The sequence below is a fragment of the Pelodiscus sinensis genome, chromosome 2 (assembly GCF_052426305.1).
Source record: "Pelodiscus sinensis isolate ZL-2025 chromosome 2, ASM5242630v1, whole genome shotgun sequence".
NCBI lineage: Eukaryota > Metazoa > Chordata > Testudines > Trionychidae > Pelodiscus > Pelodiscus sinensis.
Genome location: NC_143053.1, coordinates 71,179,779 through 72,245,084, shown reverse-complemented (window position 1 = coordinate 72,245,084; position 1,065,306 = coordinate 71,179,779). Strand labels below are relative to the sequence as shown.

The window sequence follows — 1,065,306 nt, the reverse complement described above, 5'->3', positions numbered from 1 at the left end:
TGCTGTGAACATACTGTTCTTTATTCTCTTTTGTGAAATCATAATTATTTTCCAAGGCATTCTCTAGTAGTGTACGGAGTACAGTATACCATCTGCATTCATACTTCAATTTGCCTTACTGTAGCTTGTGATGACACAGTAATTTTATTTAAATGGACATAACTTGCATATGTTCTAGACTAGAGCTTCCACATTAAATAGTACAAGAAAACCTCTTCTATACATTTTTTAAAAATCAAGACAGTAGAAATGAGGACAGATTGTGACATTTCAAGTTTTGACATATAAGTTAATGAACTGTTTCAAGGTACTAAAATGTAGTATGCCAAATTAAGTCATTTCTATGTACATGTGCATTTCCAACTGTTTACAAATTAAATAGGGGAGAAAACAATACAAGATCCCGATCCTGATATAACTACTTAAACTGAAGTGTATTTTTCTATTACACATATTTTCCATATGCAGTACTTAAATTTACAGTCTGTTTACATTCACACAAACATTTTCCTGATATTTTTAATGGATAGATTTTAGGCACAGTGCAGCTGCAACTGCTTTCCCGGTGGCTGCTCTATGCTCTGGCTGATGGTGAGCAAGGAGGGAGGCTTTGTGTGTTGTCCTGCTTCCCAGCAAAATCTCTCAGCTCCCATTGGCCAGTTTCCAGCCAATAGGAGCTGATAAATTTTGCTGGAGGCATCAGTGAAGCCTCCCCCCTTCAGCTCCCCAACCCTGCCGAGAGCAATGTCACTTGAAGCAGCTTGTGACTGCAGCTCAGGTTCCTGCAGGACTTCTGATTGAGAGCTGCCTAGGTAAGTGCCTCCCAGCCAGAGCCTGCCTCTGGCACCTCACCCCAACTTCCCCTTTGCAACTACCTGTCAAAGGCCACCACCCAAATCCTCTGTACCTCCTTCTCCCAGGTCACAACTCACTCCCAGAACCTGCACCCCTCCTAGAGCCTCTCCCCCAGGCCAGAATCCTCTCCTACACCCATACCTCCGTCCAGACCCTACACCCAAAGCTTCTGCCCCTGATCACAATCCCCTTCACCCAAACTCCTTCTCAGATGTCACATCCCCCTCCTACACTCAAGTTTCCTTCCCCAAGCTCCCTTCTGCACTCAACCTCCATCCCAGACCCTGCGCCCCCTCAGCAGAAATGCGGCCCTTGACCACTTGCCAAAATCCAGGAGTGCCCCCCTCCCTTAAAGTATTGCTACCCCTGGGTTAGAGAGCTGGAGTGATCGTTCCAGAATGATGTGGCAGCACAGCTGACTGAGTTGTTGGCTTGAGTTGATATGGTACGAGCACAACTGACACACACCTGAATAGATGTGAGTAGAACTCTGGGCCTCTGAGTCTAAATAGCTCTCTGAATTGGGAGAAGTAAGTAGGTCCCTTGTGTTCTCTTTGGGCAAAGCCAGAATATTGCAGTCTGTCCTGAGCACTTGCTCATTCAGAATCATAGATTCAAATAAGGAACCAGCATATAACATACCTGGCATTTTAATCCATAGTTATTGGTGGTTGAGAAAGGTAAAGTAGGAGCCATGTCTAGAAGATGGGAAAACTAGGCAAATAGACATAATCTTGCTGAAGGTCACACATGTTGCATTACAGCTTTGGGAGAGTAATCCCTAGCAAGAATGACTTGTAGTTAGAAGACAAGGTCAAGCCATCTCTTGTAATATGTTACCCAGACTGAAATTTGAGAGAGGACAAGCTGAAACCACCCTCATCACAGCATTGTGCAGATGACAGACTTAAAGCTGTCTCAAGAGGATAAAGGTTTGCATGTTGGTGGGAGAAGAGTGAAGATGAAACAAAGCCAGAAAAATGGTGCCTCAGAATCAACAAATGGGTGAAATGAAAACTCAAGGAACCTGCCAATAACTTGACTGTTGTGTGATTAACCCCTGTTGTTGGGAAGTAACATATGAGTATTGTATAAAAACTCTTTGCTGTGACAGCTTTGTATTGGACAAGTTTTCTTTTCATAAACAACCAGCGTAGAGTGGAGTATGTTGCTTGTTGTCAATTAAGCACTAACAGTGTGCTTTATGCTGTATGAGACACAAATGTAAGGGCTGCCCTGCAGAGCTTGTCATCTTAGGGTATGTCTAGACTACATGCCTTTGTTGCCAGAGGCATGTAGATTAGGCTACTAGACATAGGAAAATGAAGCGGCGATTTAAATAATCGCCGCTTCATTTAAATTTACATGGCTGCCGCGCTGAGCCGACAAACAGCTGATTAGCTGTTTGTCAGCTCAGCGCAATAGTCTGGACGCGTGGGTGTCAACATCAAAGGCATTTGTCGACCACCCAGGTATACCTCCTAAATCGCCGCTTCTTTTTCCTATGTCTGGTAGCCTAATCTACATGCCTCTGGCGACAGAGGCATGTAGTCTAGACGTACCCTTAATAGCAGATCAGGCATGGATCACTGAGAGATGAAACTTAAAGGGCCTTGTTTTGCTTGCAGTTTCCTGGTCTGATTTCCTTCCCTGGCTGAGGTAAATAAAGCATTTGACATGGGTTAGTGTTAGGAGCAGTGTGGGAGAAGTGATATTTTAGGAAGGAAATGTAGTGTGGCTGACCTAGTAGATTTCCAAAAAAAAAAAAATACTGTAGTCCTTGAAGCAGGCACAAAGATATGAGCCAAAGAAGGAAGTGTAAGGGACATTAAAACTGGCTTCATTGGTGAAAGAATGGGATGGAGAGGGCATGATTTAAAATGCTCAGTGATGTAGTACAGCCTAGAGCTGACGTGCAAAGTTTTGATATTCGGGGCAAAGTGGAAGCAGATAAGATAGGTGAGAGAGGCAGCAGATATAGGCAGCAGAATGACCTGCGATCCTTTCATTGGTGGACTAGCTTTCTCTAAATCTTGGTGAATAGTTCATTGTCTCTGCAGTTTGATTATCTACCCATTGTACGCTTTGGTTATTTTAATCAGTGTCACTATTTTTATCACAGAAACACAGCTGAGAAGTTCCATGGTAAGGTTTATGTTCTTGTCACAGCAAAGATGTTCATTCTTGAACGTGTTTCTTCACAGAAAAGATGTAACTGTTGAAATGCTTGCTCAGTTGTCTCCCCTAAAGACAAATTAAAGAGGATGGACTGTTTTGATTAGAAAACATTTTGTACCTGCATAAGAATACCAAGTCTCATAGTCTGTCTCATTCAGAGCTTAGGTATGAATTTTAAGCATTAAACCTAGTGAGTTTTGATTTTAAATTCCTCATGTAGCATATTGATGAGAGATTAAGTCACTGTAGACCATATTCTCAGTTGGCATAAAAAGCCAATCGAATTGGGCCCTCTTATTCTAGGCATGAATCTGGGTCAAATAGTTCACTTCTAATCTGTGCTCTTTTGGCCTGGATTGACATACATCTTAACATTTACACACTGACAAAACAATATTTTCTTCATACAGTGCAACCCCAGGTCTTAAATAAAAGAATGTCAGACAGATTCCTTCTAACTGAAATTTCAGTTATTTGGGACATTTGCTCTTAAAACTAAGTCAAATTAAGGCATGTTTTAAAGATTACTGGCAGGACAAAATGCTACTGACTGCAGAAGAATGAATTTAAAAATATTTAAATAAAAAAATTGATCAGTAATTCAGATAGTGGTAAATCCTAAAAATCAAACAGTATTCAGCTTATCTGAATTCGTTTGAAAAATATTCCTAGAATATACACACAGTGATACATGTTGGAGGCAGTGAAAAGGACAACATAGATTGTGTGGAATGATGCTTTCTTTGCACATTCAAAATAAAATTATTTTGATTATTACTATTTTGTATTTTACTCTGTTTCAACTTCATTGGATAAATCTCTTAAGAAGCTGGGAATGTGCAAGACGCAAGTAACTGTTTTCATGTAAGCAATCAAAGATTTTTCTATGATAGGCTTAGTAATCGCTGTTTCTGTAATATTTTGAGCCACTAAAGATCTGTACTTAGAGCAAGAGAGTCAGTGCCCATAATGAATAGGTTTGTTTTCCTTTGAACTAAATAAGATAAACATACAGCAAAAACTGAATTTAAAAAAATTGAATAATGTACTAGCGTACTAGTAGGTCACAGTAATCTCCCCAAAAACCTAAATATCTTCTCCCCGCTGCCCCAGCTGTAACTTTTTCTATGCCTTCCATTATGAATAAAATTATAAAAATGTAAACTCCATAGTGCAAATAAGCAGCTGTGGCTAATTCAGTGAATATGGGAAGTACTATTTCCTGCCCAGGAGCGCTGTTACTGCTGCTTAGGCCATAAGATCTAACTGAAACAGGATCCAGTGGTGTCAGCTCTCAGCTCTGGTGTCACTCATCTGGCAAATTATTACTCTGAACTATTAGAATAATATAAGCAGCCAGTATTGGGGCAGTTTTATTTAGAGGAAGCATATTAATATGTCTAGGGTTGCCAGATAGTTGAACCAAAAATACCAACTCCCCCCAAAAAAAACACCAGGGAAAAAATTCTGTTGGGGGGGACACCAAAGTTGTTGAACCAAAAAAAAAAAGGATTCTGAGACTTAAGCAAAAAAACCAGCATGGCCCCTTTCAGAGTGAGTGCAGAGTTAGAATAGGGATAGGAACAGGGGAGCCATTGAGCATTAAGATCCAGGGAAGGCATTGCTTCCCCTTGGTCTTTAGGCTTTTTGCTGGTGGCCATTTTGTGTCTTGTTCAAGCCAGAACTTAGCTTCCCTGCGGAACCAGGTAAGCATTGGGGCTGAGGGTGTCGGGGGGAGGCCAGGGGCTGGGCCCGGGCGCTAGGGTAGCCAGATGTCCAGTATTTTCACCTCCTGGCCAGGGGGAAAACATCCAGAAAATACCGGACATTTTTGGTGTCTGGTATTTTCTGAATATTTTTATCGGACAGGAGGCAAAAATACCAGACTGTCCGGGTCAGTACTGGACACCTGGCAACCCTAAATATGTCTGCTAGAGTATTTTCAGTTCAAAAAGAGTGTGACTTGGAAAACACAGCTAGTTCCAAGACTGAGATTATCATAAGTTATTGTCTTTGCTCCTTTATTGGCTGTGATTTTTACAACACTTTATTGCATGTAATTTAAAACATACATATCTATTATGGAGGCAATGTTTTGACATCTTACACTTTGAATTTAAAAACAACTTTGCCTAAAGGGGAGCTTATTTTCAAAAAAGAAACTCAAAACATAATACTAAATCAAACTTTTTCTTTACAGCAATGGATTGAGGTATAGGGATCAGTGATGGAATAGACACATAAAGTGCTGTATAAATCAAAAGAATTAGTGTTTTATTGAGATCCTGAAATTGTAAAAATATTGATCTCCTATGTATATTCACTACATACATTTTCCTTAACCAAAATTTCTTTCAGCTTAAAATAACTCAATACCAAACCATACATAATATTTTCAAAAGCATCTAATCCTGTTTTCAAAGATGACTTGTGCTTTTGCAGGCCAGATTTTTAAAGGTATTTAGGCACCTGCAGATCCAGACTAACTACTAGTATTTCCCAAACCACCTAATTGTGTTGATTCCAGTTCACAAACTAATTGTTAGGTTAAAGTTTTTCTTTTTTAATTCCATCCTGTAAACCTCATGCCTGTGGGTCAACTCAGCTAATTCCTCTTTCCTTAATGTTACACCTTTCAAATACTACAGATATCTTTTGACTTGTATTCCCCACTAAGCCATCAGTTGACCATACTGTAGTTACTTTGTCTTTATAAGGTTATGCAGTAGCCTCTCTCTTTCTATTATTGTTGCCATTGTTTTAGTATTATATTTGTGAACAAATGGCCAGGTTTAGACATAAGCCCAGATCAGAGGCTCTAGAGAGAGCAGATCTGAAGATGATGCCCTAGTTAAGGGACTGAATGGTGAGGATGGATGGATGATGGTGTCCATTGTGAGAAGAAGAAAAAGGAATAGCTTGTGGGGTTGGGGAAATGATAAAGTATTCTTGTTTGGCTATGATGATCTTGAACATGTATGTATTCCAGTTGTCTTGTATTTCAGTTTAGATCCTCAGTCTTCTCCCACTTTGAATTCTCACTAACCGTTTCTGCAGTTAATACTCATCTCTACTCCATCCATTTATTGGCAGTGAATCTGATATCCCTCAATCAGTGTCCTCATGAAGCTCCATGCGGAGGTTCAAAAGGGCTCAAACTCACTCATTCACCCTCCCAAATATTCAATATGAAGTGTTTTACAGTTGTGAATGTAAATCTCTTCCTAATTTAAGAGTTTTCTAAGTGTGCCTGCACTGAAATGTGATATTTGCCTCTTGTGATTCTGTGCACGGACCAGTCAACAATATTGCCTGAACATTTCCCAGGATACATTTGAGTTTCCTCAGAGGAAAAGAAGGAAGAAAGTTTTTGTTTCAAACTAGGAGAAGTTTCTTGGGGTGCACAGTGTCTCTCCAAGAGTGGCAGTAGCATGACTTTGAAGGGGCAAAGTATGTGGGGAAGAGAGTAAGCGCTGTCTCCTGGAGATGAGCTGCTGATACACCTCACCTTTATTTTTTATTTTCATTTTTCCACCGTTAGATGCATAAATATTGGGAACTGCTTGTCTAAGAGTCTTTTCTTTCTCCCGCATCCTCAATAAGGCCCTTACTTTATCTACCTAGTCTGATGTTGCATGGCTTTGAGGTCAAATTTGAAAGCAGGCTTTAAGTCAAAAGTGTCTAGTGGACAAATAAATATGTTGGGAAAGGAAAGTGGGCCACCATTTGTTGTGGTCTTCAAGGCAGATAATGAAAACCCAATGTGCCAGAATCTTAGGATGCAACACTGTTGCTATGACACCCATTACTTAGTCTCTGAAGGGAATATGTATAAGATTCCAGTGGAGGTGGGGTAGCTTTTTTAAAAGTGTTTAGTAGTTTGTTACTATTTATGCATTTTAATTGATAGAAACCTCTAATTCACCAGTAATTATCTCAGTAAGACAGGATCTTGAAATACACACTACACTAATTTAGCTGCAATATACTGTTGCATAACAAAAATCTTTTGGTTCACCTTGTTGCTTTTCCCCTTAAAGCTATCTTGACAATATTGTTCATCATTGGTTGAGGTGTGTGAGATATCTGCCTACTACCAGTCAGATTTCCCTCACTAGTGGGAAATGCAGTTTCTCACTTTAGAGTATACACAGCTCTCTTTGAATGGATCATTCCATTTACATTTCTATGTGTAGAATGAAACTTGTACCCTTAAACTTCATTTTCTGTACATGCTAAATTTGGAGGTACTGAAATATTTACCTCTGGAGGAACAAGATTATATTGAAAAGGTGTAAACAGATATAATATTGAACATTTCAGTTCATTTGCCGCTTTCTATATGAAGCTAATTGTTCACATAATACAATTCTCCAAAAATCTTTTCATCCTAATATATTCAGTTGCATTATTTACTTAAGAAAAGAAATACTTTTTTGTTGTGCAACATTTTTGCAGCTTAGGGTATATGGATTCGGTGTGTTTCCACAACTTTGCCATGCATGAAGCCCAGTTATTCATGGTTAGTCCTTGGGCAGGCATATTTTTCAACATGAGCCCTGATTTAGCAAAACATGCTTACGTCCCATTGAAATCAAGTGGTGAAATCAAGGCCTAGCCCCTGGTGGTATTCCAAATTGCCACTTCACAAAGATTTATCTTCCATCTACATTAGATGAAAAAAGAGGGTGCTAGGGCACAATGAACAAGTAATGTAAGAATTTCAGAGGACCATCAAGAGGTATTATTTAGGCCCTCAGAATATTACATATCCTATAGTATTTGTGATGGTCCTCTGGGGGCTGAATTTCATCCAGAGGGAGTATCCAATTACGCCTACATTTTGGAGGATATCTGGTATTTTTAATGAAATAAATACAGCATTGTTAATAAAACCCTGGAAAAAAGAGACCTTATAAAATTTTACAATGGAATAAATATAAAAAAAAAATCCTGTAAAGCTTCAGCATTTCAGGTAATTGGTATAATATGTTTTTATAAGCAAGTGTGTAATGAGGATACACTATTTAGTTCCTTAATTCCAGTAGTACAAGAGCAGTGTGATTCTGGTGAGGTTTTTTTTTAAAAAAAAAAAAATCTGTTAGTCACATCAACTAAAAGAATAGTTTAATCCTACTCAGTGTTTCTAAATATACACCATAGCCAAGAATACCTACAATAACATTTGAGAAAACACCACCAACCATCCATAAAAACAGTCTTGTTTAGCTAATATATCATGGGGCAATAAAATCACCCAGATAGTAAGGAGAGGAAACACTAGAGATAGAAGTCCTTCATACAAAAAATCTTTCTTCAAGTGTTTTCTTTATTTGCAGAGCATACTTAAAATACTATTTTATGGAGTGAAGTGCATGTTATCTATAATTTCAAAACTCTGGCTTGAACAAGATCTATGAATCTTAAAAGTTCACCTCTCAAATGTTATTACCACTATGCAGATGTTTTAGATATTTAAATATTTTAAGAGATCCTAGGATACCCATGCAACTCTTCTTACCTGGCTAAAATTTGATTGTTTTATCCATAATAATAGTCTCTGCTCGGCTTTACCTGTTTGTAACTATTTAGCAATAAAACACAAGCCTCACGCTGAAGGTACATCTAGACTACAAGCCTCTTTCGAAAGAGGCTTTTTCAAAAGAATCTTTGTAAAAAGCGTCTTTTGAAAGAGAACGTCTAGATTGCATTCACTTCTTTCGAAAAAGTGAGGCACTTTTTCGAAAGAGAGCACCCAGGCAGTCTGGATGCTCTTTTGAAAAAGCCCTGTTTGCATTCAAGAACACCTTTTTTCAAAAGAGCGTTCTTTCTTGTAAAACGAGGTTTACCACAGTCAAAAAAACCTCTTCATTCTTTTGATTTAATTTCAAAAGAATGCGGTGGCAATCTAGACTCAGGAGAAGTTTTTTCAAAAAAAGGGCCACTTTTTTCAAAAAAAACCCTGTAATATAGACACACCCAGAGTGATTTGCAGTAGCTGTGTTTTTTTGCAATTCTCATGCCATTTCACAGAACTCCACATGCTGTGCAACTTGACTTAGATGATATCTTATCTAGAGGCTGCTGAAATGTTTTCTTCCATTACAGCTAGCACTTGATGATGGCACATTATTATTTGCTTAGATAGGTCTCTGCTAAAAAAAAATTGTAGCATTACCCAAATGCTACTGTACTATAGAATCAATTTTAAATAATCCAGCAAAATAAGGTTTGTTTTTTCTTGATAAACTTTTGTGCTTTTAAAGGTGGTAAAGAATTGATTGTCTTCCAGAGGAAAAGATAAATGTAAGGTAAACAGGGATTGTCTGTACTCAGTCGTCTTGCTACTACAAAACTTCCATAGAGCATATATTAAATCAATGGCAGTTTTGTATCACAAAGGATTATATAATTTGGGTCACTGATGTATATTCATGATTAAAAAGAACAACTTTAGGTACAGTATATACTGAAAGATGCCCGACTACTTGCTGTGGGGTGCAGGGGAGTGAGGAATTAAATGGGTCTGGGGACATTTTTGTTTTGAAAAAGAAACAAAATTTTAAAAAGTGCTGATAAAATACTTGCTGATTTTCAGAGTAGCAAGGTAGGGAGGAAAGAGGGCAGGTTTACCAGAAAACTGAATTTCTAATTACCTCAGGGTCTGTCCATGACCACTAGAATCCAATAAATCAGACTTTGCTCGATGTGTAGAACTACTGTACTTTTCTGTTCAGAGTAGTGATATAACCCAGTGAAAATCTCGGAGCCCTGCCAAATGATTATGTAAGAGGGAAAATGCTAAGCAAAACAAAGTGCTGAGAATAAGAAGAAAGAAAATACAGAAAATTCACTAATCAGAATAATTATAATTCTATCATGTCTCTGGCACTTTTCAAGGTCAGTAAGCCCACATTATTGATTGGTTGGTCCTTTAATGGTTCGAGCCCATTTTGGGGATGACACAGGAGACCTGTCTGGTGGGAATATGCTGCAGGAGGTGCAATCTCTGAGTAACCCAGTATGCAGATGAAGTACAGATACTGCACCATTTCTTTGAATCATGTAACGCAGAAAACTGGTGTGCAAAAAGGTTGGGATATGTTCATGTCTCTTCCCTGCTTCCTTAGGCTTTGTCTTTATAAAGCATTTTGAATCCACAGTATAAAAAGTGCTGTGTAAGTGCTAGGTATTGTTTTAACAACTATATAAATTTAGAACTCTAATAGTGCACTACTGTCTAGAGATCTCAACCAGGTTGTACTTAGCACTGTATATGCATGTAATAAATGTCAGCCTTTGCTCCAAGGAGCTTGGAACCTGGATCTATAATGAAAATAGGCTATTTTAGTACAGAGAGAATAAGATGGTGTATAGAGTGTTAGGTAATCAACAACAATAATGTATCTACGGTGGCCAATAACATTTGGAGAAAATCAGGGAACACATTTAACACAAATAAAATGAACTATTAACCTACTGCCATGGTGTCCAACACTCTAACCTATTTGGCTGGTTAAGTGGGGCTAGTTGGCTTGAACAATGTGTCTATTTGGCCAGTTGTGTGTGGCTAGTTCAGAACTGGTTGGCCAGCACGGACCTACAGCATACATCTGTTTAATTTGCCTGTTAAAGAGTCTGAGTTATAAAGAGGAACTGAGTTGGACAGTGGGCTTCTTTCTCTATACTTAAGAGCTCAAAGAAGAGGTACGTATGCCTGTGGGAGAAACTCTTTCGAGAGCTTCTCTCATTGATATAGATACTCTACCTCCGTGAGGGGCAGTAGCTAGGTTGATGAGTCCTCATGTTAATATAGTGCTATCTATGCTGGAGATTTGCACAGTGTCACTCAGGACTGAGGGATGTAAAGTTACATTGATATAAGTTTGTAGTGTAGAAACTACAATGTTTGGAGGACTGAAAATGATACAGTAACAGGAAGAGTTATAAACAGGAGAGGAAAAACCAGTGTTACAGATTGTTTTTTGGTAGTCAAGTTTTAACACAGTCCATTTCTGCCCACAAAATCACAAATGCTATACTGATTGAAAGAAATACAGTATAGCTTTTTTTCAAATACATATAGTCTCTTGTGAAGAAAGCATAAAATGCAATGAATAAATAGGATGATATGCTCATGTTAAAACACTTAACTTATGAATGTTGTACAGCGTGTGTGGAAGTGAAAGAATTATACTCCAGCCTGGAAAGAAACAAGATTTATATATATATGTTATGCTTATGCTGCATTGATGGAATCAAATCTTTACTGACACAGTATCTGACTTATTCTGCCTCCTTATTCTCTGCTGGGTGTGTAAACTGAGGGCAATGGCTGGTTGCAGCTGTCTAATTATCACTATTGGTCCATATTTTTATTAAGTGATGATGTTGCAAATGGTTGACAATATAGATGCCTGCATTTTGTAAGACAAGCAATACAAGCTTTTAAGAAACATTCTGAGCCGCGTGTGCTGTAATGATGTAACTAAAAGATTGCATCACAGTTCAGTAATTATTTCTACTATAGTAGTACCTATTGGCTCCAGCTAAGATGAAGTCCCTGTTTTTCTAGACACTGTACATTCGAATATTAAGAGACAGACCTACCACAAAGAACTTGCAGCTGCAATATATAATTAACCACAAATATGCATCAAAATTATTTATAGATCTGAGTGTGTATTAGGTTGACAATTTAATATACAAAGTTTCTATTTATATTTTCATATTCCACTGTTACAATGACTGATTTTTTTTTCTCTGTTTGACTGACTTTTATTTTTTATATTCACCTTAAAAATGGAGAGGTGGTGGTTTAAAAATCTAATCTAACCTGAATCTGTGTTAACTGGCAAAAAGAATTGGGATTTCCTTGTTTAAACTATGCCAGCAGCTGTGTGTGTGTTTGTATTACCATAGTGCTTAGGAGCCTTAGTCATTGATTAGTACCTCACTGTGATAAGTGTTGTACAAAAAGAACAAAAAAGACTGTCTTTGTGAAAAAGTTACAACCTAAGTGTAAGACAAGAAAACAGATCTGGGAGTACAAGAAAACGGAACCAATACTAGACAGCATGATGGGGAGTGGCTGTTTGAGAAACTCCTGTGATCTTTTGTGGTGTAAGTTTTCTTTTGATTGTATATGTAGAATTGTATTTATCTTTCTGAGTAGCCAGCAAGTGTTTTCCACTTAGTTTATTTGTTGCTTGGTGGCTCTGCCTGTGTTTTTTTTATTATATGGCTAGACAATTGTCATGATCTGTTTTTTAAAATTGTGCAAGATTAATAGTTTAAGCACTAAAATTGCACCCTCTGGTAATACAAACTCAAAGTTTGTAAATTTTAAGTTTCCTAAAAAGCTTAATTATAAAAAAGTACTCAACTGGTTTCACAACATTAGCATTTCATCACAGTTTTTGTAAACACGAGGAAATTCAGGATTCAGGATCCTCTGTTCCTAGATGGTGTGCAAAAACAAATTTAGAATAGTATATATTGGGATATAGCACAGCAGGGTCTCTTGTCTCCTGTAGTGACTTTGGCTTTCATTAGTCAGCCATTTGTCTCCACTAGAGAACTACCTAAGTCTGACACATTTTGGGGTGATTGGCAACTCAACAAAGCAAGGAACACTAGAATAGCAGGGACAGTGAGTTAGGATAAAGTTGTATTAGTGAAGACTGAACTAGCTGCATGGAGATTAATCAATATAGCCTATTTTTTGTAATAAATATCAAACCTCAATTGTCTTCTGAAAAGAGGGGGAAAAAGAACAGTTCAGACTGTAATCTTGTGGGGGGGAGGGGTTGTTAGCCCTCATCTTCCCTCTCTCCTTCCCTATCCTTTCAAAAAATATCCATCCTCTATACCAAACAACTGGAGGACTTGCAGTTTGAAGAAACAGCCCAAATATTTTGAAAAAATACTTCTATACATTCTCAAGCCTACTGCTCTAGCTATGTTTTCCATTAAGCAAGGAGGACTAGCTCAATAAAATCTTGAGTTACGTATAGCGGTCCTCACATCTGCATCACATTAGAGCTGACATGAGACAAAACACTGACTCTTGAGGTTAAATCTAAATTTCCTGCTGCAATCCTGAAGTTTGATTTGTTAGAAGAAAAGCAACCAAAAAGAACAGATAGAGACCAGCACTAGAAATAGAATTCAAAGACTATTAGTGCCCAGCAATTTGTTATTTTTATGAAGTGTCATTTTTGTTAGAAATAGCACACTGACCACAAATGATAATCTTGCTAGCTAAAATTCTATCTCTAAGAGGGGACAGATGCACCAATCACTGCTTTTTACCATTCACCACAACTAACTTTTACCCTATATAATCTTTTCTGAGGAAGGGGATTTGAGTGCATGGTGGAGGATAGTTGTTATGAAGTTGCCCAATTTCTTTTTAGCTGAAGAAGCCTGACGAGAGATTGTCATTAGAATTCATCAAGACTGTCTGTTTGTTTTTTAATTAGAGTTAAGAAATCCTTTCTGCGGACCAACTAAAATGTTGCTTCTGCATCTGTCAGCCCCTGCTGATCCAGGGAGCAGAATGCACAGTGAGACTCTAACCTGATCAGTGATGCAGCCATTGAGCCATTCTGACTCCTGTCCAAATAGTAATTTTTGGTTCTTGATTTCTGAAATTCCCTTTACAAAAATTAAATAACTTTTTTTATTGTCGTTCTTTGAGTTGTGTTGCTCGTGTCCATTCCATTCTAGGTGCGCGCAGTTAACAATTCACATTCCTAATTGTCATGGGGCAAGCACTCACTACCACGGTGCCTCTTGCTGGTAGCACTGAGAATTAGCTCTTATCTGGCCACCAGACGCCTCCTTCCGGCTGGTGTCTCCCCATGTCTTCATGCCATTCCGGACCCACGTTGCTTTCTGACCACGGCATCCTTTTCAGGACACAGCCCTCCAACAGTGCCTGCTACAGTTGTCTCCCATCCCCATTCTGGGATCAACAGTCTTGTCTCTTCACTCGGGTCCTCTCCTCTGAGACCTTCCTCCCCAAGTCCACTATACCATCATGCCTCAGTGACCACTGCCCATCGTCATCTAGCCCCTTCAGGAGCAATTGTGAACTGAAAAGAATCAACTTTGTAAATTCTAAAAATATTTTCTAACTACATGTCTGAAGTACGCAACTTCAAGCATTTTAAGCAAATATGTATTCAAGCATGCCAGTACTGTGTGAATGTGCACATACAAAACTTTAAATGGAGACAAGACAGTTAAACAAAACATGCATGCTATCTGTATGTACGAAGACTCAATTGATATTTGTATGCATATGTTTTGGATTCACAGTGAGTTTGTACCCATCTTTGCAACTTAAGGCATTGTCTTGGTGAGGCTACATGCTAACTAACTAGAAATTTTGCCTCCATATGGTACAGTAAACATGGCTATCCCTTTTGAACCAAGTGGTTAGCCAACGTTCATTAACTATGTTTGTGTTAGGAGGAGACGTTGATGATGGAGACTTTTTTTTATGCGATCCTCTTTATTTACAAAGTACACACAATCCTGTTTCTGTGAGCACAGTGGGAATCAAACAAGCAGCATTGCTCTGTCATGTCACTAGATTTTTCTCTCGCTGGCTACTTCTCTGATCCATCTTCTCATGAACAGATCTACCAAACATTGACTAGCTTCCCCATTATTTGCCCTAAGCCCCAGCTTTGCTTGTAGCTGTGTTTGCACCCTCACCCCCAGCATGCTTCTCCAACCTACCTCCTACCCAGATCCTCACCTCCAGCCCTGGGACACCCAGAAGAATTAATTCAGCCCTGAACCTTGGCACCCTCCTCTCCCTCTGTGATGCTGGAACTTGAGGGGAGTCGTTTTTTTTTTCCTCCTTGTCACTTTGGGGGCCAGGTCAGTGAGGGTTTTTTGTTTTGTTTTTGTTTTTGTTGCTGCTCATGTGCAGCACTCAAATTATTTTTCTAAGGGTCAGTGGCCCCAATCCAAAAAAGGTTTCTCCCCTTCTCAATGTAGCAGAACCCATCGTCAGCATGGATGTATGTCCTCTGGACTGGTGGTTGAAGCATGGTGCATAAATATTTTGCAACGCCAGCTATAATAATGCCATATCAATGCCTGTTCTCACTTTCAGATGACAACATTGTAGACAAGAAGTGAGCTGCATTATCTCTTGCAAATGTAAGCAAACTTGTTTGGGTGATTGGCTGTGCAAGAAACAGGACCGAGTAGACTCTTGGGTCTAAAGTTTTATGTGGTTTTATTTTTTTTAGTGCATTTATTTTCACACCTTATTCTACATTTGTAAATTCAACTTGTATTAGATGAACTGAAATACTATTTATTTTGGTTTTTACAATGCAAACATTCATAATAAAAGTAAAGTGAGCACTGTACACTTTGTATTCTGTGTTGTAATTGAAATATTTGAAAATGTAAAAAAAAAAAAATGCCAAAAATATTTAAATACATTTGAACCTCTTTAATCCAGCAATGCTGGGAAAACAGGGCATGCCAGATTAAAGATTTTGCTGAGACAGGAAGGGCACTGCAGGGTCTGGACATGAGGAGTGGAGTGGGGTGCTTACCTGCTACCCCATTCCTGGGGATCTCCATGCTGAAGTGCTCTCAGGCACGGCCCATAGCAGGGAAAAGCAGCTCTGTGATACTGTTCCCCAAGCTGGGGTAGAGAGGAAGTGGCAGCACACAGAGCTGTTTCATCTTCAATAGCATAGGTGTTCCCAGATTAGGGACACCCAGAATATGGAGGCTCAAGTGTAAATGGTTATTTTTTGTATTGCTTAACAGCACAATTAATCACAATTATTTTTTAATCATTTGACAGGCCCATGTTTTACATAATTTGAAATTCTTCTGTGGAAATCATGGCCCCAAGACAACATTGGAAGGGAGAAGTTCTGTAGAAAGGGATCTAGGGGTTGTATCTCACCACAGGCTAAAGATGAATCAAGAGTAGATTACGAGGATTCTTGCACTTGCCTCTGGAGCCCTTGGTACAGGCTACTGGGCTGTTTCTGAATGATAGCTCCTGTTTGATATGATTTAAATGTTATGCCTTGGGCTCATCATGAATTATTATGTATTTATTAACAAACCTACATATACCACAGGATGAGAGCCTCCCCAAAAATGCAAACCTGTTTTTATAAAATCAATGTACAGGCAGTCCCCGACTTACGCGGATCCGACTTACGTCGGATCTGCAGTTACGAACGGGGATTTTCTCGCCCCGGAGGACTGGAGCGGCGGGACACCTGGTCCCGCCGCCCGCCTCCTCCAGGGCGAGAAAAGCTGCTCCCCGTCTCCCTGGTCTGCTGGAGGAGCCAGCAGACCAGGGAGACGTGGAGACGTGATCTGGAAGCACCGTGGGTCCGGCCCGGGTCCTCCGCCGCTTTGCTCCACGTCTCCCTGGTCTGCTGGGGGGGGGGGGGGGACGCAGCTAGTGCCCCCCCCCCAGCAGACCAGGGAGACGTGGAGCAAAGCCCGGGGCCTGTGGTAGAGCAGGTGGGGTGCTGCCGGTTGGTCCCGCAGCACCGCTCCTTGGTGCTACTGGACCAACCCGGCAGCACCCCAGCTGCTCTGCCCCAGGAGTCCTGATTCAGCCGCTGAAAGCATTCTACTAACTACTGACATATGGGACATTCTTATGAAGGGTTCCCTCATTCTCTCTGTTGAAGCTGTTCTAGGGTGGCTAAATGAGAGATTGAAGCTGGAGGCTTGGATCTGGAGGTGTCTTACCTGCTTGAGGGGCCCTAACCACTAGATTACAGAGTTATTCCCACAACCTTTCTGGGCCTATTACTTCCACTATGGACAAATACTTAAATAGTCATTGTGCCAGAAAAAGGGGAGTGAGTGGATGGGAATAACCCAGTTGGCCACTAGTTAGGAGGCAAACCCTGGGTTCAGTATCTCTACCTTTTCCATTATTTAGGCACAGAAAACTGTTTCAGTGAATGAAACTGAGGGCATCTCCTTGGACAAATATCAATGCTCTGTGAACTGTCTTCATAGGTAGCAGACCCCATTTTTCCCTTCTCGCTGAGAGGAGAAATTGACCCTGGGTCTCCAACAAGCCAGGTGAATGCTTAAACCATTGGGTTAAAAGTTATAAGGTAGGATACCTCCAGCTCCTCCAGCTGGATTTAGAATGGACCTTGATCCAATAGGCAGCCTCTGAGGACTCCTTCCAGACCGGGCCTTGCACACAAGTGGTGGAATGCCTACCTTTCATTAGTTCTCAAATTGCTTGGGGGCATAGATGGGAGATGGGTGTTCAGATGTCTCGAGGGAGGCAACAGTGCACACACCTAGAGATACAAACTTAGAAACTGAGGTAACTTTTACTCTGAAAATCATAGGCATCAAATGGGTTTAGGTGCTAACAGTGTTCGGTGGAAATTTTGTGGATCACAGAGCCAAATGCAGACTTAGGTGCCTAACCTGGGCTAGACCTGAGTGCCTTTTAATCAGTTTGTGAAATCCATCCTTATTGAACAATCCCAAAGGTCTGAAACATGCAGTGATGCCTGGATCAGAGAACAGCCTATCTATTGTGCGCTTACCAGTGCACCAGTGAAATACAATGAACCCACTGTAAGTTCTAATGGCACCTCAAGCACAAGAACAATTTTCTAACCTCTGAGTTTGATTACTACTGTGGTGTGTGGGGAAGGGAAATTTTCTAATTCTTTTTTTCGAGTGAGCAAAAAAAAATATTATGGCAGCTTTTTGGATTCATTTAAGGTACCACATTCACTTGGGAAATGTGTGAAAAATGTTTTTCTAAACGTTTTCATGTCAATTTCTGCCCTATAAGTACTCTGCATTGGTCTTTCAGGGGGCCTAGACTAGCTATGACACATCCTGTCCCAGTGTGCTCTTAAGGGATCCTAATGAGACAGAGAGCATTGAGGGGCAATTGTGGTTAATCCTCATAGGGCTTTGAGAGTGTCATCTGAGAGGGCCTTGCTGAGCTGAGGTAATTAGGTACAGCTGAGTCTAGTTAGGGTCTGAATTTTTAAAAGGGACTGGGCTTCTCTTGTGCTGTGAGAGAAAAGGAGTTTGCTACCTAGATTTAGACAGAAGAGCTGCCCTGAGCACGTGTTTACTTGGTTGCAGAAGAAATACTGTAAAATAGAGGTTTCTCTGCTTAATCTGGGGCTCCAATGAGATTTCTGTCCAGTGTACCTGACCCTGGCCTCCTTATATGCATGCGGAGCATGCAAGGTGGTTCAAAGGAAAGTAAGGACATATTCATCCTTGCCCTAGCAACCTATCAATCTGTATTGCCATTATTGTAAATCTTGTGTACTCTCAATCCTGGTAATGAGAATTCCATTTTTCAGTACGAGGTCTCACTCAGTGACATTACAATGCCTACTGAGAATGCCTCGAGCAGTGGTTCTCAACTTGTTTCAGTCCATAGACCACTAGGCCAATCAAATTTTCGCGGCCCACCTCCTTTGAGACATGATAAAAAAGAGCAGACAAAAAGGCGTAAAACGGCCTAATGGCAGCACCCGCTCACGCTGTGTGACTTTGGATAATGTTCCTGGGGACCACCAAAAAAGTCACCATGGGCCACCAGTTGAAAACCACAGGCCTAGAGTGAAGTTCACCAATAGGTTATAACCGAGGGACTCCAATTGTTGAAAATCCATTAGAGACATTTGCAAGCCCTACTCTTGCTCTTCTAAGTTGACTGTCCAAAAACCTGACAGCCCAGCAGCTGTGCTTCTGCATGTGGGGGGAGGAACCTACATGTAGGTACTTTGGCAAGTATTGATTCAGCAGATACAGGCTCATTGTTAAAGTGTCAACAGTGATTAATAAAAACCATCAAGTGTTTAAGATTTGTTGGAGGCCTTAGAAATGAGCTTATAAAGTGTCAGTGTCCTGTTGTATTGCTCTGTTTTTCTATTTATAGGTGCTTGTAAAAGGCTCTGAATTGCAAGAGTGGATTCTGTGATTTTTTTATGCACACACACATGCAGCCAGGTACATAAAATGCACTTCTAGCAGGCTTCCCCACACTACCAACTAATCTGGTGAGGCAACTTTTGAATACAAAGGTAAGTAAGTTTCTGTTCAGCCCTTGATGTCTTTGAGGCTGTCACCATTTTTAGAAATCATGTATGGGATAAAACATACCCTACGGATAAGCTTGGTGGATGGTCATTGAATGGTAACCACTTCTGGTCTCTCTTACTGAAGCCAGATTCAAAAGTGTGGCACAAAGATAACATAAGAACAGCCATATTGGGTCAGACCAGAGGTCCTGCCCAGTATCCTGTCTGCTGACTGTGACCCATGCCAAATGCCCCAGAGGGAGTGAACACAACAGGTAATCATCATGTGATCTCTCTCCTGTCATCCATTTCCAGACAAACAGAGGCTAAATCAAATGCATTCTAGCCCAACATCAATGCCAAGAACTCTCTTATCTGCCCTCTCTTGCTTTGTGAATGTTTTTATAGACTCTTCAGTTACAATCTTGCAGACTGATTTCAATAAAGTTACAAAAGGCTGTGGAAACAGGAATAACTGAGCCAATGCATACAATGCATTTGGGGGTTTTCTCATAGTTAAATATAATATATATTTATTCCAACCATGAAATTTGCCCACTAAGAGTATTGTGACTGTGGTGTGAGAGAGGATATTTTAAAGGCCTCTCGAATATGTATGAACTGCAGAAGACAGTGATGAACAGAACAGAACATTCAGTTCTGTTGCTTCGAGAATCCAATCACCTCACTCTTGCCTGACTAGCTTGCAATATATAAACAGAGCCTAGTAATTCTTGAGTGGTATTAAGCTTTGCTGTGAGGCAGGTTTTGGTTGAGTGCAAGTGAAGAGAGACTGCTTGCTTCTGGAGATTTTAAAGCTTTAACAAGCTTCCCTTCTTTCCACAAATCTTAATATGTTGAACAGTGTGAACTAAAGCTTCATCCATGGTTTGTCAAGCACAAGGAAGGCCATTGCTTTTCTTGTTAAACTGGTTGTCATAGGCCTTAAAGACAGGCACAAAGGAAGATAGGTGCTTGGTAAAGGAAGGCTGCACTAAATGGACTGGTTCAGAATTGCATATCACACCATCACATAGCCAGCTTCTGGGCAAGCTGGCATCCATCTTTTCAGAGTATTTGTGGTGCTTTAACTTATGCACAAATCATTTCCTATCTTGCTACTCTTCCACTTCCAGCCACCAGATGGCATTTCAAGCACATTCCCACATAAGATAAGTTGATAAATTCATGGGATATTGCTTTGGCATGTTCTTTTTCATATGTTTTCACCAAAGAACTCAAAATGGACATATTATGAACATGAAATACAAAGGATTATGCAATTTTGGCCATCCTTGTAAAATTTTATATTGAGGGTAAAAGCAGGAGAGAAAACAAAAGCACATCCTTGTACACATTCCTTCTAAAAGTTACGCATATGTACAGGGTCATTTCTGTGCCAGAATAAGGCATAAACTAAATAAGCTATGGGTTGGGGCCTTTAAAAAAGAAAAGACTGACTCCATTTCAAGTTGTATCCAAATCAGTTGATAAATAAAGGAGATGTGGAAAAAGATTCTCTCTAAATATAGACAATTTTGTTCAAATATGACAAAATATGCACATCTGGTTATACAAATGTGCTTGCCTTACCCTAACTTTTCATTAATTGCCCATTAATGACAGGCAGGAAGCCAGGGCTAAGAAAATTATAAGTGCACTTGTAAAATTAATATTTCTATGAATAAGTCAGCAATCCAGCTCCTAACGCACTGTTTTGTTGGCCAGCTGCAACTGCTAAAATAGTGACCGTGCTTTCATTATTTAAATAAATAGAAAATCTCACTGCCAATAAAAGTGGGGGATAGGTGAGGTCAGAGACGGCAATATTATGAAGCAATCCTGCCAAGCTCCTACTTGAATGGGACTTTTCCTAGGAATGATGACATATATAGATTCCCCCTCGGCTGCTAATAGATGGAAGGTCACCATCTTTTTTTGGTCCGGGATGCTCAATTGTACAGTGATTCATTCCTAATCTTATTAATTTTCTTACTTGTTAATGTGTTCTTTCTCTCTTTTGATCTGTACACACACCCACAATTGTACATTTTAGTGTGCATGCTGCTTTCGGCCTCTGCAAGTGATTGTCTTAAAGGCTTGGCTAAAGTGGATCTTGAAGAGGATACGTTTGTGTTGGCTTTCCTCTGTCAGTTTTGAGAACCTTCACTAATTTATAGTATGGCAAAAGAAAAATCCCAATAATTCTGTAGCCTCTATAGGGCTAACCTGCTTGCTTGCCTATAAACAGATTTATTATTTCCTTATGGTTTTGGTTATATGTTGATTATAATAAGTTTCAGTATGTTTATATTGGCAGTTTGGCTGTAACACAAAGGACCATGTCCTCTGTTGAGCTAAGGCAAAGTTAGTGTATTTTATCTGGGACCTTTCACCTAAATAACAAAGACAACTTGCATACATTGGTGATCTTTCACCTGGATAGATGGTGGTTAGATAGAGGGACTTTTCATGGTATAGGGACTTCCAAGAATACCCTCAAACTTAGCAGGTACATCATTATGTGGAAAATCCTGAAAAAAGGATTAAGACTAAACTGAATAACTGGGTAGGACAGAAATAAAAAATGTGATAGACAACCACAAAAGGCCCATGGTAATGAATTGATGTCTATGATAATAAGTGGAGATCAGTGATATAGTGACCTATAGGAAAAAGATACTTCACCATTAGCAAGGAGAAAAAATACAAATAAGGAGAAAAGAAAGCATCCCCTACTGAATATATATCAAACATAACATGAGCAAACCTATTAGAAAAGGGGCATCCCAGAAAGAAAAGATAATGTAGTCCTTGGGAAGTGCCAGAATGATGGTCACTGGTGGTGATGGGGAAGGTGCAGATGATGAGGAAGATGATGGCTAACCCCTCAGGTTGTTCTAGAAGGAATGGTGTGAGACTATGATATGGAAATATAGATGTGCATTCCCTATCTTATGAAATTGGGGTGTTTGTGCCTGTGCTAAATGTATTAATAAACTATATTTGTAAATATACAAGAATTCCCATAGTGCGAGTGTTGCAACTGAGCACCTCAGGGTTCCCAACCATAGAATAATTGAATACTGGACCTGATCCTTGGGACAAAGCCTTGTCAACCCTAAAGGTGGTAACTGGAAATTCATAAGTAATCTTAGATCAGGCCACAGATGTGTAAATATAGAAAGGCAAATTAGCCCACCAGCTACAATTCATTGTTTTGAAGTGAAAATTAAATATAAACATTTGTGACTATATTTTTATATATAGTCTTGATAAACTTTGCATTGCCCTAACAAAATTAATCAAATATTTTTTCATTTATTTATATGAAAAGGATAGTTTTCTTTATTCATGGTTTTTAAAAATGATGTGCCCTCTATTGTTTCCCCGGGAGAACATAGAGCTTTGGTGTTTATATATTCAGTGTCCTTTCTGTGAAAATAATAAACCCATTTTTATGGTATGGGGACCTCTTATACTTGATATAGTTTAGGGCTTCAGAGTGTCATAATCTGGCCCTAGGTAATTTAAATAGCTCTACTACTTTACTACTTCTCATCTGAAGAAGTGAGTTGTGCCCATGAAAGCTGATGATACTATCTATATTTTTGTTAGCCTATAAGGTACTACAGGACCACTTGATTGTTTTGTGGGGGGGTTTTAAACTTCTTTATAATTTGTGAATTCTTGGAAAGTACAGCTGAAGCTGAAGATGGTTGCTTTCTATGATTTTTAAATGGAGGTGGGAAAGGGAGTGTGTGTGTGAATTGAATAGGTGCAATTTTAAATAAATAAATAAAAATTATACTGTAATATTATCAACTGAATTAGAGAGAGGACTAAGAGACAGGAGTTCTACTTCTGCATCTGGCAATTACTGGCCTTGATAATACTTTGCAGGTATATAGTCTTTTATTAGTATTATTGCTTTTATGCAGATGGTAAACCTGAAAAGGCCATATTAAATGACATGCCCAGGTCTTCTTCCACTAGAATCCAATGCCATACCATCAAACCATTTAGTCTGAGGGTGCATCTACACTGCAGGGCTTAATTCGAAATGAGCTACACAAATTGAGCTACGTCAATTGTGTGTCTTATTTCAAAATAGCTTATTTCAAAATAGGAAGCATCTACACAGCACTTACTTCAAAATAGAGCGCTCTTCCTCTGACTTCTCTTATTCCTTGTACAATGAGGGTTACAGGAATTCGAGTAAGAAGTCTGCCAGCTTGAGAGTATTGTGACACTATTTTGAAATAACTGCCTGCTGTGTAGACACGGACTACATTATTTCGGAATAGCACTAGTTATTTCAAAATAGTGTTGCAGTATAGCTGTACCTGAAGTTTTCTTTGTAAAAGACAACAGTAACTGAGGGCACGTCTACACAGCAGGGCTAAACTCAAAATAAGCTATGCAACTTGAGCTACACTAATTGCATAGCTTAAGTCGAAATACCTTATTTTGAATTTGGGCATGTTTACACAGCACTTAGTTCAAAATAGAACACTCTTCCTCTGACTTCCCTTCCTCCTCATACAGTGAAGTTTACAGAAGTCAGAGTAAGAAGCCTGTTATTTCAAATTTATTTTGAAATAATGGGCTTGCTGGGTAGACATGCAATATTTTATTTCCAAATAATGGACCTTATTCCAAAATAATGCTGCTGTGTAGACATGCCCTAATATAGACAAAAATCACAAAGTAAGTTGAGTTTCAGGCAGACATGGGAAACTTCTGGCCATGGGCCTCACACAGGCTGACAGGCCATTGGCACGCCTCGAGACGGTTTATTTACCTGATAATCCACAGGCTTGTAGCTCCCAGTGCCTGCAGCTCACTGTTCCCACAGCTCCCATTGGCCAGGAAGTGGTGGCCCATCCCACACTGCTTCATGCAGCTCCCATTGGCTGAGAACAGCAAACTGTGGCCACTGGGATTTGCAAGTGGCTGTGTCTGCAGATGTTTTGATAAACAAACCATCTGGCCACTTGCCAGCAGCTAACCCTGACAAACCATGTGCAGCTGGTGCAATGGAGGTTCTCCACTTCTAGTTTAAGATGTCCGTATGCACGAGTATGTACCATAAATTCCTATTTTGTAGATTAGAAAACTTTGATAAGAAAAGCTATTTGCTTTTTGGGGTCTGTGGTATAGTAGAGTAGGCACCAGGAATGGAGATTTAAGCCTAGTCTAAATATTGACTTGCTATGTAGTCATGATTATTGCAATTACAGTAATTTAGCCTCAGTTCTTCCATGTGTAAATTGGGGGTAATGAAACTTAATATTTGTACGGTTCTATAAAAGTGCAACCTCTTATTAATGCTGGTAAGTGGCATATATGGCATAAAAGCTTCTGGTTTGTAATTAATCATTTTGTGATTTTTGAGAGGCACTGACTCTTCCAGATTTTTCAGCCTTCACAAAAGGGAATTTTGTGACTGAAGATTTTTGAATGCTTATATTGTAGATAAATAATATTATAATGTTTTGTAGAAACTTTGTATTAGTCGTTTTATAATGTCTCTTATGGAAACAGTGTATAAGCTTCATAATATATTACAGAAACTTTGTATTAGCCTTACAATGTAGTCTTATAATGCTTTATAGACACTTTGTATTCAGCCTTTTTATAATGTTATAATCCTTAAGCATGATCAAGGTAAAGAAAATATCTTTGTACTTGAAGTAGAACAGATCTTATCCCTTTGACTTGAAAGTGGTTCTGTTCTTGATGAATGTGTAAATGAATGAGTCATGGAAGGAGAGCACCTCTGAGGATTAACAGTTACAGTAGTTGAAAAGGGAAAGAATAGGAGCCAAACCATCAAATGGGCTCATTGTGAAAGGATCAGACACAGGGGAGTCAAAAAGAAAGCACCCACTTTTGCAGGAAATTAGGAGTTAAAAACAAACACCCTCCTTGAAGATGACTGTGGCTGCATTGAGGATAACACCCTGAAGAAGGCACTACAGATCTAATTCAGAATTAACTGACACAGCTAAAGTGCACAGATTTGCATGAGAGAGAAGCTCCTATAAATGTGGGGTGTCTTGCATATTGGAGCAGTGGTCCAAATCAAGACAAGCCTGGCTCCTTCCCCTCCCCATATCTAACTCACCTGGCCAGCACGTTAAGAGGAGCAACAAGTTGATAACTAAGCAACAAGAAGATGCAGTGTGTGGGAGTATGCATGAGTATGGTATATTATATGCATATAATACAATAGTTATACACATATATATTACCAACAAATGTGGCATTTGGCCTTCTCCTCCTGAAAAAAGATCCAGTGCAATTCTTGAAGTACAACTATATGTGCAATGTTTTGGTCTCACTTCTCCATATACATATTTCACACAAGCTCGGTCTGCTACATTACACCCACAAAACACTGACAAAATGGTTCTTACAATTTTCCCCAAGTTCTACTTAAAGTTAGTTATGTGAAACTCCCAACCATTCCTTTAAAGTCTCTACAATGCACCAAAAATCATAACATTAATTTTATTGCAAAAAGTTACATCAGAATTAAAGTTTTATACTTTCATTTTCATTGGGCTAATAGAACATGATTAAATAAATCTGAATGATAAAATTTTCAATTTTATGTTCACAGTTAATACACGAACCTCTAGAGAATACAAACAAATAAAATATAATTTACAACGGAAGATTAGTTTTCTTTTTCCAAAATAAACATGACATAAATGTTGTTCTAGAACATAAGAATAAACATCCAAGCAATCTTCTGGGTCTGATTAGCACACATGCCAAACTTACCCTGATGTAAATTTTTTCAGACTTTTTTTTTTATTTTAACACACTGATGTGCAATAAATTGATACATATAGAAATGGGTAGCAAATCGGTGACAGTTAAGTCACATGTAAAATGATACTTGAAACTTGCTATGCATTTAGACTTAAGCAGATAGTCATTAGTAGGGAAAATAAACAAAAAAGGAATTTCACACACAAAAACCACTTAATTATATTTTACTGACAGGCTCCTTGATTAGTTAAATCTAACAGAGCAAGGGACAGTGCAACAGAGCTCCACTGTTCCAATAGGCCTTCCACACTTATGTCCAGCTCCTGCAAAGACTAACACCTGTGCTTAACTTTATGCCTTGGGAGTAACCCCATTACCATCTCTAGAGCTGGAAGGGACTTTGAGAGGTCATCCAGTCCAGTCCCCTGCTCTCAAAGCAGGACCAAGTACCATCCCTGACAGATTTGCCCCAGATCCGTAAATGACCCCCCTCAATGCTTAAACTCACAACCCTGGGTTTAACAGGCTAATGCTCAAACCACTGAGCTATCCCTCCCCCAACACTAACTTTTTGAGAGATTTACTCATGGTATGTAAAGTTGAATGGGTCTGTATGAGAGAGAGCACAGAATTATTCCCTCTAGCAGCACAGAAGAGGACTCTAACTTCATTCAATAGCAATTACACTACTGTACCACTACTTCAAGCACTGACATGACTCCACTCCACTTTGTCAAAGTGTCTTATTTTTAAATTGGAGGTAGCCAATCCCTCAGAGGCATGTTTTCAGCATAGTACTTCTTTGTTACACAACTGCCATGCTCATACAATTTTATAAGCTTAATGAAAACTTAACTCTCTTTCTGCAGTTTACCAGATGACGATCAGACAGCTTCATTCTATGTAATGGCAGACTATCCTCTCTAATTTCCTTCTATTTTAATTGGAATAGAAAATAGCTGTGGTTCATCATGGAAAAGTCTCATTATAAACAGAGAAATTCTTGTAATTTATGCAGATCACTTTTATTTGTCACTGCATGATTCACCATAATTAGTACTGTAATTAGTGTTTTGGTTGTATTTGGAGTTCCAATTAGCTTTGTTTTCAGCTAGCCAGTTATAGGATGCAATGGCACACAAATTTGAAAATTAGGTTTAACATTTCTAAAGGACAGGTGATCAAAAGTATCTGCATTTATGGAATTATAGGGCTGGAAGGGACCTTGAGACGTCATCAAGTCCAGCACTCTGCTCTGAGGCAGGATCAAGTAAACCTGGACCATGTCTGATGGGTGTTTCCTACCTTACAACCTCCAGTAATGAGGATTTCATAACATCCATTGAAATCCTACTACAGGCAGTAAACTACCCTTATCGTTAGATATTAAACACTTTCTAACCCCAATTCTCCCTGACTGTGGATTAAGTTGTTGTGCTATCTTCAGTGGACATGGAGAGCAGCTGATCAATTCCTTTTTTTTTAAAGAAAACAATCCAATATCAAGAAGGATGCTCCCTGAATGATGTGTACCCAGTAAATATAAAGAGTTGTGTTGCATTTAGTCCTATGGAGATTCAAAAAAGCCTTTTAAATTTCCAGACCCTGGGGCAGCTGAGCCCTTTGCCCTCACCAAGACAGTGGGCCTGCTTGCCCAGTCCAGGGCTGGAGCACCGATGAGGAAAACTTACTGGGTGCTCAGCCCAGCTCCCTCCTACCCTCAATGCCTATTTTCCACTCCCCTCTCCCCCACTTCCAGCACCTCCTGCTCACCACAACCAGCTGTTTCATGGCATTCAGGACGTTCCAGGAGGAAGAGGGAGGAGCAGTGATGTAATGTGCTTGGGGGAGGAGGTGGGGAAGAGATGGGACAAGGGCTTGGGAAAAGTGGTGGGATGGGGCAGGAAGAGGCAGAGCAGAGGTATGGGCTTGGAGGAAGGGGTGAGGTGCGGGTAGGGCCTGCAGCAGAGGGAGGAGGTCAAGCACCCTCAGGCTAGAAGGGAAGTCAGTGTCTGGTTCGGATGATTGAATATTTTGTGTAGTACGCTAAAGGTCAAGGAGGAGGTGGTTGGCCTCTCTTTTGTTCAGAACCTGCATACCATGCAGGCAGCTGAACACCTGTCTCCCCTAATTCATAGACCATATGCAATGACAGATGCCTTCCTGCAGCCCAGACTTAGGTTCCTATATCTATAAAGGAGGGGGCTTATGCACATTCTTCCTGTCAATATCTCCTTTTTGCCTCATGAAATGAGGTTTACAGGAGCGGTTGACAAAGGCTTCCCTTGTCAACCGATCCGCGTCTTGACTCGTGCACTGTGCCGACAATCGGCTGAGCCAGCACAGCGCGGCTGCCATTTTTGTTAATAAAGCCGGGGACTATGTTGGGTAGCCTATTTTACATGCCTCTGTTGGCAGAGGCATGTAATCTAGACGTACCCAGTCTGGTCACAACACATAAGTACCTTTGTGGAACTGGGCCCTATATGCAGAGCTTGCCTTAACATCCCCTCAATCTCTCCATGTAATAAACAGATCTTTGTTTAATCTTCTTATCACTCTGCTTGTGAGTGGCTCATTATGAAGAAATGAAGTATAAAAAACAATACAGTGGTTGGTGGAATAAATATTTTGTTAGCACCTTCATGTGAGTTAATTAAAGCTCTTCACAAACACCACTGAATTAAGCCTCACAGCACAGCTATGATGTGGGTTAAGTTTTATCATCTTTATTTTACAGATGGGGAAACTGAGCCACAGAGCAGTGACTTGCCCAAAGTCATATGAGAAGTTGGTGGCACAGACAGAAGTACCACCCAGGTCAGCTGTTCCCAGTTCTGTGCTTTCATCTGTAATAAATGTTTTCTCTTTAAAGTGTCATGACTAAGAGACAACTCTCTCAACTTTCAATACTGGATCAATGGTGAACAGCTTTCTGTAAGCAGTCCCATTTATAAGCTGAACTTTAGTGATTGATTAGCTTCACGCAACTGTACCTGACATGTTGAAGGAGCCTCTATGGCAGGGGTGGGCAATACTTTTGGAAGGGGGGGCCACTTCACCAATTTCTAACGTGGCCCCAGGCCAACCCAGAAGGAGTAGGGCCTTGGGCAGAAGGCATGGAGCCCAGGAGACTTCCCATGCTCCCCCACTCACAAACCCTGATTGGCCTGGGGGTGGAGAACCCATGAAGTCTTTGCCCTCTGCCCCCCTCCATCTTTCCCCTCCCCCCCCCCCGTACCTAGAGAGAACAGCTGGCAGTTCATTCTAGGCACTGTGTGCCCCTAGCACTGGGAGGAGACTCCACACACTCCTCCCCTCCCCAGGCCTATCAGGGGGAGCAGACTTTGTGTGCTCCCCTGTCCCCAGGTCTCAATTGGCATCCGTGGGCTGTATCAACCAGTTTTGTGGGCCAGATTTGGCCAGTGGAGGCTGTCTTGGCCCCTCCTGCTCTATGAGAAGTCTGAAAGCATGATGGCAATAAAACTGCTTAGGAACTGATTTCTGAAAGTGCTCTACCTAAAAGCTGATTAGTTAGCTCCCAGAAAATAGCTGTGATTGGGGGGACTCAATCAAAAAAGACAAATTCTAAGAAAAGGTACTTGACTTTGAACTTTTGCATGGATAAAATCACATGGATATTATCACTGTGCAAATAGTGTCATTTGTAGCCTTGCATTTGATGTAAGGTTTGATGAAGCAGTGGCAGTGAAGGCACTGGGGGGCTTAGAGCAATGACTATGGCATTTTAATAAATACCATATGTACTAATTCATACAGTGCACCAGAATCATATGCTGGTGAAGTAACTGCTAAACTTACAGTTTTATATAACAATAGTTTTAGTGAACGTCACAAATCAAATCCAGCTCAATGATATTCTCATTTATGGCATCTGATATTTATACTTGCTGAAGGCATATTTTTCTGATAAGGCAATGAAACTATAACACTGATTTGTTTGCACATGCCCCTTGCTTCCAAATGCACAAACATTTCTGTAGTTCTTCTAGGGTTATGCTGCTACTTATTCAATTTCTTGGACAAGTTCATTTGCCCTGAGCAATATTTTTCTCTTTCATTTAATACGCTTAAAACAGTAACATAAATTTAAAACAAGAATCATAAATACTTACCACTTGGCTTAGATCATATCCCTGAGGAGGAAAGAGAACACCGGTTATATTTTTCCCAGTGTGAAAACGAAAAGTTAAGCAAGACAATGCTTAAAGATGTGTGTACCAAAATCCCAGTCTTCCCATTATAACATGAGCAGATAGAAAAATGAGAGAAGATGAAGATGGAGGATCCAGTATGATGGATAAGAAGAGTGCTGGCCTTTTCTGAACATCCCAGCATTCAGTAACCAAAGGGTTAAACTCAGGTAGCGAGGAGGTGTTGGCAGGGAGCCAGGAGAGCCACTGGGAGAAGGTGTTGAGGTTTGAAATGAAAAGAATACCTGCCTGCTGCTTGTGTGAGTTTAACTCCAGAACTGGGGGAACAAGATGAATTGATCCAGGGAGAACCTCCATGCCTACAAGAAATACTGGGTATAGAAATGTATTGACCTTGAAGCACGGATCGTGCGTATATAGTGAGATGTCTATTTAGATGCAATTAAATTATTTTCTTTGTTTTGTTGTTTAAATTTCTCTGTGCTAAATCCATGGGCCGTGCCCCATACACCGTACTTTAAGCTGTATCCCAGAGATGGAATTTTCTCTGAGTTTTTAAATTGTTCTTTTCTCGGTTGCTTTAAAACACCTACCTTTATCAAGTATATCTCTTTGTTTTGCTAATAATCACCTTTTTTAAGGTGATGGTTTGTGACCTGGAAGGGAACAGGGGTATGCATGCCTAAGACTGTGTATGTATGCCTAAGACTGAGAATATCAGAGGGGTAGCTGTATTAGTCTGAATCTGCAAAAGCGGCGAGGAGTCCTGTGGCACCTTATAGACTGAGTTAGTCTATAAGGTGCCACTAACTCAGTCTATAAGGTGCCACAGGACTCCTTGCCGCTAAGACTGAGAGGTCAGCTACCAAAGACTGCAATTTGTTTCCTTTTTTCCCCTGTCTCTCTTGTGGTAAAAGCTTGGGGGTACCCCTCTGGAAGAAGTCCAAGTGCTTTCTTCCTGGGTTCAAGAAGAAAGGGTTTTTTTATTTGTTTCCCTTGGTGGTGGCAGCTACCTCCCAAAGCCAGGGAATCTATGATCTTGGGGAGCTTTCAAGCAGAGGCCTATAGGGGCAAGGTATTTTTAAGGTCTCTTGTGGGCCCCCCACCTTCTGCACTTGGAGTGTCAGAGTGGGGAACAGCCTTGACACCCAGCTATTCAGCCCATGGTCAAATAACTCCCCCAAAGGGCTACTAGACTGAGTCGTTCAAGAATGCTTCCCATCTATAGAGTGTTAAAAGGGGTGGGAAGCAAAAGAAATAAAATTTTCAATCCATTTCTTGTCACTATATGGAATAACGGGGGAAATGTATTCATAAACTGAAAGATGGAATTTTGCTCCACCAAACTTTACTTCTGCCCAGAAAGCATTGACTTCTGCCCTCATTTAAATATTTTTGTTACAACCCTTCTTCACAAGTTTTCCAAATAGACACTTGCATTTATTACCCTGTCTCTAAATGGCCTTCCTGATATTCTGTCAAAGCACTGTAGCCCCAAGTCCTGCAGGCAAAACATTCCTAGAGAGGGCAACAAATAACCCTAAATAATTATGATCTATACAATATTACCAATCTAACCTAATTATTTATTGCTGATAACTAGAGCCCTGTGGGGATACAAAATTGTATTAGCCTCCACCTCTATATCCACAAAAATGAGCTGCAAATATCCACAGATTTGCAAGGCTCTACCAATAGCTAGAGGTAGATTAATTCACAGACTAATCCTTTTATTATTTTCTTTAATTTTAATTTTGTTGTTGTTAAAGTCTCTGAGTTGGAATGAAATACTCCTGAAAATATTTGGGGTGGCGAGGTGGACAAGGTTATTTATGTATTTATTATTTGAAAGGATTAGCATGGCTACTTACTAGCTGAATTCTAGTAGCTTCCTTTAAAGATAACAAAGATGATTTACCTTGACCAGATGGGGTCAACACTAGTCACTGATTTACACATCAGCAATTTGTGGTGTTTGAGGGGGACCTTGTTTCAGGACACTGGAGAGTTTTCCCTCCAAATAGCTTCATGAGATCTTAAATGTCTTGAAGCCAAATGGGCAGACCTAAGAGAACTGCTTTTTTCTTGCATGTTGGTGGATGACACCACCTCGCTGTATTTTACAAAACCATAGGCTATGTGTACACTGCAGGCTTTTTGCGCAAGAACAACACCTGTGGAGCATCTACACTGCACGCATGTTCTTGTGCAAGTAAATTTACAGTAAGGTGTCGGAACAGAGGGCTTCTTGCGCAAGAGTTATTCCTCTCCCCACAAGGAATAAGCCTTCTTGCGCAAGGCAGTGTGGACAGGCAACAGGGCCATAGGGGTCTCTTGAACAAGAGAGTGTCCCCACTGCCATGGACGCTCTTGCGCAAAAGCACATTTCTTGCGCAAAAGCTCATGGCAGTGTGGATGTGCTCTTGCACAAGACCGTTTGAGCAAGAACTCTTGTGCAAAACAGTTTTGCGCAAGAAGGCAGCAGTGTAGACATAGCCATAGTGTTTAAGGCCAAAAGGGACCACAAGATAATCTAGTCTGCCCACCCATATATCACAAGCTACTAAACCACACTCAGTTACCCCTGTGTTGAGCCCAACAACCTGAATTAGACCAAAATATTTTAGCCCTGAAAAGACTCGATTATTGTGCATCACAGGCATATGTATAAAGGACTGAAGTGCACCAACACCTGAGACCTCTGCCTCTGGTGATATACTCATTAAATTAATTCAGGCTGTGCAAAGAAAGATTGTCAAGAAATAAACCACTTTTGGTGGAGATGATGATTGGTAAGGATTATTAGCTAAAGTTAATTGATCATCAGCTTCCAAAAATGATCTTGCCGGTCGTGTATTTGGCTATAAAGCTACAGAAATCCCTGTCAGTAAATAATCTTACCACAAATTTCAGCAATGGAGTAGAAATACTGAGGCACCCTAACCACAGAGACACCCACATATCTAATATAACATAAAACATGAATATGAAAATGAAAGGTCAGAAAATGGGATGAATGTTGGCATGAGCAGAAAAAGCACAGAGAGGGCAATCTTAGATGAAACCGAATCATGAAATGCACTTCCAACCAGACCTATAGTTCACACATTGTCTTTCTGCTCAAACACTGGAGGATCAAGGGGCATAAGCAAATGACTACTAGGATGACAAAACAAGAACACTAAATTCTTTCCCTTTTTTTCTGCTTTGCCTTTTATTTCCCATAGTTTCTGTAGTTGTGGATGCCTGAGGGCTTCTTATAGATTCAGTGATTTCCATAAAAATGCTCTTTAGTAGGCAGGTGGACAGTCCTATCAGATATCTGTGGTCAATTTTTTCATCAAGGAAAGCCTGGCTAGAGGAGTTTGGATATTGTTTACACTAATAATGGCAGAGTAAGATAAAAAGAGCATGGATATGAAAACTCACTGAAATTGAGATGTTGAGAATAAAATTAATCTAGGAAGTCAGGACACAAAGAAAGTAATTTTTAATTGCCTATACATCAATGCTAGGCATTTTGGTAACAAGAGGAAATGTAGTTGTTCATAAATTTGATGTAGTTGTTATAGAAATCAGGTGGGAGTGATTCATACAACTGGAATGTTTAAATCATTTATGATGACCTATTGAGTAAGGATTGAGATGACAAAGGGGAGGGTGGATACCACTTTGTCAAAAATAGCATTACCTGTTTCCAATTCATTGATAACTCAGAAGAAAATTATCCTGAATCGTTAGGAATCATTTCCTAACAGATAAAGGTTGATATGGGCTATTAGTTTAAGAATGATTCATAGATTCCAAAGCCAGAAGGGATCAATATGATCATCTGCATATCACCAACTGACACTAGAAAACAGGACAATCACCTCCTTACACGTCTATCTATACTATGAAGGGAAAAAAGCTGTGTGATCATAGGGAACTTCATTCTGCATGACCTGTGTTGGTCTCATGCTTCCAGTACTAAAACATCCTTGGCATTTGTAAATATTATAGATGACAAAAATGACAATTTCCTAATTCAAAAAGTGTTGCATCCAGCAAAGGGAGATGCTATATCTGTCAAGCCAAGATCAAATAAAGAGAAACTGATCACAGAACTAAAAATGAATGGTAACTGAGGTATAAGTGATCATGCATGCCTTGATAACACTGCTCTATAGCCAAAATGCTTCTGAAATAAATGTAGTCAAACTTTACTAATTCTGGGTCACTGAGAACGAAAATGATGCTTAAAATTGTTGATTGGCTCTAGTTTTCAAGATATGCTATTGGGTCAGTATATACAACCCATGACTTGCGAATGGCGGAGGATAAGTGAATTATAAAGGGAAGGGATCTCAATTTAAACCAGAAATGACTAAAATACATCTTTGACTGGATCTATGAATAAATCTGACTGGGTTTGGACAGTACTTGCTTTTTAGGTAAAACAATGAATAATGCAATCTGAAGCTGGTATTGCGTCATACATGATATGAATTGCATCATGTTATTCCTAGAAGTCATAGATGTTTTGCTGCATAATGGCAATGTTTTGCCATCAATTCCAGTTGGTCATGCAGTCCATATGAAGGAAATCTATGACATGAAACAACTTTTGAGGTGCATAAACTATGACCAACATCAGTGGCAGCTTTGTGACTATTTTAAGGTTGTTGCTCTCTTGCTTGGTCTGCAGACTGGATACACAAAGTACTGCTGTTTTCTCTGCGAATGGGATAGTCGTGCAAGAGATTCACACAACATCAAGATAGATTGGCCACTCCGACAGTCATTGGAGCCTGGGAGGAAAAGTGTTCAGCATCCACCACTTGTTGAATCAAGGAAGATTTTGTTACCACCCTTACACATCAAGCTGGGTCTGATGAAGAGCTTTGTCAAGGCCATGGACAAAACACAAGCAGCTTTCAAGTATCTCCGTGGAAAATTTCCAAGGTTAAGTGAAGCTAAGATAAAGGAAGGTGTCTTTGTTGGTCCTCAGATTCGTGAACTTCTTCGAGATGATGCATTTGACCATGCACTGCGTGGCAAGGAAAAGACGGCATGTAAAGCCTTCCAGTTAGTGGCAATACATTTTCTCAGAAACAACAAGGCAGACAACTACGGGTTGTTGGTGGAAAACCTCCTCAAGGCATACAAAAGCCTTGGTTGCAACATGTCACTAAAGATAAATTTTTTGCACTCTCATCTAGATTTTTTTCCCACCAAACTGTGGAGCAGTGAGTGATGAGCACGGTGAGCGATTTCACCAGGACATACAACAATGGAGAAACGCTATCAGGGCAAATGGAGCCCATCAATGCTTGCAGACTATTGCTGGACAGTGACAAGAGATGCTCCATTTAATGAATACAAGAGACAAGCCAAGAAACGCCGAGTAGACCCTGAATAGGACTAAACTATGTACATAATAGTTTTTTGCCTTTTGTTTCATAATACATTTTATTTATATAACCCTTTTGCTGATTTTTAAAGTGTTACATAAACAGGACAGGTGAAATATTATCATGTAAAGTGACCATAAACACATGAAAAGACCTAGGTTTACAATTTGATGAAAACTCTACTATCTACACAATATACATAGATGTAAAATGTAAAAACTTAAATATCTTGGAAACAATCAGTTGTTTTAATTGTCATATTTGAATTCAGCACATCAAAATAAATAATAAATAGCATATTTTATCTCTGAAGCAGACGACTTCTAAAAAATTTTAGACCAGTGTAATATTTATAATGTACAAATGGAATAAAGTCCAAACCAGAGAGAAATTCTTATTGCTTTAAAGGGACCAGTTTCACAAAGCTGAAAACAGTTATGAGTCAGATCAACTGGGAAGAAGAATTTAATAAAAAATGTGAATGATAATTGAGATTACACACACACACACACACACACGCATGTGCACACAACAAATAGAAGAAAAGGGAAGTTGATAGTAATGAATATAAATCAGAAGCTAAGAATTGTAGAAAACTGACATGGGAATCAAACAGTGACAAGAAGAATCTTATGGCCAACAGTTCTAAAGACAATAAAGTGTTTTTATGAATATTAGAAAGAATCCTACCAATAATATTAGTTCATTAGTAAATGAAAATGGCATAATTATAAATAATAATCCAGGGAGGCAAAAGTTCAATATTTCTTTTCTGTGTTTGGGGAAAAAACAGATGATATAGTCTTGTCATATTATATGACCATAGTCTTTCCATTCCATTTGAATCTCAGGAAGATGTAAAACAGATATGTAATGTAAAAATAGACATTTTTTTAAAATCAGCAGATCTGAAAAATTTTCACCCAAGAGTTTAAAAGAGCTGATTAAGGAATTCACTGCACCATTCATGTTGTTCTTCAAGAAATCTTTGAATACTGGGAAATCTCCAAAGACTAGATGAAAGTTAATGTTGTTTCAATATTATAAAAGTATAAATGGGATAACCAGGGTAAGTATAGCCTGTCAGTCTGACATCAAACCTGAGAGAGATAACAGAGTGATTGATACGTAATTCAATCAATAAAGAACTACAGAAGGGTAATATAATTAATGCATATCAATCTGTGTTTATAGAAAATAGATTCCATCAAGCTAACTGGGTATCTTTTTTTGATGAGATTGCAAGTTTGGTTGATAAAGATAATTATGTTGATGTAATATACCTCTGTAAGGCATTTGATTAAATACCTTACAACATGTTGATTAAAAGTATAGAAAAATATAATATTAACATGATACACATAACATGATTAAAAACCTGACTAACTCATAGGGCTCAAAATATAAATGCAAACGAGGGATCATTGTTGATACACATAACATGATTAAAAACCTGACTAACTCATAGGGCTCAAAATATAAATGCAAACGAGGGATCATTGTTGAACAGGTATGTTTTTAGTGATGTCCTACAGAAATCAGTTCTTGACCTACACTATATAACCTATTAATTACCTGGAAGAAAACATAAAATCATCATCATTTCCGGCTGAAAATAAGCCATGACTTATTAACAGTGAGAGTAATTAATCATTGGAACAACTTACTATTGGACATGGTGGATTCTCCATACCTGGCAATTTAAAAATCAAGACTGGATGCCTACAGATCTACTTCTTCCTACAGATCTGCCCCAGGAATTATTTTGCAGAATTCTATGGCATGTGTTATACAGGAGATCTGACTAGATGATCATATTGATCCCTTCTGGCTTTGGAATCTATGAATCATTCTTAAGAAAGGGCAAATGTACAAGTAAGACAAAGGTATTCCATTCTTTAACATCATCCCTCGCTAAAAAAATACACCTGAAATGACAATGAATGTTTTAAAGAAAGCTGAGAACTGTAACCAACATCACCAACAGCAATGTCACACTTAATGACAATTTCCCAAGAAAATGGTTGATGCCGTTTTGCTGAAAAAAAAAATCTGCTTGCATTTGTAAGGGAGATGAGTTACTTATCAAGGCTAAACCTTTACCAATATAGAACATTTCAGAATGTTAATTTAAAAATACATCTTACGGATGTTAAACGTTTTCAGCACATTATCAAACACCTACATTTCAGTAGTTTGAGAACCGGCCAATAATTTATTCACAACCTTTTAATGTCTTAATTACAACATATTGGACAAAACAATGTAGATATTAGTTATGCAAATTCTCCTGTCATACTTTACCTAAAGCATACACACAAAAGGTGGTACAAGCACTAAACAGCCATAACCATGTTGGAGCAATTCCAGGACTGGTACCTTCAAGACATGAGGAAGAGTGGAAGAGTAGCAGATGTATGTGTATAGCCTCATCATGTAAAAAAGAATTAAAGCAAGGTGTTTTGTTTTTTGTGAATTGGAGACAACATGCACCATCAGCAATCTATATTGATTACACTTCGCTAAATTCAGGGATAATGGAGGCTCAGAAGATTTACAGATATGTTCAGCTGCAAAAAGCTATTCTATATTTTCCCCTTTATAATTTGAAGTGACTAGAACATTGTTTGAGAACAATGATGATATGGCAAATATCTTCATTTAGGTTCTGTGCAGCCTGCCCATCAACTAATTAGTTAACATTGTGCAATGCATTGTGCAATTTTAAGCTTTATTGTTTTAATAACATAAATGAGATCTTTATGCAGTTTTGTTATACAGCTCTGAGAGGAAAGCTTTGCCCATAGGCTAGAGTTTGATGTAGTAAACATAATTTATCTTGATCTTTGCAAAGGTGCTTGATATAGTGCTTCTTGATATTCTTGCATTTATAAAATGTGAATTGCATAGAACTACAAGATGGCTGTGAAACTACTGGTATTTTTAAAATCCTTGTTTATTTACAGTGGTAGGTACTTGCCTTAAAGCACATGCAATCTAAATTCGACATAACCCATTGAATGTGTGCCAACAATAAATGTTCATAAATGCAAACTTTGTTTTCTTACATTGGTGTATATGGCTACTGTAAACCTGCAAGTATGGTGTAAGAATGAGAGATACCAAAATTTAAAACATTATTTCTAGAGAGTTTGTATTCAAGTCTCATGTTTGTTCTTTTGAAAGCAAAGATGGCACTCACTCAACTTCAGCAGCGAACTTTCAAACTGTGGAATGGGAAACTGTTGATCAGAATATTAAGGAAGTTCTGACTGACCCTATGTATGGGGCCGATAACTTAAAAACTGGTAGCACTTGGAAGACTAACAAAACATGTAGATGGTAGCATGAGTTTTCATTGGCACAGCCCACTTTTGAAGAAATGGGCTGTGCCCATGAAAGTTCATTCATGATACCATTCACATGTTTTGTTAGTCTATAAAGTGCTACCAGACTATTTGTTGTTTTTTAAGTTTATCCTTTACAGACTAATTTAGCTACCCCTCTGAAGCTTTTAAAAACTGGTTACATTGCAAGGTCATTGTCTATTAATAGGCGACAAGATGGAGACTGTATCCAAATAAAAATAGCAGTATGCCTGCAACTTTCAGGTATAAGTCTAAATTCTGCTATTATTTATCCATGTTCATCTCAAATCTCTTCATGTGTTGTAGGATTTCACAGGGTGTAAGTCAAAGTAAAATTTGGCTTCCTGCAACTACCTGTGTTAAATGCAATCTGGTGCTTTCAGCACTTACTAAAAGTCAAATATCTCTTGGTACGCCTACACAACAGTTATTTTGGAATAACGTCCGTTTTTCTGAAATAACATTACGTGCTGTCTACACAAGAAGCCCATTATTTTGAAAGAAATTTGAAATAACGAGCTTCTTGGACTTCCTGTAAACCTCATTGTGCAAGAATTAAGGATGTTAGCAGAATAGCGATTTATTTCAAAATAAGTCGGGGTGGACAAAAGGGCCTCCATGGGCTGGATGCAGCCCGTGGAGGCCCTGCTGCTTCCCCACTCCCAAGCCAATTAGGGCCTGGGGGTGGGGGAGTGCGCAAAGCATCCTTCTGCCCTGCCAGGAGCACATGGTGCTTTGAAGCACCGCATGTTGCTCACAGGATGGGAGGAGAGCGGAGGAGGCTTTGCGAGCTCCTTCACCCCCAGACCATATTTGGCCTACAGGCAGGGGAGCACAGGACGTCTCCTCCCATGCCAGGGCCATGGAAACCTAGGAGGCACGTGGGGGGAGCAAAGTCACTCCCTCACCTCCAGACCAATCATTGTCTGGGGGTGGGGAATCTGGAAGTATCTTGGCCCCACCTCTTCCACTTGATCCCTTGCCTCTTCCACTTGATGTCCTTCCCCCTCCTTTGTGAATTTCTGAAGTGGCCCCTGGCAAAAAATTATTGCCCACCCCTGGAATAAGTGCTGTGTAGTCAGCGCCAAATTTCAAAATAAGGTACACAATTTGTATAGTTCAAATTGCATAGCTTATTTCGAGGTATGCACTACTGTGTAGATAATCACAAAGATGAGGCTAAACAAATATATGACTTGAACAGCCCAGCCACTAAATGCCTCCTTAGCTTTTCCTTGCGCAGAAATTCACAACAGGTATGGTTCCTTCTAAAACTGTCTTGGTACATTTTTGAACCCTCTGATCATGAGAAAAATACTCCTGGAACCAATTATGGGTTGGATCGTCTCTCTATCTAGTTTACAGAAGAAAAGATTTAATAGCATGAACTACCTGGGAGGAGTTTGGATATAGTACTTATAGTTTTGTCCTAAGATGGGCCGAGGTCATAAAGTTCAGTTACAGCTCTGAACTTGCTCAATGTATTCAGAGGTATTCATCTCCAAAAGGCTTTTAATTCCACCCATTACAGTCATGTAATACATATGCTTAAGACTCATCTAGCAAAGGAAACTTTATATTCTAAAAGTTTAAAGATTAAGCTTTAAAATTTAAGCTTTAAATTTAAGTTCTGGAAATACAGATGAAATTCTTTAGCCCCAGCAGCAGAGGTTGCCAGCTGGTGGGACCAGTGGAGGTCACAGGGCAGCAAAGTTGACCTGCCTGTGTGGCTTCCATGCCCGCAGCCAACGGGGCCACAGGGGCCTGCCAGAGCTATCAGGGCAGCAAAGCCGTCAGGGCCACAGAGCCCATAGGACTTCTGGAGCCGGCAGGGCAGGCAAGGCTGCAGGAGCTCATAGGACAGCAAAGTCTAGTGGGGCCACTGGAGCCCAGCAGGGCTGTGGAGCTGGAAGCACTGCCAGAGCCAGCGGTGGATGGGAAGGCAGGGGCAGCAGAGCCTGGTTAGGGGTGAGAAGCCCAGCAGGGAGACCAGCATCCCCCACCTGCAACCTCCCCTGGTCCAACAAACTCCCTTGTCCAACACCGGTCAGGTTTTGAGGGTGCCAGACCAGGGAAATACAAATCATCACTGTTGATGTCATCCTTGACATTTTTTATTATCTGATTGAAGACCTGAATATGGCATTTGAATACTGTGATGGTGCCCAATCCTGCACCACTGAATTGAGTGAGAGTTTTATCATTGATTTTAATGGGTGCAGGACCAAAGCCATAGTGAAGAAGTCAAGCAAAATGACGTTCTGTGAGCCTTTGAAACTCAGTCCTAATTCTGCAATGAGAGGGTATGTCTACACTACCACCCTAGTTCGAACTAGGGTGGTTAATGTAGTCAATTGAAGTTGCAAATGAAGCCCGGGATTTAAATATCCCGGGCTTCATTTGCATCTTGCCAGGCGCCACCATTTTTAAATCCCCGGTAGTTCGGACTCCGTGCCCGCGGCTACACACGGCACGGAATAGGTAGTTCAAATTAGGCTTTCTAATTCGAACTACTGTTACTCCTCATTCCACGGTAGCCTAATTCGAACTACCTACTCCGTGCCGCGTGTAGCCGCGGGCACGGAGTCCGAACTACCGGGGATTTAAAAATGGCGGCGCCCAGCAAGATGCAAATGAAGCCCGGGATATTTAAATCCCGGGCTTCATTTGCAACTTCGATTGACTACATTAACCACCCTAGTTCGAACTAGGGTGGTAGTATAGACATACCCAGATGTAGTCAGGCAGACCTCCTGCATCTACATGGAGTGCCACTGAAGTCAATAGGTCTATCTGGGGAGGGGGAGGGGGAAGAAGGCAAGTATCAGTAAGAAAGTGGTCTGAAAAGCTCTATAACTGTAAAAAAAAAAAAAAAAAAGGATAATTAACTGATACAGTGTAGGCCCAGTCATAAAAGACAAGAAAAAATAATTAAAATCACCAGAAAAACAGAAAAGGTAAAAAAAATTAGGAGCAATACACAGAGGCACTATCTGTAAACATATTATAAACACAAAAGAAACCATATTTTAATAGAATATATTACATTTGCAAAGGCTAAAGAGAAATATGTTGCTTATAAATCAAAATATGTGTTGTTTATATATGTGCAAAGTCAGCCACTATTTCACAATTTTAAAGATTCATCAATTTTTTTAAATTAAAAAAAATCTGGAACATATGCAAGAAAATGTCATCTTAAATAGTCTTTTCCCCCAAGTCTTTGTGACATTTTTATAAATAATCTAGTTTTAAAAATGGTCTATTTTATACACTGTACATATTTAATTGTAGTCTTTGTTCTCCTAAGTGCTACAGTGAAAGTTTCTCATGCTTTTTTATATGCTAGCAAGCAAGAAGACTGCAGCACCACAGTGTGGTAACTTAGCATCCAGGCAGCATTGTAACAATCTTCCAAAGAACTCTAGTCCCACATTGTAATAAGTAATTTTGCAGGCAGTAATTCTGCAACCCCTTACTTTCTATAAATACTTTCAGATATGATATACCCACAAAACAGTAGGACTTCATAGGAGGCATCCTTTTATAATAAAAATGAAATCCCTGTAGCAAAAATATCTTTCTACTCCCCCAGGATATGTGTTTTGCACAGAGTCCTCTCTTAAGATATAAAAGATGGCTTGCATACATATGCTGTAGTTTGGCTTGTCTTCATATGCAGTCTCATTATGGGAAGGATCTGCAGTAGACACATGCATAACAGAAACACTCCTAGCACACTGTAAAATCATGGCATGAAGCCAAAGTCTTCCTCCACTTTCTTTTTTCATGATAATCAGTGGCAAGTGAATAGATGTCTAACCACGAAGGTTTATAACATCTAAAAAATGTGTAATAAATGACAGTAACATTTGGTGATACTATCAGGCATGATACCAGACCTAAGAAAGATACACTCACTAACAAATCTCCTACCTACATGGATTTCTTGGCTGTTCTGCTAATATTCAGATAAAAGTGTAAACTGGCTACAACAGGATAGTAGTCTGTCTCTTCTTGGGATAGGAATAGGTCTGTCTTGCTCTATAGCTCTTTCTTTTTGACTGCTGGATTCTCCTCATGTCTTCCATAATGCAGTAAATGTACGTTTATTAATATGGGCTGAGCTGATAAGTGGATGCTTTCCTCTGTGTTCTAGAATACATAGATACATGTGCCACAAATAGGGTTAAACTGGCACACAAAAAGCTAGACCTAATTCACAAACATCCATATTTATACATTTTTTTTATAGACCATCACACTTTGTTCTTTACTTCACTGGCTCTGCAAGGTGCTTTTTTTTTTTTAACTTCTCTTAGGGCATGAAGAAGAGAGGAAATATAGTGCAGAAGAATTCTTTGGCTTCATGGATTCAAAAACATATATCATTTATTCATATCTTGTATATATGCCTGTATGTAAGGACAGCAAATTGTGCAGTGTAGCTGAACAAAGAGGAAAGAGATTTCTCAGTCCTCAACGGACACATTTTTAGTATCTGATTTTTAATAAACAATTTCAAACCATTTTTTTCATTTCTAATAACATTCCTAAAATAGTCACTCATCTCTGCTGTGATGTTCCTTTCTGGTCACATCAAAATCAAATGTCATACAGGTTGGACCTCTCTTGTCGGGTACCCTTGGGACCTGATTGGTCCCGAATGAGGAGATTTGCCCATGCTGAACTCCTGCCCCCTGCTAGGGCTCCAGCCTGGTGCTGCTGCCTGCCTAACTGTTGCTCCCTAGGCTGAAGTTCCCTAGCTGCTGCTGCCAGGACTGGGGCTCCTTGGCTGGGGCTGGTCCTGGAGATCCACGGCCACTACCGACCTCTGCTACCTCCTGGCAACAGGGAGCAGAACTCTCTGCTGTGCCACCCGTCCCTCCACTTTCCCCCTGCACAGAGCTCCCAGCTGAGTCACTGGTTGCCCCGCCACGCTCCTGCCCCATTGCCCGACTTCCCAACAACCACGGATGTTGCCGGACCACAGAGTCCTGGTTAAGGGAGGTACACCCTGTACTGTAAGAAGTAAGGTCAGTATTATTTGCTAGTTTATTGGTTCTTGCCAGTTTTTGTATTTACTATGGATACAAATACAAAAGTAAATAATCTGAATAAATAAAGGTGGTTTACAAAATTTACCAGTCAAGGAATATATATTCACCCATCCTTACCACTATGATACTACTCTACTTATCATTTTAAAAAAATTCCTCTTGGTGAGCAGGTGAGTAAAATTTTGTAGGGCTGAGTGAGAGGATCTGCACTCAAACCTATTCTTAGTACAGGTTGTACCTCCCTGAACTTGGACTCTCTAGTCCAGCAACATCCATGGTCCAGCACATGCCTGGATACTCCTGGACCACGAAGCCTAGAAACAGGGAGGTCTGGCAGCAGGACAGGAGCACAGTAGGAGGGACCGGTGGAAAATTGCCAGACTAGAAAATTAGAATTGGAGAGGTGGAAATGCCAATACTGGTCCTTGGCGATCCAGCCTAACCATTGCTCCCGTGGCTCATGAAGCTGTACATGGACAGTTCAACTACAGGCTGAGCAAGTGCAGAATGGTGGTTTAATGTGCTTTCAGGCATTTAAAGATAAGGTTTAGGAGCCTATTGATGAGGTTAGACCTCAGCGAATACACATTCCCTTTGTGGTGTCAGCCTGCTGTGGGCACCATAATATCTGTGAGAGCAAGAATCTGGCGGGGTGTGAGGCTAAGGCAGAGTGTCTAGCAGCCAGACACCAGGACAATAAGGAGAGTGCAATGTGAGGCAGTGCAAATCAGAGAGGCTTTGAAAGAAAGTTTAATGAATGACCAGTTTTGAGAGTCATGCACATTGCTCTCAATATGGTGCCCCTACATACAGTGTTTGCCTGTAATCCCCCATACCTTCAATACAAGCAATAAAAACATTGTTATTCAGAGATCACGTTTTTATTTAGGGAAGGCAGCAGGGACAGAAAAGGTGGGATCCTAAGAGGAAGGGGGACCAAAATTTGACAAGGACAGCATTTTGCCTCCTGAGGTCCTAGAGGCTGTGTGTGAGGCTGCCCTTGAGAAAATATGAGGTCGCATACAATGGCATATGGTCCATCTACTAATAAATACCTCAAATGGCCAGACATGTGACACTGGTGGGAAGAGTTCTGAGTTACTACAGAAAATTCTTTCCTGTGTGTCTAGCCGGTAGCTCCCGCATGCATTCTCAGGGTTTAACTAATATATCTGGTTGTCATAAAGGAATTTTCCCCCAGGTGAGATTGGTAGAAACCCTGGTTGGTTTTGTTTTGTTTTGTTTTGGGATCTGCATTACTTGCTGTTCTCAACTACAGTTAAATAGTGGATTCTTTGTACCTTCAAGACTCTAAATCAAGACGTGAGGACTTCAGTAAGTCACCTGTTGATGAGTGTGTGGTGAAGTTCTGTGTCCTGGGATGAATAAGAGGTCAGACTAAATGATTATGGTGTCCCCTTCTGGCCTTAAAGCCCTTCAGATGAGTTTGAGTGGAGTAGGATTTTGCCCACAAAAGCTCATGGTACTTTTTCTTTTTTTTGTTAGTCTCTAAGGTGCTACTAGTTATTTTTAAAGATACAGACTAACATAGCTACTCCCCTGAGCAATGTGCCTGCTAAGGTGTGCTCCTGTGCAGCCACACACAAAAAATTCTTCCCCTGCCCACCTCCTCAGGAGAGCCGTGCAGCAGCACGCATGTGGCAGGCAGCTGCTCCGTTGGGCGAGGCCAACTGAGACGGCATGGTAAGGGAGCTGCTCTAGCTGTGTGTGTGTGTGTGTGGCGGGGGTGGGCTGCCACATGGCAGGTGGGGCCAGGGCTTGTTCTAGCAGCTGGGGCCAGGAATGGAACCTGCTGCATGGCAGTGGGGAAGGGTGTCTGCTCCGGTGACTGGGAACAGGACCTGCCGCATGGCTGGGGTGGGGGGAGAGAGGCAAATCTGCTCCGGCAGCTGGGAGTGGGACATGGAGGAGGGGTATCTGCTCTGGTGGTCAGGAATGTGTGTGTGTTAATAAATTGGGTGCCATGGTGGCACACATCCAAACCAGCGTACATGACCTCAATATTGGTGCACGAACCAAAACTCACTCCACTCATGGTTGGAAAACACTGCCCCTGAGATTTTTAAAGAAATGGTTAGTAATTTTTATGCTTATTCCTTATTTCACAACACAGCCAGCAAAGTCATAATACTCATCTGAAGAAGTGGGTTTTGCCCATGAAAGCTCATGAGATAAATATATGTTAATCTCAAAGGTTCCACAGGCCTACCCATTGTTTTTAACCATTTATTTAACTATATATGATATCTGTTCTCAAATCTGTTCCACTACAAAAATTCCCCTTTAATAAGCCTATACAGATGCCATTAGTTCCTGGAAAATGAATAAGTACAGAATCCAATTTATATGAGACTAATTATCTACTGTTTTAACCCACTAGCAGGAAATCTAATTGTGAGCAGCTGTACTAAGAAAAAGAAATCTGCTCATGCAATTGTATCCAAGTGATGGTACCTCCCAACCTTTTTGGTGATCATGGTAACTGCTTCCATTTTCAGCTTGTTAAAGAAATATCCAGATCCCTGGAGCAAGTACCCTTGGGAGAATATTAGACAGTACTTGTTTTTAATCTTTCTGTTGTGCAAATGACTACAGAGATGCTGGTGGTGGAAAGCATATGCTGTAGGAAAAATAACTTGTACTGAGGATGTCTTTTGACTGCTCAAAAAAATCAGTAATGAGGGATGTGATGGCAACTGATGTTTTCTGTTATAATGATGATACACACTAGGTTCAACACTGGTAGCAGATACAGAAAAATCTAAACATACACATCTCAAATACAGATATCCATTCAGTAAGCTCTGGTGTGGTGAGAATTTTGGGATGGGTGGATTTTCTGTTTGTTTTTATAATTTATTTCAGCTTTTTAAAATCAGTATAGTTTAAAATTAAATCTACTTTCTGCACCTTAAAATAAACCCCCACATTATTATTTTATGGTTCTTATGAATAAATGCATAATAAGATTCTTACCTTCATCATTCAGTTCCTGAGAGACTGCATAACATAGACTGATAAAGAGTTTGTGCCCACAACACTGTACTGTGAGCGAGCAAGCAAACAAACGTGTAAAAATGCAAGACATTGTGACCACTGCTTTCCATAAATAGAATATGGTCTTCAGCATTTAGGAAAAATCCACCTAAATTTGACCAGTGTAAGAATATTTCATCCTGAATGCCATTAATAAAATTTTAATTTAATTAAAATGTGCTGACCTGGTTTACAGTACATTGACAATAACAAATGTATATTGTGGAAGACAAATGGAAGAAAAATATCCTGAAATTTAGATTTAAATATATAATATACACATACACTGATTTCACTTTGACGTATTAGTACAGGTTAGTTCTGTAACCACTATAGACATAGAATTCCCATTGACTTCATTAGCTACCCTTTTAAATTACTGTATTTTGTTTTATGTCTTTTTTTAGTTAAATTGTCTTCATTAGCACTTACTGAAAAGTGTATTTTTAGCAGCAGTATATTGCTAGAATGAATGTTAAATCTGAAGAAAACTATAGTATTATTCTCTTTCACATATCTTTTAGAAAACAGCCATGAAATTTTCACATACCAAAATGATCATTCATAGAATCATAGAATAATAGGACTGGAAGGGACCTCGAGAGGTCATCGAGTCCAGCCCCCCGCCCTCAAGGCAGGACCAAGCTCCGTCTACACCATCCCTGACAGATGTCTATCTAACCTGTTCTTAAATATCTCCAGAGAGGGAGATTCCACCACCTTCCTTGGCAATTTATTCCAATATTTGACCACCCTGACAGTTAGGAAGTTTTTCCTAATGTCCAATCTAAACCTCCCCTGCTGCACTTTAAACCCATTACTCCTTGTCCTGTCCTCAGAAACCAAGAGGAACAAATTTTCTCCTTCCTCCTTGTGACACCCTTTTAGATATTTGAAAACCGCTATCATGTCCCCCCTTAATCTTCTTCTTTTTTCCAAACTAAACAAGCCCAGTTCGTGAAGCCTGGCTTCATAGGTCATGTTCTCTAAACCTTTAATCATTCTTGTCGCTCTTCTCTGTACCCTTTCCAATTTCTCCACATCTTTCTTGAAATGTGGCGCCCAGAACTGTACACAGTACTCCAGCTGAGGCCTAACTAGTGCAGAGTAGAGTGGCAGAATGACTTCATGAGTTTTGCTTACAACACACCTGTTGATACAACCTAGAATCATATTTGCTTTTTTTGCAACAGCATCACACTGTTGACTCATATTCAACTTGTGGTCCACTATGACCCCTAGGTCCCTTTCTGCCATGCTCCTTCCTAGACAGTCGCTTCCCATCTTGTATGTATGGAACTGATTGTTCCTTCCTAAGTGGAGCACTTTGCATTTCTTTTTATGAAACCTCATCCTGTTTACCTCTGACCATTTCTCTAACTTGCTAAGGTCATTTTGAATTATGTCCCTATCCTCCAAAGAAGTTGCAACCCCACCCAATTTGGTATCATCTGCAAACTTAATAAGTGTACTCTCTATCCCAATATCTACATCATTGATGAAGCTATTGAACAGTACGGGTCCCAAAACAGACCCTTGCGGAACTCCACTTGTTATCCCTTTCCAGCAGGATTTAGCACCGTTAACAACTCTCTGACTACGGTTATCCAGCCAATTATGCACCCACCTTATCGTGGCCCTATCTAAGTTATATTTGCCTAGTTTATCCTAGCCTAGCATGACTTCACTATGCTATTATTACAAATAAAAAACAACAAATGGTCTGGTAGCATTTTATAGACTAACAAAACATGCTGGCTGCGTCTAAATTGGCATGATTTTCCGGAAATGCTTTTAACGGAAAAGTTTTCCGTTAAAAGCATTTTCGGAAAAGAGTATCTAGATTGGCACGGACGCTTTTCCGCAAAAACATTTTTTGCGGAAAAGCATCTGTGCCAATCTAGACGCGCTTTTCCGCAAAAAAGCCCCGATCGCTATTTTTGCGATCGGGGCTTTTTTGCTGAAAACAAATCTGAGCTGTCTACACTGGCCCTTTTGCGCAAAAGCTTTGCGCAAAAGGGACTTTTGCCTGAATGGGAGCAGAATAGTATTTCCGCAAGAAGCACTGATTTCTTACAGTAGGAAGTCAGTGCTTTTGCGGAAATTCAAGCGGCCAGTGTAGACAGCTGGCAAGTTTTTCTGGAAAAGTGGCTGATTTTCTGGAAAAACTGGCCAGTCTAGACAGAGCCCTCCCATTTAGGCAAAAGTCCCTTTTGCGCAAAAGGGTCAGTGTAGACAGCTCAGATTTGTTTTCCGCAACAAAGCCCCGATCGCGAAAATGGCGATTGGGGATTTTTTGTGGAAAAGCACATCTAGATTGGCACGGGCGCTTTTCCGCAAAAAGTGCTTTTGCGGAAAAGCGTCCTTGCCAATCTAGACGCTCTGTTAAAAGCATTTTTGTAACAGAAAACTTTTCCATTAAAAGCATTTCCAGAAAATCATGCCAATCTAGATGCAGCCGAGCAGAATGGTATTTCCTCAAGAAGCACTGATTTCTTACACTAGGAAGTCAGTGCTTTTGCGGAAATTCAAGCGGCCAGTGTAGACAGCTGGCAAGTTTTTCTGGAAAAGTGGCTGATTTTCTGGAAAAACTGGCCAGTCTAGACACAGCCATAGATGGTATCATGAGCTTTCGTGGGCATCAAACTCTGGTCATCTGAAGAAGTGGACTGTGCCCAGGAAAGCTCATGATACCATATGTTTTGTTAGTCTATAAAGTGCTACCAGACCATTTGTTGTTTAAGTTTATCCTGTACAGATTAACTCGGCTACCCCCTGAAGCTATGCTATTATTGTAAGCTAATTTTGCTGTAAGAAAACATTTCCAAAGAGACCCATGTTACTAAAATAAAATTTGCCTAAAGGTCAGATTTGTAAATGTATTAAAGTTCCTTAAACTGCAGATAGGTGTCAAGTGCAGTTTTCAAAAGCATCAAAGTGTTTATCTCCCATTCATTTCAATAAGTAAATCTCACTAAGTGTGATGTAGGTGTCTAAATATCTTTAGAAATCTTACCCTAAATGCCCTCGCTTTGGATTATGGTTATCTGTTCCTGAGCTAACATTAGGAGTCATTTCTTCTTTACCAGTCAGTATCAAGACTATGTAGCTTGTGCAATGTTCTCAGAACCAGATTGTGCATCGGGATTTCCTAGATCTCTGCACCTGTTCAATGTTCCTTTAACTTAACTGGAAATAAGCACAAGTGCGAGAGGCTGCTCTACCAGGCTCCAGGGTAAAATCAGGACTTCAGTTGCTAATACGAAGTTTGGTAACGATTTAGAAACTGAAAGGCCCATTGTTGGTTCTGAAGATGTTAGCTTGTCTTTGGATAATGCATATGTACTGAATACGTGTGTGTGTGTGTGTGTGTGTGTGTGTGTGTGTGTGTGTGTCCACTTCTGCATAATAATGCTACAGCCAGTGTCTATGAGCTGTCTTCTGTAGAACAATACTGCACCAAGTACTTTGTTCTTACTTGAAAAAAACCATATTATTTTTTATACTTGAATATTTATCTGTATATTATAGGCAGGGCTGGTAGCCTGCCAATTATTAAGGTTGTCCAGTACTTCCCATTTACAAGACACTTTGTTCAGTTGCTTATAACTTTGCCAAACTTTAACTGTTTGGGTTGAATGTTCAGAATGGGTGTCTGCCTCAGGCTTGTTTTGTTATTTTCATACATTTCAATCATTTCCCAGAACAAGGCTATAGGGAAATACATTGTTTTGCCATGTTAAATAATTCCAGTGGCCTTTTCTTTTATTAAATGCTTTAGTGCCCCCCATGCTTTGAAGATGGAACTTGACATTTGTTAGGAGTTGGACTTTGTCAAAGATGCGCCTTTTGTCCTCCCTGTGAAATCAGTCCAGATTATAAGTAGGGTTGCTAACTCTCCCAACTGGACAGACCAGACCAGGCCAAGACAATTGGTAACCCTAATTATAAGCTTTAAATAATTGCCATTTGCACATCCTCAATAAACTCTTCAATTTTAACAAATAAAATCTCAGAAGATTCCTGAACATGCTCCATTGTCTCCTGGGTTTATGAATGAACAGAATGTGCAAGTACCGGCTGCCCAGAATGAATGAGGATGCTCCCATCCACAGGCTAAAGGACCAACCTACATTGACTGTGCCCAGCTGCTCTGGATCAGGGTGGAGAGGGTCACTGAAACTGACAGCAGCAAACTAAGTGCTTGTCTGTCTCTTCTCAGTGATCCCCTTGCTGGCACCTCGGCAGTGTAGAGGAGGAAGCCATCTGACTTGAATGAAAAAGGGACAATAGTCAACAGTAAGGGAAAAGAGTAGATTGGGCCAAGAAATCTGGTGAGGATAGAATGGGTGTGTGAGAGAAACTATGACTCAGAGATGGAGAGAGGAGACTGGGACTAATTGGCCAAGGAGAATGGGATCTGGAGAGGAGATGGTTTGTTGGACAAGGAGACTTCAAGCCTGAGGGAAAGGGAAGGCTGGGACTGAAAGTTGGTGGGGATGAGGAAAGGGGACTAGGACTGGGAATCAAGATGGGATGAAGAATGGGACACGGAGCCAGTGAGGGAGATGGGGAATGGGAACCAATTGTATTAAGTGTGGAGACACTAAGATCAGTGAGGAGCTGAGGAGAAAAGGGGGTAAGGTAACTGGGACTATGTAGGTAAGGAAACTGGCATTGTGTGGGGCGGGGGGAAGGGGGAAGAGGGAGCAGGGATTGGGCTAGTCTGAGAGACAGGACTGGGACAGAGACAGGTTTGGGGAAAAGGGTAGAAGGGGCACCCTTCCAGAACCTGAAGCCCAAGATTGCAGAATCTCAGTACCACTCTGCTGTCAGCAAAGCCCTGTGAAATTCATGTGCATCCCAGCCCCCTGCTGGTCCAATGAATTATAACAACCATCGCTGTTTGTCCAAGTGCCAGGCTCTGTCCAGTGAAACTAACAGTCCTAATCCTGGTGGTGGCCCCTGTGGATTTCAGAATGATGCCGCATGATGGAATTTCTGTTTTTTCAGTGTCTTAAACTGTCCCTCCTTTTCCTTTCATCCTCTGCCTCCCTCACTAGAGATCTTTCTTATTCTGCTAGGAATAAGGCAGAGAGTTCCTACACATAAACGCGTCCTTGAGTACACAACCTTGACTCATCCCCAAAGCAGGGCCAGTCTGCGCATGGAATCAAGGAATGTGGAAAAAATTGTATGTCATCATGTCATTAAGGACTGAATAATAATGAACATGCTGCAGAGGGCAGAACTAGGGTTGCATGGGCAACCTTAATTATGGCATTTCCTAACTTTTAAATACTTGGCTTTGCATCTAATGTTTTAAAAATAGTTTTTGGGTGCAATTTTGTATGTATATTTACTTCTATAACTGCCTGTAAATATACCTATAAAACATAATGCCCAGTAAGCCTGCTGATAATTACTGAATTTTGTGAACACAGATTAACAAAACCCAGGATGGGAACAATCATCAAATCTGATTGGCTCATTTATTTTTGTATGTGTCGTTCAGTTTCAACTATTTATAATACTTTGTACTATTCAAGCACATATACTATCTTCTGTAAAAATCATTAGATCTTAGTTATATGCGCTTATATATTTAGCTGGGTTTTTGGTCTTTTCCCCTTAAACACATCCATACCATTAAAATACTGAAACATATATTAAATGACAATAAAATATAGCTTTGTGACCAAAATACTCACACTCCGCAGAACTTCTACCTGCTCCCAGTGAGAAAACCCATGTCAGCTCATTTTCTGGAAATATTTATATTGCTTTTAAATGTGTGTATATCAATGTTTTCCAGAAAATTTAAGCATTTAAATTTTTCTGTAAGACAGGGTGGTGGTGGTTTGTTTGTTTGTTTGTTTGTGAGGGCATCAAGCTTTGATGATAACTCCAGAGCTGAGTGTCAAAATCTAAAATATGGGCCTTGTTCATAATTTTCAGTAAAACATTGCAGGCAGTAGCAATATTCTGCCATATTACAAGCAGACTTTTCAAGAACAGTTCACAATATGTGACAGGGTCACTTACTGTACACTGGAAGAAGGCAGAAAGGGCTCCCGGGTTCTTTGATGAACTGTGCACTTTTGGAAGGTGGGGGAATGTTCAGGAAGATGTGAAGAACTAGAATGGAGACCTGCTCTTTTTATTTGCTGATCTGCTTTAGTTAAACTGGAAAAAACATGTGTAAAGTGGATGGTACTGGGAAAGGCATTTAGACATTCTTCTGTCTTGGGGGAAAAAGCAGCTGACTTAAATAAGACCCGGCATACAGCTATGGCTCTGTTCCAAAGAAAACATCCACAGACTTCAAGACCCTAAGTTTGTTGCTCCTGGCTCTTCAGGAAATCAAACTATTTAGTTAAACAGAGATTCCTAAATTGTGGTCTCTGAATTGTTCTTGATTGTTAGACATACTTGTGTGAGGGAAGTAAGTACTACAATCCCCTATTTTTCAGACAGAAAAATGAGTCATAAAGGTAATACAGCTGCCAATAAAGTCAAACGAAGTTGTTTGTTGCTTAAATCCACTTAAAATTATGACTTAGCTGCCTGGCGTTAACCACCTAAATATTAAAGCACCCAAAGTTGGGTGCAACTTTCTAGGAGGAAAATGCTTTAGAGGTAAGTTATAAAAATATTCTTTTCCCAAAGTCACAGCCTCTGTTAGTGTCATTTTAGAATCCTAGGCTCTTTTCAAGTTCCAAATCCTGTGTTTTAGCCACTAGACTATCCTTCCTGTGTGTTTGTCAGCTGTAAATGTATCTCTAGCAATACTAGAGGTTTTTTCTAGTGTAGACAAGGCTTTAGAGCACCACAATAGGGAGATGAAGGTACCGAAGAAACTGACTGCCTTACAATTTAAACACCAAATCCTAATGACTTCAATAATACTAATGATGAACTTTGTAAAAGTGAATAGATACAACAGGCCTGTGGCTGTGGCTGTACTGGAGCAACTAAAATCAGAATTTGGCTCATTTTCAGCTTCTGATAGTTAGTGTTGCAAAAATAAAATAGTGGTAGGGTGCTGCTGGCACAAAACTAAAACACTATTTATATATGCCATTATATTTATTTTAATTCATATATCAAAGACACATGCCTATAGTCCTTTTAGGAAACTAGCCATGGGTTTGTGAACAAGCTTTAATGTAGTACTAAGGAACTCTTAGGTGTTCTTTCACTGATAGGCATGAGAGGTGTTCAGATTTATTAGGAATATTTCATTTATTATGAAAAATATCATTGCTATAAAGATTCCTGTCAGTGAGAGGGAGCAGTTAAAGGCAGTGGGATGGAGAAAACAGCATGAGCAGTACCATCAACCATATTTCTGCTGTGTTCAAGAAAAACTGGCAGCGCTTTGAAAGCCTCCCTCCTTTTCTTCCTGCTTTAGGAAGGGCTCCTAATAAACCTGGGAATAATTCACATTAGGGCTGTCAAGTGATTACAAAAATTAATCACAATGAATTGTAAGATTATTTGCACTGTTAAGCAATAATAGAATATTTTGGATATTTTCTACATTTCCAAATATATTGATTTCAGGTACAAACAGAGCAACAAGTGTACAGTGCTCATTTTCTATTTATTTTTATTACAAATGCTTTCACTGTAAAAAAAAAAATGAAAATAAACAAAGCTGAGTGGATCGATGCATATTCATTTTCATCGTCTTAATCAGATGCCACCAGCAGAAGGTTGCTTTTCTTTTTTTGATTGTTTAGGTTTCTGCATTGGAGTGTTGCTCTTATAAGACTTCTAAAAGAATGCTCCTCACCTCATCCTTCTCCGATTTTGGGTGGCATGTCACATTCTTAAATCTAGGTTGAGAGCTGTAGCTATTTTTAAAAATCTCACATTGGTACTTTCTTTGCATTTTGTCATGTCTGGTGTGAAAGTGTTCTTAAAACAAACAACAAATGGGTAATCATCCAAGACTTCTATAACATGCAATTTAAATTGATGAATTATTTTTTATGAGCATCATAAGCATGAAGTGTGTCCTCTGGAATGGTGGCCAAAGCATGAAGAGGCAAATACGTGTTTAGCATCTCTGGCATGTAAATATCTTGCAATGCCAGCTAGAAAAGTGCCTGTTCTCACTTTTAGGTGACACTGAGTGGAATTGTATGCTACAAAGTTGTAAATGGTTTTTGGTTTTGAGTGCAGTTACTTGCCTTAAAAATATCGATTTTTTTATGCCTTCATGATAAAGAAATTGTACTTTAGTACAGGCAGTCCCCAGGTTACATGGATCCGACTTACATCAGATCCCTACTTACAAACGGGGTGAGGCAACCCCGCACTAGCTGCTTCCCCTCAGCAGGCCAGGGAGACGCGAAGCTAGCGCTCCCCCCAGCAGACCAGGGAGACGCGGAGCTGCTTTTCTCAGAAGACACCTCAGCTTGAGAATAAAGGACTGAGGTGTGGGAGAATAAAACTGAGCTCTGGAGAAATGTTTGGCTAGAGTTTCCCTTACAATATGTACCAGTTCTGACTTACATACAAATTCAACTTAAGAACAAACCTACAGTCCCTATCTTGTACGTAACCCGGGGACTGCCTGTAGATGTATGTAGTGAACTGAAAAATACTAGTTCTTTTGTTTTTTGCAGTCCAAATATTTTGTATTAAAAATAATAAGTCAGCAGTGTACATTTTGTATTCTGTGTTGAAAGAGAAATCACTATTTCAAAATGTAGAAAACGTCCAAAAATATGTAATAAATGTTAATAGTAGTTGATTAACAGTGCAATTAATCAAAAATTTTTAATCGCGATTAATCTTTGAGTTAATCACATGAGTTAACTTTGATTAACCAACAGCCCTAATTCACATATACATGACTACAGACTCGGGAAGAAACTTGTCAGCTCATGCATCTCTTCTGTCTGCTCCCGCAACTTAGTCAAGCATGACTTCTAAAAGGCTTCCCCTCAGAGTGGTATGTAATCTTCTGTTGAATTGCAGGAGTACAGAGAGAAAGGGAGCAATAATAATAATAATTAATAATGGAGCAAGAAAGAAACAACGAGAGAGCGAGAATGAACCTCAAGAATTGCTGAAGGATTGAAGAACACCTTAAAATGATAGATTAAAGGAAATCAACCTATGGAGCTTTAAGAAAGAGGAGGTTTATGTGTGATATGATTTAGGGTTTCTAGATGATTTTTTAGCAGAATGCCTGTCAAAAATGGATCCTGGCAGCTCCGATCACTACTACTGACTGTGCTACTAAAGCCAGGTCAGCAGTGTAGGCTCCCTGACTACCCAGGCTCTGTGCAGCTCCTGGAAATGGCCAGCATCTCTGGCTCCTAGACACTCAGATAGCCACAGGAGTGCCATAGGGGCTCCAACCCCAAGCGACAGCTCCATCACTCCCATTGGTTGGGAATCACAGGCATTGGAGTAACACTTGTGGGCATGGGTAGTGTGCAGAGCCCTTTGATTGCTGCTCCACGGATATGCCGCTGCTCCGTGGACCACACACCACCTGAGGTAAGTACTGCATGGCTGGAGCCTGAATCCCAAGCCTACTCCTGCACCCCAACCCAGTGCCCCAGGTTGGAAGCCTCTTCCTCATCCCATCACCCTACCCCAGCCCTGAGCCCCCTCCCACACTCAAATTCCCTCCTGGAGCCCACACCCCATATGCCTTCTTGCACCCCCACCTGCTATCCAAGCCCTGAGTTTCCTCTCACACTGCAACAGCTTTCCCCAGAGTGGAGCCCCCTCCTGCAACTTGAACCCCTCATTTGTGGCTCCAACCCAGAATCCACATTCCCACTCAGAGCCCTCACTCCTGCTGCACCTCAACTCCTGCCCCATCCCAGTGAAAGTGAGTTAGAGTAGCGGAGCATGAGCAACGGAGGGAGGGGGGTTTGAATGAGCAGAGGGCAGGGGTGAGGGGCAGGGACAGGAAGCCATGGGGCAGGCATGTGGCAAGAGTGTTCAGTTTTGTACAATTAGAAAATTGGTAACCCAAATTTGATTCTGATTTATAAATACCATCGGGGGAACAAATATTTAATACTGAGCTCCTGTAAATAAGATGTACATTTTAAACAACATATGTAAATAATTATTGGAAAAATTTACCATGGACCATGGTGCAGTCACCATACCTGGCAATCTTAAAATCAAGACTGGCTGTTTTTCTACAAGATCTGCTCTAGGAATTATTTTAGGGAATGTCTCTAATCATAGAATCATAGAGCTGGAAGATACGTCAGGAGGTCATAAAGTCCAGCTCCTTGCCCAAGGCAGGAACAATCCCAACTAAATCAACCCAGCCAGGGCTTTGTCAAGCCGAGACTTAAAAACCTCTAGAGCTGGAGATTCCACCACTTCCCTAGGTAACCCATTCCAGTGCTTCACCACCCTCCTATTGAAATAGTTTTTCCTAATATCCAACTTAGACCTCCCCCACTGTAATTTGAGACCATTGCTCCTAGTTCTGCCATCCATCACTACTGTTCCTTTCACCAGCCTCTTTGGAACCCCCCTTCAGGAAGCTAAAGGCTGCTATCAAATCTCCCCTCACTCTTCTCTTCTGCAGACTAAACAAACCCAAATCCCTCAGCCTCTATTCATAGGTCATGTGCTCCAGCCCCCTAATCAATTTGGTCACTTTCCGCTGGACCCTCTCCAATGCGTCCACATCCTTCCTGTAGTTGGGGGCCCAGAACTGGACACAGTACTCCAGCTGTGGCCTCACCAGAGCCAAATAACAGGGAATAATCACTTCTCTGGATCTGCTGGCAATGCTACTCTTAATGCAACCTGATATGCCATTAGCCTTCTTGACTACAAGGGCACACTATTGACTCTCATCCAGCTTCTCATCCACTGTAACCCCCAGGTCCTTTTCTGCAGAACTGCTACTTAGCCAGTCGGTCCCTCACCTGTAACAATGCTTGGGATTCTTCCCTCCCAAGTGCAGGACTCTACGTTTGTCCTTCTTGAACCTCATCAGATTTCTTTTGCCCAATCCTCCAATTTGTCTAGGTCACTCTGGACCCTATCGCTGTCCTCCAGCGTATCTATCTGTCCCCTAGCTTAGTGTCATCTGCAAACTTGCTCAGGGTGCAATCCATCCCCTCATCCAGGTCATTAATAAAGATGTTGAACAAAACTGGTCCTTGAACTGATCCTTGGGACACTCCACTAGAAACTGACTGCCATTCTGACATCGAGCCATTGATCACTACCCGCTGGGAACCGACCTTCTAACCAGCTTTCTATTCATCTTACAGTCCATTTATCCAATCCACATTCCCTTAACTTGCTGGCAAGAATATTATGGGAGACTGTATCAAAAGCTTTGCTAAAGTCAAGGTATATCACATCCACTGACTTTCCCATATCCACAGAGCCAGTAACCTCATCATGGAAGCTAATCACATTGGTCAGGCATGACTTGTCCTTTGTGAATCCATGCTGACTATTCCTGGTCACTTTCCCCTCTTCCAAGTGCCTCAAAATGGATTCCTTGAGGATCTCCTCCATGATTTTTTCCGGGTACTGAGATAAGACTGACCGGTCTATAGTTTCCTGGATCGTCCTTCTTCCCTTTTTAAAAGATGGGCACTACATTTGCCTTTTTCTAGTCATCCAGGATCTCTCCCAATCTCCACAACTTTTCAAAGATAATGGCCAAAGACATTTGCCAACTCCCTCAGTACCCTCAGATGCATTAAATCCAGACCCATGGATTTATGTACATTTAGCTTTTCTAAATAGTTTCTCACATGTTCTTTCCCCACCCAGGGCTGTCCACCTTCTTCCCATATTGTGTCACCTAGTGCATTTATCTGGGAGCAGACCTTGTCTGTGAAGACAGAGGAAAAGAAAGCATTAAGTACTTCAGCTTTCCCCACATAATCTGTCAGTAGGTTACCTCCCTCATCCAATAAGGGCCCCACACCCTCTCTAATCACCCTCTTCTTGCTAACATGCCTGTAGAAATCTTTCTTGTTACCCTTCATATCCTTTGCTAGTTGCAATTCTGACTGAGCTTTCGCCTTCCTGATAAGTCTGTGTTTTACTGCAGGACAGACTAGATAATTGCTATAATCCTTCCTGACCCTGGAATGTATGAACTGTGCTGGGCATGGCACAAATGGACTGGAGTGAAAGGGGAGAACCAAGCTATCATCCTACCTTAATTGGCTCCACAGATAAAAGACTCCAAGAAGGAAATAGTTGGATTTTAAAATAGTTTTATAATTCTTAAAGTTTTGGATCTAAATATTATGTTGGAAGATGTTAATGGTTACACTTGTGCAAGTTTCTGATATGTGGCAGACCTGGATAAAATTGATGAGTGACCACCTTTTATTTAGGCTAAATTGAAGGAGCAATTAAATACCTCTTTGTGTATTGATAACTGAAACAACTGAAGCCACTGCCCAAGGCACTTGGCCAGCATGACAATGCCTGAACGGAAGGTAAGGGATGTGGACCAAGGCGTTTCCTTTGGAACTGATTGCAAATACAGGCATTGATTGATTTTAGCTGTATGTTTCTATATGTGAAAGGAGAAAAGTCACAGCGAGTGGAAAAAAGTCATGAGCCGTCTAGAAAGTAGCTAAAATAATTTATTTTGGACTTAGTAGTTGCTGGAAAGGAAAACTCCTGTTGTCTATTCCTAGTAAGTTGAATGAAACAGGGCTTTGTGAACATTATTTGTAAATAAACACCTTTCACTAGAGAAATACATGACTCTTTCATCAGTTTCTGAGAGTGAGGGTATGTCTACACTACAACGTTAATTCGAACTAACTTAGTTCGAATTAGTTAATTTGAACTAAACTAATTCGAACTAACTGATCCAGACTAAAAAACTAGTTCGAATTAGCGTTTTTTGCTAATTCGAACTAGCATGTCCACATTAAGTGGACCCTGAACCGGGCTTAAGGATGGCTGGAAGCAGTGCCAACAGGGCATCAGAGGAGGACTTAGAGCATGGAGATGCTGTCTCAGGCTAGCCGAGGGCTGTGCTTAAAGGGTCCCGACCCCCACCCCGGACAGACAGTTCTCAGGGGTGCCCCGCTTGCAAAGCAGTCCTGGCTTGGATTGCCCGGACTACCCACACTGGGCACATCACAGCACTCGGCCATCAGCCCGGCTGCACTTGCCGCAGGGGAGAGGGGGCAATTGGGGGGCTGCAGGAGAGCTTCCACCCCCAGAAGCCCGCAGAGCCAGCCCAGTCCTCCCCATCGGGGGCTCGTGCCCCATTCCTCCCTCACCTCCTTCCCCTTACCCTTCCCTAGCCCCTCTTCTTGATGTACAAAATAAAGATAACGTGTCTTCCAAAATGGAATCTGTCTTTATTGAACAAAACTGGGGAAGACTGGGAAAAGGAGGTGGGAGAGGGGAAGAGAGAGGTGGGAGAGGGGAGGGCAACTAAAATGATCAGGGGTTGGGAACAGGTCCCATATGAAGAGAGGCCAAAGAGACTGGGACTTTTCAGCTTAGAAAAGAGGAGACGGAGGGGGGACAGGATAGAGGTCTCTAAAAGCAGGAGTGGGGTGGAGAGGGTGCATACAGAAAAGTTCTTCATTAGTTCCCATAAAGAAGGACTAGAGGACACCAAAGGAAAGGAATGGGTAGCAGGCTTCAAACTAGTAACAGAAAGTTGTTCTTCACAAAGCAGAGTCAACTTGTGGAACTCCTTGCTGCAGGAGGCTGTGAAGGCTAGAACTAGAACAGAGTTTAAAGGGAAGTGAGATCAAGTCATGGAGGTTGGGTCCATGGAGTGGTATTAGCCAGGGGGTAGGAGTGGTGTCCCTAGGTTTGTGGAAGGCTGGAGAGGGATGGCACGAGACAAATGGCTTGGTCACTGTCTTCGGTCCATCCCCTCCAGGGTCCCTAGGGTTGGCCGCTGTCGGCAGACAGGCTACTGGGCTAGATGGACCTTTGGTCTGACCCAGGACGGCCATTGTAAGCTCAGGGCTCAGGGTCGGGGGTCTCAGTGGACCCCCTTGATTCTCTTGCACACCTGCTCCTGGGTGACCAGGCTGGCAGCTCTCCTGCCCTAGCCGGCCACTTTCCTGTGCCTAGTGCGGAGATCGTGGACAAGGTCCACGATGTCCGCACTAGCCCAGGCAGGTGCCCGCCTCTTGCGGTCCCGGGCAAGCTCCCGGGAGCCGCCAGCCTGGTCCCGGGAAGAGGGGGAGGGCTGGGGGGCATCGGGTGGGTGGCTCGATCTGTGCCAGGTGCAGGGTCTGTCTGCTGGCTGTGTGCTGGCAGGCTTGCACCTGGCACGGGCACCGTAGCCAGCCCGTGGCCCTTTAAGGGGTCCGGGTCCGGGAGTGGGGCATACGAGTTTCCCTGGTGTTGGCCAGAATGGCCACCAGGGAAACCTGGGCAGGGCTAGCCTCCCACTAGTTCGAATTAAGGGGCTACACACCCCTTAATTCGAACTAGCTAGTTCAAACTAGGCTTAATCCTCGTGGAATGAGGTTTTCCTAGTTCGAACTAAGCGCTCCGTTAGTTCGAATTAAATTCGAACTAACGGAGCGCTAGTGTAGCGCCTATGAAAGTTAGTTCGAACTAACGTCTGTTAGTTCGAACTAACTTTGTAGTGTAGACATACCCTTAGATAGTACTATTGGTATGTAAAAAGAAAATAAGATTAAGGCACAGACAGGCTATGACTCACCCCAGGGTCAGAAAGCCAGTAGAGAAAGAGAGAAAAGTCTTGTTTATTGAAATATTTCAAATTTATATAGAGAATTTAAGCATAAGAAATACAAGATTGCTCAAAGGATGAATGTTTCAGCCTTTGTACTTAAGAGGTCATTTTTATGAAAAGAAAGAAGTAGGATTATGAGGAATTTAATGACTGGAAAGCCAATTTTTCAAAAAAACCTAATAGTTTAAAGATTCTATATATCAGGTGGCAATCATGTGTTAGGCTGAACACAGAAGACAGAGTTGCATAAAGCCTCTGATATTTTATGTGGAATTAGAAATCTGGCATTATAGTAAATTACTGAAGAGTATAATAGTTGTTCCAATACATTCAGGGAAAGAGCTGACTAACAGCTACAGGGGGCATTATATGAAAGTCATAAAACACTTCAAGATTTTAATAAAAAGAATAAAATTAGTCCAAGAAGGACATAAAATAATCTACAGTATTTTATAAAACAAAACTAATTACAAGCAGGATAAAACTATAAGGATGGTGGAAAGATAACCATAAGTTTTATCCATTTAAATTGTAAAGACAGATTTACTAGTTAAATTCGAAATAGGAACATTTTTCCACTTTAACCATAGGGTGTAACATTCAGAAGCACTTGCTGCTATCATTGGCCAGATCGCTTTCTTAAATGTGGCTTAAGAAAAATAGGTTTTCACAGCATTCACTGAACCCAATGCATCACAGCTAAGCCAAAAAAAGAATGTGACTTATTGTGACTCAATCTCCTGAGCTCCGTTCTGGGAATAGTGAAGGGCTAGTTTAACCATTGGACAAGACACAGTAGCCCATGGGCTTCTCTATCTTATGTCAGTTACTGGAAGACCAACTACTCCCATCTGTGGTCTGCCCAGAAACCTAAGCAATCCAGGAACAGGTGACAGAGTTGGCTACGTCAATTTTATACCACTCAGTGATTGCCATGTGTTAATTGGTATTCCGAACTGGCTGTTTATATCAACTCTTTATCACATTTCTGCTGCTCAGATACAATAAAGAGCCCAGATACTGACAAAATAACAAATGTTGAAAAAGCATCACAGACTGTTTTAAAGTGTTACTAGATCTGAGCCAAAGTTTGTAGGTCTGGATAACACTGCTATTTGTTCAGTATTCACATTTGTGTAAAATGAGTGTGAATTGTGTGTAAAAAGGTCACCAAATCATTGTACTTCCTCCACATTTGCTTTTCACAGATATAAATGACAGTAGAAGGTACAAGGCAGCGGAAAATCAATTGTCTCCACTTCACAAATTTAAAATTTCAAAATTAAAATATATGTCAACAATTTCAAGAAACAGAAATAAATAAATATGATAATTGCAGGAAAGTATAAAATTGCTATGCTGCTGTATATAAAATACTGCTCTTGTGTAAATGATGTGTTGAAAATAATGATCTTCCAGTACTAATCTGAAAATAGCACTTATTTCAAGATAAATGTAAACAGAGTTTATAGCATTTTACTGGCCTATCACTAATTTCTCCCACAAAGGAAAGAAAGGATGCAACTATGATGTGTTACTGCTGATGGAAGGAAGAGCTCTGGAAACCCAACTCCAAAAGTGCTCCGTCACTGATGAAAACTTTGGGGTGCAGGAGGTTGCCCATCACTGTTTGTCTGCTAATGAGGAGGAAAGGTGAAGACTTCTCTTAGGGTAATTTGGAAGCAAAAAAGAGGCTTGTTATTAGTATAAATTATTCAATTCTAAAGCCTCTCTTAGGAATGCTGGCTGATGATTTAACTTGGAGCCTATTTATCACTTAATTAAAAAGGGCTTAATGTTTCCTTTTCTATAGCACAAACTGTGCAACTGTGATTTTTTTTTTTAACAAACCAAAGGTCCCAAGTCACACACAATTTTTCTAAAACAAGTTTTAACATTTTTTAGGCTATTATTAGGGGGGAGTGCAATGAACTGCTTGCTATATACCTTTGCCATCTGTACTAGATGAAATGAAATCTATTCATGTTTACCCAAGTTCCTCTGGTGGCTGAACTAATAGAGCAACAACTTAGTTACTTACCCAGACAGAAGTCTGTTTCTTATTGGAGTAGAAGGTTATTGATTCTGTTCCCAGATGTCTTAACAATATATTATAGCTGATGGGTCTGTCATCTGTACAGTTAAGAAATAAAGGTCATTGCTTCCTTTCACTTAAACTGCTCAAACTTAAAGAACAACTAATAGCCTAGCAGTGCCTTAAAGACTAACAAAACATGTAGATGGCATCATGAGCTTTCGTGGGCACAACCCACTTCTTCAGATGCCCATAAAAGTTCATGATGCCATCTACATGTTTTGTTAGTCTTTAAGGTGCAGCTAGACTATTAGTCTGTAACTGGAAAACTTAAAAAACAACTAACTCGGCTACCCCTCTGAAGCTTTTAAATTAGTCAGTACACTATGCCTCAATAATCAGGAGCTAATCTATTGCAGGGGACAGATTATCCCTTATCTGCCTGCTGTGAGGTTCTTGCGTCTTCCTATGAAGCATCTGATGTTGGGCACTGACAGAGACAGGATACCTTAGCTGGCTAGCCCCCATCCCCAGTCCTTGTGCCCAAGGCCCCATCCCTCCCCTTCTGTCACCTCTTTCTACCCCTTTCCCCTTCAGGAACCAAAAGCAAGCCCAGCACCAATCACCCCAAGTCTCTGAAGGTGGCAGGCCAGACAGACCCAGCCAGCCTGGGCAAAGCACTGAGAACAGCAGGAGAGGGCCTAGGCTTAGGGGCAGAGTGTGGGTGTGGGAAGGGGGGGGGTCGCATTAGTGACCCCTGCCTATAATACCTACTGCCCATGCAGGATACTAGACTTGATGGATCTTAGTTCTGATCCATAATGGCAATTTCTATATTCCTTTGTTCAGTATTTCAAAGTTGAGTGGGTAAATACCTACCTTTCCTAGCCTCAGAGTATGACACAAGTCCAGGCATGTCTGGTGGGCATTGCTGAGTCCCCAGGCAGAATTGAGCAATTCCCCTGGTGTGGATTGAATTGCAGTTCTTTGCTGGACAATGGTTTTTGATAGCTCTTTGACCCCTTCTTCCCCCCTCCCCCCGCCGCCACTTGGGCAGTGGTTGCTTTTTTGCAGTTCTCTCTGGGGAGCTAATATCTGGTCAATTCCCCAAATTACAACATGTTTTACTGAAAATCATACAACACAATCTCATAGCTTCATATCCACTAATGACATATATATTTTGATAGAAGAGTGACTTTGACTGGATCATAACCTTTCCCCTGTTACCTTACATTGCATACTTCATATACAAGATCACAATTAGATATAAATGAGGGATATGGGGGTTACAGGGCACTTCCCCAAGGTATAAAATGTCACAATGGCAATTTCCATTTTCCCCAGATATTTTTAATTTGATATTATTTTACCTCTGTTTTTGTGGCTATTTAAGTAAATACATATTTTACTGAAATTAAAAGTCATGATTGTTTTCTGCTTCTAAATCACAATCAGGTGAAAATGTAATGAATGTATTTAAATTGGAATGAAAATAGCAGAAACCAAGAGCGATATAGACATAACAGTAGAATATATCTCTTGGTTTCTGTTATTTCCACTCCAATTCATCTGATGAAGTGGGTTTTACCCACGAAAGCTCATGATTCTATGTATTTTGGTTAGTCTCTAAAGTGTCACAGAGGACTGTTCATTTTTAAAGTTACGGACTAACATGGCTACTCCTCTGAGATTTTTTTTCCAGTATAGAGATGTAAGACACATCTCCTGGTAGAAGGAGGCAGGGCTCTGGTTCAGGCCCATCGCTAATCATAAATTATTAATATGCAATTCTTAATTTATCTCTGTCACCATTTTACATAGTTTACACTTGGTTGATCCTTAGGTTCAGCTGTAATAAAGCTGATAATATTAATACTTATATTTCGTATCAAAAGATAACTATCATCTTACTGCAGGTTTACTTTGGTAGTATATGGACTTCAGTATGAGGGAAGAAATCTGTAAATATCTCTACAGGAGTCACATGCATCTGATGAAGTGGATCTTTGCCCATGAAAGCTTATGCTCCAATAAATCTGTCTATAAGGTGCCACACGACTTCTTGTTGTTCTTGCAGATTCAGACTAACACAGCTACCCCTCTGATACAGGAGTTTTAATCCCTGTCTTTGTACAGTACTACAAGCAAGTTCCCTCCCCCTAAAAAGTTGCCAGAATCACCCATGTCACCCTGTCCAACTCCCCAGTAATAGTCATGGGCTTTGATCTTGTGGTGAATTCCATGCAAGCAGGCCCCTACAACTGTCCATGTTCAGTGCAGGACCAAAGCTTTAAATGTGGCTCCCAAAGATTTTTTTAATAAATTAGATTTATGGAATTTTTTGCTCATTCATGATGTATAGACAAATGTCTTATATCTTTGGGTGTGTCTACACTGCAAAGTTATTTCGGAATAACAGTCATTATTCCAAAATAACTATGTGAGCATCTACACAGCAATTCCGTTATTTTAAAATAATTTTGAAATAATGGATGGCTTATTCCGACTTCTGTAAATCTCATTCTATGAAGAATAACGCCTATTCTGAAATGGTTATTTTGGAATAGGGGCTGCGTAGATGCTCCACTTTGGCTATTTTGAAATAGCTCCTCACTAGGACCATTCTAAGTTATTCCTCCTGGGGCTCTAAATCGAGATAGCATGTCTACATTAGGGAAGACTGCCTCGGACTAATTTTGAGGCCTCCCTGCAGTATATACATGCTATGTCAAAATAAGCTATTTCGGAATAATTATTACTCTGAAATAACTGTGTCATGTAGACATAGCCTTTGTGATCTAAGAATGTCACTAGTTTTCCAATCATACAGTCTTTTGAGAGAGAAAGGAGCTGAATTTCTAATGTAAAAAACAAACAAATCTCTCCAACTAGATTAAAAATAATGAAGACTTAAATATCATATAGTACTGTACTGCAAAGGGGGGCAGAGCCCATTTCCCCTCCTTTGGAATGGACACCTTTGTTAAAGATGACCAGCAGTTGGGGAGTGTCAGAAATATGATCCCTCTCGCTGGAGACTGAGGCAGGATTGACTTCAAAGTAGATTATAGAAATGTAGGGCTGGAAGGTACCTCTGGATGCTTTCTTAGGGTGACCGTCCATTCTGTTTTTACCAGGACAGTCCCTTATTTAATCCCTCTTCCCGGCATCCCCACTTTTGTTTTTTAAAAAACGGGCACATTGTCCCATATTTCCCCTGCGGGGGCAGGGCGGAAGAGCCACCAGTGCTCTGGGCTTCAGCCCCCATAGTGGGTGTTGGAAGGAGCCGCCGGCACTTACGGCTCCAGTGGCTGAAGCTCCAAGCACTGGTGGCTTCCTTCACCTTCCCATCCTATATGCTGCGGGGCTGAATTTCATCTCTGCAGTGGGGCAAGGAGGGTGGGGAGCCGCCAGCGCTTGGACTTTCAGCTTCTGGACCCCGAGTGTAAGCGGCTCCTCAACCCTTGCTGTGGAGCTGAATTCCTGAGCGCTAGCGGCTCTCCCGCCTCTATGGGACTGGTGCCCTGAGTGCTGGCAGCTTCTCTCCTTCCACCAGTGGGGCTGAAGCCCCAAGCACTGGCAGTACTGCCCCCAGTGTCCCATATTGGGCATGGGGAAATATGGTCACCCTACACTTCCTAGACCTTTGAATGTACATTGAGAAAGGACCAAGTATACCTAAACTCAGAGCCATCCTTTCCATAGGATGGTTCAGGGCAACCACCCCAGGCTCCACTCTTTGGGGGGGGGGGGAGCCCTGGTTGTCTCGGGGGACTAAAGGGGACTGGCACCAATAGCAGGGATCAGGCCCACCTGCACACTCATCGGCAGCGATGGGAAGCAGAGTGACCTGTCTCCAGCCTGCTCCAGCCCCACAACTCCCAGCCAAGTTGCTCGGGGTGGGGCTTGGAAGACTGGGAGGAATCAACTCCACACTCAACAGTAGTGGTGAGAAGCTGAGTGACATGGCTGGGACTCAGGAGAGCAGAGCAGGCTGGGTCCAGGTCTCTTCACTTCTCACCAATACTGCTCATGAGAGCAGGGGCTGGCCTGACTCCTACCGCCAGCACCAATCTCCCCACTAGTCCCCCAGGCCATGTTGCTTGGAGGAATGTGCTTGGGGGAAGGGATGGAATAGGAAGTGGACAGTGGGAGAGCAGGGTCGGGAAAGAGATCTGGGATTGAGGAGGGATTGTCCTGGGCCCTACCATCCTCCAGGAACAGCCCTGCTGGGTACAGCCCATGGGGGGGCCCAGCCAGGGAATGGGACTGGCTGATGGAGCCTACAATGCTGCAGTTGCAGCACAAAGCTGCCTAGGGTGCCATGGAATTTGGTGCAATTTGGTGCAGCTGCTTGGGCTGTGGAGTGAGCCAGAACTGCAAGAAAAGGCCCTGCTCTTATGCTTTGTTCAGACTGCTGCTGATTTAACTGGTTCATGGTTATTACATGTTTTTGATTGACCTGCCTTTGTTGCTTTGATTTCTTTGTATTTTGAGATTGCTGTTCTGAGGCACGGCAGAGCATACCATATGGGTTGGTTTTTTTTATCTTCTTCAATTCAATAGTACTACTTGCTTGCATAAGGCAAATGTCACCTTCTATAGATTTTTCTCATTCATTTCTTTTGGCCGAGTTTGTGAGACTTTACGTTCAACTTGATGGCATATCTTTGTTTGGCTATATATAACATGATAACTTTTGTACAACACATCCAATCTATTCCAAAATTTAGGGAAGCACTGAAAGCACCAATGGACAGAACCCTACTGATTTATGTAAAAATAGGAAGAACCAAAATGAGAAAGGGGCACATGTAGTCCCTAGCATCTGTTTAGCAGAGCTACAGCTTCAGTCATCTCTGTAATTCTCTAGAGATCAAACTCACGGATTCTTTGGTCCTGAACATCCCTGAGGAGGAAAATATCATGTACACCATTGATAGGTTTCTGGCTGAGACTAAGGAGAAATTGATCTTCTTGAACTTAATGTGTTTTTGTTGTCTGCTCACTATATGATGTCTCTGACTCAGCTTGACAAATTGAAAGGGTGTAGACTGATTATCAGTTTTTTTCAATATGTGTTTCTCTGTGACAATGGTGGGGATTAATGGGCTGAGGAGAACTTGGTGGTTTTCATTTAAGGGTTGGGAGACGTTTCTTTTTCTTATTTTGTTCTGATGAGTACTGGTCTGATAATTTTGTGGCTGTCTGAATGTAAAAGGGTACAGTGACCTTTAAATACAAGTATGAATCTTTTTGAGTATCTGTTCCACACAAAGCTAGACATATCATTTTTGCAACACACACACACAAATGCAGGCAACCAAACCAATTGGCTTGCTCATTGGAGAGGGAAGGCTCTTATGAATCATGGTTGCACTGCAAGCACAGGGAGTGCAATTCTTTTTGAGGACAGGGTGCAGCTTAGTTTAGTGATTGTGCAGGAAGTTGTTTCATGATGTTTATTGATGGTGTGAGCTAATTTTGAGCAGTATGCTTTTCTTTTGATTAATATCTATGCTCCTACTGTAGGAAAAGATAGATTTTTTTTTTTAGGCTTAGATGCTCTTTTGACAAATTGCTTTGCAAGTGATATTTTAATTTTGGAAGCAATCTTCATTGTACTTGGAACCACATCCACAATCTGCTCAGCAAACTTTCAACTCTTTTACAGGTTTTTGACTTGACTGATGTTTGGCAACATTTTCACCCTTATGAGCACCAGTACACTTGGTTGAGTTCTAGTGCCAGCTCTTTCTCTATGGACCATTTGGACTATTTTTTTGGTTTTACTCATGATTTGTCTGATTTGTTTTCAAGTTGTATTGTTTCAGATCATGGTTTGATTTTATCTGTATCGTCTTCTTCCTATTCAAGACCATTATCCATACTAGCATTTTAACACATGCTTTTTACAAAATGTTCCCTTTGAAACTCTTTCAGTTATTTTGGGGCAGCCAGGATTACATCAAAGGATGTTTTCTCCTCTTTTAAGGAATGATAGGAAATGGGTAAAGATAATACTAAATTTTTGTCAGCAGTACACACAGTTGACAACCCAGGGCCTTTCCTAGAACATGAAGATGTTAAAGTCGGAGATTGTAGAACTTGAAAATACTTTTGATTGCAGTAATGATGCTAGGTTGAATCAGAGCTCGACATAAAAAACCCAGCTCTTGGGGAACCAGTTGGATAACAAAGTTCAGGATGCACTGGTTAATCCTAGAAATCAGGGCTTTTCTCATATGGATGTGCCTATTCAATTTTTCTTTGGCCTGGAAAAGAAACATGTGAAAAAGAAGACAATTGGCCACTTCAAGATGTTGTGGGCCCAAGTGCTTTTAGATACTGGTGGTTAAGAGCTTTGCTGTGAACATTTTCTCAGACTTGTATCCTGCAAGGCCTGTGTCCATTTGAGAATCAGTGATTCCTTGAGATCTTCCTCAGAGCTCAACAACGGATGTGAACAGACTTGAACAAGACTTGACATGGTGAGACTTGATTTCTGCTCTAAATAGCTTTGCTCTAGGGAAGTTATTTACCTAGTATTGGTGGTTTGCCTGTTAAGTTTTATAAGGCCTTTTGGACCCTGCTTGGGCCTGATTGTTCCAGTTTTACAGGTGAGCAGCACACAGAGGATACTGCCACTCATTTGTTGTTGAGTGGCTTTTATTTTGTTTTCTAAGGAGGGGGGACCTTAAGGAGGTGAATAACTTAAGACATGGGTCCCTGCTTTGCTTCAAATATATACTTTTTCAAAGAGCGGGCCAAATAGACTGAAAACTGTGATTGGTTTAGTCATGCACTCGGATCTGACCTATTGCATTCCCATCAGGTCCATTTTTTATAACCTTTTTCTTTTGTGGAAAGTAATTTCAGCCTCAGAAATGTTTGATTTGCACAATGGGTTGACTTCCCTTGTTCAAGATAAGGCTTTTGAGCATGGAAATCATGAGTGTTTATTTTGCACACTCTGTGTTTGGTTCTGGGCCCAGGTTTCTCTGCTGCATTCAGTTACTGTATAAAAGAGCCTTTCTGTGCTTCTCCCCCTGTTCAAATTTGTATGGCAGTAAAAGTGTCTGCATATGCTGACAATCTGACTGAGTTTATTATTCGTGATTGTGATGTTCAAGTTTTGATTGAATGTAGGACTCTTTTGAGAAGGCTTCTTCAACTTGCATAAATTGGGGGAGAGAAGAGTGCCACATTTTTAATAGGGGTTTGGGTGATCTCTAGTCTCCCCTCAACTTTATAGTGAGGGAAGGGCTATTGTAGAACTGCATTAGCTTTAAGACATGGGGAATTATGCTGAATGGTATTTTAGGCTGAAATTGAGAAGGAATTATGGAAACGTTGGGGGGCAAATTCCTAAGGTGTTTGCCTTGACTTTCCTGCCAAAGGAAGTTGTTAGTCATGTAATTGTTTTTATGTGGTAGTATAAGTATATTGCTTTGGATTCTCTTCCATGCATTTCAGAAAAAGATCATAAGGTTCATTTGGACTTTTGCTAGTATGTCTGAGGCAGAATATTTTGTATTTTGCCCAGTGTAGAAGGAGGTCAAATTCTCATTGATCCTTACTGTATATATTTCTTCTGTTAAGTAAAAATTCATAAATAGATCTGTGGTATGCCACAGCCTGGCAAACTTTATTTTGGGTCAAAAAAAGATGGCCATTTAAAAAAGTAAACGATATACATTATTTAGCACTGGCTTTTTTCATTGCTTCTATGCCTTCTTTAAAAGGTTTTGAAGGATTTTAAGCTATCTGGATGATTTTATTAAGAAGTATACTATTTGATGGGCTTTTCTGTTGGAGATGGGCAATTATTTTTACATTTGCAATTTATTTTCCTGGTTTTACTATGCTTTAGTGCTGATTTAACCAAAAGTATTTTGAAAGTCAAAGTCTCTTTAAGTCAGCCTGTCTCCTTAGGTAGCTGCTAACAAGTGATTTCTTTTTCTTCCCCTGACAGGGTTTTTTTTTAACACTTCAGTGTTCTTTTGGTCCCTAGATTCACAGCTTTGGCAACTTATGAGAGATCAGAAATTGGATTCTTGAAGCTAACAGCTTTATTCATCGTCTTTCAAGTGTGTGTTGTGATTGTGTTAGCTAGGTCTCTTTTTGCTCACCTGTTCCCATAGAGCAGCCTGTGGAGGAAGGGCTAGAAGGCGATGGGCCCCAAGGGCCAGGAGAGCTCACAAGGCCAGCAAGAGGCAGTGAAACCATTGATGTGGGAAGTAGTCCAGAGGCCCAGTAGAATCCCACAGGGGCTTCCCAGAAGCTGCGATCTGGTGGTGGTGAAGCCAGTGATGAGTTGGCAGTGGGGCTGGAGCCCAGGGGCAGGGAAGCTGGGTGAAAACCCACACCCCTACTTCCTGCACCCATGGTAGATTAAGTTGAACAAGTGAAATGTTATTACATGCTTTCCATATGACTGAGTTGCATCCAGCCTAACTTTGTGTGTTCCCTTTTCTCCTGTTGTCCCCTCAATAACAGTGCCTCCAGAGAATATTGGCTCTCTGAATCTAGTTCCATTGCTCATGATATACTGAGGAGAGCTGCACTTCCTCCTCCACCTACATTAGATCCATTTTCATTTTCACAGATAATTATACAGTTACAGATAGAGGGAAACCTTGTGATGGGATGTTCACCCCATACTGGTAGGGAAGGAATTAAGAGAATCCTAAACAGGGTGCATGGGAAACAGCCAATAGGAGAGAGGCTACAAGGAGCAGCCAATCAGGGACAAGTGGGCTCACTTGAAAGAAGCTGCAGAGCCAGAGCGAGTCAGTCAGTCAGTCTCTGCTGGGTGCTTGAGGAGAGAAGACTGTGTTCTCAGTAGGCTAAAACTGTGTAGCACCTTGGACAGAGCAGTGCAGGCAGGGGCCCACAGAATAAAGAAGAAGTTCTAGATGGGCTGTTGAGGCTGAGCAGGGTGCTGTGGCTGTTGGGAAATGGCCCTGGAAAATGTCATGGTTGTCGAGGCAAAAGAACATAGTAGGTGATTGCATTCAAAGAGTTCCTGGGCTGGAGTTTGGAGCAGTGAGCTCAGATTCTGAGAAAAGGGCTGGACCAGGGGTGGGCAATAATTTTTGGTGGGGGGCCACTTCAAGGGTTTGGTAAGTGGTCAAAGGCCTCACTTTTCTGTGGAGGGGGTGCAGGGTCTAGGTTGGAGGTCGGGTGCAGGAGGGCACATGGGGTAAGGGACTGGGGTGCAGGAGATGGTGTGGCGTTTGAGAGTGTGTTGGGTAGAGGAGGGGGTTGTGACCTGGGTCAGGGGATTGGGGTGTAGGGTCAAGGAGGGACTGTGGGTGCAGGAGAGGGTCCTGGCCTGGGGGAGGGGGCTAGAGGGGGTACAGGGTCTGGGAGGGAATTGTTACCTGGGGCAGGGGGTACAGAGGGTTTGGATGGTGACCTGGGGGAGGGAGTTGGGGTGCCAGAGACAGGCTCTGGCTGGGAGGAGTTTACCCTGGCCAGCAGGCTGCAGCACCCCCAAGACAGGCTGGGCTCCCTGCCTGTTGCAGCCCAGCTTGTTTGGAAACGTAGGCTGCTCCCGCCGCATGTCTCTCAACTCCGGGTGGGTGAAGAGGCTTGCGCTGTCCCAGTCTCTCAGGCCAATTTCTCAGCTCCGATTGGCTGGAAACAGACAGCAGATTGGAGCTGGGAGATTGGCCGAGGTCAATTCTTATTGGCTGGTTGTTTCTGGCCAATAGGAGCTATGGATTGGGCTGGAGAGCAGGGAGCCACAGGGACTATGTTTTAAACCATGGCAGCTGAGTTTCTGAGGGTCCCGGCATGGTGGTATGTGGACTGGATCCAGTGGCTTGGCTGGCTGCATTCAGCCCCTGAGCCATATTTTGCCCAGCCCTGGGCTGGACAGTTGCCTGCAGATTCCCTGGAATGGGAGAACACAGATGATGAGAGTGCCACATGAAGAGGATGCTGCAATCCTTGGAGTAATGTGAGCAGATGTGATAGTGGTGAGGCATCATCACGAGAGGGTGTACTGACTTGTGGAGCTAGTGCCCAAGTTGGCCAGCAGGAGGTGCCAATATGGTTAGTGGCAGGGCCGGCTCTAGGTTTTTTGCCGCCCGAAGCAAAACATTTTTTGGCTGCTTCCCCTGCCCCCCTTGGCCCGCTGCTGCAGGATAGCACCCTTTCACCTTGCGGCTCTTTGACTCCCACCACGCCCTCCAGCCAAACCCAGCCTACGTCCTGTCTCCCCTCCATACACATCCCGACCCCTGCACCCATCCACTCACCGAACCCAGTTTCTACCTTTTCTCCCCTCCCAGGCAAACCTGACCCCTCAATGACCGGACCCAGTTTGCCCCCCTTCTCTTCCTCACCTAATCCACCCTGATCCCTCTCTTCCCTCCCAGCCAAACCCGATCCTGACTGGACCCAGTCCACTCCCCTCTCCCACCTCATCCCACTGACTGAACTCCATCTCCTTTCCCTCTCCCCTCCAAATCCTCATATCCCTTCACCACAGCACGTGTGGAAACATCGGAGCGCCCTGGGGTAGGGGTGAAAGTGGCCCAGGTCCCTCTACTTCCCCTTCTCTGCAGCTGTAAACACCTTTCCCCGGTGTGAAGCAGGGCGCTGTGGGCACCCCTCCCCTGCAAGAGGAGAGAGAGGATCCGCCAGACCAGAGCTCGCTTGCAGCTGCCGTGAAGGACTCTGTGTCAAGCGGCTCTTGGGGGTGCTGCGGAACTGCTGAGGGGCCGGCACAGTAGCACAGCTGGCTGCCCCAGGCAAACACCTTGGAGCAGGAGAGAGGCAGAGTGCTGGGTGGGGCACTGTCTCCACACCAGAGTCCAAGCTCCACGCGGAGCAGGAGGAGGGTCTCCCAAGCACTCCAGGCACTGATTAGACAAGAGGCTGGAGGGAAGGGGACAGGTGGACTGGGCGTATGCGGAGCGCGGTGGCAGCGCCCCCATGCTGGCTTGTGGCCCCCCGCCCGTGCCGCCTCTCCCTCCCGCTGCTGGGATCCTGCTGCCCAGGGCAGTGACAGCTGCATCGGGTGCCCTGCGAACTTCAGTCGTCGCCTAGCACAGCCACTGGGGAGGAGGCTGCAGGGGGCAGAGGTGGCTGGCGTGGCCCCTCTTCCTCTTTCCTCCCCGCCTTTGTCTACATGCTGCCCAGTGCCTTCCATGCCACGCTCCCCTCCGCTGGCTCTGCTGCGGCCACAGGCAGGTCCATGTCGGGTGATAAGGCTGGCCAGAATGCCGCCCCTGCAAATGTGCCACCCCAAGCACATGCTTGGTTTGCTGATGCCTAGAGCTGGCCCTGGTTAGTGGCACCCCATCACAGACATTCACCCTACCTCCTGGCTGTTGCTTGCTTTGTATTCCCCTAAGCGTTGGCTTAACACTTACCTTGGGCTTTTTTAAGTCCCTAGCAGTTGATTGGTAGAATGCCTGGCAGTATCCTCTGGCAGTCTGAGGGTATGTCTACACTACCACCCTAGTTCGAACTAGGGTGGTTAATGTAGGCAACCGAAGTTGCAAATGAAGCCTGGGATTTGAATTTCCCGGGCTTCATTTGCATCTTGCCGGGCGCCGCCATTTTTAAATGTCCGCTAGTTCGGACTCCGTGCCCACTGCTACACGCGGCACGGACTAGGTAGTTCGGATTAGGTTTCCTATTCCAAACTACCGGTACACCTCATTCCACGAGGAGTAACGGTAGTTCGGAATAGGAAGCCTAATCCGAACTACCTAGTCCGTGCCGCGTGTAGCAGTGGGCACAGAGTCCGAACTAGCGGACATTTAAAAATGGCGGCGCCCGGCAAGATGCAAATGAAGCCCGGGAAATTCAAATCCCGGGCTTCATTTCCAACTTCGGTTGTCTACATTAACCACCCTAGTTTGAACGAGGGTGGTAGAGTAGACATACCCTGGGTGTCTCAGCATCTGTGGAGTTTGGATTCATAGCAGTTTCATCTGTGCCTCAGTTTCCCCCACTTCCACATAGAGTTTTGGACATTAGCATGCTTAGCACTGGCTCTGTAATCTGGGTGAAGAATGTTTGTGAGCTAGGCCCTTTGGATTTAGTGGATTTACAACTGAGTTCTCTGGGCTCCACCCTGTAAGAACATTTCCAAACACATCAAAAAGGAATATCCTCCAGGATCACCATAGTCAGATTCCCATAGTCAGAACCTTCTTTGGTGTTTCTGATGACATGGCCACAGACAGAGTAATGGGGTTCACTATGGGAACCTTCACACAGGGCCTGACCTGTCAGTATCTGCTCTGGATACAACATATAGCACTGTGATGTGAGCACTGTAATGTCTCACCATTTGTTCCCACCTCCAATTTCTGTTGGGGATTTGGCTGTATTTGACTCTTAAAGATGCAGCAGGATCTATCTATACACAGATGGCTGTGGGTTGTGAATTCAGTTGCATTTATATTGTATATCCCCTCTGGGGCTGCACTACCCTGCTATGCTAGTGGGCCAGTGTCCCATCCCAGCTCCTCTTGGGCCAAGCTGCTATAGAATTAATACCTGCTGACTCAGGTCAATTTGTGTACGGCGCCTGGAAGTGATGATAATTCAGATCTTTGGGGTCCTTACCAGTGCATTGATTTGGGACTGCTGCTCCTCCCTCTGTCCAAGCTTGATTTTGTCTGGTCCCCAATTCTGGGGAAACCCACATGTTTCCCTTCCTGTGGCCCATGAGCCAGTCAACCTTGGTTTTTCCCTCAGACGCAGTGTAATTACCAATAAACTTATCAACCAGTCTATTTGCAGTACACTGGTCTTCTTGCTTCTGAGCTCTCACCCACAACTTCAGGTCATATGAATACAAAACATTAAATTGTTCAAATCCAATTTATTTAATTTCATACAATTGATCTATTTTATGAGATAATCTATCTGGCTTGTCACCTCCCTATAAGGTACACCTTGATGCTTTTGAATCCACCTGATTTTTTGTTTGTTTGTTTCTGTAAGTCTCAGGGGTCACTTCAAACTTAAGGATTTTGTCTTACATTTTGCATAGTTCACAATTTCTATTCTGTTTGGCTTTATGCATCTAGATTCTGTGCCCCACTGACGGAGGCTGAATCAGATCCTCTCTGATGGGAACCTGGTGCAAATAACAAGCTTTTCCAAAGCTGATTAGATTGGAAGAGAGACCTACCAATTTAGCACCTATGTCCCACACAGAATTGGCTTCTTGAGGTTTATCACCACCTACTGTTTAATTGTTATGGTTCCTAGATTGGTCATTGTACTAGTGTGGTATGCATTGGAAAATCCTCTGTGTTGTACAAAACTACCCTCTGCTGGTCAGACAAGAAGCAGCATTGGGTTCTCTTACACCAGGCATGTCCAAAGTCCGGCCCGCGGGCCAATTGCGGCCCACGGTCGGATTTAATACGGCCCCCGCTTCTCCCGGCTCCCTGGTGCTCCTTTCAACTGGCGCGTGCAGCGCGCCGCTTCGGGCCGCGCTGCCGCCGCAGTCCTACTCCCTGCCCTGTAGGGCATGTCCGCAGCCCCGCTTGGCTGTGGGTTTGCCCTGCCCCCGTACCACCGTGAGGCCGGCGTGCCCTGCACTCTCCAACCCCACGGGCCCTCCGCTTTGGGGCTGAGAGTGCGGAGACAGCCCCCGCTTCCTCCCCCTCTCCTGGCTCCCTGGTGCTCCTCTGAACTGGCGCGCGCAGCGCGCCGCTTCCGGCCACGCCGCCACCGTCCATGGCGGCCGCTGCGGTCCTAAAGCCTGCCATGTAGGGCACGTCCGCAGCCCCACTCGGCTGCGGGTTCGCCCTGCCCCCGTGTCGCCGTTAGGCCAGCGTGCCCTGCGCTCTCCGCCCGCCTCCAACCCTGCGGGCCCTCTGCCTTGAGGCTGAGAGTGTGGGGACGGACTCCGCAGCTGCTGAGATCAGGAAATATCTCAGTATCTGTGATTGGCCCTGCGCACTGTCAGCTTCCTGGCGGGCTCAGGCATGTGGAGCTGCGAACACGCCCGAGCTCATCATTAGACACTTCACCACAAACAGCCACAAAGGCAAGAGAATTCTTGTTGGGCAGTGTATTAGTGCAGTGTATTACTTGGGCAGTGTATTAAACCTCTGGCACTGCGCTCACATGATCCCTTCCCCTTCTGGTCAATTTAAAAAAATGGCGACTGTAAATAAGAGAAGGAAAGTTGACAGTGAGGGCAACCGCTTCCAGGACAGGTGGAAAGTGGAATATTTCTTCACTGAAATACAGAATCACTGTGTTTGTCTGATATGCCAAGAGACTGTGGCTGTTTATAAGGAATTTAATGTCAAGAGACACTACCAGTCGAGACATAGCACATACGACAAGCTAACAGGGCACGACCACAGTGAAAAGTTGAAGCAACTTGAAGCTGTTTTAATGTCACAACAGCAATTTTTCATAAGAGCCCGTGAGTCAAATGAAAATGCCACAAGGGCGAGCTATGAGGTGGCAACGTTAATTGCTAAAAATTGCAAATCTTTTGCTGAGGGTGACTTTATCAAACAATGCGTTATGAAAATGGTTGAGAATATCTGTCCCGAGAAGAAGCAAGAGTTTGCCAACATTTGCCTGGCTCGTAACACTGTAGCACGGAGAATTGAAGAGATTTCATCAGATATTAAGAGACAGTTGACATCCAAAGGAGTGGATTTTGACTTCTTTTCAATAGCCTGTGATGAAAGCACGGGCCTATCTGACACAGCTCAGTTGCTGATTTTTATGAGAGGGGTGGACGATGAAATGAATGTGACTGAAGAGCTACTTGACCTCCAGAGCCTTACGGACCAAACAAGAGGAAAAGATTTATTTGTTTCTGTTAGTTCCGCCATAGATGACATGAAACTGCCTTGGAACAAAGTTACTGGGATTATTACTGATGGGGCACCTGCCATGGTTGGTGAACGAAGTGGATTATCAACCCTAATCTGTAACAAGGTGATCGAAGAAGGAGGCAAAGCTATTAAACTCCATTGTATCATTCATCAACAAGTTCTCTGTGCTAAACATCTCAAATATGATCATGTTATGAAACCGGTGCTAAAGACTATTAATTTTATTCGCTCTAAAGCCCTGTGCCACCGCCAGTTTAAACAGTTTCTACTGGACATCCAGGCTGAATACGAAGATGTTTTATATCACAACGATGTAAGATGGCTCAGTCGGGGGTCTGCACTGCAGCGTTTCTACTCTCTCAGAAAGGAAATCTGAGAATTCTTGGAAACAAAGGGACAACCAATGCGAGAACTATCTGATCCTATTTGGCTGGCTGATTTGGGGTTTCTAGTTGACTTAACAAAGCATCTGAATGTACTGAACACGTGTCTTCAGGGGAAAGATGCAGCGGTGAACCAGCTTTATTCACACCTCAAAGCCTTTGGGACAAAGCTGCAACTTTTCATAAGGCAGTTGTCACAAACACAGCCCAATACCATACATTTTTCAGCGTTGCAGGAAATAATGAACAGTTTTCCACAGGACAATATCAGCGCGCAAACGAGCAGGTACGCAGCAGACATTGCATCTCTGGCTGGGGAGTTTAAACGGCGCTTTCAGGATTTTGCAGCTATTGAAAAGGAGATCAGCCTTTTCTCCTCTCCATTCTCTGTTGACCCCGATGATGCTCCAGATCAGCTGCAGCTCGAGCTCATTGAGCTGCATTGTGACAGCGAGTTACGCAGTCGTCACCAACAGCTCTTGTGAACTTTTACCGCCAACTGGATAAGAGCCGGTTTCAAGAGATTCGAACATTGGCTAAGAAAATGCTGAGCTTGTTTGGCTCAACATATATGTGTGAGAAGACATTCTCTGCTATGAACTTTAACAAGAACCGCGTGAGGACAAGACTAAGTAACTCTCACCTGCGTGACATTTTGCGCATCAAAACCACTGCCTTTGAACCAGACCTAGCCTATGTGCTGCAGTCCAGATCTCAGTTTCACCCTTCACATTAGTGTAGGCAAGTTTTTTTTTCCAATTGAGATGAATACATTGTAAAAATCTCAGTTAATGTCAGTAGGTCGAAATCAGTTATAAATATATTTGGACACAACATGTATAGTTGGTGTTATGTTCCTGTTCATATTTTTTGAACTTAAAAGTTGATAATATGTAATGTACTTTACAATGTTCCTGACATATTTCAGCTTCCTGGATTTTTTTTTCATCTGGCCTTCAGGTATGAAAGGCAGAGTGATTTAACACCTGTTTAGATTTGTCATCCATGTGACGAAATGAAAAGTATGCCGTTTGCAATAAACTTTGCATAAAATAGTTAATTTGCATTTAATTTTAATGGTTCAAAGAATGTCAGGCAAAATGGTCGGCCCTCACGCATGTTCACTTCTTCAAATCTGGCCCTCTTTGAAAAAAGTTTGGACACCCTTGTCTTACACAAACCATTGCCATATGACTTAAATCCATGATACTCAGCCCTCAGTGGCCCAGGAGCCAAATTAGCCAAAGGAGCCACAGTAGTGTGAATTAACTGTTTCATTTAATATTCAACAACTTTTTGTGAAAAAGGAAACATGATCATAGTAAATAGTTTATCAATTAGAGCAAATTAATAACTGGTTTATAACATAGTAAGAGCAGTCTGAATGGTTGATAATTAAATCACATATGTTTTAATATCAAGTGCTGCAGAGAGATGCAGGAGACATGTTAAAGAGCCATAAGCCTCAGTCTGAGTATCACTGACTTAGACTTAGACTTAGACTGACTTAGAAAAAGTGGAGCAATTACAAAGACAAAACTACTATATTGCTTCATTCAAATTCTCTTCTTTTTTTTAACAGGTATTAAAAATGTTCTTCAGACGAAGGGATAAACATTAAAGCATCTTACCAAAATCTGGCACTTTATGCTTATTGCTTATGTTCACAACCAGTCTCATCTCTGCAAAGCCAGCTAACATATCTTCAAGAGATCCCATTAAGTTTATTGTGGATGTGGCATGATACTTGTGGTGTCAAAACTTCATATTTCTCATACTTTGATCACTTATATTTGCATGTTATTGCACATGCACCTCAAAAGTTATTAATACCCAGCATACAAAAAATGTTTACTAACCTGTTCTGTAATATTTGTGAAGCTGTCCCCAAAACTATCTCAGTTCTGTCTTGCAGAAATATTATGATGTAGGGGGTAGAAGAACAGGTTGTGGAATGCATATGGGAAACACATCTTAAATTACGGTTACAGAACAGATTAATAACCATTTTTTCTTTGCGTGATTGCACATGTGCATTCCAGCTTCGGTGACTCCTTAGCTTTGAAATCAGGAGATGGGATCAGAGTCCATCTAAACAAGATCTCAAGGACAACTTGCCCAAATCTGGCACCATTTCTAGCATTCTGATTAAAGGCATGATGGGAAGCAAATGTGTGCACTTAAGACTAAGGTGCTGCCCTACAAATCTCTAGTATAGGAACTTCAGCCAGAGAGCTGTCATTCTGCATGGTGGAGTAACATTAAACAAATTGCAGCACAAGTGAAGCTAGGATCCTATGCAGGATAATATTCTCTGCAAAGAAACTGGGCTATCTGTGACTGCTATGAACACCTGGGAAGATAAACCCAACTGCTTGGACCTGTCAGTGTATATCAGTGCTCTCCTGACATCTAATATGTGCAGCCTTTCCCCATCTTTATTTGAGTGTGGCTTGGGAAAGAATGAAGGCAGATATTTTGCTTGGTTGATATGGAAGTTAGATACCACTTTTGAGACAAATTTTAGGTACGAACAAGGTAAATAGTGTCTTTAAATAAAACAGTATAAAGGGAGTCAGACATCTGTGCTGGTAAATCACTCACCCTCCTTGTAGAAGAAACAAAAATCCTTGTAGAAGTGATAGCTACCAAAAATTCTACCTTAATTGAAAGATACAGTAGATGCAGGTTGCTGAAGGAAGCCTTATAAGCGTTGACAATATCAAGTTTAGGGGGAACAGGATCTTCTACATAAGAATACCACTTTTTCAAGCCTTTCAAAAATCTTTTTGACATCTTATTAGAAAATACAGCTATTATCGTTCTGGAAGCCATATTAACCAGTGAGTGAATGGGAGAGTACTTTGATTTTGCATGCACTCTTTTAGACCCTTTGTGTTCTTGCTTGGCAGATTTAGGGACCAATGATTTGCCTATGTCAAATGTGTCATTGCAAACCTTGTTTCTACCTCTTCATTTGCTGAGGGGGAACAATGGTGTTGAGACTTAGACAACATCACATACATTGCTGAGCACCCTTCCTGACTGAGAAAGACAGGAAGGTAATCTAAGAGCAGGCTCCATAAAAAAGAAATTTAGCCTGGCCATTCTGGGTATGTCTACACTGCAACTGGACATCTGTGGCTGGCACATACCAGATGATTTGGGATTGCAGGGCCATAGTCAAAGAGCTGTTTAACTGTACTGTAGATGTTGAACTGAGCTCTGGGAACCTCCCGTCTCACATGGTCCTAGAACCTGGGCTCCAGATGGATCCTGAATGTCTACACTGCAAGTAAACAGTAAGGATGTTAAAATGCATTTAATTTTGTAAACGTGTAATTGCTATAAATTTTAGCAGTTACGCTTTTACACGTGGGGGAGCACCGGCTTTTACCTGACCCCGTCTTCCCTGCGCTGCTGCCTCTCTGGGGAGGGGGGGGGGGGGGCAGCAGTGTGGTAGAGGCGGGGTAGGTGGCTCAGGGGGAGCTGGCTTAAAAGCTGGCTCCCGCATATACTGGCTCCCACCTGCCCCTCTCCTGCTGCCTCTCTATCAGAGGTGAGGGGATAGGCAGCTCCACAGGGTATATGCGGGGAGTCAGCTTAAAAGCCAGCTCCTTACACACACTGACTGCTGCCTGCCTCCCCCATCCTGCTGCCTCTGTAGAGGGGGGGAGGGAAGATGGCTCCGTGGGAGCTAGCTCTTTGTGTGTACCGCCTGCCCCCACATCCGTGCTGCTGTCTCTTTATCAGAGGTTGTGCCCACAAAAGCTCATGATACTATTTATCTATTTTTGTTAGTCTCTAAGATGCTAAAGGACCACTCTTTTTTTTTTGTTTGTTTGTTTGTTACAGACTAACATGGCTACCCCTCTATGACTTTTATACACAATTACCTGCAGAGAGAACCTCCTGAAGCAAGACAAACTGATTTTTAACAACCATCAGGAAGAAGGAACTGAGAGGGACTTGAGGCAACCTTTCTTTACACACAGTGGCATACAGCAACAGAAAGGATGCTTGAAGTGACCCAACAGGTACCACAGAGGGAAAGTTTCTGACGACTGTGCTCCTGGCGGGTACACAACAAGAGTGAAAAGTACTTCTGCAAACACTCAAAAAATAAAAACTGCAACACAAATGAACTGCAACACAAACTGCTTCAGGGACATCCATTGCAAGAAATATTCATAAACATCAAACCCTCTCTAATACTGAGGGACAAATTCTGACATTCTATTCATTTTTTCCCTTTAGTACTGAACATACTTCAATTAAAGTGACCTAGAATTTTGTAACTCTTCAATCTTTACTAAGGCAAAAATGGATAAGAAAATCCTCTGCCAAATGTGCAGCTCCTTTAAAAATGATTCAAAAATATTTTATGATATATCTTGTTTGGAATATACTCTATCAAATACACTTCATTATAAAATAATCCAAAGTTAGCTATTTAAATATAAATTATTTATAACAGTTGGTTTTTAAAGGTCTGCAACTCAACACGAAGTGTCAGTTTTTATATTTTGGAAACATTTAAGAGCTATAACTTTAGACGCATGGTAAAATGAATTCTTAAACTACATTTGAATTATATACACATTTGTTCAGTCCATAGGAACACACAATTTACTCTACTACAGGTTCTTTTAGTTTTCTCAACTAATTACTTAATATAAAAATAAGCTTCTTCTCAAGTCATGATAGAAAATCATGAATTGCTATTCCCTGTGAACTCCACTATAGACATGTTTTCTTTGCTAACAGGAATTTACATTTTGATTTGTGTGTTTCCCTTAAAAATGTCACACAGATAAAGTACAAAATTTTAATTGTGCAGTGGCAGGTGCAATTTATTTTGTTTAATCTCTGCTCTTGAACACATCATGGTGAAGCTATTGACTCAGGTAAATCAGGTAAAAGAAGACATAAAATACCATCTAGACTAGGGTATGCATGGAGAGATGTAATTACATGTATCATATTATTTTTTTAATACAAAATAGTGTGGTTAATCAGGTTAATGATGGCCTTCCAAAATTAACTTAAGAATGTTTTTAATGAGCTTCCTAGTGAACGTGCATAAAATGTTTCAATGTTAGAAATCTTTTAAAGAACTCTGTGAGGCTGTGGTGAATTTAGAGTTAGTGGGGCCCTGTGTTCAGCTTCATTTTGGGGGGCCCCCCTGGAAACCAGCCAAGAAAAAGAACATTCACTCTTTCTGCCTCTCCCATTTTCATTTTTTTCTCCATCCTTCTTCTATTATAGAAATAATAAGAAATAAATGAAAATCATGGGAGATACCTTAATTGTTTTTGTAGTCTAAATTTTTTTCCACAGACCACTTGAAAATTGCTGAGGGTCTTGGTGGACCACTTAATGTACTATTAGCTAACTATTGTAAAATGCTTTGGGTAAGAACGCTTTATAAAAATAGCATAATAACCATTCCTCAGTCCACCTGAATGGCGTTCTTGGAGCACAGTTTGAGAACTTCTGGTCTAGATGAAAGCTTGTATTTGCATTAAGCCAACATGAAAAATGTGTAAAAATAAAATGTATAGATGACGCATGAAAGGAAAAACAAAAGTTAACTTCCTCTGAAGAAACGTATTTAATTTGGGGGGAAAAAATCAGCTAGCTTCCTTTCTATATTTTTTCTCTACAAAATTGTCAATTAAGTCATCGTAAGTGTAAACAGGGTTTGAATCAATGCTTCCATTACAGCCATCTGGAATGAGAGAGAAATCCTGGGTGTGTTTATGTAAATTTGCTTAGGCCTGCTAGATAGTCAACTGTTAGATTGGTGTTTTGCCCATTGTAACCAATTTGGCTGTTATGGGGTCACAAACTGTTAACGCTAAATGGAAGAATTGTGAGATATGATCACCAGTGCTTGCAGTTATCGTGGGACTGCAGAAAAGTCAGACTTTATTTAACTCAGTTCAGAGGAGAGAAACTATCAGTGTAAAGAATCTCGGATGAACAAGGTTTTCTCTGCCAAAACTCTGTGAAGTTAACTGGGGGAAGGGCAGGACTCTGAAACTGCAGACTGCGTGCTCTCTAGGCATGACCTGTAAGACTGGTTACATCTGTTTCTTTCCTCCCTCCTTCTAATGACAAAACTACAGCAGACTCCATAAGGAGTCTTTTAATTATTTTTAAATTTACTCCAGTGGACGCTGGAATTTCTTGTGGCTGGTCTGTGCTTTGGGCCAAGAGCTGACTTCATTGAGAGCTGAAATCACTAGGTTTGGCTCAGTCAAATCCACCAGAAGGCAGCAGAGTGGCTGCAGCACGATGAGCAGCCAGCAGGGCGACAATGGAGAGGCGTAATGAGCAGTTAGCAGAGCAGTGGCAACATAAGCAGTGAGGTGAGATGAATGGCTAGCAAGGCAGCAGCAAAGAGCAATGAGCAGGTGGATGGTGAGCAACCAGCAGTGTGAGTAAGACGTTTCCTTATCTCCCCCGCACTTAGGCTGGGAGGTGAACTCTGCGGTTACACCTCTGAACTCTGGGTCTGCCTTGACCCATGGAAGTAACCGTGAGTGAGGTGCAGAGAAGGGTTGGGCATGTGAAGGGGATATTTACGTTGCAGGACTTAAGAACTTGAGAGGAAAAGAACATTGCTCAACCTACATGAGGTGGGACTTACTTATGATTTTGGTTATGAACTCTGTTTATGGTGTTTTCCCACATTAATGCCACATTACTTCCCTGTCCTTTTATTAAAGGTTTCTTTTCTACACTCAGACTCTGTGCTTGCAAGTGGGGAAGCATTGCCTCCCGGAGGCGCCCAGGGGTGCTGTGTGAATTTCCCAGGTTACTGGGTAGGGGCTCAATCCAGTTTTGTGTTAGATAGATGGTGAGGAACCCTTAGATATTGAATCCAGGCCTGACTGCTGCTGGTGCTACCTGGCAGAAGGATTACATAAGTAATAGTTTGTGAAGAGGCACTTTCAATTATCAATACTGCTGAACTTGTCAAATGTTCCTCCCTACTTTCTTAGCCCCCCCCAGTCTTCTCTGCAGAGGGACTGCTCTACCCCCTCCCCAGAGTGGCTGCCCCCTGCTGAAGTCCCTGGCCCTGGAGGCCCCATATTGGGAGAGGGGCGGGTGGCGTGCCAAGGCACGGTATGTTTAATTGTAAATCTGCCTCTGCCGTGAAGCTGTTAGACATATACTGTACCATTCCTTCTCCATTCTTCTATAGCAACATTAATTTATTTTAAAAGCATCAAGGTCTTTTGTTTTGAATGTGTGAAATTTTTTTCCATTAAGTTCCTCTAATAGTCTAATATACTCTCTCCCCTTGTGTTTTTTGTTTTAGCAGATGTTGTATATATGACATTACCTGGATTTTATATCTTATATGTATTCTGTTGCCAAAATTGAGTACATAAAATTAAGAGAAGTCATTGGCCTGGATTACCCTCTTGAAGGAAAATTACAATAGCCAGTGCAGTTGCAGGGAAGGAAAGTTCCCTGTAGGTATAACTGCTCTGGGACTATTGGAGAGAAGATCTGTAGAAAAGATAATTCAGATTCATATTTTCTTTTTGAAGAATCTCTGTAGTACAGGAAGAGAGATGTGACTGTTATGTTCTTTGCACATACATCGGCCTTCTTTTCATGACTCAGGAATTCCTCTTTACTCATGTTAGGTCTCTTTGGCTGTGTCCGCTGCAAAGACAACCCCTTGGTACTGAATCTCAGAGCCTAAGTCAACTGATTTGGGCTTATGAGCAGTGTGCCCTCTAACCTGTATCGCAGCACAGCTTCACAGGTGATTAATCAACCCTCTGCTCAGGGCTGACTGACTAGGCAGGTCTGATGAATCACCTATGAAGCTGTGCAGCCACTCAGCTTACAGGTTGCTTATGAGGCTAGAAATAGCACTGTAGGAGTTAGGGCTCTGGCTGAAGTCTAGGATCGGAGACCCTTCCTTTGCTGGGTTTCTTCTGCACAGAAGGGTTATAGTTTGGTATAAGGTTCTCTCTATTCATGGAGAGGGGACTGACCTTTGCCATATGAAAAAAAATCCCCTGTGATCTAGTTTCAGCTGGCATTGCTAAATGCACCTTTACAATGCAGTAACAATACTTTTTTGTATATCAAAGCAGATCACTTTCATATACAATTGAGAACATCTGTTAATGTGCAGATTACCTATATAAAAGGAAAGTGCAGATGTATTGCAGACGTGAGAACATTCTGAATGTTACTCTGTTTTGAACAACTCAGCTAAAGAAGACAGAGGTGCTGTTTTGTGATTTCCCTGAAGGTGATGGACCCCTATTCTGCCCCAAACTCCTGCCCTGTTCCCTCCCCATCTCTTCCTTTCCCTACTCCTGTCCCACTGCATGCTGCTGAACAGCTGACCATGCAGGTGGGAGGCTCTGGGAAGGAAGGATGCTGAGCACCACTTTTTTTTTTTCCTGTGGATGCTCCAGCCCTGGAACACCCAGGGAATCAGCACTTATGATAGGGCATATTAGCTGTGCATGACTGTTATCTGCTCGCCCACAAAATCCATTTGAATTAGTAATAGCAGACTAAAGGAATGCTGAAAGGATGCTGGCTGCAGGGTGATTTGTGTCAGTCCCCGTAATACACGAGATTCGAAGGGATGCCGGAAAGGATGAGACCACAACTGGGGGTTTCAAAAAGCACAAACGGATTTTATTTTGATGATGCCAGACAATCATCAGAACAAAAATTAAACAGATTGCCAGACAACACAAAACAATTCCCTGAGGCTTTTCTAAATCACAATAATTCCCAATAACTGCCCAGGGGTTAGGAACAGTTGAATTAACACTGGTATTGTCCATAGGGCTGATTATTTACACAACTTTATACAAAAAAATAGTAAAAAACCTAAACCACAACTATTTATAAACTAACTTAGTAACTTTTTAGCCACTGTCACTTGACAAGCAATAAGGACAGCTAAAAAATCAATTAGGATAGGGATGATGGCGGCGGGGGGGGGGGTTATACCAGTTCTGGAGACAGCAGGAACACAAGTACCGGTCGCATGCTCATAAACTGTCTCCACTCGGGTCGACCAACTCGGAGTACGCTCAGTAAGACTCGAGAGCGGGGGGTGCAAGGCATCTGGATGGCCAGGCATTCACTCAATACGAATCCCCAATGAGAGAGGGGCTGCCTGCCTGTTTTATTGCCTGTGAACTTATCACCCCATAGGTTGGTTTTTGCTGCAGTGGGTGGAGTAGCAGGCCTGAGCACAAGTCAGCCCATTGGCTGATCTTTCACTGCAATGGGTGGAGCGAGCAGGGGAAGATTATTAATTTACATGCCCTTATATGGAAAACACTCCACCTCACAGACAGAGCCCCCTATACCAGCCTTAGAGGTATTACAGGCTATGGCTCCCTGCGACGGGCAGCCATTTCTGATGTTCTGTCTCAGACAATTTGTAGCAGATAAATCAACTAACAGGTAGGATAACTGGCTGTCCTAATTTTACCAAATGATGCCTACATTCTCCAAAGAGTAAGCATAAATATGGTGCATAGACTTTAATAATACACTTTTGCACTTGAATAGCTACTTCCATCAGAATGTGTCAGTGCTTTACAAACACTAATGAATTAAGCATCTCTGAAAGGAAGGAAGAACTATTCCTGTTTACAGAAGAGGACAGTGAGACTGAGCAGTTAAGTGATTTTTTTCACATAGTTGTATAATGGCAGAAGCCAGTTCTGTCAACAAAACAAAAAGCAGCATATAAACTGGCTTTGTTGACAATAAAGGAAGGGGAAAAGAAAAAGAGTGGAAGTTTTTTGTTGCCAAAACTGGGCGTTTTCCCATACAAAAGTTGCAGTAGGGTGTGCACATGCTCACTATTTTATTGCTAAAAAGCAGTTTTTGGTGACAACACTTGGTAGTTTAGACATACCATAAGCTTTTCGTTGTCAGATGCAGGGCCTAGATAATATGAACTGGAAAATTTGATAACTGCATTGTTCTGTTCATTCCCTTTCAAGCTTCTGGCATTGGCTGCTATCAGCAGAGAGGATACTAGTGGGCTAGATGGACCATTGGTCTGACCAAGTACAGGCAGTCCCCGGGTTACGTACAAGATAGGGACTGTAGGTTTGTTCTTAAGTTGAGTCTGTATGTAAGTCGGAACTGGCGTCAGCTGCTGCTGAAACTGATCAAAATTCAACCGCGGCTGAATCTGGATGCCAGTTCTGACTTGCATACAGATTCAACTTAAGAAACCCAGGCGTCCCCAAGTCAGCTGCTGCTGAAACTGATCAGAGGCTGATTCCAGGAAGCCTGGGGCAGAGCAACTCTGCCTCAGGCTTCCTGTAGTCAGCCGCTGGTCAGTTTCAGCAGCGGCTGACTTGGGGACGCCTGGGGCAGAGCAGCTGGGGTGCTGCTGGGTTGCTCCAGTAGCGCAGCTCCTCGGCGCTACTGGAGCAACCCAGCAGCACCCCAGCTGCTCTGCCCCAGGTGTCCTGATTCAGCCACTGCTGAAACTGACCAGCAGCGGCTGAATCAGGACGCCTGGGGCAGAGCAGCTGGGGTGCTGCTGGGTTGGTCCGGAGCGGCGCTGCGGGACCAACCCGGCAGCCCCCAGCTGCTCTACCCCAGGGGTAGGCAAGAAAAGCCTGGTCTGCTGGGGGGGGGACACTAGCTGTACCCCCCCCCCCAGCATACCAGGGAGACGGGGGTGGCGGGACCGCCCAAGTCCTCCACGGCTTTGCTCCGTCTCCCTGGTCTGCTGACCTGGGAGACGCGGAGCAAAGCCGCAGAGCACGCGGGCAGTGGGACAGTCCAGGTGCTCCTGTCCCCCTGGTCTGCTGGGGGGGGGTCCAGCGGCTTTGCTGGACCCCCCCAGCAGACCAGGGGGACAGGAGCAAAGCCGCCCAGGCGGCAGGGGTCCCGCCGCCTGGGCGGCTTTGCTCCCGGGCAAATGAGCAAGCCGCCCAGGCGGCGGCTTTGCTCGGGTGTCCCTGGTCTGCTGGGGGGGGGGGTCCAGCGGCTTTGCTGAACCCCCCCAGCAGACCAGGGAGACCGGGAGAAGCTTTTCTCGCCCCGGAGGACACGGGTGGCGACCCGCCGCCCGTGAGCTCCGGGGCGAGAAAAGCCCTGTTCATAAGTGCGGATCCAACATAAGTCGGATCCGCGTAAGTCAGGGACTGCCTGTATGGCTGTTCTTGAATTATTAAAGCTACTTGATGCATGCCTACGTGTGCTACAGTCAGACTCCCCAGTTGCCATATAGACATACTTTAATTGCTACTAAAATTCTCTGTCTCAGGGGCTGTCTAGACTGGCCAGTTTTTCCGGAAAATCAGCTGCTTTTCCGGAAAAACTTGCCAGCTGTCTACACTGGCCGCTTGAATTTCCGCAAAAGCACTGATTTCCTACTGTAAGAAAAGCGTTTGTGCCAATCTAGACGCTCTGTTCTGAAAAAGCTTTTAACGGAAAACTTTTCCATTAAAAGCATTTCCGGAAAATCATGCCAGTCTAGACGTAGCCTACAGGAAACACAGTTTTGGTAGTAGCATTCCCCATAGTATCCTATTAGTAAATCTCATCCTAATGTGGGATCACTCCAAGAGTTAGACAATGCATTTGGCATGACTTTTCTTAATTCTTGGCTTCCTTGCAGAGACTGTCAACAAATTAGTTCTTGTTAAGACAATGGTTGCTCTGAGATCACATGGACACTTTTGCACTGAGAAATGGATTTGAGACAGGTCACAATTCTGTTTAATTTTAACAGGATCCAAGTCAGACTAATCAGCAGTTATTGTAGTGTCCTGTGATTTCCTGGACAATACAAATTATATTGTCTATCAGGCCTTTAAAAGGAATAATAATGCATACAACTTGCCATCTCCCAGACACTTCAATTTAAACACACAGTTTTATTAACTACACATACCGTATATAGATTTTAAGTGTAAGTAATGAGGCATAAAATCAGATATAATAATTATACAAGGATAATAAAGCTAAAACACAACAGGTGCCTAACTTAACTATCTATGTTAAATTGAAAGTAAAGTTTTCTCATCAAATTCTTTCAGCAGACTTAATGACCAAACTTCTTAGGTCAGTGCCCCTCTTCCAGTCCAGTGGCTGTTTCTTTTGTCCATTCAGGTGCAGTGAGAGGAGCTTCTTTTATGGATGTAAAATCCTTTTGAAAATATTAACTGGTTAACCAGCTTATTATGGTGCACTGTGAGTGGTGGGTTGCTGGAGCAACCCCCCAACTATAGCATGCCATGGGCAGAGGGCTGCTTTTGTCGGGCAGGGCCCACCAGCTGCAGTAAGGTGCAGTAGGCATACCTGCAGCACTGGTTAACTCAGTGTTTCTTAAACTGCGTTCCACAGCATACCAGTGTGCTGCGAGGCAGTCGGAGATGTGCCACGGAGAACAACAGAATTAAAAATGGCCACCCTCAAAGGGGCAGGTGACCTTTTTTCTCAATAACTTCCCCCCCAACTTTTTTTTCCTCAGTGAAAAACCCATGGTGTGCCCCATTAAAAAAAATTGTGCGGTGTTTCTTGGTCTTAAAATGTTTAAGAACCACTGGGTTAACTGATTACCTTGGTAAGCATGCCAATAAGGTATGCTGGCATGTTACCCCTTTACATCCGCAGTTTGTTGGAAAGTCTGTCCCTGATTTTTATAGTTCCATCCTTTCATCTGAAAAGCATTGCCAACTGGGAGCACAGAGAATCACTGTGGATGAGAACTCTATGCTATTTCTTTCTAAGATGTATATTTTTGTTTGATCACTGCCACTTTTCCTGTCAAAGAATAGCAACTTTTATGAATAGTGACCTTCAGCCTTATTCAACTGTGGCTGAGGCATCAGCTACCTACCACTTGATTTCTGAGGAACTGGTTTGGCCACTTTCCCTATATCCCTGAAAACATTATTATCATGATCTCAGCTTATGTTTCTAATTTTACATGTGATATGCATTTGGGACTTTTCAGTTTAGAAAAGAGGAGACTGAGGGGGGATTTGATAGAAGTATATAAAATCATGAGTGGTGTGGAGAGGGCAAATAAAGAAAAGTTATTTATTAGTTCCCATAATAGAAGAACTAGAGGACACCAAAATGAAGTTAATGGGTAGCAGGTTTAAAACTAATAAAAGAAAGTTCTTCACACAGCATATAGTCAACCTGTGGAACTCCTTGCCATAGGAGGCTTGAAGGCTAGGACTATAATAGAGTTTAAAGGGAAGCTAGATAATTTCATGGAGGTTAGGTCCATAAAAGGCTATTAGCCAGGGGGTAGAAATGGTGTCCCTGGCCTCTGTTTGTCAGAGGCTGGAGAAGGATGGCAGGAGACAAATCACTTGATCATTGTCTTCGGTCCACCCTCTGTGGGGCACCTGCTGCTGGCCACTGTCAGCAGACAGGCTACTGGGCTAGCTGGACCTTTGGTCTGAGCCAGTATGGCCGTTCTTATGGCATGTAATTAATGAGCAAGTTACAAGCATTTAAATTATCTCTCATGGGACATGCAATGTTACTATCATGTGTCGGGTGAGAGCACATGGATACCTTCCATTACAATCCTAGAACCACTTCCTTTTACAAAAACCTGGTTTGAAAACAGATGATCCTTACCCCGATCCCGTAAAACCACAGAGAGCCAGGTGATCTTGTGGCAGCTGTCACAGCCCTACACAGCAGCCTGCCTGCTACACAGGGAAGAGGGTGACTGCAAGGTAGCAATGAACTGAGCTGCCCAGTAGATTGTGTAACTCAGGGGTGGGCAAAAGGGCCTCCGCGGGCTAAATATGGCCCACCAAGAAGGTTGATCCAGCCTGCGGTGGCCCTGCCACTCCTCTGCCCCCAAGCCAATTATAGCCTAGGGGCAGGGGGAGCACAGGAAATTTCCTCCGCCCTGCAAGGAGTGTGTGATACTTAAAAGTGCCATGTGCTCCAGGCAGGGTAGGAGGAGACTTTGTGCGCTGCCCCTGCCCCATCAATCAGGGCCTAGGGATAAGGGAAGCAGGCAAAGTTTCCTGTACCCTGCCCCCACCCTGCAAGGCGTGCATGGTGGCTGGAAGCACCACGGGCTTCTGGCAGGGCAGGAGCAGACTTCCTGTGCTCCCCCAAGCCCTTGCTTGGCCTGAGGTTGGGGAGGAGGGAAGGGAGCAGAACTCTCTCATGGTCTGTGGCTGGGGAAGCAGGGACATATCCGGGCCCCGACCCTTCCCATGTGGCCTGGGGCTACTTAAAAAATGTCTGAAGTGGGCCAGGTAAAAAAAATTATTGCCCATCCTGCTGTCACCAAGCCCTTGAAAGGCCCAGTGACCAGCTGGACCCAGTCCCACGCGCGGCCTCTAGGGGGCAGCAGGCACAAGGGCTGAGAAGTGCGCGAGACAGGTACAGGCGCCCTCTGCCGCCCTCCTCACGCCTCTGCCCCTCCCCAGGCTCCCAGCTCCGCAAAGGCGAGCAGATCCCAGCCCTTCGCCAACTCTCACGCACCCATCCTGCGCGTGCGCATACTAAGGGGGAGCGGACGCACAAGTTCCACAGCGGACTTGCTCTGCGGAATACGATAAACGAATGTCTCCCCCGCGCCACGTCACGCGTATTCCCGCACGCCTAGCCAATCAGAAGCTGCTGTGCCGCGGGCGCCAAACTGGAAAGGAGGGGGCGTGGCAGGAAGGGTGCAGACCCCGCCCGAGAAACGGGGAACTGGAGTCAGTGCGCTTCTCTCCCCCCCCCCCCCCGGGGCATCTCTGTCACGTGGCAAGGGAGCGGCTGTGGCAGCACAGGGGGCGATGGCCAGTAGGAAGGTACCGGCGCGTGAGCGGCGCGGGGCCCGGTGGAGGAGGGCGGGGGCGGAGTCAGCCGCGCGGGCGTCAGTTGTGCAGCGCCGAGCGCAGCGTGGGAGCCTCGGCGCAGGGGGCGCCGGTGAGAGACACCTGCGAAATGTACCGGGGGAGCGACATTGCCCGGGCGGCTCGGCCTGCCCCCCAGCACGGGTGTGCCCCTCGCTTCCCGGGGTGCTGCTGTCCCTTGGGAAGTGCGTTCCGCTCTCTAGCCGGAAAGCGGCAGGCAACGTAAGAGCTGGCCATTGCCACTATGCTGCGGGGATTGCAGCGTATTTATCTTTAACGGACACAAGTGAACCCTACTGTGGCCTCTCTTAAGCGCTTGCAGAGCCCACGCTTGCTGTTTAACCTCTGGTAACTTGTAGAGGGGTCTTGCAAGAAAGCTTGGAGCCCTGGCCCCCTGAGTTCTGTGCATGGCATTATCACTATCCGAGGACTTGTCCAAACATGCACATGCTTAACTTTAACTTTATCTTCAGATGGTGTCTAAGGATAGGCTTAAAGTTCATGCACAAGTGCTTACAAAATTGGCAAATCCTATAAAAAAAAACCCCGACCAGTTATCTCAATATGCTGCAAACGTCTTTGGTATAGCCAAAGAATAACAGCATTTTGTGTGAAAATGATAGTTCAACTTTATGTTCTTTTCAGCTTGCAACTATATGTTTTGTGCACAATTGCTTCCAAATAGCAGGCTGCCTCTTCCTCTCCTTTCACCCTATGTAGGTGCTCAGGTTAATGATTCCCCCCATTATAATAAATAAGTCTTGTAACATTTCCCTGTCCGGCTGTGTGAACGTTGATAGTTCCCAAGTTTGGGTCTATAAAACTGCAGTGCTCATTAACCAGCCAATTAGATTTTCTTCTTTTTCTTTCATCAAGAAGCAAAAAAAATGCAAAAAGATTTACCCAGCTGTAGGTTTCTGTTCTGAAATTTTAGTATAGTTCTTGACATTTTCTTTGGTTGTGGATAAGGCTATGTCTACACTCTACACTGCATAGCTTTTCCGGGATACCGTATCCCGGAAAAGCTATGCCGCATCCAAGGAACGCGTCTGCTTTTTTTTTTTTTTTTGAACAATTTCCAAAAAAGCGGTTGCATTCTTTCACCATCCCTGTAATCCTCATTATATGAGGAAGAAGGGATGTGTTGAAAGAGGAGGTTTTTCCAAAATTTGGCTCCGTATGGACAGGCCAGATTTTGGAAAAGCCTCTTCTGAAAGAAAAGCGGAAAAAGATACACACATTGCGAGTCACAATTTGCATATCTTTTTCCAACTTTTCTTTGCAGTCAAGATATAGCCTAAGAGGGCTAGTGCAATTTTTGGAAGCATTAACAAGGTAATATTGGGTAGCCCTAGCTTGAGTATATTTTGTCTGTATTGGCACTGGTATGATTTCTACTGAGATTTCTGCAACAATTCAAGAAGGAGGTCAGTAATGTAGCCTAAAATTTTATTTAAAGTGAATTTAGAAACACTGTATTATACCGCTTTGAGTTCAACTCTGCTGGCAACAGTATTTGCTACCTGCTTCAGATTTAGAGCCTCTACACAGTCAGCAGACCACTGGTGGTCTATGGCTGCTTTGAGGTGGGCTGTAGTTTGAACTTAACATCCACTGCAGTGGGGAGTCTGCCCTGGCGATTCAGCCTTGCACCGGCACCCCCAAGGTTGGAGTGCCAGCTTCCTGCTGGGGGAAGGGAGAAAGCCCCAGCCTCCCCATCGGATCTGGTTCATAGGAAAGAAGCAGAGCTTGAAGTGCCTCTGCGTGCTCCCCCTCCCGCAGCTGGGGAAACACCAGTGCAGGGACATGCTGTCTTAGAGGCTTTCTTCTCTGCTCCCATTGGCTAGAATCTGGCTAATGGGAGAAGCGGGAGGCTGTAGCTGGGAGTGCGGGGAAAGGGGATGCAAAGGCTGATTAAGTGCTCTCCTTCCCCTCACATCCAGTAGGGGCATCTCCATTATCCTCATGCACTCCCCCGCGCTACTCCTGCACCCTTCCTCCTGGTCAGGCTCTGCACGTACCCTTCCTTCTGCCCCCTCTCCCTGGTCAGAAATCCTACTCACAGCTTGCTCCTGTACCCTACCTCCACCCCAGACCTTGCATCCTCACCCCACCCACATCCCACACCTCCATTCCTATTCTACTTGCTGGCTGCCCTGTCCCGCACACTGAACCCCTCATTTGTGGTCCCACCCCAGAGCCTTGGGAGAGGGAGGTCCACAATATCCACCAACCTCAGAACACCAAAGAAAAGGTAAACTGGTCTATGGGAAGCCTTGAACCTCATTCTTTTCTGTCTTCCCTCCTCCTCAGCCCCCTGAGGGACTGAAATGTCAGGAGAGTGAGGTGTCTCACTTGGGGGACACATCAGTGGGTGTTGGAGATTGTGGGGTTTTTTTGTTTTTGTTTTTTGCTTTTCATTTGTGGTCCCTGACTGATTTTTTTTTTCCTGTGGGTCAGTGGCACCTGACCCCAAAAAGGTTCCCTGCCATAAATAAAGACAATGTTGAAACCTTTTGTGTTATTTAAAATGAAATTTGGTAAACTAAACATTAGAAACTTAAAGCATTTAATCTGTTCAATAATTTCGATTAATACTCCCTTTCTTACTGGTTAAATTAAACCATTCTCCCTAGCTGCAGCACTAGCAAAATGGCTCAGGTGTAATTTAATGGCGAGTTTCCATTAGTAATTGGTGGTCCACAGGTGTAATTTAATGGCGAGTTTCCATTAGTAATTGGTGGTCCACAGAAAGGTTTGTTTTGTGCATGGGGTGGACCACGGGCCAAAAAGTTTGAGAATCACTGCTCTAGAAAACATAAAGACCAGTGGTAGTGACCACACATCTGTACATCTACAAGTATCAGATCTAGTCTGTTTGAATTTTATTAACATTGTGCTAAAGGTTCTGATTATGCAAGCATATAGAAATCCTTTGAAGATCTATACAGAAGTTAAAATGTAGTTAAACTCGCATATTTAACAACATTCATAAGGTCTCATGGCTGCATTGCTTGCAAATTAATTTGGAGAGGGATGGTTCTTGCCGGAGATTTCTTATAGGGAGTTCATTTTGCCGAATTTATGATTCAGTGCATGTGCATGAAGATGTCCACCCTATTTTTTCCTCATTTGTATTTTCTCCCCAAAGACTATTGAGGTACCCTGTTTTTCATAGATTGTGTATAGTTCCTTTTATTCTTATTAACCTTGACACACAACCTGTATTCTTCAGTTAAGGCTTGTGTTAGGGAAAAAATGTGCCTCTAGGGCAGAGCTGGGCAAAAGGCGGTCTGGGATTGGATGCAGACCAGGGGTCAGATGCAGCTCAGGAGCCAGATGCAGCCCACCTAACTCTTTGATCCAGCCTGCTGACTGCATCTGGCCACTTTCTATTTATATCCTGCTGCCATCGAACTTCCAGGCATTGGCTCAGGCAGCAGGATCCTATTCAAATGACTCACAGCTCCTAGTCATGGTGCTACCCTGATGGAGCAGGAGCCACAAGCCCTTTAAATAGCTGCAGCAACCCCAGGCAGCTGCCAGGCAACACGGTAGCGGGAGGGCTGGAGATGCAAGCCCTTTGCTGTGTTTTTAATTCAGAGCCTCAGACAACTCTGGGGTAGGGCTAATCTCCACCCTCATGTGTCCACCCCAGGCTCTGCCCCTTCTGGAGGTGGGAGGGGGGAGCTGGTGCGTGACCACATACCAAAATTAATTAAATGACCCCCCCTTGCAAAAATTATTTCCCACCCCTAATCTAGGGCAATATGTGATCTAAAATTACTCTTACAAATAATTTCTTGGAATACCATCCATTGGTACACCTGTTCCCATAATTCTGTGGCACAAGGTCATTCTTTAGTCATTTACCTATGTCTTAGGTTAGCATTTCTTAAGCTGATGGCCTAGTATTGCTAAGCTAAAATTTTAGGATGCGTTTTCCCTATAGAGAATGATCGAAGCTGCTGCTGTCTATCTTCCACAGTTCGAATTAATAGGTCTAGTTAAGACAGCTAATTTGAATTGAGAGGGGCACTCCTGTTCATGCTGGTAGTCCTGCTTCCTATGGAGTAAGAGAGGTTGAAGGGAGAGTTTCTGCGTTGGACTTCCTGCAGTGTGAATAACGCTAAAAGTCGAGTTAAGCTACTTTGACTTCAGCTACGCAAATAATGTAGCTGAAGTTGCGTCTCTTAATTCGACCTTTTCCCATAGTGTAGACGTACTCTGATAACCCTTACATTTCAGCCCCATTTACTTAGATACCCAGTGAAATTAATACATCTAACTACTAATCAATATTATACTTCTACAATCTAAATCTATTTAGCATACAGTAACTATACATAATGTGACATGTTACTCATAGCATCACTCAAACAAATGATAAAATGAAGTAATTGACTACAGTAAACTGGAAAAGGTTCAAAGAAGAGGTATGACAATGATTAAAGAACTGAAAAACATCTTACAGTGAAGATACTGTTTACAGTCTGTTAAGCTGAGTAAAGTGATAGTTATGGGGTGAATTGATCGATCTTTTGGTATCTACATAGGAACAGAAAATTAAAGTATTCTTCTATCTAGTAGAGAAAAGGTATGACATGATCCAAAGGTTAGAAGTTGAAGCTAAACAAATTCATACTGGACATAAGGTGTAACTTTTAATAGTGAGGTAAATTAGCCAAAGGTTCTGGTAGATTCTCCATCACTAGAAAAGTTTAAATTAAGTTTTGATGTTTTTCTGAAGGAAATGCTCTTGTTCAAACAGGAATTAATTCAGGGGAGTTCTGTGTCGCGATGTTAAATGTAGATTAATTAACTAATCACATAGTTGATGGAAATCCTATCGGCTATTCGATTAGTCGATAAGGGAGCCTCTGTCTTTGAACTGTAGCAAGAGCCCTACCAGGCTCTTGCTTCAGTTCAAAAGCAGACACCCTCAGGGAGCACAGGGCCTGTATTTTTCCCCTGACCCTGCGTGGGGCTTCCGCTTTTGAAATGCACAAGAGTCCCATCAGGGCTCTTATGCTTTTGAAATGTACAATCACAGCAGAACCGGAGTGAGGGGAGACTGCTTCAGTCCCTGCTCACGCCGTTTCCTGCTGTGCCTCTACCTCCCTGTCCCCCGCATAGATGATGCTGGGGGGAATAGCTTGTAAGCCAGTTCCCCCCCAGCACCAGCTCCTGCTCCCTCTGCCTCTCTCAGATAGAGGCAGCAAGGGGCGGGGGGCAGCGACTAGTGGACTAGTTGTTTATGTCCCTAGTTCAATGGGCTGTTTTATGCAGGTCAGACCATAATTGATTAGTGATGGGAAAGCTAGGCAAAAAAAAAATAGATTTTTAAATAAAGATTAAAGGAAGGGTCAATGGCACATGATAACAGGGAGGCTGGTCCAAAAGCAAGGGCAATGGTTTCATTCATCTGGAATTTAGTTGTAAACAATATTTTGACTATTTAGGGTGGGGTTTAAGATGAAACCTTGCCATTGAGTTTGAGGGAAAACAGTTACTTTTATAGTAATAGAAAATTATTTTTCAGAAACTCATCAGTACTCTTATTTTTATTCTCATGTGCAGTATTATATATGTGTGTGTTGGGCTTGCGGATCATATTTTGCCCAGGCCTGAGTTAGCTGGTGACATCTCTAATACTTACAGCCCCATAATCTCTTACTTTGGCCATGTCTTGTGCCAGAAAAGCTCAGCATGCAAAACTGCAGCTCGAATTTTCAAGACTGTCATTGAGACATCAAAATAAGTAGCCAAGTTTCAAAAAGTTGAGCACATTCAATACTAAAGCTGTATTGAAAGCCTTTTGCTATCTATGGGTGTTCTGAGGTCTTTGACAATGTCCACTCTTACTTCAATGAGTAGTGCCTTCAATAACTCTTGATGTCATGGTTGATAACAGAGTAACAAGTTGATACTCATTTGAGTGATCTTGTCATTCTTTCTTTGATTCACAGTCAAGTCAGTCATTGGGAACTAGAACCTTTTTTAGTAAGACAACTCAGAGTTAAATACTACTCCAGAGTTGAATATAGGTGGCAGAATTTGGCTCTGAGAGTATGCAAGTAGTTCTGTTGATTTAGGTGGGATTGTTTGCAAACAATTTACTTGACATGAGCCAAAATGTGCAGAATTGGGTTTGTTTATGACACTAACAAAATGGGTGTGCTATATTAAAGGTAGGCAACCATTATGCCTCATGCTATATTCTATGCACTTACTTTAATCATTATTTATCTTTTGAATTTTCTGTTCCTTCTCGTGTAGACTGGCTGACCATTTATTTATCTGGAAATGATTATAGGCATGATGGTTACAGGATTAGCTTCTAAATCAATTACATAGAGGGACTGATTATGATTCCACTTAAATGGCAATACAACTTTTGACTCCAGTAGAAGGAACAATACCACAGACAAAGTCTAATGCCTTCCTGAATGGAAGCAGCAAATATTTTCCATCAAAGTAAGCCATCAAGCATAAGCACTTTACTTTTTTTTATGTATGACTTCAGAGGCCAGCTTTTTGTCTTCAGAAGTTCTGTGCAATGTACTGATATTTAACATATTTTTGCACTGCAATAAAATTTTATTTCATGAGGAACACATTAGGAGTATTTTTAATTTAGCTTTCTTGAGCCTGATTCAGCGACTTTTCATGCCAGATGTTCTGTTTCTTCATGCATAACATTCAACAGATTACGCAAGATCTTATTGATGTGTCCAATTTTCATGCCAGAGAGAAAGATAATTTTATTGCAATCTTGTGACTAAAGAATAAGAAAATTCACTGTTACTGCTGTATTTCTTGTGGGAACAACGTGTCCTCAGGATGTTTTGTTACAAATATTTAGAATGGGGTGAAAACAGGGAAAAATATGAATCAGACTGGGGTGTGGAGGAAAGAAACAAAACTTTAAAATTCCCCAGTCTTTTAGACTATAATACCGTGGGTAGGTTTCTGAGGGCCTAAGATACCTTTAATTTAGTGATTGTTTTAGTTTTGCAGCACCTGTAACAGCTTACAAGAAATTGTCCTAACTTGTAGCAAGACACATATTAAAACCCTAATATAGGAAGGACAAAATGTATCTAAATCTCATTATACCTAGATTTTAGTAAGGCATTTGATACGGTCTCACATGATCTTCTTATCAATATACTAGGCAAATGCAATTTAGATGGGGCTACTATAAGGTGTGTGCATAACTGGCTGGATAATTGTTCTCAGAGAGTAGTTATTAATGGTTCACAGTCATGCTGGAAGGACATAACAAGTAGAATTCTGCAGGAGTCTGTTTTGGGACCAGTTCTGTTCAATATCTGCATTAACTATTTAGATGATAGCATAGAGCGTATGCTTATTAAGTTTGCAGATGATACCAAACTAGGAGGGGTTGCAACTGCTTTGGGCGATAGTCATAATTCAAAATGATCTGGAAAAACTGGAGAAATGGTCTGAGGTAAACAGGATGAAGTTCAATAAGGTCAAATGCAAAGTACTCCACTTAGGAAGGAACAATCAGTCTCTCACCTACAGAATGGGAAGCGACTGTCTAGGAAGGAGTACTTCAGAAAGGGATCTAGGGTCATAGTGAACCACAAGCTAAATGTGTCTCAACAGTATAGCACTTGCAAAAAAAAAGCAAACTTGATTCTGGGATGCATTAACAGGTGTGTTGTGAGCAAGACACAAGAAGTCATTCTTCCGTTCTACTCAGTGCTGATTAGGCCTCAGTAGGAGTATTGTGTCTAGTTCTGGGCACCACATTTCAGGAAAGATGTGGAGAAATTGGAGACGGTCCAGAGAAGAGCAACAAGAATGATTAAAGGTCAAGAGAACATGCGATATGAGGGAAGATTGAAAGAACTGGGCTTGTTTAGTTTGGAAAGGAGAAAACTGAGGGGACATGATAGTTGTTTTCAAGTATCTAAAAGGGTGTCACAAGGAGGCGGGAGTACAGTTGTTCTCCTTGGCCTCTGAGCATAGGACAAGAAGCAATGGGCTTACACTGCAGCAAGGGAAGTTTAGGTTGGACATTAGGAAAAACTTCCAAACGGTCAGGATAGTTAAACACTGGAATAAATTGCCTAGGGAGGTTGTGGAATTTCCACCACTGGAGATATTTAAGAGCAGGTTGGAAAGACATTGATCAGGGATAATCTAGATCCGTGGTCACCAACCTGTCGAGCGCGATCGACTGGGTGATCGGGAGTGCCTGACTAGTCGATTGCGTAGTGTTTGGGGGGTCCCCCCATTTCTCCCCACCCCCAAGAAGCACCGCTACCTGCCTCCCAATAACATTGGAGCTAGTACCAGTTTCTCGCGGGGTGGATGGAAGTCCTGCAACTACAGGCAGTCCTCGGGTTACGTACAAGATAGGGACTGTAGGTTTGTTCTTAAGTTGAATCTGTATGTAAGTCGGAACTGGCGTCCAGATTCAGCCGCTGCTGAAACGGATCAGTTTCAACCGCGGCTGAATCTGTATGCCAGTTCTGACTTACATACAGATTCAGCTTAAGAAACCCAGGCGTCCCCAAGTCAGCTGCTGCTGAAACTGAACAGCGACTGATTCCAGGAAGCCTGGGGCAGAGCAACTCTGCCTCGGGCTTCCTGTACTCAGCGCCGGTCAGTTTCAGCAGCGGCTGACTTGGGGACGCTTGGAGCAGAGCAGCTGGGGTGCTGCTGGGTTGCTCCAGTAGCGCGGCTCCTCGGCGCTGCTGGAGCAACCCAGCAGCACCCCAGCTGCTCTTCCCCAGGCATCCTGATTCAGCCGCTGCTGAAACTGACCAGCAGTGGCTGAATCAGGACGCCTGGGGCAGAGCAGCTGGGGTGCTGCTGGGTTGGTCCGGAGCAGCGCTGCGGGACCAACCCGGCAGCCCCCAGCTGCTCTACCCCAGGGGTAGGCAAGAAAAGCCTGGTCTGCTGGTGGGCGGCACTAGCTGTACCCCTCCCCCCAGCAGACCAGGGAGACGGGGGTGGCGGGACCGCCCAAGTCCTCCACGGCTTTGCTCCGTCTCCCTGGTCTGCTGACCTGGGAGACGCGGAGCAAAGCCGCAGAGCACGCGGGCAGCGGGACAGTCCAGGCGCGCCGCGGCTGTCCCACTGCTGGCGTGCTCCGAGGCTTTGCTCCCCATCTCCCTGGTCTGCTGGTCAGACCAGGGAGACGGGGAGCAAAGCCTTGGAGCACGCCCGCAGCGGGACAGCCCGGGCGCGCTTGAGCTGTCCCGCTGCTGGCGTGCTCCGCGGCTTTGCTCCTGTCCCCCTGGTCTGCTGGGGGGGTCCAGCAAAGCTGCTGGACCCCCCCAGCAGACCAGGGACACCCGAGCAAAGCCGCCGCCTGGGCGGCTTTGCTCGTTTGCCCTGGAGCAAAGCCGCCCAGGCGGCAGGACCCCCGCCGCCTGGGCGGCTTTGCTCCTGTTCCCCTGGTCTGCTGGGGGGGGGGGGGTCCAGCAAAGCCGCTGGACCCCCCCAGCAGACCAGGGGCAAATGAGCAAAGCCGCCCAGGCGGCGGCTTTGCTCTGGTGTCCCTGGTCTGCTGGGGGGTCCAGCGGCTTTGTTGGACCCCCCTAGCAGACCAGGGAGACCGGGAGAAGCTTTTCTCGCCCCGGAGGACACGGGTGGCGATCCGCCGCCTGTGAGCTCCGGGGCGAGAAAAGCCCCGTTCGTAAGTGCGGATCCGACATAAGTTTTGGCTTTTCTTTGTAACTAAGTTCTAGGCCCATGGAGTTTCTCCATGAGTATATTTTGTTACCTTCCCATCTAGTCATTATGCCTGCAACAGGAATATTGTTGTAATAATAAAAGTTCTGTCTTTTCTTTTTATTGTATGCCCTGATTTTTATTTTAGGGGTGAGATTTCCCAAATTATCTTTCCCCTGATTTCTTTATCAACATTTGTGTGGTGGCAGCAGAAGTTTTATTCCCAAGATCTAGGTTTTTAAGATATTGGGGGAAGTTTTATACCAAAGCCTAGTAGATAAGGCTTTGGGGTACACTTGCTGGCCCCCACTTCTGCATTTAGCATGCCAGAGTGTGGAAGGAGCCATGACACCATCCCTCTCATAAATAAAGACATTGCTGAAATCTTTTGTGTTTGACATCGTAATTTATTTAAAAATGAATCCTTGCCGACAAGCTCCCAGTTGGGGCCAAGCCCCCATCTTGCCACAGCATCATAACACTCCTGCACCCCTTCCTCAGACTCCAAATCTGAGCCTATCATACACTGGAATCCCTGTCCTTAGCCTCTCATATCCCCAAGTTCCTGCACCCCCATATGCTCAGTCTTCTACCATAACACTCATGCACCATCCATATACTGCAAATCTGTGTTCTGAGCCCATCATACTCCCAACCTCCCTGCCCTGAGCCCCTCACATACCCAACCCAAATTCCTGCACCCTCTCATCTACAAGCCTGTGGCTTGCTCAGCACCCCAACCCGCCACCTGAACCCAACACTCCCCCGCCTGGAGCCCCCTCCACAAGCCAGCATCGTGCATCCAAATTCCCTCCCAGAGCTTGCACCTCTCACTGCTTCCCACACCCAAATCCCTCATTCCCATCCCAGAGCCCACACATCCTCTCTCAACCCAGTGAGGGTGTGGCTAGACTATAAGAGTTTTTCCGGGAAGAACTCTTCTGTGCCCACGGATGCGTTTGTTCTTCCACTTTTTTTAGTGGAAGAGCAAACATGCTCTTTCGGCAATCCCTGTGTATCTCGTTCCAAGAGGAATAAGCAGGCTTCCAAAGAAAGGGCCAAATGTTGGAAAAACCTCTTCCTACAGAAGAATTAAAAAAAAAAAAAAAAGCGGCAGTGTAGCCGTACTCTGAGAGTGTATAAGGGCTGGGGATAGCAAGTGATGGAGAGGAGAACAGAGAGGGCAGGGCTTCAAGGAAGGGGTAGAGTTTTGGGGGAAGGATGGAGTAGATCTTGCCTTGTTCTGACATTTAAGAAGTGATCTTGGGTGTAAAAAGGTTGGAGAGCACTGATTTAGATGGTGCTTGGTCCTGCTGTGAGGGCAGGGGACTGGACTCGATGACCTCTCAAAGTCTTTTCCAGTTCTGTGATTCTATGATTAGCTATTAAGGAACTGCCTTCCCATAGGGTATTTCTAAACTACATCCCTTTTTCAATAAAGGGATGTAAATTAGACATACTGAAATTGTAAATAAAGTTGGGATTTGAATTTTCCATGCTTCATTTGCATAATGGCTGCCGCGGGTTTTTATTTTTTCCCCAAAAAAACCGTGGTCAAACCTCATTTTTGGTTACAGGTTCTTTCGAAATGGAGAATTTCTGTCAAAAGATCCCCATCTTGACTGTGTGTTTTTTCCGAAAAACTGCTTTTCGAAAAAAAGCTTCAGCCGCCATTATACAAATGAAACACAGAAAATTTAAATCCCAGCTTCATTTACAATTTCGATATGTCTAATTTACATCCCTTTATCGAAAAAGGGATGTAGTTTAGACTCATTCATAGAGAGCAGTATGACTAAATTGCAATAAAGGACAATGCCTGGTCTGGGTCAGGTGATGAGCTTGCAGGGGGTCAGGCTGTAGGACTACAAAATTGTTGTGCAAACATTAGGAATGTAAAAGGTTAAATGGTTCTGATTAACCGTTAGGGGTTGGAACATATATAAAGCCTATTTCAATTTTCTCCTGTAGATCCTGCAACATGTAACCACTCTAATTTTAGTGGTTATATGGTTACATTTTTAACCGCATTTTTACATCCCTAGTAAACTTTTGGACCTAGACTCTGAGACCCAAGAGGTCTCAAAGCCTGGTCCCAGACCCAGATGTCTGTACTGTACTTTTACAGCCCTTGAGCCCCACCCTGAGTCACCTGAGCAAGGCCAGACATGGCTGTGTCTTGCATCTTTTATCAGCATGGAGATATAAGTTTTCTGTCAACTGAAACATGTTAAAACTGCAACTTGCCTTCTCTGTATTAATGCACGTGTTTTTAAAATCCATCTCTTCTTCCTAGTGTAGATATGACCTCTTCATTCAGCTAAACTGCCTCTCTGGGGACAGGAGTGTGCTTTATAAAGTAGCTTTTACTCCACATCTCATTTTAGCACACAACTCCTGACTCAACTATAAAATATCGATTCTATCACCATTGCCCTATTATTCTGCTCTTACAGCTTTCTTCTCCATTGAATTTTTATTTTCTTCCCCCTGTGCTACACATCAGATGGAAGCATCTGATTTCTCTGTGCCAAGAAACTTTACTATGAGTTCAAGGACAATGTGAGCAAGAAATTTTAATAGCAAGCTGTGTATCTCTTTCTCTAGTTTTATATGAAATCCAATAAACACAGTAATGGAAATGGATTAAAAATTCTGTTTTACAAATCCTTCTTGGCTTTTGTTTTTAATCTGGCATAAAAAATCCAGTTGAGTGTAAACTCATGAATAAATTGCAATGTTCCTGCTGGGATGATGGCATGAAGACAGAATTTAATTTAAAAAATAGAAATTTTTCTCTTCAGCAACAGAAATTTTTGAATAACTTCTTTTTGATTTCCCATGATGACTATTTAATCGCTAATTACCAGAAATCATCAGGACTGCAAAGGCAAACTTTCTTTTCAACAATTATACCAGTATATTCATTTACAACTTGAAAGGGTTGTGAAATAATTAATTCTTCTTTGAGGAGTGTCCCAGTGGGTGCTCTCCCTTAGGTATATGGGGTGCCACTGTACCTCTAGTTGGAGAATTTAGCAGTTCCTTGGTAAGCTATGCACATGGAGCAGCTGGCATGCACCACTGCGGTTATTCTCCACATATAGCTAACCGTCCCTTCAGTGCCTTCTCTGCGGCAACTGCTTCAGTCGGAATCAATAGCTGCCCTCCTGATATTTTTCAAATTTGTTAGATTAGAGTTAGTCTTGTTGTTAAACTAATCTAGTTAACAATCTAACTCTTATATTTTTTAAAAAAAGTAGTTTTGGGCGTCTTCCCCTTTGGCTGTTTTTCTTCCTGTGATGCTTGGTTCTCCAGGTTTGAAACTGCCTATCCTGTCATATAGGGGCAGCAAGAGGAGGGAGAAAAGGGAGTACTTCAAAGCGGCAGCTCCTCACTGAGCCCAGGGTTAGCTTGGGACACCCCGGCTGACCCCAGACTGTACCTGGAATTTCAAAGCTGGCATGCCACTGGGAGCCCAGGGTCTCCCCAGCTAACCCTGAGCTCAGTGCAGCACTGCCACTTTGAAATGCTGCGTGGAACCCAGGATCAGCTGGGGACTCTTGTGCATTTCAAAGAGGAAGTGAAACATGGATCCTGGGGCCAGCAAGACTTCCCAGTAGCCCTGGACTCCATGTGGCATTCCAACTTCAAAATTCATAAGAGCTCCCACTGGGGCTCTTGTATATTTCAAAGGTGGAACATGGAAGTGGCTATCAGCTAGTTGATGGAAATTCCATTGACTACTCTACTAGTAAATTAATTGCTAGTTAACATCCCTACTCTCTGCTTAAAAGCCAGTTCCCCATGAGCACCGAATCCACCTGCCACCGCACTCCCCACGCTGCTGCCTCTGATAAAGAGAGAGCAGCGCAGAGGGTGAGGGGGATAGGCAGGATACTGAAACGAGCTTTCAAGTAGGCTCCATGCACATGCTCGATCCGTGGATCCACCTTCCTCTCCCCTCCCCCCTCACACTTTCTCCTACAGAGATGGGAGGATCAGGCAGGAGCTGGTGCTGGGAGGAGCTGGCGGCAGCAGCAGGCAGGGGCGGCTGCCACGAAGCAGCCTCTGTCCATGGTGGCCCGGGTCCGACACGGACAAAGGCTGCCTCGCAGCAGCAGCTCCCATCTGTGGGGGCTCTGAACTCTCTATGGACAGGCGCTGCAGCCATGGAGTAGCCTCTCTCCATATGGAGCTCGGACCCTCCACAGACACATCAGAGGCATCAGCGCAGGGTGGCAGGCAGCTGGTGTGCGGGGGGAGCTGGTTTTTAAACTGGCTCCCCTCACGGACCAGCTCCCGCCTGCCACCCCATGCTGCTGTCTCTGATAGAGAGGCAGCAGTGCAGGGTGGCAGCGGGCTCTCCAGGGTTGGGGCTGGAGCACACTGGCTGTTGGCCCTGCCTCTGGAGACTATCGAATATTTGTGTAACCACTTAAGATTTCATGTGGTTACATGACTATACAATTACATAATATCTTAATATACCTAGGCTGCATATATATTTATAATGACCTTTTTTGGTATAATATAACAGTAGGATTTATAACATTTTCCCTATAGTTTTGAAATGAAGCACATTTTACGTCTGCCTTTAACTTGGAGAGTACAATAAGCTCCTGGCTGAAAACATATGTACCATCATCTGAGTAGTTCTTAATGATTCATGGGAATATGAATTGCTTAAACTAGTGTGAAATTCTGAAGACATTGGATATGCCATTATGTGCTACTTATACCACCTGTTCTCAAACTTCACAACCTGCTGTACCATATCTAACAATGACCTGTAATGGCCATACCACCGTAATAACTTCAATTAGTTGCAGTCCATGTGCCACTAGTACTGTTTGTATAACTATCTGAGAAATATTTATGTAGATTAACCATGTATTTTTAAAGTGGGAAAGCATCACTAAGATAATGTGCCTGCATGATACAGAATTTCATTCAGTTCCTGCAGTGGAGGCAATTACTTAGTCATGAAATGTATTGCTCTTAGTCATTCCTATTAAGGATAATTAGAAAATGCTGTCTAGCTGAAATGACAGGTGGTGTTTATACTCACAGATTATAAGGTAGTTATTGGTGATAAAATTTCCTTTGGATGTTATGATCAATGTTTTATTCTTGGTAAGTGTTTTTGGATCTGTAATGATTGCATGGACTTCAGTTTCCCATCTCGCAGATTAATAGAGTCCAAGGCCAGAAGGGGCACTGTGATCATCTATCATGACTTGTATAATGAAGGCCATAGAACTTCACCAATATAGTTAGTTCCTTTTGAGTCTAAAGCATCTTTCTTAAAAAGGAAAAAAAAAGGAAATGGCCAGTGATGGAAAAACCATCATGAGCCTTGTTAAATTGTTACAATGGTTAATTTACCCTTACTGTCTTATTCCAGTCTGAATTTGTCTCGCTTCAGAATCCATCTTTGCATCTTGATACACGCTTGTCTGAGATATCAAAGAGCCCATTATCAAATGTTTGCTCCCTGTGTAATTACCTGCAAACTAGAGATGTTAGATATTATGTAATTGAATAATTTATGTAACCGCATCAAAATTTAGTGGTTACATAACTATTCGATAGTCCCCCGGGGGCAGGGCCAGCAGCCAGTTGCGCTCCCAGCCTCACTCCTAGGGAGTCCCTTGTCACCCCGTACTACTGCCTCTGTATCCGAGGCAGCAGCGTGGAGTGGCAGGCAGGAGCTGGCCTGCCAGGAGAGCCAATTTAGAAAGCCCAAGCTCCCTGCAGACAGGCTACTCAGGCATCTCACTGAGTAGCCTCCTCTGCCACCTCACCTCCCCCCACCACACGCACACATGCTGCTGCCTCTACCCAGAGGCAGCAATGTGGGGGAGAGGTGGAGCTGGTGCTCGGGGGTGAGGAGCCAACTTTTAAGCTAGCTCCCCACTGACACCGGTTCCCGCCTCTCCCGCACCTTGCTGCCTCTGCCTCTTAATCCTGACAGGATTAACCAATAAGCCTAGTTTTATGAATTAATCATATTGTTCACTACATGTTGACATCCCTATTGCAGACTAATTACACCTTAACCTTTTGTTTAAAATAAACAGATGGCGCTCTTAGAGTCTATTACACTTAAAGTATATTTTCTAATCCTTTAATCATTCTCATGGCTCTTTTCGGAACCCTTCCAATTTATTAAAAAACAGAAATTACTGTTCTTTGGTAATCCAAGTAGTGGTCCAGATTTACTGCGCTTAAGCTATTGGCCATTCATATTTATTTTTAATTAATTTACCATTTTCTTTGTAGAGAAAACGAGTGTGGGATGCTGAATGTACATCTTTTCCAGATGAGACACCTCTAGGGTTGAGAAAAGCAAATGTTGGGACAGCAGTGGCTACTTCTTCCATTTCCAGTGCATGGATTAGATGTGGTGATGGATTTGAGAGCACTTCCGTGCCTGAGGTAAAATCCTGGTTTCCTAAAGAGTCAAACTGATGATCATAAGGCTTTTCCCCTTGTGATGGATAGGAAGCGTGCTGGCCAGCACCCGGTGACTAAAGTGTTAAACTCAGGTGGCTAGCAGGGGTGTGGGCAGAAAGGAATGCCAATGGGAAAGACTACTGAAATTTGACTTGTATTTGACTAGCTGCTTCTTCCTTTTTGTGTGTTCTGAGTTAAAGGCTGGAGGGAGCTATATGCCGTAATCAGGACTACCGTGCCTCCAAGGAATTTGGGGCATGGAAGTGGACTGGACCATGATGGGAGTACAAGTAAAAAAAGGGTAAAATGTATATTTAGTCGCGATCAGGGTATTTTTCTTTGTTTTTGTTGTTTGATTAAACTTCTCTGTATGATTTCCATGTGCCTTCCTTCCCCCACTCACCATATTTAAGCTACTGCCCAAAAAGATTGTTTCTTTGTGTTTTGATCTGTTCTTTTCTCAGCTGTCCTGTAACACCTAGCAACCAAGTATACTTTATCAAGTATTTGTTAATAAAATTACCTTTGTTAAGGCAGTGATTTTATTTTTGTGTCCTGGAAGGTAACAGGGGGTCTCTGTGTGTCTGCCTCTCGCAGAGCTTGGGGTACCCCGGGGAAGAAATTTAAGTATTTCTTCCTGTTTTTTCAGGGTTTAAATCACTTGATGGTGGCAGCCTACTTTCCAGAGTCAGTGCATCTGTGACTCTGGGGAGGTGTGGTGGGTGTGTGTGTTTGGTTTTTTTTGAGGTGGGGTAAGCAGAGCCTATAAAGGCAATGTATTTAAGGTCTTTTGTGGGCCTCCACCTTCTGCACTCGGAGTGCCAGAGTGGGGAAACAGCCCTGACACCCCCTTACTTTAGCTTTCTGTGCACAATCCAAAAATAACAAACCTACTGTTTATAACATACATACTGTTGATAGAATAAGATCCATCTCCCAAAATTTCCATCAGTTGAAATATTCATTTGTTACCTGTTTTCCATCTTTTCTTGCCCTGTTTGCTTATATTGTCAATTGTCTTCCTCCTTTTGGAACTCCACATAAAAGCTGTGTCCACAGCATATTGTTCTGTTGACAAAGTAGGCAGAAATGAAAAACAAAACTATTAGGAATTGTTCATTTCTAAGTGTAACTTGCTCTGCATATAAATCTGATATTTTACACTTCTCCTGGCCAGTACCTATCATCTGGAAAGAGACCGGGCATCTCTAAACTATACTTATAATATCCAAAAATAATTTTAATCTGTTCCTGGGATACGATACAGGAGCTGTTTAAAAGTTCATAGCAATACTCAAGAAGAATTCACAGCTGATTTCAGGTGATATTTCATTTTTTATGTCCCATTCAAAATGGCATTTTCAATACCTTTACCTCTAATATCTCACTGGGATGTTTGTTCCATTCTGGCTGAGAATGAAGGAATGCTGTTTACTAAATTGCCAACTCTGGGTCATCTTGCACTTGGTTCTTCCTCTGGAGTCTCCTAGTCTAGGACTGGCCAGGTCCATTTATGCTTGATTTGCGAGACTTGATAAGAGCAAAGTCAGTATAGCTGCCTGCTTCTTTCCTTTGTCCCTTTGAATATGTTAAGGATGATGCTTTCCATCCATCAGCTTGCCCCTCCTCCTTTGGAATTAGGATGAAATTGTTGTCTATCTGTATCTGCCTCCTTCCACCCCCAAGAAAAAGTAACGTCCGTGCTTTGGGCAGGGAGAGTGGATGTTTTCCTTACCCAGAGCAGCAATTATGTGTTCTGAAATTGTAGTTCTTTGGAAGAGTACAAGGAAATTACTCAGAATCAGTAAAACTTTTTAATTTACAATAAAAAATAAAGCTCACTAACTGGAAAGTGAACTGCTGTGTTCATGTGAATAAATAAGAGAATTGTTTTAAGCTATAAGTACAGCACTGGATTTTACAGTGACTATTATCTTACTCCTTTAATCATTTGGGGTGTGTGTATATAGAACAAATAATATATATATATTTATATTTTTTCATACAGGCATCAGAATCTTCTGAAAAGAACTCTAGAGCTAATAAGCATCTTGGGCTACTGCTTACCTCTGCTGAAGGCACACTAGGTATACTATTGTTATTTTACATTAACATTGTAAAAGAGACTATCCGTTTGTGTTGTCCATATACGATTTTCTATTACCTGTTACGGCATCTATACATACTGGGAATGATAGAAGAAATAGATTGGATCCCTGAGGCTTTGTCTACACTTGCTTGGCTAGTGATATCACTCCATTGATGAAAGAAGTGTACTGGGAATGGTTGGGGTTTCAGTGCACAGAAGACAACATTGCAGCAGCATTTTGCTGCTAACCTCTTTTCTGGGATCCTGTTTACTTTGAGGGTAAAGTGCTGCAAGAGGAATCACTAACATCCTTCATGAAACACCCCAGATGATGTTTCTTGGTAGTTTCCTGTCTAATTACTGACATGCTGTAACCCCGTATCATATGTGAAATCTGACAGTGCCCTATCACGTGTTAGGGTACATTTAGACTGTTCTTTTTCTGAAAGGAGGTATGCAAATTTGATGCTAATTTTCATATCTTCTTCCAATCACTTTTTTGAAAGCAGTTTTTTCTAAAGTAAAAGCCGTTTAGATGGTGTTTTTGCGAAACCTCATTTTTTAAAGAAGGGTTCTTTCAAAAAAGGGGAGTTCTTTTGAAAAAAACCATAGTTCAGAAGAAGATATGCAAATTAGTGCCGAATTTGCATATCTCTTTTTGAAAAAAGAACTTAGTCTAGATGTACCGTTAGTGTGTCCGAGGCTGCTCTTTAGTCAAAATCATTCTCATATTGCTCTTCTCAGCTTTCTTAACCTCCTAGGCTCCCTTCCAATCAAAATTCCCTCATTCTTGGAAGTGCAAGGTAGGGAAGCTACTGCTCTAGACTCTTTCCGCATTTCCTCATAGAGGTTTGAACCCACTACAAGTTTTGCAGGCTCTCTTTGGGTATTTTATTTCTACCCTTTTGCCTTCAGTTCTGCCTTTGTCTCTTCATCTGCCTCAGAGGTTCTGCTGCCTCTGAGTTTCATGAGTTAAAAAATAAGAGAGATAATGGGGCATCTCTTCTACATTTTGTCTTGGAGTTCAGAATTATGCTACTCCAGTTTTTTTAAAGGAATCTGAGTTGGGGGTAGAAAAAGGTGAATCTTTATTCTCATCCACTAGGGATGTCAAATTTAGTTTAATCGATTAGTTGATAAGCAAGGGAGCCGCAGCGGGGTTAGCTCCCAGCTATGGGCACTAACTCTGTTGTGGCTGTGCCTTTTAAATGTATTAAGAGCCTGCCAGCTCATAATACTTTTAAAAGACTGGTACGCAGCATGGGAGATTCCTCCATGATCTGGGACAGCTGATTCCTGTCTTACACCAAGTTACCCCGCTGTGCACCAGACTTCTAGGCTGTGTCTAGACTGCATCCCTTTTCTGTAAAAGGGATGCAAATTAGACACATTGCAATTGCAAATGAAGCGGGGATTTAAATCCCCTCCGCTTCATTTGCATAAACATGGCTGCCGCTTTTTTCCGGCTCGGAGCTTTGCCGGAAAAAAGCACCAGTCTAGACGGGGATCTTTTGGAAAATAAAGCCTTTTCCGAAAGATCCCTTTATTACTCTTAAAATAAGGAATAAGGGATCTTTCGGAAAAGGCTTTATTTTCCGAAAGATCCGCGTCTAGACTGGCGCTTTTTTCCGGCAAAGCTCCGAGCCGGAAAAAAGCGGCAGCCATTTTTATGCAAATGAAGCGGGGGGGATTTAAATCCCCACTTCATTTGCAATTGCGATGTGTCTAATTTGCATCCCATTTACGGAAAAGGGATGCAGTCTAGACACAGCCCTAATGTATTAAGAACTGGAAGGTTCTTCATACACTTAAAAGGCTGGTATGCAGCACTGGGGACCCAGTATGAGCTGGTATAGCTGATTCCTGGTACTTCCCGCTACACTTCTGCTTTTTAAATGTATTAAGAGTCTGTTGACTCTTAATACATTTAAAAAGCAGAGGCATAGCCTCTGAAGCTGGGCGCAAGCCGAGAATCAGCTGTTTCCCAGCTTGTATCTGGTCCCTGCTAGCCTCTGCTTCCCCTGACCCCCATGGAGACAGTACTGGGGAAACCAGCTTTTAAACTGGCTCCTTCTCCCCCCGCTTGTTGCCTCTGATTGAGGCAGCAGGGAGGGGGGGAAGGGAGAAGTGACTAGCTGAGGGTCTAGTTGACTGTCCAATAAGCTTATGCTTATTAGTTGACTAGTTGTTTACATCTCTAATCCACTGCCCAGTATTCAACAACTGGACTCTTCAGAATGAGAAGTCAGACTTCTTTCAAAGTTGACAGAAATAAGATATCTCATTTGCTTGTGCCTGCAAATACATTGTATTACTTAAATATAATCCTCTTCCTTTAGACGTGTTAAGAAATAAAAAAGTAAAAGGTGTTTTGTAACGCATATCAGTTTCTTTACTTTATCTGAAAAACACATGTTGATTTCAGTAGTAGTCTGTGAATTAAGATGGATAATGTGTTCTTAGTTACTCCTGAACAGTTTGTGTTTTCTGGTTTTATTATGACAATGAAAGGCGCTAAAGTTCTGCATCTTAATTTTTTTTTGTTACAATTAATGGGGACACGTTGTTGGCTTTTTTTTTATTAAGTACACAAAGTAATTTACGCAGAAAAACTAAGAACTGATTTTGCTTTGAGGCTTTAAATATTTAAAGTGTCTTTGCAGACGTGGAGTTTGGGAATGATGACGTGATCTAGCGGAATGAACGGGATTGTGTCAGGATTTTCTAGTCTTGGCTCTGCTACTGACTTGCTCTTTGGCTTTGACCAAATGAAGTGACTTTTTTGCCCCATCTTCCACTTCTGTAAATGGAAATGTTAATGCTGTCCTCACAGAGCTGTAATGAAGATACACACTTTATATTTTAAAAGTATTAAGTGTGAGTACTCAAATAATTGTACCAGATATTGGCGGGGGGTTAAGATTTATTTATTTTGGCTCAGAGAATGCAAGTTTAATTTTAAATTTACTAGATTACAAACTCATATTCAATTGATATTGTTTATTATAACATTATCTTATTCTCTCTGATAGGAGTTTCTACTGCTGACAACTCAGAGGAGCTTGCAGACATAGTATGGAGCTCTAGTGGCAGTGATTTGTCAGGTGATGAGAATAAAAAATCGATTTCAAGGTTGCATAACCAAAAGAATCATGTTTCCAAAGCCCAGAAAACTTGCAGCAGTCATAACTTACTGTTAGAGGACAGGAGTAGTGAAGGTGAGTTGAAATGTTTTGCAAATCCTTTTTTGAAAGAAATCCTGGGTTTGCTGAATTTTAAATACTTTATGGAGAAATAATTTGAGGTTCTCTGAACCCGCTCTAATTGAAATTGGTGGAAAAGTTCCCTCTAACTGCTGTGGGAGCCAGAATTGGCCTATACAGACTCAGCAAAAATGGACTATACACAAGTATAAAGTGTGGGATGAAGGGGGGAAGGAATGGTTGAGGATAATAGCTATCCAATACAAATAAAACTATTTATAATATATTGAAATAAAATAAGATGACCTATTTATAGGATGACACACTAAACTCCTTTGTCCATGCTGTTAATGGGGTTGTGAAACTCCCCCGCCCCCCAAGTTTTCAGTCCTCACAGAATGAGTGGTGTTGCTGCCTGCTTTTTTACTCAAGGCATGATTTCTCCCCCGGCTACCAAACATGCTTGGTCTTAGTACCGTCTTGGCACCTGAAGCGGAGATTTTGAAGCAGTCCCTGTGGGGGCTGCACATGCGTGGCACCAACCAGTGTGTGCCATACTGGTAGATACTGTGCATGCGTAGACCCAGTCCTCCAGTTCCTTCTCAACTGCCCGTGGCCTGAGACGGAGCTTCGCAGTTCTCTGCTTTACTCGACATTTCTCTAGGGGTTTTTAGTAGTTATTAACCAGCTATTGTTATTGCTCTTAATTACTTAGTGATAGTTGTTAAATTGAAAAAAAAAATATTTTTGGTCATGTCTGGTTCACCAGGCTTTAAATGCTCCTGCAAGGAGGAAATCCCCATTTCTGACAGACACTCACAATACATCAGGTGTTTAAGGGAACACTGTTCATCCCAAGATTGTCTGCACTGTGTCAAACTCAAGGCCAAGACGTGCAGGTACAGCAGTCTCTGTTTGAAGCTGGTCCTTATGGAAAGAGTGAACACCCTGCCATGGACCCAGGAGAACAAACTGTGGAGGTACAATTGCCCCAGGTTTCCTGTAGGGCAAAAAGAGGCCAAAAAGGAGAAGTTCCTCGGTGCCTCATCATGAGCCCTCTTCCAAAAAAAGGTCTCTATCCAGACCAACGACACAGAGGTCACCTGTCAGTACTTGCGATGCTCCGGGTAACTTAGGCATTGTGTTGCTGCAGCTGCTTCCACCTACAAAGGGTCCAAGCAGTGCCCAAAAGCTGCACCGGTACCTGTTAATGGTGCTGACAACTACAGCGGCACCACCATGTACACCATCGGCACTGCCATCGCTGTTGCACTATCACCGCATTCTGCACCATCAGCTATTTCTGCACCGACAGTGCCTGCTTGAACTTCGGTCCACTGGCACTGACCAGATTAGTGGTACCAACCATATACTCGGTACTTCCAGACTAGTGCATTAGGCAATGCAATATGGGAAGGAGGTGGACGGCCGTTGGTGGAGAAAGAACAGGTTAGGAACTGTTTAGAAAAGCTAAACATACACAAATCCATGGGTCCGGATTTAATGCATCTGGGGATACTGAAGGAGTTGGCAAATGTCATTGCAGAGCCATTGGCCCTTATTTTTGAAAACCTGTGGAGATCGGGAGAGATCCCGGATGACTGGAAAAAGGTAAATGTAGTGCCCATCTTTAAAAAAGCGAAGGAGGACAGTCCAGGGAACTACAGGCCAGTCAGGCTTACCTCAGTCCCCGGAAAACCACGGAGGGGATCCTCAAGGAATCCATTTTGAAGCACTTGGAAGAGGGGAAAGTGATCAGGAATAGTCAACATGGATTCACCAAGGGCAAGTCATGCCTGACCAATTTGATTGGCTTCTATGATGAGATAACTGGCTCTGTGGATATGGGAAAGTCAGTGGATGTGATATACCTTGACTTTAGCAAAGCTTTTGATATAGTCTTCCACAATATTCTTTCCAACAAGTTAAGGAAGTATGGATTGGATAAATGGACTGTAAGATGGATAGAAAGTTGGCTAGACTGTTGGGCCCAACGGGTAGTGATCAATGGCTGGATGTCAGGTTGGCGGTCGGTTTCTAGCGGAGTGCCCCAAGGATCGGTTCTAGGGCAGGTTTTGTTCAACATCTTTATTAATGACCTGGATGAGTGGACAGATTGCACCCTCAGCACGTTTGCGGATGACACTAAGCTAGGGAGAGAGGTAGATATACTGGAGGGCAGGGATAGGATCCAGAGTGACCTAGACAGATTAGAGGATTGGGCCAAAAGACATCTGATGAGGTTCAACAAGGACAAGTATAGAGTCCTGAACTTGGAACGGAAAAATCCCAAGCATTGTTACAGGCTGGGGACTGACTGGCTAAGTAGCTGTTCTGCAGAAAAGGACCTGGGGATTACAGTGGATGAGAAGCTGGATATGAGTCAACAGTGTGCCCTTGTAGCCAAGAAGGCTAACGGCATATTAGGTTGCATTAAGAGGAGCATTGCCAGCAGATCCAGAGAAGTGATTATTCCCCTTTATTTGGCTCTGGTGTCTGGAATATTGTGTCAGGTTCTGGGCCCCCCACTATAGAAAGGATGTGAATGCATTGGAGAGGGTCCAGCAGAGAGCGACCAAAATGATTAGGGGGTTGGAGCACATGACCTATGAGGAGAAGCTGAGGGATTTGGGTTTGTTTAGTCTGCAGAAGAGAAGAGTGGTGGTGATAGTGGTTGGGGGGGGGGGGGGTAGGGAAAGGGGGTAATTTGATAGCAGCCTTCAGCTTCCTGAAGGGGAGGTTCCAAAGAGTTTGGAGGAAGGTTGTTCACAGTAGTGATGGACGGCAGAACAAGGAGCAATGGTCTCAAGTTACAGTGGGGGGGAGGTCTAGGTTGGATATTAGGAAAAACTATTTCACTAGGAGAGTGAAGTACTGGAATGGGTTACCTAGGGAAGTGGTGGAATCTCCATCCCTAGAGGTTTTTAAATTTCAGCTTGACAAAGCCCTGGCTGGGTTGATTTAGTTGGGATTGGTACTGCCATGGGCAGGGGGCTGGACTTGATGACCTCCTGAGGTCTCTTCCAGATCTATGATTCTATGACCGTACCAGCAGTTGTTACCATCTGCACTGACCATTCTGTTGACGTTGTATAGATTGGCATTACAGACTCCGGCACCAATCCTTGCGGCACCATTGTTGTATATGCAAAATGCTAATCTTGTGATTACGTCTATGGCTCAGTCACCGCTCTTCAGCACCAATGCATTGCTGGCACTGATGACATTTCATGTGCTGTCTCCAGTGCCATTGTGATTTTCCAGCAATGAAGATAAGTGTGCAGGCTTCCTTCTCTCTGCACTGTAGTCCTCCAATACAATATAAGCTGCTATGACCAATGGGCTGCTTCACCATGGTATGGCCGCCACTGGATGCCTCCTCTGGTCCTGCATCCTGCACAATGACCTTACAGGAGACACCACAGTGTGTAGCCTAGACCCTACAAACAAATTAGTTTTTATACGCCATGCAGAACAGCACAGGGGAAGAGGCTTCTATTCCCATTACTTTCTAACTCAAGTCAGGAGGCTGGAGACCAATTCTAGATTTGTGCAATCTGAACAAATTCATCATGACGCAACACTTTTGCAGGGTTACTTTATCTACCATCATCCCAGCATTGCAACAACTGGACTGGTTTTCAGCCGTCAACCTCCAGGGCGTTTATTTTCGTGTTCTAGTACATCCTGCTGTGGCTGGGCGAGCCAGCCCTGCATTGAACTCACAGGGTATAGCTAGGTTACCCTGGCTAAAGGAGCCCTGCCCCCACAACCCTGCTGGGCATGCTCAATTTGTAGCCCAGGTGTAAAACCCTGGGGAGAAGCTCAGTCTGGGCTGACTGCTGGAGGGGAAGGACTTCAGAAGGGAGCTCCTGACCAGCACCAGCTAGCTGCCCAGAGGGTAGACTGTGGAGACTCTAGTGCCAGTTGGGACTTCTCCCGGCTGTCTACAAGGGAGAAGCAGCCCTCTGGGAATTAGAGGCCCCTGCGAACATGTGGGAAGATACCCCGCCAGACCAGGTAGGAAGTGGCCCAGAGAGGGTGCAGGAGCAGTCTCTCTCGCCCCAGAATACTCAGTGCATTTTGGATGGATTCCCCACCGAGGGAGCGGTGGGTCATCCTGCCCCATTTTCTATGGGGAGGCTCCCTCCCTGCTTAAAAGGCTGGCGGGTTATTTCAGCTTGTGGTGAAGTACGTTGGGGAGGGCTGTAGACCCTGATAAATTCAGGCCTTGGGTTTCTACCCCCCGCAGGATGGGGGAGGAAAGACATACCTGCGACATCTGCTCACAGGGGATTCCTAAGATTCACGGTAGGCCCAGACCACTACCAATATCGGGTCCTACCTTTCGGCCTATCTGAGGCCCCTCGAATTTTCTTTGGGGTGTTTGCCATGGTCACTGCACATCTTCACTACATGGGAATAATCATACTCCCTTATCTCGACAACTGTCTTCTCAAGGCCACATCTCAGACAGAATCTGCATACTTGATTGCAGTAACCATACAGTGCTTTCAAAAATTGGGCCTTTGAATAAACTAGAAAGTTACCTCTTCACCCTTCCTAGATGATACAATTCATCAGGGACTGCCTGGATTCCATGGCGGCACAAGCCTGCCTACTTCACAGAAGAGTCCTCACCATTCAAACGCTGGCCACAACAGTTTATTTTTCTGCACAAACTACAGCTAAGGACTGCCTACAACTTCTTGGCCTCATGGCAGCTACGACCTTCGTGGTATCTCACACCCAACTCCGCGTGCACTGGCTGCCTTCTTCTGAAAGAGAGAATCCACACTGCCAAAGTGCATCGAAAAAGTGATCTATTTTTTTCGACAGATAGCGTCCACACATCAGATGTTCTCTCATTTAAGCTGTGATTACTATGGATGGAGTGGCCATCAGAGCATCTGTGCTTTTTCCTCTTTCCTCCTCTTCTGAAAGAACTCCCTCTTCCCCATCCACACATGCCTTTTTCCGAAAGAGCTCTTTCGGAAAAAGGCTTCTTCCTTGTAGAAAGAGGATGACCAATGCTGGAAAACCCCCTCTGTTCTCTTGATTTTCTTTCGAAAGAATGCAATTGCAGTGTGGATGTAATTGAATTTTTTTTGGAAAAACAGCTGTTTTTCCGGGGGGGGGGGGGGGAATTGTAGTATAGACATATTCTGATAGAGTGATAGAGGCAGTGGGCAGGCAGCACTGCAGAGATGGTGCTGGAGAAAGCTGGCTTTTAAGCCAGCTCCCCCCAGTACCGACTCCTGTTTTTCGCCCCCAAGGGCTGGTGCGAAGTGAGTAGTCAATACTCTACTCCACTCGACTACACGCTAGCATCCCTAAATTCTAAGAGTGGTAAACAAGGTGGACAAAGCCAGGGTTATCTTCATAGTACTGACCTGAGTAAGGTAAGCATGATATCCTTGCCTGCTTCACAGATGTCTCCAACTGGTGTTCAAACTTCTGGCAACCTCTCATCTGTCCAAAGGCATGGGCCATGTGCTTCACCCCAACTGGGCATCTTCAAGCATGGCTCCTAGATGGTTCACAGGATTAAAATTCATTTTGCTCAACAGGAATACAAGTATTATTGAACAATGGAAGGAAGTCCATTTGAATTACACTCAGAAATGGAAGCGATTCAACCACTAATGTTAGTCAGTGCCTTCTGTCTGAATCTTCTCTACTCTCAGCTATCTTGGATTAACTCCTGGACTTAAAAATCAAGTTTATCAATTGGCTCTATTAAAGTTCCTCTCTCTGAAGTATCAGCTTTTCATTCCCCACTAGAGGTGTTTTCTGTTTTTGCACATCATACATGCTCAAGATTTCTTAAGGGTCTGAAGATTCTAGCTCCAGGTAAAGAATCTTACTCCTATTTGGATCTCAACCTGGTACTTAGATGCCTTTTTTATAGGCTTTCCATTTAATCCTGCTTCTTGCTTCATTTATTTATGAAAATGGCCTTTGTAGTAACGATCATGTCAGCACACAGGCTTGAAGAAATTGGGTGGCAGACCTGCTCCTCATTTAACAATATTTTTCAAGGTCATGGTGTTCCTATAATTGCATCCAAAGTTCTTACCTAAGGTACTGTCAGATTTCTAGCTTAACCAGTCTGCTTATCAACTGGTATTTTTTCATAAACTACAGAAATGTTAGCAGGAAACTTCTCTTCATATATTAAATGTGCAATGGATAGGAATCAATCAGTTTCAGAAATTACCTAGAATAGATTCTGCCTTCTTTGCAGAATGATCAAAGGGGACCACAGTCTCTATGAAGAGGCTATCAAAATGGATTGCTGTGTGCATTACTGCTTGCTGCAGTGCAGGAAGAGGCTTTGCTTCTCCAAAATATTATAGTGCTGTCTGTCAGGTCCTAAGCAACTTCCATAGCATTACAAACCTTTCAAAGTCTGAGATACACACTGAAGCCCAAGAAGCCATTCTATATAACTTTTCTAAACAGTGTCTTGGTCTGTGCTGATAGATGAATAAAGGGAGATGCCTATCTCCTAGAGCTGGAAGAGACCTTGAAAGGTCATCAAGTCCAGCCCCCCGCCTTCACAGCAGGACCAGGTACCATCACTGACAGATTTGCCCCAGATCCCTAAATGGCCCCCTCAAGGATTGAACTCTCAACCCTGGGTTTAGCAGGCTAGTACTCAAACCACTGAGCTATCCCTCAAGTTACAGCCAATGTGGCAGTTGTTTCTGCTTTGCTGTCTGCAGACTAGATTTGATTTTGCAACTGTGCTCCCTGTGAGGATACTGCTTTGAAGTCACCATAGAGAAACTACTTGTAGAATAAGAAAAGGCTGCCCTCAGTTTGTGCAGTAATTGTGGGGTTTTTTTGAGATGTCTCTATGGCTACACGACCACCTGGCTTCCTTCCCTTCTTCTTTGGACTGTTCTTATTGGACACATAGAGAAGCTCACCTGTGGAGCGCTGTATGTGCTTGGAACATGGCAGAAAGTTTTATAGAGCATGCATGGAGGATAAACTGCTCTTATAATGGAAAATCCCTTATAATGGAAGACTCTTATAATGGAAAATCCCTGATCAAAGGCTTGAGAGGTGTGCACACACACCTCAGATGGAGCATCCATGGTAGGGGACACATCTCAAAGGACCACAGTGGCTGCACAAAGTGAGTGACATCGTCTTTTATTTCCTGCATAGTTTTGAGGGGAAATTATCTTGTGCAACCAAGAGCACTAGAAGACCTATTTTCCCCCACAAATTGGTTTACTTACCAGTTCTATGAGCTGACTTTAGTCTGTTTGGGGTCAGGTACCATTAGGTACATAATCTTGTAGTAACTTCCTTTGGTTCTTGATGTTCTTCTCTAGCTCTGTCTCCAGACATCAGCAAGAACAGAATGTTCCTGCCTCAGCCTGTTTTCTCTCACATTCTTGAAAGTGTATTCATATAATTTTAAACTTCAATCACTTCCACACTGCTTACTTGTTCTAACTATACTTCTTTTTGACCCTCCCTCAGATTTAAAACGTCATATGGACTTGCCTCACAGACAGTGTCTCTCTTCTCTTTCCATTTTGTCTATACTTTCTTGAATGGAGCTAAAAGTGTCTTGCTTGCAAAGCACATTTAAAAAAAAATCTCTCTCCTCAGGAGTTTATGGCTTTATGCCCAAGTCTAGACCTAAAACATAAATTAACTAAAGTATGTCCCTTAAGGGTATGAAATATGCATACCCTGAGCGACATAGTTAAGACCAAGTAATTTCTGGTGTAGACACCATTAGGTTAACAGAAGAATTCTTCTGTTGACCTAGTTACTTCCTCTTGGAGGGGTAGATAACTGCAGTGACAGAAAACCTCCTTCCATTGGTATAGCAAGTGTATATAATGTTGAGTAATTTAGCTGCTCTGCTGCTGTAGCACTTCTAATCTAGATCTGCTTTTAGATCCTGATCCTGTAATTTTATTGTGCAGGGCAAGGTAGAGCACTGCACCAATTCAGAGCCCCTCCGACATCACAAGATTTTGAAATGGGATCAATATGAGCAGACTCCTCTGTTTGTTTAAGGCAGTCCCATTAAAGTAATTTAGATTCCATGTTTTCATAAATATTATTTCTTTGCAGGATAACGGCTTAAATATCCAATGTACAGCTGAAAGGTAGGCTAGGAACAGGACTGTAATAAAAAGCATGGTGTTAATTAACATGCAACTGGATACTTCTGTGTTCATATATTCAGTTGTATTTTTGTCATCTGTCTTTAATGCTTCTTTGAGACAAAACTGGGTTCCATAAATGTAGAGAAGAGGCCTATTTTCAGGAGAAACTGGAAGAAAGAAGGGGTGAGTTGGAGGCATGATTGGACCTGGTATTAACCTGTGTGTTCTGTGTCTTATCCTACCAGAACTGGGAAGGGTGCTCTCAGCTACAGACAGACAGGTGTTTAATCTAGTAGCTCAAACAAATCTAAAAAATAGCAATGTAACCAGGGATAGCATGGGTAATGACTTTGGCTAGCTTGGAATATAAACTCACCTGAATCTCCTAGCCACGTACCCAAGGAGTGACTAGTGCAGTTATTCAGGAGGGGTCCGGATTTACTGCTGAGGTGTCCTCAAAGGTCTCTGGCTCCTCTGAAGAGGCCAGTGCTTTGTGTGTGTGTGTGTGTGTGTGTGGGGGGGGGGGGGTACTGCCGGCATCTCCAGACACGGTACCAGCATCTCCATTCAGAGCTTAACAACTTTTCCCCTGCAGTACCGGCACTTTTTTTTTTTTTTAAATAAACAAAAAATGCACTGCAGAAGGCTGCTCACGTGTATGCTTAGTCATGTGTACCGTGTTGACTTGTGCACTTAGTCTCCACAGCAGACCTCAAGAAAGCCCCCAAAAATCACAAATCAGAAAAGGATCGAAGGCGCCGGGCCAGGTTTATTGTTAAGCGAAGTACAGTAACAGTTGACAGACTCTACTGAACCACTACGCATATGTACCCCGTAACAATGGAATGACTCAATCAATGGGAAATTTCCATTGCCCCCTAGATCATACAAAGACTGTCCTCCCAAGACAGCACTTTAGATATAGGTACTAACAACTTACACGTTAGTGCTGATGTGTCAGGTGGCTATCCTCTGATGTTGTCAGGTTACCACCCTCTGATGCTACTTAGATACCACCCATCACCCTGTAGTTCATGGTTTGATTACATCATCTCTGTCCATCATGCTGTCATTTTAGATCCTTTCCTGAACCTTCCCTTTCCTGTATCTGTGGGGAGTGGGTCATCTTTAATGAGCTGGTAGTACCATGTGCTTTCCACTTACGACCAGTACCAATTGCTCAGTCTATTACCAATTAGTGTTTTGCATTCTCAGCCTTGTTTATGCCAAGTTCTGTGAGCGGGGCCTGCCTCTTGCTCACAACTTAGCTTTGCTTTATGTTAGCCATGTTTTGTCCATTGTTAGCTAGGCCTCAGGCCTCAAACTAGGCCCGTGTTAGCTATGTGGGCTTTTGTTTTAGGCCTTCATGTTACTATAACTAGCTTGTACTACCACAAACTCTACTTCCATTTTTAATATGCTTATCTCGAGGAGCACTAGCATGTCTGTCTACCTGTGCTAGAAGTCCACTTCCAGCTTCAGTGTAGATGTACCCATAATAAGCTTGTCACTCTAGCCTTTTGGGAAGTGGGGCCATCTTCATGTATCTCTGGTTTATCAACTCTGTTTTTATTTTAAATCTCTGTTGAGGACTTAATTTTTCTACCTCTCTTTCTTCACTTACTGTCTGATTTACTCAGCCAAACATGAGAGAGCATTTTTGGAAAATGAAATTTGAGAAATCATAATAATTAAAAAAAAATACATTTTGAGAGAAAATACTTTCTACTATTTAGCTCTGAATATGGCTTTCTATGGAAGGAAGATGCTATCAGAATTGTTTTGTGTTATGGAAAGAGTAAGAAGAATATAGATTGACGGTACATAAAATAATATCATTTATATTTTTGAATTAGAGATAAATATGCTGTTAAATTACCATTATTATTGTTGAATTCATATTTCTAAATAATACACAGACTCACTAAGAAAAATGATTTTAATTGTAACAATAACTTTATTAAGGTGAACCACAGTTCATTGAGTGGGAGAAGGACAGTGATTTTGGGGATGATGATGAAGAATGTAATGGATCAGGAAAAGATGACAAAGCCTTGGACATATCAGACTCGGATTCATGTGCAAACAGTAATTCTCTGCCTCTTGAAGAGAAGGAAGATGACTTGCCTAAGGTGAGAACATGTCTCTGCTTAAAAAATAAAACTAAACATAACTATGCAGTATATTACGGTTTGGAATAACTGATTTGGGTGGAACATGAGGTTCTTCTGGTTTTATTTACCTCTTCTCTCTAAAAAGAGCCTCACAAACAAAAATATTTCAAATTCTCATTCTTTCCCCCTTCTACAAAGAAATAATCAGTATGACCAGAGACAATAGTAGAGTGGGAGTCTTATTGTTCTTAAGACTTCACATGAGATCTGATTTAGGATATAAATTGTTAATTCATAAGAAAGGTACATAATGTCATATGCACTTTAACTGGTATGGGTTTTTGCGTTAGTGCTATGCCAAAACAGTTTCAGCAATTAGACCTTGCAGCAGCTTTCCTATGCTAGGATAATCTCTAAGATATGCACTGTTACTCATTTGGTGAGTAATAATTATGGGGTGAAGAGAAGGTCCTCTCATAGATCAGAAACTGATTAAAAAACTGGAATAAAGGAGTCAGAATAAATAGCAGTTGTGAGAATGGAGAGAAGAAAATAATGTTGTTGTCCAGAGATCTGTACCGGGAATAATGCTGTTCAGTTTATTCATAAATGAGTTGGTAAAAAGGGTGAACAATGAGAGAGTAAAATTTGCTGATGAAACAAAATTATTTGAAATGGTCAAATCCAGAACAGTCTGTGAAGAGCTACAAAGGATTTCACAGAACTGGGTGACTAGATAAGATTAAATTCTATGTACACTGGAAAACATAATCCCAACTATACATATGAAATGATGGGGGTCTCAATTAGCTGTCACCAGTGTTCCCTGGAAAATGAGCACGTGGGTTGACATCCAGGAGAGGTTTATATGCCACCAACCTGATTAGCAGAGCACTGATAGTGTCCCACAGCTGACAGCACATCCTTCTAATGGTGGTGCACATATGTATCTGCCTCAGTGAATATAACAAAATTTATTCCACACATGGGTGGAAAAAATTAGAGGGAACATTGGCTGTCACTACTCAGAAGAGAGTTCTTAGTTATTGTCAATAGTCCTCTGAAAACATCCGCTCATTGTGCAGTTAAAAAGCTAACTATGCTAGGAACCATTAGGAAAAGGATAGTTAATGAAACAGTAAATAGCATAATGCAACTACATAAATCCATGGTATGCCCACACCTTAAATACTGCGTGCAGTTCTGATTGCACTATCTCAAAAAAGATACATTAGAATTGAAAAAGGTACAGAGATGGGCAACCGAAGTGATAATGGGTATGGAACAACTCAGTATGAAGAGAGCTTTAAAAAACTGATTTTCTAGATCAGAAAATAGGTGACTTAAGAGAAGTATGATATAGGTTTATTTCAAATCATTAAGGGAGTGGTGAACATGAATAAGCAAGTATTGACTCTTCCATATAACACAAGAACCAGGGAACATCAAATAAAATTAACACGTGAAAGGTGTCATACAACCTCCCCTCCTCAAAGTACTACTTCACACCATGCAATGTCACCTTGTGGAACTTGTTGCCAGGGGATATTGTGACAGCCAGAAGCATAACAGGGTTAAAAAAAAATTAAGTTTCTGTAGAAGGTGTTTATCAATGGCCATTAATTCAGATAGTTAGTCCATTAGTCCAGATAGATAGTGCTCTGAGTGTCCCTAAGATTCTGGCAGATTCTGGGACTGGACAACGGGGAATGGATCATTAGACAATGCCTTGTTTGGTCTATTCCCTCTGAATCATGATGCATTTCAGAAGACAGGATCTAGTATGGCTGTTCTGATGTTCCTAACAAAATGATTACCTGTTGCCTTCTACAGAAGATCCATTATTGTTATGCACCAGTTTTACAAACATTCTCTCTAAATTTGCATGCCTAAATTTTAGATTCCTGAAATTTTTGGGTGCCCCAAATCTTGGATTGATGTATGACAACTTGATTTTTGTGCTTCAGCTGGAAAATTAGATGACACTTGCTGTGCACGAATGCTCTTTGCATGCAGCAAACTTGATGTTCAAAACATTACAGATGAAAACAAGCATGATTTCTAATATTTATCATTTAAAAAGTTTGTAGTACTATACAAATGTTCCTAAAGTTTCCAGTAGAGGGTGCCAAAAACTAATGGTTCAGTTTTACTTTTCAGTTATACATTACTTACTAATTCTAAAGAAAATTAGTTTTAGAACAGTATACTCTGATGTAATTGAATATACTTAATGCACTATAGTGGCAATTAAACATTGTGCATATTACATTGTCCAAAAAGGGTTTGTGTGAGCGTATGGGGTTGGGTGGTTTGGGTGGCAGACATAAAGTATAATGTGCTATTCCAGACAAAAGGAAAATTAGCAGTACAGGCAGTCCCTGGGTTACGTACAAGATAGGGACTGTAGGTTTGTTCTTAAGTTGAATTTGTATGTAAGTCGGAACTGGTACATATTGTAGGGGAAACTCTAGCCAAACATTTCTCCAGAGCTCAGTTTTATTCTCCCACACCTCACTTCCCTCAGTCCTTTATTCTCAAGCTGAGGTGTCTTCTGAGAAAAGCCGCTCTGCGTCTCCCTGGTCTGCTGGGGGGGGCGCTAGCTTCGCGCCTCCCTGGTCTGCTGGGGGGAAGCAGCTAGTGCGGGGTTGCCTCATCCCGTTTGTAAGTAGGGATCTGATGTAAGTCAGATCCATGTAACCCGGGGACTGCCTGTATATCTGTAGTTATAACGATAGCTGGAGTGTGAAAACAATGGTGCAGGTAGATGCAATTTCACTTAAGTCAGTGGACTATGAAAAAAGGATGTATCTGAGAATGTGGGTATGTTTTCACTATTGGCTGGATCAATGGGGCAGCGATCGATACAGCGTGGGGTATGTGTGTCAATTATTGTATCTAGAATATTGCCCTCCAATGCTTTACTAGAACGAGAAGGATAAGGGCAGTTGATGGGAGAATGTTATCTATTGAGCCAGCGTGGTGTGAACCCCACTGTAGGTAGATCTTAGCTACATTGACTTGAGTTTCACTACTAACGTGAATCAAATTGCGTAGCTTAGGTCAGCTCCGTAGTGTAGTCCTGCCCAAAGAGTTCTGTTTAGAGATGTTACACAGAGGGTAATAGAATTATCGAGTAACCACATGAATTTTTATCAGTTACTCAACTATTCTATAGTTCCTGGGGTGGGGCTAGCAATCAGTGCGCTGCCAGCCCCACTCCTAAGGAGGCCCCTGCCATCCCACTTTGCTGCCTCTGTGTTAGAGGCAGCAGCACGGGGTGACAGGCAGTAGATGGTCTGTGAGAAGAGCCAGTTTAAAAACACAGCTCCCTACACAGACTAGCTGCCTGACACCCAGTGCTGCTATCTCTGATAGAGGCAGCATAGCGGGGTGGCAGCAGTACCTGTCAGTGGGGGAGGGGGAGGTCTGAGCTGCCCGTGGACAGAGGCGGCTCTGCTTCCCATGGAGCAGCCTCTGACCACAGCGAGTCTGGGTTTGAACCCCTGCGGACAGGGGCTGCTCCTGTGAAGCAACATCTGCCCACAGCTGTCCTAGGCTTGCCACAGACAGAGGCTGTGCGCCACAGGATGTGGAGTCGCCTCTGTCTGTGGCAAGTCTGGGTCTGCCGCGGGGAGAGGCTGCTTTGCAGCAGCCTCCCCTGCCTCCATATAAGAAGCAGCGAGAGTGGGGGCAGGCATCACCGCAGAGCTGGTGGGGGGAGCTGAAGCAAGTGGGTGTTTGGGGAAATGCAAGTAGGCTTATCGGTTAATCGTATACTCAACTACTTGTTTATGTCCCCAGTTCTGTTTCCAGTGTACTAATCAGGAGTGGGGTAGAATCACTGCCATGTATCAGCCACATCATCAGTCACATTCAAGTCGCTAACATCTGCTTCTGGCTAGTAGGTTAGAGAGAGGAGTAGAGGCACTCCACTTTCAATATCGTGGAGGAAAAAACTAGCCTTCCTGACATCCTCTGCTGTGAAGGAAAAGGTACAGGGTTTTCTACAGATCTCTGTTCCTGAAAGATGCGTGTTGTGCCATCTCTATTTGTCTTTGTCTCTGACTGGTAAGTACATTGCTCACACTATTGACGATGGTGGCCCCACTGTGGACGGACGGAGCAAGTTTTGTTTTGGTGACGTTTTGGCAACGTTTGTTTTAGTGATGTTTGGGTGTCAGCATAAGTTTTGTAGACAAAACTTGGTAGTGTAGCTGAGACCTAAGTCCGTTGACACAGGGCACCTGTGAGGTTTTAATTTCAAGTACAGACAAACCTCATATTTTCACCTTCTGGTTTAGGTTTTTCACCCCCTTTGAATTTCTCCAGTTCCTGCATTTGTTGTTGTTTTCCCAAGCAGCAGCAGGAGCAACAAGACATGAAATGTCATTTCATTGTTGTTCATAGCGCTTAGTAGCAACAGTGAAGCTGACAAGCTTGGATTTCATTTTTGTTGCTGTTTGACAGAGCCCTGAACAATAGTGGAGACCTGTGTTCCCTGAAAGCTGAGCACTTTGGCAGTTGGCCAAGAGAGCTTCAAATGCCACCCACCTGATTAGCAGAGCACCCACAGCAGGTAACATGTGTTTCTGTTAGTGGTGCACATCTTCACATGCCTTGGTGCATGTAACAAAATTCATTCTGCACATGAATGGAAAAATTTTGCAAAAACATTGACGGAGACATTTGAATTGCCTGTCAATAGAAGTTTGTATTACTTTGGCTTGTTTCCTTTTCCTTTTGAAAAGCTGTCTTCACAATCATTAGGTCTAGAAGCTTTTTTTCGTAATGGAAACTTAATTTCTGTACAAATTGATGGCTTAGGCCTCTGTTCTCTTGAAATAACTTCCCACTCTACATTGGCAATTAAATTTCATACTCTGCCAACTAGTAATCTTGTGTCTTGTTGTGGTAGATCCCCTGAAATTAAGTGAAAACTGATAGTCATGTCTGACAAGATTAGATGCATTTATAAATAAGGAAGTTGAGGGGTTAAATGATTTAATGGATACATATTTAGGGTATGTCTACACTGCCTGGCTATTTCAGGATACTGGAGGTATCCTGAAATAGCTACCCCGTGTTGTCACAAGCTGCCCATTATTTTGAAATATTTTTCAAAATAACAGGCATGCTATTTCAGCATCCTGGTAACCCTCAAAATTCAATCAAAATAAGATATGCAACTTGCGTAGCACAAATTGCACATCTTATTTCGAGTTTAGAGTGCCTTAGGTATATAGTCTCTCCTCAGTTATCAGATCATTTCCCAATCTGACCAGCAGAGGGAGAAGGGCCCTTCTCCCAGATCTTCCCCATCAATCCGACCTCAGGAGTCAATAGGTGTTGTGTATAAGTACATGTTAATGTAGAATAAACTCTCTATACATGGAAATTCAAATTAGAGGAAGCTTAAAGGAACTTGGGAGTCCTAGATAGCAGGATTGTATCCCAGGAAAACACACTACAAATTTATCCATACACGGACGGCTTTCCTTAGACCACTATAGTTAAAGTTGTACAATCTCCTTCATCCTAGTGTAGTTGAACTATAAGGCTACGTCTACATTGGCCCCTTTTCCGGAAGGGGCATGGTAATTTTTGAAATCGCAATAGGGAAATGCGGGGGGATTTAAATATCCCCCGCGGCATTTAAATAAAAATGTCCGCCGCTTTTTTCCGGCTTTTAGAAAAGCCGGAAAAGAGCGTCTACACTGGCCCCGATCCTCCGGAAAAAGCGCCCTTTTCCGGAGGATCTTATTCCTACTTTGAAGTAGGAATAAGATCCTCCGGAAAAGGGCGCTTTTTCCGGAGGATCGGGGCCAGTGTAGACGCTCTTTTCCGGCTTTTCTAAAAGCCGGAAAAAAGCGGCGGACATTTTTATTTAAATGCCGCGGGGGATATTTAAATCCCCCGCGCATTTCCCTATTGCGATTTCAAAAATTACCATGCCCCTTCCGGAAAAGGGGCCAATGTAGATGAGCCCTAACAGTATATCTTATTCTATACAGGAAAGGGGAATCTGTGATATCATTATAAAGTACCTTTGGTATAGTTGTATCCATGCTAGGGGTTGTACCAGCATAACTAAGGGTATGTCTACACAGGAGCATTATTTTGGAATAACTGTCATTATTCCAAAGTAACTTAGTGTGAGCCTGTACTACAAGCCTTTTTTTCAGAATAATGGCAAGCTGGAGGACTTCTGACTCTGATTCCTGTAACCCTAATTTCACAAGGAGTAAATGAAATCGAAGGAAGAGTGTTTTTCCTTTGGCTTCCTTCTGTGTAGACAGTGCCAAAAGCAGAGTTAAACTATTTCAACTTAAGCTACGCAATTGACGTAGCTGAAATTGCATAGCTTAATTTGACTTCAGCCCTGCTGTGTAAGATGCACCCTATATTTTAGTTAAAAAAACCCCATACCTCTAAGCAAAATAGCTTATATTGGTACAAAAATTGTGTGTAGGCCAGGACTTGAAAGATTCCTTTGTAGTTTTCGTTATGACAGCTCCTTTTTGTGGAACTTTCTAGGGGAGTGATGAGTCTGGGCCATACTTCACACTGGGGATTTACCTTCTTGCATGAGCCAGCTCCTAGAGTTAAATTATTGGCTCCTTATAACTTTATTCCTTGTAGGAATAATTAAGGGCAAACTATTTGAGGAATAACACAAAAACTGAGAATACAAAAGAAGTGATTGCTACAGGAAAACTTTTTTCTACAAGATGAATCTTTTTCAAAGGCCAGTTAATTTAGTGGCCTAACAACGTAAAATGGACAAGCATTTGAGATGCAATATTTAATAAATCTCTGAAACCTAATGGATTATTTCCTAATTAGAAGACTTGTGTGAAATTTGTTTTCTGCTTCAAAATATGCTATATTCCATTGGGTTCTAGAGGGTTAGCAATTCTGTCAAAATATTTTTACTGCATATTTATCCATTTTTTGCAGTGTGCTCTATCTCTGATTTCATGGGCTGTTCTTAAAGATGAATATGTCAGACTGATGCCTTCCTTGATACACCATGCAGTTGGATTTGCAAAATAATTCTCTCCAGTGTTTATTGCAGATCATTTAAAAAAAAATTAAAAAGAGGGTGCATATGCATACTTATACTTATGTGTCGGCCCTGCGCTTAAAAAATAGAGGAAAGTGTGTGTGTTTGCTTTTTTGCCTTTTTGGGCAAGGAGGAGAGAGGAGATGGAAAGGGTGTGTTGCTTTTTGCTCAGATGCAATCCGTGCCCCACTCCCACCTCCACCCCCACCCTTTTCATTTACTTGAGAAAATGAAGGACAGACAGTAGTACTGACGAGGTCTGGCCCTGGAAAGAATTTCCTAAGGGGTGGAAAGGCACTAGCAACCTTGTCCTTGGAGATTCTGACACTGTGCAACAATGTTCTTTCTAATCTTTTTTTATCCATGTGTAGAAAAAATGTTTGTGAACCAAGGCATGTGCAAATGTGCAACATTAGTAGAAACAAAAACCTATCTGTAGGTGCTCTGCTAATCTGCTATATGGCATTTTTCTCTCTCCTGAGCGCCTGCATAAGCACATAATTTACAGGGAACACTGGCATGCAGTGATGGTGATCTCCTTTCCAGTATGCTATCTAGAAGGGCTCTAAACCCCTAACACAGGGTGAGCACATTTCACAGCATTACAAATAGCAGTTTGAATGACCCAACCAGAATGCGGCCATTGCTAAAGGCCTCCTCGCAGAGATTAAAGGCCTCTAGTGTCATAAAATTAAACTCTTAAGTATTTTAAATATTTTCATTCCTAGGGATTAAACAGAATCTAATGTTGTTCAAATCAGATTTCATGTCTCTTACCATGCTACCTCCTACACTAGGAACTGCCTCACTCCATCCATACCAAATGGCCTCCTTTTCTTTCTTCAGATTCCTTCTAAAACATTCTTTACGAAGTCTTCAGCATTAATCCTCTCTAAAGTAGGTAAATTCTGTTTTAATAAAATATATAATGTCTGCTTCAAAGTTTGGAGTCTGGATACTCCTCTGAGATCCTGGAAGTTCAACCTATGTACTGTATGAGTCTGATGTGCAACCAAATTTGCTCATTTTTTGTGACTAGTCCCATTTAGGCCAGGGGAATTTAATTACATGAATGAAGCATGGAAAATTTGGCCCTTAAATTATTAATTTCTTGTAACAGGGGTTATATCTTTCTCTATATGTGGCATGCAGAATAAGTAAGGGTTAGTAATTATTTAAGGCAGATCCTTTGTTGAAAAAACACATTGCAAGCAGGCTTAGTAAGTGCATCTTTAAATAAAATCTAAACTGTATTCAAAAGAACCTAGCCAAAAACCATGAAATTTGGATTTAAATACCTTTTTTCTCAAAGAAATAAACAGAAAATGCTAACAGTTTCCAACTGAGAGTCTTGTTCTAGGAGAATATTCCTTAAATTAGACCATCACCAGATTTTAAATGTTTCAGACTTCACTAAAATGGATCTTTGCTAGTGTTCCAAAAGCCCTGCTGCTTTTTGGCATTGCACTGACGATGGGAACTTTTAAATGATTTATGTAGTAAAGAAAATGCTCTTCTGTGTAATTGTCTTTCTTTAGCAAGGAATGTTGTGAAGTTCTTTCAAACACAAATCAGTGCGTAGCATCTGAAGCTTTCCGACCTGCCAGAATTAGAGCATAGATGGGTCAGTAATTGATACGCTAGTTTATTGCTGTCTCAATAACTTATCTTAAAAATGATGAAATAGGAAGGTGTAGAAGTGTAACAAGTGATTATTTTTCTCTCTCTGCTCCCTGGCCTTGTGTGAAGTAGATTTTACATCATCAATGGTATCCCCAAAATATCCTTCAAAGGCAAGCAGTGTGTTATGTAGCCTGTCATACAAATGTTGTGCATATAGATAGGCCTTTCTCTTTTGCCCTCATCCTCTTGCACCACTATATTTTACTACCTGTAAAATTAAAGTTGAATCTAGCACCTGTCTTGTGCAGTAGAGTTTAAAATAAGTTATTTTTAAGGCACTGAATCATGATATCAAATGGAATCTGTGTCATCCAGCCAGATTGATGACTGAATATTGATAAAAGACTATTGCGTTTGTCTTGCTTCAAGCATTTATTTTGGCACACATGCCTTAACTCAGTCCCCGGAAAAATCATAGAGGAGATCCTCAAGAAATCCATTTTGAAGGACTTGGAAGAGGGGAAAGTGATCAGGAATAGTCAACATGAATTCACCAAGGGCAAGTCATGCCTGACCAATCTGATTAGCTTCTGTGATGAGGTAACTGGCTCTATGGGTATGGGAAAGTCAGTGGATGTGATATACTTCGACCTCAGTAAAGCTTCTGATACGGTCTCCAACAATATTCTTGCCAGCAAGTTAAGGGAATATGGATTGGATTTTAAAAAGTATCACCGGCACTTGGATCTGTACATAGAGGTGAATAAGTCAAATCTCCGCACCCTACCTTTGAAAGGTTGCTGACCCCTGTACTAGACCTATCTATTTGCACTTATTCAACTGGGAAAACTCTTGACTGCTTGGGTATACTAATCCCCCACCTCTGCTCTGTTTAAGGATTCAGTTAAACCACATCATCTTTCTTACATAGCTCTGGAGAGCCACAACTTAAATGCAGCTAACAGAATAGCTATTTCAGCTAATGTGTACCAAACACTTTCCTCCTACCCCATGTTTTTTAAATAACATCCAAATTTGGGTGGCCATATTTCTCAAAGGGAAAATGGAAGACTATGTGGGGGTGCCCCAAGACATCCTTCTCCCTCAGGGCTGGCCTCAGCTGCTTGCCATAGTGCCCCCACAAGTCACAGTCAAACCCTGCCACCCTGGTTGTCCCCTCACTCAAGGCAGTCATTACTCACTGGTCATACTCAACCCCTGCCACCCTACACTCAAGGTTGTCCCTGGTCACTTGAACCCTGCCGGACCCCACACTTAGAAACTCTTCCTCCTCTTCTACCTCCTCTCCAGCCCAGCCTCCCTCCTCCACAGGGCTTCATCTCTGCTTTCCCTCTCCTGCTCCCATACATTCCTTAGTGGGCATTTTTCTGTTTGCTCTTGCTAACTTGATGAGTCCAAGGGGACAGATGCTTCCTCTGGTCAAAAAACAAAATAAAAAAAAGCTTGGGATGGCTGAGACAGGGCTTAAAAAGGGGACTGTCCTAGCCAAAATGGGCTGTATAGTCACCCTAATTAAAGTGGAGCTCTTTGGTTTCCCAGAAGCAGTATTCCATGGGAGAGACCTGGAGTTTTTACGACTTGGATCCTCTCAGCAACAGTGACTCTGTCTGGAACACTGTAGGCGGAACTTTCTGAATATTGGGGAGAGGCAAGAGATTGGTGCTGCTATGCCACCCTCTCCTATCACTCCCAACAGCAATACCAATTTGTATGTGTTGATCGGGTGTTACTTTTTAATTCTTGCTGTGGAGAGAAGGGCTGAGAAAAAGAGGCTTATTAGCATGAACAGGGTGCAGGATTTAAACCTGCTATGGACTTAGTTGTATTAGACCTAAGGCTAGACAGAACATTTTGATAAATGTTTTTAATTCCATTCTCAACTATAAAAAGAAGTTTGTGAACATTTTAAATTGTAACACATGCCTGTGTCTTAATAGATTTGGATTTGAGGAGCAAACTATTGACAGTGTTCTAATTTACACAGATTGTATTGTTTTTAACTTACTTGTTTCTTTTTAATTTAAAAACGAAACTTATTTTACAGATCCTTACAAAGACAATTTATTCTCAAGATATTAGGCGTCTATTTATCAAATGTGCACTTTCACAATTGTCTGTCTCAGCAAAAAGGTGAAGGCTTGAATGGTTCTGTGAGTGTGAAATACCATTTTCTTCACTAGAATGCTTGCTGCAGTACAGGGGAGAGGCACAATGGCAGGGTAATTCAAGGAATCTTGTACTGTTTCTGCTCATGCTGTACCTTTTCTCAAATCAAATTATATCGATTGAAGATTTTTTGCCATGTCAGAGGCAGAAAATGCATACAGAACAGCCACAAAAATACGTAGTAGTAAACCAAATATATTTAAAATGGCTCATATGTATTCAAAGTTTAAAATAAATAAAAAACAAAATAAAAACAAATCAGTAAATGCATACATACCATTGCTCTTAAATCTTCTAATGTATTGTTGTAAACATCTAGTGCTGCTTCAGTTTTAATTTAATAGTTTCTTGCACTTGACTTCAGTGGGAACAGAAATGTGCCCTTTGTGAAAAGTGTTAAGCATATAGATTCTGCATCCATCTTGCTGTATAAAACAGGGCTACTCAACTTGTGACCCGCAGCCCATTTGTTTGCAGCCCACGGATGGGAGTCAGAACAAAAAAGGAGACAAAATGGTCTTCTGTTGATATGTGTTTTAGTAGTTAAATTCCTGGACTGTCATTGCTCATTAAAAGTGCTGTCATATGGGTGGAAATCGGGTAAATATTGCATCTTATTAATATCAGCAGAACTGACACAAATGGGGCCTGCGTGTTGTGTAGTCTTGCCTGGTCACCTGTGGCTCAAGTGTCTTTTCTTTTTTAGACAGATGAGGTTCTTTTCCTCAGATGTGATCCATATATCTTTGCACCCTTTTTATTACATATGACAGAGGCTAATTATGTACTCACACTTACTTTCATGCTGCTGCTGGCTCCTGCTTGGAGGGTGTATAGTCAGGTGGTGCAGGGAGGGATAGACATAGGGCCACTAGCTGCCATTGCAATGCAGCAACATAGAGCCATAGAATCTGCAAGGGTCTTCGAGTCCAACTTCCTGCCACAGTGAGGGATTTGTTGTGTCTAAACCAGAGGTTCCCAACCATGGGTTCACAGACTAGGGATGGCATAGGCTAGACATAGGCTTATCAGGTAGTCAAGTGACTACCCTGCTTATGCTGGTTTTGACTGCTGTGTCTCTGCCTTAGAAATGTAGCAAGCGCCATTTCTAAGTTAGAGGCGAGCCAGGATAGCGAGCGTTCCATCTCCCCCTTATCGACTAATCGAATAATTGATGGAAATTCAGTTTACTACTCGTTTAGCTGATTAATCAAAATTTAACATCCCTACCGTGCATCGGTGGAGGGCCACGAACTGCTGCTTGCCAGGCTGCGACATGCTGCCAGGCGATGCCCCCAGCTGCTAATAGAGCCCAGCCTGCTGGAGAAGTGCGTACCAGTGCACAAAAAAATCTCCACCTACCCACTTCCCTACACAGCAGCATGGTGAGATTTTAATTAGGGATGTGAACGAGTAGTCGACTAGTTGATTAATCAATAAGCCTAGGCTTAGTGGTTAATCTAGTTGACTACTCGCATTCCACCCTCCCTTTCAGTCCCTGTCCGAGGGGGGTCTGAGTTCCCAGTGGACACAGACAGCAAGGGGGAGGGGAAACAGGAGTCCGGTGCTGGGTGTCACCTGCCTCTCTCGCTGCTGCCTCTATCAGAACCAGCAGCGTGAGGGCAGCACAGAGGAGGTTGCCATGAAGCAACCTCTGTCCTCAGTGGTGCTGGTGCTGGCTTCAAACAGAGGCTGCTCTGGCAGCAGTCCATCTGTGTGCAGGGGGTTGGGACCCCCTGTGAACAGGGCTGCTGCCGGAGCAGCTCTTCCCCCTGCCTTCACCCCCTCCAGCTGCCTCCGTCCACTGGGAGCTCAGACCCCCCTCAAACAGGGACTGCTGCCACCCCAGGTTGCTGCCTCTGTATCGGAAGCAGCAGCGTGGGGCAGTAGGCTGCCGGTCTGTGAGGAGAGCTAGTTTTTAAACTGGCTCCTCTTGTGAACTGGCTCCCACCTACACCACCCCATGCTGATGTGGTGGCAGGGAGCTCCCCAGGAGTGGGGCCGAATTGCACTGGCTGCCGGCCGTGCCCCATGGGGACTATAGAATAGTCAACTAACCGCTAAAAATTCCTGTGGTTAGCTAACATCCCTAATTTTAATCTAAATCTGCTATGTTGTAGTTTGAACCCATTGCCTCTTGTCCTGCCTTCTGTGACAAGATAGAAAAACTTTTCTGTCTTTTTTGTTAGCCTTTCTAGTATTTGAAGACTGCCATGTCACCCCTTAACATACCCAATTCCTTCAGCCTTTGCTTATAGGGCTTGCATTCCATCCCTTTTATCATCTGGATTGCTCACCTCTGGATCCTTTCCAGTTTCTCTACCATTTTTCTTGACAATGTTGGTCAAAATTGGACACAGTAGCCCAGTTGAGACCTAACCAGTGCCAAGTAGAGAGTAGTACCATCTCCTCCTGTGGTTTGCATGCTATGCCTTCGTTAATGCAACCCAAAATTGCGTTTGCTTTATTTTGCAATAACATCATGTTGTTGACTCATGGGAAGGTTGTCATCCACCACAAGCCCCAGATCTTTCTCAGCAGTGCTGCTGCTAAACCACTTGTCCCCCATTGTGTATTTGTGAATGTGTTTTTCCGTGTAAGTGTAACACCTTACATTTGTTTAATTTCGTTTTTTAATCGATTGTCCAGTTCTCTAATTTATCAAGATCCCTTTGAATTTTAGCTCTATCCTCTAGTGTTCGCAACATCCTCCCCAGAAGTGTGTTGTTGTCTGCTAGTAACAAAAACCTTCAATGGCCAAGGATGGGGCATTAGATGGAGAGGACTCTGCGTTACTACAGAGAATTCTTTCCCAGATGTCTGGCTGGTGGGTTTTGCCAACATGATCATGATTCAACTGATCAACATATTGGAGGCCAGGAAGCAATTTTCCTTCAGGTCAGATTGGCAAAAACCCTGAACGGGGAGGTGTAGCCAGACAGACTGCCCCCCCCCCCCATCTCATCCATCTTATTTGCCTCTCTGAGGTTCCTGAAGCATACAGGACAGAGAAGGAGCAATCATATCAGCATAGTCTATGCTGGCTCATCTGATCTTGAGGAGCTGAAAACAGATATGTGGAGAGAGAGCGATTAAGTCTATAAGCTGGCCTCAAGGCTGCGAGAACTGCCCTGGCTGGCACCCATGTTGATTCGAACACACACACAGTCCGGCTACGTCTACACTGGCCCCTTTTCCTACTTTGAATACTTTGAAGTAGGAATAAGAGATCTCCGGAAAAGGGCTTTTTTCCGGAGGATCGAGGCCAGTGTAGACGCTCTTTTCCGGCTTTTCTAAAAGCCGGAAAAAAGCGGCGGACATTTTTATTTAAATGCCGCGGGGGATATTTAAATCCCCCGCGGATTTCCCTATTACGACCTGTAAAATTAGCATGCCCCTTTCGGAAAAGGGGCCAGTGTAGACGTAGCCTCCCTGGGAGAGGAATTTCCCACTGAGAAAAGAATCCCCAGTAATTCCAATTTAGTTATCTCTTTTACAAGTGTAAATTAAGTTTACAACTCCCTTGTAAGAACTGGTCTCACAAAAGACAGACCAGCCCCATTTGGCATGACAGATAAGAAAGAGAAATACGTGACCCAAAATGGGTATAAAAGATGGGTCCAGCACACACTAACTTTGTGTCATTCTACCCTCTACCTGCTGGTCGGGTTAGGTGTTTGACCTCCCGAGGTTCTATGGGGACACCCACCTCGTATTCGTCTTTTCTAGGAATTGAGGGACCGGCCCTGGCCTGACATGCTGGAGTTGAGAGGCACAGAAGGGGGTAAAAATTGTACCTGGATGTGGTCCTCTGTCTTAAGTGTACTCATAGAAAGAGTAAGCTGTTACTTGGTACCATTATTTCTATTTTCTATCTTTATCTTCTTTGTAACCATTTTTAAGATCTATATTTTGCTAGCAGTTAAGAAATAGAGCAATAGCCATTGTAACCATATGATTTATAAGCTTCTTTAATAAACCTGTAACTGTTTAAGCTTTAACCTGACTCCTTCAGTTGCTGTAACAGAACCAAGCACAATTTAAAAGAACTTCAGCTGGTCTTAGGGACAGATATAGGGAGAGCTTGGGCGTTTGGATTTGTCTCACACCCAGGTGGCAGAATCCACTGGGGCACCTTTCAGTCTTTCCCCAAGGCTGCCCGCTGCGAAGGAATTACGAATTCTAGCAGCTGAAATCTAAAGTGTAATAAGCTCTTCCTATAAACTCGGGGCGTCTGAGAGCCTGTTGGCTGCCCTCTGCGACGGGACCCCGGTACTAGCAGTAAAGTCACAGATGTTAAACTATTTTTGGGGCGCCCTCCAGCCTCCTAGGCTGCCCACTGCAACGAGACTTTGTGTCTCAGCAGTTGAAGACGGGTGTAACACACACGCACACACTGCCCTGACCGTCGGCTGACAGGAGGGGGGGAGAGAGAGTGTGATTTCATTGTCCTCTGCACTTTCGGCACATCACTTGCTGGTTTAAACTAGAGTAAATGATGGATTCTCTGTGTGACCGTGTCCCAGCCCTCGGCCCGTCTCTGGGGGGGGGAGGAGTGGTCACTCGTCTTCCCACAAAAACTGTTCAGTCTCGGGCGATGAGCCCGTTCATGGCCAGTGTTCCCTCGGGAGGAGAGAAGGAAGGGGGGCCCGGGCCCGCCCTCACTCCCGGACCCCAGCCCAGGGCCCTGAGGACGGAGACTACCGTTAGTCTCGGTCCAGCTGGTGGGGGCGTGCCCCTAAACACACCAGCCCGCGGGCTATCTCGCCGCCCTGCCCTGGGCTGCTTCCTTCCTTTCTCCTACCCCGGTTCCAGGGTGTCAATCCTTCCCTGTCGGTCTCCTCTGCTGACGCTAGCAGTGTTCCCGCGGCTCCTCCACTGCCGGGTTGCCCTCCGCCGAGCCCGTTGGTGTCCCTCCTGGTTCTCTGCCCTCTGGGGGGGGGGGGCGCTCTCTCGGCCTCCTCGCCTCTCCCCATCCCTGGCAGCCGGGTAGCTTTTATGGCTCTCCTCCGGCCCGGGGGGGGGGGTGTTTACGTCCCCCGCCCCCTCCTTGCGTTTACCGCCCCGCGCCTTTCCCTCCCTGCCCCCTTGTCCGCGCCGTGCTCCGCTCAGCTGTGCCGCCGCTCCTCCCCAGCTGAGCGGTGGCCCCAATCAGCTGATCCGCGGCTTTGCTCAGCCGCGCCGTGGAACTGCCCCGCTGAGTCGCGGCGCCTGAGCAGCCGGTGCAGCAGCGGTACATGCTCTGTTGCCCTTCTCCCAGGGCACAGAGTCTTGGGGGTTGGGTGCGGGGTCTCAGTGCCCCGTCACACTCTGACACTTGAATTTTATTGAAATCCTTAAATCTTGATTTAAAACTCAGCTGGGTTTATGAAAGCATTACAGGAGGTAATGTATGGATGCAATACAGGGTGAAATTCTTTATTCAGAGAGGTCAGATTAGAGGATCATGATGGTCCTTACTGGCCTTAAAATCTATGAGCACCTGTAAGTCCCGCTATTTAGAAGCAGCAGTTCTTATTGCTTGGCCACCGCAAGATGAATTCATACTTAGGTTATGGTTATCTGAGAGCTATAAGATTCAATAGTTTCCTTTAAAAAAAAAAACACTTAGCATTTCTGGGAGCATCTGTAGAGTCTGTCTTCTCATTCTGGATAACGTGGTCAGTGACTTCATGAGACTGGATTTATGTATTTTCTGATCATTAAAAGAAATACAGAAGACAGTTCTCAGATTGTAATTTGAAGACTTTTATATTTGTAATCTTAAAAAAAAGCTGTTTCATTTGTTTGTAAGCGGGTTTTTTTAAATCACTGTTAGTCACATGCTAAAAGTGACATACTTGACTGATGGGAAAAGTGATTCTGTATGTTTCTTGTAAAATATAATTTATAAAGCAATGTAGGATTCTTTGTAATGAGAGGAGCGATATAATTATAGCCTGTATTTGTCAGAAGTGATTATTAGAATATTTAGAATGTTGTGTTTGAGAAAAGTAGTTGCAGCTGGGTTTTTTTGCTGGGGGGCGGAGGGGTTGCCTAAATAGGGAATACTTCAAGGTATTGTATTAAAGTCCTGAATCTGAAATGGGTTCCTTTCTAGTGAGTAGTCAATAGGTGCATTACTCCTAAGCTATAGCATATATAGGATACTCATCTAAAATAAGTGCTGATAAATCCCTTTTTTATGGAATCTTAAAATTGTAGGTCTGGGAGGGACCTAAATAGGTCACTTAGAACAGTCCCCTGCACTGAGGTAAGACTCAGTATTCCATACCCCACTGAGGCTACGTCTACACTATAGGAGAAAGTCAACTTCAGATATACAACTCCAACTACATGAATAGCCTAGTTGTAGTTGACATACCTCAGATCGAACTTCTGTGGCATTCCCACTGCAGGAGGCAGAGGGGAGAAACTATCCCGTCTGTCCCTTAATCCTCGCGACCTGGTAGAGTATCAGCATTGACGGGGTGCCATCAGCATTTGATTTAGGGGATCTTACTAGACTGTAGCACAGAGTTGTTGACTCGAGTCCCACGACTTGAACTCGAGTCCGACTTAAGTCGCCTAGGTGACTTGACTTGAGACTCGACTCGGATTTGTTGTTTGTGACTTGAGACTTGACTTGAGACTTGCTAATTTTGTTAAATAGACTTGGTGAAAAAATTGTCCAAAAATACCAATATTGATGGCTTGTACAAAAGTGACTTGACATTTTTTAAATTAAGACTTGGGACTTGACTCGAAAGTGACTTAGGGACTCGAGACTTGACTTGGACTTGACAATGATGACTTGAAGACAACACTGCTTAGCATCAATCTCCCAGTAAGCTTGCTTGCTTTTTTTTTTTTCTTTTTTTTTAAGCCAACAGCATTACATTATTGACTTGTGTTTAGCTTAACAGTCTCATAGGGGTAGCTGTGTTAGTCTGTAACTTAAAAAACAATGAATGGTCCTGTAGCACCTTAAAAACTAAACAAAAAAAATATAGATAGAATCATGAGCTTTTGTGGGCACAAACCATTTTTTCAGATGATTGAAGCTAGGCTAATTAGAGTGGGCTATAAGTGCCAGATACTTTAGGGGGTTGTTGGTTGGTTGGTTGGTTGGTTGGTGGTTTTTTTTTTTTTTTTTTTTTTTTTTTTTGAGTGTTTGAATATAACAGCTCATCTAAGACATGTCTTTGTTCAATCCTTGGGTGAATGTGTCAAATTTGCATATGAAGGCCAGTTCCACAGACTCTCTCTCTAGCTGGTTCCTGAAATTACTTGGTAAGATGATAGCCTCTTTTAGCTCTATTAATAAGTGCTGGGCAAGTTAAAATGTTCCCCAACAGGTTTCTGTGTGTTACCATTTCAAATTATCTGATTTGTGTCCATTAATCCTTTGTCATAAATAGGGATCGACAAACTATAGAATCGACTTGCCCATGGCGCGTAGATTTCAGCATGCGCAGTGCGGGGCTGGCTAGTGGCTTTCGCCGCCGTTTGTCAAGCCCTGGTCATAAAGACTGTCCAGTTTGGCCGGTATAAATGGCAAAAAGACATTGCTGACACTAGATGGCATATGTCTCATTAGTGGATGTGCAGTTGTATGAGCCTCTGATGTGATCGCTTATGTGGTTAGGTCCTGTGATGATGTTGCTTGTGAAGATGTGTGGACAGAGTTGGCACTGGAGTTTATTGCAGGAGTGGGTTCCTGGGTGAGCATGATTGAGGTGTGTTATGTGGTTGCTGGAAAGAATTTGTTTCAGGTTAGGGGGGTTGTCTGCTGGCAAGATCCCGCTTAATCAGCTAAACATTAGGTTGACCTAATGTGTAACTAGTTAACTGATTAACCAGGGTTTTACATCCCTAATTTGCACATGTTAAATGCGCTAAAGCGGCGAGGAGTCCCGTGGCACCTTATAGACTAACTGAAGTGTTGGAGCATAAGCTTTCGTGGGCAAAGACCCACTTCGTCAGATGCATGTAGTGGAAATTTCCTGAGGCAGGTATAAATATGCAGGCCAGAATCAGGCTGGAGATGACAAGGTGGATCCAATCAGGGAGGATGAGGCCCACTTCTAGTAGCTGATCTGGAGGTGTGAATTCCAAGAGAGGAGAAGTTGCTTTTGTAGTTAGCAAGCCATTCGCAGTCTTTGTTTAATCCAGAGTTGATTGTGTCAAACTTGAAGATGAAATGTGCTCTGTTATTATCCAGATCATTTATGAAGCTATTGAATAGAACTAGAGTCCGGATCAGGGATGTGAGAGCTTAACCAATAAGCGCTAGCTTATTGTTTTCTGCTGTGGTTAAATTCTAATGAACTGCAGGCATGCACCAGTTGCCATTTCCACGCCCTATTCAGGAGAGATTCTATGGGACCCCAGATGATATGCTCTCCCAGCTTTTTTGTAAACCATAACTACTTTTTGAGAACTTATCTGGACCAGACACACACCCACTTTATCATATGTCCATGTAGACCATTGATTCTCAAACTTATTTGGTAAGTTTGTGAATCTTTGCCTGTCCCCAGTGAGGGTTGGTAGGGGGAGGGGAGAGCCTGGGCCTGGGCCTGGGCCTGGGCCTGGGCTTGGGCTGCCTCCTGGTGAGGGAGCAGGGGGCAGGCAAAGAGGGCCAAAGTTCAGGCTATCTGCCAGTGAGCTATTGAGTGAAGTGCAGGAGAGCCCAAGCCTAGGTAGTGGTAGTGCTTTGATTTTTGCCTTTTACCTTTGCCTCCCTCCCCCAGTACTTGGTTTATAATTTTATTATTATTATTATTATTATTTTTGCTTTGGCCATTCTAATTTTGTACCTATATGCTTTTTTAATGTTCATTCCTCAAAATTTGATCTAGTTTCCACTGTTTGTATGACTTGTTTTTGAGTTTCAGTTCCTTGAGGATCTCCTGGATAAATCAGGGTAGTCTCTTATAATATTTAATATTTTCCCTGTGTATTTGGAATAGTTTGCTCTTGTGCCCTTAATTCTGTGTGTCTAAAAATAACAACTCTCCTGAACTCTTTTTTCCCCTTACACTTGCTTCTCATGGGATCTTGTTTAACAGTTCTCTGAGTGTGCTGAATTATACGAGTGAAAAACTGGAATGGACTTCAAGAGGTCATCTAGTTCTCTGTGCTCAAGGCAGGACTACATAATAACTAGACCATTCCTTCCAGGTGTTTGTCCTACCTGTTCTTAGAAACCTCCATTGATGGAGTTTTCCACAGCCTCTTTAGGCAGTTGGTTCTAGTGTTTAACCACACTGACAGTACATTAGGAAAAAATTCCTACCTAAACATCCCTTGCTGCAATTTAAGACCATTGCTTCATATCCTGTCATCAGAGATTAAGGAGAATATTTTTTTCTCCCTTCTCTTTATAAGTCTTTTAGGTACTTGAAAACTATTATGTCCCCTCAGTCCTTGAAAACTATTATGTCCTTTTCCAGGATAAACAAACTCATTTTTTCAATCTTCTATCATAGGACCTGTTTTCTAGGCTTTTAATCATTTTTGTTGCTCCCCTCCGAACTTTTACCAGTTATTCCATGTTTCCTGAAATGTGGTGCCCAGAATTGGGACACAGTACTGTAGATCAGTGTTTCTCAACCTATTTTTTTTTATAAAATCCCCCTTTAAAAATTATTAGTACCCCAGTACCTTTAGTTTTCAGACACGCACAGTTTTTTTCCTACCATTGCAACACATTTGTTTAAACAACTTAATTATGGCTAGGTGGGCAATGAAATTTTGGGGTGTAAAAAATAATAAAGCGCTGTAAAACTTAAAACAAATTCAGTTTTCTCCAAATTTCAGTTGTTGACGTATCCCCCCCAGACTTCTCTCAAGTACCCCTTAGGGTACTCGTACCAGTGGTTGAGAAACACTGCTCTAGATGAGGCCTTAACAGCATGGAGTAGAGTGGAGGAATTACTTCTCGTGTCTTGCTTGCAACACTGCTGCTAATACATCCCAGAATGATGTTCTTTTTTTGCAGCAGTGTTATAGTGACACACATTTAGCTTGTGATGCACTACTACCTCCCTCCCTCCCCCAGATACCTTTCCCAAGTATGCCTTCCTAAGCAGTCATTTCCCCATTTTGTGTTTGTGCAATTGACCGAGTAGTTTGCATTTGTCCTTATTGAATTTTGTCCTATTTTCTTCAGATTGTTTCTCCCGTTTGGCCAGACCATTTTAAATTTTGATCTTCTCCAAACACTTGCTGCTTCTCCCAGCTTGGTATTGTCCACAAACTTCATAAATATACTCTATATGCTATTATCTAAATCATTGATGAAGGTACTAAACAGAACTGGACTCAGGACCAATCCCTGTAGGACCCACTTCCAGTTTGACTGTTAACCACATAACTACTGTCTAGGAGTGGGTTTCCAAGCACTTTACCCCACTTCATAGGAGCTCCATCTAGGTAGTATTTCCCTAGGTGGTTATGAGAAGGTCGTCAAGATATACTACATCTACCACTGCTCCACTCCCATCCCTAAGACTTATTAACCTGTCAAACAAATCTCTTAGGTTGGTTTTATACAATTCGTTCTTGACATATCTTGTTGATTATTACTTATCTTACTGGTGATTTTCAAACTGATTGCTTGATTATTTGCTCCATTTTTCTTTCTGAGTACTGAAGTTAGGATGACTGGTCTATAATTCACTGGGATGTCCTTATTTCCCTTTTTTATAGATTGGCACTATATTTGCTCTTTTCTATTCCTCTGGAATCTCTTCCATATTCCAAGAGTTTTAAAAGATAATCACTAATGGCCAGTTATCTCCTTACTCTGTTCATTAAGTATTCTGCCGCCTTGAAGTCCACTGTCTTTATTCTGCTGTTTTCCCTCCTATCATTTATAATAGAAATAAACTAAAAGTATTGTAGTTAGAAATCTTTTTGGACAATAGACACTAATTCAGATGTCTTGAGTGAAAGAGGAGGATAAGGAAATGGTGGGTAAGAAGGAAAATATATCAAACCATGAAATTCAGAAAGCTAGCGGAAGAGTTACATTTATGCTAGGTTTGTGCCATATGAAGCATAATTTACTTGCTTACAGAAATGCTTTGTTAGGTCTGAGTAAAAGAATGACTGGATTTAAAATAAAAAATCATAATTGGAAAATAAAGTTTTGGGTGCAGAGCTTTTTGTGTATTTTTTTAACATTTCTTTCCTGCTCCAGATATTCAAAAGTTGGCACTGCCTAATGTGTATTGAGGCCACTGCAAAAAAACAAAACAAAAACCCTTGTCTTCTGAAAGGGACTATTAACCAATGCAGTGTGATCAACTGAAAGCAATGCTAATGCTTTATATCAAGTGAGTAAATGCCAGACTATACCCTGCCTTAAGAAAACCTCTAAGTAGTGGGAAAAACAGGAAACTGAAGTTCCCTTTGCAAAGATTCCCTATGCTTTTGGGAGTGGGAAAGGAGAAGACAGTTCACTTCCTTGTAGAAGAAGAAACAGAACCTTTTTCCAATGTCCTGTGGATCTTTGGTATCTGTGAGGGCATAGAGCAATGTTTAGATGAAAGAGGACAGAAGGGAGGAAATGTTATGTAAAACCCTGAAGTGATATCCATAGCTGTGTAAAGAAGAGTTATGTCAGAGTTGGTGCCCTATGGCTTAGGTATAGTGACCAAATAGCCAGTGTAAAAAATTGGGATAGGGAGTGGGGGGAGGGGGATATCTATTATAAAACAAAGCCTTGAATATCTGGACTATACCTATAAAACAAAACATCTGGTCCCCCTAGGCTTGGGTGGAATTGAAATGCCAGAGTTCTGCGAAATTGTTGAAGGCTGCAAACCCTCGTTTAGAAGATGTTCCCAATAGGGATGTGAAATCCCGTTTAATTGGTTAACCAATTAAAGGGGAGGGCTTGCTCAAACCCAGCTGGAGTGGTTGCCTCTCCTCCCCAGCCTCTGGGCTAGAGCAGCCCCTGCTGTGCATCAGGCCATGGTGCCCCACAGCAGAGAACTGTTCCATTCCCCTCCTTAACAGGTGAAGCTACCAGTTAAACATTCACATCCCCAGTTCCTGACACAAATAGAGCTAAGTAGGGCAGTAAGCATAGTTCATATTGGGTACGTCTAGACTACATGGCTCCGTCGACGGAGCCATGTAGATTTGTTGTTTTGGCAAAGGCAAATGAAGCCGCGATTTAAATGATCATTTACATTTACATGGCTGCCGTGCTGAGCCAACAAACAGCTGATCAGCTGTTGGCTCACGCGCTAGTCTGGACGTTCCCCCTGTCGACATCAAAGCCCTTTGTCGGCAGCCCCGGTAAACCTCATTCCACGAGGAATAACGGGGCTGCCGACAAAGGGCTTTGATGTCGGCAGGGGAGCGTCCAGACTAGCGCGCGAGCCAACAAACAGCTGACTAGCTGTTTGTCGGCTCAGCGCGGCAGCCATGTAAATGTAAATGAAGCCGCGATCATTTAAATCGTGGCTTCATTTGCCTTTGCCTATGTGTCTAATCTACATGCCTCTGCTGACAGAGGCATGTAGTCTAGACACAGCCATTGTCTGCTCCTAGATACCAGAAGAAACAACGTATATCCAAGCTAATTTAACCTCTGGTCCTCCCAGATATGCCTCTTCCAATATGTAGTCTCCCAGAACAAGGATCCTCTCTTCCTGAGGCAGAAAAGTACCGTATTATGAAGGTGCCTGACCTATCAGTTATTTTCAGGCAAAAAACTTTTTGCATACTGGCTTGTCGGACACAATTTGGACTTCAATGATACTTCCCCCATTAAAGAAATGAAAAAAATGGAATGCAATATGTAGCTTAACTTTTCTGTAGTTCTTTGTTTCACAGGTGCGATTATAATCTTGTTTGTTCAAAACAGGATGAGATCCCCTGAAGTCTGAGAAGTCTCATGATTCTCTTAAACCTTGATTATTCATACCTGGGTGATCATTGTTGTGTTGGACAAAATATTGTACAGATATTTCTAAAGAACATTTTGGTATTATCAACATATAGAATTTTTCTCACTGTCCTATTATAATTAATGCAGAGAAATAGGGTACAATATTTGTAAGCATCAGTACTTAGGGGATGACTTCCATGTAGTGGCATGTGTGTATGACTGAATGGATTGGCATTAACTTAAATGTTTGTATTGGGTGTTTCTGGAGGAACTGCAAAGACCATATACCAGTAATTATAGCTTTTAGTTTCTAGCATAAATCACAAATAATTTATAATATGGATGATAACTTTTGCAGAAATAAAAATGGGAATATTCCTGCATGAGTCAGATGCTCATTTGGTGCTTTCTCATCTGTCATTCAGCTGACATTCATCACCGAATTTGCTTATTAAAATTGTGGGAAGTGCCACTTCCCATATTTTATCTAACGTGTGGTGTGTGTACGCCAAAGATGCTGAATAGCCAGTGGTTGAGTGACTCCTGCCTTCATCATTGCTCTGAGGCAAACTTCGTTATTGTAATCCTCTTCCTCTTCATCTTAAATCACAAACGTAAGACTGCTGCTGAATTGTGTGCCAGTTCACTAATTCTTGTGTGACTTCACAGATGACTAATGTTACTTTATGTAGATTTGTAACTATTCTCATTTTAAAGAGAAGAGAAAATGGGTTTAATTTTTAATATGGGTTTTGTAACCAGTTAATCATGAAAGTATTCTCCATCTACTATAGGCAATGCTGCAATCACCAGTTTTAAAAAGTGGAGACATTGATCAATATCGTCACGAATTTACCTGAGCTGTGGGCTAGTGATGATCTACTAGATAAATGCTCTGGAAAAGAGCACTAGATGCTAGCACTCTACTCAGTTCTTCCCACATGAAAAGTATTTTCAAGTTTTCCGAACTGAGGGCTGTTTCTGCTGACTCCTGCTGTCCAGTGCTCCATCTAAGCTGGGCGGCAGCATAGCTTCACAGATAGCTAATCAGCCCTGCCCAGTCTGAGGCTCAGGACTCTACACTGAGCGGACTGATTAGGTGGGGCTGATTAAATCACGTCTGAAGTTGTGGTGCCATGCAGTTTAGAGCAGTGGTCTCCAGCCTTTTTAAGCACAAGATCACTTTCTGAATTTAGGTCAACTCAGGATGTACTTCACACTCAAATACCCTTGCCCTGCCTTTTTCCCTGTCCTTTCCCTTATCCCGCTTCTTGTCCAAGGCCTCATCCTGCTCTCTCCATGGAAATGGGGTACAGGAGCAGGGGGAAGGGGATACTCTGATATTAGCATTCCCCTCTTCTGCCTTCCCCTACCCTGTACAGTAAGCTGGAGGCTCTCAGGGGTCAGCTCTAAGGCAGAGGGTAGGAGCAGCATGGCAGTGTGGGGAAGGGCACCTGAAGTGCTGGCACTTGATAGCCTCATGACCAAATCAGTCAGGATTTGTCTGTCAGAGGCACCAAGATATACTGATAGATCCCAAACTATTGATTGGTGACAACAGGTTTAGAAGGAACACTACTGCTGTCCTGTTTCTTTAGATTACAAGCTATTTGGGGTGGAGTCTGTCATGATTTATTTAGTTTATTTTTGGTACAGAGTGTAGTATTTCCTGACCTGAATGAGGCTTCAAGGTCAGGGCTACTCAACTTTGGAAGCTTCAGGGACCACAATGATACTCACAACACATGCCGAGAGCCACAACTTAAGTGTGGTTGCATATATATGCAAATATATTTAAATAGCTTCTTTCATACTGATAGGCATGAATACAAGTTTAAGGCAAGACCACACAACACACAAACCCCATTTAAGTCAGTTCTGCTGATATTAATAAAATCAGTATTTACCTGATTTCCACCCATATTGATAGCACTTTTAATGAGCAATGACAGCCCAGGAATTTAACTACTAAAACTCGTATCAACAGAAGACCATTATATTGACTACTTCTTTTGTTTTGGTTCCCACCTGCGGGCCGTGTGTTGAGCCCTGTGTAAACCCAAACTGCACCATGGGTCACGGCCGCATGCGGCCCATTGGCCACGTGTTGAGTAGCCCTGCTCTAGGTGATACCACAATGGTATGTTTGTCGGCATTGAAAAATGTGTGTCAAATTTTTCTGGTTTTCCTATGTAGGTGTGTTCTTGTATACGTGAGAATATGCTTCTCTTGGTTCCTCTCTGGCCTCTTCCCAGCTTCTCTCTCCTGACTGCTGCAGGTCTTCTCCTTTCCCCAACACTATGTGCTCCTCTGCCAGATGCTTCAGAGAGGGAGCTCCCAGCCACTTCAGCTCTGGTCTGGTCCTAGGGAAGCCCCCAAGTCTTGCTAGAAGCTGCATGGGGTGGGGGACGAGGGAAACAGTGAAGGGAAGAGGGGTGGTAAAGAAGCCCATGCCTCAAGCTCCCGGCAGAAGCTGCCCAGTGGTGATGGGGAACCCTCAGTTACATGGGCCCCATAATTTGTAAGGACGCCCTGTTGCTGGTCTTCATATTAATTAAAAAGTAAGACTGTAAATTTGAATTGACAGAGAAGCCTTTCAAGAGTCTGAACAATTTCTCCAGTCATAGATAAGAATACGAAATTAGAACGTACACAGAAAAGGGAAAGCACAACCCACTCGATACATAATTTTACAGTTTAGTGTCAGCCTGTCTGAGCTAATGGTCTCATGCATTTGTTCAAAGATTTTTTTTATGGATTGTATTATTACTAACACAAGTAACCTATATGACTGTGGGATATGTCACATCCTCCTTTCAACTCTGCCCTGCTTAGAGATTGTGCCAGTCTCCAATGGATTGCCCTCTAACTGATGGGGAGTGGCTTTAGAAAACCTCACTAACCTGTAGATCTGGTTCTCAAGCAAACTTTCAGATTTCATTGAACTTGGCATGGAATGCCAGCATACAGTTAGGTGAGAGGCAAGGATAATGGGGCAGAGTTTCAGAGAGTTAGTAGAACTGATCGATTTTTTTTTTTTATGATTAATAAAATCTCATGCATTCCAAAGATCTTTTTTTCCAACTTAGCCCAGAATGCTTCACTGTAAATACTGACATTGTTTTTTGGTCTCTCTCCATTTATGCACATCACCTTCCCCACCTCTTTTCTATCCTTGTTACAGAGCAATGTATTTGATTCATATGTTTTGTTTTGGGTGAGGGTGCTGGTAGGCTGCCTCAGTACTTATGGGCTACAGTGTGTCTAAGATTTATCAGCAAAAGAGGTCTTGAATTTAAAAAAAAATCCTAACGGAGAGAATATCCAACAAGACCTATCCTTTTAAAAGTAGGAAATGCAAATCAACCTATATGCTATTGCCGTCATCAGCAGCAGCAGTTTGCATACTCTCTAGTTTTAGTCCCTTTATTCTCTTCCGCCCCTAAATCTGTGTACTTTTTTTAATTCAACTCTCTTCCTGCTGCTTATTTAGGCCCTTTTGTTCCATAGTCTGACTATCATAGAAAACCACAGAGAGAAGACAAAGTGCTGTGTTCCACCAATGCCATATTCTTACTGAAAGCAGGTAGTGTAAAAATGCCCCATTGATGTCTGATTCCTGTTATATAATTGCAAAGAGATTTTTAATTTACTAAAGCATAGTGTTATCTTTGACTTCCATGATTAGTAGAGTTTTGTTTTCAAGTCTGATTTCTCTCCTTTTCATCTACATGAGAACCGAAATTTTATCTTTTTATCCCCCCCAGTCATTTTGTTTTAGGATGTAATTATGCAGAAAAAGACAATCAGGCAAACAAAAAAGTTCTACAGAAAAAGGAGGCTTCTTTCCTCTCTCCTTACTCCTACCCTATATTTAGGACCTCCAACAAAGACTTTAATGCTGCTTGTAATATGTTTACAGCGACATTTTTGTCAACTGATGGGAGGCACAGGCAATTTAAAAAGAGCATTGGGAGAGCTTAGTTTGAGATGCCAAATGGAAATCTAATTCATATACCATGCAAGTTACTTTGCTGCTTAGTTCATTTGGAGAGCTGTTTTAATTTTGTTAATATGAAAAATTTAGTAATTGTGTACTAGGGATGTTAACAAACATATATTAGTGTAAAGTTTAACTGCTGGATTTTTTAGCGTTTTCATGTTTATATGTAGGGTGGGCAGATGGGAGCTGAGCAGCGGCTCCCACCAACCCTCCCCTTTCACTGCTCCCTCTGTTGGAGGCAGTCGGAAGGGAGGGTCCAGGCGGCTTTGTGGGAGCTGGGACACATGGGGAGCTAGTTTAAAAGCTGGCTTCCCACAATCACCTCCTCCCCTTTCCCTTGCTGCCCCTGATACAAAGGTAGCAAGGGTGTGTGTGTGTGTAACTGTTATGATTAACTGATGAGTCCAGGCTTATCAGTTAAAAGTGTAAATGGCTACACACTAACATCCCTATTGCGGATGTATACCCCAGAAGCCAAAAACCAGTGCAGCTTTGCTACATGCTGCAGGTGCTGGATGTGAAGTGGATGAGTGAGGGGTAAAGAGTTTCTTCCCTGCCAAGAAGTTCTTCTGTGTGTGGCTGAAGGATCCATTGTAAACAAATCTCCAGTCTCCTTCCAGCAAGGGATTGAGAGTAACTTAGGGTGGCACAAGTCACCTATTTCAGTTATTAAATTAAAGTAGTTTCTGCAGAGCAGCTTCAGAGTTACTTTTAGGGCTTCAAGGGCAATGGGAAGCATACCTGCTTTGCTTCTGGCCAAATCCTTAGTGCCTTGGTGTAAGGATTTGTGTGACATGTTATGAGAATGAACCCAGATTACTGTTCTTCTGATCATTGCTCAGTGTGACCTGTTTAGTAGCTGAAAGATGTTGCTTCTCACGTGAGGCTTGCATTTGAGGAGCAATGATCTATGTATTTTAGAAATGTGCATCTGTCTGACCATCCAGAAGTCTGTTTGTTCAAGAATTCCTCCTAAATGGTAAGAGATAGCACCACTAAATCTGGTATGCAGTTTCCTCCTATACTAACAAAGCAAGGAAAAAGTTTTGTTGTGCCAGGAAAAAGGGTTGTGTCTGGAATTCAATATTTTCCATAACATTGGAAAGGAGAGGGCTGATAGGAGGAGAACTATACTGCAGAGTGACCATTGAGTGGCACCAGCAAGACAATGGCCAGCTGGAGATTGGTTGCACCATCTTCTGGGTCATCAGACTGGGTATGTGGTCTCTCTCCCCCTTCCTCCCCAGTCCTAGGTCTCTGTGCTAGATGAGTGGGGAGAGCTCCACTGGCCCTGCAACTACAGCCTTCCCGGAACCACCCCCATCTTTGGGCAGTGCAGGTACACGTGGAAGAGAGGAAACCTGGCTTGGCCTCAGCCTCTCCCAAACCTCTCTCATGAGGAGATGCTATGGAGAGAGGACTGCAGCCCAGCCCTGCTCTCTCTCTGAGTAGAAGTTGGGGTAGCAGCCTCTCTGTTGCTTCCCACGAGTAGATGCTGGAGGGAAGGTTGGGCAATACGACTCTAGCCTCCCCTCACCTCTCCACAAGTAGAAGCTGGGGGAGGAGGTGGGCAGTTTGGCCCTGGCCTCCTCAGACCTCTCCTGGAAATAGAGGCTGGGGGAGCAAGCAGCCCAGTTACAGCCCTGGCCCCTTCCCTGTGAGTAGTGGCCGTAGGAAGGGTGAAGGGGACAGTGGGGCAACCTAGGCCTGGCTCTTCCTTGGAAGGAATCGCTGCAGGGTTTGGGCATGCTGGCACTAGCCAGTGGACTGCCCCAGGAGCCACTGGCGGGGGGCTGGGCTGTGCAGCCTCTGCCCCTGTCCCCCAGAAGGATCCGCCAGGACTAAGGATGGTAAGGAGTAGTCCATTCCTCCTCCCTGCTCCCCTTTGCTCCTGGCTCCGTTTCAAAGGGGGCAGTGCCATACAGCTGATCCCAGGCTCTGTGCAGCAGTACCCCTCTGAAACTTCACCGCAGAGTCCTCAGCTGATCCTGGGTTTTGCGGAAATGCCGTGCAGAGCCCGGAGTCGTCAGGAGAGTCCCCAGCTGATCCCAAGCTCTGTGTGGCTGGTGCCTTATCCATTATGCCACAGCAGGAGCCTTCGTATCTTCATGGGCCTCCTTATTTCCCCCTTCCCATGATGCCAGCTGCATCCCTCTGGGAGGTAGTGGTTGCTGCCCAGAGAGCTGGGGGGGACTCGAACACTCAACCCCTGGCTCAGGAGTCCCGAGCTCCACGTGGCATTCCCGCAGGCTCTTATGCATTTTAAAGTGGAAGCACCCTTGTGGAGCCCAGAGTCAGCGGAACTTTCTGCATGCCCCGGCTGCACTTAGAGTTCCAGTTTTGAAATGCACAAGAGCTCCCGCTGGGGCTTTTGTACATTTCAAGGAGGAATGTGGAATTGCCTATCAAGTAGTCAATGGAAATTTCATCGACTACTTGACTAGTAAATTAATCGTTATTTAACATCCTTAGACAGGACACCACAACCCCAGCCCCTGGGAGGAGCCACAGCTGGAGCAGTGCCACCCTCGCTGCCTTAGTAAGCCTTCCCCACCTCCCCACCCCTGGGCTGAGTCCCCCTGCCCTGATTCATGCACCCCCATCCCCTGCCCATCACACCTCTTACCCCCTGCTCTGAGTCCTGCACTTCTCAGCTCCCTGTCCTTATTCCCCACAAGGACCTGGGTGACACCAGATATATCCTCTAGTGCAATCATAAGGCAGGAATGCTCCCTAATTAGTGGAATGATAAATGGGTGGTGGAATGCTGTGTGATTGACACAGGGAAATTTCTCTTTGTCTGTTACTGCTCCTGGTGATGGTGGTGGAATAATACAGTCCTTGGCTGGAGAGGAAAATGGTATACTGGAGACAGAACAGGGGTAGAATAAGGAAGGGAAAACAGGCTGTGCAGCTGGACTTTGAAAGAAAATAAGGGAGAATCCTAGTATGGAAATAGGGAAGAAGACAATACTCAGAAATTCACATGCAAGACGAGCACTGAATATATAATTTTATTTTATTTATTCTGTCTTCTTGTTTTCTCTTCATCTCCTGACAGAGAAGTAACATAATCTATTTAGTAATAACATAAGTTTATAACGAAGTATTCTATACAAAAGCATTGCGTGAGATGCCTGCAGTGTCTCCTTTACTTCAAAGTTTTGGACGGAAATGAGTCATGAATTGTTTCTGGCTTTATGGGCTGTCACTCCCTTTGCTTGCTAGCTAAAAGGTGTATTGGAATTTTCCAGGTACAGCCTTGTGGGAGGTGAGAAGGGAGAGGCCAGGGGCTGAGATTTGGAGAAGAAAAGAAGGATATGTCTCAGAGAACTAAGACCCTTACTGTAACTTGTTTGGTGAATGAAAGAACAGTAGAAAGCTTTAAAAAAACCAACCAAACAAACAAAAAAACCCCTGCAGCAAGCCTATATTTGTGTTTACTACTTTTTATTACCACTTTTTATTAATTTGAAATGCAAACTGATTTTCTTTCCAGATGGATTTCAACACATTTTTGTGCTCATGCCAAGAACACTCTGTTCTGTTAAGTCATTCAGTGACGTTGAATACTGGCCTGAAGCCAAGCTGGGTCAAGTTCATTCAAATACGTTTCAGCCTAGGTTCTCACTGGATGAGGAATATCAGTCTTGTCTTCACATGATCAGTTTGTCTGTCATGTCAGGTTTTTCTTAAGTTAAGCGGTTTTGTTTTAAATTGTTTTTTTTTCAGTTGGTAAACACCCAAAAATAATGTTCATGCATGTGAATGAAATGGTAAAATATATTTAGAATATAAAACAGAACCTGTATATTGTGATCTTTTTTCTTTTCCTCACCAGATTTTTATTTTTTTTATTTTTATTTTTATTTTGTATCCCTTCCTGCATCAATCTTGACATGTCTGTATATATTTTTCTGTTCAGCTCTGGGTGTGCTACTGAAATCCCAGTGGCAAAACCCTGATTGTGACAGAAACAGATATAACATGGTGAATTGCATTAATGTTACAATATTTGAATGTAGGCCAATAGTTCATATGCTCTTCCACCCACATCCCCATTTAAAATTCTGAGCTTCACTCGTATCTTCAGTGTGTTTAGGGATGTTCTTTAAAATATATAAATTCATAAAATTATACTCCTATTAATATACACATACACGTTAAAATAAATCTATTCTGTTTTGGGTCTGTGTCCCTCCTAAAGAACTGTGTTATGTTATGGAGGTGAAAAATCTGTCTTCATTTTGTTGTTCTTTAGTTCCAACTTCCCTATCAGGGGACTGACTGTATTATTGCTACTTTGCATACTAGTGTACTTTTCCTTCCTGTAACCTCACCACAAATCACGCTCCAGTCCCTCCCTTCCCCCTTCACTTCCAGTAACTCTGCTCTGTGAGCAATAAATTTTGGAACCACTGGCAAAATAAGAGTCTGTTTGACAAGTTCATAAAACTTACAACAGGACACTAGTTAAGATGTATAAAGTTAGGGACGTCATTAAGTTGTCTCTGAGACAACTGTTAAATGTTTCAAGATCTGTAGTGAAATACATTTTTCCACCATATCTCCTATATTATTTTAATTATGAAAAAATATTTGGAACAGTTCAGTGATTAAAAAATGGGAAGAGGAAAGGGTATCTGTATAAAATAATAGAGACATGAACTTTCACAGAGCCCTTTCACAGAGCTGAAATGTTTGTCCCTTTTGGCTGTTAACTTTTTTTTTTTTTTTTTTTTGGGAGTAATATATCATGTTTCTGGGTCTTGACTCATTTGTTGTTTGGTTTTTAAGGGAGAGAAACTTAGCAGTAACAGGTTCCCATGGTTCAACACCCACTCTTCAGCTACCTGTCAGAGCTTGCTGGCTTATCTGGACTGTGTGGGAGAGCAGAGGTTGATCAACTTGATGCTCATCGCTAGGTGTCACTCACTTGCAATTATTTGAAATATCATTTGAGTTAGATTTTTTTTTTCTAAAATCATTCTGCTTCCTTGCCTCCTCAGCCAAAAGGAAAAAGAAATGAGAGCAGTGACAAGGAATTCTAATGATCTGTTTCATCTTATAACCTCCTGCCCCATAAAATTGTCCTATTTTGGTACTTACTAGTTTTGATCACTTTATATGGCATATTCCTTTCTCTTTGTTCTTTTGGTTATTTTATATAGGTATGCTCTGAGATAGCATTTACTTTTCTTGCACGTGTTTCCATTGTTGCTTTTTTCATTTGCCCACTAGTATGTGAGAGGCAAAAAGAACACCTGATTTTTACAAAAGTGTTTTTAAAAATATAAATGAAGGGAGGCAAACGATAGAACAGTTGTATCTCAAGGCGTATTTAAAAAATAACAACCAAACCCCCAAACTTAAGTAGTACAGATGAAGTGGAAAAGGAGAACTCTGGGGTTCTATACTGGGGTTAACAGCTGATGCCTTCTGATGCATTAACTAGTGGGGGGGTGTGATACAAAAAAAGAGAGGGACAAGGGGGTGTGGGTGTGCGCACATATGCGCCAAGATGATTTTGCTGTTGTTGTTTAGTACATTATGTGGAATGTGGTGCCACTCTTGGCTTTTGCTCTGTGTCCTTCAACATCTTTATGTTAGTTTGGTGTCTGTACTACTAAAATATCTTTGTTTTAGGCACATAAACTTTTTCTTTGGTGGTGGTGATGATGGTAGAAGGACTAGCCAGTGATGACTTAGCTACATGGCTTGGTACTACTGAATGCCTAGCTAAACTTCAATCTGTTTACTCCAAAAGTGGAATTTACAGGTCGAGAAATATATCCACAAAAGGTAAAGTGTAAAAAAGTATATAACCAGAAGTGCATCTGTCTCTTCTCACTCCCCTTTCTTCCCCCCACAACTCCCTCTGTTGAAATGTGACTTTGAGAGTGACTTTTTGGTTCTAGTCCACTTTATAGAACACAAGCATCTATTTTGAGGACATGCTGTTTTTATAGGTTGACAGGCAGAGACAGCTCTGCTGCTGACAGGTTGTTGCATAGCAGATCACTTCTTTCCCCTTTGCATCCTCCCCTGACACATACACAGGAGGTTCAAGAGGGTCAGTTCTGTACTGTCAAATTTTTATGTAGCCAGGCAAGTTAGATGCCATGAGGTGTCTTCAGAATTCACATGCTAGATCTGTAGCACCTTCTATCTGAGAATATCCATGTTTTTCAAATGTTAACAATGGCCTTGTGAAGTAGGTAAGTAGTATTTCCATTCTGTGGATGAAGAAACTAATCCATTGTATTTTTTTCTAGTGTGAATTTAAAATAATATAGTTGTACTGTTATTACGTTCTATTTGGACGCTCTCTTGTTTTCCAGTATGAGTGGCTTTTTCAGTTTAGTTTAAACTCTTTCCCAAGAGACCAATTAAACTGAAAAAAGCTATTCTTGTATCAGAATGAGAATGTTCACACATGGTGGTAGGGTGGACGTATATTAATGTAACTATACTGGTATAATTGATTTGAAAGATTCCCATGTAGACAAACCCAAAGATCTAGAGCAGTGGTCCCCAACCTTTTGAGGTTGCCGGGCGCCAGGGGCGTGGCCGTTCGCCTGCCGGGCGCCCGGGGGCGCCCCCCCCATAGCTGCGCGCCCGGGGGCGCCCCCCCATAGCTGCGCGCCCAGGGGCGCCCCCCCATAGCTGCGCGCCCGGGGGCGGCCCCCCCCATAGCCGTGCGCCCGGGGCCGGCGCTTCCCCCGCCCCCTGCAAGTGCCGCGCGCCTGGGGCCGACGCTCCCCGCAAGCGCCGCGCCATGTGCCCGGGGCCCTGAGCACCGTGTTGGGGACCACAGATCTAGAGACAATGACTTGTTCCCAGTTACACAGAAAGTCATTAGCAGAGTTCAGAAAATGTGAAAGGAAAGATGAAGTGCTTTTCAGTTGGGCTAGTCCTGAACAGGTTTTTTAGATCCATAATCTACCTGTTCTGCCTAAACTATTCACTAATGTCCGTGGTCATTCGTTCCTGGGTTGAGTGCTGAACATGGTCTGTATAAAAGCAGATAAATTCATACAGATTATTAAATTCTTTGTTTGTAGCATTTTTGGTTGTAGGTTTTATGCAGTTCAGTGATGTTTTAAGAGCATTAACTTTTTACATGGCACAGTAGAAAAAAACAGATACTGCCTCTGCTGATACCTATATGGGTTATGACAAATGCTTAATCATAAACCTTCAGTTTCCCTTTAAGGTCACTGGGTAAAGGCGTCCATCTCCTTGTTTTACAGAGGGATTACTAAGTGCTTACAGCAGTGTGTCATTGTATTTATCTAATAGACAGTTATCAACATCATCCTTATTTGAATTTAATTGAGAGAGTGCTTTGATGAATAAACCAGTTTCATCTTCCCCTGTCCCCACTTCCTCTGATTTCTATGAAGTATGGTAGGTATCAGAATACTTTTCATGACCAACTATATAATTACACTTTTAATCATAGTAAAATACTGTAGATCCTTCACTTTTTATTTTATTAATACACTAGAAGAGTTACCCAGCATTACTCGGAACCTTTGGGCAGGGTGTTGTGTGTGTGGGGGGGTGGGGGGGTGGAGGAGGAGTCAAGACGGGCTTCGGGATGTGGGGGGCTCAGGGCAGGAGGCTGGGAGTGCAAGAGTCAGGGTTGGAGATGTGGAGGGGCTGAGAACAGAGGGTTTGGGGGCTCAGGGCAGATGGTGGGGGAGCAGGAGTCAGAGCAGGGAATTGGGAGGGGATGGACTTCGGCGTCGGGGAGGCTCATAAGAGGGGATGGGGCCGGCCTGCTGGCCTATGAATTTAGTCCCTGCTGCCCCTGGGGAGCAGTCAGCTGCAGAGACCTATCTCCTCACAGTGATCTCAGAATACCCTTCCTCATCCCAAACATCTCAGTCTGGCCCTACCACAGAGCTCAATCCACTAGCCAGTGCCCTTGCACCCCAGCCCTCTGTCCCAGCTCTGAGCCCTTCATCTCTGACCCCACCCCGTATCCCATACTCCCAGCCACATTCCTTCCACCCTAACTCTCTGTCCCATCCCAGAGCCCGCACCCCTAACTGGAGCCCTTTCACGCCTGCACCCCAACCCTCTACCCCAGGCCTGAGCCCCCTCTCACACTAAGGATGTTAAAATGAGGTTATTTTACAAATTGAGTAGTCAGTAGAATTTTTATTGACTGCTTGATTAGTTGATAGGGAAAGGTAGCTGACTGAGTTCTGGCTCTTGTCGGGACCAAACCCCACTGTGGCTCTGCAATTTAAAAGGTAGTAGGAGCCAGGCAGTCTGCCCCCCGGCTCCTACTGCATTTTAAATTGCAGAGCCACAGTGGGGTTGGGTCTCAGGCCTGGCATCTGCTTGCCCAGCCAGCAGCAGCCCCATCCTCTGGAGGTCCCAGTGGGGAGCTGGGACCCCCTGTGGACGGAAGCTGCTGCAAGGAAGCAGCCATTGTTTGTGGCAAGCTGGCCACGGATAGGGGGTGCTTCATGGCAGAGAGTTGGGACCCCCATGGACAGGAGCTGCTTCCGGAGCTCCCCTGAACCCCCTGTGCTGTTGCCTCTGATATAGAGACAGCGGGGGAGGGAGAGAGGGAGACAGCACTGTGAAGACAATGCTGGGGGAACCGGCTTTTAAGCCAGCTCCCTGCACCACTGATATAGAGGCAGTGGAGTGAGGGGGAGAATGTGAGTAGTCAACTAATCGACTACTCCTTTTGCATTCCTATCCCACGCTCAGGACCCCTTGGATCCACTCTGGCCATATGAATTTTGCTATGTTCACCAATATGAAGATGATGTGTCACAGATCACCTCCACATTGGTGCACATTACAAATTCATTCTGCTCAGGGGCGGGGAAAATTAGAGGGAACACTGGTGAACCTGTGTCCTGAATTGGGAGGGACAGTACTAAAATGCAGAATTCATATCCTGGGTTAAATGACTAGGACAGCATTTGTCCCAGAGTGTGGTAATGCTTCATGCCTGCCTATGGCTGAGGTGTTACCAGCCTCTTCTCGGTTTGGTGTGGGGGCTGAGGTGGGCGTTTAGTCCTCCCTCACCACAAGGCTCTGCCCTTGCTTCTCCTCTTCCTCCTGATTCTCCATCCCCTGGCCAGGCAAAAAGTAGGAGCAGGGCTGTGGTAAGAGGCAGGGCCGCATTATGACTTTCGTGGGCCCTAGGCACTTTTGCCTTCGCGGGCCCCTTCCTCCATAAAAAAAAATATTAAAAATTATTTTTGATATAACTTTAAATACTTCAACATTTTATCTTTTTTTCTGTTTTAGGCAAAATGTAATAGATTTTTGTGGGCCCTAAAAATTTCATTTTTTTCTGATGTGAGAAAAAAATTAAAACATTTTCTTCGACCTTAAAAGTTCTTTTTTTTTCCCTTCTGATTTTAAAAGAAATTAAAACATTTTCGTGGGCCCCTAGGCACTGTGCCTAATGGATAAGTCGGCCCTGGTAAGAGGAGCCCAGAGAGCCTGGACCCTCCACCCTGCCCTGGCTGCTGTGCCATGAGGGATGGGGACATGGTCCAGGGGCTGATCTCTGGCACACTGTCCCAGTTCCAACCTCTAGCCTGGCAAGGGGTGGTGGATTTGGAAGCAGAGGAGGTGCAAAGAGCAGGGCTGCAGGGGGCAGGGCTATGGAGAGGAGCAGGGCTCCTGTATGTCCTGCTCTTACTTTTAGACCTAGTGCCCTATAGGGACTGTTACATTGATTCAAGTTCTCCTTGAGAGGACATGAAGCATTAATGTACGGAGCATAGTAGTGTGGATGTGCCAGAGCAAGTTAATTACTGTAATAGCTGTACAATGATGTACTTTAGGTAGACTTAATTTTTTTAGGTAAACTTGCCCTTACTAATGACAGTACAAATCCACAGACCTCGTTGAGCTTGTGGACTGTGAACTCACTCACCCTTCAGTTAACATAGGATAATTAGGATAAATTAAATGGAAACCTCAATTTGAGACACAAGGTGTGTTGGACTGAGTGACTGGAGGCTGCTACAATTTGTGAGTCATAGGTGGCAGTTCCCTTTTTCTCTCTCTCTCCCCCTTCCCCTCCCATTCTCCAGATATCGGCCACCTATGGCTTGCAAGCCAAATATAGCTCACTGGGGAGCCAGATGTGGATCTTTGAAGCTTGAGCCCAGCTCCCCCTTGCTCCCCTCACAGCAGGGAGCCCACACTGGTGCTACAGCAGGCCTGGGCAAAACAGTCCAGCCTGTGGGCACAGCAGGAAGCCTCCAGGCAGACTCTGCTGCTTGCCCCACCCCACATGCCACTCAGAAAAGCTGCTGTTGGGCCATTTATTTTTCGCAAACCGAGCTAGGAGAGGAGGGGCGGGAATGGATCTTGACGGCAGCTTCTGCCCCCAGCACAATCCCATTGGCTGATTTCTGGCCAATGGAAGCTGCCTATTTCAAGAGGAGGCAGCCCGTGAAGCATCAATCCCCCCTCCTTCAAGCTCTTATTCACAGAGCACATGGCCCTGCAGCCTGTGTGGGGGTGGGGCAGGCTCCTGAGAAATGTGTTGAGCTTCTGTCCTGAAGTCTCACTGGTAAGTATCCTGGCCAGAGCCTGCCTTTGGCATCCCTTTCACCCTTCCCCCCCAAAACCTCTGCTCTACTCCTGAGCTGTACTCCCTGCACCCTAATCCTCTGCCCCAGATCACAATCCCATCCTGCCCTAGGTCACAACCCAAACTCCTGCACTGTAATCCCCTGCCCTAGGTCACAATAGAAATTCCTGAACCCCAGTCTCGTGCCTCAGGTAACAACTGCCGGCTCTACCCAAATTCAGTGGCCCTGGACCCAAAGAAGGTTCCCTACTCCTGCCATAAATAAAGACCACGTTGAAACCTTTTGTGTTGGACATATTTTACTGTATTTAAAAATGAAGCCTGACCAACAAGCCCCCAGTTGAGGCCCAGCGCCCATCTGCCTGCAATGTCATAACACACCTTCGCCCCCCCCACACACACCCTGAGCCCATCGTACTTCTGAACCCCCTGCCCTGATCTCCTCATATTCCCACATCCCTAGATTCCTGCACCTCACACATACCCCAACCCTGTGCCCTGAGCCCTTCATACACCCCAACCCAGACTCTTGCACCCCCACATCCCCAACCCCCTGCCATAACACTCCTGTGCGCACGCACACAACAACCCTAAGCCCATCATATACCTGAACCCCCTGCCCTGAGCCTATCATACAGACCAACCCAGACTCCTGCACCCCCACATCCGCAGTCCCCTGCCATAATACTCCTATACCATCCCACACCCCAACCTTGTGCCCAGAGCCCATCATATTTCTGAGCCCCCCTGCTCTGAGCCTCTCATACATGCAACCCAGATTCCTGCACTTCCACATCCCCAGCCCATGCCATAAGATTGATAGAAGACAGTCTGAATATGTGCATGAAGCTGAATTTGACCAGTTGTGATGTAAACTTCAAAGAAATGCACAAAAAGGTGCAGCAGCAGAAGTCCCATTAAATAAAATTTGTGAGTACAATGTTTCATTTATGCTATTATTAATCATTATGTCAATTATAAATAATATTAAGTTGTATATTTTCAGTCATGCAAATGGGCATTATTATGTGGCTCTTAGTTGACCACGTGTTCTGAATTTTGATGTGGTTTGGCTTTTTGGTTTGAAAAGGTTGCCAACCACTGCCCCATAGACAAGTAAATTCTTCCTGGGTGTAGAGGGAGAATAGGTGGAAGAGAATTATTTACAAGGTTAATGCCAGTAAATATACTCTTATACAAATAAGTTACAGTTTTAGGTATGAAAATAGAAGCTGCTGTAATATACACGTTGTGTAAGTCCTTTAGGGATAACCTAAGCTTAGGTATTTGGGGATCTCTTGCTTGATCTTAGAAATACTGCCCTCTCTAAATTCCAAACTATGTCGTGAAACAGCTCCCTCTAGTCAGGGATTTTTATAACCTCCCTTCAGAGGTCAAATTGTGATAGGTGTGGGGAAAACATCAGTGGACAAAAGACTGTGTTCCACAATGATTTGTCTGGTGTTTATAATATAGGCCTTCATTTGTTGGGTAGAAGGTGATACTCTTGTGGTAAACTAGAATCTCACACTTGATAATTCTTCTCTCCTGACCATGGGATTTCCAGGTTCACCACAAAACTTTTCTATTTACAGAGTAAAACACTTAAATATTACCTTTTAATGTGGCATGCAGGTATTACATTAAACACGTTCCTATAAAATAGAATGCTAACACGTAGGTGAGCCAGACTGATTTCCAGCTACAGTAAAACTCCAATAGTCCAGCATCCAATAGTCCGGCACTCCTGATAGTCCGGCATCAAAATGGCAAGGGCCTAGTGAGCGAGCTTCAGCAAAAAATGAGTCACAAGGTAACAGCGGCAGCAGCTGAACTGAGAAAAAAGGCTTAAAAAAACTAAAACATTACAGTATACAGTATGTACAATAAAAAGGGTTAAGAACACTTGCGGTCTCTGGGTGCCGCTGGAGTGCGGTCACTGGGTGGCGCTGGCACCAGGCATGCAGTGTATGAGTGGCCCCGCCGCCTAGCGCGTGCACGGCCCCGCACCCGGGTGCCCAACAGCCCCAAAAAGTTGGGGACCACTGGTATACAGTTTATATATAACCATCCAATAGTCCGGCACTCCTGAGAGTCCGGCATATTTGATAATCTGGCACCACCTAGGTCCCATAGGTTCCGGATTATCGAAAGTCTACTGTATTTATTTGTCAGTGTTCAGTCATCCCTATGGGCCTTGGCATGTGCTGGCCCTTGGTCTGCCTTAATACAGTAAATGTAGAGTTAACATTGCTTATACATCCTTAACTCTGTCCTTCTTTAGCAATGCCCCAATGTGTCCCATTATCACCTATCTTTCCTCTGTCAACCCAACATCCGAGAACATAAGACCGGTCATAGTCAATCAGACTAATGGTCTATCTAATCCAGAATCCTGTCTTCCAGTCTGGCTAGTGCCAGATGCTTCAAAGGGAATGAAGAGAACAGTGCAATTTATCAAGTGATTCTTCTCTTATCATCCAATCCCAGCCTCTTGGAACTTCATCCTTTGGGTGTCCCTAATTTGATTGAATCCCTGATCATCTTGGCTGTTAGCCATTGATGGATCTATCCTCCATGATTTTTTCTGATTCTTTTTTGAACCAGTTACAGTTTTGACTTTCACTACATTGCCTAGCAGTGAGTTCCAGAGGTTGACTGTGCATTGTATAAAGAACTACTTCCTTATATTTTTTTTAACCCTGCTGCCTGTTAATTTCATTGGGTGATCCTTGGCTCTTATGTACTATGAAAGAATAAAAAACACTCTTCACATTTTCCACACCATTCATGATTGTGTAGGCTTCTGTCATATCCCTTCTTAGTCATCTCTTTTCTAAGATGAACAGACCCAGTCTTTTTAATCTCTCCTCTTATGGAAGTTGTTTCATATGCCTGATTGCTTCAATTGCCCTTCTTTGTACTTTTTTAATTCTAATGGATCTTTTTGAGGTAGGGCAAAAAGGACTGCATCTAGTGTGCAAGATGGGGATGTACCATGGATTTATGTAGTGGCATTATACCTTCCGTTTTATGATATATCCCTTTTCCTAATGGTTCTTAATATTGTTAGCCTTTTTGACTGCTGATGTACATTGAGTAGATGTTGTCAATGAAAAGTCTGCAATGGCGCTGTGACCAGGCGTGCCCTGGTCTGTTTATTGACCCCTCATTAACATAGACCTAAAGCCCCTCCACCTCACCCTGAGTCTGTATTTCGTGAGTTTTCCCACCAGTCTTTGGCCTAGTTGGCGGCACTCAGCTTTCTCCCGTGATTAGCAGCGACAGTTCGCTGTCTGGCCACCGAGTTGTCTTCCCGGGTTACGGTGAGGAGACGGGGACCCGGGCCTGCCCGCCCTCATTCATGGGCCCTAGCCCAGGGCCCTAAGGACTGGGACTTCGTCGTAGTCCTGTCCAGCTGACGGGACTTTCCGCCGCAATGTGTCAGCCCTCGGGCTTATATCCGTCGCCCTACTCTGGGCTGCTTCCTCTCCCCACTCTTTTCCTTCGCCAGCGTGGCATCCCCGGTTTCCTGCCACCGGGGGAGAGGGGATAGTCTCCATCTGACGGAAGGGCTTCCCCTTTCCTCTCCTTTCCTGTGCTTGCTACCACTCTTGTCCTTCTCTCCTCCCCGCTCGGTAGCCCAGCCCCTCTCTCCCTTACCTGTTCCTCTCCTTTGAGTGCCTGTTGGCGCCATTTTAAATCTCCCACCGCCTCTTGTTGCCCCTGCTGACGTCAGCCCCCTGCGACGCGCCCCTCCTCCTTTGCCTGGCACGCCTCCGTCACCAGCTTACGCCGTCCCTCCAATTCCCTCTCCCCGCTCTTGCTGTTGGCGCCAGGAGGCGCCTTGCTCCGGTGCACTTGCTCTGGGTGAGCGAACAGCTGGTGTAGCGCCGGTATTCGGTTCCCTGTGCTGGGAGCAGCCCGGCAGCTGGGGGGTCTAGAGTGTGGGGTGGCAATGCCCTGTCACGGACGCCAAGATCTTTCTTGAGTGGTAACAGCTAATTTAAACACCTTGGCTGTGTCTACACTGGCACCCTTTTCCGAAAAAGGGATGCTAATGAGACACTTCGGAATTGCAAATTCTGCGGGGGATTTAAATATCCCCCGTGGCATTTGCATGAACATGGCTGCCGCTTTTTTCCGGATCGGGGTTTTGCCGGAGAAAAGCGCCAGTCTAGACGGGATCTTGCGGAAAATAAGCCCTTTTCCGGAAGATCCCTTATTCCTACTTTCAAGGGCTTATTTTCCGCAAGATCCCGTCTAGACTGGTGCTTTTCTCCGGCAAAACCCCGAGCCGGAAAAAAGCGGCAGCCATGTCCATGCAAATGCCTCAGGGGATATTTAAATCCCCCGCGGAATTTGCAATTCGGAAGTTTCTCATTAGCATCCCTTTTACGGAAAAGGGTGCCAGTGTAGACACAACCCATGATTTTGCATGTAGAGTTGGAATTATGTTTTATGTATGCATGATGTGCATTAATCAACACAGAATTTCATCTTTTCTGTTGCACAATTTTCCAGTTTTGTAAGATCTTAACTCTTGGCAATCTACTTTGGACTTGGCTATCGCGAGTAATTTAGTATCATCTGCAAACTTTGCCACTTCATTGTTATCCACAGATGATCTGGGGAAAGAGGTCAGGTTAAACAGCAGTGGTCCCAGTTCAAATCCTTGGGGTCCTCAACTATTTACCTTTCTCCACTGTGGAAACTGGCCATTTATTCCAACTATTTTGTTTCTTGTCTCTTTACTAGTTACTCATACATAAGGGGAATTACTCTTATCTCCATGACTACATATTTTGCTTTTGAGCCTTTGGTGTGGTACCCTGTCACATTATTTTTGAAAGTTCACATTCATATCAACTGGATCATCCTTGTCCATATTTGTTGACCCCCTGAAAGTATTCAGATAGACTGACACATGATTTTCCTTTACAAAAAGCCATATTGGCTGTTCCCAAAATATTATGTTCAGCTTAATCTGATTATCCTGTTCTTTATTATAGTTTCAACCAATTTGCCTGCTACTGAAGTCAGACTTACTGGCTTGCCAGGATTATATACGCTTATTTTTTAAAAAAATTGTCAGTGCATTAGTTATTCTCTAGTCATCTGTTACAAAGGCTGAATTAAACAATAGGTTATATACTACAGTTTTGCTATTTTATGTTGGAGTTTCTTGAGACCTTTGGGGTGAATGCCATCAGGTCCTTAATTAATTTATCAATTTGTTTACATCCATCTTGCGCTGGGACAGTTCCTGATATCAGTCACCTAAAAAGGATAGCTTGAGTGTAGGAGTCTCCCTCATATCCCGTGCAGTGAAGATGGATGTAAAGAATTCATTTAGCTTCTCTACAATTGCCTGTCTTTCTTGAGTGTTCCTTTAGCACCCTGAGGGTATGTCTACACAGCAAGGCTAAAGCTGAATTAAGCTATGTAATTTGAGCTACATCAATTGTGTAGCTTAAGTTGAAATAGCTTATTTCGGCTTTTGACACTGTCTACAGCAGGAAGTTTGAGAGAGAGAGAGAGCTCTTCCTCCGACTTCCCTTAGTCCTTGTACAATGAGGTTTACAGGAGTCGGAGTAAGAAGTCCTCCAGCTTGACGTTATTTTGATATTACATTGAAATAACTGCTTGTGGTGTAGACGTGGATTATGTTATTTCGGAATAACTAATGTTATTCTGAAATAACAATGCTTTGTAGATGTACCCTGATTGTCCAGTGGCTCCATAAATTGTCAGGCTTCCTGCGTCTGAAGTACATACAGTGCTTTGAAAAAAAATGTTAATATGTGTCTTTAGCTAGTTGCTCTTCATATTCTATTTTTGGGCTACCTAATTGTACTTGTTTTGCCAGAGTTTATAGTCCATTCTCTTAGTAGGATTTCACTTCCAATTTTTAAAATATGTCCATTCACTTCCTTTTACAACCCATTCACTCTCACCAACAGGATTCCATGTGACATTATTAAAGGACAAAAAAAGTATACACTTGTACTTAGCAAAGAAAGAAAACATGTGTTATTTAAGAACCATACCATACCTGTGGTAGGACAGAGTAGGAGTCATCAGTATAGCACCAGTTAGAACAAGAGTGACTGCCAGTCTTGTTAGCTCTTGTCCCAGCTTTCCTCTTTGAACCTTGGGTGTGCTATAAGAGGGGATGTCTCATATATTCAGTGGCCCTAGGAGCTATTGTATGCTTTCCCCCCATCCCCACTGATACATGGTGGCCAAGTGGAAATGGTTCACTTTGTGGGTGACACAGGTGGCGTGTGTGTGTGTAGGAGGGGTGGGGGGAAACAGAGCCAATGGGTTCCTCAGTCCCTCTCATTTTGGATTACCTTCTACACCTCAGACACCTGGGCCTTTCTAAACATCTTCTCTGAGGGTTCACCTGGCTGCGATTGTGGCTTTTCACCCAGGGGAGGGAGGTAGGACAGTGTTTACGAATAAGATGATGAAGCGTTTCCTGAAGGGGATGGACAGGTTGTTCCCCTGTACGCACTCACCTGTACCCCTATGGGACCTGAATTTAGTTCTGATGGGACTCATGAGGCCTCCCTTTGAGCCCTTGGTAGCCTGCTCAATGAAGCACCAATCATGGAAGGTGGCTTTCTTGATTGCAATCACCTCAGCCAGGAGAGTATCTGAGTTGAGGGCCCCCACATCAGAGCCCCAATACATGGTTTTCTTTAAGGACAAGGTTAGGCTACATCCCCACCTTTCCTACCTAAGGTAGTCTCACATTTCCACATGTCCGAAGACATTTACCTACCGATTTTCTTCCCGAAACCTAACTTGACGCCTAAGAGCAGGTGCTACACTCTCTCGATGTTAGATTAGCACTAGTGTTTAATATAGAGAGGTCAATAGAATTTCGTAGACCCCACAACTTTTTATTGTCATAGCAGAGAGGATGAAGGGCTCACTAGTATCGTCTCAATGCTTATCTTCCTGGATCACTTCCTGGATTAGTGCCTGCTATGACCTCGCTGATGGAACAGTTCGTGAGAGGAGGCGCTATCCTATGAGGGTGCAGGTGTCATCTATGCACTTGTTGCACAGGTACCCATTCTTGACATTTGCGGAGCAGTTACATGGTCCTCTATTCACACATTTGCCAATTACTAAGTGATTGCTCAGCAGGCCAGAGACTTTGGAAGGGCTGTGCTGCAGTCCATTTTGAATTAGGCATTGGTAGACTCCAACCACACCTCCTAGGACACTGGTAGAGAGTCATCTAATTGGAATGGACATGAGCAACCTCTCGAAGAAAAAATGGTTACTTACCTCTAACTTATGTACTTCGAGATGTGTTGCTCATCTTAGTTACAAATTCCACCCACCTCCCCTTCATTGGAGGATTCCAGCAAGAAGGATCTGAGGGGGTGGAGGGCCAGCAGGGAAATATATATGTGCCGATATAGCGGCAGAACTCCACAGGGCTCCGTAGCTGGCCCAACGGGTACTGCTAAGGGAAAAAAGCTGTGGAATCCATGTACGTGCTGTGTGCATGCCTAATTGGAATGGACATGAACAACACATCTCGAAGAACAACAGTTACAGAAGTAACCATTTTTTTTTTCTAAGGTGCAACAGGACAGTCTGGTTTTTTTTTTTTTTTTTTTTTTTTAAGGAAGATGTGACTCTTAACTTATGGGGAACAGTTTTTATCATGTATATCTGCAGCTGCTGGGGGTGGGGGTGGAATGTGGTACAGACCACAGAGACCACAGATTCTAGTAAACAATGACCCATCTTGATCTTGGTGAGCAACACATCAATATAAACAACAAGAACAAATCTTATCTGTTCTGTGCAAACTAGAGGCAGCCCTCTAGCAACTTAAGAATTCAGCCCTGAGTGGGTAACTGGATGGGTTGGTGCTACTAACTGAAACGAGTTCTACTAACAAGATGAGCGTAATAGTTTTAACTTCTTTCCACTAATGCAGATAAAATCTATGCCTTTGCTTTTTGTAATTAATCCTCTTGACTTCAGTTCTTTTAAAGAAGTTAAATCATGAGCAGGCTAGCACTCATATAGTTGTGTTTTTTTTTAAAATACTGCTTTAGCCTCAAATACCATACTTCTTTATTTCTTCTCTGTTTCATATCTGCCTGGTATATTTTCTTTTTTTAATACAAAACAAAGAATGCCTTTCTATTGCAGTTGGAGGGGTGGAGGGCAGATGGCAGATGGCACTTAGTGAAGAAGGAGTGATACTATCAAAATGTTAATTGGCAGGAAGGGTGAGGTGCATGCAGATAGTCAAGGAGTGCACATATTGTTTTTTCTGTTCTCTCCTGAAAAGATGGAGATTAATTTTATGTTAAAAGATGGAATATAATCATGGAAGGCCAATTTACACCAGTGCTGTAAGTTTTGTAGCAAAGACTACCACATCTGAAAATTGAAGGCCATAAGTCCAAAAATGGGCAGTCCTATGTTCCAAAGTTTCAGCTGTCCCACTCACTGAATTCCAACTCCTGAATCCCAGCTGATCTGATTCTGTCTTTAAGGCAGAGGTATCCTTTAATCTATCACCTGACCCTCCTTAGTCCCATCATCTCAGGATCAATTGTAGCACAAGGATGGCTGGCAGCATCTCTCCCATATAAATAAGATGCTCATCCTATAGCATCTTATTTAATGACAAATGAATGTCATCAAGAGTTTGTATTTTTTTTTCTAAAAGGCAATTCCGAACCAGGACCTTTTACCACCTGTGTTCTCACAGTTTGCCAGGCATACAAACGCTTCACAGCAATGTTGTAATAGCATTAAGATAAGGGCAATAAATTAAAATAAACACATTAAATGGCACAGATCCTGTAAAGTGTAGAAACAGCCATTCTTGGCACAATGTCTGCTGGCATGGCCTCCACTTTACCTGGTGAGGCTACTGCCTACTGACCCCCACTCATGCTGCAAAATATTCATGCTGAGATTGATACCTGGATACACCATGGGTAGCTGGAGAGTTTTTGTTTATGTTCTGAGTGAATTGTTATATGTGCTCTCATTTTGTGGGTTCAATTTAGATTCTATTGAAAACTTGGTCTAGTCCTGTGACTGAGTGAAGATGGGGCTCTGCTGACTGGTTAATACTGCTCTAGCATCTAGACAGTAGTTAGAAAAAAATGTTTAGTTTAGCTTTTTATTAAACTTTGTTAAAAAGATCTAGTATGCACTTAGTCCCTCTGCACTCTGGGCCAAGAACAGTGTTTGTGAACAATTTCTAAAAACTGTTCCTTTTAACCTAGCTGATAAGAAGGTTTGGCTGGTCTTACATCCACACTGTGGACCAGGATAGGTTTTCACCTTCCATTTGAAACCAGGTACTTGGATGCTGGTCTACTGAGGGTGTCTCTAGAAGCCTGAACAGAATAGAATGGAATTAGAAGCTTCAGTAGCATATCTTGTGTCCTGGGATGTAAGATAACAGAATTATTGTTTTCCTGTTGTCTTGAACAGCTAGCTTTTTAGGGCATCTGCACTGATGTAGTATATATTATTGGATCCCGGTGTGACAGAGATTGCAATTTGAGATCTCTCTCTCCCCTCCCCCCCTTTTTTTGTTTTTTTTTTAAATGAGTGTAATTTAGAAGACACACATTTTTGTATTTTATCTAGAGCTAATAAAAGGGGGAGATATTTCCCCAAATATCCTATTTAGTATGTTCAGGTTGTATTTGTAGTCACATGATTTTTCTTCACATATAGCACTGCCCTCTTTCTAATTTCTGAAGTTTATAAAGCAGAAATAACTGTTCCAAAGTCTTCCTCTTTGACTTGCATTTGCAATTTCCTTTGGAGGAAAAATTTCCTATTGAGTACTGCCCTATCTGACCACTTTTATCACATACTGAGGTTTTTTTCTTAAATCCTGACTGCATTGCAACACCAAGCAGTGTAAGCTTTGCTTCCTGAGTTTCATCACTGGCTGAATTGAGGAAGTGTACAAAGAAATAGGAACTTATTGTGCTAAAAAATGAAAACTAGATCACATTATGCTTTGTCATGGTATGTCAAAGTAAAATGCTGAAATTATTCTAATTTCACTGTTGACTATTGGACTACTCAAAAGAACTGAATTATAAGACACATAATTTGACCAGTGATAAATTTGACAAAATTTGCTTGGGGTGGAGACTCTAGATTTTTATGTTCTTGTTTCTTAGAGTGTTTTTCATGTGCAAAGCACTTGACAGATACTACTTCATTATCATTCTGAAATAGGTAAATAGTACCAATATCCCCATTTTACAGGCAGGGAAACTAAAGCCAAAGCAATTAAGGCTAAGGTCTTCAGTTTATCAAATTTAAATGTCTAAGTTTTTCAGTGCCCAATCTGAGAGGCCTAAGATTTGATTTTGACAGATGCTGAGCACCCTCAATTTAAATTGAATTCAGTGGGAGCTGCATATTTTTCTGTGTGTTGTGTCCAGTTCTGGGCACCAGATTTCAAGAAAGAAGTGTAGAAATTGGAGAAGGTCCAGAGAAGCACAACAAAAATTATTAGAGATATAGAAAACATGAGCTATGAGGGAAGGCTGAAGGAGCTGGGCTCCTTTAGTTTGGAAAAAGGAAGACTGAGAGGGGACATGATAGCAGTTTTCAGGTATCTACAAGGGTGTCACAGGAGGAGGGGAGAGGGGGATTGTTTTCCTTGGCCTCTGATGATAGGACAAGAAGCAATGGGCTTAAACTGCAGCAAGGAAAGTTTGTTTGACATTAGGAAAAACTTCCTAGCTGTCCAGGTGGTTAAACACTGAAATAAATTGACTAGGGAGGTTGTGGAATCTCCGTCACTGGAGATATTTAAGAGCAGGTTAAACAGACACCTGTCAGGTTTGATCTAGACTAGATGGTGCTTGGTTCTGCCATAAGGGCAGGGGACTGGATTTAATGATCTCTCAAGGTCCCTTCTAGTTCTAGTATTCTATGATTCTGTGATTTTTCAGTACCTATGAAAAACGGACACAGGGTTCTCAGATTTCAAAAGTGGCCTTTAATTTTGGTTGGCAAACTTTTTTTCTTAAGCAGTGTGCCCCAGACTACATATAAGATATCAGGATATCCTGACTGCATAGCCCTGTGTTCACACCATCAGCTCATGATTTTTTGCTAGGGTTCACGTGTTCAAGCAGTATTAATTTGTTAAAACACTCAAGCATTAAATATGTTTATTGGCTCTTGAGGGAACAGCAGTAGTTTCCTCTTCTGTATCAAATTGGGGAATTCCCCTGAACCATGTTCCTTTGTAATAGTGAGTGATTTTCTAGGTTCTAGTGAAAGATATTTTAGAACATTTAGGCTTGGAAGCATTTTGATTAGTTCAGCTTCTGCAGCCATCATTGAAAAACTTTTTCTGTCTGCCATTTACTGTGGACAGGTTGTTATTCTTTCATCTGTGTTCTCACCAAACTAGTTTTGAATAGCAAGTTTTCTAGGTGGCTTTGGCCATCTGCCATGCTTCTGTCTGTAGCCAGGCTTATATGCACAATAATATATTTTTATTAATGCTTTCCATTTCTGTGGTTTTTACTCAAGTCTTCTAAGTGGGGATGTGAACAAGTAGTTGACTAGATGATTAACTGATAAACCTAGGCTTATCAGTTAATCTGGTTGACTACTTGCATCCACCTCCCCCCCCCCCCCCAGCAAGGGGGGGGAGCAGGAGCGGGTGCTGGGGGAGCTAGCTTAAAAGCCAGTGCCCCCCAGAACTGGCTCTGTGTTGCCACCTACCCCCATCCCCTGTACTGCTGCTTCTATTAGAGGCAGCGGTGTAGGGTGGGGAAAGGGGAGGCTTCCACAAAGCAGCCCCTGTCCACAGGGAATCTAAGCTCCCCGCAGATAGGGGCTGCTGCCTCTAATAGATGCAGCAATGCAGGTGGCAGGCAGCTGGTCAGTGAGGGAAGCTGATTTTTAAACTGTCTCCTCTTGCGGACCGGCTCCCACCTGGCACTGGGAGAATTCATGCGGTTAGTTGCTGATTGTATTACCCGCTATCTAACATCCCTACTTCTAAGTGCCTCCTAATTGGTAAGGCAGGGTAGGAAACCTTTTTTGGGTCAGGGGCCAATAACTCGCAGAAAAATCAGTTGGAGTGAGAAGCAAAAAAAAAAAAAAAAAAAATCCCCAAAGAGATAGGTGCACACACAAACCTCAAAAACCCACAATGATGTATTTTTGTATCTTAATGTGACAATTGAGGTTGTTTTTTCTTGATGAATCTCATTATGTCTGCTGGAACTGAAGATGTCACTACCCGCAACTGGCTTTCCAGGGTCATGTCTGTTAATATGGTGCCAGGAGGTTCTTAGTGCCAAACAGTGATACGATCTTCAGCACATAGCTCCTCAAGTTTGGAAGTTTATCAGCACCAATGTAGTCTATAAATGTCTAGCAGAGGCAGGTTGTTGTATTTAGCCATAAATTCCCTGTTGCTTTGCATTTTGATAAGTTCATGTTGAAAAGCTTCAGGCTCTTTGAGTAGTATACATTGAACAGTGTGGAAAAAATGTTTAATTCTTGTTCCTTCAGTTGTAAGGTCTTGAAATTGGTCATACAATTTCTGAAGTAAATTTGGACACTCTTTGGCATAATCTATTGTTGATGCAGGTTTTGTCTTTGAAGGGTTGGGAAGTGTATCCAGTTGCATTTGCCACAACTTTTATTTAGCTTCAAATGATTTGACGTTTGAATGAAAGAAAGAAAGAAAGAAAGAAAGAAAGAAAGAAAGAAGCTTGTGAGGGCCTTGCAATTTGACAATGAGCTCTGATAAGTAATGAGTAACTTGTCAACCACTTTGGGATCGCTCAGCTCAGCCACAGGTTTTCCCTTCATCTCCATGAAAAGTTTCAGTTTATTCTTCAATTCATAAAACCTACTCAGTGTTCTCCCTCAGCTAAAGGATCACACTTCACAATAATAAGCTAAATCCCCATACTCTGCTTCAGGGTCTTTAAATACCTTTTTAAACTGGTGGCTGTTTAATCCTTTATCAGAAATAAAGTTAATTCTTGATACTGCTATTGACATAATATTCAAGTTGCATGGACTTTATGCACAGATTCTTTTGATGAATTGATGCAATGGTGTATAACTTATTTGGATAAAGGCCAAGCTGATCCATTTCTTTTTTGACTTAGGCACTTAATCCCTTCTGAGATCTAACCAAAGCTGGAGAACCATCTGTAATAAGACCCCTCAGTTTTTCAAATAATTGAACCTTGTGCACTGCTGACGTAACCGTCTCGAAAATGTCTTCTCATCTGATGGTGTCATGCACAGATACTAATGAAAACAAATCCTCCAAACTTGGCATGGTTCCACACAGGGAAATAGTCAGCTGGGCTGTACTTGTTATATCTGTTGTCACATCAATAGCCAGAGAGTAGAACTGAAAATTATCTTCAGAATCTTTTACACATTTCAGTATCTTGAGGCATATACTTAATTCTATGTGACATTGTCCTGCAAGAGAAGCTCACACTCTCAATTATCCTAAATTTCTCTGGTGTCAGTAAAGCTGCAGTTGCAACGATTCACTCCTTTATAAACACTCCTTCTGAATGAGGTTGAATTCTTTTTGCAATAAGTTCACTCACCGCATAACTTGTTTGCATAGTACCATCCATCTCCTTTTGTATTTTTGTGAAAATTGTTTGCTTCATATTCAGATTCTTTTAAAATTCTTTAATTTTGTCCCTATGCAGTTGCCCATGATATTATTCACATTTGATATGCTTTGTGTTGTAGTGTCTCTCTAGGGTTCCCCCTCGCCCCCCAAGATAGAAATCGCTGCTCCACATACCAGGCAAACAAGTTTGCATTTCACCTGCAGAAAAAAGTATTTGTCCATTTTTCATTAAAAATATGACAATCTGTGCCTACTTTACATCTTTACCTTCAAGAAGCCACCTGCACCATCAACACATCTGCAATGAGGAAGCCGGCATGTTCTAAAACTATTACAAAAAATTTTAAAATACTGCTGTGGCCACCCCAGCCAGAGGAGAAGCAGGAGGGTTTTGGTAGCAGTGTCTGTCTGGGCAGGACACTTCAAGAAGCGGCTTGGGGCTTGTTCCACAGCCTTCTGGCATGGCTCCCCACTGCAAACACCTCAGGCTGGAAATGGGCTCTAGGTTAGGTCTTGTCACATTGCCACCAGCCACTCGTTCTTCCCTGCTTCACCCCATTCAGTGAAAAGGCTCAGGGGCTTGAACCCTGTCAGTGGCTGCCCATTCCCTCCTGCTCCAGCCACCCAACTCTCTCTGCATTCCTTTTTTACCTGTCTGCTGGAGGACAGATTGCTAGCAGTGTCCAGCTGGAGCCAGATGTTGCAAGAAGAGGTTCCAGGGCTTGCCCCACTGCTGGCCAGCGTCACTTCTTACTATAGCTGTCCAGACAGGAAAGGGGTTCAGGAGCTTGCTGCTTTGTTGCCTGGCCACCCAATGTGTCTGCCCACTCAAACCACCTCTTCTGTGCATGCCTTCTCATCTGCATGTGCAAGGTGAGAGGCCAGAAGTAGTATCCGGATGATTGCTTCAGGAAGCAGTGCTTTGTGGCCGCCTGACACTCCCACTCCCCCCACAGGCCACATTAAATTATGCTGTGGGCTTCATCTGGCTCGCACTTCACCCCCATGTGCCCTTGCTTTAAGTGTAGGGATGTTAAGTAGTGATTAATTTGCTAGTCGAGTAGTCGATGGAATTTCCATTGACTAGTCGATAAACACTTCCATATTCCGCCTTTGAAATGTACAAGAGCCCCACTGGGGGCTCTTGTGCATTTCAAAATTGGAATGCCGCATGGAGCCTGGAGTCAGCGGGAAGTCCCACTGACTTCGGGCTGCATATGGGTGCTTCCACTTTAAAATGCACAAGAGCCTAAGAGCTCTTGTTCATTTCAAAGCAGAAGTGCCACATGGAGCCTGAGGTCAGCGGGGAACTGAGTCCCATGCTGGCCCCAGGCTTCATGATGCTCTTCCTCTTTGAAATGTACAAGAGCCCCTGCTGGGGCTCTTGTGCATTTCAAAACTGGCAGGCCACGTGGAGTCCAGGTCAACTGGGGAGTCCCCAGCTGATCCCATGCTTCACCTGGCATTTTAAAGCAGCACCGCTATACCGAGCCCGAGGTCAGCTACGGAGTCCCCAGCTGATCCCGGGCTCCATGCAGTGCTGTAGCTTAGAAATGATGCAAGGAGCCTGACGCTGGGCTCTATGAGGTGCTGCCGCTTTTAAGTACCCTCTTCCTTTCTCCCTCCCTTGCTGCCTCTATCTGAGGCAGCAAAGAGGGGAGGGGGAAGGAGCAACTAGTCGACTGTCCTGTCAATTATCTGATAAGCATTTGCTTGTCAGATAGTTGACTAGTCCCTTACATCCCTATTTAAGTGTATATCACTTTTGCAATACCAGTAAGCAAAAACTATGCTGATGAAAACCAGCAGAATCTGGCAACCCTGTTCATGGGAAGCGGTGGTAAAAAAGTCTCATGGGCTGCACATAGAATCCAATGGACCGCGTATGGCCCTTGGGCTGCAGGTTGCCCACTACGGCTTTAATCTTTCTCTCTGAGAGGCAGTAGCTAAATCTATAGGAAAAAACTGTTCCATCAGCTTAGCACTGTCTACTTTGGAGGTTAGGTTTTTCACTTAGGACCTAGGTGTCAGTTTAACTTTTGAGTGTAGAGCTGGCTCAAGCCAAAGCATTTGTAAATCTGTGATAATTTAAAATACTATATGTTTCAGTTCTAGTTACCAATTTATAGTTTAAAGAAATCTCCCACAAAACTTAACACACTCCATCCAAGCATAAGATAATAGATTGGTCCTGAAATTAATACTTAATTTGCAGCTGTCCTTATTCTTTAAACATTAACCTCCCCAAATGCCTGAGGGTGCATCTACACAGCAGCGTTATTTTGGAATGACGGCCATTATTCCGAAACAACAATGCCAGTGTCTACCCAACAATTGAAATTAATGCAAAATAATGAACGGCTAATTTGACTTCTGTAAACCTCATTCCACGAGGAATAACCCCTGTTCCGAAATAGTTATTTCAGAATAGCAGTAGTGTGGATGCTCCACTGCTGTTGGTTTTGAACTAGCTCCTCCCCAGGGCCATTCAAACTAATTTACTCCCCAGTGCCTCCTGGGGCTCTAAATTGAGGTAGCATGTCCACATTAGGGAAGCTTGCCTCAGACTAATTTTGCAGTTTTCCTGCAGTGTAGACGTGCAATTTTGAAATAAGCTGTTTTTGCGTATTTCTTCCGAAATAGCTTATTTCAAAATAAGCTAGCAATGTAGACATATGCTGAGAAAAGGCATGAGGCAATTGTCATCAGCAGTTAGCAAATTATTAGAGGAGGTTTTGGAACAAATTGATAAACCAAACAGTAATAAATCACTGGGACCAGATAATATTCACCCAAGAGTTCTGAAGGATCTCATTTTATATATATATGTGAGAGAGGAGAGAAAGAGAGAGAGTTTAGATATGATGCTATTCATAAAATAGATTGCTATTTATCATATCCCTTTTGAACACCTTCCATGCACTTCGATCTTTAAACCATTTCCACCAGGAATACTTGTAACATCTTTAAAATGTTTCTGAAAGCTGTCTTAATATAGTTTAGATCTGCTTAGAAAATTTTTTCCTTTGCTTCCAAGTGTGAAAATTTTCCCTCCAAATGTGTACAAGCCTGAGAAGAGGAAATAGTTGGTCCTGTATCAGTGACAAATTTAAGATCCACAGTTTACTTTTCAGGATGAGTAATGGGAGCTTTGTATTATTGGACAAGGGAGAGCCCTAGCTTTTCAACGACACAGCATTTGCTTTTAGAACTGGAACTTCCTGAGGTATTGGCCTCAAATTGTATATATTTATATACAGAAGAGGCTATATTAAGTTGGGGTTTGTTTGGGTTTTTTTTGTAGCGTTTTCATTCCTCTTCTAAGACTTGTACAATAGGTCTCATGGTAACTAAGTGATCTAGTTTTACAGGTTGAGGGATTAAAATAAACCCTCCAAATTGTTGTAAAATTTTTATAACATTGTAAAACTATTTAAACATTCCTAAATACTTTGGCATACATACAGTGGTTGACGGTATGGTATGAAACTTCCATTCTTTGTGTTTATCTGTTGAATCCAAACATTATATTTGCTAGCTAGATTAAAATTTATCTTGAAACTCAACAGCCCATTATAGTGTGGTAAAGTAAAGCTAACTAAGTTTTCCACACTCCAGGAGGAGAATCAACAGCAGATTAAATTCTGAACCCATGTGGCTTAATCATTTTTAAAATGAAGCAGTCCAATCATTTTAGAGTTTTAGAAGGTAAAATAAAAAAAGAACAAGTCAAAAATCACCTAGAAAAGTTAGATGCCTGCAAGTCACCAGGGCCTGATGAAATGCATCCTAGAATACTCAAAGAGCTGATAGAGGAGGTATCTGAGCCTCTAGCTATCATCTTTGGAAAATCATGGGAGACAGGAGAGATTCCAGAGGACTGGAAAAGGGCAAATATAGTGCCCATCTATAAAAAGGGAAACAAGAACAACCCAGGAAACTACAGACCAGTTAGTTTAACTTCTGTGCCAGGGAAGATAATGGAGCCAGTAATTAAAGAAATCATCTGTAAACACTTGGAAAGTGGCAAGATAATAGGGAACAGCCAGCATGGATTTGTAAAGAACAAATTGTGTCAAACCAATCTGATAGCTTTCTTTGATAGGATAACAAATCTTGTGGATAAGGGAGAAGCGGTGGATGTGGTATACCTAGACTTTAGTAAGGTGTTTGATACAGTCTCGCATGATATTCTCATCAATAAACTAGGTAAATACAACTTAGATGGGGCTACTATAAGGTGGGTGTATAACTGGCTGGGTAACCGTACTTAAAGAGTAGTTATTAATGGTTTACAATCCTGCTGGAAAGGAATAACAAATGGGGTTCCGCAGGGGTCTGTTTTGGGACCGGCTCTGTTCAATATCTTCATCAACGATTTAGATATTGGTATAGAAAGTACGCTTATTAAGTTTGCAGATGATACCAAGCTGGGAGGGGTTGCGACTAATCTGGAGGATAGGGTCGTAATTCAAAATGACCTGGACAAATTGGAGAAATGTTCTGAGGTAAATAGGATGAAGTTTAATAAAGACAAATGCAAAGTGCTCCACTTAGGAAGGAACAATCAGTTTCATACATACCTACAGAATGAGAAGCGACTGTCTGGGAAGGAGTAGGGCAGAAAGAGATCTAGGGGTTATAGTGGACCACAAGTTGAATATAAGTCAGCAGTGTGGTGCTGTTGCAAAGAAAGCAAACGTGATTCTGGGATGCATTAACAGGTGTGTTGTGAGCAAGACACGAGAAGTCATTCTTCCGCACTACTCTGCACTGGTTAGGCCTCAATTGGAGTATTGTGTTCAGTTCTGGGCACCACATTTCAAGAAAGATGTGGATATATTGGAGAGGGTCCAGAGAAGAGCAACGAGAATGATTAAAGGTCTAGAGAACATGACCTATGAGGGAAGACTGAAGGAACTGGGTTTGTTTAGTTTAGAAAAGAAGATTGAGGGAGGACATGATAGCAGTTTTCAGATATCTAAAAGGGTGTCATAAGGAGGAGGGAGAAAACTTGTTCATCTTGGCTTCTGGGGATAGAACAAGAAGCAATGGGCTTAAACTGCAGCAAGGGAGGTTTAGGTTGGACATTAGGAAAAAGTTCCTATCTGTCAGGGTAGTCAAACACTGGAATAAATTGCCCAGGGAGGTTGGAATCTCCATCTGTGGAGATATTTAAGAGTAGGTTAGATAAATGTCTATCAGGGATGTTCTAGACAGTATTTGGTCCTGCCATGAGGGCAGGGGACTGGACTCGATGATCTCTCGAGGTCCCTTCCAGTCCTAGTATTATGCAGCACAATGTAGTTCACTAGTCAACTATGTATATAATAATATATGTAGACAAAAATAAATCTTAACAAAGGGGCATTATATATCGCTCTAAATGCAGAATTACATTGCTATTTAAAAACTCATTAATTGACTCAATTGAAATTTAATTTATGTTGGAGGAAATAAATATGTGGGATTTTATTAAAAAAAATTGTTAGCTGATTTTAAATCTCTTGGAGAAGTTATTCTTTAAAAATGTTTCCTTGACATAAAGCAGTTTTTAAAATGTACAATATATTATAAAATTTCAATATTTTACTTACTCTAGACAATACATTTCAACTGGAGCACTTTGCACTTTGATTACAATCGATGTTATTCCATGACTGTGTTGTTTAGCTGTATAGGAGCATTTTTCTAATAACTAAAATGAATGATTTGTCAATATTTTGCTGTGAAACAGTGTTATTCAAGAAAATTTAGATTGTCTCCTGAAACCTCTAGTAAAATAGACTGGGTAGATTTGCCCAGTGCTAGGATTCCCAATATCTTGACACTAGTATGTAGTTTTGGCTTTTTCTGAGTTTCCTCAATTGACTGAGTCTGTTGCATAGTTTAGTGTTTCAAAGTATTTGTTCTTGTAATGCCTTCTGGAGTCATTTTCTGTAATTGGCTTCTTACATTTTTTTCATTGCTACTGTAGAATACATAGGTAGCATAAACAAGCAATCCTGTTAAGGTTCTTGTGGAAAAATTGGCATACTAGTGTGGTGCCTTGGCCTAAACACACACGGCACCAGTTTTGTGGGACCAGGAATGTGTCCGTATATGTTGCCCATCTATAGAGCTCTATAGTTAAGTCAGGTGTAATTGTCCTACATTTTAACTATGGAATTCTGTACTGATTATGCAGGGAATTTAGATGCTTTCCATTTCCTATATAGCTAAACTAAAGCAATGGAAGTTGTTGTTCCACTGCTATCCCACACTGCACTGCTCATTGAAAGACTGACCTGTGTGTTCACCATTTTGCACTCCATTGCCCACAGATCACTATAATTGAAAGTCATCTGTGGCTTTGAATTCTTCAGACCTTGACAGGACCCATTTGTGAGCTACCAATTTAGGAAGCAGGTATTAAACATTGGATCTTTTTTAATTTTACCAAAGCTGTTGTAATGCCTTGTGCATCTTCCGAAATACAAAAGGAGGTCATTGCCTTCATGAGCCAAAGGGAAAAAGGGTAGGCTGCAGCCCCCAGGTGGTGATTGGGACAGCAAATTGTTTTTGTTGGACAATTGGGGAGAGGCAGTTTTTAACGCAATCTGAATTTTAGAATATTATTGCATCATTGACTTTTTCCAGATTATCCAACATTAATATTGGTAAATATGACTCTGATCCACTAGGGCAGGGGTGGGCAAAAGCCTCTCAACAGGCTGGATCTGGCCCACCTAGGGCTTTGATCCAGCCTGCATGACAGTTCCAGCACGTAGCCTGCGAGCTGGAGACACGCAAGCCCTTTTAACTGCTTCTACTTAAAGGGCTCACGCCTGCTGGTGTCTGCGTTGCCTGGCAGTCCCACCCGGCAGGCACAAGCCCTTTAAATAGAAGCAATTGAAAGCACTCACAGTGTGCCCCACTGGCCTGTTGCCGGGCAGGCATGTGGCAGGCGCAAGCCCTTTAAACAGAAGCAGTGGGGCCAGGAGCTGCCAGCCATGTTATGGGAATTCGAAGCCTCTACCCCAGACAACTCTGGGAGGAGGCTACCCCCGGCACCCTCCCCCTGCTTTAGGTCCCTTCCATTGGCCACAAATTAGGGGACAGGGACCCCAGGCCAAGCAAAGCTCCCAGTCGAGTAGCTCTAAACCTTGCCCCTTCTGCCTGAGGCCGTGCCGCTTCTGCCTGAGGCCCTACCTCCTTCCAGGTCGGCCCACAGCCACTTCCAAAATGTTTGAAGTGGCCCCCCCTTCAAAAATTATTGCCCACCCTTGCAATAGGGTCTGCAAGATTCTTGAGGGGATGCTCTTCAAGTTGACAAAATTAGAGGTTACGCATTGGGAAGTACAAAGGGTACTGTCCATAGCAGAGTCACAGTTAGTTGTAACCCCAGCTGCCCGGCTCCATTTGTCTCAACAACTAGCATGATAACTGTGCTACAGGACACACTGAATTGCATTGCAGGTTTCCATCAAAACATCCCCGGTGTGGATTTCCTCTCTTTAACTGACTTTGTGTGAGTCTAGCATAGTACGCTTTGCCACTCCCTTCTCCATGCTCAGCACAGCTCCAGGAATGTGGCTTTTTGTATTTTAGTGTCTTGGAGTAACTGCCAATTATCTCAAGTCTCCATAACAACCTGGTCTCTCTATTTGGTGCTTATTGGCTAGGCCTTAAAGCCTTGCTTCACTGACTTCAATGTCACTGAGAGATGAAATAGGCATGCTTGAGTGGCATGTAAGTATGTGTTCTCTCTTGGAACTCCCTTCGCTAGTAGATTTGTCTAACAGGCATTTCAGGTACAGTTGTTGTTGAATAGAACAGAATAAATCTTTCTTACTATAATAATGGACTGGAGCACTATCTTCTAATGGACCTCAGCCTCGTTGGTGGGAGCAATTAAGAAATAGTGCAGGCAAGATTTTTGTTGTGGGATACATTTGAGATGTTGGGAAATTGACCCGTGCTTTCATAGTTTCCAATATGTTATGGAGAATGGCCAGAATGCAGTGAGCTTGGAGGCAGTATAAGGTATTCTGGAATACCTACCTCACACTATATGATGTTTACATTGATGCAACATGGCTCTGTGTAGATCAGGGGTGGACAAGAGGTGGCTGTAGGGCCAGATCCAGCCCACTAAGCTGCCGGATCTGGCCCACAGCCACCTCACCAGACCCTTACTATAAAGCAGCTAAACAGCAGTTTGCTAATTGCTCTGTAAGCTGGGAAGGGAGGAGAAAGCTTTGTGTGTTGTCACTGCACCCTAGAAAAATCCCCAAGCTCCCATTGACCAGTTTCCAGCCAATAGGAGCTGAGAAATTTGCTGAAGGTGGGGGCAGTGAATGAAGCCTCTGTACTCCCTCCCTCCCTGTGCTGGAGTAGAGCCACATGGGGCAGTGCCACTTCCCCTCCACCCACAGGCAGGGAATCTTTCTCAGGTTCATGCAAAACGGCTGGCTGGGAGCTGCCTGGGTAAGCACCTACTAGCCAGAGTGTGCCTCTGTCTCTCCACCCTCTGTCTCCCCCAACTACATTCCCAGGCCACCACCCAAACCCTCTGTATCCCCTCTCTCCACCTCCTCCAGGTTATAGTTCTCTCCCAGACCCTACACCCCCTCCTACACTCCTTCCCCAAACCTCTTCTACATCCCACCCGCCATTCCAGACTCCACAGTCTTCTTCGAGGAGTCCCCGTGGATGCTCCACTAAAGGTGTTGGGCTTGCCCCGGCGCCGCAAGACGGAGATTTTCATGGCAGTAGTCTAGCCGGCCCGCGCATGCGTGGGGAGTGTCTTGCGGCTTTCGCGCTGCTCGGTCCGGTCCCAGCCAGTTCCTCTCAACCGCCTCAGGCTGCAGACGGAGCAAACCACTTCTCCTGACTATCTTCGCTTGTGACGTTTCAGGCTTGTCTTCTTTCGTTATTAGTTATTTTTCTTCTTCCCCAGTTCAAACCAGTTATATCCTCCTGTTTAAAAAAAAATTGTTGTTCATAGTTATACATTTACTCCCATTCACAGTTATAGAGTTCTTCTTACCTTATAAGCTTCAGTTTTGTTCTTTGTTACTACAAACTTAAAAAAAAAGAAGAAAGAGAAATACAGATAAGGAAAAGAAAGGAGGGAAGGAGTGATAAGAAGACTCTCATTGGGACTGAGCGACGCAGATTACAATGCCTGGTTCCCCTGGATTCAAAAAATGCGACCAATGCAGAGAGGCCATGCCAGCTTTGGATGGCCACGCTTTGTGCATCCGTTATCTAGGAGAAAGCCATGTACCGCAGAAGTGCTCTCTTTGTTCTAAGTTAACAAGTAGAGCGAGGCATGAAAGAGAAATGAGGCTGAGAATATTTCTCTTTGATATAGCACTTCAACCCCAGAGGTCCTCTTCCCCCCCTCGGCTTTCACCACAGCTTCAGAAACGCCGAGCCTCCTCTCCTACTGCTGCGCCTCCTAGAACGTCCAGACCATCTCCAACTCGCTCTCTACCTGTTACTTCTAAAGGTAGATTGAGCATCGGAATGAAGCCGAGTACCTCAGGCTTATCCAAAGCCTGTTCAGCATCGACTAAGGCACCAAATGTTGCATCAGTGCCAATGCCGCGCCATCCACCGTCACCGTCGCTCTCCGCGCCGGCATCTTCGGCATACGACGTGTCGGCACCATCAACAACTTCTAAGCCCATAACCACTCCTTCGGCACCGTCCCGCACCGACGACCATGCCACCGAAGCGCGTAAGGGATCAAGCACCAACTACGGCACCAGCACCGCAGCAGTCCTCGGTGCCGATCACCCCTCCAAGCACAGAACCTGTTCTGGCACCAGGGGAGCCTCCACCTAGGAAAGCTACAGCAAAGACACCTAGGCAGAGAAGCCCATCTCCTCTCTCTCTCTCTCTCTCTCCTGCATTCTCCCCGGAGACAAGTCTCCCACCAGAACGCCACCTAGGAGGTTCTCTTCCACAGAGCGTCTCCCATCTCCGTTTTTGACACCGCCCACGCATTATCAACAACACGGGCACTGTACCCATTATCAAAGATTCTCTGCCTCTTCTTCTCCAGTAGGTCATGCTTCAAATTCTCCACCATTGTCCCATAGGTTGCCTAGTCGATCCTACAGGAGGTCTTACAGCAGATCTCAATACCACGACCGTTCTCCCTCTCAGTCCTCTTATTATTATAAAGATCCATACGACAGTTGCACATATTACAGGACCCACTCTCCTTATCATCGAGCTTGCTATCGATCTTCTAGATCACCAACCAGATCAAGAACACGGGACTCCTTTTATAGATACTCTCCTGTGGGACCATCTTCTTCTGTACATCTTCCTCGTTCACCTCCACTTCCTCCATCTCAAGCTGAGGGAGATCAGCGTGCCTTGCAGGAACCACGTCACCCATACGAGTCGCCCGAGGATCCTTCCTCATCCTTTCCTGACGAGGCAGTGATACCAGGTGACATCTCGCCCCCAGATGATATAAAGCAGTTTCAAGACCTTATTAAAAGGGTTGTCCTTTCCCAAAACATCCAACTCACCGGGATGCAGAGTAAACATCACAAGCTCTTTAAGAATTTAGAGACATCCCAAACTGGCAGTTCCTTTAGATGAGGCCATTTTGGAAGTAGCAAATGAGCTCTGGCAGGCACCGGCTTCTGTACCTCCAACTAATAGGAAGGCTGACAAAAAATACTTCGTGCCACCTAAGGGATCAGAGTTCCTATTCACGCACCCACTCCCCAACTCCCTGGTGGTCGATGCCGCATGCCAGAGGACGTGGGTGCCACGATACAGGAACCAAGGCTCAGACAAGGAGTCTAAGAAACTTGAGATATTTGGAAGGAAGGTGTATACCTCCGCAACCCTGCTGCTGCGCATAGCTAATTATCTGGCGCACCTATCTAATCATAATTTCTACAATTATTCGAAATTTATTACCCTTGCTGACTCCCTGCCAGAATCAAAGAAGTCTATTCTTCGAGCATTGGTCCAGGAGGGTTACGCCTCAACCAGAACCAGCTTGCAGATAGCAGCTGATGTGGCAGACACGGCAGCCAGAGCCACAGCCACAGCAGTGGTAATGAGAAAGTCCTCATTCCTACAAGCTGCAGTGGTACCTAAGGAGCTGCAATCAAAAGTGGAGGACCTTCCGTTCGAGAAAAATAACTTGTTTGCTGAGAGAACAGACACCCTACTACACTCCAGCAAAGACAACAATCCACACTACGGACCTTTGGTATGTATACACCACCATTCAGAAGATGCCGCTATGTACCATTCCAGAGGCATTATAACTTTTACCACCAGAGGCAGCCATGGCAACAACAGCAGTAACATCAGAGACCTTTTGATTACTTTCAGCAACGGCAGCAACCTCCCAGATGCCGTAACCAGAATAACCGAGTGCAAACCCAACCCAACGCCAGGCAGCAAGTTTGACTCGTTGGTCGAGAGCAATCCTCCAGTCACAGCCGACACCATCCCATTATTCCATCACCGCTTACGCCCATTCTACCACCAATGGGCGACTATCACCAATGACAAATGGGTGCTAGAGATTATAAGAACCGGCTATACCATTCCCTTCCTCTCCCTACCACCCTGTACCCCCCCAACCTGTCCCTTTTCAGGGATCCCTCTCATGAACATCTGCTCAGATCGGAGATACATCATCTACTGCAGATTGGTGCAGTGGAACCAGTTCCACAAGAATTCAGATGGAAAGGGTTTTACTCCCACTACTTTGTCATTCAGAAAAAAACGGGGGGCTGGCGGCTGATCTTGGATCTCAGGTGGCTAAACAAGTTTCTTCGAAAGCAACGCTTCAGGATGGTTACCCTCTCATTTATAATCCCAGCTCTAGATCAAAATGACTAATTCATTGCTCTCGACCTTCAGGATGCATATTTTCATATTACTATTCACCCTGCCCACAGACGATTCCTCAGGTTCGTAGTGGGCACCGAACATTATCAGTACAGAGTTCCCCCTTTCGGACTCTCAGCAGCGCCAAGGGTATTTACAAAGGTGCTTTCAGTGGTTGCAGCCCATCTACGTCGCAGTGGGATAACTATATTTCCCTATCTCGACGACTGCCTGATAAAGGCTACATCTTCAGTTCAGGCAAGCAGCATGCTAATGTTAGCAATGCAGGTTTTCCATACTCTAGGACTGCTTGTAAACAAGGACAAGTCAACGTTATCCTCCACTCAAGACTTAGAGTTCATTGGGGTGAGGTTAGATTCAAAGAGATCGAGAGCATTCTTACCCACAGTACGATTCCAGGTCATTCAATCCCTGATAAATGCCTGCACATCCAACGGCAGCAGTCAGTTGCTTGTACTCCTCAAACTCATGGGGCACATGGTCGCAACTACGTTTGTTGTCCAGAATGCCAGACTTCATTTTTGAGCCTTGCAACATTGGCTGGCCACCATCTACAATCACACCTCTCATGACGTTCGCTGATTAGTTATTATTTCGCACAATGTCATCTCCTCTCTTGCTTGGTGGATGACAACTCCCGACCCATCTAATCACTACAGAAGCTTCTCTTCTCGGTTGGGGAGCACACTTGAATGGTATCTCCGTGCAAGGCCGTTGCTCCATATAAATCTACTGGAGCTCAGGGCTGTCTTCAACGCATGCAGACACTTCCACAATTGCATTCAAAACTCTGTGGTCAAAGTCATGACAGACAATGTGGCCACAATGTTTTACATCAACCACCAGGGGGGAGCTTGATTGCGATCCCTCTGTGTCGAGGCGGTCCAATTTTGGAATTGGTACATCACCAATGGCATCACTCTTGTGGCATCATACTTACCTGGCATAAACAACATAACAGCGGATTCCCTCAGCAGGAATTTCGCTCTGGATCACGAGTGGGAGCTCCACCACAGACCCCTCCACTTCCTCTTTCACTATTGAGGCGTACCATCGACCAATCTTTTCGCCCCACACGCCAACAGGGAAATGTATCTGGTACTGCTCCAGGGCAGGACTTGGCCACCATTCCCTGGGAGACGCATTCCTAATCAACTGGAATGGCCCACTGATGTATGCATTCCTACCGACACCTTGGATTCCCAAGGTGTTGCAGAAGATCAAAGCAGATCAGGCCACAGTGATAATAATAGCTCCTGCATGTCCCAGACAACATTGATATCCCCAGCTATTACAACTCTCACGTTACCCGTCAACTACCACGCTTTCCAACTCTGCTCACTCAGGACCATGGTCGACTTCTACACCCACAGCTTCACACATTACACCTCACAGCCTGGTTCCTAACTGGCTGAATGAGTCGGAGGCACAATGCTCTTCAGCTGTCAGAAATATTCTCACACACAGCAGACGAGCTAGTACGAGAACCTCATATCTCGCAAAGTGGTCCAGATTTAGAATCTGGTGCTCGGATTGACGTATGGACCCTTTACTTACCCCCATACATTCTATATTGCATTACATCTCAGAGCTACAACAAACTGGTCTCAGTCTGGCATCACTCAGAGTACATCTTGCGGCAATCTCAGCCTTCCACCAGCCTGCTGAAGGTTTTTCAATATTTGCGCATCCCCTTACAAAGCGATTCCTGAAAGGGTTAGCAAATTTGAACCCACCATTGTGTACCCCACCGCCACTTTGGGATCTGGACTTGGTATTGCGAACTTTGACTGCCCCACCATTTGAGCTGCTTGCCATGATACCTTTGCAAGTCCTCACTCAGAAAATGGTCTTTCTACTGGCTATCACATTGGCACGCAGGGTCAGTGAGCTATCAGCACTGATGGCTATACCTCCATATACGATCTTCCAAAGGGACTATGTTATCCTCAGGCACCACCCTGCCTTCATACCTAAAGTCTGTTCTGATTTCCATGTCAACGAGCCCATAGTGTTACCAGCATTCAGTCCTAAGCCACACTCTTCACTTAGGCAGCCCTCCATACACTAGATGTGTGCAGGGCACTGGCCTTTTACATCAACTGTACCAAACCCTTTAGGAAATCAGATAAGCTTCTGCTATCACTAGCACAACGCTCTAAGGGTGAGCCCATTTCTGCTCAGAGGGTAGCTAACAGTATTGTAAACTGCATATCTCACTGCTACTCAATTTGGGGAATTCCTCTCCCTGCCTGCCCTAAAGCACATTCCACACGGGCAATAGCAGTTTCTACCGCCTACTTCAAAGGGGTTCCACTGGCAGACATTTGTAGATCAGCCACATGGGCGTCATACCGTACATTTGTGGAGCATTATGCTATTCAACAGAGGTGACTGTCGGACAAGTCTGTAACAGCTGCTGTCCTCTCTTCGGCTAATCGATAGAGGTCTTGTATCCCATCTTCTCAGCTCTGGGGAGGGAGGGATATTGCTGTGCAGACACCTTCAGTGGAGCACCCACGGGGACTCCTTGAAGAAGAAAGCGAAGTTATTCACCTTGGTGTAGTAACTGTCGTTCTTCGAGATGGTCCCTGTGGGTGTTCCACTACTCACCCTCCTCCCCACTTCGGAGTCTGTGTCCATTTTGTTGTGTTACAGATACTGAGGCAGGTGCGAGGAACTGGCTGGGACTGAACCGAGCAGTGTGAAAGGGCACAAAAGCCGCGAGATGCTCCCCGCGCACATGCGCGGTCCGGCTGGACTACCGCTATGAAAATCTCCATCCTGCGGCGCCGGGGCAAGCCCGGCACCTGCTGTGGAGCACCCACGGGGACCATCTCGAAGAACGACAGTTACTGTACCAAGGTGAGTAACTTCGCTTTCTCTCCACAGAACTGTGGCCCTTGACCACTTATCAAAATCTTGGAGTGGCCCCCATTAAAAATTATTGCCTACCCCAGTGTAGATACAAGCAGTGTTGCTTGTTCCAGTGGAGGCACAGCAGTGCGAATGCATTCAGCTGAGAAACTAGTAAAGATTTAAGTAAATAAAGATAAGTTAAATTGGCACAACCTCTGTATAAATAGGATAGGGCTGACTTGCTTAACAACTTGGGTGTGTACGGAATTTAATCTTGTATGTGTTTGAAAGGGGCACGGGAAGGGGGATCTCTCTATATAGAGTTTTTCACCGGTGTTGTTTTTTTGTTTTGTTTTTTTAAAGAAGTGATGAGTTCATCTTTGTCAAGGAGCCCTTTGTTTCCACTCCCCCACTACTTTTCAATGTAATTCCACAGCACAATAGCTAGAGTGCCAAATTCCACTAGTGGGGTTACAGAGACCCTCAAAGAAGACTAAAGCTTTCAACGAACCACTGAACATCCCTCTGAATGGCACAGTGCATAAAACTAATCTTTGAGTGCTTGCTTTTGTTGTTTCCATTCTAGGTGTGTGACTGCCCACATGCAATCATCAGAAACTTGCCTTAGTAGTATCCTTAGTGTTGGCTGTCGTTCCCCTTGAGTGTCATGCTCATGCTTCATCGGTTCAGTGCCATTGGTATGTCAGGCACTGCTGACCCTATGCGCTTTCAGTTCCTTCTTACCTTCTGTGATGGTTGATTGGAGCACCTTGCCTTGAATTGCAAGAGCATTAACAGGTCTTTCAGCTCTGAATTCTGTCTCCTTTGTAGTTAGTTTTTTAGAGACTTAGTTTAACCATATTAGATAGTTTTAGTAGTTAGAGTCCTGGCTGGGACTTGGCTCCGGAGTGGGGCATGCCCCATTCTCCAGGCTTTAAACCAGGGCTACTCAACTTGGAAGCCCCGGGGACCACAGTGATACTCACAGCACATGCCAAGGGCCTCAATTTAAGTGTGGTAGCATATATGTGCAAATATGTATGCAAATAGCTTCTTTCACACTGACAGGCATGAATACAAAGCACTTCCCACAATGCCCCAGCACTCCTGGCACATCCTCCCTGGGAACTAGAAATGCCGACACCCTGTACCTGTCTGTTTTAGCCAGCCTGTCCACTTGCATCTTTCAGTGCTCACCCCACCTGGGAGACACCTCGCCATTGTGGTGCGTGTTCCCAGTGGAAGCCATGTTTAAAGGATCCCCCCATGGGCTGCATGTTTAGTAGCCCTGCTTTAAACCATATTTGTCCAGCTGCCACATCCTCCAACATCATCAAGGTTGTGGGGTGTTCTCTGGTTCAGCTTCTAGAGAAGGAAGAGAAAGACAGGATTGAAGCAATGGCAGCCTTCGTCTTCCTGCTCTGACAACCAGTCTGGCCCCTCTTGAGATGATCCGTTGCCAAGGATCCACCTCCCTGCTTTTCTGTGTCCCTTCCGGTTGGCCTGGTCACAGGTGACCTCAGACTGTTGAGTGCTCAAAATGATTTCTTTGGGCTATACTCTGCAATTAATATCTGACCCTCCCTTCTATCCTATTCCCCTGTCCCACTTCAAGGACCCATCTCAACAAGTCCCTGAGGAAGTTGAAGTTCCACATTGTTTCCTTAGCCTCCATTTTCCCCTTTCTGGCTCCAAGAAACAGGTACACCACACTCAACTTGAAGGACACAAATTTCCATTTTCCCAGGGCACAGGCAGTTCTTCTGTTTCACGGTAGGCCACCACCATTTTCAATTCACAGCACTGCCCTTCAGCCTCTCTCACCAAAAGCTTTTTACAGTGCATATAGCACCAGTGGCTGCTTACCAAAGGCATGAGGGCTTGCAGATTTACCTGTACCTTGACAATCAATTAATAAAAGACTGATAATAAAAAGCTGATCCAAATCAGTTAATAAAAAGGCTGTATTCTCAACCTGGTTTGTTCCACCGGGCATGACCCAGGATTATTGATAAATTAAACAAAGTCAACCTTAATCTCATTGAGGAGTGGTCCTCCACTCTACTCTGGGCTTTTGTCTATCATGCCTGGTTCCGGGCCATGGCAAACCTGATTCGTATATATAAGGTTACCCTCTCACCACAGATCATAAATGCTTGCAACTGTTCAGCCGCAAGGCAGCCTGTTACTTATGTGGTTTGGCTCATGTAGCTCCTCCTCAGGCCATTGCAGTCATAGCTGGCATTGATCTACATCCCCAACATACACTGCATAGACCACATAGTCAAGGCCCCTAACCACATTGAGTTTGCAAGGTGACAAACTCCTGCTTCTGTGGTGGAGGGAGACGTGTTCATATCCTTCCTCCCCCACCCCCCGGCTGTTGGTGACCATCATCTTGGATGCTTTGGACCTGGGATGAACAATCTTAGTATGCAAGATTCTTGGTCAGTACACATCAATGTCAGGGAGCTCAGAACAATCATTTTGGCCAGTCACACCTTCCTAACGCACCTGAAGAACAAGGTGGTCTAGACAATACAGTGGCTATGTTCTGTATCAACAAGCAAGGTAGGGCCAAGTCATCTGTCTTTTGCCAGGAAACTCTGAGGCTATGGGACTTCTCTGTGTAACACCACATTCATCTCTTAGCCATGCATATCCCTGGGGCCAGGAACCTTTAGCATATAACCTCACGTGGTCCTTCTCATCTTGCATAAATGGCCATTACATCTAATGGTGGTCAGCATTGTCTTCCACAGATTAGGTACTCTCCAGGTAGATTTGTTTGCATGCAGACAACAGGAAATTCCAAGTGTTCTGTTCCTTTTGAGGATCTGATAGATGCTCTTTTCTGTTCCTGTGGTTGGGGGCCCTACTGTGTGTGCCTTTCTTCCAGTTCCATTGATCCACAGAGTCCTCATGCATTAAAGAAGGATGGGACAAAGGTGTTCCTCTTAGGCTATGTCTAGACTACGCTGAAGTTTCAAAAGAGGAATTTGCATATCTTCTTCTGATCTCACTTTTGAAAGCTGTGCTCTGCTTTTGAAAGTGAAAGTAGTTGGGACGCGGGTTTTTTGGCAAACTCCCTCCCTTTTTGAAAAGCCGCGTAAAGCTCATTTTTTGAGGAAAAGCAGCTTTTCGAAAAAGGGGGGGTTGCCGAAAAAACCCGCATCCCAACTACTTTCACTGTCCCACGGTATTTGCATATCCTCTTTCGAAACTTCAGCATAGTTTAGACGAGTCCATAGTGCTGACTTGGCATACTGCTGTACTCTCGATATCTGCTCTGTTTTGGCTACTGCTCTATTTGGTTCTGCTGTCACAAAACCATGACTCCCGTCTGCACTTGAACCTACCGGCACTGCAACTGAGGGCTTGGCTGCTGCATGGCTAAATGCGGAAGAGCGGAAGAGCAAGAGTGCTCAGCTGTTGTCCATCAAGTCTTCCTGGGCAGTAGAAAACCCTTCAGTAGAGTGACCTATACGGTAAAATGGAGGTACTAAACCTCCAATAAAGGCATGCAGCCTGAATGGATGTCACTGCAGTTAATTCTGAACTACATCCTGCAACTCAAGCTACAGGATCTGTCCCTATCATCAGTTAAGGTCCATCTAGCTGCTATTTCAGCTTTCCATCTGCCACTAGAGGGCAGGTCGGTTTTTGCCCACGGCATTATTGCAAGGTTCCTTAAGGGACTTGAATATGTCTACCCCGGGGGTGGACAATAATTTTTGATGGGGGACCACTCCAAGAATTTGGAAAGTGGTCAAGGGCCCCACACTTCCATATTGATAGATGAGGTGCGGGGTCTGGGATGAAGGTTGAGTGCAGAAGGGAGTTTGCAGTAATAGACTGGAATGCAGGAGAGGGTGTGGGTTCTGGGTGGGTGTTTGGATGAAGGAGGCAGTTGTGACCTGGGTTAGGGGACTAAGATACAGGGGTTTGGGTTGTGACCTTGGGTAAGAGAGAGTTGTGACCTGGGGAAGGGGACTAGAGTGCAGGACAGGGTGGAGGGGTTTGTGCTGTGACCTAGGGCAGGAGTGGGTTATGACTTGGGGCAGGGGACTGGGGTGCAGGATCTGTGAGGCCATATGGGGAAAGGAAGAGGGCAGAGGGTTTAGATTATGTTGGGTAGGGGTCAGAGACAGGCTGTGGCTGGGAGACCTACCTGCTTGACTGCTAGCCAGCAGCCTTCTCAAGCAGACTCCCTGCTTGCCCCATCCCCACACTGGCTTCAGGGGCCACTTTATTTTTGAACAGCTATGAACCTGAGGGGAGGGTGCTTCACAAGCTGCCTGCTGACAACAACAGGGAGCAGTGCCTGAAGCTTCCTCCCTTCCCTGGACTCTCGGCTGTTCAAACAGAGCCCAAAAAGTTTGCATGGCTGCCTTTCTCAGTAATGTGCAAGGGCAGGCAGGGAGTCTACCTGAGGCTCCCTGCTTCATCTGAGGGTTGGATCTGGTGGCTTCGCGGCCACATCCGGCCAGTAGACGATATTTTGCCCTGGTCTACCCATATGTCTGGGACCTGGTCTCTCTGTAAGACCCGAATCTCGTGTTTTCCTGGCTCATGGCATGCTCCTTTGAGCTTCCTTTTCTCCTCCTTTTTTGGAAGGTTACATTCTTGGTTGCAATAACTTTGGCCTATAGCAGGCCTGGGCAAAATATGGCCCATAGGCTGGATGTGGCCCACCAAGCCACCGGATTCAGCCCATAGACATTGCTTGAAGCCCCAGGCAGACTCCCTGCTTGCCTGGTCCCACCCGCATACTGCTCAGAAATGTGGCTGCAGGGCAGTTTCACTTTAAAAACTGAGCGCAGAGGGCAGGAGGGAAAGCTTTAGGATCTGCTCCCACACCTAGCATAATCCCATTGACTGGCTTCTGGCCAGAAACTGGCCAATGGGAGATGCCTATTTGAATAACAGACAGCCATGAAGCACAAGGGGTTCATGGTTATTCACAGAGCACATGGCTGCAGCCTGTGCGGGGGTGGGGCAGGCAGGGAAGCTGATTCAGGAATAGGCTGATGGATGGTAAGTCTCCTGGCCAGACCCTGCCTCTGGCACCCCAGTCCCTCCCTTCCCCAACCCTCTGCCCTCCTACTCCACATACTCAAATCCTCTGTCCCCCTCCTGCCCTAGCTCACAACCCAAACCCCTGCACCTCCTATACCTCAGTTCCCTGCCCTAGGTCACAATCCATCCCCTTTTATTCCAATCCAGTGCCCCAGGTCACAACTGCCTTCTTCACCCAAATTCCTCCCTTACTTCAAGCTCCCTTCTGCACCGAACCTCCATCTGATATCCTGCACCTCCTCCATTAATATCATGGAAGAGTGCAACTCTCAACTATTTTCCAAATTCTTGGAGTGCCCCCCCTCCCTGTCAAAAAATTATTGTTCAGCCTTATCCTACAGGGTCTCTAAGGTAAAGGCACTTACCTCAGAACTGCCTTAAAGAGTCTTTAGGAACCTAAGAGCAGGGTCCACACCAGGCCTTCGTGCTCAAAGCAGTCTTCTACTTTCATATGGGTCAGGATGTTTATCTGTGTCTTTTTTTTCAAAGCCCTGTAAGTCAGAGAAGGAGTGTTGGCTGCTGTGTTCCTTAGATGTCAGGTACTAGCCTTCTACATTGAGCTAATTAAGCCATTCTGCAGCTGTTTGTTTGTAGTGGCTGAGAGAATGAAAGGTCATCTGGGGTCTGCTCAAAAACTTTCTTCTTGTATTACTACCTTCATTCACTTCTGCTGTGAACAGGTGAAGGTTCCACCACTACAAGTGATAGTCACTGCCCACTTGACCAGTGTGCAAGCCTCTTCAGCTAACCCAAGAAATATCCAGAACTTCTGTAGAGTGGCCACATGATTGTCTGTACACATCTTCACTTCACTTTTATGCACTTACCTAGCAGGTCCAGGATGGTGCTGCAAGCCACTAAGCTGTGAACTCTAAGCTCACTTCTGAGGATACTGCTTGTGATCTACCTAGAATGGAATCACCATGATCAAGCTGTTGAAGAAAAAGTTGTTACCTACCTTTTGTAATGATTGTTCTTCAGGACATGTTGCTCACTTTCATTTTATTACCTGCTCTCTTGACCTCTGTCAAAGTTGCCAGCAAGAAGGAACTGAGAGGGCATAGAATCGGTGGTGCTTGATATACCGACTGATAAGTGCAACACTCGAGGCACTACAGATGACCTTATGGATACCGCTAAGGGAGAAGTCTCTGACAGTTGAGCATGTGGGTGCACACACACCTAGAATAGAATGGACGTGAGCAACACATCTCAAAGAACAACCATTACAAAAGGTAGGAGACAGTTTTTTTCAGAAAGGATAGCTTAGCTAAAGAACAAAGCTACAAATATAAAAATAGCTAGGAAGTGTTGCAGCCTTTTCTCTTTCTAAGGTGGAAGGGCAGGGACAGTTCCACACACTTTATGGAAAGAAATATATTTTGAGTTTTCTATAGCTGGATAGCCAAAAGAAACTGAAATGCAAGCCCCACCAAATAAAAGCAGTTTGTTTCTATATTTTCAAATTTCTCTTCCTAGTTTTCTTTTTTTCTGAATCATTTTATTTGGTGCATGCTTGCATTCTTGGGAAATGCTTTGTTTTTGATCCCTGTTTGTAATGCCCTCTGTTCTCCCTTCTATTATGATGTTCCCTTCCTGCTGTTTCCTACTCCTACTTCGTCCTGCTCTGTGGTGTCACTCTCTGGCTACCAGCTTTCCTACTCCATCCTCATGTGTCCCCCCTGTCCCCTCACTTCTTGCAGCCATCCTGCAGATGCTCAGATGACTTCATAATCAACAGTGCTAGGAATGTTCTAGGGGGAAAATGTACACGACCGTGTCCTAGAGAGAGTGTGCAATCATGTAAAAACACTTTTATTAATGCGTGCACACACAGGACCAGAGTTAAGGTTGTATAATCAGCCTTAACTGGTATTTCTTCACCTCAGGCTGTTTAACTATGTAACATTAATATTACTCTTAATTCTTAGGTGACTTATGAGAACAAAGGGAATAAACACTCCCAATTGCTTAGAAATGCTTCATTGCTGTATGAGTTGCAGTAGCTTGACTGCCATGAGATTTAATCTTTAATAATTTTAAAACCACCACAGAAATAGAGGAAAGGTCACAACTGTTACTTTGATATTCTTTTTCTATCTTTGTTCTTTGAGCTGAACTATCTTCTGTTTCTGAAATATATAGTATTAGTTTTACATATTTTGACATTAGGGGAGATGTTTAGTTACTGGTCGAAAACCTTATTCTTCTTTGAGGATTTCTGTAATTCTACTGGTAGAATTTGGCACCCCTGATATCGAGCTGTGAAACTACATTGAAAAGCACCAGAGGTTGGGGAGTATAATCACAAGTCATCGTGGGCAAGATGAATTCATCACTCTATCTCTTTATAAGAGTGCAACTCGTAGCCTGAGTTTTTTGTCATCACAGAGAATCATAGAATCATATGACTGGAAGGGACCTCGAGAGGTCATCGAGTCTAGCCCCCCACCCTCAAGGCAGGACCAAGCTCCACCATCTACACCATCCCTGACAGGACCATCTACACCATCCCTGACAGATGTCTATCTAACCTGTTCTTAAATATCTCCAGAGAGGGAGATTCCACCACCTCCCTTGGCAATTTATTCCAATATTTGACCACCCAGACAGTTAGGAATTTTTTCCTAATGTCCAATCTAAACCTCCCTTGCTGCACTTTAAGCCCATTACTCCTTGTCCTGTCCTCAGAAACCAAGAGGAACAAATTTTCTCCTTCCTCCTTGTGACACCCTTTTAGATATTTGAAAACCGCTATCATGTCCCCCCTTAATCTTCTTTTTTCCAAACTAAACAAGCCCAGTTCATGAAGCCTGGCTTCATAGGTCATGTTCTCTAGACCTTTAATCATTCTTGTCGCTCTTCTCTGTACCCTTTCCAATTTCTCCACATCTTTCTTGAAATGTGGCGCCCAGAACTGGACACAGTACTCCAGCTGAGGCCTAACTAGTGCAGAGTAGAGCGGCAGAATGACTTCACAAGTTTTGCTTACAACACACCTGTTGATACAACCTAGAATCATATTTGCTTTTTTTGCAACAGAGTCACACTGTTGACTCATATTCAACTTGTGGTCCACTATGACCCCTAGATCCCTTTCCGCCATGCTCCTTCCTAGACAGTCGCTTCCCATCTTGTATGTATGGAACTGATTGTTCCTTCCTAAGTGGAGCACTTTGCATTTCTCTTTATTAAACTTCATCCTGTTTACCTCTGACCATTTCTCTAACTTGCTAAGGTCATTTTGAATTATGTCCCTATCCTCCAAAGAAGTTGCAACCCCACCCAGTTTGGTATCATCTGCAAACTTAATAAGCGTACTCTCTATCCCAATATCTACATCATTGATGAAGATATTGAACAGTACGGGTCCCAAAACAGACCCTTGCGGAACTCCACTTGTTATCCCTTTCCAGCAGGATTTAGTACCGTTAACAACAACTCTCTGACTACTGTTATCCAGCCAATTATGCACCCACCTTATCGTGGCCCTATCTAAGTTATATTTGCCTAGTTTATCAATAAGAATATCATGCGAGACCATATCAAATGCCTTACTAAAGTCTAGGTATATGACATCCACCGCTTCTCCCTTATCCACAAGGCTCATTATCCTATCAAAGAAAGCTATCAGATTAGTTTGGCATGACTTGTTCTTCACAAACCCATGCTGGCTATATTTAAATCCCGGGCTTCATTTGCAACTTCGAATGACTACATTAACCACCCTAGTTCGAACTAGGGTGGTAGTGTAGACATACCCTCAGTGTGGCTGCTGGCCTTGTCCCTCCACCCCATCGTAACCCTTTCCCAGCTTTCTCCAAGCCCAGAACTGCAGAGAGCCAGCAGGCAACGTAGCTGCAGCCTGTCCTTGAACTTTGGAAAGCCAGCTGGGAGGCATGACATGGGGAGACTAGGTCTCTGTCACCTTTATCCTTGACCAGCAAGCCTCCTTGTCCCCTCTACCCCCACCAAGTCACCAGCACCAATGCTGGCTGGCCAGAGTGGCCCCAGCTCCTGGAAGACAGGCAGCGTGGCCCCCAGCCTCTGGCACCAAAAAACAGAATTGGGGAGGAGTCTGGAGGACTCTGAGCATGGGTAGGGCCAAGTGAGGCAGTTTGGGAAGGCATTACTTTCCTCTGCCTATGATACCTGCCACCCCTGCTTCCACTCATTTTGAAATGTATCTTGAGGGTTCCCCAAATTGACCTTGGGATTTTGGACCTTTCCTTCACCATAAGTCTAAGCATCAGGGAAGGATGGTCTGCAGAGGGTTCTGTGAGCCCTCTATGAAGGTCCTTTTGCAAGTTGCAAATCTGGTTTTGGCACTGACTTTGTGCTGATATTCTCTATCTCAGCTGATGCCTGCACAGTTACCAATCCCATATCCAGTACTGATTTCAGGCACTGATACCAGCACTGGATCTTGCAAATAGGTAAGAAGATCATCCAGTGTGAGGAGTAGGATGGAGTTCTTTCTAAGGATCCATACAAGTCCTTGTTTGGGGTAACACATACTTTAACGCTTCACCAGAAGACAAAATAAGTGTTTTATCTATCTCCTCTCCTGGAAGTCTACTCTTAAACCTACCTTGGAGTAGTCTCAGACTCCACTTGGTTGTAGGCCTTTCTACCAGAAGAGAGATTTTTCAAGATATGGGATTCACTGACAACTTTGAGAGAACAACTTGAACAAACCATAGAGTCTACACTGCTAGTCCTAGGTTCACAGGTAGCCTTAACATGGAACACTTGCAGCTCGGGGTGACAAGTCACTATACACTGGATGTACACAAGAATCAGAGGAGACTTCTCAAGTGTTCCAACAGCTTTGTTGAAGGGAGAATAGTGGCTTATCCCTAGGAGATAATCTTTGTTCCCTTCTTCACTACTAACGCCATTGCTACCAATGGCTCCAATCTGGACTGAGGTGTGCATTGCCAAGATTTCAAAATATGTGGACTTAACACATCTGAGGATCTAGATTCCATATTAACATATTGGAGCTCAGGGTATTCTGGTGGGCTTTCAAGGCTTTCTGTCTAGCCCTTTGGCATTATGTAGTACGGTTGCTGACAGACAACACCACAGCCACATAGTACAGCAAGGAGGCGGGGTGGTGTTTCACAGAGAAAAGGAAACAAGAAAACTGGCTATGTATGATACATTAAAAACAAATACATGTCACTGATCTTCACAATGTAGGAGAGAGAAAGTGTGGAGGCACACTCACTCAGCAGGAGGCCTCAAGATTTAACATTGGAAGTCCCTGGAACTGGGAGCGATCAGAGCACTGTTTTACATATAGAGCCACCCAGTAATAGACCTCCCGTCCAAACAAGACTTCAAATGCCATATATATTTCACACAAACAAAATTTATTTCTTGGATGCATTCTGCTGGTTCAGAGCCCACATTCTGCATGTTTTCCATTTCATTTCCCAGGCACCCAAGGTTATACTGAAGATCAAGTTGGACAGAGCAAATATTGTGTTAATGGTGCCAAATTGGCCATTTTGGCATGGGTATCAATATCATCTGTAACTGGCCAGAGAACCCCCTTAATGCTGCCTCTGTGTTCAGATATCATGTCTCAGCAGCAGTGGAGCATTCTGCCTTCCAACCCAGATACACTTTAGTCTGTGATGGGGAAGGTAACCTGGTGACTAATGTGGTCCCACTTTTACTTGGAGGGTGAATCTGCACTGCACCCTTATCTCGTAATAAGCTACACAATTTGAGCTATGCAAATTACGTAGCTTATTTTGAGTCAGTTTCGAAATAGCTTATTTTGTAATTTGGTGCTGTCTCCCAAAATAGCGCTACAGTGCATGACCAAGCCATTCCATTGTAATCCCACGCAGGATTCTATCCTGAAATGGGATGAACAGAAATGAAAACATTTTTGTCTGTGCCGCTAGTAAAGGATGTATCCCATTTCTCTTTCTCTTACTACTTCATCACTGTAATATCTGAATGCTTGACAGTCTTCAAAGTATTTATCCTTGCAACACTCCTTTGAGGCAAGGAAGTGTTGTTATCCCCATTAACATATGGGAAACAAGGGGAGACTAGGTGACTTGCCTGAGGTCACACAGGAAGTCTCTGGCAGAAAAGCCCAGGTCTGCCAAGCCCTATATTTTGCACCCTTACCATTTGGCCGTTCTTCCTCTTTCCATCCATTCCCATCTTATTCCACAAGTATGCATACACGGAGTTGATGCTCTGAGACAGTGGTCCCCAACGCGGTGCCCGCGGGCGCCATGGCGCCCGCCGGGGCATTTGTGTGCACCCGCCGACAACCTGGGCTGGCCCCGCCTCCGGCACGCAGCGCCCTGGAGGCGCCGTCCCCAGGCACACGACACGCACCGGCACCTGGTGTGCAGCGCTCGGGCGGCCCCAGCCCTGGGGCACATGCGGCGCTGGTGCCGGCCCCAGGCGTGGGTCTCGGGCGGCAGCACCAGCCCCGGGCCCACAGCACAAGGCGCTCAGGCGGCCCCAGCCCTGGGGCACATGCCGGCGCCGGGTGCAAGGGCATCCCCGCCCCTGGCATGCCCCAGGATGCGTGGCCCCGCCCCCGGGCTCCCGGCGCATGAGTGGCCCCACCCCTCGGGCGCCCGACGCGTGAGTGGCCCCACCCCCAGGCACCCGGGAGCCTCTATAGGTTGGGGACCACTGCTCTGAGACCAACACTAGCTAGATAGTAATCTCTTTGTTTTCTCTTGAAGATAACTATAGCTCATATAGCCCTTAGGGAAAAGAGAAAGAGAACCATCTGTTGCAAGAAAGTGTGAGGAAACTATTTTATTGAAGAAAAGTAAAATGGTAGGAGTTGGTGGCCCAGAATGTTGGACAGTGCCCCAAACTGACACCTTGCCCAAAGCATATATTTGAAAGTTATATTCATGTGGCTTATAGTCCTGTTTTTTGACAAGAAAGATATTTGATTCTTTTACACACACCCATGTTCCCCCTCCTTCAAACTGCAGTGGTTTTGAATTAAGACATAGGAAATAGAGACACTATAGAAAGTGCAGATACTTCACATATATAATGTTCTCCACCAACAGTCACTGAAATGGAGTTTGTTTTAGAAGCATATGTTGCATTTTGACAGTCTATTTATTATTGGTTTCAAACTCATTTTAAATGTCAAATGTTCAGGGTTTGTGTTGGTAGGCTTGAGGTTTCAAAGTGTAAATGTAAATTAACCTGCCCTATACTTAGTAGAAAAGAAAATCAGAAGTCTGGATTAAAGACTTTTTTCCCCCTGTAACAAATGGAGAAATCTGTGGCAATTAAATTGCTACAGTATTTGAGATGTGCCAATCTCTAGGTCTTTTTTGAGGTAATGGGGGGCATAACGCCAAAAGATCTTGGCAGCAATTCATCTGAGACTTATTAGTGTGCAGGCACATTTCCAGGATTTCTTTTTTTAAACTACCAACATGAGTGCTTTCTATTTATCATTTTAATATGATCTTATTCTATGCAAATTATATAATGCTTATAACATTTGCATCATATACCTCATTAATGTATACTGTGTAGCAAGATTCTCACCTTTGTAACTTCTGCAAGGTTCTGCCAGTTCTGAAGGCCTTTTTTTATTAGATATTGAACACTTCAGACCATGTCACAGGAAATGAATTCTTAATCAAACTCCAGCAGTGATTTGACATTTGGATTTTGTGTGTGTGTGAGAGACATGCTCCCTCATTTTGTCACAATACCAGTGTTCCCTTTTTGGCCACTCACTAGACTGTTTGGAAGGGACCCAACTGCTGGCTTCTGTGTCTTAATCTTCTGGAGTTTGAACAGAACTATATCCCTCCTCTTAGACTTTTGTGTGTACACTTTTCAAAGTGAAGTCCATGCAGCCCGCTGGCCAGTCCCTGAAACCAGTGCTGGCCCTTCAGTCTCTCCCTCTAACTTAAATATGTAGTCTCCCAAAGCTCCACCTGAACATTTTAATTTACCTCTTCAAGGAACATGTGATAGGTGTAGCAAATAATGCACAAACACTTTGCACAAGACACTAATGCACCATTTTTAATAACATGAGACTATATAGATCTACACAAACATAATAAACTATATGCTCATGTTCCTGCCTTCATTTTCCTCACTACTCCAGAGCATTTTTTGTGCTAGAATCAGAGTCATCTGGGGCTCTCCAGGGTTCTTATATTTCAGTGCAGGAGTTAGGTTCCAAAACACATTAAAACCTTCTCTGTCAGCTCACTTATTCTGACCTTGGCTGGTCCATACCTATTCCCTTCTGTACAAACTTCCTGCGTGTGTCTTCAGTCTCACCCTACCCTTTATCACTTCAGTTCTGCTTGGGAAATTTTCACACTCTAACCCTCCAGCATTCTGTTGAGGGAAGTTATAGAGAATTGTTTTCCACTAAGATGCAGGTTTTGTTGTTGATGGTCTCCCTAAGTAGTGTCTATTCAGGTGTTGATGTTCCTTGCCTTTCAGACATTTTCCCTGCTCTGAGAGGTATATGTTTAAAGTCTTGTCAGCAGTTTTCAAAACCATGTAATAATATTAACAGTATTTGTAGGTTATACATAGATTCCCTGAAATCATCACAGCTTACTTGCAAAAGTTAAAAACTTTAACATGAATGATAAAATAAAATGATTAGTTTTGTGTCTTTCCGTTTAAAACATACTAGTTTCAAATATGCATAACCGAAATAAGCTAATACATAAAACCGTGTTGGGGGGAAAAAGATGATGTAGTCAGATTATATAATAACACTTTTTCCATTCCCTAGTATCTCAGAAAAATGTTAAAACAGTTGCTGCTAAAGATGGACATTTTAAAATCATCAGGTTTGGATAACTTGAGTCCAAGAATTTTTAAAAAGCTGTCTGAGAAACCTACTGAATCATTAATGCTGATATTCAATAAGTCTTAGAACACTGGGAAAGTTCCAGAAGCCTGAAAGAAGCTAATTTTGTGCCAATATATAAAAAGTGTAAATGGGATGACCCAAGTAGCTATAAATGTATCAGTTTGACAGCAGTCCCGGGTAACATACATGAATGGCTGCTCCTGGACTCAGTTAATAAAGAATTCAAGGATGGTAATACAATGTATGTCAATAAACATGGGTCTAAGGAAAATAAATCCTGGCAACCTAACTTGATCTCTTTATTTTGATGAGACTGCGAGCTTGGTTGATAGAGGTAATCAAATTGATATAATATACTTCTGTAAGGCATTTGACTTGGTACCTCATATTTTAATTACAAATCTAGAAAGATTAACATGGCACACATTACATGGATAAAATGCTGATTTAACTCCTAGGTCTCAAAATGTAATTGTAAATGAGAATCCTCATTTAACCAGTGTGTTTCTACTAGAATCCAAAGATTGGTTCTTGGTCCTATGCTATAACATTTTTATCAGTGACCTGTAATAAAATATAAAATCATCACTGATAACATTCACAGATGACACACAAATTGTGGGAATGGTAAGTGAAAAGGACACACCGCTGATATAGTGATCTGAATTACTATGCTAAGCACAAGCAAATAGGCATTTTAATATGGCTAAATTTATACATCTAAGAACAGAGAATGTAGGCCAAAATTGCAGGATGGGGGGATTCTATCCTGGGAAGGAATGGCTGTGAAAAAGATTTGGGATTGTAGTGGATAATAAGAATGAATAGGAGCTCCCAGTTACATGCTCTGGCCAAAGGGCTAATGCAATCCTTGTCTACCTTTAAAGGGAATCTAGTGTAGGCAGAGAGAAATTTTAACTCTGTATTTGGCACTGATGTGACTGCTACTGGAGTACTGTGTCCGGCTCTCGTGTCCACAGTTCAAGTAGCATGTTGCTAATTTGGAGATGGTTCAGAGAGGAACCGTGATAATGACTACAGAATGAGAAAACTTGCATTATGACTCTCATACTTTAGCAACTCGAGGACCCCAATTTTATGTAAACTTTTTGCAAATCCCCAAGCTGACTTCTAATTTTTCCTACAGGTAGTCAATCCCTACTCGGCTCTAGGCCTTGTCCCCCCACTCCACATTTTCCCCTAAGGTGACTCCCCCCCCCCCATCTGTACCCACCCTCGATGCAACCCTTCTCATCCTCCTCTTACCCCCTCCTTGGAGTATGCCCTGTTCCCCATTCCTCTTCTGCTATCTTGTAGTGATAAACTAAATTAAAAGGCTTTTCAATCTAGCAGAGAAAGGTCTGATGTGTGATATAATGGCTGGAAGCCTTATTAGGCTTCACTTAAGGTATTTCCAGATTCTCTGATATTATAAATGCCCCCCCCCCCCATGTTTATTTATAACATCCATTTTAAACATCTCAGGTTTTCAGACTTCAGCAAAGAGAAATGCAATAAAGTAGCTGTTATTATTATTATTATTATTTATTTATTTTATTAGTCTTTTGTGTTACTCGATTTACAATAAACAAATGTCATAAATGAAGCCCTGATTCCTTTTGGTGTAAGACGCTTTCCTTTTTTAACTTGTATTGAGTTTGAAGTTTCTTTGAGTATCTGGATTATTGCTGAACATGAGCCAGAGTTCACTTTACTTCTCTTTTTTTTAAACAGTGTAAACAAAGACAAATACAAAACATTGAGTAACTCTTGCTTAAAATGAAAAGTGCCATTAACGAGAAGTGTGTGTGTGGAGGGGAGGGGGTTGGGGGCGGGGAGAGGATAGAGTCTTGGACAGGAATGCAGGCCTTTATCTCAGTGTTAGGCAGCTTCTACTCCAGAAGGTTTCTTGCTCCTCAGCAACTAAACCAATGCTCCCAAGCACAGTCACTGGATAGAAGCCTTGCATTGCTGGGCAAGCTGCACAGGAGCTCTTATCAGGGAGGAGGCTCAAATTGCAGCCAGCTACTCTGTTGTTGAAGAACTAGGGGATATGGTTTACCTGGGCTATCTGGTTTTTGGCTTCTGTCTCCAGGTGCATTTTGGGTTGCCAGGTACTTGGTTTTCAACTGGAAAGTCTGATTGACAAGTGGACCTGGCAACCCTAAATGGTACCCGAACCAGAAGTCCAGTTATTGAGGGGTAAAGGAAGGTGTGGGTTATTGATTCAGTCCCTACCTAGCAGGGGCAGCCTTCTTTCTGCTAGGCAGGCTTCTTGAGATGATACAATGGGTGGGGCCTTGGGAGAAGGGGCAGGATATTTGGGAAAGAGGCTGAGCAGGGTCTCTGGTGCCATTACTAGCAATTAGAAAGGTGGCAGCCCTTCAAATTCTCTTTCATCTTGTAGCCAGTCTTTATCCACTGGTCCTGACTGCACCTCAGACCACCCCACTGGCCAACTTCTCTGTTGGGACAGGAGGGAATTCCCCATGCATCCTCTGCCTCTCAGTCCTGAAAGGGCCTGACTAGAGCTTCTGCAGAGCAAGGAATATAGAGAACTCCTGCTCTGCTATAGTATTGTGGGAGAGGAGGGACTTGATCCCAGGGCTCCCTACAATTGCAGGTTTTGCAGTTGCTCTGAACTAGCTTTGTATGCTTGTATCTTTTCAAACAGAGGGAGCTCTAGTGGTGAAATATCGATTTTTGTAGTTTTGTCTCAACACAAGCTGAAGGCTGAGGTTAGCAGAAAGCCATCCAGATGTGCACCAGATGAGTACACATCTGCCCACAGCATGCCACTTAATATAATGATTATGGTTAGTGAGTCTTTCACGATTGTGGCTGGAAGTGGTCAGGACAGTACATTTTGCTGCTTGGGCATTTTCTGGTGTGCTGAAATGTGTGCAACAACTTTACGTGTGAAACAAAGCTTTTTTACAGAGTTTTTGGTACATGCTTCCAACAGTCTCACATGGCACCACTGGTACATGTTACATTTGGAATGCCCTAGTTGTTGTGGTGATGAACACATTAAAAGTATGTATGGAAGTAAAGGTATGTCTACACTACCACACTAGTTCGAACTAGGGTGGCTAATGTATGCATTCGAAGTTGCAAATGAAGCCCGGGATTTAAATATCCCAGGCTTCATTTGCATCTTGCCGGGCGCTGCCATTTTTAAATCCCCGTTAGTGCGGACTCCGTGCCCATGGCTACACGCATCACGGAGTAGGTAGTTCAAATTAGGCTCTCTAATTCGAACTACCGTTACTCCTCGTGGAACGAGGTGTACCAATAGTTTGAATTAGAGAGCCTAATTTGAACTACCTACTCCTTGCCACGTGTAGCCGCGGGCACGGAGTCTGCACTAACGGGGATTTAAAAATGGCAGCGCCCGGCAAGATGCAAATGAAGCCTGGGATATTTAAATCCCGGGCTTCATTTGCAACTTTGAATGCCTACATTAGCCACCCTAGTTCGAACTAGGGTGGTAGTGTAGACATACCCTAAGTGAATTCAAATGACTGCTTATCCCCATATCTTGTCTTTTTATTTCTCTGTGGCTTTAACAAGGGCTACATTAACCCACCCAAACATCATACTCAACTTTTTGAAAAGTTTATCAAAGAAAACATTAAATCTAGTAACCTGAAATTCCTCTCAGAGCTATAGAAATGTAATGTCAGTGCATTATATGGAGTCCAGCAGGCATAGCATTTCAATATCTACTCATTGGTGGCTTGTGTAGTTATAAAAATATGAGTTATAAAATTTGAAATTGGTCAACTTTTTTACAATAGCACAGGTATTGGATTTTCATTGAACCCTGCCTTCTACATTTCCACTGCCCTACTCAGATCCTTGGAGACTGGCCAAGTAGAACTATTCACAGGGTGTGTTTTACAAGCAGATGAGCAATGTTGACAGCATATTTTTGTCTATATAAAGCACGCGATTCTGCTACATATAATTAATTTTCCCAATAGCTTCCCAGGGAGAGCACACCAGGCCCAGTTTCTGATGACTTTACTTTCCTCTCTCTTTAACCTGTCTCCACATTAACATGTGATCTCTGATAGTATATCTATAAACTTAGGGTATTTTCTCAAAAACAAAATAATTCTAGTAGAGTGCATTTAATATAAATTTCTTTTTGCTCACTTTTCTTGGGTATAATTAGGAGATAACATTTGATTTAATTAGGAAAACAAATTAATACTTTCCCCAGTCTGCTGCTAGTGTCGTCATTATGTGTATATTGTTGTTATCATTATTAACAGTCACATAGCCTGCTGTGCAGAATTTATAGTCTAACATAAACAACGCTAATAAAAATAAAACCTGGAATGATATCTTAGAAAAGATAGGCGTGGAGGTTTTTGTAGGGGAGATGAGAAAGTAGGGACAAGTAAAAATGTTAAGGAGTGATTTGAAGGAGATGAGAGACTGTTCCAGGCATAGGGGAAAGAGCTTTGAGTTATGAAACAGGAAGTGGGGCAAAGGGGAAGGACAATCAAGCAAGAGGTTTGGGAGGAAGGTAGTGGGAGTAAGAGAAAATGAGCACAATATAACCTAAATTCTCCAGCACTGTAGGAGCTGTAGGTGTGGAGTAGTGTGCTGAAGCTCTGAAAGTAAAGAACATTAACCCTATATTTGTGTGTGCACCTGGATTCATTCACATGAGATGGTGCTGCGAGTGGAGATGTAAATGGAAGCAAGATTGAGTCCATCAATAAACTTTGCTCTAATTCACACATGAAAACTTCAGAGCATCAGACGTAGTACTGGAAAAGGAAATTCCCTTCACCCACATGCCCCGTTCTTGAACTGATAAGTGAACATTACTTATGTATCCTTTGACAAAGTTTCATACCAATTATGAACAGATCTATCTACGTGGTCAGCTTAGATGAAAGGGCCTTAGGACTGAAATGATCTTTGGATAATCCAGTTTAGTTCAAACAGATTGGTTGTGATTGCTCTTTGGCAGATCGGAACTACCTAAAGTTGCTGGAAGAGGAGACAATGGACTTGGCTGGAGTTCTGGTTGCTGGCACAGTATCATGCGTAAATCTGATATAGAATGCCCACTTATAATTCAGTATTTTATGGCATAAGTGATACTTGTGCTTATACCAAACTGTTCTGATACTTTCTCCAGAGAAGAGCTTGAAACATGCTGAAGAGTTTACTTCTAATGCATAGGATTTATTCCTGAGTGAAATTCTCTCATCTCAAAGTCAAAATGTTGGCAGTTCTCACCTATTTCCTAGGTAAGAGTATATGGTCTTTAAACCTAGTTCTCATGCAGTTTTTCCCTGTTCAATCTGGGCAACCAAATTGTTAGCAACCAATTTCTCCAGCATTGTATTTATACTGATTTGACTCATGGTTCTGAAACTCTGTAGAAGGGGCCAAAAAGGTGCTTCTATTTAGAACCTTAATCCCTTAGGGTATGTCTACAATATGGCGTTATTTTGAAATAAAATATTTTGAAATAGTTATTTCGAAATAATGTGTCTACACACAAAATGCATTTCGAAATAGTGTTTTGCTATTTCAAAATAGGGCGTCCACACTGATTGGATGCTGAATCGCATTTAAGGCTGGCCAGAACCGGTTCTGGCAGGACATCAGGTCAGTAGTTACCGTGTGTGCCTGCTGCTTGAGACTATCTGAGGCTCATGCTTAAAGGGACATCCCTGGACAGCTGGTTCTCAGGTTTCCATGCTTGCTTGCCTACCTCGCTGAGGGACAGCAACGCATTTTTTCTCTTTGTGCTCTGGTTGTCCTCACTCAGGACACCACAGTGCTCTCCAACATGGAGCCGGAGCTGCCCCTGGGCACTCTGCAGCTCTTGGACATGTTGCTGCAAGTCTGGCAGCACTTTCTACAGGCTGCCTTACAGGATCTGCAGCAATCCAATCCCCAGGCCTTCTTCCAGACCCTCCTAGGGTATGTGGCGGAGAGGCTGAAGGACCTGGACGCCGGCGTGCCCCGACACATCTGGCGTCTGGACACCAGTACCGACTGGTGGGACCACATAGTGCTGGAGCACTGGGGAGACCAACAATGGATCCAGAACTTCAGGATGACGAAGGACACCTTCCTGGAGTGCTGCAAGTGGCTCTCCCCAGCTCTGAGTGACAGAACATGCATCCTAGGACCGCCATTCCCCTCCACAAGCGTGTTGCCATTGCCCTCTGAAAACCGGACAGCTATGGATTCATGGGGAATCAGTTCGACATGGGGAGATCCATTGTCAGTGCCATGCTCATGCAGATACAGCAATCTCCGGCAACTGTGCCGGGGGGATGTAGAAGGATGGAATGGGCTGTCCTAGGGAAAAGGGGGGTGGGGGTGGCACAAGTCTCCTCCCCGAGAGGGTTTGTTCTGTCCCAGATACACTAAGGACTGCCTGCGGTGGCCAGGATTGCAGGGGGGCATTGCTCCTGGGGAGCGGGGCAGTGGCAGAGAGGGGGGCACTCTTGGTTTTGTTTCTCTCTCTCTGCAGGTAGTCAGGGCCATCAACAGAGTTCTGCTTCGCAGTGTCATCTGCCTCGCCGATGTTGACGCGGTCATCGAGGGGTTTGGCGCCTTGGGCTTCCCCAACTGCAGGGGGAGCCATCGACAGGACACACATCCCAACCTATGCTCCAGACCATCAGGCCTCCATGTTTATAAACTGGAAGGGATACTTCTCAGTCATCCAGCAGGCCGTGATTGAAAACTGGGGCCACTTTCTGGACATTCATGTTGGCTGGTTGGGCAATGCACACAATGCACGTGTGTACCGCAACTCCTAGGCTGCATGCTGGGACCTTCTTTCCTGACTGCCACTTCAGGATAGGGGATGTGGACATGCCATCTGCTTGGTGAGGGATGCAGCCTATCTCCTACAGCCCTGTCTTATGAAGCCCTATATGGGACATATCAGCCCTTCCTGACAGGCCTTCAGTGCCAGGCTCTGCAGGGCCCTCATTGTGGTCGAGGGTGCCTTTGGGCAGCTGAAGGAACGGTTTAGGTGCCTCCTCAGCCACCTGGACTTCGTGCAGCGGAATATTCCGCATGTGGTGGCAGCATGCTGTGTGCTGCACAATGTGTGTGAGAGGAAGGGGGAGGCGTTCTTGCCAGGCTGGGTGGCAGAGGTGAAGCACTTGGCCAGGCTGTACGCCCAGCCCCGCACGGCTGCCATTCAGGAAGCCCATCAGGGGGCTGTCCGCATCCGGGAGGCCCTCAGGGAGAGCTTCTACCCGGAGGAGCAGTAACAGTGCTCCCTGGTCAGCCCCACTAGGGGCTTGTGCCTTATTCCTCCCTCACATCCTTCCACTTACCCCTCCCTAACCCCCTTTTCTGATGGAAAATAAAGACGTGTGTGTTGATTAAACCAAACTCTGTTTATTCAACAAAACAGGGGGAAATTAGTGAGATTGGGGAAAGAAGGCGGGAGAGGGGAGGAGAGAGGGTGGGAGAGGGGAGGGGGAAACTTGGGAGGAGGGAGCTGGAAGAGGGAGGAAAGGGGTGGAAGGGGGAAGAGAGGTTCAGAACTCAGGGTCGGAGTGGCGCATAGGCCGCCAGCTCCCAGCACCATGGGTGCAGTGGCCTCTGCATCCCTGAGGGTGTGTAGAGGGAGAAGCAGGAGTGGGAGAGGGAGTGAGAAGAGGAGTGATTGCTGGGGTGGCAGTAGGGGCTGGAGTGGGAGGAGGCAGCATACTCTGCACCAGGGTCTGCAGAGACACAGATGGCATGTCCCTGGGCAAGCTGCTCCTGCCAGCTCTCCCGACAGAGCTACAGGTCTTCAACCCAGTGGTCGAGGACGCAGTGCAGGGCCCGCAGGGCCCCCAGGTGCTGCCACTGGTATTCTTCCACTGGATGGGTGGGCCTACAGAGCCCTCGGGTGCGGGAGGATGGTCCGGCTGTGGAGAACAAGGACAAATGGTCAGTCATCCCTGAAGATGCAGTGCCTGAAGCCCAGCCCTTCTCTGCAAGATGAGGATGACAGTTCTCTGTGCCATCAGAGCCGATGTGCTTGAACACAGGCCATGTTTAAGTTGTCCAGGGTGCCCTGCTATCCCCGGGAGCGGGAACTGCCCTGAGACTGCACCCATGTCCCTGTGCTGTATATTAGTGTGGGTATGGGGGGGGGGAATGTCCCCTGCTTCCCTGTGGAGGGAGGGTGTCCTGCTGTGTCCCATCCTTGGGTCAGGAGCATGTCATGTCTCTTCACACGCTCTTGTGGCTAACAGGCCAAGCCACCTGTGTGGCAGCCAGCTAGTGCCATGTATCCAGGAGTGGCATGGCACATGCTCACACATGCACAGGTTGCTGCATGATCCATGGCCAGCAAGGCCCAGGCATGCAGTCCCTGGTCCCACGCACCCCCCTGCATAAGGAGACAGTGATGGCACTCACATGTTGCCCGGCCTTGGACAGCACCTGGAACAGGTCTGAGGGACGGCTCGCAGGTCTGGCTCAGCTGGACCCTTCTTCCGCGCCCTCCCCCCCCCCCGGATGCAGTCCAGGGCATCGAAGTAGGGGCAGCTGTCGGTGTCTGCCCCTAGTCGGGAGCTGCCCTCTCTGGCCTTGGCATAGGCTGCTGCAGTTCTTTAATCTTCATCCGCACCTGTTCCTGAGTGTTGCTGTGGCCTCTGGCAGCCATACGGCCATAAACAGTCATGTTCCTCAAGTATCAGAGGGGTAGCCGTGTTAGTCTGAATCTGCAAAAGCGACGAGGAGTCCTGTGGCACCTTATAGACTAACTGAAGTGTAGGAGCATAAGCTTTCGTGGGCAAAGACCCACTTCGTCAGATGCATGTAGTGGAAATTTCCAGAGGCAGGAATAAATATGCAGGCCAGGATCAGGCTGGAGATGATGAGGTGATCCAATCAAGGAGGATGAGGCCCACTTCTAGCAGCTGATCTGGAGGTGTGAATTCCAAGAGAATAGAAGCTGCTTTTGTAGTTAGCAAGCCATTCACAGTCTTTGTTTAATCCAGAGTTGATTGTGTCAAACTTAAAGATGAACTGTAGCTCAGCAGTTTCTCTTTGAAGTCTGGTCCTGAAGTTTTTTTGCTGCAGGATGGCTACTTTTAGATCTGCAATTGTGTGTCCAGGAAGATTGAAGTGTTCCCCTACAGGTTTTTGTATGTTGCCATTCCTAATATCAGATTTGTGTCCATTGATTCTTTTACGTAGGGACTGTCCTGTTTGGCCGATGTATATAGCAGTGGGGCATTGTTGGCACATGATGGCATATATTACGTTGGTGGATGTGCAGGAGAATGTACCAGTGACAGTATGGCTGATCTGGTTAGGTCCTGTGATGGTGTTGCTGGTGTATATATGTGGGCAGAGTTGGCACCGAGGTTTGTTGCAAGGATTGGTTCCTGAGTTCGAGTTATTATGGTGCGGTGTGTAGTTGCTGGTGAGAATATGCTTCAGGTTGGCGGGTTGTCTGTGGGCAAGGACCGGCCTACCTCCCAAGGCCTGTGAGAGCGAGGGATCATTGTCCAGGATGGGCTGAAGATCGCTAATGATGCGTTGGAGAGGTTTTAGCTGGGGACTATAGGTGATGGCCAGTGGTGTTCTGTTGGTTTCTTTCTTGGGCTTGTCCCGTAGCAGGAGGCTTCTGGGTACACGTCTGGCTCTGTCAATCTGTCTCCTCACTTCCTCGTGTGGGTATCGCAGTTTACAGAATGCTTGTTGAAGGTCTTGTAGGTGTAGGTCTCTGTCTGAGGGGTTGGAGCATATGCGGTTGTACCTCAGTGCTTGGCTGTAAACAATGGATCGTGTGGTGTGTCCGGGATGGAAACTGGAGGCATGCAGGTAAGTATAGCGGTCGGTAGGTTTTCTGTATAGGGTGGTATTGATATGACCGTCACTTATTTGTATCGTGGTGTCCAGGAAATGGACCTCCCGTGTAGATTGGTCCATGCTGAGGTTGATGGTGGGGTGGAAGCTGTTGAAATCATGGTGAAATTCTTCCAGAGTCTCCTTCCCATGGGTCCAGATGATGAAGATGTCATCGATGTAGCGTAGGTAGAGAAGGGGTGTAAGTGGACGAGAGCTGAGGAAGCGTTGTTCCAGGTCAGACATAAAAATGTTGGCGTATTGTGGGGCCATGCGGGTGCCCATAGCAGTGCCACTGGTCTGGAGGTATATGTTGTCACCAAATCTGAAATAGTTGTGTGTGAGGATAAATTCACAGAGTTCAGCCACCAGTTGTGCTGTGGCATCATCAGGAATACTGTTCCTGACAGCTTGTACTCCATCTGCATGTGGGATGTTAGTGTAGAGAGCCTCTACATCCATGGTGGCTAGGATGGTGTTTTCTGGAAGATCACCTATGCATTGTAGTTTTCTCAGGAAATCCGTAGTGTCACGAAGGTAACTGGGAGTGCTGGTGGCGTAGGGTCTGAGCAGAGAGTCCACATAGCCAGACAGTCCTTCAGTAAGAGTGCCAATGCCCGAGATGATGGGGCGTCCGGGATTTCCAGGTTTGTGGATCTTGGGTAAAAGATAGAACAACCCTGGTCGGGGCTCTAAAGGTGTGTCGATTTGTTCCTGTGTTTGTTTGGGGAGTGTCCTGAGCAGATGGTGCAGTTTCTTAGTATATTCCTTAGTGGGATCTGAGGAAAGTGGCCTGTAGAATTTGGTATTGGAGAGGGGACAGGGACCTACACCTACAAGACCTTCAAGACCTTCAGGGACCTACACCTACAAGACCTACCCTCAGACAGGGACCTACACCTACAAGACCTTCAACAAGCATTCTGTAAACTGCGATACCCACACGAGGAAGTGAGGAGACAGATTGACAGAGCCAGACGTGTACCCAGAAGCCTCCTGCTACGGGACAAGCCCAAGAAAGAAACCAACAGAACACCACTGGCCATCACCTATAGTCCCCAGCTAAAACCTCTCCAACGCATCATTAGCGATCTTCAGCCCATCCTGGACAATGATCCCTCGCTCTCACAGGCCTTGGGAGGTAGGCCGGTCCTTGCCCACAGACAACCCGCCAACCTGAAGCATATTCTCACCAGCAACTACACACCGCACCATAATAACTCGAACTCAGGAACCAATCCTTGCAACAAACCTCGGTGCCAACTCTGCCCACATATATACACCAGCAACACCATCACAGGACCTAACCAGATCAGCCATACTGTCACTGGTACATTCTCCTGCACATCCACCAACGTAATATATGCCATCATGTGCCAACAATGCCCCACTGCTATATACATCGGCCAAACAGGACAGTCCCTACGTAAAAGAATCAATGGACACAAATCTGATATTAGGAATGGCAACATACAAAAACCTGTAGGGGAACACTTCAATCTTCCTGGACACACAATTGCAGATCTAAAAGTAGCCATCCTGCAGCAAAAAAACTTCAGGACCAGACTTCAAAGAGAAACTGCTGAGCTACAGTTCATCTTTAAGTTTGACACAATCAACTCTGGATTAAACAAAGACTGTGAATGGCTTGCTAACTACAAAAGCAGCTTCTATTCTCTTGGAATTCACACCTCCAGATCAGCTGCTAGAAGTGGGCCTCATCCTCCTTGATTGGATCACCTCATCATCTCCAGCCTGATCCTGGCCTGCATATTTATTCCTGCCTCTGGAAATTTCCACTACATGCATCTGACGAAGTGGGTCTTTGCCCACGAAAGCTTATGCTCCTACACTTCAGTTAGTCTATAAGGTGCCACAGGACTCCTCGTCGCTTTTGCAGTCATGTTCCTGCGTCTAGTGCAGAGATTGTGGAGGTTGGTGGCATCCCCCCTAAACCTCAATAAGGTCCATGACCTCTGCATGAGACCAGGAAGGCGCCCATCTCTTCTGGCCCCGGCAGGCTCTTGGGAGCTGGAGGACTTATCCCGGGGAGTTGTGGAGGGCTGGCTGGTACCTGCTAGCTGGCTCATTTTGGTGCCACTGTGTCAGGGACAGCAGCAGAGTGGGTTGGCTTGCAGGCCTGAGGCTAGCCACATAGGCTCTGGGCAGACTCTAGATCTTTAAGAGCTCCGGGGTGGGGAAAGGGGAGAAGAGATTTCCTGGTGTGTGCCAGAGTGGCCAGCAGAGCACCCTGGGAAGGGCTGGAGGCCCTCTATTTCAAAATAGCCGCTATTCCCTGTCTACGCAGAGCCTATTCTGAAATAGCTATTTCGGAATAGGTGCTATTCCTCGTAGAATGAGGTGTACATGTTTCGAAATAAGCCCGCCGCTATTTCAAAATTATTTCGAAATAGCAGTTTGGCTGTGTAGACACTAGCGTAGTTATTTCGAAATAACGGCTGTTATTTAAAAATAACTTTGCTGTGCAGATATACCCTTACATAAGAACAGTTTTTTTTCTGAATTCAGGAGGAGTTTAGTCTGAGTAAGTATCTTGGGATTTACACACAAATAATATTTGACTCTTTTGTTGTGCCCTTCAATTGCCATCTTGTATTATGTCTATGCTTTAACCAGAGGGTTACTAGTCACAAATAACTGTGGCTTTATAGCCTATAGCCACTCATTTTCATAAATGAAACTGTGTCGTAACTAAAAGAAAACAATATTGCATAGTTTTAACAGTTGATGTAGTGATAGCTCTCTCAAGCCTGGTCTACATTAGCAGGCAGTGTTGAATAAAGGTATGCAATTCCAGAATCATGAAAAGTATAGCTGGAGTTGACATACCTTAGATCAAATACCGTAGCATCTTCATTACAGGGAGTCAAAGGGAGAAACTCTCCCATTGACTTCCCTTACTCTTCTCAATCTATTGGAGTACTGGCATTGATGGGAGCATGATCATTAATCAATTTAGCGGGTCTTTACTAGACTCACTAAATCTCTCACCATGAGATCAATTAATAGTAACGATTTCCTTATTAAAGTGTAGACAAGCCCACATTTACTGGTAGAAAGGTAGTGACTTAAATGTCAGTAATAGTCCTTGTATAAGTGACAGCAAAGATAAAGAGATTTCAGTGCTGTTATGGGCCAAAATGTTCTAATTTAGATGGCTGTAGTTGTCTGTCTTTAGGAAAATTTAAGCTCCTTCATATAATCGTCCTGATTTTTTCAGGAGTGCTCTCATTTAAATTAGTATTAGATATCTATGTTTGAAAATTTGAACCTCTTTATATTCTAGTAGTGCTCAGCAGACTCCATCAGATCAGGACTCAGTTGTGCTGACTGCTATACAGTTACATGGAAGACATTGTATATGTCCTGCGGAACTTATAAACTTAATTAAGGGCAAGATATAAGTGAATGTAAGGGCTTGTCTACACTATTTGCTAGATTGATGCTGCAGTAATCAGTCCAGCAATGGTCAATTTATCGCATCTCCTTAGACATAATAAATTGATCTCTGAGCACTCTCCTGTTGACTCCAGTAGTCTACCAGAATGACAAGAGTAGCTGGAGTCAATGGGAGAGGAGCTCCTGCTGACTCTACCATACGGAAGACACCATGATAAGACATATCAACTTCAGCTATGCTATTTGAAAAATAGATAAATGTCCATCATCTTCATGGTTTCTCAACCTGTTATAACTGGAAGAAAATTGAAGATATTCTTGTGTGATTAGAGATAGACCAGAAAATAAAACCATTTCTGGAGATTCTGCACTGGGATTTTGTTATCAGACTAATGGAAAACACAGGTTCTGTTCACCTGTACTAAAAGCTGATGGAGTGAACAGTACCACTATTTGAGGTAGAAAATTATTCTAACGCCTACATACATTACAAGGACAGTGGTATAGAATCATAGGACTGGAAGGGACCTCGAGAGGTCATCGAGTCCAGCCCCCCGCCCTCAAGGCAGGACCAAGCTCCGTCTACACCATCTCTGACAGATGTCTATCTAACCTGTTCTTAAATATCTCCAGAGAGGGAGATTCCACCACCTCCCTTGGCAATTTATTCCAATATTTGACCACCCAGACAGTTAGGAATTTTTTCCTAATGTCCAATCTAAACCTCCCTTGCTGCACTTTAAGCCCATTACTCCTTGTCCTGTCCTCAGAAACCAAGAGGAACAAATTTTCTCCTTCCTCCTTGTGACACCCTTTTAGATATTTGAAAACCGCTATCATGTCCCCCCTTAATCTTCTTTTTTCCAAACTAAACAAGCCCAGTTCATGAAGCCTGGCTTCATAGGTCATGTTCTCTAGACCTTTAATCATTCTTGTCGCTCTTCTCTGTACCCTTTCCAATTTCTCCACATCTTTCTTGAAATGTGGCGCCCAGAACTGGACACAGTACTCCAGCTGAGGCCTAACTAGTGCAGAGTAGAGCGGCAGAATGACTTCACGAGTTTTGCTTACAACACACCTGTTGATACAACCTAGAATCATATTTGCTTTTTTTGCAACAGCGTCACACTGTTGACTCATATTCAACTTGTGGTCCACTATGACCCCTAGATCCCTTTCCGCCATGCTCCTTCCTAGACAGTCGCTTCCCATCTTGTATGTATGGAACTGATTGTTCCTTCCTAAGTGGAGCACTTTGTATTTCTCTTTATAAAACTTCATCCTGTTTACCTCTGACCATTTCTCTAACTTGCTAAGGTCATTTTGAATTATGTCCCTATCCTCCAAAGAAGTTGCAACCCTACCCAGTTTGGTATCATCTGCAAACATAATAAGCGTACTTTCTATCCCAATATCTACATCATTGATGAAGATATTGAACAGTACGGGTCCCAAAACAGACCCTTGCGGAACTCCACTTGTTATCCCTTTCCAGCAGGATTTAGCACCGTTAACAACAACTCTCTGACTACGGTTATCCAGCCAATTATGCACCCACCTTATCGTGGCCCTATCTAAGTTATATTTGCCTAGTTTATCAATAAGAATATCATGCGAGACCGTATCAAATGCCTTACTAAAGTCTAGGTATATGACATCCACCGCTTCTCCCTTATCCACAAGGCTCATTATCCTATCAAAGAAAGCTATCAGATTAGTTTGGCATGACTTGTTCTTCACAAACCCATGCTGGCTATTCCCTATCACTTTATTACCTTCCAAGTGTTTGCATATGATTTCCTTAATTACCTGCTCCATTATCTTCCCTGGGACAGACGTTAAATTTACCTGTCTGTAGTTTCCTGGGTTGTTCTTATTCCCCTTTTTCTAGATGGGTACAATATTTGCCATTTTCCAGTCTTCTGGAATCTCCTCTGTCTTCCATGATTTTTCAAAGAGCATAGCTAAAGGCTCAGATACTCAAGGAGCTGATAGAGGCAGTATCCTGGGATGCATTTGATCAGGACCTGGTGACTTGCTGACCTCTAACTTTCCTAAGTGATTTTTGTTCTTTGTGTATCCTATCTTCTAAAGCAGTGGTCCCCAACGCGGTGCCCGCGGGCGCCATGGCGCCCGCCGGGGCATTTGTATGCGCCCGCCGACAACCCGGGCTGGCCCCGCCCCCCGGCGCGTGGCGCACTGGAGGCGCCGGCCCCAGGCGCGCGACACTCACTGGCGCCTGGTGCGCGGCGCTTGGGCGGCCTCAGCCCCGGGGCACATGCGGGCACGCGGCGCCGGTGCCAGCCCCAGGCGCGCAGCACGGGCGGCGGCGCAAGCCACGGGCCCACGGCACAAGGGGCTTGGGCGGCCCCGGCCCTGGCGTGCCCCAGAACGCGTGGCCCCGCCCCCGGGCGTCCGGCGCGTGAGTGGCCCCGCCCCCGGGCGCCCGGGAGCCCATAAAAGTTGGGGACCACTGTTCTAAAGTTACCCTCTCTCTGCTTGTATTCAGTACGTTAGGCACATCTCCAGACTTGTCGGTGAAGACCGAAGCAAAGAAGTCATTGAGCATCTCTGCCATTTCCAAGTTTCCTGTTACTGCTTCTCCCTCCTCACTGAGCAGTAGGCCTACTCTGTCCTTGGTCTTCCTCTTGCTTTTAATGTATTTATAAAAGTTCTTCTTGTTTCCTTTTATGCCTGTAGCTAGATTGATCTCATTTTGTGCCTTTGCCTTTCTAATCTTGCCCCTGCATTCCCGTGTTGCTTGCCTATATTTATCCTTTGTTATTTGTCCTAGTTTCCATTTTTTATAGGACTCCTTTTTTATTTTGAGATCATGCAAGATCTCCTTGTTAAGCCAAGCTGGTCTTTTGCCATATTTTCTATCTTTCCTACACAGCGGAATTGTTTGCTTTTGGGCCCTTAACAACGTCCCTTTGAAATACTTCCAACTCTCCTCAGTTGTTTTTCCCTTCAGTCTTGCTTCCCATGGGACCTTACCTACAAGTTCTCTGAGCTTATCAAAATCTGCCTTTCTGAAATCCATTACCCCAATTGTGCTGGTCTCCCTTCTACCTTTCCTTAAGATCATGAACTCTATTATTTCATGATCACTGTCCCCCATACTCTCTTCCACTTTCAAGTTCTCAACTAGTTCCTCCCTATTTGTTAAAATCAAATCCAGAACAACTTCTCCTCTGGTAGCTTTTTCAACCTTCTGAAACAGAAAGTTGTCTCCAATGCAGTCCAGAAACTTATTGGATAGCCTGTGCCTTGCTGTGTTAGTTTCCCAACATATGTCTGGATAGTTGAAGTCCCCCATCACCACCAAATCTTGGGCTTTGGATAGTTTTGTTAATTGTTTAAAAAAGGCCTCATCCACCTCTTCCACCTGGCTAGGTGGCCTGTAGTAGACTCCTAGCATGACATCACCCTCACTTTTTACCCCTTTTAGCTTAACCCAGAGACTCTCTACACAGCTATCTCCTACGTTCATCTCCACTTCAGTCCAATTGTGTACATTTTTAATATACAAGGCAACCCCTCCTCCCTTTTTTCCCCTGTCTGTCCTTCCTGAGCAAGCCGTACCCTTCCATACCAACATTCCAATTGTGCGTCCCATCCCACCAGGTTTCTGTAATACCAATGATATCATAGTTGTATTTATTTGTTAACAATTCCAGTTCTTCCTGCTTATTACCCATACTTCTCGCATTTGTATATAGGTATAAAGGAGTTCAGTTACAAAATGACTGTTTCAAATGCACAGATTGCAAGTAATTGTTCACACGATTATATTCAGGATATGGGCAGGGCCTCAAAATATCTTGAAAATTACATCTTGTAAACTATTACTGAGCCGGTCATTTCCGTCTTTTAACCTGGATCCCTCCTCCTAATAGATAGCACTTTGTCTTACTGTGCTTATTACTTTGATCTTTTAGCACATTCAGAACTTTGAATTTAATATTATCGCTGACAAGTACATTTTGAAATAAAAATGAAATGAAAGGGGAGCACTTTTTGGGGAAAGAGTTTACTTGGGCTGAGTAAGTTGCTTCTACTAGCTCTGTTAGACAGATCAAAGCCTTAGGCCAAACCTGTTCTGAAACAAAAGCTTCAGAGCAGGCATGTCAAACTCGAAGTCTACTGAGGGCCACACAAACGAAAACTGATAGCTTTCAGGGCCACCCAGATGGTTTGACCAAAAGAAAAAAATGTGTCATCGAGCGCGCGCAAAAAAAAACCCACCTCATTTTAGGTGCCAGGCAGAAGGCACCAATACCAGACACCTGGCAACCCTAGGGCCACCAAAGAAAATTTACTTTGTCAGAAAGCTGTAGTTATTTATTTTATAGATTGTTTTAGATATATTTTATAATATTACAATAATTTGATGTGTAAAATTGTTATTTATTCATGTTAAATAATTTTAAAGTTAATGTTACATAATGTTTTTATTTTGTTGAAATAAAAACAAATATAGACCATGGTTAATTAAATAGAACAGGCTTCTGTGAAAATTTCAGATACTTTGTAAGTTTGAGATTTTTAATAAGATATAATTATTTATGCAATTGCAAAAAATCAACATTTATTGCTATAAAATTAATACACATTTTGTGATTTTATTTGGGAATAAATAAATAAATAACAAAATATTAACAAAATAACCCCGTCCTCTCCCCCAGAGCCAGGCACTCCCATACCCCCATTCTAACCTAATCCCCTTCCACTTCCCCAGAGCCAGGCCCCTCCAAACTAATACGTGGGTCCCAGAGTCGATGTTGCTGCCTCAGGTGCTGGGGCAGCATGAGCACAGCGGCCAGCTGTGAGTGCCTGCTGGAGTGCCCAGTGCAGAGCACCCAACCAGCCGTGAACACGTGCGCAGAGCAGCCGGCCGGCTGTGAGCAGTTGCTGCGGCACAGTGCGGCCCGGCTGGCTGTGAGCAGGCACTTGGCCACGTGCTCCGAGCGGCCAGTGGGCCACACTTCATCCTTTTATAAAAATATTCTGGTGGGTCGCAAAAAATTTCTATCAGGCCATATGTGGCCTGCCAAACGCCAGTTTGACATGCCTGCTTCAGAGAGGTATGTGCAACAGGAAAAATGTAAAAACAACAAATAGTCTGGTAGCACTTTAAAGACTAACAAAACATGTAGATGGTATCATGAGCTTTCGTGGGCATAACCCACTTCTTCAGATGACCCACATTCCTGTTCTGAAAAAGGCAGGCTGAAACTTCTTGCAGACATCTTCAGGACTGTAACCTGCTAAACCTGTTTGCCTTAAAAAGTGCTGTTTCTGCTCAGAATTGGAGACTGGAGGAAGCCTGTAGCTTCTGTTTCTTTCTCCCATCCCTGAAACTGGCTCTTCCCTCCTTTTTATCTGACTACTGCTTCCCTAAACTGGCACTTACCCATTTGTTAGTGGAAAAAATTGTTTTATTCTAACTCAAAACTGTTCCATTGATGTTTTACAAAATGTCAACAGAAAATGCGTTTTTGGAGAAGCAAAACCATGTTTCAGCATCTTCTTTCGTTTGTATTTTCTAAAACAAGTTGTGTTGCACTCAGTATGGTGGCAAGTGAGTTTCATATGTATTGGAAGGAGTTAGTATTGTGTGTGTGTTAGTATGTGCATATTTTTTCTTTGAGAAGCTGGTGCCAGCTGTGCTTTTTCTGAGCCAAGGCAGTTTTCTCTGAACAAGGAATTAGGGATGCAGTAGTAAACCATTTAAACAGTTAACTGTTACACGCAGACCCTAGTTCCAGGGAGCTGGCTGCCACCTCACACTGTGGGCTATGTAGTATAAAGCTTACACTGCTAAGCTCTAAGTGTTGCTGGCTCCCTGGGAGTGGGGCCAGCCAACTCTGCTCCCAGGGAGTGTGCAGCATGTACCAGCTGGGATTTTCAGTGATTACACAGTTATCTAATTAACCACTTTTTAACATTCCTACAGGGAATCAAAGCCACTCTGAAACAACACAGATAATTTGTTTTTAATTTCTGTTACTCGTTTTGAGGCAATGGGTATTGGTTGCTTGTAACAGAGACCACAAAATTTCCTCATTGAGGTTGAACTCTTTCTCACTACTCTTGAACAATATTTTGGGCAAGATCTCATTCTCCCCTTGTTACTGAGGTTACTGTTTCCTCTAACAGACCTTGACTATCATCACAGTTATTGTCTATCTGAAGAAGACGAACTGCATCAAAGGACACTATGTAAAATTTTCTGACAGGAGATACATCTAGAACAAATATCAGTGGTTGAGCAGAAATCAGAGCAAGAGTATACCATTTTGGTGTCTTTTGAGTACTGTGCTTTGATCTCCTGTCATTTTGGGAACTGCCCTATTGGTGGTTTTTCTCTTTTCTCAATAGGTGCCAGGTTACTATAGTATTTCACAGAAGCAAACAGGTAACAGTAGATTGTCACTTGATGATTACATATTCTTTCTTTCCTTCTGAAGCACCTGGCATTGGCCACTGTTGGAAGACAGGATACTGAGCTAGATGGACAATTGGTCTGACCCAGTATGGCACTACTTATGTTCGTAAGGCATTTTGTTTGTGAACATTTGCATAGCTTAGACCAAATCCCCTCCAATTCCTTCATCCATTTAAATAACATAATACTGTTAGTACTAATGCTTTGCAGTTGATCACATGTACACGTGGGGTAACCTGCTGCTAATAAATAAGGTAGTGCAAACACAGCTTCTGGTATTGTGATCTTGACAGAACTTTCAACCTTAGCAGTATCAGAACTGGTCAAAATTTCAGCATGAGGCCTCCAAAGAGAAACCATTGTTCCAGAAAGTAAAGCTGTTAGACAGTAATGAACCCATGCTCTGGTATCATGAAAGGAGCTGTTCTGCTGAAATTCATGTCTATTTGATGTGTCATTGAAAATGAGGTGCTAGCTGCTGGTTAAAGATCTTATAGCACTGGTTAAAAGAGATGGGCTATTTGGCTCTGGTTAAATTCTGATATGAAAAACTATCATTTGTTCTCTAAAACTTCTGCAGATTCAAGTGGTGGCTGTAGCATTCTTTCTCACTATTTGTCCTAAATGATTGCGTAATGTTCTGTTCATGGTTAAATAGCTACTGCATTCCACCCTGAGGATGGCTGCATTTCACTGTGTTGATGTAAAGGAGCTATATTGTGGCTTTCGTTGAGGTTGAGAATGTTGGTTGGTGGAGACAGCAGTGATTTTTGGTTGGGGGAAGGGTTGTGACTGATTCAGTGTATTCAGAACAGGCAACTGTTATGTTCTTTAAATGGGTACAGTTGCACTCCATGCGATGTTAGCTTCAGAATAATAACACATTCAGAAGTGGATATGAGGCATAGAGCAGGCCCTACTAACTTCCCAATTTTGCTTACTCAACACCACCTTTAATGATAGAGAGCACATCTGACTGTGCTAGTGCATGTGCACCAGAGGGATGTCAAGGAAGACGTCTGTACTTTCTCCTTCCCTTGTGCACCTAAACAAGCAGCCACAATTTGATCTATACTTTGTGAAGTAATATGGTGTCCTTTGAGATAAAAGTCTTTGCATACATATAAGCTATTTTTATGGACACATTATATTATTGCTCCAAAGGGGAAGCTTCAATTTATCTCCTCTGAGTTTGGGCTTTCAGCTCCAAAAACAGATAAATCACCAGTTCGTTATTTTATTGCTCCATTTTTGTCATTGTGGTTAACTGAACCCAGGCATTACTATTTAATCTAATAGACTCTGTCTGCTGTCTCTGTGATTATGCTGTTAGAAGAAAGGAGGTATCCCCTACACACACAAAAGTCTAGACCCAAGAATTTAGGCTTGGGTATGTAAAATCCTGATTAATCAGTTAACTGGTTAAAGGTTAGATTAGGGAGTGCTGCTCCCTGGGAACTGGTTAACTGTTACCCTTTCACATCCCTACTTTTAATGAATGGTGTGTAGCTGAATTTAAGCCTTAAGACTGAGAAGGCAACACTTTTCTAAAGCCCAAGGTGATAATTCAGTTAAAAATTTAGGGTTGAAGTCATCATAATTAATCTCTCCATTCTCTCCAACTGCTTCGCCTAACTCATTATAGTCACCTCACCTTTGCCTGAGGAGAGTAGAAATAGAGAATAATTGAAGAATAGTTGGAGTAATCCTAAAATATTTTCTGGGAATTTTATTCCAACTGAAATTAAAAGAAAACCCTCTGTGGGGAATGGTTCACAGTTTTAACATGGTTTATACCAGAAGTGGAGACTCAAGATGGAAAATTAAATTATACTTTCATTTAAAAGAAAATAGTAGACTTTAGTTTTCCATATTGATAAATATAAAATTGTTTCATCAAACTAATAAACTACACACACACACACACACACACACACACACTAGAAAATGTTTGGGTAATTTAAGACTTGTAATGACTTTCAGATACTGTACCCCAATGCTTTTTTGTATAGTCCCATGTAAGTAATTTTAAAATGTTTATAAAGAGGATCATTTGGGATCAATCCAAGGTAATGTGAACAATTTAAACTAACTAGATCCATCATACTCAAGGCTATTTGTAAGCCAGTGGTCCTCCCAGCTATGGTCCCAGCAACAGTTTATATTCCAACTATGGTCCCAGCTGCAACTCTAGCCCTGGCTTCAGTCTCTGGCCCCTTCTCCCAGGGGAGGCATGGAGAGATTACATTACGGGTAAGGAGGGCCATGACATAAAACATTTGGGATCACTCCTGTAAGCCATAATACGTGGTAGACAAATTAGGAATGTAAGTGAGTAGTTGACTACTCAACTATCCCATAAGCATAGGCTTCTTGGGCAGTTCAGTGGAGTACTTGACTGTTTGCTTCCCCACCTTGCTGCACCTGTATGAGAGGCAGCAGAGAGAGGGGGGAATGAGAGCTGGTGCTGGGGGGAGCCTGCCCCTGCTGCCTCTGTCAGAGGCGGGGGGGAGGGGAGGCTGCTGCGAAGCAACCTATGCCCACAGCAAGCTGAGGCTGCTCTAGCAGCCGTCCCTGTCTGTGGGGGTCCCAGCAGGGAGGTGACCCCCCCCCCCATGGAGAGGGGCTGCCGTCGCCAAGCCACCACTAGCCACTGTCAATAGGGGCTGCTGAGAACAGGGGCTGCTGGACCTGGCGCAAGCACTAGGGCTGCGACCTGGTGTGAACCGGGACTGCTAGGTTCTGGCTTGTGCCAGTCCGAGACTGCTGCACCTCTGCATTTTAAATGAAGTAAGAGATGCCAGGCTTTGCAGAGCGCCTCACCTTATCGACTAATCGTGTAGTCGATACAAATTGTATCGACTACATGATTAGCCAAATACCCATTCCTTAACATCCTTACTTTAGATAGGGAAAATAGTTGACTCCAACAAACTTGACAAACCTACACCCAAAAGATAAATCAAATATATTTTCTTGTCAATGCATGTTCAGAGTTGATACTCCATGTTTGTTTTCGTTTTCATATGTCCAGACAGTTTCTACAGAAATTTCTGAATATTCATCTGATAGTGAAAACTTGGAAGAAGGCCAGGTGGATGCAGAGTCTTCCAATTTTGGATTTAGCAAAAAGCTGCAATCAAGTTCTGAACCAGATCTGGTGCAGGCTACAAGCAGATCTGCAAGTGACTGGCTAAAATCTGCACAGGCCCTTCTGCAGACACCTAAGAAACAATCAGATAAGACTTCAAGGACTCCAGAAGATTCTGCAAAGAAGAGGAAATTACTAAGGTAGATTACAATTTTTTTCCAAGGAAAAACTTCAATTGAAAATATCAACGTTAACTATCATTTATCATAAACACTAGAATCTACTATAATATTAATTTCTTTTAAAGTTAAAATTATGAACATGAAAAACTTACTCAGATGTTGTCATCTGCTGACAGTCAAACTGTAAAAAAAGAAATGAGAAAGCATTTTCTGTCTTGAAATAAGTGAGAAAAGCACTGGATCCAGCTCTCTAAGTGTAGCACTTTTAATAGTGATTTAACATGCCTTACAGAAATTAATTCTTTCCCACTTTCCTGCTTTTTTAGGTCAGACTGCAGGGGATAGGTAGGCTTTAGGGTTGAAGTAAGAACAAAGGTACATTAGAACCTTGTTTATCTGAGCCTCCATCATCAGCTTCTCTTTATTAACTGAACCACCAGTGCACATAGGAATACAGAATATTGATACTTCAGATTAAGATGGTAGGTCTCCTACTAACAGCCAGAGACCTGCTGGCCTGGGCTGAAGCATGTAATTTATCTTCACAGAGCCCACTGTGGTATAGAGCCCCAGGCAATTGCAACAGAAAAGTGGAGAAGCACTTTTATACACGGTTCCTATAATGTTGAATGGTAGAGAGTATATATGATCAGTTCCATTGTTCCCTCTCGGGTGTGAAGCTGAGCAGGCGCACACCAAGAATTTGAGGCCTGCCCATCTCCTCAGCAGAGCCGCACAGTGGCTACTCAGCTGCTCTGAGGTAGGGCCGCATGCCAAGTGGCTGCACCACCCCATGGCAGCAGAGCTCCTAGCTTTAGCCCTTTCCCAGGGAAGCCATTTCTCTGAGCAGCAGTAGCTAGGTTCACAGAAGCATTCTTCTGTTGACCTAGCCTCTTCTGCACTGGGGAGTTAACTTGGCATAACTGTGGGACTTGGGTATACATTTTTCACATCCCTGATCAGGTCAATCAAAACTATAAGCATAGATCTAGCTTAAATTACACATTCCATTAGATTGGGCCTGATCTATGCTGAAAAGTTATACCATCAAGGTAGTTGTTGGTCATGGATGTGAAAGAGAAGGATGGAAAAAGAGTTTTCATTAACATAGCTAGCTTCCATCCGTCTGCTAGGAACACTGCAATCCTAATTGAATACCTCTCTGAGTAGGCTTCTTTTATACTATGAGACTATACCATTTTAGCTATGCCAGTATAGCCTCTGTAGTCCAGATATGCCATTTCTTGGGCTGAGAGGGGACTTTTAAGACAAATACTTGGACAGACTTCCCTAAGCTGTCTTTCTTTATGTATCAGTACTCTCTACAGTGGGTACTCAAATGGGTCTAAATGATCAGGCAGTGCTGCAATACAAATTATTAATAACCTAATGATCAGCTGTGAAACAGTTAACAATGTTGACAGTTAAAGATTACTCATTAGTTTTCTAAGTTAACACCCTATTTGACTGAATTGGGCAGCTAATGCTTTTCAAAGTTGTTATAAAAATTATCTGCATCAAAAATTCTCTACATTTGAACGGAATGTAATTTTCACAACCACGAGAGGTAGTGTTTGGAAACTAAGATTCTGAAACAATTCTTTGTCAGTGGGTGAACAGTGCAGTAAGGTCTGTGGCTGAGAAATCAAGTATGTTTAGGACATAACTTGTGAAAAACAGTTACTCTTAAATTCAAATGAACTGGACCAGTAAACTTAGATGATCCATATTTAATGGGGTTGTTTTTGATATTTTAGATAATGAACATGACTTTCTAACACTTTTTAAAAAGGAACAAACAATAGAACATCTCAGAAGTCAGCTTCCCCTGTATTACACTTGCATGTTCAAAGTGCAGAACAGATTTTCTTTAAATTTAGCTTCACTGGAGTTCGGATCCAATGACCAGTAAGTCTTAGTCTACACTAAAAATTTAATTGACATATCTGTTGCACTTAGGGGTAAGAATGGTAAGTATCGGGTTATTGACTAATCAAATAGATGTATCGACTGTTCAATTAGTCGATTGGGCGCCTCCACCTTTGAAGTGTAGGAACAGTTCTAGGGTTGCTAGCCTTGTGGCATTCAAAGTGGCAGTGCTGCATGGAGCCCGGGGTCAGCTGCTGATTCCCCAGCTGATCTCAGGCTCCAAGCAGTGCTGTTGATTTGAAATGCCACGAGAAGCCCGATGCTGGGCTCCCTGTGGCATTTCAAAGAGCCACCGTCATGCGGAACCTGGGGTCAGCTGAATCCCCAGATGATGCCGGGCTCCAAGCGGTGCTGATGCTTTGAAATGCCATGAGGAGCCTAACGCCAAGCTCCCTGTGGCATTCAAAGCAGCAGAGCCGCACGGAACAACTCTGTGCAGGGCTCTGTGCAGCGCTGTCACTTCGAAGTACTCCCCTCTTCTCGCCCTCCCCCCTCCCCTGCCCACCTTGCTGCCTCTATCGGATAGAAGCAGTGGGGGGAAGCGACTAGTCGATTAGTCAACTAGTCCTTCACATTCCTACTCAGAGGTATGAACCATCAGTATCTCTGAGTATCATAGGTAGGCCAGCCTAACTCTCCATGTAAAAACAGCTAGGTAAATTAAAGTATGCTTCTGTAGACTTAGCTACCATTGCTCAGGAAGGTGGTGTTCCTACAATGAAAATTCCATGTTAAGTGCTGAACTAGGGCATGTATTTTGCTTCTTAAATTGGATGTTTCTCCAAGGGATTTCACTGGATAAAATAGTGACACCAGAGAATGTATCAAGTTCAGCTTGACTGATCATGTTTGCATAAAAGGTCGCTAAATGAATGTACATGTTAAATTGTCACACAAAGTGCTCTTTCTTGAGAAAGTTTGAAGTGCTAAGCAATATGATACAAATCTCAAACTGTACTATTTGTTATATAACAAACATACTGTCTAACTCAGTGGTCACCAGCCAGTAATTTGGGATCTGCCAGTAGATCTTGGAGCCTCTGACAGTTGATCCTGACTCGTTTGGCTGGGAATCTGTCAAGCACTGGCACTTCAGTTGTCCCTCCACCCACTGTCATGCTGCTTCTGCCCTTTGCCTTAGAGTTGCCCCTGGAAGCCTCCTGCTCTATGACAAATCAGGAAAGAGATTTTGGAGTTATCATGGACAGTTCTCTGAGAACTTCCACGCAGTGTGCAGCGGCGGTCAAAAAGGCAAATAGGATGCTAGGAATTATTAGGGAAGGGATAGAAAATAAGACCCAGAATATCTTACTGCCCCTGTATAAAACTATGGTACGCCCACATCTTGAATACTGTGTACAGATGTGGTCTCCTCACCTCAAAAAAGATATTTTGGCCTTGGAAAGGGTTCAGAAAAGGGCAACTAAAATTATTAGGGGTTTGGAACGGGTCCCATATGAGGAGAGGTTAAAGCGACTGGGACTTTTCAGTTTAGAAAAGAGGAGACTGAGGGGGGATATGATAGAGGTCTACAAAATCATGAGTGGTGTGGAGAGGGCCAATAAAGAAAAGTTATTTATTAGTTCCCATAATAGAAGAACTAGAGGACACCAAATGAAATTAATGGGTAGCAGGTTTAAAACTAATAAAAGAAAGTTCTTCTTCACACAGCGTGTAGTCAACCTGTGGAACTCCTTGCCAGAGGAGGCTGTGAAGGCTAGGACTATAATAGAGTTTAAACAGAAGCTAGATAATTTCATGGAGGTTAGGTCCATAAAAGGCTATTAGCCAGGTGATAAAATGGTGTCCTTGGCCTCTGTTTGTCAGAGGCTGGAGAGGGATGGCAGGAGACAAATCGCTTGATCATTGTCTTTGGTCCACCCTCTCTGGGGCACCTGGTGCTGGCCACTGTCGGCAGACAGAATACTGGGCTAGATGGACCTTTGGTCTAACCCAGTACGGCCGTTCTTATGTTCTTATGTCCTTGCTGTGCAGGGTGTGGGAGGGAAAAGGGGGGTGCTGATGTCAGGGTGTTCCTCCTGTCCCCACTTCCGTACCCTATCTCCACAGAGAGAGAATGGAATGGAGGGAGCTTGATAATGAAAATCTGTCACTCTCATACACTGTGTGTGTGTCTGTCCTTCTCATGAACACAAACTGCCCTGCACTCTCATCTCCCAACTCAACACATAGGTGGGGGGGTTGTTATTACTTCTATTCCTGCTTGCAAAGTGTGTTATTTTTGGGTTTTGACTGGTCTCTGCATTTCATAATTGTCTTTTCTCTCTCATGCTTAAATTTAATTCTTTGAGTAGTGAATTCTAACATGCCTAACCTGTCGTGGCTGCAGTAATTATTTCTATTGTAATTGCTGCTCCTGGAAATAACTGGCATGTCCCTGCGGCACCTGAGAGAGGCTGAGAAGGGAGTCTCCACATAGAATCATAGGGCTGTAAGAGATCTCAGGAGGTCATAGAGTCCAGCCCCCTGCCCAAAACAGGACCAACCCCAATTAAACCATCTCAGCCAAGGTTTTGTCAAGCTGGGACTTAAAAACCTCTAGGGATGGAGATTCCACCACCTCACTAGGTAACCCATTCCAGTGCTTCACCACCCTCCTAGCGAAATAATTTTTTCTATTTTCCAACCTAGACCTTTCCCACTGCAACTTAAGAGCTTTGCTCCTTGTCCTGCCATCCGTCACTACTGAGAACAGCCTCTCTCTATCTTCTTCAGAACCTTCCTTCAGGAAGCTGAAGGCTGCTATCAGATCCCCCCTCATTCTTCTCTTCTGCAGACTAAATAAGCCCAAATCCCTCAGCCACTCTTCGTAGGTCATGTGCTCCAGCCCTCTAATCATTTTGGTTGCCCTCCGTTGGATCCTCTCCAATGCATCCACATCCTTTCTATAGTGGGGACCCAGAACTGAACGCAATACTTCAGATGTCAGAGGAGTAGCTGTGTTAGTCTGAATATACATAAACAATGAGAAGTCCTGTGGCATCTTACAGACTAACAGATTTATTGGATCATAAGCTTTCATGGGCAGAGACCCACTTCATCAGATACATGTGCCATAAAATGCCTTTGGGCCACAGGACTTCTTATTGTTAATACTCCAGAAGTGGCCTCACCAGTGTCGAATAAAGGGGAATATTAACTTCTCTAGATCTGCTCGCAATGCTCGTCCTAATGCACCCTAGTTTGGCATTCGCCATTTTGGCTACACGGGCACATTGTTAACTCATATCCCACTTCTCATCTACTGTAATCCCCAGGTCCTTTTCTGCTGAACTGCTACCTAAGTTGGTCCCCACCCTGTAACAATGCTTTGTATTCTTCTGTCCAAATGCAGGACTCTGCACTTGTCCTTGTTGAACCTCATCATATTTCTTTTGGCCAAATTCTCCAATTTGTATTGGTCATTCTGGACCCTATTCCTACCCTCTGTCATGATTACGAGGGTTACGTGGGGAAGGAGCCATGACACCCTCCAATGTATCTACCTTTCCCCCAGCTTAGCGTCAGATGCAGACTTGCTGAAGGTGCAATCCGTCGCCTCATCCAGGTCATTAATAAAGATGTTGAACAAAACTGCCCCTAGAACTGATCTTTGGGGCAGTCTGCTTGAAACCGACCGCCAACCAGACATTGAGCTGTTGATCACTACCCATTGGGCCTGACAATCTAGTCAGCTTTCTATCCACCTTACGGTCCATTTATCCAATCCATACTTCCTTAACTTGCTGGCAAGAATATTGTGGGAGACTGTGTCAAAAGCTTTGCTAAAGTCAAGGGATATCACCTCCACTGACTTCTCCATGTCCACAGAGCCAGTTACCTCATCATGGAAGCTAATCAGATTGGTCAGGCATGACTTGCCCTTGGTGAATCCATGTTGACTATTCCTGATCACTTTCCCCTCTTCCAAGTGCTTCAAAATGGATTTCTTGAGGATCCTCTCCATGATTTTTCCAGAGACTGAGGTGAGCCTGACTGGTCTGCAGTTCCCTGGATTGTCCTTCACTTTTTTTAAAGATGGGCACTACATTTGCCTTTTTCCAATCATCCGGGATCTCTCCCAATCTCTACGAGTTTTCAGAGATGATGGCCAAAGGCTCTGCAATGACATTTGCCAACTCTTTCAGTTCCCTAGCATACATTAAATCCAGACCTATGGATTTGTGTATGTCTAGCTTTTCTAAATAGTTCTTAACTTGTTCTTTCTCTAACGAGGGCTGCCCACCGCCTTCCCATACTGTGTTGCCTAGTGCAATAGTCTGGGAGCTAGCCTTGTCAGTGAAGAAAGAGGCAAAAAAAGCATTGAGTGCTTCAGCTTTTCCCACATCATCTGTCACTAGGTTACCTCCCTCATCCAGTAAGGGCCCCACACCCTCTCTTGTCGCCCTCTCATTACTAAAATGCCTGTAGAAATCCATCTTGTTATTCTTTACATCCCTTGCTAGCTGCAATTCTAATTGCACTTTTGCTTTCCTGATTACTCCCCTGTGTTCTCAAGTACAGGCAGTCCCTGGGTTACATGGATCCGACTTACATCGGATCCCTACTTACAAACGGGGTGAGGCAACCCTGCACTAGCTGCTTTCCCCCAGCAGACCAGGGAGACGCAAAGCTAGCGCCCCCCACAGCAGACCAGGGAGATGCGGAGAGGCTTTTCTCAGCAGACACCTCAGCTTGAGAATAAAGGACTGAGGGAAGTGAGGTGTGGGAGAATAAGACTGAGCTCTGGAGAAATGTTTGACTAGAGTTTCCCCTACAATATGTACCAATTCCGACTTGCATACAGATTCAACTTAAGAACAAACCTACAGTCCCTAACTTGTACGTAACCCGGGGACTGCCTGTAATATATTTATACTCCTCCCTAGTCATTTATAAACATGCTGTCCTTGCCAGCAGACACCACTCCTGCAGCTCCCATTGATCAATAACAGGGAACCGGCACCAGTAGAAGCTGTGGGCTCAGTGCCTGTGGATGAGGGGCAGCACATGAAGCTGTGGAGCCATTGCTGTACATGCCAGCTTCTTTCAGGAGTGGTACAGGACCAGGGCAAGAATAAGCTTGCCGTAAACCCACTGCTCCACCACCCAGAATCCGTCTCAGTTTACTTACACACAGAGGACAAGCAACTTTGGAAAAGTGGCTGTAAAGTGAATTGTAGGTGAAAGCTATGGATAAGGTGACATTCTGAGCAGCATGTTGCTCTTGACAAATGTGGCGTTTTCAAAATTGTCCTATAGTTGTGTTTTTCTTTTAAATTAAAAAAAAAAAGTGGAAGTGCAGAGGGAGTAGGGAAACACTTTCTTAAGCTCACATTCGTGGGAGACTGAGGGACTTTAAATGTTGAATGCCAGGATAATGAAAATTTGTGTGTCTTGTTTATTGTATTAAGATCACATTTTATTGGGATTGTAGCCTAATCTGAATTGTCTGAACAAATCTATAGAATGTAATTTTACATTGTCTCTTTCTCTAAGAGTAACAGAATAAATGTTTTAGCTGCTTATGGTTTGTCACTTGGCAAAACTAAATACTAATTCTTGGCTTAATTGTGCATTCCTTTATTCTCTCCAGAGGAGGGCTAGCAGAGAGATTAAATCGGCTACAGAACAGAGAGAGGTCTGCCATTAGCTTTTGGAAACATCAATGTATTTCAGAGTATAAAACCTTTTCAGGTAAGAACCATGTGATAACAAAAATATGTGCTTTTATATAACATGCTACACACATCTGTTTATTAGAAAAATATTTTACAATGCCATGCATCCAGTAATATGGTGCATGTTTATATTCTATAGGGCACTGTCTCTCAGTTGTGGCATGTGAAGCATTGATACTCTGCAGAACTGCATTTCTTATCTAGTACAATAGGTATTCATAATGTCCCTCTCACTGAAGTTCTTAATTTCAAAAGGTGAAAATTTTCTGTCTATCTAGGGGCTTAAAAATTAGGAAATTCATTCTCCTTGCATTCCTGCCAGTCTTTTATTATGCAGTCTGCAATTATATGATCACATGCCCTTCAGAATTTTCTAAGACTTTAACTGTCAGATTCTGAGTGTGTACAAATTGTGATCCCCCCCCCCCCCAGGCTCACTCCATTTGCTGAATTGGGAGGGCAAGCTCACTACAAAATTTCAAATCGGTCACAAAAAGTTGAAGTATTAGAGCTTCTCAACCAAACGGCTGTTATTTTTTAGGTTTGTTTTTGTACATAGGCTGAGTTAAAAAGAAAAAGGCTAAAATAAATAAAAAACCTATTTTGAAAACCAAATTGGACTAGGGAAATATACATTATCTAGCCTAAGTCAGATGCCCAATATGGAAAATTGCAGCCTGAACGGTTAAAAATTACTGTGATAATTGGGCAACCTTGTGTAATTTCCTGTAATCTAAGTGTAATATTTTTTGTTGTGCTGCTAACTATTACACTTTTGGCTTTCATCTGATTGGAATTCAAACTCAGAACATTGGTAAACAAAGTCCCAGCTCTGGCCAAGGCTGTAGGCATTAACTGAGAACTGACAGATTCATAGTTGGAAATCAAACCAGCTCACCTTTGTTAGTTTTTGTTCAAAATAGGTATTAGTCTTATGAGAAAGCAGTTAGAGTTTAGACTATGAAATGTTTGTAAATTGCTTCATGCGTTAATCTCACTTATAATGTCTGTATTCCATGCAATAAAGTTTGTTTTATGATTGTAAACATTCCTGCTCTGAACTTGTGCACTCAGACAGGAAGAGTAGCTCCCACCCCATCCATCCAGGAGAACTATCAAACATTAAGTAGGCCATTGTAGGACTAAGCTTCTCCATTCACCCACAGAGACGTCTGTGCAGAAGGCCTTGTGCTATCCACCTGAATACTGGAAGAGGGCAATACAATTAGCATGAAGATTTTTCATCTCTTTGCTGCTTGGAATCGCACAAGGGTGGGAGCTAAGAAACAAAGCAGAAATCCCCAGGGTTGACCTGAATTGAGCCTTAAAAATCATTCATAGTTAACAGATTGCAACATCTCTGTCACCTTTTGAATGGCAGACTGAAATTCATTTGTGTATATGTACTTTCCTGCTGTATGTTGCTCTTATTTCTGTTTCCTGGTTAATAAATCTTTAGATTATTACAGGTTTGGATTGGGGTAAGTGGTTGGTCTCTTGGGACTGGGAGCAACCTGAATATTTTGTGATTTTTGTGTAAGTAATCATTTATATTAATTATGTGGCAAGATACACTAGAGAGCCCAAGGGGATTTCCTGTGACTTCCAGATAAAACTGCTATAGTGATATAGGAATTCATATTAGTTACTGGATTGGTATAATCTAATTATGGAACATACCACCAGTTTGGGGTCTCTGCCCTGCTTCTGACAGTATGCCCTGATGCTGGCACTATTGGCCTTGAACTGTTCCAGGCAGCTCTGGGTTTTCTTTGCTCAGATATTTCTAAAATGCAGGATTGTTTCTAACTCTCATGCAGCTCTTGTCTCTGCTTCTGTTACTAAAAGCAGACAGAAAAGAGACCATGATCAGTGTGAGGGATTTGGAGCTGTTTAGCTGTTGAAGATCTCTGAAGTCATTTTGGATACTGTGTATTGTATGTTCATATAGACCAGAAATTCTGTGATAAGCAAGGAGGGAGGAATTCCCAATGAAATTAAACCAAGGCTCTTGTTTTTATTTGTGATTTCAGGAGAAATGTCTCCAGGCGGGTCTGGCTGACCCTTTCGTGGCATTTATGTTGCAAAAACTGAAGCTTTTATTTTGTTGTTATCTTGTGTGTTGTCAACTTCCATGTCATCCAATGAAACCTTTCTTTTTGGCTTTGTTGTTTAAAAATTCCTTTCTTTTGCTCTGCTGACCTCCTTTCTGTTGCAGAGCTTAATTGTACGTAACTGCTGTGGTTCGGCTACCTCTCTGGAGCAGAGCTGAATTAGTGTTTCAAAAAACATCGCTCCCTTGAAGCATACATTTGCTGTCTTTCATACAGTAAACTGAGAGGGTTACTCATGAAGGGTGTTGCTTTTGTCTAACTCAGACTCCATAGCAGCTTGGAATGACTCTGAGAGTTTCCTGGGCTCTGCCATTAAAAGATGTAGGTTCTGTTACAAGAGAATTATCTCCCTTGTAGCACCAGTGATTTACTCCATAATTGCTCCTGCTTGGAAGACAGGCTAACTGACTGTACTGCATCTGATTGCTGAATAGGGCTGTTGGTCTTTTGGTGGTTTTTTTCAAGTGAGGAGGAGAGGAACAGAGAGAGAGTGCACACCAAATGTACGTATGTGTGCCTACCATGGGGATGTGAATGATAATTATGAACAATTTTAAAGTGAGGTTGTTGTATGCCAAACTTCTTTGGGATCTTCTAGGTTAATAATTCCAGTCAGAGAGAGAAAGAGGCTAAAATAACCCACTTGCCCTGTCTGTAAAAAGTGTAATAAGAGAAAAGAGACAAAATCCCACCAGCATTTTTCCATAGTAGAGATTTGACAGGTTCTTTGCTCCCACATGTAAGGGAGACTGAACTGTGGAGTTTTTTCACAAACACAGTATCAGTATGTTAGGTGTGTGGAATACACAAAGGCACTCTAATGATTGGGGAGGGAAAGAACCACTGCTCCCTAACAAGCTAATATTATTTTCTTTTGATCTTGGGTTTGTGTTTTTTATAGGCATCTGGCCCATCTCTGCTTGTGATTGTGAAGATTGTGTAGTCCTTTGGACTCCTTATCTTTAAGGAATGGGTGGAACAGGTAGTCCCAGGAATCTGCAGTCACTAAGTGCAAGATTCTGTGTGGTCATTTAGCTCTGTATCTTGCAGACTGGAAATGTCACTGGAGCAAGGGGGAGTCTTTGGCAGCTGAACTTTGTACTGACTAGGCCTGCCTCTTGCAGAGGAAGCAGCTGCAGTTTCTAAAGGGCTTGCATGATATGCAAAGCAATAGCTCTGTTGTGCTGGATTATGTTTTAAGGAATCTGCTCTTTATAGTAGGTGACACATGCTTTGGGGCAAACTGAGATTGTGTGCTATAGATTTTAAAAAAGAAAACTCTGAACTTTTGCACAATATACATTTAATTTACCCGAGTGTTGTTTTTTTTTTTTTACAATCATTACAGAGGCTTAAGACATTACTATGTTGTAAATGGAATAGGTTGTTTTAACTATTTATGTAAGCTCTCAAAGCTCTACCTTTGAGACAACAGAAATAACAAAGACTAAGGATGCATGTTTTGCGGTTGCGGGAAATCTCCCGCATGCGTTTATTAATGAGAAACTACTTTACTTTGAGTTACAATCCAAACTTCTTGTGAATGTACAGTCAGAAGGGGACATGGCAGGAATTCAATATGACACAAACAGAAAGACTAGTAGAGGGGCAAAGTTATGAAAATCCTTATGATAAGGACAAGAATTATATACTTTATGCAGTGGAAAGGAGTAGTGCAGTTTTGAAGGGTCATAGTACTACATCAGTGTGCACTAAGGAACTTGTAGTCCTCGCTACCAGGGTCCCACGGACAGTTAGTGTGTGATGCTCTTGTCTGTTCTAGAATTTATACCATAGCTGAGATGCAATAATGAATTGTGTAGACAAACCCTAAGAGCATGAAAATCTGGAAGAGTTTGAGCTTCATTTGCTACTCAAGATTTCTTTTACTTAATGGTTATGTAAAAGTTAATATTATACATTAATATTTTTAGGCCCATAGAAGAATGGCGAAGAGCTACATTTCTGTTGGTACCCTCTTTTGCCAGCAACATTTCTGAACTTTTTCTGTGTTGAAAACAAAACCAAATGTAAATTTGCTCCTTTTTCCAGCTTCTGATCCCTAGTATGTACCAACTTGTGTGGTACATTTGTGTGTCCAGAGCCAGAATACTCTGAAAGCACTGTCTGTTAGCTCACACGTTCACTCTGACATACCTCTTGTCTCAAAGTGATAAAGGGCAGGGCAGACAGATCACCTCTCCATTTCTGACTCTCTGCTTCACAGTCTAGGCCGGAACTCTAGTGTCCAAAGCTTCAACTCTCTATTTATTTGTAAAAATATATTTTGATACCTGTATTTAGCTCTGCTATCAGCTGTCTAATCTTCCCTCTCCTCAGAATAAGAGCTCATTCCACAAGAGCATAAGAACTATCTATGGCATTGCTTCAAGAGGTGTCTCATTGATACTCATAAATCCACGTTTTCATGACACTTTTCACGACACTCAGTCCACATGTTTTCTAGACATTTCAGTATAGGATTCCTCTGATGATGTATCTTTTGGAACAGCAGTCCTTCATTTATCTGTCATCTGTGACCTTGAATCCTTCTCCTGTTTGAGTCCTGCTTATCAGTCACCCATTGTGGAATACACCTAGGAAGCAGCACTGGAAGAAGAAGAGAAAGTTATGTACAGTAACTGGAGATTCTTTTTCGAGTGGTCCCAGGGGGTGCTCCACTCTAGGTGTTGAGCTTATCCCGGTGCTGCTGGTCAGAAGTTTTCAATAGCTGTTGTTGGCTGGACCGCGTACGTGCGGTCAGCGTCTTGCACTGTTTGTGCCTTTCCCTCATCGCGCGCGGTCCGGCTCCCTCTAGTTCCTCTCAACTGTTCTCTATTGCTGGAGGAGCTTCCCTCTTCTCCTCAGTCAGATGAAACTGTTAAAAGTTAAAAATTAGTTAGTAGTTAGTTCGTGTTTCTTCAGTAGTTCTAGTTGTTAGTTCATAGTTAAAAAAAAAATAATTAATATAGACACTATAGTTAGTTCTTCGCTCTTATTATTCTGGGAACCTTATCATGGACCCCACCATGCCTGGTTCACCAGGCTTTAAAAAATGTTTCCTTTGCTGGGAGGCTATGCCGGTCTCGGATGGCCATGCAGCCTGATTCCTTTCCTGGGGAAGGAGCATATTCCCCAGAAGCATGGCCATTGCTCCAAACTCACAGCCAGGGCACGCAGGGACAGAGAAATGTGCCTGAAGATGATCCTGTTTGATAAGGCCCTGCAAACAGCGCACTGCCCTCGACTTCAGACGTGGCCTTGGTGCACAAATGAAGAGCGTCGTCTCAAGGGGCAGTAGTAGCGAAAAAACTGCGAGCTTCCTCCACACACTCTCTGCCCACTGGTCCGATGACAAGGGTCAGGAGGGGGATAAGCCACGCACATCAGGAACTATTCCTGTAGCCTCAAAAACCTCAGCAGCACGCACCTCCAAAAAACCGGCCACCCCGACACCGGCCGCAAGTGCCCTATTGGCACCGGACTCAGTGCTGGCATCCGGAGCCACAGATAAATAGACACCAGCACTGAAGCCAACACCGGCACCAGGCACCTTGGTGCCACAGGCTGCAGAACCAACTCGGACCTCGGCACTGAGGCAATCCAATGGCGGAAGAGAGCAGGCAGATTTGGACAGCAGCACCGTTTCAGCACCGAGGAAAGTTGCTCGCAAATTGACTACATGCCTTCCATCGCTCTCCCCATCCCCAGTCTTTTCACCAGCACTGTCCCCCTCGGCGCCAATGAACCACTCCCCTATACAGGGAAAGCAGCAGTCTCGCGTCACCAGGACAACTTATTCACCACACTGCAATCCCAGAGCACTGCACCGAGAGCCTCCGTGCGGTTATAGCACACGTCCGCAAAGGCACACCTCGCAGTCACCTCCACCATCCAGTAGGGGCTCACCTCAGATGATCCGCTCTCCAACCTGCTCTCCCTTTACAAGCTATTATAAAGACACGTCAGCATGTCATCATCGAGGCAATCCTCACCAACTTACTCTGACTGGTATTATGACCGTTATCACAGATTGTGTCGTCATTACAGGTCTCGTTCCTATGCCTGGTCATCATACTGCTTCCACTCCCCACGCTATCGTCACTCTTTACCAGAGACACACACGCAGCAGGAGGAGCATCCCACCGTATCAGCTTCCAATATCCCTCCAACATAGCCACATCAATCGGACCCGGAGGAGGGGCAGATATCGGATGGTGAGAATCAACCTCGGGGGACCTCACCAACAGACCAGTCGTCATCCTCCCTGGATGAGGCTGTCTTCCCAGGGGATATGTCCCCCCAGGACAACCTGAGACAGTTTCAGGATTTTTTTAAGATGGTTGCTGAGTCTCAGGAAGTGCAGCTAGTGCAGGTGCAGACCAAACAAAGTATCGTCTGCTGAAAAATTTACATCCACAACAATGATCCAAAATTGCGCTTCCCATAGATGAGGCAATCATGGAGGCTGCAGAGGAAATTTGGCAGATGCCATCATCAACAACACCAACGAACAAACGGGCCGACAGAAAATACTTCGTGTTGTCCAAAGGGCCTTAAGTTCCTATTCAACTACCACCAACCTAATTTGTTAGTAGTGGACGCAACCCAACAAAAAGCTAAGGCTCCGCAGTTTAAAAGCACAGGAACGGACAAGGATGTGAAAAAGCTGGACATTTTTTGGCAGGAAAGTTTACTCATCTGCCACCCTACTCCTCCACATCACAAACTACGCCGCCCTGCTCTCGAACCATAACTTGGATAATTATTTGAAGCTAACCAACCTCGCTCAGTATCTCCCCGAATCCAAAAAGCCACTATTGAAGGCAGTGGTTCAAGAAGGTTACGCTTCCTCAAGGACAGGGCTTCAAATCGCAATGGATGTTGCGGATATGGACGCACGATCCACAGCCACAGTGATCTCCATGAGACAAGCACCATGACTAGGCACAACCGGAGTTCCCAAGAATTTACACGGTAAAGTGAAGGACCTCCCGTTTGACAAACGCAAACTCTTCGCGGACAAAACGGATGAGGTCCTCTACTCGAGAAAAGACTCACATACTACCTGTGTGGGGAGTGGAAGAGTGTACTTGTGTACTCTCAGGATGTACATCCCGCCCTTTAGACACAAATGGTATTATCCATAACAGAGAAGATACGAATATCAATATCAGTGACAACATCAACGGCCATACGAGCAAGTGCACCTGAAATAATGACTGCAGCACAGGCGCCCTCAACCAGCACACGTGAACAATCTACCATCTTCAAAGCAGCAGGTTTGACTCCTCGGTCGAGGACATGCAAACACCAAACGTTGTTGCAAGCCACATCAACATTCCCCCTGTGTTCCACCATTGTCTGTGGCCCTTTTACCACCAGTGGGCTACCATAACATCTGACAGATGGGTGCTGGAACTCGTATGATCGGGGCTTATGATCCCATTCACCTCCCTCCCCCCTACCGCCCCACCAACCCTATCCCTCTTCAGGGACCCATCTCATGAGGACCTCTTATGCCAAGAGGCTTACTGCCTTCTCTCCATCGGGGCAGTACAGAGGGTCCCAGATCAATTCAGAGGAAAGGGGTTTTACTCTTGTTACTTTCTAACAGAAAAGAAAACGAGGGGATGGAGGCCCATCCTTGATCTGCAGGGATTGAATCGATATCTCTGGAAGCAGAGGTTCAAGATGGTGACCCTTACCATCATCGACAACGATGACTGGTTTGCAGCCCTCAACCTGCAAGATGCGTACTTCCACATCACCATCCACCCAAGACACAGGTGATTCCTGCATTTTGTAACAGGAAGCAACCATTTCCAATATCGGGTATTACCATTCAGTCTAGCATCCGCTCCCACGGTCTGTTCAAAGACCCTTTCTGTTGTGGCCGCACGTCTCCGTCGTTTGAACTTCATCATATTCACTTACTTGTGCGATTGTCTGCTAACAAGCAGAAAACGGCAGGAGACGTCGCACATGGTGATGCTAGCCAGACAGACTCTTGACACTCTGGACCTCATAGTAAATGAGCAGAAGTCCACTCTAGATCCAACCCAAAATATAAAATTCATAGGTGCCACACTCGACTCTCTCACTGCAAGAGTGTACTTACCAATAGAGAGATTTTGAGTAATACAAAACCTAGTGGAGGTTCTCATCAATGCCCCCACAGTCTCAGTGCACACTTGCCTAAAGCTGATGGGTCACATAGCCGCTGCCATCTTTGTCATCCTACATGCACGGCTACACTTTCGGTGCCTACAACACTGGCTAGCGTCCGTATACGTACCCACAAAGCACAGCATCCAAAAAATAGTAGCACCGCTGATCTACGTCCGCAGATCCCTCACATTGTGGACGAAAGCACACAACTTCATGGCAGGAGTTCCGTTCCATCGTCCACAACCTTCAGATCAAATAATAACAGGCACCTCCCTCATCGATTGGGGCGCACATATGAATGGACTGAAGGTGCAGGGCAGATGGTCAGATTCTGAAAGGCGCATGCACATAAACCTCCTAGAACTGAGGGCTGTTTTTCACGCATGCAAATACTTCCGACCTCGTATAACAAGCACTATTGTCAGAATGTTAATGGACAATGTTGCCACGATGTATTACATCAACTGGAAAGGAGGAGCAAGATCACACTCCCTATGTGCGGAAGCGGGCCATCTCTGGAATTGGTGCATTCAAAACGACATCACCATCACAGCATCCTACTTACCTGGCACCAACAATGCGACTGCAGACTGTTTCAGCAGACAATTCCCACTGGACCACGAATGGGAAGTACAACTAGACATCCTTCAACCTATTTTCCGCATGTGGGGAACACCTTTTATAGATCTATTTGCTACTCCACACAAAAGGAAATGTCGACTTTTTTGCTCCAGGGCAGGCATCGGCAAGGGATCACTGGGGGACGCATTCCTAGTCAGTTGGAAGAGGTCTCTGCTCTACATTTTCCTCCCAACAGTCCTCATACCCAGAACATTGGAGAAAATCAATGCAGAATTGGCACGGGTAATTCTATTGGCTCTAGCCTGGGCAAGACAGCCATGGTACCTGTTCCTCCACAGGATGTCGGTGAAGCCACCTTATCCGCTTCCCCCACTGCCAGATCTTCTCTCTCAGAACCACGGCGCTCTCCTTCATCCCAAACCAGATTCTCTGAACCTAACAGCCTAGCTCCTGACTGGCTCAAGACAAGTGAACACCTTTGTTCAGAGTAAGTAATAACAGTTCTAATGCACAGCAGAAAATCATCTATTAAGAAAACTTACCTTGCAAAGTGGCATAGGTATGCTCTATGGTGTTCCCACAACTACATTAACCCCGATTGGTCTCCTTTTCACCAAATCCCTGATTGTCCTCCATTTGCAATGCTTGGGACTTGCCATCTCGTCTCTGAAAGTGCATTTGGTAGCTATTAGCGCTTTTCATCATCCTATAAAGGGACTTTCGATATTTGACCACCCGACCACCAAAAGGTTCCTGAAAGGCCTGACAAACCTTCATCCCCCCTTGTAGACTACTGCCTGCCTCGTGGAATCTTGATTTAGTACTTGATACCATAATGTATCCTCTGTTCTAGCTGTTAGCAACTATACCTCTCAAATGTTGACTATGAAAGTAGTTTTTCTACTGGCGATTACATCAGTACGTAGAGTCAGTGAATTGGCTGCACTGATGGCAACTCCACCATTTATATAATTTACTAAAGACTCAGTCACGTTACGTTTGCGTCCAGCCTTTACTCCTAATGTCTGCTTTTTGTTTCATATCAATGAACCCATCGTATTACCATCCTTTTATCTGAAGCCTCACTCGTCGCAGTGAGAAGCTTTACAACTCTCGACATGCACCGAGCACTTTCCTTTTATATTGACAATCAAGGAATGGCACAACACAGAGGGTATGTCTACACTACCACCCTAGCTCGAACTAGGGTGGTAATGTAGGCAACCGGAGTTGCAAATGAAGCCCGGGATTTGAATTTCCCGGGCTTCATTTGCATCTTGCCGGGCGCCGCCATTTTTAAATGTCACGAGGAGTAACAGTAGTTCGGAATAGGAAGCCTAGTCCGAACTACCTAGTCTGTGCTGCATGTAGCCACGAGGCACGGAGTCCGCACTAGTGGACATTTAAAAATGGCGGCGCCCGGCGAGATGCAAATGAAGCCCGGGAAATTCAAATCCCGGGCTTCATTTGCAACTCCGGTTGCCTACATTACCACCCTAGTTTGAACTAGGGTGGTAGTGTAGACATACCCAGAGAGATTAATAGTGTCAATTGCAGAACGGTCCAACAGTAATGCGCTCTCCAGCCAACGTATGGCGAGATTCATAGGGACATGTATCACCTCCTGTCACACTATTCGGAATAAACCTCTTCTCTCGCAACTGAAGGCTCACACCACGAGGGCGGTAGCTACCTCTACAGCATTTCCCCGGGGAGTCCCACTGACCGATATTTGCCGATCGGCCACCTGGTCCTCCAGAACTACTTTCATGCAACATTACACAATTATGCAGCGTTTAGCCACGGACTCTACTGTCGCTTCGGCAGTACTGTCGGTCATAGACAAACTTTGATTCTGGAGCGCATGCCAGCTACTGCTCTACAGTCACCTAGAGCGGAGCACCCACTGGGACCAATCGAAGAAGAAGTTACTCACCTTCGTGCAGTAATGATGGTTCTTTGAGATGTGTCCCCGTGGGTGCTCCATGTCCTGCCCTCCTCCCTGCTCTGGAGCTTGTTTTTCTTGTTGCAGATAGCGAGCGGTGAGAGGAACTGGTGTTGGGAGCTGGACCGCGTGCAACGATGGAAAGGCGCGAACTGCATGAGACGCTGACTGTGCATGCGTGGTCTGGCTGACAACAGCTATTGAAAACTTCCGGCCAGCAGTGCCAGGACAAGCCCAACACGTAGAGTGGAGCAGCCACAGGGATACATCTCGAAGAACCATTGTTACTGCACAAAGGTGAGTAACTTCTTCTTTGAGATGTGTGGGCCCCATTTGTATTCACCACATGTTTTCCTTTCCTGTGAGGTGCATGAGGTGAACCAGGGCACGTGTGTGGAGCAGTGGACTTTGCTTTGAAAATTCTCCAGGTGCATGTAATCCCACAGTGGCATGGAGATAGGGACCACACATCTCGAAAAACTTTAGTTTCTAAAAGGTAACTAACTTTTGTATTTTTCTCTTCACCACACGAAGAAATATTTCTTGAAAGCTGATTAACATCCAGATATGTTTGCACATGCTATTAAGTCCCTGAAAGCCCCACTATGCCTCCTGATTTTGAAACATTGGCTTTGGATTGGCATGTACTTGTTGGCTGAATTTGAAGTCCCCATGCTTGGACACTTCTTCTGCGGGAAGGAAGAAGAGCAAAGGAAGGGAAGCCAAGTTGAAAAACTATTGATGTAGAAAAGAAATGTTTAAGACTTTTTTTTTTTAACTTGGGAAGAAAATATGTGGCCTGAATCAGGGAGATACAGAATTGGCTATTGCTCCAGTGAATATAATGGAAGTTGAAAGCATTCTGCACCTTCCAACTGGGGTAAAATCAGGCACAAATTAGAAAAGTAGAAATTTAAAAAGTGTGAATTTAAAATATTGTCCCATTTTAAAATTGATAACCAACAGGGACAGACTGATAACTTATCTTTTTTTAAACAAAAAAAAAATGCAAAAAAAATAAAAAGGTAATCAAATTGAAAACAGTTGCACTCTGTTCTGTACTTCTAAAACAGCACCATAATATGAATTTACTTCTTAGAACTGCATATTTATGGGATTGTTTACATTTCCATTGAAAGACTTGATTTTGTGGAGGATTGCAAACAGAATCAAAAGAAATCTAATAGAATATATATTTCATTTTCTTGGGAGCCATAATGGCAAATCCCTAGGAAATTCAAATTTTAAATTATTAATTTTAATTATTTTGATACATCAAGTGTATTACAAAATTACTTGTAATCTGTAAATCATACAATTTGGCTCTGTCATGTTTCTTTTATTATATTTGATCATAAGTGACTGACTGAAGTATCTGTCCTTCTCAGAAACTGAGCAGTTAATCCACTCAGATGATGTCAGTTTTGTAGACGCAGAGCTTAGCTGCTCACATGATAAATCCAAACATATGCTGTCCAGACTACCTTTGCACAAAACAGGAATAAAAATATTAATTCATTTTGCTTTAAATTATGGTTTAATTTGGAAAACAAAATTCTTTATTTTTAGGGCTTTGTATTAAGATTTCTTTATCTTGATTTTGCAGGAATTCTGTGCCCCTGTATTTCTTCTAGCACTGATTGTAGCTTGATCTTATTATTAGAGCCCTACAAAATGTCGATCTTCATTCATCTGCAATCCACTGTCATGGTCTATGGATCTCCACAGTTTTGCAGGGCTATACTTAGCATGCATTATTTTGACGTTAAATCGTAGGGGGGAAGAGGGAGAGAGAGAGGTGAGAATCTGAGATTCAGTTGCTGTTGACGAAGTACTTTGTACAGCTCCCCTTCCTTTCATCTCTTAGCCTTTTCCCCTGGAATTCTCTTATCACTACAATTTTCACAACTTGTGTATATTTTCTGAAGAGATGCGTCAATTCTTTCCCCGGGCTGTCTATGCTTTTTTGACCTGAGAAACTTACACTCCCCATCTTCCCTGGGACTGAATGAGCTGCAGTATAATTCATTATTTAATCTCTGCAAGTAATTATCATATACTGGAACAGTCCTTGTGGTTGTACATTTATGTATTTATCTAATTTTATGGGAAACTGCTTATTTCATAGAACAAAATTTGATGTCAGTGGGTTTTGGGTCAGTACTTAATACCTGAAGAATAAGTCACATTTTAATTTCTACTTAATATGGCCTCTTTGTCTGTTTAATAAATAATATACACTTTAATAATACACCACCGAAGACATTGTACCATTCTTATTTTAATTGAATTACAGCTTTTCTGGCAGACTGCATTAATAGCTCTCGTTTCCCAGATTATAGAGTTAGATGTAAAATATAAACTGCATAGATAATTTTATTCAATAGTCCTCTCGCTTTAGCTGAGACAAAAGATGGAGAAAAGGTTGTCGTTCTAAGAATTTCACATATATATATTTTTTCTAAAATAATAGTCCTCCTGTTTTCAGTCCCCTGTATGACATAAACAATCTAGAAAAACCCTATTTTTGTATGTTCATGAAGATTTCTACAGATGGTAGAATCGTAGTTTTAATTGAGCAGGTAAAATAATGAGTCTGTTCAGTTATGGGTGAAGGATGAAGTTTAATAAGGATAAATACAAAGTATTCCACTTAGGAAGGAACAACCAATTTCATGGCTGAGGATATTGGGAAGATCTCCAAACCTGAGCCATTCTTTTTAGGTGACAAAGCTGAGGAATTGTCCCAGATTGAGATGTCATTGTAGGAGGTTTTGGAACAAATTGATAACAGTAACAAGTCCCTGGGACCAGATAGTATTTATCTAAGACTTCTGAAAGAACTCAGATGTGAAATTGCAGACCTATTACCTGTGATTTGTAACCTATCCTTTAAATCAACTTCTGAATCTAATGACTGGAAGATAGCTAATGTGATGACAATATTTAAAAAGAGCTCTAGAGGTGATCCTAGCAATTACAGACCAGTAAGTCTAATGTCAATACTGGGCAAATTAGTTGAAACTATAGTAAATAATAGATGAAAATAATTTGTTGAGAGAAAGTCAACATGGTTTCTGTAAAGGGAAACCATGCCTTACTGTCTACTAGAGTTCTTTGAAGGGGTCAACAAACATGTGGACAAGGGGGATCTAGTATACTTAGATTTCCAGAAAGCCTTTTACAAGATCCCTCACCAAAGGCTCTTCACTAAAGTAAGTTGTCATGGGATAAGAGGTAAGGTCCTTTCATGCACGTGCACACACACACACACACACACACACACACACACACACACACACACACACACACGCCAATTAGCATAGTATACTAATATAAAATAGATACTCAATAGTAGTATCAGTATAATCCCTCTATATTACACAGTTTCATAGCTATTGCTTCAACCAATCAATTGTTAATAATCAGCATAGGCACTCTGCCCCACTCCAGCAGCCACTGGAAAAAAATAGCGTATACTTAGTATCTATCAGCAGACACCTTTCCATCCAAGCGACTCCTGCTTGTAGTGTAGTGATCCTGGGCTAGGTGTAATGGAGGTGTTGGCTGGGAGGATATAAGACCTTTCCGTGAGATTGTGTCCAGCATCAGTTGTCTATAGAGTGCTCTGAGGGAGAGGACAGAATGGGGTGTTAAGAGGCAGAGTGGAGCAGGGGGTGCGGTTTGGGGGAAGGAGTGGAGTTGGGGCAAGGCCTTGGGACTAAGTTGTAAAAAGTTAACCAGTTAATCTTTTACCTGGTAAGCATTAGCTTTACTGGCATACTTACCCAGTTAACAAGAGGACTCGGTCTGAGTCTGGGAATCTGGGACTGAATGGGGGTTGAGTACTTTCCAGGAAATTGGAAAGTTAGTGCCTGTGGTAGTCAAGATTCCTGCATGCCATTTAAAGTGTTTTTCTTGTTCTTTTTTGAGATTCACACTTGGTCTTGGTGCAAACCCAGTGCCTTGATTGGAGATTTTGCAGGAGCTCCTGCCAGGCCGCTCATGTGCAACATGAACCAGCGTACGCTGTGCAAGTCAGCACTGCACATGCGCGGTACAGCCCAAGCCCTCCCATTCCTTTTCAACTGCCATTGACCTTAGATGGAGCTCTTCAGTTGTCTGCCTTATTCACACTCTTCAGCTGTTGTTAGGTGTTAATTCTTAGTTTTTAGATAGTTGGTGGTGGTCTTCTCACATTGCTAATAGTTTTAATAGTTAGTTGTAATTTTAAAAAAAAATTTCCATCATGCCCGGCTCCCTGTGTTTTAAATGTTGATCCTCTTGTAGAGACGCAATACTTATCTCAGATGGTCATTTACAATGTGTCAGGTATTTGAGAGAGCACCATCTCAGGATTGTTCCCAGTGGGCCAAAGTTAAGGCCAGGACTCACAGGGACAGGGACCTTCGTCTGAAACTGATCCTTATGGGAAAAAAGGCACACCCAGCTTCAGATCCGGCAAGACAGCCTAGGGAGGTACGTTCACCCCCAGGCTCCCCTCAGGGCAAGAAGGCATAAAAAAGAGGAGTTCCTCTGTGCCTCATCACCAGCTCTATTTGAGAAAACGGTCTCCACCCAAACCATCGGCATAGAGGCGGCGCGTCAGCACTTACGACGCGCAGGGCACCTCTGGTGTTCAGGCACTGTCAGCTGCTGGCGGCACCAATGGCAAAGGGCCTAAACGTTGCCCTAAGACCGTACCAGCACAGACCACGGTATTGTCACCAACATTGGTACTGGCTCAAGCACCATGGGTACCGACATTTTCCACAGTATCGATGACTATGGCACTGATGCCACTACTGGCACCGATCACTTCCTCCACTCCAACGGTACCCTCTCATTCCTTGGCACCATCGGCACTGACCAGAGCAGCGGCATCAGTCGTATACTCGGTACCGCCAACTTACCAGATTTCTCTGCACTCATGCCGAACATCATGTGTTCTATCCCCGGGGCATTGCAATTCTCTGGTGATGATGAGGAAGGAGCACAAGCCTCCTTCTCTCTGCACCACAGCCCTCCAATTGTTACCAGATTTGCCCAATATTCTGGGGTATGCTCATTTATTAGGGTTACTCTTATGGGACTGGGGGGAAGTTAACAATTCTATCAGTGTGCTGTTTGTGCTTACTTGCGCTCTCATATGGAGCTGAATTCTCCCTGCTGCCAATTCCCCCTCCCACTGGAGCTCTCCTCCAGGAACTAGGTTCCTCAGAATAGGGTTCTTACCACCTTAGCAACACACACAGACACTCACACCCACTAACAGAGCAGTCTGAGAGGACTGGGTAATCAGCACTCCCAAGCTGACCCCCTCATATGTCCCTGGACTCGGCAGGCTGGGTTTAACAGCAATGCCACACTGCACCCTTATGTGCGTTTGGACTCAGTGGGCTGGATTAAACAGCACTTTAAGCTGCCATCCTTATAAGCCCCCAGGTTCAGCACCTCCTATCCCCACTTTCACACCACAATCATTCACTGGTAAGCCACACGATGAGCAAACCCCACTGGATTTTGGGCACTACAGGGATCTTTAGCTTGGGTACAAGAAGTGTTGTTGCAGAGCGAATGGGGAAGCCAAAATAACACCCCTTGAGGAAGAATGAGTGAAAGAGAAAGAAAAGAGAGAAGCAACCAGCTTAACAATGAAAGTTATTTATTTCAGGGTAGTGAATATATATATATAGGGAGCCAAACACACAAAACAGTTACAATATTAAATCTAATAGTTACAATATTAAATCTAAATTGAAACGGATTACAAATGTTAGGGCTAGCTAACCATATAACAGTTTACATAGGGCAGAGTCAGGAGGCTATGCTTAGAGAGGTAGTTGGGGGGTTGGAGGAGAGGAGAGAGAGAGAGACCTCACCACTCCATGGAGCTTGCACTGATCTGGGTTCCCAGATGGTGATGGGAGCCGGCGGTCCAGACGGCAGGAGACAAGCAGAGCAGAGCCCCCAGCACGATCAGACAGGAGATGAAGAATTCTCAATGTAACTGATGAAGTTTTAAATCCAGGTATCAGAACAGTTTTTCTTGGGCAAGGGTAGGAGTTTTATAGAGAGGACAATAGTTCGAAGAGAACACTGGATTTGTTTATGGATAAACAGAGGTGAGACAATAGAGACTGATCACACCTGATTATGGGTGATGTTCCTTGAAGGAGCTCACAATGCAACTAGGCAGTTTCAGTATTTGGGATGTCAATAAGATCCATTACTAGAATTGGTCTGATATTGACTAATTTGGGTGTGAGCAGGCCTGGGTTCATTAGCATCTGGAGCAGAGATTTCCCATCAATCAGTGCTTCTCCACTTTCAATATCCCATAGTTCAGTGTGGATCCTGCTTTGGAAGAGCTGGTCTCCATTCTGTAAGCTAATGGAGATGACTCTGTATTCTATCTTCAGTGAAGATAAGGCTGGGGTGTTTCCTTAATTCTATCACCCTTGTCTGAAGCAGTTTAGGTGTGTCTTCCCCAGCCTTTTCATTGCTTTGTCTTTGATTCTAGAAGTGGCCTGGGGGAGGGGGATGGTTTTCCACGAGTGTCACTCCCTGGCTCCCCAAGAGCACAGGGCTGGTAGGTAACACAATGAAATATTACAAGCCCCAATACAATTCAAGGGCAATTCCTTCTTGGTATGGACACCACTGGATGCCTCCTCCAGTACTGCATCAAGCACAATGGCCTTATTGGAGTCTTTGGGGCTTATACAGGAGACATCACAGCCTGTAACCGAGTCCTTATAAACACGCTGCCTTTATTACACCTCACACATCCTCATCAATGCAGCAATCGGAACCTCAGGCACCCCAAGCAACAGAGGAATCATGCCTGGATTTATTACTCCCCACCAATTCTTCTTCATCACCAGATGAGGCTATCGTGACACCTCCACCATCAGTCACAGATGTCTTCTAGCACTTTAATGAACTCTTAAAGAGAGTTGCAGCTGAACTCAGAATTGCCACGGAGAGGTGGCATAACCCCATCATGAGCTCACCGATATACTCCAGACTCCTCCATCCTACAAAATTGCCCTCCCCATCAATCCCACCAACTTGGATGCAGCCAACATAATTTGGCAAACACCTGCATTGATCCCACCCACGTGCAAGCGTGCAGACAAGAAATACTATGTACCTGCCAATACCTTGTAATTCCTCTTCACTCATCCCACACTAAACTAGCTAGTGGTAGAAGTTACACTAGCATCGCTTTCATACCACTCCACCAGACAAAGACACAAAGGGGCTTGACCTATTTGGGTGCAAGATGTATACTTCTGCAACTTTACAGTTCGGAATCTCAAACTACTGAGCCTTGTTAGCTAAATATGACTTTCGCAATTACTTCAAACTCATGGAGTTTGCTGGTGATATCCCTGAGGAAAAGAGACCTCAATTCTCTGCCTTACTTTTGGAGGGACAAGCCATTTTTAGAGCTGCCCTCCAGGCGGCACTAGATGCTGCCGATACTGCTGGTAGAACCACGGCTTCTGCCATTGTGATGGGCGGAGCTTCTTGGTTTTCCACAGCTACATTCCTGTGTGAGATCCAATCCATGGTGGAAGACCTTCCATTTGATCTAGAAAACTGTTTGCGGCCAAGACAAATGATGTTCTCAACACAAAGAAGGACTCCCGTGCCACCCTCTGCATATTGGGTGTACATACGCTTGCCAGCAGACGGAGACAATACCACCATCAGCCATACCAGTGGCCACGTTATCTGTCCTACCTCAACCAGTGGCAGGGTAACAATTCTAATAGAAACAGAACCCGACCTCAGAGAGGCAGATAATCTTTGGGCTCGGCACCTCACTACCGGCCAACGAGCAAATTGAACGCTTGGTCAAGGGCCTAGAAAATTCCTTACAAATTTCAATGCCAAGAATGACCATACAAACCTTCCAGAATCGGCTTTGCCCATTCTACCACCAATTGGCTTACATCACCTCAGACAGATGGGTGCTCGACATAGTTCAATCTGGTTACACCATATCATTCCTTTCCAAGCCTCCTACCCACCCACCTACCCCATCCCTCTTCAGGGACCCCTTACATGACAGCCTGCTACAACAAGATATGCTTCATCTATTAGATCTAGGGTTCATAGAGCCAGTTCCACATGAGCACAGAGGCAGGGGCTTCTATTCCTGCTATTTTCCAACTAAAAAAAAATCAGGAGGCTGGAGACCGATTTTAGATCTGTGCAAACTGAACAGATTAATCAAAATGCAACATTTTTGCATGGTCCTTCTATCCACCATTATCCCGGCATTGCAACAAGGTGATTGGTTTTCAGCCCTCAACCTCCAGAATGCATACTTTCATATCCTAATCCATCCCGCCCACACAAAATTCCTGAGATTCATGATAGGCCATGTCCACTGCCAATACAGAGTATTACCCTTTGGTCTCTCCATGGCCCCTCAGGTTTTCTTCAAGGTACTCGCCGTAGTCACAGCGCATCTTCACTCCATGGGAATAATCATATTCCCCTATCTTGACAACTGCCTTCTTAAGGCATCATCGCAGACACAATCAGCACACGTAACAGCAAGGACCATACAGTGCTTTCAAATTCTAGGCCTTTGCATATACTGGGAAAAGTCTTCCATTCACCCTTCCCAAAACATACAGTTCATCGGAGCATGCCTATATTCCACAGCTGCTTTGGCCTATCTTCCTCATGAAAGATTCCTCACCATTCAGACTTTAGCCGCAACAATCTACCTCACCTCTCGCACCACAGCCAAGGATTGTCTGCAACTTCTTGGCCATGTGGTGGCCACAACATTTGTGGTACCGCATGCTCGACTTCACATGTGTTGCTTACAAATATGGTTCTCCAGAGTTTACAAGCCTCGGAAACACCCCATGTCACTCTTGCTCGCGATACCACACAAGGTCAAAAGATTGCTCCTTTGGTGGACTAAATCAGCCAGCCTTTCCATGGGTGGTCCCTTCCTTCATCCTTCTCTCTCAACTGGATGAGGTACTCATTTCTGAGATCAGACTGCTCAAGGACTCTGGTCAACCCCAGAGATGTCTTTATGCATAAATCTGTTAGAATTTCGTGCTGTACACAATGCTTGTAGACATTTCCTGTCTTCTGTTGCCAGCAAGCATGTCCATGTTCTCAGGGACAACATTACTTGTGTCTTCTATATCAACAGAGAGAAGGGACCAGATCTCCTTTCCTTTGGACTGAAGACATAAAACTGTGGAATTTTTGATCAGCCCCAATATCCATCTTTTCTTAAACCACATTCCAGGTGTCTCCCCACAATGGCCGATGCTCACAGCAGACACTTCCCTAAACATCACGAATGGGTACTTGACCATTCAATAGCACGCTCCCTCTTTTACAGATGGGGCCAACCATCAATAGATGTGTTTGCAATGCCGCACGATACCAAATGCACTCAGTTTTACTCAAGAGGCGGCATAGGGACAGCATCTCTTGGGGATGCCTTCCTCATTCATTGGGATCATGACCTTGCTTATGCTCTCTCCCCCCCCCATACCACCTCTGGTCAGGGTTGTTCAGAAGATCAGGTTGGACAGCTCCACAGTCATCCTGATAGCCCCCACCTCGCCCAGACAATCATAGTATCGGTTTCGGCTGAGGATGTTGATCCGCACACCCATCAATTTTCCGCTCCAACACAGTCTAACCACTCTGAGGCAGATAATGCAAACTTACCTGGATCTACGCAAGCTACATCTAACAGCATGGCTCGTCCGTGGCTCTCCAACATAGAACTAGCCCTCCTGGAACAGATCTGCGCAATCCTCATCCACAGACATAAGGACTCCACTTGCACATCCTACACTTACAAATGGAAGCAATTCTTAACATGGTGCACATCAAAGGGGAAGGACCCAACCTCAACACCCCTGTCCTTCATTCTTGATTATCTACTCACCTTAAAACAATCATCGCTCTCCTTTATTTCCATAAAGGTACACCTAGTGGCCATTACTACTTTCTATTGCAAAATTGACGGCTTTTCTGTGTTTACTCACCCTATCACCAAAAGACTAACAAGATGGTTTATTAGATGATGAGCTTTCGTGGGCCTGACCCACTTCCTCAGATCAAATAGTGGAAGAAAATAGTCACAGCCATATATACCAAAGGATACAATTAAAAAAATGAACACATATGAAAAGGACAAATCACATTTCAGAACAGAAGGAGGATACGGGTGGGGGGGAAGGAAGGTGAATGCCTGTGAGTTAATGATACTAAGAGGTGGGGAAGGGTAGATGTCTGTGAGTTAATAGTATTAGAGGTGATAATTGGGGAAGCTATCTTTGTAATGGGTAAGATAGCTGGGGTCTTTGTTCAGCCCACTGCGGAGAGTGTCAAATTTTAGCATGAATGCCAGTTCAGAGGATTCCCTTTCAAGTGCAGATTTGAATGTCTTCTGAAGTAGGATGCAGGTGAGTAGGTCATTGAGACAGTGTCCTTTCTGGTTGAAATGGCAAGCAACTGTTTTTTCTTTGTGATCCTGTCTAATGTCTGTTTTGTGGGCATTGATTCTTTGGCGAAATGTCTGAGACGTTTGTCCAATGTACATAACAGACGGACACGTTCGGCACATGATAGCATAGATTATATTTCTGGAGGCGCAGGAATATGTATTCTTGATCTTATAACTCACTTGGTTAGGCCCAATAATGGTGTCAGCAGAGTAAATATGTGGACAAAGCTGGCAACAGGGTTTGTTGCAAGGGAAAGTACCAGGGTTGGTATTAGTGTGGTATGTCCTGTAGTTGTTGGTAAGAATCATCTTGAGGTTAGGTGGTTGTCTAGAGGAGACTATGGGTCTGTCTCCCAGAGCTTCTTGGAGTTTAGTGTCCTGTTCCAGTATATGCTGCAATTTATTGATAATGTGTTGGACAGGTTTAAGTTGGGAGCTGTAGGTGATGACAAGTGGTGTTCTATTGTTGGTTTTCTTGGGTCTGTCTTGTAGTAGATGGTTTCTAGATATTCGTTTGGCTCTTTCAATTTGCTTTTTTATTTCTCCGGGTGGGTAGTTGAGGTTTACAAATGCTTGGTAGAGATCCTGAAGTTTCTGGTCTCTGTCAGTGGGATTAGAGCAGATGCGGTTGTATCGAAGGGCTTGGCTATAGATGATGGATCGTATGGTGTGTGCTGGATGGGAGCTGGAAGCATGTAGGTAACTGTATGAGTCAGTGGGTTTTCTGTAGAGGGTGGTGTCTAATTTTCCATTGTTGATTTGTACTGTGGTGTCCAGGAAATGGATCTCTCGTGTGGAATGGTCTAGGCTGAGGTTAATGGTGGGGTGTAGGTTGTTGAAATCTCTGTGGAATGTCTCCAGTGTTTCTTGGCCATGCGTCCAGATCATAAAGATGTCATCAATGTAGCGTAAGTAGAGAAGGGGTAAAAGGGGACGAGAGTTGAGGAAACATTGTTCTAGGTCAGCCATAAAGATATTAGCATACTGTGGGGCCATGCGTGTACCCATGGCTGTGCCGCTGATCTGGAGGTATAAGTTGTTCTCAAACTGGAAATAATTGTGGGTGAGAACAAAGTTACATAAGTCTGCTATCAGGTTGGCAGTGGTGTTCTCTGGGATAGTGTTTCTAATAGCTTGTAATCCGTCTTCATGTGGGATGTTGGTATATAGTGCTTCTACATCCATGGTGGGAAGGATGGTGTTATTGGGGAGGTTATCGATCTTTTGTAGTTTCCTTAGGAAGTCAGTAGTGTCTCGGAGATAGCTGTGGGTGTTGGTTGCGTAGGGTTTGAGGAGAGAGTCTACATAGCTGGATAGACCAGTAGTGAGTAGTCTTGCAAGGTGTCAGTCGGTGTGGATGTTTGTCTTGAGATGAGACTCTCTTAAGTTAGAAATGTCATTCTTGATGTTTTTCTGTTTCTTGTATAAAATGCTTAGCAGGTGATTCCTTAATTTCTTGGATAGTGTGATATAATATCTTTATGGCTGGCCTAGAACAACGTTTCCTCAACTCCCGTCCCCTTTTACCCCTTCTCTACTTACGCTACATCGATGACATCTTTATGATCTGGACGCATGGCCAAGAAACACTGGAGACATTCCACAGAGATTTCAAAAACCTACACCCCACCATTAACCTCAGCCTAGACCATTCCACACGAGAGATCCATTTCCTGGACACCACAGTACAAATCAACAATGGAAAATTAGACACCACCCTCTACAGAAAACCCACTGACTCATACAGTTACCTACATGCTTCCAGCTCCCATCCAGCACACACCATACGATCCATCATCTATAGCCAAGGCCTTCGATACAACCGCATATGCTCTAATCCCATTGACAGAGACCAGAAACTTCAGGATCTCTACCAAGCATTTGTAAACCTCAACTACCCACCCGGAGAAATAAAAAAGCAAATTGAAAGAGCCAAACGAATACCTAGAAACCATCTACTACAAGACAGACCCAAGAAAACCATCAATAGAACACCACTTGTCATCACCTACAGCTCCCAACTTAAACCTGTCCAACACATTATCAATAAATTACAGCCTATACTGGAACAGGACACTAAACTCCAAGAAGCTCTGGGAGACAGACCCATAGTCTCCTCTAGACAACCACCTAACCTCAAGATGATTCTTACCAACAACTACAGGACATACCACACTAATACCAACCCTGGTACTTTCCCTTGCAACAAACCCTGTTGCCAGCTTTGTCCACATATTTACTCTGCTGACACCATTATTGGGCCTAACCAAGTGAGTTATAAGATCAAGAATACATATTCCTGTGCCTCCAGAAATATAATCTATGCTATCATGCGCCGAACGTGTCCGTCTGTTATGTACATTGGACAAACGTCTCAGACATTTCGCCAAAGAATCAATGCCCACAAAACAGACATTAGACAGGATCACAAAGAAAAAACAGTTGCTTGCCATTTCAACCAGAAAGGACACTGTCTCAATGACCTACTCACCTGCATCCTACTTCAGAAGACATTCAAATCTGCACTTGAAAGGGAATCCTCTGAACTGGCATTCATGCTAAAATTTGACACTCTCCGCAGTGGGCTGAACAAAGACCCCAGCTATCTTACCCATTACAAAGATAGCTTCCCCAATTATCACCTCTAATACTATTAACTCACAGACATCTACCCTTCCCCACCTCTTAGTATCATTAACTCACAGGCATTCACCTTCCTTCCCCCCCACCCGTATCCCCCTTCTGTTCTGAAATGTGATTTGTCCTTTTCCTATGTGTTCATTTTTTTTAATTGTATCCTTTGGTATATATGGCTGTGACTATTTTCTTCCACTATTTGATCTGAGGAAGTGGGTCAGGCCCACGAAAGCTCATCATCTAATAAACCATCTTGTTAGTCTTTAAAGTGCTACATAGTCCTGTATTTTGTTTCAGCTACACTAGACTAACACGGCTACATTTCTATCCCTATCACCAAAAGGTTTCTCAAAGGTTTGCATCTTTCACATCCCAATATCATACTACCGGTACCTGCCTGGGATCTCAGGCTAGTGCTATGCGCCTTGACCAAGCTGCCCTTCAAGCCCCTCGCCTCTTACTCCTTTTCACACCTTCCCATGAAGGTTGCATTCCTACTCACTGTCATGTTGGCCTGCTGTGTTGGTGACATAGCCGCACTCATGGCCGACCCACCCTTCACAATATTCCATAGTGATAGGGTTACCCTTTGTACACATCTTAAATACCTACCAAAGTTTCCATTATCATTCCATATAAACGAAACGCTAAACCTACCTGTGTACTTCCCAAAGCCACATGCAAACTCTTTTGAGTCTGCCATGCACACCCTCGATTTTCAGCGTGCATTGTCTTTTTATCTAGAAAGAACTAGACCCTTCAAACAATCACCTTGCCTATTCCTCACCTTTGCAGATCGAGTGAAGGGACACCCCATATCGAAACAGAGATTACAGACTGTATAAAAACCACTTACATGCTCAAGGGCCTACAGCCACCATTGTGCTTCACAGCTCATTCCACCAGGGCCATATCCGCTTCCACAGTGTACCTAAGCAACGTGCCACGAATGGACATTTGCAAGGCAGCCACTTGGGCATTGCAGCTTACCTTTGCCAAGCACTATCTGCTTTCCTATGCAGGTGACACTGCAGTGGACTCAGCAGTACTATCATCTGCTTACCATAACTTTCCAAAGCTGCAGCCAGCAATAGGCAAAACTGCTTGTTAATCACCACGGGGCCTCTTGAAGAAGCAACAAAGGTTACTCACCTTGTGCAGTAACTGCAGTTCTTCAAGAGGGTGTTCCTGTGGATGCTCCACGACTTACCCTCTTCTCTCCTCCCCGCCTCTCCCCTCCCCCCCACTTCAGTCCTGGGGCTTCTGGGGTAGAGAAGGAACTGGAGGGTTTGGGTCATGGATGCACGGTGCAGACTGACACGGTGTTCGCTGGCTCGTGCTGCGCATGCATGGCCTAGCAGGGACTGCTGCAAAATCTCTGATCTTGGTGCACTGGGGCGACACCAAGACCAAGCATGGAGCATCCACTGGGACACCATCTTGAAGAACTCCAGTTACTGCACAAAGTGAGTAACCTTCGTTTATTTAACATAAATGGTTGGCTAGTTCTAAGAAACCTGCCTTCTTGCGCTGCAGAATTGGTACCAACTTACCATGCTTTCTCTAGATTCTGCATCACTGTAGGGAAAAAATTAATTCTGCCTTGGCAGTGGGATAATGTAAAATAAAGTATTTAGGAAGTTGACAAGAATTTCCGTAGATTATCCAACGTAGAAAGGAAAACACTGCAAGTAATATCCTCATGCAAACAACCAAACTGAAAGCTGCTGAAATTGCAAATGTCCAGTCTGCCTCCTCACCAATACACACACCCTTAAGAACTAGCACACTCTTTTTATGATTTAATTGGTATAAAAATCCAAGAACCAAATCAATTAAACATTAAAGCTGCATTGTGTACTTTCCCGTTTAATCTTTTGTCAGCAATCCAGCCTGTTTTTTCCTGTTGTTTGAGAGAGCGTTCTCACTAAGAACACAGTTTGTGTAATTAAATTTAACTATCTGTAAGCATATAAATAAACAAATATGTTGTGGTTCTGTGCACTTTATATTTTTGCCATGTGCTAGACTTCATTAGGATTCTGAAGTAGCTCATTACACATTTCTTTTGGTGAGGAAATGTTCTTCCCTGTACAATATTAACTCTGTCTTGTTTCAGTTTTCAGACTGAAGAACAACCAGAGAGAATAGTGGGAGTGGGGTTTCCCTTGGCTTTTCTAAGGTTTCATATAAAGTTAAGAATACATTTAAGAACATTTTTGTATTTTCAGATCTGACTCATTTTCATGATTATTATTAAAAAACAGAATCCAGTGTGTTTCACCATGTCAGATCATCATCCCATCTTATCGCAATTTTTGAAGAACTGTTAATGTACTGCTAGATCGGCTGTCTTAATGAGCTGCTGTATGGTCAAAATGGTAAAACTTCATTTATTAGAGATAGATATTTTAAATGCCAGATTGGCCTTAGTTATTCCTTTTTTTAATTTTAAAAAAGTTTGGTTATATTTGTGCATTTGTATATTAATTTGAGAGACTCAAATATTCATGTATTCTAAAAACTAAGTTGTGGGGTAGGATTAGGGTTAGGTAAATATAAAATTATTTTAAAGTCAGAGTTTTTATTGTCAGGAAAACTGGTTTATGAATGCCAGATTTTTTAGAGTTAGCTAAGTATCACAAATAGTACTAAAATTTAATTCACAAAAGTGTGAATATTCTCATGTTAGTTTATGAGTTTGAATAATTTAAAGTTTGTTTTTAGGCGCTAAAAACCTGTCCAAACTTTAGCTTCATTGGTTTATTAGAAACTTGTTCATTAACCAAACTCAGTTGTTTTAGACAACTCTTGAGGTTAGCTTGTCACCTAATAATGTGTCTTGAGAGCATGAGGAGGAAGTTGAGGAGAAAGAAATGTAATAATAATAATAGTAATAAAATCCAGTTCTTGAATAGCACTTTTAATCAGTAGATCTCCAAGTGCTGTAGAAAAAAAAAAGTGTGTGGGGAATGAGGCGGTAAGAACTGAAGTGGCTTGCTCAAGATGATCCAACAGGCCTACAGCCAATCTGGGTACAGAACTCGGGTCTCCTGGGTAGAACCGATGGGAAATTCTGACAATGTTTTTCATCAGAAAACGTTGATTTGTTGAAAGCAAATTGTTTCATAGAAATCTGCTGCTTTTGGTTAAAAAAATGTTCTGAAATGAAAACTGAAACAAAGCATTTTGATATATTTGAAAAGTTGTCTTAGAAATGTCTCAACAAGGTTTTTGGACATTTTTGGATGTCTATACACCAAAGCAAGGAGCATGGGGAATAGACAAGAAGCACTGGAAGTCCATAAGCTAAGTTATGATTTGGTTGATATCACAGAGAGTGAGTGGGATAAATCTCATGACTGGAAAATTTTGTATTCAGGGCTATAGCTTGTTCAGAAGAAGCAGGCAGGGTAAAGAGGGAGAAGGGATTTCATAATACATAAAGGGTATATTCATTTGTGCTGAAGCGCAGAAGGTGGTGCGAGGCGGACCAGCTGAGAGTCTCTGGGTACTAAAAGTGTAAAAATAGGGGTGATGCTCTGGTAAGAGTCTTCTGTAAACCCTCATAGGTGGTTGAGACATTTCTAAGACAACAGAAATATGTACAGGCAGTCCCCAGGTTACGTACAAGATAGGGACTGTAGGTTTGTTCTTAAGTTGAATCTGTATGTAAGTTGGAACTGGCGTCCAGATTCAGCCGCTGCTGAAACTGATCAGTTTCAACAGCGGCTGAATCTGGATGCCAGTTCTGACTTACATACAGATTCAACTTAAGAACCCCAGTCATCCCCAAGTCAGCTGCTGCTGAAACTGATCAGCGGCTGATTCCAGGAAGCCCGGTGGCAGGGGCTTCCTGTAGTCAGACACTGGTCAGTTTCAGCAGCGGCTGACTTGGGGATACCTGGGGCAGAGCAGCTGGGGTGCTGCTGGGTTGGTCCAGTAGCTCCTCCTGAAACTGACCAGCAGTGGCTGAATCAGGACTCCTGGGGCAGAGCAGCTAGGGTGCTGCCGGGTTGGTCCAGTAGCGCCCAGAGCGGCGCTACAGGACCAACCGGCAGTGCCCCAGCTGCTGTACCACAGGCGTCTGGAGCAAAGCCGCGGAGCACGGGGGCAGCGGGACAGCCCAGACGCGCCGTGGCTGTCCTGCTGCCCTCGGGCTCCGCGGCTTTGCTCTGCTTTGCTCCCTGTCCCCCTGGTCTGCAGACCAGGGGGACGGGGAGCAAAGCAGCGGAACACGCGGGCAGCAGACAGCCCAGACGCGTCTGGGCTGTCCACTGCCCGCGTGCTCCGCTGCTTTGCTTCCTCTCCCTGGTCTGCTGGAGACCAGGGAGAGGGCCCCGTTCGTAACTGCGGATCCGACATAAGTCGGATCCGCGTAACTCGGGGACTGCCTGTATAGCTACCCAGGCATCTGTTGGAAAAGTAATAGAGCAGGGGTGGCCAAAGAACCACAATAGCAGTGGAAACAGCATGAAGAGCTGGGGCAAAGTTGTTGGGGGGGGGGGGGGGAGGGGAAGCAAAGCATCGCGCTGGGGGAAAATAGGTGCTGGTACAAACGTCCCAGGGCACTGCTTTTGTTGTTGTTTGTTTAACAGCTTTTCCCTGGGTCTTTGCCTTTGCCCTGGCTCTTCATGCCTTCTCCACTGCTATTGTGGCTCACAAAAAAGCACTGGGGAGGGGTGAGAGGTACAAGCTCTGGGAGGGAATTTGAGTGCAGGAAGAAGTAGAGAAGAGGATGCTGGCTCAGGGAGGGGGCTCCAGGTTGGAGAGTGTCGGGGTCAGGTGGAGGATTGCAGTGCTGAGAAAGCCACAGGCTTGTGGCTGTGAGGGTGCAGGACTTTGGGCTGGGAGGGGCTCAGGGCAGGGAGGCTGGGAGGGGCTCAGGGCAGGGAGGCTGGGAGTATGATGGGCTCAGGACACAGATTTGCAGTGTGTGGATGGTGTTGGAGTGTTGTGGCAGACGACTGGAGATGTGGGGGTGCAGGAGTTTGGAAACATGAGAGGCTCAGGACATGGGGTTCCAGTGTATGATAGGCTCAGATTTGAGGTCTGGGGGGGCTAGGAGTGTTGTGTTATGCTGCACTAAGATGGGGGCTTGGCCCCAATTGGGAGCTTGTTGGCCAGGCTTCATTTTTATATAAAGTATTACGTCAAACGCTAAATGTTTCAGCATTGTCTTTATTTATGAGAAGGGCGGGGAACCTGTTTTGAGTCAGGAGTCACTGACCCACCGAAAAGTCAGTCGGGGCCACACAAGTGAGATGCAAAAAACCAACTGCTCCATATCCCCCCCCAACACTCAGTAATGTGGCCCCAACTGTGCTGGTGGGGGCACGGGGCTGGGTGCTGGGGCAGGGTACTCATGGGGTGGTCTGGCCAGGAGGAGGGGACAGAGACAGCTGGGGCTAGTACCTGGGGATCCTGGGTCTCAGGAAGTGCACTGGCTGCTCTTCCCCTCCCCTTCCCTAGGCACCCTGCCTGCTCTAACCCAATCCCCTTTCCCTCCCCCAGAGCCAGGCACCTCCCCAACCCAATACCCCTCCCCTTCCCCAGAGGCAGGCACCCCCCCAAACCAATCTCCCCCTCCCCCCAAGCCAGGCACCGGCCCCCCTTATACCAATCCCTCCCCCCCTCCACCGCTCTAACCTAATTCTCAGGTCCTGGTGGCGGAGCTGCCACTACGGCCGCACATATCTCCCTCCAGGCGCTGGGGCGCGTGTACTGAGCAGCCAGCCTTGAGATGTGCTTGCTGGGATGCCACGTGCACCCTCCCTACCACGAACCCAACCCTCTGCCCTAACCCAGACTAGCCTCCCCTAACCCAGACTAGAGCCAGGCACCTTCCCCCGCTCTAATCTAATTCTCGGGTCCCAGCGCTGCTACCACTACAGCCACGTGTCTCCCTCCAGGCGCTGGGGCATGTGCGCTGAGCAGCTGGCACACTATGAGCACCCCCTCCTTTCCCCTCTCCTCATCTCCCCTTTCCTAGAGCCAGACACCTCCCTTCCATGCTCTAACCCAATCCCCTTCCCCCACTAACCTTATGCCCAGGTCCCAGAGCCACTGCTGGTGCTGCCGCTGCACCTGGAGCCTTCGCCACTGCAGCTGCCTGCGCTCAGCAGCTGGCTGCTAGCATGTGCAGGCTGTGAGACGCTGTGTGCGATCCGGCCTGTACGTGCAGGATATGACGTAGTGTGCTGGGGGCCATGAGAGCGGCTGACCTGAGTGGTTCTGTGTTCTGTTCCAGTTCCATCAGGAGCCACGGGTTGGCCGCCCCTGTAATAGAGCAAAACAAGAAATCTCGAGTCAATTCTTGGAATACATCAGGACATTTGTTTGAAAAGATAGGAAATGATTCTAAGGAAAGGAAGATGTGAGACCAGTAGGATAAAGTTATTGGGCTTTAACAAACTCAAAGAACTGGTAGGTAAGGTCTCATGGGAAGAAAATCTAAGGGAAAAAGGACAGAAGGAGACCTGGCAGTTCCTCAAGGAAACAATATTAAAGGCACAACTGCAAGGAAGAATCTGAAAACTTGTAAGAAGCCAATATGGATTCATCAGGAGCTCTTTAATGACCTGAGAATCAAAAAGGAATCCTACAAAAAGTGGAAACATGGTTAAATTGATAAAGAGTATAAAAGAACATTACAAGTATGTAGACATAAAATCAGAAAGGTTAAGTCAGTAAATGAGTTAGACTTAGAAGGGGATATGCAAGGCAATAACAAAAGGTTCTTTATACACATGAGGATCAAGAGTAAAATGACTACTGAGCGGGACAGGTGAGGTGCTTAATGTCTGCTATTATTCAGTCTTCACTAAACTGGCTATTGATGACTAAACACCCAACATATTGATAACCACGGGGGAAGGAATGCAAGTCAAAATAAGGAAAGAACAGACTAAAAGAATATTTAGGTAAGTTGGATTTATTCCAGTCAGCAGAGACTGGTGAAATTCATCCTGGACCTAGGGTACATAAGGAACTAGATGAAGCAAACAAGGAACCATTAGCAAATATCTTAGAGAATTTCTGGAGGACAAGAATGGTTCCAGAAGACTTGGAGAAGGGAGAACACACTGCCTATCTTTAAAAAGGTGAACAAGGAAGAACCAGGAAACTATAGACCAGTCAGCCTAATTTCAATACCTAAAAAGATACTAAGGGTGCTAAAAGGCGGGTAATTGGCTAATTGAGTAGTACAATTTGTATCAACTGCATGATTAGTCGATAAGGGAAGTACTCAGTCCCAGCTCACACTGGGTCTGGGAGCTTCCCCCGCTGTAGCTCAGCAATTTACATGTAGTAAGAACCAGGCACACAGCCGGGGTACATCTTGGACGCGATGTGAGCAAGGACTGAGCCAGGCTGCTCCATGGCATGTGGAGTAGCCTCTGCTTGCAGCAAACCTGGGCCTGTCATGTTTCATTCCCCCTCTCCTCCCCCCCCACGCCTTCCATTGCCTCTGATAGCAGAAACAGTGCTGGGGGGGGGGAACCAGTTGATACAGAGAGTATGCTTGAAGGATGTCAACATGTCAGAGGCAGCAAAGAGGGGGTGGGAGGTGGGAGCCAGTGTCCTTGAGAACCGGATCACACAAAGCTGCCTGCCTCCCTCCTGCAAAGGTACTGCCTCTGATAGAAAGGTAGCAGTGCGGATGGTGAGGGGCGCAGGCAAGAGCTGGTACACATAGGAAACAGGCTTTTAAGCCAGCTCCCCACATGTATCAGCTCCCACAGAGTTGTCCATCTCCCAAGTTCTCCTTTGTAATAATTTTGTATGGGGTATTGAGAGAGCGTTGGTACTATTAAGGGCTATGGACTATATTAGTGGCAGGATATTGGACACACAATAACTATATACCTATCTACCCCCATTGCTGGGGAAGATCCCCTTCCCTGTAAAAGAACAAGACAGGATTTGGCCATAAAAAGGACAAAAGAAGTGAGGAATTGAAAGTTAGACAACATTAAAAGGCAGAGTAGTAATTTCAAACTTAGTGGGTTCTTTTTCATTTTTTAAAAACACAGTGTTTGGTGCTGTCATCCTTATATTGCTAGACAGTGACTTCCATGTTTCGTTCATTTCATGACATCTCTATAGAATGTTTTGTGACCATGTGATTTTTTTTTTAACCCGGGAGGTTCATAACTTGGTGTTCTATTATTTCGCTTTGCTTAACACATCCAGATTGCTTTGTCAAAAATAAATGAGAGGAGACTGGAAATGGGATGTTGATTTTTTATGGCCCTACTCTGATCTGTAGAACACATCTTCCTGACTTTTTATTTTATTTTATTTTATTGTCATTTTGCTTAATTTTCAGGAGGCAAATCTGGTGTATTAATTGTGAAGATCTTAGAGGTGCATGAGGAATGTGCTAAGCAAGTTGCTCTCTGCCAGCAGCTGGGACAGCTGCCTGCTGACAGCTCCTCTGAAGTTGATGTCATTGATACTGAGACCAGATTAAAAGTTCTTTTTACAAAGGAAACAGCAGCTCACCTCAAGGGAGGTCCACAGGATATTGTCCACATTTATCCTCCTTGGTAAGTACAATGCGTTGGTTGCACCAGCTGTGGTGTTAAAAGATAAGATATTTTTATCAGACCATCACATTATTACAGAAGAGTCTTCAGAGAATCAGACCTTGTGTCTTTGGTGGCTTGTGAGAATTTCTGGAAGACACATTAATGCAGTGTTAGTTCAGATTATAAGAAAATGTAATACGTGCTTATGGACTTTGATTTGGTTTTTCATGAAATTTTTTCATGTTAGAATTCATGAAAGTTATGAAGAATATTTTGCAACGATAAGGCCAATAAAATATATTTTGTGGTGATAAATTGAGTCAGGAAAGTCAGTGTCTTTAGTTTGGGTATATCCCAATTGGTGGAAAAGCACTTCAGTGCTCAGAAGATACTCTACAGAAAGATCATGGGACTGAAAAAGTAAAATAAATCACTCATTACTTATTAGTAATATCATTACAATGAATGACTGGTTATCATTTCCACTGCTACCTCTTTTCTACTCCACATCTCATGTGGAATTTGTCAAAATATAATTTTGGCTGAACTGTTTTCCTTCACCAGATTGAGGACAGCATCAGGAGACTATGCATATGGTAGGGTTGTAGTACTGGGTCAGCAGTTTAGAGCCTTTTTAGGGTTGCTTCTCTCCCCACAACCCAAGAGGTACATACTAAAAAATAGAGTTTCAGAGGGATAGCTGTGTTAATCTGTAACTGGAAAAACTTAAACTGCTAAACTAAAAAAGAACTTTTTTTTCCTGCTAATATCTTTCTCATAGTCAACTTAGGTATTGCCCCAAACAGCTGTGGGTAAAAGCATCTTCAGATAGAAATGTGACTTAATTTTAACTGTATCACACTCAAATTTTTTTTTCTGGTTGTAGAACTCAAATTACTGAATAAGACAGAAAGCTTTACCGTCATTTTTACCTAGCTACATATGAAAATCTTTTCTACGCCACTTGCTTCAAGTTACAATCTATGAAATGGCAATCAGCATTTTTGGAGGAGATTCGAACATTTTAATGCAAAGATGTTAGATATTAATCCATTATTCCTACAGATGTAATCAATGATGACTTTATGTAATTGGAGCAGTAGCTGAAAGACACTTCAAACACAATTCCTAGCATGGCATTAAATATTTAGCTAATTTTTATTATTTTTCTTTCCTTTCTCTCGCTCTCTGTCTCTCTCTGTAGCTCCATAGCTCTATTTGCTTGTCCTTTCCCTCCCCCTTGAATACTTATATGTAAGTCCCCGGCCCTTCCTTTCTATTCTATGTCTTGTGTTTTGTCTCTTTTTTTCCCCCTCTGTTTCCATTGTTCCTCCTTCCAATAGTATGGATTCCCATTCCCTATCTCCTGTTTGATTTCCCCTTTTTGCATTCCCTCTGCTCTTGTTAGGCTACTAAACTGGCACTGGTTTTACACTGCTGTTGCTTACAAGGCCTGTCCTACATGCAAGTTTTGTATTGGTATAACTGTTTCAATTAGGAATGTAATTTTTTAATGAAATTTTATGCCAGTATAATCCCTAGTAGGGATGGAGTTATTTTGGTATAAAGGTGCTTATATAACAATTGCTTATTTCTCTTCCTATATGGGAGTAAATTATGCTGATATTAACACCATTATATTGGAATACTAGTCTCTGCATTAAAAGGATCTTGGGGGTAAGTTTTTATGTATGTAATCATGGCCTAGGAAGAGGGGTTTCTTGGCTGAGGAGGTCCTGTTCAGGTTTGATCAATGAGTCCATCAGCAAGTACTTCCCAGGATAAGGAATATACAAGAAATAAGCGAGGGGTAGCTGTGTCTGAATCCACATAAACAATGAGAAGTCCCGTGGATCCTTATAGACTCACTAACAGATTTTTTGGAGTATAAGCTTTCGTGGGCAAATACCCACTTTGTCAGATGCATCTGAGAAAGTGGGTCTTTCCCCACATAAGTTTATGCTCCAATAAATCTGTCAGTCTATAACAGTGTTTCTCGAACTGTGCTCCAGAGAGCTCCAGGGCTCCACGAGACATCTCCAGGGGCTCCGTGAAGTTGACAAACTGAAAAGCCTTCAAAAGCATAATTGAGAATCACTTTGAACTGATGCAATTAACACACACCGCTGGGGCTCCGCATAAATTTTTACGCATGTAAAGGGCTCCGGAGCCCAAAAAGTTTGAGAACCGCTGGTCTATAAGGTGCCACAGGACTTCAAGCTGTTTGTTTCCCAATATTCCATCTGGTAGATTATTATTGGCCAAATATCTGAATGGGGAACAACTAAAGTTCCTTATGACCAGGCCCTGTTGCATAGTGGAATGAAATTGCTGCGGCAAGTATAAGATGGCACAGTTCCCAAAATCATGTAGCCAGTGTAAATCTTTACAGACCTTCTGCAAAAACTGAAACATTATTTAAATAGAAGAAAGTAAATGTGAGTTGAATGAAGTTCAGAGATCCTGTTATAGCTGTATCTGATTCCCGCAATGGCACATTAATATATTTTTAAAATGCTTAATATAAATGCAGTGTGTATATGGTACTGCGGACTGTGCCTTTAAGGGGTTGAGCTTCCCGACAGAGTCTGAGTGGTGCACTCTGAAGCTCTTGTTCATTGTGTGCTGACCCCAAGTGTGTTTCGTGTGTATAACACACATGCACCATGCATCTGAATGTGGAACTGCTAACAAGCAGTGTCCATTGGTCTGCACATGCACAGGTGTGCATCTTGCACTCCATGCTGAGGGCTTAAGAGGTAGTATAGGCTGGTGCATCCTACTTCCTTTTTCCACTGCATGGCCTTAGTCGGACTCTCTGTGTTTGCAGATTTCTCTAGCTTTTACTAACTGTTATGTGCTAGTTCAAGCCTTTATGTTCTTTTATTTTCCTTGTAGGGCTTGCAAGGAAGTAAAACAGGAAAATAACAGAACACCACCAATCATCACCTACCATGCAATGGATGTTTAAAGGGAAGGTTTAGAGTCTCATGACTAGGTTGGACCTCAGCATATGCAACATTTCCTTTGTGGTGTCAGCCTTTGTGTGTTCCATAATCTTTGCAAGGGTGAGGGAGAAGGTTATCTGGCCGGGTGGAGGGCTGAGTGCCTAGCCAGAGATTTTGACCAGCCAGATACCAGGACGATAAGGAGAGCACAGAATGGGACAGTGGAAATCAGAGAGGCTTTGAAGGAAAGTTTTATGAATTGCCAGTTTTAAGACTCATGCACATTGCTCTCAATGAAGTGCTCCTGCATTCAATTGTTTTCCTGTAATCCCCCACTCTACCACTGCAGTACAATCAATGAAGAAAGAGATTGTTGTTCAAAAATCATGCTTTTTTATGTAGGGAATACAGCAGGGAAATAATAGAAGTCCAGGGTGGGAACCTGAAAGGGGGAGGGGCAAGCTCAGAAACATGAGAAGGACAGCCTTTTGCCTTCCTAGGTCCTGGAGGTTAACACTGCCCTTGAGTGCCCTTGAGTTCTCCTCCTCCCATGTCCTGGGACCTTTGGGAGTGTAGTCTGTAGAACTGGGAGAGGAGGGAAAGTTGTTATGCACAGTGTGGAACAGGGTTCTAGGGTTGAGTGGACTTGTTCTTCAAGCAAGCAGCCAGATGCTCCATTACTGTTACAAGGGAGGCAAAGATACTATCCTGTTGCCTTGCCTGCAACTCCCTGCGCGCTCTCTTCTGCTGTTCTTGACGTGAACTTGTCCTGGCACTCGGCTAGCATCTCTTCTAAGAGCGTATTCATCCAGTCCATTTGTTCCTTGAACATATCTTCCCTTGACACTTGCGCCAGGCAGACAGTTTGTGTAGGCAGTGAATACACAGTTGGAGTACGCAGTGAGCTGGCTAGGATTGCCAGATGGTTTAACCAAAAATACCGATCCCTTCCCCCTCCCCCCAAAAAAAAACCACTGGGGAAAAAAATTCTGTTCGAAGGGGGGGAAAAAAAGGCCTGGGGGAGATCAAAGTTGTTGAGCAAAAAACCCATCATGGCCCCTTTAAGAACAGGGGCTGGGCTTTGCCTTTCTTAACAGGCTGCCAGTGTAGCCGCAGAATGAGGGTAACAGCAACAACAGCTTTTACTGAGCATGCTCAGTTGCACTACACATGCTTAGTACGCCCTAGGTATGACTTTCTGAGAGACAGCTGTTTGCAACACTACGACGGCCATCTTCTCTGCCGTCTCTCCCTGCTCCGGACCAGACAGTTCCCCTGCAGAACCAGATCCAGGGAGGGAGAAAGCGAGCGGGCTGGGCCCGGTTGCTTAGGGTTACCAGGTGTCTGGTATTGACCCCGATAATCTGGTATTTTCGCCTCCTGGCCAGTAAAAAATCAGAAAATACCAGACATTTTAGGTGTCCAGTATTTTCTGAAATTTTTTTACCGGACAGGAGGTGCAAATACTGGACTGTCCGGGTCAATACTGGACACCTGGCAACCCTAGAGCTGGCTGCTGTTCCTGCTATAACGAAAAGTTATATGGGTACATGTTACAGGAAATGCATTATGTTACACCTAACCAAAATCTGTTAGCATACAGCGATGGTCTCCGTAAAGAAAATGGATATGTGTTGTGTGCAAAGCCAAAGTTTTGCTTTAAAGAGGCCATTGTACAGCAGATACCCAGTAGAGTTCTCAAGGGAACCTCTAGACTCTCACGGAGGCAGGCATGGTAAGGGGCCTGCCCCGGCATGATCCTGCAGGCAGGAGGGGAAGGAGAGGGTTGGCTCCTACAGGCGGGATATGGGAGACTGGTCATCAACAACCATGGGCTCAAGACCTGTTGGTGTCTGATGCCTGCCTCACTATTTCTTTCCATCTTTCCCTGTCCAGTGCGAAGTGGCTTCGTTTCTGTAGAATAGCTCCGCATCAATCTACTATATCATCTCCCCATTCTCTGTGAGGTCTGCCTCTCCTATTCGGACCATCCATTATGCCGAATACCCAGGGTCTTGACTTTTTGCTCATCATTCATTCTGCAGATATGCCCGAATAGCTGTAACTTCCGTTGTATAACCTTCTGCAGTACGTTTTCTTTTGGCTGTACCTTCCTATATAATTCCTCATTGATGACCTGAATCCATTCTATTCTCAGGATCTTTCTAGAACAACTCCTCTCGAACGCCAGTATCTTTCTCTTAGAATCTTTCATTATCACCCATGTCTCACATCCATACAACATGCTCCTAAATACACACGTTTCAAGATGCTTAGCTTTGTTCCTAAGCTAATCGCTTTACTTTTCCAGATCTTATCCATCACCTTCAAACTCACTCTTGCTTTCGCTATATTAGTTGCTATTTCCTTCTTACAGTCTGAACAGGATAAACTTAAAAAACAACAAATAGTCTGATAGCATTTTAAAGACTAACAAAACATGTAGATGGTATCATGAGCTTTCATGTGCCCACGAAAGCTCATGATACCATCTACATGTTTTGTTAGTCTTTAAAATGCTACCAGACTATTTGTTGTTTTTAAGTTTATCATTTTAATGTAACTGGACAAGAACAGTGATCCCAGAGTATTTCCCCAACTTGGATTTCATAGTTGTAGTAAGTTCAGATGTATCTGCTGCTTTCTCAACCTAAGTTTGCATATAGGTAAGTATAGATCTAACTTCACTTTCCTGTTTGGTTGGGTACACTCTTCGTTAGATAATAGAGAAGCATTTTGCCCATGTCACTTATTTTCCAAATGAGGCGGCCTTTTAAAAAATGCTATCACAAAATACCTCAGCCTGTTTGATAATGATAAAGTAGCAGCTTGGGCTTGTTCTATTAATGAAACAGAAGAAATGTGTGTTCCCAAATTTAGTGCTAACAGAAAAAGAACTATCATTTGCATTCTTTTGTTCCTCATAAACTTTACAAAAGTCATAAAAAGTAAGGATGAGACATCTTTTGCAAAACCTCAGTTCCTCTACGTGCTCCACTGATAAAGGCCAGTTCTCTGAATCAGAGGTTGATCAGTCAGGCCAGGATCAACAAGAGAGATTGTTTTCCTACAGAGCCCTTTGATACAATGTCTACATTTAAAAATATCAATATAATAGCCATTCAACCAGACAAAGAGGAAGAAAAGAAATCAACAGGCAAATCCTCACTATCAAAAAAAAAAGGAGTGTGCACTGTCTTTACATTCTTCCTTTGAAGATGTTATAATAGCAGACTGGGAGAATCCTGATAAGAGAAAGGACACTCAGCCAGCAGATAAAATTCTACAAAAGTTCCAAAGCCAGCATGATGACTATTTCTAAAGTAGATACAGCAGTAGCCTCAAAGCAAAGATATCATCTTACCATCTATAGATGATTACTTTCTCAAGATCATGCAGTTAGGAAAATTGAAGCTACCTTAAGCAGAAACTGAAGCAGCTTGCAGCCTTCTGAAAAGCATTTATTACCCCCACATATTTTGATAAAACAGCCTCTCTGTCCCATTAAAATGACTTAAAAAGAAGCCAAAGCTTAAAATCAATATAATTTTCCCTCCATTGATTCTCAGACCTGGTCAACACTACAAAGTTAAGTATCCATAAGCCACCTTGTGTCAACCTATTTGTGCATGTTCTGCCTACATTTGTCTCCCAGTGTGATAAGCTCTCTATTATGCCTACAAAGTAATACTGCCTACCCAAATAGCTTGAAGCAGATGTCACAGTTGTGAACTCCACAGTCCAGGGGTTACACTGACTGAAAGACCTCTCTGCCTTAAAAGCCCTGCAAATTTTTGAAATGCCTTTTCCTGATTGTCCAGATTAGCAAGAATATCTAGCAGCTCTACGCAGTTATGTGCAACAGTCCAATTGACTGATTCTTCAGCCTGCACAATCCAGAAACACATTGGCTTGGAGTAGACAGAAAATATTGGATCTCCTGGACCTGAGAGGAGAAGAGGCTGTACAAACCTAGCTACAGCAGGCTTGCCATAGAAATGTGGACATATATGAGCAAATTGCATAGGGTGTGCAAGACAATGAGTACAATGGGGATCCGCAGCAGCAGTGTATGAAAGCAAAGGAATTGCCAACAGGCATACCAGAAGACCAGGAAAGCCAATAGTTGATCCAGTGCTGAGCCACAGACCTGCTGACTTTACTAAGCACTCTTGGTAGAGACCTCACCACTGCCTTGCAAACCATCGTGGCTGCTTCTGAGGAGCCTGAATCTGAGGCCTCTGATGTGAACAGCAAAGCTGAATAGGAAGACGAGGATAAGGGGACATTTGAACTAGGACTTGTTTGAGACTCCACCATGGTCCACTCAGTCCTGGAAGTTGAACATAGGCAACCCTGATGCAGGCAAAAGAGCCTTGAGAATCTGTGCTTATTTCCCATTACAGTGTTGGCACCTTCGAAATAGCAGGACTCAGATATCAACTTTTAATTTTTTTACTCATACAGTGGTTGCTGTAGAACAAAGAGGGGTTGTCGTTATCTGCTTTTAATTTCTCTGTACAGTTAAGCAGGGGACCATGTGGAATGTTGTTTATGTATACAGAGATGCCCCTTGAATACTTCTGAGTAATCCAGTGCAACTTTTGTGGAGAAACTCTGCAATCCTCTCTTGAAAGTGTATAGGAGTGACAGCCTTATTCCTTCCTGTGCAATAGAACACTTTCCAGTGCCAGTGGGTGATCACTTTGGCTGGTACCATTTGAGTACACAGCCTATGCGCCTAGGTGGCTTTGAGAAATCACATAAAACAGTGCTTTTTATGCCTTTGATCCCATCATGAGTGGTGTTTGGATTAAGGATGTTAAATATCCAGTACTTTACTAGTTGAGTAGTCAGTGGAATTTTCACATTCCTCCTTTATACGTCCACATTGAGCTCTTCTGACAGCGGTTGTATATGGCTGTTCAATCTCAGCAGACAGCATCTCCACCTCTGCCAGCCACCCAAGTGGCAACTTTTTCTTCAGTGTCTCTCAGCTATTGTGCCGGACACAACAGGCAGCTATAACCATTAGGATATTTTTCTCACTGAGATCCAGTTGTATGAGTAAACTAAAGCGGAGCCCCTTCAGTCTACCAAAAACTCTGTCATTCTGTGCCTGCTGAGTTGGTAGCTGAATATTTCTTAGTGCTGTGGAGATAGCTGATGTTTGGCTTCATGAACTAGTGGAGTGAGGAGTAGGCTTGGTCCCCCAGAATCACTGTTAGCATTTCAACATCACCAATGGTAATCCACCAGTCGAGAAAGAAAGTCCCTGCTTGTAGCTTTCCGAACAGCTCTGTTCTTAAAGATGCATTTTATGATCAGTCCGCATGGATGTTGGTGAAGCATCCCAGGTAATCTATGAATGCTAGCATAACCATAGAAGAAAAGCCCTTTCTGTTGATGTACTCCTTGGTAATATGGTCTGATTCCCAAATAGGGATATGCATGGCATTTATCACTCCACTGCAGTTCAGAAATCCCATGGCTGCAGATATATCCATTATGTCCTGCACATTGCCTGGAATCTCAGTGCTAGGTAGCAGGAGACAGTTAATGATCGTGTACACTTTGTATGACAATGATTCCATGGTAGATTTTGCAAAATGATTTCCCACTGACAGTTCAGTAGCGGTTCAGTATTGCAGGTTTCCACTGTGTGATCGCCACTTGCTTTTCTACTGTTGGTGGTGTTCCTGTTTTGTTGTCCATGCTCTGGAGGTGTGGGCGAACTTGGCACATAGTTCCAAGGCCTTTCATATCCAAAAGTTCTTCAGCTCCTGCTTGTCATGCCAAACCTATATTACCATGCCATCTCACTAGTCAGTGTTAATTTTTCAGGCCCAGAGTAACAAGCACTCCAGCATTTGCAACTGCTCCATGAATGCTATAAACAGTTTTGAATTAGATCTTGCTCTGTCACATCTGACCTCTTAGAAACTGTTATGTTCCCTGGGGCTGCCCTTGTGGCTATGCAAATACTGGAGGATCATGTGTCCTGTGTTTGCAGTGCTCCTAACAATCACGAAGAGCTGTCCAGGTCTTAAGCTTCTGTTTCAAATGGCAGACAGCAGGAGGTCCTTTATAGGTATAGAATTTTCAAAATAGGTAGATGTATGGAATAGAGTGCATAAGAAGGTGGTGAAAATTGTATGATGGGAATGTGACGCCTTTCTCCAAGTTTCTCCTCTGTGACTTGTTTGTGCTGTACCAAGCATTGCCAAAATTTCCCAAACAGTGTGCTGGACATTGGAGAGCTGCATGTTGAGATACCTGCTCATGGTGCATTGCACATCGATACAAGTGTTACTGCTGAGTATAATAAGGTACTGATGCAAGACACAAACTGTGCATGTACACAAGTGATATATTAATTGCAGCGAGTGGCTTCATGCCAACACAATTTGCATCAGCAAAAGTTTGTAGTTTGGATGTGACCGCAGAAAGCTATATCTAGCAAGGGCACAATCTCTAGTATAACCAGTGCTTTCATATCCATTTTGACAGAGTAATACTAAGGCTTTTGCCCATTTTAAAAAGGAAAGATAAATTAATCATACCTCAGAGGAGAAACTTAGCATGTTTTGGTTTGGATCCTATAGAAGAAGAAGAAAAACTATAAACCTGTTACTTGTACTGCCATTCAAATATATCTTAAAAGAACTGAACAGGTAGTTATCAGTATTATTTGTGTCCATGCGTTCAAGATGGAAAAGGTAAATAATTAAATCTTTTTTAGCTAGACTGATAAATAATATGTTTATATTAGGCTTGTGCATAAGTAGGTCAGATGATATCAGGACAGAGTTGAAAAGGACTTGTGGACATCTTTGAGATGCCATTCTTGTGGGAATGGGGAATTCAGAAGTTAGCAGAAAATGAAAGTACAAGGTTGTGTGTAATATATAAGTTTTGAGACCTAACCATGCAGTTGTGGAATAGTAACTGTACAGTATTTGAGAGTGATGATTAGCTAAGTCATTCTGTGTCATCTTAGTGGTACTTGTAATTATCTAGAAGGTTAAAATTATATGGGTTTTGTTTTAAAATTCTATAGTTATTAGTCTAAATTACTATAATGTGAAAGGGCAGTCTTCAACAACTATTGTTTATATTTGTCAGATTGGAATCAGTAAAGTGCTAGCTCAGGGTATATCTACACTACCCCCCTAGTTTGAACTAGGGGGGATAATGTAGTCATACGGAGTTGCAAGTGAAGCCCGGGATTTGAATTTCCCGGGCTTCATTTGCATGAAGCCGGCCGGCGCCATTTTTAAATGCCGGCTAGTTCGGACTGCGTGCCGCGCGGATACACGCGGCATGAACTAGCTAGTTCAGATTAGGCTTCCTAATCCGAACTAGCTGTACACCTCGTTCCACGTACAGCTAGTTCAGATAGGAAGCCTAATCTGAACTAGCTAGTTCGTGCCGCGTGTAGTCACGCGGCACGCAGTCCGAACTAGCCGGCATTTAAAAATGGCGCCGGCCGGCTTCATGCAAATGAAGCCCGGGAAATTCAAATCCCGGGCTTCATTTGCAACTCCATATGACTACATTACCCCCCCCTAGTTCGAACTAGGGGGGTAGTGTAGACATACCCTCAGTGATCTAGTGCTACTGTATTATATGATCTCTCCTGAGCTGGGTGTGTCAGTCCTGACTCTATAGTCCTACGTCAGTAGAAACTTTAAGGTCAGAGGATGTACCGTGTATTGTTCTTAAATTATTGCTGAGCTGTAGAGGGAGTCTTAACCAAAAGTATGAGTCAGTTCATCAGGGAACATTTCAATGTTAATAAGAAAGGAAGGGCATGTAAGAAGATAACTGCAATACATATTCAGGGAATGACTTGTTATGCTGTTATTTAACACCAGTTATAGCATAAGAACATACATAAGAAGGGCTGTACTGGATCAGACCAAAGGTCCATCTAGCCCAATATCCTCTCTTATGACAGTGGCCAATGACAGGTGCCTCAGAGTGAATGAAGATAATAAGTGGTCATAAAGTGATCCACCCCTGATCACCCATTTCTAGCCTCTTGCAAATAGAGGTTAGGGACATGATTCCTGCCCATCCTGGCTAATAGCCATTGGTAGACCCATCCTCCATGAATTTATCTTGGTCTTTTTTGAATTCTGTTATAACCTTGGTCTTCACAATATGGCAGAGTTCCACAGGTTGATTGTGCGTTGTGGGAAGAAATACTTCCTTTGTTTTAAACCTGATTCTTATTAATTTACTTTGGTTATTGCAAGTTCTTGTGTTAAGAGGAGTAAATAAGTCCTGATTTTATAGACCTCTATCATAGACTCCTTAGTAATGTCTTTTCCAGACTTGACATCTCTTTCTTGCTTGTTTGTGGGCACAGGTAATTTCAGTGAGCTAGCCCAATATTAGACTGTGGTATTTAGATTTCAAGGTATATTAATTGAATTTGTATGTAATTGTGCTCACAATCTGAGATACAGAAATGTCAGCTTTTAAATATCAGTCCTAAATTGTCAAAAAAAAAAAAAAAAAAAAAAGCTGTTTTAATTTGCTCTCTTAAGTTATTGGGGTAAGAGGGGAAAAAATAGATATGTCCAAAATTTTAACTAATATGACTCATTAAAATGTGGTATCCTGGTACTGTGCAAATGTTATTCACTCTTGAATATATAATACAGTTTAATCTGTTTGTTGAGGGAGAAAAACATTTAGTCAGAATGAAAATTTCTTAATAATGATGCAGAAAAGATGTTCTAAATTTTAAAATTTAATAATGTGTACTGTTTTATTAAACTAAAAGCTCTGTACTAAACACTTTCCAGCACGTACAAGTAAGGAAATTCCAAGCATTCTGCAGTGACAGATACTATTAGTGGGTAGTTGTCCACTGACGTCAAAACAGAGAATGGCAAACAGCTTGAGGAGCTTGGTTCATGTCATAAAAAAATGCATAGTCTTGGATAAACTCTGTGTTAGCAACAGAGCTATCAATGATATATGGGCAGCTTCACATGCATTCCCATGTGCATTCAATTCAATTCTACATTCCAGATTTTATTTAATGAGCAACTGATGGAGCCAAGACCTGGCATTGTACAAAATACCATAGCTTGTTTTATCCAGTCATGAAGGAAAAACAAGATGCACAAGTTCAGAATTAACACAGGATTATTACAGAGTTGTGACGATTATTCCTCCGATAATTATTCCAAATAACATATTCGGGATGTGTAAAAAGATGCTTAATTTGTAAAGAATTTGTGCCAAAATTTCTGCAACAGTTTAACCACTAAAAAGTTCAGTTTCAATTTAATGTGAGTGGCTCAAATGTGTAAAGCATGCAGAATTATCAGGAGGCAATTCATCTTTTTATTTACATTTTGGAAAAAATGTTTCCTTTAGTTGCATTGTTTGAATAACGTTGCTGTTTCTTTTTTATATATATTTCTTCGGCTTTACTATAGAGAGATAGTTTAAAGCGATGTCCCATTGATATAGTTGGTGGGGTGTTGGAGTAGTGTGATGCTATACAGTTAAGGGTACATTTGCACAAACAGATTTGTGCATGTAATGTGGCGTGTGGTTATTCTTGTCCCTGGATTTCTCAGGCTCTTCGTATAAATGTTTTTTATGTAAAATTAGTGCAGTGTATGCCCTTTGTGTTATGAATATGTTATTTGGCAAGGCAATAGATTAAATTGGAGTTTTTCAGTTTCCCTTTGAGACAAAGACATGCTTTCTTGGACCCCCTCCCACCAAAACTTCTTATTTTAACTATAGGGATGCAAAATTTAATATCTGTAGCCATAATTTAACAAATAAAAAAAAATCTGAAAGTGAATTTGTTGGAATCTGCTGCCCAAAATGAATCAGTAAATCTCCCTTTGCTGATGCATTTAATGTCTCAGAAAAATATGCACTTATGTGGTTAATTAGAAGACTTTACTCACTTCTAGTGTTTTGTAAGTTGTGCCACTGTTTTTAGGGCATTTTTTTGCAACAAGAGCATGGTGGTATATAAGGGATTGAAATTGTGAGCCATTAGGTGCAGTGTTGGGCATATGTTGGACCAAGCATGTATTCTTGCCAACCACTGAATTGACACCATCTATTCAGATGGCTATATCTGACTCCCAGTAAATGTGGAAGTCTGCCAGCTTCCTGAAATATCCTGAATAAACATTTTCCAGTTATCTGTCTTGGCACAGCTTTACACATGAACAAATATCTTTCAATAGACTAATCAGAAGCAATAGCCACAAATACTAGAAGTGGTGCAGCACCAGAAACACTGGTTGAATCATGAATCATAAATCTGAGTTGTGATTTAGCCTAAATTTTGAAAGCAGTTGGCATTGGACTTCTTCAGTCATGTCACTAATATAGCAAGGAAGATTTTTTCTAACAAAGGTGCTGTTTACACCTGTAATTTCTTAAATCGTATTGACAGAGGGCACCCCCGGGCTTTATGAAAGTTGGCTTAGAAATATAAATATGCATAACTTGAAAATGTTTTAAACAAAATACCTCATATAACCTATCCATTTTAATGATACAGTCTATTGGAAGGCAGGTGCCAGTGGCATGATCAGCACACCGGGGAACAATCTCAGGGGGTGTTCTGAGACCACACTCTGTCACAGTGAGATTGTTCCTCTGTGTGCTGATCATGCCACTGACACCTGTCTTCTTGCCCTCTGAGGCTTTCCGACACCTGGTCCTGCTGAATCAGATCCTCTTGTCTTTCCTAGAGAAGGCACTGAGTTGGAGTAATTGCCCCCTTGCCAAGCAATGCAGATACTGAACCACTTCAGCTCTGTGAGGATGCAGTTGTAGGCCACAGTATCCAAGAAACCAACCCCCGAAAGAGATCAACATTCCAAATAAATTTGTCTTTCTCTGTTTAAAAATTTTACACAAGGAATAGGGGTGTGAACACTAATCAAAGGCTTATCAGATAGTCGACACACTAGTTGACTAGTCACTCTCCACCTCCCCTCTGCCACTTCCCCTCCCCCCCGGTTTCTCTATTAGAAAGAAGCAGCAAGGAGGGGTAAGAGAAGGGGGTGCTTCAAAGCAGCAGCATGCGTGGAGCCAGGATCTGCTGCTTTGAAACACTGTGTGCAGCCTGGGGCCAACTAGGAGTGCCCAGCTGACCCTGGTCTCCATGCTGCACTGCTTCTTTGAAACACTGCGGGAGCACGGAGCCAGCGGGACACTGCTTGAGTCCTCCACTGGTCCCCTGTTTCCCGCAACTTCACCTTTGAAGCAACTGACAACCCAGGGCTGTTGCTACACTTCAAAGGCGTAAGTGCCCTTATCAACTATTCAATTAGCCAATTAATTGCTATTTTACATCCCTAACAAGGAAAACTCATGAGGATATTCGCCTTATTTATCAATGAAAGAGAGATATGCATCCTGGTCATTCCCTCCAGGCAACAGCTATTTACACTGAACCTAATAATAAACAAAAGTGTTTTTATTAAGTACAAACAGTGGGATTTAAATGGTTTCAATGAAAATAGACAGATCAGAGTAAATTACTAAGTTAAAATGAAAAGAAAACTCACAGCTTGTGGCCAGACAGACTAACCCCATATCATCCATCTTATTTGCCTCTCTGAAGCACAGGGCAGAGAAGGAGCAATAATATCAGCATAGTCTATGCTGGCTCATCTGATCCTGAGAAGCTGAAACACAGATATGTGGATAGAGAGAGCAGTTAAGTCAATAAGCTGGCCTCGAGGCTGCGGCTGGCACCTATGTTGATTCGAACACACACACAATCCCTGGGAGGGGAATTTCCCACTGAGAAAACAATGTCCTGTACTTCCAATTTAATCATCTCAAATCTCTCTTACAAGTGTAAATTAAGTTCACAACTCCCTTGTAAGAACTGGTCTCACAGCAGACAGACCAGCATCAATTGGCATTACAGATAAGAAAGAGAAATACGTGACCCCATGAGTATAAAAGATGAGCCCAGCACACACTCACTTTGAGTGTCATTCTACCCTCTACCTGCTGGTCGGGTTAGGTGTTTGACCTCCCGAGGTTCTATGGGGACGCCCACCTCGTATTTTCGTCTTTCCTAGGAATTGAGGGACCGGCCCTGGCCTGACATGCTGGAGTTGAGAGGCACAGAAGGGGGTAAAAATGGTACCTGGATGTGGTCCTCTGTCTTAAGTGTACACATAGAAAGAGTAAGCTGTTACTTGGTACCATTATTTCTATTTTTCTATCTTTATCTTCTTTGTAACCATTTTTAAGACCTATATTTTGCCAATAGTTAAGAAATAGAACAATAGCCATTGCAACCATATGATTTATAAGCTTCCTCAATAAACCTGTAACTGTTTAAGTTTTAACCTGACTCCTTCAGTTGTTGTAACAGAACCAAGCACAATTTAAAAGAACTTCAGCCGGTCTTAGGGACAGATATAGGGAGAGCTTGGGCGTTTGGATTTGTGTCACACCCAGGTGGCACAATCCATTGGGGCACTCGTCAACCTCCTCCAGGTTGCCCGCTGCAAGGGACCCGGTCTCAGCAGTTGAAGTCTCGGGTGTATAGCGCACACACACACACACATATACACTGCCCTGACCGTCGGCTGACAGAGCTAGAGCTAATTCACTTAGAAACTTATTGCAAGTCGATTCTTACCCTAATGAGCTGTTCTTGTTCTGGGCATAGTCTTCAGGTCAAAGATTCTTTTACCCTGACCTGGGTCCCCAGACCTTTTTTATCCTTTCAGGGTTTTCCAGACCAGCTGAAGACAAAGGGTTGAAAGCTTCGCATTGCTTAAATAGTCTTTTCCCCAAAGTGAGATCCCATCTTCCCTTCATGGAAAACTACAAGGGTCAAAATGGAATCGCAGTACCAGATAGTATGATCACATATTTTACTAGTCCGATCACCTTTGGATTTACAGGACGAACAAGGCTTTTTATAAGTTAAGTTGATCACGCCAAATCATTAAGGTTTTGAGAGGGAGCACCAGTAATAGTTCTCATTAGTAAATTTAAAGCGATAAACACTCATACTTCATATTTCTAATGTTACGTACAAGAACGATACATGCACCAAAATAGGATATACAGATCTGGCTGACTGTAACATTAAAAGGGTTAGGTTACGTGAGGCATTTTGTCTAAAGCATCTTTGAGTTGTGCGTATTTATATTCATGAGCCAACTTCCATAAAGCATAGGAGGATGTACCCCATGACATGTATTTTTCAAGGCTTCAAGTTTTCTCCTCTTAAAAAAAGAAATCCTTCAGGTTTATCTGTCCATAATAGATGTTTGTTTCTAAGTGCTTCAATTACTTTGAAGAGCCAGAGGTCTTTAGAATATAGTGAATTATTGTAAAGCAGCACGTTGTATATGTTGCATATTTGTGTTTTCATTTGTCTTCTGGAACCATCAGAATAACTTCCAATATCCGTCTCACAAATGCATACAGCTTACGGAATTGCTTCTCTGAGCCAATGTCAGAACATTGAACATTATAACAGATTCAGTGTCGTGGTACATAATTACAGATGGTATTTTAAGACTGTCCCAGATCTGTGTGCCTATGGTGAGTCAAGGTTGGTACATTAATATTTGATATTAAATATCTGGAAGAAAGAAATATGCTGGAAGGGTTCACAATATCTAGTCCTCTTTGTGTATTCAAGATAAGGCATTAGCTTTTTGTTTTGTTTTGTTTTGTTTTGTTTTCTGGAAATTATTTAGAGATTAAATGGAGAGAGGTAGATCCAAACTTAAGATTTTGCTGTTCTTGGGATGAGAAGTGGTATATTTTTATTTATTTATTTATTTTTTGTGAACAGCAATACATGAAATGTAATCGTGTATTTGGAAAACTTCCCCTCCTCTTTTTTTCACTTCCTCTTGGTCCTTCCTTGATCATCCCTCATGTCCTCAGTGATGAGAGAATATCAGTGAACCATTTCAGCTTTATCCCAGGTTCAGTAACTTCTTCTGATTCTTACATAGTGTTTAGAAGTTGGAGATGCCACTGTACTACTCTTATTTCAGTAAAATTCATTAATCATCTTTGTGGTTGGCCTTCTAGTAGAATTAAAAACGTTAATGTCTAGGGGGTGTAGGAGGAAGGGAGAGAGAGAGGGAGAGAGAAAGCATGCACATTGAATCTAAACAGGGATATTTCTTTTGTAATTTTCAGTTGAATCTGATTAGGAGGAAGGAATTTTTATCTTTTTTTTTTGTTGTTGTTGTTTGAACATATTAATGTATTCAGCTATTACATTTTTGTTTTTAAAACCACAAAAGTAAGGAAATGCATAGCTGAAATGCTATTTCAAATCATCCTATTTTGCTAGACATTGCAAATTGAATGTTATTGGAAATATGGGAAATATTGAAAGTGTGTGAGTTCCAAGGGTATGTTGTTTACAAAGGCCTGTTCTCACCTGCCCCTGAAATACAGCAGTCATTAATAATTTAAAAGAACTTAGCTTTTAAGTGTCCCTCACCCAGAGTTTATTGCTGATGAAGAAAGGGCACCCTTCCCCTGCATTCCTTATTTGCAAATCTTTACTGTTTATACTACATTTAAATCTTATCCTATCTCTAAACAAGACAAAACAGGACAGCTTTTTAATCTGTACTATCTAGATATATTGTTGTCACTATTTGATCTATCTAGGAGCACTGTAGGGGAAACTATTTTGAATGTTTCTATCCTATCTGTCCATCAGCACCTTTGGACCCATATTTTAAAAGTAAAGTCAGAGAATCATAAAAGCTAGAGTCCAAGCTGATCATCTCAGGTTCTTTCTTAAACTTAGTAAAGAACCAAAATTTGTCTGAGCTGGAAACTTCTACTTTAAGCCAAGATACTGTCCTGCGTGCTGGAGTGTAGGATTATGGAATGGCTGTAAAGGGTCTGGTACCTCCTATAAAGAATTCTGGCTGATTCATGATTACCCCACTGTAATCTTAAATAAGCTTCTGGCTTTCCTTCTCCCTTCCCCTCTCCTTCATGGAATATTCAGAAATGGTACATGATCCATTTAAAAATATCTAACCAAAGCATAGCATCCTATACCTCCAGTTTAGGTATTCTATTATTACTCTACAAAAGTATTATCACAGTAAGAACTGTAATATAGCTTCAGAGCAAGCAGTGCAGGTCTATCCTTGGTTTTTGGTTTTAAAGCAGATAATATCACTGTGTGTTGCTTTAACATGAAGGAGTTTTTAATGTGATTCAGTGCAGGCTACAGCTTTTATCACATTAAATTAGTTCTGTTGGAGACTGGAATTTCCAGACAGTCTTGACCACTGGGAGGTGGAATGCTGCACTGACGTCAGGAGCTGCTCCTGGGAATGTTTTGCATTCCTCTTCCTGGCAATAGTCAGGTGGCTTCCAGCAAGAAGGAAGGAACAGCTGGTTCCAAAAAAGAGGGGGGAAAAAAAGGAGGAAAAGAACAGTTTATAATAAAAGTTTTGTGGAGGCGGAACTTGTATTATAAGCCAGATTTGGAATTAGAACCAGATGTTTTGCTTTTGAAAGCTGCACTAATGTTAAATGCATCTGTTAATGACTATGATGGTTGAAGTATTTGTCTATCTGTTGCACTTTAATCTCATTTCTCTGTATTTAAAAACATTTGAGAAACAGATTTTTGTTGATGGGATTTAAATAGCTTCTTTTATAGAAATTATAAACAATGACCCTTTTAAAAAAAAAGAGATCTACACATACACTTTTTAAAAAGCAACAATGTGTGTTTGTCTTATGATTTTATTATTGTCTTTATTTCTCAGAAAGAAAATTTAGTTTAATTTTGAGGAATACAGTCTTTGAAAGCAGTGAATTTCTTACCTTGTGCTATCGTGAAAAATATACAGGGTGCACGTTGTAGGATTTGGAGCGTGTAACACTGTTTGCAAAATGTTTCCTTTTTCACTCACACAGTCTTTAATACCACTATCCAGTTATATATTTAAAGCAAAACAGTAACAGATTCTTAGGGTATGTCTTCACTATGGGCTGGATTGATGGGTAGCGATAGATCCAGCAGGATTGGTTTATCGTGTCTATTATAGATGTGATAAATTGAATGCTGAGTGCTCTCCTGTGAACTCTACTACTCCACCGAAACAAGAAGAGTAAACAGGGTCATCGGGGAGCATCAGCTGTTGACTTATCACTGTGAAGATACCACTGTAAGCAAATATAAGTACAGGCAGTCCCCGGGTTACATGGCTCCGACTTACATCAGATCCCTACTTACAAACGGGGTGAGGCTGCTGCTTCCCCCCAGCAGACCAGGGAGACACGAAGCTAGCGCCCCCCCCCCTCCTCCCCCAGCAGACCAGGGAGCGGCTTTTCTCAGCAGACACCTCAGCTTGAGAATAAAGGACTGAGGGAAGTGAGATGTGGGAGAATAAAACTGAGCTCTGGAGAAATGTTTGGCTAGAGTTTCCCCTACAAAATGTACCAGTTCCGACTTACATACAAATTCAACTTAAGAACAAACCTACAGTCCCTATCTTGTACATAACCCGGGGACTGCCTGTATGTTGACTTCCGCTACATGGCTCATTGTAGTATGCCTAAATGTGACATTAATAAAGCAGAAGTTACACTAACTATGGAAAGTGCTTTTGAAATGACTATATGAAAATAAGAGAAATATCAAAAGTTTAAGAGGTGTTTAGGAATATTTTTGCCAGCTGTATTCATTGTGTACCTGTTGTGTTGATGCAAATAGTTAATGTAAATTGCTAAGAGAGAAATTCTGCCCTCAAGTTCAGTGGATGCAAGGGGTTACATTTGCATCAGAACTGATTTTGTTCTAGTCTAGTGTATATAGGAGTGGGCAAGATTTGGAGAAACACAATCATTGCCCATCATTGAACTCTAGTGTGTAAACTGCTATGTAGCAGCGGGACTTTTCAGGAGCTATTGGGTTGGAGCTAACTCTAGCTTCTCTGAAGTAGTGGATGTATAGCAACTCCATAACTGCTTTGTGGCCTTGGGTGTAGAAAGATTCTTTTCCCTGACTCCGTAGAGAACCCCACAACCAGTCTATTAGGATGGATTTCACATTTATGAGCCAAATCCTGCCCTGATGGCCAAACCATTGTGGCTTTGCTGCTCTCTGTGGATATGGTTGCAAAGAAAATTTGGATGGGAATGTTCAGAACCTTGCAGAGATTCCTGGGTTGTAAAAGACATGTGGCATGTTGGTAAGCCTCATGCCCCATGGCAAGGGGCATGACTAGAGCTACACAATCCATTGCTGCACTGATCCTCTGTGATGAAAATACATGCAGGTTTATTTCAGCTAATAATGACATAGAAGCTGCAGAGCAGCTTCTTTAGACTATTTCATGTGCCAAGGAAGATTCTTCCTCTCAGCTCCCTTTTCTCGACCAAAGACCCAGCCCAGCTATTTGGGCTGGACCTAGGATGGGATTTATCTTTCTATACATTCTTCTTGTTTTCCTGCCTTAGGTCCTCCATGTGGTTGAATTAAATCTTATATAATTAGCAGGAATATGTCGAGAGTTCTAGTTCTAAATAGGGTAAATACAATAAAGGTTTGAAATTTCTAAGAAGAATGTGCAGTGATTTGAGCATAACGTAGAGCATTTCAGATAATCTGCTAGTCTTTGCTCAAAATGTTCTTTAACTGCAGATGAGAATTGCTGCGCTTATTAGAGTAAAAGGGGACATATTTGATAGCCTCAGTAAATTGCAATTAATAATATTTATACAGTTCAGGTGAAGCTTGTGGATATGTGAGTGTTTCCTGTTGTACACTGGAATGGATAGACAGTTTCCTGTTGCAGGGGTGGATTATATTCTGAGGATTTTCCAGAAATGTTGAGAAATGCTGACTCATAGTATACATTCAAATAAACCAGCTAAGGGAGGGTTTAGGGAGGCTTTTGAGTTCTTGGCTGAAGCAAGCAAAAATGTTGCTGTAATGTACTGTTTTATTTTTAGCAAGAGGGCAAGGCTATGTTACTTAGATTGAGATACTTGCTCGTGGTTTCAAAATGACAGACACTTTTGAGGTTTGCTGTGTTTTTCTAATCTATTTTCAGAATTTAGAAAACAGGTGGTTTTGCTAAAATACTTACTCTTCTCTATTTTCCCACTAGTTGGATTATTGTAAAGGTGTCTTAAAGAGTTTGTGCAGGAAAGGCTTTTACAGATCAAGTGCCTTTCCAAGTATAAAATTACAGTAGCTATTTGTTGTTGAATCTCACTCAGTGCCTACTTTTGCTTACTCCTTAGGTTCAAAGAATTGGGACTGCAGCTCAAATGGTGAAAGGTAGCACATGTGAGATTACTCCTGTGGTGGGTTTAATGTAAAAGCTCCAGTACTTTTGTCATCCCCATCTCATATTTATTTTTAGCCATCACTTTAGAAGTAATTGTCACATTACCCATACAGATTGAACCTCTCTGGTCTGACACCCTCGGGACCTGACCAGTCCCGGATGAGGGATTTAACCACACCAGGGAAGGTCATTTCTGGCTCCCCTGCCATGGCCCCTCTCCCTCTCCCAGCCCTGGTCTGCCTCCCAGCTGGCTCCCCACCTGCTGCCAACCCACTGCCCAGCGGACCCCACTGAGAAGTTGCCGCAACTGCGGCTCCCAGCCCCACCAGGGAGCCATGAGCTAAGTCTCCCAGCCCTACCGGTCAGCTGTATGCTGGGACTCCCGACCCCCTGGGCAGCTACGCAACAGGGATTCTGACCCCACAGAGCAGCCACACACTGTGGCTCTGGTCCCTGCTGGGCCATTGCTGCTGCCCCTGCTGCTGCTGTGGCTTGCAGCCCCACCAGGCAGATATATGTTGGGTCTCCCAGCCCCATTAGGCAGCCCGACTGCTTTGGAGGGGGTAGCCTTACTGGCAGCTCTCTTCAAACAGCCCGTTACCCTGCCAGCCCTTCAGGACTCTCTTCTGCTGGCCCTTCACTGGGACTCTGGTCCTGCAACATCTGTGCCAGACCAGGAATGTTGCTGGACCAGAGAGTCCCACAGATTTCTTTCTGAACAAAAACTGCTACCTGTTGTTTTTTGTTTGTTTATGCCAGATGGAGAGGTGCAAAGTTTTAGTGGTAGTGTTCTTCAAATATTCATTTTGCTGATGCACATGGTAATCTTCATAATCTTTCCTTTCTTCTTGTTTTGCTGAGCCAAACAAATGTATTACAGCTGGTCCCCGAATTACGAACGAGTTAATGTTCCAAGCACTTGGTCGTAACTCAATATGTTTGTAAGTCGAATTACATTCACTGATGTGTGGCTGCGCTATTCGTAAGTGCGGATTTCGTTCGTAACTCGGGTTCCGGCTGTATAGGAGGTTGGTTGTAAATGCGAACGGTCGTAAATCGATGCGTTCGTAACCCGGGGACCGGTTGTATTTTAGAAAGGTCTCTGATGTATATGTTGTTTCACAGAGTCCTTCATAAAATGAATGTTACTTTGGAAAAGCCACTATAGACTAATTTTTTCTAAAATTTGCTGTCAGAATTTGTGAGTCAGCTGTTTAGTAAATCACATAGTGTGGACTGGTGTAGTTTTAATATTTCTTCTAACCAGTTTGTCTACCATTCTTTCCAATTGTTGTATTCCAGTAATCTTTCAGGTTTGAATCTTGTGGTGTTCAACACTAATATTATTATTTTAATTACAGCCATAGATTTATTTGTCCTCACTGGGACCACCATAAAAATACTTTAAGTAGGATCAGAGAATTATATAATAGCCCCGAGTATATTCAAATAGAACAATATTCAGGAAACAGAATATGAGTATTTTTAGTAGAGCCTATCATTAACTGTATTTGCCTTTTGTTTCAAACGTACTTTGCAACTCTGTTGTTGACCTCCAAATACTGCAGAAATGTCTAGGACTAAATCTTATTAATTTTACAGCTCAAGCCCCAAATTAAACGTTTGTTTAATTTAAATAACAATTTGATCAGACTGTCTTCATTAACCACACTGAATAAAAACTAATAAGTAACCATAGCAATAAATTTCAGAATTAAATTAGATTTTAAAATGTTGTTATAGCATCCCAAAGGGTCCCCCATAACAGAAACAAATATTTAGTTTTAAATATTAGTATGTGCTTTCTAATGCTTCGCCTCAGTCTGTAGGAAAAATATTTATCAGATAAAAACTGAAGATAATTTAACTTTTCAATATTGAGAGCCTGACTGGCCTAATGGATAGAGTACTGGACATAGACTTTAATTCTGTTCCCAGCTCTGCCCCTGGCCGCCAGGGTAATCTTGGGCAAGCTACTTCACCTCTATATGCCTCAGTTTTCAAATATGGGGTAATGACAATGAGCTCATGAAGTGCTATGAGAGCTTCTGATAAGAGTTAGGGATTATTATTAATGCCTCATTAACAAATATTCTAAACTTTCATGCAGCTGTTCATTCAAAGCAGCATACAGCAGCAAAATGGGAGACAAACACAAAGATATGTGGCTTTCACACAAGCTTACTGAACAGGTTTCTGTTGCTGATCTAGTGGTAAGGACAATACCTTGTCACTTTATAGCAGCTAAACATATCTGTTTACCAGTAATTAAACAAGGCTGTATATGTGGCTATCCTTCAGACTTGAGATAAGTTTGACTTATTTGCTGTGGGTCTATAAATTATGCCCACCTTATCAGCTGCAGTATAGTGGAGTCCAAGTACTAAAAATCATGGGGAAGACTCCCAAAATTTATTAAACTGGCTTAAAATTCATGAGGTTCTTTATTTGCTTTCTTATTTTTATCCATTTTATATTTGGGATTTAAAGCTTTTTTCCACAGCTGTATGGACAACATTTTTAAAATATGAAATATGATGATCTCACATAATAACATGACTCCAGGAGTTTGGGGTTTGGGAAAATTGTCAACTGTTGTGAAACTGACAATAAAATTGCAAGAGTTGACAACCCTGCAATTGTTCCCTGTTAGTACAAGCTTTCAATGTCCTAGGACCTGTGTGTGTGAGTGAGGGATGGGAAGAGATTTCAAATGCATAGGGCTTAGAGTTATTAAATACAGAACTGCTTAGTTCCAGAATTACTCCAAAAATTATTAAAGATGTTGTTTAAAGCACAGCCTTCTTTCATCCCTTATGTTAGTTTTTTGTCCCTCTACAAAGTCCACCATACTGTTGTCTTAGGAGTACCTTCATATTTCCTCTGCTATGAGTGTCTCAGCAAAACCTTTCTGGAACTGGTCTTTGATACTGTTGTTCTAGTAGTAAGTGCCTCAAGCTACACAATTATTGCTGACTAGAATTTGGCTCTCTTCCTCAGAGAATAATGTTATCCTCTTATTTTATGCTGTGGGGACCCATTACCTTCCTCCATTTCTATAAAATATTTTCTGAGATGTAGGCCTTATCATGAGCTTCCCCACAACATTGCCCTAGACTACCCAAATCCCACAGCATTTCCCCCCAAAATCAAAATGTAATAATCCGAGAGATTTAAATTCTTTATGCTATCCACTGCCTACATTCAGGAGGGGGCTAACTCATCTTTGTTTATGTCAGACCATTTGCCACTATAAGAGTATAGGGCCTATGTTATCTCTAGAAACCTGTTGGTAAACAAGCAGCTAAGAGCAATGACCTAATAGCCATGCTAGTGTCCTCTTCCAGATTGATATGTCACCTTACTTGGGTAAACATGTATCAGCTGAATCACTTGATTCCAGTCACTTCTGATATAATTTGTTGTTCCTTGTTTCTTTTCAACTTTGGAGAGGCACTGCATGTTCCCTGAATGTACAAAATATATGAGAGCAGTTCAGCTTTCCAGGAAAAAGTAGTACAACATGTACCAATTTAACAAATACATCTACTCGTTTTACAGTCAGCACTTTGTAACTTTACCCATCCCACCAGATCCCAGGGGTTCTTTCTAGTAACATCAGACTTTGCAATCCTATTCCTCTGGCCTGGCTATCCCATCCTTGATACAAACCTGCCCATCATAGAGTCTGCTCCTTTAAAAGTACAGTTATTTTAGAGTCTTAAAATGGAGAATTCTCTGATATTTTGTTCTTCCTTTGGCACCTATTTTTGTGTTTAGCTTCCTTTTCTCTCCAAATTGCATTATTTGATTTGTTGTTCTATCAACTGTTTGGATTTGCCTGGGAAATCACACTAAGGGTACGTCTAAACTACATGGCTCCGTCGATGGAGCCATGTAGATTTGTTGTTTTGGCAAAGGCAAATGAAGCCGCGATTTAAATGATCGCGGCTTCATTTACATTTACATGGCTGCCGCACTGAGCCAACAAACAGCTGATCAGCTGTTTGTCCGCTCAGCGCGCTAGTCTGGATGCTCCCCTGCCGACATCAAAGCCCTTTGTCGGCAGCCCCAGTAAACCTCATCCCACGAGGAATAACGGGGCTGCCGACAAAGGGCATTGATATCGGCAGGGGAGCGTCCAGACTAGCGCGCTGAGCGGACAAACAGCTGATCAGCTGTTTGTCGGCTCAGCGCGGCAGCCATGTAAATGTAAATGAAGCCGCGAGCATTTAAATCGCGGCTTCATTTGCCTTTGCCTATAACCCTAATCTACATGGCTCCATCGTCGGAGCCATGTAGTCTAGACGCAGCCTAATACATATTGTTTGTGTTCCAAGTTATGCTGCTGCTTTATACAACGTCACTTTCTTTTGCTGGAAATCTATCTTTGACCTCTTGAACAACTTGGCTCACCTCTCTTATGCTGTGATTCCTCTCAAAATCTTCTCAGCGCCTCCTGACAACATGATGTGAGGGGCATCCACTGTAGTCTTTCTTTCTCTCTTTCTGTCACTCTCCCACATCAATAGAAGACTAAGATGTCCCTTTGTTATTGCCACAGCTACTTAACTGATGATGATGGAAGCAATCTCTGTTGCTAAAATAACTCTCACTGTTTCTTTATACTCCTCATGTGTCACAGTATTCAGGACAACACATTCCAAGAGGTGCTCACATATCACCATGTCACTCTGGAGGAGGGAAGAGAGGGAAAAGAGGGATGCTGTGTAATTTTGGAAAAAGAAGAGGAGACTGGGGAAATTATGTTTCAAGAATGAATGATGAAGGAAATCCCAGTATCTTACGTAACTAGGGTTGCCAGGTGTCCGGTTTTCTACCGGACAGTCCGGTATTTGCGCTCTCTGCCTAGTAAAAACATTCAGAAAATACCGGACATGTGCAATGTCTGGTATTTTCTGAATTTCCGGTTGGGTGCCGGACGGAAGCCTGGCAGGGACGGGGGAGCGACTGGGAGGCAGGGCCGTGATTGGCGCTGGGAGCCTGTGGTCCCATGCAAAAGCCAGGTGGGGCAGTGGCTGGGAACCCTAACCCTAACCCTTGCCCGGCTTCTGCTAGCAACTAGAGGGAGTGCCTGCTGGGGGCTCAGCCCGTTGCACTCCAGCTGCAGCCAGTGGCTGCCCCGGCCCTGCGACGTCACTGGGCCCCGCATCTGGAGTGAGACACAGGCTCAGGTCCCTGCAGCGGGAGCTTTCTGGCTTGACCGGGCTTGGGACCCGCCTCGTACACAGACTCGGCAGCCGTGCCCGGAGCACCATGAGAAGTCAGAGACACGCAGCATGTGCAGGCGCTGGGTCCTTGCCCTGGGCAGGCAGCACCTGCAAGCCCCTTCACCCCCCCACAGCTCCCTCCTCGGAAACCCCACCACTGCCCCTGCGAGCCCCCGACCCCCCCCCCCCACATGCCTCCTCACAACCTTCCCCTGTGAGCCCCCCTCAATCCCCCACTTCATCCCAGGGTGCTTTGACAGACACCCCAATATCCTGCAAAGTCGAGCAGTGAAGTGTCCCTGGTCTCTGTTCGCCAGATGCTGGGAATGGGCAAGACGACGGGGTGGATCACTTGTGGTTTTTGCGCCCTCTGTCTGGTAAAAAAATTCAGAAAATACTGTGCTGAAGCCCAGCGGTGTGGGGTATTTTATTTTTTTTTAAAAGCCCACATGTTTGGTATTTTTTGGGAGACAATCTGGCAACCCTATACATAGCATGATTAGAAAATCCTACCTTGCTTATAAGCAGGGCTTGCCGAACCGCGGAGAGCCCCACTCGCCAGCCGCACAGTCCGGAAATCTGTGCATGCGCCGATTGCCCGAACCTGGCTCTTCCGGGTTGCAATTTACTCACAACGGGCGAGTAGATTGCATTATTTGTCGAGCCCTGCTTATAAGTAATTTGTAGAAATCAATGGCAATTCATCACTAACTGGTTCAAAACAAAGCTTAGCATTTATTTATGAAAACTAAACATGGTAGGTTAGGGAGAGGAAGAAAATAATTGGTCATTAAATCCCGTGTAAATATTCCACATCATACAAACCTGTCTGCACTGGGGTGCTTTATATCCTTTCTTAGGGCTTGTCCACACATAAAATGGTACAGCAACACAGCTGCAGCTATGCCATTGTAGCACTTCGGTGTTAGACGCTACCTAAACTGACAGGAGGGGTTCTTTTACCACTCTAGACAACCCACTTTCCTGAGAGGTAGTAGCTAAGTCAGTGGAAGACTCGGGGGGGGGGGGGGGGAGGGCTGAGTCAGTTTAACTATGCTACTTGGGAGTGTCTGGATTTTTCACATCCCTGAGTTTAAGATGCCTTAATTTTCTAGAGTAGACAAGGCCTGAATCTTTTCTTTGAGCCTTCTCCTCCTAGATTTATTTCGCTCTGTCTTCTGTCAGCACCAGTTCCTGGCTTTCCCAACTCATGGCTCAAGCGCAGCCATCTTAAGCTGAATGCAGACTTAAGTAGTGCTTTTAAGAAAAGACCATCACTGCTAAGGTCATCAAAAAAGCATCAGCCAGAAGATTGTGCTCACCTTCTTGGACACAGACCTAATCAAGATGATCTACATGTACACAATCTTTAGGCATGATTATTAAAACTCTTATCTAGAAATGATGCTTCACACCCAGAAAAAGCTCCAGCTTTACAAGACCTAGACATCCGTCTGCTTGCCAGTCCAGATTATAGTGAATGTGTCTTTGTGCCATTCTGAACAGAGTCCAGATTAAAATTTCTATTCTGAAATATGAAGCTCTGGGTGGGTCTGATCCAAGATAATTGAGAGTTTGCTGCCACTTCCATCTCCCACAGTAGCTATGTCCTAAGTCAGTGGTCTCCAACCTTTTTACATACAAGATCACTTTTTGAATTTTAAGTGCATTCCAAGATCTACTCAAACTCAAATATCTTTGCCCCGTCTCCTTTACATAAGAACATAAGAACGGCCGTACTGGGTCAGACCAAAGGTCCATCTAGCCCAGTATCCTGTCTCCTGACAGTGGCCAACACTAGGTGCCCCAGAGAGGGTGGACCAAAGACAATGATCAAGCGATTTGTCTCCTGCCATCCCTCTCCAGCCTCTGACAAACAGAGGCCAAGGACACCATTTTATCCCCTGGCTAATAGCCTTTTATGGACCTAACCTCCATGAATTTATCCAGCTTCTCTTTAAACTCTATTATAGTCCTTGCCTTCACAGCCTTCTCTGGCAAGGAGTTCCACAGGTTGACTACACGCTGTGTGAAAAAGAACTTTCTTTTATTAGTTTTAAACCTGCTACCCATTAATTTCATTTGGTGTCCTCTAGTTCTTCTATTATGGGAACTAATAAATAACTTTTCTTTATCAGTCCTCTCCACACCACTCATGATTTTATAGACCTCTATCATATCCCCCCTCAGTCTCCTGTTTTCTAAATTTTGTGCTTCTTTGCCCCGCCTCTCTCTGTGGCCCCGCCGCTGCTCACTCCATCTTCCTCCCTCCCAACACTCACTTTTACCAGGCTGGGGCAGCAGGTTGGGGTGCAGACTCTGGTCTTGGATAAGGGATTTGGAGTGTGAGAGGGGCTCTGATCTGAGCTTGGGGCAGGCAGCTGTGGTGCTGGAGGGGGTTCTAGGTGCAGGCTCTGGGAGGATGTTTGGATGCATGGGGGCTCAGGGCTAGGGCAGGGGCTTGGGATGTAGTAGGGGGTTCATGACTGGGGTAGAGGGGTTCAGGATGTGGACTACAGCTGGGCACCTAGGTGATGGTGCAGTGAGACTAAGGCAGGATCACCCTGCCCTGGCCCTGCACCATTCCCAAAAGCAGCTAACAAATTTGCTCTATCCCTAGTCCTGTTGTGCCCCCTCTCTGCTCTGTAGAGATAGGATACAGGGTAGGTTAAGGGAGCACCTTGACATCAGCACCCATCCTCTCCCTTCCCTGCCCTGCACAGCAAACAGGAGGCTCCTAGGGAAACAGCTCCAAGGCAAAGGGCCAGAGATGCGCAGCAGTGGGAGGAGGATCAGCTGAAGTGGTGGCACTTGATAGCCACGTAGCCAAACCAGTCAGGATCACCTGTCAGAGGCTCCAAAATCTACCAGTAGATCACAATCTACTGGTTGGTGACCACTGTCCTAAGTGGAACAGCAAAATTTTCAGAAAAGATACATAAGGCCAGGGCCTTAAGTTATTCCATTCTCTCTCTCTGTATGGTATTTGTATGTCTCCCATTACTGTAGTGTCTGAGAACCTGACAGTCTTTTCTTCAAATACTCCTTTGAGGTAGAAATACTGTATTCAGCATCAAAATTAACCTTGACTATTAATAGGATTCATCTTCATCCGGAGCACATCAATGCCAAGGAAACAAATTGCAATTCAGGAGTTGGGCATGGAAAACATTAAAAGCCTGAGTTTCACAAAAAGAAGAAAAGTATTTGTGGAAAAACACTATTAAATGTCAATACCTTTAGTTTTTGAAAAACACTAAGCAGAAATTTGCATGTTGTAAAATATATGAGAATTATATATGTTAGTGAGGAATAGTCAAATGGTCCATTCTCCTGTTTAGTGTAAGTACAATAAATTGTGGCACAAGACTGAATTTTGGCTAAGTAGTTGCACAGCAAAGAGACTGGCACCTAGTCATGGTGTTTCTTAACACTTATATTTAACTTTTTTCTATATAATAGTAGAAGTCCAACTTATTAAATAAAGGCTCCAATGACTTATACTATATGTAAATCTTGAGTTATCATATGTAACTATGGGCACAGAGTTCCAGTAGCCTTAAATAATAGAGACATTTGAGGCAACAATGAATGTATAATACAGAGAACACCCTTTCTTCACAGTTTTTTTTTAATGTATCACACATTTTTATACAAGAATACATACTACACTGAAGACAGAAAACCTGCTGTCTTGACAGTTTTCAGTATCCTGTGGAATTTGTGCTGCTGATCTGAGGAGAGGGGCGTAACTCTCAAGGAGGATGTCAGAAATGATATTTAAAAGTTTCTTCACGATACTTTTACTACAGACTTTGTATACTATCACCACTTGTGTTTAAGTCCAGGTCACATAACATTTTTTTATTTGTATAGTAAAGAGCTTCAGGGTTTTAGTCATGATCTCTGGGGCTGTGCTCCTAGACATAGTTTGGAAATGCATGACATTCCTTTTCATGTTTAAAAGTGAGCCAGGAGGAGGAGGAAGGGCATTCTAGTGCTAAGTGAGTTTTTTATTTTAGCAGTTTTTCATTGTGTTAGGTTTATTTTGCTGGTTATTGCAGCATGTCTAGCAAATAATTTGTTGCCTCATATTAAAATAAACAAATAAGACAATAGAGATCTGCTATTTTGCTGTAAGAAGTCATTGTTGAGTCGGTTATATTCCGAATATACTACTTTTCTCTCCTTACTTTGTTTACTCCAATTTAAAAAGTATAATTTATTTTAAATAACTTTACAATGCTATTTGCCTTCGTTCCTTCCCTCCTCTTTTCCCCTGCCCTTGTAAAATGCCAATAATATCCTTTCATATTTCTATACTTTGTATTCTTGGATCTTCCAGTTATAATGTGTTGATCATAATACTGATGACAAGCAAACTACTTCCTATCTCTCCGCTTCCTTTTTTCTGACTTTATTTTTTATTTATTTAAGATCTCAGATGACATGCAATGATTAGTAATTGGAACTGCTTGCTTTTTTCCCCTTTTCAGAATGAGGGCTCTGGTAGAGAAAACACCAATACATATCTTCACTAGATTTCATTTTTTACTTTCTCTTTGGATCAATAATCTTTGAAGTAATTTTACAGTCTGAACTGATATCCTGTCAGTGTAACCACTTACTCTTTCCTCTGCCTCTCTATGGCCTGATAAAGAAACTGGGGCCCAATACACAGATTTTAAGCGGTAACTTGAAATTTGGTATAAGCATTATTTCTGGGTTGTGCATGTACTTTCCATTAGTCTGGGGAAACTCAGTTTATAAGGTTTCCACAGATAACAAAAAACCCTCTCAAATGAGCCTTTGGTTAAATGGTGATAAAACTATCTGTCTCTCAGTATTTCATTGTCAGTATGCACACTGCTTATATAGACTGAGTGAACTATGGAATGTGGTCTGTGAAGGAGCTGTGCATGGGAAGAGACATGCTTTCAGAGCAATCTGGCCTCCTTACGTGTAGTTAAGGCCTTTTGCTTTCAGTGTTTGCTGATTTTTTTTTAACTAAAAATTCTCAGCTATAGAAAATTTATTATTTAATTATTATCAATTTTCACCCACATTTTGGACCACTTAAATACATGAAAATACTGAATGTTAAGAAAAGCTAATAAATTACATTAGATAGATGTGTTTATGTTAACAAATTAGTCTAAGTGTAAATGCAAGGGTGTCAAACTGTGGCAATGGTGAGTAAGATGTACACATGCATATATGAACATTCAGTTAATTTACAGTTCATTAAATAAATCACAGCATCAAACTGTTTTTTAACTTTCAATAGCCTTACTTTTCTCTAATTATTGGGGTTTTTTTTCTTCATGTCTCCCAGTTTTAACCCCACGTGTTGGACAACTGTAGAATTATTATTGCTCTGATTTTCATCTGTTGTTTGGTTTTTTGTAATACACATTGATACATTCCTGGGAAATTAAAAAATTAAAACAAAAAATGAAGGACCTTGCATTCAATACATATAGGCTGTGTCTACATTGGCATCCCTTTCCGGAAAAGGGATGCTAATGAGACACATCGCAATTGCAAATCCGCGGGGGATTTAAATATCCCCTGCGGCATTTGCATTTACATGGCTGCTGCTTTTTTCCGGCTTGGGGATAAGCTGGAGAAAAGCGCCAGTCTAGATGTGATTCTCCAGAAAATAAAGCCTTTTCCGAAGGATTTCCTACTTGAAAGTAGGAATAAGAAATCCTCTGGAAAAAGATTTATTTTCCGGAGAATCACGTCTAGACTGGCGCTTTTCTCCGGCTTATCCCCAAGCCAGAAAAAAGCGGCAGCCATGTCAATGCAAATGTCGCGGGGGATATTTAAATCCCCCGCAGATTTGCAATTGCGATGTGTCTCATTAGCATCCCTTTTCCGGAAAGGGATGCCAATGTAGACACAGCCATAGGGTTTTTTTCTCCCAGATTAGACATGTTTCATAGTATAGAGCATTGTAATGCTCCAAATCAGAGTTGAAAATTGTGGATTTTTGTTTTTTTAAAATTAATAGGAAATTCCATAGTTAGGAGGGAAATATATATATGAAAAGAATATTAGGGCTGCAAAATAATGCAGGAAAAGTTCAGGAACTGACTAAGATAAGGTTATTTATGCAACCAAAATTCTACCTCTTTGTGCATGAGCATTGAAGTTCAGTTTTAAATTACCACGTACTATTTTTCCTCAGGACTCTTTCCTAATTCTTTATGCACTTTGGACAGATAATGAAGCAGAATTATATGGCACCTAATTTACCTCAGAAAATGTCAAATTAATTTAATGTACTAAATGATCATCAGTCTATTGAAAGAGGAAGCATGTTCTTGTGTTTTAGAAACTGCACAGGGACTCCAGAGATTGGCTATGTGCTATCAAGTTCCTGTATGACCTTCAGCAAGTAGTTTCTCTGTTCCTCAATTCTGCATATGTCAGACAGGATTGATTAGTATTTCCCAGCTTTACAAGGAATTTGTGCAAATAAAATAAAGTTAGTGAAGCATTCATATGCTAGAGTGAAGAATAAGTGAATATTATACATATTGACAGTAAGCCAATTTATTGGTGTATGTAATATGATTTTGTAAGTTTGTAAATGTTGTTCACGTGTATAGATTTCTTATTGAAATAATGTAAAAGAAGAAATGTCAAGACTGTACTACATATTGTACAAATATGCATCTTTTGAAAATCATTGTGCTGAAAAAAATAGGTCTTTGGAAGCAAAATTTCTGTAACAGGAAACTTTCATTAGAAGAGAACAGCATTAAAATCCAGGTGTAAAGTCTCCATAGTGAATTAGGAGATGACCCATTTTTGCTTTGGTCTACATTTCCTGTTAAAGTTGTGATCGAAAGCATTCTTCCCGTATTAGGGTGAATGCCATTCTGATGTGTTTGCTTAAAAACTGAATCCAGTCATTGTACTTGTATTTTGGCGTGCAGCCCATTCTGAAAGTACAAAGCAAACTTTAGCCTGCTACTCCCAAGCATGATATCCTCATTAAAGATCAGGGAAAAGACAGGGGAAAACCCAAGCAGGGTGAAAGAGTTCGTGTACATACTATGCCAGAGGTCAGCATGAAGTTCATCACATGATAGAACTTTAAAGCTGTTCTTATTAAAGCCATTGAACTGTACTTCAGATTGAACTGAAGGAAGGATTGAATTCACTGTATGTCAGCCAGCATAATAATGCTTCTTTATACCATTAAAACAGTCATTCTTACATCCAGTTTTCAAAATTAGCACCCCTTTCCAGTGAGTATTCTTGAAGCAACACAGATAGCAGTGACAGTGCTTGCTGTTTTAAGTCTTACCACTGGTATGTCATATATGAAGTGAATATTATTTGGTGCTTGGAGTATGCTAAATGCTTATCTTCATAGTTGTCTATAAAGAACCCTGTTCCCAGATAGCTTACAGTTCAGCTACAGAATTAATCAACACAGTAAGGGGAATGAGGAGCGGTTAAAGCTATACATTTATTTCATTTTCTCTGTTCAGATTTGTTAAAGGCTAAAAGATTTTCAGTTGCCTTGTTTTGTTAGCACTTTTTCAGAGGAGAAGACTAAGAAAGGACTTTTTACAGAAAAATGTTTTTGGGGGGACTAGAAGGAAGTAGCAGGTAGAAACATGATAGATTTGGTCAAGAAAGGGGTTTCTACCTTTAGAAAGCAGAACAGGGAATAGGGCCCAGAGCCAAAACAGGGAGGACACACAGGCCTTTTTCTGTAAAATTTTTTGCCACTACTACTATTTGGTTCCATTCCACTGTTGGTAGCAACAGTGGTAGAGTACAGTAACACAGAACTGGAAGCCTGTGGTATTACGAGCACCATGTTTTGAAGACCTGCTCTGAGCAGAGTTAGATAAATCAGTACTCGAAAATATTGGTGATTGCAGGACCCTTATTTACCATACCACTCACAACATCCTCAATACTGGAGGAAAATATTTTAGGTTAGTCTGCATACAGATTTTGGCCAGTGCAATTATTTTGGTTAGGAGGTTGATTTTTTTTTCTTTAAGCCACTTGCCTGCAGCTCACTTTAGTGTTAATTTTGAAATGAAGTGCTATTCCAAAACCTCCTTTACTCCTCATAGACTGAGGTTCACAGGGACATTGGAACTGTGAGCCTGCAATAACAGGCTTGCTGTGAAGACACGGGATAGCTATTTCAGGATGCTCTGGTATCCGAAACAGCATGGCATTGTAGATGTATCCTTAAAGATTAGAAGGTTAGTTTAATTTATGACGCTATATTCTAGTAACTAGAGCTTAGTTAAAGTGGAGCCAGTGACTGATTCCCTGTAACTTTTGGGGGGATGGAAGTTGAGGTGCTTTGCTCCCTTTTGCTACCCACAGAAATGTTTATTTTGTTCCTTAATTTGTTTATTTCAATTAGAGAAAATATGAGTATTTTCCACTTAGTAACTCCTCAGTGAGGACGAACAGAAGTGTTGTTAAATTTTAATAATTAATTGCTTGAAAATATATAACCCCGAAGAGAATTCATGGGTTTAGTTTGAAGTCTGGCAGCAATGCATGGTTTATTCATGAGTGAAGGTTCTCCAAGAGTAGAGAATAAACTGGAATTCTCTAATCTTGGGAAGCCCTATTTTAGTTTAGGTAGAGATAAGGCCACATCACGAAGAGCAAAATAAAAAACACAACAAAACCTAAAAACTCATCTTAATCATGACATAATCAAATAAAGTCCAGCCCTGTAAGAGTGGGTTGTTGATCATACAACCTGCTTTTTGTAATCCTTACTCGGGCAAAAATACCATTGACATACCTAGGAATTTTGCTTGACTTAGGGTTTGTGGACTGGATCAGTGTTGATTTTAAATGCTGGTTGACACACTTTTAAGAGAACACTGGATGTTATTAAATTCTTGACCTTATATAATTAACGTTACTGTTCTAGATTTTAGCAGCCAAGTTATTGTCCTGCAGGATTTCTGACTGCTTGATTTCAGTGATTGTATAGGTGCTCTGTGTTACACTGCATCATTATTTTGAAATAAGAATTTCACTTGTAATGTTCGAGTGGTGATTTAAGATAACATTTCTTTTAATGTCATCCTTGTAAGTGACAAAGAAGTAAATGCCAATCTTTCTTTAGCCTGGGGTCTTAAGAATTTACTTAAGCAAATGAAATGCAGAGTGTCCTGGTGTGATTGCAAGCTTATTTTTGCTGCTTTGCTTTAAAAAGCTCTACTGCTCCTTTTCACACCTGGTAAAGTACAAAAGTTCAAGAGGAGGAAAATGGAAGAGGGCCCAACCACCTCAGAAAGGTCAATTGTGACTTCAAACTTTTTTTTTTAAATGACATTACTAAAGTAAGTGGTCCATCTCTTCATTAGAAATTGTAACCCTTTATTAACTTCTAGAAATAATGTAGCTATAGTAACATACACAGTACAGATGGGTGGAAAATGATTTTACATCAAGTGATAATTTGGGAGATTGGGAAAAAAAGAACTCTGCCCAAACCTGAATAAAAGGCTGACCTCTGTTTTTTGCAAACCAAAAGTCTGAAAAAAAGTTGGATCTAGTCAATCAAACCATTTTCTTTCAGTGACATTTTTGGCTTTTTAAAATCTTTTAACTATAAGTTTACTTAATTTTAAAATGCAATCATTTCAGTCCCCCAAATTAAATTTTGTTTCAAAGCATCAAAATGTCCCTTTGCTTAATATGGTTGGTCCCAGTGTCTGCAACTTTTTGTATAGATAACCCCTATTTGTATTGTTCCCTTTACTCCCCTACTTCCCATCATTCAGAGGACCTTTAAATTAATCAATTGCATTTTGTGTGTACTCATGGTTTTAGTTAGATGAGGTGAAAACTGATTGCTGCATTGTTTTCTTTCCAACATTGTAGCTGGGCACATTCCTATGTGCTTTTTTATTGTCTTCTTGTTTGATTAGATTAAGGATGGCATTAATGTAATACAGTTCTCTTACCAAAAAGCAATTGTAGTTTTAAAAATCTTTAAACAAGTTTTAATGTTCAGGGGCAGACAGAAGCAGGGCTTGGGTGGAGGGGGTTTATCCCAGCCTTACCCCAGGCTGGGGAGAGGTGTCCTGTGGTTGGTGGCCCTCTGGGTTTCCCCTCACCAGTTACCTCTGCTGGCCACCTCTACAGCTCCAAACTGTGCTTCAACTACAGGCTCAGTAAGTACAGAAGGACAGTTGAGTTGTCTTTTGTCATTTACTTACAAGACTGGCCCTCAGTGACAAAAATATCCCCATGGTTATAGTTGCCTGCACTGTCCTGTGCAGTGTTTGTGAGTCAAAGGGGGGAAAGTTCCCAATGTAGATGGAACAGCTATCTGCTGAATTTCAACAGCAAAATAGAAGGGCTTTTAGAAGATCTCAACATATAACTATATGCTCAGGGAGGCTTTGAAAGACTATTATAAGAATGTGCCATTGTAGGGTGTGTTGCTGTTGTATCCTCTGTTCAGCATTGCTCTCTTGCAGCTCTGTATGAATCCTTTGGTGAGCACTGTGTGTGTAAAGTAATATAACATTACCAGTGCACCTATTAATACTGTTTGTGAATGTCTGTCACTATCAACCTGCATATTTTGTGAGCTAATAACAATGAATTAAGTTTACAAAAATAGATTTTTATTCCATAACAATGTGAATAGAAAAACATGTATAACTTAATATAACTTGATAAATTAAGGGAAAAGGACTTATGAAGAGGGAAGCACAGTCATTTTCATTTCAGATGCACTGAAAGTCCATTTGTGACTTTCCCAGATCAATGTATGTGCGTCTGTGAATGTCTTTAATATCCCTGGGGATTACGTGGTAGGGGACATTCTGCAATCCCTTACACCACGTGGAATTTTATGGCTGCTATGGGGAGATTCCTATCTATAGGTCTCTCTACATCAGAGAGATGTAGTGTAGACCAAGCCTAAGTGAAGACACATCCACTTCTAGGTAGACATAAGCTGGCTTGCGTTTACCTAACCATGTCATGTAAAACAGAGCTAAGACTCTGATGGGGGACGAGGGGAGGAAATACTCTTAACTTTTTTCTAACTTGTTTTAAAATGGATTAGGGCTTCAGTGTTGATTTGTTTCATGCTGGTCCATACTATGTTTCCTATCAGTTTTAAAGACAATTCGAATTTGCAAAGAATTTCGCCAGAGTGGATAGGTGGGCCCAGTTTTGCTCCCATTTAAGTCCTAGGAGTTTCAGACGGAATCAGGCCCTTAAATTTTCCTCAAAATGTAAAATAACCTGTACTACTTGATTGTAGCAAAAAGATTCTATAACACATATACATATTGTTTTTAAAGGAAGTTTTATTTTTATTTGAGATTCTCATGTGAGAAATGCCAATACTTATGTCTTTTTTTTTTAATTTAATCAATGTGGAATATAATTCAGTAACTGTTTTAAAAGGGTCCACAGAGTAATTTGTTTCACAGGTATAGGTTGACACGCCGTAATCCGGGCTTCCCTTGCAGGAACAGGGGTGTTGACAGACATCAGGAGCGTGGAGTCTGGGACTGCAGCAGGGTTGTTGGGGAGAGACCCTGGCAGGAGTGGGACTGCTGGGCAGAGCATGGAGCTCCAGGCACGGGGCCGCTGGAGGAGCCCCTGGTGACAGCAGAGTTGCCGGGCTAACTGTGCAGTCCTCCCTCCCAGGCAACAGCAAAGCCGCAGGGCAAAAGCGGAGTCCTGAAGGGCAGCAGAGGTAGGGGGGAGGAGGGAAGGGAAGTGGAGTCCCTTTCCCCCCCCACCCCGTATGGGGAGAGCAAGGTCTCAGGCAGCAGCAGGTTGGCCAGGAGGAAAAGTGGTGACCACAGGGCATTGACCTCCCCTGGTCCAGCAAATTCCCTGGCCTGGGACCAGTCAGGCCCTGAGGGTGCCAGACCAGGGTGATTCAACCTGTACTAAAATAATTCTTTCTTATTTGAAAATTCTTATTTTTTTTAATTTCCATGCTACTTATAAACCTGTTTCTGCTTTTGTTTCTTGTAGAATGAAATGTCAGACAATCAAGTTCATCTTGCAATTTTCTGGACAGGGCAACTCTTTTGTATTTTTTTAATGAGTTTGTAACATTTTTCCTTCTACCATGAATAAGTTATGTTAACTTTTAACCAAGGATGATTCTGAAAGTAAATGGTCTCTCTTTGTTGTTTTTGTTTTCCCTCTCCTTCCCTCTTATTACACTGTCTATACTTTATAGGTTGAGTGGTACTGTGGAGCATTAGTGTCTCAAACAAATCTGTAACTGGCTAATTTTTAACTAGATATCTGTGAAAAGACTTCCAGGTCTACCAGAGCTAATGCCAAAGCAGCTGGCATTGATTGTATGTGCCTCTATGACAACCAGTGTCGTCATTTCTAGATCAGAAATTACATCAGTAGTCTGTGTTCAAGGTTATTTGTTTGTTTATTTTTTAAGACCTTGAACGTAATCAGCTTAGAGGTGGTCACGTTTTTTAAATAAACAGAAGTTTCAGTGGAATAAACGTGCATAGATTTTCTGCTTGCCTCATGGCATTCAAGGCACTAGTCCAAAGCATTCTCATGAATATAGTAGAGCTGCCGTTACACTTTTTAAAAAGGGATTGTTGTTTCCTACTGCCAAAAGTGTAACATTTGTTAATTTGGGAGAAATGAAAAGAGTATAATGTATATAAGAGTATAATGTATATTGTGACAAGAGGCAACACATATAAAGCAATGCATTATTAATTTTATTTTATTATTTATCATCTAGATGTGCATTTTAGAGTGTGTTGGTCTGTGTGTCTTTTTGTTCATTTGTTCAGGAGCGCCTCGTAAAATGTAACAACTAGGACCACCAGATCTGGTATGCAGCTTCCTCTTACCCTAACTTAAATCAGTGTTAGTGTTTGGTTGTGCATGGAAAATGGGAAGTGCCCGGTATCAGACTATTTCCCATAACATGGAATGGGAGGGGGCAGAAAGAGGAGGAATGTGAAAGGGAGGGGCACAGAGATGGAAGGGTTGCAATACTGAGAGTGGCCCCTGGAGGCAGCTGCAGCATCAAGAGAGTGACCTGCAGGGCTGGGGTTCCTCCATCTTGCCTGCCAGCACACCATTAAGGAGTCCCCTGTCCCAAACTTGGAGTCTCCTCCCCCCCCGTGGTGGCTGCAGGCCGTAGTGGGGGAGCATTGAAGGGGAGGACAACCCCCCCAGAGCCTGGCCCCTCCCTAGACAGCCTGAAGGCCACCAGGGGGAAACAGCTAAGGAGGAGAAGCCCCTGGAACTTGGCCTCCCCACAGACAGCCTGCAGGCCGGAGGGGAGGGGGGCGGGGAGCACTGCAGGAGGGGCAACCCCTGGAGCCTCCCTTTCCCGATAGCCTGCAGGCCATGGGGGAGGGCCTGCTGGCAGAGGAACACTACCCAGCCTCTAAGAGGAGTCGCTGCTGGAGCAGCACCACCCTTGCCACCACAGCATCCTCCAACTCCTGTCCTGAGTCATGCACCTCCCCCTTGCCTTGACTTCAGCATCTCCTCCCCCTGGCCTGAGCCCTACCTCACCTCCCAACCCTTTGCCCTAAGCCACCTACCCCCTGTCCCACCTTGCCCCTGAACTCTGCCCATCCTTCACTTTTGAAAAATACAATCATTAAAATAACCCACGTCTATTTTTCCAAAAAGAGTAATTCCTTCAGTTACAGACCCGAGCAGCACCGGGTATATCTGCTAGTGAGCTCACATTAGATAAAAACAACAAATGGTCTGGTAGCACTTTATAGACTAACAAAACATGTAGATGGTATCATGAGCTTGAAGTATGCATTTGTTGTTTTTTTCTGTAACAGACTAACTCGGCTACCCCCTGAAGCTCATATTAGATAGGGAAGTCTAATAGATTAGTATCTAAAATTCACTTTAACATCCTGTTGGTTTGTTACTTTACTTTTTTTAAAAAAAAGCTTATTTCTCAGATTAGTCATCAAGTGGAGGTTTGGCTCTTTGGGTGTCATGTTCAGTTTTAGTATGACCTACGTGATACTAGAGTCCTGCCTTGATTAAGTGGGCTCTTGTGAAAAACATGCTTGCTTTGAATGCTCACATGAATGAGAGCTCAATGGATAGCTATCACCTTTCAGAACTAGTTGTATTTAGTTTCTGTAACAAACATTATTTCTCTCAGAAATATCCCCCTGTCTGTGGTCCACTTCAGGAGTTCCCAGACATGTCTCAGGTCTACCTTACACTGTGATACCTTCTTATCTTACAGGATGTTAGGCTTGCTGGGTACATCTGCTAGTACCTGTACTTTGCTTTTTCTGCAATAGCTATAAATAGTGTATTGTGACACAGATTTTCTAACCCTCCCCCAAAAGTTGTGACCTCCATTGAACAGAAGGTCCTATCCATTTACTGAATCACAAAGAAGACCTGAATCAGTTCAGGCTCATCCTTTTATACCAAAAATACTTTCTTTGTCTCTTTTAAGGAGTGGTACCTTTCTAGAGTTGTTTAGTTTAATCGAGTGATTTGCTTATATCCCATTGTTCTTAGTTCCTTTAAGGAATGATGGTATCCCTCTCCCATGCAGTGGAACAAAATCCTACAACTACCTTAACCATTCATAGATTTAATACAAGATGATGTCTGAAGATATTGCATGTAATTATTTCTCATGCATTAGTAAGGAGGTAGTTGGGAGAGGGAGAGTTTCATTTTTCCCTTCTTTAAATGCAATAGATAGACTGAGAAGTGGTATGGTCTGCTAATCAGAACCTTTCACTGGAAGTCAGAATCCCTAAAACTGACTCTCGAGGTGACATTTTGGCCAGTTACTTAACATCTCTGTGTCTCCCGGGTGGAGCAATCCCTAGCTGAGAATTAAATAATTTATAAAAATATGTTTAAATAAACTAATTAAATCTTGTCAGGCTTTAAATCTGCAATACCCGACTGTTTTGAAAGCCTAAATCTCATTGTCTAAAAGGAATTGGGGGGCTAGGTTAGGCATCTTAAATTATTAGCTGCTGCAATGTCTAAATACCTATACACAAGGCTTGACAAACGGCAGCGAAAGCCGCTCGCCAGCCCCGCACTGCGCATGTGCAAGAGCTGCATTGCGCATGTGCAAGACTGCATTGCACTGGTAAATGGGGCACCGGGCTGAAATCTACTCGCCACGGGCGAGTGGATTCAATAGTTTGTCGAGCCCTGCCTATACAAATTTGGACCTTAATCAGTTAGGGTACGTCCACACTGCGGAATTATTCGTGATACTTCTGGTATCCCAGAACAGCTATTCTGCGTCTTGACAATGCCCCCATTGTATCAAAATATCTTTTCCGTGAGGATTAAGGGACATTTTGGAATAGCAGTATATTTCGAAATTTGACCCTGTGTAGAAAGTACCAAATGACAGAATAAGCTATTTTGAAATTAACTCAAATTAATTTAACCAGCATAGGTCAAATTGCATAGCTTATTTTGAGCTAAGGGTATAGTGTAGATGCACCCTTAATGTTTGTGAAGTACTCAGAGATCTTCAGTTGGAAAGTACTATACAGGCAGTCCCCGACTTACGCGGATCCGACTTATGTCGGATCCGCACTTACGAACGGGGCTTTTCTCGCCCTGGAGCTCACGGGCAGCGGGTCACCCCCCTCCCCCAGCAGACCAGGGAGACCGGGAGCAAAGCCTTGGAGCACGCCCGCAGCGGGACAGCCCGGGCGCGCCTGGGCTGTCCCGCTGCGGGCGTGCTCCGCGGCTTTGCTCCCCGTCTCCCTGGTCAGCAGACCAGGGAGACGGAGCAAAGCCGTGGAGGACGCGTGTGGTCTGGCCACCCGCGTCTCCCTGGTCTGCTGGGGGGGGGTGGGGGTGCAGCTAGTGCCCCCCCCAGCAGACCAGGCTTTTCTTGCCTACGCCTGGGGCAGAGCAGCTGGGGTGCTGCTGGGTTGCTCCAGTAGCGCCGCTCCTCGGCGCTACTGGAGCAACCCAGCAGCACCCCAGCTGCTCTGCCCCAGGCGTCCCCAAGTCAGCCGCTGCTGAAACTGACCAAGGGCTGATTACAGGAAGCCCGAGGCAGAGTTGCTCTGCCCCGGGCTTCCTGGAATCAGCCGCTGATCAGTTTCAGCAGCAGCTGACTTGGGGAGGCCTGGGTTTCTTAAGTTGAATCCGTATGTAAGTCAGAACTGGCGTCCAGATTCAGCCGCTGTTGAAACTGATCAGTTTTAGCAGCGGCTGACGCCAGTTCCGACTTACATACAGATTCAACTTAAGAACAAACCTACAGTCCCTATCTTGTACGTAACCCGGGGACTGCCTGTACATGCTTCTCCCCCTCCCCCCCCCTTCAGAAAATTGCCTGCATGTTTGGATACTCTTAAAATAATGAGATAATATTGTAATAAAGTTTCTGTCTCGGTGAAGAGTGCATCCCACTGTACTCAATCAACCGTTTCAGGCACAACTCTGGTCATAGTAATCCATATATGTTTATAACTTTCAGGCTTTGTTTTACTGCAGTTCATTATTGTTCCAGGAATGAAGCCACATGTTTTGGAATAGCTCCATCTTGAACAAAATGCAGCAGTCCTTCTGTTTGAAGGTCTCTGAATAAGTCACCCAGTGACTTTCTGCTCCATTTCCCCATTGAATAGCATCTATCTCAAGATCTTTGTCATAATAATCAAACCCTTCTATGGGATTGGACTTCAATAACCTCTCCATGAACAAGACCTTCCATGGCATCTGTGTTTCACTGGAATAGCGAAGCTATTGACCAGTTTGAGGGGGGAGTTGCACATGAACATGGAGACAGATCTTTCCAGACCTAGACTAAGGAATTCTTTCTCCCCAGGAGATGAGTGATCATGGATCTAAGTATATTTAGTCCTAAATGTAAAAGTAACTTCAATTTAGCATCTCATCAGTAATTTCCTCAGAATCCCATATATAAATAAGAAAAAAAATAAGGCCTCCAGACTAATCAAGCTATCTTGTAGGGTTGGAGGGAAGGGGGATGGCGGTGGTGGTTTCTGTTTTTCAGTATTTCAAGACACTTGGAAATGAACACAGTAATGAAAGCCATCAATATAAGCATTTTGTTAGATAGTGAATTTCAGAAGTTTCCTTTTAACATTGTTGTACTATGACTTACTGTAGATATTTTTGGTTTTGTTTCAGCCCTGGAAGGTTTCTAAGTAATGAAGCCTTTGCTCTTGTCATACATAAAAAGGTACAACGTAAATAATGAGAGGGTAAGGGTGTGGTTAAAGTTCTCATCAGGCTACACTCTAATTCTTGAAATACTGGGAAAGTTAAGAATTTTGCAATTTTAAAAAAAATCTTGAACATGTAAAATATTTTCATGGCAAATTTCCTTTGGATTATGATTTCTATTTGTGACTTTTATATTCCATATATCCGAAATAAGTATAAGAAAGGGCCCCAGTAAGGACAGGAGGGAGGACATGGGAAGAAGCACCACATTTTGTTTGGTACCCACTACGTTTTCTGCACTGGAGTGGCACAGTGATGCAAAGCTCTTATTTAGGAGCCTGTGTATGCTTAAATTGCTGCAGTAGCACAACTGCATCCAGCGCTTTTAGATAAAGTGGAGCACTACTGTAAGCTGAGCTAAAATGTATCTGCCTAGATGCAGTTGCACTGGTGTAGCCAGTTCTAAAATCAATATTTAACAATTGTTATAAATAATAAATGATAAAACTTAGTATGAATAGCATCCCTTATATTTTGTTTATATTTTTAAATTTTTGATACACAAGATAGATTTAATTGTTAAACGTAAAACATACGTAGCTTTACAGATAAACCTTGTAATAAGGTCTGAGAGGTATTTAACATGCACAGTACCACATCTTATACTTTATCTGACCGTTATCTGTTGACTTCAATATCCTTTGTGGTTGCTGGTGACGTGGTTTGTTTTAGACAGTGAGAGATTTGGGCTCCTGTTTATTTCACTTGGTTTATCCTTGTTCTCTGCGTTCTTTCCTTTTAAAGAATTAACTAGGTAAAGTACAAGAAAACAACAAACTGTCAACCATGGGTAAGTCATGAAACAGATGTGTTTGAAGTATATGTAGTATAAGCTACAAAAGCACGTTGAATGGTTATGTGCCATGAACATGTGTTAGAATCTAAGAGAAAAATTGTTTGTAGTGGCAGCCATGAAAAAAGCTGACGAAGGAAATGCTATATTGTGGCTCACTTACAGTAGGTATAGGACTGTGGTCACCAACCAGTAGATCGCGAGCTACCGGTAGATCTCAGGGGCTCTAAGAGTAGCTCTTGAGCCCTCTCTGAACTGCACACCTGCACAGTACATATACATTAGATTTCCTCATGTAATGTAGGCGGGGCTTCAAGAAAGGGGCGGGGCAGTAGATCTTTGCCTGTTCTGAGACTTAAAAAGTGATCTTGGGTGTAAAAAGGTTGGAGACCACTGGTATAGGAGATAACCTTTTCTTTTTCCAGCACAGCATCCCATGAATATGGACACAAGTGCTTTCTGACCATTCTGAGAGGGAAGGGGATATACCCAATGGTGTACAGGCAGTCCCCGGGTTACGTACAAGATAGGGACTGTAGGTTTGTTCTTAAGGTGAATTTGTATGTAAGTCGGAACTGGTACATATTGTAGGGGAAACTTTAGCCAAACATTTCTCCAGAGCTCAGTTTTATTCTCCCACACCTCACTTCCCTCAGTCCTTTATTCTCAAGCTGAGGTGTCTGCTATGCTTTCTTCCCTAAGTCGATGTCCTGGTGATCTGGCTTCCATTACGTTTTTGGATTTTTCATTATGATGGATCAGTTAGACCAGTCCTCTTTAGTGACCTTTTCAGTCTGCTCAGAGAGCTAGGCAACACACACACGCTGACCCACCTGTGGCTGGGTCTGCACTACAGACCTACGTCAGTATAACTATGTCACTCTGGGATATGAAAACTATGGGTACGTCTAGACTACATGCCTCTGTCGCCAGAGGCATGTAGATTAGGCTACCAGACATAGGAAAATGAAGCGGCGATTTAAATAATCGCCACTTCATTTAAATTTCCATGGCTGCCGCGCTGAGCCGACAAACAGCTGATCCGCTGTTTGTTGGCTCAGCGCAATAGTCTGGACGCGCGGGTGTCAACATCAAAAGTATTTGTCGACCATCCAGGTATGCCTCCTGGGATGAGGTTTACCTGGGTGGTCGACAAATACCTTTGATGTCGACACCCACGCATCCAGACTATTGCGCTGAGCCGACAAACAGCGGATCAGCTGTTTGTCGGCTCAGCGCGGCAGCCATGTAAATTTAAATGAAGCGGCTATTATTTAAATCGCCGCTTCATTTTCCTATGTCTGGTAGCCTAATCTACATGCCTCTGGCGACAGAGGCATGTAGTCTAGACGTACCCTAGATCAAGCACCATATCAAGGGAAGACCTCCTCCCACAGACATAGCTACTGCTTCTCTGGGAGGTGGATTAATTACACTGAGAGGAGAAGCTCTCCCATTACAGAAGGACCATCTTCAGTAAAATGCTATAGCTGTGCTTCAGTAGCACTGTACATGAAGACAAGTCCTACATCTCTTAGCCAGTCTTGAGAGCAAACCATCATGTTTTCCTCCCTAGGTAGCAACTCAAAATATATGGGAAAGTGAGGTAGATATAGGGTTCATAAATTTACCAAAATTTTCTACTTTGACACAGTCGTATTGCTTAATGCAGCACTATCAAATGCTTGGATACCATGTTGATAAGATGGCAGAGTGGAGCAGGCTGGAGTTGGGTTGCTCTGCTTCCTGTGGCTCCCACTGCCACTGCTGTAAGTGTGAAGACAGGCCCAAGATCTGCTGCTGGCACCAGCATCTCTTGTAATCACCCAGGCCACCCTGAGCCCTACCCAGGCCCCCAAAGTATGGGGCCCAGTATGGCTGCTCCGCGGCGAGAAAAGCCACTCCGCGTCTCCCTGGTCTGCTGGTGGGGGGAGCACTAGCGGCGGCGACAGTGGGGGAGGCACCCCGCACTAGCTGCGCCCCCCCCCCCAGCAGACCAGGGAGACGCGGAGCGGCTTTTCTCGCTGCGGAGGACGTGGGAGGCGGGACTGCGGCGCGTCTCGGCAGTCCCGTCGCCTGCGTCCTCTGCGGCGAGAAAAGCCGCTCCGCGTCTCCCTGGTCTGCTGGGGGGGGGCGCAGCTAGTGCGGGGTGCCTCCCCCACTGTCGCCGCCTCCGGCGGCGCAGGGGGCGCTTCCCCCCAGCACACCAGGGAGACGCGGAGCTAGCGCACCCCTCCCCCCCAGCAGACCAGGGAGACATGGAGCGGCTTTTTTCACCGCGGAGGACGCAGGCGGCGGGACCGCTGAGAAGTGCCGCAGTCCCGCCGCCCCGTCTTCTGTGGCGAGAAAAGCCACTCCGTGTCTCCCTGGTCTGCTGGGGGGGGGGGGGGCGGTTCGTAACTAGGGAGCCAACATAAGTCGGATTTATGTAACCCGGGGACTGCCTGTATTAGAATCCTAGGTAGCATGCTGAGGGCACCTATCTTCTTCACCCTTTCTTCATTTGGAAGCAGGCATTCAAGATGTACACACAGAGCTCTTGTTAATTTTAATAGTAACACCATATGTAAAGAACAAATCATGTCAAACCAAAGGTTTCTTTGATAGGATAATGAGTCTTGTGGATAAGGGAGAAGTGGTGGGCGAGTATACCTAGACCTTAGTGCCATTTGATACAGCCTCGCATGACCTTCTTATCAATAAACTAGGCAAATACAACTTAGATGGGGCTCCTATAAGGTGGGTGCATAACTGGCTGAATAACCATTCTCAGAGAGTAGTTATTAATGGTTCACAGTCATGCTGGAAGGGCATAACAAGTGGGATTCTGCAGGGGTCTGTTTTGGGACCAGTTCTGTTCAATATCGTCATCAGTGATTTAGATACTGGCATAGAGAGTATGCTTACTAAATTTGCAGATGATACCAAGCTGGGAGGAGTTGCAACTGCTTTGGAGGATAGGGTCATAATTCAAAATGATTTGGACAAACTGAAGAAATGGTCTGAGGTAAATAGGATGAAGTTTAATAAGGACAAATGCAAAGTACTCCACTTAGGAAGGAACAATCAATTTCACACATACAGAATGAGAAGCGACTTTCTAAGAAGGAGTACTGCAAAAGAGTTCTAGGGTCATAGTGGACCACAAGCTAAATATGAGTCAACAGTATAACACTGTTTCAAAAAAAGCAAACATGATTCTTGGATTCATTAACAGGAGTGTTGTGAGCAAGACATGAGAAGTCAATCTTCCGCTCTACTGTAACCTGATTAGGCCTCACTTAGAGCATTGTGTCCAGTTCTGTGCACCACATTTCAGGAAAGATGTGGAGAAGGTTCAGAGAAGAGCAACAAGAATGATTAAAGGTCTAGAGAACATGACCTATGAGGAAAGACTGAAAGAATTGGGCTTATTTAGTTTGGAAAGGTGAAGACTTAAGAGGGGACATGATAGCAGTTTTCAAGTATCTAAAAGGGTGTCTCGAGGAGGAGAGAGAGAAATTGTTCTCATTGGCCTCTGATCATAGGACAAGAAGCAATGGACTTAAACTGCAGCAAGGGAGGTTTAGGTTGGACATTAGGAAAAGCTTCCTAACTGTCAGGATGTTTAAACACTAGAATAAATTGCCTAGGGATGTTGGGGAATCTCCATCTCTGGAGATATTGAAGAGCAGGTTGGATTGACATTTATCAGGGATGATCTAGATGGTACTTGGTCCTGCCATGAGGGCAGGGGACTGTACTCGATGACCTCTCAAGGTCCCTTCCAGTTCTAGTGCTGTAAAATTCTATGCACATTTGGAGGCAAATTTGGCCCTAAATGGACTTGGCCAAATGTTGTCTCCAGTTACTTCAGTGAGGTGGGCCATGTGTAAATGAATATAGAAAGTAGCCTTTTGGGTAGTGGTTGTGTTAATTAAAGAGTCAAAATATTTTTCTACTCTATCACATTTAAAGATATTAGTTTAAAAATTATGTGGGAAGAGCTCCTCATCCTAGCATACAAGAGACAAAAATGAAGGAAGACCTGTCTTCAAGGAGATAGCAAGGGTCTTCAACGAAGAGCTCTCCCTTTCTCTAGACTGGCAGGAAACAGGGAGGTATTCAGGGGATAGGTCCACCTTGATTTCACAGGGTAAATAAAGAAGTCTGTCCATGAGACACCTGGACCAGCACCTCAGTGGGGAAACTCAGTCACCCTTCTTAGCAGTAGAGAAGGGATTGCTGGCTATATTACCAAGGCACTGCCTCTGTACCCTGCTGATATGATCTCCTGTCTTTCCCATCAGTCTTTGGTTAGTATAGGTCTGACCTTTTTGGTTTGGCACTCTAGGGACCTGACTGGTCCCAAACCATGGAGTTTGCTGGACCGGGGAGGTAAAGGCTCCCTACCAGCTAGAGCCGCAATCCCTGCTGCCTGCCTCACAGCCTCTAGCCTCCCACATCTTGCCTGCCCTGGTGAGGGCTGAGTTCCCCACTGTGCCGGCCCTGGACAGTGGTTGCCCAGTTGCCTCCAGCCCCAGCCAGGACTGAGCCCTGCCCCATGGTGCCAGCCCTGACTGCGCGCCCAGCTACCTGCCCTGCTGACACTGCGCTCCTTGCTACCAGCTCTGGCCAGGGCTATGTTGTCCACCACACCAGCACCGTTGGAGATGGGCTCCCCACCACCAGTTCAACCTAGGCTGCGCTTCTGAATCTGGCCAGCCATGGCTTTTTAGTCCAGTAATATTCATGGTCTCTCCAAACCATGGATGTTGCTGGACCTAAGAGTCCTGGATTTTAGAGGTTCAACCTGTAGGTGGCTGATACATTTTTCAAGCTTTCCATAATCTAATTTTTCCCATAGTATAATATGGGTTGGCATATTTTAAAAGTTTAATTTGCATGAGTGTACTGTGACTGAAGTGAATAATCTTGAGTGAATAAACATGTTGATTCTCCCTCTAGGCCAGTGGTCCCCAACTCGGTGCCCACGGGCGCCATGGTGCGCGCCGGGCCATTTCTGTGTGCCCGCCGAGTGATAGGGGCTGGGCCCACCCCTGGGCACGCAGTGCAAGGGCTGTGCTGGCCCTGGGCGTGCGGCGTATGAGTGGTGCCGGCCCCTGGGCGTGCAGCGTATGGGCGGCACCAGCCCGGGCCCCAGGCACGCAGCACGTGGGCGACGTGTGGGCTGTGCCAGCCCCAGGTACACAGCATATGGGCATCCCCACCCCTGGGCGCATGGTTCCTCACCCCTGAGCGGCGCCGGCGTGCTGCACATGGGATGTTCTGGTCCCAGGCGCACCGTATTTGGGTGGCCCCGCCCCTAGGTGTGAGGCACAGGAGCAGCGGCGGCCCCAGGATTGTGGCGCATGGTGGCGCCAGCACCGGGTGCATAGTGCATGTGTGGCCTCACCCCCAGGTGCGTGTGTGGCCCTGCCCCGGGGTGCCCGGCGTGTGAGTGGCCCCGCCCCAAAAAGTTGGGGACCACTGCTCTAGGCCATGTGCTGTATTTTATTTGAGTCACAAGGGTAGATGATGATTATTTTTATAGATTATGGCATTCTTCAGTTACTTCAGCAACTACTGGTGAAGGTTGGGATTGAAAATTATTTGTTTGAAAGGGTGATATCATTGTTTTGCATAGGATTACATCTGTGCCTCTCATCTTCCCATTCCACAAACATGGAGAGATTCACATGCAGTAGAACTAGATCAGTTTTGTGCTTGATACAGGATCCTGGTACTTCGGTGCACCACTTGTAAATGGAATGTGGGGTTGGGTGGCAGAAGCAGGTCAAGGGAAAAGGAGGAACTAATGGGAATTGTTTTTGTGTAGTTCATCTGCCATTCTCCTCACCTTTATTTTTTGGGAGGGTGATAGCCAGTCATTTTAAGTATTGCATCCCTGAGGATGAAATAGTGGCTGTGGAATAGGGTGAGGCATCAGGTCCCCAATGATCTGCTTAAGCACACAGTTTAATGACATGTGTCATGTACAGGGGGGTCCGGATTTTCCTCAGAATGTGTGCATTTTTATTGTCCAGAACAGGTATGTTTCTTTCTATAGGACAGTGGTCACCAACCAGTAGATTGGGATCTGCTGGTAGCTCTTGGAGCCTCTGACTGGTGATCCTGATTGGTTTGGCTAGGGAGCTATCAAGCACTGGCACTTCAGTTGCCCCACCACCCACTGTCACGCTGCTCCTGCCCTCTGTCTTGGAGCTGCCCCTGGGGGCCTCCTGTTTGTTGTGCAGCATGTGGGAGGGAGAAGAGGTGGGTGCTGATGTTAGGGTGTCCCTCCTCCCCGAACTCCCATACCCTGTTTCCACACAGAGAGAAGGGGATGGAGAAAGCTTGGCAATGCAAATTTCTGTCACTCGCACAAACACACACTGTCCTGCACTCTCATCTCCTGACCCAACGTATACGTCAGGGGTTTATGTTAGTACTTTTACTGCTTGCAAAGTGGGTTATTTTGGGGTTTGACTGTTCTGTGCATTTTATCATTTCATTTCTCTCTTATGCTTAAATTTAATTCTTTGAGTAGTGAGTTCTAAAATGCCTAACCTGTCATGTCTGGAGTAATTATCTCCATGGCATTTGTGCATGTCTGTGCAGCTCCTGAGAGAGGCAGAGCAGGGGGTCTCCACAAGCTGTCCTTGCCTGCAGACACCACTCCTGCAGCTCCCATCGATTGATAAGGCGAAACCATGGCCAGTGGAAGCTGTGGACTCAGGCTATGTGTACACTATGGGGTTTTTCCAGGATACCAGAGGTATCCTGGAAAATCTCCACCGTGTCCAGGGAACACGTCTGCTCTTCCGTTTTTTTTTTTTTTTTTTTTTTTTTTTTTTTTTTTTTTTTTGTTTTTTGCAAAAGAGCAGACACGCTCTTTCGGAAGCCCCGTCTTCCTCTTTCCACAGGGAAGAAGGGCAATTCCAAAAGAGGAGGCTTTTCCCAAATTTGGCCCAGTGTAGACGGGCCAAATTTCGGAAAAGCCTCTTCTGAAAAACCTCTTGGAAAAAGGTATGCAAATTGCAAAGCACAATTTGCTTATCTTTTTCTGATAAAGCATTGTAGTGGAGACATAGCCTCAGTGCCTGTAGATATGGGGCAGCACATGGTGCCATGGAGCCATTGCTGTATATGCCAGCTGCTTTCAGGAGTGGTGCAGGGCCAGGGCAGGAGTAAGCCTGCCTTAACTCCATTGCTCCACTGCCCAGAAGCTGTCTCAGTTAAGCAGTGCCCAGCCAGAACCTGCTTCCTGAACCCCTCTCCCAGCCTTGCACCTCCTCTTGCACCTATCTCCTGCCCCAGATGTGAGTTCCTCTGTACCCAAACTCCTTCCCAGAGCTTGCACCCTGAAATCCCTCTTGGACCCCAGTCCCTGCCCTGGGCTAAGCCCCTCCCATACTCCAAACTCCTTGGCCCAAGAACAGAGCCTGCACTCTTACTCCCTACCCCAGCCTGGTGAAAATGAGTGAGGACAGAGGAAGAAAAGGGATGGAGTGAACAGGGTGAGGCCTCAGAGAAGGGGTGGAGCAGGGGCAGGGCCTCAGAGAAGAAGCAGGAAGGAAGCAGGGCAAGGGTATTTGGGTTTGAGGTTGATCTTACATTGCACTTAAATTGAAAAAATGGCCTTGTGGTTAAAAAGGTTGGAGATCACTGCTATAGGACAAATATACTCACTGTGCCCTCCATCCTACTGCAACAGAGCCATCAGTAGTTGCAGTTGGGAAAAATTTGTCGTCTTCCTAGCATTTGGCTTTACTGACAAAATAAATTCAAAATTAAAACAACATAAATCTAGCTCAAACTTGGCTGTTGTCAGAGTTCCTCCCCAGGGACTGCTCAGCCCACATCTAAGGCTCTCTGTAGAGCCACATCCGCTTCCCTCATAGCCAGTTGGTATAATGAGCCACCTACCATAGTGAATCAGCAGAACCCACATTATATCTTCCAGGAAGATTTTCACCTGCTAATAAGGGTGTGGTTTCAGGAAACATTTGAAAAAATGTATCCCAGATGTAAATTTTATATAAACAAGTTTCTACAATAGCAAAGGAGCATAGAAATATTCCCATGGCATTAAATCTATATGAATATATCCAATGAAAAAAGTATTTTTTAAACAAATAAACAGTACTCTATAATGTGTGTAATGTAAACATTAAGCATGGAGTACTTTAAGGTGAAATTGCTTTAACTGATTTTCATTACTCAGGATAAGGAAATGGGAAAAAAAGCAAACAATATAGAAAATGGAATAGTAAACTAGATTTTTTTCTTTAATCTTTTCAGTATTACTAATCTGAAGTAGTGCTAATTTCATAGATGTCATCTGAAAAATTCATAAGCCAGTAGGAAACTTTTCACAGTGAGTGTGAGTCTGCATCATCCCACCCATAGTACCTGGTTATCATTCTGAGACAGCATTTGATTGGTTGATTCTTGACCTCTTGCTGACAGTGGATGAAGTTCAGGAGCCTGTTGATGATATTATTAGATCTGTGCTCTCTCTATATATGTATGTGCGTGTGCGCACGCGTGTTTTTCAGTGGCCAAACTGAAAAATCTGAGGGGAAGAAATTCAATTGGTTTCTCACTGAAACAAAAAACAATTGTTTGGTTCAGAATGAAATGTTTTGAATGCTAACTTGAATAAAAAAAGTCAAATCGAAACAACCTTTTCTAAATAAAATGTTAAATTGAAATGACATTTTGACATCAAATGTGAAAAAGATTGAGCATCTTTGCAACAGTTCTTTGTGAATTTAATTAATCAAAGCATCTCCAAAGCTGTGTTCATTTTTTTAACCAATATTATTTGGCAAACTTGCACTGAATTTGCGAATTGCTTTTGGGTCCCTGAAAAATGCATTTTTCATCAAATTGATTATTTCCTTAAAAAAAACCCCAAAAACCCAGCGAGTAGTGTTAGCTTACTGATGGACCCCTGTTGGGAGTAGGTAAAGTTTCTGTATGTTTCTGAAACTTTCCAGGGGGTAGCATTGGACTAGTCTGTCCTGAGAGTGTACTCCTCTGTTATTTTGGAGGTTTATATCTTGTAGCTTATCATATCCATTAGTCTATTAGGAGGTAGTGAGAAGACGAGTTATGATAACTTCAACATGCTGAGCATCCCCAGTTTTATGTTTCCATATCGTCTAACATACATGGTGCGATCCCATGATTTAGTTGAGATTGAAGTGTGAATGAGAGCAAGCTGGCTGGGGCTCATTCCCAGTAAGATGGGATGGATAAACAATCAGGAGAGTCAAAGATTTTATCAGTCCCTAATTTTTTTGTGTAAACCTTCTAATTTTTATGCAAGTTTTCAATTTAGGGGGCTTATAATATCCTCATTTTCTTTCAGATGATCAAATTTCACTTGTTGGTTGGAATGGTTCTTTTCAATCCGTATCTTCTCAGAAAGCTGCAGTCCTTTTTTCTGATGCAGACCTTCTACTTAAGTGGCTCCAGTGGAATAAAGCGTGACAGTCATGTACAATTTTGGTTAAAACGTAGTTTCTGTGAAAACAGTTTTTGTACACTTAGGCTGACTAGATACATAGTCTTGCAAATCCATAGATATACCGGTACACTGGTAACCGCAGCTCATTTTTACATATATGGATGCGGATACAAATTTTGTATCTAGAACCCTGCAAAGTTGTGGCTATCCACTTTATATCCACGGGTTACTGCAGCTGTGTATGCGGATATCTGCAGTTCATTTTTGTGGATACATATGAGGATGCAGATACAAAATTTTGTATCCACACTGGCCTCTCCTGATGTATACACTTTGGCTGGTTAGATTGTGATAAAAACTGTTTGAAGTGAAGTGTGTTTGAATATGGTTCCTTCCTTAACTGTGGCTACGTCTAGACTGCAAGCTTCTTTCGGAAGAAGCTTTTCCAGAAGAGATCTTCCGCAAAAACATATTTAGAAAGAGAGTGTCTACACAACAAAAAAGCAATCTGCTTTTTCGAAAGATAGCGTTCCCATTGGTTAGATGCCATCTTGCATATAAGGCCATGCAGAACCAGTTCAGGCAGGGCATTAGGTTGGTAGTTGCTTCTGGGTGCTGTTCCCTAAGGCTATCTGAGACGCATGCTTAAAGGGACCCTCTGGACAGCTGTTTCTTAGCTTCTGCTGCTTGCTTGCCTACCTCTCCGAGGAACAGCAAAGCTTTAGCAGTGCGTGCTCTGGTTGCTCATCTTTTGGATGCCACAGCACTCCTTGCCATGGAGCTGGGGCTGCCTTTGGGCATACGATGGTCCCACACTAACATGCAGCAGCTTCTGCAGCACTTTGTGCAGACTGTCTTGACAGTCCTGCCCCAGCTCAACTCTGAGCTCATCAGCGAGTCTCTCTGCCTGGATGCTAGAGCAATGCCCTTGTACCCACACCTCATGGTAGAGAGATGATTCTGGAGGCTGGACACCAGTTCCAACTGATGGGACTGGTTGGTCATGGAGCAGTGGGACAACCAGTAGTGGCTCCAAAACGTCTGCATGTGGAAGGCCACCTTCATGGAGCTGTGTGCCTGGCTCACTTCTGCCCTTTGACGACGGGACACCCACCCATGGCCCGCCATCCCCCTGGAAAAGCAGGTTGCCATTGCTGTATGGAAACTCGCCACCCCAAACAGCTACCGGTCGGTGGGCAACTAGTTCAGTGCGGGGAAGTCCACTGTCAGGGCCCTCCTCATGGAGGTAAGGCACTCTTGGGCTGCAGTCCCTGGAGTGTGTGGCAGGGAGGGAGAGTCCTGGAAAGGGGGAGTGGGGTTGCAGGAGTGGGCTGGGGGGAAGGGGGGAGTCCTGTCTCTGGGGGGTTGTGTCATCCCACCCTCACGCAACCCTGCTGGGGAGGGAGGTGGCTTCATGGAGGTGGCTCCTGGGGTGTTTGCGGGGGGAGGGCAGGGGAATGCTGCAGTATAGACGCACCCTGGGTTTCAATTGGTTTGGAGCTTTCGCTTAGAAGTGCACTGTAATATATTAGCAAACATTTTAAAAACAAAAAAGTGCTTTTTTTAAACTTAATTGTCCCCAACTCAATCTCCAGAACTATAGGATAGATGGGCACTATATTTGCTGTTATTAAGCTTCAAGGGGTAGCCGAGTAGTCTGTTATAGAAAAAAACCAACAAATGGTCTAGTAGCACTTTATAGACTAACAAAACATGTAGATGGTATCATGAGCTTTCATGGGCACAGCCCATTGAAGAAGTGGGCTGTGCCCACGAAAGCTCATGATACCATCTACATGTTTTGTTAGTCTATAAAGTGCTACCCAGACCATTTGTTGGTTTTTTCCTGCTATTATTGTTTGTTTATTGGGCATTTTTACAGAATTACATTTCTGTAAGTCTTTGGTTTCATTCACTCTTTAATTCTGGATTTACTTCTGAGTTCTAGAATACCCTCAGTCTTTCCGGTGTGTCAGTTTCTGTAGAGTATTGCAGCATTTGCCTAAAGCAGAATGAGCTGGCTGTCTCCTCTGAGACTATAATTCTGCTGTTTGGCTGGCGTCCTAGGGGTGCTGGAAAGTGATGTGGTCTGCACAATCTCTCTGCCTCTTGACCAGAAAATGTCAGGGTTACAGACATGAATATCACATTTGTGACGCTTCAAGCAAGCAAATAGATAATATTTTTTAAAGAATGTTTTATGTAGTCAGTTGAATGTAAAAGCAGAATAACTTTGAAGAGTCATTCCCTGCAGGGAATCTTCTAATTGCTCATATGCCTCTTTGGCGGAGCACAGAGAAAAAGAGAAAAGAGAACAGTAATTATGGAACTGCCTTAGGTCCCTTGATGAATCCCTTGTGTTCTTTCTGACATTAACAAGACAAGGGAACTTCTCCTCTGTACTGTATTATGTTCTGGAAATATTGCATTTTTCAGTTGAACACATTTACATACAGGAAATCAACCTTAATTTTCTCTCTTAAAAGCATTTATAATAGATAATTATGCATATATGCATTTAGTTTTCATAAACGTGAAGTTAGAATATGCAGCCTGAGCTGGGAACCAAAAGGAAATTACCAAGAAAAATTATAAATACATTTTAACAATATAATTTCCTAAAAATAATTATTTGCACAACTTTAAACAAGTATGTGCTCTGTTGCCCCATTTTTTTCCGTTCCCACTCAATACTAGGGTTGAGTAAGCTTGGATTCAGATTCAGTATTAAGTTTGGCTTCCATTGAATAAGGCATATAAATGCAGAATCTGCACTTGAAGTTATCCTCTGGCCTCTCCCCCACCCCATGGCTGGCCTTAGGGAAAATGGTACTGTGGGTGAACTTGTGTTTTGGTGCCCCAGACCCTTGTGGGCATAGCACCACCCATTTGCCGTGGCATCCTTGAGCTCCCCAACCTGTGCACCCTGTCCTGTACCTCTTTTGCCACTACCCTCTGCATTATGCCCCCTTTGCCTCTAACCTCTGCAGAGTGCCCCCTTCATCCCAATCTCTGCACTTAGCTCCCACCTGTGCCCCTAGCCCTGCACTTCCAACTTGCCCCACTACACTACCCCCCTGCTCAGTACTCTCCGCCCTCTTTGCCAAGTATCACCCATGCCCAACTGCCCCTTACCCTCTGGCTATGGGCCCAGTTTGCCTGGCACTGACCCACCCCACTGTCCACTCCTGAATCTTTAAATTGATGTGCAGCATGTAGTAATATCTACAGTCTTTTCAGTGAAGTTATATATAACAGTATGAAGTATATCGGTGATTATTTTACTTCAGGACAATTGAAATAACAACAGTATAGTTCCTCTAGTTAAGCCTTTCAGCATTCTCATTACAAGCTCTTATTTCTAAGAAATTAAAACTTGGCCATAAAATTCTTCTTTGTTCTGGAACTTGGCATATAGGGGCTTGGCCTGAGAGCAGGTTTTTTTTTAAATAATAATAAAGTATATTAAACAATTGTTAAGGATTTCTTCAACCACAAAAATGAGGGACTCTTCAGTAAAGGATGAAGCCTCTTATGTGAAGAGACATGCAATGTTTACGAAAAATATTATCTGATCTTACTTTTGTTAAAAATGTGCCTAGCCCAGTGGAGTTACTTGGGGACAGAATTTCAGCCTTAGCTTTAAAACTCCTCCTCCTTGTGTTTTTTTTTTAAAGTTTGCCAGGATTTTAAATTTATTTCCATTTAATAGTTCACCTTCCTGTATCTCACTGTCTCATTGAACCCTCCACCTCATTCCAATGTGTATATGTCCTCCCTTGCTTATACCTCTTTTTTCACTCTCTCTCTTTCACGCAGTTATTTTACTCTTTTATTTGATTAAAGCATACGGGGATATAGTCTGAAGGAACAATGTTAGACAAATAAAGTTGTTTTATTAATGTGGTTAGTGTTAAGTTTGGCTGCATAGTTTTTCAGATAACAATCTTAAAAACAAGCTAATTAATCTGTGGAATTTCACCTTAATCAGCAGGCTGTTGTAGGAGTGAGTTCATACATATGTTTCCAGAAATTTTCCTTCCAGACTTAAATTTTGTTCTCTGGTTATGGCAACAAAAATCTTTTTTAAAACATAAAAACAATTTTTTTTTGAAGAATAATACTTTAGCTGTATGTATCTATAAGGGCTACCTTAAATACCCTGGAAAGGCAGTATTCAGGGCTGTAACTTCCTCAGCATTTGGATTGGGTAATACTCGATGGAGGGTGGAATTATGAAGGTCCAATTTGGCTCAAACCCTAGCCAGAATCACTGAAGCATGGTGCAGTGATCGCTGCTCTGTACTCAGAAATGTAACAGGATCATGCGTATTCAATATTCTTGAATCCCCTGCCAAGCCTTCCAGGCTCAAAGGACCCAAATGTCTTTCCTCATCTCAAAGGGCCTGTGTCTATTTTTTCCCAGCAAGTTAGGGGTGGGAGGATGAGCAGAATACAGTTCCACCCAGACATTGTCAGAGCTGATCCATGGGCCATTAAGAGACTTTGTTAGACATTTAAGATGCTCTCTTCATTTGGGAAGATGCTGTCTCTCCAGAACTCTTAGCTAGAGCAGAAATAATTTTTTGTCTGAAAAATAGTTTTTTGTTTAAAAAACACATTTGAGTGAAACATTTAATGAATTCTTGTTGATTTAATTGAATTGGTTTGCTCAAAATGGAAAATGTTGTTTTATTACAGTATATCAGAGTAATACCCAGAGGCCCTAGTCAGAATGGGACCCCAGATAGATCTCTTTCCTGTCTTGAAGAAGGTATTAATCTCCCTCTGTAGACCTTTTTCTAGAACATTCCTCTGCCATTCAAGCCTAGGGTGACCATATTTCCTTAAGGGAAAATGGGACATCACGCAGGGCTGTCCTGAAAGCACCCTTTCTCCACACCCCACCTCTAGGCTGGCTTTAGCTACTGGCTTGAACTCTGCCTTCCTCCCTACCTTCCTTCAGGTGTCATCACTGCTTGCCTGAGCCCTGCCTGTCCCCCTGCATGGGGTTGGCAGTGCTTCTTGTCTCCACCCTGCACAGTCCTCTGCACTGGGGGATGGCCAGCACAAGACTTACAAAAGGAACTGTCCCAGGCAAAAAGGGTCACCTTATTCAAGCCTGGCTTTCATTTACAGTTCCAAAGAAATTGTACTCGTATCATTGCATGTACCACATCAGAATTATATGTTTCCCATTCACTTTCTCATTTTGTTGGAAATGTTTGTGCTTTTATTTATATTTTTCTTAGGGAAAGCTCTGTGTGTGTATGTGTGTATAAAATAATCTCTCTCAATATAAAAAAGTTTTTCCTGCAGAGCTGCTCTGCCCCAGGCTTCCTGGAATCAGCCGCTGATCTGTTTCAGCAGCGGCTGACTTGGGGACCCATGGAGAAGAGCAGCTGGGGTGCTGACGGGTTGGTCCCGCAGCACCGAGGGGCGGCGCAATGGGACCAACCCGGCAGCACCCCAGCTGCTCTGCCCCAGGCGTCGGGATTCAGCCTGCTGGTGAAACTGATGCTGCTGGTCAGTTTCAGCAGCGGCTGAATCCCGATGCCTGGGGCAAAGCTGCTGGAGTGCTGCCGGGTTGGTCCTGTAGCGCCGCCCTTCGGCGCTGTGGGATCAACCCGGCAGCACCCCAGCTGCTCTGCCCCAGGGGTCCCCAAGTCAGCCGCTGCTGAAACAGATCAGCAGCTGATTCCAGGAAGCCCCAGGCAGAGCAGCTCTGCCCCGGGCTTCCTGGAATCAGCCGCTGATCTGTTTCAGCAGCAGCTGAATCGGGGACCCCTGGGGCAGAGCAGCTGGGGTGCTGCCAGGTTGGTCCCGCAGCCCCGAGGGGCAGCGCTACGAGACCAACCGGGCAGTACCCCAGCTGCTCTGTTCCAGGCGTCCCCAAGAGCAGAAGGAGTGCTGCTGGGTTGGTGCTGTAGCGCCACCCCTAGGCGTTGCGGGACCAACCCGGCAGCACCCCGGCTGCTCTATTGCAGGCATCCCCGATTCAGCTGCTGCTGAAACTGACCAGCAGCAGCTGAATCAGGGACGCCTGGGGCAGAGCCGGACTATCGTAAGGGGGGGCTATGAAGAGTTTGGGGTGGCATCCCCTCCCACACCACTCCAGACCCCTCATAGCCTCCCCTTCTGATAGTCCGGGATATCTGAGAATCCGGCACCCCCTGGGTCCTAAAGGTACCGGATTATCGGAAGTTTACTGTATCTTGAAATAATGGTGATGTGTAGATGTACCCTTACAGATTAGGAACTCAGTGTATTTTGTTTTGTAGAATATCAGTTTTGTGTATTTTGTTCAGGCAAAGTAGTCCATACCCTCACCTCCAGTATTCATCCCAAATTAAATTTTGTTTTCTTTATACTGTAAGAAATAGTCTAGTGTCCTCTGATATCCTAATCTTGCAGGAAATCCAAAGCTTGAGAAGTTTTCCAAGTAATTTGTTTTAAGGTCGAATAGAGAATTTCAAAGGCATGCTAATCAAACTTTCTTTGAACCTTAAGGATTCATTCCTTATGGCAATGATGACAGCATGAGCTGAAAGACCACACGTTTGACCCATGCTTGGCAAAGAGTCTTTACTAATCAGACTATACATTTGTATTTTGACAAGAATTTTCTTAATGAGAAGTTTATTAATAATTGCTACTTAGCAGTAATACTGAAAGTTGTCTCAAATGGGGAACCTTTAAAGAGAGGGGCATTCTTCTCAAGTTGATGATGGGCTTGTCTGTTTGTACCACTGAGCAGCAAGAGGGCTTGAAAATCACATATTATGGATCTTATTACTCAAAGGATTTTCACAAAAATTTAAATACATTTTCATTTTTAAAATTATATTTGTAGTTCTTTATTGACTTTTGTTGCTATTGTTGCAAACAGTGGTTTTATGTATTACACTGAAAATGCTGATGATAGTACTTGCAGTTTTGGTAACTCCCTGTAAGCAAAATAACAAAACTCTGGAGCCTTACACACACATTTGAATATTTTAATCATTCTAATTGTTGTTTATTTTTGTTCGATATATTGTGACAAGATACATACACCTGACATAAATATGCTATTTTATACATTTATGTCGTTGTTTGTTGTCTTGAATGGAGTATATATTTTGCCAATAATTTCTAATCGCTACAGACAAAAATAGTTTATCTACAATTATGGAAGAAACAAAAACATTTTAAATGCCTTTGCGGAAGTTTTCTTGAGACTTTTCAAGTAAAGTTTTGTCAGCACTGCATCTACTTATGAGTATAGATGTGCCTAAAGTGTTCCTAATGTTTTTTCATATATGTAATAACACAGGCTTAGAGCTGTAGTTAATAAGATCGGGTTTCATTGTCCAAGAAATAAAGATATCTGACTACTTGTTTATGTTGGCCTGTGTTTCTGGGTGTCATATTTGGATTGTCACGGTACGAAGGGCTAACTCAGCAGTTTGTGCAAAATATTAACTTTTATTTAAAAGAAAAATCACTCCCTTGCAGTTAAAAAGATAATCATGTGCACGAGAACCAACTTTAAAAGTATTATCTTTCTGAATCTTCAGACAAACATCTGAGGGGTGAACTCTGTGCTCCATATCTTGGCTATAATGCACAGTCCCAAGCAGCCTGGCTCATACTGAATAGCTCCTGTGAGGCTGAGAAGAATCTGCCCTTCTTGTTGTTTGTGTGACAGCCCATAGTTGTCATTGCAGTTTCAGAAATGTTACTCTGCTTATGTTTCCATCACAATAATAGGTGTGACTGGTGGATTCGTGTAGTTCCTTGTCCTGACACTCCTCAAATCCTGAATTCCTTGCTGTGCAAAAGGCACATATCTTCTCAGATGGCAAGATTTGGGTAGCCACTTCTCTCCTGGGCAGTGTAACCAGATTTATCCTGCTACTATATCTCTCTCCAAAGCTGTGGAGGATGAGGCATCACTTGTTCAGAAGAGAGATCCACTATTTCCATTAATCTTCACAGACCGTTACTTCTGAAGTCTCTCTCTTTGTTTCTGTTTTATCTCTTAAAGCTACTACTGAATTTCTTTGTACTGCTGGGTGGCTTTAATCATCTTTCCCCAGCCTGCTGTACACCCTACGTGCACTTTAGCACTGCCAGCATGTAGAAGTTTTCTGGATAATGATCTAGTGGATAATTTATCAGAGGTTGATGTGTAGTATAAACTCAGGGACTAGAATTCTTTTATAATAACATCCTGATTATTAAAGACTGGTCGTATTTATAACCTCCCAATTGCTTGTAATGCCTTCATCGTTGCTCTTTTTCGCTTTCTAATGTAGTCCTTTTCCTTTTGGGTGTATTCTTCCACAATGTTTTGCATTCAATTTAAAGCTAACATAACTTTCTTGTATGCCACTTACCATAAAAATAGCCATACTGGGTCGGACCAATTGTTCATCTAGCCCAGAGATGTGTTCCATTATGGCCAATGCCAGATGCTTCAGAGGGAATGAACAGAACAGGGCAATCATCAAGTGATCCATCCCCAGTCACCCATTCCAAGCATCTGGAAAACAGAGACTAGACACACAGAGCATGTGTTTGTATCCTTGCCCATCCTTGTTAATATATGTTGGTGGATCTGTCATCACTGACTTGTGCACTAGGTACAAAAATGTCAACCCAGAACCTGAGTAGATTTTTCTTAGCAGCTTGACAAGTGCTAGCACAGTAGAAGAAGATTTTTGTGTGTGTAGATTATATGAAAATGCTGCTATGCTGGAGTTTTTTATATTTTTCATGTCTTGGTGCTGCGAGGCCAAGTTTTATTGGAATAAATGTCTCTCTATAATGTTGAGAAACTTCCTTTACTACATTATACACATTTTAAGGTCATTCAGATTTTATCTCTACACTATTAAATGGCACTCAGTATTTGAAGGTCCGCCAGTGTTCTCCGGGTACCTTAAAGAACTATTTTCTCATACAGCTGCCACCAAGCCTTGGATTTTGACCATCTTCTTTGAGTTGGATGAGATTCATTTTGGAATCCATCCATGACATTCCTAAGTGACGCAGAAGGTTCACCAAAGACCAACACTGTATGCTGACTACTGTGAGGAATAAAGCCAGGCAAATAGGCCTCGGTGTCTGATGTAGTGATATATAATGCTAACGACAAACATGGCAAACTCTCTAACCTGTGGTCCCACCTTTACTCCACCCTTGCTCTATCTAGGCCCTGCCCTCTTCCCATTGTTCTGTCCCCTCCTCTCTCTCTCCCTCTTCTCTGTGCTTTCCAGTGTTCCCACTAAGCTGTGGCAGCACAGCTTCACAGGTGAATTATCAGCCCCGCCCAGTCAGAAGCTCAGAGCTCCTTGCACAGAGCTGACTAACTGGATGAGGCTGATTTAATTACCTGTGAAGCTGTGCTGCCATGCAGCTTAGAGGGAATACTGCTCCTTACCCATTCCAGCCCGATACCCAAACCCAAATTTGGCAAATGATGTTGGGAGGAAAAAAACCCATTCTAAAATTTCTTTCTAAAGAAAATGGAACATGTTTTCCACTGCATGCCAGATTGTAAAGGGTGGACATGCAGAAGGTCCTTGATTAAAAGCACTAAATTTGGAAATAAAAATGTCAGTCACAGATATATTTTTTTTATGTACCCTGAAATGTGTCAGAAATGTATTTGGAAATCTTTTTATTAAGGGCAAATCAACTGTCGTGCTGAATGCATCAGTAAATATTATGGAATACATGATTGCAGCCCTTCTCTTTTCTTCATTAGTATTTCTGAGTTTATTTTATGTTTTAAATATACTCTTCAGTCTTCATAAAATAATCATTCCAGATTGCTACACATTTAAAGTCACTGAAACAAAAGATTATTTTAAATTAATCAGTCAGAGAGTTTAGGGTGTTCATAACAAAGTTCATCACATATAGAAAAGGGGAACGCTAATTTAGTTTGTGAGATTTTCATAACAAGGCATGTTTATGAAATTTGACTATCTATTCATGTTAAAAATATGTTTCCAAAGATTTTAGGCATAGCAAAATCTTGGTAAGGTACTGATTTTAGTGGAGGGTTCTCCTAAAACTAGTTCCTCAAACAGTCAGAAGTAAAAGGGTAACTCATTTGTCCAGCTGTATGGAAGAAAAGAAATGTTTTAAGTGCACCCATCACCAGGTGGGTGAATGGATAGAAAGGACAGGAAAACTTCGGAAGCAATTTTTTGTACAGTAGTAATTAAAATTAAAATGTGTATTTTAGATAAGGGGAGTCTTTTGAAGAATATATTTAAAAAAACTATATGAAGATCTAATCATTTAAGGCTAAAGCTGAATACTCAGATTGTGCATCTAAACTATGCATGGATTTTTTTAGAGATGTGATTTTCATAATCTTCAGCCACAAACTAATGAAATATTTAAAGCCAATTTTAAACTAGGGAACTGTATACATTGTAGAGCACAACTGGTTTGGTCAGTAAATAGGGTTGGCATATGCTTATTAAATGGTTTCAGCCACTTACTGGTTCTTTCACAGGTTCAGTGTTATGCTAATAGGCTGGTAAGATGGTAGTTAAAAGATCCACTTGGGGAGAAGTGTCAGCAGTCTGCAAGCTGAACAATCTGCTGTGGGAACCTTCAAGAACCTTCAGAATAGTGAGAAGGGGATAGGCTGAGCACTAAGACTCAGTGGAGAACTAGCCTTCCCTTAACCTCTTATTCCTCATGTCCGTGGCCATAAACGCATGTTATTATTCCCGTTTAAAAGTATAACTTTAAAATATCTGAAAATTAGTTTCATAGAAAGTGTTACATATCAAAGGGCAACGCTGTGGCAAGCATATGGTTTGTGCTACACATTTACATGAAAATAGCAAAACAAAAATAAATATATAAATTTGTCATCTTTGTGTAGAGTAAGTTTTGTCTGGAATGTTTCCTGAGATTGCTAAACAGTCTTGTTTAAAAGGGCAAAGTTATTTCCTTTCCCAAAAGAAGTATATAAAAGAAGGTATATTTTTGTACCATTTTACTAATTTTGTTTGATATTTACACTCTTCATTTGGGGCTCAGAAGAAACAAATGATGACTTCTTGTGTTAAAATAATACACCAGTTAATAGTGACTGTAGATTCTATGTTTATATTGGATGCAAGAAGGACTTTGAAAAAAGATTGTTTTATCAGGAAATATAACAACTGCCATTGTATATTTACATAAAACACATACTGTTCTACAAACAGTGTACATAAGAACAAACTATATCAATACAGGCAATACAAGTTCAGCACCTATAGTAAATTGGTACAGAGGATGTGAAAATGGGTGCAATATTAACAGAGAGAGACTTTAACCCATATCTACTATGCTGAGCAAACTAATTAGAAATACTTCAGTTTGATTTATTTGGAGGCTGGTTATATGGATTGAATGTTTAGAATAGATTATTTTGGGCATCAGTCTAAATTAGTGTTTTATGCCCTTTTTTAAGTCACAAGTGGGGGAAAATTGAGCATGAGAGTTGTGCTCTGGAGTAATCTGTGATCTTGTGAAAGTTTAATGATTTTAGTATTAAAAAGAGTAATAGCAAGAAATTATTATAGTTCATTGTATTCTTGTCTCAGATGTTTGAAAATTGTTTTTGCTAATGATTTTTGGGCATGCTTTTGCAAACACTTTACTTACGTGAGAAGTCTAAATGGTAGATTAACATGAGTGCAGTGAGATTACTCTTGTGAAAAAAGTAACTCATGTACATGCTGAAGCAAAATGCAGGACAATGTAGCACTTTAAAGACTAACAAGATGGTTTATTAGATGATGAGCTTTCGTGGGCCAGACCCACTTCCTCAGATCAAATGCCTGTATTTGATCTGAGGAAGTGGGTCTGGCCCACGAAAGCTCATCATCCAATAAACCATCTTGTTAGTCTTTAAAGTGCTACATTGTCCTGCATTTTGCTTCAGCTACCCCAGACTAACACGGCTACATTTCTATCACTCATGTACATGCTGGTATTACTGAGCCTTTTGTTAGGAAATATGGCAACTTTGAGGGTGTAGTGCCTGGCAGAAAAGGGATCATGGGAGCCATTCCCCTTGAATAGACATGAAAATAACCATTGTTAATTGTTTGTTTGCTTGTTTGTTTAATAACTTCAACTTTTATTTACTAAAACATATGGATGAACTTACTCTTTCAATCACTCCATGTTTGTACTTGAAAATAGGTTTTATTATGGAAATGCAGACATACACTTTAATTTATGGTATCACTCTTTTAATGCTTTTAGAAAAGGTGAATGAACTGTTAGTGGTAACGAAAGTAATCAGATAATGGTAGGAATAGATATAGCAAAACAGCACAATTCAAGAATACGTGCCAGTGAAGTCTGTCAATCCTAATACAAAGCTGATCAGATGTCTGTGCTGTAGGAAAATAAAAACAAAACCATAAACCTCAGCCTTCCTGAGAATGGTTTGCTACCCACGTCAGTCTTTTTAGCAAATGAGATGACTAGATCAAGTAAGCGTTCTTCTAACATTAGTGACGTAATAAAGACCTGGGTTTAAAATGTTTCCTGTTTACTTCTGTTCTGAATACAGCAGTTTCAGGGAAGAAGGTTCTAAAATCCTGTTCTAGGATATGTTCAGGTATATCTATGGAATGAATTGTTTTAAGGTTCTTGGTAAATTGTGGATTTTTTTTCTTTTAGAAAATAAATATGTAATTCATTTTTATACCCATAGGTTTATAAATCTGATCAAATCACAGTTGTTTCATTAGACTGAAGTAGGATTAAGATTAATATGCATCATTAACATGTTCACTTTAAAATATATTTCATATACAATATATTAGAAGCTGTGTGTATTAGGATGCATGCATAGCTCATGAAATTTGAGGTGAAAATAGTCGTTCATATATAGGTCATCAGTTTGAACACTGACCAGATCAGTAATGCCAAAAGTTATTACCAGAAGATAAAGATTTAGTGGCCATAAGTACATAAAATGAGTTATCATAATCTCTTTGTCACCCTTGTTAGCAATCTCTATCGAGAGTTTAAGAGCTACTGTTGGAGGCACAACTATTTGCCTTCGAGGTCAGAGTTTCAGCATGGTAGCTGGACATTGTGATGAAGCTTCCAGTTTCTTTTGTGTGCTGTAACTTTCTTTTGATAAAAATAATAAATAGAAGAATTCAGTCTCTAATGTTGTCAAAATTGCACTTTTTTCTAAGTACTGTATTCACATTCAGATTTTTAAAAAATTCATCTTATTTATAACTAAATTTTAAGATGAAAGATTATTTTAAATATATACGTTTTAAAAATTCAGAATTTTTTGCACAGAGTGCTACATTATTTTACTAGTTATACACAAAACAGGGAAATTGTTGAACAAAGTATATGCTACTGTCAAGAATTGTATGGCTGAGTTTTACAAGTACAAAAGTCAAGAATCCTACATCTAATGTTACTTGGCCTTCTCATGCATGCACAATATTTTGTATGTGTTCTGTATATGCTAAGTTTTAATATCTTCATGAATATATTCATTATGGCTAACTGTTTTTCTTTACTCAGTAACCATAATTAGAAGCTAAAAATAAAAGTAAAAAGGATAGCTAACTCGACTCTCAAATGGGACAGAATCATTTTGAGAACTGAGCAAGAGGCCTTGAGTTTAGGATTATTGACGTCTAACTCTAGTGCTGGCTTGGACTCTGGCAGGACTATGGATGTTGTTGGACTAGGGAGGCCCTCCCCCCTCACCCTCCAGGAGGCCTGTCAAGGAGCATCTGACTGCAGTGTTCTGGTGGCCCTTGGGCTAGCAGCAGAGTCCCTGGGACTAGCAGTGTAGCCTCAGGGGGAAGAGGAATCTGGTAATCTTCTGACATACCCCAAGAGAGCCTGGAGTCTGTCAGTGGAGGGGCTAATGTCCCCAGGTCCAGCAAATTCTCTCCTTTGGGATCAGTTAGGTCTCAAGGGTGCTGGACCAGGGTAGTCTAACCTATAATAAGACAAAAGGCACATTAAAAAAAAAGACAGTTAAAATCCATCACATGTTAATTATAACATTTTAAAGACATCTTAGTATAGATTTTTTTTTCTATATGAGATTTCTGCAAATCATCTTACCTCTTGGTGTTTCAGCTATAAAATGGAGGTAATAATACAATTCAACTTGCAGAGATATTCAAAGATATATTAATGTTTGAACTATGGTTTGGAAATGTAATCTATAACGTATTATTTTTCTTCAGATTTACCAGTCATGAGAAATATTTACCCAAAGTGGAGCTAGTTTCAAAAAATTATAACACATTTTTAATGCTAGTGCTCTTTGAACTATAACTATTGTAAATTCTATTAATAAAGTACCGTGTAAATAAATCAGGGAAATAAAAGTGACTGACAAAATAAGGTATTTTTTAAGTATTTATGTATACAATTATATATAATATGGAGTTGCTTTTAAACTCCGCTTTAGAAGCTTCTGTAAACTTGTGCAACTAAGTATGTCAGAATCAGGACATACTAAATCGAGAGTTGAATGTGACATATTAACTTCACCCCTTTCTGTGAGTGCTCTGTGAACTAGTGTTTAATTATGTGATCATCATATGTTATTTGTCACAACATGACATCATCCACATTTTACTATAGCTACATATTTATCTGAATATCTTAACTACAACAGACTACATTGGTTGTGCCAGATGCAGAAGTCGTGAAAGTCATTTTTGTACAGTTCACATAGTAAACGAGGCACTGCCTTGTCCCACATGAAATTCATAATGAATTTGGTAAAGGTTTCTGATTATCCCCACCTTATTTAGTGCACACCTTATTCTGTATGTCAGTGATGGGTAGCGTTGCCAGGTGTCCGGTATTTACCTGGACAGTCCGGTATTTTCACCTCCTATCTGGTAAAAAATTCAGAGAATACCGGACACCTGAGATGTCCGGTATTTTCTGAATTTTTCCCCGGCCAGGAGGCGAAAATGCCAGGCACCTGGCAATCCTACAAACACTCAGCGCCCGGAGGATGCATAAATAGAAACCTTACTACTACTAACAGTTACTGTTTTATTTTGTGGTGCAGTATATTACAGTGTTCTGTGTTTCAGTGCATACCGGTATAGATTTCTGATCATTTTTTAATTGTTTTCCTAATACCGCATGCAAGTTACCCTATTGGACACCAGCTGAATTGCTGTATTTTCCCATCCTAACTGCAAAGGAAATCTGGTCAGTCTCATTGATGAGCACCCTGTAGATTCCACTTACGCAAGCTGCTTAGCATTGCTTAAAAAGAAAGCATGCCCTGTTATATCAAAGAGTAGTAGCCCAATGTCTGTGAGTCTGTAACGCTGAAATGCTGGCTGTTCCCTCTGGGCGGCCCGTGCTACATGGGGAGTGCAGGGCCCAAACAGCCATTTGGGCTCTGTGGTCCCCTGAGAGAGAGGCAGGAGGGGGAGAAGAAGAGAAAGAGAGAGGCAGGAGGCAGAGGAAATCTGGGGGGAAGGAGGGGCAGAAGGAGGAGGACGAGGAGAGAGAGAGAGAGCCAGAGCCAGAGCGAGAGACCAGAGGCTCAGGAGAGAAGACTGATGTGGAAGAGAGACCTGAAAATCCCGTTTTATGACAGGCTAATTGGCTAGTATCAAAGAGTGATGATTCCATCGCCATCTAATTTACCATGGCTGTTCAGTTTCTGTGAGAGAGAGCTGTAGAGCTTCTCAACTTTGATAGTGAACAGAAAGAACAAATTAAGAAGTCTGGGAAGGTGGAATGATTCGGTATTTATGATAATATGAAACAAATACTTGTGAGGAATTTTTCCACCTTGTTTTATTTTTGCCATATTACTGTAGTATTTAATCCCAGATCTGAAGACAAGGACATGAAGCAAACAAAACACCACTGTTATGCAGCATCCTGGGAAACTAGAGCCCTGAGGTTGCTTCTGAACCTAGGTCAGCCGTATCTTTGCTGCCAAGGTGGGAGGCCTTGTTTTACTCCAAGTGATACTAATCTAATTGGGAGAAAAGAGCTTTCAATAAACTCACTAAATGGATTTTTTTGACAAGCACTAGAAAATTAGATTAGTGGTTGTTTTTGTTAACTGGCTTCAGTAGATTTAAATTCTTGGAGTACAAAAATGCCCATCTTAAAACATAAGATTATCTCATTTGTGCATGTCAGAGCAAATGTCAATATCAGAACATGTTTTGACACTGAATTACTCTGAGGTTATACATTTTTTTCCAATTGTTACTTCAGTCAACTAGCAAAAAAATTGTTCTGTGTAAAACTGTTTGGAGATGTACTATAGTAAGAGGAGCCAAAATACTAGTGATCCAGAGTAGGTTTGGAAAGGAAGCTTTACAAGAGTAATAACATTGTGGGAAAAAATAAATTTGAGCCAAGATACTATGCAGTAAAGCATAGCCCAGTAAAGGCATGAGAGAGAGACATACATACGCAGGGTATGTCTACACTACAAGGCCTCTTTCCCAACAAAACCTGAATTATGTCTACGCTGCAATCGCATTCTTCTGAAAGAAAATTGAAAGAATAGAGGGGTTTTCTGGCATTGGTAATCCTCTTTCAATGAAGAAGAAACCTTTTTCTGAAAGAGCTCTTTTGGAAAAAGGCATGTGTGGATGGGGAAGAGGGAGTTTGTTTGAAAGAAGAGGAAAGAGGAAAAAGCACAGGTGCCCTGGTGGCCACCCCGTCCATAGTAATCACAGTTGAAATACGAGATAGCATCCATTCAGTGTGGACGCTATCTTTCAAAAAAGTAGATCACTTTTTCGATGCGCTTTTGTGTCTAGGTGCTCTCTTTCGGAAGAAGTTTATTCAGAAGATCTCTGCCAAAAAAAGGTTTTTCTGAAAGAAGCCTGTAGTCTAGACATAGCCCCTTTCCCCCCTCCTCCCCTCCAACACACACAAAGAGGAAGAGAGACACATGGAAGAAGTTTTTAAAATAGGTTTAATGGTAGTATCATTTTTAAAAATAGTTCAATATTTTACTATTACTCTTTTGTTCCAGGCAAAAGCTCCTTCTCCATAATGAAAATATCCCTGTTATCATGAATACATATTTTAGTCAGAAGGTCCTTCTCAGAGATCATACAGAAGTGAAAGATAAGACACGTAGTCCAGAGACGTTGCATATTAGAAGGAACATTATATCTTTGGCACAAATATTCCGATTAAATGACCTCAGAGACAGTCTGCCCCAGGAATCTGCAGTTAATCAGGTAAGATTCATTTTGTTTGAAGTTTAGCACTTTGTAATAAGTTGGTGACCAGATGTTTGCAAATAATAATAAAAACAGAAATATTGAAATGATGATGTACTTTCTTGCCCTCTTGTTTTGCCAATACTGAATAATATGTGCTGTTTGTTTTAATACTGTTTTACAAGTAGAGTCTTTTGGCCAGCCAAATGCTGAACTGCTTTGAGATTATTTTGTTGTGCCTCACTCTGGTGCTAAATAATATTGCTGACATTATCACAGCTTTGAAAATTGTTGATTCACTCTTATTATTTGTAGCTCAGTACCCAGTCTAATTTTAAATAATGACTATTTTCTTAATAAATTAAGGTGTTTCTATTCAATACTCTCACTTTTGAGCCTTCTTCCCCTTCCTCTTCATCCTTTCTTTAAAACACCAATGATTGCCTTTAATAGAAGGAAGATCAAGATTTTTAAAAATGACCAGTGATTGTGGGTATCTCAACATCAGATGCATAATTATGACTCTTTAAAGAGATGTGGTTGATAGTGAACGTCTAGCACTTTCTGGTCTCTTGAAAAGTATTTGTTGGATGCAGGTCTGCCAACCAGGGCGGGTGGGGGGCAAAGCAAGCAGTTGCCCCGAGGCCTGGTAATTCAAAGGGGCCTGGTGCTTCCTGCCTCTGATGCTGCTACTGCAGCACCAGCTGGAGCCCTGGGCCCTATTAATCGCCTCTGAAGCGCCATGTGGCATGCTCCGTGTGGCTCTGGAGTTTGTGGGAGGGGCAGAGTTGCAGTCTAGGTGGCACAGAGGGCTAGCTGCCCCACCGCTGCCCCTTTTGCTTGAAGCCATGCTCCTTCTGGAGATGCAGTGCCGTCATCATCTGTGCCTGTGGAAGCTTATTCAGCCCCTCTGGTTGGATGCCCAAAAATTGAGGCACCCAAAATAACTTGTCACTTTTGAAAATCTTGGTGATAGTCTCAGATGACTCCCTTGCAAATCCTTCACTGTTCTCATCATATCTTACCCCCTTTTTTAGACCTGGGAATGAAAATTTTAGATATATCAAATCAAATCCTAATTGGATTTCACATTTTTAACCAATTTTCACTATAGATGTGCTGAAACCAGAATAATTTTCTCATGCTTCTACTCTTTGGCGGAATCAGAAAAATATGGGTCTTTTATCCAAACCATCATTGGCTTTGTTTTTTCAAAACTAAACACAACAAACTTCTAAAAACACAAATACTTCCTTTGAAATTTCAGCTTAGAAGTTCATTGTGTCAAACTTTTTTACATGGGGCATTTTTGCACCAGTATAGCTTCTCTGCAGAGGCACAAATCTCTTTATACATTGATTCAGTGCATCTATAATGGAATTTGTACTGGTCGCAAGTATGTTGATTTAGCTACTCAAGTGCACAAAATTAATAATGAGCAAGGACTGAGTGGCCATGAATCCTTTCTGGTAACAAGTGCACTTTTAACTGCACGATGTTCTTGAAGATAGTCCTGGTCCTCCTGATGTGAAAAGGAATTTGGTACTAATTTGACTAGTATCAGGACAAATCCATGTTTACTAGTGACATCTAGTAGAGATTAATTTTATATAGTGTTTCTCTAAAAGCATACTGAAAATAGGGTTTAGAATAAGGTTGTCAGAGGAGAGATTGAAAAAAGCAACAGTTTCGCTATAAGAGATGGCTAATGTTTAAAATGGGGATGAATGTGATTATTGATATGGACTGAAGCAGCAGACAGCATGGTTTTTATTCCAAAATAAATGTACTTTTTTACAGTTGTAGTGAAAGAATGGAAAATAGATTAGGGTTCCCGTTTTCCTCATCAGTAATCTGGATCCTTTGAAATTGTAGCTCAGCAATTTGAGAGTTGAATTATTGCTTTCTAAAACTCTGCACCCTTTTATTTTCCCTTAATTTAGAAGTTGTAGAGTGTCTTGAAGATGACTGCTACAATTTAAAAGGAAGCAATAGAACTACCATGAACTAAGTAAAACATAACACAGGGTGAAAAATACTAATGCTTATTCATGTTCTTCCCCGTTAACTTTATCTCACATGAACTGAATTTCATTAATGGGGGAGACGGGTTGCGGGGGGGCAGCAGTTATACACAAGAGAGCACTGTGTGCTGAACTGTAGGATTTTATTTAAAATCCTAGATAAAAGCATGGTACGTAAGTTATAGTTTATATGTACTAAATACTTTTATAATAATCTTGTGATGCTTTTCTATAATGAATCTTTGTTGAATTTTACTTTGCATCACTACATATTTTCATAGTACATAAAGTAATTTAGTTTATGACTTTGTCTTTACCAGGTTGCTTGTACCAATACTATTACACCAAAGACTGTACAGACTCACAGCAACGCTGAGTCCAAACTACATCCCTTTGTACTCAATGCCCCAAATGACTCTCTCCTTGAAGTAGTGGAAAGCCAAGGAGCAGCAGGGTGGAAAGAAGTGCAGGTACAAGTGGTGGTCCAAAGGGTGTACTATCTACCAGGAAGAGAGGGTTTCAGATGGCAGCATCAAGGAAATAACCCAATTAATTATGGAACACCAATTTTAAATTCAGATCTGCCAAATGTTAGGTGAGTAATAAAACACTTGCAAACTGGTCTAGTAGGGTTATATTATCAGGGATACAAAACAGAAGAGAAGCTGAATCTGGCATTCTGATGCCCTCAGCTAATAATGGCTAAATATAATAAGTAAGTCATAATGTTCTAGTTGTAATAATATTACACTTGCCCAAATACACACAATTTCAGAGCACCGCTGATGTTACATGAGTGGGAGGAGGAGCTGACCTCTTGCCAAAGTTTCTTGTGCTGCAGCAAGTTTTAAAATGAATGACTGAATAATAATTTAAAATAGATTATTATTATGTGCCTGTCTTATATTATTACATGTTACATTGTACAATTACTACTTCTGTTACCTAACCGTTGCTGAACTCTTTCAATCTTTAAAGCACTTAACAAATTATTGTTCCTCCTATAACACCCTTTTAAAATAGGAAAGAAAAATTAGCTTTATTTTATATGTAAGCGGGGGAATGGTCCCGCTATTGTGGGGAACTTTCCTGGCTTCTATACCACCCCGGTGAAATGGACCAGCGAAAGGATCTGAGTCCCCGCTCCCACTTCCTTTACCCCATGGCCTCCCTGATCCTGAGGTCTCCCTCTCCACTCTCCTGAATAGCTGAGCCCTTGAAACCCCAACAAGGCTGGGCCCAGGTTTCCTGGGGCTTAATCCCCGACCTTGTAGTCACTAGGGGCAGGAGTTAGGGTGTCCCCACTCCGAGGTGCTCTCTTTACACTGCAGGCCGCCGTGGCCCAGTGATCACTTCATAAGGTTCAAAGCAAATACAATTTATTAAACATCAACAGATTAAAGAGAATAGAATAAGAAAAAAATGAGAAGTGTTCTCATTTAACCAACAGCCCTGCTCTGTAGCACAGGGACATCAAAACAGCAGCCTGCAGAGTGTAAGGACAGTCCACAGTCTCTTCCTTAGAGGCCTTGGATGTGCTGCGGAGGGGGGAGGGGCTGCAGGCTGGACACGCTTGCTCTGTCAGTGACCACACAGCCTCAAGCTCTAAGTGGCCAGACCCCTCTCCCAGTCCAGAGCCTCTCCCCACACTTTGCAGTTCCCAGCTGCTCACTACATCCAGCTGCAGGGTGCTGCTTGGCCACTCTCTAGCTTCTTGCGTTGCTTCTCTGTTCCTTTTGGCTCTCTGAGCACTGCCAGTCTGCTGCTCAACACAGGGTCTGCGCTCCTTGAGCTGTGTGTGTCAGGCTCAACTGCTGCAAAAACTGCCCCTCAGCACACAGCTTGCACTCCTTGGGCTGTCTCTCAGCTCTCTGTTCCTTTTGCAGGACTTCTTCTGCACACGGCTTGCACTCCTTAGGCTGTGTCTCAGCTCTCTGTTTGCTCAGAGAGAACCAGAACAATCCCAGCTCACAGGGAGGACGGAGCCTGGCCTCTCCCCTTCCTCACTGGCCTGTCCAACCTGTCATTCAGGCTGAGATGGAGTGTTGGCTGCTTTCCATTGTCTCTGGGGTCTGTCAGTCTCATGAACCCTTCCCCTTCTGAAACTGGAAGCTGGCAAAACCAAAAAACTCCCACAGAGTTTTAGTAAGGGGTAACAGTCCCCTTACATATAGATGGAGTAATTAACAGTTTGTCTTAAGATGTAGTTGCACCAGTTGAGCCCATTGGGGAAGTTTGGCCCTGCTGAACTCAGTAGCAAAACTCCCATTGACTTTAGTGGGGCCAGCATTTCATCCTACATGCATCAGTGTGAAAGTGATTTGTGCTGCATGGTTACATCAGGATCTATGCAAAATCTCCAGTACATACAAGGCCTTCAATACCTAAGGATGTTAAAATGCGATTATGTGCCTAATCGTATAGCCGATACAATTTGTATCGACTTTAGGATTAGTCTATAAGCGCTGATGTGCGGAGCCACAGCAGAGAAAGCTCCGGGAGCCAGGTCTAGAGCCACCCACACTGCTGCTCCGCATTTTAAATATAGTAAGAGCCACTGGACTTTTACTACATTTAAAACGCAGAGGTGCAGTGATCAGCATGAGCCAGGTCTGCTCGGTCCTGGCTCGCACTGAATCCAGCGGACCCTGTTTGTAGCGGACATTTCTGTCCAGAGCGAAGAGAAGCTGATGCTGGACCATCCCTTGCTCGCAGCGTTGAGGGCTGGCCACAGGCAGGGGCTGCTCAGGTTCCCCCCAGAACTAGCTCCTGCTTCTCTCCCCTTTGTTGCCTCTCTCTGATAGAGGCAGCACGGGCGGGGGAAGCGACTAGTTGAGTGGCTACTCAACATTTACTTATTGGATAGTCACTAACATCTATATCAATACCTAGTAGCTTAGACAGCATTTTCATCTTCTTCTATGTTTTCTTTTGCCTTCTACAAATGCAGTTCCCATTTGATGGCAACAGTACTGGCTATTGTTGCAACTTCTGGCTCTCATTGGTTTAATCCTAGAAGTGCAAAGCAGAATTGCAAAAGAATGAAATAAAATGAGTGTGTGTGTGGCTGTAAACCCCAGGATTTGTATTAAATCTCCCTTTTCTGGGGTTTCATATCTTAGCACTTTCATATCACATTGATTTTGAAACTTTATAGAGAAAATGCATTAAATTTTGTTTGCCTACAAAAAGCTTTATTATGGTTAAGTGAAGGTTGCAGGCTGTCAGAGTTTTGAGTGCATATGCCTTTTAAGATCTCAGGAAGTTCCTGCAGAGTTTTGGAGGTGCACAAGAGTGAGGTTATACATAGATAAAGTCTCTCAGACCCTTTGGGGCAACTAAGGAGACTCAAGAGGGGCCCTTCAAGCCTTAGGGATTCTTGCAGTCACACTCCTGTCGGCAGTAGAAGGCTTGTTAGAATGCCACTAGCTTCAGAAATTCATTGAAATTGCTTATCCTCACTTCTCTGTAAGCCTTATGATGCTGAGCAGAGGCCAGTCAATTCCTAATCTTTCATCACAAGCATTTCCTGAGACAAGTGACCATCCCTTATGACAATCCCTTAAACTAGTTGCCAATTCTTTTCCTTGCAGAAAACATTTCTATCATGAAAACAAGATGTGTATCTTATGAGACAATATGAGTGAGCAGAAGTTAGAACTACATATCAGGGCAGCCCAACAATTCATTGATTTAAGCTGTTTCTTTCTGACAAATAGTTTTACAGTTTTCTTATTGTTATAGCATCTAAACATCCTTGCAATGGAAAAGCATTTTGTTTTACTGCCTTTAAAAAAAAAAGGCAGAAGAAAATAAAATGGAGCAAGATGTTAGTCCTGGTTGTCTGCCTGGCTTTTCTGGATTTACACCTGGAATATAGTGTTTTGTTCTGCGTACCTTAAGTTTTGCAAAGATACTTATAAATTGTGAGCAGGACTTTGGAATTTTCTCTTAGGAAAATTTTTAAAAACTATTGCTAATATAATTTACATGAACAAAGTACTAAAACTATATATCTAGCTTTGTATGGCGTACTGCAAGGGTATTTATATAGCTTGTACCTACAGGAAGGTGTAATCCTTTATTGGTAGGTAGATGACCTAATAAGTCTTTTGCATCTTTATTATCTGTGAATCAATGACATTTTGGGGTCTGGACATTTTCCAGGAAACTTAAAAACCATACTATTTGCCATTCCCTCTAGTTAAGAACTGCTGTTATAGATTACCTATTCATGTTTGGAGAGCGGGAAAAGGAAGAAATGTGCCTCAACATGATTCTTTTTCTTTCCCATTATTGTCTGACAGTGTATTGCTGCTGCTCTCCCCTCTTAAGAATAGCTTTTACAAATTAGTGAAATTGCCTTACATGTGTTTAGAGACAGCTGTTTGGAGAATTCTGAATAGGTTTGCCTGAATAGATTCAGACCATCCCTAGATGGAGATATGGAGCAGAAGTGTCATCAGAAACCATTTCCATCAACATTACTTTTTTTTGGCTCTTTTGAGAGAGGGCCTAATTGGTAAGAAAATACAAAAAAAGACCCCAGTTGTTTTAAGGAGCATTCTGCTGATGAAATTCCTGACTTGCTGAGTCAGCCTTGTATTTTGTGTTTGTGGTATCAAGCAGTGTATAATTTGGATCCTGTTCTCAGCTTGTTGTGGGCGGGCTACTTTGGTTCAGGAAAATGTAGTTGGTTAGTTTTATCCCTTCAGGCCAGGAATCATTATGTAATAGTGTAATCAATACTCAAAGTTTGAAGGGTTACTAGATAATTCACCAGTCTTAGAGCTCAGAAGATTTGGGGTTGGAAAAAAGGAGTGCCTTCTTGAGGAAAAGCTTAGTAACTTTCAAGAGAATAATGCTAGTTATGGCTGTGAATCCACATTTTAGAATCTTTGTGGGTGAATAAAGGAATTTTCTGTTTAATTCTCTTAGTGTATGTCTAGTCTAGACTACACGGCTCTGTCGCCAGAGCCATGTAGATTACTTTACTAGACATACCCAAATGAAGTGGCGATTTAAATAATCGCTGCATCTTTTAAATTAAAATGGCTGTCGCGCTGTGCTGATCAGCTGTTTGGCGGCACAGCGCTGTAGTCTGGACGCTCCGTGGTCGACATCAAAGGCATTTGTCGACCTCCCCAGTAAACTTCATCCCACGAGGCATACCGGGGAGGTCGACAGATGCCTTTGATGTTGACCGCGGAGCGTCCAGACTACAGCACTGTCACGCCGAACAGTTGATTGGCACAGTGCGGCAGCCATTTTAATTTAAAAGTGGCGATTATTTAAATTGCCGCTTCATTTGGGTATGTCTAGTAAACTAATCTACATGTCTCTGGGGACAGAGCCATGTAGTCTAGACATACCCTTAGTGTATCTCCTGACCTGCTTCCCACCTGACTTTTAAAATTCTAGCTTACAGTAACATTCTATTCTCAGAATATATACCTTAAAAAAAAAGTATATCACCTCCTTTTCCCTCTCAGTTACGAATAGTTCTTTCCTTCTTTTATCTTTTATTTTCCAGTCACTTTTTTTGTCAGGGCCCTAACAAGTAGCCAAGGCTGACTCTGCCATACAAACAGAATCCCAAAGAAGCAAAATAGTAGTGAAACCCAAGTGTTTGTGAGTACAAACAGAGGAATAGAGATAATGTACATTTCTAGTTTGATTAGGGTAGCAAAAAACAACAATCATGTCTGCTAGGATTGTTCCTAGCAGGCTGTTGAGAGTTTCTATGCAGCGTATGCCTATATAATGCCACGTAAAAAGGATGTAATGACCTGCACCAGTCCACTGAAACTGATTTGTAAACTCTTATCAGGATCATCTTTCTTCTTTCTCTTCTTTCTTTTAGCAGTTTTGGGATATTTTTGTTTCAGTTTGTCCTAAATGTTACAGCTACCATTTCTAACAGTTCTACTGGTGTTTAGGTAAGACACAGTGTCTAACTTAAGGAAAGTCTCAGCTTGAGGTGTGAAAGATCCTTTTAAAATCAGTGGGTTTTATTGTGAAAAAGGTCTGAGGTGGAAAGGAGAGTCATTTAGATGCATGCTCACAGATGTTAGCATCTGTCAAAACGTTTTCTTTTGTGTAAGACTTTACTCTGTTTACAGCATTCCATTCATTTTTTCAACAAAACATTTCTCAACTAAAATGTATGATGGATTTTTAATTGCATTAGATTTCTGGGGTATAATTTTTCAAGTGGGAAGTAAACAGGAAATAAGTAACTGAAGGCTCTTCCCTGCAATTCATGAACTAGAACATTTTCCCTGATTTTTCCTCTTTTCAGCTGCTTCTCGTGAGCAAAGATGTATGCTTTTAATATTCTCATAAAGTAGTCTGATTGCTAGTTGAAAGGCTTTTTAATAGTTCCCTTAACAGTTTGAGAAAACATATCCACTGCAGCCCAAGGTCTAAACATTTCCTCTGTTTTTTTTTCTTTCCTGAGTAGAGTTATGTCTGTCCTTCCCATACTGCAGTTGCAATGCTACATCTACACCACTGCATGCTGTAATGCAAATGATTTCTACATCAACAGAGGGGGGATTTTCTGTCAACTTAATTATTCCCCCTCTCTCAGAGGTAGAAGAGTTTTTTCACCAACCTAGTCACATCTGTGCTGGGGATGAGGTTGAGCTAACTGCAGTGCCCAGGGCATGACATTTCATATCCCTAAGTGAAATAATTGGGTCAATCTAATTTTTAAGTGAAAATTAGGCCTTAGTGTTCTTTACAATAGGGTTGTTTGCTTTTTCCTTCTTTGTCCCTTCTATAAGGAAAGCATAGCCCTGATCACGGGAGCCCTGTGCAGATACAAAATTTGCACCCACATCCTCATCTATTTTAGCTTCTGATTATACCCCATCTTTGCTGGCGTTCACTATGCTAGCCATCCAATCACCACTTTCTGGGTGAAAATGGAAACAAAAGTCATTAAGCACCTTTGCCACATTTTCTGTTGTTTTTCCCTCTTCATTAAATAACGTATTTGTAGCATGTTTTCTTGTTACCCTTTGTGTTTCTAGCTAGTTTGAGCTTGTTTTGTGCCTTGGCCATTCTAATTTTGCCCTACATACTTGTGTTGTTTGTTTATATTCATCCTTCATAATTTGACCTAGTTTCCCCTTTTTGTAGGACTTTTTTCATACTTACTTTCAGATCATTTGAAGATCTGGTTAAGTCAGGGTGGTCTCTTGTCATACTTCTTCTCTTTCCTATGCAGTGATATAGTTTGCTATTGTGCTCTTAATAATGTCTCTTTGTAAAACTGTCAGTTGTCTTCAATTGTTTTTGCTCTTAGGGTATGTCTAGACTACATGCCTCTGCCGACAGAGGCACGTAAATTAGACATACTGACATACTCAATGAAGTGGGGAGTTAAATATCCCCCGCTTCATTAAAATAAAAATGGCCACCACGTTGTGCTGGCTCAGCTGATTGTCGGCACAACGCAGCAGTCAAGACGCGGATCAGTCGACAGGAAAAGCCATTGTCAACCGATCCCTTATGCCTCGACCTATCCCTTTCCCTGTCAACCGATCCGCGTCTTGACTGCTGCGTTGTGCCGACAATCAGCTGAGCCGGCACAACGTAGTGGCCATTTTTGTTGTAATGAAGTGGGGGATATTTAAATCCCTAGTCCATTGTCTATGTCGGTATGTCTAATTTACATGCCTCTGTTGGCAGAGGCATGTAGTCTAGATATACCCTTAGAGATGCTTCCCATGAGATCTTACCTCCCCATTCCCTCAAGCCAGGTCTACACTGGGAGAGAAATTGACTTAAGATAAGCAACTCCAGTTACGAAAACAGCATAGCTGGAGTTGATGTACCTTAAATCAAATTTCTTCTGTGGTCCCATTGTGAGAAGTCAATGGGAGAAACTCCTGTCAACTTCCCTTGCTACTTGCAACCCTGTTCAGTACCAGGGTTGACAGGGGCGCCATCAGCATTCAGTTTTGTGGGTCCTTACTAGACCTGCTACAACAAATCTAGAACAGCTTGCCCACCCCAGTAGCATTTTTTCACCTTCTGAAATAAATTGTCTCTAATATATTCCAAAAAGTTGTTGGATAATCTGGGCCCTGCTATGCTGTTTTCCCAAAAGTTATCTAGATAGTTGAAGTCTTCCACCAAGTCCTATGCTTTGGATGATTTTATTGTTTAAAAAAAGCCTCATCAACCTCTTCTTCCTGGATAGGTGGTCTGTAGTAGATCCCTACTATGACATTACCCTTGTTTTTTGCCTCTTATCTTTACCCAGAGACTTTTAACTATTTTGTTTCATTACCACATCAATCTTAGTTCAAGTATATACATTTTTATATACAAGACTACACCTCCTCCCTTTTTTTCCTTACCAGTCCTTTTTAAGCAAGCTGTAACCTTCAATACCAATATTTCAGTCCTGTGTATTATCCCACCAAGTCTCTCTGAGGTGGTTATTTATTTAGTATTTGGAGTTCTTCCTGCATATCCTCCATACTTCTCACAGTGGACAGACTTCTAAGATACCAATTTGATTTCTCTCTCTTGTATCCTCATTCTGTCTTGTCTCTTCTTTATCCTGATATTACAAACAATGCTCACCTGAAATTTTGATGATTCTCCCAGGTCTCCATGTTTTTTTACTTACCTGTGAGCTGTGGTCACCTGCCCTCCCTTGAACCTAGTTTAAAGCCCTCCTCACTAGGTTAGCCAGTTTGTATCTAAATACTTTCTTTGCCTTCTTCAGTAGGTGGATCTAATCTCTGCTCAGCAGTCCTTCCTGGATAACAACTAATAAAATGATAGAATATTTTGTTAAGAATTTGTCTTTGTTGCTATATTTTATCAGAATTGTAGTAGACTAGCTATTGTGCAAGAGAAGTTCCAAGCAGGTGATGGTCAGTAAAGGAGAGAAGGTGGGAATGGTGTGATCAAGCATCATACTTCATTTCAGCATGTTCCTCTGCTGAAAGTAGTCTCCTCTGAAGATTGCTATTTTGTTGAAGAAAAAGTAGGATTTCTGCTAATCTGTGGTTTTGCTATTATTATGTACATGTACATTTGCTAGCTCACTCACTGTTTCTCATGGAACTACTATTATGCACAGTTTTGTATTCGCCATCACCTTCATTATAATCACTTCCTTTCCCCTTCTCCTCCTAAATGCATACAACACCAAGGGCTTGCCTACACTTAAAATGCTACAGAGGTACAATTGTAGTGTTGTGTAGATACACGTATGTCACCAGCAGGGATTTTCCTTTCAGCATAGGTAAAAGCAGCTAGGTTCATAGAAGAATTAGTCTTGGGTCAACTTTACATTGCCGCTCAGTGTAGATTTTTCACACTACTGATGTCGTAAAAGGCTCCTAATTTTGTAGTTTAGACTGGTCCTAAAGTGAATCACAGCCTATAGTTAGGGAAATTTTGTAGCATATAAACATCTTACCATTCCCTCTTTTTTTCCTTCCTCCCAGTTTTGTGTCTATGCACCAATTATGAAACGCCTAATGATTCTGGAAAGAATATGGAAGAATTATAAAAGTAGCATTGTTATTCTGCATGTAATACCTAGTGGTAGGGAACCAGTTTAGGGAGTAGAAAACCAGCAATTTGCACCGGTAATTTTCCATCCCTAAAGCAACAATCAAGGTATATTCAGTTACTGTTCTCAGACTGAATTTAAATGAGGAATAGTAATTTTCCAACATCTGTCATTTGTCAAGAAGTATTCAAAGATGGTCTATTTGAAAGGTATGGAATTTCTCCCCTTGTTTTGACCTTTCTTCCCCTTGAATTTTGTGTCTCTGGAAGTTGTGCAGCAGGAGGTGCTGAATACAGAAATCCTCCATTGTGTTTTTTTACCCCTACCCTCTCACCCAAATACATGACTTGAGGCTGACCTGGAGGCAGTTGTTTAGTCATGCTGGAGCAGCATGCCTAAACTTTTATAAAAACCAGTGTGTGTCTCTGGAATTTGTTATCCTTCTACCAGGGTGCAAAATGCAAGTGTTTCAGATATAGTGGTGATAAATGCATTATAAATAGCCCAATAAATAATAGATGGGTGAGAATCTAAATGATCCCAAACATGTTGCCTAGAATTTGTACATGCAAATATATTTTTGCTTGAATTGTATAAACACTGTTTATATGTGCAAATTCAAATATTTGCACATACAACATATTGTACTTGCAAAATTAGAGGCTCATTCTGAAAAGTGTTTTTGTAAGTTGATTCATGAGAGGCTTGGCTGAGTGAGGACTATCAATATTAATGTTTAAAATTTGTCATCATCAGTTCCAGAGAAGCTGTCATTTGAAAATAATAAATAGAACATAAGAATGACCATAATGGGTCAGACCAAAGGCCCATCTAGCCCAGCATCCTGTCTTCCCAAAGAGAGTGAACAGAACAGGTAATGATCAAGTGATCCCTCTCCTGACATCCATTTCCAGCCTCTGACTAACAGGCTGGGGACACCATCCTACCCATTCTGTCTAATAAGTATTGATGGATCTAACCTCCATGAATTTATCTAGTTCTTTTTTGAACCCTGTTAAAGTCCTAGTCTTCACAACATCCTCTGGCAAGGAGTTCCACAGGTTGACTGTGTGCTACGTGAAGAAAAATGTCCTTTTGTTTGTTTTAAACCTGCTACCTATTATTTTCATTAGGTGACCCTTAGTTCTTATGTTATGGGAACAAGTAAATAATTTTCCTTATTTATTTTCTCCATACCCGTTAAGATTTTATAGACCTCTATCATATCCTCCCTTAGTCTCCTCTTTTTTAAGATGAAAAGTCCCAGTCTTATTAATCTCTCTTAATATGGCACCCATTCCAAACCCCTAATCATTTTTGTTACTTTTTTCTGAACCTTTTCCAATGCCAATATATCTTTTTTGAGATGCGGTATTCAAGATGTGGACATACAATGGATTTATATAGAAATAATAAGATATTCTTTGTCTTATTCTCTATCCCTTTTTAATGATTCCTAACATTCTGTTTGCTTTTTTGACTGCTGATACACATTGAGATAATTTTTCCAGTGTGCATTACTTTGCATTGTTCAACATTAAAATTCATTTGCCATTTTGTTGCTCAATCATCTAGTTTTATGACATCCTTTTGAAGCTTTTCACTGTCTGCTTTGGTCTTAACTATCTTGAGCAGTTTAGTATCATCTGCAAATTTTGCCGCCTCATTTTTACCTCATTCTCCAGATCATTTATAAATAGGTTAAATAGGATTGGTCCCAGTACAGACCCTTGGGGGGGGACACCACTAGTTACCTCTCTCCAGTCTGAAAACCGACTATTTATTCCTACCCTTTGTTTATTGTCCTTTAACCAGTTAGCAGTCCATGAAATGACCTTCCCTCTTATCCCATGACAACGTACTTTACTTAAGAGCCTTTGGTGAGGGACCTTGTCAAAGGCTTTTTGTAAATCTGAGTATACTATATCCACTGGATCTCCCTTGTCTACATGCTTGCTGACCCCCTCAACGAAATCTAGTAGATTAGTAAGGCTTTATTTCCCTTTACAGAAACCATGTTGACTTCTCCCCTCTCCCCCCCCCCCAAAAAAAAAAATTATGTCCATCTATGTATCTGACAATTCTATTCTTAACTATAGTTTCAACTAATTTGCCTGGTACTGATATATGACACGGGAGAGAAAGTAGGAATGTGGCCTTAGCCCTTTTAATCTTACTCCATTGTACCCAATTCATTTTACTTATTTGTTTATTTTTAGATTCAGAATTAAAAAATTAGGATCATTCCTTAATCTATATTCATACAGTTTTTATTTAATTTGGCCAGACTGGAAGGTCTGATGTGTCAGGGCTTTAAACATTCAATTCTGTTTCCTCTCTTTAGCCTTTAATGTCATAATTAAGAAAAAAATCATATTCATTGATTGAATAAGAATAGGCATATTTTAGGTTACAAATTATAATAACTTTACACTTATTCACAGTGGGACTTTTGTGGCTACAGGTAGTCCCCGAGTTACGCGGATCCGACTTACGTCGGATCCGCAGTTACGAAAGGGGATTTTCTCGCCCCGGAGGACTCAAGCGGCGGGACGCCTGGTCCCGCCGCCCGCCTCCTCCGGGGCGAGAAAAGCTGCTCCCCGTCTCCCTGGTCTGCTGCGGGAGCCAGCAGACCAGGGAGACGGGGAGCAGAGCAGCGCAGGACCCGGGGCTGGACCCGCGGCCACTTCCAGATCAGCTGGAAGCGCCGCGGGTCAGGCCGGGTCCTGCGCGGCTTTGCTCAGCTGATCTGGAAGCGGCCGCGGGTCCGGCCCCAGGTCCTGCGTCGCTCTGCTCAGCGTCTCCCTGGTCTGTAGACCAGGGAGACGCTGAGCAAAGCCGCACAGGACCCGGGCCGGACCTGCGGCGCTTCCAGCTGATCTGGAAGCGCCGCGGTCCGGCCCGGGTCCTCCGCCGCTTTGCTCCGCGTCTCCCTGGTCTGCTGGGGGGGGAACGCAGCTAGTGCCCCCCCCAGCAGACCAGGGAGATGTGGAGCATAGCCCCGGGGCCTGTGGTAGAGCAGGTGGGGTGCTGCCGGTTGGTCCCGCAGCACCGCTCCTTGGCGCTGCTGGACCAACCCGGCAGCACCCCAGCTGCTCTGCCCCAGGAGTCCTGATCAGTTTCAGCAGTGGCTGAATCAGGACGCCTGGGGCAGAGCAGCTGGGGTGCTGCTGGGTTGGTCCAGTAGCGCCGAGGAGCGGCCGCGCTACTGGACCAACCCAGCAGCACCCGAGCTGCTCTACCCCAGGCGTCCCCAAGTCAGCCGCTGCTGAAACTGACCAGCGGCTGACTACAGGAAGCCCGAGGCAGAGTTGCTCTGCCCCAGGCTTCCTGGAATCAGCTGCTGATCAGTTTCAGCAGCAGCTGACTTGGGGACGCCTGGGGTTCTTAAGTTGAATCTGTATGTAAGTCAGAACTGGTGTCCAGATTCAGCGGCTGAATCTGGAGCCAGTTCCAACTTACATACAGATTCAACTTAAGAACAAACCTACAGTCCCTATCTTGTACGTAACCCGGGGACTGCCTGTATTTTTGAAATACCTTTCCTGTACATCCACCAAAATCCCAGCCCTGTATAACCTGGTACATTTTTGTATTTGTCACCTCACTTTTTCCACTTCCTCATCATCTGCCATATAGTGCTGTTTTACTTGTGTATTTGTCTAATTAAATTCCAATACCAACTTTCATCAAGTTGGATACTGTCCTTCATATACTTGGGAATACTTTTGTGACTAAGCTATTACTGAGTGGAAAGAGGGCCTCGAGCAGGGGTGTGCAAGTTATAGCCCACAGGCCTGATCCAGTCCACCAAGCCTTCTAATCTGGCTCATTTCTATGGCAGGAAGCAGTGCTGCTCAAAGTGGCTGATTGCTCCCTATGGTTCTCTGCACTGTGGGGAGAGGAATAGACTTCACACCCTATCCCTGCCTCTAGCAAAATCTCTCAGTGCCTATTGGCTGGAAACAGGCCAATGGGACCTGAGAGATTTTGCTGGGGGCAAGAACAGTGCAGCACAGTTTCTCAGCTCCCATTGGTTGGTTTCTGGCCAATAGATTCTGAGAGATTTTGCTGAGGGCAGGGACAGCTCGCTAACCCTCCCCCTGCAGCACAGAAAGCCAGGTGGGACAAAGCAGTCTGGGGCTGCTAGGAGGCAGGGAAGCCTTCCTGAGAGTGCTGCTGGCTGGGAGCTGCATAAGTGTGCCTCTTGTCCCAAGCTTGCCTTTGGCTGAAGTTGTGTAGCTTAATTTGACTTTAGCCCTGCTGCGTAGACGTAGTTTCCTAACTCCCTTTATTTTCCTGAGTAGATTAATAATTGCATCTTTATGTGTGTAGAAGAGCACATGTCTCCAAATGGTGTAAGTAATATGCAGACAAACTACTGCGGTAGATAAATATGAATTTACTATTTATCAGACCTTGCAGTGAATATATATCTGTACAAGGGTTAAGAGGGAGTCTTTGTTGATGTTGTTATTTACTTCTGTGGCAAGAAAAAGGAAGTGATTTGCACTTTTCTGACAAACTGACAGAGATTTTAAATGGCTTTTATAACTCTGAGTTTTGGATGTTTGATTTGAGGCCTAGGTTTGGCTGCAGTACAAACTCCTCTGGATGACCTATATTAGCAGCACTTGAGGTTAAAATTGAATGCAAATAATTTAGAGAGATTTTTCTTTCAAATTGACAGAGTGATATCATCAAAATGTACAGAATGTAATTGGAATGGACTTGAATCCTCTTAAAGCTTTTTATATTGCATGATGCCAAGATTTGACATTTTGGTTCTGTGTAATTAAGTCTTGGTATAGTAAAAAAGACAAATGATGCTGTTCTTTGGTCACAGTTCAGAGTTTACCATCTCGGTGCTTACTCCTGAATTTACTAGAGCTCTTGATTTCTTCACAGTCCAATAGGATGTACTAGGAATAAATTAATACTATTTAATGTAGTGTACCTTTGATTTTTGGTGTTTATCAATCAATATCCCTTGAACTCATATAGTTCTTGAACACAAGTACTTTTGTGAGTGATCAGGGCACTTATCAATGCTAGAGTTCCCCATGGAATCGAGATATGATTGACTCATGATTGTAGCAGATGTTTTTTCTTATTTAGACTAATGTTCATGTTGTAGGGCTTGTACCCTGCCCCCAAGTATATTCCCTGATTTTTAAACACTCCATCCAGCATGACAGAGGAAAGTGGCAGCAAGTGAATATGATCCTTAGGGACAAAATATTTTATGTTATCTCTTATATATAGGGTTGCAGATTAATCAACTATATTAGAAAGCCTAAATACAAAATATAAGAGCTTTTTAGCTAAAGAATTCAGGACCTCATTTCTTGGCAAAAGTCATTTCCATTTCTCATTGACTTCTACTTAATCTGTGTGTGTGTGTGTGTGTGTGTGTGTGTGTGTGTAATATAACACTTTTTATTGTTTTTTGTTGTTGTTCTCCTCTGGACTCACTCCAGTTTGCCCGTGTTTTCTAAAATTTGGCAGCCAGAATTGGACCTAAAACTCCAGCTGAAGCGTCAGTAATGCTGAGTACTGAAGACCGTTACCTCCTGTGTCTTATAAAATCGTAGAATCTTCTAGAATCATTGAACACTAAAACTGGAAGGGACCTCAAAAGATCATCAAGTCCAGTCCCCTGACCTCACGGCAGGACCAAGCACTGTCTAGATCATCCCCGATAGATGTCTATCCGACTCTTAAATATCTCCAGTTATAGAGATTCCACATTCTCCCTAAGCAATTTATTCCAGTGTTTAATTATCCTGACAGTTAGGAAGTTTTTCCTAATGTCCAATCTAAACCTCCCTTGCTGCAATTTAAACCCATTGCTTCTTGTCCTATCATCAGATGCCAAGGAGAACAATTTTTCTCCCTCCTCATTTTAACACCCTTTTAGATACTTGAAAATGGCTATCATGTCCCCTTTCAGTCTTCTCTTTGCTAAACTAAATAAGCCCAATTCTTTCAGTCTTCCTTCATAGCTCATATTTTCTAGGCCTTTCATCATTTATGTTGATCTTCTCTTGGCGTTCTCCAATTTTTCCACATCTTTCTTGAAATGTGGTGCCCAGAACTGAACATAATACTCCAATTGAGGTCTAATCAGGGCAGAGGAGAGCAGAAGAATGACTTCTCATGTCTTGCTAATAACATTCCTGTGAATGCATCCCAGAATCATGTTTGCTTTTTTTGCAACAGTGTTACACTGTTGACTCATGTGGTCCACTATGACCTCTAGATCTCTTTCTGCAGTACTGCTTCCTAGACAATCACTTCCCATTCTGTATATGTGAAACTAATTGTTCCTTCCTAAGTGGAGTACTTTTCAGTTGTCCTTATTAAACTTCATCCTGTTTACCTCTGACCATTTCTCCAGTTTTTCCAGATCATTTTGAATTATGACCCTATCCTACAAAGCAGTTGCAACCCCTCCCTACTTGATATCATCTGCAAACTTAATAATCATGCTCTCTATGCCATCATCTAAATCAGTGTTTCTCAACCAGTGGTACGAGTGCCCTTAGGGGTACTTGAGAGAAGTCTGGAGGGTATGTCAACACAACTGATATTTGGAGAAAACTGAGTTTTTGTTTTACAACACTTTATTATTTTTGTACTTTTTACACCCAAAAACCGGTTATGATTAAGTTATTGCCCACCCGGTTATGATTAAGTTATTTAAACAAATGTGTTGCAATAGTAGAAAAAAATTGTGTTTCTGAAAACTATGTACTGGTGGATACTTATATATATATATATTTCTTTTAAAAAGGAAGTACTTTATTAAAAAAAATGTTGAGAAACACTGATCTAAATCATTGATGAAGAAACAGAACCAGTCTCAAAACAGACCTCTGTGGAACCCCTCTTTTTATGCCCTTCCAACATGATTGTGAACCATTAATAACTACTCTCTAAGAATAGTTATCCAGCCAGTTATTCACCTACCTTTATAGTAGCCCTATCTAAGTTTTATTTGTCTACTTTATTGATAAGGTCATGCGAGACCATATCAAATGCTTTACCAAAGACTAGGTATGCCACATCACTGCTTCTACCCTATGCACAAGACTTGTTAGCCTCTCAGAGAAAGCTTTCAGATTGGTTTGACATGATTTGTTCTTTACAAATCCATGCTGGCTGTTACCTATCACCTCAGGTAATTCCATGCTTTTTAAAACTACCCTGAGTTAAACTCCAATCTCTGTTGCTTATGTCTTGTCCACATGAAAACTTAGTGTAGGGCTAGTTGGGTATAAATGCACAGCTTACGTATGACACTCCTATTAATATATCCCAGAATATTAGCCTTTTTACAGCTGCATCACATTGTTCACTCATAGTTAAATTATGGTCCATTATAACCTACAGATCCTGGACAGCAGTACTACACACTAGCCAGTCATTCCTCATATTGTAGTTATGCATTTGATTTTCCCTTGAAAAGTGAAGTATATAGTGCTTGTCTTCAGTGAATTTCATCTTGTGGAATTCAGACCTTTTCTACAAATTATCCGAGTCCTTTTGGATTCTAATCCTGTCCTTCAAAGTGTTTGCAGTCTCTCCCAATTTGGTGTAATCTACAAATTTTGTAAACATTCTTTATTCCATTATCCAAATCATTCATTACAATAGTGAATTGTACCAGGATTGGGATACCGCTATATATGTCTTCCCAGTTAGATAGCGAACCTTTCATAACTAGTCTTCAAGAATGGCTTTTTTACCTGTCATACATCCATTTTACAGTAATTTCATTTAGACCAGTGATTCTCAAGATGTGGGTTGGGACCCCGTCTCTGGTGTTGCAAACCTTGGGCTTTGGTTTAGCCCTCATCCCTTTTCTATTGAGCTCCAGTGGTTTAAGCTTTGGTTCCCCCCACCTTGGGTTCTATAGTAATTTTTGTTGTCAGAAAGGTATCATAGTGCAATCAAGTATGAGAACTCCAATCTAGGCCATATTTGAATTTGGATTTGGTAGTCTAAAATTGATTCCTACCATGACATCACCCCCTGATTTTTACTCCTTTAATCTTTTCCTGGGGACTTTTAGCTGGTCCGTATCCCATCTCTTTTTGAATAAGTATCAGAATAAGGGTATGCATTCATGATATGTAGTGTAACATCTTCTTCCTTTTCACCCTTTCTTTCCTGAACAAACTATTCTAATGTTCCAGTCATGACACTTATCCCACCAAGTCTCTGTAAGGCTAATTAAGTCCTAATTGAGCTTATGTACTAATATTTCCATTCTCCTTTCATTTGAGCATATTCTTCTAAGATGTTCGGCAGATTTCCCTCCACTAATTTTGTTCTTGTTGCTTCTATAACTCTATTCTAATTGTCCATGTTCCTTCCAACATTCTCGGATGGTCACTTTTTTTTATATTTACCATTGTGCTTTTGTTGCTTGCCCAGGATGTGTTGACACAGCCGTGTTGCTTTAAGTCAGGCAACATATACACTGTTTGTCGGCAATTTTGATGAAAAAAACTTCAACTTCCTTTAAGGCTATGTCTACACTGGAAAGCGTTGGTGACGAAAGCGCTGTCAACGTGCAAAAATTGCCAAAAGTGAAAATCTGTCAAACCGATTTTTCTGCCTCCTATTGCCGACATTTCATGGCCACATTGCTAGCATCCTATCAACAGATAGAGCAAAGCAATGTGAGTAAGCATCCCACAGTGCAGTGTTTTGGGAAGGTAGAGCTGATCCCTGTACTTCTTGAGATTCCCTCTTAGCTCTGTGAGCTCTCTGTGCAGAGGAATGTCAAAACAGCACAGCAATCTCTCCAGCCCTCCCCCTGCAGCAGTAGTCTACCTGCTGCTGTGTTCCTAGCAGGGCAGAACAGGAGCATTCCAGGGATTTGTTCTTTGTTCCCAAACAGCAGCTCACTCAGCTGTCAGATACTTCCCAGACCTTTGAAAGGGGATGGGTGCATGCTTGCAGGGCAGCAGATATCACAAAACATTGAGGGCAGAAATTGTGGGATACTGGCGAAAGCCAGTTCACTCGACGAAACAAATAGCAGAATCCATACTAACCCTTTGTTAACAATAAAGGGAGGGGGAAAGACAAAAGCCTGTTGCAGGATGAACAAAACTGGGTGTTTTTCCCAACAAAAGTTGCATTGCAATGTAAACACTCTCACTGTTTTGTTGCCAAAAGGTAGTGTTTGATAACAAAATATTCCAGTGTGGACAAGGCCTAAGTGGCATTTGTTTTGTCGGCAGAAGAGCAATCCTGCTGACAAAGCACTGTTTACACTAGTACTTGTGGAGGCAGAACTTTTGTCGGGGGAGGGGAGGTAAGCACCAGTGAACAACAAAAGCTTTGTCACTTAATTGCCAGTATAGACAAAGCCTGAGGGAAAATGAATTGTTAGAAGACAAGTTAGTGAACACTGTGTTAAATGTATGACTTTAGTCCTTAGGGTCGACAAGGACATTCATGTTGAAAAACTGTAGCTAACCCTCACACTAATGAACTAACCCTTACACTGTTTGTCTAATGTCCCATACTGTTTTAATTTGAAAGTCTCAACTTGTCTCAGAAGTTGCATCTTGTTGGAATGAAGTGGATGAGTTGACATATTTGCTGCTGCTGTTTGAGATGATTTTCTGCAAGACAGTCTCAGTATAGTTAGCCGTGTGCTCAAAATCAAGAGCCAGGCCCCCTCAAAATCATGAGGTTGGCTTTTAAAAATAGGACTACATTTTTAATTCCTATTATTTACTTTCTGGTTTTTGAACTTTTAACTTACACTTGGATAACTTTCTCTGCACCCTTGTGGATAGTTTATTTTTAAACAAAAGCTGAAAGCTGAGCTTCTCACATATTCACATACTTTTAGAAACTGAGGCTTTAAGAAATACAGTATATCAAATATCTTGAAACTCATGATGAAATTGCAATGCTGGCAATGCTGTTTATTTTTGCTTATTTATTTGAAACAAAGAAATTGAAATAAAAATGTATGTTAATATAACTTTAAGAGGTAAACTCTACAAAGGGGGCCTTGGTGTTCCTTCCCCAGTAGGAGCTCTTGGGGGCAGGTTGTGCTTTTGGAAGAATTGGGGGAACTCAGATTGGATTGATTTCTGCTGCATCCTTTGAAAGAGTGGCAGGCACAGCAGGTAAGTTTCCTCTGCGCATGCTCATTGAGGGCTTGTTACAATCAACTACACACACTGAAACACACAAGTTTGGCAATGATAAGGTAATAGTTCTCATGCTGTTATTAACTTACTTAGAATTTAATTGCACATATTGTAAGCAGTTTGCAGTCCGAGAATACTTACATATATGCAGTGTGTTTGTTACTCTTGCTACTAGCAGTACCATAACATTTTAATTTCCTGAGTTGGTTATGTTTAAGTTTGCAACTTTAGTGTTGCATGAATGTTGCACTTTTTTCACATTAAATAGAAATACAGATGGGGGAGAGGGTTCTGTATATGTACATGTCTGTTCCATTTGCTCATTTTTAAATGATGAAGCTCAATAAAATAATGTTAAGTACAATAAAAAGTAAGTGTTGTTATTTATAAAAGAGTTTGAGAGCAAAGAGGAAAACTTATAATAGTTTCTCCTCTCTCTTTATTCTTTCAGTATCTCTTTGCATGCATTGACTTTTACTGAGTAATAAAGCAGATACTAAATTAATAAATTTCAAAATACCATATGGTATTTAGCACAGATAAAGATGGTCACATCTTGTTTATAGTTGAATATTTTTTGTTTATAAACACCCCTGTCCTCCTTATTCTATTTGTTATCGAAAACTACATCATTCAAGACTGTCAGTAAAAGTGGCTGCCTAAGCCAGCTGATCATGTGATTTGTCTCTCTCTTTCCATCCCCCATGATCAGCACGTCTCTCTGCACACGCTGTTCAGTAAACAAACTTCAGAGAACCAGCCCAAGCTGGTTGAGAGCAGCCAGTTCATTCACACAGAACACTTGGAAAGTGCTGCTTTTGCGCAGCCTTGACGTACTGGCTCAGGAGGGCGGAGACAGTATTTATGTTTTCATTAATGCTTTTTATAGCTGTGAGCCAGCTGTAGCTGGTTAACATTAGCTTGGGACATCTATTAGCGTGCAGACTTCTTACGCAGGAAAAAGGGCTTCTGATGGAAACAAAGTTGTTACTCATGGTGTTCATGACTGTGTTTACATGAAAATTGTTTGTGCTGTCATAGAATATATATTAAAACAACATGTGTCTTTTTAATGAACTAAAACTCTACAGGATCCAAGGGGATTTTGTATAAAATTTTAACATAGCAAAACACAAGAGATACAGAATTCAATTACATTTTTATAAACCGTGCATTTAGTTATTATTTTAAATAAGGCTGTGCTGGTAAGCAGCTACATAAAGTATTTTCTATTGGCATTTAATAGTTAGGGATAAGGCACATTCCAGCAAGTCTTGAGTACATCAGTCTGGACTGTTGGTTTAGTTCTAGTTGCTATGCATTGATCCAAGTGACTGGCTATTAGAGCAAAGATTTTGGATAACAGCTCAATTACCCTTTCCAGTTTCTCTCTCTCTCCTTCGCGCGCGCTCTCAAACTTTTCCTTACTCCTCCTCTAAAAGAGAATTAGTCAGGAAAGGGGAGGGGGAACCCAAAAGGGGTAAGAAATAATGTCCTTGGAACACAGCTGTGGTGGTCTCTGATAATCCTGTCAATTCAGTCTCTCTCCCTGATGTAATTTAAGGTTCCCCACCAACACTCACAATTCTTCTGAGGCAGATTACAGCACAGAAATCCAAAGAAGAAATAGAACATTTTGTTTCTGCTCTGCCTACCATTTCTGTAGGAGAGGTGGAATTAACACTTTCCCTTTTACAAGCTAACCTAGTTGTCCTAATAGTTAATCCTAGGTATGTCTTTCCCCTAGCCAGCATTTCCTTCCTAATGAAGGCAGGCTCAGCACTGTTCTCAAGGCCATAGTGGCTGTTCTTCCACTCCATTACAGTCACTGTACCTCAGGGGTGGACAAAAGGGCCTCTGTGGGCTGGATCTAGCTCGCCAAGTGCAATGATCTGGTCCGTGGAGGCCCTGTCACTCCCCTGCCCCCAAACAAATTAGAGCCAGGGGACGGGGGAGCACGTGAAATGTCCTCCCATCCTGGGAGGACTACACAGTGCTTTGAAACACCATGTGCTCCTCGCATGGCAGGAGGAGATGTCACACGCTCCTTTGCCCCCAAGTCCTGATTGGCCTAGGGACGGAAGGAGCGTGCGAAGTTTCCTCTGCCCTCTCCTCTCCTCCTTCCCTCCCCGCCGCGAGGAGCACACGGCACTTCAAAGTGCTGTACGCTCGCACAGAGCAGGGGCAGGGCAAAGGAAGCTTCATGCAGCTCTCCTGCCCCAGGCCCTGTTTGGCCTGAGGATGGAGGGAGCTCATGAAGCCTCCTCCTGCCCTGCAAGGAGCTCGTGGCACTTTGAAATGCTGCGTGCTCCTTGCAGGGTGGGAGGAGGCTTCATGCTCTCCCTCCACCCCCAGGCCAATCAAGGCACTGGGGGTGGGGGAGCTGTGCGAAGCTTCCTTTGCTCTGACCTGGCCCTGCAAGGAGCCCGCGGCACTTCAAAGTGCCACATGCTCCTCGCAGGGTGGGAGGAGGCTTTGTGCGCTCCTCCGCCCCCAATGCCCTGATTGGCATGGGGTGGGGGAGCGTGCAAAACCTCTTCCCACCTTGCCAGGGGTATGGGTGCCTAGTGGGAAGGGGGAGGCAATGGGGCTCTCCTACCCCCAGACCAATAATGGTCTGTGGATGGGGTAGCCCAGAAACTACTTGGCCCGTTATTGCCCGCCCCTGCTCTACCTCCATTAGCCCAAAATCTGAAAATATGTTTTTGGGGTTGGGGTTTTTTTTGTTTTTGAGAGAGAGAGAGAGAGAGAGAGAGAGAATTTTGAAAACTGATAGGCTATGGTGAAGGGGCCATAGCATGAATTCCTATTCTTCTCTTCTACATCTACAGTGGTAAGAATATCCTCAGATGCTAGTGGTGAGAAATAGTTTTCTGAGTCAAGGAAATCTCAAAGTTCACTGTCATAGTTTATGTATCTGTACAAAAACATCCCATTCTTCTCAAAATACAGCACAGTACATCAACCATCTGTCACATCGGAGGTATGCTTCATGGTGAAAGAGAAGTCTGATAATGCTATATCTTTTTAAACCCCCATCCCCAACCAACAGTGTAGCTGCTGAATAGTTTTGAGTAAGGGCAGTGGCCTAATTAACACTGAATTAACTAGATTTTTGCCCTGATTATAGAAAGTATATCTCCCAAGATTGAATAATTGCTCATTTCCTATTGGGATAAATTTCCCCCAACCATTCAAGACCATTACTCTTTCAAAAGAATGTGAACAGTCTTTGTTCCTAATAGCCTGTGCTCAGAAGGTGTCGCTGGGAAAGTTGTTGGGAGAGCATCTTGATTTTCTTACAAAATAGTCCCACGTTATCTGGCCTGCTTTTACACTATGGCTCAAGTCTCATTTATCTCTCAGTTTGTAAAATGGCTAGCTTTATGGTGGTTAGAAGATAATTTTGTTTATGTTCTTGAGGGGGCATTGAAATAGTCATCCTCTATGCTTTTTGACAGACTCCTTAGATCAAGTACAAAACACTTAAGTTGGGCTGGAACATTTTAGAAAACCATGGTGCTGATTCTCAGTGCCAAGATGGATGAACACTTTTGATAGGCCTCTTTCTCGTGCATTTTAAGCCCCATTTCCTTTTTTTCCCAACCATTTCTTACATTCTTAGAAAACTTTTTGTTATGATAGAACCAAGGATATATATTTCCCTTGGTCCCAATCAGTGTTCCATGTAAGCTGGGAGCTTGTGCAGCCACTCAGGAAAGATTCAAATACTTCCAAGATGATTAGCAGAATGCCCACAGATACATATTTTTTTCTCCTGATGATGCACATTTACATGCCTGGGTGCACATGAATTTATTCCACACATGGTGTGACAGACCGGGCTGGGTCTGGGCACAGCCGAGGGCGTCCGCTCAGGGCGAATTGCTCAAATTCGGGGCTCCTTACAGCCCCCAGACTGGTGACCTTTCCAAGCAGGTCACAAACCAGTCCCACAGAGTGCTTCAGCTGCCTGCCTGAAGCCTCACAAGCGAAACCCCTCCGACACCCCAGCAATATCCGTGCCCCAGATGGCCCCGGACCTATACACAGGTGAGGGGTCTTAGAACCCAATCTCGCCTACCCTGAAAAAGTTTCTACCAAGAAACCAGCCACAGATCCCAGGCCAATTTACTCTCTGGATCTTACCCACAAACCACGCTGAGCCAATCCTTCAGAATCTACAATCTAAAGCTTTATTACTACAAGAAAGAAAAGCATGAGAGTAAGGTTGTTAAAGAATCATACGTTACATGCATCGAATCTCCCAGTTCTCGATACAGGTTCTAGCAGCGATGTTATAACTGCTGGCTTAAAAGTCCTTGTTGCACATCCTATGGCATGATGGGTCCACAGTTCTTCCTGGCTCGTGATTCCCTGCGAGGCCGCATCTGGGGTCAGAAGCAGATCTGAAGACCACCTGGAGTCGACCACATGGCATATTTATACCTCCTTCCTGGTTTCTTCCAGGCTGGCTAGAGTCACACAGCCAGGTGTGTCTTTGGCCTTCAGAGGCCCATCGTTCCCTGGAGTTTCGCTCATTAGCATGTCCACAGGCAAACATTCCTAACCCATTACTCAAGCCCATTCAGAGAGACTTCCAGTCTCCATACAGAGTACAGATCCCTAACTCCACACACAGACATTATACAAATATATAAAGAGCAGATACAGAATCAGAAGAAAGTAAGCTTTTGTTTGACCCTTCACATGGCCCCCTTTGTACCACTTTTGGGGCGAACACCCCCCCCCCCCCATGAGTGCAGCAGTGACTTGGCTGCTCCCCTCATAATCCAATAACGTGACACATGGATGGAAAAATACTCACATGAATGGAAAAGATTAGTGGGAACATTGATTTCAATTCTCCATAGTTTGATTTTATGTTGTTCTATATGTGCTTATGTTAGAAGGCATTTCTTTAGGAGCAAAAGATAGTGACAGCATGGCGTGAGAGGTTTAACCTTTCTGTGAAGATGTATTGTTGATGTTCTCAATTAAGGTGATCTGGGTCATCAGCAGCATATTACTGGATTTGGAAAAGTTTTTTTCGTTTAAAATTGATGCAAGCTCTGTTTGATCCATCCATCACTTGTTTCCTAGATCACATCACTGATTTAGAGAAAATCCTTGGGTCAATTCCCTTAGAATTCATGCTTCAGTGAAATCCATGAGAGTCTAATGTAACAGAGTTAGTTTTTGACCCCCTAGTCATCTGTTTCCTTCCGGAATTGGCCCTTTTTAGATTTTTTTAGACATGTTGATCAAATCTAGATCTGATGCTATGAGTTTGTCATCTCTCTTGATCCACTGGAACCATAAGACTTTGATCTTTAAGGTTCTTTTTGTATGGGTTTTTCAGATAGAACAGTCAGAGCTGACATCTACTTCATTCAGGTCCCCACATCTGGGATTTTACTGAAACAAGGTGTAACTTTCAGCCCATCTGCACTTTTGTGCTACAAATACAGTCATATCAGGGCACCTGATTACTCCATGGCTCTTCCCTGTCCTGGTTCAACTGTGGTTTAAACACAGGGGTCGGGAGGGTTTTTCATTGAGGTCATCTATCCAGACATCTAGCAAATATTTCATTTTCTCCATTTTTCTTTTCTCTGTTTAGTTATCTTTTGTAGAAGACAATTTCATAGCACTTCTATCACTTTCACAAATTAGATCAGCACTCTTAAAAATTGACCGTACCATCGAAGCAGGCAAACTGAGAATATGAGCAACATCAGCTGCATACTCATCTCTTTCAGTACTTTCTATAATATCTAATTTAGCTTCTGTGTTACACTCTTATGTTGCCTCTTAGACATGGGCCCACTTTTAATACGTTGAATACATTTTTTCACTCATGATGGGTATAGTACTGTACTTACTCTCACCCCTTCCTGCCCGTTTCTGCCCCTTCCTCCATGCTTGCCCAATCCCATCTCTTCCCTCTCTCCCCCCATGCCTCCTGAATGTCATACAGCAGATCATGTCAGGCAGGAAGCACTGGGAAGGAAGGGGAGGAGTTAGTTGGCATCCCACATGGTGGCAGAGGAGTGTGTGCTATCCGCCAGTGGGTGGCAAGCACCCATAGAAAAGGGATGCAAAAGATGAAGTGAGTACAGTACAAGTTGCAAATGATGGATATGCAGATCAGGCCAGACATGAATTGGATCATGTTCCCCAACTGCTGAGCCATGGATACACAAAACAACAGATAAGGGGGAAACATATACTGGGATCCTCTGTACCCTGTCTCCCCTCCCATTATAGTTATTTCCCTCATCTGTTGCATTACGTGTTTAAGCTTAAAATTGTACACTGTTTGGGATGGGGGCTTTCTTTTGCTGTGTGTCTTATAGTGCTTAGTACAATGGGACCTGAAACTTGTTGGGGATTCTAGGCATTACTGTAAAAAACAAATAGGGCGTAGAGATTGGTTGAACAGAGGGGCTAAATGAAGGATGAAATAAAAGACAAAGGTACAAGAGATAGACTAGGGTAGCATAGGGCAAGGCCTTGAAGGCAGAGACAACTTTAAACTTGATATGGTGAGAAAAATAATCCAGCAGAGGGATCTGAATAGGGTGTTGATGAACCTGCATGTCGAATCTGGACGCCTGGGACAGCGCAGCTGGGGCGCTGCCGGGTAGGTCCCCACAGCGCCGCACCTCAGCGCTGTGGGGACCAACCCGGCAGCACCCCAGCTGCTCTACCCAGGTGTCCCCAAGTCAGCCGCTGCTGAAACTAATCAGCGGCTGATTCCAGGAAGCCCGGGGCAAAGCAGCTCTGCCTCGGGCTTCCTGTAGTCAGCTGCTGGTCAGTTTCAGCATTGGGGACGCCTGGGGCAGAGCAGCTGGGGTGCTGCTGGGTTGGTCCGGTAGCGCTGCACCTCGGCGCTGTGGGACCAACCCGGCAGCCCCCCAGCTGCTCTACCCCAGGCGTCGGTGAGAAAAGCCTGGTCTGTGGGGGGCGGGGAGGCGCACTAGCTGCGCCTCCCCACCCCCAGCAGACCAGGGAGACGCGGAGCGGCTTTTCTCGCTGTGGAGGACGTGGGCGGCAATGGGATAAGTGTAATATGTCAAGGAGATATACCTAGGAGGTTTTTGGAATCCTGGGGAAGGACTCAAGCTCTGGTGAGAACTAAGGTTTCATTGAAGGATGGGTGGGCAAGCCTGACGGGTTGTTTAGGTGTGCATGTGCTCTCTGGTGCCTGCTTCAGATGTCCAAGTGGAAAAGTAAGATACAACTTTTTGTTGTTGTTGGTTGTTTGTTAAGCAAAACATTCTCAGTTTTCTGAGGCAAGTGATTACCCTAAGAATGCAGAGGAGTGTACTTTGTATTTTCGCTGGTTCAGTAGACAAGGCTCAAATGAGGAGCCCTGGAGAATCCGGAGAACAATTGGAACTCTCTTCCCCCACTCAGTTTCCTCCACTCTTTTCTAATAGGCCTGATTTCTACCTGTCCAGGGACTGAAAGTTCCCAGTTCATCTATATTATTTTAGTGTACTCGAAGTGCAGTTGAAATCTTACAGTACAAGTAAAATATGTTCCCTTCCCCAAAAAGTCTGATTTTTAGTCATGATGCAATAAAGGAAGTTACAAAATAGAAGGTATGAAATGGATGGATAAGAGTTACATCAGCAAGATTATATGGTGACCTTTTATTTGAGAATTTTCCATACCTCCATTGTTTGCAGCAGACCTTTGATATTAGGCAAGAGGAATGCCCTCATGGTTAGGGCTCGACAAATTATACAATCTACTTGCCCGTGGCGAGTAGATTGTAACCCGGAAGAGCCGGGTTCCAGCGATCTGCACATGCGCAGATCGCCGGACAGCACGGCTGGCGAGCAGGACTCGCCGCGGTTCGGCGAGCTCTGCTCATGGTAGAAAAGTGTCTTGTTTACTTTGGCCCCAGAAATTGCAGATGCCACTATGCAGAGAATGCCTGCAAAGCTCCCAAGAGAGAATGGGAGAGTCTAGCTGGACTTCCCCCTTTCAGATCAAGCATATGGCTCTAGTGGATCATACCCCCACTGTGGGAGCATCACATGGGTCAGGAGGTTCTCCAACTCCAGAGAGAGAGAGAGAGCTGGAGTAGAGTGCCCGGTCCTACCCCACTGGCTCCTTCAAGTGAACCTTAGAAGCCATCTTTCTGGGAGCACTACATGGGGAGGAGCTACTCAAATTCTGGAGAAGGGAGAAGATATTAGAAGGAAGGCTAGAGAACGAGGCTGGGGTTGGACCTGAATTCCTATAATAATCTTCTAGACCCAGCCATCCAGCACCAACCCTTCTGGGACAATAACTTTCTTCTGTTGCTAGCTAATGTAGTTAGACCTGTATTGCAAGTGAAAGCAGCGTATTCTACATTACTGAAGGCCCAGGGCTGAAACCCTGCTGAAGAACTGATTCTTTCCATCTTGGAATCCTCCATTAAACCTAAGAACTCCTCTAAGTGGAAACAAGAGAAAGATAAAAGAGAGACAAACAGCTACACAAGCCCTTTAAGAGCAGAACTGCCTATACTCTCCTCTAAGTACTGAGTGAAAATCTACAGAAAAGGTGCAGTCCAAGAATGGGTACATTTGGAGTTCATAGGGAATATGGACCACAACCAACAATATCAAGAGCTTCCAGCACTCCAAAATTGTCCACGAAGGAAGTGGTATCGGCCCCTTTCATCAAGCAAGAATAGAAAGGAGCATTTGACTTCCACACAGGTGGTACTGTGCTACATCCAAGATTACAGTGTCAAACCAGCCTGTATCAAAAATTCCAGCCAGCTTCTTGCTCGCTTGTTAAGGAGCTGATGATTTACACTGCTCCTGAGTTACTAATCCTCTCTGATCCTTTCAGGTAGTTGAAGAACTTGTTCGATCAAAAGCCATCATCACCTCACATGTATTGATCTTCAAGTATTAGCTGTGACATGGGTGCTCCAATACCATTTAGGCACTATTTTCTGTTGCATGTGTTTGGATTTGCTGCTGCAAGACAGACAGTATAGTCAGCTCCACTTACAGAACTTCTTGGATGAACAGGAGATAGTACCGGTAATTCCCCTGACATACAAGCATGAGATATTGACTTGAATGGGACTTCCAGAGCCTACCAGAGGCTTCAGCATCCTGTGACCTGTATTGTGGGACTAGAAACCACAGTTACTGTACCCATCCAGGGCCTGCTTCCATACCTTATTAGTCCTAGGGGAATTCTGCAATTTTTGCTTCTGTAGCCATTTGCAATTGCACAACACCCCTTGAACTGACTTATAAACCTAGCTGCTGGCCATACTGGGGTCCCTGGGCTCCATACTTTCCAAACTATGAGGACCCTTGGCACCACTTTCCAAAGAGCTTGCTTCCAAGAGAGGCGCCTCAGTCCCTCTCAGAGCATGTCTCTGAGCCAGAAAAGCCAATACTGACAAAGCTGTCGACAGCATTTCCTTTACTTCCAGATGAGGTGGTGACACTAGCAACTCATCCTCCCCTAGGAAGATGATAGCCAATACCAGGACTTCCTAGGAGGGTCACAGAAACTCTTCGGGTTGGACTGGAGGAGATTCAGGCGTCTATCCATAAACTTCTGGATGTGCCCAAATCTGTGGCTCCTTCCCAGGTGGTGCCCCCTACCAGTGAGGCTTGACACATTGTGCCCGGCACCAACTCCTGTGGTAGGGGCATTCCAGCAGATGCTTGGCTCCAGGGTCTCAGCACCGGCACCACTGCAACGCCCTCCACTAACACATGCCAGTAAACCAGAGTCTATGGCCAGATTTAAATCCACCATGGCTCCTGGACATTCTGCAGTACCGGCTTGATCCGCGTCGGAGTCTGACATCGAGTCACTCTATTCGGAGGTCTCGTCTAGATCTTTGCCGAGATACCGTTCCCCACTGTTGGCACTGGTAAGTGCAATATGGGTTCCAGCAGACCTGGCCACCGCAGTCACAGCCCCTCTGGCCCTTCTGGATGCCCTGGGCTTATCACCAGTGGCAGGGCCCCATGCCGCCCTCCCGGGAGTCCAGCGCCTCCTGGCGATGCACCAATCCATCTGCATTGCTCTCTAGACCCCCGCCACCATCAGCAGAGGAAGCTTCCCAATTGGAGGGCTCAGGTCACCGTCCCTCAGGGGCTGTGCCACCCCCACCTTGTCCAGAGGGTCACCAGGGGCCTATTCAGCCAAAGGTGCTGCCAGATCCAGAACTGGTTCGGGAGTCATCGTCATCCTCACCAGAGGAGGCTCTCTGCTCCATCCATGCCGACAATGGATGCCAGGTCACACCAGGAGCTCCTCCGTCGACTGGCTGCCAATTTGGGGGTTCCGGTGGAACCAGTGCCAGAGGAATCAGATTCAGTGGTGGATATCCTCTTCTAGGGTACCCCAGCCAGATTGGCTTTGCCGCTCAATAGAACACTAGCCAAAATTACAAACACACTATGGCAGATCCTGGCATCCTTAACCCCTACCCTTAAAGGGGTTGAGAAACAGTATTATGTCCCGCAGACAGCATATGAACACCTGTACTCCCACCCTATTCCTGGCTCTCTGGTGGTCCAGGCCACGGCACAAAAGGAGACGCTACCACAACTGGACCTGACCCCAAAAGCCAGAGACCCCAAACGGCTAGACTTGTTGGCAGGGCCGGCCCGAGCCCTTTTGGTGCCCTGGTCCTGGGCACACAGCGCCGCCTCCGGGCGCACAGCACATGCGCGGACTGGCCACGGCCGCTGGCGCACAGCCTAGGGCCCGCTCACGGCGCATGCATGGGCCAGCCACAGCCGCTGGCACGCAGCCCGGGGTCCACCTCCGGGGCGCACAGCGCACGTGCTGCCTAACCCGGCCTGGCCAGTGCTGCTGGCACGCGCGCCGAGCCGTGCAGGGCCCTGCGGCCATGGGGGGAAGGGTGCTGCTGGCCAGCGCCGTGGGAGCTGGGCATGCAGCACCTGATGGCAGCTGTAAGGGACGCCACGTGCCCCTTAAAGCTGCCATCAGGCGCCCCGGGCAGCTGCCCAGCTCACCCATGCCTCAGTCCAGCCCTGCTTGTTGGGACATAAGGGCTACGTCTACACTGGCATGAATTTCTGGAACTGCTTAAAACGGAATAGTATTCTGTTTTAAGTTTTTCCGGAAAAGGAGCGTCTACATTGGCAGGCTGCTTTTCCGGAAAAGCCCTTTTCCGGAAAAGCGTCCGTGGCCAATGTAGACGCGCTTTTCCGGAAAAGAGCCCCGAGCGTCATTTTCGCGATCGGGGCTTTTTTCCGGAAAAGACTACTGGGCTGTCTACACTGGCCCTTTTCCGGAACAGTTTTCCGGAATAAGGACTTATGCCCGAGCGGGAGCAGAATAGTTTTTCCGGAATAGCGGCTGATTTTGTACAGTAGAGCATTGTTGCTTTTCCGGAAATTCAAGGGCCAGTGTAAGACATCTCACAGCTTATTCCGGAAAAGTGGCTGATTTTCCAGAATAAGCGGCCCAGTGTAGACACAGCCAAGGTGTACGCCCCGGGGGTGGGGGGTGCAGCTTCACATCGCAAACCAACAGGTGATGCTCAGCCGTTATGCTTATAATACCTGGCAGGCAATGGACAAATTCAGGCACAAACTTCCCCCCGACACATGGCAGGAGTTCACCGCCATGACCACGGAGGGCAAGACAATTGCTTGAACGGTCTTGCAGGCCTCCCTGGATGCAGTGGACTCAGGTGACAGAACCATGGCGTCTGGGGTGGTTATGCGCCACAGTGCCTGGTTACAGGTGTCTGGCATACTGCCAGATGTACAGTCCACAATTCAGGACCTCCCCTTTGAGGGAAAGGCCCGCTTTTCAGATCACACAGAGGCCAGGCTCCACACTTTGAAGGACACCAGGTCCACGCTTCGGTCATTGGGGATTCGCACACCGGTCCCTCAGTGGCGGCAACTCCCCTATAGACAGTTGAGGAGAGCGCAATTTCAGCCGTCCCATAGAGACTACAGGAGGCGTTGCCCGTGGGCTCGTAGTGGGGGCACAGCAGTTGCAGCAACTTCGGCCTCTAATCGTGTAAGGCGTCGTTGCCCTAGGACGGATAACATTAGAGGAGTGGGTCAGCCTCCCTCCCAGCAGACCAAACATCCTTTTTGAGGTTATCTTCGAGAACCGTGTACCAACCTCCCCATTTTTTCTTCTGTTTGGGGACAGATTATCCCATTTTGCCCAAGCATGGTCCAAGGTTATGTCCGACAGATGGGTACCCGACCTGGTAAAGATGGAGTACTCCATTCCTTTCTGGGTTTCCCTCCTTCTTTCCCTCCCTCCCTGTCCCTCCTCAGGGACCCATCTCACAAGGCTCTTCTGCAGCAAGAGGTCCTCGTGCTCCTCAAGAAGGGACCTGTAGAAAGGGTCCTCTCCCACTTACAGGGCAAGGGGTTTTATTTCTGCTATTTCATTATCTCCAAACCAAAAGGGGGGCTTCGGCCTATTCTGGACCTAAGATGCCTCGACAAAGTTCAGAATGGTAACCCTGGCTCCATCATTCCAGTCTTGGAGCTGGGAGATTGGTACGCGGTCCTTGACCTTAAAGATGCTTATTTTCATATAGCAATAAGGCCGAATCACAAGAGCTTTCTCTGTTTCATAGTGTCCTATAGCCACTTCCAATTTACCGTGCTCCCCTTTGGGCTCTCTACAGCCCCCAGGGTCTTTACAAAATGTATGGAAGTGGTGGCGGCGTTCCTCAGGACACATGGGATCAGGGTTTTCCCTTACCTGGATGATTGATTGATTCGTGGACACTCCCAAGCGCTGGTGATAACGTATGTAGCGTTTACAAGGGCCCTCTTTCAAAGGTTTGGACTTATCCTAAACGAGGAAGAGTCAATGTTGACTCCCTGTCAAGACACAGAGTTTGTGGGAGCTCTTCTGGACGCCAGGGTGGTGCGAGCTTTTCTTCCCACGGTCAGGTTCAATATCCTAGTGAGCATTTTTGAACGACCTCATGCTTTTCCCCCTTACTACAGCTCACATCTGTATGAGGCTGCTCGGACACATGGCGGTGTGTACCTACATCGTTCGCCATACCAGGTTAAGACTCCAGCCCTTACAGGCTTGGTTAGCAAGAGTGTTCAACCAGTCCAGAGCCCGCTAGGACGTTATCCTTACGGTCCCTTGGGAACTGATTTTCTCCCTTCAATAGTGGACTTAGAAAGAGGTGGTATGCGACAGGGTGCCATTTCAGACCAAGCTCCCCTCAGTAATGTTGGTTACAGACACCTCCGATGTGGGATGAGGTGTACACTTGGACCGACACTGGACACAGGGGGTGTGGACTCCTCTGGAGAGGGCCTTGCATATTAATGTACGGGAATTGAGGGCGGTCAGGAGAGCCTGAAAGGTGTTCCTGACCACTATCTCGCAACATTCAGTTCTGGTGCCCCTGGACAACACGGCTGCCATGTTTTATATAAACAAACGGGGTGTGTGTGCTTGATAATCCCCTCTATGCCGAGAAGCATTACTCCTATGGGACCTGTGCATAATGCACGGTATCCGCATTCAAGCGGAATACCTGCTGGGTTGCAAAAACTTGTTGGCAGATGCACTGAGCAGGTCCTTCGGAGCCCATGAGTGGTCTCTGAAGGGGGATCAGGTTTTCTGCAGGTGGGGTTATCCCCGGTGGATCTCTTTGCCACGCCAGGGAACAGGAAGTGCCCATATTATTTTTTGTTTCTGGGGCTGGGAAAGCAATCCAGGGGAGATGCACTGTGACATGGCCTCAGGGACTCCTGTATGCGTTCCCGCTGGTCCCCAAGGTCCTAACCAGAGTCAAAGTATTTAGGTCACGGATCATCCTAATAGCTCCTAACTGTCCCAGACAGTTTTGGTTCCCCATATTGCTGGAAATGGCATGTGCGAAGCCACATCTCCTACCCATGGTTCCAGATCTTATTACGCAACCCTGGCAAGGTGGACTGCTAGTCCATCCGAATCTCAGATCACTTCATCTCACTGCGTGGCTTATCCCTGGTTGATGCAGGAGGAAAAGGCATTTTCGGAAGCACTACAAATGGTTCTGTTAGGTAGCAGAAAGCCGTCCACCAGAAAGTCCTATGCGGCCAAGTGGAAACGGTTTACGATACGGGCATCCCAAAAGGAACTGGACCCATCCCGAGCCCCCATCCCGGTGGTTTTGGACTACCTGTTTGAGTTGCACCAGAATGGCCTGTCTACCTCTTCTATCAAAGTGCACCTAGCGTCCCCCTCAGCTTTCCATTCGGGATGTGGGAGCACTTCCCTGTTTACTGACCATGTGGTCAACAGGTTCCTGAAAGGTTTGGACATGTTTCCGCATGTGAGAGTGCCCATTCCCCAGTGGGATCTCAATCTGGTCCTCACAAGGATTATGTCGCCCCCTCTTAAGCCTTTAGCCACGTGCTCCCTAAAGTATTTGTCTCTCAAGGTAGTGTTTATAGTGGCCATTACCTTGGCACGCTGAGTCTCCGAACTTCATGCCCTGACGGTAGAGCCACCATATTTAGTGTTCTCAGTGGATAATGTCAGGCTCCGCCCACACCCGGCCTTCCTCCGTAAGGTAGTCTCACCCTTCCATATGTCCCAAGAGATATACTTACCTGTGTTTTTCCCAAAGCCACACTGCTCCCCTAAGGAGCAAGTGTTGCATTCCTTGGATGCCAAGCGTGCATTGGCATTTTATATAGATAGAAAAAAACACTTTCATAAATCTCCTCAACTGTTTATTGCCTTTGTGGAAAGGGTAAAGGGACTACCAGTTTCAACCCAAAGATTGTCCACTTGGGTCTCTTCATGCATCAGAGAATGTTACAGGTTGGCTCATAAAGAACCACCCCGGGTTAGGGCGCATTCCACTAGGGCGCATGCATCCTCCACAGCGTTCGGGCCACAGGTTCCGATTCTTTAAATCTGTAGAATAGCCATGTGGTCCTCCATTCACATGTTTACAGCACATTAAGTGCTCACCCAGCAGGCCAGGGATGATGCCACGTTGGGTACTGCTGTTCTCAGCTCTGTACTGTGATTAGAAAACACACGTTACTTGTTACTGTTTTGCTGCATTTTCATTCAATAAGTTGTCCGATTCTTGGTTTCAACTCTGGTGTTTGTGGTCCTAGAGGTTTACTCCAACCCCTCCTCCATAGGGGTTTCTGCTTGGGAGTCACCTGATTCAAATGGACATGAGCAACCACTCGAAGAAAAAAAGAATGGTTACTTAACTGTAACTGTTGTTCTTCGAGATGTGTTGCTCATGTCCATTCGATTCCCCCCCTACCTCCCCTTCGTCGGAGTTGCCGGCAAGAAGGAACTGAGGAGGAGAAGCGCCAGCAACGGTACTTATGCTCCACTATAGCGGCGCCACTCTAGGGGGCGACCTGCCAGTGCTACGGGTATGGGAAAACGCTCCAGAGACCAATGTACGTGGTGCGCACACACCTGATTTGAATGGACATGAGTAACACATCTCGAAGAACAACAGTTACAGGTAAGTAACTGTTCTTTTTCCAGTTTGATGCATCAGAGATCATGAGATTCAATAAAAAAATTAAAACCTTGAATTGTTTCCTGTTATGATTATTTTAAATTGCTGCCAAAAATTATATATTTTAAAACATGTGAAAATCTCATACATTAGAAAAGAAGTGAAATATTCTGTGCATGCAACTTACTGTGCTTCTGCAAGGACACTAAAAAGGGAGTACAACCCCACTTAACGATGCAGCTAAATCTTCTGATATGGTACATTCTATGGCATAGCCTCCTCTTTGCTAATTGCGTCTTTTAAAATTGTGTACATGGGGCTAGATACCTAAGTGGTGGGCACATGACATAATATATCAGAATGCTAAATGATCACATGTATCTAAATAAATATGTATCCATTAAAGGTTACTTACCGTAGATACTCGAGTATAAGCCGAGTTTTTCAGCACATTTTTTTGCTGAATAATGCCCCCCTCGGCTTATACTTGAGTCAGCGTCTCGAGAACAGCATCTCGGGCGGGCTCAGCGCGTCTCTGCCGCTGGCCGGGACTAGCCGGGTCTAGCCCCGGAAGTCGGGGCGAGAAAGCCCCGTTTGTAAGCTGCTCCGGTGCCCCTAGTCTGCTGGAGACCGTCTCCAGCAGACCAGGGGCACCGGGCGGGTTCCCGCGCTTCTGAGGCTTTGCCAGAGCAAAGCCTCAGAGACGCGGGACCCCCTGCGGCTGCGGCTTCAGTCCGGGAGCCTGTGGTCTGCTGGGGATGGTCCCCAGCAGACCACAGGCACCCAGATTGAAGCGGCAGCAGCGGCGGTTCCCCGCGCCTCTGAGGCTTTGCTCTGGCAAAGCCTCAGAGGCGCGGGACCCCCCCACGGCTGCGGCTTCAGTCTGGGAGCCTGTGGTCTGCTGGGGACGGTCCCCAGCAGACCACAGGCACCCAGATTGAAGCGGCAGCAGCGGCGGTTCCCCGCGCCTCTGAGGCTTTGCTCTGGCAAAGCCTCAGAGGCGAGGGACCCCCCCGCGGCTGCGGCTTCAGTCCGGGAGCCTGTGGTCTGCTGGGGACCGTCCCCAGCAGACCACAGGCTCCCGGACTGAAGCCGCAGCCGCGGCGGGGTCCCTCCCTCTGAGGCTTTGCCAGAGCAAAGCCTCAGAGGCTCTGCTCCCCGTGTCCCTGGTCTGCTGGGGAGGGGGGGGCGCAGCTAGTGTGCTCCCCCCCCCCCCCCCCCCAGCAGACCAGGCTTTTGTTTTGGACTCTGGGGCAGAGCAGCTGGGGCGCTGCCGATTGGTCCTGCAGCGCCCGCTCTGGGCACTACTGGACCAACTCGGCAGCACCCCAGCTGCTCTGCCCCAGGTCCTGATTCAGCCGCTGCTGGTCAGTTTCAGCAGCGGCTGAATCAGGACGCCTGGGGCAGAGCAGATGGGGTGCTGCTAGGTTGGTCCAGTAGCACCCAGGAGCGGCGCTACTGGAGCAACCCAGCAGCACCCCAGCTGCTCTGCCCCAGGCGTCCCCAAGTCAGCTTCTGCTGAAACTGATCAGCAGCTGATTCCAGGAAGCCCCAGGCAGAGTTGCTCTGCCCCGGGCTTCCTGGAATCAGCTGCTGATCAGTTTCAGCAGCAGCTGACTTGGGGACGCCTGGGGTTCTTAAGTTGATTCTGTATGTAAGTCAGAACTGGCGGTCAGTTTCAGCAGCGGCTAAATCTGGACGCCAGTTCCGACTTACATACAGATTCAACTTAAGAACAAACCTATAGTCCCTATCTTGTACGTAACCCGGGGACTGCCTGTACTGTTTTATTAAAAATATTTAATCTGTCAAACTGCTGAATAGTTTCATATTAGTACAGTAACTTACGCCAGATTGTTAGTGCATTAAACACAAGAAAGACTGAATACTAGGACAATTGTCTGAAGAAATGTATTTAATACAACTGAATATTGGAAGGTACGTAGGAACAATTAAAGGGTTCTACTTTAAAAGAAATTACTGCCCTTCCCTGGTGGATTTGACTAAATGTTGTAGATAGAAATTCATTATACTCTTGGGTCTCGTTTATATACCAGTTGAATGACAATTGGTTTTGCCAGTATTTCACAATAAACTTTTAAAGAGAATTTATAATCCAGAGCATATTAAAAGTGCTCAGTTCAGTTCCTAAAACTTGTGAAAAGAAATGAAATGCCACATGTAGCTTTATAGGAACTTTTTAAAAAATGATATATTAAAAGGGTATAAAACATTTCTAAGATTAAGTTGGAAGTATTTTACTTAAACTTTCATGTACTTGAATAGCTGCTGTAGATTGGCAATGATGCTACATTAGGTGCTATTTTTACTTGTTGTGGAAGAGGGCAGATTTACTATATTTTTCTTTCAACTTTTTCTACATACTGCATTTTGATGTTCGTAGAGCTGGGACTGCTTCTAAGTGAGTTAAATACATTCCAATATGCTTTCTTAAAAAACTACTCCATAATAGTTTGTCAGTGATGATGACAATGTCTATGCTGATAACCTCACACCAGCTGAAGCTCTGTTTGGACATACAGATGATGATGAGGAGAACTCCAGTTTTGAAGGATTTTAGCTCTTGTGTGTTAGCTTGGTTGCTGATTGAGCTAAAGTTGTTGTACTTTTAAAGTTACGGTATTTTTGATACCATATTGTTTTTGTTGACCCCCTTTTCCACTTACAGAGCTAGGTTATTGTTTTTCTTTGAAATAAATATTCATGTAATTTTATTGGTATCTATCTTCATTTTTTACATTTACCAGTAGCTGCCTCATTTCCTACCCTAGGCTTATACTCGAGTCAGTACTTTTTCCCAGTTCTTTGTGGTAAAATTAGGTGCCTCGGCTTATATTCGGGTCGGCTTATACTCGAGTATATACAGTAGTTATGTTTTTAAAAAAAAATAAAAACTGACTATTTTAAAATATTTTAGTATTAATGTTTTCTCTGATCATTACTGATCCCTTTTACTGAATATCCAAGGTTAGATTATAATCATGGCAATAAACAAGCTAATGTCAAGTTGAAAAATTTCTTTTTACAACCATGACTGGTGAAGCCCTAGCTGGCAGTACATTCAGTTCCATGTTCAAAAACCTCATAAGACCAGTTTAAAATACTATTAGAAATGTTCGATTATCACCAGTAAGGCAATTTAAAGCTAGAATCAAACTGTAATTCTTTAAGGCTAGACAAACTGATGCTGATTTCTGAGGACACAATCTTCTTTTAAAAAAAAATTTGCCTCCTTATTAAAATTGCATTATTCTTCGTTTTCTATTCTTATGTTAACAGTGCAACAGGAAGTTGAAGACTGCTATCAAATCCCCCCCTCACTATTCTCTTCTGCAGACTAAATAAGCCCAGATCCCTCAGCCTTTCCTTGTGGGTCATGTGCTCCAGCCCCTAATCATTTTGGTTGCCTTCTGCTGGATCCTCTCCGATGCGTCCACATCCTTTCTGTCATTGGGGGCCCAGAACTGGATGCAGTACTTGTGGTGTGGCCTCACCAGTGCTGAATAAAGGGGCATAATAACTTCTCTAGATCTGCTGGTAATGCTCCTCCTAATCCAGCCTAATATGCCAGTAGCCTTCTTGGCTACAAGGGCAAACTGTTGACTCATATCCAGTTTCTCATCCACTGTTATCTCCAGGTCCTTTTCTGGTGAACTGCTGCTTAGCCAGTCAGTCCCCAGCCTGTAACAATTCTTGGGATTCTTCCGTCCCAAGTGCAGGACTCTACACTTGTCCTTGTTGAACTTCATCAGATTTCTTTTGCCCAATCCTCCAATTTGTCTAGGTCACTCTGGAACCTATCCCTGCCCTTCAGAGTATCTACCTCTCCCCCTAGCTTAGTGTCATCTGCAAACTTGCTGAGGGTGCAATCCAGGTCATTAATAAAGATGTTGAACAAAACCAAACCTAGAACCAATCCTTGGTGCACTCCACTTGAAACTGATCGCCCATCAGACATCGAACCATTGATTACTATCCGTTGGGCCCGTCAATCTAGCCGGTTTTCTATCTACCTTACACTCCATTTATCCAATCCCTACTTCGTTAACTTGCTGGCAAGAACATCTGTCTGTAAGCCTTGACATTTCTGACTTTTTTTTTTCTTTTTGGCTAGTCTTGCCTCTGAATTGTGGCTATCTATAACCAGTAAGAATGATGTAGCGCATTTCTTTACACATTATACTTTCCTGTGTGTTAATTTCATACTGCACTTTACCCTCATCAAAATCATTCTGTATCTTGATTTGATTTCAAAGTTATGATATAAAACACTTGCAAGGACAGGTTGGTAAGGCTGCCTTTGGCTGCTGCGGAGGTATTGTTGTACATCTGAAAAAAATTGTTGGTTAACTCTTGCAGAAGGAATAAAGCCTGTGTGGAAACCATATGCTCGATGCTAAAATTTTGCAGTGATACAGGTAGAATCGTAATACTCATGCAAATTTAATTAATTTGTAATGAAAGTGGTTCCATGGTTAAAGCAATTTTTTTACATTCATAACTGAGGCAGCAAACCCAGAGGTTCAGGGGCGCAGCCTTGGTAAGCTCTGGCACAATTTAAGCACTGTATATATGATGCTCGTCTATGGCTACTACTATACAGTATGAGTAAAGATGAAGGAGATGTTGACTGCTACCTCTTACATTATATGAGGCTTTAGTTAAGTTGACTTGTGCCATGTGTCACAAGGTTCGCTTTATTCGGGTCCCACACCCTGTTAATTTACAGTGCCTAGCATGTTCCGACTGATTCATAACGTGCCTTACCCCTGAGCCAACTGTGAAGGCCCCAAGGGGTGAGCCTTTGCCTTCTTGAGCTATGTCCAACCTAAGCGCCTGCCGGTGGTAGGGAGGGGTTCCGGGCCCACCGTCTCTCACAGACCCCAGCCCAGGGCCCTAACACTGGGAGCAGTGCTTCCAATGGTAGTAGGCGGGGGCGTACCCCTAAACGTGCCACTCTCGGGCTCCACAACCCTACCCTGGGCCTATACTCATCCCTGCCACCGAGCTTCCCCCTTCCCGGAGCAGTCCTTACTGCCGCTCGATCACCCTCGACCCCCCCTCCGTACCTCTTCTGCGTCCAACTCCTCTCCCTTTGTGCTTCCCCTGTCCCACTTTTATATCCCATGCCCGACGCGCTGGTGACGTCATCTCCCGTGGCTGATGCTGGGTGCAGCTGAAGTGCCTCTGCCGCTTTCGCCTGCCACAATTGCACACCTGACCGGCCTGCCCCTTCCCCGTCAGCACCTGGCGGCGTCTGACTCACTGCCGCCCGGGCCACGTCCGTGCAGGTTCCCGCTGTGTCCCTGTCCCCTTGCGGGGGATAGTGGCGGGGTTGTTCCACCTCGCCACACCATGTGCATATACAATGTCTGAGTCTGATGCATCTTGCAGCCCCCTGCATGCCAGGGAGAAAACCCCTTGCATTTGATCTCTGCTACTGATACTTGCACCCACCCTGAATTCTTAAGCTGCTTTTGGGCTTTTTAACAGTATTCCAGAGCTTGACTTTATCAGTACCCAGTATATCACCCTATTATCTTTCAGATATTTGAAGATGGATTCCTTAATTATTTGCTCCATTATCTTTTCTGGTACTGACTGGTCTGTAATTTCCTGGGTTGTCCTTATTTCCCTTTTTATAGATGAGCACTATATTTTTCCTTTCCCAGTTTTCTGGAATCTCTGGAGTTTTCCATGACTCTACAGATGATGGCTAATGACTCATATACCTCCTTAGTCAGCTCCTTGATTACTTTAGGATGCATTTCATTAGGCCATAGTGACTTGAAGACATCTAACTTTTCTAAATAATTTTTAATTTGTTCTGTTCCTATTTTAATTTGTTAACCTACCTCCTTTTCACCAGCATTCACTACTGTAGGCATCCAACCTTGTTGGTGAAAACCGACACAAAGTCATTAAGCACATCTGCCATTTCCACATTTTCTGTTAATGATTATTTTCATCTTCATTGAGCCATGGATCTACCCTGTCTTTGGTCTTCCTCTTGCTTCTAATATTCTTCTAGAATGTTTTTTGTTACCCTTTATGTAGCTAGCTAGATTGAGCTCATTTTTTTATTTTTAGATCATTCAAGATCATTAAGACAGGGTGGTCTCTTGACATTCATCCTATCTTTTCTGAGCAGTGGAATAAAGAGTATGCTGTTGTGCCTTTAATAATATCCCTTTGAAAAACTGCCAACTGTCTTCAATTTTTTTCCTCTTAATTTTGCTTCCCATGGGAAGCTTACCTACCAGCTCCCTGTGTTTACTAAAGTTTGCCTTCTTGAAATACATTGTCTCTATTTTGCTGTTCTCCCTTCTACCATTCCTTAGAATCATGAACTCTGTGATTTCATTATTACTTTCACCCAAGCTGCCTTCCAACTTTCAAATTCTCAACCAGTTCCTCCTTATTTGCTAAAATTAAATCTAGAACAGCCTGCCCCCAGTAGCTCTCCACCTTCTGAAATAAAAAATCATCTCCAATATATTTCAAGAAATTGTTTGATAATCTGTACCCTGCTGTGTTATTTTCACAACAGATATCTTGATAGTTGAAGTCCCCCATCACTCCAAGTTCTGTGCTTTAGATGATTTTATTAGTTGTTCTAAAAAATGCCTCATCCACTTCTTCCTGGTTAAATGGTCTGCAATAAATCCCTACTGTAACATGAACCTTGTTTTTTACCTCTTTTAACCTTACACAAAATCTTTCAACAGGGCTGACTCCTATACCCATCTCAACCTCAGTCCAAGTATATACATTTTTAAAATATAAGGCAAAAGCTCTTCCCTTTTTCCCTGCCTATCCTTCCTGAGCAAGCTGTACCCTTCTATAACAATATTTCAATCATGTGTATTATCCCACTGAATTCCTGTGATACCAACTATGTCATAGTTGTGTTTTTTACTAGCATTTCAAGTTCTTCCTGCTTTTTCCCCATGCTTCTTGCATTTGTATACAAACAACTAAGACGCCGGTTTGATTCTCCTGTCAAACCTAGTTTAAAGCCCTCCTTACTAGGTTAGCCAGTCTGTATCCAAATGCTTTCTTCCCCTTTCTCAGTAAGTGGAGCCCATCTTTGCTTAGCAGTCCTTCCTGAAACAAGCATCCCATGGTCACGGACTGGACGGATCAAAGAGAACAGCAAGAAGAATGGATATAGTAAGCAAACATTTTCAAATATGGGTGTCTACAGTTAGGCACTAATCCTCTATCTAGGCACATTAAATAAGTGTCCTGATTTTTTAAGATGCTAAGTCTAGGCCGCTATCATTGACTTCATTACAATATAATTCCAGTCAGATATCCCTCATCTCTCTGATGGTAGTTACTGTTTTTTATACTAAAGGAAATAGTGTACACAGTAAGGAAACTAACATGAACCCCAGGGAAACCTTTGATGGTGCTTAACATTTTCTAATAGTTGGTAACTTGCCTATACAAATGACATAGGTAAAAATGTCTGTTCTATTTAGGGTACTATACTGCCCTCCTCACCATAGTATCTGATTAACTCATGTATTGGAGCTGGAAATTTAACTCAGCTGTTACAGAAATACCATTCACTTGTACAAAGAAACTTCTCTCATTACACCATAGAATAGTGATGAAAGATAAGTATTATTGGCAACTCCACAAAAGAGTATTTAATACATAAAATCCAGGCTGTGAAATTGAAATCCAAACTACAAAATGAAGAGACCAGAAATACCAGGAAGCTTTCATTGACAATAAATATTGAAATTTGGGAACAGAATGTACAAAGTATTCAGTATGTAGCCTGGAGCCTTGGGGTGGAGTGTTGAAAAATGCATGTCATGTAGTGGTTATGGGGGGGGGTGTTATAAATCCCAACCAATTTAGTACTGCCTAAAAAGCTCCTTCAGTGTCTGATTTTGATTCAAAATCAGCTTCTCTGTTACATTTGCTCGTCCTCACAAAACCTCATCATTGGCTGTATTCCTACTGACAACTCCTAGGAATACAAGTAAGTTAATTCTTTGCAAGCTGTGGGCATATACTCTTTAGCATTGATTTATCTGACAGATTGGAAAATATGAGTCTTTTAAGCTGAAATGTTCTCACTACCTCTCAGCATCTATCTTAAACTCCAGTTCTTTTCTTAGGGTCTTTTTTCTCCAGTCATAACAGGGCACGTTCAGAGGAAAATATTTCCCTTAATTTCTCAATCGCTTGCTTTCCAGTTGGCAGGCAACCCATCTCTTATCATTGAAACAGAAGGCTTTTTGTGCATTAATAGTTCCCTACTTGGGTTAAGAAATTAAGTCTAAATAATAATAAATAGAGTACAACTATTTGTGTTAAAATATACATGCTTTGTGGACTGGAAAGTTTGTGTGGAATTAAATTTTAATGCCAAAAAAATACAGTTCTGTGGGGGAGGGGAGGGACATTTACATAATATTTCATGGGGTTGTCTAGAAGACCATGTATTTGAGTAACTGGTTTTGAAAGAAAAGGACAAAAACTTCCATTCAATGCCTGTCATCTTCTTCAAATTGAAAAAAATGGTGATGCTATGGACTGAGTCCAGGTCAAACTCACTACCTTCCTTTTCTTTCCTTCCACCCAGGAAATAATATATTTTGTAAAAAATTGGAAACATGTACTAGGCATCATTGGGCCATATATTCAATAATTGAATAAATAATCTTTACATAAAATTGTTACAGTCTGCTCTGATCCTGCAGCTCTTGTTCAAAGCCAAGACTTTTTCCTCCCTTGCAGAATGTTACACAGTGTGACAGAGAAGAGGAAGAGACTATCATTGAAGTCTCTTTTGTCAGATTCATTAATCCAGCTATGGGGTTTTCCTCTTCTGTACAAATTTGGACTCCAATCCTGCAATTAACAGCATTCAAGAAAGCTGCTGTTCCCATGCAGAGCCTCATTGACTTCAGTGGGTGTACACAGCAGTCTGCCCATGTGCTCTCATTTGCAGAATAGGAGCTTTGGATCAGACTTATCGTATACTGAGACTGGTTCTGCACTTATGGGAACACAGCCATTTATGTTATGCCTCTAGGCATATTCCCATGTAGTCCTCCAACTGCCTGATTTTTTCTGTAGAGTGTATTCCCTCCTTTCCCCAACCTTAAATTTTAATATTGTTGATAGGTGTGGTTTGCCTTTCCTATGCTTAAATATGAATTTTATGGTAGTTAAGTAGTTCACCTTACTCCAGAAGTGCATCTTTAATTCATATAATTCTCTCTCATCTAAAATGTTTACATATGTACATTAGCTTTGTTGGGCCTTTCCTTACATTATTAGGGTTCTTAAAAATGAGTAATAATGTCCATAGCAGTAATAATCCTGGATATGAGGGACAGAAAGAAGGATAGCTAGGTATTTCCCTTAAATTTATCTTGAACATGTTGGCCATAATGCTCTAAAAAAAATCCTATATAATTTCACATTGATAAGTTCATGTAATATATTGCAGCATTGGAAAAAGTATTGCTGATAGAGCTGAGGTTAGGAATTTTTTTATTAAAACATTTTTCCATCAAACACGCAGATTTAACTTTCTACAGGAAAGGTCAGTTTTGCGACTTTCCCCTTTTTTTTATTTGGGAGAAAAACTAGTTTTGAAATTGTCAGAATACTTCCATGGTTTTGGTTCAAAATCTCTTTTTTGGTTTGATGGCGTAAAAGATGGCGTTGCTGTCTGTTTGTGTCTGAGGAAGAGCACATATCCTTGCAGTTGGGACTGTTAAGGAAAAACAAAGGAGGGACTTAGCAGTTCTCATTAGGTCCCAGCCTTCAAGTAGGGCAGGGTCATAAACAGTCCTGGGCTCTTCCCTGGAGCCAGGAAAAACAGTAATATTTTCCCCCCAACTTTTAAGCCAGGTGGGGCAGCATTCACACCTTAGCAGTTTATCTGCCCAGCATTGGGGCTCTGGTAGAGGGGAGCATCAAGTACAATCTATGGGGCTCAGAGAGGGTGAGCACCATGCACACACTATAGGGTTCAGTGAGGTGAGCGCTAAGCATAGTCTGTGGGGCTTCTGTAGAGATGCCTGAGAAATGTTCCACAGACAATGCTAGCTTAAGGAGAGGGAAGTACTGCCATCCCAGGAGTGGTGTGTGTGTGGGAAGGGAGCAGGGGGGTGCAGGCCTGCCAAACTCCATGTCCCAGCCCTGAGCTCTAACACTGGCAGAGCAGACTGTCAGTGAGGAATCCGCCCACAACATGAATTTGGTCACAGACATTTTTTAAATCTGTACTTTTCATTCTGATTCAGGATGGAGTAGTCTTCAAAATCTTGAAAATATTCGCAAGTTGGGAACATTGTTTCCCATTCGGTTCTGAAGTGGTGGAGTCAAGTCATCACTCATTCCTTCATTCAAGTCTACACGTCAGGTGGAAATTCACACATTGAATGTGTGAACCTGCATATTCAGAGGAAGTACATTATTGAATAAATATAAATGTATTTATTTTTTCCCACTGCCTTGGGCTGGGGGCTGGACTCGATGGTCTCCTGAGGTCTCTTCCAGCCATATGATTCTATGAATACTGTTTGCAAGGTAGTATGCTTAGGTGCAGGCAAAACAGGCACCATATATGATTATGAGGAGGATGCTAGTCACCTCAATCTCAAGGATGAGGTCAACAAGAACAGTTGAATGGGTATCCAACTGACCAATTGAGGAAGAACAATATTTACCACACTGGCCACAGAGCCATTTTACTTGATGAGTTGATTGAGCTGCATGCATGTCATTTCCATGCCTGGCACTGTGCTTCCAGCAGCAACTTGAGCCTTCTCAAAGTCATCCATTGCCAGTTGATCAAAGGAGTCATATTTAAACCTAAGATAGACTGTGAAAACTGAACTTGAAATAAATTGAATGAGTGAGAACAATGTTTGAGAGAAGTTAGATCCCAGGGTTCTCTTGTGATGCTTCTTCCATGATGTATTTTTTATTAGATGGGGTAAGTGTGATCACAAACAAATCTATTATTAAAAATATTGACATTTTATTTTCTGATCTCATGAATACTTTTTTGTCTGTGTGTATATTTCTTTTAGAATGCGGTTTCCCTTTTCGTTTAGGAACTCTCCATCCCTGTACTTCTGCATGCATGAATACACAAACTGCATGGGATACTGTTAAAATTGAAAGTGTCTGGCAATACAAATAATGCCACTTACTACCGAATGTGACAAATAATACATTCAAACAATTTATGGCCACCATTTTGAGTAAAATTGCACCATTTCTACATGTCTGTGTTTCTCTAGCCTTATTACTATATAGACCAGTAAGAAAGATCTCCCTTCAAGGAACACCTGCCCTGTCAAAATACCTTTTGTTATTTAAGTATTGTTTGATTCTGTGGACTACCAATAACATATCCACGGTTGAAGAATCCTCCATGCAACCTAGTTTGAAAGCTATTGCCACATTTAGCAAACAGAACTCCTATTTAGTGGAGAACTCAAAAGAGAAATATAGATATGTTACAAGGCTGACAAGTATTTTCTCTCTTCTAGGAATATGAGTACTATCCCTATCATATATTATTCAGCAGGCTTAGTGTAAGTAATTGCCATCTAAGCAGCTTCATTCTTGAAGGCCATCATTTTTATTTATTTATTTTGTTTTATTTATTTGTTTGTTTGTTTGTTTAGTAATGCAATAATCACATCATCATTAGCGTTCCATTTTGTCAAATACTATACAAACACACAGGAGTAGATACCCTCTTCCCTGAAGAACTCACAGTCTAATTTAAGACTAATATTGGCAATGGAATGTAACAGAATAAGAGGAAATAATTGTGGGACAATGAGGGTAACAGTAGTAAGCATTATGAGCAGGAAATTGAATCGTTAAAGACAACATATGCTACTATCTTGATTTTGATTTTGTCAGGTATCATGCTAGGGATGATAAAATTAGATTAATCAACTAATTGAATACAGTAATTCCTCATTTAACACACAGTAGTTCCTCATTTAACACTCATTTAGCATGGAGCCCAGGGCCAACGGCGGATACCCCTTCCCACAGAGCTGGAGCTGGCGGCTTTTAAGCTTGCTCCCCCCAGCACACCCTCCTCTTTTCCCCCTTGCTGCCTCTTTCTGATAGACTGGTCAGCACTTGGATGGGAGACCTCCAATAAAAATCCAAGCGCTACAGGAAATGTTGGTAGTGATTCTTTTCCCTCTATATGAAGACTTTGTTGAGCCAGACCCAGGAATACTAGCATGATAATAGAACAATATGCAGTTATAGGTATTCTTTTGGATAAAGCAAAAATCAAAGTCTTAACCACTTGTCATAAAATATTTAATCATCACTTTTGGCATCAGTAGATATTTCATTAAGAGCTCTAGTCCAATTCTAATGTGAATTATTACCTTCTTTCTATCTAAAGTGTTCTGTAGTTTTGATTAGACATGGTTTCTCTTAGAGCAGTGGTTCTCCTCTGGGGAAATACAGAGGTCTTCCAGATGATATATCAACTCATTTAGCATTTATGTAGCTTGTTGTAAAACTTAGTTTTACAACAGGCTACATAAAAAAGCACTGTTGAACTTAGTACAAATTAAAATTTCATAGACATGACTTGTTTATACTGTATGCTGAAGTATACTTTATATACTGTATGCTGAAATGTAAGTACAACATTTATATTCTAGTTGATTTATTTTTATCATATGGTAAAAAAATAGAATATAAACAATTTTTCAGTATTAGCGTGCTGTGAGACTTCTTTATTTTTATGTCTGATTTTGTAAATAGCTTGTTTTTAAGTGTAGTGAAACTTGAGATACACAAGAGAAATCAGGATCCTGAAAGGGGTACAATAATCTGGAAAGGTTGAGAGGTACTGACTTAGACTGTCCAGAAATATTAAAAAGATGCTGTGTTTCAATGATAGATAAATTAATTCTTGTTGATTTCAAAGAAATTCTGTTATGCTGGGAGAGGAGAAAATCTGAATCTATATTAGAGATGTTAGCGGCTAGCTGGATAACAGTTTAACCAGTAATCTTATTACTTCATGTTCCTGGTTAATCGCAACTTCTCCCCTCCTCCATGAGCTCTGTCTTTAAAACTCGTACTGGTAGGATTGCTCGGTCCCAGCCTGCTGGTCCGAATTTTAAATGAAGAGTACACAGGGGAGCTGCCTCTGATACAGCTGGAGCTGGTCCATGCGGGAAGCTAGTTTAAAAACCAGGTCCCACCCGCCACCCTGTTCTGCTGCCTCTATATCAGAGTCAGCACCATGGGGTGGCAGCAACCTCTGTCCACAGGGGGGCCCAAGCTCCCCACACACAGGGATTGCTGCTGTGGAGCAGCCTCTGTCGGCAGGATGCTTGGGCCGCCCCCACCGCCGCCCCTCCCCCCCCCCTGCAGACGGAGGCTGCTGCCACCCTACACTGCTGCCTCTGTATTAGAGGCAGCAGCACAGGACGGCAGTCAGTCTGTGCACGGAGCCCATTTTAAATCAGAGGCAGCAGTGTGGGATGGCAGGGAGCTTCCCAGAAGTGAGGCTGGGAGCACACTGGCTGGCAGCCCTGGCTCTAGGGGTCATCGAATAATCATGCAACTGCTAAGAATTGGTGCTGTTACATGATTACAGGTATTAAATTAAACCATTTTTAACATCCCTAATCTATGTCCATTATGTAGTTAGTTTTTCATATACTTTGAGACTTTTGGGGGATGAAAGGCACTATGTAAATGTAGCCTTATTTGCTATTTAAATGGGACAAGGGGTATTGTTGTTCTGCAGGGTCCTCAAAGGCAGTGTAGTAGAACTTCCAACAGGATGACATTTTAGAGCTTATTCCATCATGTGCCTTGTTCTGTAGGCAGAAAGTATTTACTTATTTGTTGATTATCTGCTTAAGCTGTACTGACATATTTTAAAATTTTAAACAATGTTAAGTAATAGTGCCCCAATGCAGAAGAAATAAAATGACAAAGATTCTTTATAAACAATAATTCAGATTATAAAACTGCTGTAGGATAGATTCACTTTTTCACTCATTTTGCACTAGCTCACATGGTTCCAAAATATCTACAGAGAACAAATTAGACTTTAAGTAATGCAGGGAATGAGTTTTCCCCTGTTGGGTATGTAGCAATAGTAAACAATAGAGACAATGTTTGTCCAGAATTAAGGTTATGAATACACAAAAATCAGGATATGGCAAAGGAAGGATTCTCATGTCTGTAGCATAGGTACATAGCAGTCTGCTAGACCACTGTTCCATTGCCATTGTTACAGGTAAAATGTGAGAGCTAGTTTTCCTTTAAAAAAAACGGTATTCATAATTCATGAAACTTCTTGAACAATGTTGAGTTTAATGGAGATACAATGGAACTTCATTAACGGTCTAAATGAAGGCAAGGTGAAGGATATTGAATATGCTGCTCCCTTATCTATTCTGGGGGAATTTTTATAATTGTCTCCTATAGGGTCTAAACAAAGTCCATTGAAATCAGTGGGGAAACTCCCATTCATTTCAGTGTATTTTGGATCAATTCTATAATTTTTTTTCTTTTAAAAATTATTTTTAAAGCTTTAACCCTTAATGATGTAGTTTATTGGCATTGGTCGTGCCCCTTGTAACTTAATATCAGAAATATCCCACACTTGCTACTGCTGGAGAAACTAAACTAGTGATAACGCACTGTAGAAATGCAGCTGTCTTTTTGGGGTCATATAAATCTCATAACAGATCTATATGAATTTGGGGTAGAAGTGCTAAGAGTTACCACTCACTGTCTACAGTAACACTCATCACACCATTGAGCTACACCAGTATTGCCAAAGATGGACATTTTTGTTTTTCCTGACAATAGTCTAGTGCAGTGTTTCTCAACTTTTTTTGCTCGTGGCCCCCTTTTGAGCCTCATTTACCTGTGTGGCCCCCTTCATAGCCATTGTTAGTTGGAAAAAAAGGTGTATAATTTACCTAATGTTCCATTTTTTTCCATGTGGCCCCCTAGAGGTAGGGCGTAGCCCCTGGGGAGCCATATGGCCCACGGTTGAGAACTACTGGTCTAGTGTACATATTTTCATTCTCTCATGGGGTTGGGAGTGGAAGGATCATAGTACCATAGAGCTGGAAGAGACCTTGGAAGGTCATCAAGTCCAGCCCCCTGCCCTAACTAAATCAACCCTTTGTCACGCCGAGACATAAAAACCTCTAGGGATGGAGATTCTACCACCTCCCTAGGTAACCCATTCCAGTGCTTCACCACCCTCCTAGTGAAATAGTTTTTCCTAATATCCAACCTAGACCTCTCCCACTGTAACTTGAGACCATTGCTCCTTGTTCTGCCATCTGTCACTACTATGAACAGGTTTTCCCCATCCTCTTTGGAACCACCCTGCAGGAAGTTGAAGGCTGCTATCAAATCCCCCCTGACTCTTCTGCAGACTAAACAAACCCAAATCCCTCAGTCTCTCTTCATAGGTCATGTGCTCCAGCCCCCTAATCATTTTGGTTGCCCTCCACTGGACCCTCTCCAATGCGTCCAAATATCTTTCTATAGTGGGGGGCCCAGAACTGGATGCAATATTCCAGATGTGTCCTCACCAGAGCCAAATAAAGGGAAATAATCACTTCTCTAGATTTGCTGGCAATGCTCCTCCTAATGCAACCTAATATGCCATTAGCCTTCTTGGCTACAAGGATACTCTGTTGACTCATATCCAGCTTCTCATCCACTATAATCCCCTGGTCCTTTTCTGCTGAACTGCTATTTAGCTAGTCGGTCCCCTGCCTGTAACAATGCTTGGGATTCTTCCGTCCAAAGTGCAGGACTTTATACTTGTCCTTGTTGAACCTCGTCAGATTTCTTTTGGCCCGATCCTCTAATTGTCGAGGTCACTCTGGACCCTATCCCTGCCCTTCTGCGTATCTGTCTCTTCCCTAGCTTAGTGATAGGAAGCAACACTATAACACAGATCTCTTCTTGATTTTCATTTTTTGTGTTCAACACCCTGACTCTTCTGTATTTTCTTTCTCATCTGATGATTCCCTGTTAAGTCCATACTGACACTCTTTTTCCTCTTCCTAGTGTAAAAAAACAAGTAGCCCTGTAAATGCAAAACTCACTTCCTCAGATTTTCCTCAGGTTTTGCCCACAAACGCTCATTATACTCTATATGGACTTTTCTTAGTCTCTAAGGCTATGTCTACATAGCAGCATTATTTTGGAGTAACTTATGTTATTACAAAATAACAAAGAGCATGTCTACATTGCAAGCCATTTTTTCAAAATAATGGCGAGTTGGAGGACTTCTTACTCTGATGTCTGTAACCCTTATTTTATGAGGTTTAAGGGAAGTCAAAGGAAGAGTTTTCTTCTTTCTACTTCCTGCTGTGTGGACAGCACCAAAAGCCAAATTAAGCTATTTTGACTGAAGTTACGCAATTGACATAACTCAAGTTGCGTAGCTTAATTTGACTTTAGCCCTGCTCTGTAGACGTGCCCTAAAGTGCTATAGGACTACTTGTTTTTTTTTAAAGTCACAGACTAACATGGCTACCGCTCTCCCCCCCCCCCCCCCCCCGAGTCTTCCTAGTGTATTCTTTTCTGATACAGGTTGAACTTCTGTAGTCCGGAAACATCTATGGTCCAGAATGATTTTAGTTAGCTGGATGTCCACTTTTCATGGGTGTGGCCAAGTTTCCTACAGTCCCATAAAGTTTGTTTACAGCCACCAGTCCTGGCTCTCAGTGTTCGGTGCTGTTATTTAGCTCTAATTTACCCCTAAATGTCCTCTAACAGCCTAGTAAGCAGTGAAAGTGTTGGTAATGCTGCTAGACAATATTGACCTCCCGTGGTCCGGAAAAATCTCTGCTTTAGAACTAGTCAGGTCCCCAGGATGGTGGACTAGAGAGATTCAACCTGTATGTGGACAAATTGTGGCAACGCTACACAGAGTCACCATAAAAGGAGGGAGGAAGTGAACTTTCCTTTTGTGAAGGCAAACATATTTACATGTGCTTAGGTTTAGTTCTTAATCATTCGCTAGAGCACTGGTCCCCAAACTTTTCAGGGTTTTCACCTGCAGAACCAGACCTGGGAGTGGAACGTTGGCTTGAGGTGGGGGGAGAAAAGACAGGGGGGTAATAGGGCCACGGTGGGGGACATGGCTGGGCCTGAGAATGGAGCTGTGGCCAGGAGCCAAGGTTGGAGTCAAAGCTGAGAGGTAGGGTTGCCAGGTGTCCAGTTTTGGACGAGAATGCCCAGTGCTGATAGAGCCATTAAAAGTTCAGTTTGCATAGGGCTAATAGGTTCCCTCTCTGGCTCTTCATGTCTCCCCAGAAGCACTGATCTGTCCTTTGGCTCTTAAGCAGAGGAAGACCCATTAGGGCTCTGTGCACTGCTCCTGCCTCGAGCACCAACTCCACAGCTTGCCTTGGCTGGGATTCATGGCCAGTGGGAGCTGTGGTGACAGTGCCTGCAGGTGGAGACCGTACAGAGCTGCCTGGCCGCACTTCTGCCTAGGAACCTGAGGGACATGGGCAGCTTCCTGGAAGCTGCCCAAGGTAAGTGCCACCCAACCATGCCAAAACTTGCCCTGCACCCCAACCTTCTGTCCTAGCCCTGAGCCCCCTTTCATACCCAAAATCCCCTTCTGTGCCCCAACTCCCTGCCACAGCTCAGAACCCCGTGGTGTACCGAAACCTCTCATTTCCAGCCCCACCCCGAGCCTTCAGCTACCCCACATCCTAACCCAGCTTAGTGAAAATGAGTGAGAGAGTGAGGGTATGTCTACACTACAAAGTTAGTTCGAACTAACGGACGTTAGTTCGAACTAACTTTAATAGGCGCTACACAAGCGCTCCGCTAGTTCAAATTTGAATCGAACTAGCGGAGCGCTTAGTTCGAACTAGGTAAACCTCATTTTACGAGGATTAAGCCTAGTTCGAACTAGCTAGTTCGAATTAAGGGGTGTGTAGCCCCTTAATTCGAACTAGTGGGAGGCTAGCCCTCCCCAGGTTTCCCTGGTGGCCGCTCTGGCCAACACCAGGGAAACTCTATGCCCCCTTCCCAGCCCCGGACCCCTTAAAGGGGCACAGGCTGGCTACGGTGCCCGTGCCAGGTGCAAGCCTGCCAGCACCCAGCCAGCAGACCCTGCACCTGGCACGGCTCGAGCCACCCACCCGATGTCCCCCAGCCCACCCCCTCTTCCCGGGACCAGGCTGGCGGCTCCCGGGAGCTTGCCCTGGACCGCAAGAGGCAGGCACCCGCCTGGGCTAGTGCGGACATCGTGGACCTCGTCCACGATCTCCGCACTAGGCACAGGAAAGTGGCCGTCTAGGGCAGGAGAGCTGCCAGCCTGGCCACCCAGGAGCAGGTGTGCATGAAAATCAAGGTGGTCCACTGAGACCCCCGACCCTGAGCCCTGAGCTTACAATGGCCGTCCTGGGTCAGACCAAAGGTCTATCTAGCCCAGTAGCCTGTCTGCCGACAGTGGCCAACCCTAGGGACTCTGGAGGGGATGGACCGAAGACAGTGACCAAGCCATTTGTCTCGTGCCATCCCTCTCCAGCCTTCCACAAACTTTGGGCAGGGACACCACTCCTACCCCCTGGCTAAGACTACTCCATGGACCCAACCTCCATGAATTTATCTAACTTCCCTTTAAACTCTGTTCTAGTTGTAGCCTTCACAGCCTCCTGCAGCAAGGAGTTCCGCAGGTTAACTATTTGCTTTGTGAAGAAGAACAACTTTCTCTTACTAGTTTCAAGCCTGCTACCCATTCCTTTCCTTTGGTGTCCTCTAGTCCTTCTTTATGGGAACTCATGAAGAACTTTTCTGAACGCACCCTCTCCACCCAACCCCTGCTTTTAGAGACCTCTATCCTGTCCCCGCTCCATCTCCTCTTTTCTAAGCTGAACAGTCCCAGTCTCTGTAGCCTCTCTTCATCTGGGACCTGTTCCCAACCACTGATCATGTTAGTTGCCCTCCCCGCTCCCAACCTTTCTCTTCCCCTCTCCCACCTCCTTTTCCCAGTCTCCCCCAGTTTTGTTCAATAAAGACAGAGTCAATGTTGGAAGAAACGGTATCTTTATTTTGTACATCAATAAGAAGGGGGGCTAGGGAAGGGTAAGTGGAAGGAGGTGAGGGAGGAATGGGGTACGAGCCCCCGATGGGGAGGACTGGGCTGGCTCTGCGGGCTTCTGGGGGTGGAAGCTCTCCTGCAGCCCCCCAATTGCCCCCTCTCCCCAGATGGCAGCCTGCGGCAAGTGCAGCCGGGCTGATGGCCAAGTGGTGTGATGTGCCCAGTGTGGGTACTCCGGGCACTCCAAGCCAGATCTTCTTTGCAAGCGGGGCACCCCTTAGAACTGTGTGTCCGGGGTGGGAGTCGGGACCCTTTAAGCGCAGCCCTCGGCTAGCCTGAGACAGCATCTCCATGCTCTAAGTCCTCCTCTTATGCCCTGCTGGCACTGCTTCCGGCCATCCTTAAGCCCTGTTCAGAGTCCACTCAATGTGGACTTGCTAGTTCGAATTAGCAAAATGCTAATTCGAACTAGTTTTTAGTTCTAGACGCGTTAGTTCGAATTAGCTTAGTTCGAATTAACTAATTCGAACTAAGTTAGTTCGAACTAGCGCTGTAGTGTAGACATACCCTGAGTATGTAACGAGGGCTGGAATGGAGTAAGTGGGGTAGGGCCTCAGAGAAGGAGTGAGGCAAGGTTGGGACTTCAGTGAAGGGGGCAGGACAAGGGTGTTGGGTTTTGTGCAGTTAGAAAGTTGGCACCCCTACTGATAGCTGGGGCTGTGGTTAGTGCCAGAGCAGAGCTTGGAGTGGAACATGGCTGGGTGGTTCTCCCTCACTGGCCCATGAGGGCTGGTATAGGTCCTGCTGCTCCCCCACTATGTTCTGCCATGCCCACCTCAGTGCATCGTACAGTTTGTAGACCTCTTTCATGGGCGATGGGTGAAGGTAGGGCTGGAGGAAGCAAGCCCCCGACCTTGCCCCCCATGGGAGCCAAGCAGTTTCCTCACTCCCACCCTGCACCACAGGGAGGCAGGGCAGTGCACTGCTCTATCCCCCAGCATGGGGTGGGGTGTGCAGCCCCAGCCTCCCCTGGCTGTAGCATGGGGAGCACAGGTGCCGCCAGCCCCAGCCTCCCTAGCCCCAGAGTACAGGGAGGGCAGCATGCGGTCCCAGACTCACCAGCCCTGGAGCACTAGGGAAGGAGGAGGGCTTGTGGTCCCAGCCTCCCTGGCCTTAGAGCACCAGAGAGGGATAAGGGTGGGAGACTCCAGCCTCCCAAGTCCCAGAGCACAGGAGAGGGTGGGCGCACAGGGGCAGCAACACTCTGCCCCTGGTACTTCTACAGTAGGCATTCTAGGAGCAGAGTGTGGGTAAGAGCAGGCTGGCAGTGTGGGAAGGCAATGCCTTCCCCTGCCTAACATACCAGCTGCCCATGACCTCTTTGCTAAAGCCTCTCTGAAAAGTGAGGGAGTGGTAGATCCATGACTGCCCCTGCACAAACTCTCTGGTTTTGTAAAGGCAGTGGGGCAGTGTCTGTATTCCATAGATGCTTTGGGAGGCATTGTGCTACATACTTCTCTTGATAGGTGTAAAAATAAATTAAATGCAAGAATATTTAAGAGTTCAAATCAGTAAGAAAATGATTGTGTAAGCTTAAAAATTATCAATATATTTTCATAAAATATATGAAAATGCCTCAATTTATTTATTTTCCAATACCCTAATTAAGAGTTCTGTTTTTTTACCCCATTAACCACTGATGGTATTATCCATTCTATTGCTTAGGAAACTCAATATCCTAAACTATTATCCTAATATCTGAAAGACTAATCAGATAACCTTTTTTTTCCAATTGGAGGATAAACAACTACTTAGTGATTTAGGATCATAAGAACTTGCCTTTTTCTGTACAGTTTTAATTTTTTAGTGCCAGAGGTTGGGATTTCCTACTGAAAAGGATTTACCCTGTAGAAGACACTCTGGGACTCACCGGTAATAAGTAGTTAATAGGTATGCCATGGTGACTTCATGAAAACAAGATAATCAATTCCAGCTGCTTTTCTATGTACTTCTCCTTAGGATGCAAAGCCAAGGACAGGATGTGTTGTGATAAAGAGGAAAAACAGGCAATTTATCAATTCATGGTGAGAAAACTACATACAAATTACTCCCCTCCTGCCCCTCGCCACCTTGCAAAAAAACTGGCTAAATCAAAGTTCGGGGGAGGGGAAAGGAAAATATACAGTATAGCATTTACCCAGCCTACAAAAATACTGCATGTAACAGGTTTTGTTTTGTTTTGTTTGACCAGTTTTGCTTGTTCATGACTGAAAAGTAGAAGTTAAATGAGAAAAATAACGTACTGTGTTCAGGACTCCAAAAATAAAATATGCAAGAGAGGGAAAGGTCTTACTCAGTTTTTGGCATCGTGTTAAGTCATTATAAGCCAAGAAAGGTTCCTCACAGCCTGCCGATACTCGGAAGTTTACATACTTGATTTTTTTCCCCTTGAAGGAAAAATAGTCATTATCAATTTTAGGGGGAAAAAATCTTTAATTTTCTCTGTAGAGTATATGGTTCTCTTAACAACTCATCAAGAAAAAATATAAACAGGATTAACTGTTTACTTTAAGTGAGGAGAAATCTGGTTGTTTTTCCGAAGAAGAACACAATGTACTGTTGTATCTGGTTTCCAGAGTGGTGTTTATCATAATTCCTTGTGCTGTGGTTGGTAGTGTGCTCAGAAGGCACTCCGCCCACTCACAGCTTGCTGGCTTTCTCTCTCCCATTGAGGCCTCACTACAGGATTGTGAGATTGAGTGAACTGTCCTGTGTGATCTTTATTGCCTGTCATGAGCTGACATTGACCTAGAATAGAATAACAGGGGCCATTTCCTGGAATTCTCAATGGACTGCTGAGAATCGCTACCATAACTCTTGTAAACAGTCTGTGTACACACTCTCTCTTTCACTTGTACACACACCTATGAAATTGAGCCAATGAATGAGAGCAAAGAGGAAAAACAACAGGAATGAAAACATCAGAAACCTCAAGGAATAACTGAGCTGTATTTTTGCCAAATAAGGATTCCCAGAACACCTTCACTTGTGTTTTTCTTTTTTGCTGTTTTTTTCTCTGCTGCTTATTTTGATGAATAATAGATAAAGATTTTAGTATTGTTTCAGTAGGTTAATGTCACACTGAAACTATAGACATTTTTTTTTCTGAATGTAGCTGCTGCTCCATCACATTGCATGTTCACTGAAGCAATGCATTTTTTATGTATCTTCTTTGCTTTGTTCCCTGGAGTGCATTTTTGAATGCTCTAGCACTCTTCAGAATGTGGGCTGTTTCTTTTTTTCATTACTAAAGTTCATTTTGTACTGTATTTTATAAATTCTTCTCATAGCCCGTTTATAGTCTGTTTCTTAAAAATGAATCCACTATATCCACAAATACTGAAAGATTAAATGGTGCCACTAGTATTGTAATTGCCTTATGTTTTATTTCAGTGGCTACAATATTTGAAAGTGCTTGCTGTGAGTACTGTTAAGGTCACTTACTGTTCTCTCAGAGATGCTGCTGTCTTCTAAAAAAGAATGGACTTGACACTGCAAGCCTTTCACTTACAAAACTGCCCTTAGTTGAAATGGAGGTTAACAATGTGGAATGGTTTTAAAGGTATGTCTTTCTGGGTACTTATATGGCCTCCTCATATAAGGGAATGTGAACTCGCTGAACATTAAACAAAAAGCCTATGCCAGAGCCAGGAGTTGAATTATGATCTCTTTGGAATTGAGGGCATCCATCAACATGCGAAACAAGATCCTCTGTTAGCCCCCCAGTGCAATATGTAGTTCAACATTAAAGCATTAACCCCGCCCCTCCTTCAAAAATAAAAAGTCCCTTAATGTCGGTGTTGCATTAAGCCTATTCAAATTATGGATAAAAGTGCTATTTAAGTGCCCTGATGATGGGGATTGTATGTTAAATTTAGAATGTGATCTTCTCTTAGAGATTTCATATCACCCTAGATGGGTGGTGTTCATCTGAGTCTGTGGCTTTCTTCACCATCAAGTTTTCCTGTTGTTTAGCAAATGATTTCTTTAGAAAAATTGTATCCTGTTCTAAGCTGATCAATTCAAACAGTTCAAGTAACTGTAATGAGGCTCCATATGGAAGCTATTAACATTGCAGTATATGATGGGAGTCAGCATTTACAAAAAACATTTGTAAAAAAAAACCTACATTCTATTTAGAGTTTACTGCCACAATGATACTGGTAGCAGCAATTCTGAAACAAAGTGATATGGCATGGTGTTTATTTACTTATTGGTAACCAAGATGTTCTTCTTGTTCTTAGTTATTGTATAGCAATACTGATGCCTGAACTCCAGAAACAAATGGAAAGGATAGAAGATGCTTATGGGTTGTCTTTTATTCTTATTGTACAATTTACCATAGTGGTGAGCTATTCAGAATGGGGCCAAATATATTACAGAAATCTATAAAATTATCATCTTTATTTTTGTCCCACTGGACTGCTTCCCCTGAAATATCATCCAAGTTCCGGGATAAACATTTGAACAAATAACTGTTTTCTTTACCACAGCAACAGCTTGTTGGCAATATGTTTTTATTTGATGTAATTTGTTTGGCTGCAACTACTAATAGAATGATTTCAATATTCAGGAGTCCAAGACGGCCAGAATAGTTAGAAAAATTTAGAAAATATTTGCCAAATGCATCTCTGAAAGGGTTTGGAACTGTGAATTAAGCTTCGTATTAAGCTTGAGTAGATGACAGAAATGTCTTTTTATCCTGTGTAAACGTTCGTTTTTTTAAATAAAAAGGATCTCACATAACTCAATTACTGGGTAACTGGGCAATAAACTGTCAGATAAAATTTAGTATTGATAAGTGCAAAGTGAAGCACACTGGAAAACATAATCTCAACTCAGGACCGGACTGGCCAGCAGCACTCTTCCCCCCACGGCTGCGGAACCCTGCACAGCCCGGCGTGCACGCCAGCAGCGCTGGCTGGGCCAGGCTGGGCAGTGCATGCGCCGTGCGCCCCATGGGCGAGCCCCGGGCTGCGCGCCAGCGTCCGTGATTGGCCCAGGCATGCACCGAGCGCCCTGGGGGCGGGCCTGTACATGCGCTCTGCGCCCGGGGGTGGTACTGCACACCCGGGCCCAGGGCACCAAAAGAGCTCGGGCTGGCTCTGTCTCAAATATAGATACAAAATGATGGGGTCTAAATTAGCTGGTGCTTATCACTTAAGAACGATATCTTGGAGTCACTGTGGATATTTCTCTGAAAACATCTGCTCAATAGGTACTTGCGGTTAAAAAAAACTAATAGAATGTTAGGAACCATTTGGAAAGGGATAGATAATAAGACAAAATATAATAATGCTTCTGTGGTTTAGGTTTAGGGAGGTTTAGGTTGGACATTAGGTAAAAACTTCCTAACTGTCAGGGTGTTTAAACATTGGAATAAATTGTCTAGGGAGGTTGTGGAATCTTTGTCATTAGATGTTTATATAACCTGCTCTTAAATATCTCAGGGATGATCTAGCTGGTGGTTGGTCCTGCCATGATGACAGGGGACTGGACTTGATGACCTCTCGAGGATCCTCCCAGTTCTAGTATTCTATGATTCTTTATAAATCTAAGTAAAGATACATCTGCATCTTGACTATTGAATGCAGTTTTGATTACCCTATCTCAAAAGAGGTATGCAAGAATTGGAAAAGATGCACAGAAGGGTAACAAAAATGATTAAGGGATTAAGGAGAGATTGTAAAGACTTTTCATCTTGGAAAAGAGACAACTAAGAGGGGAGATGAAATTGTGACTGGTGTGGAGTATTGTTTCCTTTTCACTTTACATAGGAACCAGGGGTCACCCATTGAAATTAATAGTTATCAGATTTAAAACAAACAAAAGCAAGAACTTCTTCACACAATGCACAGACAACCTGTGGAACTCATTGCCAGGGGATTTGTATAGGCCAAAACTATAATGGGGTTCAAAAAAGAAATATGTTCATGGAGGATAGGTCCATCTATGGCTGTTATAGAATATGGTCAGCAATGCAGCTCCATGTTCTGGGTGTCCCTATGCTCTATTTGCCAGAAGTTGGGAGCGGATATCAGGATAGGTCGCTTGATGATTGCCTGGTATGTGTATTACCTCTGAAGAACCTGACATTGGCTACTGTTAAAAGACAGAATATTGAGCTAAATGGACCATTGGTCTGACTCAGTATGTACTTTTATGTTCTTATCTGTGTAGATATAAAAGAGAAACAAACATCAGGAGTTAAAGAATTACAGGAAAGTGAATTACAGAGTGTGGCATTCAGTAAATTTAAAACAGTGCATTGGTGCTCTTGAAAAAACTGCATAGGAAACATGTATTCTGTTGAAAATGATCAATTGAAATTCTGGAAGCAGTGTTCTTTTTAAATGATAAGAATAGTTTATTATCAATAAACTAAGTAAATACAACTTAGATGGGGCTACTATAAGGTGGGTGCATAACTGGCTGGATAACCGTACTCAGAGAGTAGTTATTAATGGTTCACAATCCTTCTGGAAAGGCATAAGAAGTGGGGTTCCGCAGAGGTCTGTTTTGGGACCGGCTCTGTTCAATATCTTCATTAACGATTTAGATATTGGTATAGAAAGTACGCTTATTAAGTTTGCAGATGATACCAAGCAGGGAGGGATTACGACTAATCTGGAGGATAGGGTCATAATTCAAAATGACCTGGACAAATTGGAGAAATGGTCTGAGGTAAATAGGATGAAGTTTAATAAAGACAAATGCAAAGTGCTCCACTTAGGAAGGAACAATCAGTTTCATACATATAGAATGGGAAGCGACTGTCTGGGAAGGAGTACTGCAGAAAGAGATCTAGGGGTTACAGTGGACCACAAGTTGAATGAGTCAACAGTGTGATGCCGTTGCAAAGAAAGCAAACATGATTCCGGCATGCATTAACAGGTGTGTTGTGAGCAAGACACGAGAAGTCATTCTTCCACTCTACTCTGCGCTGGTTAGGCCTCAGTTGGAGTATTATGTTCAGTTCTGGGCACCGCATTTCAAGAAAGATGTGGATAAATTGGAGAGGATCCAGAGAAGAGCAACGAGAATGATTAAAGGTCTAGAGAACATGACCTATGAGGGAAGGCTGAAGGAATTAGGTTTGTTTAGTTTAGAAAAGAGAAGATTGAGGGAGGACATGATAGCAGTTTTCAGATATCTAAAAGGTTGTCATAAGGAGGAGGGAGAAAACTTGTTCATCTTGGCCTCTGGGGATAGAACAAGAAGCAATGGGCTTAAACTGCAGCAAGGGAGGTTTAGGTTGGGCATTAGGAAAAAGTTCCTATCTGTCAGGGTAGTCAAACACTGGAATAAATTGCCCAGGGAGGTTGTGGAATCTCCATCTGTGGAGAGTAGGTTAGATAAATGTCTATCAGGGATGGTCTAGACAGTATTTGGTCCTGCCATGAGGGCAGGGGACTGGACTCGATAACCTCTCGAGGTCCCTTCCAGTCCTAGTATTCTATGATTCTTGTTCTTACAAATATAAATAGTACTCCATTTCTGTGCCACATTCTACCTCTGTGGACTATTGCTTATGATTAGTTCTCACCAGGTATTTGGAGTGTTCCACATTGACTGGGAAAATGTAAATAGGTATGCAGCTCCAGTCATGTGTGTTTGGTATTAACATACCCACATCACCATATGGTTTCTGTAGGCCTGTTTCTTTCTACAGAAGCAGTTTTTATCAGCTCTTCTTCCTCAAGACATAAAAGCAGTGAAGGAAACAGTGAAAGAATATCCTGGGTAGAAAAGTGGAGTAGGCAGGCAGGGGAATGTTTTAAAAGCCCTAGTAGAAGGTACATTTAATTTTAATTTTGAGCTCCATTTGTTGACTCTGATGAAGTTGATAAAAGGCTCATTTTTTAATATTGTCATTAAAACACAAGTGACTAGATAAATGCAATAAATGTACAGAACCTGTAATTTTTGAATAAAGAACTGCAAAATGTGTTATTTGCTTTGTATAAACTTTCTGCTGTATACATCTCTGGTGACAAGGTAATTGCTAAGAATATTTTACTAAACATTTTGGAGATCTCTGCTACATATTTGTTTTTTAGGATTTCGAGAGCTCAGACTCACTAATTTCCCTGACCATATTTGATGTAGTGGATTCAGTTCTGGATTTTACCAATCATTGTGCTGATTTGTGGATGGATAATTTTAACTCCATGCCTCAATTTCCCCATCTGTAAAATGAGGACACTGCTATTTACTCTCCAGCATAGCGCTCCTTGAGATCTGTGGGTAAAAAGGACTATATGGTAGCTAAGTATTAATAGTAGCATTTTTTGTCAGTATCCTTCAAGCTGTAGTTATTGCTGGTCTGCAAATTATCACTGTCTGTGGTGGCAACAAATTATGTGCATTTTAAAGGGGAACAGGAAAGTATGACTCTACAGTGGAAATAATACAGTAGGGAGACAATATTTAAATGGAGACCATAGCAATGTCTGGGCCATTGAATATGGTATACTTTTATAGGAAAATCCCTGTCTTGTTACAGGATGAACAAGCTGATCATGATCCTCCAGAGTAAGGATGTTAAGAGGTGAGTAATTGGCTAATCGAATAGTTGACACAATTTGTATCAACTACACAGTCGATAAGGGAAAGTGCTCAGGCCTGGCTCACGCCAGGTCCAGGAGCTACCCCTGCAATGGCCCTGCATTTTGAATATAGTCAGAGCCAGTCCAGCTCATACTACATTTAAACTGTAGAGCCACAGCGGGGGTAGGTCCCAGACCTGGCGCAAACCACACTGAGCAAGCCTGGCTCAATCTCAGCTCACCCTGGGTCTGGGACTGCTGCAGCTCTGCATTTTAAATGTAATAAGAGCCAGCCCAGCTCTTACTACATTTAAAATGCAGAGGTGCAGTGGGGTAGCTCTTGGACCTGCCATGAGCTGGGACTGCGCAATCTTGGGTAACACCAGCGGCTCCTGTCTGCAGGATGCCATGCAGCCTCTGCTCATGTTGAGCCTGGGCCCACCGTGTATAGAGGCAGCAGCACAAGGGGAGGCAGGTGACTCCGTGAAGACGGTGCTAGGTGGAACCAACTTATAAGCCAGCTCCCCCCAGCACTGGCTTCTGCTCTCCCCCCTTGCTGCCTCTGATACTCGACTACTCGCTTACATCCCTACTCCAGAGTAGTCAGGCTTGTGTCTAGGGTTGCCACCTTTCTAATTGCTAGTAACCAGACCCCTGCCCTGCCTCTTCCCCCAACTCCCTGCTCTTGCTCCATCTCTTCTCCTCAGGTCTTGCCCCTGTCACTTACTTCACCCTCCCCTCAACCCCACACAGTTAATTGCTGAATCATCTCTACATCCTCCTCTCCCTCAGCAGCTGGGCTCCCTCTGCTTCAGGGCTGGACCAGAAGCTGTGCACCTGAGATGGAGGTGGCTCTGGCTGAGCAGGGACTGGCACATGTTAATGATCTAGTTGTTTGCCCTGCCCCACAGTAACCAGACTTTTGGTGTTCACTCTGTACACTTACTAGACTTTCTGACTGAAAACCAGCCATCTAGCAACCCTAAATGGTATCCTGACACAGAAATCAAACCCCAACTGTCTGGGTAAAACCCAGATGGGTGGCAATCCTATCTATGTCTCCAGCTTTGATTTTTTTCCAACGGTGACATGTACAATGATCAGAAGGGCTGCTTCATTTGCATGTGGGTGGATGGCTTCTTGTGTGCATTTGTGAGGTTCAGATAAGTTAAATACAGCTTGGGTGTATGTTCTGAAGGTTACAGTTTGAATCTAAGCCATCCAGGAGTTAAGAAGCTCCACCTTGAGACTTGACTAGACAAGTTGCTGAATTGGAATTGTGTAGGCAGAGTGGTGTGCCTGTGGTGATGGAGAGAGAAGGGAGTGTTTGTAGGTGTGCTTTTTCTCTCTGCTAGGAGCACACAAAAATAGATAAGAAATCTTCCCCAGCAAAGAATAATAATTAACAGTACCCTACTTTGATGGTTCAGATACAGGATGAACAAACTTTGGTGTTAAGGCTTGTATAAGCTTTCCCCTTCCCTCCACCTTCTCTCCCACTCTCCTTACCCTTTTCCTTTCCCTTCCAAAGAAACAACTAACAGTGTCCCTTTTGCTTATTGTAAGAGATTGGTTGGGGACTCGTACACACAGGTTTCCGCTTTTGTCTTTCTCACCATAATCTGGAGTGTTTTCCTTAAAATGTAACTAAACAAAAAATCTGTGTGGTCCTTTTACCTTTGATAAAACACAATTATTTTTAGTTAAGTTCTGTCTATGACAAATCTGCATATTTCCACAAGATGTGAACAAGAGCTGGGTAACTACCGAATCTTCATTCGCTGCTAGCCTTCTTGTTCCTTGATCCTCAGCCATCCTCTCCTCCCTTCCAGAACTAGGCATAGTTCACCATACATTATTCCTCTCTCTAGCGGATATCATGGAGATAGTTGTCAGCTGTGGAATGATTAAGCACAACCGGATTCTACTCACTCCCATCCTTCCAAGAGACTAAAGCACAAGATTTGAGCCATAGCTGTACGGTGTGTTTCATATATAACTAAAGAGAAGAAAATGGAGTCTTACTCCTTCACTGTGAAGGATGCCTATCTAAGAGGGTCACAACAGTGCAATGCTATAATCATATTTCCAGTGGGAAATATTTAGTCCTTAATATTACTGCAGTCAAAAATGCAAATTAATCAGTCTCTCCTGTTCCTGCCCCCAATCTCCAGGACTTTTAGGAAATTAACAAAATCTTCCCAAAGTTTAAAAGAAGACTCACTGTGTGATTACCTTTTTTTTTTAAATAACTGACTAATCTCTGCCTCATTTCTTATCATTCCCTGCCCTTGCCCCCTTTGCTCTTATCAATGAGTCACACCTCACTTCTTCCTTAGTTGTCTTCCCACACTCTCATCTTCATGCGGTTTCCCATGTTAGAAGTAACTCTGTCCCATTTCAACTGAAGTCTCTTTTTCCACAGCCATCATTTAAATTAAATTCCTCTGTAGGGACACATATTCTAGGTCTTCCAGGCTGTTACAGTGCACTCCTCTTGTAAGAATCACATCCATCCCAGATTTTGATTTTTATAAGTGGTTGATTCTTGTAAGTGGAATGTTTTAGTTAGCATAAGAATGATTTTGTCCCAGTGGGGTTGATCACTATATGCAATTGATTTCACATCAGTGAGTCTTACAAACTGAGTGCTCTGTGTTTTGAAAAAGACTGTATGGGCCTTATCCCCACAACACATTTAGACACCATTGAGTAACAGTGGGTTTTGTTTTTTTTTTGTATAGTAGTTCGGGAATATGTATAACAATGTGTTAAACATTTATTTAGAAAATGTACAATATTATTCAATCTGTTGATGCCTATTGAACTTTAGGGAGAGATGTATTTGTAGTCAATGTATTACTGAATTTTCTTAGATGAGTGATGAAGTCCTGAACAATTAGATTTTGGATTACATGGTTGGTCTCTTGTCATGTAGGTATGTTTCTTGCATCAACAGCCTCAGTGAGCCAGTAGGCTACATCCATTTACGGTGGTGGTGATGATAGTAGTGTTTGAATGGATCTGTAAGAACTGAGCCAGCTGCACCTATGATGACATGAAGAGTTCTGTGAATACATTTCTAGATCCTGTTGTGCTGCAAAGTTATTTTTGTTGTACAAGTGAAGAGGAAAGTTGATTGTCCTTAATTAGATACTTACAGTGTTGGTCTCATTTTCTTTCTTACATAGTGAGAAATGTTGGGTTTATGATCAGTACAACTAATTCTCAGGTTTTTTCATTATTTCACTTATGCTTGCAAACATTTTTAAAGGCGGTAAATATTTTTTATGTCCTGTCCCAAGTCCTGTTGTTAGTCTGTGATGTTCCTTATCTTGAGTTCCAACCTGGAATTAAATTTTTCAGATAAATTGATGTTCTAATCTCATTTAAGACCTGTGTATATTAGAACAATATTAACCATTGCTTGCTGCCCCCAGCACATTTGTAATAACCCATATACATACTTATATTCTCACAATAAGGTAAAAGCAATCATATAGAACTTTAGATTAAACTCATGGTGAACAAATATACTGTTTGTGCTTCTCTGCTCTACTAGTAATCACTGATGCAGTACCATTCTGGGTGGTATTGTTGATGTTATAGCTCCAATAGTATAATTCTCCCACTGCTATTCCACAATGCATCCATCATTACTCATGTGGCCTGCCCTTTACTGCACATGGACCAAGTTTTCTAGAAGCTACTTTTCTGTAAGAAAGAACAGTGCGTGCAATTTGGATCTCGTTTGTGCACTATATTCTAATGATCAACTTCAGCAGCAACTGAGTCTTGCCCACATGCTCAGGGTTTAGCTGATCGCCATATTTGGGGTTGGAAAGGAATTTTCTTCCAGGGTAGATTGGCAGAGGCCCTGGAGGTTTTTCGCCTTCCTCTGTAGCATGGGGTACAGATCACAGCTGGAGGATTCTCTGCATCTTGAGGTCTTCAAAGTATTTGAAGGCTTCAATATCTGAGATATAGGTGAGAGGATTATTCTAGGAGGGGTAGGTGAGATTCTGTGGCCTGCACTGTGCAGGGGGTCAGACTAGATGATCATAATGGTCCCTTCTGACCTTAAAGTCTATGGGTATGTCTACACTACCCTCCTAGTTCGAACTGGGAGGGTAATGTAGGCATACCGCACTTGCAAATGAAGCCCGGGATTTGAATTTCCCAGGCTTCATTTGCATAAGCGGGGAGCCGCCATTTTTAAATCCCCGCAGGTTCGAACCCCGTGTAGCGCGGCTACACGGGGCTCGAACTAGGTAGTTCGGACTAGGTTCCTATTCCGAACTACCAGTACACCTTGTGGAACGAGGAATCCTAGTCCGAACTACCTAATTCGAGCCCCGTGTAGCCGCGCTACGCGGGGTTCGAACCAGCGGGGATTTAAAAATGGCGGCTCCCCGCTTATGCAAATGAAGCCCGGGAAATTCAAATCCTGGGCTTCATTTGCAAGTGCGGTATGCCTACATTACCCGGCTAGTTCGAACTAGTGGGGTAGTGTAGACATACCCTATGAGTCTGAGTTCATTTTGTTTGGCCACTAGACCTTAATATGAGCATGCTGCTGTCTGGTCTCACGTTTGCAGGCACCAAAGTCTTTCTCAAGAAATGAGAAGTTGTAGTACTTGTTAGAAAAGACTACTGGCTTAACCAGAGAGCCGAGGTAATAACTGTGATAACTTGCTTGTCCTTTTAAGGAAAGTCTATGTGAAAGGAATGAGAGCGATAATAATAGGTCCAGTGTGGAGGGAAAACGGTCAGTTGTTGGATAGGCTGGACAGAGTCCTTGATATGCAGTCCAATATGTGACTGGATAGTGTGAGGGCTCCATGTAAAGTACAGGTGAAAGATGAGGACAGAGGTGATTCCGTAGATCCAGAGAGATGATAAGCGGAAAGAAGAGATACCAGACTCTCTCTGCTATTCACTGGTTGCAATCCCTGAACTAACTTACAAGGAGAGTTTGCAAAAAGCCTCTTTGAAACCTCTTGAAGCAGTGCTTGCCCTTTTAAAATTTACCTTAATTCTTATTCTACCTTCTGTCTCATCTCTTAGTTTCCTCCAAAAAGGAATTCACTGCCTCTAGATGTTGGTGGCACTGTTTGCAAGGGTACTCCATAATTCCTTTTGCTCTTGAAAGGCTTCCTTGCTCAACTCTCCCCTCTCCTTCCCCCGCCACCTACCTTCCCCCACCCATCTCTCTCTGTCAGTTAAGCTAGTTTTGTATCCAGCAGCCTTGTTCACCCACTCTTCTATGACTCATACTGTTTTAGCTGCTAATCTCTGATGTGGAACCTTGTGATAAAATACCTTTGTGAAAATCTGTATATACTTCATCCACTGACTTATCTACCATGTCAGTGATATCTTCAAAGAACTCCAGCACATTAGTTGAGCGTGACTTTTCAACCTTGATTTTATGTGGACTGTCCGCTGTTTGTTTGGGGTTCTCTTATCACATCCCTGAAGATAGTTTTAAGTTTTCTATACAACAAACATTAAACTTGCTGATGTATATTTTCCTATTTGGTTTGGTTTTTATTAATTTATTTAAATAATTGGTTGTGTTTGCCAATTTCCAGTTCTCTGAGTCACTCTGCTTTCAATTAAATTAAAAAAATATATTCATCAGATTCCTTTTTCTTCAGAAGACTCTTGCTCACCTCATCAAATCCAATGTTTTATTTAAGCGGATGAAATTTTGTATAACTAGTTGTTATCTGTGTATACTATCTATCCGTTCTGGAAGATTCATCTACACTTCAGGCAGTTTTGCATTCTCTTCTTTTATAAAATCAGGAATAAAGTATTACTTACCTGCTGTTTCCTAACCCCCAGTGTAAATCCTTCAATTCCATTTTCCTTTGCTCTCCATAGTTTTCGTTATCCTTTGTCTATTGCAAATATATTTGAAAAAGTCATTGGTACCATTGTTATTTTTATTTATCCATTATATGCAAAGTTTACTTTCAAAGCATTTCAGGCTAATACCTACTCTGAGGAACCGACAATCATGATTTCTGCAATTCGTTATCTATTGTTCCAAACTATGAGCAATTTGCTAATGGAACCATTAAACACTGTTTTGCAGATTATGCCTCCTTGTTCAGGATGCTTATGGAATGTTCAGTGAAGTGCAGTTGCAGACCCCTACTTCTGGAGAAGACATTGAACAGCATAGCAGCATATGGGAAGCAAAATCCTGCACTTTAACTGGAATGAGAATTTTGCAGAGAACCACAAGGGGAAGGTGAGAACAGTCCCTTGAAAAAATACGCTGTGTATTATGGCAGAGGTGATGTCACTTTATGTAGTTTAGAACACAAGGCAGGCTTTGTTTGATGTGGTATTATAATCACCATTTGTAGAGCACATGCAGGTGGCAAAGCAATAAAGGAAAAATATAATATTTGAACAACTATACTCAATCAGAGTAAGCAAGTTTAAATAATATTAAGTATTTTCTTGGAAAAGGGGTGAAAGAGGAGAAGCAAACTGATACTGCTCATTATTGTTTACAATACAAATTGTTTTCCTCGATTGTGATGACATTCGAAGACTCAGAACCATGGATAAGACCTAGTAGGTAATTTAATCCATCTCTTTTTCATTACAGGAGTCGTCGCTATATTTTCTACAGCTTTGTCCAGTTTGGTTTGAAGCACTGCAGCTTTTTCTAGTATAAAAAGGCCTTTTCAGATTTGCTTATGTTGCTTGGAAGAGGATTTAAAAAGGGGGTAGGGAGAGGGATGCCACTTTTAGTCCAGAATAAGCATGTCCACACTGGGACTTATTTAAGGATAATTACATTGATTTAACTATACAGGTAAAATTATACTAATATAAACAATAGAACTTTCCTGTACAGACAAGCCCTATAAAAAGACAGTAGCACGAAATCTGGAATACTAAATTAATCTATGGTACCTGCTTAATTTTGCTAATTGTGTGCAATTTATTTTATTTTTCAACCTAAATTTGTAATTATTCACAGAAAATTTATTTTAATGAGATTTTTTTTGTGTGGAATAGCTTCCCAAAGAAGTGGGGTGAATGTCCCAAAAAGGGACATAAATAGTATAACTATATCAGATTAAATTCTTACTCTAACTTATATCATGGAAACAAATCCTTAGCATTAGACACAGTAAAAATATTTTCATGAAACTTTTCTGTCCAAAAATGACGTTTACTTGAAACTGAAATGCTTCATGGAAACATTTATTGCTGCAAAAGTTTTGTTGGAAAAGTTTCTCAGATCCAGCACATGAGAGATAGAAAAAGAAAGATTTGTTTCACAAAAACTTTCAAAAGGCCTAATTTATGCTGCATAAAAATAAAAACAAATTTTGAGACCCTGGACTGTATCATGAAATGGAATAGTTGTTTTCTGCCCACGCTAATATAATTTTGTGCATCTGTGTATTTTTGCCCTATTTTTGCTCTCTACCAGTTAGGGTAGTATTAATTTTCAGACCATCTCTTGGATTATTTATGTATCTTAAAGAAAAAACAATTCTCGTTCATTCACAGTTTATAATTTGGATCTTTTTTTAGAAGATACATATTTTCCAAAGAAAAAAATGACTTTGGAACACAGGATACAAATGCATACTTATAAATGGATGTTAGTGAGTTTCAGCATGCCCGGTAAATAAGAGACAGACGTTTTAAAAATTTGATTTCTATTTCAGAGTAACAATAACTCACTTCTGGTTGTCCTGAGGAGGGTCAGATTATTCAATATGGCTTGTAAAAAATTTCTTATTCAACCGTTTGTTACTGACAAATGCAAATTTGGGCCAACCAAAAACAGTTTGTAAATTGGGATCCATTTTAGCAAATTGTTTCAATCAGGAAAGACCAAAAAACTCCAAAATGTAGAAACGATTTATAAAGTCATTTCTGAAATTAAATGTTAAGAGATTTTGTTTTATAAAAATGTTTTGTTTTTTAATTTCCCTCAGTATTGTTTACTTTTTAAGTTTAAAAACCTCAGAATGAAAATAAAATGTTTCATTTCAGGTTGATCTAAACATTTTGGGTTGACCCAATTTTTTTTTTCCAATCTGCAACCAAACCAAACGTTCAGCTATTCAGACAACCCTCCTATGCAGTGTTTAAAGCACTAGTGGCTGGTCTTGGCTAGTGGTTGGAGCTGCATTGTGGTAACACTAAAGAAAAGAGGCTAATATAAATCCACGGTTATTTAACATGATTTGCAACATGATTTCACTGCCCAATGTTTGTTATGCTTTAGTCTCACAATTATTTGTTTATGCTCATATTTCTGACCTCTCTGTCCCTAGCTATGACTATTTCAAATGCTGTAGGAAATGCCAAAAGGTGCTGGTTTCACGAAAACCAGCCATGGATGGTGCTGGTTTCAGGAAAACCAGCAGTGGATTCTAAAATGAATGTAAAGGAATAAAAGTATAAAGTATGTGGGAAAAGTTTTTTTCCCTCCTCCCCCCATCACTCTTTGGGCAGGTGAGTCTGGAGTAAGTCAAAATGGGTGATGAGCTCCAGCATGTGTCTGTTGTCCCATAATCCCAATGACTGGAATCTCACTTAAGTAGTCTGAATGCACTCTGCTCCCTTAGTCTTGGGAATTTGACAGACAACATTTTTGTTTACTTTTTGTAAACATGCACTTACTTTAAGGACCAAAATCTAGCCTCGGTTCAGAAGACAATAAACTAGGATATTTCAGACTGACCATGGACTAACTAACTAACCTGAACAAATTCGGGGGCTAGTGGGTTTGGCAGAGGGAACCATACTCCCTTCTGAGGGAGGACATAGGTGCTCTGAAAGAGAAGGTGGCTGAAAGCTCACACAAATGACCCAGAACAGTCCCAAGTTAAGCAACCCATTCATCTTCTGATCTTCAATCCTAAACCTCACCGAGGCAAGGAAGAGACACTTGGACATGCTGGATGACAAGAGAGCCCTGGTCTTTTATCCTGATAGGATTAGACTCTTCAGATAGACTCCCAAATTGTCTTGATTTGCTGACAAAAAGGTCTGCAGTTTCTAAACAAAGATTTTTCAAATGGATATTCAGTTGCATTTGTTCTTGCTATCAATCTTGCAATATCCAAACACCTTTGGACATACAATTCACTATAAAGCCTTTCTCCAAAAAGGTCCCAGCATTGAAATATGTAGAGCTGTGACTTGTGTCCCTATACTTGCTGAGTATCACACAGTAATTCATGACACTGCTTCCAATGTTGCAGTCAGCTTGAATATTCTTTCTTGGTATAGGGCTCAATTCTGAAGCCCCCTCCTGCTTAGAGAGAACAGTTCTGTAGTCATCTAGTGTAGGGACACTACTTGAAGAAGAAGAAATGGTTACTCTCCCTGTTCAGTAACTCTGGTTCTTCAAGAAGAGCAGTGACTACACAGGATGAGTAACCATTTCTGTTAGAAACCACGAGTAGTCCTGTAGCACCTTAGAATCTAACAAAGATATATATAGTATCGTGAGCTTTCATGGGCAAAACCTACTTCCTCAGATGAGCAGAGTAGAGAGAAAAAGCCATTTCTTTTGGCTATTCTTACTCAGAATATAAAAGCATAATCAACAAAAAAAAGAACAAATTTGAAAGCAGTAAAAAAAAAAACCCCAAAACTTTAACATGATACCTAACAAGCCTAGGATATAATTGATGCTAAAAGCTTAGCATGATTTGAAAAAGGATTAGACATTTCTTTAGTTAGACAGTGTAGACCTACATAGTTGCATTAATTGATGGAGCTTAGGAAGAAACTTATGGCAGTCGGTTCCATAATTGTTCACTCCAAGGTTTCTTGCATCTTTCTCTGAAACATCTAGTTCTTCTGTATGTGTCAGGAACTGGATGCTGAACTAGCCAGTCCCATGGTCTATTATGACAATTCCCATGTTCTGAAGTTGTTCTAAAGCTTACCTCACTGATGGTGGGTAAAATCTGCGCTCCACTGAATTTAATGGAATTTTAACCATTGACTTTGATGGGGATTTTACCCACTGTTTCTAAATAGAGTTGTACAAATAACTAGTTTTGTAGTTCACTGTCTGTTTTGATGGGAACAAATCTTTTTGGGTTGACTTGAAACAAAAAATCAAAATGTTCAGTGAGCCAAAAAGATAGGGGACATAATTTTGCGTTGAACAAAATGTTCGACCTAAAATAAAGTGTTGTTTTTAGTTTTTGAGCTTTTACATTTTTATTTTTAATAACATTAAGCAACTTTTTGTTTTTAATAAAAAAAAATCATGTGTTTTATTTTTAAAAGGTCAAAACAAAACATTTAGTTTTGAAAGTTTTTTGAAAGTTCTTTTTTTAACTGAAACAATTAGAAGAATGCGACACACATTCAGAAAATGTTTGATAACCCAAATCTTTTTTTTTTTTTTTTTTTTTTTTTTGGCAAAAAATGTTTTGGCAGAACTTTATTTCTAAATTCTTATGAGATTCTCTGATGGGAAATACTATAGAAATATAATTTATTTGACTATGTGAAAAGCAACTTATGTTCTGGATGTTGAAGTCTTATTACACCTATCTTAATCTTTACGTAAATTAGCTACTGTGTTAGTGTATCATCTAGCTCTTTTTTAAATCCAGTGAGTTTCTCTCTCCCTTCCATTTTCCTCCAGTGCTTCACTCTGTGATTTACTCAGTTATCCTCTGTTTCACATGCTGGCTTTCTATAAAGACATGGTTATGCAGGACAATGTAGCTGACTGCTAACTGCCATAAGGAGGTTCTTCAACTGCTGGATAGTAACAGGAAACATGTAATGGCCGCAGAGCAAGGAAGTAGTAATTTCCTTCCTTTTGGTTTTCCCTCCTCCAAAAGAGTGTCAACTAAAGGAACTACCCACTTTCCGGGGGTTTTGTGGTCCTTGAAACCATTTAGTAATTACTTTGGTTATAAAGTTGAGTGCTTCAGTCAGTTTAAAACATAATTGAGATAATTTAATGTTGATAAGATACTTATACTCTTTATTGTTTTGATAACTATAGATCTTCAAAACTAATTTATTTTCTACTTGAGTGTATTCTTTTTCATTTAACAAACTTTGATTATTGCTTAGATTTTAAATGGCCCATGTAACTGATGAAGATCTGTCTATATCTGAGAGTGCACAGTGGCACTGTATTTTGTAAGCATGAAAAAATTTCAGTCTCTTAGTGATATGATAGGGATTTTGGACTTTGTTAGCACTATCCAAATTATTCCATGCAGTATATGTCATTTCTAATGTACCATAAATAATGAAATTATATTAACTAAAGTTAACAAAAATGGGGGGAAAGTACACTTTCACTGAAATACTGAGTTACTAGTTTCAGGTTTTGATTCTCCCCTCACTCCATGCTCCATAGGTACATGTAGAGCTTAAGTCTTAAGGGTGAACGTTGTTTCATATCCTACATGCCGCAATGACTATGCATAACTGAAAGCTGAGGAACAGTGCTGGCTGACAATTAAATTTACATTTGGCTTGTCTGACTTTTGATCATATGTATGCAGTATGGCTATGTCTAGACTGCAAGCCTCTTTCGAAAGAGGCTCTTTCGAAAGAGAGCGTCTAGACTGCACGTTGAACTTTCGAAAAAGCGGCTTGCTTTTTCGAAAGAAAGCACCCAGTGAGTCTGGATGCTCTCTTTCGAAGAAGCCCTATTTACATTGAAGATCGCCTTCTTTCGAAAGAGGAAATGAGGTTTACCGCCATCGAAAGAAAAGCCGCGTTCTTTCGATTTAATTTCGAAAGAACGCGGCTTGAGTCTGGATGCAGGGGAAGTTTTTTCGGAAAAAGGCTACTTTTCCCGAAAAAAACCCTGAGTCTGGACACAGCCCATGTGTTTCAGAGGAGGGGAGAGTTATTGGATTTTAGGGTTGAACAAATTGAAATCTTTCATGGAAGGTAAGTAATTGCACTTCCCTCCACAAACACTAAGATTATTTTTGTGTTGTAATATTTGCCTGATGGAAGCAAAAAAAAAAACCCCAACCAAACAAAACACCACATAACACCCCACCCCGAAAAAAAAACAACAACAAAAAACCTGTGTCTTAAACATGTCTCTTTCTGTAATATTTTCAGAGTAAAGTGGAAGGCAGCAGTGTCGGGGAGTTAAAATTTTCTTTTTTTTTTGGTGATTTTTATAATATTGAAGAGGGTTCTGGGTTTTTTTTTTTTTTTTTTTTTGGTCCAGTAGCTACAGAATGTTTCAAAGTTAGTGGAAGACCATTGCTTTCTAAGAGCAGTTTGGCTTCTCTCGAGGGTTTATTAAATACCCAGCTTGTATTACAGGGTCTGTATGCATATATTGGTGGAAATAAGACTTTGCAATTGTTATAAGAAGCAGTTAAACAATAATTGGTCTACTCAGCAATTAGATTACAGAAGCTCTGCAGGCCCCATGGGTTGGTAGGAGTACTGATGCCAGTTCCTGCAAGGAATTGTATAATCTCTGCACTTTTCAGCAGGCATGACATTAGGCATTTTTTGGTGCACTCTTCTAGTATCACTGATGCTGCCAAATTCAGGTACCATATTCTTTTTCATTAAGTGTACTATGCTGAACATGTTTGAGATAATATGTGTTCTAAGATAGTGATGGTCTTTTCCCTGGAAAACTAACAGGGCCATTTGCTAGCGTTAGCCAAAAGAAAGATGGTGTGAATGCCAGATATTTGCTACTCTGTTCTCTGGTATTAATGAATAAGCCAAAAAACTGAAGATTCAGTTTGAGTAATTAACCTAATATCTTTGGTCTTTAGACAGGGTTGGAATATAATTTTCTCATAAGATGTGAAGTTCTCTAGCTGGAAGTGAAAGAAGAATATCCTCTTCAAATATTACTTTCTCCTCCAATTCCAGCTGTGATCAGGACTACTGCACTTTTCCTTTAGTGATCCTGAAACACCTATTTTTTTGTTTTAGTTTTTTCCATGCAGTCAACCATTACATTACCTATCATCTTGCCTTTTGCTAGTTCACGTTGGGTATGTCTACACTACAGAGGTTTTTTTTAGAAAAACAGCCATTTTTCCGAAAAAACTTCAGTTACGTCCACACTACAATCACATTCTTCCAAAAGAAAATCAAAAGAACAGAGAGTTTTTCCAGCGTTGGTAATCTTCATTCTACGAGGAAAAAGCCTTTTTCCAAAAGAGCTCATTCGGTAAAAGATGTGTGTGGACTGGAAAGAGGGAGTTCTTTCGAAAGAAGAGGAGAAAGCACAGGTGCTCTGGTGGCCATTCTGTCCTTAGCAATCACAACTTAAATGTGTCCATTCAGTGTGGATGCTATCTTTCGAAAAAGCAGATCGCTTTTTCTATGCGCTTTAGCAGTGTGGACGCTCTCTTTCAGAAGTTTTTTTGGAAGATCTCTTCTGGAAAAGCTTCTTCTGAAAGAAGCCTGCAGTCTAGACATACCTATAGACCCATTCTCTCCCGTCTTTTCTTCCTTTTCCTTTTCTTCTTTTGTCTTGGTCTTTATTCTTGCTCTTTATCCATTCTCCTGAATTTGCTGTGAAATGATATCTAAGTAAAAAATATTTATAAATTTCATTTTGCTGCATAAAAACTAATATCTATCTAATCTAGAAACCCAGGAGGAGCACATCAGTTAGAATTTCTCTAGGTTGGAGGAGGAGGTGACGTGGCGCCAAAAGGTTATCAGCAGCAAAACACCTGTCTCTATTAGGGCTTCCAATGTTGTTGGAGTTTGCAATGGTGGGAAATTTACCACCAATGTCTCTAGTGTCAACAAGGTCAAAGTCTCAGCTCACCCATCTGTTAAAGAGATGTTAATAATATCTACCTTCTTTATAAAAAATCAAAGATTACAACACAGTAAAAGACAAAAGGTAAGAAACAGAAGGTGGTTTGTGTTTCCTGATTATGCTGCTGAAATGTGAAACTGAGGAGGGAGGTGGTTAGACGTGTAAATGAAAGCAACCTCAGACTGGGGCAGCACATTCTTTCTCCAACAGGGTGGGGATGGCAGATACTTGTCTGTGTTCATATTAACATCTATCGTCTAGTAATTGTTCCATTCGGTGGTTTAAGATGATTTATTAAATAGGTCACGAGTTGTTTCTGCACAAGCAGGCGGTAGTGGGTTCTTTTTTTGTTGTTGTTTTTTCCATTCAGTCAACCATGTGTTCAACTTGTTTAACAATATGGCTTATTAAAACCTCAACCAGCACTGAGGATTCAGACAGAACAGCTTGAGGTAACTGATCTTAAGAAAAAAAAAAGGCAGCTTAGCTTGTTCAGCTTTCCAAAGTGAAGCTATAAATAATGATTTACGAGTTTCATGGACATTAAAAGCAAATGTGAACAGTTCCTAATGGTGTGGGGTATGAACAGAACTAGAAAGATAAAGGGTGAGCAGTTGACACAGAGAGTTGACCTGTATCATAAGACCATTAGACCCTGCATTCTTATATATTATGGTTAGGGCCCTACCAAATTATGTTCCATTTCATGGTCAAGATTTTACAAATCAAATTTCATTTCAGCTATTTAAATCTGAAATGTCAGGTGTTGTAATTTTAGGAGTCCTGACACACACATGCGTTTGGGGGAGATGCAAGATTATTGTAGGGGTGGTTGCTACCCTTCTGTGTTGCTGCTGGGAGGACACTGCCTTCAGAGTGGGGCACCTAGCCACTAGTCTCCACTCTCCAGACATAGCCACTGCTCTTTGACCATCCAGCTCTGAAAGCAGCACGGAAGTAAGGGTGACAGTAACGTGGCCCTGCTAAAATAACCTTGAGAGCCACCCTGCAACTCCTTTTTGGATCAGAAACCTCAATTTAAGAAACTGCGTCTCCCCCATGAACTCTGTGTAGTACAAGATAAAAACACACAAAAGGCCAAATTTTAAGGCCCGTGACTCGTTTCTCATGACCACGAATTTGATAGGACCCTATTTATGGTTATTGATAGACAATACATTTCCACGGTCACCTTGGAATGGAAGAATTTTTTCGTTCCACACGTGTATTTTAGTTTCTTATTAAGATGCTGGCATGATCCCATTTGTTAAGTTTATATTGGGGTTTTTGGTTTTCTTTGTTTTAATTTACTAAAGGGATTCAATCCTTTATTTTGTATGAAGAATATAGAGTATTAGTTTAGATTTCTTTTCTTTAGGTAAGAAGAACATAATTCAAAATAAGATTCATTTTTTTACTTGTACCTGTTGGCTCTTTTGTTTTGCCTGTTTCCTTGGTTATGAAAACATTCAAAAACATTGTCATGAAAATGTTCAGAAAATACTGTCATTATTCTCCCCTTCCATGCACACACACACCCCTCAAATTACAGCAAAAATCCTTTCTAGTTATACAATGAGGCTATGTCTACATTGTGCAAAAATGGCGGCTCGTTAGGTTATTTTCAGGCAGAACGGCTCTTGAGCAGTGTAGACTGTTCCTTCTTGCACAAAAGCCCCTTGTGCAAAATGGCGGCTCATTATGTATACAAATGAGATGCAGCATTTGCATATCTTCTTATGTAAGAATGTACAATGTAGACATAGCCCGAGAGATTCTTTACTCACTGTGGGTCAACCCCTAACACTTCACTGCAGCACAAAACCAGCTAGAGTTTGACTCAGTTCCATAGAGTGCTACAAATATTCGGTGAAATACAGTCTTTTTCTGGGGGCTTATGCATCACTTAATCCTGAAAGTTGGGCTTAGGTGGGACATGAGGGTTGCATAAGCCTTGCACCAGCTTGTTTTGCAGGGTTAACTTCATGTGTTCTGAGGGGATATAGTCCCTATGTTGTTTCCAACCCTTTTCTCTTAGCTATCTAGGAAGCAAAGTCCATGACTGTTTGGAGTGTAGATAGGCAAATGCAATGTCTCCTGACCTCCATTTGGGTGGGGAAGCAGGTCCTCTGCAAGGGGCAGTGACTGACACTCCCCCAGCACTGCCACAAAACTCCAGAACAGAATTTCCAGCCTGATAGAGCAAGTACAGTGATTTCTACCTTTGCAGATCCCTCTGGTGTTACACCCCCCAAAACTAGTCTGACTAGTAACATCAAGGGAAAGCGTGAGGCCAAGATATTTAGTCATAGATAGTTGCTAAGTAAATTTGTTTCCCTGAATGAATTTGTAAACAAATAGTGTAAATTACTGTGTAGGTAGGTGCTTTTAGTTCAATCAAGATAGGCTTCTTTGGATTGTATACTTCTTTAAAGAAAAGTCAGTTGCCTTTCCTTGGTTATATCATGAATGAGAAGACAAGTCAGTAATAAGGGCAAACTTCACACCACCTGTGTGAGGCACCAGCATAGCATCTGGGAGGAGACAGACACCTCCCTTGGGTCCTGGAGGCAGGACATGGGCCATTTGTGCAGCTGAGCTGCTATAGTTCATACTTGTGCTAACTACTCCACTCCCACTTTGAGAACTCCACATGTATGCTAACCTCTGTGTGCTGTCTCCTATACAGAAAAGAGGTTGCTTTGGTTCCTGTAGCTTAATCCCCAGCTGCAGCTCCCTGCACTAGCCATGAGACCATTCTGCTTCCCACAAATATCAAGATCACATTACTTATAAATGAGAATGATCACACAGGGCTTTAATGGACTGTAACTAATGTGCTTTAACTTTATACTTCTGTAAAGTTGCAATTTGTCTTTCTTGTCCAAGTGTCCCGATGTAAACAAGCCTGTTTTCTCATCCTGGCTCTATGAGAGACATGTATTCAACTTTGCTGTTTCATATTTTTCCCATCTGAAAAGCATGGCTAATAGTAGAAAGGATATCAAAGGTTACACAGCCCAGTAAAATCAGCTTTGTGAATGCTGATCTTTGAGATCGTTGAATGAAAGACATTAAAGAGCAAAGTACAATATTATAAAAAAAATGAAAATTTGTGTTCACCCATAGTTTTCTTCTGTCTTATTCCTCTATCCAAAACTTGTCTTACCACAATCCATTTGTCCAGGCAGTGTGTCCATTTTGTATGTAGGTTTCTAAATGAAAAATAGAATCCTTAGTTTAAAAAATGGATAAAGAATGAACTTCAAATGAAAAATAAAAAATGGGACTATTCCATTTGTGATTCTTTACTATGTATAATGAAGGCTTGGAGTTATTTTTAAAAATAAATAAAAGCAAACCCTGTTTGTTCTTTACACTAGAATTTCAGATCTCTCCTGGCTTTCTCAAAAGATTCTATGGCCAATATACCTCCAAAGTCAGAGGAAAATAAGAAAGTAAAACCATTTAGTTCATTGTCAAATAGCATTTTACTCAGCTTATTGCAAATGTTCTAGATTGAAAACTCTTTTGAATAAGGAACTGAATTGGTATGTATCTTGGAGCATTTAACGGTAATCTTGTATCTTTTTATAGGCAAAGAATTAAATGAAACTTCAATATTCAGTAGTTAATTATCTTTTCCTCCCTCTTTCTGCAGTAGAAATCACAGGGATTAAATTAGGCCAGCCAAACCCCCAACATCTGATGAACAAATGTGACTTACATTTATTTTCACTATCATATGAAGATTCAAATTAAATGTCTTTAAAGCAGCATGTTAAACTGAAAACATTTTGAACCAGGCTATATTTTTTTCCCTTAGGGCACTGGGACTTTTCAGTCTGATAGACAGTTTGTGGCCTCCATTAGTACCTCTGAAAGTTCCTGGTCAAAGTCAAGAATGTGAAGCGGTAAGATGTATAATTATTGAACTGTGTTTCTTCATGTATAATGTTCTTGCATGTAGAGTGTGCACATGTTTTTGGTGTGTCAGATTCTCCCAGTCCTTTCAGCCAGCTTTGCTCTAGTCCACGGGTAGGCAATAATTTTTGTTAGGGGGCCACTGCAAGAATTTGTAAGTAGTCAAGGGTCACACTCTTCCATTATATTAATGAAGAAGGTGCAGGGTCTGGGATGGAGGTTGAGTGCAAAAGGGAGCTTGGGTAGAGGATTAGGGTGTAGTTGGGGCTGCAGAAGGTTTGGGTTATAAGCTGGAGCAGGAGAAGCTTGTGACCAGGGGTAGGGGGTGGAGGTGCAGGGCCTGGGAAGGTATATGGGTATAGCTACAGGAGACAATTCTGACCTGGAGGAGAGGTGTAGAAGGGAATTCAGGGTCTGGGAGAGGGTTATGACCTGGGACAAGAATGCAGGGGTGGGGAAGCAGCGGTTTGAGTTGTGAGTCTGGAACAGAGGTGCAGGACTGGGAGCAGAAGGCTGGGGAAAGGGAAGAAGGCTGCCAGGTGCAGGCTCTGGCTGGGAGGTACTTACCTTAGGTGGCTCCTGGCGCAGCCCAGCAGGACCCTGAGGCAGGCTCCCTGCGGGCCACACACACACACTGCTCAGTGTGGCTGGATGCAGGGGCCATGTGCATCTCTGTGTACTGTGTGATCCTTTGGGGAGGGGCTCCATGCACAGCCTGTGCCACAAGTAAGGCCAGTTTCTAACTAGTGGGAGCTGCAAGATTGTGCTGGAAGTAGGGGCAGTACACAAAACCCTCCCCCCTGAGTGCATAGAGATATGCATAGCCCCACAGCCAGATGCTTTGACATGCATGCAAGGGTGCAGCAGGCAGGGAGACTTCCTAAGGCTCCCACTAGGCAGCGGGCCAGATGCAGCAGTTTGGCAGGCCAGATTTTGCCCATCCCTTCCTTAGGCCAATACTTTGATCTCATCCACCACTGTAGGTGGTAACTACCTCACCATTAACTTTCTACACACTTCATGGTGGCAGACACCATGGATTACTAGTTTTGTAGTCCTCTCCTCCTCCAAGAAATACAAATTAGATCAGACACTATAAAGGCAAACTAGAAAATATAATGGTAGAACTCAGAAAGGACAAGGATGTTCTACAGGTCAAAATCAGGACTATTCTAACTTCCTTTGCATGCTGAAGAGATTCTGACCACTACCCCTCTGAGACTTTTCAATAAAGAAAGGAAACTTTCCATTGTTACACACTTCAAGTGTATTTCATAAACTCAGATCCTAATATTTGAAGATGCCACAATGATTTTTTATCGATGCCCATTATTTGAGATATGTCTAATTTTGATACGTTTATTATTGATATAAATGTGCCTAGAACTTACATTCTTATAGATGTAAATAAAATTATGTATAACAATATAATGTTAAAACAACAAGGTGTCAGGTGACACTTTAAAGACTCACAAATTTATTAAGGGTATTAGGGCGCAAGCTTTCGTGAACTACTCACTTCCTCAGATGCTGAAGAGAAAAAATGTTATTGTAGGAAGAGGTCTCTGGAATAGACTTCTTTTATGCCATATGTACACCAAACTATCTTTTTTTATATAGTCAAAAGGAAACATTTCATTTTGACATATTTTTTTCTTATATGTAATTTATTTTTAATGGGTGAACAGCTGTTTTCATTAATCCAGCTTTCTTGTATTATATAAAGTATTTCACTAACTCCCAAACAATATCCCCAGAGTAGAATTTTACAAACTGATAAATAAAAGTGTAGAGACGACCCTGAATCCTGAGAAAATATTCCATCTTATAAATGCTTAAGGGAAATAAGAGCTGGTCCTAGCACAGAGAAAAATTCATGTTGTTGCTGAATTTCTGTTCTCCATTTTCTCCCTGTGCTGCCCAGGATTTAATTTGGCATCTTTCAACGTTCTCAGTAAAGCTGCTTCAGATGTTTACTGTCACCCACCCACATGCAAAAAATCCCCAAATCTCAGAAGTAATACATCGTTTCTGAAAACATGAAAATCATAGAATTCAAACTCTCACAACTTGCCTGCACAAAGCAGGCATAAATGGTGACTAGTTGTGTTGTATATTTTTGTCCACGGATCAAAGTCAAATGAGGAAAAAAAAGACAAATCTTACAAACTAATTTCACTTATTTTGTGGAAGCATTACTTTTTGATTTGCTCCTACTTCACAGGGGTGTTGTGAGTATAAGATAAATGTTTCCATACCACTTTGAAAATATATTGTATAATGTGTAAGTTCTAAGTATTATTATTTATCTTGGTCATATTGAAATATTTTTAATTCTTGTATTTCTTTTATTTATTTTCAATAGATTAAAAGTAACCTTCCTCCTCCCAGCTTCTGTTACATTCTTACAACTCAACCAGATACAAGACATGCTAATGTAAGTGAGGAAGGCCGGATTTCTAATTTGTACCTGCCCCCAACTGTGCATAGTCTAAAGGAAATTCTTCAGGTAACTTTTTTAAAGGTTCAATAACAGGTATTTTGTATTATTAATTGTATAGGTTTATAATATCTTATATGTCTAAACTTCTGTTTTAAATTGTATGGCAGGTTGGTGATTTTAATCAACGTTGTAGCTTTTGGGCACGAGTTATATATCAAAGGCTGCAGGTAATTATACTTTTTAGCAATAAAATGTACTAAAACCAATGTAATATGTGTGAAGAAGCAGATATTTGCTGTGTTTAGATACAATATTTATTTTTCAGAGGCTCTTGAAGAGCTATCTGAGTGGAATTATCCGTGGGTAAGAGATCCCTGTGAATGGGAAGCAAAAAGAATACTTTTATTTGGTCTCACTTTTGTTTGGTTTAGAAAACTAATCTCTTCTGAATCAAGTGCTGTTTATCAAGGGACAGATGTTTACCTTGTATATCTGTGGTAACAACCAAAAAGAGAATCAGTTTTAGTTACATTCTGCCCTCAAATGTACCTGTGAAGCCCCCATTCACATACATATGGGTTATGTCTAGACTACATCCCTCTTTTGAAAGAGGGATGTAAATTAGACACATCGAAATTGCAAATAAAACCGGGATTTGAATTTCCTGCACTTCATTTGCATAATGACAGCTGCGCGTTCTTTCAAAAACAGGTATTTCGAAAGTGAAACCACTGTCTAGATGCGGTTCTTTTAAAAAAAAAAAAAAAAAGCCCTAGAAAAACTTAATTTGGCTTTTTTAATTTACTAATAAAATCAGAAACTCTTAGGATAGGTCTACACTTGCTCCCTAGTTTGAGCTAGGGATGCAGTGTAGGTGACTGAAATTTAAATATCCAGCGCTTCATTAGCATGATCTCGCCAGCACGTTACGCCACTCGACAGCTGTTTCAAAAGTGGAAGTGCGCGCCGGGACCCCTTGGTTCAAACTAACGTTACTCCTGAGTAACTAGGGAACAAGTGAAGACGTACCCTTAGATAAATCTGTCTGCCACCTCCATTGGATTTTCTACTTCTAGATTTTTTTGTTTGTTTGTTTTTAACAAAGTGATGCTCACTCATCTCTATCTGTAATTAAAGGGTTTTTCTTCAGGCTGTTGGATATGCAGGAGATGGGGGATTCCTTGACAAGAAAAAAATAGTGTCAAATAAAACTAATAACGCTGCTTCCAGGGTTCATGGGAAATGAGTTGATACTTAGGCAAGCAGCGCAGCTAGCTCCTAAAAAATGAGTGTTTTTCATTGTTTAGTGATTATTCCTCCAACTTCCCAAGCTAAATGGCATAGGCATTTGTGTGGGTTTCAAAGCAAGATGGAATGATGAGCTCCTGAGGGCATCACAGATTATCTTCCTGCCCTATTCAAAAACAAAACCCACCACCAACAAAATAAACTTTGCTTTAAAAAATTGTTTTAATAAAGAAAAATAGATTGTGTGTTAAACTGTTTGGCTGATTAGGAGGTCACTGATTTTAGATAGGGTTACTAGATGAATTCAGAAAAATACCGGACACACTTGATCTCAGATGGGGGCGGGGGGACTGGCCGGGAGAGGAGTGGGGCTGGCTGGGAGGAGGTCGGGGGAAGAGGGGCTAGGCGGAGGGAAACCGTTGGTGGGGAAACAGGGCTGGCCGAGAGCAGATTGGGGGGAGTCGGGCTGGCTGTGGGGGAACTGGCCGACAGGGAGCGGGGCTGGCCAGGAGGGGGTCGGCGGGGGAGCGGGACTGGTCAGGAGAGGCGGGGGACAGGGCTGGCTGGGAGGGAGTTAGAGAGAGTGGGGCTGGCCAGTGGGGTACTGGCCAGCAGGGAGCAGGGCTGGCCATGGGCGGGGGGAACCAGAGCACAGATCCCAGGGTGCTGCCTATCCCGCGCATGGTCCTGGCAGGGCGCATGGGCGAGTCTGGCCCCGGGGATTCCATCCCGCTCCACCCCCACTTCCCTCCTCTCTACTGTGTAGTTGCGTACTGCCTGGCTGGTAGACACGCTCATGCAGTGTATGTGTGTCTACCAGCTACCAGCCAGGCAGTATGCAACTACGTTCTAATACTCATGATAATAAAACTTAATTAGAAAATACCGGACATATCCAGTATTTTCTCAATTTGTTTTCCCGACAGAAAGCTCAAATACCAGACTGACCGGTTCAAAACCAGACACCTGGCAACCCTAATTTTAGATGTGCCTATATCTGAACCAATATTATGTAGCAGTATCCTATTCTAGAAATTCCTATGATTTAGAAAAGAAATTAACGATTCTGGGATATACATTGCTTTAAAGCAGGGTTACTCAACATGCGGCCCCGCAGCCTGTTTGTTTACGGCCCATGGTGCAGTTTGGGTTTATGTAGGGCTCAACACACGGCCTGTGGGTGGGATCCTTTGAACATGGCCTCCACTGGAAACATGCTCCACAATGGCGAGTCAGTATAATGGTCTTCTGTTGATATGCATTTTAGTAGTTAAATTCCTGGACTGTCATTGCTCATTAAAAGTGCTGTCATATGGGTGGAAATCGGGTAAATATTTCATTTTATTAATATCAGCAGAACAGAACTAAATGGGGCCTGCGTGTTTTGTAGTCTTGCCTTAATCTTTGTATTCGTGCCTGCCAGTGTGAAAGAAGCATATATATTCAACCACACTTAAGCTGCGGCCTTCAGCATATACTCTGAGTATCATTGTGTCCCCCGGGACTTCCAAAGTTGAGTAGCCCTGCTTTAAAGACTATTTACATGCCTAATGAAAGAGACCTATATATACTTCCATGTTAAAATGTTTGATAAGCCAATTTTTGTAAGTAATCATTCACTATTTAACGGTATGCATTAGATATCAGTAAGTTAACAAGGTAAAGACTCATACATTACTGTAAATCTGTACTACAAAGGCAATGAAAAATGTTTGAGTTTTGAATAGCTGCTCTTGGGATGTAACTTACCTGCTATTTGTATGTCACTCACCTAATCCTTCCAGAAATAAAATGTCATGTGCAGCAACTTATTTGCTTCAGTTTTTGCCAAGAGGATTTGTTCTACACACGCAAGATCATTGTGCAATAAGATGTGAAGGGAGGACCTTGATTCAGCTTTAATTTATTCTTCAGACTCATATGTGGAACTGGGAAAATGCTCTCTTTGGATTGTGTACATTTTGTAGTTAATTTATAGTAGTGTACTTTACAAAGCAGCAACGTTTCATCCATATAAATATTTGATCAGTGTTCTGCAATACTTTATGTGGGTGACAGGGGAAAAGAAATATGCACGTTATTATTTATTTATTTATTCAAAATAAATACTGTAGTATAAAAGGAAAATGAGGAAATAAATTCCATCTGTGCTTGAGGAATTGTCCTTTTTCCTAACTCAATCCTGCTGCTGTTTGTCTGTTGTTTCCTTTCTGTTCCAAACAAATTGTCACACATACAAAGATGATGATTTTACAATGACTTGTGATGATGATGATTATTTATTATTTTACTTTTTGGCTGACTCTTCTGTTGCATACCTCTGAAGATTGGCCTTTTAAAGATTTAGTGTTACTCTCATGTAACAGCTGTACAAGTCAATCTTTCAAAAACTGTTTTAAAACTCTGCACATATAGAAGGTGATCAGATGCATGTAGATCTTACTGTAGGGGTGGGGAACCTTTTTAGCACTGGAAGCTGCTGACCCACAGAAAAATCAGTTGGGGGCCACACACGTGAGAAGCAAAAAAAAAACAAAAACAAAAAACCCCAAAACCTCACTGAGGTGGCCCCTGACTGGAGAGAAAGACACTCCCTATCTTCCCCCTGCATACCAGAGCCTACTGAGGGTCCAACCCAGTAGATTTTATGTGTTCTAGCCCTGCTGTAGGCTGGCAGGGGGGAGGGGCTGGAGCAACAGCACAGGAGAGGGAGCCCTGAACCTCAGGGAACCTGATCCAAGTAAGCCGGGCCACATGCACCTCCCACCACGCCTTAGGTTCCCCACCCCATCTTACAGAAAGACTTGGGATAAGTACAATAAATAACATATATTAAGGAACCAGAATAAATTGTTGCATCTGAGTTATGTATTCTGCCAGCTACCATTTCTGATCAGTTTTATTTGTTCTGGGAGCTACTAATATGAACAAATGGCTAGTTTTAAAGAGTCTGATTTTCAAGAGGTTTGAATTTGCTGTTGGAAATGAGCTGAGATTCTCATTGCTTTATAACCTGTAATAGTTGCTTATAGCTTTAAGAGTTCATATACAGGCAGTCCCCGAGTTACACGGATCCGACTTATGTCGGATCCGCAGTTACGAATGGGGATTTTCTCGCCCCGGAGGACTGGAGCGGCGGGACGCCTGGTCCCGCCGCCCGCCTCCTCCGGGGCGAGAAAAGCTGCTCCCCGTCTCCCTGGTCTGCTAGGGGAGCCAGCAGACCAGGGAGACGTGGAGCAAAGCGGCGGAGGACCCGGGCTGGACCCGCGGCGCTGATCTGGAAGCACCGCGGGTCCGGCCCGGGTCCTCCGCGGCTTTGCTCAGCGTCTCCCTGGTCTGCTGGGGGGGGGACGCAGCTAGTGCTCCCCCCCCCTCCAGCAGACCAGGGAGATGTGGAGCAAAGCCCGGGGCCTGTGGTAGAGCAGGTGGGGCGCTGCTGGTTAGTCCCGCAGCACCGCTCCTTGGCGCTACTGGACCAACCCGGCAGCACCCCAGCTGCTCTGCCCCAGGAGTCCTGATTCAGCCGCTGCTGATCAGTTTCAGCAGTGGCTGAATCAGGACGCCTGGGGCAGAGCAGCTGGGGTGCTGCTGGGTTGGTCCAGTAGCGCCGAGGAGCGGCCGCGCTACTGGACCAACCCAGCAGCACCCGAGCTGCTCTGCCCCAGGCATCCCCAAGTCAGCCGCTGCTGAAACTGACCAGCGGCTGACTACAGGAAGCCCGAGGCAGAGTTGCTCTATCCCAGGCTTCCTGGAATCAGCTGCTAATCAGTTTCAGCAGCAGCTGACTTGGGGACGCCTGGGGTTCTTAAGTTGAATCTGTATGTAAGTCAGAACTGGTGTCCAGATTCAGCTGCTGTTGAAACTGATCAGTTTCAGCAGCGGCTGAATCTGGATGACAGTTCCGACTTACATACAGATTCAACTTAAGAACAAACCTACAGTCCCTATCTTGTACGTAACCCGGGGACTGCCTGTATCTTTATTTTTAGAAATGCAGACATTCTCTTGAGGAGGAGGTTGTGATACTTGCAGAAATAGAACTAGCAGAATTGTGGTACGGATAAGGCAATATGCCACATTTATTGTGAAAGCAGAATTCATTTACTATCCCTAGCTACTAAAATTACTCACCGCACATACACACACTCATGAACACATTTCTACAAATGGGATAAAATTACCAGCCTCAGTTGCTCATGCTATTCCACTGGTCTGGCGGTCTAGACACGAGGTGAGGAGCTGGGTCGTGTCAGTGTGCACTGATGTTCCTGGAGGATGATTATAGAACCGAAAGACTCAGTTCTACAGTTCTGCACTCATCTTTTTAATTGTTTTAGTCCATGGAGCCTGTTCTGTCCCACTGCCCCAGGACACTGTGTGACCATGAGTCACTAATTAACTGAAGATGGGACTTTGACCTTTTCTTGATAGGACTTTTTCCCATCTTTCTTGGGTGGGTTCTTTTGCAAGGCTTGCTCACATTGTTCTTCAGCCGTCAAGGTGATGCTGGCAGATGGTCTCCAGACAGGCTGGCTTCAGGGACTGATTCCTTTACACACACATTCACACTTTTACATAGACACACACATAATTTTAAAAAGAGTTGAAGCAGTACAAAGTTTTAAATGGGGTTTCAGTTACAATATATAACAAGAAAAAGTTACAGTAAAAGATTCTCCAAAGGCAATTCTTAACAGGTTACTGACAAAGTAATCCAAATCCCATTCATGAAGATTGGGATTCAGTTCATGAGGTTACGTTGGTAGATAATTTATAAATGGGTGATTTCATGCTACAGCCCTACAAGGTAAGATGGAGGAAGTTAGAATTAAATTCCAATAAATAATTGAGATTATGAAGATTCTGGAATTTGCTGAGTGCATTCTAAATATATGCTTCAATTAAAATTGTAATATATTATTGCAAAATTAAAAAGATGCATCTGTGCATGGTGTTCTGGTAGCACCCATCGCCATATTATCTAAGCTCTGAAATATTGTTTTAAAAATCATAAATTCTTCAGAAAAAAAATTACACAACTTTCATAATATTATCTTGAATCTAAAATAAGTTTATTTACTTAAAAAATATTTTCCGTATCATGCGCATACACTATTTCATTATTATAGAGCTGCTCCTGAGTGTTGACTTTGCATGAACTATAGGCATAAAATAAAACACTGAAGCATTTAAGGTGGATTGGGAACAAAGAGAGAGAATTACAAAAGCATTGCAACAGACGCAAGAAACACAAATTGCAAAATGTTAGCCAGCTGATATTGGTAGATCTTTTAATACATTTAATATCCCTCTGTCTAATGTGTTCATCAAAGTAATATGAGACATTTAGAAACATTAATGAAGTTCTGCTAATCATGTTTTCAGATGTGAAGTCTAACAAAGTCTAGGTATTTTGGCTGTGACATCATCTGTTTTCATGTTGTTTGTTTTAGCAACATCAGAATATATTGCTCACTGTTCTACACTGACAGAAGTCTTATGTAGTCAGGACGGGTTCCCTTGTTTCTCTCAGAATACTTTATGAATGATTTAGTTTATATTTATATGTATTTTTCAGATGGTATTTGTTCACCAGTACAAAAAGCATCCACTTTTGTAACCTGTATATGAGCTATTACCTAGAGAGTTGTGTACATGAAAGAGTCTAATGACAATATGAATTTGCTTATGTAGGAATAATGTCAGTCTGACACTTTTTTGTTTTTTAACTGCAAAATTCATATAAGGCCTTGTCCAGACTAACATAAAAGGGGTAAAATGTTGTTAGCTAACACATTTTAACTAATGTATTTTAAAAGCCTAGTGTGGAAGGAGCAAGCTGTATTGAATACTAACTGGTTGAGTTAACCCAAGGTTTTCTACTCAGGTCAACGTTGACCAGTTAAATTAAAATAAAATATGTTCATCTGAATCTATGCTAGGGAGAGGGTTAACATATTAACTAATCCTGTCTCCTAACCTTGATTTGTCTTCTTGTCCAAACCTAAACATTATGGTCTATATGAATTTTGTATGTTATGAGAGATGGACTTGTTTTAGTTTTCAGCTCTGCTATTAGTTTAATCAAATTGTATTACAATTAAATGAAAATGTTTTGCCCTTCTTTTTTGAAATGCTAGGTAAAATGTAGTGTGTCTGTGGGCCAAAAGGAGTTTTGGTTGTTTGTGACGGATTTCACACTGCAGAACGGGGCTAAAGGCAACTGTGGAAATCCAAAGACTGTACCAATATATTTTGCCTCATCTTGTGTTCTCGATAAGAAGGTGATGGAGGCACTCACCAGTGCTTCCCACTGCACTATCTTCTTCAAGGATGCTTTACAAGGAAATGGTAAGCTGTTTATTCGTGGTCCTGGGGCAACTGGAGCCAAAATAATTTCAGTGTGGCCCATAGCCATTCAAATCTTTAATACAGACATGCAACATTCTGCCACACTTAAAAACAAGGAGTCCTGTAAAAAACTAACGAATTTTAGTTGGGCATAAGCTTTCGTGGGTCAAAAGCAACGGAGCAAGTATTCTCATCCAGTGCTGCTGCAGGGAGCTTGACCACTGCTGCCACATGGCACCAGGGCTCCCTAGTGATCCCCGAGGTCGTGTCCTTAAGGACAGGTGCCATGGGGGGCAAAGGGAAGAGTGATAGTGGGAAAGGGTGGAGCTTGGGGGCCAATAAGGGACAGTACATCTTCCCTGGCCCACTGAGAGTCCCAGGCTGGATTATGCAATCGCTCTGGCTGGAAATGGCCGGTGGGCTGGAAGTTTAAGACTATAGGACATCCAATATTAGTGAATGCAAGTTACCTTCAATTCAGCCAGGGTTTGAGCCACTGACACCTACTTATGAAAGGTTCCATATCTTGTTGCCAAATCCATTGAACAACTTATATGCCTGTAGGAGCTGAAATCTGGTCCATAGTATGCAAATTAGGTGAGGTATTTAGGGCAGGTGAGAAAGTTTGGGTAATTCCTGCTTTGGAGAGTAAAAGTGCTGTATGTACCTTGCCTTGGGACAGAATAAGAACACTTCTAAGAGAAGTAAATACTTATATGATTAAACAACAGACAAAAACACAAGCTTCCAGTGAACAATTTACAATCCTGTTTGAATGGAATTTGAATCTTTAAAAAAAAATTGACATAGCAAAATCTTTTTGCCCAGAAGCAACTGACTTCATCAAGAGCTTTATGTGTATTTCATTCAAAAACCAAATAGATTGATGCAGTCTAAACCTGAAATAATCCAGGTATCTGGTTAGTAACTGGCAAAGAATATTGTCTTTATTGGCCATGACAGTATGGTCACCTTTTTCCTTGTTATTGTAATAAATTGAAATGTCTTTGTTGGCAGGTAGGATTATTTGTGTTGAACGTACCGTTCTCTTGTTACAAAAGCCCCTTTTGTACACGGCTCCTGAGGCTGACTTTAGTGAACTGACTGGCCCTGTCAAACTAGATGAACTGGATTCTACAACACAGGCCAATTCCATTTGTACCATAAAAGGTTGGTACAGCCTTTTTTGAAATGAATATTACTAAGTATTTGTATTTATTTTATGCATTTAAGTCCCAGTATTAATATCTTGAATAAAATGATGTATTGAAGAAAAGGGGGGAGGGGGAAATGATTTGAAGGAGTTGCTGTGTCTCATTAGTATAGTCATGTTTATCTCTCTTCCTGGCCTTTGCTTGCCTTTTACTTGCAAATGTTACTGTGGAAGACTTTTTTCCCCTGCACACGATTGTTCATTTTAGCTCTGCCCGGTTCATTTTTCCATTCATTAATGCTTGTGTATGCTCATGTGCATATGTGTATACACACAAATATTTGCTGTAAAATGTCTCATTCTTTCACTTCATATGTCTTACCAATTGGTATAATATTATCTGCAGTAAAATTATTCTTTTACAGAAAGATTAGGTATGCAAGTAAGGACTTGAGCATGAGAGGTAGGCTTGATACTTCCACTGGTCTTCTCTGAACCTTCTCCACATCTTTCTTGAAATGTGGTGCCCAGAAATGAACACAATACTCCAACTGAGGCCTAATCAGCATAGAGCAGAGCAGAAGAATGACTTCTCATGTCTTGCTTACAACCCTTCTGTTAATGCATCCCAGAATCATGTTTGATTTTTTTTGCAAGTGTCATACTGTTGACTCATGTTTTAACTTGTGGTCCATTGTGACCCTCTAGATGCCTTTCTGCAGTACTCCTTCCTAGACAATCACTTCCCATTCTGTATGTGTGAAACTGTTCCTTCCTAAGTGGAGTACTTTGCATTTGTCCTTATTAAACTTCATCCTGTTTACCTCAGACCATTTCTCCAGTTTGTCCAGATCATTTAGAATTTTGTCTTTATCTTCCAAAGCACTTGAAGTCCCTCCTAGCTTGATATCATCTGCAGACTTAATAATTGTACTCTCTATACCATCATCTAAATCAGGGCTGCTCAACTTTGGAAGCTCCGGGGGCCACGATGATACTCACAGCACATGCGGAAGGCTGCAACTTAAGTGTGCATGCATGTACATGCAAATATATATGCAAATAGCTTCTTTCACACTGACGGGCATGAATACAAAGATTAAGGCAAGACTACACAACATACAGGCTCTATTTAAGACAATTCTGCTGATATTAATAAAATGCAATATTTACCTGATTTCCACCCATATGACAGCACTTTTAATGAGCAATGACAGTCCAGGAATTTAACTATTAAAATGTATAGACTAACAGAAGACTATTATATTGACTACTTTTTCATTTTGGCTTCCACTTGCAGGTTGAGCCCCTGCGTAAATCCAAAGCGCACCGCAGGTTGCAAACAAATGGGCTGCAGGCCGCATGTGGCCCATGGGCCACATATTGAATAGCCCTGATATAAGTCATTGATAAAGAAATTGAACAGAATCGTTCCCAAAACAGACTCTTGTGGAACCCCTTCTAGCATGATTGTGAACCGTTAATAACTACTCTCCGAGAATGTTATGCAGCTATGCACCCACCTTATAGAAGCCCCATCTAGGTTGTATTTACCTAGTTTATTGATAAGAAGGTCATGCAAGATGATGTCTCATGCCTTACTCAAATCTAGGTATACCACGTCTACCACTTCTCCCTTATCCACAAGGCTTAATATTCTATCAAAGAAAGCTATCAGATTGATTTGACATGCTTTGCTCTTTACAAATCCATGCTGGCTGTTACCTATTACCTTATTATCTTCCAGATGTTTGCAGATGGATTCCTTAATTACTTGCTCCATTATTTTCCCTGGCACAGAAGTTAAACTGACTGATCTGTAGTTTCCTGGATTGCTCTTATTTCCCTTTTTATAGATATTTGCCCTGTTCCAGTCTATTGGGATCTCTCCTGACTTCCATGATTTTTCAAAGATGATTGCTAAAGGCTCAGATACCTGCTCTATCAGCTCCTTGAGAGAGAGATCTCAGGGCCAGAGTCTAAAACTACCTTAAATTGAGGAAAAACTGTGGACTTGATCTTTCTGTACAGCATTTAAACCTGTTTAGACTCTGCAAACCATTTTCTGTAGTGGAATGTATGTTGTTGTAATCTGATCAGGGTGTCTCCCAATGCTCTGAGTTGGCTTGGAAAGTACTCTTCTTTTGCTGTCATCTTTGATGCTCTTATTGGGAAGCTCACATCTTCATCCAAATAAGAGTGAATCTTAATTCTTTTGGTAATCTAATCTATAAAATTCCTCTCTATTTTTATCTCTAATTTTTTGTATTACTATATTTAGCATCAGCACCATGTCTCCATAACATGTACAATAGAAGAAAATAAATCAGAAGGCTTAGAGAGAAGAAACTGGTCTACCAAAATAAGGACAATTTAAAAATAACTTTAAAAATGAAGTTCTGGTGGAAAAAATGAGGGCAGAGATGTACTTAACAAGTGGAGAACTACCTTTTCTCCATTCAGAAAAGAGGCACTCATATATTGTGGCAGGTTATGCAAAAGCTTGTAATTACAAATTCTAATTATATCTATCCTGCACACCTCCCCACATGTCTACAGAGTTTGTCTGTTTGATCAAGAACTGTGCCTAAATGGTGAGAGCCAGGACCACCAAATTTGGTATACAGCTTCCTTTTATCATAACTTAAAGCAAGGTAAAGGTTTGGTTATGCCTGGAAAACGGGATGTGCCTGGAATTGTTTCTCATAAAACAAAACAGAAATGAGACAGAATAACCAAAATAAGTACAGTTCTCAAAACTGAAATCATTGAGTGAATGTTAAAAGAGGATGAATCAAGATGAGCCAGAAAAATAGGATAAACCGGGAAAAGGATTACTTCTCAGAAACCAAACAGAAAAGAGATAAAATGGAGAAATTTGTACTAGTGCTGTGTCTTGGTACAGCTAAATTAATGCTTAAGGTTTGAAAACTAGAAGAAAATGTTATTGGAAACCAAATTGACTATTGACTATTTTTGTTAAAACATAGAGAATGATAGGAGTTTGTAGGGATGAAGAAACAAAGTACTTGATGGAATTCCTGAATTACGGACCCGAGCAACGCTGTGTAAATCTGCTAGATATAAACAATGAAAAAGTTACCTTGTTACTTCATGCTATGTCATGCTTGGAGTTCTCTGCTTATATGTTACAGTTTGTTCTTTAGTAACACTGCTCTTGAAATTTACTTTTTATCAATAAAGTCTGTTTTCTCTGGGTGTATATACATAATTGTCAGATCTTTGGAGCCATTCCTGAATGCCACATAAATGCTGTTTCAAATTCAGTGATTGCTTTCCTGATGTCTGCTCTTGCATTTCTTCAAATTTAATGTAACTAAAATCCAAAGAAAATGAAAGTTTTCTCTCCTGCCTGCCTATCCCTTTCAGAAATGTTTTTATAATGGGAAAGTAAATGTGTTGCCATAGAACTATAAGCCACCCCCTTAACTCTCTAGGGTTTTATTTAATTGTATTGAATGTATTGTAAAATGAAAGATGTTTGCTCAAAAAGATCTGGAATTACCAGTTTATGTCTTTGTGATATTAACTATTAGTTGGTTTACTCTAAATCCCCATTTGCCAGGTGTCTCAGATCGTGCCATGCAAAAATTTTTATGGACTCAGAATGGTGCACTCTTAATTCTAACTGTCATCTCAGCATATTATCACTATTCTAAAACTCCTTACTGACTACACCATTTTTTATTTATTTTTATTTACTTTACTTGCCAATAATGGGGAGTCCACTAATAATTATCCAGTATCTCTGGAATGCCAGCTGCTCAAGCTCTGGGAGGGAGGAGGAAGAGCGGAGACATAGTGCAAATCAGTTAATTTGTAGCACTCCGAAATGGCTGGGAGGGAAGGGGAGAAGTAGGAAGCACAGGGCTCTGGTGCCCCAATGTGCAAGAGGCGCATGGGGAAGTGGGGCAGACAGGGGCTCCACAGGTTGCAGGATGAACCCCAGTGGGCTGCAGGCTACTATGGTCCACTGAAATGAAGGAGGGACACTCACTATTCTTGGTAACCCATACTATCATTCCAATATACTTTGTACTCTGGTATTACTGTGTCCCATTAATTATCGTTGTTCCACCAAGTATCTGATATGCTGTTATATCAGTATCCTCATTTAATACCCGGCACGCCATTTCACCCATCTGAGTATTTAAACTTCTCTCATTTGTATACAAGCATTTATAAAACATATCACTTTTTAGCTGTCTGCCAAGTTGCATGAATAGGACACTTCTTTCTCTTCATTTCCTACTTGTTCTTTATCAACTTCTGTCCTCTCCTTCTTAGTAGGGTATACAGAATCCTTATAAATTCTTCTTTGAGGAGTGTCTCTGCCTGAATCCTGTGCTCCTCTACACCTGTTAGCTTCCCTCCCTCCCCCCACCCTTTGTTTAAATACTGTTCTACAACCTTTTTAACTTTACATGCCAGCAATCTAACTCCATTTTGGTTTAGGTGGAACCCATCCTTCAGGTACATTGACTCCTGCTTTGCCCAAAGGCCCTCCAGTTCCTAATAAAACTTTTAAAAAACCCTCTTCTCACCATCATCTCATCAAAGCATTGAGACCCTGCACTTCTGCTTATCTTACTGGTGCTGTTCGTGGAAATGGAAGCATTTCAGAAAATGCTATGGTCCTGGACTTCAGTCTCTAACCCATCACTGCACATTAGCCTGTATAGAAGCCTTAAGAGATGAGACTTTACACCCATCAGGCAATTCACTTTATAATTCTCCTGATCATCACAAATCCAGCTATCTGTATTTCCAGTGATTGACTCTCCCCTGGGAAGCTATCCTCAGTTTGAGAGTACCATAACATGAGCTGGACTGAAAGTCTCAAGTATGGGATCTGCTCTATTTTGTTGTTCTCCTTTCCCGAGACTTTAATCTTCTTCAGTAGCACCAAGGCTGCCAGGCTTGACATGGGACCACTCTACTATGTACCAGAAAATCTCATTTTTTAATCTTTCCTTCTCCATTAGTTCCTCCAGTTGAGCCATGCTGGTCTCCAGAGCCTGTATTCGGTCTCTGAGGCCCGTGAGCTCATTGCCCTGTATGCACACATACACCACCAGTCCCTCAGGCAGGTAACTGTACATGCTACATTCAGTATAATAAACTGGATAACCCACTCTGCTGCTGGATTTTGCCTGAATTCTTTTTACTCCTGCAGCTTTTTATGTTGGATTTTGCTTATCTCCTTTTTTTTCTTTTGAGGGTGGGGGGAGGAGTGGGATGGTATTTATTGCCCTAAGTTTAGAGAATGTTAATCAGGTATATCTAGCTCATTCATTCCCTTCCAAGACTGTTACCTGCTCCTTGTTCACTAACTTTTCTGGTGATGTAAGAGCTGTTTTTAAAGCCCCCTTTATCATGGAGTTAAGGGTTCAAGAGTGTTAAAGGATCAAAACCTTGTTAAGACATGCTCAGCCTTGCCTAGCAGGCCATTAAGCACATGGCACTTTGTAAGAATTTCTTTTTTATTTAGGCATTATCTCTGGAGTTAATGAGAGCACAGCCTTCTCTTGGTCCACATGTAACAGATGTGGCAATGACAAACTGGAGCATCATCCACAGGATAGGTAAGAATCAGTTTGGTGCTTACTGTACCAGGGCTTTTTTAGTGCAACCTTAAGAGGCAGATGTAGTACACATGTTCCTACAATACAGCCTATGCATGTATTCTCCTGGACAGCTACTTACTGTGAGGGTATGGGGGACAAAACTGCAGGATTTTTATTGCTGATGGAATGACACAACCGGTAAGGATAAAATTCGCCCATTGAGGAACACACAAATAGAGGCAAAGTGACATAAATTTGCAAAGATAGATTTTTTTACCTCACACAAGTACTGATATAGTGTCAATGAACATGTCATGTACTTTACAGTGAACTATTTTAAGCTGTAAGAAACTTTTATTGTTTCTTGCATCCATTTATAAAGCCAGGTGCTTTAGTAACTGGGAATCCCATTGTTTTTCCTCTCACTCTTTACTGATATGTATTAGTTAATTTCTGAGACATTCCTATTAATACATTAATGTAAATGAGAGGAGAATCAGGCCTGTTTATAACCCTTATAAAATGACTTAATACAAATAGAAAGGTCATAGCTGTAAAGTCTGATTTCTCAGAATCTTCAGGGCACAAACCAAGTGATATGTGTTCAGATGAAAGGGACATTGGTTCAGTATTGGCTCAGGAATATTCTCCCAATTGAATTAGAAATGCTAGTTTCCACCACAAAATCTACCAACTGAATTACCAATGCCCCTTCCCAATAGAAAGTTCTTGTGAAGTTTCCCATTAAGTACTTGTCTAGCCTCGTCTTGAATAGTTTCAGTGACCTTGGTAAGATGTCAACATAAGACAATAAAGCTGGAGGCACAGTGTAAAGGAAGAAAAGAGGGGATCTTCTGGTGCCACAAAGTACATACAGAGTGATTTTGATTCCAGGTTCTGGTCATTTACAGTCAAAAGGATAAAGGAATGTTTACAACAATTTTTTAAAAATACAGTTTGTTCAGTGTTATATATAATTTCCCCTGAAAAACAGCACACAAAAACACAAAGATTTCCCTATATTTTGGTATGTTTTAAGTAGGGATGTCAACGAGTAGTCGACTAGACAATTAACTGATAAGTCTAGGTTTATTGGCTAATCTAGTCGACTACTCGCATTCCCCCTCGTTTCCGCAGTATCAGAGGCAGCGTGAAGGGGGGAGGAGCAGGAGCTGATGCTGAGGAAAGCCCGCTGCTTCATGGCAGCAGCCTTGTGTGCGAGGGGTCCAAGCTCCCTAAGCTTGGGCCCGCCATTGACAGAGGCTGGTCCCCAGCAGCAGCCCCTGCCCTTGGGGGGGGGGGAGGATGTCTGAGCTCCCCACAGACAGAGGCTGCTGGAGGAGCAGCCTCTGTCTGCGTGTAGCCTGGGCCTTCGCGGACAGAGGCTGCTTTGCAGCAACTTCTCCTGCCCTCTTTCCTCCCCCACCCCCAGCAGCCTCTGTCTGCAGGGAGCTTAGACCCCCCCATGAATAGGGGCTGCTGCCATCCTGCACCAGTGTGGGATGGCAGCAGCCATTGTCCATGAGGGGAGCTGGTTTTTAAACTGGCTTCCCTTGCAGCCTGGCTCTTGCGTAGCACCCCGTGTTGAACGTGGGGTGTCAAGGGACTCCCTGGGAGTGGGGCCAGAGTGCACTGGCTGCAGACCCCATCCCGGGGACTATAGAATAGTCAACAAACCACTAAAAATTAGTGTGGTTAGTTGACTATTCTATTACCTGCTATCTAACATCCCTAGTTTTAAGTATATGTAATTAGTAGTGCCCCGTGTATGTGTTTTCCAATGGTTTCCTCTAGTTTGAAGATTTTCCCTTTATTTAGCTAATAATTTAATGTAAACTTTATTCCACAACCACAATTCAGCAAAGTACTTAAGTACATGCTTACTTTCATCCCTGTGATAAGTTCCATTGAAGTCAATGAGACTTAAGCATGGGCTGAAAGTTAAGCAGCTGCTTGAACACTTCACTGAATTAGGCCAAAATCAGTACATCATTCGCGTGTTTGCCTTCTGATCTGATAAATGACATTTTATCTTTTTATCTGTCTCTTCATCACTATTCATGTGTTTCAGACGATCATATTACTGCAACCTATGCTCCCAAGCTGTAATTTTACCAGTTCTCAAAATGCACCTGGAAGTCTTTCTGCAATGTCCATCCCGACCTCATTGCACAGTAAAAGTAAAGGTGAGCTAAAACAATAAAAGTGCTAATTGTATCCAGTACATTGAGGGTAGGTATGTTGATTTATAGGTGCTTTGAGACGCAATTGTCTACAGAGCCCTGACTGAAGAAAAATTATAACTTTATTAATACAACAAAAAGAAAAATCCTAAAATTAATGTGGAGATTAAGGTTCTAATCCTGTAGTCCTTATTCAGGTAAAACACACCTTGAGCTCACTCAGAACTTCATCCCACAAAATGCTGAGGGCTTCCAACAACGTGCTGAGCATCATCAATTCCCATTGAAGAACTTGGCTGGATTGGGCCCTTTGATAGTAATGAGTCCTGGAAATGTAATGAAGCTTAAAGGAAATATGGATGGGGTGTTTTGACTTGCATCTTGATGTGCTTTTTGAAAATTGCCCTCAGACAGGCGTGGGCAATAATTTTTTATGGGGGGGGGAAACACTCCAAGAATTTAGAAAGTGATCAAAGGCCACACACTTCCATGATATTAATGGAAGAGATGTGGAGTCTGGGATGGAGGTTGAGTGCAGAAGGAGGCAGTTGTGGGTGAAGGAGGCAGTTGTGATCTGTGGCACTGGACTGGGGTGAAGGAGATTGGATTGTGACCTAGGGCAGGGCATTGGGGTACAGGAGGGGGTTCAGGGATTTGGATTGTGAGCTAGGGCAGGAAGGGACTCTGATCTGGGGCAGGGATTTGGGGTGCCGGATCTGGGCTGGGAAATGGCTACAGAGGGGAGCAGAGGATTTGGGTATGTGGAGTAGGGGGCAGAGTGACTGGGGTGCCAGAGGTAGGTTCTGCCAGTAGCCTTACCAGCCAGCAACAGTTCCTGAATCAGCCTCCCAGCCTGTCCTGCCCTAGCATAGGCTGCAGCCATGTGCTCTGGAGCCTCTTGGGTTTCATGGCTGCCTGTTATTGACACAGGCAGCTCCCATTGGCCAGTTTCTGACAGGCAGTTGGATTGTTCTGGGGGCAGAAGTAGCTCCTAAAGCTTCCCTCCTCCCCTCCAGACTCACAATTTTTAAAGAAAAACTCTCTCATATCTGTGTTTCTGAACAGCATGTAGGTGGGGTAAGGCAAGCGGGGAGCCTGCCTGGGGCAGCATGCAGTGTCTGTGGGCTGGGTTCAGTGACTTGATGAGCCAGATTTAGCCCAGGCCTGCCATTATATAATTTGTTTTTTTTTTCAGTCAACTGAATTGTAAAATAAAGGACAATTCTAGACTCAAAATATTAATTTTCATTTTTAACATGGAAGTGAATGTTACACATGTATATAATTTTTTTTGTCTGGTCCTTCCACTTTTTAACTGCAGCTGTTACAAAAAACAATTTCTTCTGTCCTGATGTCATCATCTACTGTGGATGGGGTAAGTATACGTAAAATTAAGATAAAGAAATTGAAATTTCCTGAGGTTTCATTTAGGGGCAGAATTCCATAGTGGACAATAGATATTCTGAGCTGTATGTGAAAACACTGGAACAAAGCATGCTAAGAGTACTTTGTTCTTGTATAGCATCTTTTATTTGGGAATCTGAAAATACTTAGGAAAAAATAGTCTTATTACTCCCATTTACAGAAACTTGTAAAATATATCATAAATTGTGTTTTATTGGAACCTAAATAAATCAAACCATAGATACATGAAACACAAGCAGCCATGACTTATAAGACATAATCATAAGTGATTACTCTCTTGATCTGAGATATTACCAGTATAGTCTTATTTGCTTGTTTTGTGTTTTATGTGGTATGTTTAGATGTCACTTATACAATACACTATTAATTTGGTATATAAGAAAATATATTAACTGTAAAGTTTTTCTTAAAATTATTTTATAGTAAATTGTTTCCTGCTTTTATTTTTGTAGATATAAGCTAGCAGGCATATGATTTACTGAAGACTGTTTTTAAAATGATTAATAATCTTCCTGCAGCTCTTGAAATACAAAGTGGATGTTTGATTCAGTACTTGTGTACACTATTGTAAAATGTCATTTGACACAAGCGTCTTTCCATTAATTATTTTTTGTTTGGAAAGTATGACAAAATAATTTAGTCCTTGTTTGAGTTATTGGAGTTCAACAAACAAAACCCAAAGAAACTCATTTTCATGAATTTTCTTAATATTTGTCAGTTTCCAGAATGATTATACCCAAAAACTTGCTGTTTGGAGGGGTTTTTATTCTGGTTGAAATCCAGTGATAACTTTTACCCCCTATACTCCATTAATTCATAAACTACAACATGATTTTCTTTAAAAAGCACATTTAAGGAAAGAGTATGAAAATATCACCTCAAATTGTTATTTTTGACAAAGTTAGTATGGGCTCCAAATAAAAATGTCTCTTCAAGAATACTCCAGTTTTCTAATCCTGGGTTTACCATCTTTCTATGTAACCTTGGGCATCACCTAACTTTTATACTGGGTTGTGTCCATGAAAGCTCAAGATACCATCTACATGTTTTGTCAGTCTTTGAGTTGCTACTAGACTATTTGTTGTTTTTTAAGTTTTTCCTGTTACAGACTAACTTGGCTACCCCTCTGAAGCTTTTATACTTCAGTTTACCACACTATAAAATGAATATAATAGTGCTTATCACACAGAAATGTTGAGTCACAAATTGGTATTAAGCTATATTGTGATACTTAAACAAAAAGCTATATAGAGTAGACTTCTGATAATCCAGCACCTTTGGGACCTAGGTGGTGCCTGAGTATTGGGAGGTACTCCGGCAGGGGGCTGTGACGAGTCTGCCAGGACTTTCACTGTGTCCAGGGGATGGGCGGGGAATAGCGCAGTGAGGGGCAAACCCTCCGCCGTTTTGCAGGAAGGCGGGGGGAGCCCCGCACAGCTGCGAGAGCTAAGTCCCCGAACTTGTCCCATTCTGGCTGCACTTAGCCCCATGCCACCACCGAGAGTTTCCGGGAGGGGAGCGGGCTTCCCACCCCCCAGATTGCAGTACTTATCGCCGAGCGGAGGGGTGAGGGGCAGCACTGCGGGACCAACCCAGCAGCACCCTAGCTGCTCTGCTCTGCCGCTTCCCCAAGTTCACCGCTTGTCAGTTTCAGCAGCAATGGCACTGCAGGACCAACCCGGCAGGACCCCAGCTGCTCTGCTCCACCACTTCCCCAAGTCCGCTGCTGCCACTACTGAAACTGACGTGTGGCGGACAAGCAGCATAGCAGAGCAGCTGGGGTGCTGCTGGGTTGGTCCCGCAGCGCTGCTTCTCACGCCCCTGCTTGGCGATAACTAGTGCAGCCTGGGGGGTGGGGAACCCGCTCCCCTCCTGGAAACTCTCAGCGGCAGCACGGGGCTGAGTGCAGCTGGAACGGGGCAAGTTTGGGGACTTAGCTCTCGCGGCTACACGGGGCTTCCCCCGCCTTTCTGCAAAACAGTAGAGGATTCCCCCTTGCCACGCCGTTCCCTGCCCACTCCCTGGCCAGAGGCAGTGTGGGTCCCAGCAGACCCATCACAGGGATATAATCCCCTTCCCCTCTTCTCTCCTTCCCTTTCCCTTTCCCAGCTGCGAGCGCCCATGGGGCTCACAGTAGCTTCAACTGTCCGGCTTGCTGGAGCACTTCCGGGTTCCAGTTAGTGCTGGACCGCTGGATGCTGGACAATTGGAGTCTTACTGTAAATGCAAAATATTATAACCATGGGTAGAACAGTAAAGGAGATGTTTGTTTTTGTTTTTTTAAGGGTTAGTTTCAAATGGGAGTTTCTTCTTTGGCTACCTTCTTACAGAGCATGCGCGCACACATACAATTCCCTATCACATGCACAATCCTTGGGTATCCAAGAAAGCTATATAAAGAAACTATGCATTGGTGGACTGGATGCTAGATTTTAGTGGCTATTAAACTCTACTTCAGTAGGTATGACAGTGAGATCCATTCTAACTACAACTGCTGGGAGATGTTTTGTTTCTAAAATTACTGAAAATCTAATTTATCAGACTAAGTATGTTCTTTGTAGCAGCATTTCATAGTCTTAATTGGTTTGGCTTCCTTTTTGAGCAATAAAAATGTACACTGGAAGAGGACCTTACCCTCTCCTTTGAGTTGTGTGCTTACTAGAACAGAATGTACAGTACTGTTTGTTTAATCAACATGCCTTTATCACTACAGAGTTATGAGGTGAAGAGTGTGCTGGGAAAAGAGGTGGGGTTATTAAACTGCTACGTCCAGTCTGTTAGCAGCCATCCTAGCTGTGTTGGATTGGAAGAAATTATCCTACTGGAAGCAGGAAGAAAGTAAACTGAATGTTGTCAGCTACTATAATATCTATGGACTTTGTAATGTAATGTGGTTATTTGTTAACTATGCCCACAGATAATGTAAAATGCAAGCATGATAAATACTGACATAGTTTATTAAAACAGATTTAGAAATTATTGTTAAACTTTAAAAAAACCAAGTATATTTAGAAACACTGATTTTTCAGAACGTTTATATTGTATGGTTTTGATCAGTCCAGTATTTAAGAATATAATTCTTGAGACTGGTCTCTTGGAGTAAATGTTCAGGAATGTAAACCAACTTTTTCTGGAGGTTTGAATGTTTGTAAAGAATGTTTTTGTGATACTTTTATAGTGGGCGGTAAACATATTTTATTTGTGTCAAAAGAATAACTTTGTAAATGTTATTTGAGGAATAACGATTTTATCATGAATGGTGGACTGTGATTAAAGTGTATGTTTTAATAATTTCCAGAAGCATTATGCACTGCACACCATTGATACTAAATTGTAATGTTATTAGCACACTGCAATAAATATTACAAATGCAGATTTTCATGAGCCTCATCTTACAGAAGTGACAAATGGTGTCAAAAGTATATGCAGCTAATGTTTTAGTCATTTCTAACTATACAAATACTGCAAAAACCACAAGGAGTCCTGTGGCACCTTAAAAACTAACAAATTTATTTGGGCATAATAACCTTTCATGGGTAAAAATCCAATGTGTCAGACGCAATCTGTTTTTACTCACAAAAGCTTATATGCCCAAATAAATTAGTCTAATGTACCACAGGACTCCTAATTGTTTTTGCAGATAGACTAACATGGCTATCCCTCTGAGACTTATAGAAATACTGTGGCATCTAACTTCCCATAAAGTGGTCGTTTCATTATATACTATGTGTAAGAAAAGAACAAACTGGTTAAGGGATGACTTAATTGTGCTGATAGCTATATGGGAGATAGATTGGTTATAACCAGGGCTCACTGAACTGCAGCGAGCCCCGCTCACCAACCACGCTGTCCAGCAATCTGCGCGTGCACAGATAGTTCTGCGCATGCGCAGATCGCCCGAACCGGCTCTTCCATGGCAGGTAGATTGTATAATTTGTCGAGCCCTGGTTATAACCATATCTGAGATTCTTATTTTCATTTGTATTCTGAACAAAATTTAATGTAAGACTAGACAAGTAACTGATTTCTTTGTCCTGTACAGCACAGAGCACATTGTCTGCACTTGATGAAAGATCAGTAGACCAGAGTTATGCAGTAATTGGTTTTGCATGCTGAAGTGTGTGCTATTGAACAAATAACTAAACTGTCTCCTAGTCATTTCTGGTGTCATGATTGATGATAGCACTCTTGAACGTTAATAAATAACTGAGCCTTTTGAGCCAACAAGTACCCTTCTTCCTTAGCGCTTTTACCTTAAGAAAAAAAAGCTACAAATGATGGGCTTCATCCATCAGATACTACCCAGGGCAATGCTTGCTGCTGTGAATAGTCAAACTGAAATCTATTTTCTGAATCTATTTTCTGCTGGTAAGCACTTCACCCTGGTAGTGTTTGCAGCATTATATCAAGTTTTCTACAGGCTGTTGCCACCCCCACTTATGCTGTAAGAGGAATACTTCTAGATTATGCACAAATTTAGGTGACTAAATTGACTTAAATATATGCAGTTATTTTCAATGGCAGCCCTCACTGTCAGAACTGCACAGCAAAGCTGATGAGTGTGTTGAGTATGATTTAAGAATACCAAAATGTGTCCCAACAAAAACCTGAAGATTCAGGTACTTGCAGCAATAATGTAAATAACATGTTTATTCCACCATGAATTCACCTTTCCTTCACAGCCTTAAAATTTTTTTGTACAACAGTACAACATGGGTTGACCTGATTTGGGGGTATTTTACAGCTGGAACTCTTAACTGTTGCCTTGAGGTTTTCACAGTTTAATAGCAAAACTTAGCTTCCCTTGTGTTTATCATGCTACTTGAGAACCATGGTAGTAGGAAATGGCCTACTTGTTAACACAGTTCAGCTTCTGGTGGAAAGTATTAGCTTGAACTGTTATAGCAATTACTGCCATAGTGGCAAAAAATAATTTTAATCTTAATACACAGTGTTGTCTCCATTTAATGTTTAAAACACTTAGTGCACTAAGAAATCCTAGTCATTTTTCTGATTTAATAATATTGAAAATGAAGTTTGTAAGAACATGTACTTAACACACGCTTACTACAGATTTTACTGATGAAATCACATGCTTATATTAATGCTATGAATGTTTGCAGCTCCTGAAAAGTAAGGCTCCATCTGTTGCATTTACTCTCACCAGTCTGGCTCCAAAGCCTAGGGTAAAGACATGAAGCAAAAGTGATTTAAAATGCTTTTTTTTTATTCTTAGAATTGCTGTAAAAATTGATATAAAATGTTGAGCATGCTCAGTCTTTCCTTCTGTTATCTACAGTATAAAGGGTTTTTGAATCATTTTTACAAAATGTACCATAGCTGCATCAATATGAATAAAATGTAGAAAAAGAACAAAAACTACAATTACAAAAATAAGTTAAGGAGAAAACCACAAAAGTTTAGCTCTTTTTTCCCTTTCTCTCTCTCTCTATATATATATAGATAGATTTTTTTTTTTGCAAGTTTGGCGGTTAAAGACCCAGGCTTAGTCCAATCTTGCTACAACATTCAAAAGAAACTGAAACCCAGCACAATTTCACTGTTCTGTGTCTTCCTCGCTCCCTTGCTGCCGCTTAGGGAGCAGACAGGAGTTGAGAAGCAGCAGCGGGCCCCCCCGAGGCACCGTTCCCGCTGCAGGTAGGCCAGTCCCGTCTCTGCAGCGCCGGCTGCTCTGTGCAGGTCTCTTGAGGTATTGGTAGGATAAGGCAGTGAGTCCCTGGCGCCCCTTGCCCAGGTTACCGGCAGTCGGTGCCCGAGCCAGGCTGCAAGAAGGACGCGCCAGGCAGCTGCTTGAAGAAATGCCTGAGGCTGGACAAGTCCCGGGTCAGCTGCTCGATCTTTTTGTGCAGCTTCTCGTTCTCGGCCGACAGCTCCAGCAACTTCTGCTGCATCTCCTGGTTGCGCCGCTTGGCCTTGTCGCGGCTCTTGCGCACGGCGATGTTGTTGCGCTCCCGGCGCTGCCGGTACTCAGGGCTGAACCTGTCCACCCACTTCTTGCCGCCGCGGTCCCTGCCCGGCGCCCCGGCCACCGGCCCCTGGCCGCAGGAGGAAGACGACGAGGGGGAGCGGGTGCTGCAGCTGGAGGGCGAGCTGCTGCCCGCGGGCTCGGGCGAGGTGGGCGGCGTGGGCTGCCCGCTCAGGTTCATGATGGTCTGGGCGCAGGTGGCGACCTGCGAGGGCAGCAGCGAGGAGGAAAGGTCGCTGTCGCTCCAGTCCGGCTCCTGCTTCAGGGCGACGCGGGGGGCAGAGGAGCCGGGCCGGGGCTCGCCACCCAGCAGGGCGGCGCCGAAGTCCTTGGCGGGGTCGCGGCCCGCGGGCGGCAGGTACTCGCCGTAGTCGCCGCCCCGCTCCGCCTTGTGGTTGCTGTTGAAGAGGTCGGCGAAGAGCTCGTCGTTGCACAGCTCCAGGTTAGGCACGGCCGACATGGAGTCGATGTAGGAGCTGAAGTCGATGGCGCTCTCGTCCTCGTACATGGCCGGGGCGGCGGCGCTCAGCTCGGCCAGGTTGCTGCTGCCGCCGCCCTGCTCCTCGGCGCTCATGCCGCCGCCACCGCCGGGCTTGCAGGAGGGACTCAGCCCGCCGCCCGCCTTAGTGTCGTAGAAGTTGGCCGGCTCCAGGGACCAGTGCCTGTAGCATGCCGGGGAGTCCAGGCTGTACAGGGCGGCGGCGCTCATCGGAGAGCGGGCAGGGGCTCACACGGACACCCGGGCTCGCCGCGGCAGGTGAGTGGCTCCCCCTCAGCGGTCAGGCTGGACTGGAGGCGGCTGCTGCTGGGGCTCACCCTGCCTGGCGCCTTCCCCGCTGGCAGACCCGTGCCCAGCACTCGCGACGACACCCGGGGGTAGCTGGTCTGAACTTAGGAGCTCGCCGCCTGCCCCGATTTTATACAGCCCCGGCCCCGCCTCCTGCCCCAGTGACGGGGAGCCAGTGTTACAGGAATCCCTCGGGCCGGGGGCGGTGTAGCGGGAGGGGCGGAAAGGGCTCTGCCCTGCGCCGCTGCTGGGGGCCGAGCCTCGTAAATCTGCAGCAGCTGCAGTGAGTGGCGGGCTGGGGGGAGTGGGGCTGTTTCCGCCCCCCCCCCCCCGGGAGGCCGGGCCATGCGAGCAGGGAACGCGGCTCCAGCGGTGCCAGTGCTGGGACAGGGCAGGACTGGCTGTTCTCCTTCCCGCCTTCCTGTTTATGGGGCTTTGCGCTGCTGGGTTCCGGGGAAGGGGGAGGGGGCGAGAAGCCGCTTGCTCCGACAGAGGCACGAACGCCGCACGTGGGCTGCAAACGTGCCCCTGGGCAGGCCCGGGGTCGCTGCTAAGACCCAGCGCGGCGCCAAGGAAGCGCGAGCCGGGGCTGAGCGGCGGCGCCGGGGCAGTCAGGGCAGGGGGGCGCCGGGCTGCAGCCTGCGGGGAGATGGCTCAGAGGCGCCGGGGGGAGGGGGGGGGCGGCACCTGATCGTGCTGAGCTCGCGGTTCGTGCGTTGCCGCGCTCGGCCTCGCAGAGGGGACCGGGGAGCGCGCCCGGCTGCTGGGGCCGCACCTCGAGGCGCCCACCCCGGTCCTAGACTCGCGCTCGCGCTGCCAGCCGCGCCTCGGAGCCCGGACAGGTTGAGCGGTGGCGCGCCCGGGGCAGAGGGGTTCGGCTCGTGCTGTGTAACCGTGGGCGGGAGTCGAGCCCGTCCTGGAACTTACTGTCGCGCTCAGCGCCGCGACTCGCCGCCTTGGCGCGCATCGCCCTCTTGTGGCTGCAGCGGGTCTCAGCCAGGCTGCGAGGCGGCTCGCTAGAGAAGTGTGTGCGGTGGGGGGGGGGGGCCTGTCAGCCCCCAGTTCCTAGTTGCGGTCGGTAACACTCCCTCACAGCGTAGGCTCTGCGCACCGTTTTCCTAGAGGTAGGTCGTGAATATCGTGTAACTAGTGACAATGACAAGCGCGCTGCTTTGGGCAATACAGTCATTTCTCTCTCTCGTTCTGAGGAGACTCTGGAGAATGACAACCGTGGTTTGCGCGGTTTTGGTGGCATGGCTTTATCGTTTGCACAGGCTTGTGACCAGCTCGCAGCTGCTGACACTGTAAAAGAACACTCCGAAGAAATAGTTCATTGGGCTTGCCCAGCAAAGAGGGAATGGCTACCGCTTCTTCCCCCTTTACGTGGAATTGACCCGAAAACTCAACTGCTTGCTCTATAACCAAGCATTTATGGACAATGATCTTTCCCAGAAGTGCCAATCCAACCACCAGCATTATCAGCACTAGCTCTCATGACAGGCGCTTGCCTTTATGCCATACTAGTTACGCCACAGTCACTAACTCTCGGGGGGAATCCGATACCAGACACCTCGGGCGCAAAACCCAGTCTACTGAGTTTGCTTGCCTTCTTGAATGCCTCCCTCTACACGTGGATATTTACACTACAGGTTTATAGAACTTTTGCGGTGTGCTTTTAATTAGCTGCTGCCTCCCCTAAATGGAGAATTTGATGATGGCATAGCGAACAAATACTCGCTTGCTCTGAAACAGTTTGACATCCTCCAGGGTAAAAGGAAAAGTTATTTATGAAACTAATTATTGGGCTCAGATTTTTGTGTGTGGAAGCTGATAGAATAGTACTCTTAGCGTGGAGGAAGTCTTCCCATTGATGTACAGTCTTGCCTCTTTAAATGACCACCACGTTGGGGTTTCTGGTGGCTGGAGGATTGCCTACTGGTGTTAGCTTGCTTGACATTTTGATAGATAAAACTTTTCACCTTTTGACCTGGCAGGCTGTGGAAGTCACTCTGCAGTGTGTAGTGGGAATGGGAAAGTTGTATTTTCTACACTGAGACTTTAGAGAGAAATCTGTGTATTTATAATATAAACATACATACATCCCCCTGAGCATTTCACTCTGTGAATGTCACACTAGTGCCCTCCCGAGGTTTAGGGGAAACCTAGTGCAATTACTAAAAAGGCAAGAACTCAGCGACAGATTAGGACAATCTGTTTTAACTGACAGCATGTTTGCCTGTATGTTTCATAACAAGATGTTCTTTTTACAGCAATAAGGTTGTAAAATGTAGATTTATGGTGTAGATAACTGTGAAACTAAAGTGTCTTCATTTTATTCTTTAAAATCTTTCCCCATTTCTTTCAGTTGCCTATTAAAGTTTAGACGAATATAGTCATAACTTAAAAAATCAGTAATAGATATTGGTAAATGAACAAGTATCCCCGAAACAAAATTAAAGATACGATATGTAGTAAGTATTCTCATCTCTCAAACATTTAAAAAAATAGTCCAATGACTATTTGCAAAAGGAAAAACAAAACTTTGTTAAATGTTTTCTTCTTTTTAGGATAATTAGCTAAATCAATTAATATTCAATATGAATTGCCAAATTTCTCTCTTCATAGCTAGACTAAGTCGGGTCTACATATAGTAGTTTTTGAACAAGTATAACTATTATAATTAATGGTGTGCATTTTGTTTTTATTTTAACCAAAATAGTTACAGCAGTACATTCTACTACTGTGGTTGCAGTTACACAGCTATAACTTTTTCCTTAATGGGAATAAGCTCAAGCACCTTCATACTAGTACAAATGTCCACACTAGGGGGTTGTATTACTTTACACACAAAAATTGTACTGCCTTACTATGCAAGGGTAGTTAGATGAGCTTGTAGACATAGCTTTAGTTTGCTTTCACTGGACCAAATCATGCAGCCCTTAGTTACATAAATAGTTCCACTGAGTTTAACTTTGACATGAATTAGAAGTGCATGATTGAGGTATACTAATATATTGTATTTTTGTAACAAAATATACAATATTTAGATTTAGGTGGCTCAAACAGGTACCTTAACTACAATATAACCTATTTACAATGGAATTATATACAGTTAAAGAGCAGCAATGATCTTTATAATCCAGTGGTCCCCAACCTTTATGGGCTCCCGGGCGCCCGGGGGCGGGGCCACTCACACGCTGGGCGCCCGGGGGCACGCCAGGGCTGGGGCCGCCCTAGCCCCTTGTGCCGTGGGCCCGGGGCTGGCGCCGCCGCCCGAGCTGCGCGCCTGGGGCCGGCACCAGCGCCACGCGCCCGCATGTGCCCCAGGGCTGGGGCCGCCCGAGCGCCACACACCAGGCGAGTGTCGCGTGCCTGGGGCCGGCGCCTCCAGTGCGCCGCGCGCCGGGGGGCGGGGCCAGCCCGGGTTGTCGGCGGGCGCATACAAATGCCCCGGCGGGCGCCATGGCGCCCGCGGGCACCGCGTTGGGGACCACTGTTATAATCTATCTGGACACTGAAGAGACAGACTCTTTTCTGTCCATTCTCATTATTCGTGATTTTGAATACTATTTCCATAAATTCTTTGGTTAATATAATTTTAAACACTTTTGCATATGCTACATGTGAGTGTCTACACTACTATAAGTTTCCTCTTATAACTTAAAGCAAGGTCACGGTTTGGCTATGCCAGGATAATGGGATATGGAATGAGATTGTTTGTTTCATATCAAATGGAAAGGAAGGAGCTGTGATGGCAGCATCAGTTATACTCACACATGACCACAGGAGGACAACAAGGATGGGGACAGGAATCACCACAGGGGGACAGCAAGGACCCCAGCAACTAGACACTGCCACCCTGTACAGCCCCCACAGCCCTGGGCCAGCCATGGAGAGCACTGGTGAGCAGCCTGCAAAGCACTCCACCATCCTGGGTCCACTCTGGGATGTGCTGCTGGGTGGCTGAGCCTGGGAAGAAGCTGGCAGCCACCCCCAGCTTGTGCCCTGAGGCCTCCCTCCTCCCAACCCTCTGCCCTGACTCGTGTATCCTCACCCTCTGCTTTGACTCATATATCCCCTGCCCTTTGCTTTGACTCATATATCCCCTACCCTTCTGGCCTCCTGCCCCTCGCTCCATTTTGCCAAAGGAGCCAAAAATGGTATGGCTCAACTGAGTATTATACAGAGCTCAAACATTTTTACCACAGTCAAAAAGCATGTTCTTCATTACCTCTAGCTCAGTTGTAGGCGTGTACCACCAAATTCAGTATATCGCCAAATTCAATATATATTCAGTATGTCCTCTTATAACAAAGGAAAGTAAAGTAAGAATTTGGCTCTGCCAGGAAAATGGGATGTGCCTGAAATAGGATTGCTTCTCACAAAACCATATGGAAAAGAGACAGAATCATCAGACAGGTGAAAGGGGTTTGCTTGGGGGTTGTTAGCAAAGGCACACTAACAGAACAGAATTGTATTAAATATGGGGCCTGATCTGGAATAGTGGTATAATGTCTTTGTCTTAGAAGAGGGTCCGCCCTGGAATTTGCCTGAGAGGAAAGAGTAACTAAAAAGCCTGAACACCAGTTCTAGTGTCCTGTGGAAGAAACTATTAAGCTTGTGGAAGGCTCAGACATGTTGGACCCCAAAGCTGGCATAATGAAGAAAAGAGTATAGAAGGCATTATGATGAGATCATAGGCAGATAAATGGATTAAACGCAAACCCTTAAAGGACAACAGGTATGAACTTGGACTGGTGGAGATGGGGAAATCAGTGGAAGGACTCAGAGGTGATCTGGTCAGATCTGCAATAATACGATAGACAAGAAAGTGATGTAAGAAGCTACATTTTGCATAGACTGGTGGGGAAGAGTAGTATATGTCAGGGAGTCTGGCAGATTTTGTTAACAAATTGTGAGGTTTATTTTGCATTTTAGATTCATCCAAAGTCAGAAACTCCCAGTTAACATCAAGAAAACCCATCTAATCACTGGTGGATTTTACGGATTCCAATAAAGACAGACTCACTTTCAAATTTAACATGAATATATTGTACAACACAACAGGTGAAACACTACAGTAAATAACAATAAATCAGTACAGAACAACTCCAGCCCCTCTCCCTCTGATATAACTGGAGATAGAAAAGATAACCATAGACTAACAGTGGAATACTGTACGCAGTTAGAGGTCCAATGGAACAGGAACAGATGCTCAGGGCCTTCTACCCTGTGGCTATGGGCAGCCTTAGGGGAGGAACGCTGAGGAGTCCTTAGGCACGTAGACTTCAGCGATGTTAGAGCATATGAGTTGGCAAGGTAAATGAATAGTTCTGTCTTTGCTTAATCCTTGCCTTCGCGATGGAAAACAAAGCTGCTCAGTATTCATGAAGCTGTCCCAGTACTGCAGAGGGCCTTAGCCATGGCAAACAAGCCTCACTTTGTGTAGTTGATGTCCAATGACTTGGGACGCAGGTAGCTACGGACTCATTGTGTTGGGCAGTTGCCACAACTGTGAGTCCAAGCACCCTGATGGTGGCAGTGGGATGAGGTCTTTCTGTAACTTGAGATGGTCCTGATCTTCACCACGGCTCCCAGGTACAACAAGCAACTCTCCTCCACGGTGTGATGAAGAACTGCCAACCCCAATCCTCTCAGGAATCACTGTATTTATGAGTTCAAAGGGAGGAAAACAGCTAGGGTATGTCTACACTGCCACCCTAGTTCGAACTAGGGAGGTAATGTAGTCAACCGGAGTTGCAAATGAAGCCCGGGATTTGAATTTCCCGGGCTTCATTTGCATGTTGCCGGGCGCCGCCATTTTTAAATGTCCGCTAATTTGGACTCTGTGCCCCGCGGCTACACGCTGCACGAACTAGGTAGTTTGGACTAGGCTTCCTATTCCGAACTACCTGTATTCCTCATTCCACGTTCCACAAGGAGTACAGGTAGTTCAGAATAGGAAGCCTAGTCCAAACTACCTAGTTTGTGCCGCGTGTAGCCGTGGGGCACGGAGTCTGAACTAGCAGACATTTAAAAATGGCGGCGCATGGCAACATGCAAATGAAGCCCGGGAAATTCAAATCCCGGGCTTCATTTGCAACTCCGGTTGACTACATTACCACCCTAGTTCGAACTAGGGTAGTAGTGTAGACATACTCCTAGAGTCCCGTGTGTAGAAAGTAGAATGATGTGTGCAAAGTCTACGTGTCTTGTGCAGAACCACAGTGCTGTGTGCAAAGGTGTTTTGACAGCAAAGTCTCTGTCATTCATGACTGGTTCCATTTTGAATTCTATTTCAAAACCCTGCCTCCATTTTACCAACTATGTCTTAACAGAGTGCTCTTTCCGATCTGGATCTGCCCCAGCCCGGAGCCTCTCTCCTCCCAGGTGCCTTTTAGGGAGGGTGACTGGGTGGGACTAATGCTTTCTCCCACCCCCTCCAATTCGTACGGGAACATTGCTGGCTGTTTCCCTTCATCAGGTTGTGATGGGAAAGTGCAGAGTTTGCTGCATTCCTTACTCCGGCTGAGGAGAGTAAAGGGCAGATGAACCTTGACCTGGTCCAGCAGGGAGACATGCACCCCTCTCCTGGCTGTGCCTGCTGGAGCTGCAGCAGCCGTGAACAGTTGCTTCTCACCTGTCTCCAAGCTGCTGCAGTAAGGGAATGCTGGTGTAGCCCTTTCTTCCCGAGACAGTCTGCATACTCATCCTCAGCCCCACCTCAGAGCAATTTTACATTTTCATTTTATTTTCCAAAAAACAAAAATTGAGTTAAGGACCCAAGCAACATTGGGTAAATCCTTCTGTGTATGTATGTATATAATATACAGGGCTCGACAAACCACTGCGAGTAGATTTCAGCTGGTCGCTCCATGTGCCCCATTCATGCATGCGCAGTGCCGGTCTGGCACATGAGTGGTGTGGGGCTGGCGAGTAGCTCTCACTGCAGTTTGTTGAGCCCTGATAATATATATAGTCAAAATTAAATAGTGTCAGCTTATGCACAGTAGCTATTGATACAAAATTTAACTCGCTTACTATTTAAAACTCATTTTTCCTGGCATAATCTATGATGCCATAATTCCATTTGTACTGACCTTTAAAAAGGCCTCTAATGCCTATTTTTAAAAGCATATTCATCAAACAATTTTTTAGCTGACATTGGCCTTGGGCTATTAATCTTGAAAGGGACAGTCTTTGTTCAGTTCAGCATTGTTTTGGCTTTGGTTAGCAAAACCTGTTCTCAGAGCTATGCCACCTTTCACAAAGCTGCCACTACACAATGGGAAGCACCTTCCTATAAAATGAAGAAAGAATCTTTGGCATTGTGAAGAATCCTTTCCATCCATGTTACCGTCAGAGATTGGGCCTAAATAATTTGACAGTTTCTGTTGCGATAGCAGTGGAGCAACACTGCGTTTGAGAACATTTAATATGCTAGTGTTCTAATATGCAGTAGTGACATGTGCACGATCTAGTCTATGCCAAACAGAATGCTGTTTTATAGACTTTTCTCACCTAAATAAATGTTCTCTGCTCTAATTTTGTGGGATTTTCCCCATTGTAGTTGTTCATGGTGTACACCATGAGCTGGATTTGAACCTTGGACCTCTAGAGCTGAGTATAGGCAGCTCTACCTGCTGAGCCCCAGCCTGTGCTGTAGAGGGCTCTTGATCTTAACTGTTGCTGTGTTCTAGGTACCACTTGCATTGCTTAGTAATCACACTAGGGCTGCCTCTAGACTGGTAAGTTTTTCCACAAAAGCAGCTGCTTTTGTGGAAAAACTTGCCAGCTGTCTACACTGACCGCTTGAATTGCTGCAAGAACACTGACGATCTCATGTAAGATTGTCAGTGTTCTTGTGGAAATACTATGCTGCTCCTGTTCGGGCAAAAGCCCTCTTGCGCAAATGCTTTTGCGCAAGAGGGCCAGTGTAGACAACGCGGTATTGTTTTGCGCAAAAAAGCCCCGATGGCGAAAATGGTGATCGGGGCTTTCTTGAACAAAACCGCGTCTAGATTGGCACGGATGCTTTTCTGCAAAAAGTGCTTTTGCGGAAAAGCGTCCATGCCAATCTAGACGCTCTTTTCTGCAAATGCTTTTAACGGAAAAACTTTTCCGTTAAAAGCATTTGCGGAAAATCATGCCAGTCTAGACGTAGCCTAGGTGTGTGGGTTACACTGGCACTATGGCCTCTATTTATAGTGTGCCCTATAAACTTTGGCCTAACTGCCTGGAAGTAATCTAAAAGGTATTAATTAATTAAGTCAGAGGTGGGCAATAATTTTTGGTGGGGGGACTGCTCCAAGATTTCAGAAAATGGATAAGTGCAGCACTTTTCCATGGAGGAGATGTGGGGTCGAAGATGTAGTTTGGGTGCAGAAAGACGCACAGGGTAAGGAACTGGCGATCAGGAGACAGTGTGAGGTCTGAGAGGAAGTTTGGGTGAAGGAGGGTGTTGTGCCCTGGTCAGAGGATAGGAGTGTAGGATCAGGGAGGGGGTATTAGTGCAGGAGAGGATTCTGGCCTGGTGGAGGGGGTGTAAGAGTGGTACAAGGTCTGGAAGGGTGTTGTGACCTGGGGCAAGGAGGTACAGAGGATTTGGCTGGTGATCTGGAGGAAGGAGATAAGGTGTAGGAGAGGGTAGGGTGTCAGAGGCAGGCTCTGGCTGGGAGGCGCTTACCTAAGCATCTCCTGGTCAGCAATCCTGCAGCACACCTAAAGCAGGCTGGGCTCCCTGCCTGCTGCAGCCCCAGACTGCTTGAAAATGCAGGCTGCTCCCTCCATGTGGTTCTCAGGTCTGGGAGGAGAAGCGGCTTGCACTGCCCCAAGCCAATCGCTCAGTTCCTATTGGCTGGTTGTTTCCATCCAGTAGGCGCTGAGGATAGGGTTAGGGCAGGGAGATCGCACAAAGCCTTCCTCTCCCTCCAGAGCAGAGAGGCATGCAGAGAATCCCTGCACTTAGAATGGACAGCTGTGTGCCTGAATGTCACAACAGGGTGTCCATGGGCTGGATCCAGTGGCTTGGCGGGCCAGATTTGGCCTGCAAGAGGCATCTTGCCCCTCCCTGACTTAGGTGCTCTTGTACTTTTCTGCAGATGCACTAAAAGGTCATTCATTACATAGAGGAGTGTATTGAACATAGGATGAAGTCCTTTAGTAAAACACTTGTGAACTAAACTTGATTCTAGAGAGCAGTGTTTCTTTCACACACACTCTTAATGGGCTGGTCCACAGAATAGCTGGAAGGAACCTGCTTTGTGGGTAGTTTGTTTCTGGCAAATGACAAATTATCTTAAAAACCACATTATTCTATAGAAAGCACATCTGTAATTGTCTGTACTTAGTTAACTGTGTCGCTGTTCAGCTAGCATGTCCTTTTTCCCAGAGAAGACTCAGTCATGAAGTGTCCCTGATGAAAGGAAAAGGTATTTTATTTAATATTGACTGGATTTTAACAAAAGCATACCGTGCCACTTTTCAGTCTTACTATAGATCAGGGGCAATCATTTTTGATGGGGAGCCATTCTAAGGCTGCGTCTAGATCGGCATGATTTTCCGGAAATGCTTTTAATGGAAAAGTTTTCTGTTAAAAGCATTTTCGGAACAGAGTGTCTAGATTGGCACAGATGCTGTGCCGCAAAAGCACTTTTTTGTGGAAAAGCGTCCGTGCCAATGTAGACGCGCTTTTCCGCAAAAAAGCCCCGATCGCCATTTTTTGCAATTGGGGCTTTTTTGCAGAAAACAAATCCAAGCTGTCTACACTGGCCCTTTTGCGCAAAAGCTTTGCGCAGATGAGACTTTTGCCTGAATGGGAGCAGCACAGTATTTCCGCAAGAAGCACGGATGTCTTACAGTAGGAAGTCAGTGCTTTTGCGGAAATTCAAGCCGCCAGTGTAGACAGCTGGCAAGTTTTTCCAGAAAAGTGGCTGATTTTTCCGGAAAAACTGGCCAGTCTAGACACAGCCTAAGAATATAGTAAGTGGTCAAGGGCCCCATTCTTTCATGATATTAATGGAGGAGGTGCAAGATCTGGGATGGCATACAGGTGCAGAAAGGAGCTTGTATAAAGGATTAGGGTACCCAGAAGGGTATGGGGAGAGAGTTAGAATGAAGGAGAGGGTTGTGACCTGGGGCAGGGGAGTAGGATCAAAAGCAGGTATAGGTGCTGGAGCGGCGTCTTACATTGAGAAGGGGTATAGGTGGTACAAGATCTGGGAAACGGTATGGGTGCAGGAGTTCAGAGGGTATGGATAATGTGGGGTACGGGGACAGAGGGTCAGGGTGAGCTGGGGTGCCAGAGGCAAGCTCTGGCTGGGTGGTGCTTACATGGGCAGCTCCAAACTAATAACCTCAGGGTTCCTGCCTAACATGCACCAGCATGTATTCAGAGCAGGGGCTGCTGTGAGCCTGGGGGTAGGTGCTGCTTGTCCTGCAGACCATTCAATGGGAGCTACAAGATTGTGCTTGCGGGAGAGGGAGACAGCTTGCGATGTCGCTTCCCTCCCCCAAGGCCTCCAGGGTTCACAGAAATACATGGTCTTACAGCTGACTTTTCTGAGTACTGCATGGGGGGCGGGGCAAGGAGGGAGCCTGATTGAGGCTCCTGCAGGCCGGATCATACAGCTTGTGTGCCGGCTGCAGTCCATGGGTATGCTGACCATATGTCCCATAAAATCCGGGACAGTCGCAACTTTTACTCGCTTGTCCCTATGCCCCCGTAAACACTGAAAATGTCCCAGAAAAAGCTGTGCAGCCTGAAGCGGCTGTGCGCTGCTGTTTCCCCTCCCCCTGCCCGGGAACACGGGGACTTCCTAGACATTTTTTCCACTGCTCTGGATGCAGCCAATAAGAGCAGCAGGAGGCAGTGCCTGACCCTGGCCAGGCAGGTAGTCTGGGAGCACCACGAGCAGCAAGTGAGTGCCTCCCAGACCCCTCCAGAGCAGCCCCTGTCCACAGCAAGCTGGCCTCCCCCTGAGCGAGGCTGCTCTGAACACTGGCACAGTCCCTGCCTGTAGGGCCTCTGGCCCTCTGTGGGGGTGGAGCAGTCCCCTGCCCACAGCAAGTGGGAAGCTGCTCCAGCCCACTCTGTTAATTGGAACTGGTAAGCATAATCTGTTAGGACTAAGGCAGTTGTCCCACGAAGTTGTGGGATCGTTCTGTATGATTCCCAGGCCATGAGTCAAATGGGGGTGAATCTGTTTTGCAAAATAATAGATAGAAAATATAATAATAATAGAGATCGTGGATCTCATCTTGAATTGAGGTTGGATCCCTAGTGCTGCAGTGTCCTGAGACCCTAGGTCTGGGGTCCAGGATTAATGCAATTGCAGTATAATTGCATGGGAGACTCCTATAGTTCCCAAACCCATCCCTATTGGTAGAGGACAGTGGGAGGAATTTTTAGAAGGGTCACGAGACACCTTTTACTTCCAGTCATGTGTGCATCTTGACCCCAGAAGTACTACCCCCAGGGGAGGGGCTTCTTGTGGTAGGTGGGTAGGGCCTCAAGGATTGGGGGGTGGTTAAGTTGTCCCTATTTTTGGCTCAGAAAATATGGTCATATTTTGCCCAACCCTTCTGTAGATACTGGTTTTGCAGCAGAAAGAGAATTCTGATTATTTCATTAGACAAGAGCAAACCTAGACATTGTGAATCTGATCTGATCCTTTTTAAAGTCAGTTTTACCGTTGCTGCAATAGAAGCAGGATATCAGGCTTAGAACAAATGGGAAAATGTCTTTCTGTATTTCAAGTAAGGTACCACCACCTGGCCTGCCAGGGGTCTATAGCTGGGGCTGCTCTAGCCCACCGCGGTTGTCCTCCAGTGGAGTTCACCGCTGGTAAGAGCCAGTTAATCGGTAAGCGTAAGCTCCTGCTTACCGCTATACCATTTAATATTTCAGGTGATTGGACTCTTACTATTCTTTAATGAATGTAAAATCAGCTATGGCACCTGCTTGAAAGCAAGGTAATAAGTCCTAGAAAAAGCAGCACCTTACAACAGGAAGAATTTTTAAGTAAAACAGAAACAGTAAAAACAGTTGCTGTAAAATGAAATAGCTGTATTTCTACACACCATATCTTTCTATTGAAAGTAGAACTGGTAAATATCATGTACATCAAAATGCCACTGACTTCTCCTCCCCTATGTTAACCACTGTATTTTTGCTTAGCTATTTTTTTTAAAGTGTCAAAGTTTCAGAATACATTTCATATGTAAATCTTTTCATAGCAATGGAATGGCTCAGAAGACAGTCCTATACGCTTGGTCATAAAGGTCAGTGATTACAACTTTGAATGAGTTTTAGAGCAATACTATTAGGATAACAATCCTTAGCATATTTAAGATGTGTAAAATAAGTTTGTAGACAGAGTTCTCAATGAATATCATTCCTTCACTAAAGTTGCTTTATCTAATTGTGCAGTGCTTCTGACTAAACCCTTTAGTATAAGGGCAGGCCAATTATTGAAAGGACTTTCACCCTATAACACAGCGTCCAAACAAACTGCCCTGGAACACCTTGCAGGTTTTTTGGGCTCTCCATGAGGTAAATAAGATGCAAATACCTAAAGCAAGGTATTACAACTAATGGCTAAGCATGGTCTACTCTACACATAAAACGTAGGTGTGCCTGGCTATGTCAGTGGGGCTGCTGGAGGCATGAGTGAAAAAATTCACACTCTTGAGAGCCAGAGTTAAATTGACCTGAACGCTCGTGTAGATATCAATAGGTCAATTAAATAATCCTTCGGTCAAAATCTTAGAAGGGAGAATTTAACTACACTGAAGGAAAAAGCCCTCTTGTGTTGCTATAATATCTGTAATATGGACGGCTTAAGTTTGGAAGAGAAAAATATAGTATTGATGTGTATGAGACAAGTGGTGTGTAAAGAACATGAACTTCATCAGCAATAGGAATGGATGCTGGAGTTCATCATGGCGAGAGTGTCTTGCCAGTCTAGACGTAGCCTGTAAGAATAAGTATTATTTTTATCTTTATTCACCCCATACTTGTGACTAATTACTGATAGTCTAGTTATCAAGTTGAAAAAGTCTCCCACTTCCTGTGTACCAAATGCCCTCTTGTTGCCATCTTCTGAAAACTCACTCTATGAAAAACCTACCTTTTTGAGGCTGTCAGCACCTTCCCATATATATGTCTGTTGGGCCACATCTCCACTTGCTGCGCCAGAGATCGATCTTCTGGTATTCAATTTAGCGCAGGGCTACTCAACTTTGGAAGCCCAGGGGGCCACAATGATACTCACACAGCACATGCCAAAGGCCGCAACTTAAATGTGGTTGCATATACATGCAAATAGCTTCTTTCACACTGATGGGCATGAATACAAAGATTAAGGCAAGACTACACAACACATTGGCCCCATTTAAGTCAGTTCTGCTGATATTAATAAAATGCAATATTACCTGATTTCCACCCATGTGATAGCACTTTTAATAAGCAATGACAATCCAGGAATTTAACTACTAACATGCATATCAGCAGAAGACCATTATATTCACTCACTGTTATGGAGCATTTTTCCAGTGGAAGCCATGTTCAAAGGATCCCACCCGCAGGCCAGGTTTTGAGCCCCGCTTAACCTAAGCTGCACCGTGGACCGCAAACTAACAGGCTGCATGTTCAGTAGCCCTGATTTAGCAGGTCTAGTAAGGACCCAATAAATTGAATGCTGAGGGTGAACTCAGTTAGTAGTGGTACTTCTTGATTTTTGAGGAATATGGGAAGACCACAGAAGCATTTGCTCCCATCAGCCTCCCACAATGAAGACAGCTCCAAGCTCTGCTTAAGTTATGTCGAATCCAGCTACATTATTTACGTAGCTGGAGTTGTGTACATCAAGCCAACCTTTGGGTCTAGTATATAGATCTGGCCTTAGACTAAATGCCAGAACAGGGGCTTTGGTTTTTTATGTGCATTTAGATATAGAATTGCAACTTAGTACAGCAGAGAGTTGAAAGAACGAAATGATGGGATGGTTTAACAGACTTTTACAACCAGATAGTGAAAGCTCAGAGGTTTACTTAAGTAACTTGTGTAAAGTTGTGTCTTTCAGCACCTGGGCTATCTTTCACCTACCTCAATGGCTTCCATTACAAACACTTAAAGAGAATTCAGAACTGATATGTACATTTCTTTGGTGTTCTGTTTTTTTTTCTTCCTTGATACATGAGTTATCCTCATTCCTCCCAGTTCCCTTTATCTTGAAACAGTGTGGCTGACTGGGACAATGGTTATGGGTGTTGGCTCTCACTTCAAATCCCACTGCAGATTCCTTTAAGCTGACCCCTTCAGAGAATCTTGGGCAAAGTAAGCATCCAGTTTAAATTCCTTGTGAAAGCTTCAGATCCCCTATGTGAAAAACCTTGTTAAACAGTAAACCTAAATTATTTTATAGGTCAAAGTACTCAAGTACAAAGGGAATGTGCAAAAAGGACAATTTAACACCTCATTGGAGTCTGCCATTTGACTCCTGAACATGATCTCAGCTTTTCATGTGTCTCTTTGCTGTGTTTTATTACTTTAGAATGAGGTAGTCTTTGCAAGACAATCAGTCCTTTCACACAGACAGCCTTAAGTCATGTCTCCTTTATTGATATAGAAGATAAAAAGGAGCAAAATAAATTCAAAAGCATCATACAAAGGTGAGTATAAAAATAGGGTGATTTTCTCAATAAAGTTTTAGTTAGCATATATGGTTTAGTAAGGATGGTAAAATGCCAATAATTTTTAGAAAGGAGGTGGGGGAACCTCCAAGAAATGTTGCTTCTTTGTGCCACTCAGTTTCTAACTCTTTTCAGTTTATACTTTTACCTATTCTTATTTGTTCTTTTTCAGCAGAGGGACTGATGAGCCTTCTGCTCTCAGGTTAAAACCGATGCGAGGGAAAGGAAGTCAGAGTAGAAGCCGCCCTGAGATGACCTCTATAACAACAGCTGTGGGGGAGAGTTTGCAGCTGCAGGTAAGTCAAAAGTGCTTGCTTTTAATTTTTTTAAACGATTTTATACTTGTTCACATTTCCATGATAATCACACATTATTAATGTCAATGAGAAATAAATTCCTGTTAATAACTAGCCTAACATTTTGAAAGACAATAATTGAAACCTACATAATTTCTACTGCACTTTGTTTGACACAGAGGTTACCTATAAAACTGCTTCACAATAGAGGCTCATGTTGCAAACTCCTGTCTTTAGGTCCTTCCCCTTAAATCTCTTTGTAAGCAAGTATTGGGGAACAATAGACTGTTGTCCCAGCTCATTCACAACAAAAATCGCAGTGGAGACACCAGCAATGCCAGTTTTCATGTCTGGTCTCAATACTTAATTTAAACTGCGAAGTTTTCACGTTTTAAGAATCAATGCAAAACAATAAGAAACATCTTTATAGTATACAGTGACAACTTATAAAACATTTAGAATTTGTTGGCAATTATGATCACAATAAAGCCTGTTCTGTTACAGCAACTGATTTATACTTTTACAAAACGAGAGATCATTTTCTAGGCAGTGTTGACATCTAATCTACCTTTGTGTGGATTAAACAATACAGCATGTAAACATCAATTTAAAGGATATGTGGTTATTTTGTTTACGCTTTCTTCTGTTAAATACAATAGCTTACTATCATGGGCCTCAGCCTTCAGCACAGTTACCATACTCCTTTTAAGTTCCAAGTACAGAGACATTTGTTCACAATTGTCATCTCTGGGTAAGTTTTAGCACATTGTCACAATCCATATTCAGTTTGGACTTAACCATGTTGAAAATAAAAGCACAAATGGTTTTCCTATCTATGCTGCTCCCCACTATACAGTAACTTGACTGCAGCGGTTTCACTTAGGAAATAACAAATGGAGTGTTTTCTAACAGCCTTTCTTTCACATCCAGGGCTCCCATCCTTCCCAAACTCTGCCAAGGAGATTGGGGTCGGTAGCTTGATCTAGAAGGCATTTCACTTGGATTTCTTCCGAAAGTCCATCCTCTGGTTCTTTGGCTCGGATGTTGTGATCTCTGCTTCCTCGAGCGACAGCTACATATTCCTTGTAGGCTGGTGATTTCTCATGGCCCAATCGAAGTTCTTCACTGAAAAAAGAAACAAACTCTGACAATCCAGTCCTTTGATTTTTTAATGAGAACTTTAAGGCCTAAATCCTATGACGTAATGAGTATTCTTGACTCAATAGGTATTTAGTATGCTCAGCAAGTCAACATCAGCTCCTTAACCGAGTGATTTCATGTTCTCTCATTGGTGATCATTTACTATGATCATCTTCATCTTAATGTCAAGTCTGCATCTGGGAGCCAGCTTCTTATACTGAGTCCACAGATTTGTATTAATGGGGCTTGCACTAGTGTGCTAAAATAGATGAGTAGACAGTGTTTTGAGAATGCAAATTTGACTCCTAAAACCATTTGTACCCCAGATTCTAAGCGGCAATGTTAAAGCACTGTCAACACAGCTACCTTAGAAGCCACAAGTTTCTGGGCTTAGTTTCAGAGGCTCATTCCCAGACACAGTTCAGCTATACCCAGAATTATTATAAGCCTCTCAACCAAACTGCTATTTGTATTGTACTGTTTCTTCCCTCCCTCACCTGGCCTGTGCTCGTCTGAAAAAAAGGCATCCAGTTACTTTATGCAAAGACTGCCTCAGCAATGGAGGCCAGAGCAGAAATCAGCTCATTCTGTCACACTCAGCAATCTAAAGAAAATCAAACCTTCAGCTGCCACAGTTCTCTTAGGTGATACCAACTGCACTTTCCTAATCAGCCATTTTTTAAACAAGCTTTTCATTCATTGCACCAATTCAAAATGATCTTTAAATAGAAGGGCTCAATTGAATTTTAAACATTAAAATATTGTTATTTCAAGTTTCAACCAATCCTAATTCAGCTGATTACATCTCAGGAGGCTATTGTTAAATTTCTAGGCAATTTAACTAATTCTTTGAAAACTAGCTATAGGTTGAACCTCTAGCCTGGTACCCTTGGGACCTGACACTTCCACTGTTTATTGGGCTTTCAGAAGACAGTGGGGGTAAATTAGAGCTAAACAACACACAGAACAGAGCCAGTACTGGTGGCACGAAATAAACTTTATAGGATCATGGGCAACATGGCCATACCCTTGATAAGTGGACATCTGGCTAACTAAAATCATGCCAGATCACGGATGTTGCTGGACCAGCATGTGCTGAACCTAGAGAGGTTCAACTTGTAGTTTACTTGTATGTCTCCCATACAAGACCTCTGTTTGTATACAGTCCATTCAAATTCAACCACTACCTCCAAAGCTTTATGAAGGGGTGAACGGGGAGATTTTGGCAAATGCAGTAATGTGCCTGAACCACTATTGCTTACTGTTTGAACTTTAGCAACCAAGCTAACAGGCCCAAAATAGGCCTACACAGCATGACCAAGTCAGGGAGGGGGAAGAAGGGGAGTTTGGGTGCCACAGAGAGGGCAGCTTGACCCCGCATCCTTCCTGAGGCCCAAATCTCTAGTGAAATTGCTGAAAACAGGAAGTTTGTCTAAATGCCCCAAGACATATATCTGTCAGGGCCCCCGAGTCTCTGAAAAAGAAAAAATGCATCTGGTGAAAGTGATGATCAGAAGAAAACCTCTTGCCTAACCTTTAAAAACTGCTTGTGTGACAGGTTTTTGAGTGACATGTTATTGTAATACTAATGGATAAATAGGGAAGGAAAGTTTGAGTTGGGGGGGACAATTTTGGGAACATTTGAAGGGACGCCTTGAGGACTCTTTACATCTGGACGCATCTTCATCCCCACCGACAGACGGAAGACTGGCCATGGGAAGCCTGCTTGGTGTCATTCGAGCAGGCTCACTCAACTTCAGTAATTATTGAGGGTGGAGGTGTTCTACTAACCAGTTGCGGATGTGTGTAAGTGCTTGAGACTAAGTAAAGTTTAGCTTTAAATGAAAGCACTCTTGTGTTATCCTGTTTGTACCATCCATCTATCAGTCAGACGACTGTGTCTCCCCTGAATTATTTCCTGATACCACCTCGCAGAGAGTAAAAGTTACCGAGAGGTTTGGGTTGAAAGAACCCCAGGTAACAGGGGAACAGCTTGTGAGGGATAGGAAATAATCAGGATTACATGGTGTGGCCACACATGCTGCAACTATCCTAAATGCTCAAGAGTACAGAAGAAAACTGATCTGGAACAAGGGCACTCTAGAGACACAGGGTAGCTTGTGTAGCAACACGATTCAAACAAATTTTGAACACAAAAACTGCCAAGCAGTGACATGATTAAACTTCTCCCCCTGTCTTCCATTTCTGTCATTAAGTCTGAAGGGAACAAGTCCCTGACTCTTTCAATTGCAATGGTTCATATTAAAGGACTTGAAAATCCAAGAGAGTGACTGTCTTACCATGTGAGTACTGCTGGATTGGAACCTGCCAACTTTCTTTTGGCACAGTTCACTTTCTGCAAGGGATACCAGTTTATTTCAGCTGTGTTTACCTCCTTAGACCATGTGCCCCCTTTTTTCAACTGCTTCAATTCAAAATTCTAATGAAAGAAAAATATATTTCTTCAGTTATCATAAATTGAACAGATAAACTGCTAAACCTCTCCTACATTCTCACAGCCACTAAGGATGTGAACTAATAACTGGTTACCTGGTGAGCATTCCCCTTGCAGGTAATAGTTAACCAGTTCCCTGGGGAGCAGCCCCCACCCATGGCCTGCCACAGAGGGAAGGCTGCTCCAGTCTAGAGTCAATGGAGTGGATGAACAGTGCTAATCTGAACATAGGAAAACACATTTTCTTAAGATCTGCTTGAGTGAAATCTCATAATTTTGCTGCCTCTCAAACTAAGCAGATTCTGTAAATTTACAGGTAATCTGAAAATATTTATACTCAAATTTTTATTTCAGAAACACATTTAAGAAGTATTTTCATAAACAGCACTTTGTATGAAATGCCTGGCATCATGTACATGAAACTAAGCCGTTGCTCTGTTTGTCAAATTGAAAATACTGTGTTTATACTACATTGTGGTGATTCATGCTTGCACCCTAATAATTTGAAGATCTCAAGATCACTCATTCAACACAGGAATGAAACTAAATAACAAATTATAAGTGGATAAAAGTTATCATTCTATCCAGTCCATCTTCATCAGGCATTCTTAAAACTATAAAAGATATTGATAAAATATATTGATGTATTATGTGACATGTTTCAAGAACTTGGCTCCTGCCAGTTTCTGTAAAAGATTATTTCCCAGCTCAATAAAGCTGCTGATAAATATAAAAGGAAAATGTAAAGTATCAGGAAAGATTTAATTATTCTTTTATGAAAAATGATCAAGTAACAAAGAGAAAACTAATCAACTTTAGGCTTTGTACATGAATAGAAAGGCAAAAAGAAAGAACAAGAAAAAAATCTACCTGCCAGTCTAAGGAGGGTTCTTTTACAAACACATCCATAGTGCTGATCAGGAGGTCTGGGTCTGTGCGGTAAGCTCTTAGGGAATGTACCATCACACTATAGATGAGACCAGATTCTTTCAGAGGCAACATCAGATTAATGAACTGGCGAGTTAGACGAAAAGGCATCAACTCTGGCACTTGCAGAAACTACACAAGAACGAGGAGAAAGTGAAACCCATGAATTAAGAAACCTTCAGACTGAAGGATTACAAAGAAAAGTCTTTGGTCTGAGCCTTAAAACACTGTTTGCTACTGAATTGAATCATCAGCTCCCATCTCCTAGTACTCCTTCCTCTATTGATGACGTCATCATATGGACCCACTGGAAGGAGATCCTTGAAGACTTCCATAGAGATTTCAACAATTTCCACCCCACTATCAAACCTGGCCTGGACCTGTCAACACAAGAGAGCCACTTCCTTGTGTACAGTACAAATAAATAATGGCCACATAAACCACTCTGTACTAGAAACCTACTGGCTGCTATTCTTACCTATATGCCTCTAGCTTCCATTCAGAGCATATCACATGATCCATTGTCTACAGACAAGCCTTAAGATACAACTGTATTTGCTCCACAGACTCCATCTGCTCCACAGACAGAAACAAACACCGACAAGATCTTTATCAGGCATTTTTAAAACTTAAATACCCACCTAGAGAAGTGAGAAAACAGATTGACAGAGCCTGAGAAGTATCCAGAAGTTAACTACTTCAAGACAAGCCCAACAAGGAAAACAACAGAACACCACTGGTCATTCACCAACAGCTCTAGCACATCACTGACAATCTACAACCTATTCTGGAAAATGATCCCTTACTCTCACAGGCTTTGGGAGACAGGCCAGTCCTCGGCTACAGACAACCCCCTAGCCTTAAGCAAATCTTTTCCAGCACGCATGCATGACACCTCAGACACACTCACTTAGGAATCTACCCCCATAGCAAACCCCATTGCCAACCCCTGTGACATTCACACACATTTACCTTTCCCCACCTCTAATACCATTAGCTCATAGACATTTACCTCCCCCCCCCCCCGCATCCCCCTTCTGTTCTGAAATTTGATTTGTCCTTTTCATATGTGTTCTCTTTTTTTAAATTGTATCCTTTGGTATATATGGTTGTGACTATTTTCTTCCACTATTTGATCTGAGGAAGTGGGTCTGGCCCATGAAAGCTCATCACCTAATAAACCATCTTGTTAGTCTTTAAAGTGCTACATAGTCCTGTATTTTGTTTCAGCTACTAACACAGCTACATTTCTATCACTATACTTCAGTCTGACACTGTTACCCTGGGCTTGAATGAAGTTATTAACTGGTTGACACATTAGAAAGCCAATCTCCCCCCTGCTTGAACATTCAAATTTTCACATCAAAAACTATAAATGGAACATATTCCACCCATTTAAGTAGCCTCATTAACACGGGTCCTACAATTGACAGGTCCTTCTTTTGCTGTTATATATTTCTTGGTTTCCATTATTTACATCTCATCTCATCTCATGAAGTAGGTTTTACCCACTAAAGCTCGTGTGTCTATATATTTTTATTAGTCTCTTAGGTGCCACAGGACTACTCATTGTTTTTACTGAATTGTAAGCAATATGGAGCCCACTGAAACCATAGTGCTCTTGGGTTAAAAATATGACTATAAATATTTGTCAATAATTTGTGTTTGAACGCATGGGTGAGGAAGGCCTCATTTTCAAAAAGCATCAAATCCTGATATCAATATTACAAAATACTTTACTGCTCACATACTGTTGTAGATTTTATCAAACTGTTAGTTTGTCTGATATTATCTGGAAAAAGATTCTGTTCTAATGATAACAGGAATCATTTATTTAGCTTATGAGGTATAGCATGAGAAATCATCAAATTTCAGCACAAAATAATTTTAATTCAATACAAAATTTAAATAACTGATTGACAACCAATCACTTAAGATACTGCTAGCCCCCAACATACCCAATAATGTAGTCAACAGAAAAGGATTAGAGGAAAAATACCTGTGTTGCTGAACCAAATGCATGTCCAAAATCTATTCCCACCATGCCACCTGTTTCCATATTAATCATAAAATTGGACAGATGTCTGTCTCCAATACCAAGAATCCAATGGCTAATACACATCAGTGCATGAGAGCTGGCAAAATGGGATCGCAAAGACAGAAAGGCCTCAGGAGCTGTACTCATCTTAACAAATGCTCTCCTTAACAAAAACAAGAGAATCAAATCTTGTGAAACAAACACTGATACAGCTGTTGTAAACAACACACACAGTAACTGACCATATGCTTACCTTAAAAGGTCTCCTGGAACACAGTTTTCCCTGTTTCTGAAAGACATGACTGTTTCTGTACGATTAGCTCTACTGCAAGTCAACAACAGAATGCACTAGTTATTACAACTGCCCAATTAGAAGATAGAATAATTAAAGAGTGCCATGGAGCATTCCATAGGCTTTATGAAAATACACTTATAAATAAGACACAACTGGAATAAGCTTTATGTGAAATATTTCATGTGAGATATCACTGGAAAGTTTTTAACTGAATATGATTATCCCATTTGTATACATATATCTAAAGTTAGAAATATGAATTATAAACCTGTATTACTAAATGTAGACATGCTAAGTGAGGACCATTAATAATACTCAAGGAACTTAATGGCCCAATACTCAGAACAATGATCTGTGAATAGACTTATTTTTCATGGAAGCGTGGGAAGAGGGGCTATGATTGTTCCTACCAAGACACATGGCCACATCACCTGATGCTGGGACCCATCTATTTCCACACAAAATGAGAAAAAAAAAGTAAACTGAATACAAAAGGATTCCCATTTTATGCCTATTTAAGTATAGGGTGTGAGGTAACTGGGATTGTCAGTTCTTCTCTGGAAAACACCCAAGATAACTACTGGAAACAGCTAAGGATGAACAGGAGAAAGGCCTTGACCCAGACTGGAAAGACATCCAGTCTGTGCAGAAATTATTAGAACAATATATAAGATGAAAATTTATAATTTGTAACCAGTTTTAGTGAATCTAGATTAGTTTGTGTGTTCTATTTTATTTTACTTAGTAATCTGCTTTATTCTGTCTGATCTCTCTTACGCTCACTTAGCCAAAAGTGATTTTACTAATTATAAATCCTACCTATTATTAATAAATCCAGCATAATCTGTGTTCTCATATCAAAGCACTATCATTTTGTCTAACTCTGAAATTGTACCAATCACAAGGAGCATTTCCTCATATAAAGAGGAGAAAAGATGACAAAATATTGACTGATCATAGAAAGACAGGTCTTTTCTATTTTCCAGGCAGCCATTTCCAGAGTGAAATCTCTTGCTTTACCAATTCAATAGTGAAAACAATGGATAAAATAAAATAGATGGGACAAGCTTCAGAGTTAATGCAGAAATACAATAAGAAACTTAAAAATCCAATTGGATAATCTCCTCTGTCGGTCTCTTTAGTGTCTCTGCAATTTAAATCCCTCAGCAAGCATACAGAAAATGGATAAAAATATAAATTAAAAAGCAATAGCTGAAGGGAATTATTCAAGCAGCATATCAATTTCAATAGTTTATAACAAGTAATTCAGAACCTACCTTTCATCACCTATAAAGGTCAGTATTAAAGCTAGGGATATCACTGTGTAGTCGACTTCGTGATTAACCAATAAACCTGGCCTTATAGGTTAATACTATTGACTACACACACACAAACCACCCTTGCTGCCTCTGTATCAGGGTGGCATGGACTCCCCGAGTGTGGGGTTGGGAGCACACTGGTGATCCAGAGAACAGTCTATTTCATCTTGTGTAGGATTTTGAAAGTTTAGATTACAAACTGGAGCTTTAAACCAATTCCAACATTTGGAACTTCTCTGTGAAACAGATACTATTCTCCATCCATTTGCACTGAAACTTTGCTTCAGGCTAGCTGGCAGAATGTGTGGGAGTTGGGGATTCTCAGCTTCCAGGCTCTCTGCTCCCGGTCAGCCTACTAGATGGGCTGTTAAGAAGGTAGATGGAAAAGTTGGCAGGAAACAAGGCAGGGTCTTGTTGCAACTGTAGCTGGTTTCTGACAGAATTTCATCAAAATCGACAGTTCCCTGGAACATTTTGGTTTAAGTGATTTAGCAAATTCTGTAAAAAATTATTTGTCTATGTTTCTTACCAGCTGTTCCTGAAAATTACATAACTGTGAAACTTACTTGTACATAGTCTTATAGCGTGCAACGCCTTGCTCCTTTCCTGCCATCTTGGACAGCCAGTCACTGTACATGGTACGAGGTCCTTTTAGACTGTGGACAAATTTAAAAAGTGGTGATTTATCTATGATGCTTCTGTATGTGCAAAAAGCAAAAGGTAATAAAACAATAAACCAGATTGAAATGTAAATATTATGCAATCAAGTTCATACAAATTAAATACTAGAGACTGGCCTTCAACAACCACAGGACTCTTTGACTCAGTGCTTTTTGCTGAACTGTTTTTCTTGTAGGACAGGAAGGGACTTGAGGAGTAAGTGAGAGAGCGCATGAACTGATCCTAAATCAGAAATGGAAAGAAGTATCTTGCAAATTTAGTAACTCATGCAAAATGTATTTGACCATCCTTTACAAATGCTAACTGGTGATAGAGAAAAAAACAAAATTATATTTTATTCACTTGCAACAAATGGAATTTTACCAAGCTGTTCTAAACATGGATCATACAGTATCTGAATCTGCACTACAGTAAAGAAAAAGGAAACAATGGAAAGATTCAAATTTGCGTACTCTCTCATATGCATAAAATAGCTATCTACAACCTGCAGCTGTGCTGCTATGTGCTTGTCACAGATTGTAACAAGGTAAGTAGCATCAGGACAAGTCAACATCTGAATAGGAGACCTTTAGATGGCTACTTAATTGCTGTAGGAAATTGTGCCATAGTTCAGTGGATGGCATTGTCTCAGTACTATGAGAAAGATGAGAATAGATTCAAAGGCCTATGATGGGGCTTCCTATCTGACCTTGGGCAAGTTAAGTCACTTCTGTGCATCAATTTTCCAAATCTATAAAAAATGAGGTTAAGAGTAAATACTTTCCTATATCAGACATAAAGAGGTGTTTAGATGCCTAATTTAATGTTTGTAAGGGCCTGTAGATCCTCAGATGGTTATGAAGTGCAATTACAACCGTTACTGAATCAACTACCCACACTGGCCCCTTAGGGCCATTGTATGCAATTGAAGGTTCTGTCTTTACATACACAGTATCTAAAGCTGAAGTCCTGACCACCTGTGGTTTACTGCAGGTCCCATCATCCTGTTTCATAAGGGAGAAAAGTACTACTTAACTGCTCTGACAAATTTCCTACTCATATTAAGTACATTTTGCCTGCTTAAATTACTCCTACAGTTTCATTTTTTTCTTCCTGCAGTATCAAGTGATTTGTGCTGTTAAACATATATATCCATATGCTTCCTTTTCTAGCATTTGAAAGATATTCTGAGGTTACATTCATTAATTATTTTTTTTATTCTCAAACAGAATCTTCAATCAAGTATATATGTCCAGGCTGATCTCAACAAAATCTTTAGTTCTCTTACTGTGTTTCTTTGCCTTTCTATATATTTCTCTCTCACCCTCCTTCATTTTAAAGTAAAGTAATTAAGAGATGGAATTGGAAATATGTCTATCAGAACTAGTTTAATAAACAGTAAAGGAAGTACTTTGAAAGGCTCATGAATGAAGAGATTCCAAGTGAATCAAGTAGTATATAAAACCAATCCATGGCATAGAGGCAAAAGTCCTAAAAGCTGTTGCACAAGCATTGAGGAACATGAAAAAGAAAACTCTCAATCCCAACAGCATATCAGCAGAAGTATGGAAGCACCTGGGGCAAACAGGCATATTGACACAACTGTTTAATTTTATCACGAGGAATGAGATGCTGTCTGGGTCTGGAGAAAATGCATATTAGTACCAGCATCTAAGAAAAAAGGAGACATACAAGAGCTAGGTAACTACCACAGAATTAAACCCATGATGCCCACAATGAAGATATAGGGAAAAGTAAGAAGAGACTATAGAGAAATACAATTCAGCGACAATCAGATTGGAATCATGCCAGGCAAGTCAGCAATGGAGGTTACCTTTGCATTAAGACTCCCTGTGGAACAATATACTATAGAGCAAAGAGGAAAACCCTCCACATGGTATTCATTGACCTTGAGAAGGCTAAGATCAGGGGGGGTCAGCAAAAGCCTCTCAGCAAGCTGGATCCGGCCCCCTAGGGCTTTGATCCAGCCCATTAGGCAGTTCCAGGCCCCATTCCCATGGGCATTGCCTGGGAGTCAGAGACATGCGAGCCCTTTAAATAGAAGCAGTTAAAAGGGCTCATGTCTTCCCTGCACTTTGCCTAGCAGCTGCAGGGAAGGCACAACTCCTATAAATAGAAGCAACTGAAAGGGCTCCTGTGTCTCTGCTTCCCTAGCAATGAGCTAGTGGCACTGAAGCTACGAGCCCTTTTAACTGCTTATATTTAAAGGACACTCGTGCCTTCCCCACACCTGTCAGGCAACATGTTACCTGGCCACCGCCGGGAACACGAGAGCCCTTTAAATAGAAGTAGTTAAAAGGGCTCATAGCGCATTGCTAGGGAGCCAGAGATGCGCAACCCTTTCAAATGCCTCTACTTAAAGGGCTTGTGCTTGCTGGGTGGCTGCGTTGCCTGGCAGTCACCCGGCAGGTGCAAGTACTTTAAACAGAAGTAATTGAAAGGGCTCACAGTTCTCGGTTCTATTGGCCCACTGCCTGGGAAGCGTGAGCCCTTTCAACTGCTTCTATTCAAAGGTTTTGTGCCTGCCGGATGGCTGCCAGGCAACAGGTTAGCAGTGGGGTCAGGAGCTGCCAGTCATGTTATGTGAATTCTAACCTGAACCCCAGACAACTCCGGGAGGAGGCTAGCCCCCAGCACCCTCCCATCTGCTCCAGGTTCCTTTCTGTGGCTAGAAGTCAGGGGACAGGGACCCCAGGCCAAGCAAAGCTCCCAGTAGAGTAGCTCTCAATGTGCCCCCCCCCCCCTTCAACCTGAGGCTCTGCCCCTTCTACCCAAGACCTGTGGCCACTTCTGAAATTTGTGAAGTGGCCCCTCTTCAAAAAGTATTGCCCACCCCTGCTTAAGACCATGTTCTGAAAGCAGTCATCTCTCATATAGATCTGTCTGAGAATGAAACAGATAACTGAAGGCTGCATCAGACTTGTCAGGCACAAGTGTCCTGTTACCAGTTAGAAAGCTCTTTGAAGAAACTTAACAGATTTTAGTAAGAGTTGGGGTACATCAAGGCTTAGCATTACCATTGGTGCTTGATAGACAAACTACATTCAAAGAGTGTCATCCTGAGTGCATCTTTTGTACAGATGATGTAGTGCTTGTGGGAGAGTGCAAGAAGATTTAGAGAGTGGGAACTGTGTATACTTAAAGAAATGGCATAAAAATAAGCATAAATGAGACTTGTAGATTTGATGTGTATTTGCAGAAGGTAATAAGACTAAATCTGGGGGACCAACCACTACCAAAGTTATAGAAGTTCAAGTACTTAAATTCAGTAATGCAGGATGAAGATAAATTCAATCACAAACTTTATAAACAACATAGGAAAGGGATAGACTAAATGGAAAGAAGTGAGCAGAGTGGTCTATAATAGGAGAATACCGATTAAATTGAAAAATAATTTAAGATTTGTAAGATGGCAATTAGGGCTGCACTTTTGAATAGCTCCAAACACGGGGCATTGAAGCAACAGAAGCAGATCTGGAATACAGTGGAAATGAAAACATTAAGATGAATGTTTGAAGGTGGATCATGTTTGGATGAATAAAGTAGGGGAAGAATAAAGGGTAGTACCAATTATAGAAAACCTTAGGGAATCAAAGCCTGCATAGTTTGTGTGTGTGAAAAGTTGATCAAACTGGGTACTAAATTTAGAAGTGAAGGGTTGGAATATGCCATACAAGAGGATCTGATTAGCTGTTCCTGGCTCCCGGCAGAGGCGTAGCTAAGGTTACCAGGTGAGTTTAAAAAAAATGCGGGACACACTTGATCTCAGATGCAGGGGGGGCGGTTGGGAGGGGAGTGGGGCAGGACCGGAGGAAGGGAGGGGGGGAAAACCAGCCACCGGGAAGCAGGGCTCGGCGGGAAGTTGGGGGCAGTGGGGCTGGCCGGGGGAGGTCGGGAGGAGGCGGAGGGGAAAATTGGCCTCCGGAAGCAGTGCCGGATGGGGGTAGTGGGGGACCAGCTGGTGGAAGCAGGGCTGGCCGGGGGAGGGGTGGGGCAGGGTCGAGGGTAGGTGGCTGGCCAGGGGAGATCAGGAGGAGGAGGGCGGGAGAACCGGCTGCCGGAAGCAGGGCTGGACACGGGCAGCAGGGCTGGCCGGGGAGATCAGGAGGTGAAGTGGGGGAGAACCAGCCAGCTGGGAGGGGGTTGGGGGAAGTGGGGCTGGCTGGAGGGGCAGCGGGGGGGGGAGCGAATTGGCTGGTGGGGAGTGGGACTGACCCGGGCGCATGCAGATCTCAGGGTGCTGCCTATCCCTCGCACGGTCCCAGTGAAGCACGAGTGAGTCCAGCCCCGGGGATTCCATATTGCCCCCCCACACACGCCCCCTTGAATAGTTGTGAACTGTCTGGCTGGTAGACACACTCACGCAGCCTGAGCACATCTACCAGCCAGGCAGTTTGCAGCTACAAACTGATGCACCTAATAATAATAAAATTTGCCTAATGAGAAAATACTAGACATTTTATATGTCCGGTATATTCTCAGTTTGTTTCACGGATAGAAGCCTCAAATACCAGACTGTCCGGTACAAAACCGGACACCTGGCAACCCTACTCTTCCTTGTATCCTCCCTCCTAGCCAGATACCCTACCCCCAGTCTGCTCCTGCTCCCGCCTCCCGGAGTGCTTGTGTGGCGCCAAGTCCCCCAAGCCTTGGCCTGGGCCGGGTGGAGGATGCAGCTGAGTGAAACAGTAAAAATTTATTCATTTTTCATTCTTTTTTTAATATGTGTTTATATTTTTGGGCTGCAAAAAACAGTACTGAAAAAAACAGGTTCCAACTAAAGTAAAAAGTTTGAGAAACCCTGATCTAGCCAGCTTTCTGTCTGTCTTACAGTCCATTTATCCAATCCATATTCCCTTAACTTGCTGGCAAGAATATTGTGGGTGACCATATCAAAAGCTTTGCTAAAGCTGGCACTGGGGGCTTTGGGAGGACCAGAAACAACTTATTTGAATATTCATCATTTGATTAATGAATATGCAAATATGAAGATGAATATTACCGGTCCTCCAAAAGCTCGTGAATGGATTTACTGGTTCCCGTGTCAAAAAGTTTGGGAATCCCTGCCCTACAAGTTAGAATTCTGTCTTGCACATTGTGGTTGCTCCCCACAACTTTCCCACCACTCAAAATAGGATTTCAATGACTTTTCTTAGTCAAGGTACAAACCTCTCACAAAGCAATGAGCAAGGTGCTGGTAATACAGAGACTTTGTAGGCCAGGGGTGGGGAACCTTTTGGGTCGGGGCAGATGACCCTGGGCAAGTAGATTTTGTGTGCTTCAGCCCCACAGTAGGATAACTGGAGTGCCAGTGCGGGCTTCCCAATGCTGGCAAGGGGGAGCACCAAGCCTTGGGGGCTGGATCCAGGCAAGCCAGGGGCCGCAGATTCCCTACCCCTGAGGGAAACAGAGTTCTTACATGCTCGGGATAACTCCACCACTCACTTGAGAAACTGAAAAAAATATCTTTTCACAGCTCTCATTTCTATTGTGATAGTGCCAAAGGATTGTTAACTCTGTTTTGTACAAATAAAAGATACATAGAAGGGAGCACAGTTTAATGCCTCAATTAAAGGACACAACCATTAATGCAACTGATGTATCAAATTGAATGTTAGCCCTGGGCTATGTCTAGACTACATTCGTCCTTTGACAGAGGAATGTAAATGAAGGACTTCGAAATTGCAAACAAAGTGCTGATTTACAAATCTCATGCTTCATTTGCATAATCACATCCTAGCACTTTTTCAGAAGAGATATTTGTAGGAAAAAAAAAAGGCAGTCTGGACGGGGTTCTTTCAGAAAAAACAACAACCCTTTTTCGAAAGAACACTTATTCCTGGAAAAAATTAGGTTTACAGGGTTGTTTTGAAAAAGGGTTGGTTTTTTTTCTAAAGAACCCTGTCCAGACTGCTTTTTTTTCCCCTAGAAAATATCTCTTCTGAAAAAGCACTTGGATGCGATTATGCAAAGGGAAGCGCAAGATTTGTAAATCAGCGCTTCATTTGCAATTTCAAAGTCCTTCGTTTACATTCTTCTGTCAAAGGAGGAATGTAGTCTAGATGTAGCCTCGGTGTTGGACTTGATCCCACAGCTCTGACTCAAAACCAAGAGTTTGCAAATGAATCATGCCAATAGTTAGACAAATCTAAACAAAACTGTAGTGGGGACAAAGCAGGTTAATTATTCCTGAATTCCTACAGCCTCACAAAGATAAGAGAGAAAAATTAGAATTCATCAGATTCTAAAAACATTTGTCCTTTGAAAACCAACAGCCCAGAGATAGAAAATAAGAATTTCCAAATCCACTCTGCATGTAAAGACAACATTTCTTTTAAACTTGGATAGACTTGTATTTCATGTAGTTACAGGCAATATCCTCAATTTCTGACTCATTGCTGAACACACAGTTTTCTAAGTGGTTATATATCCTTGCTGACCTATGTCCATATCCTGTTTGTTCAAATCAAGAGATCAAAATCCTTGACTTGTAAAATCATCTGTTGATAAGGAAATGGGGATAATAATGTCACAGATTACAAATTCCCTGTTTAAACAAGCTGGGTGGAGGATATGAATGGCAGGTACAATGGTAGTAATTAAACATCTGTCAATTACTAATTTAGGTCAGGCACCACTAAAGAGACTTCCAGCTTACAAATACATTTGTAAAGCAAAACACCCCATTAAGTTTTTCATTAGATAAACAGAATGTCAGAAAGAGCCCAGTGATGGTAATTTCTATTCACATAGGTAGTTAAAACTAGCATCACCTGTGATAGTCATCTTTTTCCTCTTCAGACATGCTTTCCATAAGGAAATCTTTTAAGGTACAGGTATTTTCCATCCACTCAATCAGCCCTAATCTGAAACAAAGAAATCATGGTTACCAATTTTGAAATAAGCCCTCCGCTATTTTGAATTAATTTTGAAATAGCAGTTAGCTTGTGTAGATGCTAGGAAAGTTATTTCAAAATAACTTTGCTGTGTAGACATACCCTAATTGAAAAAGAGGAGCAATATAAATAGAAAGCAGCAATCCCAGTTGACTGTGGATTTTGTTCCTGATTCTATAAAAATCATAGTCTTGGGCATGTCTCAAATTCTGTGCCTCATTTTACCTTTCCTTAGAAAAGACAGTTACCTATTTTTGTAACTGGAGTCCTTCAAGATGTGTTGCTCATATCCATTCAACATACGTATGTGTGCTTACCACATGCACCAGGGCCAGAAGATTTTTCCTCAGCAGTATCCGTAGGGGACCAGGTCCAGTGACCCCTGGAGTGGTGTGTGTATGCCGCACTATATAGAATGCCCCAACCTGCCTCCCCCCGTTCAGTTCCTTCTTGCCAGAAAACTCTGACAGAGGAAAAGGAGGGTGGCGAGTTGAATGGACATGAGGAATACATTTCAAGGAACACCAGTTACGGAAACAGCTAACTGTCTTTTCTTAAGTACATGCTCATTTCCATTCAACATAGGTGACTGCAAGCAGTATCTGCAGAGGTGGGTAAGAGTTTAAGGACATGCAGAATGCAACACAGAGGTGATCCACTTGAAGATCCTCTGTGAAGATACTGGAAGACCTTTCATGTGGTCAGCATAGGCCACAAAAAGCTGTGTGGACTTATGGAAGGGCTTCATTCTCTCCAGGCAGAAAGCCACCTCCTCCTGACTTCCAAAGCATAGAGATGTCTCTCTCTTCTTTGGTCATATTGTAGCACTGGAATTGGAATTTTGTAACTAAGAAGTCAGTTATAATAAATGTATGTTATAGCAAAAGATTTGGATTAAACTTAAATACAAGATGTAGGTCTCAGACAGGCCAGGCAGCTTTTTTAACTTAGCTCCAGCTCTGTTTGATGTTAGCATGTTAAAGTGAAGGGATGGAATATTGTAATACATAGTGATGTTAGTGTTAGATAAGGCTTGTAGTAGATAGAAGTTTAATGTTGAAAGACTTTGTAACTTTGTTAGAGTGACTAGAAGTACCCCTTTGTTCCATGCTGCAATTCTGTAAATGTACTGTTTGTGTGAATGAGAGAGAGAATGTTTTAGGAGAAAGAAATGTGAAGGCCACTGCATGCTCAAATGGACAGAGGAGGGGCTGGAGATTCAGAAGCACCAAATAATTATCAACTAAGTGAAAGCACACTAACGACGCAGACTACCGGGGCAGATTGATGAACCCTGAAGTTAGTGGTACGCCCCCCTTGATAGGGAATTAATCACAATTTTTGCCGGAAAGACAACACCCAGGAGGGGTTGTCAGCAAACAGATACCAAGAACAACTTCTTCTCAATAAGCATATATCATAGGAAGACTGATTTTGATGCTGAATGACTGATTAAGGCCTTACAAAGCAAAATGCATAGACTTTCATGGAAGGAAAATCCTACAAAACAGGGGTTCCCAACCTGGGGTACGTGTACCCCCAGGGGGTACAAGAAGCTTGTCAAGGGGAATATTTGGTAAATAACTAGATTATCCTAATTGAAATATTCCAAAAGTCCAACAGCCAAATCACTTCCTTGCAGAGAGGTGTGGAGCAAGCTCCTCTCAATCTGCTGATGTAGAACATGGTGGACGTGTTATCCATAAGGACCCAGACCACTCTGCCTGACAGGTGTGGTAGAAACAGTTTGCACAAATTCTGAACCACCTTGAACATGATGTTTATATGCAGAGTGCTGTCTTCCGTGGACCATTCCCCCTGCATCCAGAGTGGTCCCAGGTGAGCCATGGTCTAAGGAAGGGCTACTCAACTTTGGAAGTCCTGGGGGCCACAGTGATACTCACAGCACATGCTGAGAGACTCAACTTAGGTGTGGTTGCATGTACTTGCAAATATATGTCCAAATATATGAAAATAGCTTATTTCACACTGATGGGCACGAATACAAAGACTAAGGCAAGACTACACAACGTGCAGGTCCCATTTAAGACAGTTCTGCTGATATTAATAAAATTTAATAATTATCCGATTTCCACCCATATGACAGCATTTTTAATGAGCAATGATAGTCCAGGAATTTAACTACTAAAACACATATCAACAGAAGACCATTATATTGACTTGCCATCATGGAGCGTGTTCCCAGTGGAGGCCATGTTCAAAGGATCCCACCCACGGGCCACATGTTGAGTAGCCTGGGTCTAACGCACTGGATACCACCTCCCTTGAATGCGGAAGCTGCCGAAAGGGAACACTGGACATGACGCTGTCCCACACAGTCCACCATGTTAGGGGCTCGAGGATATGCATCAGGACTATCACCACCCAATCCAGTGAGTGTTGAGCTGATGAATACACTGATGCTAGCTATACCTGGAGTGGGCACATGTTGAGCCTGGTGAGGTGTGCATGGCCTAAGCTAACTCAGGCAGTGGTCAGAGATGACAGAGATAACTGCTTTATCAGAGCCAGTAAAGCATCAAACTTCTGTTGGGGAAGCAATGTTCTGGCCGTGGTTAAGTCCAGCATCACACCAATGAAACTGATTCTTTGCACCAGTATGAACGATGACTTTTTGTCATTTACCAGGAGACTGAGCCATCGGCATGTGCCAGGGAGGAGAGCAATGTCCTGGTGAACCATGAGTTCAGAATGACTCCTGACTGGCTAGTCATCAAGGTATGGATACAACTGAACTCAACACTTCAGGTAAGCCACTATTACTGACATTATTTTTGACATGGGCGACTTGGACTTAAACTTCTTCTGCTCAGGCCCCAGAATGTACAAGTCTAAGGTGTTTAGGGTTGTACAGGAGTCTCTTGAGTCTGTATAATGCAAAGTTACTCACCTCAGTGCAGTAACTGTTGTTCTTCGAGATGGTGTCCCTGCGGGTGCTCCACTATGGGTACTGGGCTTGCCCCAGCAATGCAGACAGAGACTTGTCAAAAGCAGTATCTGTCCAGACCGCGCATGTGCCGTGGTGCTCGCGGTGTTCGTGCTCTTTTCCTTGACGCATGGTCCAGCCTCCCACCAGTTCCTTGAGATCGCCTTGGAGTCTGAAAGATACAAATTAAAAACGGACTCCAAAACAGGGAGGAGGGTAGGATAGTGGAGCACCCGCGGGGACATCATCTCAAAGAACGACAGTTACTACACTGAGGTGAGTAACTTTGCTTTCTTCTTTGAGGATGTCCCCGCAGGTGCTCCACTATGGGTGACTGCGTAGCAGTAGTCGTCAGAACAGAAGGAGGGAAGGAGGAGTCCCTATTTATCCGCTGTGGAGAGCACCACAGTCGCCACCGCCCCGTCCAAACGGGTGCCCAGGGATAAGCAGTAATGCTTAGCAAAGGTCTCGTGTGACTACTAGGTGGCCGTCCTACAAATGTCTTTAAGGGAGAGCCCTTTAAGGAAGGCCATTAAAGCCGCCATGGCCCTGGTGGAGTGGGCATGTGGTTGGGTGGGAAAGGATATGTGCTTTGCTGCATAAGATTCTGCTATGCAGGAGGTTGTTAGATTAGATATCCTTTGGGAGGATATCAGCTGTCCTTTTGATCTATGTGCCAGGAAGATGAACAAGTGATCCGTGTGTCTGAAGGGTCTGGTGTGGTCTATATAGAAGGCTAAGGCCCTTCTGGCATCTAGGGAGTGTAGGGCTACTTCCCGTGGTGAGGAATGGGGCTTTGGATAAAATACTGGTAGAATTACTGGTTCATTGACGTGGAAGCGGAATACGATCTTTGGAATGAACTTTGGGTGTAGTGTTAGTATTACACCATCTTTTCGAAAAATTGTATAATGTGGCGTGGCCATCATGACCGAAAGCTCTCCTATCCTGCGTGCCGATGTTATGGCAAGGAGGAAAAGCATTTTCATAGTCAAGAGGTGCAAGGGTATAGTTGCCAAAGGTTCATCTTTGGCATCATTAAGGCCTTGAGGACTATATCTAGGTTCCATATTGGTGGGACTGGGTCCCGTGGTGGGCTCATGTTGGCGAGGCCCTTAAGGAATCTCTTTGGAGTGGGGTGGGCGAAGATGGAGGCACTGTCCACCAGCAATGTAAAGACTGAGATTGCTGCCAAGTGCACCCTGATGGAAGCTAACGCAAGACCTGTCTCTTTTAGGTACATTATGTAGTCCAGCACAAGAGGGATAGAAGCCAGTTCCGGGCAGTGGTGTTTGGCGACACACCAGGAGGCAAATCTGCACCACTTATAGGAGGTAAGTGTTTTTGTTGTTTGCCGTCTATGTATGAGGATGCGTTGAACTGGTGCCAAGCAAAGGGATTTGAATGGGTTCAACCAGTTAAGAACCATGCTGTGAGGTTCAGGGTGCGTATTTGGGGGTATTTCAGCTGTCCTCAGTTCTGAGTGAGGAGATTCGGAAGGACCAGGAGGTGAATTGGTACACGTGAGGACAGACGGTGAAGGAAGGGGAGCCAATGTTGATGTGGCCAGTCCAGCGCTATGAGGATGAGTCTCACCCTGTCCGCCCCCATTTTCTGAAGAACTCTCAGGATCAGCGGTATGGGAGGAAAGGCGTAAAGGAGGAGTCCGCGCCAGCTGATGAGAAAGGCATCCCCCAAGGAAGCAGGGCCAAATCCCGCCATGGAACAGTACTTGTGGCATTTCGTGTTGCAGGAGGTCACAAAGAGTCCCCCAGCGTCGGAAGAGTTCGCATAGGACTCCATCGTGCATCTCCTACTCGTGCTTCACATCCAAGTGCCTGCTGAGGATGTCTACGGTCACGTTTGTGGCTCCAGGTAAGTAAGATACCATAGGTGTTACTCCGTGGCAAATGCACCAATTCCAGAAGCGGATAGCTTCTGTGCATAGGAAACAGGAGCGAGCCCCGCCCTGATGATTCACATAATACATGGCCATGACGTTGTCCATGAGTATCCTCACCGCGGTGTTCTGGATGTGCTTGTGGAAGCATTTGCAGGCATTGAAGATCGCACGTAACGAATAGGGAATTTGGTTGTGAGTGTGCAAAGAGGAATTCCATCCCCTTTGGGGGAACGAAGTATTTTCTGTTGGCCCTTTTGTTAGTCGGTAGAGCCAATGTCGGAGCATGTCATATTTCATCAGCAATCTCCAGGATGCCCTCATTGAGGGGGATGGCCAAGTGGACCTGTGCTGCAGATGAAGATTTCTAAAGAGTTTGTGTTGCTTGTCTTTGAGTTCCTGCAATGGTATATCCTGAGTGATGGCTACTCATTTAAACAACTTTTGAAACTGACGAAGGTCATCGGGTGAAGAAACTTTACCGGGAATGACTGCTTTGTCTGGCGGAGAGGAATCTGATGGAGAGACCTCGATTGGCTGGTCAGCAAAGGGAGCGTGTTCCGGTTCCGATGGAAGTTGTAAGGGCGAAGCCACCTGTTCCAGAGGGGCAAGGGGACCCAGAGTTGGGGACGGCCTGGACGAAGCGCAGTCGTAAGCTGATCGTGAGTGGTAGGAGAGTCGCGGGAGTAATGGTCGTTGCGATGATATATACCATCCAGCGGTGAGCATCTGTCTGGATAGTAAGAATGTGAACGATGCCAGTGATGGAATGGAGAATAAGGCGAACAAGAATGGTTGTATGACGCCCTGGAAGAAGCAGGAGAAACGGAGACTTGTCTGTAGTGGTGTCTTTGATGAAAGGGACGAGCAGCCAGGAATGGAGATGGTAACCTGGAGTGAGAATCCGGAGACCTGTGGCGGCTACCACGGCAGTATGGGGAACGCGGCACTGCAGCGGTCGGTGCCATGGTGGTGGGAGGCAGTCGCGCTGGCGCCGGGTGTTCCGGCACCATGTGCTGGTTTGAAAGCAGTGTGGGTGTCGGCACTGTCATAGTCGGCTCCAAGGAAGCCTTCATTGGTGGCTCAGAGCTCGGTGCTGGCAGCTGGGGTGCAAGCAGAGCTGATGCTACCCTCAATGCCGCGGTCTGTGCAGACTCCCATGGCGTTTAGATTTTTGTGCCCCTGACACTCCAGAGCTCGGCTTTGAAATGCCCGACGTTTCCAGTCTGTCCCCCTGGCTCTCTCTGCCGTGTAGGGCAGAAGGCAGAGATCTGGTAGGGGAGAGCCTGGGTTTCTTTGGTATGCCCGCGGTGGGGGATGAAGCCCGTCGCTTTGGGGGCTGTTCCTCGGTGGCGGGACGTTGCAGCTGCAGGGCTTTATCAAAGAGAAGCATTCACAGGCACCTCTCTCTGTCTTTCCTAGACCTGGACATAAGTTTAGTGCAGTGGAGGCATTTCTGGGGAACATGAGATTCTCCCAGGCATTTTATGCAGTCAGAGTGACCATCGGAGGCTGGCATTGCTTCATGGCAAGTGCCACATTTCTTAAAGCCGGGGGATGATGGCATGATAGGGTTTAGTCTGGCGGTTAAGGTTTCTCCGCCTGTAAGTAAGAAGCGTCTCTCTGAATTTCATTCTTAATGAAAACAGAAAAGAAACGTCTATTTTCTTTCTTTCTTTCTTTTTTTTTTAAATGAGCAACTATGTACAAGGAGACGAACCGGGGAGTCAGCTGTTAGGGATGTAGGAGGATAACAACTGCCTCCTTAATTCTTGGGTGTTTTGTTTTGTTTAAAGGGAAAGTAACGAGGTGGAGATGTGGAAGGAAGAACGAGGTAAGGGTAAAAGTTAACTAGAGCACGTATAGTCTCACAATGGGTTGAGGTGAAGAGCGCGGTTCCATCAGTCTGCAGCCAGAGGCGGTCTAGAGGAACTGGCGGGAGGCCAGACCGCGTGCCAAGGAAAAAAAGCACAAACGCCGTGAGCACAGCAGCGCATGCGCGGTCCAGCCGGATACTGCTTTTGACAAGTCTCCGTCTGCAGCGCCAGGGCAAGCCCAGCACCCATAGTAGAGCACCCGCGGGGACATCCTTGAAGAAGAATTTTGTGTTTGTTAATCACACAGGGTCCTGGCATTAAACAGAAAGTCCTGCATTGAGTTCTGAGCGTCTGGAGACAAACCCAAAGGAAGCAATCATGCCACCTCCACTTTAAGACCGCAAAAACCATGGTCTGTGCAGCCGAGTCTGCCACATCAGAAGCCGCCTGCAGTGCCACCCTGGCTATAGAGGCTCATTCCTCCATAAGAGCCTTGAATGCTTTCCTAAAAGCTTCCAGGAGTGAGACCTCTAACTTGAACATTCCCTGCTATGTACTGAGGTCGTAGTTGGCAGAGAGAGCCTGATGGTTCGCCACTTAAGAGTCGAAAACTCACTGAGGAATAAAGCTTATGGCCAGCGTATTTCTTGGGGTGGGGAAGGATGCCCTGTCATTCCCTGTGTTTGACAGATATTCCATCACAAGGGAGTATGGTATGAAAAGACTGTACAAATACTCATAGTTCTTGGCAAGCACGAAGTATTTTCTTTCCGCCCTCTTGGAAATAGATGGAATAGATGAGAGAATCTGTCATGGAACCTTAGCAATCTTGGCCACTCCCTCACTTGTGCTGCCTGGCCAATGACACTAAAGAGAGCGTCCAAGGCCTCCTGTTCTTCTTCCACCTGCAGATCCAGATTAGACTACCCTCTTTAGAAAGTCCTGATGGGTTATCTTGTTGTCAGGCCAGACTACAGGAGGGGGTGCCACTATGGCTTCATTCTGCAATGAGGAATACAAGGTTTGGCTCAACTGGCCATCTTTCCCAATGTGGGCTGATCGCTCAACCCCCTCCTCCATCTGAGGAATAACTGGCCTTATTGCCTGAGGTGCCTATACACAGCAAGTGGGTGGCACCAAAGAAGCCTCTGAGTTCCTATACATGGTAACCTGGGGCTGAACTATGAAATCCTAGGGGATCTATAGCACCATTGTGTCAGCTACTGTGCCTCGAGCCATTGGGAGTTCTGCAAAGCTGTCTGCGGGTCTGCCCTGCTGAGACAGCACTGGGTGCAGTGCAGAAGATTGCACCAGGGGCAGGGAGACAGAGTCCGCTTACTGAATGAATGCTGGCGGAGGACCACAAAGGGGTATGTGCTGTCTTCTCTCCAGTTCCAAGAACTCAGTGATGATGGCGATCTCAGTAACTAAGTGGAATGCTTCGATTGGCAGCCCACAGAGCTACGTTGATCCCGGGCCTATTCCTGGCTGGCAGTAATTGGCACTGAGACATCGAGCGGGATCTGCTGTGCTGCCACCACTAGGGTAGCTCGGTGGATAGGCCAGGAATAGGCCATGAATACTGGCAGTGCGGAGAGCAGTGCTGTGGTCGAGGAGAATTACCCCTAGAGCAATGAAGTGCATATTGGGAGCAATTCTCCCTGCAGTGCCACTGTTTCTGGGAGACGTATGCCTCCACAGGTCTGTGCTCTGAGTCCAGTTATGCTTATGTATCCAGCCCCAGACTCTCTTCACGGACTGAATGGGGACATGAGAAGCTCTCTATCTGTCTGGGTGGGAGAACAAGAATGCTGGGCACCTGGCGACCGAGGAGCAAAAGGCGGCTTCCCTCTATGGCAGAGCCCAACCAGTGGTAGAGCAGGCAGGATTGGCAGTCAAAATGTCTTGCACCACCTGGAAAGCTTCCAGCATGGAAAGGACTTGAATGTCCGGGGCAGGCAATGGGTAAAGGTAGGATTACACTGGTCAATCTACACCAGGGCTTTATCTGCTGGATGGTCTCCAGCATGATCCTCTTTCTTGGCACTGGCCTTGCGTGGGGGCAGGGGACGTGTGCTTGCCCAACTTCTTCGGCTTCTTAGATGAAGCCATGGAAGGCAACCAGCACCGGGCTGACGGGGCTAAGAATGCTGCACACTTATGCACTGGCTCTTGGCACCTAGTCTGAGTGCCAGTCCTAGGGAGTGAGGGTGGACTTCATGAGTAGGGCTTTTAAACATATAGCCCTAGTTTTAATTGTCCTTAGATGAAAAGATCTGCAGATCTGACATTTTTCAGAAATATGCACTTCTCCCAGACAGCAGAGGCACTCAACAAGCAGGTCACTGACTGGCGTATACCTGCAGCATGTAGTACAGGCTTTAAAGCAGGGGTGGCCAACCCATTCCAGATGAAGAGCTGTGGAGACAGCATGAAGAGCTGGGGCAAAGTTGTTGAGGAAAAAAATGGGGGGGGGGGGAAATAGGTGCTGGTACACGGCTGCTGCTTCTTTTTTTTTTTTTTTTTTTTTAACAACTTTTGCCTGGGTCTGCACGGCGCTGCCCCCTTTTTTTGTGGGCTCAACAACTTTGCCCTGGCTCTTCACGCTGTCTCCACTGCTGTTGTGGCTCACAAAAAAAGCACTGGGGAGGGGTAAGAGGTACAAGTTCTGGGAAGGAATTTGTGTGCAGGAGGAAGTAGAGAAGAGGCTTCTGGCTTGTGGAGGGGGCTCCAGGCTGGAGAGTGTTGGGGTCAGGTGGAGGTTTGGGGGGCTGAGCAAACCACAGGCTTGTGGCTCCGAGGGTGCAGGAGTTTGGGCTGAGGTACATGAGGGGCTCAGGGCAGGGAGGTTGGGAGTATGATGGGCTCAGGACACAGATGTGCAGTGTGTGGATGGTGCAGGAGTGCTATGGCAGAAGACTAGAGATGTAGGGATGCAGGAGTTTGGGGATGTGAGATGCTCAGTACAGGGGGTTCCAGTGTATAATAGGCTCAGATTTGGGTTCTGGGGGGGGTGCAGAGTGTTATGATGCTGTGGCCAGATGGAGGCCTGGCCCTAATTGGGGGTTTATTGCCCAGGCTTCATTTTTAAATAAAATATGTCAAACAAAATGTTTCAACGTTGTCTTTTTTTATGAGAGGGGTGGGGAACCTGTTTTGAGTCAGGGGTCACTGACTCACAGAAAAGTCAGTTGGGGCCACACAAGTGAGATGCAAAAAGACAACCGCTCCAAAAACCCCCAAAGCCTCAGTAACGTGGCCCCAACTGTGCTGGTGGGGGTAGGGGACAGGGTTCTGGTGGGTGCTGGGGCAGGGAACTCGTGGGGTGGTCTGGTCAGGAGGAGGGGACAGAGACAGCTGGGGCCAGTACCTGGGGATCCCAGGTCTCAGGAAGCACGCTGGCTGCTCTTCCTCTCCCCTCCCTCTGGTACCCTCCCTGTTCTAACCCAATCCCCTTCCCCAGAGCCAGGCAACCCCCAACCCAATCCCCTCCCCCCAGAGTCAGGCACTGACCCCCCACTATACCAAGCCCCCTCTCCCTCGCTCTAACCTAATTCTCAGATCCTGGAGGCGGAGCTGCCACTACAGCCACATGAGAGACTCTTCAGGTGCTGGGGCGCATGCACTGAGTGGCTGGCCTTGAGACGTGCTGGCTGGGATGCCGTGCGCACCCTCCCCCGAACCCAATTCCTCTCTCTTCCCCTCCCCCAGACTGGAGCCAGGGACCCCTCCCTCCCCCACTCTAACCTAATTCTCGGGTCCCGGAGTCGCCACTGCCGCTACAGCAGCACGTCTCCCTCCAGGCGCTGGGGCATGTGTGCTGAGTGACCAGTGCGCTGAGCAGCCGGCATGCCGTGTGCATCCCCCCAACCCCTCTCTTCCCCTCCCTTCCCCAGAGCCAGACACCTCCCCTCCCCACTCTAACCCATCCTCCTCCCAAAATAACCTTATGCCCGCTGGTGCCGCCACCACACCCGGAACCTCTGCCACTGCCTGCGCTCAGCGGCCGGCTACTAGCACGTGCAGGCTGGGACGCTGTGTGGGACCTGGCCTGCATGTGCAGGATATGACACAGTGCGCTGGAGATTGTGAACAGAATGGTGCAGGCCATGAGCACGTATGCAGCCCAGCCATGAGAGCGGCTGACCTGAGCAGTTCTGGGTTCTGTTCCAGTTCTGTCAGGAGCTGCAATTTTTTTCTCTGCGAGCTGCGGGTTAGCCACCCCTGCTTTAAAGCCAGAAGAGTGAGCATGCCCTGTTGCTAGGCTAAGCCCCTAAACATGGGGAATTAGCTCAAATGGTAGAGTGCTCACTTAGCATGCAAGAGGTAGTGGGATCGATGCCCACATTCTCCAATAGCTTTGTCCTGCCATGAGGACAAGGGACTGGACTCGATGACCTCTCGAGGTCCCTTCCAGTCTTAGTATTCTATGAAAGGGAACAAAGGAATTATTAACGTACAACTATTTACACGTACTTATCTAGAGGGAAACTATTTACAACTGAATAGGGAAACTTACTAAAGCTGCAGCCAAGTCTGGAACACACTGCTACTGGTGGAAAGAAGGAACTGAGCAGGGAGGGGTCTGGGGGCACCTTATATAGTGTGGCATGTGCATGCTGGAGCCAGTCTCCTATGGAAACTGCTGAGGGAAAATCTTCCTGCACCAGTGCATGTGGCAAGTTATGTTGAATGGACATGAGCAAAAACATAAAGAAGAAGAATATGGTGTCTGTAAAATATAAACATCTTACATCTGTAAGATGTAACTGCCAAGTTATAATTATAAACCTAAATATATTCAGAAAAATAATTGCCAGAAACAGCACTTTCATTGAAGATCTACAAATACAGGTTGTATCTCCCTGGTCCAGCAGCCTGGGGACCAGTCCTAAATGAGAGAATTTGCCAAACCAGGCGAGTTCCCCTGCCATTGGCCCCCCAGCCAACCAACAGCTGTCTGCCAGTCCTGGCCAGCCCCCCACCTCATACTGCGTGGCTCCCAGCCATGCCACCAGAGGGCTCCCTGCAATGTGGGGGCTCCCCGGTACAGGAACATCCAGCAGTGCTGGATCAGAAAGTCCCAGTTGAGGAAGGTACAACCTGTATCATCTAAGTGCTTTACATTGTTTTCATAACATAGCATATAAACAATTCCCAGAGCCAAACATTTTTGCACCAGCATTTGGCACAAAGAAATCTCACCTCCTAGCACAAAGAGGAGATGTGACTTTTGATGTGAGGATAGTTACTCTTGAACAACAAGAGTACAGAGTTCCTACCTGGTTGTCATGGGTATAACTTTGTAAGTTTTTATCTGCATGTTCCTTTGGCTGCAAGAAGCATCTTGGGAAAGGATAATATTCATAACATCAAAGAGCTGCTCAATACGCTGGTCCTGCCGGAGATCTTCACCACCTTTGACAAGAAAGGGATGATCTCGCTCATCACTGCCTCGAATGTTTATACGTTTTGGTTTCCTGATAGACTCCATTATTTTTATCTTGGCAGGGGGAAAAAAAGCAAAACATTTTTTGGCACAAATGAAAGCATGTGTTACTATAGCAGCCAAATTATGACAAACTCATGGGCCTCTTGCATTTCCTGTGTACTTGCTCCTTTAGATGGCTTTATTTTTACAAATTTAGGAAAGTATGGATAAATCCAGTCCCTCTGTACAAAACACCCAATTGCCAGTACGGAAAACACCTCAAATTAATATCAATGAGTATTTAATGATGATGTTATAGTGGACATCTAATTAATAAGATAAATCCTTTGTGTACTGTTAGATATCTGCTCATACACTACTTCCCTTCCCCCCAAAACACTATATTGAGCCTTAATGTTTATATTCAAAGCCAAAAGGGATACTGTCTTTAATAGACAGCTACTGTTAGCATACCCGTTCATCGAATCCAGAGATTTTTGCATGGTATTCTGGCAATGGTTTACTTTTACCGTCATACTGACCTGAAGATAAAAAACAGGCATATATTTTTCATTTAAATATTAAAATAAAATATTAAACTTTAGTTAATGATGGCAGGTTCAGCCTAATACTGAACTTTATTAAATTAGTAGAGGACTAAGATTTTAGAAGTACAGTAAAACTCCAATTGTCCAGCATCCAGTGGTCTGGCACTCCCGATAGTCTGGCACCAACTGGAACCCAGAAGTGCACCCACCAGCCGGACAATTGGAGCTGCTGGAGGGGAACGGCGCGGCAAGGGGCGAACCCTCCGCCGTTTGCAGGAAGGTGGAGGAAGTCCCGCGCCGCCGCCAAGAGTTTCCGGGAGGGGAACGGGCTCCCCACCCCCAGACTGCAGTAGTTATCACCAAGCAGGAGGGTGAGGGGCGGCGCTGTGGGACCAACCCGGCAGCACCCCAGCTGCTCTGCTCCACCACTCGTCAGTTTCAGCTGCTTCCCCAAGTCCGCCTGTCGCTGCTGAAACTGACGAGCGGCGGAGCAGAGCAGAGCAGCTGGGATTCTGCCAGGTTGGTCCCGCAGTGCCACCCCTCTGCTTGGCGATAACTACTGCAGTCTGGGAGGTGGGGAGCCCACTCCCCTCCCAGAAACTCTCAGTGGCGGCGCGAGGCTTCCCCCGCTTTCCTGCAAAACAGCAGAGGGTTTGCCCCTCGCTGCGCAATTCTCCGCCCACCTGGCAGACCCATTACAGCCCCCCGCCGGAGTAACTCCTGATACTCCGGCATATCCGATAATCCGGCACCACCTAGGTCCCAAAGGTGCCGGATTATTGGAAGTCTACTGTACATAGTTAAAATAACAAGTATTTCAATTGGTCATTCAATGAAATATATGCCATGAGATGCTGGAACTCTTACTGCTTTTAAATGGCATACCTTTTTCAAACTAGAATGCAAAAATCCATTAGATCTTTGTTCATAACCTGCTGGTATCAAGGGGTTAGAAGCAACAACATACATGTTTAGTGATATTTTTTAAAAAGCAAAGACATTTTAAAACATCACAACAGTAAGTTCAGCTAAATACAGTCTTAAGGAACAGAATCTTTGTACTTTTGAGACTGGAAAGATCTCCCAGATTTCTAAGTACACCTCTTGGAAACAGCAGATACAGTGCCCACAGAAAAGATGTATAAAGTATTAAACTGGGAGGATGTACAAGGAATCAAACTGAGAGGAGTCTTGTTCTTAGCTAAAGAAGACTAGAACTTCTTCCAGGTAGAGTATCTACTATTCTTATAAGAATTCATTATATGTACTGAAAAGGTAGCATACCAGGGATCTCCAGTTCATTCCTCATGAATTCAGCTTTGAAGCCACTCATCCAAGGTGAACATTCTTTCAGATTTCCTGGTTCTTTCTGGTCTTTCATTTTTGAAAGGAGAGAGAGTGTAATTCTGCTGAAATCATCAGCCTTCATTTCTAACAGCTTTGAGCCGCCTTTTCCAAAATGACAGTTAAACTCCTTCCCAAAGGTCTGAAGTTAAAATTAATTTACAGAAAAGGAATTAAATTTCTTTTCATATATAGCAAGATCACACAGTGCTTCAGAGGCACAACACTGCATTTTTAGAGAATCAGTTTCATTCTAGTGGGGATTTATTTTTGGAATCCCTAGACTTAGTAATTATCAAGTCCTCTCTGACTTAAATTTTATTTATACAAATAGTTATTTAGGCTGTAAGCAATTTAGTTCATACTCCTGTCATTTTTATTTGTTTATAAAACATCATGAACATTTACAACTGTAATAATAAAGAAATAAAATGAGCCATCAAGGGCAATTGCATTCCGATTCCTATGGAGACTGAAATGAGGATTTTCAGAAAAGTTCACACAAGTGCAGGATTTCAGTAACATTCTAAGGTGGCTCAGACAACTTTTACGGTATTTTTTCTATTATTTATATTATAGCCGAAAGCATTTTTTGGCTTTGATTTAGTTCTCTTTCCTGTTTAGTTACTAGATTGAGAATTCCAAGGTCTGAAGGGATCACTATGATCATCTAATTTTACCTCCTGTATAGCACTCGCCACAGAACTCCCCCAAAATAATTCCTAGAGTTAGAAAAACATCCAGACTTGATTTTAAAATGGTCTGTGATGGAGAAATCACCACAATCCTTGGTAAATGGTTCCAGTGATTAACTACTCTCACCTGTTAAAAATGTATACCCTTTGCCAGTCTAAACTTCTAGCTTCAGCTTCCACTCTCTGGAATGTGTTATATCTTTCTCTGCTAGACTAAAGAGCCCATTATTAATGTGTGCTATCCCCTGTAAACAAGTCACTCCTTTACCTTCTCTTTGATAAGATAAAAAGATGGTACTCCTTGAGTGTATCATTACATCCTTTTTGAACTGTCAGCACCACAACTGGACATAGCATTGCAACAGTGTTCACATTAGTGCCCCATACAGAAGTACCATAATCTCTCTGCTATGACTTGAGATTCCCCTGTTTATGTATCAGAAGATTGCATTCACTCTTTTGGCTACAGCATGATATAAAGAGCTCAAGGTCAGCTGATTATCCTCTACCACCCCCAAATCTTTTTTCAGAGTCAGAGTCCCCCAGAACCTGCAAGTATGGCTTAAAACTCTTTGTTCCCAGATGTATGCACTTACATTTTGCCATATTAAAATGCATTTTTTGCACCCAGTTAACTAAATAATCTAGACTGCATTGAATCAGTGGCCTTATTGTTTTCATTATTTACCACACCTCCATTTTTGTTTTATCTGCAAATTGTATCAAGTAATAATTTTATGTTTTCTTCAAAGTCATTTAAATCGTTTAAATGTGTACATCACTCACACTGGATGCACTGAACAGAAGATTTGTATGACAAATGGCCCTTTTAAAGATCTGAACACAGATAATTTCATGTATCAAAGTCACCTGGTAAAAGTACGCTCAGCTGCACAGAAGTAAAATAAGTTACGCTGAAGACAAGATCAATGTAGTGTGTGTGTTATAATGCACATTTAATAACATGTATGATTAAATATCCTCCTTGGTTTTGTGTGTTCTTGAAATATATCAGAATTATTTTTTAGTTAAGCTAGAGAGAAGTTGGCTTAATCATTAACTGCAATGTCCAGAGATTCCAAACCCAAATCCACTCATGCCCATTAAAATGACTTCTTCTCTAAAAATATATTACAGGCAGTCCCCGGGTTACATGGATCCGACTTGCATCGGATCCCTACTTACAAACGGGGTGAGGCAACCCCGCACTAGCTGCTTCCCCCCAGCAGACCAGGGAGACGCGGAGCGGCTTTTCTCAGCAGACACCTCAGCTTGAGAATAAAGGACTGAGGGAAGTGAGGTGTGGGAGAATAAAACTGAGCTCCGGAGAAATGTTTGGCTAGAGTTTCCCCTACAATATGTACCAATTCCGACTTACATACAAATTCAACTTAAGAACAAACCTACAGTCCCTATCTTGTACGTAACCCGGGGACTGCCTGTACTGGAAATCATCAACATGTTTAATATTAAAAAATAAAGAAACCCTGCACACTATACACATATGTACACAAACTTTTCCTTCCCCATTTCTTTATCACTGAAGGCTCAGATATTTCAGGATTCTTTGCAGAGCCACAGCCATTAACAAGCCATTTGGTCCCTTTTAAAGTATTAGCATATTAGTAAGAGGCCAAAGCACCAGAGAGGTACATAGGCAGAAAGCTTTAGGGCACGTCTAGACTACCCTCGGCTCCCGAAAGATATGCAAATTTGGTGCAAATTTGCATATCTTCTTCCGATCCCTTTTTAGAAGATTTTTTTAGGAAAAAAAAAGCAGTCTAGATGGGGTTTTCCTTTTTCGAAAGAGCCCTTATTCCTCAAAAAATGAGGTTTACGAGGTTCTTTCGAAAAGGGGGAGTTTTGTGTGATAACCCTTGTCTAAACTGTTTTTGTTTTTTTTTAAAAAATAATCTTCCAAAAAAGAAATTGGAAGAAGATATGCAAATTCGGTACAAATTTGCATATCTTCTTTTGAAAGCCAATGGTAGTCTAGACGTGCCCTTCGGTAGGGACAGAGGCAAAGTCACTGGAAAGTGAGCAGAGGGTAATAGCTGAACAAGTAAACTAGTGCCTCAGATGGGAACATTCTACAGGACAAAGCAGTCAGGAAATATTAGTTGAACTGTAACAAAACTACAGTTACGGATTAACAAGTATTAAAGGCCTAGTCCTGCAGCCCTAACTCAAATCATTCATATGAATAAGGGCTACATGATTGGGCCAGAAACTCTTATCTCAGGGGTCGGAAATCTACTGCGTGGCATGTGAGCCAGTTTTCACTGGAATGCGAGCCTCCCTGCCAGATTTGGCAGCCGGATATGGCAGCTGACCATACAGGACTGTCCCGATTTTTAACTGCCATCGCTCCTTGCGCAGCGCAGAGGACTCCTCCCTCCTTCCTCTCACTGCGCAGAGCACGTAGGTGGCTCCATTGGAGCTTTGCCACGGACAGTTGGATCTGCGACCCACTGCCCCACCACTGCGCACTATGTAGCTCCCTTCCTGCCCCCACCACACTGCCTCTGGCGCATGAGCCCCCAGTCCAGTCATATTGCCACTGCCTCCTTCTCCAGGCCACTTGCTGTTACAGGGGCCTCTGCTGCCACTGCCGGGGGGCAGGACGGGTCCAAAGTTAAACCCAGCGAAGCCTTGTCCCACGTCTCCATGCCTTGGAGTTGTCACCTCAGCCCCAGCAGGGGCTACGCGGAACCGGCTGGGGCACTGCAGGGTGGGGCACAGTGGGGCTCAGCCGGTGTGCTCTATGTGCTGCCATGCTCTCCCCACCTCCCACCCCAACCCACCCTGCTGGGGGAATGGAAGCGAGCCAGATCTGGCAGGGAAGGTTGGGGTTTCTTCAACCCCCCTTCCCCCAAACCGTGCCAGGATCCTTGCTGCATAGAGAAGGGGGAGGCTGAGCTCCCTCCCCATTCCCAGCCCATTGAGGGAACGACAGCATGCTGTCGGGAGGCTTACCCCGCTGTAAGGGGGCACGAAGTCAGGTAAGTGTCCCCCCGTCATCTGCAGACCTCCACTCCCAATCCCCCTCACTCACTCCTCTCCCCCTGCCAAGACCACACACCCCAGCTTGATCCGACACCCTCTCTTGCTCCTGCATCCTCCCTTCTGGACAGACATCCCACCCTCAGCCTACTCCTGTAGCCCCGCAGCCACACACTGCACCCTCCCTTGCTCCTGCTCCCTTCCCCTTAGCCACACACCCTACCTCTCAGCCTGTTTCTGTACCCTACCTCCCACCCAGACCCCTTCTGCACCCCACCTCCTGCCCAGATCCTGCACCCCATCCCTATCCCATTCACTGGCAGCCCTGTCATGCACACTGACCCCCTCATTTTTGTCCCCACTCCAGAGACTAAGGAAGTCCACAAAATCCACAAACCCTCGACTCCAGAAAAGTAAATCTGAGCCTCTGGGAAGCCCTGAACCTCAGTCCTTCCTGTCCTTTCCCTTTCCCACACCCTATGGGGCTGGAGTGCCAGAGGAGTAAGGTGTCTCAGTTGGGGGCCACATCAGTGTGGTTTGGGGGTTTTGAGGATTTTTTTTTTTTTTTGCTTCTCACTTGTGTGGCCTCCAACCCCAAAAAGGTTCCCAGCCCTTGTCATAAATAAAGAAAATATTGAAACCTTTTGTGCTAAACACGAATTAATATTTTATTTTATTTAAAATTAAATTTGATAAACTAACATGAGAAAGTTAAAACACTTAATCTGTTTAATAATTTAATTTAAACTGTTCTCCCTAACTGCAGCTGGTTCAGAAAATAAGGTCACCATACCCAGCCTGTCCCTGCTCCCCCCAGCCACACACATCCGTAAATAGAAGTAAATAAGTTAAATCTTGGCACACCACTTCTGAAAGGCTGCCGACCCGTCTTATCTGATTGATACTGTCCTTTTGGACTTCCCAGTATACCCTTCTCATTTGAGATATTAAAAAAGAATGAATCATGTAAACATGTAACCGCTGAAAAATTCAGCAGTTACATGTTTACATGCACGGGGAGAGACAGCTCCCGCAAAGCTGCCTGTCCCCCTCCCCCATTCTGCTGCCTATGTATCAGAAGCAGCAGCACAGAGAGGGCAGGCGGGAGCCAGGACTGGCAGGAAACCAGCTTTTAAGCAGTCTCCCCGCAAGCACCAGCTCCTGTGGAGCCACCTGCACCCTACGCCTTCTGCGCAAAAGTGAGGCAGTAGCATGGGGGAAGGCAGCTTCGCAGAACCAGCTCCACACTTGTACCGGCTTCCATCTGCTCCCCTACTCACACTGCTGCCTCTCTATCAGAGACAGCAATGCAAGGGGGGAGGTGGTTCCTACATGTAATCATGAAGGTTAATCGACGAGCCCAGGGTTAACCCAGGGGTCAGAAATGTATGGTACACGTGCCATAAGAGGTGCAAAATGTGCGCCCTCTCGCTCCCCCCACCTGCAACAGGAAGCCTGTGCTGGCAATCCAGCATTGCATCCCCCTGCAAGATTAGAGCCAGTGCCAGCTTTCTGCGGGGGAGGGGAAGAAGTCCCGAGGCTGTGTGTTAGATCCAGCCTGCGGGGAAGCATGTGCTGCTCCTTTCCTCCCCAGAGCAATGAGCGCACTTCCTTATCCACCTTACCTTCCCCAGTGCTCCGGGAAGTCGGGACACAGGAGCTACGTGACCTCCCACTGCCTGGGAGCTGAGGGCAGGAGACCAAGTGGGGCGCGGGGCGGAAAGAACCCTTTCCTCTCCGGGAGAGTGGGCATGGCCCAGGGCAGGAGAGTACACTGGGGCACACCACTTCTGAAAGGTTGCAGACCCCTGGGTTAACTATTTACACTGATACACTACCATATCCCTACTTCCTATCCCATTACATACCATTAGTACTCAATATCACTGACAGGGATTTCAAACATACCTGAATAAATCTCTTTCTGAATAATCCAAGACCTGGAGCTTGTAAATCTCCTAAGTTTCTGTACATTCCTTCATACATTTCCTTAAGGCTATTTTTATTTCTCTGAGTTTTTCCCAACTCATTTTTAACATCCTCAACCCAATCCTGCAAAGAGAGAGAGAAGGAGCTGATTACTGAAGAAAATTATTCACACACCTTCTCTTTTGTAACTCCATCAGATGGTATTAGATTTACTAATAATGTGAATTACAATTAAAAAGTCTGCTATAATCATTTTAGAGCAAGATGAAAGCTATAGGACTATGATATAAAATGCTGTTTTGTGTACTGTATTTTTTATGCCAGGCGGAGCTAGGGATGTGAACAACAAGTCAACTATCTGATAAGCAAATACTTATCGGATAGTCGACACGCGCTAGTCGACTGGTCACTTCCCCACTCCTTGCTGCCTCTATCAGAAAGAGGCAGTAGGGGGACGGGGACAGGAGGGGCGCTTCAAAGTGGCAGATTTCTCTCATCACAGCTTTGAAATGTTGTGGGAAGCACAGGGCCAGCAGGAAACTGCTTGAGTCCCCCCTGACCCCATTCTCCTGGCAGCGCTTTCGCCTTTGAAGTGCAACAATAGCCCTGGAACTGTTGCTACACTTAAAAGGTGGAGGCACCCTTATCGACTAATCGAATAGTCAATGTAAATAGCTGCAACTATTTCATCAGCTACATAATTGACATCCCTAGGTGGGCAAGCAGAGTATAGGGCCCAGTTGTTCTAGGCACTGTACAAAGACAGAATGAGACAGTCCCTAATGTAATGAATTTATACTCTAACTACACAAGACAGATATAAGTAGGATTAAAGAGTATACTGTATAAAGAGAAGGGATAAAGCAATGATTGCAAACACATTAGTTCTACCATATCTTCTGGTTTGGTTTTGTTATTTAAATCCTATTAGGAGAGGATTAGCTACATGAAGAGCTAAAGCATGGGTGGGGAACCTAAGTCCCAGGAGCAAGATTGGCACCTAGTTTGCCTGGATCCGGCCCCCATCAATCCCTGCAATTGCTCTGCCAGCCTCAGTCTGGCTGGCTCACCTCTGCATTCTCTCTCTCTCTCTCTCAACTGGCACATGGCTGAAAGGATCCTACTGTACCTTAAAGAGCATCACAGGATTAGAAAGCTGTTCAAGGGCATGAACAAAATCTTGAATCACTCCTCCTCTGTCTAATTTACTCTTTATCCTGTGAAAACAAACCATCAGAAGTGGACAACAGAAGCTTCCATTAACATATTCTTCTTCAGTCTTCACACAAATACTTTCTATATGCAAAACCTGAACAAGTAAAAATCTAAGGGGCACTTGGACAAGAGGGATTTGAGGATGGGAAGCTGCTCTCAGGCTGCAGAGGAGTAACAGTGGAATCTCTTCATGTCCTCTTACTCATTCAAGTCTGTCTGTCTCTCTCTACAACTTGTTATATTTTGACATTTGTTGAGAGTCTCCTGTGAAAATACCAACTTTTGGAAGTGACAGCTCTCTGGTGGGTACAGCAATCTGCATTATCAAGGTTGTACACATCTAGCACATTCCACTGAAGCTGTGTGTGCATTATTTAGTCTGAGCAGCACAAGAAGTGTGGACCTTTGTCGTCTTCTCTCAAATTAAGACATCATGCAAAAATGATGAGAAAAAGCAAAGGGACACATACAATGAAATTAAATTTACAAGGGCTGTGCGATAACCTATATGAGAAAGTTAGGCATTACAGTACCGTAGTCAAATAAAAGCTCTTGCCCCACCAACAAAAGGTGGTGGAAAAACAACGCCAGTGAGACTATGATGGCTCAGAACCCTAGAATAGGGAAGCAGCATGTTTTACACAATACGAGCAGCCTTCCAAAAAGGAAAGCATGGGCACTTACACTGCTTATGATGTACAAAAGATAGTTTTGTTAAATTACTTTTTAAAGAAATACTTTTAACAAATGTTTAATTAATTAATAAGTGTCTTTGCTTGGTTTTTACATTTGAAAGAGAAGTGTCAGAGCCTTACTTTCCTCTTTTTGCTAAAGGATTTTGGCAAATATGAGCAGCTATAGTGATGTAACAGGAGACTAAGCTGTGAATTTCCCTCAACCTTAGCATAGCAGATAAGCAAGGAACCTCACTCTGATTTTGCACCTGAAACATATTTCAAAGAAGCAAGAAAAGGCCAATCTATTTCTTTTTTGCTTTGTAGTTTGTTTACAGGGCTGTGGGATGAGCAAGGATGATGAGTTATCAGCACCTCTAAAAATAATCTACCCACATATTTAAGAACCTAAGCAAGGATGCAGGTGCCTAATTTTAGGCACCCACTTTAGAAAAGTTGGCCTAAGTATTTCTTTTCCCAAGCATTTGAATCAAGTACAGGATATACCAGTTTATTTAATATTTTCTATGCTTTTTATTATCACTTCCTATTACAGAGTCTTACAAATTTGTGAAAAACATTTCACCTTGCTACGAACTCCTTGTTCTTGTGGCCTGTTGCAGTATCTTTGAAGATATAGTTTTCACTGCTGATCATGAAAGGATAGACGATTGCCTGCGGATAGCTATTTGCAATCTCTTCTACAGTATGTTGCACAGCTACTGCTTCCTCTTTGTCAAGCACTGCCATCAATTGGCTAATCCAACCAATGAACTGCCAGCAGGGAACTGATGAAATCTGCAAAACACAGACAGCGTTTTCAACTTCTGTATATCTTTAAAAATCCTGAATATGAACAAAAGCAAACAAAATTACTCTGTGTTCCTAGTCAACAGGCAGAAACACATCAAAAAATAGAGCATCACAGCCTCTCCCCTTCTTAGCTCTGCTCTTTATCCCAATGGAATTTAAAATGCTGACATAATAAATTACTTATCCAGATAATGAAGAAATAATAAAGGATTCCTGAGGAATGGCTATCATTTTTGTGGCATCCGTCAGCTATGACAGACTTCACCCATATTGTTCTAACAGAGAATTCATTACTGTCACAATTCTTAGGAACTGTTTATGCCGAGTGACCACAACAGTACAAGTGTGGTGCTGCAGTTATACTGCAATAGTCACTGTAATGTAGATGCTCGCTACATCCATGAAAGGGTATTTTCTGTCAGTTTAATTAATCCGGGTCTCAGAGAAATGGCAGTTAGATCAATTGAAGAACGCTTCCATCAACACACTTTAATCTACGGTAGGGTTAGACTGAGTTAACTAGCTTGCAAAAGGTACAACATTTTTCATAACCTCAAGCAATGCAGCTAAATTGACCTATGTTTTAGGTGTAGAGCAGGTTGTAGTCTTTCAGTCATGGCTTCCAGAACTACATTCTCAGCTCACTGGAGATAACCAAACTACGATTTTGTTGTTCTTATGCCTTCTCCAGTTGCCCTTATATCAATAAACTGCCGTCCAATCTTTTAAGTACTAGCATATATGGTCAATTTAGAAAGGGTTTTGAAACGTTGCTGGGCTAAAGTTGCACTAACAATGCCAGCATACATCTATAGTGCAGATACAACTTTCACTGATGGAAGGGCTTCTACCCAGTAGTGTAGGAACACCACCTCCCTGAAAAAAGTTTGCTTCTATCAATGGAAGCATTGTTCCATCAAAACACTGCATGTACACAGAGAGTTAGGTCAGCATAACTGTACATATCAGAGGAGTGTAACAGAACGTTTCAGTGTAGACCATGCTTGATATAGTAGACACAGTAGACAGGAATGTCACAAATATGCCTAGCATATGGGAGAAAAGTGGGTGTCTTACTACCATTGGCATGGGGAAATGAGTTACAAGTTCTTGGACAAGGGGTTTAGGAAACTTGAGGGGGAACATGAAGAGATGGAAGGAGTCTCTGGTGTGTGCAAAGTACTTGCCTGACAGAAGTGAAGTATGTGGTACCCTAGTCATTTTTCTTCATTAATCAACTCAGCAAAAGTGTAATGCAGTAAGTTCCCAACATCTTATTAAACTAACATGCAGATTTACATGCTAATCCAAAATTCAACATTAATTAAAACAATAAATATTTGGTTCACAATCAACTTTGCTGTCCCAAGAATGGAAGTAACTAACCTCTCGTGTCATTAGGCCAAGGGTCTCTGCTGGATACCTTTCTATTATTTGCAGCAGCCTGGGAAATTTTAGCCTGGCATCTCTGGAATTCAGTTTTAAAGCTTTTATCATTTTTTCTACTACAATGGCTGGGAATGTCTGCAGATCCAGAGCACTGATATCTACAAAAAACACACACAAATGATCAGAAACACCATCCTTTTACATCCCTTAGATCAGTGTTTCTTAAACTTTTTAAGATGGAGGAACACCAAACAATATATATATTTTTTTTTATGAGGAAGACCAAGGACTTTTTTTTTTTCTCAACAAAAAGGAAAATAGGGTCGGGTGGAAAAGTTATTGAAGGAGGGAAAAATAAAGTCGCCTGTCCCTTGAAGGGTGGCCATTTTGAACTCTGCTGTTCTCCGCGGCACACCGGTGTACTATGGAACACAGTTTAAGAAACACTGCCTTAGATCATCTAAAACATTCATCTTTACTTTTTATTGTGTCATGGGCATTCTTGGTGTTCTGTAGGAAATGAGTAACAATTTTTTGATTTTTTTTTTACTTTGTTGTTTCCCATTTGAAGACTTGTTTGAAATGCACACATCATTAGTACGTATCTTCTTGGACAGTAAGGACTAGCTTTTATCAGGAGGCTGCATCATCACTCGTATCTTGTCCATTTCATTATCATGGTCTGGAAAGGACCAGGAGGAGTATCTGCTGGATAAGATGCATATCCCACCAATAAAATAGAGACCTAGTACTAATGGTGAAACCAGAGGCAGTTGTCAGAGAGAATAAGAAAGTATGTAAAAAACATCAGTGTTAAGGACAATCTGTTTATATTTAAATTCAAGCCATATAACCTGTTGGGATTTCAGGAGCAGGATGAAATGATTCATTTTTGATAAATTCTCTACAATGGAACTTACTTTTTTTGTTGTAAAATACCACGGCTTTGTCTACACTGGCGTAATCTTGCACCAGAAATATGCAAATGAGGCTAAGCGTGGAATATCGCCGAGCCTCATTTGCATATCTAATGAGCCGCCATTTTGCGGAAGAGGCTCTTGCGCAAGAAGGAGCATCTACACTGCCCCTTTTTGCGCAAGAAAAATCCTCTTGCGCAACGCCGTTATTCCTGAAAATAATCAGTGTAAGGGCATTGCGCAAGAGGGTTTTTCTTGCGCAAGAAGGGGCAGTGTAGATGCTCCTTCTTGTGCAAGAGCCTCTTCTGCAAAAATGGCGGCTCAGATATGCAAATGAGGCTCGGCGATATTCCACGCTTAGCCTCATTTGCATATTTCTGGCGCAAGATCGCGCCAGTGTAGACATAGCCCACCTGTTTAATTCTTCCACCAAATAATTCTTCCATCTACAAGAATATTTGTAAATTTTCCATTTCCCACCTCTAACCCCTGTATTTTGACTGCTCTCTATTGGCATTCTCCGATCTGAAATTTGCATAACAACGGGATTGTAAATCCTGATAAATATTTTAATTTCTGATTTACCAGATGAACCTTCTTCCTCTTTACGGAGATGTTTGTCACAGAAATCAACCAGAGTCATGTAAGCATCTATGACTCCAGTCAGGTCCACGTGCTCCATTGAATGAGACTGCACCTCTTCTACAGCCTTCCTCACTGCAATGCTGAAATACTGGAAAGCTTTTTTGTTCAGACCTGCTATCACCTGAAAAATTCAATCATAAGTGGAAACCACAAGTAGAGTTCAGCAGATAGTTCGTGGTGAATAGTTTTATGCAAATGAACACTGATCACGTATGTGTCAAACATTTAATGTGACCAGTTCTTCATTTGTAGCTCATTCTTGCTTGCAAGTATTCAATATTTGAAATTTGAGCTGTACTGGATACACAGATCACGCGCTAGGAGTTCTGTTCCCTTAATAGTCATAAGTCTTAGACTGGGGTTTCCAATGCAAGTTACATGTATAGTTTAAAATTCACTTTCTGTGGACACTTTCTACAATTTGGTATTTCTAAGCCAACAAACTCATTCAATAGACTATTTGCAAACAGTTAATGTGAAAGACACACAAACACAGTCAAAGAAAATTTTTTTAGTCTGAATGAATGTTCATGACAGCAAATGGAGAATTTTTGTTTTGTTAAGTTCTTTTGTCCAGCTCTCTAATTTTAACCTTTATTTATATACCCTCTGTCCTTTTTCTTGTATGTGGTCACCCCAGATGTTTTACAATACAATATATTTAATGGAAGAAATAATTTGCAAAGCATTTTACAAACTAACTTACCCAAACTCTGCATACAGATTTCATCATTTACCAATGATACCCACACCTTGTCAGTAATGTGCCAGCTGTTTAGCAGTATTTAACAACAGCACCCAAGAGTTTAGGAACAGCAAGTGGAAAACACTGTATCCAATATAAAACTACACTGATATTGTTGGAACAATTCCATGATCCAGGTTCCCTCTAAGCTGTGCAGCAGCATAGCCTCTCAGCTCCTTAATGAGCCCTGTCTAGCCAGAGGCTAGTGCGCCACACACATTGCTGCCTGGCTGAGGGAGGGGTACTTCTCCCCTGCTGAGGACAGAGCAGCGAGTCTCTCCCAGTGGGTACCCAACCTCTCCCTGCTCTGTCCTCAGCAGGGAGCTGCTGCTGTAGCTGAGGGAGAAGTACCCCCTCCCCAGCCAGGCAACAACATGTGCAGAACCCTGGTTAGGCAGGGCTCTTTAAGCAGCTGCGGGGCCGTGCTACTGCACAGCTTAGAGGGAACCTTGTCCAGGATACAATCCTTTTGACTAAAAGGAGACAGGAGAATGAATACGATAATGGGTATCTCCTTAAAAATCACTTTCTAGAACTATATTTTGTGATGTATCCTATTGTCTTGGAAACTCTACAACTCGAGGAAAGGTTGGTTCTCTAAAGCTGACCTTGTAGCTAAATGGTTCATATTACTTAGATGAAAGAGCCAACTGCATCCAGCGATAAAAGCTTGGCTCAGCAACTTGGCTAATCTAGCAGCTCAGAGCAGGTAATATTTTCCAGAACAGGAACTTCAGACAAATTTGAAAAGAGTTGGTCTCACTTTTTAAAAACATTTGATTAATCCCTAGTGGATGGAAGCCAAAAAGTCACTTTCTCCTCCCTACTCACACGTCCTTTCTTCATTTTCCCTCCCTTCCAATTCTTTTGTTTTTTCTGTTCTCCCCTTATTTGTTTGGGGGTGGAAGAGAATCAATATAATAAAAAAATTCTACAATGTGGAATTTGGTCAGGACACAAGTATTAACATTGGTAGATCTTGAAGAAGGTGCCATGTAATCTCAGTTTGGTGGCTCATCCATAAGGTAGTACAGTGCCCTGTAGCCTCATGCAGCGACACCGGTTAAAATATTAACTCAGAGGGAACAGAATCATCCACAAAATCCTGGACACCACTTCCTGTTGTATCTTTCTGGAGGTCTCTCATAAGTGATCTTTCTTAGTTTTTAAGGATCACAGCAAAAGATTTCATTATCACTTTTCAACTGTTCGTTATGAATGTTGTCATTGTGGTAGAGTAACTAGCACACTCATTTTTAACTTAATTGTATGATACATTTATACTCTAGAAATCCAAGTGTTATTCTCAGGAGCCTTTCTTTTCTACATCTTACTTTTGCTTTCCAAGAATTACAACTAATTTTTGTGCTTGTTTTATCAACACTGTTCATTTACAGCTTGCTCCCCGACAGACAAGTACATGGATTTGTTTGTTTTAACTGTAGTTAATAGAGGGGAGCTATCAAGATCAGGAGATGCAAACTGATATGTGTAGTTAACTCTCCATTTGGATCCCTTTGAAAGACACGTTCAGTTCCAGGGTATCTTGAACAACTCTTAGTACATATATTTGACAATCTGGTAGGGTCTCCAATTGGATGTTCTTCATAATGTACTCCTGCTCAATTAAAGCAAAGAACAGTAGGACAAATCATACTTTTTTTGGCACCCTCCTAGCTGAGGTAGATCATTAAAATGATTGACCAATCATTATGATAAATAGAAAATCAGTTGTATTAATATTAGGTGGTGACCATTTTCATGCAAGATCCATGCTACCAGCACTGACTGATGTTAACATGGGTATCAAAGAGCACTACTCATCCAACTATTAAGTTTCTTGCCTTTATGAATGCACATGCTCTAAGACAGACTTCTTTCCTCCATGTAAGATGTTAGCAAGGACAAACCCTTGCACAATCATGGAGGCTCTGAAAAAAAAACCAGATTCAAACTTCCACTAGTTTTACTTTGCCATCCTGGTGGGTGTTCAGGGTAATGAATCCAGCAGTAAATGTGGGCAGGTGGGAGAGGGGGGCCTTTGCCCAAATACAGAGACTGTCCAAAGGCAGGAACCCATGACTGACTAAAAGGGGTCCAGGCCAGACTAACAGCTGCTATAACACTGCTCTCACAGCTGCAGCTCATTGGAGAACTGTTAGCAACAGAGAAGTACTAGCATGAGTCTACTGTAGTAATACAGACTGAATGTAACTGAGTTAATGAAGTACATAACAACATTAGCTATCTAGAGCAATGAGTAAGAAGTTCCACTCCATTCTCACTTACCTTCTCAGAGTTTTCAGGTTTCTCTCCAGAAAGCATCACAACTTTTCTAGCTTTTTCTTCCTCAATTTTCTCAAGACATCTTGGATCTTTGCTAAGGGCACTTGCCAAAATATTGTAAGTGGTACCCAGCAGAAGGTTTTGGTTGCGGAAAGCCACTAGATTCTTACTCAGGTAGTCAGACTTGCTCTCATCTGTTGGAATTCAGAAACAATAGTTGAAATTTATCAGTAAAAAGGATTCCCATTACAAACAGGAAGATAATCTGTAGTACTGCATCAGTGGAGTGAATAGAAAACATGATTACCCAGTAAAGACGTGGTTTTCAACACAGTGAGCATTTGTTCAGGACTATTCTGGCTCTGACTGCGACTATGACTAAAGCGGCAATAGCTGTGATTCCATCTCAAGAGCCAGTCTTCTCTGGTTTTAGACTCTTTGTGCAGATCCTTCAGAAGCTTCATGGCGACTGAGAAGCTGTTCTACAGTAACAGATCAAAATGGGGATTTTCAATAATGCTTTAGGAGAAGGGTAGGGAATAAAACTATTGTTTGCAGCAAATCAAAGATCAAAGGCTTTTTCAATAACAGAATTCACAAAGTATAAAAGGAAATGTCCCTGGAATTCTAGCAAAATGTGAGGGGTTCCACTGCCAGTTGGGATGTGTGTATATATATAAAAAAAAGGCCTGCACTAATATTTGATAAAAAAATACACAAACAATCTAGCTCTATTCATTTTCAACTCGTAATCCTATTTAACATACAAACATCAACATTTCCCAACTTGGTATCTAAATCTATATTGAGACCCTCTAATGGGTGGTTGACTTTCAAAGATACTGACCATAACCACCACTGAATTCAGTGGGAACTTTGGGTACTCGGCACCTCTGAGGAATAGGGTTCAAAGAGCTAAATAGATTCATGGAGGTTAGGTCCATCAAAGGCTATTAGCCAGGATGGGTAGGAAATGGTGTCCCTAGCCTCTGTTTTTCCGGAGGTGGGTGACAGGGGAGGGATCACGTGAGGATTATCCGTTGTGTCCCCTCCCTCAGGGACATCTGGTATTGGCCACTGTCGGCAGACATGATACTGGGCTGGATGGACCATTGGTCTGACCCAATATGGCTGTTCTTATGTTCTTAAAATGTGTTTAGACACCTAAGTTTCTGCGTCTTTGTATTTGAACCGCTGTTCCATTCTAGATATCTGGACACGTAAGCATGTAGAGTGCACAACCCAAGGAGATAGGTGTTCCTCCACCTAACCTGGCAGAGGACTTAAGCTGGTAAGCACACTCAGAGCTTGCTTGCTAGATTGAGCCCCATAGGTAAGCTCATACAAAGCAGCCAATTTGTAGATAAATAATTAAGAAGTTATTAGGCGGGAGAGCAACAGAGAATCTGATGGTTAAAGGATTCATCCAGGATGTGGGAGACCCAGGATTCAGTCTCCCTGCTCTAATGACTCATTTTTCCAGAGAAGAAAAGCTTTAAAAGGAAAGACAGAGAGCCCCACGTAACAATATCCCATAGCCCAGTGGCTAGAGCATTTACCTGAGACATGGTGGCAAATCCCTCTTCAGATCCTTTCTCCCCATCGAGAGAGAGAATGAAGCTTGAACCAGGGGCCAGCCACTTCTAACCACTGTGCTAAAAAAAGTTACGAGAGTCCCCTCCCCTCTTTTTCCTCTCACCCGGTCTCTTACAAAAATTACAGATACCTAACTCCAAGAGAGGTTTTGCAACTGAGACTCCCAAGCACTGGGAGGCATCTCCCTGCAGCCCAGATTCAGATGCCCTACTCTCTGAGAAGGGTGGGGTTTAGGACACATGCCCTTTGCCTTAGCATCTCCCATTGACTAGCTTAGGCAGTGAGCATCCTAGCATACTAGCTTTAGTAAATCCTATTTTAGGTGCTTCTCTCACTCCATTCATCATACAGGATGTCTGAGCACGAAGCTCAGATTTTGTGCATCTAAAAGGCATGATGACATGGGAGTATCACAACATCTTAGTCTTTTTGTGAATCTAGCTCCTCATTGCTAACTTGAAACAAACACTGGTCACAAGATCTGTTAATGTTATATAGAGCATTACAGTGTTTATGAGTGGGCCAAAGTAAGTGATATTGGTTCAATCTCAGTTTGGTTTGTATTGTTTTACATGGAACATTGATTTGTAAATTTACTAGAGTATAACATAAAAGTATGTTAGAAATATAAATATATGAAATGTAAAAGATTTAAATTGTGATATATTATACCATTTTTACTTGCATACTTCCCCACATCTACTCCAAATTATTAACTGTAACGTTTCTGATGCTTTATTTCTTTGTTCTAGAAAGGATCAGGGACAGAAAGTAAAAGAGACTTTGGGAACATTTCCTGAAAATGCATATTTTAGAAAAGTTGTAAATTAACAGTAATCATCTACAGTTCTAGAGAAAGAGAACCAGAAGTCCAAGAACATCCCGTGGGGGAAAAAACCTACATCGGCAGCAGTATGCCTGACCACCCCCAATCTGTCTTTCCCAGTTCTAATTGCTATGGCTTTCTGACAAATCAACCACTACCAGACAGTGCAGAGTCACCTGTTTCCTGGCACACTCTATCATCTTCATTTTCATGTTAAATTTGCAGCTTTTAATCACTGAATGAATGTCTTCTTCCTGCATATTTCCTTCTATTTGGTCACCACCATCTCCCTTTCCATCCACTTCCATACTATCATCAGCCTGGATGTTGGGCAGTTTCTCCTGAATTTTTCCAAGAAAGAAACATCTGCATAATGGTGAAAGGGAATATAAGACTTTAACATACAGTGGGAAGCACACAGGTGATTTTAATTCTTCCTCTCCTCTCTCTATAGTCAATGCTGCAATCTTTCCCACTGGTAAATATGGCTAAGAAGCTTCAATCACTGATTGATGTCACTATTACTTATGATTGTGATCCTCCTCAGTAAGGAGTAGGTATATTCAACTAATAGAATGAATAGTCACAACTAGAATGGACTGACCTACTGAGATACCAGAGGTTTTGAAATGGTGTCCCTGACAGATTTCATTTTTTAATCCTGATTATGGGGTTAGGATTTGTATTGGAGACTGTGGACTCTAGATAACATATTTTAACAGAATACTGACACAATTGTAACGAGACAAATCTATGGTCCTGGTCCTGATTGGGAATGTGAACAACTACTCGACTATCCGATAAGCAAAATGCTTATCAGATAGTCAACAGGTTAGTTGCCTAGTCACTTCCCCCCCTTGCTGCCTCTATCAGAAAGAAGCAGTGGGGTGAGGGGAGAAAGACAAGGGGGTGCTTCAGAGCGGCAGTGCCGCGTGGAGCCCGGGGCCAGACCCTGGGCTTCATGTGATGCTGCCACTTTGAAATGCCGCATGCAGCCCAGGGTCAGCTGAGAACTCCCCTGTTGACCCTAAGCTCCATGCAGCACTGCTGCTTTGAAATGCCACGGGGAGCACAGGCCCAGCGGGGGACTGCTTGAGTCCCCCAATGTCCCCATACTCCCCGCAGTGCTTTTGCCTTTGAAGTGCATCAGCAGTCCTAGGGCTGTTGCTACACCTCAAAGGCAGAAGTGCCCTTATTGACAAATCGAATAGTCAATGCAAGTTGCATTGACTATTTGATTAGCCAAATAACTGAAATTTTAAATCCCTAGTCCTGATGCCAACATAACTATAAGAAACATAAGTGCCAGCTAGGACTGTCAAACATGAGATTTCCAGTTCACAGTAAATTCAATATTTCAAAGAACATTGGTGAAGCTGACAAGAATCATGTCAGTTTCAGCCAGTAGCTGACAGGGTTTCCAGCGGCTGTGGGTCCAGGGAAGCCTCACTAAGTGCACAGCTCTGTCACTGGAGACTGCAGAGCTTCCAAACACCTGGGCCAACTGGCTCCAAATCTTTCACATGAGTTGGTCCTGAGAGCCAGCTGACTTGGGAGAAGTCTGCATGGCAGGGCTTCTCATAGATATGGACCCTAGAAGCCCAGGCTCACCAGAAGTCTGTTAGGAAACCAAGCAGGACTCCCTTGGAAACTTGTCTGTGATTCAATCAAAGTTCAAACTAGTTGTGTGAAACACATCAAGTTCAATAAATCCACATTTCCCAATGAAACTGTTTCACTGGAAAAATCCTGACCAGCTCTAGCTCTAGCCAACATCTCATGTCAAACTTTGACCCAACTGTAATTATTGTTTACGTTTGAATAAGTGCCCTTTAAGATCTGAATGTCAGTAATGCCGTGAAACTCCAGCCAATACAAAGCCTCATTGAGATATCCTTACTCACAGTGACTATTCTTGCCTATCTCTGTAAGAAGGCCCATCAACTTCAGTGGTATTATTTATCGTGTAAACTGTTATTCAATCTGAGTAGGGATGACACAGACTGCCCCTGTTATGGGTGCTGTGCAAACACCATAGAAATACAGTCCATGTTTCAAGCAGCCTTAGAGACTAATTTACGACAAGACACGAGTAGTATCAATAGCCCACAGCAAGCTTTCAGCTATCTGGTAACTCTTCAAGCTTGTAAGTCTGGGGGCTTTCTCGAAGGATAAAAGCATGAAATGTTTTTTGGTTCACCTCTAACCTAAGCTAGGTCCTTTGCATAGGAGACTTTGGCTGCTGCCAAGCCTGTGGAAACTCCATAATCAGCAAATTTTAAGGTTCTTATTCTTGGCTCAGAGACAGGTAATGATGAAGACTGAGGGACAGAGTGATCTGAAGTTGGACTAAGCGAAAGAAAAGAGCTGTTGCTATGGGAAGGAGCAAGATATCAAAACATCTGAGCCTTTTAAAGACCTTGTCTACAGAAAGTCTCTCAAGGGTCAGCCATTTCAAGTAACTGTTACATAGCAGTGTTTTGGTTATAGTAATCGTTAAAGGCAGCCACGCAAAAAACTGAAGAACATGCTGATGACTGAGGGTGGGCTCTTTGTATAAAACCCTGTTAAAAGCTCTAGCTGTTCAGAGACATTTGATAATTGAGAGCCCAATTTTATGACTTTTACTCGCATTTGACAGGGCACTTAATGAGTAGCCCAATTGTGATATATACAACTATTCACGCACATACTCCTGAACATATGTAAGGACTGCAGAATTGGGCCAAGAATGGCTGCTGATACAAATCTCAATTTATAATCCTTATTGTGTACCTAGCTACTGATGTATGTCAAACAATGTTTGGCTTTAAGCTATAGATCCAATCTACTGACTTACACTATTTATATGAAAACACCTTCTTGTCCACCAACCCCATCTGCCTTTTTGCTATTCTCCATATGTTAATAATATGAAAACAATTTGTTCCATCTGAAAGGCAAGATACAATAGTACTTAGAAATCACCAAGTGCTGGATTCCAAACACACATTTCTACAAGCAATATCAGAAATACAGCAAGCTTAACTAACATGTAAAATCATAGTTAAGAGACAAGTATGACAAGTATCTCACCGGTTTGTAATGATGTCATCCCAGATGTTCATGGGGTCCATTTTATCATCTGGATATCTGTTTGTCCAAATTCTGAGAAGTCTCTTAAGGGAAGCTTGAGAACCTAAGCAGCCTAAAATCAATTAAAATACTTTAAGAAAAGGCTGCATGGAGGCAAACTGAAAATCAAACGATGTTTAGAACCCAATAAGAGACTGACACAGCAGCAACTACAGTTACCATAACGAAACTCACTCAAATTTCATGGCTTCTATTAAATAAATCATTCAGTCTGGTTTTTATTTTCCATGTATTGTTGTATCTCACTACTAGAGAATAAAAGTAGCAGTAATTGTCACTGGAAAAGAATAACAGTTATTACCAGTGTTCCTTATAGAAGTAAAGTGGAATACAAGGGTACAACTGTACAATGTTAACTAAAGTTTAGTACTAAGTTGACAAGACATAAGTAACTATATTTCATGCCTAAAATTACAGATATTAATAGAACATACGATACATTCTCTGCTGTGAATTATGTTAATTTTCTCGCCAGGGCTAGAAAGATAAAACATAACATAACATAGCAGATGACGCTTTTTTAAAGTATCCTCATTGTATCACACAGATTCCAAGACTTTTGGCACATGAAAATAACCACACTCACTCTTCTGAAAAATACTGGAAAGGGGTCATATCTTACTTGGTTTGCTTATAAAATTGATGAATTCTTGTATTTCGGTTAAAGCCTGGACAGACTGCAGCTTTGTTAGTCGACTTTGGTGTAACAGAGTATCAATACTGGAGTAGTTCTAGTAAAGGGGAAATGATTTTTAATGATTGAATAAAAACATGATATGTAAAGCAGTGAAGAGCAGACAGCTGATTGTTTTATGTGCAAAGCTCTATTAGATTATGATTCATTCATCCTTAGAAAACATGCATAAAAACAGCCTAGTTAGGTTTAGAGATGTGACTAGTCAACTACCCAATAAGCTTATGCTTATTGGGTAGTCAGGTAGAGACTCAACTAGTCACTTCCTGCCTCCCCTGCTGCCTGTATCAGACAGAGGCAGCAAGGGGGGGCAAGAGCGACAGAGGCTAGCAGGGGACCAGGTGTAAGCCAGGAATCAGCTGATTCCTGGCTTACACCCAGTCCTCCCGGCTATGCCTCTGCCTCTGCCTTTTAAATGTATTAAGAGCCAGGTAGCTCTTAGTACATTTAAAAGGCAGAGCTGCAGAGGGGTTAGCTCCCGCTGCAGCTCTGCAGTTTCCCCCGAGGGTATGTCTACACTACAGTGCTAATTTGAACTAACTTAGTTCGAATTAGTTAATTCAAACTAATGCATCCAGACTAAAAAACTAGTTCAAATTAGTGTTTTGCTAATTCGATCTAGCTTGTCCACACAGAGTGGACCCTGAACCGGGGTTAAGGATGGCCGGAAGCAGTGCCGGCAGGGCATCAGATGAGGACTTAGAGCGTGGAGCTGCTGTCTCAGGCTAGCCAAGGGCTGTGCTTAAAGGGACCCGACCCCCACCCCGGACAGACAGTTCTCAGGGGTGCCCCGCTTGCAAAGCAGTCTTGGCTTGGATTGCCCGGAGTACCCACACTGGGCACATCACAGCACTCGGCCATCAGACCGGCTGCACTTGCCGCATGCTGCCATCTGGGGAAAGGGGGCAATCGGGGGGCTGCAGGAGAGGTTCCACCCCCAGAAGCCCGCAGAGCCAGCCCAGTCCTCCCCATCGGGGGCGCGTACCCCATTTCTCCCTCACCTACTTCCACTTACCCCTCCCTAGCCCCCCTTCCTGATGTACAAAATAAAGGACAATTGTGTTCAAAAATAGAATCTTTCTTTATTGAACAAAACTCGGGGAGACTGGGAAAAGGAGGTGGGAGAGGGGAAGAGAGAGGGTGGGAGAGGGGAGGGCAACTAAAATGATCAGAGGTTTGGAACAGGTCCCATATGAAGAGAGGCTAAAGAGACTGGGACTTTTCAGTTTAGAAAAGAGGAGACTGAGGGGGGATAGGATAGAGGTCTATAAAAACATGAGTGGGGTGGACAGAGTGCATAAAGAAAAGTTCTTCATTAGTTCCCATAATAGAAGGACTAGAGGACACCAAAGGAAAGGAATGGGTAGCAGGCTTCAAACTAGTAACAGAAAGTTGTTCTTCACAAAGCAAAGAGTCAACCTGTGGAACTCCTTGCTGCAGGAGGCTGTGAAGGCTAGAACTAGAACAGAGTTTAAAGAGAAGTGAGATAAAGTCATGGAGGTTGGGTCCATGGAGTGGTATTAGCCAGGGGGTAGGAGTGGTGTCCCTGCCCAAAGTTTGTGGAAGGCTGGAGAGGGATGGCACGAGACAAATGGCTTGGTCACTGTCTTCGGTCCATCTCCTCCAGGGTCCCTAAGGTTGGCCGCTGTCGGCAGACAGGCTACTGGGCTAGATGGACCTTTGGTCTGACCCAGGACGGCCATTCTAAGCTCAGGGCTCAGGGTTGGGGGTCTCAGTGGACCACCTTGATTTTCATGCACACCTGCTCCTGGGTGGCCAGGCTGGCAGCTCTCCTGCCCTAGACGGCCACTTTCCTGTGCCTAGTGCCGAGGTCGTGGACGAGGTCCACGATGTCCGCACGAGACCAGGCGGGTGCCCGCCTCTTGCGGTCCCGGGCAAGCTCCTGGGAGCCGCCAGCCTGGTCCCAGGAAGAGGGGGAGGGCTGGGGGGCATCGGGTTGGTGGCTCGAGCCATGCCAGGTGCAGGGTCTGCTGGCTGGGTGCTGGCAGGCTTGCACCTGGCACGGGCATCGTAGCCAGCCCGTGCCCCTTTAAGGGGTCCGGGGCCTGGAGGGGGGCAATAGAGTTTCCCTGGTGTTGGCCAGAGTGGCCACCAGGGAAAGCTGGGGAGGGCTAGCCTCCCACTAGTTCGAATTAAGGGGCTACACACCCCTTAATTCGAACTAGTAAATTCGAACTAGGATTAGTCGTCGTAGAATGAGGTTTACCTAGTTCGAACTAAGCGCTCCGCTAGTTCGAATTACGTTCGAACTAGCGGAGCGCTAGTGTAGCACCTATCAAAGTTAATTCGAAGTAATGTCCGTTAGTTCAAATTAACTTTGTAGTGTAGACATACCCTTATTTACTAATCCAGTAGTCAACGGAAATTCCATCAACTACTGAATTAGCTGATTAAACGCAATTTAACATCTCTAGTTAGTCTAGTTCATTGATATGTCATTTTGAAAACCTGAGTAAACTCAGTATGATATACTGGGGAAAAGGAGAGCACAAAGGGAATAAACTGAAAGGAAGGAGTAAGATACCCCAAAATAGGGTAGGAATGTTGCATTGGATGAATATTTCCATTTCTTAAGTCAGGGCCCTCACAAAGTCAATGGCAATTTTGCCATTCACTTCAAGAAGGCCAAGAGTTAATCTTTTATATTTTTACCTTGAAGGCATGTTCCAGTAGCAGCAAGAGTTGCCCTTGTCATGATTTCCTGCAGAAAATCATCAGTAGACATGTTAGTGGTTTTGTTACCTGCATGAAGGCTTGCATGCCACTGCTGATATAATATCTGGCTCTGTCAAAGTCATCCTGCAAGATGTAGAGAAGACTCAGCTCTTGACTATAATGCATTTCTATAAGGGCTCGCCTCTGTTCTATCTTCATAGCTTCATCAATGAAGGTTAGCAAGGACTGGTCATTGCCCCCATGGAGCAGTAACTTCAACTTACTCCGTATGATATATGGCAAATAAGTTTCCTGTGGGGAAAAAGTAAAAAGTCTCTTTATTCCTAAGGTAAGATAATGAATAATCACTTCTGCCATTTATTACTGGTGATTTAGAACAATATGCAAGACATATCAGGGCCTGGTTTCATCTGCGAGGTCTAAAGATTTTCAAATTAGGAATTGACTAACATATATTATAATCAAATAATAGATTTATAGCACTGGAAGGAACCTTGAGAGGTCATCAAGTCCAGTCCCCTGAACTCATAGCAGGACCAAGTACCATCAGAAGCATCCTTGACAGATGTTTATCAAACCTGTTCTTAAATATCTCCAATGATGGAGAGTTCTCAACCACCCTCAGCAATTTATTCCAGTGTTTAACCACCCTGACAGTTCAGAAGTTTTTCCTAATGTCCAACCTAAACCTCCCTTGCTGAAATTTAAGTTCATTGCTTCTTGTCCTTTCATATAATTTAGTTATACTTTTCAGTGCATCTTAACCTTTTTCAGACTGGCTTCCATCACCAACAAGTCACATAGCACCATCTTCTGGTGGTGTCATGCAGCTGTGCAGGTACTGGTGCTTAGCATTTCCTGTTAGCTTCAAGATAAATTCTGTGTCCCCGTCCAAATATGGGAGCAGGGAAATAAACAGCAGCAGCATGAAGGGTGCAAAGATAACAAGGTGACAAAGGTGGAGCCATTTGCTCAGCCATGGAAATAAAAGGCAATTTGAGAAACTAGAGAATAGCAAAAAAATATTTATCCATCTGTACTTTAAAAAGGTTTTTCCTGCGGGACAACTGAGTGATGTAATGCGTCACTCTGCATCCCATAGCTCCCCCCTCCACCCTCAGCCATGTGGCCTCCCTCTTCCCTGTGGGAGCTGTGAAGTATGCGGCTTCCCCCATGCTCCAACCTACCCTGGCAAGGGCTAGGGTGGCAGGAGCCACAAGGTGCGTGGCTCCCAGTGCCTGCGGCTTTCCCTTTTCCCGGTGCTCTGCGGAAAGTCCGCATGGCTGCCCTACTCTGTTCCTTCCCCCTCTCCATGATACCGTATCAGCTCCACCCTGCATGGGCCAACAGTTAACCCCTCCCCCCAATGCCACTGGACCATGAGCGTCCCTCTTGCAGCCGCCACATAGGAGGGGACTGCCAGAATTTAAATTGAACCACCCGGCTCCTCTGCTCTCTGGGGCAGGGAAGGAGAAGCGAGTGGGAGCCAGGAGAGCCACGCAGGAGCTGTGCAGCTCTTGGGAGTTCGTGAGGACGGGGGCACATGAGAGCTTCAGGGGCTCAGGTGGGAACAGGGGGCAGTGCAGGAGCCATGCAACCTCTTGGGTGCAGGGTGGGCATGCAGGAACCGCACAACCATGCGGGGGCTCAGGTGGGTGAAGGTGGGGGCGCAGGGAAGCCACACAGCCTCATGGGGACTTGGGGGGGGAGGTGGGGACATGTGGGAGCTGTGAGAGCTTGGGTGTGGGAAAGGGGGATGCATGTGCTGTAGGGACTTGGGTCAGGAGAGGGGGGGCACAGGAGCCGCGCAGCCTCACGGAGGTTAGGGTGCAGGGGAGCTGCAGAGCCTCACTGGGACTCAGGTGGACGGAGGGGTGTGTGCAGGATATGTTCAGTGTCACTGGTGGTCCAAACGGAGGAGGCACACAGAAGCCACGTAGCCTAGCCCTTCACCAGTGGGGGTCCTCGTGGCCAGATCTGTGTGGCTTCCCCTCTCACGATCAGAGAGAGATGGCTGGGCGCTGGGCCCCCTCTCTGCTCCCTGCCAGAGGGAGAGGGCCATGCGCTGTGCCCTCTTTCCCCTTGTGGGGGTCCCTGGGCTACCCTGCTTTGATAATAAATGGTGAAGTCTGCCTTTAACACAGTGCAGATCCCTAAAAAGCAAAACTCACACCTGTCTCAAGTCTTGTGCATGTAAGCACACTGGCATGGCTTGGGAGGGAGAAGCTATGAGAAGCAGGAATATTTTGAATAACCATGCAGATTAAGCATGGTACGTGAGACAATGTCAAGAAATCTTGTACTGACCAGCAGCTGACTTGGGGAAGCCTAGGGCAGAGCAGCTGGAGTGATGCCGGGTTGGTCCTGCAGCGCCGAGGGGCGCATTCCCCCCACTCCACCCCAGACCCTTCATAACGCCCCCTTCCAATAGTCCGGCATAGCTGATAATCCGGCACCCCCTGGGTCCTAAAGGTGCCAGATTATCAGAAGTTTACAATACATGGTATTCTAATGTGTGGGAAGAAAAGGAACCATGACCGCCTGCCTGGTACTGTAGGTAACATACAGGTGAAGTGTAAGTGAACTAGGCTTTATTATTGTATTATAGTAGATCTTCTATAAATTGCTTGCATTGCTTTGCGCTGTATTAATTGTTTTTAAGGCTTGTCAAACGTAAACAACTGTATTAACTGTTTAAATCTTGCAATAAATAAGAAAGTGGTTAAGTTTCCCTGGAATGTCCTGGTTTCCTTTGGATCTAAAATAAAATTGAACCACATGACACCCCTCCCCGCCAGAGGAAGAGGACCATGCGTTGTGTCCCTGTCACGCGGAGGTCTCCCCCTCAGGGTTACAGCCCCTTCCTCATCGGGGGAGGCCTACACCCAAAGTCACCACCCTACACCCGTGTCGTTTAGATTCTTAACCACGTGCCGGTCCAGCGGCTATATCGAGCCCCGCTCTGACGCAGCGAGAGTTTGATTATGACCCATCGCCCAACTAACACCAGGATTCCCCCGTCAAGGCGGTGGGGCGGGGGAAAAGGGGGGCCCGGACCCGCTCTCACTCACGGGCCCCAGCCCAGGGCCCTAAGGGTACGGGTCGACTCAGACCCGTCCCGGCTGACGGGGCTTCCTGCTGTAACGCGTCAGCCCACCAACCCGCGAGGGTTCTGCCCTGGGCTGCTTCCTTTACCCCGCCCCGGTGTCTTACCGCGGGGAGGCTCACCTTCCCTTTCACGGCCAGACTGCCGGCGGGCTCATCTCCGGCCAGCAGAATACTGCGCCACAATACCCCTGGTCCTACGACGGCCCCTCCGGCTCGGCTGTCCCTGCGGGGAGCTCCTTTCTCTCTCAACTCCTCTTTCCCCCCCCCGACTATGGGGGCGGCGTTTTAAAACGTCCCGCCGCCCTTATACGTCACCTGTCGGGAGGGGGCAGGGCCAACATCCTTACACCGACCTTCAATGCGCCGGACGCTCGGGGGGAGGGCAGGGCCTTTCCGCGCTGTCCCTGCACTCCCTGACTGCCACCCGCACGCCGGTCAGCTCCGCTCTCCCCGGCGCAGCTCCGAAGCATGCCGCGCACCGCCGGACTGCCCCCCCTTTGGCGGCGAGGAGTGCCTGCCTGGAGGCATCGTGCGGGGTGAGGATGCCCCATCACGGTCCCCTTCTCCCTCTCCCCTCCATATCAGAGGGAGAGGACCGGGCCACCCTTGGCCTAACCCAATCCCCAGGAGGCCAGAGAGCAGACAGCTGGGCCAGTTTCGGTCCAGCCCAAAACACCCGCCCCCAGCGGCTGGAGGGAAGAGAGCCAGGGCAGGCCAGGGCGGCTACGTCTCGACCTGGCCCTCCCCAGCAGCCGGGGGGAGAGCTGAGGCTGCGTACCCCCAGAGAGGGGGGTTTGGGAGCATAGCCAGCAGAGGGGACTGCCCCCTAGTTTTAATTTAGTCACTTTATCCCTAGCCATGGCACAGCAGCAACGGCCCGTGTACAAATGCAAATCAGTGTGATATCAAATCTACTGTAGCAATCATTTCACAAACCTGATAAAATGGATCACTCCATGTTTTGTTTAAGTCTGGAGGTTGTCCGCTATCAATATTAACAGTGGAACAATACTCTAATGACTTCCATTCTGTCAGATGGTTGTAGCATTCAAGAGATGCAAGTTCCCAGAAATCCTTTTCTGCTTCAGTAGGTTCACCATCCAACCAGTCTTGTTTAGAAAGAGCCTAGACAAAGAATGTCAGATGAGAAATACCAAGTCGATTCTTGCTGCAATATGATGAGATTTTTAATATTCTAGACCACCCTCAAAAGAAACTATAACATTTTCACTGTTTCATAACAATATTTTATTCCTTTATCAGAAGAAGATAGAGGCACTTGTATTTAATCAGCATATAGGACCTGAGATGTATGAAAGAAAATGTCCCAAAGAATTCTTCAAAATTTAAGCCGGTCACACCTTTAACTCAGTTCAGATGTGAGATTCAAGCTGCATTTTTCCTCCTTTCATGGTATAGGTAAATCATTTCCAACAACTTTTTTTTATCCATTATCAACTTGTGAACATAAATAGAATTTACATGTACTGACCATAGGCACTTAATTTCCATTCTCTAATGATCTTTTGTGTGTATTGTAATAATATTGGATTTAGGTCTGTAAAGCTGTGTGACACTAATAAAGAGAACTTGAAAATTTGGTCCAATAAGCACTGTGTGTTATCAACTGTTATTTATATTGCATTTGAGCAAGTATACTTTATGGATCTTGTATCATATAATGAAGGGAACCAGAGACTGTCACAGAGTTTTTATTCTGACTCAAGTAAACAAAGGACTCTTAAAAAAATCAGAGGAAATAAAATATTTGCCATGTAGTCTTTTTACCTGATCATATTGTTTAGCTGCTTCAGCATAATCACTTTTTGCCTCTGCTAACAATGCATTCTGGGTAATTTCCTTGGTTCCAATCTTTCCACTGAAAATACCACGAAGAACATCATAATCTCCAACTGATCGATAAAGCCTAGTAAAGTTAAAAAGATAGTTGAAAATGAATAACTTTCTATTCTAGTGCAAAGTTTGCAGGTACAAAGTACTTCGATATTGTAAATGATGAATGTTAAGACAGTCTATGCAAACTGCCTGCTGTATAACTGGCTGGCTGCATAGAATGCATTACTGATATATAGATATTATTCTATCAGATTATAAATTTATTTTGGATTGTGTAAACTCCAAACAAGCTAATACTTAAACAATGCTGCACACACTACTCTGAAATCCCCTGTAAGACTGTAGCATTTAACAGGACTGGAAATAAAGAAGTTGAATCTGCACCAGACATCATGTTGGAACAGATTTATGACATGGGAGTAACCCTGCGTGAAAGGTCAATAATCAGCTCAGAAGTATTAAAAATCTCCTACTATAAAAAAATCCCTTAATCCAAGACCAGAGCCTGCACCCCAACCCGCTGGCCCTGCCTGATGAAAGTGAGGGAGTATGGGGGCAGGGAGTAGGATGGAGAGAGCAGGGGGAGGAGCCTCAGAAAAGGGGCACAAAGGAGGCGGGGCTAGGGTATTTGGGTTTGAGGTAGATCTCAGAAAGCACTTGAATTCAAAAAGTGATCTCATGCTTTAAAAGGTTGGAGACCACTGATCTAGACAATGCCCGGTCCTGCTGTAAGGGCAGGAGACTGGACTCAATGACCTCTTGAGGTCCCTTCCAGTTCTTGATTCTAAGGTGGCCCTGATAAAATTAAAAGATGAGAGGGGTTACACTGCATTGCAACCACAATCATATGATAAAAGCCAGCTTCTAGTCGAACTAAAACCTAGACCAGTGCCTTTCAGAATGGGACAAGTAAGTGTCCAGGAGGAAGTAGCAAACAGCTCTGTCCCAGGATTGTAAATCAGATGAAGGTAAAAATGCAACAGTTCACAGAGCAAATCAGGAGATAGGAGTTTGGACTCCATTGCAGGGGAGTGAATGAAAAAGCATTTGAAAGTGAAAAGCTGAGACTGACAGGGTTAACACTTAGAATTGATGTATTAACACATGGAGTTGCCCCAAAACAGTTACAGCATGTAAGGGCACTCCTGCAAATCATTTGGCATGCAGACAAAAGCAACAGAGACTAAGTCTACACTAAAAAAGAAAAGTCAGAAAAAGATACGCAAATTGCGAACTGCATGTCTTTTTCCACTTTTCATTTGAAAGAAGCTGTGCCAAAATTTGGCATGTCTACGTGGTGTCAAATTTCGGAAAAACCTTCTCTTTGGAGCCATCCGTTGTTTCTTGTGAAATTAGGTTTACAGGGATGGCGAAAGAACGCGTTCACTTTTCCAAAATTTTTGCGCAAGTCAACACGGCACACATGCATGCAGACTTCTGGTTATCATCACTAAGGGAGCAGGAGACCTGTAAGGACACCACAACAATAAATCCTGACCTACTATATTGGTGACCCTACTACACAACTTACTTAGCAAGTTCGATCCATCTGATCACATCTGGAGAGAGGTCTGTTCTTCCACGCATTCGTTTAGATAAGGGTTCTTCTGCATAAGAAAGACGAGTTAGAGCTTGTTCAAGAAGCAGGATGCCCACAGGTTGCTGTAAACTGGCTAAGCAGCTAGTGCTCACAGTGGCCGAGTCGAGGTCTAGCAGTTCTCTGTGCTGGTAACACATTTCCTGTAAAACAAAGACAGGTGCAGTTAAAGAGCCTATAAGAATTGGAAAAAGGCCAGTGCATCATAAACAATTCCTAGTTGGGGCACAAGTAGGAATGGCTTAGTAGATAAGAGTAACCAATCCATTTTTCTCCCTCCCACACATGCACCTTCAGACAGAATTAAACTCTGCAGTTTGACAATGCTGCAGTAAATTGGAATTGAAGGGAGAACACAGTATTTCTTATATGATAGTTTTCTTTACATTAGCAACTTCTCTTCAAATCCGTCATTCATGGATCAATGCCCCCTATCTGTGGAATTCAGAGTTAGTCCATTGCTGTTGCTGGAGGTTCTAGGACTAAGCTCCACTCTTCAGCTCCAACCACTAGAGCAGTTTTTGCACAGCAACCAATTATTAGCAGTAAAACAATATCATTTAACAGACTCCCAAGGTGAGTCCAATTCAAAAAGAGAAGGTGCTAACAGAAATCAAATAAACAGATAAGAAATTTCTCATTCAGTTGCAGTGTCTCTCCTCGATCATTATTCACAGAAAGTAGCAAATAGTGAATCTCAGAAGTAGGAAGAGAAACAATAAGTAGTTAAGTTATTATAATAAATAACTAGGCAGGAATAGAAATTCTCCCCAATACAAAAGCAAGAGCTTTATAAACTATTAAGGAGCTATGTGGGATCCAACTGACAAGCACATCTCTCATCAAATAGGAGCTACTAAGGAGAGTCGGACTTACCTGGAGAGTGAGGAAAGGGTTAAGCAACTGGAGATGTACCTGAGGGAGGGGGCTCAGGCATTCAGCCAATGAAATGCAGATACAAATTTCAAACAGAGAGATGGGATTTTCTTCCTCTCTTCTTTGGTTGAGATCAGAGCAGTCTTTTCCAGGTATGGAGGGAGATGGGCTATCCCAGGAATGGACTTCTTTAAATGTGTAAGTAGGGAAAAGTTTAGATAGTCTGTCAGGTTTTACTGTTTTCCTTGTTTGGGGGTTTGGAAATCATGTATGAGCTGGTTAATTGTTTTTCTTTTTTGTAACTAAGGATTACAGCCCAGGGATTTTCCCTCAGTCCATGTCACTTCATAGCTATTTAACACCTAGTCATTTACTATGCTTGAACAGTAGTTTTGTTTTGATGATAAAAGTATTTTCCTTTTTGTTTTGATTAGCCAGTATCGGTTGATTCTTGTGTCCTTAAGTTTACATGCCTAGTTACTCGGGCAGAGTCTATTGTTCATTGCAGATTCCCTCTGTCTGTGTTTCCAACTCCAAAGCAAAATGGAGTTTGGGGCGGGGGAAAGCTTTGCCTTAGGTAGGGGATTCCCAAGTGATCTCTTCCCTGGAAAAGGGTTTATTTTATATTTTCATTTATTCACTTGGGTGGTGGCAGCAAGAAATCAGTCTTTGTCTTTTTGAATCTTGGGGTACTGAGATCAAACAAGTTTGTCTCAGGGAGTCACAGAGATAGGTTTTACAGAGTTTATTCTACAAGCTGGCTCCTCATCTCTGCAGTGTGTGTGTCAGGTTGGGAAATTGAGCCGTGACCCCGCCCCTCCCCTCACAATAAAAGGATGCTTTTGCAGAGAAAGGGAACTTTCTTTGCAACTCTTCCTCCAAAGAGGTTCATTTTCTCCACAGTGCATTTAGTGATTTTGTGAATAGTTTCTCACATGCCACCTGGTACAGTATTTTTACTTGTAAGCAACCTTGAGGCCCTAATACCATGACATTTTGGACAGAATGAAATCAACAGGCTACAATCGGTATATGCATGCCATGTGCTTGAGACATATCTTTAGTGCTCTGTGAATTCCTCTTTATGCCACCATCTTCCAAGTATTAGAATACCAGAATGAAGAACTAGTTCCCAGGAACTGTGGAAAGAAGAATTTATCTTGGACAAAGGTTTCTGCAGCAATGTGATTCTTGTATGGATACAGAAACTAATTCCAACATCTGCCTTTTGGAGGTAATTAGAGAATACGAGGACTGGAAGGGACCTCGAGAGGTCATCGAGTCCAGTCCCCTGCCCTCATGGCAGGACCAAATACTGTCTAGACCATCCCTGATAGACATTTATCTAACCTACTCTTAAATATCTCCACAGATGGAGATTCCCCAACCTTCCTGGGCAATTTATTCCAGTGTTTGACTACCCTGACAGTTAGGAACTTTTTCCTAATGTCCAACCTAAACCTCCCTTGCTGCAGTTTAAGCCCATTGCTTCTTGTTCTATCCTCAGAGGCCAAGATGAACAAATTTTCTCCCTCCTCCTTATGACAACCTTTTAGATATCTGAAAACTGCTATAATGTCCCCCCTCAATCTTCTCTTTTCTAAACTAAACAAACCTAATTCCTTCAGGCTTCCCTCATAGGGCATGTTCTCTAGACCTTTAATCATTCTCATTGCTCTTCTCTGGACCCTCTCCAATTGATCCACATCTTTCTTGAAATGCGGTGCCCAGAATGGAACACAATACTCCAATTGAGGCCTAACCTGCACAGAGTAGAGTGGAAGAATGACTTCTCGTGTCTTGCTCACAACATACCTGTTAATGCATCCCAGAATCATGTTTGCTTTTTTTGCAACAGCATCACACTGCTGACTCATATTCAACTTGTGGTCCACTATGACCCCTAGATCCCTTTCTGCCGTACTCCTTCCCAGACAGTTGCTTCCCATTCTGTATGAAACTGATTGTTCCTTCCTAAGTGGAGCACTTTGCATTTGTCTTTATTAAACTTCATCCTATTTACCTCAGACCATTTCTCCAATTTGTCCAGGTCATTTTGAATTATGACCCTATCCCCCAGATTAGTCACAACCCCTCCCAGCTTGGTATCATCTGCAAACTTAATAAGCGTACTTTCTATACCAATATCTAAATCATTGATGAAGATATTGAACAGAGCTGGCTCCAAAACAGACCCCTGCGGAACCCCACTTCTTATGCCTTTCCAGCAGGATTGTGAACCATTAATAACTACTCTCTGAGTACGGTTATCCAGCTAGTTATGCACCCACCTTATAGTAGCCCCATCTAAGTTGTATTTACCTAGTTTATTGATAAGAATATCATGCCAGACTGTATCAAACGCCTTACTAAAGTCTAGGTATACCACATCCACCGCTTCTCCCTTATCCACAAGACTCGTTATCCTATTAAAGAAAGCAATCAGATTGGTTTGACACAATTTGTTCTTTACAAATCCATGCTGGCTGTTGCCTATCACCTTGCCACTTTCCAAGTGTTTACAGATGATTTCCTTAATTACTTGCTCCATTATCTTCCCTGGCACAGAAGTTAAACTAATTGGTCTGTAGTTTCCTGGGTTTCTCTTAAAATAAGGGATAAGGGATCTTTTGGAAAAGGCTTTATTTTCCAAAAGATCCGCGTCTAGACTGGCGCTTTTTTCCGGCAAAGCTCCAAGCCGGAAAAAAACGGCAGCCATTTTTATTCTAATGAAGCAGGGGAGATTTAAATCCCTGCTTCATTTGCAATTGCCACAGGCCTAATTTGCATCCCTTTTACGAAAAAAGGATGCAGTCTAGACACAACCTTGGTGTTTTGCTGGCATGTCACTCCCATGAGAATGAACTAGAGACCCCAAGGAAAAAAGATCTTCCCTGGCTTGGAGATTTAGCTGAAACAAGAACTGTTTTGGGGTAAGTTTGTATTGAGCTTTTACTTTTAGAACTAGCTGTTTTTTCTGTTATTTTAAATCTGTAATCTACTTTGCTCTGCCTGTTTTCACTTAAAACCACTTAAATCATACTGTTTGTAACTTAATAAAATCACTTTTATTTACTATCAAGCCCGGTGTAAATAACTGTTATGTGGGGGAACAATCAGTGTGAACATCCCCTATTAAAAGGGGCTTACCTGAATAATTTTGTGGGGTTCTGATCCCATTTGGAGAGTAGTTTCCCTGGAAGCTGGGTCCAAAACTGCATTTTCCTCAAACCTGAAGAGTTTCCAGTGTCTATATTGCTCCTCAGAGGAGCACTGACCTCAGCTCTGCGCCTTGGCTGGGGAAGACCAGGAGATGTGGCCCAGCAGGGTGTTGTGAAGCGCCAGGAGCGAAGAGGCTAGTGTCAATGACTTTGTCAGAACTCCGGGAAGCACCCCAAGGGGTCTTCTCTGACCGTATCCCATCATAATGTTACTTTAAATTGCCCAATGATATTTTAAATATCACCATTAATTATTTTCAACTGCACAACAAATTATGTAAGAAAGGAAAGAAAGTACAGTATTATAAATACCTGTACTTCCCAATGTGTTACATTTGATGCACATGTGAGAAACTAGCCAGATAGTGTACAGAAGATGTTTATATTAATATTGACAGGTCTTTAATTTACATGTGTTGGGACTGTAGAGCAACAGGTTTCATCTTCATAGAAGGGGATTCAGGTTTCAACACTTTAGGAAATGCTGTTTTAAGGCATTCTGGTCAAAGTCATGTAGTTAAGATTTCTGGTACCTATTGTTTTGTGCAGATGGAATACAAAACTGTAGAAGGATCTGCTATGTCATCTAGTTCTCACTTTTATAGAACAGTTATTTTACCATCTTCATTCACCGTTGCTTCCATTTCTATCCCCCTTCCTCAGTTTAACCTTCTAACAAGATTAAAATGCACTTACTGGAGTTAGCTGTGATAGCACAATTCATCAGACAATATATCACACAAAGTTTTACCTGAATGCAGGCTATGAATGGTGGGAAGTAAGACACTGTTGTGCTCAGAAAATGGTTGAAATTCTGCAGCAGCTCTTGGGTGATATAGTTTTTCTCAGAAGGACTCTTAACGTTGTTCATTTCTTTCAAAATTCCAGTAAACAAACTGCTGAAGAGCTGCTTGGCCAGTGCTGGATCTCTCTGTAAATTATCAGTAAGGTCACAGGATAAGTGACTAAGGCAATATAACTGGTTTTCAGCTGAGTGTGCTAGAAAGAAGGTAACAATGCTATAATTTCAGTGACCTCACTGTATGCCAAGAATGGTGTATTCCAGACAAAGTGGACCAAATTTGAAGTGCCAAAGTCTTTTGAAAAGATTGTAGGAAGAGGCGAGGGGGGTGGAGACCATAAATTTTCTTCTCCTAATCATATTTCTTCGTTAAGCCACCATATTAGAGATTTTAAGCTCTACCTAACATAGCATCTTCTAAATGTCACTGTTTTGTTCAAGACATGTGACCCTGTACTTTTACAGTATTAAATAAGGCATTTTCTATGAAACCAGTGAACGTATATAACAGTGTTGATAGGAGGGACTAGAGCTGGGGGCTCAGAATGTATCCTATTCTTCTTTGAGTGTTTGTCCATATGCATTCCATTTCATGCATTTACTCTGTTGATACCATCATTGGACCGAACTATGTTAGTTACAAGATCAAGAACACATATTCTGGTCCATCCAGAAATATAATTTATGCCATCATGTGCCGAAAGTGTCTGTCTGCTATGTACATTGGACAAACTTCTCAGACACTTCACCAAAGAATCAATGCACATAACACAGACATCAGGCTCTCTCACAGAGAAAAAGCTGTTGCTTGCCATTTCAGCCAGACTAACCATTCTCTCAATGACCTTAAAACATGCACATTGCTTCAGAGAGATTTTAACTCCAGACTTCAAAAAGAAGCTTCAGAATTGTCATTCATGCTTAAATTTGACACTTTATGTATGGGTCTCAACAAAGATGACAATTATCTCACCCATTACAAAGATTATCACCCCTAATGTCATTACCTCACAGACACTAACCTTCCCCCCTCACATTCACTCTGTTCTAAAATTTGATTTGTCAATTTTATATGTGTTCACTTTTTTTGATTGTATCACTTTGGTATATATGGTCGTGCCAATTTTCTTCCACAAATTGATCTGAGGAAGTGGGTCTGGCCCACGAAAGCTCATCACCTAATAAACCATCTTGTTAGTCTTTAAAGTGCTACATAGTTCTGTCTTTTGTTTCAGCTAGACCAGACGAACACGGCTGCATCTCTATCACTATGCCCAGAAGTGAGCCTCACACTTTGTGCCTGAAGTGTTTAGGAGAGGACCATTAGAAAGATAATATTCAATAGAAATGACAAACTCCTTCATTGCACAGTGCTGTTCTTTCCCCTCAGACTGGAGAAGTTACCAGCACCAGCCACATCCAGGGCACCTTCAAGTGGCATATCTCCTCTGTGCTGGACAAAAAACAGGACTATGTAGCACTTCAAAGACTAACAAGATGGTTTATTAGGTGATGAGCTTTCGTGGGCCAGACCCACTTCCTCAGATCATATAGTGGAAGAAAATTGTCACAACCATATATACCAAAGGATACAATTAAAAAAAATGAATGTATATGGCTGTGACAATTTGCTTCCACTATTTGATCTGAGGAAGTGGGTCTGGCCCACGAAAGCTCCTCACCTAATAAACCATCTTGTTAGTCTTTGAAGTGCTACATAGTCCTGTTTTTTGTTTCAGCTACACCAGACTAACACAGCTACATTTCTATCACTGTGCTGGACAGGCAGTCACCCACACAGATCCCAGAGTCCTAGGCAGCAAGGCTCAGTATTCAGCATGGCTCCTCCATGGTCTTCCTTCACAGATACCGCAGAGTCTGAGTCCAACTTGTACTGGTCCCGCTGCAACAGGAACAGAAGGTCCCCATCCACCTGGGACTATCACTATTACCTCAACTCCTCAATCAGGACGTGCAATCGGTCCTTGCTATAGGGGCCGTGGAAAACGCTCTTCAGGAATACAAGGGTGAGGGTTTCTGCTCCCCATATTTCCTAATACCAAAAGGGCAACAAGTCTGGACCTATAAGACAAGTCTGGACCTACAGGAACTCAACAAGTTTGTAAAGAAACTCAATTTCTGCATGGTCTCTCTGGCTTGCATAATCCCCTCCTGGATCCAGCTGATGGGTATGTGGCTCTCGACTTGAAGATCGCATACTTCCATATAGTGATCTATCAGCCCCACAGGAAATACCTTAGATTTGTGGTGACCACCCCCCAATATCAATTTATAGTCTTCCTGTTAGGCCTCTCAACAGCAACTTGGGTGTTCACAAAGTGTATGGCAGTTGGCCCTGAGTTCCAGCACATACACGAGGTACAAGTATTTCTGTGCCTTGACAACTGGCTCATCAAGGGCCAGTCCAGGACTCAGGTTACAGCTCACGTAAAATGAATCAGAGTTACTAACTTCAAAAATCTAGGTCTCTTCCTTAACGAGGTGAAATCCATTCTGCCCCTTGTCCAAAGGATAGAGTATACTGGGGTAGTATTGACTCGAACGAAGCAAGGCCATACCTCCCAGAAGCAAGGTTTCATGCCTTGGTTGTTATTCAGGGCCTGAGACAGTTCCCCACTACCATGGGATAGATCTGCCTGAAACTACTGGGACACATGGCAGCATGTACATAATAATGCAACACGCCAGACTCAGATTGAGACCTCTTCAGTTATGACTGGTTGCTAACATATTGCCCAGCTTGGAACAAAAAATGGGACAGACCTTTGTTCTACTAATTCTAAAATACCTTTTCCACTTCAAACAGCAAGGGCTTTCAGTCTCTTCCATAAGGGTCTATTTAGCAGACGTTCAGCTTTCCACGTGGGTATAAATGGCCGCTCAATGTTTGTAAACCCATAGTTGATTCTTAAAAGGTCTCTACACACTCCCTCAAGTATGAAGGCCAACCCTCCTGGGATCTCAACCTAGTTCTCTCCAGACTGATGGCACCACCATTCAAACCAGACTAGGGATGATACAGCATTTGGATAGGACTCAGCAAGACTCCAACTCTGCCACCTGAACTTGGGGGCTTGAAAGTCACCTGACAGCAATGCACATGAACAAACACTTGAAGAAAAATGGTTACTCATCTTCTTGTAACTATTCTTCTTCAAGACACGTGGTTTGTGTCCATTCCAATATCCACCCTCCTTCCCCTCTGTTAAAGTAGATGGGAAGAAGGAACTGAGTAGGGGAAAGCGAGAAAGGCTCTATATTTGGTGCCATGAAGCCATGGGTGAGCAGACTGACCCTATGGCTAGCTGCTAAAGGGAAATATCTGGTTACCGTGCATGTGTTTGTACACACCACCTGACTGGAATGGACATTAACACCACATCTCAAAGGACAACTGACATGAGAAGGTAAGTAACCTTTTTTTCTTCACATACTACCCAGCATGGCCATTTGAAAGGCCTCTGAGAAGTAGTAGCTCCTTTCAGGAGTCCTTCCCTATCTCCCCTGAAAACCTGGCTGTTTGGGAGCAGATACCCACCAAAAGATGGGACTAGAGTTTACAAAAATAATGAATGAGCCTAACTTATGCACCTTTATTCCTGACTACAGTATTGTGATGGGCAGGAAGAGGGCAAGGGTAACCAAATAATTATGACAGCTTGACCATCAAACTAAAAAAGAATCCAATTCATAATTGCTACTATTTCAACTGGGAAACAAAAGTCAGCTACACCTTTTTCTTCATTTTTGATGCCCCAAATAAAGACAACTTAATGGGGCCTGAATTTCAGAAAGTGCTGAACACCCACAACTTGAAAATCTGACTTATTTAGGGTGTTTCAAGTTGGTGGTAACTGCAATGTCACAAATTATGAACCCTTTTGAAAAAAGCTTGGCTGTCACACTCTCAATCTGCTTTACAGAGAACAATTTTGGAATATTCAGTTAATGACCAGAGAACAAAAAACAGACCTGTGCCACAACCTGCAGAGGAGTGATTAGGCTGCTGTATTCAATCTGGATATCAGGAAGGTCTCCTTGTCGGTAACTCCTGTACAGTGTGACTCGAGCATCGTGCTTCATTTTCAGCTCAGATTTTATCTCCTGCAACAATTACCACCAAAAATGCATCTTTGCTTATGCATAGAAATGAAAGATCACATTACACCTACTAAATGAAACCTGTTTCTTGTTTAATGGAGGAGACATAATAAGTGTTACCCAAGTTTAACATCTCCTTTTAAAATTGTCACAAGTGTTAATGTCTAAAAGCAATTACAGAAATCATAATCAGGAATTAAATGCAAACAAAATGATCTTGTTCTGTAAAGGTAAACCAAAACTAAAGCTTCTTCCTGAAGGTATCTTCACCCCTACATAGTATGACTGCATTTTAGGCCTTGTCTACAGAAGTGGCACTAGTTTACCTTAAATCAATTTTTAACCAAATTTACCTAAATCAATGCAAATCTATAGACTCGCTGTTTAAGAATGGTGGTTTTTATTCTAGCGTAAACTTACTCCTAATTAATTTAAGCTAAACAAATAGAAATCTGCTTTAAACTGAGCTGTGACTATCCAACTAGTCTTTTGAATCAGTTTGACTAAATCAGTTTTAAATTACATCTTAAATTAAATAGGTACAACCCACTCATGAACACAAGCCTTTACTTCTCTCCAGATTTCTCTGCCTTCTTCCTTTTACATAAGTGAAAATACCAATGGGCTTTGGCAAGAAGGCCTAAGGGAGGATTAACAGCAAAAAGGTTTGACGTATACTCCCTCCCCTGCAAAAATATGTATACATATTGCTACTGCTATCCAGATCAGTTAGAATAGCATTTCTTGAACAAGTCTGTGTGCTAGTATGAGGCAGGAATAGCAATTTCTTTCCTTACGCTCAAATCTTACCTCTTCCTCCTCGTGTTTTGGGCTTCCCATCTCTCACTTCCACACCCCTTTGCCCCATTTTATCTCCTAAATAGATCACACTCTCAAAAGATCACAAGACATATGTCATGGGGAATTAGAGCTTTAGTGCTCTCAGAACATAAGAAATTCCTCTTGGCTGGCATCTCTTTTCTCCTGCTGCCCCATCAGACATGACAATACTGATGTGATGTACTTCTCTCCTTAAGTACACTTTTGTCCAGCTATATCAGTTTCCATGCAACAGTGCTTACTATTTTTAGCAACATGACCCTTATTAAAGCTATTAAGAGTTCTCAAAAAAGTGAGAAAGATGAATCACACACAACTAACATGAAGGGATTAAATAAACAGGTGCTACAAATGTTTTAGAGGATTTTATCACAGTAATCTGCAATCTATAAACCCTGAAAGAAATCCAGTATCACACTTTACACAGGCTAAAATATTATTCATATAACACAGTGCCCAGGAGTCCATCATGGGACAAACATCACCTAGCATAGTAGTAGCTATGTGACATTTTAGGTTTGGTTATTCTACCAGCCATTTCATATTCTGTATCTGAGGGAGAACTCTGTCAGACATATATAACAGGGCTCAGTGGGTATAATACCAGGTTTGCATGTACCTACACATCTTGAGCAAAGAACAAACTGTGGCCACAGTTTTCCAATGTAGGTTATCTAAAATTAGTCAATATAAATCTATAGGTAGGGACATAAGGATAAGGTGGTTGATCTTCAAGAGTGATGAGTACCCTCAACTCTCAATGAAGATACTGGGACTTGCTGGTGGCCTGATTATTAGGACACATTAAAGTTATGCACCTAAATAAGACATCTTATTTGGAAAATTATGCCTTATGCATACAAGAAACATTTAAGAGTTTCACAGTGCACCATAACAGTTGAGGAATAGCGCTTCCATTTTTAACTTGCACCATTGCACTCAGGAATTGTGATACAAATGGTACACAAAAATCATAGTCCAATACTAGGGATGTTAGATATTTAATTTAATAATTGTGTAACTGCACAAAATCTTAGCAGTTACACAATTATTTGATGGTCCTGGGAGTGGGGAAGGCAGGCAGTGTGCTCCCAGCCCCAATCCCTGGGAGCCCCTGCCATCTAGAACTGCTGTATCTGTATCAGAGGCAGCAGCGCTGGGTAGCGAGCAGGAACCAGTCTGTGAAGGGAGCTCGGGGGGGAGGGGGAGGGGAAAGAGGGGACAGCAGCCTCTGTCCACAGGGCAGGGAGGGGGGGAAGCAAGCTCCTTACAGACAAAGGCTGCATCCCATGGAGCAGCCACTGTCCGCGGGGGCCCAAGCTCCATGTGGACAGGGGCTGTTCCAGCATCCCACCTACACACCCCACCATGCTGCTTCCTCTGATACAAAGGCAGCAGTGGGGGGGGGGGGGGGGGGAGGAGGAGGTGGCTCCATGAAGCTGGTGCTCAGGGGGGAGCCAGCTTTTAAGCCGAATCTCCCCAAGCATCAACTCCCGCCTCGCCTCACCCCACCGCTGCCTCTAAGAGGCAGTGGAGTGGGGGGGCATGGAGAGCAGACAGCTCCATGGAGCCTGACTGCCCCCCAAACTCTCTACACTGCTGCCTCTTTATCACTATAACTATACACTAACATCCCTATCCAGTACCCTCACACAATACTGAAGATTGGAATAGAAACCCCCAGTGCTTTCCGTACTAGGGAAGTTTAGTTCACACTCAGCTTTACCCATATAAATGATATACACCTTGCAACTCATAACTTCAGATACCATCTCTGTAACTGAGCCTATCTAGTTTCTTCTGATGGCACCCACCACCATAATTTTCCAATTATATGATGCTTCTATAGACAAAATATCAGACTTCTCAAGCACAGCAAACAAATCCTATCACTCAAAGATTTTGACCACTAATTATTAAGAAGCAAACCAACCTTTTCTCGTTTCTGTTCAGCGACACCTTTCCTTGCATAAATCAAGCTGAGTTTCTCTTTGTCCTTTAAGAAACGCCTCCGCAACCTTAGAATTTCTGCCCGTTCATCTATACCTAATACATAATGAGTAAGTTCCAACAATTTACACTCTTGTTTTGAATCTCCACCCTTAAAGCTATCCCCCTTAAAGACAAACTTAACAGTTATTTCAATCATCCAATTTTAATCACCATTTCCCATCTACATTCTATGTCTGACCTGTAAGTATGTAAAATGTTGTGAGTGAATTGTACTACAGTGAGTCTGTAACTACTGTCTATTTGAAAAATAGGTTTTAAGCTCCTCAAGCTAGGTACTGTATTTTATCTAAGTTCTAAAAAGCATTCAGCATGTTTTCAGATCTCTATAGAGTTAAACAAATCAAAAGATTTGGTAATAGACTATACAGCTTTCCATTTCAAGCTTTGTGGGTTCAAATCCAACCCAGGATAGGAACTGGCAAGAGACAGTCCAATGTCTGTTCATATGAAATTAGTCTGATATCAGTTCAACTCTTTGTAAACAGCTGTTCAGAAACAACTTACATCATCATAGCAGACACATTTGCTAGCACCTTCTACAAGAAGACTATGGATAGATTGGAAACTGTACTTATTTTATGTATGTTCCTTTCAAAACAGGGTTGAAGTACCTTGGGCAGCATGATATACATGCATAGTCCATGCTGAAGGAGTTAATCTTCAGAGCTGTCTGCTTCACTTTTTATTTTTAAATTTGGATTTCTGATAGAAAATGGGTTTTCCATCGACTATTTGATAAGGACTAGTGTGCGTTCCGCTTTTGAAATGTATAAGAGCCTCAGTGGGGGCTCCTGTGCATTCAAAGTTGGAACGTCTCATGGAGCCTGGAGCCAGCAGCGAGTTCCCCGCTGACCCCAGGCTCCATGCAGCACTTCCTCTTTCAAATGCACAAGAGCCCCCACTGAGGCTCTTGTACATTTCAAAGCAAAAATGCCGGGCTGGCCCTGGGTTCCACGTGGTGTTTCAATCTTGAAATGCACAAGAGCCTCTGCTGGGGCTCTTGTACATTTCAAAGAGGAAATGCCGCCACTGTGCCCGTCCCATCCCATGGAGCTGCAGCTGGGGGGAACCGGCTTTTAAGCCGGTTCCCCCCAGTATCCCCTCCTCTTCCCCGCCTTGCTGCCTCTTTGTGATGGATGCAGCAAGGGCCGGGGGGGGTGGAGGGGGAGAGAGTGACTAGTCAACTACCCAATAAGCTTTTGCTTATCGGATAGTCAACTAGTCGAATAGTCACTTACACCCCTAATTTATGAAGAACAAATCATGTCAGACCAATCAGATAGCTTTCTTTGATAGAATAACAAGTTTTGTGGATAAGGGATAAGCGGTGGATGTCGCACACCGAGACTTTAGTAAAGCATTTGACTGTCTCACATGACCTTCTTATCAATAAACTAGAGAAATACAACTTAGATGGGGCTACTATAAGGCGGGTGCATAACAGGCTGAATAACCATTCTCAGAGAGTAGTTATTAATAGCTCACAATCCTACTAGAAGGGCATAACAAGTGGAATTCCACAGGGGTCTGTTTTGGGACTGGTTCTGTTCAATGTCTTCATCAATGATTTAGATGATGGCATAGAGAGTACGCTTATTAAGTTTGCAGATGATACCAAGTTGGGAGAGGTTACAAGTGCTTTGGAGGATAGGGTCATCATTCAAAATGATCTGGACAAACTAGAGCAGTGTTTCCCAACTGGTGCTCCGTGGAACCTGGGGTTCCGCGAAGTGAAAGCAAGGTTTCCACGAAAGGCCGGCACTCCTCCACCCTCTCTTAAAGAGACCGAGCCACGACGGGAACCGCAGCGCCTGGGCTTTTTTTTTTTTTCTCAACGAAATGCGGTAATGGGACTTTTTTTTTTTTAAGACAAAAACCCTAGGGGTCCCGTGGCCAAATTAAACTGGGAAACACTGAACTAGAGAAATGGTCTGAGGTAAATAGGATGAAGTTCAATACGGACAAATGCCAAGTACTCCACTTAAGGAACAATCAGTTTCACACATACAGAATGGGAAGTGATTGTGTAGGAAGGAGTACTGGAGAAAGGGATATAGGATCATAGTGGACCACAAGCTAAATATGAGTCAACAGTGTGATGCTGTTGCAAAAAAAGCAAACATGATTCTGGGATGCATTAACAGGAGTGTTGTGAGCAAGACACGAGAAGTCATTCTTCCACTCTACTCCATGCTCATTAAGTCTTGAAGTATTGTGTCCAGTTCTGGGCACCACACTTCAAGAAAGATGTAGAGAAAGTGGGGAAGGTCCAGAGAAAGCAACCCAAATGATTAAAGGTCTAGAAACATGACGTATGAGGGAAGACTAAAATAATTGTTTAGCTTAGAAAAGAGAAGACTGAGAGGGGACATGATAGCAGTTTTAAAGTATCTAAAAGGGTGATACAAGGAGGAGGGAGAAAAATTGTTCTCCTTGGCCTCTGATGATAGGATAAGAAGCAACAGGTTTAAATTGTAGCAAGGGAGGTTTAAGGTTGGACATTAGGAAAAACTTCCTAACTATCAGGGTGGTTAAACACAGGAATAAATTGCCTAAGGAGGTTGTGGAATCTCCATCACGGGAGATATTTAAGAACAGGCTGGACTAGGGATGATCTATTCTAGACGGTGCTTGATCAAGGGCAGGGGACGGGACTTGATGATCTCCTGAGGTCCCTTCCAGTTCAAGTCCAACTAACTGTACAAAAAGAACTCTAAATAAGAACGATGCTAGTGTTTTCAAAATATGGAACGGATAAATGAAAGCTTATTTTCAGAGACTGCCAAATTTGAATCCATTTGAAAAATGTTCACTACTTAAATTATTTGGGAAAAAAACTTTTAAAGTTTAACTACTTGTTAGGTTTATTTAGGGAGATAATCAGAGAAATTAGAGGGCACAAGGTGATATAGATTTCCCTGGCATTTGCTTTCTGGTCATCTTAGAACAAGGAACATAAATAAGGAATGTTGGTATTAGACAATGGATCCAACCACCCAATTATTTTAGCTAATAACATTGCACTTCGTAGACACCTAAATAAATCAACTACTCAATGACCACCCACCTATATCACAAATAGTCACAGCTGATATATTTATCTTGGGACAATGAATGACAGACGTATTAAGTAGGGGATAGTAGCCCACTCACACTGAAAGACTCACATCTGACATGCTCCTTACATCAGATAGTAGAGGAAATAGAATTTCCAGGTTGTGCTTTTATTACAACATTCCAAGAATAATGTCCTGCTCCCCAAGAGTAACAGATACCTTTAGCTTTGCTGTCTACCTCGTCTCCAGGCAAACCCAGCCTTTTCTTCCCAAAATTGGGCCCCAATGGTTTCAAGGCTGCCCTCTGTGATTTCTCACTCCGCTTGCTAACAAACAGCATGGATGAAGACAATGATTCAGAGGATGAAGGGACTGTATATTCTGCCAATGTGTCAATACTGCTTCCTGTTAGCCAGTTAAAAGAGCTTCTTCCACCTGTAAAAAATATAGAAAAATAATATACCAGTATGTGACTTCATTTAAGTCAAAATATGTACAAAACTGGTCACTTTCCCTCTAAAAAGTGTACAGTGCCCATATTAATAATCTGTTTATGAGGAAGGGAAGCATCAGCATTCACATGTTGGTGCAACCAGTAGACCAAATTCAGTGATGCATCCTGGTCACATGCCACTTGAGGAACATTACTCATTAGTGAAGAAGTCTGATGAGTAATGTTCCTCAAGCGGCACGTGACCAGGATGATATACACTGTGCAGAGACCGGATCCCCTCTCATCCATTCCACTACAGCCACAAATAGCTGAGTGGATTTCCTGAATGGTTTTTTACTATCAGTATAGAAAGCTAGGACCCTTCTCATGTCCAGTGTGTGCAGCACCCTTTGTCTAGCATTAGGAGTATGGTTTTGGATAAAAAACTGTGAGGAAGATATCTTGACCCAGGTGGAACTGGGAGATCACCTTTGGCAAAAAGTTCAGGGGTGGCCTGAGCTTGCACCTTGTCATTGAGAAAACCATATAGGGGGTTCCGAACAAAGAGCTCTCCACTCAGGCACCCTCCTTGCCAAGGTGATGACCACCAGGAAGGCCACCTTCATGGAGAAATGAAACAATGAACACTCAGTCACTGGTTCAAGTGAGGTTCCCATGAGTTTATTGAGCATCAAGATAATGTCCCTCGTAGGTAGAGGTAAGTGAGAAGATGGATATAACATGTCTAACCTTTTCCTAAAGCAGGTTACCATCTGATGACCAAAAAGGGAACACTGGGAGCACCCAGAGTGAAAAGCAGACATAGCTACCAGGTGAACCTTGACAGGTGGGTGGCTAAGCCCTGTGTTTGTAGATGCAAAAGATAATCCAATATTACCGGGATGGGTGTACTCATGCGGGAGAGATCTCATTCTGCATACCAGGTAGAAAACCTCCTCCACTTGGCCAGGTATGCCACCTTAAAGGACGGCTTCTTGCTTCCCAAAAGAACCTCCTGCCCCTTGGACGGAGCACTGAAGCTCTAAAGGATTGAACCATCTAGCTTCCATGCTATGAGATGGAGAGAGTGCAAGTTCAGGTGTCTGAGATGCCTTGACATTGAGTTAGGTGGTCTGGGACAAAGGAAGGGCTATTGGTGTCTCCACTGACAGAGTAGAGTGGAGAACCAATGTTGGCACAGTCACACTGGCGCCACCAGGATTAGGCGCGCCTTTCCCTGTGGGCTTTTAGTAGGACACCACCAAATCCAGACTGTCACACATTCGTACGTAGACTGAGATGAGCCACCTTTGGAGGGGTCTGAGGTGCAGTCATGCATATCTGAGCACATGGCAACATGACACCATGTGATCCAGAAGGCTGGGGTATGTCCTCGTGGTTGAGACAGGATACTGGGTGAGAGTGTGCACCAAGTTCCGTATCACCTGAGACTGCGCTTTTAGGAGTATCACCCTTCCCTGAGTTGAGTCTAGAGTTGCTCCAATGATATTTATTCTTTGCACCAAACTCAAAACCAATTTCTCATTTAGGAGGATGCCCAGGCAATTGAACAGCTCTAACGTGAGTCTAACATGCATGAAGCTATTCAGGGAGGTTGCTATCAGCAATCCATCGTAGAGGTAGGGGAGTACCTGGACACCCCTCTTGCGCAGGAAGACCACTACCACTGCCATACACTTGGTAAATACACAGGGGGCAGTGGAGAGGCTGAAGGGGAGTGCCACAGATAGTTTTTGTTAGCCACTGTGAATCTGAGGTACTGTGAATCTCTTTTGTTAGCCACTGTGAATCTGAGCCACTGTGAATCTGTGACATTGAAAGATCAATATGTGGATATATGCATCCTGCATGTCAAAGGCAGGTAACCAGTCACCCGGATCCAGACAGGGAATAATGGTGGCCAAGGAGATGATTCTGAAAACGGTTACTTACCTTCGTAACTGTTGTTCTTCAAGTTGTGTTGCTCATATCCATTACATGCAGGTACATGCATGCTACATGCACATGTAGGAAGTTTTTCCCTTAGCAGTACCCACTGGACCAGCAGGGGAGCACTCTGGAGTGGAACCGCTATAACAGCTAATATACACCCCTGCTGGTCCTTAACCCCCTCGGTTCCTTCTTACCAAACTACTCCAAAGAAGGGGCAGCAGGAGGGATTTGGAATGGACATGAGCACACATCTTGTAGAACAACAGTTATGAAGGTAAGTAACTGTTTTTTCTTCGAGTGATTGCTCATGCCCATTCCATTTAGGTGACTCCAAAGCAGAAACCCCAAGAGGTGGTGTTGGAATTTTAACCTTCTACTGAGCGGAGAACATCCTTGCCAAGAGCCACATCCTCTCTAGCGTGCTGAGTCAGAGCATAATGGTTGGCAAAAATATGAATTCAAGACCATGTGGCAGTCCTGCAGATATCCAAAATAGGGACCTGAGTCAGAAAGGCCATAGAGGAGGCCTGTGCCCTAGTGGAATGGGCTGTGACAGGAGGGACTGGAATTCCAGTCAGACTATAGCACTCCCTAATGCAGGAGGTTATTCATGAAGAAATTCTCTGGGTGGAGAGTAGGTGGCCCTTGAGCCTCTCCACAATTGCCACAAACAGCTAGAGGGACTTACGAAAAGGCTTTGTCCTGTCCAAATAAAAAGCCAATTCTCTCCTAACAGCTAGCATGCGTAAAGACTGCTCTTTACTGGAAGCATAGGGCTTAGGGTAAAAAAACGGGAGAAAAATGTCCTTGGAGACATGAAACTGAGACACCATCTTTGGCAGGAAGTTGGGATGGGGGTGTAGCCTGACCTTATCCTTGAAAAAGCCTGTGTAGGCAGGCCTGGAGGTAAGTGCCTGTTACTCTGACACCCGTCTGGCCGACCTAATGGCCACAAGGAATGATACCTTCTGGGAGAGGTGTAATAACAAACATATTATCATAGGCTCAAAGGGGGCCCTGTGAGCCTGTTCAGGACCAAGTTAAGGTCCCACTGAGGGACAGGCTGATGGACATGGAGGTAAAACCTATCCAGCCCCTTCAGAAACTAATTGACCATGGGGTGCGCAAAGAGCTTTGTGCCCCCGGGGCCCAGGTGAAAAGTGGAAATAGCCGCCATGTGATTGACTGAGGAAGAGGATAGCTCCTGAGCGGGACCTGGGTATCTGTGGGAGAGATCCCCTTCTGGGCAACCCAGACAAACAAGCACTTCCATTTAGCCAGATAGGTAACCGTAGTGGAAGGTTTCCTGCTCCCCAGCAGGACCTCTTGCATTTGCTCTGAGTACTGCAGCTCTGCTGCTGCCAACCAGGGAGCTTCCAGACCATTAGGTGTAGGGACCACAGGTTTGAGAGGCAAAGTCTGCCCAAGTCCTACGTTATGACATCCGGATACAGCAGGAAGGCGATCAGTCTCTTACAAGAGAGGCTCATCAGGGACATGAAACAGTGGGCCAGACTGGCATAATGAGGATGAGGGAGGTCCTGAATTCCCTCATCCTCAAAAGCACTTTGTGCACCAGAGGGAACAGGGGAAACACATAAAGCAGGCCCTCTGGCCATGGGGTGATGAGAACATCCCCCAGGGACCTGCAACCTAACCCTATGAGGGAGCAGAACCTGGGACACTTCCTGTTCTGACGTGTCACAAACAGGTCCAGGAGGGGAAAATCCCACTTGTGGAAAATTTGGAGGGCCACATTCCCCCTGAGAGATAACTTGTGGATGGTGAAGGATCTGCTTAGCTGGTACGCCAGAGTATTCTGTGTCCCGGGGAGGTAAGAGGCAGTGGGGTGAATATCCACCCCAATACAGAGTTCCCATAACTGAAGGCTTCCAGGCACAGGGGAGGGGAACGTGCCCCACCCTGTTTATATTGGACACTGTCATTGTGCTGTTGGACAGGATGAGGATTGTCCCTCTTCTCTCTCTCCCCACTCTCCGAAAGATGGGGTAGGAAGGCCTGGCATGCGAGGTGGACTGCCCACAGCTCCCTGCCATTGATGTGCAGGGAGAGTTCCTCTCAAGTCCACATACCTTGAGTCCACATGTCACTGATGTGGGCTCCCCATTCCGTGTCAGAGGCGTCCATCACCAGTCGCAAGTTTGGGAAAGGCCTGGAGAATGGGACTCTGGCACAGACCACCTCCTCCTGCATCCACCCGAAAAGGTCCATCTTTTTGGCTTTTTTGGCCTGGGGGGCTGGAACTGCCTCTCTCTCTCTGACACCACAAGAGGAGGAGGAAGGGGGTGAGAAAATAGGAACTCGCAACCCTTTGGAAGGGACAAAGTAGTTCTTCTCTACTCCCTTTTCTGTGGGAGGTATGAATGTAGTCAGACTGAATAATTTTTATAATTGGTAAGGCCACCCTTGATGACCCTTCTTGGGATGGGTTGTCCACCATGGGGTCCTCCAGTTCCTCTATTTCCTCCACAGGGAGGTTCATGTTTTGGGCTACTTGGTGCAACAGGTCTTGGTATGCCCTATGATCAACTGGAGGGGGCGCCACCATGGAGATACCCACCACCACTTCATCCAGGGATGAGGAAGAAGCAGCATGCAGTGGTAGCTTATCTCCCGAAGTCTCTGGGGGATGGTGGGCATAAGCCTTCTCCTCTACCGATCTGGGCATGAAAGTTGGCTTGGGGCCTCAGCTAGCGGAGCTATCCCCTCCTGAGGGGCGAGACACAGCAGCCGAAGGTGCCCTTGAGTGATGTCTATCCCAGGGAGAATGGAACCAGTGGCTCGTAGAGACCATCACCCGGGGACTGGTGGTATGCCCAGGGTGTACAGAAGGGCCATTGTATAGAGGGCAGCCACTGTGGTTGCCATGGTGCTGGGGGAAGGGGTGGGGGGCTCACATCTACAGTCAGTGCGGCTCTATCAGGAACACATCGACGCTGCGTCAGACTCCGACTCTGTGAGAACCGATGTGCTGCCGATGATACCAGTATTAGTGTCGGTGCTGTGCAAGTGGATGCCCTTGGAGACCTAGACTGGTACCGGAAGAATCGAGACCTGGAACAGTTCTGGTTCCCTCTTGATCTCAACCTGGTCCAGGACCAAAAACGCAACCTCAACACTGAGCACCATGGTTCAACTCAGTGCTGGTCTTGGAGAATCTCCCCCCATCTTGGGAGCCCAGTGACAGAGTATCTGTTGGGGCTGCTGGTGTGGTGCACTCTGCCAGCAGAGGCGACCCATCTGAGGACGAGGAAGAACGAAGTGGGACTGGCCCACAAAAGCTCATCACCTAATAAACCATCTTGTTAGTCTTTAAAGTGCTACATAGTCCTGTTTTTTGCTTCAGCTACACCAGACTAACACGGCTACATTTCTATCACTATTCCAGAGACTGTGGGTGTCACAGCATAGTGGGCTTGCCCCTCAAATGGTGTAGTTTCAGCGATGCCAGTGGTTTAATCTGCACCCTAGATGCCTCAGTCTCCAAAATGTCTATGAGGTCCTGGGCAGCCTCATAGGTGTTGGGCATCGATGGCAAGTTCAATACTTGCATTGGACTTGTATGTTCCGGTGAAAGCCCATGTGTCGGACTCAATGGCCATGCCCCTGAGTTGACGGTAAGTTCTGGACTTCCTGCACTGGACTGTTTACACCATGCCTGGCCCTGCTGCGGGTGTAACTTATGAGGTGATCTGCCTCTGCCCTCTTTTCTGCCACGTGGCACCGGAGAAATGGACTGGTGCCTTGGCACTGTAGTCTTTGGCACTGGAGGGCTCTAGCACCAGGAGTCCTTGGCAGCACCTGCTCTTGGCACAGTGTCACACACTGAGACCAGGGTGCTACACAGCAAGCTGGCCCCAGTGCTAATTTCTCAGCCTGAGGAGTTTCGGCACCCCCTCCATGAAGAGTTGCTGGAGCCTACACTTCCAGTCCTTGAAATTCCTGCAGATTTGCACTTCTCAGTGCAGTGTTCTTCACCTAAACAGCAGAGACACATATTGTGTGAGTTGCTGTTAGGCATAGCCCACTTACATACAGTGCATGACTTGAAGCCTGGGGTGTTAGGAATGCCCCAGCGCCCCAGAGGGACTAACAGTCCTTGGGCACTTGCCCACTTCTTTTTAAGATTTTTCGACTGAAGGAGGAAAACAAGATGAAACACTATTCACTAGGGACTAGAAGCTTGCCAAGGTATGACAACTTGGAGGTTCCAATGCCATCACGGACGGTAAGAAGGAACTGAGGGAGGAGTTAGGGTTGGCAGTAGTATAGATGCACTAATTTGGTGGGTGGGAGCAAGCGGGGAGCTGCTCCCTACAGTAGCTGCTAGGGGAAAAAGTTTCCAACACTCGTGCTTGTGACCTGCTTGGAATCAACATGAACAAGCACTCGAAGAAGCAGCCAATCTTTTAAACTGGATATGATACTTTAAAAAAATAGACCGAAGGAAAGAAAGCGTCCAGGGGTTACTATTTTTGAATTGGAACAAATCAATAAGGGTATGTCTACACAGGGTATTTCCCAGGCTTCATTTGCAACTCCGGTTGCCTACATTACCACCCTAGTTCGAACTAGGGTGGTAGTGTAGACATACCCTAACATACTTCAATTTACAACTGGCTAGTGTTTAGATTAGAAAAGAAAGCATTATATTCACTTGTACCTTTGTTTCAAAAGAAGTATACACAAAAGGAAGCAGAATTGTTTCTTTGGGAAACTGGAGAGCTCCAGCACATGGTCATCTGTACTTACTGACATTCTGTGTTGGTGTAAACTCATACTGCTGTTGGGTAGCCCTCACTTGACCACCTAGTGACCCATGAGTTGAAAGGGATCCTTCTTGAGACCGATTCCTCTTGGCACTTTGGGAAGCTTGAGTCTCCACAAACATTGGTGTGAGAACAGTACTTCGGTAACGCCAGTTGGAATCAATAGTGAAGTCCTATGTATGTAAAAAGATCATAGTAAAAGCAAAATGAATTGAAACTTTTTCCAGCAGTGAAATAAAATGGCTAGTATCCAGGGCTGGATTATAAAAGAGGCTTTAGGGGCTGAAGCCCAGGATCCCAGGCTGTATTCCTGGCTGGCTCTGCCTAATGGATGAGAGAGGCAGTACTACATGCTGCTGTTCCCTCACCCTTTCCAGCCACATCACCATGACTGCAGAGAAGCTCTATATCCCTGCACACACCTGCAGGCTTTTCCCCTGCCACTTCCCCTGCTACTGCCACACACCAGTCAATGGAAGTGCACGGTAGCATGGAACCATTTGTTCTCGCCCACCAAGTGGGAGACGCACCAGGTAAGATTCCCCAATCCTCCACTCCACTCCCACATCTAGACCCCCCACACAGCTCCTGTATCCTACCTCCCAAGAACCTACACCTCCCACTCGCTCCCAGACCCCATAGCATTGTAGCCCCTTCCCATATACTGAACCCCTCATTTTTGTCTCCAGCCCAGAACCTGGTGGGGGCCTACATAATCTACTAGCCCCCCAGGGCCCCAGAAGAGTTAATCCAGCCTTATTAATATGTAATTTACCTCTTTAAATTCAGCATTGACTGGACTCCTTAACATATGACAACTGTTTGTATTTCAGTAACAGTGTAAGATCTTGGTTCAAATACACAACAGTCACTTAGCATAAATTCTGCTGTGATAACACCTGAACCATCATCTTGATTCTTTATTAACTTATCTTTCCAAGCTATAGGTGCCCTTTTATTTAAGGCATACAATGCATTGTCTACCAAAAGGATCTCTGACAATTAGCATACAACATATGTAATAATCACTTCTGTTATAATTATCTTTGGTTTTTTAAAATAAAAAAAACTTTACATTTGAAATGTTATTTTCCTAAAATAAATATCAAACTTCTAAGAATTTGAATATCCCATAACTATCTCAGCTGTTATCTTTATAGCACAGAGCACACGTTCAAGTCTCCTTCATTATTACAGCTCTGTTTAACTCTTGCTAAGGTATTACTACACTGATAACTAGACACTGCTGCACAAAGTATTACACAAAGTTATAATTTACCTGAAATTTGCATTCAGAAAGTGGATGCTCAAATATTTTTCTAGAATAATCTGGGCTCTTTCTGGTCATTTCAAGCAGAAAATTCGTCGCTAAACTCAAATACTGGGTTTCTATCTTGGTAGAGTATAAGGAATTTAACAAAGACAACATACGATCGAGGGTATTTGTAGGTAACCTAGTTTCATCACTCCAAAAATTCCTAACAATCAATCTGTAAAGAGAGAGAAGAGACATATTTGGAAACCAACAAATGGAACACTATAGAGTTACATAAGGCTTGACTTTAAAACTTCCAAGTTTTTTTTTTAAATGAATAACAAAATCTGTAAGAAGGATTAGTTCTCAAGTTATTTATTTCTCACTTCTTTACCTCAAACAGTCACACTGGCTTAGGTTAACCATCTCATTTTCCTCTCTCCACCCCCAATCTGAAGTTCATCTAAATGATATTAAAAGCTTTAATACGGTCACAAGAATTGTTTTATATTTTCTCAGTTTGAATTTTACTTATTATTATTAACTCATTTTCATCCAAACAAAAGAGAGATTGTGGGCAAAGACATTTAAACACACCTTTTTTCCTATTGGATTTCACTATAAAAGAGGAAAACAAAAATTTCCTCCAACATCAGATCTAATTTATTTTTATAGATCAAAAGTGCTCGGGGTACGTCTACACTAGCTCGTTAGTTTGAGCTAGGTAGGGTACTTAGGGCAAGCGGAGTTGCAAATGAAGCCCGGGATTTAAATATCCTGTGCTTCGTATGCATTTTCTCGGGCGCCGCCATTTTTAAATCCCCCTTAGTCCGAACTCCGTGCCCGCTTGTCCTAATTACCCTACCTAGCTCAAACTAACAAGCTAGTGTAGACGTACCCTGGCATAAGAACTGTTTTATATTAATATAGGATTAAGTCTAATATGAACCAAATATACTTACTGCTTTAGGGCTCCCATTGACTTAATAGGCTTTAGACAAAGTCGGAATGTAAAATCCCATTTAAAATGTTAACTGGTTAAACTATATGTTTTAATAGGTTAACCAGCCCACCATGGACAACAGGCTGTTGGAGAAGCTCCCTGCCCATGGCATGGTGCAGTGGGCCGGGCCAGGCAGGGCCCACTGCACCACGCCATCGGCAGAGGGATGTTCTAGCCCAGCCAGGCATGGTCCACCACATCAGGCTGCTCTGGTCAGGCCAGGTGCCAGTTAACATTTTTTCTGATTCTCAATATTTCAGCTAAACATAATGAAACAGAATAGAATACATACATACTTCCTAAAATGTTGACCTTTTGTTAATTTTATACAATAGAACCTCATTTATAAGACCCTCCCTTAACCAACTCACCGCATTTACTCAACAACCAGGACTACAGGATCAGAAATGGGATATATCCTCTAAGGCCACTTGATTGCATCATATTTTTACACTGTCCAACTTATCTAGTATTTTGATTACTTGATCTGGCCCCAGTCCCAATTAAACCAGTAAAATGAGGCTCTACTGTACTTTTAAAAGTTTATACTATTGTCTGTATTTGCCAAATTTGTCACAGTTAGTGATATCGTATCAGAAGCTAGGACAAAAAGATGCCAAAGTCTGGAATGGGATTGGATAAAATGTGGCCCATCCAAAGCCACCTCTCCCCCCACCATGCCCCAGTCTCAGAAATGTATAATGAAGACTATGCCCAGTCTGGGGATTCTAGAACCCAGAAGATGTTGGAAGGGCAGGAAGGCACATGTCTTTGGGAGAGAACTGCAGAGAGCAGTCAGCCAGAGGCTCCATCTGGTTCAAGCAGAAGCAGCCAAAGCAGGTACTTTTGGACATTCCAGTCAAAACTGTTGAATGTTGTTAGACTCTCTGCCCTAACCCTCTCCCAGTCCCTCCATCCTCACAGCCTCTTCATCTCACCTTCCCTGTCTTGTCTTCCTCACCTCCCTTTCCTTTCCATTTATCATATCTCCTCCTAACTAAACCCACAATCCCCAAAAATAATTGTGCATTTATATGACTTTTGACTTCATCACAAGGTTTATTGTGCATGTGTGTTCCATTCCTTCCAAGACTCCATTCCAAGCCTTATGTCTTGCTTGTCTATTTAGACCAGTGTTTCTTAAACTTTTTAAGACCGAGGAACACCAAACAATATTTTTTTTTATGAGGGGAAAAAAAAGCCCCCAGGGTAAAGTTGTTGACCCTGCTCCCCCCCCAAAAAGGAGGCTTGTCCCTTTAAGGGCAGCCATTTTTTATTCTGTTCTCTCCGTGGCACACCTCCAACTGCCTCTTTAAGAAACGCTGATTTAGACTGTAAGCTCTTCAGGACAGGGACATCTCCTACGCCTGTAGAGTGTTTAGCTCAATTGGGCCTCACAATGGATTAGCCCTTAGGTGACCATAAACAAACATGATAAATAGCAATAGTGTTGCCAAGCCTCTTCATGAAATATAATCAGAAACTGAAATATAAAAAGCTATATCTTCCAATTAAAAAAACATTAAGGAAAAACAAGAGATCACTTTTCAGAAACAAACATGAAATTTTTGAGTGAGGTGTATCTACTACATATACTGTTTACTGCTTAATAGCCTAAAAACCCCTACAAATATGATGTACAAAACAAAACTAAATCATATTCAAGAGTATCATCTTAGATGACTGATCATAGCATTCAGAGTGCTAACTTACTGTAGTCCAGAGTTTTCATCCATTAGTCCCTGAAGTAGCATTTCTTTTGCTAGTTTAAACACTTCGTGAGAATCTTCATCTCCTTGGCTTTCTGGATCCCTGATGTGAAATAAAAAATAAAGACAGTCTTACTGACGTCTCTCTCATACAATTTGCAACAAAAAGGGGAAAAAAGGAGAAATCAAGCCACATACCCAAACAGTCTCAACTTGGCCTCACTGCAGTGCACGTGGCTTATACATGCTGCCTTCACTGTCCCAAAATGATTTGTTTTGTATTTTGGACACATAACTAAAAAGAATGTTAGCTTCCCCACTGCAAAACTCTAGCAGAAACATGGGTTTATACAGCTTTTTATTGCAGTGTAGTTGGAGAGATTAAACTCAAGAAGAAGGTATAGCACTGATTTTGGCTAGATACTAAATTTTGTTGTTTTATAGCTGTGATTTCACTGCAGTGTAAGTGGCCAGCAGACACATGATCCCAAGATTGATGAAGAAGAGTCATCTAGAGTGATTGTATTTTAGATTCTTTGTTTTTGAAGGAAGAGGTAGAAAGAAACTAAGCAATGCTACTCATCAGAAATTTCTGCTGGAAACAATACAACTGATGTTTCAGAGAAGATATGCAATTACTGGCCAGAAATAACATTTTTTGTGTTCAGTTCTGCAAGGTATTCCCAATTCCCAATGGAGTGTTTTGCCAGAATGAATTCTTAGCACTAAACACTACTTGAAGGTGCGGGTGATCTTTTTCCCCAAAAGAAGGCAAGCTCTTTTCTTTACCCTATGAAAATTTAATAGAAGGCAGAAATACACTGCAAAGGAATGTAGTAATAGGGTGTGAAATAAGACCAATTTCCTATAATAAATCAAACTTAGCACTTAGTCTCAAAGTGCTTTAAAATATTAAATAATTCACAAAATCCATGACAGGTGAGAGAAAGTTACTGATCTGTAAGTGGAGGTTCTTTGAGCTGCGTGGTGCCCATCTGTATTCTACTGTGTGTTTACTCATGTGCACAATGCTCCCAGACCCAGAGAATTTGAAAGTAGAGTCACATTGGCCTAGCATATACACTGGCTTACTTAATGCCTGTGACCAATAGGATTAAGGGCAGGGCTAAAAAACTGTCTTTTCAGTTCCTTCTTTGCCATAAACAAGAGAAGTTCTGAAGCACAGAAGGAGGATGAATAGTGGAATACACATAGGGATGACACATCTCAAAGAATTTCCAATAACAAATCAGTAACTTTCTCTTCTTCTCCGAGTGAAAGTCCCTATGTTTTTTCACTGCAGTGATTGACAATCAATGCTTGGGGGATGGTGCAAGAATATAAGCAATAGAACTGAGAAGAGGAGACATCACTTCCCCAGGTGAGTACCGTAGTTCTAAGAATGCTTGCTAAAGATCTTGCTAAAGATCTTAGAGATCTTTGTCTCTAAGGGACTGGAACAAATCCAGCTGTATCTTGGGGCTTAGCTATAGACAATGGATCATGTGATGTGTCCTAGATGGAAGCTGGAGGTATGCAGGTAAGTATAGCTAGCAGTCAGTAGGTTCCAGTATAAGGTGGTGTTTAAGTGACTATCACTTATTTGCACTATGGTATCCATGAAGTGGATCTCTTCAGCGGACTAGTGGACTACAGAGGAATGTCAGGCAGATTTTATAATTCATCAGGATACAAACTTCTCCAAGGAAACACTGGTGGGCATCGATGATCAAAAATGATTGTGGGCAGCAAGTGCATAGTTTGAAGCCTGCAGCATGGTCCAAGTATCCAAAAAGGGAAGGATTCTCTCAAAAAACCTAAATCTAATACTTAAGAAATCTATTAAACACTAAACTGACAAGTTGTTAGAACTAGTGTGATGAGTTCTAGGAGTATTAGCCAGCACTCGGTGACTAAAGGGTTAAACTCCGGTAGCTACAGGCATTGGGCAGGGAACCAGGAGAACCAATGGGATAGGATACAGTGCTAAAATCTGAATTGAAGAAATATACCTACTTGCTGCTCTCTTTGTGGAGTTAAACTAGGAGTCAATCAGACAGAATTACCATGCCTACAAGGAATATTGGGCATGGGAATGGATTGGCCTTGAAATGGATTATAAATAAATAGGAGGAAAATATATATTTAGTCACGATCAGGTTATTTTCTTTGTTTTGTTGTTTGATTAACTTCTCTGCTCTAATTCCATGTGTACCCTCCTTCCCCATTCACTGTATGTAAGCTGTAGCCCAGAGATACTATGTTTCTCAGTGTTTTAATCTATTCTTTTCTCAGTTGCTCTGTAACACCTAGCAACCAAGTATGATTTGTCAAGTATTTTTTTTTGTTCTGTTAATAAAATCACCTTTTTAAGGCAATGATTTGATTCTTGTGTCCTGGAAGGTAACAGGACGTCTGTGCGTGTGCCTGCTTAGACTGTGAAGTCAGCTATCAGAGATTGCATTTTTTTTTCTTTTTTAAACTCTCTTGTGGTAAAAGAGGTTATGATACTCCTCTAAAAAAAACTTCAAGTGCTTCTTCCTGGGTTTCAGGAGGAGTTTTTACACTTACTGGTGGCAGCAATCTCCCAAGCGCAGGAAATCTGTGACCTTGGGGAGTTTTTGTAAGCAGAAGCCTGCAGAGGCAAGGTATTTAAGGTCTCTTGAGGGGCCGCCTGCTGCACTCAGAATACCAGAGTGGGGAACAGCTATGACAACTACTAACAATACCAAATCTAAATCTTATCTTGTAGGACAAATCCACAACTATGGAAATTAGAGGTTCCAACCCAGACCAGACAGAGAAGAGATGGGACTGGAGAGATGGGCAGTCCTCCCGATCCATGATCTTCTCTGTCAGAGGTAGGAGGTGAGCCAGGTGCATGCACAGACCAACGGATGCTAATTTAAAATTCTCTGGCTCTGGGTGCATGGGTAAAACACAGTGGAATACAATAAGGACCATGACTAGAACTACATAATTATAATTCCCATTTAACAGATGGGGAAATGAAAATAGACAAGTTTAAGTGAGTTTCTGTAGGTCTGTATCAAGAAGAAAATTAGAACTTACGTGATAATACCTTTCTCTCACTTTTTACACAGGGAAAGGAACTATTAAGATCATTTTCATGTAATTGATCTTATCCAGTTGGAAGACAGTACTTGCAACTAAAACCATACCTGTAGTTATCATAAATCCACATCAGGATGTCATACATGCGTTCCCGACATACTGGAGAGGGGTGAGAGATGAATCCTGTTATTCCAGGAAGAAGTTCTCTTAGTTCTAGTGGTTTCAGCTTAGGTATCATCTTGTATAAGATATCCAAACACACTCTCTGCCTTTCATCATCTCTAATAGAGACAAGATCAATTGCATCGGTTTAATTATTCTATTTATAGTTATGCATACAGCAGAACATTAAAATAACATTTAGTAATTTCAAAACAAGTAGTCCTATGGCACCTTCAGGCATGTCTACACTGGGAAATTATTTCAAATTAAGTTATTTCAAAATAACTCCTGAAATAACCATTTTGAAATAATGCTATTCCTCTTCACAAGCAGGAGTTGTTATTTAGAAATAACAAGCCTGGTAGTGTGGACACTCATCTTGTTACTTCCAAATAACTGCCTGGTGTAGACATACCTTTAGAGACCAACAAATATATATATATAGTAGCATAAGTTTTCATGAGCATAACCCACTTCTTCAGATGAGACGATCTTTAACAATTTCATATTGCATTATCAGTCTAACCAAATTGACTACTCGTTAAGGATGAAATCCTGGTCCCACTGAACTTTATGGGAATTTTGCCATTGATTTCACCATGTCAGGATTTCACAGTTTGACTAAAGAAAAAAGCTATAGTAAACACAGTTTTCAACTTCTATAGGAGGAGCAGAAAAACCCTGCCAGATTTTCTAATCTACATTTGCTCAAAGAGGAGAACCAGGATCTCTCTCTCCAAAAGAAAAAAACAAAACCCCAAACCGTCAAACTGCAAATATACATGGAATGTAAACTTCCTTCGTTACTAGAAAAACACAATGATATAAAAGTTATACTATGCGGCCATGTTGCTAAGAGGATTGTGCCTTGGTAACATGCCCTCTTACCTGTGACTCATGACTTGGATAAAATCTTTACTTTTTAGTTGTAAGTAGAGATCAGTAATCTCTTCTGCACGGTACATCACTACCTCCAGACAATATGTTTTCAGAACACCATGAAGTTTTGGTATCAAGAAGAATACTGTGTTCATAAACCTTTACATGACCAGGTGTCCATAAAGCAAAAACAAAAAAACCATTATATTACAGTGGTATCCAAACTTTTCCTTTTGTGCTCCCCATTATGAGTAATGAAATCTGTCCACAGCCCCCTCAGTTACTGCACAATTGGTTCTATAAAGATGATGATTTTTCTATATACAGCGTATCATATGATCGCACTATACCTGTCAGCAAGAGGAGGAAAGTTCTTTGCCACTTTATTTAAACACATAATAAACTTGTCATCTCTGGTGCTTTGATGCTGTTTTAACTGTTTTATGACACAGTCATAAACTGGACCCTCAAATATCTGAAAGATCAGAAACATTTTAGCATTAAACAAATGCCAACACCAGAAACACAGGAATACTCAAAATGTAATAATACTATTACATGGGGAATATTTTAAGTTACAGTGAAACTTCAAAGGCTTAATCTTGACATTTATGACAATTCACAGGAATAATACAATATATGTGGATGAAACATAGCTTGCCTGCTTAGCAGAGCTCCTGTATGTAAGAACGTCATGCACCCAACTGAATGAGAAAGGATGAACAAAAATGGAATGTACAGAACAGAGGAAGAGAGCTAAAGACCAGCTTTACTGGAGCACCACAGTAACAGTCCAAGAGTAGCAGTTAAGAAAGCATTTTCATTATAAGCCCCTATTTTCAAGTTCCCAGAAATCTTATATCAAATAGAGCTCTGAGAATCACATATCGTTAACATTATATTCATAGTGTGTCAGTACCACTGGCAGAAAAAAAAAGAGGTGAACACAGCTCCCCCGCACATCCATTCACTGCTAGGGTCAAAGACAGGAAGTTGATAGCACAGGTATTGATAGGTATTGAGACAAAGTGTTCCCAATGTGCTGATTTAGTCTTGAATTCTGATCCTCAAGTGAAAGCATCTTCTGCTACTGCCTAAGGGTATGTCTACACTGCAAAGTTAATTTGAAATAACAGCTGTTATTTTGAATTAACTTTAACAGCGTCTATACATGCAAACTGCTATTTCGAAATTAATTCGAAATAGCGGAGCGCTTAATTCGAATTTGGTAAACCTCATTCTACGAGGAGTAATGCCAAATTCGAAATAGCTATTTCAAATTAAGTGCTGTATAGACACTTTATTTGAAATAGGAGACCTCCAGCCCTTCCAGGGAACCCTGGTGGCCACTCTGGGCACAACCAAGAAAACTTACTCTCCTCTCCCCCAGCCCCAGAGCCATTAAAGGGGTAGACTCTGACCACAATGCTTGTGCCAGCTCCAAGCCTGCCAGCCCAGAGCCAGCAGTGGCCAGCGGGGCCCCTGACCCAGTGATCCCAAAACATGAGCAAGCAAGCCACTGGCAGCCAGCCCTCCACCACTCCCCAGGAGCAGTCCACCAGCTCCCAGGAGCCTGCCAGGGCCCAGAGAAGGCAGGCGCCTTCCTGGTCCAGGGTGGAGATCATGGACCTTATTTAAGTTTTGGGGGGATGCCCCCAATGTCCATGATCTCCACACTAGATGGAGGAATGCGGCCATCTATGGCAAGATAGCTACCAGCGTGGCCACCAAAGGCCAAATGCGAACCCAGGAGCAGGTTTGCATGAAAATCAAGTTGGTCTGCCGAGACCCCCAACCCTGGGCCCTGAGCTTCCCCTCGCCCTTGCTTCCCCCTTCCAGCTTCCTCCTCCCAGGTTTCCGCCTCCCCTCTCCCACCTCCTTTTCCCAGTCTCCCCAGAGGTTCATCCCCCCCCAGTTTTGTTCAATAAACACAGTTTTTATTTTTGAACACGTGTCTTTTGTTTGACATCAGGAAGGGGGGCTAGGAAGGGGTAAGTGGAAGAACGTGAGGGAGGAATGGGACATGAGCCCCGTGTGGGGAGGACTGGGGTGGCTGAGGGCTCCTCAGGGTGGATGCTCTCCCGCAGGGCCTCCTGGATCCTGACAGCCCCCTGGATAGATCCCCCAGATGGCAGCCTGCAGCAAGTGCAGCCGGGCTGATGGCAATAACCCCACGAGACACACCACCGTGCCCAGGGGCAGCTCTGGCTCCATGTGGCCGAGTGCTGTGGTGTCCCGAGTGCGGGCACTCAGGGCACTCCAAGACAGGACTGCTTTGCTGTCCCTCATCGAGGTAGACAAGCAAGCGGGGAATCCTGAGAACTGTCTGTCCGGGGTGGGAGGTAGGATCCCTTTAAGCACGGAGCTCTGTTAGCCTCAGGCAGCAGCCCCACCCACTAAGTCTTAACCTGATGCTCTGCCAGCACTAGTTCTGACCAGCCTTAACTTCGGTTCAGGGTCCACTCAGTGTGAACACATTATTTCGAAATAGCAAAACGCTATTTCGAAATAGGCTTTGTGTGTAGATGCGTTAATTTGAATTAGCTTAATTCGAATTAACTATTTTGAATTAAGTTAACTCTAATTAACGCTGTAGTGTAGAAGTACCCTAACTTCTGTGGAAGACTCATTACATTTACTATTCTCTTATTTTAGTTTAGACTTACAGATAAAACAGTCTAATACAATAAGGATAAAAGATACAATGTAATACACTCACATTTTCCTTTTCAGCCATATATCGAAGAATAAGTCCCATCACTTCTGCTGCTGCTGCATAAACTTCCTTATACCTTATTAAGGACATATTATTGGCCAGAGCTTGAAAGTATCTAGCATACAAACAAAATCAGATGTGATCCACTAATCTACTAAGTATTTGATTTTCCTTTAAAATCAGACATCTAAGAAATTCTAGAAATATTCATTGCTCTTCTCCATTTCATGAATTTACATTCAGTCTTAATTACAGTCTTTGTAATACAGTGAACTATTACACTAACATCCCATATCCATGAAGGTCTCACAGGGCCACAACACTTCCCCTTTGAATTTCTGGTTACAAAGGCATCTGGAATGTTTTGCCCAATCCTGATTCCACTCTGTGCCACAGAGTTCAACAATTTTAAGGGCAGGGATCACAATGGCATCAAGTGCAGATATATTTAGACCTTCGCCACTTCGCCTCCTAAAGTAAGAAACACCTTCAGACTTAGCTGTATCAACCTGCTAGATAGACATGCTTAGAGGTAGTGGTGGAGCCAGAAAGAGACAAAGTGGTCCAAGAGATGAGGATTCCAAATCCTACCCTCCATGCTGCCAACAACCTTCTTGGTCAGTTTATTGAAAGGCTTATAATGAAAAATTAATTCCCCAAACCGATGTGCTTCTCACCTCATGCTGTCTATTTCACATTTTGCATCATAGGGAGACAAGTTGTTAGCAAGAACAATACCTAACAACTGAATTCCCACTGAGTTGTCCTTTGTATCAGGATCTCCACCAGAAAACTGTTCAAATATTAACCTGCAGCAGAAGGATATAAAGAAAAAGAAACAAGTGCACATGACAGCACATGCTTAGGACAGTACAAACCTGGTGAAAGTGGCTACATGAACTGTACTTTATTGAGAGCACATATAGTATAACATGTCCACAAGCCCTCACAATTATCCCCCACTACACAACTTCCATCCTTTGATTTCTGAATTCTACCCTCAATGACTAAACATCGCCAGATTCTAACTCAATTGCACAAAAAAAAAAAAATCCTCTCAGTAGTTTCTCTTACCTTCTGCTCTCACATTGCCTACTACCTGTTGTACCTGTCATCTCTCCAAGACACTTTGCAGCATGCATTGTGTGTGTTTGTTGCCTCTGCAATTTTGGTGTTGACAACAGGGAGAAATGTAGGTGAATTTTCCACCAAGTGAGTAAGTAGCTGGCTAGAGCACTAAGACGGTTTGTTTTAAAAAAATGATTAGGTGGTCAAAAAGCCACTAAAAACCTTGTACAATTCTGGACTGAGCTACTGTTAGCAGGAAGCATTATCACCTGAGGACTGACAGATATCTCACTACTGTGTGAAAGGACCAAGTCCTCAGACCACCTGTAAGTTGCTAGTGGTCACAGTTTGAAAGCCACTGGGATAACTCTTTCATTCAGAAGAGCTTAGTTCACATTGTCCCTATAGTCTTTTTCTACTGAGAAATACTACCTGTATGGTATGGAAAGACAGTCCTTCCAGCACTCCACAACAGTCTTTAAAATTTCCAAGTTGTGTCTGAACACTGCTCTTTTCTGATGAAATACGTTCTTCATCAAGAATTCAAGTAATCTGTTGGCCAATATCTCATCTTTAATGTTCCCCTAGCAGGAAAGAGAACAAAAAACAACACGGTAACTCTGTATAAAACCATATTTTTGTTCTTAATCTGAACACATAGAATGCTTTCGTTCTCCACCACTTTATTGTTTAAAATATGACTTAATTATGCTAACACAATATTTATCACGAGATTACCATCAGTGTTCACAAGGATATTCTAGGGAAGTCAAATTCACCAGAACTTTAATAACTTCATGTATGAGAGTCCCTCCATCTTGTTATGAAAACATTAGGGGAAAGTCCATACTTTGAGCTATAGCAACTGAACCAAGTATTATACCATCTGTGCAGTGTCCCTCATACAACCAATGGAATTTCTCCATGCAAATTAACTGTAGAGTAATGATGGTGCTAGATGAGAACACAATGGTTAAGGATTTGTGGCATGGAAAAGGTATCACCCAATTTTCAAATTCTCAGTGCAACAGACCTCCAAATCCCAGTGAGGACTGAACTTGGAGATATTCTAAATAAAATGTGCTCTCAATCAAGCTAGTGACTGTTTCCATCAGAGATGTAAAATCCCAGTTAATCAGTTAAACCTTAGCTTTAACCAGTTAAACAATTAAGCAGGATCCCGCTCCTGACTCCCCTCCCCACTCCACGCTCTGCACTTGAGGTGCCTGGCTTCTACGCCTGAGTACCAATTAACCAGTTCTCATAAGCATCGCCCAGTAAGGGTGACCAGTTAATTGTTACCCATTCACATTCCTGTATGTTCCACATTTCCTTACTTTGGGAACAGATACACTGGTCCAGGAAAGCAGAGTAACTACTATTTCCACGACCATGTAATGAATTCCTTCTCCTCCATTCTCCCCAGAAACAACAAGCTGCAGTAAGGGACCAAGCCATTGCTTTGCATAAGGTCGGAAAACCTAGGAGACATAAAGAATAGTCATCTATACAAACCTACTATGCAAGGAGCATTTATGAATCACACTGTTACAGGAATAGCTACTTTTTACTAAAAACATATACATGACCATATCAGGTCATGCCAATAGTCCATCTGGCAAATCATTCTGTTTTCCAACAGGGGTTACTGTTGACTACTTCAGAGAGAATGAACAGGAAAATTATTAAGTGGTCCATCCCCTGTTGTATAATTGCCATTAGTTGAGACTGGACATTTAGGCAAAAACCATACAGAGAAGGCTATTTTTAACATTGTATGAAGCATCATGATTGTAATTTCAAAAGCTCCTAAAGAAAATTTTCCCATTGATCAATTAGCTACATACCCCATTTGTTTTTCGGTGCACAAAAGTCAAGTTTGCCATTATTACCACAGAACATGGTTTCTTCTGATGGAGCCCATCTACCAGCTTCCCATACCCATAGGCTACGTCTACACTGGCATGATTTTCCGAAAATGCTTTTAACGGAAAAGTTTTCCGTTAAAAGCATTTTCGGAAAAGCGCATCTAGATTGGCAGGATGCTTTTCCGCAAAAGCATTTTTTCGCCATTTTCGCAATCGGGGCTTTTTTGTGGAAAACAGTACTGTGCTGTCTACACTGGCCCTTTTGCGCAAAAGTCTTCCGGAAAAAGACTTTTGCCCGAACGGGAGCAGCATAGTATTTCCGGAAAAGCACTGACGATCTTACATGAGATCGTCAGTGCTTTTCCGGAAATTCAAGCGGCCAGAGTAGACAGCTGGCAAGTTTTTCCGGAAAAGCTGCTGATTTTCCGGAAAAACTTGCCAGTCTAGACACAGACTAAGTCTCTTTGATGGAAGTCAGAAAAATGACTTACCCATGCAGAATGAAGCAAGTAACCAAGCTCATGCACACTTGCACAGGCGCATACAAATATTTCTCAAATAATTTTTAATGTAAAAATCTGTGTGTCATCAGGCTGGTACTAAACTATTTTGAAAACAGTGTTGACTGCTGAAATTCAATGAATTATCAGCTTCAACACATAGTATTTGATACATAATGTATGTATTATGTATGAACAGTATGATTCATTTGATCAAGAATACTCTGTTTTAAAGAGACAAGCTGAAGTAGGATTGAAACATTTTACACTTGAAACAGAGGAAGAAAGAATATTTCCACATAGTCACCAAAAGCCTTGTTCAAGGACTATTCAGCTTTATATTCAGTTGCAATTAGAGCCGCACACAACTCAGAAGTTTTGGTTCACAGGAGTTGTTAAAACTCTTTTGAACCAACTAACATCATTTAATTTTCAGATGAAGCTTAAACCAGGAATGCCTTCCCTTCAAGTAACCAGGAGAAGTTTAGCTGGCGTAGGTTTTTGTTCTGAAAAGGTTATACAGCTGAACTTGTAATCAGTGTAAAATAATATTTTACTAGAGAGACAGAACATGATACAATTTTTTATAAAAACTACTCACTTCCTCAGTATTAATAATGAGTTTTGCTAAGAAGAGGCGAATATTTAGTGGCACTGATGGATTCCCCAATTTGCCATGTATAAACTTCATCCATGGAGGAAGGTCTGGTGGAACTATTCCCTGAAATCAAAATTAAATAGATTACTTTAAATACTTATAATTCAAAACTGCCACAGGTTTTATTCTATTACACTATGGACTGATAGAAACAAAGGCTATAAACAAGATTTTAATTATAACCCCCTTTCTTGAGGTTAAGAAATCATAGAAATATAGAACTGGTAGGGACTTTGCAAGGTCATCTAATCCATCCTGCCTCGAGTCACAACTAAGCCTAACATCCAGATCATTCCTGTCAGATATTTGTCTAACCCAGGGGTGGGCAAATGGGCCTCCATGGGCTGAATGCAGCCCGCCAAACTGGTGGATCCAGCCCGTGATCACCCTGCCACTCCCCCACCTCCAGGCCAATCAGGGTCTGTGGGTGGGGGAGCATGAGAAGTCTCCTGGTCATCTAGGGCGATGCCCCATCCAATGTCACCTGGGGCCACTTCAGAAATTTTTGAAGTGGCCCCCCCCTTTTTTATTGCCCATCCCAGTCTAACTTGTTGACAAGGATGATGACAAGGATTCCACGATCTCAATTAGCAACCTATTCCAACACTTAACCATCCTTAAAATAGAGAGATACTAAGATATGAACCAATACTGACCTCATCTACTTTGGGTGTAATATGATTTCTTTGCATATGTTTAATCAGGGTCGTCATAGAGGCCATACATTCATGCTGATTGAGCTCATCCATCTCTAGTTCCATCAGATCATCTGGATCCATGGATTCTGTGACTTCCTGTCACAATAAGGAGACCCAGTTAATCATGAGGAGATTTATATACCATTTTTAGAAATCTTAACTATACTGTTCTTTCATGCTGATTTCCTGATATACAACTGAATTACAACAATAAAATTGTATTCAATAGTATTTAAATAAGCAAAAGAACAAATTGGTTATTCAAACCAAAATTCCTGCCCTCTCCCCCAAAAAAACAACAACCTATTTTGCACAGCTCCAAATCTCTGTGTCTAAAGATGCCAGCTGCATGTCACTGACTCAGATATATAAAATAATATGGTAGCAACAATCAGAAATATAAAATTAACTGGTACCTATAAGGCTATACTTCCACTCCATAACTGAGTGCACAACCACCATATACTTCACGCAAGAATTATGCATTTTTCCTAAATTTCACTCCCAATCAAGCTTTTTGTAAAATAATTAATCACTGGTGAATTCATAGGCTGTTTTCCTGTGAGGGCAGCCATAGCCATTATACTTCCCAGAAAATATCTTATTAAACAATAAATACAAAAATTAGCTTCACCATCACAAAAAGGCAGAAATCAAAATTCTTTGAGGTTGTTTATGACATGTTCCATACAATTTAAGTCAACTGTTAAAATATCCTTCTCACTCCAAATTATGAAAAGAGGTGGCTGATATTAGATAACATTATAATTATTTTGATAGATCTTGCTTTAAATACTTCGGATACCTGGATAAACACTATTTTTAAAACACTGAAGGTGATTCTTACAATCTTACTTTCAATACGACAACCACTCATCTAAGTGTTAAAGGCCTCTGTCAATGTCAAGTCAGGCTTATATAAGAACATACTGTTGTAAGCAACACAAGACACTATATCATCACACAAGATTAGAGTAACAAATAATACTGCTCTCTCTCTTGTTCAGTTTGTGTACATTCGATACCAAATGAACAGTTCCAAGATTTTTTCCTACATAGTCATTCATTAATTTTCCAATGTTGTTTCTATGATTCTTTCATATAGTAACAGTAAAGCAGGAAGTGGAAAATAGGAAACTGTAACTATTTAAAAAAATTGTAAGGGAACTGAGGCACAAATGTACATAATATAACCACTTCTAATCTAGTTAAATTCAGAAAACTACAAATGGCAGTGGCCCTTTAACCTATATTATAAGATACTTCTAAAACTAATTTAGTGACCAATTTTTCTTTGTAATTAGATTCAGATATTAGAAATTCTGTACTGTAGTTACCTTCAACAATGCAAGGCCTCTGTCTCAGTGACCAAGTCTCACCATTCAAATTAAAGTAAGATTAAGTTAATAAAGGGACTCAGATTAATAACAAAAATACTTACTCTGATGCCTCAAGCCTCTCATTAAAAACAGAATAACCTGTAGAGACAACTCAACATGAAACCTGAGTTTTAGACTACTGATACTCTATTTCCTCTGTGCAGTATAAAACTTCAATTACCTTTTTCCTGTAGTGTATACTGGTAGCTGTAGGGTCTTGCGAACCGTAAGAAAAACTTTGAACTCCAGTTGAGAAATCAAATTGGCTCATTTCTTCACTGAGACTGCTATCCACCATATATGATGCAGAAGGCAAATACTGAGGCTCATCTAAACAAGAAAAATAATATATTGTTAATCAAAACACTAATTAGAATGAAAACTGTTTTTAGTAACTACTCAAGAAAAACAACAAAATTTGGTTGCTTAAGCTAAGTAGTATTCTAATGAAAGCTAGACCAGGTACAGTGTCTTTTATTTGCACATAGAATCCGTATTGAGCACATCACTGGCATTTTTACAAAGGTGGTCTCCTGTCCAGGTTTCACAATAACACACAAGTTTGTTAATAAATACGGTGAAGTTGGTCTCTTTCTTGGTATTATTCCTCCACAGATGTAACAAATAGTCTACACATTTGTACCTATTAGTTTTTCAAAGTTTCTTGCACTTTAATATAATTAGAAAGGCATGGAATGGATCACTTCCCCAGAAAAACAAAACACAGTGGAGTGGGAAAATATTTGAAAACCATTTAGCAAACATGTCAAAATGCAAAAATGCATTGTAAGTTAGCAATTCTTATACAGTTCTTCGCCTGCTTAAGGCTGTTGAGAAAGCGGAAGGAAATAATACCTTATATCAGGGGTTCTCAAACTTTGTGATACCACGACCCCGAAAATGCTAAATGAATTTGTGTGTCCCCTCACCCTCACTGCCCTGAGTCACTTCCTCCCCACTTCTCACCAGACTCCTTGCCCTCCTGGGGTTCCTTCAAGGTGTTTGCTGTCCTCAACCCCCTTCTCCCCTGCAGGCTCCTTCCCCCGTCTCTTTCTCCTTTGTGCCTCTTTTCTGCTATCTCTCTCTTTGGTTCATCCTCTCCTCTGCCCCCCATGTGCCCTTATTTACCTCCAGATCCTCTGCCCTGACCCAATCCCCCAGCCTGCTGCCTGAGGGACCCGTCCCTCTCCCAGGTGGAGAAGCATTCGGTCACCCAGCAGCCGTGCTCCGGCCGACCCCTACTGTGTCTGCTCCTGCACCAGCCTCACTCTCCCACCACCTTCCCTCCTCCTGCAGCTGAGCTGCGCTCCTGGAGTCCCATGGCCCCGGCCACACTGCGCGGCTTGCCGGCGGCTGCCTTCCGCCACCCTGCCACTCTTTGTGGCCCGGAGGAGAGGGATCACAAGTGAAAAAACGAATCCAGCTGTGACCCCCGCCTAAGTTGCTCGTGACCCTTCTGGGGGTCGCAACCCATAGTCTGAGAAACGCTGCTTTATATGATTATACTCTAATTACTGAAAAAATAGCTATGAAGCCTCACAAAGTCAAAAGTTGCACAGGCACTGCCACCTGCAGAGCTGAAATTTAGAAGTGAAAAATTTATCAGTTTTTTCTAGATGCATCTCTATTAAAATCTGCACATTCTATGTAAGTACAATGATGAATTATATGTTTACAGAAAAAAAAAGAGTGGTTTTTTAAATCATTCTACATTCGTGCCATACCTGAATCTTTATTTACTGCCTCCCTGGCTTCCTTCCGAATAGTAATATACCTTTTCTTCCTTTCCATGGGCACCTACAACACCAACACAAATATGAGCTTTGAAATTAGTTAAAATTGCTATTTAAAAAATTAGCTGATAAAAATAAGAGTTCTATTTTAAGTATCTTTTACAAAAAGATTAGAGAATTATATTTACTACCAAGCAAACTCTAGATTTATAACATAGCTTTTGAACCAATTTAAAATAAACAGGAGTTCCAACTTATAAATGCTAGTAATCAGTGTTACAGAATATATCACATCAGCTGATCTAATGACACAAGTGAGGATTTTTCTTTGGGATAAATCTGCCAAAACAATACATTAAAGTTGTACATCACAGTTGTGCTTTTCTTGCCTTGTATTTGGGATTTTCTAGAGGCACCAAGATTATTACGCAAACTACATAAGGTTCTGCAGGGTCAGAGGTCTCCACCTATATTTGTCATGCTTTCAAACAGCATAATTTCTCTCAATGTAACACACATACATACAGCACTATTCAATGATTGCGTAGTATTAAAACAATGAACTTTTTCACTGTATTACAATAAAGCACAGAACTATTACTCACCTCAACTTCAACAGGAAATGAATATTTATGCTTCAGATCTAGCAAGTTCTCAAAAATAAACAAATTCTGTGAACCAAAGCATATTTGGAAATTTAAAAATTAACAGAATATCAATAGCTGGGATACTAGCAGTATTTTTTTATTAAAAAAAACAAGTGTTTCAGGTTGCTATACAAAATAATAACTGACAGTCCATTCCATTACACTCAATTATGAGAAATAACTTATTCTTAAATGTCTGCATAATGGTAAAGTCACTAGTTATTTTAAAAGGGTACACAAAGACCATGTAACATTCTCTTATACAATAATATTTCAAATGGCTGGAAGGATTTTGTAATTTTTAAGAATTTTTCATAACAAAATAGCAATTATTATAATATTTACCCAGTGTAGTCCTGGTCCTTCAGAGCAGAGGGCTGGTGCTGAGTGTGTGTGCGGGAGTTGGGCCAGGGCCTAGGGGATGTGGGGGAGGGGACTAGGAAGCAGACTAGGAGTATGGGTGGTACAGGAGTCAGGGTGGGGGTTGAGGAAGGGCTCAGGGCAGGGAGCTGGGAATGTGGGGGGGAGTGTGAGAGTGAGGTTAGGGTGTGAGCAGGGGCTCAGGGCTGAAGTCCCACCCAGCGGGGCCTTTTCTCTCCCCCAACAGGCAGGGGCCTTTTTTCCCCCGGCCCTTCAATGCTGCAGCCAATGGCTGGGGGGGGGGGGGGGGGGAGGGAGGGAAAGAGAGGGAGGGTTGGGGGCAGGGAGGCTACTTACTCAGTTAGGTGGCAGGCTAGCCCCAGCCTTGCTAGCCACTCTCTTCGTGGTGTGGCTACTCCCAGTGGTCAATATGCAATATAGCTCTTCCTTGCGCTCACTGCCCTCCAGTAGCCACTCTCACTATTGTGTCTCTCCTCTCTGTGCCCCCTCCCTTTCCATGTTATGGAAAATAGTCCTATTCCTGGCAGTTCCTGTTTTCCTGAAACAATTAAACCCTGATCTTGCTTTAAGTTAGGATAAGAGGAAGCTAGGTACCAAATTTCGTGATCCAAGCTCTCACGGTTTAGGAGGAGCTCTTGAACAAAGAGACTCATGGAGTAACAGACAGATTCAAATATATCTAGACTAGCCAATTAGCCGGTCATAAGACGGGATTTTCAGGTCATCTTTCCTGAGCTCTCTCTCTCTCTCTCCTCCTACTGCCTCCCCCCTCTCTCCCAGCTCTCCTCCGCCTCCTGCCTCTCTCTCCATCTCTTTCTTTCTCTTCTCCTCCTCCTCCTGCCTCTCTCTCCCCTCCGTCTCTCCCCGCCCCCCTTCCCCTTTCCTCTCGCCGTGGCACTTGGCTGAGTGCTGCCTGCTCAGTGGGGCTGCTGCGAGGGAGGGGGGCGGGGTGGTGACATAGAGGGCCGGGGGGGGGGGGGGGCAGGCCGTGTACGTCACTGCCCTCCCATCCCCTCCCACCCTGGGGGAGCCAAAACAGCCCCTTGCGCTGCTGGCTCCCCTGGCGGCCCGGCTGAGAGGTGCAGCACTCAGCTGAGTGCCACAGCGGGAGGAGAAGGGGGCGGTGACGTACACGGCCCCACCCTCTGGCCATGTATATCACCGCCCCGACCCCTTCCCCTGCCTCCGTGGCGGCTTGGCTGAGTGTTGCGCACTTACCCGGGCCGCCGCGGGGGAGGAGGGATGGGGCGGTGACGTACACGGCCAGGGGGCGGGGCTGCCTACGTCACAGCCCCCCCCCCCCCCCCGTGGCAGCCCGGCTGTGGGGCGCACCACTCAGCGCCATGGCAGGAGGAGGAAGGAGGGGCCGTGATGTACACGACCCTGCCCCCTGGCCGTGTACATCACCGCCCCGCCCTCCTTCCTGTGGCTCAGCTGAGCAGCGCAGCCCCAGCGCCACTCAGCTGGGCTGCCACAGGGGAGCAAGCGGCGGCAAACAGCCGTCTGGGGTCCGGCTGCAGACAGTGGCTGCACCCCCCCTTCGCCAGGTCTGCTTCCCACCCCCTCCTCCCGTCCAGCCCCACGGCCCCCGATTCCCTCCAGCTCTGCTTCCTGCCCCCTCTTCCTACTGGCCAGCCCCACGGCCCCCAAACATCCCCCGCCAGCGCTGCTTCCCTTCCCGCTTCCTCCAGGCCCCCCATCCTCTCCTCCAGCTCCACAGCCCCCGATACCCCCCAGCTCTGCTTCCCGCCCCCCTTCCAGCCAGCTCTGCCTCCCTTCCCCTCCCTGCATGGCGCCCTGCCCCCCTTCTCCTCCCTCCGTGGCATGCTGCACCGCTCAGCTGGGCCCAGCTGAGTTGCACTCCCGCCGGGCCCAGCTGAGCAGCGGCCGCTTGACACCCCGGGCCCAGCTGAGTGGCGCTCCCGCCGGGGGAGCAAGCAGCGGCGGCAAGTGGCCGTTTGGGGTCCGCGCTGCATCCTCACCGCCAGGTCTGCTTCCTGCCCCCTCTTCCCGTCCAGCCCCACAGCCCCCGATCCCCTGCCAGCTCTGCTTCCCACCCCTGCTTCCTGCCGGCCAGCCCCACGGCCCTCGAACACCCCCCGCCAGCGCTGCTTCCCTCCCCCCTTCCTCCGGGCCTCCTCATGCTCCCCTGCAGCCCCACAGCCCCCGATCTTCCCCCAGCTCTGCTTTCCACCCCCCTTCCAGCCAGCCCCATTCCCTTCCCCTCCCTGCATGGCGCCCCGCCCCCCTTTTCCTCCCAAAGGGCCATTTGCCACGGGAGTGCCACAGCGTGCCACGGAGGGAGGGGAAGGGGGGCAGGCGCCACACAGGGAGGGGAAGAGGGTGGGGCTGGCCAGAAGGGGGGTGGAAAGGAGAGCTGGGGGGGGAGTCAGGGGCTGTGGGGCTGAAGGGGAGGATGGGGGGCTGGAAGAAGGGGAGAGGGAAGCAGCACTGGCGGGGAGTGTCCGGGGGGGCTGTGGGGCTGGCCGAATCGCCACGGAGGGAGGGGAAAGGGGGGGGCGGAGTGCTGACATACACGGCCGGGGGCGTGGTCGTGTACGTCAGCATTACAGACTCACAGACAATGGGCTACTATATATATAATATTTTAGAAATGTGCTATAGAGAGGCTGAATGTATTGTTATTGCACTCTCAATCAACAAGATAACAAAACCTCTACCAGTGATTCAATTACCATGCAGGATCAAAGACAGCCATCTACATAGAATCGTAGCACTGGATGGGACCTCAAGAGGTCTTCTTGTCAAGCGGTTCTCAAACTTTTGGGGCTCCGGAGCCCTTTATATGCGTAAAAAATGTATGTGGAGTCCCAGCGGTTCACTGATTTTATGTGTTATACTTATGCAGAGCCCCAGCGGTCCACTGACTGCATGTGTTGTACCTATCAATATTCACACTTTGTCAACCTCATGGAGCCCCTGGATATGTCTCGCAGAGCCCTGGGACTCCGCGGAGCACAGTTTGAGAAACACTGTTCTAGTCCAATCCCATGCACTCAAGCCATGATTAAGTATTATCTAGACTACACAGGTGTTTGACTAACCAGCATTTAAAAATCTCAAGCGATAGAGATTCCACAACATTCCTTGTTGCATTGCTTAACTACTATGACAGGCAGTTTTTCCTAATATCCAACTTAAAGCACACTTGCTGCAATTTACACCAATTGATTCTTGTATGATCCTCGAACAAGCACAATTTTTCTTCCTCCTCCTTGTAATAACCTTTTAGGTACCTGAAAATCTGGTATTATGTCAGCCCCCCATCTGCTCTTCTTCAGACTAAACCCATTTTTATGAATTTTCCCTTATAGCATGGCCCGCACAAAATTCTTGGTCCATGAAATCTGGTCTTATCTTATACAGACTTCACAAGAGAGATGAGTGTTTCTTAAACTGGGGGTCTTGACCCAAAAGGCAGTTGCAGATAGAGTCACAAGGTTATTTTAGGGGGCCTATGGTATTGCCACCTTTACTTCTGAGCTGCTTTGAGATTAGTGAGGCTGAAGAATGGAAGTAGTTACCCAGGAATAGGTGGCCATATCATGCCATGCCATCCTTATTTTGTGCTGCTGCTGGCAAAGGCTCTGCCTTCAGAATTGAGCTCCCAGCCAGTTGCCACCACTCTCCAACTACCCGCTCTGAAGGTAGTGCCACCACCAGCAGCAGCACAGAAGTAAAAGTAACAGTACGACAACACCTCTATGAATAGCCTTATGACACCGTCCCACAACTTTTTATGAGTCAGGAACCCTAAAATTACAACACCATGAAATGTCAGATCTAAATAACAGAATCGTGAAATTTATTATTTTTAAAATCCTATTATCATGAAATTAACCAAAATGGACCATGAATTTGGTGCGGCCCCTATTTAAAGGGCATGTTTTCTAGACCTTTAATCATTTTTGTTTTTATTCTCTGGATTTTCTCTAATTTGTCCACATCTTTCCTGAAATGTAGCACCCAAAACTGGACACAATATCTCAGTTGAGGCCTAATCAGCAAAGTATAGCACAAGAATTACACCTCTGCTTGTTTCATCTCTCATCAGTTTCTTCAATAGCAATATGCATTATATAGGTTCAGTTCTTGAGTTTAAAGTACAAATATTCAGTTGGTGTCCAAAATATGCTGTATGGACCTTGCAGGCTATTAACATGACAGTTGCCTCTACATTAAATCTCACCTTTTCTGGTTTTTCTGTGAAGAGAAAACCTTGGTAGAATTTACTTTCAGTGAAGACGCAACTGATGACAGCAATGGCACAGTTGTATGCAGCACAATGGTACTGTCTCCTTTTCTCCAACAGCTGACTCTCACCAGCCATGTTTTCTGTAAATGCATCATAGCATGACCTCAAAACAAAACAGACCAGAAAACACTGTCAAAAACATTTTTAGAAGGCCAAAGAGAGCCCAATTCAAAGGATGTTGCTGGATGAGACAGTCCCTGCAGCAGAGTCACCAGAGTAGCTGGAAGACTGGCAAGTGGAAGGGCGGTGGCTGGATCCTGGCTGGGAGTCAGAAGCAGAGCCGGTCTCGCAGATGAAGAATCATTGTTCAAATGCCCAGCGGGGGAGGCTGAGAATGGAGCAGGTAACATGGCTGGGGAATCGGTGCCCGAAAGCCAGTCCAGCGGCTGGGGAACCAGTGGCCCAGCTGGAAGCAGAGCTGGTCCCCCAGCTGGGTGACTGGCAGCTGCCAGGGCCTGCAACACAGCAGGGTATGAGGGCAGCCTGTCTACGAGGTTGGCAGTCTATGGGGAGACCCTGGTCTCTGGCAGCAGAGGGGCCAGAATGACCATCTCTAGTCCGGCACACTCCCTCGTTTGGGACTGGTCATGTCCTGAGTGTGCCAGACTAGGGAGGTTCAACCTGTACTTTGATGAGTTGAAATCAGAGCAAGAAAACATTTTTGAGACAATCTCTCAACCCACACAGGAGACACACGTACCTCTTATCTAGGAATTGATGTGCCAATAGGCGCATGTTATTTTTCTAATAACAGAAAAATTAAACAAAAGATCTAGAACCTTTTAGTAATAAGTAACAATGAAAGATAAGGGAAATCCACTAAGTCATTTTAAAAGATGCCAAACCTCACACCTTTCATTAAAAACCAAACCAAACAAAACAAAACCCCCAACTATTTCACACCCGAGAAAAAAAGTGGTACTTACTCTGACAGAAAAATACTTATTTTCATATTCGGACACCCTCACTTCCTAGCATAAATTCAATTCAATTCCTAGTGCTATGATTTAAGCAAAAATTCAGTTTTCTAATAAATTTTTTCTTTGGCCATGATTTTTTTTATTTAAACTGCATCCTTTATAAAGAAGTCTAGCACTCAGACAATATTAGTAACAAACAAATGAATGGAACAGATGAGAAAGTCTTACTTTATTAGCATCTTGGTAAGTTCATTTCCTTCTACATTTGTGGATCCCTGGTAAGCCTGGTTAATTCTTGAGTCCTTGGAATAAACATCCTCGTTCGAGAGACGGGAGTACATCACTTCTAGAATTTTATAATATCCCATTTTTTTGGTGACTTGTGTATCAAAAGCTGGTTCATTTGACTAAAAACAAACGATACACAGAGAAAAAGATCGCTTAGCTTTTGTCCTTACAATATAGCTAAAAAAGCTACACAATAGAAACTAGAGCGTAAACTGCATTTTTTTTCTATATTCAAAAGTTTACTCTCTATAAACAGGAGTGGGGATTGGCCCCCAAGGCTCAGGGCTCCTCCCTCCCAGCATTGGGGAGTCTGCGCTGACGTTCTAGCCCCCCCATCATTCCCCCACTGGTTTGGAGCCCACAAAATTTACTAGCTTGGGCCCCCCAAGGCTTTGGTGTGTAAGGGGAATGTGGAGAATGTCTTTCTCCTTCTCAGTTGGGGACCACCTCAGTAAGCAGAGGGGGGTTTCTTCTCATTTGAGTGCAGCCCCTGATTTTTCTGTGGGTTAGTGGCCCTCCAACCCAAAATAGGTTCCCCACCCCTGCTCTATAAATCAACTAATCACTTTTCATGAGAAAAAAAAGTAGAAATAGAAGAGTAGGAAATAGAAGAACTAGGTTCCACTTCCATCTCCACAGATCTCTTGAATTATCCCGGACAAGTCAAAACTAGGATTGTAAAAGTGTAACCAGTTAATGATTAAACTCTGCCTGGAGTCCTGCAGGCTCACAGCCAGGACCCAGAGTGCACTGGGTTGCTGGGAACACAGGCAGCAGCAGGCAGAAGCGAAGGCCACCATGTAAAATGTGGAAATGCTGCAGCATCCCCTGCACCCTTAGTTCCCTGGTTAAATGTGTAACTAATATAATTTTAATCAGTTGTGCTTATTTTTTTCCCCACACATTACATCTCTAGTCACCACCTCTGTGCCCATATTCCCATCTGTAAAATGGGGAGAAGAGAATTTCCCTACCTCACAGGGGCATTGAGAGTCTTACCTAAATGACTGCAAAGCATTCAGATCTTTGGTTAGATATAGCATGTAAGTAGAAATATTATTAAAAATATTTATCAAACAAAATATCTAGGACACTAGTCACCATTAGCACTCAAAATCTAAAGCTGTGGGCTTTTATCACAGTCCCACTGAGCCAAAAGAAAAAAGCCTGAAATATAACATTTATCTGTAACATTTTACATCAGAGAGAAGGCAGCCCATAGAAATATAGGCTTAGAATTCTATTGTTTTTTTTTTTGTATTGCAATGAACTTTTGTATATATGTATTTAATTTTTAAAAACAGAATCTTGATAATATGAATCCAGGCTGCAAAAAAGTCAATGGGAGTTTCTCCCTAGAATGGTCAGCACTTTAGTATTTTGAAATAAATCAGTAAGAATTTTAAATTGCCTAAACAAAAGGTATTACTGACCATAGGAAGTACTAATATTTTTCTATAGTCATCATAATTACATGTTAATGTACAAGTTTACACCATTTAAGAATACAACAACACAATTTAACATACAGACAAATGGGCACACCATAGTTGAACACTGAGCAGGATTTTGCCTTCAACAGTACCTTAAGCCTCTCTGGATATACACAGATAACATTTCTTCTCTTTTTTCATAAAAAACATATAAGTTACTGTAAATCAACATCACAGTAATATATTATTCATATTCAGGTCAGATCCAACACATACAAAAATCAATGGAAAGACTTGCAGTGACTTTAATATGTTAATTTGTACCCTAGAGCTCTACAAATCTACAGGTATACGCAGATATGTATCCACAATTCATTTCTGCAAATTTGCAGATCTGCTTTATATCCATGGGTATCCACATTCACAAATGTGAATATCTGTGTATCGGTTTTGAGAATTTGAATACTAATTTTGTATTTGCGCAGGGCTCTACCTATAATGTGCTCAAATCTAGAAAAAATGATATTTACATTGATGATGTATTTATAGTTGTAGTAAGCTGAGGGTCGGTAACATGGAGTCAGCAGGCCTGTAACATGAAAACAGCAACAGGCCTGGAATCTAGTGAGCAAGACTTTGGTTAAGTTACACAGCAACCAAGAAAGAGGCCCTATTTATAACTGTATGATTGTGTAAGTTAGGTTGAGCATGGAAGAACATAGAGAGGTACCAGGTACAGATTGTAAGCCAGTAGCGGAACCTCTGAATAAGAAACGTCTTGGTACCAAACAACTCCCCAAACACTAATGTGCATACCAACCTAAGTTCAAGACTGGATCGAAGTTGATAGCATGAAGGATAGTAAATGAGCCCCTCTTCTGTAAGGGGAGGGGTAGTAACTAGGCAACAGAGAGTGGCATATGTAAGAAGTGATGTAAGTTTTTTGTACATGTCTATAAAAGGGCACCATAAAAGGTGAACACCAACCGACCCTGGTTGGGGGGTGCTTTATGCACTTTTGTAGATCAGGGCGTTATCAACGCTTACAGAATGAACAGTGGCTTAGCATTGAGACTTTCTGCTAACAACTGGTAATGTAAGTCATTTGGTAGATAATTTCATAGCGGTTAGGTCCATAAAAGGCTATTAGCCAGGGGATAGAAATGGTGTCCTTGGCCTCTGTTTGTCAAAGGATGGAGAGGGATGGCAGGAGACAAATCGCTTGATCATTGTCTTTGGTCCACCCTCTCTGGGGCAGCTGGTGCTGGCCACTGTCGGCAGACAGGCTACTGGGCTAGATGGACCTTTGGTCTAACCCAGTATGGCCGTTCTTATGTTCTTATGGTAACAAACATGCTGATGGTTAGTACATTGCCAACACCTGCAGAATGCACAGTGGCTTAGCACTGAGACTTTCTGCTGACAACTGTTAATGCATAGCATTCAGCAATAAGTCTGCTCGATTGGTTTCATCCTTGCCTGAATCTGTCGTTTCTGGGGGCTCTCAGAGACCTACTGTGTTGTCCCAAGTGCACGGGGTTTAACGCTTTAGATAAAGGGAGCGCATGCACGCACACAGCCGAGAGTTTATCACCACCGATGGAACAGAGGGCCTGTCAGGAATGCACCAGGACAACCCTGAAACCCTGACTGATGACAATAACTAAGAAAAATATAATCTGTAACATATCACAGAACAATATGGGTATTTTAAAGGGTTTATTCTAACTAAGGATATAAGAGAGTAGTCAACAGAGGCAGCAAGGTCAAGAGGGGGGAAATCAGGAGCTGCCTTAAAAGGGCAGCTGCCCAGCCTTAGACAGGGGCTGTTGCCGGCTAGGCAGGCAGCCCAGCTCAGTTCCGGCTCACATTGTGTCTAGGACCGAACCCTGCTGCGGCTCTGCAATTTAAAATGCAGTAGGATCCAGGGGGCAGGCTGCCTGGCTCCTACTGCCTTTTAAGTTGCAGAGCCGCAGCGGAGTTTGGTCCTGGACCAGGTGCAAGCTAGAACTAAGCCAGCTGCTTATCAACAAAACAAGCAGTTGATAAAAATTCTATTAACTACTTAATTAGTCAATTAACCTCATTTTAACATCCCTAATTGTAACCTTAAAGAAAAGGAAGGTCACCTTTGTAAATCTGGCCTTCAGTGTATCCATGGCTTCTACTACAATCTTGCTAAAGAATTCTTTCAGTGCATCCAAGCTGCAGTGCAACAAGAGTGTGAGGAAAGAGCGATCCACAAAGGCTTGGCGACAGGTATTTGAAAGAAGAGCTTCACTCTGGAACATTTTATGTACAGTGTCCAACAGCACCACTTGTTTTTCACAGCTACTCCTAAACAGGATGAGAATTTTAGGTTAACCACTTTATCCAATTTCCATTTAAATTTTAAACTCCACAACATTTACTTTTTGATTCTCTTCAGTAGTCATATCAACTTAGTTTGTAATCTCTGTGGATTACATGGTAAACAAGGTCAACACTGTAGTGGGATGACTATGAGGAAATCCTATGTATTGCAGGAGGTATTTTTTGTCATTCAATAAGTGGCATTCTGCTCTTTGGCTACACCTATGCTGCACCTTGCTGTTTGTGATATATAGGGCACATACACCTATATTCCTCATTGAAAAGCTAGCTGTGTCTACTCTGTGGTGCTTAGCTACACATGCCAATGAAAAGCTCTGGCAGGGAAAGACAACAGGAAGAGGCTGCAGCACTTCCTTGTTGCCTCACCCTAACCAGAGGCTCTCCTCATGGTAATGAAAGGCTGAAAAAAATAGCAATGCTGATAGGGAAGGCTCTTCTTTGGCTATGAAGAATCACAAAGTATATACCCAGGTACATACCCACAGGTTCCATGTGTGTCTTAATTGCCTAAGCACTCCTTTACCATCTACACTGCTATTAGTATCTGTACTGGGGGTAGGCAGGAGGGAGGAAAACAAAGGGGTGCTATGTATGTACTTCTGCATGACACCATAAGAAGTGCAAAGTGTAGGCATGCTTTTTGCATCATTGTTAAATCAACACCACAGTATGTCATTTGAAAGCACTGGAGGTGCTATCTGATGGATTGTAAATGAGAAGTCTAGGCCAACTATGATCATGAAAGATTCTATAGCATTCTACAGAACAGGATTACTCCCATCATCTTAGCCAAGTTGCAAATTTGGTAATTACATTTTGTCTACATGAGCTTCCCCCTGCATTGTTAACATATGTCAGGCTTTTCTTCATTTCCTAACAAACTATAATGCAGTGCTGATATGTGTTGTTAAATGGAGGCCATATTTCACCCCAAAGACAGCTGTCTTTCAATGGCAGATGACAATTCTTGTGCACACATAATTTAAGTGTTTTGGGAGCCTTCAGGACAAAGACCACTACATACATTCAAAATAGTACTTGTGCACATGAGAGGCTGAAACACAAAACCACTAAAACCCTATATGTAGGAAACCAATACCTACTAGCCTAGATACAGGAAGCTTGTTATATACAATTATTTGAAGTATTTCACAGGATTTAGTCTCCTGTTCAGTTTTGCTTAATTTTCAGAAGCAGCTTGCAAGTAAGCAATGGAATTAGCAACAATCAGAACTGTAAGGAGGGCTCAAATACTCTATTCTGATTCCTGAGACTGAGGGGTTAGCTGCCCAAACATATTTTGCAACCTAACTATGCAAAAGCACAGAATCAGATTTTTCAAGAAACATATCTATCAGAATTGAACATCTACGCATTTAGAATCAGGTCCTCTGTGTATATAAAAACTCAGTTATATCTTTAAAAATGTGTACAAAACATCACCTAAAATGAGGTAATAAGCAGATAATAAATCTATGTATAAATATTAGCGGGTATCTGTCTGAGTCCACTTGTTCAAGAACGTCTCCTACACGGTAAGAGCTAGGGCCACCAAATTTGATATGCAGTTTCCTCTTTTCCCAACTTAAAGAAAAGTCAGGATTTGGTTGTGCCAGGATACCCAGAAAAAGCACTGTTTTCCATAACATGCAAAAGGAGGGACTGCTATTCAGAGGGACACAATGTTAGAGTGGCCACTGGGGGCAGTGAGCCTGCAGGAGAGAGCTATCCTGCAGAGTGTCCATTGAGGATAGCTGTACCACCAAGGGAGTGGCCAGCACAGTTGGGGCTCTGCCATCTTGCCCAAAAGCACACTGAGTAAGTAGGCCCCCTTCCCTCCTCCAGCCTTTGACTGCAGCATCAGAGTGGGCAAGAAAAAAAGGCCTTTGGTGGCTGGGGGAGGAAAAAACCCTGGATGCCAGGAGGAGATAAAATATTTGCTGGATAGGACTCTCCTCCCCCCGAGTCTCTTCTCACCCCCGCAATCATCACTCTTGCACCCACCCCAAGTCTCCTGTGCTTCCCCCATACACATCTCCAAGGCCCTGGCCTGAGTCTTGCACCACCACCAACCACTGCTTACCCAGGCAATGCTAGGTAAGTCTTGTACGATATATAAATAAGTCTCATTCATGCACCCACCAAAGTTGAATTGAATTTTGCTATTGACTTCAATGAAAGAAGCATCATTCATAGAGAGAGAAAATGAGAATTCAGAAAATAACAGTTTATCAAGAGTCAGATGGATTATAGCTATGCTTTATTCAGTCTCTTGCTTTCAGGACAATTGAAAACATATTTGACCTCCAAAGAGGGGGAAAAAAGAAGGACTTAATCACTGTCCAGCACCTATTGGCAGGGCAAATTTTGACACATATTGGCTCTTATCCCAAATAATCACATAAAACTAAACATACAAAACTGAAATCTGGACATAGAAGACTTCAAGTCAGGAAACTTTAACACTTTCAATGAGGATATAATCATAAACATGCTCTTTTATGAATATCACAAATACTTTGTAAATGATTCTTATTGTCCAGATAATACTCATTTGCACAAAATAATTATTACTTGTGTTCATGATCGTTACTTATAGAAAATGTTAATTGTGTTAAACATACAAGCAGAAGAGCAACTGAACATCTCAGAGTACGTTTGCCAAGATTACTATTTTGATTTGAACAGTATTAGAAGAGACTGAGCTGTGGAGGCTTTGCAAACATTACCAGATACATGAAATATCACTTGGAAATCAGAACAATAATTACTTGTGTTTTACAAGAAATACTGGTTAAAATAGTTTGGGAGAATTTCAGGAGATGCTATTGCTCAAGATAGATCAGAAACAAATTTACAAGTTATCTGCTCAAATAGAGATAGATTGCTTCTAGCCATAACAATCTATATAGCAGGCCATGGTTACTCTCTAGCACCTATTGGCAAAATAAAGTTTCACAAAAAAAAAACAAAAAATGATAGCCCACGCTCACCTTCTGGAAATTCTTTTGAAACTGGTTTGAAACAAGTCCTCCATAAAGTGTTTGTGGTCCCTACAAAGGATTTCTGTCATCAGCTGTAACAACATTGGACTCTGAGATAATTCTAGTGCATCTAGAAACTGGAAAAAATGGAGAAAAAAAGGAATACGAGAGTTGTCCAACTGCATCAAAGCAAATGATCCATCACAGATCTGAGATCCTATCACAAACAAAGGTGAGCAGCAGATGCTACTAGACCATCCTCAAGAAATGATTAGTGATAAGAAAGCCTTTTCCTCTGAGGAGTATGGGGATGTAATAGCTGACAGAAAGCCCTATTAATTCAAGAGAATCACATGTTTTTCCTGAAAGTTGGTAGCAGGTACATGGATGGAGCTAAAGACAGGACTATGCAGCACTTTAAAGACTAACAAGATGGTTTATTAGGTGATGAGCTTTCGTGGGCCAGACCCACTTCCACAGATCAAATTGTGGAAGAAAATTGGCATGACCATATATACCAAAGGGATACAATAAAAAAAAGTGAATACATATAAAATTGACAAATCAGATTTTAGAACAGAGGAGATTGAGGGGGCGAGGTTAGTTTCTATGAGATAATGATATATGGGGTGATAATTGGGGAAGCTATCTTTGTAATGGGTAAGATAATTAGCATCTTTGTTAAGGCCCATTCGTAAAGTGTCAAATTTAAGCATGAATGACAGTTCTGAGGCTTCCCTTTGCAGTCTTGTGTTAAAGTCTCTTTGAAGCAGGATGCATGTAGTCAGGTCATTGAGACAATGCCCAGTCTGGTTGAAATGGCAAGAAACTGTTTTTTCTTTGTGAAACTGTCTGATGTCTGTTTTGTGTGCATTGATTCTTTGGCGAAGTGTCTGAGAAGTTTGTCCAATATACATAGCAGACGGACATTGTTGGCACATGATGGCATAATTTATATTTCTGGATGAACCGGAATATGTGTTATTGATCTTGTAACTAACATAGTTAGGCCCAATGACGGTGTCAGCAGAGTAAAAATGTGGACAAAGCTGGCAACGGGGTTTGTTGCAAGGGAAAGTTCCAGGGTTGGTATTAGTGTGGTATGTTTTTGTTCCACTTTATGGATGGATGGACAAAACGTTCATTGCCATGTGTGGAAGAAGCAGCCTGAGAAGACATTGTGCCTCTCCATTGCTCCTTTTGGTAATGTGCCTTCCCTAGAGAGGGATGTGGTTCAACAGTCATCGTGTAGCTCATAGGAAATACAACTTAGCACTGCCCTAATATAAACAACATATTCTTCAACAAAGTAATCAGATAACTGTATTATCTTAAATATGGCATATTACTTTTATTCAGATTGAATTATCATGGGCCCTTTCCTTTAAACCTTACATTCTACTGAGCTTAATCAGACTACTTGTATGAATAGGAATTATTCACAAGGGTAAAGGTTTGCAGAACTGAACCTTGTATTTATATTCCTAATTTCTGATGTTTAGAATAATCAACCACTAGGATAAAATTAACACAATTTGGTGAACTAAATCATGGTTCAGAGGAAACGAGTCTGTCATCTCAAAGAACATACTGATAAATGTATTGTTTCTGAATACAAAGTTAACTTATGTTTTCAATTATGCACCTTAAACATACTTAAGATACTGACCTTTTTAATGCAGTCCACATAGTTATTGTACCTCAGGGTTCCCTTGGGAAACTCATCAGACTTCATGGGAAAATTGAGAGCCACAAGTTGGTCAAGGGCATGCTTAAGCTCACTAATCCTTTCTCCAGTCAGGTTAGTGAAGAATGGAAGAATAATCACTGCTTGACTCTGAAGTAAATAGAGGTTATTTTAAATGAAAAAAACATTTTCATTCTCCAATTATTAGATTTTATCATTGAAAAAACTACAAATTATTCCTCACTGTAGTGGAGCATATTGACCTCCCACTAACCTGGAGGGGAGGAGCCCCGCCACAAACCCATTTGGGCAGAACCTGAGCCCACCTCCCACCTGACCAGAAATCAGGAGGCAGGCCAGAACTATAAAAGGCCAGTCCAGAAGAGCAGTAGGGGCCCAGCCAACAGAGGAGGCAGATGTTGGCCATGTGCTCCCGGGCTGCGAGACCAAGGACTGGCCTGGATCCCCATGCCTGCAAGAGGCAGAGGGCTGGCAGAGACCCTCACACCTACCAAACACGGATAGTTGGCTTGGATCAACAGACTTGCTGGAGCTGACAAGCCTCAACTACCCCACAGATTTGCTGGAGCCCCCGGTACCCAGGAAGGGGGAACTGGAAGTAGCCCAAAGGTAGCCAGCCATAGCTTAACTGGGCTGCAGCAGCAGTCAGCATGTTGCGGTCTGGACTCCCTGCTGACCCAGCAGCAGATTACTTGGCTGCTGTCAGGCCCTAGGCTGGAACGCAGAAGAGTGGATGGGCCTGCGTCCCCCCTGCCACCAACTTTCTGGGTGGCTGTTTCCCTCCTTTGCTAACTTAGGTGAGCCACCTTGTGCTCTAGATCTCTGCCTGAACCAGGAGACCTGAACTCCAAACTGTGTTTGTTTGCTACCCTGCCCTGAACTAAGACCAGAGCTTCTGACCCGGCTGTGGACCACCAGTCTGTAACCAGTGACTGTTTTGGTTGGGTTGCCAACCTGCCCTGACCCAGAGCCAGACTGGGAACTGTTTGGATACAAGTTGGCCTGAACCAGTGCCGGGCTTTCGGACAGCCCTCTGAACTGGGCTGACCATCAGCCCGAGGCCCAGGACTGAATAGCCCCTCTGCAAACCCCTACACTCACTTATAGTTAGGTGAGTAGATAGCTCAGGTGGTTAGTAATGAGTTAACATGAAGCCTTTCATCTTTTAAGTTACTGATCTAAAATCAAGCCCTGGTCAGCGATGACCAAAAATTATCCTCCATTGGATAAGCATCTGTAAGCACCAAAAACCACCACTAACACTGCACTAATTGACGTCCTTCTTGGAAGCTACAGCAGAAGGTCCAAGCTCAATTAAATATAAATATATAGACAATCATCAGAGTAATCTTGACAATTTAGGACAGACACACATTGGCAGGGAAGTAACCATACAGTAGTACTTCTTCTGTAGGCAGAGAACTTCAGTTGCCAGAGCTCTCAGTCCAGCATCTTTTTCACTCCATGCTACCACCGGGTTCTTAGCCCCCGATCTAATGTCTAGACTTACACATACACGTTTATGAATCTGAGATTTAGCTCAAGCAGTAAGATGTGAATTCTTCTATATAGAATGGTCCCTGGCTCAAACACTACAGATAATGCTCAAAAGTGAAATGACATCTCTGATCAAGCTATATTGCTCTTACATTTTAAGTGAGTTTATAATTATATCTATATTTCCATATTATTGACTTTTCCTAAAACTACATGATCAAAAAGAGACGGAAAAATAAGGAAGATTGGGAACAATGAGCCATCTAAAAATTATGACATATCTATGTATGATTTTTAGTTTGCTGACCTGTGCACACCTATGGGAGAAAAGGAAATTTGTTGGGTTGTTATGAAAAGCAAGAGAAAGGTACTCTTAGAGATATAACACAGTTAAAACTGGTTTTTAATCCATGAGTCATATTAGCATTCAACTTAGGGGGGCGAAACACACACAATTTACCTTCAGATTCAGTCCTAAATTCTGATCAGTAAGTAGGCTGGTATATGTTTTAAAAACAGCAGAGAAAGCCTCGTGATTTGTGTTAAAAGACACTGAGGAGTCAATCTGTAGAGACAAAAAATAAAACTTGAAACAATATTTAATATATAAAAATAATCTCTGTATTAAACATTTCCATGATTTTTGTTTGGAGTTTCATAAAAATCATTCATTTCTGGAATTTATTTCAGCAGACAGCAGATGTACATATGATTAAGTTTTGGTCTTACATATGTTATTAGCAAGAATCTAAAAACTCCTATCCATCATGATGCTGGGTATCACGTGCTATGACTCTTATGGAACAATGAAAAACAATATTAAGTCCCCTTCCAAAGCTAGGTCTCCTATGATCGCTGCACTATTACCAGCTAAGCTCTTATGACAATCTGCTTTGCATATTTTCAAACACAGCTTTGAGTAATAAACCTCAAACCTATGGAATGAAAATAAAAGAAGAAGTGAATAGGGGAGATAATCCTGATTCTTTTCCTTAGTATTTTGCATAGGTTTACAAGCTGTCAATAAAGCTGAGGAAGAGTGTCTCAAAGAGGTGACTGTATCTCTTTGGTATATATGGTCACGCCAATTTTCTTCCACAATTTGATCTGAGGAAGTGAGTCTGGCCCACGAAAGCTCATCACCTAATAAACCATCTTGTTACTCTTTAAAGTGCTGCATAGTCCTGTCTTTTGTTTCAAAGAGGTGAAGGAAGGGAGAGGCAAAGAAACTGAAGTTCTTACAAAACAGAATAGTTTTCTGAAATGATTTGGTTTGAGGACTTCCACTCCACAAAGAATTGTCTGGCTGCCAACAATACATGCAGTATCCCATTAGAGATTGTTTGCTTCCCAAAGATTACTTCTTCCATTGATAACTTTTCTTAGGAAGGAAAGGGAAATCTAAAACATCAGGCACAGGAGTAAAAATGGGAAGGTGTAGAGTTCTGCCTGCCAAAACCTGTTTGATTTTTTTAAAAATACCTAGTATTCATTATTCAGAAAATACTGAAATTTTCCAACTCGTAATAAACCTAAACCTTCAAACACTAACACTCTTCCAAAATGGGGGGTGTTCTTACATATTGCTGTGAAAGGGGTTTTAACTTTACCAAACACAATACATACCTGCAGAACTTTAGCCAACAGTGTCAACACAGCCATTTTGCTCTCTGGAGCAGAATCTTTGGACCACCAGCTGTCAAGCCTTGTCCAGTTTCTCAGTACTGCAGTCACCAACTTCATTCCCTGCTGCTTGCGAACAGCACGGTCTCTAAAGCTTTCATCTAATATACCATTCAGGACGGTACCCACCTGAAATGAAGGCAAAATAAAAATTCCATGTATTTCATATAGTGACATTTAATTCAGTGTAACTATAAGATCTGATCACTTGGATGGATGATTACAAAACAATAAGCATCACTAGTTTGGGAGACTTGGACAGCCAATTTCCACTATTTTAATGGGAATGGCACCCAAATTCTATAGATAATTTTGAAAATGTAAATCTAAAATATTAATCAAGTGAAGAATAGTTTCATGCATTTAATACTCATGCTAAATATAGTTTTCCAGGAAGACATATTAGCATTAGGGATCAAAATAAAAAGCAAACAGTTCAAATTGCTTCCATATTCATTCCATGTATGGTGCAGCAGTTCTGTCTCTTGCTTAAAGTTTGTGTAATCATGGGAAAAAGGATGATATTTGAGTGAGAGATACGGTAATCTAATAAACTATATTCTTCTAAGATACAAATGAAACAACATTTAAAAAGAAAATCAAAATATTTCTGTTCGCAAGTACACAAAGAAGCTAAGAAGAAAGGTATATAATACATGGTAACAGTCACGCATTTTTTGCTTTCTGTCTCTGATTTTCAAAATTGAGAGGAGAGCATAATAGGATGGGAATCCCAGTTTTCATAAACAGAAAATTCTTCTAAATGGGGGATAACCAGAGAATAAACAAAAATCACTAAAGTATTATACCTGAACTTTGCATCTTATGCTCCAAGGATTATTTGCATTTTCAATTACATAAACATCATATTTGGATTCCACCAGATTTAGAACACTACTGTTAAACTATGAGTATTTTTCTTCCCAAATCTTCAAAAATGAGAACATAAGAAAAAAAATCTCACTAACATGAAGAAAATCTCCAAGTTCTAACAAAGGAGAAGGAGGGAGTGTGGTTTTGGAAAATAATTAAGTGACCATGTCTGTCTGACTTCCAGCACATAGATCAGTCACAAGAAGGTTGTAAATAAAAGAAGTTGAGAATTTAAAAAGCAGGTACTGTAGAGAACACCGACTGCCAGTTACAACCATGTGAGTGTGAATATTTAGGAATCTTTTAGATATGAGAGATCCAGTTTTCAGATTAACAGCTATTATGGCTTTGCACAAGCAGCACATTGGAGAATCAAACAGGTAAGTGCTAGCCTTGAAAAAAAAATCACTTTTTTTCTGCTCACACTAGGTTTAATGACAGTGGAAATATTTAAAGTAATGTCACCAGAGAGAGAATTTTAAAAATTGCCTGAGAGAAAACAACTTTTAAATCATATCTCCAGACTATCTTTAAAAAATTACTTATTTATTTTAAGAATTGTGTCTATTTCCTTGCTGAATTTTAATCCAAGAAAGAACACGTGGGCTCAAAAGCAACATCATCAAACATGCGTGACACCACCTCTTTGTTGGACTCTTTAGTAGAAATGTTGAAATAAGGCCTCTCAACTTCTAAATTCTTCCTATGGACCTGTAGAAGAGTCCCAAGAAAGAAGACCCACATGTCCCCATGATCCTAGGCAGAAGCCACAGCACCTCAGGTTCCAGTCTCTATATTCTCTAGACCCCTATGTGGGCCAAGAAGCTAGATGCCCATCCACCCGTGGGTTCCTGCTGACCTAGCCACGGGCAGGCATTCTGAGCCCAATCTTAGGGTACGTCTAGACTACATGCCTCTGTCGCCAGAGGCATGTAGATTAGGCTACCAGGCATAGGAAAATGAAGCGGCAATTTAAATAATCGCCGCTTCATTTAAATTTACATGGCTGCCGCGCTGAGCCGACAAACAGCTGATCAGCTGTTTGTCGGCTCAGCGCGGTAGTCTGGACACGCGGGTGTTGACATCAAAGGCATTTGTCGACCACCCAGGTATATCTCATCCCAGGAGATATAAATGCCTTTGATGTCGACACCCGCGCATCCAGACTACCGTGCTGAGCCGACAAACAGCTGATCAGCTGTTTGTCGGCTCAACGCGACAGCCATGTAAATTTAAATGAAGCGGCGATTATTTAAATCGCCGCTTCATTTTCCTATGCCTGGTAGCCTAATCTACATGCCTCTGGTGACAGAGGCATGTAGTCTAGACGTACCCTTAGAAGCATCAGCTTTGCTGCTGCATTACTCCCTTTAACTGGCAAACATCCTTTAAGAGGGCTTCTGGGAAGAGCATGCATGTGAGAGTGCGATGCATGGGAATTATACTATCTTGCTATAAAAAGAAAATGTATCACATCCCCTACTCCTAACTTTTCATTTATAATAATCTTAAGTGTTTCTTATAATTGAAGAGGATACAACATTTTCAGTTGACTGTGTCCTTTAAAGAAAAGGTCTAATACCATTTTTGGGCTGTCGACAGATGATTTCATAAGCTGAAGTATGGCTACATCCAGGTCTTTTAACAGTTCTCGATTAATGGTTTCTGAGAACAAACTGTAGAAATACTCTCCATGGGAGAAGTTGATCAGACCCTTCTGTGATGTTCCTGATAGTGGCACAGAGAGTACCGCTGTGTTCAACAGGAGACTTACCAGCTCCTCACACTGGGAATGGAAACAAGAAGAGAGGTCAGTCCTAATGTACTGAAATCACTAAGCATCACAAGTCTTCTGCAAAAAGCTGCCTTCTCAAATAATTGTATGTATATTTATAACAGGGGTGGGGAACCTTTTTTGGGTCAGGGGCCACTAACACATAAAAATCAGTCGGGGGCTGCAACCAGTCAGAAGTAGAAAAAAATACCTCACCGTAGTCCTCAACTGAGAAAGACAATCTCCACATTCCCCTTGTACACCAGAGCCTATGGGGACCCAGCCTAGTAGACTGTGTGCGCTCCAGCCCTGTGGGAAAGCAGTGCAGTGACTGGAGCACCAGTAGAGGCTCCCCAAAGTTGAGGGACCCCTGAGCCTTGGGAACCAATCCAAGCAAGTTGATGGCCGCATCCGGTCCTTGGGTCTGATGTTCCCCATTCCCAATTTATTACATAAAACTAAATGTTTAAACTTAAGGGGGAAAAAAACAACTCCCAGAACAGTATCAGGATATTTCCCCTACTAAGGAATCTATAGTTTGCCTTGGTCACTGGCACTCAACAATGGCCAAACTCCAGGTTCTGGATTGGAAGTGTTAAGGGACGTTTATCAATACAGCATTCTATATACACATACAATTTTCTGTCCCAAAAATACACATTACAGAAAATAAACCAGTTTCTTCTACAACATTCCTGAAAATAGCATAGATAAGATTAACTATCCGAAAAATAAACATGCCAGAACCCGAAACTATGGAAATGGAGTTGGAGATGGTACATCATAAGAGGTGATCCTCCTACCTGGTCACCGAAAGCAAAAGCCAGCTGCAGGAGTCCATCAGCTAGTCGCTTGCTACTGATGTCTAGTGATGGTAGAGATTTCCTCTCATCTCCTGGTGCAATGCTTTTATAAACAACTGAAAGAAGCTTAGAACCAACTGCAAAATGGAGCCCCAGTCCCTAGAGGATGTACATGAAGGGGGGAGGGGATTTTTACTGTAAGTCTCTAGGAGTGCAGGAGAAAAACAGAATTTAAATTGTTTATTTTTAGTTGCTAGGCAGAGTAAACTAAATCTCTAGAAGACTTGTCTGTGAAAAGAGCACCACAGTGGTTTCAGTGCAGGTCTCTGTTTTTTCCAAGCTGTTGGCCTAACAGTGGACCTGCACATAGGACTGTCATGCAGACTATTCACATTTCTGGGAACCACACTTGAATGACCATTTGGGTTCAGAATAAGCTGGATCCCCATTTAGGGATCATTACTCACTAAACCAAAATTTGGACTCCAGTCCAATGACTCTGAACTTCTTCACGGTTAAGATGAACAACACTAGGAAGGATACTATCTATTGACTTTGATTCTTATCTGCTTTGTTTTAACTACCCAATCTAAAAATACTTACAGACTCCCAGCTCTACTTTCCTGTTTTTCCCTTAGATTTTCCATACCTCTCCTCCCTGTCTCCCGCCCCCCTTCTTTTTTTTTCCTCCTCCCCCACATCTCTCCTATTTATTTTGGGTCTGCACATCCTAAACTCAAACCTCCAGTCATCTGAAGAAGTGGGCTGTGCCCACAAAAGCTCATGATACCATCTATATGTTTTGTTACTCTATAAAGTGCTACCAGACCTTTTGTTGTTTTTTCCTGTACAGATTAACTCGGCTACCCCCTGAAGATTCCGAACACTAGTACGGAAATTCAGAAAATCTTATGAGAAGGTAGGTGCCCTGAAGGGGACACCATATAATTCACAGTTACCACTGATACTAGTCAACATGCTGTCCTACTATCACAGCCCTATAGGTTGATAAAGATTGAAATCCTGACCTCATAGAAGTAATGGCAAAAATTCCATAAAATGTAACATTTATATTGTTACATTATAAAAGTGGCCCCCATCACCAAACAGCAAACATTTAGGACTGAAACACTGTTAGCTAAATCTTCTCTCCCCCATTACCTATAGTGACATACCAATAACACATGCATTCCAGAACCCTGGTAACAAGGAATACCTAGGAGGCTACATAAAGGTTTCTGTTTGATATGTACAACTTCTTTCAATCCTACTTTCCTGTGACTCAAAAGGCTAAACAAGGATCATCATGCTAGGGATGTACACGAGTAGTTGAATACCTGACTACCCAAGAAAGCTAAGCTTATTGAATAGCTGAGTCAAGTACCCAACTACTCCCCCTAACCACCATGCGCTGCCTCTGTATGAGAGGCAGCAGGAGGGGGGGCAGAAGCCAGTGTTGGGGGGGGGAGCCGACTTAAAAGTCAGTTCCCTCCCAGCACAGTTGCTGCAATGCTGCCTGCCCCCTCCCCCCGCTGCCTCTATCAGAGGCAGCTGGGGAGGGGAAGGGGAGGTTGCTGAAAAGCAGCCCCCTGCCTGTGGCCAGCCCAGGCCACTGCAAACAGGGGCTGCTGGACCTGTAGCAAGCTAGGACTAAGCAGTCTTGGCTCGTACCAGTCCAGGATCACTGCACTTCTGCATTTTAAATGTAGTAAGAGCCAATGGGCTCTTACTAATTTTAAATGCAGAGTCGCAGCAGTACAGAGCCGGTGCAAGCCAGGACTGCTCAGTTCCAACTCACACTGGCTTTAGGAGCTACTTCCACTGTGGCTCTACAGGCCAATTCCCCTTATTGACCAATTGTGTAGTCGATACAAATTGTATCGACTACACGATTAGCCAAATAACTGGACTTTAACATCCTTACACCATGCTGGATCTGTTTTGCCAAAGGAGCATCCTAATGTAATGAAAGGTGCGCCCCCTCTAGTCCTGAAGCTGAATAACTCAGCTCTTCACAATCTGAACTCTATCTCTTGCAAAACAACACACGTAGTACTAACAGGATGATCCATACTGATTTTTGTTAAGACAAAAGGTTTGTTCTTTAAAAGGCCAGACCAGCCAACATTCATGGATTAAAAAAGCCAATTTATTAGCCAAAATATCCAAAATCTTCATTTTCACATCAATATATCCAAATAATATATATATCCTATAATTATTCTTATTAATGCTTCTCTGACACTCCCATTTGTTATATTTTCTCATATAATAATCCAATGGTATACTTCTCTCCTGAATACTGTGCTATATGAGAGGAATTGATTCTTTTCTCTCTCATTCTGATAGTACTTTAATCCTTTTCCTTCTGCTACCAACTATATCACAACTGGTTCATAACTAATGATATATTTCTTATTTGCCATTTTGCATATTTAAAAGCTAGTTTTCAAAATGTAAAAAGTTTGCTTGCATTGTCAAAACCACACAAAAAATCCATTCTTTCCTCTGGACTAATTTAAATATAAATCAAGTTTTCTACTTTTGTCAAAAACTAAGCACATCTTCCTCTTCTTCCCCCACCCTCCATTATTGTCTGCATCCAATGTTTTCTTTGGAATTAAATATCTACCACTTAATTTGAAGCACAGATATTTTCTTGATATGATCTCCATTATGAACATTAAAGTCCACACGTGTGGACAGATTTTTAGCTGCACTATCAAATTTACCCAATGTACCCAATGTTCAGTACTTACCGAGTATAATGTAAAGCATTTATTTAGGGCAGGTATCTTCAGAGTATAGGCAACTCCAGACTTCAGATTAGGGATGTTAAAATGAGTGTAATTAAGTAACCATGTAGCTGCTGAAAATTTCAGCTGTTACACGGTTACACACGGAGTAACAGTTGGTTCCCCGGGATATGGTATGCAAGAGGAGCCGGCTTTTAAGCCAACTCCCAGCACATACCAGCACCCACCTGCCACCCCATGCTGCTGGCTCTAATACAGAGGCAGCAGCATGGGACAGCAGGTGGCTCACCGAGAGCCAGTGTGGATAAGGAGCCGGCTTTAAGCCAACTCACCATGTGCACCAGGAGCTTGCATGTAAATGTGAATGTTAACCAATGAGCCCAAGCTCATTGGTAACCATGTACACAGTTGCACTTTCACATCCTTAATTCAGATGCCGGTTCCAACACCTACTCCCTACTATTTCCTTGGGCAAGTTACTTAGACTCTCTGGCGGCGTATACTCATCTATAAAAAGGGTATTATTTATTTACTACATCACTGGGAAGTTGTGAGAATTAGCTACGGCCTAGTCTGTCATTGGATATTGCACAAGCAACTCCCCATGACTTCAAGAGCCCTTCAAATATGAAAGGCCATGAATATGAAAAATCTTAACTTTTGTTATTTTCTGCATAAACATTTACCTGAGATTGAAGTGTGGAATGAAGCAGGCCTGCCTTGTGCAGTTGCCTGCATGCAGACAATATGGAGCTAAGTCTAATGTGATCAAAACGAGAATCTGGATTATACAGTTCAACAGAGCAAAGATCCTCGATGCTGAAAAGGGAGAAGAAAAATAAAAATATTGATTGCCTATATCATTATGGATGTATCAATATAACATGAAAAAAAGACATCATCTTTCAATGGTGCATTTATCCCTATGTACTGCATTACTTCTATAAATGGAGATATACTTCTCTCACAGAACTGGAAGGAACCTTGAAAGGTCGAGTCCTGTCCCCTGCCTTCACAGCAAGACCAAATGCCATCCCTGACAGATTTGCCCCAGATCCCTAAATGACCCCCTTAAGGATTGAGCTCACAACCCTGGGTTTAGCAGGCCAATGCTCAAATCAGTGAGCTATTCCTCCCCGCTAGCTATAGAGAGCCCTTACCTTTGTGATGTTATTCTTTTCTTTATGCTTAGCTCCAATGATTCTTTATAGGGAGATCTCATCAAAGCTTTCATGAGCCTCACAGAAACATCTGGGAGATTTTTCATGACTTGTACATCAGCTGTATTAAAGCCTACGTTTGATGGATCACAAACTGTTCTCACAAGGAGTTCTATCAGATTTGCATTAAGTAGTTCCTTCTCAAGTAACTGCAAAGAATGAAAGATGAAAATTAAGCTGGAGACATTTCATTCTTAATCCTTTTTCACCTAAAACTAGTCTACTTTCCACTATTTTTTCTGTCCCTAAAATAAGCAAAATAAGCCTTTTTATCTTAACTTCTTTCTCTCTGAAATGGCTCATTTTTAATATATTTTAACTCATATTTATAGAAATTAAATGCCCATTTTTAAAGACACAGGTGCACAACAGCACAACCTATTTGGGCATAAATACACTAATTTTAGTGTTCAAATAACAACATGCCAGTACTACAGACTTCTACACACATGAAGACTGCTAGTTATGCATCTAAACAAGTTATGCAACTGCCAGTTATGCACTTGCAGTCCTAGAAAATGACTTAGCAGTGCCCTTTTTTAAAGTCTTCAGAAACTGTTAAAATAAATTGAAGTTTTAGTATCAAGTTAAATACACAAACATATAGAGAGACTTGAACGCTCATTATTCAAAAAGGAATTTAAGAGGAAAAAGGCAGAGCACAATCATTTCTATAGCCATCATCTTTCTCATGCTATGATCAATAAAAAAAACTCCCAAATTCAACAACATCAGAAACCCATGGGGATGGTATTCCATGCAGGATGTCATACTGACAGTGATTCAAACAACCTGACTGGCAAATATACATGGTGTTAATTTCTCCTAATTAGAACTGCATCATTCATTGCAAAATAATCCACGAACCAAGGGTTTCCTTCAGCTTGCTGCAGCAGTAATATCAAAAGAGCAAGCCACGTCCTAGGGCTTAATGATCTGTTAAGATGAATGGTCCAAAGTATTTCAAAGGATGATCCTCTTCTCCTAGCAAGCCCCCCACTCTCCCACAAATCATTAGTGCTTAAACAATTTTAAATAACAATTTCAGCAATTTAAGAAGTCACCCGCTACAGCCTGAGAGGTTCAATAACTACCTTCCAGAAATCCTGTTGGCATGTCTCCAGGATCATGCTGACAAACACCATGATTCGGACTATGATTGTGCATTTGCTGTAATTATACTCTTCTCTTTCTTGTGGACTGAACATATTGCCTTTTGACCCAGTGTCAAAGCACCGCTCTGCTGCAGCTATATCATGCAAAGCAATAGTTTCAAGGAAGAATTCTACAGCTCTCAGGAATGAAGACCTCATACCAGTACCTAGAAGGGTTATACAAAATTTAAATATATAGTGACCTTATGAATTTAAAATATATTTTATGCTCAGCTCAAACAGGGCGACATAATGAAGTGACTTAATAAAAATATGGGAAACAAAATGCCAAAAATCTTTCCCCACCAGTGAAAGAAAAAGCGTTTTTTCCCCTCAAACCATACTTCAATTACATTTGGGTGTGTCTAGACTGGCAAGTTTTTCCGCAAAATAATCTGCTTTTGCGGAAAACTTGCCAGCTGTCTACACTGGCCGCTTCAAATTCCACAAAAGCACTGACGATCTCATGTAAGATTGTCAGTGCTTTTGCGGAAATACTATGCTGCTCCCGTTCGGGCAAAAGTCTTTTTCCAAAAAAGTTTTGCGCAAAAGGGCCAGTGTAGACAGCAGAGATTTGTTTTCTGCAAAAAAGCCCCGATCGCGAGAATGGTGCTTTTGCAGAAAAGCGTCCTGCCAATCTAGACACACTTTTCCGAAAATGCTTTTAACGGAAAACTTTTCCGTTAAAAGCATTTCTGGAAAATCATGCCAGTGTAGACGTAGCCTTGAAGATTTAGTTTTGGACATAGAAGATAGCTTTTCATTCAAGTCCATTCTTAATGGATGTGTGTATTAGGTATCTGCACACAAGTCAGGCATGTGTAATTATATGGATATAAATCTAAACCCACGTCTTTGAAAATCTAGCCCTCTAATAACTGTATTTATTAAGAGAATCTTAGGCTGAGTCTACACTGGGATGATTTAGAGCAAATACTTTTAACGTTAAAAGTTTTTCCGTTAAAAGTATTTGCCAAGAGTGCATCTACACTGGCATGTGCCTTTGCACAAAAGATTTGCTTTTGCACAAAAGCATCCGTGCCAGTGTAGACGCTCTCTTGCACAAGAAAGCTCCAATGGCCATTTTAGCCATCAGGCTTTCTTGCGCAAGAAATTGATGTTACCTGTCTACAATGGCCTCTTGAGCAAGAACACTTGCACAAGAGGACTTATCCCTGAGCGGGAGAGTCAGAGTATTTGCCCAAGAAGCACTGATTTCATACAGTAGAACATCAGTGTTCTTGTGCAAATACTCGCGGCCATTGTAGACAGGCGGCAAGATTTTTCACAAAAGCAGCTGATTTTGCGCAAAATCTTGCCAATGTAGACACAGCCTTATTGTACAGCTTTACATGCCTAGGCAAAATACATAGGCTCATTAAGTGAGTTGTTGAGTCGACTACTCCACTCCCCGCCACCCCCACTTGCTGCCTCTGTATCAGAAGCAGCAACAAGGGGGGGGGGGAACAGGAGCAGGTGCTGGGGTAAGCCAGCTTATAAGCTAGTTCCCCCCAACACTGTCTCCGCAGTACCACCTGACACCACCTGACAGAGGCAGCAGAGGAGGGGAAGGGGTGAGTAAGGAAGGCTGCCATGAAGCAACCTCTGCCCATAGAGGCCCAAATGGGAGTCTAATCCAAACACTGTATTTTCCTACTGTAGAAACATGCTGTTTAGAAATACATGAACCATTTAAAAACTTATACTGGATGCAGACCCAATGGCCTAACGGCTGCACAAGGTGTTGATATTTATGTCATCAGACAAGTGCTAAGTTCCCCAGGAGAGTTGCAGCTGAAGGGAAAAGCAACACACTCAAAATTAGGAATATGAATGACTAGTCGACTATCTGATAAGCAAATTATCCAATAGTCGACACACTAGTCACTTCCCTCCCCTCTTGTTGCATCTATCAGAAAGAGGCAGAATGGAGGGAAGGAGGACTGCTTAAGTCCCCCCTGACCCCATGCTCCCTGCAGCATTTTCGCCTTTGAAGTGTAGCAACAGCCATAGGGCTGTTGCTACACTTCAAAGGCGGAGGCACCCTTATCGACTAATAGAATTTGCATCGACTATTCGATTAGCATATTAATCTAAATTTAACATCCCTATGCAAAATCACTGTGGGGAAGGAAGAAAGCACCTCACATTGCTAATTGGTAACTTTCTTTAATTAAATGAAGAAACATGGTGATAGGCTTTAGAAGGAATCTTGTCCAGAGGTTGTAATTGGAGATAAGCTTTGCAGTGCAGCAACCGTATGAAAGTGGAAAATGAGGGAGAAAGACATTCATGATGGAAAGAAATTTAAAACTAGTGTTTTTCTAATAGTAATGAAATATTTCTATAACACAAAGTAAAAAAATATAATACTAGGCCACTGTTACCAAAAAAAAAAAAAATCCATTGATGCAATTGTTGCTGAAAATGGTTGTGGATCTGTAAATCAAATCTATTCTTGAAACAAGTGTTGCAAGTCCAAGTTAGAGACCTTTCAGTGTGAGTTTATGTAACAGACAATACTGACCAAGCTACAGCTAGGATTTACCTACCTAGTATTTCATTTGGTTTGATCATTCTCAGCTCAATGAATGTATTGTAGCAGTCCAGAGCTGCTAGAAACATATCCATCCACTGTAAAACAGCTCGCAAACTGAAGGGCTCCTGCACGTCAGAGAGTGTTGGCTGAGAGAGGATTCCAGAGAGATTGTCATTTCCTCCCCCTTCAAATTTGTTGATGAGGAAAGAGATTCCTTGTTTTTTTAGAACATCACCCAGCCACAATGATGGAGAGTGGTTTCCTGATAAAGCAGCAAACAGAAATCAGTGTTCTGTATGCAAATACGCAGCTGGCATTCAGCAAGGTATTATGGACATGAATCAACACTCAAAAACCTATTCCATTAATTGCTCTTATTTTCTGGAAGAGGAGACAGCCAAAGCAGCAGTCCTTGTGTCAACTGCAAGGAAAAGTGTGGCTTAGGAACCACTCCTCTGGCTCTGCAACAGCTGATGAGCCCCTCGCAGTTGGCTGTAATAGATTTCCTGAACCTAATGGTGGTCTCTCTGGGTCAGAGATGGGGCACAACTGATTGGAAGAAGCTTACACAATAAAAAATGCACCATTTTTATACTGAATGAAATACTAGCAGCTAGTCAGCTCTTATTCAATACTAATAGATACTCATTTCAAAATGTGTTTCTTCCAATAAATGAAAACTGACACTGCACAGGAAATGAGAACAGAAATGCAATTAATGTGAAGCAGGAAACTAGAGAGATATATGTGATGACCCACAGTACCTGGTAATAAAGGAACAAATTCATAGAAGAGCTCCATGGATTTATGACGGCATTCTGTCTGAGATCGCCCACACTGCACCAACAGCCACATGACAAGGTCCAACAGACATATTGATTTAGCATGTGGAAAGCCTCTGTACAAAATAATGAATACATATCAACAATCCTTACTAACATTTGCCCAACAGCTGTGTGTGTTTGTTTCAAAGAAAAGCCATAACAGCCATCATATTCATGATGCCATCCAACTTCATTTGCAAATCTAAATATTTAATGAAGAATTTTGGATGCTCTTTCCACTATCTCATTAAAAGAAGTAGGGGCAGAGGTGGGGGATTTGATGGATCAGATAATTCACACTACAAATACAAAATCATATATGGGTATATGCTTCACTTATTTCCCTGATCTGAGCTCCAATTTACTTAGTTGTGGTGACTGAGATATAAAAGAAAAACGTCAAGACTTAACTATCTCTTTCCTATCCTTTCAACTCCAGACAAAGGGGAGGTTAACTATCAGACAAAGAACTTCTCTTCTTCCCCCTCCTTTGGAGGGGGGAAATCTTCCAAGACTATTTAATATCCCCAAGGATTCAGTCTAATTTTTTCCTGCTCTCTCTGACTCATATTTTTGCCTAGAAAGTGCTGGATACAACTCCTTCTTGAGGCTAATCAACACTTCCCCTGAGATGGTCACAGAGTTTCCAGAGGGGAACTGTATGACAGTCTCGTACCCATCTCCCTATGGAGCTGAATGAGCTGTTTCAAGAATCAAAGATAGCTCTTGAGTCTCAAACCACGATCCATCATGCTATTCTAGTCAGTTCAAGGGACATCTCAGGAGAAAGCTTTCAGCACGTGGCAATACAGTTACACATTAATGGGAATCATGTGTCTTAACTCCACTTACCACCCTAAATTTTTACAAAAGCCATTTGTAAGAAACTATTGATGTAATATTTGGAAAAGCAAAAATTCAAACTAACCGTGGTATCCGTCGTTTTTCTGCCTTATTTAGGGACGATGCTTTGTGCTTAATTATGCGCTTCAGATGATCAATGGCATCACAACATTGTTGAACTGTACCTATTATCAAAGAGAAGGGAAATGCTCACCTATGAATAAGTGCCAATAGTGGGGTCCAGTTATCAAATAATTCCTTACTCAATACCTTCCTTTCTGCATCTCTCACAATTCTATTATGCCTGGGATGCTTCCCACCATTCTGCAATTTCTGGAGATAATTTAAAGTTACAGCACTTCTCATGCTGGTCATGCCCCCTTTCCTCACTTGCTGCTGTATGTGTCATTTCAAAGCTGCATAAAACTCATGGAAAGCTATTAGTAACAATAACTTCAATGCCAACTCAATAACCATTTATAGAAAGCATACAGCCCATATGGTAATGATCTAAATGAAAAGCTGACCCTTGAGTGAAGCCATCCAGGGTGTGTAGAATTGTGGGAGATGCTGGTAGCAGACACATAATTACAGCGTTAGAAATTTTCCATTCTGAAGCCCAGCGTCTCACACAATTCTGTTACATCTGGGAAACAGCAAGCAGTGAACAGAAGCAGGGAGGAAAAAGGTAAAACAGAATGAGATAGGAAGGGAATCCCCCTTATTGAAAGCTGCTCAACAGACAATACTATTATTGGACCATCACTTGCTGTACTTTTGTTCAGGAGACAACCTCTACAGACTAAAGAAAGTGCACCTTATATACAGTGTATGAAAAAGTATTGGCCAAAAGACCAGCTACTCACTCTCCATATCTGAGGTGAAAGCCCTTGCCCATTTGGACCATGAAGCTAACCATGATCTCATGGAGAATGCCTTGGATTCCTTCCACAAAAGGGAGACCAGATGCCTTGTAGTCACCAAGAATGCAGTCTGATCCATCTGGCAATACATAGCTTGGAAACGCAGTCCTTGGCTACTTGGGATGAATTCTGTATACTTCATATACATCTTCAGTGCTCTTCTGATGTCTCAGATATGTCATAGTTTCTCAAGAGGGTGCAGTGGTCTTGGACAGAATGAGCGATTAATAATCTGTTCTTATATATGGAATAGGATGTTCACTTTGGGAAAAAATGATTCCATAGTTCCCGTTACTACTCTGTCATAATTGAAAATGCAGTAAGGTTCGCTGCCAGTTCTGACACTCACTAAGCAGATGTAATGGTGACCAGATAAAAGATCTTGAATCAGTGGTAGAATGCCACTATTCAAGTCTGAGATTCAAATGCATTAAAAGGTAAGGCTTTTAAGCACCAGTAGTGGGTCCCATTTTGGAAAGACTCAACTGAACACTGGCCTGACCAGTTTGACTGCTCTGAGAGTCCTGGATACATGGAGGTTCTCTGCCAAGGAGCCCAAAGACCCTGAATATAGAAAACAACAAATGGGTGATACTTGGTATGGCATGGAACTGGGTCAAAGACCTTTATCCACACCCTCTTGGAGGAAGTCCAAAATAACCAGAATCCCTGAATCTTTTGTGTTTTTAACACTATGTCCCAGGCATCAAATGCTGAACTAGGTCCAGACACAGGCTCTCCTAAATAATAGAAATGTCTTGATGACTTGGAAGGACAGATGGAGTTTTGTTAACAGTCCTCCTTCAATAGCCAACCTGGGCCTGGAAGGAGAAAGTGATCTTGGAAAAAGATGTCTTGTTTTAAGGCAGTAGTAGTCATTGTGGTTCCACTCTCAGCTCTATCAAATTAGAAAACAGTGGTCCCCACGGCCAGTTGGGATAAGCATTATTACCTTTGCCAGTTCCAGCTTTATCTTTCAGATCACTTTCCCTAAGAGTTGGAAGAGTAGGAATGCATATAGCAAATTTTGTGGCCATCTGTGACAGACTACCTATTACTATGGACTTGGGTCTGTTTCTGCCCATCTCATTACTTCCCTCACTTCTCTACATAGCACTGGGCTTACATAATCCTTGATTATGTATCTGACTGTAGTAGTTGCCTGACTGTACCAGCACGTGATTCCCCTCTTGGGTCTCCAGCATGTTTGTAGTGCTAGTTTCACCAGTTTGATCTCCAGGAAACTGATGTGGTCACTTTTCCCTGGGTTCCAGATCCCTTGTGTGGTTTTGTGTCCCAAATACATTCCAATACTTCAGAACGGCATTGGTTGCAACAACCAAAGGAACTGGAAGTCATATGGAGGGAGGCCCTTGCATTCCCTGAGACTGTCCACTGTGTTAGAAACTGAATACCTGATTGGGAACCAGCACGTGATCTGTCATGCATCCAGGAAACGTTATCATGGGGAAACTTCATGTATGACCTTGCCCTGAGAGTGCACGAGACCAAAAGGACTGGTAGCTTAAGACACTGAGTTACAGTTCGCCTTATGTACTCTGATAGTAGTCTCTGGAAATGCAATACAAGTGAAAAACCTTCTGAGGCAAACAATGTACCTTATTAAATTATGTTTTAGACCAGCGGTTCCTAACCACCGAGCCACAGACCTCTGGCTGCCTGGCTGCAGACCTCTGGCTGCCTGGCTGCAGACCTCCGGCTGTAGGGCTGCAGTGGCTCTGGGGACCAGGGCTGGGGTCACCGCTCTCACCACGGCTGCTGAGAAAGGCGTGTCCTGCCCTGCCTCTCAGCCAACAGCATGGGGCAGGGCCAGGGTCTACTCCCGACCACAGAAGAGTACTTCCCTGCACGGCGGGAAAGCCACGCAGCTACTCTGTGCAGCCCTCCCACCTGGCTGCAGAAGAGCTCCCTGCACAGAGAAGATCCTTCCCCTGCCCAACGCTGGTTAGCTGAGAGGCAGGGCAGGACATGCCTTCCCAACAGCCATCGCAGGAAGGGAAGCACTGGGCGGGGCTCCCCAGCCCTGGTCCCCAGAGCCATTGGGATGCAGGCAGCAGTGCAGAGCTATGGGGGCAGGGCTGGCACTGGGGGGCTCTGGGGACAAGGCTAATATTGGGGGCTGTCACTGGGAGAGGTTCTGGGGGGTTGTGTGCAGTGGGGCTCTGGAAAGAGGAGGCTGGTACTGAGGGATCTGGTGGGGGGCTGGCACTCGGGATGGAAAGCTGGCATGGGGGGGAGTTGCGTGCACAGGACTCTAGGATCAGTGGCTGGTGCTGAGTGGTAGATGAGGGGTGGAGGGCTCTAGAGGCTAGGGCTGGCACTGGGCTTTTGGCAGACCATAAAAGTTTTATTTACATGTTCATCATTTGCATCCTGAATAGGCGAACAAAATCTTACTGGTCCAGCAAAAGTTTGTGAATGGGTTTGTTGGTCCCTGGTATCAAAAAGGCTGGAGACCACTGTTTTAGACCTTTACGTGTGTATCTGCATATTTATTTTCTTGTAACCCATTCTAAATTTATTCCTTTTACTCGCCATCACTTAAACTACATCCTATTGTTAATAAATAGGTCTTATTTTTACTGTAAGTCAATTTAATGCAGTGTTTAAAGGGAAGAGTATACTCACCTCACTTAACAGATCCTAACACTTCTCTTAATTGTCCAGGAGAGGGCTGGACAGTTTTAGGAAAGAGCACACAAGGAAAGAGCATATAATTTTCCAAGTTTTAGAAAAATTTGGGATTGGAAGTATGTTGGGGTCACCTTGCTGGTTGTAACCACGGTTGGTGGAAGAGACAGTGGGACAGCAGAGAGTTTGCTGGAGTCACAGCTGTTGAACCAGGGCTGTTTAGCACACAGACATTCTGTGACACATAGCAGGAAAGCACTGAGAGGCATCCAGGATTATAGGACAAATAATAACAATCACTCAACATTGGTTTGGACTGTTTCTGATCCCAATCATGCCTTTCTGATATTTCTGAGAGGAGCAGGAACAAAAGGAGTGTGTCTGCCTGAAAGCAAGTTTGTATCTCTTCTGAGAGCATGCAGTAGAGGGAGAAGGGATTACTTAGATTTTGCAACATTTTGTACCACTATCTTAACTAACTCTTCTCCAGTGAGGAGTGGCCTTATGAACTTTGAGCACAGGACTTGTGTGAAGTGCATCTACTTTCCAGGGTCACAGCCATCTGTGAACTCCTGGCTGCTGAGCTGGATATCAAAGTGTAGCAGAAAATCTCACTGCATCCACTGATGCATCAGCTACAATTTCTGTTGCCATGTACAATGTTGAGTCAGGGTAGCCTCTGTTCTTCAGTGCCTTAGCTCGTACAAAGAATGTACCTCAGTGGAAGGCAAGAGGTCTTTTTCAGAGGCTGAGTACCTTTAGATATTTTTTGGAGTTTTTCCATTACCTTTACATTCTCTTAAGGTTTTGTGATGTACTTTATAGATCAACATGACTGTTGCCAGAGTAAGTCCTTTTATGACTTGCTGTAGTTCCCCGAGCCCTCTAGAAATTTCTCACTTGGAACTCTCCTCTTCAGGATTCCATTCCCTAAGTAGAACCTCATTATCAGAGTACTCACACTTGAATAGGAAAAGAGGGGGGCTGGATAGGAACCCTGCTTCTCTCGCCAAAGTGCTTAAGATGCATTTTAAGACTTGTAAGGAAGCCAATAGCCCCACAAGAGTCTTATCTTTATAGTTCTTTGTTGCCCCAGGACTCACCTCCTGCACCAGCTAGATTAAGCCCTGCTCAGCCTTAGAAGTTCCCCCTGTTCTGCTCTGTTAGGCTTTTTTGATGTGAAATTGCAGCTGCTTAGCAAAGGTGAGGGACTCAATATGCCTTAGAGAATCTGGGGAACTCAACTTGCCTGCCTTAGCGCCCCATCCCCTAGCAATATTGGGGTCAACCAGGTGAGAAGGATCAGCTGAGGATAGTTCATTTTCAGCTGAACCTGGGAAAGTTGCCTTACATTGGATCCTTTTGGATTTATACCGCTGGTTATGCATTTGCTCTGCCTGAAAGAGGACAGAGGAGCTCAGCTTGGAAACACTGCAGTGAGAGCTTCAAGTGGCTGTGACCATCATGCTGCTCAGACCTGGACCAGAAAGGAGAGGAGACTTAGAAGAGAAAACTGCTTGACACTGTCCATAATGTCTGAATAACTAAAACTGAAAGAACAAAAAAGTAAAATAAACCAAAAGTAAAATAAACTGCTGCCGCAGATGCAGAAAGATTTGACAGCAAGCAACAGAAAGGAGCATGGCTAGCATGAGCAGTGCTATGAGTTCAAACCACCTACAAGAAACTAGAGAGAGAAAGAGAGCAGCCCAAACATAACAGAACTGTGGTAGAAACTAGGCTGCAGAAATGTGTATTTCTATCATGGTTGACATTCAGGATCATATGTAGTAATAATCAGGCTTTACATTTCTATGAGAATTTGCCCAAGGTCACAAAGCAAGCCTGTGAAACAGTTGAGAATCATAGAAACACAGGACCGAAAGGGATCTCAAGAGGTCATCTAGGTCTAGTCCATGCATACTCCCTCCTGTGACAGGATTAATTATACCTAGACCATTCCTGACAGCTGTTTATCTAGTCTATATTTAGAAACCTCAAAGAATGGAGATTCCACAGCTTCCTGAAGTAACCTGTTCCAGTGTTACTATCCTTACAGTTTGAAAATCTTTCCTAATGTCCAACATAAATCTCCTTTGATGAAAACTAAATTGACTACTTTTTGTCCTACTCAGCCGTTCCTTCTCTAGACTAAATATTACTCCTAGAGGAATTCTGTATCTAAAAATTATGTGTACAGTATTTTAAAATTCTGCAAAATTCTTTATATTTATTTGTCAAAATAAACAGTGTAATCGCACCAGCGTCAATTATTTTGGTAATTTATTTCAAAATACCTATCAACAACTATATCTGTAACATGCAGACAAAAAATACCCCAGGAGTAGTAAATAAACCACTATGACAGCTTAGTTCCTGCTTCTCTGCCCTCTGCCCAGAGTCCAGCCATGGGCCCAGGCACCTGGATCTTCCCCTTCCCTCTCTTCCCCTCTGCTCCCTCACAAACCCAGTCTCCCGGCCAGTGTCTCTCTTCATAACCCAGCTGTGCCCTTCTATCCCAGCCCAGACACATGCAGTCCAGCAACAGGGCCCTTCTAGCCCAGCAGACACTTCCACCTCCTCCCCTCAAAGCTCAGGGATCCAGATGGAGAAACAGTCTCTCATACTGGGTCCTGGGCTATATGGCATTTTCTGCACGCTACCTCTTTCCCTTAGGGTGTGCTAGCAAATGCAGTTGCTGGGAACTCCCAATCCTATCCCCTCCCCCAAGCACTGTCTTTTGTTTGTGAGCTGGGAAGCTGGGCTCCTCTGGGTCCACCAGCCCCCACTGGTAGTCAACAGATCTGCAGCACCAATTCTGCAGGGAAAAGGAAATTGTATGCAGAATATTAATTCTGCACAAATTCTGCATTACAAAGTGGTGCAGAATTCCACCAGGACTGGAAACATGCTCAATTCTTTATACTTTTCCTCACAGGTCATGTTTTCTAAAACTTTACATTTGTTGCTCCCCTCTGGACTCTCTCCAATTTGTTAACTTTTCTCAAAAATGTGGTGCCCAAAATTGGACACAGCACTCCAGCAGAGGATTCACCAATGCCAAATATAGTGAAATAAATATATCTCTCTCATATACAACACTCCTGTTAATATATCCCACAATTACTATATCTTTTTCAGAACACCATCCCTCTGTTGAGTCATATTCCATTTGGATTGCACTACAAACCCCTGATCATTTTCCACAGTACTGCAACCTAGCTCATTAGTCCCCATTTTATATTTGCATATTTTATATTTCCTCCCAAAGCTTAGCACTTCATGCTTGTTTATTAAATTTCATCGTATTTATTTCACACCAATTCTCCCATTTGTCAAGTTTGGGTTGAATTCCAATCCTGTTTTCCCAGGTGTTTGTAACCCTTCCCAGCTTGGTGTCACTCAAATTTTAAGCATACTCTCAATGTCAATGACAATGTTAGACAGTACAAGATCAAAACATAACTCTGCAGGATTCCACTGGATACGTTCTCCCAGCGTGACAGCAAACCATTGACAACTACTCTGAGAATGTTCTCTCAAACAGCTGGGCAGCCACCTTACAATTATTTCATTTAGGCCACATTTCCTAAGTTCACTTATGAGAATGTCATACAGGACAGCATCAAAAGCTTTACTCAAGTCCAGATATATTATATCTATTATAAAACCCCATTTACTACATATCCTAACTTGTAGACAGCTGCCACAAAAACTTCTTTCCTACCTCCTGTGGAAATCATCATTTAGTGATCATTTCTTTGGCATGTATGACCCAACTCACACAACAAAGAAGCTCATTCTTTTCCTTATGAACAATCCCATTAAAAGTATCACTCCCAAAATACTGTTTGTTAGAAAGAAAACGTTTGTAAGCTCAAGGTTTTGGTTTTACTTTTTAACTATTAGTAGATGACAAAGAATTACTAGGAAAAAATACAAGGAAATATAATTATATAGGTTGTTATTTAATGTTGGGAATGAGTCATGAATTCTTCATACAATTCCATTTGGCGCTAGGAATGAGAACATCATAGGACTAGCAGCTGAAGGTGCTGCTAAGGAGGTGAAGCCCTCTAACAATGCAGAAATATGTGTTTTTTTGAGCCCCACATTTGTTACACATGCCTTTAAACTCTAAAAACCATTGGGCTCCATTTTCACTTTGTATAACTGTGGGATTAAGATGTATAGGTCAGAAGCATCATTCAGATGCTTTTTGAAGCTCTGTTGTAAAACATTTGTCAAAACTTAATTTATTTCAAATATAGATATAAAAATCCCACACATTTAAGAAACTGGCACAGAAACGCCAGTAAATCAGAAACCCAATTTAATGAGGTGCGCTGAGAATGGAAAAGAATTGATTTTCAAGTATAAAGGAAATTGCACTGTTATTTACCAACAGCTTCAATGTCATGGTTTGGTTTACCAAAGATTGCTAATGAAACAATCTACAAGGATATCAGAGAAAGGATGGCTTATTCACTCCATTTCTCAATACATCAGTTTCATCTCACCTAGTGACTTCTCATCTGTATGAGTCAAGGCCAGACTTTCCAAATATACAACCAATGCTTCAAACACAAACTGCTCTACCAGAGAATTTTCTTCCCTGTAAAACAAAGGACATAGTAAATATGCTAAGAAGCATGAATAAGCAAATGAATGTGAAGCTCATATATGAAATTTAGAAAAAGTTAAACAAAGTAGTGTCACATTTCAAACTGACATGGAAGACATATCCTATGCTGCTTAACACAGACTGCAAAAATATTTTAGACCATCACCACACCAAAAGAGAAACATTAGCGATCAATAAAAGTGTTATTTAAAGACTAATACCTTATCATTCTTATCTGGCCATGGAATGGAAATTCACTGCCTCAGCTCTCCACCCCAGAGAGAACCCACATATAGGTTCTCTGTGGGTAAAGTGAATTTCTTTCAGAGAACATAGTCTTAACAAGCTGTGATACAGCTTCTTTACATATTAATACAAGTGGCCCCCAAATTGTGACACGATCGGTTCCTGGGGAAGCATTGCAAGTTGGAGGCGTCGTAACTTAAACCTGCAGTTACAATAGGCACTGTGTACTGTTGTAAATGTGGGCCAAGGACATAAGTCAGGGGTTTTCGGCCCCTTCTGCACTTACAAAAATGTCATAAGTACGGGGCGGGGGAGGGGGGGTTACAACTCGGGTCATCATAATGTGATTTCCTGTAGTCAGCATCAACCAACATCAGCGGATAAAACCTAGGTTCTCTCAGAATGTCTCTCTCCTCTAATATATTCACCTTGTTTATTTTAGTCCAGTTTAGCTACTGTTCAAGTTTTCAGCTCACCTAAATTCTCTATAGATGTTATTAAAAGCAAGTGCTGCTCCCAGCCTCTTCAAAGCATTTGGATGAAGAGCAAGGCTGTACAGTCGCTTGAACAGTGATTTGGTGTTCACCGGACTTTTCTCCTGCTGTTGTGGCGTTGTCTGTTTAATGGACCATTTCATAAATTCTCTAACACACTGACCACTGAAGTCCCTCAAAGAGCTGTCAACAGGATCCACTATTCCATCCTGAAATGAACAGCAGATGGTTTCATTACAACAAATACAAGCATCAAGGCTAGAGTTCCTGTGGTTTACTATTTCATCCTAAAGTAGATTTCTCCCTCCGCATTATAAACTATTTTAACTTCAGTACTTAGATGAAAGGAGTCAACCTCCGCAATATGAGAAGGACAGCATAATTTAATGTGTAAGGCAAAGAGCTGGACAGAATGAATGGCTAGCTTTCAGAGTAAAGGGGAAAATCTATGCCACTTGTTAGACTGACTTATATTAAGTTTTATTTATTAATAAGTGGTTAGATACTATGGTGACAGGTATTTGATAATCTAATTTTTCCAGGTTCTTATCTAGAACAAGGTTCTAGATTTGCTGTTACAAGCATGCTTAATAATGGGCAAGTTTATTTATCATAGTTATCTCATAGGGGAAATAAGATCTATTCAATTAGTGTTTGTGAAGGACTTTGAGCCCCTCCTGCCACACATATAAGTGTTAAATATATATTACTCCTATGGACATAAACATAAGAATAAAGATAAAGAAAAAATCACACTACAAATGGCTAAAATAAAAGGTGTGCATATGTGGCAATGAAGAGAAAAAAAATCAGTGCAGGTAAGTAAGCTTTTAGATGAAACGTAGAATTCCTTATACAAGTCATAATACCCTTTACCTAGTCCAAAAACTAACTTCCTATTAAGACAATACTTCACAGATCTACAAAGGGAAGGAAAGTTGGTCCCCTTTGTATATCTTTACATATATAAAGGCAGCTGGAATTATGTGTTTTTGTGTAAAAATAACTACGGTTTTTTTCTGATTGTGCTTTGCATTTGAAATTCAGGGTCTTGTCTACCCATTTTCCCCCAGACATTTCTGAGCAACTGGAGAACTAGTACAATGACACCACAATATTAATGAAGTGTATCTTAGGAGTGGAGTGGAAAAAGGATATTTAACCAGTCTATTTCACTGTAGGTAGGGTGGGGTTTTTTTAAAAAAAAAAAAAATTTTTAAACACACCTATTTCAGCTGAATGCCCAAGAAATGGGACAAAAGTTTTTTGTTTAAAAATTCCATTTACCTGACTACTGTGATAACTTTAATGCAGTGGCTTTCAAATTAGGGGTCATAACCCAATACTGGGTCATGAAATGTTAGGCACTGGGTCTTGTGGCTGCATGAGGATCGGTGAGCTGTGCCATCTGCATGTCCTGGCATGGCAGACTGCGCTGCGCCCCAGAAGCATCCAGCAGCAATCCCGGCTCCTAGCGAAGAGGAAGTGTGGGGAGGGGAGGAGGAGGGAGTGCATAGAATTCTGCACACTGCCCTGCCTTGAGCTCTAGCTCTGCACTCCCATTGGCTGGAAACCTGCACTGGCTGCTTCTACGGCTCAGCATGTTCTGCAGTGCCAGGACAGGCAGGAAGACTGTCTTAGCATCTCTCCTGCACTGCTAATCTGTAGCCTCTCAAGGTAAGCCCCTCCTACCACACAAGGTAAGCCCTGTCGCGCACACTCCAAAGCCCGAGTCCCCTCCTGCAGCCCAAAAATGTCAACCTCAGCCACACCTGGAATCCACACACTATTCAAATTGTTTTGAGTCGTAGGCATCAACAATTTTCTTCAACTGGATCATGAGAAAAATATTTGAAAATCACTCTTTTACTAGATCCATATGATGCAAAAAGAAGTTAAACTTATGCCTGAATAACAGTTGCAGAAAATTTTCAAACAGGCTATTAAACAAAAAGTATTTTAGTACTTGTACACAATGACTATAAAAAGGATAGCTAGGATCTTTCCAAGATTAACAATATGCTTGCTAATTTTTAAGTACCTGATTTATTTAGACATTATCAAGTGAAAATAAAAAAAATGAAGGATTGACAGGAGTATAAAGCCCAACATAAAAGTAAGTAATAACAAATCACAGGCCACATTTAAGAAAGAAAGAAATTGGATTTCTTCTTTATATAAAAGGAAGGTCTATAAAATGTGTAAATTTGTTGTTAAAAGCTCCTTTAACAGACCAGACTTTACTTTTTAAAAGACATCACACAATAATAATAAATAATAATAATAATAATAATAATAATCAGGGCTCGACAAACCGCTGTTTCTACTCGCCCGTAGCGGGTAAATTTAATCCGGTTGCTCCGTGCACCCCATTCACCGGCGCTGCGTGCATGTGCAGTGCCGGTCTGGCACATGCGCAGTGCGGGGCTAGCGAGTAGCTCTCACCACAGTTTGTAGAGCCCTGATAATAATCATAACAATGATAAAACGAAAAAACAACTACTTACCAGAATAGCTTCCAGCAATGACACTGTGTCCTGACTTTCAAATTTTTTGTTATTGGTGAACCAGTGAATCAATTCCATTATTAGGGACTCATACAACTGTCTTGTTACCTGAAGAGATGAAAAGCCCCCACGTTAAAATATGTATTTTTACTGTAATTTGTTTTCATTGTGAAATGAGAACACAGCATTTTAAAAAAGAGAAGTCTGTAAAGCAGGCATGTCCAAAGTCCGGCCCGCGGGCCAATTGCGGCCCGTGTTCTGGTTTAATACGGCCCCACAGGTAATTTGGCAATATCTATCTTTTATGGCCCCCAACGAATCCATATGTATTGAGATGAATACATTGTAAAATCTCAGTTAATGTCAGTTGGTCTAAATCAGTTATAAATATATTTGGACACAACATATATACTTGGTGTTATGTTCCTGTTCATATTTTTTGAACTTAAAAGTTGACAGACAACCTTTATTACCAATAATATGTAATGTACTTTACAATGTTCCTGACATATATTTCAGCTTCCTGGATTTTTTTCATCTGGCCTTCAGATATGAAAGGCAGAGTGATTTAACACCTGTTTAGATTTGTCATCCATGTGACGAAATGAAAAGTATGCCGTTTGCAATAAACTTTGCATAAACTAGTTAATTTGCATTTAATGTTAATGGTTCAAAGAATGTCAGGCAAAATGGTCGGCCCTCACGCATGTTTACTTCATCAAATCTGGCCCTCTTTGAAAAAAGTTTGGACACCCCTGCTGTAAAGTGAATGAGTGAAAAGCCAATATCTTCATAAGTAGAGATCCACATATTTAACAACAAGGATAAAAGCAGCAGTTGACTTGCAATCGTCTTGACTAGTGTTTTTTAAACTGTTTAAGACCAAGGAATACCACGCAATTTTTTTTTTATGGGGAACATCAAGGATATTTTTGGTGAGGAGGGAAAAAAAAGCCCGCAGGGAAAAGCTGTTGGGGGGGGGGAGGACAGGGGGAAAGGAGGCTTCTCCCTTTAAGGGTGGCCATTTTGAATTCTGTTCTCTCTGCAGCACACCTCCAACTGCCTCACACTTTAAGAAACGATTATCTTGACTCTGTTTTCTCTTTTCGGATGTCAAAACCAAAAGATCATCAATCTCACACACACAGTGAAGTCACACATCACAACCTTCTGGCTGACATTGGTGCTTAGGGTTGCCAGATGGTTTCAACAAAAATACTGGACACACTTGACATTACATCACAATCTACATTACATCTTACTTAGCAAATACCGGACATTTATATTTTCTAATTTTTATTTTCTCAATTTATTTCCCGAATAGAAAGATCAAATACTGGACTGTCCGGTTCAAAACCGGACACCTGGAACTCTACTGGTGTTACCACCAGCCTTTGAACGGGAAGCAGGTTGGTATAGCAGTTTGTTTTTTAAACCATACTCCATTTTGTATTTTATTGCATTTTTTTTACCTTTACTATTTAACATACTGGATTTTTACATTCTTACTTGAAGGTCAACTTTACAAAATATTCAGAGGGGTAGTCGAGTGAGTCTGTACAGGATAAACTTAAACAACAACAAATAGTCTGGCATCACTTCAAAGACTAACAAAACGTGTAGATGGTATCATGAGCTTTCATGGGCACAGCCCACTTCTTCAGATCTTAAGTGGGCTGCGCCCACAAAAGCTCATGATACCATCTACACATTTTTAGTCAGTCTTTAAAGGGCTACCAGACTATTTGTTGTTGTTTAAGTTTATCCTTTACAAAATATGACAGGTCTGAGAGGGGTTGCTGTGTTAGTCTGTACCTGCCAAAACAACAAGGAGTCTTGTGGCACCTAAAAGACTAACAAATATATTTAGGTTTAAACTTTCATGTGTTAAAACCACTTAATCTCATGCACACCTATTTCAGACTTACTCTGCTACAATTGGGCACAACACCAATGTCTTCAGCGAAGCTGTACCCACATTTACACCAGCAATTAGACCTGATGGCTAATCTATTTATTTTGGTGCACTGGAAGAGATAAACTCTGCTGGTGAGTTTGAAGACAAAATTCCTTTACACGTGTTGGACCTCGCTGGTCTAGCACCTTTGGGACCTGACTGATCCTGAACAAGGGGCTGATCCAGAGAAGTTCCCTCCCCTCCTGGCCTGTGGTGTCACAAGGCTAGGATTCTAGCCTGCTCCCGCTGCTGCCCCAGCCCTCTGGGGCTTTCTAGATGCCACCAGGCCCGCTGCTGCTGGGGGGGAGCGCCACAGCAGAAGTTGCACAGCTGGGGCAGAACACAGCAGCTACCTGGCTCCGCAACCAGGGCTATGCACAGGAGCAGGGCTCTGCAGCCAGGGCTAGAGTGCCGCAACTGGGGACAGAGTTCCCTGGCTGCTGCTGGGGCCAGAACTCCACAGCCACTGCTGAGGCCAGAATTCCCCACTGTGCTCTCTGTTCCCACCTGCAACACACAATAGGTTCCCGGTACCCCCTACTGCGATCCTGCCCTGCCACTAGACCTCTCCGTTCCTGGGCTCTGTGGTCCAGGAACATCCATGGTTCATGCTGGACCATGGATGTTGCCGGACCAGGGAGTCCCAGTTAAGGGAGGTACAACTTACAGTATGAAAAGTTTCAAAATTCAAAAAACCTTGTATGTTCAGTTATTTTAATCTCTCTCTGTGACTCAACTTCCCCAGCTGTAAAATTAGGATAATCTCTTCCTATAACAGAGGCAACGGTTAATATACTTTGAGACTGAGGTATCCACATCTGCAAAAATGAGCTGCAGATATCTACATTTATATCTGCAAATGTGGATATCAGCAGATATAAAGCAGCTATCCATGGATTTGTAGGGTTCTAGTTATAGAATCCCACAGAATTATGTATATCACTCCTGTATACCAAATATAACAAGTTGTGCCTCGTATTTTTTTCAGGAGCATGGCAGCTGCACATTAACTGTGTGTTTGGAATGATCAATTCTCTTTTTGCAAAATTTACTTATTTTGCTATAGAAATCAAGAACTCATACTTTGGAAAACTCTTAAAATAAATCATAGAAGATTGTTCCTTTAATGATACTCTTGTCAGTTAATCTGGATTGCAATCCATCACTAGACTTTTCTACACTTCCGTCTTCAACTGCAGAAGTTTTGGAGTTAAGGATCTCAGTACACAAAAGTATTTATTTTAAAGAAAGCAGCAGTAAGTGCTAGGGAGGTAAGAGTATAGCCATTTAAACGGGATAAGCATGAGTTTAACAATTACACACAGCTCCCAGTCAAGCTTCCTGGGAGCAGAGAGGCAGGCAGGAGCCAATACTCACAGGGAGCTGGCTTAAAAGCCAGTTCCCATTGTGCACCAGCTCCTGAGGAGCTGCCTGCCACCCTGTGCTGCTGCCTCTATATCAGAGGCAGCATACAGCGTGGGGCAGCAGCTGGTGCATGCAGGAGCTGGCTTAAAAACTGATTTCCCAGCACACACTGGCTCCCAGAGAGCTGGCTGCAATCGCACATATAACCGCGTAACTGCTGAAAATTTTCAGCAGTTACACTGTTAGCCAATTACATCCATTTTAACATCCCTAGTAAGCATCCTACTATTTTGTATCACATAATAAATGTATTCCAAAATGTAAATACTTTTAACCAAGCTAAAAGGGAATTTTCTAAGATATAACAGTACTAAGTGTGAGTTTCAGTAGGAGGCATAAAAATATATTTACCTGGTCTACATCGCAGGCAAGCCGAAGTAATACAGGAAACATTCGTTTATACAGCTGATACATGGGTGGAGAACCTGAGTGTCCATCTGGCATTTGAGATGCTTTTCCCAACATGTACATAACTATGCTATGCAAGAGCTCACATGCTGCAATCTGCAATAAAGGTTTGATCATTCTTTTCTGTTATGCATCAATACTTGCAAAAGAACAGAATTGGAGCAGGGGAAATTCTTAACACTAATAAATGCTAATTAATTGGTTTTGATCCATACCGTACCCTCATACTAGCAACAAATATTGCACTAAGAAGTATGTCAATATTCTGCTCACAAAGTAATTCAGACGCTAATCCAGTTTTACATAGTACATTATTGCCTTCCGTTTCATTGTGTACAATTGAGGAAGAGGTGGATATTTTTGTAAAAGATACATTCTAGGAATTATTTAAGGGGAAGTTCTATGGCCTGAGTTAAACAGGCCAGATTAATTGATCACAATGGTCCCTCTGGCCTTGGACTCTATGAATTGAAGAAATAACATTAATGAAAACCATTCATAGTTAAGCACTGCTGGATCCCTATGGCTCCATCTTTCTTTAGAAAACATGATCCCAGTGCAGTGAAGAACTGAACCATGTGCTTATTAACTTTCCTGCCCTGGGGCTAATGAAGAGGGAAAATGCAAGCTTGTATACTATGCCAGGGAAGAAGGCCTGACAACACCAAAAAACAAAAAACAAAACAAAAAAAAACCCACACAGCTCTCTCTAAACCCTCGTTTTCACTACAATTCTAACCAAAGAAGCACATGACTGTACAGAAAAGTTTACAGGGTCTATGTACTATAACTTTTTAGTTTGTAGTTTAGAGATAAACCTGATTATAGAGCCACATCAAGGAACCATGTGACAGTCTCGGATTTAATCAAAAGCAAAAGTCTTCAGAAAGGAAGCGGATCTTTTACAAGCATTAGCTGACAATTATTTAATAGTGAACACAAAAATAGCAATACTTTAGTCTGCCTGTCGCTAGCAGATAGAGCTAATTCAGTCACACGAGGCAAGAACAAATCCAAATAGATGACTGGCTTCATGTCTGCAAAGGGTACAGCAAAGCTCAGACTCTTCTCAGTGTCCCAGGACACAAACTTCTTCATCATCTCTTCTGCAGAAGCAGCTAGTATATTAGAGAGCAAAACAAAAATAAGCATTACACTATGGAACTAACCAAATAATAATAAAATCAAACACTAATCATAAAGCACTGAGGTTTTCAGGCATTTTGATAGATTTGTTTGGCTAATCCCTCCAACTTCAAACAAAGAGTGCACCGCAGTATCTAGCAAATCAAAGTACTTGTCAGAAGAATGATGGTCTCACTTTCACAGCAAAACAGTGGAACTGTCCCTTGGAGAAAGGATAATTGCTGTCAACTTTTCACAAGACAATACTACTATTCAGCTCCAACAGAGACAATGGCAGAGTAGCTTCTAAACTTGGAACATATTACAGCATGACTGTTTCAGAACACTTCACTCGAAAAGTAGAATATGATTTTTTTTTGGTCTTCTACTGTTACAAGCAATGCTTAGAATTAAGATTCTACAAATAGATCCGGGCAAGCAGACCCCTGGAGACGCACAGAGACTCACTCATTTCAAACAGGACTCATTGGTGAACATAGGGTCTAAAACACATGTATTGAGTTATACGATATGGTCAAAAACATCTACAACTAAAAGAGAAGTTATAGTTTTTGCCCCCTTCCATTTACTCCTTCCACTCCTCAGGTTAGTTAATGGACTCCAACTGCCCTTTGTACAGTAAATTTCACCATTTTCCATTAACAATCATCAAAGAGGTCACCCTTATGTGTAAAGTTAAGCATATGTGTAAGACTTTTCATGATTTGGGTCTAAGTAACCTTTTTGGATACACCTACATTGCAGCTGTGAGGCATAATGTCCAGCTCAGACAGACATCAGTACTCTAGCTCTGCTCAAGCTAATGTACTAAAAATAGTACTTGTGGCTATGGTGCCTCAAGCTGTCCACCTCGTACAATCCTGACAGAGGTCCTAGAAACATACTCTGATGGTTAGCCCAAGCTATCACCTGTACTGCTGAGACCAGACTGCTATTTTTAGCATGCTACTTTTAGCAGAGACAGTGCAGGTATGTCTATTCAAGCCTGGAACTGCACCCCAGCTGCAGTGCAGACATATCCTTAGGTGTTCTACAATAGGTTTTCCCTTGTTTTTGTGAGCTGAAAAGCTTAACAAAATGGAACCAACCTACCAGGTTTTTATTTGGTAAGGCCACCTTATTTCATAAAAGGGTAACGAAGTCATTTGTAAATAAGAGAGTGCATACAAATGTTTAATATTTTTGGATGCTCACCTGTAACTAAATTTCGATTGATTTGCCCTCCCAAAGATCCAAGAAGCTGTACCACTCTAGTTCTTACAGCTTCCAAGGATAGATCTTCTTCCTGGATAATTCACAATATCATTAAAAAAGTGAAGATGGGGAGGATATTCATGTGTATGTGTGTCACTTTACAAATGTAAGTAGATACAGGATTAGGGTCTTAATTAGTAAATTCCTGTCCACAAAGTTAAAACAGTCAAAAGAAAGGGAACTCCTGACTCAATAAGAAGGATAGAAGGATTGGAAAACATTATGCATATATTTTATCTGGCTCCATATGTAGTTCCTCTACCCAGCTAGATTTATCCTGAAGGCGTCAAAACAGTCACCATATTTTGTGACACTTCAGTGGCAATTCTGCAGGAAGTGAAAAATAATTTTGTAACACATTTATTCCCATTCTGCACAAAAATATCACATGCCTACAAAATGCATTCCTGGGTGCAGCATTTCACACAATCAAAATATTTAAGATTTTTTTTAAAAAAAAGGAGTTTAAAGTTAGGCTCCTAAATCCATATTTAGGCATATACTTGACCTTCAGAAGTGCTGAATATCCAAAAGCCAACACTGATATGAATTCATTTACATTTTAAACTAGCTGCCTTTGTTCATAAATCACTTGATTTCATAGAAATAACAGTCTACATGAATAGGAAAACCAGGTGGATGAGAGACTACCTTTTCTTGAACCAACTTCTGTTAATGAGAGAGACAAGCTTTCAAGTGACAAAGAATAATAAAAGGTATTAGCTCATACACCTTATCTCGCTAATGCCCTATGACTGACACGGTTACAGCATTGCATATGCAAATCTATATACAAATAGGATTTGTTACTGTTTACAAACTTAAAACAGTGTCCTTACAGGTAGTTTAGATATTAAATTACACAAAATTCATTTTCACACATATTAAAATATGCCAGTGTTTTCTGAAATGAAAGAGACACCTCAGGGTTGGATGAGTGATATGCCTGACTTTTATGAGTTTTAATTAAGTATTGGATAGGATACAAAATAAACATTTCCACAAAAGTACCATTCAAACAACTGTAAAACCAAATTCTGATTTTAGTGTGGCTTGTGTACCAGTCCAGAATAGGGATGTAAGAGAGTAGTCAAGTCGACTACTCACATTCTCCCGTTTGCAGCCTCTATATCAGAGGCAGCAAGGGGGGGGAGGAGCAGAAGCCGGCTTAAAAGCCAGTCCCCCCCCCCCCAGCACAGTCTCTGCTCCCACCCCTATGAGAGGCAGCGAGGGGGAGGGGACGGACAGAGGAGGCTGTTCTCGTGGACAGGGACAGACAGGGGCTGATATTGGCTGGACAGGTAGTCCTACTCAGTCCCAGCTTGTGCCGGGACCAAACCGCGCTTCAGCACTGCAATTTAAAAGGCAGTAGAAGCTGGACAGCCTGCCCCATGGTTCCTACTGGCTGTGTCTAGGCTGCATCCCTTTTCCGTAAAAGGGATGCAAATTAAACACATCGCAATTGCAAATGAAGCGGGGATTTAAATCCCGCCCGCTTCATTTGCATAAACATGGCTGCCGCTTTTTTCCGGCTCGGAGCTTTGCGGGAAAAAAGCGCCATTCTAGACGCGGATCTTTCGGAAAATAAACCCTTTTCCGAAAGATCCCTTATTCCTTATTTTAAGAGAAATAAGGGATCTTTCGGAAAAGGGTTTATTTTCCGAAAGATCCGCGTCTAGAATGGCGCTTTTTTCCAGCAAAGCTCCGAGCCTGAAAAAAGCGTCAGCCATGTTTATGCAAATGAAGCGGGGGGATTTAAATCCCTGCTTCATTTGCAATTGCGATGTGTCTAATTTGCATCCCTTTTACGGAAAAGAGATGCAGTCTAGACACAGCCACTGTGTTTTAAATTGCAGAGCCACAGCAGGGTTTGGTCCCCAACCCAGCGCAAGCAGGGACTGAGATGGAATGCCTGCCCACCTGACTCCTAGTAAATTTAGGCCCCACATATTCTGCAGCAAACTGGATATACTATCAACAGTCTGGTGGATGTTATGCAAATTCTAAAGTAGTTTGGGTTTTTTTTTTAAAAAAAATACATATAAAGTTTAATGCCACAATCAATTAACCATTGCAATATGCACATAATATTCAATTTCAACTATTTCATACTGTTGCACATTTTTGATATGCTACAGCTTATTGTGTTTATGTTTCAGAGTTAATACCTCATTGAGATAAGTGTTTATGTTTCAGAGTTAATACCTCATCTCTCAGTACAATTGTTCTTGGTTGTCACAAATTTAGGAAGAAGATTTACTCTGCAATTTTACAAGCCAGAAACATAATTTAAAAAAGTAAATTAAAGCTTGAATTCTTGAGCCCAATTCTGTGGCAAGAAGTGACTTTCACAATCAAGGGATACACAGGGCCCTATTTACAAGCCTATATTGGAAGGCATTTGACAAACATCAGTTTATTCAGCATTTCAGTCAGGACTCATAGACCAGAAAAAATACATGAAAAACCACAGAGAAAAAAAGAGAGAATTAATGATTATATACGTTAACTGCCAGCAAATAATTATGCACTCTGATTTAAAATATACACAGTCTATTTTCACATTTACTTCTGAAAGGGTACAATACCCTTTGGCTACATCTACACTGGCAAGATTTTGCTCAAATACTTTTAATGGAAGAGTTTTTCCATTAAAAGTATTTGCGCAAGAGATGTGCTTTTGCGCAAAAGCATCCGTGCCAGTGTAGACGCTCTCTTGTGCAAGAAAAGCTCTGATGGCCATTTTAGCCATTGGGCTTTCTTGCACAAGAAACTAACATTGCCTGTCTACACTGGCCTCTTGTGCAAGAATACTTGCACAAGAGGGCTTATCCCTGAGCGGGAGCATCAGAGTGTTTGTGCAAGAAACACTGATTTTGTACATTACAACATCAGTGTACTTGTGCAAATACAGGCAGTCCCCGACTTACGCGGATCCGACTTAAGTCGGATCCACAGTTACGAACGGGGCTCGCCCGGAGGACACGGACTGCGGGACCTCGCGGTCCTGCCGCCCGTGTACTCCGGGGCTTTCTCCGCGTCTCCCTGGTCTGCAGACCAGGAAGCCGCGGAGCAAAGCCACGGAGGGGCTCAGGCAGCGGAGCAGCCCAGGCACGCCTGGGCTGCCTCGCTGCCCGAGCCCTCCCGCGGCTTTGCAAAGCCTCGGGGAAGCCGGGGGGGCTCGGGCTGCAAGGCAGCCCGGGCAGCGAGGCAGCCCAGGCGCGCCTGGGCTGCTCCGCTGCCGGCTTCCCCGAGGCTTTGCAAAGCCGCGGGGGGGCTCGGGCAGCAAGGCGGCCCAGGCGCGCCTGGGCTGCTCCGCTGCCAGCTTCCCCAAGGCTTTGCAAAGCCTCGGGGGAAGCCGGCAGCGGGACAGCCCAGACGCCCCACGGCTGTCCTGCTACTGGCGTCCTCAGAGGCTTTGCTCCCCATCTCCCTGGTCTGCTGGTCTCCAGCAGACCAGGGAGACTGGGAGCAAAGCCGTGTAGGACCCAGGAGGCGGGACCGCGGTGCGTCTCGGTCCGCCGCCCGCGTCTTCCTGGTCTGCTGGGGTGGGGGGGGGGGGGCGCAGCTAGTACCCCCCCCCCCCAGCAGACTAGGCTTTTCTCCAGACGCCTGTGGCAGAGCAGCTGGGGCGCTGCTGGTTGGTCCCGCAGCGCCGCTCTGGGCGCTACTGGACCAACCCGGAAGCACCCCAGCTGCTTTGCCCCAAGCGTCCTGATTCAGCCGCTGCTGGTCAGTTTCAGCAGCGGCTGAATCAGGACGCCTGGGGCAGAGCAGATGGGGTGCTGCTGGGGAGGTCCAGTAGCGCCGAGGAGCGGTGCTACTGGAGCAACCCAGCAGCACCCCAGCTACTCTACCCCAGGCGTCCCCAAGTCAGCTGCTGCTGAAACTGACCAGCGCTGACTACAGGAAGCCCGAGGCAGAGTTGCTCTGCCCCGGGCTTCCTGGAATCAGCTGCTGATCAGTTTCAGCAGCAGCTGACTTGGGGACGCTTGGGGTTCTTAAGTTGATTCTGTATGTAAGTCGGAACTGGCGGTCAGTTTCAGCAGCGGCTGAATCTGTACGCCAGTTCCGACTTACATACAGATTCAACTTAAGAACAAACCTACAGTCCCTATCTTGTACGTAACCCGGGGACTGCCTGTACTCGCGGCCAGTGTAGACAGGCAGCAAGATTTTGCACAAAAGCCATCGCTTTTGCGCAAAATCTTGCCAATGTAGATACAGCCTTTGGGTTTTAAAATAGGAGTAAAACAGTTGTGTTAATGTTTCATGGTTTCAATAAAGAAAGAGAAGGGTTTACCAATGAAAGGGTCTTTGCTTTTTTCAGACGTTGTATCACAACTTTGTTAAATCCTTTCTGGGCTGCACGAGAAAGCTTCATCACTTCCCAATTATTCTGGGACTCATCTGATCAATAAAAAGCACTTATTAATGCTGTACAATACTAATCCACCCACAAACCTTATGGAATCTATTCTCTTAAGAGTGATTTTGCAAAAATTAAGTTTCCTTTCAACTATCAAAAATGGGAAAACTCTTCATGTTACGGAAACAACTTTAAGCCCACTCCAAGGAAACCCAACACCAGAGAAGAGACAATGGGACTGTTGTCATCAAGCACTGGGAGTGTAAATGAGCTTGCTTGCACTTGTGAAATGCAGAGTGATGTCAATAGCCATTTCCTAATAATAGAAATCCCCACAAAGCTATTTCCAGATTTGCACAGCATTGGCCATGAAAAGGCTCTCCTAATTTTTCATTTACTATTTACATTTTTCAAATTATTATTACACAACAATTAATGGGGATTTTAGTAAAGGTAAAATTTCACCATCCAATATGGGCCTTTTTCCTGGGCTGTGAACACTGAAAAAGCCAATTATTATAGCTGGAAGTGAAAACCAGATAACTGAGGTTATGGCCCACTCATGAGTGCATTGAACTCCCACCAAGATCACAATACTTACCACTATATACTAGACTAGGAATAATACAATAGTTATTGTCCTGTTAGCTATTGGCTGAAAATAATTCAAAAAATGGCACATTAAATTGATACCATTTGCTATTGTTGGAATTCTACTTGCAGGAAATTACTGATGCCTCTCAGTTTTTAAAAAAGGCACAATTTTTGATTGTAGAAGAATCTCTTAATAGTATACATGCAAGAGTTTCTACAATATGCTGCAAGTATCGTATACCAGTAACTTTCAGGCTCTACTGAATTTTATATTATTAATTATGCTTGCAAATAAAGCTTTCAAACGGCCTCAATTCTATATTCCTATACTATCCCTTTATTAATACTACTTACCCACTGATGCAGTGTTTTTCAAATAGCCATCAAAGAGAGGAAGGACATCCTTGTAGTAAGGCTGAATTATATGTTTGGGAATGTGAGCTGACCAGTCTTCCAGGGTATCCAGCCCTTCATTAGCTATTGGGGTATAGCTGAGGCCAAGCTTAAATGCATTCTACATATGAAATCAACACAATTATTAAATATTTTGGAATCAGGTACTAAGATAAAATCTTTTTCTTTAAGAGTAAAATTATAGCACTACTATAAATGATAATGCCCTTTTATGTCTTTAGTTTCCCAACAACTGACATTCTAATGTATCAAACATTTATTTTACTACATTACAACATCACAATTCCTTTGCATGATCAGGGCCTTCAAGTGGAGCTGCAAACATAACATGTTGTAGCTATACAAATTCACCAGCTTTCACATATAAGACGACTTGTTCATCCTTTGTCAACCGTGATGCTACCTCAAAAGTGAAAGATTTGTTACCAGCCTATCAAAAAAATTGTAAAATTAGAGAATTTTTCAAGTGTTTATAAATACAAAAGCCAACAAACTGTTAGCTGACCCACCTGTAATGCAGGAATGTAAGCTTTGATATCAAGCATGATGATGTCATGTGGTAAGGCGAGTACAAAGGTCAGACATGATGCTAACAATTCATCTTTGTATTGTTTCATTTTTGCTGTTACCTAAAATTCAGAAGTGTAACAAACAATAATAATTGAGCAAATTGTTTGTTTAGTTGGTAAATAAAAATAAAGTATCTTGAAATTGTTGGCTGTATATCTGTATTCATTTGGTATCTTGCTACATAATTTATAGAACACATGACTCTTAATTAGTGAAGAATATAATGAGTAATAACAGAAATCCATAGGAACTCAGAAAATATCTTGAGGGTAAAAAGTATACTTAAGAAGTTGGTATTGTAGGTAAAAATCAACCAAGACTTTTAAACTCTACTGAAAGAGAAGGTTTTGTGAGATTTCATGGTTTTGGTCTGATTTCAGTTGAACAAGTAAATTAAGAATGCAGTTCTAATAAGGGGCCATGTAGACATGTTTGAAGTGTTTTGTTTTTTTTAAATCAAGGCCCATATTACAAAAAAGTCAGCAGCACTATAATGCTATCAATAGTAATAGGATGATTTTTTGTCTGCTTAATTTGAACTTATTTCCTGACTACAATCAATCAGTGAAAGGACAGTGCTTGCTTGCTCTCAGCATTAAACCTGTCTCCTGAACAAAATTTTAGGGACAAAGATTAGATTTTGGCTATGGAATCTGCTTCTCCTCCCTTGACCTGGCAAAGCCTAATTTAGTTGGCCTTGCAAGCATACTGCAAAGCTATTTACAGAAAAACTCCGATAGTCCGGCATCCAACTGTTCAGCACTCCTGATACTCCGGCATCAAAATGCCAAGCGCTCCTGACCAGCTGATTAAAAAGCCTGCAGCTGAGCACACAGGCTGGCTGTAACCAGACAGTACATAAGGTTGGGGGAGAGGGGGAGGGAGTGGGATCATGTTACAGTAAGGAGAAGAGCATTTTGCTTCAGTGAAGGGGAAAGGAGGGGGAGGGGAAGAGGATCAGGTTACAGAGGGGAGGAGCTGCGAAGAGGGGAGGGGAGGGGAGGGGAGAGGAAGGGAGATTGTGTCCTGGCCAGCTGTTAAGCCATTCAGCTGTACTGGACCTCCTGATTCTCCGGCAAATCTGATAATCCGGCACCACCTACGTCCAAAAGGTGCCAGATTATCGTAAGTCTACTGTACATAGTTTTTTCTGACGTGGTGGACCAAGTCTCTATTTTTGAACACCAGGGTAAGTTTAAGTGACATCATGTTAACTTACATTTGATTTGTAATATGCATTTTTAGACTACAGTATTGCAGATCCATTCTATAAACTGCAATAATAAATCTGGGTACAGGATCTGAATAATTATGTGCAACTGAAAAATAACTGTATAGTTGTAGATGAGGAACTGCACAATATCATTCTACTTTGATTCGCTGATATTCCACTGAAGTATAGTAGAATTTGCCATCCATGTTTAAAAGAGAGAGTTGTTCTCCCTGATTTGGTTATTTTCATTTAACAATGGAAGGTGTGTTTTGCGATTTATTTTGTACTGAGGAGCATTTCATTCCCTGAAGTTCATTCTTGGCACTAATAATTATTATGGACTAAAAGGCATGATAATATTTATATTTGTTTAATGAATTGCCTTTACATTTTTTAAGTTAAGTAAGGGATATAAATGTCTCTCCCCCAAGTCTGGATCACTTCTAGTCATTTTGGAATTTAAAGAAGAAAAGGAGCATATCATCATGCTATACTGCACTATTGGGTTATCGGACACAATTACTTCAGCATAATGGGATGACATTGTTCGAACTGAGACACACCAGCCAAGAGCAGGTATTGATCCTACCTGAGACGCTTAAATGTTTTTTTGATGGCTTACTGAGATGGGTGGCTTATTTATCCACCTCAACATAAGAAATTATTAACCAGAGAGGATTACGGTTGTCAGGTGAGCAGCCAACTCAGGAGAAAGCTTGAGCTGAATTTGATCTTACTGTTCCAATGTCAGAAAGGCAGCAAGTTTGGACTACAGCATATTTGGTCTGTGCTAGTGAGCAGGCAGGGAAAGGCACCTGCACATAGTCATGGTCATATTTAAAGTATCGATTATAACCCAAAATGCTGGGATAATCTTGTACTGTGCCAGAGCCAAAAATCAAAAAGTTACTATCGTTATAAATGTTGTACTGAAACATTGCTTAACTCTACTTAACACCGCTTAAATTGATACAGCAATAAAAGCCTAACAAGGAAAATTGTTTACCTCTTTCCCAAATTTTGCAAATAGTGCAAAGCAAGAGCTCTTCTCAGGGTCATCAGAGCATTTTTGGTAACTCCTGGGACTTGCACCCTGCCAAACAGACACTATCATCAATGCTATGAATAAAAGAATACACAAAAGGTAGATGTTCTGACAGACATCAAGACTTGTCCTACAAGTTACGCTCAAAACAAAAAGCTGCAGGATAAGAACATGCTGTGCCTGAATACTCATAGATCTGCTAAAATGTAAGCTTAAAATGTATGTTCAGTCTCTTTTCTCAGCAGAAGTAACCATTACATACTAGCAACAAGCATTGAAGGCCAAAATTATCCTCTCTTCTTTGAGGTACAAAAGCTATTTAAAGTATGCAAATATTAGCCAAATTCATCATTATGTACATGGATGGAGTTAAAGCAGTAGCAACACTTCCTTTCCCTGACCCTGACTTCAGGCCAAAGTAAACACAATCAACATTCTCCCTATAATCAGTGTGGCTACGTCTAGACTAGCATGATTTTCCGGAAATGCTTTTAACGGAAAAGTTTTCCGTTAAAAGCATTTTCGGAAAAGAGCGTCTAGAATGGCACGGACACTTTTCCACAAAAGCATTTTTTGCGGAAAAGTGTCCATGCCAATCTAGACGCTCTTTTCCGCAAAAAAGCCCCGATCGCCATTTTCGCGATCGGGGCTTTTTTTGCAGAAAAAAAATCTGAGCTGTCTACACTGGCCCTTTTGCGCAAAAGTTTTGCGCAAAAAGACTTTTTCCTGAATGGGAACAGCATAGTATTTCCACAAGAAGCACTGATTTCTTACAGTAGGAAGTCAGTGCTTTTGCGGAAATTCAAGCGGCCAGTGTAGACAGCTGGCAAGTTTTTCCAGAAAAGCGGCTGATTTTCCAGAAAAACTGGCCAGTCTAGAGACAGCCTGTAAGTATATGACTCAGCAGAGTTATAGAAGTGTGGCTAGAAAGGGATTGGAGTAGGAAAAGAAGGCAGCTTACTATAGCATCACCCCCTCACGCTAAACTACATATATGTTTAAACAATTTTAGTGGAAATTAATGGCACCCTTGTTAGTTTGAACTTACACAAACTGCTTCTTTCCTTCTTTCTATAGCTCTTGGAGAGGCAAGCACAGCCCAGGCTCTTTGTTGGAACTATGATCCCATTTGGGGTGGGATAAGATGGGAGGGAGAGCTACAGGAGGAGGTAGCCAGGCTGAGGAGCATTCAAGGCCATAAGGAATCTCTGGACAGTATTCCTGTGGAGTCCACTGAGGTCACTGTCCTAGGATGTGGGACTGCTGACCTGCCACTTATGGAGGAGGTGGTGGTGCAGGGTGAGCACTGGCAGCTGGTTACTTCTGGCAGCAGGCAGTGTTCCACCCCTGCTCCTAACCCTCCCACGGTGTTGTTACATAACTGTTACACTATACTTTCTGCAGGAGACAAGGAGTCACCCCCCGCAGTGGAGGAGACCAGGCCTTGCACCACCAAGGTTGAGCAGTCTCCTGCCACCACTGCGAGGAAGAAACGTAGGGTAGTAGTGGTTGGAGACTCTCTTCTGAGAGGAACGGAGGGGCCCATCTGTTTCCCTGACAGTTCATCTCGAGAGGTATGCTGTCTGCCAGGGGCCCATATCCGAGATGTTACGGAAGCATTGTCGAGGATTATCCGGCCCTCTGACTACTACCCCATGCTACTCATCCATGTGGGCACAAATGATACTGCCAGGTGTGACACTGAGCAGATCAAGCGTGACTACAGGGCTTTGGGAGTACGGGTGAAGGAGTTTGGAGCGCAGGTGGTATTCTCTTCGATCCTTCCTGTCAAAGGTAGGGTCCCGGGCAGAGACAGGTGCATCCTGGAGGTGAATGCCTGGCTGCGAGGATGGTGTCGCCAGGAGGGCTTCGGCTTCCTTGACCACGGGGTGCTCTTCCAGGAAGGACTGCTTGGCAGAGATGGAGTTCACCTTTCCAGGAGCGGGAAGGCCTTGTTTGGACACAGACTGGCTAACCTTGTGAGGAGGGCTTTAAACTAGGTTCAACGGGGACAGGTGAGCAAAGCCCACAGGTAAGTTCTGAATGTGCGGGACTGGGAGATGGGTTGGAAATGGGGGGAACTACGGAGAAAGGAGAGTCAGGGCACAACAGGGAGGCAAGATCAAATCAGTATCTTAGATGCCTATATACAAATGCGAGAAGTATGGGTAATAAGCAGGAAGAACTGGAATTCCTAACAAATAAATACAACTATGATATCATTGGTATTACAGAAACCTGGTGGGATGGGATGCATGATTGGAATGTTGGTATGGAAGGGTACGGCTTGCTCAGGAAGGACAGACAGGGAAAAAAGGGAGGAGGGGTTGCTTTGTATATTAAAAATGTACACACTTGGACTGAAGTGGAGATGAACGTAGGAGATAGCTGTGTAGAGAGTCTCTGGGTTAAGCTAAAAGGGGTAAAAAAGGAGGGTGATGTCATGCTTGGAGTCTACTACAGGCCACCTAGCCAGGTGGAAGAGGTGGATGAGGCCTTTTTTAAACAATTAACAAAACTATCCAAAGCCCAAGATTTGGTGGTGATGGGGGACTTCAACTATCCAGACATATGTTGGGAAACTAACACAGCGGGGCACAGGCTATCCAATAAGTTTCTGGACTGCATTGGAGACAACTTTCTGTTTCAGAAGGTTGAAAAAGCTACCAGAGGAGAAGCTGTTCTGGATTTGATTTTAACAAATAGGGAGGAACTAGTTGAGAACTTGAAAGTGGAAGACAGTATGGGGGACAGTGATCATGAAATAATAGAGTTCATGATCTTAAGGAAAGGTAGAAGGGAGACCAGCACAGTTGAGGTAATGGATTTCAGGAAGGCAGATTTTGATAAGCTCAGAGAACTTGTAGGTAAGGTCCCATGGGAAGCAAGACTGAAGGGAAAAACAACTGAGGAGAGTTGGAAGTATTTCAAAGGGACGTTGTTAAGGGCCCAAAAGCAAACAATTCCGTTGTTTAGGAAAGATAGAAAATACGGCAAAAGACCAGCTTGGCTTAACAAGGAGATCTTGCATGATCTCAAAATAAAAAAGGAGTCCTATAAAAAAATGGAAACTAGGACAAATAACAAAGGATGAATATAGGCAAGCAACACGGGAATGCAGGGGCAAGATTAGAAAGGCAAAGGCACAAAATGAGATCAAACTAGCTACAGGCATAAAGGGAAACAAGAAGACCTTTTATAAATACATTAGAAGCAAGAGGAAGACCAAGGACAGGGTAGGCCCACTGCTCAGTGAGGAGGGAGAAGCAGTAACAGGAAACTTGGAAATAGCGGAGATGCTCAATGACTTCTTTGTTTCGGTCTTCACTGAGAAGTCTGGAGGTGTGCCTAACGTAGTGAATACAAGCAGAGAGAGGGTAAGTTTAGAAGATAGGATACACAAAGAACAAGTTAAAAATCACTTAGGAAAGTTAGATGTCAGCAAGTCACCAGGTCCTGATGAAATGCATCCCAGGATACTCAAGGAGCTGATAGAGGAGGTATCTGAGCCTTTAGCTATGATCTTTGAAAAATCATGGAAGACAGGGGAGATTCCAGAAGACTGGAAAAGGGCAAATATTGTGCCCATCTATAAAAAGGGGAATAAGAACAACCCAGGAAACTACAGACCGGTCAGTTTAACGACTGTCCCAGGGAAGATAATGGAGCAGGTAATTAAGGAAATCATATGCAAACACTTGGAAGGTAATAAAGTGATAGGGAATAGCCAGCATGGGTTTGTGAAGAACAAGTCATGCCAAACTAATCTGATAGCTTTCTTTGATAGGATAACGAGCCTTGGATACGGATAAGGGAGAAGCAATGGATGTCATATACCTAGACTTTAGTAAGGCATTTGATACGGTCTCGCATGATATTCTTAGTGATAAACTAGGCAAATATAACTTAGATAGGGCCACGATAAGGTGGGTGCATAATTGGCTGGATAACCGTAGTCAGAGAGTTGTTGTTAACGGTGCTAAATCCTGCTGGAAAGGGATAACAAGTGGAGTTCCGCAAGGGTCTGTTTTGGGACCCGTACTGTTCAATATCTTCATCAATAATGTAGATATTGGGATAGAGAGTACGCTTATTAAGTTTGCAGATGATACCAAACTGGGTGGGGTTGCAACTTCTTTGGAGGATAGGGACATAATTCAAAATGAACTTAGCAAGTTAGAGAAATGGTCAGAGGTAAACAGGATGAAGTTTAATAAAGAGAAATGCAAAGTGCTCCACTTAGGAAGGAACAATCAGTTCCATACATACAAGATGGGAAGCGACTGTCTAGGAAGGAGCATGGCGGAAAGGAATCTAGGGGTCATAGTGGACCACAAGTTGAATATGAGTCAACAGTGTGATGCTGCTGCAAAAAAAAGCAAATATGATTCTAGGTTGTATCAACAGGTGTGTTGTAAACAAAACTTGTGAAGTCATTCTGCCGCTCTACTCTGCACTAGTTAGGCCTCAGCTAGAGTACTGTGTCCAGTTCTGGGCGCCACATTTCAAGAAAGATGTGGAGAAATTGGAAAGGGTACAGAGAAGAGCGACAAGAATGATTAAAGGTCTAGAGAACATGACCTATGAAGCCAGGCTTCATGAACTGGGCTTGTTTAGTTTGGAAAAAAGAAGATTAAGGGGGGACATGATAGCGGTTTTCAAATATCTAAAAGGGTGTCACAAGGAGGAAGGAGAAATTTTGTTCCTCTTGGTTTCTGAGGACAGGACAAGGAGTAATGGGCTTAAAGTGCAGCAAGGGAGGTTTAGATTGGACACTAGGAAAAAATTCCTAACTATCAGGGTGGTCAAATATTGGAATAAATTGCCATGGGAGGTGGTGGAATCTCCCTCTCTGGAGATATTTAAGAACAGGTTAGATAGACATCTATCAGGGATGGTATAGACAGAGCTTGGTCCTGCCTTGCGGGCAGGGGGCTGGACTCGATGACCTCTTGAGGTCCCTTCCAGTCCTATGATTCTATGATTCTAAGATATGCAATGTGCACAGGAGGACAGCTTCTCTATGTAGGTGGCTCAAGAGCTGTACATTTTCCCTAACTCACAGCTCTAAGGATATCCATTGAATTGAAGAACCATTTTACACCCACAGAAATCCTCCTCCCACAACAGCATATAAACTCAGAGAATAAAAAAAGGGTTACCATTTTGTAACTGTTGTTCTTTTAGATGTGTTACTCATGTCCATTCCATTTTAGGTGTGCGTCTGCCCATGTGCACCCTTTCATGCAGCGGTATATTAGGGTGCACGCTCTCAGTTCCTTCTTGCCAGCAACTCCAACTGTAGAGTAGGAGGGCAGGAAATGGAATGGACATAAGCAACACATCTTGAAGAACCACAGTTATGAAAAGGTAGGGAACCATTTTTTGCTTCAAGTGCTTGCTCTTTTTGGTTCCATTTTAAGTGGTTCATAAGCAGTAGCCACAGAGGTGGGCTCGGAGTTCACAACTTAGCTACTTGTAATACCGCCCTGTAAAGACAGCATAGTTCTGGGCCTGCTGAGTCAGTACATAGCGAGAAATAAAGGTGCAGACAGATGACTAGGCGGCTGCTCTGCAGATGTCTTGAATAAACACGAATCAGAAAGGCTGCCAAGGCCTGCATTCTGGTGGAGTGAGCGGTGATGATCGCTGGAGGCAGCACCTTTGCTTGGTCATAGTAGAAGTTAATGCAGGCCATGATCCAAGAAGAAATTCTTTGAGAAGATACAGGAAAACCTGTCAGTAACAAATAATTTTGACGACTTACAGAATGACCTGCTTCTGTTAATATAGAAGACCAGAGCCTTCTGGACTTCCAAGACATGTAGCCTTCACTCCTCCTCCAATTTATAGGGCTTTGAAAAGAAGACCAGAAAGTAAATGTCCTGATTCAAATTAAACAGACAACCATGGGAAGAAACGCTGTGCGTGACCTGAGGTGGACCTTGTCCTTGTAGAAGGCCATGTACGACAGTTCTAAGCTGAGTGCCTGAATCTCAGATACTCAGTAGGCTGACATCACTGTAACTAGGAAAGTGGTCTTCCAGGAAAGGAGGAAAGACTATGAAGCCATAGGCTCAAGAGGAGAAGATGGGGGATGAAACAGCACCAGATTTAAGTCTCACAGCAGCTTAAACATGTGGCCGATAACCTTGGCCCTCATTTGTGAGTAGAGATGCTCTAGGCCCTTAAAAAAATCTGGCTGTGATATCCTCGGCAAAACATAAACCTGGCCCTCAAACAACAGATGGAAGGTCGAGATGGCCACTAGATGGGCCTTGGATTGTTAAAAGGGATAAGACCAAGAACTTGAGATGCAAGAAGTATCCAAGAATAAGCTGCAGAGGAATCCATTCAGGACAGACAATTCTGTCCATTATTCAGAAAGTGAACCAATTCCATTTGCCAGGTAAGTTGCTCTGGTGGAGAGCTTCCTATTTCCCAACAGGACATGCTGAACCTCAGCCATACAACAGCCAGGCCCCCAGATGTAATGCTGCCAGGTTTGGGTACAAAAAACTGCCATAGTTCTGGCAGAACAGGTCCAACCTGAAGGGGAGCTGGAACGAAGTCACCACTGAGAGATCCAGTTCTGGCATGCCCATGCCACACTTACCCTCTCCTGTCTGAGAGGACCCTTGGTAGCAATGGAAGTGGAGGAAGCTGTGATATTTCTTGTTCTGCCTGGATGGATGCAAACAAGTCCACCTGGGGAGATCCTGATGAAACAGTAATGAGCAGTCAGTGGTCCACGGTGACACAGAAACAGGTCAAATGGAAACGGCAGAGGCGGTTAAGATAGGGCTGGTCCCAGCATATTTGCCAGGGTGCTGTTCTGAAGTGCACCCTCAAAATGACTTGTTTTTGCCTCCTTGACTTCTGGGAGGATCAGACAGGATCCTTCCTTTGGCTTTCTCCCAGACACTTCTGATAACTCTCATGTGGATCACTGATGAGCAATGGCCTACCACATGCCAACAACGACTTGAAGCCAGACTAACGGATAATGTCCCACTGTGGGTGAAGTCCTGATCAACAAGCTACTTACAAAGGCCTAACGCATGAAGTCTGTTGAGACAAGAAAAAAACCTTAGCAATTGCTAAATCAAGGAAGCCCAGGAAACAAGGCGGCACAGGGCTGGCGACACCTAATATGCTACCACACAGAAGCGTCACTCCAGAGAGTGCCACAGATGGCTCTTCAGATACAACTAAGACAGAAGTCTTAGACAACTATGAATATGGGTGCATACATACTTAAAATGGAATCAACATGACCAAGCACTGTCAAAAAAAGAGTAACTTACTTACTTGGCAATTCTACTTAGCTGAATTTATTGGATCATTTTCCTAGCTTATATAAATCAGCCTCCTTCTACTGAAGCCAATGGATCTCTGCCAATTTACATCAGCTGAGGATGTGGCCAGCCATCTTAAAGGTCAAATACCTTTAAATACTAGGTCATTTCTACTAATCTCACACTAAGAAGCTAAGATCCAACAGAAAGCAATACCACAGGGATATTTTAAAATACTGATTTTTCAGCCTAAGTTCAGCCTTCCAATAGGTTTTGAAGGGCTTGGGGGGCAAAAAGGCACAATTTGCACCAAAATTTTTTACATAAAATAGGGAACAACTATCAAATATTTTCAGTTGTGCACAAGTTACATAGTCTTTAAAATACAACATGAAATTTCCCATGTGAGAGTACTCACGTCAAAATATTTTATTTTCTTGGCAATTTTCATTGCAACAGAGAGCAATTTGTAGAATCCACTAATAAGAGGTAACCGTGTTGACTGTATAATAAGCTCATAACCAAACGAATACATCCATGGCTCAAAAAATTCAAGATGCTTCTCTGGCAGAATTTCTCTATAAATAAATGCATAGGGAACATTCAAACAAAATAAACTGAAATGAGTTTTTCTTATACCAGTTTGAAATTGAAAAACATAACTGCCATAATGGTATGACCAATCTCGAAAAGAAAGCATTTATAGGATATTAATGAGGAAGGAGTAAAATTCCTAACTATACAGAGCACAAAGGGAACTTCTTCTTGACCTCATCCAGTGATCAACCTTATAAACAACATATGACAATATTCCCACAGTAATAATCCTAAACACCTACAGATTACAATTATATTATTGTAGTGTGGTGGGCCTTCACATAAAATACATAGCATATTTAAAGGAGATCTTCTGCCCTTAAGCATGAGAACTGAAAGTTCTCAATTTTTATATACAATGAAAGCTTTGTCATCCGGCACTCAGGGGAAACGAAACGGTGGTTGCCAGTTAACTGAACATGTCGGATAACAAAACAGCCCTTGCCAGCTCCGCTCCCCTGGAGCGGAGCCAGCAGCTCATCCAGCACTCTGTTAAATTCAAACTCTGTTAACCGGATGGGGGCAATGCTGATTAACAGTTTTTCGGTTAAGAGAAAGCCAGATAAAGCTTTTACTGTACTACAATAGCTAGTGTAATTATAGATGCTATTGCTAACACATGCTGTAAGCGAGAATGGCTTTAAGAGTAAAATGAAAGTGAACAACTCTCCTATCAAGTATTTATAAGAGTATTAGAATGGTCACAAAAACTTCTAATATTGAATTTTAAGTTTCTGAAGCTAAACACTTAGGATATAAGGATGACAGCACTAAAACGCAGCAATCACAGTTAATTCTGCACTTAATTTTAAGGGCATCATGTATCCTGGAGTTTGTTGCAAATCTTCTATACAGTTTCAGTGTACACTAATACACTGTACCAATATCAGTATTTTCCCTAGCAATCTAAATGTTCAAACTGTAGTTACTTGCTTTCAACTAGTTTTCTGGATATTGTGCATTTTAAACAGACTTCAAATATAGCCAGAAAAATAATCATGCTCAATATGAATATTTCACATTTATACAGTATCATGGAATACTAAGATTGGAAGTGACTCAAAAAGTCATCAAGTCCAGTCCCCTGCACTCATGGCAGGACCAAGCTCCATCTAGAGCATCCCTGACAGATGTTTATCTTACCTGCTCTTAATCTCCAATGATGGAGATTCCACAATCTCCATAGGCAATTTATTCCAGTTCTTAACCACCCTGTCAGTTAAAGTTTTTCCTAATGTCCAACCTATATCTCCCATGCTACAATTTAATCCCATTGTTTCTTGTCCTACCATCGGAGGTGAAGGACAATATTTTTTTCCTCCCTCTTCCTTTTAACACCCTTTTAGGTACTTGAAAGCTATTAAATCCCTGCTCAGTCTTCTGTTTTCCAGACTAAAGAAACCCAATTCTTTCAATCTTCCCTCATAGATCATGTTTTCTAGACCTTTAATCATTTTTGTTGTTCCCCTCTGAAAGTTCTCCAGTTTCTCCACATCTTTCCTTAAATGTTGTGCCCAAAACTGGAAACAATACCCCAACTGAGGCCTAATCAGCATGAAGTAGAACGATATCCTACTATCCCAGCACCTACTCCGTAACTCCCAAATTACAGAATATGCATTACCTGCAGAATTCTACTAGGTTAACAAAGGCTATAAAATCTTTAGGCTTAGTTGGTTGAAGGTTTGATGCTGGATCAGAAGTAGGAACAACCAAAGCACTGCCAGCTTCATTTTCATCCTGGGGAGGGGGAAAAAAAGTTGCATAACAGAAGTAGTATGCACTTCAACAGAGAGATCATTACAGACAACACTTAGCCACTGTTTTCAGTCAGTAGCAGAGCAGGAAAAAGAATATGCTCACTAGTTTGCGACAAGTTAATCTGTCTTTTTAAAAACTGACACACATGACTTACTGGATTTGTAAGAACTGAAAATACTCACTCACTAAGAAAAACAAGACTAAAAAAAGAGATCAGAGGATGCCAAGAAGGGGATTTTGTCTGTCTTGAAGACAACCATTATGGCAGTTTGGAAATAGCTTCCAGAAGTAAAAATTAATACATTTTGATTATTATGAATTTTAACTCAAGCAGACTTCAAGGGCAACATTTTATGCAAAGAAAGACAAAAGACTGAGGTTTGAGATTTTCATCACAATAATTATTGTGAAGTATCAAGCCTCACCTGTTCACTGGCATTCAGTTTCTGAACTGTCAAGTCCAACTTCTCAATGATCTTCAATATCGATTTTATAAGTTCATCATACAACAAACGGTTCAGAGACAGCAGCGGTGAATTTGCAATTAGAGAGGTTTCATCTGCCAGAACTGAATCCTTTGGAAGGGGAGGGAGAATTAAACCATGGTAAGAGCTAATATGGAACTTACAGTCACTGTTATTTTTTAACTTAAAAGTTTTGGGGAATTGTGGTGCAGTGGGTTAATACAGTAGCCTTTCACCTGATAAGGCAAAGTTCATCTTTGTTAAATTAATATTATCATCATACCCTCAGCCCACATCCAGAGTCCACATCGCTATGTCACTACACTAAAGCATGACTGATTGCCTACCTAGAAGAAATCTGGGGTTGGAATAGCAGGTATAAGAACAGAACAGGACTCAGATTCTAAGACAGAACTAAGCAAGATAGCCCACACAACAGCAGTGCAAAGGCTGAACAAACTCTGGAGTAATGGGGGAAATGAGGGAGAGGGGAGTAATTACTTGTTGGGTGTAAGTGGGAAAAGTATGGACAGGTGTTGTTTTGGGGGGTAGCATTTGGGGGGAACCATTAGGGGGCATTCCCCATGTAGATCCTCATTAACCCTAGTCTGTCCCATTCAGTCAGACACATATGCCCCATCCACATGCATCCCTTCACCCCACTTAAACATCCACTCCATCTTTCTTGAAGCCCTGAATCCCTCCCTCTGTACCCATGTGTCTCTGTGTGCCCACCCAGCCATCACTATTCTTCCTGTAGCTCTGCACCTGTAACTCCCATCCTCATGTGGCTCTGCCCCCTTTGGAATTGCACCTCCACTCCCATTCAGTCCCTTCCCCAGTCTGTCCTCCCCCACTAGTCCTTATAAACGCCTGTCTAACCCCTCAGGACACCTGTCTGACCTACCCCCGGCACCCTATAGCCTGTGTGGCCCCATAGCCCTGTCTCTTGACCTAACCCAACAGGCACTTTGAAAAAGTCTCTCTTTCTTGCCTAGCTTGCTGGGAGCTGCTGCTGTGTTCTATCACTACTGCACCCTCAGGTGGGCAAAAGACAGAAATACAGCAACTTCCCACCAAAAGCTTTTTTCTGCACAAAAAATAATATATACCACTCAATTATGCACATGTGCAGTAGTACAAAATTCCTTCAAGAGTAAAACAATAATCTTGCATTATCCAAATAGATGTAACCAAAAAAAACCCCCAAGAAGTTCAACTTTCTCTTGTTGAGTCTCAGCATTAAGTGGACTTTTACCTTCATTGTGTCACAGTTCAACAGACTTCTAAACAAATCCAGATAGTCTTTATATGTAGGTACTTTCCATTTCCCGGTTCTGACCTCTCCAGCTGCTACGGGCTCTTCCCATTTAGAAGATTCTTTTCCAAAAGTCTCCTGCAGGGCAGTGCAACAGATCATGAGTTAATATTTTTAAATAACTGTACCACACATTGCACATGAAACTACCTACAACAGCCTCAGCTACATATTTTCTTTAGAAAAAAAAGTCTCAATAAAGGCTTAGATAAGTAACTGGAAGTCACTTTTAGATTAGAAGAATGAAACAGACAACCCCCTGCTTTCACCATGCTGGAGGCAGCAGAGTACAACTAACAGTTTTAAAATTTTCCAGTGTATGTGCTGCATCTTCATTTCATTTTTTTCTTCAGGTGATCTTCAGGTCTATTAGTTTAGAGAGATTCTGACTGAGCGCAGTGTGAGAGATTAACTGTTAACTTTAAAAGGAAATGTGGACTCAGCCTCACCTATGAAAAGGTCAGCTTAGTTCCCCAAGTGGGTACTAAGCAAGCAAGATCATGAGGTCATGTGATAAGACAAGGATAAGGGAGGAAAGTACAGACTCCTGAGGCAGTCCCTAGAGAAGGTAACTAAAGTTAGGTCTCACTTCAGCTACATCCAGATTAAGTGCCAGGCATGATAGAAGCCTGGAATACTGCAGCTGGCCTGAGCAAGCAGTCCTACAGGCAGTAAAAAGGTCTATTTGATTACAACCCAGTTCTAGAAGCTCTGACACAAGAGGAGAGGAGAGTGTTGTCTTATCTAAAGAAAAGACTAACTAGACCGTAGAGAAGACCTAGAGAGGAAAGACTGCCCAGGCTGGGATTGGGGCTAAGACTCTGGTATTGTCTACACTTACATTTAGCTCATCACAAGTTGGGGTAAATCTACCTTGCATTAGCCCTCCCTCACTACCTCTCTTTGTGGACCCTACTGCTACAATTAAAAGAACCATAGAGCACTTCAGTCCACAGCCCCATTTTGAAACTGGAGCAGATAGTTAGTACACAGTAGGTGAGTATGCACCATCTTGGCACCAACTAAATGTCCATATAAACAAGCCCCCTGTAGTCTGAGTTTGGTTTTGCAACAGATTGCACAGGTTTTAATAAATTGGACTCCAGAAGGGGAATGCTTTGAATATTTGGACTGTGTAGATGTAAGGGCTCCATAGCACAAAGGAAACTGAGACAGGGCACAACAGAACCATCCAAGCCACAAGGGGCATCTGAAAAATGATTGCCTGTTACCTACTTGGAACTTCTGTGATGTTCTCCAACATGGACTAAAGTCTCACTGATTAGTTACAATCTAGTTTGAGATAACCAATCTAAGCTATAAGGCATTTAGGGGTATAGGTCACTCTTCCTCGCTAGCTTTCAAAATACTATCATTATATTGAACAGCTTACAGAGCTTTTCACGTTCATTAAGTAGTATACAAGACTATCAAACAAGATCATTTGTTTTTAAAGCTACCAGTCATGTTGGTAAGAAACATCAAAGATGGCCAAAGAACAATCAGCAGACTCTCAAAGTTATTCTTACTTTCAGAACTGATAACTATATACAGTAGGCTCGGTCTTTCGCTTGTTTAAATCAAAATCACTTTCAGTGACAATTCTCAACAATTGGCTTACCTTTGAAAAGGTGATTGGCTTGGAACAGACTCTGACTAACCCCTGATGCACTGAAAGAAAAAAATTATCTGAACAGTTTTCAAAGGTACATCATCTAAATGGTTCATTAGAAGAAGGCTGTACATTTTCCAGTTCATTAAGATTAACTTTTTCTGGCATTCTAATAAAATTTGGGCTTTAAAAAGGAGGGGAGAGGAAGTTGATCAACTGGCAAGCACAGCTGGAAGTGGACTCAACTTCATAGAGCATAGAGTCAAGACTTGTATTAGAGCATGATAGTGTGGGTACTCAGTACATCATGGGATAAGTTACTACACATAAATTTTTTAAAAATCCAAAGTAATAAGCAACAAGCATTAAAACTAATACAAAATTAGGGACTGCTGGAAAATCTTATCTCTATAAATATTGTGAGGTACTGTTCTGTTCACAGGATTGCATCTCAACATCACAGATTTAGAACTTTATTTTATACATTAATATGTTCCCTAAAGTAAATAATTCATTTTCATTCATTTATAGTAGAGTCTACAATAGCATCAACCACAACACTGCTCTCAGGCCAATCAGGTATACACATTTCTTTTAACATAGAGAATTATGCAAATAGAAAACTGACTTTATTTTTGTTGGAAGAATCCCCCTCATCCTAATGCACCTGAACAAGAGCAGTAACAGCTATTTCTGTATTTTCAAGACACTACTGTTTCATTTCCCCTTTTGTGTAAATCATTGTTATGTTCCCATACAAGGCTGCTACAGGTTTGACATCCCTGGTCCAACACCCTTAGGACCTGACTCGTCCCAGATAAGGGATTTTGCCAGACCAGGCGAGGTCATATTGACCTCCCTGCTACCACCCTTCACCCAGCCCTGGACCAGCCACCGGCCTCCCCACCATCTCCTCCGTTTTGCCCCCCTCCAACAGCCCCACTGACGCTGGTTCCTCCCGCTTCCTGGTCCCACCAGGGCAAACTCAGTCACCAGCCCTCCACTGGGACTCTCTGGTCCTGCAGCATCCATGGTCCTTCCAGACCACAGATGTTGCTGGGCCAGAGAATCCCGCTTTACAGAGGCTCAACCTGTACTAATTTATAAGATGAGCTGGTAGAGCACACTGGTAGATGCTCAAGTGTAACATAATCAGCACCCCAAAAGCTCTCCTGGATTGGAGTGTGGAAGTCCTCAGGTTTCTCCCAAAATGGCCATTACTGTTAAGATCATCTTAGATCAATATTCCACAAACTTATCTTTCAACTGATTTATCATTGCAGAATGGAGAAGCCAGGAGTCAGTAACACATACTCACCCACCGTGCTGATGAAACTCCAGAGAACTGGTCCCTTTCCTGCCAGAGCTAGGAAAACCTTTACTATGGACTTGCAACAGGCTGACTGCATTTTTACACTGTATTGTGGAAAACTATCTATTTGCACCACAATTAGATGTTCGAGAACTGGAGTGTACACTTCAGGGATCTAGATAAAATGAGAGCAGAAAAAATAGTGTCCTGTAAAAGCAATGATTCTAACTCACTAACACTCAGGAAATTATGCAAATCTTCTCAAATAAACAATTCTCAAAAAAAATATAAAAGGAGATAAATGTTCCACAATTGTCTACTGTATTCTCTTCTGACTTAGCAAGCCTCTGTATATAGCCAGAATTGAAAACATTAAGACAGTCAGTTATGAGTTAGTGAAGGCTTCCTGGAGACATATTATGTCCTAATGAACAGAAAAGCTGTTTCTTAGTGAAAGCAAGTGTTACCAGAAACAATTCTATTTTATTATTATTGTTGTTATTATTATTGTTGTTATTATCATGTATAAGCTTCATTTACACTAAAGCAATCACAAAATCAGAAATTCAATCTGTTTTTATGCATTTCAATCCAGGACAATCAAGTACAGGTTCTTCTTGCTCTTCATACTCACAACCCATGGCCGGTGATCAGGAAACACACCCTCCAGAAACACAAAGAAGTCCACAAAGTAGGGATATAAGCGACTAGTCTATCAGAGGCAGCAAGCGGGGCGGACCCTACTGGCTCTTAATATATTTAAAAGGCTGAAGCACAGCAGAAGGACCCAGCGCAAGCCAACAATCACTGTCCTGCCTCGCGCTGGGTCCTCCTCCACTGCGCTTCAGCTCCTGCCGGCTCTTAATACATTTAAAAGGCAGAGCCGCAGCTGGGTTAACTAACCCCATGTGACTCTCCCCTGCTTGTTGACTAATCAATTAATTGATTAAACTAAATTTAACATTCCTACCACAGACTCATTTACCCTTTTCAGTGTGGCAATTTAACTGTTAGACTTATCAGTGTGGAGCAGATAAAGATAGTAAGCTAATACAAACAGCTGATACAAAGGTCTGCTGTATTGCTGGAGAAATATTTCTCTTTCCAATGTATGAAAGATGACTGAAACAAGACAAACTGATTAGGTATTCAGAGGAAAAGGTGAAACTCACGGTATACAAAGTGTTATAGAATGCACAAACTAAAAAAAAAAACCCTACACAAAATAACCTTAATTTAAAAAGAAACGTAAAAAAGTGTTGTTATAATGCACTAATTGTCATAGTATTTATCATTTTGTCTAGTCTCAGTGTTATCCTTCTCTTTATTCAACAGACTTTTCATTAGGATTCTCTTGATACCACGCTAACTTACCCCATCCCCTAGGAGTATTTGCTAAGAAGCAAGAATCACTATGAAATGCCAAACTGGAATCTCTTCTGCTGTAGTTCAATATAGTCTTAACAGATCCATATATGGCTCTAAAAGTAAATATTCCACTTACCGTATCTATGTGGAATATAACACTTGCAATGGACTGAAGAAAACTGGGTAGCTGATATATATGTTCTTCTGCTGTCTCTGCCTCAGTGAGATACATTTGTTTACAGCGCTGAAGGAGCTCAACATACATGAAGTCAACATCCTTAGAATTTATTGCTTTACAAGGCTTTAATGAGAGAAAGTAAAGTATCACTTCAATTAGCATTAAGTTAAGCATAAGAATACTACAATAATTTAAAACAAATCACAGATAAAAATTACTTTTAAAACTTTATAGGAATCTCATAATACAGTTGAAAACTTTTGAACAACATGGAAAAATTAAAGAGCTAATAAATAAAATGACCTTGCATTACAATTTATTGCAATTGTATTAATATCTGATTGCGACCTTTCAGTTACAATACTTTTCCAAACCAACCTGAGAAGCTAAGAATTTAGCTTGGGAACAACATGCTATACCCTCATCTTACATTTCACTTCAACTGCTTTGTAAGGTAAGTTGGGAACATTAAAGGGGATTCCAGTTATTACTTCCAAACTGAGATAGGCTGAGATGATTGTAGAGCCAGTGGCTCTTAGCTCCATGGGAAAGGCAGAAGCAACATGCTACTCATAACCCAGGAGAATCGCTGTTGGGACTCCAGAGTAAATTATGTCAAACGCTCCCAGTTAAGATAGAGGAAGGAAAATTATATAACGGTACAAAGGTCTTATTTTCACTCCATAGATGCAGCAACTCCAATTTCTAATAGCTGCCAAGACTGTAGATTTCATGTCCAATCAGAACAAGATAAGTCTAAGTTGAATTAATGTGTCAGACTAACAAAGAGTTATAATGTTCTAAGGCCCAATCTGGCAAGTCTTCCAAGTGAATTTAGTAGGAGTTCACTGAGCGATTATTTTAAGCCAAAATGCAGAAGTCTGCCCTATATACAGGTTGAACCTCTCTAGTCTCTCAGGAGCTGACCAGTGCTGAATCAGAGAATTTGCCAAACCACTGGAGGTCAGTATTGTCTATCAGCATTACCAACACTTCCACTGCTTACTGGGCTCTTAGAAGACATTTGGGGAGTAAATTAGAGCTAAATAACAGCACAGAATACTGAGAGCCAGGACTGTTGGCTATAAACAAACTTTATCAGTCTGCAGGAAATTTGGCTACACCCATGATAAGTGGACATCTGGCTAACTAAAATCATGGCAGATCATGGATGTTGCCAGACCAGAGAGAAACAGACAAGAGTTTGTAGTTTATTTCTTTTATATATCTTAATTCAGAAATGATGGGACAGAGTGAGGGGAACATTCCCTGCATGACAGACAACATGTAAAATGAATGGCTTCTTAATCCTAATAAAAAACCTATCCTAAAAAACCTATCTAATATGCTGTTTTGTCAGAGTAAGCTTGTCATACCGCAGCAAAAAGCCCATATCCACGAATGGCAATGGACAACTCCTTATTGCTTGCATCCATTTTTCTGATGATACCATAGAACTGCTCCATGAAGAACTGCAACTTGCTCTTGTGCATTTCTGCATCTTTAGCCACCATTAGAGAAATCTGCAGATTTACACAAACAATTATGGATTTTCCAAAACTAGAAAATAATCAAGGTGAAATTAAAGTAAAAGACAACCTAAATACAAATCTATACCACCTTTTCTGATAAGAAATCATTTATTATTTATGTAGGGCCACTACGCATTAATATATATATATGTATATGAACATTCCCCATATTCTACTAGTGTTTGAGAAATGTAGCTCTCTGATGAAGACTTAGAGTTATGTAAATTAGTAGTACCTGTCTAAGGAATGAATCTAAGGCTGAATGACCGGCTTTCTTCAGCTCTGCATTTGTATGGCCACACCACTTAGACAGTACTTTGAACAGTGAGTTATAGTTGTCCAGAAGGGCGGTGCCAAACTGAGCAGCATGCATGCTGAGCAAGTGTAAACCAGCTGTAATTCAAAACCACAATTATCAATAAAATTCAAATTTCTATTCCAGCTTTTGACAACTATTTTCTAGAAGTGTACATCAGGCCAATAGGAAGTGTCAAATATATCTTGACTAAATGGTATTTCTGATTATTAGAACTAGGGATGTTAAATTTAGATTAATTGGCTAATCAAATAGTTGATGCAATTTGATCAACTATTTGATAAGTCGATAAGGGCTTCTCTGCCTTTGAAGTACAGCAACAGCCCCAGGGTTGTTGCTACACTTTAAAGGTGAAAGTGCTGCCCCTTCAAAGGCTCTTTATATCTTTCCATTCCCCCTCTTTGCTTCCTGTATGCTACTTTCCATTCTCCACTACTTCAGGGATTCCCTACAAATCTTGTCACCTCCTCCCTCACTCCATACCAATTTTACCCGATCTCCCCCAAGTCCAGGGGCCCCATATCTCCACCCATACTATGGTCTCTCTCTACCCAGAATTGTGTGCCCCCTAATTCCCTCCTTTGCTCTCTATACCAGGATCTCCCATTCCTCCCTATATCATCCATGCCAAGGTCTCTCATTCTCCCACACTTAGGGATTTCATGACCCACTCTCCAACATGTCGGGGCTCTCCATATCCCATCACTCCCCACGGTAGGGGCTCTATCTGATCCTCATTTCCCACTTTTTCCAATGCCAGAGGCTCTGTATGGCCCCCACTGTCCCCTTCTCCCCAGCATTTTTGAACTGCAATGGGAGGATAGGCAGAGCTAAGATGGGAATGTTGTTATATGGAAGGCTCAGCTAACCTGATGCTTGGACTCCAAAAATCTCTCATTTTCCCCTTTCAGTTTTTCTAATTTTCACCAAAAATTGAGAGAGTTCTTTCCACTGATGTTGAGAATGTATTCAGGGTACAAGTTGGACTAATGAGTAGCTGTATCACCATTGCCCTCTAAATTGGGGATATCCTCTGTTTTGTTGCTGTAGCGTCTAATCTGGAGTACAGACAGACAGCTTGCAGCATGCAATTCACTTATCAGCATTGATTATATTGCAGGTGACCCCAACATGCCCTCACAGTCCTAGACTTTCCCCCAGAAATGTATGGTCTGTGTCTACACCTTACGCACTATTGTAACAGTTTTGGTATAAAATACTCCTTGAGAGATGGTATCTAAAAACTCAATTTGCTGGGCGATATTATCCTGATAAAATGTGTGACAATATTCTGTGTCAAGTCATATTTCACTCTATAATAGTATTAACACACTTTCCAAACCACAGCAGAAGTTGGCAAGCAGGTCTATTTCAAATAAAGGAATATGAGCTCTGCTTCATTTGCATTTAAACAGAATCATCAAGTAATCCAATGTGATTAACTGAAGTGTCTGGGAAACTATTTGGGGTAGCAAATTATCTAAAGGCTGTTTATAAGCAATCCAAAGAAGAGGCTACAGCAGGAAAGCATTGTAAAGAAAGCCCAGATTAGAGGGCAGGCATGACACAGATACTCGTTAATCTGGATTTTATCCTGGGTATGTACAGATGTCCAGAATGTTCCCTAAAATTTTGGAACTGACTGTATGTGGCATTGAAAAGTTGTCACATTAGACAGAGAAAGCCACTAAGTTAAATGTTGGAAGCAGTGTTGTTGCTGAGTATTAGAACTTACTTTTCGCAACCAGCTACTCAATTTTTAACTCTTTAGATCACGAATACACATACCACTCTTCTAGCCTGGAATGCAGAACATGCTGTATTCTTTGAATGGAATAAGCAGAAGAGGAAACATGTCTTCTCCCTCCAAGATATGCTAGGCATCCATTAGGGATGTGAACAAATAGACAATTAACCGATAAGCCTAGACTTATCAGTTACTCTTCTGGACTACTTGCATTCCTTCCTCTTTGCTGCCTATGTAACAGAGGCAGTAAGGGAGAGGAGAGGGAGAGCAGGAATCGGTGTTTGGGGGGGGCTCAGTTTAAAAGCCAGTTCCCCCCAACACCAGTTCCGCGGTGCCACCTGCCTCACCCAATGCGCTGCTACCTCTATCAGAAGCAGTGGGGAGTGGGGTAGGGGAGGGTGTCACAAAGCAGCCGCTGCCCTCAGTGGGCCCTGGCTCGCCACAGGCAGAGGCTGCTGCCAGAGCAACCTTTGTCTGTGGCCAGCTCAGCTGCTGCAGAGAGAGGGTGCTTCGCAGCAGGCTCCTCTCCCCTCTCCCCTGCAACAGCCTCTGTTCGCAGGGAGCTCAGACTCTCTGCGGACAGGGGCTGCTGCCACCCCATGCTGCTGCCTCTGTATCAGAGTCAACAGAGCAGAAGGAAAGCAAGCAGTCGGTCCATAAAGAGAGCTGGTTTTTAAACTGACTTCCCTCATGGGCCAGCTTCTGCCTGCCACCCCATGCTGCTGCATCTGATACAGAGGCAGCAGTGCAGGGCGATAGGAGGCTCCTTGGGGGTGGGGCCAGATTGCACTGGCTGCCGCCCCCACCGCCAGGGACTACAGAATTGTCAACTAACAGCTAAGAATTCATGCAGTTAGTCGACTACTCTATTACACACAATCTAAATTCCATAGTATCCACTGCATTGCAAACAGCTATATGAAAAATTCTTACCTAGAGGTACTGCATATCGCTTTAGGTCAACCTGTAAAAACAAAAGGTTCACCATTCATAACTTGCTCTTTAGAAATAACTTTGGTAAAAGAATGAACACACTCAAACATTCTACCTGCGGACTGATTGCCTGCACAGCAAAATCAAAAATCTCCTTTGAAGTGTGGGGATCTGTAGGATAACAATAATTCAACATTTCACTAAAGGCACTTCTGAGACAGACACAGAACAGCAAGATAAAATTATCTTGTTATGGATGTAAAGATACAATATTTAAACATTTCTGGGGGAATTCTGCAGTTTTATTATGGCTTCAAATGCAACAATTGCAGAATTCCCATAGGACTAATTTAAAGGTTTTCAAAATATCACATTCTTAAAAAGAATCCAAACACTCCCTGATAGGGATGTTATTGAATAGTCATGTAACCACATCAAATTTTAGTGGTTACACAACTGTTCAATAGTCCCCACGGACATTACTCTCCTAGCCCCATTCCCAGGGACCCTCTGCCACTCCACTCTGCCGCCTCTCTAGCAACAGCAGGGCCCAGGCTTGCAGCCGAGGCTTGCCACGAACAGAGGCTGTTCCATGGGATGCTGGAGCAGCCTCCATCCACGGGAAGCTCTGACCCTCTGTGGACAGGAGCTGATGCTGAGGAGCAGCCTCTGTCCACAGTGAGCCCAGGCACAATAGAGGCAGCAGCACAGGGCAGGGGGGAGGAGAGAGGCGGTTCCTGCCTGCCTCCCGCCTCTGTAGGAGGCAGGTGGGTCCACAAAGTCAGCATGTGCGGAGAGCCAGTTTAAAAGCCGGCTCCTTGCACATATCAACTCTCACCTGGCCCACTCATCCCCCTATCAGAGGCAGCAACACGATGGGCTGGAGCAGGTGGATCCGGTGCTTGTGGGGTGCTGGCTTAAAAGCCAGCTCCCCTAGGGCATCAGCTCCTGCCTCCTCTCTCTTACCGCCTCGGATACAGAGGCAGGGGGAATGCATGTAGTCGACAGGATTAACCGATAAGCCTAAGTTTATCGGTTAATCATGCAGTTGTCTACACATTGACATCCCTACTCTCAGAGGATGCTACTAATATACTTCTTTGTTTTAAATATACTGCTTTGTATGACTTGCTGAAAAATTACTTTCTAAACAACATGGGTATGCTAATTTAAGTGTGCTTGTATATAATTATGAAGAAGAATGTTCAAACTTTCACTTGGAGTTGTACAGCTGCCCAGGCACTCCTGGATAAAGATCACTTCAGCTTCTCACCTTATGCAGTAGGGATGTAAAATCCCATTTACCTGATTAACTGGTTAAACAATGTTTAACTGGTTAACCAATGAAGGGGGGCCTGCTCTGGCCAAGCTGGAGCAACCCCTTGCCCACGGCAGATCCCGCAAGGTTGGAGCAGCCTCTATCAGTTAACCAGAAGGCTTGCCGGTTAACCATTCACATCTCTACTACTCAGTCACTCTGACCATACTCTCTCATCTGCTAAAGCACCCAGCGATTTTGGGTCATGAAGAGCTTTACACGAACAAGACTTCTGCCAATGGTGGGAATATCACTCAGACTGCACAACTGCTTGCATCTATTGTCATCTATAAAACAGTGTGACTCTTGAGACCAAATGAATAGATGCCCCTTGTCGGGTATACAACATTAAAATGTCTTTTTTTTTAATATAAAAAAGTACTTCACCTTCATCCATGGATTTAGTAAAATTATACATAAGTGCAGTCAATCCTTTCAAGCACCCTGCTACTACTGGTAGTTTGGGCTCTCTTGTTGCTGACTTCATCTGAAAATAAAAGTTTTAAGAAAATATTATGCTCAAGTTAGAAGTGTAAGAAACATTGCTAAGGCACATTTGAGATGTCAACCTTCTGAACCAAAGAATGCAATCAAGTTCTGCAGCTTATTAAAGTCCAAATAAAAAACTGACCTCTAATGGACATTACATTCCCTACTTAGGGCACCATGGCTGATGATGATCACACTCTTCCCATTCCACTCCCCACATTACTGTACTCAGCCAATTCCCAATAGGTCCTCCCTCCACCTGTAACCAACCCAAAGACCCTATAACCAGAGCAAAACAACACTTGGAAGCTATTAAAGACTAAAATTGTTCAACTATGATTTACAACTATCTGGTTACATGAAGTATCCAGCAATCTTGGCATGAATGGTAATTCAACATAAAAAACAGAAAAAACTGATTAACAGAGTTTATAAGAGTTTCCAATCATACCTGTGTTTTGAGCTCTCCCAAGAAAGCTCTGAATAATTTTTCAGAGTTGTCAACCATGTCACTAGGTTGGACTTCTCCCAAGACTCCAAGGAGTTCATATAATTTTTCCAGTACTAAAAAAAATAACATCAATATGTGTATCACTTACTTTGAGATTGCTGTGCCATATGACACGGCACACTTGAACCTCCATGCTCTAGGTCAGTGTTTCTTAAACTGTGTTCCGCAGCACACCAGTGTGCCACGAGGCAGTCGGAGGTGTGCCACAGAGAACAACAGAATTAAAAATGGCCACCCTTAAAGGGGCAGGCTTTTTTTTGCTCAACAAAAAAATCCTTGGTGTTCCTCATAAAAAAAAAATTGTTTGGTGTTCCTCGGTCTTAAAAAGTTTAAGAAACACTGCTCTAGGTGTGTAGCCAGACAGGAACCCCCCTGTAACATCCATTTTTGCTTGCCTGGAGCATACAGGGCACACAGAGCAGAAGGCCCAGGCTGTGTGATCGTGAATGGCTGTAAACAGAGATATGCCAATTGCTGACCAAGAGGCTGCTGAGGAGTGCCCTTGACTTAATCCCATATTGATACGAACACACAGCCGTCCACGGGGGAAGGAATCTCTCACCCAGTAAAAAAAGGTCTAGTACTCACAATTTAGTTCTCTCTCTTGCAAGTGTAAATTAACTTGAAACTTGCTTGTAAGAACTGGTGCCACAAAACGGACCAGTACAATTCAGCATCTTAGATAAGAAAGAGGATACGGGCCCCCAGAGGTATAAAGATGGGTCCAGCAGCACATTTACTCTGAGTGTCAATCTACCATCTATCTGCTGGTCGGGTTAGGTGATTGACCTCCCGAGGTTCCAAGGGGACGCCCACCTCGTATTCATCTTTCCTAGGAATTGAGAGACCGACCCTGGCTTGACCCGCTGGAGTCGCGAGTCACAGAAAGGGGTAAAAATTGTACCTGGATGTGGTCCTTTGTCTTAAGTGTACACATAGACTTAGAGCTCTTTAAAGATTAAGCTGTCACTTAGTACCATTATTTCTATTTTCTATCTTTATTTTCTTTGTAACCATTTTTAAGATTTATATTTGCTAGCAGTTAAGAAATAGAGCAATAGCCATTGTAACCATAAGATCTGTATTTGCTAGCAGTTAAGAAATAGAGCAATAGCCATTGTAACCATATGCTTTTATGTCTTTTTAATAAACCTGTAACTGTTTAAGCTTTAACCTGACTCCTTCAGTTGCTGTAACAGAACCAAGCACAATTTAAAAGAACTTCAGCCGGTCATAAGGGACAGGTATAGGAAGAGCTTGGGCGTTTGGATCGTGTCACTCCCAGGTGACAGATCCGTTGGGGCATCTCTCAGTCTTCCCTAGACTGCCCGCTGCAAAGGGATCCTGTATCCTAGCAGCTAAAATCTGAGGTGTAATAAGCTCTTCCTATAAACAAGGGCGTCTGTCAGCCTGTTGGCTGCCCTCTGCGACGGGATCCCGGTCCTAGCAGTAAAGTCACGGACGTTAAACCTTTTCTCAGCACGCACACGTGCACGCGTACACGCACGCACACACAGCCCTGACCGTCGGCTGACAAGGTGTCCCTAATCCAGGAACACGCGTGGTATGGAGGAAGAAGAGGCTGTGTGTGCTGGTGTAGTAATCAGGATTTACTAGCATCATGTCCTGACAGATCTGCTCTGTCAATAACAACAACCAGTCAGCTGCATGCGTGGGTGCTCAATCATGTGTGCCATGTTGACTTGCGAAAATAGTAAGCATAGCAGACTCAGAGAGATCCCAAAGACCACAAATCTGACAAGAATTGAAGGCACCTGACCAGGTTTATTGTTAAACAAAGTATTGTAATAGTTATCAGTATTGTAATAGTTATCAGTAGAATCTATTGAACCACAATGCATATGTACCCCCTAACAATGGGCTAACAGTCAATGGGAGGTCCCACTGCCCCCTAGGCCAGACAAAGACTGCCTCTCCAAGACACCACTTTATATACAGATACAAACAAGTTACACATCACTCCTGACACTGTCAGGTTACCACCCTCTGGATATGAGGAGTAACGTTAGTTCAAACCAAGGGATTTGGCGTGCACTTTCACTTTAGAAACAGCTGTTGATCGGAGTAATGTGCCAGTGAGATCATGCTAATGAAGCGTGGGATATTTAAATCCCTGCTTCATTGACTATTTCGAATGCCTACATTTGCATCCCTAGTTCGAACTAGGGTGCAAGTGTAGACATACCCCCTGATGCTACTTAAATACCATCCATCACCCTTAGAACATCTCTATCCATCATGATATCATTTTAGACCCTTTCCTGAACCTGAGCCAGTATCTGTCGGGAGATACCCAGCTTGGGTACCGAGATCTTTTGAATGAGCTAGTGGTACCATCTTTTAGAATGCGCTTTCAACGTATGACCAGAACCAATTACCGTTCCACACCTGGGCCTATTACAAATTAGTGTTTTGCATTCTCAGCCCTGTTCGTGCCAAGTTCTGGGAGCAGTGGTCTGCCTCTTGCTCACAGCTTAGCTTTGCTTTGTATTATTCAAGTTTTGTCCTTTGTTAGCTAGGCCTCAAAGTGAGTCAAACCAATCTGGTGTACTGTCACGAATCATGGGCAGTGTGAATGGTCAGTATGAGTGAATCCATAGCAAGTGAGCTGAAGAGAGGATTATGGACTTGTTTGGTCCAGGAAAAAACTCCGGAGGATTATGGACTTGTTTACAACTTTAAGAAAGAGAACTGCATGAGATAAAAGAACCGTGTATGCATGCGGAGGCAGCGTTCCCAGCATTGCCAGATAAGGAAAAGTAACAAGGGAAGAATCTAACCAAGAACAGACCATTGTTTCTCACTCATGGTGAGACAAGCGGTGCAAAAACTGGATATTTCTGGATCAGTCGTGGACACACCAGTAAGAAGAAGGGGGTATCACTAACGGACATCATCCCACCTGGACTGTGAGTAACCAGTGGATGGCATCTCACTGGACTGTCCCCTGGCGAGGGGATATATACCACACCATTTTTCCCCACAAGTTGGAGTCCATCAATTCGGCATATTGGGGTGATGTACATATCAGACTTGCGCCTCAATCAAATTAACCAACATTACCTGGGGTCTGGCCAGCCCCAGAGGGTGAGTGAGTGAGTGAGTGTATTCAATTGAATTAAGAATTAGGCTGCTAAATTGGGTTTAGGCTTAGATGTAGATTGTTAATTATTCCATTTAAATATTGCTTTTAATGCTTGTGATGTCTTTTAATGTATTTTAATGTTGTTTTAATTGCTTAGTACTAAATATACATATACATATAGTGCTTTTAAAATTGCTCCTGAATTGCCTGCAATAAAACTTGTTAGAGGTATGTTTAAGATACTGTGAAAGACTCTTTTGTTCTGTGAATGCTGAACCAAATGGGTAGTGTGATACAGTTTGATCAACCAGATCACAGCACTCCCTTGTGACACTACATGGACTTTTGTTTCAGGCCCTCATCTTACTACAGCTGCCACTGCTCATGCCCCTATCTGGGGGAATGGCAGCATGGTAACAAACTTCCCATGAGGCTTTTCCCAGGCACATCAATAACAGCCAGGAGTGGTGCCTAGGAGCAACAAGAGACATGGAGCCACATGTGCCCCCAGGAGCAGGTTGCCAGGTAATCATCCTACCCCCACCTGCCAAGATCCATATCACCCTCCCTGTACCAGCAAAATCTTTAATTCAACATACCCTGTTTCCCAGGGTTGATCAATTAAAGAGGTACAAGTGGTTAGTAACTAGTACTATAAAATCCGTGTCTTTCCACTAATGTTCCCTTTCATGTTCATGTACAGAATAAATTTCGCTATATGCATCAATATAGAGATGATGTGTGACACATCACCTCCATATTGATGTACATATTAAAATTCATTCTGCACATGGATAATTTGTGGCAGGGGTGGAGCTGAGGGGTTTGGAAAGTGGGAGAGGACTCAGGGTTAGGGAGGATGGGAATGCAGGCTCTAAGGTATGAGTAGGGATGAGAGGTTTGGGAAGAGGCTCAGAGCTGGGGGGGCAGAGGGTTACGGTGCATGGATGAAAGCTGTAGTTCAGAGCGTGGGATCTGGGATGGGGTGGAGGATGTGGAATTTTGGGTACAGGCTCCCCAGGAGAGAGGGCTCTCCCAAGTCCTCTCTGCTGGCTATGGCAGCTCTAGTGAGACTGGGCTGGGCTGGGAGAGGGATGCCTCTCTCCCGGATACAGCAGGTCTGTGTTGTTGGGGATTGAGGACGGTGAGGGGGCCGGGAGGAGAACTTTGATACCGCATCTCTCCCTCTAGTGCAGCAGCTCCCTGCTGCGGCCAGAAACTCCTTTCCCCCAGCTGCACTAGTTCCCTGCTGCAGCTGGAGAAGTGCCAGCCTCTCTCGAGGCTGCGGCAGCTCTGTTTGTGGCACCCCTGAGTTCCTGCATGGGGTTTATTAGGCAGCTGTGCAGCCATGCAGCTTAGAGGGAACTTTACTGTGCACCCACTTATCTAGGCAGTTAAGGCTACTGATATCTTGGCACAATGACTGGCAAATGAAAAAGAGTAAAACAGTGCTTTCATAGATACATATACTTCCATGTTTTGATTTGAAATTAATTACCAGATCTCATGGTGAAGATTAATTTATTCAATTTATTCAAGGCAGTGACAGATTTTAATACTAAACTATAGGGCTCAATCCTCTGAGATGTCACACACCCTCAACTCAGACTAGAATCAATAGGACTTGAGAAAGCAAGGTGCTGAACACCTTTATACTCTAAGTCCCTAATCAAAGAGTTGAAAGCAGCAGTGAAAGTTTAAAAATAATGTAACATTATTATAAATATAGCCTAAGACTCCTGTCATGAGTTCTGTGTGGGAACATCTCACTGATGTCAGTGGGATGTAGGGATGTTAACTATCATGTATTTGTGTAAACTTGTAACCACTGGAATTTTTACTGGTTACATGTTCTTCTTCCCCCCAGCCCCGGGGCGGGAGGCAGGCAGGACCAGTGCTCAGGAGGAGGGTGGGCAGGGATGGAGGTAACTCCAGCCTGGCTGGAGCAGCCCCCTCACCTGCTACTGGTCTGGAGCAGCCCCCACCGCCGCAGGCTGGAGCAGCTCGTGCCTGCGCAGTGATCAATCCTGACACAGATAGAGGCTCCTCCAGGCAGGATGCCAGAGTAGCACCTGTCTGTGGTGGGCCAAGATGTCCTGCAGGCAGGGGTTGCTCTGACCAGAACAGCCCCTTCTTGCGGGGTACCCAGGCCTACTGTGGATAGAGACTGATCCAGCCTGGCTGGAGCAGTTCCATCCGTAACAAGGCCTTGATGGGGCAGAAGCAGCCCCCTGCCTGCAGTAGGTGGGGAGTAGGTCCAGCCTCCACTGTTTAACCTTACCTGGTAAGCTTCACCCATTAAGGGTGAGGCTTACAGGTTAACCGGTCAAACATTCACATTCCCAACATGTGACTGACCACTCAGTTCATAACTCTGAGGCTCTATTATACTAAAAGAAAGTAAATCAAACAAATGAGAATATTGTTAAGAAAAGCTAAGGCTCACCCGTGTCAGGCACTTTACTTCTTGCAGCAAGTTCCCCATAAAATTTGTTAAAGATCTCTCCAACTTTCAGTTCTTCCATCAAAAAGGAAGATCGTAAATTTTGAAGCAACTGGAAATATATACAAGATACCCACAAATTAGAAAAACAATTGCTTTATTTTTTCCCAGTTAGATCAAGGTAAATAAGGCCCACAAGCCAAGAAGATACTTCAATCTAACTTTAAGCACATGTAGTCCAGCTGGTTTAGCAGACTAAGTTAAAAGCGGTTGGCATGTTTTCTGATAGTGTAAAGTAGTTAAAAACAAGCTATCATTACTATAAAATAAATATTGGTTTTGTTGTTTTTTCCTTATGCCAGGGGTTCTCAAACTTTGTGATACCACAACCCCCTAAAACGCTAAATGAATTTGTGTGACTCCCCCGCCCCACCCCGGCCCTGGGTCGCTTCCTCCCCCTTCTCACCAGACTCCTTGCCCTCCTGGGATTCCTTCAAGTTGTTTGCGATCCTCAACACTCTTCCCCCCTGCAGTCTCCTTCCCCCATCTCTTTCTCCTCTGTGCCTCCTTTTGGTTCCTCCTCTCTTCTCCTCCATCCTCCATTCCTCTCCCATGTCTCCTCTGCCTCCTCCTCTGACCCCCATGTGCCCTTATTTACCTCCGGGTCCTCTGCCCTGACGCAATCCCCCAGCCCGCTGCCTGAGGGACCCCTCCCTCTCCCAATGAGATGTTCCCACACATTGTTCTTCCAGTATCTTTCAGTTACAGTACCTAAATGGTTATCTGTAACAGATAAATATTTTCAAACAGAAGTGTGATTTTTAGGTTCACAGTGTTGCTTTAAACAACAGCAATTAAATTGGGAATAAAGATACACTCTGATGACCCTCAAAATTCAGAATGGCTTCCAACACAAACGAAGGGATGGCAACTCAATTAAGCATCTTAGTCAAAGAAAATTCAGACTAATTTGTGGGCAGAGAAATACTTTTTTAATACTCTTAAGAACATAAGAACATAAGAACGGCCGTACTGGGTCAGACCAAAGGTCCATCCAGCCCAGTATCCTGTCTACCGACAGTGGCCAGCACCAGGTACCCCAGAGAGGGTTGATAGAAGACAATGATCAAGCGATTTGTCTCCTGCCATCCCTCTCCAGCCTCTGACAAACAGAGGCCAAGGACACCATTTTATCCCCTGGCTAATAGCCTTTTATGGACCTAACCTCCATGAATTTATCCAGCTTCTCTTTAAACTCTATTATAGTCCTAGCCTTCACCGCCTCCTCTGGCAAGGAGTTCCACAGGTTGATAACACGCTGTGTGAAGAAGAACTTCCTTTTATTAGTTTTAAACCTGCTACCCATTAATTTCATTTGGTGTCCTCTAGTTCTTCTATTATGGGAACTAATAAATAACTTTTCTTTATCAGCCCTCTCCACACCACTCATGATTTTATAGACCTCTATCATATCCCCCCTCAGTCTCCTCTTTTCTAAACTGAAAAGTCCCAGTCTCTTTAGAATGATAGAATTCTTCCTACAGAATTAAACCACCAAATCTCCCTTGTAATGGTAGACTTTGGCTATCAAATTCAACAGCAGCATAAACTCAAAGTCTCTAGGCTGAGAAACAATGAAAGTATGTTTTACCTTAATGAGGAGCTCCAGAGCTGGGATTTTACATTTTGCAGCCTTTTCTTTTGTGTAAACGCTAATACAAGTTTGCTAAGTTAGAAAAAAAAACCATAATTATTAACAGGGTGAAATTTTAAAAAAAATATTTAAATTTTTAGATATTTCTTTGAAGCACATTTTCCCAATGATTTTAGGTATTTTACAACATTTAAAATATACAAAACCCAAGTGGAAAAAAACAGCTTTTCACATAAAGCCAATGAAGACTAGAATACATATTCACTAGGGAGGTCAGAGTTTAACCAATAAGCTGATGCTTGTCGGTTACTGTTAAGAGTTAAACTCAGCTGCCAGGATCCTGCTAGTGCCAGAGCCTACAGTGAGGGGCAGCACCCAAGAGATCGGGGTTGGGGGAGGGAGGACACTCCTCCAGGACCCTACCCTCCTTACATTTACATCTTCTAAAACATTTAATCAGATAAATGATAGAATTCTGATTTTGTTTTTGTGTGTTTTTTACATCCATGATATTCACCCAGAAAACAGCAATACTAACCCACATCTCTCTCAAGCAACCCAACAGAAAAAAAAGAAAAAGACTGGCTTTGCAGTGTGTCCTAGAGTTAGCAAATTCAAGTTCGGATAAACCTAGAGAGAAGCAAATTCTACAGTAAAAGACCTCATGCAACAAGCCGTCTACCACAAGTCCCCATTCCTTTTAGGCAGGAGGCTGTTACCATGAGCTCAAAAAGCACAATGGCATAAACGTACATCTCCAATTAAATGGATACTACTGAGCAGCTTAGACTCATGGGCTATGTCTACACTCACGGCTTCCTGCGCAAGTACAGCTGTTCTTGCGCAAGAATCTGCAGAGCGTCCACACTGCCCGCCTGCTCTTGCGCAAGTAAATTTACAGTACGGCGTGGTATGAGGGGCTCCTTGCGCAAAAGCTACGCTCTTTTTTGACAGGTGTAAGCCCTCTTGCATGGGAGCTCTTGTGCAAGAGGGCAGTATGGATGCTCAGCAGGGATTTCTTGCACAAGAAAGCCCTATGGCTAAAATGGCCATCAGAGCTTTCTTGCGCAAGAAAGCGTCCACACTGCCATGGGCGCTCTTGCGCAAAAGCACATCTCGCACACGGCAGTGTGGACATTTTCTTGCACAAGAGTTCTTGCACAACACTTGCACAAGATGTTCTTGCGCAAGAAGCCGCAAGTGTAGACATAGCCTTAGAGTAGGTCTACAATGCAATTAGACATCGTGGCTGGTCCATACTGGTGTACTTAGGCTCACATGGCAAAGGTACTATTTAATGGTGGTGTAGATATTCAGGACCCTCCCTTCTTATACGGTCCTAAAATCTGTGCTCCGCTCCAGCTACACACCTTGAATGTCTACAACGCTATTAGCAGCCCTTTAGCCTGAGCCATCCACATCAGAATCAGCTAGCCCAGACGAGCCATGGGGTTTTTAACTGCACTGTAACATACCCTTAAGAGACACATTTTAAAAACTGATAAGTATTCACAGTTCCCATGGACTTCAAATGGTACTACAGGTGGTCAGCTTGTCTGAAAAATAAGCCTTTTAAAAAGTCACTACAAACTGATGCAGAAAGATTCAAAGTACTGTATTTCTTTTAAATCAAATATTTCACTGGTGCAACATTATAAAAAAATCCAAACCCAGCAACTTCCATTTTTTATGGGAGAGCAAAATATATTCTAACCCTTCTAGCTCTAAGGTACTTTAACAAATACTACAAAACTATACTAACATTTTAAATGATACCAGTGCATTAACATGTAAACCAATATTGCTCTTCCATTTCAGCTCTCTTAGAAACATTGGGTGGGAAAGGATGAATTGCCTACAGGAAGGTCATGATGCTGGTATCAGTCATTTTTGTGTATCTTTCAGCTTTCGTGTTTAAATTAAAGAGACTGGAGAACTGCATTTGACAGATTTTTTACAATAAGTTTTACTTCACTTACCTTAATATCATGAGCATAAGGATGAACTTGCTGACCAATCTTTTCCAGAAAGATACATAGAAATTTTAAAGCTTCTTCCCTGCACTCTCGAAACTGAAAAACAAAGTTGCATTTTAGAAATGAAAGCCTGTATACTTTCACTTATCAGAGGAAAAATACTGCAATTCTTTAAAAAACATACCAAAAACACTAAGTTTATCAACTTACTTCCTCAATGCTGAGAGACTTGCGGACAAACACAAGTAATCCATTTTCTTTGGAAAATACCAGGGAAGTTTGCAATGCTGAAGAAAGAGCAAGCAAAGAATCAAACTAGTTGCTTTGTTATTTAAAATCTATTTCCAAACAATGGCTAGAATCTGATTATGTAGAGAATACTGGGCATTATTCAGGACATCCACTTTTAAAGTACAACTAATTATTTTCATTGCTAAAAAAGGATATGATTTTAGTCCTAACTCACATAAATATTCTCACTGAAGCCAAAAGGGCTAGTCATGGGAATTAGGGCTACAGGATTGAACCCTAAATTCTATTGATAAAATTTTCAGTACACATATATATGCTCAAACCTCAGGTTCAGTACAACACTGCTGGGCACAGAATCAGGGATGAGAGAAAAGGGGCTTTACACCATTTTTACTCTGCAATCCTGAGGCCAGAACCAATATAGCAACATGAGGTCTGCAATGACCCTAAAGGGTAACCTGTCAATTATGTATTATCAATGAGTATGAAGAGTGGTCATCCTAGACCCGTGGTCACCAACCAGTAGATCGCTATCTACCGGTAGATCTCGGAGGCTCTAAGAGTAGCTCTTGAGCCCTCTCTGAACTGTGCACCTGCACTGTACATTTACATTAGATTTCCTCATTTGAGGAGCAGCTACTCACCGAGCAACAGCATAGGCGAGGAGCTGCGAGGAATGGTGGGAATTTTTTTTTTAAAGTAGCAGTATAAGGATTGGGGATAGCAAGTGATGGAAAAGAGGAGAATAGAGAGGGTGGGGCTTCAAGGAAGGGACGGGGCGGTAGATCTTGGTTTGGTCTGTCATTTAAAAAGTGATCTTGGGTGTAAAAAGGTTGGAGACCACTGTCCTAGACTAAGACATTATCTATACTAACATTTGAAATTGTTTTAGCTCCTATCCAAATGTATGTTTAAATAAACTTCTTGCTATAAAGGTGCTAACATGATTTCAAATATCAGTGTAGACAGGATCAAAAAGCACACGTCAGCATATTTTGATTTTTTTCACCCAGTAAAACCATGAAGAGTCTGGATAGGAACATAGTATTTTACATGCCAGATCAGACCAATGATCCAGCAAAGTCCCCTATCCCACTTCTAATGGTGGACAACATCCAATGCTTCAGAAAAACATTAAGCCTCTGCCACAGTGAAATATTAATCCTAGAATTTTTCTGCCCTTTAAAAAATCCAAATACAGAATTTAATCCTATAGTCCCTTATGGTAGTGAATGCCATGGATTCACATATAGTTATATGCTGGGTGAAATAAGTATTCCCTTTCATTTTTTCTGAATACACACACCACTAATATATTTCTTGAAGAACTTCACGTCCTTCAAAAGCTTGTCTCTTGCACCAACAGAAGTTGGTCCAATAAATCCCATTATCTCATCCGTTTTGTCTCTTAATTTCTGAGAGCAACATGCCTATAATAATACTGCAAACAACTAATTAATTTAATTTCTAAACCTATCAGCTGTTGTTTAAAAAAAAAACAGGAATTAGCTAAATCAAGCTGCTTAAAACTTCCACTTAACAGTTCAGAGTGTAATAAACAGGATCCTCAGTAAACAGCAGAGTGACTTGAGAAGCATGAATACTCAACAGAGGAAGTGAAGCTGCAAGTTTCTGACACCTGCAGCAACACTGCCATTTGCAGATGCAGCAGTTGGGGCACAATTTTAGGGTCAGAATCTGGCATCCTGACACAAGAGTAGTACTTTTCTCCATGGGTACAGTCTGTGAACCCAAATTACTACATAAAGTATTTCACAATGTAAGAATAACACAAACTGGCCTTTTAAGAAGTCTCAACATGTTACATCCGGTCATGGTGAAACCTGGAGCTGGAAAGTTCACCAGATTAAGTTTAGTTACCAAGGACAAGGCTCAGGTTATCGGGATCAGGCCTGGAGACATTAGAACTCTCCAGGTACATTTTGCATGAGTAAGAGTAGGCATCCCCAGGCTAGGGAAAGGCTTTGGGTAAGAAGACTTCCCTGATCTAAGGACAGTGTTACAAAGGATGTGTCCCCCAAGGACAGATATAGACTTTTGGGCCAGTATAGCTAATGAGCCACCATTTTTTTCAGAAGAGGCTCTTGCGCAAGGAGCGTCTACACTGCCCCTTCTTGCGCAAGAAAAACCCTCTTGTGCAACGCCATTCTTCCTGAAAAGTAATAAGTGTAACGGCATTGCGCAAGAGGGTTTTTCTTGCGCAAGAAGGGGCAGTGTAGACTCTCCTTCTTGCACAAGAGCCTCTTCTGAAAAAAATGGTGGCTCATTAGGTATGCAAATGAGGCTCGGCGATATTCCACGCTTAGCCTCATTTGCATATTACTTGAGCAAGAAGCCGTGAGCGTAGACATAGCCTTACTGCTTAATAGGATAGAGTTCCCCGAGACTGCGTTGGAGCTCAAAAGGCTACAACTCTCCAGCATGGGGTTCAAGAAGCTAGAGTTCCCCCATTTAGGCTCAATAAGCAGGGATTCTATGGACTAATGCTAGGGCTCAATTACTTAGAGCCAAGGGCAGAGACAGGGCTAGGGGTGTAAAAGCTCCTGGGCTAGAGTTAGGGTCCAGTACGCTAGAGCTCCCAAGGTTAAAATTCAATGTGTTACAACTTTCAGGGCAAGTGGTCAACAGGGTAGAGCTCCCCGAGATAGGGTTAGACATTAATAGGGTGGAGCTCCCCCTGGGAAAGTTAGGGTTCCATAGGCTAAGGTTAGAAGGGCTGAGGTTACTGTTTATTAGCGCACAGGTCTCAGGCTAGACTCAGGGATCAAAAACTAGAAACATCCAAGATATTGTGAGGTTTCAACAGGGCTTTTTAGACTAAGCTGAGGATTCAGTAGGGCAGGTCACCCCAGGGAAGGGACCGGAGTGGAGCTGAAGGGCAGGGTTTGGCTTCAATAGGCTAGGTATCTGAAGAGCAGAGACAGGGTTTAACAAGCTAGAGATCCCCAGTGTAAGGATTCATTTTAAGCTGCAAGGACTTCCCAGCTTAGGTTTAGGATTTAATAGGGAGGGGCTCTGTAGGGTACTACTTGACTGCAGCTGCTAATGCTCATGATCATGCCTGGTTCAGTAGAATACAACTCCCCAAGTTAGGATTAAATAAGTTAGGGCTCCCCGGGCTAAGGTTAAAGCTAAAAATGGAATGTCTCCTGGGGCAACAGATAAGTAAGCTATGCCTTCCTTAGCCTGGGTTAGGTTTCAGAAGAGTATAGCTACCAGGTCTACAGTTAGGACGCTATACGCTAGGGCTCACTAGGGTAAGCAAGGCTTAAATTCTCCGAATATCTTCCAAAGCCTCTGGGCTTCTGCTACGTGTGAAGCACCAGGGGTTGGGCTTCTGTCTTGAAAATATTTACCAGAGCACCACTCCACACAGCTCCAGCTAAATTTAAGTCTTGAGGGTAGAGATAGAGCTAGGGCTGCAAGAGCTTCAAATGCAAGGTTTAGTGTTCTACCCTGGATCAGGTTAGGGTTCAGGGTTTAAGAGGGTAGGCTTAAGATTCAAAAGGACACAGCTTTCTAGACAAAACTCTCCCACAGCTATGGTTAGAATTCAATGAACATGGCCAGCATTTCTCAAACTAGAGATCCTGGCCAAAAAGTAGCTTGTAAGTCTATAGAGGCAAAATGTAACATTACTGCCACCCTTAGTTCCAGGATGCTTTCAGAGCTGGATGGTTGAAGGGCATTGGTGGCTGGCCAGCTGCACAGCTCTGAAGGCAGTAGCACACCCATCACTAGCAGCAGCAGCACTGAAGGAAGGATGGCATGGTTTAGTGAGTTGGGTGGTCTTGACTTTTTAAGAAACCCTGAGCATGGGCAGTGGGTAAATCTAGCATTGGAAAAAGCAAGTCCTCTGCTCAGGACCCTGTGGGAACCACCCCTCCCCTCTGTAGCAGCAGGCCACTCCTGCCCCAGCAGCTGGTGTACAGCCACAGCCTTCCCTGGGGAGAAGGGCAGACAGCACACAGCCCCATCATTCCCCATCCAGGGAACAGGACGGGGGCAGGAAACAGACAGTGTATGGCCCTGGCCTTCCCTGGCCCTGGCGGGAGCATAGGGAAAGCAGCCCCCAGCCCTGGAGGACAGGCAGTGGGGGCCCTGCCCCAGCCTCAGAGCACAGGCATCACCTGGCCCGAGGCCTAGGAGGGTTGGAAGCATGGCTCCAAGCCTTGACAGTGCTGAAATCCAAGCAGGCCTAGAGGTAAAGCTAGACAATAGACAAGGGCTCCCAAAATAGGGTTAAGGTCCAGTAGGCTAAAGAATAACAAGACAGGTTAATCTTTCAAGGACTCCCCAGATATGATTAGGGTTTAAAAGGGTAGTGTAGTGCACTCGCTCGGGTAAGGTTAGGTTTCACTAGACTGTGTTCCTGGGTTAGGATCAGGGCTCCCAATGCTAGTGTTGGGGTCATTATCCCCCAAATAACTGGTAGGGTTCAATAGGGTGCACAGTCTCCATGCCAGGACCAGGTTTCAAAAAGGTAAAAGTCCTTGATCTGGGTTAAACATCACAGACCTCCTGCGACTAGGGTTAGGGTTCAAAAGGATAGAAGTTCCCTGATTCAGTGAGGTGAGGCTCTCCAGCCAAGGGTTAACACTTAACAGGGGTAGAGCTTCCCTGACCCGTTAGAAAAAACTGTGGCTGGTAGCACTGCACAGAATAGTTTTAGACAGTCTTACATAGCATAATGTCAAGACAAGGAAGGGAAGATTTATAAAAAAAAAAAAAAAAGCACAAATCACAAAGCTCCCTTGAGCTAGATTATCAGTTTGCCAAGACCTCGGAGGCTCCAGAGGCACGGTCCAGCGAGCACACTGCTCTACGGTGGGCTACAATGGATAGGTCGGGCACGGTCAGCCTTGGCACAGCCTAGCCCGCCACAGCCAGCCCCGGAGAGGGCATCGTACCAGGTCCATTGGCCTGCTGACGGGGGAGCTGCTGGCACACGCAGCTACTGGGGCGAGGACAACCCAAGAGCTGAGACCGGGGCTCCCTGCCCCCCCCCCTTCTCCGGCCCACGTGGCCGCGCCAGCCCCGGGCACAGTGACTCGGCGGCCCGTGGGGTCATTGCCACGAACCCCTTCCCGGCGGGGACAAGTGGCGGGCGGGGCGCCTGAGAGCCCGCCCCACCAGGCCCCGCGCCCGCTCGTTACCGCCACCCGGGTCCCACGCACCGCGGATGCCCTGCCCGGTGCTGGTCACGCACGCCTCCCCCAGGCTGCGGATGAGGTTGTAGCCGCGCAGGGCGGCGGTAGCGGGGTCCGGGTCCTCCAGCGCGCACAGTAGCTGGTGCAGGGAGCCCTGAATGCCCCCGCCCCCGCCCACGGGCACAGCCGCAGCCATAACGCCCACAGCGCGAGCCACAAGCAGCCCCGGCAGGGCCTGTCACCCGTGCAGGACTAAACCACTTCTGCCGGCACAAGGGGGTTAGAGCAGCTTCCCCAGGCTGGAGCTTCGTTGGGCGGAACCAATAACACTCACTGGGGGAGTACTTTGCCCAGACAGAGCCAATTAGGCGCCACAACAAGGAGGCTGATTGGTTCGTTTGAGAAGGTAGGCGCGAAAGGGCGGGACTGGGGGTATCCGTTGCCCCGCCTCCGAACCGCTACAAAGGAACACTAAGGTCGAAACTAGTTTCATCCAATGTTACTTCCTCAGATGCACAACTCAGAGTCGTGTAAATGATAGAAATGTAGCCGTGCTAGTCTGGGGTAGCTAAAGCAAAATGCAGGACAATGTAGCACTTTAAAGACTAACAAGATGGTTTATTAGGTGATGAGCTTTCGTGGGCCAGACCCACTTCCTCAGATCAAATAGTGGAAGAAAATAGTCACAACCATATATACCAAAGGATTTTTTTTAATTGTATCCTTTGGTATATATGGCTGTGACTACTTTCTTCCACTATTTGATCTGAGGAAGTGGGTCTGGCCCACGAAAGCTCATCACCTAATAAACCATCTTGTTAGTCTTTAAAGTGCTACATTGTCCTGCATTTTGCTTCGTGTAAATGAGTAACTTAAAACAAGCTCCCCCACCCGCGATGGAAATGGACTGTCCGACCTTCGTAACCTACGTCGAATTACTTTAAAGAGATGTGCAGCAAAATTTGCTCAAGTTTGGACGCTACCATTCTTACCAGAGAAGGAGGGGGAACCCTGCCTATGAATGAATGTAGGCTCTACGTGGGGGAATCGGGCTCCTGTCAGTCTTTGTTCTGTCCCTGTAGCGAGGCTTTCAGAGCCCCTAAGGCACCATCGTTCGCTGCCGGAACCTAGATGGGTGGTTCCGTCCCCCTTTCCGGGCCGAGTTGGGCTCTCCCGTGCGGCGATTGGAAGGAAAACCCGCGAGGGCCCGCCACGTGACCCGTTTGGCGCGGAATTTTCTCGGCGTTCCCGGGCCGGCCGAAGGTGCTGAGGGAAGAAGAGGGGGTCGAGAGCGCCAGACCCCGCGTCCCGTGTCCGCGTGCAGAGGGGGAGCGAGCGGCGGGTGCGGTCCCCAGTGACGTGCGGGTCCCGGGGCGCGGAGCGAGGCTTCCGCTCGCAGGCGGTGGGGGTCGCTCCGCCCCTGCCTCAGTTTCTCTCTCCGCCCGGCAGGGAGCCGCAGCCGCTGGAGCAGCGCCATGTCCTCGCCGGCCTCCACCCCGACTGGCCGCCGCGGCAGCAAGCGCGGGCGGGGCAGCAACCCCCCGACTCGTAAGTGGCCGGCGCAGCAGCCCGCGCTCGGCGCTGAGCGGGTGCCGGGAGGCGCGGGCCGTGCCGGGGCGCGCGGGCGGCCCCTTCCTCGCACTGCGGCGAGGGACGGGCCGGTCCCGGTAGCCCCGCTGCAGTAGCCCCGTGGCTTGGGCACCGCCTGCCCTGGGAGAAGGGGCTTTTCCGGGCGGTGGGAGCCCCCCCTGCGCGGGGGGCAGTAGCTGCCCGCTTAGCGGCGTCTTGCACCTGGGGTTGGGTCTCCCTGCGCCTAGCTACGCTTAGGGGTCCCAGATGGCTTCAACAGAAATACCGGACTCGCTTGACACGACATCAGCACAATCGACATCACATCTTCCGTAGAAAATACCGGACAGCTGGATTGTCTCACTTCTATTTTCGCTATTTGTTTCCCGAACAGAAAGCTCAAATACTGGACCCTCCGGTTCAAAACCGGACACCTGGCAACCCTAGCTATGCTCAGCAGCCTGTGTGCCTTCCTCGTATCCCTGTCTGTAGTAACTAGGTTCAAACTTATCTGTGAAGTGTAGGTTCAGCCTAATGGCTGATGCCCAAGAACAGACAGAGTCTAGCTCACTCTCACCCGTGTTCACTCTGCAGGGCTGATGCTTTGAGAGAAATGGTAAACACAGCCTTTCATCATTGAAACAAGAATTTAAAAGTTTAGCCATTAATTCTGGGATGAACTTGTTTTTTTCTATATCGTCTTGTCTACACTACAAAAAAGGTTTTGCTAGCATAGTTATAGGGGGCAGAGGAGTGCTGCTTTTCAGCATACTAATGTCATTTGTGAGCTCTGCTCATTGTGCATCTCTTCCATTTCTGTGATGCTTTTCTGCCAGCATAGCTGTGGACACAACTCAGGTTTTTTTACCAGCAGCACTTTCAGCACTTTCACTTTCCTCGGATTCACAATGCTATTTTCTGGCAACAGTTGTCATAAGTTGAAATGTAACTCAGAATTGCAATCCACTCTATTATAGATCTGAGCATCATAAAGTCAAAATCAAGGTGTCAATTCAAAAACATTGTAAGTGCCGCTCGTTATAAGTCGAATGCCCTAAAATGGAGGCTGCCCATAAAGTTCTCTCAAAGCACTCAAAGTTCTCTCAAAAAAAGTCCACTGTTGAAAACCACTACATGAGTCAGGTTTTCACAGCATTTGTAGTAGCAGCTCTGATGTCTTAAGCATGTAGGAAGTTAACTGCACTATCACTTATTTTAAATTGTCCTAGTTTGAAATCTCATACTTGCTCTTTAGATTCATATCAGCAAAATATTGCACTTTGCTTTTTAATTTTATATCAAACAATTTATTTTTCATTCTGTAATATGATCTATTTTGTGACTTAGTCTGTTAACATTAATTGGTGTAGAAGGTTGCAGTTAACATGTGAAATAGCTACTTACCAGATTTCATCTTGTTACAGCACACGCTGAAGATGCTCAGTCTCCTCCTTCACAAAAACGTCGAACAGATGACTCTACTTCTACAGGAGATCTACAGCCAATGCCAACTTCTCCAGCAGTTGATATGCAAAGCCCAAATGCTCAGGATGTGCTGTTTTCCAGCCCACCCCAGTTTCGTGATTCAGGTATGCATGGTGGTGGAAATATAATTCATTTCTTATTGGAACACTGCCCTTGTAGGAGGGGCATTCAGGGACACACATGACTTCTCCCCATCAGCTATCCCACATTACCTGGGGGCGGAGGGACCGCTGCTCTTTTTGCATTGCACTGAAGACTTCTGAAACTCAGGGCTCAGCAATAGGAGCAGAATATGGGTCTGCCAGGCAGTCCCACACTGGCAGCTCCTCCGGCATTGTTATACTGGTCCCAGAGCTTCCATATAGCTGCACCTCCTCAAGTCTGTACATCAGCCTCACTGAAAGGTAGAGCAGGGAGGGTTAAGGGTGGAACAGCCATGCCAGTGTGCTGCCTCCACACCTCTACATTCTGCTCCTGAGTTTTTTTCAGTATGGAATATCCATAAATATGGATATTTATGACTATAAATATCAGACTGGACTGCTATGCTTCCATCACTGGGTATGCTTGTCAGTAGTAGGAGCAAAATGCAGATATCTTTTTTTAAATGGCCGTACTGAAAGATTTGCTGGTGGCTTTTACGTAGCTGCTGTTTTAAAAACAAAAGGACCTTTTTGAATGAACAGCATTGTTTTCAATTACAAGTTAGTTGAGGCATCACTTTCAATTCAGTGAATCATTGATTTTAGCACATAAATATACAGGCTATGTCTACACTACAAGGTTTTTGTGCAAGCGCCGTGCACCAGCATGGTCAGGAGTAGAAATTGCGACGCCCCTCCTTGTGGGGGGAGGAGTTGCCACTCCAGGAACCATGGGCAAAAAGGCACAATGCCAGCATCTATTCCCACATAGTCACATCCCTGACGGAATGAGATCACCCTGCCTGGACCATGGAACAGGTCCAGGCAAAGGTGAAGGCACTCCATCAGGGTTACGTATGGGCGACGGATCAGAGGGGGCCCCCACACCTGCCCCTACTACAAGGAGCTCCATCACATCCTTGGGGCAGAGGAGGAACCCTCTTCCCCCTCCATCATGGTGGACTCCAGTCTGGAGCAGCCCGTCCTCCAGCGCCCAGACCCTGTCCCTGAGATGGAGGGGCAGATCCAGCCCCTGATGGAGGAGGACAGTGATGATCAGGACTGCGGGACCGTCACCCTGTCTCTGGAGCCAGTCCCTGCCAGCCTGGACATCTCCCAGGCCTCTGAGGAGACTTGGGAGGGATCTTTAGGTACGTTGGCGTGCGCACACATGCAGGGTGGGGGAGGTGGCCGCACAGGGAGCGGGGGGCATAGCGTCACGCAGGCTGCTAGGCCAGCACATGCTGCTGCAGTCTGGGCACGTGCAACCACATGCAGCGGGAGGATGCAGCATGCGGCCACAGCAGCCAGCCCCTCAACGTGCCCAGGAGCTTGTTGCCAGCCTCATTCAGGGGACAGGAGGGGTGCACCCAGCTGCAAGCAGGCAAGCCGCAAGGGTGCAGGCACAACCCCACATATGCTCTGGAGTGCTGCATATGGGCAGAGCGAGTTTCAGCTGTATGTGCACCCCTCAGGGAGGGGCAGGCTGCACAAGGCTCCTCTGCTGCTCATCAGGGGATCCCACTTAGGTCACACGCTTCCCTTACCTGCCTTGCCCACTGTGTGAGTGTTCCTACAGGAGGACACAACCACGGGGAATGTGTACACAGGGAGGACTGACTGCTCCTCCTTCTTGCACCTTCTCCACAGCTGGACCAGCCAGTACAGGGGGTCATGCCATGCCACTGGAGCCACCTGCCACAGTATGGGGGAGCATGTGTGACATCCATGCCACTCTGTCATGCAGGCTGAATGCCAACCTCGAGTGGCAGCAGCAGGCCTGGAGTGACCTCATGGTGTGCTGTGACCCCATGTGCGGCATCTTGTCCTGCCTGGAGGAACAGCCGCCTGCTGCCACTACTATACCCATGGCCCACCCATCTGCCCATCCTGCCTTGCCTCTCCTCCCTCCCTATGCCATGCCTCTCTTCCCTGCTTTCCTCCTGGCCGTGCCTCCTCCCCCAATTGTGCCTACAGCACCTCTTATTGCCTCTCCTCCTGCCAACCCTGGCCCTGCTCCAGCTGCCCCTCCTGCCCACCCCTATGAGATCCGCACACCCAAGAGCGCTCAACAAGCTGCCCCAACACTCTTCCCAGTCCTGATCCCCCTCCCCCTCAGTTTAGACAGCCCCCTCTCCCCCTGCCCACCCTCGTTTCTGTTTAATAAAGACTTGTTTTGTTGGAAAACCAAGCAGGTGTGTTTATTGGGAGGTCAGGGGAAGGGAGAGAGAAGGAAGGCCGAAGCCCCTGTTGGGGTGGCCCTGGGGAAGGTTACTGTGGTTCTTGAGGGAAACTCTCCCTCAGGGCCTTCCGGATGTGCACCCCAGCCTGATGGGCCTGGGGGGTTGCAACTGCTCAACTCCCCAGCCCTCAAGGACAGCCTCTGCCACTGCCCCAAGAGGAAGGCCTCCCCCTTGTACTCCACCAGGTTGTGGAGCACACAGCAGGCTGCCACCACCTCAGGGATACTGTGCTCCCCAACATCCAAGAGGGTGAGGAGGCAGAGAAACCTTCCCTTCAGATGCTTGAAGGTGCACTCGACCTGGAGGCGGGCTCTGTTCCGGTGGGAATTAAACATGTCCATGGTGCGATCCAGCTGGCTGGTGTAGGGGTGCATTAGTGGGTAGGCCTAGTCCCCCACTATGCACTGTGGTATAGTCAGTTTGATCACAGGAATCTCCCAGCAGGGGAAAAAGGTGACTGGCTCCAGCTGGGAGCACGGGCTTGAGTTCCTAAATACTCGGGCATCCTGAGCCCTGCCAGACCATACCATGTAGATGTTCGTGAAGAGGCCCAGGTGGTCCACCAGGGTCTGCAGGACTACTAAAAAGTAGCCCTGGGGGTTCATGAACTGGTTCCTCAATGTTCTGGTGCCTGGATGGGGATGTGTGTGCTGTTGACTGTTCCTGTGCAGTTGGGGAACCCCAGGACAACAAAGCCACTCAGGGCGGCCCCCAGATTGTGGATCTGGACAATGCTGCACAGCAGCGAGGAGTTGATGGCCCAGGCGCCCTGCAGGAGAGAAAGAAACACAATACAGAGAATGAGAGAGGGGTTGTGTGCTCCCAATGGGACATGGCTGCTGCCCCCTCCCCTCCTAGCATACTTCCCCCACCCCTACGAGACCCCCACCGCCAAGGCCCATGTGAGGGTGAGAAAGCACCAGCCCCTGGGACCAGGCCTTTCCTTCCGTGCCCAGTCTACCACTTACAGTCCCCAGCCTCCCTGTCCTGAGAGTTGCCCTTATGCAGCACCCCACCCCCATGCAGGGGCTGCAGCCCATGATCTCCTAACCTGCATCAGGATGGCCCTGACAGTGGATTTCCCCACCCCAAACTGGTGTGCCACCCTTTGGTAGCTGTCTGGGGTGGTCAGCTTCCACAGCGCGATGGTAACCTGCTTCTGCAGTGGGATGGTGGGCCACAAGAGGGTGTTGAATCATTGGGGGGCAGGAGTGAGCCAGGTACAGAGCTCCTGGAAGGTGGCCTTCCGCATGTGGAAGTTCTGCACCCGTTCCTGGTTGTTCCACTGCTCCATGACCAGCCTGTCTTACCAATCCAAGATGGTCTCCAGCCTCCAGAATCTTCTGGGTATGGTGGGCTGGGGTAGCCAGAGTGGAGCACCTGCAGCCAGACTGAGGCTGATGAAGAGGATCTCGAGGTCCAGCTCTAGCTGGAAGAGGACCGCTGCTTGAAGCAGGCACTGCAGGAAGTGCAGCATGGCCATGGGGGTCTATCACATGCCCAGGGGCAGCTCCGGCTCCATAGGGCAGAGAAGGCAAAAGCTATGTAGTCCCCCCAAAAGCACAGGGGAGACACAGCAGGCACTGCTGAAGCTTAGCTTTGCCGAAGAGGCTAGCAAGCAGACAGCAGAAACAGAGATGCGGCTGTCCAGGGAGCTCCCTTTAAGTGCACGTCTGGAGGGTTCCGGAAACAGAACTCGAGCAACTGGTGACTCCTAGCCTGGCTAGAACTGGTTCCGGGTAGCTTTATATGTGGGAGAGCATCCAATAGTGTGGATGCTCTCTTGTGCAAAAATGCATTGCAAAAGCAATGCGCTTTGAGGTGTGGATGCGCTTTTGCGCAAGAACTCTTGCGCAAAAGGCTTCTTGCACAAAAGCCCTGTAGTGAAGACAAAGCCACACTCTCTGTAAGAGTGTACTTATTCTAAAATGCCTCTTGCTTACCTTAGTGTGAGCTTGTTGTTAAGCTCTAAAGTGTTTTAAAATCATTGATGTTTAAAATCAACTATTTTAGCAAAGTATTCTAGCATTGAAAAATAGAGATTTTAATCCAGACAGTACATTTTATAGCTAGTAAAGTCTTGTAAAATACATTTACAAAAGTAACAAGTAGACTGCTAGCTTGCCTTTTCCTCACACTGAGCAACAACAAACATTAGGGCAAAGTACATTCATTAATACTTTGAAGTATAATTCAGCTTGGTTTTTTTGTAGCAGTTCCGCTTGATTTTGATATTAGTTCACCTCTGACCTATGGCACTCCCAGCTCTAGAGTGGAGGGAACTCCAAGGAGTGGTGTGCGAGGAACTCCAGTTAGGCAGAGGCCAGATCTTGGATCTGCCCGCAAAGCCAGACAGGTGGACTTGCATTCTGATGGGGTAAGTAGATGTTTCATATTTTGCTGGTAATATTTTTTCTAAAATGTATTTATATTATCCATACTCAAGGCTTTTTCCTCCCCACAGCCAGCAGAAGATGCACTGGCAAATGAACAATCTCTTGGACAAAAGCTTGTGATCTGGGGAACGGATGTTAATGTAGCTTCATGCAAAGAAAAGTTCCAGGTAGGTTACCAAATGTGGGTACCTCCATTCTCATTTGTGTCTTCTATATATGCAGTGTCTGATTCTGGAAAATACCACAATAGGGTTATGTGTGTTTTAATATTTCCTTAAGAGAAAGAAAAGTAAAATTGTTGTCTTGAGGTTCTTTCCTCTAATTCCACCATAGAACTCATCAATCTGGCTTCCATCCCTTGTGCTCCACTGAAATGGCTTTTGCCAGAGTCTCTAATGATTATTTACTAACTGAAGCTCAGGACCAGTACTCTGTCCTCAATCTCCTTGAACTGTCAGCTGCCCTCAGCCATGATATTCTTGAATTTTCATAGTCCCTTGGCTTCCATCCTCTGCTGGTTCTTCTCCTGTCTTTTTAATCACTTGTTCAGCATGTCATTTAGCGGATCTTCTTCATCTGCCCTCTAACATTCTGTGGAAGTTCCAAAGGTTCTGTTCTGAGTTCCCATCTCTTCTCTCGCTGTAATCTGAGATGGGCTACTCGACAGTCACGGCCACGTCAAAGCCCCAGGGTCTGATGGAGAGTATGGGACCCAGGGCACCACATCCAGAGAGCATGCAAATGGGCCCCCCAATGCAAGCAGAATCATGAGGGGCTCATCTCAGTGAGCTGTGAGATTTTTGTAAGCAGTTTCCTAGGATACTGTAATTTTACTAAGGCTGTGTCTACACTGGCATCCCTTCCGGAAGAGGCATGCTAATTTAGAACTTTGGAATAGGGAAATCCGCGGGGGATTTAAATATCCCCCGCGGTATTTGCATTAACATGGCTGCCGCTTTTTTCCGGCTTGGAGATAAGCTGGAGAAAAGCGCCAGTCTAGACATGATTCTCCAGAAAATAAAGCCCTTTTCCGGAGGATCTCTTATTCCTACTTTCAAGTAGGAATAAGAGATCCTCCGGAAAAGGGCTTTATTCCGGAGGATCGCGCCAGCCTAGATGCTTTTTTCCGGCTTTTCCCCAAGCCAGAAAAAAAGTGGTGGCCATGTTTATTTAAATCCCGCAGGGGATATTTAAATCCCCCGCGGATTTCCCTATTCCAAAGTTCTAAATTAGCATGCCTCTTCCGGAGAAGGGGCCAGTGTTAGACGTAGCCTAGGAGTTTTTGACTATCTGTAATATAGAAAGCATCAGTTGAAGTAATTTGATATTATATCAAGGAGACTGTCATCCAGTGTAGGAATAATGTAGCAGTGAAATCACAGATTTGTCCCTATAGGCATTTTAAAATAAAACATCTTTGTATTTTTCTCAATATTCAGAGATTTCTTCAGCGTTTTATTGATCCTATGGCTAAAGAAGAAGAGAACGTTGGCTTGGATCTTAATGAACCACTCTATATACAGCGACTTGAGGAGGTATTACAGCAATAGAGCTAAAACTAACTTGTTTTTCCAATTTAAATGCTAGTGACTAAATATGGAGTTTTTAAACCTCTTGCAGATCAATATTGTTGGGGAACCATTTCTGAATGTAAACTGTGATCATCTGAGATCATTTGACACAAATTTATACAGACAGCTGATCTGCTATCCACAGGTAATGTCAGGCCTTTTTAAAAGACTTTTTTCCAATTCTTTTTTTGTTAAACTGCATTACTTCAGCATAAATTAGAATGTAACTGTTGATGATTATCGCTCAATGAGAGAACAGTATTAATAGCTACATACCCTGTCTATAAATACCTAAATAGATTATACAAAATTTATCTGTACACACTTCTGTATTTTAGTACATAATGGTATTAAAATGTGTGCCAGACTTTTCATAGCCACAGAGAAATACCAGCAAGCTCAGCATGGGAGTTGTTGTTATTCTCTAAAGGCAAACTGCTGTGAGAGGTTCAGAACACATACCCACTCCACTCACCCAATTTGCTAATATGGGGGATTGGATTGTGGCCAGTTTGTAGTCCGTGAATCCTGCTCAGGGCTCCAGCTTCTCACTCTGTCATGGAGGAAGCAGACAGTTTCCAAAGATAAGAAATTCAAGACCGACTTTCAGACTGACAAAGCAATGGTCACTGGATATTTATCAGTCTTTCTGTGCATGTTTTAAATCTGTTATCCACATAAGTGCTGCTGCAAGCATGGGAATGCCTTTGCAGTTCTTTTCCTTGCCTTCCTTTTGGGTCCCTCCTCTCCCAGGTCTTCCTAGGTAGCAATAGAATTAAACGATTCTTGCTCCCCACGGGATTCTGAAGAGAAGTTTGCTGCTGGTTTTCACTCTGTTGTATCTTGAGAAAGTTACTACTCTGAGCAGCACAGCAATGGCACTTCTTGCACATTCACCCTTTTTACACATCCTTGTCTTTGCAAACATAAGACCTAGCATCCTCCTCCGTTAGAGGAAAGCTTAAGATTCTGATCTTTGTTAAATAGCCTTTTTCTCCAAAGGCTAGGTTTTTTTTTAGCCAGCATGTGCGCTATCTATTAATGCTGAATATTAAGGAAGAAGACTAAAAGATACAGGCTGTGTTCAGTGAAATTATTGTGTGGTAATGCGATATATATGATTCCTGATAATGTTTGTATATTTTTGGTATATTCTTTGTTGCCCCTTTTTCACTCTCTTACATACTTCATTTTATAACTTGATTCCTTGTTGATTTTTAAAGTCTTGTAAGGCAGGGGTTCTCAAACTTGATGATACCACAACCCCCCTCTAAGTTGCTCGTGACCCACCCCTCCGGGGGGTCAGGACCCACAGTTTGAGAAACATGGCTGTAAGGTATCAAAGATTCTGACTAAACCACAAAAAGGTAGGGAAATTACACTGTAGCTAAGAATCCAAAGGCCAGATCAGGTGTGCACTGCTCCTGCTGCACAAAAAGGACAAAAATAATGATTTAAACAACCAACTGGCAGTTCCTCCTCTTTAGGGGAATGCCCACAGATCTGTGGTCCTTCCAGCCTTTTAGCGCCAAATCGGGTTGCAAAGCTGGGTATTTCGGGGGTAGAAAAGTCTTAATGCCAGGCTGTCTTAAAAATGTGTCGGTTCTAGGGATGTTAAATAGGTAACCATGTAACCGCTGAAAATCTTACTGGTTACACGCTGCGGGCTTTGCAGTATAAAGTTTAAATAACTTCATTGCTGTATGAAAGCCTCCTCACTGGGCCCCAAGCCAGTAGCTCTTGCCTGCCTGGTTTCCGGGGAGGAGGTTTTGCCGCCCTGCTGCAGCGAAGCTCCCTTCCTGGTAGCCAGCTGAGTGTAACTGACACCGTTGACTGATAGGCATCAGTTTACCAGTTAGCCGGTTAGACTCTAGCATTCCTAATCTGTTCCTTTTCAACAGGAAGTTATCCCAACATTTGACATGGCTGCTAATGAGATTTTTTTTGAACATTACCCTGACTCAATATTAGAACACCAGATTCAAGTAAGACCATATAATGCATTGAAGACCAGAAATATGAGGAGTCTGAATCCTGAAGGTAAGGTGCTTTGATTGCATAGTTATAAAGGAAACTTGAGGCTGTAAAAAATTGTACAACAACAAGGAAAATGCAGATTCAAAATGATAAAAACTCACACTTGGGGTCCATCTACACTGGTATTTTCAGACTCACATGGTCATTGCATGGATTGCAGAGAAAAGTGCAGAAACACATGGACAACTGTTATGACCTGCCCTCGATGAAGGTCCCCTCCCCGCCCCCCATCCTCTGTTGGTAAATAACTGACCTTTACCTGGAAACATAAGGGTTTATATTCTTTAGGTTAAAATTCTGATGTAAGGATGGCTTTTTATTATTCATATTGATTTTGTCCCTTTCTGTCTCAGACAAATAGTCTCTACTGCATGTGTGGAGGCTGTAAATCTCCATTTAGTTCTAAAAGTAAAGTCTAGGGTGGACTTTTGAGACAGGCAAATGAAACACGCAAAACAAGACTTGGTCACATGTATCCCATTCTACACTGCAGACATTGATCAACTTATTACCCTTAGTGGTATGGTGATCAGAAGCTCCCAGTTGATACCTGAGATGCAAGAAGCTTTTTTCAAGTGCCAGGTTTGTGCCTTCACCACAAGAGTAGAAATTGACCGTGGCCGGATTGCTGAACCATCAATGTGCAAGAACTGTAATACAACACACAGTATGGCACTAATTCATAATCGCTCCATGTTTTCAGACAAACAGATGGTACGTTGCTTCATTTTGCTGTTGTAAAATGGAAAAATTTTGCATCCTGAACAGTTGCCTTTTTCTTTAAAAAGTAATTTGACCATATTCCAATATCTATGTTTCTTAGGATTTTAACTTCAAAACAATTCACAGCTCTTTAAGTAAGCTTGTGAAGCAACTAGAAGATTTACCTGGCATTGCTCAGGTCCTTAACTCAAATAATGTTTGTTTTACTTTATGTAATACATGGTAAATTTTGTCAGCAGAGGCTCCCTACTTTACAAAATAAGATTCCTGTTGCTGGGGTCTTCAATTCAGTTAGTTTTTGTTTTTCTTCTTTTAAATCAGTGCTTTGGGGAGGGGGGGCTGGGAATTAGGGGTTCATTATGCACACTGCCGCAGGGAAGAGGGGAGAGGACAACCCCAGCCCTCTCTTACAAAAACAGCTTGGGGCCAGGTGAGAAGCACCTCTCCATGGCCGTTGCAGCTTCAGCAGAAACAGCTGGAGAGGGATGGATATCCCCCACTAGAATGAGGAATGCAGCAAACTGTGTACTTACCCTTTGTCAGGGCAACGGGAAACAGCCAGCAACATACACATACGAATGGGGGGGCGGCGCTTCAGCTAACTTTGTCCTCCCTAAAGGGTACTTGAGGGATTTAGGGCTGGCGTAGTCCTGGATGGGAGGAGGGAGGAGATGTGCCCCACCCTTTTTTTTACCTGCCTGTCTCATTTTTGTATGGTTTTGGGAAGCATTCCCATTCGTGGTACAGTGCATCCAGACCCTTACCTTAATTTAAATTGTGATAAGAGGAAGTGGTATACCAAATTTGATGGTCCTAGCGTTTAGGAGAAGTTCTTGAACAGACAGATGCACACTTGGACACACAGATTCTCTCAAACGTATAGTACATGTTTGCAGGGTTGCAATCAGTGTTCCCTCTAATTTTTTATGTCCATGTATAGAATGAATTTTATGTGCACCAATATGGAGATATATGGCACATAACTCCTTATTGTGCACATAACAAAATTCATTTTGCACATGCACGATCTGTGGTGAGTATGACGCCAAGGGTTTCAGAGTTGTGGGAATGTGTTTCAGTGCTTCCGTTGACGTTACTCTGGCCAGGTAGGGGCATTAAAAGCAGTCATGGAGCTACCTTCTCAACCCTACTCCCCTGCAACCCTGGCCCTGGGCCCTGGGAAGAGCAGACACTTTGGGCAGCAACATTCTGCCCCTAGTATGCCTACATTAGGGATTGTGGATAGCACCAGGTTGGCAGTTTGGGAAGGCTGTACCTTCCCCCACCTAGCATACCAGCTGCTCATGTTGAACTTCTTTAGTTGTGAGATCCTTTCTTACAAGCAAGTTACATTTGTTACTATTTCTAAGCAGTAGAAGCTAACTTTGAGTATCCATTTTGTCAGATCAAACTACAGGAGTCCCCTGAAGATATGCCAGCTGGCCAGACACCTCATACTGTTGTGCTGTTTGCTCACAACGACCTTGTTGATAAGGTTCAGCCAGGAGACAGAGTTAATGTTACAGGTAAAATGCTGGACTAAAATAGCTTTTAATTAAAAAAAAACCCTTTTCTCTTCCTAGCATGAAATCATTGCTGCTTGAAACCAGATGGCGTCACGGTTACTATTGAAAAGTTATTTAGACTTTAGCACACTAACAAAATTATCAGCTTTTTGTATGTGTGGGCCAATGTGTGTGGGTTTTTTTGTTTGTTTGTTTTTAAATAAGAGGTTAAAGTTAGCTCAAAGAGTAGGGCTGTCTAGTGCACTTGAGGTTATGATTTTGCCAACAGGCATAACTTTACTCCCTGGAGGATCTGGGCCTACATGACAGCAGCACAAGTCTTGCTGACATCAGGAGGAACATAGCCTGGTCAAAGCATTTCACCTTTTAGAAAGCTTTCTAGAGAATTGATGTTACATGATGTGTAGAAGTAATTTGAAAATTCAAGCGAAAAGTAAAAATGTAGATAAGTCTCCTTCAGCATTTGGGTTGAGCTTATTTTTGAATTGATATCTATGTTGTAATTCCATGGTGGCTTTTTTAGGTATCTACAGAGCAGTTCCAATTCGAGTTAATCCAAGAGTGAGCAATGTAAAATCTGTCTATAAAACTCACGTTGATGTCATCCATTACCGTAAAACTGATTCAAAACGTTTGCATGGTGTTGATGAAGAAACTGAACAGAAAATGTTTGCAGAGGAACGTGTGGAAATGCTGAAAGAGCTCTCCAGAAAACCAGACATTTATGAAAGACTTTCTTTGGCTCTAGCTCCGAGCATTTATGAACATGAAGATATCAAAAAGGTAAACAAAATTTTAAATGTGTACAGATACAACTGACTAGATAATATAATAGCACATATGCATTCATTAAATACACTTTCTCTGGAAATAACTCTCTTTATATAGAGTTTTTCAAATACAGAAAAGTAACAGGCCTTCGTGTATTTTAAATTCATAGAATCATAGAACCATAGAACTGGAAGAGACCTCAGAGGGTCATCAAGTCCAGCCCCCTGCTCTAGGCAGGACCAATTCCAACTAAATCAACCGGGCCAGGGCTTTGTCAAGCCGAGACTTAAACACCTCTAGGGATGGAGACTGCACTACTTCCCTAGGTAACCCATTCCAGTGCTTCACCACCCTCCTAGTGAAATAGTTTTTCCTAATATCCAACCTGGACCTCTCCCACCACAACTTGAGACCATTGCTCCTTGTTCTGCCATCTGTCACTACTGAGAACAGCCTCTCTCCATCCTCTTTGGAACCTCCCTTCAGGAAGTTGAAGGCTGCTATCAAATCCCCCCTCACTCTTCGCTTCTGCAGACTAAACAGACCCAAGTCCCTCAGCCTCTCCTCATAGGTCATATGCTCCAGACCCCTAATCATTTTGGTTGCCCTCCGCTGGACCCTCTCCAATGCGTCCACATCCTTTTTGTAGTGGGGGCCCCAGAACTGGACACAATACTCCAGATGTGGCCTCACCAAAGCCGAATAAAGGGGAATAATGATATCTCTGGATTTGCTGGCAATGCTCCTCTTAATGCAACCTAATATGCCATTAGCCTTCTTGGCTACAAGGGCACACTGTTGACTCATATCCAGATTCTCATCCACTGTAACCCCCAGGTCCCTTTCTGCAGAACTACTACTTAACTGGTTGGTCCCCAGCTTGTAACTATGCTTGGGATTCTTCCATCCCAAGTGCAGGACTCTACACTTGTCCTTGTTGAACCTCATCAGATTTCTTGTGGCCCAATCCTCCAATTTGTCTAAGTCATTCTGGACCCTATCTCTGCCCTCCAGCGTATCTAACTCTGCCCCCAGCTTAGCGTCATCTGCAAACTTGCTAAGGGTGCAATCCATCCCCTCCTCCAGGTCATTAATAAAGATATTGAACAAAACTGGTCCTAGAACCGAACCTTGGGGCACTCCACTAGATACTGACCGCCATCCTGACATCGAGCCGTTGATCACTACCCGCTGGGCCCGGCCTTCTAGCCATCTTTCTATCCATCTTACCGTCCATTTATCCAATCCACATTCCCTTAGCTTGCTGGCAAGAATATTGTGGGAGACCGTATCAAAAGCCTTGCTAAAATCAAGGTATATAACATCCACTGACTTTCCCATGTCCACTGAGCCAGTTATCTCATCATAGAAGCTAATCAAATTGGGTTTGGCATATTTAATAGAACTTTGAAGTTTATTACAATCAGTTTTAGTTATCAGAAACTTTTTTAAATAATGGGAAAGGGGTTTCAGGTAATAGGGAACGAAGCCTGTAGGTTCACTCTCCTCTTCTATTGTTAAAGAAACTGAGCAGCTATTACTTTTGTTCCTTTTATGGCCACCTCTTTGTTCTGTTATGGGATCCCGGATACCTGAAAATGTGGTCACAACTAACAAACATTGGGAAACCTTACAAACTCACTGTTGAGTGTGGGGATATAAAAAGTCATTTAAAAACATTACTGTGTAACTGCCACAAATCATAGCAATTGTATGGTTACACACGCCATGGGTTCTGCAATATAAAGCTTATATATAAGCCACAACAAAGCTGGCTACCCAGGGGTGGGGCCAATAGCCCTTGCCAGCCCTACTCGCACAGAGCCAGCATGTGACCTGTGGAGGGGGCGCAGGGCTGCCACAGACAGAGGGGCTGCTCCAGCCAGCCGTCTGGGACAGTCCCTTCCTGCAGTGGGCCCCGCAGGGCTGGAGCAGCCCCCTGCCCAGGTGGGTGGGGAGCTACTCCAGCCCCTGCCAGTTAACCATTTAGAGTGGCGCTCTAAATATTTAATTATTATAGTGGGATAACTCTATATAGGTCAGGTTGAGACTAGCTTACTACTTGTTTTCTATGTGCGGATCCTGCTCACGCAGGCCCTGGATCCCAGCCCTAACCCTGGGGATGAAGTCCCATGAGGAAGTGGTGACTGACAGCTGTCCCTGGGTCCTGGGCTTTCACCAGGTATCTGCCACCATGACAGAGGGTAATATTTTCTTTCCCACCTCTCCTTCCCCCATCCCATGTACTTCCAGCTGCTCCTCACTTTCACCTCCTCCCTCATGTCTTCTTTTTGAGAACTTGAAATACGGTAACCCCATGTGCACAGAAAGTTACTAGCACAAACATGGAGTCCTGAGTAACGTGCCTTGCTGAGTCATGAGGCATTAATTGCCTAGGCACTGCCTTAAGATGCCTGCGGAGGGTCCCCAGCTGATTGTCCTTAATGGGACATCAGGCAGACTGGCTAACCTTGGTGTAAATCTGTCTAGGAGGTGTCACCCAGAAATACAACAAGTTTGAGTTGAGTTTCATAAGTTAATATACAATGATTATTCATGCGTTTAAACTTGTTAATCATATTTAACATAAAGAACAGCCGTACTGGGTCAGACCAACAGTCCATCTAGCCCAGTATCCTGTCTTCTGACAGTGGCCAATACCAGGTGCCCCAGACGGAATAAACCCAACAGGTAATTGTCAAGTAATGCATCCCCTGTTGCCGATTCCCTACTTCTGACAAACAGAGGCTAGGGATGCCATCCCTGCCCATCCTGGCTGTCAACTTACAGGGCCAGGCCTGGGCCCAACAGGATTAAGGATTCACTTCAAGATAGTGTTGATTAGGGATAGTTGCTTTTATTAATCTCACTACGTCACTACTATTACAGGCTTAATACTGCCAGATGGTTACACAGCTATTGCAAAGTAATATGCCAATAAACATAGGAAGAGCAATGCATAAAAGCGAGCAACAGGCACTTGGGAATGCTTACACCCCTTCAGTTTGCAGAGAGTTCCGTTCCTGTCACCTCACACCAGGCCGCAGTGGATGTGGCTCCAGCTAGGGGATCCAGGGCACCCTCTGAGATCCAGGTCCCTGTAACTCTTGTATATTTCAAAGGAAGAGGCACAGCAGAGAACCTGAGCCAGCTTTGCTCCTGCTGGTGCAGGTTTCCCCTGCCTCTCTCCCTTTGAAATGTACAGGAGCCGCCCATGGCTCCTGTGCATTTCAAAGGAAGAGATACAGCGGGATAGCAAGCACTCCCCCCTTCTTGACTAATAGAGTAGTCGTTGGAAATTCCATCAACTACTTGATTAGCTGATTAATCAAAATTTAACATCCCTAACTATAGCTTTACATGTGATTTGTTAATGATTTCAGACAGTTTTTATTTGAGATTTGAATTCATTCATTCATCGGATATTGGCTCATGTAACTGATCAAGAGTTTTGGTGTCTGAGCTAAAACCAATCTTATTTTTATAGGGCATTCTGCTTCAGCTGTTTGGGGGAACAAGAAAAGATTTCAGTCATACCGGAAGAGGCAATTTTCGTGCCGAGATCAACATTCTTCTGTGTGGCGATCCTGGCACTAGTAAATCACAGCTGCTTCAGTATGTCTATAACCTGGTTCCTAGAGGCCAGTACACATCTGGGAAGGGCTCTAGTGCGGTTGGTCTTACTGCATATGTAACGAAGGACCCAGAAACAAGGCAGTTGGTTCTGCAGACAGGTGCTCTGGTTCTGAGCGATAATGGCATTTGCTGCATTGATGAGTTTGATAAAATGAATGAAAGTACAAGATCAGTACTGCATGAAGTAATGGAACAACAGACTCTTTCTATTGCCAAGGTAAGATGTTAGCACAACATCGTAATATGCTACCTGGGTTAGTATATTAGATGATTAAATAATTGAGAAGGTAACATTAGAATTGGAAATAAGGCTATTGACCTCCAAGTTGAATAAGAGTATAGATGTTGGAGCTGTATTTCAGTGATAATTCAACATGTTGCAGACTTGGCATATGTGGGTCTTCCTTGTTAGAGTGAGTTTTGAGACTCCTAACATAAGCTGCGGGAAATTTCTTTCTACTAGACAATCTTGTTTGCTCTCTCGTATGTTTCCTCTGGACAGGCTGGAATTATTTGCCAACTGAATGCTCGCACCTCTGTCTTAGCAGCTGCTAACCCTATAGAGTCGCAGTGGAATCCAAAGAAAACTACTATTGAAAACATCCAGCTTCCCCATACTTTGTTATCCAGGTATTATCATTAGACTTTCTATGCTGTGTGGTTGATTTTTACAAAAAACCTTTCTGACTTTTCCTGTATCAATTGTTTATATTTATGTCTGCAGAAATATGTTGATTGGAGGTGGCATTTGCACTGTCAAAAGCTGAAATTTCTTTTTCTACCTTTATCTGTAAAGTAATGGTTCTTCACTAAAACTCTAGCAGAGGACCGCAACTGGCTGACCAGTTCCCAGTTTAGAGTGGTTGGTATTGAATAATGGGATTGAGCACTGTCTCTAAGGGTTTGTTGCAGCCATTGTTCTGCTTGCTTCAGAATTTTGTGTCACTGCACAGCAGGATTGCCAACCCACAGAAAATTCATTTACAGACAAAATGGGAAAAATTTACGGACAAACTTTTTTATGGACATAATTTTTATAGTATATTAAGACAGCATAAATAGCCAAAAGTGAATAGTTATTGTCATTCATACATCACAAGAGCAATATTCTATTATGGTCCTGGAAGTTACATCACCTCGACCATTGAGCTAAATAAACAACTAAAACATCCAATTTCTGCAGCACAGAAGAAATTTAATTGCTATAGAAAAATTGCTGTTTTTTGAAATTTTACTGCACTTTTACGAAATTTACAGACACCTACATTTTTTTTATGGACTTTATAGACCCGTCCAATTTCAGCTAATTTTTTATGGACTGTCCGTACATTTACTGACGGTTGGTAACCCTGCTGCACAGGCACTGGGGTTTTCAGACTCTGCATAGTTTAAATTGGGTCTAAGGGCATGTCTGCTCTGGAGCGTAATTTCCAGCTCAAGTAGATATCTTTACTATAATGGTGGTCATCAAGGTACAGTGCTAAAAATAAAAGTGTAGCTTCAGCAGTGTAAGCAGTAGAGAGAATAGGTACTCCAAGCATGAGGCCAGTATAGGCAGCTAGCCAGTTATCCCTGGCAGGAATACCATGGCAGGAACACTTCTGTTTTTGGAACACTAACTCAGAACTAAGAAGGGTATGTCTGTCCAAGCTGGAAGTTACACCTCAGCTCCTGCGTAGACCTACTTTGAGTTGCCTTTCTCACTGAGAAAGCTGTGTTAGTAATTGTTGAATAAACAATAACAGAGGCATTACCTCTTAGGAAGATAGCAAAAAATTAATCTTTCACCCATTGCATGCTATACAAATTAGGAAACCATATATAATAGAATACAGGTGTCACCTTATGTAGGCCTGATATTATTGATAACAAATTGAGATTTTTAATCTCTCAAGGCAGGTACCATCTCTACTACCATGAGGCACTTAATACTCTTTTGGGTAGTATGGAAAATAATGAAATAGGAATGATTATGAGCTTCTAATTCCATTGATTTAATACATTGCAGTTTGTTGTTATCTGTTGAAATCTAACAAAAAATATGCCTATCACGTTATTTGCAGAATACAGTTGCACATAGGAATAATTCAGTACATTAAGTAGACAGACTTCTGTGACATGTAAATAGATTCCCCCTCAGGATCAAGTTGGAAGTAAAGATAGACTTCATCATGACCTTGTCCAGCAGAGGCTTGAATAAATAAAGTTTATGCTGTGCCTCGAATATGGCCATCCCTTGAGGGATGCAGAGCTTGGATCAAACCACCCAAATACCCCACACGTAGGACCCAGGGCAGCCTCCCCACATGCTCCACCCCACTCCTTTACCCCTCTCCCACCCAGTATGAGCCAGAGGATTACTGGGAGCAGGGCAGCAGCAGGGGTTGTCTGCTGCATTCACCACAGCAATGGGATCAGGAGCAGCTCAGCAGCCTTTTATGCTCCTCTCAGCCTACAGTGCCTCAATTCTCCAGGGCAGCAGGAAGCAGAGCATGCTGGGAGAGGATGGCAGAGTGCAGTGATGCTGAGTCACTCCAGCTTACGTTGTGATGAGTGCAGGAGGCCACTCCCACTACCCCACACCACAGCCTTCTATAGAACAGTTGAAGTGGCCGCTGTGGAGCATTCAGCAGCTGCCCGAAATGGTCCTATGGACATGACAACTCTGGCCTAGAAGATCCCAGCCTTCAGACATTGTTAGATGAATGATGGAAGAAAATGCCATAGTTGGATGACCTCTGAAAACATTATGCCTTGAAATAGCCAACTTTAGACTACAAGCAAAAAACACATTTTTACTGGGAGTGTCCTGTATTCATGATGTAATGAATAAAATGTCAGATTTTAGATTTCAAGCAGTTTGCACTTGGAAGGTTGATTAAAACCATGAAACTAGTGTAAATACTGGAAAATGTATATGCTAACTATGGACTCTCTATTCCATGCAGATTTGATTTAATCTTCCTAATGTTGGACCCACGTGACGAGGCCTATGACAGACGTCTTGCTCACCACTTGGTTGCGCTGTACTACCAAAGTGAAGAGCAGATGGAAGAAGAGTACATGGACATGGCAGTATTGAGGGATTACATTGCATATGGTCGTAGCTATATTAATCCTAGACTAAGTGAAGAAGCAAGTCAGGCCCTTATTGAGGTAAACAGTTGTAGATATGAAGTGGGAAGTACAAGATGAAAAAGAAAGGGGAAAAAAACCCTTCCTGTGGCATACGATGTACCAGAACAGTGTAAACCGTTTCCTTTAGTATCAGGCACTTAAAATCTTTAAAAAAAATACATAAATGCATGGACTATTCTCCTTCCTTCTAATCCTGCATGGAAAGTCATCTGTCCTAGTCTATCACTGAGTCAGTCAATGTCTAAGCTGATTCCATTACCTTTACTGGGCCACCCCATAATGTCAGTAGAACTTGAAAAATTCTCATGTATAGCTGACCCCACACAGATAGTACTGATAGACGTTCTACATATTCTTTTGGGATATAAGGCCAGATTTAGCAAATAATGAAAATTGTTTCAGTTTTGGAGCAACTGGAACTGTATTTCCTCTCTCCATGATTCACTCTGGTAACAGCCACTCAAGTCTCCAGCCATCACCTCTCTCTGGATAGGGACCCTCCTCCCACTCTTTTCTGACTTGAGATTTTAAGGCTACCCAGCCCCCTATCCTTCACTGTGATATCTCCAGCAAGCCAATCTATGTAAAGGCCAGCTCCTGCTTTCTCTGAGGACAATACTAGTGATTTTTATCAGTCATTTTCAGGGCTCTTCTAAAGAAACACATTTATCCACAGGGCAAAAGCACTAGAAAGAGAGAGAAATTACAAAGAATTACCCCACCACCACCACTACCACCACACACACACATGGTGTGGGGGCAGGGGTAATGTGCAGGGTTGCAATAATATCTGCCCAACTCATGGCTTTATTACAGGTTCAAGCAGCATGAGACACATACTAGCTGTGGTAGATGTCAGTCACGGTAAGGGACATTGTGAAGATGTACGGGGTGTTTATATTTAAGGAGGTACAAAATATTTGGAGATTTTCCCCAGTCTGAGAATCCTCTGAAGGATGGAGTGTGGATACAGCCTACATAATACATCTGTGAATTACTGCTATGTAAAATATTACCCCCTTCCTTCTCCTTCAGGCTTATGTGGACATGAGAAAGATTGGCAGTGGTAGAGGAATGGTTTCTGCATATCCCCGACAGCTTGAGTCTCTGATTCGCCTAGCAGAAGCTCATGCTAAAGTACGTTTTTCAGACAAGGTGGAAACAATTGATGTTGAAGAAGCAAAGCGCCTCCATCGGGAAGCCCTGAAACAGTCTGCTACTGATCCAAGGACTGGCATTGTGGACATATCCATTCTAACTACTGGTTTGTATTCACATAAGGATAAATGGGTATTTAGTGGGTCTGGCTTGAGCAAAATACATGCTATTGCAGTTTGGTGATGCTGTTGTCTCAGTGATTGATTTGTGATTTTATAAATACTTTAGATTGGATATTGAACAATCCAGGTAATAAATATCAAACCTGGAATGAATATCAGTGAGTATATTCATTTTACAATGAAATGTGATTTTTAATTAATTGAAACCATTTTTGTTTGAAATCTACAAAACTTTCTAAGACTAATATCTAAAGTGAACACTTGATCAGGAGAGCCCTCTTTCAGCAACAAAGAATTTTCTTTCTGATGTTGACATTTCTATTGAAAGAAGGAATGACAGTTTTATAACCTTTGTAACTTTTTTCCCAAGGGATAAGTGCCACTGCTCGTAAACGTAAGGAAGAGCTGGCTCAAGCCTTGAAGAAGCTTATCCAATCAAAGGGTAAAACACCAGCTCTAAAATACCAGCAGCTTTTTGATGATCTCCGTGCACAGTCTGATGCAGTAAGTTTCTGCTTTCTTTTATATACTACTTGGATTAAAAAAAAATTCCCATTTTATGGAGGTTCATGTGGGTATTCAGTGGGGTCCTCAGTGCAGATGACAGTTGTATCTCAGTTGATAGAAAAACTATATGAGAATCTTTAATACAAGTAGAGAGGTTAGCTTACCTCTGTATTTAGCATTTTTGCAACCATTGCTGGAAAACTTGTCTAGCTCAGGTGCCCAAATTTCAAGAAGAATATTAATAAATTGGAGGAGGTTAAGAGAAGAATTTTGAATGATTAAAGGATTAAAAATGTGTTTTAGTGTTAAACTAAGCTCTTAATATTTGCTTAATAGATAGGAGAGTAAGTGGTAAGCTGTCTATAGTCTTACATCTACATGGGATGGGGATCCAGTACTTAGTAAGGGCTCTTCAGTCTAGCAGAGAAAATAGGATTCACTGACTGGAAGTTGGACAATTTGTTTTAATTCAAGGTTTGGAAATTTTTCTGAAAGCTTTGTTCTAGCAATGATATCTGTGGTTTGTGTTATACAGGTAGTTAGATATTTACAGTAGTTCCCTCTGGCCTTGGAATGTATTAATCTATTTAATTGTTCTCGACCTGACACATGAATTGGTATAAAAGTAGCCTAGTATTCAGTTGATAATATGGTGTTCCTCATTAGTGCTTTATTCATAGATAAGTTCCACTTGTGGAATAGAAAGGAATCTTTCTTGATTACTTATATTCCTGTCTAGCTGACAAAAATAAGCTGGTTGTTTTTGTCAGCTACTGGTGTCTATTCTGGCTTGTATGTCAACAGAATAGTAAGCCATAATTGCAGACTCTTATTAGCAGCGAGGATGCACAAGCCAGAAAAAAAAACTGGGTGTGCACTCAAAACTTACCTGGAACCTGGCAAACTTGACATGGAAGTTGGCAAAAAGCAATATCTCTTTTTTTTTTTGTTTGTTTAGTAATGCTATAGGGTGTTGCCTTTTCTGTATGGTCTCAGACTTTTTTCCTTTTTTCTTTAAGGCTGTCACTAAAGAGATGTTTGAAGAAGCACTTCGTGCCTTGGCTGATGATGACTTCTTGACTGTGACTGGAAAGACTGTTAGATTGCTGTAATGAAATGGCAACTTAACAGCAAAGTTACTGTTTTTCCCCAAGTACCTGCCTGGAAGCCTGTCACATTTACGACTATTAAGACAAGATTTATGATGCTAATCTGTTGGTGAACACCACTGCCACCACTGTAAATAACTAGATTCCGAAGGACTGCACAAATCCTAAACTAAACAGATAGTAGCTCATTTTGTTAAAAACCCCCACTTCAGTGCAATGTGTGTTTTCCATAAAATGCTTTGTAGAACAAGCTAACACTTTGAATTCTGACATGGGCTTTAAAATGCATACATCTTAAACCTTTGCTATTTGACATAAATGTAATTTAAACCATTGCATATTATGTTTAAATTTTACTATGCAGACATTAGTGTTTGTGGCTTTTAGAAAGGAAAGTCCATTGGCTTTAACTGCTTATTTCCTTTATGTATTTTTAAAAGTCAAGTTAAATCTGAGTGAACACTTCAGCCTCATGGTCAGCAATTGCAGTTGCTAGTAGTAGTATTCTGTTTTCTAGCAAACAAAAGAACCGTTTAAGTATTTTTCCTTTCCCCTCAGATTACTGCAGTTTCTCTTCCTCCCATCAATGTTTGAAATTGCTTTTTAAAGAATTTTTTCTGCTTTCAACTTGGACTACTTTATAGCTTATTATAGTTAAAGTTCAAGTTTTTTATGTTAGGTCATTCTTCTACAGTAAACACATAATATACAATTTATAATTGACAGGGCAGATTAGACTGTCTTCTCAGTCATTTTCTCTTCTGTTGGAGGGGGAAAGCAAAATCAGAAGATGCAACATGCATAACACTAATACTATAAACATTTTTATATATGTGGAAAGGTGGCTTTTAGCTATTTAAATTATGTTCCACATCTGTGTTCTCAGCACAAGGTCAGTGCTCCTATTGTTTCAGAACATTCCCAGCTTCTGTACTGTAAATGAGGTCAAAAGATTCCATGATAAGAATTTGTTTGGAAAACTGAAAACAAGCTGAAGATGAAACTTCAGTACTTTAGCAACTGATTATTTAATCCCACTCTTTTGAACTTTCAATACAGTTTAAAAAAATTAGGTAAGGTGTTACAGTATCACATCCCTATGTCAAATAGTGTAAACAATTAACCAATGAGCTTGGGCTCATTTGTTAATCTTCACGTTTACATGCATCCCCAATTTCCCCCACTGCTGTATCAGAGGCAGCAGTGCAGGCAAGGGGCATGCAGGCAGGAGCTGGTACACACGGGGAGCCACCTTTTAAGCTGGCTCCTCATGAACACCAGCTCCCAGGGAATTGCCTCCCTCAACACAGAGGCAGCAGAACAAAGGAGCAGGTGGGAGCCAGTTCCTCCTCCCCTCCCTGTGTTATTGCCTCTGTATCAGAGGCAGCAGCAGTATGCGGGGGAGGGAAAGATAGCTCCCCTGGAGCCAGTGCTCATAGGGAGCCACCTTAACAACCAGCTCCCCATGAGCACCAGCATCCACTTGCCCATTCCTTCTCCCTCCCTTTTCCCCTCCCCACCCCCCCACCCCCCCCCCCATGCTGCTGCGTCTGATAAGTTTTCCATGGTTACCTGAATACACTCATTTTAACATCCCTAGTTCTGCAGTACTAAGTTACTAAGGAGGACAGAACTTGCACATGACAATTGTTAGTTGGTAGGAGTAGAACTTAAGTGAGGCAGACAAATTAATATTGACAAATGCCTGGGCATCTATATAAAAAGGAATAATTAGAAATATTTTTACATGCTGCTGGGTTCTAAATTAACCACTGAGAAGAAAGTTGTGGATATCTTTAGGGCTAGTTTTAAGGGAAAAATATTGGTCTCTGTGGAGCAGCAATCAATCTAAACAAGGGGGATAGGATGCCTAAGGAATGGAACAGAAAATACCAGCAAACTTGTCAAGCCATTGAAGTCATGGTACCACACATTTGGAATACTAAGCTCAGCTCTGGTTCACCCAATCAAACAATACAGCATATCTAGAGAGGGTTCAGAAATGGTTGTCACTAATTTGTAGAATATATGATAACCGAGGCCAAGAGTTTACTGAGATCAGACACTAATATGAACAATAAAGTATTTCCAAAAAGGGGGGGGAGGAGGGTCAGAAGTATAAAAATGTTAAACTTTCTTCTTTAGACCACAAACCAACCTGTGTTTCTTAGCAAGAAACTTCTATGGTTATTTCAAGTTGTCTACTACATGTTTCCTTCTACTTTTCCTTTCCTCGTGGAATGAGGAGTACAGCTAGTTCGGATTAGGAAGCCTAATGCGAACTAGCTACTCCGTGCCGCGTGTAGCCGCGCGGCACGGGGTTCGAACTAGCCGGCATTTAAAAATGGCGGCGCCCGCCTTATGCAAATGAAGCCCGGGAAATTCAAATCCCGGGCTTCATTTGCAAGTGCGGTATGCCTACATTACCCCACTAGTTCGAACTAGCGGGGTAGTGTAGACATACCCGGAGTGTATCTGAATTCTTGAAGTTCAGCTCCCTTTCAATTCAGTTGCATTCCCTAATTTCCATTTGCTGCTCTTTCTGTGCTGTTTAAAAAACAAATAAGGTTTCTAGTACTTTAGGAAAATTATGTTGAAGCCTAATCAAGTTGTCAGAAACCTTTTCTTGATTCACAGCGTAAGTTTTTATCTTCCCAACATTCATAATCCATGTACTAATCTTTATGGTTATAGAAAATATCTTTAGAAGAAAGAGGTAGCAAATATTCATTCCTCTGTTAGGGTATGTCTACACTACAGTGTTATTTTGAAATATCTTATTTTGAAATAGTTAATTTGAAATAAGTTATTTCGAAATAACGCATCTACACATAAAATACATTTCAAAATAGCGTTTTGCTATTTCGAAATAGCGCATCTACATTGATTGGACACTGAATCGCATTTAAGAGCAGCTGAAACCAGTTCCAGCAGAGCATCAGGTCAGTAGTTGCTTTGTGTGGCTGCTGCCTGAGGCTATCTGAGGCTTGTGCTTAAAAGAACCCCCCTGGATAGCCGGTTCTCAGGTTTTCCTGATTGCTTGCCTATCTCGCTGAGGGACAGCAAAGCATTTTTCTCTCTGCCAGTTTTGGTTGCCCTGACTCAGGACACCACCGCACTTGGCACCATGGAGCCAGAGCTGCCTCTGGGCACTCTGGTGCTCATTTTGGATGTGTTGCTGCAAGCCTGGCAGCAAGCGCTGGAGACTGCCTGGCAGCTTCTGCGGCCGCCCAGCCCCCAGGTCCTCTTGTAGGAGGAATAACAGGTAGCTCAATTTAGGGCTTTAATTCAAAATACCGGGTCCCTGCCGCATGTAGACGCGGGCAGTTAGCCTGGACTTGTAAATTTCAAAAAATAAATAAAATAAAATAAAAAAGTGGCGACCGGCTGGGAAGATGCAAATCAAGCGCGGGTTATTTAAATCTTGGGTTTGATTTGAAACTTCGAATGCCTACATTAGCCTCCCTAGTTTGAACTAGGGGGCTAGCGTAGACATACCCATAATTACCACTCTGGGTCAGAGCTGTGGACCAGCACCAGATAGGTGATGCAAGAAAACCTGCAGGAGAGAGTTAACCAGTTAGTGCTGAGGCATGAGGATTTATGTCCTTTTCAAACTCTTTGTTTTATATCTATTTAGTATTATAACTTTGAATATTCTTGTTTATGTAAGGCTCTAGTCTGTCTGTAAGGGTGGGCATTCACCTCTCACAAATGATGTGTGTATGCCTGCAGTTTTTCCTCTGCTCCTGGTGCCATATCTTGGCCACTAATACTTGTTAGGTGGGTCTGACAAAATCACTCTGTCCATGTGCAAAACAAACAGACCACTGCCAGGATACATAATTCATGATGTCCTACAGCCCTCTCTGGGCTCAGTCTTCTAAAATAGCCCAGTAGCATCCATCAGTGATCACGGTCCCTCCGCTAGATATGACCTTTTCTGTAACCCTTCCTGGGCTCACTCCTGCAAAGGTGCCTCTTCTGGAGCAGCACCCCTATGGTCTCCTACTAAGAGCCTCTTGGCCTTCATTTGAATCCTCAGTGACCCCAGTTGATTCACTCCTCTTGAACTTAGTTGGCTGAACATAGCTTCCCTCTGACTCAGTCCCATTAGTGCAGCCCCTTTCCCTGAGATGCTACAGTTCTAATTTCCTTTTTAAGAGCATAGCCAATCTCACCCACTGCTTCAGGTCCCAACCCAATGATCCTATAAGTACAGAAGCCTTGTGATACGTTCCTTTACTAATTACTGCTTTAGGTTTCTCTGGGCCACTTCCCCATAGCCTGTCTTACTTCAATCTAGGCAGGCAGCCATAAGCTCCTTTCTCACTCCCCTGCACCCTGGCAGTAATTATATTCTCAGCCTAGGGATGTAATAGCGTAGTCAATTAACCGAAAAGCAAAAGCTTATAGGTTAGTGCTATAGACTACACGTATTTCCCCTCCCCACCCCTTGACAGTAAATTTTTTAGCAGGCTGGCCAGCAGCCCAGCTAAGCCCAAGCTCACGCCAGTTCCGGGTCCTAACTCCACTGCAGCTCTGCATTTAAAGTGTAGCAGGAGTCAGGCGGGCAGGAAGCCCGGCTCAGTTCCAGCTTTGCCAGGTCCGGGAGCTCAGACCCCTCCCCCTCCAGACAGGGGCTTCCTGGGGACTATAGAAGAGTCGACTAATATACAAATTCATGAGGTTAATTGACTATTCAATTAACCAATATTTAACATCCCTAGCTCAGTCCCAGCAGCCAGCCAGGAGTCATGCACAGAATTCCTGAGCTCTTTCAGTCAACCAGAATTTACACTAGCCCCCCGCAGCTCTTTTTATGCAAGTCTGATGGGCCCCAATTAACTCCGTGCAGCCTCTTTTCTGATTTGCTGCATCCTATGTACCCACTCTAGGCAGCTTGAAGGCCCTTCTCCATTGCCCTTTCCTAAGGAAAAGTAGGGCTGTGAGGCTTCTAGTAGGAGGCCTTAGGACCTATTCATCCTGGTCACACACTCCCATAACTTCAGTACCCCAGTTTTCCTGTTGTAGGTATCAAGTAGCTTGACTGCCAACAAATATGGAATTGTTTATCATATTGGGTTACATGTCAGACATATCCATCTTAACTGGAAATTACTTTGGAACATATGTCTCTACCTATTTGGTGAGTTATGTGGCTGAATGTTTCAGAAGCTACTGTCACAAGCCCCAGAGGAAACCTTGTAAATAAATAAAATGTCTCCATGTTTTTCTTTCTTAGAGTTTTAGCTTGTTGCCCATGGTATCTAACTGCCATCTACATAAATTCAATAGCAGAGGCCTTCAGGCACTGTAAGAAAAGCAGTGTAATTAATAGTGTTAATCAAATATATATATATAGTAAACCCCTCACTCTGCAGCCACAGGCTCTGCCCTACCCCATCTCTTCACCCAAGTTTCATCCCTGCTCTGCTCATGCCCAGACCCTGCTCCTCCCCTTTTGCCTTTCCCCCAGCAATGCAACCCAGGGTATGTCTACACTGCAGAGGGGTTTTTTTTTTCAGAAAAATGGCTGTTTTCCCAAAAAAACTTCACATACGTCCAGACTGCAATCGTGTGCTTTCAAAAAAAAAAATCAAAGAACAGAGGGTTTTTTCCAACATTGGTAAACCTATTTCTACAAGGAAGAAGCCTTTTTTCCGAAAGAGCTCTTTCGGAAAAAGGCATGTGTGAATGGGGAAGAGGGAATTATTTCGAAAGAAGAGGAAAAAGCACAGGTTCCCTAGTGCCCACTCCATCTGTAGTAATCGCAACTTAAATGCGAGATAGTGTGCATTCAATGTGGTTGCTATCTGTCAAAAAAGTAGATCACTTTTTCGATGCGCTTTTGCTATGTAGATGCTCTCTTTCAGAAGTTTTTTTTTTGAAGATCTTTTCTGGAAAAGCTTCTTCCAAGAGAAGCCTGCAGCCTAAACATAGCCTCAGAGAATAATGGGGGACCAGAGGTCTGGCGCAGGACGGCAGAAGGGATCGCCCTGCCCCCTGCACTTACTGCAGCTGCACGTAACTATGTCATTATAAAAAAGTGAGTTTTTGCTTTGAATAAAGCTAATATTTAAAGTGTTTATTTTGTTTTACTGGTTTTCAGTTTTAGAATCAATAATCCAGTCAGTCCACCTACTGGAGAATGCGAACATCCCAATCTACCAACCTCTCACATGCTAAGTGAGCATAGAGCATACTACCTTTTGAGCTACTTCCTCTTTTCTCAAGAATACTGCAAAGCAATTTGTAACCAGAAAACTATGTGCTTATCCATTGTATGAAATTCTACTGTAACTGTTCATATTTCAATAATATGTACATAACTTCAGTGGTATTGCTGTTGTGTTGGTCTTTCTCCTCACAGAAAAAAATGTACCTTTTATTTAGTGTTCAACAGTAGACAGTAAAGGCTTTTAATATTATTCATTTATTTCTTTACTAGCTGGAGTTACCCGGTGTTGCTCGGTCCCACTCCCTGCTGGCCGATTCGCTTTCACCCTTCTTCGCCAGTCCTGCTTCCTGCCGGCCGGTTCTCCTCCTCCCAATCTCCCCCAGCCAGCCCCACTGTTCCCAACCCCTCCTCCCCCCACCAACTCTGCTTCCTGATGGCTGCCCCTCCCCCGATCTCCCCCAGCCAGCCCTGATGCCTGATTGGAAAAAGGCAAATGTAGTGCCCATCTTCAAAAAAGGGAAGAAGACGATCCAGGGAACTATAGGCCGGTCAGTCTTACCTCGGTTCCTGGAAAAATCATGGAAGGGATCCTAAAGGAATCCATTTTGAGACACTTGAATGAGAGGAAAGTGATCAGGAATAGTCAGCATGGATTCACAAAGGGCAAGTCGTGCTTGACCAATCTGATTAGCTTCTATGATGAGGTAACTGGCTCAGTGGACATGGGAAAGTCAGTGGATGTTATATACCTTGACTTTAGCAAGGCTTTTGATACGGTCTCCCACAATATTCTTGCCAGCAAGTTAAGGGAATGCGGATTGGATAAATGGACGGTAAGATGGATAGAAAGATGGCTAGAAGGCCGGGCCCAGCGGGTAGTGATCAATGGCTCGATGTCAGGATGGCGGTCGGTTTCTGGTGGAGTGCCCCAAGGTTCGGTTCTAGGACCGGTTTTGTTCAATATCTTTATTAATGACCTGGATGAGGGGATAGATTGCACCCTCAGCAAGTTTGCAGATGACACTAAGCTAGGGGGAGAGGTAGATACGCTTAAGGGCAGAGATAGGGTCCAGAGTGACTTAGACAAATTGGAGGATTGGGCCACTAGAAATGAGATTCAACAAAGACAAGTGTAGAGTCCTGCACTTGGGACGGAAGAATCCCAAGCATAGTTACAGGCTGGGGACCAACCAGTTAAGTAGTAGTTCTGCAGAAAAGGACCTGGGGGTTACAGTGGATGAGAAGCTAGATATGAGTCAACAGTGTGCCCTTGTAGCCAAGAAGGCTAATGGCATATTAGGATGCATTAAGAGGAGCATTGCCAGCAGATCCAGAGATGTCATTATTCCCCTTTATTCGGCTTTGGTGAGGCCTCATCTGGAGTACTGTGTCCAGTTCTGGGCCCCCCACTACAAAAAGGATGCGGACGCTTTGGAGAGGGTCCAGCGGAGGGCAACCAAAATGATTAGGGGTCTGGAGCATATGACCTACGAGGAGAGGCTGAGGGACTTGGGTCTGTTTAGTCTGCAGAAGCGAAGAGTGAGGGGGGATGTGATAGCAGCCTTCAACTTCCTGAAGGGAGGTTCCAAAGAGGATGGAGAGAGGCTGTTCTCAGTAGTAACAGATGGCAGAACAAGGAGCAATGGTCTCAAGTTGTGGTGGGAGAGGTCCAGATTGGATATTAGGAAAAACTATTTTACTAGGAGGGTAGTGAAGCATTGGAATGGGTTACCTAGGGAAGTAGTGGAGTCTCCATCCCTAGAGGTGTTTAAGTCTCGGCTTGACAAAGCCCTGGCCGGGTTGATTTAGATGGGATTGGTCCTGCCTAGAGCAGAGGGCTGGACTTGACGACCTTCTGAGGTCTCTTCCAGTTCTATGATTCTATGATAAGGGGATGGTTGGATGAAATAACATGATCTTGGTAACTAATTGCCCATTCATTATAGGGAACTTTCTGGGTGTCTGGCTGGTGAGTCTTGCCCCCATGCTCAGGGTTTAGCTGATCGCCATATTTGGGGTCAGGAAGGAATTTTCCTCCAGGGTAGATTGGCAGAGGCCCTGGAGGTTTTTCGCCTTCCTCTGTAGCATTGGGCACAGATCACAGCTGAAGGACTCTCTGCATGTTGGGGCCTTCAAAGTATTTGAAGGCTTCAATATCTGAGACATAGGTGAGAGGATTATTCTAAGAGGGGTGGGCAAGATTCTGTGGCCTGCACTGTGCAGGGGGTCAGACTAGATGATCATAATGGTCCCTTCTGACCTTAAAGTCTATGAGTCTATGAGTATGAGAACTCTCCCCCCCGACCAGCCCTGCTTCCCGGCCTTCCCCTTCCTCCCGGCCAGCCCTGCTCTTCTCCCGGCTGGTTCCTCCGTCCCCCCCCATCAAGTGTGACCGTTGGGGTTTTTTTTTAGACTACCTGGTAACCATAGCCGTGGGGGGCAGGGCAGATGCCAGAGCCATTGTGTACATGGGGGTGGGGTGAGTCCCAGATGGCGCTTTAGAGCCACAGGCGGTGGGCCCGTGACCTAGGGTGGGCGGGGCTGCCCCTGCAGCACAGTGTGGTGGGTTATTTTTTATTTTTACAGGTTGAGATCGGGCCCGATCGGGTCCAAAAGTACCTTAAAACCTTCTCCTGGAGGAAAGGTTATCCCATGGAAAGTTTGGTTGCTGTAAGTCTTATAGTGTCCAAGTTATTAGAGCACAAACATACAAACATTCTCCTTTATATATTAGATAAATGCATTATTTAGTATTTCATTTTGAAATGAAGCCATGTGGAAAACATGAGGACAGAGGAAAAGAAGGTTTTAAATGTATGTGCAATCATTTAAAGAGTTCTGATTAAGTTTCATTGTTATTGTTATTTTTATTAAATAATCAATTAGACAAATCATTTTATGGTAACTGATTTTCATAGACTCATAGAGCTGGAAGAGACCTCAGGAGGTCATCAAGTCCAGCCTCCTGCCCAAGGCAGGACCAATCGCAACTAAATAACATTTTTCATTACATGTAGTTACTTTTATTTTAATGGCTCTGTATAGGAGCCTTCTGAAGGTAACCAAAAAATAATTCAGCTTCTTCTCTTTGTTGAACATACAAGTCAGAAATACAAAATGCAAATTAAAACAAAAAAAAATCACATACAAGAATACTTTAGTGTAAAGAAAATGGGTTTGTATTTCATTGCTATTTGCTTCCTTCTCAAAATAGTGGTGTGTTGTTTTTTTTTAAGAGAACGTGGGCATCGATCCCACTACCTCTCACATGCTAAGCAAGCACTCTACCATTTGAGCTAATTCCCCTTTTAACTTTAGTAGGCACTAGCAATAAAACTTTTTATGCTCAGAAAGTATTTTTGAGCAGTTGTCCTGAAATATTGCAAGTTCTCCAGTCATAAATAGAATGATGTGTGCTGATTCATCCTACTATTTAGCAGTAGCAATAACTCTAATAAATCCATTCAGACTACTCAGGAAATACAATTAGTTCAAATAGTGTAGTGTTTGTGTCTGCTTTGAAGGCATGTCTACACTTACCAGGGGTTTGGTGTTGTGACTATTGATCCCTGGAAGTCGATTTAAAGGATCTAATGAAGACATCCCCCCAAATAAGCTGATCACTCTCTTCTCAACTCTGGTAATTCACGGGAATAAGAAGCATAAGGGAAGTTGATGACTGTTTCTCCTGTCAACTCCTCCCTTCCCCGCAGTAATCTGACTTAAGGTACCTTGACTCCAGATACTGTATTCAGGTACCTGGAGTTGCATAAATTACTTTGCCCCCTAATAGTAGTGAAAACCTTCCCTGAAATGCTGTGGGATCTATGTGACGAGTTCTTTTGGTCATCTGCTCTCATACCTTTCTGTGTTGTTAGTTTTTCCACGTTAGGACAGAAATGTTCTTTCGTTTAAAAGAAAGCAAATCTGATCACTGCTATTGTAAGCTATACTTTGCTCCCAGAAATCTTGACATTGTTTTAACCTGTCTCTTTAGCACTGAGGTTTATCAACATGCATCTTAGTGTCAGAGTAAAACAATGTGGGATGAAATATTTACAAACCTGATTATGCCTCAACTCTGTTAAATTGCCTTATATTTGTATTGTCCACATTCTTTCAAAACTTACGAAATAAAATAACTTATACTATCAAAATTATTTTAATTTTCAATAAATAGTAAAAAATATAATTAAAGCATATTGTGCACATTTATTTCTTAACTTGGTAGATTACTTTAATATAGCTATTTATTATGATGTTTTACAAAAATGTTAAGAGCAGGATGCATCTAGATTTTAAAAAGAAAATAATGACAAATGTTTAGAAGGGTGAAATATTGATGACAAAAACCACAAGAAAGTAGTGGAAACTCTACCAGTCTTTTACTTTATTTTTTCAGCTGTCAAGACTGTGATAATCTACCAAACCAATCTTCCCACAAAACGAATCTCTAACAAAAATCACATTCTCATATTAGAAAGTTAACTCAAAAAGTAACTGAAAATATGCATATGCTTCACAATTGAAAGAAGTTATCCTTTTGAAATTAATGGTCCGTGGTTTTAAACAAAAGTCATTGGAGAATGCGGGCATCGATCCCGCTACCTCTCGCATGCTAAGCGAGCGCTCTACCATTTGAGCTAATTCCCCGTCTCCTGTATATAGACCTCAGCTATCTGACTCACTCTTTTCTAGGTCATCTGATGGCTAGATAGTTTAACCACCTAATACATATATTTCTTATATTTATTTTAGGACTGTTCCTGAGATCGTTACAAGCAAGCAAAAACAAACTGCTTTTCATTTTAGTGCTTTTTCGTTAATCCAAAGTTTGTGTGACTAAAATATGAGTCAACATCTCAGCATTTAACTGTTCACAAGTTACCCAGTTGGATCACAGATCTTTACAAAGAGGTCTGAGGATACAAATGAGTTGTAGACTCACCTGCACAATAGTTATTACAGTTAAAACTGCATCACGCTGCATAATTATCTTAACAGATTTGACATAAACGTTATTAATGGGCTACACAGAAATTTCTTCCTGGACTATATATCAGGGATCCCTGGGTGGCAACAAGCCAGTGAAGTCGCTCTAACAACCTCTACAAGCAGCGGTGTTGGTATGTGTGGTCGGGGGAAACAGGTATGGATATAACTACCCCTGAGGTCTTCCTGCACAGCTCAGTGATTCTTTGGGCCTGTGGACAGTCAGGTGTGAATTACACAAAAAATAGAATCACCTCCCGGCCAGTCCCAAAATTGAGAGCTGCAAAGGGCACCTTTGTTTGTTTTCTCCCTTGAAACTTCGGCCACTTTGGTTACTGGAAAATCTTCTAAGTCTATATTCTCATTCATTTCTGTTACCATTTTCTGTACTTTTTCACGTTCTCCTTTTACAAATACTTTATTCAATGTTACATTAAAATACTCCATGCAATGCCGAAAAAAGGAATCGTGACTAGTGAAGAGACAGGGAAGTAGCTGTTCGTCACTTCAATACCCGCTTTCCAAACAGCTCCACCTCTAGCGAGTGTGTAGGGTGCAGGAACATCAAACAGTCACGTCAAAGCCCTTTAAACGAACTAACGTCTAACCTGACGTTACTGCTCAGGTAGGGGATGCCCCCAGCAAAGCCCTTGCACCGACACCGGTTGCTGCGGAGGGAGGGAGGGAGGGGACACGGCGTAACAGGCACCGGGAAGCAACCTCGGTCATTCCCGATCGCTCCGCGCCTGGCCCAGCCAGGGTGACCGGCTGCTGGAAGGGGGAGAGTTGCAGCCACTCTTAGCGCGAGCCCCGTTTACCGGCTTTTCCCAGTGCCAGCCAGCAACCCCCGACCTCAACTCAGCTCCTCCCGCTGGAGGGGGGGAGGGGTTTGGAGGGAAGAGAGAGGGGGGGGGGCTGACGCACGCGCACAAATGCCGTCCAACGGCGCTCACTGGCACGCGGCGGCCTTTGCAACGTCAGCGCTCGCCGAGGTTCGGTCACAGTTTCTTCTGCTTGACGCGGCGGGGGCTGAGGCGGGATGCGGCGCCGGCCGGGAGCGGAGGCGCCATGGGGAGCACAGGTTGGGGGAGAGCGAGCGGGGCCGACTCACCGCTAGGGGGCGCTAGCGAGCCTGGGACAGAGCAGGGCAAATGGGCGGGAATGCGCCCCCCCCCTTGTGCCCGGTCCCCACAGTCACTCCCACCACCATAGACCCTCAATCCAGGGGCCCATTTCAGATTTTGGTGGGGGAGGGCAACCTGTGCATGCCTGAGTGGGGGAGTGGGAGCATGGGGAGGCAGACGGAGGACAGAGGGTTCAGCGGTGTTACTGAGCATGCTCAGTACAAGCAAGCCCCAAAGGGGGGGGGAACAATTTCTTCCCCCCCCCCCCCCATATGTCCCAGGGCTACTAAGGGCCTGGAAAACTCTAGCTTTTTTGGCAGACACCTTAGCAGTTAGCTGACAGGAGCACTATATCTAATTCCTATATAAAAGAAAGAAAATTAAATAAATATGAGACCCACTCAGCTCTAACGCTAACATATTCTGACATCTTGGGGCAAGTCATTTAAGGGACACTAGTTAGCCTTAAAATGTTCATGTATATGCTTACTTAATTACTAACTCTGGGGAGAGAGAGACCCTGTCAGGACTCCTGGGCTCTCTCTCAGGTCTGGAAGGGAAGTGGGATCTAATGGGTTACAGCAGGTGGCAGATACATTTCAGCTCCATATAAGAACATCAGAATGGCTATACTAGGGCAGGCCAAAGGTCCTTTTAGCCCAATGTCCTGTCTGCCAACATTGGCTAATGCCAGGTATGTCAGGAAGACTAAACAGAAGAGACAATCATCATGATCCATTCCCCTATCACCCATTCCTGCCTTCTGGCAAACAGAAGCTAGGGATATCATCCCTACCCAGTCTGGCTAGTAGCCATTAATGGACCTACCCTCCTTGAACTTATTTTGTTCTTATTAGACTTTAGTTTATAGTTTGGGCTTTTCCATCATCTCCTGGCAAAGAGTTCCACAAGTTGAATGTGAAAAAATAATTGATTTAGTTTGTTTTACATCTGCTGCCCATAAATTTCATTGGGTCATCTTCTTGTGTTATGTTAGTAAAGGAATGAATAACATTTCCTTATTCTATTTTTCCACACCATTTATGATTTTCTAGACTTCCAACATCTCCCCAATTGTGCTTCTAGCCCTGTATCCTGTCTTCTGCCAGGTGCTTCAGAAGGAATAAACAAAAGAGGCAATCATCATGATCCATCCTGTGTTGCCTATTGGGTTATCTTCTTGTAGTATGTTAGTGAAGGAATGAATAATATTTTCTTATTCTATTTTTCTATACCTTTCATGATTTTCTAGACCTCTAACATATGCCTCTATCCTTTAATCATTTCTTTTCCAAAATGAAAAGTTCCAGTCTCATTAATCTCTTTTCATCAGGAAGTTGTTCCTTACCCCTAATCGTTTATGTTGCCCTTTCTGTACCTTTTTCAAATCCAATATATCTTTTTTTAGATGGGGTGACCACATCTGTATACAATATTCAAGATGTGAGCATACAGTGACTTTATATAGAGGCAATATATCATATTTTCTCTTATTATCTATCCCTTTTTCTAATGATTCCCAATATTCGGTTAGCTTTTTAGTTTTCAAACTGCTACTGCACCTTGAGAAGATGTTTTCAAGGATTCCAAGATCTCTTTCTTGAATGGTAAGAGCTATTTTAGATCCCATAATTTTTATATCTATAATTAGGACTATATTTTCTTGTGTGCTTTAATTTGCACTTATCAGCAGTGAATTCCATCTTTCTTTCTGTTGCCCAATCATCCAGTTTTGTGAGATCCCTTTGTAACTCTGCAGTCAGCTGTGGATTAGTCACTGTTTCCCCTTTTTTTCAAGAGCATTTTCGAGACGTTTAACAGCAGTGCTCTAAATGCAGATCCCTGCAGCACAACACTTTCCCTCCCTATCTTTTAAGTGGCATACCCTTCACCCCCATGTTTTCATGATGATCTAACAATCCTTCAGTTACCTGAATAACCAGCCATTTGTTATTCTTAATCACCCTGCCACTCCCTCTTTTTATAACAAACTCCATACCCCAAAGGCAAAGTTGAAAGCAGTCTGAACTGTTGCATTTGAGAATTGCATTTGGAGTCAGGGTGTGGGCTTTAAGCAAACCCCAATCATGAAATCTAGGGGTTCAGACTTGGGAAGGGGAGGGAGCTACCGCCCCCCTATCCACTCCAAATGATGCCCCTGCCTCAATCACTCGGCCCCACACAGATCTCTCCCTTCTCATTCCACTTGGTCTCTTGCACTCCCTCACAGACTTCCTGTCTACTTGTTCTGCTCTTCCAGTCAACCCACCCCCTGTGCTGTTTGCGTACTCCTGGCTTTGTGCAGATCCTCATCCTGTGCTGCTTAGTAATCCCACCAGTGGCACCTTGTGCTCCTCAGTAACTGCTGCCCCCACACAGATGCTCTATTCTTGTCCTTACCCTGTGCTCCTCAATCAACCCTGCCCCCTCCAAGTGTTCTCAGTTACTGCTTTCCTCTTAAATCCCTGATCCCCTGATCCCCTCACCCTCTGTATCCGGTCTTCAGTAACATCTCCTCACAAACTTGTCCCTAAATTCTGTCCTCCAGACACCCTTTCCCCTCTTCCTGCAGCACACCATTAAAAACACTCACCTGCACTTACACCCTGTCTTCCTCAGAAATCCTCAAGTTTCTTCTTAGTCATCTCTTAGCCTTCACTTTGTCCTCAGCATCCCTTCCTTCTGCCCACTCACCCTACCTTTTCTCAGTCACACTTCATCATCTTTCTGCATACTTTCACATATAGTCTTCTAATCACATCTAATCACCCCACTCAGAATCTGAATTGGAGTGTAGAGAAAAGCAAGTGATGAAGTCTGTAAATTATGGCAAAGGAAGTCCAAAGCAAGACCTAAGGGGAACAGTTTAGAAGTGATCCGAAATAAATGGGAAGCCAGAGAAGTTGTTTGACAATCTGCATAGGTAAATAGTTGGCAAATCCCAGTTTGTGATAGGAGCTCTAGGGGGTAGCCAAGTTAGTCTGTTACTGAAAAAAACAACAAATGGTCTGGTAGCACTTTATAGACTAACAAATATGTAGATGGTATCATGAGCTTTTGTGGGCACAGCCCACTTCTTCACATGACCGGAGTTATGAGTTTGGGATATGAAAACTCGAAATAAATAGGAGAGGGGAAGGGGAGGGGGGAGAAAAAGAAAAAGGAAGGGGTGTGTGAGACAGAGCATCATTAAATATCTGGAGAATGGGTACTTAAACCTAAGCAGATAAAAATCAAATTCAATAGAGAGATTGCTAAAATAGGAAGAATACCACTCAGAGAGCTGTTAGCACCTTCAGTGGTTATTAAGTAGGTCGTGTCCTAGCTAGCCCACATCACGATTGAGTCCATTAGCATGTGAAGTGAATTTGTAGATGAACTAGGATTACAGTCCTTCCCTATGAATCTGGCTTGTGGAACTGGCCTGTGACAAGACAGCCACCTGCAGGTCTGTTAAACTGTGGTTAGGCAAGCAGAAATGTTCACCAACAGGCTTCTGTGTGTTCCCTTTATGTATATCTGATTTGTGTCCATTGATACTTTCCTGCAGAGACCGTCCAGTTTGTCCAATATATATAGTAGTGGGGCACTGTTGGCATTTGATGGCATAGATCAAATTACTAGATGTTCAGTCAAATGACCCTTTGATTTTGTGGCTTATGTTGTTTGCTCCAGTGATGAATTTGTCAGTGTAGATATGTGGGCAGAGACAGAGTTGGTATCTTTTTTGGTTGCAGGGCTGGGTTCCTGGAGGCTTATGATGTGGTTGTATGGCATGGTTATCAGAAAGAATACGTTTCAGGTTAGGGGGTTGTCTGTAAGCAAGAATAGGTTTTTCTCCTGAGGCCTCTGAGAGTTTGTGATTAGGTTCTCAGAGCTCAGCTAACCCCAGGGCTTGACTCTCCTGTACCTTTTCCATGTTTAAAATCTACTGGAGTCCCTGAGATGAATAAAGTTAAAGGCAAAATCCCTTTGTAATGTAAATATGCTCTGCAGACAGCCAATGCCATTATGATATATGTCTAGATCATTCCTTACAGATATTTGTCTAACCTACTCTTAAATATCTCCAATGATTCCACAATCTCCCTAATTATTCCACTGTTTAACCACCCTGACAGGAAGTTTTTTATAATGTCCAAACTAAACCTCCCTTGCTACAATTTAAACTTATTGCTTCTTGTCCTATCATCATCCGGGCACAAGGATTGTTAGGAAGAGATGGGATCCACCTAACCAAGAGAGGAAGGAGCATCTTCGTGGGCAGGCTTGCAAGCCTAGTGAGGAGAGCTTTAAACTAGGTTTGTCGGGGGATGGTTACCAAAACGCTGAGGGGAGTGGGAAAGTCGGATACCTGGAAGAAATGCAAAGAGGAACAAGCAACAAAGGAGGACCCCTGATTCGAATGGAGAAGATAGGGCGATCAACTGGTTATCTGAGGTGTTTATACACTAATGCGAGAAGCCTGGGCAACAAACAGGAAAACTGAAGGCCCTGGCCCAGTCCAAGAAATATGATTTAATTGGGATAACAGAGACTTGGTGGGATGCCTCGCATGACTGGAGCGCTGTCATGGAAGGTTATAAACTGTTCAGGAAGAACAGGCAGGGGAGAAAAGGAGGAGGAGTTGCACTATATGTAAGAGAGCACTATGATTACTCTGAACTCCAGTATAAAGAGGGAGAAAAACCTGTTGAAAGTCTATGGGTTAAGTTTAAAGGAGCAAACAACAGCAGTGATGTTGTGGCTGGTGTCTGCCACAGGCCACCGAATCAGGTGGATGAGGTAGATGAGGCTTTCTTCGGACAACTGAGAGAAGCTTCCAGATCGCAGGCCCTGGTTCTTGTAGGGGACTTTAATCACCCTGACATCTGTTGGGAAACCAATACGGCAGTACAGAGGCAATTCAGGAAGTTTTTAGAGAATGTTGGGGATAACTTCTTGGTACAAGTGCTGAAGGATCTGACCAGGGGCCGTGTGCAGCTTGACCTTCTGCTCACAAACAGGGAGGAACTAATAGGGAAAGTAGAGGTGGATGACAACCTGGGAAGCAGTGATCATGAGATGGTAGATTTCAGGATCCTGACCAAAGGAAGAAAAGAGAGTAGTAAAATACACACCTTGGACTTCAAAAAAGCAGATTCTGACTCCCTCAGAGACCTAATGGGCAGAATCCCCTGGGATGCTAACATGAAGGGGAAAGGAGTCCAGGACAGCTGGCAGTATTTTAAAGAAGCCTTATTGAAGGCACAAAAAGAAACCATCCTGATGTGTAGCAAGAGAGGCAAACATGGTAGGAAACCGGATTGGCTTACGGGGGAAATCCTTGATGAACTTAAGCACAAAAAGGAAGCTTACAAAAAGTGGAAACTTGGACAAATGACCAGCGAGGGGTTTAAATGTATAGCTCGAGAATGCTGGGGGGGGGGGGGGGTTTATCAGGAAGGCGAAAGCGCAAATGGAATTGCGACTGGCTAAGGATGTGAAGGATAACAAGAAAGGTTTCTACAGGCATGTTAACAAGAAGAAGATGATCAGAGAGCATGTACAGCCCCTACTGGATGAAGGAGGTAACCTAGTGACAGATGATGTAGGTAGGGAAAACTGAAGTACTCAATGCTTTCTTTGCCTCTGTATTCACGGACAAGGTGGGATCCCAGACTAATGCGCTAAGTGACGCAAGATGGGATGAAGATGGACAGCCCTTGGTGGGTAAAGAACAGGTTAGGAACTATTTAGAAAAACTAAACGTACACAAATCCATGGGTCAGGACTTAATGCATCCGAGGATACTGAGGGAGTTGGCAAATGTCATTGAGGAGCCTTTGGACATTATCTTTGTAAAGTCGTGGAGGTCGGGAAAAAGGCAAATGTAGTGCCCATCTCCAAAAAAGGGAGGAAGACGATCCAGGGAACTATAGGCCGGTCAGTCTTACCTCGGTTCCTGGAAAAATCATGGAAGGGATCCTTAAGGATTCCATTTTGAGGCACTTGGAAGAGAGGAAAGTGATTAGACATAGTCAGCATGGATTCACAAAGGGGAAGTCGTGCCTGACCAATCTGATTAGCTTCTATGATGAGGTAACTGGCTCTGTGGCCGTGGGAAAGTCAGTGGATGTGATATACCTTGACTTTAGCAAGGCTTTTGATACGGTCTCCCACAATATTCTTGCCAGCAAGTTAAGGGAATGTGAATTGGATAAATGTACAGTAAGATGGATAGAAAGATGGCTAGAAGGCCGGGCCCAGAGGGTAGTGATCAACGGCTCGATGTCAGGATGGCAGTTGGTTTCTAGCGGAGTGCCCCAAGGTTCGGTTCTAGGACCAGTTTTGTTCAATATCTTTATTAATGACCTGGATGAGGGGATGGATTGCACCCTTAGCAAGTTTGCGGATGACACTAAGCTACGGGGAGAGGTAGATACGCTGGAGGGCAGAGATAGGGTCCAGAGTGACTTATACAAATAGGAGGATTGGGCCACAAGAAATCTGATGAGGTTCAACAAGGACAAGTGTAGAGTCCTGCACTTGGGACGGAAGAATCCTAAGCATTGTTACAGGCTGGGGACCAACCAGCTAAGTAGTAGTTCTGCAGAAAAGGACCTGGGGGTTACAGTGGATGAGAATCTGGATATGAGTCAACAGTGTGCCCTTGTAGCCAAGAAGGCTAATGGCATATTAGGTTGCATTAAGAGGAGAATTGCCAGCAGATCCAGAGATATCATTATTCCCCTTTATTTGGCTCTGGTGAGGCCACATCTGGAATATTGTGTCCAGTTCTGGGCCCCCCACTACAAAAAGGATGTGGACTCATTGGAGAGGAACCAGCGGAGAGCAACCAAAATGATTAGGGGGTTAGAGCATATGACCTATGAGGAGAGGCTGAGGGAGTTGGGTCTGTTTAGTCTGCAGAAGCGAAGAGTGAGGGGGGATTTGATAGCAGCCTTCAACTTCCTGTAGGGAGGTTCCAAAGAGGATGGAGAAAGGCTGTTCTCAGTAGTGACAGATGGCAGAACAAGGAGCAATGGTCTCAAGTTGTGGTGGGAAAAGTCAAGATTGGCTATTAGGAAAAACTATTTCACCAGGAGGGTAGTGAAGCACTGGAATCGGTTACCTAGGGAAGTAGTGGAGTCTCCGTCCCTAGAGGTGTTTAAGTCTTGGCTTGACAAAGCCCTGGCTGGGTTGATTTAGTTGGGATTGGTCCTGACAAGAGCAGGGGGCTGGACTTGATGACCTTCCGAGGTCTCTTCCAGCTCTATGGTTCTATGATTCAAGGTCAAGGAGAATACATTTTTTCTCTCCTTGTATCACCCTTTTAGGTACTTGAGAGCTGTTATGTCCCTTCTCAGTCTTCTCTCTTCCAAATTAAACAAACCCAATTCTTTCAGTCTTCCCTTAGTCATAGATCATGTTTTCTAGACCTTTAATTGTTTTTGTTGATCTTTTCTAGACTTTCTGCAATTTCTCCACATCTTTCCTGAAATGTGATTTCCAGAAGTGAACACAATACTCCAATTGAGCCCTTACTTAGCATAGAGTACAGTGGAAGAATTACTTATTGTGTCTTGCTTATAATACTCCTGTTAATGCATCCCATAATGATGTTCCCTTTTTTTGCAATAGTCACACTGTTGACCCATACTCAGCTTGTGGTCCCTTCCTGCAGTAATCTTCCTAGACAAACTTAAAAAACAATGAATAGTCTTGCATCACCTTAGAGACTGACAAAAAATGTAGATGGAATCATGAGCTTTCATGGGCGCAACCCACCTCTTCAGATTAATTGAGTTAAAGGGGTCCAGTTTTCAAATAAATAACACAGAGAGAGGATGGGGGGGGGGGAGAAGAGAATGGAAAAGAAGGGAAAAAAGGGTAAAGAAATTATCAGTTTGAGTGTCCATGCTAAATGAAGCTAAGAATACTTAGTATCAGCTCTAAATACCCATTGTTAGGTTTTTTTTATGTCATTAGGATGTGGAATGTAGTGGATCATCCAGCCAACGTCTTTGTTTAGACTTCTGTTGTAGGAATCAAACTTGTAAATGAAATTAGGTTCTGTAGCTTCCCTGTCAAACTGGCTTTTGAAATTGGTTTGAAATAATATGGTGACTTTGAGATCCATTAATGAGTGCCCAGGAAAGTTAAAATGTTCCCCAACAGATTTCTGTATGTTGCCATTTCGGGTATCTGATTTGTGTCCATTTATTCTTTCTCATAAAGAATGTCCAATTTGGTCAATATACATGGCAGAAAGGTGTTGCTGGCATTTGATGGCATAGATCAGATTAGTGGATGTGCCTCTGATGTGGTGGTTTACGGGGTTAGGTGCTGTGATGATATCGCCTGCATAGATGTGTGAACAGAGTTGGCAACGGAGTTGATTGCAGAGATGAGTTCCTGGATGAGTATGTTGGAGGTGTGCTTCATGGTTATTGGAAAGAATTAATTTGAGATGAGGAGGTTGTCTGTAGGCAAGGATTGGTCTGTCCCCCAAGGCTTTTGAGGGTGAGGGGTCATTTTCCAGGATTGTAGATTGTTGATAATGTGTTGGACAGGTTTAAGTTGGGTGCTGTAGGTGATGACAAGTGGTGTTCTGTTGTTTACTTTGTAGGGCCTATCTTGAAGTAGCTGATGTCTGGGTACTCGTCTGGCTCTGTCAATCTGTTTTTTCACTTCTTCGGATAGGTATTTCAGTTTTAAGAATGCTTTATAAAAATCCTGTCGGTGTTTGTCTCTGTGGGATTGGAGCAAATCTGATTGCGTGTTAGGGCTTGTTTGTAAACAATTGATTGGGAAATGTGTGTTGGATGGAAGCTAGAGCATGTAGGTAAGTGTAATGGTCAGTAGGTTTCTGGGATAAGGTGGTGGAAATGTATTCATCCTGTAATTGTACTGTAGTGTCAAGGAAGTGGATCTCTTGTTTGGTCTGGTCCAGGCTAAGGTTGATAGTGGGGTGGAAGTTTTTGAAATCCCTGTGAAATTCTTCAAGGGTCTCCTTCCCGTGGGTCCATATCTCATTTTGTATGCGTGAAACTGATTGTTCTTTCCTAAGTCCTTATTGAACTTAATCCTATTAACCTCAGACAATTTCTCCACTTGGTCCAGATAATTTTGACTCATAATCCTATCCTCCAAAGCACCCCTCTGAGCTTGGTGGTATCCAAATTGTTTATCTAAATTGTTGATGAAAATATTGAATAGAATTGGCCCCAAAACTTATCCCTGCGGAACCCCACTTCTTATGCCCTTCCAGCATGGCCTTGCCTTAAAGAAGTCATGCCTTAGTTGGCAATAGTTGTGTGTGTCCTTGATGTCTCTGGAAGCCATCTGTTGCCCAGTCAGACAGAAAGCCAAAGCATTGGTTGTCATCTTGTGTACATTTTGACTGTGATTATGACTTAAACTTGTACTGTTTTATTTACAGAGAGATGGAGATTTTTCTTCTGCTGTGTTGGCCCTCCACCAGACATTGAATCTGTTCTAAGGTAAATAATAATTTTTCTTTTAAAGAATTTTCTACATCTGGGTGGTGGACAGACAGGATCTAGTAACGAGGATGGAGAGTTTGTAGACTAAAGTGACCAGGTGAGAAAATACAGCTCAACAGCAGTGTCCCCTCTTATTTTTTCGAGCCCTGTGCAGAATACATTTTGTTAAATGCTTGGAGGTGTTACAGGGGACAAAGGCAACTTAAGAAACAGAAATCAAAGATGACCCCTCTATCAGAGTAGCCCGTTTCAGGCACCCTTTTCCCATATCTATCGCTGGTGTGCTGGAATAATCCCCTCAGTGCACCCCCCAGTGTGATATGGAAATAATAAAGACAGACATTCTAGGTAAATTAACAAATGTATTAAGGGATTAAAATTACAATAACTGGGAAAATGGGGAATTCAAACAAGAAACACAATAACACAAACAATAGTAAGCATCCTTAACCAACAATAACAATAACTATATAATAGTGCAGGGATTTCATTGAAGAGGCATGACGCCAGTGCCCAGACACCTACTTTGGCCAGAAAGAAAGGAAGAGATGATAGAAAAGAACCCAAAGAAATAAACCTCTTTTATATTAGGGGGTGCTGATTGTCCTGTGTAACCGAAGCCTGATACCTTCTACCCTCAATCTAGTTTAAAGCTCTCAGGGTATGTCTACACTACCCCCCTATTTCGAACTAGGGAGGGTAATGTAGTCATATGGAGTTGCAAATGAAGCCCGGGATTTGAATTTCCCGGGCTTCATTTGCATAAAGCCGGCCGGCGCCATTTTTAAATGCCGGCTAGTTCGGACCCTGTGCCGCGCGGCTACACGCGGCACGGACTAGCTAGTTCGGATTAGGCTTCCTAATCCGAACTAGCTGTATGCCACGTTCCACGAGGCGTACAGCTAGTTCGGATTAGGAAGCCTAATCCGAACTAGCTAGTCTGTGCCGCATGTAGCCGCACGGCACAGGGTCCGAACTAGCCGGCATTTAAAAATGGCGCCGGCCGGCTTTATGCAAATGAAGCCCGGGAAATTCAAATCCCGGGCTTCATTTGCAACTCCGTATGACTACATTACCCCCCCTAGTTCGAAGTAGGGGGGTAGTGTAGACATACCCTAGGGAGGAACTCCAGGGAGATCCCAGCGGGGAACTTCTATGATGATGGTGGATCACTGATAGTATATCTTCTCCTTCCCTTGTCACAGCCACTATGGTGGTCTGGGGCTGACAGGCGCATAGATGGAAAAGACCACATACCCCAGCAGCTGCACAGATCCTTAACCCTTTCTGTGGCGTGAAACTCTGAGGTGATGGAATGTTCCGCTTGGGTGGGAAAAAACAGTTCTGGCTGGTGAAAACCAGCACAACTCAGAGTCCTCTGCTGCTAACAGGCATTTTGACCAAAATCGAGTCCTTAGATCAAAAGTTCACTGCCTCCATTTTGAATGGACTGGTAAAAGGCTGTGATTTTTTTTTTTTTATTGCTCATAACCTGTCCACAACTTTTACTAAAAATAACTGTGAAAAAATCATAGCTTTAATAATGACCATATCACATCATGTACTTACGTTTTGTGTTGTAAGCTAAGGACTTGGACAGCCATCCAGGAGAGATGCAGATGCTGTCTGGTTAGCAGAGTGCTCACAGCAGGCAGGATGTGTATTTAATGGTGGTGCACATCTAAACATGCCTCTGTTGATACTAAACATTAACTCCTTTAGTACCAACAGAGGCATGTGGAATTGGTCTGAAACAAAACAGTGACTTGGAGATCCATTAATGAGTGTCCAAGAAGATTAAAGTGTTCTCCAACAGGTTTTTGTGTGTTGCTTTTTCGGATATCTGATATATGTCCATTAATTCTTTCCCATAGAGAAAGAATTTGGCCAATATACATTGCAGTGGGGCATTGCTGGCATTTGATGGCATAGATCAGTGTCTCTCAAACAAAAACCCTAAGGGGTACTTGAGAGAAGTCTGGGGATATGTCAACACAACTGAAATTTGGAGAAAAGCTGGGTTTTTTTTTTAAGTTTTACAGCGTTTTATTATTTTTCTACTTTTTACACCCAAAAATTTAATCGTCCGCCCTGCTACAACTAAGTTGTTTAAACAAATGTGTTGCAATGATAGAAAAAAATTGTGTGTGTCTGAAAACTGTACCTATTGGAGTTATTTATCATTTTTTTTGAAAAACGGGTACTTTATGAAAAAAGATTGAGAAACACTAGCATAGATCATATTAGTGGTTGTGCAGGTAAATGAGCCTCTGATTTGGCGGCTGATGTGGCTGGGTTGGGTCCAGTGGTTGGGTTCAGTGATGAACTCGCTTGTGTACATGTGTGTGCAGAGTTGGCACCAGGGCTGATTGCAGGGGTGGGTTCCTTTTTTTATAATCAGTTCTGTTCATAATGTCTACAGCGCCCCCTTTGTCAGTCTCTTTGATTATAATGTTAGAATTGGTTTTGAGGCTGTGTACAGCATTGCATGTTGCATGACTGAGGTTATACGATGTCAGCCCATGCACGTTTGCGGATGTCTGTTGTCTGATTTATGGGCATTAATTCTTTGGCTTAGTGTCTGAGAAGTCTGTCCAATATACATAGCAGAAGGACACTGTTGGCACATGATGGCATAAATTATATTTCTGAATGAACAGGAATATGTGTTCTTGATTGTATAACTGATATGGTTAGGTCCAGTGATGGTGTCACCAGAGTAAATATGTGGACAAAGTTGGCAACGGGGTTTGTTGCAAGGGAAAGTTCCAGGGTTGGTATTAATGTGGTATGTCCTGTGGTGGTTGATAAGAATCTTCCTGAAGTTAGGTGGTTGTCTATAGGAGACTATGGGTCTGTCCCCCAAAGCCTCTCAGAGTGTAGTATCCTGTTCCAGTATAGGTTGTAGGTTATTGATAATGCTTGGAGGGTTTTAAGTTGGGGGCTATAAGTGATGACAAATGGTGTTCTATTGTTGGTATTCTATTGTTATTCTCTATGGGCATGTCTACACTACAGTGTTATTTGAAATATCTTATTTCAATAGCTTATTTCAAAATAACGCGTCTACACACAAAATGCATTTCGAAATAGCATTTTGCTACTTCAAAATAGCGCATCCACACTGAGTGGACTTTGAATCGCATTTAAGGCTGGCTGGAACCAGTTACAGCAGGGCACCAGGTCAGGACTTACTGTGAGGGGCTACTGCCTGAGAATATCTGAGTTCTGTGCTTAAAGGGACCCCCTCCCGCCCCCCCGGACAGCCAGTTCTCAGGTTTCCCTGTTTGCTTGTCCCTCAATGAGGAACAGCAAAGCATTTTGTCTCTGCATGCTCTGGTTGCTCTCACTCGGGTGGGCAGGATTCACATTCTTTGTGCACGCCCTACAGGGAACTTAGGTGTTGACTACGAATATGAATGGTTAACTGGTTACCTAGTAAACATCCCCTTAAAGGGTAATGCTTATAATCAGGGCTCACCGAGCGGTGGCGAGCCCTGCTCGCCAGCTGTGCGGTTCTGCGCTCTGCGCAAGCCTTTCCGGAGTGTAATCTACTCGCCACAGGCGAGTAGATTACATTTTTTGTTGAGCCCGTGCTTATCATTTACAGTTAACCGGCAGGGGGCTGCAGCAGCCCTCCAGCCCTGCAAGGCCTGTGATGGGCGGGGGATGCTCCAGCCCAGGCGAAGCAGTCCCCTGTCCACAGTGGGCCTGGCCCAGCAAGCTGAAACAGCAGGCCCAGCTTGGCACACCACAATGAGATTAGCCTCTGCCTTTTGTGGGGGAGCCACTCCCACCCACCCACCTGGAATTGCCTGCATCTAGTCAAAAAATGGATACCTGGCAATTTTACGTGGGTCCGAGCTTACCAGCTCCAGCAGCTGCTGTGCAGCAGCACATGACTGACCTGTTCCATCAACTCCTGGCAAAAATCTTGAGGAGGAATGTCTCAGAGCTTCAATTCTTGGGGAGGGTCATGCTTGCTAGAGCTCAAGGCTTCAATAAAAGCAGGACTGAAACTCTGAGAACCAAAAGGCTGAAGCCCTGGTATGTGTCTCCGATGGAGCGGAAGCCCCAAGCCCCTCAGGTGTGCCCTGGCTCTTGAACTTCTGAAGATTGTTGTATGCAGTTTGGAAAGTCAGTAATTTTGGCTACCCTGATATATTACTTGAGGCAGGACTAATAAATTATTCAAACATCTGATATTTTTTAAACACTGCCTTTTATATTATCCAAACTATGCAGTTTAAAATAGGGCTATTAAAGAAATAAATTCAGAAATGATTGTCTTTTGGTGGTTGCAAAATCTTACTCTCTGGATAAGGATATTTATATTGAAGACATAGTTGTTAGCTCACAGCAACATCAAATGACATTACTAAAGAACCAGATTAATCCATTTTACTCTTTTCTTGTTAATACTTACAATGGGGTATTTTTCCATCAAACCACATTCAAGGCTCCAAAAAGCACTTTGTTAGAGTGCTGTAGCTGGAGATTTCAATTCTCAGTACCCTGCACGTGTTGTTTTCCAACTGCTATTATGACACCACCTTTACCTATGCATTGATAAAAGTTCAACATCTGCCAGTCTCTTTTTTATATATCATGTTGCAGATGTTGTTCAAACAAAGTTTATCCAGAGTGGGCTGGTGACTCTAAGAAGGAAGATGAAGAATCAAACCAGGAAATCACGTGGCCAGAAGAACCTGCTGCAGTGGGTGCTAGCTTTAGCTATATATTTATTTTTAAATCAGTTAAGCTATGACATAGTGTATTTACATGGGCAGTGGGTATCATAGGCAGGGGAAAGCATTGCATTCCCAAACTACCTCTCCTGGCCCCATCTGTGCTCCACCAGAGTCCCTCAGGCCCTCTCCCCACGCCTGCTTTTGCTATGTCAGATGCTAGGGGCTGCACCACACTGTTTGTTCTACTGGCGCTGGGGCCAATCTGGCCACCCAGTGCTGGGACAAGTGATTCAACTACAGGGGTAGAAAGAGGGCTTCCTGGTCCAGCTGGCAGATATGGCTGGGACAAGTACAATTGCACAGTCCTCCTGCTCTCTGAAACTCCGGAGCTGGCACAGATTGTAACCAAGCCGTCCACTGTCTCTTCAGGGCCAAGACAGGCTGCAGCCGTGCCAGCCGCCAGCTCTCTGAAGCTCCAGGTCTAGAGCAAGCTGGAACTGCGCTGCCCACCAGCTTTCCAGAGCTCCAAAGCAGGCTTTAACTAATTTATCCTGGGCTGGGAGCACTACGCTGGGTCAGGGAGCAGGTGCAAGGACCAGCAGCCACATTGAGAGAGAGGGAGGCTCAACAGGGACCAGCAGCAGCCAAAGTGGAGGGACTGGGCTATGGCAGGGCCTTAGCCAGAAGGAGGAGGGCTGGGGGCTTGCCTTCCCTAAGCTATGGGTCACCCACTGCCCAAGGATGTGTATCATTGTTCCATAATCACTGGTTGAGTGCAGGATAAGTAGCCTTGTGCCTTTAACCTACCCAGTGAATGTGACTATGGTAACTAAATACAAAGTCTGAAGTGCTGTTTTTGGATTTTATGTCCTACTCTGTGCTAGTATAGATAGCTAATATAGAAAAAGACTGGGATTTTCAAACAAACCCAAAGGAGTTGAGCCAAACGTCCACTGAATTTCAATGGCATTTGGGTGCTCAGTTCCTTAAATTCCTTTGAAAAAAAATGCATCCAAAGATGCTTTTCAAGCCACTTCATTGAGAAAAATCCTGAGGTTTTACTAGTTCCTTACTCAGGAAAAATTCCCATAGACTAAGGACTGAATCATTCTTTGCTGTGATAAAAAGTGCAGGAAGTTGTTCCTTAATCTTTCTGTTGGGTCTCAATATATCTCAAAAAGAGATATACCGGCATTGGAAAAGGTTCAGAAAAGGGCAACAAAAATTATTAAGGGTTTGGAATGGGTGTCATATTTAGAGAGATTAAAAAGACTGGGACTTTTCATCTTAGAAAAGAGGAGGCTAAGGGGGGAGATGTTAGAAGTCCATAAAATCATGACAGCTATGGAGAAAGTGAATAAGGAAAAGTTATTTACTTGTTCCCATAACATAAGAACTAGGGATCACCAAATGAAATTAATAGGTAGTCAGTTTAAAACAAACAAAAGGAATTTTTCTTTACGCAGTGAATAATCCTGTGTAACTCCTTTCCAGAGGATGTTGTGAAGACCAGGAATCTCAAAAAAGAACTAGATAAATTCATGGAGATTAGGTCCAGCAGTACTTATTAGCCAGGATAGGTAAGAATGGTGTCCCTAGTCTCTGTCTGTCAGAGACTAGAAATGAATGACAGGAGCTGGATAACTTGACAGTTACCTGTTCTGTTCACTCCCTCTGAGATATCTGGTATTGGCACTGTCAGAAGACAGGATACTGGGCTAGATGGACCTTTGGTCTGACCCAGTATGGCCATTCTTATGTTTTTATGGGTCTCCTGTGTCCCCGTCACGAAGCAGCAGACATGGCCACACAGGGTCCATTAAGAAACCTGCAGAACCACACTAAAGCTGCATTTCCACAGCTGTCTTAGGGATTCCCCTGGAAGGGATTCCCTTTCTGTCCCAGGCCCCACTCTTGCCCTGCCTCTTCCCACTCCTGCTACACCCAGCCCCATTCCCACTCCACCCCTCCCCATAAGCCTCCTTCTTCGAACGATTCTATCCGGGGAGATTACCATGAGGGCTTGGAACCAACAGCAGGGGTTCCCCCTCCTGCACTGACCACAGCAGGGGAGCTGGAGCAACCCAGCAGCCTGCTCTGCTGCCAGGTCTCAACTGGGTTGCTCCACTCCCAGGGCTGGATTACCCAATAGGCAAATTAAGCACGTGCTTAGGGCACCAGCAAAGCAGGGGCACAAAAAAAAAAAAGAGAGATTTGACAGTACAGTATTGTTTTTGTTTTGAATTACATATGGGGTGCACCATAATCTTTTCAGTGCATAGGGCCTCTAGCAGGGGCACCAAAAAAAGAAGAGATTTTATGGTATAGTATTGTTTTTATTTTGAATTACATAAGGGGGGGACACCATAATCTTTTCAGTGCTTAGTGCCTCTAAAGGTCTTAATCTGGCCCTGTCCACTCCCCATCACTGCGGTGAAGCAAGCAAGCAACCGTCTGGAACATGGCAGCAGAGCAGAGCATACAGCTGTGTTGCTCTGCTTCCTGCAACTTCCACCACCATAGTGAGTGAATGGGGACCTGATTCCTGCTATTGCCCCGCAGCAGGCTTCCCAGGTAAACCCTTGGGCCTTGCAGGCTAACCTCAAATTAGAGGACTGTCCCATCCGGAGGATGGTCGGGGCGGCCAAGTGCAGGGCCCTCACTGGCTACCCTGAACCATCCTATAGACAGGACAGCTCTGCCTGGCACCACACATATTTGTTGGCCCTCAGGGGGCAATGGGGTTTGGCACAAGGGGATGAGAGAGGCTGGTACCCAGAGACAGAGGCCAGGAGGGAGAATGTGGCTTGGTGCGTTAGGGACAGTCCTGCTCCTCCCAGCCCAGCATGAGCAGTGGCACCATTTCAGATTTTGGTGGGTGGGCTACCTATGCATTCCGTGATGGGGGAAGAATGAAAACATGGCTTCAACAGTGTTACTGAGCATTCTCAGTGTTACTGAGCAGATCGGAGGGAAAAGGGGGGGGGGAATGAGCCCCCCCATCACTTCTTTCCAGGAGCCTCTAAGGCAGTGGAAAACTGATGTTTTTTGCATATATCTTAGCAATTAGTTGACAGAAGCATTGTATCTAATTCCTGGGTAAAACAAATACATATTAGACCCACTCAGTTCTAATACTTACATATTCTGACATCTTGTGGCAAGTCACTTAAGGGACACTAGTTAGCCTTAACATTTTAATATATATATTCTTACTTTGTTACTATGTGGGGAGAGAGACTGTCAGGACTCTTGGGCTCTATCTCAGCTCTGGAAGGGGAGTGGGGTCAAGTAGGTTACATCAGGTGGCAGATACATTTCAGCTCTATATAAGAACATCATAATGGCAGACTGGCTCAGATTAATGGTCTAGCTAGCCCAGTATTCTGCCTTTCAACAGTGGCCAATGTCAGATGTTTCAGAAGGCATGAACAGAAGAGGCAATCATCAAATGATCCACCCCTGTTGCCCATTCCCAGCTTGTGACAGAAGCTAGGGACACCATCCTTGCCCATTCTGTCTTGTAGCCATTGATGGACTTATAGTCCTTGAACTTATATTTTTCTTAATGGAACCCTGTTATAATTTGGGCCTTTCCACCTGTCATGGACTCACAGGGTGTGCCCACACTTGGCCTGTATGGTCCCCAAGAAGAGCTCCCTTTAGTGCAACAACCCCTTCTCAGGGGTCTACTCTCTCTTGGAGGTTAAGTACCTCCATCTCTTGGAACTGCACCTCTCAGCCTCCAGCCTGTTTCTTTCTGTTGGCCTCTTCAGTCCATTTGTTTTGGATCCCTGGACTCTCTGCTCCCAGAGGGAATAGCGCAACCCTGTTCTCTAGACTGGAGTGACTCTCAGCCAGCATAAAACAGAAGGATTTATTGAGCATATGAACACAGCATAGGAACTCTGAGGGCCTATAGGTCTGGCCTCCCTCAGCATAGCACGTCTGAATCTCCCCTGCATCCAGGTGGGTTCTGTCTGCTCCCTCCTGCCCATTCCAGAAACCCCCTCCTACCTGCCAAGCCTGGGATATATCTTTCCAGCAGATCCTCCCTTGGCCTTTTTCCCTCCAGGTAAACAGGGTCTCCTGGGCTCCCCCTCTTCACTGCTGCTTCTCTAATCCGACCTTTGTTCCCCCGACTGCAACCAGTCAGGTCACCAGGGTCCTCTCCAAAGCCCATTGTCCTCCCGGCCTCCCGCGGCCAGAACTGGCTGTGTGTCTGAGCTGGGTCTCCCTGTCACCAGTCACTAGGATCTCCATTCTCCAGGCCTCTGGCCAGGGTCCCCAGTTCTGTTCTGGTCCCTGTAACAACAAACTCCCTCTTTGTTCAACATGTTCGATTAGTAGCACTCAGGGACACTGAATGCCATCCCTCTGCATGTGACCCCTCCCACCCCAAATCTCCCACTTGATCACACCATTATCCCCTGGAAAATAGTTCCACAGGTTGACTGTGCAGAAATAATTTCTTTTCTTTGTTTTCAATCTGCTAACTATAAATTTCATTGGGTGAACTTCTTGGCTGCGTCTACACTGGCCCCTTTTCCGAAAGGGGCATGCTAATTTTCAACTTCGTAATAGGGAAATCCGCGGGGAATTTAAATATCCTCCGCGGGATTTAAATAAAGATGTCCGCCGCTTTTCCGGCTTGTAGAAAAGCTGGAAAAGAGCGGCGGACATCTTTATTTAAATCCCGCGGGGGATATTTAAATCCCCCGCGGATTTCCCTATTACGAAGTTGAAAATTAGCATGCCCCTTTCAGAAAAGGGGCCAGTGTAGACGCAGCCCTTGTGTTATGGAGCTTCAGGGGGTAGCTGAGTTAGTCAGTTACAGCAGTCCTATTGGAGGTTGGAAAGTCATAGCCAAGGCATGCTTGCTGGGTTTTTTTCTGTATTTCCAAATGACCTTTTAGATTGCATTGCAGGAGTGCAATTAAACAACTTACATGTGGTAATCACTATATGTAGATAGAATGGATGTATAAAGTGTATTAGGTGCGTCTAGTCCTGTTTCTGTCATTCTTCTGTACAGGCAGTCCCCGACTTACGCGGATCCGACTTATGTCGGATCCGCAGTTACGAACGGGCCTGCCCCAGAGTACACGGACTGCGGGACCGCGTGGTCCTGCCGCCCGTGTACTCTGGGGCTTTCTCTGCGTCTCCCTGGTCTGCAGACCAGGAAGACGCAGAGCAAAGCCGCGGAGGGGCTCGGGCAGCGGGGCAGCCCTGCTGCCCAAGCCCCCCCCCACCGCGCGGCTTTGCAAAGCCGCGGGGAAGCCGGCAGCGGAGCAGTCCAGGCGTGCCTGGGCTGCCTCGCTGCCCGAGCCCCCCCCCCCCCCGCGGCTTTACGAAGCTGCGGGGGGGCTCAGGCAGCGAGGCAGCCCAGGCGCGCCTGGACTGCTCCGCTCCCGGCTTCCCTACGGCTTTGCAAAGCTGCGGGGTCGCTCGGGCAGCGAGGCAGCCAAGGCGCACCTGGGCTGCGCCGCTGCTGGCTTCCCCGAGGCTTTGCAAAGCTGGGGGGGGAGGGGACTCGGGCAGCGGGGCACCCCAGGCGCGCCTGGGCTGCTCCGCTGCCGGCTTCCCCGCGGCTTTGCAAAGCTGCGGGGGGGGGCTCGGGCAGCAAGGCAGCCAAGGCGCACCTGGGCTGCTCCGCTGCTGGCTTCCCCGAGGCTTTGCAAAGCCGAGGGGGGGGCTCGGGCTGCGGGGGGGCTCAGGCTGCGAGGCAGCCCAGGCGCGCCTGGACTGCTCCGCTGCCGGCTTCCCCGCGGCTTTGCAAAGCGGCGGGGAGGCTCGGGCAGCGGGGCACCCCAGGCGCGCCTGGACTGCTCCACTGCCGGCTTCCCTGCGGGGGGGCTCGGGACACTTGGGGTTTTTAAGTTGATTCTGTATGTAAGTCAGAACTGGCGTTCAGTTTCAGCAGCGTCTGAATCTGGACGCTAGTTCCGACTTCCATACAGATTCCACTTAAGAACAAACCTACAGTCCCTATCTTGTACGTAACCCGGGGACTGCCTGTACTGTATCTTTTTTGTAAGGAGAGCAATAAGTTGTTAATTCTATATCTGCTATATGAAGATTAGTCAGCAGTTGTTCTGCACCAACCTCTATTATTAGGTCATAACTACAGCTTTACCTCTAGGATATTCTGGGCCTCCCTTGCCCCTCTTTTACAGGATAAGTATTTACTAGTGGCAAGCTGTTGCCCACATCAAGTAGCAGCAACTGAGTGAGCAGTCTGCCCAAGAAGAGTGTTGCTTGGCTCATGGTGAAGACTTATATTGGGTGCTGTGTTGAGACATCAGTTTTCTTGTCTGAGGAATGTTTATTTTAATTTTGGAGACTAGAAAGCCGTAGTTATAGTAGTGTTTTTCTTTGTAACAGCACTATGAAAAAGCAGATAAACAGATCAAGGAAGAAGTGGAGCTTCAAGTGTCTGTTGAGCTGCTGTCTCTTCAGGAGGAGGAGAGTCTTAAATTTCCAGTACATACTAAGGACCATGTGCAAATCTCAAATCTTGAAATACTAGCTGTAGAGAAGGAGCCTCTATCCTCATTAAAAACTGAAGTCCATGTACAAAGCTCAAATCTTGACACAGTAAGTGAGGAGGAGAAGGAAGAGGAAGAGGAGGAAGAAGAGAAGAAAGAGCTAGTGCAAGGACGGGAGCTAGAATTTTTGTCTTTATTACATTTTGAGATTCAGGCACAATCTTCATATCTTGAAACATCAGTGGAGGAGCCTCTGTCATTCTTAAAAACTGAAGCAATAGTGCAGTCCTCAAGTACTGAAATACTAGAAGAACAGGAAATTCCATCTCTATTGGATACTGAAACTGAGGTTCACATCTCACATGTGGATGTACAAGATGCAGAGAAGACTTCTCTCTGGACAGATAGTGGGTTGACTATACCAACAAAGAAGTGAGTAGAAAAAGCCTACCCTACTTTATGGGTTTCTTGCTTTGATAGATGAGATTCCGCTGTATTTTTTTAAATAGATGTTTAGAGATTAATATATCTCTGGCCAGTTTTGATGTTTCTGGTTGTAGTATAGTTGTGACATAATATTACCATTTACCCAGCTATTTAGGAAAATATTTAATAGCAATATTTTTTTTATTTTAAATTATTTAGGATTAATCCTGTTATATATGGGGGTGTGAAATAGTCACACTAGCTTTCCCTTTTGGAGAGGGAAAGGAGTGAGTAGCCACACTAATGCATTGTAACTAGGGCTGTCAAATGAGTAAAAAACTTAATTGTGATTAATTATGTGATTGATCATTCAATTAATTGCACTTTTAAACAATAATGGAATACCACTTATATAAATATTTTGGATGTTTTTCACATTTTAAAATATATTGATTTCAATTACAACACAGAATACAAAGTGTATGATGCTTACGTCATATTTATTTATTATAATTACAAATATTTGCACTGTAAAAATAAAAGAAATAGTATTTTTCAATTCACTTTAATATGAGCAGTGTAGTACAATCTCTTTCTCATGCAAGTTGAACTTACAAATGTAGAATTATGTACAAAAATACAGTACAAGCTTTGTGATCAGGCATTCATGGGGAATGGGGATTGCTGGTTAATCAGATGAGCTGGTTACTTGAGGTCCACACTGATGGTTCAAGAATTTGTCACCATATGCTAGCAATAGTTGCAGGATGAGTTGGCTAATATCCGATAGTGGTATTATACACAGAAGCATGACATAAAGAAACTTTACTGCTACAAGTTTACAAATAGAGGCCCAACTTAAATGTATACCCCAAATTAAAAAACATAGTAGAAGAACTAAAAAATGAGTCACCGTGGCTTAACAACCATATAAAAGAAGCAGTGAGAGATAAAAAGACATCTTTTAAAAAGTGGAAGTCAAATCCTAGTGCGGTAAATAGAAAGGAGCATAAACACTGCCAAATTAAGTGTAAAAATGTAATAAGAAAAGCCAAAAAGGAGTTTGAAGAATAGCTAGCCAAAAACTCGAAAGGTAATAACAAAGGGTATGTCTACACTACTACCCTAGTTCGAACTAGGGTGGTTAATGTAGGCAACCGAAGTTGCAAATGAAGCCCAGGATTTGAATTTCCCGGGCTTCATTTGCATCTTGCCGGGCGTCGCCATTTTAAAATCCCCTCTAGTTCGAACTCCATGTCCGCGGCTACACGCGGCATGGAGTAGGTAGTTCGAACTAGGGTGGTAGTGTAGACATACCCAAAATGTTTTTTAAGTACATCAGAAGCAAGAAGCCTGCTAAACAACCAGTGAGGAGTCTGGACGATTGAGATACAAAAGGAGGACTTAAAGATGATAAAGTCATGGCAGAGAAACTAAATGATTTCTTTGCTTCAGTCTTCACGGCTGAGGCTGTTAGGGGGATTCCCAAACCTTTGTAGGTGACAAATCTGAGGATTTGTCACAGATTGAAGTGTCATTAGAGGAGGTTTTGGAATTAATTGATAAACTTAACAGTAACAAGTCACCGGGACCAGATGACATTCACCCAAGAGTTCTGAAAGAACTCAAATGTGAAATTACAGAACTATTAACTCTGGTTTGTAACCTGTCCTTTAAATTAGCTTCTGCACCCAATGACTGGAAGATAGCTAATGTAACGCCAGTATTTTAAAAGGGCTCTAGAAGCGATCCCAGCAATTACAGACCAGTAAGTCTAACGTCAGTACCGGGCAAATTAGCTGAAACAATAGTAAAGAATAAAATTGTCAGACACATAGAAGAACATAATTTGTTGGGCAAAAGTCAACATGGTTTCTGTAAAGGGAAATCATGTCTTACTAATCTATTAGAGTTCTGTGAAGGGGTTAACAAACATGTGGACAAGGTAGATATAGTGTACTTAGATTTCCAGAAAGCCTTTCACAAGGTCCCTCACCAAAGGCTCTTATGTAAATTAAGTTGTCATGGGATAAGAGGGAAGATCCTTTCATGGACTGAGAATGGGTTAAAAGACAGGAAACAAAGGGTAGGAATAAATAGTAAATTTTCAGAATGGAGAGGGGTAACTAGTGGTGTTCCCCAAGGGTCAATCCTAGAACCAATCCTATTCAACTTATTCATAAATGATCTGGAGAAAGAGGTAAACAGTGAGGTGGCAAAGTTTGCAGATGATACTAAACTGTTCAAGGTAGTTAAGACCAAAGCAGACTGTGAAGAACTTCAAAAAGATCTCACCAAACTGAGTGACTGGGCAACAAAATGGCAAATGGAAATTTAATATGGATAAATGTAAAGTAATGCACATTGGAAAAAATAATCCGAACTATACATATAATATGATGGGGGCTAATTAAGCTACGACTAATCAGGGAAGAGATCTTGGATTCATTGTGGATAGTTCTCTGAAGACATCCATGCAGTGTGCAGCTGCAGTCAAAAAAGCAAACAGGATGTTAGGAATCATTAAAAAAGCGGTAGAGAATAAGGCAGCAGGTTTAAAAGAAATAAAAGGAAGTTCTTCACACAGCGCATAGTCAGTCTGTGGAACTCCTTGCCTGAGGAGGTTGTGAAGGCTAGAACTATAACAGGGTTTAAAAGAGAACTAGATAAATCCATGGAGGTTAAGTCCATAAATGGCTATTAGCTAGTATGGGTAAGGAATGGTGTCCCTAGCCTCTGTTTGTCAGAGGGTAGAGATGGATGGCAGGAGAGAGATTGCTTGATCATTACCTGTTCGATTCACTCCCTCTGGGATGCCTGGCATTGGCCACTGTCGGCAGACAGGGTACTGGGATGGATGGACTTTTGGTCTGACCCAGTATGACCATTCTTATGTTCTTATGTACAAACTTGTCTTCTATAAGCGCTGGAAATTGTCAAAAAATGATGCGGGATGGCTATCAGAATTTTTCCAGTTAAGTGAAGAAGGAGTTGTATTGCCATCTGTGACAGATGCCAGTTAACCAATTTTTCCAAATAGTAAAGTGCTGGATAACGCAACTTGCACTGTAACTTCATTCAAAAGTGAAATAGTGTAAAACTTTAGCACCTACAAGTCCACTCAGTCTTATTTCTTGTTCAGCCAATTGCTCAGACAGATAAGTTTGTTTGTATTTGCAGGAGATAATGGCTGCCCACTACTTGCTTACAACATCACCTGAAAATTAGAACAGGCATTTGCATGGCACTGTTGTAGCTGGCATCACAAGATATTTATGTATCAGATGCACTAAAGATTCATGTGTTCCTTCATACATTAACCACCATTCCAAAAGATATGCATCCATGCTGACGATGGAATGAGCTTGATATTAATCCAAAGCGGTGCAGACTGATGCAGATTCATTTTCATTGTCTGAAGTCAGATGCCACCAGCAGAAGCTTGATTTTCTTTTTTGGTTGTTGAAGTTCTGTAGTTTCCGCATTGGAGTGTTACTCTTTTAAGACTTCTGAAAGTATGCTCCACACCCTGTCTCGCTCAGATTTTGGAAGGCCCTTCAAATTCTTAAATCTTGGGTCTAGTTTGGTAACTGTCTTTAGAAATCTTACGTAAGTAATTTCTTTGCATTTTGTCAACTCTGCTGTGAAAGTGGTCTTAAAATGAATGACATGTGAAGTGTCATCATCCAATACTGCAATAACGTGAACTATATCACAGAATGTTGGTAAAACACAGAGCAGGAGATATACAATTCTCCCCCAAAAGGGTTCGGTCTCAAATTTAATTAACATGTTTTTTCTAAATGAGCATCATCCACATGGAAGCAGGTCCTCTGAAAGGTGGCCAAAGCATGATTGTTCAAACTTAAAAAACAATGAATGGTCTAGTAGCACCTTAAAGACTAACAAAATAGTGCTACTAGCCTATTCATTGTTTTTTAAGTTTTTCCAGTTTACGTACTAACTCGGCTACCCCTCTGAAGTGCATGCATGTTTAGCATATCTGGCATGTAAATACCTTGCAGTGCCAGCTACAAATGTGCCATATGAACATCTGTTCTCATTGTCAGACGATATTGTAAATAAGAAGTAGGCAGTATTATCTTCTGTGAATATAAATAAACTTTTTGTCTTAGTGATTGGCCAAACAAGAAGCAGGACTGAGTGGTGTCATAGATTCTAAAGTTTATATTGTTGCGTGGGAGGGAGGGATTTGAATACAGTTTTGTATTAAAAAAAGACGTTTGTAAGTTATGCTTTCACGATAAAGAGATTGCACTATAATAGTTGCATGAGGAGAATTAAAGTTCTATATCTTTTGCTTATCATTTTTACACCTTGTGGAACGAGGTGTACCGATAGTTCGGAATAGGAAGCCTAATCCGAACTACCTAGTCCGTGCCGCGTGTAGCCGCGGGGACGGAGTCCGAACTAGCGGACATTTTAAAATGGCAGCGTCCGGCAAGATGCAAATGAAGCCCGGGAAATTCAAATCCTGGGCTTCATTTGCAACTTCGATTGCCTACATTAGGGAGGGTGGCTGTGCATGTGCAGTTGCTCCCCCCAAATTCCTCCCCGTGCATGTGCCACCCCTGCAGGCACTGCTTTGAAGATTCTGGCCTGTGGTGCTGGGATGCACTGACACGTGCTGTGGAGCACCCATAGGGATGCTCGAAGAATATCAATTACTGCCAAAGGTGAATAACCTCCTCTTGTTAAACATGTGTCCTTGCAGCAGGAGCAGAAATCTATCTGGTCTCTTCAGTCTTCTGGATATTTCAGGAGAGCATGAGGACCCTTTGACTCAAAAGCAAATAGCAGGTAATGTGGAACCTCTGACTCACTTCTTTAACTCAGTCTTCCGTCATGTAAATTAGTGGTTTTAAAAATTGTTTTGCATTGATGATTTAAAGGGACTGTGACTAGTAATAAAGGAATGAAAATGAGCTGCTGTATCACATATTGCTTTACAAAGCAAACTTTAAAAGCTTTGTATTTTTTATTTAAATATATTTTAGAGTAAGAAAGGAATGGATATATAATCAAGACATGAAAGAAGTTTTAGTTTAAAGTGAGAAAGAGAATTAATTATGCATGTAGATTCAGGAGGGCAGGGCCAGATTACATGGACTATAGTGGAGAAGTCTCTTGCACTCTAACTAGGTGGCTGGTGCTAGACAGGCTGAAGAGAGTAAATAGAGACAATGTTAAGAATATCCATTTGTTTCAGGAAGTACAGTACATAAACTTGTTATTCTGTTGTAGTGGACACACATACAAAACCTGTCTAACTTGCTGTACTTTATATATGTTTGCAGCATTTAAAGATGTTTTCAAGGTTTTCAGCAGCACAGAGGGTAACATTAATATGCGTGGCCTGAAATTGATTTTGCACAGTGTGGGCATTAACGTAACCCATCAAGAAATCCATGAGGCACTGAATCGTTCTGATATTGATGGTATGTTTTCAGAATAGCAATATGTGGAGCTTGTGTGTGTATGGGAAGTATTGCTGACAACATGGCAGAGCACGTGTGTTTATCCATGTGCATACCTGTGTGCATGTGTCAGTATGAGATACTTAGGATGTCATAGGTATGTGCATGTGAAAATGTGTAGATTGCAAGCCCCTTAAGGACATGGATTGTCTTTTTGTTGTGTGTTTGTATAAGGCACAGTGGAGTCCTGGTCTATCTTAGGGTATGTCTACACTACAGCGCTAATTCGAACTAAGCTAATTCGAACTAACGCATCCAGACTAAAAAACTAGTTCGAATTAGCGTTTTGATAATTTGAACTAGCATGTCCACATTAAGTGGACCCTGAACTGGGGTTAAGGATGGCCGGAAGCAGTGCTGGCAGGGCATCAGATGAGGACTTAGAGCGTGGAGCTGCTGCCTCAGGCTAGCAGAGGGCTGTGCTTAAAGGGACCCGACCCCCACCCCGGACAGACAGTTCTCAGGGGTGCCCCGCTTGCAAAGCAGTCCTTTCTTGGAGTGCCCTGAGTGCCCACACTGGGCACATCACAGCCCTCGGCCATCAGACCGGCTGCACTTGCCGCAGGCTGCCATCTGGGGAGAGGAGGCAATTGGGGGGCTGCAGGAGAGCTTCCACCCCCAGAAGCCCGCAGAGCCAGCCCAGTCCTCCCCATCGGGGGCTCGTACCCCATTCCTCCCTCACCTCCTTCCACTTACCCTTCCCTAGCCCCCTTTCCTGATGTACAAAATAAAGAAAACGTGTGGTCAAAAATAGAATCTCTCTTTATTGAACAAAACTTGGGGAGACTGGGAAAAGGAGGTGGGAGAGGGGAAGAGAGAGGGTGGGAGAGGGGAGGGCAACTAAAATGATCAGAGGTTTGGAAGAGGTCCTATATGAAGAAAGGCTAAAGAGACTGGGACTTTTCAGTTTAGAAAAGAGGAGACTGAGGGGGTATAAGAGGAGGTCTATAAAAGCATGAGTGGGGTGGAGAGGGTGCATCAAGAAAAGTTCATTAGTTCCCATAATAGAAGGACTAGAGGACACCAAAGGAAAGGAATGGGTAGCAGGCTTCAAACTAGTAACAGAAAGTTGTTCTTCACAAAGCAAAGAGTCAACCTGTGGAACTCCTTGCTGCAGGAGGCTGTGAAGGCTAGAACTAGAACAGAGTTTAAAGGGAAGTGAGATCAAGTCATGGAGGTTGGATCCATGGAGTGGTATTAGCCAGGGGGTAGGAGTGGTGTCCCTGCCCAAAGTTTGTGGAAGGCTGGAGAGGGATGGCACGAGACAAATGGCTTGGTCACTGTCTTCGGTCCACCCCCTCCAGGGTCCCTAGGGTTGCCCGCTGTCGGCAGACAGGCTACTGGGCTAGATGGACCTTTGGTCTGACCCAGTACAGCCATTGTAAGCTCAGGGCTCAGCGTTGGGGGTCTCAGTGGACCACCTTGATTTTCATGCACATCTGCTCCTGGGTGGCCAGGCTGACAGCTCTCCTGCCCTAGACGGCCACTTTCCTGTGCCTAGTGCAAAGGTCGTGGACGAGGTCCACGATGTCCGCACTAGACCAGGCGGGTGCCCGCCTCTTGCGGTCCCGGGCAAGCTCCCGGGAGCCGCCAGCCTGGTCCCGGTAAGAGGGGGAGAGCTGGGGGGCATCGGGTGCCTGGCTCGAGCTGTGCCAGGTGCAGGGTCTGCTAGCTGGGTGCTGGCAGGCTTGCACCTGGCACGGGCATCATAGTCAACCCGTGCCCCTTTAAGGGGTCCGGGGCCGGGAGGGGGCATACGAGTTTCTCTGGTGTTGGCCAGAGTGGCCACCAGGGAAAGCTGGGGAGGGCTAGCCTTCCACTAGTTTGAATTAAGGGGCTACACACCCCTTAATTCGAACTAGTAAGTTCGAACTAGGCTTAGTCCTCGTAGAATGAGGTTTACCTAGTTTGAGCTAAGCGCTCCGCTAGTTTGAATTAAGTTCGAACTAGCGGAGCGCTAGTGTAGCGCCTATCAAAGTTAATTCGAACTAACGTCCGTTGGTTCGAATTAACTTTGTAGTGTAGACATACCCATTAGGACTTCTAGGCATTGCAGTAATTCAGAGAAGAAGAAGCCATTGCCACCTGGTCCTGAAAGAGCACTTTTGAGAATCAGGCCCAGTATTTGCATATGTGATACTAAAACAGAATTCCAAATTGGTAGAATCCATTCTACATCTGCTTAGCTTTCATTTTTCCTGACCATTTACGCTTTCTTTCTACTTATTTGAGAGCGTCTGCTGTTTTTATTTCCTTTGTTTATAGAATACCAGATTGGTTGTGTATCTGTAACTAGGCACCTGGAAAAATAATTGTATTTTTGTTCAAATGACAGTTCAAATTAAAGATGCTAAAATCCAGTGTAAACATGAAAGGAAACTAAAATAAATTTGTATTAATAAGGGTATTTTTTAATTACTTGTTTTATTGCTTTAGATAGTCTGTCAGAGTCTTTTATGTTCTCCATGGCTGACCTGTCCTTTATCTGGCAGGTGATGGGCAGGTGAATTTCACAGACTTTGTAACGGTTCTGACAGATGACCAGCGCTTTACTCAATCTATGGGTAAGAACAGTGCAATGAAAGAAAAAAAACTCTGACCTTTCCATTTTAGTGCTGACACTCTTATTGGTAATGGGAGAAGAATTGAGATTGTGGATTAGAGAAATATATACTGATCTAAAAGGAAATCTTCAGGTAACATAAGGAATATTCTAAATACTAATAAGTAATCTAAAATAACATTACAAATGTCTTCAGTACAATATAAAAATTTAGTCAGCAGTCAAACATGAAACTGGCATTTTAACAATCGAATGATATAGGATAAGATTGAGAGAATACAGCAGATATCTTGCAAATATAAATTGTTGTAAGGTAAATTTGACTGAGTGTTATATTCTAGGATCCTGCATAGAGAAAGAGAATTGTCCTGCTGGCTTATCCCGGTGTCAAGTTCTTGGTAGCCAGAACAGTTGGTTCCTATTAGCTCCAATCCGAGAGTCTGAAAGTATGAGTGAGACATAATGAGAGACTAGCATATCAAGGAGAAAACCTATGAACAGCTAATGTCAGGAGGTCAAGGGATTCATACCATTACTCATCTATGTAGGGAAATTTTACAGTTGCATGCAGGGCCGACTCTAGGCACCAGCAAAACAAACAGATGTTTGGGGTGGCACAGGGACGGCATTCTGGCCTGTAGGAGGAGCAGGGCGTCGGGGAACCCCCCGAGACCGCCCCGAGCTGGGAGCCCCATGCCCAGCTGCTTGGAGCCTGCGCCTGGCCCCGGGACGCTGGTAGGGCAGGGCGGGGTGGGGCGCTGGGAGGACTGGGCACCTGGCCCTGGCGCAGGGCAGCCATGGCTGGTGACGCTGAGCCCGGCAGGGCAGGCCGCGGCCATGGTGATTGCTCCCGGCAGCCAGCTCACTGGAGTGGAGATCAGGGGCTCGGCGGGTGCTGGGACTCAGCCTTGGCGGGGCCCCATCCCTCAATGGGGGAGCCCTGCGAAGGCTGCCCCGAGCTTGGAACCCCACACCAGGCTGCTCGGAGCTTGCGCCTGGCCCCGGGGCGCTGGAAGCTCTGCGTGGGCAGCCCTGAGGTGCAACCCCTGCTGGGAGGGCAGCGTGGGGCAGCCATGGCTGGTGAGGCTCAGCCCAGCGGCCTCTTCTTCCCCTTTGTGAGTGTGGCCCCTCCCCCTCCCGCCCGCTCACTTCCTTCTCAATTGCCTCTGGCTTCGGCTGCAGCTCAGTAATCGCCCTTTTACCTCACTGATAAGTTACATAGTTTAGATAGTTAGACATTTGTTACTATAGAATTTAATAGTTATTAGTCTATTTTAATCTCCATAATGATAGTTTAAAAAAATTTCTCTTCATGTTGGATAGTAGATCAGAAGTAGTTTAAAGAATTAAATTTGCAGTGATATCAACACCTGCTGAAACCTTGCTGTCCCTGGGACATGCCTGGCTTGCCCAGTTTTAAAAGGCGAATGAACTACAGGCTGTCCATTTTTATTTCTGACAGACACGAACAGTTGGGTGAGGAGCACTCCATGGAACATTGCCCTCACTGCAAAAAATTTATATCTTGAACAAGAAAAGCCAGAAAATCATAATTAAAAATTATTCAAATGGAGAAAAAGGCTCGTGCAGCTTCAGACCCTGAGTACACCACCCCGCCCAGGCAACTATCCCCTGGGATGTTATTGGTGAGAGGGGCTCCCGCTAAGTTGAGCCTGAAGGACCAGGAAAAGGCTCAGAAGCCAAAAAAGAGGTCCTATTTCTTCTCAGGGACAGACTCTCCCTTGAGGAAGCATTCTCTCCACAAGAGTACTTTCCCCGCACCCTCAATGAAAAAACTGTCGGGCAAGCAATCTCGCAATGGGGCTGGTAGCAGTAAAAGCCGCAACCCCAAGCATAAGGCTCATGCCTCATCAAAGTCACTGGCAGAGGTGAAACGCAAAGCCTCTGTTCTGGTACTAATCAAAACGCTGTTGTCACTGTCTGTGGCGCACACAAGCCACGTTTGGAAGTGGCAACGAGCGGCACCAGTCTGCCCTCAGCAGCAGCATCGGCACCCGTAAAACACTTGGCGCTGACGACACGCAAAAAGCAGCAGGCACTGAATCAAATGCTGCTGCAGACACCATGAGCCCTGCCGATTCCCATACTGCACCCTCCTCTGCCGGTACTGCAATTTACATCAGCGGTGGAGCTCTCTGTTACATAAGTACTGGGAACACCCTTATTTGGCACTGATGATACCCCTGACACATCCAGGTATAGTTTCTCATCCAACCCGGCCACATCAGCGGTCCCAGTATTCAGTGATGATGATGATGTGCCCTCTGAATTTACCGAGACACTCCTCACCCAAGCGTAATCAACAGATACAACAATGGCAACTACCGCAGTGGCTCCCGACACCTATCACTCCCAATTGGCCATACTGGCACTCACAGGCAGCATACAGAATACAGCAGATGCAGCAACCACAATAGCCATCTCCAGCGCCAAAATCTCATGCACCAACAGTATAGTCTCCAGATTGACAGTTCAGATGCAGAAGAGGAGGACATGGACATCACGTGCAAGGAACAGACACCTTGCTCACCTCCATCCACACACATCTCATCATTGTCTCCGATGATACAATCATGCCCTCATCACTGACTTCTGGGAATGATTTGAGATCGTTCCAAGAACTTTTTAAAAGGCTTGCAGACACACTGGAGATTTCCCTGTCATCTGTGCCAGAGACACAACATAAGCTGAGGAACACATTACATGCATCTCCACATGCATGAGGCTTTCATGGATCCTGCCAAAAATATCTGGCAGATACCTGCCACAATATCGCCGACCTGCAAGAGGTCAGATTGAAAATACTATGTAGCCCCTAAAGGAGCGGACTTCCAGTTCTCCCACCTAGTCCCAAATTCCCTCATGGTGGAGGCCATAAATCAAAGATGGAAACAAGCTATGACAGGGACTGGAAGAAGCTGGACACAATGGGGAGAAAAGTATACTCATCTGCAAGTCTCCAGCTCAGAATAGCCAATTACTCGGCACTGCTAGCAAAATACATACACCGCATTTTTGATCAATTAGCATCTTTTATCGAATCCCTCCCAGATAACAAAAGGGATCAGTTCAAGTCAAATGTTAATGAAGGGGCACTAATTTCTAGGATGATCTTACAGGCCGCACTGGATTCTGCAGACACAGTGGCCAGATCCTTAGCCTCTGCCATGGTAATGAGGCCAGCATTGTGGCTTCAGCTCTCAGGATTCCTGAGAGAAGTCCAAGCAACAGTCAAAGACTTGCCATTCAAGGGTACCAAGCTCTTTGCTGAATCCACAAACACCTCCTTACACATCCTAAAAGACTCACGGGCCACATTAAAGACTCTTGGCATCCACATACCTGTCATAAAAAGAAAACAGGGCAGGTCATTCACACAGAGGTACAGATCCACATCCTTTAACTAACAACCACAACACTATGTCAATAGACATTGACTGCGCCAAAACAGATGCAGTCAGGCCTCCGAGCAGACAACATACCAACATACCAGCAGCCCAACAAGAATTTTGAAGTCCTGGTTGAGGGTCTGACGACCCCAAAATTTCCACGGCAGCAATTCAAACCCTCTACATTTGGCAGTAGACTAGTTGCATTCTATACAGCCTGGTATACCATCACCACTGATAGGTGGGTGCTGGAAATCATAAAAACTGGTTACTGCATCCTGTTTTTAGTTATCCCCCTTCCCTTGCCCATCCCTCTTCAGGGACCCCTCTCACAAACGTGTTCATACAAGAGGCAGAACACCTTCTAGGGCTCAGTGCCATAAAAGAGGTACCAAAGTTGCATAGAGGCAAAGGTTTCTACTCCTATTACTTCCTCACCACCGAGAAATTGGGAGGATGGAGGCTGATATTAGACCTCCACAAATTCAATCACTTTATATGTTACCAACGATTCAAGATGATAACCCTTGCCATGATTATTCCTGCCTTGGAAAAGGGAGCATGGTTGTCTACCCTTGACCTCCAGGATGCCTATTTTTATATATCAATACATCCGTCACACAGACACTTTTTTCATTTCATAATAAAGGACAGACACTTCCAGTACAGAGTGCAACCATTCAGACTCTCAACAGCCACACGAGTGTTCTCAAAGGTTCTTGCAGTAGTAGCTGCACACTTACATAAAATGGGTATCACAATATTCCTATAACTAGATGACTATCTAATAATGGGCACCACAGAGCAATGCACAGAACAAGCTGTCACAACCATCAGAGCCCTAGTCAACAGCTTTGGACTCCAGATAAACATAGCAAAGTAATCCCAACTAAGACATTAGAATTTATAGGGGCACACTTAGATTACAGAATGGCCATAGCCTCTTTACCAGAGCACAGATTTGCAGCAATCAAGGACCTCATATCAATGGCGCAGACAATGGTCTGACATTGCCTACAAATATTAGGGCACATGGTGGCAGCCACTTTCATGGTGCTACACACCTGCCTACATTGAAGCCTCTCCAGGCATGGCTATGTACAGTATACCAGCCATGCATCTATCATATAAACAAACAGCTTACCATGCCAGCCAAGATAAAGACTTCACTCACATGGTAGACTCTGTATGAGAATGTACGTGTAGCGGTCCCCTTCAAACAAGCCCCACTATCAGTAATGATTACTACAGATTACACAACAGAAATTCCTCCCAAAAGTACTTACCTCATTTCATTGCTATGAACCAATATACTTACCCATCTTCTTCCCAAAACCACATAAGGAACACAAGGAAGTGGCACTCCATACCTTGAACGTCCACAGGGCACTTGCCTTCTATTTACAACACACAAAAGCATTCAGCAAGACTCCACGACTTTTCATCTCATCTACAGCCCCCGCCCAACATAAGAGCTCGCTCCACAAGACCTATGGCAGTTACAACAGCGTTCCTACGAGGTGTTCCAACAGATCTGTAAGTCCGCTACATGGGCATCGATGCACGCATTCATGCAGCATTATGCCATTCAGACATTCGCAGATTTGGAAACAAAATTCAGCTGAACAATACTTTTGGTCACAGAGTCATACCTTCCGAAGCTCCCACCTCCTAACACAACTAGTGCTTCATAATCACCTAAAGGTGGAGCACCCACGGGGACACTCCTCGTAGAAGGGAAGGTTACTTACCAGGTGCAGTAACTGGAGTTCTTCAAGATGGGTATCCTTGAGGATGCTCCACCACCCACCCTTCGTCCCCTCTGTTTTGGACTAATATACATCCAGGTCAGAGAAGGAACTGAGGAGGTGGTTGGCTGTGCATACGGAGTAGCCATCTCAGATCTTGTGTGCTGGCACTCTGCATGCACAACCAACTGTGAGCACTGCTGTCACAAATCTCCGATCAGAGGTGCAGCAGCGCTGATGCAGCTAAAGATGGAGCATCCACAGGGACAGTCATCTTGAATAACTCCAGTTACTGCACCTGGTGAGTAACCTTCCCTTCTTTGCTGTTATTTAGCTCTAATTTACTCCTAAATGTCTTCTAAGAATTCAGTAAGTAGTGGAAGTGCTATTAATGGTGCTAAACAATATTGACCTTATAGGTCAACAAATTCTCTGGTTCAGCACTGGTCATATCCTGAGGGTATCAGACGAGACAGGTTCAACCTTATAGGCAGTTAACAAATTAAAACTATATTTCATGTCCATTAAGATTGTGGCAAGGCATGCTTCATCCATCCAAAATCTTAAAAGAATGGAAATAAGTAGTTAAGAGGAAACACTTGTGCATTCCTTTCTACCTTTATAATGTCTAAGATTATACTGCCTATACTAAGTGTTTAATCAAGAATGGTATTCTCCCTGTATTCTTCTTTGAATATTGAGAAGCATGATTCAAAGGTGGGCATGCAATATTTTCCCTCTCTGTGTGTTTCTTTACTGTAATTTAAAATAAAGATGCCTCCACAAGGCAGGAGAAAACAAATTAAAGTATAATGTTTATTTATGAAGTCTAATACTAATAATGGACTACATATAAATTTACAAAAATAAAAAGGGGAAATTAAACTAGGTTTCAAGAAATAACAGCAAAAAGAGAAATTGCTATAACAGAACATATGTATATATAGAATCACTGCACATAAATTATATTGAATTGCAAACAGTCTTTTCCATAAGACAAATGGGTTTCTTTTAACCCTGACAATGTGTTCTGAATTGAGGCCATTATCCTGTTGTAAGGTTAGAGCCATGTCCTGACCTTCTTTTCACACCTTAAGAGGGAAAACTTAAATACTATAAATATACAGTTTTTTAGTTCATCTAACAAGTCTAAGACTTCAAGCCAACAACCCAACCAGATTGCCAAAGTAATTTTTCTTTTTCCATTCCGGAAAGCTTCTAGAATTTGCACCTTATGAGTTTCTTTGGCAATTCGCATCCAGATAGTGTAACATTATTTGGTTTATGTGCATTAAACATCTGGGTGAATGTTATGGTGGAGGTTGTCTGTGGAATGTCCTTTAAACTGATCATCTTCTGAACTTTCTCCTCAGTTCGGCCCAAAGAGAGTATAATACACGATCCTTATAGTGTAGAGACTCTCTTCTTTGAAGTTCTTACAAAGCTGGTGGAGATGTCAGCTCTGCCAGTGAAATCAGAGAGGGAAGTCATAAGGTAAGTGGCAGTGTCAGCACGTAGAGTTAGTAGTAATTTAAAATATTCTGATTATCCCGTCCTGTGCACTATTATCTGTGTTCTACTACCAATGTCAGGATATACTCAATTGGTAACATAGTACAAGCTCATTTCTGCTCCAAGTCTTGGATTTCAAAATAAGATTTGGGTTCCAGGGTGTGCTAACATTGAAGTGCATTATTGAGATTCTAACGATAAAGTAGCTATTTAGATTAGAGTTTATTCTAGGTCCATTAGCCTTGTTGGCTATGCTATAGCATTGCACTGGGAGTTCCTGTTCAGCTGATTATCCAATGTAACTTGTAAGTCTTCTTCATAGTCTCCCATCCTCTAAGTATGGTCTATATTATTTGTTTCTACATTCATAACTTTACATTTGGCTGTATTAAAATGCATATTTTTTACTTGTGTCCAATTCACCAAGTGATCTGTCCTCTTCATTATTTACTCTTCCCCCAATTGTTGTGATATTTTGTTTTTCTTCAAGTGTTTCATGTGCATTCCAATCAGATCGATAATAATATTAAGCAGTATAGGACCATTACCTGGATGAAATTCTTCAGAATGACATTCAATTACTATAACCACTGTAATGTACCCTCTACAGTACCCTGCCCCATTCTCTGCACACCTTTCAACTTCTAAAATAATGAAGTAGGGGATTGTGAGAACTCATTCATCCTTTCAAAAGGTTAGAAAAACTAGTATGTGATTGTATAAAAGACTATATCATCATGTGTATGCATAAGGGGTTGCACAGGTATCCTTGATTTTGGTATTTACTACCTTTTGATTTTGATAATCTTTTCAAGGAAGCTGTGATAATTTTTAATGTGGCTTTTTGCATGTAATCGCCCAGGTTTAAAAAAAATCTGAAAAATCAGAAATTTTTCAGTCTACAGCACCAACTGGAACCACGGTGCTGAAGAAGGACAGGTGCAAATACACTAAACCTTTGCTTCGCACACCAAACCCAGAGTCAGCACCATCACCACTGGTGCCGATGCCTCCACCGGCACTGCTCATCTTGGCACCGTGGCAATCTTCACTAGTCTGCCACCACTCTTCAGCTCATGCACAGGAACATACTGCACTGGTGCCAGATATGGAACCGAGACCTAGATCTCCTTATGAACCTTCATTGCAACATTGCTTCCGCTCTCCTCTATCCCTTCGGTACTCTCATCCTCCACCACATTTGCCTGCTCTGTCTCACTACAGTGACTACCAAGATGACCGCAGGAGTGTGTTCACTTCTCAACATTCCTCTCCAGCAAGAGCCCACACATTTTAGGAATGACATGGTCACTATCAATCAGGAAGTTGTGTTATCAGAAGTGCAAGAAAAATAGCACAAACTCTTAAAGTACCTCCAACCTTCCATAAAAGTGAGAATTGTGCTTCCTTTAGATGAGGCTATCATGGAAGAAGTGGATGAGGTGTGGCAACTAATAAGAGGGCTGACAGAAAATATTTTGTCCCCTCAAAGGGCATAGTATTCTTATTTCTGCATCCTCAGCCCAACTCCTTAGCGGTGGATGCTGCAAACCAAAGATCTAAGACCTCTCAATATAAGTCCAATAGGACAAAGACCCTAAACATCTGGATCTATTTGGGATAAAAATCTATTCCTCCTTGATGCTTCAACTCTGTATAGCAAATTATACAGCACATTTCTCCAGTCACAATTTTGACAATTATGCAAAACTAACAGAACTGATGCAACATCTTCTAAATACAAAAGACCCATATTAAAATCTATTGTTAAAGAGTAATACACTACATTCCACACAGAACTATAAATGGTGCTCGATTCTGCCAATACTGTGACAAGAGCAACAGCAACATCCATAGTGATGAGGTGCGCCTCATGGCTATAAGCAGCTGGTGTCCCCAAGTACCTCCAAACTAAGATTGAGGATTTATCATTTGATAAGAACAAACTCTGCTGCTAAGACAGATGAAGTCATCCATTCCAAGAAAGACTCATGTACCATTTTATGCACCTTAGGGATGTATACACCACCCTACCGTAGGAGGCGTTACATAACCTACCAGAGACACTACCCCGCTAGTTCGAACTAGCGGGGGTAATGTAGTCATCCGCAATTGCAAATGAAGCCCGGGATTTGAATTTCCCGGGCTTCATTTGCATGAAGCCGGCCGGCGCCATTTTTAAATGCCGGCTAGTTCGAACCCCGTGCCGCGCGGCTACACGCGGCACGGAGTAGCTAGTTCGGATTAGGCTTCTAATCCAAACTAGCTGTACTCCTCGTGGAATGAGGAGTGTAGCTAGTTCGGATTAGAAAGCCTAATCCGAACTAGCTACTCCGTGCTGCGTGTAGCTGCGCGGCACGGGGTTCGAACTAGCCGGCATTTAAAAATGGCGCCGGCCAGCTTCATGCAAATGAAGCCCGGGAAATTCAAATCCCGGGCTTCATTTGCAATTGCGGATGACTGTAGTGTAGACATACCCAGAGAGACTTGTCATTTGGCAGACAGTAGCAAAGACCGTTCAACCCGAGTTGTTCCAGGTCAAGGAATCAATACCGGAGAGCTCCTAACCTCTGCTCATCCAACATACAGGCCCCCTAGCATTAAGTTTGAGGCTTTGGTCAAAGGCCTGCACTACGTCTCCTTTCCACAAGTGCCATCCAACTACACCATAATTTGTGCCTCTTTTACAACCAGTGGACAGCAATTACCACGGGTCCTGGAGATTATCAAGTGTGGATATTGCATTCCCTTGACATCAATTCCTCCAACCTCCCCACCTTCCCGTCCCTGTTCAGGGACTCTTCTCACAAAGCACTGCTCTATCAAGAAGTCTAACACCTCCTACACATAGGAGCTATAAAGAGTATACTCAAGCAATATCAAGGCAGGTGATTTTACTCAAATTATTTCCTGGAAAAAAGAATGGGTGGTTGGAGACCCATTCTCGACCTACGTCAACTAAATAAATACCTCCTCAAACAGCGTTTCAAGATGATCACACTCGTGGCCATTATTCCAGCAAGTCTGGATGAAGGACATTGGTTTGCAGCCCTCAACCTCCAAAATGTGTATTTTCACATAGCTATACATCTAGTGCACAGGCGCTTTCTCCAGTTCACAGTTGCTACAAATCACTCCTAATATAGAGTTCTTCCTTTCGGACTTTCTTCCATCCTGTCATATGGTTCAATTTGTTTTAGAAACTAGAGGAGCCAGTAAATAACTCAGATAAACTTTTTTTAATTTTATTATGCACAGGAGAGTAAAGTAAAGCAATGCAAAGTTACACAGATCAATTTTAATGAATGGGATATGTAGTACAGACAATATAACAATACCTACACCTAGGACAATATACAAGTTACTCAATTTTAAGGATATGGATATACATATACTTATTTCTATTAATCATATGCAATTCCACCGCTAAGACCCTTACAATTGTCAGATGGGAGGTCATGGCCTCTTTTTTTCCCCACACACAGAGGCGTCCACAATGCATCAGTCAGTAGGAATAGGCACAGTTTCTAGTTGCCACAAGTAAGGTAGTAGGGACACCTTACCCAATCCCTCCCACTGATTATCTTTTCTACACTTATATTTATATTAGACTTGGTCGTTCTAGTAATATCTATCAATTGATTACATATTGTATAAGATTCCTATTATGCCCATATTTGGGATACATCCTGCTATTCAGGCTGTACTGTACTTGATTGACAGGTCTATGGTTGTAGCTGTGATTTTTGTTTATCAGAAATATTATGTACCAGTACTGGGTTTCTCCCAATGTTCTTGGCATGGTTTCACTATACCATATTCCCTATGCACAATTGTTTAAAGCAATCCTGACTCTCAAAGCTCCTCCCCTAGGCCTGGCATGCGTGCATATGTGCAGCAGACTTGAGTCAGGCCTGGGTTGGCTTTGCTTGAAATCCGCACTTTGGGCAAGTCAGCCATCATTAGTCCGGTCATCGAGGGCTGTACAATGTCAAGGCGGGGTTGTCCAGGCTCCCCGACACATCCCCAGAGTCTTTTCCAAGACTTTGGCAATTGCTGCACACACCTATGCTGCAAGGGCATTACAATCTTCCCTTACGTAGATGATTGCCTTATTCGAGCTCCCTCTCAACAAGCCACAGGAGACATGCTCCTCTTTACCAAGAGCTTTTATAAGTCCCTTGGCTTCATCATCAAAGTACAGAAATCCACCCTTTGCCCCACCCAAGTCTTTGGAGTTTATAAGGGCTCATCTGGACTCTACAGCAGCACGCGTATATCTCCCAAAGCAACATTTCGAGTCCATATGAAGCTTGATTTTGGTCATAACTTTTAAGCCCCACTGTTCCTATACTGACTTGTCTCCGTCTCATGGGGCACATGGCAGCCACGACATACGTTGTTTGTCACACTCGCCTGCATTTTCATTGCCTTCAGCACTGGCTTGCCTTGGTGTATACTCCCTCCAAACACCAGGTGCACAAACGTGTTTCAGTTCCCCCAGTGTCCTTTCCTCACTACAATGGTGGACCAAACCTCAAAACCTTGGCAGTGTCCCAATCCACCAGACACAGCCATCCAAACAGATCACTACAGATCGCTCCTTGGTTGGGGGGCCCATTTCTAACAGCTCTTTGCTCAGGGCAAATGGTCCACCAACAAGTCTGGACTCCATATCAATCTCCTGGAACTCTGAGCTGGTGCAATGCATGCAAATGCTTCCTTCCAGACATTCAGGGCTCTACAGGGCGCATCCCAACCCACAACATAACTTGGATGTTCTACATCAAACATCAAGGGGACGCTCGTTCTCAATTCCTCTGTGCAGAGGCAGTACGTCTTTGGAACTAGTATATCTGCCACAATGTCACCATCATGACATCTTACTTACATGGAACCAAAAATATTACGGCCTGTGATGGGGTGGATATACCGTACACTAGAAGGAGGGGGGTGAAAGGCTTATGGGTGGAGGAAGCCCTGCCCCTTTCAGCCAACTGGGCATGCTCCCCATATGGGACTGTATAAAAGGCCTGAGTACAGCTCAGGGGGGAAAACTGCAAGCAGGGAGGGAGCTCAGGCTGGAGCTCCTGAGCCAGCCTGGTTGGCGCCGTCATCCTCTGAGCAGCAACCCCAGCAGCAGCCTCTGCAGCTGCCCCTGGAGTCGCAGCCCCAGCCGCAGCCAGAGGAACAGACCAAGCAGCTGTCCCAGCCACCATGCTTTCTGGAGCTGCAGACTCCATTGCAGCTGCTTTCACCATGACCCCAGAGACTACCCCATGACAGGAGGATAGCCACAAGGTCCAGGTACATTGTGGAACATTCCGGGGACTGAACCCCACCAGGGTGGAGGGTTACCCTTCCGGGAGCTCAGCGTGTTTCAGACGGACTTCCCACTGAGTTGGCAGTGCAGTTACCACAGCCAACAGGGTCCTGGGTTGGGACCCGGTGGAGTGAGAGGGCCCGGGTCCCTCTATCTTCACCTCAATTGGTGTTCGGCTCTCCAACAGCCAGGTAGAGCACCCCGACTATTCAAGCCTTCAGGCCACTGAACTTTTGGACTAAGCCCAGGGACTGTATTTCCCCTGAGTAGAGGGCACTGAACTGTGAGGTTGGTCTTGCAGGGGTGTCGTGCCCCGTGACAGGGGGTGCACCCCGGGACACGGCCGATACCCTCAGCTGCCATTTCGCAACAGACCATGAGTGAGAGGTTCACATGCAAGTCCTACACAATCTATTCCACTGATAGGGCTGGCCGTTTGTAGATGGTTATGGTGTGCTGTTCTTATTCCATGGAATGCTCACCTCATTTACCCATTTTCTCCTATTCCACTCATTCCCAGTCCTTCTGAAGATGCAGTCAGATGAGGTCCAGTATTCCTCATAGCACCAGCATGGTCCAGGCAGACATGTCTGTATCAGATGTCTCTCTGACCTCCCTACCCACTTCTGAACCATTCAGATCTCCTATCCCCGAACGAAAGCACTCTCTTTCATCCCCAATCACAAACTCTACACCTGGTGGCGTGGTGGTTCTCTGGTTCTCTGGGGCAGAGCAGATGTGCTCACAACAAGAGTGTGTTACTTCACAGTAGAAGACAAATTACCTGTAACTTACCTTAATAAGTGGAACTGTTTTACCGCCTGGTGTCTGAGTAATGACTTCCAACCATTTACCGCACTTCTTCACTCTATCTTTGACTACATTATGTCCCTGAAACAAGACCCATTAGTTTCATCTCTCAGAGTACACCTGGCTGCCATTGCAGCTTTCTATCCTCCGAGTGGCGGCTTCTCAGTATTTGCGCATCCTATATCCAAGAGATTTTTGAAGGGGCTACACAATCTCAGTCTGCCGCATAGACCTATACCACGCATGTAGGACTTGGAATTAGTTCTCAATGCACTAGCAAGACTGCCCTTTGAGCCCCTGGTCCCAGCCCCTGGAGCAGCCACACCATCGCCAGGCTCCAGCTCCAGCAGTTGCCTGCCATGCGGCCCCATCCTGGGAGGAGCTGAGGAGCTACCATGCAGCCCTGGCCCCACTTTCAGCCCTTTTCCAGGACTTGAACTACAGCCAGGGCAGACCACGTGGCAGCTGCCAGAGCTGGAGCCTGGGCTGTGGTGCGGCTGCTCCTGGGGCTCGAGTTGTGGTACAACTGTGATACCAGCTCAAGGAGCAGCCACATTGTGGCCTTGGCTCCAGCCCCGGCACACAGGTCAACCACCTGCCACACAGCCCACCCCAGGAGCAGCCGAGGAGCCACTCCACAGCCCTGTCTACAGCTCCAGCCCTGGGGAAGGACTGGAACTGGGGCCAGGGCCATCTGGTGGCTGCCTGGCTGTTCGCGGAGTGAGCCACATGGCAGGTAGCTGCTGGAGCTGGAGCTGGGCTGCAGTGCAACTGCTCTAGGGGTTGGGGCTGTGGTGCGCCTGCTCCTGGGGCCAGGGCCCCCTGCATCCCTGTTCCCCGCTCCCATACCGCTCTTTTCCCCTCACTGCCCTCTGGCTCTCAGAGCCTCCCACCCCCTTCAGCACCCTGCTGGCTCCGCCGTCCCTGACTCCCCACATGTCACTTCTCCACCCTCAGCACCCCACTCTGCAAACCCTGAGCCCTGGCAGCAGCTTCCCTCTGCTCCAGGTGGGGACTCACAGCCAGCCCTGTGGGGAGTAGCCTAGGGCAGCCTTTGCCTTGCACACAGGCTGCCCTAGGAACAGCACTCCCTGGGGGAGGGCAGGTCTCATCTTCTTCCCATGAGATGAGGGTGCACTGCGTAGGAGCAGAGCTTGGGGTCCCAACAAGGGGGCTGGGCTGCAGTTTCTTGGGGAGCAGCACCACTGGTAGGTGCCGTAGTGGCACACATCCAAACAAGCGCACATGACCTCAATATTGGTGCACAGTACAAAACTCACTCCACTCATGGATGGAAAATTTGAGAGGGAACACTGATAGGAACCCAAGTCATTTTGGCACTTCTGAAAAAATTACTCTAGTTCCATTTTGTATTGATAATTTCATCCTCAAGGTATAATAACTGAGCTTTTTATTTTCTTAGTTATTATGAGATAAAGCAAAGAAACTTCTGGAGGAGCTTTCAGCGGAAGAGTCTCACTGACTACCCAAAGACCTCACAGAAGAGAAAATGCAGTGGTCTTACTTATTTTTGCCAAGCTTCTCGGCTAATAGGGCTCCCCACCAGCCAACTGTTGAAATCTCTACACAGCTTGAGTGATACTTCCAGCTGTAAGAACTATTATTTTCTCTCTGTGCTTTTCTCCTTAGCAGACCATATTTTGAAATGGAAAATTAGAAAATTCTTTCTTGGTGCCCATATTGTCATTGGTGCGGCATATGGAAAAGTAGGTTAGACTGAAAATGAGGCTTGCTGATGGAAGGAAAGAGGATGGAAGGTTTAGAAACTGGAGTACTTTCAGTTTGGGTTTGGAAATGATTGACACTTCAGGAGGGTTTGCAGACACGCTGGCTCTCACAAATTTATCATGAGAGGTGCGATTGCTAAGTAAAATTAAGTCTCATCCATGATCTCACAATAGAATTTTCAAATTTCAAGATTTGGACAGCAGAACTCTAGCTGTCAGCCTCTGGAGGTGGGGTTCTGGCTGTCAGCCTGGAATGTGGGAAAGAATACCCCATTGCAGCCCCGCCAGGCTGAGGGAGGGAGAAGTACACTAAGAGGGGCAGAGCTGGGGCTGGAAGGGCTAAACTATGGCTTGAGTGTTTCAGGGGGCTGAAGTGAGTACGGTGGGAGCTAATGGGGGGCTGTATTGGTTATGGGTTTTGAGCAGAAGGAGGGGAGTACTAGGAGAATGAGCTGAAGGCAGTGGGAGTTAATGAGGTAGCCGGGGATGAACTGGTGAGGACTGGAGGCTGAACTGAGGGGAGCTGGGTGGAGAACAAAAATGCATTGGACTGGAGGACAGGATTAATTGCTGGGCAGGAGGCTTTCAATTCTGGGGATCAAAATCATGTTGTCCAGTATATGTAAGAAAGTGGGCAACTTGTCACGTGCTCATTCTTGGGATGAGCAGGAGCGAAGGAGTTCAGAAATCAAGAGACTGACCTAAAAACACAATATAATCTGTTTTATAAAAAAAGTAGGGCTGTCAAGTGATTAAAAATTTTAATCGCAATTAATCATGTGATTATAAAATTTAATCGCGTACAACTCCCCTTTGAAATGCTGTGGCGGCGTTTCAACGGGGCAACGCTGCATGGAGCCTAGGATCAGCTGGAGCACTGCCACAGCGTTTCAAAAGGGCAGCACAAGGCGGAGCCCGGGGACAGCTGGAGTCCCCAGCTGACCCTGGGCTCCATGCAGCGCTGCCCCTTTAAGGCAGCGGAGTGGCACTTCAAAGGGGCAGCGCAAGCGGGGCTGTGGATCAGCTGGGGACTCCAGCTGATCCCTGGCTCCATATTGCAAAGCCCCTTTGAAATGCCAGAGTGGCAATTCAAAGGGGCTTTGCAACAGCGGGGCCAGGGGAGTCCCCAGCTGATCCCTGCTGCTGCATTGCAAAGCCTTTTGCAACACGGAGCTGGGGATCAGCTGGGGACTGATCTCCGGCTCTGCTGTTGCAAAGCCTCTTTGAAATGCCGAATGGTACTTCAAAGGGGCTTTGCAACAGGGAGCCAGGGATAAGCTGGGCACTCCAGCTGATCCCCAGTTCCTTTTGTGCTGCCCCTTTGAAGTGCAGGAGCATCACTTCAAAGAAGCAGCGCAGCATTAACGCCTGAGATTGTTAATTTTTTTAATGTGTTAATCCTGTCTGGCATTAATCACAGGCATTAACACAGGTCAACTGACAGCCCTTAAAACAGTAATGATTTTTGGACCAATGTCATGATTTTGGGGGATCTGACTAATTGTTTGATCTCTTGAAGTTGACAATACTGGATTTGGCATATGGAAAACTGAGGTCAGTAGAGTGTTTATCAGAAGGTGCCTGGTTGTTGTGACTGTTCCTCCTGTTCCATCACTACTGAGTGGTCTTCCAGCTTTCTCCTCCTCGCTTCTGGGCTCCAGTGCCACTTCCAGAGATTTCCTTTTCCTCCTTTTTTCTCCTTAACATTTTTCTAAAGTTGTTTTCCCTTGATTCATAGTCATTGTATTAGTGTCCAGTTCTCTGATTGCCTCGGTGGCAGGGAGGAGGATGGATGTGCTTTAAATCTAAATCTGTTTTTACCATGTTCTCTTAAGTAGGAACTTATGCCTAGTTGTGTCTCTGCTAGGCTTTTCTTAAGTAAATCAGTGGGTACTTCAGACTCTGAAGTGTGCCAGATTCTGAGGTTCCCAAATTCCACTGCAAAGGTGTAGGGCATAGAAAAAATGTAATAAAGAGAGGATTGGGCGTGATGCTTCTTACTGTGGACATGTGATAAAGAAAAGGTGAAAGGGATGTATTTGTGTTGCTAATAGTGTAGCCCCTGCTTATCTGACAAGAAGAACAATGATTTTTTAAATGGAACTGCACTAGAACAAAGGAGCACCAAAACAGCAAAGCATATTAAAGAGAAACTGTTGAGGGATGGGGTGCTCTTATTGGAAGACTAGAAATATGTTTGCAGGCTGTCCCCACCCTTCCAATCCCATTGCCACAATAATATCATAAAAATGTAGGACTGGAAGGCAAATCTCATCCAGTTTCCTGCATGGAGGCAAAACTAGGTATTATCTAGATACTATCTCTGTCTGTTGTTTGTCTAACTTGTTCTTATAAACTTCTGATGACAGGATTCCACAACCTGGGTAATTTGTTTCATGCTTAACTACCCTTTGAATGGTGATTCTCAACCTGTCTATCATTTTGGGGCACATATATGGTCCACAATGTGTTATGTTGGCTGCATCCAACACTATCTCTGTGGCCTAGGGATGTAAAAAAATGGTTAAAAATGTAACATTTAACTGTTAAAATCCTAGCAGTTATTGTATAAGCTTATAAGCCATTTCCCAGTGTGCACTGGCTCCCAGCTGCTGACTCAACTCCCAGAGAGCCAGTTGTGCTGCACACTCTGCAGTATAAGTTTTATGCTGAAGAGCCCAGTGCGCAGTGGCAGCCTGTTCTCCTGGAGCAGGGCCAGGAGTTGGTATGTAACCATAACAAAAACTGATAACTGATGCTTATTGGTTAACTGTTTAAATGGTTACACTGTTACATCCCTAGTATGGCCCTGTGGATGTCACATGGGCTGCAGTTCTGTGCTGATTGGGTAGAAAGCGGCCTGCAGGCTGCGGATTGAGAATCACTACTTTAGGTGTAAGAAGTTTTCCTTAGTGTTTAACCTAAATTTTGCTTTCTGTGGATGGTTATGATTATAACAATCTCAATGTGCATACATGTGCATTTCAGTCAAACCTTTGTCCCTTGTTAAGTCCTTTCCTATTTTTCCTCTTTGCTAGGGTCTGATAGTCCTTATGCCACACTCCCACGCTCGTTGCGAATCTGCCGGGACAGGAGAGCGAGACTGAAATCTGTGAGACACAGACCTATACTGTGGGAAAAGAGCAGTAAGGAATTCAACCCTAATTCTAAGGACAGACAGGTGAGAATAGGGGCCTTCTCTTATGGAAAAATACCGTAAAACTTGACAGTTTTCTTAGTGGTAAAACTAGGCTGGTTAAAGCACTGAAGAATATACTGTCTGTAGGATACAATCCATCAACTTCAAGGAGTGCAGGATTGGGCATTTAATAGGTCTCCATCTTTAATGTCTGTTTCTTTGATCATGGCTAAGATCTGAGTTAGCGTGTAAGCCCCTTCCCCCATACAAAAAAAAGTTAAAATCTTCTGTGTTGTGCCATGAATTTCATGTATCATGGGAAGCTGATGAGTTGAGTTTCATTTAAGTGTAACCCTTCTGCCAGGTAATGTCAGAAGCAGCCAGGGCAGGGTTCAATATCGAGGGGTTCCTCTCCATCCATCCAACACAGAACTGGCTCAGGCCCCCACCTAGGAACCTGGGAAATTCACACAACACCCCTGGGCGCTTCTGAGAGGCAATGCTTCCCCTATCACAAGCACAGTTCCTGAGTGTAGAAAAGAAACCTTTAATAAAAGGGAGGGAAGTAACATGACATTAGTTTGGGAAAACACCACAGAGTTCATAACTAAAACCATGAGTAAACATCCCAGCTCAAGTAGGTTGGACAATGTCCTTTTCCTCTCAGGTTCTTAAGTCCAGCAATGTAAATGTCCCCGTGACATGCCCAACCCTTCTTAGCACCCCACTCACAGTTGCTGCCCTTGGTCAGGGCAGACCCAGAATTCAGAGGGGTATCTGCAGAGTTCACTTCCCACCCTGAGTGGGGGAGAGATAGGAGGCATCTTATTCACTCTGCTGGTCACTCACCATCCACCTGCTCACTGCTGTTTGGCTCCGCTCTGCTGGCCATTCGTCACCCCTCGCTGCCTCTGCTCTCCCACCCTGCTGGCTACTCATTGTGCTGCTTGTTGCATCTTCTGCTGGCTTCTGGTAGATTTGGCTCTGGGCCAAACCTAGTGATTTCAGCACTCAGTGATTTCAGCTCTTAGCCCAAAGCACAGCCCAGCCACAAGAGATTTTGGCATCCACTGGAATAAATTTAAAAGAAACTCCTTGTAGAGCCTTTCTTTAGCTCTGTCATTGACAGGGTGGGGCGGGGAGAGAAACAGGTTGAACCAGTTTTACAGCTCCTGCCTGGAGGGCATGTAATCTGCTGACTCAGAGTTCTCCCTCCCCAGCTTCATCTCATATGGCCTTGGAAGAGGAACTTCTGTCCATCTATATGTATTTACACTGACAGGGTCTCTCCTTTTTACTGAGTTAAACACAGTCTGACTTTTCTTCAGTCCCACAGTAACTGCAAGCGTTGGTGATCATATCTCACAATTTCTGCATTTAGTGTTAACGCAATTTGTGACCATACAACAGCCAAATTGGGCAAAACACCATTGTAACAGTTCAGTATCTAGCAGAACTAAGCACATTTAGTGAACTGTATTTACACACACATGCCCAGAATCTCATTCTTTAAACATTGTGTGCCAGGTTAAGCACAGACTTTCTTCTTTTGCAATCCCCCAATAATCACAGACATTGCAATTAGTATTAACACAACTTATAACCAACACCAGCCAAGTTGATTACAATGAACAAAACACCATTGTAACAGCTGAATATCTAATACATCTAAGTGAAGTAGGGATAAACTGTATTTATATAAACACACTTGGGATTTCTTTCCCTTTCCAGTTGACTAATGAAAGCATTGATTCAGATCCTGGTTATATAAGTATTTGGTTCTACAGAATCTATTTTAAATTAGTGACTATGGGGTAATTTCAGAGTATTACAGTAAAATAAAGTTAATCCCAATTATAAAGAGGGAAATATATATTTTTGGGTTCTAATCCCACTATCCTGCAAAGACTGGAGTTCAATTAATATGCTCACTGATAATGTTCTGAATATTAGAGGCAGTGGGAAAAGAGGGGAAATATGTGGATTCTTTCTCAGAGTGGTTTCTCTGTGGGTGCTCCACAGTAAGTGTCTGCATGCTCCTGCTCTCCTAGTAGAATATTTATGGTAGCAGTGCCCGGTTAGCTCACACATGTGCAGTGCCCATATTGTGCTGCTTCAGGTGATTAACTGGCACTGAGCTAACATCACCAGCCCAGTTCCTTCTCTTTGGCCGTTGGGTCGAGTCAGAGCCTTCAGTGCACACACAACTAAAAATAATCCTTTTCCCTTTCCTTTAGGTGTAGTTAGTTCTTCTTAGTCATAATACAATAGACTTTTCTACTTTATCCCCATCCCTTCAAATATTTTTTTTCCCTCATAGGAGCATAAATTACCATTCACCCTGATCATAGCGGCACTATATATAAGCCTATTGAATTAATAATATAGCTGAAATATTGTATGAATGAAAAATAGTAGAAGTCGTTTTTTATTTAACTTGAATGCTGGTGCTTGAGGAAAGGCAGATTTAATTAGAAGAGATTGAGGAGTTAGATGGAGATGCTGAGCAGGACTTCTGTGCATCACCCGGTGGTCCCTTATCCCCCGTAGACTCCATACTGGCTCCTGCAGCGAGCCTCATCTTCTGGCCACCCCGCTCCCTGTCTGCAAGCCGCACCCAGTACCTACTCACCAGGAAGTGGTGAGTGGCCTGACCATGGGCAGAAGAACTCTAGAAGAGCAGGGGGCAGCTGTGCAGTCAGCAGCTGGAGAGAAATGACAGATAAAACAGGATAGATCCAGAATAGGGATGTTACATATCAATTAATTGAATAGTCGAGTAACCTCATGAATTCTTATCTGTTACTTGACTATTCTGTAGTCCCCAGGGGGGAGGCTGGCAGCTAGTGAGCCCTGGCCCTACTCCCAAGGAGCCCCCTGCCACTCTACACTGTTGCCTCTGTATCAGAGGCAGCAGCACAGGGCGCCAGGCAGGAACTGGTCCATGAGGGGAGCCAGTTTATAAACCAGCTCCCCTCACGGACTGGCTGCCTGTTGCCCCATGCATGAGGGTCTAAGCTCCTGGACCCAGCGCAAGCTGGAACTGAGCTGGGTTGCCTGCCCGCCTGGCTCCTAATACACTTTATATGCAAAGGCACAGTGGAGGTAGGTCCTGGATCCTGCACAAGCTAGGACTGAGCCAGGTTGCTGGCCAGTCTGCTAAAAATTTACTGGTGGTAAGGAATGCGTGTAGTCTACAGCATTAATCTATAAACTTTTGCTTATCGGTTAATCAATTACACTATTACATCCCTAATCCAGATTGATATTAATAAATTCCACATGGACATGACAAACATGGCACTCTTACTTTCTCCACACGTTGGTCTGTTTCCATGTACACTTCCGCTTCTGCCTTAGCTCCTATTGTGTCGTCCATTTGGATCCTCAAAAACTTCATCTCAAAGCCTGGTTATTGAATGGCTCTTGGGACCTGAAATGTCATGTTCCACGGGAGTACATATATTATTATTAAGCAACCGCAGAGCAACTGTCAATGAACATATGGTTATAAGTGGAAACGATTTGAATCAAGGTGTCAGTGCAAACAAGTTCTTTCTCCTCTTACATATTAAGAGAACACATAGTTTACCAACAGTTTCTATAGAAATAATAATAAACCCTCTGAATTAGCAAAATGCCTGTCCAAGTGGTTTAGGTTTAGCCTAGACAATCCCAAATGTCAAAACAGAGAGGATAGATGATGCTGACAACAAAGAGGTAGAGGAGTCAAGCAGAGAAGGAGCTTGAGGCTTTATTTTTGTGGACATCATCCTCACAGGTGTCATGCACAATGGGCTGGCAAAGTTCCCATCCCTATACAAACTCTGAATGAGAAATAACTAAAGATCCACAACAATTAAACAATATATACCCTTCCATCCTTGCTTCATCTCATCACCTTCCCTTTGTTTTAGTGTCCCATTTATCTTGATGACAAAGAAGGCTAATGCACATCAGTATGGGTACGTCTGCACTTGCCCCCTAGTTCAAACTAGGGAGGTAAATGAAGGCGACCAAAGTTGCTAATGAAGCGCGGGATTTAAATATCCCACGCTTGATTAGCATAGTCGCGGCCAGTCGCCATTTTGGAAATTGACTAGCCCGATTTAACTTGCCGCATATAGATGCGGTACTCCGAGAAAAACCCCTTAACTTGAAATTAACTCATATGAGGAGTACCAGTTAATTCGAGTTAAGGGGTTTTTCTCAGCGTACCGCATCTATACGCAGCAAGTTAAATTGGGCTAGTCAATTTCCAACATGGCGACCGGCCACGACTATGCTAATCAAGCGCAGGATATTTAAATCCTGCGCTTCATTAGCAACTTCGGTCGCCTTCATTTTCCTCCCTAGTTCGAACTAGGGGTCAAGTGTAGATGTACCCTATGAGATTAGGATCCAAGTAACAGAGTTTATCTATTCTCACCTTGAGAATAGTTAGGCCCTATAACTCTAAACAAAAGGGAGACATTTGAAAGCCTCTTTTGTGAGACTGACCTTTTCTTTTCTTTTCTTTTCTTTCAGAGAGCTGGAACATCACGTCACTGAGCAGAACTGCATGTACAGTCTCACCCACTTCTGAATGTATTAATTCTTTCTCCATTTTTGATAATGAATACTCTTAAACACTAGCCAGAAACTCTTCAAGCGCAATATTATGCAACAAGAAAGACATATGTAACAAATTTAATTCTGACTCACTCACTAATTTATGATTCCGTATATTTTTAGAACACTTACATCTGCAGTTCGGCACTAAAGGGGTAGGGTGTGTGAATCTCTGGACTGGGAGGGGTGTAGCTGAGCTCTGGGGTGGGAGGAGTACAAGTGGCTGGGTCTTGAGGGTACTTTGCAGCTGGGCCTGGGGGGAGTGGTATGAGAGGAATCACCCCATAGCTAAGGTCGGGAGACTAGTGGGTGTGAGTATCTGCATTGGGGGGAGCACATCTGGGCTGGGAGAGGGGGCGAACGGCTTGCCGGGCGGGGCACCCTGCAACTAGGCTTAGGGTTGTCATATGGGTTTCTTTATCTCTCTACTACTGGGGAGGGGGGTTGTTTGTATTGTTACAGACATAGTTACTGACAGGTATATTGAAATAAATTACCAAAATAATTGAAACTAGCATGATTATATAGTGTTATTTTGACAAAATATTCAGAATTCTAAAATATGTGCAAAATGTTTACTTTTTTGGCATAGAATTCTCCCAGGAGTAATCACACTGGTAATACTTGATCAGGGATATCTTAGTACTAATATATTACAAAATAATATGAAAAATTACCATCCTATTTCCCATATTACCAACATTCCTCATTTTTCAGTAGACCACATTTAAATAAGTGTCCAGGAGTCCAATATGAAAATGAAATATTTGCTATCTGAGATTTCATCATTAACTAGGACTACAAAAATCTTTTCAAGATGAATTGAAATTATCTTGGTTTATTCAAGAGATTGATACTTCAGGAGTATAGAATCTTGGAGACCTAATTTAGAGATCATTGGTATGATGATATGACAGAAATTACTTTCAGAGAGCACAATATTTAGAAGATGAATGATAACACTGATGAATATAATATATGAGAGAAATTGGTTTCATCAGAAGGAAAACATAGATGTATAAGCAGCCAAAAGATTTCTAAGCAGAATATGTATGGAACAGGTTAGCATTTAGTTTTTGTAAATCTTTGCTTTTTATTTGCCTGTAGCTTTTGAATTTTTGATATAAAATTATACATCTTTTTAAATCCTATGAAGACATAAATGTAATAAATATTTATATTTGTATTATTGCATTGAATATTTCTCCAAAATCATTACACAAATGGTATTAATGACACCTTTGCTGGTAGTCTCAGAAGGGAGGCTAAGGACTGAATGGGGTTGGGAGGCTTAATTACCCTTTTACTCCAGGGGTGGTGGTCTCAAGACTCAGGCCACATCTCCATTTACTGGAGGATCGATGCTCTGGTGATCGATCTCCCAGGGTTCAATTTAATGGGTCTTGTAAAGACTCACTAAATCAAACACTGAGGGCGCACCCCTCAGCACCAGTATTCCTCTCTGTCACAAGGAGTAAGGGAAGTTGACAGAAGCGTTTCTCCCATTGACCTCCTGCTATGGAGATGGCACCAAGCTCAGCTCAAGGTACATTGATCCAGCTATATTATTTTTATAGTTGTGTACCATTTGCTGACCTTCTCCCCACACAATGTATAGAAGACCTGGTTGAGACCCAAGAGGAGGACACTCTCCCCCCTTCTCACCTGTCTTTCTCCTCGCACGCCAAGTCAATAATGCCCCCACCACCAGCAGCTGGGGATGACTTCAAGTCCTTCCATGACTTATTCAAAAGTGTTGCTGATTTGCTGGACATCTCCCTAGTAGAAGTTCCTGAAGTCCAGCATAAACTTACAGATATTCTTCATGCCTCTGACTTATCCATGATAGCCTTCCCCATAAATGAGGCCTTCCTGGATCCAGCTACGATCATCTGGCAGAGTCCATCCTCCATATTTCCAGCATCCAAAAGAGCTGATAAGAAATATTATGTTCCAGCCAAAGAGGCAGAGTTCCTGTTTACTCATCCAGCCCCTAACTCCTTTGTGGTCAAAGCAGTTCACACCGGGGGCAAACAGACCCACATCAAGTTGACGCACTATGACAAGGACTGGAAAAGGGTGGATATATTGAGATGCAAAACCTACTCATCTACATCCTTGCAATTTAGGACTGCTAATTATTCGTTTTTGGGGGGGACTCCCTGCTGTGTAAGGCCTATTGCCTGATAAGAGAAGTGCTGGCCAGCACCCGGTGACTAAGGGGTTAAACTCAGGTAGCTAGAAAGGGTGTTGTTGGCAGGGGGCTAGAAGAACCAATGAGGATAAGTGCTGAAATTTGAATAGGGTATAGCCACCTGGTCTGTTCTTCCTTTGTATTTTCTAAGTCAGGGCTGTAGAGAGCAGAGGCAGGAACCAGAATTATCATGCCTATAAGAAATATTGGACAAGGGAGTAACTGGACCTTGAAGTGTGAATCAGCGCGGATCGTGAGTAAAGGGAAATGTGTAGTTAGTCGCAATTAGGGTAATTTTCTTTATTTTGGGGGTTTGGTTTGAACTTCTCTACGTGAATCCATGCGTCCCTCCTCCATTCACTATCTAAGGGTGCATCTACACAGCACCTTAAACTCGAAATAAGATACACAACGTGTGTGTATACACAGCACCAAATTTCAAATTGCAAAATAAAACTCTATTTTGAGCTATCTCTTATCCCTCGTGCAACAAGGTTTACTGGGATAGTGAAATAGCGCACCCATTATTTAGAAAAATATTTTGAAATAACAGGTGACTTGTGTAGACACTGGGTAGCTATTTTGGGATACCTCCGATATCCCAAAATAGCCATGCAGTGTAGACATACCCCAAGAGTTGTTCCTAGAGATGTTCTCTGTGTTTGAATTTGTTTTACTTAGTTGCTTGTAACACCTAGCAATCAGCTGTGCTTTATCAAGTATATCTTTTGTTTTGTTGATAAAATTCACTTCTTTAAGGTGATGATTTGACTCTTGTGACCTGGAAATTAACAGGAAGATGGGTGGGTGTGTATGTACATGCGCCTCAGACTGAGAGGTCAGCTACCAGAAACTGCAGTTTGTTTTCTCTTTGTTTTTCAAGCTCTCTTGTGGTAAAGGAGCTTGGGGATACCACTTTGGAAGAAGTCCAAGTGCTTTTTTCCTGTGTTCAAGAGGAAAGGGGTTTTCTTTTGTTTCACTTGGTGGTGGCAGCTACTCTCCCCCCCCTTCCTTCCCTCCCCCCCCCCCCAACAAAGTCAGTAAATCTGTGATTCTAGGGAGTTTTTGTAAGCAGAACCTATAGAGACAAGGCATTTAAGGTCTTTGCAGGTCCCCATCGTCTGCACTTGGTGTGCCAGAGTGGGGAACAGCCCTCATAGTGAGTAACCTTTTTTTTTGGGGGGGGGGGGAGAACTCCTGCTGTGTAAGGCCAATTGCATTAACAAACTTGTAGCATAATAAAAAAGAATTTTCTTAGGTAACCACAGTGGCCTCAATTCTTGGGGTCACCCAAGCTGTGGGAAGCTCAGGACTCAAGGGAAAAATGAAGGTACTTTTTCAACTCAGTTATGAGACTGGGCGGGAGCTGATTTTACCTTTTGTGTAATTCACACCTGACTGTCCACAGGCCCAAAGAGGCACTGAAGTGAGCAGGAAGACTTCGGAGCAGTACAATCATGCTCATTTTCCCCAGCCATACATACTACATTAGTGGCTGTGGAGGATATTAGAGTGATTTGGCTGGCTTGTTGCCACCCAGAGATTCCTGTTATATTGGGGAAATTTCTTTGTAGCCCAGGGATGAAAGTAATTTACATTTCTTACAAGCATTGTCCTATCACAACCTGCTCCCCCTTGGGGAAGGGCGAGGGGGGACTCAGGGCAGGGATTGGGGTGGGGTTGCAATATGACAGACAATACAATACCTGTACAAAATGTAAGTATGGGGTGCACAGGGCAGAGGATTGAAGTGGGGGGCAGGAATCAGGGCATGGGGGAGCTCAGGAGGTGTGTGTGAGTGGCTAAGGGCAGGGAGTTGGAGGCTTGTGGGATGGAGTGCAGAAATCAGTGCAGGGGTTTGGGGTGCATGTAGGGTGGAATATGAGATGGGTGGCTCAGGGCTGGGGCAGTCCCCGTTGATGACCATGTCCTGCTCTCCTGTTCCCAGTCAAATGGGAGGTGTGGGGGCAGTGCTGTTATGCACGGGAAGGGAGCTAGGTGTGAATGGGATGCTACAGCATCTCCACAACCCTGGCTCAGCGCCTGAGGTCCTGGCAGCTCTCTACAAACCACCGGCCCGCATGCCCCGTGCTCTCCAGCCAGCCCTGCCCCCCCGAGACTCTCCAGCTGGCCCTGGGGGCCGGGGTCCCAGCGTGTTCAGTGCCCCTAAATAGCAGAGTCTCATAGGCAGCAGCTTTCTACATACCACCGGTCCTGCGTGCCCCGGGCTTTCCTGTTGGCCCCACTCACTGAAGTCCCGGCTGCCGGCTACGCGCATCTGGGTCTCTCCTGCCAGCCCCGTGCGTCTGGGTCCTGGCTGCCTGCCCCGTGTACTAGGAGCTTTCCTGCCAGCCCTTTGTGCCAGGGTCCTGGCTGCCTGCTGCGGGGAGTGGGGGTGGGGTGTCAGGATTAAGGCCTCGCCGCCAGTCGGCCACTTTGGGTCAAACCGGTTTACTTTCACCTCTGGTGTACCCCGTTAATTACTTTTATGTCAAATCTGTTGAGATAATTATATTGGGGATTTTAAACAACAACACGATACAATATAACTGTTCAGTTCTACAGATGAGTGTACTGCTCATTTGGATCCTCGGGCCTCTTTGAAAAGGTCTGTTATCCAGTTAGATCATTTGTAAACAGATGCTGAGACATTGACACAGGCAAAACTTGGATTAAAAAGATGAAAAGCGATTTTTTATTTGCTTGTAAAGAGCTCAGAAACTGTCCTAAAATAAATCTGATTGGAGTCTACTGTGCCAAGGAAACGGTGTTTTATTCCCCCTACCTTTCAGATAACATTTGAGCGACGTAGTTTTACCCTTAGTTGCAAAGCAGAATGTTTCGTTCTGAATTAGCTTGTGCTTGAAAGTCAGGAGCTTGTGGTGGCAGATCAGATCGTAATATAATTTCCACTGAGTCAAGAAACAAGGAGTTAGAAAAGAGTGAGTTGCAGATAGTTGAACCCATTTGCAACATGGGGAATTAGCTCAAATGGTAGAGCGCTCGCTTAGCATGCGAGAGGTAGCGGGATCGATGCCCGCATTCTCCAGTAGTTTTTTTACTTAAAACTGGAGACAATTTCTTTCAATTGTCAAGAATATGCATATCGTCAGTTACTTTTTGAGCTACTTTCTAATTTTAGAAAGTGATTGAGGGAGTTTTGTGGGAAAGCTAGTTTTATAATGTTCTGTTTTCTTGAAGATTATCACATCTGCATGCACAAAAGAGAAGGTAATTCTTGACAATTGAGTTCCCACTTGTTTCTTGTGATTTTTGTCTCTGATATTTCACCCCTCTAAACATTTACTATTATTTTATTTTTAAAATCTAGACACATCCTGCTTGTAACATTTTTGTAAGGGAAATAAATGTACATATTAAATTAATCTACCACATGTTAAGAAAGGAATGTGCATAATATAACTGAATATTTTTTTTACTATTTATTGAAAATGAACATAATTTTGACAGCACGAATTATTTTCTTTCATAAGTATTTTCGTTCATAAGTATTGAAAGAATTTGTGCAATACAAAGATAAGGCAATACAGCAGAGTTGAGGCATAATAGGTTATAGTAGGTATAAATATTATTTTTATAAAGTCTATGTCAAGAATGATATTTTAATTAGGTTTCCAAGTATCCCATCGCATCCCATCCCATTTGCAAATATGGTTAGGGAAGAGGGCTATGTCATGCGTCTCTTTATAGCGTGGAAAAGCAAGGGGAACAGGAAGCTTGTGACAATTCAGGAGAAATTGGTGGCCATAAAATCACCTTTAACATTCTATTAACGAGGCAACACTAACGCTATTTTTCTCTTTAATACACTATGGCTGTGTCTACACTGGCACATTCTTGCACAAAAATGGCCGCTCTTGTGCAAAAACATGCCACCTGTCTACACTGGCCACAAGTAAACCGTTCTTGCGCAAGTAAACTGACATTGTACTGTAGAAAATCAGGGCTCCTTGCTCAAGAACTCTGACGCTCCCTCTCAGGAAGAAGCCTTCTTGCGCAAGAACTCTTCCGGAAGAGGCCAGTGTAGACAGGCAACATGAATTTCTTGCGCAAGAAGCCCCTATGGTTAAAATGGACATTAGAGCTTTCTTGCGCAAGAGGGCAACTGCACTGCCATGGATGCTCTTGCACAAAAGCACATCTCTTGTGCAAAAGCACATGCCAGTGTAGATGCTCTCTTGAGGAAGAGTTTTTGCACAAGAACTCTTCCACAAAAGAGTTCTTGCTCAAGATGCTGCCAGTATAGACATAGTCATATATGTGTTCAGTTGTCATAGAATGTGAGCTTTTTCATATCTAATACTAAGACTTCACATTCAGCTGATTATTCACCACAATCCCCAATTTTTTTCAGTGGCTATGTCTATTTTACGGAGTTGGTATCCCAGAAAAACTCCACCGCGTCCAGGGAAGGCATCTGCTCTTCCGACATTTTTTGCAGAAGCGCAGACGCGCTCTTTCGGAAGCTTCGTAAACCTCATTTCACGAGGAAAAAAGGCTCTTCCGAAAGAGGAGGTTTTTCCAAAATTTGGCCCAGTGTAGACGGGCCAAATTTCAGAAAAGCCTCTCCCAAAAAAACCCACGCAAATTGTGAAGTGCAATTTGCGTAACTTTTTCCGAAAAACAAGTGTAGTGTAGACATAGCCAGAATCTCTGCTTTCCAGGATAGTCTCCCACCCATCCTATAAGTATGGCTTACATTCTCTGTTCCTAAATGCATCCATTTACAGTTATCCGTATTAAAATGCATATTGTTTGTTTATGTCCAGTTTATCAAAATTTTAATTGCTCACAGTCATTATCAACCACTCCCCCAGTTTTTGTCTCATCTGCAAATTTTCAGTGATGATTGTGTTTTCTTCCAGGTCACTGATAAAAATATTAAGCAGCGTAGGCCCAAGAACTGATCTCTGTGGGACTCCAATGAAAACATACCCACTTGATGATCTCTCATTTACAGTTATATTTTGAGACCACTCAGCAGAGTTTTAACCCATTAAATGTGTGCTTGTACTATTCTCTATCTTAGATATATAGAATACCTTTCAAACTGGCATAATTTTTTTAAATAGAAGGAAGTTTTCTTGTGCAATCACTGTAATTGACACATTAATTATCAAAAAGAGAAAACCTCTTATGGTCTTGTAATGTTAGTAACTGAGAAGACTGATTGATGGTAGTTGCAGATTTTGCTCCTATTGATCAAATAATATTAACTTAGTGATACTAGCTGTTACATTGGGTTTTACATGAGTGGTGGGTATACTAGCCAGGGAAAGGCATTGCCTTCCCAAACCCCACCCACGCAACACTTGCTGTAGGCGTACTGGGAGTGGAGTGCTGCTCTGGGGCTGGAGAGGCTGGGGCTGCGCGCCGCCCACCCTCCTCCCTCTGGGGCTGCATGTCCTCCTCCCTCCCTGTGCTCCGGGGACAGGGAGGCTGGGCTGCTTGCCCTCCTCTCTCCTTACACGCCGCCCACCCTCCCCATGCTCCAGGGCTGGGGAGGTTAGGACCATGCACTGCCCACCTCCTTGTGATGCTGGAGGGGGGGAGGGGTGCGGCTTGGCTCCCGTGGGGAGTGGGGCCTGGGCAGAAGGAGCAGGGTTAGGGGCTTGCCTCCTCCAGCCCTACTTTCACCCACTGCCCATGGTGTTTTACTCTAACAATAAGATTCATGCTGGTTAACTCAGAGCTGAAGCGACCGTTTAAAGCAATGCTGTCAAGATTTCTGGAAGTAAAGCATGGTTTTCAATGAGAATGATCAGCTCTGCTTTCTAGTAAACATAAGAGCATTTATGATTTAACATGGAAAAATTAACTTAACACAGGAAAATATGAGAGTAGGTGAACATCAGAGCTGATCACATTGATCACACAACATCTCATGGCAGATCTACACTACAGGGTAAAATCGATCTAATTTATGCAGTTCCAGCAACATGCATCCCATAGCTGGAGTTGACATCCTTAAGTCGAGTTACCAGAGGGTCTCCATAGCGGAGGATTGACAAAACAAACACTCATCAGCTTCTCTTTCACTTCTCATTCTGGTGGAGTACTGGAGTCAATGAGAGAATGATGAATTCAGACTGGATCAGGTACAAAGAAGGACCACTAGGATGATCCAAGGAATGGAAAACCTGTCTTATGAAAGGAGACTCAAGGAGCTTGGCTTTTTACCTTAACCAAAAGAGGGCTGAGGGGAGACATGATTGCTCTCTTGAAATGTATTAGAGGGATAAATACCAGGGAGGGGGAGGAATTATTTAAGCTCAATATCAATGTGGACACAAGAACAAATGGATATAAACTGGCTATCAGGAAGTTTAGACTCGAAATTAGACAAAGGTTTCTAACCATTAGAGGAGTGAAGTTCTGGAACAGCCTTCCAAAGGAAGTAGTAGGTGCAAAAGACCTATCTGGCTTCAAGATTAAACTAGATGTGTTTATGAAGGGGATGGTCTGATGGGATAGCATGATCTTGGCAACTAATTGATCTTTCACTATCGGTGGTAAATAGGTCAATGATGGGATGATAGGAGTTACTGTAGAGAACTTTTTCCTAGGTGTTTGGCTGGTGAGTCTTGCCCACATGTTCAGGCTTCAGCTGATAGCCATATTTGGGGTCCAGAAGGAATTTTTCTCCAGGGTAGATTGTCTGGAGGTTTTTCGCCTTCCTCTGTAGCATGGGGCACTGATCACTTGCTGGTGGATTCTCTGCATTGTGGGGTCTTCAAACCATCATTTGAGGACTTCAATATCTGAGATATAGGTGGGAGGATTATTCCAGGAGTGGGGGTGAGATTCTCTGGCCTGCATTGTGTAGGGGGTTAGACTAGATGATCATAATGGTCCCTTCTGACCTTAAAGTCTATGGCTATGTCTAGACTACATCCCTTTTTCGGAAAAGGGATGTAAATTAGACGTATCGCAATTGCTAATGAAGCGGGGATTTAAATCTCCCCCGCTTCATTAGCATTAAAATGGCTGCCGCTTTTTTTCTGCACGGAGCTTTGCCGGAAAAAAGCGCCAGTCTAGACGCTGATCTTGCGGAAAATAAAGCCTTTTCCGAAAGATCCCTTATCCCTTATTTCAAGGGATCTTTCAGAAAAGGCTGATCCTGCGGAAAATAAAGCCTTTTCTGAAAGATTCCTTATTTCTCTTAAAATAAGGAATAAGGGATCTTTTGGAAAAGGCTTTATTTTCCGAAGATCTGCGTCTAGACTGGCGTTTTTTTTCCGGCAAAGCTCCGTGCGGAAAAAAAGCGGCAGCCATTTTTATGCTAATGAAGCGGGGGAGATTTAAATCCCTGCTTCATTAGCAATTGCGATACGTCTAATTTACATCCCTTTTCCGAAAAAGGAATGTAGTCTAGACGTAGCCTATGAGTCTATGATCAGCAGTCAATTTAGTGGATCTTCACTAGATCTGCTAATTCAACTCCTGGGCTGTGTCTAGACTGTATCCCTTTTCTGTAAAAGGGATGCAAATTAGACACTTTGCAATTGCAAATAAACCGGGGATTTAAATCCCCCCGCTTCATTTGCATAAAAATGGCTGCCGCTTTTTTCCGGCTCGGAGCTTTGCCGGAAAAAAACGCCAGTCTAGACGCAGATCTTCGGAAAATAAAGCCTTTTCCAAAAGATCCCTTATCCCTTATTTTAAGAGAAATAAGGAATCTTTCAGAAAAGGCTTTATTTTCCGAAAGATCCGCGTCTAGACTGGTGCTTTTTTCCAGCAAAACTCCAAGCCGGAAAAAAGCGGCAGCTATTTTTATGCTAAGGAAGCAGGGGGAATTTAAATTCCTGCTTCATTTGCAATTGCGATATGTCTAATTTGCATCCCTTTTACGGAAAAGGGATGCAGTCTAGAGAGAGCCCTGGGGTCTAATTGCTACAAAGCCCTCTGTAAGTGTAGCCATGCCCTCAAAGAAGACACAAACGCTGCACTATTTAAACTAACTGTGTTCTTTTTTAGTCTGAATGGCTTTGTGAGAGTCATTGCTAGTGCTAAATGGTGTTTCAGGACAAATGCTAAAAAAAACACATTGGTTAATAACCTACTTTGCAGTTACTAGAAAGGGGGAATTAGTCAAATTGGTTGAGTGCTTCTTTAAAATGTGAGAGGTAGTGGGATTGATGCCCACATTCTCTTTTTGAAAGGGAGCAAATAGCAATGAATTACAAACCCTTTTTCTTTACACTGTAGCAGTGGTTCTCAAAGTGTAGTCCATGGACCACTAATAGTCTCCGGCCACCTCCCAAGAGGCCTGTGGCTTGAACTCAGTGCCAGCCCCTTTCCCCATGTAGCGGGGAGACCATGCTGTCGATGGAGCCTCACGGTCGACAGCCCCCAGATCAATGTAGTGCTGGGTAACCTGCTGGAACTCATGAGGCTTAAGTGGCAGCGCAGGCTTCCTGCTGTGTGGGAGAGGAGGGAGCTCTCCCCCTCCACACCCCGCTGGAGGAACTGCAGCACATTGACACGCTGTCCAGAGGCTTTCCCCACTGTTCCCGTTAACCCGCAATGGGAGCAGCAGGGTGGCTGTACTTGGGAGCAATGGGGATATGAATTCAGGTAAGCGCCCCCATATATGTCCAAACCCATGCACCCTGATCCGGCTCACTCCCTAGCCCTCTACCAAGAGCCCACACCCCCAGCTTGCTCCTACACTCTCCCTTGCCCTGCACCCTTCCCCCTGGCCAGACACTCTACTCCCAGCCTGCTTCATCACCCTATCTCCCACCTAGACCTTGCACTCTCATCCCCTCTTCTACCCGACCTCTTGCCCAGATCCTGCACCCCCATCCTTATCCCATTTGCTAGTGGCCCTATCTGCACACTGAACCACTTATTTTTGTCCCCATCGCAGAGCCCAAGGAGGTCCACAAAATCCATTAACCCTGGCACCCCAGAAAGTAAATCTGGCCTATGGGAAGCCCTGAACCTCGGTTTTCCCTGTTCTTCCCCTCGCCCGGTGGGGCTGGAGCACCAGAGGAGTGAGGTGTCTTAGGTGGGGGCCACATCAATGGGGGGGGGGGGGGTTTGGAGGAGCTTTTTAGCATCTCACTTGTGTGGTCTCCAGCTTATTTTTCTATGGGTCAGTGGCCTCCAATCCAAAAAAGGTTCCTCAGCCCTGCCATAAATAAAGAAAACATTGAAATCTTTTGTGTTGGATATAAATTAATATTTTACTTTATTTTAAATGAAGTTTGATAAAAACACCTAAAACCGTTAAAATGCTTAATCTGTGTAATAATTTAAATTAAACCCTTCTCCATAGCTGCAGCACTAGCAAAATGGCTCAGACGTAATTATGTAATTAACGGTGAGTTTCCATTAGCAACTGGTGGTTCACGGAAACGGTTGCATTGAGCCATGTGGTCCAAGGGTCAAAAAGTTTGAGAACCACTGTGCTACAGTATAAATTGTATGTGATGTTTTGTGTTTTAATTTGCAATTCTTCTTTCTCAGCTTGTATGTGCAACAAACAGAAGAAACTGCAATTACTTTTAGTTTATCTTAAGAAGGCTCATATACAGAGATAGTAGAATAAAATTTATTACTTGATTTTTGTTATTGAAAATTGAGTTAATACAAAACAATTTGTCCCATTGATTATTTAATAAAAATAACTATAAAACTTAATCAGATCTCTTTAAATAATTATGCATATCCTGAAAACCTTTTTTTCCTCTGTTCTGTCCTATGCTTTAATTCCAAAATGAAATATTAAATACTACAATTATAAAGAATATTAAAAACCTGTAATAGCTACTGTTGAAAGCTAAATAAAAAGGTAGATTTTTTTACAGTAGAATTTTGTACACTGGATAAGCACACAGTTTTCTGGATACAAACTGATTTAGAGTATCCGTGAGAAAAGGGGAAGTAGCTCAAAAGGTAGTATGCTCACTTAGCATGTGAGAGGTAAGTAGAGTGGGATATTTGCATGTATGCAGACTGACTGGATTATTGATTCTAAAGCTGAAAATCAGTAAAACAAAATAAACACTTTAAATATTAGCTTTATTTAAAACAAAATCTTTCTTTTTTATCATGACATAGTTACGTGCTGCTGCAATATGTGTGGTGGGGGCTGGGACCGATCCCTGCTGCTGCCCCATGCCAGGCCCTCATCATCCTCTGGCTCGCATTGATGGGGAAGGGGGCAAAGAAGTGGAGCAGGGGCAGGATATGAGCAGAGCAGGGGTGGGACTTGGGTGAAGGAATGAAGTAGGGGGCAGGGAAGCAGGGCAGGGCCCATGGCAGATGGGGAGTTGCCCCAAGCTTCCTTTGGGATAGCCCTAAGACACACAAATGAGGTTGTATGGTTTACACAACTGTGAAACTATTTCAGCTTTCTGAAATGCTGCATCAGCAGAGAGAAATACAAAAAGCAAAAATTCCTTTATATTTTCTTATAAAGCTACATATAATATTGTCTCTACCACTGTTTAATGTATATATTTGACTAACTCCATTCATTACACTGTTTTCTTACAGTGCCTGAAGGTCTCTGCTATTGATTTTATGTAAATGGCAGTTAGATATCATGGGCAACAAGCTAAAACTCTAAGGCTGTGTCTACAGTTGTGGCTTCTTGCGCAAGTAATATGCAAATGAGGCTAAGCATGGAATATCGCCGAGCCTCATTTCCATACCTAATGAGCTACCATTTTTTTCAGAAGAGGCTCTTGGGCAAGAAGGAGAGTCTACACTGCCCCTTCTTGCGCAATGCCGTTACACCTATTACTTTTCAGGAAGAACGGCATTGCGCAAGAGGGTTTTTCTGACATGAGGAGGAGACATTTTATTTATTTACAAGATTTCTTCTGAAACATTCAGCCACATAGCTCGCCAAATAGGTAGAGACATGTGTTCCAAAGTATTTTCCAATTAAGATGGATATGTTTGATAGGTAACTCAATATGATAATCAATTCCATAGTCGTTGGCAGTCTGGCTACTTGATACCTACCACAGGAAAATTGGGGCTTCCAAGTTATGGGAGTGTGACCAGGTGGAATAGGCCCTAAGGGCCCCTGCTAGAAGCCTCACCGCCCTACTTTACCCCAGGAAAGGGCAATGGAGAAGGGCTTTCAAGCTGCCTAGAGTGGTTGCATACAATGCAGCCAATCAGAAAAGAGACTGCACAGTACAGCCATTTGGGGCACATCAGACTTGCATAAAAGGAGCTGTGGGGGACTCGTGTAAATTCAATCTGCTGCTGAAATGGAGTAGGGGGAAGAAGAGATGATCCTGGTTGACTGAAAGGGCTCAGGGAATTCTGTGCATGGCTCCTGGCTGGCTGCTGGAACTGACCATGTAATTAATTGATTGGTTACAGGATACTTGATAAGATGGACCACAGTGCTAAGCCACGGTGGTAATTCCTATGAGTAAACTGTACAGGGTGTGTGAGAGTGTGCATGTACTGGATCATGTGGTCTTTACTCTTGCAAGGTCAGAAACATCTGCACAAAAGTTTTTAATCCATGGCACTATATTCAGATGGCAGACCCCCTGGCAGCTATGGACTTCTGAAAACACAAAATTCACTTTCTACCTGAAAATGTAAGAAAACAAAAATACTGTGGAAGGTCTGATCCAGTCTTTTTCCTGCACAGCTACTTCATATTCAGTGCCTCTTCTCAGCACTAACCTCAAGTGTAACAGGGCCTTCTGAGACATTAGATTGCATTCCCCCATGATCTCCACAGCCATGCATCCGGGAGCTTTGTGAAGGTGGCTTGAGATCTTAATCTATGTATAGGTACAAGGAGTCAGGTGCTTGGCTCTCAATTAAAATATATAATCTTGTTACGAGTGGGGTCAGTAACAAAACTGCCACTGACTGCAGTAGCACAGGAGCAAGTCAATGACCCTAACATATTGTTGTTCAGTGACATTTTTCTGTTTATACTACATTGTTGTTCCAGGGGCAGAGCCACAGATGAGCCTGAGTAGATCATGGCCCACCCATTTTGCACCAAGGCCCACTCTCCTCTAGCCCAACCAGCACTCCACAGTCTGGGAGCGGGATTGGAGCATGGAGCTGGGGCTTACTCCACTCCCTCCCAGCGCTCCATCTAGGGAGTGGGGCCAGGTTTACCATCCCATCCCTCCTGACCTGCTCCCCCGCACTCCTATTCTTGTCCACCATGCCGAAGCTGGGGCCCACTCAAGTGGGCCTGTCTGGCTACGCCACTGTGTTGAATCAATCTCATGACATACTTATTTCCATTAGTTCCCTGTTTATCCCCGTCCGTGAAATGATTCCATGCCAGGAGTGTGGAAACATGTGCTGTCCCATTCCACTTTTAAACTGCTTTTTTTCCCTTTAGCACTAAGACAACGTAGTGGCCATATGCTGTGCAGCAAGGGTCAATCTAGGCTAGTCAGGGGGATGCCTGAGTGGCCCTCTTTCATCTCAGAGGGGCACAAGATTGTCACAATCAAAGCTGTCTCCCGGGACTGCTCTCTCATTGCTGTGTATTCCATTCACCGCTAGGTTTAATTAGAATTGTTCCCATGGAAGAGTAGCTTAAACACATTTTAACAAATTGATGTGAACACTGGATTAATTAAAAATAATATTCCTTAACATGAGCAGAAAGAGCATTTGGGGAGATACTTATGCCTTTTTCTTCCCAACTTTTTTCCTTCGTACTGTACATTTTTAGGATTGATGGCTGAGATGTGAAAAAGTGAGTTCACATAAGGAAAGATATAATCCTATAAAAAGAAACCTTCAATAATTTCAAATATAATTCCAAAATGTGTCTAGTAACTAGTTTGATACAACTACAAAGTGGAATTAGAGAGGATCTCACCCATCTGTTTGTGTTCACATGTAAGCAGATGTCACCAATTTATGTACCAAGGAAAAATTCTTCTAACAGATCTGATACTTATGTTCAAGACCATGTAGAAACTTTAAAAGCACCTCATAGTAGCATGCAGTGATCTATTCCCATACTCCAAAGATTTTCCCAGTTGCTTGAATATAAGCAAAACCATAAAGAATTAAACTGATGGTTTTAAAGAAAATTCCTTACCTCAAAAATGCAACTCTAACAGATGAATGAATACTTGCTATTTAGAAGGAAGAAGTAGTAAATTGTATTTAAAGATATTTTCTGTAACCATAAAGATTAGAGAGGAATGATTTTAGACTAGTACATGGATTGTGAATGATGGGAAGATGAAATCATAAGCTGAGTATCAGAAAAAGGTTTCTGACAGCTTGATTAGGCTCCAACATAATTTTCCCAAGGAAATACTATAAACCACATTTGCTGTTTTTGAACAACACAAAAAGAGCAGCAAATGAAGAGTGGGGGGAATGCAGGTGAATTGAAAGGGAGCTGAACTTCAAGAATTCAGAAATACTCTATCATTAGTCTTTTGTATGTAATTTCAGGGCAAGAAAATTGACTGGCAGTATTTTTTTTAGGGGGCAGTTCCAAAATGCATTTTAAATTGGTTGTAGGTAAATATAGCTTTAGGTTCTAAGCAGATGCTATCTGGGGGTGTGCCTACACTGCACCTGTAGCTCAAAATAAGCTACACAATTTGTGCTATGCAAATTGTGTAGCTTATTTTGAAGTAATTTCAAAATAGCTTATTTTGAAATTTGGCACGGTCTACACAGCACCAAATTTCGAAATACAGCATTATTCCAAAACATCCCTTAACCCTCGCAATGAGGTTTACAGGGATGTTGGAATAGTGATCCCATTATATTTCGATATAACTGGCTTGCTCTTAAGAAGCAGAATAGCTCTTTCAAAATACCGGAGGTATCCTGCAGGTGCTCCACAGTGTAGACGTAGCCTTAATGTATTCATTTTAATTCAAGTTGTATACAAAACAGGTTTCTCCAGGAAGACAGAATAATGAAAACAAGCTAAACAAAGTAACTGCCATTGATCTGGTCATCAATTTAGTTCTATGTAATTTTTGATCAAGACCAGTACCAGATGCTTAAAGGACAAGTACAAGAAAACATGTTGTAGACAACTTGAAATAACCACAGAAGTTTCTTCCTAACAATCACAGGTTGGTTTATGGTCTAAAGAATAAAGTTAAAAATTGAATAACTTTGACCCTCCCCCCACTCCTTTTTTTTAAATCCTTTGTTACTCATATTAGTATCTGATCTTAGTAAGCTCTTGGCCTTGATCATAATATATTCTACAAATTAGTGACACCTATTTCTGAACCCTCTCCAGGAATGCTGCATTATTTGACTGGGTGAACCAGAACTGAGATCAGTAAATGTGGTGTATCATGACTTCAATGACTTGACATGTTTGGTGGTATTTTCTATCCCATTCTTTAGGCATCCTTCCCCGTAGTTTAGCTTGATTGCTGTTCCACTGAGGCCAGAATTTTCCCTTAAACTATAGTCATGTGCAAGTCCTATCCTTCTTCCTACCTAAGTGTACTATACTTACTATAACTTAGTAATGAAGATCAGTGAAACACACTTTTTTTTTTTTAAATGAGCTGAATGTTGACAAGTTCAAAACAATGAGAGTAAATGGTCAGTTTCTAATGTATTGAACTTTATTCATTTTCAGCTTGTTTTCAGTCTCCCAAAAATCTCTTTTAATGGTCAGATCTTCAAAGAGTATGAGAGCAGACCGTCTGCTCGGAGCGCAGATGAAGAGCATAATTTAAATAGCTAAAAGCCACCTTTCCACATGTATAGTATTAGTGTTATGCTTACACGCTGCATCCTCTGATTTGTCTTCCAACCCCAACAGAAGAGAAAATGACTGGGAAGACAGTCTGAGCTGGCCTGTCAATTATAAATCTTCTAGTATTATGTATTTACTGTAGAAAAATGACCCGATGTGAAACCTGGACTTCTTTGTCGCTTATGGTAAAAATTAAATTCAAAGCAGAAAGTTTTCTTAGACTAGCAATTGCAAACATTGATGGGAGGAAGAGAAACAGCAGTAATACCAGGGGAAAGGAAAAAAAATAGTTACCTGGTTCTTTTGTTTGCTAGACAATAGAATAGTACTGTAGTCTACTAGCAATTGCTGACCATGAGGCTGAAGTGTTCCCTAAGATTTAACTTCATTGTTTAAAATGAATAGAAAAATAAATAAAGTATTATAAAGCCAATGGACTTTCATTTCTAAAAGTCACAAGCACTAATTCCTCTGTATTAAAGCTACTTAACCAAAATATGCACAGATTTAACTCACATTTATGTCAAATAGCAGTGGTTCAAGATGTATTCTGACATTTAGGTTTTAGAATGCATAAAAATTGTTAGCTTGTTCTACAAAGCATTTGATTGAAAACACACATTGCACTCAAGTGTTTGCAACCCATTTTGTTCAAGCAAATATCACTGTGTTTAGTTTAGGATTTGTGCAGTCCTTCAAAATCTAGATATTTATAGCGTTAGCAGTAATGTTCACCCACAGATCAGGATCATGAATCTTGCCACAGTTAATAATAATCTTTAAGGTGAGAGGCCTCAAGGCAAATACTTGGGAGAAAAACACTAACACTCTGCTGTTAAGCTGGCATTTCATTACAGCAACCTAACAGTCTTTCCAGTCACAGTCAAGAAGTCATCATCAGCCAAGGCACGAAGTGCTTCTTCAAACATTTCTTTAGTGACAGCCTTAAAGAGAAAAGAGAAAAGTCTGAGACCATACAGAAAAGGCTACATCCTCCCACACTCCTAGGGAGAAAAAAAAAAGCGATTGTTTTTTGCCAACTTCCATGCAAATTTGCCAGGTTTTAGGTAAAAGTTTTTTTAAGCTGTGAAATACATTCTGGAGCGCACCAGTGAATGTGTGTTTTTCCTGGCTTATGCATTCTCAATGCTAATATGGGTCTGCGATCATGGCTTATGATTTTGTTGACATGCAAACCAGAATAGTTGGCAAGAATTATCAGCTTATTTTTGTCAGCAAGACAAGAATGTAAGTAACCAAGATCCTGTCTATTCTCCACAAGTGAAGCTTATGTCTATGAAAGAAACATTCATCAGGAACACCTGATTATCAACTGACTAGGAGACTACTCTTATACCTCCTATTCATGTGTCAGGTGGAGAGCAAGCAAATAGATTCTAAGGCCAGAGGGAACCACTGCAAACATCTGACTACCTGTATAACAAACATCATCCCTATAAATGCTAGAGCAAACCCTGAATTCAAAATTGTTCAACTTCAATTTCCAGCCAGTGGATACTACTATCTTTCTCTGCCAAACTGAAGAGACCATACTAAGTATTTGTTCCCAATGCAGATTCAAGACTAGTTAGCTTGCCCCTTACCCTTCCTCGCTGTTAAGCAAATAAACTGAGCTCTGAGTATCACTAAGGCACTTTTTTTAATACTTTAATCATTCTCAGGGTTCTTCTCTGAACCTCCTCCAATTTATTAACATTTTCTTGAATTGTGGGCACCAGAACTGGTCAAGTATTCTAGCAGCAGTTGCCAAAGTGCCAAATACAGAGGTAAACTAACATCTCTACTTTTACTTGAGATTTCCATTTAGTTTTTCTATTCAACTAAGATACAGTTGTCATCTGTGCTAAGACCCCCAGAGAGTACCCACAAGATCCCTCATGAGATGAGAAATAAATAAAGTTGTTTTTAAAACCAAGTAGTATACAAAAGAAAGCAGAAACTTACTGCATCAGACTGTGCACGGAGATCATCAAAAAGCTGCTGGTATTTTAGTGCTGGTGTTTTACCCTTTGACTGGATAAGCTTCTTCAAGGCTTGAGCCAGCTCTTCCTTACGTTTACGGGCAGTGGCACTTATACCTTGGGGAAAAAAGTACATAAATTACAAAGGTTATAAAACTGACCCTTTTATTGAAAGCAGAAATGACCATGTCATTATCAGAAACTGATGGTATTAGTGATATTTGGGGAAAGTTTTGTAGATTTCAAATAAACATGTGATTAAATAAATGTATTTAATCTCATTTCATTGTAAAATGAATATACTGACTTTGACATTACACTAGGTTGACATTCATTACTTGGATTGTTCAATATCTAATCTGAAACATTTACAAACCCACAAATTAATCACAGAAACAACACCATCAAACTGCAATAGCATGTATTTTGCTCAAGCCAGACCCATTTATCCGTATGTGAATACAAACCAGTAGTTAGAATGGATATGTCCACAATGCCAGTCCTTGGATCAGTAGCAGACTGTTTCAGGGCTTCCCGATGGAGGCGCTTTGCTTCTTCAACATCAATTGTTTCCACCTTATCCGAAAAACGTACTTTAGCATGAGCTTCTGCTAGGCGAATCAGAGACTCAAGCTGTCGGGGATATGCAGAAACCATTCCTCTACCACTGCCAATCTTTCTCATGTCCACATAAGCCTGAAGGAGAAGGAAGGGGGTAATGTTTTACATAGCAGTAATTCACAGATGTATTATGTAGGCTGTATCTACACTCCATCCTTCAGAGGATTCTCAGACTGGGGAAAATCTCCAAATATTGTGTACCTCCTTAAATATAAACACCCCCGTACATCTTCACAATGTCCCTTGCTGTGACTGACATCTACCACAGCTAGTACATGTCTCATTTTGCTTGAACCTGTAATAAAGCTGTGAATTGGGCAGATATTACTGCAACCCTGCACATTATCTTTGGTGATCACTGAATATTAACTTTCCCAGAGAAGTTCCAGGCTGGGTAGTTAGCATACACTGATTCAGGCTATGTTTTCCAGAGACTAGGAAACAAGGGGCTTTGGTATAAAAGGAAGAACAACTCCTGGCCTTCATTTTGATTCAGCAAATTGACATAACTTGTGGCCCAAGGGGTAGCCCCATCTCTTGTGGAAAGGTAGAAGGGACCTGGACCCATCAGTCTCCCTGCATGGAAAATTAGTGACCTTTAAAGGAAATGGTTTACACTGTTCTGGTACATCTTATGCCACACAAAGGGTTTTTTCCCCCCCTCTTCCTTTCTTTTTCATCTTGTACTTCCCATTTCATATCTACAACTGTTTACCTCAATAAGGGCCTGACTTGCTTCTTCACTTAGTCTAGGATTAATATAACTACGACCATATGCAATGTAATCCCTCAATACTGCCATGTCCATGTACTCTTCTTCCATCTGCTCTTCACTTTGGTAGTACAGCGCAACCAAGTGGTGAGCAAGACGTCTGTCATAGGCCTCGTCACGTGGGTCCAACATTAGGAAGATTAAGTCAAATCTGCATGGAATAACGAGTCCATAGTTAGCGTATACATTTTCGGTTATGTCTACATTGGCAACTTCTTGCGCAAGAGCTCTTCCACAAGAGGGCACTGTAGACAGGCAATATGAATTTCTTGCACAGGAAGCCCCTATAGTTAAAATGGCCATCAGAGCTTTCTTGCGCAAGAGAGCATCCACACTGCTCTCTCGTTCCACGAGGCATACAGGTAGTTCGGAATAGGAAGCCTAGTCCGAACTACCTAGTTCGTGTCGCGTGTAGCCGCGGGCACGGAGTCCGCATTAGCGGACATTTAAAAATGGCGGCGCCTGGCAACATGCAAATGAAGCCCGGGAAATTCAAATCCCGGGCTTCATTTGCAAGTTCGTATGACTACATTAACCACCCTAGTTCAAACTAGGGTGGTAGTGTAGACATACCCTTAGAGACATTGCTCAATCCCATTATTCAATACCAACCACTCTAAGCTAGAAACTGGTCAGCCAGTTGCGGTCCTCTGCTAGAGTTTTAGTGAAATTTGGTGTCTTCACTAAAAAGACACTTCCACTTTTGACACTGCAAATGCCACCCCCAATCCTCATATTCCTGCAGACATAAATATAAACAATTGATACAGGAAAAAGCAGAAACGTTTTTTTTTTTTTAAAAAAAACCAACCACACAGCATAAAAAGTCTAATGACAGTACCTGGATAACAAAGTATGGGGAAGCTGGATGTTTTCAATAGTAGTTTTCTTTGGATTCCACTGTGACTCTATAGGGTTAGCAGCTGCTAGGACAGAGGTGCGAGCATTCAGTTGGCAAATGATTCCAGCCTGTCCAGAGGAAACGTACGAGAGAGAAAACAAGATTGTCTAGTAGAAGGAAATTTCCCACAGCTATGTTAGGAGTCCCAAAACCCACTCTAACAAGAAAGACCCACATATGCCAAGTCTGCAACATGTTGAATTATCACTAAAATAAAGCTCCAACATCTATACTCTTATTCAACTTGGAGGTTCTGTCAATAACCTTATTTCCAATTCCTGTGTTACCTTTTCAATTATTTAATCATCTAATATACTAACCCAGGTAGCATATTACAATGTTGTGCTAACATCTTACCTTGGCAATAGAAAGAGTCTGTTGTTCCATTACTTCATGCAGTACTGATCTTGTACTTTCATTCATTTTATCAAACTCATCAATGCAGCAAATGCCATTATCGCTGAGAACCAGAGCACCTGTCTGCAGAACCAACTGCCTTGTTTCTGGGTCCTTCGTTACATATGCAGTAAGACCAACCGCACTAGAGCCCTTCCCAGATGTGTACTGGCCTCTAGGAACCAGGTTATAGACATACTGAAGCAGCTGTGATTTACTAGTGCCAGGATCGCCACACAGAAGAATGTTGATCTCGGCACGAAAATTGCCTCTTCCGGTATGACTGAAATCTTTTCTTGTTCCCCCAAACAGCTGAAGCAGAATGCCCTATAAAAATAAGATTGGTTTTAGCTCAGACACCAAAACTCTTGATCAATTACATCAGCCAATATTTGATGAATGAGTGAATTCAAATATAAAACAAAAAAACTGTCTAAAATAATTAAAGGCATAGCTATACTAGCCACCCTAGTTCAAACTAGGGTGGCTAATGTAGTCATTCAAACTTGCAAATGAAGCCCGGGATTTAAATATCCCAGGCTTCATTTGCATGTTCCCAGGCGCCGCCATGTTTAAATGCCCAGTAGCTCGAACTACCTGCTCACGGCTACACGCAGCACAGGCTAGGTAGTTCGAATTAACACTCAAGTGTAGCCATGGGCAGGTAGTTCGAGCTACCAGGCATTTAAAAATGGCAGTGCCCGTGAACATGCAAATGAAGCCTGGGATATTTAAATCCCGGGCTTCATTTGCAAGTTCGAATGACTACATTAGCCACCCTAGTTCAAACTAGGGTGGCTAGTGTAGACATACCCTAACAGAGCACATTGAAAGCTTAAGTACTGTTTTGTGTCAATTGTTACTAAAAAGGGTAGTGTAGTTTATCTTTATAGCTTCAATGATATGTTGTGAAAGCCAAGACTATAACAGGGTTAAAAAAAAGAGCTAGTTAAATTCATAAGAGGACATATCCACCAGTGGCTATTAGCCAGGATGGGCAGGGATGGTGTCCCTAGCCTCTGTTTGTCAGAAGTTGGAAAATGGCAACCGGGGATGGATCACATGACAATTGACTGTTTAGTTTATTCCCTATAGGGCATCTGGCATTGGCCACTGTCAGAAGACAGGATACTGGACTAGATGGACCTCTGGTTTGACCCATTACGGCTGTTCTTATGATAAATATGATTATCCCATTTAAAAGCATGAATAATCATTGTACATTGACTTAAACTCAATTTGTTTTAATTTCAAATCTGTTGTATTTCTGGGTGACACCTCCTGGACCGATTTACATCAAGAGTAACCAGCCTGCTTCATGTCCCACTAAGGACAATCAGCTGGGGATCCCTCTGCAAGTGACTTAAGGCAGTGCCTAGGCAATGAATGCCTCATGATTTAGCAAGGCATGTGACTCAGGAGTCTATGTTCGTGCCAGTAACTTTCTGTGCACATGGGGTTACCATATTTCATGTTCTCTAAAAGAGGACATGAGAGAGGAGGTGAAGGTGAGGAGGAGCTGGAAGTACACAGGGGGATGATGGTGAGGGGAGCTGGAGGTACTCCAGGGATGGCAGGTGAGGTTGGAAGCGGGGAAGAGAAAAATGTTGCTCATTGTTATTGTAGCAGGGCACCTGGTGCAAGAGCAGGACCCAAGGACAGCTGTCTGTCAGCACTTCCTTGTGGGTCTCTGTCAGTAGGGCTTGGATGGGCAGGATCCTCTCATAGAAAAGAAGCAGTAAGCTAGTCTCAACCTCACCTATATTGAATTAATGTCCCACTATAATTATGAACAATTTAGAACCCCACATAAATGTAAGGAATGTAAATGGTTAACTGGTAAGCCTCATCTGTCAAAAGGTGAGGCTCACCAGTTCCTGGTAACCAGTGTTTGTGGGGGACAGCAGTTCTGTTCAGGTGTTCCTCTACACATATAACATTTTGTTTACCTTTTTGATATCTTCATGTTCATAAATGCTTGGAGCCAGAGCCAAAGAAAGTCTTTCATAAATGTCCGGTTTTCTGGAGAGCTCTTTCAGCATTTCCACACGTTCCTCTGCAAACATTTTCTGTTCAGTTTCTTCATCAATACCATGCAAACGCTTTGAATCAGTTTTACGGTAATGGATGACATCAACGTGAGTTTTATAGACAGATTTTACATTGCTCACTCTTGGATTAACTCGAACCGGAACTGCTCTGTAGATACCTAAAAAAAAAATGCCACCACAGAATTACAATGTAGTTATGAATTTAAGATAAGCGCAGCCCAAATGCTGAAGAAGACTTATCTACATTTTTACTTTATACTTCAATGTTCAGGTTACCTCAGCATGGACCAGCAATTCTCTAAAAAGTTTTCCAAAAGTTGACATGCTGTCACCAGACTATGCTCCTCTTGATGTGAGTGGGACTTGCGCTCCTCTCATTTAGACCCTGATACCCCGGTAGTAAAGTTATGCCCTTAAAAGTTTTCAGGGTCATGGTCTAAAGTGTACTGGAAAGTGATGGGAGAAAGCCCTACCCTTAAAACTAAGATACTGGCCTGCACATATAAAAAGTTGACTATTGTGTTAGTGTGCTAAATGTTTAAATAATTTTCCAGTAATTACAATTAAGCCATCTTGCTTTGAAGCAGCAATAATTTCATGCTAGTAAAACATTTTTTTATTAAAAGCTATTCTAGTCTGATACTGCAACAAGCACATGTAAATTTAAATATGAGTACAGGCAGCCCCCGACTTACGCGGATCCGACTTATGTCGGATCCGCACTTACGAACGGGGCTTTCTCGCCCCGGAAGTCGAGGTGGCGGATTGCTGCCTGCGAGCTCTGGAGCGAGAAAGCCCCGTTCGTAAGCTGCTCCCGGTGCCCCTGGTATGCTGGAGACCGTCTCCAGCAGACCAGGGGCACCGGGACTGAAGCCGCAGCAGCAGCGGTTCCTGCGCTTCTGAGGCTTTGCCAGAGCAAAGCCTCAGAGGCGCGGCACCCCGCTGCCGCTCTGCTCCCCGTGTCCCTGGTCTGCTGGGGGGCGGGGGGGCGCAGCTAGTGTGCCCCCCCCCCCCAGCAGACCAAGCTTTTGTTGTGGACCCTGGGGCAGAGCAGCTGGGGCGCTGCCGATTGGTCCTGCAGCGCCGCTCTGGGCACTACTGGACCAACCCGGCAGCACCCCAGCTGCTCTGCCCCAGGTCCTGATTCAGCCGCTGCTGGTCAGTTTCAGCAGTGGCTGAATCAGGACGCCTGGGGCAGAGCAGCTGGGGTGCTGCTGGGTTGGTCCAGTAGCAGCGAGGAGCGAGGAGCGGTGCTACTGGAGCAACCCAGCAGCACCCCCGCTGCTCTGCCCCAGGTGTCCCCAAGTCAGCCGCTGCTGAAACTGACCAGCGCTGACTACAGGAAGCCCGAGGCAGAGTTGCTCTGCCCCAGGCTTCCTGGAATCAGCGGCTGATCAGTTTCAGCAGCAGCTGACTTGGGGACGCTTGGGGTTCTTAAGTTGAATCTGTATGTAAGTCAGAACTGGCGGTCAGTTTCAGCAGCAGCTGAATCTGGACGCCAGTTCCGACTTACATACAGATTCAACTTAAGAACAAACCTACAGTCCCTATCTTGTACGTAACCCAGGGACTGCCTGTAGTACTATTTAAGTCCATGGGACTATTCACTTAAGCCAAGTCAGGTACCTATTTACATGACAGCAGCAACAGGATCATAATTTTCAGCATTTTGTCTACAGTAGTTTTGTACAATTTAAAATTAGACTACTGACATAACAAAAAGCATGTACATTTAATTATGAGTTCTAACCTAAAGTTTCAGAAACACAATTTTAAATGAGTTTCAAAAAGCCTCAACCTAGTTTAAACCATTTCAGCATGATTCCTCGTCTTATTAAAAAAAAAATCAAAAACTGTAAGTACATATAAACTGTTCAAAAGCTGTTCTACAATAAAAATGCTTTTTTCCCTTTGAAGTAGAGGTTAAGAGCGGCAATCAATATTTTGAAAATGTGTAATACAAACACGGCAAAAACATGTATACACTTTTATTGACACAGATTGCAGGTGCCAGGAGGTACTGTTACACTATTGCTGATCTAAGAAAGAGGGGTATAAAAAAAGATATTTTACACCCAAACGAAGATGATGATATATAAATCAGATGGACTTTCACTTCATACTAAAACAGTTTTCCATCTCCAATTATGATGAACACGGTTAATATTCAATAGACGTGATTCCAGACTGGATCACATAGTCCAATGAAAAGAAGGGCCACGTGTATAAAACAGACGAAGCTAAGAACCTACATTTTACCTGTAACATTAACTCTGTCTCCTGGCTGAACCTTATCAACAAGGTCGTTGTGAGCAAATAGCACAACAGTATGGGGCGTCTGGCCAGCTGGCATATCTTCGGGGGATTCCTGTAGTTTGATCTGACAAAACAGATATTGAAAGTTAGTTTGTACTACTCAGAAATAGTACATTTAACTTGCTTGTAAGAAAGGCTCTTACAACTAAAGAAGTTCAGCATCTTTAGCTGGATAGTATTACATGTTAGAATAGACCAAACACATAAAATGTTCAAGTATTTCACAACACAATGGAATAACACTACTGAACTAGAATTCCCCAACCAGAACACCCAAATCAGAATTATGCAGCACAGTTGCGTCTAGGGTGCATCTAGACAGCACCCTTCTGTTGGAATAAACTACACAATTTGCACTATGTAAATTGCGTAGCTTATTCTGTGTCTAGGTCGAAAGAGCTTATTTTTAAATTTGACACTGTGCAGACAGCGCCAAATTTCAAAATAAGGCCCTAGTCTGAGAAATCCCTTTATTTTACAGGGATAGCTTGCCCACTATTATGGGAAACAGTGGGTGCATTTAAAAATGCAGCGTTGCTATTTCAGGATACTTCTGGCAAAATAGTACCTCAGTCTAGATGTGCCCCTAGTGATTATCTGAGCAGTGTTAAAAGTCTCTAGATTGGGCTAATTTAGCCCACATATGACATCAGAATATTCTCAGTTTTGTAACACTGGTTCCATAAATTAACAAAAACCACTAATTGGCTTGACTAACTGTTGGCACAAAAAACCACTCAACTCCCCTTCCCAATGGATGATGGATAATCCTTGGAATTTCTTTTTTCCTCTCCCCTCTAAATATATTATTTCAACCAAAGTTCCCTCTAATCTGCACTGCCACGTGGCTGCCTAATAAGCCCTGTGCAAGGGGCTCCGTGATGCCGTGCACAGAGCAGCCACGGCTGGAGGAGAGGCACTCTCATCTGGCCTCAGCAGGGAGCTGCTACAGTTGGGGAACACATGTGCTCCTCAGGCCCAAACAGGAGAGCTGGATTAATAAAGAGGCTTAGAGGTTGCAGCTCAGGGCTGCAGCTACCCGAGTACTGAACCAGCTATTCCTAGTGACAGGAGAGTGCGATCGGAGAGGAAGCTCCACAGCTACCATTCCTGCCCCCCACCTGGCCAGAGTCACACCACTGTGAGCAATAGAAATCTCTGTCCCACAGCTCCCCTTGGCCAGGAGTCATGGCCAATGGGAGCTACAGGGGGAGATGCCTACAGCAGGAGACACACACCTGTTCTCCTCCCCATGAAACGAGCAGTCCCAGGTAAGCGCCCCAAACTCCCATCCCATGCCCTGAGCCCCTTTCACCACTCTAGCTGCCTCTCAGACTCCACGTCCCAATTTTGAGCCCCTTCCTATATCCTAACTCCTGCCCAGACATCAAAACTCCTCCCAACCTCCTGTCCCAAGCCCATTCCTGCACCCCAAACCACTTGGTCCAAGCCTGGAGCCCCCTCCTGGCACCCCAAACATCTCATTTTCAGCCTCACCATAGAATCCACACCCCTAGACAGAGGCCTCATCCCACCAATCCTGAGCCCACTCCCACCACTCTGAACCACTTGGCGCCATCCCCACCACAGACTGATCATGTGCAGAATCAATGTTGTTATGGGCACCAATATGGAGGTGATGCGCCACATACCTCCATATTTGTATATACAACAAAATTCTTATTGCACGTGGACATAAATGAGATAGTTCATTTAGTGATTATTATCTGAGAAATATAAATTAGAGGGAACACTGATTAAAACAAATAGTAGCTATAGGATTGCAAAGAGTTTGTGTGTCAGTGTGTGCATATGCCTGAGTTTTTCTGCTGAAGAACTCTTCCTAAACAGTAAGAGCTCGGACCACCAAATTCAGAATATAGCTTTCTCTTATCACAACTTAAAGAAAAGTAAGGGTTTAGTTGTGCCAGGAAAATAGGATATGCCTAGAATGGGATTATTTCATAAAACCATTCAGAAATGAGACAGAATCTCCACACAGGTGAAAAGGGCTGGCTGGAGGCATATCCTGTCCTTCCCCACCCAGGACTGCTCTAGTCCTGAAACCCCCAACCCTTCAGAAACTCTTTAGGGAGGACATGGTGGGGGCCTGAAGCTCCCGCCCTCCAATTTGCACAGGGAGGTGCTGGCTGTTCCCTTTTATTAGAGAGACTGGGGAAATTACACAGTTGGTTGCATTCCTCACTGCATGGGGAACACAGGAGCAGACAAACCTGGACCTGCCCCAGCTGAGGGACATGCACCCCTCCTGGGTGGTGCATGCTGGAGCTGCAATGGCCATGGAGAAGTGCTTCTCACCTGGCCCCAAGCTGCTTTTGTAAGAGAGGGCTGGGGGTGTCCTCTCCCCCTGGGGCAGTGTGCATACTGAACCCCCTCATCCCCAGCCCCACCCCAAAGAATTGATTTAAATGAATAACAAGAACTGAGCTAAGGACCTGTTCAACAGGAATCTTACTTTGTGAAGTAGGGAGCCTCTGCTAGCAGAAGCTTGCAACATATTTACTATATCTTTGACAGAGCAAAACAAAAAATGATTGAGGTAAGGACTCAAGTTATGCTGGGTAAGTCTTCTAGGTGCTTCACAAGCTGTGAATTGTTTTGAAGTTCAAGTCCTAAGCAACATACATATTTGAATATGGTCCATTTACTTGTGAAGAAAAAGACAACTGTTAAGGAAGCAAAGCTTTTCCATTTTACAACAGCAAAATGAAGCAACATACCATCTGTTTGTCTGAAAACATGGACCGATTGTGGATTAGTGCCATACTGTGTGTTGTATTACAGTTCTTGCACGTTGACGGTTCAGCAATCCGGCCACGGTCAATTTCTACTCTTGTGGTAAAGGCACAAACCTGGCACTTGAAAAAAGCTTCTTGCATCTCAGGTATCAACTGGGAGCTTCTGATCACCATACCACTGATGGTGATAAGCTGATCAATATCTACAATGTAGAATGGGATACATGTGATCAATTCTTGCTTTGCATGTTTCATTTGAAAGTCCACCCTGAACTTTACTTCTGAATAAATAGATATCCATGTTGAATCTGAAAACACTGGTGTAGATGGATCCTAAGTCTGAACTTTTATCTTTTTAAATCTATTTTCCTAATTGTTGAACATTTTTTATACAGGCTCAAGTTTCTTTTTTAACTATGCAATCAAAGCACCTTACCTTCAGGATTCAGACTCCTCATATTCCTGGTCTTCAATGCATTATATGGTCTTACTTGAATCTGGTGTTCTAATATTGAGTCAGGATAACGTTCAAAAAAGATCTCATTAGCAGCCATGTCAAATGTTGGGATAACTTCCTGTTGAAAAGGAAAAGATTAGGTATGTTAGAATCTAACCACCTAAACCTACTAATCTTTAACCAACAAACTAATACTTATTGAGTAATGGTGTTGGTTATACTCAGCCAGCTTTCAGGAAGGAATCTGGGCAGGATAGCATAGCCTCCCCCCAGGTGTCAGGCAAATAGAGGCTGGTGATTCCGCTCCAGTGGAAGAAAGGAGGCTTCTCTGTGGCAGGAAAGCCACCTCCCCAAGGTCTGGGCTGGCAGGGGCTGGTAGCCCCACTCCTGGGGAGGCTTTTCAGCAGGCTCTGCAGTATAAAAATTATTTAAGCGTAGGCCCAGCGCAGACAGAGGCTGCTTGGTGAGATGCCAGCGCAGCCCCAGTCCATGGGAGCTCAGGCCCATTGCGGGTAGGGGCTGCTGCCACTCCACACTGCTGCCTTTGATACAAAGGCCCCGGGGTGGCAGGCAGGAGCCAATCTGTGCAGGGAGCTGAATTCTAAACTGGCTCTACTCACAGACTGGCTCCCACCTGCCACCCCATGGTGCTGCCTCGGATACAGAGGTAGCAGCATGAAGTGGTAGGGAGTTCCCCAGGAACAGTACCCAGAGTCAGGAGCGCACTGGCTGCCAGCCATGCCTAAGGGGGAGCATTATAGTAACCATGTAATCCATGACCCAAAAGGAAGGCAAGGAAAAGAACTGCAAAGGCATTCCCATGCTTGCAGCAGCACCTATGTGGATAACAGATTTAAAAGAGGCAGAGAAAGACTGATAAATATCCAGTGACCATTGCTTTGTCAGCTTGGGAGTCAGCCTTGAATTTCTTATCTTTGGAAACTGTCTGCTTCCTCCATGACAGAGTGAGAAGCTAGAGCCCTGAGCAGGATCCATGGACTACAAACCAGCCAGAATCCAATCCCCCATATTAGCAATTTGGGTGAGTGGAGTGGGTATGTGTTCTGAACCTCAAACAGCAGTTTGCCTTTGGAGAATAGCAACAACTCCCATGCTGAACTCGCTGGTATTTCTCCGTGGCTATGAAAGATCTGGCACACATTTTAATACCATTATGTACTAAAATATATTTTATACAGAAGTTTGTACACATAAATTTTGTATAATCTATGTAGGTATTTATAGAAGGGTATGTAACTATCAATATGTTTCTCTCTTTGAGTGATAATCATCAACAGTTACATTCTAATTTATGCTTAAGTAATGCAATTTAACAAAAATAGAACTCAATTGGAAAAAAGTCATTTAAAAAGGCCTGACATTACCTGTGGATAGCAGATCAGCTGTCTGTATAAATTTGTGTCAAATGATCTCAGATGATCACAGTTTACATTCAGAAATGGTTCCCCAACCATATTGATCTGCAAGAGGTTTAAAAACTCCACATTAAATCACCAGCATTTAAATTGGAAAAACAAGTTAGTTTTAGCTCTATTGCTGTAATACCTCCTCAAGTCGCTGCATATAGAGTGGTTCATTAAGATCCAAGCCAATGTTCTCGTCCTCTTTAGCCAAAGGATCAATAAAACGCTGAAGAAATCTCTGAATATTGAGGAAAAAAAAACAAAGAAATTAAAAATGCCCAAAGGGACACAGCTGCAATTTTACTGCTACCCTATTCCTACACTGGACGATGTTCTCCTTGCTCAAATTACCTTCACTGATGCTTTCTATATTGCAGGTAGTCAAAAACTCCTAAAAAGTAGAAATAGCCCTAGTGAATCCCTTACAGCAGTGATCAACGTGCGGCCCATGACGATTCTCTGTGTAGCCCGCAAGACATTTTGTTTACTGTTGCCTACACACAGGGTTGCCAGATTACACTAGCTTCTTTCAGTCCAGTTTCTTTCCTCGCAGCATAAGTCAAGTTTCATGCACGTTAAGCAAGGGCACAAATTGAGGTGCATGCTCACTGCTTACAACACTGACTCAGACAGCTGTGCACTCTCTCGGCATCCATTTAAAGTGCTGCTACAGTCCAATCAGTACACCCTGAAAATTCTACATATGCAAGCACAGTTAGCAAAACTACACTACCCTATTCCTAGTGACTGTCTTGGTTACGAAAATCTTGTGATCCACTGAGATGGAAGGAAGGCCACGCATGCGGTTCAGTCACTAGCATGGTTTGCCCATTACTAGCCTATAGGATATTTCTGCCATGCACACTTAAGTTTCTTAATTCCAACTATATCTTTCCAATCTGGCACAGCAATGTACACCAATTAACTGGAGAAAGCCTAATCAAGCTATTATCCATTTCAGTGAACTATTTTATAATTTTTATAATACCAACTTAAAAACATGTTTGGAAACTGGACAGCATGCTAAACATATTACTTCTAAATGAGTATATGAAATATTACTGAGCATTTTAACCTCTTTTGCACCCTAGTGTAATACATACCTTATTCATCAACCAAAATCCAACATAGTAGACACCGTAGAAACAGAAGAAAAAGAGCTTCCCCAAAAAGCTCAGCATCCAAGCATAAGATAAGAGAAAATAGATGGATTTAGAAGGACACACAAAGAAACAATATTGGTCAGGATGACAGACAGTGGCATCAGCACACCAGGAGCTTAACTTCTGTAAAGGTTTTATTAGGTATCACAGAAAAGAAGAGCCCTAATTTGACAAATTGGAGAAATGGTGTGAGGTAAACAGGTTGAAGTTTAATAAGGACAAATGCCAAGTGCTCCACTTAGGAACGAACAATACGTTTCACACATACAGAATGGGAAGCGACTATCTAGGAAGGAGTACGGCAGAAAATACTAGACATGCAAAATGTCCAGTATATTCTGTTTCTCAGACGGAAGGCCACTGTTTTTCTCAGACATTCTTTTACTGACGCGTCTGATTGGGGGAGTGTGACTCTTTTGAAAGTCGATTTAAAGGCACATTGGCTCTTTTTTTTTATGGTGCGATTTTTTTTTTTTTTTGCTCTTAACTTTGGTCCCCGTCTATTTTTTATTTTTTTGCTCAACCAATTTTTTCCCCCGCCACATCTGGTATTTTTTGTGACATTATCTGGCAACCCTAGCCCCGGCTACTGCAGCAGGAGCCACAGCTCACCCCCAGGTCTCTTCTCCCTTGCACCTCTCCCTCCGCCAGCCTGGGTCCCTTCTCCCTCTTCCTTTTAGCCCGGGCCTCTTTTCCCTCCCCGCTCCCTCTGCCAGCTCAGGCCCCCCTCTCCATCCCTCCCTCCTCCAGGCTGGTACTTTCTCTCCCTTCCCAGCCCCCACTGTATACTGATGGTGCAATGGAGCAGCTGTTTAAAAACACTGGCAGTCTCCTGCCATGTGGTGACTGCTGGAGCTTCAATCATCTGCTGAGGGAACCAGGGTGTACCCCAGCCTAGCCCCCCAGTGTGGGTCCTGCTGCGGGACCTCTTACCCCCACATGGATCCAGCCGCAGACACCCTGATTAGCTGTTTTTAAAACAGCAGCCGGCCTCCTGACCGCCCCCATTCCCTCCTTCCGGCATGGGTCCCGCCACTGGTACCCCAATCATCTGTTTTTAAAATGACAGCCTCCCTCCACATGCTGGCACTTCAGCCAGCTGCCATGGGGGCGGGGGCCAAGGTGTACCCTAGCTCCAGCCTGTCTCCCCCATGGGCCTCACTGTCACCTGCCCACTCACCACCTTCCCCCAGAAGCCCAGCAGCAGCCTACCCTCAAGGTGCAAGGAAGGTGAGTGCTGCTGTTAAGGAGTCAAAGATGAATATTTTGATCTCTTGCAAGCCATAGGTCGCCAACTCCATTACTGGGTTAGCAGCAGGGAGGAGAGAGGGAGGAGGCCAGGTGTCTGAGGGGTAAGGGGCTGCAGGATGCAAAGTGATGTGATAACATCACTCTGTCATCCCGCAGGGAAAACTTTTTTTATAGGTCTAGTAAAATAACACATGGGCGATAGAAGCAGATAACTGGAAAAGCAAGTAGACTTCTTGATAGTTAATGAGAGAAGATAGGTAAGGGAAGGACAGGCCATGACAGACCAAGTAGTTTACACTTAATGCAACTGAGACAGGGAAGCCAATGAAGAGATGGAAAGAGAAGGGTGAAATACTCAAAATCAGAGTAGAAAAACATTTGTGGCAGCATTCTGAATTGGCCTGAGGGGGTCAAGGTTTCATTTGTTATGACCAAAGTAAAGGGTGCTGCAATAATCAAGACACAAGAGGAGAGCTTTAGGCCACGTGTACACTACAGATCCGTAATGGTACAAATGCACAGTTCAGAGGCATGAAAAATTCAGGCCCAAGTAATGCAATTATACCAATCTAATCCCCTCTCTAGACAATTCTATGGAACTTCTCCCATTGACATAATCCATCTCCCTAAGATGTGGGGTAAGCTCTATCATCAGAGTAGGAGAGCCCATACAGTGGTTTAAGTATTGACCTGCCCTTAGATAGACAGTGAAAGTTGTATTTTTAAAGAGATTTTATACAGATTATGCTGACTACAATGATCAAGAAACAAGGTAGCTGGGAGAATTTGAGGGACAGATTATGAGCTCTGTTTTCAAAATGTTGCATTTGAGCTCACAGCTAGACAGCTACAAGGAGATAGACACAAAGGTTACAATTTTAATTTCAACAAAGACAGGTCTGAAGTAGTGAGGAAGAGCTGAGTTATCTGCATGAGGATAGCTGAATTTGTATTCGTAGATGAGATTACGCAGAGAGAGAGAGAGAGAGAGAGAGAAAGAAATTCAGGGCAGAAGCTTTGGAACTCTCAAAGAATGCTGGAGGGCAGAGGAGAAGGATCTTTTAAATGATTAAAGAGGTAGGAGAAGAACCAGTAAAGGATGGAAGCCAAGGGAAGATGAAACTTTAAGAATATCATGGCTGAGGGCAGCTCAAGGAGAATGAGGACAGAGTATTGGTTCTGAGCTTCAGTAGTAAATGGTCACTAGAGACTCTGGCAAGAGCCATTTCAGTGGAGCACAAGGGATGGAAGCCAGATCGATGAGTTCTATGATGGAATTAGAGGAAAGAACTTCTAGACAACAATTTTACTTTTCCTTCTCTTATGGATACATTATGAAAATGTCAGTGTTCTTCAAATGCACTGAGCTTGATTCTAAACATTCTGATGTTTGCCAGAATCAGATACTGCATATACAGATGATACAAATAAGAATGGAGGTACAAACTGAACTTCTCTAGTCTGGCACCCTTGGGACCTGATTGGTGACGAATCAGCAAATTTGCTGAACAACAGAACATCAATATTGCCTAGCAACATTACCAACTCTTCCACAGCTTACTGGGCTCTTAGAAGACATTTAGGGATAAATTAGAGCTAAGTAACAGTATAAAACATGGAGAGCCAGGACTGGTGGCTGTAAACAATCTTTATGGGACAGTGCGGGGGGAGGTGGGAGGGAGGGGAGAAAGGAGGGAGAATTTGGTCATACTATTGGTAAGTGGACATCCAGCTAACAAAAATCATGCCAAACCACAGATGTTGTAAAACCAGAGAGTGCTGGACTAGAGAGGACCAACCTGTATCCACAATTGGTCACCTACCTGGAACTTTTCTTTGCATGAAGCTATATTAACATCTGTTCCCCAGATCACAAGCTTTTGTCCAAGAGATTGTTCATTTGTCAGTGCATCTTCTGCTGGCTGTGGGGAGGAAAAAGCCATGAGTATGGACACTATAAATATATTTTAGAAGAAATATTACCAGTGAAATATGAAACATTTACCTACCCCATCAGAATGCAAGTCCACCTGTCTGGCTTTGCGGGCAGATCCAAGATCTGGCCTCTGCCTAACTGGAGTTCCTCGCACACCACTCCTTGGAGTTCCCTCCACTCTAGAGCTGGGAGTGCCATAGGTCAGAGGTGAACTAATATCAAAATCAAGTGGAAGTGCTACAAAAAAACACAAGTTGAATTATACTTCAAAATAGTTATGAATGCGTTTTGCTCTAGTGCAGGAGTGAGGAACCTTTTTGGGGTCTGGGGCCATCGACCCACAGAAAAAAAATCAATTGGGGGCCACACAAGTGAAAAGTGGAAAAAAAACCCTCACTGTGGCCCCTTACTGAAGAGAAAGACACACCTCACATTCCCCTTTCACACCAGAGCCAAGAAGGGGGTCCACCTTAGTAGATTTTGCATGTGCCAGCCCCCAGTGGGGCAACAGGGGGCAGTAGGGTTGCTGGAGGAACAGTGCAAGCTCCTCAATGCTGGGGGGGACCTTGAGCCTCAGGGGCTGGATCCAGGCAAGCCAAGAGCTACACCTGGCCTGCAGGCCTACGGTTCCTCACCTCTGCGCTAGTGTTTATTGTTGGTCAGTGTGAGAAAAGGCAGGGTAGCAAAGTCTGTAGGTCTTGTTACTTTTCTAACTGTATTCTACAAGACTATATTAGCTATAAAATATATTGTATGTATTATAATGTGTATTTTTCAAATCTAGAATGAACACACTTTGCTAAAATAGTTGATTTTACACCAGTGTAATATTTGATAACACTCTGGAGCTTAAGTTCACACAAAAGCCATTCTAAAACATCCTTTTTTTTAATACACTGTTACTGGGTGTATGTTTAATGCGCTGAAATCAACAATTCACTGAACTGAAAATGATACATCAACTAATTTATAATTGAAAACAATGCTGTTCATTCAAAAGGATCCCTGTTTTGTTTACAAACTGACAGCTATGTAAAAGCCAATATTAAAACTTTCAGTATGGACACTTAAGAATACAGAGATCAGCATTTCACCCCTGCTACTGAAAACACGAGCAGAACGTGAGGCTGCTGGGGGCCCCACAACAGAAGCTACTCCGGCATGGCTTTACTGCCCTTAACCTTCCTTGTCTTATCCTTCAGTGTGGCTGATGTACAGATCCAACAGGACTCAGGAGGCACAGGAGGAGTGATCAGTGTGGGACTGCTTGGTAGCCCCATGTTCTGCTCCTTTCACTGTTGTGGTTCTGGAGAGCTCTGAGGTTCAGAAGCCTTTGATGCAGTGGAAGGATGGCAAAGGCCCGCCTGCCCCCAGATAATGTAGGGTAGTTGATGGAGAGGGGACAGGGAGAGCAGGGTACTCCTGAACTGGGTGGGAAGAACTCATATCAGGGAGGTATATGGCCCGCTTTGTGTCCCTCCCATGAGAACAGCGTACAAAAGGAAGTATTTCTTCACTCAAAACACAACCTATGGAACTCCTTGCCAGAGAACATTATGAAGTCTAAGACTGTAAAAGGGTTCAAAAAAGAGCTAGACAAATTCATGGTGGACAGGTCCATCAATGGCTATTAGCCAGGATGGGCAAGAGTGGTATCCCTAGTCTCTGTTTGTCAGAAACTGATTGACGGGGCATGGATCACTTGATGATTATGTGTTCTGTACATTCCCTCTGGGGCATCTGTCATTGACCACTATGGGAAGACAAGATACTTTAGGATAGACATTTGGTCTGACCCAGTATGGCACTTCTTATGTTCCAGTAAGAAATGAGTTCTACTTGCACCACCTGTGCATACCTGAATCACGAAACTGTGGTGGGCTGGAAAACAGAACATTTTGAGCATTTGGGCTTTGCATGTCAACTGCTGGAGAAGTTGGCATTGGCTGTAGATCTCCTGTAGATGTGGAGTCATCTGTTCGACGTTTTTGTGAAGGAGGCGACTGAGCATCTTCAGTGCGTGCTGTAACAATATGAAAGCTGGTAAGTAGCTATTTCAGATTTAAGTTGCAATGTTCTACACCGATAAATGTGAACAGATCAAATCACAAAAAAATCATATGGCAGAATGGAAAAAAATTGGTTGATATAAAATTAAAAAGCAAAGTGTAAAATTTTGCTGATATGAGAGTAATTGTGAGATTTCAAAGTGGTTAAAAGAATTTAAAATTGATATTGAATTTATCTTCCTAAATGCTTAAGATATCAGACCTGCTACAAGTGCTATGAAAACCTAGCTCATATCGTGTTTTTCCATCATATAGTGTTTTTAAAAAGTGCTTTGAAAACAGGATCATTACAGGCAGTCCTTGACTTTATGATGTTCAACTTCTGACGAATGGCATCTACAATGTTTCTGAATCTACACTCTAATTTCGACTTTATGACTCTCGGCCTCATAATGGAGCAGATTGCAGTTCTGAGTTATGAGATTTCAATTTATGATACAATTGATGTCTGAAAATAGCATTGAGAGTCTGAGGACTGCTTGCATCCCTATTTTCTAGTGGGGAAACTGAGGCACAGAGAAGAGGACCCAACCTACATACTAATGAGTATCAAAGATTTCAAGTGCAGCATTTCATGTACCCTATTTGTAAACTTGCCTGTATTTCGCTTTTAAAAAACTTTTAAAACAACATCCTCTTCCATTAATGCATCGTTGAAGATTAGGGTCAGGTCTATAGCTCAAAGTTTTGTCAATATTGTTATGTCTGTCATGTATGTGAAAAAAACATTCCCCTAACTCAGGAGTGGAAAATAAGCAGGCCAGTCATGATTCATAAGGGGTAGTCCCTGGCAGGCCACCAATCACTTTATCTGAGCATTCACAGGTACGGTACCTTGCAACTTTTGTCAGCTGTGATTCACCAATACCAGACAACGGAAGCTGTAGGAATCAGTAACCCAATGAATGATGGCCTACAGGAGCTGCAAGTGGTACATATGGCTGCTCAGAAAAATAAAGTGTCCAGTGGCCTGATAGGGACTAACCACTTATTGCCCACTCCTGACTTAAGTTGATACAGGCTATACCAGGAAAGCCCAAAGTTGTAGCCACAGTTATGCTGACAGAAGAATGTCACAAAAATGGAAAAGACCCACAGTGGGCTGAGCTCAGGAATGACATTACATGCGCTGAACACTCCTCTGCCCCTACAGCTGTGCTGGCAAAGCCTTGTAGTGTGGACAAGGCCTTTCAGAAAAAAAACAAGTTCAGCCCACAACTGACAAAGAGTAATGTTCCTTAAGTCACCTTGCTTAAGTGGCCTAAAACCGGTAACTTCTTGCTTCCCGCATGTCCAGATTTTTGAACTCTTGTTTTAATGATGAAAAACTGCATGTAACATTCTTCTCAAGACATTTGCTTTGCAGAGCAAACATAAGAGCTAAACTCCATCTTTTCTTGGGCATCAGCCAGGCTAAACCTACATATGGAAGAATTCCTGCTTATTATAGGCAGCTGGAATAGGAGGGAAACCCTGAGTGTGTCTATGTAAATACAAATTGCTTCTGTTTGCTTAGATATTCAACTGCTGCAACGATTGCCCATTGTAACCAATTTGGTTGTTGTGGGATCCCAAATTGCATTAACAGTAAATGCAGGAATTGTGAAATATGATCACCTAGGCTTGCAATTATTGTGGGAAGGCAGAAAAGTCAGACTGTTTAACCCAGTTCAAAAGGAGAGCGACTCCATCAGTTTAAAGACAAATGGATGGACAGAGGCTGTGAGATAAAGTTGGGGAGGGCAGGACTCCCTATCAGTAATCTACATGCTCTCCAGGCATGAGGGTTAAAACTGGTTCAACTTGTTTCTCCTCCCCCCCCCCCACTCCTGTTTCAATGATAGAGCTAAAATAGGCCCCAGAAATCATCTCTTTAATTTACTCTAGTGGATGATGGCATTTTTTATGGCTGGACTGTGCTTTGGGCCAAGAGTTGCAATCACTAGACTTGGCGCAGAGCCAAACCCACCACAAGCTGGCAGAAGCAGCAAGTGCATGGTGACAGAGCTAATAGGTCAGTGTTGGAGAGATAGGACGAGCGGCCAGCAAAGTGCAGTGGCATGATGAGCAGCCAGCAGAGTGATGACAGCACCATGAGCAGCCGCCAAGGCAGTGATGGAAAGGAGTGATGAATGGTGGCAGAGCTGGTGGCTGGCAAATGATCAGCCAAGTGAGTAAAATTCCTCCTAACCCCCCCACTCAGGATGGGAAGTGAACTCTGTGGATGCACCTCTAAGCTATGGGTCTGCCCTGACTAAGGGCAGCAGCTGTGAGTGGGGTGCAGAGAAGGGTAACACTTGAAAGGGACCAAGTATCAGAGGGGTAGCCGTGTTAGTCTGAATCTGCAAAAGCGGCGAGGAGTCCTGTGGCACCTTATAGACTAACTGAAGTGTAGGAGCATAAGCTTTCGTGGGCAAAGACCCACTTCGTCAGACAAAGTGGGCAAAGACCCATTTCGTCAGACAAAGACGCATTCATCTGACGAAGTGGGTCTTTGCCCACGAAAGCTTATGCTCCTACACTTCAGTTAGTCTATAAGGTGCTACAGGACTCCCTGCCGCTTTTACTTGAAAGGGACATTTACATTGCTGCACTTTGCCCCTCAGAAGCACCCAGAGCTGTTGTGTTAATTCGCCAGGTTACTGGGTGCAGGCTCAAGCCAGTTCTGTGTTGGATGGATGGAGAGGAATCCCTACGTATTGAACCTGGCCCTGGCACTTGCTGATGCTACCTGGCAGAAGGGTTACATCCACTTCATAGGTAAGTGAACCTAGTTACTACAGACAGGGATCCGAGGAAGGCACACAGGCTGCTGAGCATAGCTAGGGTTGCCAGGTGTCCGGTTTTGAACCGGAGGGTCCAGCATTTGAGCTTTCTGTTCGGGAAACAAATAGAGAAAATAGAAGTGAGACAATCCAGCTGTCCGGTATTTTCTACAGAAGATGTGATGTCGATTGTGCTGATGTCGTGTCAAGCGAGTCCGGTATTTCTGTTGAAGCCATGTGGGACCCCTAAGCGTAGCTAGGCGCAGGGAGACCCAACCCCAGGTGCAAGACGCCGCTAAGCGGGCAGCTACTGCCCCCCGCGCAGGGGGGGCTCCCACCGCCCGGAAAAGCCCCTTCTCCCAGGGCAGGCGGTGCCCAAGCCACGGGGCTACTGCAGCGGGGCTACCGGGACCGGCCCGTCCCACGCCGCAGGGCGAGGAAGGGGCCGCCCGCGCGCCCCGGCACGGCCCGCGCCTCCCGGCACCCGCTCAGCGCCGAGCGCGGGCTGCTGCGCCGGCCACTTACGAGTCGGGGGGTTGCTGCCCCGCCCGCGCTTGCTGCCGCGGCGGCCAGTCGGGGTGGAGGCCGGCGAGGACATGGCGCTGCTCCAGCGGCTGCGGCTCCCTGCCGGGCGGAGAGAGAAACTGAGGCAGGGGCGGAGCGACCCCCACCGCCTGCGAGCGGAAGCCTCGCTCCGCGCCCCGGGACCCGCACGTCACTGGGGACCGCACCCGCCGCTCGCTCCCCCTCTGCGCGCGGACACGGGACGCGGGGTCTCGCGCTCTCGACCCCCTCTTCTTCCCTCAGCACCTTCGGCCGGCCAAGGAACGCCGAGAAAATTCCGCGCCAAATGGGTCACGTGGCGGGCCCTCGCGGGTTTTCCTTCCAATCGCCGCACGGGAGAGCCCAACTCGGCCCGGAAAGGGGGACGGAACCACCCATCTAGGTTCCGGCAGCGAACGATGGTGCCTTAGGGGCTCTGAAAGCCTCGCTACAGGGACAGAACAAAGACTGACAGGAGCCCGATTCCCCCACAATACAGGGAATGCCCCCACGTAGAGCCTACATCAATTCATAGGCAGGGTTCCCCCTCCTTCTCTGGTGAGAGTGGTAGCGCCCATTCTCTTGGCACAAGCGCTTGTTCCATCTTCGCCCCGCATCGAGCATTCAGGGCCGGCTTCCCTTTCCGTCGCTAGATTTGCAAGCTCTGTTTTTTTTTTTTTACTAGGAAGTGACGTGCTGCGTCAGGCGGAAGTGACGCGATTTGCCCAGGCTCGGGCCGGTGGGAGGGGTTTGGACAAGATGGCTGGATCCACAGGTCTGTGAGGGGGGCTCGCGGTGGGCCTGGGCCTGGGGCGGGTGCGGCGAAGCCGGTTCCCGCGGGGTGGGCTGCGGGCGCTCCGGGAGCGGTCGGCGTCTGTATCCGCCTGCGTTCGGCAAAGGGGCGGTGGTGCCTAGGCCGAGCTGCGGCGGCCGGGCCAGGCCGAGCCAGAGCCTGGGGGCTTCCGGCGCAGCCCCGGCGCAGGGCGCTGAAGGGCAGCGCTCCCCTCCCCAGGGCCTCGGCTGGGGGCGGTAGCGTCGCTTGTAAAGGGCTGCGGGTTGGGATGGCGGAGGCACCTGCGCGGGCCCCGGTGCACGGGGCTGGGGTCTGTGCCTGGCAGAGCCGCCGGGAGCGGAGCCCGAATCCGTACGGCGGGAAGGGAGCGGACTCGCTGTCGGTGTGAAATACAGGGTAGCGGCGGGGCAGGGCCCGGGGGAGATGAGGCGCTAGTGCTCAGTGCCCGGGTTGGGTGGCTGAAAGGCAGGGCCGGGTAGGAGGGACACGGCGTAGTGTCCAGTGTGGACAGACTCGTACAACCAAGGGGATCGATGCCATCTCTTAGCTTACTGCAGATGGTGATGAGCTGAATGGAAGAACGTCGGGATGGCGTTTCCCACCAGCTTAGGTGGTATCGTGTAGCTCAGTAGCTGAGCAGAGCCTAACTTATTTTTCATTAGAAGCAATATCCGGCCCAGGGCAGAATCTCAGTCTGGGTTCTAATGTAATACCCAACTGAGGATTTTAGAGGGGATTTAGGATGGAAAGGAGTCAAAGTTAACTAACAGAGTAAAAGGTGGAGAAGATCCCAGGGGTAGCTGAATGAACTGACTTCAGTGCTCAATCAAGGTAATATGAGGGTCAAGATAACTCGACTTAATGTTTCCACTGAGTTTCTGGAGTGGTAGGCCACAGATCAGAACCTTGTGAGGCGGACCTCACCTTCCCCCTCCATGTTTGATGCAGTTCCTCTGCAGGGGAAGAGGAATAGGGTACTAGGTAGAGCTTGGGGGAGGAAAAATTCCTTTCTGAGCATGATTTTGGAAATGGGATGTGAATGGCAGATCCTGAAGAAAGGGAGGAGAGCAGCCTTCAGTATCTCAGGGAGCTCACCACAGGTGATGCAGTGCTTCCCTTGCTGACAGTGAAAAAGCTTGTGTTGCCCAATGTGGGCTGAATTGGGGTAGGCTGCTATGTGTGATAGATGGGTATATTAAAGGAACTGTGTATTGACTTTACTGTGGGAAAACAGTGTTTTCTTTCTCTCTCTAAAAATGCCTTGTGATGTCTTAGTTTAAAATACTTTTTTTTTAAAGAACTTCTAGTATAGAGTTCCCAGATTCTATTTACTCCTACCTGTCTCTGAGTTCTACGTCTTCTGGTTTCCTTTAATAAACAGGAAGTAAAGTTGGTTTTGTTTGTGAGTTAATCTTTGCATCTAGCAACTTTTTTGTATTCAAAACAGTTGTTTCATTCCAGAAATAACTAAAAGTTCCTGTTATTGAATCAGAATACTGTATTACTTCTGCTGTGTACTCAATAATAAACTCATTGCCTTTTCCTCGAGCTCTTGGCATATTAACAAATAAGATTATTTTGTATAGCTTGTATGTGTGTATATGTCTCTTTACAGAAATGACTTTCCTTATTGAAATGTACATACTTGTATAGTAAAACAACTTGGTTATTTAATAACTGTACATATATACTTTCTTGTCTCCAGAGATCCTGAAGTCTTTTATACCATACTTCCCTAGCACCATTGAAAATCAGCCATCTTTTCAATCAAGGGGACTATGATGGCATCGTTGGGGTGCCGTCTGGAATAGATGGACCGCTGTGCCTCCCTAGCTGGATAGCCTGCGCTGTGTCTAATGCTTTGCTAAGTACAAACAGCTAACCGTCCAGGTGCTTTGATCACTCAGCACAGTAGCATATGGAGTCCTGCATTGAGCTAGATTGTATGAATGCTCCCTGAGTCACTCATGAATTGCACAGAGAAAGCCACCAGCCATGTCTTTCCAGCTGTCAGCCTTGTACCTCAGGCATATACTGTCTTGCACTGTTCAATTTATTAGTTGGTTCACCACTTCATCATTGGGAAGTGGAAATGCTCTAGCTTTTGTAAAACCAAGCAATTACCTCCATGCACTTCATGCAAACTCACTGGTAAAGATAAACAGTTAAAAATGTATTGATTACAAAAAATAGTCAGAAAATCAGAGTTAGATACCAAAAGAAATAAAATATAACCATTCAGAATAAACTTTCAACCCTATTATATTGAGCAATATCTACTGTAAGCACTCCACTGAATATTGCAGTCCATAATATACAAGTTTGTCCATTAAACATGGGCCAGCCTCCTCTGTTGCAGTCTTCCCAGTGTCCTGGTTGCTTTCAGTATATGTTAGGGCCAAAGAAAGGTGAAGCATAGGCCCACTGAGTTTTCCTAGCATGCCCAGGCCCAGACATGTCTCGTGGGCATTGCTCCGTCTCCAGGTATGGTTGAGCAATTCCCCTGACATGGCATCATGCAGGTGAGTCATTGAATTGTAGCTCTCTTGCTAGACAATGGCTGTTGGTGATTGTTTGAAACCCCGCCCAGGCATCGGCTGCTCTCAATGCTGTTGTCTTTGGGGAGTTAATATTTGGTTGATTCTCCAACTTCCAGCATGTTTACAACACTGTCTCAAAAGTGTGTATGCACTAAAAAGACACATATTTAGATAATTTCTTAAATGTCATTTAACTATTACCTTTCCCCTGATACCTCACATGGCATGCTTTATATGAAATATCACAGTTATATGCAGTTGAGAAATATGAGGATAATAGGGGGCTCCATCAAGCTATAGAATGTCACAGGGGCAACCAGGCAGGGTCAGAGAACTACACAACAGGAAGTAAAGTTTAGTTTTTAAGGATTCAGTTAAACACACAGGCCTCTCTTCCCTGGTAATTACATGGTACTCTTTAGGGATGTTAAATTTAGATTAATGTGCTCATTGAATAGTTGATGCAATTTGCATCGACTAGTCAATTAGTTGATAAGGGCACCTTTGCCTTTGAGGTGTAACAATAGCCCCAGGGCTGTTGCTACACTTCAAAGGGGAAAAGCACTGCGGGAGCATGGGGCCAGCGGGGGACTCAAGCAATCCCCCACTGACTCGGTGCTCCCTGCAGTATTTCAAAGTGGTACTCTCTTGAAACAAAAATCTCTACAGCCATGGTGTCCAACATGCTAGTCACATGTGGCTATTTGGCTGGTTGAGTGTGGCTGGTTCATAGTTGAATTTCATCCTTGTTTCAGAAAGAGGCAGGTCAGAGCTGAAAGTGCCCAGACATTTATTTTTTGTTTGGATGAATTATAGGGGTGTAATCCTGGCCCCATTGATGTAAATGGGAAAACTATTGAATTTAATTTTGCCAGGATTTCACTCCAGATATTCCTTTCCTGAAACTTAAACTACTATTCAGCTATCTGAGCACATTTGAAAATGACACATTTTACAAGAAGAAATATTGTTCAAATATAAGTGTCCTGAACATGCCTTAAAGAACACACATACTTAAGCACAGTCAGTAATATTGTTTGATAGCATCCTAACTGTAACCTGTTACCTACCTTTCAAAATACCCTCTTCTATTTATTTCATGTTCAGATATTGTAGATTCTAGTTAAACTCATAAGTCTGGCCTTCAATCTTGCAATTATTTCTGTTAATCAATTATGTTGGCAGTATGAGCGGTTTTTGAAAACTTGGGTCAAGATTTTTTTTTTTAAAGGAGAAGCACAGTTACTGTTAAAGTGCACTTAAAGTGATGTGGTTTAGATGGGGCTCCTTACATTCAGTTCCTTGAAATACATTGTACACTTTTTTTGAAAGACTTCAAAGTATTAGCCACAGGAAAACATTATCAAATAATATTTAAAGCCTTTTATAAAATTGGAGAGAGGGAGGAAATAGTGTGGTTTTTATAGCCAATTCAGATATGCAATATATAAAACTGTTAATGCACCCAAATTCTGGCAATCCAAAAGCAAAATCTAAATATATAATCTACACTCTTTTCTCTTATGTGTGCATTATGACAGTTATTAAATATATTTCAGATACAAATGCATCCAGAGTTGCAGAAAAAGTATCTAAGAACATGATCAAATAACTAAATTTTATGATAAGATGTGAGCTATCAGATTTTAAGGTGTGCATTTATCTTTAATTTTCTCTCATTTCATTTCTACTTGGTTAAAGTACAACCGTAACAATTGTTTTGCCTTTAATTCTCATTTCTTTATACAAATTGGATCTGAAAAAAGAACAGAATGTCTCCAAAAGAACTGTTAGGACATCCAGCATGTTTTACACTGTTTCATCATCCATTTACATTTGCTCCACCTAAGTTGCATTGTCCACACACAATTATCTTTACCCCTAAAATTTGAAAATATTAATAAAATTAAGATTATACATCTTTGTTTACCACTTAAGATTAGGGATGTAAAAGGTTAACTGGTAGGGGCTGGAGCAACTCGTTACCCACCCTGGGCAGGGGGCTGCGCCAGTTCTGTAAGGCATGGCAGAGCAGTTCCTGTTTGTGGCAGGCCTGGCCCTCTCTCCTCCTGCGTAGGTTACATGCTGGCTCCTTGAGAAGGGCAGGCAGCTCCTGGGGAGCCGGTTGCAAAGCCCACAGTGAAGTCTCCTCCACAGGAGTGGGGCCAGCAGCTGCTTCCAGGGAGGCTTTTTCTGGGTGCTATGGTGTAAAGCTTATTTAAGTTTATATTGCAGAGCCCACAACATTTGTAATTGCTAGGATTTTTAGTGGTTACACGTTTACATTTTTAAGGCATTTTACATCCCTACTTAAGATATCAATATACAATCTAGGGATGTTAAATTTAGTTTAATCGACTAGTGGATGGAATTTCCATCAACCAATCAATTAGTTGATAAGCAGGGGAGTTGCAGCATGGTTAGCTCCCAACCTTGGGAGGAGCTAACCCCTCAGCTGCTCTGCATTTTAATTGTATTAAGAGCTTGTGGGCTCTTAATACATTTGAAAGGTTCAAGTGCAGCGTGGGGGACCCAGCGCAAATTGGGGCAGCTGATTCCCGGCTTGCGTCAGGGTCCCCCTGTGTTTCTGCTTTTTAAACGTATTAAGAGCCAGCAGGCTCTTAATATGTTTAAAAACCAGAGGTGCAGCATTTGAGAGTGGGCATGAGCTGGGAATCAGCTGATTGCCAGCTCAGGCCCAGTCCCTGCTACTCCTCAGCCTTTCCTGCCCCCTGTGGAGAGGGTGCTGGGGGCTGGGTGCTGGGCTCTTAAGACGGCCTCTCCGAGCACCGGCTCCTGCTTTCCCCTCTCCTTGCTGCCTGTCATAGAGGCAGCAAGGGTGGGGAGAGGAGCAACTAGTCAAGGGACCAGTTGATTAGCTGGTAAGCTTATGCTTATCGGATCGTTGACTAGTCACTTATATCCCTAATACAATCATAGCCCATTAGTTTTTCTAACTTCTTGCATGTCTTTAAAAATAATTAGGGAACATCATTTACTAGGTTGAAAGTTAAACTAGGTGGAGTGAAAATGAGTGATTGAAACATAGTGGTAGAGCACCTTTCAGAGGATATTTTTATACTATGGAGACTGCAGCACCACACCAATGTTGACATAACTTCCTAATGCGGATGCAGTTTACACTGACAGATTTTTCTGTCAGTGTAGGTTTCCATACTGTGAAGATTATGCAAGCCATAGCTAAATGGGGTGTGGTTTTTTGCATCCCTGATTGATGCCGCTATGCTGATAAAACTTTCAAGTATAGACCTATCCTCTGACACATCTTATGACTGTTCAGAGCAGGTTTCCCCTCTTCTACACTTCATTAAGTCTATAGGTGAAGTGGTATTGTTACATTATATTGAAAACTTTGCATGTTTCAGTTTGGAAAATGTTAAATTTCAAACACAGCGTAAATACGTTTGCATCTTCTCTGTCCCTCTATATGCAAATTCCTCCATGCTCTGTGCTTCCATTCTTTAAGATCCCTGTGCCTTGCCATTCTCCATGACAGCCTCCTTCCCTTCATGCTCTTCATTTCAAGGCTAGGTAGCAATTCTCTACCTGAAGTCCATGCCCCTTCCTGGGCACAGCCTTCTTTTTGGATCTCTAGCCTCCAAATTTTAACTGTACTGAGAATTCATTCCAGCAGTCAATAGCAGGTCAATTTGTGTTTTTTCCAGTCATTTGAAGCTTTGTTCTGCATGCTCAGAAAAGAGCTATGTAAGAATGGCCTTGGCTATCCTGCAGTAAATAAAAGACCAGGGAGGGTGTGTGCGACACAATTGGAATTGGTACTATGTTTTGCCTGTTTGAGGGAAACTCAAAAGCAACAAATAGTTAAGGTGTGCTTCATCTGGAGTGAAAACAAATAGTCTATAGCCATGGTGTCCAACCAGTTGCCACTATAGTGGCTACTTCTGTAATGAGCTAGCCACACACAACTGGCCAAATAGCTACATTGATCAAGCCAACTAGTCTCATTCAACCAGCCAAATAGCTACTTGTGGCTAGCATGTTGGACACCACAGGTCTGTAGTTTAAAAAAGGCTCCTGTAAATTACATATAGTCCTTGAGTTCTTCCCTACTTTATTGCATAGTTTGGAAAGAATTTTATTTTTCCCCAAGGCCCTTCCCTTAACATTCAGCTGACTCCTTATAACCCTGCCTTAGCTGCTAGTTAACTCCTTTCCGTATCTGCCTCAGTGTGGTATATTATAATTGCCTTTACCGTCTCTCCACCCCACATATTGCACACTCCACAGGCTCCTCCCCCTCAAAAAAAAGTCCTTCCACTAAAATCACTTAGCAGTTGGCGAACAAACCAAAATTAGGGGGTTTTGTGCTAAGACGTTTTGGAGATATGAACAAAAATAGTTTTAAAATAATCAGTTAACTTCAGGTACATATTACTTTAAAATTAATTTTCTGACTTACTAGGATTTCCAGAAGAACTTTAACCTGCATGGAAACTTTTAAAAGACACCATAATAGAGGCCCAACTTAAATGTATACCCCAAATTAAAAAACATAGCAAGAGACCTAAAAAAGAGTCACTGTGGCTTAACCTTATGTAAAAGAAGCAGTGAGGGACAAAAAGGTATCTTTTAAGAAGTGGAAGTCCAATCCTAGCGAGATAAATAGAAAGGATCATAAACACTGTCAAATCAAGTGTAAAAATGTAATAAGGAAAGAGAAAAAAGATTTTGAGGAACAGCTAACCAAAAACTCAAAAAGAAATAAAATGTTTTTTAAATACGTTAGAAGCAGGAAGCCTGCTAAAAAACCTGTGGGTCCCCTAGATGATCGAGCTATAAAAGGAGCAATCAAGGACGATAAAGCCATTGCGGAGAAACTAAATGATTTCTTTGCTTCAGTCTTCACGGCTGAGGACGTTGGGGAGATTCCTGAATCTGCACCGTCCTTTGTGGGTGATGAATCTGATTGAATCTGATCCCAGATTGAAGTGTCATTAGAGGAGGTTTTGGAACAAATAGAAAAACTTAATATTAACAAATCTCCGGGACCGGATGGCATTCGTCCAAGGGTTCTAAAAGAACTCAAATGGGAAATTGCTGAACTATTATCTGTGGTTTGTAACCTATCCTTTAAATCGGCTTCCGTACCTAATGACTGGAAGGTAGCCAACGTGACACCAATATTTAAAAAGGGCTCTAGAGGCGATCCGGGCAATTACAGACCGGTAAGTCTAACTTCAGTACTGGGCAAACTAGTCGAAACAATAGTAAAGAATAAAATTGTGCAGCATGTAGAAGAACACAATTTGTTGGACAAAAGTCAACATGGTTTCTGTAAAGGGAAATCCTGTCTTACTAATATATTAGGGTATGTCTACACTACCCCGCTAGTTCGAACTAGTGGGGTAATGTAGGCATACCGCACTTGCAAATGAAGCCTGGGATTTGAATTTCCCGGGCTTCATTTGCATAAGCCGGCCGGCGCCATTTTTAAATGCCGGCTTGTTCGTGGAACGAGGCGTACAGATAGTGCGGAATGGCTTGCTAGTTCGAACTGTCTAGCCCGTGCCGCGTGTAGCCGCGCGGCACGGGGTTCGAACAAGCCGGCATTTAAAAATGGCGCCGGCCGGCTTATGCAAATGAAGCCCGGGAAATTCAAATCCCGGGCTTCATTTGCAAGTGCGGTATGCCTACATTACCACCCTAGTTCGAACTAGGGTGGTAGTGTAGACATACCCTTAGAGTTCTTTGAAGGGGTCAACAAACATGTGGACAAGGGGGATCCAGTAGATATAGTATACTTAGATTTTAAGAAGACTTTGACAAGGTCCTTCACCAAAGGCTCTTGTGTAAATTACATGGCCATGGGATAAGAGGGAAGGTCCTTTCTTGGATTGAGAACTGGAAAACTAAAAAACAGGAAACAAAGGGTAGGAATAAATGGTAAATTTTCAGTATGGAGAGGGGTAACTAGTGGTGTCCCCCAAGGGTCAGTCCTAGGACAATCCTTTTCAACTTCTTCATAAATGATCTGGGGAAAGGGGTAAGCAGTGAGGTGGTAAGTTTGCAGATGATACCAAACTGTTTAGGATAGTCAAGACAGAAGCAGACTGTGAGGGACTCCAAGAAGATCTCACCAAACTGAGTGATTGGGCAACAAAATGGCAAATGAAATTTCATGTGGATAAGTGTAAAGTAATGCCATCGGGAAAAATAACCCCAACTATTTGTACGGTATGATGGGGGGTAATTTGGCTATGGCAAATCAGGAAAGAGATCTTGGAGTTATCGTGCACAGTTCTCTGGAAACTTCCACAGTGTGCAGCGGCGGTCAAAAAGGCAAATAAGATGCTAGGAATTATTAAGAAAGGGATAGAAAATAAGACACAGAATATCGTACTGCCCCTGTATAAAACTATGGTACGCCCACATCTTGAATACTGTGTTCAGATGTGGTCTCCTCACCTCAAAAAATATATATTTAGCCTTGGAAAGGGTTCAGAAAAGGGCAACTAAAATGATTAGGGATTTGGAACGGGTCCCATATGAGGAAAGGTTAAAGCGACTGGGACTTTTTAGTTTAGAAAAGAGACTGAGGGGGAATATGATAGAGGTATATAAAATCACGAGTGGTGTGGAGAGGGTGAATAAAGAAAAGTTATTTATTAGTTCCCTAAATAGAAGAACTAGAGGACACCAAATGAAATTAATGGGTAGCAGGTTTAAAACTAATAAAAGAAAGTTCTTCTTCACACAGCTTGTAGTAAACCTGTAGAACTCCTTGCCAGAGGAGGCTGTGAAGGCTAGGACTATAACAGAGTTTAAAGAGAAGCTAGATAATTTCATGGAGGTTAGGTCCATAAAAGGCTATTAGCCAGGGGATAAGATGGTGTCCTTGGCCTCTGTTTGTCAGAGGCTGGAGAGGGATGACAGGAGACAAATCGCTTGATCACTGTCTTCGGTCCACCCTCTCTGGGGCACCTGCTGCTGGCCACTGTTGGCAGACAGGATACTGAGCTAGATGGACCTTTGGTCTGACCCAGTACGGCTGTTCTTATGTTACCTGGGATGATAAGATTATTGTTTTTAGGGATGAGATGTTCCATAATGTCACTTCAAGCCCTGATGGAGAGATTATCAAAGTTGACCCACTTAATATTGGCTTTCTATGGGAGTTAGGTTAAGTGTGACTTTGAACATCTCCATGGCTGTGTCTAGACTGGCCGCTTGAATTTCTGCAAGAACACTGACGATCTCATGTAAGAAATCAGTGCTGCTTGTGGAAATACTATGCTGCTCCCGTTTGGGCAAAAGTCCTTTAGCGCAAAAGGGTCAGTGTAGACAGCTCAGATTTGTTTTGCGCAAAAAAGCCACGATCGCGAAAATGGTGATTGGGGCTTTTTTGCGCAAAAGCGTGTCTAGATTGGCACAGAAGCTTTTCCGCAAAAAGTGGTTTTGCGGAAAAGAGTCCGTGCCAATCTAGACGCTCTTTTCCGCAAATGCTTTTAACTGAAAACTTCTCCGTTAAAAGCATTTCCGGAAAATCATGCCAGTCTAGACGTAGCCCATGTGTAAAAACATTCTTATAGCAACAGAAATACCTCCCATGAAACTATGCAGCCCCATGGGAAAATTTTCTAAAATTTGTGTTGTACTTCACACTGACTCAACGTATTTAAGCTGCATACGCAATTATACTGATACCACATGATTTAATTTAAATTGTTACTTGAAGGTCTTAGGCTTGATTATTACATGTCAAGAGGAAAATATGTGTGGGCAGCAGTGAGGCTAATCATACTAATAAATAAGCAAAATTCAGAACAGTCTTTGTTCACATTCTGTTTCAGAATGTTTTGCTGTTTTAAAAATTGCATTTAAACTACTTCAGTCTCTGATTTTGTTTTCCAAATTTGTCTTGTCTTTGCGATCTTACTGAGATGTAATTCAAGGCATACTTTGAAGAAAATAGTGCCTTAATTCTAATGTTATGAATATAAAATGGTTACACTAGTGCAAACACTGTTTTTTTCAGTCTTGTGAAAAACACGTGTGCAGTACTTTTCAAGTGCATGGCTTCAAGTATTTTTATTTAACATTTTGAAAAAAGTGAAGCATTCAACTCTTATTACTGTAGAGCTCAATTTAATTTAATGTACAGTTAATATTAATTTATTGTATAAATTGTGTTAGGCCCTTGAAAAAGAGCCCAAAAAGTGAAGAATTAAACAAGCTTAATCATACAAAAAAAACTAGGCGTTCAGCTAAACTTTCAAGGCCATATATCCTAAACTCTATATTCCTTCTTAACGTAAACAGTTGTATTAGAAATATAGTAATGATAGCCATGAAAATAAATTGCAGAAATAATGGGGCAATAATTACTGCTTATGTTCAGTTTGCAGCTTCCAAAGGTGTATAACTTAAGTAAATCAAAATCACTTTTTTCTGATCCAAGCACAAGCATTGTCCTTGATGGAGGATTATGTTTCAAATTTCTTTCACACCGTTTAGCATTTTTTAAGAGGAAAAGTGTTTATTTTTTATCTCTTGCTGAACTTAAAGGCTTGAAGTGGTTGTGCATACATTAAATCATTACATTTTTGTTAAAAGACAACATGTGGAAAATATCAGGCCAAAACGTGACTTTCGGAAAGTACACAAAAATAGGATTACAATAGCAATTGTCTTGCAGCCTTGACTATATAGCGAGTGGTAGACAGTGCATGCTGCAGTATTTTTAGGCAACCCCTACAATTATGCAGATAAATAAATAATAGATTAATATTGTAATATGTGATTGATTATTTTACAAACATAGTTTAGGGTTCTGTATGTTTGAAAATACCATAATAAATACTGAGTCATGTCAAAGAAAGTTCCAGATGCAAGATTAAAGCTTATTATGTTGCTGTTATAGTGATGCCTAATCTGCCCCCGCCCCATGCTGTCTCCACTGTTTTTTTTTTTATGATGGTATTTTCCCAGCATACTGGAAATAAATGGCATTCCCCTCGGGCGTACCGGCACCTATTGTCAGAGGAGACTTCACCGTCGTCATTGTCCTGGGACGGCTTGGTTTTGTTTTGTTTTTTGTTTTGCTCAACAACTTTCTCCTGGAGTACCAGGTACCCAGAATCATTATCATGCTCCTGCACATGCCTGCCACGTTCAGCTTTTAAGAATTATATATAGGGTCATTGTTACATACTGTCACTTTTATAAATTAATTATATGAGAGAGGAGAGGATGTGGTTGGGAATTGGGTTTCAGGGGCTGGAGCACTGGGCAATGAGTAAGGTTTGGGCTGGAGAAGAAGGGTAGGGAAGATGTGTACTTTAATAAGCTTCCTCTGATTCATCAGAATAGAATTCTGCCAGACCATAGGAGGTTTGTCAGGGGACTATCTACTTTAATTAATCTCACAATATTCATCAGAACAAAACTGTTCTCTGGTCCACTTTTCCCCTTCTGTGACAAGCTGAAGGGGAAGGAAGATGTTAATGGTCTATCCTGCACAGGTCCATCAGACTGAAACTTCCTTCTAGTGATCTATAAGTAGTTTGTCAGAGGAAGAAGCTTCCTTCAGAATGAAGTTGCTTTTTTTTCTAACAGATCGTGAACTTTAGGCTTCCGGTCTCATTTTCCCTTAATAGTTGTTAGGAAGAGGAAGAGGAGGGGGACTATTTGCAGCTGAAGCAGGAGAGAGGAGGGGGACTATTTGCAGCTGAAGCTGAATGTCAGTAGTGGAGTTGGCAGCTCTGTTCAAAAGGCTATTTCCCCTCTATCAAAACTAATTGCTTCTGAATTGTTAGAGAAAAAAAATCTGTTAAATCTGAAATTCTCCTCAGATTTTACACTTAAAGTTCTCCTCCATGCTGACGACAAGTATGGGGCTACCTCATCTCAAAAACTCAATATCTGTAAACTATAGCTCGTGCTTTATTTGTAACCAACATCACCTTTCAATATATTGAACATCAGAAGTCAAGAAAGCAGAAATACTTTAACCAAGTTGTATGTCCTCATCACAGTTTGTAGTTTACATCAGTGGATACTTTTGAAAAGCCCATCCAGAGATGCCTAATGTTTTTGAACAAATTGGCCTGTATTTTTTATTTAAAAAAAATCAGTAACTTCATTTATATATTGGAACTTCCAGTATGTAAAAGAATACATATATAAACTTTCAATATATATTGGAAGACTAAATAACTTTGTTTGGTTAATAGTGAAAACAATTTTATTTTGAAGTGATAAAGATTTTATGCCACAAATACTAACTTTTAATAAAAATATGCTAAAAGCTTGATGCCGCAAACACTCATGTACATGCTTAATTTAAAGTACATGAGTAGTCCTACTGAAGTCATTTGAATGTATACATGTGAGTAAAATTAGGGCCTGCTTAAGTGTTAGTAGGATCAGGTCTCAGTTTGCAATATATTGTTTTTTGTTGATAGAAATTCTGTAAAATTCAAATAAGATACTTGCCAACAGTGATCTATAAAAGCAGCATTTAAAATTCAGTTTTATAATAATGTTAATAACATGTACAATAGTAAACTCTTTTTCTGATTAGAAAGCTCCAATTTGATCTAAGTAGATTTTTTAAATTGCTTGATTTTAAAAAAATAGGCAAGGTGGAGCCATGTCCAGTTTGGATGCTCATTATGGGGAGAATGTTGAAAAACTGGGGAGAATTCAGAGAAGGGCCATGACTGCAGGATTAGAAAATTTGCCTTACTCAAGGAGCTTATCTGTGTATTTTGACAAAGAGAAGATTGGGGGTGACTTGATTTCAGTATGCAAGTTCCCTACATGGGGAATAAATATTTAATAATGAGCTCTTCAGTCTAGCAGAGGAAGATATAACATGATCAGTGGCTGGAAGCTGAAGCCAGACAGATCCAGACTAGAAATGAGGTTTAAATTGTTTAACATGGCAAGTAATTATTAGAATTAATTGCCAAGTGTCATGGTAGATTCTCCATCACTAGAAATTTCAAAATCAAGATTAGATTTTTTTTTTTAAAAAAAAGTATGTTCTAGGACAGGAATGGTCAAATACTGGCTGTGGGCTGGTACTACTTTGCCAGGGTTAGCTTCTGATGGACTGTCGCTATATTTACCTGCGCCTCTGCAGGTATGAGCGATCACAGTTCCTGTTGGCTGTAGATCATCGTTCTCAACCAATAGGAGCTATGGGAAGCGGAGATTTTTTTAAATGGATGTCCTGTTTGGCTCTTTCATATAGCAAAAAAATGTCTTGCCCATATGGTTCTGAAAACTTAGCACATTTTAACTGATTTAATTTTGTTTGCATTAGATTGCATCCCTGCTTCTCTTACTGCATATAGTTTGGCTAATGACAAGATACAGCTTCACTGAAACTATCATAAATCCTTTGGGCAGTAGTGAAATTGACAAAGATCATGTAAGGTTCATTCTGATTTTTGGGATACCAATGAGCAAGAACAGACAGACTTAAGTTGTGACCTGGATGTCACTTGTGGTCCTCTTCTTTTGTCTTTTATATCAGTTAGGTATTTTTTACAGTTTTTCAAGCCATTTTATAATCAAAATGCCCATGATAGGAGTGTATGCATTAGGCATGTAAGTGACCAGTTAACTATCAGAGAGAGGCAGCAAGGGAGAGAAGCAGGCGCTGGTGCTGGAGCCAGCTTAAAAGCCGGTTTCCCCCAGCTCCAACTCCGCGGGGGGCAGGGGAGGTAAAGGCACAGCGGGAAATGGTGCGAGTGGGGACTGAAGCAGTCTCCACTCATGCAGGTTCTGCTGCGATTCTGCTTTTGAAATGTACAAGCTTTCCATCAATTATTTGATTAGTCGATAAGGGCACCTCCAGTTTTGAACTGTAGCAAGAGCCCAGGCAGTTCCCTCACACATCTCCTCCATCAAAATCCCACAACTCCAGCCCTCCTCCCTGACCAGGAAGTACTCCCTGCGGTGCTTCCACTTTCGAAGTGTAGCAAGAGCTGTGCTGAGCTCTTCCTTCAGTTCAGAGGTGGAGGTGCCCTTATTGACTAATCGAATAATTGATGGAAATCCCATCGACTATTCGATTAGTTGTAAATTTATCATCCTTAGTGTGCATTTGGTTTTATATAATTAGATCACTAATAATTGAAAGGTTGTTGCAGAAAATAAATATGTATGTATGATAATTGCATTGGCGATCTATTAGTACTGTACTGGAATCACCTATTACACCATTTACCATGCTGTTCAATGTGTTTGGTCCCAATACTACAGCTATAATCATAGGATAACTTCTGTACTCTACCTTTCTGGGGCAATCGGACTTGGTACATTCCTAATTTAAATATGGAACTTTCTGCACTGCTAACTGTATTTTTTTTAATCTGAATTTCATTGTCTTTGTGGCACAGTAGCTGAAAGCAGCAGGTTGAAATCTATTAGCATGTAGTTACTTAGGTTTACAAATATATCTGCTGGTACTCTCAGAGCCAGGGTTACTATTTTCCTAAAAAGGAAATGCTATACTATTACTACTACTTGCTACACTCGCCAACCCACCTCTCTCTGGCTGCTTTCACAGCCAGAGAGTATGAGAGCTATGCTCGCCTGTCTCTGGGGGGGAGAGTGCAGGAGTGGGGGAAGGTGCAGGAACAGGCTGCAGGTAGGTGTCTGGTCAGGGAGGAGGGCTGGAGTTGTGGGATTTTGATGGAGGAGATGTGTGAGGGAACTGGTGGTGCGAGGTCTCTGCAGGGTGGTGAGTGAGTGGGCTGGGGGTGTGGGGCCTCAGTGGAGGGGGTATGTGAGGGAACTGAGGGTGCAGGGTCTCGGTAGAGGAGGTGTGTAATGGGGGTGGGAGTGCAGGATCTTGGCAGGGTGATGAGTGAGCAGGTTGGAGGGGGCAGGGTCTCAGCTGGGCAGTAAGTGAGGGGGCTGAGGGTGCAGGGTCTCAGCAGAGGCATTGAGATGCGGTGTCTTGGCAGGGTGCTGAGTGAGCGGGCTGGGGCCACATTGGCGCTCCAGCCTGCCCCCCAAGCCGAAACCTTCACTCAGCCGTACCAAGCAACGGGAAGAGCCTCCTTGGAGTGCATTCCTGTCCTGCTGTTCCCCCAGATGTGGAGGGGGAAACGAAGTGGCAGCACTCGGCGAGCTTTCTCTCCCTGCAGGAAGCCAGCTTTGGCACCTGCCATATGGGCTCTGCCCTGCCTCTTCAGCCACCCCTCAGGCCTGTCTACACAGACTCATGAGGAGGTCATGTAGCCAAATGGGTGTTGCAGGACTGCAGTTGGGGGGGAGGGCTCTGAGGGGATATCCGCAGTCCTGTTGCCCCGACCTTGGTAGCAGGAGGTAGCAAGCGGGATTGACAGGATCCTGCCCCTCCTCTTCCTCCCTGGGATGGGCTTCGTTCCTCCTCTTGGGCTTTTTTTGTTTTGTTTTTTCTTTGCACATGTTAAGTTCCAAATTTATTCACCTCCCTCTCCCCTGCAGGAGCAGTGGAAGCTATGCATTCTTGGCATTCCAGGGCTATAACTCTGCTTGGTGGCAGCTCCATCCCCACATATGTGAGAGTTAGCAGGATCGATGCCTGCATCCTCCAAGTGGCCACTCTTTCCCTCCTCTCTTCCCTTTTCTCACGCACACCCTCTTATATCACCCATTTCTGCCTGGGCTTCCTGTAGGGTGAACAGAGGGTGAAGGAGGAGGCTTGGCCAGCAAGCTGGGCAGGTGTGTGTGTCTTCCTCCTGTGTGCCCTGGGCAGGGCACTGGCAAGTTTATACTTAGCCTCTCTTGTACCTTCACCCACCCTTGCGGGCTGCAGTGGGTTCCCCTTCCCATTTACAAGCTTCCCTCCCTGCTGAAGCTTCCTGCCTCCACCTCCCTAAACTCCTTCAAACTTTCTCTTCCGCAGCAGGGACATGATTAGTTGGTGGGGGCAGTACCTCTGGACACAGAGTGACATGATGATGTCATTCTGTTGTCCCACTGGGAGGGAGGGAGGGAGAGGGAGAGAGCAATTTAAAAAACCATCTGACAGCTTTAATCAAGGTTTGAACAAAGACCTGAACTTGCTAGGCCACTACATTAAATATCCTAATGACATCGAAAGCTAAGTACTGGGCGCTTACAGCCCACTCTGTTACCCTCATTTAGCATGGACACTGTAATTGACAAGACTTTTTTTTCCCTTCTCTTTACCTCCGCATCCCCTCATTTTCTGCTATTTATTTGTACATCTGAAGAAGTGGGTTGTGCCCATGAAAGCTCTTGATAGCATCTACAATTTTTGTTAGTCTCTAAGGTGCTACAGGACTATTCATAGTTTAAGTGTTTTACTAAACACATTTATCATGGTATTTAAGACAGCAGGTTACCTTATTTGACATATTGTTACTGTATAATGCTTCATTAATTAAATACACCAGGATTTGCAGAATTTAATCACAAACTGGGTGTCTGAAAATGTTTTATAATAGGATATTTAAAATATACTTTGAAGATTTTATGACTGAAATGATACTCATTTGTGATGTTCAATGTCATACAGTCAGTAAGTAATCGACTTATGTTTTTTCATGAACATATGCTATTTACATTGCTTCACTTTCTTTAAATAGTTAAAGTCCCTCGTAATTTTCGCTTGTTGGAAGAACTTGAAGAAGGTCAAAAAGGAGTAGGCGATGGTACAGTAAGCTGGGGCCTTGAAGATGATGAAGATATGACACTTACAAGGTGGACAGGCATGATTATTGGACCACCAAGGGTCAGTACAGTAGGTTAAAACTTCTTTTTTTTATGTTTGTAGGCAGTATAAAATCCTGTATTAAGATTACATTTTAGAGAAGCAGTTAACTTAAAAACATTTACAAAGAAAAATGGGTAGTTGCAATAATAGTTTAGTTTATAACTGTACTGTTACAGTCTGTCTGCAGTTTATAACTAATCATAGCTTGATTTACTAACTTGAGATAAATATGAGAAGCTACATTCTAGTATACTCATATGTGTACCAGCAAGCCTATAGTCAGTGTTGTGGAATTACCCACATGAATTAAAATCTGTAGAAAGGCTAGAAAGAATTGCATAGGAACATTGTACAGGCTTAAGTTTCACATGGTGTAGGCACATACTTATGTGTTCAGCAAAGCTTGTGTGTATCCACATCTTTATAGTTACTTTTATGTCTATTGAGTAATCTGTGCAGTGGGGGTGGTGCTTTGAGGCTACTGCTGCCTGGAATAGAGGCACAAGTTAAAGCTGCATTTCCATCATTACTATGCCACTATGTCCTGTAATAGCAAAATAATTTTGTACAGGGACTGTTATTGGAGTGTTCTGCACCTTTTTACCACGTGAGATTATATTTCTCATACATGCCTTGTCAAGTTAGTTCTGCAGTAAAACAGTATCTATAGTATGAGAAATACAGAACGTAAGAGAAAAGATAAATAATATCAAGCAGCTTTGATAAGAGTACAAAACATATTTGAACGTAAATTGGGACTTTAAAAATGTGCCGATACTCAAAGTAGCATTGTGATTTCTTTTATTAAAGTTAGCCTTGAGTGATATAGCACTGCTACCGTTTATTGTGCAGTAAGTCCCCCCTGCCATAAGTCTAACAGAAGATCATATTAACAGTTAGGGTATAATGGTGGTACTCTTCCACACTCCACCAGCACTCCAAACTCAGCCTACTTGGGAAACCAGTTGCAGTTGAATTATCAGTTGCAGTAGATTGTGCAGAGGTTCAGAATATCATCACGTGTTCTGCTGGGCTCCTGAGCTTTGGATACATCAGGAGGCAAGGGGAGATAATGTATAGACACTATCGTTTTATGCCTTGGACCTTAGTTTCCATAGTTTTATGATGTCAGAAGCTATGTAACCCCCACCCTCAATCTCATGGTTATAGAGAAAAGCATTTAAAATGTAACCTGTTAACTAGGGATCTTAGCGTGTATTTTAATAGTCATGTAACCACATGAAATTGTAGCGGTTGCATGACAATAAGATAGTCCCCGGAGGTGGGGCTGGCAGCCCGTTCACTCCCAACCCCGTTTTTGGGGAGCCCCCTGGTACCCCGTGCTGCTGCCTCTGTATTAGAGGTGGCAGCATGGGGTGGCAGGCTGGAGTTGGTCCATGAGGGTAGTCAGTTTAAAAAACAGCTTCCCAAGCAGACTAGCTCCCACCTGCTGCGCTGCTGCCTTTGACGCAGCCCCTGTCTGCAAGGATCCGTGGTGGGTTTGAGCTCCCCATGGACAGAGCAGCAGCCCCTGTCTGTGGGGAGCTTGGACGCTACATGGACAGAAGCTGCTGCCAAGGCGCAACCTCTGTGCAGCGAACCTGGGCCACCACGGACAGAGGCTGCTTCTCATAGAGGCAGCAGCACAGGGGAAAGGGCAGGTGGTACCACAGAGCTGGTGGTGATGGTAACTGGATTTTAAGCTGACTACCCCTCCCTCTCAGCACCGACTCCTGTTTGCCCCTCATCCCCCTGCTGCAACGGTGGGGGGGAGAGGGGGACAGGCGGGTTTGTGGAGCCGCCACACTCATGGAGCCTGCTTGAAAGCTGGCTCTCTGTGTGTATCAGCTCCCACCTGCCTCCCTATGAGAGGCAGCAGTGCAGGGGTGGGAGGGAGCAGGCAGATCTGATGCTTGTGGGTCTGATGCTTAAAAGCCAGATCCTCAGGGCACTGGCTTCTGCTACCCCTGCCTCCCCTGCTGCCTCTGATAGAGGCAGCAAGGGGTGAGGGAGTGTGTGTGTAGTCAGCAAGATTAACTGATAAGCCTGGGTTTATCAGATCAACGTGTAGACAGCTACACAATTACATCCCTACTGTTAACTGACACCGTAGTATCTGCCAGGATCTGCAGACAGTTTCAGCAATCGGAGAAACAGCAGCCACCAGAGCAGTACTTGCTGGATCCATGTTGCTTACCAGAGCAGTCTAGACACACTTTGCCCTGAGGAGATGGGCTGGTCTGGTCATAGCAGGAGTTTATACCCCATTCAGCTCTGTAGGATTGGCTTCCCTTGGTGGTACTCAGTAGTCCCTGTTCTAATATGCTTTGATCAATATTGAAATTGTTTGTAGCATAGACATTTCCATTATCATCATTGGGCATCTAATTTTAAACCCTTAAAAATCAAATGATGTACTGATTATCTTAGAGTTATAGTTGGGTTGTGTGTGGAATTAGGCAGATGTTACTGTGTGGTTTGGGCTTGGTTCACATTTTGAATATTTTCTTCAGTATGGTAAAAGCAAGTGATATCTCTTATTTAAAGGAAAAATTGAGATTCCAGAGAATAAGATGACTGTCTTTTGGGAGAAAGGGTACCAGTTCACCAACCTAGTATGATCTGCTTCAATTTGAACTGGGGGGTAGACAACCCGCAGACCTTTTGATGTTGCTAGTTATAGTGCAGGAGATATCACGTTGGCTGGGATGCAGGTTCTAATTATGCTTAGTTTAAATCTTTATAGTTTTATTGTCCATTAAAATTTTATTATTTAGTTAGGGGACATGGTCAGAGCTGGTGGACCAGATGAGTTCAGAGGGTTGGACCCAAGTACAAGTGGGAATTGGGAAGGTGGGGCCAAGCCTCCAAGCTAGGAGTTGGAGATAGGTTAAGGAGGTCAGGATGAGAGTGAGCAACTGGGAACTAATGGAGAGAAAGATTATCACATTTCATTGCTCTTTGCCCACATGCACTGATGGAGGCTAGGAAACAGCTTAAGCTATAATTCGAGTGCTGAGGTTAATATCATGGTCCCCAAAAATGAACTGTTATTGATTTAGGTCACAAATGAGCATGCAGTTAGTATTAGCTTATTCTGAATTAAAAACTTTTGGATAATTATCAGTCTCTATTAAATGGAGACAGTAACAGCAAGGTTATTGCAGGTTGTGTTAGACGTGATTATTACAGTTGCATCAGTTTCCTCACACAGTCTTTTTCTTCACTGTCTGATCCAAACCATTGATGTTAGCTCCATACTCTTAAGAATAGAGTTGGAGATGTTTCAATCTATGTGTACTTCCCAATTGTGTGAATCTAAAGTAAGCATTCTTATTTTCCATCTAATGAAAACTGGGGATCAGAATGGTGCTGTGCCTTCCTGTGCTGCCCAGTGCAGAGGGACAAGAATGTGAACAGATAGTAGCCATATGTGGCTGTGAAGTGTGGAAAGCCGCTGTACATAATCATTCTTTACTCAAGCCAGCTACAGCACATTAGTGGTAACAACACCACATGCAAATTCAGGTGATACAGACAGCTGTAAGTAATAGATACGGAGAAGAGCTACTTGAGGCAATGTGTAGCTTCTGGCAGAAAAAAGAGGAAATAGCTCTTAATCCTCTGAGCGACATGAGCATTGTGCTTAGAAGATGAAGGTATGTTGCTGCAGAGTAAGGAAACAATGGCAGCGTGGCCACTGAACAAATAAGGATATCAAGTTGTTGATTGGTAGATAGGAACACTGAGGGACATTCATTTCACAGGGAAGTCCTGAGATCCTTGGAACTGGGATTACTATTTCATGCATATCCACTGGTTCTATTAAATTATAAATAAACTCTGTCCTATCTATACAGTTGCTGATCACTGTTCTCAATAGGATGGTGGGTTGAGCTCTTTATATTTTTAAACACTAGTTTTATATTTTTTTGTTCTGAGCTCCTTTTTTCATTCCTTTGTTGGGGTGTGTACGTCTCATGCACAGTTGCTGGAGGCCTTTTCCCCTCAGTGATACCCATTGAAATGGCTCAATTACCCTATATTGCCATTTGCTACTGCTCTGGCTGCAGCCCAGACTCTAGAATCCTGCAGGTTCAGCCCAAGCCTGAATGCCTTTGTCACAATTAAATAACCCTTTTAGTCTAAGTCCTGTGAGCACAAAATGGCTGGCATAGGCTAAGAATCTTAAAATTCATTTATTCAAGTAAACATGTAACCACTGAAAATTTCAGCAGTTACATGTGGGGATGGGGGAGCTGTGAGGGACCGGGCCGGTCTGGGCACAGCTGAGGGCGTCCGCTCAGGGCGAATTGCTCGAATTCGGGGCTCCTTACAGCCTCCAGACTGGAAGCCTTCCCAACTAGGCCACAACCAGTCCCACAGAGCGCTTCAGCTGCCTGCCTGAAGCCTCACGAGCAAAACCCCTCTGACACCCCAGCAATATCTGTGCCCCAGATGGCCCTGGGCCTCTCATACAGGGGAGGGGGTCTTAGAACCCAACCGCACCTACCCTGAACACGTTCTGTCCGGTTCCAAGAAACCAGCCACGGATCCCGGCCAATTTACTCTCTGGATCTTACCCACAAATCATGCTGAGCCAATCCTTCAGAATCTACAATCTAAAGGTTAATTACTACAGTAAAGAAAAGCATGAGAATAAGGTTGTTAAAGGATAGTACATTACATGCATCAAATCTCCCAGTTCTCGATGCAGGCTCTAGCAGAGATGTTACAGCTACTGGCTTAAAAGTCCTTGTTGCGCATCCTAGGATCAGGATGGGTCCACAGTTCTTTCCGGCTCTTCGATCCCAGCCTCTGTCAGCAGTGAGCCTGGGACCTCCGCGGGCAGAGGCTGCTTTGTGGCAGCCTCCCCTGGTGCCCCACTCCCAGCCGTGCTTCTGCCTCTAATAGATAGAATAGATATCTGATATCTTTATAGCACTGGCTTGCCCTTGTCATCACAGTTATTTGACCCTGCTGACTTTGTTAGTTAAGGTTGCACTGTCCTGCTGGATCCAGATTTGATTTCTCAGGACCACAGCCATATGCTCCATCCCAACCTGCATGGTGAGGATGCTGGTCATAGTGCCATCTCCTGGCAGTCCAGGGCCAATACTAATTTCAGATAGATTCTGAGCCTACTTCCATGTTTGTCTGTTTGAGAGTCACCTATAGTGGAATGGAGATGTGGAAGCACTCAGACTAAATTTAGTTTCATAACTGATGTTCTTGAAGATGTGTTGCACATGTCCATTCCGCAACTTGCCTTCCTTCCATCTGTATACAGGAACCTGCAGAGGGTCGGGGCAACATGCAGTGATATGAGGCAACAGAGCAGGTACCACTTGGAGGAAAAAATTCTCAGACAGCTGCACACAGTGTGTGAACAGTCCTAGAATGGAATGGACATGTGCAGCACATCTTGAAGAACAACAGTAGTAGTGGGAATGTAGGTAACCAGTATTTATATAAGGTAGCTGCTTCTATGGTTTTTCCATGAAGAGAAGAAAGGGAGAGTTGGTTGCCAGTGTGAGGTACCACGGAATATCATAATATAGATATTATTTCATAATCTAACCTCTAGTACATGATCCTGTCCTCTTTGGCAGTTGGATTGGTTTTATTTGTCTCTGAATTCATGCAGAGCTTTCTTGCTCATGAGCCATTGTTCTGCAGCACCATTGTTCCACCGTGGGCTTGTCTTATGGTTTGGATTTGCCAGCGTTCAGATGTGGGGAGGAAACATATGTATAACTTAACTTTGCAAGTGGTTCAGTCAAATTTTTGTGGTAGAGTTTTTTCAGGTGTCTTGGGGTTTTTTGTGTGTGTGTGTGTGGTGCTTTCAGGGCCTGTAATCAGTGCCTTTTTTACACAGTGATTATTTTAACATAGTTAAATCTTTGTTAAAAAATATATAGCACATTGATTAGCTCATCAAGCTGACTGAGAGATTGACATGTCAAAAAGTAATCAAAGGCATCCATTGTAAAATAATAAAAACAGAGTTTAAATTATCCTATTACAAATTCCCTCTTCCTAACCCAGGTTTGCTGTGTCTGTGTATTTCTAACGTATTGTTAAATAATAACTTTCAGTAAGATTCATTAATCTTTTTCTTTTTTAGACAAACTATGAAAACAGAATATACAGTCTGAAAGTAGAGTGTGGACCTAAATATCCAGAAGCACCTCCAACGGTTAGATTTGTAACTAAAATTAATATGAATGGAATAAATAATTCAAATGGAATGGTAAGTTCATATGGTAAGGCCAATCTCCTTGTTAATCTGTACTCAGCAATTATTTACAGTGAAAATTCCATTGACTGTTATAGGGCAATGATTGCCAACCTCTTTTATACCGGGGACCAGCAAACCCAGTCTCAAATTTTGGGGGGACCGGCAACATTTTATTTGTATATTTGCATTCTCGTTATGCAAATAATATGTGAATATGCAAATAATGTTACCGGTCCACCAAACCTCATACACTCCAATGCTGACTCTTGCACCCCTCTCTCCCCCATACTGCCAACCCTCTGCCCTGAGCACCCCCTCACTTTTCTATTTCTTAGTGTAAGAAATGTATTTTCACCCCCTCCAGTTGAATATCTCACAAGCAGGACCATTAGAGACAACCATACGGCGGACTCCTATGGGGCCAGGACCAGAGCAGGGAGCGGCCACAGCTCCCTTGGTGGGATGGGGTCTGTGTGGCAAGACTTGTGTGGGTGCCCAGCTTGGGAGCACATGTAGCGGGGAAGTTCCCCACGCAACACATACTGCTGCCAACACACCCGTGGACATGGCTGGGCCAGACAGAGGGCATGGAGTGGGCAATAACTGGGCAGCCTCAACCTGCCTCCCATGGCCCGGCCCTTCTCACCCAGTGCTTTGTCCCAGCCCCACTAGAAATCCCATATACACCCCTCCTGGAAGTACAGGTGAACTCCAGCATCCAGTCTGCAGCAGTGATCTCCAACCTTTTTAAGCACAAGATCACTTTCTGAATTAAGTGCAATGTAAGATCAACCTCAAACCCAAATACCCTTGCTCCACCTCCTTTGTGCCCCTTCTCTGAGGTCCTGTCCCTGCTCATTCCATCCTCCCTCCCCCATTCTCCCTCCCTTTCACTAGGCAGGGGCAGATGGTTGGGGCACAGGCAGAGGGCATCTTGGGCTAAGGGATTTGGAGTGTGAGAGGGCTCTGAGCTGAGCCTGGGGCAGGGAGTTGGGTTGCCGGAGGGGGTTCAGGGTACATGTTCTGTAAGGGAGTTTGGGTCCAGGGGGCTCAGGGCTAGGGCAGGGCCTTGGGATGCAGGAGGGGGTTCATGACTTGGGCAGGGGTTCGGAGCTGGCTCCAGGTGGACATTGCTTATCTCAGGTGGCTCCTGGGTGGTGGTGCAGTGGGGCTAAGGCAGGCTCACCCCTGCCCTGGCCCTGCGCCACTCAAAAGCAGCCAGCAAACTCCCTCCATCTCAAGCCCTGTTGTTTCACCCCACACATGTTCTGTGGAGATACAATACAGGGTGGTAGATGAGGCACCCTGACATCAGTGTCCCCTCTTTTCCCTTCCCTGCTCTGTACCGCAAGCAGGAGGCTCCTGGGGAGGGGCAGCTCCAAGGCAAAGGGCAGGAGGTGTGCAACGGTGGTGGGAAGGGCAGCTGAAGTGCTGCACTTGAGAGCCTCTTGGCCAAACCAGTCAAGATCACCTGTCGGGCTCCAAGATCTACCAGTAGAGCCCGATCTCCTGGTTGGTGACCAGTGGGCTACAGCCTCCACCTTTGCCAACAGCCTCGGGGACACCGGGCTGCACGGGTTCCCCACCACCTCCTCCATGCCCCTGTTTGCCTGTCTGCAGGGCCACGTGCCACCCTGCTCCGCCTTGGCCTTGTCCCCATGGGCGTGGCCTGGTGGTGTGCCACGGCCTGGCAGCCAGCAGTTCATGGCCTGGCAGTTGGGATCCACTGTTATAGGGGATGGGAAGGAGCCTTCTCATTTAAATTATACATTCTAAATGATCATTTGTTTATACAAATGTTTAATTTGTGATTATTTTGCTTGCATACAACATACCTCTAAATCCGAAGTTGGTTGTTGCAAAGTAAACCCATTAACAGTTTGTCAGTAAAACCTAATAAACATTAATTGCAATATTCAAATAATGGTCTTCCAAAAAGTGTATAAATTAAAGCTGTTTTTTTTTAATTTGAGTAAAACAGCTTTGTGTTTAAGCAGTGCATATGCAGCTCGTTTACAGTATTCCTCTTCAAAGAGACTTACGTTTACCTAAGAGCATGGAATACTGTACTGTTCGAGATGTAGAATCATAGACTCATCGGGCTGTTTAGGACTTTAACAGGTTATCAAGTCCAGTGCCCTGCACTCATGGCAGGACCAAACACCATCTAGATAGTCTCTGACAGTTGTTTGTCCAGCCTGCTCTTAAAAAGCTCCAACGATGGAGATTCCAAAACCTCCCTAGGCAGTTTATTCCAGTTCTTAATTCTGATCAGTTTTGACTAGTGTTTTCAGCTAATACAAGTCATTAATTATAATTGACTTTGTTACTCTGGACTTTTTAAATTTAGGGAGTACTAAGAATGAAATTGTGGTCTTTAAATATGCTCTTACCTTATTTAGCTGAGGGAATCCAGATGCAGTTCTCTTTTAAAAATTAGGGGCCTCTCAATAAATGCCGTATCAAATGTGCATGATTTACAAGTGAAATGATGGCTTTGTCTAACTGGCAGGCCTGAAAACTCAGTCTGCCTTCTGTAAACTAAATTCTGCACTTCTCTCACAACACCACTAAAAGGTTCTTCAAGATAAGACTTGAATGACATTTGTGCTTTCAGAATGTTAAAAACTTATCTAATTCTGCTTGGTACACTCGACAACTCTCCTCTCTGGGGGTAGGCTGCTCTGGCTCTCCCCTTGCTGCTGGGGAGGGCCTGGCCTCGGGGGCCCCAGCAGCCAGGGGAAGAGAGCTGGGACAGGCCAGCTGGGGGATTGGGCTGGGCCGAGGTCACAGCTGGCCAGGCTCTTTCCCTGGCTGCCAGGAAGTGCTGAGCTGAGGCTCTCCCCTCTCTCCCCCACCCCTCTGTCATTGCTAGGGAGGGTCTGAGGGCACCCCAGCCACAACTCTTTCCCTCACCCCAGCCCAAAGCCACCCCAGCTTCAAGGCTGCCCCGGATCAGCTCCTATACCCCCCCCTCCCACAACTGGCTCATTGCGCCTAGCATAACCCTTCCCTCCGATTCCTCTCTAGCTGCTGGAGGTGAGGGGGGGCCTCACTGGGGCCATGCTCTTCCCAGCTGCCAGGGGGAAGGAGGCTGCTCAGGGACATCGCCGGGCTTGCACTCTTGCCCTTGGCCACCGGGAGCAGGGGGGTCCTCTCAGGGGCCTTGCTGAGCCTGTGCTCTTCCCTCAGGCTACCGAGCACAAGAGAGGGAGGGGCGTGGGACGCAAAGTGACATGATGATTTTTAAATATAGATAGAGAAAATAAATGTACCAAATGCACATAGGAAGGTGATACTAATTTAACAAAATGGCTTTTCTCTGTAGTTATTAATCCAGGTAGAGAAACACTACTTTAATTCCTGCATAAACTGAAAAGGGGGCAATATTTGAAAACAATATTAAATAAGGATGTAAAATCTCATTTAATTGATTAACTGGTTAAACATAATATTTAACTGGTTAACTGATTAAAGGGCAAGGCAGGTGGAGGGACTGTTCCAGCCCACCTGGACTGGCACAGCCAGGCTGGAGCACTCTCCTTTCCCGCCATGGACAGGGGCTGCTCCAGTCAGCCAGCTGGATCAGTTCCTACTTGCGGGGGGGGGGGGGGGGGGGGTGAAGGGGGGCTGGGGCTGGGCCAGCCAGCTGGAACTGGAAAGCCTCACCTGTTAGCCTCATCCTTAACCGGTTAACCATTCGCATCCCTAACATTGAGTTTAAGATGTTACAGAAAGGAACACTATATCAACTTGAAAATGGAAACATTTCCAGAAAAGAGTTTAATATAGTTTCAGATATAATATTTGCCCTTGACTCTCTCTTCCAATTTCTACAATTGTGCAGTCATAATATCTGGGGGTAGGTTCTTCCCTCTTCCCCATGTCTGTTGGTATGTGAAAGACCAACACAATTCCATTAACAAATTGATAATCTGGGGAGAAACATTGAAACTGACTAAGCAAAATGCTATCAGAGTAAAATTAAAAATAGTATTCTTTTTCTTTAGTTTCTATCATGGATGTTAATTGTAGGTGAAATTATTTCACATAGAATTTTCTCTTTGTGAATAGTGTCATTTTATTGTCCTTAGTTTCAGAGTACAGGTTGTACCTCCCTTAACCAGGACTCTTTGGTCTGGCAACATCCACCGAGCTCAGGTTTAGGGAGGTCTGGCCATGGGGCAGGAGGACCAGGGTGAGTCACCCAGGAGCCCCATGTTGGGGAGGGGACACAGAGGGGCCGGCGGCGCAGCAGGGAGTTTAGCTGGGGGCCAGCATCAGTTATGAAGCCCTGGCGGCTGCCACCACAGGAATCACACCATTCATGATTTTATAGGCCTTGCTCATAACTCTTAGTATTCTTTTTTCCAGGCTGAACAGCTCCTCACGTGGAAGTCATTCCACACCTCTAATGATTTTTGTTGTCCTTACCTCTATCTTTTCCTATTCTAATATATTTTTATTGAAATCAGTGACCAGAACTGCACATTGTATTCAAAGTGTGGGCATATCATGAATTTATATAATGGCATGATATTACCGCTCTTCTTATCTCTTCCTTTCCTAATGGTTCTTCAGCATTGTTAGCTTTCTTGAATGCTGCTGCATCTTGAACAGATGTTTTCAGATCTCTATTCACAATAACGCCAACATCTTTCTTGAGTAATAACATCTAATTTAGACCCCCCATCAGTTTGCATGTGTAGTTGAAATTGGAAAAAATAATAAGCATTACTTTACGTTGATCAGCATTGAATATCATATGCCATCTTGTTGTCCAGTTATTCCATTTTGTGAAATCCCTTTATAGCTCTTTGCAGTCTCTTTTGGACTTAATTATTTTGAATAATTTTATTTAATCTGGAACTTGCCACCTCACTGTTTCCCCCATTTTCCATATCTCTTATGAATATGTAGAACTGCATAGCCTTGGGAGACCACACTATTTATCACCCTCCACAGTCAAAATTGACCATTTATTCCTAGCCTTTATTTGCTATCTTTTAACCAATTACTGATCAATGAGAGGACCTTCCCTCTTATCCCCTGACTTCTTATTTTACGTAGAATCTGTGATGCAGGAGTTTGTCAAAGGCTTTCTGAGAGTCCAGGTACACTATATCCACTGAATCACCCTTGTTCACAGATTTGTTCACCCCCCCCCCCCCCGAAGAACTGTAATAAAGTGACTTGATTTTCTTTCAGAAAAGCTGTATTGACTCTTCCCCTACATACTGTGTTCTGATAATTCTGTTCTTAGTATAGTTACAAAAAAAATTGCCTTGTATCAAAGTTAGGTTTGCCAGTCTGTAACTGCCAGGATAGCCTCTGAAACCTTTTTTTTTTTTTTTTTTTTTTTTAAATCATCATTACATTCATTATCTTGCAGTTATCTGGTACAGAAGCTGATTTAAATGATAGGTTATATATCAGAGCACTGGTCTACACTAGGGAATTATTTCAAAATAAGTCCCCTTATTTCGAAATAACAAGTGGAGTGTCCATACTACCAAGCCCATTATTTCGAAATAACAGACTGGTGATTTTGAAATAACTGCTGCTTTCCATGAGGAGTAATGCTTATTTCAAAATAGCAGTAGTGTGGAAGCTCCGCTGCTTCTATTTCAAAATAACTACTTCCCAGAGTCATTCAAAGCAATTACTCGCCATTGCTTCCTGGGGTTCTTAAGTCGAGGTAGTGCATCTACGTTAAAGGAGTCTGCCTTGGACTAATTTTGAGGCTTCCCTCTAGTGTGGAAACACTGTTTCAAAATAGTTATTTTGGGAGTTACTATTTCAAAATAAGTTATTTCAAAATAATTTCCTAGTATAGACGTGCCCAGAGTTAGTGGTTCTGCAATTTCATATTTGAGTTCCTTCAAAACTCTTGGGTGAATACCATCTAGTCCTAGTGACATTGCAAAAAGAGCTACATTCTGACCAGTCAAACACACTCCTCATTTGGAACCAAAAGTATGCAATCAAATGGAAGCAGAGACATGAACAAAAAACATAAAAAATTGTACTGTGTTAAAAATAAGCTATTATAAAAAGGGAAAGCAGCATTTTTCTTCTTCATGGTAAAGTTCCAAGGCAAGTCAATGTTTAGTTGTAAACTTTTGAAAGAACAGTTATAATGTTTTGTTCAGAGTTATAAACATTTCAAAGTTGCAAACAGCTTCCATTCTTGTGGTATTCATAACTGAAGTTCTGGTGCATTACTGTTTAATTATTGATTTTTTTTTTCTCAAACCTCTTTCTGTTGACACCTCAGTATAGAACCTAAAAAGAATAACTCTGATCCATGAGTCTTCCCCCAATCCTCTGCACTGAAGAAAAGAATCCATTTAGCTTCTGTACAATGGCCTTGTCTTCCTTGAGCACTCCTTTAATACTCTGATTATCTTGTGGCCCCAAGAATTATTTAGCAGGCTCCCTGCTTCTGATATAAATTTTGAAGTTAGTGTTTTTTGCTGGTGGTTCTTCAAATTCTTTTTTGCTCTGCCTAATTATACTTTTATACTTCACTTGCCAGAGTTTGTTTTTTATTTTTCTCAAAAGGAATGTGACTTTCAATTTTTAAAGGATACATTTTGCTTCTAACTGCCTTCTTTACTGTGGTGTTTAGCCATGGTGGCTTTTAAAAAAAATTTTTTTTATTTTTTTTTTTATTTTGGGCATACATTAAATATACGCCTCTATGATGATGTTTTGAAAACTTTTGACTGTTTTTAATTTCCTTTTAATTAGCTTTCTTGTTTTTGTAGTTCCCCCTTTTGAAGTCAGATGTTACTCTGGTGGGCTTCTTTGGTCCCCCCCCCCATATGTATTTAAATTTACCATTATGATAGCTGTTACTGAGCAGTTCATCTATATTCACCTCTTGGACCAGATTGTGTGCTATGTAGGACTAAATCAGAAATTGCCTCTTCCCTTGTGAGTTGTAGGGCTAACTAACTTCTCCAAGAAGCAGCCATTAATAATTTATAGAAATTTTATCTGCATCCTGTCCTTAGGTGACATGTACCTAGTCAATATGGGGATAGTTGAAATCCTCAATTATTGCTGAATTTTCAGTTTTTTGGTGCTTCTCATGAGTATTTCACAATGACCATCATCATCCTGATCAGATGGTCAGTAGTATGTATTCCTACTGCTTTACTTTTTATTATTCAAACATGGAATTTCTATTCATTTAAAATTTTAACTAATAATTGATACTGTGCTTTTTTCCACATAGCCACGCTCCCCCACTGTCATGACCAACTCTGTCATTCCTATATACCACAGGTGGGCAAAATATAACCTACAGGCCACATCCAGTCCATCAAACATTTAGATGCAGCCTACTGTGGCCCAACAGGACCCTCAGGCAGGCTCCCTGCCTACCATGACCCTACACGTTGCTTAGAGCTGCAGGCTGCTGGGGCCAGCATGTGTGTGTCTGTGTGGCGCATGCCCTTTGGGAGAAGAGGGGGTCTCCTCAATCCGCCCCATCCCCTGGATCTAAGAACATAAGAATTACCTTACGGGGTCAGACCAATAGTTCATCTAGTCCAGTATCCTCTCTTGTGACAGTGGCCAGTGCCAAATACTTCTGGCAGTGAGATTTAGGGATAGCCACAGGATGGGGTTACAACCCGGATCATGCTGGCTAATAGCCACTGATGAACCTATCCTCCGTCAACTTATCTTTTCTCTCTGTATATATAAAAACGTTTTTCCTGCTGCACATCAGAATGATGTTATCAGGCTCTCTGGCTGCAAAAGCGGCCAGAGAGAAGGGGGTTGGTGAGCATAGCGAGCAAGGGGCGCAGCTCCCTAGGTTTTTTTTTAACCCAGTTATACTTTAACCTCAATAATGTTTCCCAGCAAGGAGTTTCGCTGGCAGTGCATTGGGAGAAGAAGTACTTCCTCATATTTATTTTAAATCTGCTGCTCAGCCCCTCACATGGTCATTCATTACCTAGTGGGGTGGGGCAGATCCACACCCTGGGCAAGAACAGTTTAAAGAGCTTCTCTGGGCACAGTTAGTCCCAACCTGGTACATGTGGAAAGCCTGTCAAGGCTGGTTATGGGCAGATCCTTAAAGGGGACAGTCCACTCTTATGAACTTCCCAGCCCCATCCAATGGGAGCTGCAGGCATGGTGCTTGCAGGGGCGTGCAGCCTGTGGAGACCTGTTGCTCTCTTCCTTTCCCCATGGAGCGCACAGTAGAGACATATGCTGGCCCCAGCAGCTGGCTGCTTTTGAATGGCGACTGGGGCTATGGAAGGCAGAGAGTCTTCAGTAAGTGCCTCTCAGCCAGAGCCTGCACCAGGCACCTCAGACTCATTTAATCTGATCTGCCAGATGGCTAGCTTCCTCTAGGGTTCTTCGTTGTTATTAGTCCGAGGTTCTTTGATCTGAGCATCTGCAAGCGGGTGAGACTGAGCTCCACAATGTCTCTGGGATATGTTGAGTCCGTTACCTCTGCTGCTGGTGGTTCCTTCATAGTTTCTCCCCTTGACTAAGGAGATTACTTCCAGGTGGCTGCCCTGGCTGGCAGGCTGGTGTTCCATCCCTTCCTGAAGAGAAGCAGCTAGCTCCTGCCTCTTGGCTAGTTGACTCTGAGACAGGCTCTCTTCTTTTCTCCCCCCTTCAGGCCTGACACTGACTATAGTAATAACGGGATGGGGCTAGCCGGGCCCAGAGGGTCTCGTTAACCTTTTCTGTGCTGGTGGGTGGTTCTCTTGCTTTATTACAAAGAATCAAATTTAATCAAGTAATCGTGTATCTAGTATCAGAAGGGTGGCCATGTTAGTTTGTGTCTGCAAAAACGAGTCCTGTGGCGCCTTACAGACTAATTGATTTATTTGGCAATAAGGTTTTGAGGGCAAAGGTTATGTCCAAAACCTTATGCCCTTGAATCTAGGACTCTGATAGGCATAACATGCTTCAAATACAAAATTCTGTATTTAATATAGTACTTTTAAAAAAATTAAATAGTTTTGGAGTTAAGAAAATGTTTCCCCTCAGTATATAAAATGTGCATACTGATTTATGAACTATATGTATTACAGTAATCCATAAAAGATCTGATCTAAATCAGGGCTTCATTATGTTAGATCTATATGTATAAGTACTAGAAGATTTACCCAGAGTTGCTTGGGTCTTTCACTCAAATAAGTTTTGTTTTTCTTAATTTTTAAATCATTGTTTTGGGGTAAGTCTGGTGATGAAGGGGTTCAGTATGCAGGCTACCCTGGGAAGAGAGGACAATCCTAGCTCTTTTTCACTGTGGCAGCTTGGGGCCAGGTGAGAATCGCCTATACGTGGTAGCAGACTCATCGAAAAACACATAAACAGGCAAACTCTCTGAAATATGTAGTAGATAGCTGCCCCTTTCTCCACCCTTGCTAGTTCAATGAGGTTATAGCTGTCCCGGTCCCCATCTCTAGCCCCTTGCTGCCGCCCAGTGGTCATTCTGCAGTATAACTCCTTCCTTCTAGATCCCCTCCCCTTTCCATTTTCATAGAATCCTAGAATAATAGGACTGGATGGGACCTCGAGAGGTCATCGAGTCCAGACCCCTGCCCTAATGGCAGGTCCAAATACTGTCTAGACCATCCCTGATGACATTTATCTAACCTACTCTTAAATATCTCCTGAGATGGAGATTCCACAACCTCCCTGGGCAATTTATTCCAGCGTTTGACTACCCTGACAGTTAGGAACTTTTTCCTAATGTCCAACCTAAACCTCCCTTGCTGCAGTTTAAGCCCATTGCTTCTTGTTCATCTTGGCCTCTGAGGATAGAACAAGTTTTCTCTCTCCCTCCTTATGATACCCTTTTAGATACCTGAAAACTGCTATCATGTTCCCCCTCAATCTTCTCTTTACAAACCCAATTCTTTCAGCCTTCCTTCATAGGTCATGTTCTCTATACCTTTAATCCTTCTTGTTGCTCTTCTCTGGACCCTCTCCAATTTCTCCACATCTTTCTTGAAATGCGGTGCCCAGAACTGGACACAGTTCTCCAACTGAGGCCTAACCAGTGCAGAGTAGAGCAGAAGAATGACTTCTTGTCTCTTGCTCTCAACACACCTGTTAATGCATCCCAGAATCATGTTTGTTTTTTTTGCAACAGCATCCTACTGCTGACTCTCATTCAGCTTGTTGTCCATTATAACCCCTAGATCCCTTTCTGCCGTACTCCTTTCTAGATAGTCGCTTCCCATTCTGTATGTGTGAAACTGATTGTTCCTTCCTAAGTGGAGCACTTTGCGTTTGTCTTTATTAAACTTCATCCTATTTACCTCAGACCATTTCTCCAATTTGTCCAGATCATTTTGAATTATGACCCTATCCTCCAGATTAGTCGCCACCCCTCCCAGCTTGGTATCATCTGCAAACTTAATAAGCGTACTTTCTATGCCAATACCTAAATTGTTGATGAAGATATTGAACAGAGCCGGTCCCAACACAGACCGCTGCGGAACCCCACTTGTTATACCTTTCTAGCAGGATTGTAAACCATTAATAACTAATCTCTGAGTACGGTTATCCAGCCAGTTTTGCACCCACCTTATAGTAGCCCCATCTAAGTTGTATTTGCCTAGTTTATTGATAAGAATATCATGCGAGACCGTATCAAATGCCTTACTAAAGTCTAGGTATACCACGTCCACCGCTTCTCCCTTTTTTATAAATGGGCACTATATTTGCCCTTTTCCAGTCTTCTGGAATCTCTCAGGATTTTCGAAAGATGATAGCTAGAGGCTCAGATACCTCCTCTATCAGCTCCTTAAGTATTCTAGGATGCATTTCATTAGGCCCTGGTGACTTGCAGGCATCTAACTTTTCTAGGTGATTTTTAACTTGTTCTTTTTTTATTTTATCTTCTAAACCTACTCCCTTCCCACTGACATTCACTATGTTAGTCATTCCTTCAGACTTCTCGGTGAAGACCGAAACACAGAAGTCATTAAGCATCTCTGCCATTTCCAAGTTTCCTGTTACTGTTCCTCCCTCCTCACTGACCAGTGGGCCTACCCTGTCCTTGGTCTTCCTCTTGCTTCTAATGTATTTATAAAAAGTCTTCTTGTTTCCCTTTATTCCCGTAGCTAGTTTGAGCTTATTTTGTGCCTTTGCCTTTCTAATCTTGCACCTGCATTCCTGTGTTGTTTGCCTATATTCATCCTTTGTAATTTGTCCTACTTTCCATTTTTATAGGACTCCTTTTTTTATTTTTAGATCATGAAAGGTCTCGTGATTAAGCCAAGGCGGTCTTTTGCCATATTTTCTGTCTTTCCGACACAGTGGAATAGCTTGCTTTTGGGCCCTTAATAATGTCCCTTTGAAAAACTGCCAACTTTCCTCAGCTGTTTTTCCCTCAGTCTTGATTCCCATGGGACCTTACCTATCAGCTCTCTGAGCTTACCAAAAGCCACCTTCCTGAAATCCATTGTCTCTATTTTGCTGTTCTCCCTTCTACCCTTCCTTAGAATTGTGAACGCTATTATTTCATGATCACTTTCACCGAAGCTGCCTTCCACTTTCAAATTCTCAACCAAATTTTATGAGAAACAATCAAATTCCATGCACATCCCATTATCCTGGCACAACCTTGCTCTGAGGCATGATAAAAGAAAGCTGCACACCAAGTTTGGTGGTCCTAGTCTTACCGTTTATGAGGAGTTCTCGAATAAATGGGCAAATGGATGGACAGACATGCGTTTCTAAAATATATAGTAAAAAGACTTACAAACGAGATAGGCAAACCAGAAAAAAAGGCATATTATTATGGTGGTTTTACACAAGGAAAACTTAAGAACTTAAAAGATTGAAATGACTTGCCCAAGATCCCACAGGAAGTCTGGCAGAAACAGGAAGTGAGCCTTGATATTAAGATCAAATCTTTCCTCTTTGCTTTTTGTCCTAAGCTCTATTCCATTTAAATCTTCAATAGTTTGTCAGGAAAATTGTCTGTTGCCACTTTGTGAGATGGTCCTTCTTGTGATATTGTTCTGACACCTCCTGATTCCCTGTTTCAGATCAGCTTTTTTCTCCTGGCCCATGCTGTTTTTCCAGGCTGTCAGTTTTGTTGGAGGATTGGGGAATCTTCCTACTCTTTTTTTTTTTTTTTTTTTTTTTTTTTTTTTTAAATCATCATGCACCCCCTGCTGCCGATGTCCCTATTGTTGTCCTATGGCCAGATTGTGTTGTCAGTGTGGTGTTTCCAAACAAGGAAGGTTGTCTTCCAGAAATGATCAGTGCATGGATTCAAAGGTTACAGTAGCAATCTGGCAGATTGTGGGGTTTCAGCAGTTGCACATTTACACATGGAGGTGCCTTCCTCTCCCCCGCCATGCTGCTGCCTCTGCAACAGAGGCAGCGGAGTGGAGTGGAGAACATGCGACTGTGCCAGTGCTGGTATGCATGGGGTATGTTCCTTGCCTGTAACGGCTCGTATGCTCTGATGCAGACAAGCTGCTGCCTCTGATGCAGAGGCACGGGACGGGGGAGGAAGTTGCGCATAACCATGAAAGTTAACCGATGAGTCCAGGCTCATTGGTTAATGGTTTGTACATGTACACTATCACATCCCTGATATACATATGAGCACTGATTCTCATAGTGATCTCTTGGCATATGCAACTGCTAGATTTGTACATGGAATTTAGGAATCTTGTTTTGAAAACCTGGCCCAAATATATGAGGAGAACTCGGGAAACTACTTGCTGTCTGCAAAGGGTGTCACGGCTATAACATAAATTATAATTTTTAATGCTGTGGGGTCTCTCCTCTTAGAGTCTGTTGTGTATCATAGATTGATAAAACACAGGTTGTGTTCTGACACTATTTATTTTCCCATGGTTTTTGAGGATTTCTGATTGTTTTTGAGTTTTCTTGAATAGTCTGTTGGTATCTCACAGGATTTGCAATCACTTCTGTTTATTTAAATACCATTTACAGCTGGAAGTGTTTGTTTCTTCTTTTTAAAGGCTTGGGATTTTATCAACTATAATTCTGTAAACTCTGTGGTCCAGTCATCATTTTGAATCTGTTTATAGTGGATTGAGCAGTTTGCTACTTTTTAAGTTATACTATTGGAAGTATTGTAAACACTGAACATTTTGCAGCATTCTTCTATAATTCTGTGTTTTAAATAGCATAGAATAATTCCTTGATTATTCTTGGATTGCATGTAATGTTGCTGCTATTGTCATTATTTAAAGATTTATATTGGATAAGCTGATAGAATAAAAATAGTTTTGTTCTCATTTTCAGCTTCACTAGCCTTCAGACTTCCCTGAAAATGCAGCTTCCTTATACAGGCAGTCCCCGAGTTACGTGGATCCGACTTATGTCGGATTCGCAGTTACGAACAGGGTTTGCTGCCCGTCTCCCTGGTCTGCTGGAGACCAGCAGACCAGGGAGACGGGAAGCAAAGCCTCTGAGGATGCCGGCAGTGGGACAGCCGTGGCGCGTCTGGGCTGTCCGCTGCCCACGTGTTCCCCAGCTTTGCTCCACGTCTCCCCAGTCCAGGTAGACGGGGAGCAAAGCCGGGGAGCACGCGGGCAGCAGACAGCCCAGACGTGCCACGGCTGTCCCGCTGCCGGAGTCCTCAGAGGCTTTGCTTCCCGTCTCCCTGGTCGGCTGGTCTCCAGCAGACCAGGGAGACGGGGAGCAAAGCCGCGGAGCACGCGGGCTGCGGACAGCCCAGATGCGCCGCGGCTGTCCCGCTGCCGGCGTGTTCCGTGGTTTTGCTCCCCATCTCCCTGGTCTGCTGGTCTCCAGCAGACCAGGGAGATGCGGAGGACCCGGGCGGCGGGACTGCGGTGCGTCTCGGTCCCCTGCCTGCGTCTCCCTGGTCTGCTGGGGGGGGGGGGGCGCAGCTAGTACGCCCCCCCCCCCCAGCAGTCCAGGCTTTTCTCTGGGCGCTACTGGACCAACCCTGCAGCACCCCAGCTGCTCTGCCCCAGGTGTCCCCAAGTCAGCTGCTGCTGAAACTGACCAGCACTGACTACAGGAAGCCCGAGGCAGAGTTGCTCGGCCCCGGGCTTCCTGGAATCAGCCGCTGATTAGTTTCAGCAGCAGCTGACTTGGGGACGCCTGGGGTTCTTAAGTTGAATCTGTATGTAAGTCGGAACTGGTGTCCAGATTCAGCCTGTTGAAACTGATCAGAGGCTTATTCCAGGAAGCCCGGGGCAGAGCAACTCTGCCTCGGGCTTCCTGTAGTCAGCCGCTGGTTAGTTTCAGCAGCGGCTGAATCTGGACGCCAGTTCCGACTTACATACAGATTCAACTTAAGGACAAACCTACAGTCCCTATCTTGTACGTAACCCGGGGACTGCCTGTATCTGAATACAATTTTTATATTAAACAGGTATTTTGGGGTATCTGGTTTTGAGCATTCCTAACAAACCTGGGTAGAGATATTTATAAAGAAGCATATCATAAGTTGATTGATCGATTGTATAATCTCTTTATAGGCAAAATAGGACCTGCAATGCAGGGAATAAAACTAAGATAGCCAGCAAGATGTGTTAAGCAACACAAGATGGTACAGTAACTTGCAGAAAATAAAATGGCTTAGTTAAAATAAATATTTGTCTTTTTAGATGTAGTGTGATACAGCTTGGACCTCCCTGGTCCAGCATCCTTGGGACCTGATTGCTCCCAGACAAGGGAGTTTGCAGGACCAGGGGAGATCAGGGCTTTCCCAATAGCTGCCAGCTGGACTATGCTCCAAGCCTAGGGGCTGGCAGGCTGGCTAGGCTCCACTTCCAGCCTTCCAGCATCTGCTGGTCTTGCTGGACTCTGTTCCCAGCCCCCTGGCGGCTGTTGGGCTGTGTTCTTGGCCCCTACAGCTGTTGGGTTGTTCGGGCTGCCAGCCCCAAGCAGCTGCTAGCTGGACTCTGTTGCTGAACTCCCAGCCAACAACCTCTGGGGCACTCTGGTCCAGGGTTCTCTGCCCCAGCAACATCTGTGGTCCTGCTGGACCATGGATGTTGTCAGATCAGAGTGTCCCAGACCACAGAATTTCAACCTGTAGTGCTGAAAATGTGCTAGTCATTGTGCCGGAGGAGGAGGCAGTCCTTGTAATGACCATATTAGTCTGTGACCTTCTAGATGCAAATCCCTGGTGAATACAAGAAAACCAGTATTTGCACTAGTGAAAATAGTCTGGCTTGAAACTGTAATAAACTCCACCAGTGGAATAGTAGCTTTGCCTAACTATATTACAGGTTTGTTAGTGACTGGCTACTGTAGCTGTAAATGAGGCCAATTCCCAGTCGACATATGGTGTAGAAAAGAATATAAGCATGATACATAGGGAAAGGGGACTATGCAATCAAAATGGTTATGATGAAGATGGGTACTCATCATGTTAGTCCCACACTTTTCCTGTTTGTTTTAGATTGAAACAATCTGCAGCTGCCTTTTCAGCTGTTTTTAATTCTCCATTTAACTCATACAATAGTGAAACAGAGGGTGAGAAGAATTATTTTCCAACACCATAGAAACCCTCCCCCCCTTAAACTGTATCCTTATCCAAGCTTGTGTAACCCACATACCTCTGAGTGTGGTGTACTGTCCCATCTAGTGGCACTGAGACCATGTAAAGAGAGAATGAGTCTTATTCTACAACCTTAGCTAATAGCCAGCTGCCTTTTAGCTCATGTGGTAGAGGCTCATGTAATAAGCTCCAGAAGTCTCAGGTTCGATTCAGCCTGCAGTTAACTGGGGTCTGCCAGCATTATACTTGTCTATCTGATCTCCCTTTAATCAGCAAACCTAGCTTCTTGCCCCCCTCCTGCCTCTTTATTGGGAATCTTCCTCTTCTCCCTTTTCACAGTCATCTTCTGTCAACCTTAGCCTTTGACAATTAACTGTGTGGTAAAACCATAACTACCAGTACTTATGCTTCTTTAATATCTACCCTTCTTTTCCTCTTGATCTCCTTCCCAACAAAACCCTACACTCAAAGAATGATGAGCCTGAGTTTCATTTCTGTTCTCAGTACATTTCCCTCCAACAGCCAAGCCTGTCCACTGTGCAAGTTTCCTTCCACTCTGTAATTCTTGCCTGGAGAGGTAGTGTGTTGGACCCTGTCTAGCATTATGTGGGCTTGGAGAGAGTTATGTTATCCAGAGTTCAGATTTTGAAATGAAGCTGTGATGTTATGGGGCTCCAGGATCTGAGTGGTGGCATATTGCTTCTCTACTGCCTAACAGCAATTGGGAAAGGCCTTCTCCTGAACTCTTTAACCTAACACAGAGGATGGGAGGGATAATGGTGTATAAAAGGGAGACTTGTGCCTCAGGGAGAGAGATACAGACTAGATGCTCTTCTCACCAGAACCAGAACTACTCTGCAGCTCAGGGAGTCTCTCCTGGGATGGGAGAAAAGATGGAGATTTTTTGGACGGGTATTTTTTCTTTTCAGTTTTGAATTTCTTTTTATAGTGGATTGATTTAATATTCATATTTGCAAAATGGTATGAAAGCTGTGTTTGGAGTCAAAGGCTCCCCTTTCCCCTTCTCAAAATTGCATCTCATATCTCTAACACATTAGAGCAAATACTTTTAAAAAATGAACTAGTAATTGTAATGTTGGGCTGACCAATGCAACTTTCAAACTTTGTTGTGAAATATTATACTTTTTTTATGAAGGGGGGAGGGGGTTCTTAATTGGTGCGAAAATCACTGTATAAACTGCAGACTTTATGGCTTTCTTTTCTTTTCTTTACACGGTTTTTCTTCGGTATTTGGTTTCTTAATGTTAAACGTAATCGTTGGTAATCTTAATCTCCAAGTTGTCTTCTGCAAATCTAAACAGTATTATCCTCTGTATTCTGAAACCATGTAGTTGAAGTTAAGCAGTCTAGGTCTCATCTGGAGGTAAAGTTGCAATGGTTAGAACTTGATATTTCTGATTTTTAAAAAATATTTTTATATTAAAAAGTAAAAATAACCTCCCAAAAATTGCTATATTATAAAAGAATGAAAACACACACACACTCATTTTCCTTTGTACTTAACCTTTAAACTACCAAATTATATGCAGTAAAGCCTTTGTGCTTTAAGAGGTTCAGGAGGTTGGGGGGTGATGATGTGTTAGAGTAAGGGTTGGGGGGTGAGGAGAGACACACAGTGGGGAAGGAGACCTCTGCCTGACAGGAGCCTGTTCTGTCTTCCCTCCCCTCCCAGTGTCCTCTCCCCTACAGGCTCACTGACCCCCATGGCCACTCTCATATCACATTTCTCCAAATGGAAGCTCCTCCCTTTGCATGTTATGGAAAACAGTCTTTTTCCTGGGGCTTCTGGTTCTCCTGGCACAACCAAACCCTGGCATTAGTTTAAGTTAAGAGAAGAGGAAGTTGCATACCAAATTTGGTGGTCCTAGCACTTACTATTTAGGAGGAGTTATTGAACAAATGGACTCGCAGACAGACACACAGACAGTCACACTCTAAAATACATACACAGATAAGAAACAACGCAGAATTGAGTTATGTCCTGATCTTATATGGAACTATTTAAATCAAATTACTATTTCAGCTCATATGTACTGAGACAAGTTAAAGGCATCAGAAGGTCCATATTACAGCAAGTTTTCAAAACAAATCACAGACGGTTATTTATAGTGGTAGAATTTTTCTTTATAAAGATTTTGGCTTAGAATATTGTGTAGCAAATGGCTTTCAATTCTTTATTAAGCTAACTTTGAGAAAACCACATTGGCGCAGTAATCAAGCAATATCTTCAGATGATTGTTTTGTTTAAATTCAATATTTTGTTGAAATGATTACTAAAGAACTGATGTTCTGGTGGATAAAAATGTCTTTAGTTTAGGATATGGCCCTAGTTTTGCAAAGAGCTCACCATAGATTGACTTCTCATTGCCCACCCTTCTCCTCCACCCTGAAGGTTGATGTTATTGAGCATGATATGCAGGGGTCCAGCTGTGCGAGTCTCAGGATCTGAATTTGTGTGCAAGTATGTGCTAAGCATTCATTATAAATAATTTATAATTATAATACATTTTGGAAGTGCTAAAGAGATTGAAACACATGCTACGATTTCTTAAGTTCTTAAGTAAACTAAAACTAAGTAGTCAGGGATTTTGTATTTTACGGTACAAAAACATATAGGCTTGTTTAACGTGTGCTATCTTTCTTTGCAGGTGGATGCACGGAGCATACCAGTGTTAGCAAAATGGCAAAATTCTTATAGCATTAAAGTTGTACTTCAAGAGCTAAGACGTCTAATGATGTCTAAAGAAAATATGAAGCTTCCACAACCTCCAGAAGGACAAACTTACAACAATTAATTTTAGCTGATTCTCAAACTTCTGTCTTAAAACAACCTTCTACTCATATTAATGTCTTGATTAAAATTTCACAATGCAAACCACCCACACATTAAAAGAATTTCAGCTGGTATACATGACCTGGACATTTGTAAGATTATATATATATAATATAAGTACACCCAGTATGTTTTCAGGCACTATGGGAAGGGAAAAAGGCAGCACAATTTATTTTCTTTCTCTTATCAAGACACTGTCATTTAAGCATAAGCCTAAAATTGAAATTCAGGTTTTACAAGATGAAAGCATGACAAGAAGTGTCAGATTGCTGTGGATTAATGTATGTTTCAGAAAATTAATTGCTCAAGAAGAAAAAATTATAAATGGCATGTTTTATCCATCTGGCTTAGTAAAAGAGCTGCAGTTGAAATTGTTTTAAAGTAGCAGGTACAGTGAATACTGTTGCTCATCTTGTTTAATTTTTGCAAAGGTGTGGGTGCCGACTACTATTAGTGTCACAAAGTATGTTCAGGATTGTTTTGATACCTGTATTTATAAAAGGGGGGAATGGATTCTGTTAAGCGGCTCCTGTGTGTTACATGTAATGGACATGGCAAATATTTGTTTACAGTCTTTGTTCTAATAAACATTGCATTTAAGTTCTAGTGAAACAAAGGAAATAGGTGTATGGATATGTGATTGAAATTAAAGTTAGTCTTAAAATGTAAATAAAATGTGGAAAGTGTCCTCTGAGGCTGTGCCATTTCTATAATAATGATGTAATATGTATATAGTATCTTGCAGAGGAAGCAAAAAAGTTAAACACAATGTAAGGATGAGTCTACATCACTATTTTTACTCTTGACACTATTTCTATATGCTTATTTTACTTAATAATTGAAGTCACTGGAATTATTGCAGAAGAGCAAATTTCATCATCTTCAGTTACACCTGTTCGGATAAAATTGCACTGTTCAAACTCTTTCCCTTTTTTTCTTTTTTTTAAATTTCCAGTATTCATTCTTGGAATAACATTAATTAGGCAACTTAGCCTAAGCAACTCCAGTGCAATTTCCAATCTGGACTGCTGAATTCTGTCTTGGTTTATTTTCCTTGTCTTTTCATCCTTGCAACCATCTTCTACACTTACTCTCTTAGGTTTTTTTTCACCTTACCCCCCTGCACATTCTTTAATCTCTTTTTTTTAAATCTTAAACTAGTTTCTCTTTCGTTCTGTCTCACTTTCTCCTTACCTCAGCTACACATAAGTGAGAGACTTCAGGCCTTACCGTTTTAATAAAAACATCATCTTCTACTGTTAGGAACTGTGTGGACATGCCGTATTTGTCCATCTGTATTCCATGCATCAAGTGCCAAAAGCATAATCTCGTTGGTTAGAATGAATTCTTTTCCCTTCAACATTCATTTTCCTTATTCCTTTCTCACTTTAGTTGTAGTTAGTGACCTCTATGGTTTAGTTCTTCTATAGGTTTCTCAGAAGAGTGTTGTTCATGTTACCTTATTTAATCTCTTCTGTGCAAAATGCAAAGATTTGTCCAGTTTGTTATAAGAATTGTAACATTGGGAATAGGTCAGTGACTTGTCATTTGAAATTTCATTGATAATTCTCTTGAAAAAGTGAATTTAATCTTAAAGTTGTCAAAAGCTGATGAACTTTCAAATTTGGTTATCTTTATTGCCTAATAAGTAGGAAGGATTGTAAGAAAAGCAATAAACTAAGCTTTATTATTTATGGAATGTTTTAGGAAATGATTGTCAGTTAAGGAAGTCTGTACTGGAGAATCCTTAAACACGTCTGACACACTTTCACAGTTCACTCAGGGTAGGTGTACACAGCAGCGTTATTTCAAAATAACTTAGTCTGCATCTACACAGCAGGAGTTATTTTGAAATGTCGAAATATTGTCAAGCTGGAGGACTTCTTACTCCAACTCCTGTAACCCTCATTGTATGAGTAAGAGAATTCGGAGGAAGAGTGCTCGATTTCAAAATAAGTGCTGTGTGGGACACTCCTGATTTCGAAATAAGCTGCACAATTGACATAGCATAATTTACATAGCTTATTTCTATAAAGCCCTACTCTGTAGATGCACCCTTCAGTGAAATGATAGCTGTCAGTTACTGCATATACATGTTTTATAACACATCACAGTATATGACAGAAAATTTTACCAAAGTGGTTTATCCTACTCTCTTCCTTAACTTTAAATTAATTTAGATATTTTGGGTTCCACTAAGTAAACTTTCATTATGCTAGCACTGCTAGTCTATATGTTGTCTATTAAAATAGAAATTAAACTATTCAGCTCTCTTTGAAAAATAAATGTTAACTTTCAGGAATTTTTCTCCAGATTGAATAACTGAAAGAGATTGAGCTACATTGCCAGATTGTCATGTGGTTGGTGACAGGATTGACAGACTGTACTAGTGTGAGTGCAGAGCCCTTTGAGAAATTATCTCACTTTTCACTGAGTCACTGAGCATAGAAGAGTATTCGTTTTCTGTTTGCATCACATGTTGTCTGAGTTGACTGTGCAATGTCTATTTCTCCTCATCTGTTCTTTGATAACGGATCTCTGGGGAAATTTGCATGCCAGTTACAGTTTTTGAGAGCAAGATCCATTTTGCATGTTGCAAGCAAGCCACACTTGATTTTCAAACAGCCACACTGGTTGTACATGGCGTAATTACAAAACCACTCATAATGAAATCTAAGATGGGCAGTTTTGAAGATAATTTCCGTTGGGCCATACTGCAAAAAGGCCAGAGTTGTGGGAGTGTATAGTTTATCATTAAATAAATTATTAAAATGGCCATAGTATATGCTACATATAGATGAGACACTTAAATAATTCCTTAACAACCTCTCATTCTCCAAGTAGGTCACATTATGATTTGATAAGTGTCCAGTTTTTGTCTGGTAATTTTTCTGTGCTTTTTTTGGGGCTGGTGGAGAAGGGGGTTACACTTTAAATCAGCGTTTTTTAAAAAAAGTTACATTAGTATTATGATATAATAGGATTTGTAAGCATGGATTTCCAATGGTGGTATGGATTTTTTTTTAAATATTTGGAATCAGCTGTATTTGTGCTTTTTGAAAGTACACTACTAGGGTAAATAGAACATCCAATTTAAACCAAACCATGTAGGGGAGAAAATTCAGAACTTCACATGTGGCATATTTTCAAATTATGATGGAGAATTGATACAGTGGAAGTGATCTTTAACTAGAATTTAAACTTGTACTGATACCTACCACATGTGCTAAATTAAATTCTGCTGGGTAAATCAGTAACAGAGGAACACATGTGTATATACACACATACAACTGCACATCCTCTAATGTAATATATGCCATTAAATGAAAGCAATGACCCTCTGCCATGTATATTGGTCAAACCAGTCAGTCTTTGCGACTTAGGATAAATGAACACAAATCGGACATCAGGAATGGTAACACACAAACCTATAGGGAACATTATTTGGGCATTCAATAATGGATTTAAAAGTAATTGTTCATTTACTAAGGAATTTTACCATCTAATAACAAAGAGACTGATGAACTGGAATTCATTTACAAATTTGACACTGTCAACCTGGACTTTAATAAAGATATTAACTGGTTAACTTACTACAAAGGCAGTTACCCCTGTCTTTGACATTCACATTTTCACATCAAAAGCTAGGAATGGGACACATCCAGCCTGCTTAATTAATATGGGTTCTGCAATTGACAGGTAATTGCTTTTGCTGTTGTATATCTTCAATTTTGTTATTTCCACTCCAACTAATCTGATGAAGTGGGCTTCACGCACAAAAGCTCATGATCCTAGATATTTGTTAGTATCTAAGGTACCACAAGATTGCTCATTTTACATGTGCATATGTTATATGAATTTCATGCATTGTAGTGACTTACTGTTTGAAATTTAATGAGCTGTCCTTTATTTATACTACATGTGCTATTTCTACTATTGTGTATTATTTTACATTTGGCAGGAGACTGCAAAGCCTTGATATAAGGCTTGATCCTGCAACATGTCTTGCACACTCAAATCCTCTTAAAGTCAATGATAGTTGAAGATGTGTAGCATCTTGCAGATTTGGGCCAAGAGTGAGGGTCGTTACACCATTATAAAGTAGGGATAAGCCCAGCCATTCTTTTACATGTATTCACAGTAACAATGAAAGTGTAAATTATGATTCATGGAGTGTGTGACATGAGGCCAGCCATTACAATTCAAGGAATGAATTTTGCCCTAAATCCAAATTGTAATCTACAATAGGATAAGTATTTGGATTATTAGTCGGGTACTTTTAAATGTGTGGGTATTTGATTTGTTTGTCTGGGAATTTATTCCCCCCCCCCCCCGCCCCGGCAACAACCTCTGGGAACATTTAATCAGAACAATACAGCCAATATGTGGGACCTGATTCTCTACTTAAACTAAGTATCAGAGGGGTAGCTGTGTTAGTCTGGATCTGCAATAGTGACAAGGAGTCCTGTGGCACCTTATAGACTAACATGTATTGGAGCATAAGCTTTCGTGGCAAAGACCTACTTCGTCAGATGCATGTCACATGCATCTGACGAAGTGTGTCTTTGCCCACGAAAGCTTATGCTCCAATACATCTGTTACTTTATAAGGTACCACAGGACTCCTTGTCACTTTTACTTAGAGTAAGGGACTGTAAAACTTGCCACCTGAGAATTCCACCAATATAGAGGCAGTTTAGAAGCTCTACTCTAGCTCCTTGCAACTCCTGATGTGGGTGGAATGGCTAATCTCAGCTATCAAGGTACCACAAAGGTTGCTTAAAGTGCTTTCCTGCCAGAGCCATATTATTTGTTAAAGTATTCATAGGAAATGTTCTAAAGAATCTGTTTTCAAAATATCCTAGGAATTGCTACATTAAAAAGGAATGAATGATGGTCCATTCAAGTGCCTCTTGAATTTTCTCCCCTACATGGTTTGGTTTAAGTTGGATGTTCTATTTACCCTAGTATTGTACTTACAAAAAGCATAAAAAAAGGTTCTAAACTTTCTTTTTAAATTACAAATTACTAACTATTGAAAGCCCATGTTTAGAAATTCTTACAAATGATTGGTCCATCTCCATAGAAGTACAGGTAGTAGCAGTACCTCTTTTATTTGGTACTCTTTGCTCTCTCAAAATCTGTGGTCTGGCATAATTTCAGTTAGCTAGGTATCCACTTTTATTGTGGGTGTGGCCAAATTTCTTGCAGACCCATAAAGTTTGTTTACAGCTACCACTCTTGGTTCTCAGTGTTCTGTGTTGTTATTTAGCTCTAATTTACTCTTAAATGTCTCCTAAGAGCCCAGTAAGCAGTAGAAGTGTTGGTAATGCTACTAGACAATATTGACCTTCCATGGTTTGGCAAATTCTTTGGTTCAACACTGGTCAGATGCGGAGGGTGCTACACTAGAGAGGTTCAACTTGTAAATGCTTCAGAAGGATGTTTAAATCCCCTGAAATGTATCTCAGTAGCCTGAGACAGGCATGAAAACTTTGTTCTGAACTGCTTTCGTGATCACTTTATTCTATTAAAATCACAAGGTTTGATATCTTGTATTTTGTGTCACAAGATAGTCTTTGGCATGCCTATGGAACAATTTGTTATATCTTTCAGACTTCCCTTTTCTGTTGCAGACCTTATTGACTTCGGGCTGAAAGATCCAAGGCATATATAATATCCAAGTATTGAAGATATAAAAGTAACTTGTTTATGTTTCCAAGTTGGGAGAAAATACAAAATATTATATGGCCAAAGAAAGTTTATACATTTTGTTAGTTAACCATGCCCCTCAAATGGTGTTTTGCATTTTTCTTTTTACCTTTTTTGATACACTAATATAACTCTTTCTGTAAGAATGTTCAGTGATTAAAATCAGCAACTTTTTTTTAGTTTGGTGACTGTTAATACCATTATTTAAAAAAAATACAATATACTTAACGTGTTTGTACCTAGCAGCTATAATGCTAAACTGTTACAAATGAATATACAGTTAATTTAATTCTATAAATGAATAGGTAAGTCATACCTGCTGTCTAAGTAGCATTCTTTTGTTTAAGTAGTTTCACTGATAATTTTTTAAATTCTGTTAGCTTTTTACAAAATGGTAAAATGTAAAGCAAGATCATTTTTATTATTTATGCTCTTGTCAAACTCTATAAACAGATAACCTAATGGACGATGGTGAGATAATGCATGATTAACTGTTTGGGATTTGCTGATGTTCAGTGCTAATGCATTTTTTCTATACTAATTTATGATTTTCCATCATTTCTTATGGAAACAACCCAACCTTCTGCCTTTAATATATACAGTATGTATAATATGTAAACATGGTTTGTAGTGTGTGTGTGTGTGTGTGTGTGTGTGTGTGTGTGTGTGTGTATATATATATACTGTATATCTCAGATAAAAATGCATACCGTATATCATATTTACCCCAAAATAACCCTAAGGAAGGGTTATGTAGACATAACCAAAGAAGATGTTTTTATCAACTGCATTCTATGTGTATTTTTTCTCTCCAGAGTGACCCTTAAGTTATGGATTTATAAGTAAGTAATTTAGTATGTTGGGTGTTTGCATTATGATAGGGTCATTCTGAGGGTACAAAACTTTTTTTAAAAAATGCATCAGTGGAAGAAAATAAAAGGTACACTGGATTCCTCTTGTTTCAGCTGGATAAAGATTCTCTAGCAAGTGAGCCTGGTGGCTGTAAAGGCAGTGGTTATGCCTGGATAAGAAGACATTGTGTTGAATCGTATGTAACAGACCTGGAAAATTCAGTTTATGGCATCAAAGATTAAGAATCAAATCCTATGTACTAGAATGATCAGCTGAAAAAAGTAGAATTATGGAATTTTGTTGTTTTTGCCCAGTTATATGTGGTGGCATCTTTTTTTTTTTTTTTTTTAAACTAAATAGGGCACCCATAGACCTAGTTTGTTAGGAAACAAAACTCCCAACACAAAACTTTGCTAGGTCTAATAATGTGTGAAAGTCTTACAGTAGAGAACTAATATCCTGAAAATAGCAAAAATCCTAAAACAAAATTACCACAGAAGGTAACTTGTGTGGTCTTATCCTAACTATGCCACTGGCGTTAACATTTTTTTTTCTGGAACCGAGTGAGCTCTGAAATGGATGTTTTTGGCAACAGCTCTATTCAGCCCTATTTTAAAGGAACATTCTCAGGTATCTTTTACATTTTAAAAGGCAAAACTTATGATGATCTCACAAATTTAAAAAATATTTTTGTTAGGAAGGAGATGTTCACATATCAATATGAGATTACACGCAAGAGCCAAAACGAAACTGAATTGTATTGTCCAAATGGAGTGGAAAAAAATGCAAAAAGTAAACAAATTGGAAATAAATTGTGGATTTTTAAAATTCAGTTTTAGTAAACTTGGTTACTATTAATCCAACTAAGAAAATTTGTATGGTTTAAAAACATATTTTAGAAACCTTGAAACTCTTCTTTTAAGGATAGGTTGTGACAAGAAAACTGCTCTTCAAGGTGCTGAGGACATGGGAAAATGAACTGGAGCTGAAGAAAGTAAAAATCATAAAGGAATCTTGAAACATCCTTGGTCAGACATCATAGTCAACACAGCAAAGTTACTTCTTTTTTACACTGGATATAGACACCGATAGGTCTTACAAATTGTCCACTTGGAATCTTTTTGATTGTCCTTTAAGTTGACATGGTCAAATTAAAATATGGGACCGTACGTGATAAATCCAAGTTATCACTTCTCTGACACTTTGTATCTGACAGCCCAGCTTGAGCAGTCTGGTCCATTTTACTTTTTAATTATCGTGTCCTTACCACTGTTAGTTGATAGCACAGTGTGAAGAAAATGACAGAAGTGATAATAGTATTAGAGTTCATAATGGGGGGATGGAGTTGGGAATACAGTAAAACTCCAGTTGTTTGGCATCCAGTGGTCCAGCACTCCTAATAGTCTGGCACCAACTGGAACCCAGAAGTGCTCTGGCCAGCAGCATCCCAGTTGCTCTGCCCCCAGCTTCCCCAAGTCCGACGCTGGTCAGTTTCAGCAGCGGTGGACTTAGGGAAGCCTGGGGCAGAGCATCCCAGTTGCTCTGCCCCACAGCTTCCCCAAGTCCAGCGCTACTGAAACTGACCAGCGGCGGACTTGGGGAACCCGGGGCAGAGCAGCTGGGGTGCTGCTGGGTTGGTCCTGCAACACCACTCCTCACCTGAGCAGTGCTGCGGGACCAACCTGGCAGTACTCCAGCTGCTCTGCCCCCCAGCTTCCCCAAGTCTGCCGTTGGTCAGTTTCAGTAGCAGCGGACTTGAGGAAGCCCGGGGCAGAGCAGCTGGGGTGCTGCCGGGTTGGTCCCGCACCACTGCCCCTCACCTGAGCGGTGCTGCAGGACCAACCCGACTGCACCCCAGCTGCTCTGCCTTGGGCTTCCCCAAGTCCGCTGCTGCTGAAACTGACCAGCGGTGGACTTGGGGAAGCCAGGGGCAGAGCAGCTAGAGTGCTGCCCACGCTGCGTAGTTCCCCACTGACCCCCCCGACCCCTCATAGCCCCCCTTCTGGTACTCCGGCATATCCAATAATCCGGCACTCCCTGGGTCCCAAAGGTGCCAGATTATCGGAAGTTTACTGTATTTATATGTTGAAATAAAAAATATTTGTTCAAAACTTAATTGCCCTCCCTATGGGGCCTAAACAGTAGAAGTTCTTTAAATGATGTCCCCGTGCATGCTCCATTGTTAGTGTTGGGTCGTCACGGTGACGCAGATTGGCGTTTCCTCTAGCAGTAGTTGACAGGACTGTGCATGTGTGTCAGGCACCTCATGCTGTTTGTGCCCTCACATGCTTGGTTTGGCTCCCACCAGTTCCTTCATTGCTGCTCTCAGTCACAGATGAAATGAACTTTCCTCCGAGAACCTACCAAAAAAACATACTAATAGTTAAGTAGGTAGCTTGTTAGAATGAGTTGTAGTTAATAGGCTCTTTGTTCCCTCATTTTTGTAGTTTAAAAAACCAAAAAAACCATTGCTTTTCAACTCCTGAGGGGGCCATATCAGTATTTAAAAAAAAACAAAAAACACACTATGCCAGGCTTGCTTGGTTGCAATACTTGTCAGGAGCCCATACCCACCTCAGATGAACAGTCTTCATGTATTCGATGCCTTGGGGAAGTGCACATTCCACAAAAGTGCCCCCATTGCTCTAAGCTGACAGTGAAAGCAAGGCAAGACAGGGAAACGAGGCTTTGAATACTGCTTTTTGACAGGGTGCTTCAACCAGCAGAGTCCACACCTTCTACGAATCACTAGGGCTGAGAAACTTAGATCCACTTCCCTGGGCTCGGGCTATTCAGCTAAGAAAAGGTCCTCACAGGAGATTTTTACTACCTAGCCATGCCCGCTCCAGCAACAAGCCTGGAACATCCAGCACTGCCTCCACCTGCTCTAAAGATATACAGGCCAAGTTGTGGCATGCACCACCGGTGCCAACCGTTAAAACCCTGCACCAACACTGTCACTGACCCCAACAAAATCTCAGGAGTCTGAAGTGCAGCCTCTTAATATAGCACCATCTAAGGCTCACTCTAAGACTTCTCTGGTCTTCAGCACCATCTTCTCCATCACCAGCACCACCTTCACCAGTACTGGTGCATGACATTATCAACACCAACAGGAGACATTACAGACTGATCTCCCCTTGTTCCCTCGTGCCACACCACTTACCTCGCATTCTACACCTTGACAGATATCATTATCTCCTCCTCATTCCTCAAGAGGATCAGTGAGATCCCCTAGATTTTCTACATTATCAGCACATGCTGCCTGTGATGACGATCCTAGGAGTACCTTTTCCTCTAGATACTCTTCTCCCGCAAGATCCTATTACAAGCATCAAAGACATAGATACTACTTTGATTGCCTGCCCCATTGGACTACACAATATCATCACTCACCAACTTATGAGAAACATTGGTCCCTGTGCTGCTATCGGTCTACCTCCAGAAGCCATTCTACAGCCTCTTCCACACTAGGGCACAGGCATTCTACCACCCCATCTCCTCAGACCACCTCTCCCCCTCCCCAACAATCTGAACTGGAGGAAGATCAACTTTCCGAGCCAACACCTTACACCTCACCCAAAGTCCAACCCTCCTCTTCTCTGGACAAAGCAGTGATTCCTGGTGATACCTTACCCATGGATGACCTCAGACAATTCCAGGACTTTTAAAAAAGGGTGGTGGCCAGTCAGGAGGTTCAATTGACAGAAGTACAGGAGAAGCAATGCCGTATCAAGAACTTCCAACCTTCCCAAAGGGCAAAAATCTCACTGCCCATCAATGAAGCCATTATGGAGGCGGCCGATGAAATATGGCAAGCCACAGCCTCCACCACACCCACCAATGAAAGGGCTGACAAAAAGTATTTCATCCCTGCCAAGGGCATGGATTTTCTTTTTTCTCATCCCCAGTCAAATTTCCTAGTGGTCCATGTGGTGCAACAGAGGGCTAAAGTGTCACAATAGAAGAACACCACAGTGGATAAAGAGAGTAAGAGCTTGGACCTTTTCAGTAGAAAGGTGTATTCCTCGTCAGCCTTACTACTGCACGTTGCTAATTATGCAGCTTCCTTAGCGCATCATGATTTTGACAATTATTTTAAACTCACCATTCTCATGGAACATTTACCGGATAACAAAAGACCAATCTTGAAGTCCGTTGTTCAGGAGGGCTATACAACCATATGGACAGCCTTACAAATGGCTCTTGACATTGTGGACACAGCAGCATGATCTTCCGCCACATCAATCGTAATGCAAAGAGCATCCTGGTTACAATCAGCCACTGTCACAAAAGAGCTACAATCCAAAGTAGAGGACCTCCCATTCGACAAGTAAAAGTTATTTGTAGAAAGGATCAACAAAGTCCTCCATATGAGTAAAGATTCAAGAACAACTCTGGGTACATTGGGCATGTACATACCCCTCTACTGACAAAAACAGTATATGCCATACCAAAGGCACCAGACATTTGTGATAGAAATGTAGCCGTGTTAGTCTGGGGTAGTTGAAGCAAAATGCAGGACAATGTAGCACTTTAAAGACTAACAAGATGGTTTATTAGATGATGAGCTTTCGTGGGCCAGACCCACTTCCTCAGATCAAATAGTGGAAGAAAGTAGTCACAACCATATATACCAAAGGATACAATTAAAAAAAATGAACAAATATGAAAAGGACAAATCACATTGCAGAACAGAAGGAGGATGCGGGGGGGTGGGAAGGGGGAGGAAGGAAGGTAAGTGTCTGTGAATTGCTGATATTAAAGGTAGGGAGAGTGGGATGTTTGTGAGTTAATGGTATTACAGGTGATAATTGGGGAAACTGTCTTGGTAATGGGTGAGAAAGTTCAAAGTCTTGTTAAGTCCTTGGTGATAAGTGTCGAATTTTAACATGAATGACAGTTCAGAGGATTCCCTTTCAAGTGCAGATGTAAAAGGTCTTTGTAGCAGAATGCAGGTGGCTAAGTCATTTAGAGAGTGTCCTTTCTGGTTAAAGTGGCAAGAAACTGTTTTCTCTTTGTGATCTTGTCTGATATCTGTTTTGTGGGCATTAATCCTTTGGCGAAGTGTCTGAGATGTTTGTCCAATGTACATAGCAGACGGACACTTTCGGCACATGATAGCATAGATTATATTTCTGGATGCGCAGGAATATGTGTTCTTGATCTTATAACTTACTTGGTTAGGTCCAATAATGGTATCAGCAGAATGAATATGTGGACAAAGCTGGCAACGGGGTTTGTTGCAAGGGAAGGTACCAGGGTTGGTATTAGTGTGGTATGTCCTGTGGTGGTTGGTAAGAATCATCTTGAGGTTAGGTGGTTGTCTATATGAGACTATGGGTCTGTCTCCCAGAGCCTCTTTGAGTATGGTATCCTGTTCCAATATAGGCTGTAGTTTATTGATAATGTGTTGGACAGGTTTTAGTTGGGGGTTGTAGGTGATGACAAGTGGTGTTCTATTGTTGGTTTTCTTGGGTCTGTCTTGAAGTAGATGGTTTCTAGGTATTCGTCTGGCTCTTTCAATTTGCTTTTTTATTTCTCTGGGTGGGTAGTTGAGATTTATAAATGCTTGGTAGAGATCCTGAAGCTTCTGGTCTCTGTCAGTGGGGTTAGAGCAGATGCGGTTGTATCGAAGGGCTTGGCTATAGACGATGGATCGTGTGGTGTGTTCTGGATGGGAGCTGGATGCATGTAGGTAACTGTATGAGTCGGTGGGTTTTCTGTAGAGAGTGGTGTCTAATTTTCCATTGTTGATTTGTACGGTGGTGTCCAGGAAGTGGATCTCTCGTGTAGAATGGTCCAGGCTGAGGTTGATGGTGGGGTGTACTTCAGATACCAGAACAGAGATTTGACAATACCATGTGAAACAACAGCCTCAAAGGAGGTGTCTGCAAAATAACCGTACATCCAACCAGCAAAACAATAAGCAGCAGGGTTGAGGCATTGGTTGAGAGCATGCAAGATCTCCCCCTCACCTGTCTGTGCCAAGACAAGGTTCCTATTTTTCATTACTGCCTAAAACCACTCTACTAACCACTGGGTCCTCGAGCTCATAGCATCAGGCTACACGATTCCATTTACATCCTTTCCCCTATCCTCTTCCTCTTCCCTGTCCCTCTTCAGAGACCCTTCTCATGAGGGCCTATTAAAACAAGAGGTCCAATGCCTCCTCTCTGTTGGGGAGATAGAGAGGGTACCAGACGAATTCAGGGGCAGAGGCTTCTATTTCTACCACTCTCACAAAAAAAAAGGACAGGCAGTTGGAGACCCATTCTCTATCTCTGCAGACTCAATTGATACTTTCGCAAACAGCAGTTCAAAATGGTGACCTTGTAATCTATTATCTCTGTGCTGAACAGGGGAAGGGGATGGGAGATGGGGGAGGGAACTGATCTGCAGCCCTTGACCTGCAAGAGGCCTATTTCCACATCACAATCCATCCTGCTCACAGACGTTTCCTAAGATTCATGGTAGCTGCAGAATATTTCCGATATCACATCCTGCCATTGGGCCGGTCTTCTGCACCCAGGGTATTTTCCAAAACACTTGCCGTGGTTGCAGTTTATTTACAGTGCTAGGGAATTATCATAGTTCTGTACCTCAACAACTACCTAATAAAAGGCTCTTTCTTCCCAGAAACGCTCTAATCCGTGAACACAACATGGAAAATATTCAAATTTATCATCAACGATCAAAAATCTTCTCCATGTCCAGCTCAATCCCTGGAATTTATAAGTGTCCCTTAGACTCTACCACAGCATGGACATACCTACCATTGCAGAGTTTCCAGGCAATACAAGACCTAACGGCAATAATCACCATGAGTCCCACAGTACAAGTACTTACCTGCCTCCAGCCCATGAGAAACATGGCAGCCATGACATGTGGTTTCTGATGCACGATTGCACTTCTGCTTCCTACAATACTGGCTGGCCTCCATATACATACTATCCAGGCACAATATCCACAAACAGGTTCCCCCCGCCCCCGCACCAAGAGTGGTTGCGTCCCTCAAGTGGTGAACCAACCCACACGTACAAATTACTACAGAGGCCTCCCTACTTGGATGGGGAGCACATTTGGATGGTCACCTTGTATAGTGCTTATGGTCCACCCAAGAAACATTGTTCCACATCAATCTCTTAGATCTGAGAGCAGTCATCAATGCGTGCAAGCACTTCTCCACGTGCATTCAAAACACCCCTGTCAAGATACTTACCGACAAGATGATGACAATGTATTATATAATTCGTCAGGATGGTGCCCAAGCCTGTTTCCTGTGTGCTGAGGCAATACACTTATGGAACTAGTGCATCTTCCACAAGGTGACACTAGTGACATCATACTTACCTAGCATCAACAATGTCACAGCCGATAACACTGAGCAGACATTTCGTGATAGACCACGAGTGGGAACTGCACCATCGTGTTTTTCAGCCCATCTTCTGCCACTGGAGATTTCCCCAAATAGACCTCTTTGCTTCACTCGAGAACGGCAAATGCCCACAATACTAGTCCAGGGCTGGAGTGGGTCTAGGATTGCTGGGAAACACCTTTCTCCTCAATTGGAATGGCCCCCTAGCCTACGCCTTTTTCCCAACCCCACTAATCCTCAGAGTACTTGAGAAGATCAGCTGGGATAGGGTGGTAGTAATACTCAAAGCCCCCTTATGGGTCCATCAAACGTGGTTTCCCTATCTCTCTCGGATGTCTCCTCATCCACCCTATCCCCTTCCTGAATGCAGCTATCTGTTGACTCAAAATCATGGCATTCTGACGCATCCCCAGCCCTGCCTGCTGGCATGGTTCCTTGGTTCCAGAAATGCGAAATGAGATGTTTGGACTGGGTTAAAGAGGTCTTGATGAACAGCAGGAAACAAACTACACGCTCTACCTACCTCCAAAAATGGTGCAGATTTGTGTAATGGTGTGCAGACAAATGCCTGGACCCAGATTTGGTACCACTACACGAGATTTTGGACTATATCCTCTCCCTAAAACAATTGGGCCTAGCCTTAGCTTTCCTCAGCTTCCTTGGCAGCAGTTGCTGCCTTTTGCCACACTATTAATGGCTTTTCAGTATTTGTACACCCCACCACAAAGAGATTTATCAAGGAATGGTTCAATCTTAACCCATCGCATAGGACACCATCACCAATATGGAACCTGAAATTGGTCCTGGACATCCTGACCCGACCCCTATTCAAACCTCTAGTCATCCATCCATTAATCATGCTGACTACCAAACTAGTTTTCCTACTAGCAATAACGTCTACTTGTAGAGTTTGTAAGCTTGCTGCACTCACTGCAGCACACCATATGCTATATTCAATAAGGACAATGTGATATTGTGTCCTCACCCCTCTTTCATCCCTAAAGTATGTTCTGATTTCCACATGAATGAACCAATTGTTCTCCCAACCTTTTACCCAAAACCACATGCATCTCAGTGTGAGACCATTCTTCACATACTTGATGTGCACGGAGCACTCACCTTTTATATCGACACAGCTCAATCTTTCCGCAAATCACACCGACTAATAGTTTCTCTAGTAGAACGTTCCAAGGGTAAGCCAATCTCAACGCAATGCATTTCCAAGCTCATAGTATCCTTCATAATGCCATGCTGTGCTATCTAAAATAAACTTCTTCTGGGAGCGCACAGGGCCCATTCCATGAGAACTGTAGGAGCATCTACAGCCTCAATGAGAGGGGTCCCCCTTCAGGACATTTGTCATGCGGTCACATGGGTCTCAAATCATACCTTCATGAAGCACTATGCTATCTCCCACCATTTAACTAATGCCATAGCAGTAGACTTGGCAGCGCTGTCAACAGCTGTCACACAGTGACTCCGAGACCCGCCTTCCTTGTGTTCTCGAGTACTGCTACAAAGTCACTAAGTGAGCATCCATGGGGACATCACTTGAAAAAGAGGAAGTTACTCACCTTGTGCAGTAGTGATGGTTCTTTGAGATGTGTCCCCCTGGGTTCTCAACTACCCACCCTCTTCCCCATTTTGGAGTCTCTGGTTTTTAATCATGTCTTTCAGATACTTGGGTGGACATGAGGAACTGGTGGGAGCCAAATTATGTATGCGAGGAGGGCACAAACAGCATAAGGTGCCTGACGTGCATGTGCGGTCTAGCCGACTACTGCTAAGGAAAACTCTGATTTGCAGCACTGGGATGACCTGACACCAACAGTGGAGCACCTATGGGAACATACATCTCAAAGAACTGTTGTTACTACACAAGGTAAGTAACTTCCTCTTTTTATCTTTTTTATTTTTTAAATTAAGGTTAAGACTTATTTTTTTTAATTCCAAGAAGATGAGGAGCATATTCCTTAAACACTGATGAAGTTTCTTTTCTGCAAGATACCTATTTCTTAAGGGGTTTTGGTTTTGTGTCTTGTGTGCCAATACAATGATCAGGTTTTTACATTTCAGGAAGAGCCTGACACTGGGGGCTGCAAGTATCTGGAGTAGAGATTATTGATGTTGGGCTGCTTTTAAAGGGAACCTTATTGCCTGTGATATCATCTACTTGGGAGTGTTCCAAAGGAAAAAAGTAAAGCAATTCTCAGTATTGGATTTAATAGATTGTTTTATGGCTCTAGCGTATGATAAAATGAGTACTTGAATTCTGTCATTCTGATGCACTTTAGAACAGTGGTGCATTTTGTTTGTGGCACCTCATTAAAATAACTCAATTAAATGTTTTCCTCTGGCATAATGAAGTTAAATTTTTAATGTGTCATGTTTGCTGCTGATGGGCAAAAATGCATACACAAAATGAGGCAGAGGAAATTTTTTTCCCATGATCGTCCTATTTCTAATTTAATAATTTCAGAATACATTACTAAATACTATAACTTCTGTGCCAGGAAAGATAATGGTGTAAATATTTAAGGAATCCTTTTAAAAACATCTAGAAGATAATAAGGTGATAAGTAACAGCCAGCATGGATTTGTCACAAATAAATCAGGTCAAACCGACATGATAGCTTTTTTTGATTGGGTAACAAGCCTTGGGGATAAGGAGAAGCAGTATATGTGGTATACATAGACTTTAGTAAAGCATTCAATACATTTGTACATTACCTCATTAACAAACTAGGAAATACAGCCTACATAATTGCTTGGATAACCATTCCTATAGAGCAGTGGTCCCCAACCTTTTGGGGCTGCTGGGCGCTTGGGGGTGAGGGGAGCACATGCGCCACACACCCAGAGCAGGGGCCATGCATGCACCGTGTGCCCAGGGGTGCAAGAATGGCTCGGGCTGGCCCTGGTCACTAGGAGGGTATACATAAATGCCCCGGCAGGCACCATGGCGCCTGTGGGCACCACATTGGGGACCACTGCCATAGAGTATGGTTCACAGTCATGCTGGAAGAGCATAACAAATTAAGTATCACTGGGATCAGTTTTGCCACTGATACTATTCAGTATCTACGTCAATGATTTAGATAATGGCATAGAAAGTACACTTATAAAGTTTGCAGCTGCAGATGGAGGGTTGGAAGTGCTTTGGAGGATAGGATTATAATTCAAAATGATTTGGACAAACTTGAGAAATGGTCTGAGGTAAATAGGATGAAATTCAATAAGAATAATGCAAAGTACTCCGCTTAGGAAGGAACAATGAGTTTCACACATACAGACTGGGAAGTGACTGTCTAGGAAGGAGTACTGTAGAAAGGAACCTAGGGAGTCATCGTGGACCACAAGCTAAATATGAATCAATGGTGTGACACTGAATAAAGCAAACATCATTCTGGGATACATTGTATTCTTGTGTCTTGCTTAGTCATTCTACTCTGTCCTGTACAGATTGGGCCTCAATTGGAGTACAGTGTCTAGTTCTGGGTGCCACAATTTTAGGAAAGGTGGGGACAAATAGGAGAAGGTCCAAAGAAGAGCAACAAAAATGATTAAAGGTCTAAAAAACATGACTTATGAGGGAAGATTGAAAGAACTGGGTTTGTTTAGTTTGCAAAAGAGAAAACTGAGAGGAGACAGCAGCTTTCAAGTACATAAAAGGTTGTTACAAGGTGGAGGGAGAAAATTATTCTCCTTGTTATTTTCCTAGGACAAAAAGCAATGAACCTAAATTACAGCATGGGAGTTGAACATTAAGAAAAACTACCTAACAGGGTGGTTAAACACTTGAATAAATTGCCTAGGGAGGTTATGGAATCTCGATCAGAGATTTTTAAGAGGAAGTTAGATAAATACCTGTCGGGGATGATCTAGATGGTGCTTGGTCCTGCCATAAATTCAAGGGGCTGGAATCAGTGACATCTCGAGGTTCCTTACAATTCTATGATTCTATAAAGATCAAAGCTTAAATCTGGCCATATTGTGTTTGTCTAATATAATTTATAATGAAGCAACTAGCAATCCTGCAGATTATAAACTTGAAATTGAATGCCTGGAGTAATTTGATGTTTTCAGAAGTGGTGAGCATCCACTGTACTTGCTGACTGCAATGAACTGATTTTCAGAGCCAGTGTAGAGAACTACGTACCAGGTCATGACCTCATTGTAACTGAGCTAAAGAGATGTGTTTGGTGCATTTGAACAGGTTGCAGCTTTTTCATAGCATGTGGCTTCATTCCCGATTCTGAATTAGAATTATAAAAATTCAGACTGGAGTTCATGATAATGTAGATCATTGTGGCTGAATTTGTGCCTGATAAGATGCAGTGCAACCTTTCAGTCAGTCGCAAGTAGGCATTTAGCTGTCTAGGTATCCAAAAGGAACCCAAGGGTGCTAGATCAATTTAACAAGCTGAGGACAGATTCCCTGAGTAGTAGGAAGTGCAGCTGAGTACTCAAGTTCTTTGAGGGACGTTACTATTTCTAAAAGCATAACCTCTGTCTTGATGCCAGATTCAGCCTTCGTATTAGCCATGTTCAGTAAATGATTGAAAAAATAGCTCTTTGGGGGGTAGGGACTGTCTTTTTGCTGAGTGTGTAAGTGCCTAGCACAATGGAACCTTGGTCTATGACTCTGGTTCCTATGGGCTACGATAATACAAATTAATAGTATTGTTGTTTATGATATGAAGGAAATACAGGCTGGATGTCTTCAGTGTGCTCCTGGCACTTTAGGCCATGTTTTCTTCAAAGTCTTGTCATAGTGCCATGTAGATATTGAATAACATGGGGAAGAACACTAAGTTTTATGGGATACTTTGTGAGGAAGGCTTGGGAAGACAGTTTAGCATTTGCCCATAATAATCTTCTGAATTCAGTCTGAAAGAATGGACCTGACGCATTTTGTATTTATCTCTTCCATCTTTCAGATGTAGAACTGGAATATTTAGTGTCCAATATTATTAAATCTGCAGTGAGATCCAGCAAGATGAATTTGGACATATTTCCCTTGATTTTGTTTCCTAAACATTTTCCCTTCCTCTTTCTGTATACATAGAATTATCTCTTAGCATGACTTTCCAAGCCAAAGTACTTTATATTAAAACAGAAAAACTCTGATCTTCTGCCCTCTAGCATTGTCCTGAAGCAGTACATAATATTTACAATATTTAAACTTCATACTCATTCCAAAAGCGTTAATTTAAACATGTAAATAGATAGATAGATACAAAGTTTCTTGATTGATTTTTCCTTCCTCAAAAAATAGGGTTTACTGTTTTAAATGTTGGAAGAACTTGGTGTCAGATTTTTATGCTATTGTGATATTTGTAGATGTTTCTAGATAATGATGTTTTTCTCACTATTATTGATGATATTTACATTTTTCAGTTAAATTGTCACTCAAAATGAGGGCATTTAACACTGATTTGGTATTTTTTTAAACCCCATAATAATATTAACCTGATTGGTAATGTACAGGTTGTCTTTTTAATGACATCTTGAACAGATTGAATATAAAATTCAAGCTCTCCATTATACTTTTTTGCTTTCAATCTGTCAAAGTAATATAAACTTCTGGCACTACTGGCTGACAGTGATTAACAGTTTCCCAGCAATTCAGCTACACAGTGGGTTTTTTTTAAACATACTGGGTTCTCCCCTTCAATTTGATTTGAAATTTCTTTGTTACATAAATAACATAAAGTTACATATCAATCTCCAGTACTCCATTGAATTCAGAAACTAATTCCACATTACTTTTGTGATTTATGATCTAGAATGTAGGATGATACACAATTACTATTATCTATATTACAGTAGTACCCAAGGAAGACCATGCACTGTTGTGATAGACATAAAGGCATGATTTCTACCTCCCAAATTCTTGTAATCTAGGAAGATAAGTGATATATGGAGGGTGAGAGAGATGGCTACAATGAAATGTATACAGTTTTTATATGTACACTATATTTTTCTTAGAAAACATCTCATCTATGCCTTACTTGAACAACAGTGCCAAGCAACTGAGCATGTCTAGTGTCTACACCTGCCAGTACAGAAAGGTGAAATTCCATAGGCAAGTCACCTATATAAAATGGCAATTGGGCACATCAGACCTATGAAGAGAGCTGTTGGTGTGACATCAAAACTATGAAAGTGAACCTTGAGTGGTTTAATATTACCTAAATCAAAAGTTGGGAATTAAAGCCTAGTAATTGGGGGTTATAGAGTGTAATACATCTTTTTTTGTTTGTTTAATGTTTGGATCTGTTTTATTTCTGTATTTTCAAAGCAAAGAGGTGGATCTCTGGACGATGTTAAAGTTTCCTGGTGGTTAGAGTTGTTGGATGCATATTTCCTATTTGCGGTAGTTTGTAATATGATAGTATTATGACACTCTGCTTTTACAGTGCAGTATTCTCATATGCATTAGATTGAGACAGACTGGTTTCATCCTTTGCTGTTGTGCAGCTTAGATTTTAAAAAGGCAATTATTTCAGAACAGTAACACCATGAGCAGTGAGTATCAGAGGCAAGGGAAGGCTATGCCTACCCAGACTGCATGCACGGCCACATTCACACTTCACTCCCAAGCCCCATCCTGTTTCTCGCTATGCTCTGCTGCCAGGGTTCTGGCCCAGTGGCACTAGAATAGTGGGCATCACGCCATAATATTCTACACTACCAACTCCTGTTTACTTCCAAAAAATTTTGTTCCTGACAGTTCCTTTGTTTGACAGACAAGCAGATGCACTAATCTAGGGATAGCTCAGTGGTTTGAGCATTGGCCTGCTAAACCCGGGGTTGTGAGTTCAATCCTTGAGGGGGCTATTCAGGAATCCTGGGAAATCTGTCAGGGATGGGATGGACTGAGGGGGGCAATTTAGGGATCCTGGGAAATCTGTCAGGGATGGTACTTGGTCCTGCCGTCAGGCAGGGGACTGGACTGGATGACCTTGCAAGGTCCCTTCCAGTACTATGAGATAGGTATATCTCCATATATATATTATATGCTGGAACTTCTCTCCATTTCTTTGCTATAGAAACACTGCCATTGACGCATGGAATTTTTCCAGGCTCCATTCTACTTTGCAGATGTCACAGACTTACAGCTGTTCAATGGAAGAAGAGAAGACACAGGTTTAACCCTCAGCCAGTTTGTTAATGGCACCAAAAAGGCTGAGTTCAATATGTCTAGTGAGAAATAATTAAATTGACTTGAGCCCAGACCCAGTGGCAGATTAAGAGTTAGTGGAGCCTTGTGCTTAGCTTCCTTTTTGGGGCTCCCACCAAGAAAGAGAACATTCACTCTTCCCATCCTTCCCATTTTTCATTCTTTTTTCTTCATCCTCCTCCTATATTACAAGTAGTAAGAAGTAAATGAAAATAAAGTGAGGTATCTTGATTGGTTTTGTAGTCTAACTTTTTTTTTTCACAGACCTATTGAAAATTGTTGGTGGGCCACTTAATGATCTTTCCAAATATTGTTTGTACCATTCGCTTACTATTGTGAAGTGCTTTGGGTAAGAGCACTTTATAAAAATACCATAAACTTTTTCCTCAGTTCACCTGAATGGTGTTCTTGGAGCATAGTTTGAGAACTTCTGGTCTAGATGAAAGCTTGTACTTGTATTAAGCCTACATGAAAAATGTGTAAAAATAAAATGTATTGATGACGCATGAACAGAAAAATAAAAGTTCACTTCCTCTGAATAAACTTATTCAATTTGAAGAAAAATTCAGCTAGCTTTCTTTCTATACTTTTCCTTTACAGAATTGTCAATTAAGTCATTGTAAATATAAGCAGGGTCTGAATCAATGCTTCCGTTACAGACAGCTGAAATGGGAAAGAAATCTTGGGTGTGTTTATGTAAATACAGTTCACTCAGTTTGCTTAGGGATGGTAGATAGTCAACTTTTAGAATGGTGCTTTGCCTATTGTAACCATTTTGGCTCTTGTGGGGTCACAAACTGTATTAACACTAAATGCAGGAATTGTGAGATATAATCTCCAATGCTTGCAGTTACTGGGAGAATGCAGAAAATTCAGACTGTATTTAACTCAGTTCAAAGGAGAGAAACTGTCAGTGTAAAGAACATAAGAATGGCCATACTGGATCAGACCAAAGGTCCATCTAGCCTAGTATGCTGTCTGCTGACAGTGGCCAGTGCCAGGTGCCCCAGAAGAGGTGGACCGAAGACAATGATCAAGTGATTTGTCTCCTGCCATCCTTCTCCAGCCTTTGACAAACAGAGGCCAGGGGCACCATTCCTTACCCTGGCTAATAGCCTTTTATGGACCTAACCTCCATGGATTTATCTAGCTCTTTTTTAAACTCTGTTATAGTCCTAGCCTTCACAGCCTCCTCTGGCAAGAAGTTCCACAGGTTGACTGTGCGCTGTGTGAAGAAGAATTTTCTTTTATTAGTTTTAAACCTGCTACGCATTAATTTCATTTGGTGTCCTCTAGTTCTTATATTATGGGAACAACTAAATAACTTTTCTTTATTCACCCTCTCCACACCACTCATGATTTTATACACCTCTATCATATCCCCCTTCAGTCTCCTCTTTTCTTAAACAGAAAAGTCCCAGTCTCTTTAGCCTCTCCTCATATGGGACCCGTTCCAAACCCCTAATCATTTTAGTTGCTCTTTTCTGAACCTTTTCTAATGCCAAAATATCTTTTTTGAGGTGAGGAGACCACATCTGTACGCAGTATTTAAGATGTGGGCATACTATAGTTTTATATAGGGGCAGTAAGATATTCTTTGTCTTATTTTCTATCCCTTTTTTAATAATTCCTAGCATCTTCTTCGCTTTTTTGACTGCCACTGCACACTGCGTGGATGTTTTCAGAGAACTATCCATGATAACTCCAAGATCTCTTTCATGATTAGTTGTAGCTAAATTAGCCCCCATCATATTGCATGTATAGTTGGTTTTTTTTCCCCAATGTGCATTACTTTACCCTTATCTACATTAAATTTCATTTGCCATTTTGTTGCCCAGTCACTCAGTTTGGTGAGATCTTTTTGAAGTTCTTCACAGTCTGCTTTGGTCTTGACTATCTTGAACAGTTTAGTATTGTCCGCAAACTTTGCCACCTCACTCCTTACCCCTTTCTCTAGATCGTTTATGAATAAGTTGATTAGGACTGACCCTGGGGAACACGACTACTTATACCTCTCCATTCTGAAAATTTACCATTTATTCCTACCCTTTGTTTCCTATCTTTTAACCAGTTCTCAATCCATAAAAGGATCTTCCCTCTTATCCCATGACAACCTAATTTACACAAGAGCCTTTGGTGAGGGACCTTGTCAAAGGCTTTCTGGAAATCTAAGTACACTATATCCACTGGATCCCCCTTATCCACATGTTTGTTAACCCCTTCAAAGAACTCTAATAGATTAGTAAGACGTGATTTCCTTTTAAAGAAACCATGTTGACTTTTGCCCAACAAATTATGTTCTTCTACGTGTCTGACAATTTTATTCTTTACTATTGTTTCAACTAATTTGCACGGTACTGATGTTAGACTTACCGGTCTGTAATTACCAGGGTCGCCTCTAGAGCCCTTTTTAAATATTGGTGTTATGTTAGCTGTCTTCCAGTCCTTGGGTACAGAAGCTGATTTAAAGGATAGGTTACAGACCACAGTTAATAGTTCCGTAATTTCACATTTGAGTTCTTTCAGAATGCTTGGGTGAATGCCATCTGGTCCCGGTGATTTGTTACTGTTAAGCTTTTCTGTTTGTTCCAAAATTTCCTCTAATGACACTTCAATCCGGGACAGTTCCTCAGGTTCATCACCCACAAAGAAGGATGCAGGTTTGGGAATCCCCCTAAAGTCCTCAGCTGTGAAGACTGAAGCAAAGAAATCATTTAGTCTCTCCACAATGGCTTTATCATCCTTGATTGTTCCTTTTGTATCTCGATCATCCAGGGGCCCACTGTTTTTTTTAGTAGGCTTCCTACTTCTAATGTACTTAAAAACATTTTGCTATTCCTTTTTGAGTTTTTGGCTAGCTGTTCCTCAAAATCTTCTTTGGCTTTTTCTTTTACATTTTTACACTTAATTTGGCAGTGCTTATGTTCCTTTCTATTTAGCTCACTAGGATTGGACTTCCACTTTTTAAAAGATGCCTTTTTATCTCTCACTGCTTCTTTTACATGGTTGTTAAGCCATGGTGGCTCTTTTTTAGGTCTCTTACTATGTTTTTTATTTGGGGTATACATTTAAGTTGGGCCTCTATTAGGGTATCTTTAAAAAGTTTACATGCAGCTTGCAGGGATTTTACTCTAGTCACTATACCTTTTAATTTCTGTTTAACTAACCTCCTCATTTTTGCATAATTCCCCTTTTTGAAATTAAATGCCAGAGTGTTGGACTGCTGAGGTGTTCTTCCCACCACAGGAATGTTAAATGTTGTTATATTATAGGACCCACTATTCCCAAGCGGTCCTATAGTAGTTACCTCCTGGACCAGATCCTATGCTCCACTCAGGACTAAATCGAGAATTGCCTCTTCCCTTGTGGGGTCCTGTACCAGCTGCTTCAAGAAGCAGTCATTTAAAGCATCAGGAAATTTTATCTCTGCATCTCGTCCTGAGGTGACATGTACCCAGTCAATATGGGGATAATTGAAATTCCCCTTAGAGTTTCAACATCACTATCACTGTCTTGGTCAGGTGGTCGATAATATATCCCTACTGCTATATTCTTATTAGTGCATGGAATAACTATCCATAATGATTCTATGGAACATGTTGATTCATTTAAGATTTTTACTTCATTTGATTCTACATTATCTTTCACATATAGTGCCACTCCGTCACCCGCACGACCTATTCTGTCCTTCCGATATATTTTATATCCCGGTATGGTTGTCCCACTGATTGTCCTCATTCCATCAGGTTTCTGTGATGCCTGTTATGTCAATCTCACCCTTTAATACGAGGTACTCTAGTTCACCCTTCTTATTATTTAGACTTCTAGCATTTGTGTAGAAGCACTTTAAAAAATCGCTACTGTTTATTTGTCTGCCCTTCCCTGATGTATTAGATTCTTGTATATTTGATTGTTTGTCTGATTTGGCCCATACTGTATCATCTCCCCTCCTCTTTTTCTGACTAAAACCTAGAGAAATTCCATCAATGGACTCTCGTCTAAGAGAAGTCTACGTGCTCCTCCACACCAATTGGCTTTCCCCCATCTCTTAGTTTAAAAACTGCTCTATGACCTTTTTACTGTTTAGTGCCAGCAGTCTGGATCCACCTTGGTTTAGGTGGAGCCCATCCTTCCTGTATAGGCTCCCCCTCTCCCAAAAGTGTCCCCAGTTCCTAACAAATCTAAACCCCGCCTGCCTACACCATCGTCTCATCCACGCTGGACTTAAGAACCAGAAAGGAAAAGAACGTTGTCCAACCTACATGGGGTGAGACTGTTACTTATGATTTTGATTATGAACTCTGTTTGTGGTGTTTTCCCACATTAATGCCACGTTACTTCCCTCTCCTTTTATTAAAGTTTTCTTTTCTATACTCAGACTCTGTTCTTGGAGGTGGGGAAGCTTTGCCTTACAGAGGCACCCACGGGTGCTGTGTGAATTTCCTAGGTTACTGGGTGGAGGCTTGAGCCAGTTTTGTGTTGGATAGGGGAAAGGACCTTCTAGCTATTGAACTCAGCCCTGGCAGCTGCTGGTGTTACCTGGCAGAAGGGTTATATAAGCAATATTTTGTAAAGAGGGACTTCAATTATCAATATTGCTGAAGTTGTCAAATCACAGACACTAGAACTGGAAGGGACCTCGAAAGATCATCAAGTCCAGTCCATTGCCCTCATGGCAGGACCAAGCACCATTTAGATCATTCATGTCTGTCTAACTTGTTCTTAAATATCTCCAGTGATTCCACACCCTCCATAGGCAATATATTCCAGTGTTTAACCACCCTGACAGTTAAAAAGTTTTTCTTAATGTCCAACCTTAACCTACCTTTCTGCAGTTTAAGCCCATTGCTTCTTCTCCTTGGCCTCTGAGGATAGGACAACAATTTTTATCCCTCCTCCTTATAACACCCTTTTAGATACTTAAAAACCAATATCATGTCTCCTCTATCTTCTCTTTTCCAAACTAAACAAACCCATTTCTTTCAGTCTTCCCTCATAGTTCATGTTTTCTAGGCTTTTAATCATTTTAGTTGCTCTTCTCTGGACCTTATCCAATTTCTCCACATCTTTCTTGAAATGTGGTGCCCAGAACTAGACACAATACTCTAACTGAGGCCTAACCAGCACAGAGTAGATTGGAAGAATGACTTCTCGTGTCTTGCTCACAACACATCTTTTAATTCATCTCAGAATCACGTTTGCTCTTTTTGCTACAGTGTCACACTAGAATGGACAGTGTTGCCAACTCTCATGATTTGATAACAACTCACAAGCTATTTTGTATTGTGTGGAAGCTGTTGCTCGTGGGATCGTGACAAAGTCCGACCAGAAATGACTTATGAACTGGAGTTAATTTGTCACTTTATTGAACTCTCATGGCAGGAGGAGGCTTCATTAATTTGCCACAGAGTTCACCAATTTTTGGAGGGGTTGTGTTACACACTAGATTGGTCTGACTGAAAAAGGGGTTGTAACACTAAAACATCACTTGGCAACTAAGAAGAGCAAACAGTAGTGCTCTGCCACACAAGTACAGGAGACTGACTGACTGTCTCCATTTATGAGATCATGTAGCTATTATCTTCTGTGTAAACCAAAAGGTAGACCTTAGACAGTCATATTTATGCCATCTGCGAGGAACAGAAAACCAGGTTAAAAATCAAGCTTTCTCCATAACTTGGGTCATTTATGTATGTACCACTTCTATGCCTTTAGATAAACAATATGACCATTGTTATATATACCGGGACACACACACACACACACACACACACACACAATCCAAAATATATAATTATAAAATTATATGCATACAAGATTGCATAAATATATTGGGTGAAATTCTGTCTCTGCTGATGTCAATGGGTAGTTTTCTTTTGCTTTACACTCTGTCCTACTATCCTCCTTCCCATTTTAAGCGTGGAGGAGAACTATAAATTCAAGCAAAATTAGCATACACATTTTAGTATTTGATTACAATATACTCTTTATCCCCTTTCTGAGGTGCAAAGCACAGAGCTTGGCTACTTGTGGTTACTAAAGACCCTAATATTCCTTAGGTAAACATAGGTTGAATTCCAACTAACATGATTGTTATGCCTCCCTAAATTGTGCCTGCAATTTCAAGTGGAAAAATATTCTTTACTTTCTGCCCATAACTGCTGTGTTGTGTTTCTGTGTGCTGCTAAACAACTGTCGGGCTCCCTCCAAAGCTGGCTGATTTTCAATGGTGTTGATGAATTAGCTCCTTGTTATCATATCTCTGTCAGGAGTGCCTCATGTATTCCTAATGCACCCGTCACTATGGTAACCCCAAACCAAATACACAGATTAAGGATAGCACAAATATTTTTCTTAAAGGGATCTCATTCTCCACCTCTCTGACTATTCTTTCTTTTTTTGGGAGGGTGGGGATGGGGTGAGGGAAGGTTGCAATTCCTTGTAATAATCTGTAAAGTGCTGCAGCAATGGGCATAGTATAAGAATGTAGGTGGAATGAAGGTATGAGATCGTTATCAAGTATAAAATGTGTCTCTCTGACTTTCATGTATTTCTTCCAGATGACCAGAAGTCACATATAGTAATTCTTACCCCAGACATTCAACACTCATCACTTGCAGCATGACCAGGAAGCATTTATGTCAAATCTGAACAAATCCGTTGTAACTTTTCCATATTATCTCATTGCAGAGCCAGCAGTATATAGCAGCTGAAATGTAGCAGATCTATCCTCCTGTGTCCTGTTATGAGTTACAAAAAACCTGCACCACAGGAGGCAAGCACACAGTATTGTTACTTCATTTTCTATTTACAGTAAATATTTCTGATTTACTGAAGTAGATGCAGACCTGTCTGCAGTCATGACTATATGCACTCATAAAAATGCCACTACAGAGTGGTTGTGCTTTGCTGATTTCTGGTAGTCTTTTCTCCCTCTTATTAAGTTTACCTCAGACTTGTTTGCTGGAGTAGAAATACAATTCAGGATTTAATGAGTCTCAATTCAATGTTCTTCTTTAATACAAAAAAGAAGAAAATAAATAATTAAATATAAATAAAAATATAAAATAAATATAAAAAACCAAGAGATGCTTTAGTTTTGATGGAGCATAATCCAGCTCTTATTTACTGTGTATTTAGAGGAACAAAGAATCTTATGAATTTGTGTTGTGGGATTAATTTGTTCAAGAACAAATTTTTTTCCACTCTTTTTATTTGTGCCACTCAAGTCATATTTAAAGAAGTGCTACTATAATTTTCCAATGTTTTAAAAAACAGAAAGCATTCCAATTCACATCAATGCCCATTTTAGGATTTTCACTTTGCCCAATTCTCAACATTGCACACGATTTGTGATTAAATATGTAGATAGCTGCTGGTAATGAGTTTAAGTGAAATGCAGTTCAGTAGTTTATAATTTAATTAATTATAATTACACTGCTTTATACTTTTGGTGTGCTGGATACCACACTAGTGCTTGGGGATGTTTTGGTCAAAAGATGAATTCTGTAGCATGGACCTGTCTATGCTTATATCAGAAGCAACCTTTTTTTATGGACAATGCATACACAGTACAGAGAGTTCAGTGTATTGCTCCAAATGCTTCAGCATTCTGGGTTTTTTATTATATATTTATATGAGTTACGAAGACTTCTGAAGAACCTAACACATGTTCCGTTTACATTTTTTTAAAATTTCCTTTTTAAAGGATTATTTTTCACTTGTACATTCACCGAGGAAAACCTAGAATTATTTCTGAGTCTCATTAACCTGCAACTAAATTCTTCTACTTCAAATGAATTCTTCACCAACTCTAGTTCAGTCAAGTTTTCAGTGACACAAACAAAACAGATCTATGTACTGCCATGACAAACCAAACCCACAACATAAATCAGCCAATCTCTGATGGACAGGTTGAGAACACCACCCTGGTGTATTTTTCCATCTCTACCCTTCTCTAAGCAAAGAGACTGGTGTGTACAGTGTCACGTAATTCTTGTTAGCACACCAACAATTCTTGGGGTTTTGGGAATGTGGTCCCTTCTTTCCTGTAAGAGATGTATGGAGAATACTGAAGAGGAGATGCTGCTGATAGAAGAAGAGCCTGATTTGATTCATTCTGTGGATCCTAGGAAGTGTTGCCGCAGTATACGAGATGGTTCAGCAAACTATAACTGCAGAAAGGAGGAGAGAGACTGTCAAGTACCTCATGAGAGTTTGGATTATTTACCATCACACAGTAGATCTTACAAGAAGTGGCTACAGGAGAAAACATACAGGTAACAATGTCTCAAATATGTGCTATTCTATTCCTCCTAGATCACAGGAAACTTGGTTTAACTCTGATTATCACCAAACTATGGGAACACAAATACATTGAAGTGTATAGATCTTTCTAGAGAGTAAATGTATTCAGTTGTGGGAAATGGGAGGGCAAACGGTCTCTTTACTAATTGTGCATGGTAGTTTCTGAGGGCATGTCTGCACTAGGAAATTATTCTGAAATAAGTAAAATCAACATCATAATTCCATAGTTAACAAAATGAAAATAGCATGTCCCCACTATGGGGAGACATTGAAATTAGTCAGAATTATTTCAAAATAGCATATCCACACTGGTTGGAGCCTGCCTCAGAAACACTCTGGGAAAGACACCAGGTGCATGGATAGTTCCTGTGGCTGCTTGGTCTGGCAAGCTGCGATGCATACTTTCGGGGCTCCTCTCTACCGCTGTGCTTCTCATGCTACTCCTCCACTGCCTCCCCCGTCGTGGGACACAAAACAGATGCAGTGTGCTCTGGTTGCCCTTGCGGATGCCACAGCACTCAAAGCATGGAGTTGGAGCTGCAGTGCTAGATTCGCAGCCCTCGCACTGTGCTTCATAGTGCAGTACTTCCAAAGTGCAGTACTTCCGCATGCTGCTCCAGCAGGATGAGGACCAGCCTGGACTACAGTCCCTGATCACCCAGGTCCTGGTGTTCCTGCTACTGCACTCGCCCCTCAGTCCGCTGGACACCATGGAATGTTGCTTCTCATGGTAGGAGACCAGTTTGGACTGGTGGGACCACATCACCCTGCAGTGATGGGCCGACCAGCAGTGTCTCCAGAACTTCTGCATGTGGAAAGCCATCTCCCTTGAGTTCTGCAAGTGGCTTGCCCCTGCCCTCCAGGCACCAGCCCCGCAAGCCTCTGTCAAAGCTCACCATGCTGGACAGATACTGCTCCATTGGGAACCAGGTCAGCATGGGGAAATCCACAGTTGGGGCTGTGCTCCCTAACTGCAGGGGGGCCATATGCAGCATGTACAACCCCATCCTAGTCCCCGACCACTGTGCCTCAGACTACATAAACAGGAAGGGGGACTTCTTCATGGTGCTGCAGGCCCTCGTGGATCACAAGGGATGATTCACTGACATCAAGATCAGCTGATTGGAAGATGCACACTGCCCACATCTTCCAGAGCTCCTGCCTGTTCCCAGAGATGCATGCCAGCACTTTTTTCCTCAACCGCACCATCAGAGTTGAGGAGGTAGACATGCCCATTGTGATCCTGGATGATGCAGCCTACCCCTTACTCCCCTGGCTCATGAAGCCCTAAACAGGCAGCCTGCACCCCACTAAGGAGCACTTCAGGTTGAGAAGGTGCTGCATGGTGGTGGAGTGTGTGGTTGGCCATTTAAAGGGGAAGTTCAGGAGTCTCCTCACCTGTCTGGACCTCCATGAGTGCAACATCCTCTTTGGGGTGGCAGCCTGCTGTGTGCTCCACAACTTGTGTGAGAGCAAGGGGGAAATTTTTCTGCCAGGGTCGGGGGCAGAGGGTGAACAGCTGACCAGGGCATCCAAGGAGCTAGACACAAGCACAATACAGAGAGCACATCAAGGGGTTGTGCTCATCACGGAGGCCTTGCAGGAAAGTTTCATCCAAGGCCAGCTGTGAGACTCTCTCCCCACCCTGTGCCTCTCCACGGGGGGCTCCTGCAATCCCCTCTGTGTGCCTTTTCATTCCCCATTCCTCCCTTCTCTTGCCCTCCCCTGCAGAGCAAATAATAAAGCCTTCTTTTGTGAAAAAGGAGGACTGTTTATTGGTAGGGATGGAAACAGGGGAGGGACTGAGGAAAGAAGCTGGAATGGGGGAGGGGGAAAGAAGCAGGAGGAGAGCTCAGGGATGGGGCTGGGACTGGTGCCTGCCTCTGGTTGGTCAGGAGGTTTTGTCTGCCTGAGAGGTCCCACTACCATGTGTTCTGGAGCCCCGGCAGCTTCTAGGGTTAGGGGGGCTAGGAGGAGAAGCCACGGGGAGGAGAGGGCAGGGAAGTGGCTGCTGGCTCGCTCTATGCATGAGGCCATGTATTCCATCACTGAGGTGAGGGAGGAGCATATAGCCTTGTGCTGGTGTGCCAGCTGGTCCTAGGCAGCCTTCCTCTGCTCCTGGTTATGAGCCTGCTCCCAGTGCTCCTCCTTGAGCCTGCAGATAAGGGACTGCAGGTAGACCATCTGTGCCTGCATCAGGTCCTCATGGGTTCTCTTCTGCCTGCAGAGATGGGTAGATGGCGCGGGAGGTGGTGGATGCACCAAGCTCACAGCTGGCCCAGCTTTGAAGAAAAGTTACAAGGACAGTCATCCCAGACACTGGGTATGAAGCCTAGCCTTATTAATCTTGGAGCCGACACTGAAGGTCACAGTTCACACAATGGCTTTGAGAAAGGCTATCTATTGCTTAGACAGTGGGCACTTTCCTGCAGGGGCACACAAAAACTATTTCAGAATAGCATTTTTCTATTTCAAAATAGCACGTCCACACTGAGTGGACCCTGAACCAAAGTTAAGGCTGGCCGGAACCAGTGCCAACAGGGCATCAGGTTAGGACTTAGTGTGCGGGGCTACTGTCTGAGGCTAACTGAGCTCCGTGATTAAAGGGACCCTACCCCCACCCTGGACAGACAGTTCTCAGGGTTCCCCACTGGCTTGTCTACCTCGATGAGGGACAGCAAAGCAGTCCTGTCTTGGAGTGCCCTGAGTGCCCACACTCGGGACACCACAGCACTCGGCCACATGGAGTCAGAGCTGCCTCTGGGCACGGCGGTATGTCTCATTGGGTCGTTGCCATCAGCCCGGCTGCACTTGCTGCAGGCTGCCATCCAGGCAGTCCAGAGGGGGGCTGTCAGGATTCAGTAGGCCCTGAGGGAGAGTGTCCACCCCGAAAAGCCCTCAGAGCCTCCCCGGTCTTCCCCACCAGAGGCTTGTGCCCCATTCTTCCCTCACATCTTTCCACTTACCCCTCTCTAGCCTCCCTTCCTGATGTCAAATAAAAGACACGTATGTTCAAAAATAGATACTGGGTTTATTGAACAAAACTGAGGGGGGGAGGATGAACCTCTGGGGAGACTGGGAAAAGGAGGTGGGAGAGGGGAAGAGACAGGATGGAAGAGGGGAGGGGGAAACCTGGGAGGAGAAAGCTGGAAGGGGGAAGCAAGGGGAAGAAGGGGGAGGGGAAGCTCAGGGTTGGGGGTCTCGCTGGACCAACCTGACTTTCATGCTAACCTGCTTCTGGGTTTGCATGTGGCCTGTGGTGGCCAAGCTGGCAGATATCCTGCCATAGACGGCCGCATTCCTCTGTCTAGTGCGGAGATCATGGATGTTGGGGCATCCCTCCCAAACCTGAATAAGGTCCATGATCTCCACTCTGGACCAGGATGGCGCCCGCCTTCTTAGGCTCCTGCGAGCTGGCAGACTGATCCTGGGGAGTGGCGGAGGACTGGTTTGCTGGCTCATGTTTTGGGGCCACTGGGTCAGGGCCCCTGGTGGTCACTGCTGGCTCTGGGCTGGCAGGCTTGGAGCTGGCACAGGCACTGTGGCCAGGGTCTACCCCTTTAATGTCTCCGGGGCTGGAGGAGAGGAGAGTAAGCTTTCCTGGCTGTGCCCAGAGTGGGCATCTGGGTTCCCTGGGAAGGGCTGGAGGCCCCGTATTTCGAATTAAGTGTCTACACAGCACTTAATTCGAAATAGCTATTTCGAATTTGGCATTACTCCTCGTAGAATGAGGCTTACCAAATTTGAAATAAGGGCTCCACTATTTCGAATTTATTTCAAAATTGTGGTTTGTCTGTGTAGACGCTATTAAAGTTAATTCAAAATAACTGCTGTTATTTTGAATTAACTTTGTAGTGCAGACATACCCAAAGTCCTTTCCCTGGAAGAACTTATACCCTTTGATTCTGAGAAATTGACTGAGCATGCCAATAGTATAACTTTTTGTTCAGTTTTACAATTTGGAAGGAAAAGGTTATGTTAAAGACTTTGCAAGGGATTTGTGGATATTCTCCTCATGGGAAATTTCTTGCAAATATCTGACCTTGTTGTATTCTAAAGCCAAAAATGTTCTCTCAAAATGTTTTATGAGCCTAAGAAATAAGTCATATCTGACGGGTGATTAGTAGAAAATGACACATCACACTAACCAAGAATTATTTGTACAGCCCCAGAGGTGTACATTTTATTTTAAGAATATATAAACTAGAGGCAAAGGCATAAGTTTATATCATTTATGCTCTGTGTCAATGCATCAACTAAAATTGGGAAACGCAGTGCAACTTTTGAAGCTATTATGATAGAGATAAAGCCACTGCTGCTATTCAAAATATAATGCTACTTAGTACCTTTCTATGGCACTTTACTTCTTCTGAGTGCCAAAGTTATGCTCAGACGAGTATATGACAGATTGTTGAATAATATGTGCCTTATTAGCCCTGAACTAACTAATCTGTATGATTTCAGCAAACATTCTTTAGTCCATGGCACTGCCTGGGTCCACTTGAAGGGTGATTATAGTGCCACCAGATTCCTATGGCTTTGTTTATGTCAGATATTAGAGCATTTTCCCACTAAGTTATTGGTAAAATCTTGCCCAGGGTGGTAGAATCCGAAAGGTGGTTTTGGCATGTGATGCCTATTAGGTGATTATTCTGAAATGAGTTCTTGATCTTAGATCAGTTTATGGGTATCCCACTGTGAAAATCTTCACTACAGCTGATGTTTAGTGGAAGTCCCTAGTCTCTCAGCAGAGACCAAATGCTGCATGGATGTGAGGAGACTAACTGGGGGAGCCCCTTCATGTCAGGGATGGGGCAGAGTGAGGGTATGAGCAATGCCCAGCTGTAGCATGGCCACGAACAGTCGTAAACTTCAGTTTCCAGGATTGAGAGTCTGGTGCCTCCATGAACTCTGAATTCTCTAGAGATGAGGAAAAACACCTTATAATATTTGGTGCACTGATAAAGAAATACGACTTCTTGGCTCTTAAGTTAAAAAGTTTTGACATCCCTCTGTGTGTTTCTGTCTATGTTGTATTGTATCTTTAACTAACATTATCTAACTCCTTAGCCAAATGGAACTGATTCCCAAAGAAAGCTGGCTCTTAGTGAGTATTTGTAAGTTCCTGTTTAACATACCAGGCTTATGTATTTTGGTTTCTCTTGCAGTCACAGATAATAATCAAAACAACAAACAATGAGTCATACCTGTTTGCTAGAGGCAATTTGACAAACCACCTAAAATTGCTGCAAAGGACTAATGTTACTTTTCCACCTTTAGAACTGACTGGGATCGATGGCTATTGATGGGCCTAATTGGAATAGGAGTAGGAATGCTGGGATTCCTGACACATCAGATAATTGACTATCTCATCAAACTGAAATGGGAACTGGTGGAAAATTACCTCCAGGTGAGCATAAGAAAAATAAACTGGCCTCTCTTTTTACTTTGTTGTGAGTGGTAGTAAAACTTCACAAACAGGACATTTTTACCCAGCTACTCTACTGGCATCTTCTGCTCCTAATGTTTATATCCCCCCTGCAGACAATGAAGCATCTGCTACTCATTGGGAAACACAATAGCTGACATTCAGTACATGATAAGCAGTTGGCTTAGCAAGGCTTCTGCACATAGAGGCAACTATTTGGTAAATACAATCATATCAAACTCTACTGGTCTGATCTGAAAAGAGAATGAAGCCAGATGTAATTTTCTAGAAAGCTGTTGCCATCAATCACTGTCTCAAAAGACTGGCTGCCCAAGCCCAACCCCTTTCTGGAGCACAGAGACAGACTTTTCCCTCTTCCCTCCCTTTCTCAAGGGCTTAGCGCTTAAGCACATACACAAGTTATATTGACTCTGTTGCTTAAGTTCTGTCCTGATTTGGGGCTTTCCGGAAACACTAAAATACCCTTTGCTATATTGTATGGGCATTGGCAAATTGGTTTGGAATGCTAAAAGCCAATGTGAATCTTTGCCCTTATCTAAACATATCTAAAATTCACCCCCATATTTTTGAAAAGTCTACATTACTTGCTTCTCTTTCCCTTGGTTTTCATTTCTGTATGCTGTAAATTGCAGGACTTGCTATAGTAGGTTATATAAGAAGATGGGCAAAGGAACAGAAATATGCAGTAGTTGTCAGCACATAGGGTGCAAGTAAGAAGAAAAGTATAGGGATTGACCACAACATCATTTTTCTGAGGCTTGGGTGGATGATGCACTGTCTGTGAACTCAGACAAAAACCAGTCTGTGTATCTCTGAATATATATCATTATATATAATGTTGGCAGTGTTTAGAGGTAGTACACATACTTGTAGTCTATACCATTGCTGATACTAATAAATAATCTGTAAAATTGGCAGAGCGGCAACTTCCACATGACCTGGATTTGCATACTTGGGTTGGGACTGGCCATGGTTGTTGTATCTTCAGGGTTAGTGGTGGTAAGTATGTCTCTTTTTCAACTACTGTACAACTTACTGTAAAATATCAGCAGAGTTCTGAGAGATGGAGGCTTAATTCTAAGACAGGAGTGTGAGAACATATGCACTGTGAAGTACTTACTAAGAAACAGGATGAGGCTCCTTTTTGTTGTTGCAGTGCCTGCTAAGTGTGACTGTAGTTAAGCCTTCTCAGCATTTCTCCGTGGTTTCTGTTTTACTGGCTATATAGGGAGTCCTGGGATTGATATCCAGTCTGAGATCCAAATTCAGGCCCTGTGAGCACATGCAATTCCAGTGGAAGTCTCAGGCAAATTAAATGGTGGTATAAATGGTTGTATAAGTTAATACTTTATATGTACATTGGTCATAAAATGGATATAAGGGGCAAATTGGCCTAACTGGCACAGAGTTGGGGCCTGATCCTAATATACCCATGTAGAATGACTTCACATGGGGTTTGGATCAGAGCTCTGTGTAAAATAAGTATAACTTACATTTCCAGCTCTCCTTTGAGGTGCCAGCTCCCCAACCAGATAGCAAAGTCAGCACAGAAAGCCTTTTTCTCTCTCACTGGGTTCAGTTAGGGTATGTCTACACTACCCCGCTAGTTCGAACTAGCGGGGGTAATGTAGTCATCCGCAGTTGCAAATGAAGCCCGGGATTTGAATTTCCCGGGCTTCATTTGCATGAAGCCGGCCGGCGCCATTTTTAAATGCCGGCTAGTTCGAACCCCGTGCCGCGCGGCTACACGCGGCACAGAGTAGCTAGTTCGGATTAGGCTTCTAATGGAACGAGGAGTACAGCTAGTTCGGATTAGGAAGCCTAATCCGAACTAGCTACTCCGTGCCGCGTGTAGCCGCGCGGCACGGGGTTCGAACTAGCCGGCATTTAAAAATGGCGCCGGCCGGCTTCATGCAAATGAAGCCCGGGAAATTCAAATCCCGGGCTTCATTTGCAACTGCGGATGACTACATTACCCCCGCTAGTTCAAACTAGTGGGGTAGTGTAGACATACCCTTAGAGACTAATGAAATAAATAAATAAATAAATAAATAACATGAGCTTTAGTGGGTACAATCCACTTTTTCAGCTGAGTGAAGCAAAAAGGAGAAAACCTCCAAATTAAAAGCAGAAAAAGAAGGGAGGGGGGAGAAGTGCTCCTCTGCCATGTATATTGGCCAAACTAGATGCTCTCTATGACAAAGGAGAAATGGACGCAAATCAGATGTTTGAAATGGTAGCACACAGAAACCTAGGGGGACAGGGACAATAACTTTTTAACCTGCCTGGGCACTCATTAATATATTTAAAAGCAGCCATTCTTGTACAAAGTAATTTTAGGAACCTACTACAGAGAGAGACTGGGGAACTGGCCTTCATATGCAAATTTGACACTAACTAAGGGATTGAACAAAGGCTTGAACTGGATGGGCCATTATGTTCAACACCCAAATGACATCAAATGCTAAGTATGGAACACTTACAGCCCATTCTATTAGCCTCTTTTAACATGGGCGCTATAATTGACCTTTTTTCCCCTCCCCCTTTCCCTTCTTTTCTGCTTTAAAGGGGGTTTTTGCCTTTTTGCTCCACTCCTTGGAAGAAGTGGGTTGTGCCCTCGAAAGCTCATGATCATAGAATACGAGAAGTGGAAGGGATCTTGAGAGGTCATCAAGTCCAGCCCCCTGCCCTCACAGCAGGACCAAGCACCATCTAGATCATCCTTGATAAATGTCTACCTAATCTGCTCTTAAATATCTCCAGTGATGCAGATTCCAGAACCTCCCTTGGCAATTTATTCTGGTGTTTCACCATCCTCCTAGTGAAATAGTTTTTCCTAATGTCCAGCCTAAACCTCCCTTGCTGCAATTTAAGCCCATTGCTTCTTGTCCTATCATCAGAGGTCAAGGAGAACAATTTTTCTCCCTTCTTCTTGTAACACCCTTTTTAGATACTTGAAAACCGATATCATGCCCCCTCAATTTTCTCTTCTCTAAACTAACCAAAGCCAATTCTTTGTCTTCCCACATAGCTCATGTTTTCTAGACCTTTAATAATTTTTGTTGCTCTTCTCTGGACATTCTCCAATTTCTCCACATCTTTCTTGAAATGTGGTGCCCAGAACTGGACACAGTACTCCAACTGAGGCCTAATCAGTGCAGTGCAGAGCTGAAGAATGACTCCTCATGTCTTGCTCACAACACTTCTGTTAATGCATCCCAGAATTATGTTTGCTTTTTTTGCAACAGTGTCACACTGTTGACTCATATTTACCTTGTGGTTCACTATCCCCCCTAGATTCTTTTCTGCAATACTCCTTCCTAGACAGTCGCTTCCCATTCTGTATGTGTGGAACCGATGGTTCCTTCCTAAGTAAAGTACTTTATATTTGTCTTTATTAAACTTAATCCTGTTTACTTCAGACCATTTCTCTAGTTTGTCCAGATCATTTTGAATGATGACCCTATCCTCCAAAGTACTTGCAACCCCTCCCAGCTTGGTATCATCTGCAAACTTAATAAGTGTACACTCTATGCCAATATCTAAATCGTTGATGAAGTTATTGAACTGAACAGGTCCCCAAACAGACCCCTGCAGAATCCCACTTGTTACGCCCTTTCAGCATGATTGTGAACCAATAATCATTCCTCTCTGAGAACAGTTATCCAGCCAGTTATGCCCCCACCTTATAGTAGCCCCATCTAGGTTGTATTTCCCTAGTTTATTGATACTTCATAGTTTATGATATATATTTGTTAGTCTCTAAGGTGCTACAGAACCACTCATTTTTTTAAGTTACGGACTAACATGGCTACCCCTCTGAGACTTTGGGTTCTGTTTAGACACAAGAAGGCAGTCAGTTACTTAATGGGAGAAAAAGAGAAAAATAAACATTTCAATGAGCTCTCCAAAAAGATAAGGGAAAGGTATAGGTGTGATATATGTATCTATTTACTTAATACAGAAGTCTTGAGGAATGTAGGAGGGGGAACTGAAAGAATGGATGACCTGATAAAACAAAATACTGCAATTTCAGTGAGAAGCTATAAGCTGTTAGTAAATAGAGCAATGTGCACTGCGATTATTAGCTGCAGGTGGACCTGAATTCATGCATCTGGAAAACATCTTTGATTCTTTCTCTTTGCAGTTCTTTTGTCCAGAAGGTGCACCATATGGGCTTCCAGAAGTCATTGGATTTCTCAATGGTGCTTCTATTCGACACATTTTTAATATCAAGACTTTTTTGGGGACGTTTGTTTCCTGTCTTCTGGCTGTGGCTTCTGGGCTCTTCTGTGGACCAGAAGGCCCTATGATTCACTTGGGGTAAGGAACACCATGCAGGAGTTTAAACTATCAGGGTCTGATTGTCCATTGCTTTACATCTTGTATAATCATTTACATCAGTAAAACACTCATATCAGAATTGTTCTCTCACCCACTTGATGGCATTTTATACCCACTTTGCAATACCTTTTTGACTGACTTATTATTTTATTTCTGACTCTTTCCCTCCCGCTTTTTATGCAAAGTAGTTATCCTTGATGTTTGCTCTCCTCTTCTCCGTTGAACCCCGTTCCTCTGTACTTTAATTTTACTGGTAGCTGGGTGCAGCAGCTCTCAAGGATGACTCAGGCTTTCAAAAATAAGAGAGCAACATTTAGTCAGAGGAGACCACAACAATTTCAGACAGTGATTACCAAGGCCTAGCTCTTCTTTTTAGCTTTCTTTTGTTTGCTTTACTTTCAGACTTTTGTCTCCAGGGGCTCAGTGGCTGCAGATGTGATTGCTCCACCTCCCGGGTTTAGTTTTTTTAATAGTGATGCATGATCCAAAAAATGTAATCAAATTTCCGTACAGAAAGTCAGAAGAGTATTCATTTAGTGCCTTAAAATAGTGGCATGAAGAGCTAATTTTATTCAATTTATTTAAAAAAATCCAATGTATATTATATGTCAACACACCAAATTTTGTTTAAAAGAGTCTTACAAAATTGTACAAAGAATATAAATGTTTTCTTGATTTTTACAAACATTTCAATGAAAACTGTTCTCTTGGATTTTACTGCATCCCTGAAGTATTGCCAGAGACATGGTATAGCGAATGAAATTTACATACAGCCTCCACCGGGAATGGGACTGAAGTGATCTCATTAGTGATTACACTTGAAATGGATGAATGAAATAGATTTTAATTAAGGCTAAGATTCTGTCATGGAGGTTATGGAAGTCAGGGAATCTGTGACTTCCAGAGACCTCTGTGGCATTTTTTACTTCAGCCTCAGGACAGGGTTGCTAGAAGTGTCATTTGGCAGGGACTCTGCAGGTCCCAGATCCCAGACACTGCAGGTAGCAGTGACACTGCAGCACTGAACCAACATGGGAGATGCACCCTCCCCTTGTAGCTTCCAGGCACCACTGATGGTACGATAGGTGTATCCCAGCAGGTTGCCAGCTATTGAGTGAAAATGAGTGAGTGAGTGATGGGGGGGATGGATGGAATGAGCAGGGCAGGACATAGGAGGAGGGGTGGGGCTCAGAGTGTTTGGTTTTATTTGGTCATAAAGGCCACTTCAGCAGCCAGCTGGTGGCTTGTGTGAAATTTTAGTGATTGCCTCTCATTTTTACTAAATATAACTGTAACAGAATCTTAGCCTTCACTATAATCCATTGGCGTATTCAGTGATGCGGGACCATGTGGGTCCTGGGATATTAGAGAGACAAGGTTGATGAGAGAGTCTCTTGTAGTGAACCAACTTCTGTTAGTGGAAAAGACAAGCTTACAAGCCACCCAGAGCTCTTCTTCATTAATACTTACCCTGTAGGAGTCTGCCTGATTCAAAAGCTTGTCCCACTCAAGGAGTTCTCTCTCTCTCTCTCTCTCTCTCTCATCTATCATGTCAGTAATAGGGATCTAAAGGCCTGTTTAATTAGTTAACTGGTTAAATGTTACGTTTAACTGGTTAACTAATTAAACACGGGTGGGTGAGTGGGGCATTCCAGCAGCCTGGCCATGGCAGGTGGGATATGGGGGGAGTCACTCCAGCCCTGCTGCTTCTAACCCTGCACTGGGGGGGACTAGCAGCCTTGCGTGGGGCCAGAAGTGGCAGCAGGGTGGTGGAGTGGAGGGAAGGGTTGCCAGCTCCCAGCCCATGCAGGCTTGCATGTTGGGAGTCAGCAGCCTTGTACAGGGTGAAAGAGGTGGTGGGGGTGAGACTGGAGGTTTGCTTCCGGCCCTATGCAAGACTGCCGACTCCCAGTCCATGAGCCTGTGTGGGCTGGAAGCTGGTAGCCTTCCCCGTCCCCTGCTGCTCTTGGCTAATGATTGTTACCCAGTAAGCATCACCCTTTACCTGTTCATATCCCTAGTCTATACTCTTAGGCATATGTTAACATGCAGCTTATCAATGAAGCCTTTGGAATCTTTCTTCATGTGTACATGTTGTGAGGGCCCTCTTAATCTCTGAATTATTAACTTGGAACCCTTTAGTAGCCCCCTCGCTTGTGTCAACAGAACTTTGCATATTGAAAAGCAAATGTGTTCTACTATTTGTGTTGAATTCAGTTAGCTTTGCTATTGGAAGATCTGGCTCTTTTCTCTTGAACTTTGGTTGAAATGTGAATAGCATATTAAAAATAACACTAACTATTGCATCATTATTTTAGGGCAATAATAGGGTGCGGCCTGACCCAGTTCACGTCACATGCCCTCAGAATTCGATTGCCCTTCTTCAACAGGCTTTGGAGTTCAGCTGATAAGTATGTAACAGATAAAATGTAATTGATAAAAAAGTATTCTGAAACACAGTTGCTAATGGTTGACTTGCAAATTACATATATCAAAGGGTTAATCAAAAAGCTGGGAACTAAGAGTTGGTGTAAATGAGTTAGGAAGATTCTAGTCATATCTGATATTTGTGCACTTAGAAAGAAAATACATCCCTGAGTTTGGGGATATGAGTGACAGTGGGAGATATTCCTGGCCCTCTCCATCAGAAAGTAATCTTTTTTTCCCTCTGTGATTTCCACAGCTGAGCTGTTCTGGGCTCTGGCAAACAGAGCCATAATTAAAACAACTTGTGAAAAATAGGTATATTGAATGCTTATGAAAACAGTGTGTGAAACACATGGGGGGTAATTCTCTTTTTCTTTGCACCTTGTGTTGTCATTCACATCTCTGCAGACTGTAAAACCCTAGGCTTTTGAATTAAGATTTGTCTAAAACGATGTAGACTCGATATACTTATATATTGAGTTAATTTTTCCCCCTGGCTCTCCTGAGAAGTCCACAGTTTCAATTCAATCTATGCAATGTGCATAGGAGACACAGGCTTGTTTCCCCCACCACCCCCCAACTGTTAAATGATACAGACTGTTCATACTTTCTTTACTCCAAATCTTCTTTGCTAATGAACATCTCTGGGCTGGATCCTGAAAGCCTACTTTTGTAAATATCCCACTGAAGTCAAAGGGATTACTCACATGAGAAAGGATTACTTGCATGAGTAAGGATTTGCAGGGTCAGACCTTGTCTTTTGGATCTTGCTCTCATTAGCTTGCAAAAGTACACCAATAAAAGGCCCATATTATACTTTTTTTGAGTTTCAGGACAAGGGGAAGCAGGAAAACCTCTCATTTGCAAAAAGAAAAGCCCATTGTGAACTGTGTGTGGTGGCTCAAAGGATAATCATACAGTATGGTTCATACGATATGTGATATATTTTGTCTTTAACTTTTATCTTCGGTTAGTGAAATAACTCTGAGAGATGCCTATTAAAACAAACTGTTACTGATGGAAGAAAATTAGTGATTGCTGTAAGAGGACCTGGAAAAATTTTGCTTTTGTTTTGTAATAATACCATGTAAGATAATTAGAGAACAGTTGACTTACAGAGGCAGGAAAACTCACGGGAGAAACATGTCATCCAGAAATCCTGTTTATACAGAAAGGACTAACTGTTAACAGCAAGCTCAGATTAACTTCTCCGCCTGGTTGTTGTGTTTTTAGGATGTGTGATGAGTCTCAGAGCCTGTATCAGCTACTTGGACTTGTAAGGCTTGGGTTGTGAGGCAGACGTTGGGAATCTGGTTTATTTTTGGAGCAACAAATAGGTTTAGTACCTTCTCAGAAGTCTTTTAGAATAATGTTAATTGCAATACAGATGAAACAACAGTTTAGTAAGTAATCAAGCATCATGTAACCCTTATTCTACTAATTGATATGTCTGAGGCAGGGGTGGGCAATCATTTTTGAGGGGTGCCACTCCAAGAGTTTGGTAAGTGGTCAAGTGCCGCACTTTTCTACGAAGAGGGTGCAGGGTCTGGGATGGAGGTTGGGTGTAGAAGGGTGGCTCAGGGAGAGAACTCAGGGGGTATAGGTGCAGAGAGGATTCCTGCCGGGGGGAGAGGGGTAGGTTGGCATTTACCTAGGCAACTGCTGGCCATTAGGACCCTCAGGCAGGCACCCTGTCTACCTCAGTCCCAGGCTGCTCAAAGCTACTGCCTGCTCCACGTGCCTCTCTGCGCCACAAAGCGGGTGGGGTGGAGTGGGAGGGGTTTGTGCGCTGCTCCTGTCCCCAGTACAATCTCTCAGCTCCCATTGGCCAGTCACTCGCTTTGAGTGGCTTGGAGCTGCTCTCTGCCTAAGGGTCCTGACAGGGCAGGTCATGGGCCAGATTCAAAGGGTTGACAGGGCAGATCTTCCCCATCCATGGTATGAGGTCTAAACAGCATTGAAAAAATTCTGTGTCACAGAGTCTCAGAGCCTCTATCAGCTGCTTGGGCTTGTAAGGCTTGTGTTGTGAGGCTGTGCACACATTGGAGCCTGGACTCTCATACCTCCCCCCTACCTCTTGCAAGGTTTCAGTGGCCAGGTTCTAGCCCCAGCCCCAATGTCTATTCTATGATATTTAGCGCTGCAACCTGACTTCCACAAGCTTGAGCCAGCTGAACTGGGTCAGCTATGGCCATGTTACTCTAAAGAAAAAAAAAACTACATTAAAAAAAGTCACATTTCCAAAGTCAAGCAATCAAAAATTAGGAAACGTCAGACTTATAGTTGCCTGCATAGCCTCAATTCAGTCCTCTTGGCCATGTGCATTTTGATATGGTCTTTATGCTATGATCAAATGCTATTTTTTCCACCATATCTCTGCATCACTCAGTACATTGGATGGATAATGCTCACTGAGGGCTTGTCTCTCTGTGTGGTGGAGTGACTGTGAAGTGATTGATCCACTGGCCATCAATTTATCATGTCTGCTTAGATGCGATAAATGGATCTCCGAGCACTCTCCTGTCGACTCTGGAACTCGACCTGGATGAGAAGAGTTGCCAGAGTTGACGGGAGAGCAGCCCTCGCCGACTTTACTGCACAGAAGACACTCGGGTAAGTATGTCGACTCCAGCTACAGTACATAGATTAGATCGCCAATGGGGGTTAGTGTTTGTGTGGCCCTAGGCATGCTGTTCAAACCTTGCTCTGAAGACCGACTTATTTATTTCCTTGATTGGCTTTTCTATGGCTCCTAAACTATAATATCTAAGTGCTTTACAAACAATAAATGATTTTATCTTTGTAAAACCCCTATGAGGGGAGGTGGTGACATTATCCCTAATTTGTACAGCAAGATTAAAAGATTTTAAGGTCAGAAGGGACCATTAAGTGATCTAGTTTGATCTCCCATATCTGGCTATTAAATTTCAGCTAGTTTGCCTGATGCTAAGCTTAAAGCATACTGTATAGTGTAATTATAGCAATAATAGGTTGTTATACTCCAAGTGGCCCAGTCACTGGAGGGAGATGAGGGCACATGGTTTCATAGACATTTGCTAACAGCAGTGGAATGGTACGACTAAGGAATTATAGATTTTATATCAGGCACTATTGTGGTTACAGACCTTTCTGACCTTTCCCTCTGCAATTCTAACCCCTTTGTGCCCTGATCCCCACTAGTTGGGCCTAGTCTCCCCTCCATGACCTACTCTTCCTACTTGCCCACATGCAGTTCAGGCCACTTCCTCGTCCTTCTCTTCACTACATGGAGAGCACAACAGAGACACTCATTTTCAGCTCCTGTGCCTGCATCACTGCAGGCCCTGGCAGTATAAAGGAGCAATTGAGGGAAAATCTTGCTCTGTTCCTCTGGTCTCAAACTGGAGCATGCTCATTGCAGACAGAATGTTCAGAGAATGTACCTGTTAAGTTCTAACAAATCTCTACTGAGCATGTGCAAACTGGGATTTTCAGAAGCCCATAGCTTGACTAAATGTGGGTGGATTTTCACAGCATTGGCAAAAGGAACATCCCCGATAACCAGTTGATACTCCACCCCATCCCGCTCATTGCTAAATTTCAAGTCCCTGCTTCAACACACAGAGGCAGTAGAGCTTCACAGTTCAAGAGTTGGAAAGAATTTTTATCATCATTGGAAAAAACAATGTATTTGTATTTAATCTCATTCTGAGAAACTGATGAACCAGAACATTTCAGGTTGACCACACCCAACATGGAAAATTGCAATCCCTAAGTTTAGCAGAGTTACAAGCAAATGAAAAGAGTGTCTTTTAATAGAAAATGTAGAGCAAACTTAAGTATAGGTGTTGCTACCTATGATGCAGACAGTGCACTGAGGAATCAAGAAATTGGCCAGCATACAAACCCTCTAAGAGTTCCTAATGCAATGCACTGTGGGAGAGAAGTTGAAAAAGGTAATATGTTATTAAGCACATAGAAAAATTGTCAGTTAACCAATTAGCACATCTACTGCCCACTCCCCAGCCCCCCTAAAGTCTCAGAATATGGTCCACTCCTCATAGTGCTATGAACATATGGATACACAGCAAACAGTTCTGTGAGTTATGCTTATCTTTAGGCTCACTCATCCCCTCTTTTGGCAGCTTAGTTTGACAAGGACCTTTGTATGCTTGGCAGTGAATTGAAATAGAGTTCACTATTCCTATGCCACCAAACAGCTACTAGTTATTATCGTTGTTGTGGATCAGGTTTGAATTCAGAACCTAGAGGTGAAAAGCTCTGTATCTCCAAAACAATGCGCTGGCCCATCCAGTTCCCCAGTTTTCAGCTTTTTAAAATCTATTACTTTGTTGAGATTTGAAAACATCTAAATCTTAAAGAATGCCGTACCTCACTGTTTTCTGATGAATTATTTTTCTTTGTGTTGTAGGAGGAATTTCATTGCAGCTGGTGCAGGAGCAGGAATAGCCTCGGTATTCCGGGCTCCAGTGGGCGGACTCTTGTTCACACTGGAAGAGGTGGCTTCTTTTTGGGACATCAGATTGGCATGGCAAACTTTCTTCTGCTGCTTGATGGCTGCTTTCACTACAGATTTACTCTCTTCATCTCTTTCTGGATTTGTTTATAGAGGTCACTTTGGGTTTTTCAAAGCAGAGGAAAGAATTTTATTTTGGGTATGTACCAAATGGATTATTCTTGAATAAAAGTATATTCAAAGGTTTATAATTTATATGGCAAATACCCTTATTTCTTTGGGCCTGTGATGGAATCTGGGTAAAGATAATCTGTGGCATTAATCCTGTTTTCAGTCTGATGTGAAGGATATTGAGAAATTAGTCCATGAAAATTAAAAATAGCATATGGACTGCTTTTAAGTTGCTGGGGCTCTAACAGCAATTGACATTGATAGGGGATCTTTTCTCTTACTCTGCAGTACTCTATACCAGCTAATAACAAAAGCCTCACAGCACGCATCAAATTTCTACTACTGGCAACATTCATCATTTCTGATGAAGCATTTCGTGACACACCCTTAGACTTTGTCTTAACTAGATGTGTTCTTACCAAGTGCTCATTAACAAATAGTAACTAACATGAAGTAAATACCAGAGAAGCTGAGGCAGTTTGTAGTTGTAATTGAATTAACAATTCAAAGTAAACTCAAGGCTCCACCTTAATGCTGGAGCTAGCCAGTGAAGTATCCAAAGTGAGAGAGATTAACACTTCGGGAGGGACCAGCTCAGCCAAAAGATGCAATACATTTAAAGCCGCACTTCTCCATTGTCACCTTATTTGAGGGGCAAAGTTCCTTCCCTATGCAGCTACACCTGCAGGTAAAAAGAGGGGAGATGTCCAATTTCCAACTTACCTTGATGTGAGTCTGGCCCATTCAGTTAAACTTTTTCTCAGGGCTATCTTCAGTATGCAATCTTTTTTTTTTTCTTAAGCAACTTCTTCAAATTCCTCCAACCTGTCCAACACAGTTTTGATCAACCATTAGTAAGAGCAAAGTCGGCTAGGCTGTTGAATTTTGATATCTGCATGGGTAGAAGCTTAGACAAGTTTGTCTCTAGTTATTTTTAACTGTTACAATTTTTGCTGAGCTGGTGCTAGTGAAACAATGCCAAGGGCAAACTTGTTGATTTGTGCTTGTGGTTTCTCTTTAATGGCTCAGTATCGGAGTGGGAACTGTATTCTTGGTAATTAATAGAAAATACTTAGCTCTTAATATAACAGAACAATTATTTCCAAAGCCCTTTTCCTTCCCTGTGGGGATCCCTGCATTGAGCTGAGGTTATTAGGTGGCTAACAGCTTGCAGTGTTTTTGTCTGGGATTTTCAAAGGTGCCTGGAGGGTTAGCTGCCCAATTTCCACTGAACTGCGAACTAGGCATATAGTTCCTTTTATTAGGCGCCTTTGAAAATCCCAGCCCCAGCTGTTACCAGAGAACAAATGAGGTGTCCTGGGATATGCAAGAAACATATCAGAGAAATGTAAGATACTGAGGGCAAAGGTATCTTTTTCTGTAAAACATTAATATCCATCATTCTCAACCTGCTGGGGCCAAAATCCGTGACGTTTTTTAAAAATTGGATGACACTCAAAACACAAGAGACATTGGAAAAAGAGCAGTGTTTAGGAAACAATAGGTAGTTTGACACTTGGCTCATTTAAGTCTTGAATAGCTTCATGGGAAATTCTCTCTTTGTTTCTGTTTACTAGTATGTTTTATTTTGTTGCCTGTAAATGGATACAAATACAAAGAAAAATAAGTAATACTTGGAAGCCAGAAATATTTATTTACATACTGAAAGATATTGCTGAGCATGCCAGATGCACTCCAAACATTTTGATCAAACTTCCCTCCACAAATTTTGTTTCATCTCAGGAAGAATATACAATCACAGACATGAAACTCTGACTCGTTTACCAATAGCAGCATGTATAAAATAGCCATAGGAAAACAGCTGTCAATTTTTGCTCAAGCATTGTTGTGGGGTTGGGTCTGTATTTGCAAAGTGCTGAATGAATGCCCTTGTATTTGTTCCTATTGACTTCAAGCAGCATTAACAGCACTCAAAACACCATAGTACTGTAGGATGTTGGCTAGTTTTGAGATCCACTGGACAAGCTGTGGGGGAGTTTGCACAGAACAATCTGGTTTGCAAAATTCCTGTCTCTAGCCAGTGCTTAGCAATATATCTTCTTCATCACGAGTACCAACATTTGTTCCCACTCCTGAAGAAGACAGATTATTTACAAATCCTGTTTGTTTCTTAGGGGTGGATGTAAAATCCCCTAACAGGACAATAATGTAATATTTTTTCCTAACCCTAAATTAATGGTTGGCTAATGTCCTGAAGTCTGAGGGTTTTGATATACCTTATAAATTTTTATTCTGTCCAGTATAGCACTGGATATTCTTATTCACATAAAAGTACTACCCTATTCTGAACTATACTAAAATTTAATAATATTTTTAACAGCTATCTCCTTCATAGGTTAATTGCAAATTGCATTAGTACCAAGTCATATGCTTCTTTCTGTACCACCATATGGATGGAGGGAAGCAATTGCATACTATCCATGCAAATTCAGGCATGGGAGGATAGAGCGCTGGGAAAACCAGAAATATTCTCTTTCACTCAATTTAACTACAAGGAAATCTGCACTACTTCCCCACTGTTATGTGTTCATAGCACCTTGTTTGTGTGGGGACTTCTCAGAATTTCACTGTCAGGAAGATGCTCCTGAAAGTCAGCTTACATTTTCCCTTTCTTGATTTCTTCCTGCTACTCTGTTTTTTTCATGTATCACTCTAACTCTCTTTGATCTGTGAGCAGTCTAAAATACTTGTAGATTATTAGCTTGTCTAAACATATTATAATAATATTACCCAACTGTTACATAATGCTTTTCATCTGAAGCTTGTAAAGCATTTTATAATGGAGATAAGTATCATTCTTATTTTATAGATGCGGAAATTTAGGCAGAGAGAGATGAAATAACTTGCCCAGGGTCACACAACAGGTCAGAGCTGGGACTAAAACCTAGCTTTCTCAAGTCCCAGCCCCTTGGTGCATTCCTCAGAAGTAGACTTCACTGGCTCCAGATCATTTTTCATTGCTTTTCTCTAATTCACTCCAGTTTGTCTCTGTCTTTCTGGTAATATAGTGTCCAGAACCGAGGCAGTGTTCTTGGCTGTGTAGCTAGGATTCATTACTTGCATGTGCTGACTCTGCATGTTCTGTGCAAACTTATACTGGGCATTTATGCTTCCATATGACATTAAAGGCTCACATCTAACTTACAATGCTCTGGTACCCCTTATCTCTACAGGATTTTATTAACTCAGCATGCTTGCTTAGTTACAAACCTCCTTTTGCATTTCTGGTAACATTTTTTTTAGATATCTCCTGTCGCTAAGTTGTTCCTCATGAAATCACAATAAGTACTTCCTGTTTTTTGAATTCTTTCACAGAAGTCCGATAGTCTCCTGTGATTTAGTTAGGACCTTTTATACAATTTCTCAGTCTTCTTTCACTGTGACCCATTTTAGTACCGCTGCCTTGTGAGGGTACTCTCCACATATGTGAATATTAGTCCATTTTTTAAATTCCTTGAATGTGAAATATTTGTACTGTGGTGTTCTGTGAATTCAATACCCTGCTCAAATTAATTATCCTGAAGTGCAGAGGAAAATGTCTTATGCTCTCATTATGCATTGGAAAAGCATATAAATATACGCTTCAGTTATGAAAACAAACTGAAGGTTGACCCAATACAGAAAGAGAACACCTCTGTGTAACAAAAACACACAAGAGGGTAAAATATGAGAATGAATGACTGCTGTTTTTTAGTACAGGTATTTGCAAGCTCATATTAGTACATTGTCAGAAAAAGGTAGTGGATACTGGCTCTTTCCATCTTCTTTTAGGGCACATCTACACAGCCGGACTGAAGCTGAAATAAGCTATGCAACTTGAGCTATATCAATCACGTAGCATAAGATGAAATAGCTTATTTTGGCTTTTGGTGCTGTCTACATAGCAGGAAGTCCAAGGAAGAGCACTCTTCCTCCAACTTCCCTTACTCCTCGTACAGGGTTACAGGAGTCGGAGTAAGAAGGCCTCTAGCTTGACATTATTTTGACATTATGTTGAGATAACTGCTTGTAGTGTAGATGTGGACTATGTTATTTCCGAATAACGTCAGTTATTCTGAAATAATGCTGCTGTATAGACATGGCCTCAGTGTCCCCAGAGTTAAAATTATATAGTATTACCACCATCATGACTTCTGTTGCAGTTCTATAGGTTTATGCTGCCCAGATGGTACAGATAACCAGAAATATTTTCACTTCAGTGAGTTTGGGGCTCTAGGGAAATTTCACTTCTTTCATGTTTGTGGCATTTACCCACACAGTTTATAGAGAATAAAGTCTGAATTGAAAGCTTGTGGGTTATGTTTCTCAAGAAAAATATTTATTTTCTTCAGTTTCAGTCTACCCAGGGTCATGTTACAAGAGGAATTTATTACATAGCAGCTCCCTGTGATTTTTGCAGAGCTCAAGATTTTTAGGCAGTTTGACTTTATTTATTGTTATTTGGACCACTAGGCTTTTTACAAGGGTGAAGCTCATTGGGGCAGGTGACGGATGTGTCTTGGGGGCTGGTCTCCAATTACAGCTCTGACTGTCACAGGAACTAAGAGCCACCAACACACCTTGCCATTTTTTGTTCCAAATGCAAGGCCGACTTGCTTGCCTTTGCTAATGCAAACACACAGCATAGCATACAAATGTTAAAAAAACAGTTCTCATACAATTTGTCCCGGGGGAAAAGGGAGGCAAAAAGAAAGAACCACAGATGTCTGATGTTAGTCACAAAACCTGATGCAGTTGTGGAAGGCACTCAGATTCTACAGTGCTGAGAATGGGGTGAGAAACTGAACAGAATAGAATTCTTGATATTCCAGGTATATCAACTGTGTTTTCTTTTTAGACTGGCTAGTTAAACACTTAGGTCCATTTAGACAGATCTTTGGTATAAAGGGGATGATTTTGTTGTAGCAATTGGTGAAAATAATACCAGGGCTATAGATCACTGCCAGAGAGCATTGTTAAAGCCCTGACAGTACTCTGTGTGTGTGCCAATATCTGGAAAAGATTTTTGTCATAGTTACAGAGTTAGCTGCACTTTTGCCCACTCCATGGTCTTTCTGAGGCTTCTCCCCTTCATCTTTTTGGAGTTGGAATCTCATAATTCTCCCACTCTTTACCCTTGTCCTAAGGCTACAGTATCCTCTGTAGCAACAGAGAGTACTCAGGGTCAGCGCTTGCAAGTCTTCCTCTAGGGGCTGTGACCAGAGGTTAATAGAATGACCCTGCAGCTTTTTTAAAACTAAGTATTGTTTAATCTTAACAGTAGGAACGAAACGCAAGAGAAAGGGGGATTTAAAACAGTTAAGTGTATTTCCCCTGGAAGATAAGGAAGGTCTGAAGGCTTCAAACCCCCTTTGCAGCCCCTAATCCTCTCTTCTATTGAGTCACCATTTAACTGTTTTTCTGTCCATTCCCAGTCTTGGCAAAACAGCAACTTTGGGTTGGAGCAAAGGAAGTAGCATCTACATAGCTTAATAGCCCAGTACTGATTCTTAATGATCCTTCTCATGTTTGTGAGGAGGTTACTGATCTAGTTGTGTTGCCTTCCTCCTGGTTTGCTACCAAATCCTGCAGTAAATCAACATATGCATACAGGCAACATTTCAATGGAAGTATACTAGAACTGGTAACAGATTAACCCTACCTCCTTCCATGTTACCTGCAGCTTATTCAGTGATTTTAAAACAGGGTAGTCACAGATTGAAGCTTTTTATTTGTTTATGAATGGATGAGGTGGTATAATGTACAGGGAGTGAAATCCTGTCCCCACTGAAGTCAAGGTATATTTCTGCACTTGGAAGTTCTGAGCTCTTCAATAACAGCAGATGCATCACAGAGATTTCTGCCTGATGAACTCCTCCTACTCAGGGAAAGAAGGTTCAAAAGGAGCTGCAGTACTAAACCTTCAGCCTGATTTGATAAAGTCCTTTCCAGTCTTTTTAAAAATCAAAACAACTGGCTGGTGAAGCTATGTGACTGTACTTTATGATTCTGATCCTGCAAGTTCTGAAGAAAAGGCTCTTGGCTTCTGATGGGAACAGCCCTAAATTTGATAACTGTGCTTCTGAAGCTGCAAGATCTGTTTCTTATAAAGTACATTTTGCTTATTTGCTGCATTGTTATATAAAGTTTCACTTAGAGTAGCTGCTGTATTTCAAATCATTGGCAGAATTCTCAGAACATACTGTCTTTCTTTTTCTTCTTCTTCAATTCAGGTTAAGAACTTGCTGGATATGAGTGTCTTGGCCTTCGTTCCGACCATTTTCCTTGGGATACTTGGAGGCCTTTTTGGAGCTCTATTTGTTTCCCTAAATATAAAGATTAATAAACTACGCAAGCGTTTCTTTAACTCAATTCAAAAAACATTCTTCAGAAAAACAAGCAAACTCTTGGAATCTGTGCTGGTTCTTGTAAGTAAATAATATGTGTTCCTCAAGTTAAAGACTGAAGGCATGTTTACAATGGTTCAGGTAAGAGTGAAAGTCAGTCATAAGGTGGCTGGATGGAACAGAAGGCAGGAAAAAGTGACTTGCTAGCACACAATTTAGCACAATTTATGTGCAATGGGCAGTGGGAACCCAAAATGTGGTACAGGGACTTTCAGCCTGTGTGCACATGGGTAGGAATGTACCCTGTTTATTGTTGTTGTTCGTTATTTATGATTTTTACAGTACTTACCATGTTACTTTTTGTGCTGCCCCCAGCAACTCCTTCATTCTTAATCTTCAGACCTTCAAATAGGGGCAGTTATCTTGATTAAGTGCCCATATTTCCTTCTCTTTAATTCACCTTTCCCTGAAAAAAGTGGATTTGACCCACAAAAGCTCATGATTCTGTATATTTTTGTTAGCCTCTAAGGTGCCAAAGGACAACTCGTTTTTAAAATATGGATAGCGTTTGCCAAGAGCCTAGGAAACATGTCTTTCCTTTTCTTTATACTTTTATCATGATGACTAAGTGTTAAGTTCCAAAAGCTCAGAATTTCGCTAGGTAGGGTGAACAACTCCATGACACATTTTTTAAAATTATCAAAACTTTTAAGAGTTACTCAAGAGGTTTTTTCCAGCTCGACTTAGCAGTGAAAACCAGCCACAACTGGAATCCTGTAGCCAATCGCCTGTCTCACACCCACCTACACATTGAGGGCATTGGATGAAGTTTGAGCTGGATTTGAACCATCCTGATTTTGATTTTGCAAATACAGTTCAGTCCATCTCTGTTTTAGAAGAGCTGTGTCTATAAGCTTGTGATGTTTGAGATATAGAGACATGAAGATGTGAGACACAGCTGTATGACAAGCTGCTATAATTGCAGATACAGTTGTATCTTAGCTCTTAGGTTTCCATAAATGTACTACCTAATGTGTTTTAATAACTGTAGACTCGTTAGGGTTAGCAGGGACTGCAAGGGTAATCTAATCTAACCTCCTACAAAAATGCAGGATTTGTGGTGTCTAAACCATCCAAGACAGATAGCTTTCCAGCCTCTTTTTGAAAAACTACAGCAAAGGAGCTTCCTCAACCTCGTGAAGTGGTTTGTTCCATTACAGTTATTTACAGTTTATTACAGTTAGTAAATTTTTCCTGAGTTTTAATCTAACTCTACTATGCTGCAGTTTGAAGCGAACCCATTGTCTCTTGTCCTGCCCTTTATCGCAAGAAAGAACTTGTTTCCATCTTTCTTTATGTCGGTATGTTAAGTATTTGATGATGGCCATCATGTTGCTTTTCAGTCTCTTTCCCCCCAAACTGAATATACTCAGTTCCTTCATCCTTTACTCATATGGCTTGCATTTCATCCCTTTGATTATCCTTCTTGCTCACCTCTGGATCCTTTCCAGTTTCTTCATCAGTGTTCCTTCTAAGCTGTGAAGCAGCACAGCTCCACAGGTGATTAATCAGCCCCACCCAGTCAGAGACACAGGTCTCCGTGCAGGGATGTGGCTGACTGACTGGGCAAGGCTGACTAATCCCCTGTGAAGCTGTGCTGCCATGCAGCTTAGAGGGAACACTGCTTTTCACATCCTTTCTATACATTGGTGACCAGAATTGGACACAGTTCTCCAACAGAGCATAGCTAGTGCCAAGGGCACTTTATAATGATGCAAGGTGTTTCAGTAGGTTTTTTTTGTAGACACCTGCCTTGCTGTAGGGAAGATCGATTAAAAAATCTTCTCTCTTTCGTTAGAGTAACTTTACCTTCATTTGGCTAGAATTATAGATGGATCTAAACCATCATTCAAGGTCCAGTCAGCTCTGAGGTTTAGAATCAAGATCTCAGCAATTGGCCTAATCAAGTCTGTAGCTGGAATATAGTCAGACAGTCAGGTGCTTGGTCCAGATGTGAGTGCAGGGGACTGGACTTGATGACCTCTCTCAGTCCTTTCCTGTTCTGATTCCATGATTTAGACATGGTGGGTGCTTATAAACAAGGACAAAACAACCAGGGCAGGAAATACTCATTTGTTTTGTTTTTAATATCCTCTTCCAAATGGTTCAATAGGACTAACAGAAGGAACACTGATGCTGAGGCCTTTCCTTTATGAAGGATTACAGTGTGGCTAAACTTAAATCTCTACTTGTCTCAAGACAACATTTTATCTAATTTATTTCAGGCATTTGTAAGGTGCCCATTACTGATATCTAACAGCTTTCTGTCATTCAGGAGCAGGACAATATTTCATTCAAATCTTTCAGAAGTGTCTTTTAAGTGTATTGGTAGGAATGGAGTTCCAAGGCAGAAATAAGTACCTATGTACTATGGTGATGAGTACTGTAAGCCTCTCTGTAAATAAGTAATAGTTAAATAGAATTAGATAGACCTTACAGAGTTTTAGTGGGGTAGGGTTGGGGCTTTTTAGAGCACAAATGCTCCAAAGTGTGCTAGATTCTTCCCAAAAGGTACATAGAACACAGTTTACATCATGTCAGTTTTCAGTCTAAGACCTCTGTCTTGCGAGAGCTCCATCTGTGGGTATAACCCACCAGTGTTTGTGACTTTTACAGGCCCCTCTCCATGCTGATTTACAGATTATATGAGTTGATACAATCCCCAGCTACAAAACCTTGGTTCTTTAACTCAAGCTGTAGCAGCTCAGCTCATGTTTTCAGCTCTGGAGATCCCCAGACCAATCCACGCTGTGTGTTGCTGAAGGGGTGAGTGTCACAGGTGGACTCCCATTGACTTCATTGGGTCTTGGTGGGGACACAACAGTCTGACTGTGTGTAGGATGTTTCAGGATTGAGATTTAAATGACTGTAGTCAAATAAACGTGGTCTCTCAAGGTATGTTGGGCACATTTCACAGAACAACTTTCTTGTGATAGGCGCTAGTGATTCTAGATCCTTCACGTTTTCTTATATTGTGTTTCTACCTCAGATGCTAATGTTTTCAATGTTTTTTTTACGCCTGCAGGTGTGTACTGTCACTGTTACAGTCTATGTGCCCTATTTCTTTCCTTGCACTCCAGTCATGAGTCTGAGAACTTCGCAGCTAAAAAATAGTTCAGAAACGTAAGTGGTGAACATCTTTGTGTGAATGCTAATTATTACCATACTGTTTCCATTAGTCTCTATGAGCATCCAGGGACAAAAATTCATATAGATACCTCAGAATTCGGTGTTCAAAATGGAGAATTGTATCTGTGCATGTGAACTTTTCCAATAGGTGGCACATTTCCCATAGGTGGGCGTGCAAGAATCAGTGTACATTTAAAGCCAAATACTAAAATGAATGAATATATTTGAATCTACAAGTGTATTTTCAGTGTAGGGTCATAATTTTGCTATAAAGTTTATAGATGATAAATATCTATTTGAGAGGAACTCAGAATTAAAGAAAAACTCATTTGCTCTCAGTTTCTAACAAATCCATTTACTGAGCGGCATAGTTGATGTGAACATATATATAATATTTTTTTGTTGTCTATTAAACTTCTCTTGCATTGCTTTGTCACAAATTTTAAAAAGCAACCAGAAAAGCCCACCATTAACCACGACAAAATACATAACACAAAAGAGAACAAAGAAGTTAGTCGGAAACAAGAAACTGTATAAATCAAAGTATTACAAGGTAACAGATACCTAGCAGCCCTGATTAAGGAAGAAATGCCTGGGGACCAACTCAGCCTAAGGTAGAGGGCTACAGAGAAGACCTTACTTTAAGAGCTTTTCTGGAGTTTAAAGGAATGGAGGGCCCATCACTGGAATGGGATGAATTTTACTCATCCATGTCTGATCCACTGAGAGAGGAAAAAGTAATTGGATTACTGTGGGTGTGGTGGTAGCAGCCAGAGTACCCAGTCAGGACTAGGTCCATGCTGTCATATGAAAAGTCCAAATGTAGAGGAGCATGTGGGTCCTGCCTCAAGTAACTTACATCTTAAGGGCCTGATTCAAATTGTATGGAAAGATCCCACAGACTGTGGAAGGCTTTAGATTAGGCTATAGTGGACTGAACCTTCAACTTGTTCCAAGCAAGCAAGCTCTGCACCTGTATGACTCTCAGATGACTTAGGTAGGCCTTTGCATGGTAGCAGGGAATATCAGCAAGGAACAAGTTGCAGGTAGGGGCCTAAGGTGACAAGTGTCATGTAGAAGGTGTGTGAGAGTGATGCAATGAAATATATGTCAATTTCATAGGTTTGTTATCTAGATGATGAACCTCAGATTTGATTTTGATCTCGAAGCCAACTATATATCTCTTTCTAGCTAGAATATGTGAATGTTCATGATCTTTTACCAATATTCAAGAGTGAATATGGTACAGTCATGCTGTAGAAAAGGATGGCAACACATTATACTATATTGCATTAATTTTATATGAAGGTTTATTTGCTGCTCAGGATGATGGACTTTGAGTGTCTTACAATCAAATAAAAATGCAGAAATATATTATTTTGTATATCTCTAGTTTTATATACCCCCACTCCTGAGCCCTATGCCACCTGCAGTTGGGGGCTGAGTCCTCCCGAACTCTGCACTGCCCACCGCAGAGTCTACCTCCCTCCAGCCCTGTGCCACTCACAGCTGGGGCTGAGCTAAAAAAGGACTCTTTTGAATAGGACACAAATAAATTGATTATATAGAAAAATTTAAGTTTAGTTTTCACGATAGAATTTGCACTCAATACTTCACTGAAGTTTTTTTTTTTACTGTGTGCTCTGTAATAAAACATAAATATAAAGTGAGCACTATACACTTTGTATTCTGTGTTGTAATTGAAATCAATATATTAGAACATGTAGAAAACATCAAAAAATATTTAAATAGATAGTATTCTTATTATTGTTTTACAGTGTGATTAATCGTGCGATTAATCACAATTAATTTTTTAATCGCTTGACAGCCCTAAAACTAACTAACCAACCAAAACCATTAAAACAGCACCAAAAAAATGGGTGAAATTGAAACTGCAAATTCTGAACTATGAGATTTGAATTGAAAAAGTCAACAAAATTCAGGTTCAGTCAAACAAAATATTTCATTTCTATGCATTTTTTTTTAAAAAAGAACTAAATTCACAAAATGGCCAGGAGGGCCATACTCACCCAAAATGCAGGAAAGTCCGGTTCAGTTGCCCCCAAGCCTACTTTGGAGAAGAGATTTGAACATGGGTTTTTCATAATGTAAGTGAATGTACTAGTCTCTGGGCTACAGGATAGTCTAGGATTGATTATAGTCAATGGGTATGTCTAGACTACATGCCTCTGCCGGCAGAGGCATGTAGTCTAGACATACTCAATCTCTCCTTGTGAAGCTATTTCATCGGGTATAAATAATTAATGCCATTAGAGCAAGGACTTGAATTTGAGTCTTGTATAGGGGTGAGCAATAAAAAAACGGCAGCCCACAGGGTTAATCCCTGGTGGGCCACTGCCGATATGTTTACCTGTGCCTCTGCAGGTATCAGAGGATTGCAGCTCTGCCAATGCAAACAGTAGGAAGCTCCACAGATTAGGACGCTGCTTCCCGTTGCTTGGATTGGCCATGAATTCGCAGCCAATGAGAACTGTGAACCTCCAATACCTGCAGAGATGCAGGTAAATGTGGAGGTGGGGGCTTGTCAGAGACTAACTCTGTGGACTGGGTCTTGCCTGCAGGCCAGAATTTGCCCATCCTTGGTCTTATGCCATAATGATTCTCTCTTTTTGGCCCAATTGCTGTTCAAATATTTTATATAAAATGGATCACCTCCAGCAGGATGGATTGAGACAAACCCACCTCAGACCATCCTATTGCCCAGGAGTTAAGGCACTCTTTCAACATGGGATTGTTCAAGGGAGAGACAAGAAGTTGCTAATGAGTTTATAGACCAATTATACACTTTCTGAACCAAAATGGGGTCAAGAAGGTTGTTTTTCTTTAGCCATTGTGTGTGTCTTTAAAAAAATGGAAATTCATCTCTTTTGTGTGGGTGAGACTGATATAAGAAGACAAATTAAAAATTGGGCTGAATCATGTGTTGCTTTGGTTGCCAGTGTGGAATATGGAAGAAATTTTCTTGTTCTGGATATGGACTAGAATCTTGATGTGTTTTCACTTTCTTCTGCAATTCTGAGCAGGGATCAGGTAGGAGAGTCACTACCAAATTCCTGCTGTGGGCGGGACAAATGAGGCCCATATTGTTTGATGCAATGGCCAAAAGATGGTGGGTATTTTCCAAGTCTAGAGAAAAACACAGTCCCTGCCCTAACACACAAACCCCTGATCTACAACAGGGAATATGTTTGTATTAAGCTAGGCAATATCAGCTACATTAATTGCATAGCTTAAGTCATAGTATCTTAACTTGAATTTTGGCACCATCCACACTGTGGGAAGTTGAAGGGAGCACACTTTTTCCCTTTGACTTCCCTTACTCCTCATAGAAACAGGACTGCCAGCATCGACGAGAGTGCTCTCTCAGTTTGAATTAGTGTGTCTTCACTAGACCCACTAATTTGAACTCCAGAAGATCGACTGCAGCTGCTTCGACCTTATCTTTAATGTGGACATGGACAAAGAGACAGGGAGGAGTGTGATAGTGCTTTGTACAAGGAAGGCAATCAAGTTGCTGACAGGCACAACTCATTGGTTACAACTTTGGTTACAAGAAATGGAATACCTGCTACTAACACATGCACATGGCTCTACTCTCTGTCTTGTAAAAACAATCCAAACTTACGGGCCTCCAGTAGCCTAGGCAGGGGATGGCTTTGCCTTCCCAAACCACCAGGCCTGGCTGTGCCCACGCTCCACCCCAAGAACGCGTTCTAGGGTCAGAGTGTTGCTGCTCCCAGCACCTGCCCTTCCTGTGCTCCGGGGCCAGGGAAGCTGGAGCTGCACAGCCTCCTCCCTCCTTGGTGCTCTGGGGCTGGGGAGACTTGGGCCATGTGGCCTCCTTCCTCCACTGTGCTCTGGGCTGGGAAGGCTGGGCCATGTGTGCATTTGCCCCTTCACTTTCCCTCCTCATATTGGGGGTGGGGTGGGGGGTGGGCAGGGCCTCAGTGGAGCTGATCAGAAGCCTGCTCTGCTTTGCTGCCATCTCCCAAGCCAGCCTGTGCTGTGGCTGGGGTTCTTTGCCTCCCACTGCTGCCTTGAAGTGGAGCGACCAGGCTGGCCTGAGAGATGGTGGCAGAGCGGAGCAGAAGCTGCTGCATGGCTCTACTTCCCCACAGCTTCCACCATCTTGTTGATTGTGGGAAAGGGAGAAGCCAACCCCTGCTGGTGCCCCACGCCAGGTCACATCCCTTGTGGGAGGGGGCTTGAGGGAAGAGGTGTGATGGGGGTATGGGGCAGGGACTTACATGGCAGCAGCTGTGTGTGGATCAGATTGTGGAATTGCTCTGGCCACAGATGGCTCCAGGGCTGTGAGTTTGAGATCCCTGATCTAATGGAACAAGACTGCTAATAAACTAGGGCCAACTTTAATGGAGTTGTATTGGGCTACTGGAGAAGGTACAGAAGGGAATTATTTCTGGGTAATATCTCTCAGAGGTGACCAAATATATAATCTTTACAGATGTTGTGCATTATACTAATCAATTTAATATAAATTTTCCCTTTAATTTTTAAGCAGAAGCCCATTTGAAAGAGAAATTTCAGAATATAGTTGTCCACTCGGTACATCGTGGATAGGGCCAGATGGAGTCAAATATTCCAATCAAACCTTTAATGAAGGTAAGGAGAAGTCTGCTGTATGGTGGCTAAGAATAAGTTGTGTTTATATAATTTGTTCTTGGTCTCCAAATATCTTTAGTTGCAATGTAGGTGTTTTTAAAGTGGATTTCAGTTTTCCTCTCCAGAAACATGTCAGAAGAATGGAGTCTCCCATTTAAAGTGTGTGAGTTGGGAAGATGGTGAATTATAGCACTTCTGAGGTTTATATAGGAAGAAAAGAGAGTCTATCTGAGAGCCTAATAAAGGGAGAAGCCAAGAAGTTCCTTTTTCTTGGCTAAATGGCTACTGTTTCTCTTCATTTAGGTCATCTAAAACAATAATATTACAGACTGCAGACTGTAAACACAAATGGTTCTCATTTCCCTGAAGTCTTGTGTACCTAAACTAGCAATCTACTGACTTTGAACCTTATTTAATCATAATCAGGGTTGATAGATATAAGAACTGTTAGTGGGTATTTTTAAAGGATCTATTTAACTTTCTATATCCCTTCTTTTTCCTCTCTCTCCCTTGAAGCAGCTGCACTCTTGGCTGAGAATGGTAAGCGAGGAATCATGTACTTGTTCAAACGTGGGACCCATGAAGAGTTTGGATTCACTTCTCTCTTCACAGCCCTGGCATTTTATTTCCTTCTTTCCTGCTGGACTGCAGGTTCTGCTGTTGCTAGTGGCCTGGTGATACCCATGCTGTAAGTTTTGCATATGTAAATTCAGAGCATATATATATAGTGAAACTCTGTGTTGGAGAAGCAGTAATCTGATTGGAAACCAAACTGCCATTATTTTCTGTGGGTCATCTTGCTGAAACAGTGTGACTCAGGAACAGTTTCCTTAGGTAGAATGAGTAAAATAGGGGAAGGGAAATGATGCCAAAAACCTTTCTATGTAACATTGAATGGGTCATAACCCAAACCCTAAACCTGAAAACCCCTGACATTTGGAGTAACTCATGGACTCAGAGCAAGCTCTCAAGCTGGCTTCGTCTATTTTACAATAGTGTGCATTCAGACTTTGAATTTGGATCTGATGTTCATAATGGACTGAATCTAAACACTGGGCCTGAATACGTCTAAGTAATGGGGAAATTTGCATCTAAATCTTGACTTTGTGGCTCAGACCAATGTGTTCAGTGACTAGAATGCTATGCAGTAGTGCAGAATCCTTACTGTAATGGTCAGAGGATGAAGTCTGAACACTGATGTGGTCAACCTGTAAAATACAAATTGCAGATGACTGGAGAATGGATAAGCAAACCAGTATCACGTTGGAGTTGAAGATATTCCAAAGAGTGAGACAGTTTGGTCTGGCTTTCCTTTGTCCAACATTTTTTTTGTCAAAGAGTTAATATCTAAATACATTTTTATGAGAAAATAGTTGTTGAAAGCTTGGCTCATCTTTGCTTAAGAAGATATTGGGCAATCTATATGTCTAACAGCCAATTCCTGTCTTTATGATCAGGTAACCTGACATCTACCGCCTGGACGCCAAGCATCAATAAAACATATCAGTTACATAAGTAAATGAAAAAAAAACTGAGTAACAGTGAGATACAATATTCTCCAAATCCTTCCAACTTCAGGCAATACAATTTTTTTTCTGACAGGGGAATAGTGGTACAAACCCAAAACTTTATTCAAGACTTTATATCTTTGTAAACTAAATTCCTTTTACAAGAAATGAAAAACAGTGCCTTAACCCAACAATTTCACCTGCAAGGCTGCCTGTACTGCAAGGCTGTCTGTACTGAAAATTCTTGTGCTGCATTGTAGCCTCATGTTGAATGTAGAAGATAGGACTCAAGACTCCGGGATTCTATTCCTGGCTTTGTCAGTGATTCACAGTGTGACCTTTGCTAAGTAACCATTCTACATTTTAGTTTATTCATGTGTAAAGGGATATAATAATACTGTCCATGCCTACTTCACAAGGTTGTTGTGAGGTATATTTAATGTTTTAAAAACAATAAGGAGGATCTAGGCCGGAACTCTAGAAATGCAGATTGTTGTTTGGATTAGTCTGATTGGTATACCTTCAATACCTGCCATTTTAGGGGTTGCTGTCATTCAGCTGTGGTACTTCAGTGATACCATTACCTATACCATTGGGAGTGGTTCTTCCATCTGTGTAGGTACTCCAGCTCCCTGAGAAGCAGTAGTTAGGGCAATAGAAGAATTCTCCCATCAACCTACTACTAAGTCCAGGAATTAGGTCGGCTTAACTGCATTGTTCAAAAGTGTAGATTTTTTCATATCCCAGAGTGGTGGTGTTATATTAACCTAATTTCCTAATGCTGACCAGGCCTTAGTGCATGCCTTTATACCAACCACTGGAAGACATTAAATGTTCTATCATATTACACCCCTTCTCCCCTTTTTTCAGAAAAGCAGTTGAAATATTAGCCTCTTCATACAAAGTGAGGGAAACTTGTTAGATAAGTTAATTCTGCGCAAGAGAATATAGTAATAAGCATTAAATCAGTAGCATAACAAGGCCTCAGAGAAGCCTGGTACAAGAATAGTTTGGGGCTCATTCCCAATTCCAAATTTTACCTGCCCTCAAGCTTCTGCACAGCTCCAGTCCATCCCCCTCAAACTCTAGTCCTGCGTTGATTATCTCTAGCCCCCCCTCAACCCAGTCCAGCCCTTCTGATCCTCGGCTTCTTCCTAGATACTCCCAGCTTCTGCCTAGTTATGCCATATCCTCAGACTAGCCCTCTCACTCCCCAACTCCTGTCTAGCTTCCTTTCAGCCCACTTCATGACTCCTCTACAAATCCCCAGCTTACCCCAGAGGCCTCCTTTGTTCCCCTTCAGTTTTGATCCTGCCCTCCCTCCATCTGGCTCTCCCTCAACCCTGCTCTAGCCTCCTTCAGTCCAGTTCTCAGCTCCCCAGTTGGGTCCAATTACCCTGCAGACCTGTTTAATTCCTCTTCTGCCCCTGCTTCCTTTGAATTGCCCTCCTGCAGCTCCGTACCTTGGCCCCCTCTAACTCTATTCCAACTCACCTCCCTTCATCCCCCTAATTCTACTTCTGGATGCCTCAATCTCTGCTCCAGTTCCCTTTCCCCACCCTCAACAGCTCTGAACTAGCCACTCACTTCTGCTCTAACCCACTTTCCTTACACCCAACTCTGAATTAGACTCCCCCAGGTGTCCCTGCCCCCAACCATTGCCCGTTTCTCACCTCCCCCACCAATTCCCTGCCCCATTCAAAGAGGCCTAAGCTTTACCTTATGATCTGTCTCTGTGTGGTTACCATATCTCCTTTCTCTAATCCTCTCCACCCTCTTGTCCCCTGGCACTGTGATTCCCCCATGCCTTCAATGCACATCCTTTTTGACTGTTCATGCCTGGGGGCCCCATCCCCACCTCCTCCCTGCTTTGTGGGGCTAGAAGTCCTTGTTCTCTCTGGCTGCCTGTCATGTTCGGTCCCCACAACTTCAAGGACCCTGATGCTATTGGAGCAGTGCTGTGTTACAAAATTAGAACTGACAGAATGAAATGCTGAGTTAGCTAAGAAGAACAAATCCTGGAAAATAGTGTGTCTGGCAAAGGTCATGTCCTCACTTTCTTCTCCTCCTCATGTAGGTACACAGGAGCTTTATATGGCAGGATAGTTGGCCTGATTCTTGTGTCCATTTTTGGTGTTCAGACCAATGAACAAGGAGCATGGATTGACCCGGGACTCTTTGCTGCAGTTGGAGCTGCTTCTTTTTTCAGCGGTGTATCAAGACTAACCATCTCCCTCACAGTTATCATGGTAAAAATATTGAGTTCTCAGATATCTCATTAACCTGCAGGCTGGAGTGGCCTAGCTCTTCTGCTGCCACAACTAAGTGAGCCCCATCCTAGTACCCCTTAGACACAAAGTCATCAGTAGGGGGCTTGTGGGGTTAATTGTTTTATTTTTGGTATGCTTGAGGTTTTGTCCAAATATTTTCATAATAAAATATGTTTAGAATTGACACTTTAATGTAGAGAAGAGGGTCCATTTCTTGTCGCTGTAGTAACAAAGATGTCAATAATTTAGCAGAAAGGGAAGCAGAATCCAGGACCTGTTCTGATTAATTTTAAAACTTGGATTATCACACTTCAATATCTGACACCTGAAGTGAGGAGTGACTTTTTTGGGGTATCTTTGACTATGTCCTTTTGAAATTCCCTCGCAACAGGGACACACTGGGATAGTTTGCATTGGGGCAAAGTTAAAGGCTAAATAGAAAAGTAGTATAATTTGAGGGGACTTAGCTATCATGGTTTCAAGATCTATGCTAAAGGATGGAGCTGTCCTGAGAACTTGAGGGACAGATGAGACATGAGTTAACTGAAATTCATGAAATGGATGCCACAGGTTCAGATCCTGTCAGCAGACTCAAAATTTCATCCTCACAAGGTATGTCAATCATATTCCATGGATATTGATGAGCGTGTGCGTGCCCGATTGTGTAAGCACAAAATAAATTCAGATGGGAACTTAAATCAAGGTCCTCTCTGCCCTGCTTGACTTGTCTTAAAGGTCTCATGATTTTATGAACTTGTAAATGGGAATTACAGAAATGAGGTATAAATTAATAATAGAAAGTGTGAGGTCATGGATTTAGGGACTAAGAATAACTATTTTTGCTATAGGCTGGGGATGTCTTGGAATCATTGTGGATGGTTCACTAAGAACATTCACTAAATGTGGAGTGGCAGTCAAAACAAGCAAAAATACCCAACCCCCCCAAAACACAATGTTGCGACTCATTAGAAAAGGCATAGACAATAAGACATAAAATATCATATTGGCTCTATTTAAATCCATGGTACACCCACATCTTGAATACTGCATGCAGATGTTGCTCCATCTCAAAAAAGATATACTGGAATTGGAAAAGGTATAAAAAAGGGCAACAAAAGTGACTGGGGTAGAGAAAAGATTCCATATAAGGAGAGATGGAAAAGATTGGCACTTTTCACCTTGGAAAAGAGACGACTAAGAGGGAATATGATAGAAGTCTATACAATCATGACTGGTGTGGAGAAAATAAATAAGGAAGTTTAATTTATTCTTCTTTACACAAGAATTATGGTCACCAAGACTATGTCTATACTGCACTTCTCTTGCGCAAAACCCTATGTAAATGAAGCGTGGATTAGCATATTGCCATGCTTCATGTCCATAATTAATTAGGGGCCATTTTTGCGCAAGAGGCTTCTCCCCATTTTTTCAGGAAGAATGGTTCTTGTGCAAGAGGGGGGTTTTGCGCAAAAAAGGAGCCATCTACACAGCTCCTTTTTGCACAAAAGCCTCTTGCTACTTCAGTTCTAGGATGCATCAGGCAAGGTATTTATTAATTATGCAAATGAAGCAAGGCAATATGCTAATCAGCACTTCATTTGCATAGGCTTTTGCACAAGAGAGGTGCAGTACAGATGTAGTCCAGCAGTGTTCTCTCTAAACTGCTTGGCAACACAGCTTCACAGGGTGATTAATCAGCCCCACCCAGTCAGAGGCTCAGGGCTCCATGCGTGGAGCTGACTGACCAGGCAGGGCTGATTAATCACCTGTGAAGGTGTGCTGCCACCGAGCAGCTTAGAGGGAACACTGGTCACCAAGTGAAATTAATAGGCAGCAGTTTAAAATGAACAAAAAGAAGTATTTATTCACACAACACACAGTCAATCTGTAGAACTCTTTGCCAGAGAATGTTGTGAAGGCCAAGACTATAACAGGCTTAAAAAAGAACTAGATAATTTCATGGAAGAATGGCCCATCAATGGCTATTAGCCAGGATAGACAGGGATTGTGTCCCTATCCTTTGTTTTCCAGAAGCTGGGAATGGGTGACAGGGGATGGAACACTAAATCACTCTTCAGAGGCACCTGGCACTGGCCACTGTCAGAAGACAGGTCAGTAGACTAGAAGGTGCTGGGTTTTCATCTGATCATATGGACGTTCTTATCTTCTTATGATGTGTCAGTTGGAAGTTATGGGGAAGGAGAAAGACCTGGGTGTACTGGTTGATCACAGGATGAGTATGAGCCATCAGTGTCATGTGGCTGTGAAAAAGGTTACTTCAGGCAAGGTATTTCCTCTAAAGCTAGGTAAGTATTAGTATTAGTACCATAGTACAAGGCACTGGTAAAACCCCATCTGGAATACTGTGTTCAGTTTTGGTTTCCCATGTTTAAGAAAGGGTAATTCAAACTGGAACACATGAAGAGAAAGGCTACTAGGATAATTTGAGGAATGGAAAACCTATCTGATGAGAAGAGATTCAAAGAGCTTGGCTTGTTTACCCTAACCAAAAGAAGGCTGAGGGGAGATGTGATTGTTCTCTAAAAATACCTCAGTGCCATAAGTTAAAGTGCCAATTTGCACACAAGAACAAAGGGATATAAACTGGCTATCAACAGGTTTAGGCTTGAAATTAGACATAGGTTTCTATCTGCCAGAGGAGTGAAGTTCTGGAATAGCCTTCCAAGGGAGCAGATAGTAGATGGGGAGGGTTCTGAGGTCTACAGAGAATTCTTTTCCAGGTATGTGGTTTGTAGGTCTGGGTTCAAGTGATCACCATATTTGGGATTGGGAAGGAATTTTCCTTTTGGTCAGGTTGGCTAACACCCTGGGGGCTTTTGCCTTCCTCTGCAGTATGGGGCATGCTGCATGGGTCACTTGTGGGTTTAAACTAGTGTAAGTAGTGGATTCTCTTTAATTTTGATTTGATTTCAACCTACTACAAGAGTGGGTGGGTGAGGTTCTGTAGCCTACAGGGTGCAAGAGTCAGACTAGATGAGCATGATGTGGTCCCTTGTGACCTTATAGTCTATGAGGGGTGTATGCTGATGACCAAGTTACGATTTTCCCTCCCAGCACACTATTATGCCGTGGTCTGTGAGTTGATTAGTTGTCACTAAAGCTACGCTTAGAGTGGAAGTTCCATTTAGTGAAAGATTTTGAGATTTCAAAATTTGGCTTCATTGTGAATGACAACAAAAATCTAAAATTTTAAAATTCCCCATGAATGGGAAAAAAAAACAATTTCAGATCAAGCAAAATGTTTAGTTTTGATGAAAATGTTTAATTTTTTGATTTTTGAAAAATTGATCTGACATTATATATTCTTGATCCGATATTTTATATTCTTAACATAAAATGAAAAGTAATTTCAAAACGAAAAATAAAAAATGCTTAGTTCAGAAAATACTGAAATACGACATTTTAATATAGTCAGAACCCTTTCTACGAATTTTCTCCTGAAAAATATTTCTGGGGAAACCCCCAGTTTTACAAAGCATTGTGTTTTTGATGGAACTGCATATTCTGACATTTTAGAGTACAGTTGAAATTTCTCCAACCAGCTCTATTTGTCACCATTAACCCAGAGGTGGCTACGTGTCAGTAATGCTTTATGTATATGGCTCATAAAGCATTTTTTGAATCCTTCAGGATAAGAAGTGTTATGTATACATAAAATATTATTTTATTATGAAATGATGAACAGATGCTATTGTTTACTGAAGCCTCCTTCTGTATCCTGTGCCCACTTCCTTCCCTTTTAAGTGTGTATGTGCTAAAATTCTCTCCTGATGATTATCAGGTTATAGATGTTACATATTTTTTGAAGGTGGGGTACTGAAAATTCAGGATTGATTGTGTCCAGCTGTGAAATCTAGAGGAACTGGAGCAGGGAGAGTCGCTCCCTACACAGCTGCTTTAAGTTTTCTGAAAGCTACAAGATGGCACTAGTCTCATGCCTTTGCCAGGGGCGCCTGGATTTACATGCACTGACTCTATGAAAATCCAATTTAAATATCATTTGTATTCTGTCACTTGAGGATCTTGTTGCCAATCTAGCGCCTCAGTGGGAAGGCAGTTGATTGACATCTTCCTTAGTTTGGTGCCTGAAAGGCTGTGGTTCACAGCAGGGAAGTTCAAAATTATTTCTTGCCAGAACACTTACCAGTCTTGCATGATGAAACCAGAACTGTGCGTAGTGGAATTCTAATAAAGAGGCAGACACTGTAAATTTTGTTCTTTTCAGCCCCCCTTCTCTGAGTCCTGCTTTTCTGAGTGCCAACTATGAGCACACAAAATTAGCATTGAACTGCTAAGACAACAGCACAAAAAGCAGTTGAAAAGGCACCAGAAAAATGATTACAGTTGCACTGCAATGTACTCTGAAATCCCCTAGGTGTCATGTTCTAACTCCTCTGTGCCTTGTTGTTTTGCAAAGGGAGATTGTGCTTCAATTCAAGATTGTCCAAAATAAATAGCTGTATTGCTTTAGGAAATATTAATTTTTGAGAGGAGAAAAAAAGGACTTGGACATGACAATGCAAAAACATAGTTAAAAGGTTGTGCCCCCAAACCATAAAATGCACATATTTTCCTATATAGTCTGATAGGTTAAAAAAGAATTGGGAATGTTTGCTTTGGCTTTCCACATAGCCTTCCATTTGGAAACAGTTATGAATGTGGGGCTTGTAGCGAACAGGTTTGTAAAATGCTTTCTTTTCTTTTTGTGGCAGACCTCACAGGCATCTGGCCACCTCTTCTTTCTTGGCTGCCTCTTTTTACATCCCCCGTGTTGACATTTGACCCTCTTCGTCTGTTCTTTGTGGCAAATGGTAGATGTGGTGATGTTTCCTTTGGCGAGTACAAGAAGTGCAAGACCTTTGTCCCTACATCCTCCTGTTTCTGGAAGCTGCATAATTGTCCTGAGATCATTGCAAGAGGATGCTCCGGGGGCTATCAAAATAGATATTGTCTCAATAACCTTTTGTTTGTGACCAAACTTTGTCCCAGCTAGATTCTTGGAAAGCTGAATGTGACTTGCCTGGCTTCATTGATGTTAAATAAGGAGGATGGGATTACTTGTCCTGGTGTGAGATTAGAGTTCAAATCCTATACTCAGGGTGTGTCTACAGACAAAAATAACATCCTTTTAATTGTACTGGTATAATTAAAGTGCTACAGCCTCTGTTAATGTGGGTGGTTATATTGACATAGCTTTCTCCCTAAGAAAAGGGGGGAAAGTTATACTGGTATGTGGCACCATTGTGCTGATATTTAAAAGGGGGCTTGTGCTAATTTAACTATTTTGATAGAAAATCACACCTCTGCCTGAAATAATTGAATCGGTCCAAAATCGTGTATAAGTATAGGTTGAACTTTTCTAGTCCAGTGCTCTCTGGTCCAGCAATATCTATGGCTATGTCTAGACTGCAGGCTTCTTTCGAAAGAGGCTCTTTCGAAAGCATCTTTCGAAAAAGCCTCTTTCGAAAGATCGCGTCTAGACTGCAGGCGGATCTTTCGAAAGAGAAATCCGCTTTTTCGAAAGAGAGCACCCAGCGAGTCTGGATGCTCTCTTTCGAAGACGGCCTCTTTACATTGAAGAACGCCTTCTTTCGAAAGAGGAACTTTCGAAAGAAGGCGTTCTTCCTCGTGAAATGAGGTTTACCGCCATCGAAAGAAAAGCCGCGTTCTTTCGAAATAATTTCGAAAGAACGCGGCTTGAGTCTGGACGCAGGGGAAGTTTTTTCGGGAAAAGGCTACTTTTCCCGAAAAAACCCCTGAGTCTGGACACGGCCTATGTTCCGGCACGATTTTGGTTAGTGGATGTCCACTTATCAATGGTGTGGCCAAGTTTTCCATTGTCCATAAAGTTTGTTTATAGCCACAAGTTCTGGCTCTCAGTGTCCAGTGCTGTTATTTAGCTCTAATTTACTCCTAAATGTCTTCTAAGAGCCCAGTAAGCAGTGGAAGTATTGGTAATGCTGCTAGACAATACTGACCTCCTGTGGTCCAGCAAATTCTCTGGTTCAGCACTGGTCAGATCCCAAAGGTGCCGGACTAGAGAAGTTCAACCTGTTCACCACCCCTAAGAGGTCTGTGGGTTACATATACACCAGGCCCTTCTCAGTAAGGACAAGTGGATATGGGAAATGGAGTTGATGGCATTTAGATGAAACTATTACCAATGCTTCATCACTGGAGGGAAGGTCTGTTTGACAAGAGGACTTTGTAGGAAAGGTGATAAAAAGGAGAAAGTGTGGATGTCCCTGGCGCTCAAAAGATATTCCCGTTCAGGAAGAGAAGGGCAAGTATAGTTTTACATAGAGAGCAAAATTAAATGAAAAATATCCTTAGAGGACTGGACAGATCAACAGCTTACTAATAGGAAACAGAGTATTTAATCTCAGGGCACCAATCTGACTCTACTCCATATCGAGAAATATTTATGTATTTTTTTCTGTAGTTCAGAAGAACAACTGCCAGACCTCACTCAAATTTAGAATTTGAGTCACTCCACCTCCCACGTTTTCCTCCGTCTCTGCCAGCAGAGGGTATTGGCTATAATAGTGTTGCTTTGGAGTGCTAGGAGAACCCTGGTAATAAATTAAAATTGCTAACCTTCTGATGGTTGTTTAGTATACTACATGTAGTTGTTTCAGTCCATTTCCTTATGGGCATGTGTTCATATTGTGGAAACCACAAATGGTACTGCCACTTCATGCAGAGAATCCAAAGATTGCTGGGGAATGCAAACTTACCCACCATCTCAAACCCACGCGTTCCCAGATCAAGACTGAGTCACGTGGGCAGGGGGCGGGGTAGCATTGCTTGTAATCAGTCAAAGAACACGGCAAAGAACATTTTGTCCTATACTTTGGGAACAGTTAAAAACAACTAGCAGTCCTGTGGCACCTTGGAGACGAACAAATGTAATAGGTCATGAGCTTTTGTGGGTAAAACCCACTTCATCAGATGTATTGGAGTGGAAATTACAGAATCTGGGGTATATGTAACAATAAAAAGAAGTTACCTGTTAACTGCAGGACCAGTGTTAATGAAGCTAATTAGGTCGAACTATGTGTGTCTGGGAACAGGTGTACTTGGTCTGCCTTTCTTTTCATATATGCTACTTCCTATTGATGTCTGAACACGTAAATGTAGAGCTGGCACAAACTCTGAATTTTCAGTTCATGGGAAATGTGGATGTTTCAAAATTTTCCAGGAAGTGGAGATCCTCAGCATTTTTCCTTCTGAAAATTTTCCAAGTAGTCCTACCCAAATTTGGAAAGGGCACTCAAATTGTACTCTTTACATACTGTCTTTCTTTTTAAAAATAGCTTTATGTACAGATTGTCAACTTCTGATCCTGAACTCCTTCTAATACAGTGCTTTTTCAAAAACGTAACTTTTAGTCTATAGGCTATTTTAACATTACACATGTCAAATCATGGCACTTCCAATTCAGCTTTGGTTAGGTATTGCAACCCAGCAGTGAAATCTTAACTGATGGTAACTACACAGAGTCTATCCATTGCCTCCTTACTCCCTTCATGCTATGGCCATCTTGTGAAATCTAGGTCATATAGCCAATACTCTGGGAAAGGACAGATTTTAAGAGTACGTATATACAGAATCATTCGCAGCAATGTTGCAAGGCACTATAAAGTACAAGTGTATGGAGAGCTGTTTGCAACAAGCTTGTGGGTCCTTTGAGTATTTACAGCAGATTCTGGTAATGCATCAAATGCTGGCACCAACAGTACACACTGTAGCGTGGGACATCTTTGAAATACCAAAATAGTCACAAGACTGTAGCAGAGACAAAGCAAACAGCTCAGATCCAGCACAGCAGAATGGATATGGAAGATGGGCCACAGCTATTCCCATCTGAAAATATAAATATAAGGAGTTTAAATCAATGAGAATTTTGACAGGAAGCCAGTGGAAAGATTTTAAAATAGGAGTTCAGGGTTCAAAAAAGAGCTAGGTAGATTTATGGAGGTTAGGTTCATCAATGGCTATTAGGTGGGATAGGTGGGAATGGTGTCTCTAGCCTCTGCTTGTCTGGAAATGGGTGACGGGAGGGATCACCTGAGGATTACCTGTTGTGTTCCCTCTCGCTGGGCATCTGGTATTGGCCACTGTTGGCAGGATACTAGGCTGGATGGACCATTGGTCTGACCCAGTATGACCATTTTTATGTTCTTATGAGTCATGTGCTCAGACAATCAAATGCTTATTAGGGGGTAAGTACCTAGGTTTTGAATGAGCTGCATCTTGTGGTAAATAAGAGTTGGCTCTCCTGCAAACAAGAAAGACTTGCAGTAATCTAGCTTTGAAAATACTACAGACGCTGATCACAAATTCTGAATCCTCTTTTGCTGAGTGAAGCTGTCAGTCTGGCAGTATATTACAGACAGTGACATGAGGCAATATGATAAAAATAGAATCTAATAGTCAATTATAGGGTCTTTGATTGCCTACGCCATCTGTAAAAAGACTGATTTGGGTAGGGGTGGGAAAATACTGGCCTGCAAGCCAGATCCGGTTCACCAGGGTTAGCTCCTGGCAGTTCCCCACTGCTATCTTGACCTGCAGGTACCAGCGATCGCAGCTTCTGTTAGCTGCGGATCGCTGTTTCCAGCCAACAAGAGCTGCGGAAAGTGATGTCCCAATCCGTGCCATTTCCCACCGCTCCTGTTGGCTGGGAATGGTGATCCATGGCTAATGGAAGCTGCAATTGTTGATACCTGCGGCCATGCAAGTAAATATAGTGGCAGTAGCCCACCAGGGGCTAACCCTGGGGAACTGCTGCCATATTATTGCCCACCCCTGGTCTTGGGGAAAAATTAGTATCATTTGGAGGCAAATCAATTCTGTGCAATATGGGCAGGGTGACAACAATGGACCCCAGTTCGCCTGTTTAACAGGTGAAAATTTAGCAAGAGAAAATTGCTAGTTTGTGCAATAAAATCATGGAACTTATTGCCCTCAGATGAAGCTTGGACTATAAGCATCAGAGTGTACTTTCTAGCTTGATGAGATTCAAGAAAAAATGTCACTTAGATGTGCCTTGTATCAGGCTGTGAGTAGCTGGATTGTGTATTCTCCACTTCAGCCACCTCCTTCTTGGGGATACTAAGAGCCACAAATTAGATTGCCAGCAGCTGTGGTTTGTTCTTGAGTGCCCCAGTTTTACTTTGTGGCTTTTCTGTGAATTTTCTCTCCCTGCTTGTGTGTCACTAATTCTGTGCTCTTTCAGAAGGATTTTGTTCCATATCATTCCTTTCATCCATTACTGTGTTGATTTTGTGTCAAGTTCTTGAAATGCCCAGTCATCCATATAATTTGTTTAAAACTCATAAATATTCTGCCCTTTGATGAGAAGGAGCAGTAAACAAGCAACTTTGTTTTCCTGGGGAGTTCAGTGTCCCTATGAGAACTCAAATGGTTCCTCCATAATGTCAGTTGCTCCAGCTGTTACACTCTGTCTACTGTGTTGTTTTATACTGTGCTAATAATCATAGTAAATCTGCTTCTTTAATATGTTATTTCACTCCTCCTCTTTGAGACACTAATTTTTAGGCAGCATCTTGTTGGCAGAGAGTAGAGCAAATACATATGTAGCAGAACACATACAGCAAAGAGGATCTATATATTTAGTCTCATATTTTTCTGCCTAGATATTCGGCCATATTTCTCATCATGAGGAGGGTGGGATCTATACAGAGGGTTGCCTGTTACTGAAGAGGGTGTGAGCAGTGTGGAAATGTGTGTGGTCTGCTTATGTGGGGGAGAGATTCATTCATCTGCTCCTCCTTCCAAACTACCTGTTCCCCTGGCTCCAGCGATTAATGATAAGGGTGAGATAGTAGTAATTAATCCTAGTCTTCCCATGCTCTCCTTTTTAATCAAGCTATATTTTCACTTTAAAACATTCACTAATTCCCCACTGCAGGTGTCCTTAGCACCACAGTTTTCTTTATTTTGAATTCCTCTTTGTTAGCTATATTCTCAAGTGCCCCCAAATTGAATTAGTCCAGAGTTCAGGTTGCCCACTGATGCCTCAGACTCTTTCAGAGGGTGGGGAGCAGCTGACTTTGAACTTTTGAGGATCAGGCAGTAAGGGGTATAGACCTCAGAGGTGGAGTGATGAGGTATAACCCTCGGAATGGTAGAAAATATAGAGTTGGCTTCCTGTCCACCTTCACAGTGCACCTTAGCTTTCCCTCTGAGAGCTAGCAATAGCCAGTGAAAACAGTTAACGAGGGTGGTGCAAAGATTAAGAAACTATCAAGGTGGGTACAGAGTCTCCATCTCTTCAAATCTTCAGATCCAAATGGATGCCTTTCTGGGAGATACCCATTAGTCAAACATAAGTTATTAGAAAAAACTTAAACAATGAATAGTCTAGCACCACCTTAAAGACTAACAAAACATGTAGAAGATATCATGAACTTTTGTGGGCACAACCCACTTGCTCATGATACCATCTACATGTTTTGTTAGTCTTTAAGCTACTCCTAGATTATTTGTTGTTTTTGAAGTTTTTTTCCAGTTATAGACTAAATCAGTTACCCCTCTGAAGCTGTGCCTAGACTACAAACCGCAATTTGCTTATCTTTTTCCGCTTTTCTTCTGAAAGAGGCTTTTTTGACACTTGGCCCATGTACACTGGGACAGATGTTGGGGAAAAAAGCCTCTTTCAGAACATTCCTTCTTCCTTGTAGAATGAGGTGTTTTACAGGGATGCTGAAAAAAGGCGTCTGCTTTTCCGAATTTTTTTCTGAAAAGCAGATGTGTTCTTTGGATGCGGCAGAGCTTTTCTGGGATACCCCTGGTATCCCAGGAAAACTCTGCAGTCTAGATGTATCCTGAAGATTCAGAACAGGTGTAACTGGTTGTTTTAGAGAAGGTCAGATGATCTAATGGTCTCATGATGCCTTAAGACCTATAAATCTGGTTTTTCAGAACACTCTTCCAAAATGAGAAATGGTGGCCTGCTAGTGAGACAGGATGGGATTCCCTTCAAAACTCTTCCTTCCTTTAAAAAGCAATAAGGTTCATGTTTAATAGGTGTGGCTTGATTACAAATGCTTCCTTTAGGAGCTGAGTGTTCTGCTGGTCCACTGAGCAAGAGCTGAGGCTGAGAATTGACCCTGGGTTTCCTGAATAGTGACAGCAGCAGGACAATTGCATACTGTTTTAAAAGAAAGGAGTTAAATATTTATGGTAGACCTGAACAGGCTTGCAGTTAAATAAAGAAAATACTGGTAATTTCTTCAGTGTGCGCTTCCACACTGAAATGTGGCTGCAGAATTTGCATGGCAGAAGTCCACGTTTATAGAGTCAAACTGGTTATGGTGGGCTGAACATTTTATGTCAAAACTGTTTTGACAGAAAATTGGATTTTTGACTAAACTAATTATTTTGCAAGAAGCGTCTGCAGTGGAACATTCTGACTATTCCTCAAGAAACTGAAGAACTGATTAAGAAATACTGCCACAGTACCTCATTAGCATTACGGTTTAGTTGTCGTTACTTTATTGACTAGGTTCCCCAGCCGGATGACATCTCCCAGGATACACCATGGCTAGAGCTTTCTGTGATACAGCACAGAGGAGTAGTAAGGGAGAAGACTGTGGTCCATTATCAGATATGTAGTCTGGCCAGGCAGCTCAATCCACAGAGGAAAATTTGAGCATGGGAATTCGGAAATGACAATTCCTATGAGGGATTGCAACAGCATTTCCAAATCAATGTTTTGCTTTTCTACAGGCAAAATGGCTGATTTGTTGACCAATTCTAACTGTGATACCATAAAAAACTATATGGTTTAAATAGGTGGAGTTTCCCTCATGTTCTGGCCCTGAAAGTTCAGCCTGTGGTCCAAAAGTCAATCACTGGCTCATGCATAATCACCTGTAGAGAAATGTCTCTTCATATGTGTTCATTTTTTTTAATTGTATCCTTTGGTATATATGGTTATAACTATTTTCTTCCACTATTTGATCTGAGGAAGTGAGTCTGGCCCATGAAAGCTCATCATCTAATAAACCATCTCGTTAGTCTTTAAAGTGCTACATAGACCTGTATTTTGTTTCAGTAGAATTCAATTAACAGTTGTGTAGATATTACAAATCAGAAGAATATCCAGGTTGGTATTTTTGACAGTGGTATGCGTTTGGCTATCTGAAATAAAATGCGGGAAAATTTATTTTTGTCAGTTCAATCAACAGATGTGATTCTGAATTAGAAAGAGACCAAAATTGAAAGTCAGGTTTCAAAAATCTTTGTACTATGGAAGTTCAAACCTGGATTTGAATTTTAGCATCCAGATTAATCTCTGCTGTAAGCATTCATTGAAAATGGAACTGTAGTGTAGGAAGATACTATATAGTAACTTTTCTGACAATAACTTACTGTAGATTTAAAGGTTATTTATAATATGGTGTAATGTATTACACTGTGTAAATATACATCAGAGAAATGGAATACAAATATAAATGAAATTTCATGAGAATTAATTGTGAAGTTATTTTAAACTCATAATATCATTGATGTTTCTTCAAATTACAAAAAGCAGTTGAATTCTGCTACAAACCAAACCTTGTTAAATGTGTTTTGTTTCCAAATTAAATCCATTTATAAGCTACACTGTCATAAAAAGTGTCTGAAACCATTAAAGTATATTTTATTTTAAATTTTGTAACACTAGAATACAGTCAAAATGTTTCCAAATTTTGGGAAAATTAGTTATTTCTGGAGAAAAGTCTGGTACAACAATTTTTTTCAGCATATTGTCTTGTCTTATAATCAGAATTAAAAAGCCCTGAAATCACGGGTTCATAATGCATATACTGACACACTCAGGAGTCAATGTGCTGAACTCTAGAGCTAGTCCAAAAGATTTCCATTAAATGTGTTTTAATAAAAAACAAGGTTTTATAAAAAATGAAGGCTTTTTGATTTTCTATAAAACTATTTGTTTTCACTGTTTTTTTTAACCTCCAAAAAGAAATGTTCTGTTTGTCTCAAACTCAAATATTTTTGACAAGAGGGAAAAAATATTTGATTTTCACCTACATTTTTTCATGAGGAGTCAATTTTGTGACTCACTATACCAAGCTTCCCTCTTTAGCCTTGCTTCTCCAAGACTGGGTAATTTAGCAGATGCCCAGCAGTGCTCTTGTGAATGCAGAGTTGAGTTCCTTGTATTTGCTGTCCTGCTCAATGCTGTTTTGTTCTTACACATTGTATGACTGATGCACAGAATCAAGACCTGGTCTGGGTTCAGTTATGTGGTCAGGGAAATCCTATGCCTTACCTACACTAATATTTCCAGTGGCAGTAGTGTGACCATAAGAAATGTCACCAAAAGTGCAAGTGTAGGCATCATCAAAGAAGTAGTCAATCCAGGGCAGGACATACCAGGACTGCAGTTATTAGTGTTAAAACCATGGGAGCATCTTTCCTTCTTCCCCGTCTATTAGTTACCTTCTACAAACATTAATTTTTACTAATGCTTGGGAGGAAGAGCGGCACTGGGTAGCGATTTGGGAGACTCTGCTTGAATTCCTGACTACCAAGATGATCTGCCCAAGATCACACAACTCTAATGAGTGCTGTAAAATGGAGAGAATAGCACTTCCTTATTTCACAGGAATGCTGGGAGGATAGACCCCATTAATGAGTGTGAGGCATTTAGATATTATGGCCTCAGAGGGGTAGCTGTGTTAGTCTGTAACTTAAAAAAATGAGTGGTCCTGTAACAAATAAATATAATATAATATAATATAATATAATATAATATAATATAATATAATATAATATAATATAATATAATATAATATAATAATAATTATAATTAATAAGCTATTGTGGGCAAAACCCACTTCTTCAGGTGAGTGGAGCAAAAGTGACAGAAACCTCAAATTTCTCTCCCTCTCCCTTTCTTTTCTGCTTTCAATTATATATATTGTTAGTCTCTAAGGTGCTACAGGATCACTTTTTATTTTAAGATATTATTGTGATAAGGCCATTTAAATGCTAGGTAGATTTTTCTTTTTAAAAAATGGATGGGTGGGGAAAAAAGCCTCTAATGCATACGGTAACATTAACATTATCTTCATCAATGATTTAGATATCGGCATAGAGAGTACGCTTATTAAGTTTGCAGATGATACCAAGCTGGGAGGGATTGCAACTGCTTTGGAGGATAGGGTCATCATTCAAAATGATCTGGACAAATTGGAGAAATGGTCTCAGGTAAACAGGATGACGTTTAACAAGGATAAATGCAAAGTGCTCCACTTAGGAAGGAACAATCAGTTTCACACATACAGAATGGGAAGTGACTGTCTAGGAAGGAATATGGCAGAAAGGGATCTAGGGGTTATAGTGAATCACAAGCTAAATATGACTCTACAGTGTGACACTGTTGCAAAAAAAGCCAACATGATTCTAGGATGCATTAACAAGTGTGTTGTGAGCAAGACACGAGAAGTCATTCTTCTGCTCTACTCTGAGCTGATTAGGCCTCAGTTGGTGTATTGTGTCCAGTTCTGGGCACCACATTTCAAGAAAGATGTGGAGAAATTGGAGAAGATCCAGAGAAGAGCAACAAGAATGATTAAAGGTCTAGAGAACATGATCTATGAAGGAAGACTGAAAGAATTGGGCTTGTTTAGTTTGGAAAAGAGAAGATTGAGAGGGGACATGATAGCGGTTTTCAGGTATCTAAAAGGGTGTCACAAGGAGGAGGGAGAAAACTTGTTCTTCCTGGCCTCTGAGGATAGAACAAGAAGCAATAGGCTTAAACTGCTGCAAGGGAGGTTTAGTTGGACATGAGGAAAAAGTTCCTAACAGTCAGGGTGGTTAAACACTGGAATAAATTGCCTAGAGTGGTTGTGGAATCTCCATCACTGGAGATATTTAAGAGTAGGTTAGATAAATGTCTGTCAGGTATGGTCTAGTCAGTACTGGGTCCTGCCATGAGGGCAGGCGACTGAACTTGTTGACCTCTCAAGGTCCCTTCCAGTCCTAGTATTCTATGATTCTATGATTCCTGGTGGAAAAAACATCGATTTGGAGGCCAGGCTTGTTCAAAGAGCTGTATTGCTGTTTTGTCCTCCCAGCCCAGTTTTAACCTCTCAACAGTTTCCTCAGAAATGCTAAAATGGCAGGCAATACAATTTAAACAGCTTCTAGATGCAGCTCTTTTTAACCTAACATAGCTCTAAGCCACAAAACAAAAGGGTAAGATATGTGTGCACTTAGAAGGCTCATCTTTATCTTTCGTCTCCTTACTTAAGAATGCTGCACCAGTTCTGAGGAGGACTTAGAGAGGATGTAAAAGATTCTCCTTACTGTCCTGATGGCAATACAGATTTGTGTGTGCGTGTGTGTGTGCGCAAACTGATGGGACAAGTGCATCTCAGCTGAAAAAACTTGCATCAGGAATCTTGAGAGAGAGATAGCGAGGCTAAGTATAGACTGCAGAGCGTTTCTGGGATACCAGAGGTATCCCGGAAAAGCTCTGCTGTGTCCAAGGAATGCATCCACTTTTCTGAAAAAATGTAGGAAAAGCGGATGCGTTTTTTCAACATCCCTGTAAGCCTTGTTTTACGAGGAAGAAGGGATGTTCTGAAAGAGAGGGTTTTCCCCAAAATTTGGCCCCATTTGGATGGGCCAAATTTCAGATAAGCCTCTTTTGGAGGTAAATCATAAAAAGATACATAATTTGTGTACCGCAAATTGCATTTCTTTTTCCAATTTATCTTTGTAGTGTAGACATAGCCAGAGAGAGCTGTAAGAAAGATGCTCCTGTCATTAAAAAAGAACTGTTGTGATATAAATAAATATTAGATGACCTGGAAAACAGGTCACACAGAAATAATATGAGGCTGCTGGAATTACCTGAGGGCTCAGACACAGGCACCGTAGAGGATTTTCTGCAGGATTTGCTAGTTAAATCTCTGAAGCATGAAGCATTTCCTGCACCACTAGTCATTGATAAAGAACATACTACAGGGACCTCACCCAGAGCTTGTGTGTTGGCTAGCAAGAGAAGACATGCCTCCATTCCTAAGACAAGATCAAATTCTGAGCTCAGCTATGCCCATGTGAATGTAGAGGTAACTTTTTGACTTGAATGGAGTTACTCCATACTTACAGGAGAGTAACTGAAAACCAAATTTGGCTCATAGCCAGGATCTTCAAGCAGCCACCTATTTTGGCAAAACCACCTACTTGTGCTTTGCACTATTGTTTCCCTCCTAGTTTGGTGGGGAGTTTTTTAAAAAGCAGAAGTCTTTTGCAGAAGCAAAGGCAAGATTAGTGAAAAAAAAATCTTACCACCACCACCATATTTTTCCAACAAAGCTGAGAGCAGATTTTTGAAGGGAATTATCTTTTCTTTGCTGTCCCAGAGGAAGTGTTTAATTAACTGGAAACTCAGCCAACAAGTTCTTCTCATCTAATGAACCAGCTAGTCTTACTAAAATACTTTAGGGCTCCATTAACACTTTATCCCATGCTGTCAGGAGGAGCTACTATAGTTTGCCTTATGCCAAAAAGCAGCATCAGAGCCACATAGGTTATGAAGTACAACACCTTTTATAAGGAAAGGGTGATGCATACTAATGTGTATGTGCCAAATTTGTATCTGAGACACATTCTAAAGTCTGTATTTATATAGGAGGCCAGCCTAGATGATCACAATGGTCCCTTCTGGCTTTGAAATCTTTACATTGAATTCACTCTGGTTTTATTCAAATTATCCCCACTTCAGAATTGCACTTACTGATCTTTATACATCAGGATAATCTCAAATATATTAATTAGATGCAGAACTGGATTGTAACCCTTTTAGTAAAAGTTTAGAGGCCTGGGGAATGTTTCAGCTGGGAGTGGGAATTGGTGAGAGTCAAAAGTATTTCTTTTATACAGGTATTTTTTTACTAAGAACGTACAAAGTCCTGTTTCTCTGAACTCAGAAAGAATCAAATAGCAGGAAACAGCTTCTTTTGGTCACAGCACCATAAACACTCTCAGCCAATATCAGACCAAAGGCACACGCTCTAGTTTTTCCCAGGATCACACTGTGCTCACAGGCAGTTGCTTGGCTTTGTTCATCCTCTGTTTCTTTACATCTTCTCACCTTCCCCAATACTCAGCAAAAAGACCTCCCTGGCACAGTCCTAAACTCAAGGACAGAATTTATTAGGCCTTGTTTAATGTGAGGCCAGTTAGCTATTTCACAACTACTGTATGTACATTCAGATACTAGTTTGAATAGGGTTTAAATCAGTTCATAATCAGTGGTTACTCATACCCAGTTCATTAATAGGGGCTTTTAAGAGGTTCTGGCTTCAGTACTGCTTAAATTGGGCAGAAGTCCACTCCTGACTCCCTCGTATAAACAAATAACCCTTGTGAACAATGTGTTTTAAAATTTTAGCTCAATTGCAAGGTAGAGGAATTGAAGGTTAATATACAATACCGGTTCTGGGTTTATTTAATAACAGTCTGTAGCTACACTTTCAAAAGGATTGCTCCTATGGTGACTTCAATAAAGATCTTAGATTGCTGATATGCAATAGACTTAGCTGGCACTGCACAGGCTTTTGAACACTCTGAGGGTGTATCTGCATTGCAGCGTTTTTCTGGAAAAACAGCTGTTTTTCCGGAAAAACAATACTTGCCTCCACTTTGCCATTGAGTTATTTTGACAGAAAGTTGAAAGAACAGAAGGGTTTTTCTGATGGCAATAAACCTCTTTCTACGAGGAAGAAGCCTTTTTCTGAAAAAGCTTTTTCGGAAAAAGGCGTGTGTGGATGAAGAGGGATTTCTTTTGAAAGAAGAGGCCTCCAGGAACTAACAGAGGTGCCCTGGTGGCCACTCTGTCCAGACTACTCATAGCTTAAATGTGAGATAGCGTCCACATCGCTTTTTTGTTTCACTTTTGCTGTGTGGACACTCTTTCAAAATAATCATTTCCGGAAGATCTCTTCTGGAAAAGCTTCTTCCGAAAGAAGCTTGCAGTCTAGACATAGCCTGAGACATTGATTGAGATGTATTTGAGAGCTGCTTTCAGGGCTGGGTGTCTGTTGTATCCAAGGAGCAAAGGTCAAGATTTTAAAAAGTTCTTGAATGTCTACATCTCTTTCCAGGGAATGCTGGTAAGCAGATATCCGCAATCACCTTTATTTGATCTATCAGGAGACTAAAAGAGTCGTTGGCGCACCTAATTAGCATGGATACATCTATAGGTCTTTAGGGACTGAAACCATGAATAAAACATTTCACATGTTTGTGTAGAATCTTCCCATCAAAGATCTATCAGCACTTTTCAAAGACTGTGAAAGGAATCATACATGCTGTTTCTCTTTTTCAGATGTTATTCTGCCATAGTCTATTTATACTTCTATTTCCCAAGCTCATCTACTTATTGTTATGTTTACCTATACCTGCGATTCAAGAGTATTCGTTTTTAATGAGCAATTTACCAACAAAATGCTGAGCAATCTGCCATTTTGGCAGGCTTCTGACAAGGGCAAATATTTAGGCTCACATGCAGAGAATCAGACTATAACTCCCTGAAAACTTTTTGTGTAGGTATATTGTTATGCAGGAAAGAAGATGGCTGAAGTTCTTTGCACATAATTATGAAGGGCCATCTGATCATTTCCTATATATAGACCAATACGTTCGTTTACTGGACACTTTTGATGTATGCGAGGAGCTGGTACACTGGCAAATACCTTTAGACTTGGGATGCATAGCTAGAACTATTATTGCTGTAAAACTCTTATGTTAAAGAAAGCAGCAGGATTAGTTATCTCACTGCACCTTCTAGAGAGAGAGAAAGAGAGAGAGTGCGTGTGTGTGTATGTGTTTCTTATCTTAAGTGGTAATATCACAGTTTTGTTGGCATTTCCTCCTGGGAAATGAGAGAAATGATCAAAAGGTTTCTGTTGACTACAGAGAACTGAAACAGCTGCTGAAGTCATAAGTGTTTTTTTGGCTGCATTCAGCACATGGCAGCATAACCTTAAAGTGGAACAGCTCTGCTTCCACTTGTCAGAAAAAATGATGTGTTCCTTGGAAAGTGTTTTTGCGCTGTAAAATGTTGTTGAGTAAGGCATGCCAAATGCCAGTGTTGCGTGCCCAGTGCCAGTCTTTACAATGGAAACCATGGAATTTAAAGATATATCAGGACTACAACCCCCTGGCTTAATTCTCCCCTCAGGCACTAAATTGTCTTATGCTTGTGAAAGGCTACTTGTTCATTATCTTCCCAAGCTCTAAATCTACCAGCAGCTGGAGATCATATTTGAAAAGAATAATGATGAATTCTTACAAAGGATTCCTGTCTGCCATGGACAACATTCTGTAAACCTGGGGAGGCAGGGAAGAGATTCTGCCCCTGCCATGGTATATGCTTGATGGGGAAGGCAGCTTGTATGTTTGAAAGCACAGTGATAAGTGTTGCAGTCACTTGCATCTTTCCTGTTCAAGAATGTAATTATGAACTATACCCTTTCTGCATTTGTATGTTAGGTGTAAATACGCTTTCTTGCCAAATGACTATTCAGTAGAAGAAGGTGATTCATTTTGCGTGACTAGGGGAGGATTACTTTTCAACGAATGGCAATACAAAGCATTTCAGGAAGCGTTCTCTATCTCAGCAGCCTGCAGTGTGATGAAATTCTGTTGTGACTGTATTCACAAAGCCAAAATAAAACCCAGAAACACATAGTTTGATTGAAATAGTTTGATTGAAAACTGAAGGTAGTTTTTAACAGCTTGTTTTAAGTAAACTGCATCTTTTTGAATTTCCTGAGCATCTGCCCTCCTCGCTTTGATGTGTCATGCCTGGTGATGCTGTTAATAAAATACATAATTATGTGTTATGTAATAAAACAGAACTAACATGAATGTGGCTAATGAATTATAATGACATGGAGGCCTGGGAAACTTAGAAAGCGACATGAGTAACAAAAGAAGATGATATTGTGAAACATTTAGCTAGTAAAATAATAAAATAATTTCATAGCAAAAGCAAGGTGAAACTTAATAGTTTGCTGATATTATGAAGTACCACCTTAGAGTGCTGCCATACTCTATGGCTACGTCTACACTGGCCCCTTTTCCGGAAGGGGCATGTTAATTTCACCTATCGTTGTAGGGAAATCCGCGGGGGATTTAAATATCCCCCGCGGCATTTAAATAAAAATGTCCGCCGCTTTTTTCCGGCTTTTAAAAAACCCGGAAAAGAGCGTCTACACTGGCCCCGATCCTCCGGAAAAAGCGCCCTTTTCCGGAGGGTCTTATTCCTACTTCGAAGTGCGTGCACCTCAGACCAGACCCACTCAGACAAACCACCAGGAACAGGCTTTTTTTCTGTAAAAAATAGAACAGGAAAACAGTTCAGCAGCCCCTCCTCTCAGCATGCAGCCTGTGCGCTGCTTCTAGCACAGTCCCTGCTGAGACCCTGCTGGGGACAGAGCTTACAGAACACACCACAGCCCCCTTACAACATGTTCCAATTCCCACAGTAACTAAACCCCACAATAACCAAGTCCAGGTTTTCCCTTTGTGTCACTTAAACTCCTCTCAGGGTGCCTATATCCCTTTCTGGTCCTAACTGTAAAAAACACAGAACAGGAAAACAGTACAGCAGCCCCTCCCCTCAGTATGCAGCCTGTGTGCTGCTTCTAGCACAGTCCTTGCTGAGACCCTGCTGGGAGCGGAGGGCACATCCTGACAGGACCAGGAAGTTGTCCCAACATGCCGCAGTTTGTAGTCCACAACTTGTAGTTCCCAGGGCTGCTGCTGAAACACACTGGACCTTGGGCTACATATATAAAACTAAATTACATCTTAGAGAAACTGCTCCTAAAATGCTGGTTGGAAAGAAGATGTGAGCATTTTTGTTGCTCTTATCTTTCCTTCCCTTCCATGCCTTTATCTGTTTCATCTCCCACTTGGTTTTCTGCCTCTCTGCACATTCCACAGCTGTTCTGTTCCCTCCCTCTCCCATCCCAATGCTCAGTGTCTCTTCCTATACTGTGACTGGCCTGAAGATTCTTCTCTCAGGCTCTGTGCCGATCTAATGGTCCTCCAGCTTAGGCCAAAGTTCATTTTGGTGCAAGACCAGTGCTGGGCCAAGTTGCTGCTGTTGTTCACCTTTAAGGCTCTGTACTTTAAGCCTATGAGCAGGGAAGAGCGGATGGCACTTTTCTGAGCTAAGAATGCCAGTAAAGCATGGTTAGGGGATTTTGTATATTAAACATTGGATCACTTGAATCCACCAGAGTTTTTACAAATTGAGTTTGCTTCTTCAATTTTACTGAGACCCACCAGAAAAAGCACTTTGTTTCTATATCATAACCAGGACTTTTATCCTTCATCAGTCTGAGGGTACGTCTAGATCAGTGGTCCCCAACGTTTTGTGGCTGCCGGGCGCCTGGGGGCAGGGCCGCGGCTGCTCACAGGCCACGTGCCTGGGGGCGGAGCCAAGCATGCGCCGCACGCCTGGGGCCGGCACCGGCATGTGTCGCACATCCGGGGCCAGGACCAGCACCAGCATGTGCTGCGACCCCAGACAGGGGCCGCCCAGGTGCCGCATGCCCGAGGCCAGCACCAGCACCGGCATGTGCCACGACCCCGGGGCAGGAGCCACCCCTATGCCCAGGGCTGGCACCTGCCGCACGCCCTGGGGCGGGCCAGCCCAGATTGCTCTGCAGGCGCACATAAATGGCCCGGCAGGTGCCATGGCGCGTGCGGGCACCGCGTTGGGGACCACTGGTCTAGATACTGTTGACAAAGCTTCTGTCAACAAAGAGCATCTAGACTACAGCCAGTTCTGTCGACAAAGCAAGGCGCTTTGTCGACATGAGAGTATAGATACTAAGGACAGTATAGATGAATAACACCTTCTGTCAACAGAACTCTGTCAACAAAAGGCGTTATTCCTCGTAGAATGAGGTTTACCGCCGTCGACAAAACTGCCGAGTTCTGTTGACGTTATGTATAGTTTTGTTGACAAAAGTCCACTTTTGTCAACAAAACTCTGAAGTCTAGACATACCCTGACTTTGAATAGTTTTTGCTGCTGCATTTCTTGCAGTTAGTGCTAAGGTGACATTTTTACAGAATCTCAGAGGGGTAGCCATGTTAGTCTGTAATTTTAAAAACAACGAGCAGTCCTGTGGCACCTTAGAGGTGATCTCTAAGGTGCCACGGAATTACTCGTTATTTTTACAGAATGGTTGTTTTTATTATACTCCAGACACTCTGCCCCTTGTGCTGGATCTTTGTGTATTGTGATTCTTTCCCCATGTATTGCAATCAAATCAGAACTCTCTTTATTTTATCCTTGTATTCCATATACCTTTGTGTGCATTTTTAAAAAGATGCACTTCAAGATTTTCATTGCTTCAAAGTAGTTTCATTTGGGAAGCTCTATCTTCATTAGCCCTACTAAGTTGAGACCATTTTTCATGACAACCACACTGTAAACTTGTTATTGGTTATACCAATAATCAAAACCAATTTGTTCTCTAATTAGTCTATATGTTAACTATTCAAAATCATCTGACTAGCAGGTTTTTAAGGAAAGGATTAATGGTCTTGTTGGCATCTTTTTTTTAAAGAATAGGTGCCTGTGTCAAGTGACATTCTTGCACAGATCAAAGTTTTCTTGAAATTTATTATTTATTTTGTTTAGCAGTTTGTTCTCCCCTTCATATTTTCACTTTGAATGTATTGTTGATTCCCAAGGCCTCTGATGTTTTTTCCCTCCTAATTTTAGCTTCATTACCACTTGCATCCAGGAAAATTTCAAAGCATTGTATTCTTCTCCTTTAGTTTCCTTATCAAGTGATGGTTCAGAGGAACTTCATTTGCTCTAATTTTGCCAGAGATTTAGTTTACTTCTGTTCACATATCATAAAAGTGTGACATGAAAGAGTTCATGTTACTGACCTGTCTTTATTAATTGGTCCCAGCCATTTGACATTGGTCTATATATTTTTGCTACACTTTTGCCTATTTCAGTGAATGTCTAGTTTTCTGTACGTTGAACATTCTGCTGTCTGCAGTTGAAAAGAAAGGACAAAGTACATATGCTGAAACAGAACTGAAGAGGGGATTAAAACTAGTGAACATAGAAACCTTAGTATTAATGATAAAGAGGAACTGTTAAGATCTAGGTAATTTAACTGATAAGATTTCAACATATTCTGAAGAAGATTATAGCTGATGGACTCTCATAGTTATGTTGATGCGTGTGGATTCAAAATGCACTATAGGAGAACATATGCATGTGAGTTCAGAGCAATGAGAACCACAAACATGCTTACATGTGGGTCAGACAACATCGTATGACCATTACAGGCTAAAATGTTGTAAAGATTACAAATGTGTAACTGAAACAGTTAGCAAAATTCTTCATCTGTCCATAATGAGAAGTCTTTTAGAATTTAGTAGCAATGACGATTTGTCTAGAGAATTGTATACCAATGTAGAGAATGCTACAATACTATCTTATTCTATAGTACTATAATGTTTTTAAATTCTGTATGGTGACTTAATAATTCTATAGGAACAATACCATTTTTATTGCTTTATAACATAGTTTCTATAGAATCTTACTGGTTTTATGCCTATTAATTTTATAAAACCTTTTTTCCATAAGGGAGAATAGCAAGATGCTTTTTAAATAATGTTAAAAGGAATCCACTATGGAGTCTCCTTCCAAATGAGTGGCACATATGATGAAGCAATTTTAAAAATCCCACAGTTGCTGTTTTTCTTTTAAATGACATTTTACTGGTGTTGTTAAAATAAAGCAGTTGGATTCAAGGTTTATGAAGACATTCAAAGAATGCTGCATTCATATTAACTATGTCCAAACAGAAATGACAGTCAAATGACCCTGTCATACAAGGTCACACATATCACACAAAACCCTTTTGGGGGTCTTTAAATCACCCTTAATGTTATGATTTGGAACACACAAATGAGGGCAGGATAGGGGTGAAAGCTGCCAGCTTATCAGGTAGGCTTACTGACATTCTTTGAACATAGATTTGTTTGGAGTCCTTATTATTATCGTTCCTTAGCTGATATTGCAGTTTAATAGATATTATGCTGTAACTCTATCTATAAATGAAGTGTGTGTGTGTCTGTCTCTCAGATGTATGTTGTCTAGTTTGCTATATGTTGAGCAGCCTGCTGTCTGCATCTGAAAAGAAAGGATAAAGCACATAGGTTGCAACAGAACTGAAGAAGGGATTAAAACTAGTGAATATAGAAACCTTAATATGAATTATAAAGCAGGACTGTTAAGATCTAGGTAATTTAATTAATGGATCTTAACATACTCTGAAGAAGATTTTAGATTATGGATTCTCATAGTTATGTTGATGTATGAGGATTCAGCAAACACTGTAAGAGGAAGGAAGTTTGAATGGAAAAGAAATGAAAAACGTATCTTTAGGATGTAAGTGTAGGGAAAGTAAATAATGGTCAATTGGAGATAATGAAGACTGGATAAAAATTACTGTTAGGAAGCAAATGTTTTAAAAAGACAATTTGCAATGGAATAAGGCTGTATAATCATCTTAGCCAGCATAAATATTTCTTAACAGCTCAGTTGTCAGCAAGGCATAAATTGTATTGGTTTTATGCATGTCACTTTTTTAAGACACTCCACTGATATCATGTAACTATGGGTATGTCTACACTACCCTCCTAGGTCGAACTAGGAGGGAAATGTAGGCATACCGCACTTGCAAATGAAGCCCGGGATTTGAATTTCCCGGGCTTCATTTGCATAAGCGGGGAGCCGCCATTTTTAAATCCCAGCTTGTTCGAACCCCGTGTAGCGCGGCTACACGGGGCTCGAACTAGGTAGTTCGGACTAGGATTCCTATTCCGAACTACCGGTACACCTCGTCAATAGGAATCCTAGTCCGAACTACCTAGTTCGAGCCCCGTGTAGCCGCGCTACACGGGGTTCGAACAAGCGGGGATTTAAAAATGGCGGCTCCCCGCTTATGCAAATGAAGCCCGGGAAATTCAAATCCCGGGCTTCATTTGCAAGTGCGGTATGCCTACATTACCCCGCTAGTTCGAACTAGCGGGGGAGTGTAGACATACCCCAAGAGTGTAGTATTGTATAGTGAAATGTAGTTAGAGTTAGAAAAAAGGGAGACCAATTACCTTTAGTTTATTCTTACTAGGTGTGATGACTATGCTATGATAACACACTCTACACACATACATTGCACATTTACTGTCTGGTCTGCAATTGTCAGAGAACAGCCTTCCCCACATCAATATTTGTAGCAGTAATAGAGTCACTCTGCTAGTTTTCTAACTCCTCCTTCTGTGTCTTGACCTGGTCTTCTGCTGTGGGTTTCTTGTTTCCTTCTCCAGAATTCTCTAGGACAGTGTTCATCCAGGCAGCCTATACAAGAAGCTTTCTCTGTCAGGAAGCAGAAAGGCAACTTGTGGGAAAATTGTCTGTCTGCCTACTCTATCATGAACCCAGCAAGAAAGCAAAATTAATACAGGCAGTCCCCGGGTTACATGGATCCGACTTACATCGGATCCCTACTTACAAACGGGGTGAGGCAACCCCGCACTAGCTGCTTCCCCCCAGCAGACCAGGGAGATGCGAAGCTAGCGCCCCCCCCCCCAGCAGACCAGGGAGACACGGAGCGGCTTTTCTCAGCAGACACCTCAGCTTGAGAATAAAGGACTGAGGGAAGTGAGGTGTGGGAGAATAAAACTGAGCTCCGGAGAAATGTTTGGCTATTGTTTCCCCTACAATATGTACCAGTTCCGACTTACATACAAATTCAACTTAAGAACAAACCTACAGTCCCTATCTTGTACGTAACCTGGGGACTGCCTGTAATTTGATTTGTTTCGTTTTCTTTGAAAGTATTTGTCACAATGGCAAGACATTAAAATCTGGTTGCTCCATCTCTCCTTACTCAGGCCTATTGAAAGAGATTGTCATGAGCCACTTGAAATCAAGGAGTTCAGAGTATTTTAAATACAAATGAAGTGGCTAAAGCTTGAGGAGTTCATTTCTACACCTCCTGCCTTCTGTGTACTTTAACCCCTGTATCATGTCAAGGAGTCAGCAGTCTTGTTCCAGTTCCCACTGGATAGGCATCACAGCCACTTGCGTGGACTGTTTTCTCCAAAAATGTCAATTCACTAATGGAAAGTTCCTCATTCTCCTTTTCAGGTAGAGATCACAAATGATGTACAATCCTTGCTACTTGTGATGCTGGCCGTCATGGTGGCCAAGATGATCGGTGACTGGTTTAACACATCCCTGTATAGCTCCTTACTGAAGCTGAAATGCATTCCCTACTTAGACTCCGAACCTCTTGCTAGTCACAGGAAAAAACGGTGAGTTGACTAATTTTTATGGGGTTAAAAATTAAGGGCCTAATTCTGTCCTCAGTTGCATGGGTGATCTATTGAATAACAGACCAAAGGCAGGGCTTATGCCATTCAAAAGCCATGCACAATGCCATGCCAATTAAATTACTGTGTTCAAGACTCAGATATGACAGTGCTAGTTGTTCTAGCCATTCCAAAACAAACTAGGCAGGCAGTATTTAAAAGAAAGGTGTGATTGGTCTAATAGAGATTCTGTGAGACTTGTGAGGGAATTATGATCATTTTTCTGGTTGGTTATTGGCTAATTTTTCTGGCTTGCTTGTTGGCTAATGTGATTCTCATCCTGGAGCACAGGAATTGTGATGCCAGATAAAACTACTATTTGGTCCAGTGCATTAATCTGTCTTTGGTAGCACCCACTGCCGAAAGCTTCATCTCTGTAGTAAAGTAGAACAATCTTGAGGAGACTATGAAGGAAAAGGTGAAACTATTTACTGATCTGGGTTCTGACTAATTGAGATTATGTCTTAATTTTGAGCTGGAGGTGTAACTCCCAGCTCAAGGAGGCATGCTTATGCCAACCATGACTGAGTTAGTACTCTACAAATAGAAGTGTTTCTGGAGCAGTGCTAGCAGTGGGAGGTGGTAGACATTCCAAATACTTGCCTAGTATCTTGAATAGAATTGCATCGGGGATGGGTAGTACCTCCTGCCACTGTGCTACACTTCTTTTTTTAGGGCACAAGCTTGATCAGAGCTAATGCAGGTATGTCTGCTAGAGCTGGAAATTATACCTCCAGTTCTAAGTGTAGAGGCCCAAAGTTTTTTTCTGCTTATCAGACTCAGTTGAATAATATATAGTCTTACATGGCCACTGTTGTATTACTTATTTCCTCCAGTATGATGGCCCATTGGACAGTCTTGTATCCTCAAAATAATCTATGGAAGAATCCAGAAGTATTAGTGATTCTTGCTATCCAGGCTTTGTCACTTTTGGTTATCAGGCACAGGGACTATCAACTACATTTGATGCAAGAGAGAGCTAGCAATGTGGTAGGAGGAAATAAAAACAATCTGCAAAATTATGTCTGCCCTATGTATGTATCATGGCAGATAAAATAGAGCAGGAAGAGAGATAAAGTCTCCCTTGGTATTCCAGTCAGATGACATGGCCATGGAAAGAATTACAGCTGGTTTCTCTGGTTCAGAGTGAGGTCTCATATATTTGAAGGCACAGACACAGAAATATATATCATTTCAGTCATTTCACTCCCATTTTGTTCCCTTGCCTCCCCTTGAGTCTTCTTTCAGGACCATTTTTTCCCAAGAGGTTTTTAAAAAGAACTCAGTTGCTCTTTTCTTTTAAATTAGACAGAAAAGATCCCATGACCAGCAATACAGAAACGAACAATGAACTTACCCTTGAAAACTACTGATAATTTGCATAGCTGAGTTACACATACATACACACACATACACTGAAGATGTAGAGAATCATAGAATCCTAGAACTGGAAGGGACCTCAAGAGGTCATGGAGTCCAATTCCCTCCCCCCATGACAGGACCATCTAGATCATCCCTGATAGATGTCTATCCAGCCTGCTCTTAAATATCTCCAGAAATGGAGATTCCAAAACCTCTCTAAACAATTTATTCCCGTGTTTAACCACCCTGACAGTTATGAATTTTTTCCTAATGTCCAACCTAAACCTCCCTTCCTGCAGCTTAAGCCCATTGCTTCTTGTTCTATCCTCAGAGGCCAGGAAGAACAAGTTTTCTCCCTCCTCCTTGTGACACCTTTTTAGATACCTGAAAACTGCTATCATGTCCCCCCTCAATCTTCTCTTTTCCAAACTAAACAAGCCCAGTTCTTTCAGTCTTTTTACATAGGTCATGTTCTCTAGACCTTTAATCATTCTTGTTGCTCTTTTCTGGACCCTCTCCAATTTCTCCACATCTTTCTTGAAATGATGTGGTGCCCAGAACTGGACACAATTCTCTGCGCTAATTAGGCCCCAATTGGAGTAGAGCGGAAGAATAACTTCTCATGTCTTGCTCACAACACTCCTGGAATTGTTTTCTCAAAAGCCATAAAAATTCCACTGGGCTCCTTCAAATAAAACCAGAAAGAATTTGGACTATCTGCATGAAGATCTGGTCAACTCATCTCAAAAAAATATATTAGAAATGGAAAAAGTATGCTGTGTAGACAAACCCTCAGACTGTAAAGGCCAAAACAGAACAGGATTAAAAAAGAATTAGATAATTTCATAGAGGACAGGTCCATCAATGGCCATTAGCCACAGAGGTCAAGGATGTAACAACCTGCCCTGAGTGTCCTTAGCCTCTGTTTGCCAGATGCTGGGAGTGGACAACTGGGGATAGCTCTCTTGATGATTGCTGGCATTGGTTTCTTTCAGAAGATAGGATACTGGGCTAGATGGACCTTTGATCTGACCTAGTATGGCTGTTCGTGTGTTCTGATGTTATAATAACTTCTTAACTAGTAATGGGTTGGAAAGAGGATCCTAAATGTTTGGCTTTCAGCACTCATCGCTAAAGAGGTCTAGCTTGGGTCTCCCCTTTCCCAGTACATTATAGAGGGAAAGTATCTATTATATTAGCTCACCTTGTCCTTTAAGAACATAAGAATGGCCACACTCAGTGAGACCAAACATCTAACCAGCCCAGGATCCTGTCTTTCAACAATGACTGATGCCAGATGCTTCAAAGACGTAAACAGAACACTGCAATGTATTGAGTGATCCATCTCTTGTCGTCTAATCCCAGCTTCCTCTCAAGGCTGAATAATCAATCCCCAGCTAGAAGATACATTAAACAGAAACCAGCGAACTATCCATTGAGAAACAGGCAAATGGTTAGGCCCAACTCTTTTGTTGCCTTTCTTGCTATGGAACAGAGAAACTCATTTTGTTTTGCAAGTACTTACATTTCTGAACCTCATTGATCTTACAGCCTGTAACATTCTGTGCTCTGGATGATAAGGCTCCCAATACAGCTGTATCTAATTCATGGCTGCTACAGAGCACCATCACTTCCAGCTAGACTGTACACCACTATAAACACCCTCCTTATAAAATCTAGTTCATTGGAGCACTCAAAGCTGCTAGCTGCCAGGGAATGCTCTTTAATGAGGGTAAAGAGTACTTGAACACTTCTACAACTTGGCAACTCTTCCTGCTTTTTATAAGCTACTATACACTTCAGAGAGAAAGTATCTTAGAGGCTACTTTTTAATGGGACCAGTTTACTTAAGAGCTGAGTGGATCTGGTGCCAGTAGTTCTGTTTTGTTCTAGCTTAATATTAGCCTTGTCAAAGTTCTTATATAGTCTCCTGAGTGTTTCTGTATTACATACCATATACAGATATTTTTGGGAGCCAAGAATTCTGGCTGCAGAATATGTTATAGTGGGCTCATTATATGTTCCTTTTTTAAAAGTGTATCAGAAGCAGTCTTATATTAAAGATCCATGGAATAAGGACGAGATTTTCCTTCCCTGTCTACTTTTCCCTGAGCTCATGCTGCAGGCTTCGGATTCAGATATCAAACTAACCAAAGTTTGAAGGATTGTTTTGTATCCAAGGTCTTGGTTTGGCTCATTATAAAGATAGGGGCAATTAGTGAATTTCAGATGTGGTTTTGGATTTTGAAAATCCTTAGGCTTTGGGGGTGATCAGCATTGAGGTTTTTGGTAACAATTGAACTAAAAGATTCCTTACTCATTTTGCTGATGCAACTGTTAATTCAAAGACAGCTTTCCAAGACATACACAGCACATCTCATTAAACCTCTGTTCAAAGCAAATGCATTTTATGCATGGTCAGTGCTTATATCCTGATGGGCGTTATAGCAAAACAAAAGGGAGATGGGAAAGAAATGTTTGCACATCAGAGGGTACATGGTCCAGCTGTTACAGAGAATTCAGGGCAGATCCTGGTCCCTGTGAAGGGAGTAGAATGGGGTGGGGTGGCAGGGGGGAGGGGATAGAGCTTCCCTAATGGAAGAGCTGGGAGTTCCCTGGTGTGGGGGAAAACCCTAGCTGGCATACAGCTGGCTAGGAAGAAGGTGGGAGATAGGTTACTGTGTTGTAAGTTACTCTGGGACCTCCAATGGTCCCATTCTAGGGGGTATGTAAAAGTGGCATAAAGTCACCTTTGACCGCTCTCTTCCCCTTTCAACTTTGCTAATCCGAAGAGCTGAAGATTTTAGTAACATTCATTACCTGGAAAGCTATTGTACATAGCCATACGTAGTATCTAAAGCATAATAATAGCTACTTACTAAAGAACAGCCAGTTTCCATTTATAAGTTATATTAATTGAGAGAGGCGTTGTGGTCAGCCCACTTACCTGTGAACAATCCTCCAGGTTACGTATGTTTCTGAATTCTCAAGAACCATTCATAAAAAATCAGAATGTAACTGAGTGAGAAATGTTGTTTTTTGTGAACATGATTGAGATGCTGAAATTATTGCCAGATGCCGTCTTACTACTGTGTATTCACCTGAATACAGGCAGTCCCCGGGTTACGTACAAAATAGGGACTGTAGGTTTGTTCTTAAGTTGAATTTGTATGTAAGTTGGAACTGGTACATATTGTACCCCAGGTGCCCCCGATTCAGCTGCTGCTGAAACTGACCAGCGGCTGACTACAGGAAGCCCGAGGTAGAGCTGCTTTGCCCCGGGCTTCCTGGAATCAGCCACTGATCAGTTTCAGCAGCAGCTGACTTGGGGACACCTAGGGTAGAGCATCTGGGGTGCTGCCAGGTTGGTCCCCGCAGCGCCGAGGTGTGGCGCTGAGGGGACCAACCCGGCAGCACCCCAACTGCTCTGTCCCAGGCGTCCAGATTCAGCCGCTGTTGAAACTGAGCAGCAGCGGCTGAATTGGACACGCCTGGGGCAGAGCAGAGGGAGTGCTGCTGGGTTGGTCTGGTAGCGTCGACCCTTGGCGCTGTGGGACCAACCCGGCAGCTCCCCAGCTGCTTTATCCCAGGCGTCCTGATTCAGCCGCTGCTGAAACTGACCAGCGTCGAGAAAAGCCTGGTCTGCTGGGTGGGGTGGGGGGCGCGCTAGCTGCGCCCCCAGCAGGTCCCCACAGCCCTCCCAGCGGCCCCCCCCGCAGACCAGGGAGACGCGGGCAGGGGGACCACCGAGAGGCGCCGCGGTCCTGCCACCTGCATCCTCCACGTCTTTGCTTCGTGTCTCCCTGGTCTGCTGGGGGAGTCCCCCCAGCAGACCAGGGAGACGCGGAGCAGCTTTTCTCGCTGCGGAGGTCGCGGGCGGCGGGACTGCGGCGCGTCTGGGCAGTCCCGCCACCCGCGTCCTCTGCGGCGAGAAAAGCCCCATTCATAAGTAGGGATCCGATGTAAGTTGGATCCACGTAACTCGGGGACTGCCTGTACCCATTTTTTTAAAAGTGTTTTTCAAACTGTCAGGTAACCACAGGCAAGACTATTTTGCATTTTTCTTTGTATGAGATCTGATCTGATATATATGTCTATCCTGCTGTCATTCTCAATTTTGCAATTATATATATTATTTTATTTATGTTGACTATTCTAGATTTCTAACAAGGCTGATTTCTAAAAGACAGACTTTTTCTATTATGGCACAATTCAATTTGTACATGCACGCATGTGCGTGTACGAGTGCGCACACACACACACAGTTTATTTTTGCCATAATAGAAAAAGTCTGACTTTCTAAAAATCAGTCTTGCTAGAGATCTGGAATGGTGGTCACAATGATATATATTATTGCAAAATGGAGAATCTCTCTGATATATCATCATGATCTTTCAAGTCATTTTAAATATGAAGCTTGTTCCTAGATAATGCTATAGGTACTCAGAGCTTCTCAGGGTCAGATCCTTAGATGGTAAGATCCACAGGGGGTAGTCAATGTCTCCTTTTACTTTTCATGCAACTCTATGTATGCTGTAAATGTTCCCTAAATAATACATTAAAATAGGACAAATACTTCATTGGGGCAATTCAATTGGAATGAATGGGTTTCAAGTCCATTTTTATAACAGGTTTGTGTTGAGTATTTTTTCCTGTTTTGAATTATGCCAGTAAGAGTGATGAGCTCCAGCTCTGGAATTTAGTTTTCCTAAACCATACAAACAAAACTGGGGAAAGTGTAGGGTCAGGTATTATTATGACTCCACTGGTGCTCCAGCCCCACTGGGCGAGGGGAAGGGACAGGGAGAACTGAGGTTCAGGGATTCCCATAGGTCAGATTTACTTTTTTTGGGTTCCAGAGTTAGTGGAATTTGTGGACTCCCTTCAGTTCTGTGGTGGAGACAAAAATAAGGAGTTCAGTATGTGGGACAGGGCTGCCAGCAAATAGGATAGGGATGAGGGTGCAAGATCTGGACAAGAAGTGGGGTATAGGAGGGATGAGAGTGAAAGGTTAGGGTGGAAGGTAGGGTGATGAAGTAGGCTGGAAGTAGGGAGTCTGGCTGGGGGGAGGGTGCAGAGCAAGGGAGGGTGTAGGAGCAAGCCGTGGGTGCGGGGTCTTTGTGGAGAGATAGGGAGTGAGGGGGGTTGTCTGGGCATGAGGAGGAGTGTTTACCTGGCTTTGCACCCCCATTGCTCCCAAGCACTGCCCCTCTGCTGCTATCATTGGCTTGTCAGTGGGAGCAGCAGGGAAAGCTTCTGGACAGCGTGTCACTGCGCTTCTGTTCCCCCAGCCAGGTGGGGGAGGGAGGAGCTCAGCCTTCCCCCTGCAGCAGGGAGCCTGCGCTGCGGCTCGAACCTTGTGAGTTCCGGCAGGCTGCTCAGCATCACATTGATCTGGGGGCTGTCAACCGTGAGGCTCCAGCAGCAGCATGGGCTCCCTGCTACATGGAGTGGGGGGTGGGACTGTGCTTTGAGAACCACAGACCGCACTTTGAGAACCACTGTTCTAGGCACTCTACTGCACATAAGACCCAACACCTGCACAGAAGAGTTTCCAATCTAAGACAAGAATCAGCACAACTGAGCGAGAAGGGAAAGCGTACGACATACAATCATTCTATTGTCTATTTTTTTTCAGTATCAGCTATCTTTAACTGTATCTTTGGCTAATTTCCCAGAGACATTGCAGTAGATGATCTTGTGACAGGATCTGAAGCAAGAGAGGATAGTGGCTTTTGTGAACTTGATTGGGGTAGGGCTTTCCATATGTAAATGGCATCATGGAAGAGAACACAAAGGTTGTTGGGGAACCAGATAAATAGGTGTTCTTTGGCTGGCATTATTGGTGGAGTAGAAAGGGCAAAGACTATTCCTTGAGACTATTCGCAGAGTTGCGCCATTCACAGACAAGTCAAGGTCAATAACTAAAAATTCATGGATGTCTGTCATCTGTCCCTGACTGAAAACCTATGATAAAATGGGAAATTAGGAGGGTTCAGCAGCTGCTAATGTCCCCCCACAGTGTCCCTGGTGGCTAAGAGTGCAGGGTCTCCCCTGCCATGGCCAACTGGGAGCTGTGGGGTCTGCTCACACACTGCCTGCAGTGGCTGGGAACTGCAGGTCCTCTCTCTCTCCCCCGTTGTCATATTTGGCAGCTGAGGGTGGTGGCTGCCAGCTGCAGAGGGACTCCCTGCTGCTCACATTGGTTCAGTGCTACAAGGTCTCCCTGCTACCTATGATGGCTGGGAGCTGTGAGGTCTCCTGTTGCCTGACAGCTGAGAGGAGTTGGGTGCCTGCCAAATGACACTTCAAGCCATCCTGCCCTAGCGCTGAAGCAGAAAATGTCATGGAGGTTTCTGGAAGTCACAGATTCCATGACCTCTGTAACCTCTGAGACTAAATCTTAGCATTCTGATCCATTCCCGTTTTGTGTTCTGCATGTTCCCACATTGTGGAGGGGTCCTGTTTCCCAACAGACATCTGAGAACATGTGGAAATCCATTTGTCATCAGCATACAGTAGTTGCTAAACAGAGCTTTTAAATCCTCTCTGGGAAATAAGTGACAGAGACATTCCGCTAACCTAAACAACACATTTCAAACTAAGTACTGTACTATCTAAATGACTTCTAGCTGAACAGCCAAATCTCCTCTCATTTGAACAGCTGGAGGAAGCCAGGACCAGAGACTGCTGGGAAGCTTGCCGGTTTGAGCTCAATATACTTGTAGCTGTATTGAACCAAGCTTGAAGTTTCTGCCAAACCTTTGCCTCCTGATTTAACTAGAAGGCACAATAAGAGCATGTCTATACTCCACAGAAGATTGAAGCTGTGGTGATCGATTTTCCAGGGTTTATAGTATAGATCCCCTAGAACTCAAAGGGCACTCCCATTGGTGCTGGTACTCCTACTCTTCATGAGGAGTAAGGGAAGCCGAAGGGAACATTTACTTCCGTCAAACTCCTGCTGTGTGGATGGGGATTTAAGATATGTCAACTCCAGCTATACAATTTATGTAGCTGGAATTGCGTATCTTACTTCAACTTCCCAATGTAGTGTAGAACAGGCCTGAGTTAGTACTCAGCAAACCAATGGATGCAGAGAGTCTGAGGTCATATCCATATTATACAGTTTAGCTAAAATTGATTTTAAATAGATCTAATTCAAACAGTATATACCCTTTCTGTAGACACACTTCAATAGGTTTAAATCGGGTGGGGAACCTTTTATGGGCCGGGGGCCACTGACTCACAGAAAAATCAGTTGGGGCAGGGGGCAGTGGGGACTGGAGTGACAGTGCTGGGGAGGGAGGAGCCCTGGCTCCAGGGGCCAGATCCAGGCAAGCTGTGGTCCGTGACTGTCCCCTGGGCCTTAGTTTCCACACCCCAGGTTTAAATCTTGTTTTATTGGTTTAGCATCATTTGCTTAATTTTAAATAAATGTAAATACCTGTATCTTAGGTGTTTGAATAGATCAGTTTTAAATTAAATATAGTAAAATGACTGTGACTTTCTAGCCTATACAAGTCCTTATACTATTCTTGACTTGCATACATTGACATCAATGGGAGCACCACATGCATATTTAAAGATTCAAATTCTCCCTGTGAAATCAATGTCAAAATTCTCATTGCCTTTAGTGATACAGTATTGGGCTTGCAGGGAAGCACATATTATGTAGATATTATTATCCTGACTCCAAAATATGACTCGCTCAGTTTTGGAATGCAAGGTTCATAATTAGGACACTATTGTTGCTGGACTTTTATAAATGAGTGTTTGCTATAAGTTAAAAATGTGTGTAAATGAAAAGGGTCTAACGCATAGCTAATATTCATTGAAACCTTTTTATGAAGTTAAAAAAAAAGAAAAGAAAATGGATTTAAAATGTAAACAGCGCCTTGCAATGCTGTGAACCCAAGTGGATTCCTTTATGGTTGGTTGAGACCAGAAAGTGAAGGTTAATGCAGTAGACCAGGGCTACTCAACTTTGGAAGCCCCAGGGGCCACAATGATATGCACAGCATATGCTGAGGGCCACAACTTAAGTGTGGTTGCAGCTGCATGCAAATATATGCAAATAGTTTCTTTCACACTTGTGGGCATGAATACAAAGATTAAGGCGAGGCTACACAATACACAGGCCCCTTTAAGTCAGTTCTGCTGATATTAATAAAATGCAATATTTACCCGATTTCCACTCATATGACAGCACTTTTAATGGGCAGTGACAGTCCAGGAATTTAACTACTAAAACGCATATCAACAGAAGACCATTATATTGACTACTTTTTGTTTTGGCTCCCACCCGTGGGCCCTGTATTGAGCCCTGTCTAACCCAAACCTCACTGTGGGCCACAAACAAACAGGCTGCAGGCCGCATGCCGTCCATGTGCTGCATGTTGAATAGCCCTGCAGTAGAGGCAGTGCCAGATTTATGCAGAAGCTAAGTAAGCTACAGTTTAGGGCCTCAGATTGAAGGGCTTCTAAATGCAAAATAATTACTAGTTTTTAGTTGCATCCTTGCCTACATACCAGTTTATATGCAAATATAAGACTTTATTATTTGTATTTCATTGTCCTGTCTGTTAGAATAATACGCATTTTTTGGTAATGCTATGGAGCCTCTTAAACTTGACATACCTTAGAATCTCAGCATGTCTTAATCCGGCTTTGATAGAGCCAGAGGCAGTGTTCCCTGTAAGCTGTGTGCTTGTGTGGCCACTCAGGGGAGATTCCAATGCCTTCCAGCTGATTAGCAGAGCAGCATTGGTGTGGTGGTGCACATTCACACATGCTTCAGTGCACATAACAAAATCTATTCTGCACATGGATGGAAAAAATCCACAAATGAATGGAAAAGATTAGCGGGAATACTGAAGGCCCAGTAATAGCAAGAGTGAGTGCTGTACTCGAATGAAAGTAATGAAACAAATCCATCTAGTTTCACTGTCCAAACTAAGTGTATATTTAAAGCATAAATGGTGAACATAAATTAAACAATTGAACAGCTGATGAACAATGGTGCTAATAACCAGGTAATTATTTTTTATAATTTCCACCCAGACAATGTCCCTTTATGTTAATCACTATGAACTTTCAATTATTAGGACATTGAATTGTTCTGAGTAAATGCTCTTGGCGACCATCACAAACATAAAGCAAACCCCAACAACAAACTCTTGAGAACTATTTATATAAGAGCCAATAATCAGGCAGGATAATAAAACAATGGTTTACAAGAAGCCCAAATAAAATCCAGTGCTCTTCTAAGCAAGATGGCCTGTAGCTAGTCAATAGGTAAACATTCTCACCACATAAAGTGAGGTATTAGAGTCACTACTAAAAAGAGGAAGGCAAATAAATCTGAACAAGCAGAACAGCCTGTGTTCTCATGCAACTCAGTCCTTAGAAAATGACCTGACTTGGATTTTCCAAAAATAACTTTAAATCCTTTAGTCATTTAAAAATTGCTCAAAATTAAGAGAAAACTATATTTGAAGAGGCAAAATGTTGTTCTCTTTAATTAAGAGAGTTGTTTCCAAAGGAGACCTCCATATTATGATTAAATCCTTTGCAATTTACAGTACTTCAATACAAAATTTCCATTGAATTAGAGACTAACAGGACTAGCACCTATATTTTCATTAACAATTTCAAGGCAACCAAGCTTTTGGAATATTTGTTTCTTATCAAATAAATGTGTCTTGATGAATTCCTGTTGATTAACGGGCAAGTATGTTTTGTTCTGCATTGCTTCAAGAATTGTGCACACAGTTCTTATTACTATTTAGGGGAGCTATGCAAGATATCTGTATTCAGATGACAAAAGAATCTGAAACTTTGGTGTCATTTGAAAGACCCCAGCATTGTGGTATGGTATTATCTTTAGTGATCCAACTGGAAAAAAATGTTTGCGTGTGTCTTAATAAATGAAGACCTGTGCCTTCTCTGTTTTAGTGATGTAACAGTGGTATTTAGGTAATACCACTATGAAATCCAGTTCTGCATCCCTCCCTTACTCACTACTCATAGGATTTAGATCCATAGTTAAGTATCTGACTTTTCACGTTTGAACTCTTTAAAGGGACTTTGAAAGAGACAAGTTAAATGTTGCTTAGAATGCAGCTTGGTTGGTGAAGCCAAGGGACATGTTGCATAATGGATATAACTCCACTTTGGCTTGATGTCTTCCTAAACAGCACCAGATTGGAAAGGGCTGAATTTGGCTAATTATGTTTAAATATCCCATTGCCATGTAACTGTTTTATAAACAATACTGCTGCATGCTTTTCCTTAAAGCAGTGTTCTGTCTCAGAATAATGGACAAGTAAAAAAAGAAAAAAATGGCTGCTGATGTTGAACAGAAAGTCAGCACCAAGGGATGACATTTTTTCCTTGTAGTGAGTTGTCTCACAGCTGTAAAAGCTAACTTGTGATAATTCAGGCTCTGCAGTTACAATAGCTGTAACAGACTCTTCCTGAGCCCTGGCAGTCAAGAACAGTTAACCATATAACAAGCCAGCTGTTTCTGCTACACTAATGACTTATTTGAGAACTCTTAAGGGTGTTTCATTGGCTATTACAATAATTTGAAACACCCATCTTGCATGCTAAATAGCAATTTTGAGGGCTGAGGGGACAGCAAACCCCAGATACTCTCTGGCAGTGAAGAAACAATTTTTCACCAATAAAAATAACTTGTAGAAGCTGCTGTTGTTCCATTGTAATCAGTTAACATTGCTTTCCACATGTTTTGTATTTACAAATTATATACGTCTTTCATGTACATCTCGTAATGCAGGAAATAGTTAATCAGATGTGTGCATTCAAATCTAGTGCACGATGTGCAGCGCATTTTGAAATAGTGTGACTAACGCTCTATGCAGACATAGCTTGCAATGCAGATGTGTAGGCTTTTGAGTATATTTTTTGTATTCTATTTAAATGTTGGAGAAACAGTGATATATTTTTAAGTAACCCAAGTATAAGAGATTTACCCAACAGCACTTTTGCCAGCCATCTCATGGATAGTATCACCTTTACTTATTTCCTTAGGTCATGGTTGAAATAATTTGTGTAATTCAATGAGAATGAGAGTAGCAGAATCTGACTTGGTTCTACCAGCCTTATTTGCACTGAATAACATTAAATTCTGCATGCAGTCCTGCTGCCTGGCCATGTAAGAATGTGGCCACTTGATTTGTATTTGGCCATAACAACTGAGGACTGTGCATTATGTCTGTTATTGCCTGAAGCCTGTGGGGCTTCAGTAAGAATAGAATACTGCATAGGTCAAGGGGGCTTGCAAAGGGAATACAGCACTTTGCTCCTGCATGTGACTATTTAAAAAAATCCAGTTCAGATTAGTAATGGTCGAAACTCTTTGTTATTTCATAGTTTCTAAATGCCACATGGGAAATGAGTTTATCTGGTAACACATCACAAAACTAGCACTACAGCTGGCATTATTTGGTACTCTCAGTAGGGAGGGCAGCAACATAAAGAATAGAGATATTGGATTCTTCTTGTACCCCTCAATGTGGAATTTTCAGGACAAGGTTGAAATGTACATGTGTAAGTCAGAATGTAGATAGGTTTATCCTGATGTTAAAGGATTTTGATCTCCATGGTTATCACATAGGCATGTTTAACAATGAATAGATTATCTAAAAAGAATGATAATAAAATAATAAAACAACATGGGCCAGGTCTACAGATAGTATAAACTGAGGTAATTCCAGTATATGTCATTAGAGGTTATTTTAGAATTTTACAGACAATATCTTTATTTTACGTCATTTTCCATAATAAAAACAACCTGCCCCTCAAATACCCCTTCCCCCGAGGAATATCTATATAATTTGTAATTAATATACAGCAGAGCTACAACCCATGAAGTTTGCCAAGGACCTTAAAGATATTATAAGTGACTTAAAAAATTTCTTATATTTGGTTTGTCAGCAGTCTTCAAAAGCTCATTCCCAGTCTCCACCTCTACTATGAAAACTACAACAAAGTTGAGTCGAAGCTTGAATTTTTCCAAAGTATTTTACTTCAAACTCTCTAATCTAAGACAAATTTCCAGAGGAATTTAGTTCAGATTAAGATTTTTTTTTAAAGTGAGAAAAGTCACGGAAGTTGATGAATAGCTTTTACAACATCCTGCCATGCATATGGTTGAATTTATCATATATCTTGACACACAGAGAGGCAAAGCTCAATAAGCAATTTTATTGGGTAATTACTTTTTTATATTTGCAAATAAAACAGATTGATTTCCAGCTTGAAGTAATTTACTAACACATTATAAACTCGTCAGATGCTAACATGGTACAGTATGCCTCATTTCCTGTTTACTAAATATTCCTTTGGATGTCTGTTTTGTGTCTTTCAGGTTAAACCTGGAATTGTTTTTTGCCAGAGATGTCATGGAGCCTTACGTAAGATTCCTCCACTTAAGGGAAAACATTGCTTCACTGGCTCAGCTTCTTGTTAGCACCAGCCATGGTGGATTCCCAGTGGTTTATAAACCCAAGCCAGACCAATCAGAGGTGTTCCTAGGAACTATTACAAGGTAAAACATTATAATGCTATTTCTTGACGTAGTGTGGCCTGTCTGGCCATCTTTCAGGTTATGAAAGGAATGTTTCACACTCTGTGCTTATTAAGATTATATAGTGTAAATACAGGGCTTGGTCCTGCTTTCATTGAAGTCAACAGAAAATCTCCCTTTGATTGAAGCAGATTTGGGATGCTGATGTATGTTATATCAGATATTGCTTAGAGTGTTCCAAAGAGGTTCTCCTATGTGGTATGTGTGGGTCCACTGGAAATGGAGAATTACCCCTTGAGGGACACAAGAATTATAATGCTGAAGGAATTAGGAGATCAAACTAACCATAAAAATAAGACAAGTCAAAAGAAAAGTAACCTTCTGAGTAATCACAATCATCTTCCTTTTTTAATATGTGTTTTACTGGAATTAAACACTATTAAGATAAAACATATCATAGTCAAGATAAAACAACAAAGTGAGAAGCACAAACAACAGATAACTCTGTCATAGTGAGGACTATTAAAGGGCGAAGAAAATCTCCTGATAAAGAAACTATTGCTGAAACTCCATTTCGTAAAAACACAAGTTTGACTCTAGCCCTGCAGGAATGGACCTTAAGGTCGATCTCCATTCTTGGGAATGGGTGGGTCAGGAATGGCAGAAATTGCTGCTTAATCAGAACCATACTTATTATGGGGCGGAGTGAGGGGAGAGGGAAAATAATGCACAAAAATGAGGGTAAACAGGAATTCACATATCCAATGCAATACAATATTAATCCATGTAATCACAATAGCATAAATATGCAGCTGCTCAGTTTCATTTTATAGTGTCTTCCATCGCTACATAAAATCTTTTGTTGCATAAGTTCCTAAAACTCTTGAGTCCTCACAAACTTTACTTAAAAACAAGGCCTTTCATCTTCTTCTGGAATTCTATCACCATTGGGGTGGAAGCCAGAAGCAGTTTAATAACAATATGAGGATACAAATACTGTATCCAACTGAACAAGCAGAATGAAGGCAAAGGCTCTTCAACTGAAATTTGGCTAGGACTTATTCTTAGAAGAAATATTCAAGGATCTTTATGAATCATCAGGTCACGTCAAGATTATATTTATTGTCTGATTGAATTACCCCTTGGACTATACAGGGCTACCTTGGCACAGCTGCACTGGTGCTAAGGTTACACTGTATATGCATTAGTGAAGATGCAACTGAGCCTACAAGAGAGATTCTTCCATTGGCCTAGTTAATCTACCCTTAGGTCAGTTCAGTACATTTGAACCTCTTTAATCTGGCAACCCTGGGAAACAAGGTTTGCTGGTTTAAAGATTCTGCCAGGCCAGGGATGCAGTCAGGGGGCTGGGTGTAGGACACTTACCTACACTTACCTGGCCCCCACCGTTCCCAGGCACCAGCCCCACCGTTCCCAGGCACCAGCGCTGTTACATGCCGCTGTAGGAGTGGTGGGGAAAAACCTACAGCAGGGCATGTAACAGCACTGCCATTCCCCCAGCTAGGGGGAAGGGGTAGTGGCAGGGTGCAGAGCTGTTTCTGCTGCCACTTGCTAGAATCTGTACCACAGGTATTCCTGAATTAGGGATAGCCAGAGTACAGAGGTTACAGTGTATAACTGTGTCTCTCAGGGTGTGGCTTTTTCACACCCTTGGGTGATGATGTTATACGGCTATTCGATATCAGTTTGTAGTGTTGACCTAGCCTCTGCAAGTTACAACTAAAATCCTCTTCAGACTGACACATGAGAGGTTTAGAAAGGCCACTTAGGAGATGTGTATCATAATCTCTCCATTCTGTTGGAAGGGTCTAGCCAAGAAGCATTGCCTCAGTTCCTAATAGGCCGTGCTGATGACTGCTGTACATTCTTGCACAAAACCTGCTAGCCAAATTACTATCCCAAAATGAATGCTCAGCTTGAGGCATATCGTTAACTCTTTTTGGAAAGGATCACATTACCACCTCCAGCCCTACCTTGATGAACTAACATCAGAAAGTGTGTATGAGTTCAATGACGGGGGGCGGGCGGCTGGTAACATTTAAACAACATCTTTTTCTGTGGCTGCCCAGAAACTGTCCTTCCCACACCCTAACCATTCATGTGTTTTTCCTGAGGGCAATTGGAAGTAACTCTGCATGTACATAAGGTCCTCTTTAACATTTTAGTGCTAGCAACTTGAGAATGATGAGCTTTCAGCAGGATCAGGCTGCCCACGTATTTTGAGTGTTCCAGTTATTAAAGCCTTAGTCCCTAAAGAGAAGAGCACTTGATTTTAAACCTGGTTTTTAGTGTGATTTGGGTTAAATTTGTGTAGTATCTAGCAAAGTGAGGCTCTGATTGGGGGCTCCCAGGTGCTGCATGTATGTACTATACAAACATAATCCAAAGATAGTCCCTGTCCTACAGATCTTACAATTTTGTTTTTAGAGGTCTGTTGCTTAGCTGCTTCTATTTGATCATTTTTGCGTTTATCTCATGGCTTTATATAGTCTAATAAAGTTTAGGTGTCGTTGCTGGTTCCCTTGTGCTATTGCTCTCATTAATGTTATTAATAAACGATGGACCATTGAAACAAATCCGATGGTTGACAAGCTGCAGTCTGAGCGGGTTGGAAGATGTTGCATAACATAAACTAACGCATTCATTTATTTCCCAGCTGTCCACTGCTATAAAATGAGAGCTCGTGCTAACAACTGCTCCAGTCAAATGTTCATTTACAGTCTCACTGTTTCCTTTAACTCATCATGTTACCTTGCAGTGAAAGTTGTAGGCTGTGGATGAGTATTTTACCTTCACACACATGCCTTCATTCTCTGCACCATGATAGAAACAATAATAGTTGAAACCATGTGGGAACCAAAGAGGCTTCACCAGCACATCTTAGAGACCCACATTTATAAAACATTTCTAGTTACCAATCCCAGGTAACCCTTGTAGAATAGTAGCTTGCTAAGAACTCTTCCATTATTTATTTCTGTCAAAAGAAGAGTCATAGCAATTAGTACCATATTTTACAGGTGGATGAATGGAAATTATTTTTCTGTAGGATTTGTAGTATAAATGATCTATGATCTGAGCCTCATCTGAGAAAAAGAACGAGATAATACATGTAGGCTGGGGAGACAACCAGAAGTAGAGAAGGTTGTTCCAACATTTTAGAATTTAACTTTCTTCAGTGGAGCCCTGCAGGCAAAGAAGGCCCAGGGTATAGGCTGAATTCTGGTGTCCTGAGGATTCTAGTTAACAACTTGCCCTTTCCAGTGTCAATCACAGCCAAAGCTTAGCGGGCCAGCTTAAAGGTGCCTCAAAGAAATGAAAGTTGTGGACAACTTCATTGTATTGCTATGACTCTCCTCCACCCTCCTGAGTGGAATACTGTATAGCCATTGTCTGAATCTATCTACTGAATTTGTGAAGAGCCAAGGGATCATTAAAAAAGGAATAGAGAATAAGACTAAGAATATCTTATTGCTACTGTATAAAACCATGGTACTCACACATCTTGAATACTGTGTACTGATGGGGTCGCCTCATCTCAAAAAAGATATATTGGCAATGGAAAAAGTTCAGAATAGGGCAACAAAAATGATTAACAGTTTGGAATGGCTGCCATATGAAGAGAGATTAAAAATATTGAGACTTTTCAGCTTAGAAAAGAGGAGACTAAGGGGGAATAGGATAGAAGGCTATAACATCATGACTGGGGTGGAAAAAGTGAATAAGGAAAAGTTATTTTCTTGTTCCCATAACATAAGAACTATAGGTCACCAAATGAAATTAATAGATAGCAGGTTTAAAACAAACAAAAGGTAGTACTTCTTCAAACAATTCACAGTCAACCTGTGGAACTCCTTGCCAGAGGATGCTGTAAAGGCCAGGATTTTAACAGTGTTCAGAAAAAGAGCTAGATAAATTCATGGTGGATAGGTCCACCAATGGCTATTAGCCAGGATGCAAAGGAATGGTATGCCTAGTCTCTGTTTGTCAAAACCTGGGAATGAACGACAGGGGTGAGATCTTTTGATGATTACCTGTTCTGTTCATTTCCTCTGGGGGCACCTAGCATTGGCCATAGTTGGAAGACAGGATACTGGGCGAGATGGACCTTTGATCTGACAAAGTATGACCATTCTTATGTTCTTAATGGCCACAGATAGTTAGGACTTGATTTTATGACTTACCTCCTGCAACACAAGGCATGTCTATACCACACTTAGATACCCCTAGCTAGCCTGTGGCAGCTGACTTAGGCTCAGAGGGTTCGGGCTAAGGTTCTATTTAATTCTGGTGTTGACTTTTGGGCTTTCAGGCTGAGCTCTGGGACTCTCCCTCTTTGCAGGTTCCTAGATTCTGGGTTCCAACCCAAGCCTGAATGTGTGCACCACAATTAAACAGTCCTTTAGCCCAAGCAAAGACAACTGGCATGGGCCAGACATTAGTTTTTAATTGAAGTGTAGAGAGACCCACATTGTCTTGTAAGATCATGGTGAGAAATGCTTTAGAACTGATTCAGAGGGAAGAGTATTGCTGATTGAATTTAAGAACCTATTCACTGTCGCTTTGATTTCATTTAGAGGTCTCTCCTACAAGTATTGAAGCTGCTTGACCTTGCGTATGCTGTGAGATTTGATGAGATCACAAGCCAAGATAGTGTGATTATAGACAAAAATCATTTTCTGAATGTTTTTCTTTACAAAATGTACAGCCCGTCAAGGTTTTCACACAGGCCTGTGTTGATGTTGCTCTTACATTATCAAATTGGTTTCCTGTGGCACAAAAGGTGATGGTAATAATAGGTAAAAATAAATCAGAAAGAGAAAGAAAGAGGGAAAAGTAACAGTTCAGCCATGATCTCTGTGCTGAACTAGCTGCCTTTATGCACCCAGACTTGGAACACATAATCTTAAAAACTATTTCCCATTTCAAAATTTTCAGCCATTGGTGTTTCTCCACCATTTCTCCCCATGAAACAGACATGGCTGCCCCACAGTGACTATAAAATCCTATACTGAACTTTCCCACACTGTGAGATGCTGGAAATGAAAGGTGCTGTATGAGGGCAAGGTATTATTTTATTACAAATGTGAATTATTCTGCCTCTTTAACAAGAAAAAGCTGGTGAGCTGTAGCACTTATGAAAGCAAAGACTAGAGTCAGAGAGTGTTGGCAGGCAATTTGTAAGCTTTCTCACACTGGTCTACAAATGCACCTTAGTGCTGACTTGTAACAAACACCCTGCTAGTCCAGCCCTGTTCAGATGTCCAGCCTTGCTTAGTAGAGCCAAATTTTGTGTTAGATTTTGTGATATGGACAAATATCCACCGGGGGTTCGGATGAGATCACCACACTTATTTTTGCTTGGGTGACCTAAGCCTGAAGTCTTTACCTTCCATGATTGAGAAAGTCCTGTATGAAACTAATATCAATTTTAGTCTCTTTTGCAAGTATGTTAGAAAGGAGCTATAACTGAAGCACAAGCTTCCAAAGCAAAGGACTCCTTAGAGTAAGGATCTTGACATTTTGCCACATGCAGTACACACTGCAATCCAGGGAAACCCACACAGCATTCAAATTGAGGTATGTGTGACTGGAGAACTTGATGCATGGAATTAATAAGAATGGGGGATTTATGCTGCTGAATATAGAGTATTCAGAGTCTGGCTTTAAAAAAAGCGCCAGATGATCCCAGCTTGCCAAAACAGAACAAGCTATGTTCTATCAGGGCAGGTGAAACAAGATGCTTAGCAAACACAGCAAATGAAAAGCACTGTATAAGTGGGTTACCCCTGGGGGTTCGGAGGGCTGCAAATTTCATTGCCCTGTGCTTTTGGCAGTAACTGTGTCCAAGGTGGGATTTACACTTGAGAGATGCCAGAAGTAGTGTTGCTGCACTCCCATGGGGCTTCTGCAGGAAAGACGAGGGGCATCTTTAAACTCTTGCTAGGGATCAGTAAGAACATTTTCAGCAAAAGCCACTTGAGAGATACTCTAGCCCTCACTCTGTCTCAGCTGCCGTAGGGGAACCCTGGTCCTCCTGGAGACGTAGGGATTGCTGGGGTTCTGAGTTCACTTTTGCGATAAGTGTAAATTAAAACTATTCTGCCAAAAAGCTGTGGGATGCAGGTGGCATAGCTTCATTGTAAGCATGACGCAGTACGATGGGGACACCGACTGGCTGTTACAGGACAGATTACTCTTTGGGCTGAACCGTGCCACACATTCTTTGACAAAAAGGTAACCCTATAAAATAAACCATAGTAAAAGTGGAATACACTGGATAAGAGTGAGGGAAGGCTGCTGGTAGCTGGTTTCCTTCCCTCTGGCTATGTGCACCTCTGGCATATAGTGGGAAAAGCTGATGGTAACTTATTGATTAAATAAGTGATTAAAATACGTTGTATCTAATGAGAAGCTGGTAAAATGTTGGTTTATTTTCAGTTAGGCACTGAGTCGGAAACTTCTGGCTTCCTGCCCACTTTTTGTGTGTGTACTTTTTTTACCGAGGAAACCTTGTCTCCTCCCACTCACGATAGTCACTGATTGATGGGGATTATTTCTCTCTCTCTCTATATAAAAAAACCTTTCCCGTGGGATGAAAGACTGATGTCATCACATCACTCTGCCATCCCATAGGCTCTCCCTTCCCACAGGCTCCCTGCGCTGGACACTTTTTGGGAATGGCACAACTTGCTCCAGGGCCACTTGCTTGCGCTGCTGTTGTTCTTGGTGCTCATGGGCTGCTGGGACAACAGGCTCAGGAGCAGCGTCAGGAGACCTGTCCCCCCAGCCGCCTGCTGCCCGATCCTCTGCTGAGCCCTGAGTGGCCGTGTCCTCAGCCCAGCCCCGAGCTGCTCCAGTGAGACCCAAGCTTCCTCCTGCCTGCCCAGCCACGTGCGGGGCTGCAGCAGTGAGTGGCACTTCTGCAAGGCAAGTGAGGAGGTGCCTAGCAGCACTGACCTGAGTGGACCAGGTCCCTTTTACCTGATGCTGCAGCCCCTCGCCTTCCCTCCTACCCTGTGCGGTTGGAGCACTAGTTCTGGCTTCCTGCTATGAGGGGGTGAGGAGAGAGAAAGCCCTGAGCCTCTCTGTGCAGGGAAGAAGCCACTTGCCCCCCTCCCCCCTTCTGGTCAGACATCTATCCCCACCCTGCTCCTGCCCCACACCCTCAACCCCCTCACTCACCACCCTGCCGAGACCCTGCACTCCCAGTCCCCTCACTCCCCCCTCCAAGACCCTGCACCCCCAGCTCACTCCCCCTGCTGAGACCATACGCCTCCCCAGCCCGCTCACTCATTCCCTCCACTGAGACCTCTGCACCACCAGCCTGTTCCTGCCCCCTCCACTGGCCAGATACCCTGTCCCCTACCTTCCACCCTGAACTTGCACCCACAGTCCCTCCTGCACCCCAGCTCCTGCCCAGACCCTGCACTTCCGTCCCTATCCCACTCACTGGCAACCCTGTCCCACACACTGAACCCCTCATTTTTGACCCCATGCCAGAGCCTGGGGGGCCCCACAAAATCCACTAACCTTGAAACCCCAGAAGAGTTAATCTGACCTGAGGCCTTGAACCTCAGTTCTCCGCCCTCCCCTCTGCCCCCTCCTCCCTCCCCAGGGCTGGAGAACCAGGAAAGCCAGGTGTTTCAGTTGGGGACCACATCATTGAAGGTTGTGGAGGTTTGGAGGGGCTGTTTTTCCTTCTCTCTTATGTTGTCCCCAACTGATTTTTCTTTGGGTCAGAGGCTCCTGACCCAAAAAAGGTTCCTCACCCCTGCCATTAATAAAGACAATGTTGAAACCTTTTTGTGTTGGACACAATATTTTACTTTATTAAAAATTAAGCCTGACCAACAAGGCCCCATTTGGGGCCCAGTTCCCAACTGGCCACAGCATCCTGTCCCTGGCCCCGATCCTGGGGCAGGCCCCTTGGTCCAGCCCCCATTGGGCTGCAGAAAAGGCTAGTGGCAGCCCCCCTTTTGCTACGGCACAGGTAGGAGGAGAGGCCATGATCCTGCTGTGGCAGAGAGAGGGGGGTTGGCAAGTGTAGTGAGCAGGGGGCAGAGCCCCTTAATTCTATGTAAGACAAAAAATAAAAAAGTACAATGCCAAAAATTTTAGATCCTAAATGAAATTGTCAGAAAGCCGAAGAATGTACCAGTTTCACTTTGGTTGCCGCTATTTCAGCATAGTTTTGGATATGCTCCATGGGACCAGGAATGGTTGAGCTTTGAGGAATAGCCTCTCCCAGATCAAACAACCTCAGCTTAAAAGCTTTCAGGTAAAAGTATCTGAGTGATTTAGGTGCCTAAGTCCTATTTTTCAAAATTAACTAGTGAGTCTAAAGTCTTTCATAAAATGGAACTTGGACTCCTCTGTCACTTAGGTACTTTAGTTCATTTTTATCCTTCCTCTAAGAGAAAAGGTAGAAACTGAGGTCAAGATTTCAAAAGTAGCTGATGATAATTTCTAAATGCTTCAAATAATGGGTGCCCGTCTTGAGACTTCTTAAAGGGGTCTGGGTTTTTTTTCCAGAGTTGTTCCCTGGCATTGCCTGAAAATCAGGCTCCGTTCAAGTACAGGCAGTCCCCGACTTACGCGGATCCGACTTACGTCGGATCCGCACTTACGAACGGGGCTTTCTTGCCCCGGAGGTCGAGGTGGTGGATTGCTACCTGCGAGCTCCGGGGCAAGAAAGCCCCGTTCGTAAGCTGCTCCGGTGCCCCTGGTCTGCTGGAGACGGTCTCCAGCAGACCAGGGGCACCGGGCGGGTTCCCGCGCTTCTGAGGCTTTGCCAGAGCAAAGCCTCAGAAGCGTGGGAACCCGCCGCAGCTGCGGCTTCAGTCCCGGTGCCTGTGGTCTGCTGGGGACTGAAGCCGCAGCCGCGGCGGGTTCCCACGCTTCTGAGGCTTTTGCCAGGCTTTGCCGCTGCGGCTCTGCTCCCGTGTCCCTGGTCTGCTGGGGGTGGGGAGGGGCGCAGCTAGTGTGCCCCCCCCCCCCAGCAGACCAGGCTTTTTTTTTGGACCCTGGGGCAGAGCAGCTGGGGCGCTGCCGATTGGTCCTGCAGCGCCGCTCTGGGCACTACTGGACCAACCCGGCAGCACCCCAGCTGCTCTGCCCCAGGTCCTGATTCAGCCGCTGCTGGTCAGTTTCAGCAGTGGCTGAATCAGGATGCCTGGGGCAGAGCAGCTGGGGTGCTGCTGGGTTGGTCCAGTAGCGCCGAGGAGCGGTGCTACTGGAGCAACCCAGCAGCACCCCAGCTGCTCTGCCCCAGGCGTCCCCAAGTCAGCCGCTGCTGAAACTGACCAGCGCTGACTACAGGAAGCCCGAGGCAGAGTTGCTCTGCCCCAGGCTTCCTGGAATCAGCCGCTGATCAGTTTCAGCAGCAGCTGACTTGGGGAAGCTTGGGGTTCTTAAGTTGAATCTGTATGTAAGTCAGAACTGGCGGTCAGTTTCAGCAGCGGCTGAATCTGGACGCCAGTTCCGACTTACATACAGATTCGACTTAAGAACAAACCTACAGTCCCTATCTTGTACGTAACCCGGGGACTGCCTGTATCTCATGTTTAGGCCCCCCAAAACATTAGTAGCTTTTGAAAATCTGGGCCTAAAAGCTGAATTAAGGCTTCATCTGCCATACTGGTAGCTGTCAGTTTTGCCGGGCCTGGGCAAGTGGGGAGGGCCCTGCTCCACATCCCTGGAAGGGGCTGGAGCACCTGGCATCGGCCACTGTCAGAAGCCAGGATACTGGGCTAGATGGACCATTGGTCTGACCAGGTATGGCCATTCTTATGTTCAGCCCTAGTGTCGCCTGGAGCACTCTGTGCCCCACCCCCGCATGGTGCTCCAGCAGTGATGTAACGGGCCAGGGGCTTCAGCTGCTACCGCAATACTGGCATCATGATCTGGGAGCTCCAGGCCCTTTTGGATAGCCGGGCCCTGAGGCAATAAATACAATAAAATTCAGTAAAACTCTGGTAAGATTCCTTGTATGGGTATGATGGGTAAGATTCCTTTTGTGAATAAAGGCTGAAAGTTTGGGCTCCTGGAGAATAGGAATACTGGTAGTTGCCACACAGACAAACTGAGCTGCTGTTACAGTCTCATGAACATCTCCTACACATCACTGGATGTTAGTACTTGTTTTAGTTAGGCCAGGAATGCTGACTAGGATATCAGGGATATCCTCTGCTCTTTTCAGTAAGTGCACTGAGCTATTGAACCTTGAACTATAGAGCCACTAGAAATTTCCGCTTGGCTTCTCCTTTGGAGGACACTTTTAATGTCCAGTGCTGCAGTCCACACAGGAGTCCAGGCTTTAGTGTGGGGCTTGAACTTCTGGTAACCTTCTATCCTAGAGGTAAAAGTGAAACAGAAGGAACCAAACTACATTTATATTTGCAACCACTATTATTTGTTGTTGCTGCTTCCTTTGTGTTAGGAGAAAACCAGGTACAGAACGCTATACGTCCATAAACATCTGTTGGATAGTCTTGTTTTAAATTCCCCATTTGTGAAGTAGTAAGGGGATTCTTTGTTTTCCTCGATTTAAAGAGATGGTAGAGCAGCTGTTCCAAGTAACAATAATGACACTATTGCTGAGACAAACATTTTCATGATGATGCATGGGAACACTAAATCCAAACCACATTGTTTAGCTATTGCATGCTTTCACTCCAGTAAAGGGGAATGTCACATAACTGAAAGTAAATCGAAGAGATCATAGTTTAGAAAATATGACAAAGTTGAAAACTTAAAGCTGTATTACACAGTAACATCCTTTAACAGGGAAATAATTGATCCAAAGTACTGTATATATGTGTGTTTTATGGAAGTTTATTAGGTATAATTTATCTCTGGTCAGCAAAGTGAACAGAAACATTTCAAGAGAACAGGGTAGAGAGTGCTGACATGTGCTGCTGGGAAAAGGATATGGCACTGTGAAGTTATGGATGTATTCAGATAATAAAAGCATAGATTCTATGACCTGAAAGCATCCATTTCTTCTACTTTACTTACATCCACCTCACCTCTATCTTTCTCTCCCTCCCCCCCCCATTTTTTGTATGCAGAAGAGAAGCAATGGCATTTGGAAAGAAAAATGCAGTACAAGAGTTTGTGAGTGAATAGAAGGTTTAATGTTCGTGATGCCCAAAACACTTAAGTAATTCTTGAGTGTGACTGTGGAAAGATCTACCTTAACATCAGCAAAGTCTCTCTGCTGGCAGCCTCTGAGATAATTTGTCATTTTGCGAGTTGGAGAGCCTTTTCCTTCTGGTACTGTGTTGAGAGGCTACTAAGTTTAGATCCTAGGAATACAAACAACGAGAAGTCCTGTGGCACCTTATACACAGATTTATGGGAGCATAAGCTTTCATGGGCAAAGATCCACTTCATGAGAACTGACAAAGTGGGTCTTTGCCCACAAAAGCTTATACTCCAATAAATCTGTTAGTCTACAAGGTCACAGGACTTCTCGTTGTTTATGCAGATTCAGACTAACAGGGCTACCCCTCTGATATTTGTCACCTAGGATACAAAGTTTCTCAGTCTGATACAGAAGGCTGCAAAGTTCATGCAATATGTGGGGAGATAAATGTATTGCATAAACATTTTATTTTCTTCTAGAAGATCATATATGGTTTTCCAGTGACACTTCTTACAAAGACCAACAGTATTTGATAATTTCAAAATCAGTGGGCCGGCTTCATTATCAAAATAATTGTGCAGGTGTTGCAGGATTCTGCCACATGACCTTTTGGAGTAAAACTCAGAAAGCTGCACAGTATATGTGCTTAACTCAAAAAAAAAAAAAAAAAAAAAAAAAAAAAACCACCAAATTAAAAACGCATGCAGTCACAATACAGCATGTGGGTGGCTTTTAGGCAAGTGCAGGCTGTTGTTAAATGTTGAAATCAAATATGGGCATAGGGAAAACTGGTGTGTGGATGGAAAGACTGATCACATATTTTGTCCTGTAGTTTAAATGTGTGGTGAGTTCTTCTGAAATTGAAAATCTGGATGCTAGTGAACCAGATTGAGGGGGGAACAAATAGGAATCCAATTCTGGACTTTTGCCCATTTCTAGAATCAAACTAAATGGAACCTTTAGAAGATTCAGAAATATTAAGTTTGCACTTTCCTATTTGTTTTCCAGTGTTTGTGATCTCTGCATTGAGGCTAGAACTCTCTGTTTATTCATTCATCCATTTACTTATTGCAGTAATGCGGTCCTAATAAATATATATCTGAGAATGTCAACCTTTACATATTTGACTTCATAAGCTGTCATTGAGGTAGGGAAAATTAGCGTAATTTTAGAGAGTCAGAAACTGAGGCCCTGAGATTAAATTTCTTGCCCACGGTCACATGGGAAGCTTGTGGCATAGACAGTTTTTGATCCCAGAATTTGAGGATCCCAGTCCAGTACATCAACCACAAGACCATCCCTTTGGACATTAGTGTGCCAAAGTCTAATCAAAGACTGTTCTTACAGTCTCCAGCCTAAGTTTGCAGGCTCAAGTGGTTTGGAAAAATACTGGCAATTTTGGCTATATAACCTGAATTGACCCTTTAACCATTTTGAGATTTTTCCTGTTATAAATGAAAAATCTGAGCTCTCTAGTTTTGTTCTGTCTCCTTGCTTATCCTCCCAAAATGGAAAACATCATTTTCCCATCTTACAAAAATGTCACTTTCCCCATAATTTAAAGAAACACACTTGAAATTAATCTTTGCTGCTTTAACAGCAGCTCTGTTGTAACAAAGCATATAAATAACTCAGAGGAGTAGGCCTGTTTACCTTTTAGGGCATGTCTACACTACACAGAAGATTGACATTCCAGAGGTCGATTTTCTGGCCTTTGATTTAGCGGATCAAATATGGACCCATACATCAAATGCTGAGGGCAGCTCCAGCTGGTGTCTGGTGGTACTCCTTTTGGGAGGAGTAAGGGAAGCTGATGGGAGTGATCAGCCTCCCGTTTTGTGGATGGCATGGAAATGCGATTTAAAGTATGTAATTAACATCGCTGGAGTCGTGTGTCTTATTTTGCCCTTCCACTATAGCGTAGACCATGCCTTATAGTTTTGTACAGAAAGTCTGTCCCATTGTATCATCCCGGGAGGGTCACACTATAGTGAGCGTTGGAACAAATGAATTCTGAGGTGTAGAGTCATGATCCGGTCCTGCTGAGGGCTTCCTACAGGATGATGAGGTCCCACAGTTCCTACTCACATCTGCAAAATGTTGAAGGTGTATGTGGCAGAACCCTAGCTGTGGGAAACCATCATAGCTCCATTGATTTCAATGGAGCATTGACAGTTTAAACCAGCTAAGGATAGGGTTGCCAGTTTTGGACATATAGCTGGAGGTTTCATCACATGACACTCTCTATTTAAAGGTTGATCATCCTGGAGACTTAGCAACCATAGCTAAGGGCCTGCCTGCCACGGCATTGGATGAGTCAATCAGCAGTACCCTGCACGATCAGAATCATTAGAGACGTGGAGCGGCTTCTGTATCATTTTATCATCTGATTTTGAAACGTATCTCCTTTGCTTTAGCATAGCTAGGGTAAGGAGCCTGGTCTGAAGCCCATTGAAACTAAGACTTGTTGCTGCACCTTTGGATCATCCCTTAAGGTGCAAGAGAGAAGCAGCGCTTTGTGTACATGGAAGGATAATCATAATTAAGTTCCTTCATAGTGCACCACTTCATATGCTTCACACATTAATCCACAGTCCTGATCAAGCCACACATGGACCATAAAATTCAGAAGCAAAATACTTGTGTGTGCACACACATACACAACACACACACACACACACAGAGTACATTTGGTGTATTAAGGTTGAAAAAATGAGTTTTAAATGTCAGTGAACAGACTGAAACAAATATTCCAGGTTCTTTAATAGTCTTAATAAAAGGCTTGCCATCCTTTGCATTTATAGAGAAGTGATTTTTGCTATGAGAGGATTGTTTAATCTACTGTCTTTGTATTCATAGCTATTTTTGAGCTTGTGTTCCTCTTATGTCACTTCTCTTATGCACAGAATTTGTAGTTTCCTCTGATAAATGGGCTTTTCTGACAAGAAAAGGGAGACACTCTAAGCTGTCAGATGCTTTAAATTCCTGAGTATCATGCTGAATGGGACACATGGATGTTGTGATAATAACATGTTATCTTAATGATGTGTGTCCTCGTGATGCATGTTTTGTAATGGATACAGTACATAAAACTTCAATAGTGCCTTGCCAGGGTATCTTTGAAATGAGATTCATTGCTTAAGGGTTTTCTTCCTTCTTAAATAAACAAAGAGTAAACGAACAATTGCTGAGTCCAAGTTTGAATCCTAGCACTTCCTGCTAAGTCCAAAAAACAGTGCAAGGAACATATTTGGTCTGTTCTTTCTAAGGCTTTATAATGTGATAGGAAGGATGTTGTGTGTAACATCAAAGAGTAAGGTGGTGGTATTTCCAAGGCATGACTTCTGGAGGTCTCAATGAAAAAAGATATATTCATTTTTCTCTTCAATATGGTAGGTTTAATTGGACTGGATTCTCATCAGAAATGTTTCAACAATTTCCTTCATTGTGTTTCTGTGTGCCTTTTTTGACTAGCCAAATTTCTCTCATTTCCCAAGACATGTTAAGTGACTACTCACAGAGTTTAGCTAAGAACAGTGTTGAGCAAATTGCAAGTTGCCAAAACTAGCCAATAAACCACTGGTGATGAGCCAGTGTTTCTGCTCTTTAAGCTCATGGTGAATGTTGGCTGCTATTTCCTCTAGGGAAAAGCAAAAGGGTTTGTGTCATGGTCAGGCACAAACCATATCCTGCATCTGAACACATCCAGACTTTTTGGAAAAATACCACTATGGATCAGAACGTTATATTTGGGGACCATCTCTAATTTGTGTAACAATGTATTGTTGAAATACAAGCCAGAGATAAGCCATGCAGTTTTGCTACCTGAAGACTGCTGTATTTCAGTGGTGAATGAAATGATCCCATTTAAGGTCTAAGTTGAATATGTGGGGGCAGATTTTGGCCCAGTTGGGTGTAGTTAACAGTTACTTAACGTAATTAGGAGGCTGGTGTAACTGTGAGCAGGCGATCCTTCTAAACATAGATCATAATGCATTAAAGACAAGGCATATCACATTACTAGATTTTCATCTTGTCCATGCCTTTGTTGCAGCAAACATGCCAGGAATAGTACCTGCTTTGGGAAAGAGTACTTGGATGCTCTTCAGAAACAACTCTCTATCAAGTGTTATAACTGCACCAGTTAGAGATGGGCTGAGGGCTGTCTCAGAGCTTTGCTCTCATTAATAATATGAAAACTATTTTTAAAAATGTCAGTGCCAAAAAGATTGTTTTGGGTTAGGGCATGGAATGAATAATGTTGTAGTAGAGACTATGAATTATGTTCTGTTATTTATTCATTTTTCTTGGGAGGGAGACGTGTGCTTAATGGCAGGAGCAGCTGCCTGGGACTCAGGGCTCCTGGGAGCTCTTATGGCTCTGCCACTGACTTCCTATGTGGCCTTGGGCAAGTTATTTCATTTCTTTGTACCTTGTCTGTGAAAAGGGCATATATATGCTCCAGTTACGGGGGTGCTTAACAATGGTAAAGCTCTTTGAGAACCATGGCTGAAGGCAAAATATCTTGTTTGAAGTTTCAGAAAGGTTTGGTAAAAAGTGTTTTACAAAATACTGAACAAATAGAAGAGAAGAAACAGATGATGCTGAAGCTGAGACAATGTGCAGGACAGTGATTCTAATGTGTTGTATGGTGATGTATAGATTATTTTGCATTTGAATGAAATAAGATTGTTTTCTTTTGCAATATTTTAAGTTTTGCTCTCTCCCTGACATGATACAAGACTGAGAATCACACTCCTAGAGATTGTTCTCCTGAGTGCACCCGCAACGGCTTGAATCAATGTTAAACTGGACCAGCCAATAGATAGTTACTGTTTATTCATCTATAGCATAAAATCCTGTTTAAATTGCCTACTTGCAGATAACCAAAACTAGTGACTTTGTCACATCCCCAACTAAGTTGGCAATATGCATTTCCTCCCCAATGTATAAGGCATCAGATGGAAAAATGCTATCTTGTCCATATTTTTCATTTCTCAAATTCATTAAATATTTTTGATAATTTTCACAATAGTTCCCCTTTATTTAAATGTATCTTACTGTCTACAAATTGAGCTCCACACTGATATGTAACCTGGAAGTTTTGGTCATCATTTTACCCTCAGAGATGGGTTTCCCTCCATTAGTTGCCTGCACTTGCACCAGACATGTGATCATCTTTCTGGTTGGGAAGAAATGGATGTTCCTCCCACTGGAATCTATTATAGCCTTCCCTTATGTTAGACAGGGGGCTTGCCAGGACCTTTGAAGGACCTATGTTATTGTGGTGATCTTCTGGCTTAGAAAAGCTGGATATTCCTCCCTCTGGGAACCTTCCAGTGCTTCATCTTGTGTCCGCCAGAAGGCTCACTAGAGAGCAGTGATAGTGCCCCTACTGTTTTCTGGCTGTAAACAAGGGATCTAAGGCTGTAAACAAGGGATCTTCAGTCCTGTGCATAGGAGCCTAGTCCACTCCTATTAGATTCTGCACTCTGAGTATCCTGATGGGAAAGTTTATACCAAAAAACTTGTGAAATGGAATTTGGATCCTAATTCCTCATTCCCCATTTAGTAAAGTCACCTTGTATCTCAGTCTCTTCCCTGTGGAACTCCTAATTAAAGGTTGTGTGGTTGCTGGTCCCTGCCATCAATGTGTATCTCCATGACCACAGATTTTATATAATTAGATAAAAATGGCCTTTTGCATTTGAATCAGACTGGAAAGATGGGTGTCTCACACTGACCCTGGGAGCAATTCTGGTCTTACTGAAGTAATTGGGTTCCAGATTTCATCCCTTATTTAAACCACAATGACTCTGAAAGAATTTTACAAAGATGGGCCTCATGCTTTAATGTGAACATTACTGACAGCGGAACTGAAAAAATCTATACAAAGAAAGATGACAAACCCAAACCCCTGCAATTGTGAATTGATTGGAACAAACTAGACAGACTACCCAAGCAGTGCTTTCCAATCATATTAACTCAGATCAAAAATAAAAATGTAGAGGGGATAGATCCATTTAAAAATATGTAGGTTTCAAGGAGTTCTACACCAAACTGAAATTTGGACACTGATATTAGACTAATTACGTCTATATATGTAACCCACACACCTAGTGTGGTTACTGAGCAATGCAAATGGAACCTAGACCACAGCAACAGTTAAGACCAAGAGACCTCTACAGCAGGGGTTGGGAGGCAGCTGGCTTTTAGCTCTGAGGCTAGAGGTTCCTACACTAAGCTTAAGAGGTCACAGGTTCAAATCTACCTGTTGGCAGTTACATACATTTTTAGCATGGCCAGGTACTGCTTTCTTGAGATTTTTATCCATTATTTCTGACTTTTTTTTTTGTATTCCTTGTAAAACCTAGGTTAGAACTATGCATGCTGCTGGAACATGAACCCATCTTTGAAACAGAGACAAATCATGATTCCCTTTCCTGCTGTCCTCTTCTCCTCTACCAGAAGGTAAATTGCTTTTCTTTATTTCTCCCATTGGTTATCTGATGCACATTTGATATGTCCAAGGATTGGTGCACTGGGATTAAAATAGTTATTAATACGTTGTTAAAAAGTAGTAAAATTAAAAACTAAATAAAAGGGCAGCCCATAAATAGCCTGATACAATTACAGGAGCTTCTGGAGCAGCCCAGATTCTGGGAGGCACACAGGATTGCCAGCCAGGAATATTTGTATTTTAATTTTGGCTCTGACACTGTTCTTAAATCAGCTACTCCAATTCCCCTTTTCCTGTCTGTAAAAAGGGGGAGATGATACTTAGCTTTGTGAGCATAATCACTGTGAGGTTTAATTAAGGATTGTAAAGCATAACAAAGGTGAAAAGAACTCTAGCAGACCTAAGTAGTATGAACTGATTAAAACGAAGAAAGGCTTTAAAAATCCTAAAGAGAAGATTGATAAAAATACATGAGTATGTACACATGCAGATGAAAATTCAGCCTATGATTTAGAGTCAACTTAGCCAGGTTTGGAAGCAGAAATAACTTCTTGCCTCTTCTAGATAACAGTAGAGAAGTTGCCTGATCCATCACAGATGACCATGCTGCTGAATCGCTACAGTACAGATCCTCGGTATCAGCAACTCTTCATCAATCTGGTAAGAGTGAAGCCAACTCTAAAAACAAACATTTCCTCCATGAACAATGTGTTTGTTATATTTTCTCATTTGTTTATGATGGCTGTGTCAGCCTCACTGATTTACATAAACACTGCCAATCCTGGGACGTTACACTCTCAACAAAAGTAGCTGAGTACAAAGAGCATTCCAAAGTTTTAATTCATATTGTATAAATATAACAGATGTTGATAAAATGAGCCAACAAGAAAATACAACAAAGGAGACTATTTCAAGGGGGCTTTTGATTAAAATACATTCCAGATTGACAAAAAGATACAATGTTAATGGAATAGATCATTTAACTGTCGTTATTTGGCTCCTATAGCACTGTAAAGCAAACATAAAGCAATGCTCTAGAGTTTTCACTCAGTAACTTTGCAGCGCCTGTATATTAATGTATAAATAAAGCTAAATGTCTTCCTCCCCCCTCCTTTTTTCTGCGGTGACGTTTCCATGTTTATTTCCTAAACACTGCACTGGGATACTGGTCCCAAGCACGTGATAGTTTTGAGTGCACTGTACAAGGCTTAAGAAAAATAAATAATTAAAGAAAGCTAGCGTTTGCCTCAGTGAGCCTACAATGAACAGGGTAGACTCAGATAAAATATGGCAACTGGGAAATTCAGAGTTGGGACTAACTTAGAGGGCTTTTATTAAAACAATATTTTGAATTCTGCTTGAGCTCATGGTAGTGATCCTAATGAACACAAGAATTACCATACTGGATCTGACCTGATGTTCACCTAGGCTGGTACACTGCCTCTGACATTGTGCTTTGGAGGAAACTGTAAGAGCCTTGCTTCCCTTCTGGGATAACCGGCCCCCTACGTGGATCTTATCCTGAGCTGTAATAATTTGAGATGGGTTAAAACCCGAGGCATGAGGTTTAGTATCCCCTCTAAATTTTTGTTATTAATTGTGACATCTCTGGATAGTCTTGGTCTCTGTATAAATGTCTCATCTCTTTTTGATTCTTAAGTTCTTGACCAAAATGACTTCCTGTGACAATGAGTTCCACAGTATAATCATATGTTGGGGAGCAACCATATATCTTATTATTTGTTTTGAATTTTTCTTTCAGTTTCATTAAATATTCACTTGTTCTTGTAAAATACCATACGACTGGGAGAACACAAGTTCCAGATCTATCTTCTTGATATTATTTATTATCTTATCCTATCCTCTCTCTTTCTTTTTTCCAAACCAAACATGTGACCTTCAGAGCTGCTCTACAGCTACTCTTAACAGGCCTGACAAACTCCCTAAGCCTAACATACTGCTGTAGAGAGTGTCTTCAAAGGTATCAGATGAAAACTGGTAACACAAAGGTCATTAATATCATTGTGAAATGTGTGTATTAATTCTAGATAAAGAATTGTGGATGTTCACTGATACTTTGCTTTAAAGTATGTTACCAAACAAAAGGAGAAACCTATTTTCTCCCATACAGGAAGAAAGGCAGATATCTCCCTGTCTAATGTAAATTGAGCAATGTTGAACAAAATATAATGGGAACTGCCTTTGAATAGAAATCTGTAGGAGAAGCCAAGTTGACAGGGCTGTGTGAACTCAGCATGGGAAAACACTGGATCTGAACCCCAGTTCACCCTATTTCTGGAAGTAAACTCTTGAGGAACTTTGGAAATATAAGGAAAAGCAAAAGTACACTCTGTCATCTGTTTACTGGTAACAAGTAGGGGAAATCAGGAAAATCCAGATGTGGAGTTGATTGAAAACCAGCAAGTTCTACCAAGAAGCTCCATGGATAAGAAAACAGCTTTAGCCAAAGGACCACATTATGTTTAGTCTCCTAGAAATGTGTTATACTTTTGTTTCATTTGTAACCAATTCTGTTTCCATTACTCCTACTCTATATCATTTAAATCTCTGTCTTTGTTAATAAACTTCTATGTTTTATGAGTTGATCTCTGTGCTGAGATATTAAGCACAATGTGAATTAGTTGAATCAAACAAGCTGGTGTGAATACTCTCTTTGGACACAGTGAACTTTCTTTGGGAAGTTCTATAGTCTGTGGTAAGCAGGATATCAGACTAGATGATAACAGTGGTCTCTTCTGGCCTTAGAATCTATGAAGTCAGACATTTTTGTGAGTGTTCAGTGACAGGGCATGAGCACTCCATTGGAAAATTCCACCAGGGGCTTGGGACCTAGCATGCATGAAGTATACCCTGGAAAGCAAAGCAAAGTAAGGGCCAACAGAGTCCTGAGAAATCTGTCTAGGACAGCTAACAGACTGGGCTAATAGGAATTTTCGCCCAGTTTAGCACCAGCAAATCTCTCTTTCACTGAGACAGGGGCATGGTAACCTATAACTTTGGGTGTCCTGAGAAAGTGTCACCAAACAATCTCTGTCCTTCTAATCTTTTTTCTTTTGTGAGTTTTTCCAAGTCCACGATCATTCTCACTGCTCTTCTTTGACTGTCCCAGCCCTTTTATGGTACTCACTATTCTTTTTAGATTGGTTAACCAACATTTCACACAGTATTCCAGATGAGGCCATCCCACTAATTACATACAATTATTATAATATTTTTTGTTTTATTCCATGTCCCCTTCATTATGCATTTTATTAGTTTTCTTTAACCACAGCTACAGATTAAGCAAAGGTCTTCATTGAACTGTCTGCAGGGAAGCTCAGGTCCCTTTTTAAATTTACAACCTGTAATGCATATGTATCATTTAATTTTTTGCTGTCATATGTATTACTTTGCATTTATTGACAATAAATTTCAGTTGTCATTGTTTGCCCGTTTGCCTAGTTTGTTCACATATCTCTGAAGTTCTTAATAGTCCTCTTTGGTCTTAACTAGAGTAAATAACTTTGTGCTGTCTGAAAACTTCACTATCTATTATCTTCCTTCTCTTTCCAGATAATTAATAAATGTATTAAACAAATAAATAAACTTTGAGGAGTTCTGTCGTTAAAATTTTACTATGATGAAAAGTATTGACCATTTCTCATCCTACTCTGTTTTCTTTCTGATCCATTTTTCCACAAGTCCATTATTTTTATGTCCCTTATTATTTAACTTCTTTAGTGGCCTTTTGTGAGAAACCTTGTCAAAGTCTAAATAAATTGCATCATCCGGTTCTTCTTTATTCATTACTTTATTGACACAGTCTAAGAATTCTGAGAGATTAGTGAGACATAATTTTCCTCTGCAGAAACTATGGTCTTTAGACTTATCATGATTTTCCAGCTGTTCTGATATGCTCTTATTAATTAACATTTGCTGCAAGTCTTACCGAACCATCTGTAGAGTCTATCTTACATATAGGCTCAGGACTTAGTACCTCCAGTCCTATGAACTAATGGCTCTTGGTTTATGTGCTTGAATATTTAAGCTCTTTCAGTACTCTTGTATGGAAATAATGAAGGCCTATTGACTTGTTGCTTTTCAAATGATCAGTTTATTCAAGCACCATTACTTCTGACACCTCAGTCTCTGAGAATACCTCATTTTTGTTACCAGAAAAGAACAGGTCTGGAGTAAGAATCACTCCAGCATTCTTAGGAGAGAAAACTGATGAAATGAAACTATGTAGCATCTCACCAGTGTCCTTATCTTCCTTCATTGATCTCTTCATCCATTGGCAATTCAATGAATTCACTGATTCTTTAGTGAGCTTTCTGCTTCTGAAACATTTAACAAATCTCTTGCTTGTTTTATACATTTAGTTACCTGTTCCTCAATATGGTAGAGAAATGTGAAGGTAAAAGTAGATGCTCATTTCCTTCACTGTGGACTCATTAATTAGAAATTTCCCTACAACTGACAGAAATTTCCCTACAATTGGCAGTCATCAAAGATGTATCTCCAAGGTTTTGCTTGGGATTTTTGAGGATAATGAATTTAATTTCCAGCTGCTTCTGGCTTTTTCCAACTAGTCTCACATCCAAATACCCGCTAATATTGGCCATATTTAGTTTTTGAAATTTGATTAGATTACAGTTTGAGGTGGTGTGACTGCAGACCAGACAAAAGAATACTAAGGAGTATATTATTATTCAACCACAATATAGTTATACTATAAATAGACTAAATGGAGAATGGGAAACATTTAATATGAAGTATAGCTGAAGATTTGATTTGGCAAAAGGTATGTTTATGGCTTCCATTTTTCAACAGATTTGCTTTCTTTTTTCCTGAACTGACTGCTGAATTGGAAATTTTCATTACATAAGTTGGTATCCCTAAAAAAATGCCTTGAAGGGAAAACATGCATATTCACTTTATTTAAGGAAGCTGCTTGGTCCATGAGAACCAGCAGGATTAAAAGTAGAAATGAGCAAATATTTTTGACCAAAACTTTTTTCTTTTGCAAAAATGCTATTTCAACGGCATCAAAAACATTTTTCATTAATTTTTGTTTCACCTGAATTATTAATTAAAAAACAAAGAATCCCCAAACTTCAAAATTCTGAAAAGAATTGCAGCAACTTATTTTGACATTTTCAAAATGATGTTTCTATTTTTATTTGAAATAACGTTTTCAAAGTTTCCTTTACGATTTTTTAAAGAATCCAAAATATTAAAAAGGTTGAAACTGAAACAAAATGTTTTGATTGTTATTGAAATGAACATTATGTTTGACACAAAACAATTTTTTTCAGCTTTTCTAAATTGTCAACAAACTGCAAAATACATTATTCTCTAGGCTCTAACCTCAATCACTGTCAAAGACTTTCTGATTTCCCTACTGGGTCAATGAGTGAGGTGCGACTGAATTTTTTATGCCACACTTTGTCTCTTTCACACTGTTTTAATCAGTTTTGCACCAAGAATTATTAAAAAATTGACAATGGGAAACATGGAAATCTGCTTCATAAAACAAGAAAAAGAAACTCTGGCAAATAGCTGCAATAGCAGGTCAGGGCTAATGGGAGAAAAATGCCTGCAGACAGTGCTTGAGAATATATTTGTAGCTTTTCCTTTTGGTTCTTATTTGGTGAAATACAACTTTAACTTAGACATAAGCCAATGCATAGAGTCTCTGGTGGTGGAAAGTCTACTCTGAAGAAGTCTGTGGACGACAAAGTGACTGTAACCTCACGTTGCCAGGTGGCGTAGATGACAGGAATGGCTGGGGTGAGGGTCTGGTCAGGGCAATTGAGAGAGAGAGAGATTCAGTACAGCAATCTCTTAATGGCCTTTTTTGGCAGGCTCCAATAGAGCTCCTGGTTAGAACTCAAGTTGACTCATGGAGATGAATCAAGATGAGGGCTAGTTTGTTGCAGTGAGATCCAATTTGTCCTTTCTTGCTCTTCAGTATTCCTTTTAATAATAGGAATAACAGAATATTATTAATTAAAATATTTACAAAAAATCTGAATGCTCTTTCTCCTCTGGCTCCAATATACTTAGTATCCAAAAATGTTCCCAGACAGACTACAAGACACACCGTCCTCAGGTGAGCATGGAGAGCTTTCACCGATTTCCCAAACACTTCAGTGGCACTTAAGGATAGAATTAGGCCCAAGTGATGAGTAGGATGGTATATGGATAGATAAGATATAAGAAAGTTGGTGAATATCTCCTTAAAATATCAATATTTACTTGGGAAACCTACCAAACTGGCTTTAGCTGTGATCGTATTTTGAAACATTTATGTCTAAGGTGAGATTTAATGATCAGCGTTCAGCACCTAACAGACTTCATGGTATTTTTTTTTTCTTTTTTTCCTCTCAGGCAGTATATTTTTCTGATTTGCTGATTTTTTATTAACATTAAATGAAGAATATTACAGGATACCAGAAATGGTTTGTATAATGAGAAAGTGGTTATTAAACATCTCTTAAACTTAATAAATACTGGGTCATTTACTATTTCCAAACAGGAATTCAGACAATATCAATGGAGCTCAGCTTGGCTGTTCCAGCCTGTGAGATTTGGGTATATGCCAGTCATAACAGCTTAATGTGAACCTGATCTTTTAGAGGAAAAGAAAGGGTTCATTACAGTGTACTTTATACTGATTTGGGTACAGCAGAAATATTAAAAAAAAAGAAAGTGTACTAATCTTACCCCCCACTGGCCAGGAAGCCTGCTGTATCTGGAATGGTTACACACTTATTTTCTCCAACCCCCACTTTCTCTTTCTTTGTCTTGCAGGAGCCATACATAAACAAATCAGCGGTGTCAGTTCAGGCTCATTTCTCTCTGCAGCGCACATATATCATCTTTCGGACCTTGGGGCTTCGCCACCTGACAGTTGTTGACCTACAGAACCGAGTGGTTGGGATAATAACCAGGAAAGATCTGATGTCTTTCCAGCTGGAGGAGAGGCTGCAGTGCCAGCTGGCATCGCAAAGACATGACTCAGATGAGCAGCTCCTAGATTAGAAAAAGAGAACAGAACTGTGAATGGTTTGTTTCTTAGGCTTTGTCACTTAAATTTTTTTTAATAAGCCTGCATTTTTCTTAGGTGAAGGAAAAATGGATATGATTATGCTCTTTGATTTTGTCAGGGCCAGGAAACTCAAAAAGGCTCCCTACATGAGCCCTGAAATGTATACTATCACTAGCTCCTTTGAACCATAGGATGTTGGCAAAGTTCATTGACTGCAGATATGACGGGTCCTGGGTAAGACAGACCATTGGTCTGACCCATTATGGCTGTTCTTATATTTTTAAGGCTTGTGAACTAAATCAGGAATTTTGTATTCATCTACCATAGAAGGCAAAGGGTACAAGCAGATATGAAGGTTGAGGGTAAAATTTCCAAAAAGCATCTGTTTTCAAGAGGATCTAATCATTTAGCAGCCTTGGTCCTACTGATTTTCATTGAAACTTAGGCTTTGTCAACACTTAATATTTTACTGCTGTAATTATGCTGGAATACTTAGATGCAAAAATGCCAGCTTACTTTTAAAAAATAGGGTCTATTCTTTAAAAAATATATTGCGTGCACTTATTTTTTTTTATTTTGGCTGATATTTAATCACTGCCTAAGGGAGTTAGACACCCAGTTAAAATGAATAGGAATTGGGCATCCTACTTGCTCAGATAGAGTTTAAAATCTCAGTCTCATTGAATATGCCAGGTAGGCACAGTCCTGATAACTGTCAGCCGACGGTCAGGGCAGGGTGTGTGTGTGTGTGTGTGTGTGTGTGTGTGTGTGTGTTACCGAGAAAAAGGTTTAACGTCCGTGACTTTACTGCTAGGACTGGGGTCCCATCCCAGAAGGCAGCCAACAGGCTGACAGACACCCTGGGTTTATAGGAAGAGCCTATTACACTCAGATTTTAGCTGCTAGGATTCAGGATCCCTTCTCAGCGGGCAGTCTAGGGAAGACTGAGAGATGCCCCAACGGATCTGTCACCTGGGAGTGACACGATCCAAAACGCCCAAGCTCTTCCTATACCTGTCCCTTATGACCGGCTGAAGTTCTTTTAGAATTGTGCTTGGTTCTGTTACAGCAACTGAAGGAGTCAGGTTAAAGCTTAAACAGTTACTATTTTATTGTTACAGGGTAAACTTAGCTGTTAAATGCTACTGCTGTGTTACAGATAACACAGCCACTACAAAGGACAGGACAGAACAGAAATTACACTGATAAGTCACTTACAGGTACCATGAAACCCTTTTCGTTCTCTGAGCTCTTATTAAATGCATGCAAAATAGACACCTAGCAGGTATATATTCTCACCCCTACGTTCCAGACTTGGCGTGGCCAGCATCTTTCTCTCAATCCCTCGGGAAGAAGTAGGGCGAGGTTGGGTGTCCCACAGACCTCGGGAGTCAATCAATACCTGCCAGCAGGTATAGATGATTGGAGCTCAAATGGGATGGGCTACTAAACCCCTCTTTATACCCCTTGGGTCACGTAGGCTTCTTCCTGGTCTCAAGTGGCCAATTAGGAAAAATGGCTTTGAACGCCAAGTTTCCCACGAAGGGTGCAAAGCATAATTCACACCTGGGAAAATGCAGACAATGGGCACCTCTGGTATGTGATGGGCGAAGATTCCTCTCCTGGGACAGTGCAGGCGTGTCAACTACTGGTACTAGCCATCAGGGCGACGGGAGGCCCCGGGTCGTCAGCTAGCCCATTTACTGTCTGGTTTCTGTTTATGGTAGAGTCAGGGACAGGCAGCACACCTGCGTTCCCAGGGCATCAAAGGCTGACTGCCTTTCTCTTGCTCTCTGGGGGGGAAGGTGGGTGGAAACCAAGATGGGGTTCATGTCTGGCTACAATAACCCAGGGCAAACAGCTAATGTGGCCCGCAGTGGTGCCAAGTTTGAATATGTTAATTCTTAACTATGTTTCCTTTCATGTTTGCAGCTATTAGAACAGTCTCTCTTTCTGTACACCCACCTGGTATAATGTAATGTGCAGTGAGTGTCACATGCAGATAACATCACAGTTGTTCCTTCTGGTTTGGATGAGTTATATTATAGCATATTAGGAAACTAGGCACCCAGAACACAACATAAAGGACTTATGCCTTGTGATTTTCAGTTTAAAACATTACATGTTTCCGTGGAAACTTCATTGCACATTTATAAATGGACATGACAAATCTTTTGGATAAGAGACTGGTAGATTTCCTCTCTGACATCATAATTAATTGTTATTTTGCCCTGATAAATAATAAAACATTTTCCATAGACATGCATATTAAAACCACTTTTTTGAACCAACAGGTACATCATGATTAATGTTATAATAAATACCAAGAAAAACTACTTATAAGAAGTTGCCAGATTATCTGAAAGTAGATTTCTGGTATTTGAATTGAGCAGCATTTAGCTTCCAATTATTCAGATATTTATAGGACTTCCCCTGGTATAGCTCTTCACTTAGTAATGGCTTTTTTTCTAGCAGTGCAGAGGGTACAGAGTGCATTAAAGTAGGTGAAGTTTAAAGACAAAGGGCAGAGAATGAAATGTAAAGAGCTTGTGGTCCAAAGCCATAATACGGTACAAGAAAGATGAAGAATTAGAAATGTCTTGGGAACCATCTAGCTGATAAGCAGTGGGGAACAGGTAGGTTTTTAACCATCTTCCTTTCATATCATTAATACTATAATAACTAGTATTTTGGCTGGGTTATTGTCATTGCTCACATGTGCTTCGCCTACTCTAGGGATATTCAGATGGAGTGTCCTGAATTGTATGGGTCACTGAGCATCAGCAGGGCAACATATCTAATTTAGAGTCCTCTTGAAATTCCCCTATAAAGCTAGCTTTGGCACCCCCCCCCAATAACTAATAGCTAATGTCATATCTTCAGTATGCTTACTGTAAACTTGTGTTTAGGGTTGCCAGGTGTCCAGTTTTCAACTGAACACCCAGTCAAAAAGGGACTTCCCAGTCCACTCCTGGCCAATGAAAATGAATGAGTGAGCGGGGGAGAGCAAGTGACAGAGGGTAGGGGGATGGAGTGTGGCGTCTAGGCCTCAGAGAAGGGGCGGGGCAAGGGTGTTCAATTTTGTTTGGTCAGAAGGTTGGCAACGCTACTAAATTCTCAATTTAAGTTCCAGTACTCCAAGTGGTGAATGGACTCCTTGATTCCTTGTGAGTACAAACAATGCTATTCTAGAAGTACTCAGTCATTGTGTGTCCACCATTGCAGTATAAGTCTCCTTCATCTTTCCACTAATTACATCTCAGGCTGATTACCTGAGGACAATAGTATCAACTGTGTTCTGTAGTTGTGGTCTACTGAAATAAAAAAAATAAGGCTTAGGGAATAAGATTCCTTGAATCAAATCCCAGCACTGCCACTCTCTCATCACATGACCTTGAGCAAGTCACTTAACTTCCTGTGCCTCAGTTACTGCATCTGAAAAAATTGCTATATTAATGGTGATCCTTTGTAAACAGCTTTATGAAACGCATATGAAAAGTGCTATATAAGTATGAAGTGGTAATACTCAATTATAATTATTTATCTCATAGCGGTGCTAATTTTATCATTATGACAATATGGTGTATCTCAGGAAACATTCATCCAGTTTACCACATATCACCTAAATGCCCTGCTATCATGTATCATAGGGATTGCATTTTCTCTCATGTTGTGTCCAATATCACCAACAGATGAGGCCTAAACCAGCAAAACCATACAGGATACAAGGGTAAGATGTGTACGTACAAATAGAATTCCTTTTGATATTTCCCAATATACATGAAGATATGACTTAAAGGAGGGCATGCATTATGAGTCTGCCAGTCAAAGGTGTCCTACTTAGAGATTCTGATAGCACTCATAGCTATCAATATTTACAAAATGATGAAAAGAAATGGCACTCTGCATTCTACTCATCAACACATTGGCTCTCATGCTGTCCACATCCAGCAGGTTTCTAAAGAATGCAAATGTCAAACGGACCAGGCTCTTCAGCTAAGTGTGTTTTTCCAAGGGATGACACCAGTTACGTTTCTCTGGTTTTGAGTGTCGTCATACTGAAAGGTGATTCTTTGGGTACTTAGGCATAATGATTTGAGAAACTGAGATAAATTGTCTTATGGTTTGGCATGAGATATGTATTTAGATCACAGGGATTTGTTTTGGCAAATTGTAAAACCTGTAAAGAAGGGGGAGAGATCCTCCACAGAAGGTCCATTTCAACTCCTTCACCATTATTTTGGGTCTTTGTATACAGTCATACATCTTCCCACTGACTCCATCTTTATGGTGGTGGTTTCCCACCACCTATCTTTACCTCAGAATGAAATCCATTTTGCAAAGAACTGGCCTTTGTTTTGTCCAGATTTGGGTCAGCAAGATCCAAATAAGATATATTGACAGAAGATGCCCTCTTTTGAGCTAAATGGGTTTCTTTTAGCAACACTAATACAGTAGCTATTATAAATTGTTGTACATGAGCATAAAATCCTAAGAAGGGCCATTATTGAGGTAAATAATTTTCTGCCATCTGTCTCCTGGGAGACTATTATACTACTTTATTGCATACCTTATGTGGGTCATATAATCCACATGTTCTTAGGTACTCATTCCAGTGTTCAATGCTTGAGTGTTTCTATCTTACCACACGTATCTACTATGTACCTTGAAATTAGCTGTTTAGTGCTTAAAGTGTAAGTCATCATAACACAAGACCTTTTTTAATTTCCTTGGTTTCTAAATGAGTTATTGGGCTCATTATACTAGTATTATTACTATTATAATATCTAAAACGCAACTATGCAAAAGACAACAAAGAGCTTTATTTAATACAGCCATTATGAAGTATAGGCTACCCCCACACTTCATCTTTATTTACAGTGCCTAAACTTCTCCCAGTCCTGAGTGGGTGGTCTGGTTATAGTTACGGCAAATCATTTACATCACTTTCTCTAAAGTAACACAAAATCCACCCAAATGATGAAAAACGATTTGGGGCTTTTTTTGTAGTAAGAAACCTTTCTAAATAAAATCTATAACTAAGTATAAAGTATCCCACTGGAACTTTCTTTCCACTAAACTAATTTTCTACACACCACACCATAGAAATTCTCAACCAGGAGTCCACCCCCGCAACAAACCCAGTTGCCAGTTCTGTCCACATATCTATACAAGCAACACTATCACCGGACTTAACTACATAAGCCACAACATCAGGGGCTCAAACACCTGCACATCTGCAAATATGATATATACCATCGAGTGCCAGCAGTGCCCCTCTGCCTTGTAAGTTGGCCAAACCAGACAGTCTTTGCACCAAAGGATAAATGGACACAAGTCTGACTTCATAGATGGTAACACACATAAACCTGTAGGAGAGCATTTTAACCTCTCTGGACATTCAATAATGAATTTAAAAGTAACCCTCCTTCTATTAAATAATTTGATCACCCAATTCCAGAGGACAATAGCTGAATTGGAGTTCATTTACAAGTTCAATTCTACCAACTTAGGCTTGACTAAAAATCTTAACTGGTTAATGCAGTATAAAAGGCAATTTCCCTGCCTTTGATATTCATATCTCCACATTAAATGTTGTGAATGATACACATCCACCCTGACTTAAATAAAAATTACAATAGGTAGCTTTTATTGTTATATATATCTCAAATTTTGTAATTTCCAGTCCAACTCACCTGATGAAGTGTGTTTTACCCACAAAAGCTCATGACCTAATATATTTGTTAGTCTCTAAGGCTATGTCTAACTCTGTCAGGTTATTTCGAAATAATAACTCCCTAAATAACTATTTCAAAATAAGCTTATTCCTCTTCACAAGCAGGAATATTATTTCAAAATAACAAGCCCATTACTGTATTTTGAAATAACAGGCTTGGTGTAGGGCAGTGGTCTCCAAACTTTTTACACCCAAGATCACTTTTTAAATCTCAGAACAGGCGAAGATCTACTGCCACACCCCTTCCTTGAAGCTCCGCCCTCTCTATTCTCCTCCTGTCCATCATTTGCTATCCCCAGCCCTTACTTACACACTCTGATAAACAGTTTATTTTTAAATTATGTGATATATAAAATTAAAATCACGTGTTTATAGTTATGAAATAAATGGTCTGTTTTTTATTCATGCTATTTAAATCTAAAATGAAGCATTTATAATTATACATTTTGTGGGGACTGAGTTCTGCGGCTGGGGGCAAAGGAGAGGGAACAGGGTGCTGGGAGGGCAGAGGGTGGAGGACAGGGTTCTGCAGCAGGGGACAGGGTGCCAGTGGGGACAGAGTTCGGGGAGGGGATGGGAATAGGGACAGCGTTCTGTAGCTGGGGACAGGGGAGTGGGGACAGCATTCTGTGGCTGGGGAGTAGGGCGCCAGTGGAGGCGGAGAGTCCCCTGCATCTGCCTCCTCCCAGGATTCCCCCCCCAAGGGAAACCAGTGCGTGCCTGCCCCGGGGCCAACCCCCCACCCCCGCGCAGGGAAGCCCCGCATGCGCACGCACCTGCCCCATGGCCGACCCCGCTCCCCTCCACGCAGGGAAGTCCTGCCCGCACGCATGCCTGCCCACGGGGCTGACCCCCCTGCACGCCGGGAAGCCCCGCGCGTGCCTTCCCCAGGGCTGACCCCCCTGCACGCCGGGAAACCCTGCACACATCTCCCCTGGGGCTGATGCACCCCTCTTGTGCGGTGCAGGGAGCCGATGCTCCCTCCTGCAGTACACCCGGCAGAGAAGCTAGTGCACTTCCAGAATCACCAGAAGTGGCGCTAAGCTGCGGGACTTCTGTCCATCCCTGGGAAGCCGACACTACCTCCATTTTCACTTGAGGTAAGTAGTGGGGCTTCTCAGGGGTGGGAGGGAAATGGGGGCGGGGTGGCCAGGACGCCTCGTGATTGACTGGTCGAGGCCTCGCAATTGACCATTCGATCGCGATCGACCTGTTAGTGACCACGGGTGTAGGATATGTCTACACTGCACGCTTATTTCTCACTAAGCTATTCTGGGAGAAATACTCTGAAATAGCTTATTTTGAAATAACACGTCTACACCGCAAATGCCCATCGAAATAGTACTGAGCTATTTCAAAATAGAGCATGCACACTGATTGGATGCTGAATTACATTTAAGGCCTCCTGGAAATAATTCAGGCAGGGTATCAGGACAGCACTAACTTCTGGTAGCTGCTGCCTGAGGCTATCTGAGACTCGTGCTTAAAGGCACCGCCCCCCATACAGCTGTGTCTCAGGCTTCTCTCCTTTGCCTGCTTCCTCAAGGGACAGCAAAGCCTTTTCTCTGCCTGTTCTGGTTGCCCTTGCCGACACATGCAAATGAGGAAAGAGGAAATGCAAATGAAGCACCAATTAGCATTTTCTTACATTTCATTTGCATATCTTCTACGGAGTCTTTTTTTTTAAACAGATTTTTTTTTTAAGAAGCAGTCTAGACGGGATTTTTTGCACAAAACCCTCCTTTTTTGAAAGAATCCTGTAAACCTCATTTTTTGAGGAAGAAGGGTTCTTTCGAAAAGAGGGTGTTTGCACGAAAACCCCCATCTAGACTGCTTTTTTTTTTTTCCAGAAAAAAGGATCGGAAGAGGCTAGGCAAATGAAGCACGAGAAAATGCTAATCAGTGAGTCATTTGTATTTCCTCTTTCCTCATTTGCATTTCCTCTTTCGGAAGAGGAAAGCAGTCTAGACATAGCCACAGGTTGTACTGTACCTCCTGCAACACTTTCTGCAGGCTGCCTTTCACACCCTATAGGAACAAAATCCCCAGCTTATTGAAGGGAACATCCTCATCTGTGGACACTGCTCATGCAGTACGATCCCACCCATCCTCCCCTGCACACCATGCACCACAGCTTCTGGTGTCTGGACACCAGTGCAGACTGGTGGGACTGGATCATTATGGAGTGGTGGGATGACCAGCAGTGTCTCCAGAATTTCTACATGCAGGACACCTTCCTGGAGCTGTGTGAGTAGCTCACCCCTGCCCTCTGTTGATGGGACATATACATGCCACCCGCCATCCCCCTCCAGAAGCGGGTCGCCATCGCCATCTGAAATCTAACCACAGCAGACAGCTAGCGATCCGTCGGGAACCAGTTCAGTGTGGGGAGATCGACCTGCGGGGCCATGCTCATGCAGGGATTGTGCTCTCAGGCTATTGTCCCAGGACAGGGGATAACTGCTGGAATGAGGTTCCCTAGGGAAAGGAAATGGGGGAAGCCCCTTTCCAAGGAAGTTTTTCAGCTCTACCTTCACAAAGCCCCAGTGTCAGGAGTATTGCAGTCCACCCAGACTCTGTGAGCAATAGCACAAGGGTCCTCTGGTACAGCCTCCTGGGGCTGTGTGCCCCGGATTGGCACTCCATGTGCACCAGCTGCTGCGCAATCCCTAACCCTAGAAGGCAGAGCGAGGAGCACGCCCCAGTCCCTAGCCACATATGTGCATGTGTGTGTGTGTGTGTGTGCAGGTGTAGGCTTCGGATGATGCTTGGGAGATATCCAGGGCATGCGGTACTGGCTCCAGGGTGAGCATGAGGTCCTGGCTTGTGGACACAGAGATGGTGCTGGCCTCATCCGGCTCCTCTGCCTCCTCCTTTTCCTTAACCTCTGTGTCCCACGGAAGGGTGACAACAGGGGTTTCCAGCCCTGAGTTCACTATGAGGAGGGGGAAGGGACTATCCTGCTACTCAGGATGCAGTGGAGCTGTGAGAAATATGAGCAGGTCTGGGGTTCCACCCTGGAGCGGGAGCTGCATTTCCCTAGCCCTGGCATAGACCTGCCTCAGCTCATTCACTTTCATCCTGCTCCTGGGTGCGGCTGTGTCCCCTGGTGGTCACGGTATGGCCAATTAGCTGTAGACGTCCACATTCCTGTGTTTGGTGTGGAGATCCTGGAGGTTTGCCTCCTCACCTCAGACCTCAATGAGGTCCAGTATCTCTGTATCAGACTTTTGGCCCTAGGCTGGCTGATTGCTCCCTGGGAGCAGTGAAGGGCTCAGTGGGAACAATGGAGTTGCTCATTTTGCCTAAATGAAAAGCAATGGCAGCTGCTGGGTGGTTCAGGGCAGCAAGGGGCTGCTGCATGCCATGAGCCCTTTCCCCTGTGGCTGCAGCTTTAAGGGCTCCAGGGGAAGGGGGCTACTAATGCCATGTAACTTTGCTGAGTGTGGACAGAGCGGCCAGCAGGGCACCTGCGGGAGCGGCTGACAGGTGGCCAGTAGGACGGGTGGTAGGCAGCTGCTGGGAGCAACTGGTGGGCAGCTGGTAGGAGCGGCGGCAGGTGGCCAGCGCAGCGGCTGGCGGGAACAACCGGTGGTCGGCCGGTAGGAGCGGCGGCAGGCGGCCAGCAGAGCAGCTGGCGGGAACGACCGGCGGGCGGCTGATAGGAGTGGCGGTAGGAGGTGCAAGCAGACCATAGGAGCAGCACAAAGGTGGCATGGCTTCAGGCTCAATGAGTGGAGTCATCAGGGTGATGTGTCAGGGTACAGCTCTGTCCAGTCAGTGTGGAAATGGGGATTTGAAGTGGGGTACGGAGAAAGTTTGGGTAAACGAATGGAACCCTTACATAGTTGGACTAGTGAGCCTGAGGGGAAAAGAACATTGCTCAATCCATTAGAGCTGGGACAGTTACTCGTGGGGGGTTAGGAACTATGTTTGTGGTATTTTTCTGAACTAATGCCATGTAACCTCTCTCTCTCTTTCTTTAAAAGTTTCTTTTCTACACTCAGAGTCTGTGCTTGCGAGTGGGGAAGCATTGCCTCTGACTCGCCCAGGGGTGTGTGAATTTCCCAGGCTACTGAGTGGGGGCTCGAGCTGGTTTTGTGTGAGATGGATGAAAAGGGACCCCTAGATATTGAACCCGGCCCTGGCTGCTGCTGGCACTATCTGGCAGAAGGGTTACAAAATATATCTTATTCCCAAAAGATGTCTTTTTTTTCTTCCATTCTGTTGATCTGTGTGATTTGATTCAGGTGTTCGTTAACTTGCAAGTGAAGAATTTATGACTGGACACTTCTGCTTTTAAATAGATATAATATACTCTTGGCTGTGTCTGTTCTTTCCATTGGAGAATGAGGAAAAGTTTATCTGCCCTCCCCCCCTTACAAGCCTTAGTTCTCCAGCGGGAAGTAATGATACTTATCCCTGTTTAAGTTACTGACAAGCAAGAAAGGAGCCTGCAAGACTGAAAACAGAAAGGGATCATGTATTTTTTTCTGGAAAAAAAAAGTGTGTGTTAGTATCTTGTGGTCTGGGGAAACTGCATGGCACAAGGTATTGGTAAACTACTATAGACTTTCTTACTTCTAGGTCCTCTGTTTGATTCTAGTTCAGATGGTTGAAATCCTTGTCACCTGCTGTTTATTTTGACATAATGGAAAAAGAGTAGAGTCTAGTGCACAGGTGTTCATACCACACAAAGACACCTTTATAACTGTCATCCTTTACATCCAATGGGAGCTGTGGAGGTGGTGCCTGCAAATGGGGCAGAGACCAAGGACACAGAGCTATCTGGTAGTGCCTCCATGTAGGAGCCAAAGGGAGGACATGACACCGCTTCTGGGAGTAAGTAATGCACAGCCTGTACTCCTGGGTCCCCTCTGCCCAAGCCCCATCCCATCATCTGAACCTCTTGGTCCCAGCTTGGAGCCTGTCCTTCATCCAAAAGCACTCATTTGGGGGAGGGCTAGCTCAGTGTTTGAGCATTGGCCTGCTAAACCCAGGGTTGTGAGCTCAATCCTTGAGGAGGCTATTTAGGGATCTGGGACAAAATCTGTCAGGGATGGTACTTGGTCCTGCTGTGAAGACAGGGGACTGGACTCAAAGACCTTTCCCAGGTCCCTTCCAGTTCTAGTAGATAGGCATTTCCATTCATTTATTACCGGAGCCTGTACTCCACCCCCAGCCCAATTCCAAATCTGTAAACGTTCACGGCCCTCCATACAATTTCCATACCCTGATGCGGACCTCGGGCTTAAAAGTTTGCCCACCTCTGCTTTAGAATCTCTTTCTGAAGTTCTCCTGTTGGGTCTCCTCCAATTTGAATAACAAATTATACAGGCCAGGAAGAGACTGGCTGCAGGTTCAGGTGATGTGTGAAGACAGGTTTAAGTCCCTGCCTTTTTTTTTTTGGTTGCAGTTCTTCCCTCTGGACAGCAGAGGCTTCCCCTCTCAGAGATGCTGATCAGCCATCCAAGCCCATCGTGCAGCTGCTGTTGATTTCTCCCCTCTCTCGCTTTCTTAGGGCAAAAGGCTGAGGAAAGGGGCTGCTCCATCTGAAATCCTGGTGGGTGGAGGTGGGGGGAAGGAACTGTATATTGTGTATAGTGTTGGTGCTGCTAAGAGAAGGAGAGAAGTACCAGGTCACATGTGGTGGTGCTGGGAGATCAGTCAGTAAGGAGGAACCTTGTAATGAATGGGAAGGAGAGAGAGCACAGGGAACCTCCTATGGGTTGGGTAGGAGAGAAGAAAGAGCAGGAACCTTTTGGGGGACTGAGGGAAAGAAAAGGGGGTCCAAATAGTGGGTGCAGGAGAGGGGATGGGAAAGAAGACAAGAAGGAAGTTCCTCCAGAGTTGAGAACCGGAGGAAGGAAGGAGGGATTGGAAGGGAAAGCTTGAAAGGAGAAATGCTATAGGAGGAATTGGCTGCCTCCAATTATATCTCCTTTTAGTTTTCTCTGATCTAAACTGCAAACATTTAGCTCTTATGATCTTTATTCATAAAGGATTCTTGCTACTTCTATGGTCTGGTTTGGTAGTTTGCTCTGTCATTCACTTTTTCTACCTCTTTCAGATGACCTGAACAGAGTGTATTTTTTTCAGGTGAGATCTTTCCTAAATCCCATGTAAAGGGATGATTGCTTCTCCCCAACAAGACTTGCTCTTTGGAGGTATGGACTTGAAATGGGGTTGGCCTTTTGGTTGACGCATTGCACTGTCGGATCATATTGTATTTGCTGGCCACAGTTACCCTTAAGTCTTTTTGAGCATTTCAGGTTTCTCTCTCCCGTTGGATATCTGGGTTTCACAATATTATTCTACAGCTGAATTAGCTGCATATTCCCAACTTTTTTGTGTCATTTCCTGCCCATATTTCTTTTTTTAAATACATTTTCTCTTGCATTTATTTTTCTAGCCTTGGAGGCGTTTCCATCTTTCTCATAATTTTTAGTAGAAATTATTTTATTGTTTGGGCTAGTTTTAAGAAATATTTTTCTCATGCTTCCACAAAGTTTGGGTATTGGCAGAAAAAATAGTAATTGTTTCAATCTATCTACTTATGGTGCTTATATGGCTCCATCATTGTGGTATCTTTTCTCTCAGGGTACGTCTAGACTACATGCCTCTGGCGACAGAGGCATGTAGATTAGGCTACCTGGCATAGCAAAATGAAGCGGCGATTTTAATAATTGTTGGCTCAGCGCGGTAGTCTAGGTGCTCCGCGGTCGACATGAAAGGCATTTGTCGACCTCCCAGGTATGCCTCCTGGGATGTCACCAGAGGCATGTAGTCTAGACGTACCCTCAGAGGCTATGTCTACACTACCGGGTTTTTCTGGGATACCTATAAGTGCTATTGTACCCATTTTACAAATGAGCAAATGAGTCAAGGAGAAACTTAATGACTTGACCAGGGTACCACAGGATGTTTGTGACAGTACTGGAATTGAATCCCAGAATCTTTAGACAAGAAGCAATGGGCTTAAATTGTAGCAAGGGAGGTTTAGGTTGGACACAAGGAAAAATTCTCTCACTGTCACGGTGGATAAACACAGGAATAAATTGCTTAGGGAGGTTGTAGACTCTCCATCATTTTAGATATTTTAGATAGGCATCCATTAGGGATGCTCTAGACGGTCTTGGATCCTGCTGTGAGTGCAGGGGACTGGACTTGATGACCTCTCGAGGTCACTTCCAGTTTTAGTATTCTATGATTCTAGCCATCTTTTCTCTCAATCTATTTTCTCTGACACCAGTGACACAGTGATTGTTGTCTAGGTTTGTGCTATATTTTGTGTGCCCTCATTTCTATTTCTAATTTAAGATGAATGGCTCTGATTTCTCATGGCCCTACCCATTGTATATAGCCATTTACATTTTTTCAAAGTGGATATAAAACACTACCAAATCATAATGGCAGTTTTTATGCCTATGCACTCACTCTGCACTGATGCACTGTGTTCAACCAGGTACATGGGAGTGGAGTCATGCGATGTGATCCCGAGTGTGGTGATAGTTTTCATTTTGTACATTGTAGTGAATTGGAGTAGTTTGTCAGCATGAAAGTTCTCTGCAGAGAGTTTTAGTATGATTTTTCTCCATGCTTCATATATTAACCTAGGTATAGATTTTGTGTTCTGAATTGTGGAGTTTGAATTTGTTTAATTAGTATGTTGAGGAAGATTTCAACGTGTGCAAAACTAAGAATCTCATTGAATGTAGGAACATAATTCCTGTGTCTCATGTCCTATGTTGGAGTGAATTATGTTTCTATTTGGATTTGTTCTTTAAGTGATCTGCAGCAGATAGGCTACGTCTAGACTGGCATGATTTTCCGGAAATGCTTTTAATGGAAAAGTTTTCCGTTAAAAGCATTTTCGGAAAAGAGCGTCTAGATTGGCACAATGCTTTTCCGCAAAAGCACTTTTTGCGGAAAAGTGTCCGTGGCCAATCTAGACGTGCTTTTGAGCAAAAAAGCCCCGATCGCCATTTTCGCGATCGGGGCTTTTTTGCGGAAAACAAATCTCAGCTGTCTACACTGGCCCTTTTGCGCAAAAGTTTTGCGCAAAAGGGACTTTTACCCGAACGGGAGCAGCATAGTATTTCCGCAAAAAGCACTGATTTCTTACAGTAGGAAGTCAGTGCTTTTGTGGAAATTCAAGCGGCCAGTGTAGACAGCTGGCAAGTTTTTCCGGAAAAGCGGCTGATTTTCCGGAAAAACTGGCCAGTCTAGACACAGGCATAGAGTATAGACTACTTGGCAGAGATGGCACAAAGTACTGAATATTCTTTTGGTCTATCCCTGGGAGTAGGAATCTTTTCTCAGTCTCACTTGCTTTTAATGGGAGTTCTTCCTGAATTAAGTATTTCATATTAGGGTTCACCCTGTTTGAATTTTTCATGGGGTAGAGAAGCATTAGTGGATGGGGTTTCAGCTGCCATTGACAGAAAACATATATTGTACATACAATTACTAGCAATCCTGATTCATTTATGAATGATTTTATCAGAGTTTTTGGTGAGAAAAATTTCTTCATGAAAAATATGAGCAATGACTTTCCAGACAAAAGGCTGGAGGGGGGAGATTGAGCACAGATAAAGTTGGAGGGGCACTATGTTGAAATCACAGCTTTCCACCATAAACAGTAGCATTCCAGAAGCCAGCATACCGGATGGGAGACTTGCATGAAAAGCCTAGGTTACAAAAGTGTTGCTGGTGATTCAGTGATGGGAGTCTTTCAGAATCATCATTAAGCAAATGCCTCAGTGAGATGAAGGGAGAACCATGTTACTGGATGCTGTCTTTCAGACAGGGTTGGATATTGAGGTCATAACTGCTTGAGTCATTGACAGTCCTTTTTTGTGTCAATAAGAACTGTGATGCCTGCATCCTGGCTGAATTCCAGTTAGATTAATTACATTGTACAAGCTAATTTTCCTTACAGTTTCAATTGGACACAGAACTCTTCATGTCCTGTTCTAAATTTTTGTCATATTACTGTGTCCTGTTAAACTATTATCATGTTCTCACCTGGAGACAGCTGCATTTCAGTGGTAGATGAAATTATTAATCTTTCTGAATATAGTTAAATCAAAAAGTGCTCTGCAAAGTTGCTACATAAATGTAAGCTATTACTCTAGATAGCATATCTTCACTTCTTTAATTAAATCTGTAATATGAGCATCAACATACAGTAAAGCGTCTATTTATGGTTCTTATTTTTCAGTAATTGTATGGGGCTTCTACACACTGTACATACTTGAATAAACAACTAGTTTTTGGTGAACCTTGTACATGGATTTTTATGCAGCAGTTCAGATTCCAATTTAGAAAAGGCATTGTATTAAATGTTACATTTGTATGTGTGTTTTGCTTTTGAGAGACAAAGTGGATGAAGTAATAGCTTGTTTTGGACCAGCTTTTGTTGGTGAGAGAAATAAGCTTTGAACTACACAGAGCTCTTGTTCTAGTGTGGGAAAGATACTTCATTCATTTTAACTAAATATAAGGTTGTTTTGCTTAGGTAGTTAGTATATATTCTAAGGGACTATTCAAGGTGGCGAGCCTGTTAACATCCCAACAGTCAGAGGATGGATACACATAAGCACACACATACGTGCTGGGGGTGGGATTACTGGGTTACAGATTATTGTAATAAGCATTAAATCCAGTATCTGCATTCTGTCCATGATATGTAGTGTCTAGCAGAATAGTGAATTTAAGCTTTCAGGCTCATCTTTTGAAAGTATCATGCAGATTTCCACCAAGGATAAGAATTGATAGGTCAGATATGGATTGATCACTTAGGCTATGTCTACACTACTAGGTTTTTGTGCAAAACCCCCCAAAACAAAACAGTATATCGACAGGACAGAGGGCTTTTTTCGATAGAGTTATTCCTCGCCCTATGACGAATAACTCCTTTTTGCGCTACAGCTCTTGCGCAAAAAGGAATGTGTGGATGCTTCGCAGGGGTTTCTTGTGAAAAAATAGCCTATCAGAAAAAGCACAGGTGCTCTGATGGCCATTCTGTTAATGGCCATGAGACCTTTCTTGCACAAGAATGTCCATGCAGGGTGGACGCTCTCTTGTGCAAAAGCACATTGCTTTTGTGATGCGCTTTGAGATCTGGATGCGCTTTTGTGCAAGAAGTTTTTGCGGATGATCTCTTCCGCAAAAGGCTTCTTGTGCAAAAAATCCTAAAGTGTAGACAAAGCCTTCGTGAAATGTTCACCCACAGGTAAGAGAATGTTTTTGTCTTTTATCATTTTCCTGTGTGAGTTCATTAGAGAGCATAGTGATTTGTTTAACGCCCATAGTTGTGGGTCAGGCATTTAGTGCACTGGATATGGTACACTGCTTGTTGTGACAGGCAAGTATTGGCTCCATAGCTCTTGAATGGTGTGTTGTAGGAGATGTTTATCAGTGATAGAGTTTTGTCTGCAGGTTGTGTGTCTGTTTTCCTTTAACACAGCAATCTGCTTAATAGTGCTGAAATTATTCCCCCATTTTGATCATACAGCATCAAGAGTGGAAATGCCAATCAATCTAGGGAGAACAGTTAAGTAGTAAGCACTTTGCAAGCTGACACAGAACTTGATGATCAGTCACCAGTCGTATTCATGCTTCGTCAATGGCAAGCAAATTCCTTCCTTTCTCTTGTTTCTGACATGCCACGTCTCATTCCTGCACAGTCTCACTCTGAAGAGCAGCTCATGAGGATACACCCACCTGCTGCAGCGTAAGGTTTGCTGCCTCTGGCAAAGCAATTCTGGCTCGTGGCTTAGCCAGATGAAAAAGCCTAACTAAAGCAATTTCCCACACAAATAAGGAAAATTTTCTGGCTTAGCCGTCTCTTCAGAATGCTTATTTTATAGTTGTTGTTTTTTTTTTTAAAAAGCCACGTTATAATTGTCTATTTATCTTCTGTTTCTTTTCACTTCTACAACCTTTTCATTAATAAAGGCTTTGGTTTGACATATGCAAATTAGCTGCTAATAGGAACCACTAGATGCCGCTCTTTCCAATATGTTCACAAGATAGACAGGTCTTACTAATGAACAGACTTGAGTCACACACAGCCTGCCGTGTTTGAGCAGAACTGTAGCACCACAGTATTGCAAAAATGACCTCAGAAGAAGTTTATAGCTTTTGGACCATTTTCAGTGGTTTTGTGCCAAGGTAAAAATGAAGGCTAAAAGATGAATCAAAAAGAGCTAAACATCCCGGGTTATGCTTCTCAAAGTTTCTCATTGCCTAATATGCTTGAAACACTTTTTTTTAATCACTGTTGAAAGAGCTTGTTTACCTTTGTTATTTTCCTGAAGCAGCAAGTTGTTAGTTCATTTCTGCTAAGAATCTTGTAAACACATCTAGGCACTAAGCAGCAATGCTAAATCGAAGAGACATTTCCATTGGCCGTTTGTGTTACATTGGCACAGTGGTGGTTGCATTATAAATATCAAGGCAAATTGACAGATTACATATTGCAAAGATGTTGTTGATGGAGACTGCATGTTTATTCCCTTTCTGCTGTCCTTTAGTGAAAGGCACCTAAGTGACATTTTAGATATGAGAGAGAACCTGCAGACTCATTGAAGCAAATCACTTAGATATTAAATTGCAATAGCAGAGCACTGTGCTGTACTTTTGAAGGTTGTGCTGCTTCTTTTCCTCCTTGCAGTCTTCTCTTCAGAACAACAGATGCATTGGCTTCATGGCATTCAGCAACAAAATCCTCCACAGCACATGACCACATGCCGGCATCTGGACGGCTGTGTAGATTATACTGGAGAAAATATTCAAGAGCAGTTAATCCGCATGTGCCTCTCTTGGGTGCCAGGGACCCAGAGACTTTGGGTTATCTATGCTTTTAGCCTGGCCATGCAAAATAAAATTATCCAAGGAATATAAACAAAGAAAATGTCACTAAAAAGTTTTATGTATCTTAAAATAAATGAATGCAACCACATATCTAATCAAGCAATTTAGCATTTGTGAGAGATGCTGTATGGGCTAGACTCCTTTATCTGTACACAGAATGGGTAGCAGCAATATAAGCTTTATCAACAATGTGCCTTAGTTGTGACCGGGAGGGACCTGAATAAACGAAGAGTAGGGGTTAGTAATATACAAGTTGGAAACTTTCTCCTCTTATCTCTAGAGTATTAACATGCAGAAATTACTTGGCCCTGCTGATGGGACTGCCACGGAGTATCAGCCATAATATAAACATCTGTCCACTGAGCAACTGCATAGAAACCACCCTTTCATTTTGTACAGGCCACTGAGCCCCTCTCAGCTAGGAATATCTTAATTATTATGAGTTTCAGAGGGGTAGCTCTGGGTATGTCTACACTACCACCCTAGTTCGAACTAGGGTGGTTAATGTAGGCAACCGAAGTTGCAAATGAAGCCCGGGATTTAAATATCCCGGGCTTCATTTGCATCTTGCCGGGCGCCGCCATTTTTAAAGCCCCGGTAGTTCGGACTCCGTGCTCGCGGCTACACGCGGCACGGAGTAGGTAGTTCGGATTAGGCTCTCTAATCCGAATTACCGGTACACCTTGTTCCACAAGGAGTAACGGTAATTCGATTTACAGAGCCTAATCTGAACTACCTACTCTGTGTGGAACAAGGTGTACCGGTAATTCGGATTAGAGAGCCTAATCCGAACTACCTACTCCGTGCCGCGTGTAGCCGCGAGCACGGAGTCCGAACTACCGGGGCTTTAAAAATGGCGGCGCCCGGCAAGATGCAAATGAAGCCCGGGATATTTAAATCCCGGGCTTCATTTGCAACTTCGGTTGCCTACATTAACCACCCTAGTTCGAACTAGGGTGGTAGTGTAGACATACCCTCTGTTAGTCAGTATCTGCAAAAACAAGGATGTGGCACCTTAGAGCAGGGGTCCCCAACCTTTTAAAGCATGCAATCACTTTTTGAATTTAAGTGCAATTCAGGATCTACCTCAAACCCAAATATGCTTGCCCTGCCTCCTTCCCACCTCTTCTCCAAGGCCCCCGCCCCTGCTCACTCCATCCTTTCTCCCTCACTCACTGAGGCTGGGGGCAGAGGCAGGGGAGGGAAATATATACTCTGATCTCGGGCTACAGGATCTAGAGTGTGGGAGGGGTTCTGAGCTGAGGTAGTTGAACAGCACAGGGGGTTCAGAGTGCAGGCTCTGCGAGGGATTTTGGGTGCAGGGGGAGTCTGGGCTAGGGCAGTGGTTTTGGGTGCAGGAGAGGTTCAGGACTGGGCCTGGGGTTTGGATGCTGGCTCCAGCTGGGCACCACTTACCACCAGGGGTGGCCCTAGACTAGCTGCCAGCAATTTGCTCCCTGGGTGAACCATGCAATTGGCTCCCCCACCTCCAAACCCCTCAATGATATTGCGCCACCATTTGGCGCCCCATTTAACTTGGCAACCTAGGTGACCACCTAGTTTGCCTATATGGACGGGCTGCCCCTACTTACCACAGGTGGCTTCTGGGTTGTGGTGCAAGGGACTAAGGCAGGCTCACCCTACTCCCAAAAGCAGTCAGCAAACTTTCTCCATCCCTGCTCCCCCCTCCCTGCTTTGTGGAGATGGGGTACAGGGTGTGGCGGGAGGCACACCCTGACATCAGTGCCCCTTCCTCTTCTTTCTGTGCCCTGCACAACAAGCAGGAGGCTCCCAGGGGTGGAGGGCAGCAGTAAGCACAGCTGTGCTGAGAAGGGCAGATAAAGTGCCAACACTTGACAGCCTCCTGGCCAAACCTCTCAGGATCACCTGTCAAAGGCTCCAAGATCTACCAGGAGTTTCCTGATCTACAGTGGTTGGTGACTACTGCCTTAGAGACTAACAGATTTATTAGGGCATAAGCTGAGTCTGTGTCCTAGATGTGAAAGGTTTTGTAAGTCTTTATCCAGTCCTTGAGTCATCCAGTGTCGCTTGTGTAACTTGCTTGTTTTGGACTGGATCCTTTTCTACTCTGGTCTTCAGTTCCTTAGTTGACCTCTTAACAACCGCCTCCAGTGCACTGACCATACTACCGGAGCACTGAGTTCATTATATTTTTCTAATTCATGTTATTATCTATGGATAGATCACTAAGGAACAACTCAAGCTCTTTTGTGCGTCTCCTATGAGTCAGCATCTCATTGCCAAGAAGTTTTGTTATTAGTCTTGACAGGACATGAGCTATCTAAGATTGTGTCCTAAAACTATTAGATTATGAAAAGAAGATTCAGCAGATAACATGGTGAGTGAGGAGTATCAGCCCCGTGGAGGTCTCCAAAGAAATGTTTCCTGCAGTGCATGTGTGCATATGCTGGATTGCAACTGCAGTGTCATTGAAAAGTGCTGGGCTGTTGAATCTTCCTTTCTTTAGCTGCAGAAAAATACACACATTTTGTCTGCGAATCCCTCCCCATAGTGTTTTAATATGAATTTAGCAAAGAACTGCCAGACCAACTGAAGTCAATGAATGTGTTTGGCTCCTTGAAAGATCAAACCTATGCAGTACATGCAGTGTTGGAAGTTCAAGAAACAAGCTGGTAAAAATGATGCTGCTTGGGTCGGGCAAATCTTGCAAGGTTGGGAATTTGGGTTCTGTTAGGAGTTGGGATGCGTCTCAGAGGAGTCTGGAAGAATCATGAGAAGAAATCTGCGTTCAAGTTAGCCAGTACTCCCCACTTCTAGTAGGGTTGGAAATATTACAAGCATAAGCCTTTTTTGTGGCATTCTGCATCTGATATCAGGAATGGTGCAGGGCAAACAGGTGTGGACAAGTTTACCAGTTCTTCAAAAAAGTTTGGTTCAATTTAGAGAAAAGGTTCAGTGGTTTTTGTTTCTAATTTTTAGGGAGAAGAGGATTCTGTTGCTAGGAGACTACACTGTAAAGCCCTTTTATCATAGATGCAAAAGTCCTCTGAGCAGACATTGGATAAGTGACAAAGAATGAGCTTTTACCAAAGCCACAGAACTCATTTGTATTCTGCCAGGTGTTTGGCTGTAAGACTGTGAGGTCTCCTTTTTAACAGCTCATATACTTTATCAATAATATGTGAAGTGTTTCATTATCTTACACACTGTTAGTTGGCACACATCTGTTTGCAGACAGAGAGTGATGGCTTACAGTATTTGCTGTTTCCATATTATTGCCATGAAATGATGTGTGGTGTATAAGACAAGTGTTCTAGGATGAAAGTCACTAGAGGTCAAAATATAATAAATACTTTCAGGTCAGTGGTAGTAAAACCATAAATTATTGAAGTAATATGAGTGTGTTGACTTTGCCTTAGCCCCCATAAATGTAGTATACTCGAATTAAAGAAGAAACTGCACTTGGTCTTAGTCTACCCTATTGTGCATAGGTAGTACACACCACAGATGACCCTGAGAGAACTTTTTTGAGATGCCTAAATTATGCAGGCTCTGAGTGATTCAAGGTCCACATTTCAGATCCATAGTCCACATTTTTAAAAAACTGGAGGCCAAGTTGCACGACCTCCACCCCACAAACAAACCAACCACCAACCCAACAACAATAAGTTTATCTACGTTTGTGCTAAAAAAATCAGCACGCAAATTGGTATTAGCATGCCCAAATACCCATTTAAATGCATAATGCAAGATTTTGTGGATGAAAAAGGCAGGTGCACATGGCTTTAGAAGTGATTTTAGCAATGCAACTCTCAATGTTACTTTTCTGTATTTTATTAATTTTAAGCTTTTTGAAATGTAAAACTGTTCATAACCATTTTGTTTTATTGTTTCTCATGTGCTTAATTGCTTTGCTAAACAGGCATGGATTTAAGCATGTACTTAAGGGCTTTGCTGCATATGGGCCTGAATTAGCAAGGAAAAATGTTTCACTAGGGCATAGAGGATGGGAACTAGAATCATTGATTAAACACCTAGTTCATGCCTCAGAGAGCTTACGATCTAGTATACAAGAGGTGACTAAACACACAAATAGGGAAAGTAAAGGCAGTGGAGGTAAAAGTCATTGTAATGCAGTGTTTCTCAAAGTGGTCCGCAAAACCACTTTGAGAAACCTGTTAACTGGCTGCATCACCGTGTTTACTTACTGTCGTCGTGGCCACGGAGCCCCGTGGCTCCTTTTGTCTTTGTTTCGTCATTTGCAGCCCAAGAGAGTTGCAGGAAGCCATCAACTAATTTGTGAGGCTTCTTGAACGGAATGATGCTAACTTTGTAGTAGCAGCACTGGAAGAGTCCTACAGGGCCCAATTTGTGCTTCTACACTGTCACATTACCTCCACAGCAAGCTAAAAGAAACATTCTTGACCTGTCTGTTTCACTGGGAGTAGGCATCGCTCCATCCACACAAAAGCCCTGTTGACACACATGGGTCAGGACTGCTTCTGTGGATCAGCTTTGGACTGACTGAGTACTCATCGAGGACACTGCTGCATAGACTTGCATTGTGTGAAGTAGTTGGCTGCTCTGTTTGTCCGTGAAGTAGTTGGCAGCATCGTATAGCAATGATTTTTTGAGAAAATAGGTGCATTTATGCAGAACACACTTTATATCAGTTTATTTCAGCCAGCCGCTTTTGGATTTCTGAAGCACCTGCCCAGTAGTACCTAGCTAATTACTTTTGAATACATGGTAATAATGAGAGTATTACATGCGTGGACAACTAATACTGACTTTTGAACAGCCATTGAAAGGCAGAACCTTGATGACTATTGGTCATTCAGTACTATGCTTGGCTTGAACTAATGACTAAACGGAGAGAGAGATTTCGTCTGATTGCCAGTTCTTTGAGCCATTTCTCCCCAACCCAAATTTAATTTTAAAAAGGCCTGTAAGAAAACACTGAGGCTACATCTAGACTGCAAGCCTCTTTCGAAAAAGAGCATCTAGACTACAACCAGTACTTTTAAAAAAGCAAGCCGCTTTTTCGAAATAGAGTATCCTGTCAGTCTGGATGCTCTTTTTCGAAAAAGCACAGTTTTCATTACAAAGCATCTTTTTTCAAAAGAGCACTTTTGAAAAAAGGCGCTATTCCTCATAAAACGAGGTTTTCTGTGGTCGAAAAAACTGCTGCGTTCTTTCAATTTACATTCGAAAGAATGTGCAACAGTCTAGATGCAGGGGAAGTTTTTTTTTGAAAAAAGGCCACTTTTTTAAAATAAACCCTGTAGTCTAGACACACCCTGAGCAATTATATAATCTAAAAGGTCAGGAATTTAATCAAATAGTTTTTATTTGTTTCGGCTCTGCTTTGTCTTAAAAGAGAATTTGCTTAAAACCCCCAACATAAATTTTCTAATAATTTGCAAATGCACCTTGCATTGATACTAATAGCAATCCCTGAAACCTAACTGTATAAAAAGAAATCTATTAATTAAACTGTTCTGATTTTAGGTGAAGGTAACAAGAATCTGAGGCATAATTTCAAGTCTTTGTCCTAAAAAGTCAGACCTAGCAATGCAGAGACTGAAAATAATTTCCTCTTATGTTGAATTTTAACTGGGAGAAAATTATTGATTAGGGATACTGCTCATAATGAAGCACAGATTGCTGTGTCAGCACAACTTGCATGTTTTGTTACAAAAAAGTATGCACCTAGAAAGAAAATGGTGACAGACCCTTAGTTATGGCAATACTAAAAGGCATTGCTATAAAACCGTTATCTTTTATATCACTATTACAATCTTGGCATGCATTGTTTGTGCTCAAAATTTAATTTCCTTGGTTTTGTATTTATACAGTCCTAAAAATCTACCATATATCCAGGAACGAATCCAGGCAATTTAAGTTAATCTCATAAACTTTAAAATTTAATATCTGGAGTGAAAAAGAGCTAGAAAACAGAACCTTTGTATCAGCATTTTGTTTATTATAGTGACTATTTTCTCAATATATGCACTTAGCTCCCCATTGTCATTCATGGGAATAACATGCTGCAGTAGAGCAGAATTCAGCTCTTATTAGCAGAGCTAGGAGTTCTATCATTGTGCTCTGCAGATAAGATAGTCTTAAAATACTTTTTCAGAAGCACCATTTATAAATGTTTATTACCTAGATTTTATGTCCATTACCTTATATTAATAAACCATCCAATATAAAGGATTTGAAGACAGCAATATGCTGTATGATATCCTCGATGTTCTTAATAAACCTAATTTTTTTCATGGCAACTTCTTTTATTGAAATGCAATGGGAAATATGTCTGAACTTCGCTATTTCTTTAAGTAAAATGGTCTGGACCACTATTAATATTGTACTGTAATTAATTCTTCTTGCTCTCTGATTCTACCACTAATACGCTGAAGCAGGCCAGGACTGCAAGACCAAGTGGGCTGGATGGTGTAATATCTGATTACCATCCAGTCTTACATCTGTAGCAATCTTCAGGTTCATTAAATAACAAACCAGTGAATGTGAGAGGAATAAAACTCTATGCAACAAACTGACAAGTTTCTGTGCTGAGATGTGGCACACAACCATGCAGTCTTCCCGACTCATGGCTCTAAGTCACATCTCCATAGTCCTGTGCTCGTAATACTGTCCCTAGGAGGGAGTGTCTCGAAATTATAATCTTCTACAAACATATCTCTAGATCTTCCTTCTTAAAGAAAAACAAATTCGCTCTTACATACATAAAAACAGTTAACAACTATTTAATAACACAGGCATCACATTCTCAGCTAACATGGTACATTTTCATAAACTCAAAATGCCAACTATGTAGAATTTATCAGAACATCATTGTGGAGTGAATCTTTATCACACACTTTCCTCAAATACCCCTCTCCAGGCAGGTTAGCATGTATCTATGAGTCTTTCAGGACATTTAATTTCCTGCTCTGATCATCTTAATATCAGTCTCTCAATAGAGTCTGAGTTGTTCTCTTGTTCCTTTAAAGTTTCTCCTTTGTGCATTCATAAAGGATCAGTTGGATGGGAAATGCCAGAGTCCACATCTTCAGTCAATGCATTGAAACTTTCTGGGATTACTTGTAAAACCCTTTGATTACATTAAAATGTGTCCCCCTTGTCTGGACTAGACTATAAGACATTGGATGGAGCTGCTCTTTAATGGCACTCCTTTGCCAATATTGGAAGTGTGATTCCTCAGGCACACACTGTGACCTGGGTTAAGAGATGGAAGATCCCCCCCTTTTGGTCAAAATAGTATTTCTGTTGGGAACTATGCATTGTATTTTCTGTTAAGAATAGACATGAGAGCATTCTATTTAAAATGGATTTTTAAAAATTTTCTTTTCCTTTGCCTTGCAGTTCCTGATATATTCCACCACTCAGGAATTTTGCAGTTCCCCAAAATTTTGTAAATGTAAGCGCATCTAATAACTTCAATAGGGGGTTTAAGTAAGATATCCAGGATTTGGCCCATGGTTCTCTTGGTAAGGGAAATTCATCTAAAAGCACCAAGCTTCTTCTCCAGGTCTTGATCCAAAAATCTTAAACTAATATCACCCTTTTTCACTGGCCTCCTTCTTACCAACAGGTCCAGGTGGTCTCCTTGCATTTTGCCTCTTCTCCCAATAGCTTTGGGTGATGGTCAGGCTGATTCCACCCTCCATTATTCAGAGGGTGAACAAGAGAAGTTCCACTTTTCTTTAAATCTTCAGGAAGAATCTTCTGAGGTACATGCAGCCTGTCTGTCTTGGAGCTGAGGTGTGGGACCAAAAGGGTACATCTAGTTAGGCTTGGGCTGGTGCACTACCAGCTGAGAGATGCTCTCTTCAACTTGAACATAATCAACTGGGAAGAGATGTCCTCTCCATACATACATACATACATACATACATACATACATACATGTGTATGCGTGCATGTGCAAATATGACAACCCAAGCTAGGTTCTGGCAAGCTTTTGCTCCTTACTGACTTGCATGCTTGTGTTTCTTCAATACAGCAGTAAGTCTGTTCTGCAGGTGTTTGGCTAAAACTACTCTGCAGTGCAAGGAACGTGCCTTACTCTGTTATGAAAAAGTGCTGTGTACATTTATGGTACCCTATAAATGATTAATAATAACAATAGTTAATAATAAAATGGAGGTACCCTTATGTCTTTGATTTAGACACAAGTCTTTGTTGCTTGTGTCGGCAGAAGATTGGCCAAATTTTTGTATGGTCAGCTGAATCATTGTTAATAAAACGGTCACACCCATGATGTCGTTTTTGGCTTTGATACCTGGAGGACTCCCTAATGCTGCTGCAGGATTTGGGTGTGCACCATCTTTTATTGCAGCACAGGATACTGAGATGGGAGCTGCCTTGGGGATTCAAGGGAAATCAGCCTGGGAATCACCACTGCTCTTATCAATTACTGGGTTTCTTCTGCCCCCATTCTCTCCATTCTTCTACCCTTTCCTCTAGCATGACCACAATGAGAAACTTAAGAAACTCAAATTATTTCAGTTGGCAAAGAGAAGGTTAAGAGGTGACCTGATCAATCTGCATAAATATCTGCAAGAGGAGGGAGATGTTTAATACTAGAGGTTTCTTTAATCTTGCTGATATAGCTACAACAAGATATAATGACAGGAAGTTGAAGCTAGGTAAATTCAAACAAAAAATAAGGCACATATTTTTAAGTGCAGGTAATTAGCAACTGGAAAAAATAAAGATTGTGAAAACTTTTTTCAACATTTGAAGTCTTTAAATTAAGGCTAGATGTCTTTCTAAAACTGTATGTTCTGATTCAGTCAGAAGTTATGACCTAAGTTTTACGAAGTCAAATTAGATGATCACAATGGTTTCTGTTGGGTTTTAAAATATATAAATCTACAGACAGTTTGTTTATACTGCAGAAGAAAATTTTAAGGAAGAAAGTGATTGTGACACTTTCTCTGGGCCACTAATATTTTGTAGCTTTTCCTCTCTCTTAAATATGTTCTCATTATGAGAGGTGGGTTAAATATTGGTAAAAATTTAAAATGTTTAAAGTTTGAGCAATTTTTTAATTTTGATGTTGCGAAACTCCATGCTTAAATTAAAATTTGTACTATTTTCAGTAAAACCAAGCCTATTATTTATTTGACACTGTTGTAATTATTAAAACATTAGCTTTGTGTAGAAACCTTCAAAGTTTACAAAACACTCAGGAGCCAAGTTAATTGAAAAGAAATAATAGCACTTGTTTTAACTGCATATGTACCCATGACAGTCTGAACTTGCTTAGGCTTCCAGAAACATGTATTCAAAGGCTTAACATTAATGGTTAATGCAGGCATTTTCATGCTAGTGTTAGATTAATATTTAGCAGTTGTCCCCATACTAATTGTCAGTCTTTCTTAAATGGAAAATAACAAAATCAGCTAAAGACACAAATAAATAAGCTTCCACACAGCTTGATTTCCAGCTTTGCCTGCCTTGCTTACCATACCATGTCTTGAACATTATATAGCATACAGAGCAACATCTAGTAGCTCTGTAATAAACTACAAGTAAACGTATCATTAACACCAGGGTATCTGTTTTTATACACAGAACTTGGTTGTGTTAAAATTTGGTCAAAAACATCCCAGCAAAACCTAAAAGATTCCTGGACCAGGTCACAGATAGTAGTAATCTGCACAGCATGAAGATTTGATGGATATTTCACAATTGTAACAGACCAGCTTGATAACCACTCATCTATTCCATTGTTCCTCCTTTCAATGAAGCCAGTTAATTAAAACACAGACTCAGACCTCAATAATAGCATTAAAACATTTAAATGAAACTTTTTCCAGGAAAAATCAATTTTATAATTTAGAGGCCCTGTATAGAAATCAGCACTCCAGTCCTTTGCTGCTATGGGATTCCTAGCTACCAAGGTTAGGTGTGGTTGAATATTTTCATAATTGATTTATCATACCGTAACTATCAAGAACATATATAAAATTCTTAGGAAAAAATCTAGTGGGTATTGTGCAATATTTATGCTTGGGTCAATATATCTCAATACATATATGTTTCATAGCTCATTGGTTGGAGACAAAAATCTTAGATTTTTCTTATATGTCCATGTTTGTGAGGAAACACTTTTTTTTAATAATCACTTATTTTCGGGAGCATAAACTAGCTGTAAACTTCTATTCTTCACTAATACTTGATGTACAACAATCTTAGTTTAAGGACTGGATGTTTTTATGCCAAGTATTAGAAAAGAGATTTTATAGAAGAAGAGTAAAAGCCCCCCCCCCCCAAAATTAACTCACTAGTGATGCACAGTTTTTGTAGGGGATGGATAAGGCAGAAAGTTGTATATCATCAATCAAAGGAGTATGCAAATAAGCTATTTATTAATATTTACATTAGCTTTGCACTTTCTTGGATGTGAAGACAGAGGCACATGTCTCCCTTCTTCTCCTTGTGAAATAAATAGTTAACAGTGTGGTCATTTAATATGTCCTGATTCAGCCTTTTCAATTAACACTTCACTTTGATAAATAGGAGGGATTTCACTAGCCATTGTTTCAGGTTTTTTTCTCCCAGAAGCTGGTTTACATTTGGAGGGTTTATTACTTGGTTCATAGTCAGAAATGTATCTTTTTTAAAAAATGCAATCATAGCATTTTTAGGTTCTGATGGAAGTGATTAGGTTGGGGACAATAATCCTTCCCCCTGCTGCAGATCTGCCCACTGTTCTGTCAAGTTTAAATATAAAACATAGGTTTAGTGAACATTTCTTAAAGGCAAAAGTGCCTATTCTGTCAGTTAAAGACTCACCTCTGCATCACCTCCCCATCCCTATGTTTCTACTGGCCAGTATTTCTAAAGCTTCCTGAGTGCTGAGGCTGGCCCACAGCGAACAAGCTGCTTGGAGCCTAGCTCTAGCCAAACCAATCAAGGCCCTGAAACCGGATTCTCAAAGCAGGTGGAGAACACTCATCTCACCACAGGACCCAATCCCATAGGCATGCTCTGAGCATGCTTCAGACCGGATACACCTGTCAGATGTTACAGCAGGAGGACTAGATGCAGGCCACCACCAACACATGGAGGGGCATCACAGCACCCGTCCAAATGCCAGCCGTGAGCAGAGACACATGCAGGGTAAGAGTGAGACACGTGTTGAACACAAGCAAGCAACAGAGAGAGAGATTGAGCTGCCAGGGCATGGGCTACCTTATTGGCTGACTTGCCTTTGGTGTCTGACTCCAGGAGGGTGTTCACATCTGAACAGCGGCATGTGCAGGAATTTAAATCTGACTGCTTTTGGAAGGACACCCTAAACTTGCACAAACGACCTTCCCCTGGATTTCTCAGGATGCCTGTGGATGCCCAGCAGTAAGGAAGCAGCAGCTTGCCCTGGCACTCTCCATGTCCCTACAGCCTAGGGAGAGAGGAAGTAGCAGGGTTTATGGCTACTGACAGAGCAGCTACCCCCTCCACCCTTACAGCTGTAGCCTGCTGCTTCTCCTTCCCAGCTGCTGGAGTCCCACACTTGCCTCCACCCTCTGACTCACTGCAATGGCTAGTCTGCAAAGGAGTAGCTGCAAGGTCAGATGGAGATTTGTGTGTGGAGGGGATGGTGGGGAGGAAGGAGCCTTGCATATGAAGATTGGAGCTATGTGTGCATCTCTGGCCTGTCAGTCAGGTGCACTAGATCAACTGCTTATCATAGGGATGTAAAAGTGTAGTTGATTAACTGATAAGCAAAAGCTTATAGGTTAATGCTATAGACTAGACTCATTCCCCTCCTGCCTACCCTTGCCACTACATTTTTTAGCAAGCTGGCCAGCAGCCCAGCTCAGTCCTGGCTTGCGATGGGTCTGGGACCTATCCTCGCTGTGGCTCTGCATTTAAAAAGTAGTGAGAGCTGGGCGGGCAGGCAGCCCAGATCAGTTCTCGCTCATGCCAGTTCGGGTGTTCAGAACACCCCCTAGACAGGGGATACTGCCACCCTACACCGCTGCCTCTTTATCAGAGGCAGCAGCACAGGGCGATAGGCAGCTGGTCCCATCACGGACCAGCTCCCACCTGGCACCCTGCACTGCTGTCTCTGATACAGTGGCAGCAGCGTGGAGTGGCAGGAGTGAGGCCGGAACACACTGGCTACTGGCCCCAGCCCCAGAATAGTCGACTAACCGATAAGAATTCATGAGGTTACTCAACTATTCAATTAATTGATATTTAACATCCCTAGCTTATCACCTAAGGTCCTCTGCTCCCCACCTCTCTCTTTGGCATGTCACTCCTGGCTAGCTTAGGCCTCTCCCTGCTGAGTGTACTGGCTGCTGAAAGAATTTCCTTAGGTGTTTGATGCTCCCCATGCATTTTATGAAACACCTAGATGAGGGCTGAAAAGTCCATTGGATGGCAGGCTGCTTATGGGTTAAGTGTTGCAATGCCTAAGTACCTTTAAGGTGCTAGGCCACTGTTTGCTCAGTGTTCTTACTTTGGATGATGAACACTGCTGTAAATGACATCAGACTCTGGCTGAAGACTTCCAAACTGAAACATACTCTATGATGCCAAAATGAGACAATTCTCTTATTTTGAATTCCCAGTCCCTAAAGTGCAACTTCTAAACAGCAGCTCTGCCTTTTGGGGACTGGTGATCAAAGAGAAAGGAGAACTGGGCAATGAAAAGGCATTGCTGGTTCCAACGAGCAAGTCCCCGCTAGGTCCTCCCACCCCCTGTTCCAAAAGGGAGAATGAAAAGAAAGCAAATCCCACAAATGAATGTGTTTGTGCTAACAAAGAATGCTTATAGTATCTTCTTAATAAATACTTAACATTTTCAGTTTTAAAGGAATTCCCAATGAGATAAAGCAGATGTCTTGCAACTGGTCAACATAAAATAAAATAAAATAAAATAAAATAAAATAAAAGGGACGATAAAAATCAGACCAGAGCCTCCAGTAAGAACAGGGTAATTCCAGAGAACAGTCATTCCATCTTTGGCTATGTTTTATAACTTACCATAATAATTAAAATTCTGTCAGATATGTGGGGGAAATCTTTCGGCCTCCATTCAGCTATAGTCCATGGGAATTGGTGTGAGTAATTATCTCAGAATTCAGTCCATATTATAGTTATGGAAGTAATTATCCTCACAAACAATCCAAGCTCACAGTACTCTCTTTCCATGGGTCTCTGGGCATGCTCAGTAAGACCTAGTCTTGAGAGCATCACTGCAGCTGTTTTATTACTTGCATCCAAATAACACTGTATTATGGAGTCAAATTTGAACTTTCCCAGACTTACTTGGACCAATTTCTAGTAATTACTGAGCAGATCTCAGAGCTATTATTTTTTTAACTTTTAACATCTTAAGTGCCTTTGTGGTGCTTACCCGCCATCCCCTCAGGGTCCATTAATGTTACTTCTTGCAATATTGAAAAAACCTGTGAGAAATGGAAAAGAAAAACCAACATGACATGATGCGTGCCCCAAAGAAATGCTGTAGGAAGCAAACTATTGTATTGATATCATGTATTCATTCTTACTTAAGGGAATGCATGAAGGCATTGTGCATTGCTGGGCTGGGCAGGGCAATTACAGCATGGCTTGGATGGAGTTATACTGCCAAATGCCAAAGATCGAATGACTGTCGCCACCTGAGAAGCTCAATAATCTCTGCCCGGAGTGCTGGAGAAAGTGTGAGTAACAGCCGGCCCGGGATGGAAGCCTAATGAGGAGGGAGTGGTTGTATCACCCTTGTAATGTGAATCAAGATTCCCAATACAGTCAAGCCTAGGTTTGCTGACTTTCTATTTGCAGAAAACTGAACACCCTTCCCCTGCCCCTTCCCTGAGGCCCTGTCCTACCCCTCTTAGGAGGCCCTCCCCCTGCTCACTTCGTCTCAGCTCCTTGTGTCACTCACTCTTCCCTATCCTTGCTCACTCACTTATTTTCACTAGGCTGGGGCAGGGAGGGCTCCGGGGTGGGTCCAGGAAAGACAAGTTTGGGATGCAAGGCAGGCCTGGGCTGGGACAGAGCAGTGTGGGTGAAGACTGGCAAGAGGGTCAGGGAGGGAGTGAGGACTCTGGCTGGGGCTGTGGGCTCCGGCGTGGGGCTGGAAATGAAGGATTGAGGTGCAGAAGGGGGCTCTGGCTGGGGCAGAAGGTTTCAGAAAATGAGAGGGAGTTAAGGGCTGGGGCAGCAGTTTGGGGTGTAGCTTCTGGGAAGGAGTTTGGATGTAGGAGGGGGCTCACGGTTGGGACAAGAAGTTGGGGTATAGGAGGAAGTTCAGGTGGGGTGTGGGTTCTGGGCAGCACTCACCTCACGCAACCTTTGGAAGTGGTGAGATGGCTTTGCAACCCCTAGATGCAAGCATGGCCAGGGGCCTCCACATGCTGTCCCAACCTGCAGACAGTGCCTCCGCAGCTCCATTGGAACTTCAGTCAGCAGCCACCAGTCTCTAGCTGCTCAGCTCTGAATGCAACAGGCCTGGTATTGCCACCCTTACTTCTATGCTGCTGCTGGCAGGGCGTCGCTTTCAGAGCTAGGCACCCTCCCAACAGCTGCTGCTCTCTGGCTGCCCAGCTCTGAAGGAAGCATGGAAATACTGTGAATACCGCCCCTCCCCCAATGGCCTTGAGACCACCACACAGATTTCATGGGGGAAGACCAGATTTCTCAGTCTGTAACATGTTTTTCATGGTTGTGAATTTGGTAGAGCCCTATTCATGGGTCTTTGTTTGACACTGTGGTACTGATCACCACCTTGTGTGTGCGTAACTAGAGAGGGTAGCCAGATTTCTGATCAAACATTTTTGCACTGGAAAATGCTGATTTGTTGAAATTGAAACTTAAATTTTTGAAAAAGAGAGTTTCAAAACTGTTGAAACTTTTTGTTTCAGCAATTTTAAAATGGGAAGTATTAATTTTTTCCCAGTTCAAATCAACTTCTTTTGGGGGGGAATTTTGATTCATATTTTTTTCAGGATTTAGACATTTTGTCCTGATTCATGCTGGGAAAATATTTTAATATCTTAAATATTTTTATGGGAGGCGCTAGCACTATACCACTTCATGGAAGAATCCCATGTAGTAACAAGAAGATGCTAATAAATATAATAAAATCTATTGCTGCATAAGCCACTTTTTACTACAGCAATTAGTGCTCCACAAGTACAACCAAGTTGACTGATTTTAGGCTTAGATTGATTGTAATGCACTCAAAAATTAACCAAACACAGATGGTTCACTTTGAGCAACATTTTTCTTACACAATATTTAACATTCAAGAAAGTCATAAAATAAGTCCCAAATTAGTATTGTGTGGCACAGCTTGCTGATGTGTTTCTTTCTGTTGCCAGGATTTTAATCACTGGGATTTGCTAAATTCAGTGGTGATGCTAAACATTACTCATTTGTTGTGATGCAGTTCATAAAAATGTGCATTCTGAGTAGTATGCAAAACACACCCTAAATAGTAAAGGACTATTAAAAAACCAAGTGTCCTTTACTATGTAATGTAATGAGGCCTCAAAATGGGTGAAAATTGCAGCTATATCCACTGATTCTCATTTATAGGAAGACCACTTCAAAGTCCCAGTGGGGGATAAAAAGCACCTTTAGTGTAAATGAGAATCAGGTTCCGAACAATCAAGTGGAATACTTACTGCCGGGAGTTTGCCAGTGGATTTCATGGCACTTCTCATATATTCAGAAGTGTGCTTACTCATGTGTACAGGGCTGGACTCCAAGTTCCTGTCTCCCATATTAGTTTTCATAAAACTAGTGGTTTGTTTCAGTGTTCTTTGACCATAATTCAATCTCACTGCAAGTGTTGCACAATGAGATGTGAGCCAGCTGATTGCTATTCTCCAATCCAGAAGTGGCAACATGTCAATGGTGGGTGTATTTTATAGAGCTCTTTGGGATCTTTCAGAATGAGAGGTACTATATAATGTCGTCATTGGTGCTCCTAACTTGTTTAGTCCCCTGACATTTATCACATAGTAACTGTTTCCCATTTTTACATTTTAAGAATATGATGAGAGTTATGTCACATGTACAGTAGGGACATAATTGCTTGTTTGTATTTTTTAACTGATAATAATAGCTGGCATTTTTATAGCATTTTATACGTTCAATGCACTGAACAAACATTAGTTATTGGCGCCTCACAACATCTCTACATGGAAAGTAGGCAAATATTTCTATCCTAAATACAACTTTCAAGATCCATGGGGCCTACACATGCTTATCACAACACAACACTATGTGCCACAATGTGGGTGAAACTAGACATTAAATATGCTCCTGAATAAACTCACACAGAAAAATGATAAAAGACAAAACCACCCTATTATCTATGGGTAAACACTTTGTACAACATGCTCACTCCATTTCTGACCTCTCTATCCTCATCCTCAAAGGAAACCTGTGCAACATTTTCAAAAGAAGACCCTGGGAGCTTAAATTCATAGCTTTGTTAGATACTAAGACTTTGTCTGTACTAGGACATTAGTCTAGACTATTTTTTTGTTGGTCAGGGGTGTGAAACCCTCCTGTCGTCCTTACTGACAATTTTCACCAACAAAAGCACCAGTGTGCACAGCACTATGTTGGAAGAGGAGCATTTCCTGCCAATATAGAGGAGCATTTCCTGCCAATATAACCACCAGTGCTTCGTGGGGGTGACTTAATTATGTTGGTGGGAGAGCTCTCTCCTGCTGGCATAGAGATGCTACATAGGAGACCTACCAGGGGAAAGTTGCAGCAGTACAGCTGTAAGTGCCGTAGTGTAGACATAGCCTAAAAAGTGTGGATTCAATAAATACACTTGGACTAAGGTTGAGATAGACAAAGGAGACAGACTTATTGAGAATCTCTGGATAAGGATAAAAGGGGTAAAAAAAAAAAAGGGTGATGTCATGGTAGGGACCACCTAACAGGTAGAAGAGGTGGATGAGACTTTTTAAAAACAACTAACAAAATTATCCAAAGCATAGGATTTGATGGTCAAGGGGGATTTCAACTAGCCAGACATATGTTGGGAAAGTAACACAGCAGGGAACAGATTATCCAACAAGTTCTTGGAATGTAATGGAGACAATTTTTTATTTCAGAAGGTGAAGAGAGCTATTGGGGATGGGAAGCTGTTCTAGACTTGATTTTAACAAACAGGGAGGAACTGGTTGAGAGTTTGAAAGGCAGTTAGGGTGAAAGTGATTATGAAATGCTAGAGTTCATGATTCTAAGGAATGGTAGGAGGGAGAAAAGCCAAATAAAGACAATGGGGGCTCATCTAGGCTACTCGGAACAGTCAAAAGAGGATATGCAAATTCTACTGGAATTTGCATATCTTCTTCCGCTTACACTTCCGAAAGCTCCGAAAGCACTTTTGAAAACTCATGTTCCTCAAAAAACGAAGTTTACACATCTTTTCAACGGGGGAGGGGGGGAGAGGGTTTGACGAAAAAACCATGTCTAAACTACTTTCACTTTCGAAAGCAGAGCTTTCGCGGAATGTGCATATCCTCTTTCAACTGTTCCACATACTCTAGATGAGCCCTGGATTCAAGAAGGCAGATTTTAGCAAACTTGGAGTTGATACATAAGGTTCCATGAGAAGCAAGTCTTGGAGAAAAATCTGAAAACAGTTGGCAATTTTTCAAACTATTCCACTGGATAGAAAAAAAAAGACAGTATGGCCGGAGACTACCCTGACTTAACTAACAGATCTTGAATTACCTAAAAATAAAAAAGGGATCCTACAAAAAGTGAAAAATAGGACAAATCACAAAAGATGAATATAAACAAAAAATACAAGAATGTGGGGCAAAATTAGAAAGATGAAGGTACAAAATGAGCTCAAACTAGCTAAAGACATAAAGGGTAGCAAAAACATTTAAAAAATTAGAAGCAAGAAGGAAGAACAAGGACAAAATAGGTGCATTACTTAGTGAAGAGGGAAAAACAATAATGGAAAATATGGAAATTACAGAAGTTCTTAATGACTTCTTTCTTTCTTTCTTTCTTTCTTTCTTTCAGTTTGTACCAAGAAGGGTGATGGTGATTGGAGGCCTACCATAGCGAATCTGGAGAAAATGAGGTCAGTTCAGAAATTAAAATAACAGAACAAGTTAAGAGTTACTTGAAAACATCTAACTTTTCCAAGTCAGCAGAGCTTGATCAACTGCATTCTAGAATACTCACGGAGCCAATTGAAGCAATATCTGAGCCATTGTTATCATCTTTGAAAAGTCATGAAAGATGGGAGGGATTCCAGAAGACTGGAAAAAGGCAAATATAATGTCTGTCTATAAAAAGGGAAATAAGCTGGCTGGTCTGTAGTTTCCTGGGTTGTCCTTAATTTCTGTGCCAGGAAAGAGAATGGAGCATATAATTAAGGAATCCATTCACCAACATCTGGAAGATAATAAGGTGCTAAGTCACAGCCAGCATGGATTTGTAAAGAACAAATCATGTCAAGCCAACTTGATAGCTTTCTTTGAAAGGATAACAAGCCTCGTGGATAAGGGGGAAGTGGTAGCTGTGGCTTTTGATACAGTCTTGCATGACTGTTCTTATAAATAACTTAGGGAAATACAACCTGGACAGGGCTACTATAAGGTGGGTGCAAAACTGGTTGGATAATTGTTCCCAAAGGGTAGTAATCAATGGTTCACACTCATGTTGAAAAGACATAAAAAGTGGGGTTCCACTGAGATCAATTTGGGGACCAGCTTTGTTCAGTATCTTCATCAATGAGGTAGATAATGACATAGAAGGTACACTTATAAAGCTTGCAGATGATATCAAGCTGGAAGGGGTTGCAAGTATTTTGGAGGATAGGGTCATAATTCAAAATGATCTAGACAAATGGAGAAATGGTCTGAGGTAGATAGCATGAAATTCAACAAGGACAAATGCAAAGTACTCCACTTAGGAAGGAACAATCAGTTTCACGCATACAAAATGGGAAACGACGGTCTAGGAAGAAGTACTGCAGAAAGGAATCTAGGGGTCATAATGGACCACAAGCTAAATATGAATCAGCGTAACTGTTGCAAAACAGCAAACATTCTGGGATGTATTAACAGGAATGTTGTAAGCAAGACACAAGAAGTAATTCTCCTGCTTTATTCTGAATTGATTAGACCTCAACTGGAATACGGTGTCAGTTTTAGGTGCCACATTTCAGGAAGCATGCGGATAAATTGGAGAGAGTCCAGAGAAGAAAAATGATTAAAGGTCTAGAAAATATGACCTATGAGAGAAGATTAAAAGAATTGGGCTTGTTTAGTCCAGAAAAGAAAAGACTGAGAGGGGACATGATAACAGTTTTAATGTACCTAAAAGGTTGTTACAAGGAGGAGGGAGAAAAATTATTCTCCTTAACCTCTGAGAAGAGGACAAAAAGCAATGGGTTAAATTCTACCAAGAGAAGTTTAGGTTACACATTTGGAAAACCTTCCTAACTGACAGGGTGGTTAAGTATTGGAATAAATTGCCTAGGGAGCGTGTAGAATCTCCATCATTGGAGATATTTAACAACAGGTTAGGCTAACACCTGTCAGGGATGATCTACTGCTTGGTCCTGCCATGAGAGTAGTGGATTGGACTTAATGACCTCTCAAGGTTCCTTCCAGTTCTTGTATTCTATGATTCTGTGACTCATTGCAACCGTGTGTAAACCACTAACCCTTCTTTGTCTGACAACTGCAGAGATGTTAACTGTCCACTTCACTTTGAATGGTCTCCCACAACATGATTCCTTATGTTTAGCCATTTGTTCCACCTTGTATGTAGCCCTGAGATGCCAAGTATCTTTCCCATATCTGATGAAGAGCTCTGGGTAAGCGTGTGAGCATGTCTCTTCCCCTCAAATCAATTGATCTCCCTATTTTATAATCATTCCTCCAGGCCATGCGGGGTTACTAAACATAATGGGGCAGGGGTGGACCCGGTGGGATACTGGGAATTTCCTGGTGGGCTATCGTATCCACCCGTGACGGGCCGCCATTGCCCCGCCCTCCGAGTGGCTCTGCATCTCCGCTGTATGCGGTGCACTGAGTCTGACCCGCCACTTGTGCTGCGTTCCGGATGTGATGCAGGGAAAGGGGGCGGGGCTTGAGGGGCATGCAGGGGTGATGTTATGGGGAAGGCCGTTCCCAGGCCAATTTTGATTGCCAGTCTGCGTCTGTAATGGGGACACATATTGGTTTTTGGCCTACAGTGACTTTGGCTTAAAAATCTTGATGCCAAAAAATGCCAGAGGGCTTTAACAGCATGGAGAGATTGTCATAAGATAATTCAGTACTCAGAAAGATTTTTGCAGACTGAAGTCAGATTTGTTTGGGGGCACATTGGGATGTGGAGGAAAGTAAGATGGAGTAGATGCTACTGGGATTTGGAAGGCACACTGCTTGAGATGAAGGAGCACATATCACTAGAGATATGTGATGGGGAAGTACTCATTCCCACTTGTAGCTTGTTTGCCCCACCCTGCAACTCCTCTTGCAGCTTCAGCCCCATCCTTTGCTGCTATAACACAGCACAGTGTAGTGGAGAGATGGCACAACAGGTCCAGTTCAGCGGTATGTATGGAGGAAGAGATGGGAATTCATAGGTGGAAGAGAAGGCAGGTGGGGAAGAGCAGAGGTGAGGAGGAGATGCTAAATGTCCATTTCATCCATGCTACTGAAACAAAAAATCATAAAAGTGTAGGACTGAAGGGACCTTGTGAGGTGTTCTAGTCCAGTTCCCTGCACTCAAGCAGGACTAAGTATTTTTTTAGACCAGAGGTGAGAAATCATTATTGATGGAGGAACCACTCCATGAATTTGGTAAGTGGTCAAGGTTCTATGATATTAATGGAGGAAGGACAGGGTTTGGGATGGAGGTTGGGTGCAGAAGGGAGCTCAGGTAGCAGATGGGGCTGGAAGAAGGGGTACAGGATCTGGGAGGAGGTGCAAGGTCTAGTAGGAAGTGCAAGAGAGGATTTGGACCTGGAGGAGGGGTTTAGGAGAGGGTGCAAAGTCTGGGAGGGGGTTGTGACCTGGGGCAGGAGTGCAGGATGGGAACAGTGGTTTGGTTTGTGATCTGAGGTAGAGGATTAGGGTGCAGGCGGTGATGCAGAGTCTGGGAGGGGTTATGGGTGCAGGAGTGGGGATACAGAGGGATTGGGCTGTGACCTGGGGCACCCTTCTGTGCACTGCCTGCATCAGAAGCATGGTCCAGGCATTGCCCATTGGCTGGTTTCTGGCCAGTGGGAGCCTCAAGATTGTGCTGGGAACAGAGGCAGCATGTGAAGCTCCCCCAGGGGCATGCAGTGGTGCACATGGCTCCCACAGTCAGCTGCTTGGAGAGGCATGCAGAGGTGCAGCCGGCAGGGAGTCTGCCTGAGGCTCTCGCTGGGCCATGGAATGGTGGCTGGCCAGATCTAGTGATTTTGCAGGCTGGATCCAGCCCATGGGTCATATTTTGCCTGTCCCTGTTCTAGACCATCCCTGACAGGTGTTTGTCTAAGCTGCTCTTAAAAATCTCCAGTAACAGAGTCAACAACCTCTCCAGGCTATTTATTCCAAGCCAGAACTTTGATTTAGTTGAAATGGCTTGAACACCAGGCCTGAGCCACTAAGGCAAGATATCAATTTGGATTTTTCCCCCCAGGATATTTTTTATGAAGCAAACTTATTCTGATGTGTGTAGCTGCTATCCCATGTGATCACCACGTCTGGCAGACGAGAATCTTTGTTTATCAGTCAAGTTGTTCCTTTTCATCAGTCTACATTTTGAGGTAAAACACAGAGCCCAACACCACTGTTTAAAATGGTGGTAATAATAATAATTACTAAAAAATGCCACTGGTGGGCACTGCTAGCTGGTCTCCAGCTATGATTTCACAACATGCAGGACATCATGAAGTTTCCTTTCTAACACTAATGAGTTATTACGTAGATAACAGATTTCATGAAGTGCGAGTGCACCATATCACCCTGTTCCATTTTCATTTCATCATCCATTGCTGCGTCTCCCGATTTCATGGGCAAATGGATTGTTTTCATTTGCATGGAGGTTTCTGGCACAGTGCTCTTTTATGATGGCAATGTGAGAAATTGTTCCAGAACAAGACAAACTCTAATTTTTAATTTACTTAAAAGAAATCATGATTAGTGTTGCTAGCTAGAACAAAACCACAATTTCAGTAGGAGAGGGAACCTCATTCTTAGGATATCATGCTCTCTACAATCCATTCAAGAGGCTCTAACATGAAGTAATAAAATTGGAATAAAAAGCAACACATATGTAGTTCTGAGCTTCAGTTAAAGATTTTTTTTATGTAACTTATTTATCTACCACACTCTCCCCTCACTATCCTTAAGGAAATTTCAATACACTGAATATACTGTACTGTACTGCTAAAGAAGCCAACAGAAACACTGACAGCACTGCCCTGTAGCATTTGCCTACACCTGAACTGTACAATGTAATTTCCGGCTTTAGAAGACATCTCCCTAGTCATGATCACCTAGATGTAGAGCTGAAGAATTAATTCACAAGAAAGTTGATAAATGTAGCGTCTTTTTCTCTTTTGCCAAAGATCTAAGAGCATATTACAATCTTCTCTAACTTTTTACCTACTCTAAGCTACAGTTGTTAATTGCGGTTGTTCAGATAAGTTACATGGTATTATTTCTGTTACCTGACTGGCCGAACACACAGCAGTCCTTGCACAAACAATTATTTGTGTGAATGTGAAATTCAGTTTCTGTGACTACTTCAAACACTTTCTGTACATGGTCAAACCAGTGAAACTTGACTGCTCAAATATTTGTGGGAAGCAAACACAAAAGTGGGGGCATGGCCTTGGCAGAATGAATGTTTGCAGAAAATCTTCTTTTTGCTACTTGCTCAACTCCAACTTTGGGCATATTGCTTCCCGACAGTGTCCCCTCCCTTTTTTTTTGCACATTTCTGTCATAATGCACTAATTAATGCAGAAAAGGTAGAGCTGAGAAAACACTGAAAATATTTTCTCCAGTTTCTTTTCTGGTAGTGGTAGGCAATCCTGCTTGTGGGGGAGTAACCAATACAACTATGGAATGAATAGGCCTCAGCTGACCCAGACTGTAAGTGCCTTTATTTTATTCTTTACCTAGATATAAAATGTCTCCTCAGTCTTTTACGCTTCAGAATATGGGGCCTGATTCTGCAGTCCGTTACTTCTTCTATTACCATTTCAAACAGTAGTGTTGGGCTAGTCAAAAACAGTGGCCTGAGTGAAGAATATAGGATCCATGCCCTAACAATGTTGCTGTCAAATGGAACAATAGGACAGATTATGATACTCTTACTCTGTGTTACCTGTTACATATTGTTACTGCAGTATCTAAGCTCCTCTCAGTCTTTAATGAGTTATCCCTCACAACATGCTTGCAGGGTAGTAGGGACTGTGGCACAGAGACTATGTCTACAGGGCCTCTGGGAGGTATGATTCCCAGCAGACTGACAGACCTGCACTAGCTCAAATAGCAGCGTGGACATAACAGTACAGGCAGTGACTTGGGTTAGCCACCAAGCCCAGAAGCAGAGAGTTGGGTGGGCTTAGCCCTGGGCAGCTAGCCAGTGTTGCGACATCCACTCTTCTGTTTTTAGTATGTTTGCTCAAGCTGGTTGAGACTGAGTCTGTCTACCCATGCTAGGAATTACACCCACACCTACGGGCTAAAAAGGACAGATTTCAAAAACTATTGTGTTACTTACAGATGCAGATAGGCACCTCATGGGCACCTCGGTGCCTACATCCCATTGTGGTGTTTTTGAAAGTCCCACTAGGGTCCTGAATTCCTTCAAAAATCTGGCCCTTGGGGGGACTTGCTCAAGGTTACACAGGGAGTCTGTGGCAGAGACTTAAACCCAGGCTAGTTGCCTAGTACTCAGCTAGTGCCCTAAGCTTTGGACCATCCTTCCCCTACTTCCCCTAAACAGTATCTTACTCTGTGAGTAGTGCTCACAGAGTAAGCACTTATTTTGACAGGGACTTTCCGAGGAATCAGGGACCACTCGGTGTGAGTAATGGTGGCGAAATGTGGGCCATATATAGTAAGTTCTTATTAGCAGTTAATTTTTTATGCTGAAAAATCTGGCAGCTTCACAGTACATGAATCTATCTAGTTAGCCGCAGCTGTTGGACTGTGCAAACTGAAGATTCCTTATCCAGCCACGCTGCTGTTGGGCTAAAGAAATGCCATTTAAGTGTGATTCCTATGTATATCAGCCTCCAAAAGGCAGAAGGCAAAAGAGTAGGGAAGTTAAAAAACCAAAACAAAACAGGGTAGCACGAAGGAAGAAAAAATAATTAGTTCGAAAGAAGGTTCTCTCTCCTACCCCAGCCTTCTCTTCCCTCTCTCCCTCTCGATCTCTCTTCCTAAGGGTTAAATATGCAGAGGGAAAAATTGCTAGACTTTATGTCTGTGCTTGGTGGGAACTATTAAATTACAGCTGGATGTTTTTAATTATGCCACACATAAATGACTGAACACAACAGCATTTTAATCCAAATGTGAGCCTCATTTATGTGTGCTCTGCTTTCACTCTGAAATGCACTGGCTGGCACTTGTTTGTGGTGGCCCCTTTGTGGCACTGTAACAGCATGGGTTCCCCTCCGCCCCCTCCCGCCTCCCCCGAAGTGCAAGGATGGGAGCTAGTGCTGGCAAGGAGGAAAGGAAATGGGTAATAAAACAGAGAGCTAAGCGGCTCACTGGAGCCAGTGATGCTGGGAGCTGGTTAATTGCTCCAAAATGAAAAAGATTCGGGGGTTTTCATGAAATCCCATAGGTGTACTTGCCAAGCCTCAAATATTAGATTGAATTACAGCTTCTAAATCCTCCCCCCCGTTACCCATAGCCATGTGTCTTATTTCTTCCTGAGGTTCTTCCACATCTCAGAGCAGTGAATAGAAGGGATAAGCTAAGTAAGGGTTGCTTGCCTATTACTTGCTTAATATCTTGCCCCTCCTTCCATTTTCTCATCCTGCCTTGTATAAAAAGTGTCTGCCTGGCTATTTTAGTCTGTTAGATCAGCCCTGTGTGTGCAGGACAGAGGAAGGCTCCTTATGCCCCCTTATCTTACCCATGTAGTAGCTAAGCACAGTTTAACTGCATAGGACTCGATTTTTAAAGGGCCTTTGATTTGGCCTCCGCATCTTAGGCATAATTTTGCACGGGCAATTAGTTGCACCAGCATTTTTTTACAGCTAACTGAGGGCAAAAAATTGCACCATTTCAGGATTTAAGTACTTGATTTATGAGTGCAAAAGGGACTTCAGTGGGAAATTACTGCTCAGATGAGTCATAGCCTCCAAGATTGAATCCTTAAATGGTAAGAATTGTGCCCACAAAAAATGAAGCTAGTACTGAAAATATGTGTATCATGCATATGTTGAAACCCGCCTCAGTGTCTTGTACGTTGTTCAATTTTGTTTAATAAGCTGATGGTATATTTTCTGTCAGACACATATAATGGACATCATCAAGACTGTCAAAAAGGCACCTTAATTAGTTTTTAAATCTCTGTGTTTTTCTCTCCCCAAGAGGAATTGCAGACATCTTTCCTTTCTCTCAGCCATCACGAAAATTGGAAATATCCTCTGGCTTATCTACATAAGCCTCCTGCATGGAACAAAAGCTTTTTCTAGCGAGGTGCTTTATTCATTCACTTGGCTGTCTTACTCATAAATGCCTCCAATGATGGTATTCTACCTGCCCAACATAGATCCTTCCAATGCCTACTTGCATAGAGATTTTTTTCATTTCTCTAGTTTAATTTTTGTTTTAGATACAGGCTGCTTCTCCATATCATCCTCAGCCTTCTCCAATTAATCCTTCTCCCTCTTTTGAATGATTATTTCTTATCTTATCATATTATCTTACTCATAACTACCAGTGCAAGAGACCACAGCAGTCCGTGATCTGTTTGGGCAAGACTGGCTTATGCATTAAGCAGGCTGTCAATAGGGAGCGGGGAGGCAGGCAAAGGGGGACAGTTGTCCTGGGCCCTGGTGATACAAAAAGGCCCAGAGATTCTAGCCTCCAACAGTGCTTAGAGAGGCATTGGTGGTGGCTGGAGCTCTGGGCCCTTTAAATCACTGCACAGCATGGTCTAAGGCAGGGCTACTCAACATGCAGCTCGCAGTCCATTTGTGAGTGGCCTGTGGTGCAGTTTGAGTTTACCCAGGGTTCAACACGCAGTCTGCAGGTGGGAGCCAAAACAAAAAGTAGTCAATATAATGGTCTTCTGTTGATATGCATATTAGTAGTTAAATTCCTGGACTGTCATTGCTCTTTAAGAGTGCTGTCATATGGGAGGAATTTGGGTAAATTTTGCATTTTATTAATATCAGCAGAACTGACTTAAATGGGGCCTGTGTGTTGTGTAGTCTTGCCTTAATCTTTGTATTCATGCCCGTCAGTGTGAAAGAAGCTATTTGTATATATATTTGCACATATATTTGCATGTATACGCAACCACACTTAAGTTGCAACCCTCGGTATGTGCTGTGAGTATCATTGTGGCCCCCGGGGCTTCCAAAGTTGAGTAGCCCTGCTCTAATGGTTGGCTGGGGGTGGGGGAGTGGGTGAGACATGGTACATTCCAAGCAGTGCTGAGGACTGGCTGCCCCAACTCTGCCTCTTCTGCCCATGCCCCCTTCCCTTCCGGGAGCACAGAGCTGGCCCCTCTACATCTTGCCCAAGGGCCCAGCAAAGCTGTCAGCCACCTGGTATTAAGAATAAAGGCCATGTTCCTACTTTCAACCTAAAACATTTTTTGATACTCAAGATTCAAGAGAACCTTTTCTGATGTGCAGGTGGGCTTATGGGACTCATATGCAGGTAGTTCAGAAAAAGCCCTCTTAAAATTTGAGGATCAAAAAATGTGGGATGCCTAGTTTTAGACTACAGGGCAACTCTATATCCACTCTAGCAAAGCACTCTTTCGCTTCCTTTTCTGTGATTTCATGATGCATTGCTATGGAAAGATCCGACTGCTTTGCCAACTCATTTTTAAGAATTATTTTCACAAACACAGGTTTTTATTTGTTCAGTTGGGTGCTGATTTATTCTTGTCTATTTTTTGGAGAGATGACCATTTTTATCCCTCTTTCCTCCCCAAATGATCAGAAGTCCTGGATTTTTATTTACGCACACTCTCACAATTTTGGATGCTTCATATTTCAATTCTTGTTTCCCATGCAATACCTTTCCCACTGCTAGCCACAGTTTTCCCATCCAGTCCTCACCCTGCAGGAGAAGGAAATGTGGTTTCATCCATGAATGACATTAACGCCACTGTGTGAATCATTAGTTGATCAAGCATTACAATCCCCAGAGGACCAAATATTTTACAAACCACTATAGAGAGCTTCTAATATCAAATATGTGGCATGACTAATCCCAGATCTACCAAAACAACCCTAGGTAATATCCAGGGAAGGCTACAGTGCTTAGACAGAACAGTAATAGAGATGTAGCCGTGTTAGTCTGGTCTTGCTGAAACAAAAGACAGGACTATGCAGCACTTTAAAGACTAACAAGATGGTTTATTAGGTGATGAGCTTTCGTGGGCCAGACCCACTTCCTCAGATCAAATTGTGGAAGAAAATTGGCATGACCATATATACCAAAGGGATGCAATCAAAAAAAGTGAACACATAAAATAGACAAATCAGATTTTAGAACAGAGGGGAAATGGGGGCGGAGGAGGGAGGTTAGTGTCTATGAGATAATGATATTAGAGGTGATAATTGGGGAAGCTATCTTTGTAATGGGTAAGATAATTAGCATCTTTGTTAAGACCCATTCGTAAAGTGTCAAACTTAAGCATGAATGACAGTTCAGAGACTTCTCTTTGAAGTCTTGTGTTAAAGTCTCTTTGAAGCAGGATGCATGTAGTCAGGTCATTGAGACAATGCCCAGTCTGGTTGAAATGGCAAGAAACTGTTTTTTCTTTGTGAAACTGTCTGATGTCTGTGTTGTGTGCATTGATTCTTTGGCGAACAGGCATTTGTCTACAGAGGACTGGAGGGGCAGCATTAACAGAAACTTTATTGATGCTAATGACAACTACCCTCAAAGATTAGAGCCCTGCAAGTCTGTGGCTATCTGCTTTATATCCACATGTTTCCGCATTGGCAGATGTGGATGCAGATACCCTCAGCACATTTTTGCAGATATGGATGCGGATACAAATTTTGAATCTAGAATCCTGCAAATTTGCAGATATCTGTGTGTATCTGCCTCCAGGGATGTGGAAGCAGATATTTGTTGCTCATTTATGTGGCTACGGATGAGGATGCAGATACAAATTTTGTTATCCGCACAGGGCTTTATAAATGATTGTTCCCCCTTTTCCCCAAATGGATTTTATGGATATTTTCCCTCCAAATCTCTAAGCGGCTCTCTTTCACTTTCCTCACAAAAATCTTGCAGCTCTACAGTGGGATCGCTCCGAAACCTGTAAGTGGCTCTTGCAAATAACCAAAGAGGGAGGGGAGAGTAATTAAAAAAGAAAGAGAACTGAAATATTGTTTCAAGGTGATGTAGAGGGGGAATGTCAAGAACTGCTACTTTGTCAGTAGAAAATACGCACTAATTTTCACAGCCATTGGAGGATATTGTTAAGTCTGCCTCTCCAATAGGGATGTTAGATATTGATTAATTTAATAATTGTGTAATCACATCAAGTCTTAGCAGTTATATGATTATTGGATAGTGCTCCCAGCCCTGTTCATGGGTAACCCCCTGCCACCCTGCTCTGCTGCCTCTGTAACAGATGCAGGAGCGTGGGGTGGCAGACAGGAGCTGGTCTGCAAGGAAAGTTGGTTTTAAAACCAGCTTCCCATGCAACCTGGCTCCTGCCTGCTGCCCTGATACAGAGACAGCAGAGACAGCAGCATGGGGGGGGGGGGGGGGAGAAGGGGGAGGAGAGCAGCAGGTGGCTCCGTGGATCCACTGATCTTGGGGAGCCAGATCCCATGAAGTGCCTGTCCCCCTCCCCCATACTGCTGCCTCTGATAGAGAGGCAGCAGCATGGTGGTGGTGGGGGAGGGGGGCAAGGTGAGGAATGCCACTGCAGGAGCTGGTAGACATGGGAAGCTGTGCCCTCCCACCCTTTTTGGACCCCTCTCCACCCCAAGCTGAGGGCACACCTAGAACTGCCAACTCCCCTGGATTAGACACCATTAACTCCAGGGCAGGTGGCTTGGAGATGGTGTGCTGTGGCGCTCATGAGAACAGCAGGTGGCAGGACCCCAAGGGGTGCTGAAGCTGTTGGGGCTAGTGCGACCTGGGAGGGGCTGCTTAGAGGCTGAGACACAGGGCCAGTGGGACTCTGGAGGGTCTGCCCAGAGGCCAGGACATGGGGGCTGGTAGAGCCAGCGGTGGGGCCAGCCCCTGGGGTATGGGAAAGCTGGACGGAAAACGTGGGGTGCTGCAGCATCTTTATTGCTTGAGCAATGTTGCCTAACTCTGTGAAAGTCATCAAGGATGGTGTTGCAGCACAAAGGGGGGGCATGAGTTGTTCCATACTAGCACCTCTGATAAACAGAGCACTTACTCGTGTGATTAAATATGAATTTGGGAGACTAATAGACATTCAAGTTTGAAAATTCTGGCCAAAAGTTTTGAAGGTTGCAAGTGTACTTAGAGTCTTGTACATTTGGCTCCTGTTGTATAAATACAGACATGTTAAAAATCATTTACACTGTGCTTCTGTGAGAGCTAACATATGCAAAGAAAAACAGATAAACAGATATGAGGATCAGAGTACCCCTGTGCATAATGGACTATATTCTTTTTCTTACATCAGTGAAAATCCTGATGAGCTCCATTGGAATCTGGCCCAAGGTACAGAAAGGTATAAAACATACTTTTAAATCCTTTTCTAGTGGAAACAATTATTTCTAAATATCAGACTTCAAAGAAAGAACAGTGATTTAAAACTGAAAAGATAATTAACAAGAGAGACTGCAGTCTTTTTAGCAGCCTCATTGGCACAACCCAATCTGTGGCTCTTCTGTTCTTTCTGGCAATGCTGCAGTGTGCAGAGCTGCTTAAAATACTTGTTGGAATCTCCCTTGAGTTTTCCTTCAAGACAAGTGACAAACTGAAAGATGTAAACTTCCAATTCAGAGGATGAAGGGAGCAGAGGTGGGGAGAAAAATTCATAGTTTAATTTAATCAATTATCTCAAAGTTGAAAGAATTTGAAATCAATTACTTTGGTTTGGACTAAAATTGTGTTCCAAACTCTGCAAAATAAGTATAGGTGTTTTGAGGAACATATGGGCTACGTCTACACTGGCACCTTTTTCCAGAAATGCTTAAAACGGAATACTATTCCGTTTTCAGTTTTTCCGGAAAAGGAGCGTCTACATTGGCCCCGGAGTTATCGTCGTAAAAAAGCACTTTTCCGAAAAAGCGCGTCTACATTGGCGGCACGCTTTTCCAGAAAAGCAGAAGCCCGAAGCCATTCTGAAGAGGGCAAAGGCCACCTGACCTTTCCGGGGATGGGGCCAGAGCACCGTTCAGACACGTGGTTAAAGGGGTCTCGCCGGGCAGCCGTTGGTCTCCTGCTCCCGTGCCTTGGGGCCTCTGCCAGGGACTGACACCCTTCGCAGGGTCTGTGGGTGCCCTTTGACTTTTGGGGACACCACCCTTTGGCCCCCAACTGCTTTTGCCTGCGGTTTTTTTTTTCTGCCCTGCTCTGTCTGCTATGGAGCCACGGGTGGCCATGTGCCTGGTCGGGCCCCTGTTGGGGCTGTACAGGTGGCTGCGGCTCCTGCTGCAGGCCGGTGCCATGCTGTTCATGGACCAGGAGGCAGAGATTGCCTTGGACTCCCTCACTAGGGAGGCCGTGGCAACCGTGTGGCATCAGCACCCGACCGTAGACCGGCCCATCTGGAATTTGGAGAGCAGCACTGACTGGTGGGACCGGGTGGTCCTTGGACTATGGGACGACCACCAGTGGATCCGGAATTTCCAAATGAGAAAGCGGACCTTCCTGCAGCTGTGCACCTGGCTCACGCCCGCGCTGCAGAGAGCCACCTCCTGGCTGCAGGCACCCATCCCCGTGAAGAAGAGGGTCCCATCGCGCTCTGGAAGCTGGCCACACTGGACAGCTACCGCTCGGTGGCCCAGCAGTTTGGGGTGGGAAGATCAACCGTCGGAGTGATCGTCGTGGAGGTAAGTCCCAGGGGGAGTGGGATGGGGGGAGGGTGCTGCACTCCAGGCCCAGGGACAACTAAGACTCCCGGCTGGGTCGCCCAGGGGTTTGGGCTGCCCCTCCCTTGCACAGGCCCGGTGTGGGGGGGGGCGTGCGGCGAGGGGGGCCCTGGTGTGTGTGTGTGTGTGTGTGTGTGTGTGTGTGTGTGTGTGTGTGTGTGTGTGAGAGGACAGAGGGAATCAAGGGGGGGGGCCCAAGGGAGTGCACACTCACCCCTGCCATATGTGATGTGTTCCCTTGTGTTTCTCTGCACCCTTCTGCAGGTCGTCCACGCCATCAACGATGTCCTGCTCCCGCGAATCATCCACCTGCGCGACGTGGATGATACCATGGCCGGCTTCGCTGCCCTAGGGTTCCCCAACTGCAGGGGAGCCCTGGACGCCACCCACATCCCCATCCAGGCCCCAGAGCATCGAGCGGCCCATTTCATGAACCGAAAGGGGTACTGCTCCATCGTTCTGCAGGCCCTCGTGGACCACCGGGGCCGCTTCGTGGACATTTACGGGGGCTGGTCCGGCCGGGCACACGACGCCCGCATCCTCCGGAACTCTGGACTGTATCGCAGGTTGGAGGTGGGCACCTACTTCCCCCGGTGGGACTTGACTGTCGGGGATGTGCCTATGCCCATCTGCGTCGTTGGGGACGCGGCCTACCCCCTGATGCCCTGGCTAATGTGGCCCTGCACGGGGCAGCCGGACCAGAACCGCCTCAACCGGGCCCGAAACCCAGTGGAGCTGGCCTTTGGACGTTTAAAGGCCCACTTCCGTTGCTTGCTCACCCGTCTCGAGATGGGTGAGCAGAATGCAACAGAGGTCCTGGCCGCGTGCTGCGTGCTCCGCAGTGGGGAGGCCTTCCTCCCTGCATGGATGGCAGCCGAGGCACAGACCTTGGAACAGCCCGACACAGCTGCCGTCCGCCAGGCGCGCCAGCATGCGGTGCGCATCAGAGAGGCCCTGGTGGACATGTTTGCCCAAGCCCCGTAGTAGGGTTGCCTGGGTCTCCCCAGACTACTCCCGCCCGTCCCCTACCCTCCCCTTGCCTCCTCCCCAATTGTAAAGCGTCGGGTCAAAGCATGTTGGCTGTCATCGAGTCTGTTCGTCAGGTGCATCGGGCTTAATTAGGGTTTTTCTTTTTAGCTTAGGCTAGGGTTTAGGCCACCATCGCCTGTCCCAAAGAACAGCCACGAGGATGCGGGGTTCATGCGGAAGGCTGAAGTCAGTGTACCTGCTTCCAGTCATCTTCCGTTGAGGGATCTCCTGGCTGTTCCTCTCTTGAGGCCCGGAAGGCCCAAAGGATTGAGGTGGCCAGCAACACCACAATCGTCCTCCCTGCGCCTAGACTATGTTTAATTATCTGTTGTGTGCATCTTGTAACCGTTCTTGCTAGTTTGTTATCTATGTAAATATAGTTTGTGGTTTACATGTTACTGAAAAGTGTCAGCATTTATTTCTGCGCCACAAACCACTGACCACTTACGAAGGGCCCCCCCCAGAGATCGAGTACAGATTTCATTCTCCACAGTTTGCCACCATGTTACATTTAAGTGGCTACTTGGCATCTCACATTATTTCGTACACTACCTAAAGTTACACAATACCCAACACAGGAATGAACAGCAAAATAGAGAACTGTTTATTTACAAGGGGGGGGGAGACCTTCAACTGGGACAGGAAGGGGGGGCAGTTACTGGGACGGGCGGCCCCTGCGAGCACTCCTCCGGGGGCCAGCCTGCCCATGCTGGGCAGACCGCGTCAGGGCAGGCTGCACGCGGAGGTGGCCAGGGGCAGGAGCAGGAGCAGGGGCAGGGGCAGGGGCAGGGGCAGGCGCAGGGGTAGGAGCTGGGATGGGAGGGGGCATGAGCTGTGCTACAGGAGGGATGGCGGGGGCCTGGGCACAATATGTGCCGTCAGCGTGTCCATTGTGGTGCGCATCCCTCGGCATTCGTCCAGGAAGGCAGCTTAGCCGTCCTGCCGCCACTGCAGGTCCCCCTGCACCCGCTCCGTGATGGAGGCCTGGATTGCATTGACAGCATTGACATGCCGGCGAAGCAGCTGGTCCCTCTGGCGGAGCCTGTGCCTCCGGGGTTGGCCTGCTGGGGGTGCCGCTGCTGCCGCAGTGGAGGGTCTGGTGCTGGGTCCCGCTGCAGGGAAGAGAAGAAAGGATGGGTCAGTCAGGCAGGCTGTCCACTGTCCCCACACCGCATGCCCTCCACCCTTGAGCTCAGGTGACTCCACAGTTGTGTGGCTTGGGCCCACTCAGTTCCCCTCCTGCCCCCGTGTTGTATGTTTGCAAGGAGGACCGCCTCTGGAGTAGGGTCCCCCCTCCAGTACTGTAAGCACCAGTCTGTATCCTGGCCCCGTGGAGGGCGGGAGGGTGCTTGTGCTGCATTCACTTGTGGAACTCCCTGCCGGTGGAGACTGTGAAAAGCTTTGGGCTAATCACTGGTGTTAGACAGGGAGCGAGATGCATCCCCACGCAGTGCCTGGGAGCACATCTGGCAGAGGCGGTCTGGGCTCTCAGATCCCCTCGTGTGGGATATCTCCTGGACGGAACCAGAAGAGTGACTGGGTGGGGGGATGTTCCATCCTTGTAGCAACACTCAGGGGTCCTTCCCCCTCCCACTATCCCTCCCGCAAGCCCAGGGACATGTGTGGCCACAGTGGGGACTTCCTTCGGAGAGGCACCCAAGGCACCGGGAGCAGGCGAGGGGCTCGGTGGGGGGTCCATGGTCACAGGACCGTGATGCTGCGGTGTACCCAATAGCAGCTGGCTGTGCCTCACAGCGAGGCATGGGACAGTGTGCCGTTCTCCGTGCTGCACCCTTGGTGGAGCTGCAGGCTCTGGTCTGAGTCCCTGGGGCCCTGGCCGGTTCCAGCCAGCATCCACCCTTTCCCCTGGTCCCGCCGAATGTGTGTGAGCAGCACGGTCCCAGGCATGCCCTGCAGCTCGGTCACCAGGCTGCACGTGGTTGCACGTGCTGCTTGCTGCCTCATGCTACGCAGTGTGCAGCTCACGTGGCCTGAGTGACATGCTCTCCCCCTCCTCACTCCGGGCACCTGGCCCCCCCCGCCTGTTGGGAGTGCAAGCTGCACAAACTCACCAGTGGGTTCCTCCCCGGCCTCGGCCTCGGCCTCTGCTTTGGCCTCGGAGGAGCTGCTGGAGGGGGCCTACTGGGCGGTGGCAACGCTGGCCTCCTCACCGCCAGACACGCTGGCGCTGTCTTCTCCCTCCCCTGGCTTGGTGGGACGGTTGATGGGGGGGCGCTGGCAGGTGTCCACAGGGACAGCTGGGGCTTCCGGGGCTGGTTGGCCCAGAAAAGCATGGAGCCGGTCGTACTAGGGGCAGGCATCGGGCCCTGCCCCCCTTCCGTCGGTGGCCCGCACATACCCCAGCCGCAGCTCTTTCACTTTGGAGCGCACCTGCTCGCAGTTGCGGCTGGGTTGTCCCTGCTGCGCCAGGTTCTGCGCCAGCCGCGTGTACAAGTCTGCATTGCGGCGGCGGGACTGCAGGTCGTGGAGACCCTCCTCCTCCTGCCACAGGTCCAGGAGGGTCTCCAGCTCCCTGGGGGTCCAGGATGGGGCCCGGCATTTCCGGCCCCTGGGGGCTTCCTCCCCTGCGGGTGCAGGTGGCTCACCACCCGGGGCTGCCATGCTGGGCTCAGAGGTGGCTGTTGGGCAGCATAGCGGCACGTGGCAGAGCTCAAGCTGCACACTCTCCGGCAGGCTCCTGCCACAGGTGCCCAGCAGCCTCCGAGCTCTTTAAGAGCTCGGGTTAGCAGGAAGTCCGGGGCTCCTACGGGGTCTCGTGGCGTCCAAACCGCTTTTTTCCGTTTCTTCTGCTTTTCCGGAAAAGCTGTCTACACTGGCCCTTTTCCGGAAAAGCTTTTCCGGAATAAGGACTTATGCCCGAGCGAGAACAGTGTAGGGTTTCCGGAATAGCGGCTGATTTTGTACAGTACAGTGTCGTTGCTTTTCCGGAAATTCAAGGGGCCAGTGTAGACAGCTCGCAGCTTATTCCGGAAAAGCGGCTGATTTTCCGGAATAAGTGGCCCAGTGTAGACACAGCCCTACAGTCTATCTCCAGAGCTAACAAACACAATAAAACAACAGGAAGTGGCTAAGCTAGAAGCTACTATGCTGAATAGTATCAGGTAAAACTTAGAATGTTCAGACTTTCCCATGCTGACATCAGAAAAGGAGAGAATCCGTAAGGTTGTTTTTGAAGCTCATTACTACATTCAAGTTAGCTTTCTGGCAACTATGAAGATTTTGCCAGTGATGATGTCAGCTCAGAATTAAAAATATGTGCAGAACAGTTAAGATAAGGGGTTCATTTCCCCCTTTAGAACATGGAGAGATTTTTGGTTATGGTTTCTTAGACTCATTGAAGTTTAACTGTGATAACTCAAGCTATTTTGGAGTGGGAAAACAAATCTTTAATACAAAACAACAAAAACAAAATGAAAAAAAGACTCCTTCCAATCCTAAACAAATAAAAAAAAGATACAACACTCATTTCTTTCTCTCTTTCTTTCTCATTAAATGTTTGTATTGATTTTAAAGCATAGCATTACAGGAAGAAGAAAAAGAGATACAAGATTAAATGTTATGTAATCAGTATAAATGACTAGAAAGGCTATTTGAATGACATCTTTTTTCCAGTGTCAGTGTTATTTTAAATTTGGCCAGGCATCAAAGGAATCCTTTGCTTGCTATGTGAGCTGTGGGAAGTTAGGCATTGGCGATGAGGCTGGAGGTTTTTTGAATTATGAAGCTTAGTGAAAAATTGAACCAAAACCAGCTGTATATTGAAATAGTCCAGAGTGCTCAGGACCTCAACTGAGGAGATTCCTATTTGGGAGTGTCTGAGAGAAGTAGCTGTGTTAGTCTGTAACTTTACAATCAATGAGTAGTCCTGTGGCACCTTAGAGACTAACAAGTATAGTATAAACAGCTTTTGTGGGCAAAACCCACTTCTACAGATGAGAAGTGTCCTCAAAAGGTTTTTGTCCTCAAAAGCTCATGCCACTATAGATATATTTATGCTAGTCTCTAAGGTGCCACAGGACTACTCATTATTTTTAATTGGGAATGGTCCATATATAGTAAAATACTTGGATGTATAGCCTTAAAAAAAAAAAAGTTGCTGCTGGAGTGGGGTGCTGGCTCCTTGGATCAGCAGCCTCACATCCTTCTCCTTCTGGCTGCTGCATTTCCAGGGAGTAGAATCAGGAGTGGCCCATGCGTATAGGCCAACTCAGCCGTCACCTAGGGTGCTGCGTTAAACGGGGTGCCCAATGATGACGTCATGCCATTGAGGGCTGTGGAGGCAGGGGCGCCGATTATGCATTTTCCCTGAGGCACCAGTTATTGGCAGCCCACCTCGGGCTGCCCCTGAGTAGAATCAATGTGAATTAATGGATATCAGTTTCAATCTGTTGATATCTGTCTCCATCTGCGAATAGAAAGTTGTATCTGTGTAGCGCTCTAAATATAAACAGTAACTGAGACCTTTTAAAGTGATAATTTTACTAATAAGGTAGAAGAGCAAGATTTCAGGGGTCTCTGAGACTTCCATATCAGGCAGAAACTTGAAGCAAGCCAAATTCAGACGAGAAATAAGGTGCAAATTTTGAACACTGAGGGCCATTATCAGTTTCCATAAGTAGTGGTGGATTCTCCATCACTGAAAATTTCAAAATGAAGACTGGATATTTTCAAACAGAGAACTCCTGTGACTTGTATTATAGAGTAAGTCAGTCTAGTTGACCCCATTGATTCCTTTGATGATTGATAAGTTAATAGATGTATGTTGTTGCGAAAGCCAGATTGAAGGACCCAGAGTATCTCCTTGTAATGTCAAGGGGAGAGTTGTTACTGATTTCAGTGGCAGAAGAACTAAGCTGTAGACTCAGGCCGTGTCCAGACTCAGGGGTTTTTTCGGGAAAAGTAGCCTTTTCCCGAAAAAACTTCCCCTGCGTCCAGACTCAAGCCGCGTTCTTTCGAAATTATTTCGAAAGAACGCGGCTTTTCTTTCGATGGCGGTAAACCTCATTTCATGAGGAAGAACGCCTTCTTTCGAAAGTTCCTCTTTCGAAAGAAGGCGTTCTTCAATGTAAAGAGGCCGTCTTCGAAAGAGAGCATCCAGACTCGCTGGGTGCTCTCTTTCGAAAAAGCGGATTTTTCTTTCGAAAGATCCGCCTGCAGTCTAGACGCGATCTTTCGAAAGAGGCTCTTTCGAAAGATGCTTTCGAAAGAGCCTCTTTCGAAAGAAGCCTGCAGTCTAGACATAGCCTCAGGAAGTTATTTTCAGAGCCTTTAGAACTTTAGGTAGGTCCCATCCAGTGCTCACTGAAGTCCATGAAAAGATTCCCATTTGCCTTTGATACATAAAGGGATGCTGACTGGATCTGACCCAAAGTATTTCACATGCATCAAAACCAAACCAACACAAAGTAGAAAGAGACAAGCTCCGATCTAATGATGGAATAATAATAATCAATAGCAACATGTTTATTAAAATTTCCCCTTCATAAATCAAGAATCCACCATAAATGTTTTAAAAATCTAGCTGAAATGTGTTGGTCCCTCTTATCTCTGTCCTCAGCTGTGAGTGGATAAGGTGGAGGCAATACAATGGAAATTTGGGGTGCACTTTGTCTTTATAGGAGGCTCCTGTCTTCCATACATACTCCTGGCTGGGAACAGCTGCTTCCAGCAACGTGTTTCTTTTCTTATTTGGATTAATGAGTGTTGAAAAAAGGATTGGTCTACAATCAGAATGAAATTTCTGTTTAGTGCAGTGGTCACCAACCAGTAGATAGGGATATACTGGTAGATCCTGGAGCCTCTGACAGGTGATCCTCACTGGCTTGGCCAGGAAACTGTCAAGCGCTGGCACTTCGGTTGCCCCTCCACCCTCTGTCATGCTGCTCCTGCCCTCTGCCTTGGAGCTGCCCCCTAGGAGCCTCCTGCTTGCTGTGCAGGGTGTGGGAGGGAGAAGAGGGGGGCACTGATGTCAGGGTGTCTCCCCTAACCCCACTCCTGTACCCCAAGAGAAGGGGATGGAGGAAACTTGGCAATGCATATATCTGTCACTCTCACACACTGTGTGTGTGTCTGCCATTCTCACAAACACACACCGTCCTTCACTCTCATTTCCCAACCCAACACATATGTGGCTTGGTACTACTTTTATTGTTTGCAATGTATATTATTTCTGGTTTTTGACTGGTCTGTGCATTTCATAATTTTCATTTCTCTCTTACGCTTACATTTAATTCTTTGAGCAGTGAGTTCTAAAATGCTGAACCTGTTGTGGCTGGAGTCATTATCCCTGTGGGAATTGCTGTTTCTGGAAGTGGCTGGTATGTCCCTGCAGCCCCTGAGAAAGGCAGAGCAGGGGGACTCTACACACTGTCAATGCTTGCAGACACCGCTCCTGCAGCTCTCATTGATCAGTAACAGAGTTCGGGGCCAGTAGAAGCTGCCTGTGGATGAGGGGCAGCACATGGCGCCATGTAGCCATTGCTGTACATGCCAGCTGCTTTCAGGAGTGTGACAGGGTCAGGGCTGGAGTAAGCCTGCCTTAATCCCACTGCTCCACCATACGGAAGCTGTCTCAGTTAAATGGTGCTCAGCCAGAACCTGCTTCCTGAACCCTTTTCCCAGTCCTGAACCTCCTCCTACTCCTAGCCTCCTGCCCTAGTTGTGAATCCCCCTGAACCCAAACTCCTTCCCAGAGCTTGCACCCTGAAACCCCTGCAGGACCCCAATTCCTTGCCCTCGGCTAAGCCCAGAGCCCCTCCCACACTCTGAATCCTTTGGCCCAAGACCAGAGTTGGCACCCTAACCCCCTACCCCAGCCTGGTGAAAGTGAGTGAGGTTTGAGGGGGAAGGGAGATGGAGTGAGCAGGGGGAGGCCTCAGAGAAGGGGTAGAGCAGGGGCAGGGTCTCAAAGAAGGGGCAAGAAGGAAGTGGGGCAAAGGTATTTGGGTTTGAGGTAGATTTACATTGCACTTAAATTGAAAAAGTGATCTTGTGATTAAAAAGGTTGGAGACAGCTGGTCTAGTCTGTAACCACTGGAGGGGGTCACCAAGCTCATGCTCTCTCCAGAAGCCAGTCACAGCAAGGGTTACAAATCATGTTACATCTGTGGATTGGAGCAGGGAGGAGTTTAGAGGAAGAAATTCTCATTGAGCCTGGTCAGGAATCCAGTGGGATTCTGCCTTTTTTTGAATACTTAATTGAGATCTAAGTGGAGCTGTTAGTAGATGTGTCTTGCTTAAGATAATAAAAAAATGGTCATGTTAACAGATGCCCATTTTGCAGAGTAACTGAATAGCCAAATGATCATTTTTGTCTTCTCTGATTTTTATTGCAGAAAAAACAATCCAAAATAAAATAAAGTAAGTCTGACTTACGCATGTAAACTTCATGAATGTAGCTCTTGGGATGAAACCGGAAATGACTAACATGTCTAACTTCTCTGTGTAAACTTTTATTAGTTCATTGCTTCATGTTTCTCTTGTGTTGGCAGAAGAGAACAAGAACCTTCCCATATCCCGATAAATTCATTCCCATTCCCATGCATATTAATAGAAGGCTATCATGCACATGTACCTGACCCCTGAAATGAAGCAGAAGAAAAGTGAAGAGGTGCTTGAAGTGCATGGAGAACCCAGGGCATTTTCCCCTCAAGAAGACTGGTTTTTGGATATGCTGCAGTGATGGAGCATGTCCTTTGAAGCAGTGGTTCTCAAAGAGTGGTCTGTGGATCACTACTGGTCTGTAGTCATCTTGCAGGTGGGCTGTGAGTCAAGGCTCATCCCACTCCCCCCACAGCGGGGAGCCCCATGCTGGTGCTACATTCCTGCATCTCCCACCATGAAGTTGGAGTGCCAGTGCTGGCTTCTGGCTGTGGCTTTCCCTGCACCTTCCAGTGGTTGGAACTGCAGCCAATGTGAGGAGCAGGAGGCGGTGCCTGGGATGCAGCACCTGGGAGCAATGGTGTGTGTGCAAAGTCAGGAGCATGCCCCCATCCCTAGACCCTGCACTCCCAGCGCACTCCTGCACCCTACCTCCCCCCTAACTCTCCTCCATAGCCCTCTTCTGCACCCAATGGGGCCGACAGCCACTGCAGGCCCCAGGGCAAGGTGCGAGGGGAGGGAGGTCTGCCGACGCAACACTGGAAGAGGCGGGCCTGAGCGCTGTTGGTCCTTAGCACCACAGCAGACCACAGCACTGCCCCTCCAGTCCTTGAAGCCTTGAGGAGTGGCACTCCAGTGCTCCCACGGCAGGGTGGGCTGTGGGCCAAACAGTTTGAGAACTGCTTTAAAGTCAAGATCTGTGGAAGAAATCAGGTTCCAAGCGGTGTGCATCCGGAGGCAGCTGGGCAATGTGCCCCAGCTTCTTTGTGTATTGCTCATTATCCATCTTCCTGGGAACAGAGCTGTCTCAGGGGCATGAGTCTGGCTTTGGCATTTGTACCACACCCATTCATGGGCCTTACATGTTCTAGGTCTTGTCTGCATTACAGATGGATATCGCTTTAACTACTGGTTGCTCAGGGGTGTGAAAAACCCGCAGACCTGAACGACGTTGTTATACCAACCTAATCCCTAATATAAACAGTGCTATGTCAGAAGAAGAGCTTTCTCTGCCAACATAGCTACCGCCTCATGGGGAGGTAGATTAATTACACTGATGGGAGAGCTCTCCCCATTGGCTTAGAGCAGCGGTTCCCAACATTTCCCAGATGGGGACCCATTTTGACAATTCGGGAAGGCTTGGTGACCCAGAGCAATTCAAAAAATTTGTGAACGGCTCCTTAAAAGCCACCTGGGGAGACACCTGGCAACCCTTTGAAATGTAATAGTGACCCATATTTGGGTCCCGATCCATAGGTTGGGAAACCCGGGCTTAGAGTGTCTTTGTTAAAGTGCTGCAGTGGCGCAGCTGCATCTCTGCAGACATGTCCCCAGTAGTTCCACTAATAAAAAGGCCTTGTTTCTCTCCTGCCTTCTCCATGTTTGGTAGTAGGGGTTTATCTCCTCTTTTCTGTGGGTTTTGAATTGAAGAAACGAGTTTTACGTTTTGCTCGTACGGTAATGCGGTTCATGGTCACGTGTGTTATGTTAGAAGATGTGTGCAGTGACATGCTAGCAGTGTGGGTCCCAGGATATTAGAGATACACCGTGGGTGAGAGAGCATCATTTTTTCAGATTGACTTCTGTTGTTGAGAGAGACAAGCTTTTGAACTTACACAGAGCTCTTCTTCCAGCCTGGAAAAGGTACTCAGAGTGTCACAGCTAAACATGAAGTGGAACAGATTGTTTAGTATAAGTAGTTAACACATATTTCAAGGGACCATTCATGGTGAAGTGGACCATTAACGCCCCTCTGATCACAAAAGCTGAAGGAATCAGGATGGGGAGAGAATAGCAGCTGGGGAGGAGGCAGCTTGTAGATTGCTGTAATAAGCCATAAATCCTCCTTCCATGTGGCCCATTTTCTTATCAAATCACAGTTTGTACATATAATCTCCACAGTGCTTAATTTGTAATGAAAGAGGTGCTGAAGCTAAAGCAATTTTTTTGATGTTCATAACTGACATGGCAAGCCCAGAAGTGCTGGGGCTATGAACTGCCAAGCCTAGAGGTGCCGAGCTCAGCCCTCGCAAGCCCTGGCAGAAATTAAGCACAGATTCTCTATGACTCATCCTGTCATTCATTCTCGGACCTCTACATTTTACTTTGTACACTTCAGGAGTAATTTGAAACCTTTGCAATCTGCGCTTTTTAAACTTGTATTTCAAAGCCTGTTCGGCTGACATTTCATTAAATCTATTCGGTGCTTCACCAGACAGCTTAGCAATCAGCGTGGGGACTTTCTTGTCCATTGAAATGTTGTGTACTTCACGTAGCCTTTCAAAAGTGATAATGTATCCTTCAATACAGCCAGCTTCTTTGTATGCAAAGCACAGCTTATCCCAGCTGTATGTTCCTTGGACAGGACTGACTATTACATGAGGATTTTCTACCCTTCGTCTCCACATCTTGACTTCATGTTGATGTTGCTTTTCATTCTCTTCCTGTTCATGTTGGATTCAAAGAGTTTCCTGCTTCAATCTCTGTCTTTGCAGCTGCATCCATTCTGTTCTCAATTGTAAGCCAGAGAGACTGTCTCCTCCCTTTGTTGTGGACTCAGGGACCTCAGATGTATCCTGGGAAGCCATCTGCCCTCTGTGTATCTTGTCATATTCCATGAGAAGATGAACTCACCTGGCCTTTTTCCAGTATAGAATATGCAGGGATCTGAGCACAATTCTTGTAACTGCTTTCTGATGCATGATTTGGCGTAGGTTTCTTTGCTCATCTTATCCTTGCTGCTGTTCTAGTTACTTAATGTTTTCCTTTTGTTCTATTGCCTTGTACCCGAACACACAGAAAATAATAAAACTGGGACACTTCTTTGACTGTTCCCAGCCTTTTCATGTGATGATTCCATTTCACCATTGCTTAAAGTGTAAGCCTCAGGTGAAATGGCAAGTAAATCCTGCTGACTGTATCAATGAAATGCTTTGGGGACCAACTCTTAGGGTGCACATGCATTTCTCTCCCTCCTGACCGGGATATTTCCAGGCTGAACAATTCCCTGACTATACTGAGACTTCCTCAGCAAGGCAGACTGCCTTTGCAGGTGTGCTTTGCATTCCTTCCTCAGACTCCATAATTGCCCACAGCTATACGTTGCCACACAGCTCTTGCTAAGCAAGCACATTTATTCTGAAGGTGAAAGCATATCGAAACAAAGAAAGCATACTAAAAACAATACATGAATCTAAGCACATGGCAACACACTTATCAGAGATCACCGCCCAACTACAGCAAGTGCTCTCTTAGAAGCCAGTCCTTCAAACCTCATGCTGACATTTTTCGGTGGTTACAAATTCACAATGGGCTTGACTCTGAATCAACACAGCCATGACTGTATGAGTTTCTCCTTTATACAATGTGGGCCTCTAATCTTGTCCTCATATATCAGGTCACAGAAGACAAAGACCCCTTCCCCAAGGCAAAGCTTCAAAAGTTTTTGGATAACCAGAGGGGATATATTAACATACTCTCCTCCCTGCAGAGATTTCCTGGGAAACCTGCCTAATGTTAAAAATTCACATTGTTTCAGATAGTGTTTTGGAGCGCATAACACTTCCCAGGATGTACATTAGTCATATATCTAGCGGGCAACACTATGCACAGTCCCACAATAACACATAAACATTTGCATTGTTCATGCAAGTAATGAATAAGAGACAGAAACTGAATTCAATGAGGTTTAAATTAATGTATTAAGATTTGTCTGAGATATCACAGGAAATCACCATATCTATCCCAAGATTTCATGAATGCCATTATTAGAGACAGATTTGTTCTTCCTGGGGATGGGGAAACAGACTGATGATCAGGATTTGTGTGATGCTGGTATTTTGGAAAGTGGGGGTTTCTAATATTGGGATGATATTTGGTCACCACCAGTATCTAAATGAAAGTCTCTTGATCCTCAACAGCCAACAGTCTCAACCTCTTCCTCAACAGGACCAGTTCCCTTCTCCTTTATGTGGGGCCCTGTTTAGGAAGCAGTCCTATGGTCTTCTTCTCACCTCCAGCATCTTCATGGAGTGACCTGCTGTGACGTAGTGGGGGTACTTGCTGGGCTGTGGTGACCTCTGCTGTCTGGAGCAAGACCCAGCAGGGAAAACCTCATTATGCAAAGGTGACTCAAAAACCTGTCTGACTTGCGGCCCCCCATGGGGAGAAACAAAGGGAGGTGGAATGCTGCCCTGGCTGTGGGCAGGGCTGGAAGAGGGGGAGTTAGTTCCTGGCTGGAAGGCAGGGAAGAAGGAGCTGGGGAGGGGGCTGGGACTCCCCTATCTCAAGGGGGGCACTGAGGCCTCTTAGCCCCAGTTCCTGTAACCAGATTACATCTGTGCTGCACTGTGCTGGAGGAGCAATAAACAACCTCCATTCTACTGGCTGGTGAAGTCTGTTCATGCCATTTCGGGGGTGCAGGAGATGGGAAAATCCCGACGCGTCGTCACACCTGCCATCATGTTTTACCCAAGATCTGCCCAATGCTGGGCTTCCCTCCTGGTAATCCCCAAAGCTGCATCCTCAGAGAACAGGGTGCCATGTGGCGGGGGGAAAGCGAGGTGGTGGTAGGAAGAGAAGGGACTTGGGAATGGGAATGAAGAGCCCCCCCCTCCTGGCCCACCAGGATTCCTGGGCCATACTGAGAACTCCAGCTGGGAGTTTGAAATCCCTGCTGTATAGGATAAACTGCCCAGTAGCTGATATTTTAAAGTTTTAACCATTTTGAGTTGTACATAGTGTTTCTGGTCAATGCTATAAATCGTTACCTTCCAAGTTGCCACTGTTTTCCTTCCAAAGGAACCGATTTTGGGGAAGCTATGAAAATCTTTATTCCTTGATACTGAATAAAGTTTGGGTTTGAGTTGTACCCTTTTGCACTGGTCCATTGATCATGGCTCCTAACACAGCAGAACATCTGTTGCAGGTCTTTGATCACCCTTCACTAAGCGATGAGCAACACTGACTCATCTGTATGACTGGCCAACACTGGGCTACTGAGAATGACTGAACTGCCAGACCCCGCTGCCAAGTAGCAAACCCATGTGGCGCTCTTTTGAAACTATTCTAAACAGTTACTCCATTATTTCATGAGGTTGAAGTCTGTGCTGCAGGTGTATTGGGTATGGATGTTAGGGTAGTTCAGCACTGGAATAAATTGCCTAGGGAGATTGTGGAATCTCCATCACTGGATATTTTTAAGAGCAGGTAAGACAAACACCTGTCATGGATGGTCTAAAATGGATGGTGCCTGGTTCTGCTATGAGTGCAGGAGACTGGACTTGACCTCTTGAAGTTCTGTCCAGTTCTATCATTTTATGATTGACAAGGTCTTTACATTCATGATCACATTCTATTTTCCTACAGGACTCCTACTGCATTGAGTGTTACAGGATGGCCAGTGAATAAGGCAGAAGATTACAAGAAAGAGACAGGATGTTTTCCTTTGTTTTAGGTCCTGGACTGGGATCTGGTGGAGCAATGATCTATCTTTGGCTCTGCCACAAACTTCCTCTAAAATTTCGGTAAATTAGGGTATATTCATTACAGGGTATTGTAATTTTTGCAAAACAAAATATTAAACCCAAGAAATACATTGTTAAAATTAAACATAAAAGAAAGCCAAACAGACTCAGGTATGGAAATGCATACTTAGAACAACCACACACAGCCTTTTCAAACTTTCCATGGAGTTAAAAACTCACTACAATCTTGTGTATTTGATACATTTTAAGATGAACTTTTACAATTAATGGTAATTCTTCCCCTCCCAGCAGTGCCATAGGGCAGAATTAAGGATTATTGGATGCCTGGAGTTGAACTTTATGTTAAACTGTGAATATCTTGGGTTTATAATGCTTAATTTTATGTGATCTACCTTAAATTAACTCCATTTTAGCATTTTTATCTGTGAATATATATATATTATGATGAGTGTACAGTATGCTTGTTGCTTGGGCAAGGGAAAGCTGAACATCATAATTTAGCGGCCAGATCCACCAGTGCACTTTGGTTAATTTTCCTTGGTACAATGATACAAAATCTCTCTCTCTCTCTCTCTATATATATATATAAAAGATTTTTCCTGCTGGGTGACAGACTGACATCATCACACTCTCATACTCTCTGGTTGTGAAAGCAGACAGAGAGAGGAGGGTAGGTGAACGTAGCGAGCAGCAGACACAGTCCCCTAGTAACTTTAAATCTGAGATTACATAGCTAGTTAAACTAGATCAGACTAACATGGCTACCTCTCTGGGACTAGTTAAACTGGGTTTGCAAGTGCTTTGTGTCATGGAATGGAGCAAGCAGTCAGCATGTACCAGTAAATCTGGCACAAAATTATTAATTTTTCAAGGCAGTGGGACTCACAGAACAGCTTCACAACAAGTGGAGAATGGCTATAGTGGGAATAATTGCTATTTTTTCACTACAAGCCGATGAGATAATTTGAGACTTTCATTGAACTTCACTGTATCGTAATTTCCTATTACCCCAGCCTGTCTCCACTTACTCACATGAGTAATGTTACTCATTGGGGCTATGCAGGTGAGTATGAGCTTCACAGTGAACATAAGCTTCCATTCAACAATGTGCTGCACAGTATCTATGTTTGCTCTCCATAAGTTAGTGTTTTCTTGGCGAACCGGCATTGCAGTTACTCCTTTTCCAAGACTCACAACAATATGTCTGAGGCATATCCAGCGCAGGATGGAGACTTTATTCTTTCCAGAAAGGCATTGAAAGGAACAGGTAGACGGGCCCTTGAGCCCTAGCGTGTATTGTTTTGCATATCCGATTTCTGCAAAGCATTTGTTCTTCCGAAGGGCGGCAGTGGAATTGACTGGATCTTTCACAACCTTTGATAACCTTCTTCCCTTGTTTTGCTCAGCTGTTCCGCAATTGCCACTGCCAAATAAGGGCTCAGTCGTACTATAACTTATCCTGTAGTGTTCGAGCTCTTGACTCAAGTGACTTACTGAAACCCTCCCCCCCCACCAAACGCTCTGTGCACACAATAGCTGGAAAGCGGGAGAGCAATGGTGTTTTCCTCTGTCAGTGGGTCAATGTGTTCTGTAAGCACTTCCATCCTGTCAAGTCCCTCGTTGGTCTCCACCTGCTAGCTGGCAAGCTCTTGAAGCAGGGCTGACCTGGCCGCTCCCTCATTTTGCTGGCGCCAGCGGCTTGATGGGCCTTGCACTTTGATTATTTGTGTTAACAGTTAATTTAGCACCATGGACACGTGTGCCAAAGCTGCCTCCACTTCCTCCAGCCTTCCAACAAATGGGACTTTTATGAGATACCTTTCACAGCTCCCCCGCCTCCTCCAGCTCCACTTCTTTGCCTCCTCCTCACCCCCGCCTGGCTGCCTCAGTTTCAGCTGTAATCTTTTCTGCATCTTGCAGGAAAAGAGCTATTTCTGGCAGCTCTGTCTCTAACACTCACCCCACTCAAACTGATTTAATGGAGATTTATAGAGGCAGGGCTGTGCAACTCCAAGGCACTTTCCTGAAAAGTTTTGCTGTGTCGTGTTACGTGTGGAATTTATTTATTTCATGTTTGGTGTTGCAGCTACACTGTCAATTGCTAGTGTGCCAGTGAAATCTTGTTACACAGAACATTTCTGATTCAACTCATCCCATCTGCTAATTCATCACACTAAAATATGTCACCCGGTCTGGTATCATTATACAGTACCTAGTGTGTATAGTTCTCTGGGTTAATACTGCTTCTCATTTAAGGCAACACATATTTTGGCTCTCAGCTACAAATTAATCCTATTGGAAGTATCTTCTTCCTAATATGCAGCATATTGCAATAGTCCAAAAGAGAAAAAAAGGGGGGAAGGAGAGATCTGTAAGGACTTATGGAGAGGTGAGACTATGGTAATTTTGTATGATTCGGCAAGTAAGCAATTCACTATCGTAAGAAACGATGTTTTCCAAAAATAAATAAGAAGCTGTATTTGTATATTATACTAAAATTGCTGCTATTGCTGTTATTCCAGCTTTGACTGACACAGAGAAACTAAGCCAGTATGTATGTGTGTGGCTAGATATTTATGTATTGACAGTCATAACATAGGCTTACCTTCCTAGTAAATAAGCAAAGGCATTAAGAAAATGTAATATTAAACTTTGGTCCCATATCCAGTCTTATTTCACTGAGTCTGGCTTAGGTGTTGAAGGGTCTTAAAACTTATGAACAAGAGCTGAAATTCAACCCTGACCAGAGTTCTCACAAGACCTATGGACTTTTTAAGTCCCACTTCATCCCTAAGTGATGCATAGACCTCGTGTGGGGTCTCAGCATATAGGTTTGTCTGTTTTTGTAGGCCCGTTCAGATGATGGAATGTGAGAATAGTGGCATAATCCTCCTGCCTAACTGGGACAGAGTGCTGAGAGCCAAGCATGGAACAGTTTGTAGGACTGGGGCCATAAAGCTACTGCTGGGCAGCTCAGCTCCCCCAAATGAAAACTACTTTCCTTCCCACTCCCAAAACACAACAGACTGAGATAGACATAGGAGTGAACTCCAGCCTCATGAAGAGAGCAAGCCCAAATCTTATCCCCTGTGTAAATCCCACATAAGCCCTATAGTCTCTGCTGATACTGATTATAATAAACAGAGCTTTGCAATAATGCTGTGGTGTATTTTGCAATAATGCTGTGGTGTATTTTTAAATGGTTAGCTCCATTCTGTTTTTAAATGGTAGTTTACTAAACAGTATTTTTGTCTCCTTACGTTTGCTTTTTGGTTTTTAGTTGGTCGCTCAACTATTTTCGCAGTTGGGTTGAGTAATGCTTTGTCTTTGGAGCATCTTTGGCACGGGATGAAATAGGCCGTAAATGTGATCAGATCAGTGGTCCATCAAATCCTGTATTCTGTCTGGGTATGTCGAGACTACATTCCTCTGCCGACAGAGGCATGTAGATTAGGCTAACTGACATAGTCAACGAAGTGGGGATTTAAATAATCCCCGCTTCATTAAAATAAGCATGGCCGCTGTGCTGTGCCGACAATCAGCTGATCCGGCAAAGCGTGGCAGTCTAGACGCAGATCTGACGGCTGGGGAAGCCTTTGCCAACTGATTCCTTATGCCTAGTGAAACGAGGTTTACAGGACTAGGTTGGGTAGCCTAATCTACATACCTCTGTTGGCAGAGGCATATAATCTAGACATACCCTCTGTGACAATGGTTGGGACCGGATACTATAGATGCAAATGCAAGAAACCTTGTATATTTATTTTATAGAACAAAAGTCACCAGTGCAAAGTAAGACCAGTGTCTGAGAAAGGTAATTGGTAAAGGCCAGAATGTCAGAAAGGGAGGTAAGAGCTGCTTTCTTCTGACAACAATGAACATACACCTGTTGTACCTCCAAAGATGGGTATTTGCAGGCAGAAATGTGTGCGTACAGAAGTGTGTGTGTGCCCTGAAGAAGTGCTCTGTCTAAGCTCAAAAGCTGGTCTCTCTCACCAACAGAAGTTGGTCCAAAGGAAGATATGATCTCATTCGCCTTGTCTCTCATAGCCTGAGACCAAGACAGCTACAACAACATTGTGCACAAGTGAGACACACAATTATATGATTATATGCACAACTGCTCATTTTTAGGGTGCAAAGCCTGCTTGCACCTACCACTTCTATTCTGATTTTCTGCAATTTTAAGAGGATAGACTAGATGACGTGGCAGATATTTCCCATCTCTTGTTTCTCTGATTCAATGCACATTTGCTCCTATTTTTATTAGGCTGCATTTATTAAAAAAATCTGAGACCAGAAATTACCATTCCTCCTCCACCTTTTTAGTACTGGCCCGTTTCTGCTGAACTATATCAGTCTGAACAAAAATCTGTTCAATAAAACTCTTGGTTTGAGATGGACAACCTAATTTGTGGGTAGCAAAGTAAAGTGGAACCATGATTGGGTCCATATCTTGCAATGTTCCAGATCCTGGGTGATAAACGGGGTCTCCATTCTGCACTAGTATCTAATACTATCTAATTTAGTATCTAATTTTAGTATCTAATTTTTATAGAACATTAGGGTAGCTTCACTCAGGGTATGTCTACACTACAGAGTTTTGTCTGAAAAATGACCGTTTTTCTGACAAAACTTGAGGAACGTCCACACTGCAATTGTGTTCTTCTGCAAGAAAATCAAAAGAACAGAGGGGTTTTCCTGGCGCTGGTAATCCTCATTCTACGAGGAAGAAGCCTTTTTGCTTAAGAGTTCTTTTGCAAAACGGCGTGTGGACCGGGAAGTGGGAGTTCTTTCCGAAGAAGGGGAAAGAGGAAAAAGCACAGGTGTCCTAGTGGCCACTTCATCCATAGCAATGACAGCTTGCATGCAAGAGAGCGTCCATTCAGATCACTTTTTTGATGCACTTTTGCAGTGTGGATGCTCTCTTTCAGAAGAAGCTTTTTCAGAAGATCTCTTCCGAAGATCTCTTCCGAAAAAACCTTCTTCTGAAAGAAACCCGTAGTCTGGATGTAGCCTCATTCTGGTCAAGTTTGGTGTTTACAAAAGACCTAGAAAATGCTGAAACTACAAGTTCACATTGCATCAAGTACTGTATTGCAGTAATATGGTATTTCAACACTTGCTACGTCATAAGCCTGTAATTTCAACATTTTCTAGGAGTCACCAAAATGTCTCAAGCTGAACCATAATATAACTTCCTGTTCCCATCTGAAATGCCTCTATCTACTTTTTCCCTGGAAAATGATAGTTTAAAATACCCTTTGCCCATCATTAAGTAGTTTAAGATTATTCATAGTAAAGGAAAACAAATCAAGATACATCAAAAAACTCACTGACAAAAATGAGAACAGAACTGAGTCAGAATGCTAGAGAGAGAGAACTGATTTTACAAGCTACCTGTGGTTGGGTGGTGCAGCCTCATGTCAGTACACATTGGTTGTGATAACCACAATTTTAAGTCCTGCATGAATCTACTAGTGTCACTCCGGTCTCTGGACTGGATCTTGCATAGGCACATTCAGAATAGATAAGGGTACGTTTACACTACAACGTTAATTCGAACTAACTTAGTTCGAATTAGTTAATTCGAACTAAGCTAATTCGAACTAACGCGTCTAGAACTAAAAACTAGTTCGAATTAGCGTTTTGCTAATTCGAACTAGCAAGTCCACATTGAGTGGACCCTGAACAGGGCTTAAGGATGGCCGGAAGCAGTGCCGGCAGGGCATCAGAGGAGGACTTAGAGCGTGGAGATGCTGTCTCAGGCTAGCCGAGGGCTGCACTTAAAGGGTCCCGACCCCCACCCCGGACAGACAGTTCTAAGGGGTGCCCCGCTTGCAAAGCAGTCCTGGCTTGGATTGCCCGGAGTACCCACACTGGGCACATCACAGCACTCGGCCATCAGCCCGGCTGCACTTGCCGCAGGCTGCCATCTGGGGAGAGGGGGCAATCGGGGGGCTGCAGGAGAGCTTCCACCCCCAGAAGCCCGCAGAGCCAGCTCAGTCCTCCCCATCGGGGGCTCGTACCCCATTCCTCCCTCACCTCCTTCCACTTACCCTTCCCTAGCCCCCCTTCTTATTGATGTACAAAATAAAGATACCGTTTCTTCCAACATTGACTCTGTCTTTATTGAACAAAACTGGGGGAGACTGGGAAAAGGAGGTGGGAGAGGGGAAGAGAAAGGCTGGGAGAGGGGAGGGCAACTAACATGATCAGGGGTTGGGAACAGGTCCCAGATGAAGACAGGCTACAGAGACTGGGACTGTTCAGCTTAGAAAAGAGGAGATGGAGGGGGGATAGGATAGAGGTCTCTAAAAGCAGGGGTTGGGTGGAGAGGGTGCATTCAGAAAAGTTCTTCCTGAGTTCCCATAAAGAAGGACTAGAGGACACCAAAGGAAAGGAATGGGTAGCAGGCTTGAAACTAGTAAGAGAAAGTTGTTGTTCTTCCCAAAGCAAATAGTTAACCTGTGGAACTCCTTGCTGCAGGAGGCTGTGAAGGCTACAACTAGAACAGAGTTAAAGGGAAGTGAGATCAAGTCATGGAGGTTGGGTCCCTGGAGTAGTCTTAGCCAGGGGGTAGGAGTGGTGTCCCTGCCCAAGGTTTGTGGAAGGCTGGAGAGGGATGGCACCAGACAAATGGCTTGGTCACTGTCTTCGGTCCATCCCCTCCAGGGTCCCTAGGGTTGGCCGCTGTCGGCAGACAGGCTACTGGGCTAGATGGACCTTTGGTCTGACCCAGGATGGCCATTGTAAGCTCAGGGCTCAGGGTCGGGGGTCTCAGTGGACCCCCTTGATTTTCATGCACACCTGCTCCTGGGTGGCCAGGCTGGCAGCTCTCCTGCCCTAGCCGGCCACTTTCCTGTGCCTAGTGCGGAGATCGTGGATGAGGTCCACGATGTCCGCACTAGCCCAGGAAGGTGCCCGCGTCTTGCGGTCCAGGGCAAGCTCCCGGGAGCCGCCAGCCTGGTCCGGGGAAGAGGGGGTGGGCTGGGGGACATCGGGTGGGTGGCTCTGTGCCATGCCAGGTGCAGGGTCTGCTGGCTGGGTGCTGGCAGGCTTGCACCTGGCACGGGCACCGTAGCCAGCCCGTGCTCCTTTAAGGGGTCCGGGGCCGGGAGGGGGGCATAGAGTTTCCCTGGTGTTGGCCAGAGTGGCCACCAGGGAAACCTGGGGAGGGCTAGCCTCCCACTAGTTCGAATTAAGGGGCTACACACCCCTTAATTCGAACTAGTAAGTTCGAACTAGGCTTAATCCTCGTAAAATGAGGTTTTCCTAGTTCGAACTAAGCGCTCCGCTAGTTCGATTCAAATTCGAACTAGCGGAGCACTAGTGTAGCGGCTATGAATGTTAGTTCGAACTAACATCCGTTAGTTCGAACTAACATTGTAGTGTAGACATACCCTAAGAGATACGCAGCATCCTTTAGAACACAACTTCAAGAAAGTTGGCCATGCTGTAGAGTGCACGAGAGCCAGCTCAAGCTTTCACAAAGGATAACTGAGCTTTTGTTGCTGCTTGGAAAGATTTTCCACACTAGTGCTGAATAAGTCTGGGCTTCCATACTTGGTAAAACAGCAAAAAGATTGCAGCTGGAAAAACAGGAAAAGTATTCTATATTCCCTTTTGGAAGTTATAGCTTTAACTCCTTTACTGGCAAGCAGAGTACCTGCTGAGTGACCTGAAACACTCATTCAGGGGATAGCAATGCCCAGTTCGTACATAGCACCCATAGACCTCAAAGCACTCTCCAAAGGAGGGTTAAGCATTATTAGCCCCATTTTACAAATGGAGACAGGCACAGCAGCCAAAATTAGGCCTAGAAAGAGGACCCTCTTGAGGCCCAGTGCAGTGGTCAATCCACTCAGTCATTTTACTTCCATCTGATTCTTCATCTACATCAGTGCAAGAGAACGGGACATAACTGGTCAGTGAGAGTTGTTGAGGCATACGTTGGCGTTAACGGTTCTACTTTTCATGATGGTTTTGGCAAGGATAGCCTCATGTAATTTTGGTAAACTTTAACAGCATCATTTTCCTCTCGTGAAATATTTGTATCGCAGTGTGAAAGACAAGCAGCTTTTCCTGTTACTTGAAATAGGTTTTCACCTTTTGCACCTCCAAAAGAAATAACTTGGAAGAGCTATGGGAAATGCTCCATACCCTTACTGGGATTTTTGGGCAGCAAGCAAAACAAGAACTGCTGGTATAACAAGGCATGTAACAGATGGGCAATGATGAGATAGGATATGCGAGGAAGAACCACTGGAATGGCCAGGATTGCGCTCTGTTGCAGGCAATGCTGCTGAGAAAGCACAACCCCAGCCACAGAGGTGAAGTCATGCAAATGCAATGCTCCCCAAGGCCACAGGAATTGTGGAAAGATCTGTGTAAATATCTCATGCATTCTTGTGCTTTAAGGTTTATGGAAATAAAAACCACAGTCACAAAGCCAATGCCACATACACTCCCCCACTTTTTCCTTTTCTTCTCTAGAATAAATTTGTAGAACATTTTATGAGCAGTCAAGAAAGTGAATTGTTTCTGTTTTATCACGACAAAGGTATAAAATGGACTATAACCCAAATATAAATGAGATTAAACAGGATACAAGGGACTGAGGAGTAGATTTCTGTGCTGTGCAAATCTCTTTGCTAGAAAAATACATGCCACACACATGCCCCAAGTCATTAATTGTACCTAGCTTATACTAGGACTGAATAAAACTACTTATCTCTTTTGCGCTGCACTAGAGGTGCGCTTACACTGAACCATTTTTCCGGAAAAAATGGTCATTTTTCCGGAAAAAATGGTCATTTTCCCGGAAAAACAATACTTGCGTCCACACTGCCATTGAATTCTTTTGACAGAAAGTCGAAAGAACAGAGGGGTTTTTCCGATGGTGGGAAACCTCAATCTATGAGGAAGAAGCTTTTTTCTGAAAAAGCTTTGTCAGAAAAAGGCATGTGAGGGAGTTTTTTCAAAAGAAGAGGCCCCCAGGAAATAACTCAGGTGCCCTGGTGGCCACTCCATCCAGACTAATCACAACTGAAATGCGAGATAGCATCCACATTGATCGGATGCTATCTTTCGGAAAAGCACATTGCTTTTCAGTTGCACTTTTGCTGTGTGGATGCTCATTCGAAATAAGCTTTTCCGGAAGATCACTTCTGGAATAGCTTCTTCTGAAAGAAGCTTGCAGTCTAGACATAGCCTAGGTTGTAGAGTGACCAGCTCACATTCTGGGGGAGTGAATCATAAGCTTTCCATCCTGTTTCATTTCTAATTTTTTTATTCTCTGGTCTGTGTCCCTAACATACCTAACGCTAGACTAAACAAGTTCCAGGTATTCCCTTATGAATATCATTCTTCTGTGTTTTTGAACTGCATCATGTGTTTTGGACGAGCATTGAATATACTCTGCCTGTGTCTACATTGGCACCCCTTTCCAGAAAAGGGATGCTAATGTAGACTTCGGAATTGCAAATTCCGTGGGGGATTTAAATATCTCCCGCGGCATTTGCATTTACATGGCTGCCGCTTTTTTCCAGCTTGGGGATAAGCTGGAGAAAAGCGCCAGTCTAGACGTGATTCTTTGGAAAATAAGCCCTTTTCTGGAGGATTTCTTATTCCTACTTATTCCTTTCCTTGAAAGTAGGAATAAGAAATCCTCCGGAAAAGGGCTTATTTTCCGGAGAATCACGTCTAGACTGGCGCTTTTCTCTGGCTCTTCTCCACAAGCTGGAAAAAAGCGGCAGCCATGTAAATGCAAATGCCGCGGGAGATATTTAAATCCCCCACGGAATTTGCAATTCCGAAGTCTACATTAGCATCCCTTTTCCGGAAAGGGGTGCCAATGTAGACACAGCCTCCTTGTTCCAAATAGCATAATCAGAGAGGGACAATCTACACAAAAGTTACCCTGTTCCATGTGGAAATAGTGCAGGAGACCACAGCATCTGCCAGCAGCAAAACTGGGGTTGCCCCTCTTTCATTGCCTGACTGTAGAAGCTGGGGTCTTGATAGTTACTGATGACTTACTGTACAGTACTTCAGAGAGTAGGGGGAACTGCTTGCTTAATTTGCCGTGTTTCAGGTGACACACAAGCTGCATCAGGAGAAAAAGGCAATGTCTGAGTCCAAGATGGTAAAAGGTGAGTGACAGTCCTTGCAGCCTTAGTCTGTTGTTATTCACACCTCTGTTTTAAGGTAAAGGGAATCTTTTATCAGTGGGCTCAAGGGGTGGAGGATCAGTAGCAGAGGAGGGGAAGAAAATGTCAGAGAAGGCTCGTAGCTGCAAAATGTAAAAAAAGAAAGCTGTTATTTTCTCAAAGAATAATGCAGCCCAAGGTGCTGACAAAAAATTAAATACCTAGATGCTTCTACTGAAAAGTGAGAGTCTCTTGTGTCACAAAAGCACCTGACTTCTTGGCCCTGCTTCCTCTGTTTGTAATGGAGGCAGTGATTTAGAGTTTTGTGACCTCAAAACCTGCATAAAGTTCACTTTTCCAAGGGATTATTTTTGTCACTTAGGGAATAGAATATCATAAAAAAGTATCAAAAATAGTCTAGTAATATCACCTTGGCCAATGATTTTGTTAGATACTGTCAGCAGAATCAGGCTTTTGATAAGAAGCCTCCAAGAAAATCTCAGGTGTGGTGTTACGGAGTCAGTAGCTGGCGCCCTCCAGTTTTCCATCATCATGGCATTCAGGGACAGCGTGCTGTTGGAGGTGCCTCTCAATTGGATAAGACATAAAATTGTGGTTCTGGCCACTTGGGGCCATTAAAAATTCCAAAGAACATTTCAAAATAGCAAGGGTGCTAATCCTGCTGTTGTAGCCACATTCCAGTTTGGATAACATTCTGTCTACCCAAAATTCCACTTGTAGTTTCACTTGGATATGAAATACTCCTTCACTTCCTGTCCTAAAGGAATACCCACAAGATGGTTAAAGTGATTCTTATTGCATATAGTTAAAAACACATTTTGGGATTCTTTGGCACTAAAGGAACTGTGTAACAGAACTATTATTACAATAATAAGCTACAGTTAAAAAGTGAATGGTATTGCAGTGCAACAAAAGAGATAGCCAGACAACTTCTAGTCCAGACCACTTTCTTAAACCTCATTCATACAAATAAAAATAAAGAAGACAGAAAATACTCTACAATGTAGGCCATTTATTAAACTGTCAAATCCACACCAGGAAACACAAACACATTTATGGTCTGTTGCTGCAGTCCCAAATTGGAGCATACCTTGTCCTCACTATCCAGTTGAGTAGGGACTATACTCCCATAAATAAAATAAATGTGCTGGATCAGGCCTAAATACTAAATAAATATTAGTTCCTGGTATGGAGAAAGCTCCACTGACTGAATTTTGTTTAAAATATGGGCCAAATTCATCCTTTTCTAAGCCTGTTCAATTCATGAGTTACACTAAGGATGAAAGGATGAAATTTACCCCAGGAGCTTGATCTGGTGCCATTGAAATCAATGGGAGATTAGTCTACATTATATTTTAGCTTTAACATTTCTCACTTGTTTTAGCTCAGACAGGTCTAGGTGATGTAGTGGTAAAACTCGTAGGGTACGTTTACACTAGCCCCCTAGTTCAAACTAGGGAGGCTAATGAGGGCGACCGAAATTGCAAATGGATATTTAAATATCCCGCGCTTCATTAGCATGTTCCCGGCCGGTCGCAATTTGGAAATTGACTAGCCCGGAATAACTGACCGCGTCTACAAGCGCCAGACAAGGGCAATTCCGAAATAAACCTCTTACCTCAAATTACCAGTTAAACCTCATGGAATGGCGACCGGCCGTGAACATGTTAATGATGCATGGGATATTTAAATCCCGCGCTTCATTTGCAATTTCGGTCACCCTCATTAGCCTCCCTAGTTCGAACTAGGGGGCTAGTGTAGACGTACCCTTACTTTAGCACTGTTTCTGCCAGCACTAGTGCTATAGGAAGAGCAGGAGATTTTAAGAAAAAGCTCCATTAGACAAGGTCAAAGTAATGATGTAAAAGGGGAGCAAGAAAATTGATTGTTTTTATTTCAGCCTGGACTGCAGTCACCATCCATTTGGCAAAATTAAGTAGTACTTTATTCATTTGCTTCTATCTGGTACCTCAGCTATAGGTTTAAAGGCAGTTGCTTTTGTTATGTTACATCATTAGAATTTTATTTAGATAAAGATTATTTGTGTAGATTCTAATGCCTGACTTAATTGTTCTTTTTTTTTTTAAACAGAAAATCTTCTCCAAAAGCTCCCATTTAAGTTTAAAAAGCCATTTCTTTGTGGAACAGTTTGCTACCTGCAGTCAAATCCATGCTGCTTTTCCCCACCCTCTTCTCTGCTGTCAGCTCAACATGAAGGACACAGAGTCCTCCTGACCCTAGTGGAAGGTTGCTGCTTGTTTTATCTCTGAAAATAAAACAATTTGCTCCACATTTTGTTCTATTTCCTACATGATAGAATCTTTTGTTTTCTCTTGCAACCTCTGCAGCTTCCAAGAATTTTTACTCCTTGTGCCTTGCCGAGACACACCGGGTTCAATAGTCTGCCACCAGCCCTGGCCCAAGGTCGAGGATTCCCTCCTTTTCCTTCCCAGTATTGTCCTGCATCCTGCAAGGCCCTTCTCCTTACACTGCTGCACTGTCGTGACAACGAGGACTGGCACCATGCACACTTCTGCTGCCACGGTGACAGATGCTGAGCACTCGCCAAACCCTAATGACAATAGTATGACCTCAGATACTTTATTAAGAAAGAAAAGATTTAAAAGGGAGGGTGCACTTAAAGGCAAACAATAATACCTTGTCTCAGCACAGTGCATTGTTTTTACCAGCCCAGGATGGAAACCTCTGAATATAATTCTGGCCTTTTCTTTTCTAGCCTCCACCCCTTTTTACACACACACCCGTAAGAGATGGGAATTCATGATACTCAGACATTCACGGCAACTCTAACTGTGTAGAAATATATTACCGCAGTCAAAGTCCAGTGGATTGAGCAGGGGACTAGGATTTAGGACCCAGGGACTATTTTCAGGGCTACTGGCACCAAGCACATTCCTGCTGCCACTGTTTGACCAGAGGAAAGCCACCTGACCTCACTGGGTTTCAGTTTTCCAAAATGGTGATAATGGTACTTTACTCATCTTAATATAGCACTTTGGGGGCATGGAGAAAGCTTGCAATGTGTGTGAAAGGAAGTAGAGTTAGTCAGCAAAATTCTGACAGAACAGGTTTTCATTGGAATTTTCTGATTCATGGAAAATGAAACACACTGTGCAAAGATGGTTCTGTTTTTACAATGTTCCCCTGGAAATGAGGCATGGATTGAGAACTACCTCCCAGGCAGATTTATGATATAATCCGGCATTGTGTTTTGCCAATTCTCCGCCTCACCTGCTCACCTGGCACTCTGCTGAGGAGCCTCGGCTTCTGTGGTCAGCGGTGACGGAACAGCCCATCATATAGAACAGGACAGTCCTTTATGTGGTCTGCCCAGAGGCCAAGGACCTGTTGTATTGATTTAGATTCAATATTTGGGCCCAGAGAGTCAAAGGTGTTAACATCATCCACTTTCCAACATTAAACCATTTTAAAAGAAGCTTTGGGTTTGGTACACAGAGACCTCAGCCTCTTACACCATGAAAAATCTTTCTGAATTTTTATTAAAGATATAGAACAGGAGGAAAAGCAGTCAAAGCACGTGAAATGTAAAGTATTAAATAAAGAAACAAAGTGGTTGAGGTAAAATCTTTTATTGGACTGACCATCTTCTGGTGGTGAGAGAGAAACTTTCAAGCCACTTGGGCTATGTCTACACTCGTGGCTTCTTGCGTGAGAAATATGCAAATGAGGCTCAGCGTGGAATATCGCTGAGCCTCATTTGCATAACTAATGAGCTGCAATTTTTGCAGAAGAGGCTCTTGCGCCAGAAGGAGCTGTCTACACTGCCCCTTCTTGCGCAAGAAAAACCCTCTTGCGCAATGCCCTTATTCCTGAAAATAATCAGCGTAGACATAGCCTTGGAGATCTTCTTCTGCTCAAGAAAAGTACTCCTTCACCTGAAGAAGAACTCCATTTGGCTTGAAAGCTTGTATCTCTCACCAAAAGAAATTGGTTAAATAAAAAAAAATTATCTCACCCACCTCATCTCTCAAATATCTTGGTACTGACACAATTACACCTACAATGCATACAACTTCTTTTTCCTTTTAGCGGGTGACCATATTTAGAGGGAAGCTGGGTGACTAGACAACATAAATCACGACATACATTTTCACAGGAGTGGGTGTATAGAATTGTTCATATAAAACAAAGCCCTTAATATTGGAATGTCTGGTCACCCTAGAAAGAAGAAACCCTTGTTTGACAATTTCCTAGGTAGCATTACAAATGTGTATATTCATAGATTATAGATTCATAGATTTCTAGGCCAGAAGGCACCATTGTGTTCATCTGGGTTCCCAAACTGGGGGCATGCCCCTCTCGGGGAGCGTGAAGAAATTCCAGGGGGTACGCAAGGCGACCCAGCTTCCCCTCGTCAATCCTCCCCCCTAAATTTTGCTGCTATTGGGAGCGAGGGGGGCGTGAGGGTTTCTCAAAAATCAAAAAGGGGGCGTGATGCTGAAAAGTTTGGGAACCACTAGTCTAACCTCCTCTACAGCATAAGACATAGACTTCCCCAAAATACTTCATAGAGCATATAACGTAGGAAAATATCCAATCCCAATTAAAAAAATGTCAGTGATGGAAAATTTAGGATGAGCTTTCATAAATTGTTCTGATGTTTAATTACCCACACTGTTAAAGCATTTGCCTTGTTTCCAGTCTGAACTTGTCTAGCTTCAGCTTTCAGCTGCTGGATCATGATACACCTTTCTATGCTAGACTGAAGAATCCACAATTAAATATTTATTCTCTATGCAGGTGAACAAACAGAATGTAATCAAGTCACCCCTTGCCCTTCTCTTTGTTAACATAAATGGGTTGAGTTATTTGAGTCCATCACCATAAGGCATGGTTTCTAATCCGTTAGTCATTCTTGTGACTCTTCTCCGAATCCTTTATAGTTTATCAACATTTTTCTTGAACTGCAGACACAGAAATGGACACAGGATTCCAGCAGCCACCACAGCAGTGTCAAGTACTGAGGTAAAATAATCTCTATTCCTAATCAAGATTCTCCAGGTTATGAATCTGTCACGGGGAGTGGCTTCTCATCCTCTTCTTCCCCTCTAGTGGTTGTGCCTTCACCATGCCCTTTATTTTAAATTCCTTTCACTGTTTCCACAATTCCCGTACAACTATCTATTTACAGCACCAACAACACTTTTTAGCCCTCTCCTCAGGGAAGAGATGGGAGCAGAGATCTCCTCTCTTGAGGCCTCTGTATAATCGAGCTCACCTAACCCTCCACTCTCCTCTCCCATAGGATTTCCTTCTGGCCTCCTTATCAGCCCTCAACTGATGGGCTAATTGGCAGCGTATCCCACTCAGCTGACCAGCCTGACTGTCTAATTTCCTCTGTCAGAGTTCTCAAAGAGAACTGATATCTGAGTGGTCAGAGTGCAGGCTCACCTGTTCACTCCCTTCACAGCATCCAAGGATTGCAATTGCATAGCTGAAGTCAAAATAGCTTAATTTGGCTTTTGGCACTGTCTACACAGCAGGCAGTTGAAGGAAGAACACTCTTCCTTTGACTTCCCTGAGTAAGAAGTTCTTCAGCTCAACATTATTTCAAAAGAATGGCTTGTAGTGTAGACTTGCACTATGTTATTTTGGAATAATGTCAGTTATTCTGAAATAATGCTACTATGTAGACATACCGAGTATGATTAAGGCCTGAACTCCTAGGAGATGGTGGGGGTGCCAGCCATGAGGGTGAAGTCTCTTTAAGGGCATGTCTACACAGTAGGGCTAAAGCTGAAATAAGCTACACAACTTGAGCTATGTCAATTGCGTAGCTTAAGTTGAAATAGCTAATTTCAGCTTTTGGTGCTGTCAACACAACAGGAAGTCCAAGAAAGAGCAATCTTCCTCTGACTTCCCTTACTCTTTGTAAATGAGGGCTACAGAAGTCGAAATAAGGAGTCCTCCAGCTCAACATTATTTTGACATTATGTCGAAATAAATGTTTGTGGTATAGACACAGACTTTGTTATTTCAGAATAACATCAATGACATTATTCTGAAATAATGCTGCTGTGTAGACATAGTCTAAGAACCCCAAGATGGGTTGATGGGTGAAATAGCCCATATTCTTACCATTTTACCTACTAATTATGGCTAATGTCTGACGTGCCAATTTTGGTTCATTTATTTCTGGTCTTTTGCTTCTCTTACTTACTAGTAATAATCTTAACAGAGTCCTGGATTATATTTTCAGGTCTTTTGGGATGTACTAATTCAGTCTGTCTGCCTTGATTCTGTACATTTCCCATGAACATTTGTTATTATAGGTTATTGTGGCATTCTATGAACTTTGACTCGCTTCTTATGGCTAAATGCAGATTTAAGGCAAATTTGTAGAACTCATTATTACAACAGACCTTAGGACTTTCAGGGTCTTGTCAGGTGGACTGCCTGGAAATATACCTCTTTCTCCTCTCAAGGTGAATTGCAGAATGTTGGGTTTTGTTCTGAATTGGCATGAGACTAATTTTTGAAATAATGAAATTCTCTAGGAAGTGGATTTACCAAGGAATATGGATTGTCTGGTAGATAGGGCCCTGGACTCTGACACAGGAGACCTGAGTTCAGTTTCTAGTTCAGCTATAGATTTCTTCTATAACCTTGGGCAAGTCCTTAAATGGATGGGAAATAAGGGAACTGTGTTTACTGCTGTGGGGAGTAGTTTTAATCATTCTGTAACATTTAACTGTGGCTTTAGAGATAAAAATTCTCATTTTTTTTCTTGCATGGTTTTATGTCAGGATGACTCCATTGATTTGAGGGGAATCACTAATTTGCATTAATTTAAGTCACAGAAGAAGCAGGCCTAGACTCCAAGGTATTGTTATGTGGCATGCAGTGTTTTAGAAACATAATAGAACAGCTACACCCACTGACCTGACCTCCTCTTCTGCAGTTTAAGATTAGCGACAGTAGGTATTTTTCCTGTAGCCACTATGGATGATACAGCTGATGAATCCTAAAAGGAAAAATAATAATATAGACCTGTTCTCAGTTTATCCCTCCTGTTTTATCCCCTGCAGCTGGGTTTGTGTCTTCTGTGTATGTGTAAGGAAGGGCTAGTTCACATTTCCCATGAAATATTTTGTTTACAGTTGTGATGACTTGATTCATATTTCATGATCTTCTACAGGTCTTTATCTGAGCTTGTCTACATAGAGGGAAAATTATCTGTTTTTTTACAGAGGACTTTTCCAGTTTTGAATGTAAACATACAGTACTAAAGAAGCATATACTGTATGCCATTCCCAGCAGACCTGCCCATAGACATATGTGCATCCCGGGGATTGTCGAACTTTTTGGAACATAAAGCAAGCTGAAAGAAAAAGGATGTTATAAAAAGAAACAAATCAATAAACTCTGCATTGCACAGTTGCTTTCATACCATCTATTCATATATCATTCACCAAGGCACTTCAGTTCATGGAACATCTTTTGGAATGTCAGCTAGTCACTTTAAATATATGGTAGTAGTTTTTAATTGATGATAAAATAATCTTTTAAGCAATGTTTTTGTGTTATCTGTAGCTCTCTGCACTCTCTTAGGTTGGCTCGGCTGTCTCTCATCTTTTTTTTATTTGCCCATGGCATTAGTTACTATAATGTTAAAATCAGACTTCTCTGGGACACAATGATATTGGTAAAGACTTGATAAGCAATCAGAAGTAATGGGGCATTGAAGTTAATAAAGCGAGAACTGTAGTGGTGACAGCTGTGAACTTCCCATCCAGTAGCTATCTGTGAAGCACTTGGGGACAATGCCTAGTGACTGAGGCCACATCTTCACTCCACAGAAGATTGATGCTGCTGTGATCAATCTTCTGGAGTTAGATTTAGTGCGTCTAGTTAAGACTTGCTAAATTGAACTCAGAGGATGCCCCTGCTGGTGTCCGGTACCTCTGCTCTTGCCAGCAGTAAGGGAAGCTGGTCAGAGCACTTGCTCCTGTCAGCCTCCTGCTGTGGGGACACTGCCAAGCTCAGCTTAAGGTAAGCTGACTCCAGCTATGTATTTTATGTAGGTAGAGTTGCGTACCTTAAGCGGAGCTGCTGGGTCTAAGGTAGACCTGGCCCGAGTCATCCTTTCTGGCAATCTCTTACCCTGTGCTCAGTTTTCCTTGGGGAACTATTTGTAGGGGAGAGGGAGAGGGGGAAGGAGAGGGGGAGAAGAAAGAGTAGAAAGAAGGAAGATTAAACTGCCCTTTAGCCTTCTGATTTATATTTGGTGAAAGTATCCCTGTTCTATTTTCTTTCATTTGGAATGTCTCTTGAACATGTTGTTTCAATATCAGACAATCAGCTGGGCTCTCTAAGGAATGTCCCTGGAGACTAAGAGCTGCCTCCCAGTAGGGTAGTACGTTCAGCAGAATTCTAAGATGCATTCTCTAACATCTGCATTCTATTTATGCCTTCAAAATATTTCCCCATGAGCATTTGGGGAATCAAAAGATGCTTTGGAAGATGGTCACTGATTTTCCACAGTGCATTAAAACTTGACAAAAGTTTGCTTCCTTACGCTACTACTATATTCATAGGCTGTGTCTAGACTGGCATGATTTTCCACAAATGCTTTTAATGGATAAGATTTTCCATTAAAAGCATTTGCGGAAAAGAGCGTCTAGATTGGCACGGATCCTTTTCCGCAAAAGCACTTTTTGCAGAAAAGCGTCCGTGCCAATCTAGACGTGGTTTTGCGCAAGAAAGCCCCGATTGCCATTTTCGCCATCGGGGCTTGTTTGAGCAAAACGGTTCTCAGTTGTCTACACTGGCCCTCTTGCGCAAAAGCATTTGCGCAAGAGGGCTTTTTCCCAAACAGGAGCATCATAGTATTTGCGCAAGAACACTGACAATCTTACATTAGATTGTCAGTGTTCTTGCGCAAATTCAAGCGGCCAGTGTAGACAGCTAGCTGGCAACTTGCTAGTCTAGATGCAGCCATAGTGTATTTCTCTTTTGAAAAGAGAACAATATCAAAAGGGCATGGCAATGCACACTTTAATTGCTTTAAATTAGTCTTTCATGTGAATGGGTTCTGAATTGGTAACACCTCTGAGGAAAAAAAGATGCAAGGAGTCTTAGAGTACAAGGCCAGAAGAGAGAACTATGATCTGGTCTGACCCCCAGGTGGGGGCTGCTCCAGTCCTGCCGGCCCATTGCATGTGTGGGGGTGCTTCCGCCCAGCTGGAACAGCTCACGGAAGGCTGAGCCCAGCACACCGTGGGCAGCAGCATTCAGCCCGGTTCCCCCATCCAGCCCCATTTAATCAGATAACCGATTAAACATATCGTTTAGCTGGTTAACTGATTAAATGGGATTTTACATCCTTATGCTGCACCCCCTTAGGAGAGGCATGCCTCCCACAGTTTAGGGACCTCTACTGTAGTTGATACCAGGATAATTGGATTGTTACCTATAGGGAGTGGCAGAGTGGGGGACCATGACACAATCTCTCTATTAAAGTGTGTTCCACTATGAAAGAAGGAGGGCACCTTCACTGTAACACTACCTGAACTGCTCTTGCTTAGAAACAGAGCAAAATGACAGATGGACCAACGGTCTGTGCCCTGTGGCAATTTCTTCTATCCTGAAATGTCAGAAAAGAAAGGCATGGCAATTTGTGCCATCAGCCGCATCCACAGTGAAGAGAGGAATAAAGAAATGCTTCATGGTTTTGACTGCTTTAATCTTTTACTGAGAAACATTTATAGAAATTCAGTGAAAGCCAAACACAAGCAACACATAGCAAAAGTCCCTAAACAAACAGTTGGGACTTGTGAAATTATATTCGCTTGCTTGTTCTGAAGAGGTTCCCATAGCCCTGCTCTGACTTTTTATCTGTCCCCACAGGATATACTCCCACTCGCTCTTCCAGGGTCCCATGCTTCCTGTGGGTGTTCTCACAGCTGCCAATTCCAACAGCTCGAGTCTGGAATAGCCTTCATGTGAGCTGAAGAGGCTATATTCTCCCAGTAAACTGGGTGATTCCACACAAAAATGTGGCAGACGTTCAGCATCAAGGATCAAAATAGAGTTTTCGCACCGCACAGCACATTTTTCTCTCCCAATACCTTTCATTTCCTCACTACAAGACGTAGAACAGTTTTCCTCTTCTACTGCTGTTCCTGTGAATTTAGGATTCTGTGAATTTTACAAGGACATTTGAATTCTTCTATAATCTGCTCTCAGAGGCAATGGGTCTTGATTCATTGATGTTGTTTCTTTCTCCCTCCCCCAAAGATAAAGGATGGATGTGATGTTTGAGAAGAGATAATGATAGTGGATTACTCATGTTTCTGGACAGCCTGCTGAATGCTCCAGTGACTTCCGGCAACTGAAAAATATAACCCCTGGGAACAGGAATGTGTTCAATATGAAGCAAAAGTCAGTTTTCATTCAAAATAAATGTCCCTGTGTATTGGACTGAAGTATGGGAACAGGTATTACACAACTTTGCAGAAGGTTCTGCAGTTCTGATGACTGAATACAGTCAGATTCACTAAAACAACAAATCAATATTTCTTAATGACACTATTGCTTTGATCTGAACCAAGATTCCAACCATTGGTGTTTGAGAGGTCTCAATCAAGTTCTTCTAAGACTATTGATCACCTCTCTATCTCATCGGCTAACGTTTGTTTAGGGCTGTGTACTCTATGTCCTGGCCCATTCCAACTCTGGTAACTTACGTTCCATCTGCTTGCATCTCTTTGCCATGTCAGTTGGCTACAATAATATTATTTTCCAATTCTACCCTATGGTGTTGCTTTGATGTTGTATTTCACATCATAGATGGCTTATGTGACCCATGTATGCTAGAGGAGTGGGACAGAACTGTGGGAAAGTTGTGCCCAGCAGCACCCACTCCAACTAGGAAGGGAACTAACTCTTCATTTCTGTAATGGTCCTCTGTCACAGGGTTACTCAGTCTTCTCTGCCTCCAGGGCTGTGTCTAGACCGGCAAGTTTTTCTGGAAAATCATCTGCTTTTCTAGAAAAACTTGCCAGCTGTCTATACTGGCCACTTGAATTTCTGGAAAAGCACTGATGAACTCATGTAAAATCATCAGTGCTTTTCTGGAAAAACTATACTGCTCCTGTTCGGGCAAAAGTCTTTTTCTGAAAGACTTTTGCCCAAAAGGGCCAGTGTAGACAGCATAGTACTGTTTTCTGCAAAAAAGCCCCGATCGTGAAAAAGGCGATCAGGGCTTTTTTGCAGAAAAGCGCATCTAGATTGGCCACGGATGCTTTTCCGCAAAAAGTGCTTTTGCGGAAAAGCATCCTGCCAATCTAGACGCGCTTTTCCGAAAATGCTTTTAACGGAAAAGTTTTCCGTTAAAAGCATTTCCGGAAAATCATGCCAGTGTAGACAAAGCCTCGGTGTTTTCAGGCCATGCAAATCAAGGCAGTAACCAAGTAGTCATACTAAAACTTACAACACTACTGAACTGAATGTGAATGAATGACAGTTCTGACATTAATTATTCTCAAAATGAAATTATATTGTAAAGCAGCATAATGGGGTCACACTAATCTCTCCCAAGTGCCCACTGGCCAAGTGTGTAGTGCCTACACCCTCTCTCTACCTGTTTGTGGTGGGTTATCAGTCACTCAGCCCTCTGGTTGAGTCACACACAATCAATCTGTGTGGCAAAAGCAAAGCGGTTTAAGGCCAACAGGGGCCTATTTCAGTGCCCTCAGTGAGGCCCCTTGATCGGCAGCCTTATGCCGGGGCTCACTCTTCAGTCAGTCCAGCAGTGCCTCTTACAGTAACCTGGTCCAAACTGTCTCTCAGCCCCTGGTAAGGTCCCTTAAATTATCCCTGCTTTTTAATCAGTCCTGGCCCTGATGTGGGGCTACATCCCTCAAGGCTCCTGCCCTAGCAACTTTTCACTTCTCTGATCCCAGATCTTCAGCTGAGCCACTAAAAGAGTTCAGTTCCTTTCTTGGGGTGCATCAAAATCCAGGTTATTTCCCTCTTGGGCAGAGGGGTGGGACTGGGTCCAACCTCTACTTTCCTAGTCCAATGGCCATATAGATGGAAGCCATCCACCACATCCCTTTAAATAAGCTGCATTGCTGCTACAGTTACCTGGGCTACTTCTTTGTTGTTTCAGCACATTTTTCACTCTTGTTCAGGGCTTTGTCCTGGTGGATTTACAGCAGGCAGCACAAAGCACCATTGAACTTACTCTGGTTCTGCAGTTCTTCTATTCGGCTGTGTCTAAATTATAGCTAAAGGTCAGCTCAAGGTACACAATTCCAGCTATGTAAAAAACAAGCTTCAGCCCTGTCCTCACAGCTGGAGCCCTCAGTGTTCTATTTAGCAGGCCTTTACTAGACCCGCTAAATCAAATGCCAGAAGAACAACTTCCACAGTGCCAATCTTCTCCGTAGTCTAGACGTGGCCTTAGTCTACTAGACCCTGATTGACTGCTTCCCACACAGTCACTCAAGGTTGCTTGGAGGTCTTCTCTACTACCCTTTTCTGGGATGTAGTGTGACAAGACCACAAGACGTCCAGCAGTGAGCCTTAGGGCTTAGTCCACTCTGTCACCGGCAGAAAAAGTACTACAGGTTGAACCACTCTGGTCTGGGACTCTCTGCTCTGGCAACAACTGTGGTCTGTGTGAGCAGGATCTCAAAGTGGCATTTGGGCTACTTTATGTCACAGTGGAGTTGCAGTGAATTGGGGTCAACATTTCTAAAACAGCTATACCAAACAAAGAAAAAAATACCCAAGCTGCTGTATAAAGAATCTCCAGGGGGGCGGGTGGAGGGGGTCTGGCTCTCACAGAGATCCCTGCATACTTCTTCCAGCTGCTTCTCGCATTCCTTCAGGCTTCTGAAAAGCTTACCTAGCTTTAATTCAGTGAGCAGCATGTCATGCATTATGGGGAAAAAAGAAGGGAAAGCAAGTGCTATTCCCAGACCAATCTCTCTTCCTACCTCACCCACCTTAAAAAGAGGAAGAAGAAGCCGTAAAAACTGGGATATATTTGAAAGAGTTGAAACTCTCAGCTCAAATCCCAACAGAAGCAAGCACACTAGAAGTAAAGGTCACACAGACAGGGAGATATGTGTGTTTAAAGCCTATGTAATCTATCCGTAATCCCTCCAACATCTGGTAATTACTTCTATTTCTTAGTAGAATTTATACATGCACAAAGTGACCTGCACAAATAACATTTACTGTTGTCTGACATGATAGCTTGGGTTTGTCTAACTCACCTAAAAATGATCCGATGAGAATTGATTTCACTACATCATTGGAAACTATCCAACAGAACACTTCATCATTATAGGTCTGATCTTTCATGGTCAGAAAATCAGAGCTAAAGCCTCTTTGAATATTGGAATTGCTCATTGTTGGTATAAAGTCAGGAGAGATCTCAGAACTTCAGAGTAGTCAATAACACTTAGAAAAATGATCGTCCTTTGAATCTTCCTGAATTGTATTAATTGCTCTATTTATTCTGTCAAATTACCAAAAGAAAAGGCTATTTTAGAGGTCATTGTTATTCTCTGTCTTTTCTTATTTGCCTTCAGTAAGTGGAAAGCTAATAGAAAGTGTCCATGTTCTTTTCAGATTCTGACATAATTAAAGGATGGCAAGAGTTATCCTCTTTCAGGAGACTTTGCTCATTGTCTCAGTCTTTTCTTAGACCATATTTCTGCATTCTAATTCTATTAGAAAGGCAGAGGCTGTAGGTGATCCCAGGATAAGGGAACAGATTGCCAAGCTCAGAAGCTGTAATGCACATAATATCCATTAACACCAAATTTTCTTCTTACAAGTCAAAAAGTGCCACATGCAGCTTTGGCAGTTTTATGACACCTCTGTTCTGACATGCAATATGGAAGGCATATGTTCCTAGAATTTTCTTGCAAAATGGAAACATTACTCTAGATACACTGTTGTATATGCAGGGCTGGATTCTGGAACACTGAGGTACATGTATCTCAAAGCATACTCTATCACACAGATGATTTTTCAAAATCTGAAGAATACAAACTGTGTTCTTAGATTTCAGGACAGTAAGTTTGTAAATGAATGTCACCTGGTGAAAAGCAGAACCATCAAAGTTGATGAGTTTATCCAGCCCTTCTGAACACTCCTCCATTCTGACAATATAGTGAAAATAAACTAATGAACAACAAAATAATTTGGACTGAAGCTCCCCATTTAGCTCTTGGAAGCAAAAATACTATGCTTCTGGTTTTAACTTATTATGTCTTATTATGGTATCTATTTATGAGTCTTGTTTTTGGTGAAAATTATCTGCTTGGAGTTTTCTTCTCTTCCCCAGAGATTGGAATTCCCACTCCTATTAACACATACTGGGAACTCATATTAACAGTCACAGTTGTTATGAGAAGGCACAAGGAGGATACTATGCCTCTATATTGTTAGGCGCACATGCGTTCAGTACTTACAATGATATCTACCTTTAGAAGGTAGTAATACTGTGAAAATGTCAGCAGCAATTAGCTCAGACAGTTACCTAGTTACCGCTAAGTGCCAGATTGGCAGCTATTCATTGCCTTGTGTTGGAGGTGATACAACATTGTGCTGTTTGTAGGAGCACAGAATGCACTGCTCTTCAAGGAGCCACCATCCCTTGTAAAGCTCTCTCATGCTCACGGGAAGCATACCTAGGAAGATGCAGTATTTGTTCCCTTCTTTGATCAGCCAGCCCTGCTGGGTAATGCAATGTGGGGGAAACCATCACCCCTTCATCTTTCTGACCCTTCCTACTTCCTTTTGGGTTGCCTTTCTTTCCATGGGACACTAGTAGGGAGTTGTCTACGTGCAGAGAAAAGTGTGGGCAGTGAATTTGAAAGCACAGGAATGCCCTGAACTTTCCCTTGAGCATCCATGCAAGGAGTCAGACATGAACTAATCCTAAATCAGATGGGTCTGAGTGATGCTTTTTATAATCTGGGGAAAAGTAAATATTACTATATAGCAATCTCATCACGATGCCATGGGAACAGCAAAAGGTTAAGAAAGATGATCAGCTGGAGGAAAGGGTGACACATATTGTGGGATGGAAAAACATGGGTAATGAATATATGGCATTCCACTAGTATAATATCAGAATACACAATAGCAACAGACTTCACTTTTTAGAACACTAAAACATTATATGTTTTAGTATGATTTCATAATTTTTAATTAAAAAAGAAAACCAGTAATTTCACCTATACAATGGCCTATAAGATGGCTAAAGAGTTCTTGTCATTGCAATCCAATATTGATGCTTGGTAATATGGAATATGTGATATAATCACCTTGAGGAGGTAGGGAATTCCAAATTTGGTCCTCAGCTTAAAATGTAGGAATCAAATGGGTGTTGAAGAAAACTATCCTTTATGTATTTTGGTATGTTTTTCTTAATCTATTGCTGGATCAGATACAAAGCCAATTCTGATTTCAGATGGAAGAGTGCAACTTCCATGACTCCATTTCTGTCCTGATTTTACCTCCCCGAATTGTGTCTGGAATTACCGAAGGCTTGTCTACGCTACAGAGAAGACAGAAGCTGCCACAGTTGATCTTTCAGGGTTCAAAGTAGCAGGTCTAGTGCTAATTCAAACTAAAAGGGCCAGTAGTCCTTCTCCTATGTGGAGTAAGGGAAGTTGCGTGGAGTGTAAACTTCCATCAACCTCCCACTGTGTGGACAGTGCCAAAATGCCATTTAAGATACTTCAACTCCAGCTATGTAACTAACATAGCTGGAATCGGGTATCTTAAGTCAACTTTCTCCTTTAGTGTAGACCAGGCCTGAGATCCTTAAAGAACAATGAGGAGTCCTGTGGCACCTTAAAAACTAAGGGTATGTCTACACTACCCCGCTAGTTCGAACTAGCGGGGTAATGTAGGCATACCGCACTTGCAAATGAAGCCCGGGATTTGAATTTCCCGGGCTTCATTTGCATAAGTGGGGAGCCACCATTTTTAAAACCCCGCTGGTTCGAACCCCGTGCAGCGCGGCTACACGGGGCTCGAACTAGGTAGTGGAACAAGGTGTACCGGTAGTTCGGAATAGGAATCCTAGTCCGAACTACCTAGTTCGAGCCCCGTGTAGCCACGCTGCATGGGGTTCGAACCAGCGGGGTTTTAAAAATGGCGGCTCCCCGCTTACGCATATGAAGCCCGGGAAATTCAAATCCCGGGCTTCATTTGCAAGTGTGGTATGCCTACATTACCCTTCTAGTTTGAACTAGGAGGGTAGTGTAGACATACCCTAACAGATTTATTTTGGCATAAGCTTTCATGGCCAGAAACCCATGAAAGCTTATGCCAAAATAAATCTATTAGCCTTTAAGGTGTCACAGGACTTCTCATTGTTTTTGCAGCTACACCCTTTTAGACTTGAGATGTTAGTATCTTTCAAAATGTCCATCTTTGTTCAAAATGTCCATCCTGTCTTGATGTGTATACTCAGAACATTGGCGTGCAGTATAACATGGGGGACAGATTCTTCAATTGCTATCCTGTTTCGCTTGTTCCAAAATCTTGGTCTAGAACCCTAAATGGAAACTTCCTTGGAAATCAATTGGTGTTTGAGCTGCACTTAATCCCTTTGGATTTTCTCTCTTTTAGCAGCTCACCTCTTCTCTGAGGAGATGTGCCCTGTTGCTAGACCTAAGCAAAAAGTTTTTCAGAATGTCCTTTCGGTGGGTCTGTGATCATGAGAATAAATTAACTTTTTGGACAGAATTCACTGTCTTGGGAAAGGCCCTCTGGGTTGTGAAAGCCCCACATACACTTTACATCACCCAAGTGCCATAGAGGTAGGTTCCATCTGGCTGGTTGTATTTAAGTTGGTCTGGAGAGGAGCATTAGCAAAAGTGAATGATTCTGAAGTTAAGAGGCTTAGGCAGATCTTGTGCTTGGGCAGCACTATTTGGGGTACATAGGCTGAGGAGAGAGTATTTTGCAGTCTGTTCATACTTCCCACTTAATTTTCAGCCCAAAGCTCATCCATTCATTCATTGTGGAATGTCATGACTGTTGGCACCTGCACCACAGAGGTAATAAGATTTGATAAATCCTGCATTTTTACAAAATGTTATATTTTCAATCTATGTATTCAGCCATTTCTGTCACCTGCTGCTTGGCTTGGTGTTAGAGCAGATCTCCACCCCCAAGGCTCTTCAGCTTGCTCTTGTTTCACACAGCTGCAATGAGAATTTAACTTTTGTCTCTCCCCTGTAGCGAGTTGCCAAGGAGAGTCTCTTGTGTGCTAACACAACGTGCCTCTGAGTGTGAGAAACATGGAAGTGCAAGTATCTTCCAGCAAATGATCTAAGGAAAAGGATATACATGAAAATAAAGCAAAGGCCATTTCCAAACAACTGTAGTATTAGATTCTCTGTGTGTTTGGTCAGTCAGGATCACATAAGCAGGGCCGGCTTTAGGAAGTGCGGGGCCCAATTCGAACAATTTCGACGAGACCCCAGAGCAATTTTGGTTGAGCAAAAATAAAAAAAACCCGCATAAAAAAATCCCCCACCAATACACACACACACACACACACACACCCCCTCCCGTGGCACAGGAAAACCCTGCGCTAAACTCACACCTCCTGTGGCGCAGGCAGCCAACACACTCCTTTTCCGGGGCCAGCAGATTTGTAAAATTTTTGGTGGTGCCCCATTAGCCACACCCCTGGCCCCCATTAACCAGGCTTCTGGAGGTAACACGCTCGGGGCAAGATGGACACATGACCAGAAGTCAAAGGTGTCATGTCACCCCTCTTGAAAGACTTTTCCCACCATCCTCCTACCAACAGGGATTAGTTTGACCCCCACCAAGCCCCCCTCATGCAACTATCCTGCAATTGCATTAACCCAATATGTGTGACATTAACTCGGGGGCAGAGAGACTGGGGAAGTGTTCCCTCCAAGGCTACGTCTACACTCACGGCTTCTTACGCAAGTACAGGCATTCTTGTGCAAGAACCCACAGAGAAGCCACACTGCCCACCTGTTCTTGTGCAAGGAAATTTACAGTATGGAATGGTAAGGGAGAGTGTCTTGCGCAAGAGCTACGCTCTTTTCTAACAGGTGTAAGCTCTCTTGCGCAAGAGGGCAGTGTGGATGCTCAGCTGGGATTTCTTGCACAAGAAATCCCTATGGCTAAAATGGCCATTGGAGCTTTCTTGCTCAAGAAAGCGTCCACACTGCTATAGATGCTCTTGCGCAAAAGGACAGCTTGCACATGGCAGTGTGGATGTGTTCTTGGGCAAGACTTCTTGCACACGAATCCTTGCGCAAGATATTCTTGCACAAGAAGCCGCCAGTGTAGACATAGCCTAAGAGTTTCCTCCCATGAGCAGAATGGATTTTGTGTTGTGCACATGTACTGAGTTCATGTGGCTTGTTTGGATGTGCCACTGTGGCACCCAAATTATTAATAAATATTTTATAAACCTTTACCTTTTCTCTCTGCTGCCATATCTTCTCCCCTTGCTCCATGAGCTCCCTGGTGCATGTGCCCCCCAGCTCCTCACCCTTCTCTGCTGTCCTGACTCCTGCCCTTCTCACTGCCCTCAGCCCTTCTGCGACCTTCCCCCCCTCTACAAGCCCTTCTCTTCTCCCGGTGCCCACTCCTCCAGTAGCCCCACTCTGATCATGTGAGCTACATATTGCTGGAGCAGGGCTCCAGCTCTGAATATTAACTCACCTCCCATGGTGCCCGGCACACTTCTGGGTTCAGGGCACGGGTCCCCTTTAGGCGCGGGGCCCCATTCGGGGGAATTGGGCGAATCGGCCTAAGGCTGGCCCTGCACACAAGTATGCAGTTAATAGGATCTGTAAATATACAGGTGCAGGTTCTGAATCAGAAATGATATAGAAAATAAAAAGAATAATTAAACACCTTGCTAAATTCTGAGCAGTTTTTAGAAATTCAAATGCAAGTCTGTAGAGTCATTAACTGATATGAGCCAGTGCTGGGACATGGAAACTCCAGCCTTTAAACCATGTCCAGCATGACTCCAGGGGAATGAAACCTCCATTTGGCTGCCATCTGAGAAAGAGCCGCCACTCAAGGCTTCTGAAGGGGAAAGGCAGAGCTCTTCCTCCTTCTCTCAGGAGCCCAGAGGAGGTTCTGGGTAGAGAGAGGAAGCAGCTGACACTGTTCTCACAGGAGGGGAGGAGGTAACAGAGAAAGTCAAGCAGGTCAGATCACCACTTTTCCCTCCTTCCTCTCCCCTTGTTTGAACAGCGGGTCACTTTTCTCTCTGCTCCTCCTCTTGGCTTTGCTGCACCATCTGGGAGAAGGGGAAAAGTGCCTCACAGGCCTAGGGAATGGGTGTGTGAAGAGTCTGGAGTTGCATGTGGACAGAAGTGCACTGAAGGCAAGGTGGAGATGCGGGGCTGAAGGGAGTAACTTGTTATGAGGGGTTGGAGGAAGACAATTTAATTGCTAGGCTGAGAGACAGACAGACCCAAAACTGACCGGGCAGGACTCATGTGGCGGTTGGGGAGTACATAATTTAATTGACAGTCCAAGGAGCGGGCAGATGCAGGGACTGGTGGGGCACAAAATTATTTGGTGGTTTGGGGAAAAGCTCTGTGCCATCAGGTGGCCCGTGAGAGCTCCTGCTGCAGGGATCAAAATCACCTTCCTCTATAAAATCGGGCGTGTTGGAAATATTGTAATTGCCTCACTCATGCTAGGGTGGGTAAAGGAAGTCCAAAAATCAGACCTAACACTGACCAAACACACACTATAATTTCCCACTCCCCCACCAAACAAACCCTGGGCCAGTCTCATGATGTTTGAACTTTAGGAGGTTGGCTGTGCTGAATCTGTGAGCATTCTCTCAGTTGCATGGCCTTGACCTTTGCATCCCCTACTGCGGGTGATTCCTGGAATATGCAGGGTATATACATAGTTTGGTTGGCTGTCATGCAGTTTGATGTTTTGTGCCACACCCTGACATGTTTGATGGTTCAGGGACATGTAAAGAAGCATTTAAGAGAGCTCTAGGCTCTGGAAATCTGAATGTCAGCCTCAGTGACCCAGTGTACTCAAAATTAAGGGCAAAAGCATTCTGCATTCTGTACTACCCTTTAAAATAAACCAGCATATAGGTTACAAAGAAGTGGATAATTGTGTTGAGGTCTACTTCCACAAGGAAAGATCGCAGATGGCTTGGCACAATTTCTCCATATACAAAGGTATTGAGGGCTAGAATTCTTACTTCAAGGAATATATGAGCAGAACCAAGACATCTGCAGTGTAATGTGCATCTAAATTTGGAAGAATCTGAATTTGTGAGCTTTGAGTATTTCGTGTCTTACATGAGAATTATTATAGCTTTAAAAATATATATTTATCTTATGATATATATAATCTGTGGTTAAATAGAGATATAACATACGGTTTCAGCAGATGTGTTTACATACAATAACTAAGTAATGGAGATGCTGCTAAATCATCTGATACCCAGCTTGGGGGGAAAAGAAATGATTATCCTGGAGAAATCTCTCCTGAGCAGCAGACTCTTTAGAAAAGGGGTATTCTAATCGCTTCATTATTTTTCATGGATAGTGTGAAAAGACCTTTTAATCCTAAAAAGACACAATCTAAATATGCATGATAAATATCTACTGGTATTTTTACATATGTCTTATAAAACTTTCCATCAGAGGAGGAAGATGAATAGATCAAGGTGCAAGAGCTACTCTGAGGACTGGTCTATGTTTAGCAGACCTTGCTCTAGTTTATAATTTTTCTGCGTTCACAAAAATTACTCTTGTCAAAAGCATGGAAGCTCCAGAGGCTTCCTTCTCTTGTAAAGATGCTCCTACCTTTATCTTCCATAAAAGGAGAGCTCTCTTGGTGAAAACTCTATTTACATAGGAATGCAGGCATAATTAAACATTGACAGCAAGCGGTCTCTTTGGGTGGAATTTCAATGCATGTCTTACAGCACTGTAATTAAAAAACCTTATTTTAAAAAAAGGAGCGCGAGAGAAACGGCTCTCTCTCTCACACACACTGAGAAGCATTACTTGATGAGGATGGTAATGTCCTGGAATGAAGGTATGTAAACAATGAGGTGGCAGTGTTAGGTCTGTGGTGAGCTGGGCTTGACAGCAACATAAACAGCATGAAGAAGCCTTCTAAACAAAATCTCCAGCTGATCAGCGGAGCCGACCCACCACAGGCCTTCAAGACTGCTGAGGAAATAAGTAACATTTCCAGAGGACTAGTGTGTCCACAGCAGCAGGGGAGAGAGATTTGAGGTATCACAATGAAACCTTTACTCACTGTTACTGCTAACAGGTGTGAGCCTGTTCACACAAGTGGGGGAGGAAGTTCTAGTTATATTCCAGTATGTTAGATTGGCATATTGGAACCTATTTGCATCTGCCTGTCTTTTGTGGCTGACATATTGCAAAACTATTTACTCCAGCAAAAGGTAATGCTTTTTGTATTAGGCAAAACAGGCAGGGTGAAATCCTGGCCCCATTGAAGTCAGTGGTAAAAAGAGCTCTTCATCAGCCTTATTTTTAGGTAATCATTTCAAGTCTAATTAGTTTTAGGGACATTTTCCTCTCCTCTCCCTCCTCCTTTTCTTTACAGGACTCCTCATTGTTTTGCAGCTACAGACTAACGTGGCTACCCCACTGAGACATATCACTAAAGTCAGAAGGATTACTCACATACATAAAATTACACACATGCTTATCCGCTTTGCTGCTTTGGGGTCTTTTTGACAAACATGACATTCTGTTTCTCCTGAAGAAAGGATGGAGGAAAAGTAAAAGAATCCTATTACCTTCTCATCAGTGAATTTCTTCACCAGAAGTGGTTTTGCAATACTTATCTCTGCCATCACAGAATTAACAATATCATCTTGTTTGCCTTAAACACAGTGGTAAAAAGACTGCAGTTATGTCTTTGAAAGTGGCCCTGGCCATTGGAGGAGTTGTTGCCTTTGAGTTTATCATTTTATTGTATGGTGACAAGTCTCTGAGGAGTCGCCATGTTAGTCCATGTTAGTCTGTAGCTTCAAAAACAGTGGGGAGTCCTATGGCACCTTAAAGACTAATACATTTATCTGGGCATAAGATTCATGGGATTTATCCACAATAGTTTATGCCCCAATAAATCTGTTAGTCTTTAAGGTGCCACGGGACTCCTTATTATTTTATTGTATTAATTTGTACTGTGGAGCATATCCATTTTATAGCCAATTATTGCCAATAAACTATTTACAAATGTGATTCATTTTGGTTTAGCTTCTTGAGAGCATGCCCAGAGGCTCAAGTATTGAGGCCAACATTTTCAAGTGTGAGTGTCTAAAGTTAAGCCCTTAAATTAATATTTCGACACTTAAATAAGAGGCCTGTTTTTCAGAAATACTGAGCTTTTACAACACTTACTGAAATCTGACACTCAAAAATCAAGCTACTTATTGGGGTGTCTTACTGTGGATTTGCATGCCTGACTTTAGCACCTGAATTTGAAATTGTTGGCCTGGCAACATACATTTTCAAGTATCTAAAAGGGTGTTACAAGGAAGAGGGAGGAAAATTGTTCTTGACCCTGATGATAGGACAGGAAGCAATGGGCTTAAATTGCAGCAAGGAAGGTTTAGGTTGGACATTAGGAAAAACTTCCTCACTGTCAGGATTGTTAAACATTGCAATAAATTGCCTAGAGGGGTTGTGGAATCTCCATCACTGGAGGTATTTAAGAGCAGGTTGGATAGACATCTATCAGGGATGTTCTAGACAGTGCTTGATCTGAGGGCAGGGGACTGGACTTGATGACCTCTTGAGGTCCCCTCCAGTTCTAGTATTCTATGATTCTATGATTTTATACATCTAAATCTCAATCAATTTATCATGGCTTCAGTTTCTAGGATCTTAACATGAGTGGTTTTCTCCTAGCCATATCCAGACATCCTATACATCAGCAGCAGTAGGGAGTATCTACATAGCACCCTGAGCTGTCTCAAGGAAAGCGATTGCACGGGGGACAAAAGAAGCGATACAAAGACACGCTTAAAGCCTCTCTCAAGTCCCTGGATATCGACATCACCTCCTGGGAGACCCTGGCACAAGATCGATCGACATGGCGCATGCTGATCCACCAAGGCTGTCAAACATCTGAAGCCAGAAGGACAACCATAGCACAAGAGAAGCGAGCACTCCGTAAAGCCAGAGTTGCAAACGCTGCAACAGTGGTGCCTACACATGTCTGCGCGACATGTGGCAGAACATTTCGTGCCCTCATTGGCCTTATCTGCCATCTGCGGACACACCGTGGACGGCCCACAACTCGTTAGATGTCAAGATCCTCTTCGAACACAATGGACGAACATCATCACCATCTCAAAATAGCCCATTTAGAAATTTGGTGCTGTCTACACAGCACCAAATTTCAAAATAAAGCACTATTCTGACAAGCCCCTTAACACTTGTGGAACGAGGGTTACACGGACACCAGAATAGAGTGCCTGTCATTTTGAAATATATTTAAAAATAACAGGCATGTCTATAGACGTGGAATTGCTATTTCGGGATACTTCCGGTATCCCGAAATAGCCCCGCTGTCTAGATATAGCCTTACTGGGTTATGTGATAATTAAGGAACTCTTTTTAGATTAATGTGGTGTTCTTAGCTTGTGGTGGTTTCTATTTAGCTGCAGTTACTTCTATTAAATATCTAGGTGAATACTTAATGACAAATTAGTTCTTGATTCAAATGGCCCCATTCAAGGTATTGTACTGTGGGTTAATTATAGATGAGTATATTAGAGCCGTCTTTTACTGTAGCTGACTCTGCTATCCTTCATGTGTCTCTCCGCATGGCCTACATGACAGTAGCTTTCAATCACAGGGACTGTTGTTATGTACTGAGATGACTTAAAAGGGAGAGATTTAAAGAAGCAAATGATGTGTGATGAATCAAGATGTAAAAACTCCCACTTGCAGGCTGTGGTGGGAATTCTCAACTGAGCGGGTGTGCCATTGACTGAATCACAATTGCTGGAGTCAACTCTGTGACCTAACTCTATCCTATGCTTACATCTGCTGATTTGGGGACCGATCCTCAGCTGGTGGAGTTTGGGTCATAGCACTATAGATGCTACTGGAATGATGACAATTTACATCATATGAGTATCTGCCCTTTGGTATCTAAATCCAGATGTTGTTTGCTAATGAACAAGAAAGAAGAGATATTGCAGCGCCCTTGTGGACTGCAGCTATTGGGAAGAAATCTCAAACTACAGTCTGATTGAAAATGATAGTCATACAAGGTCTAAATGTAAGCTCCCACAGGAGCAGCTGCTGAATTTCATTGATTACATTGATGCCTGTGCAACCAGAAAACCATTTTGAATGAGTCTGTGAGAGAACAAGTTAATTGCATCATGGGATAGTTATCTTTCTAATGATCACCTCTTATCTTCTCAACTGATAATTCGCAACCGAGTCCAATTACTGAAACAGTTTGTCATCAGTAATATTTATTGAATCTCACTCTCAATTCCATTAGCCACTGGATTGCAAAGTCCACAATGTATTTGTAAGAAAACAACAGGCAGCCTGCGAGAAAACCATTGTTACTCCCTTCCTGACTGGGTTTTGCAGTTGCTGGAAACATTTTAAGCTCTCATCTGGAATATTGGGTACAATTCTGGACACCCATGGGCATGAATTTAAACTGGAACAGGTTCTGAGAAGAGCTATTAGGATGATGAGGGGACTGGAGGGACTTACTTTAGGAGAGCAGATTGGAAGAACTTGAGTTTGTTTAGTATAGAAAAACGAATGCTGAGAAGGGGACTTTATAAATACATTGGGGCTGCGTCTACACTGGCATGATTTTCCAGAAATGCTTTTAACGGAAAAGTTTTCCGTTAAAAGCATTTTCGGAAAAGCGTGTCTAGATTGGCAGGACGCTTTTCCGCAAAAGCACCTTTTGCGGAAAAGCGTCTGTTGCCAATCTAGACACGCTTTTCCGCAAAAAAGCCCAGATCGCGAAAATGGTGATCGGGGCTTTTTTGCGGAAAACAAATCTCTGCTGTCTACACTAGCCCTTTTGCGCAAAAGTTTTTCGGAAAAAGACTTGCCCGAACGGGAGTAGCATAGTATTTCCGCAAAAGCACTGGCAAGTTTACATGAGATTGTCAGTGCTTTTGCGGAAATTCAAGCGGCCAGTGTAGACAGCTGGCAAGTTTTTCCGCAAAAACAGATGATTTTGCGGAAAAACTTGCCAGTCTAGACACAGCCTGGGGGTAAATGTCTGGGAGGAAGAAGAGCTATTTAAGTGAAGGACAGTGTTTGCCTAAGAATAAGTGGACATAAGCCTATCATGAACAAAGTCAGGCTGGAAATGAGAAGAATTTTTTTAGCTATCATAGAGGTGAGGAATTAGAACAGCAACCCAATAGGAATTGTGGGAGCAACTAACTTAATTAATTTAAGAGAAAGCTGGATAAATGTATGAGAGCAATTGTATAGTGGGTCTGTTTCTGTTGGTGGGAGGCATAGCTCAACAACCTCCAGTTTTATGTCCTAAGTTCCCACAGCTCATGCTTAAGGACTTCAGCTGGGCAGGGGCAGTGCTCAAGCAGGGTCTTCCCTCCCCCCATTATTCTGTTTGTTTTATCTCCTCCCTCTGACAAATCAAGGAGGATCACAGCTAGAGATGGGACATTGGATGGAGTGGAGGATGATCTGAGTTGGCACCCAGCAGTCTCTCTCTCAGGCAGTCAGCTGGCTGGTGCATGCCCACGTGTTCTGGGTTTAAATGAAGACCCAGGCGATGATGTATTGTAAGGTGAAGAGTCATTCCTGAATTTGAGCCTGATTAAACCACATGCATTGATGAGTCATTTTTGTACTAGGTTCCAGACAATCCACAAGCCAGAAGCTGGCCAGGTGACTCTCAGGGCAGGTGTGTCAGCCTTTCTGGAGGAACAGAACAGAAGCCTGGTCTGTTCAACATCACTCTAGGGCTTAGAAGTCTCTTGTGAAGCCCTTGCCTGCCCTTGCCATGTTTCTAGTCCTGTTCTCACTCACACTCCAGCTTCATTCATGCTTTGGATTCCCAAGTCTGGCTCTGACCATTAGGCATGCCTGTCCATATCGTGATCTCTGATATATGTGCCAGTGGAAAGGGATTTTTTACACTGGCAGGGACCCTGGGATTTTTTGCTGTTCTGTGCGAATATAGATACAGTCACTTGCCAGGATTATCTCATTTAACCCCTTCCCTGCCATTTTAGAAGCCTCAACACTGCTGCACCTCAGTCCTTCCTATTCTCTGCCTGTGGCATACAAGGGTCTAGTCTCCCCCAGGCTGTGATATTTTGGTCTAATTTTGGTTGTTGGTTTTAGTGGGCAGTGCCGAGTGGGGTGAGTTTTACAGGAGGTCAGACTATGGATCTGGTTGGCTTCTTTGGGCTTCACACCTGATGGTCTGTAGAGTTTTAAAGTAAATGTATAAAGAGCAATAGCAGAGCTCTAGAGAAATATGGGACTTTTTTTTGGTTGGGACGACTGCACTTGGTGGAAAGTTCTGCTTTTGATTAACATGCCAACAAGTACTTAAGTTGAAAGAGAAATTTACTAGACACATTTAGAGGAAATGGTTAGAAAAATGTCATGTAACTGTCCCTTGAGAGAGATTTGAAAAATCAGCATTTCTTTCCAGTTCGTGTTGAACTTTGCTATTTTTTTTGTCATTCATTAAATAATAAAAATAGATAACAACAATAGCAATCCTCGCAGCACTCTCAACCTCAAATTACATTACAGGCAATGGTCTTCAGCATTGGCTTCTACCAATATAAACTTTGAATGAAATCCTGACTTCATTCTCAGTGGTAAAACTCCCATTGAGTGGAGTCAGGATTTCACTCACCCCATCATAAGGACCTGGACAATGGAAGGTCTACTGGAGAGGTGGATAGCATGGCAGATTATGATAGTGAGAAATGTCTAAAATCTCCCCTCAAATGAAGCAGGGTGCTACAGCTTCCTAAAATGGAGGACAAAGACACCAGGCCTAGCAAGGGAATAATACTGGGAAGAATTTCTTACCTGAATATGCAACAGCACTTCTTTCCCTGTGTGGTATCTCTTCTGACAAATAAATGATAAATCTTTTTGCTATGCCTCCAATTTCATGAGGCTTGTCCTTGCACAATAATGACCTGACTCACTGATTTTGTCCTCTACCAGTAATGGACTGAATACCGAGGTTCTGACTCTCTACTATCTTGCACTTTGTCTAGTCATTTACACTTGTGCCAAATCAGAATAGTAGCAGCCAACATCAACTTTGTGAATGTGTAGAAAAGATGCAAGGCAGGAGAGAATCAATCCTTTGGGGTTTTTTTTTTCATTAACTTAAATTTCTATGCAATAACAACAAATATATTATCTTTTCAAAATGAAAAATCTTTCTGGGGATCTGGATTTCTTTTATCATCACTTGAAATGTTTGGAAAGTCATTAATATTTGCACTCTTCTTTTATAACATGTATGAATGAAAACAGCCTTTTAAAGCATTTTTGGTCAATTTCCATACTGAAGGCAATTTGATTCTCTGAGGTTTATTTATTTATTTAGAGACTGCAAAAGGTTACTTACCTAAAATCTTATGTAATAGCATTTTATGACTAAACACTACTTCTAATCATGCACAAAACCAGAAGGAAATATTAATGACATCTTTAAATGTTTAATGGGACAAGCATGGAAAAAACAGTTAAAGAACACAACTGTATGTTGGGGAAAATATTAATAGCAAAATTACTTTAAAAGTAATTAGGCTTTGGGCTTTCTCACCCTCACTCTCCCAAGTCATTTTCAGGGCTCAGATCTTGAGAGCTTTACCCAGGGCTTGACATTTTCCTTCTCAATCCACACACAGAAGGTCATACCTATGTGTAGGCCTCTCACTCTTATTGCAAAGAAGTATGTGGTGAGCATGGTAATTTGTCTGTGTAAGGACTGAAGAAGCACCTCAGAATTTAGCCTAAGAAAAGCAAAGGATCATTTATTCTTCTGATATATAGTGCTTTATGGCACACCCAGGAAGAAAGGTTGCATCAGCTGAAAAGCCAGCTTCTCTTCTTTGCCTCAGGGATAAATGCATCATTTCTCGTGCATTCTGCAGAAATCTCTTTCCCAATTTTGGCTTCATAGACATTGTTGTGACCTTGCACGATCCATCCATGTCTCATCACTCAGAGCAGCTGAACTAGTTTACATTTTCAATAGCAATGAGAAACTCCCCAGAGTCAATGAATCGTAGACATCATGAACTTCTGACCAGTGTGAAGTCATTCAGAAATCTATTTCCCAGCAGATCTCTGCAATCTCTGGTATTCCTATCAGGTGATTAATACACTATCAGGGTTCAAAGCTCATAATACCACAGAAAGGCAAGGAAATTTAGATGATAAGGAGTACAATGTGCAAACAGCTGTGGCTGTTGCAAAAGTCCTTTGAAGATGGAGATGGTCTACAATCAATTGCATCATCTTACATCTGTTCACAGTTTTAAGAGTTTTAATACATAATTGTTGTCTTCCATCACAAGAGCACTGGAAATGAATTAATAATGCCATAGGAGGTGTATTTATGAAACATATATGTGTGTATGTTAGAGAGCAAGGGCATGCTACAAGGTGGACCAGGTAATATCTTTTATTGGACCAACTTCTGTTGGTGAAAAAGACAGGTTTTCGAGCAGTCTGAATTTGCACAGACATGCCTATGCTGCCTAGGTGTTCAGAATATAGGCCTAATGTGACAACATGATACAGTTTTGGTTGGTTTTGGCTTACAATTCACTGTAGCATGCCATTGAGGCAAAGTTGGGAAAGTAACTGAAATTACTGGATTGTATTTAATGAGGGACAACCTGTCCTAAATTCTCAATTACTGAGGGACAATCTACACTCATTGCTATATTTTGCTTTCCACAAACTATGACTTTTTATGAGTGATGCATCCACATAATATTTAAATTGGATCATATTTAAATTTATTAACCTTAGTTTGGGATATTGTAAATTGGGCACTATATGTATTTTTATGATTTCTTAAACCAAATGTTGTACTTTTGGATAATTTAAGCATCATACTTAGATATATAAAAATGCTTTTTAAACCTGTGTGTCAGATAAATGTAACATTAGCTTTAATAAACATTTTTTAAATTGAATGCAGGGGTAATAAAATATTTTCCTCACCGTATGAGTGAAGGGCAGCAGAACTATACTTAGCATGCCATGACTGAGGATTTAATCCTAAACCAAACTTCACTTGCCAAGCAGGGGTTAGGGGTCCCACTGAAGTTGAGTGAAGGATGGGCATAGCCAAAGCTGTAGCAGAAGAGGTATTGCTTGACACCCTCCTCCCCCTTTTAAGGGTGGGAGGCAGATCCATATGAACACATCCTTTTGAATTCTGGATCTTCGCTGACTCAAGATAACCAGCTGTGAGTGGGGTGCATAGGCATGAAAAAAGAGGCATGTTAAAGGGATAATTGTTTGTTGGACTTTCACATGGCAAAATGGGGCAAAAGACAATGTCCGACTGACTGTGGGGTGGGTGTTCATTTATAGTTCCATGCTTTTCAGTATGGGTATGTCTAGACTACATGCCTCTGTCTCCAGAGGCATGTAAATTAGACTACCCGACTGTGACATAGTGGGGGGTACCTTGCTGGTTGCTTTGCTGGGCAGTGGGCTGTGGGTGACCTCCGCTGTCTGCTGTCTGTAGCACAGCCCAGCAGGGCAGGGGATGAGCCATTATGCAAGGGGGCTTCGAACCTGTCTGACCAGTTATCTCCCAGGGAGCGGAACAATGGGAAGAAGGGGAGTGGAGCCCTGGCTGGGGGCAGGACCGGAAGTGAGTTAGTTAAGTTTTGGTCTGGGAAGCAGGGGAGAAGGAGCTAGGGAGGGGGGCTGGGATTGTAGGGCCCAGCCACCCCCCATCTCAAGGGGTGGCACGAGGCCTCCTAGCCCCAGTTCCTGTAACCAGATTACATCTATGCTGTGCTGTATCCTGGAGAAGCAATAAACTCCCTCTATTCTACTGGCTGGTGGAGTCTGTTCATACCACTACGGGGTGCAGGAGACTGGGAAACCTCAACGCGCCGTCATACCGACATAGTCAATGAAGCAGGGATTTAAATATCCCTAGCTTCATTAAAATAAAAATGGCCACCGCGCTGTGCCAGCTCAGCTGATCATCGGCACAGCGCGGCAGTCAAGACGTGGATCGGTCGACAGGGATCGCCTTTGTCAACCGCTCCTGTAAACCTCATTTCACGAGGCATAAGGGAGCGGTCGACAAAGGCAATCCCTGTCGACCGATCCGTTTCTTGACTGCCGCGCTGTGCTGACGATCAACTGAGCCGGCGCAGCATGGTGGCCATTTTTATTTTAATGAAGCCAGGGATATTTAAATCTCGGCTTTATTGACTATGTTGGGTAGTCTAATTTACATGCCTCTGGTGACACAGGCATGTAGTCTAGATATACCCTATGGTTGTGGAGTTTCCCAAGTTAATATTGCTTCCCCTTTCCCTTTTAGTACAATTCTTCTTTTGTTATACACAGACTCAGAACTTGCAAGAGGGGAAGAGTATTACCTTGTAGAAGAGCCCAGGGATGCTGTTGATTTTTTCCAGATTACTGGGTGGGGGTGAGACCTAGTTCTGTTTGATACTGTTAAGAAGAATCTTAGATACTGAATACAGCCCTTGCTGCTGACAACTGGCAGACGAGTTATATTTACCATTTCAGCACAATCTCAATTTCAGTAAATACCCGGGACATCTCTAATATTTCCCACCCTAGGGCAGAATGAATTGTGTTCACCAGTGTGGAGAGGATGTGCAGCGCTTCAACTTCCTATTGGTGCACATAACAAAATTCATGTGGTAGGAGTGGGGCCAAGGGTTCTGAGTGTGGGTGGGGGCTCAGTCCTGGGACAGAGGGTTGGGGTGCAGGATTGTGAGGGCTCTAGCTGGGGGTGTGGGCTGTAGGGTGGGACTGAGGATGGGGGGCATGGGGTTAAAGGGCTCTGGGGATAAGGGCTTTGGGGTGCAGGAGGAAGCTCCAGGCTGGGGTGTGGGCTGAGGCAGATGGTTGGGGTGCAGGAAGAGCTGAGGGCTCTGAGGTGGCCCTGGGGATAAGGGGTTTAGGATGCAAGAGGGGGTTTTGGGTTTGTGGAGGGGCTCTGGTCTGGGATTTGGGGTGCAGGAAGGGGGTACAGCCTCTGGGTTGGGGGTTAGGGTAGAGGAGGGGGTGGATTTTGTGGTAGGACTTGGGTGGGGTCAGAGTGGGGCTGGGGCTTGTCCTGGTCAGTGACACTAAGGCAAGCTATGTGGTGCCTGCTTGTCCTGGGGCACTATGCTGCACCCTAGAAGTGGCCAGCAAGTTTGGTTCCTGGGCAGGGCATGAGGCTCTGGGGCAGTGGAACCCCCATGGCTCCCCTGCCTAGGAGCCAGACCTATTGCACTGGCCACTTCCTCCTTGGCTCCAGGATCTTCCCTGTTGGCTCCACCATAGAGCTGCAACAGGTGGGAGGGAGAGGCCCCTCTCTGCCAGCTCTAGCGCAGAACTGCCCTGGCTGCAACAGCTCCTTGCTGGGGCCAGTGGGGAGCGGTCCCTCCCCCGCACCTGCAACAGACCTGTGTTGGAGCTGGGGGAGAGGTTCCTTCCTACTAGCTGCAGTAGTTCAGGGTTTGGGGAGAGACATTTCTTTCTGCTGCAGCCCTGAGCCCCTGTGTGAGGCTTAATGGAGACTACGCGCCTGCACAGCCACGCAACTTAGTGGAAACTAATTGTGTTTCTTTTTTAAAGCTGATTTTTATAATGTATTTTTAAGTACTTCTGGGTAAGTATTG

General features: G+C 43.1%; 10 protein-coding genes, 4 long non-coding RNA genes, 2 other non-coding genes and 1 pseudogene across 31 annotated transcripts; 9 read left to right on the top strand and 8 right to left on the bottom strand.

Annotated features, from left to right (window-relative positions):
• Positions 1-3,033: 3,033 nt before the first annotated feature.
• LOC149525290 (ethanolaminephosphotransferase 1-like) lies at positions 3,034-81,739 on the bottom strand (annotated as a pseudogene).
• Positions 81,740-93,617: 11,878 nt separating this feature from the next.
• SPIDR (scaffold protein involved in DNA repair) lies at positions 93,618-447,028 on the top strand. The gene is made up of 20 exons (XM_075920729.2): positions 93,618-93,756; positions 109,801-109,956; positions 111,983-112,061; positions 115,096-115,281; positions 125,373-125,539; positions 228,976-229,232; positions 236,740-236,840; positions 269,113-269,332; positions 340,382-340,592; positions 342,919-343,193; positions 411,643-411,801; positions 423,167-423,254; positions 425,630-425,773; positions 425,875-425,934; positions 433,096-433,306; positions 434,324-434,476; positions 439,972-440,065; positions 442,119-442,233; positions 443,552-443,605; positions 446,369-447,028. Exons 1-20 carry the CDS (start codon positions 93,742-93,744, stop codon positions 446,495-446,497), a joined length of 2,874 nt encoding a protein of 957 aa, XP_075776844.2. The 5' UTR covers positions 93,618-93,741; the 3' UTR covers positions 446,498-447,028.
• LOC142827083 (uncharacterized) lies at positions 408,448-431,270 on the bottom strand. Of its 2 annotated transcripts, none has more exons than XR_012901474.2 (5): positions 431,137-431,270; positions 422,464-422,555; positions 411,369-411,445; positions 408,701-408,886; positions 408,448-408,587 (listed from the first exon to the last, which is right to left on the bottom strand). It is a non-coding gene; the product is annotated as an uncharacterized LOC142827083 (long non-coding RNA). The 2 variants fall into 2 exon arrangements; XR_012901475.2 differs by having other exon boundaries at positions 422,510-422,555.
• Positions 447,029-448,861: 1,833 nt separating the features above from the next.
• Positions 448,862-450,560, bottom strand: CEBPD (CCAAT enhancer binding protein delta). The gene has a single exon (XM_075920731.2). It carries the CDS (start codon positions 450,348-450,350, stop codon positions 449,412-449,414), a length of 939 nt encoding a protein of 312 aa, XP_075776846.1. The 5' UTR covers positions 450,351-450,560; the 3' UTR covers positions 448,862-449,411.
• A 221-nt stretch (positions 450,561-450,781) lies between these two features.
• Positions 450,782-490,297, top strand: LOC149525289 (uncharacterized). 4 transcript variants are annotated; one of them, XM_089776268.1, is made up of 5 exons: positions 465,301-465,418; positions 483,819-483,908; positions 485,354-485,450; positions 487,813-487,850; positions 488,141-490,297. In XM_089776268.1, the coding sequence occupies exons 1-5, from the start codon at positions 465,335-465,337 to the stop codon at positions 488,171-488,173; spliced, it is 342 nt and encodes a 113-aa protein (XP_089632394.1). In that variant the 5' UTR covers positions 465,301-465,334; the 3' UTR covers positions 488,174-490,297. The 4 variants fall into 4 exon arrangements, 2 of the variants coding, with proteins under 2 accessions (XP_089632394.1, XP_089632393.1); XM_089776267.1 differs by having other exon boundaries at positions 483,819-483,938; XR_016348769.1 differs by lacking the exons at positions 483,819-483,908; positions 485,354-485,450; positions 487,813-487,850; positions 488,141-490,297 and adding exons at positions 450,782-451,552; positions 466,349-468,405 and having other exon boundaries at positions 465,295-465,418.
• Positions 465,030-660,244, bottom strand: PRKDC (protein kinase, DNA-activated, catalytic subunit). The gene is made up of 86 exons (XM_089776265.1): positions 659,987-660,244; positions 654,747-654,823; positions 654,540-654,632; positions 652,558-652,632; positions 650,910-651,018; positions 645,298-645,410; positions 644,745-644,844; positions 643,155-643,210; positions 643,040-643,070; positions 640,279-640,436; positions 639,888-640,034; positions 638,470-638,634; positions 636,972-637,140; positions 635,663-635,712; positions 633,982-634,119; positions 632,685-632,834; positions 632,123-632,238; positions 630,320-630,479; positions 622,565-622,651; positions 620,285-620,404; positions 619,716-619,875; positions 618,702-618,808; positions 614,339-614,429; positions 612,953-613,116; positions 611,942-612,094; positions 608,209-608,316; positions 605,684-605,910; positions 604,858-604,952; positions 596,848-596,947; positions 595,860-595,993; positions 595,109-595,357; positions 592,497-592,723; positions 591,343-591,551; positions 590,869-591,001; positions 587,427-587,585; positions 586,432-586,635; positions 583,920-584,105; positions 582,754-582,858; positions 580,758-580,925; positions 579,098-579,225; positions 575,861-576,068; positions 572,239-572,417; positions 571,025-571,193; positions 566,392-566,457; positions 565,778-565,850; positions 564,235-564,383; positions 562,633-562,770; positions 561,920-562,039; positions 560,288-560,431; positions 559,383-559,534; positions 558,560-558,691; positions 557,886-557,997; positions 555,517-555,641; positions 555,176-555,325; positions 554,233-554,406; positions 551,055-551,153; positions 548,363-548,573; positions 547,067-547,256; positions 540,127-540,342; positions 536,772-536,884; positions 533,870-534,001; positions 529,826-530,005; positions 524,912-525,120; positions 523,312-523,450; positions 522,460-522,648; positions 518,482-518,706; positions 515,647-515,755; positions 514,965-515,076; positions 512,066-512,255; positions 509,775-509,949; positions 509,471-509,661; positions 506,377-506,557; positions 504,872-505,032; positions 503,259-503,470; positions 501,913-502,000; positions 500,763-500,906; positions 495,097-495,298; positions 493,739-493,806; positions 493,116-493,336; positions 481,047-481,139; positions 474,159-474,248; positions 472,232-472,303; positions 471,940-472,141; positions 469,884-470,072; positions 468,859-468,998; positions 465,030-466,543 (listed from the first exon to the last, which is right to left on the bottom strand). Exons 1-86 carry the CDS (start codon positions 660,153-660,155, stop codon positions 466,339-466,341), a joined length of 12,429 nt encoding a protein of 4,142 aa, XP_089632391.1. The 5' UTR covers positions 660,156-660,244; the 3' UTR covers positions 465,030-466,338.
• LOC149525288 (uncharacterized) lies at positions 621,356-637,069 on the top strand. 2 transcript variants are annotated; one of them, XR_016348768.1, is made up of 3 exons: positions 621,356-621,534; positions 624,505-624,635; positions 636,937-637,069. XR_016348768.1 is itself a non-coding variant. In XM_089776266.1 (2 exons), the coding sequence occupies exon 2, from the start codon at positions 624,675-624,677 to the stop codon at positions 625,695-625,697; it is 1,023 nt and encodes a 340-aa protein (XP_089632392.1). In that variant the 5' UTR covers positions 621,356-621,534; positions 624,505-624,674; the 3' UTR covers positions 625,698-626,399. The 2 variants fall into 2 exon arrangements, 1 of the variants encoding a protein (XP_089632392.1); XM_089776266.1 differs by lacking the exon at positions 636,937-637,069 and having other exon boundaries at positions 624,505-626,399.
• Positions 660,245-661,022: 778 nt separating the features above from the next.
• LOC102462305 (DNA replication licensing factor mcm4) lies at positions 661,023-684,828 on the top strand. Of its 4 annotated transcripts, none has more exons than XM_075920723.2 (17): positions 661,023-661,222; positions 661,409-661,507; positions 662,953-663,117; positions 667,613-667,776; positions 667,864-667,962; positions 669,235-669,330; positions 669,416-669,511; positions 671,268-671,406; positions 671,897-672,117; positions 673,532-673,652; positions 674,176-674,435; positions 677,911-678,276; positions 678,562-678,689; positions 681,008-681,215; positions 682,233-682,461; positions 682,848-682,981; positions 684,004-684,828. In XM_075920723.2, exons 2-17 carry the CDS (start codon positions 661,435-661,437, stop codon positions 684,094-684,096), a joined length of 2,592 nt encoding a protein of 863 aa, XP_075776838.2. In that variant the 5' UTR covers positions 661,023-661,222; positions 661,409-661,434; the 3' UTR covers positions 684,097-684,828. The 4 variants fall into 4 exon arrangements, with proteins under 4 accessions (XP_075776838.2, XP_075776840.2, XP_075776839.2 ...); XM_075920724.2 differs by having other exon boundaries at positions 661,163-661,301; XM_075920725.2 differs by having other exon boundaries at positions 661,024-661,507; positions 667,616-667,776.
• Positions 684,829-694,854: 10,026 nt separating this feature from the next.
• TRNAA-AGC (transfer RNA alanine (anticodon AGC)) lies at positions 694,855-694,927 on the bottom strand. Its single transcript has one exon. It is a non-coding gene; the product is annotated as a tRNA-Ala (tRNA).
• Positions 694,928-696,260: 1,333 nt separating this feature from the next.
• Positions 696,261-748,997, top strand: LOC106732544 (uncharacterized). Of its 2 annotated transcripts, XM_025188451.3 has the most exons (11): positions 696,265-696,347; positions 705,815-705,875; positions 710,496-710,595; positions 716,954-717,489; positions 722,219-722,304; positions 722,802-722,942; positions 725,474-725,545; positions 732,076-732,196; positions 739,771-739,958; positions 743,134-743,276; positions 747,762-748,997. In XM_025188451.3, exons 1-11 carry the CDS (start codon positions 696,335-696,337, stop codon positions 747,783-747,785), a joined length of 1,485 nt encoding a protein of 494 aa, XP_025044236.3. In that variant the 5' UTR covers positions 696,265-696,334; the 3' UTR covers positions 747,786-748,997. The 2 variants fall into 2 exon arrangements, with proteins under 2 accessions (XP_089632389.1, XP_025044236.3); XM_089776263.1 differs by lacking the exons at positions 739,771-739,958; positions 747,762-748,997 and having other exon boundaries at positions 696,261-696,347; positions 743,134-743,271.
• LOC112547034 (uncharacterized) lies at positions 743,766-752,450 on the bottom strand. Its single transcript, XR_003090777.3, has 3 exons — positions 752,246-752,450; positions 746,545-746,667; positions 743,766-745,939 (listed from the first exon to the last, which is right to left on the bottom strand). It is a non-coding gene; the product is annotated as an uncharacterized LOC112547034 (long non-coding RNA).
• A 565-nt stretch (positions 752,451-753,015) lies between these two features.
• TRNAA-AGC (transfer RNA alanine (anticodon AGC)) lies at positions 753,016-753,088 on the top strand. Its single transcript has one exon. It is a non-coding gene; the product is annotated as a tRNA-Ala (tRNA).
• Positions 753,089-764,611: 11,523 nt separating this feature from the next.
• On the bottom strand, positions 764,612-788,835 carry LOC102462549 (DNA replication licensing factor mcm4). 4 transcript variants are annotated; one of them, XM_075920719.2, is made up of 17 exons: positions 788,697-788,835; positions 788,156-788,254; positions 784,655-784,819; positions 782,870-783,033; positions 782,684-782,782; positions 778,589-778,684; positions 778,408-778,503; positions 777,002-777,140; positions 776,548-776,768; positions 773,750-773,870; positions 771,389-771,648; positions 769,401-769,766; positions 768,984-769,111; positions 768,086-768,293; positions 767,217-767,445; positions 766,733-766,866; positions 764,612-765,711 (listed from the first exon to the last, which is right to left on the bottom strand). In XM_075920719.2, exons 2-17 carry the CDS (start codon positions 788,226-788,228, stop codon positions 765,619-765,621), a joined length of 2,592 nt encoding a protein of 863 aa, XP_075776834.2. In that variant the 5' UTR covers positions 788,229-788,254; positions 788,697-788,835; the 3' UTR covers positions 764,612-765,618. The 4 variants fall into 4 exon arrangements, with proteins under 4 accessions (XP_075776834.2, XP_075776835.2, XP_075776836.2 ...); XM_075920720.2 differs by lacking the exon at positions 788,697-788,835 and adding an exon at positions 788,362-788,656; XM_075920721.2 differs by lacking the exon at positions 788,697-788,835 and adding an exon at positions 788,441-788,656.
• On the top strand, positions 788,800-831,519 carry UBE2V2 (ubiquitin conjugating enzyme E2 V2). 2 transcript variants are annotated; one of them, XM_006112164.5, is made up of 4 exons: positions 788,800-788,948; positions 806,101-806,255; positions 812,356-812,481; positions 830,647-831,519. In XM_006112164.5, exons 1-4 carry the CDS (start codon positions 788,933-788,935, stop codon positions 830,791-830,793), a joined length of 444 nt encoding a protein of 147 aa, XP_006112226.1. In that variant the 5' UTR covers positions 788,800-788,932; the 3' UTR covers positions 830,794-831,519. The 2 variants fall into 2 exon arrangements, with proteins under 2 accessions (XP_006112226.1, XP_006112227.1); XM_006112165.5 differs by having other exon boundaries at positions 788,805-788,948; positions 806,101-806,246.
• Positions 831,520-859,095: 27,576 nt separating this feature from the next.
• LOC102462787 (chloride channel protein C-like) lies at positions 859,096-963,001 on the top strand. Its single transcript, XM_089776262.1, has 16 exons — positions 859,096-860,237; positions 865,546-865,675; positions 866,633-866,713; positions 869,862-870,037; positions 872,377-872,469; positions 876,897-877,140; positions 883,346-883,540; positions 886,545-886,642; positions 891,189-891,289; positions 891,806-891,977; positions 894,875-895,046; positions 921,339-921,505; positions 935,319-935,498; positions 953,019-953,115; positions 953,669-953,764; positions 959,921-963,001. Exons 1-16 carry the CDS (start codon positions 859,864-859,866, stop codon positions 960,149-960,151), a joined length of 2,607 nt encoding a protein of 868 aa, XP_089632388.1. The 5' UTR covers positions 859,096-859,863; the 3' UTR covers positions 960,152-963,001.
• LOC142827076 (uncharacterized) lies at positions 870,215-878,145 on the bottom strand. 2 transcript variants are annotated; one of them, XR_012901470.2, is made up of 3 exons: positions 877,836-878,145; positions 876,857-877,100; positions 870,215-870,347 (listed from the first exon to the last, which is right to left on the bottom strand). It is a non-coding gene; the product is annotated as an uncharacterized LOC142827076 (long non-coding RNA). The 2 variants fall into 2 exon arrangements; XR_012901469.2 differs by lacking the exon at positions 870,215-870,347 and adding an exon at positions 876,208-876,397 and having other exon boundaries at positions 877,836-878,144.
• Positions 963,002-1,000,476: 37,475 nt separating the features above from the next.
• Positions 1,000,477-1,042,003, top strand: LOC142826872 (uncharacterized). 2 transcript variants are annotated; one of them, XR_016348766.1, is made up of 5 exons: positions 1,000,477-1,000,895; positions 1,033,277-1,033,334; positions 1,035,444-1,035,599; positions 1,035,701-1,038,359; positions 1,040,585-1,041,999. It is a non-coding gene; the product is annotated as an uncharacterized LOC142826872 (long non-coding RNA). The 2 variants fall into 2 exon arrangements; XR_016348765.1 differs by having other exon boundaries at positions 1,000,682-1,000,895; positions 1,035,701-1,042,003.
• The last annotated feature ends 23,303 nt before the right edge of the window (positions 1,042,004-1,065,306 follow it).

Coding starts and splice junctions, on each gene's coding strand:
- LOC102462305 (XM_075920723.2), top strand. CDS start 661,435: ATGTCCTCGCCGGCCTCCACCCCGACTGGCCGCCGCGGCAGCAAGCGC. Junction 671,407..671,896: donor GAGGAGTCTGAATCCTGAAG/GTAAGGTGCTTT, acceptor TCTACACTGCAG/ACATTGATCAACTTATTACC. Junction 678,277..678,561: donor AGACTCTTTCTATTGCCAAG/GTAAGATGTTAG, acceptor TCCTCTGGACAG/GCTGGAATTATTTGCCAACT.
- LOC149525288 (XM_089776266.1), top strand. CDS start 624,675: ATGGGGGGAACTACGGAGAAAGGAGAGTCAGGGCACAACAGGGAGGCA.
- PRKDC (XM_089776265.1), bottom strand. CDS start 660,155: ATGGCTGCGGCTGTGCCCGTGGGCGGGGGCGGGGGCATTCAGGGCTCC. Junction 640,437..643,039: donor GCGATATGCAGTACCTCTAG/GTAAGAATTTTT, acceptor TTTGAATTACAG/CTGGTTTACACTTGCTCAGC. Junction 506,558..509,470: donor AACCTGAAAACTCTGAGAAG/GTAAGTGAGAAT, acceptor TGAATTTTTCAG/GTGATAGCAGGTCTGAACAA.
- LOC102462787 (XM_089776262.1), top strand. CDS start 859,864: ATGGACAGGTTGAGAACACCACCCTGGTGTATTTTTCCATCTCTACCC. Junction 886,643..891,188: donor CTAAAAAATAGTTCAGAAAC/GTAAGTGGTGAA, acceptor ATTTTTAAGCAG/AAGCCCATTTGAAAGAGAAA. Junction 895,047..921,338: donor TCTCCCTCACAGTTATCATG/GTAAAAATATTG, acceptor TCTCCTTTTCAG/GTAGAGATCACAAATGATGT.
- LOC102462549 (XM_075920719.2), bottom strand. CDS start 788,228: ATGTCCTCGCCGGCCTCCACCCCGACTGGCCGCCGCGGCAGCAAGCGC. Junction 782,783..782,869: donor TGGACTTGCATTCTGATGGG/GTAGGTAAATGT, acceptor TCCTCCCCACAG/CCAGCAGAAGATGCACTGAC. Junction 776,769..777,001: donor GAGGAGTCTGAATCCTGAAG/GTAAGGTGCTTT, acceptor TCTACATTGTAG/ATATTGATCAGCTTATCACC.
- LOC106732544 (XM_025188451.3), top strand. Junction 705,876..710,495: donor GACATTGAATCTGTTCTAAG/GTAAATAATAAT, acceptor ATCATGTTGCAG/ATGTTGTTCAAACAAAGTTT. Junction 710,596..716,953: donor GGCCAGAAGAACCTGCTGCA/GTGGGTGCTAGC, acceptor TCTTTGTAACAG/CACTATGAAAAAGCAGATAA.
- CEBPD (XM_075920731.2), bottom strand. CDS start 450,350: ATGAGCGCCGCCGCCCTGTACAGCCTGGACTCCCCGGCATGCTACAGG.
- UBE2V2 (XM_006112164.5), top strand. Junction 806,256..812,355: donor GACCACCAAGGGTCAGTACA/GTAGGTTAAAAC, acceptor TTTCTTTTTTAG/ACAAACTATGAAAACAGAAT. Junction 812,482..830,646: donor TAAATAATTCAAATGGAATG/GTAAGTTCATAT, acceptor CTTTCTTTGCAG/GTGGATGCACGGAGCATACC.
- SPIDR (XM_075920729.2), top strand. Junction 343,194..411,642: donor TCAGATCTGCCAAATGTTAG/GTGAGTAATAAA, acceptor ACTGTTTTGCAG/ATTATGCCTCCTTGTTCAGG. Junction 423,255..425,629: donor AAAGTCAAGAATGTGAAGCG/GTAAGATGTATA, acceptor TATTTTCAATAG/ATTAAAAGTAACCTTCCTCC.
- LOC149525289 (XM_089776267.1), top strand. CDS start 465,335: ATGCGAGGGAAAGGAAGTCAGAGTAGAAGCCGCCCTGAGATGACCTCT. Junction 465,419..483,818: donor GGGAGAGTTTGCAGCTGCAG/GTAAGTCAAAAG, acceptor GTCATTTACCAG/GAGACTGAGCCATCGGCATG. Junction 485,451..487,812: donor ATCTGCACCACTTATAGGAG/GTAAGTGTTTTT, acceptor TTTTGTTTAAAG/GGAAAGTAACGAGGTGGAGA.